This window comes from Choloepus didactylus, chromosome 12, assembly GCF_015220235.1.
Source record: "Choloepus didactylus isolate mChoDid1 chromosome 12, mChoDid1.pri, whole genome shotgun sequence".
In the NCBI taxonomy this organism is placed as follows: Eukaryota; Metazoa; Chordata; class Mammalia; order Pilosa; family Megalonychidae; genus Choloepus; species Choloepus didactylus.
Genome location: NC_051318.1, coordinates 39,760,349 through 40,913,781, shown reverse-complemented (window position 1 = coordinate 40,913,781; position 1,153,433 = coordinate 39,760,349). Strand labels below are relative to the sequence as shown.

Genomic DNA, 1,153,433 nt, shown 5'->3' with positions numbered 1-1,153,433 from the left:
CTAGTAGTTTATGCATGATCTTGGTTCATTTACTGATCTTTCTTCAAATATAACCATGATCTATATTATTCAGCCATTTTATTAGCTCTTACCAGTACTAATAAAATGAAGAGAAATGCTAATCAGAAAGCAAGTGAAATTAAACTGAAAGATTAAAAACAAACATGTTAGAGTAAGCAGCTGCTTAATAGAGCTTTTAGAATTACCTGCAGTTTAAATTTACTTTTGCATCATCTCACTATATCATATAAAATAAAATTAGTTATTATAATTAATAGTAGTTTTCACTATTCAGAGATGGTAGTTATCAATTATTTATTATATCACAATAAATTCCAAAGAAATCTCAGCCCATAGCCATTAAAACCCAAAATAGTTGATGGTAATAAGTTAATCAGGAAATTAATAATAACTTGAAGTTTATGAGCATTCAAGTAATTTGAGGAAATCAACTAAAAATAGCAATATATTAGAGCAAGAAATAATTTATCTAGGTATCTATCCCCAGGTATCATTCATATATATTTGTGCTAAAAATATTTTAACAATCACCATGTTAAAAAAATCATGCCACTGTGGTATGCAGTGTGTTGTAGCAGCATGATCTTCCAGGTTGCCATTGATGGCTCAGTGATGTGGTGACATCCAAAGAGTCGTACAGAAAGTTGCTGTGGATTATCATGGAAGACTCCACAGGACTTTGGCAGAAGCTATTCATATGTTATGTAAATCTCATAAATTTTATGGAGCAAAGGTAGTGAGTATAAGACTGTCCAGCTATACAAATAAAAGAGAAACTTATAAAAGGAAAGTATAGCAAGAGCAAGCGGATGACACAAATGGATCTTTCTGTGCTACTCTTGCATCATCCTCTACTTTGATATTTGAAGATATCATTACAACAAATCTTGATGGGAAGTGTATTTATATTTGCCATTCCTTAATCAACATATCACTAAGAATATCCTGGTAAATAAAAATTCCATTTGTTTTTATTACTTCATGGTACCAATTCTTTCACTTTTTTCAGGGAACGAAAGTATGCCGTAAATTCTGATAAGAGGTGATAAGTAAAATGTACAAAGCACTAAATATTTAGAATTTTATGTAACATTTTAAGGTAAATCTGGACTTTCTGGTTGATGTACAATGATCTAAGTTTGTTACAAATTATTAACAATTAATAATACACATGATATAAAATTTTTTCTTATACATAGGCTTTTAAAAATTATCTTTTCCCAAAATCATACACACACACTGTTTGAAACCAAAATAATTAAAAGACCTACAACAAAATACAGGGATTGTTTCATCACCTCTTTCCACTATTCCGGGCTCCCTTTCTAGAGGTAACCATTTCCAACTTTTTTGGCTCCTTCCTCCAGTCCTCTCTGCTTCCCCTCCTCCATCCATTTAGAGTCATTATTTTATTAAAAACAATTTAGATTTTTAAAATAACAGCTTTACTGAGATATAATTCACATACCATACAATTTACTCATTTAAAGTGTACAAATCAATGGTTTCTAGTATATACACAAATATATGCAACCCTCACAATAGTCAAATTTAGAATATTTTCATCACCTCAAAAGAAACCCCATACTTTTAAACTATCACTGTCCCACCCCAATTTCTACTCTCCCAGCCTTAAGCAACCATTATTCTACTTTCTTTCTGTATAGATTTGTCTATTCTGCATATTTCATAAAAAAGAATCATACAATATGTGTCTTTTGAGACTGGCTTCATTCATGTAATGTAATATCTTCAAGGTTCATCCAAGTTGTAGAGTGCATCAGTACTCAATTCCTTTTTATGGCCAAACATTCCACTTTAGCAACATACCACATTTATCCATTAATCAAATGATAGACATTTGGGTTTGTTTCCACCTTTTGGCTATTATGAAAAATGCCATTATAAACATTTGTGTACAAGTTTTTTTTACGCGTACATATTTTTTCATTCCTCTTGGAGTGGAATTGCTGGGTCTTACGATGTCTATATTTAACCCTTTGAGAAACTGCCCGACTTTTTTTGACAGGGGTTGCAACATTTTAGAATCCCACCAGGAATTTATGAGGGTCCCAATTTCTCCACATCTTCATCAACACTTGTTACTATCTGAATTTTTGATTATAACCATCCTAGTGGGTATGAAGTAGTATCTTGTAGTTTTGATTTGCATTTCTGTGACCACTGATGTCAAGCATCTTTTCATGTGCTTATTAGGATATGAAATTATATATTCTCTGGAGAAATGTCTATTTGGATCCTTTGCCCAATATTTAATGAGGTTATCTGTCTTTTTATTTTAGGCTGTAAGAGTTCTTTATATATTTCAGATAAAAGTTCTTTTTAAGGTATATGATTTGCAACTCTTTTCTCCCAATCCATGGAACTGTCTTTTCAGTTTTGATACTGACTTTGAAGCATAGTGGTTTCAAATTCTGATGAAGTACAATTTTTCTATGTATTTTGTAGCTTGTGCTATTAGTGTCATATCTAAGAAACCACTGTGAACTAAAAGGTCATGCAAATTTACTCCTATGCTTTCTACTAAGAGTTTTATAGTTTTATCTCTTAAATTTAGATTTTGTTCCATTTTGTGTAATATTTTGTATATGGTGTGAGGCGAAGGTTGAATGTCATTCTTTTATCATGTGACTATCCAGTTGTCCAGGGACATCATCTATTGTAGACAATTCTTTCCCCATTGAATGTCTTGGCATCCTTGTTAAAAATCGGTTGACCATAGACCCAAGAGTTTATTTTTGGACTCCAATCCATTTCATTAATCTATGTTTCTCTTCATGCCAGGACTGTCTTGATGACTGCTTTGTAGTATGTTTTGAAATTGGGAAGTGTGACTTTTCCAAGTTCATTCTTTTTCAAGTTTTCATTATATGAAATTTAGGTTCAGCTTTTTTATTTCAACAAAGCAAGGTGGGATTCTGATAGAGATTGTGTTGAATCTGCAATCAATCTGCCATCTTAACAATAGTAAATCTTTTGATCCATGAACCTGGGATTTTTTTTACTTATTAACTTTAATTTCTTTTAACAAAGTTTTACAGATTTCTGAGTATAAATTTGGCACTTATTTTCTTAAATTTATTCCTAAATATTTTATTCTTTTTTATGTTATCACAAATGGAATTGCTTTAATTTCATTTTTGGTTTGCTCATCACAAGTGTATAGAAATACAAATGACATATTTTTAGTTATTTTTTATTTTTTGGAAATACAATTGACTTATGCATGTTATATTGTATCCTGCAACCTTGCTGGATTTTAGTGGATTTCTTAGGATTTTCTATATGGAAGATGAAGATAATAGAGATAATTTTAGTTGTCCTTTCAATCTAGGTGCCTTTCATTTCATTTTTCTGCCTGATTGCCCAGGCTAGAATGTCCAGAATAATGTTTAATATGGGTGAGAGTGGACACCTCTCACTCTAGGTGATCTTAGGGGGAATCTCATTCCTTATCTTAGGGGGAACCAACCAGTCTTTTACCATAAAATAGGGTGTTAGCTGTGGTCTTTTTGTAAATGAGCTTTATCATGTTGACAGAGTTACCTAAATATATTCCTAGTGTGTTGAGTGTTTCTATCATGAAGGAGTATTGGATTTTGCCACCGGCTCTTTCTGCATATGTTAAATCTGATGTGCATTCTGTTTTTCATTCTAGGAAACATTAGTTTTTATAACAGATAAATTGCAACTAACAAATTTGCAATAACAAATAAATACTATTATTTTTGTAATAAAAATCCAGATAAATGTCAAAAATAGATAAAGCGTTCCTGGTGGTTCTTTTAATTACTAGAGAAGTTGTGGGTTTACAGAAAAATCATGCATAAAATATAGGATTCCTGCATACCCTAGTATTAACACCTTACATGGTGTAGCACATTTGTTATATTTGATGAAAGCACATTTTTATACTTGTAATATTAATTATGGTCTATGGTTTAACAGGCTCACTGTGTTGTGTAGTTCCATGGATTTTTCTTTTTTTTTATTCTAGTACAATATATACAACCTAAATTCCCCCTTTTAACCAATTCAAGTATATAATTCAGTGTGTTAATTACGTCCAGAATGTTGTACAACAAACACCTCCACCCATTACCAAAACTTTCCATCATCCTGAACAGATCTCTATACATTTTAAGCCTCAACTTCCTATTCTCTACCCCTGGAAACCTATGTTCTAGATTATGACTATGAGTTTGCTTATTCGAATTATTTCACATCAATGAGATCATAAAAATTCTGTCCTTTTGTGTCTGGTTTTATTCAACATACTGTCTTGAAACTTCATCCATGTTGTCCCAGGTATCAGAACTTCATTCCCTTTTACAGCTGAATAATATTCTATTTTATACCACATTTTGTTTATCCATTCATTGAATGATGGACATTTGGGTTGTGTCCTTTTGATAATTGTGAATAATGCCACTATGAGTACTGATATGCAAATATGTTTAAGAGTCCCTGTTTTTAAGTCTTTGGGATATATACCTACTAGTGAGATTGCCAGGTCATTTAGTAATTGTGCCGGTTTGAATGTATTATGTTCCCCCAAAACGCCATTATCTTCATGCAATCTTGTGTGGGCAGACCTATTAGTGTTGATTAGATTGTGATTCTTTGAATGAGCATTTCCATGGATATGTGATCCACCCAACTGTAGGTGATAACCCTGATTAGATAATTTCCATGGAGGTGTGGCCCCACCCATTCAGCATGGGCCTTGACTAGTTTCCTGGAGCACTATATAAGCTCAGACAGAAGGAGTGAGCTTGCTACAGCCAAGAGGGACACTGAAGAACACACAGGCACTGAGAGAGGAGCTACAGCTTACAGAGCAACGTTTTGGAGAGGGCCTTTGAAAGCAGACTTTTGCTCTGGAGAAGCTAAAAGAGGACAAACTCCCCAAGAGCAACTAACAGTGACATTTTTGAGGAGCTGAAGCCTAGAGAGGAATGTCCTGGGATAAAGGCATTTTGAAACCAGAACTCTGGAGCAGTTGCTAGCCAATGCCTTCCCAGCTAACAGGTTTTCCAGACATCACTGGCCATCCTCCACTGAAGGTACCCAATTATTGATGACTTACCTTGGACACTTCATGGCCTTAAGACTGTATCTTTGTAACCAAATAAACCCCCTTTATAAAAGCCGATCCATTTCTGGTGTTCTGCGAAAAGGCAGTATTAGCAAACCGGAACAGTCATTCTATACTTGCTTTATTGAGGAACTGCCAAACTGTCTTCCACAGGGGATGTATCATTTTACGTACATTTTGTACACTTTCTTCTAGGATTTTGATAATTATGGCTCTTACATTTAGGTCTTTGATCCATTGTGAGTTGATTGTTGTATATGGTGTAAGGTAGAGTTCCACCTTCATTCTTTTACATAAGAACATCGAGTTTTTCCAGAATCATTTGTTGAACAGACTATTCTTTCCCAACTGAGAGGTCTTGGCCACCTTGTCAAAATTCAGTTGAGCTCTCAATTCTATTTTATTCGTCTCTATGTCTGTCCTTGTGCCAGTACAACGCTGTTTTGATTACCGTGGCTTTGTAATAAGTCTTACGACTGGGGAGTATGAGTCCTCCAAATTCCTTCTTCTTTTTCAAGACTGCTTTAGCTATTTTGGACCACTTATCCTCCATATACATTTGATAATTGGTTTTTTCATTTTTGCAAAGAAGGTTGATGGAAATTTGACTGGGATTGCATTGAATCTATAAATTGCAATATTTAGTTTTCTAATTCAGGAACACAGAATGTCCTTCCATTTATTTAGGTGTTCTTTGATTTCTTTTAGAAATCTTTTGTAGTTTCCTGTATTCAAGTTCTTTACATCGTTCGTTAGATTTCTTCCTAAATATTTTATTCTTTTACATGCTATTGTGAATGGAATTTTTTTTCTTGATTTCTTTTTCTGACTGTTCATGGCTTGTGTACATAAATAATGCTGCTTTTTGGTTATTGACCTTTTCCCTGATGTTTTTAAAAAATTCATTTATTAGCTCCAGGAGCTTTGTTGTGGATTTGTCAGGATTTTCTGTACATAGGATTATGTCACCTGCAAACAGGGAAAGTTTTCCTTTTTTCTTTCCAAACTGGATGTCTTTTATTTCTTTCCCTTGCCTTAACTGCTCTGACTAGAACTTCCAGTACACTGTTGAGTAACAGTGGTGACAGTGGGTATTCTTGTCTTGTTCTTGATCTCAGAGGGGAAGCTTACAGTCTCTCACCATTAAGTAGGATGACAGCTGTGGGCTTTTCATATACGCCCTTTATCATGTTGAGGAAGTTTCATTTCAGTCCTTATTTTCTAAGTGTTTTTATGAAGAAGGGGTGCTGGATTTTGTCAAATGCCTTTTCTGGGTCAACTGAGATGATCCCGTGATTTTTTCCTTCATTCTGTTAATGTGGTGTTCTGGTTTGCTAATGCTGCCAGAATGCAAAACACCAGAAACGGATTGGCTTTTATAAAAAGGGGTTTATGTGGTTACACAGTTAGTCTTAAGGCCATAAAGTGTCCAAGTAACGCATCAACAATCGGGTGCCTTCACTGGAAGATTGCCAATGGCGTCCGGAAAACCTGTTAGCTGGGAAGGCATGTGGCCGGCGTCTGCTCCAAGCTCTGGTTTCAAAATGGCTTTCTCCCAGGATGTTCCTCTCTAGGCTTCAGCTCCTCAAAAATGTCACTCTTAGTTGCTCTTGGGGCGTTTGTCCTCCCTAGCTTCTCCGGAGCAAAAGTCTGCTTTCAACAGCCGTCTTCAAACTGTCTCTCAATGTGTAGTTACTCCCTCTTCTCAGCTCCTGTGCATTCTTCAAAGTGTGCTCTTGGCTGTAGCTCCTCTTCAAAATGTCACTCTCAGCTGCACTGAGTTCCATGTGTTTGTCAGCTCATTTATATGGCTCCAGTGATTTAATTTAGACCCACCCTGAATGGGTGGAGTAACACCTCCATGGAAATTATCCAATCAGTCATCATGCACAGTTGGGTGGGGTGCATCTCCACAGAAACACTCAAAGAATTACAATGTAATCTACACTGATACGTCTGCCCACACAAGATTACATTAGAGATAATGGCTTTTTGGGGGACATAATACATTCAAACCGGCACATGTGGTATATAACACAATTGATTTTCTTATGTTGAACCAACCTTGCATACGAGGGATAAATCCCGCTTGGTCATAGTGTGTAACTGTTTCAAACTGCTGTTGGGTTCAGTTTGCTACTATTTTGTTGAAGATTTTTGCATCTATATTCAGAAGAGATATTTGGTCTGTTGTTTCCTAGTAGTATCTTTATCTGCCTTTGCTATGAGGATGACACTAGCCTCATAGAAGAAATTAGGGAGTGGTTCCTCCCTCTTTAATTTTTTGGAAGAGTTTGAGCAGCACTGAGACTTTACATGTGTGAAAATATATTTATTTAATCCTTACTCTTGATGAATAGTTTGGATGAATAAAGAATTCTAAGTTGAAAAGAAAACTTCCTCCAGGATTTGGAAGCCACTGCACCACTCTTTTCTAGCTTCCAGTGCTTTGGGGAAATTTAAGTTTATCAAATTTCTGCATATATGTAAATAAAACTGCTTTGTCTCTCTGGAAGTTTTAGGGTTTTTTTCCCCTCAGTACTATCTTTCGTAATAATATGCTTTAGTATGGCTCTATTTTAATTCATTGTGCCGGGCATTTAGTGGACTCTTCTAGTCTGGTAAATCTACACTCTTAACTCTGACCAAGATATAAATCTATCTTAACATTTGCTTATTTCTTAATGTGTCTTATAGAATGTATTATTTGTATCATATCATATATTCTAAAAATATGATCTTTGTGAACTGAATTCTAAGCTCTTGAAATATCACTAATCTACAAAAAAGGTAGTGAACATTTTAGGCAAAAAAATTAAGGCACATGAAGGAAGACTAAATTCTGTAGGGAACATGTCAATAGTAATTTCCTTTTCATATGGCACTACCAGAAAAAAAATACTATTCTTTGGGAGACTGTAACAAGAAACAATTACTAAGACTCCTGACAACTTTATAAAACTATTACAGGAAGGTTACACTTGATATTATGACTAAATTTCAGCTTCAATGCGTTATTTCAAAGGAATAATATAAGACATGGAGATTCATAATTTCCAAGTATAGAATTAATTTTAGAGAAATGCCTCAAAACATATTTGAATGAAATAGTAAGCACACTGTCTGATTCAGATTTTTAAAAATTCAATTTTACTGCGATATATCCACATACCATGCAATTATCCAAGGTGTACAATCAATTGTTCACAGTACCATTATATAGTTGCACATTCATCATCACAATCAATTTTTGAACATTTTCATTACCACAGACAAAAAAGAATAAGAATAAAAGTTAAAGTAAAAAAGAACACCCAAAACATCCCATACCCCATACCTTCTTATTATTCATTCACTTTATGTCCTCAGTTTTCTATTCATCTGTCCATATACTGTATAAAGGAGTGGGAGCCACAAGTTTTCACAATCACATGGCCACACTGTGTAAGCTACACAATAATATAATTGTCTTCCTGAATAAAGGCTATTGGAGGGGTGGGGCAAGATGGCGGAGTGGTGAAGTGTGGAATTTAGTCTCTCCTCTAGGGCAGCTAGTAATTAGCCAGGAACTGTATGAAACAGTGTTTTTGGAATCTCCAGTGATCAGTCACACTTCATACACAAGTTTGGAATGGGCGGAAAAGCTGAGATTTCAGTGAAATTTGTAAGTTCCCCTGACCAGGAGTCTGGCGCCCCTCCCTCCCCAGACCCCGTGGACAATTTTGCAGCTGGATCCTTGAAAGGAAAAAAGCCAACAATCTGCTGGGGGCAAGAAGGGGGGCTCAACCGAGTCTCAACTTCAGAATTAATTAACTTTTGGAGGTGGGGGTGCTAGAGAATGGCTGGGCTCAGGAAAGGGGGAGCACATAAAAGCAGGAAACCATTCCCTGGCTCCAAAAAGGCTTGGTGTTTTTTTTTTTTTTTTCCCAAACATTTTGTCCCTTCTCCTTTCTCATTGATTCTTTATCTTTTTTACACTTCAATAGTCCAGGGCAAGGGCAGAATTAAAGCTACTGGAGAGTAATTATCAAGATAATAGCCCAAAGGGCATCTTTAAATACTCCATTCTGACACTGACAAAACTTCCAGGCTGGGGAATGGCTTTAAAAAGGGACTTCTTTTTTCCTGTTTTCTTTTCTTTCTTTTATTTATTTAAAAGTAACATGTGGATTGAAAATTTAAAGTGACATATGTGGTTAGTTTCTATGAGACAGCCCAAGTTGAAGATCCAGGCTAGTCTTGCAGGGAGATGGAGTATCCAGAACTTCTCTGAATTCCAGATACACTTCTGAAGAAAGTTTCTACCCCAGTCTTTAATTGGAACTCAGGCTGACCAAGGAATAAAGCCGGAGTTGCCCCAAAGAGGAAAGGGGAGAAGGGAATAGTGCTCCTAGGAGACAGCTGGAGTTCCTAGGATTGGGAAAATAGAGGGAGGTCCAGCTCAACTGGCACCCTCCTTCTGGGAACTCAGTCCCCAGGGGCTGGAATTCAGAAACCAGCTTCAGTCAGCCATGCCCTGGACAGGATGAGAGTCACTGGGAGAACCAAAGTCTCCAGTATCTTCTTACACTGGCGGGGGAGCTGCGGGCTGGCAAGCACCACCTGCAGGACAGGATAGGAAAAGCACCGACTCTAGAGGCCTCACAGGAGGGTGTCATTCTCAGGGAAACTCCATATCTTCCTCCTGAGACCTGAGACTCTCTAGACTGGGAAAACCTGACTGGGGTGGACCATATCTGAGGAGAATCTCACAGAAAGGCTACAAAGACGCAGGGAAAGAAATAGAAAAACAAGAGGTGAAAAATTCTGATCAACTAAATAGAACCTAAGTTAGAGGTCTAGAATAAGTTGAACTGAACAAAGGTTAGAGAATAAAGCCAATTAACAAAAAAACCCCTAGGTAAAACAGTGAAAATTAGCTCCAGAATAATCAAGAGAGTCAGATGCCTAGACAATGTAATATAATGAACCGTACAAGGAAACACGAAAATATGGACCAGCTAAAAGAGCAATCTAATAGTTCAACTGAGGTACAGGAGTTGAGGCAACTAATGCTAAATCAATTGAGTGAAATGAGGGAAGAACAAATCAAAGATGTTCAAACAAATGTCCTAAATCAATTCAATGAGCTGAGGGAAGATATAGCAAAAGAGATGAAGGATATAAAGAAGACATTGGATGATCATAAAGAATTCGTAAACTTGAAAAAACAAATGGGAGAACTTATAGGAATGAAGGACACAATGGAGATGAAAAAACAATTGGAGGGATACAACAGTAGATTTGAAAAGGCAGAAGAAAGGATCAGTGAACTAGAAGACCAAACATTTGAATTCATACATGTAAAAGAAAAGATGGTGAAACGAATGGAAAAAATACGGGCAAGGCCTTAGGGAGCTGAGTGACAATACGAAGTACACGAATATATGTGTTATGGGTATTCCAGAAAGAGAAGAGAAGGGAAAAGGGGCAGAAAGAATAATAGAAGAAATATTCAGAAAAAAATTTCCCAACTCTTAAGAAAGACAGAAAATTGCAGATTCATGAAGTACAGCATACCCCAAATAGAACAGATTGCAATAGACCTACTCCAAGACACTTACTAGTCAGATTGTCCATTATCAAATACAAACAGAGAATTCTGAAAGAAGCAAGAGAAAAACAATCCATAACATACCAGGGAAGGTCATAAGACTATGTACAGATTTCTCCACAGAAACCAGGAGGCGAGAAGATAGTGGTATGATATATTTAAGATAATGAAGGAGAAAAACTGCCAACCAAGAATTGTATATCTGGCAAAACTGTCCTTCAAACATGAGGGAGAGTTGAAAATATTTTCAGACAAACAGACACTGAGTTTGTGAGTAAGAGACCAGCGCTACAAGACATAATGAAGGGAGTGCTACAGGCTGATAGGAAAATACAAGAGAGAGAGGTTTGGAGAAGACTGTAGAAATAAAGATTATCAGGAAGGGTAAAAGGAGAGAGAAGAAAAAATAAGACGACATACAAAATCCAAAAGACAAAATGGTAAAAGAAAGTACTGTCCTTACAGTAACAACACTACATGTTAAATTCCCCTATAAAACAACATAGACTGGCAGAATGGGTTAAAAAACAACACATCTATATGCTGTCTACAAGGAACTCACTTTAGACACAAGGACAAAAACAGGCTGAAAGTGAAAGGCTGGAAAAAGATATTTCATGCAAACAACAGCCAAAAAAGAAAAAAAAAAGGGAGTAACTTTATTAATATGAGCCAATTAGACTTCAAAAGGAAAACAATTAAAATACATAAAGAAGGACACTATACATTAATAAAATAGTCACTTCATCAGGAAAACGTAACAATCATAAATATCTATGCACCAAGCCAGAGTGTCCCAAAATTCATGAGGCAAACACTGAGAATGCTGAAAGGAGAAGTAGATACCTCTATAATAATAGTTGGAGACTTCAATACACAGCTCTCATCCATGGATAGAACATCTAGACAGAGGATCAATAAAGAAACGGAAATGTTGAATTGTATGACAAATGAAGTATATTTGATGGACAATTATAGAACACTACAACCCACAACAGCAGGATACACTTTTTCTCAAGTGCTCATGGAACATTCTCTAGGATAGACCACATGTTGGGTCACAAAGCAAGTCTCAATAAATTTAAAATTACTGACATTATACAAAACACTTTCTCAGACCATAATGGAATGAAGTTGGAAATAAATAACAGGCACAAGGTCGTAAAATTCACAAATATTAGGATGTTAAACAATACCCACTTGGGAAACCAGTGGGTAAAGAAAGAAATTACAAGAGAAATTATTCAATACCTCGAGGCAAACAACAATGAAAACAGAAGATATCAAAACTTATCGGATGCAGCAAAGGTGGTGCTGAGAGGAAAATTTATTGCCCTAAAAGCTTATATTAAAAGAGAAGAGACAGCAAAAATTGAGGAATTAACTGTTTACCTGGAGGAACTAAAGAACAGAAAACCCCAAAGCAAACAGAAGGAAAAAAATAACAAAGATTAGAGCAGAAATAAATGAAATTGACAATAGGAAAACAATAGAGACAATCAACAAAACCAGAAGCTGATTTCTTTGAGAAAATCAACAAAACTGATGGACCCCTAGCTAGGTTAACAACAACAACAACAACAACAACAACAAAAAGCAGATGCAAATAAATACAATAAGAAATGCAAAAGGAGACGTAACTACTGACCCTGCAGAAATGACCAGGTGGGGTTTATTCCAGGTATACAAGCCTGATTCAACACAAGTACATCAATTAATGTAATATACCACATCAATAAATCAAAGCAGAAGAACCACATGATCAATGCAGAAAAGGCATATGACAAAATTCAACATTCTTTCCTGATGAAAACAAGGAATAGAAGAGAATTTTGTCAATATGATAAAGGCAATATATGAAAACCCACAGCCAATATCATACTCAATGGGGAGAGACTGAAAGCTTTCCCTCTAAATCAGGAACAAGACAGGGATGCCCACTGTCACCACTGTTATTCAACAATATGCTGGAAGTGCTAGCTAGAGCAAATAGGCAACAAAAAGAAATAAAAGGCATCCAAATTGGAGAGGAAGAACTAAAACTTTCACTGTTAGCCAATGACACGATTCTATATATAGTAAATCCAGAAAACTCTACAGTAAAGTTTCTAGAACTAGTCAATGAATATAGCAATATGGAAGGCTACAATATCAACATGCAAAAATCTATAGTGCTCCTATACACAAGTAACGTGCAACAAGAGGAGAAAATAAAGAAAAAAATTCCATTTACGAAAGCAACCAAAAGAATCAAGCATTTAGGAGTCAACTTAATCAAGGCCACAAAAGACCTTTACACAGAAAACTACATGAAACTGCTGAAAGAAATTGAACAGGACATAAAAAAAAGGAAAAACATATCATGTTCATGGACTGGAAGACTAAATATAGTTAAGATGGCAATTTTACCTAAACTGATGTATAGATTCAATGCCACACCAATTAGAATCCCAACAACTTACTTTGCAGAAATGGACAAACAGGTAACAAAATTTATTTGGAGGGGCAAGGTACCCTGACTAGCCAAAAATATCTTGAGAAAGAGGAATGAAGTGGGAGGTCTCACACTACCTGACTTAGAAACATATTACAAAGCTACAGTGGTCAGAACAGCATGGTACTGGCATAAGGGTAGATAAAGCGACCAATGGAATTGAATTGAATGTTCAGAAGTAGACCATCACATCTACGGACAATTCATCTTTGATAAGGGAGTCAAGCAAATGCAACTGGGACAGAGCACCCTCTTCAATAAATGGTGTTTGGAGAACTAGATACCCATATACAAAAGAATGAAACAGGACTCTTATCTCACACCTTTTACAAAAATTAACTAGAAATGGATCAAAGACCTAAACATTAGCACTACCAAGACCACAAGACATATAGAACGAAATGTAGGGTAATATTTTAAAGATCTTGTGATAGGAGGTGGTTTTTTAGACCTCACACCCAAAGCGTGAGCAACCAAAGAACAAATAGACAAATGAGATCTCCTCAAAATTAAACACTTTTGTACATCAAAGGACTTTGTCAGAAATGTAAAAAAGTCAGCCTACACAATGGGAGATGTTATTTGGAAACCACGTATCAGATAAGGGTTTAACATCCTGAATATATAAAGGATCCTACAACCTAACAACAGAAAGACAGACAACCCAATTAAAGAATGGGCAAAAGACATGGACAGACACTTTTCTGAAGAAATACAAATGACTCAAAAACATATGAAAAAATGCTCAATCCCACTGGCTATTAGGGAAATGCAAATCAAAACCACAATGAGATATCATTTCACACCTACCAGAATGGCCATTATCCAAAAAACAGAAAATCACAAGTGCTGGAGAGGATGTGGTGAAAGAGGCACACTTATTCATTGTTGGTGGGAATGCAGAATGGTGCAACACTCTGGAAGACAGCATGGAGATTCCTCAGGAAGCTAAGTATAGCTCTTCCATATGACCCAGCTATTCCACTGCTAGGTATATACTCAGAAGAACTGAAAGCTAAGACACGAAGGGACATTTGTAAACCGCTGTTTACTGCAGCATTATTCACAATTGCCAAGAGACGGAAACAATCCAATTGTCCACCAACAGACAAGTGGATAAACAAACTGTGGTATATACATACAATGGAATATTATGAAGCTGTAAGATAGAAAAAATACACGGAACATATAATAACAGGGATGGACCTTGAGGACATTATGTTGCGTGAAGTTAGCCAGACACAAAAGGACAAATACTGTATGGTCTCACTAACATGAACTAACATTAATGAGCAAACTTTGAGAATTAAAAACTGACAACACAGGATACGAGGAGATAGAAAGAGGGTAAAGATCAGGCATTTGAGGCTGAAGGACTACAGAATGTTCAGCAGGATTGATTGTATAGATCCAGAAACAGACAGAATAATACCGTGTGATGGTAGCACAATAACGTAAGTACACTGAACAAAGATTTCTGTGAGTAAAGCTGAAAGAGGTGGGATAGGGGCATGTATGACACCAGAGATAAAGATAGATGATAAAGACTGGGACTTTATAACTTAGCAAAAACTGGAGTGGTCAATGACTTACTAAACGTACAAATACAAAAATGTTTTTACATGTGGGAGAACAAATGAATGTCAACCATGCAGAGTGTTGAAAAAGGGATGGTATTGGGGAAAAAACATAATCAATATAAACTGGAGTCTATGGTCAACAGTAACATTTGTAATATGCTGCCATTGAATGTAACAAAGGCAATGTACCAAAGCCAAATATGTACAAGAGGGGGATATACCTCCTTATGGGGTATGTACTTGGAAGACCTAAGAGCAGAGACACGAATGGACATTTGCACACTGGTGTTTCTGGAGGCAGTATTCATGATTTGCAATGGGTAGAGGTGGCCTAAGGGTACATCGACTGAGGAAGACAATGGTGAACTGTGGTGTATGCATAAAATGGAATATTGAGCAATTATGAGAAGGAGTGAAGCTGTGTGACACCCAACGAGGTGAAGGGATCCTGTAGACTGGATTTTGAGTGAAGTACACCAGAAACACAGTGAACAGTATAATGCCTCACCAATATGGACTAACTACAATGTGTAAACTCAGAATTGAATCCTAGAGCACAGCCTATCAGTGCAACAATTATTGTAATGGTCCCTAGATTGTAAGTTCTTACAGCAGTCAAATCTATTCCTGAATTGTAATGGCTATCTGCAAACTCTGAGATGCTGATCCATTTATGTATAACCTCACCAGTCTCTGGAACATTGGGTGTCTGTGTGACACCTGAAATTCAGAGCTAGAGCTAGGCAGATAGGAATGTCAGAAAGGGCAAATTGGGCCAAAGGCTAAAGGATGAAACTGACTGTGTTTTCAAACTTCAACTTTCATGTGAGACCCAGGGAAGAGATGTTTATTTCCTAAACAATATAACTTCTACAGTCAGTTTGTGCAAACACCATAATTACATGGAGCTTTCAATAGGAAGTGAGATATGGTAGGTTTGCATAGGTTAGGGTGAAACAGCAACATATCCTAAAGTAATTTTGGTAGAGAATAAAAACATATATGCAGGGCCCCCCTGAGAAGCTGGGGGAAAATGCAGAGGTGTTGGGCTTCCTCATCTGGATTGTTGCTGATGTTCTCACAAACATTGAGAACTGACAGTTTAGTATCCTGAGCCCTCTATCTTGGGGCTTGCCCTTATGAAGCTTGTTGCTGCAAAGGAGAGTCTAAATCTATTTATAATTGTGCCTAAGAGTCTCCCCGAGTGCCTCTTTGTTGCTCAGATGTGGCCCTCTCTTTCTAGCTAAGCCAACTCGGCGGGTGAACTCATGGTCCTCCATGCTACGTAGGACCTGACTCCCAGGGGTGTAAGTCTCCCTGGCAACACAGGATATGACTCCTGGGAATGAATCTGGACCTGGATTCGTGTGATTGAGAACATCTTCTTGACCAAGAGGGGGAAGCGAAATGAAATGAAATAAAGTTTCAGTGGCTGAGAGATTTCAAATGGAGTTGAGAGGTCACTCTGGTGGACATTCATACGCACTATACAGATAACCCTTTTTAGGATTTAATGTATTGGAATAGCTAGAAGTAAATACCTGAAACTGTCAAACTCCAACCTTGAAGATGATTGTATAACAATGTGCCTTACAATGGGTGACAGTGTGATTGCAAAAACCTTGTGGATCGCACTCTCTTTGTCCAGTGTACGGATGGATGTGTAGAAAAATAGGGACAAAAAGTAAATGAAAGATAGGGTGGGATGACTTCAGTGCTCTTTTTTACTTCTATTTTTTATTCTTATTCTTATTCTCTCTGGTGTAAGGAAAGTGTTCAAAAATAGATTGGGGTGATGAATGCATAACTATATGAAAGTACTGTGAACAGTAGATTGTACACTGTGGATGCCTCTAAGGTATGTGGGTATATCCCAATAAAACTGAATTCAATTAACAAAAAAAAAGAATAAAGGCTACTCGATTGCAGTTCAACAGTTTCAGGTATTTCCTTCTAGCTATTCCAACACACTAAAAACTAAAAAGGAATATGTATATAATGTATAAGAATAACCTCCAGAATGACCTCTCAATTCTATTTGAAATGTCTCCACCACTGAAACTTTATTTTGTTTCATTTCGCTTCCCCTTTTTGGTCCAAAAAGGCTTTCTCAATCCAACGATGCCAGGACCAAGCTCATCACCATGAGTCATGTCCCATGTTGCCAGGGATATTTTCAACCCTGGGAGTCACGTCCCATGTCGGGGTTAGGGCAGTAAGTTTACCCGCAGAGTTGTCTTAGAGAGAGAGGCCACATCTGAGCCACAAAAGAGGCTCTCTGGGGATGACTCTTTGGCACAATTTTAAGTAGGCTTAGCCTTTCCTTTACAGTAACAAACTTCAAAGGGGCAAGCCCCAAGATCACGGGCTCGGCCTTCTAAATTGGTACCACCAATGCTTGTGAGAATATCATTAATTCCCCAGGCATGGAAATTTAATATTTCCACATTTTCCCCAAGTTCCTCAATGGGGCTTTGAAATACATTTTTTATTCTCTGCTCAAATTCCTCTGGGATATATTCAGGCTTCACACTAATCTGTACAAACCAACCAGGTTTCACTCCCTATTCAATGTACCATGTAATTATGTTGTTAGAACAAACTGACCTTACAAGTTAAACTATATAGTGTGTTACAAAAAATATAGATTTTGTACCAAATAAACATCTCTTCCTTTGGTCTCACACAGATGTTGAAGTCTTAAAAATACCATCACTATAGTCCTTTACTCTTTAGTCTGATTTACCTTATTCCTAACAAAGTCCATTTCCTTCTATCTCTAAATGAAGTCTGGTCTCTTTTTTCAGACTCCTTAACATTTACAGTATGGAGTAATGCTGACATTCATAGCCGCCAGACTCTGGCTCTGAGTCTCAAGTAATACACAGATACCCAAAGTTCCAGGGACCAATCAGGTTATACACAAAGAGCTCAGCATCTCACATTTTAGAAATAACCATTACAACTCAGGAACAGATGTAACTGCTATGAGAGCTTACAATCTAGGAACCTTTACAATAAGCCTTGCCCTCATAACGTATGCTCTCGGATTCAATTCTCAGAGTTTTCACATTATAGTTAGTCCATATTAGTGAGGCATTAAAATGTTTTTCTTTCAACATTTCTGGTTTACTTCACAAACATGCTGTCCTCAATGTCCATTCACCTTACAACTTCACTCCTTTTAGCAGCTCAACATTCCATTGTGTGTATACATCACAGCTCACCATTCTGTTCATCAGTCATTGAATCCTTAGGCCACCTCCAACCACTGCAAATTGAGAATACTGACACCACAAACCCCACTGTGCAAATGTCTATCTGTGTCCCTCTTTTCAGTTATTCCAAGTATATACCCAATAACAGAGTTGTAGGACCATATCTCAACTCCATGCTTGGCTTCCTATGGAACCACCACACTGCCCTCTAGAACGGCTGTACCATTCTACTTCCCCGCAAGTGGTGATTTGGTACATCCCTTTCTCCACATTTTCTCCAGCACTTCTATCCCTTGTTTATTTTTTAGATGGTTTTATTCACATACCATACATTCCATCCTAAGAAAAGAATCAATGGTTCCCTACATAATCACATAGTTATGCATTCACTACCACTATCTACGTAAGGATATTTCCATTTCTTCCACAAAGAAAGAGGAAGAGGCAAAAAAAAAGTAGAAATAAAAAAAAAGGAATAAGAGTGAAAAAAAAAGACAACAAAACTAATATAGCAACAAAAGAAAAAATAAAATAAAAATAAAATACAACAAAAAAGACAAGACCAACACCACAAATCCCATACTCCTCACTCATATCCCCCCCACAGACATTTAGCTTTGGTATATTGCCTTTGTTACAATTAATGGAAGTATATTACAATGTTACTGTTAACTATAGACTCTAGTTTGCATTGACTGTATTTTTTCCCCAATACCAGTGCATTTTTAACACCTTGCAAGTGGACATTCATTTGTTCTCCCTCATGTGAAAATATATTTGTACATTTAATCACAATCACTGACCACTCTAGGTTTCACTAAGATACACAGTTGCAGTCTTTATCTTCTATCTTTCCTCCTTGTGTGCTATGTGCCCATAACCTTCCTCGTTCAACCATACTCACGGTCATCTTTGTTCAGTCTTACATTATTGTGTTACCATCGCCCAATACTGTCCTGCAAATCCCCTCTCCTGTCTCTTCCTAGCTGTCTGTAGTGTTCCCTTCAGTATTTCCTATAGAGCAGGTACATTGTTCACAAACTCTCCCAGCGTCTGTTTGCCTGAAAATATTCTAAACCCTCCCTCATTTTTGAAGGATAGTTTGCCGGATATAGAATACATAGTTGGCTGTTTTTCTCTTTCAGTATCTTAATTATATCATACTACTACCTTCTTGCCTCCACGGTTTCTACTGAGAAATCCGCACATAGTCTTATCAAGCTTCCTTGTATGTACTGGATTGCTTTTCTCTTGCTGCTTTCAGAATTCTGCCTTTGACATTTGATAATCTGATTATTAAGTGTCTTGGTGTAGGTCTATTCAGATCCATTCTGTTTGGAGTATGCTGCGCTTCTTGGCTTTGTAATTTTATGTCTTTCATTAGAGATGGGAAATTTTCAGTGATTATTTCCTGCATTATTATTTCTGCCCCTTTTCCATTCTCTTCTACTTGTGTGATACCACATGTACATTCATGCGCTTCATGTTGTCATTCAATTCCCTGAGCCACTGCTCTTATTTTCCATATCTGTTCTTCTGTGTGTAGGATTTCAGATGTCCTATCCTACAGTTTTGAATCTTTTCTTCTGCCTCTTGAGATCTGCTGTTGTATGCCTCCATCGTGTTTTTTATTTCTTGTATTGTGCCTTTCATTCCCATAAGTACTGCCAATTGTTTTTTCAAACTTTAGAGTTCTTCCTTATATCCTTCATCTCCTTTGCCATATCTTCCCTAAACTTGTTGTTTTGATTTTTGAATTTATTTAGGAGATTTGTTTGATTAACAATTGGTTGTTTCAATTCCTTTGTCTCAGTTGAAGTGTAAGCTTGTTCCTTTGACTGGTCCATATCTTTGTTTATCCTAATGTGACTCATAATTTTTTGTTGTATAGGCATCTGGTTTCTTTGATTACTGCAGTCAGATTTTCCCAGACCAGACGGGCCCAGGTCTCAGGAGGAGACTGTATTCAGTATCAGGTTTCCCTGAGGGTGAGACCCAGCAGATTATGAGACTTTCCTATGAAGCCTCTAGACACTGTGCTTTTCCTATCCTGCCCACCAGGTGACACTTATGAGCCCTCAGCTTCCTACTGGTGTAAAGAAGTGTGGTCCTTTTAGTTGTCAAAGGATCCTGTCCTGGCCAGGGTCCAAGGGTTTCAGGAGAAGCTTGTTTCTGGTTTTTATTGCCTCCCCTTCCCACCCCCCCCGCCAGGCCCTTGGGTCTGAATTCTCCAAGGGAGGGAAGTCACTTGAGCTGAACCCTGCCCCCTTTTCTTAGGAAAGATACACCCTTTAGGGAGTGATCTTCTATACTTGAATTCCTCCTTTGGCTCTCTGACTCTGTTAACTCCACTTGTGCCTGGGTCAGCACTGACAACTGAAAACGCCTAGAGGCTTTCTCTAATGAGCTACTTAGGATGAGTGAAAAAAAAAAAGGAAAAAGAAAGAAAGCCCTTTTCAGAGCCAGTCCCCAGCCCCCCAGTTTCGCCGATTGACCAGTGTTGATACCTGGTTCTCTGTGCCCCTTTTCTTGGGACACAGCTATTTTCCAGTATTCTGAGCTCAGTTGTCTCCAAAATCTCTGATTTTAATTATTTATGTATTTTATTTCCCATCAGTCCTGTTTCCTCTATGGCGGGAGGAACCTCAGGTTCCTTTCCTGATTGTACCGGGTTTATCTGTGCTTGTAGCATGTATTCATTCAGTAGTCCAAATTTGTTAATTAAAACTGCAATTGTAGCTTCATTGAGTTACTTTCCCTCACTCAAGGTAACCTGCTTCTTGTTTCCACAGGAAACTGTTTCAGCTCAGCCTGCTTCCCCTTGGGGAAGGTGCTCCAGCTCTGTAGTTTGGGAAGCTTTACTTAACAGTTCTATGATGCGATCTCAGCCACTCCATCCATTCCTGGCTGATGTACAATGTGTGTTCAGTCACGAATGTCCCTCAAGAGTTGTTCCAGACTATTATTAGTTGCTCTTGGCTATTTACTAGTTGCTCTAGAGGTCTAACTAAATTCCACACCTCTCTATGCTGTCATCTTGCCCCACCTCCCGATTCCAGTTTTAATTACAGGTTTAAATTATTATTCTGGCAAAGGCAGAATTAAGTTTCCTTAATGAAACACATTTTTATTGATAAGATATAAAACAAAACAACATGAAAGTTAGTTGCAGTTACCATTCATTAGAAACCACTAAATCAAAAACTATTATTTATTTATTTATTTATTTATTTATTTATTCCTTTGGCCTTCCCAGTTATTCAGATTTATACATGAGGATGAATGCAGATGAACAAAGTTTTGACAACTTATCTAAAGATATATCTCAAATTACTAAATAATACAAAGTTTCCTTATCTTTACAAGGCCAGTGCTTGCCTAACTCTTACTGCAAGGACACTTGTAGCTGTTAATAAAGCAGAAGGCTGGTTTATTAAGTCATCGGTCAATGGATTGCATCCGTGGCTAATTACATCAATTAAGGGCATACCTTCTGCAATGAGAGAATTCAATCAGCTGGATTTACTCCCATCAGTTGAAAACTTTTATGGGAGAAGAGAGAGAACTTTCACTTATTTTTCAGCCAGCAAGCCAGACAGCCAGCTTCTCCTGGGGAGTTCACTGAGGACCATAATTGGAGTTGCCAGCTTGATGCCTGCCCTACGGAACTTGGACGTGTGCATCCTGCCGTAGGGAATTTGAACTTGTGCATCCGCACAGTTGTGTGAGACACTTATATAAAAGCTCATATTTACAGATATCTCCTGTTGGTTCTGTTTTCCTAGAGATCCCAAACTAATACACCTTGATACTAGGAGTGGTTCTTGAGAAAGAGAATCTTAAAATGGGCTTTTACAATTGGTTTCCTACTCTGATCAGATTCAAAGGCACTAATGACTCCATTTCCAATAATCAAGATGGCACTGACAGCCCATGGCGTGAGTTGGCAATGGAGATATACAAAATATCACCATTTGATTCTCCTAATCATACTCTTGCATGAGGCATGGCTCTGGGTGACACTGTTTTTGAAACTTTAACAGAGTTTTGTGGAGTTAATAGGTATAATGATGTTGGCTGATTGTTCTTAGATAAGCTGGATAAATTTATAAGAGAAAGGGATGAGCTAAAGGCTTCAAATTTGAAACTTAAATGCCGTATAACAAATGTAAAGTTTTCTGTGTGCGCTCTGGAAGAAAACCTTATTTCCTGTGGCTAAATCTTATTTCCTGTGGCTGCCGATTTGACATTACTGAAAACCAGACGCAGAATTTCATTGTGTGAACAGCAGAGTCACAATGTAAACTAAAATCTCACCCTCTCAGGATGTCTGATATTAAAGTAAAGGCACTGACTGGAAAAGAATGGGATCCTGAAAATTGGGATAGGGACATATGGAATGATTATAATGGCAGTGGGGGCACTGGAACCCTGGATTCTGTTGAATGTTTGCTAGATATACCTGTAATGGTCTGCTTTGAGGAAACAGCTCCATACCTCCAGTCTGCCCTGAGGAAACTGCTCCCTAACCTCCAGTCTGCCCTAAGAAGACTGCCATCCAACCTCCACCTAAAGAGATTAACCCTTCAGTGTCTGCTAAATCTGTAATCACCTACCCTGAGGAAGCAGCTCTTACTCCTGTCTGGAGAGATTAATAATGATTCACTAGTTGGACCTGCAACAGAAGGTCCTGCAGTAATTGGTTTGAAGGGTACTTCTAATTTTCTTCATGACCCACCACCACTATACTCTGTTCTTCAAGACATGTAACTAGACTAAAGTCCCAACAGGCCCTGAAGGGTCAGGTACAAAAGTGTGACCCATGAGGGGGTACGCTAAACTCCAAAAGAACTTATGAGTTTTCCAATTTATATAGACAGAAATCAAGGGAATATGTGTGGGAATGGATGTTAAGGGTGTGGGATAAAGGTGGAAGGAGTATAAAGTTGGATAAAACTGAATTTATTGGTATGGGCCCACTAAGCAGAGATACTGCATTCAATGTTGCAGCTCAAGGGGTGAGAAAGGTTGTTTGGGTGGTTGGCTGAAAAGTGGATCAAAAGGTGGCCGACATTACCTGAGGTTGAAATGCCAGAACTGTCCTAGTATAATGTAGAGGAAGGGATCTAAAGGCTTACAGAGATTGGAATGATAGAGTGGATTTATCACGGAAAACCTGCTCACACACCCCAGGAATGTAGAGAACATGCCATTTACCAGGACTGTGAGGACTAAATTTATAAGACTAACTCTCATCCCTGAGGAGCTCTGCAGTTGCCCTTCTTGGTAGGTCAGATATTACTATGGTAACGGCTGTCACTGATGGGGATAATCAGTTCCTGAGTTGGCAGAAGCTATGAGGCAGCAGTTAATCGCCAAAGGCAAGGTGGGCGTGGCTACCATAATGGACAGCAGGCTTGAAGCAGAAGTCAAAATAATCTGACTCACAGACTTATGGTGGGGTTATGCATACCTTGAAGTAAAATAGGTAGGTAGTCTACTAAGTTCTTGTGTGATCCGTATAAGAACAAGAATTATAAGTTAAGTGAACAAAAGTCTAACATGAATTACAAAAACAGAATCACGGCTCCTTAATCAATTCCCAGACTTCACACATTTTACAGACCCAGAGCCCCGCGAAAGAGGGGGGAAGGCTATGTGTCCTTGGGGAAGGACTGTGGAATACAGGAGATCTACTAGAGCATCTCCTAGTACTACCATGCCTTGTGATTACAGTAAATGGCAAACTGCAACAACCCAATCCAGGCAGGACTACCAATGACCCAGAAACTTCAGCAATGAAGGTCTGGGTCACCCCACCAGGCAAAGAACCAAAGCCAGCTGAAGTGCTTGCTGAGGATAAAGGGAACATGGAATGGGTAGTGGAAGAAAGTAGAGGTAAATATGAACTAAAACCACATGACTGGTTACAAAAACAAGGATTATGATGGCATGAATATTTCCTCCTTGTTTTGTTATGAGTATGTTTGTATTTGTCCATAAAGCAAATATCTTTGTTTTCTTCTCTCTCTTATCCCCTTATCGTATGACATAAGTTGTATGTTCATTTCATAGTATTTAAGTTACAGGATATCAAGTTTAAGAATGACTATTACCCAAAGACTTGCACCCCATTCTGGGAGATTTAGGGAGTTTCTGGTTGCACGCAGGACAGCTCAGTATTGCCTGTTATGGAGAGACATATGTCTGTTATTGTGTCCTATTTAGAAATTAAGTATGGTTTAAGGTGATATGTACAGCTGCCATGTTGACAAGGAGTGGACTGTGATGGTTAGCTTCATGTGTCAACTTGGCCAGGTGATGATGCCCAGGTGTCTGGTCAAGCAAACACTAGCCTAAACGTTACTGCAAGGACATTTGTGGCTGGTTAATGAACCAGAAGGCTAGTTTATTAAATCAACAGTAAATTGATTGCATCTGTGGCTGATTACATCAATGAAGGGCACGCCTTCCACAATGAGAGAATTTAATCAGCTGGATTTATTCCAATAAGTTATAGACTTTTAAAGGAGAAAAGAGAGAACTTTCACTTTTTCTTCAACCAGACAGCCCCTCCTGGGCAGTTCATTGAAGATCTTCATCGGAGTTGCCACCTTGCTGCCTACCCTAGGGAATTTGGACACCTGCATCCTGCCCTACAGAATTTGTACTCGTGCATCCCCATAGATATGTGAGACACTTTTATAAAATCTCTAATTTACAGATATTTCCTGTTGGTTCTGTTTCCATAGAGAATCCTAACTAATATGATACCTCATTCTTGTAAGAGACAGAGGAATTCCTGCCAAAAGCCTCTAACACCTCTGAGAGATATGAGACAATATTTACAAGAAGTACAGGACTGGGAATTAATGTGTAAATTGGCTGGCTTGATATATGCTACTGAGGAAATAAGACTGTTGAACTCACAGTTTAATAAAAGGTATGTGAATTGTTTTAGTCTGGTCCAGCATTATTAACCACTCAAAGCACTCTGTCTAGTACATTAGGTGTTATTTAACCTCAGAGAAGTTCTTTCCCTCCCAAAGATTATGCTTATCCATATATTCAATTCTCTTACTCTTTATTATATAACCCCAAAGCATTATAGAGATACTACAGAGAGTATTATTGCTTGTGTGAGCAAGAATTTGTACTCTTCGAACTAACATCTCTCCTTTTGCAGTCTAAAAATGAAAACTTTCATTGAGATTTAGCGATGCATGTGATAAAATTTGAAATATAAAAGATAAAAGAGCACTTCTGAGAAGACGGCAGATTAGGAGAAGCAGAACAAAATGCACCTCCATGAAAAAGAGTAGATAGACGGCAGAAAGCACTACAGAATAGCAGTTCTAGGGTGCCACCGGCTGGGCAGGGACTTCTACACCACACAGTGGGGACCTAGCCACAGAGGCAGAGAAACTGCATTTATAAGGACTGGTGAATGTGTTCAACCTGGACTGCCACTGGGGGTGGGCTGCTGGAGCCAGTTGATGAGCATGGGAAGGTGCAGATTCCACACCCCATTCACCCTTCACAGCAATTGGCTAGGGAGAGAACCCTTCACAGCCCCATGACCGACGGCTCCTGTACTGGAGAACTTCCCATGCCCTGTGCACCCATCTCAGCAGTTGCCTAGGAGATAACCCTTCACAGCCCTACTGCTGAGAGTTCCTGTGAGGGAACTTGGAATTTGGCAGACTTGTGGTGACCCCACTCACTCTTCCTCCATGGAAGCCCATGGTGTACACAGCCAAGAGGCAAGGGTGGTACACAGAACCTCCATGTGCCCCTTCCCAATAAAAGGAATTTGCAGGTATATGGTGGATAGGGAGTGCAGTGCATTTGAGCTGGAATGTGAGACCCCCAGTTCCACAGCCTCAGAGTGGTCCACTCACAGACCTGGGAATTGCCAGGACCACTGTGACCTGTTTCAGACACCATGCTGAACTGTGCAGGGCCTGCTCTTCTCCCACAGAAGAGGCAGTTCCAAGAACACATGGAAAACTGGTGCACTGATTGGATTTCCACCCGGTTTGGACCCTATCCAGGGCAAAAAGTTGGGGGAGAGATGGCTTGAGGGTAAGAGGTGGTTCAAGAGCGACATCTGCTGGTGGGACAGGAAAGTATACTCCACCAAGCAGTAGCTCAAAGTATACATAAATGCTCAAATAATCTTGCATTTCCAAAAATAATATTATTAAGATAAACAAATGCCCTGAAGCAAACAGAAAATTATACAGCAGCTAAAAAACCAAGAAGATATGGACAAGACAAATGAACAAATTAAAAAGCTGGAAGAGACATAAAATTGGGAGTAAATAATTAAAGAAGTACAGACACATCTCCAAAACAACTTCAACGAGATGGCTAAAGACATAAACGACATCATGAGGTCCCTAAAAGAGCGTAAGGAAGAATTTGAAAGAGTAAATTAAAAAACAGCAGATCTTATGGAAATAAAAGATACAGTGAGCAATTAAAAATATACTGGGGACATACAACAGCAGTTTGAAGAGGCAGAAGACAGGATGAGTGAACTAGAGGACCAAGCAATGGAATGTAAACACACAAAATAACAAATAGTGAAAAAAATTGAAAAATTTGAAATGGATTTTGGGGAAATGATGGACAACATGAAATGTACAAATATAAGAATCATGGTGTCCTAGACAGAGAAGAGAAGAATAAAGGGCTAGTAAAAGTGTTTCAAGACCTAGCTGGGGAAAACTTTTCAAACATTCTAAACAACGTAAAATATGCAAATAAAAGATGTCCAAGGAATTCCAAATAAAATCACCCCAAACAAACCAACTCCAAGACATAAACTGATTAGATTGTCAAATGCTGAAGAGAAGGAGAAAGTTCTGAAAGCAGCAAGACAGAAGCAAATCACCATATACAAGGGAAGCCACATAAGACTAATTGCTGACTACTGAGAGGGCACCATGGAGATAAGAAAGCAGTAGTATGACATATGTAAGATTCTGAAAGAGAAAAACTGCCAGCCAAGAATTCTTTATCCAGAAAAGTTCTCCTTCAAAATTGAGGGCGCGTTTAAAATTTTCACAAACAAATGCTGACAGAATTTGTTAAAAACAGACCTCCCTTGCAGGAAGTACTAAAGGGAGTTCCACTGGCTAAGAAAAGAAGAAAGGAGAGAGAGGTCTGGAGAAAGGCACAGAACTGAAGAGTACTAGTAAGGGCAACTTAAGAAAACAAAAGAGAGAGGGAGAAATAGAGAGGAAGGGGGAAAAGATCTGACAAATAAAAACCAAAGGATAAGATGGTGATTCAAGAACTGCCTTCACAGTAATAACAACGAATGTGATTGGATTAAAATTCTCAATTAAAAGATAGCAATTGGCAGAATGGATTAAAAAGTATGAACCATCAATATGCTGTTTATAAGAGTCATCTTAGACCAAGCAACACAAAGAGTAGGGTAACAATACTATCAGATGAAACAGACTTTAAATGCAAAGATGTCATAAGAGACAAAGAAAAACACTATATACTAATAAAAGGGGCAATTCACCGAGAAGAAATATTAATCACAAATGTTTATGTACCCAATCAAGGTGTTCCAAAGCATGAGACAAACACTGGCAAAACTGAAGGAAGCAAAAGATGTTTCTATAATAATTGCAGGAGATATCAATACACCTCTGTCTTCTACAGATAGACAACAAGACAGAAGACCAATAAGGAAACTAAGAACCTAAACAAGGTGATAAATGAATTAGACTTAATTGACATTTTAGAGGGTTACACCCCAAATTACCAGGATATACATTCTTCTTCAGTGTACAAGGAAGGTTCTCCAGGATAGATCATATGCTGGGACATAAAAAAAGCCTCAATAAATTTAAAAACATAAAAAGAATTCAGCACACACTTTGAACATAATGGAATGCAACTAGAACTGAATAACCATATGTGGAGGTTAAACAACACACTCCTAAACAATCAGGTCAAAGAAGAAATTGCAAGAGAAATTGCTAAATATAGAGAGACAAATGAAAACAAGAACACAACATATCAGAAAATTTATAGCTCTAAATGCATACATTAAAAAGGAACAAAGCACTAAAAGCAAAGAACTAATGCAAAAATTGAAGAAGTTAGAGAACAATCAGCAAACTAGACCTAAAGCAAGTAGAAGAAAAGAAATAACAAGGATTCAAGCAGAAACAAATGATATGGAGAAAAAAAGAATAATAGAATAAATAAAACCAAAAGTCGGTTCTTTGAGAAGATCAACAAGATTGACAAACCTTAGCTAGACTGCCAAAGTTAAAAAGAGAGAAGACCCAAATAAACAAAATCATAAATGAGAGTTGGGTTATTACTGTGGATCCCGAAGAAATGAAAACAATCATCAGAGGATTCTATGAACAACCATATGCCAAAAAAATGCTAGACAGTTCAGAGGAAATGGATTATTTCCTGGAAACACATGAACAGCCTAGACTGACCTGAGAAGAAATAAAAGACCTGAACAAACCAATCACAAGTAAAAAGATCCCATTAGTCATCAAAAAGCTTTCTACAAATAAAAGCCCAGGGCCAGATGTGACAAGTGACAAGATTTCTGCTCAAACTCTTTCAAAAAACTGAAGAAAATGGAACACTACCTAACTCATTTTATGAAGCCAACATCACTCTAATACCAAAACCAGATACAGATGCTACAAGAGAGGAAAACTATGGGCCAATCTCTCTAATGAATATAGATGCAAAAATTCTCAACAAAATACATGCAAATCAAATCCAAGACACATTAAAAAAAATCATACATCACGACCAAGTGTGGTTCATCCCAGGCATGCAAGGAGGTTCAACATAAGAAAATGAATCAATATAATACAATACATTAACAAACCAGAAAGGAAAAAAATCAAAGGATCACCTCAATAGAAGCTCAAAAAGCATTTGACAAAATTCAGCATCCCTTTTGATAAAATCATTTCAAAAGCTAGGAATTGAAGGAACTTCCTCAATATTGATAAAAGGCATACATAAAAAACACACAACCAACAGTGAGAGACTGAAAGCCTTACCCCTAAGATCAGGAAAAAGACAAGGATGCTAGCTGTTGCCACTATTATTCAACATTGTGCTAGAAGTTCTAGCCAGAGCAATCCGGCAAGAAAACGAAATAAAAGGCATCCAAATTGGAAAAGAAGTAAAACTATCATTATTGGCAGAAGACGTGATTGTATATTTGGAAAATCCAGAGAAATTGACACCACAGCCACATGAGCTAAAAAACATTCAGCAAAGTGGTGGGATACAAGATTAATGCGCAAAAGTCAATAATGTTCCTATATACTAGAAATGACCTACTGAAGAGACACTCAAGAAAAAAATTCCATTCACAATAGCAATGAAAAAAATCAAGTACCTAGGAATAAACTTAACCAAGGATGTAAATTACATAACAAGGACAGAAAATTACATAACATTACTAAAAGAAATCAAAGGGAACCTAAAGAGATGGAAAGATTTTCAGTGTTAATGGATAGGAAGGCTAAACATCATTAGGATGTCAATTCTCCCCAAACTAATCTACAGATTCAATGCAATTCCAATTAAAATTCCAACAACCTATTTTGCGTACTTGGAAAAGCTAGTATTAAATTAATTTTGAAGAGAAAGGGGACTTGAATTGCTAAGAGCATTCTACAAAAGAAGAACAAAGTGGAAGGACTTACACTTCCTGACTTTGAAGCATACTATAAAGCCATAGCAGTCAAAACAGCAAGGTACTGGTACAAAGACAGACATATTGATCAATGGAATCAAACTGAGAGTTTAGAAACAGACTCCCAGATATAAGGTCAACTGGTTTTTGATACGGCCCCCAAATCCACTGAGCTGGGATATAACTGTCAATTCAACAAATGGGGCTGGGAGAACTGGATATCCATATCCAGTTCTATACCAAAATTAACTCAAAGTGGATCAAAGACCTCAATATAAGAGCCAGTACCATAAAACACCTAGAAGATAATGTAGGAAACATTTACAAGACCTAGCATTAGGAGGTAGCTTCTTAGACCCCAAAGTACAATGAAATAAAAAATAGGTAAATGGGAACTCCTCAAAATCAAAAGCTTCTGTACCTCAAAGGAATTTGTCAAAAAGGTGAAGAGGAAGCCAACACAATGGGAGAAAATATTTGGAAACCATGTATCCGACAAGAAACTGATATCCTGTATATATAAAGAAATCCTTTAAGTCAACAACAGTAGTACAAAGAGCCCAACTATAAAATGGGCAAAAGATATGAAAAGACATTTTTCTGAAGAGGAAATCCAAAAGGATAAAAAACACATGAAAAAATGTTCATCTTCACTAGCTTTGAGGGAAATGCAAATGAAGACCACAATAAGATATCATTTCACATCAAAAAGAATGGCTGCCATTAAAAAAACAGGAAACTACAAATGCTGGAGAGGATGTGGAGAAATTGGAACTCTCATTCATTGCTGGTGGGAATGTATAATGGTAAAGCTGCTGTGGAAGACAGTTTGGCGGTTCTTCAGAAAACTAGATTTTGAGTTTCCCTACAATCCAGCAATTTCACTTCTCCGTATATACCCAGAAGATCTGAAAGCAGTGACACGAACAGATATTTGCATTTTCATAGCGGCACTGTTCACAATTGCCAAGAGACAGAAACAATCCAAGTGACCTTCAACAGACGAGTGGATAAGCAAAATGTGGCATATGCATATTCAATGGAATACTATGCAGCAGTAAGAAGAAACAAGGTCGTGAAACATATGACAACATGGCTGAAACTTGAAGACATAATGCTGAGTCAAATAAGCCAGACACAAAAGGAGAGATACTGTACTGTATGTTACCATGAATGTGAACTCCCTGAACCATGTACAATCAGTGTGTTATAACATAGAATATAGGAGACTGAGAGACAGACAGATGCTAGGGGAGAGGGAATGATAACCTAATATGTACAGACATGATAATAAGGGTGAACTTAAAGGTATGGGAATGGATAGGGGTGATTATGGTTCAATGATGGGATTATAAGTATCAGTGCTGCACTGATGGTGAACATGATTGAAAACGGTTGTTTAAAGGCATGTAACCCAAAGAGGAGCACTATAAATAAGTGTTTGCATGATATACTTCTAAGGCATGTCACTGGTACAAAGTGTTAGCAATAGAGTGGTGTTCCGGTTTGATAATGCTTCGCTGAAGGATGGCGAATGGTGTCCAGAAAACCTCTGTTAGCTGGGAAGGCATGTGGCTGGCATCTGCTGATTCGTGGTTGTGTTTCAGCCCCTATCTCAGCTCCTGTGCATTCTTCAAAATGTTGCTCTTGGGGCATTCTGTCCTCTCTTAGCTTCTCTGGAGCAAACTCTGGGCTAGCATAAGTCTGCTTTCAATGGCCATCTCCAAAATAGCTCTCTCAGTTGCTCTCCAAGACGTCACTCACAGCTGCTCTGCATCTGGGCCTGTGTGTCTCTTTTTAAAGTACTCCAGTGATTCAATAAAGACCCACCCTGAATGGGTGGGGCAACACCTTAATGTAAATAATCCAATGAAAGGTCTCCCCCACAGCTGACTGAGTCACATCCTCATGGAAACACTGAACCAATAGGTTTCAACCTAATCAACACTAATAAGCCTGCCCCTACAATACTGCATCAAAGATAATGATGTTTTGGGGGACATAGTACATCCAAACTGGCACAGGTGGTATATGGAAAAAATACCCATTACATATTGTAGACTATATTTAATAGGAGTATCTTACCAGCATTACACTAATACTAAGGACAATAAATAGTGGCTGATAAGAGCTCTGAGTTGTTTTGTGTTACGATAATTTTTTAAAATTGAGGGTGACGATTGTATAACTAAGTGAAGATAAAGTGAGACACTGATTGTTTATCCTGGGTAGACTATATGCTATGTGAAATTAGGAACTATATACTTAATAAATCAAGCCCTCAATCTTGAAGCTTGCTCCTGTGAAACACGGCTATAAAAGGAGGCTAATCCTGCCTATATTATGCCTAAGAGGTACCTGCAGAGAACCTTTTTTGTTGATCAGATGTGGCCTTTCTCTCTATAAGCCCAAATTGACAAATAAATTCATTGATCTCCTCTCTGTGTAGGTCATGACTCCCAGGGGAGTGAATTTACCAGGCGACATGGGACATGACTCCCAGGAATAAGCCTGGCCCTGGCATTGAGGGACAGAAAATGCCTTCTTGACAAAAATGGGGAAAGGAAAGGGAACAAAGTAAGGTTATAGTGGCTAAGAGATTTCAAATAGAGTTGAGTGCTATCCTGGAGGTTACTCTTATGCAAACTCCATATAGATATCCCAAATGGCCACAGTTTGGTATGCCCTAACTAACAACAGTCCCAAAACACCTAGGTCCCTATCTGAGATTCTATAGAAGTTTCTCTCATTAAGTTTATCTCTCAGAAACTTAAATCCACCAGTGTTCTGATGTCAGATAAGGCCTAAAACTTAGAGGCAACAGCCTCTTTAAAAACAACAATCAGATGCTGCTCCCTTCCCCCAAATGTTGACACCCCTTTTCAATATGAACAACTTAGGGTGGTCTCTGCCTAGACACCCCTGAAGATCGAGAAAATGATTAAATGAGAAGGAGGGGTAGTAACAAAGAAGACTGGATTTAACAAAGGATTATGAATACTGAATCTTTATATGAATTTTTTGTACATGCTAGAGTATTAGAGTAGCTAGAAGGGAATGACTGTAAAGGTGGAACATAGCATTCTTTGAAATTTGCTCTATAGTTACTCATCAAACTGTACTTTGAAAGTTATCACCTTTCTATATATATATCTTTTATTTCACAATAAGGCAAGAACTGAAACTATGGAACTATGACAGATAACATTCTTTAAAATTACCTACATAACTTACTTGTTAAATTGTACTTCGAAAGCTATCACCTTTCTTTATATATGTTACATATTACAATAAGGAAATAACTGAAATTGTGGAACTGTAACCCATAACATTCTTTGAAATTTGCTAACTATTTTTGTTAAAGAGTACACAAGTTATCACTATTATGTATATATATCTTAAATTTTACAATAAAAACGTATTAAAAAAGATAAATGAGGCTCATGCAAATGGAATGAGACATGAAGACAAGATTCTCAGGAGAGTAATGGATGAAACAATAAGCAATAAGTTTAAATTATTTGCTCTTTAATTATACCCTAACCTGTCATTTAAATTTTCTGTGTTTCTCATCTTATTGTTTTCTAAATATTAAAAATGATTTCCACATCTCAAAATTATACTTGCTCAAGGCAATATTCTATATGTTTATCAATTATAAAAAATACAATTCAGTAAGTAATTAACTTAACACTATTTCTGTGCCTGTCTCGTGTGTATGTATATACATTTTTTATTTAGTGTTACATAATTGAACTGAAAAGTACATTAACAAGACTCACAAAGTTATGTTATAATCCAGTGGTTCATACCCTTTTTACCACTGTTTTTACATATCTGAAGGATATTGTATCCTCCTATCTAAAACAGTGGCTCACAATGATAGTGATTCTGATCCAGAAAGAAAGAGGATAAATTTTTGTCCCCAACTGAGAGACAGTGAAATTACAACAGCAGAATAGTATTGATGAGGAATATTTGTATATAATGAAAAGTAATATTTTCTACATCATTCACATATTATTCTAAACTAAGTGCATCTTAATACCCAAAATAGTAAATGTGATGATCTAATAAAGATCATTTTGATAACTAAACTCTGAAATATTGAAAGTATAGCTAAACCAAAAATTGGTTTAATTCGAACTTATTTCACATTTCTATATCTCTAAATTCATATTTCTTTATCTCTATACACATATTCCTAAATCACAATTCCAAAAATAGGTATGGATAAACAGAAATCCACATAAATTCAAACATTTGATTAGATGAATTTACTGGATTAGGTTATTTTAACTTTGATATCAATTAAGGTTAATAAATTCTGCCTGACCTTCTGATCTATTCCAGTTAAGCATCTGGTGAAGAAAAAAAATAAACAGGTCTAGTAATTATGGCCCTTCTTCTCCTCTTAGCATTAGCAAATCTTTCCAGATAAAATTACATCCACTCAGACTCACCTTTTTAACGGGGCTTCTGAAAGCTTACCCCTACAGTTCATGAACAACTTCATTTTCATGTTGATAATCTTTCCAAGTACCTATTAGAAAAAAAATTCCCATAGTTGATACTAAGTAATATTAGTAGCTAACATTTTTTTAGCATTTACTATGTACCAGGCACTGAAACTTTTCTCATTTGATCCTCATAGCATCCCTCTGAGGTAGTTATTTTTACTGTTGAGGCACAGAGAGGTTAATTTCCCCAGACTGACACAGTAACTAATGGCAGAGGTAAGATTTGAACCCAAACAGCTGCTTTCAATGTCCCAGAGTTATGCTGCCTTTTATGCAAAGAGATGTTTTTCATAACATCTAAATTCCCTAAGTTACAAAGAACATGTAAATAATTATTGGAACCATGACCTGCAAATACAAAGAGGTGACCTCATAAGAACATTGGCAAGGATGCCTTGATCCTTTTGGAATTCCACACTAAATTTTAACAGATGTAGGATATTCTTGGCTTGGCTACATACTGATGAAATACTCTATTTTCTTTCTTTTTTTTTTTTTTTTTCATTTCTCTGAAGCATAGGAATGAGAATTATTAATTTTGGTAGCCTCTGTCTCTACATAGACAACAAGTTAGCAAAGATATGAAAGATATTAGACAACAGAGGATATACATAAGGGGAGGAAAAAAAGTAGACATGCAATAGAATAAGTTTGATATGGAATTACGGCACAGGGACTAAGGATTTAAGAGCTTTGAGATTTAATTCCCATTCTATCACTCATTCCATTTGCTACTATGAAAGTCCCTGAACCACTGTTTTTCCCACATATGACACAATACTCGTTTCTTCCAATAAATTAATTTATGCTGTAAAGTAAAATACAGTAAGTTATGTAAAATGTTTGAATTGCTCAGAAATATATCATGCTAATATTACCAACTGAAATAAACTGGAATACAACTCCATATTTCATATCTCTGTATAACCCTATATTTCTTATTCCTAAATTCTACTCTTAAATAAAAAGTTTCATGTGTAGGCAACATGTTTTTCTGAATAATGACTTTCTATAGGAATAGGAAATTTGTACACTAAAAAGCATCATACTAGTTCCGCTTGTAACAAAAATGATTACTGATTATTGTTTTCTAAAGAATAATATGAATAACTTTGCATCTCAAGAAGTTGTTCAAATATGAAGGTATACAAATACTAAGAGAGCAAAAGGGGAATAGTAAATCACCTAAGGAATGAAGTCTACCCTAGTCATACAGTGAATAGCTAGAATTGCAAAGTCTTTCCAAAATTATTTGTTCAAACTAATAAATACATTTTTACAACAGATATCTAAAACCCTTTTTTCAGTATGATTTGGCAGTGCAAACAAATTTGAGAGAAACTGCATTTGAAATTTTGAAAGAATATACACCTAAATCACAGAGCTTGATGACTTAAACCACTCATAAGACTCAAATCCTTTTTATTTTTGCCTGTTTCCAAAATGAAGTCAACTGTCAAAGGACAAACAGCTTGCACTTATGAAGATATTTTAAAACAATTTGTCTTAAAAAACATTGCGAGCAATTTCAAAATGGGAGTTTCCCCAAATTTTGAACTTAAGTAGAAAAAATATATAGCCTTCCAATGTAAGTAGCTTACTCAAATTTAACTACTAAAAGTTAGATTACAATTTGAAACTTTGAAATTCTTAGTAAAATGGTGAGTCACATAATGTCCTTGGAGAGATTTCTAGCTGTCTCCCAATATTCATTCTCCTCTAATGTCTTGAGTAAAGGAATTTCAAGATTGTTGTTAAGAGTCATGGTCACCCAGCTAAAGGTGATAGTTTCCAGCCTCCTTTGTGGCTAGGTGTAATCTGATGACTTGGTTACATTCTGGCCAGTGAGAGATGAGTAGATGGAACATGTCCATCTTCAGGGTTGTGCCTTTCTTCTTTCTTCCTGCTGGCAAAATACAAGAGGTGATATAAGGAAGTAGACTAGTGATCTCAGCTAGATAGAAGGTGCTTCAAGAGGATGACTGAACAAGACAGAAGATCACACTGTGGATCTGCCTTATCAACCTCGGACAGCTTACATGTGGACAATTTGGTGAGTGAAATAAACTTCAATCTTGTTGAAGGCACTGCTATTTTGGACTTGGTTATAGTGGCCAAGCTATTAATACAACTTCCAAATTCCTCCTTCCCTCAGACTAGCCTGTTTGGCAAATTTTATTCATTCTTCTTTAAGCCTCAGCTAATCAAACTTAAGTATCAGATTCTCCAAAAGGCACCCTTCACATCATAGGGAAGACACCTGACCTGTGAACTGCCATATACCCCATCCATAGCTCTATAATTTCATTTCCTACACTGAAATATAACAATCTATTAAAAATGTTCAATGAAGTAGAGAATCAGGAGCACAAATAATTCTATTTATTTAATTCTATTTGAAAATAAGCACATTTAATTCTATTTGAAAATAATCTTGAAAAGTTTATCAATTTCAAAATCAAAATATTTATTTTATATTGTCTTACTGTCAATAACTGTGCCATCTTCTGTGCTTCTCTCGTCAATGGATCAACAATAGCAATGACATCAAAAAACATATCATTCTCTTGAGGACTTATCTTTATAATGCTAGGAAAATAGAAAATAAGTAAATGAAAGATAATGAGTTATGTTTATGCAGTTACTTAATTAATCATGATGTTAGCTATACACATTCGTATAAATTGTTCTTTCTCATTGGAATAAAAATAATCCATCTTATTTCACACAGTAAGATGCAAATTTGAAAGTCTATGTTTGTCTCAATAAATTACAAAACTGAGAAGAATTACAGAAAATGAAGGTACAATTTTAAAACTGATTATAAGCCAATATACATCCTCATGGAGCATACATTTTAAAAAAATAAAGCCAAAATGTTTTTGCATTAGTTGAATTTCCTCAGATTTGAATGTAATAAAATTAATTTAGTTAGTACTTTTATTAAATTGAATGTTTCAAAAAATCAACACATTATAATAAGAGAGTTCAGGAAAATTTATCATTCTTCATTTTGATCCCAGTCTTCTCACCTCCTAGGACCTTCCCTCTCCCCTCTCCATTCTGCTTTTCATTGAGCAAAGTTCTAAGTTATAAGACAGACTAATCTTTAAAGGAAAATTGGGACAGTATTAAAAGCATAGAAAAGGCCAGTGGGAGATAACCAATTCTACAATTAACATAATTAAATATATATATATATATATATATATATATATATATATATATATTTGATTAAAAGTATATAATACTCCAATTGAATTACTAGCCTAACATTGTAATAATATAGGAAGTCAGATTTTTGAGATGCACGATGAATGAATTAAATTTACACAGTACAAAGGGAAAAAGCTTACCGATCAAGAGGTACAAGTAAAATTAAAGGGATATCAGTCTTTGGTACAGAGAGAATATAAGTATCTAGGCTTTGTACAGTGAAACAATGACTTAAATAATTCATCAGTAATTAAATAAAAGCCCTTCTTCTTTGTTACAAGACTTATTATTTGTAAAAGGAACTATATCACTTCTTTTAAAAGCTACTGCTAAAGATTCCTTGAGCTCATTCAAGTGTCTAAAATTATCAAGTAAGGCAGCAGGTTAAAAGCAGCCAAACACAACTGATAGATGTGAAAGTTATTGAAAGAAAGTGGAGATTACAAAATCATGAAATCAAATTTTCAAACATTCAACGTGGGAGTAAATTGTTCTGAACATATCAAAATTGCTAGTAGCATCCCACAGAACACACTGGGATATGCCATGCTAATACACTATTCATTTAAAAATTTCATAAGACATATACACAGCCAACTCTGAGAAGAGTTCTCTATATTTTATTAATCACAACTCTTTATTAACTGGGTCTTTTATACATTGAGAACATAAACATAATGTTATTTATGATGATTATCCTGAGACACTGCAAGGATTCCAAATGACCTTGAGAAAATATAAAAATAAAGTAAATCAAATTAAGTATAATTTACTTGTAACTTCATATTTTATCCCTCTGTAATATATATATAAGATATATGTATCTTATCCTTTTTACTAATGTATAACAAACTGGAATTTCTTTTTCTAACCTTGTCAAATACCACACTTCATACTTCTCTCTAACAAAAAATTTCTAATTATACTTTTAATTTTGCTATAATATGAATATAAAAGGAAACAATAATTGAATATAGCATGCAGTAACACACACAAAAAAACAGAGGGATACTATTTTACATTCTTACCTGTGATTCTCTTTAAGAAATGTGACATCCTGCCGAGATACACATTTAGGTAAAGAGGAAACAAGAGCATCAACTTTCATAACAAGGTCGCTCATGCTAAATAAATAAGATAACAATGCATGAATTTTGGGAGGAAGAAAAGTTCCATTTTTCACCACCAAAATTAATGCCTTGAGAAAGGGGAATTTAATTTCAAATATCTCCAATAGCTAGATTTATATAAATAGGCTTTTCTTCCAAACTCATTCTTAGCAGAATTGGGCTTCTTAATTTAGTTTGTCAGTTTAAAAATAAGATGACTACTGCTTTTTAAATTATCCTTTTTTGTCTTATCACTGATACGACCTACTCATTTATAAGCAGGGTTCTCAACAGTGTCCCAAACAAAGTAAGACCATAAAAATTATCTAGTGAATCATTCAGTTAAAGCTTATAAATACTTGCTGAATGCTTGTTATATGTCTAGGTTTTGGGGACCATATAGGGAAGAAAGAGGGTCAAGAAAAATACAGAAAATACGTGATAAGATGTCTACTTAGAAAGAATTTTTAATATAGTTAAGAACCCAAGATTTCTATGGTTTCAAATTGATTGTTTGAAAGTTATTTAAGATTGAGTAAAATAAACACCTAGATAAAATATAATCAAATTCCAAAATCCATGACAGAGAAGATGTATTACAGTTTGATGATAACTTGGGACAGAAAATATTGGCTGGCATTTAAGGAAGGTCACCTGGGAAAAAAAAGGGGGGGTAGGGGGAGAGAAAAGATAGGTACCTCCATTTAAGAAATGAAGGAATTTAGATTCAGAGGGGTTGAGATCCTTGTCAGTATCTTTCTATTACAACACATCATCTTTTACTGGGCTATAAAGTCCTTAAAGGTAGAATTTTTTATTATTCCTATTTATGATAGCTACAATACCTTTCACAGAGCATTGCATTTAATGGTCACTTAATAACCATACACTGACTGAATACATTAATTAATCAAAACCATAATCGTTATTCCTGAACTTTCTCAGACACATTTGTTTATTAACCACATAAATTCTAATATATAAAATTTTAGGAATAATAGAAGAAGCATTTATATGCATATACTTAATGGGTGGGATAATTCAGTATTACACAAAGATAGCAATTCTCCTTAAATTGATCAATAAATTCAAGGAAATTCCCATAAAAATTCCAGGAAGATGTTTCATAGAACTTGTTCTGCTGATCCAAATCACATTCACATGGAAAGTTAAGAGCAAAGACTAATCAAGATAATTTTGAAGAGAAGGAGAAGGAATTTTCCCTACCTGATATTAAAATTTATTATAAAGTTGTAGTAACTAGAATGTGAGATTGGCACAGGATAGACATATACACTGTTGGAACAGTATAAACAACCAAGAAGAATTAAAGATAGAAACTAGAATAAGGGCAAAAAAAATTTGGAGAATATCCTTTTGAAATCAGACTAGGGAAATTCCTATACATCACACACAAACACAAATAAACACACACTCACAGATCAGACAAACCATGAAGGGAAAAACCTGATACTATTTAAATATTAAAATTAAAGACCTTTATATGGGAAAAAAAAAAATCACCGTAAACAAAGTAAATGGCCAAACCACAAACTGGAATACATGTAGTACACCTAACTGAAAAAGAACAGTATACAAAATTACAGAGAATGTTTACAAATCACTAAGAGAAGAAATTAACCCAACAGATAAATGAGCAAAAGATATGGGCAAGAATCTTATAGAAGAGCAAACATGAATGAAAATAATCATATGGAAAAATGCTTAATTTCACTAGAAGTCAAGAAAATGCAAATTAAAAGAAGATACAATTTCACATCCATGAGATAGGAAAAACGAATGTGTCTAAAAACATTCCGTATTCATGAGGACTTGGGATACAGGAACTCTTATACATTCCCAGTGAGAGTTTACACTAAACTGTTATACCTACTTTAAAGGGCAGAATTTAGCAATAACTGGTAGAGCTTTTTGAAGATACACATGCCTTATAACCCAATAATACTTCTCTACTCTCGAGAACCTCAAACATTGTGCAAGTAGACATTTCAAAGCATGTTCATTATAGTACTTCTGTAATAACGAAAACCTCAAACTAACTTAACTGTCCCTCAGTAGGGATAATATAAATGAATTACAGTATATTCATAAAATGAAATACTAAAAAAGAATTAAAATGAATAAGCTACCTCTACACATATGAACATGGATAAAGCTCCTACAAAAGCCGACTGCAAAATGGTATCTACAGTACAATATTATCTCTTTGAAATATTTAAGACATTCACTACAACAGACATTAATAATGGATATTTACATATGAAGCAAAGTATATAAACACTAACATGACAATCATGCATACCACCTTTATGGAAATGGTTTATCTCTTGGGGAGGAGGAGATTGGGAAAGTTGGTTAAAAGGCACAAGAAGACACCTCTGATCCAAGGCAAATAAGGCAAAATATTAACATCTACATTTTTGGTGGTTGTGAATAAATGGATGCCTTCATTATTTTCTTATATTCTTTTTACATTCTCTACATGTCTTTTATTATATCTTCACATTTGAAATATTTCTTGATTTTAAAAAGAAATTAGATGCAAAATGCCATATTCCCCAAATTCATATTTGATTTTAAATACTTACTTCTTTGAGTTCATTTCCATATTTTTAACAATGCCTTTAATCTTCTCTGCTAAATTACTAAATGTTATCTTTTCCAGTAAGTGAAAATCTTCTGCATAGAAATTTTCATCTGAAAGTCCTAAGAACTTAAATAAAAACAATCATACTGCTGTATATCTTCTAGAAGATATTTGTTCAGGACAAATATTTTCTCATCAAATAAATATTTCTTTATTAATAAAAAAGTTGATTAGAGATTAAACAGTTGAAACTATCCCCATCATTTACTAAATCCAATAGTAAACAAGGAAGAAAAAGTATTTTCTCACTTTGATATTACAAATACATTTGCATAAATACCAAAGTAAAAGGCGACAAAATGAAAAAGATTATTTCCATTTTGGAAGGCTTATTTTAAACATATTCTATATTAAATTATGAAAGCAATTTTCTACATTTCATAAATCCTTTATTTTCAATTTTTTTTATATGCATCTACAAGTTATAGTCTACACTATGTATATATGAATTAGTATATAAGCAAGGCAGAAAAGAACAAAAACCAAGGCAGAAAAAAGACAAATCACATAATTAGTATAACAATACTAACCAATCATCTGCTATTGCATAAATGGTTTGGAACACAGCAAGTTTGCATAATTCAGTTTTAAATCAGTAACCATAGAGGGAAAAGTAAAAATGTCACATACCTAATTTCTAGGATGGCTATTCCATCACAACCACCACTGACTGTTATTTTCTGAGGAAGTGAATACATACAATCATCATGCACATAGCTCCTGATTTAGAAGGTGAGACTAATATAGCCAGTCTCAAGAGGCCTTTTATGTACTAAATGATTACTCTTAATGACACAAACAGAAAACCAGAATTTTTTTCCTAATCAAAAGACCAAATCTAATGGCTGAAGCCCCTTTTTCCAGCCAGATTTTCTCACTTCCCCCCTTCATCTGCTAATGTAATTAATATTTTCTAAAAATTCCTAGAGTACAGTTCTTGAATGTCTCTATCTTACTAATACCATTAGCTGGATGATGGTATCCTAATTCAGTTTAACAAATACATGTGTTTCACCTCTGGATCCTAAAAACATAAAAAATGAACACTATAATACTAAGCATTCATATAAAGATTTTATTGCTCTAAGATTTGATATCACTTTAAAGGTAACTCTGAAAGCACTTTAGGGGACATCATATTTTTCGGACTATGAATGGGCAATACTGGAAAAGAGTTGAATGTTCTCTACACCACCTTTAGAGATTTGGGCAGTTTTGTTAATAATTCAAAATAAGGAAATAAATTCTTAAATTATTTTAAGGGATTAAGAAGACTGGTTATCTTTATTGACTGATTAACTGATTTATTAGCTATGATAAATTTAATTCTTCTGTATTTTAGTTCTTTTACTATTATATTAGTTTAATGTTATATTTGTGGAATAAAGTAACTTAACGGTATAAAATCACATATGTTCAAGTTGGGGAAAGGAACATTAAACTTGAAAATCATATAATAGTACAACAAAACATATCTAATACTTAAATCTTTAAAACATTTTGGTAACATGATTTTTCAGTTATAAAGAATAATTGTTTTAACAAATGTATTATACCTCCTTTGATAGCTTATTAAAATTTTAGGAAACTGTGTTCATCCACATACTGAAGTAAAAATCTCTCTCCACTCATGTTTGTTTGATAACTAGCCTTGATTCTACCCTGACTAGTCAACTAGCTTAACACTTGTCAAGTCTATAAATGTATCCACTATTTCACATGGCAGCCTTCAAATACTTAAAAGGAAAACAGGAGTTAATATTTACTGAAAAATTACTCTGTGCCTGGGCCATTCTATGTATTTATGTATAAAAGTACATTTAATCTCTCCCACCACCCTGTTAAACAGATTATTACCATTCCATGGTCCAAATGAAGAAAATATGTCTCAGAGAGGTTAAACAATTAATGTTACAACTGAAATTTGAAAACAGATCCGTCTTACTTAAAAAAAAAAAAAAGACCTCACTTTTTCCCCTACTCCCTCCTATACCCCATATATCTTTCAGCAATTTGTAAATATGTGGGCTGTTAAAAATAAATATATTATAATTACAGCACTATCATTATTTAGAGTTTTATATATATGTTAAAAATATATAAACATTTAATTCTTCAGTAAATTAGTAAGAAATTATGGGTAAGAAATTAGTAAGAAAATATTATCATTACACCTTAGTTGTTGTTCATTCATAAACAGTTTAACTTTGAATATGTCCAAGTCTAATGTAGACATTTGGACAGGTTCAGAATGAAGATTTATTCTAAAATGTTATTAGAATCATCTAAAGCATTCAACTATCTGATTCAGAATTATAATTATCTACAATTGCTATGATTATTATGCTTTATTGCATTAATTTGAGACAGAGTAATAAGTATTACCACATAGCACATATACCACAGTACTTAATTTCAGATAGATTATACTGCTCTATTCACACCACAGTTTTACAAATAAAAGGATAATAAAAATTATATTTTCAAACAGTCAATGCAAAAAGGGAACATAATTTGACTTAGTATCTATCTGTAACTTCAACCTGACCCCTGTCCCCTGAATTCAACTTACTTATTCAATTGCCTACTCAACCAATATGCTTGGAGGTCCACAAATGAATACTGAACTCTTAATATGTCCAGAACTGAATTCTCTATCACTCCCCTTTCACTCCTCCTGCAGTTTGTCTCAGCTTAGTAAGTAGCAACAACATTTACCAGTTACTTAGTTCTCTCATGTCCCACGAGTCTGTCAGCAATTTCTGTTTATTCTTCCTCCAAATATATCCCACATCTAATTCTCACTACTTCACTGCAACTATTCTGGCCCAGACCATTATCATTTCTCAGCTGGTCTATCACAGTAACTCCTAACCGGTTTCCTGAGCCCTGCCTACCCTAGTCTATTCTCAACACAACAGCCACTAGTGATCTGCATAAAATGTAAGTCAGAGCATGTCAATCCAGTGCTCAGAATTATAAGGTTCCCAACTCATTCAGGGTCAAGCCAGAGCCCTAAAACTGCCTATAAAACCCCATATGATTTGGACCCTCACTACTTCTCTGAGCTTCTTTCTTGATTACTTTCTTTCTACCTGCTATTTCTGGAATACACAGGCATGATCTGCTTCACAACCTCTGCACCCACTGTTCCTCTGCCCGAACACTCCTTTTGCAGATATTTGACATGGCTTCCTCCCTCTTCTCCTTCAGTTTTCTGTCCAAAAGACACTTTATCAGTATGAATGTTGTTTGTTGTCTTTCTCTGCCCACCAAAATGTGCTTATACCCTTCGAGCCTAGGAGATTGTCTGGCACACAGTAGGTACAAAATTAATATCAGGGAATATTTTTGTCAATTTCAAGAAAGTATTTTGTTAATTTCAAGGAAAATAAAACGAAACAGTTCTGGACAACTAAGTTGAACATGATTATATCTAATAGTTATTATAATTAACACTGATAACAATATGACGTATTTTGAACAATGACAAAGAAAACATAGAGTAACTTTTCCCTAATGTATTACCCAAAGGCAAGTTACTAAATGGAGGAGGTATATCTTTATCCCTCAAAATAGCTGATGGAGCTAATGGTGGTCATATACTTTAAAGCTGTACTAAAAAGCTGTCTTCCTCCCAAAGCAATTGTTGAAGAAAATATAGTAACATTTCTGGGTTTCTACACAGCCCACCATCAATATTCACTAATGCTTTTAACAATAATAAATGGCAACTTTTGTCACCAATCTGTAAAATAACACTGTATAACAAGATGAACCCAAGTCCAACTGCCTTTAGGGATGTAATTAGCTCAAAAAATGTTTCCGCTGGAAGCAGATACATTTGATTTGTGGAGGTTTGGAGACAAGAGTCCATCGCTATTCTCCAATTCCTATAATTTACAAATTCAGGTTAAGAAAGAAGAAATTAGCATAATTTTAAGGGATTTACATTATGGGAATAAAACCTGCAGGTGAACAGAGCTCAGAGAAATGTTGACAATACAGAATGCATTAGAGCCGAGCTTTAAAGACGACTTGGGAAAATATAATTTGATAATTCAAGCAGTGATATGTCAAATATATTGCATTAGTTGATTTATTAATAAAACTAACGACTGGATTCACATCTTTAAATTTATATTAATTCCTAATAAATAAAAACTAGATTACCATACTTGAAAAAAATTAGATACCCACTAATTTTTTTATGTATCTATAAAAACTCTCTAATTAATCATAAAAATGTTTGTGATATGTTAAGCCAAAGAAGGATATAAAATTACAATCATACATTTAAAGAAAACAGAAATGACTATGCATGGTAGGGGAAAAAAAGGTTGGAAGGTAAAACAATAAACTATTAATAATAAATTTATTAGGATGGAGAAACTAAAGTTGATTTCCCTTTAGCATTTTAAATATTATATTAATAAATAACGTGGAAATTTATAATATTTTATACTTCAAAAACATAAAAGTGTCTAACTGTCATTCAACACAATCAATTGTACAGAAAAACTACAAGAAGAAAAAATTTAACAATGTACTTATTACATCTACTAGAATAGTGGTTCTTAATCAGTGTTATGATAGGTGCTAAGTTGTCTGCTCCAATACTTATCTTGGAACAAAATAAAAGCTGCCTTTTTAAGAACATCCTTCCTTATCTACATTCAATGTTACCACGAATGGCAAAAAGGGATGAAATAATAGGAAGTTTGCATGAGTTGGACATCTCAGAGCCCGTTTTATTTATGCTGAGAGCTGTCTAGTATGTCTTGTGTATGAGCACTGTAAGGTATTTTGTTATAGAAAAAAGTATTGGAGAACCACTATACCACAGCATCACTAAGAAAAGTGAGCAACTGCTTTCTCTACTTACTTTCCCATTGCTGACAATCCCTCTTTCCCCAGGACGCAATTTAAGTACATCTTCACAGAATAATTGGTGAGTTCGGAAAATATTTACTCCAATGGTATTATATTTTTTCTCAAAAGCATTATTATCCATTCCCTAAAGCATAAGTTAAGAATGAGGAAAGTAATAGAAGAACAGTAAATAAATTAAAGCATCTTAAAAGTATTATTTTCTTCTGAAACCACATTTTCAAAAAGAATTCTCTTGCCAAATGAATTACAATTTTTTTTATCTTTTTACAAGTATATAGATATTATTCTTTGAGAATTTCATGGAAATTTCTAAAATAACAAAAGTGCTAAGGAATAGCATCAATTCAAATAAAACTTATTTAAGAAAATGAAATTACAAAATGATTATTAAATTTTAAACACTACCCACAGTTTGGTGATTTCAATAAAAAATAAGTGTTTAAAATAGAAATACCCTATCTCATCCCCCCTACAACCAATCCTACAAGGATTTAAGTTAACAGTACCTTTTAAATACTGAAAAACCAAAAGTAACCTTTGGTTAAGGAATAAAAAAAAATATTTGGAGATTCACAGAAATCACAAATAGGTCTCTTACACCTTTATGGGAAGAGTCACACCTCTATCATCAGTGTGCCTTTCCAATTTTAATGTACATACAAATCACCTGGGTAGCTTATTAAACTGTAGATTCTACTTCGGTAGACCTGGGTGGGTCCTTAGAATCTGAATTTCTAACAAGATCTGCGTGATGCTGTGAAGACAGAAATGCTTCCCTACATTGTCTAACATTGTAGCCACAAGCCACATATGGTAACTGAGTATGTGAAATGTGACTAGGGCAACTGAGGAACTGAATTTAAAACTGCATTTATTTTTAATTAATTTAAATTTAAAACATCTGCATGTGGTTAATAACTACAGTATGGAACAGCATAGCTCTAGACTCTCCTGGTATCCAAAATCTCCATTTCAATCAATCTCTCTCTGATCACCAGGGTCTGGTACACAGTCAAAAAGTATTTTTTTTTTTTTTTTTGAATGGATAAATGAAATTCTCTTCCAGCTCGGAGATTCTTCTATCTTTAGAAATTTCCCATACAGGACTCCTTCAGTGAAATACCTGATAATCACTAGTATACTGCTTTAACCCCCAATTCTTTCCTTAAGTACATTTTCCAGCTGAAATGCTGTCAATTTTAAGTAAAGGATCAAGAAATAGTAGGTGAAATACATGGAATTCAATTTGTTAAATGTCTCTATGCAAAGTCATGTCATTTAACATTTATCTCTTCACAGTGGAAAAGAAATGTATATTATCCACAACTGATTGTAAGTATTAATTTTTTTCAGTAACATATTATTTCCAAGGGCACTGACTCATACTTTTGAAATATGCATCACGTACATCTTTATCATTTTAAACAAATAGCTACTGACCTCAATAAGGAATGTTTTATTTCCAGAGTAAACAGCTGTAGCAGTTTCTTCCTTTGCCAGTTTCCAGAGAAAGCTTCTCAAATTGCTGTTTTTCTGAGTAAGAAAAGCTGCCAAAATTCCTCTAGAAATAGCTGTGTTTTCTTCATTTATTTTTGACGTAGGATTATAAATAACCCCCAACCGACTATGAACACTTGTTTCCTACAAAACACAATATTTATAGGTTAAGAAGATCAGTATCTTATGTATCTTTTTACAGTTGAACTTTTTTTCTTTCCAACAAAGCTTGTTTACTATACATTCTCCTTTACTGTTAAACTCTTTCTATGTTGAATGTCCTGGATGTGGCATACCACTGAGATATCTTCTAGTAACTCTAATTGCTTCACCTCTTTTTGCATAAAGTTTCTTTTGATAATGCAACACTTTGCTTAATCTTTTTTTTTTTTTTTTTCACTTGTGAAATGACCTAAAAAAATACAAAAAAAAAAAAAAAAAAGAAAAAGAAAAGAAAGTAGCACTCAGTGAATTTTTGCAAAGTGAAAACCCATGATACTATCCAGGGTCGAGATATAGAACAGTGCCAGCAACCAAGACACCCTTTGTATCACTTCCTAATTACTATACCCTCCAATCTTTCCAAAGACAGCTACTCTGCTGACATGTATGGGAATAATACCCTGCTTTTCCTTATAGTTTACCACCTAAACTTGCATTGTTAAACATTTAGTCTATTTTAAAACTTTACATAAATGGTATCATACAGTGTTATTCTTTTGAGTTCTTTTTCACTCAACATAATTGTTGTGAGGTTCAATTACATTGTTTTGTGTAGCTTATTTTTGGTATTGGTACAATTCTAGATTCTGAATATACCATATTTTATCAATTCTAGTGTTGCTGGACATTTGACTATTCTCCAGTTTGGGACTCTCTGATTAGCATTATGCACATCTTCAAACTTTAGAAGGAGATGCTAAACAGTTTCACAAAGTAGTTGTACCAGTTTTCACTCCCATCAACACATGAGAACTCCCACTACTCCATAGGTGAAATAATATTTTGTTTAGCAGCCTTTTTTTAAAAAATTCAGTTTTATTGAGAAATATTCGCATACCATACAGTCATCCATGGTGTACAATCAACTGTTCACAGTACCATCTTATAATTGTGCATTCATCACTGCAATCTATTTTTGAACATTTTCCTTACACCAGAAAGAATCAGAATCAGAATTTAAAAAAAAAAAAAAAAAAAACAGATCACCCCCCCACCCCACCCCATCCCACCCTATTCTTCATTTAGGTTTTGTCCCCATTTTTCTACTCATCCATCCATACACTGGATAAAGGGAGTACGATCCACAGGGCTTTCACTATCACTCTATCACCCCTTGTAAGCTAACTGTTATACAATCGTCTTCAAGAGTCAAGGCCACTGGGTTGGAGCATGGTAGTTTCAGGTATTGACTTCTAGCTATTCCAATACATTAAAACCTAAAAAGTGCTACCTATATAGTGCGTAAGAATTCCCACCAGAGTGACCTCTCAACTCCACTTGACATCTCTCAGCCACTGAAGCTCCATTTCATTTCATTTTGCACACCCCTTTTGGTCAAGAACATGTTCTCAATCCCACAATGCTGGGTCCAGACTCATCCCCAGGAGTCATATCCTGCGCTGCCAGGGAGATTTACACCCCTGGGAGTCAGGTCCCACGTAGAGGGGAGGGCAGCTAGGTCACCTGCCAAGGTGGCTTAGTTAGAGAGAGAGAGGGCCACATCTGAGCAACAAAGAGGCACTCGGGGAGACGCTTAAGCACAATGATAAGCAGGGTTAGCCTCTCCTTGTAGCAACCAGTTTCACAGGGGCCAGGCCCAAGACAGAGGGCTCAGCACATCAAGCCGTCAGTCCCCAATGTTTGTGAGAACATCAGCAACAATCCAGGTGAGGAAGTCCCAACACCTCTGCATCCTCCCCCAGCTCTTCAGGGAGGCCCCGAATATATATTTTTATTCTCCACCCAAATTACTTTAGGATGTGTTGCTCTTTCATTCTAATCCACACAGACCTACCACAGCTCACTTCCTATTCAAAGTTCCATGTAATTGTAGTGTTTGAACAACCTGACTGTAGAAGTTACATTGTTTAGAAAATACAGATCCTACACCAAATAAACATCTCTTCCCTTGGTCTCACATGGAAGTTGAAGTTTGAACACAGTCAGTTTCAACCTTTACCCTTTGACCCGATTTCCTCTAGTCTTAACCAGATCTGCTTTATTCATATCTCTAATTGAAGTCTGGGCTCTGTTTCAGCTTTTTTTTTTTTTAACAGTTGCTGTATGCGTAAATACTGATATTCATATCTGCCGAGCTCTAGCTCTGAGTTTCTGGTATAACAAAGATACCCAGTGTTCCAGAGACCTATCAGGTAATACATTAAGGATCAACATCTCAGAGTTTGGAGACAGCCATTACAATTCTGGAATAGATTTGACTGCTGTAAGAGCTTACATATCTAGGGACCATTACAATAATCATTTCCCTGTTAGGCTGTGCTCTAAGATTTAATTATGAGTTTACACATTGTAGTTAGTCCATTTTGGTGAGGCATTACAGTGTTTGCCTTGGTTTCTGGCGTACTTCACTCAACATGCTGTCTACAGGATCCATTCACCTCGTTGCATGTCTCACAGCTTCACTCCTCGTAGTTGCTCAATATTCAATTGTATGCATACACCACAGTTCACCATTCTGTTCCTCTGTCAGTGTACCATTAGGTCACCTCCACCAATTGCAAATCATGAACACTGCCTCCACAAACACCAGTGTGCAAATGTCCACCCATGTCTCCACACCCGGATCCTGCAAATACACACCCCATAATGAGGTCATAGGACCCCATGACCCCACGTACTCAGCTTCGTGTGAAGCCACCACAGTGACCTCCAGAAAGGCTACACCATTCTGCCTCCTCATCAGCAGTAAATAGGTATGTCTCTCTCTCTCTCTCTGTTTTCTCCAGCACTTTTACCTCTATTTATATTTTTTCCTACAATCTTATAGAGATATATTCACATAACATACAACCATCCACAGTGTACAATCAGTTGTTCACAGCATCACAGTTGCACATGTATCACCACAGTCAGCACTCGAACATATTATTACGAAAAAGTGTTTTTTTTTTTTGGCAAGTAATAAAAAAGATAATAAAAATAAAAATAAAAATGTCATACAATATAATAGTAAGGACAAAAAACAATACCACTACCAAGAATCCCATAACCCTCCCTTATATCCCCCTCTCATACACATTTAACTTTGGTATATTGCCTTTGTTACATTTACTGGAAGCATACTGGAATGTTACTGTTGCCACAGACTCCAGTTTGTTTTGATTATGTTTTTTCCCAAATACCACCCCTTTTTCTCAACACTCTGGATGGTTGACATTCATTTGTTCTCCCACATGTGAGAACATTTTTATATTTGCACATTTTAGCAACAGTCATTGGCCACTCCAGTTTATGTCAAGTTATACAGTCCCAGTCTTCATCACCTATCTTTCCCTCTGGTGTCATACATTCCCCTAATCCCACCTCTTTCAGCTTTACTCACAGACATCTTTGTTCCATGTACTTGCAATATTGTGCTACCATCACACAGTATTATGCTATCCATTTCTGGATCTATACAATCATTCCTGCTGAACATTTCTGTAGTCCTTCAGCATCAAATGCCTGATCTCTACTCTCTTTCTATCTCCTGGTAGCCTGTGTTATCAGCTCTTAATTCTCAAAGTTTGCTTATTAGTGTTATTTCATATTAGTGAGACCATACAGTATTCATCCTTTTATTTCTGGCTAACTTCACTCAACATAATGTCCTCAAAGTTCATCCACGTTATTATATAATCCAGGTCTTTGCTCTGTCTTACAGCTGCATAATATTCCATTATGTGTATATACCACACTTCGTTTATCCACTCATCAACTGATGAACATTTGGGCTGCTTCCATCTCCTGGCAATTGTGAACAGTGCTGCAATAAACATCAGTTTACAAATGTCCGTTTGTGTCTCAGCTTTCAGTTACTTTAAGTATATACCTAGCAATGGAATAGCTGGGTCATATGGCAAATCTATTCTTAGCTTCCTAGGAAACTCCACACTGTCTTCCAGAGTGGTTGCACCATTCTACATTCCCACCAGCAATGAATAAGTGTGCCTCTTTCTCCACATCCTCTCCAGCACTTGTCCTTTTCTGTTTTTTGGATAATGGCTATTCTGGTAGGTGTGAGATAGTATCTCGTCGTTTTAACTTGCATTTCCCTAATAGCCAGTGAAGTTGAGCATTTTTTCATATGTTTTTGAGCCATTTGTATTTCCTCTTCAGAACAGTGTCTGTCCATGTCTTTTGCCCATTTTTTAATTGGGTTGTTTGTCTTTCTGTTGCTGAGTTGTAGGATTGCTTTATATATTTGGGATATTAATCCCTATCTGATATGTGGTTTCCAAATACTGTCTCCCCTTGTGTAGGTTTTTTTTTTACCTTTTCAACAAAGTTCTTTGATGTGCAAAGTGTTTGATTTTGAGGAGATCCCATTTGTCTCTTTGTTCTTTGGTTGCTTGCACTTCTTTAAGATAGTGCCCTCCATTTTCTTCTAATAGTCTTATGGTCTTAGCGCTTATGTTTAGGTCTTTGATCCAATCAGTTAATTTTTGTATAGGGTCTGAGGTAGGAGTCCTCTTTCATTCTTTTGGAAATGGATATCCAGTTTTCCCAACACCATTTATTTAAGAAGCTGCTCTGTCCCAGTTGATTTGGCTTGACTGCCTTATCAAAGATCAATTGTCCATAGATGCAAGAGTATATTTCTGAACACTCAATTTGATTCCATTGGTCGGTATCTCTGTCCTTATGCTAGTACCATGCTACTTTGAGCAGTGTAGCTTTGTAATATGCTTCAAAGTCAGGTAGTATGAGCCCTTCCACTTCACTCCTCTTTCTCAAGATATTTTTGGCTGTTTGGGGCACCTTGCCCTTCCAAATAAATTTGGTTATTGGTTTTGCTATTTCTGCAAAGTAAGTTGTTGGGATTTCAATTGGTATAGCATTGAATTTATAAATCAGTTTAGGTAGAGTTGACATCTTAATTACATTTAGTCTTCCAATCCATGAACATGGTATGTTCTTCCATTTTTTTAGGTCCTGTTCAATTTCTTTTAGCAGTTTCTTGTAGTTTTCTTTGTATAGGTCTTTCGTGGCCTTCGTTAAGTTTATTCCTAAATACTTGATTCTTTCGGTTGCTATTGTAAATGGAATATTTTTTAAAATTCTTTCCTCTTATTGCACATTACTTGTGTATACAAACACTATAGATTTTTGCATGTTGATCTTGTAGCCTGCCATTTTGCTGTATTCATTCATTAGCTCTAATAGCTTTGTTGTACATTTTTCTGGATTTTGTACATATAGAATCATGTCATCTGCAAACAGGGAAAGTTTTACTTATTCCTCTCCAATTTGGATGCCTTTTACTTCTTTCTCTTGCCTAATTGCTCTAGCTAGAACTTCCAGCACAATATTGAATAACAATGGTGACAGTGGGTATCCCTGTCTTGTTCCTGATCTTAGAGGGAAAGCTTTCAGTCTCTCTCCATTGAGTACGATATTAGCTGTGGGTTTTTCATATACTGCTTTTACCATATTGAGGAAATTCCCTTCTATTCCTATCCTTTGATGTGTTTTCATCAAGAAAGGATGTTGAATTTTGTCAAACGCCTTTTCTGCATCAATTGAGATGATCAGGTGGTTCTTTTGCTTTGATTTATTGATGTGGTGTAGTACATTAATTGATTTTCTTATGTTGAACCAGCCTTGCATACCTGGAATAAACCCTACTTGGTCGTTGTGTAATTCTTTTAATGTGCTGCTGTATTCGATTTGTGAGTCGTTTGTTGAAGATTTTTGCATCTATATTCATTAAAGAGATTGGTCTATAATTTTCTTTTTTTTGTAGTATCTTCATATGATTTTGGTATTAGGGTGATGTTGGCTTCATAGAATGAGTTGGGTAGTTTTCCCTCCTCTTTAATTTTTATGAAGAGTTTGTCGAGGATTGGTATTAATTCTTTCTTGAATGTTTGGCAGAATTCACATGTGAAACTATCTGGTCCTGGGCTTTTCTTTTTTGGAAGCTTTTTAACGACTGACTCAATCTCTTTACTTGTGATTGGTTTCTTGTGGTCTTCTATTTCTTCTTGGGTCAATGTTGGTTGTTTATGCTTTCCTAGGAAGCTGTCCATTTCGTGTCAGTTGTCCAGTTTATTAGCATATAGTTGCTCATAGTATCTTCTCATTATTTCCTTTATTTCTGCAGGATTAGTAGTTATGTTTCCTTTCCCCTTTCTGATTGCATTTATTTGCATCTGCTCTCTCTCTCTCGTTTTGTTTTTTTGTTAGCCTAGCTAGGGGTCCATCAATTTTGTTGATTTTCTTGAACAACCAGCTTCTGGTTTTGCTGATTCTCTCTACTGCTTTCCTGTTCTCAGTTTCATGTATTTCTGCTCTGATCTTTGTTATTTCTTTCCTTCTGTTTGCTTTGGGGTTTATTTGCTGTTCTTTCTCTAGTTCTTCCAGGTGGACAGTTAATTCCTCAATTTTTGCTCTCTCTTTTCTTTTAATATAGGCATTTAAGGTAACAAATTTCCCTCTCAGCACCGCCTTTGCTGCATCCTGTAAGTTTAGATATGTTGTGTTTTCATTGTCATTTGCCTCGCTCTATTTACTAATTTCTCTTGTAATTTCTTCCTTTACCAACTGGTTTTCTAAGAGTGTGTTGTTTAGTGTCCATATATTTGTTAGTTTTTCTATCTTCTGCCTGTTATTTCCAACTTCATTTCATTATGATCTGAGATAGTGTTTTTTATAATATCAATATTTTTAAATTTGTTGTGGTCTATCTAGAAAATGTTCCATAAACACTTGAGAAGAATGTGTATTCTGCTGTTGTGGGATGTAGTGTTCTATAAATGTCTGTCAAGTCTAGTTCATTTATCATATAATTCAACATCTCCGTTTCCTTGTTAATCCTCTGTCTAGATGTTCTATCCATTGATGAGAGTGGTGTACTGAAGTCTAAAACTATTACTGCAGCATTATCTGCTTCTCCTTTCAGTGTTCTCAGTGTCTGCCTCATGAATTTTGGGGCACTCTGGCTTGGTGCATAAATGTTTATGATTGTTATGTTTTCTTGGTGAATTGACCCTTTTATTATTATATAGTGTCCTTCTTTGTCCCTTGTTTTACTTTTGAAGTCTACTTTGTCTGATATTAACATAGCTACTCCCACCTTTTTTTGGTTGCTGTTTGCATGCAATATCTTTTTCCAACTTTTTCCTTTCAGCCTATTTTTGTCCTTGTGCCTAAGGTGAGTTTCTTGTGGATAGCATATAGATGGGTCCCGTTTTTTAATCCATTCTGCCAGTCTGTCTTTTTATTGAGGAGATTAATCCATTAACATTTAGTGTTATTACGTAAGGACAGTACTTTCTTCTATCATTTTGTCTTTTGGACTTTATATGTCATGTCTTATTTTCTCCTCTCTCTCTTTTCACCCTTCCTGATAATCTTCATTTCTATACTCTTCTCCAAACCTCTTTCTCCTTATTTTCCTATCAATCTGTAGCATTCCCTTTAGTATTTCCTGTAGCGCCAGTCTCGTATTCACAAACTCTCTCAGTGTCTGTTTGTCTGAAAATATTTTAATCTCTCCCTCATTTTTGAAGGTCAGTTTTGCTGGATATAGAATTCTTGGTTGGCAGTTCTTCTCTTTCAGTATGTTAAATATATCATACCACTGTCTTCTTGCCACCATGGTTCCTACGGAAAATCTGTGAACAGTCTTATCAAGCTTCCCTTGTATGTGATGGATTGCTTTTCTCTTGCTGCTTTCAGAATTCTCTTTGTCTTTGACACTGGTCAATCTGATCAGTAAATGTCTTGGAGTACGTCTATTGGGGTCTATTCTATTTGCAATACGCTATACTTCTTGAATCTCTAATTTTCTGTCTTTCATAAGAGTTGGGAAATTTTCAGTGATTATTTCTTCTATTATTCTTTCTGCACCTTTTCCCATCTCTTCTCCCTCTGGGACACCCAAAACGCATATGTTTGTGTGTTTTGTGTTATCACTCAGCTCCTTAAGACCCTGCTCATATTTTTCCATTCTTTTCACCATCTGTTCTTTCATGTGTGTGAATTCAGATGTCTGATCTTCCAGTTCATTCATCCTTTCTTCTGCCTGTTCAAATCTGTTGTATCCCTCCATTGTCTTTTTCATCTCCTCCATTTTACCCTTCATTCCCATAAGTTCTCTCATTTGTTTTTTCAAGTTTATGAATTCTTCCTTATGGTCATCCAGTGTTCTTCTTATATCCTTCATCTCTTTTGCTATGTCTTCCCTAAGTTCACTGACCTGATTTTTTAATTGATTTAGATTTGTTTGAATATCTCCAATTAGTTCTTCCTTCAGCTCAATGAATTGATTTAGCAATATTTGCTTCAACTCCAGTATCTCAGTTGAACTATTAGTTTGTTCCTTTGGCTGATCCATATTTTCGTGTTTCCTAGTATCACTTGTTATCTTAAGCTATCTAGGTATGTGACTTTCTTGATTAGTTTATTCTGGAGCTTGTTTTTACTTTTACCTAGGACTTTCTTGTTGGCTGGTTTTGTTCTCTAACTTTTGGTGTTTAGTTCAGCTTATTCTAGACCTTTAACATTAGATTCTGTTTAATTGATCTGAGTTTTTCACTTCTTGTTTTTCTGTTTCTTGCCCTGCCTCTATGGAGCCTTTTTGCATGTGATCTCCTCAGATATTGTCAGTCCCAGTCAGATTTTTCCAGTACAGAGGAGTAGGAGGGTATGGAAGAGGGAGGAGACTATGGAGTTTCCTTGAAAATGAGACCCTCCTGTGAGGCTTTTAGACTCTGTGCTTCTCCTATGCTGTCCAGCAGGTGGCGCTTGCCAGCCCGCAGTTCCCCCACTAGTATAAGGAGGCTGGGAGCCTTTAGTTCTCCACATGACCCTAACCCACTCCCGGACATGACTGACTGAAGCTAGTTTATGAATTCCAAACCCTGGGATCAGACTTCCCAAAAGGGCTGGGAAGTTATAGTCTTTAGCGAATCTTCTCTGCAACTAGTCTCACTGCTTTGTCTCTCAGAGCTACCTTAGCTCTGCTCTTGCCTGGGCCCAAATTGCAAGTCTTTGAGGATTTCTGTAGTTGGCTTCTTAGAGTAATTATTTTAGAAAAAGAGAAAAAAATTAAAAAAAGAAAGGAAGGGCCCAGTATGGACTATTTACAGTCTTTGCAGATCTAATGGGCTATTGAAATGCTAAAAGACCAGGAGTTGAGGGTGATCAAGTAACAATCAAGAAAGCATAGTAGCTGGCTTTTCAGACAAATGCTCTCCCTCCCTGGATTTGCATATGTGTTTGATTCTGTTTGAGCTCCCACCTTCTCCGGATTATATTCACCTGACTCCAAAAAATCTGTTTTTATTTTGTTTTCTATTTTTCTGTTGTTTTGCTAGCCCTATGTCCTCTCTGCTGGGCTGACTGCTCCCAGATTTTCCGGTGTCTGCTCTCAGTTTATCTGTGGTTGCAGTTTTTGTTCTCCCTTTCTGGGGACTGTGGCTGGCAGGGAGGGGCACAGGCCCCCCGGCTACGAGGACTTACAGATTTTGCTGAGCTCAGTTGTTCCACACATTCATGAGTGTTGTATGAAGTTTACCCAATCCCAAATTCCTCTCTGATGTAGGGTCCGTGCAGTTTCTGGCTTTCTACCAACTGCCCTGGAGGAGTAACTACAACCTAGATCTCACCACTCTGCCATCTTGCCCCACCCCCTTTGTTTACCAGCCTTTTTAATTTAAAGCTTTCTGGGAGATATGTAAAGATATCTCATCAGGGTTTTAATTTGCTTTTCCATGATTACTAATGATTCTAAACATGCTTTATTTTGCTCATTGCCCTCTTATTAATTTACCTGCCAATCTCTTGCCAATATTTGACTGCATTATCTTTTGCTTACTGATTTGTAGTTCTTTATTATATGTGTGCAAATGTCTTCTACCATTCTGTGGCTTGCCTTTTAATTCTAATTTTAATGTAATTAGTTCATATTATTTAATTTAATGTAATTCAATTTATAAATCTTTGGGTAATTGCTATTTTGTATTCTGCTTTAGAAATTTTTTTCCTGCTCTGGAGTCATGAAGATAATGTACATTATCTTTTAGAAGCTTTATTGTTTTTGCTTACATATTTATAACTACAATCTATCTGGAATTGATTTTTTGCACATAATGTAAAGAAGGGGAACTTTAAAAGACAATCTTTACTGTTCTATAAATCCAGTGTTAATATATGCATGGGTTTGTTTCTGGAGTCTCTATTTTTTCCATTGGTCTATTTTTCTATCTTTGTGCTTATACCACAATGTCATCAATTATATAGCTTTATATAAAAGATTCTGATATCCAATAGAGCAATTATCTCACTTTCCTCTTTAAAGAGTATTTTACCTATTCTTGCTGGCCTTTTGCATCTCATTTTCAAATTAGCTTGACAATTTCTATAAAGAGTGCTGAGATGTGTATTTGAATTGAACTGAAACAATACATCAATTTTTAGGAAAACTGACATCTTTATAACATGGAGTCTTTCAATTCATTATCATGGTATACGCCCCTGTTCCGGTTTGCTAATGCTGCATTATGCAAAATAGCAGAAACGGATTGGCTTTTATAAAGGGGTTTTATTTGGTTATAAATTTGCAGTTCTACAGCCATAAAAGCATCCAAACCAAGGCACAAACATGAGTATACCTTCACTGGAGAAAGGCCATTGGTGTCTGGAAAACCTCTGCTGGTGGAGAAGGCACGTGGCTAGCATCTGCTTGCTCCCAGGTTGTGTTTCAAAATGGTGTTCTCCAAAACATCTAAGTATCAGCCAACGTCAGGAGTCCGCAACTCTAAGCATCCCTGAGCTAAGCCAGCAAGTGTGTGGGTCTGTGCCAGCATTTATAAAGGACTCGAGCAAACTAATCAAGACCCAGGCTGAATGGGCGGGGTCACATCTCCATGGAAATAATCTAATCAAAATTATCAGCCACAGTTGGGTGTGTCACATCTTCATGGAAGCATCCCTAATCCGAACATCCCACAAGACTGGATTAAAAAATCATGGCTTTTTCTTGGGGGACATAATATATCCAAACTGCCACACCCCATAGTCATACCGGATTTTTCTCTCCATATTTTATATGTTTCTGTGTAAAAGTCTAAAACATAAGTTGTTACATCAATTTTCAGTATTTGAATATTTTTAAACTATTACAATAGTATTTTTAAAAAATTTCATTTGTTTGTTGTAATTGTAGAATATAATTAATTCTTGTATAATAACTTGGTATCCAGCAACCCTGTTAAACTCATAAACTAAGTTCTATAATTAACATGTGGATTAAAATGCATTTTTTGTGTATTTAATTAAAAAAATAAGTTCTAATGAAGAATTATCTAATTAGTCTTCCCTTTTGATTTTCATACTATTTATTTATTTACTTATGCCTTTCTTCACTTGAAATCAATTAGGCAAATGAATTCAACTTACATAATAAAACTACAACTGAGACAAGCCTTCCAGAAGAGCTGTGATACGAGCTCAGAAGACATTCTCCCCAATGAAACAACCATTTAATCAATGAAAATTACAGAAAAAAAGACAAACATTTAATGTCTCTGGAAATTGTTTTAAGGACATATAGAATATGCATAAACATTTATTTAAGAAAATACACTAAATCTCAGCAAGAACAGTGACAGTTTGTGGCAACTGAATTACAAATTCCCCACACCCAACACCAAGTTACGGAGGTTCTATTCTAAATAGAATTTTATTCTAAAATGTCCAGTTTTAAGCAAAAATCTATGAGACATATAAAGGAAAAGGAATGTGTGACTCATGTACAGCAAAAAGACCAGGCATCAAAAAAAAAAAACTCTTTGAGGGGCCCCAGATGTTCAAAGAGCTAAAGGAAACCATATTTAAAGATTAAAGGAAGATATGATAACAATGATTCATCAAATGATAATAATAAAGAGACAGAAATTATAAAAATAAAGAACCAAATGGAAATTCTGGAGATAAAAATTACAATATTAAAATGAAAAATTCATTAGAGGCTCAATAGTAGGTATAAATTGGCAGAAAGAATCAGCCTACTCTAAAATGGATTAACAGAGATTATGCAATCTGAAGAACAGAAAGTAAAAAGGATGGATAAAAATGAACAGATCTTCAGAAAAATGTGGTACACCATTAAGGGCACCAACATATGCAAAATGGGGGAGCTGGAAAGAGAGACAAAAAGGACTGAAAAAAGTATTCACATAAATAGCTGAAAACTTCACAAATTTGATGAATAACATTAATTTGCATATCTGAGCTCAGTGAACTCCAAATGGGATAAAGGCAAATAGAACCACACCCAGACACATCACAGGGAAAATGTGAAAAGCCAAATATAAAGAAAAAATCTTGGAAGCAGCAAGAGTAAAACAACTCATCATGTACAATGGAACCTCAACAATATTAACAGCTGACTTCTCATCAGAAACAATGGAGACCAGAAAGCAGTGAAATGACAAATTCAAAGTGCTAAAAGAAAGTTTCTTATAAATATGGTGAAGTTTCTTACAATTAGTGACATATGCTTAAATTTACATGGCAGGAAGAAGTGGCTAGGAGTGGGTAAAAGATTCAAGACTTGTCAATTTCTTTGGATGAATCAAAGTTACTATTTTATTTTGATCTCAATATATTTGATATATTGAATTAAGTGACGATATACTGGAGGAAATGCAAGTTAACACGCAAAATAAAACCCTAGAAAATGCTCCTATGATTGGATGAAAAATTTCACACTTACACGGCCTTATATGATCTGGCACTTCATTTCTTGTAAACTCATCTCTTACAAATCTTGCTCTTGCACACTGTTCGAACCACACTTTTTATTGTTATTCCTAAAAACAGATATGCTCTTGAGCTAGGGTCTTCACATTGGCTGTCGCCGCTGGAAATAAATTTTCTGTAGGTATCTAAATGATTAATTTCCCCAATTCGTTCAAGTGTTTGCTCAAATATGACCTTCTTAGTGAGGTCTATCCTCCAAAACTTACTTAAAATTTTATTCCATCTGAAACCCCACTCTATACTCCTGATTTTTCCCTACTCTTCTCTTACTTATTTATTGTATCTAACATTTATTATCTACTTCCCAACTCACCCTACTCCTGCTGGAATTTAAGCCTAATATGGGAAGGAAACTTAGTATGGGAAAGGACTGATTTATCTCCAGCACCTTGAACACAGCTGTCAATCACAAATATATTTACCAAAAACATTTCTCACTATTAACAGTGAATAAGAATTGGTTGCATTGGTTTGAGCAGTGCAACCAGTTGAGCAAGGCAGGTGTTTAGAAGGAATCTTGGTGTACTTTAAACATTTGAAAACTGACACTTGCATATCTGTTTATTCTGGAAAAATGTTTAACACGAGGACCCGCTGAGTTGCTTTCTTTTGTGGAGATTTTTTTTTAATCTCCTGAGTTGTGTAAAACTTGTACTGCATCTTAGTCTACTGGATCAGTTTAAAACACAGTACTGTAGAAAGCTGAGACCAAGCTATCCTTCAAATAGTATAGAAAATGGAAAGTATACAAGTAAATTCTACTGAACCAAACAACAACAACAAAAAAAAAATCAATGGATATGCAAAGGATATAATTATTCAGAAAAATATAAACATGGGGAAATGTTCCATATTGTCAGTTACCAAATAAATTCCAGTAAGCCATTTTTTTTGGTTTCAAATTGGTAGAAGAATCAAAAATAACAAAAATCAAGGATTTCAACAATTTGATGTCAAAGGCCCTCTCAAAAACTCTATGGAAATTGTTAACTGGTACAGTCATTTTGGAAAGGCATTTCTCAAAAATTATCAAGAGTCTACAAATGTTAATTACCCTCAGATTCAGTATGCTCACTTCTAAAGAACCAATTCCAAGAGTTAATGAAAAATACAGAAAAGTTACAAATTAAAAATTGTTTTTGATAGCATTATTTACCTATAGTGGCAAAAAACTGGAAATCACATGAATTTTCAATGTTACACAAGACAAGTAGGTATTTCCATGTGGTTGGCATATTATGCACACATTAACATTCTTGTGAACCCAAAATTATTAATATTTTTGGAAATTTTTTTATAAAATTTTGAATGACAATTTACACTACATAAATATGAATATAAAAGAGCCGGGAAGGTCTAGTAATGGATGTTGGTGAGAGTACTGCAACATTGTGAATGTGATTAATCCCACTGAATGGTATGCATGGGAGTAGATGACATGGGAAAATTTATGTGGTATATATGTTTTCACAATAAAAATAAAAGCTTCTAAAGAGACGACAACTAAATGCAATACATGATCCTGGACTGTATCTAATAATAGAGGAGAAAAGGCCCAAAAGGACATTATTAAGGCCTATGAAAAAATTAGAATATTAACTGAAAGTTTTATATCACTGTTAAAGTTCCTATACTTGATAACTGTACTTAAGGTGGTTACGTAAGTAAATATGCTTGTTCTTAGGAAAATGACATGAAGTATTATGTGTTTAAAGAGCATGATGTATACAACCTACTCTCAAATGTTTAGAAAACAGACAGACACATAAGATGGACATATAAATATAGAGAAACAGCAAGTGAAACAAAATGTTAAAATTGATGGATCTGGGTATGAGGGGCAGATATGTTGGAGTTCTCTATATGGGTTCTGTATTATTTTTACGACGTCCTGCAAGTTTGAAATTATTCCAAAATACAAAGTTTAAGGAAGAAAAAAAAGCTGGGAAGGAAATGGACCGAAACATTAAAAGAGGTTGCTTTTAAGTAATGGGTTTTACAGGTAATTATTTTTCCTTTCTTTTTCATCTATGCTTTTCTGTCCTTTTGATTTTCTAAATGAGACATGATACTTCAATAAAAGTTAAAATGTTGGGGTGAAAGCCAGAAAAAACTACAGTGAAATCTGGCTCATTAGACGAAGATAATCAATCTCTTTTCAATTATTTTTTCCAATGAATAACATTGTGAAATTCAAAACTATTCCTAATCTTCAAGATTAACACATTATATGTTGTAGTTTTTAATATTGTTCTAAAGGTGCTTGGATGTTGCAAAATTTGGGGATCATAAAAATAACCATTTTATAAGAGTAAATAAATAAGACAGTACTTCTGAAAGTTAGAAAAAGTAACTAACTAAAACAAAGAAAAGGTATCTGCTATGTACACTGTAACTACTAGGGAAAGGCAGTTTGTGAGCCTCTGATAGATGTTCTCTGAACTTCCTGAGAAGACAGAGCACTCAGAAAGAAGTTAATTTTTCCCAACAGATTACTATTGCTCCAAAGATTCTAAACTACTGGGTTTTTTTTTGTTTTTTTTTTTTTAATTTTTATTGAGATTGTTCAGATAACATACAATTATCCAAAGATCCAAAGCGTAAAATCACTTGCCCCTGGGTACCCTCATACAGCTGTGCATCCATCACACTTAATTTTTGTTCAATTTTTAGAAATTTTCATTACTCCAGACAAGAAATAAAGTGAAAGATGAAAAAAGAAAAAAAGAAAAGGAAACTCTAATCCTCCCCTATCCCTAACCAACACCCCTCAATTGTTGACTTGTAGTATTGATATAGCACATTTGTTACTGTTTATGAAAAAATGTTGAAATACTACTAACTGTAGTATATAGTTTGTAATAGGTATATAGTTCTTCCCTATATGCCCCTCTATTATTAACTTCTAATTGTATTGTCATACATTTGTTCTGGTTCATGGAAGCGAATTTCTAGTATTTGTACAGCTGATCATAGACATTGCCCACCATAGGATTCAGTTTTATACATTCCCATCTTTTGACCTCCAACTTTCCTTCTGGTGACATACATGACTCTGAGCTTCCCCTTTCCACCTCATTCACACACCATTCGGCACTGTTAGTTATTCTCACATCTTGCTACCAACATCCTTGTTCATTACCAAACATTTAAGTTCATCCTAATTGAACATTCTGCTCATACTAAGCAACCACTCCTCATTCTTAAGCCTCATCCTATATCTTGGTACCTTATATTTCATGTCTATGAGTTTACATATTATAATTAGTTCCTATCAGTGAGACCCTGCAATAATTGTCCTTATGTGTCTGGCTTATTTCACTCAGTATATTGCCCTCGAGGTTTTGTCATCAACCCGTTTTTTTTTTTAATATGGTTTTGTTCACTCACCATACATTCCATCCCAAGTAAATAATCGATGGTTCTCTGCATGGTCATACATTTATGTGTTCACCACTTTCACCACTATCTATATAAGGGCATCTACATATCTTCCACAAGGCAGGAGGGAGAGTCAAAGAAGGTAGAGAGGCAAAAGAAAGAGGAAAACCAAATGACAGCTAGGAAGCAGCAAAAGGAAAAATAACCTTAAATCAAAGTAGAATAAAGAATCAGACAATAACATCAATGTCAAGTGTCTAACATGCCTCCCCTATCCCCCCTCTTATCTGCATTTACCTTGGTATATCACTTTGTTACATTAAAGGAAGCATAATACAATGATTCTATAGTTACAGTCTCTAGTTTATGCTGATTGCATCCCTCCCCAAATGCCTCCCCATTTTTAACACCTTGCAAGGTTGACATTTGCTTGTTCTCCCTCGTAAAAGAACATATTTCTACATTTTATCACAATTGTTGAATACTCTAGATTTCACAAAGTTACACAGTCCCAGTCTTTATCTTTCCTCCTTTCTTGTGGTGTCTCACATGCTCCCCACCTTCCTCTCTCAACCGTATTCATAGTTGCCTTTGTTCAGTGTACTTACATTGTTGTGCTACCATCTCCCAAAATTGTGTTCCAAACCACGCACTCCTGTCTTCTATCACCCTGTAGTGCTCCCTTTAGTATTTCCCGTAGGGTAGGTGTCTTGTTCACAAAGTCTCTCATTGTCTGTTTGTCAGAAAATATTTTGAGCTCTCCCTCATATTTGAAGGACAGCTTTGCTGGATATAGGACTCTTGGTGGGCGGTTTTTCTCTTTCAGTATCTTAAATATATCACATCACTTCCTTCTTGCCTCCATGGTTTCTGCTGAGAGATCCACACATAGTCTTATTAAGCTTCCTTTGTATGTAATGGATCGCTTTTCTCTTTGTCTTTGACATTTGATAATCTGATTATTAAGTGTTTTGGCGTAAGCCTATTCGTATCTCTTCTGTTTAGAGTACGCTGCGCTTCTTGAATCTGTAATTTTATGTCTTTCATAAGAGATGGGAAATTTTCATTAATTATTTCCTCTATTATTGCTTCTGCCCCCTTTCCCTTCTCTTCTCCTCCTGGGACACCAATGATACGTACATTATTGTACTTTGTTTCATCCTTGAGTTCCCGGAGATGTTGCTCATATTTTTTCATTCTTTTCTCCATCTGCTCCTTTGCGTGTAGGCTTTCAGGTGTTTTGTTCTCCAGTTCTTGAGTGTTTTCTTCTGCCTCTTGAGATCTGCTGTTGTATGTTTCCATTGTGTCTTTCATCTCCTGCGTTGTGCCCTTCATTTCCATAGATTCTACTAGTTGTTTTTTTGAACTTTTGATTTCTGCTGTACATATGCCCAGTGTTTCTTTTACAGCCTCTATCTCTTTTGCAATATCTTCTCTCCACTTTTTGAATTGATTTAGCATTAGTTGTTTAAATTCCTGTATCTCAGCTGAAGTGTACGTTTGTTCCTTTGACTGGGCCATAACTTTGTTTTTCTTAGTGTAGGTTGTAATTTTCTGTTGTCTAGGCATGGTTTCCTTGGCTATCCAAATCAGGTTTTCCCAGACCAGAACAGGCTCAGGTCCCAGAGGGAAGAAATATTCAGTATCTGGTTTCCCTGCAGGTGTGTCTTAGAAAATTGCTCCACCCTTTGATGCCTCAGGTCACTGTGCTTTTCTGCCCAGCAGGTGATGCCTGTTAGCCTATAATCCTTGAACGGTGTGAGGAGGTATGGCTGTGTTCCCTCAGGCTCTGGGGTCTGGTTCTGAATGGAAAGGGCCCCAACCCTTTCCTCCTAGAGAAGACAGACCCCCCAGGTGGAGGTCGTTAGCATTTCAATGGTCTTGCTCTCTGCTTGTGCTGTCTCCACCCTTCCCCTGAGTCACAGCCCTGGAAACTGAAAATGACTGGGGCTTTCTCCACTGAGCCAAAAAAGAAACAGATAGTCCCTTTCAGACCCAGTCCAAGGCGACCCCCTGGCTCTCCAAGGTCAGTCGTCACCCAAAGCCTCTGTCTGTTTTTTGGGGATGCGTACCTGTAGTGAGCAGTTCACGCTCGCTACTTAAAACCCCAGTTGGGGCTCAGCTGAGCTGTATTTGCTTGCTGGGAGAGAGCTTCTCTCTGGCACCACGAGGCTTTGCAGCTTGGGCTATGGGGGAGGAGGCCTCACGACTTGGATCTGCAGGTTTTACTTACAGATTTTATGCTGTGTTCTCGGGCATTCCTCCCAATTCAGGTTGGTGTATGATGAGTGGATGGTCTCGTTTGTCCCTCCGCAGTTATTCTGGATTATTTACTAGTAGTTTCTGTTTTTTTGTAGTTGTTCCAGGGGGACTTAGTTTCCACTTCTCTGTATGCTGCCATCTTCCCAGATGAGTCTAAACTACTGTTTTTGAAATGTGCTGATCTGTAGGCCACTGAGAAAAGCCTGAATGTGCTCTTAGATTGTCTGATAGGATACAAAAATTCTCTTAGCAGATGAGATTTTGTTTCATTTAAAATGCATTACTTATTCTTAATGTGGCAGCCAGCCTCAAAGATGGCCCCCAATGATCCACATCTCCTGGTATTCATGCTCTTCTGTTGTTCTTTACTACCCTGAATACAGGCAATCTCTGTAACAAACAAGACTTTGTGGAAATGCCTGTTCGTGACTTCTCAGCCCAGGTCTTCAGCCTCCACATTGTGAGGACACTTAAGCAACACCAAGGAAAGGGCATGTGACAATGTAATGAATCATCCTGCTAAAAGACAGTGAAAAACTTAGTCCTCCTGCCACAGCCAAGTGAGAGAGCAGCCATTTTGGAAACCAATCATCCAGCTCTAGTCAAGCCTTCAGAGACTGCAGCCATAGCAAAAACCTTGACTGTATCCTCACAAAAGACCCCAAGCCACACTCAGCTAAGTCACTCCTGATTTTCTGAACCCCAGAAAATGTGAGATATAAATGTTTGTTGTTTTAAGTCACTAAGTTTTTGGGTAATTTGTTTCACAGCAGTAAACTTACACTTAGTTAACCATCAACAACTACATAATATATTTTGGTTCTTGTTTCCCAGGTGTTCTTATCTAGACAGACTTATATGTTTCCTTAGGAATAAAGAGGGTTATAAAAAGAGTACTTTTAAATCAATAGAAACATTTCCTCTGAGGTAGATTGGTTTGTAGTTATTAACAACAAGAAAATTAAGGTTGACATAGGCTAGAAATATGTAAGAAAGACAAATTTATTAGTTTTTCATAATCATAGGGAGTGCTGCCTAATGATGTGACTAAAACATGCTACTACTAGCTATTGTTAGTAAAAAAGTAAATTTGGGGTCACTGATGTTGTTAACTGGTAGGCTCTAGAACTATTTACCCAGTACCATGTAACCACCATTAGAAATGCATGTCAGATAGCAAAGGCTAGTAGAGAATATTCAGTACATGAGTCACAGAAGACAGGTATATTTTTCTTTTACTGGGCAGAGTTTTACATGGAGACTAAATGTGAGTTCCTTAGTCTCTTAAGCACCTCGTTCTAACCACATTAATTGAAATGTTAACATGGAAGGAAATAAAAACAATGCATGTAAATCATATGGCTTTCTCCAAAAAGTAACAAATAAAAACTTTTGTAGTAATAAAATCCAGATACTTACCATGTGTGTTAATGAATCCAAAAGCAGTTTTCTCCCAGATGGCTTGTCAAAATCAGCAATAATCCAGAGTGTGACTGCAGAAATTACATCACCATCTGAAAATTTCAGATAGTCTGGTCAAATGAATTCTTTTAAAAATCAGACTAAAAGCTGGGAACATATCCATTTAACAAAACAGATAAAAATTATAAGCTTGTGTGTGTACCCATCTATCTATCTATTTATCCATCTATAGTGACACATACAGTAAAATGCTAGAAGAGTAATTCATTTTATAAGCTTTATATGAGCTCAGAAAGAAAGAATAGTCCCTAAGGGCATATGTGTAGGTTACTTTTAACAGTAGAGACAAATGTATTAGCTTATCAAGGTTCCAGTGATGCTAGGCAAAACTGTCTTCTAGGTACATTTCTAAAAAATAAAATAAAGATATTTGTACCTTCAGTGGATTGAATAGTGCCACCACCACCCCCTCTACCCCACCCCCCCCATTCCTGTTCACCACAAAACTAAAAATGTGACCTATATGGAAATAGGGTCTTTGTAGATGTTTTAGTTGAAGATCTTGAGACGAAACCACCTGGATTTAGGATGGGCCTAAATCCACTGACAGGTTTCCTTATAAGAGGAGAGGACACAGCAACATAGAGAAGAAAACCATGTGAAGACAGAGGCAGAGAAAGGAGTTACACTGCCACAAGCCAAGAAATGCCTGTGACCACCAAAACTTGGCAGATGCAAGAAAAGATTCTTTCCTAGAGTCTTCAAAAAGAGCATGTCTCTGCTGACAACTTGATTTTGGATTTCTAGCCTCCACAACTGTGAGAGAATAAATTTCTGTTGTTTTAAGCCACCAAGTTTGTGGTAATTTGTTATAACAGCCCTAGGAAACTACTAATACAATATCCCACATAAGTGTAAAACCAGATACAATAAAGCTGTAGAAAACAGAAATACTGGCTTACAATTTAATTATTTCAAAATGTTTGGCTATTAACTTGGTCTAATTTGCATCACCTCATGCCCTCAACATTGATACAATTCTCTTTTCAGGAAAATTTGAAAATTAGAAAGCCCTGGGGAGAAACCGTTTTTAGATGTGAATTTCCAGTTAGATGGATTTAATTTCATCCAACCTTAACATATAACATCTATGGAGGTACTTATTTGGCCCCTCATTAAAACCTAGGGAAAAACTGGTCCACTGGAATGTTACCATATGTGTCAGTTTGAATGTATTATGTCCCCCCAAACACCATTATCTTGAATGTAATCTTGTGTGAGCAGACCTATCAGTGTTAATTAGATTGTAATTCTTTGAGTGTTTCCATGGAGATGAGTCCCACCCAACTGTGGGTGATGACTCTGATTGGATAATTTCCATGGTGGTGTTGGCCTCCCCATTCAGGGTGGGTCTGAATTAAATTACTGGAGCACTATATAAGATCAGAGAGAAGGAGTAAGCTACTACAGCCAAGAGGTTCACTTTGAAGAAACCACAGGAACTGCAGACGAGAGACAGTTTGAAGATGGCAGTTGAAAGCAGACTCTAGCTCTGGAGAAACTGAGAGAGGACAAATATCCCAAATGAAACTAAGAGTGACATTTTTGAGGAACTGCAGCCTAGAGAGGAATGTCCTGGGAGAAAGCCATTTTGAAACCAGAACTTTGGAGCAGATGCCAGCCACGTGCCTTCCCAGCTAACAGAGGTTTTCTGGACACCATTGGCCATCCTCCACTGAAGGTACCTGATTGCTGATGTATTACCTTGGACACTTTATGGCCTTAAGACTATAACTGTGTATCCAAATAAACCCCCTTTTATAAAAGCCAATCCATCTCTGGTGTTTGGCATTCTGGCAGCATTAGCAAACTAGAACACCATAGATGACCCATTTTTAACAATTGTAAAAAAAATGCTATTTCAAAAACTTCCTCCTGAAAAGATTTGAAACTAGTTATTAACATCCTCAGTAATATCCAACTATATAAAAATCGGCTTTAGTTAATGAAAGAAACAAATGAAACAAAAAGGATAGCTCTGATTCCATGTGCAACTTTCAGAAGCAATTTAAGATTAAGCATAAGGTACTAACATTCTTTTTATGTGTTATGAAAGGTAGAGAATTCAGATGACTTAATGTCAGCACTTTTACCACAAGAGCTAATAAACTGAGAAATTTTCAAAAGTGCTAAGTAAATTTCTAACACTTTTATTACTTCTTTACACATATACATTAAATTCTAGTAAAACGAAATGAACAGTTTTTCAAATTATTAAAGTATTCTACACTGCAAGAGATTTAACAAAAGGGCATTAATTAAAGGCTAACTCATTTTGATGCCCAGAGTCAATTTCTGAAATACAACCAGAACCTATAAAGGCTCTTTTTTCCTAATTTTTTTCTTCCCTATTTTTGTCTTCTTTTGCCTTCTCCTCACACACTTGGAACCTTAACTTGACATAACATGGAACTGCATTATGTTTTATTACTTTTGGATTTCTTGTAGACAGACCACTTCATGAACATAAAATCATGGAATCTGTAAGAAAGTAACCCCAGGGCCATCTGGCCCAATCTTGGATTCACTCTAGAGCATTCTCAAACACTGGTTGATTGACTTCTACTTAAATCTCTCTAATGATCTGGATATTATGCTTTTTATTCGTGTATTATAAGAGATAAATTTACATAGTCTTGAAAAGGTTTTATTACTTTGGTAGAAAGACGAAAATAGAATAGCTTGCTTTAAAAAAAAAAGGCATTAACAGCCAAGATAACCCCCTTGGGCATATAGAATTAGCAAGGATAGGAGGCATCATTTTCTCAATGCAATACTTAAATCCTAACAAATTTGAAACTCTCAAATTAAAAGGCCATTAGTCAAAATAGCAACCCAAAAATCTATTATGCAAAACATCTTACTAAAATTACAAGTTTTTGATACTCTAGGAAAGCATTCAGGAAAATAAAATTTGCTTATTACCTCCTTGGGTTAAATAATGCATGTTCTCTGCAATTACAGCAGTCTTATCTTGAGAATCCAAAAAAAAGTAAGTGGAGAAATCTTCAACATTGGCAGTTACTGAAAAATTTCACATTAAATGTTAAATAAAGAATAAATAAAATATTTACAAATTAGTAAGCATTTGTAGAAAAGCAAAGAGAGGATTCTTTTACCTGATGTAGGTATTAAATTAAGATACTGTTGTTTAGAGTGCAAAATCAAAGAATTTATACGGGGTACAACAGTATTCTTATCCATAAGGAAATCAATTGCACTCATTTGGTCATTTAATGTGCCCTAGAATAACAAATATTATTATGTTAAGTACAGGCAATTCATATATACATGTTTCTAAATTATGCAGAGAATACATTAAAAATTTTGATCTAAAATTAATCAAAAATAATATGCAATTTAGGATTCTTGAAATAAATTTTCCTGTAAAAATCTGAATTTTTTCTTCCCAATTAAGCCAAATTTTAGATGCATTTATGCACCAGATAAATTAAATTAAGCTTTAATTAAAAATAGCTATTAAATTATATAGATGAAAATTTTTATAAAATTTTTGCTATGAAAAGATATTAATATAAAATATCATTTATAAATACCATTTATCATATATTTTCTCATGAATGCTTACCTACCATAAAAACTGCCCTTTGTAAATCTATGGATGTTTCCATCATTCTGTGAAGAACAGCCATTTCTATTTCTTTAATATTCAACTCTTCATGATTTAAGGGTTCACCATTATAAAGAACTTGAGGCAATGGACCCAGGCCAGACATCTTATAAAAGCTTACTCCTGCCTATTCAATTCAAAAACATCAGAGTTAAACAGAATATAGCTGTCTGAAAAAGAAATAAGAAAAAGGAAGGAACCGCCACACTTTTTATGCTATAGAAAAAATTTCATTGTTGTTTACTTTATCAGTCCTTTCCAAATATTATTTATAGGTAAGTAATTTACCTACATAGAGCACAGGTCAGGAAATATTTTCTGTAAAGGGCCAGACAATAAATATTTTAGGCTGTATGTATTAACATAAAAGAAATTATATTTGGTGCTTCATCATTTTGCCTAGTCATAAATTCCCCTGCTGAGTGACCACCCAGGTAGACCTGCCCTAGGCATAAAGGCAACTAGCAAGGTATGTACCTCCATATGGTTTGGATAATAAAAGTCCCCTCTCCCCAGCTTCTCCAAATAACCCTTAAGGCTTATGCTTTTCGTGTCGAGTAATTTAAAGTTGTTCCCCCAGCAGCACAGGAAAGCCCTACTTCTCCCTCTGGGTCACAATAAAGACAAGTCTTTTAATATTTCTAAGGAGTGAAATTCAGTCCCTGATTTAAAAAAAAAATCCTATTTTTTTTTCAGATTTCCAGAAAATGCATGTATTTAAAAACTATAATGTCATAAAAATCTGTTTCACTGCTTAACTTAAGGAGTAAAAGTGGGTTTCTGATTAAATATGGTAGAATCACCACACATGTTCCTCTCCTCTCCCTCCACAAATTTCACTAAAATGACAGTATAGTAATAAAAATCATGATGATAACAACAATAAGATATGAGCCCATAATAAAGAAAAATAAGAGAAAAGACAGGCTAGATCAGACATTTTACTGATTTGGGGAGACAAGATTAGAAAGGGAAGTCAGACCCATGTAGACACGAGGGAGTGTTAACATTTTTCAGAAACCCTGAGGGGCTAAGGACATAAAAACACGAGGTACCTTAGAAGGAGAGGAGAAGGAGCAGGACAGAAACTGTGGGAACTTGTTCAAAGTCTGTATATAGAGCAGTTGCATACTGAAGTCCCTTCCTCAACCCTGAAGAGCAAAACTATTTTGTTTTCCCTTATTCTGCGGAAATTGAACCACAAAGGTTCTAGACTTCATTACCAGGCATAGTGGAAGGCTGGGATGAGAAAAGGCAATAAAAAAGAGACAGAAAAGTAAAGGAGAGTTCACATTCTCAGCTGTGGCCCTATTACCCCATCTTGCTCCCAGGTTATACCAATACCCTTCCTTCCTGCATATATACCTTTTCATTTGCCTCACACATTCCTCATATGGAGAAACTGAATGCTGCAACAGAAATGTCAATAGCAGAAAAGACATTTGTTGAAAAAGTCAGCTCAACATCATGAGTGAAGCATACCAACCAAAAGACCCGCTTACTTCTAATCAGCTTTTTAGGGTTTTGTAATTACATAAGAAAAGACATCCAAATATCATAGGACAGTTGCTAAATGCCTCAAACATGAAAGAGAAAAATCAAAACAGATAGAAAAAGGAAAGCTATAGAAGGCAAAGACAATGGTAACTCCAAGTACAGTCATTTGAGGAACTGCCAGCCCAATTTCCAAAGTGGCAGGACTATTTTACATTCCCACCAGCAGTCTAACAGGGTTTCAATTTCTCCACATCCTTAATGACACTTTTATCTTTTATACTGTTATCTTTCTTTTTTATTATATTCATCCTAGTGAATGTGAAGTGGTTATCTCATTGTGGTTTTGATTTTCATTTCCCTAAGGGCTAAAGATGTTGAGCATGTTTACATGTGCTTACTGGCCATTTGTGTATTTGGAGAAACATCTATTCAGAGTCTTTGCTCATTTTTAAATTAGGTTGCCTTTTTATTATTTAGTTGTAAGGGTTCTTTACACATACTAGGTGCAAGTCCCTTATCAGAACAATGATTTACAAGAATTTTCTCCCATTCTTGGATTGTCTTTTCACTTTCTTGATGATGCCCTTTGCAGCACAAAAGATTTTTAATTTTGATGATAGCCAAATTATCTATTTTTTTCTTTTGTTGCTTGTACTTTTAGTGTCATAGCTAAGAAACCACTGCCTATTCCAAGGTCATGAAGATTTATGCCTCTTCTATGAGTTTTATAATTTTTGCTCTTATATTTATGTCTCTGACCTAAATATAATGTTCAACTTCATTCTTCCTCCTGCTTTACCTGAGCCACTTGACTGTTTATGAATTTTTAATTATTTGTACAGTTTGATAATGTTTAAGATCTTTGCTTTGTGTCCAATTTGACAACGCAATTCTCTGTGTTGGCTCACAAGAGAACTTAACCTGCTAAAGGACTTTTAAGAAAAACCTACAGCTAACAATATATTTAGTAGTGGAAAATCGAATGTTTTCTCCAAAAGATCGGAAACAAGGCAAGGATGATCTCACCATTCTTATTCAATATTTTACTGAAGATATTAGCATGTGGAGACTGGAAATAAAGAAATAAAACTATCTGTAGACAATAAATGATGTATATACAAAATCTTAAGATAGTTAAAGGAAAGCTAATACAGTTAATAAATTGAATTAAGCAAGGTCACAGGATACATGGGATACTTAGAATTTTTTTATACTAGAAACAAAAAATGAAATTAAAAATACCAAGCATCAAAATTATGAAATGCTTCCAGACACAGATAACAAGGCATAATAACAAAAATTATAAAACACCGTTTACAGAAATTAAAGGAAAGATGTACCATGTCCATGGATTGGAACACAATATTGTTAAGATGTCACTTCTCCCAAATCTATAGTTTCATGCACTTTCAAACAAACTTCATGCACTCTCAACCAAAATCCTGGCAGTTTTTTTTTTGTAGGAACAGAGAGCTGACTACAAAATTTATCTGAAAATGCAAATACCTATATTAGCCAAAAAATGTTTTATAAAGAACAAAGATGAGGATTTACACTACCTGACTTTGATACTTATTATAAAGCCAAAGTAACTCTGACAGTGTAATATTGGTGTAAAAATAGACATATAAACAACAGAATCCAGAATCCAGAAATAGACTCATACATAAATATTCTAGTCATTTTTTTTTAAAAAAGCAACGTAGTTCAATAGGGGAAAGGATGTATTTTCAGCAATTAGTGCCAGAGTAACTGGGTACTGATAGAAAAAAAACCAACCAAACAAAAAGAAACTCAATCCTTACCTCATGACTTACACAAAAATTTATTTGAAATAAATCATAGAACTAAATGTAAGATCTAGAACTATAAAACTTTCAGGAGAAAATATTTGCAATCCTGGGTGAGAAAAGATTTCTTAGTAAGACATAAAAAGCAAGACGTTTAAAAGAAATTGACAAAAAGTCTGCACTTTGAAAGAGAAATGTTCTGAAAATGAACAGGCAAGCCACTGAGTCGAAGAATATATTTTAAGCATATAAACCTGAAAAATGACTTGTATTTAGTATTCAGAATATATATATTTTTAAAAACCTCTTTCAACTCAGCAATAGGCCAAATGACTCAATACTGTGCAAAAGATTTGAACAGGCATTTTACAATAGGAAATATATGAATGTCCAAAAAAGGAAAGTTTTCCGCACATGAAAAAGTGCTCAACATGATTGAAGAAAACAATACCCACTTGAATGGCTGAAATTTTAAAGTTTGAAAATATGTAGTGCTGTTGAGGATGTGTAGCAACCAGAACTTAGGCACTTTACTGGTGGGAATGTAAAAACAATGCAACAACCTTTGAGTAGTCTGCCAAGTCCTTATAAAGCTAAACATACAATTATCATATGACCTAGCAACTCTACTCATAAGTATTTAGTAAAGAGAAATGAAAACAAAATTTCCATACAAAGACTTTTACAGGAATGATCACAGCATCTTTATTGATAATAACCAAAAACAAATCAACTGTTCATCAACTGATAATGGATAAACAAATTGTGATATATCCATATAATGAAATGCTATTCAGCAATAAATAACAATGACAATGCTGATGAATCTCAAAAACATTATACTGAGCAAAATAAGCCAGACACAAAGGGATATGTTTTAGTTTCTGAGGCTGCTTAAGCAGATACCATGAAATGGGTTGGCTTTAAACAAGGGGAATGTATTAGTTTACAGTCTGAGGCCATGAGAATACCCAAATCAAAGTGCCATCAGGGTGATGCTTTCTTCCCAAAGACCAGCTGCTAGCTCTCCTTGGCTCCTCTGCCACATAGCAAGGCATATGGTGGTGTATGCAGGTTTCTCTCTACTCTTCCTGGTTTCAATGCTTTCAGTTTCTTGCCTCTGTGGCTTTCTCTCTGTTTGTCTGAATTTCATTCTCTTATAAAGGACTCCAGTAAGAGGATTAAGACTCACTCTGATTGAGGTGAGTCACACTAACTGAAGTACCTCATCAAAAGGTCCTATTTAAAATGGGTCCACACACAGAGGTATGGATTAAATTTAAGAACTTGTTTTCTGGGGTACATACAGCTTCAAACCACCACAGGATATAAACTTTATGACTCCTTTTTACATGAATTTCTAGAAAACAAAAATCTATAGTGAAAAAACAAAATCTATAGTGACAGATCAGTGATAGTCTGGAGCTGGGGAAGAAGGGGGATTGATTGTAAAGACATATGAGAGACAAATGTAGCCTCTCTATCCAAGCCAACTCTGAAGGTAAACTCACTGTCCTTCTCCCTACGAGAGACATGACTCCCAGGGGTATAAATCTCCTTGGCAATGTAGGACATGACTTGTGGGGATGAACTTGGCCCTGGCATCGTGGGATTGAGAAAGACTTCTTGGACCAAAAAGGGGGAAGAGAAATGAAACAAAATAAAGTTTCAGTGGCTGAGGGATTTCAAACAGAGCCAAGAGGTCATTCTGGAGATTATTCTTAAGCATTATATAGATATCCCTATTTAGTTCTTAGTGTATTGGAATAGCTAGAAGGAAATACCTGAAACTGTTGAACTGCAACCCAGTAGCCTTGATTCTTGAAGACGACTGTATAGCTATACAGCTTACACTGTGTGACCGTGTGATTGAAAACGTTGTGACTCACACTCCCTTTATCCAATGTATGGATACACAAGTAGAAAACTCAGGACAAAAAGTAAATGAATAATAAGGAGAGATGGGGGATATGGGATTTTTCGGGTGTTCTTTTTTACTTTTATTTTTATTCTTATTCCTTTTTGTGTGTGGTAATGAAAATGTTCAAAAATTGATTGTGGTGATGAATGCACAACTATATAATGGCACTGTGAACAACTGGTTGTACACTGTGGATGACTGTATGGTTTGTGAATATATCTCAGTAAAATTGAATTTTAAAAATCAAAACATGAGAGAACTTTATGGGGTGATGGAACCATTCTATAATGGTAGTGGATACATGGGTGTATGGATTGCTCATCAAATTCTCACTCAAAATGGACATTGTAATTATTTTATTTAAATTATACTTCAAAAAACTTGATATGAAATTACTGGTGCACACTATTATCAAATTAATTGCTATTATTACTAGTAAAATGGATTTTCAAATTGACACAAAATGGATGACAATGATTTTTGTCTATTAGAATGTTAGTTCGAGAGCAATCCCCACCTGAGCTTGATATAGAACCACTCAATAACTATTTCTTTAATGAATAAATTAATTCTTCTCTTGGTCCCACAAAAATTTCTTAAATATTATTAGGCAGGATGACCAGAATGCAGGAATGGGGTAGTGATGAAAGTGTTGAATGGGAGGGTACTGAAATCCCTAAATTCCGCAAAACTATAATTAAGCATTTTTTCCCAGTATTCTACAGAAAGGGTAATAATAATAATGTTACCTAGTGTCAGAGAAAATATATGTACTTAAATCCATGTACTTTCATGGCTATTTTAAAGCCTATAATTTTCCATGTAAATATAAATTAATTGAGGTAAAATTCTGGTGAATTACTTGAAGTGTTCACTGCAGAAAGGATATAATTTATATCGAGGTTAAAGGTTAAAAGAGTAAATTTCTACTGTACGGCAATTTTCTTGTCATATGAAGATTTGAAAATCAAACTTAATATTTTAAATTTACTATATTAATATAAAAGAAACTACATGCTAACTAAATTTCTACTGTACAATCATCTTGTCAAATGAAGATCTGTAAATCAAACCTAATATTTTAAAATTTCCTATATTAATATAGAAGGAACTATATGAGAAATTCTTGGTCCAGATTAATTTGATGTACTTACTACGTACCCAATATATGTAAGGCATGTGGTATATAATGTAAGGTAAACAAAAAGGATAAGACAATTCCTTTTCTTGAGTATTATAGTCCAGATGGAAATGAAATATGCATCCACATATAGTACACATAAAAAGGTAAGTAATAGAATGAGAAACAGTGAGCTCTGAATATCAACACTTAGGAAGAATATGGAGATGGGTAAGACTTATGTCACTTGGTGATATTTTGATGACAAGTGAAAGTAAGTAGCATATTCTGACTCTATAATCTCATCTCCTAATAAATGTGTCTACATCACAGTATTTACTGCTGTTGTATATATCTAAAACAGACAAGAATAAATGAATCCATTTTTCTATACAAAAGGTAGGCAATTACATGAATGAAATTTCAAACCCTTTAAAAAAAGTATTGAAATTAAATGCCTTGAATATTTCCTATCTAGTTGTTCTTAGCATTTTATTTAAATGCACTTAATGTCCTCAGGCATGCGGGGCTTATAAGCTATAATTGTTGTAATTATTCTGAACTAGAAGAGGTTTCTTATGAAACAAAGCATATACAACAATTTAGTGAAAAATCAAACTGCTGGTTTCAGATAAAAAAAAAGGGGGGGGCCTATCAATCAGAAATTACTTTTCCTCTCTAAAGACAAGTGCTTCTTAGTATCATACCTTTATGAATCTATCCATCCTGCTTAAGAGATCTCATTATTTGTAGAAGTGCCAGTCCCTAAGGAAGTGAAGGTCTGAATAGAAACTATGCTCTACCACTCAGTGGAAAATGGAGTAGAGATCGTTTCTATTAGAAAAAGACAGACAAAATAAGGCATAATATATAAGTATGCTATTACTTCCAGGACTCCTATCATTAACTCACTATCAGCTGCAATTAAAACCCAAATGTTGGCAACCTTCAGCTTTCAACCTATGCAAACAGGAACCCTAAAATATAAAACTTCAACTGTTTTTATTCCATAACTGTACATTACATGAAATGTTTGGCCCCTCCTACATGATTCAGAATACCTGAAGAGTACTTGTAAAAAATTAATTTTCTTTCCAAATTTCCTTAGCACCATGGAGAATTTTATTTAAAAAGATTATACTATGCACACTGGCTCTAAAAGAAAGCTGATCTTGCATGTTTATTAGTTTAATTCTCTACTTATATCAAAATATAGTAATAGAAAAAGCATTGAAACACCTCCTCATTTCAGAATAATTGTTTGAAAAGCATTTTAATATAGCTAAAAAAAAAAACACCATAATTCCTGCGCCACACTGGCTTTTGAATCTCTTTGAGATTACAAGTCCTTCGGCCAAGTTTTAACACTTTCTTCCTGCCTTTACTTCCTTTTCTTTGCAGCCTGCACCTCATAGAGCTTGATATACTTTCTACTCTTGTGCCTTTGTGCTACTGCCATATGCAGCCTATAAAATTTCAATCTTTGATTACTTTACCAAGTCACCTTCTTCACTCCTAACCTTGGTTATTTTGGAGTTGCTTAAAAAATGACAAAGTAGAAATGACTGATGCCCATGCCAGGTTATGATAAGCAATTTTATCAAACATTTCAGCATCATAGCAATTCTTTAATGTTTTTACTCTGCTCTCTTTCACAGTCCCACAGAACAGTAATTTCTAAAACATCACTGCTCTCTTGAAGATCCATTCCTACCACACACACCCTCACTCTCAGAAGACAGCTTTGCTTCCTCATTAATTCATCCAGTACATATTTATTGACTACATACTATGTTTCAGTCACTGGGTTAGATATTGAACCTACAACATCCAACACGGTAGACATGATTCCTGCTTTCATGGAGCTTACAGGCTAGTTGGAAGGCAGATAATGAACAATTAAGTTTAAGTACAACTAGTGTGTTATGAAGGAGTAAAGAGTACTCTGTTAGCATGTAATGAAGCAACGTAATCTAATTTAGAAGGTTAGAAAAAGCTTCCCAGAGAAAGTGACATTAATGCAGAGAGCTAAAGAAAGCAAGTTAGAAGAAAAGGGAGAGTGTATCCACAGGCACCAAGAAGAACAAGTATGAAGTCTCTGTGATGAGAACGGGCTTGATCCATTCACGAACTTGAAAGAATGCCAGTATAACTGGACCAGAAAAGGAAGGAAAAGAATAATTAAAGATGAGCCTGAAGAAGTAAATAGGGAACAAAACTGGCAGGCTTTAATGCTAATAATTTTGAACTTTGTCTTAAAGGCCATGGGAGACAAATGAAGAATATTAAATGTAAGAGTGAAAGAATCAGATCGGTCTGTTTAAAAAACTCCTATAAAATGCAAGGACCTATTTACAAAACTCGAGATCCATATTAGCCTTAGAAATTCAACTCCATCAATGCTACATTTTCCTAAGTCTGGTTCTGGTGCTAGCATTTGTCTAAAAATACAGTTCTCCATTAATTACATACTAAAAATAAAAGTCGTGCCTTTAAAACTCTAGCAACCACCATGTAAATTCTGAGGATTACACTTTTTTTTTTTTTTTTTCAAAAAGTCAACAGTATTAGTTTTAATATTGTTTACAACTTGGGCCTTTCAAAGGCCTAAAATTTCCTTTCTTTCTGAGGTACAAAAATCTAAATTATAAGTGAATTATATAAAAATAATTTTATTCATGAGATTAAAAAGTATCTTGGGTTTTATTTTTTAAATTTTTCATCATAACTTACCTTTCTTTCCTCATCAAATTTAGAGTGAACTCCCAAAATATCCCAAACATTGGCATGAGGAAATTTTTTTTGGAGAACACTCTTCACATTGGCCACAGTAACTATACTGTGTTCCTTCACTTTTTGGTACATCTGTGGAAATAAAGATAATATAATTAATTTTCATCTCACAGCAATTAGTTTTTTTTTCTTTCTCTTAGTATGCAGACAGATTTGTAAAATAAAGAAGACAGTGTATATTTTGTAAGATCTAAGCATGTAGTGTGTGTATATACAAACACTGACAAATAATTTTGACCATATAATATTCATCTAATAAAAATGTCTTTGTGGACATTATTTAGCTTCCGGAAATGTCATAACAAATATATATTATATTTTGATCAAACAAGACATTATAATTCTTAATGAAATAAGTTACCTTACTTTTAAAAGGCATGTGTAAAATATTTTTAAAAGAAATTTCAGAAATGCTTTATTTTCAATTTTGATTGCTCTTCAGTGAATACCTTCTCTAGTTTTTTTTTCTTTTAATTCCATTGCTCCCCCAGTCTCAAATGTTTTAAACACACTTGCATAAGCTGTTGCGCCTCTAGTTTTTTGTTTTTTGTTTTCTCTTCTATCTCTTCATTTGATTAAAACCTCTACTATCACACAGGCACTGCTGCAGGCATGGAGTAAAGAACAAGCTTTCTGTAAACAGAGAAGGCATCTCTGAGTACCTGATTGAGCTTAGACGTAAATAAGAGCAATGAGCTAGCATACATTCATTCTAGGGAAGGAATCGTCCAAGCAGAAGGAACAACTAATAAGTAAGGACACCATTAGGGAGTAAGTTGATATATTAATTAAGAACATTATTTTAGTCCCAACTGATTTACTACCAGACACATTCCTTATACTATGACTGACAGGATAGGATCCCCATATTGTATTGTTCCTCATTGTAAGGAATTAGCATTTTTTGTTCTTCTTTTATCACTGTAAACTTTGTAATCTTTTCCTTTAAGAAGAGGCACAGATCTGTAATTAGATCACAGAGTCTAGTTTTATGATCTTAATTTAGGGGCAGGTTTTCTCCTCATATCAAAGTAGACCCACTTAACACTGGGTCATTTTTCCATTCACTATGGTCCTTACCAGTCATTAAATATTACAATCTTAATCAAAAACATTGAAAAGTTCAACCTTTCATAAAACATAAGTAGGTATTAATAGAATCAGATTCTGAATAAAACAAAGTTCCAAATGAAAAGGCATTAAGATAAGACAGTTTCCTTACTGAAAATATTAGACTCCTCTAAAATAAGGTAACCAGAATGTCTTGCATAAGGTACTTAGACATTTAATGATTGATTTATCACTAATATCATTTAAAGTTATTTATATATTTCTTTCCCAATTCCATTTCCCTCTGCATCCAGATGCAAGGATCACCTTGAATTTGTGTTTAATTATTCTCTTCCCTTTTTAAATTCTAGAGTTTTATTTTGCATGCACGTATTCCCATGTACTATGCTATTTAGTATTTTTGTTATGACCTTTAAAAAGTATATGGTAATATGTTAGTCTTCTTTGACTTGCATTATGCTTCTAATAATTCATGTTTTGATATGCTATTCCATTATAAGAACATGCCACATTTTACTTATTTTTCTATTCATGTTTCCAGTTTGTTATTTTGGACAATTCTCCTAAGAATACTCTCTTAGTACATAGGTACAAAAGTACCTTAGGTTTTTTCTTCTTCTACATGATATGTAAGGAATATGAAAATTTAACTTACTTGGAAGTACTGATAGCTTTTCAATGTGGTTGCATCAGTTTATGAACCTATTAGCAGTGGAACAATGTAAAGGCTTTCTCATTGCTCCACATTATCTTTAAGACATGATAATATCTGATTCTTAATTCTTAAATTAATTTCTAATTTCTTTAATTTCCTAATTACAGATGATAAAATATGATCTTTATATGCATTTTCTAATTTCTAAGATAATTATCTTGTTTATTTACCATTAATTGTAATAAATATTTTATTTGCAAACAATGATTTCAACAAATGTTTGTTTACTCTTAATGCATCCACCTCTATTGTTTTAAATCTCTTTTACCCATTCTTCTCTTGGGTTGTTTGTATTTAATTTTCTAGTTTGTAGGAAATCTTTATATTTCATAGACTATATAAGGCTTTTATTGATTATATGTATTACAAATACTCATCTGGCTTACAACTAACTTTCTCCACTTCTTTTATGCAGTCTTTCAAAGAACATTGGCTTTTATTTGTAATAAACCAAATTTATCAACATTTTCCTTTAGACTTAGAGCTTTTGCAGGAACCTCACTCACCTTGAGGTCCTATTGTTTTCTCGACGTTATAAGGTAACTGAAATAATTTTTAATGAGGTGTGAGATCTAATTTTGTTTGCATTTGAATAACCAATGTCGAGTCACCAATTAGTGAAAGTCCGTTCCCAATCACTGTAATTTCACTTCTGTATTTTTCAGTTTGGGTCTCCCATTATGTTTCTTTGGTCTATGTATCTTGCCCTTGTGCCAAAACAGCAGGTCCCATCATTTCATTCTTGTTCAAGAGCATCTCAGCAATTTTTGTCAACTTGGCAGTTATACACATCACCTTAAATCACACTTTATCTCTAAGTAGAGAACAATAACAGACATATATTTCACCTAACAATACTCCGCTTTCCTGCATGCAACAGGAAATGCACTAAATCTATCCAGAATAGGGTGCAAGTCCGTGGGTGACAATAACTCTCTTAAAATTGATTTCCTTTAACTTTAATATCATAACAAAACAAGGAAATATCCTTGCCATCATAGTCCTCATTTCTGTAACTGGTCATGTGGTCATAGTTCTTATTTATCACAACCTTCTTCCACTACCCATTCCATGTTCCCTTTATCTTCAGCAAACACTTCAGCTGGCCATGGTTCTTTGCCTGGTGGGGTGACCAAAACCTTCATTCTGGAATTTTCTTGGCCATTGGTATCCTGCCTGGATTGTTGCAGTTTTCCATTGACTTTAATCACAGGGCATGGTACTACTAAGAGATGCACTAGGAATTCTCCTGCATTCGAGGAAAACTCTTCTTTACCTCCACTGTATAGTTGCAGTGCTATTTCCCCTTGATAGTCAGGATCAATCACACCAGCCAGTACAGTAATCCCCTACCTTGCCTGTTGATTCAGAGGCCTGAGAAGCCCAAAGTGGCCAGGTAGCAGTCTTAACTTCCAGTTCAATAGAATTACTATTGTGTTTCCTGGTGGAAGCTAACACTTGTAGACCAGCAGAGCTTAAATTTTCAGGGACAGGAAGCAAAAATTTTCCTAGTGGAGGTAAAGAAGAGTTTTTCTGGAATATAGGAGATCCCCTAGGGCGTCTCTCAGTACTACTGGACCCTGTGATTAAAGTCAATGGAAAACTGTCTTGGTCACTACTCAACAGGAGAAGCTTTTCTGGTCACTCAGTAAATGGGCCAGAGTAGCACACCCAAATGAGGAATATGTTGTCACCAAAATCCAGAGGCCAACTAAGCATTGTTCCTCTTTTTTGTTCGTAGGAGGGCCCATAAGCAACAGCTTATCTTTCATCTTAGAAGGGATATCTTGACATGCCCACACCATTAGACACCTAGAAACTTTACTGAGATGGAAGGCCCCTGTATTTTTGTTGGATTTATCTCCCATCCTCTAACATGCAAATAACTTGCCAAAAATCTAGAGTAGTAATCAACATGATATCATCAATATAATGGACCAGTGTGATATCTTGTGGGAGGGAGAAACGATCAAGATCCCTGTGGAAAATATTATGACATAGGGCTGGAGAGTTGATATAACCCTGAGGTAGCACAGTGAATGTAAACTGCTGGCTTTGCCAGCTGAATGCAAACTGTTTCTGGTGGTCCTTACTAACAGCTATTGAGAAAAAAGCATTTGCTAGATCAATAGCTGCATACCAGGTACCAGGGGATGTGCTGATTTGTTTAAGCAATGAAACCACATCTGGAACACCAGCTGCAATTGGAGTCACCACCTGGTTACACTTATGATAATCCACTGTCATCCTCCAAAACCCATCAGGATTCTGTACAGTCCAAATAGGAGAACTGAATGGGGATGTGGTGGCAATCACCACCCCTGCATCCTTCAAGTCCTTAAGAGTGGCATTAATCTCTGCAATCCCTCCAGGAATCTGGTATTACTTCTGGTTTACTATTTTGCTAGGCAAGGGTAGTTCTAGTGGCTTCCACTTGGTCTTTCCCACCATAATAGCCCTCACTCCATGAGTCAGGGAACCAATGTTAGGATTCTGCCAGTTGCTGAGTAGGCCTATTCCAATTATGCATTCTGGAACTCGGGAAATAACCACAGAATGGGTGGGTCTGGGGACCCACTGTGAGATGGAACTTAGCTAAACTCCATCAATCACCTGACCTACATAAGCCCCAATTCTGACTGATGGACCAGAGTAACGTTTTGGGTCTCCTGGGATTAATGTCACTTCTGAACCAGAATCTAATAATCCACAAAATATCTGATCAGTTACCCTGGTAAAAGGCTGTAGGTCCTGCTGGGGAAGACTGGGAGGAACATGTACAGCATAAATTGTTGGCAGTGTAACAGGGACCTTCCCCAAGTGTACCTGGCCTTCCCCTCACTCAAGGGGCTCTGGATCTGTAAACTGTCTCAAGTCTGGAAATTGATTAAGGGGCTATGACTGTCTGTTTTTGTATTTCAAGGTAGATTTTTGTTCCCTTGACCTAGAATTCTTCTGCTTATACAGATCAAACAAGAATTTAGTAGACTGCACATCTATTTTACTACTAGGTACTCCGTGATCTACTAGCCAACACCATAAGTCTCTGCAAGTCAGATTATTTTGACTCCTGCTTTGAGATGTTTTCCATTATGGTAGCCACACCCACCTTGTCTTTGGCAATTAACTGCTGCCATGTGGTTTCTGCCAACTCGGGATCTAATTATCCCCACTGTGTTTAAGGATTCCAGCTCAGTAACAGCAGTTCCCACAGAAATATCTGACCTACAGAGAAGGACAACTACAGAGCTCTTCAGGGATGATGGAGCTAGTCTTACAAATTTATTCCTCACAGTCCTGGGAAATGGTGTGCCCTCTGGACATTCCAGAGGTGTGTGAGGTCTTCATGATAAATCCACTCTAACACTCCAATCTCTCAAAGCCTTAAAATCCCCTCCTCTACATTATACTAGGGCAGTCCTGGCATTTGGACCTCAGGTAATGTCGGCCACCTTTTCATCCATGTTTCAGCCAACCACCCAAACAACCTGTTAACGCCCTTTCTAACCCCTGGAACTACAATACTGAATGCAAAATCTCTGCTTTGTAGGCTCATATCAGTAAATTCAGCTTGATCCAACTTTATATTCCTTCCACATTATCCCACACCCTTAATATCCATTCCCACATATATTCCCCTGATTTCTGCCTGTATAAATTGGAAAACTCATACAGTCCTTTTAGAGTATAGCATACTTCCTCATGGGTCACACTTTGTACCTTACCTTTGGCACCTGTTGGGACTTTAGACTAGTTATAGGTCTTGAAGCAAAGATTGGTGGTGGGGGTAGGTCATGAAAAGAATTAGAAGTATCCCTCAACCCATTTACTTCAGGAAATTCTGTTGCAGTTTCATCTCGTGAAACAGAATTAATTGCTCCATACAGAGGAGTGAGGACTGCTTCCTCAGGGGAGGTGATTACAGGCTTAGCAGGCACTGAAGGGTTAATCTCTTTAGGTAGCGGTTAGATGGCAGGCTCCTTGGGGCAGACTGGAGATCGGGAAGCTGCTTCCTCAAAGGAGGCTGGAGGTTGGGTAGCTATCTCCTCAGGCATGCTGGAGGTGGGGGTGCTGTTTCCTCAGGACAGACTACTACAGGTGTATCTTACAAAGACTCAGCAGAATCCAGGGTTCCAATATCCTCAATACCATTATTAGAAATCCATATGTCCCCATCCCAAGTTTCAGGATCCCATTCTTTTCCAATCGGTGCCTTTATTTCAATGGCAGACACCCCGCGAGGTTGAAATTTTAGTTTATGTTGCAAATCTGCTACTTGCACACATAGACTCTGGGTCTGGTTTTCAGAAATTTCAAGTATGTGGCCACAGGAAATAAGATTTTCTTTCAGGGAACACACAGAAAACTTTACATCTTCAAATCTGAAGCCTTTAGCTCGTCCCTTTCTCTTATAACTTCACCAGAGTATCTAAGAACAACCAGCCAACCTTATTATACCTCTTAACTCTGCAAAACTCTGTGAAGGTGCTAAAAACACTGTCACCCAGAGCGTTCCTTTGTACAAGAGTATGATTAGGAGAATCAAATAGTGACATTTTGTGTATCTCCATTGACAACTCACGCCATGGACTCTCAGTGCCATCTTGATTATTGGAAATGGAGTCATTAGTGCCTTTGAATCGAATCAAGGTAGAAAACCAACTGTAAAATCCCATTTTAAGATTCTGTTTCTCAAAAACCACTTCTGGTATCAAGCTGTATTAGTCACAGTTCTCTGGGGATACAGAATCAACAAGAGATATTTATGAATATAAGATTTTATAAAAGTGTCTCAGGCAACTGTGGGTATGCATGAGTCCAAATTCCATAGGGCAGGCAGCAATCTGGAAACTCCAATGAAGGTGTTCAATAAACTCCTCAGGCAGCTAACTGGCAACTCCAATGAACTTCTCAAGAAACGCTTCGCTGGCTAGCCAAAGAAGTGAAGTTCCTCTATCCGTCTTGTTTAAAAGTCTTCAAGTGATTGGATTAAATCTACCTGCTTGAATTCTCTTAGTGAAAGACACGCCCTTCATTGATGTAATCAGTCACAGCTGTAGCCAACTGACTGATGATTTAATAAACCAGCTTTCTGGTTTATTAACCAGTCACACAAATGTCCTTGCAGTAATGGTTAAGCCAGTGCTTGGCCAAGTTGACACATGAACCTAACCATTACACTATTCTTATAGTATGTTTAAGTCCATTCACAATATAAATATGGGTGTGATTGGATTAACCTTCGCCATTTTGTTATATGTTTTCTTTTATCTCAATTGTTTTCTATTCATCTGTTCTTCCTTTACAGTTTTCTTTTTAGCTTAAAAAATATGCCTTAGTATACCATTTATATTCTTATGTTTTTAAAATTATATTTTTAAACTTATTTTGTTTGTTCTAGTAATTACTATTTGCTGTTTGTTCTAGTAACTACTATTTGCATCTGAATTTACCAAAATATATTTTCATATTAATAGTAACTTAATTCTAGTAAAATCTAGAATCTCAGAATCAAAACGGCTCCATTTCCTCTCTCTTCCTTTGTGCAATTATTGTCATAGATAGTATACCAAAGTAAGTTAACACTTTTGTTTTAAGCAATCTTTTGGGTTTTAAAGAAGAAAACAATAGCAAAAAAATATATTTACATGATCTTTTACATTTACCCACACATATATATTTCCTTTACTACTATCATTTCATTTTGTCCTATGCATATGAATTACCATTGCATGTCATTTCCTTTCGGCCTAAAGGACTGCCTTAAGTGTTTCAGTGAAACAGCAATAAAACTTCTTCAATCTTTGTTTAACAGTGAATAACTTTATTTCAACTTCATTTTTGAAGAACGGTTTTGCTGAATACAGGATTTTTGGTTGACATTTTTTCCCCCACATTTTCAAGATGTCATTCCATTGTCTTCTGGCCTCCAATCTTTCTCATAAGAAATCAGCCATTAACACTGTTGCTGCTCCCCTGTCAGTGACTGTGAGCCCAGAATAGATACTCTTTTTTTTTTTTTTTTTACATTATTGTCTAGTTTTATATTTATTTTGTGGACAGACGATTTATGCTTGTGTCTTAAATAAAACAGTATGTAGCTGAATTTTGTTTTCAGTGCAATCTGTCAATCATTATTTCCTAACTGTATTCAATCAGCTGGTAAAAAAGATAGATTGGTGGGCCAACATGGTGTCTTTAACACCAAGCTTGGAAAACTATGTTATCTCCATTTACATTTCATTGGCCAATCCTAGTTACATGTTCCCAACCCAAATGCAAGGTAGTATATAGTAAAAAAAAGAAGACACTAGACTGTTATGTTTTTTCAAAATCTTACAGATTTTCTTTCTATGATATATTAACCTACTTCATGATACTAGCAACTTAGAAAAATCAGATCATTCTCTTTCTAACATAAATATTTTAATTATCCAGGAATTTGGTTCATTTTCTAAACTTTAAAATTGAATATTAATATGCAAATACATGCACGATGGTGGTGGAGGTCTATCTTTTTTTTTAAATTAGAGAAGTTAAAGATTTACAGAAAAATCATGCCTAAAATAGAGGACTTTCATATACCACTCTATTATTAACATCTTGCATTAGTGTGGTACATTTCTCACAATTCATGAAAGAACATTTTTATAATTGTACTATTAACTATAGTCCATTGTTTACAACAGGGTTTACTGACTGTGTTGTACAGCCCTGTTTTTTTTTAAAAAAATCTATTCTAGTAACATATACACAACCTAAAATTTCCCCTATTAATCATCTTCAAATATATAACTCAGTGCTGTTAATTATGTTCATAATGTTGTGCAACCATCACCATTATCTATTACCAAAATTTTATGATCAGCCCAAATAGATACTACATACAATTTAAGCATAAATTCCCTATTCCTTACACCTTCCCTGCCTCCAGATAATCTATGTTCTAGAATCTGACTCTATGAGTTTGCGTATTCTAATTATTTCATATTAGTGAGGCGATCATTCAATATTTGTCCTTTTGTGTCTGGCTTATTTCACTCAACATGATGTCTTCAAGGTTCATCCATGTTGTCACATGGATAGGAACTTCATTCCTTTTTATGGTTGAATAATATTCCCTTGTATGCATATACCACATTTTATTTATCCATTCATTAGATGATGAACACTTTGATTGCTTCAATCTTTTGTCAATTGTAAATGATGCCGCTATGAACATTGGTGTATAAATAACTGTTTGAGAGTCCCTGCTTTTAATTCTCTGGGGTATATACCTAGAAGTGGGACTGCTGGGTTATACAGTAATTCTGTACTTAACTTAAGAACTGCCAAACTGTTGTCCACAGAAGCTGCACCATTTTTCATTCTCACCAACTATGAATGAGTGTTCCTGTTCTCTGCATCCTCTCCAATACTTGTAATTTTCCATTTTGAAAATGGCCTTTCTACCAGGTGTGAAATATTTTATTGTGGCTTTGATTTGCATTTTCCTAATGGCTAGTGATGTTGAGCAACTTTTCATGTGCCTTTCGGCCATCTGTATATCTTTTCTGGAGAGAAGTCTATTCAAGCCTTTTGCCCACTTTTTAATCTGGTTTTCTTTTTATTGTTGATTGAAGGATTTCTTTATACCTTCTGGATATTAAATCATTATTGGATATATAGTTTCTAAATATTTTCTCCCACTGAGTTGGTTATCTCTTCATTTTCATGATAAACTCCTTTCAAACATAAATGTTTTTAATTTTTACGAAGTTACACTTATTTATTTTTTCTTTTGTTGTTTGTGCATTGGGTGTAAAGTCCAAGGTCCTGAGGATGCTTTCCTTAGTTTTCATCCAGGAGTTTTATAGTTCTGTGTGTTGGTTTCAATGTATTATGTCCCTGTGCCGGTTTGAATGTATTATGTCCCCTAAAATGCCATTATCTTTGATGTAACCTTGTGTGGGCAGACGTATCAGTGTTGATTACATTGTAATTCTTTGAATGTTTCCATGGAGATGCACCCCACCCAACTGTGGGTGATGACTCTGATTGAATAATTTCCATGGAGGTGTTACCCCACCCATTCAGGGTGGATCTAAATTAAATCACTGGAGCCATATAAACGAGCTGACAAACAGAAGGAACTCAGTGCAGCTGAGAGTCACATTTTGAAGAGGAGCTACAACCAAGAGGGACACTCTGAAGTATGCACAGAAGCTGAGAGAGGAGCTGCAGATGAGAGACAGTATGAAGATGGCGGTTGAAAGCAGACTCATGCTCCGGAGAAGCTAAGCGAGGACAAACACCCCAAGAGCAACTAAGAGTGACATTTTGGAGGAACTGCATCCTAGAGAGGAACATTTTGGGAGAAAGCCATTTTGAAACCAGAACTTTGGAGCAGAAGCCAGCCAAGTGCCTTCCCAGCTAACAGAGGTTTCCCGGACACCAGTGGCCATCCTTCAGTAAAGGTACCCCCTTACCTTGGACACTTTACGGCCTTAAGACTGTAACTTTGTAACCAAATAAACCCCTTTTATAAAAGCTGATCCATTTCTGGTGTTTTACATTCTGGCAGCATTAGCAAACTAGAGCAGTCCCCCAAAATGCCATTATCTTTGATGCAGTATTGTGTGGGCAGGAAGTATATTGCTTTTGATTGGGGTGGAGACTTTTGATTGGATGTTTCTGTAGAGAAATGATCACTTAAATGTGGGTGAGATCTTTCAATGGATAATTTCCATGGAGGTGTGGCCCCACCCATTCAGCATGGGCCTTAATTAGTTCACTGGAGCCCTATAAAAGTTCAGACAGAAGGGGTGAGCTTGCTACAGCCAAGAGGGACACTTTGAAGAACACGTACTTGCTCTGAGAGTAGATGCAGCTAAAAGACACATTCAAAGATGACCTTTGAAAGCCGAGTTTGGCTGTGGAGAAGCTAAGAGAGGAAAAACACCCCAAGAGCAACTGAGAGTGACATTCTGAAGAGGAGCTGCAGCCTAGAGAGGAACATCTTGGGAGAAAGTCATTTTGAAAACAGAACTTAGAGCAGATGTCAGCCATGTGCCTTCCCAGCTAACACAGGTTTTCAGATGCAATTGGCCATCCTCCAGTGAAGGTATCTGACTGCTAATGCATTACCTTGGACACTTTATGGCCATAAGACTGTACCTGTGTAACCAAATAAACCCCCTTTATAAAAGCCAATCCATTTCTGGTGTTTTGCATCCTGGCAGCATTGGCAAACTAGAACAGTCTGGTTCTTATATTTAATTCTTTGATCCACTGTGAGTTGATTTTTGTATAAGGTGTGAAGTAAGGGTCCACCTTAATTCTTTTGCACATGAACATCCAGTTTTCCCATTACCATTTGTTGAAGAGACTCCACGGAGTGGACTTGGCACCTTTGTCAAAAATCAGTTGGCACAAAGGAGAGGCTAAGCCTTTTTATAATTGTGCCTAAGAGTCACCCCCAGAGAACCTCTTTTGTTGCTCAGATGTGGCCTCTCTCTCTAAACCAACTCTGGAGGTAAACTGACTGCCCTCCACCTTACATGGGACATGACTCCAGGGGTGTAAATCAACCTGGCAACATGGGATCTGACTTTCAGGAATGAGCTTGGCCTTGGCAGCTAGGAATTGAGAAAGCCTTCTTGGACAAAAAGGGGGAAGAGAAATGAAACAAAATAAAGTTTCAGTGGTTTCAAACAGATTTGAGAGGTCATTCTGGAGGTTATTCTTATGTATTACACAGCTATCCCTTTTTAGTTCTTAGTGTGTTAGAATAGCTAGAAGGAAATACTTGGATACTTTATGGCCGTAAGACTGTAACTGTGTAACCAAATAAACCCCCTTTATAATAATAAACTAGGTTGAACTGCAACCCAGTAGCCTTGATTCTTGAAGATGATTCTGTAACTATATAGCTTACACTGTGTGACTGTGTGATTGTGAAAACCTTGTGACTCACATTCCCTTTATCCAGTGTATGGACAGATGAGTAGAAAAATGAGGACAAAAAGTAAATGAATAATAAGCAGCAATGGGGGGTATGGGATGCTTTGGGTTTTCTTTTTTACTTTAATTTTTATTCTTATTCTTTTTTTGTGGTAATGAAAATGTTCAAAAATTGATTGTGGTGATGAATGCACAACTATACAATGGTACTTTGAGCAACTGATTGTACACTGTTGATGACTGTATGGCTTGTGAATATATGTCAATAAAATTGAATTTTTAAAAAATCAGTTGGCTATAAAAGTGAGGGACTTAGGGCAAGGAACCAGGAAAGGAACTGTGCTGGTTTGTATATATTGTGTCCCCCAGAAAAAGCCATGTTCTTTGATGCAATCTTGTGGGTGCAGACATGTTAGTGTTTCCATGCAGATATGACTCAATCATCTGAGGGGGAGACCTTTCATTGGATTGTTTCTATGGAGGTGTTGCCCAGCTCATTCAGGGCACATCTTCATTGGTTCGCTGGAGTACTTTAAAAACAGCCACACAGGCCCAGACACAGAACAGCTGTGAATGACATTTTGGAGAACAACTGAGAGTGGCATTTTGGAAGAGCTATAGCCAAGAGAGGTATTTTGAAGACGGCCGTTGAAAGCTGATATTTTGGAGAACACCATTTTCAAATGCAACCTGGGAATAAGCAGACGCCAGCCACGTGCCTTCCCAGCTAACAGAGGTTTTCTGGACACCAATGGCCTTTCTCCAGTGAAGGTACCCTTCGCTGATGCCTTACCTTGGACACTTTATGGCCTTAAGACTGTAAGTTTGTAACCAAGTAACTCCCCTTCATAATAGCCAATCCATTTCTGGTGTTTTGCAAAAAGACAGCATTAGTAAACCATAACAAGCAGCAAGAACCTTTTCTATGGCTTTTAAGATTGTGTTTTCATAATTCAGTATTTGCTAGGTTAATGCAGCCCTTTAACTCACTGGATGCTGTAAGTGTTTCTCAAGAAATAGGAATTTTAAACTGTTTGATTCAGGGAGTTCTTGCCAGTTCAATAGTTGTTTTGGTGGAGTGACTGATTCCTGGAGATTCCTACTCTGCCATCTTCCCCTAAGTCCCCTTTTTTTTAGGTCATATCTTGATCTTCCTAAGTATCTGTGGTTTGAATGTATTATGTCCCCCAGAAAAATCCATATTCTTTGATGCAATCTTGTGGGGCAGACATATTAGTGGGGATTAGCTGGAACATTTGGATTAGGTTGTTTGCATGGAAATGTGCTCCACCCAACTGTAGGTGGTAACTCTGATGAGATATTTCCATGGAGGTGTGCCCTACCCATTCAGGGTGGGCCTTGATCAGTGGAGCCATATAAATGAGCTGACAAACAGAAGGAACTCAGTGTAGCTGTGAGTGATGTTTTGAAGAGGAGCTACAGCCAAGAGGGACACTTTGAAGAAAGCACAGGAGCTGCAGAAGAGAGACAGATTGAAGACGGCCGTTGAAAGCAGACTCTTGCTCCAGAGAAGCTAAGAGAGAACAAATGTCCCAAGAGCAACTAAGAGACATTTTTAAGGAACTACAGCCTAGAGAGGATCATCCTGGGAGAAAGCCATTTTAAAGCCAGAACTTTGGAGCAGACACCAGCCACGTGCCTTCTCAGCTAACAGAGGTTTTCTGGACACCATTGGCCATCCTCCAGTGAAGGTACCCAATTGCTGATGTGTTACCTTGCATACTTTATGGCCTTAAGACTGTAACCATGTAAGCAAATAAACCCCCTTTATAAAAGCTGATCCATTTCTGCTGTTTTGCATCCCGGCAGCATTAGCAAACTAGAACAGTATCTTTGCTCAAATTGCTTTTATCCTGTCTAGTGATTTTTTATTATATGTGAGCCATTATGTATACTATGTTGTTGAGTATTTGAATTTTGTTGAAATCTTTTAAAAAGTGTTGATTTTGCTCCGGAGGCAATTAATTTATTCATAAAGTAGCTTCATCCATTCACAGGTTCATTTAAATTCTTTTTAGAGCAGATCCAGCACCTCTTATTCTAGGGCTGGGATAAACATATTCCTAAGGCAGGGATATTCTGATGGTCTTTAATGAATTCCCAGAAAATTCAGTGAAGTCTCCCTAATCTGGCTTTTCAGAATATGAACATCTCCTAGTCCTGTGTGATCTCTAATTGCTGTTTAGTTCATAGCTCCCCTGTAGTAGTTTTTTACTCAGTAGTTTTTCATTGTTCAATCTGATGGAGTCCCATACTAAACATGTACAGTTTGCTATTTATCTAAACATTTAAGAAAAGTTTCTCGAACTTCTTCTTTGTACATCTCTGTACTCCCCGGGACCTTGCTCCACAAAGTCCAGCCACTTCCTTAGCTAGATTCCAGGTTTCAGTCTCCTCAACTTAGATACTGCTGTGCTTTGGGTTTCTTCCACTTGCCCTATAGTCCTGAAAGAGAACCTAGGCAGAAAGATAAACTGATTGTCAAGCTTATCTCATTTGCTTAATCTGGGAGGGTTAGTTCATTGTCAGTTACTCCATCATGGACAAAAGCTGGTTTTAAAGTGTTTTTACATTCTCAACCATGCATTCATGAAATATCCACTAAATATGTTTCTTTGAACTTTAAAATAATCTTTTAAGATAAGGAGAGCATATTAAATTATTTGTTAAATTTGTATAGCTTCTGTATAGTACACTTGGGATACTAAGTCAGATTGTTTTACTACAAATATTATATCTATGCTTCCATAATTCACTATTGCATTCTAATAATTTTATATATTTTGTTATTATTTTGGCTGTCTTCTACTATATTTCTCCTCTCTTCTGCTATTATCTTTTCAAATCACCTAATTCAGATGAAAATTTGGTCACTGAAAGTCATAAATTAGTTTTTTAAAAGATTTTATAATTCATACACTTTGCTAAAAACTATTTTGCTCAAATTCTAAGTTAATTAGGCTGTATAGTAGTGATTTTGGACCATATTTTTACTCTAAGTCATCTAAAGAGTACAATATACTTCCAACAAAACACTGGTTCATTAATGTTCTGACTTTCTATGAGATTCTGAGATAAAAAAACTTGGGTCACAGCATATACAGTTTGAATAACTACCTATTTTCTCACCCTCCAAATCCCAGATAATTTTAATATACTTTTTTATTATACTCCTTCCTCATTTATTTCTCTCTCTCTTTTTCTCCATCTCCTTCTACCTCTCCCTCTCTCTCTTAAGTTCTTTAGCACAAATTTTAGCCTATGCTACATATTTAACATTTACTTTTACAATAGTTTGTATTGACCCCTATGGTGTAATAAATGTAATAGTTAGGTTTTCCAAGCAGATTATAGCCCTGAGTTTAACATCACAGTAGGATCATTCAAAAGACAAGGGACTGACAAATATGTCATCACACACACCTGAAGATCTGATACTTGAATGCTTGTACAATTGTGATTCAATATAGATAATTAAGTTAGTTTAGGTAAAGACATTTTCTGAAGATCTTCATGTTTTTCATCTTTTGCTATCAAACTGACCTTTATAAAAGATACAAGCTGCAGTCACCTAAGTCCCTCGCATTATAAACTCTTACACCACTTAGTGAATAATATACTTAGATACAATATTAGCACATAACCCATAGCACTATTTTACAGAGAAAACTCTTCCCTCAAATTATTAGAGTGTATGTAGTTTGAATATCATAGGACACTGAAATAATTAGATATTTAATGGTTTTCTTGGGATATATGCAATCAGGGCAGGAAATTTACACTGCAATGGAAATTTCTTTCTAAGTTTAATGAAGAGTCATTCCTTATAATTTTGGTTGACAAGTAAAAATCCAATGAATATAATTTTAAAGATATAACTTCACTTTCTTAATAATATAGCTCTTTGTTAGATTTGTACATCCATAATAGGCCATATAAGAGATTTAAAACCTCAATTATCAAATAATCTTCCTACTTTCTTGTTCGTTCTTAATCCAGTGCTTATCAATTTCTGATTTTTCTTCTACAATCTCTTTGCCAAGCTCAGAATCAATCTTAGCTCTTTCACACCAATTTACTGTCCCTATGTGATCCCCTTCTTTGACATTCTCTAAGAAGCATTTAGATACTTTATCATTTAAAATAACATTGCAGTGACCTTTTTGTTCATGATTTTGTTCAAGACCTAGTTCACATATTGATACCTGATTAATAATTTTCTATTAATATAATTTCCTCTAAACTAATGTACACAATTTAAATTACTTTAATGGCCAGGTTAAACCAAAGTAAATGAGTTTATTTTGGCAAAGCCTAAATGTATAAAGAGAGGCTAATATTAGGTACTTCAGTTAGGAGATGCAAGAATTAAATTAATCATTTGTATTAATCCCCATGATAGGTCTGATAAGTTGTAAAATGCTATAATAATAATAAGTAATTATGACAGAAATACAAGAAAACTATACATTCTACAGAAAGTATATGTATTGCAAAGACTCACATGTACTATGGACATAAATGCTTGTGATACGTCATGTTGTTCTGCAATATAGTTGAAAGTTCGCCAAAGAGCAACTCCAGCATCATCTGTTCCATCAACTTCATCATTTGTATTAAGAATGAACACAAAACCAATTCTGGGAAGAGAAGGTGAATCTTGAATATCTTAACTGTTTCTTAAACCACAATAAATCATTATTAAAAAAAAATCATTAGCCTAAACATCGAGATGGAGGGAATGTGTTAGTAGATGGGAGAAAAAAGTTTGATTTGTAATGCCTATTCAACCAAGTCCACATAACTATTTGCATAACTACAAAATGCTAAACTGTCTCTGGTTGTGACATTATCAAAGGACCCTGTTCTTTAGGGAAAAAAGTAAACATGTTATCTTAATACAATCTGAGGGAAAAGGAACTCTCTGTAAGACCCCAAAGTCATCAGACCATTTTCTCAGGAAGATGATCAGACACCTTTGATTAACGGAGTCTATGAATTAAGGCAGATGATTCTTGACAACATACACCTATGTTGTATCAGGCACTAGAACTAAACATTGCTTTGAATTAAACATTAATACTCTGATTAACATAACATGAGTATAGTGGACTTCCTTCAGTTGACAGTTTAATTTTATAAATTGGCAATTACCTAAGGGAAACTTTATGATAATAGAACAGTTCAGCAATTTTCATAAAATCCCAGGTATATTCTTGAGAAGGATCAATAAACATAACCTAAAAGAAAAGTAGATAGAACATAATCACTATTTTGTTTTAACCCTTTAGGATATTTACAAAATTCAGGTACAGTCTAAATTCTGTAGCTAAAAAGTATGAAATTCAAGGTATAATTTTTTAGAAACTTCTGGAAATGGTATTCTAAGGAATTTTAAGGAAATGTATCTAAGAAAATGTCAATTTATGAAATATTTCTAAAAGCTGAACATCCAAAGATAATTATACATGGAATCTAATATTAGATCAATTATCTTTTTAGAAGCACAGTATAAAGTGTATACTTTACATAAGTAGAATACATTATGCTAAATATTTGTTGGATTTTCTGTGTTAAAGTTTTTAAAAAAGGAAACAGAAATTGTTTTCTGACCAAAATGGTGTTAAAATAACTTCTTGGTAGTAAATAAGATACTCACTTCCTATGTGAAAAAACAATAAAAGTCCTCATTTTCCTACACATTACAAGGTTCTCTTAAAGTTGTTTAGATATTTAACACTGTAATAATGAACTTTCATGCAGAGATGAAAGTGATATTTATGTATATTATATTAAAGTGATATTATATATTTTTGTCTGAAAAGTGTTAAACTTTAATCAATAGTAGCTAATAACATAGAACAAGGAAAAGTTCTATAATAAAGTTCTTTGAGAAGATATAAAAGTAATCAATAAACTTAAAACTTACAATTGATATTATAAAAGTACATGAAGGCTGAATTAAAAGAGGAAGTTTAGGTGACACTGCTAGCTTTTTGTACTTGGTCACCCATGCCACCTCAAGCTTGTTGCCAGCAAATAGTTCCTTCCTAACAACTCTGATGCCTATTTCCCAATAGCAGTAAAATTTAAAAAGATTGATATCTTTATAAAAGATGCACCCAAATCAGCAAAATATAAAACTTACCAAATTATGAATATTACGTCTTATAGAAGGTATAGTTCCAGAGAATGTTGGCTTCAGAAGTTCCTGATAACTTGCAGGCCACGAGACATACAAATCATCATGTTCTAAGTCATTAATCCACTAAAAAATAATCAAAATATCTGTGATAGCTATATTTAGATAATCATTAAACAACTTCCTAAGACAGCCTTTCACCATATAAATGAAAATGATAATATACGTAGGATTTTCTGTATTTCTGATTAAATACAGAAGTCAGCTCATTATTGTTTAAATTAAGGAACACATTATGTGCAAAAATTTTATGTGCAAAATAACAAAACTTCTAACAAAGAGAAGTCCAGGAAAAGATGGCTTCACTAGTGAGTCTACCAAAAATTAAAGAATAATCAACCCAAATCCTTTTCAAACTCTTCCATAGAAAGAAGAGGAGGAAATATTTCCTAACTAATTCTATCAAGTCAGAATTACAGTTATACCAAACCCTGATAAAGACATGAGAAGAAAAAAAATTACAGACCAATATTCCTTATAAATATAAATGTAAAATTTTCAACAAAATACTAGCAAACTGAATCCAACAGCATATTACAGAATGATACACAATTCAAAGTGGGATTCATCCCAGGAATACAAGAGTGGTTCAACATAAAAAAATCATTCCATGCATGCAGGCATGATTAATAGAACTAAGGGAATTAACTATATCATCATTTCAATTGAAGCAGAAGAATCTGACAAAATCCAACACCATTACATGAGAAAAACACTCAAAAATCTAGGAATATAAGTGAACTTCCTCAACATGATAAAGGGCATTCAGGAAAACCCATAGCTAACATGTTCAATGGTTAAAGACTGAAAGCTTTCCCTTTAGCATTAGGAAAATGACAAGGATGTCCAATTTCACCAATGCTATTAAACACTGTAAAAGATGTCCTAGGCAAGAGTAATTAAGTAAGAAAAAGGAGTAAAAGAAATCCATATTTGAAAGGAAGAAGTAAAACTGCATGTATTTCAAGATGACATGATCCTACATATAGAAACTCTTGAAGAATCCACAAAAAAAGCTGCTAAAGCTAATAAACAAACTCAGCAAAGCTGCAGGGTACAAGATTAACATATAAACATGAGTTGTATTTCTATACGCCAGCAATGAGCAATCTGAAAAGGAAATTTTAGAAAAATTCATTTACAAAAGCAACTAAAAGAATAAAATACTTAGGATCAACTCTAAAAAGATTTGTACATTGAAAATTACAAAACATTCCTGAAGAAAAGTTAAAGAAGACCTAAATAAATGAAATAACATGGACTGGAAGACTTAATATTGGTAGAATGTCAATACAACCCAAAACGATTTATTGCAATATCAAGCAAAATCCCAAGGCCTTGAAAAAAATGAAAAGTCAAACTTCAAATTCGTATAGAATTGCAAAGGAACCAAGGAACCAAAACAATAATGAAAAAGAACAAAGTTGCAGGACTTATATTTCCCAATTTCAAAACAGTACAAAGCTACAGTAGTCAAAATAGTGTGGTACTTGCGAAAGTAGAGGACTATAGACCAATGGAATAAAATTGAGAGTGTAGACATAAAACCACATATCTATAGCCAATTGGTTTTCAAAAAGGGTGCCAAGTCCATTCAATGGGGAAAGAATAATCCCAGCAACAACGGATTCTGGGACAACTGGATTTCTGAGTGTAAAAGAGTGAATTTGGATCCCCAACTGCAAACCATATATAAAAGTTAACTCAAAATGGACCAAGGACCTAAATATATGAACTAAATCACAAAACTCTTAGTAGAAAACACGGGTAAATTGTCATGACTTTGGATTTGGCAAAGGACTCAGATATTGCACAAGCTACAAAAAAATATGTAAACTCAACTTCATCAAAATTTAAAACTTCTGTCCTGACACTTTCACTGTCAGGAAAGTGAAAAGACAGCTCACAAAATGGGAGAAAATTGTTGGAAATCATATATTTGATAAAAGTTTAATATCTAAACTATGTTTAAAAACTCCTAATACTCAACAACAAAAAGACAAATAATCCAATGAAAAACCAGGCAAAGATCTTGAACAGACATTTTCCAAAAGAAGATATTTGTTTTGATTTCCTTAGTTGCTCAAGCAAATACCATGCAATGGGTCACCTTAAACAATGGGAATTTAATGGCTCATTGTTCTGAGATATGGAAGAAAAATTCAATCAAGGCATTGTCAAGGCAATGTTTTCTCCATGAAGACTGTGGGGTTCTGGGACTGGCTACTGGCGATCCTTGGTCCTTAATTTGTTACATGGCAAGACACATGGTGGCATCTCCTAGTCTTTCCCTTCTCTTCTGGGTTCTGTTGATTTTTAGCTTCTGGCTGCTCCCTCTGTGGCTTTCTCTATGTCTAAATTTCAATCTGCTTATAAAGGACTACAGTAATAGGTTTAAGACCCATCCTGATTGAGGTGGGCTACACCTAAATTGAAGTAACCTCATCAAAAGGTCCTACTTACCATGGTTTCACAATCACAGGAATAGATTACATTTAAGAACATGTTTTTCTGGGGTATATACAGCTCCAAATCACCACAATATTCTAATGGCTAATAAGTATACAAAAGATGCTCCACATCATTAGCCAATAAAGAAATGCAATAAAAACCCCAACAAGATACCAATTTTCACCCATTAGGATAGCAATAAATGAATGAATGAATGAATGAATGAATGTTTGGATGATGTTGAGAAATCGGAAGAATGCCTGTGCATTACCGGTGGGTAGGAATGTAAAACAGTGCAGCCACTACAGAGAAGTTTGTCAGTTCCTCTGAAAGTTAAACATAGAAATACCATATGATCCAGAAATTTTACTCCTAGGTATATACATCATTAGCCAATAAAGAAATGCAATAAAAACCCCAACAAGATACCAATTTTTACCCATTAGGATAGCAATGAATGAATGAATGAATGAATGAATGAATGTTTGGACGATGTTGAGAAATAGGAAGAATGCCTGTGCATTGCTGGTGGGTAGGAATGTAAAACAGTGAAGCCACTACAAAATGTTTGTCAGTTCCTCTGAAAGTTAAACATAGCTATATGATCCAAAAATCTTACACCTAGATATATACCCCAAAGCACTGAATACAGGGACTAACACAGATACTTGTACACAGTGTTGGTAACAGCATTATTCACAACAGCCAAAAGATGAAAAGAATTCAAGGGTCCATCAAACTGTGGCAGGCTAACTTAATGGTTTGCAAATAGGGTAAAATCTCAGACATTTCATATTTCCTTACACTATCAATAAAAACTTCTTGAGAATTTACTATACTGTTAATTAAATTTTTTTTTTTTTTTTTTTTTTTTTTTTTGGTGTTTCAATATGTTTCTTGGCAACATTGACCACCTTACCAAATCTTTCTTTCTTGTTTAGGAAACCATAAAATCTTCTTGTTATATCTATTTTTTGTTTTATACAGTGTTATTGCAATTTACATAGATTTTATGCTCTAAAGTCACCACTTTAGGAGATTAAAAGGTACAATTACCCCTCACAATTCCATAAATTGCTAGTAATATTGAGTCACAATCACATATAAAGCAGAGTACAGTGAGATTCTCATATCATAAAAGGCAGTAGAAAATGGAAAGTAATTAAGGAACAACAAATATTTGCCCTTCCTCTCAAGCTCAATCATAGGCTTAAGAAACAGAACTTAAATTATCTCCCTTTCTGGGTAGATTTCAGGTAGCTGAATATACCTGAAATCATGTTTTATATGACTCAACTGTACATGTAATTACAAACATTTGTAAAATTATAGCATTAGCCCAGTACTTCTGAACTAGATTTTAAAAATATGCTTTACAAAAAGCCATAAGGTGGGTTCCTTGATCAGAAGCAATGCTGTGTGGAATACCATAAGGTTGGATAAGGCATTCCGTAAGTCCATGGATGGTAGTTTTGGCAGAAACATTGCAGGGAAGGCAAACCCATATCTGAAGTATGTGTTTATTCCATTTGGAACAAAATGCTGTCCCTTCCATGACCAAAGTAGTCCAATATAATGAGATATTTAGCTGAAGACATCTCCAAACTAAGTGTGGAAAATGCAACTGGGCTTTTCTTTTCAGCTTATAGCAAAAATGTGAGAGGAAAAGTATAAGCTGAGAACTGAACTCTTAAGCACAAAGAAACCAGAAAATGATGGTTTGGAAAATTCTGAGACTATCCAGATAGTGTGTCTGAGACTAGGGCCAGAAGTGGCTCTATCAGGGACCTCCTGAGCTACCAGAAAGCAAGTCCCCAGAGATTAGGACTCTATGTGAGAGTTTAACTCAACATGGATCTAGTCAGCCATTTCAGTGGAAGTCAGGATTAGAAATGCAGTTATACAGGAAGTATCTGTGGGAAGTTCTACTATCTGGTGGTCTGGACCCCTGACAACTACATGCAAAGCCGATAAGGTTTTTGTAAAATTTGTATGAGCAGAATCACTGCCAGCCTGGACTGAAAGGGATAGAGAAGGGACAAATTACTTCAAAGACAGAACCATGGAAGCCAGGGTCTGCACCAAAGAAATCTCCTTGGGCCAAGAGAGTAGGCCCACCCATGTGTGTGGAAAGGGAGGTTCACCCCAGCATTCATGCCCATTGTTCATGCAAAGTGCTGCCACTTAGAGAGGGTGGGGCCTGTGTCTTGTCATTTGTAGAGAGACTGGCCATCATCCTGATGCTTGGAGAGAGTGGAGTCTTCACCCCAGTGTTTAAGGAAAGCATGGCCACTGTGAAAGTACTTCAAAGGGGTGTAAATGCTGCTCCATCAGGCCCAGGGGACAAAACATTGATTCATAAATGACTCTCAGATCTTGAATTCTAATGGAGTTTGCCCTGCTGGGTTTTGGAATTGTTTGGGACCTGTGAGTCCTGTTTTCCTTCCAATTTCTCCCTATGGGAATTGGACTGTTTATCCTATGCCTGTCCCTCCATTGTATACTGGAAGCAGATAACTTGTTTTCTAGGTTTCACAGGTCCACAGATAGAATTGTGCCCACACCCATAACCAATTTCAGTGAGACTTTGAATTTAGCATTGTTACTGAAATAACGTAAAGCTTTGGGGATATTGTGATGGAATGAACATATTTTGCATACGGGAAGAACATGTCTTTTTGGGGTCCAGAAGGCAGACTGTGGTGGCTTGGGGCTATGTACCCCAGAAAAATACATTCTTAATCTTAATCCATTCCTGTGGGTGTGAATCCATTGTAAATAGGACATTTTGATGATGTTACTTCAGTTACAGTATGGCCCAGCTGAATCAGGATGGGTTTTAATCCTATTACTAAAGACCTTTATAAGGAGAATGAAATTTAGACACATGGAGGAAGCAGCCAGGAGCTGGAAGTCAATGGAACCAAGGAGCCAGGAGAGGTCACTATGCATTGCCATGGGACAGAAAAGCCAAAGACCAAGGATGGCTAGCAGCCAGCCCCAGAATGCCTCAGTCTTCTGGGAGAAAGCACTGCCTTCATGATACCTTGATTCTGGACTTCTCCTGGCCTCAAAACTGTGAGACAATAAATTCCCATTGTTTAAGCCAACCCAATGCATGGTATTTGCTTTAATAGCCAGGAAACTAAAAGAGTTCCTATTTTTGTTCAATGTTGGACTGCCAGGAAATAATAAATAAATAAATAAATAAATGCCAAGGAAAAGTAAAAGAGTACAGTAACTGTGAAAAAATTTGATTTGTTAAAAAATGAGGTAAAAAAAGTAATTACTTTATGTCAATTAGAAATTCCTTGGAAAAGAATGTCTCCTGAAGGTGTTCAAGATCTGGGCAAGAGACTAGGTGATATTATAAAGGTAGGACACAATCTGTGGGTTCCAGAACCAGTCATACTGCTTGTAAGGGAATCTGTAGATTAGATTTCCTGGGGGTTTCCAGAACTGTGGCAGACTTGTCCAGTTAATAGACTGATCAATGCTATGAAGGAAGGCTCTATAATAACACTTTCAGCAGAGAGGTTGAGAAAGAAGGAGCACCACCTAAGGCTGACATTTGAAAGCTTGTCAGAATCTGCAAGACACAGCCAAGGGCAATGTGAATCTGTGGAGGGTAGAGGCAATAGGAACAGCTTTCAAGCTTAAAAGTCTAACTGCTCCTCCCCACATGGAGTGGTTGTCCTCTACTGCTCACCTTAGAGGGATCAGAGTGTTGTTTTATAAGGAGAGTTGGCGCGTTTCTTTACAGATCTACTTTCTATATCTGAATAGCCTTAAAATTACTTCCCTAATTTTCTCAGTATTATTTATACTCCCAGCATCCTGCTACAAAAGCTGAAAAGCATGAACGCTCAAAATGAAAGGCATAAGTCGAAGTATTAAGATCACTAACACTGTCATTTCTTTTTATGATAAAACAATTCTAGAAAAGACATCCATAGTTGAGCTTAAAGTAAGGAAAAGTAAAAGTAATATCTAGCCAGTGAAAGATGGTCTAAAGAGTAGTAGAAAACAGTAACAATAAACATTTATACCAAATCATTTAGTTTGTTAGAATATACAGGCTGTAACAAAATAATTAATATCATTTTTCTTGATGTGGGGTCCTTGATGCCCAGGAAATATGGCATCCATTTGGTGTTGCTGTACTCCCCTGGTTTCTGAGTTGGCAGACTAAATTTATTTGTTCAAGTAGAACAAGAGTAACTATAATCACTATGATATTTCAGAAAGAATCCCTTAAATTTTCATACTTAACAATGAGCAAGCACTTCAAAGAGGTTATGATTTATTTTCCCTTTAAAAACTTTTTATTTCCTAACCCTATAATAATTAATACATACCCTTTGTTAAAAATTTGGAAATCATAGAAAAACATAAAGAATTATTTGGAAATCATAGAAAAACATAAAGAAAAAAACTTGAACTATCCATTAAACTATATCACTCATTGATAATAGTTAACATTTTCATATATTTCCTTCTGATCCTCGGTTCATCATTTTACATGATAAGATCATATAATTCTTTATTTTTACTTAATATGAGGACATAGCCATTGTCACTGGTATTAAATTATATTTATAAACACAGTTTAAATGTTGGAATAATAGATTGCACGGATATACAATTTACAACATTTCATTAATATACACGTAAAGCAACTGAGAAAATTACAACTTCCAAACAAATATCACATTTTTTCAAATGGAAGAACTCCCAGCTGGATCAGAGAGTTCATATTACCAATATACTTTCAATGATAAAATTTTCATTAAGTACAAATACATGGCATTAAGATTCAGAACCTAATATAGGCCTGACAATCAAGTCCTTATGTTCTAGAAGAAAGGCCTCAAGTCCCACACAATTTCCAGTAACAATGTTTTTAGAGATCAATATTAAGAGATTTCATTTCCTGAATATTTTTGCATTTAACATTCTAGTCTAAAAACTAGAAAAAACTAGAAAAAATTCACAAGGAGCTACATGTGTTTGACAAGGCTTCTTATAACTGGGTGGATATTCTACCGTAGTCTTCCAAAAAAGTCCCTTTTTATTTTTGAGTCATTTCTAAAGTTAGGTGGTCTTTGAACTTTGGGGACTATTTTGCATATGAGTGCTCATACAAATTTAAACTTAGGTAGATCCATGGCATGTCACCCCATGAATGTTGACTCTTGAGGAAGGAATACCTTTCCAGTAGAAAGTTTCAGTTCTGGACTGAAGAGCTGGGGATGAAACTTAATTTTGTTCTTTATTGTGTAAATCAGTAAAACTTGCAGCCAGTGTGCCGAGTTTCCTTGTTGACCTCAGCAGATGGGCTGAGCTGATAGTGTTAATTCAGACTCAAGGAATTATCTGAATCTTGGTTTGTGTAGATTTGCAGTCTACATGCAATATTAACAAAATCAGATAGCTTTTACAGTTTTACCATGTGTACATAGGCTATCCACTTTCCTTCCCCTATACACATCCATTAGTTACTGAACTTTGTAAGCTGGCATTGAAACATTACAACAATGTTTTTTTGCACCAATTTTTAAAACTTTTACAGTGCAATACGTGTTATTTTTCTGAAGAAAACCAAAGGTAAATTTCTCATGGTTCTTGCTGTCTGCTATAGCAGCATTTGAGGGAGAATAGAATCTTTTATACATTTGTAATGAAAAACCTGATTGCAAATCCCTTTTTTTTTACATCCTAAACCATGTACCAAGTTTTTGGTTCAAATTGTGTAGCATAAGTTAAATTTAAATTGCATTCTATTAACCAATATGAGTGTATTTCTGTAAGCATATAGTTATGTTGAAATAAACTTTTGAAAATCAAAAAAAAAAAAAATATATATATATATACACACACACACACACACACAAAGCAGTTTTGAATTTGTTTATTTTTAAAATATGCAGTCATGACCATATCTCTAGGGATAAAGATTTTTCTCCATTTCCTACTGTTTCTTTATGGTAGTTTCCCAGAAGTGAAATTACTAGATAAAGTATGTGAACATTTGTAAGGTACCTGATCACCACAGCCATAATTTTTGGAAAGGCCGTGCCAATTTATGCTCTCTTTAGCAATATGTGTGCCTTGTCACTTCACCCTTCTCTACATAAAACATTATTTTAAAAATTAGTGATAATTGGATAAATGAAGAACTATACCTGTTTTAATTAGCATTTCTTTTCTAGTGAAGTTGTATATTTTCCCAGTTGTTTTCTAGTCATTTGTACTTCCTATTCAGGAAGCTGAATATTCATGTCCTTTGCATATTTTCCTATTGGAATCTTAATATTTATCTTCTTGATTATGTGTGCCCTTATATATTTTAAGTATGTAATTTTTTCTAATGCTTTTTCCCAAATAGTTTCCTTTGTCTTAATTTACATTTTAATTTTACGGTACTTTTTTGATGAACAGAAGTCATCGATATTCATATTTTATTACCTTAAGACATTTGATTATTCAATCTACTGGAGTTTACTTTTTTTTTTTGGGTATGAGGTAAAGATCTACATTGACTTTCATTCCTCAAAAGAGCAACCATATTACTCCATTCTCAATTATTCTTCCATTTCTTGTGATTTTGTGATTCTAATTTTATCATAATTATTACATATACTACGCTCTATTTCTGGATCAAATTTTCTGTCAAACTCATCTACAATAGTGTTTAGTTATAGTTATTATAGCTTTTATGTTTATATAGCTTCATGGTTTCATCTTTCACATCATTTTAGAAATATTTTACGAAGTTTATAAACAATACCATTAGGGTTTTTATTAGAATTGTATTAAATTTAGGAATTCTTGCAGGCTGAACTGACAGGTTTACAATATTCATGAATTTGGCATGTCTTTCAATGTATCCTTTTATCCTTCTTTTATATTTCCCAAGCTAAGTTACAGTTTTTATTACTAGTTCTTAGTTACTAAGATTATTACATAATATTCCATTCTAGTTAAGATTACCATGATAATTAAGTTGATTTCTTTTTGTTATTATGAAAAAGCCATTATGTCTCCCAAATGGTTTTTGGAAGAAGCTTTTGACCTGTGAAATGTCACTTCAAACCCATTTTAATGAAGTCTCATTAATTATAATGGCTTTCTTCGGGGAGTTTTAGTTATACAATCCTATGCCATACAAAGAATTTTATTTTCTCATTTTAAAGTTATACCTTCTATAATAATGTTAAATCATAATGGTTATATGGACATACTTTTATTGATCATATTGGAATTGGAATGCTTCTAGTTTCATCATTAAAAAATGTTTTATGTGGTTTAAGGTATTTATTCATTTAAGAAATATTTTTATTTGTTGAGCATCTGCTATATGCCAGGTACTAAGCTAAAACCAAGAATAAAATGAAGAAAGAAAAATAAAGTTCTTACCTTCATGAATTTTATATAATCTAGTAAGAAACAGACATCAGAGAATAACTGCGCTAAATATAGTTCTACGACATAATACATACACATACACATATACATGTATATGTGGGTATGAAAAATCACATATAATAGATACACACACATGGGTGTGCGAGGAGCAGACCGGAGTTGCTCAAATCTTGCACATTCCCAAGAAAGGCCTGTTTTTGTGACTTGTTCTTGGCCACTTTCTGCTAATTGAGCTCTTGGAACGTTCTAACTGATAGTGTTTCACACACTTAGGCCTTCCGACATACTGTCTTAGGTTGTCTAAACAGTCCATGCAAACAATAATTTATGATGAACACGTGCTTTTCCTCTGAGGGTCTGGAGCTTCAGTGACTGAGATTAGTCACATGTGGCTGTCTTTAAAAACTTTAAATTTCAAGCTAATGCAAGCTTCCCTGGTAGGCAGTACCTAATACATGTCACACTTCGTTGCTAGGGGAATTAACTATGCCTTGTGCAACTCCACTATGAGTGGAACCCTGGAAAGCTAGCATTGGCTTCCTCTGGACTTCACACCATATGCCTTTTCCCTTTGCTGACTGTGCTTTGTAACTCCGCGAATAACAACTTCTGGGTCCTCTAAGTTGTTCAAGTGAATCATATCTAGTGAATCTAGTGAACCAAACTTAAGGGTGGTCTTGGGGAGCCCCTGAAATGCATATATGAAATGCTTACGGAACACTTCCTTTAGGAAGTACTGTTTGCACTGAGGTCTGTATAAAGAATAGGAAATAACTGTAAGAAGAGAGGAAAAAACACTTTCCAAGGATATGATAAGGGACAGTGGTAAAAAGACTCTTCCAAAATCTAAGGAATGAAGGAATGGAACAGCCTCATAAGTCATACTAAGGATTATTTTTGACCTTTAGTATGAGAGGGACATGACCAGATTTCTAAAAGTTCCTCTCAAGCTGTAATATAAAGACCAGAATGTTCAGTGGTCACTGCAAGTAGTCTAGGCAAGACTTTTATTATATAAGGTGGTATTCCTACATTCCTCTAATTTTAACTATTTAATGCTTTGTTGCTGCTGTTGTTCTTATGGTTATTTTGTTGCTCTTGTATTTTTTGTTTTATCTTAAATATAGAAAGGATATTGAATGAGTGAGTATACTTGCAAGGAAATACGGAGAATATGAGGAAGGGGAAAGAAGCTACAAGAGGGAGAGGAGATTAGTCTGTATTTTTACTTTTTCTTCCCACTGAGCACTCCTATAACCTCTCTCTAAAATGTTTACATTTATTCTAAAGCCTGCTAATATTTGGTCTTATGTTAAGCCTAAAATCCACTGAACATTTTAGAACAAGGAATTACATGAGCACTTACCTTTATAGAAGAACGCCGAATGTCTAATGCATAGGTAGAATCCCAAACATGAGAATTTAATTTTAAAAATTTGCTTATATCTTCCCTGTGGATTCCAAGATTTTGAAGGCCATTCATCATTTTTCCTTCCAATTTCAGCATATCCAAAATACTTTATGTTCAAAGAAAAGAAATGTTTTATTTTTATTTGTGAATTAGAAAAATCCTTAAAAGTTTGATGGACTTCTCAAAGCATTAGAAACAAGCTTCATTTGTATTTTTACTAACATCAGGAAAATATTATTAAATTAAACTCATTAACAAATAGGGCAATTAGTTATCCAAGGTAAATACTTGTTGAGGATTTCTTTTATTTTTTTTTTACTAGTAATAAAGTCTTGCTATTATTTAAAACATAAGACAACAATGTATAAGGTATATTCTTGTATTCTTTACCAAAGAAGTAAGGATATGTCCCCTAAACAACGCAAAAATGAGGAAAAAATATATTAGGTCACTTTTTAATCACCTACTAAGAAAATTAAATAAAATCATCATCCCCTAAAATGTAAAATTTTAGTACAGAGGGAGACCCATTAAAGCTGTCTAGACCCATCTGTCTAGAATACAAATTAAATTTTCTAATTGGATATATAATAATTCAATAGTTCTTAAACATGATAGAAAGTCTTACTGCTAAATAACAAGAGTAAATAACCCTGCTGGCAAGAAGTTTGGGCAATCTGAATCTTTAAACTAATATTCAACTACTGTTTATTGAGCTCTTACTGTCTGAAAAATGAGAGCCAAGTACTTTCCAAACCAAGCTCCTCTGACTCTCACAACAACCACAGGAAATCTAAGATGATGCAAATGAGGCTCAGACACATGAAATATCCTGAACAGGGTCACTCAGCTAGAGGAGTGGCAGAGCTGGAATTTGAATGTTACAGGAATATATACAGTGCTTCTCGGTACTCCCTTGTATATATAAAGATAAGACTTTATAGAATTTGTTAAAGTTGTTTATGATTTAAAAGGTAAAAATAGAGGAACTCTGATTATTCTTAAAATCAAGTGTTAAAATTCTTATCTACTATATTTAACCCAAGGTTTTATTAAAAAATTCAATCATGGACATTACATCACCTTTCAGAAATGAATAGAATAAGAATAAAGCAATACATAGATTTTGGAATTCAGTCCCCAAAGGGGACTATAAATTATCTAGATTTAAAAAAGACAGAATAACAAAACTCTTAATAATGCTCCTTTATAAGAGTTTTAAGTTGGCCTGTACAAACAACTTCAGCTCTGCAAATCTGTAACCTAGACAATTCTGGCTGGCACTGCTTTACAGAGCAAACTTAAAAAAAAAAATTAATCAGGAGATGAGTGTGACATATCTATTTTTTCTTTTGTTGCTTGTGCTTTGGGTTTAAGGTCAAGGAAGTGGCTGCCTAATACAAGGTCTTGAAGATGTTTTCCCTACATTATCTTCTAGGAGTTTTACGGTACTGTCTTTTATATTGAGGTCTTTGACCCACTTCCAGTTAATTTTTGTGTACAGTGTGAGGTACGGGTCCTCTTTCATTCTTTTGCATATGGATATCCAACTCTCCCAGCTCCATTTGTTGAAAAGACTAATATGTCCCAGTTCCGTGGCTTTGGGAGCCTTATCAAAGATCAGTTGGCCATAGATCTGGGGGTCTATCTCCAAACTCTCAATTCGATTCCACTGATCAGTATGTCTATCTTTGTGCCAGTACCATGCTGTTTTGACTACCGTGGCTTTATAATAAGCTTCAAAGTCAGGGAGTGTTAAGTCCTCCCACTTCGTTTTTCTTTTTCAGAGTGTTTTTAGCAATCAGAGGCATCTTCCCTTTCCAAATAAATTTGATTACTAGTTTTTCCAAGTCTACAAAGTAGGTTGCTGGAATTTTGATTGGGATTGCATTGAATCTATAGATGAGTTTGGGTAGAATTGACATCTTAATGACATTTAGCCTTCTTATCCATGAACACGGAATATTTTTCCATCTTTAAAGGTCCCTTTCTATTTCTTTTAGTAGAGATATCTGGTTTTCTTTGTATAGGTCTTTTACATCTTTGGTTAAGTTTATTCCTAGGTACTTGATTTTTTTAGTTGCTACTGAAAATGGTATCTTTTTCCTGAGTGTCTCTTCACTCTGTTCATTTCTAGCATATAGAAACATTACTGACTTCTGTGTATTAATCTTGTATCCCGCTACTTTGCTAAATTTGTTTATTAGCAAATTGTCAATTTCTCAGGGTTTTCCAGATATAAGATCATATCATCTGCAAATGATGACAGTTTTACTTCTTCCTTTCCAATTTGGATGCCTTTTATTTCTTTGTCTTGCTGGATTGCCCTGGATAGCACTTCCAGCACAATGTTGAATAACAGTGGTGATAGCGGGCATCCCCGTCTCGTTCCTGATCTTAGAGGGAAGGCTTTCAGTCTCTTGACATTGAGTACTATGCTGGCTGTGGGTTTTTCATATATGCTCTTTATCATATTGAGGAAATTTCCTTCAATTCCTATCTTTTGAAGTGTTTTTATCAAAAAGGGATGTTGGATTTTGTCGAATGCTTTTTCAGCATCTATTGAGATGATCATTTGATTTTTCTCTTTTGATTTGTTAATGTGTTGTAATACACTGATTGATTTTCTTATGTTGAACCATCCTTGCATGCCTGGAATGAACCCCACTTGGTCATGGTGTATAATTTTTTTAATATGTCTTTGGATTCGATTTGTAAGTATTTTGCTGAGAATTTCTGCATCTATAGTCATTAGGGAGATTGGCCTGTAGTTTCCTTTTTTGTAGCATCTTTGCCTGGTTTTGGTATTAGATTGATGTTAGCTTCATAAAATGTGTTAGGGAGTATTCCATTTTCTTCAATGTTTTGAAAGAGTTTAAGTAAGATTGGCGTCAGTTCATTTTGAAAAGTTTGGAAGAATTCCCGTGAAGCCATCTAGCTCTGGGCATTCATTTGTGCGAAGTTTTTTGATGACTGATTGGATCTCTTTTTGTGATTGGTTGCCTGAGGTCTTCTATTTCTTCTCTGGTCAGTCTAGGTTGTTCATATGTTTCCAGGAAATTGTCCATTTCCTCTACATTATCCAGTTGGTTGGCCTACAGTTGTTCATAGTATCCTCTCATAATTTCTTATATGTCTTCGGGATCCACAGTAATGTCACTTTTCTCGTTCATTATTTCATTTCTATGGGTCTTCTCTCTTTTTGATTTTGTCAGTCTAGCTAGGGGCTTGTCAATCTTGTTGATCCTCTCAAAGAACCAACTTTTGGTGTTATTTATTCTATTGTTTTGTTCTCTCTGTCATTTATTTCTGCTTTAATCCTTGTTATTTCTTTTCTTCTACTTGGTTTAGGATTGGTTTGCTGTTCATTTTCTAGTTTCTTCAGTTGCTCCATTACTTCTGTGATTTTAGCTCTTTCTTCCGTTGTGATGTATGCATTTAGTGCTATAAATTTCCCCCTCAGTACCGCTTTTGCTGCATCCTGTAGGTTTTGATATGCTGTGTTCTCATTTTCATTCGTCTCTATATACTTAGCAATTTCTCCTGCTATTTCTTCAACTCACTGATTGTTTAGGAGTGTGTTGTTTAACCTCCAGGTATTTGTTAATTTTCTAAGTCTCTGATGGTTATTGACTTCCAATTGTATTCCACTGTGGTCAGAAAATGTGCTTTGAATAATTTCAGTTTTTTTAAATTTATTGAGGCTTGTTTTATGTCCCAGCATATGATCTATACTGGAGAAAGTTCCATGAGCACTAGAGAAGAATGTGTATCCTGGTGATTTGGGATGTAATGTTCTATACATGTCTGTTAAATCCAATTCATTTATCAGATTGTTTAGGTTTTCAATTTCTTTATTGGTCTTCTGTCTGGCTGATCTATCTATAGGAGAGAGTGATGTGTTGAAATCTCCCACAATTATTGTGGAAACATCTATTGCTTCCTTTAGTTTTGCCAGTGTTAGTCTCATGTATTTTGTGGCACCTTGACCGGGTGCATAAATATCTATGATTGTTATTTTTCTTGTTGAACTGCCCCTTTTATTAGTATGTAGGGGCCCTCTTTGTTTCTCATAACATCCTTGCATTTAAAGGCTATTTTATCTGAGATTAATATTGCTACTCCTGCTTTATTTTGGCTGTAGCTTGCAGGAAATATTTTTTCTATCCTTTCAATTTCAATTTTTTGTGTCCCTGTGTCCAAGATGAGTCTTTTACATGTAATATATTGATGGTTCATACTTTTTGATCCATTCTGCCAATCTATATCTTTTAATTAGGGAGTTTAATCCATTTACATTCAATGTTATTACTTTGAAGGCATTTCTTGAATCAGCCATCCTATCTTTGGTTTATGTTTGTCAGATATTTTTTTTCTCTCTCTCTCTTAATGTCCTTTAACGTACCCATACTGAATCTCTTTAGTACTGAAACTTTCTCCATATCTCTCTCCTTTCTTTGTTTCTCTGTTAGTAGGGCTCCCTTTAGCATTTCAAGTAGTTCAGATCTCTTGTTAGCAAACTCTCTCAGCATTTGTTCATCTGTGAAAAATAAAAGCTCTCCCTCAAATTTGAAGGAGAGCTTTGCTGGATAAAGATTCTTGGTTGGCAATTTTTCTCTCTCTGAGTTTTATATATGTCTTGCCACTGCCTTGTTGTCTCCACGGTGGCCACTGAGTAGTCACTACTTAGTCTTATGCTGTTTCCTTTGTATGTGGTGAATCGCTTCTCTCTTGCTGCTTTCAGAACTTGCTCCTTCTCTTCAGTATTTGACAATCTGATCAGAATGTCTCGGAGTGGGTTTATTCGGATTTATTCTATTTGGAGTTTGCTGGGCATTTATGACTTGTGTATTTATAGTGTTTAGAAGGTTTAGGAAGTTTTCCCCAACAATTTCTTTGAATACTCTTCCTATACCTTTACCCTTCTCTTCTCCTTCTGGAACACCAGTGACTTATATTTGGATGTTTTATATTATCTATCATATCCCTGAGGTCCATTTCGATTTTTTTTATTTTTTCTCCATTTTTTCTTTTGTTCTTTCATTTTCCGTTCTGTCGTCATCAAGGTCTCTGATTCACTGTTCAGCTTTCTCTAGTCTTGTATTATGAGTATCCAGAATCTTTTAATTTGGTCAACGGTTTCTTTTATTTCCATAAGATCATCTATTTTTTATTTACTCTTGCAATTTCTTCTTTATGCTCCTCTAGGGTCTTCTTCATGTCCTTTATATCCTGTGACATGCTCTCGTTGTTTGTCTTTAGTTCTTTGATTAATTGCTCCAAGTCCTGTGTCTCCACTAATCTTTTGATTTGGGTGTTTGGGTTTGGATTTTCCACATCGTCTAGTTTTTCCATATGCTTTAAAATTTTCTGTTGTTTTTGGCCTCTTGGCATTTACTTAACTTGATAGGGTTCTTTTAGGATATGTAGATTGATTCAAACACTTATCTCTAATTTGTCACATCTACAGCTTGGTGGAGTACACTTTCTCTCACTAACTAGCAGATGGCATTCACGAACAACCTATTCCCTTCAAGTCAGTTCTCCCCAACTTTGTCCTTGTGGTGAGTGGGGGTCTGAGCCTTGTGGGGGTCCAACTGGTGCACCAAGTTTGCGTGTGTAGTGGTACTGCCTGCACTGGATGTGGGGCATGTGTCTGAGCAGTTAGGAAGGGAGCATGGCTTTAATAATCAAATCTCCCAGGTGTTCCTGGAGATTTAAAGCTATTGAAACAGTCTAATCCTCCAGTTTAGTCTCACCACAGTTTGCCTCTGCTGCTGAGCCACAAGTTCTTGGTATTGGCGTATGGTCCCTGGGACTTGCGAGTGGGTCCCCCTTCCAAGCCATGCCCTCCTACAGCCTCTGCTGTGGGAAGACTGTGATACCTCACAGGTGAGCACTGTCCCCCGAGGGAAGTTCTAGGCCACAGGGCCGTGTAGGGGCGTTCCAAGCCTGCTGAAAGGATAGCTGAATGGGGCATGTTAATTTCTCCCTTTTCACACAGCTCTGCCTTCCTAGCTCTGGGACAATTAGCTGTGGGTGCATGAAAGGCTACTGTCCATGCCAGATACTGTGGTGTCTGTGCATATTGCTGGAAACACTTCCCGTCACCTTGGGCTGTTTGGCGCAGCTCTGGGATGTGGTGCTGGCACCGGGTAGGAGCATCCCCAGCACACCGGGAAGATGGCTATAAGGATGCCCCTCTTTTCTTGGGAAGTTATGATGTTTAGCGAATTTTATCAGCCACTAGACTTATTGCTTTGTCCATCAGAGCTATCTTAGCTCTGCTCTTGCCTGTGCCCAAACTGCAAGTCTTTGAGGCTTTCTGTAATGGGCTTCTTATCAGTAACTGTTTTAGAAAAAGAGAAAAAGATTTAAAAAAAAAGAAAAAGAAAAAGAAGGGCACTCCTTGCAGACCTAATGGAGTACAGAAATACTAAGAGACAAGGAGTTTTGGGCCATTAAGGAACAATCAAGAAAGCAGAGAAACCAGCTCTTCAGACAAGGGTCCTTGCCCTCTGGATTTGCATATGTGCCTGATTCTGTTTGAGCCCTGCCCTTCTCCGTATTATGTTCACTGGAACTCCAAAAAGTCTCTGTTTTTATTTTTGGGTGTTTTTTTTTGTTTTTGTTTTTGTTTTTGCTGTTTTTGCAAGCCCTATCTCCTCTCTGCTGGGCTAACTGCTCCCAGATTCTCCAGTGTCCGGTCTCAGTCTACCTATGTTTGGAGTTTTTGATCAGCAGTCTGAGTTTTCAATCAGAGCTGCAACTACAGTTCTCCCTCCTGGTTCCCAGCACCGATGGCCCCTTCTCCCACAGGACTGAGCCTGGCAGGGAGGGGCGTGGGTCCCCTGGCCACGAGAACTTAGAGATTTCGCTGATCTCAGCTGTTCCATGCATTTGTTAGTGTTGAATGAAATATGCCCAAAGTCAAATTGCTCTGCGGTGTCTGGTCCACGCAGTTTCTGGCTTTCTACCTACTGCCCTGGAGGAGTAACTAAAACCCACACCTCACCACTACACCATCTTGCCCCGCCCCTGATGAGTGTGACAAAAAGAGCACTGGCTTAAATAACACAAATAACCAATTTGATAATAAGTTTAGTCTGATCTGTAACACTACTCTGTGGTATGGCTTCTGAAAGTCCTTAATATTCCCCATAGCTTTTCTAACTATCATCTTTATTACCTCAACCTAGTGTTCAAAGAAAACCATGAATGGAAAAAACAGACAGCATGGTACACTGGAAAGGGCAAGGGATTTCAAATCCTGGTACTATTTGCTATCTGTGTTCCTATCTTGCATGAGATCTCAAAGAGTCTTTGTTTCCTCATCAGTAAAAACACAATAGTAACAATCAATTTACAAGAATGGGCTAAAGTTGGGAACATAGTTGCCCTCAATAAGCATTTATTCCTTGTTCCTCCCAAATCTTGAATTTTGGATACTGATTAAAAAACTTGCCCTACAAAATATGCCAGTTTATTTAGCAGAAGAACCCCTTATATCTCCAGATTTTAAAATAATTAAAATACTTTTTGATGCTTCTCATTTAAATAGTTACTATTTTAGGACTTTCTTAGAAATCTTCACTAGCTTCTCTTCCCCTTAACAAGAGGCCAAAAACCATGACCTCGTTCTGCAATCTGATCCTTGCTACATGGGCAACCTTGACTGCTTCCAGCCCTTTCTCGCTCTCCACAGTCTGACAGTACCAGACTTCTCATTTTCTCAAATATGTCATGCCTGTACAACCTTCACTCCTACATTGCCTGATTCATCCTTTTAAGTTTTAGCTAAAAATCACTTCCTTGAAGAAACCTGCCACCCATTGTCCCCATGCTGCATTAAGAATTATATAAATCTCTGGAGTTATAAACTTCTCCCATTATAAACTTTATCACACTTGAAATTATTTATTTGATATCAGTTATCTCACTAGACTGTAAATTCCACTTAGCCAAGACTTATTTCTGTCTTGTTCATCCTGTATTACCCAAAGCTAGCAGGTCCTTCACTATAGTAGACATCTGAATATTTGCTGAATTGAATTTCAATAATGAATTGATTTTGTAATATTGAATTTTAATGTTGCTTACATTAAAAATGCATATTTTTCAAGAGCTCAAAAGCTCTTGAGCTATGAACCAGTTAACTTCATTAAGATACAGAAAAAACTCCACAAGTGGGGCTATCAAGAAACCTTTGTCACTTCTTTCCTTCTGCTATATTGTGGTGACACTGTTCAAGCTGGAACAGGTTGGTTATCAAAATAAGTAATACCCACTTGTACCAGGGTCAGTTTCTGATTGGTCAAGTCTATGGGTGACTATTCACAGGCAAAAATATTTTAGCCGCTAGAAAAGAGTAACTTCAGTGACCCAAACTGTACCTCCTCAGATTTTCTCAGTCCTGCCTACCTTCCCTCCTGGTCACTGCCACAGGTTTCTGCTATCTCAGCTTCCTTGGGGGGGAGGAGAGCTAGGCTTGGGCACAGTCTTTACTGAACCAAATGACCTGACTCAGAGACTTAGCTCCTCCTCCTACTTTCAGGATCAGAGGAAGAAGGGTTGGACCACAGGGGCATAGTATCAGTTCTCCAGCAGCTGTAACCCAGAAAGACAGATATGGGAAGTAAGCAAAAAATAATTCCCTACTCTCTTCCTTTCCCCAAACGGACCTCTCTTTAGATATAGGATTTATGATGTTCCTCTTTCTCTCTTTCTTATATCATTTTCTTCCATTTATCTACCTCTTCCCATTGATTTTATTCCACCTCTTCCGATATATTTCTAAGAACCATCCTTTGATTATTTATTTTGTCCTCAAAAATGTCAAATGATGTAAATATCCTCACATATTTACTCCTTCTCATTTAAGGGAATTACAGTAGCCATAATCAGTGGTCACATCAATGAGGAACAAAAATGTAGCACACATCCTGCAGACCACCAATTACCAGGTGAGGGAACCAAAGGGTTTGTGTTTCTTGAATAATCTACAGCCTTTCTTATTCATACATGAAATGTTCCTGCCATGCAAATCTCCCCATACGCTGTCACAGAAAACTTTCCAAAATCTACATAGCATTCCAAGTGATTTCACTGTTCCTGAGCATAGATGTGATTTTTGTTCCTTTGAAATTTATAGACCAGGATCTAAGAACTTCTCTACTCTTTGTATGTGTGCTACTTATCCTATATATCTTGAGCTATAATTTTTTCCATTACTAAGTCTAAGGATTCAACTAAACAAAGAGAAAAGTCCCATGTGACTTGAAATTAAAATTGTAAAAAACATTCAGTAAAATGACTCTTAAGTTCCAAATGAACTATCCTGCTTCTCAGTCTTTCACGTATTTTCCTATATATTTCCAAACTGGTAAAAACGGAACTTAAATAAACATTTAATTAATTTCCATTCCACAAAAGTATATTTACTTGAATTAAAGCTGTATATTTGAAAATGAAGTATTAATTTTACTAAATTTATCTAATGTTCCAAATATTAATTTTTAAAATAGTTTTCTCTTTTTCATTAAAAGTAAAAGAACTTAGTTGCTAGGGTATTAGACCAGCTAGAAGGGAAGAACTGAAATGGTGGAACTCTAACCCATAACACTCTTTGAAATTTGCTATATAGCTACTTGTTAAATTGTAATTTGAGAGTTATCATCTTTTTGTAATCAAGAAAAAAAAGTAAAATAAATCCAGTTCTATTTCACTTCTGTTTGGCCCATGACTTTATGTATTAATAGCCATAGATTAAAAAAGGCTTCATAATTCTGTCCTTGGGCACTTTTGCTGAAGAATGTTTTTTACCCAAAGAATAAATTACCTTCTGATTTCTTTCTTCTTAGAAAATACCTTATATTGTTTTCAGTTCTTTTCTGGAAGGCAGACCTCCCTGGCTCCTCAGCCAGGAAACTCCCTGCTAAATCATCAACCTACTCTTTAATGATAGATAGTTTGGAATAATGGGATAAGTATAGGTCTAAGAATCAGAAGTCTCAATTTTCTTATCTGAAAAACTCTTCTAGTTCTGACATTCTAAGACACTTTGGTCACTCACCTAAGGGAGTACTTTACTAAAATAATACAGTTGTTTTACTCAAAGACATGCAGTAGCTTTATCTATAAAGTGATTCTCTGAATTTTGACAAACATTAAATTCAGGACAATGTTTATCTATATAAACCATAGTTAGTTTACATCATTAATTTAATACCTACCTAAAAGGATCATAACCATCCATATCAACAGGAAGTCCATTTATAAATAGACGAGCATCACCTGGCTGAATTTCAAATCTATTTTGAAGTTCCTTAAAATAGAGCAGAATAATAGTTTACCAAGTGATATATCAATAGCAGACTATGTTTGGGTAGGCAAACTATTTCTATTAAGGGTCAGATAGTAAATATTTCAGGCTTTCCTGGCCATATGATCTGTCACAAATATTTAACTCTGCTTTTGTAGAACAAAAGCTGCCATAGACAATATGTAAACAAATTGGCACTGCTATGTTACAATAAAACTATTTATAAAAACAGATGGCAGAAACTCAGGAAATCAACTCATTACCCTCCCCCCAATTGGGACCTGACTTTTAGGGGTGTAAGTCCCCCTGGCAACGTGGGACATGACTCCCAGCAAGGAGCGTGGCCCTGGCATCGTGGGACTGACAACACCTTCTTGACCAAAAAGGGGAAAAGAAATGAAAGAAAATAAGGTTTCCATGGCTAAGAGATTTCAGATAGAGTTGAGAGGTCTTCTGGAAGTTACTCTTATGCAAGCTTCAGCCAGATACTGCAAATTGCCACAGTATGCCAAGCCACAATCAATAGCATTCCTGAAAACCCCAAAGAAAACCCAGGGTTCTATCTAAGGCTCCATAGAAGTTTTACTTATTAATTTTTCATAAACTTAAAACCTCCAGATTGTTCCTATGTCACATAAACCCTGAAACTTAGAGGTACCATTCTCTCCCAGAACATCAACCAGTTACATTCTCCTATCCCATAATGTCGATACCCCTTTTCAATATGAAGAAGTTAGAATGATCATTTCCCAAATATCCCTGAAGAATGAGAGAATGATCAAATGAGAAGGAGTTGTAACAGAGAAGTTAGGATTTAACAAATGATTATGACAACTGAATCATTATACAAATATTTCTTTTTAGTTTCTAGTGTATTAAAACAGCAGAAGGAAATACCTGAAATTGTGGAACTATAACCCATACTATACTTTGAAATTTGCTCTGTAACTACTTATTAAACTGTACCTTGAAATCTATCATTTTTCTGCATATATATATTTCACAAAAAAATGTTCAAAAAAAAAACATGGCAGGCCACAGTTGGCCTACAGCAGTTTACCCACCCCCAATCTACATAATGGGAACCGTGATAGGTTAGAGAAGGAACTATATATATGAATGTTTTGATTTTGCAATATGTGATATTAAAAGTGTGTACATACACTTAACATTTTTTAGTTGGCATATTCCTATTTCTTAAAGCAATGATACCTCTGGAGGCAAAACTTTGGTGTAGGTGTAAATATTTGGATATTATTTTAAATTCATAAAAGTTTCCATTAAAGTGGGGTTTGAATGTTTACTGTCTTTTCCTTCAGTAAATGCTTCCCAAGCACCTGCTATGTTCTAGAAGGGACTCCAGGCACTAGAAAGCAGTAACAAAAGTAAAAATGGTAACGTCCTTGCCAGTAGTATAGTTATTAAGATCATGTTTTAGGAGTCAGACCTAGTTTAAATTGTGGGCTTGCCAATTACTAGCTGTGAGATGTGAGCAAATTTATTTAGCTTCCATTAAGACTCAGTTTCCTCATTCGCAAAATGGGAATTAATTACATCTATCTCACAGATTCGCTATAAAGTTTAAATGTAATATATGTGTGCCCATTCACATATAAAGCACTCAAAAACAAAAGCTTTTATCATCATCATCATCAAACCAGTCTAGAAGGAAAAACAATTTTAAAATACTGCATTTCAATGACTTCACAAAATAAGTCACATAATGGAGATTTCAACAAATTACTCGAGAAATGCAGATGAAACAATTAGCTCTAACAAATTCAGAGAAGGCTTGATAGAAGGGAATTTTTCTGTGTGGTTATCATTCACCATGACAGGTGAACTACATAAAGAAAAGTGATAGAAACTAAACTTGTAGCAGGACAGGAAATATTTCCACTTGCTTTCCACAGAATACTGGCAAAAGAGTAAACCCTAACATGAGAAGTTCACAGGTAAAATTTTTATCTTTAGCTATCTCTGTGTTATTGTAAGAAACCTACATTCTATCTTCAAAACCTATAAATGCATACTATATAACTGCATCTATAAGAATGGCTACTGTTTTCCCCAAAACTTGCATTGAACTTCCATACACACTGACTCTCTCTCCAGCATCTCATTCATTTCTGTTTTAGTGCATCTCAACTGTAAGCAGACAGCGTATCAAGCACACAGACACATCCTAAAATGCTAATTCCCTGAAGAATGTTTATGCCAGGCACTGTGCCTTGAACAAAGATATTCAAAAAATGGTAATAAATTGAATTCAATGAGTATGTTTCCTGAAACACTGTCAGAGAGAAGAGCTATGTCTATTGGAGACAGGTGTTTACAAATACTTTCTCTGCCCTGTCAGAGCTCTACCCTTAAATCCTGTAAAACTACTGAGTGATTGAGGTAGCCTTCCTCAAATCAAGGGATAAGAATTCAATTTTTAGCAACATGATGAACCAGAGAGCCTGAAATCCTATTAAAAGAAAACAACAACAAAAAAAACAATAAAAATTAAAATATTAATAACACTCTCTAAATGAGTGGCTTAGTATTAAGAAAGTAAAGAATTCATTTCAGGGAGAAGAGGTGGTAGGAAAGTGGGTATAAGAATGGAAACAAACAGCTGAAGTCCTGCCCTGAGGAAATCTAGAGTTTTCTAGGTGGGCTAAAGCCTGGGCTTTTAATGGCCAATATCAGAAGGAAAGAAAACAAAGCCTTTGAGTCCACCCAAGGCAGGGAGTAGGATCAGACAGATCCTCAGGCACATATAAAGTAGTGCTACCTCACAATGAAAACGTGAACTAGAAAGCAAAATGTCTTGCAGAAACAGTGAGCAGTGAAACTTTCGATCTCACTTTGGTTCTTGGTGAGGAAAGTTATCTTACATGAGAACTCTGGTTTATTTTCACATGGGTTTGGGGCTGGATTTCACACTATTTTTATGGTCCAAAAAATACAAATAAGATTTTTATTCAAAGTGGAATTAATTATTAGTGCTCCTAGGCTTTGAGTCTAAATAAATGCAAATCCACAGGGAGTGGATTCCCTCATTCATAAAAAGAGGGAACAGTTTATTCTAACATGTCCCTTTAACAACTCAGAAAACTAGTTGTGCCTTATGATAGTAAACTGGTTTATAAATATGTCTGGAGTTCCCTAATCTGAGAATACCATGCATGTTGAATTTAAAATGTGAAGTCAAATCAGATATAAATCTTAATATATGAATACTTTATTTCCAGGAGAAAGGATGAAAGAAAATAAAATATATTTTACAGAGATGGTTTTGGAGAAGATGTTCTAGGGAATTTCTCTAGAATTCTAAAAATGTTCACACATTCTAAATAATTAGTTGGAAACAATCAGAAAATACGTGAGCTTTTATTTGGATAAGGGATAATCTTTTAATTGCATTTTGTATTTAAACATCTGCATTTGGTTTATGTAATTGAAACAATCTGTTCCACACTGCTGAAGCAGAAAGAAAAAAAAAAAAACGAAGTCACCTGACCACCTGGACCATATCCCCCTTTATTTTTTCCAAAATGAAAAAAATATGCTGGAATACACTTGCAGTAAACAGTAAGAGACACATGATGAATTGATACTGAATTTAAAATGACCAAAAATAGATTCTGGCCAAACTCTGAGCAAAATAATTATGAACTTTTAAGGGAAATTTGCTGTAGTTTGGTGATAAAGTAGTTGGCTCTTGAATAAAACCAAACCCAAACTCACTTATACAACTTAATCACAGGTACAATACTTCAATATTTTCACATCAGTCCAAGTCAAAACTGGACTTAAATAGGTATACACAAAGAATTCTAATGCCCATCTCAGTCCTTGCATCCTGCTCCCCAACCTCTATCCCTAGCCCCTAAGGTAAACATGCCCCCTCCACGAAGTTTCTTGTGCATCCTTTTAGAGTTTCTTTAGGCAAACACAAACACGTACAAATACATATTCTGGTTTCTCCCTCTTTACATTTAACAATATATCATGAAGATAATTTCACATCAGTATTCAGAAGTCTTCCTCATTTTTCTTTTTATTCTGTTTTCATTTTTAAATAGCTGCACAGTGTTCCATTGTATAAATGTCCCCCACTGATGGTTGTTTATAATCATACATTATTTCAAATAATGCCCCAACAAATAATCTCATGCATATGTTGTTTAATCCATCTATAGCCATAGATTCCCAGAAGCCAATTACTACATCAAAAAGTAAATATATCGTAGTTTTAATAGATATTGCCAAATTTCCAGCTATAGAAAATAATATATCTTTCAAGAGGTTGTTAAGGAGTGTTTAAAATTTTTCCTTATATAGGCTTTACACACTTGCTATGTTTATTCCTAGATATCAACTGTGTTGATACTATAAATGGAATCTTCTCTTACACTGTCTCTTCTAACAATGTTCTAACAAAAGTTGTTTATAATACATGGAGCCTACTGATTTCTGTATACCGATTGTATATCCTGTTACCATTTTATCCCTGATTTGTGGTGTTAGTTGATTCTCTTGTACCTCACTTTTCCCCAATTTTGATACTTCTAACATTCTTTACTAATAGTGTTGACTAGTGACTCTAATACCATCATAAAAATACAGTGATAACAATAAACCACATTTTCTTGTTCCTGATTTAAGTGAATATGCCTTCAATAAGTAAGATGCTGGTTGTTAAGCAAGATAATCACAAACACACATGCATATACCTTTTATTACATTAAGGAAATATATTCAATTCCCTTAAAAGATGTGTGTGTGTGTGTGTGTGTGTGTGTGTGTGTGTGTGTGTATATTTTTTTTAATAAAACTAGGTCTCGAATTTTGTAAAATGCTTTTCAGTATCTAAGGAGATGACCAAATTTACTAGGTAGAGTTAATGATATTAATTACATGACTACATTTCTTTATGTTGAAACATCCTTGTATTCCTCAAATAAACCTCATTTGGATATGATCTACTATTCTTTATTAATTTTACTCTTTTTTTGTCTTCTAACTCAGTATTTCTGAACTTTAATTTCTATTGCTTTCCTTTGATTTCCTCAGCTCTTTTTTTTAACCTTTCAAGTCTTAGATTTAATTACTTTTGTTTCATTCTTTCAATTTTATTGATGTAAGAATTTAAGACTTTTCTCTAAATCTATATCCCAAAGATTCTAGCATCTTGTATTTTCAAATGTTATCAAGAAAAGCTGCAGTTTTGATGTGTACTTTCCTTGTTTCTCCAAGTGGAATATCTTTTTTTTCTTTCAGATTTTATAACTGATTTCTAGTTTTACTATATTTTGATAAGATGATGTTTTCTCTCTATCATTTTCTGGATTTTTTGCCATTCTATAAAAACTTGAAAAAAGACATTTTCTCTATTTCCAGGTTATAGAAAATTTATTACACATCCATGAGACCTATCATGTTGACAATGTTGTTCGGTCTTGTATACCTTTTTTTATTTTTTATTACTTTATCAGTGTTGGGTAGAGAGGTGAATTCTATTTCTCCTTCCATCTCCTGTGGTTTGTTTTATGAATGCTGCGGCTGTGTTTTGATGTATAGATAATAATTGCTATACTTTCTTTGTGAATTGTAGCCTTTAATATTATAAAGGACTATTTTTATGCTCATTAATGTTTTTTGGCCTGAATTTGGCCCCATGATATTAAAATCACTAGCCCTACAACACAGTATTTCTTTGGTGTACTTTTGCACATCCTTTTATTTGTAACATTTCTCAATAACTTTTAAGAGTTTTTATTTCACAAATATTGGATTGTGCCTAAATATTGGATCTGAATATTTTAGTTAATATACTAGCTAAGCTTAACATTTATTGATATGACAAACATGGTTAGCCTCAATTGTCATTTTTTCATGCTTCATTTACTGTTTGTAGATGTGTATTTAAAATGTCATTTATTAATTTGTTCTTTTCTTCATTTTTTTGTGCATTCAATTCTTCTCATATTTGGGAAGACTTAGATTTTTCCTACTGATTGCGATTAAACACGTATCTTTATGTTATACCTTTGGTCATTATTTCTTTAAATGATACCTAATGATTGTTTTACATTAAATAACAAAATTAGCTTTTAACTTCTTTCTGTTCCTCTCCTCTATTTCTTGCTCAGTTCAATTTTATTCAATAGTTTTATCTTCCTCAATGGTTAAAGACGTACTTCTAATTATGTTTGTTTCCACTGCCTAATTTTCAGCTTTAAATCATATCCTTTGATTCCCAAGTAATATTGTTAAAGCAGTCAGCAAGTTTATTCTATTTTCCATCAACCCCTCCTACTTTTATTAGTTTTTATTTTATTTCATTATCATCAGAGCAGTTACAATTTACATCACTCCTCAACTTTGTTTTAGTCATAGCTCTATACTTAAACATATTCAGTGCCTACTGGCCAGTTATTTTGCCAAAGTATCCTCAATATTTCTTGATTGCAAGAAATTCCTCAGGAAGTGATCATAGGAACAATATTCCCTGAATTCTTGCCTGTTTAACATTCTTTGTAGCCTATATGTACATACATACCTAAAGGCCTAAAGGACACCCTTTCTTTCCTTGAATATCTTGTAGGTGGAGTTCTACTTTCTTGGTATTGAATGAAGTTTCTGAGAAGACCAATGCTGACATGATTTTCTTTCCTTCGGATCTTTTTCTTTCTTTCCCCCAAACTAAATGCTCAAAGAATTCCTTTTTCTTTATAGGTACAATAGCCTATATCTTGATTTTGACCATTCTGGGTCAATTTTTCCATTTACACAGAAAAATGAATCCACTTTAATAATGTGGATTTGGGTCTTTTTTTATTTCAGAAAAATTTTTCTAATTGTATTTTTAAACATTTATTCTGCACATTTTCTTTGTTTTCCTATTTCACAGACACCACTATAGGTATGTTAGTTTTCCTTTAAGTTTATCATTTTTCTTGAATCCTTTCTGTCTCTTTATTTCTGTCCTAGTTTCTTTGCATTTCTTATTTCTATCCACTGTATCTTCTATTATGTTTTTCGAATAAGGTAAACTTGCCCTTGCACCACTTGTAATTTTACTTTTTACTTCTGAGGTGGTTTTTCTTGAACTAGATATTAGAAGACAAGATTATTTGGGGGTATAAGGGACAAAGTTGGATTTCCAGGTTTCTTAGCTGAAAAATTCCTTATAATGATCAACAGTTTAAGTTGGGTCATCTGAGCTTCTGAAATACTCAGATTTCCAAATACTAACCTGCTTCTCAAATTCTCAAATAACCTGGCTCCTATCACCAATTATGTTTTCTCTTCACCTTGCCATCAAGGAATACTGTTTCTGTCTTCGAAGATGATCCATTCCCTCTTTTAGTAGCTATGTTTTCTTAAATCTGCAACTTCCATGTACTTTTCTTGACTTCTCTCTCCATCTCCCCCCCAGGACATGTGCTCATTTCTGTTTGGTTTTAGTCCTGATCATAGCCTTCCTATTTAGGGTGGAGCCCTCTCCTTTGAAAGTAAATGTTTGCTGATGATTTCTAGGTTTTGACACACCAAGGATTTCAATTCTTTCCAACCACACAATTTAGTTTTACAGTTGAGTTCTACTGGTGTTGAGCATTCACACTTACACAACTTTGAGTTTGTATGGTTTTACTTTCTGCTAGTTTTGCTGAAAATATATGACCATTTTGAACTAGGCTGCAGTCACACTCCTAATGGAATCAATAGCTATATTCTTAATTAAATAACTTAAATCAAATACTAAATTAAGTTAATATTAAGAAGACATTATAATTTAAAAATTTAAATAATTCCAGAAAAATGAGGAGACAGAGAAAATAGGAGAGTTAGGGAATTCTTGATAATGTAAATGAAAGATTTTTAAATGTAATATTAGGATAACCTTTTTCATAATAACTTTAACCTTAAACTTGTCATTTTAACAATATTTCCAGTACTATGATCTTAGAGTTGTATATCTTTATATTTTCAAAGTTTATTCTAATTTAATCTGATAGTTACATTTTACAGAAGAGGTTTGTAGAAGATGACTTTCTCAAAGTTAATAACAGTACCAGGAACTGAGTCCATTTATTTGCTATTTCTTCTATAGCTACTACTCATTCTTCCAGTTCTTCTATTTCTCAAATCACTATGTTTTCATTCTGATTCCATAATTCCAAAATAGTTGTACAGAGCAATGAAAATTTTTCTGAACTTCTTTCAAATATAGAAGCATTGTTTTTATAGTTTCAAGTGTATAAGATTTAACAAATGGAAAAGTAACATATAAAATTTAGTATATTCAATGATTGTTACAACCAAAATTCCTAACACAAACAATCCCAAAGTCACATGTGGCAAAATCTCAGTGGGTCACAACAGAAAACATTTATTTCATGTTAATGTGACATATTTGCACCTTCAGGTTATCTTTGGATCTGCTCCATGGGCCTTTTCATTTCAGGATCCAGACTAGGAGAGCAGCCTCTACCAGAAATACACCTCTTTGACAGAGAGCAGAAGCAAGATGGCTGAATCAGGAGTGCAAAAGAAATCACGCAACTGTAAAAGTTTGTGCTTGGGTGGAACACATATATCTGATTATTTTCCTTTAACTAAAGCAAGTCACATGGCATTAACCAACATCAAAAGGGCAGAGAAGTAGAAGAGTGACTATTTTTAAACAATAACATACTCTCTTCTCTCTGTAATTTATGTTTTCCATCTGCAAACATATCAATCAAAGAGCTTCAATTTTTAAATAGTCCATCCCTATGACTTGCTACCTATAAGCAACACGAAACCTTTGTCAATAAAGTACTACAGGGAAAGTAACATTGCCTCTCCCCACTGGCTATTGTCTACTTCTTTAAAAAAATATACTCCTGCCTTCCTAGTGAGAAATGAGACTGTCTATGCCAATACATTTCAATCACTGGGACTGAATTTGAGACCTGTGCCATTATCACTTAACTATTCCAAGAAATTTTTGTCCAAGAAGATAAGACTGTAAGGGATTAAATAGCCATTTGCCTCACGAAATGCTTGAAAAACCAGTTTTTTTTCAGGCTAATTTTTATCTCATCTGGGCAAAGAGCTTGCTTATCAGACAAGAGTTTGCTAATCAAAACCATCACTTCACTTGTCCACCAATCTTAAACTACTGTGCCACAAACTTCACCAATTCCGAACAGGATCTCTACCTCAAAAGATCCAATTTAAACCACTTCAACCAAGACTAGATAATCCTATAAATAGCCTACCCTAACATACTCCTTTTGAGACACAAAACAAGGTTCTGTCAAGGTGTTTTCTTCCTTGCTGCATAAGTTTATTAAATTCAGCCTTGCTTGATCAACAGTCTTCTATGGTGATATATGTGGGGGAGCTGAGAATGTGCACTATTCTCTTCCAACCCTGTTTTATTTAGATGTTCCTTGCATGTTGTTCCTCTAGAAATGGGAGTCACTGAAGGATTTTTTTGGGCAGAAAAGTGATTAGATCAATTTTCTCCATCTACTCAAATATCTTTGTTTTCCAATCATCAGACAAGGTGATTGACACCTTTGAAATTATCCCATTTGGTGATTCAGATCTTCAGTCCTTCCAATTTTCTCTCTCTCTTATTCCCACAATATCTCCTCTAGTCTAAGGACCAAAAGTCACTGACATTCTGGCATTCATTTCTTTCTTCCTCTCTCTTCTTCTCTCCCTTCCTTTCTCATTGTAGGTGGCATTATCCAAACAAACTCAGGAACTCTTATAAGGAAACAATTTATGATGCTTGCGAAACAGTAAACACATTTAGGGAAAAATACATTTTAACATTTTTAGAACCCTTAAGGGATTAACAGGAAATTGTAAGGCAGTCAATGGTGGAAAGAATATTTAGATGAACATAACGCTGCGATTCCAAACCACAATGCTCCAGTCAACTTCTTTACCACCATAATCATAGTTGTTTGTCATCATCAAAACAGCTAAGTTATTAAAAACTTACTATGTCCCAGTATGACAGGCACTACTGGCTAACAACATGGCACCATACCTAACCCACTTCTCTTCTTGCCTCAATTACCAGAAAAGTAAATACCAAATTTCTATTCTCCATTGCTGCTAGGGATGGCCACAAGACAAAATTCTGACCAATGAAATGGAAGCAGAAGTCTGCTGAAGAGGTCCAGGAAGGCTTTAGTGAGGACAAATTTGGATGGCTGTATCCTTCCACTTCTTTCTGCTTTAAAAAATAAGATATGAAGTCTGGAGCTGTGGCAGTCATCTTGTCTTTTATGGTTATAAAAGAAAGGCTAAAATGTTTATATGAATGTGCTGACATTTTTGAGCAATAGAAGTAACGCCTTCTGTGAGATTTCTTGTTCTTTGAGAAAAATAAATTCCTATTGTTTAGGGTCCTGTGAGTCTGTAATTACATTTTTTAAAGCCAAACTAATTTTAGGTAAGAAAGCCAGGCAGTGGTCTAAGTACTTTATGGGTATTAACACAGGATCATCTAACATAACTTAAGAGACCATTTGGAAAATGTTATCAAGCTAAAGATCAATTGTGTCCTATATGCTATAGGAGTCTAGTAACATACCAGTGGTTCAAATTTGACTTAGTGCTCACAAGCTTTTAGAAGCAAAATTAATTATGAGAAATAGAATAATTAATTCATAACCTTTACTCTTTGTTCTGTGAAGAAAACCATAGACAGAAAGTTTGGAGTACATGGTGAATGAGGAAGTAAGTGGAAGATAAGTCAGGAAATATTGGTTAGAATCATAGAGTGTATACTTTATATCATAGACAATATAAAAATGGAAAGACCAAAACTGTTTGCACAAAGGAAGCAAAATTAACAATTTTCTTTCTGCATGAAAACTGAAGATCCAAAGTCTGAAAGAATGATATTAGTACAATAATTTTCTAAAAAAAAGGAATTCAAACAAACCTTTTGATTTTTCTGTATTTCCTCCCTCATATGTTGATTTACAGCAATTCTGGTCAGTGATCTGAGAAAATAAATATTGATATCATTAATTTTTCCTTATGTGTTTAGGACTAGTCTATAATTCAATGAAATATAATACTTTGGATAAGAAACTAAAAAACTTTAAGCCCCTCATGACTGATAGGTTTAAATTTACATGTAGCCCAATTTGACAAGCAGTGCCATAGTTTTCATTTCACGAGGAGGTTTGATTCAGGTAGAATGGAGATATGTGCACTAACTGTGTTTCTTTAGTAATGCTGGTGCTTGTTTACTACTAGATATTAATTTTTCAAAAATAATTTACTGAATAAGCTATCTGTTGTTTCTTTTCCCATATACATTTTGTATGAAATTACCAAAGTCTTCATATGAGTCAATGCAAATACGCAATTTTCAGAATATTTGTAGATAAATGTTTATCTGTAATCTTTACCAGAGTAGGTAAGTTCTATAATACTGATAATAGTGACTTGTATGTATTCATTCTTGAAGAGCTTATATATTCCTTTATAATTTAAGAAGAGCAGAAATATTTTTAATGAGTCTATAAACTGTAAATATTTGACTTGATAAACCCTAAGAATGCTTAACCAATCATTTACCTGTCTAGAAGAAGGTTTAAAAACTAGATTAGTGCAAAATTCTGCTATAAGGATAACTCAAGCCAAAAGGTACATATTGAAGCAACTCACAAAAAAGTATGTATTATTTCCTAAAGGCTGACAGTACTTTATAATTGAAAGTAAAGTAATTGGGAAATTACAATTGAAAATTTAATAATGAAAATTATTCATTCATTCTATTTCAATTATAATTACTATCTACTAGTAGCTTTACAGATATGCTAATGCCTACAATTTAGCCATTAAGCAATGTTAGCATATTTTGAAATTTTTTCTCATGACCAACTTCAAATTAAGAGCAGAGTTTAGCATCAGGACTCCTGAAAATTGTACTGACTTAATCTCAAAAAAACTAATTAACTAATTCTTGAAAACTAAAATTATTGTACTTTAATTGTATTTGACTAATAATTTTTAAAGCTATTGCTAATTTACAGCAGTGTAGCCAAACATATATATATATATATATATATACACATATATACATATTTCATGTTTTAGTATATAAATCCTGACTTAGCAAATTATTGACTGTTTAACAGTAAAATGACTGAAATAGTCATACAAATAGATTCATTATTAACCTGTTAATAAAGTAACAAACCCCTCTATTTTCAGAGTTCCACTAAAAAGAGTTTTGGTACCTTGTGGTCAACTATGTACTATTTATCTTTCAAAGATAAAGGATACCTCGATTTAAGATTCAATAATTGGTACTGTGGATAAATGTAAAAAGTACTTTAGACAAATAAAGTCAATAGCAAACATTCACTGTGTTAAGAAGGTACACTAAGAGCACAAGGTTGTGCTTCAGTTCCTCTCAATAAAACGTTATTGTTGCATATGCCATTGTGATTTGACACTTTGTGTATCTTCAACATAAGCTAACTAATTTCCTATTTTACTTGTTTATAATTTTATACCCTAACTCTCCTATCCAAAACATAAATGCATCATAGTCAAGTTATTTTGTAACTCCTCATAATACATAGTAACCTGAATTCTATGTACTGGTCACTTTTATGTGTGCAAATGTATCACCTATTGAAATGGAAGCATGTTTAATATAATATACTCTGGAAGGAATTCAATTAGATATCCTATCGGCAAAAAGTTCCATAAAATATCCCATGCAATTAAGACACCTATTGTTCAGAATCTGTAAGGGGAAGAACAGCATTTGGTAGTAATTTAGGCATAAATCTCTTATGCAGAACAGTATTTTTTGATGATCCACCATGGGGGTAGAGAAAAAAAACTCCTTTAATTATTTATTGCTTAAATGACTTTTTCCTGGATTATTCTATCTGACGGCTTACAAAATTTTTTATAAGATTTTTTTTCCTTTCCATTTACCTACAGAGACAATTCAAGGGTTATGTTTTGTAGTGTTGTGAGAAACAAGCACTATTCCTAAAAGGAATAAACAGTCACCCAATTGTGGAGAAGAAAAGAATTTATTCACGATCTTGCAAGAACAGGCACCCAACCAAAAATGGGGGGGTTGACGCACAGAACAATAGACCCAGCAGTATTTATTCCCTAAGCCTAACCGCAAGTCCCTCCCCTGTTTCTCCAGTGGCTGGATACTCCAGAGGTTACATTCTACTTGACAAGCCTAACTAGCCCGCCCAGATTTGAAACATGCAGCCCCCCCAAGTTGGAAACATTTGAAAAAAAGTCTCCTGGGCAAACCTGAAACATTTGAAACAAGTCTCCACCCTGTTTCCTTTGTTCTTTAACTGCAGAGCCTTCTGAGCTAGTTTGGTTAACAACTTATGGAGCTATTTGAGGAACCTCTACCTTCCCCCCCCCAACTTGCAAGGACAGTGGGTAGATAAACAGGAGGACCGGCCACGGATTATAGCTTGGCTTCTTGACCCTCTGCCATTCCCCTGAGCTGCCCCCACCCTGTGTGAAAGCTAAACTTAAATCTAATTCTCACAGTGTGCACTCACACGTATGTACAAGCCAATATTATGTCCTAATAAAACATCAACACACATAACGAAGAAAGGCACTGATTTCATAAAAGAGATAGACGGATGGATAGATAGAAAGAAACAATTGACATCACCATGTTAAATGAAATCAGCTATTTACATAAAATTTATTTAATGGAAAAAAGTTCTGGCAACAATCAAACCAATGAACTTTACATACCTGGCTTTTATGGGGAAGTTCTGCGAAAGGTCTTTCATTAATTTTATGGCATCATACGCTGCAGTGGACATTATTTGAGAAGCTGCCTGAAAACTGAGATCTAGAAGGAAAAAATATCATTAAAGAATCTAGCACAATATTAGACATTTATACACATTTCTACGTAATTTAAATAATTTGTTTCATCCTTCTTCCCATGTATTCACAAATTAACACTCATGCTTAGCATTTTTGAACATTTTTAAATGGAAAGCTGCCACTATTGTCCAATAAAGGTAAGTTTTACACTTTTATGAATGAGTAATAATCACTTAATACTTATTATGTTTTCCACAATTTACAGTATGACTTCAAAAACAAGTAAAAAAAAATGCTGACAAAGCTATTTTTTCTTTATCTAGGTTAAATGAATCATGCAACAAAAAGCTCTGATAGAAAGAATAACAAAGAGGAAAAAAGAGCTTTGAAGAGCCAATACTAGAAAAAACTTGGAGACCCAAAGTGTTTAATTCAGTAAGTAAGAAGCAGTAACCATCTCTTTCAACATGATTTCACCTTTATGCTGAAATAAGAATAAAATCCTAAACTTAGGGAATATTATTTTATCCAAAATGATAGTTCTATGGAAAGAAAAAGTGTGTGTGACTAACTGTAGTTAGTCTCAAATATGTCAGAAACAGTAATCCTTTTAGTTTCATTGAGATTTTGAAACTAAATCCTCCCATTACATGATAGTAAAGCATACAGTTTCTTGTGGTAACCCATGGCCTGAGCAAAACAGGCCTGCAGATCTTTGGTGCAGAGCAGTCTGCATGACCTAGGCAGCTAAATGTTTAATCTATTGTCTTTCTAAGCCAGTAAAGAGAAAAACGGTAAATTGACCTTAAAATGTAACTTTATGGGAAGCAGGCAGGAAGTGAGAGGCTCTTGGTTTCACAAAAAGAGCAAAATGTAATTGTTCAAGTGTTATTCTAGTCCTTCCTGCACCACCTCTCAGGTCAGAGTGATCTGTTCCTGCATCTATGCTCCCCCCACCCTTAGGAGGGCCTTTGTCTTAAAACTAATAAAAGGCCTTCTGCCCTTTTTGCATCGCTCAGTCCTCTTCCCTGAGAACACGATGCCTGCCCGGCATGAGAGAGTTGTCATGATCTCTTCACCACTTCTCACCCTGTAAGTAAGCCCTGAATAAAAGTTCATGTATCAGAAAATGCTCCTTGTCTTCTTTGGCCTTTGGACTGGCATGGCCCTCTTGGGCTGCAACAATTGGCAGAGCCAGCTGGAGACTAAGGAGATCCCGGGCACTGATGACAGGAACTTGGGAAGGGGAAAGGAGAAGGACCCGGGTGGGATACCGGGGAGGTCTGCAACGTCTATGTGGGAAAGGCTGCCCACCCTCCCAGTGGAATGGATGTCTATGTGGGGAGGGGTGGCTACCCTCCTAGATGATTGGAATCTGCCGAGGGAGTATGGAAATGTTTATAACTCTCTGGCTGGAAAAACAGCCATCCTGTATCAGGCCACAGGACCGCTGGGATTCAGAAAAAAAAAAAAGGGCCACCAGACTGTGGCCGCGATGGGCTGGCCATTGTTAAGAGGCTGTATGGGCCACTACTGAGGAAGCTTTAGCAGCAAAGGTGGCCGTAAGCCATCTGGGAGGTAAATTAAAGCTAGAAAAAGATATCAGGCTAGCACAAGCGGAATTGAAAGATGCTCTGGATAAATGTTTAGAAATATTGGCATACTGGCACACTACAGTAAGAGGGCATAAGCTGCCCAAAGGGCAAGTTAGGCGTATCCTGGCTTCCCCTGACTGGGACCATAAAGTGTGGGACCCTGGTGATTCCTCATCAAAAGATGATGAGCCCATCTGACTGGGAAATTGATACTAAGGAAAGTAGGCGTACTCAACCTCTATTCCAACAAAGGATTAAAGCAGAGGAAGTTCAGCACCCTGATCCCCCATGGAGGGAGGAAGGTGGGGTAGTGGCAGCAGCTTCTGATCGGAGGGTGCCCATTTCATTCTGGGAGTTTTCCCCAGTGGAATTAAGAAATATTAGTAACCAATATTGACAAAAAAACACTAGGGAGCCATTAGCAAACTGGTTGCTCCTGTTTAACTTTGTGTTAAACCTTGCTAATATGTTATTTAGAATATTTTTAGATTTTTTTCCAGTCAACCTGTGTTAGGCTTCATGTGGGGAAAACAACAATGGACATTTGCTGTGCTTCCACAAGGATACCTTCAAATGTGAAAATCTCCAGAAGAGCCTGACTACTCTATCAAGTTCTTGGGTTTTGTCTGGTTGAGTAAAACTAAGGCTATTCCTTCAGCTGTTGTTAAAACGCAAAGTTATCCCACACTGCCTACTTCTGAACAGTTGATGGCTTTTCTTGGTTTGTTAAGTTATTGGGAAGTGTTTATACTCTATTTAGTACAAATTTTAAAACCTTTGTATACCCTAATTAGAAATGGGAAAGTGTGGGAATGGGATTTTCCACAGCAGGCTGTGTTTAAAAAGACTAAGTGAACTATTTTGCAAGCACAGGCTTTAAGGGGGATGGACCCCAATATACCCTGTGATTTGGATGTGGCCAATGCCAATATTGGCTTTGGGTGGGGTTTGTGGCAAAGGCACAAGCTAAACGTGTACCTGTTATATTCTGGTCCCAACTATGGAAGGGCACAGGACTCAGATATAGCCCTTTAAAAGAGCAATTGTGCACAGTTTCTAATCCTTTGTTGCGAGCGTTGAAGGTCTAACTTAGGTGCCCAGTGACCTTACAGAAAACCGTACCCATACAGGTATGTGGATATGGGACACTATAAATAAGCCCCACTTAGGGAGTGCTCAGGTGAGCACACTGACAAAACGGAAACTCTACCTCCTATGATGTGGCATTTTTAATAATGACTCTTTAATTACAGAGATGCATGAAATTTTAGGACTGGCCTCCTATGTGAAAGAGCAGCATGCCCTGTTTCCTGTGATCCTCCTGAGGTGGCTCCTCCTATGCCCATCATTGATGGACAAGGAAATACACCTAACTCTGCATGGATTGGCACATAGGCACCTGCTACCTGGGCAGCTGTGACTGTCCAGCCCAGTGCTGACACTATCTGGTGGGAAGACATCTGGACTGCCTGCCACAAATGTAAGGTAACCCGTTTGTCACGTCTCTGCCCACAACACCAGTTCATTACCAGGTAACATAGAAGCCAATGCCCTAGCGAAAATCCACAGCCTAACACCAACGACACATGAAGTGGCTGAATGGCTGTGCCGGAAGATTAGGTAACGAGGACAGCAGATTCCTGTCACCTGGTGGCAAGTAAACTATATTGGCCCCTTTCCTCTGTCCAAAAGGACAAAATATGCCTTCACTGCTGTGGATACGGCTAAACACTTAAAGGATGATAGAAATGATGGACTCAAAGACTGTATCAGCATTAACTCCAGAAAAAGCGGCTGGCTGCCTTCGAGCCACACTGGGGCAATGATAATAACTCTCTCTTGCCTGTGCCACAAACACTAGAAACTGGGGAAAATAAGGTCAGTTGGCTCTGGTTCTGGCCCATGCAGCCATGCTGGTTGAGAATCTTAAGCCCATGGGTATTAGAATTACATAGGAAACTAACTGTAGTTCTGACACTGAGAGGCTCCCTGCAGGGGGAGGAAACATGGTATTTAAAACCCCCTCACCTGGAACCCTTCTATCTACTGTGAAGACTCAGTTTATATAAATATATTGTTAAACCACTCAGCTGTCCAATTTAATGCTTACATGTGTTGTTAATTCTTGTTAAAAATGTGTTACTATTTCAATAATGCAATGACTAAAATGTTTTCAGTATTTAGCTTTCTAACAAGTGTAATGTTATTGATAATAATATGTTGTGAAATGTTTAAGAACAATTTCCAGACTTATTATGATGGCTTGAATGTAGAGGGAATGAGAGATGTCTTTTTTTAATTGAAGGAAGAGAAAGTAGTTTTTTCCTAAATGACTGGTTGTATCAGAATAAAAAAATAGGGGATATGAAACAAAACCTGAATGAATATAGAAAGTTGGTGGAAAGGAAAATTATTTCTGTGATCAAGGTTGAAAAATGGTAAAAACTAGATATAAAATAAAGCAGAAAACCTGGAAGTGTTATCCTTTAGCTATTTTAGCCCAGGCAGTACTTGTGCTAAATGGTAAAACTCATTAATCTGGCCATAGCACCACTTGCTAATAGGTTTATTATCTCTCTGTACCAGTGTATTATTCTTACTATGTTGTTTATTGTATTGTTGTTGTGAATTACAGATGTAAAGTCTGCCCTATGGTCAATGCAAACTGTTGTGCAGGGGTGGATTGTGGCAACCCATGGCCTGAGCAAAACAGGCCTGCAGATCTTTGATGGACAGCACTCTGCATGACCTAAGCAGCTAAATGTTTAACCTATTGTCCTTCTAAGCCAGTAAAGAGAAAAAGTGTAAATTGACCTTAAAATGTAACTTTATGGGAAGCAGGCAGGAAGTGAAAGGCTCTTGATCTCACAAAAAGAGCAAAATGTAAATTGTTCAAGTATTATTCTAGTCCTTCCAGCACCACCTCTCAGGTCAGAGTGATCTGTTCCCGCATCTATGCTTCCCCCACCCTTAGGAAGGCTTTTGTCTTAAACCCTCATAAAAGGCTCTCTGCCCTTTTAGCATCGCTCGGTCGTCTTCCTTGCGATGCCTGCCCGGCGTGAGAGAGCCGTCATGATCTCTTCACAACTTCTCACCCTGTAAGCCCTGAATAAAAGTTCATGTGTCAGAAAATGCTCGTTGTGTTCTTTGGCCTTTGGACTAGTGTGGCCCTCTTGGGCTGCGACATTTCTCTTTACCATTTCACTAGAAGTGGGATCCTAGTTTATCAAATACTTGTAAAACAACCAGTTGAATATAACAAGGCTCTTTCTGTTTCCATGTTCTCTGTGCAGAGTGGAATCAAAGCTGAGGGAAAAAACGCCTTAACCCCCCGTGGAGTAGTAGAATCTAAAAGACCAGGGTTCAAATTCCAGCTCTATTACTTACTAGCTGAATAACTTTAACCAGATTTTCTTCAACTTAACTGCTTCAAAATATTTCCAGCCCCTAATACTGCAGTGAAGCTACTATTAGTGATCACTAATAACGCCTAATTTCCAAATACAACAGACATTTTCTAGTACTTATCTTACCAAGATCCTTTTGTAACAGCATCATTTCCTGCAAAGAAAAACTACTGATCACTTTCTCTGTCCTGAAAGTCTAGTTCCCTTAGCTTCTATAGTGTGGTACTCTTCCATTATTTATTATTCCACCATGTCTTCATGGGCTCTACTTTTCACATGTGGATGAGTGGGCACCAGGGCACTGTTCTTGGAGCATTGATTTTGTCATTCTACATTCTCAATCCCTCTAAAAAACTTTATGCTAAGATTTCTCAAAATTTTAAATAACTCTTCTTTTAGCTTAAGGATATATATTCAACCCACTGTGGAACTTCATCATCTGCATATCTCACAATCACTTAAAATTCATCTCTCCAAAACTGGTCTCATTATTTCTGGACCATATAATTAACACCAAAACCTACTTCCATGTTTTACATTCTGTCTATTCCAGCTCAAAGGTGGAAATCTTGGAGTCATCTTTGATTCCTTTTACCTCCTAAATATTTTCCAATTCCAAGTCCTCCATTCTATCCCTTCTACCACAGTTATAGTGCAATCTCTCATGCATTATTTCAATAACTTCTGACCCAGTGTGGCAACTCGTGGCCTGAGCAAAACAGGCCTGCAAATCTTTGGTGCACAGCAGTCTGCATGACCTAGGCAGCTATATGTTTAACCTATTGTCTTTGTAAGCCAGTAAAGAGAAAAAGGGTAAACTGACCTTAAAATTTACCTTTATGGGAAGCAGGCAGGAAGTGAAAGGCTCTTAGTCTCACAAAAAGAGCAAAATATAATTGTTCAAGTGTTATTCTAGTCCTTCCTATACCACCCCTCAGGTCAGAGTGACCCGTTCCTGCATCTATGACCCCCCCCCCGACCCTTAGGAATGTCTTGTCTTAAACCCTTATAAAAGGCCTTCTGTCCTCTTGGCACCGCACGGTAGAATTCCCTGTGAATGCCATGCCCGCCCGGCCTGAGAGAGCCGTCATGATCCCTCCATGACTTCTCACCCTGTAAGTAAGCCCTCAATGAAAGTTCATGTATCAGAAAATGCTCATTGTCTTCTTTGGCCTCTGGACTGGCATGGCCTACATGGACTGCAATACCCAGATTCCCTGTTTCTAGTCAATTGAAAAAAACTGACACTGACAGTAGGGAGGTTAATTTAGAGTAAGCTGACTAGTTATGTTTTCTGTTTAAAAGCTTTCAAAAGCAGTCTGTGACAATTTTCCGAATTTGCAAGGGCCCCTTGGAGAGCATTTTGAAAGAGGCTTAAACACAAGAAACTACAATATAAGGCAAAAAAAGTGTCAATAAAGAGATGCAAACAGGATCTAAAAAACAGAACTGAGGATACTCACAAGAGGGTGTCTTAAAATGATGGTTTGGGGAGCTGTGGGGGTTAAGCCATATTAGGGAAAGAAGTCAAGGCAGGAAGAGTTTAATAGATTTGAACTAAACATATAGTTCACAAAACTCAAAGATTTCAATGAAATTGAAAACCAAGACTGGTGGGAGTAAGGGAGTGGAGAGCTAGAACTCTTTAAGAGTTGTCAAGCTGAAATACTGGAGTTTCAGATTTTAGAATTCAACAAATTTTGATTGACTACAAAGTCCAAAGCAAACTCGTACGAATGAGTGGCCAAAAGGAAATGGCGCTATGGTTCTGGGATGAGAAGGTAAATTATGTATAAGCTTTGAGTCATGTGGACGCTGAAGTACTATAGAATGACAGACTTGAGGTGAATAAGTTGCAGACTCCTTGGTGAATGTGAGAGTAACCTGGCAGTTGAAAAGTAACAGTGATAGGAATAATGAAGAACGATATAGTTAGATGGCATAGAAGTCACAGAAGAAACAGGAATGTCTGACAAGCTTCACTCCAAACTTCATCCTAATTGGACTTCAGGATTGTGGGGAATAAAAGAATAGTTAATCCTTCACAGGACAGGATTACATGAAAAATCAGACTTAACTTAAGGCAGAAAGGAGATCTTCAGAGAGGGTGCAAATGTAAGGGAACTTGTAAATATTTATCTGCTTATACCCTATCTTAATGAAAAGGGATTTCCTTTTCGCTTCACCTGGGCTCCTGATCTCTGTTGTGTGACTTGTCTGAACTTTGTCTGCTCCTGCCTATCTTAATCAACTTCCTGTACCTAAGAGTTCTTCCCCACCTGATGCAATATGACTATTCCTCTCTGATCCACCAACATCTCTGCCTGAGAACTATGGACTGTTTTACTTGAAATACCTGCCAACTTCATACTTCTAGCTGAGTTCCCATTACTAACGCTTCTCCCATTTATTCCTTCCCTTTGTTCCTTCATAAATAAACATTAATCATGTTCCTACTCTGTGTTAGGCAGTATGTTAGAACCTAAAAATACCTAAAAATACTTTGATAGATAGCAAACAATCTCTATCTTCAAGGAAATCAAAATTTCCTTGGGAGAACAAGAGATAAAATAAGGATTGCTATATGAGACAAATGTAACAGAAATATGTATAAATGTTATGGTAGCCAGGCAGGGGTTAAGAAACTTGTAATGATGACAAAGAGTTATGGAAGTTTCTGTAAAGACATGTATGAACTGACTCTTAATGGATAAGGACTTTGCCTGAAAGGTGTGTGTTTGTAAACATGCTTGTACTTGGGAGAACGAAGGAGGCTTCTATTCAGGGGGAGTCTCCTCAGAAAGGTCTTCCCTGATCCCCTAATTAATTTAGCTTCCATGATATTCTCTATCACAGTATTATTTTTATTTTTGATCTGGCACTAAACACAATCTGCAATAATTTAATTCACTGTTTTTCTTGTTTACTCTCTGTCTTTCGTACTAGAATTTAGGCAACAAAAGGGTAAGGAACTTGTCAGATTTGCTCATCATCATATCCTGATAATCAAACACAGCAGGTATTCAATAAATATTTGCTGAGTAAATTAGTGAATATCCAAATACATGAGCAAATTACCCTATGTAAAGTTATGGAAAAAATGAGAGAGTATAAATTCTCAAACTGACAGAAGGATTCATACAGGTTAGTGTTGGTAAATGAAGAGACAGAAGGAAGTAAAAGATTCGAGTTTGGACTTAATAATTCAAATAGATGTGAGTAAAATCAGCCTTTACTGAGAAAGGTTGTGCAAATGACTAGACTATCTAGGCAGGCAACCCCTTCTGCCATAGGTCCCTCCTGAAGTGTCTGCTTTGTACTTTCATAGATAAGAGGACTAGACTGGATATTGGCCATTTGCCCTCCAGAACCATTCCACACCACCCTGTTCTGGCCCCACAAGGCTAACTTCTGACTTCTGGCTGGATTCAGCTAATGTAAGTTACTGGCAGGAGAACAGCCAAGTAGGAAAAGAGTAAAAATTAGATAGTTAAAAACTAGCTCCCTCCTTCCCAGGTCAAAGTAGGAGGGATGCCCCTCTGTTGGGCCACCCTATATACGTTCTCTCCAGGTTTAGGTAACCATGGTCACCCTTGCCCCTTCAGGATTAGGGGTGGTAAAGTTACCTTATAGTTGCTAATAGTGGGTTTGGAGAAACCACTCCTTGTTCATCACCCTAAACTCTGCCAATCCCTTTGTAAACAGTCCCTTCATTGAACCACCTTAGTTTGTGTGTGCCATCTTTTTCCTGTGGGAACTCTGACTAATATATGACCATTGATTGATCAGGGAATTTTAAGTGATCAATTCTGGCTGATTTTACACATGGAAAAGATCAGGTTTTCATTTTAGAGAGATTATTCCAGCATAGGTGTGGAGAATGGATATGAGCCTACTGCCACAGTTTACAGTTATCATAATCCCAAATATAAAAATAGTAATAATGGCCATGCCATAATGAATAGAGGGCCAACTACCAGGTTTGGTAGAAGCAAGAGATGACAAATACAGAAATGTACAACAGAGTGACCCAAGGGGAATAGATTCGATGAGTTCAAAAAAGAAAATTATTTACATTGAATGTATCACAGTAGTGTTCTTAAGCATCTCATTCTTTTGCATGCTTTTCTGTTAAGCAAAAGATACAGTACTTGGTTGACATGTTGAACATTTGTATTAGGTAGGTAACATATAGCAGAAGTTGTAGAACCTTACTAGACTGGGTCCTGCCTAGTCAAACCACAGGTGGAGTATAAAGAATGTAAGTTAGATGCAAAAGGCTTCACTGATTAGCCATGTAGTAAATGCCACATCAAACCGATAAATATCACTTTTCTTATCTATAAAATGGGGGAGGGGGGACTTTTCTACCTCAGAAGCTTATTGTGAGGGTAAAATAAGATATTTTAGATGAAATGACCCATATTTTATTCCCAATAAAATATAAAATTTTATTTGTAGATGATGATGACATTCTAGCAAAAGCAGTTTCATAAATTTCCCATTAGTTGCTATTTTATAAACATCAGATTTGGAGGAAAACATTTGGAACACTATCTTATTAATATTTCAAATGTGTAATACCAGAGTCTTTAGTAATCTGAGATATTTTCTTTAAGTAAAATACACACATTTGCTACTACTGTACCAAGAACCATATCATTACTACTTCAAACTTTACCAATATTAAAAGTAAAACTTGAAACAGATTATAAATTTTCAATGAAAGAGACAAAACACTACATGTTGTATGATTCTATTTAAATGAAATGTCCAGAACAGGCAAATCTATAGAGACAGAAAGTACACAAATTGTTGCCTAGCGCAGAGAGGCTGGGAAGTAACTGCTAATGTGTAAGGAGTTTCTTTTTGGGGTGATGAAAATGTGTAAAAATAGACTGTGGTGATAATTGAAGAGCTCTATAAATATACTAAAAACTATTGAAAGGTACATTTTAAATGGGTGAATAGTATGATATGTAACTATATCTCAATAAAGTTGTTAAATTAAGAAAAGTTGATTAAATGATGTGATAAAAGTTAAGGATTGTACAAAATAAATGACGTCCTCATCACCTACGAAATCATTACAAACGATAAAGAAGGAAAATAAGAAATTGAAAAGGATTTATAATTCAATCCAAATTAAATTTCCTTGTAGGCTATCAGTACATGGGTATTCTAAATTGATAATTGCATTTTCTCTCATTGATGTTTTTATTTAAAATGTACCAGTGAATGGGGACTGATGGCTTGACATACGGAGCCCTCTGTCTTGGGGCTTGCCCCTATGAAGTTTGTTACTGCAAAGGAGAGGCTAAACCTGCTTATAATTGTGCCTATGAGTCTCCCCCTGAGTGCCTCTTAGTTGTTCAGATGTGGCCCTGTCTAACTAAGCCACCTTGGCAGGTGATCTCACTGCCCTCCCCCATATGTGGGACCTGATTCCCAGGGGTGTAAATCCCCCTGGCAATGCAGGATATGACCCCCGGGGATGAATCTGGACCCGGCATCGTGGGATTGAGAACATCTTCTTGACCAAAAGGGTCATGCGAAAAGAAACGAAATGAAGCTTCAGTGGCTGAGAAATTTCAAATGGAGTCAAGAGATCACTCTGGCGGACATTCTTACACACTATATAGACAACACTTTTTAGATTTTAATGTACTGGAATAGATATAAGTAAATACCTGAAACTACCAAACTGCAACCCCGTAGCCTTGACTCTTGAAGACGATTGTATAGCAAAGTAGATTACAAGGGGTGACAGCGTGATTGTGAAAACCTTGTGGATCGCACTCCCTTTATCCAGTGTATGGATGGATGAGTAGAAAAATGGGGACAAAAACTAAATGACAAATACGGTGGGATGGGGGGGTGATTTGGGTGTTCTTTTTTACTTTCATTTTTCATTCTTATTCTGATTCTTTCTGGTATGAGGAAAATGTTCAAAAATAGTTCAAAAATGTTCAAAAATAGATGAATGCACAATTATATGATGGTACTATGAACAGTTGATTGTACACCATGGATAAGTGTATGGTATGTGAATATATCTCAATAAAACTGAATTTTTAAAAAAATGTACCAGTGACACATGCAATTATTTAACAAGATCAAAATTTAAAAGAGAAGAAAATTAAGTTTTAATTCTGATTCCTCCCAACCTAAGAGTGAGGATTTTTAAACAATGTTAAATATTCTCTGAAATGTGATTTAATACATGAGACAAAGTTATAAGATAAATTAGTCTACACCTTCAAAATGATTAGGTAAGATAGTATCAAGTAACTAAATTCCAGAGAACTTTAAATCTTACAAACAAAAATAAAGTTTGCTTGATAAATGACCTTTTAATTACGTATTCCCACAATAAGTAATTAATAATTTATATTTACATCATTATAAATTATTAATGTGCACAAAATAATGTATGTATGTTATAAAAAACTTCTTCAACAAAACATAGATCAGTTACTGAAATGCTTTTAAAGTAACTCAAAATACTATACCTTGTAGTTCCCAGACTTTCAAAGGCATCATTTCTTTGTTACTCTCAATCAGGTATTTTTGGAATGCTGTCAGATTATGTCTAAGATCTGAATATATTTCTCTGCACAGAATAAATAATGTTAATTATCATCACCTACCATGAATCATACAAAGTATATTTTTGAAACTAATTCTTCCAAATAATTAGAAACAAAATAATTGTTATCAAGATAACAATTAAGGAATTGTGACACATCTACACCCACAGACAACAAGAATAATGAGGGAGATCTATATATAAGAGAAAAAATCTGGAAGAATGTATTCTCAACAGTTAATATGGGTTACCTTTAAGGAAATCAAGGGTGAGGGCAGAATTATTAGGTTGTATGTTATATACTTTTTGACATTTTAAAAATTTTATTACTTTTACAATGTAAAATAAAAACTATTTTATAACGAAAGACATTAATGCTTCTTATACGATCTTATTAGAGTTCACTCTATTTCCTGAAAAGCTCTATCTTTGGTACTCAGAAAAAACTCAAATAAGATAATTCTGCCTAATGTTAAACACATTTAAGCATCTTTTAGGGCAAGCCAAATAATAATATAGTAGAATGGAATTTTACTATGTACATCATTTAAGCTATAATCTATCTTTCATGAAATGAAGAAATGCTGTTAATTCAGATTTAAATAGAATATTTTAAAAAACTAGCAATCAGCACAACTCATAAGACACATACCAACAACAGTAAAAAGAAATGAAGATTAAAAAAGTGAAATGAGAAATAAATATACAGAACATTTATACAGAAATACCTTATAGTTAGAAATAAATAAGTACACTACAGTGTCAATATCTTGCAATTTTATTACAATGTGGGAGTCCATTTTGGAAATGAATAAAAACTGACTATGATTGCTCTCTGGTGAACCTCCTAAAGAAGTTTATTATGAAGTAAACTCTTTCTTTCTCAATACTTTAAGTTACCAGGTAATACCAAGTTTATAAGAGCTACTGTTTTCCACATTTATCAATCTTACTTTTCACCACTAATATTATTTATGTAATTCAGGCAAAAAATATATTAGTCATACAATACTGCGATGCAAAGGACTTTTGCCTAAATCAACTGAGTAATTGTGGAAGAACTACCTTTGAGTATTTCTCATTAAAAAAAAAATCACAGAATCCCAAATGATTTTTAGAGGACACACAATTTATTCTCACAAGAAGGTATATTTAAAGAAGAATAGAACTATGGATATAAGATGCTGAGACATGTAAAATATAACAAAATATTAAAATATTTTATTAAAATATTTACTAGATAAAATATTTTGTTATCTAGTAAATAAATGCCTTACTTAAATCATTTTGCAAAAGTATTAACTTTTGAAGACCTTTACTACTCTGAGTTAAAATATAACTCAGTCATCTATGCAAAGTGGCAAAATCTCTAAAAACGTACCCCCTTACTCTATGGAGTTATTTACCTACCAGAAGAACCTACTTTAGTGTGTTTTATAAATACTTATACCATGTAATACTAAAACAAGGCTAAAAAACTCACTTTCTTCTCTGAAGAACTAAATATATTAACAAAAAATTCCTTTTCTTTTAATTTATTTTTGCCTTTATAAAAAGTCACAAACTGCAGCCATCCCATTCATGAATATTCAGATAACAGTCATCATCCTATTCCTTGTCTTGGCACGGAAAAAGGAGCACAATTTTAATTTTTGAAAGATTACTTATATTAGAATATGAAATTCAGTATACTATACTAGAATATGAAATTCAGAGTTTTAAAAGATTTCAATCTAGAAATCTGTGGCAGAGAAATTTAGGGAAATATTTCTCTTCTTTTTTTGCCAAAAAAGTCCATTTTGATGACTTCATACTAAAGATACAAAATTTACAATAGTTTTGTAACCCAGCGAATCCATAAAAGAGTCCATAAAGTTTTGTATTAGTTTTCCTCCAAAGATAAATTTTATGACTTTCAATTTGTTTTGTTAAACACATTAAGTCAAATTTACCATAAGAACAGTTATTTTAAATATTTTTTTACCTGATATTTTATAAATGTGTTTAGCATTGCCTTTAAAAATAAAGAAATCAATATAATAAAAAAAAGTATTTTCCAATCCTTGCCCTATTAACTTATGAATAATAGGATAAAAATATCACTGAATTTCAAAATTGTAAATAGTAACTTGTATTATTCCAAAAAAATTTTTTTTTAAAATAAACCTTCATTTTTTTTTCCTGAAAAGAAATTCAATCTGGGAAGTTTGTTTTCTTGGTATTAGCAGTATTATAAGAAATTCTTTTAGCAAATAATAACCTGATTATTATAATTGTATTTCTTTTATTCATGTTTTATAAATACTTATATAATGTCTACTATGCGTCATGGACTGCTCTAAGCACTTTTTAAACACTAACTAATTTAACCCTCATAACAATCCATAGTTAGATACTATTATTAGTCCCACTTTACAGATGAGGAAACTGAGGCACAGAGACATTAAGTAAACTGCCCAGATCACAAAACTAGTAATTGACAGAATCATAATTCCAACCAGGCAGTATGGCTCCAGAGCATGAACTGTACTCTGCAGCATCTCAGTTGGTACTATTTTAATTTATATTTTGAAGGTGTAATAGGTGTCTATTCTTTCTTTTCTTCATCATAAAACTAATTAAATAGAACAGTGTGAAAGCAGAGCATTTAAAAATATTAAAGGGGGTTAGCCATACAATGGACTATTATTTGGTAATAAAAATGAATGAATTAGCAACATATGCTACGACATGGAAGAAAGTTTAAAAACAGTATGCCAAGCAAAGAAGCCAGTCACAAAGGCCATGTATTGTGTAATTCCATTTACATGAAATGTCCAGATTAGACAAATCCACAGAGACAAACAGTAGGTTTTTGCTTGCCACAGGCTCAAGGAAGGAAGCAATGGGAGAGTGATTGCTAAAGAGCACAAGGTTTCTTTTTGGGGCAATAAAACTGCTATGCCATGAGATAGTGGCGATGATTACACAACCTTGTTATCATACCAAAACCACTGAACTGTACACTTGAAAAGGGTGAATTTTATGGTATGTGAATTTTATCTCAGCAAAGCTATTTTAAAAAATCTATTAAAGGGAAAATGTTTAAGATAAAATTCTAAGGTAACAGTAGATAATACATGTGGATAACATTTTCTAAAATTAATTGAAAAAATAAAATTGGATCTATATAAGTAATGTACAATATTTAAGCTAATTATATACATCTTCAAATTTAAAAACTTCCTAAACAACAAATATTCATTATGTATTTCATTTTACCTGAATTTTAAGGCAGCTGTGTTAGAATAAACTTAAGTAAAATGAGTTGCTACTTTCAAGTATGGAAAACTGTAATTCATACAGTGATAGCACCATATAGTACAACAGGGTAAAGAAATGCTAATAAAGCTAATAAATATTTGGCAATTTATTATTGTTTCACTTCACTGTTTCATGTTTTAAAGGTTTAGCCAATTCTATAAATGTCGCGTCTTCATTTGTAGAACAAATAATTTGTTCATGGTAAAAGGAGAGCTGCATAGTTAACAGTGACCTAATAACAGGCATCAAAAGTCTCAATTTTTTTTTTTTTCTAGTTATTCCAGGGGTGCTAACTGGGTATTAAGAAATGGAATCCCTATTCTCAATTTAATAAACAAAATACTTCTAACTAATGAACAAATTTCCATTTTTAAGATTAAGATATGAAAAACTTCAACAGTAAATAATTCACCTTATGCAAAGGGTTAGAATTTTTAATTTTAAAGTGAACAATTCAGTGGCATTTACTAGATTCTCAGTGTTGTACAACCAACACTTCTAACTAGTTACAAAACATTTTCATCACTCCAAAACACAACTCCACACCATTTAGCAGTTTCTCCTCATTCTCTTCTCCTCCAGGCCCTGGCAACTACTCATCTGTGTTCTGTCTCTATGGATTTAGTTATTCTGGATATTTCATATAAATATAATCATAAAATACGTGACCATTTGTCTGGCTTCTTTCACTTGGCATAATGTTTTTAAGGTTCATCCATGTTGTAGTATGTCATCATTCTATTTCTTTTTATGGCTGAATAACATTCTACTGTATGCATATACCACAATTTGTTTATCTGTACAGCCACTGTAAGCAAAGGTTGATGGGATTTTTGAGAAGAAACGGGTGTTTAGAAGTTACTACTGTTCTAAAACAAGTTTGGGGTTAATCAGTGAATTAAATGAATTAAACATTTAGGAAATGATGATGCACATTTTGAAAGATTAATACTGATCTGTTTAAAAATGAGTCACGCTCCCTACTTTTTACCTATATCTTAAATTCTCCAAAAAGTCTTACTACTACCTCTTGATTTACATTTTAGGCATGCCTCAACTTGTATGTTTGTAATTCCTTGAGGCTATGCAAAGAGGTATAAAATATCTTGAGGTCTAGCCTGAGCTTTGCTAAGATCCCCTATTAAAACTCTGGAAAGAGACAGTAATCTGTTACAGGGAAATAGCAATTTTCAGGGATATTTTCACTTGGGCTGTTTCCACTTTGGGCTATTGTGAATAGTGCTGCTATGGAAGTGCATTTACATGTATTTGTCTGAGTACCTGTTTCCAGATATTTTGGATGTATACCTAGGAGTGGAAGTGCTGGGTCATATGGTAAATTCTGTTTTAACTTCTTGAGGAACTGCCAAACTGTTTTCCTGTTACTAATAGAGGGAAATTTATTTAGTGATTTTTTTTTTTTTTTTGAGTTTGTACTATGGAAAATCAGGTGTACACAAATATGTGCCTAAAAGTATTCAATTAAAAAGCAGAGAAATAATCTAAAGTTCTATTCTATGGTATTGTTTCAGTAAATGATGGAACAACCCACAGGATGTGAAAAAAGCAGGAAATTCACTAAAGTTCCATTGTACAAAACAATGTGTTGTGTGTGCATTTATTTGTTGCTATAAAAACATCCACAGAAAGAGTGGGAAGACATACACCAAAACATTAGTAATGGTTATCTTTCAGTTGTGGAATTATTGATGATTATTTTTCAATTTTGTGCTTTCCCTACATTTTTTACATTAATCAAAGAATATTTAGTAATAAAAATAATTGTATTATAGAAAAGAAACGTGAAATACAGACAAACACAGCATACTGAATTAATTCCTTTAAAAACTATCTTTAGAGCATAGTAATAGCAATTTTATTTAAATTCAGACTTACTTTAGTTTCCCAAAGAGAAATCCTTGAACTTCATTTATTTCAGTTTCATCTTCTATGGTATTATTTACAGCTGTATTTTGAAAAACAAGAAACAAAAACATTTTCAGACTGGAAAAGAAGTATGTAATCAAAAATTAGAAGAACCCAAATAAATGAAATTCCATTTGTTTCACCTTGTTTTTCTTTCATGGACCAGATTAATGACACATGCATGTGCACAAACTTGTCTTCCTGAGTGTGCTCTCTTTATAAATGGGCATGGATTATTAAATATTTAATAACTGTAATAAATGGTTTATAGACTTTTCATAGTTAACCTATTTTAAAACTAGAAATGATGAGTCAAAGAGCTGGGGCAAGTCCTAGGTTTACCTCTTAAACCAGGCTGGAGTACCCAATCCCTAACAAATCTAAGAGTTATCACACATTTCTGGGAACTTTAAAGATAAGCAAATAATCTTTAAAAATGCACCAAAACTCTGGCTTTAAAGTAAGCATATAATATTTTATAGTCATTTCTCTTCCCTTCTTTACTTAACAGATAATTTACAGTGTGGTAAATCATGTATGTGAAGAGTGCTTTGGGATTACATGGATTTCTGAACTTTCAAGGCATGGGGTTGCTCTCTGACTATCAGGAGCATTAGAGAAGCACTCATCAAGCACACTTCTCCCTTCATAGTCTTTAGAAGGTCTGAATCTCTAACATTATGACTAAATTCCTGGGTGGTTTAATGTAGTTTTCCTTTACCTTCCTTTCATTCATTCATTGGGCAAACATTTATTGACTCCTACCATTATATCTGATATCTACTGGGATATACAACACGAAGACTCACAAAAAAACAGACCCTGATTGGTGGAAAAAGAAAGAGGCAAATAAATAGTTTCAAAACGTAGTGTGTGGAGAGGTTTTCTATGCAGCATAGACAAACAATGGAATATTGTTTAGCTGTAAAAAGGAATGAAGTCCAAATGTATGCTACAATGTGGATGAACCTTGAAGACATCATGTTGAGTGAAATAAGCCAGACACAAAAAAGGCTAGTATTACATAATCTTGCTTACATGAAATACCTAGAAGATGCGCATTTCACAAAGACAAGTGATGGTTTATAGATTGCCAGGGGCAGGAGATCAGGACGAGAAGAGGGAGTTACAGTTTAATGGGTGTGTAGTTTCTGTTTGAGGTGATGAAAAAAGGGGATAATATACGTTGGTGATGGTGGCACAATATTATGAATATAATTAATGCTATTGAATTGTGCACTTGGATGTAGTCAAAATGGGAAATTCTGTGCTTTGTATCACTTACTACATTTAAAAGTTTTTTTTAAAAAAAGGTGCAGGAATATACAGAATACAGAAAAGGGAAAACTATCCCCTTACAGAGAAGGAAGACAGGCAGCCATCTCAGAGATACTGACTTATTTATATACATGGGTCTAAAAAGATGCGTAGGACATAGATAAAATGAAAGAAGGTGGAGAACAGTAGAGGGTGTGCATGCAGAAACAAGAGTATATACTAAGAGATGAAAGTATTAAAGGTCATAAAAGCTTGGCAGAGCATGGAGGTATCCAGACAAGGTAATGTTATTCTGCATAATAGTTTAGTGTTGCAGGAACAGAGGGTACAAAAGAAAGAGCACTGAGGAAGAGTGACAAGGCAGAAAAGAGGTTAGACTGCTAAAAACTTTGTTTGCTATGCTATAATATTTTGAATTTATAAGGGGGGTTACCAGGATCCATTAAAGGGCTTTAAACATTGGAGTTACAAAGTCAGATTTCAATCACAAGGAATTCATTCTGAAAGCACTGTGGAAAAGAGATTGATTAATCTCTTGTGGGGGTAAGGCTGAGGGCACTGAAGATCGAAGACCAGAGAGAAGTCCAGTTATAAGCCTGATACATGCATGCAGATAAAACAATGAGAACTGAACTCAAGAAGATGAGAAATATTTCAAAGATACATAAACGAGTGACGACAGAATTTAGCATGTAATTTGTAACACACAGACAAGACATTTGTGATTACCTGGCTTTTAAAAAAATTCTACAAGTTTAAGGATAGCTAGAAAATGCTTTATTTTACTATCATGGCTATTAAATGATATACTAAATTACAAAACATTGTAAAGTTATATATAAGCTATGTAGAAATATACAAAATCTAGATATTTTTACCACACTTTTTCAATAACTCTTGAACCAAAGTGTTCAAATTATAGTAATATAGGTATGTATTTGAAGCACATTCTGTAGGATCAGCCCGAGATAAGTGTATGATCAAAGCAGGGGCCTCCAGGACCAGGTCCTACACAGAAAAAGTTGAAGCAGGAGCTGCATCTGAGTGCATATACAAGAATGAATTAAAAACTCTTAACCAGGACTCAGTTCTAAATAAATTTCAAATGAACCAGATAACACAGATTTCCATAATACTTCTGAGCAATACTTTATTTAGGTCTTCACAGAGTCTCTTTATTTAGAGCGTACATTTAGTTCATAAAGCTATCAACGGATATTGGTTTATAGATCACAAATCTAATCAACTACCTCATCTAAACCAACAATTCACAGGCCTCTCCCATTCTCCTCCAAAAATGTCATCCTAACTTTATCATAAATAAATACCCCAAAGTTTCCTAAGTCAATATGCCATCAATGAGTTGCAGATTAACGAGGCACTGACTCTCTTTAGGCCCAAGAATGGTTAGGCAGGGCATGGGCCAATCCGACCTCTGTGGGCCAGTCACATCTAGCCATAAGCAGCCTTATTCATTGCTTCAGTGTACCTTACATACATTATCATTTTTTCTGGGTTGCTGAAAATGGTTGGGAAGCCAGTGGGCATAAGCAAATAATATACTACTTCCTATTTTTATGAAGTTTTTGAGAACACAATAACATAAGCACAATATATTTCTTTCAGTTTAAAATAAAATTCCAAACTAAGAAGGAACCCACCCACCCAGTCTCCAGTCCTCAAACTAATACATTTATTACATTTTTAAAAAACAGAAAGTCTCCAAATTTTCCTTCTATTCAAGTACAGAGACAGAAAACTCACCTTTAACTTGGGTATCATCCAATGCTTTATATTCTGTACTCTTAATTGCTAGCTCCACACCATAGCCAGATAAATACATTTTCCGTGAGTTTGGTTTCTGTTCAAACACATTTGTTTTACAAGAAAGAAAGTATTTAGTCAAACAATCTTGTTTTAAATTCAGTATAATTAGTATATTAGAATATTAGGGTAAATTGCTAAAGTTGAAGTTTTCTAGTAAGTAAGTGTGCCGGTTTGAATGTATTATGTCCCCCAAACGCCATTATCTTTGATGCAATCTTGTGGGGCAGACATTTTAGTGCTGATTAGATTGTAATTCTTTGAGTGTTTCCATGGAGTGTGCCCCATCCAACTGCAGGTGATGACTCTGATTAGAAACTTCCATGGAGGCATGGCCCTACCCATTCAGGGTGGGCATTGATCAGTGGAGCTATGCAAATGAGCTGACAGGCAGACAGAACTCAGTGCAGCTGTGAGTGATGTTTGAAGAGGAGCTACAGCCAAGAGGGACACTTTGAAGAAAGCACAGGAGCTGCAGTTGAGAGACAGTCTGAAAATGGCTGTTGAAAGCAGACTCTTGCTCCAAAGAAGCTGAGAGAGGACAAATATCCCAAGTGCAACTAAGATTGACATTTTTGAGGAACTGCAGCCTAGAGAGGAACATCCTGTGAGAAAAACATTTTGAAACCAGAACTTTGGAGAAGATGCCAGACACTTGCCTTCCCAGCTAACAGAGATTTTCCAGACACCATTGGCCATCCTCCAGTGAAGGTACCCAATTGCTGATGTGTTACCTTGGACACTTTATGGCCTTAAGACTGTAACTGTGTAACCAAATAAACCCCCTTTTAAAAAAGCCAGTCCATCTCTGGTGTTTTGCATTCTGGCAGCATTAGCAAACTAGAACAGTAAGAAATACTATTTAGGGGACATTTATATTCTTTCTACATACTCTATCAGGGAACCAGACTTTGGTTAATGACCACTTGTTTCCTTTCTGAAAACCTGCTCATGACTCAACTATTTTAATTATTCTATTAAAATGCAAAAAAAATTTGATCTTTTTCTGTTAAATCAAAACTTTCCCCATTTCTCCCATGAGTTATTGACAAAGGAACCAACACTGTCACACTGTCATTTTCCAACAAAACTATCCTGATTTGAGGACTGCCACAAGATTTGCTAACCAAGCAAACATTATTCATTTGTTAGTTGTCTAAATGTAGGACAACTAGAGTGTTGCCAAAAGCAAATACTGGAAAGCAGAGGCAAAGGATACAAAAATTTCAATGTTTTGACAAGTTCACCACATTTTTCTCCATGGTTCTCAATGATTAAAACATTCTGAATGCCACAAATTAATATCTTTTCTTGCAAAAGGTTACAACTGTCTAAAACTGGGGCCTAAAATATTTATGATCAAAATTTTGGTAGCACAGAGTAGCACCACAAACCTAAATAGGTGTTAGCATGATATACTTACATAGTAAGACACTGGTGCAGAGGGTTAAAAACAGAGTGGTATGGAAAAAACTACCCATTATGTATTAAAGACTATATTTAATAGGAATATCTTACCAACTCTACACTAACACTAGGGATGAGTCATTACAGCTGATAAGAGTTCTGGGATGTATTATGTTACGACAATTGTTTAAAGTTGAGAATCATGATGATTGTACAACTAAGTGAACATAATGTAAGAAACTGACCATTTATCTTGAGATGGAATAAATATTAAGTGAAGTTAGGAACACACTACTTAATAAATCAAGCCCTCAACTTGAGGATTCTCTTGTAAAATACAGGATTGTAAACAGGCTGAGCCCTCCTAAAATTATGCCCAAGAGGCACCTCCAGGAAACCTCTTTTGTTGCTCAGATGTGGCTCTCTCTCTGTAAGCCTAACTTGGCAAATAAATGCATTCCCCGCCTCCCCCGCCCCCCACTCCACCGAGAGACATGATTCCCATTACTTCCAGAAGAATGACTCTCCCTGGCAACGTGGGATATGATTCCCAGGAGTGACCTTGGCCCTGGTAGCAAGGGATTGAAAATGTCTACTTGTCCAAAAGGGGGAAAAAAGAAAGGTAACAAGCTGCAGCCACAGTGGCTGAGAGATCCCAAACAGAGTTGAGAGGCATTCCAGGAGGTTTCACTTATGCAAGCTCCAGCTAGACAGCCCAATTGGCCACAGTATGCCATTTATGCCTGTACCAAAAGTAGTTCCCAAATACCTAGGTCCCTACCTGAGATTCTATAAAATATTCACTCACTAAGTTTTATCTTTCAGAAACTTAAATCCACCAGTTTTCCTATACCAGACAAGTCCTAAAACCCAGAGGCAAGAGCGTCTTTAAGATCACCAATTAGATGCAGCCCTCTTCCCCATAATGTTGACATCCCCTTTAATATGAACAAGTTACAGTGCTCACTGCCTAGACACCCCTGAAGATGAAGAAAGAGATTAAGTGAGAGGGATGGGTAGCAACAAACAAGGTAAGATTTCACAAAGGTCTATGAATACTGAAACTTTATATAATTATATATATGTGTATATATTTTTGGATGCTGGGGTATTGGAAGGGCTGGAAGGAAGTAAATGACATGGTAGAACTGTAGCCTATAGGATCCTTTAGGATTTGCTCTATAGCTGCTTACTGAATTGTGCCTTAAAGGTCTTCACCTTTCTGTATACACCTTGTTACCATGTAATAGGGAAGGGACTGAGACTGCAGAACTATAAGCTATAACAATTTTTGAAATTACCTATATAACTGCTTGTTGAGCTGTACGTCAAGAGTTGACACCTTTCTGTATGTACATTATATTTTACAATAACGGAAATGGATGAAGTTGTGGAACTCTGACCCATGACATTCTTTGAAAAAAAATTTCGGTAGCTAATCTTCCGCTTAATACAAGGGCAAATATAAAATATACTTTATAGATTACTTGATCAACTAAATCAAGTTACCTATTTTTTTCTAAAAGGTGGCAACCTGTTCCTCCCTGCTTCAGGACTGAAATTCTTTATCAGTTGTGCCTCAACTAGTATCACTTGGAATATTACTTCAGGAGTTAGGAAACCAGTTTAATATACTACTTGGCAAACTCCCTTGAAGATGTTACACTAGGTGTCTTGGCTTAATTCAGGTTTCTACATGGACAGTTTTGCAATCCTAAACATTACAGAGGAAGAGGATAGAGAGCAGAAAGAAGGGGAGCCTTAATGAGTTTATTACTCTTTTCTCCCTAACCTTCTCCCCCAGTTTTAAAAATAAGTAGAGAACCAGAGTGACTATTTCCCGGCCTGCTCTATTTCCAGATAAGAAGATGTAAAAATTAGATTCACATATGCAGACAAGTATTTAACACTGCTACCCACACCATAATTTAATTTGCTAATTTCTCAGGCACATGCTATTATGAAAGATCACATGTGAAAACTGAGTTATTTATAATTACCATAGTCTGCAAAAGCTAAAAATCTTTTGAAGAGTTTTCTAGTTCATAGTGTTTAATTAAAAATATTTTAAAAATGCCCAATCAAAAGGCATTATTTGGGGACTAAGCAAATAGAGGTTATAAGACCACATAGCTTGTTACAGTTCATGAAAAAAATACAACTTCACATAACAGTTTCCATTTTCAATTCTGGAAAGTTTTAAAGTTCATCAGTAATAAACACAACTGTTAATTAAATTCACATTTACTTTCTTGGTGTGAAAATGTATTCATTTGAAATCTGAATTGTGGTTTATTAAGTTTGAATTTGCAAACCAAAATGCTCATATGCTGTAATCAACTGATGAGAAAATCTTTCTTACATTTTTCTATTTCTTATCTCCCCATAAAAGTCATCTTTTCAAAAGGTAGCATAACCATAAGTCTATTTTTTATTAGAATGACATTGACTAAATTTACCATATAAATATTTTTAAAGTACAACATGTTATTCATTAAACACAAGGCTGAAATCTGATGCTACAAAATGGCCAGATAATTGGCTAGCATGATTTCACAAAAGCATATTTAGTGGTTACATTTTCCAAATAACTTTGGAACACTGATTTTCAATAGATGAGCATTCTTTCAGAGGAGGGACATATCAGAATCTGTTGGGGAAACTTTAGAATTAGATATATTACTTAATTATATATATTAATTACACATATATCTCCCACTCCCATTCCTATTTTGTTTGGATCTCATCTCTACCCCTCCTGTAAGAGAAGCACAGCCTTAAGTTACCAGTGTTACTGAGGGGAATGTACCTATATCCCTCTGGCAAACTCAGTAGAAAAAAGGATGGAGAATCACTGGTTTAAGAGAATTAGACTACATAAAATGCTTTCTATGTATACTCTAGCCCAATAACCTTTTTTTTTCTTTTTAATCATAAATTTTATTTTGAAATAAGTTCAGTCTTACAGGAACAGTTGCAAAAACAGCACAAACCCCATACATAGAACTCCATCATACCCCAACCCTCCTCCCCCGATACCCCGATCCATCACCTTTAAGATCCTGTCACACCCTCCCAGGGGTGTAAATCTCCCTGGCAACGCAGAGTATGACTCCTGGGGATGAATGTGGACCCGGCATCGTGGGACTGAGAGTATCTTCTTGACCAAAAGGGGGATGCAAAATGGGACGAAATAGTTTCAGTGGCTGAGAGATTCCAAATGGAGTCGAGAGGTCACTCTGGTGGACATTCTTATGCACTATATAGATAACACCTCTTAGGCTTTAATGTATTGGAATAGCTAGAAGTAAATACCTAAAACTACCAAACTCCAATGCAGCAGTCTGGACTCCTGAAGACAATTATATAATAATGTAGATTACAAGGGGTGACAGTGTGATTGTGAAGACCTTGTGGATCACACCCCCTTTATCTAGTGTATGGATGAGCAGAGGAATGGGGATAAAAACTAAAGGACAAATGGGGTGGGATGGGGGGATGATTTGGGTGTTCTTTTTTCACTTTTATTTTTTATTCTTGTTCTGGTTCTTTCTGCTGTAAGGAAAATGTTCAGAGATAGATTGTGGTGATGAACGCATAACTATGTTATCATACTGTGGACAGTGGATTATATATCATGGATGATTGTATGGTGTGTGAATGTATTTCAATAAAACTGAATTTAATAAAAAAAAAAAAAAAAAAAAAGATCCTGTCACACCGTCTCGTTTATCTTCATTTTATTGAGATATATTCACATACCACGCAGTCATACAAAACAAATCGTACATTCGATTGTTCACAGTACCATTGCATAGTTGTACATTCATCACCTAAATCAATCCCTGACACCTTCATTAGCACACACACAAAAATAACAATAACAATAATTAAAGTAAAAAAGAGCAATTAAAGTAAAAAAGAACACTGGGTACCTTTGTCTATTTGTTTCCTTCCCTTATTTTTCTACTCATCCATCCATAAACTAGACAAAGGGGAGTGTGGTCCTTATGGCTTTCCCAATCCCACTGTCACCCTTCATAAGCTACATTTTTATACAATTGTCTTTGAGATTCATGGGTTCTCGGTTATAGTTTGATAGTTTCAGGCATCTACCACCAGCTACCCCAGTTCATCAGAACCTAAAAAGGGTTGTCTAAATTGTGCATAAGAGTGCCCACCAGAGTGACCTCTCGGCACCTTTTGGAATCTCTCTACCACTGAAGCTTATTTCACTTCCTTTCACATCCCCATTTTGGTCAAGAAGATGTTCTCCATCCCACGATGCCGGGTCTACATTCCCCTCCAGGAGTCATATTCCACGTTGCCAGGGAGATTCACTCCCCTGGGTGTCTGATCCCACGTAGAGGGGAAGGCAGTGATTTCACCTTTCAAGTTGGCTTAGGTAGAGAGAGAGGGCCACATCTGAGCAACAAAGAGGCATTCGGGAGGAGGCTCTTAGCCACAATTATAGGCAGGCCTAGCCTCTCCTTTGCAGCAACAGTCTTCCCAAGGGTAAATCCTGTGGTAGAGGGCTCAACCTATCAAACCACCAGTCCCCTATGTCTGTGGTCATGTTAGCAACCATCGAGGTGGGGTAGGCCAATACCCCTGCATTCTCCACAGGCTCCTCAAAGGGACTCTACATATTTTTTTCCTTGTTTTTTTTTTAACTTTTTTTTTTTTAAATCAACTGTATGAAAAATAAAAAAAATAAAAAATAATAATTTAAAAAAAACATACAATAAAAGAACATTTCAAAGAGACCATAACAAGGGAGTAAGAAAAAGACAACTAACCTAAGATAACTACTTTACTTCCAACATGTTCCTACTCTACCCCAAGAAAGTTACCTAATATAGCAACATTTCTGTGAACTTGTTCCTACTATACCCATCAGAAATTAACAGACCATAGTCTGTATTTAATGTCAACATATATTACAGTTTTTAAATTGTAATAAAATATATAAAAGTTATCCTTTAACCATTAGCAGGTCCTTAATTCAGTGGCGCTAACTAGATACAAAATGTTGTATAACCATCACTACTTTTTTTTAATCACCCCAAACAGAAATCTGTTCCCATTAAGCAGTCTCTCCATAATCTTCCCTTCTACAGGCCTCTGGCAACCAGTAATATGAAGTATCTATGGATTTGCCTGTCTGGATATTTCAGATAAATAAAATCATATTAACATATAGTCTTTGTATTTCGCTATTTTCACTTATCATAATTTTGAAACCTTGAAGTTTCATCCACATTGTAGCGTATCAGCACTAAATTCTTTTTTTTTTTTTTTCATTTTTATTGAGACTGTTCAGATAACATACAATTATCCAAAGATCCAAAGTGTAAAATCACTTGCCCCTGGGTACCCTCATACAGCTGTGCATCCATCACACTTAATTTTTGTTCAATTTTTAGAAACTTTTCATTACTCCAGACAAGAAATAAAGTGAAAGATGAAAAAAGAAAAAAAGAAAAGGAAACGCTAATCCTCCCCTATCCCTAACCAACCCCCCTCAATTGTTGACTTGTAGTATTGATATAGTACATTTGTTACTGCTTATGAAAAAATGTTGAAATACTACTAACTGTAGTATCTAGTTTGTAATAGGTATATAGTTCTTCCCTATATGCCCCTCTATTATTAACTTCTAATTGTATTGTCATACATTTGTTCTGGTTCACAGAAGCGATTTCTAGTATTTGTACAGTTGATCATGGACATTGCCCACCATAGGATTCAGTTTTATACGCTCCCATCTTTTGACCTCCAACTTTCCTTCTGGTGACATACATGACTCTGAGCTTCCCCTTTCCACCTCATTCACACACCATTCGGCGCTGTTAGTTATTCTCACATCTTGCTACCAACACCCCTGTTCATTTCCAAATATTTAAGTTCATCCTAATTGAACATTCTGCTCATACTAAGCCACTACTCCCCATTCCTAAGCCTCGTCCCATATCTTGGTACCTTATATTTCACGTCTATGAGTTTACATATTATAATTAGTTCCTATCAGTGAGACCCCGCAATAATTGTCCGTATGTGTCTGGCTTATTTCACTCAGTATATTGCCCTCGAGGTTTTGTCATCAACCCATTTTTTTTTTTAATATGGTTTTGTTCACTCACCATACATTCCATCCCAAGTAAATAATCGATGGTTCTCTGCATGGTCATACATTTATGTGTTCACCACCTTCACCACTGTCTATATAAGGTCATCTACATTTCTTCCACCAGGAACAAGGGAGAGTCAAAGAAGGTAGAGAGGCAAAAGAAAGAGGAAAAAAAGAAAAAAAAAAATGACAGCTAGGAAGCAGCAAAAGGAAAAATAACCTTAAATCAAAGTAGAATAAAGAATCAGACAATACCACCAATGTCAAGTGTCTAACATGCCTCCCCTATCCCCCCCCCTCTTATCTGCATTCACCTTGGTATATCACCTTTGTTACATTAAAGGAAGCATAATACAATGATTCTATACTTACAGTCTCTAGTTTATGCTGATTGCATCCCTCCCCAAATGCCTCCCCATTTTTAACACCTTGCAAGGTTGACATTTGCTTGTTCTCCCTCGTAAAAGAACATATTTCTACATTTTATCACAATTGTTGAATACTCTAGATTTCACAAAGTTACACAGTCCCAGTCTTTATCTTTCCTCCTTTCCTGTGGTGTCTCACATGATCCCCATCTTCCTCTCTCAACCGTATTCATAGTTACCTTTGTTCAGTGTACTTACATTGTTGTGCTACCATCTCCCAAAATTGTGTTCCAAACCACGCACTCCTGTCTTCTATCACACTGTAGTGCTCCCTTTAGTATTTCCTGTAGGGCAGGTGTCTTGTTCACAAAGTCTCTCATTGTCTGTTTGTCAGAAAATATTTTGAGCTCTCCCTCATACTTGAAGGGCAGCTTTGCTGGATATAGGATTCTTGGTTGGTGGTTTTTCTCTTTCAGTATCTTAAATATATCACACCACTTCCTTCTTGCCTCCATGGTTTCTGCTGAGAGATCTGCACATAATCTTATTAAGTTTCCTTTGTATGTAATGGATCGCTTTTCTGTTGCTGCTTTCAGGATTCTTTCTTTGTCTTTGACATTTGATAATCTGATTATTAAGTGTCTTGGTGTAGGCCTATTCATATCTCTTCTGTTTGGAGTACACTGCGCTTCTTGGATCTGTAATTTTATGTCTTTCGTAAGAGATAGGAAATTTTCATTAATTATTTCCTCTATTATTGCTTCTGCCCCTTTTCCCTTCTCTTCTCCTTCTGGGACACCAATGATACGTACATTATTGTACTTTGTTTCATCCTTGAGTTCCCGGAGACGTTGCTCATATTTTTTCATTCTTTTCTCCAACTGCTCCTTTGCGTGTAGGCTTTCAGGTGTTTTGTTCTCCAGTTCTTGAGTGTTTTCTTCTGCCTCTTGAGATATGCTGTTGTATGTTTCCACTGTGTGTTTCAATTCTTGTGTTGTGCCTTTCATTTCCATAGATTCTACTAGTTGTTTTTTTGAACTTTCGATTTCTGCCGTATATATTGCCAGTGTTTCCTTTACAGCCTCTATCTCTTTTGCAATATCTTCTCTAAACTTTTTGATATGATTTAGCATTAATTGTTTAAATTCCTGTATCTCAGTTGAAGTATACGTTTGTTCCTTTGACTGGGCCATAACTTTGTTTTTCTTAGTGTAGGTTGTAATTTTCTGTTGTCTAGGCATGGTTTCCTTGGCTATCCAAATCAGGTTTTCCCAGACCAGAACAGGCTCAGGTACCAGAGGGAGGAAATATTCAGTATCTGGTTTCCCTGCGGTTGTGTCTTAGAAAATTGCTCCACCCTTTGATGCCTCAGGTCACTGTGCTTTTCTGCCCAGCAGGTGATGCCTGTTAGCCTATAATTCTTGACTGGTGTGAGGAGGTATGGCTGTGTTCCCCCAGGCTCTGGGGTCTGGTTCTGAATGGAAAGTGCCCCACCCCTTTCCTCCTAGAGAAGATAGACCCCCCAGGTGGAGGTCATTAGCATTTCAATGGTCTCTCTCTGTGCTTGTGCTGTCTCCACCCTTCTCCGCTTCACAGCCCTGGAAACTGAAAATGACTAGGACTTTCTCCACTGAGCCGAAAAAGAAACAGATAGTCCCCTTCAGACCCAGTCCAAGGCGACCCTCCGGCTCTCCCAGGTCAGTCGTCACCCAAAGCCTCTGTCTGTTTTTTGGGGATGCGTACCTGTAGTGAGCAGTTCACACTCGCTACTTAAAATCCCAGTTGGAGCTCAGCTGAGCTATATTCGCTTGCTGGGAGAGAGCTTCTCTCTGGCACCACGAGGCTTTGCAGCTTGGGCTATGGAGGAGGGGGTCTCACGACTTGGATCCGCAGGTTTTACTTACAGATTTTATGCTGTGTTCTTTGGGCATTCCTCCCAATTCAGGTTGGTGTATAGTGAGTGGATGGTCTCGTTTGTCCCCCTGCAGTTATTCTGGATTATTTACTAGTTGTTTCTGGTTTTTTGTAGTTTTTCCAGGGGGACTACTTAGCTTCCACTCCTCTCTATGCTGCTATCTTGCCCCACCTCTCCACTAAATTCTTTTTGGTGGCTGAGTATTATTTCATAATACTGACATAACACATCCATCAGTGGATAGATATTTGGGCTCTCTCTACCTTTTGACTTACGTGAATAGCACTGCTATGAATATTCACATACAACTTTTTTAAATGTTTTCAATTTTAGATACATACCTAGAAATGGAATTGTTAGGTCATACACTAATTCTATGTTACTCTTTTTGAGGAACCACCAAATAGTTTTCCACAGAAAGCACATCATTTTACATTAGCATGAGCAATGTACAAGGGTTCCAATTTCTCCAGATCCTTACCAACACCTGTACTTTTCCTTTTTTTGTCATTTTTGTTAATATGGCCATTTTAGAGGATGTGGAGTGATATGTCATTATTTTTCTTCTTCTTTTTCCTTTTATTGGAGAAGTTGTAGATTTACAGAAAATCATGCAGAAAATACAGAGTTCCACATACCCCTTTCATTAACATTTTTCATATGTATGTTACCTTTGTTACAACTAACAAAAGAATATTATAATTGTACTATTAATGATAGTCCATAGATTACATTACGGTTCACTGTTTATGTTGTACAATACTATGGTTGTCATTTTTAAAAACATTATTCTAGTAACATATACACAACCTAGAACTTCCCCCTTTAACTATATTCAGATATATAATTCAGTGGTCTAATTACATCTGCAATGTTGCGCTACCATTAACACCATCCATTACCAAAACTTCCATTACCCCAAACAGAAATTCTATACCAAGTAAACATTCTCCCTGTTCCCTATCTCTACCCTGGCCCCTGTATTCTAGTTTCTGACTCTATAAAATTGCTTACTCTGATTATCTCATGTGTCAGTTTGAAACTGTTATGTACCCCATAAAAGACCACGTTCTTTAAAGCAATCTTGTGGGGGCAGACCTATTTTGGCTAGGATCTTTTGATTAGGTTGTTTCCATGGAGATGTGACCTACCCAATTGTGGATGAGACCTTTTGATTAGACTATTCCCATGGAGGCGTGACCACACCCATTGAGGGTGGGTCTTGACTAGTTTACTGGAGTCCTTAAGAGACCTAAGAGCCGACACAGACCCAGAAGCTTGGAGATGCAGACAGAAATATGTTTGGAGATGCAGAGCTAAGAGATGAAGCCCAGAATTTTCCTTGGAGAAGCTAAGAGAGGACCCCTGGTGCTTAGAGAGCAACGCTCTGGGAGAACAAGTAAGGATGCACAGGAGCTGAGAGAGAGAAGCTAAGAGTGACAGAAGCCCAGAGACATTTTGGAGAAAACCATTTTACAATCAGAACATGAGAGCAAAGGACCAGCAGACATCAGCCATGTGCCTTCCCAGCTGTCAGAGGTGTTCTGGATGCCATCAGCCTTTCTTCACTGAAGGTATCCTCTTGTTGATGCCTTAGTTTGGACATTTTTATGGCCTTAAAACTGTAAATCTGTAATCAAATAAATCCCCTTTATAAAAGCTGTGCCAGTTTGAATGTAGTATGTCGCCCAAAACACCATTATCTTTCATGTAATCTTGCATGGGCAGACGTATCAGTATAGATTAGACTATAATTCTTTGAGTGTTTCTGTGGAGATGTGCCCCACCCAACTGTGGGTGATGACTCTGACTGGATAATTTCCATGGAGGTGTTACCCCACCCATTCAGGGTGGGTCTAAATTAAATCACTGGAGCCATATAAATGAGTTGACAAACAAAAGGAACTCAGTGCAGCTGAGAGTGACATTTTGAAGAGAAGCTACAGCCAAGAGGGACACTTTGAAGAATGCACAGGAGCTGAGAGAGAGAAGCTACAGATGAGAGACAGTTTGAAGATGGCCATTGAAAGCAGACTTTTGCTCCGGAGAAGTAAGAGAGGACAAACACCCCAAGAGCAACTGAGAGTGATATTTTGGAGAGAAGCTGAAGCCTAGAGAGGAATGTCCTGGGAAAAAGCAATTTTGAAACCAGAACTTGGAGTAGATGCCGGCCACATGCCTTCCCAGCTAACAGAGGTTTTCCGGACACCACTGGCCATCCTCTAGTAAGGTACCCGATCGTTAATGCGTTACCATAAAGACTGTAACTGTGTAACCAAATAAACCCCCTTTTATAAAAGCCAATCCATCTCTGGTGTTTTGCACTCTGGCAGCATTAGCAAACCAGAACAAAAGCCAATCCATTTCAGGCATTTTGCATAACTTTAGCAAACTGGAACATCTCGTATCAGTGAAATCATACAATAGCTGGTTATGGCATATAAACTTTTTTAGATTCGGTTTGCCTGTGTTTTGTTGAGGATTTTTGTATATGTATTCTTTCTGATTCAATCTCTTTATTTGATATAGATCTATTCAGATGTCCTATTTCTTCTTGAGTCAGTAATTGTAGTTTGTTTCTAGGATTTGTCCATTTGATCTAGTTTGTCTAGTTTGTTGGCATGCAACTGTTCAGAGCACTCTCTTACAGTCCTTTTTATTTCCTTAAGGTCAGTAATAAAGCCCCCACTTTCATTTCTGATCATTTCTTGGTCAGTCTAGCTAAAAGAGTTCAATTTTGTTGACCTTTTGAAAGAACCAACTTTTTGGTTTAGTTGGTTTTTCTTCTATTGTGTTTTCTATTCTCTATCATCTGCTCAAATCTTTATTATTTGCTTCTTTCTCCTAGCTTTGGGATTGGCTTGTTTTTCTTTTGCTAGTTTTTAAGGTGCAAGGTTATGTTACTGATTTGAGATCTTTCGTTTTCTTTTTTCAGCCACACAATACCAAGGATCTTTATTCTCAGTTCTGGAAATTGAATCTGTGACTGCAGAAAACATGTCAACATTTGAGAACAAAAGGTCCCACTAGCTCTATTCTTTTCAGTCTTCAGCCACGTTATGCCTTACTTACTCTCAGTGTTCCACAAGATAAATGAATTAAGTTGAATTAGGATTAAAGAAGTATACTAAAGAGAAACGCAAAGGAAAATAAACATTTCTTACAAGTAGGTCATCCAGTTACCAATACACTTCAAATGAATTTACAGAGTTGTGACAGAACCATATGATATCAGTGAAAATCAACACAATAGTTAGACATTAACAAAAGATCGATTTGGAAATACTAAGTCAGGCAAGCATGTGAAATTCAGAGTACAAAACAATGCAAGACCTGGTAGTCAAACAAAGACAATCCTCAGGTGAAAGTGGATTTGAAGATGCTGAACTATATAAATTAGGAGCTGAAAGGATGCCTCAGAAATCAGTGGACTGGTTTCCTTATTTTATAAATGAGGAAAGTGAGCAGACATGAATTGGTGAAGCTCACACAGCTAGTGATATTTGCAACTCTACATATCTAAAATACAGGATGATAAATGCCCAGAACATATTAAACCCACTGTTCTAAATAAAACATTTCACTAAGCCCATTGATTTAAACAAAGTATTTCAAGACTGATACAAGAGGTAGAGGTGAAGTTGTTAATATAGCACAGCAGCATGTTTCACAAATATTTGATAAACACAATCAGGTTTCATACAATCTTCTGATGCATAGCAAAATGTACTGGCCTTAAAAAATGTGCATTCTTCAGCTTTCTCCTATACTTTCTCTTATCTTTCAAAACTGAGCACTGGGTATTTTTAACCTAAGTATTGTTACACGTATGTACATTTTAATTGCATATTTTAGGAAGAAATGAAATCCATATTTTAGTAACTCATAGTGTATTTATAAAATGAAAAATACTCATCAAAACACACTTTTCACTGGGAAAAATAAATAAAACAAATAGGTCTACACAAAGTAAAAATTAACTTTGGTAGACTTCAGTGTGGTACACAGTCCATGATATGGACACATTTGCCCTTAGTCTCCCAGAGCTGTTCATCTTCTGAATTTTTAAAATATATTAAATTGAGATTTTATTATGCTGACATTTGTTTTTCATTCCACATCATCTTCAGCCAAGCTATGAGCACTTACATTTCTCTAATTGCTGGGAGCTCAGTCAGAAGCATGTAGAACACTGGTGGTGGAAGATTTGCTGTAATACTTGCAATAACTGCTGTGGCTGTCCACACACAGCAATTCCGTTTAGCAAATAGTCCACACCCTTCTCATATTCCCCTTGAGCTAGTAATTCTTTACCAAGCTGTATTTCTTCAAGGAAAAATTTCTGAACAGCTTCAGCACATCTTTAAGGTCAGGTTAACTTGGAAAGTCCAGCTCTCTCCTTGGCAAGTTTCTGTTTCTTTCTTCACTCCTGCAGCCTGTTCTTAAAATTGGGGTCACTCCGTCTCCTGTGGTCGAAGTAACGGATGAAAAGAGCCCTGCATACACCGGCAGTGATGGCACTGCTCCGACCATTTTCTCCCAACTGCCTAGGGTGCAGGGCAATGGTGGCAGCAGCAGCAGCCCACAAGGAAGCCCTTGGCCACCAACCCTCAAGAGGGATAGCCTCTTTCTTCATTTTTAATAAGGTATTTACAGCTATTAATTTCCCTCTGGACCATGCTTTTATTGCATTCTGTAAATTCTGGTATATTTATGTTTTCATTCATCTCAAAGTATTTTCTAATTACCTTTGTGATTTCTTCTTTGATCCATTCATTGATTGAGTCTAATTTCCACATATTTGTGAAACTTCCAGATTTCCTTGCTATCGATTTCGGGGTTCAATCTCCTATGTCTGAGAGAGCCTGTTTCGGTCTCTTTAAATTTACTAAGATTGGCTTTATGGCCTAACAAATGGCTTTAGAGAATGTTCCATGTGCACTTAAGAATGTATATTCTGTCTTTTAAAGTGTGGAGTGTTTTCATGAATCTAGTCAGTTTATAGTGTCATTCAAGTCCTCTATTTCCTTATTGATATTCTAATAGTTCTAACGATTACTGGAAGTAGGTTAATGAAGTCTCCAATTATTATTGTAGAAATATTTAGTCCCTCAATTCTGTCAATTTTTTTCATATATTTTAGAATGCCATTGCTAGATGAAAATATTTTAAGTTGTTACACATTTGTTTTTCAATATACAATGCTCTTCTATGTCAATACTAACAATTTTTCAATTAAAGTTTATGTGTCTGGTATTACTATAGCTACTCCAGCTTTCTTTTGGTTATAATTTGCACAGAATATTTTTTTCTATTCTATCACTTTCAACCTATTTGAGTCGTTGCCTTTATTCCTCAATGCCTCCATTCCGCCTTTACTGTTTTTTTATTTTAACTATACAGTTTTGATTCTTTCTTCATTTACTTTTCTGTATCTTCTAAAATTATTTTCTTAATGGTTACCCCAAGGAGTACAATTAGTATTAATATCTTAGACTTACAACAACATATTTTGGACTAATACCAACTTAATTTCTATGGTATTCAAAAACTCTATTCCTATATATATGTCCCCCCCTTTACGTTATTTCCACAAACTTAATGTGTAAATTGAGTGTCCAAACCATAGACTTATAATTACTGTTATAAGTACTTGTCTTTTAAATCACACAGGAAAAAAAGGGGAGGTGTAAACCAAAAATACGTTAATACTGGCTTTTATATTATTTACCTATGTAGTTAACTTTACCAGTGTACTTTATTTATTCATATGACTTAATGTCTATTGTGATCTTTCATTTCATCCTGAAGGACTCCCTTTAGCACTTTTTATAGGGAAGGTACTAACAACAAATTTTTTCAGTTTTTGTGTATGTGGGCATGTCTTAATTTCTCCTTCATCTTTGAAGAACTGCTGTGCTGGATATAGAATTCTTTGTTGACAGTTTCATTCCTTCTGCACTTTAAATATGTTCTCCTGTAGGCCTCCAAAGTTTCTGATGAGAAATCAGCTATTAATATTATTGCCGATCCACTGTGACACTTTTCTTGAGCTGCCTTCAAGATGATATTTATGTTTTTGGCTTTTAATGCTTTGATTATAATCTTTCTCGGCATGGATGTCTTTGAGTTTATCCTACTTGGAGTCTGTTTAGCTTCTCTGACATATAGATTCCTGTCTTTCATCAAATTTAAGAAGTTTGGGGCTTATTCTTTAAATACTATTTCTGCCCCTTTCTATCTCTGCTCGCTTTCTGTGACTCCAATTATGCAGATGTTGGTGTCTTAATTTTGCTAAGCTGAAATCATGAATACCACAAACTAGTTTGGGCTGAAACAACAGGCATTTATTGGCTCACAGTTTCAAAGTCTAGAAGGCTTACTTTTTCCTATGGTCAGTAGTGTTCTGGCTTGCTGGCAACCCTTGGGTTCTTTGGCTTTCCCATCACATGGCAGTGTCCTCTCATTTCTTTTCTGGGTTCTGTTGACTTTGGGATTCCTCCCCATAGTCATAGCCTTTTCTCTTTAAAAGGCCTCCAGTATCCTGAATTAAGACCCACTCATTCAGTTGGGCAGCACCTAAACTAAAAATAATATTTTCAAGAGGTCCTGTTAACAATGGATTCACACATGCACAGGGATGTGAATTAAGAGTAAGAACATGGCTAAAATGGAGTGCATAATTCAATATACCACAGTCTACCCTCTGGACCCCCAAGAGGTATGTTCTTCCCACATGCAAAATACATTAACCCCATCACAACACTCAAAAAGCCTTAAGCTATTTAAGCAGCAATGGTAAGTCTAAAGTCTCATCAAAATCAGTTATGGGCATGGCCTTGCAGGCAAAATTCCTCTCTGTCTGTGGACCTGTGAAACCTAGAAAACAAGCTATCCACTTCCAAAATACAGTGGTGGGACAAGAATAAGACAGACACTCCCATTCCAGAAGGGAGAATTTGGAAGGAAAGAGGGGGTCACAGTCCCCAAGCAAGTCCAAAATCCCAAAAGGAAAACTCCATTAAATCTTAAGATGTAAGAGCCATCTTCACCTTAGTGCTTTGTCCTCCAGACTTTCTGGAGCATCAATCCCACCCTTTCCAAGCACTCACAGCGGCCATGCTCTCCATCAATGATGAGCCCTCCCTGCACAAGAGTGGCAGCCCACTCTGCCCCAAAACAGGGGTATAGGCCCCACCCTCTCTAAGCACTGGGACGGCAGTCAAACCTCCTCCAAACAGCTGGGCCCACACCTCACTCCCTCTGATCTTTGGAGTGGTTGCCAAACTCACCCTGAACATCAGGGCAGAAGGCTTTTCACTTCCAAGTGCAGGGGTAGACCTGCCCCTTACTTATGCATGGGTGGTCCCTCTCTCTTGACCAGAAGAGATCTTTTTGTTCCAGACCTCTGCTTCCATGGTTCTGCCCTTGAAGTCATTCTTAATTCAATGTATAATTTCACTGTCCTGATTTCAGTACAAGCTGGCAGTGTTTCTGTTCATGCAAATTTCATAAAACCCGTCAGCTCTGTCTGCTTTCAAGGGGTTCCAAACTAGGAAACGTAAGGACTTTCTACAGTCTTCCTGGATAATTGTTTTTCCAACCCTGACCTCCTCTGAAATGGCTCACTGAATCCTTGTTCATACACACCTTCTTTAGCAAAGGGTTTTTTAGCTACAACCTCACAAGGAGCCCCTTTCCCTGGGAATTCACCTCCCGATAGCTCAGGGGGTTGGGGGGGTAGGGGCCTTGATTCAGCCACTTTTGGCCCTAGTCTCAGAGTATGCTATCTGGATAAACCGAGATTTTTTCCAAATCATCAATTGCTGGTTTCTTTCTGGTTAAGGTTCAGTTCTCAGCCTATTCCTTCCTTTTGCATTTTATGTAAGCTGCCAGGGGAAACCAGGCTGCATCTTCCACACTGAGCTTGGGAATCTCCTCAGCTAAATATCCAAGTTCATCATTTGCAAGTTCTGTCTTCCATCCAACATCAGAACAAAATTATGCCCAGTTCTCTGTCACTTTCCAACAAGGGTCACCTTTCCTGCAGTTTCCAATAACACACTCATCATTTCCTTCTAAAGTCTCAGTGGCAGCATCTTTAACATTCATATTTCTACTAACAATCTTGTGAAGGCAATCTAGGTTTTTTTTTTTATCAAGCATCTCAAAATACTTTCAGTCTCTACCTGCTACCCAATTTCAAGGTCATTTCCATATTTTTTTAGTATTTGTAATAGGAGCACTCCATTTTATGGTACCAAAAACTGTCTTAGTTTTGCTAGGCTGTGATCACAAATACCACAGACTAGTTTTGGCTTAAAAAACAGGAATTTATTTGCTTTAGGTTCCAAATGCTACAAAGCTGGCTTGCTTCCTCCTCTGGTCGGTAGCATTCTGGCTGGCCAGCAATCCTTGGTTTCCATGGCTTTTCCATCACATGTCAACATTGTCTTCTTTTTTTTCAGGGGTCCAGTGCCTTCAGGCTTCCAACTCGTCCCCATGGCTTTCTCTTTATAAATCATCCACTAATCCAGGTTAAGATCTACCCTAATAATCAATTGGGCAACAGCTTAAATAAAAATAACATTTTAAAGAGACCCTATTTACAACAGATGCACATACCTATGGGAATGCAAATTAATATCAAGAACATATCTAAATAGGGGAACATTATTAAATTTACCACAGCTGATATGCTTAACGTGTCTCACAGGTCACGTACGTTGTATTCATTTTTGTTCATTCTTTTTTAATTTTTTCTTTCTATGGATTCTTTCTTCTGCCTACTCAAATCTGCTGTTAAGGCCATCTAGTGAAATTTTCATTTAAGTTATACCTTTCAGCTCCAGAGTTTCTACTTTAGTCCTTTTCATAATTTTTATCTCTTTATTGATATTGTCTACTTGTTGAGACATTATTCTCCTGCTTTTCATCAGCTCTCTGTTCACAACCTCCATTAGCTCTCTTTATTTAGGAGAGCTGACACAAAATCTATGTCTACTAAGTCCAGTGTACTATGTCTAAGTTCAATGTCTATGCTTCATAAGGGACTGTTTCTGTTATTCTTTTTTTTTTTTTTTCCTGTGAATAGGCCATACTTTTTGTTTCCTTACATGCCCTGTAATCTTTTGTTGAAAACTGGGCATTTGAATATTATAATGTAATAACTCTGGAAATCAGATTCTTCCATCTCTCCAGGTTTTTTCATTGTTGCTTGCAGTGGGCTGTACTTTTTGGATTCTTCAGTGACTTTTCTAAACTATTTTTGTAAAGACCATATTGTTCATTGTGTGTGATCTCTGAAATCTTTGTTCCTTTAGCTTTAGTGATCAGCTGGTGATTTGACAAAAATTTCCTTAAATGCCTAGTGCCCAAATAATAGGGAAAGACAAATTTTAAAATACCCTCATGATCTTTGCAGATTGGCTCTGTGTTGGGGAACACCCTCAACACTTATCCAGGCCACTTACAATTCAGACTTACTCTTCACTTTCTGTTTCTACTGAGCCTCGAGATAAACCAGAGGTGAAAGCTTAGGGTCATCTCAGGCACTTCTAAGTATACATTCTGAGTTGGGCACACATATGGCTTCCTATGTTCACCAGGGGCACTTTTCAAAGTCCTTATTCCCTAATGTATCTCACTCACTAGCTTTGTCTCCCAGGTTTTCTCTTGGTGGTCTATTATTTACCTCATCCATTATCTTTTGTACCAGGCAAAACAAAGGGAAGCCCCCTTGCTTCAGTTCTTTAGGGAATCCCTACACAGGTCAAAAGAGTCAAACAGAATTCTCTGGAGACAAGGTCTTCTCTGAAACCAGGAACCCATATCAGGGATATGGGATACCATGTAAAGACTGCTGGTGGGCCTGGGAGGGATGTGGAGGAAAGACAAGTTAAAATGTCACAAAGCTTGCCTACCATGTTCATTTGCCTTCTCTCTGGTTGAACCTTTGCTTGATTGCCATAAAACTTTCTCTATCTTTCAGAGTTCTGACAGTTTTGTCAGTTTTATCAGTGTTTCTGGGGAAGGATGAGCCCTCCTGAGTCCTATGCTTCATTTTACCAAGGTCACTTTCCCTTCACTCTTAATTCTCTTATCTTCTTTATTTTTCTTCACAACACTTATCATCACCTGAAAAAAATGTATTTAATTATTTGTTTTACCTCTCCTGTTCCAGAATGGAAATGAGCTGTTTATCTTCCATCACTATACTGAGCACAGCACCTGACCCAAAGGCATTTCTGAAAGATCATTAAAAAAATGATCCTGAATAAATAATCCCTTCCTATGCCCACCCTTCTGCAATGTGATCTTGCCATTTCTCACCTAGAAAATAAATGAGTCTGCCTGAAAGCATCAGATAACTAACATTTACTTCAGCTGTATTCAAAATCTCTAAAAACTAGAAGCAACCAAGATATCCTTCAACAGGAGAATAAACAAATTGTGGTACATCCATAACATGTGATACTATTCAGCAATACATAGAAACAAGGTATTCACTCACGTAACTACATGTATGAATCTTAAACGCATATACTAAGTGAAAAAAGCATAGAAGGCTACATACTGTATGATTCCATTAATATGACATTCTGGAAAAGACAAAACACAGACAATAGAGTAGTGGATACCAGAGTTTGAGTGGATGTGTTTAACAACAATGGAGATGTACAGGGAAACTTTTATGATGAAGAAATTGTTCTGTATGGTACTGAAGTGGCTGATACATGACTCTATACAACTGTCAAAACCTGAACGGTACATCATCAATTATAATTTTTAAAAATATACCTGATGAAGTAATAAAAAATGTTTATGGAAGACAAATTTCAATATATATTTTGGAGACTGAATCACATTCCCCACAAAAGGCATGTACTGGTGCCAACCCCTGGTCCTGTGGATATGAACCATTTGTAAATAGGACGTTTGAAGATGTTTTTAGTTAAAGTGTGCCCAAACTGAATGAGGGTGGGCTTTAATACAATATATCTGTGGTCCTGATAAGCAAAGGAAATTGGACAAAGAGAGAGAGAAGCCATGGCAAACGGCCAGAAGCTAGAATTCAACAAACCATAAGAAGAAGACATGGCCATGTACATTAACACGTGACAGAAAATCAAAGGAACCCCCAAAATTGCTGGTTGACCAAAAGATACTGCCCCCTCTGTAACAGTGAGCCAATAAATTCCTGTTGTTAAGCCAACCCATTGTATGGTATTTGTTTTAGCAGCCAAGAGACTCAAACAGTACACAATGAACACTTCTCTATAAAAGTAATCAGTTTAGTCAGTCCGATACACTCCCACACAAAATCCTAACAAAATGTTTCTTGGAACCTGGAAAACTTATTCTAAACTTTATATGGATACATACCATGCAAGAACAGCTAAGATATTTAGAAAAACTCAAACAGGCAGAATGTACTACTAGATATCCACATATTTTAAAGCTACAATTTAAATGATGTTATATTTATGTAGAATAAACATAGATAACACTGGAACACAAGAGAATAAATATATATCCCTATATGAGAACTTGGTACATAAAGGAATGAAACAAAGACTTGATTGTTCAATGAATTATGTTGCTACCAGTAATTTCCCATAGGGAAAAAACAAAATCCTATCTCTACTTCACAGCATAGCCAAATAAAATCCCGCTAGATTAAAAATCCAAACCTAAAGAATAGCGCTTTAACTCCTACAAGAAAATACAGGAGAATGTCTTCATTATATCATGAAGGAAAGCCATTAAGAAAAAAATGGATAAATTTGGCTACATCATAATTACTAATTCTGCCCAATTAAAGTTGTCAAAAACAATTTTTTTAAAATATCAGAAGACCAGAAACACACTAGAGGATGTCTACAAAGTAGACATTAGTATTCAGAATATATAGAAAATATATTAGAATATATAGGGAAAAAATCTGTAAATCAACAAAGAAAAACCCCCAAAGAATCCAAGACAAAAACAGACATAATATGAATAGGCAATTTACAAGTATATTTGAAGTATTTTTATCATGTTAAACATTAATATGTAAATCATGAATAATTGGGGAAAGGCAATTACAGTAACATATAATCTGCACCCATTATGTTGGTAAAAATTAAAAAGTGACAATATCAACTGCTAGTAATACTATAAATTAAGCCAACCACCTAGTGAAATTGGCAATACCTTGTACAATTGAAAATATGTATATCTTATGATCTAAAAATTCTACATCTATGCATGTATAGTAGAAGAGGGTTTCACAAGAAATATGCTATTGTACCACTGGTATCCCATGAATAGGTAATAAATATTCTTAAATACTGATTCCCTGAGCTACTGAGGATTATCAGAGTTCCTGGGCTATCTGGCACAGTCTGTCATACAAATATTATTTTCTGTGAGTTTCATTATGTAAAAAAGGTTGGGAAGTGGGAAGCTCTATACTAGAAATATTTTCATGTATATTACCTAAGAAGACAAGAAAAAGGGTTTTCACTGTTGCACTGATTATCAGAGTAGGCAAGCAGAAATTATCTAATGACCCATTAAAAGGGGCATGGATGAATAAAATATAATAATTAGACAATGGAATGACATTTAAAAATCTGAACTTGATCTGAATCCCTATTGATATAAGTATGTATCTCAATCAGAATACTGAGTGTTAAGAAGAACAAAGGAAGGTCAATTAAAATACAAGTTATAAAATTTTTAACAGACACAAATGAGTGCTCTATTGTTAAGGGACATTAAAATACTTTGAAAACTGGATTGGAGGAACACCTGAACACAAACAGTACCTGCCTCTGAGTAAGTGCGATAGGAAAGGAATGAAACTGGGAATTGTACTCAAAAGGAATATGTTTCCCATCACCTGAAATATTTTAATGATTATATTACACATATAGTTAAAATTAAACATTTAAATCAAATACGTAAGAGAATACTGAAACTGTATCATTAAAATTGAAAACCTCGGTGAAATCTATGACTTTCAAAAGAAATTTTTAAAATTGAAAGAAGAGAAACAAATTCTAAAGAGACAATAACCATCAAGGAAATTTAAAAGGCAGTTCAGCTTTAAGCTTTCTAGAAGCCAAGGTTCTTTACACAGATCTTGGTGGCTTAGTTGGCAACAATGTGTGGTCCAAATGGAAATAAGGACCCTGGATAAATCACTTATGGGATGTCTCTTAGACCTCCAATGCTTGCTTCCACTTTCTGTTACTGCAACCTATCCATTGTCTTTAAATAAAAATCTTATATAAGTAACCTCTGTGGAATCCGGTGAGCCCTTTCAAATATCTAAACTTGAGAAATATTTGCAGGTGGTACTGACCAGAAGAGGAAATCTATTATTTTGGAAGAGAGGGTGAATGGGGTAAGAAGGAATGAAACTAAGAGGAGCAATTGCCTAACAAGGCCATTTATTATTAATAGAATGTGTGAAGTCAGTAAATACAGGGGATAACGCATAATACAATGTATAAGTCACCAGTTCCTAAGAAACAGAACAAATGGGAAGGGGATATTTCATAAAATTGACACTTCCATGATGTGAGATGAATCAAAAACATAGCTGGACTTTGATCAAATGAAGCAGAGGATCCATCTGAGGCTAAATTACGTATGTCCCACTGCTAGCTGCCCTAACAATGAGGCTCCTTTACTTGATAATTACAATATAATGAGAAAAATGTATGTATGCATGTATAAATACAAACACACATACATACAATGAATCAAACACACATGGTTAGTTAGTCTTGGAGAAATGTAAGGGCATATGTTTAAGAGACGTTCAGGGGAGGGGGCTAGGAGGGTTTGGGAAGGTTTGGTGCTACTATAGGAGTTACGAGCCAAGGACTAGCTTGAGCTGTACAATTCTACGTCCTAACCTGCGCCCTCTAGGTCCTGTTGGCCTGAATTTTCCCCACTGACCCTGGTTAAGGTAATACAGGTACATAATTCAAGGAGTTACATGGTCATATTGTCTCTTCTGTACCCCTGGTTGTCATCACCACCTGGAAAGAACTTAGGGATGGGAAAAAGTGGAAACTTAGCCTTCAGGTGCCCGGTGGAGGTGGACTGAAACACAGGCAATCCAAGGACCTTTCACTTGCATTGTTCATCCTTACTATCCACTCTGGAGAAAAAGGACTTCCCAAAACTCTAATATGCAATATACTTGAATTTAAATTAAACTTACTACATTATTTTTATACAAGGCAGATATATCATTTACATAACTACTATAAATTTCAGTAAAGACACATTCACATAACTAAAATTATCTGCATACATTTGAGAAATTTCCTCAAAACTTTTGTGACATAAAATGGGGAAAAACTCACAGTCATAAAAATAGGACAAGCATATTTTTAATATAACTATATATTTTAATGCAAACAACAAAATAAAAAGCTGAAATTCTACTTGGAATTGTTTGCTTAATTCCTCTAAGCTGTCTGAATTGATGTGACCACCCCATGGTATATATAAATCAATGTTTTTCATATTCATTCATTCATTGAACAAATATATTTATTAAGTGCTGATGGTATAGCTGCCACTGTTCTCTATGTTGGGGATACAGCAGTACAAAAGCAAAGTCTTTTCTTTAATGGTGATTATATTCTAGACTGTATGTACGTGCTTATGGCTTATGTTTGTATGTTTGTGTGTGTGTGTGTGTGTGTGTGTGTGTGTGTGTGTGGTGATAGTGTTCAAGAAATAAAATTTGAGATAAAATAATAAGTATTATGCCATAATTAAAATGAGAGCAGCATGACAAAGCATGCTAACAGTGGGAGACTGGCAGGGGGTGGGGGGCAATACGTGGTTGATCTGAAACCCGAATGAGAAAATCATCTGTACGAGGAGCTATGGTTAAGAGAAGTCGTATTCCTATGCTTAATACTTTGAACTAATATATACTATTATATCAAACAAATTATATTTCTCCTTCATGATACATTTCATTGAGAACTATACTTATGAGTCATAGCAAATATTATACAAGTTAATGCAATGTGTTTTTGCTTTTTATCCAATATCCAATATATTTTTCCACATAAAATCTGCATGTTTGATTGTTAAGTTAAAAATGTCTTAACTAATTGTTCTGGTGAAAAGTATTATGTAAATCTAGTAAAGAAATCATCATAAATATTAATTTTCTATAGCTAGAATAAAACTGGGAAAAAACAAGCATGTACCTGAATATAATGCCGAAGAACATAAAGAATTTCTCCCTTTTGAGCTTTTTCAGACAATACTTTGTGAAATTCACCAAAGGCTCTGGTACCCATCTCTGCATAGAGAATAATCACTGGTAAGTTCTCTTTGTTTGTGGGAAATTTATGATCTCCTTTAAACAGATAAGGTCTGGGCCTAAAATGAAAACAAAACACAAACCTTCAAAAGAATATCAGAAATATCCCAAGACAGTTTATAATTTTTTCTTACCAAACAATTTTATATATATATATATATATATATATATATATATATATATATATGACCATATGAAAAGAACTTAAATTTCCTATGGCAACATAATTTCTACTGTATAGTAGAAAAGAAGGAAAAGAGATTTTGTTATACCAAAAATAAATATTAAAAATGCTTTATTTTCCAACAAGTGTGACTACCTTAAATGATAATAAATAATGGCAACATATTTTCAAGGAAATAAAATTTGTTTTCTTCGATTTTCATTATAGCTCATATTTCCTGAAAATGGGTTCCAAATACTTAAAAACAAAACAAAACAATGGCACTATCTATGCAGATATGAGCAATACTTACTATGAACAACAACCCATTAAATCTTCAATGACAATTAAAGAAACAGAAGAGGTCTCAACCTATCATCGTAAACACAGACTATAACTGACACCTTATTTGCCAAGTCCAAATTAGACTCTTTGTACTTATTAGAAAACTCTATCATCACAAGAATTCCTCTAGATAGTTATCATAATTTACTCAAAGTTAAGGGTTTCTAAGGCTCAGAAAAGTTAAACACCTAGGACAAGATCAAATAGAAAGCCAGAATGTCAACTCAGGGCTATGGAATTCCAAGCCCATATCTTTCCACCAGCATCACTTTAGCAATTTATATAGGTAGAAAGAAATCCAAGAAATACTGAAGCTGAGGATGACAAGGGTATTGAGAACTTTTTATTTAATGAATTCAAATATCTACAATTTAGTCATTTGCTGCCTTTAAATCTTGAGGAAAAGAGAGAGCAAAGGAAGGCATGAATAACATTGCTTCAGCTTGCTAGTGAAAAGATTTGACGTTCTGAATTAAGGCAGAAATGAATTCAAACTATAGCTTAACTATTTACTAGTTTTGTGAGCCTGGGCAAGTTAACAATTGATCTCTCTTTGGCCTCTTTCTTAATCTGAAAGAATTCCAGCTAGTTTCTAGGAGTACCCTATGGATTTACCAAAATGAAATGCAAATCATCTAGCAGAGCATAAAGCACAAACTTAGTGATCAAGAAATGATCATTTTTCTTTCACCCTTGCAAACCATTATTTATCAAAAATGTCATGAAGGATACTGTTAAAGGAAAAAGCAAGGAACAAAATGTATGGCATGTCAACATAAATGATAAAAGTAGGGGGTATATATCTATATAATTATGATTATATATTCAGTGGCTATTTCTAGAAGGATACACAAGAAACTGATAACACCAGCTGCATCTGGGGAGATGTTTTACAAATTTGGGGTACAAAAAAGTCTTATGTTTTCTTGCATGTATACTTCATATTATTTCTATTTGTACCTTTTGTACATACTCTTCCAATACAGACAAAATAGTTATTTAAAAAAAATATGGAGCACAGATACATTCAGAGTGTCATTTATTAGCTATCTCTAGTACTTCATAAAACAGAAGAACTTGAAAATTGAGACTCTGTCCAAAAGTTTAAACCTAATTCACTGGAAACACGTCCTTTTGGCACAAATTAATGTAAAAGTGCATCAGAAAAAAAGAAAAAGAAAAAGAAAAAACAGCTCTGAAAAAAATGTTCTACGGAATAGCTAATGGATTAATAAACTGCCACTTCATTCATAATTAAAAGAAATGAGGTCCTATTGACCTCATACTGCTCTATAGCAATATATAATCTAAGAAGAATACCTACAAAGTTCTCTTGACTAGAATTTCACGCTTAGTCCAACTACTATTGAAGTAAAAGGATAACATGCAAGATTCAAGAAAAATAAGTTCTCATAGGCTCTTCTTGAAGAAACTACAAGACATGCTTAGCAAGAAAAGATGCTAAATCAAAGGAATTTGCCATCTGTTAATGGTTACCATGGTAATTAGAAACAAATTTCCCACTGAGGAAAATTTTTAAATGAATTTTTTTAAAAAACCCAACTTCTTAAAAGCATCAAAGAAATAGCTAAATAATAAAGAATTATGAACCTAAAACTAGGAGAAGACAAGAACCCAGAGTTAATTAATTTCACCACTCAAAGGCAATAAACGTGAGGGTTGATTTCTGAGCTCTCAATTCAATTCCATTTGTCTATATGTATGCCTTGTACTGTGCTGTTTTGATTACCATGGCTTTGTAATACGTTTTAAGATCAGGAAGTGTGAGTCCTCCAACTTCATTCTTCTCTTTCAGGATGGCTTCACCTATTCAGGGCCCCTTACCCTTCCAAATAAATTTGATGGTCAGCTTTTCCATTTCTGCAAAGAAGTCTGTTGGAATTTTAATTGGGATTATATACTGAATCTATAAATTGCTTTCGGTAGTTTTGACATCTTAATGATATTTAGTTTTCCAATCCATGAACATGGAGCATCCTTCAATTTATTTAGGTTTTCTTTAATTTGTTTTAGCAATGTTTTGGAGTTTTCTGTGTACAAGTCCTTTACATCTTTTGGTTAGATTTATTCCTAGATATTTGATTCTTTTAGTTGCTATTGTGAATGGAATCTTTTTCTCGATTTCTTGTTTCAATTGTTCCTTGCTTGTGTATAGAAACATGACTGATTTTGGAGTGTTTATCTTGCACCCCGCCTCTTTGCTGAATTAATATATCAGTTCTAGGAGCTTTGCTGTAGATTTTTCAGAGTTTTCTGAGTACAGGATCGTATCATCTGCAAATAGGGAAGAAGTATATTTGTGTTCTGTGTATTTCTGTTAGGTCTAGTTGGTTTACAGTATCATTCAAATTTTCTATTTCCTTACTGATCTTCTGTCTAGATGGTCTATCTGTAACTGAAAATAGTGTATTTAAGTCTCCTACTACTGATTAAGAACTATCTATTTCTTGCTTCAAATCTGTCAATATTTGCTTCATATATTTTGGAGCTCTGCCATTAGGTACATGTATAATTGTTACATCTTCCTGTTGAACTGACCCCTTTATCAGTATATAATGACATTCTTTGTCCCTCACAATAGTTTCTGACCTAGAGTCTATTTTATCTGATGTTAGAATAGCTACCCCAGTTCTCTTTTGGTTACTATTTCCATGGTATATCATTTTCCCTCCTTTTATTTTTAACCTACTTGTGTCTTTGAATTTAGGGTGAGTCTCTTGTATACAGCATAAAGTTGGGTCATGCTGTTTATCCACTCTGCTAATCTCTATGTTTTTTTACTGGAGCACTTAATGCTCTTACATTTAAAGTTAACTACTGGTAATGTAGGACTTTCTTCTGCCATTTTGCTGTTTGCTCTTGGTAAGTCTTTTAAGCTTTTGCCCCTCAATTCTTCCATTAATACCTACTTTCAAATATATTTGATTTTTTTGTAGTATACCATTTTGTGTATATATTTTTCATACGTTTTCTTTGTGTTTACCATGGTGCTTAAATTTAATGCCTATGACAGTCATGATTGGTTTGATAACAACTTAATTTCAATAGCATATACAAATACTGTTCTTATACTTCTCCATCCCCACACCTTTTTGTTATTCTTGCTATAAATTATACATTTGTATCTTGTATGTTCAAAACCACAGATTTTTCATTAATTTTTAAATATTTTCAGTTAGAATATGTAAGAAGTAAAAAGTGGAGCAAAAATACAATCTAATGTTACTCATATGGCTGCCTTTATCAGGGATTTTATGACTTTACGCACTTCAATCCACTGTCATGTCCTTTTCTTTCATCTAAAGGACTCACTTAACATTGCCTGTAAGGCAGGTCCAGTGTTGATGAACTCCCTCAGTTTAATGTGTCAATCTTGCATTATTAAAAAATAATCTTGCTGGATATAAAATTCTTGGTTAACCACTGCTTCATTTCAGCATTTTAAATAGTTTGTTCCACTTCCTTCTTGCTTTCATGGTTTCTGATGAGAAATCAGCACTTGCAACTTATTGGGACTTCCTTGAACATAAAATGCTGCTTTTTTCTTTAAGCTTTCAGAACTCACTCTTTGACCTTGGCATTCAATAGTCTCACTACTATGTATCTAAGCATGGTTCTTTTTAAGTTCATCCTGTTTGGGTTTCACTGCACATCTTAAATGTACATTCATGCCTTTCGTTAAATTTGGCCCATTTTTGTGATATTATTTGTTTGAATATTCCTTCTTATCCTTTCTCTCCTTTCCTTCTGGGATTTCCTTAATACATATATTGGTATGATTGATGGTGTCCCATGGTCTCTTATGCCCTGTTCCCTTTTATTTTATTAATCTTTTTTTCTTTCTGCTCTTCAAATGGAATCATTTCAATTGTGTTGTCCTCAAGTTCACTGATTCTTTCTTCCCACTCTAATCTGTCATTGAAACTCTCCTGGGAATTTTTCATTTCGATTACTGTGGTCTTCAACTCCAATATTTCTGTTTGAGTTCTTTTTAAAATTTCTATCTCTTTATTGGCATTCTCATATTGTTGATTCATCGTTTTCCTGATACCCTTTAGTTCTTTCTCCATGTTTTCCTTTATCTCCCTGAGCATATTACAAATAATTCTAAAAAAATCTTAGTCTGGTATGTCCAAATTCTGGTCTTTTTTTCTAGTTCTCTATTTTTTCATCTTGCTCCTTTTTTATGGGCTGTGATTTCCAGTTCCTTTTCTTGAAGTAATTTGTTGCACAATGTACATCTTAATATTTTAATGTGTTAATTCTGAGATTTAGTCTCTGGGCTGTTTTTTCTTTGTGTCCAGCTAGTGTTATGACAGATTTCCTTGAGTGCCAAGAGATAACAAAAACAAACAAGCCAATTCAAAAGACACCTTTCACAGGCTTTTCAGATTTGCTCTGTATTGGTTGTTGCTCCTCAGAGTTTAGCCTTTCCTGTCAAGGTCAGCCCAAGGCAAAAGTGAAGTGCAGGGCCCTCTCCATCTTTTCTGAGCCTGGGTCTTGTCCTGGGCTTGAGCTTGCTTATGAACATAGAAATTCCCCTTTTATAGGAAACTAAATGTCCTCTCTACTCCATAGACTTCCCCCCATCCTGGGTGCTTGTGCCAGTTTGAATGTATTGTGTCCCCCAAACGCCATTATCTTTGATGTAGTCTTGTGGGGCAGATGTTTTGGTGCTGATTAGATTTGCTTGGAATGTGCCCCACCCAGCTGTGGGTGATGACTCTGATAAGGTATTCCCATGGAAGCATGGCCCCACCCATTCAGGGTGGGCCTTGATCAGTGGAGCCATATAAATGGGCTGACTCAAAGAGAAGGAACTCAGTGCAGCTGTGAGTGATGTTCTGAAGAGGAGCAAGCTTGCTAGAGAGGAACGTCCTGGGAGAAAGCCATTTTGAAACCAGAACTTTGGAGCAGACGCCAGTCACGTGCCTTCCCAGCTAACAGAGGTTTTCCGGATGCCATTGGCCATCCTCCAGTGAAGCATTAGCAAACTAGAACAGTGCTCTACTGCATATCTTAAAGCCAGTAATCCTTTGTTCCAGGCTACTTTGACTTAATTGTTTCTTACACTACTTTAGCTGTCTGTAAGCTGCTTCTGCCTGCTGGGAAAGTTCTAGGAGGGCAAGACAGAGGAGAGTTTCTTGATTCAATCTTATGGGTGGCCACTGATATATTGGTACAGACAGACAAGCAGTCCAGTATGCACACAGAGGTTACTCTGATCCCTTGGAACAAGGCAAGGGATCCACAGGGAATGCTGGCTGACTCCACACTGCACCAGAGAAGGGTATCAGAGGGGTGACCAAGGGCACCACCAGTATCTCCCATCTTTTTTTAAAGCTGTGCTTTCTTTATTTGGCACCCATCCAGTTACTGCAATCTTTTAATTGTTTTCCTGAGTTTTGAGGAAGATGGCTCTCCTGGCTTTTGCTAGTTATTCAAAGATTCTGTTGAGAATGGCATCCCGGAGCATCTTACATAGCCATCTTGGTCAACCAGAGGTGAGTAGATTACATTTCAAAATAACATGCTTAATTTATTGAATTGAGTAAGGTTATAGAGCGAGTACTGGTGGAAATATTAGAAAGGAGTATGAAACACAAGCTTTCTGAAGAACAATTTTGAAATACATACCAATTTTAAATGCATATACTTATTCACCTAGCAATTCTAGTTCTAGAAATTTATCTATGAAAATCATCAATACAACTGTACAAGTATTTCTGTTCATAGAAGCCCAACTAGATAATGTCATCCCATGTCATTCTCACAGCTTGACAGGCCCACCATTTCCTTACTTCTCTGGCCTCAACTCCTCACATCCTTTTACCTTGTTTACTTCTGGTCCAGCACATTGGGCTTCTTGTGAATCCTGGAATACACAGCCTACTCGTAGCTTTGTCACTTCTGTCCTCTGCCTAGAATGTTCTTATGTCTGCATGGTTTGCTCCACACATCTGCAGTTTCAGCCCTGATCTCACTACATGAAATAGTGCTCTCTCCTACTGCACATATTTCTTACCCTATATCTCACTTTATTTTTCATCCTATTACTAAGTTACATGTAATATATTGTATATAAATATTTTTATTATTTGTCTCATCATCTCATTGACTTGGATGGAAGCACCAAGAAAGATGGAACTTGGTTCATTACTGTTTTCTATATCCCCAGCCAAAAGATAAAATTGAAATATACTAAGTATTCCCTAGATAACACTGAATGAATAAATCAACAATTCTATGAGGTGAGCACTATTTAGTTACCCATTGTGTACACATGAGAAAGTCGCACTACAGAAGGAAGTTTTCCAAATCTCATAGCAAATAAGTGACAGGAGATTTGGAACCTAGGTTGGATGTCATACTTCCTCTTTTTCTTGATTGCTCCTTAGTCTCAAATTGGTTGTCCACTGACAATACATTTAAGGCAATAAATGGGGCAGGAACATGTTTCTTAAATTTACAGAGAAAAGTGGCAGAAGAGGATAGTTCTCACTCCATAGCTATCATCACATGTTCCCTAGGATCACAATTTATTCCTGTCTTTAATATATCTTCTTCTAGTCTCTGGAATATTAAATTACTTTAAAATATTTCAGCATGAAACAGAAAAATAGCACTCAATTATGTGTGTGCTATTCAGGTTATACTATAACCCAGGTGCTGATGACCTTCTAATCAAGGACTTAAAGTCAAAGGTGGACCACTGGTGTTGTATCAGAAAATTTACACTCCAGAGGCAGCTGCTCTAAGAGGTCAGTCACTAGCATCTCCCTCAACACCTAATATTGATTTACTCACCTAGTAAATGTAAAAACTACTTTCCAGAGAGGAAAATAGGAGCCTTTACTTAGTATGATAATAATTACAGATATTATTGGAAAAATTAAAAATACCCAAGTACTGTTCAGCAAATATATTTTAAAGATGCTCTAACCAGGGCATAAATATCTATCCAGGCCTATGACATATACTCTTAGGGATGACCCTTCAGGCTAAATCCCTGACATTCCTTAACCACTATGTACTCTGGAAACTTCTGGTTGCCAGATGATGGCCATACTGGTTAGAATCCAGCCTCTGGACTACTGTCACGTTTGCCTCAGTGAAACATTCCATGAAAGGTGGTATTGGACAGAGACATGGAAATGCCTCCAGACTACAGACTGCACAGTGAAATGTTTGTTGTTGTTGTTTTTGAATGCTAATAAATATTCAGTAAATAAATGTATTGTGCCAGAAAAAAAAAAAAACTATGACATTTAACTTTGAATCATAACTGATTATTAGCACATACCTTATCATTTAACAACAGAGAAACATGCTAGCAAAACGAAAGGTAGATTCTCATCTCTCCCCTACTCTGTGGTTCAAAGTTTAGCCTGAAAACTTGACAGACATTATACTAAAGTATAGGTACCTATTTGGAGGAAAGTGGCAACATTCAGCACCATCTTAAATGAGTATAATTTTATTCACCCTACCTGTCCAAATAAAGAAATAAAACTACTAATATGGAGTTGTTAGGAAACTGAGACAATGAGAACACCACAAAGAAGAGAAAGGCAACTCTGATGCCATGCGCTAAATATGTTAATAATGTGAAAAAGTAAAGAAAAATCAACTAAGTGTAAATGTAGTTCAACTAAAGGCAAAAGAAAATAATATAAGTAAATGCAAACAGTAATAAATTAAAGCAAAAAAATAAAAATGGTAGAACTAATAAATCTATCAATTACTTCTTTAAAAAATACAGACAAAAATCTGATCTGGAAAACTGAAAGAAAATGCAAATGAATTTAGGGACAAGAAATACACACAGAATATAACAGTTAAAATATTTATGTTATAATAAATGTATATGTAAATACATAAATTACTTGCTTAAATAAAGAATAAAAACCATGGACAAAACTGATAATTTGTCATAACCAAGGATTATTGCTAAGGTTCATAAAAAGGAGAAACTTATTAACTTAATATTATATATAGCTTGTGTCAGGCCAGTGAATTGATTCTGCCCTATTTTTTACAAGTTAATAAACTGGCCTTTTATTGTTTCATGGATTCTGGCATAATCCTCAAGACTCCTGGGTGAGAGACAAAGAACTTCACTATTCACAGCACAGCAAGCACATGATCATTAGCATGTTTGCATCAGTTCCTCTTGCTCCCTTTCTTGGGGATGAAGATGGGTCTACATGGGTGCTACACATAGAATGGGTATATATCACAGCTAAGGGATACTAAGCTTGGTTAACCCATTATTTCATAGCAAGCAAAGAGCAACCTGCTATTTGTCCCTGAAGAATACCTTACCTATCTCTCAAAATTACCTGCTGAAAACAACTCTGAGAAATGACCCAGATAAAGAGTAACTGGGGTTCTGTAATCTTGGCACAAGAGCAAGACATTCAGAGCCCATGGTGGATTGACTCTCCCAACAATCTGCCCCTTGGCCTGACATATTCCTGGCCAAACTCAAACTTTTAAATGAGTATGCCACTCTGTCGGCAATTCTGATGACCAACAGAAGCTGGGACCAGATGTGTTCAATCTGTCTCATACGGCATTTAATTAAGGCTACTATCAATAGGAATCCAAGCAACAGAATTGGCCAAATTACAGTAATAACCTCAACCATGCCTCAAAGGCCTCAGACTCAGCCAATTGTGATAAGTCCCAGGGGGATTAGTATGTTTTATGTCAGACAGACAGGATGTTGTCTAAAACCAGTCTAACATCAATTACAACTTGCATAAGGGAGTTCAAACCAAGCTGCTAATCCTTGGGGACATTACAAATATTTACAGGGGACAAACAGATGAACCAAAAAGCAACCTCCATGCCCAATGAGACATTTTGTGGCCCACTTTTCTTCAAAACAAACATATAACCTGAAGGTAGCATGTTATTCCAGTTCAGAAACTGTTGTTAAAGTTGCTTTTGATCACTCTGAGTCAACTATAGGCAGCCTTAATCATCATACATGCCAAAACCCAAGACCACAGAAGAGACAGAAATATATGAATTTGCATCGGTAATATCAAAGGAAAATTGTGACAGTCAGTGTGTTTGTATGTGAACTTGGGGTGGGGGAGGGGTGGATGGGGAGTGGAGGGACATGGGAGTGCCTATGCTTAGGAGCTGCCACTGATGGAAGACAAGCACAACTGAACAGTTCAGGACCAGCAATGTTCACCTAGCTGCATTCAGGTGGCACATATACAAGGATGAAAAATCCAGCAACGGGTCTGTGAAAATTGAGCAGGGTTTGTTCGGAAATATGAGGACTACCTTTAATTCTGCCCACTGAGTGGCGTGACCACATCTGCTTTTGGTTTTATGTAGCTATTACTAGGCTGAACAGCAGCCTGATAGATACAAACAGCTTTTAATATAGCTAACATATCAGTAACCTGGACAGGTATTTAGGGAAGTAACTGCGAACTGAGGGTCCCATTGAGCCAGCATCTTTACATCAGGTGATGGAGTGTAGTATAAAGTTTGTCCCAAAGGGGTAGCTTCTACTTTTTTCATATACATACTAGATCATATTAGGGCCAGGCCAGAAGTTCTCTCGAATATACCATTTCCATTTGACCAGAGAGACTTGCTGGGCTCCTTCAACCCTGATAGTCACCAAGTCCTAAGTGACCTATGCCAAAATGGAAATGTCATGTTGAAGAGTCACAAGGCTTCCACAAGTCAGGAATTCAGTTGCAACAAGAGCTTAGAAGCATAAGAGCTGCTCTTTTTAAAAAGGGGTGTACTTGGTGGCTTAGGCAGGCAGGTGGCAATGTTGTACTGGAAAATATCCTCTCTGGGAACTGTGGCAGTTAGTAAGTCTTTTTAAAAAGTTGTGATTTTTTTCTTTCTCCTCCTGGAATGCTATGTTGTTTCTGCTGGACTACCCAGAAGTAGAAAGTGTATGTGGTACTCCCTGACTGGAAGAATCCCCTATGGACTTCATGGACATCCACAGCATTCACAGAATAAGCTCGTAAAATATCAATACCAATTACATATTCAGTCTTGGGAGCCAAAACTATTGTACACTGAATCAGCTTGAGATAATTCTAACTTCTTTACTCCTCTGTGAGCTCCCTCGAAACATGAGTCTTTGAATTTGGGCACCTTTTTCCATAGGAACACATATCAGGGACTACAGCAACAGCTATTAGAAGATAACTATCACCCAACTAAGAGCGCAAGAAGTACAGGGTAGCAAAAGAGCCTGAAGAGGGAAGAGGAACAGGGAGGGCAGTAGGGAAGAAATTTAAGTGTCGATCTTTTTTTCTCCCCAACCCAGAGGGCCCTTGTCCTTCCTTGACCAGAAAGCCATGTGTCTGTCAACATCCCACCCTTTTGCCAAAATGTCAGTAACAATGAAGTATGAAGGTTTGATTTTACCCTACTTACAAACTAAGTTAGTCTTCTACTGTTTCTAGGATTCTGGCAAAAGACATGAGAATCCTGGATCAAAGACAGATGACTTTATTGCTCATGGCACAGCAAGCAGCATGAGCATTATACTTTCCCCCCACCCCCTAAAATCCTACAGGAGTGACAAAATACGGACCTAGAGGAGTACTATACAAACAGAAGGTGTATGCTGCAGCTAAGGAACACTAAACTTGGAGAACCTCTGTTCTATAAAAACAAGAATTAAACAAACCTGTTTTTTTTTCCAAAGGGAATCATTACCTCAGCCCTCAAGGATTTCTCACTGCAAAAAGAACTCCGAGAAATGCCCAGATAAAGAATGGTCAGGACCTTACAATCTTGATACACTCAGCAAGAACATGCAAGGACGCTCAAGACCCATGGCAGATTGTCTCTCCCAGTGGCTTGATATTATATTTGTTTTAATCTTAAAGATACATTAATTTTTATACAGTAAAAATTATAAAAATTGTGAAATCTGACATCAGAAGCCAAAAACAATATAATAAATTTTAAGTTACTAAAGATTACCTTAAATTCACTAGAGCTGACAATTTTATAGTGAGTCTATTAGTGCTATAAAGGAATAGGTGATTCTACGTTACATTAACTCTTTCAGAATAAGAATTACATGGCTGCCTAATTCACTATATAAAGCTGGAATGATTCTGATTTTAAAAATTAAAGATGCCATAAGTAAATAAACCTATAACTAACCTCACTTATTAAAATAGAAGCAAGAATCTTAACAAAAACTTAAGCAATCTTAATTCAACAGGGAATTAAGATAATCCCACACCATTAACAAATAGCTTTCCCTAGAAATGCAAAGAAGTTTTAGTATTTAAAAATATATTACCATAATACACCTGTATGTCCAATGAGGAAAACTTTTATTCATATCAGTAGATGAAAAAGAAGTACTTAAGGAAATAAAACTATAATTTTTTATTTAAAAATGTAGGAAATTATAAGACAAAAAGTTTTAAAAGGTGTGAATAGAGAGACATACATTTTCTGATGAGACATTCAATACAATAAAGATTTAAATTCTTCCTAAATGAGGCAATTGGTTTAACTAAATTCTAATTAAAATCCTACTAGGACATTGTGTGTGTGTGTGTGTGTGTGTGTGTCAACGTAGGGAGGGAAAAAAGGGACTCTAATGTCAATCTGTAAGAACCAACAAAAGCAAAGAGCTAAGAAATGTGGGGGTGGGGGAAAGCAGCAATGAAGAGGTAGTTGCCCTATCAGATAATGGAATATACTATGTTAAATTATATACTATAATCATAATATATAAAAAGCAAGATAATATAAAGTAATGACTTCTAAAACAGAAAATGAAGCAGAACAAACAGTTATGAAATATACCATAAGGATGTAATCAATATAATTGATTAGCTTCCTGAGGGAAAAAAAACTGATTGGATCCTCACCTTTTGATAAAAATAAATTTCAAATGGATTAAAAGTTTAATGTAAAATAAAAAAAAGAAAACTTTAAGAAAGCTGCTGGAAAATATTAGCAAAATCTTCTATCTCAGGTTTGAGAAAAATTGTGTAAAAAACAATGTAAAAATCACAAACACACAAAAAAGGAAAAGTGTGGCTACATAAAAATAAGAAAGTTTTATATATTAAAATAAACCTAAAAGTATAATAAGAAATTGGAAAATGTCTTTTTACAAAGTAGAAAAGTATTGATATTAATTATTAAACATCTACTGTTAAATATCTAGAGCTCTTTCATGGTTAGAGATATAACTACTAATACTTTTTAAATTATTAACAAGCAATAAGGCATACACTGGAAGGTATTGCTTTGTTAAAAACTAGTTATAAATTAGTTATTTTCTTATGAGTCCCTGTATTTACTTTCATTGAATATTTGCAAAAAGTTAAAAAACTTTCAAAGAACACAGTATAAAGAGTAACTCCATCTATACTACTGATTGTTATTATACTTTTTGTTATTCCTCTGATGTATTTTTAGGTTACATTTAAAGAGATATAGTCCAAATAAACCAATAGTTGTGCATGTTTATTTGAAAAAATTAATATGTATATAAAACATATATCACATATTAAGTGGTATTTTGGATAAACTACATTCTAAAATAAAAATCTGAATAAGACAAAATATTGAAAGTATTTAAATATTTTAGAAAAGGACTGTCAGCCCAGATAATAAGTTTTCAATAAAGGTTACACAATTGAATATACAATATATTAGAATTAATTTTTGTATTTTGAGAAATTTCTATTTCAATTCTCTTCTCTCTTTATAAACCATTTTTTTTTTCACTACAGGCTATTATTAATTTACCTTGAAGTAGCCTTCTTCAGAAGCTTTTTAATCTCATTAATTTTACAGCTGTGCTCCTTATGGATAACCACAAATGCATTACAGCCATCTGGTGGTGGTTCATCAGCTGCAATCTAAGATTTCAAAGATTAAATTTAGCTATATTAGTTGATAATTACAATATGATTCAAGAAACTAATAGAAGTTACTTTGATTAAAATAAGTCATCAAATACTATTAAAGTATTGCTCTAATTAAGCACATCTACATGTAGGCAAAATCGAAGATAAATAAAATAAACACTAGGAAATACATGCTTCAATGTTGCAAAAATTCTATTAAATTAAAATTCATTTTAATTAATTTCAACTGTAATTTGTCCTCAGGATTTTCTTTACCCAAATAACTAAACAAATTACATAATATATTCAATTATATTATAACTAAAGGTAACAAAATGATCAATGACAGGCTAAAGGACTAGATATTATAAATCTGTAGATCCTTTTGAACCCAAGACTTTCACATTCAGATAGCTTTATGTACAATGCTAGTATACCTCTTTGTTAAACACAGTTTCAGTGTTTTTACATACCTGTTGAAACATCTGGATAGTCGGCGAGTATGCCCTTATAGAGAAAGCAAACTTTAAGAGATTGATGTGCAAATTGTCTAAGAATTGCCCAGCTTTCTTCAAGATTAAGTTGTAATAAGAAAAATCTGATTCTATAAAAATAAATCAAAAGAAAAGAATTTTAATATTTTGTATCCAACACACTGGCACATCCCCCACCACAAAGCTAACTTTTGTTACAGGTAGTGTTTGAGATAAATGGAAAATCAAGATCTTTCTTCTATTATGAACTTCTATTTGGATCTTCCAGTGATGTCCAAGCAATCAACACAAAACCAAGTGAAAATAACCTTGCCATTAAATCTATTCGGAAAATGCGGACATTGCAGATCAATCCTTCACTTCAAGATTATGAACCCATAATATAAGGATAAGATATAGGCCTTACCTACAATTTAAGAGGAGACTAAGACTAGCACAAAAAAGTTACAGAGCAATATGATTCTCAATAAATTTTAAATTACATGTGTGACTAATTCCTACTGAGATTTAGTACATATGGTCAAGTATAGTGTGTCCAGAATAGTTTGGGAGACTGGATCTGAATCAGACCTTAAAGAAAAAGAAAATTGTCACCTTGATTGGAACTGGAATAAACTAATCTGAGCTGCTGGTTTTCTCCTCTAAGCCTATTTCCAGAGATCCCAAAGACACAAAACAGAAGCATCATTCCTAGAATTTAACTTTTAAAAACTCAGACACCCTAGGGAAGACAAAGATCTTTGGAATGGGAAAAAGAAGAAGAGAATGGTAGCCTAGAGCTGAAGAGGGCCTAGTGGCACTAATGAGAATAAGTAGGGAAAGAATTTTCTATCTGTTCCCTTTTCTTTTCACTGCATTCCCCTGGATGTAATCATTATCTGCAATGTTGCCACTGTGTCATAAAACTGCAGTTAACAACAGGGCATCTCTGGAGTCCAGTTGGTACAGGATCCATAGGTTGGTCCTGGGTAATTCCTTGGTCATCTCTACTTTTCGCTACTCATTGCAGAGGTCATCAACTGAGAGAAATTTCACACCAAAGAGCAGAGCTGGCAAAGCAGTCCCCTAAGGATCATGGTTCTCTGATTTGAAAACGGATGGCAAAAGGGGTGTGGTTGAGACCACACTGTGTTACCAGACATAATTCTTCAGAGAGGAAGACACATTGTAAGGAGAGGAAACTGAGGAGACTGGACTGTTTGCTACAATGAATGGACAATTACTACAATGTTCACACTTGCTCAAAAAGTGCAGGGCCCTTGACCTGGTTCCTCTTCTTACCACACCACTCTGTGTGTGGTGTCATCTGGTCCTCTGTGACACCATGAGGGAACTGGGGCTCAGGGAACCAGAGTAAATATGCAGTCATTTTGGCTACTGGTTTTGCTGTGAGAAAGTCTTTTGTTTCTGATCTAGGGCTTTTGTGTCTTCTGTTAGTATCCATGAAACAAATCTGTTAGGTTGTAAATAGGGTAAAATCTCAAATCCTTAACAATACTTGACAGTTTGGGTGACAAAGATGGAATGCTGATAGACATACACATTTCTGGAAAAGGAAAACCCAGCTCTATAGGTCAAATAAAGGGGACAGAAGTCCTTGTGAATTGAGAGGAGACATATAGCCCAAATTATACTGTCAATAGGGCAATAAAATGGTCTTCTACTTTGCTGCCTGGTAATGAGGAGATATCAAAGACATCTGCCCAAACAGTGTCTTGGTGTTTAACTCTCCTCCATGCAAACAGACTTCTTCATCAATTGACTGGTCAGCTTCAAACCCATCCTATGTGACAACAAAAACAAAGACTTGTTTTGGGCTAGAGGAAAGCCAGACCTACTTCAGACAGTAAATAAGAGATGCACAGGTACCATGAGTCTATCATATGTAAAACTGGAGAGCTTAGTACAGAGAATCAAGGAACTAGAAGAAAAAAAATAAAGAAATGTAATCTAAAAAAACTTCCTAGAATAAAAGGAATAATAAATCTACATAATAAAAGGTGATACCAATTTACCTGCATAAAGACTCAGAACAGTCAACACTGTGACATCTTCTAGTAAAACTAGGGGATTCTAAAGATTTAAAAAAAAGGAAAAAATACTTTGGAGATCCCAGAAAAGACCTATTACTTATAAATAAAATAAAAGAAGCTATAAAACAATAGCAGAGCATTCATAAAATAAAAAAAAAGTAAAGATAAGGTAAGTCAAGGAATTTCTATTCAGGCAAACTGTCCTCCAACGTACAAGATTAACAAATAAACAATTCTTCCTGAGCATCACTTAGAGAGTAAATGTCATAAAATCAAGAAATAATTGGAGGGAGAAGGAATAAGATGGTGGCATAGAGAGGAGTGGAAGCTAGTTTGTCCCCCTGGAACAACTAATAAACAACCAAGAACAACTAGTAAATAATCTGGAATTACTGCTGGGGGAAAAACGTGACTGTCCCCACTTCATACACCAACCAGTACTGAGAGGAATGCCCGAGATCACAGCATAAAATCTTTAAGTAAAAACTGTGGACCCACACCAAAAGAGCCTCCTCCACGGCAGCCTGAACTGCACGGCCTGGCTGTGATAGACAGCAGCACTCTCTGAACAAGCAAATATACCTCAGCCCAGTTCCAACTGAGGTTTTAATTAACAAATGTTGACTGCTCAATACAAGCTATGAATACCCAAAAAGCAGAGGGTTTTGGTGACAACTGACCTTGGAGAGCTGGAGGACCTCTCTGGGAGGGAGGGGGAGGTCAGAGGACCAGGTGCCATCTCTGGCTGACGGGTGAAACTGAGGATATCCGCGGACTGGCACTGAAGGGGGGCTTTCTGTCCCTTTTTAGGCTCAGTGGAGAAAGCCTCAGCCATTTTCAGTTCCCAGCACTCTGACCCAGAAAAGGGTGGAGATACCAGAGTCAGAGAGACTATTCAAATGCAAATGATATCTCCCTAGGGGCTGTATTTTCCCTAAGAGGAAGTAGGCAGTGCCAAGCTTTACTACCCGCCTTCCATTCAGAACCAGACTCCAAAGCCTGGGGGAAAAGCACCACCTGCTGGGCAGAAAAGCACAGTGGCTTGAGGCCTCACAGGGTGTATCAGTCTTCTAAGACACACCTTCATGTCTTATAATCATGATATGATTGCCTCCTTCTGAGACCTGAGCCTGTTCTGGACTGGGAAAACCTGATTGGGGTAACCAAGGAAACCAGATGCCTAGACAACAGAAAACTACAGCTTACACTAAGAAAAATGAAGTTACAGCCCAGTCAAAGGAACAAACTTACACTTGAACTGAGATACAGGAACTGAAACAACTAATGCTAAATCAATTCAAAAAGTTTCAGGAAGATATGGCAAAAGAGATGAAGGCTATAATGAAAACACTGGGCAGAAATTGAAAGTTCGAAAAAAACAACTGGCAGAATCTATGGAAATTAAAGGCAAAACACAAGAGATGAAAGACACAATGGAGACATACAACAGCAGATCTCATGAGGCAGAAGAAAACACTCAGGAACTGGAAAACAAGAAAACTGAAAGCCTAAACACAAAAGAACAAATAGAGAAAAGAATGGAAATATATGAGCAACATCTCCAGGAATTGAATGACAACACAAAATGCAGAAATGTATGTGTCATGGGTGTCTCAGAAGAAGAGAAGGGAAAACGGGCTGAAGCAATAATAGAGGAAATAATCAATGACAATTTCCCATCTCTTATGAAAGACATAATATTACAGATCCAAGAAGTGCAGTGTACCCCAAACAGAATAGATCTGAATAGACCTACGCCAAGACACTTAATAATCAGATTATCAGACGTCAAAGATAAAGAGAGAATCCTGAAAACAGCAAAAGAAAAGCGATCCATCACATACAAAAGAAGCTTGATAAGACTATGTGCGGATTTCTCGAAAGAAACCATGGAGGCAAGAAGGAAGTGGTGTGATATATTTAAGATACTGAAAGAAAAAAACAAGAATCCTATATCTGGCAAAACTGTCCTTCAGATATGAGAGAGAGCTTAAAATATTCTCAGACAAACAGACAATGAAAGAGTTTGTGAACAAGATACCTGCTCTACAGGAAACACTAAAGGGAGTTTACAGACAGAAAGGAAAAGAAGGGAGTGAGAGGTTTGGAACATAATTTTGGGTGATGGTAGCACAGCAATGTAAGTACATTGAACAAAGATGACTGTGAGTATGGTTGAAAGAGGAAGGTTAGGAGCATGTTGGACACCAGAAGGAAAGAGGAAAGATAAAGACTGGGACTGTATAACTCAGTGAAACCTAGGGTGCTCAATGATTGTGATAAAAGGTACAAATATGCTTTTACATGAGGGAGAACAAATGAATGTCAATATTGCAAGGTGTTAAAAATAGGGTGGGACTGGGGGAAAAACACATTCAATGCAAACTAGAGACTATAAAAAAAAAGAATTGGAGAAACTACAACATAACATCAGATGGTAAACTCTGAATATACTTACAGTAGAAATAAGAATAAATGAGAGAATTAAGAGTGACAGAAGACTAATTAATGTATGCCCTAACAATGAAGAAAAATATGCCACTAAAAAAATGCAACAAAGGAGAAATTAAGTGGAAAGTAAAATCAGGTCAGTGATTGCCTCATTGGTATTTGTTGGGAGTAAAAGTATATTTCCAACAAAGCAAGTAATAGAAACTTATGTATACTTAATACAAAAATAAAGACTAAGAAATAATATTTATGAAAAACTTAAATGGTGGGGAGGATTTCATTACTGCTTAAAGGAGGGGACGATCCAACAATATCTAAAGAAAGTCAAGGCTAAGAATTTTACATAAAGATAATAATTAAAAGGAACTGCTCAAACAAAAATAGAAACCTTCCTTAATGCTTCATGAAATACAAAAATAAAGAGAAACAAGTAAAATAAAAGCAAAGAAGACCAATCATGCCATGAAAGATATACATACATCACAGAATAAATGTTAACATAAGAGTATGACAGTATAGACAAAACAAATCAATTGTTTCAATAAGTAGAAAAGAGTCTAATTCACCTACTAAAATTAAAAGGTTTTCAGATTAGCTAACAGACAAATGTATGACGTATGTAAGAGACTTATATTAAAAACAACTACCTGAGGATTCTGAAAATTAAACAAAAGAAAAACAATTGTGGAGAGGTGACAAAATTTAGAGATGCAATCTATATGGCAGTGAGTTGCCCTCTTTTATTCCTTCTTTATTACAGGTTTGTCCCAAGTGTATGCCCTAGCATTACAGCTGCGCAGTAGCAGGAGTACAAATGGCTAAAACTTTGATGGGAACCCCATCTTTCTACCAAAAAGAATCCAAATAAAGGAGCCCCTGTGTGCCAGAAATCGTGGGAGTAATATCAGAGTGAAGAAAGGTGGAGAAGAGGATCATTTAATGCTATGTATAAACCCACACAAATCTCAAGCTCGTCCCTGAGTTGTACCTGCACAGCTCAGACAAAACCAGCACTTCAAAGATTTAAGAACTGAACTGAGATTTGAACCACTATTCACAGAAAGTGAGACAGAACTTGCAATCTGAAGATATCTGCACCAATTGCCTGCTAACAAAAATAACATTTTCCAAAGGAATACAACAGCACTTGGAATGTACATGATAACACTACATTCACAATGACTGATAAGTAAAATTAATTGACACACAAAGAACAAGGAAAATGTGACCACTTATCAAAATAAAAGAGCCAACATTATGATGACCACAACATTAGAATTAACAAACCAATACTTTATACTGATTCTGTGCTCCTTGAGGTAAAGAAAGAAACACCTGAAATGAAATAGTAGGAGTTCTAAGAAGAGAAATAGAACATACTAAAAGAACTAGACATACAAGTTTGAGAACTGAAAAACATAATTTCTGGAGTAAAAAAAAATTCACTGGATAAACTTAATGGTAGAATGAAGATGACAGTGAATACAGAACATTTTAAAACAGAACAACAGAAATTATCCAGTATGAAGAAACAGATAAAAAAAGATTAAAATAAATAAGCAGAGCCTCAGGTACATGTACAATAAAGTCAAAAGGTTTCCTTTACACAGCATTGGAGTCCAGAGAAGAGTAGAAAGATACTGGCACAAAAAAATATTTAAATAAATAAAAGCTAAAAAATTCCTGAATTTGAAGACATAAATTTACAAACCTAAGTAGTTTAGCACTCTTCAAAAAAAAGATAAAATCAAATAAAAATATGCTTACACACATCATTAAAAAACAGCAAAAACAAAAGACAAAAAAAAAAAAATACCTTAAAAAGAGCTAGAGAAAAATAACACATTACAAATATGGAACTGACATTCAAGTCACAACAGATTTCATATCAGAAACATGGAGGCAAGAAGACAGTAGCCCAACACCTTTAAATTGATAAAATACTATCAACCCAGAATTCTAAATCCTCAGGAATCAAGGAGGAATAATTCTCAAGATGCTAATAATTTCTTTGATGAAGGAAACTGTTCCAGTTTGCTAATGCTGCCATTATGCAAAATGCCAGAAACGGATTGGCTTTTATAAAAGGGGTTTATTTGGTTATAAATTTACAGTCTGAAGGCCATGAAAATGTCCAAATTAGGGCACTAACATGAGTATAACTTCATCAAAGGAAGGCCAGAAAACTTCTATTAGCCGGGAACACACATGCTCACATCTGCTGATCCGGGCTGTGTTCCAGCTCCTCTCTTACCTCCTGTGCATTCTTCAAAATATTGCTCTTAGGATGTTTGTCCTCTCTTAGCTTCTCTGGAGCAAACACTGGGCTAACATCTCCAAAATATCTCTCTTAGCTGTTCTCCAAAATGTCACTCTCCCCTGCTCTGAGATCCTTCTGTTTGTGAGCTCTGTTACAGAGCTAGCGATTAAATCAAGACCCACCCTGAATGGGCAGGCTCCATATCTTCATGGAAATCATCCCATCAACTGTTTCACTCACAGTTAACTGAGTCACATCTCAATGGAAACACTCAATCAAAGGATTCCAACCTAATCAACACTAAAACGTCTGCCCCCACAAGACTGCATTAAAGAATATGGCGTTTTGGGGACATAATACATCCAAACTGACAAAGAAACCTAGAAGAATTGTTGCCAGTAGATCTGCCCTAAAAGAAATGCTAACACCAGTTCTTCAAAACAAAGGGAAATGATACAAGAGGAAAAATTTAGAAAGCCAAAAATTAATGAAGACCAAGAAGAATGGTATATAGTTGGGTAAATCTTAAAGAACATATTTCCTCATAAGTTCTTTAAATATGACTGTTAAAGCCAAAAAATAACACTGCCTGTAGAGTTTTCAATATAGACAGATGTAGATCAATACAATACGTATGTAATATAAAAGTCAGTGGGGAGAGGGCAGGGCAAGATGGCGGACTGGTGAGCTGTATGTTTTAGTTACTCCTCCAGGAAAGTAGGTAGAAAGCCAGGAACTGTGTGGACTGGACACCACAGAGCAATATGACTTTGGGCATACTTCATACAACACTCATGAAAACGTGGAACTGCTGAGATCAGTGAAATCTGTAAGTTTTTGGGGCCAGGGGACCCGCGCCCCTCCCTGCCAGGCTCAGTCCCGTGGGAGGAGGGGCTGTCAGCTCTGGGAAGGAGAAGGGAGAACTGCAGTGGCAGCCCTTATCGGAAACTCATTCTACTGATCCAAACTCCAACCATAGATAGACTGAGACCAAACACCAGAGAATCTGAGAGCAGCCAGCCCAGCAGAGAGGAGACAGACATAGAAAAAAAAAGCACGAAAAACTCCAAAATAAAAGCGGAGGATTTTTGGAGTTCTGGTGAACATAGAAAGGGGAAGGGCAGAGCTCAGGCCCTCAGGCTCATATGCAAATCCCGAAGAAAAGCTGGTCTCTCTGCCCTGTGGAACTTTCCTTAATGGCCCTAATTGCTTTGTCTCTTAGCATTTCAATAACCCATTAGATCTGTGAGGAGGGCCCCCCCCTTTTTTTTTTTTTTAATCCTCTTTCTTTTTGTAAAACAATTACTCTAAGAAGCCCAACAGAAAGCTTCAAAGACTTGCAATTTGGGCAGGTCAAGACAAGAGCAGAACTAAGAGAGCTCTGAGACAAAAGGCAATAATCCAGTAGCTGAGAAATTTCACTAAACACCACAACTTCCCAAGAAAAGGGGGGTGTCCGCTCACAGCCATCGTCCTGGTGGACAGGAAACACTCCTGCCCATAGCCCAGAGCTGCCCCAGACAACCCAGTGTGACGGAAGTGCTTCAAATAACAGGCACACACCACAAAACTGGGTGTGGACATTAGCCTTCCCTGCAACCTCAGCTGATTGTCCCAGAGTTGGGAAGATGGAGCAGTGTGAATTAACAAAGCCCCATTCAGCCATCATTTCAGCAGACTGGGAGCCTCCCTACACAGCCCAGCAGCCCAGAACCGCCCTGGGGGGACGGCACTCACCTGTGACATAGCACAGTCATCCCTCAACAGAGGACCAGGGGGTGCATGGCCTGGAAGAGGGACCCACTTGCAAGTCTCAGGAGCCATACGCCAATACCAAGGACTTGTGGGTCAGTGGCAGAGACAAACTGTGGCAGGACTGAAATGAAGGATTAGACTATTGCAGCAGCTTTAAAACTCCAGGATCACCAGGGAGATTTGATTGTTAGAGCCACCCCCCCCCACCCTGACTGCCCAGAAACACGCCCCATATACAGTGCGGGCAACACCAACTACACACGCAAGCTTGGTACACCAATTGGACTCCACAAGACTCACTCCCCCACTCACCACAAAGGCAAAGCGGGGGAGAACTGGCTTGTGGAGAACAAGTGGCTCGTGGACGCCACCTGCTGGTTAGTTAGAGAAAGTGTACTCCACGACGCTGTAGATCTGATAAATTGGAGATAAGGACTTCAATTGGTCTACACATCCTAAAAGAACCCTATCAAGTTCAGCAAATGCCAAGAGGCCAAAAACAACAGAAAATTATAAAGCATATGAAAACACCAGACGATATGGATAACCCAAACCCAAGCACCCAAATCAAAAGATCAGAAGAGACACAGCACCTGGAGCAGCTACTCAAAGAACTAAAGATGAACAATGAGACCATAGTACAGAATACAAAGGATATCAAGAAGACCTTAGAAGAGCATAAAGAAGACATTGCAAGACTAAATAAAAAAATAGATGATCTTATGGAAATTAAAGAAACTGCTGACCAAATTAAAAAGATTCTGGACACTCATAGTACAAGACTAGAGGAAGTTGAACAACGAATCAGTGACCTGGAAGATGACAGAATGGAAAATGAAAGCATAAAAGAAAGAATGGGGAAAAAAATTGAAAAAATCGAAACAGACCTCAGGGATATGATAGATAATATAAAACGTCCTAATATAAGATTCATTGGTGTTCCAGAAGGGGAACAAAAGGGTAAAGGTCTAGGAAGAATATTCAAAGAAATTGTTGGGGAAAACTTCCCAAATCTTCTAAACAACATAAATACACAAATCATAAATGCTCAGCGAACTCCAAATAGAATAAATCAAAATAAACCCACTCCGAGACATATACTGATCACACTGTCAAACACGGAAGAGAAGGAGCAAGTTCTGAAAGCACCAAGAGAAAAGCAATTCACCACATACAAAGGAAAGAGCATAAGACTAAGTAGTGACTACTCAGCAGCCACTATGGAGGCAAGAAGGCAGTGGCATGATATATTTAAAATTCTGAGTGAGAAAAATTTCCAGCCAAGAATACTTTATCCAGCAAAGCTCTCCTTCAAATTTGAGGGAGAACTTAAATTTTTCACAGACAAACAAATGCTGAGAGAATTTGCTAATAAGAGACCTGCCCTACTAGAGATACTAAAGGAAGCCCTACAGACAGAGAAACAAAGAAAGGACAGAGAGACCTGGAGAAAGGTTCAGTACTAAAGAGATTCGGTATGGGTACAATAAAGGATATTAATAGAGAGAGGGGAAAAATATATATGACAAACATAAACCAAAGGATAAGATGCCTGATTCAAGAAATGCCTTCACGGTTATAACATTGAATGTAAATGGATTAAACGCCCCAATTAAAAGATATAGATTCGCAGAATGGATCAACAAAAAATGAACCATCAATCTGTTGCATACAAGAGACTCATCTTAGACACAGGGACACAAAGAAATTGCAAGTGAAAGGATGGAAAAAAATATATCATGCAAGTTACAACCAGAAGAAAGCAGGTATAGCAATATTAATCTCAGATAAAATAGACTTTAAATGCAGGGATGTTTTGAGAGACAAAGAAGGCCACTACATACTAATAAAAGGGGCAATTCAACAAGAAGAAATAACAATCATAAATGTCTATGCACCCAATCAAGGTGCCACAAAATACATGAGAGAAACACTGGCAAAACTGAAGGAAGCAATTGATGTTTCCACAATAATTGTGGGAGACTTCAACACATCACTCTCTCCTATAGATAGATCAACCAGACAGAGGACCAATAAGGAAACTGAAAACCTAAACAATCTGATACATGAATTAGATTTAACAGACATATACAGAACATTACATACCAAATCACCAGGATACACATACTTTTCTAGTGCTCACGGAACTTTCTCCAGAATAGATCATATGGTGGGTCATAAAACAAGCCTCAGTAAATTTAAAAAGATTGAAATTATTCAAAGCACATTCTCTGACCACAATGGAATACAATTAGAAGTCAATAACCATCAGAGACTTAGAAAATTCACAAATACCTGGAGGTTAAACAACACACTCCTAAACAATCAGTGGGTTAAAGAAGAAATAGCAAGAGAAATTGCTAAATATATAGAGACAAATGAAAATGAGAACACAACATACCAAAACCTATGGGATGCAGCAAAAGCAGTGCTGAGGGGGAAATTTATAGCACTAAATGCATATATTAAAAAGGAAGAAAGAGCCAAATCAAAGAACTAATGGATCAACTGAAGAAGCTAGAAAACGAACAGCAAACCAATCCTAAACCAAGGAGAAGAAAAGAAATAACAAGGACTAAAGCAGAAATAAATGACATAGAGAACAAAAAAACAATAGAGAGGATAAATATCACCAAAAGTTGGTTCTTTGAGAAGATCAACAAGATTGACAAGCCCCTAGCTAGACTGACAAAATCAAAAAGAGAGAAGACCCATATAAACAAAATAACGAATGAAAAAGGTGACATAACTGCAGATCCTGAAGAAATTAAAAAAATTATAAGAGGATACTATGAACAACTATATGGCAACAAACTGGATAATGTAGAGGAAATGGACAATTTCCTGGAAACATATGAACAACCTAGACTGACCAGAGAAGAAACAGAAGACCTCAATCAACCCATCACAAGCAAAGAGATCCAATCAGTCATCAAAAATCTTCCCACAAATAAATGCCCAGGGCCAGATGGCTTCACAGGGGAATTCTACCAAACTTTCCAGAAAGAACTGACACCAGTCTTATTCAAACTCTTTCAAAACATTGAAGAAAATGGAACACTACCTAACTCATTTTATGAAGCTAACATCAATCTAATACCAAAACCAGGCAAAGATGCTACAAAAAAGGAAAACTACCGGCCAATCTCCCTAATGAATATAGATGCAAAAATCCTCAACAAAATACTTGCAAATTGAATCCAAAGACACATTAAAAAAATCATACACCATGACCAAGTGGGGTTCATTCCAGGCATGCAAGGATGGTTCAACATAAGAAAATCAATCAACGTATTACAACACATTAAAAATTCAACAGGGAAAAATCAAATGATCATCTCAATAGATGCTGAAAAAGCATTTGACAAAATCCAACATCCATTTTTGATAAAAACACTTCAAAAGGTAGGAATCGAAGGAAACTTCCTCAATATGATAAAGAGCATATATATGAAAAACCCACAGCCAGCATAGTACTCAATGGTGAGAGACTGAAAGCCTTCCCTCTAAGATCAGGAACAAGACAAGGATGCCCGCTGTCACCACTGTTATTCAACATTGTGCTGGAAGTGCTAGCCAGGGCAATCCGGCAAGACAAAGAAATAAAAGGCATTCAAATTGGAAAAGAAGAAGTAAAACTGTCATTGTTTGCAGACAATATGATCTTATATCTGGAAAACCCTGAGAAATCGACAATACAGCTACTAGAGCTAATAAACAAATTTAGCAAAGTAGCGGGATACAAAATTAATGCACATAAGTCAGTAATGTTTCTATATGCTAGAAATGAACAAATTGAAGAGATACTCAAGAAAAAGATACCATTTTCAATAGCAACTAAAAAAATCAAGTACCTAGGAATAAACTTAACCAAAGATGTAAAAGACCTATACAAAGAAAACTACATAACTCTACTAAAAGAAATAGAAGGGGACCTTAAAAGATGGAAAAATATTCCATGTTCATGGTTAGGAAGGCTAAATGTCATTAAGATGTCAATTCTACCCAAACTCATCTACAGATTCAATGCAATCCCAATCAAAATTCCAACAACCTACTTTGCAGACTTGGAAAAGCTGGTTATCAAATTTATTTGGAAAGGAAAGATGCCTCGAATTGCTAAAGACACTCTAAAAAAGAAAAACGAAGTAGGAGGACTTACACTCCCTGACTCTGAAGCTTATTATAAAGCCACAGTTGTCAAAACAGCATGGTACTGGCACAAAGACAGACATATAGATCAAAGGAATCGAATTGAGAATTCAGAGATAGACCCTCAGATCTATGGCCGACTGATCTTTGATAAGGCCCCCAAAGTCACTGAACTGAGTCATAATGGTCTTTTCAACAAATGGGGCTGGGAGAGTTGGATATCCATATCCAAAAGAATGAAAGAGGACCCCTACCTCACACCCTACACAAAAATTAACTCAAAATGGATGAAAGATCTCAATATAAAAGAAAGTACCATAAAACTCCTAGAAGATAATCTAGGAAAACATCTTCAAGACCTTGTATTAGGCGGCCACTTCCTAGACTTTACACCCAAAGCACAAGCAACAAAAGAGAAAATAGATAAATGGGAACTCCTCAAGCTTAGAAGTTTCTGCACCTCAAAGGAATTTCTCAAAAAGCTGAAGAGGCAGCCAACTCAATGGGAAAAAATTTTTGGAAACCATGTATCTGACAAAAGACTGACATCTTGCATATATAAAGAAATCCTACAACTCAATGACAATAGTACAGACAGCCCAATTATAAAATGGGCAAAAGATATGAAAAGACAGTTCTCTGAAGAGGAAATACAAATGGCCAAGAAACACACGAAAAAATGTTCAGCTTCACTAGCTATTAGAGAGATGCAAATTAAGACCACAATGAGATACCATCTAACACCTATTAGAGTGGCTGCCATTAAACAAACAGGAAACTACAAATGCTGGAGGGGATGTGGAGAAACTGGAACTCTTATTCATTGTTGGTGGGACTGTATAATGGTTCAGCCACTCTGGAAGTCAGTCTGGCAGTTCCTTAGAAAACTAGATATAGAGTTACCATTCGATCCAGCGATTGCACTTCTCGGTATATACCCGGAAGATCGGAAAGCAGTGACACGAACAGATACCTGCACGCCAATGTTCATAGCAGCATTATTCACAATTGCCAAGAGATGGAAACAACCCAAATGTCCTTCAACAGATGAGTGGATAAATAAAATGTGGTATATACACACGATGGAATACTACGCGGCAGTAAGAAGGAACGATCTCGTGAAACATATGACAACATGGATGAACCTTGAAGACATAATGCTGAGTGAAATAAGCCAGGCACAAAAAGAGAAATATTACATGCTACCACTAATGTGAACTTTGAAAAATGTAAAATGAATGGTTTATAATGTAGAATGTAGGGGAACTAGCAATAAAGAGCAATTAAGGAAGGGGGAACAGTAATCCAAGAAGAACAGATATGCTATTTAACGTTCTGGGGATGCCCAGGAATGACTACGGTCTCTTAATTTCTAATGGATATAGTAGGAGCAAGTTCACAGAAATGTTGCTATATTATGTAACTTCCTTGTGGTAAAGTAGGAACAGGCTGGAAGTAAAGCAGTTATCTTATATTAGTTGTCTTTTTCTTACTCCCTTGTTATGGTCTCTTTGAAATGTTCTTTTATTGTATGTTTTTCTTTTTTGTTTTTTTTTTTGTTTTTTTTGTTTTGTTTTGTTTTTAATTTTTTTTTCCATACAGTTGATTTGAAAAGGAAGAACAGGTTAAAAAAAAAAAACAAAAAAAAAAAAACAGGAAAAAAATATGTAGTGCCCCCTTGAGGAGCCTGTGGAGAATGCAGGGGTATTGGCCTACCCCACCTCAATGGTTGCTAACATGACCACAGACATAGGGAACTGGTGGTTTGATGGGTTGAGCCCTCTACCGTAGGTTTTACCCTTGGGAAGATGGTTGCTGCAAAGGAGAGGCTAGGCCTCCCTATAATTGTGCCTAAGAGCCTCCTCCCGAATGCCTCTTTGTTGCTCAGATGTGGCCCTCTCTCTCTACCTAAGCCAACTTGAAAGGTGAAATCACTGCCCTTCCCACTACGTGGGATCAGACACCCAGGGGAGTGAATCTCCCTGGCAACGTGGAATGTGACTCCCGGGGAGGAATGCAGACCTGGCATCGTGGGACGGAGAACATCTTCTTGACCAAAAGGGGGATGTGAAAGGAAATGAAATAAGCTTCAGTGGCAGAGAGATTCCAAAAGGAGCCGAGAGGTCACTCTGGTGGGCACTCTTACGCACAATTTAGACAACCCTTTTTAGGTTCTAAAGAATTGGGGTAGCTGGTGGTGGATACCTGAAACTATCAAACTACAACCCAGAACCCATGAATCTCGAAGACAATTGTATAAAAATGTAGCTTATGAGGAGTGACAATGGGATTGGGAAAACCATAAGGACCACACTCCACTTTGTCTAGTTTATAGATGGATGAGTAGAAAAATAGGGGAAGGAAACAAACAAACAAACAGACAAAGGTACCCAGTGTTCTTCTTTACTTCAATTGCTATTTTTCACTTTAATTATTATTCTTATTATTTTTGTGTGTGTGCTAATGAAGGTGTCAGGGATTGATTTAGGTGATGAATGTACAACTATGTAATGGTACTGTGAACAATCGAATGTACGATTTGTTTTGTATGACTGCGTGGTATGTGAATATATCTCAATAAAATGAAGATTAAAAAAAAAAGACTGAATGGGCAGGGATTGATTTAGGTGATGAATGTACAACTATGTAATGGTACTGTGAACAATCGAATGTACGATTTGTTGTGTATGACTGCATGGTATGTGAATATATCTCAATAAAATGAAGATTAAAAAATATATATATAGAGAGAGAGATGTAATATATATGTGAAATCATTTGGAGTTTATCTTATAAAAATAAACTGTTTTTATAAGCAAGTTTTCCTGTGCTTAAGCACCTTACACTAGAGTTCAGTATAATATACTGTTTTCTGTTTTCAAACAGATAAATTATAACAATGTATATTATCTGCAAGCTCCTTTATGAAATGTATTGTAGACCACATTCTTGACTATTGTTTACTCTCATGTCTTGAGTAGTCTTTCTTTTAATATCATATGACTTTTGTCTTGAAAAGTAGTAAGGCCATAGACTTCTGAAAACAAATTTGAAGTTTATAAATATTAGATATGTAATGTAAAAATCAAATGTATATGTAGAAATAATTTTGCCAGTCTGGAATTTTCAGAGGATTAATGCAGGGAATTTGAAACATGGTTTTCAATAACATGGATAAATACAAAATATATCAATAAAGTAGTTAAGACATTTTAATCTAAAAAAAAAAAAAAAACAAACAAAAATAAGTCAGTGGGGAGGGAATATCAGGATCTATGATATAGTTGCAAGCCTTCTACATTTTAAGCAAAATGGCACAATATTAAATTTATGTAGACCATGAAGGATTACGTATATATACTGCACGCCCTAGAGCAACAAAAAATGTAACACGGATAGGGAAGCCAAAAAGTCAATAAATATATTAAGATGGAATACTACATAATTTTCAATTAATCTAAAAGAAAGGATAAATATAATAATAAAAAATGAGACATAACCAGTAACTACATTGTTTTTACTCTAAACACTCCAATTAGAAGACAGAAATTGACAGAGTGCATAAAAGAGAGAGAGGGGGATGTACCTATCTACTGTTGATGAGCAGGTAGAATGGTGTAGCCTTTCTGGAGGTCAGTGTGGTGGTTCCACAAAAAGCTAAATTTGTGGGGGGCCATAAGGCCCTGCAACCTCATTAGGGGGTATGTAATTGGAAGATCTCAGAGCAGAGACATGAATGGACATTTGCACACTGGCGTTCACAGAGGCAGTATTCATGATTTGCAAAGGGTGGAGGTGGCCTAAGGGTACATCCACTGATGAACAGAATGATGAACTGTAGTGTATGCATACAATGGAATACTGAGCAACTACGAGAAGGAGCGAAGCTGTGAGACATGCAATGAGGTGAATGGATCCTGCACACAGCATTCTGAGTGAAGTATGCCAGAAATAAAGGCAAACAGTGCAATGCCTCACCAATATGCACTAACTACAATGTGTAAACTCAGAATTGAATCTTATAACACAGTCTAAGAGGGAAACGATTATTGTAATGGTCCCTATATTATAAGCTCTTACAGCAGTCAAATCTATTCCTGAATTGTAATAGCTATCTCCAAACTTTGAGGCAATGATCCGTTAATGTATAACCTGATTGGTCTCCGGAACACTGAGTATTTCTGTGACACCTGAAACTCAGAGCTAGAGCTCGACAGATATGAATGTCAGTATTAGCACATCCAGCAACTGTTAAAAAAAAAAAAAAAGCTGAAAAAGAGCCCAGACTTCAATTAGAGATATGAACGAAGGAGATCTGGTTAAGACTAGGGCAAATCGGGCCAAAGGGTAAAGGTCAAAATTGACTGTGTCTTAAAACTTCAACTTCCATGTGAGACCAAGGGAAGAGATACCTACATGCTGCAGGATCTACATTTTCTAAACAGTATAACTCTACAGTCAGTTTGTTCAAACACCACAATTACATGGAACTTTGAATAGGAAGTCAGCTATGGTAGGTTAGTATAGGTTAGAGTGAAATAGTGATATATCCCAAAGTAATTTGGGCAGAGAATAAGAATACATTTGTAAGGCCCCCCTGAGGAGCTGGGGGAAAATGTGAAAGTGCTGGACTTCCTCACCTGGACTGATGCAGATGTTATCACAAACATTGAGGGCTGGTGGTTTGATGTGCTGATCCCTCTATCATGGGACTTGCCCTTATGAAGCTCAGTACTGCAAAGGAGAGGCTAAACTTGCATATAATTGTGCCTAAGAGTCTCCCCCTGAGTACGTCTTTGTTGCTCAGATGTGGCCCTCTCTCTCTCTCTCTAACTAAGCCACTTCGGCAGGTGAACTCACTGCCCTCCCCTCTACATGGTACCTGATTCCCAGGGGTGCAAATCTCCCAGGCAATGCAGGGTATGACCCCCGGGGATGAATCTGGACCCAGCATCATGGGATTGAGAATATCTTCTTGGCAAAATGAAACACAATAAAGTTTCAGTGGCTGAGAGATTTCAAATAGTCAAGAGGTCACTCTGGTGGACCATCTTATGCACTATATAGATAACACCTCTTAGGTTTTAATGTATTGGAACAGATAGAAGTAAATACTTGAAACTATCAAACTCCAACCCAGTAGTCTGGACTCCTGAAGATGACTGTATAACAATGTGGATTACAAGGGGTGACAGTGTGATTGTGAAAACCTTGTGGACCACCATTATCTAGTGTATGGATGCATAAGTAGAAAAATGGGGACAAGAACTAAATGAAAAATAGGGTGGGATGGGGGGATGATTTGGGCGTTCTTTTTTACTTTTATTTTTTATTCTTATTCTTTCTGGTGTATGGAAAATGTTCAAAAATAGATTGGGGTGATAAATGCATACCTATATGATGGTACTGTGAATAGTTGATTGTACACCATGGATGACTGCATGGTATGTGAATATATGTCAATAAAACTGAATTTAATTAAAAAAAAAAAAAAAAAGGAGAACTGATGATTTCAGCAGTCAGAAAGAATTTCTATCTCTACTCCAGACAGACAGCTTTTCCTGGAGAGTTCATCATCACCTTCATCAGAGTTCCCAACTAGCAGCTTCTCCTGGGGAATTCAACGTTACCTTCATGGAGTTTCCAAATGCAACCTTTTCTACAGACTTTGGACTTGCCAATCCCCAAGGCCAAATTAGTCAATACCTATAATAAATTCTCCTGTCAGTTCTGTTTCTCTGGAGAACCCTGACTAATATTCTCAACTATATGCTATTTACAAGATACTCATCTAAAATTTAAAGATACAAATAAGTCAAAAGTGAAAGGATGAAAAAAAAAAATGGCATGCAGATAGTAACCAAAAGAAAGTTGAGGTTGCTATATTAATATCAGAGAAAATAGGCATTATGTCAAAAACTGTTACAAGGGAAAAGGAAGGATACTATGTATTGATTAAAGGGCCAGTTCGAGAAGATAAAACAATTTTACGTGTGTACACCAAATAAGAAAGTCCCAAAATGAATGAAGCAAATATTGACAGTTTTAAAGAGAGGAACAGACTATTTAACATTAACAGTAGGAAGCTTTAATTCACCACTTTTATAATGGATAGAACATCTACACGGAGGATCAATAAGGAAACAGAGGACCTGAACAAAACTATAAACCACCTAGACCAACAGACCTATATAGAATACTCATTCTTCTGAAGTACATATGAATCATTCTCCAGGATAGACCATATGTTAGCTCACAAAACAAATCTAAATAAATTTTAAAAGACTGAAATCATATAAAGTAAATTCTCTGGCAACAAAGGTATGAAGGTAGGAGTCAATAATCAGAGGAAAATTCGTAAGTATATGAAAATTTATTGATATACTCTTGAACAACCAAAGGATCAAAGAAGAATTCAAAAATGTCTTATCGAGATGAGTAAAAGCAAAAATACAATGTACCAAAACTTAAGGGAGGCAGTAAATTTCTAATAGGGAAATTTATACTATAAATGCATACATTAAAAAAGATCTGTAATAGGTATCCTAAACTCACACCTGGAAGAACTAGGAAAAGAAGAGCAAATTAAACCCAAGTGAGCAGAAGGAAGTAAATTTTTAAAAATTAGAGCACAGACAAATGAAATAGAGAATAGAAAAATAATATGGGGAATAAATGAAGTCAAAAGTTGGTACTTTGAAAATGTCAAGAAAATGGGAAACTTTCAGATAGACTGTGGGAACCCGGTGTCTGGGCACCCCCTCCCTAAAGGGAAATGAGGCCTCACAGCACACAGCAGCCTCCATGGTAAGAACAGAAGTTGAAGATCATCAGACCTCCTCAAGGAAGAAAGTATGTACAAACGGTATTGTAAACAAAGCATTGCAGCTCATCTCCCCTGATCACCATTGATAACAAAACTCCAGACCCCTATGTCACGAGCTCTGCTAAAACTCTGTTCTCATACCTATGGAATGTCTTTGTCCTAAACTCTTATAAGCTGCCCTGTGCACTCCCCACCCTTGCAGAGTGCTAATTCCATTTTCCTCGGACAGCTGCCAGCAAGGACCCTACTGTTCGTGAGTTCTAATAAACCCATGTCTCACTGTGCCAGGTCTGCTGTGCTGACCCAAGCCCTACAAGAGCTGGGTTGAAACACTGACTAAGAACATAAGAGATGACTCAAATTGATAAAATTGCGAATGAAAGTGGGGACATCACAACTAACCTTACATAAATTAAAAAAAAACACAAGAGAATACTTTGAGCAATTGTATGTCAACAAATTAGATAGCCTAATTAAAATGAACAAAATCCTAAAAATACAAAAATTATCAAAACTGATTCAAGAAGAAATAGGAAATCTGAGTAAACATATAGCAAGTAAAGAGACTGAATCGGAATGAATACATATGGTAAAATCCTCAACAAAATACTGGCATATCAAATTCAACAGTATATTAAAAATCTATGAAATTGGTAAACCTTTAGCTAGACTGACAAAGACACGAGAGGATACAAATAATTAAAATCCAAAATAGAAAGGAGGACATTACTAAACTTACAAAAATGAAACAGATCAAAAGAAAATACCATGAGCAACTGTATGCCAACAAATTAAATAACCTAGATGAAATGGACAAATACCGAGTAACATACAAATTACCTAAAGTGACACAAGAAGAAATGGAAAATCCTAACAAACCAATAACAAGTTAAGAGATTGAATCAGTAATCATAAACTTCCCAATAAAGAAAAGTCCTGGACTAGATCACTTCTCTTGTGAATTTTACCAAATATTTAAAGAAGATATAACACTGATCCTTGTCAAACTCATCCAAAAAATTGAAGAGAAGGAATCGCTTCTGTTCCGGTTCGCTAGAGCTGCTGTTAGGCAAAATACCAGAAATGGATTGGCTTTTATAAAGGGGATTTATTAGGTTACAAATTTACAGTTCTAAGGCCATAAAAGTGCCCATACTAAGACATCAACAAGAGGATACCTTCACTGAAGAATGGCTGATGGTGTCCGGAACACCTCTGTCAGCTGGGAAGGTACATGGCTAGTGTCTGCTGGTCCTTTGCTCCCAGGTTTTTCCAAAATATCTCTGGGCTCTGTCTTCACACCTCTTTCTCAGCTCCTGTGCATCCTTGTTTCCTTCTCTCAGGACATTTCTCTCTAAGCATCTGGGGGTCCTCTTTAGCTTCTCTGGGGCAAACTCAGGGCTCCATCTCTTAGCTTAGCATCTCCAAACGTCCTTCTGCCTGCATCTCCAAGTATCTCCAAGCGTCAGCATCTCTGTTGACTCTTGAGCTCTCTTAAGGACTCCAGTGAACTAATCAAGACCCATCCTGAATGGGTGGGGTCACACCCATGGAAATAATTTAATCAAAGTTCTCACCTACAGTTGGGTAGGTCACATCTCCATGGAAACAACCTAGTCAAAAGTCCCACCCTGTTCAAAAGACTAGTAAGTCTGCCCCCACAAGAATGCATTAAAGAACATGGCTTTTGGAGGAGACCTCACAGATTCAAACCAGTACAACTTCCCAGTGCCTTTTGTGAAGGCAACATTACCCTAATAACCACGCTAGTTAAAGAAATCACAAGGAAAGAAAATTACAGACTAATGTCCCTATGACTATATAGGCAAAAATACTCAACAAAATTCTAGCACACCAAATCCAACAGCACATTAAAAAAGACTTATACAGAAACACCTAATGGGATTTATCCAGGAATAATGCAAGGGAGGTTCAACATAAGATAATCACTCAGTATAATATACCACACAATAGAAGGAAGGAAAAAGGCTACATGATCATCCCAATTCATACAGAAAGACATTTGACAAAATCTAGTACCCTTTCTTGAAAAAAAAAAAAAAAAACTTAGAAAACTAAGAATAGAGGCAAACTTCCTCAACATGATTAAAAGCATATTCAAAAAAAGCCAGAGCAAACATTGTATACAATGGTTAAAGACTGAAAGTTTTCCCTCTAAGATCAGGAACAAGACAAGGATGCCCACTATCACCACTGTTATTCAACACTGTACTGGAAATTCTAGCCAGATCAATTAGGCAAGAAAAGAAATAAAAGAAATCCAAATTGGAAAGTAAGAGGTAAAATGATCTAGTTGCAGGTTATTTAATCTTATATGGAGAAAAGCCCAAAGAATCCACAAGAAAGTGACTAGAGCTCATAAATGAATTCATCCAAGTTGTAGTGTATGGCATCAACACACAAAAATCACATCCATGGAAATAACCCAAAGGTCTCACCCAGCACAGTTGGGTGAGTCACATCTACATGGAAACACTTCTGATTAGAAGGTTCCACCTAATCAAAAGATTAATGAGTCTGCCCCCACAAGACTGCATTAAAGAACATAGCTTTTGTGAGGGACTCAATAGATTCAAACCAGCACACCAGAATACCCAAGAAAAAACAAATGGGAGAAGACACAAATTACTAATATCTGAAAAAAAAAAAAAAAAGAGGGGCCATCACTGCAGATACCAAGGACATTAACAGGTTAACAAGGAATATTATGAAAACACTATGCCCACAAATCTGATAGCTTTGATGAAATGAGCCAGTAACTTGAAAGAAACAATCAACTAAAACTCACACAAGTAGAAATACTCTGAAAGGCCTATATCTGTTAAAGAAATTGAATCAATAATTAATAACTTTCCAAACATCAGAAAGCCATCAGGCCCAGATGGCTTCACTGGTAAATTCTATCAAAAATTTAAGGAATAATGATACTAATTCTCTGCAATCAGTTCTAGATAAGAGAAGCAGAAGGAACACTTTCTAACTCATTCTTAAGAGGTCAATATATCAATTTCAAATACAGACAAAGAGTTACATGAAAGGAAAACTATAGACCAATATCTCTTATGAAAACAGATGTTAAATTCCTCAACAAAATATTAGCAAATTGAATCCAACAATATATTTTTAAAATATGCCCCATGACCAAGTGGGATTTATTCCAGATGTGCAAGTCTTGTTCAACATCTGAAAATCAATTAATGTAATCCATCACATAACAGCTCAAGAAAAATCATATGATCATACCAACAGAAGCAGAAAGAGCATTTGACAAAATCCAGTATTTATTATATAACAACTTTCAGCAAACTGGGAATACAGAGTAACTTCCTTAACTTAATAAAGAACATCTATAAAAAACCTACAGGCAACATCATACTCAATGGTGAGAAACTATATGCTTTCCCCAAAGATCAGGAATAAGACAACAATGTCACCTTCTCATCACTCCTAGTCAACATTGTACTGCAAGTCTTAGCTAATGAAATAAGAAAAGGAAACAAAAGGTATATACAGATTGGGAGGGAAACATAAAAAAAAAAAAAAACCCACAAAAAAATAACTTCTACTGGAACTAAGAAGCAATTACAGAAAGGTTGCAGTATACAAAGATGACACAGAAAAATCAATTGCTTTCCTATATATCAGCAATGAACAATTGGAATTTGAAATTAAAAACACCACCATTTACATTAGCACCCTCAAAAATGAAATACTTAGGTATAAATCTAATATGCATAAGATCTCATGTAGAAAACTCCAAAACACTGATTAAAGATCTAAATAAATGGAGGGATGCTCGTTCAGGTTCCTAGATACGAAAGCTCAATATGGTTAAGATGTCAGTTATTTCCAACAAGATCCAGAGACTCCACAAATGCGATCAAAATCCCAGTAAGGTTTTTGTGGGTATCAACAAATTACTCCTCAAGTTTATATGAAAGGCAAAAGACCCAGAATAGCCAACAATACTGAAGAAGAACTAAGATGAAGGATTGATACTACCTGACTTCAAGACTTACTATAAAGCTACAGAAATCAAGAGTGTGTGGTTCTGGTGAAAGAACATGCAAATATATCATTGGAACAGAACAGAGAGCCAGAAAGAGACCCACATATCAAAGTCTGATAGAAGTAGTAGACAAAGAAAATGAGTGATGATAAAAAAGACCTGAACAACACTATCAACCAACTTAATCTAACTGACATTTATATAACATTTCACCTAGAATACACACAGCAAAATACACATTATTTGCAAGAGTACATGGAACATTCTCCAGGATAGCCTATATGCTAGGCTATACAACTTAATAAATTTTAAAGAGTTTCAATTCCAGCTATAATAAATTAAAATATCAAAATATCTAGGTTTGAAGACAATATTACAATTACACAAAGAAACAGGAAGTGATGACCCATGCAAAGGAGAAAATTAAAGTATTAGAAAACATCAAGAATGTTCTCTTACCACAATAGAATTGAATTAGAAACCAAAACTGTAAAAATATCTGGGAAGTCCCCAAATATATAGAATCTAAAAAAAAAAAAAATGGATCCATGAGGAAATCAAGAGAAATTAGAAGTATTTAAATGGAATGAAAAGAAAACACAATATATAAAAATTTGTAGGCTGCAGCTAACACAGTACTGAGAGGAACAGTTAGGGAAAATTTATATAAAACCTTCATCTTACACCACTGACCCCCTGGCTCTCTCTTCTCCAGTCACAGTTGTCTTCTTTAAAATCCCTGAACTGTAGTCATCAACGTTTTACCCAGCCTCAGGGCCTTCAAACATTTTATCTTTTGGCAGGAGGGTAAGGGAGATGCAAGTTTGGCCAACTCCTATTCATCAAGCCCTAGCTTAAATGCTATTTGTTTTAGAAAGAATTCTCTTTGACCTCGCAAACTTGGCTCCTATTATATACTATGAAAGACTCTATACCATATCTAGATCAATTCTCAAATCTGTAATTATAAATTATTTGTTTAATTATTTTTCATTCTGTTTCTCCCATAAGGGTATGAAAATGTTAAAGAAGGTGTCTTTTCAATAGTGTATTTCCACTCCTGGCACACAAAGTAGGCATTATACAAATCTGTTGAATCCAATATTAATAAATGAATACACCTCTCTTCATTCCAGGAAATACTTTCCTAATCCAGTAATTTAAAATACCTGCCACATGAGAACAAGCATGTTCTTTCACTCCCACTTTACAAACTACAGGCAATTTTCTCTAAACTTAGAAGTTATAGATTTCTTCCCCTAATACTTAAAAAAAAAAAAAACAATGCAAATAAGATTCACTTTCCACAGTAAAATCAACATAGAAATGATAGGACAAGAGAAGTTATTTTTAAAAGTGATCTTAAAAAGACATAACAGGATGGTGGTGATGATGGCACAACATTGTGAATGTAATTAACAGCACTTAAATATATATTTGAATGTGTTTACTAGGGCAAATGTTAGGTTGTGTATATGTTATTACAACAAAAATTAAACCAAAAAAGACATAATATGTCTACCCTTACCAAGATGGTGGAGTGAGATACTGTAGGGCTCCATTCTCCCACAGCAGCTTTGAACAACTAGCAGCAGTCACAGAAATGTCTTTCTCAAAGCTCTAGAGATCAGTTCAAGGATTGCAGGAACAAGACCAAGGGCTGAATCAAGAAAAAAGCTACTTAAAAGCAAAAGGATCTCAGGATGCCGGGGCTGGCGGCTCCTCCACCTCTCAACAGTGTGGCATGGAGCTAGCCCACGTTCCCAGTTTGGATCCTTAATCATGGATCCTTGATTGCAGTTCCAGAGGGAGCAGAGTAATCCTCATGCATATACCGGGATCAGAGAGGCCTCTACACTTTGGCCTGGAATACTTTCTGAAGTCACTGTATGGATAAAGAGCACTTGCTAGGTCACTCGGCAAAAACCAGGAAAGGTTTGCTGGCTCCTGGCATTCGAAGACACCTCTGTTACAACACAAGCTGAGTATAAGCTTAAGGAACAGATGCTGCAGAATTTCAATTCCAGCTATAATAAATTAAAATATCAAGATATCTAGGTTTGAAGAAAATATTACAATTACACAAAGAAACAGGAAGTGATGACCCATGCAAAGGAGAAAATTAAGTATTAGAAATCATCAATGAGTAGGATCAAACCCGGGACATACCAGGCAAAGACTTTTAAAAAATAGGCCTAAATATGTTTAAAGAGCTAAAGGAAAACATGGACACAAAGCTAAAGGAAATTAAGAAGACAATAGATGAACACAAAGAAAATATCAATAGAGGGATGGAAATTATGAAAAGGAAACAGAGTTGAAGACCACAATAACAGAAATTAAAAATTTCTAGAATCCTAGAAGGGTTCAACAGCAGAAGTTCACTGGAAAAATCAGTGTCTTAAAGATAAGACAATTGAAATAGTTCAGTCTGAGGAGCAGAAAGAAGAAAGAGTGAAAAACAGTAAACACAGCCTGAGGAACCTGTGGGACACTATCAAATGTACCAATATGTGTATTATGGGAGTTCCAGAAGGAGGAGAGAAAAAAGTAGAGAGAATACTCAAAGAAATAATGGCTGACAACTTCCCAAATTTTAATGCAAGGCATTAAATGCAAGACATATCCATGACACTTAATGAACTCTAAACAGAATAAACCTAAACAGACCCTCATTGCACCATGTTATAATCAAACTGTCAAAGGCAAAGATAAAAAAAGAATTCTGAAAGCTGCAAGAGAGAAGCAATATGTCACACACATGGGAGCCTCAACAAGATTAAGTGCCTATTTCTCATTGGAAACTGTGGAGGCAAGATAAATTTAAAGAGCTGAAAGTAAAAACTGCCAACCAAGAATTCTATATCCAGCAAAACTGTCTTTCAAAACTGAGATAGAGATTAAGATATTCCCAGATAAACAAAAGCTTATCTTTTAGATAAACAGAAGTTTATCTTTTAGATCCTACACTTCCTACAGGATCTAAAAGGCAACCATAAAATGTAATGATAAATCAGTGGTTCTGGAGTCATAATATAAAAAAATGTAATTTGGGACAAGAACTATACAAAGGTCGGGGGGTGAGTGGCCAGAGGGGTACAGGAACATAGTTTGTGTATACTATTCAAATTAAGTTGGTATCAAGGCAAAAGAGATTGCTATAGAATTAGGATGTTAAATTTAAGCCCCATGGTAACTACAAAGAAAATATCAGGAAATACGTAAGTTCATAAAAGTAGAAATGAGAGTACAGATTGCTAAGATGGGCAGGGGTGGGGAGGCAGGGGGAATGGGAAGTTAACACAAAGGAGTAGGGTTTCTATTTTAGTAATGGAAAGTTTTAGTAAAGGAAGCTGGCAAGGGTACTGCAATATTGTGAATGTGATTAATCCCACTGAACAGTATGCTTGGGAGTGGTTGAGATAGGAATATTTATGTTGAATATATGTTCCCACAATTAAGGAAAAAAAGGAAGAACAACTAATGAGACCATGACAATTAAATGCAATACATCATCCTGAATGGAACATAGCAAGGGAGAAGAAAAAGCTCAAAGGGACTGTGCCTTTATATATTTATGCTCCCCAGAAAAAGCCATATTCTTTAACACATTCTTGTGGGGGCAGACGTATTAGGGTGGATTGGGTTGGAACCTATTGGTTCAGTGTCCACGGAGCTGTGACCCACCCAACTGTAGGTGATAACTCTGGCTGGATAATTTCCATGGAGATGTGACACCACCCATTCCGTGTCAGCCTTGTTTAGTTTACTGGAGACTATATAAGCGCAGACAGAAGCTGCTCACAGCAAGCTGGAGCTGAGAGAGACATTTTGAATACAGCCATTGGAAACTGATACAGACATTTTGGAGAATGCCGTTTTTTTTTTTTTTTTTAATTATTAAATTCAGTTTTATTGAAATACATTCACACACCAATCATCCATGGTATACAATCCACTGTCCACAGTATGATAACATAGTTATGCGTTCATCACCACAATCTATCTCTGAACATTTTCCTTACATCAGAAAGAATAAGAACAAGAATAAAAAAGAAAAGTGAAAAAAGAACACCCAAATCATCCCCCCATCCTACCTCATTTGTCCTTTAGTTTTTATCCCCATTTTTCTACTCATCCATACACTAGATAAAGGGGGTGTGATCCACAAGGTCTTCACAATCACACTGTCACCCCTTGTAATCTACATTATTATATAATTGTCTTCAGGAGTCCAGACTGCTGGGTTGGAGTCTGGTAGTTTCAGGCATTTACTTCTAGCTATTCCAATACATTAAAACCTAAGAGGTGTTATCTATATAGTGCATAAGAATGTCCACCAGAGTGACCTCTCAACTCCATCTGAAATCTCTCAGCCACTGAAACTATTTCGTCTCATTTTGCATCCCCTTTTTGGTCAAGAAGATACTCTCAGTCCCACGATGCCGGGTCCACATTCATCCCCAGGAGTCATATTCTGCCTTGCCAGGGAGATTTACAACCCTGGGAGGTGAGTCCCACGTAGGGGGGAGGGCAGTGAGTTCACCTGTCGAGATGGCTCAGAGAGAGAGGGGGCCACATCTGAGCAACAAAGAGGTACTCAGGGGGAGACTCTTAGACACAATTACATGCAAGTTTAGACTCTCCTTTGTGGTAATGAGCTTCATAAGGGCAAGTCCCATGATCGAGGGCTCAGCACATCAAACCGCCAGTCCCAATGTTTGTGACAACATCAACACCAGTCCAGGTGAGGATGTCCAACACATCCACACCTTCCCCCAGATCCTCGGAGCTGGGGAGGGGGAGGCTGTAAACATATTTTTTATTATCTGCCCAAATTACTCTGGGATGTGTCACTATTTCACTCCAGCCTGTATTAACCTACCGTATCTCACTTCCTACTCAAAGTTCTATGCAACTGAGGTGTCTGAACAAATCGACTGTAGAGTTGTACCGTTTAGAAAATTTAGATCCTGTACCAAATAGATATCTCTTCCCTTGGTCTCATATGGAAGTTGAAGTTTTAAAACACAACCAGTTTCAACATTTATCCTTTGGCCTGGCTTGCCCTGGTCTTAACCAGACCTGCTTCATTCATATCACTAATTGAAGTCTGGGCTCTTTTTCAGCTTTTTTTTTTTTTTTTTTTTTTTGACAGTGGCTGTATGCACTAATACTGACATTCATATCTGCCGAGCTCTAGCTCTGAGTTTCAGGTGCCTCAGAGATATGCATTTGGAGAATGCCATTTTGAAACGCAACCTGGGATCAAGCAGACGCCAGCCACATGCCTTCCCAGCTAACAGAGGTTTTCCGGATGCCATTGGCCATCCTCCAGTGATGTTACCCTTTGTTGTTGGACACTTTATGGCCTTAGGACTGTAACTGTGTAACCAAATAAACCTCCTTTTATAAAAGCCAATCCATTTCTGGTGTTTTGCATTCTGGGAGCATTAACAAACTAGAACAGGGACATTATTGGGACATATGAAAAAATTGGAGTATAGCCTGTAAGCTTTGTATCAATGTTAAATTTCTTGAACTTGATAACTCTACTTAAGGTGGTTACTTAAATGAATATCCTTGTTCTTTGGAAAACTATATGACAGTATTGAGAGCTAAAGGAGCATGATGTATACAACCTATACTCAAATGTTCATAAAATGGATTGACTGATAGAAAGATAGATATAAAGATAGCTGGATAAATGGAATGATAAGGCAAATACAGTCAAAATGTTAAAATTGGTAGATCTGGGTATCTGGTTGGGCGGGATGTTGGGATATGTTGGATTTCTCTGTACGGGGTCTGCATTATTTTTGTAACTATCTTGTAAGTTTGAAAGTATTTTTTGAAAAAAGGTAAACAAAAAAACAAAGCCAGGTTTGTCAAGTTAAAACCTTGGGATGTGTCCACTTTGAAATGGATCTAACACCACACCTGTATGGTAAACTGTGAAATAAGTAGTTATTGAATTAAAATCAAAATTAAAATTAAAATTAAAAAAGATATAATGGGTAATAGGGTGAACACAAAAACTAACCAAAGTTAATGTATTAACATAACTAATGTAAGACTACAGTACTACAGAGGATTTTGGTCACCCATGGAAACAGAGAAAAAGAGAATCAACAGATACAGAAATTTTTAAACTGCCTGACAACAGACATCAAATTTTTTTAAGGTTATTGTCAAAATAATCTGCCCCTAATGTAGTGATGGATGTAGGATTCAGAGGTTTATAGATCATAAACTTCTTGTATTTAGGGCTAACTGGCAAGATCATCTCTATTATGAGATGGATATATCAGATTATTCTAGCTGACGCTTTTAAATAACAAAATTCATACTCGCCAAGTAATCTTCAGATAAATATTTGGCCCTTTCAATTATCTTCTCTCCTTTATCTTCAACCTCACCTTTTACTCAATTTTTCCCTATGTATGATTTTTTTTTCTGTTAACTATAGTCTCTACTTTGCATTGATTGTATTTTTCCCCAATACCATCCTATTTTTAACACCTTGCAAGGCTGACATTCATTTGTTCTCCCCCATGTAAAAACATGCTTGTACATTCTATCACAATTGTTGAGCACTCTAGGTTTCACTGAGTTTTACAGGCCCAGTCTCTATCTTTCCTCTTTCCTTCTGGTATCTCACATGCTCCTAACCTTCCTCTTTCAACCATACTCAGAGTCATCTGTGTTCAGTGTATTTATATTGTTGTGCTACCATGACCCAAAATTGTGTTCCAAACCTCTCATTCCTGTCTTTTCCTGTCTGTCTGTAGCGCTACCTTTTGTATTTCCTGTAGCGCAGATATCTTGTTCACAAACTCTGTCACTGTCTGTCAGAGAATATTTTAAGGTCTCTCTCATATTTGAAGGACAGTTGTGCCAGATAAGAGTATTCTTGGTTGGCGGTTTTTCTCTTTCAATATCTTAAAATATATCACACCACTTCCTTCTTGCCTCCATGGTTTCTACTGAGAAATCTGCACATAGTCTTATCAAGCTTCCGTTGTATGTGATAGATCACTTTTCTCTTGCTGCTTTCAGGATTCTCCTTGTCTTTGACATTTGATAATCTGATTATTAAGTGTCTTGGAGTATTTCTATTCAGATCTATTCTGTTTGGGGTATGCTGTGCTTCTCAGATCTGTAATTTTATGTCTTTCATAAGGGATGGGAAATTGTCATTGATTATCTCCTCTATTATTGCTTCTGCCCATTTTCCCTTCTCTTCTTCTGGGACACCCATGACACAAATATTCATGCGTTTTGTGTTGTCATTCAATTCCCTGAGATGTTGCTCATATTTTTCCATTCTTTTCCCTATGTGTTCTTTTGTGTGTAGGATTTCAGATGTCTTGTTCTCCAGTCCTTGAGTGTTTTTTTCTGCCTCTTGAGATCTGCTGTTGTATGTCTCTATTGTGTCATTCATCTCTTGTGTTGTGCCTTTCATTTCCATAGATTCTGCCAGTAGTTTTTTTCAAACTTTTGATTTCTACCTTATGTTCACCCAATGTTTTCTTTATATCCTTCATCTCTTTTGCCATAACTTCCCCGAACTTGTTTGTTTGTTGATTTGATTTAGAATATTTCTTTGAAAATCTTTAATTGTTTGATTAAAGTGAAAGAATATCTCAACTGTATCTTAAAAGAGATGTAAGTTTGTTCCTTTGACTGCACCATGTCTTCATTTTTCCTAGTGTAGGTTGTAGTTTTCTGTTGTCTAGGCATCTGGTTTCCTTGGTTATCCCAATCAGATTTTTCCAGACCAGAACAGGCTGAGATCTCAGAATTGGGTTATATTCAGTTTCAAGTCTCCCTGCAGGTGCGTCTTAGAGATTGACAGACTTTCCTGAGAGATGTCTAGCTGCTTTGCTTTTCCTAACCTGTGGCGCCTGTCAGCCTTTTGCTTCCAGCTGGAGTAAGGAGGTGTGGCCCCTTTAGTTTCTGTTTTGGTTGTTTTTCCCCAGGCTCTACGTTCTGGTTCTGAAGGGAAGACTGGTAGTAGAGCTGTACCTCACCTCCTTCCTTTTAGGGAAAAAACACCCCTTAGGGAGTTTTCATCTGTATTTGAATAGCTCCTCTGTCTCTGTGACTCTGTTATTTCCACCCTTTTCTGGGTCAGAGTGCTGTGAACTGAAAATGGCTGAGGCTCTTTCCACTGACCCCTCAGGTTGAGAGAGAAAAAAAGGGAAAGAAAGCCCCCTTTCAGAGCCATTCCATGGCCCCCCAGTTTCACTTGTCAGCCAGAAGTAACACCTGGTCTTCTGGGCTCGCCGTCCTGGGACACATGAGGCCTTCAGTTCTTTAAGGTCATTCTTCACTAAAAGACTGTTTGTTAGGGGTTTGTAGCTTGTAGCAGTTCACATTTGTTAATTAAAACCCCAGTGGAGTTGGGCTGAGCTACATTCACTTGCTCAGAGAGTGCTGCTTTCTACCACAGGCAAGGTTTTAAAGCTTAGCCTGCCATGGGGGGAGGAGCTCCCAGAACAGTTCCACAGCTTTTACTTACAGATTTTATACTGTGATCTCAGGAATTCCTCCCAATCCAGATTGGTGTACAATGTGTGGACAGTCACGGCTGCCCCCCAGCAGTTATTCCAAATTATTTGCTAGTTGTTCCTGGTTGTTCATTAGTTGTTCCAGGGTACTACTAAATTCCACTCCTCTCTATGCCGCAATCTTGCCCCTCCACTTTTTAAATATACACAAATCATTGTCATTTTAAAGAAAAACAAGAACAAAACCATCCTTCATTCTGCTATTGATTCATCTTATCACAGTCAACTCAAAAGACTTATTGATACTTACCTCTACTTCCTCAACCTCTACTCACACCTCAACCTACTGCAGTCTAAATTACTCTACTATACCAGTGAAATTGCTTTCTCCAAAGTCACCAAAAATCTCCCTCAGCTAAAAGCAGTAGATGTTTAACATTCTATTGCTTGATTTTTCTATAGTATTTGATAACATTAATCATTTACCACTTAATATTTCTTCCTGTCTTTCATGACATCACGTTCTCCAGATTTTCCATTTACCTCTATGGGTGCTCCTTCTTAGTCTGTATTTTGTGTAGTTCCTCTGGCCATCCTTTAAACATTACTGTTCTTCAGAGTTCTAATGTTAGGCCTTAGTTTCTTCTCCCTATGATCTTATTGAATCCTTTAACTTCAGTTACATCTTTATGCTGATAACTCCCAAATTCTATCATTAAGCCTAGTTCTTTTAACCTATATCTACCACTCTTATAGTTATATATGGACATCTTCACTTAGAGATCCCACAAGCATTTAAAATGTGACCCATACAAATGGAAAAAATCTTTCTACCCCAAGCTTGCTTTTCTTCTCACCCCAAGCCTGCTTTTCTTCCCGTCGTCCCTTTTCTTAATGAATGGCTAGAACATCCACTGGTTGGCTGCCTTACCCAGAAACTCCACAATCATCTTTAATTCCTTCAGCTTAACCAATCTCTAAGTCTTATTAATTCTGGATCCTAAATATCTTTTGAATCCATCTATATCTCTACATCACCATTACCAACATCTTACATCAGTCCTCCACTAGATGTTGCCTTGACTGGAAAAGCCTCTAATCAGGGCCAAATTAAATTTGTGGAAGCCTGAAGCCTTAAATACATCATGGTGCTCCCATATGTAACTCAAAATAACAAACCATAAAACATAAACCTTACTTGGTTCTAAAATGAAAACACCTAATCTCGAGATGTTCTCATTAAGAAAATCTGGACAAATTCCTTAAAGCAATATTTCTCTTGTCTTTTTTCTCCATATTCTTTCTTCCCCTTCCTTCCCGCACTTCCTCTTATTTTTAATGTGCCTTGTCTGATGCCCTAAACATGTGCTTCAACAATTGTCTATTGGATAATTCCAACTTGCTCATACCTCAGATCTCCTTGTTTCCAATTCTATACACTTCTCTACTCTTTTCTTGACACTGTAGTCAAACACTCCTTCTAAAACATAGTCTGATCCTGGCTTAAATCCTTTTAACATCTCTCCATTGCTGTTAGAATAAAGTCCTAATTCCTTTACAAGGCTTGCAAGATCCTTTATAATTTGGCTTGCCTCATTTCTTGTCAGCTTGCCATCATCTCCTTTTCCCATATCCACTGTCCCAGTCAGATATGACTTTCTTCACCTTGAATAAACCCTGATTTTTCCTCTCTCCAAGCCTATGCTTGGCTCTCTCCTATTATTTCAGGTCTCAATTTAGATATCACCTTCTCCAGTAACTCTCCCTCTTTTATAAAACTGGATTCCGCACCAGTTTTATGCACTCCCATAAATCCTTGCAGGGAAAAATACAAGGTATTATCACACATATATTAAGGATTATATGCAAGAAAAGCACTTAGACTAGTATCTGATACACAAGAAGTGCTACATAGGTATTTGCTGCTGCCACAGCCACCGGTTTTACCACTGCAGCTACTACTACTACTATTACTCCTCTTCTCTTGCTTAACTCTCCTTCTAGTTTCCCAAAGCCTTTAAGGACACAAATTGCCTTGTTTACTATGCTATTGACCGAAATACCATGGGAATGGAACAGAGTAGACGTTTAAAATGCAGTTTTTGTATGAATGAAAGAAATAATACTGTAAAAAAAAAAAAAAAAAGAGTACCTCCTATACACTGAAGTTTCTTCACTAACTTCTATACACCAAGGTCATTTATCTTCTATTCTCTAAAACGTGCTCACAGTTTCCTAAAGGTTTAAAGGAAAAACAGCACCTTCACACATGAAATGACTTTAAAAACCCTAGGGAAACGAATTATTTATATTTATGCAAAAAAGTTAAATGCTAAGTATCAAATCTATAAAGATGTATGTCTTATTTACACTATCTGCCTTTCTGTAAAAAAATGACTGCCAATGTAGCTCTCTGAATGTTTTGTGTATAAATAAGTTTCTGAGAGGAAAAATTCATTTTCCAAGTTTTCTGAAGCTAACTGATCTGGACTATTACAATTCCTATTGTAAGAACACTAGTAAGGCAAATGGAGGGAACTAACAGTTATCAATTTTGATAAAGATGATAGCTATAACAAATAACATTTACTGAATGATTACTATATGCTAATTACTACTCTAAAAACCTTGGATTAGTCCATTTGTTCTTCACAAATACTTTAGAATGGGATGAGCAAACTATTTCCGTAAAGGGCCAGATAGTAAATATTTTTGCTTTGTGAGCCATGTGATCTCTGCTGCAAATACTCAACTCTGCCAGTGTATCACAAAAGCACCCATAAGATAATACATAGAAGAATGGGCATGGTTATGTTCCAATAAAACTTTATTTACAAAAACAGAAGACCATATTTAGTCCATGAGCCATAGTATATCAATTGTAGCCTTAGAATATAAGCACATGATAGGCACTGAGCACATACTTCTTGAAGGACCAAACACTCTTATGAGGTAGGAACATTTTGCAGATGAAGAAATGAAGCATAGAAAAGTTAAGTAATCTGCCTAATGTCATGTGGATACGAAGTGGCAGAGCCAGGATATGAACCCCAATAATCCAACTCCAGAACACACTCTTAACCACTATACTTATACCTCCTTCTAATTATCACAATTTGAATATCCACTTGTATCAGGTAGTGTGTTAGACACTTTCACACATTAGCTTATTTAAATCTTACAACAATCATTCAGAGCAAATATTATCCTCATTTAATAGACGAGGCAACTGAATTTCATCAACTAACATGCTCCAAATTACGTTAACAGCTACTAAATGGCAAACCAACCAGGGTTTATCTGACTCCAAATCCCTATCTTTTTTTTTCACTTCTTTATATGCTCAGCATAGAGAAGTTCTGGAAGAACATCTTATATACTTTATATGTTAATGAAAAAGATTTTCAGAATGTGATGAGATTTCTAACCAACCTCACAAAACTATATAAGTTAACTAATTACATGCCACTTGAATCTTGAGGCATCAATAAATATTTACCTCTGTGGCAGTATCTCGTACAATTTTTTTAAAAACCATTCAACTCAATGTTTAAAAGGTCTTAATTTGCTAGCATATAATATAGTGTCCTCTGTAAACAGTACAAAACTGCAACCTGAATTCAAAAAGTTAAATATCCAATAGTTAAAACTTAGTAAGACAAGAGTATTTTAGAGGGTCCTATGAGATTCAACAACTTAAAAATGTACAACTGAGGACTTTAAATGTTTCCTCTAGAAAGAAGGTCTTAAAAACAAATTTAGTAAAATCTGACAGTCGCAAACATATTTTTAAATTTCTTATTTTTATCATTCTATTCCACACATAACAAGGTCAGCAATGATGCAACCAATGCATTTGACTCTCACCATTATAAATAAGCTCAATAGAATATTTTCCGTATTAGTAATTATTACTTTAATACAATTTCTTTTAGATTCAACATGAAATATATACACTTCCTACAATATATGCTTGAAGTAAAGCTTAAGTACCCCTGAGCTTAAATTCTAATTTGTTAATAATCTGCCACCAGACTGTCCAGAGATGGAGGTTCGTTTAGGTATAAAAGTTGCTAATACATATATATAAGCATCTTAAAATAAGAGTTCAAAATTTTTAAGAATGAATAAAATTATTTCAAGTTTGTTTCTCCTACAGAAAATGTCACCAAAAAAGGCCATGAAGAATGTACAGAGAATAGATACAGAACAGAGAAACTGAGAATTTTCAATGACAGCCATTGAAAATTAAAAACTGGACGATTAATCTAGTCTATTTTAAACCTCAGTTACAAGAACTAAAATTAATAAGACAAATACAAAGCCAGCAGACAACAATTTATTGTTGATTTGAAAGCAAAGATTTCTAAGTGGTCAAAGCTCCTCTGTACTTTCCACCACAGTCTCTTCTGCTCTTCCTACAATCTGGCTAAATCCTGTCTATCATTTAAACTGCATTCACTACTGGAAAGACTGTCCCATTCTCTGAAATACTGACAAGGTGCCTTTTTTATGTGCTCCCATGTTATGCACGTCCCTATTAAAGCACATGTCACTTAATAGCATACTTACCTGTTTTGGTGTCTCCCACACCACGTTATGAAGTGCTGAGAATAGAGATCACATTTATTCATCCCTGCAATTGCAGCATCTAATGGAGTGCCTACCACCTCTTGTGAATAAAATAATGATTATTAAAAAATAAAGCTTTTCAGAAAAAAATATTTGAAAAAAGTAAGCTACTTGTTTGTGGAAATATTTCAGTTGAAAACATCATAGAAGATGTGTCCGCTCTCATGCTTTTTATTAAATCTATCTCATGAAACCATAAAACTGCTGATCCTCAAGGCTACTTGACCTCACCAGGTTCCAGTAAATAAACATATAAAACATTCAAAACTGTTATCTCATATTTACATTCAGGAATGATATCATAAACTAATCATCCACAGTAAAATATTCTTTAAGTCAAAAGAGCTAAAGGAACATATGCTTGAGTTCAAATCATCAATCCTATTCTCTGCAGAGATAGGAAAATAACTAACCTTTCATTAGAATAATTAATGATTAACCCTTTATCTGCTGCTAAATAACTTTAAGCTATCAACCTTTAAAGAGAAATACATTAATAAGCACATGTTAATTCTGAAAAAAAAATCTATGTATAGATATAAATATATATAAACAAAAGCAGGAATTATTAACCCCATCTTTGAGGCAGTGAAATAAAGGCACATAGGTTAGACTCATTGAGGATAAATATGAAAAATCTCTTAAGACTTTAAGAGCAGAATTATTCTGGCAGTAAAAATGTAATATTACCATATGCAATACTAATACTGTTTCAAGGCAATCTAGGTAAAAAGGAACCACAAGTCAACAATTTCTATTTCTTCTTGATTGCAATGTAAGAACCAAGCATGACTAATATACTGAGTTTTCTTATGATAAAATATTAAAGGCTTTTATTTTTGGAAATGGATGCCTGAAATGGTTCCTTTAAAACACCTTTTCAATCAGAATGTTAAGATTTCACTAACCCAATGAAACATTCATAGTTAACCATTACTACCAAAAATGATAAACATACCCATTCTGTGTACATATACACGTACCTTATAATATATGCATGTCACCTACCTGTTTGCTTATAAATCGCTAATTCTTGTACTGTTTCCAAAAACTGCCAAAACTTCTCATTACTTTCTTCTGCCATAAATTCACTATTTAAAAAAATAAAAGTGATATTAATATATGGATATATACAGAAATGCAAAATGGTTTAGGTACTATAAACTATACTTTAGAACCAAATTATAACTTAGGATAAAAATGAAATCCTCCAAAACTTAATGAAAAGCTACTGATTTTCCTCTCCTATAAGGCAGAAAAAAAAAACAAATTAGTGATTCTTACCTGAAGTGTCACTCTAAATATAATCATGTCGGACAAGATTGCATGCGAAATTACTTTTGGCTTTTCCTCATTGCTAACAATTAAAAAAAAATGGATAATTTATTTTTTCTCCTCATGAAACACCACTGAGAAGAGTAATTTAATGATAATGAAACAAAAGCATTATATAATGTAAAAAGTGGAAAAAAAAGACTTCTGTTTTTCAGTTAAAAAATGGATTCCATTAACATTTCTTAAAGTCATATTATCTCCTATTTCCATTTTATTATTTATTTGTGTAAAAATTGTTTTTATTATTGAAACAGAAAAGATCCTAAAAAAAAAAAAAGGGCTGGGAAGATAGCAGAATAGGACAGGCAGAACAAACTTCTCCGTGAAAAAAAACTAGAGGAAGGGCAGAAAGTGCTCAGAACGGTGGCTCTAAGGTATGACCGGCCAGAGAAGGACCTCTAAAACACATAGTGGGGACTTGGATGAAAAAGTAGAGAAATTGCACCTGAAAGGACAGGGTGAGTTTATTCAACTGGGACTGCCGCTGGGGACTGGCAGCTGGAGCCCACCACCAAGCAGAGGAGGGACCAGCTAACCACTTCCCATGTACCCATCTCAGCATTCGGCTGGGGGGATAATCCTTCACAGACCGGTGGCTGGGAGCTCCCATGATGGAACTCGGGATTCAGTGGACATGTGGTGACTGCATTCACTCCTCCTCCACAGAAGCCCAGAGTGTGCACAGGCAAGAGTCAAAGAGAGGTGAGGATGCCTCATGGGAGCACAAGCAGTCCCTACAAAACCCCAGAGGCTCATGGGCATATGACGAACAGGGACTGCAGCACATTTGAGCTGGAGGGTCAGATGTGCAGCCCTCAGCCTAAGAGTGGTACACCGAGATACACAAGAATCGCTGGACCCAATGTTTCCTTGAGCAGACTCCCTGCCGAACTGTGTAGGATCCACCCCAACCCACAGGGCTGGCAGTCCCCAGTACACATGGAGAAATGTTGCCTGATTGCATTTCCACCTGGTTTGGACCCCGCACAGCACACAGGCAAAGTTCTAGGAAAGCTGGCTTGAGAGTAAGAGGTGGTTTAAGAGCTCCATCTACTGGGAAGATAGGGAAAGTGTACTACAGCAAGCTGTAGCTCTACCAAATCATGACAAATGTTTGAATAATACTGCATATCACAAAATAACCATATCAAGATAAGCAAATGCCCCAAAGCCAACAGAAAATCACAAAGCATATGAAGACCCAAGTAGATATGGACAAGCAAAAATGACCAAGTTAAAAAGCTGGATGAGACATGTAATCTGGAGCAATTAATCAAAGAAGTATATATAAACCTCTAAAACAACTTCAGTGGGTTGGCTAAAAACATACAAGTCATCATGAAGACTTCAGAAGAGCATAAAGAAGAATTTGAAACAGTAAATTTAAAAACAGCAGATCTTATGGAAATAAAAGCTAATGTAGATTAAATTTAAAATATACAAGAGAAACACAGCAGCAAATTGTATAGGCAGAAGAAAGAGTGAATTAGATAACATGGCAATTAAAAGTTAATGCACAAAAAAAATGGCGAAAAATCAAAAAATTTGAAATGGATCTCAGGGAAATGAAGGACAACATGAAGTACACAAGTATAAGTATCACTGGTGTATCAGAAGGAGAAGAGAAGAGTGAAGAGCTAGGAAGAGCATTTGAGGACACAGTTGGGGAAAAAAGTCCCAACCCTTATAAATAACATAAATATGTAAATCAAAGAATCCCAATGACCACAAAACAGAATAGATCCAAATAGACCCACTCTGAGACATATACTAATCAGACTTTCAAATGCTGAAGAGAAGAAAGTCCTGAAAGCAGCAAGAGGGAAGCAATTCACCACCACACACAAGGGAAACCACATAAGACTAAGCACTGACTACTCAGCGTGCACCATGGAGGCAAGAAGGCAATGGTATCATATTTAACATTCTGAAAGACACAAATTGCCAGCCCGGAATTTTTTCTCCAGCAAAGCTTTCCTTAAAAACTGGAAGGAGAGTTTAAAATTTTCACAGACAAACAAATGCTGAGAGAATCTGTTAGCAAGAGACCTGACCTGCAAGAAATACTAAAGGGAGCTCTACTGGCTGAGAAAAAAAGAACGGAAGGAGAGTTCTGGAGAAGGGCACAGAACAGAAGAGTATTTGTAAGGGTAACTTAGAGCAAAAAAAGAGAGAATGGGAAAAAATAGATCTGACAACTAAAAACCAAAGGATAAGATGGCTGGTTCAAGAACTGTCTTCACAGTAATAACTTTGAATGTGAATGGATTAAACTCCACAGTTCAAAGACGCAAAATGGATTAGAGTATGAATCATTGATATGCTGGTTACAAGAGACCCATATTAGACCCAGCAACACAAAGAGACTGAAAGTGAAAGGATGAGACAAAAATTCCACAGAAGTGGAAACCAACAGAAAGCAGGGATAGCTTTACAAATATAGTCAAAATAGTCTTATTTTTGTTGTTGTTGTTGTTGAATTTTATTTTGAAATAAATTCAAACTTACAGGAACAGTTGCAAAAACAATACAAACCCCATACACAGAACTCCAGCATACCCCAACCCCCCCTCCACCGATATCCCAGATCCACCAACTTTAACATCCTGTCACTCTACCATTTCTTTCTTTCCCTCCCTCCCTCCCTCCCTATCTCTCATCCATCATCTATTGCTCTGTCTTCTGAACATATGAGAGCAAGCTGCACACATCCTTGAACAAACAATATAATTCACATATACATTTCCCATGAACAAGAACATTCATTTATGCAATCACACTAAGCACAGCTAAGAAATTCAAGAAATTAAACAATGATACAAAGTTTACATTCTATATTTCATTTTTTTCTTATATCCCAACTGTGTCCCTTTGAGCCTCCTCTCCTCCATCCTCAGTTCCCATCCAGGATCATCCTTGGCATTTAATTGTCATTACCTATTTAGACTGTCTATTTTTTTTTCAATTGTGGAAACATAAATACAGCATAAATCTTCTCAATCCAATCCCTCCCAAGCATTCCATTACTGGGATTAATCACATTCACAATGCTGCAATGCCATCACCTTCCCACCATCCATTACTAGAAATTTCCCCTCACCCCAAACAGAAAGCCTACACTCATTTCTCATTAACTCCCCAATGCTCCTTCCCCAACTTTTCATAACCCATGTTCTACTTTTCATCTCTATGATCATATTCTCTGATACTTTCTTTGTGTTTACCGTGGGGCTTAAATTTAACATCTTAAATCTATAACAATCTTGTTTTCTTTGATACCAACTTAACTTCAATAGGACACATAAACTATGTTCCTATACTCCTCCATTCCCCCACCTTTACGTAGTTCTTGTCAAAAATTACATACTTTATATTGAGTCCAAAACCACTGATTTATCATTACACTTCATGTCTTTTAGATCCTGTAGGAAGTAAATAGTGAAGTTACAAGTCCAAAATACAGAAGTATTGGTATTTACAATTACCATGTGATCTTTACTGGAAACACTTATTTCTTCATGTGGTTTCAGTCAACTGTTTAGTGTCCCTTCCTTTCAGCCTACACAATTCCCTTTAGCATTTCTTATAGGACTGATTTACTGGTGATGAAGTACCTCAGCTTTTGATTATCCAGGAATGTTTCCATCTCCCACTCATTTTTACCCTCCAGGTGTGTGTGAATTTTCTAAGTCTCTGATGGTTATTGACTTCTATTTGTATTCCATTGTGGTCAGAGAATGTGCTTTGAATAAATTCAATTTTTTTTAAATTTATGGAGGCTTGTTTTATGTCCCAGCATATGGTCTACTCATGAGAAAGTTCCATGATCACTAGAGAAGAATGTGTATCCTGGTGATTTGGGATGTAATGTTCTATAATATCTGTTAAATCTCTCTATATCTCTCTCTCTTCTCTTAGTTTCTCCATAGGTAGGGCTCCCTTTAGTATCTGAAGTAGGGCAGGTCTTTCATTAGGAAAATCTCTCAGCATCTGTTTGTCTGTGAAAAATTAAAGCTCTCCCTCAAATTTGAAGGAGTTTTGCTAGATGAAGTATTCTTGGTTGGAAATTTTTCTCTCTCAGAATTTTAAATATGTCATGCCACTGCCTTCTCGCCTCCATGGTGGCCACTGAGTAGTCACTACTTAGTCTTATGTTGTTTCCTTTGTATGTGGTGAATTGCTTTTCTCTTTCTGCGTTCAGAACTTGCTCCTTCTCTTCAGTATTTGACAGTCTGATTGGAATATGTCTTGGAGTGGGTTTATTTCGATTTATTCTATTTGGAGTTCGCTGGGCATTTATGCTTTGTGTATTTATATTGTGTAGAAGGTTTGGGAAGTTTTCCCTAACAATTTCTTTGAATACTCTTTCTAGACCTTTACCCTTCTCTTCCCCTTCTGGGACACCAATGAGTCTTAAATTTAGACATCTTATTTTATTTATTGTATCCCTGAGATCCATTTCGATTTTTTACATTTTTTCCCCATTCTTTCTTTTGTTCTTTCATATTCCATTCTGTGTTTCTTGAGGTTGCTGAGTCATTGTTCAGCTTCCTCTAGTCTTGTACTATGAGTATCCAGACTCTTTTTAATTTGGTCGACAGTTTCTTTTATTTCCATAAGATCATCTATTTTTTTATTTACTCTTGCAATTTCTTCCTTATGCTCTTCTAGGGTCTTCTGCATGTCCTTTATATCCTGTGCCATGCTCTCATTGTTTGTCTTCAGTTCTTTGATTAACTTCTCCAAGTACTGTGTCTCCTCTGATCTTTTGATTTGGGTGTTTGGGTTTGGGTTATCCATATCGTCTGGTTTTATCATATGGTTTAAAATTTTGTTGTTTTTGGCCTCTTGGCATTTGCTTTACTTGATAGGGTTCTTTTAGGATATGAAGGATTATTGAAACCAGTCTCTAATTTGTCAGATCTACATGTTGGTGGTATACACTTTCTCTAACTAACCAGCAGATGGCATCTGCGAGTCACCTATTCCCCTCAAGTCAGTTCTCCCCAGCTTTGTCTTTGTGGTATGTGGGGGTCTGATTCTTATGGGGTTCAACTGGTGCACCAAGTTTGGGTGTGTTGGTGGTGCTGTCCGCCCTGAATGTGGGGCATGTGTCTGAGCAGTTAGGGAGGCAGGGAAGGTTTAGTAATCAAACTTCCCAGGTGTTCCTGAAGATTTAAAGCTATTCCAAGAGTCTAAACTTTCAGTTCAGTCTTGCCACAGATTGTCTCTGCCGCTGACCCACAAGTCCTTGGTATTGGCGTATGGTCCCTGGGATTTCCGAGTGGGTCCCTAATCCCAGCCATGCTCTTCTTAGGGCTTCTGCTGAGGGATGGCTGTGCTACATCACAAGTGCACGCTGTCCCTCAAGGGAAGTTCTGGGCAGCCAGGCCGCGCAGGGGTGTTCCCAGCCTGCTGTAAGGATGGTTGAATGGAGTGTGTTAATTTCCCCCTTTTCACACAGCTCTGCCTTCCCAGCTCTGGGACAATTAGCTGTGGGTGCACTAAAAGCTATTGTCCATGCCCAATATTGTGGCATGTGCTCGTGTTGCTGGAAACACTTTCTGTCACACTGGGTCCTTTGGCGCGTCTCTGGGCTGTGGTGCCTAAGCTGGGCATGAGCGTTCCCAGCCCGCTGTGAAGATGGCTGCAAGGGGAGTGTTTTTTTTTTTCCCCTTTTGGCTAACCTCTATCTTCCTCGTTCTGAGACAATTAGTGTACAAAAGGCTATCTTCCCCGCTCGCACAGCCCATTCATGTCACGCTTCACTGTGTGGTTTTTGCTGCCGTATCTGCAGCCACTTTTGGGTTTTTTTTAAAAAGAACTAGTCCACCTCCAAACGCCAACCCACGGTTTCCCCACACCGCAGCGTGGCCACCGGACATTTATTCAGCTGGCTCACTCACTCGTTTCTGAACGCAGACTCCCAGTTTCACAAAGTGCACGGTCCCTGTGGATTTAGCAGACCTTGTCCAGCTCCTGCATCACTGGAACTGGTGTTCTGGGTGAATTTCTGGCTTTCATCTAGTATTTTTCACGGAGGTGTTTTTTGCCCTGTCTCACCTAGCCGCCATCTTAGGTTCTCCTCTTCAAAATAGACTTTAAATGCAAAGATGTCACAAGAGACAATGGGCACTACATATTAATAAAAGGGACAATTCACCAAGAAGAAATACTAATCATAAATGTTTATACCAATCGAGGAGCTCCAAAGTACATGTGACAAACACTGGCTAAATTGAAGGGAGCAACAGATATTTCTACAATAATAGTGGGAGACTTCAATACACCACTTTCTTCTATAGATAGAATAACTAGGCAGAGGACCAATACGGAAACTGAGAACTTAAACAATATGATAAATGAATTAGATGTAACAGACATATTTAGATTGTTACAGCCCAAATCACCAGGATATACATTCTTCTCTAGTTCTCATGGAATGTTCTCCAGGATATAGATCATACTCTGGGGCACAAAACAAGTCTTAATAAACTTAAAAGATTAAATTATTCAAAGCACATTCTCTGACCATAATTGAATGCAACTAGAAATCAATAACCACCAAAGAACCAGATCTTTCACAAATATATGGAGGTTAAACAACACACTCCTAGACAACCAGTGGACCAAAAAGAAATTGCAAGAGAAATAGGTAAATATCTGGAGATGAATGAAAATGAGAACACAACATATCAAAACTTATGGGATGCAGATTCATCAAGGTTGGGGGGAGGGAGACATGGGTGGGAGTATTCTTGCAGCACCCGCCCACAGATCCCAGGTTTGGAACTTTCACCTGGATTTGTCCATAACTTGGGGGTAAAAAAATAAACAGAGAGACACAAGTACTGGAGAGAACTTGGAGAGAGAGATGTATGTATTCATTGTTGGTGGGGAAGTAGAATGGTGTAGCCTATCTGGAGGATAATACGGTGTGAGGTAGAGGTCCTCTTTCAAAACTAATGGAATGCAGCAAAGGCGGTGCTGAGAGGGAAATTTATAGCTCTAAATGCATACACCAAAAAAGGGAGAAAGACATAAAACTGAAGACCTAACTGAACAACTGCAGAGGCTAGAGAATAATAAACAAAACCTAAAGTGAAGAAAAGAAATAATAAAGATTAAAGCAGAAGAGAGAGCTAAAAAAAAAAAAAAATAGAGAATAAATAAAACCAAAAGTTGGCTCTTTGAGAAGACCAACAAGATTGACAAACCCTTAGCTAGACTGACAAAGTCAAAAGGAGAAGGCACAAATAAACAAAACAGAAATGAGAGAAGGGTCATTACCATGCATTGCAAAGAAATTTTAAAAAATCATAACAGGATACTATGAAATCTATGCCAACAAACTAGACAACTTAGAGAAAATGGACAATTTCCTGGAAACACATGAACAACCTAGACTGACCCAAGAAGAAATAGAAGCCCTCAACAAACCAATCACAAGGAAGAAGATCCAATCGGTCATCAGAAATCTTCCTACAAATAAAAGCCCAGGTCAGATGGCTTCATAGGGGAATTTTACCAAACTTTCCAGAAAGAATTGACACCATTCCTGCTAAATTCTTTAAAAAAATTGAAGAAAAAGGAACACTACCTAACTCATTTTATGACGCTAATAGCACTCTAATACCAAAACCAGGTAATGATACTACAAGAAAGGAAGACAACAGGCCAATCTCCCTAATGAATACAGATGCAAAAATTCTCAACAAAATACTTGCAAATCGAATCCAAAGGCACTTTAAAAGAAGTATACAAAAAATTGAAAAATAATAGTAGTAAAAAGAATTATACACCTCGACTGTTCCTGTTTGCTAAAGCTGCCAAAATGCAAAATACCAGAAATGGACTGGCTCTTATAAAGGGGAGTTATTTAGATTACAAATTTATACTTCAAAGGCCATAAAAGTGTCCAAACTAAGGCATCAACAAGAGGATACCTTCACTGAAGAAAGGCCGATGGCATCTGGGGTTCCTCTGTCACATGGGAAGGCACATGGCAATGTCTGCTGGTCCTTCTCTCCCAGGCTCTGGTTTTAGAAAGGCTTTCTCCAAACTACCTCTGAGTGTTTTCTAAGTGTCCCCATCTGTGTCAGTTCTTAACTTCTCTCAAGGGCAAACTCTGGATTACATATTTTAACTTCTCTCTAAAAGGTCTCTCTCAGCTTCTCTGAGCTCCTTCTCTCCATGAACTCTCTTAAAGGGCTCCAGTAAACAATCAAGACCCATACTGAATGGACAGGGTAACACCTCCATGGAAATAATTTAATCTAATCAGAAGGTCTCACCCACATTTGGGCAGGTCACATCTCCATGGAACCAACCTAATCAAAAATCCTACCCATAATGAGTCTGCCCCCAAAAGATTGCATTAAAGAACACAGTCTCACCTGGGACACACAACAGTTTCAAACCAGCACAATGACGAAGTGGGGCTCATTCCTGGCATGCAAGAGTGGTTCAACATAAGAAAATCAATCAATGTAATAAAACACATTAACAAATCAAAAGGGAAAAATCAAAAGATTATCTTGATAGAGGCTGAAAAAGCATTCAACAAAATTCAGCATCCCTTTTTGAAAAAAAAAAAACACTTCAAAAGGCAGGAACTGAAGGAAACTTCCTCAATATGATAAAAGGCATATATGAAAAACCCACAGCCAGTATATTACTCAATGAGAGACTAAAAGCCTTCTCCCTAAGATTGGGAACAAGACAAGGATGCCCACTGACACCACTATTATTCAACATCGTGCAGGAAGTTCTAGCCAGAACAATTTGCCAAAACAAAGTAATAAAAGGCACCCAAATTGGAAAGGAGGAAGTAAAACTGTAATTACTTACAAATAATATGATCCTACATTTGGAAAATCCTGAGAAATCAATGACAAAGATACTTGAGCTAATAAACAAATTCAGCAGAGTGGTAGGATACAAGATTAATGGGCAAAAGTCAGTAATGTTCCCATGCACTAGTAATGACCTAATTGAAGAGGCATTCAAGAAAAAATTCCATTTACAATAGCAGCTAAAAAAATCAAGGACTGACAAATAAACTTAACCAAGGATGTAAAAGACCTCTACATAGAAAATTACAAATCTTTACTAAAAGAAATCAAAAAGGACCTAATTAGTTGGAAAGATGTTCCATATTCATGGATAGGAAGGCTAAACATCATTAAGATGTCAATTCTACCCAAACTGATCTACAGATTCAACGCAATTCCAATCAAAATTACAACCACCTCAAAATTCCAGGCTTGGCAAACTAGTTATCAAACTTATTTGGAAGGGAAAGGGGCCTCAAATTGCCAAAAACATTCTAAAAATGATGAACAAAATGGGAGGACTTAACAGTTCCTGACTTTAAAGCCTACTATAAAGCCACAGTGGTCAAAACAGCATGGTACTGGCAAGAGGTAGACATATTAATCAATGGAATTGAATTGAGAGTTCAGATCTATGTTCAACTGGTTTTTGATAAGGCCCCCCAATCCCCTGAACTGGGACAGAACAGTCTCTTCAACAAATGGGGCTGGGAGAACTGGATATCCATATTCAAAAGAATGAAAGAGGACCTCTACCTCACATCCTACATAAAAATTAACTCAAAGTCGATCAAAGACCTCAATATAAGAGACAGCACCATAAAACTCCTAGAAGATAATATAGGGAAACATCTTCAAGACCTAATAATAGGAAGCAACTTCTTAGGTCTTACACCCAAAGCACAAGTAACAAAAGAAAAAATAGGTAACTGGGAACTCCTCAAAATCAAATCTTCTGTGCCTCAAAGGACTTTGTCAAAAGGTGAAGAGGCAGCCAACTCAATGGGAGAAAATATTTGGAAACCATTTATCTGATGAGAGATTGATACTCAGCATATTTAAAGAAATCCTATGACTCAACGACAATAGTACAAACAGCCCAATTATAAAATGGGCAAAAGTTATGAAAAGACATTTTTCTGAAGAGGAAATACAAATGGCTTAAAAACACATGAAAAAATGTTCATCTTCACTAGCTATTAGGGAAATGCAAATCAACCACAATGAGATACCATCTCACACCAGTAAGAATGGCTGCCATTAAACAAACAGGAAATTACAAATGCTGGAGAGGATGTGCAGAAATTGGAACTCTTTTTCATTGCTAGTGGGAATGTATAATAGTATAGCCACTGTGGAAGACAGTTTCACAGTTCCCCAGGAAACTAGATATTGAGTTACCCTACAATATGGCAATTCCACTTCTCAGAATATATCCAGATGATCTGAAAGCAGTGACATGAACAAACATTTGCACACCAATGTTCACAGCAGCATAGTTCACAATTGCCAGGAGATGGAAACTATCCAAAGTGTCCTTCAACAGATGACACATAAACAAAATGTGGTATGTACATATGACAGAATACTATTCACCAGAAAGAAGGAACAAGGCCTTTTAACAATGACAACATAGATGAACCTTGAAGACATAATACTGAGTGAAATAAGACCCAAAAGGAGAGAGATTGTATGTTACCACTAATGTGAACTCTCTGAAAATGTAAAGTGAGTGTCTTAAAATGTAGAATACAGGGGACCTTGAAATTGACAGAAGCTAGTGAAGGGGGAATGATAGTCTAATATGTATAGACATGTTAATGAGGATGATCTTAAAGATATGGGAATGGACAGGGGTGATGACTGTTCATTAACGGGATTATAAGTATCAGTGCCACACTCAAGGCAAACATGATTGAAAGTTGTTGTTTAAAGACATCTATCCCACAGATTAGCACTACAAATATAAATAAATGCTTACATGATATTCTTCTAAGGTATAATACTGGTACAAAGAGTTAACAAGAGAGTGGTATATAAGAAAAACTACCTATTGCATACTAGGGACTATATTTAATAGAAATACCTTACCTGTACCGCAAAAATACTAGGGATAAATAATTAGGGGCTGATAAGAGCTCTGGGGTGTTTGCAGTCACGATAATTGTTTAAAATTGAGAGTGATGACGATTGTACAACTAAATAAAGATAATGTGAGACACTGATTGCTTTTCTTAGACAGAATATATGCTATGTGGAATTAGGAACCCCCTACTTAATAAGTCAAGCCCTCAATCCTGAGGCTTGCTTGCTCTTGTGAAACTTATGGCTGTAAAGGGAAGACTAAGCCCACCTATAATTAAACCTAGGAGTCACCTCCACAGAAACACTTTTGTTACTCAGACGTGGACTTTCTCTCTCAAAGCCCAACTCAACAAATAAATTCATCACCCTTCCCCCATGTGGGACACGAATCCCAGGTGAGTGAGTCTCCCTGGTGACATGGGACATGGATTCCAGGAAGGAGCCTGGCTGCAGCACTGAGAGACTGAGAATGTCTTCTTGACCAAAAGGGGGAAAAGACAGGTAACAAAATAAGGCTTCAGTGGCTAACAGATTTCAAAGAGAGTCGAGAGGCTATATTGGAAGTTACTCTTAGCAAGAAGCTTCAGCAAGATATGCCAAATGGCCACAATAGGACAAGCCCAAATCAACAGCAGTCTGGAAAACCCTAAAGAATACCCTGGTCCCTACCTGAGACTCTATAAATGTTTTACTCACTAAGTTTACTTTTCAGAAACTTAAATCCTCCAGAGTGTTCCTATGCCAGATAAGTCCCGAAACCCCGGGGCAACAGACTCTTTAAGAACATAAACTAAATACATCACCCTTTCTATAATGTCAACACCCCTTTTCAATATGAACAAGTTAGGGTGGTCATTGCCTAGACATCCCTGAAGATGGAGAAAGTGATTAAATGAGAGAAAGGGGCAGCAACAGAAAGATAGGATTTAACAAAGGATTATGAACACTCTCTATATAATGTCTGTTTGTTTATTTTTTAGTTGCTAGGTGTGCCGGTTTGAATGTATTATGTCCCCCAGAAAAAGCCATAGTCTTTGATGCGGACTTGTGGGGCAGACGTTTGGTGCTGATTAGATTTGCATGGAAATGCACCCCACCCAACTGTAGGTGATAACTCAGATGAGATATTCCCATTCAAGGCGGACCTTGATCAATGGAGCCATATAAATGAGCTGATGGGCAGAGGGAACTCAGTGCAGCTGTGAGTGACATTTTGAAGAGGAGCTACAGCCAAGAGGGACACTCTGAAGAATGCCCAGGAGCTGAGAGAGAAGCTGCAGATAAGAGACAGTTTGAAAATGGCAACTGAAAACAGACTCTTGCTCCAGAGAAGGTGAGAGAGGACAAATATCCCAAGTGCAACTAAGAGTGACATTTTTGAGGAACTGCAGCCTAGAGAGGAACATCCTGGGAGAAAGCCATTTTGAAACCAGAACTTAGGAGCAGACGCCAGCCACGTGCTTTCCCAGCTAACAGAGGTTTTCTGGACACCATTGGCCATCCTCCAGTGAAGGTACCCGATTGCTGATGTGTTACCTTGGACACTTTATGGCCTTAAGACTGTAACTGTGTAACCAAATAAACCCCCTTTTATAAAAGCCAATTCATTTCTGGGGTTTTGCTTTCCGGCAGCATTAGCAAACTAGAACACTAGGGTATTAGAATAGCTAGAAGGAAATAACTGAAATGGTGGAACTGTAACCCATAACATTCTTTGAAATTTGTTCTACAGCTACTCACTAAATTGTACATTGAAAGTTTTTACCGTTCTGTATATATGCTATATTTGACAATAAGGAAATAACTGAAACTATGGGACTGTACCCATAACATTCTTTGAAATTTCCTATATAAACTACTTGTCAAATCATACTTTGAAAATTACCACCTTTTTGTATATATATTTCACATTACGGAAATAACTGAAATTGTGGAACTGTAACCCATAATATTCTTTGAAATTTGCTCTCTACTTGTTAAATCGTACTTTGAAGGTTTTCACTTTTCTGTATATATGTTATAATTCACAATAAAAAATGTTTAAAAAAAAATAGGACATTATTGTATTACAACAGGTCTGAGTCCTTCAAGGCCAAAGAAATTTCATTTTACCACAGAGCACAGGTAAGAAAAATGGTCAACGCCATTTAAAATATTTTAGCAATAATGAAACAAATGAAAGGTTATTCAGTCCTGTATAGAGCAAAGTACTAGAAACCTAAGACAAGTAGAGTTAACTACTATTAAAGGAGAAAAGAACCAGCCACCAAAGAGACTATACATTGTTATTGCCCCTGTCATCTTTCTCCCCAGCCTTGTCAAGTTGGCTAGGTTATGGTGTCCAGTTGTTTGGTCAAGCAAGCACTAGTCTGATTGTTTCTATGAGGGTACTTCATGAATTTAAATCATCAGTTTAAGTTGATCTTATCTATGGCTGATTACATCTGCAACCAACTAAGGAGACTGCCTTCAACAATAAGAGAAGTCTCATCCCATCAACTGAAGGCCTTAAAGGAAGAACTGATGATTTCAGCAGTTAGAAGGAAGAATTTCCATCTCTACTTCAACCAGTTAGCTTCTCCTGGGCAATTCATCAAAAACCTTCACGGGAGTTACCAGGCTGCGGCCTGCCTTACAGAATTCAGTCTTGTCCATACCCAATTGGGTGAACCAATTCTTATAATAAATCTCATAATATTTATATTATTACATAATATGCACATAACATTACATTATTATTATATCATAAATATCTCTCCTATCAGTTCTGTTTCCTGGAGAACCCTGACTAACACACCTTGGTAAATTTAAACTAATGCTTGATATATATGGAAGGTATTGAGAACACCCAAGAAGCATGCACAGTAAGTAATATGTGTGAGTCTGAGATAGCCACTAAAGGGGGAAAAGGAGGTGAGAAAACGTTACAATTCATCAACAGCTTAGACATGCCAAGCACAGGATTATACAGCAGTTAAAAACTTCAAAACCACTCTTGCTACTAATAGTGACCAACTCAATGGCTTAAAGAAAAAACAAAAGGTTAAAAGCAGTGGGAAACAATGGGAAATGCTATACAGGATATGACCTGAAAAGGATGGGTATGGTACAAAATCTTAAGAAAAAAACAGAGCAATACTTAATACTCAACTGACTTGACCAAACAGCCATAGGTATTCTTATATACTGTGCAACATTAAGTAAAAGACTTTTTCCATATACCAGAATTTATACATCTAAATGTGAGCCTTCAAAGTGATCACTTTAAGAAAGTATACACTTAAACTTATTTGTTCAATATACCACTGCTCTGGAACTCTTCTAGAATACTTTCAGAGGCAATTTGCTAATAGTTAATTCATCATTAATCTTACTGGAGGAAAGACCCTTGAGAGACTGTCTAAACTAGCTCCCCACCTCCCAATAGGTAAGATATTACCTTTGGGCAAAACTTTAAAGACTAGTAAATGAAAAAAAAAAAAAAAAAAAAATGGTATTAGTCAATTTCATCACCTGCTTATACAACATCTGGCACCAATTAACAATGTTCCCCCAAAACAATTCCACCACAAAGAAAAAGAAATGTATTTCTGGAGAGGAATTTTTTAAATGTACTAAAGAGCAGGATGATAATTAAAAGTGGAATTCCAAAAATGTTTTCAGCAATAGCAACACCAAGGGTGGACTAATGTACTTTAAATGTATACGTTATGGTATACATGTTGTAAAATCTTAGCCTCATTAGCGTATAATCATTCCCAGCAAATATTATATTATAAATTTCTTTCAGAAGGGGACCTATCCTAGTAATATTTGCTTTCTCCACAGTACCCATCATAGAGCCATGCTCAAGATAGGCACTGAATATTTTTAGGTGAAATTGAAAGATTTATATATAATATAAACAAATATATTTAGTATTGAATATATAAATATTTAGAGAAAAATTTCCAAGAATAATGCTTTATATCCAAAAAACTTGAGTTTCCCTAAGAGAAAGCTATGACTTTTCTTAAGCTCCTATCTCCCAAGTTCCTTCAATCTTCCAATTATTTCTGTTCCACACTTGTTCTGTCAAATTCTTTGACTTTCCTAAAATTGTGATTAAAGATAAATATGAACTGAAGGTGAGTATAATACTGAAGTCTAGAAAACAACTTTTAAAAAGAGCAATGATTAAAGAAACTACAGGTTTTGGCCTCCTATATTGTCACAAAGAAAACCCTGATTTGTTTCAGAAAGATAAGAGTCAGGATCACTAGGTATAAGATTCAGTGAGAAAGATTTTAGTTTATGTAAAAAAAGAAACTCTTAATAATTTAGATTTGTTCATATCAGAAAAAACGACAGCATGAGGTAAGATTGAGAATCCTGTTTTTTTAGTTATCCAAGCAGAGACCAGATTCCATAGGTCAGGTATATTGTAGAGGTAATTCTGATGGTGGCTGGAAGTATACATTAGCTTATATAAGATCCCTTCCATTGAATCAACACTTATTGACCACTTACTTTGTGCACTGTGTCTCCACAAAACAAGTATGAATAAGAAATACTCTCATCCCCTGGAGGTAACTTTTTAGCCAAAGACATTAGCATACATGCTAATTTGTGGTAAGGATTATTAAAAAAAAAGAACACTGATCAAATTCTACGAGCACATAATAGACAGGTATCAGTTTTGTCAGAGGGAAAGATCAGGCAAAGAATGAGTAATCTGGTATGTCTGGAGTTTAAGTATCAGTTAAGAAAACAGTGCAGTAGAGTGATGTATTAGTTTCCTAAGACAGCCATAACAAATTACTAAACTTGGTGGTTTAAAACTACAGAAATTTATTCTCTCAAAATTCTAGATGTCAGAAATCTGAAACCAAGATGTTAGGAGGGCTGAACTTCCTCTGTAGGCTCTAGGGAAAAATCCTTCATTGCTTTTTCCAGTTTTTGGTGCCTTCAGGCATTCGTTAGTTTGTGGCATCATAACTCCAATTTCTGCCTCCATCTTCTCATGGCCTTCTTGTCTGTCTTCCCCACTTCTGTCTCTTGTATGAGGACATTATCATTGGATATAGGGCTTATCTGGACCAAATGATCTCATTTCAAGATCCTTAACTTAATTACTTCTGCAAGAACTCGTTTTCCAAATAAGGTCACATTCACACGTTCTGGGGGTTAGGATGTGGCCCCATCTTTTTTCAACCCACTACAGTACACAGTCTGGCTCCCCAAAACTCATGTTCATCCACAGGCAAAATATATTCATCCCACCCCAATATCCTCCAAAAGTCTCACCTCATTACAGAATCAACTCCACAAATATTAACAAAATATCATCAATTTAAAAGCCCCAAATCTGATCATTTAAGTCAGGTATGGGTGAGACTCTGGGTTTGATCCATCCCAGGACAAAATTCCTCACTATCTCTGGACCTGTGAAACTAGGAAAAAAAAAAAGCATCTGCTTCCAAAATACAGTGGTGGAACAGGCATAAGACAAGACATTCCCATTCCAAACAGAGAAATAGGATGGAATAAATGGGTCATAGGTCCCAAGCAAGTCTGAAAACCCAGCAGGTCAAGTTCCATTAGGTTTCAAGGCTAGAGAATATTCCTCGTGCCACCTTCTACACCTCCCAAAGCAGTTTCACCAGCCTTTACACTGTTCTGTGCTCAGAGTTCTCCTTTTTTTTTTTGAAAGGCAGCATATATTTGCAGCCAATTAGCTCTATCAGCCCATCTCCTGCCTGAAGAATTTTGGAAGCTCAGCAGTCTTCTCTCATTTCATCCTGTCTCTTTCCTTTTCAGTCCAAGCTGGCAGTATTTCTACTGATATAACACTCTCGAAAACCTTGTGGATCTTCCATGTATATCACGTGGTCCATGGCATTAGGCAAGAGGGTCCTCTACAAATCTTTCCTGGATAATCCCATCTCTATCCCTGGCTTTTGCTGAGATGATTGAGTGGCCACAAGTCACATAACGAATCTCTTCAGCAAAAGATTGTCCAGCCACACCACTGTGTCTTTTCTCTAGAGCGTACTTTCCCAACAATGAATTTGCAATCTGGATAAACTGAGAACCTCACAAATCATCAAACACTGGTTCCTTTTTGATTAACAGATCCTTCTCAATTTATCTCTTTCCTCTCACGTTTTACAATAAGTAGCAAGGAAAAAGCAAGCCATACCTTTAACATTTGCTTAGAAATTTTCTCAGCCATTATAACCAAATTCACTGCTTACAAGTTCTGTTTACCACACAGCTGTAAAATAAATTCAGCTAAGTTTTCTACCGCTAAGTAACAAGAGCCATTTTTCCTCCAGTTTCCAGTAGCATGTTTCTCACTTCCTTATGGGTGCTTACCAGAATCACCTTTGAAGTCTGTATTTCTACCAATAGTCTCATCAAGTCAATCCAGGCTTTTTCTATCCTGCTTCTCAAAATTCTTCTAGTCTCTGCCCATTACCCAATTCAATAGCCACATCCACATTTTTAAGTATTGGTTAAAGCAGCACCCCATTTCACAGTACCAAAATCTGTATTAGTTTCTAAGGGCTGCTGTAACAAAGGACCACAAACTTAGGGGCTAAAAAAAACAGAAATTTATTCTCTCACAGTAGTAAAGTCCAAAAGTTTGAAATCAAGGTGTTGGTGGGACCACACTATGTTCCCTCTGAAGGAGCCAGGGAAGAATCCTTTCTGATTCTTCCAACTTCTAGTGACTTTTGGTGTTCTTTGGCTTGTGGCTGCATAACTCCAATTTCTGCCTTTATTTTCACATGGCCTTCTCCTCATCTGTTTTCTCCCCTTCTGTTGTTATAAGGACGCTTGTCATTGGGTTTACGGCCCACCCAGATAAAGAAAGGATGATCTCATTTGAAATCCTTAATTATATGTGCAAAGACCTTTTTTTTTCATGGTCCTGGGGAATACGATGTGGACATATCTTTCGGGGGACCACCATTCAACCCCTGTCAATTAGATTGGGGCTGGATTGTAACCGCCATTAAGGAACATCCTACAGGAGTTTCAGCTCTAAGATTCTTGTCCTGGACTTCCTCACCTGGACTGGTGTTGATGTTGTCACAAACATTGGGACTGGCGGTTTGATGTGCTGAGCCCTTGATCGTGGGACTTGCCCTTATGAAGCTTGTTACTGCAAAGGAGAGGCTAAACTTGCATATAATTGCGCCTAAGAGTCTCCCCTGAGTATGTCTTTGTTGCTCAGATGTGGCCTTCTCCCTCTCTCTAACTGAGCCACCTTGGCAGGTGAACTCACTGCCCTCCCCACTATGTGGGACCTGACTCCCAGGGTTGTAAATCTCCCTGGCAACGCAGGATATGACTCCCAGGGATGAATCTGGACCCAGCATTGTGGGATTGAGAGCATCTTCTTGACCAAAAGGGGGATGCAAAATGAGACAAAATAGTTTCAGTGGCTGAGAGATTTCAAATGGAGTTGAGAGGTCACTCTGGTGCACATTCTTATGCACTATATAGATAACACCTCTTAGGTTTTGATGTACTGGAATAGCTAGAAGTAAATACCTGAAACTACCAAACTCCAACCCAGTGGTCTGTACTCCCAAAGACGATTTATATAATAACGTAGATTACAAGGGGTGACAGTGTGATTGTGAAAACCTTGTGGATCACTCTCCCTTCACCTAGTGTATGGATGGGTGAGTAGAAAAATGGGGACAAAAACTAAATGACAAATAGGGTGGGATGGGGGGGATGGTTTGGCTGTTCTTTTTTTTTTATTTTTTATTCTGATTCTGATTCTTTCTGATGTAAGGAAAATGTTCAGAAATAGATTGTGGTGATGAATGCGTAACTATATGATCATACTGTGAACAGATGATTGTATAACATGGATGATTATATGGTATGTGAATATATTTCAATAAAACTGAATTTAAAGGAAAAAAAAAAGATTCTTATCCTGGTAGAAACCAGGACACTGCAACAATCAGTAGGAGACTGGAAGAAGTTAGACTGATTCGGGACTAAGTGTGAGATCACATCTATGCAGCCTCTTGGATAATCTAAGGAAAGGATAAGAAGAGGAACTGAGCATATTTTAGCTAAAATCATTTATTAATTTTTTTTTTCTCTTTAGTTTCCAATACATGCAATGTAACCTGGGTGACCGTCTCTTTTCAGGATCACAAACCATGGCTTTGGTGAACTGACAAAATCTGTTAATCTTAAAACCTTTGCTAGCTTAGGGAAAGACTTTTCAAATTCTATTTAACTACTAGAATACTGAGGGCATAATTCCAAACCTACAGTAAATGATGACCTCATGAACTAACTCCCCTGGAGGAGACATGGAATGAAAAATAACTTGTGAGAATCTGTATTCTGAACAGCAAGCCTAGGAACTGATAATGATTTTATCATTATCCATCTAGGTGCTCCAAGTACAATCATCCTTGAAGAAAACTACCTACATTAGTTGAAGTGCTTGCGTTAAATGCCACGCTCCAACTCACAGCCTTCCTTTATTCTTTCATAAATGCTAATAAAATCCAAAGAATTAAACCAGGACACTAACGTTTTAAAAACTGTTGGTGAGACATGCTCAGTATGAACTGAGCGGAAAGGGAGTCACAAGTGAGAGCTTCAAAGGAGGTGATGCTCAGAGGGCCAAGAACTGGGGCATCTGGAGAAGCGCCGCAATTAATTAGCGGCCGGTCAGGTCGTGCCGGCAAGGAGACGCCCGGCCGCAAGCGAGGCAACACCGGGTCTGGGGAGCCGCCACAGCCGCCCAGCGCCCCATACTCCCGACCGACCCAACCTCCACGCCGGGCTCGGTAGAGGGCCGAGCCCGCACTCACCTCGCCTCCAACAGCAGCGGGGTTTCGGGCCACTTAGCGGCCAAGTGGGCCGTCACTGCCTTGGACGCGGAGGCTGTTCCGGCGCCGAACAACCAAAGCCACAGCGCAGTGGAGCTCAAGAGCAGCCGCACCACGTAGACGGCCCTCGCCGTCGCCGCCATGGTGTGGAGAAGGAAACGGGAGCCCCTCGGAGCCAGGCGCCCACAGCTCGCAGCCGCCACGCTACAGCCGGTTCCTCCCGCTGTGCAGCCACCCATTTCCGGTGGGGGGAGCTCGAGTCCGTTACTAGATGCTGGGCTTTAGGCGTGCGGCCCCGGGCGCATGCGTGTTCCGCTCCGTGCCTTGTTAAGAACCCGCTCTCGCCGCTCCCACATCCATTGGGCAGACGCGCGGGATCCCTGTCGGGAGCCGGCCAGGGAATGGGCCCTGAGCTTGTGTGAGAAGGCCGGGTGGCACCGATGCTTGGGTGGGTCGCAAACGGGGACCCTTAGTTCTTGAAAGGGGGCCGTGTGACGGGGTGGGAAGGCGTGTTCCCCAAACCGGATTGGGATTCCCGCCGACTAGGACTGGCTGAGATACCAAAATCTGTAAGCGAAATCAGGGACCAAGTTGGGTATTATCCACAGTTTACACAGGAGGAGAATAACGCCTACAAAATTAACTACCTCACGGGGTTGTTTAGTGGCTCTCAAACTATTGCATATTAGAGTCACCTGGGAGAACCCGATGACCGGACTACACTACATGCTAATAACGTTAGAATCTCTCCGGGTGAGAGCTAGATATCAACATTATTTAAAATCTCCCAGGTGATTCCAGTGTGCAACCATGTTTGAAAACCAGTGATTTGGAAGAGTGGCTCTCAAATTTTGGGGAGCATCAGAATCACCTGAAGTGCTTGTTAAAACTCAGCGTGTTAGGCCCCAGGGATCCCACTACATAGTTTCTGATTCAGTTTGTCTTGGATAGGAGCCGAGAATTGGCATTTTAGTTCTGTCACGTTTCCAGGTGATGCTAATACTGCTGGCGGGGAACCATTCTTTTAGCACTACTACTCAAAAATGTGGTCCATAGACTGACAATATCAGCAATCATCGGAGAGCGCCTTGGAAATGCAAAATTTCAGGCCCCACCCCAGAGGTATTGAATCCGAGTCTCCAACTAAACAGGAACCCTTGGTGAGGCTTATGCACATTAAAATGTGAGAAGCACTGATTTAGAGAATTATAGTTTTGAAAGTGCTTAGAAAAGTGCCAATAAGTGATAGTTATTTTTGTCAATATCATTCAAAATAATACAGCTGTGATTTGAGCCTGGCTTCCAATCAAGGACTGTCTAACCCCAAAGTTCATTCATCTACTACATCAGGCTCAAAGTCAAAACCTTGCAATAGAGTTAACTGGTTTTCCAGTACGTGTGATTCATCAAATTAAAATGTGCAGTTTTATTTACTGGGCAAATATGGAGTCACAAGATTCTTACTCGTAGTCAGGAGTGATTCTTTTTCCATTAGGAAGAGAGTAAAGTTATAATAAATATTAAACTACATGGTAAACAGTAGCAGGAACTGTACAACAGGAAATCCACTGACCCATTCCTTTGCCCTGTTACCTCCTTGCCCTCTAGGGAAACTGAATTTCCTAAAGTTGGCTAAAAGTGCCACTCTCCTTTTTAATTTGCCCTCATTTGCTTAGTCTACACTCTTCCTTAAAAGACCTTGCTCTGGAGGTTCTACTCAGAAATGTTTCACTTCCTAAGTTTGGCCTTCATTTCCTGAATTCTGCTACTTAGTATGATCTATCCCTCCTTTAAATTCTCATGAACAATTTGTTATAACTGTTGCATCACTCTTAAATTCTCCTATTAGGAATCTGAAAACAGTACACATATCTCCTACCAGAGATGGTATATTCCCCAAGGGCCGGTGCCTTATTTATTGACATCCCTTGCTGTACCTAGCATAATACTTTACATGTTACTGGGTATTTTGGTTTGGTAAAGCTGAAGAAATGCAATATACCAAAAATGGACTGGCTTTTTAACAATGGAGATTTATTCGCTTACAACTTTACAATTCTAAGTACGCAAAAATGTCCAAATGATGGCATCAACAGGATGATACCTTCTCTGAAGATTGGTTACGAGCAAGCTTGGGCTCCTCTGTCAGATAGCAAATCATATGGTGACATCTGCTGGTCCTTCTTTCCCGGGTTTCATTGCTTTCAGCTTCTGGCTTCAGTGGCTTCCTCTGTCAGCTTCTGTGGGTGTGTCCTTGTCTCTCAGCTTCTCTGGGGCTTTTTCCATGAGCTTCTCTGGGTTTTCTGTGTATCCTTTATCCTCCACTAGGAGGATTAAGTCCCACCTTAAATGAGGTAGGCCACATCTCAATTGAAATAACCTAATCAAAAGGTCCCGTCTACAATAGGTCTACACCCACAGGAATGGATTAAAAGAACATATCATTTCTGGGGTACGTGCAGCCTCCAAAATACCACAATGGGGCTCAGTAAGTATTGAAGGGTCCTTGTTTTCTGGAAGGTAGACAGAAGGCTTAGGAAGGTGAGTTAGGAGGCTTCATTTTTATCCACAGAGCATGATAGAAAAAATATATATGAATCTTTCACAAATATTTGCTTTAATTAACTCCCCACTTTTACTTATTTTTGGACTGAATTTTTGATTGACATTGTGAAATGAAGGAAATAAAATTTTGACAGTAAACGTCTTAAATGTCAGTTTATCTGATGGTTCACAAATCTTTAAGAAATAATTTGCCATTTGAATTTTCTAATACACTATTAAAGGACACTACTAAAAGGTATGTTCATTTATATTCCAGTATATTTAAGTTTAGAGTCATGGTAATGCTACCTTTCTTTACTTGACAGAATGAAATTATTCAAATCCAGGGCCTTTATTTTGTCATGTACATAATTGTTTGCATTTTTATTTACATACTATTTTCCTAGAAACTGAGATTGTTTTGAAACATTCCTCAGCCTGAATATCCTTGAACTTGTTTCCACATCTGCAGAACAAAAGGGTAGCACTAAATGAAATTTAAAATCCTTTGTAGACTTCATTATCTATTATCTATGTGTAATTCTTACGTACATATAGAAAACTAAAATGCAAAAAGATTGAATAACTCAGCAAACATTACTCAAATCAGTGGAACAGCAAAGTATTCTAACATCCATTATCAATAACCCCTTGGCACAGTTTGGCTACGTAGTACATGTACTTCAGGAACACAATTGTACTTTAACATTTTTAGCAAAATATAATTCAAAATTATTCACATCAAGGTAATATGAATGAAAATTGATGAAGATAGCAGTTTTAACTCTATGTGGAAGAAGTGATTAATGAGTGCTATATAATAAGAATCTTGTATTTAATAGCATAAATCATCTTGAATTTTTTTAGGTACAAAATGAACTATATGCATTTAATGAAAATAGTGGTGTTAGGTGAAGATAAAGTTATTGCTAAATTATCATGATATGTAATAAAAATTTAATTTTCTTAGCCTGAATAAAGTCCCACAGCTGAAATGACTTTTTAAAATATTACTCTGTCGGTCTTCCAGATTTCCCTGACTTAAAAAGACCCTATTCTCATTTTTTATTTGAATTTCTTAAATACATGGAAATGTCCTGCTCTTCACTACAGTTTGAAAAAATTTATAGATGTATTATTTGTTGTATTTCAACTCTCTAGGCAAAATTATACCAAAATCATGATCAAATGAATAACAGTTTGTTTCCTGTACTTGTGTGAGCAAGTTTTATTTTTACAAATTTGCATATTTTATTTGGAATAGATTACAAAATGCCTCACAAATGTCTAACCCCCAGTATGTTTGAAGACATTTTTTAGTGTGGTTTACTACAATGATTTTTCAAATAGCAAATAAAGTGTGTGAAATATGCAATTTTAAAATTAATCATTGATTTAATACTAATAATTTAATATAAAAACTTGAAATTTTCTATTTAACAGCAGCCTTCTACACTTACATACATGGTTAGTATTTTATAATTATGCGTTTGTTCAAAGGTTGCTAAGTCACTATTCTGTTGCTTCTATTATATGTTTTGTTTCTTCAACAAAACACATGATCGAAACATGCTGGTTAAAGGTAATGAAACATATAATCTGCCTTTATATCTTCAAGTAGAGATCAGTATAGTGATGTGCACAAATTCATTAATTCATTCAAAATATATTGAATGTTGTTTATGTGAAGGTGACTTAATATATTAGGAAAACATACAAAAATGATTAAAATGGCCAATGTCTTCAAGGGTCTTATGGTATATTAAGGACATAATACATCTATACCAATAAATTAGTAAAGAGAAAAGTTTATAAAATTTTATGTGAGTTCAGAGGAAGAAGGAAAATTTTAGACAATCTTGAACAAATAAACAAGCAAACAAACATCTTTAATGAATTTTCTTCTTATTTTTTGAGTTTAAATTTGCAACTTCCAGAAGTTCCATGCATCATTTACTTTACATTTATGGCATGAATAATGGTCTCAAACTCTAACTGACTTTTTTGGTTTGGCTGAGAAGGTAGTATGCTACATAAAAATAAATTATAATGAGATGTTTTATATGACAGGATTTAGAAGACTGGTATTTTACAATAAACAAGATAGAAATTAAAGGAAAGGGCACTCTCAAGAAAATAGGTGGTGTGACTAGGCTTTGAAGGACATATAGGATTTAGATGACTTGGACAAAAGGGACATTAGTAGGATTTTCCAGAAAGAGTATTGTAGGAAAAGGTAATCGTATTGCCATCAAGATTATCTATTAAAACTCCAAACTAAGACATTCATTTCTGGCACTAGAGGGGACTAGAAGTTCAGAGAAACTCTCTTAGTACAGGCATACCTACAAATTCTTGGTACAGTTTTTAAAAATATTTTTTAATGAGTGGCTAAGCTGACAAGGATCTGAGTTAACATTTGCCCTGAGATATCTGCCAATCCCTGATGGCCTAAAGCCTAGGTTTTATGTGTCATATGAGTAAAAACAGCAATCTTAGCAGGTTGGAAAATTGGATCAATAACCATCTGCCTCCACTCCCCCACACATATATCTGGGCCTCTCCCACCCAAAAAAATCCTATACTTCCTTTTTTTGGGTAAAGAAAAAGGAAAGGGGAGGGGAGGAAAGGGGAGAGAAATGGGGGGAGGTTGAGGGAAGAAGGCAATCAGAAAGGCAGGCAGACAGGAATGAAAGAAAGAAGGAAGGAAATGGAAAGGAGGGAGGGCAGGAGGGAAAGAAGCAGCTGTCACATAAAAAAGAAATTGGGCATATATATTTGTCTCAGCTTCAGACTTAGGTGCAGAAAAATAATGGGAATAGGAATTCCTAAAATCTCTAATCACACAGAATTGACGCCAGTATTCACATACCTATATGGCATGAAAACTTACTTTAAAATGAGCCTAGGCTGCTGGTGGTTGGAAGCACCTAGGAGAAGCAAGCTTAACTGACTTTTACTCAGAATTTTAACAATTTCCACAAATAACATGCCCAAGGGTATGTACCACAGTGGAAAAACTAATAAACTCAAGAGGGAAAATGTCACCTGATTGGTAGTTAAAAGAAAAAATAAACTCTCAAATCAGACCCACATAGACTACAGGAATTGTGTTTTCAGAAAGTGAATACAAAATAAATATAGATAAAATATTAAAATAACTAAAAGATTCCATTAAGAGATATTTTAGGTACTCTGATTCCAATAAATGTGGGCTAAGTTATTCAGAATAACCCACTGTAATAGTTTCCTGTGGCCACTATAACAAATTACATTAAACTCAGTGGCTTAAACAACAAATTTATTCTCTTACAGTTCAGATGTCAGAAAGAATTTCTGCCTTTACTTCAGTCAGCCAGCTTCCCCTAAGGAATTCAACTTCACGTTTATTGGTTTCCAGTTTATGGTCTGCCCTACAGAATTCAGATTTGCCACCTATCATGGCTGCCAATTCCTTATAATAAATCTATATCTCTCTATATCTCTGTATAGATGGAGAATAGAGATGGATAGATAAATTTACTAAAGATAGATTCATGCTGTTAGATAGATAGCTAGACAGCACAGTTAGAGATAGCTAGAGAGACATAGGTAGATATCCTGACAGTTCTCTTTCTCTGGAGAACCTAATACATGTACCTAACCACAGAGCCCCAAAATATGTGAAACAAAAACTGGCAGAATTGAACGGAAAATAGATGATTCAATAATAATAGCTTGAGACTTCACTTTCAGTAAAGCATAGAACAACTAAACAGAAGAACAGCAATAAAATAGAAAACTTGAGCAACACTATATTCTAACTAGAACTAACAGAGATCTATAGACTACTAGCAGACAACATGAGAATACACATTCTTCTCATGGAACATTACCCATGAAGACCATGTATTATTAGGTCATAAAATAAATTTCAATAAATTTAAAAATATTGAAATCATGATACGTATTTTCTTGACTATTATGGAATGAGATTTAAAATCAACAACAGAAAGAAGCCTGGGAAATTCATTTGTGAAAATTAAACAGCATGCTCCTAAATAACCAATGGGTTAAAGAAGAAATCCCAAGGGAAATTAGAAACATTACATAACAAATTTTATGGGATGCAACATAAGTTGTGCTCATAGGGAAATTTATATCTGTGAACACCTGCAATAAGAAAGAAGAAAGAATACATCAAAGCACATTCTTTCAAAAAAGTGAAAAGACAAGCTATAAAATGGGAGAAAATTGTTGCAAACCACATATCATATACAAGCTTCTAATCCAGATTATACAAAGAACTTTTACAATACAACAACAAAAAGACAAATAACCCAATTTAAAAATGGGCAAAGGACTTAAGTAGACCTTTTTCCAAAGAAGGTATACAAATGGCCAATAAGCATAGGAAAAGATGCTCAACATCATTAGCCATTGGGGAAATGCAAATCAAAACCACAATGAGATATCACTTAACATGAGGATAGCTAGTATTTAAAAAATGGAAAAATAACAATTTTTGGAGAGGATACAGAGTAATAAAATCTCTAGTGCATTGTTGGTGGAAATGTAAAATGGTACAGCCACAGTGGAAGACAATATTGCTGTTCCTCAAAAAGTTCAATATAGAATTACCATGTGACCCACCACTCCCACTTTTAGGTACATATCCAAAGTAAATGAAAACAGGGTCCCAGATACTTGTATACCAATGCTTATAGCAACATTATTGACAATAGTCCAAGGTGAAAATAACCTAAGGGTCCATCAACGAATAGATAAACAAAATGTGGTATATACCCATGTTCTAGTTTGCTAATGCTGCCGGAATGCAAAACACCAGAGACGGATTGGCTTTTATAAAAGGGGGTTTATTTGGTTACACAGTTACAGTCTTAAAGCCATAAAGTGTCCAAGGTAACATGTCAGCAATCGGGTACCTTCACTGGAGGATGGCCAATGGTGTCCAGAAAACCTCTGTTAGCTGGAAAGGCACGTGGCAGGCATCTGCTCCAAAGTCCTGGTTTCAAAATGGCTTTCTCCCAGGACGTTCCTCTCTAGGCTGCAGTTCCTCAAAAATGTCACTCTTAGTTGAACTTGGGATATTTGCCCTCTCTCAGCTTCTCTGGAGCAAGAGCCTGCTTTCAACGGCCGTTTTCAAACTGTCTCATCTGCAGCTCCTGTGCTTTCTTCAAAGTGTCCCTCTTGGCTGTAGCAAGCTCGCTCCTCCTGTCTGATCTTATATAGTGCACCAGTAATTTAATTCAGACCCACCCAATGGGTGGGCCAACACCTCCATGGAAATTATCCAATCAGAGTCATCACCCACAGTTGGGTGGGGCGCATCTCCATGGAAACATTCAAAGAATTACAATCTAATTAACACTGATAGGTCTGCCCACACAAGATTACATCGAAGATAATGGTGTTTGGGGGACATAATACATTCAAACTGGCACAACCCACAAAAAAGTATTATTTGGCTATAAGAAAGAATAAAGTTCTTAGACATGCTGCAACATTCAAGAAACTTCAAAACATAATGTTCAGTGAAATAAGCAAGACATATGAGGACATGTAAAGCAAATCTGCAGAAACAGAAAATTAACTGGAAGTTTCCAGAGTGTAGGGAAGGGGGAAGAAAGATTGTGTATTTAATGAATATGGAGCGGGTGTAAATAAAATGAATAAAAACAAAAAGTCATGAAATGGCTTTAAGGAGCTACAATAAGAGAGCAACAGAACAACAATAACAGAATGAGTTTCTGGATCTAACATTTATTTAGAATTTAAGCTTTAAAAGAGCAATTTAAAAAGAGAACAGTACAGAGAGGAGCAAGATGATGGCATAGAGAGTAGTGGAATTTAGTTAGTCCCCTGGAACAACAAATAAACAACCAGGAACAACTAGCAAATAATCTGGAACAGCTGCTGGCAGACAACCTTGACTGTCCACACATTGCACACCAACCTGGATGGGGTGCAAAGGCTTTAAGATTGCAGCATAAAATCTATAAGTAAAAATGGCAGAACCCAATATAACTTCTACAGTCAGTTTGTTCAAGCACCACAATTACATGGAATTTTGAATAGGAAGTGAGATATGGTAGGTCTGTATAGGTTAAAGGGAAATAGCAACACATGCCAAAGTGATTTGGGTGGAGAATAAAAATACATATTTGGGGCCCCCTTGAAGAGCTGGGTGAGGATGCAGAGGTTTTGGACTTCCTCATTTGGATTGTTGCTGATGTTCTCACAAACATTGGGGACTGACGGCTTGACATGCTGAGCTCTCTGTCTTGGGGCTTGCCCCTATGAGGCTTGTTACTGCAGGGGAGAGGCTAAACCTGCTGATGATTGTGCCTAAGAGTCTCCCCCTGAGTACCTCTTTGTTGCTCAGATGTGGCCCTCTCTCTCTAACTAAGCCGCCTTTGTGCATGACCTTGCTGCCCTCCCCCCTATGTGGGACCTGACTCCCAGGGGTGTAAATCTCCCTGGTAACGCAGGATGTGACTGCTGGGGATGAATCTGGACCCAGCATTGTGGGACTGAGAACATCTTCTTGACCAAAAGGGGGATGCAAAATGAAATGAAATAAAGCTTCAGTGGCTGAGAGATTTCAAATGGTGTTGAGAGGTCACTCTGCTAGACATTCTTACACAACATATAGATAACACTTTTTACGTTTTAATGTGCTGAAATACCTAGAAGTGAGTACCTGAAGCTATCAAATTCCAACCCAGTAGTCTTGACTCTTGAAGATGATTGTATAACAACATGGATTACAAGGGGTGACAGTGTGATTGTGAAAACCTTGTGGATCACACTCCCTTTATCCAGTGAATGGATCGATGAGTAGAAAAATGGGGACAAAACCTAAATGAAAAATAGGGTGGGATGGGGGGACGATTTGGGTGTTTTTTTTTACTTTTATTTTTTATTCTTATTCTGATTCTTTCTGGCATAACAAAAATGATCAAAAATAGATTGGGGTGATGAATGCACAACTGTATGATGGTACTGTGAACAGTTGATTGTACACCATACAAACATACAAACATACAAAACCCCTAACAAGCAAGACCAGGGGCTCTCTCTGACCAACAGGTAAAACTAGGGGGCTAGGGGGCTATGAACTGGCTCTGAAAAGGGGCTCTCTTTCCCTTTTCTTTTTCTCAACCTGAGTGGTTCAGTGGAGAGAACTCAGCCATTTTCAGTTCTCAGCCCCCTGACCCAGACAGGGGTGGAGATAACAGAAACACCAATTCAAATGCAGAAGGTAATGCCTTAGAGGGTGGATCTTCCCTAAGAGGAAGGAGGTGGGGCCCAGCTCTAGAGCCAGCCTTCCCTTCAGAACTCAGACCCCAGACCCTGGGGGAAAACAGCCAAAACAGAAACTAAAGGGGCCACACCACCTTGCACCAGTCGGGAGCGACAGACTGAGAGGCACCACCTGCTAGGCAGGTTATGAAAAGCACAGCAGCTAGAGGCCTCACAGGAAAGCCTGTCACTCTTTTAAGATGCCTGAATATGACCCCATTCTGATACCTGAACCCATTCTGGTCAGGGAAAATCTGATTGGGGTAACCAAAGAAACCAGATGCCTAGACAACCAAAAACTACAAATTACAATAGGAAAAACAAAGATATGACCCAGTCAAAGGAACAAACTTATACCTCAGTTAAGATGCAGTTGAGATATTGTTTCACTTTAATGAAACAATCAATTAAAGATTTTCAAAGAAATATGCTAAATCAAATAAAAAACCAAATCAACGAGTTCAGGGATGATATGGCAAAAGGGATGAAGGATATAAAGAAAACACTGTGTGAACATAAGGCAGAAATCAAAAGTGAAAAAACTGCTGGCAGAATCTATGGAAAAGAAAGGCACAACACAAGAGATGAAAGAAACAATGGAGACATACAACAGCAGATCTCAACAGGCAGAAAAAAAAACCCCTCAGGAACTGGAGAACAAGACACCTGAAATCCTACACACGAAGTAACAGTTAGGGAAAAGAATGGAAAAATATCAGCAACGTCTCAGGGAATTGAATGACAACATGAAGCACATGAATGTACATGTCATTGGTGTCCCAGAAGAAGAGAAGGGCAAAGAGGCAGAAACAATAATAGAGAAATAATCAATGAAAATTTCCCATCTCTTATGAAAGACATAAAATTACAGATCCAATAAGCGCAGCATACCCCAAACAGAATAGATCTGAATAGTCCTATACCAAGACACTTAATAATCAGATTATCAAACATTAAAGACAAAGATAGACTCCTGAAAGCAGCAAGAGAAAAGCAATCCATCACATATAATGGAAGCTTGATACAACTATGTGCAGATTTCTCAATAGAAACCATGGAGGCAAGAAGGAAGTGGGGTGATATATTGAAGATACTGAAAGAGAAAAACCGCCAACCACAAATCCTATATCCGGCAAAACTGTCCTTCAAATATGACGGTGAGTTTAAAATATTCTCTGACAGACAGTGAAAGAGTTTGTGAACAAGATACCTGCTCTACAGGAAACACTAAAGGGAGCACTACAGACAGAAAGGAAAAGACAGGAGTGAGAGGCTTGGAACACAATTTTGGGTTATGGTAGCACAACAATGTAAGTACACTGAATAAAGATGACTGTGAGTATGGTTGAAAGAGGAAGGTTAGGAGCATGTGGGACACTAGAAGGAAAGAGGAAAGATAAAGACTAGAACTGTATAACTCAGTGAAACCTAGAGCGCTCAACAATTGTGATAAAATGTACAAATAATTTTTTACATGAGGGAGAACAAATGAATATCAACCTTGCAAGGTGTTAAAAATGGGGTGGCATTGGGGAAAAAAATACAATCAATGCAAACTAGAAACTACAGTCAACAGAAACATGGTATTATGCTTCCTTTAATGTAACAAAGGCAATATACCAAAGCTAAATGCCTATAAGATGGGGACATAGGGAGAGGTATGGGACTCTTGGCATTGGTGATGTTGTCTGACTCTTTTATTCTACTTTAGGTTAATTCTATCTTCCCTTTTGTTGCTTTTTAGCTATCATTTTTTTTTCTTTTCTTTCTTTTTCTTTTGTCTCTCTACCTTCTTTGACTCTTCCTCCTTCTTTGTGGAAGAAATGGAGATGTCCTTATATAGATAGTGGTGATGGTGGTGAATGCATAAATATGTGATTATACAGGGAAACATTGATTATTTACTTAAGATAGAATGTATGGTGGGTGAATAAAACTGTCTTTAAAAAAAAACAAAAAACAAGTTGGTGAAGAAATCTTGAGGGAACTATGTTGAGTGAAATAAGTCAGACACATAAGGACAAATGTTGTGTGGTCTCACTGATATGAACCAATTATAATATGTAAACTCATAGACATCGAATATAAGTTACCAGGATATAGAACAAGGCTAAAGAATGGGAGTGGTTGCTTATTATTAGCAGAATGTTTAACTAGATTGAACTTAAGTGTTTGGAAATGGACAGAGGTGATATAGCACTGTGAGAATAACTAACAGTGCTGAATGGTGTGTGAATATGGTGGAAAGGGGAAACTTAGAGCCATGTATGTCACCAGAAGGAAAGTTAGAGGTTAAAAGATGGGAATGTATAAAACAGTGAATCTTGTGGTGAACAATGTCCGTGATTAACTATCCAAAATTAGAAATCTCTTTCATGAACTAGAACAAATGTGTGACACTATGACTAGAAGTTAATAATAGAGAGGCATATAGGGAAAAAATACACCTATTGCAAACTATATACTACAGTTAGTAGTATTTTAACATTTTTTCATTAACAGTAACAAAGGTACTGTACCAATACTACGAGTCAATAATGGAGGCAGGGTGATTAGGGGTACGGGAGGACTTGAGTTTTCTTTTTTGTCTTTATATCTTTTCTGGAGTAATGAAAGTGTTCTAAAAATTTTAAAAAAATTAATTATGGTGATGGATGCACAGCTGTATGATGGTACCATGGGCAATTGATTGTGCACTTTGGATCCTTGGATGATTGTTTGGTATGTGAACAATCTCAATAAAATTTTTGAAAAAGGAACATGGTTCCTGATGAGAAAAGGCATCAAAGTCTCAAAAATATCAAACATAGAAATTATTTTGCAACACAGAACAAAATTCAAAACAAATAAACAAACAAAGGAAATATAAAAAGTTAAAAACTATGGGTGACAGATCCAGGATACCTAGAAACCGAATACTTGAAAGCATATTAAGAGAAAAAGGAATAGAAGATAAAGAAGTGATAATAAAAGAAATCAAAGAAGAAAATTTGTATGAACCAAGGAAAGACTTCAGTTTTCTATAAAATACAACTCACTGAGTCCTAGTTTTGGTTAAATAAAAATAAAAGATAATGACTAGATTCAAACTAGTGAACTGTCTAAACACCAATCCTATAGACAGAAAAAATAAAAGTTGCTTCCATAAAAAAAGAATTTCATATTCAAATTTCTTTTGTAAGCCTGGAAGCTTAGTAGATAGTGGAAGAATGTGCACACACTTGTAAAATCCAAGATTTCTATAAGAAGTGGAGATACATTACACATGAAGAGGAAAGAAGGAATATTTTCAGATATGTAGAAATTTATAAATTATATAATTGAAGAAGCCTCACTAAAGATACCTGAATAATTACTTCAACAATATGAAAATTAAGTCAGATCAAGAATTCTAGATGGGGGAACACAACATAAGGAAAATGATGAATAATACAGATTTAGTGGAGAATAATGTAGATGTAAAATGCAGAGTAAAATTTAAGTGGATAATTATAATATTGGTGTGAATTATTATATGTGTTAAAATGAATTTTTGAAAAATAATAGATATGCTTTAGGAGAAAACCTAATAATACCCTGGATTAAAAGCAACTGTAATCAAAAGCACATGTACTGACAGAAGATTAGTAAAATATATCATTGAAACAGAAGGTAAAGAAATAAATCCAATTCATATGGAGACATATATGATAAGGATGGCACTGCAGGCCAATGGAAAAAAAATATGTATTATTCAGTATAGCACTGGGACAACTGCCTAGCTATTTATATGAGAGAAACTAATGAAGTACTCCTCTCTGGTAATGTGTTGAAAACTGAAACATGTACCTGACAAAGACATGTTCAAATCTTAATCCATGTTCCTGTGGCTGCAAGCCCATTTATAAATAGGAGCTTTTGAAGATTTTAATATCAGCTAAGGTGTAGCCAAACTGAATCAGTGTGGGTCTTAATCCATATACCTGGAAGCCTTATCAAGAGAGGAAATTAGGATGCAATCAGTCAGAGAAAACCACAGGAGGAATGAGCCAGATGGCCACGTGGCTGGGAACTGCCGTCACCAGAATGCTACATTCTCTGGGAGTAAGTATAGCTTTACTGGCATCTTGATTTGGACTTCTAGCCTCCAAACTGTGAGCCCAATAGATTCTTGTTGCTTAAGACAAAAAAAAATAAATAAATAAATAAAAAGGAAGAAGAAGCAAAAGAAGGAAAAAGAGGAGAGGAAGGAGGAGAAGAAGAAAAAGAGGAGGAAGAAGTAGCTCAAATCAATAATCTAGTCTTCCAATTTCAGAAACTAGGAAAAGCAGAGCAAATCAAACTCAAAGAAAGCAGAAGGAAGAAAATAGTTAAGACTAGAGCAGAAATAAAAGAAATAGAGAATTGGGAAAAATAAATAAAATAAACAAAACCAAAAGAGTGTTCTTTGAAAAGATCTACAAAATTGACAAACATTTAGCTAGACTGCTCAAGCAAAATTAAGACTCAAACTACTAAAATCAAGAATAAAAGAAAGGGCATTACTACTAACTTCAGAAAAATAAAAAGGATTATAAGGGAATACTACGAACAATTGTGTAACAACAATTACGTAACATGGACAAGATTAAATGGACAAATTCTTAGAAACACACGAACTACCAAAACTTACTCAAGAATAAACAGAAAATCTGAATAGATCTACAGTAAGAAAGGAGATTAAGTTTGTAATTAAAAATAACTACCCACAAAGAAAATCCCCAGCCCTTATGGCTTCACTGGTGAAGTCTATCAAACAAAGTTGGAGTTCCAAACTAACCTCAAAGCTAAGTAATCAAGGCAGTGCAGAACTAGCATAAGGATTGACATACAGACCAATGGAATGGAATTGAGATTCTAGACAAAAATGCAGGCAATTCCTAAGAGTCTCCCCCTGAGTACCTCTTTGTTGCTCAGATGTGGCCCTCTCTCTCTAACTGAGCCACCTTGGCAGGTGATCTCACTGCCGTCCCCTGTACGTGAGACCTGACTCCCAGGGGTGTAAATTTCCCTGACAATGCAGGATGTGACTCCCAGGGATGAATCTGGACCTGGCATTGTGGGATTGAGAATATCTTCTTGACCAAAAGGGGGATGCAAAATGAGACGAAATAGTTTCAGTGGCTGAGAGATTTCAAATGGCGTCGAGAGGTCACTCTGGTGGACATTCTTATGCACTATGTAGATAACACCTATTAGGTTTTAATGTATTGGAATAGCTAGAAGTAAATACCTGAAACTACCAAACTCCAACCCAGTAGTCTGGACTCCTGAAGATGATTGTATAATAATGCAGATTACAAGGGGTGACAGTGTGATTGTGAAAACGTTGTGGATCACACTCCCTTTATCTAGTGTATGGATGGATGAGTTGAAAAATGGGGATAAAAACTAAATGACAAATAGGGTGAGATGGGGGGGATGGTTTGGGTGTTCTTTTTTTACTTTTATCTTTTGTTCTTATTCTGATTCTTTCTGATGTAAGGAAAATGTTCAGAAGTAGATTGTGGTGATGAATGCATAACTATATGATCGTATTGTGAACAGTTGATTGTATACCATGGATGATTGTATGGTATGTGAATATATTTCGATAAAACTGAATCTAAAAAAAAATGCAGGCAATTCAATGGGCAAAGAATAATCTTTTCAACAAATGGCGTTGGGACAACTGGATATTCACATGCAAAAAAATTGAATTTGGATCCATACCTCATACCATAAACAAAAATTAACTCAAAGTGGGTCAAAGATCTATACGTAAGAGCTAAAACTATAAAATTCTTAGAAGAAAACATAAGTGTCAATCTTAGTGACCAAGATTAGGCAATGGTTTCTTAGATATGCACCAAAAGCACAAGCAACCAAAGACAAAACAGACAAATTGGACAATATTATGATTGAAAACTTTCTCACTCCAAAGATCACCAACATGAAAGTGAAGACAACTCACAAAACAAAGGAAAATATTTGCAAATCATATCTCTGATAATGGTCTGGTGTCTAGAATATATAAAAACCTCAACAGTAAGGAGACAAATAATGCAATTTAAAAATGGTCAAAGGATTTGAATAGATATCTCTATAAAGAAGGTATACAAATGGCCAATAAACACATGAAAAGAACCTTAACATCATTAGTAATTGGGAAGGAGAAATCAAAACAGCAATGAGATACCACTTACACCCTCTAGGATGAGTATAATTTTTTTTAGTGAAAGAGGAAAATAACAAGTATGGTGAGGATTTGGAGAAATAGGGACCCTCATATATTGCTGGTGCAGCTGCTATGGAAACAGTTTGACAATCCCTCAAAAAGTTAAACTTAGAGTTGCCATATGACCCAGCAATTCCACTCCTGGCTATATACTTAAGAGAATTGAAATATATGTTCATGCAAAAACTTGTACAGGAATGTTCATAAGTATTATTCATAGTAGCCAAATAGTGGATACAACCCAAACATCCATCTAACTGATGAATGGATAAACAAAATGTGGTATGTGCATACAACAGAACATTATTCAATCATAAAAAGGAGTGAAGTACTGATATGTGCTACAACATTGTTGAACCTTGAAAAGAGTATGCTAGGTGAAAGAAGTCACAAAATGCCACATATTATATGATTCCGTTTATATGAAATGCTCAGAATGGACCAATCCATAAGAGACAGAAAGTAGATCAGTGGTTGCCAAGAGTTGGAGGGAGGGGAAAATGGGGAGTGGCAGTTAATGCATAAGGGGTTTCTTTTGGGAGTGATGGAAATGTGCTGAAATTAGAAAGTGGTGATGTTTGCACAACCTTGTGAACATACCAAAAAACACTGAACTGTGTACTTTAAAAGGATGATTTTTTATAGTATATGAACTGCATATCAATTTTAAAAATATTTGTGGAATGCTGCTAAGCAACAATTAGAAAAGTTTTACTTTTAAATGTGTTAGGAAAAGAAGAAAAATATAATTAATGAGCTCACTTCCATCTAAACAATTAGAAGAATAGCAGCAAAATAAATCTGATGAGTGAGGTAGCAAGAAAATAGAAAACAAACATACAATAGAGAGGATCAATAAAGCCATAGGTTGGTTCTTGGAAAAGACTCACAAAACTGACAAAGTTGAGACTGGAACCCAATGTGCCTGAAAGCAAGGGGCATGTGCAAAGGACATGTGCAAAGCACGCAGAAGTCTAATTGAACAGTACTAGCCAACAGTGGAACAGTTGGGACACCAAAAGGAATGACAACTACAATGGGTTGAGACACATCAATTATATAAAAACTCACACAAAAAAAATAAAATAAAATAAAAACTCATGAGTTCATCATGATACTCCTGCCTCAAAACAAAACAAAACAAAACCAAGGACTCATTGGTGATCTTCAAAGTTACTAGGACACAAATTCATTATTCTGAAAATTGACAAAGAGAGAAAATCAAGCAATTTTCCTGCCTTTCTTAATAAAGTATATTTCAGGGTCACCAAATATTTGATAAAGGAAAGTTCTTTTTACAGAAGAATCTCAGCCAACAAATGTAGGAGAAATGATAGCATTATAAAATACTTTAATATGACCCCTAATGAGAAAAAAAAGGGATAAAGGCAAAAACCATTTATGCATGCCCAAACTATTAGGTGAAATAGTGATGGGTAACTGTATAATTACAGGATCCATCTGGCATCATCTGAACCCCCTGATTAATCTTCATGTCTCTTAAAGTATTCCAGGCAGATATTATTTCTTTTGAAGTGATGCTATAGGAAAGACACAGTGCCACCTTTGTTGAATTATTAACAACAAAATGGAAACCAAATCTAATCAAGCCTCCAGTTTAACTAGTAGTGTATAGGAAATACAGGGGATAGAGGAACGTTTAGATACAGTAAGTCAAATTCGGAATGTATGATGAATGATTCAATCTCTAATAAACAGCAAAAAAATAAAATAAAGTAAATCAAAATAAAGGGATGTGTTATACTATTACACATTTTTAAAGGCTTAAGAGAATTATCAGACAAATATACATTTTATTGTGTCTTTTTTGGTGTCTTTTTGTGAATTTTTTAATAGATTCTGAATCAAACAAACCAACTGAAAAAGAGGTTCTGAAACAACTGAGGAAATTTGAACATAGATTGGTGTGATATAGTATTAGGGAATTATTAAAAATGTTGATGGATGTGAAATGGTATATCATATAAAGTTCTTATTTCTTAGAGATACATACTGATGTCATAAAATACTCCAGAAAACAAAACAAAATGTGAGGGAAGAGACAGTTAAAGGAAGAATGAAAGAATATTGAAAATTGTTGAAAGTACGTAGTAGTACATAGTAGATTCATTTTGTATTCTTTGTTTTGCATATATTTGAAAATTTCCATAAGAAGTTTTAAAAACTTATTGCAAGATTTTTAAGAACGAAATAGACGCATACTATATTTATATGTAAGAAAAATCAATATGCTAAGATGTTATATCTCTTCAAATTATGTATAGGTTTAATGTGATTCCAAAGAAATTTGAAACATTGTTTTTCTTGAAAACTGTCATGTCATTTTAAAATTTAAATGAAATAAAAGACCAATGAAATAGCTAAATTGCTCCTGAAAAAGAATAGAGCGGGAAGAGCTCCTATACCAGATTTCATATCTTATGTTAAAGATAAATTAATTCTGCATGGTATCGGTTTAGAGGTAGATGAAAAGAGCAATGGAACAGAATAGAGACACAAACTATACCTGTGGATATATAAAATCTTGTTATATAACAGAACTAGCAGATTCTGTTGTAGATTGTGGATCAGTTGGAAATTTTTACAGACTATTCAATAAACAATGCTGGCACAATCAATAAATTATGTGAAAATAAGTTATAATTGATCCCTTCCTCTATTGTACCCATTGCAAATGATAAAAGTCTAGGTCTTTTAGAAAAAAAACATTGGATATGTAACACATGCTTTTAGTGCCCCACCCGTATCTCTTCGAACTGGCCATTTCAATAAGCTAAGGATGGCTATCACTATCTGCCTCTCTGTGTATGAAAGCTTTTTCCAGAGCCTTAGGAGGCCAGAAATGCAAGGGAATTAACACCTACATGAACAGCCCTTAACCAAAGACTCTTGGAAGTTAACGTAAAAATACCCCAACTCCTTGGCCTGTGGCAGAATAATTCCTGAAACGTATTTTGCATTTCCCAGAGTTTTCCCATAGGAATAAGATACAATTGCTCAATATATTAGCTGGCTTGATGGTGCATACTTTATTGGATACTGTTCTCTATACTCATGTCCCCATATCCCTGTTTTCTGAAACTCCCAAATAAACTACATATACCTGAATCCTTGTTTCAGGGTCTTCTTGGAAATGCAAACTAAGACAAGAAAATATCTTTTTTTTTTTATAATCTCTGAGTAGAAAAAGATTTCTTAAACAAGACAAAAAGGACAAACACAAAGAAAAGATTGGAATATTAGATTCTATTAAAATAAGATTTTTTGTTTATCAGTAGAACACAGAAAAGAGGGAAAAATCAAGCTATAAACCAGGAGAACATATTTACAAACTATAATAAATGAAAGAATGTTTTTTTATAATTTATGTAACTTCTAGGAAAAGGAAATTTAACCTAATAGAAAAATGGGGAAAAGATATGAACATACATTTCAGACTTCCCCTCAAAAACACCAATTGACATATGTAAAGATAATCTCATTAAAAATTAGGAAAGTCCAACTAAAATCACAATAGGGGAGTTATTCCAATATGGCAATGGGAGCGTTTGGCAAATTATTTCTCTGAAAAGCAAATATAAAACTGGACAAAAATGTCAAATACAACTGTTTTGGTGCTCTGGATATCAACCAAAGAAAACAACAAATTGAGAAGATTTATTCAGGGGAAAAAAAAAAAAAAAAAACCCTAAGAATCCAGGTCAGAACAATAGGAGTCTACAGCATTCTTTTCTGGGGCTGCTTCCATTTCCTCCCCACAGCTCAGTCAGCATGGCGGTTTAAAGACGGGGGATTAGCCATGAAAACCAGAAGCTTCACTAGCATTGGGTAGACTTGATTTTATTCAAGGAGTAAAAAGCCATGCATGGCAGCATTGTCAGGAAAAGTAGCAAATTTGGTAGGAAATGAACAAGGAGCACCAGCTCTGCTAGGCTGAGGTTACAGTTGCATTTGGGGCAAGGGGCACACCAGAAGACATTTAATGATGAGGTACTGGACATAAGAGAGACATACATGTCTAGGTAAATTCTCCATACACATCAGCCTGAATGGGAAAATTACATGCATGTGCAGGGGAACCTGAAAAGGCCAGGCAGAAAGTAAAAGTTGAAGCAGACTTGAGAACATCCTGAACTTTAATAGTCCTCTCCATTCTCCGCACAGGTATATTAGCTGAGGGTGGAAGTTTTAGGGGCTCAAAGTGTTTGCAGATGAACTGTGCCCTAATCATTAGCTAGATACTAAGCTATGCACATAGGGGGCAACTCCTAGGAAGTCTTGATAAAAAAATAGGAACTTTAAAAATCCTGAACAGAGACTTCAGCAGCCACCCACCATAAAAGAATCAGAGTTTACAAGTTAAGTCCAGGCAAGTTACATCAGTATCAAGTATTGCTATAATTTATTCCCTAAAATATCCAATTTTTAATGAAAAAAAAATCACCAAACTTACCCCGTTAAAAATTAACAGAAAATGTGACCCATACTCAGGAAAAGAAAGCAGTTAATAGAAACTGCCTCTGAACTGGCCCAGATATTGGATTTACCTGAAAAAGATTTCAAAGAAGCTGCTATAAACATATTCAAAGAATTAAATAAAACTGTTAAGTGAATTAAAGGAAAATATAATGACAATAACTCACTGTAATAACTCTATAAACTTTCTTGTATAGGTGTCCTGCAAAACATTCTCTACAGCAAAGATTGGCAAACTATGATCCACAGGCCAAAAATGTACAGCCTACAAGTAAAGAATGGTTTTTACATTTTTAAATGGTCGTAACCAAAAGAAGAATGGTATTTCGTGGTATGTGAAAACATGAAATTCAAATTTCATTGTCCATAAAGGAAGTTTTATTGGAATACAGCTATGCCCATTTGTTTATATATTGTCTATGGCTGCTTTCATGCTTCAACGTCAGAGTTGAGGAGTTGCAATAGAGACAAATATGGCCAGTAATGTCTAAAACAATTACTATCTGGTCCTTTATAGAAAAAGTTTGCCAACCTCTGCTCTATATTATAAATCTAAGAAAAGAATGCTTGGTTGTTGTGTTCAAAATTGTAAGTAGTAATAAATTGTTTTCCAAAGTGCCAAACAAATTTACATCTCACCAAGATTAATTGAGAGTTTCAATTACTCCATTTACTTGTCAACACCGTGTGGTCAGACTCTAATTTTTTCAAACTGGTAGGCACAAAATGGTATTTAGGGGCCATAAAAAGTTTTTTATTCTTTTTTTCCAAACCTTTTATTGAGATATAAATAGAAGTAGATAAAAATAAAAGCCTACTCCTGACAACCCAAAATTTCACTGATTATATTTTAGATTCAACAAATAGGGTCTTTTTTATTATGATGAAATTTAGCATATATACATAACAGTGCTAACTTTCAAAGTATGATTCAACAAGCAGTTAGAGAGCAAATTTCAAAGAATGTCATGGGTCACAATTCCACAACTTCAGCTATTTCCATTATTGTAAAATATATCATACATATAAAAAGGTGTTAACTTTCAATGTACAGCTCGACAAGCAGTTATGGATTACAGTTCCACAGTCTCAGTTCTTTCTCCATTATGCAATTTAAGGTATATACAGAAAGGTTAAGACTTTCCAAGCACAATTCAATGAGCAGCTATAGAGCAAATTTCAAAGGATGTAATAGGTTACAGTTCCATTAGGTCATCATTTACCTCTTTCCAGCTATTCCAACACCCCAGCATCCAAATATATATATATATATATGGTTTCAGTATTCATAGACCTTTGTTTAATCATATATATATATATATATATATATATATATATATGGTTTCAGTATTCATAGACCTTTGTTTAATCTTTGTTGCTACCCCTTCCTCTCACTTAATCTCTTTCTCCATTTTCATTGGTGTCTAGACAGTGAGTACCCTAACTTGTACATATTGAAAGGGGGTGTTGACAGTATGGGGAACGGGGCTGCATCTTATTGTTGATCTTAAAGAGGCTCTTGCCTCGGGGTTTTAGGACTTGTCTGGCATAGGAACACTCCAGTGGATTTAAATTTCTGAAAGATAAAACTTAGTGAGTGAATCTTTTATGATCTCAGGTAGGGACCTAAGTATTTGGGGCCTACTTTTTGTAAGGGCTTGGCATACTGTGGCCATTTGGGATGTCTAGCTGGAGCTTGCATAAGAGAAGCCTCCAAGATAGCCTCTCAACTCTATTTGGGAATCTCTCAGCCACTATGACCTCGGCTTGTTACCTTTCTTTTTTCCCCTTTTTGGTCAAGTCATCATTTTCAATCCCTCACTGCCAGGCCCAGGCTCATTCCTGGGAGTCATGTCCTGTGTCACTAGGGAGATTAATTCCCCTGGGAGTCATGTCCCTCATTGGGGAGAAGTTAATGAATTTATTTGCCAAGTGGGGCTTAGAGAGCAACAAAAGCAACTTTCCCTGAAGGTGCTCCTTAGGCATAATTATAGGAGGGCTCAGCCTCCAAATAGGGTCTTCTTAATTCTAACTATCCTGAGGGATAACTGGCAGGGGGTCATTCACTTACCTACAAATTAGTTCTTTTTTTTTTTTTTTTAACCATTTTTGAGTTGTAAGTTGCATGCATAAAATTTACCTATTGTAATTGTACAGTTGAATGAGTTTTAGTAAATTTGTATAGTTGTAAAACCATCATCACAGTCCAGGTTTAGAACATTTCTGTTACTGTTTTAGTTCCCTTCTGTACACAATGGTCAAAACTTATTTACTTGCAGTCCTCAGAAACCACTAATCTGCTTTTTGTCTCGATAGATTTGCCTTTTCTAGAAATTTCATGTAAATTGAATAAAATAATATGTAGTCTTTTGTGATTGGCTTCTTTCACTTAGCCTATTTTTGAGGTTCATCCATGTTGTAGCACATATCAGTAGCTTATTCCTTTTTATTGCTGAATAGTATCCCATTGTATGACTATCCCAAATATCCACCCATTGATGGACATTTGGATTGTTTCCACTTTTTGTTGTAATGCTGTTATCAAAATTCATGTACAAGCCTTTCTGGGGACAAATATTTTAATTTCTTTGGGGAAGATAACTGAGAGTAAAATTACTAAGTTACATGTTAAGTACATGTTTAACATTTTAATAAACTGACAAAATGTTTTCCAAGTGGCTGTAGCATTTTACATTCCAGTTGAGTGTTCCAGTTATTCCATATCCTCACCAAGACTTGGTGTTGGAAGTCTTTTTCACTTTGGGCATCCTGCTGGGTGTGAAATGATATCTCATTGTGGGTTTAATTTGCATTTACCTTATGACAAAATGATATTGAGCATCGTTTCAGGTGCTTATTAGACATGCATGTATCTTCTTGGTATGTCAATTTGAATATTTTGTTTATTTTAACATTGTATCTCAGTCTGTGGCTTGTCTTTTGGTTTTGATGTTTTGTTTTTTAAAAAAACACTTCTGTTTTGAAATAATTTCAAACTTACAGGACAGCTGCAACAATAATACAACCCCCCATATAAAGAATTCCAACATACCCCTTACCTAGATACCCAGATAGAGCAACTTTCAACATGCTGCCATATATGCCATATCATTCTATTTATGCATCTATCTTTTTAGCTATTTATCTATTTTCTAAAAATTTGAGAGTAGGTTGTATACATCACGTTCCTTGAACACTTAATACATAAATGTAACTTTCCTGAGAATAAGGACATTCACATATGTAACCACCTTAAATACAGTTAGTTACTAAGTTCAGGAAATTTAACATTGATATAAAGCTTACAGACTATACCACAATTTTTTCATACATCCCAATAATGTCCTCTTTGGTGCTTTTTGAGGAGCAATAGTTTTTAATTTTATGGAGTCCAATTTATAAATTTTTTCTTTGCTTAAGTCAAGGTTAAAATATTGTTGTGGTGATTTGAAGCTGTATGTACCCTAGAAATACATGTTCTTAAACCTAATCCAATGTGAACCCATTGTAAGTAGGACTTTTTGATGAGGATACTTTGCTTAAGGTCTGGCCCACCTCAATCAGGATGGGTTTCAATCCTATTACTGGAGACCTCTATAAGTAGAATGAAATTCAGACAGAGAGAGCAGTCAGAAGCTGAACATCAATGGAAACCAGAAGAAAAGGGACAGATCAGGAGACACCACCATATGCTTTACCATGTGATAAGCTAAGGACCAAGAATTGCCAGCAGCCAGCCCCAGAATGCCACAGACTTTGAGGAAGAAAGCATCACCTTGATGATGCCTTGGTTTGGGTTTTTTTCTCAGTCTCAAACCATGAGCAAATAAATTCTTATTTTTTAACGCAACCTGTTTCATGGTATTTGCTTGAGCGGCCTAGAAACTAAAACAATTGTCTGCTTTCTTCAGGAAAACTTAAAGTTCCAGCTCTTGTATTTAGGTCTGTGATCCAATCAGAGTTGATTTTTATGTATGATAAGAGATAAGGGTGTAAGTATGGATATCTAATTGTCCCAGCACCATTTGTTGAAAAGATTATTCTTTTTCTACTGATTTGCCTTGACACCTTTGTCCAAAATCAATTGATTATAAATATAAGGATTTATTTATGAACATTGATCTATATATCAATCCTTATGCCTTGATTATATCACTTTATTGTTAAGTTTTGAAATCAGGTAGTATCAGTCCTTAGACATTTTTCTTCCTTTTAAAAAAACGCTTTGGCTATTCTAAGTCTTCCACATTTCCATATAAATTTTTGAATCAGCCTGTCAATTTCTACAAAAAAAGACTGCTGACATTTTGATAAATGTTATGTTTTGTCTAGATATCAATTTGAAAGGAATTGCCATTTTAAAATTTTTGAATCTTTCAATGCTTAAATATGGACTGTCTCTCCATTTATTTAGATCTTCTTTAATTTCTCTAATCAATGTTTTATAGTTTTGAGTTTTTTATTCTTGAGTAATTTATTCTTTTTGATGCTATTGCGCTTTTCATTTCTTATTGTGGATTAGAGTTACCTTCTGCTCTAATTTCCTGTCAGACTGAAGGACTTCTTTTAATATTTCTTGTAAGGCAGGTCTACAAGCAACAAGTTCTCTTAGTCTTTATTTAGGAAATATTTTATTTCATCTGCATTTTGAAAGGATAATTTTGCTGGATATAGAATTCTTGATTGACAGAGCTTTTCTTTCAACATTTTGATTATGTCATTCCACTTCTTTATTGTTTCTGATTAAAAGTCAGTTGTTAATCACATTGTTGTCATCCTGTATGTGATAAGTTGCTTTTTCTTTTCCTGTTTTCAAGATGTTCTGTTTGTCTAAGGCTTTAGTCATTTGTGTCTGATGTGTCTAGGCATGGGTGTATTTGTGTTTTTCCTACTTGGGCTTTTTTGAAATTCTTGGAATTGTAGATTTTTTTATTAATTGAATTTGAAATGTTTCAGCTATTATTTCTTCAACTACATTTTCTTCCCCTTCCTCTCTGGAGACTACCATTACATTTATCTTGGTATGCTTGATATTGTGCCAAGTATCTCTGAGGCTCTGTTCATTTTTATTCAATCTTTTTCCTCTCTGTTCTTCAGTTTGTATCATTTTTCTTGATCTATCTTAAAGTTCACATATTCTTTCTCCTGCAATCTCACATCTGCTATTGAGCGTATCTAGTAAATTTTTCATTTCGGTTATTGTAATTTTAAAGTTTACAATTTCCATCTGGTACCTATTTGATGAATGAGTAAGCATACTAGGGTTCTCCAGAGAAAGAGGGAAGAGAACTGATGTGATGTGTGTGTGTGTGCGTGTGCATATGTGTGAAATGAGATTTATTGTAGGAATTGGCTCACACAACAGTAGCAGGGGTGGGCAAGTCCAAATTCCACAGAGCAGGCAGCTAGCTGGAAACTCCAATAAAGGTCAAGTTCAATTCCCAAGAGAAGCCGGCTGGCTGAAGGAGAGCCAGAAATTCTTCTTTCTGGTATCTGAAATCTTCAGTTGTATGCTTTTAAGACCTCCAACTGATTGGATGAGGAGACATCCTACATTGCTGAGGGCAATCTCCTTTGGCATGGAAATAAAGTAGTCTAGAACTGTGGTGGCATCTCAAAGGTGCCCAAACTCTTATATCTTTTTGTCCTTCCCTCTTTTATGTGTGGTTTTTAACCTCATTATCAGAGATGCCTTCTGCAACTGGTTATCTGGCAGGAGGAAGAGGACAAAAGGAAAAAAACTAGGTGCCAATCAAGTTAGCTTTATTTATCAAACTTTCCTGAATCCCCATTCAGTGACTTTTCGTGAACTTTCATGAACCAGTTTTATACCACAGGACTACCCCTTGCATGACGAGAGTCTGGGAAATGTGATTTTATAGCTGGGTGTATTTTTTCTACCTCCCCAAACAAAATTGTGATTCTGTTGCTAAATAATAAGGGAGTGATATGTATTGTGTAGACAACTGGGTGTGTTTGCTAAACCCATGTGTCCTTTCTACTTTCGGTGTCTCATTTTGAGGCAATGAGAGTGTTGGCCTGGAGACTAGCAGGAGTGAGATTCTGGAAGCCAGAGGAAAATTGTAAGACCACATCAGGAAGCAGACTGTCTGTTATAAGTAAATATTTTCTAGCCTAATATAAGTACCATAATGTGGGTTTAATTGGTTGAAGAAAGTAAATGTTGAATACCTGAAAGTCAGTTTGCAGAAATTCAGGAAGTACCTGTATTTTAAAAATACTATAATACAAAAGTAACAAAATACCAAAATTTAGTGTTGAATTGTTATCTTGAGTCTGTTACATTTACAGCTGGAAATACTAAAAATCACTTTGTCTAAAATTAGTTGAATCAAGCATTATGAGCCAAGAAAATTTACGTCATATGTGTAATTTTGGCTTAAAATCCTTCCTGACCCAGAAACTGATCTTAATATAATCAAATAACAATTTGTTTCATTTCAGAAAGCATCTTGAATATTAAGTATTTTCTAAAAAGAGCAAATATAAAAGATATTAATGGCAGCCAGAATTGGAAAGTTAAGATAGAAACACCTAGCTAAACAGTGACCTTTTTTTAAGTCTGAAATCATCTAGATCAAGTCTTCACTTTTATGGGGGCACTGGAAGAAAAATTTCTTTAAATACTTTTGGATTCTTTAAAAATTTATTCTTGGGGGCAAAAATACATTTTAAAAATTATGTTTATTAATATTTTTGTAGCCTTTTAATTTGAACAAAATTTCAAGCATGCAGAAAAGTTGCAAGAATATATTCCTTACCCAGATTCAACAATTCTTTAATTTTCCCCTACTTGCTTTACCATTCTCTTTCTATATATTAATATTTCTATATGCATACTATTTTTTTTCTGAAACCTTGCATATAAGTTGAAGACTTCAGGTCTTTTTTACCTTGCAGTGTATATTTACAATGATAAAAATCAGGAAAATTAACAATTATATCAAGTGTCTCAATAATGTCCTTTTAGTGGGAACTTTTTCCTCCTCTTGTCAGGATCCAATCGAGCTTCATGCATTGCATTTAGTTGCCATGTCTCTTTAGTCTATTTTAACCTTAAAAAGTTTGTTAATCTTTGTCTTCCTTGGTCTTGACATTTTTGAAGAGCACACACAGTCCAGTTGCTTTCTAGAATTTGGTTGTCTGATGTTTTACACAACTCAAGCATTGCATTTTGGGCAGGAAAACAAGAGAAGTGATGCTGTGCTCTTTTCAGCACAACATATTCAGAGGCACATGATGTTGATTTTTCTCATTATTAGTGTTGTTAAATCTGGACACTTGGTTAAGGTGGTGTGTGCCAGGTTTCTTCACTTACAGTTACCATTTGTAATTAATATGTGATTTGTGAGGAAACACTTTGAGATTATGTAGAAATCCTATTCCTCCTCAAACTTTCACCAATTAGTTTCTGCACCCATTGATAATTTTTTAACTCCATCTTTTCTTCTTTAGTTGCTGGCATTCTGTTTTGAGGAACAGCTTTCCCTTCTCCCCAAATTCATTCATTTCTTTATATCACTATGGGTATTTATACCAGTATTTATATCATCATGATCATTATTCTAATGCTCAAATTGTCCTGGATTTGGCCAGCGAGAGCTCTTACAACTAGGCAGCTCTGTCCTTTGGATGTGTCTCTATGATGTATGCCAAGAAAATATTAGAGGTTCTATTTAGATGTACTTTTATTTAAGCTTTCAAAATTTATGTTTGTATGTTTTATAATGTATGTAATATTGGTATAGTTTTATATTATGTAATTAATAAATAATAAATATTCGTATTTTAGAGGTTGTATGATCGAAAAAACCTTTTTACTTAGTTCATTTTCTGGAAATGATAAAAACTTAAAGATAGTGGAATGGTATCCTGTCCTGTGGTGGAGAAGACTGTTGGCATCTTCATCTCTCCTTTCAAACTTCTTACCCCCCTGGAGAGATACTGGAGGCCTACTTCCTACGACCTTTGAAAGAAAGTGAAGTTTTTATAGATTGGTTGATATTGTCAGTGGAGTCTTCTATATCCTTACCGATTTTCTGTTTATTTTTCTACAAATATTGAGAGAAAGGTTTAATCAAGGGCTAATTATTCTCCACTACTTAAGCAAGACCCTTCTGTGTACTCTACCGAATGACCCATGAATTGAGGCTTTCCAGTTTGGTTGGTGGCAACAGGTACTATTTCTGGCCTGAGCTGCAGTTACTTTTCCCTTTAAACTTTTTTTTTTTTTTGGCTTTGTGCATCTGTTTTTTTTTTTGTTTTTTTTTTTGCGATTTTATTTTGAAATATATTCAAACTTACAGGAACAGTTGCAAAACCAATACAAAACCCATACACAGAACTCCAGCATACCCCGATCCCCCTCCCCTGATACCCCAAACCACCAAGTTTAATATCCTGTCACACCACCATTTCTTTCTTTCCCTCCCTATCTATCATCCATCATCTATTGCTCTGTCTTCTGAACATATGAGAGCAAGCTGCACACATCCTTGGACGAGCAATATAATTCACACATACATTTCCCATGAACAAGAACATTCTTTTATGCAATCCCATTAAGTGCAGCTAAGAGTTCAAGAAATTCAACCTTGATACAAAGCTTATATTCTATATTTCCCCCTTTTTTTTTCTTATCTCCCCACTGTGTCCCTTTGAGTCTCCTGTCCTCCATCCTCAGATCCCATCTAGGCTCATCCTTAGCATTTAATTGTCATTGCCTATTTAGACTGTCTTTTTCTTTTTCTTTTTTTTTTTTTTTTCTTTTTCAATTGTGGAAACATATATATGGCCTAAATCTTCCCATTCCAACCCCTCCCTAGCATTTCATGAGTGGGATTAATTGCATTTAGAATGTTGCAATGCTATTGCCTTCCCACCATCCATTACTAGAAATTTCCCTTCACCCCAAACAGAAACCCTACACTCATTTCTTAACTCCCCATTGTCCCTTCCCCCACTTCTCATAACCCATACTCTACTTTTCATCTCTATGGTCATATTCTCTGATAATTTCTTTGTGTTTACTGTGGGGCTTAAATTTAACCTCTTAAATCCATATCAATCTTATTTTTCTTTGATACCAACTTAACTTCAATAGGACACATAAACTATGTTCCTATACTCCTCCATTCCCCCACCTTTATATAGTTGTCAAAAATAACATATTTTACATTGAGTCCCTAACCACTGATTTGTCATTAGAGTTTACGTATTTTATATCCTGTAGGAAGTAAATAGTGAAGTTACAAATAAAAAATTATTGACTTCTATTTGTATTCTATTGTGGTCAGAGAATGTGCTTTGAATATATTCAGTTTTCTTTTGTTTTTTTTTTAATTTATTGAGGCTTGTTTTATGTCCCAGCATATGGTCTATTCTGGAGAAAGTTCCGTGATCACTAGAGAAAAATGTGTGTCCTGGTGATTTGGGATGTAAGGTTCTATATATGTCTGTTAAAATTCTCTATTTCTCTCTCTCCTCTCTTTGTTTCTCTGTCAGTAGGGCTCACTTTAGTATCTGAAGTAGGGCAGGTCTTTTATTGGCAAAATCTCTCAACATTTGTTTGTCTGTGGAAAATTTAAGCTCTCCCTCAAATTTGAAGGAGAGTTTTGCTGGATAAAGTATTCTTGGTTGGAAATTTTTCTCTCTCAGAATTTTAAATATGTCATGCCACTGCCTTCTCACCTCATGGTGGCCGCTGAGTAGTCACTACTTAGTCTTATGTTGTTTCCTTTGTATGTGGTGAATTGCTTTTCTCTTGCTGCTTTTAGAACTTGCTCCTTCTCTTCAGTATTTGACAGTCTGATCAGAATATGTCTTGCAGTGGGTTTATTTGGATTTATTCTATTTGGAGTTCGCTGGGCATTTACGCTTTGTGTATTTATATTGTGTAGAAGGTTTGGGAAGTTTTCCCCAACAATTTCTTTGAATATTCTTTCTAGACCTTTACCCTTCTCTTCCCCTTCTAGGACACCAATGAGTCTTAAATTTGGACGTTTTATTTTATCTATCGTATCCCTGAGATCCATTTTGATTTTTTCAATTTTTTTCCCCATTCTTTCTTTTGTTCTTTCATATTCTGTTCTGCGGTTGTCGAGGACGCTGAGTCGTTGTTCAACTTCCTCTAATCTTGTATTACGAGTATCCAGAATCTTTTTAATTTGGCCCACAGTTTCTTTTATTTCCATAAGATCTTCTATTTTTTTATTTACTCTTGCAATTTCTTCTTTATGCTCTTCTGGGATCTTCTTTATGTCCTTTATATCCTGTGCCATGCTCTTCTTTAGGTCCTTTATGTCCTGTGCCATGATCTCGTTGTGTGATTTTATGTCTTTGATTAATTGCGCCAAGTACTGTGTCTCTTCTGATCTTTTGATTTGAGTGTTTGGGTTTGGGTTCTCCATATCGTCTGGTTTTATCATATGCTTTAAGATTTTCTGTTGTTTTTGGCCTCTAGGCATTTGCTCTACTTGATATGGTTCTTTCTGGATATAAAAAAATACTGATCTCTAAACTTTCTCTAACTAGCCAGCAGATGGCATCTGCGAATCACCTATTCCCCTCAAGTCAGTTCTCCCCGACTTTGTCTTTGTGGTGTGGGGATCTGATTCTTGTGGGGTTCAACTGATGCACTAAGTTTGGGTGTGTTGTTGGTGCTGTCCGCCTTGAATGTGGGGTGTGTGTGTGGTTAGGGAGGCAGGGCAGCTTTAATAATCAAACCTCCCAGGTGTTCCTGGAGATTTAAGGCTGTTACACGAGTCTAAGCCTTCATTTCAGTCTTGCCACAGATTGTCTCTGCTGCTGACCCACAAGTCCTTGGTATTGGCGTAGGGACCCTGGGTTTTCTGAGTAGATCCTCTGTCCCTGCCATGCTCTTCCAGGACCTCTGCTGAGGGAAGGCTGTGCCACGTCACAAGTGTGCACCAGCCTCCAGGGAAGCCCTGGGCTGCCGGGCCATGCAGGGGCATTCCCAGCCTGCTTTAAAGATAGTTGAATGGGGTGTGTTAATTTCCCCCTTTTCACACAGCTCCGCCTTCCCAGCTGTGGGACAATTAGCTGTGGTTGCACTAAAGACGTCCATGGCTGATATTGTGGCGTGTGTGTGGTGCTACAGGAAAGACTCTCCATCACACTGGGTTTCTTGGTGTGGCTCTGGGCTGTGGGTCCGGTCCTGGGCGGGAGCATCCCCAGGCCACTGGGAAGATGTCTGCAAGGGGCGCAGTTTCTTTCTCCTTTTAGCTCCCCTCTGTCCCACTGTCCCTGAGACAATCAGCAGCGGGTGTGGGGAGAGCTATCCTCCATGCCAGATGCCGAGGCATTGGCTATAGCCTGCTCCTGCAGTGCTTCACTGTGTGGTTCTCACTGCCATATCTGCAGCTGCTGCCGAGTTTTTTTTTTTTTTTTTTAAAAGAACTAGTCCATCTCCAAACGCCAACCCATGGTTTCCCCACACTGCAGCATGGCCGCAGGACTTTCAGCTGGCTTACTCACTTGTTTCAGGATGCAGACTCCCAGTTTCACCAAATGCATGCTCCCTGTGGATTTAGCAAACCTTGTCCGGCTGGTGCATTGCTGGAACTGGTGTTCTGGGTCACTTTCTGGTTTTTATCTAGTATTTTTCATGGAGGTGATTTTTGCCCTGTCTCACCTAGCTGCCATCTTAGGTTCTCCCTCCCTTTAATCTTTCCAGTCATTCTTTCCCCAGTAGTTTCATCACACTTATGCACTGATCAGTCCTCTTCTGAATAATCAAGGAGCACCCACTGCAGATTTCCTCTTGGGATCACCTTTTGAGTCATGACCCGGAAACTCTCCCAAGAGAGTGAGGTGGGACAATCAGGCTTTCTTCATTTCTTTCCTATCTCGTGCGGATCACTGTCCTTCATTACCTGATGTCAGTGTTCTGAAAATTGTTGTTTCCTATATTTTGTCTACTCTTTTAGCTGTTTAATGCAAGGCCATACATTTGATCCCTATTACTCCATCTTGACCACGACTTCTATCTTGCTTAAAAAGTGAATTTGATTTTTTTTTCTTGCTAAGGAAGCTCAGAGAAAATCATTCTCTGCTATTTACCGTTTTCTCTGCTTTTGAGTGTTTATTTCAGATCTAGGAGGAGGAATTTTGAAAAATAGGTAAATAAACACAGAAGCAGTTTAGGTACTATGTAAAATAGGGAATTTATTTTTGGTTCATTTTGTGTCAGATGGAGATAGTGAAGAGGGGCAGAGAGACAGAAAGATGATGAGAGGAGATTTTCAAATGTTAGGAGAGTTGGTAAACCTTTTTTATTTATTTTAATTTTGTCTCCATTTCACTTTGAGGATCCTGTATCTTTTTGTTTTCTCTTCCCTTTTCTCATTTCCTCTTTCTCTGATAGTCTGATATCATTCATTTTTAATTTCACGTGAACGCATTTTGGAACCTAAGCTAGGGTTGCCAGAATGCTATTTGAAAGAACTGTTTGGTCTGTTCAAAGGTCATTCACTTTTCCCAGTTGTAAAAACATTGGCAGAAAAAACGACCTGGGGCATGACCTAAGAGAACAGAGTTGATCCTGCTTAACAAGGTCTCTGTTTTATCCGTTTCCGGGCTTCTACTCTCTTTCCCTTGTAGTTCAGGCTTCTCTTCTCACACCAACCTCTTTAGCTCAGTGGCCCTACTTCCTGCCCCCAAACTGTAGAATCATCCAGTACACTAGCATTTTGGTCCCATGTCCCAGAGATTTTTATTTTGAACCATTTGGCACCTAGAACATCTGATTGTTCAGAAACATCTCAAAGGGGCCTAAGCAATAGACAAATATGGAACAAAGGGTACATTATGATTGGGTGAGGAGCTTCAGTGATGCGTAGCAAAAATGTCCTGAGAGCTGGCTACTGGGGAACTGGATTCAGTACTTAAGTATTTAGTACCTACTAATATATTACTGTAATTGACTGTAATGAAGATTAAGCTGTCAATTTGGGCACTTTATGGATACTAAAACACCAACATAGAGAGGATAAAGATTCTAAGAACAATTGTATGCATTTAGGTGAACTTCTTTGTTTTTTACTTCATAATAATGTGTCTCAATAAGTATATGCAAAACTACATTAAATGAGATAATGTATATAAAATGCATTGTGCATGCCTGATGCACAAAAAATTGCAATATATTATTAACTATATCATTTTATATTATTATATTACACATTAATCACATCATATTTTAATTATATCATATATTATAATGCATAATATTATATCATTAAAATGTATTTCAGAAGTTTGTCTTTGTTCCCTATTGTTATAATTTTATTTTAGTATTTATGTAGCAGACTTTGCTTCTCATGCATTTCCCAAACTGGTGGGAACACTGATGAGGAATTTCATTTAAATTATATCTTCACCTCAAATTTAAGTCCCAAGTTCCCATATTCAAAATGTTGGAATAATTTCTGCCATTGACTGTGAAGGTATCTCTTTGCCCACCAGTTTCTCTGCTGTTTTGTCTGAATTTATATTTAAGCGTTTGGCTTTCATTTTTATCCCTAATTCAGCCAGGCTGGAAGTGTTGAATAGCAATACCATCTGGCATAGAGTTGAGCCTGTATCAGCATATTGATGTTCCAGCATCAGCATATTGATGCTACTGACACCAAAATGTCTCTGTGTCTCACTAAACTGCTTCATATAGGCACTAAACAAGTGTGGTGACAAAAGAGAGCTGACAGCAATCATCCTCCGTAGGGAACGAGCAGTTGCCGATTGGAAGAATGACTGTTACAGTGAGTTGGTGCCTTATTACAATGATATCAGTAGATCTCTACTATCAATAATAAATAAGAGTGAGTATGTGACTATCTGTTACTCATTGATGATTAATTTTGAGACCAGAACACTTTGGGTTCTGAACTTAATTAAAAACTAAACTCACAATGATGAAGACATCTAGAAAAATTTGAAGCTGGTGCTCAGTCCTGATATAAAGAATAACTAACTGGCTACTCAATTATTTTTCAACTAATTAACTTTTTAACTGAAGAAAAACATACAAACAGAAAAGTGTCCGCAACATCCTTGCACAGTCCAATGAATTTTCACCCGAGTATCACACTCACGTAACCTCTACATGGATCCAAAAATAGTACATATCAGCAGTGACCCTCTTACTGCCTAATGGTCATTACTCTCAACTTTCTCCCTAAAGCTAACCACTAACTTGTATTCTTAGAAAATAAATTAGTTTTTAATCTGTTTTTATACTTCTCTCACTCAAAGTTAGGCCTGTGAGAGGTGTTGTGCTCATAAATGTTTAACAACTAACTCTCCAGAAAAACAATTATGCATATACATGTAAATCAGTTTATTGTTAAGTTTAGTGATAGAAAAGCTGAATAGCATACAATTTACAAATATTAATAAAATATACAATGTTCTTTATTAGATATTCCACTTACAGATAGCTTGAGTATGACTTGCTATTTCTTACAAAAATCCATTAACTATTATAATTCTATTGCCAAAAATAGTATCACAAAATCAGTTTTGAAGAAAGGCTTGATTACTATCTGGTTCATTGATGAATGTGTGTTGTTCTAGCAGTAATATCGGTTGATATTTTCATTTACCTTGATGAGTGAGAGGAAAGTGAAACTTCAATTGTTCATTAATGATGTGAATGACTTCTTTGCAGAGTTGGATAGTAATTTTTGAATGCTAGAAGAATATTTCCTCAGTGTTTTGTGCTATTCCCAATAAAGTAGCTACAGACACAACAAACTTCTATGTGTAATCTGCAATATGAACATTGTCTCTATCACTTTCTGAATTCTAGAAACTTGGAAAATTTTTTCTGTAAAGGACCAGATAGTAAATATTTAAGACTTTGCAGGCCATAAGATCTTGTTGCAACTAGTCAACTCTGCTGCTGTAGTGAATGAACATGACTGTATTCCAATAAGGTTTTATTTACAAAAAGAAGCAGATGGGAGAATTTGCCCTATGAGTCATAGTTAGCTGACCCCTGGTTTAGACAGTCAATCAGGAGGCAAGCCCTGATTTGTACACTTGCTAATTATCATAGTGTAAATACTCCCACCATGGCCAATTTCAAGCTAACAGTGTAACGTTACTGAACATGGACTTGGGAAGGTGTGCAGTAGCACACTACTGTATAGTATTATCGTCATACAGATATAGTATAATAGAGGTAAGTAACTTCAAGACCACAGGTAATATTAAAATGTAGTGAATTAATTAGGAAGTGATGGGCTTTAAATATTACCTTTGTTTTTAGTACAATTTCTTTAATTATAAGTTTATGTAATTTAATTTTAATATTGACTGTGTTTGCCAACCAGCTTGCAAAATTCCTGCAAATTTAACAGTTGGTACTTTTGAGCTCGTATGATCCAGCATCCTGTGAGATTCATTCATGTTGTTGCATCTAGGTAGCAACAGATTACTTATTCCCATTGCTGAATAGTATTCTATTGCATGAACATATACAAATTTATTTATCAATCCTACTATAGTAGGACATTTGGTCTCTTTACTTTTTGGCTAATTTATAAATAATTCTGCTATGAGTATTTTATACATATCTTTTGATACACAGATATATATATATACATATATATATATGTATATGTAAATTTCTTTTGGGTATATGTCTAGGAGCAGATTTGCTTAATAGATTATTTATTTATTCAGCTTTATTTGATACTGCCAAACAGTTTTCCAAAGTGATTGCACAATTGCAAAACCCCCAACAATATATGAGCATTGCAATTTTTCCACATACTGAGAAACTTTTGGCATTGCAAGTCATTTTAATTTTAGTCATTTTGGTAAGTTTATACAGGTATCTTATGGTAATTCAATCAAAATTTACCTAATAACTAATGAATTTGAACACCTTTTCATAAATTGAATATTCTTTTTGTGAAGTATCTCTTCAAAGTTCTTACTTGTTTTTCTATTTAATTGAATTGTTCTTTATGAGGGTCTTTTGTCAGTTATATGTATTGTGAATGTCTTCTCCCACTCTGTGGCAAAATATTTGCCTAACCAAAGACATGAAGATATTCTCCCATGCTATTTGTTTTGCATTTTACCCTTACATGTACAATCTATAATCCTTGTGGAATTGATTTTTGTGTGTTATATGTGAGGTAGGGGAGAAAAGATTCATTTTTGTTCTATCTGGAAAAGTAATTGGCCCAGCACCATTTGTGGAAAAAATCCGTCATTTATTCCATTGCTAGACAGTGCCACTTTTGTCATAAAAATAATAACTGGTTTATAACCAAAAATATAAAGAATTCTTGTAACTCAACAGCAAAAATACAAACCCCCTAATTAACAAATGGGCAAAGGACTTGAATAGACATTTCTCCAAAGATATACAAATGACCAATAAGCACACAAAAGATGCTCAGCATCATTAGCAGTTAGGGAAATGCAAATTGACACCATAATGAGGTAACACTTAATATCACTAAGATGGCTATTGTATAAAAAATGGAAACTAGTAAGTGTTGGTGAGGATGTGGAGATATTAGAACTCACGTGAATTGCTGGTGGGAATGTAAAATGGTTCAGCTGCTGTAGAAAACAGTTTGGCAGTTACTCAAAAAGTTGAAAACAGATTTACCATGATCCGGCAATTCCGCTTATAGTTTCTACACCATAGAATTGAAAACAAAACTCAAATAGATAAGAAAAATTAGTTAGATTCCAGTTTATGTAGAGTCCAGTTTATACACTAAGTCATAGGTTCCTCTTGGAACAACTTCTCTCATGATTGATATATCGTGTACTTTCTGTCACCTGCTCACAATAGAAAATTTTAAAGAAAAACTGTTTGTATCAGTTTCAGAAGAAGAGACAATGATCCCAAACAATAATACATTGCAGTGGGTATTAACAAATTAGTATGTTATTGCTATTAGTCTCTAGGAATATCTTTTGCTAATAAGATTGCCCTTGTCAATGTTTTGGAAAAGAATTGATCTGCAACATGGAAGCTAGCTAATATATTCAAACATTTAGAATTGTGGCAGACAAATATTATTCTGAAATTGACAATTTTAAGATTGTTGTAGTAACTGTAGAAGTCCATCTGTAAGAAGGGGAAGGTTGTCTTAATCTGGTGTTGTGATATTTTAACAATCTTCAAATTCATTATCTCTCAATTATCAAAAACAATCCAGATTGTATCCTAAATGTAATTTTCAACCCAGTGGAATTTATTCTATATATTATCTGGAACCTAAGTGATTACCCAAGCATCATATGATTAGAAGTGGTTGCAATCTGGTTTCTGCTAGTTGTCATTATTTTGTGGTTGGAAAATCTGGCCTTTTCACTTCAGCTGCCATGGATGATTTTAACACATCATGGCTACTACAGTGTGTCTGTGTGGAGTGGAGTGAATAGGACAGGCATTTTCTCCAGTTTCTGAAATGAGAATGGACAGAAATAGGAATGGAAATGGACAATGACAGTGAATATTGAAAGGAAATGTATAAAATGATGGTTATAGAAACTGTGATGTGAACAAACTAATTTACTAAAAGAATGGACCCACTGAGCTATTGGATTAAATGTGGCTGATCTGATAGAATCAATGTTAAAAAAAACCTCCCTTGGAATCTGAATGCTTGACAACTAATGGAGGTTATCAGCCAGAAGCTAAAACATAATAATATGGTTAGACTTGAAAAGAGTACAGATAAACTGCGAGACATTCAGAAGGACCAAAAAGACCTGTGAAATCTGAGTTCCGTGCAATAGATAACTATAATGTGATTAACCATGCACCTTTAATTACCATCTATGTGCACGAACTGAATTACTTTAACCTTTCAAAATATGTGAATTTGAACTCTCAGTAACAAAGCACATTTATAATGTTTGCATTATGAAAGTATTAAAAACCAAAATCAACTATTGTAGTGTGAAAAAAGTCAGGCACTGTTATAAATTCTTTATATCTATGAAAAAACTTGTTTGCTTCTAAAAATAAGTGGGTGCAGTTATGGTCCCCATTTTACAGATGAGGAAACAGCAATGCTGAGCAATTTTCCCAAGGTCCATAGCTAATCACAGCAGAAATGGGATTTGAATCTGGGCAGTCTTGAGTTTCATCCTGCTCTTTTAACCATAAATCTATACTACTTTTGAAAGTGGTTTATAGCAGGGGAGTGATATTACCAGGCATGTGTGATATAAAGATTCTGCAGAATATGAAGAATAACTTGTAGACCTGAGGACCAGGTAAGAAATGACTGAAATATTTAAGATAAGAGATCAAGGGATCAATGAGACAGTAGCAGTGGGGTTGGAAAAGAAGAAACAAAATGCATGTCTAGTTTGAATGGTGTAAGAGGAATCCAGGTTGACTCTCAGGGTATTAGCTTTGACACCTGGGTGGATGTGGTTCCATTCACTGAGAAGATGGAGCAACATGGTTTAGGGGAAAAGAGAGAGTTTAGTGTTGGGCATGTTGAGGTGGAGGTACAGTGTGGCAAGGAGATGGGTAAGATTTAAGATATTAGGGAGTGAAATGCAAAATCTCTGTTGATTGAGTTTCCAGAGGGAGGACAGAGTAAAGAAATGAAGGTTTGAGTGATGGTTTTCAGGACTCTGGCTTGGAGAAGTAGAAGAATAGTGTTCACAGTCACTGAACTAGGGGAATCAATGAGTTTTGGACATACCGAGTTTGAGGCACTTGTGAGAAATCCAAATCAAGAGAGGCTATGGATAGTTGAACATATGGGTCTGGCCTCAAAACATGGATATTTTTTGAGATGATAAAATAAAATAAGCCATTTTAAACACTCTGGAAAGTATGGACTACTATTATTAGCTATTATTTTTGTTGACTCAGTGTAAGAAGATCCTGATAGTGATAATTAATTGGTGGAGAGAAACATCGCTTGTGGTTTTGTGGAAGTAAAAGAAGACATCGGCATTTTGTCACTGATGACAATGGCATCATGCCAGTCTAAGAAGCCATTTCAGCTGCTGTTCATCAGAAATTATGAACTGTGAGCAATCCAATTCTGTTAGAAAGGAATGATAATTTATATTCTTTAAAATTGGTTATTATCAATCATGGTACTAAAAAAAAGCCTTCATTTGGGTAAATAATTGGATGGAATTGAGGATATTTTTGCAGTACAGAGTGAAAAGCCCTGTTATCAAGAAAAGCACAAGTCCTTTGCTATGTTTCAGAAGCTTAGGGATAGGCTTAATCTTTGTTTTCTGATCCCTGTCGATCAAGATATTAACGTTCATTTTCTGCTCCCCGTGGTTCACTTGGGAAATAGGGCAACACTAACAAGAAAAGTGAGGTGCTTGAATCTGTAGTTCCTAGACTACATAGGGAAAATCCAAAAAGGCTCGGTAAGGACATGTTTTAGATAAGCAGCATGCCTCTAAAGCTCCTGAACAGGTCATTCTTCCTCTTGGCCCTTGATGATCTATAATTATAGAACCAAGGCAAGGTAGGAGGGGAAAAAACTTGAGGGGGAATGACAAACTAAACAAGAAAAATTATTGATTAATTCAACCAGTCATAAAAAAATATTCACCAAATACAATGCTGGGTGCTAAGGATACCAAAGAATAAATATTTCTCTTCTCCATAGGGTCCTTGTAGGCTAGTAGAGAGACAAACCTATAAATAACTACCAGGGAAAAATGTTAATTATGATAATGGAGATAAAAGCAACAAACAATGGGAGAATAAGGGTAGGGGATACTTAAAAATTCCAGGCAAAGAATGCTTCATAGATAAGATGGTACGAAATAAGAGTTTAGGAATGAATTGGAATTTAACTGGAGGAAACCTTGAAGGAGGTCCCACTAGCCAAATTTGGGATAATTTGAAATTTTAAAAATGACAGTAATTAATTATAACACATTGAATAAAAAATATCTACATATCCACAGCAATACTTAAAAAAGAAAGAGATAAGAAAAGAAGGGATAGGAATGGAGGTGGTGGGAGAAGGAAAACTAATAAATATTGAAGGAAAAATAAAATTAGAGGATATTTTAAAAGGCCTAATGTAATACTTAATTCAAACATGACACATGAATAGGTGCTTAAACCATTGGTTAAAATGTTCTTGGGAAATGTGATATTTGAAAAGTGCCAAAGTAGCACCCAGGAGTTTACCTATTAATCACTCTTTGCAATAGAGTGATCTAGCAGACATTGCCCTAACTGAGTGATAAAATTTAGATCAAGTATAGTTAGAAAATGTGATGTTATGTGCCTTCTGATGAACCTGAATCTAGATAAGCCTCTAACTTAACTTCCAGTTTACAGGAAATACAGCAAATAGAGGAGCATGTTAAATAATGCTGTGAAGGAACAATCAAACAAATTCAGAATAAATAAAATGGCCTGGGCTTTCCTCAGTTAATATCTTAGGGGAAAAAAGGGTGGGACTGCCCTAGATTAAAAGAGATTCAAGAGACATAACAACAAAATAGTGTGTGAATCTTGACTGAATCCCTGTTTGGGGAAAACAAAACAAAACAAAACAGCTATTAAAGACATGTGGAAAATTAGAAGGAAATTTGAATATGAACCTGATATTTAGGAGGAATTTTGAGTATGAACTGGATTATTTGGTTATATTGTAGAATTGTTCATTTTCTTAGGTGTGATAAGGGAACTATGCTTATATAGAACACATATTATATATTTGAAGTATTACAATGTCTGTGACATACTTTCAAATGATTCAACAAAAAATGTATATGTATTTAGCAACATGTTAATGATAGTTGAAACTAAACGGAGGATTTACAGTTCATTGTACTATTTTTTTCTACTTTTTAGTGTGAATAATGTTTTTCAAAATAAAAAGTTAAAAATATTGTTATAGGGTAGGAAGAAGCTTAAAATTATATTTGGTCCTAACACACTCATTTTCATGTCATTTCTATCTCTTGATGTTTAGTAATGAACCATAATCTCTATTCTACCACTTATTTCCCAAATTCTATTTGCAAAATTTAATTTTTCTACACAGGCATACTTAATTTTGCTTAAATAATATTATGAGTGCTAGCTCTGGAGTAAGTTCTCTCATGTCAGTTTCTAAATTCCATGAGCAAGGACTTTGATTTTTTCACTACTGTTTCCCCAGTGCCTAGAATACCACCAGGCCCATACAAGGCGCACAAATAATATGTTTTGAATGAATGAATCTGTAGAATAGGCGTAATAATGGCCCCTACCTCAAAACATAGTCTTCAGTAAGTGTTCACTATCATTTATATTAGTGATTACTTCTGCCTCAGTGGTGGCTCTAAGTTTTCTATATAGGAGGTGTGTTAAAGGCTGGGATCTGGTTGGAACAGAAGTCTAGGCGCTTTGAAGATGCATTTACATAGTAAGCGTTGCTTTGCTTTGGCTTTCGGTTTATTTGACATTCCTCTTATGCTTACCTTGTCAGATTGTCCAGGTCCTGGGTCACTCTAGATTTAGGCATATTGGCAGTGGGGTGGGGAGTGTCACCTTCACTCTGTGAGGCAATGGTCATTCATTCATTCATTCATTCAAAATTTATTAAATCCCTACTTGGAACCTTGAGTACGCCCATGAGGAATCAGTGATAAACCAACCAATAACCAAACAAACCAAACAAAAACAAACAAAACAAAAAATCTCTGCCTTCAAGGAGTCGAGCCCAGCAGAAGTGAAAGACAATTAGGCAGTGATAAAAATAGCAAGATAATTCATAAAACAAATGTGCTCTTAGGGTGAATTTTCCAAGGCTCCACCAAAACAAGTATCAGGGACCAAGGAGAGAGCTTCTGACTTGAGTTAAGCAAATCACAGAGAAGCCACCAGACTTTTGAAGAAGTTATATTCATATTTCCACCAAAGGTGGAACCTCCTTAGAATTTTGGGCTTCATAATCTTAGAGGGATACTGCTTCAAAGATAGGGTCTTTTGCAGTCCTTCTCATCCCTGGCCCAGTGCTTCCCATGTCAAACTCCTGGCTTGCTTCCTGATTTATCAGCCCAGACACTTGATGCCCACCTGCTCTCCCTAGTCTGAGGTTCAGTCTTTTTGGATCTTGGATCAGTGCCAATGCTGGTGTTTATTCACATGACAAAGTGGTTTCAAGGCCCTCCAAGAGCTGCCTAATGTTATTTGAGTCTACTTCAAGCCCAAACCTGTGTCCACTCTGCTACAGCAGTATGCTTGACTTGTCACCATAGAAGAACCCCTCTTAACAGACATCCTCAGACTTTCTATTCTTATTGTAGGAGATGGCTCTTTCCTTAACTTTCTGTAGATGGCTCTCTCATGCCATGTATAAATGGAGGCTAAACCAGGCTTGAGCAAAAACAAACAGTAGCATCAGTCTCAGTTTGCTGCTATTCAATGTGCTAGTGCAATTTCTGGGTACAGAATTTCCAGATAATTTAGGAAATACATATTGCCTAAGTTCTACTATTATATTTGGCTTTAACACAAATTAGGATTGAGGCTCACACAACTATTAAATCAAATCTTCATGTATTTCAATGCATTAAAACAAAGAACTAAAACTTGTTAGTAACTAAAACCAAAACATTATCATGCAATCAGGATATTTGATTCATGTTTTGGGAAAAATAATAAATCACATTCTGATTATAGCATTTCAAATTGGTCCCTTATGAATTAAATGGTTTCTTAAAAACATCAAGTCTATGTAACAATTTATCATTTTTATGATTTTAAGAGACTTTAAGTTATAGCCATTTAATCATTGAGTCCATGTAATCACTTATATTGAGCAAAACTATGGTGAACAAGAAGAATTGCTTTTCAATAATGCAAATGAACATTTTATATCTTTTTCCATTAATTTGAATATGCAAAATTTTCAACTGTGGTAATTTACATGGGGTCATAATTATAAAACATCAAAGAAAGAGTTTTAAAATCAATGCAAAATATAAAAGTCACACATGAATGAATATGTATAAAAACTGCAGCCACAAGCTATTACACATATAATTAAAATGGATTTATTGCTTTTGGCTTTGATTTTTTTCTCCCTGTTATTAAATCATTATAGGGATCCCTTGAGTTCAATTATAATTACACACATACACATTACAATGTTTCACACATATATAATACATATATAGTCTTTAAAGCTGAACTAATGTAAATAATATATATGCAAATCAAAATGTGAAAAATTCAGGTAATTAAAAATTATTATTCCCCAAGTGACATTAACATACAGGTAATTATGAATTACTTCATTATATGTTGAATTTATATCACAATCTCTCTCTGGCAAGGTGGATTTTGTGTGAGTTCTCTAAATTTCATAACTTACAATCTTACATTATTAGACGCAGCTTTCTAAGTTTAATGATTTGATTCTATATTTTAGATCTTTTTAGCCCGGACAGGTCAATCACTCCCCACACACACTCTCCTGCTAAGCAGAGTTCCCCGATGTGATGGCATAAATTTTAAGTGACTATAGTGAAATCTATAGATGACTCTGCTTCCTTGGTCACAACTGAAGGAAAGGGTGGGTGGCACTCTGCCTAATTCCTCAAATGTATAGACTTGTCAAAAGTCTGAGTGGTGATTAGGGTTGAAGGCTTCGCCCAAGAGAAGAGTTGGTAACAGAATAATCAGATTCTCTCAGTGATTTTGAATGTGAGATTCAGAGAAAGCCAAGCAGTTGGTAGAAAGAAGAGAAGAAAAATTTAAAAAGATGGAAATAAAGAAGCTGAATCACGTTTCTAAGGGAGCACTGTAACAAGTAGTCATAAAATCTTGCTCTCTGAGATGACAGTAAGGGAATCCATTTGCTAGAGAATGTCTTGAACAACCTTCTAGGTTAGTCTCTATGAGTCTACTTCGCCAAGTTTCCTTTTCTCTTTTGATGACTGGTTGGTTGACTTTTCCCAGATCACATGGCTGAGCTTCACATGTGACCATGTGGACATACGGAAAAGTAACATGAAGTGAACTGACTCTGTTCCATGCAACCAAAATATCATTATAAATTGGTACCAGGAGTGAGACTATATAGAAGACATGCTTACAGGAAATGAGGGACATGTGGAATTGGTTATGGTGATGAGATAGGGTTAATGGGCAGTGAGAACTCCCTTCACATTGAGACGAAATGCTGGCAGCCTATACTTTGTGGTGATGGAACAATGAATGAAGCCATAACATGTTTCTTGATATCTAGATAATATACATTCACCAAAAGCAAGTCTTTGGGGGCTTTTGTAACACTGAAGACTAGGTCCAAAGACCTACAAACTTGTATGATTAGTCCATATCTCCCCGTAAAAGCATAGGGCCCTAAATGTCAGAGTTTGGAATCCTGATAATTAGAAAATCTAAAAATTAGGAGATGTTAAGTGACTTGCCCAATGTCATACAATGCTAAGTAGTACAGACAGTAATGGATCCAGGTTTCCTAACTTCAAATCTGGTTCTTTTTCTGTCACAATGAGAGTTCAGCCTTTACCCCTTTTTGATCTTTTTTAAGGTTCATTGTTCTTTCACATTGTCTTCTGGAGGAAATTATGCTCTTATCGTGCTAAAATTTCCTGTCATGACCCTCATTGGTAAGCCATTACAGAATTAATGAACAAGAAGCTATACGTTTTAGTATTGCTAAAATAAGTATTGCTATTTTATCCTTACTTTGAATCTACAGATACAGATGCAAAGAACAATGATAGTGGGACAATATTATAGAACAAGCTGTGGTTTTTTGGAATTAAATTTAGAGCAGATCAATGTTAGGGACCATGATTTCTAATCTCCAGTAATCCCAAGTGATTCCTGTATCTGCAGTGAAAAGGGTTTTTTTTCTAATTATTATTTCCACTGCAAGTGAAACATTACCCATTGAACATGGTATCAAGGAAGTGAATTAGAATTAGAAATTCAAGCATACTTAAAAATTGACTTTTCAAAAAATAAAGAAAATAAAACGGATTAGTTATTTGAAATGAAAAGGGATTTATTCAGGATTATATGGGTGAACATTTAGGCTGAAGATGGAAGAAGATTTGTGCCAAAGGCCTTATATTCCACACTGAATATTATCTATTGGACCAATGAAGGACTTGTCCTTACAAAGTTTTACTATTTTAAAAAGTATGCTTTGCTGAAATATCCCACTAGGGAATGCAACAACATTTTAGAATAATCAAACCTTTAATCTGACAGAGTGGCTCAAATATGGAGAATGTCTTTATGGATCAAATACATTAGAAATATTCATAACTATTGGGGAAAATAATTGTAAAATATAGTAGGTGACAATGATCAAGTGCTTATTTGCATTTTGAAACTTTGCTCAAACGAACTTACAGAATTCAGCTCTATAGTATTGACCTCAAATATGCAGTCATTCTCCTAAGGAGAACCTAACTTTTCTAGCCTATACTTCCTTGGTGTCAGTTCTATTCCTTGAATGGAGGATTCAAAACAAAGGTGGAAATCTTTGTCCCATTCTCTGAATGATGAAATATGTTTGAATATTAGACCTAAGTTTACTTTCTGAAGAAGGAGAAGGGAAGATAAAGGGTCTTCTCATTTTTCTTTTGGCAGTTTAAAAATCACAGGAATCTTTAACCACCCTCCTTCTGGAATCCCACTCTAGAGACAAATTTTTCCCTCTTCTCCAAGAAAATGCAAATATTTGGAACATACTAAGTGAACCAGGAGTTAAGAGAGAGAGAGAGAGGTGGGGGGCAGCCATTTTTCATTGGTTACCTCTGAATTATCCTACTCACTGGGAGGTAAAGGAGACTGTCTCCATTTTACAGAGCAGAGGATGTTAATTCACTCTGTCAAGATCACCCAGCTAGTGGCAGAGCCTAGATTTGTTTGACTCCAAAACATGTGCTTTTTCTAGTACATTCCTCAGCTTCTCACCCTAGTAGAATATTTATTCATGGATAAAGACAAGTCTTACCTTAAGTGATTTTTGCTTAATAATTTCAATAAAGATCCTGTTTTCTCCAGATCTTGCAGCAGCTAAGACTCCTTTTCTTAGGTTAGTACCTGCATGCACACCACGAATCATGAAAGTGATATTCTTCTGCTAATTGGAGATTCCCATGTTTCCTAGGTATCTTTGATATTCTCCATCAGTCAATTTATGTCAATGAATACCCTGTTAGTAGCAACTGGATGATAAATACTTTAAAATAATGATGATAACTGATAAAGATAAGGCTTCCTTTGAAGCTATATAAAATTTGATATTACATAAAGCATTTTCTTTGAATTTGGAAAATCCATGTTTCCAAAAGGATGGGTAAATTCTTTAGTAAGCTGATCTTAATAAAAGGAATAAACTACTATTTAATCAACAAATGTAATGAAAACTTTGCTATTTCATTTTCACCATTTCCTCTTTCTGTTTTGCTTATTAATCAAAAATTATTCTGTTTCTTGGCTTGGAGGAGATGATGCTGACAAAATGTTCTGTAATTGTTTAGAAGTGATTTTCTCCAGAGAGCCAGGAAGCTTAAGTAGTTTAGTTGTTTCCTATTACTTTCTGCCCCCTGGGTTTTACATTAGTTCTGCACTGACTTTCTTGTCTTGTGTGTTTGTAAGAGTAAACGATTAGGTAGGAGAGGCTCCAGGGGACTGTTCTTGGCAGTAGCAGGTTGTGCTTAACTACCTTCTACTTGCATGCACCTGATGCCATTGGTTATTAACAGAGTTTGTGGGAATCGATGACTACAATATCTCTTTGCTTAATAGGTGTACGCAAAGGAAGAAAACGATGTAATAACATTTATTTGCAGGTGCATCCTATGGTCTTAATCCAAGAAACAGAAATTTGTAGAGTTGTTGACAGCTGTTTTACTTGTGCTAGGTTTTTGTTGCACAGGTTGAGCCATGAATATTCAAAACATGGTCTGCCTGAGTATGCTACCCATGGGAAAAATCAACAAGGAGCGGTGTATATGGTAGAAAGTAATGGACAGCAAAGGCTGTTGTAAATGGAGTGGAAGGAATAAAAAAGCATGAACAAACCAAAATAATGGTAGAGACAGTTAGTGGAGGATTTTAAGAAATGAAAATATGATACATTTTCAACAAATGTTATAATATAAATGAAATATAAATGAATATAAATATATAATATATAAATATATAAATATAAATATATAATATAAATGAAAGTTGTGTTGATACATAGAGGATCCTGATGACCTATATTTCATCTATATTGTCTCAATGCTCCAGGTGGTGTGGCTGGAGATTAAATCAAGTTTTGTGACTGGTTCAGAGAAAATTTAACATATGTTTTTGTAACCTTGTCTCATCATCTTTTTAGGGGAGTCCTTCCCTTCCCTTCCGTTCCCTTCCCTTCCCGTCCCCTTCCTTTCCCTTCCCTTCCCCTCTCTTCTCTTCTCTTCATTTCCCTTTTCTTTCCTTCTCCTTTGCCTCCTTCTCCTTTTCCTCCTCCTCCATCTCCTTCTCCTTTCTCCCCTCTTCATTTTCTTTTCCTCTGAAGCTACTAGGTCTTTGTTGGATATATACTTTTGGATATATATATGATACATACTGGAGAAACTGAAAGGAAAATGGGTATTCCTGATAAAAAGAGAAGAAGATCTATAGAAGGAAAAATCGAATAGTGAGGTAGGAGGCTAGAGAGGCAATGGCCAGAAGGCGGACGAGAGGAGGAGGAGGGTGGGTTCAGGAGAGGAGGGCTGTAAGGGTGTGCAGCTAAACGATGTGTGGGACTTCTGGAGAAAGAGAAAAGGATAATAAAGATTTCATTTATATTTAATCCCATATTATGGGATATACAATGCAATCCTCATCTCTGTGTTTCCCACCAAACTAGGAAAGGTCCGATTGTGTGTGTATGTGTGCGCGCATGTGCATCTGTCTTACCAACACATGTGACTGGGCACGGGGTAAGAGCAAAGCTCTCCCACTGAGACCCAAAGAAGGAGTATGAAAAAATTATTAAAAAATAGGAATCACTTCCTTTACTGTCCTCCAAATTATCTACCGCAGCTGAACGAGACGACTCATTTACTTCCTGACCTTTCTCTTGCCCCTTCTGGTCTCTGCACCTTTGGGCCTGCACTGTCTCTCGCTCTCTTAATAACCTCTACTACTTCCATTCCACTCAGCTGTCAAAATCCTACTCGTCTTCCAAAGCTTAAATTCCACCCTTCCCCTGGAGCCTCTGACTCCCTGGCTGAAAATTTTCTTTTTAATTCCTGTTCTTGCACTTAGTTTGTAGCTCTCTAGAGTCCCTCATCAGCCACTGCCTTGTGTTTCAGTTGCATGGGTGAGTCTCTCTCTGCTGGGACAGTGTGAGCTCACTCCTCCTGGGCAGGGATCTGTTGGATTCATTTCTGTGTGCCACCCAGATCCTTGGTTAGACCCTTATACTTAGTAGCTTCCCAGTAAACAGCTACGGAACAATGTGTGCCTGACTCATCAAATTCAGTTTCTTTTTATATCTGCATCACCTCTTACAGTTCATGGATTATTATTATTTTTTTTAAGCAGCTCTTTTGTGGGTAAAGTTTCCTTTCCAAAACATAACATTGAAAGGTAAACTTGGTAATAATAAATTTTAGCAGTCAGTATAGTTGTAAAACAAGCCAGGTGGAAAGACAATCAAGAAATCCTTTAAAGGATACTGTTTTTATTCCAGTAACTAAATTATAATAGGTGTTCATCTATTTGGGAAATGCATTTACAAGATAAAGTTCTATGGAAGTGAAAGTCATCAAAGCTGTGATTCTAAAAATTTTTATACAAACAGAAGGGAGTTTGTTCTGTCATCTACCTTTATCTTGAAGAATTGTCAAATGTACATTATTCAATAATCAGGAAACGTTAAGTAAATTGGGGTGGTAATTAGAGGTAGTTCATATATTTTCCTTGGGAAAGAATGGATAATTAGGGCTGTTTCTCAGTTTTCATATTGTCCCTGTGTCCTCTGGCAGGAAAAGAGAAATTCAAGGGACATTTGGAAGAAATAACAGGATTGCAGAGAAAATGAATGAACAATAACTACTTAAATAAATATAGATTAATCTCAAAAATACATTGATTAGTGAAAAAGCAAATCACAGAGGAATATATACAAGATGAGTCACCTTAAATAAAATTAAAAACAGGTAAAACAGTATCTTTTTGAGAGATATAAGCATAGTGTTAAAACTATAGAGAAAACAGGGAATGTTAACAAAGAGTTCAGGAAGAGTTACCTCTTAGATGGAAGGAGTCTATGTTTAGGAGGGACTTACAGGGACTTCAAATGTATGCATAATGTTCTATGTCTTAAGCGGTGTGGGGTTTTAAAATTTTGCATATATATTATATACATTTTTGTGTATATGACATCATTAACATTAAAAAATGAATAAATATTGTAACTTCACAAGCCCTTTATAAAACTGGAGTGTATATAGCTGCTTGGTAGGGGATTATGTCAAGAGTTATGCAAAATTACAAGTTAAACATGATACACCATTTTGGGGTCTCATTTTAATGAAAATATTGTGAGCAAAACATTTAAAAATTGAAGGATAGTGGAATATTTTGTGGAATAAAACAAAGCACTTGCATGAAGTTTTAAGATAAACTATACGTCTTGCAAAAAAGAAGTTGCTGTTTACAGTGAGTCGTTTTAAGCTTGACCCCAGACCACTTGGGAGTCTCGTTCATTGTCCTGTACAGTAATGGGACAGAATTCCCCAGGGAAAAATTTGGGGAAGCCATAAGAAGTTGAGGAGAGGTACTCAGACTTAGCCAACAGCAGAAAAGACTCATGCCTTATCTCAGAAAGCAGCAAAGATGTATTTGTGAATGTAATCCTGTAGAGTATGTTGTTACAGAAGCTTGCTTCCCTTTTACTGTTTTAGAGAACCCTGAGCAAATTACTTTAGAGGTGTTTGCTGAAATAGGTATTGCTCTTGGTGCCCCTTGGAGGTTATTGATGATATGGTAAAAAATTGGTCTCTCATTTTCAAGTGACATTTCTACTGGAAGAGTGAGTGAATGATTCTGGAAAGTTAATAGCATCAAACAACACACCTAAGACACAAGGGAACATCAAAGAAGGAAAGGAGACTTTAGGACACAACAAATGGGGTATTCTTAAAGCTCAGGAAGACTTATTAAAGCTCAGGAAGACTTTATTAATTCCATTTATCCAATTACAAATTGAGCTGTCTCTTGTCAAAAAGGAGGTTGCCATTAATGGATGTACACCAAGACAGAGAAAAATTTGTCTCTTGAGAACAGTAGGATAAGGATGTTTGGAACTCTGGGTAGAGTGAAAATTCACTCATTCAATAAATATTTATTGAGTGCCAGCTACTGTGCAAGGCAATGGGATTACTGTGATTAGCAACATCATCATCACTGCTCCTTGGAACTTATGTAGGAAAGAAGATGGATATTAATCAAGTAACACATAAATAAGTGAATAATTGAAAACATTTAAAATTCTACAAAATGAAGGTACATGGTGCTAGAAGAGCAGGTGTTATATGAAAGAAGAACTAGAGCTGAAGGATGAGTAAAATACATCATGGTGAATTTAGGTGAAGGGGTGTTTCTGTTTCAGGAGAGAAACAATATATGCAAAAGGCCTACAGCAGGATGAAACATGTATGGTCTATTCTAGAAAAGAAAAGATGACCATTTTGACTGTGGTGCAGCAAATGGGAGATGGGGAGGAGAGGTAGGCACTGGAAGGGCCTTGTAGGGCCATGATAAAGGTTTAGGGTCTTATCTTAAAAACAGTGAGAAGCTATTGAAGTGTTTTAAGCAAGAGAACAACATGATCAGGTATATGAAAGGATCATGTGACTTCAAGGTGTAGAATCAATTGAGAGATAAAACAGGGAGACCAATTAGTGAATAATAGTACCTTAGCTTATGATGCTAATGGAAAAAAGGATGTTCTGAGCAGTATTTATCTTTTTAGTTTATTCTTTTTTTTTCTTTTTGTGAGCAGTATTTAGAAGGTAAAATATATAGCACTTAAAAGTGGATTGAATATGAGGGGTGAGGAAGAAGGAATTGTCAAGGATGACTCTTGGGTTTCTGGATTAAAGAAGTTTTGCTGTGGACTTGGGGAACCATAGGAAAAGATCATGAATTTGCTTATGGACATGTTGAGTTGGAGATGTTTGGGAAACAACCAAATAGAGATATTGAGAGGGTAGTTAGCTATATACTGGTAGAGTTGAGGCAAGAGGTTTGGACTGGACTAGAGAATGGTCTGGGAGTCTCTAGTATATAGATGGTAGATTAATGCTAAGGGCCCAGATAAGTCTTCTGGTGAAGGGAGTTTGGAAGGCCTATGATTGAGCTTTGAGAAGTGAAAAAGGAGTGGTCACAGAGCTCAAATCACTTATGGCAATTGTGCAAGGTAACCACTCTTTACAGCTCCAGTGGAGGTTGTGGCATAGGAAAAAGGGAAAGGCCTAGTAAAAAGCATCATTGATTCAATTATACAAGAAGTATCTACAGAGTACCAGCCATTGAAATAATCCAAAGAATAGGAAAGCATAGACTCTGCTCCTGGGTAGCCTATAATCTATGGAACGTCTAGCTTTCAGGCCCTAGCTCCTCAATTTGATGAAAAGAGTATGGGGCCAAGGAAAAATCCATATCCCCACCCCAGAGAAACCCCTCCTTGCTAAGTCCTTGAATTCCCAAAATGCAGTGCTGTTTTCTAATGTGAACAAGGACATCAGGGTTATTTCCTTGAGGAAACAATAACAGCTTGGCAATCATGGCCCACCTGGGCCAAGTGGGGAATAAGGCTAAAATCTTCCATGGCAATGTGTCATAGACACCCTCATCTCTGTGGAGACCCACCAGCCAGAGAACACCAGGAACGCCTGTCATCAAACAGGACACGACACCACATGGGGAACCGTGAAATGTCTTCATAAGAGAGCGTTAGGAGGAGCTTATTAAAATATTTGCTCCTTTTGTTAGGTAACTCGAGGAACAGGGGTCTATTCTATATTATGTTCTGTCAGGAAGCAGGAAAAGTCAGTGACTGGGTATTGTAATACTTTTATTTAGGAGGCAGGAGGGTTGGAGCAAAGCTAGAGTACCTATTGGTAAAGAAGCGGTTGTCATTCATATTTACTGGGGAGAAGCACATGGTTGGTCAATTTGTGGTCATACACTATCTTTATTTTTATCTCTAATCAGGCATGTTTATAGGGTGGTATTGTTTTTGTCTTATTCATAATCATGGAGAGTCTTTGCCTAATGTCCATATTATGTGAAAATGTTTATATTCAACAAGGAAGCATCATGGTTTAGCTGATAGTAACTAAATCAGCTATCAGTTGACCTCTGTCAGAGTTGTGTTTTCTTTCTCACCAGACAAGTTAAGGACAAGATAAAGATGACAAAAGGGTCAAGGATGGATTGGGGTTGAGGGATGGAATGGAAGTTAGGTAACATGAACAGAAAAACTAAATCTCAACAGGCATAATAGTTCTGCCACACTTGTTCGGCTCAGTAAGGTCCATCAATCATTCTAAGAAAGCATCTCAGTCTCTGAAAATTCATTTGTACTTGAAAGAGCCACAATATAAACCCTTTTTCTAAGTAGTATATTTCTTTCTTCTTTGCTCTCTTTCCTTTTTCTTCTTTGTTTCCTTCCTTCCTTCCTTCCTCCCTCCTTCCCTCCCTCCCTCCTTTGCTTCCTTCCTCCCTCCCTCCCTTCCTCCCTCCTTCCTTCCCTCCCTTCCTTCCTCCTTTCCTTCTTTCCTTTCACATCCTTATTCATTAATTCAAACCAACCAACAAGTAACCAGCCAACACTTTATTACATACTAGACACTGATCTGGTGTATTTGTGTTCTATTGCTGAATAACAAATTCCCACAAACTTAGTGCCCTAAAACAATACCCATTTATTAGCCTATAGTTCTGTAGGTCATAAGTCCTGGCATATCATGGAAGGGTTCTCTGCTCTAGGTCTCACAATGCAAAAATCGAGGCACTGACTTGGTTGTGTTCCTTTCTTGAGGCTCTGGGAAAGGATCCACTTCCTGGATTGCATTCTTTCCCGGAGGTTCTGGGGAAGAATCCACTTCCAAACTCATTCAGGTTTTGGCCAAATACAGTTCCTTGAGGCTGTGTGATTGAGATCCCATAAGAAAATTATGGGCTGTTGGTCACAGAAGGTTCTCAGATCCTGGAGTTCCTTGCAGTTCCTTGCATGTGGCCCCCATAGGAAGTTCACAATATGATTATTACTTCTTCTTCCAGGTCAGCAGGAGCCCTTCTCTCAGATGACTTCCTCTGTGACCAGCTGAATAAAACTTTTAAAGGACTCAAGTGATTGGGTCAGCTCTACCCAGGATAATTTCCCTTTGCCATATAACATAACATAATCACAGGAGTGATATCTCATCATAGTCACAGGTTCTGCCCACACTCAAGGGGGGGGGGGATTATTTAAGATGAGGGTCATTGGGAGCCATCTTGGAATTCTGCCTACTACAGCTAGATAAATACAGATTTCAGTAAGAAAGAGGAGCTTACCAGAAAGAGTTAACAATGTCACATAAGACTATGTCATATAAACAGATAATTTGAATACATAACACAATAGAGCTACATAATTGTACTGCAGTGGAACAGAGGAGAGAATAATTAAATTTACCTGGGCACAGGGATTATGAAGTATCAAACATGCATCATAGAAGAGGGGATGTTTCTGAGTTTGGAAGGGCAGGCTGGGGAGCACCAGGTAGACAGGGTGGGTAAGTGTATTCCTGACAGAGGGAACAGGATTTGCAAAGGAACCATGAAATCACTAGTCATGTTTGAGGAACTTCCACGAATAGAGTGTGTACAGGGGTGGAGGCAAAGAGTGGGTGGTAGCGCCTTTGCCAGTGAGTGTGGTAGAGTGAGAAGAGAGAGATGATAGTAGAATCTAGACAAATAACATATAGAGATAAGTGAAGAATAGGACCTGGTCAAACAGACCAAGAGAAAAGCAGTGGTCAAAGTTCTAGTGTTCATTTTGAGTATCCACAAGCAGACAAAGTTCTCCAGCCCACTCCCCAGTAGATGACAGGTTAGATTTGGATTAGTAAGCATCACGTAAAGCACATGATCGTTTTATCTTACTGTGCCATTTTGTGCTTTTAGCAAATAGAACTTCCGACAACAAAAACCTAGAAAGACAGATGTTTCAATTTCCTTTTTTTCAGCAGAATTAGATGTTTTGCATTTGCTACATTAGGATAGCACCTTAGTGTTAGACACTTAAATGATGTATCATTGCTTTTGAAAATCACAAAAACAGCATTTAACTAACAATAGTTGGGAAAGAATTACCATTAAATGCTTAAGAGCAATTGGCAGGGGGAATGATCAGTAGATGTCTATATTCCTTGGTGGGAGGAAAAATGAAAGAGTAACCATTTCAAAATGACTTCTTGTGCAAAGAAGTATATTGAATTTGGGTGTCTGGAGTACAATTAAGAATTAAAAAACCCCACGAGTTTCACAGCATAATTTAAAGAACAAATACGTATGCTAATTAATTGAATAAAAATGGATATGTGCTGCTGAGGTTCTGTATAGGAACTTGACTTGGTTTGGGTAGGCAGGATTATAGCTACATTAAGTTGTTCTTTTACATTTAGAAAATGCTGTCCTGATAAAATAAAATAGAAAACTAGAGCAATAATGAGTAGAACTCATAGCTTTAAGTAAATGCTCTGAGGGCAGTAAGTGTTTATTGCCTGATTACTCAGAAAAAAGAATAGAAATTACGACAAAAAGTGTTGAAGATAAGATTCTAGGTAATAATCACTATAAGGTAGCAAACAATTAATTTTGTTGGTTAGGAAATATCCCTCCCTGGTAAAGTGAGTTATTTTTGATAAATAGTTATTTAATAGAATTTTGCTTTGTGTGGTATAACTCATTGGCTATTTCACTAGGAGCATCAGTTTGAATGGTGTGAAAGATCATACTGAAAAGCTCTAATCAGTAGCAGGAAACTGAGGAACACTATTGAATGACTTGCCAAAGGAGTTCAGTGCTCACCTCACCTTACAGAAACTCTAAGCAAGAATTGTCAGAGTTCTGAGGCCAGGAATAGGTTAGTAAGGGAGTTTTTGGGACCTCGTTTGCAATTTTAATGGAAAGTATATTTATTTCTTAACATTCAGATGTCTAATAAGGGCAAAGCACTGCGCTAAATGTTTTAGAAAAAAAATCTATTTGAAGTCCACCCTCAGGGAACTTTCAGATCATCTGTCTTTGAGGCTACCAACAACTGCCATCCTAATGGAAGCAAAGAACAACTACCTTTCATACATCTTGGAGCCCATTTTAGACATTTAATCTTATGATTAAAATACATAGAGAGAGGATAAAATTCTTTGCCAATGTGGAAAAGGAGAGGAGCACCGCATTGTGATTTATCTTATGAAACACTGGGAAAGAGAAAATAGCCTTTACAACATGTATTTCTACCTGGATTTTTCTTCCCAAATCTATTAATTAAATCAAAATTATCTGTCTTGCTGCAAAAGAATGAAAATATAGTTTTAAAGCTTGCTTGCCTAAAATTAAATGTAAACATTTTAAAGCTCAAACCCATTTGAAAAATTCAAACATTTTAATGGGCTAAGAGAACTAACAATTATCTACAATGATTTTTCACTTCCAATACTAAATTTGTTTCCCCTCCATTATTAATGGCATTGACTTTTATGTAGCTTTTCAAGCTAGGACCCTCTGAGTCACCTTCAATTTCTTCCTCTCTCACCCTTCATTCCTACTGAGTCACTAAATCCTGTTAATTATACCTCTGGAGTATTTCCCAAATTTCTGGTCTTTTGTTCTACTGTCACTCCTTTTCTTTGGGGTCTTGTTTTGCTCTTGGACCATAATAATTGCTTATTTAGTCCTTTACAGATTTTTTCAACAAATATTTATAGAATAAATATGTGTTACCTACGCTATTAAAACTACCACTTTATCTTCTGTCCAAAAGCCATATCTGAGCTCTAGATTCCTCTCTCTCCAATTGGCTGTCTTGTTAGTATTTTAAACTTAATTTATCCAAAGCAGAATTTAGAATTCATTCTTCCTGCACCCCCCACAACTTGTTTCTCTTTCATTTTTCCCCTTTTAGTAAATGCCACTGTCAGTCTTCCAGTAGCTCAGATGACAGACATCAGTGTTGGGGACGATTAAGGTAGCATGTATAAAATCCACCCTCAGCGATGCCGGAGATATGCAACATGACAGCTGAGGCTGATGCAATAGCGGCTTAAGTTGCCCTCAGCCTTCTACGGAAGTGATAGCCGTTTGTGCCTAAGATTCACATCTAGAGTGCTAGCTTTACTACCTGCCTTCTATCCCAGCAACAGTAGCCACCAATCCTGTGCTAGCCTTACATTTGCCATCCGCCCTAGCAACAGCAGCAGCCAATCCTAGGCTGCCACCCGTTCGTACTAGCCACTCCCTCTACCTTAGGGTATATATACCCTGCCTCTTCAATAAAGTTTTGCAGCTTGATCAGAAACTTGTCTTGCTGTCATTCCTCGTGTCTCTTGTCCCATACCATTCCTCCCTCACAGGATTTGGAGCTTCCGTTGAACGTCCCGCCGGCCGGGACACATCAGTATCATCTTTGATTCATCCTTTGCTCTATCTCTGTTCTCCCTTATCCAGTCTTTCAGCAAATCCTATTCATTTGGCTTCCAACATAAATCTTGAATCCAGTTACTTTTCTCCTTCATTACCTGGTTCAAATTTGAGCACTGTCACTTACCACTATGTGACCTTGGGTAGTTAATATCTGTAAATCTTGGTTTCAAATGCAAAACTAGTCTTTTTAAAAGAAAAAAAGATGGTATCAGTTTTTAATTCTTAAAGTATGGCTTTACCTATCAAGAGCTAAAGTCTGAAGGACTGTGCGGTCGGGGTTACTGCTTCTAGGGGGAGTGGCGGCCGGTAGCCGAGCCCTCAGCTCTCGGGGCTGCTTAAAGGGTACCGGCGGCGGGGGCTCTTTCCCGGAGGCGAGGGCGAGGCGGAGGACGTTGGCCAGAGTCCTCGGCGAGAGGCGTGCAAGGAGGGCGGCGATAAGGACAAAAACACTCTTCATCCAGTAGGGGTATGCGCCAAAGAGATTTATTCAGGGGTGATTACAGGTTATATAGGCTGGTAAGAGGGGCAGGGCTGGAAAGGAGGTGAAGTAGCCTAAAATGGCAATATTGAAGGGAGAGGGGCTAGGATTGGTTCTGAGAGGATTCAGGAGCCGTTGCAGCGGGCGGGGGTTGTTCTGGCCACGGGGCATGCGCACTGGCGGTGGCAGGAGTGGCCTTGGCACCAGGGAGTGAGTGGGTAAGATAAGGTAGTGGGGAAAGGGCAGTTGGGAGAAAGGCGGTTTCCTCCGGCAAGCCTCCCCTGCCAGTGGCATTTTGGGTGAGGAAAAGGGAGCTGCCTTGACCTCGCTCCTCAGGCTCGGGGGGGCTGCAGAGGGCACTCACGCCCGTACCTACTACCCTCCCCAGGGGGTGATATCAAGTCCCCTGGCCCAGGCCTGGTAAGTCGAGGCACAAGCTCAGTCCCCGCAATTCCCCTTTCTTTTCTAATTAGAGGAAGAGGCTTTACCGGAGAGTCCCGCTAAGGGTGAGGGAAGGGGGAGGTCAGGGAAGGGAAAAAGGGGTTGACGGTGGCTCAGCGAGGCTGGAGCTCAGTGTTGGTGTGGTGCCCGGGCGCTTGACAATGGCTTCGCTGCAGCGGGCTGGGCGAAGGTGAGGGGTTTAAAGTTCAGGGGTTTAAAGTTCAGGGGTTTAAAGTTCAGGGGTTCAGAGAAGCTGGAACTCGAGGCGAGAGCGATGTTCAGGTGATTGGGAAGGGCCTCGCGGTCGGCGGGTTGACCGGTGGCGTTGAGGTCGCGGAGGGTTGGTTGTCATCTTGGAGTGGGGGGCGTCAGAGGTGGCGAGTCGCTGATACTGGATTTGCACGAACGAGGAAAAAATGGCATCTGTTTGTTTTCTTATAAGCTGGACAATTTTGCGTATGATGCAGGGTCCTAAGATGAGAGCTAGAATAATTATTAATAGGGGGCCAAGAAAAGGAAGGATGTATGGGAGGATGGGAGTGAAAAAACTGGACCAATAACTGGTGGCTTCACGATCTCTTTTACGCTTTTCCAGTCCTTCTTGGACCCTTTTCAGGCTGTCCTCGACGAGACCTGTGGAATTGGCATAAACACAGCACTCTTCTCCTAGGGCGGCGCAGAGGCCTCCTTCTTTGAGGAGGAGAAGGTCAAGACCTCGGCGGTTTTGGAGCACTACCTCAGAGAGGGAATTGACAGAATTTTTTAGATGGTAAATAGCGTTTTGTAGGTGGCGAATGTCCTCGTCAACAGCCGCCCTGAGGTGAGTTAGGGCGGAGCCTTGACTGGCTAACGCAGCGATTCCGGTGCCAGCGCCGGCAAGACCTAGGAGGGAGGCAATTGTGAGGACGGTGATGGGCTCTCGCTTTTGCAGAAGGGCAGGAGCTGCAGTTCTTTCCAGACGGAGGAAGAAGTCTTCTTCGCTGTGATATAAGACCCTAGGGATAAGGACAATTAGGAGGCAAGTTTCTTTATATTCACTGATGATATTCGTGCTGAGACAGGGGGTAAGTCCTGTAGAGGAGCAGAGCCATTGGGAGGAGTTATGAGGAATGAGAAATTTTGCCGAGCTGCTAGGAGATGAGTAGCTGGCACAGGCAGTGAGGTCGGGAGAGTTACTGGAGCGAGGACGGACGCACTTTCCCATATAGGAGACTGAATGAAAGGTTAGGGGAACGGCAGAGGTATTCCAATTGCATTCCGAGGGGCTGTCTTCTGTGCTTTCTGAAAAGGAGAGGTTGGAGGCAACGGGCTCGTACAGTGAGGAAGAGGTGGAGAGGCAGAGCCAGCAGGAGGAGGTAAAATTGGGGTTGGAGGAGTTCACTGAGGCAAAGGCGGCTTGGATGAGGCTGAGGAGGGGAGAGGAATAACGAGAAGGGGGCAGAGGAAGCTGGGGTGGTGGGGTTGGCGATGCGTTGTTTGTAGCTGAGGTACGGCTGGGGGGCTGTGGAAAAAGGGGGTTAATGACTTTATTGGGACTTATGCCAGAGGGTGTTCTTAATGCAGTATTTTGGCATGGTTGGCTTACAGCCTCCTTTTTTATAAGAATAAGTGATTCTCGGTCGCCTCCTTTCTCATAGATTCTGAAGCCTCAAGTTTGACCGAGTAACCAGGAGGGATCAGTGGGGAGCTGCATTGTAAGATTAAGATGTGTGCAGGATCCCTTACTTTCTTGGCCGAGCCAGTTAACTGTAGGGAGTTTGCACCCTGTAGGGGTCCATTTTAAGGTAAGGTAATGATTAGGAACAGGAGGCTTCCCATTAGTGGCTAATGTTTCACACCCCCAGTATGCACAGTAGTACTCGTTGGGGGAATTACAGTACGATTTTTTAGGATTTGAGGATGGGCACATGTAATATTGGGCCTGGGGATCACTTACCTTTCTGAGCGCAGGTTTTTCGACTCTGGAGACAAAGGTGGCGAAAGGCTTACTCGGCTCCTGGAAGAGCTTGGTGAATTTATTAGGCCGACAGGCAGAGCAATTGGCAAACGCGCGTAAGGCGATGCCTCTGAGGACAGTCCAGAAGGCAGCAGGGGCATTAATATAAGCAGACGCATTTAGAAACGCTCCAGTGCCCAAATAGGCTTCGGGGGGATGATAGACTCCAATGGCTGCATCTTGCTCACTTTGCTTAGCTGCTTCTGCCTGGAAGTGAGCACGCCAGTCAACAAACTGACCGGGGTTAAAAATTGAACGGGCAAGCGAGGCCCAGTCTTGGGGGATGCAATAGTTCATGGCGAGATCCTGTAGTATTTGGGAAGCATATGGGCTACCTAACCCGTCCTCCCCGACGGCCTTGCGAAGCTGCTTGATAGTATCTAAGTCAATGGGATACCAGTCATGCGGCCTCTGTGGGGTGGGGGCAAGGTTAAGAGGAAAACAGCGAAAAGCACGAGAGAAAGGAGGACACGCTTGCAGAGGACTTGGCGCGGGAGTGGGGGTAGGGGGAGCGTTGCCCCAAGGGTTGCCTTGAGGTGTAGAAGGCAGCCAGGGGTTGTTAGTCGGCAGGGTGGGAGGGGCGGCGGCAGCTGCCGGTAGCGGCTCCGAGGGGGAGCTCGCCGGAGGGGGAGGCGGAAGTGGGAGGCCCCAAGCGTCGCAAGATGGCGGCGTGGTAGGCGTGGCTAAGACACAAGATGGTGGATCAGCCCCGCCCTGTGAAAGGGTGGGGTTCAAGGCATAAGATGGTGGACTAGCTCTGCCCTGTGGAAGGGCGGGGTAAAGCGCATGTGGTTTCCGGCCCAGCTTAGGGCTGATGTCATCGCCGGAGCATTTCCTCCCCTCGATGGAAGAAGAAGGAGGAAGTTCGCCATCTTGGCGTGGCGCAGTGTTATTTTGCTTTTTGGGAGTCACCTCGAGCGCGTTGTTAATCTGCTCGACTAAGGACTCCGTGTCCGAGTCATGATTTGAATTAGTATCGCTATCTGAGTCTGCTGGCTGGGTTGATAGGGCCTCTTTGGATTTAACGGGGCCTCTATCAGGGGGGAGGGAGCCTTGAAGGCAGGAGCGGATGGTTATCAAGGTGGGGAGCAAGCCGGGAGGGAAGCGCTTGCTCTCATGTTCCATGGCATTAGTGACTCGATCAATAAGGCGATCATAAGTAACAGGGTCCCAAAGATGGCAAGTGGTGAGCCATGGGTTAAAGGGCAGCAGGAGATCCCAGTATATCTGCAGCTGCCGGACAGACACTTTACAGCGATGCGTGTCTAGGAGACCAGCTAGAGCACGAACTTGAGGTGCCTGACATGTAGATATACGATTACCCATAGCTGAGAGGAGAGGAGGGGGAGTTGCTCCCGAGCCGGGCCGGCCGGCTGGCGGGGAGGAGGAGGAGGAGTAGTTTACTGAGCAGAGAGAATGAGATAAACTGTGGCTGCAAGGCCGAAGGAGACGGCGAGAGCAGAAAGCAATGCCCTTTGGCAACGAGAGCAGTCAGGGGGGGCAGTTGCAAAGAGGCACACGGCACCAAATGAGGAAATAAAGATACAAAGAACCACAGCAAAGTAATGGAGGGGAAGAGGGAGAGTGTTAGGAGGAACGGGGGTCATAGAAGTGCGCATACAAGAGGACGAAGAGAGCGTGGGGGAAGGGAGGAGTTCCTACTGGATGAAGAGAGCGTGGGGGAAGGGAGGAGCGGCTTCGGAGCAAGGAACCTCCCACGGCTCCGGAAGCGGCGAGGGAGAGGCGGCCCTACCTTGCAGGCGAGGAAATGGGAAGCTGGAGAGGCGTCCGGGCGAGCGAGTGACCTGCCAAACTGTCGTGTGGAGACGCTCCTCACACGGGGCACCAGTTGCGGTCGGGGTTACTGCTTCTAGGGGGAGTGGCGGCCGGTAGCCGAGCCCTCAGCTCTCGGGGCTGCTTAAAGGGTACCGGCGGCGGGGGCTCTTTCCCGGAGGCGAGGGCGAGGCGGAGGACGTTGGCCAGAGTCCTCGGCGAGAGGCGTGCAAGGAGGGCGGCGATAAGGACAAAAACACTCTTCATCCAGTAGGGGTATGCGCCAAAGAGATTTATTCAGGGGTGATTACAGGTTATATAGGCTGGTAAGAGGGGCAGGGCTGGAAAGGAGGTGAAGTAGCCTAAAATGGCAATATTGAAGGGAGAGGGGCTAGGATTGGTTCTGAGAGGATTCAGGAGCCGTTGCAGCGGGCGGGGGTTGTTCTGGCCACGGGGCATGCGCACTGGCGGTGGCAGGAGTGGCCTTGGCACCAGGGAGTGAGTGGGTAAGATAAGGTAGTGGGGAAAGGGCAGTTGGGAGAAAGGCGGTTTCCTCCGGCAAGCCTCCCCTGCCAGTGGCATTTTGGGTGAGGAAAAGGGAGCTGCCTTGACCTCGCTCCTCAGGCTCGGGGGGGCTGCAGAGGGCACTCACGCCCGTACCTACTACCCTCCCCAGGGGGTGATATCAAGTCCCCTGGCCCAGGCCTGGTAAGTCGAGGCACAAGCTCAGTCCCCGCAGGACTGAGCAAGGAAAATTGTGGACCAACTTAGCCTCTTTTATCTCCTTAAAAGTGATTTATTTTAAGAGTAGAAAGGAAGGACAATAGCCCGATTCTTGACCGGGATATATCAGCCCCTTGGGAGAGTTCTGGAATATGTGCGGTTGTTTGGGATACTCACAATGATGGGGAATCTCTACTGGCTTTTATTTAGTGAGTGTGATGATAGATGTCTTGGATCCACATCACTTCTATATATTCCACTAAGTTAAGAAATTGAATTATGCCTTTATTTGTAGTAGGATTTCAAGATAAGAAGATATATTTTTTGGGATACTTGTAACATAGAGAAGTATTTTGACTCAATATTTAAAAACAAAGGCAATCTCTTTTATGAAATATCATACTTCCCATTTTCTTCACTCCAAAATCTGTAATTTGTCTTGATGTGTGATCCCTGTTTCAATTAAGGTTCCCCACTCTTTTTCTTACCATATATATATATGTCAGGTCTATTCTGAATTCTCTTGACAGCACTTTTAATTCTATTGTCCACTAACGTCTCTGCTCTTTCATTTTCTTCTTGAAAGGAATGTCTTCTAATCTTATTTCTCTTATATCCAGACTTACTATTTTTAAAAGACACAAGCATTTGGCTGCTTCATGTTGTCTACTGTAGTCAGGTCTGTTTTTTAGTTCAATATTTGAACTGAATTCTGTTAGTTCAATATATATTGAAATACACAGTATTTTATTATCAATTACTTTCTCTTTATATCTCCTTTACATTATTACAATTAGGGTGTTATATCACTTTTTGGGAAATTATGTATGTAGTAGGTAGGTCTATTATTTATGTATTTTATTTTAGGATAATAAAAGGATTATTTGAAAATTTTTGTTAAAAAACACACACACACACAACAAGTGCAGTGTCTGATAGGGTTGAAAACTACTGGTTTAAATGTTAATGGGCTGCTGAGGAAAGGCCATAGAAGAGCTGACAGGACTGGCAGAGAGAAAGGGCCTCAGAGTTCAGTTGAGGTCTCTGCAGATTGTGTGAACATGACAGCAGAAGTCCCAGCAGAAATCAAGACCTACTCCTAGATTCAGTGGAACTAAATTACAGACTGGAGGCAGGCCCTTGAGAAAAGGAAACTCCCTACAAAGCACATTTCCCTCAGCCAAGGCAAAGACGCTACATAAACTCCCTTATCTTAGATTGTCCTTAGGGGAAGGCCAAGAGAAAGATGGTGCAGAGCCCTGAATTTGACTATTTCCCCCAAAGAAACAGAGGTTAATGGAGAAGTGACTGAGTTAAGTTGGAAACTTGTCGTTTTCCTCTATCTGAGGAACTGGAATCTTAAAGGCTAAGTTTTATTCTGTTATTAGAAAATGAAGGAAGTTACAGCTTTCCACATCAAGTTTGTGAACCCCATGACTGTAAATTTTTATATCTACTGCTACCACCCTACTCCAAGCCGCTATCGTCTCTTGCTTGGACGACTGCTTTAGCCTCTTAAATGGTTCCCCTGCTTTCTCTCTTACCCCTCTTAATTCATTCTTCACGGAGCAGAGTGAGCTTTTAATATAAATCAGTCATGCCATTTCTTTACTTAAAACTCCCCAATGGCTCCTTTGCACTTGGAATAAAATCCAAATTCCTTCTCATGACTCTGAATGATCTGACCCCTACCTCCCTCCCTAAGATCTGTGAGCCAGCCAAGCAAGCTTTTTCTCATGCCAAACCTTTGCACTCATTTTGCATAGGAAGCTCTTCCCTAGGACTTTTGGCAAGGCTGGTTCCTTTTCATTCTTTTGGACTTAGCCCCTTTGCCTCTACAGAGCAACATTCTTTTCTGACTGCCCAATGGAAAGGACTCTGTCCATCCACCTCAGTCATTCACTCTGTCTCATCAGCCTGCTTATTTGCCCTCATAGCACTTATTATCTGTAATGGTATCGGCTGACATTTCAGTTGATGACAAATCCATCCTTCCAGTTGCTTAGGTGGAAAAATCTTGGAGTTATACTTGGCTCCCCTCTTCCTCTTATATCCCACATTCAACCCACTAGGAAATACTGATGGCTCTGCCTTCAAAATGTAGGCCATTTGACCACTTCCCATCACCTCCTCTGCTACCACCCTGCCTTGGTCTGAGCTAACATCATCTCTTATCTGGTTACTGGGATAGCCACTTAACTAGATTTCCTCCTTCTACATTTGCCCTCTTGTGGTATTTAAAAGTTTTCCTCTAGTGGCTCCCCATTTTTCTCAAAGTAAAATTCTTACTATGGTCCACAAGGCCCTATGCCACCTCTATCCTATTATCTCTCTAATTTCTTCTCTACTATTTTACCCTGCTGGCATTTAAACTCCTTGAGGGCAAAAAATAGTGTCTTTTTTGTTCACTAATATAACCCTTATGCCTAAAATCACCTGGCAGTTAGTAGGGGCTCAATAAATGTTTTAAAATTAAATAAAGGAATGGATCTTGTTTACTTCTTCACTGTCTATTTTTCCACTGCTGGAATGTGGATACATGAGGGCAGGGTTCTTATTGGTCATGTTTAATATTGTATCCAAAGTACTCAGAACAGTGCCTGGTATGCAGTAAGTACTCAACAAATTTTTGTTGAAGAAATAAATAATATCTACTATGAAAAGATTAGTGCATCTCCTTCCACTATCCTGAGTTAATGAACACATTATGCATACACAGAGCATAGGTTGCATTCACCATACTAGCCACCTATGGTGGAATTTTTTTTTTTTAATTCAATTTTATTGAAATATAGTCACATATCATGCAGCCATACAAAGCATACAATCAATTGTTCGCAGTACCATTATATAGTTGTGCATTCATCACCCCAACCTATTTTTGAACATTTTCATTACCACACACACAAAAATAATAAGAATAAAAATTAAAGGGAAAAAAGAACAATTAAAGTAAAAAAGAACACTGGGTGCTTTTTTTTTTGCCCCCATTTTTCTACTCATCCATCCATACACTGGACAAAGGAGAGTGTGATCCACATGGCTTTCCCAATCACATTGTCAACCCTCATAAGCTACATTTTTATACAATTGTCTTCAAGATTCAAGGGTTCTGGGTTGTAGTTTGATAGTTTCAGGTATTTATTGCTAGCTATTTCAATTCATTCAAACCTAAAAAGCATTGTTTATATTGTGCATAAGAGTGCCCACCAGAGTGACCTCTTGGCTCCTTTTGGAATCTCTCTGCCACTGAAGCTTATTTTATTTCATTTCACATCCCCCTTGGGGTTAAGAAGATGTTCTCCATCCCACGATGCCGGGTCTAGATTCCTCCCTAGTGGTCATATTGGTGGAATTGTTTTAAGAGTGTCATACGGTAAAGCAAAGAATGAACTGTACCTATGAATAGAACTTTATGGGAAGCAGAATGTAGGATCATGGCTGCCCCAAAGTTATAATCACCTAGTGAACTGGAATACGTTTAGTAAATATCACCATTATTTCTGCAGTTTTCCCTGACTATACATACTCTTCTTAAATTCCTCCAGAAAAAGAAAGCTACAGATTTGCTGGCTATTTGTAAGACTACCTACCTTTGGGCCTTTTATTATTTATTTATTTATTTTTGGCCTGTTTACAAAAATGAAAAAAAAAAAAAGGCATTTCGGTATACCAGAGCACTTTCCATTCTCGAAGGAGAGATTCATGCTGCCAAAAACTTACATAATCTATTTTGTTTTTCATCTGTATAGAAAGACATCCATATCTATATATTCCTGTGTGAAAATATAGGAGATCCAAACCATTCTCTTGATTGTTTGGGTTGTTAATCTCCCCAGGGTTTCCTCAACATTCTCAAAGGCAGTTTCTGGTACCAAAAGGAAAATGGAGAAGTTGAGATGCAATTTTGCCTCCCAATTGAACTTGATTAAATGGGGACTGTTCTAATCAAAAGTTTGAATCCTGGGGGAGTGCAATGTTGTTAACAGGTTTAAGAATATATGAGAAGAACAGGGAGGGATAGTACTAAAGCTAAGGCAGAAAAGAATCAGGCAAGAAAATAGTTGTGGTAAAGCTTATTAAAGCATACAATTAGTGAATAAATTGCTTCACAGATAGTGTTAAGATTATTGCTAGACTGGCAAACAAAGTGGAAAAAGCTCTGAACATTATTTTTATTATTTTAATAATTTGTGTAGGAATCATAGTAGTTGCAATGTGTTAGCCGGAAACAATTGCCAGCTGGTGTCATCGTGGAGTAACTATGGTAGACTGAATGCAAACTTGTTCCTTTTTACCTGGATAGCACTCAGTTTTAGAAAGTTTCAATTCATTTTCACCTGAATGGATGGTCTGCCCTTGTAGATAAGGGAGCCTATTTATTGTGTTGATTTAAAAGCTTTGATTAGGTTCACACCAAGTTCCACAACTGTAATTGGGAGACCACACCTGGGGCAGGCTGTGTTTACACAACAAAGTTACCTATCCTTAAAAATGAATACTTGGGTATGTGCCTGAGCATTCGTCTATGGAATTGCTTTAATTATATGCATTGCTTTCCTTGTGGTTACCTCAATGAAATGATAATACTCCATTAGCTATTTTACAGAATGCAAAGACAGAACTTCTGGGATAATGTTATTTGAAAAGGGTTGAAGGGTCACTTATTTACCAAAACATACATTTGGTTAGCAACATATCCATTATATTTGTTAAAGTAGTATTTTCTTTTTGAATTCTCTAAAATAACTTATCTTTTAACAATAATCATTTTAAGATTATTATTGTCTTTCCCCTGTTTATCTTGAAACTCACAGATTATAGGTGCCAAAATACTGAGATTGCTTAGTTTTGCCTATAAAATCAGAGGAAGAGGGTAAATAATTTAATTGCTGTATTGCAATTCCTTCATCTTTTCCTGCCGCTTGACTTAAAGGGTCTCAGGAGAGGGTAGAGAGGACATGATGGGCTCTGTTGTTGATGCTCATTGGCTGTCTTCAATGGTGATCTGAATACATTTCATGGATGTTAGTGGTTTCAGTCCTGGCTCTACTTTTGCTTAGCTTTCTTTGATTCAGTTTCCTCACCTTTGAAATGGGATATTATACTTACACTACCCCCTTAGAGTGTTGTGATGAGATAAAGCAGTTTTCACTAAACAAATTACCACTAGCACTAAGTTATCCATTTGGGTAGCTAACAAGTTTATGTTTATCCATGTAATAGCAAGCAATCTTAAAGAAAATGAGAAGCTTCATAAATAAGGTAATATTAAAAGGTATAATGAATTTTTACTTGGTTATAGCAAGAGTTTTTTTCTTTTCTTTTCTTTTCTTTTTAATAAATAATACATTTAACCAGATGCAGTCATGAAATAACTGTTGGTTTTATTGGGATTTTGTCTGTCATTCTGTCATAATTTCTTGCTTTGGAGAGCAGTGTGATGCCATGAATAGGATTTTAAACTTAAGCTGAGAGAAAAAAATAGAAACAAATAAGCTTTAAAGAAGCTGATTCATCTGATCCAACACCTTTTTTACTAATACAGGCTCAAAAAAAGTATCAGGAAGGGCACTGTTTTGTGGTTGTTTATAGAGCTGAAAATAGGAAAGGAAGCAGAGGAGGGAAATTTGTTGAGAATCCCACCTGTCTAGAACAATAAAAATAGCTTCCTATGGGCAAGCTTTAACATTCCTGAAAGAGATCCAGATCTTAACTGATGACTGCAAAGAGGACAGTCTGATAAATGGAGGAGATCAGCACAGCATCTCAGGAAGAGACAAATACTGCATGGTTCCATAAAGAGGCCAGGTGGGAAGACTGGCTGCTATGAAGGCAGGGAATGCAAGGTGTGGTGGGCTGAAACTGACAAGGTAGCACAGAGGATATGTTAGCCTGTGCCAATGAGTCATGCTGGTTGTTCTCTGTCCTCAACATACTGCTACTCTCCACTTAGAAAACAGGTCAAGCAAGTGTAGGGATTGTGGATGGTCCTTATTCCAATGTGATGGTACATCCATTATCTGCAAAACAGAGGAAAAATAACTGCAGAAATTGCTATTAAAGAAACTTGGTTCTCAGGTAAATGTAAGATTTGGATGTTTTAACAATAATGTTTCCAAAAACATCTGCACACAAACAAGAGCTTGTTTAACTTATAACACACAGGTATGTGTAGGTCTTATCTTCCACATTGAGGGGTGGGGGCAAGTCTTGCACATTTAGGAGCTCGATGCATATTAGGATAAATTTTAGAAGGTGACACCCAACCTTCTCTTACATTCTACATACTGCATGGTGGTGGGCTGGACTGCCTAGTGCTGGAAGGAAAGAAGTGTATGTTGAACACATAGCCTATGTTCATTATATCTTTTTATATTACATATGAACACAGAGTGAACATAGTAGGCACTTAATGGATAGTTGATCAATGGGTGCAGGTTGAATAAAGTTGTAGAATTGGACACACCAAGTTTCCAGTTAAAGAAGAACCATAATAAAACTTGAGTATCTTAGATGTTTTGGATAGACATTAAAAGCAGTCTGGAGCCAATTTCCCCTGCAGAGGAGGGACCAACCAACCCATGTGAAGTCTGGTCTAGGTGAGTCTTCCCAGCGGTGTGCAGGTGTTATCCCTGCAAATAAGACCCGCCGGGTTTCTGTCCACTGTCAGAGAGAGAAAGCCGCCTACTTAAAGGTCTCAGATTAGCGCCAGTCACGCTCTCTTCCGGGCCTCTTCATGTGCTACCTTTTCTTTTATCCCAAACCTCTCCTAGCTCTTAGTTGAAGGGATTCCAACCCCCAGCTGCCTCCTCCAAGACCCGCGAAGCCTTCGACTCCTCCCCTGGAAACTCCTCCCGGGCTGGGGAAGGCTTTGGCGCATGCTCCGTACCTAGGGCAGGTTTTTGCTGCGGGTAGCAGGGCTCCCGTCACACCGGCTGGCGGGTTGTAGCGGTGCCAGCCTGTGTGTGCGAGTGTGTCTGCGTGCCTGCGCCTGGGCTGACAGACCCGGAGCAGCAGTGCGACTCGCCCAAACAGGCGGCTCGGTAGAGGCGCCTCACCAGCTCCCGCTGCGGGGGCTCCTCTGCAAACTTGAGGCGCCGTCTGCCCTCGCGGCTCCGGCGCCCGGCGCCTGCCGACTTGCGGGCAAAGGCGCACAGCGCGCGTGCGGGGCGCAGTGCCCGCGGCCGGCTAGGGCAGAGGAACCGGAGCCGCATCTTCTCTCTTCTCTGGCGCCCTGGCGAGCCTCATGAAGCCCCCGCTCTCGCGTCCGCAGCTTCTCGGCTTCCCAGCTGCCCCGGGCAGGTCCAGGACCCGAGCCTCGCTCCTCAGCGCCTGAGAGCCTCACAGCCGGCGGCGGGATGCTCTGCTTCGCCTGAGAGCGCCGCGCCGCGCCCGGGCGGGAGCACCCAGCGGACGGAGCCGCGCGCCCCCGGGAGTACAGAGCTCCCCACACTGCAGCCGCAGCCGCAGCCGCGCGCCTCGGCGCCGGCCTCCCCCCGCGTCCCTCGCAGATCCCGGCTCGGCGAGCGCGGGAGTGCCGCGAGGCCGCCAGCCAGCCGCCCGCCTCGGCGTCAGGGGCATGGAGGAGCGGCGGGCTCCGAGCCGCGCCCCGGAGTCCCCGAAACTTCCGAGCGGGCGCGGGTCCGCGCCGCTGCCGCCGCCGCTTCGCCTGCTGGCCTGAGAGCGGGACCATGGATGAAAGGTTCAACAAGTGGCTGCTGACGCCGGTGCTCACGCTCCTCTTCGTAGTCATCATGTACCAGTACGTGTCCCCTTCCTGCACCAGCTCCTGCACCAACTTCGGGGACCAGCCCCGCGCGGGGGAGGTCGGTCCGCCCGCCGCCGCCTTGGGCCCCGCCCGCCGGGCACAGGCGCCGCCCGAGGAGTGGGAGCGGCGGCCTCAGTTGCCCCCGCCGCCCGGGGGGTCCCCCGAGAGGCCTCGGGGCGGCGCGGCGCCTGAGGATGAGGAAGAGGAACCGGGGGACCCCGAGGAGGAGGAGGAAGAGGAGGAGGAGGAAGAAGAGCCGGACCCCGAGGCCCTAGAGAACGGCTCACTGCCCCGGTTCGTGCCGCGCTTCAACTTCACCCTGAAGGACCTGACCCGCTTCGTGGATTTCAATATCAAAGGGCGCGACGTGATAGTGTTCCTGCACATCCAGAAGACTGGGGGCACCACGTTCGGCCGGCACTTGGTGAAGAACATCCGGCTGGAGCAGCCCTGTAGCTGCAAAGCGGGCCAGAAGAAGTGCACCTGCCACCGGCCGGGCAAGAAGGAGACGTGGCTCTTCTCCCGCTTCTCTACCGGCTGGAGCTGCGGGCTGCATGCCGACTGGACTGAGCTCACCAACTGCGTGCCGGCCATCATGGAGAAGAAGGACTGTCCCCGCAACCACAGCCACAGCAGGTACTGTCCCCTGCCCCGTCTCGCTTCCTGCCGCCTCCCTGTCCCTCTTCCCTGAGTCCCAATCCCGGGCCGCCCCGCGTTTCCGAGGCGTGCAGCGTCTTCCAGCGGTTCAGGCAGAGGCTTTGCTAGAGGGATAAGAAACCTCTGGATAATGCACTGGCCTTGAACTTGCTCCTCCCCCTCCCCACCTGCCCGCCCCCCCCACGCCCTTTCACCTTCTAAGGTGTCGACAGCCCTTGTGGGCATCCTTCCTGACGCCTAACACCGTGTGGCCTCCTTCAGAGAGGATGTTGGAAAAGCTCGCCGAATGGCCTGGCGGCGCAGGGGTCTGCGTTAGACAAGCGAGGTCCGATCTTATACTTAAGTTCTGTTGTGAGTGGAAACCCAGTGCAGAGGTGGCTGGGAGTAGAGAGGCAGGGCAGGAGTTTTCCAGGCATGGTGATACCTGAGGAGAGTATAAGCCCTCCATACGTGGCTCTTGGGTGGATGCCTGCCAGCTCGGGAAACTGTCCTGTGGATGCCACTTTGAAGTTCAAATTCCTGATCTACCTTGATAACCCTAATTCTGGATATGGTCTTTGTTGCCAAACAATGCCAGGATTTGGACTCATGCTGTTCTCTGGAAGATTTCTACTCCCCTCCTCCCCACCAGGCCATTCCATCAACTCATTCCAGAAGTTATGAAATTTATTAAATGCCTTCTATGTGGCTGGCAGTGTGCTAAGCGGATACGAAGCTATAAGTATAGATCCCTTTCTTTCTGCTTGGAATGCCTTCCTCTTTTTTTTTTTTTTTTTTTTTTTTTTAATGGTAATACTGCTGAGAATTAGGAAAGTTTGAAATCTTAATAGCCAATGAAACTGCTTACATTATTAACATCATTTGAGAGCGCCATGGGCTTAAGAATTTGGTTGAATGTTCTTTCTGCCCATTACAATTTGAAGATTAATCTCACATGCTTGCTCAAGGGACTAAAATATTACAAGCTTGGAACACTGGTTTATTGAAGTTTTTATCTCACAGGCTTCAAATAATTTGATGTAAGAAAATAGGAATTTAAAAACTCAAGCTCAATATGTCAATATCAGATAGCTTTTGAATTTGACGTTATGGAAAAGCTTCACTTACTGGAGGCTACCCAGATTCTGGAATTCACCGCCACTGAAGCAGCTAATTCTACTTCATTTCTCCAGGAATGAGCAAAATTTCATTATGGGATTTTTTACTCTGGCAGTTTTTCAAATACTTTCTCTCCTCCCTTCTCATTTCCCTGTTTAATAGAAATTGGTTAGAATAAGAAACTGGTTGGAGTTGGAATAAAGGCATTATGTTCCTTCTTTGGTATATTTTAAGGATCTTTTACTTTTAAAGATTTGTAATTGTGTATTTTAGATTCTGCCCGTCTCTTTCAGCTTAAAGAAGTTTTGCAATTGTTTCTTCCAAATTCTCTAACACATAAAATGATTATTTCAGTGACAGTTTTTGCTCTATTTCATGATTTCATCCAATACTGCTCTCTTTGTATTTAGACCTTTACATATTAATTTCTGATGACCTCAAAGAGTTTGCTAGGCTGCTTCCCAACTTCCTTTCCATTAGAAATGGAGAGTTTGACTATCACATGGAAACTTCTAATGACTCTTCAATAGGGTTCAGCATTATTTTCTACCAATACACCTAAAAATCTCAGTGAATAAATGAAGATTTGGGGGGAATTATAATAGGACATGGAATCTTAAAATAATTGGATTTTTGCTTAGTGATGAAATGGTGCTGCTGCTGCTACAGACCCTGCATAGATTGCACGCAGTAAGATCTCCTTTCTGCAGGAGATACTCAATATTGCTATACTTTATGATGCAGGAAAATTCCACATTGGCTACTTAAATATATGGTTTCACTTGCACAAACTGTTTTCTTTGTTTAGCTCTAGACCATGAAAATTCATTTCTCCCTGGCTCACAAGTTATCAGATAAACACATTGCACTGGTTTGCTTTTTTTAAATTAATTTCTAAATTTTGTGATAGTATTTTTTGTGCTACTTTCAAAAATTCTTCTTCTTTTTTCCTCTTTACCCTGTGTCCTCTTCTCAATAATTCTCAATTATCTTTCTTCTTTATATACTGTAAGAAGGCACTGTTGTGGTTTATTTGAGAAATGCTGCATCAAAAGCTATAGGCGAAAAGTTGATAAAGTATTAACAGTAGTGTCTTCCTAGCAGAGAAGATTGAATTAGTTGTCTGTCATTGTAATGTCAGTGTATAGCATTCTACAATCAACTAGATTAGCCTGGATAATAGAGGGTACATTTCCACAATGCAAAATGGCAGACAATCTATTGCTACATAATGGGAACAGGGTTCTATTTCAAATAGGGCTGACCTAAGCAAAATTCTCTAAGCAAAATCGTGAAGTAGATCATGTTGATTTCAGTTTCCTAGTCTCTTCTTTTGGTCCCCCTTGTCATCCCTTCCTCATTTCTCTCACGGATCAGTGCTCTGGAGCATGTAGTAGGTAAGAGCAAACATTCTGGAGTCAGATGGATGTGGCTTTTGTACTTACTAGCTGTATAACAAGGAATACGTTACTCTTTTTGAGCCTCAGATTCTTCATCTTTACAGTGCAGATAATAATTAGTACTTCCCTCTTATGGGTGTTATGAGAACTAAAGGAGCCAATGCATGTAATACTTAGCATAGTATATTTGCTATATACTTAGTATGGGGTATATGGTAATACTTAATATGCTTGTAAACAGTACTTAATATGCTGGTGTATATAGCAATACTTAAATATCAGTTGTTACTTGTAATACTATATTCTCTATTTGAGGACTTTTTTTCACAAAAGGATCCAAGATCAGTTCCTAGAGCAGCTCACTATCAATGAATCACTTTTACTCATAGAGATGCCATTTTGTGGTTATTTGTACTGAGGCAGAATTCTAATTTTCAAACTTAAGGAATACATTGAAAACTGTGGACATTTGGGTATCAGTAATAGAATTGGTTATACATTCTGTTTGTCCTAAGAAAAGCTGTCTGGCGTGGTGAGAGAGGAGGTGGGAATATCTAGGTGCAAAGGCAGAAGTTGGAAGTCAATCTGAAACCAGATGCATGGCAGAGTTGAAGCAATGGATTATATGGGCCCATGATGGGGAAGGCTCCAGGGCTGGCAGTTTGGATCTAGCTCAGAGGGCATTTCTGACAACAGTAATCCTGTATTAGTTAGGGTTCTCTAGGGAAACAATCAACAAGAGATATCTATAAATATAAGATTTTATAAAGTGTCTCACGTAACTGTGGGTATGCACGAGTCCAAATTCCATAGGGCAGGCAGCAAACTGGCAACTCCAATGAAGGCATTTGATGAATTCCTCAGGCAGCGAACTGGCAACTTCAATGAACGTGTTCGATGAACTCCGCAGGAAACAAACTGGCAACTTTGATAACTCCTCAGGAAATGCTTCGCTGGTTAGCTGAAGAAGTGAAGGTCCTCCATCTGTCTTGCTTAAAAGTCTTCAACTGATTGGATTAAATCCAGCTGATTGCATTCTCTCATTGTGAAAGACATGCCCTTTGTTGATGTAATCAGTCACAGCTGCAGCCAGTTGAGTGATGATTTAATAAACCATCCTTCTGGTTTATTAACCAGCCACAAATGTCCTTGCAGTAATGGTTAGGCCAGTGCTTGCTAGACCAGACACCTGGGTACTATCACCTGGCCAAGTTGACACATGAACCTAACCATCACAAATCCCAAAGCAGCAAATAGGAGAATGACACATATGAATGACCTCTTTTATCATGCTACTGATGATTTTTCCCAGTATTTTTATTTTGCTTTTTTCCAGTTATTTCTTTAGTAGATTATTCTTTCTTACTGTCTTAATGTTTCCTTCTTTATTACTGTATGTTTTCCCACTGTATCTGAAGGCTCAGATCTTGAGAAGACTCCTCTTTATCCTTATGCTATGAATAGAATAATAGCATTTTATGACTGAAAAATTCCAAAAAATAAGCTATTCCTACTATTTTTTAATTTTTTTATTTTTTAGTTCAATTTTATTGAGATATATTCACATACCATGCAGTCATACAAAGCATATATTCAGTTGTTCACAGTACCATTATATAGTTGTGTTCATCCCCAGAATTAATTTTTGAACATTTTCATTACCACGCACACAAAAATAATAAGAATGAAAATTAAAGTGAAAAAGAACAATTAAAGTAAAAAAGAACACTGGGTGCCTTTTTTCTTTTTTTTTTCTTTTTTGCCCCCATTTTTCTACTCATCCATCCATACACTGGACAGAGGGGAGTGTGGTCCATATGGCTTTCCCAATCACATTGTCACCCCTCATAAGCTACATTTTTATACAATTGTCTTCAAGATTCATGGATTCTGGGTTGTAGTTTGATAGTTTCAGGTATTTACTGCTAGCTATTCCAATTCATTAGAACCTAAAAAGGGCTGTCTATATGGTGCATAAGAGGGCCCACCAGAGTGACCTCTCGGCTCCTTTTGGAATCTCTCTGCCACTGAAGCTTATTGCATTTCATTTCACATCCCCCTTTTGGTCAAGAGGATGTTCTCCATCCCACGATGCCGGGTCTAGATTCTTCCCCGGAAGTCATATTCCACATTGCCAGGGAGATTTACACCCCGGGGTGTCAGATCCCATGTAGCGGGGAGGGCAGTGATTTCACCTGCCAAGTTGGCTTAGCTAGAGAGAGAGGGCCACATCTGAGCAACAAAGAAGTCCCACTATTTTATAGGACAGGGGGTAATCTGAACCCTTAACGAACCTAAATGCTATGTGGTTTCCCTGAGGGACTAGCATCTTCATTCTTGTATTTTACATTCAATTTTTGCCTACTTTTCTTCTGTTTACTATCAAAAGTATAGCAAGGAGTGTCTTAAGCACCTACTATGTGCCAGGCACTCTGCTGGTTCTGAGAGTACAATTTTGGACAGTGTCAGCCCTACAGAGTTTAGGCTTCTAGGGAAGACAGACCTTAATTTTCTTTGGTAAGTTAGTTTTGCTCCTATTCTTAAATAATTCTGTAAAGAGATTCCATCTATATCCTTTCAAAGGGTGGGATGGCAACTTTTCTCTTTAATGATCCTCCTTTCACTGACCCTGTTAGAATAGATGGAATCTTGTGGATAGTGTATTTAGATAGGGTTCTCTGTGTTGCAAGTGATACAACCTAACTCAAATTCAGTTTAAACAGAGGTAAATTTTTGGGTTATATGACTAGAACACCGGAAAGGTAGGGTAGAAGTGGTTTCAAGAATGACTGGAGCTGGTAATTTAGGGTCTCTTTCCCACCACTCCTTTTCATATTGGCTTCATCCTATCAAATTGGCTCATTTCACCAAATGGGGAAATGTAATAGTTGCACAAGCAGAGAGGAACACTGACTAATCCAGCTTGGGTCATGTGCTTACCCCTTCAGCCAGTCTACATGCCAGGGAAATGAGGCCCTCTGACCCACCTTGTTATACAAACTACCCTGTAACTGGGGTGTGTGTGTGTGTGTGTGTGTGTGTGTGTGTGTGTGTGTGTGTGTGTGTGTATGAGAGAGACAGAGAGAGAGACAGAGAGAGAGAGAGAGAGAGAGAGAGAGAGAGAGAGAGAGAAAGAGAGAAAGAGATCATTTACTATCCCGTAATAGAAGAAGGGGAACCAGTGTAGATACAGCTCTTGAGTGCACCATTAGGTTATGGACAGTCCCTCCAGATGTGTTGTTTACAGGTGTAAAAATTAGAAATAAATGAAACTTCAGATCTCCCTACATTCTATTTAGGAGGATTTTTTAAGTCAAACTACAACTCTAATTTATTTGCAGCATATTCATATCATGTCATGAAAATTAACTGAACAAATTGGTACTATTGGATGTGGTGATGGGAAAAAAATGAGAACATAATGGTTGTTTTCCAGTGCCCAAAGGAAGAAGATGTGGAGGGTGCAGATTTGTTCTATATTGCCCCATAGGATAGAACTAGAATAAGTGGATGAGAAGTGATAGGATAAGGATTTCAACTGATTATAAGAAAGAACTACATAAAATCATAAAATTTATAACCATCCAAAATGAACAAGAACTCTTTTATGATGTGGTATGCTCTCCAAGAATGAAAACTTTAGGAGTGGCTGGGTAACCACTGATACAACTGGATATCCCCCCTGGCACGGGACTTGTCCTAGATGGCCCTTTCTTTTAAAGTTTTTTACTTCTAATCTAGGCTGACTTTAGTGTATCTTTCTGCCCCATACAGAGAAGAAAAAAGGGATTATAAAGGAACTAGTCAGTTCTCGATATTTGTAAATATTTCTACTGAGAAAACTTTTGGTAAAGCACAATCTGATGGTATGGACTGTCCAGATGAACTATTTTACACATTCAGGGCCAAAAGCAATAAATAGGTCCTGAGCACTAGAATGTCTGCCTCTTAATAGTAAGTATAAAAAGCTAAGATGAGAAAATATAACACAACTTGCCACAAAAAACCATAACCACTTTGAAACATCATCTGGTTATTGCTTTTCCTTTAGACAGCAGGCTAAAATATTTAAGGAGGCTGCAGGGCTCTGTTTAAAAAGACTAGAATATTATGGTCCATTCTGCTTTCTAAAGCATGATCTGTTTGGTAGCTCTTCTAATTAGAAATGTTGAACTGCAGAGAAGGTTAATTTTTACAATAAGATTTGTGTGCAGTGTAAAACTGAGGAGATAAGAGATTGTTCTGTCTACATGCCATATCCACTTATATGTTCATTACAGGGTCTCTTAAAGTTTTGCTTCTTTTTCAAACTGCTAATAATTGCTATAAATCAGAAAGTGGTTAAATTAAACCCATTCAGTTTTTTTTCAGTTGTGAAGATAATAAACTGAAAGTAGACAATAGTGATAGATGATTTATTCTTCTCTTCTGCTTTTTTCTTGCCGGTTACTTTGGGGTTTTTGATTTTTAGAGAAAAAGACATGTTTATCTAATAATTGGAAGTTAGGCAAAGTTAGCCACCAACAGTGTGGATTTCCTTAATCTTAGATTCTTATATTATTATTCCCCAGAGCTAATTATTATCATCTCATTTTGACTAAAGACAGTCACAAGCTTTGATAATGAATTAAACAGGCTTAATTGAGACTGGCAAATCCTTATGATTTTAAGAGTCACAAAATAAATTATTGGGCCAAGAAACAGATTCTGTATGAAAACAATTAATTGGAACCCAAATTAATATTTTGTAGTAACTAATTATCTTGTTTTTAGTTTGTTTAATTCTGGCTACAATGTATAAATTCCCTGTTGGTTTTAATGGGCTAATATAGCTTTGTTTAAGTCATAGCTAAACATTTAAATTTAACGATGTGCTGGGAAATATACTAGATATTTGTTAACTTAGACAATGTTATTTGTTTATATCTTCCTCTAGCAAATACAGTTGCTCAGTAAAACATGTAAACTGCCCAGAGCAGAGATTGACCTATGAAAGATGCTCAATAAATGTGAGCTAAAATATGTTGTATGTGTTAGATTACCTCTCAAAAATATAAGCATAATTGACAGGATTGTGGTCATTTAAAAGATGGCATTATCAAACATTTTGTATTATGTCTCTGTTACTTCAGGTGCAAATTCTTATTGTTAGTGGTCTCCTTTCATAATTAATAAGTTAGCAGGATGTCAGACACTCCCCTCTGCCCCCATCCCCCATTCTTTAGAAGAGGAACATGGAGGCCAGTGCTTATGGAACAATTCTAGGAGGTTCTCCAAATAGCCAGTTTGCCACAAGTCAGAAATTCCTTTGGGTACAAACAGATGTGCTTGCCTCTTGGGAAGGTCAATCCAATCATTCATTCCAACTTCAGAATAAAATCAGCCTAAACTGAGAGGATGGAAACTTTACTGGAGGGTAGAAGATGAGAGAAATATACATAACCGTGACTCTGAATTGCTACTGGTTAAAGCCAGGTGGTCAAGATAGTAGTGGCTGGAGATTGTGATATTAGGGAACAACAGGACAAGGAAAGTCCTAAAGAAAAGTTGGAGGAAACCAATGACAAATTTATCAGCGACTGAAAATCTGGAGGCTTGTGATCATGCCTGGTGTGTGAATGTAATTAGGTTAATGCTTAAAAGCATTACGAGCTAGAGTTTAATCTGACTCAATCTGCTCTGCACTTCAGTTTTCTTCTCTGTAAAATGGGAATAATAATAGTACTGTCTCTTGGAGTTTGTTGAGCATTAATAATATATGTGGCACTCTCAGAACAGAGCCTGACACATGGTGACGTAATCATATAGGAGTTAGTTATTTTCTTACACGATTCTTCTTAAATGTACATGCTATTTTGTGTAAAAATAAAATTATAGGTAAATCTGTATTGTTCTTTGTGAATCTGGAACTTTTCATTCTGAGTAATACAAAATTGAACTTGCAAATTGTGAAGCAAAAGAAAATCCGTCAATGATAAAGGTGTATGTTGCTTCTTAGGATACTGTGGATGCTTGATGGACACTCAGTGAATGCTTTTGAATAGAAACTTGCAGTTTTATTTAGCATATCATTTTATTTTTTATGAGAAGTTAATGAAACAGTAACAAAATGCTTAAACACATGCAATTAAGTTCATAAATGAAGCAGTCCTACAGTGAAATTGAATTAGTTGCCTGTGGGCACATAAACATTTGTAGTTCATTGCTATTATTAATATCTTACCATGCTTTTATTGGTAAGTACTGTGTCATTTGTTTTCAGAACCTTGCATTTAACACTTTTTTTTTTTTTTTTGCCTCTTCATTCTAGTTTCTTTATAAACATAAAAGGGTAGAAATGCTAGCTACCTTGATGTCCTTGGAATTTATTTGTTAGGTTTTACAGAGTATTTCTTCCAAAAAATTTAAGGATGTATAACTATAAACCTGGAACATGATGACATCTGTATTTTGTAGTCTCTAATTAGAAACTTTGGTATTTTATGAGTTTACTTTGAAAGTTAGCTAGGAAGAAGAGTAAATGTGGTTTTAAACAGAGATATGTAGTAATATAATGTGTACGTGGAAATCTGATGGTAAGGTCCAGGTAATACCATTAAAAACAAGGTGACATGCCAAGGAAGAGAGAACAGACAGCAATAATGTAGAGTGTAAATTAGAAGGATGCTTCTGAGAAGGGAAAGAAGGGCAAAGGTAGTCAAGGTGAAGAATGAAATCCCAAAGGAACTGAATCAGAAAGAAGGTAATACTGAAAGCAGAAGACAGAAATTGATCTTGTGTGGCATGGTTTGTCTCCTTAGTGCATTTATAGGAAGTAATCAACTATCTAGGAGGCCATCTGACTCAAGAGCCCTAGTGTATGTAGATGCTGCTGATGTTTGTTTCTTTACTTATAAATTATTTTTCTGTATCATGTTGCTGTTTCAAAACATTAGCTGTATTAGGGTGCTGGCAGTAAACAGAGGCATGCTCTGGGATTTTGAAAGGACTAGTTAACAGAAGTATGGGAAGGGTTAAGGAAACCAACATTGTACCTTGAGGTACCTTGCAACTAGCACCCAGAGGAAGCTGTTAACTCTGCTGGGCCTGAAGTGGTAAAGGAAGGAAAAGGTGTCATCAACTTCTGGTGTCTGCTAGAGCCCAATAGGAGCTGCACTCTCAGTGACAGAAAGGAGCCTAAGAAGGCGCTTCTCATTAGAAGCCCCTTAGAGGAAAATAGGCACAGCCAGAACTACAGGGGCTGAGGCAGAGAGGAGGTGGAGGAGGAAATACCTTCACTACTTTCTCATCCAGCTGTCCTGCCTCCTTCCATTGTCTTCCATGGCTAAAACCAGTGGAAGCTAAAGGGCAAGAGAGCCAATTGATGCATTCCATGGGCTTCAGCAAGGCAGAGATACCTGGAGAATGGACTTCGGGTTGGAAGAGGTAGAGGAAAAAGGAGAATAACTTGCACAGTGTCTTAAAATAATTTGAAATGTCTTTTAATTCACTTTATGATTTATCCAGTTTCATTTCTATAAATGAGATCGAGAATAAATACTCTGTATTTTAGTGCCTATATTACATGTGTTCTGTATGGACCATTAGTCTCTATATAAAGACATGCACCAAATGAGCAGTGACCTTAGACAAGTGACTTTTGGCTGAGTAATAAAAATAATGCTAAATTTGGGTGTTTTGTCACCCTAGTACCCCAGTATCAGCTGTATTATGAAGAGTAGACAATACATATTTTATATATGTGTTTGACATTTTATGGATTTGAAATTATATAATAATAATATTAGACGTGACGAAGTAGTTTGTAAAATTGGCTATAGTTTGCAAAAACATATTTATAGGATGATATGCTTTCTGTTGCATAGATTTTTTTCCAAGAGCACTAAGACTCTTCTGAGTAATATTTACCTAGTGTTGAGTCTCTGAAGGTAAAAGGTGAAGGAGAAAGAAATTACATCATATTTGAAAGTATTCTGATGATTTTAGTTTTAATTTTAAGGGTCTTTTGAAACACTATTTCCATATTTATTTTGGGGGAAATATAATATGTACTTTTTTTGTACAAATTTTTATGATCCTGGAGTTCTCCTAACACTTGATACTGAAAAACATTGAAAATGAAATTTCTATCCAAGAAAACTTGATGGAAAAGTCATCGATTCACAGCTTTAATTCCAAGAGTCAAAATGCCACAAGCTATTCAACATGTGTCTTTATATATAGCAAAAACAACATTTGATGCAATATATGTACTTAGTATATATATTGGGATTGAAATGTATATAAGTTCATTTCTCTCACCCATAGGAGGGGATTTTGAGTTGCTGGAAACAATATCATCCATGGAGAACATACCAACTTCCATCCTCTTTCTCACAGTCTCACTTTACACACAACCCTCTTTTTTGGTCTCTACTCACAGTCAGCAGTAACCCTGTAAACAAAAGGATCATCTTGGGGCCTTTGTTTTGTATGAAGAGTTACTTGCCAGAATAAAATTGCCTTAGGGATTGTTTTCTCCTGGTTATGAAAGTTATTAGCTCTAAGGAACCTACATTCCATTGAGTTTGATTTAAGTCCAGCTAGCTTAAAGAATTTGGGAGAAGTGCCAGCGAACATTCTCTTTCCCATATAGTTTTTAGAATTCATTATTGTGCCCTCCTTATTATATGCAATGAAAAAGGTAGATTAATGAGTATTTCTGTTTCTAATATTTCTATTAATAAACATGTCTATCAATACTTGATAAATAATTATCAAAAATACTTGTATATAAAAACTTCTGATGGCATGAAGGAATTTATGTTCACTGGAAGTACCCAGTTTATTATCTGATGCATTTTTAATCGAAAAAATATTAGTGAACTATCATGAGCCATTCTCTCTTTAAATTCAGATGTAAGCCTAAAACAGCACTATAGATCAATTTCTTTGCTTTGAAAGTTTTATTCTCCAAGTTCCTTATGTGTGCTATAAAGAATAATTAATGTAATGAAAAAATCAATAGTGTATATAAATTATTTAGGCTTTACTATGTTGTAATTTTCTCTTCAGCACCTATTGATCGACAACAATTCATTTGTTAATTTCTTCCTAATAAGATATTCATTGTACTATGTCTGTAGTAGTGCTGTCCCTGCACTTTCACAACTGAGTCATGAATTACTGATGATACATGGAACAAGTTAACTTACTGGTGAGTGCTGTGAGATTGGAAAATAGGTAAAGGGGAGAAATTTGAAATGCTGTCCTGTAGAAATACTGTAGCCAGCCAACTGCTAAAACTAAGTCTATTCTTGTAGGATAAGTTGTACTTTAAAATTGTATTTGTTTGCATTTTTCTAGATTGTTTCCTTTCTTTGTAAATTAATTTTTAAATCCGTGATTCTCTTTTTGGGGGGTGGAGGTTCTCAAACTATCAGTCATAGTGTTTGAAACTCAGTGATTATTAAATGATGTTTTGACAATTGTCAACTGCATTGCCTTAGAGGAGTAAAAATTTGAGAACTTTCTGAAACACAAAGAGAGATGAGTCCAAGAAATCAAACTACCAAAACTCATGGCAAAAAGAACTTTTACATTGGATGCTTTGGTTCAGGGAGGTAGAGTGGTACCCTGAAAAGAGTTCTAAATTTATAATCAGGCAACCAGGGTTCAAATCCAGACTTCTTCATTTACTTGTTCACTTATTTATTGTGTGATTGTCCTGCCACAATATATGTTGCCTGTGAGTGGTGGCTTTGATTTGTTCTTCTCTGCATTCTCAGTACCTAGAGTAATGCCTGTTACATAATGGCTGTCAAATGTTAACTGAGTAAATGAGTGAATGAAAGAATGCATAAATAAATTCACTCATTTATCAGACAATTTGGATAAGAATACGGACCCTATCTTTCCTTTTTAGAGTTTTCGTGGTTAAGAAATGACTAGGAAAATGCTTTGAAATATATAAAGTACTATACAAATTTAAATTTACATTGATGGTGAGATGCCTTTTGATGTAGAATGAGAAAGGAAGGAAAGTTGGATTTTGGAAATGCAATGAATACATAATTCAGCTTTTATAGAGAATTTCCAAATTTGGAATGACAATGATGAGGTTGAAAAATATGCAAAATATACATTCAGTTCATAACTTGTAAGAATAATGAGCAATTTCTTTTTAAAACAGGACATACTGCCTCATAAAAAGGACTTATCGACATGCAGAAGTCTTTTTCTTAGCCCATCAGGGAATTTTTTTCCCAGGGATTTGGCACAGATCATTTTTCTAAAGATTTAAAAAATTTTCTCCTGTGGCTTTACCCTTTTGAGAAAGTTCTCCTAAAATTGATATTTTTAATTTCGTATTTGCAACTTTATTTTTAGATAACAAGTATAGATTATATCTATAGATTAGTATGTACTGAAAGTGAGCTGATAATACAACTCTTTTTCATTTAAGCTGATGTAGGATGTGATAATCCACTGAGTTGTTCACTAAGCACTTGGTTTTTCAATTAATGACAAAGAAAGCAAGAAGTTACTTTAGAAAAGAAAAGAAAATCTTCTAGAATCTAGAGTTCACAATATAATAAAGATCTATTAGCAGAATAATTTGTTAATTAATGAAATGATTTTCAAATTTGAGGCATAGTCCTCGTCAATTCCAGGAGAATATGACAGATTTTCATGAGGTAAAACCTAGAAGTATATATAACTCCAGGGTTGAGGTGGACTCTTGGAAAAAGTTCAGTAAACTACGGAAACTGTGAAAGGTGTGGTGACTGGCAATAGGAGGTGTTCCAGGAGACCAGAGGGGACATTAGCATTAATTGAACTCTTTATCATAACAGCAACCCATGAAATGTATAATAGGATCCCCATTTTACAGATGAAGAAACTGAGTGCATTTATTAGGATGCCTTCAGCTGCAAGTAACAAAACCCTAAATTCAAATTGGCTTAATCAGAAATTATTAATTTCATAACAGTTGGCCCAGAGAGAGGGTTTTAAAATTGGTTGATTCGGTCTCAATAGTGTTTTCAAGAGCCAGTCCAGGGGTTGGCACCCACCCCCTCTCTTAGGGAAAAAGGGTGGAGCCTTGAGCATGCAGTGCCACGGTGACTAGAGCACAGACGTTGAAGGTCGTTGAGCCTAATCACTGTTGGTAATCAACTTTCAGGCAACTCAGCCAAGGCTCCTTTGTAACCAAGTCTAGTGAGGCTCTGCTGAGCTACATAAGGCTCTCCTCTTCCTCTTATTTGCATGGATCATTGACTTCCATTTCCCAACCGGCCGCCATTGGGAAGAATCCTTCTGTAAGTAACTATTGAAATTCATGGGGAAGTTTTTGCCTGGCGTGTTCTTTGGTCTTGGGGTTGAGTCCGGCTGGAATTTTTGGGTGGTGTCCTAGCTTTAAAAATATGTCCATAAATTCTTTGATAATCTTCCCTTCAAGAGGTGGAGATTAAGTCCTTTCCTGACCTCCCTATGTGACTTGATTGTAATGAATTAGAATATAGAAGAAATGATGAGATGTGACTTCTGACATTTGGTTATAAAAGGACTGTGGCTACTGTCTTCCATGCTTTTACTCTCTCTCGGATCACTCGCTCTAGGGAAAGTCATGTCTTGAGCAGCTAGCTCTAGGGAGAGGCCCACATGGTGAAGAATTGAAGAAGCCTCTGCCCAACAGAAGAGTGAACAAATGTGGAAGGAGATCCTTTAGCTGCAATCAAGTCTTCAGAGACCACAGCCCTGGCTGACAGCTTGACTGCAACCTTGTGAAAGGCCCTGAGCCAGGTTTGAATGCTAATAGCAATGATAAAGCAAAGAGGGTTGATTGTAGGAATGATGTTTTTATGAAGATGACAGATGACCAGATCACGGAGCACAGGATCTCATCTATCTTCTTCCCTTTTAAACAAGAATGAAAGCAGAGTATCTGAGTACAGATACAGGAAGATTGGTGGAATTGATAGGTGAAAGATGAGGTGGTCCTAATATGATTGCAGCTGTTTCCTCTATGAAGTATGAAACCAGGAATCTGAGGGTGGGAAGGAGTGGAAGGGAGTGTTGGAAATTTGAAGACACCAGGGAAGGTGTGAGTGAAGTAGTTGTCTTAGAATTTGGGAAAATAAATTTCCTAGGGAAGTAAGTTATCTGGCAGTATTGAATTCTGTTTTGAGATCTGTGATTATAAATTTGAAATCAGTCTGGTTAACATGTTTCTGTGATTGCATGGAGTGAGTGCACAGATGGATTTAACTAGGATTGGGGTTTTACCAAGTGAGGATCAGGGAAGTTAGATAAGCTTGTAAGGAGCATTTATAGTGCTAGACCATGTAATTTATGCTGGTTAGGAAATAAGTGAGGATACAAGGGGGTGACAGATAACTTAAAAGTGGTAAGGTTAATGGTGGCAGTCTTGCTGAGGTTGGAGAAAACAGAGGAGGAGGAGGAGTGGATTGCTAGTGTAAGTGTGCTGGACTGTAGGAGAGGATGGTCAGAGAGCAGGATGTTTGAAATTGAGGTGCTAGAGTGGGTGCTGTTACTTGTATGAGCTATAAGAAGGGGTCCCTGAGTTGGGGCAAGAAGTAATCATTGGAGCTAAGAAGGTCTTGAAAAGGCAGGGCCAAGATGTTAGATGGATTATCCGTGTGAATGTTGAAGTCACGAATGATGATAAAAGTAGAGTTAGGGAGGAAAGTTTGGAGCCTGGTACTGGAGGTCAGTGAGAGGTTTGTGGGTGATAGCACATTGGGTACAGGGTGCAAAGGGTGGCAAAGGCCTACTTGTGCTGCAGAAGACCATGAGAATGTAATTCTTCACTTAGTTGCATGTCAGACTTCCAGATTTTTCAGTCCTCCAAGACTGTGATGAACCAGAAAGGACAGGAACAAAGCATAGCACCCCATCTTCAATGTGCTATTAGAGGCACTGCTTTCAATTCTTTGGTATACATACCTGAAATTGGAATTGCCAGGTCATATGTTAAATCAATGCTTACATTTTGAGGAATGGCCAAACCGTTTTCCATGGTGGCGAAACCATTTTACATACTCACCAGCAATGCATGAGAGTTTCAATTTCTCCACATCCTTGCCAACAGTGACTATTTTCTGTTCTTTTTAATAATAACCATCTTAAAGTGTATGGAGTAGTATTCTCTTTTTATGAAAGCAGAGAAGTGGATGATATTTGTAAATTTTTTCTGTCTAAAAGCACTTTTCATTTTAAGTTTTAGTGTTGAAGGGATGAAGTTATATGTAAGCTTTCCTTGTGAGGGGTCTCTGACCCTAATGATGCCAGATGCATGGGATTTTGCTGTAGACAGATGACCTTGGAGGGAATAAAATCTGACTATTGGATGTGAGCTGGGCCCTAGAATCTGGAAACCAAATGACTCAGCAGATCATGTGTTAGCATGTGAGTAGATTAGTTTCTGAGAACTGAGTTTCTTGAGGAGTCAAGTCATATTCATAAAAGACTATTATACTATTTCAGATCACTCATGGTTTTGAGGAGATGGATCTGGAGAAGGATGTATTAGTGGATAATTATTATGATTTCCAAATGTTATGTATTGCTCATCTGTGGAAGGGGCCAGTGTTTTATTCAAACCTTGATTCTTTCCACATTTTGAGACATACTTACATTTATTCAGAATCTGATATCCTCTTGTTCTGTTCTGGAGGAGGAGTATTAGAGGCATACAGTAGAAGTTTCACTGGTGTTGGTGCCTATAAGTTATCAGAGAAGTCAAGGAGACACAAGGAGGGGCCTAGGGATGAAGGTCCAAAAGTGTCCCAAGAATGATAGATTAGGAGGATATGAATGGTAGACTGTTCAGCACCAACCAGTATAGTCATTACAATTAATACAGTCCATGTAATTAATAAGGCCATTATAGACCTTATAATTAATTATCCAGCAGTGTGACAAGCCCTGGGCATGCAGAGATGGATAAGGCCCCATTGATAAGAAGCTCACTTTCTTGATAGGAGACAATAGTGAAACAACTAAGATACAATGTGGGCAAATTGGAAATGCTGGGTACTGTTCTAGGCATTGGAGATAAAAAGGTAAATAAGACACTGTCTCTGTTCTTAAGGAACTTACAGTGGACAGACTCAAAATGACAATCGTAATGTAATGAGGGATGTGCTGTAGCATAGATCAGTGGGGCACAGCATAGCCCTGCAGGGGCAGGAAAGGCTGCTGTGGAGGAAATTGGTGATTATACAGTTTCAGAACTCTGAAGAAAAGATGGCTAATTTTGCTTGAAGGGCATGCTAAAGACTTCAGAAGTGGTGATGCAGGAATTCAGACTTAACATTGTCAAGGAACTTTTCCACAAACATTTTCTTACCATTCCACACCCATTTGTGTACTGATATGACACACTGCTGCACTTTGACCACTTGTTAAGTTGTGCCTTAAGTGGTACTGAAAATATTTGAATTACGAAAGTTTATGAAAAATGATTATTTTTCTTTTATAAATTAAAGAAGATTCAAGGTGACTCATGCAGGATCACTCTCATGTTCCATAATGCTTTCTTGAGTGGGGTACAAAAGAGAAGATTTACAGTGTTTCCTGAAGGAAAAAGGTTGATTACTCCATTTTAAGTATATATAATTAGGAACAGATGAACAATACTATTCAATTATCATTTATTTTAATTACTTGTGAATGTGCATATTAAGGCACATAACCTTGCTGGGCTAACTGCCTACCTCCAAAGACAATTTGAGGTGCATTACAGAATTAAAATAGGATAATTAAAAATATGAGCAAAACCAAAATCAATTACAGGGAACAGAAAAATATGTGCCAGGCATCTAGGTTTAGCTCATTTTTGCAGTTTAACATGAACTTAAGCTTTTGATATCTTGGCTGCTAAGGGAAAAAAAGAAAAGACATACTTTGTCCTTTTGTTAAGCTTGACTCAGGAGAAAAGCCCCTTTATTTCTGACCCCTGGAAGGAATTTATTGCTTAAAGGGACATAGGATGACATCACGGACAATGTTTTTACAATAGTTTGGCAGAAGATACAAAAATAATCCTCAAAAGGCTGTTACTTGCATCAACTTTCTATAAAACAGAGATTTTGGCATATCAGCAATAGCTAGAGAGGTTATAATGAAAAAGTCCCATTCACTATAGTGACAAAGATATACAATACTTAGGAATAAGCTTAATTGGAGACAACTGTGACCTGAAAAAAGCAAATGGAAGCACTTCATTGGAGATTTAATCAGAACATGAATGGAGAATTAGTTTTCTGAATGGAAGAATGCATATTGTAAAGATTATAATTCTTATTAGGTTAATATATACAATTGAGGATAAAACAATCTACTAGGTTTTTCTTGACAAAATCATTCTAGCACATTCTGAAAAGCAAATCACAGGACACCAGAAATGTTATTGAAGAAGAGTGATGAGCTGGAGTTAGTCCTTCCAGATATTCCAGATATAAGCCATATTACAAACGATTATTAAAGCTGCATCAACTGATGCATAGTTAAAAAGGACAGAAAACCCCAGAAATAGATAGAATTATTAACTGAATGTGTGATAAAGTAGTTATCACAGAACAGTAGGGAAAGGAATACTTATTTGTTAATCACTTTTCTAACAACATTTAAAAATACAACACTTTAGATCCATACCTCATATTATATAACAAACTGTATTCCCGATGATTTCAATAGCTAAATATAAAACATAATGTAAATTTTGGGACAATATAGAATTGGGCGTATTGGAGTACCTTGGAAGGAATGAGCCTTTGCAAAGTATGAAAGGATGAAAGAAAGCACAAGGGAAAACCCGAAAGATATATCTATATTAAAAATGTGAAATGTGTACAATAGAGACAATGTAATTGAAATAAAATGAGAAAGAAGATGACAGCATTTGCAGGAATATGGGTTGGCAGGAATACCACAGACACACACTCACCATAAGATTAGATTACTGAGGGTTTATCTATTTAGCCAGAGATACAGGATTTTATTGTGATGAGGAGGTTATACAGAGCAGAAGCAGATGCAATATATTCTGGCAGCTTTCCTCAGTCTGTGGAGCATCTAGTGCAGTGAGGGTGTCGGGGCTTCTTTTGGTGGTTCTGTCCTCACAGGACAGGGTACCACCACATAGGAGAAGTTCGCACCTTGCTGTCCCTCACATTTTTATACTCAGGGCTTCAGTCATCATCCAGGAATATATTACACAAAAGTCAATTCACTTACATTTAAGGAGGTGTCTACAAATATCAAGCTCTCCTTGTTCTTGAGCTCAGCTCAAAGTCATATCTTCATCTAGGGGGAGAGCGCTGAGTCAGAGCCCAGGTGACACTGGGAGGTGTCTTTGCTCCTTGATTTCCAGGGCTCTGGAAACCCCACTTCCCGGCAACAGATTGAGGAAAAAAACACAAAGTGTGACAAGAAAGGATTAATGACTTCCTTAAAGGCATTCAAACTGGGTGAGAAACTATTACATTCTCAGAAGATAATTGGGCAAAACTCATATGCACACGATTTTCTCCTTAAGAACCTCAGTAAGCAAACAACCAGGACAATATTAACCTCACCAATAAGCAATGCAACTAAAATACAAATTACAATGAGACTCAACTTACACCTATTAAATTAGTAAACATTAAAAATATATGCATACTGCCCACTCGTCATGAAATTGTGTTGAAATTGGTTAACTTGTCAGTTCTCTAGCCTTTCCATTGCTTATTTATGGAAAGCACTCTGTATCAGACTGCACATGGACTTTTGTATCAGTGAGAATACAAAATCTCACCCCTGGAAATTTATCTTAAGGACATAATTCAAAAAAAGTAAAAGATATATACACTAAGATATTCATTCTGCCATTATGTATAATAGCAACTTGGAATTTGAATGGTAGGGGAATAGTTATACTATGGTACAATAAATTGATGGAATGTTATGCCACCATTGAAATGATAATTACGAAGAGTAGCATATTAGGAAATATTTGACACATAAAGTAGATGCAAAATCATAGCCAAGAATGTGGGTTATGTACACACATTGGGTTCATACTTAGTTCTTCTACTTACAAGTTGTGTGACTGTGGAAAGTTACCCTTTTAGTGCCTCAGTTTGCTCTTCTATCATACAGGAATAGTAATAGTGCCTATCATATAGAGTTTTGAGGATTAAATGAGTTAACGTTTGTAAAGTGCCTAGAAAATGACTGACATATGGAAAGCACTATGTAATTATTAGTTGTTAGTATTATGTTAATTTTAATAAGATATAACTGGGTGTAAAAACTCCAAAATAAAAACACTGCTCTTCCCACAAAATGACATCAATCACATTCTAATACATTGATATTAAAATCACTTAAGTCTTTGTGTTTGGAGCAAAGTCATTGGCATTGTGTCTTCCCTTAGTATATGGCCTCTGTTTTACCCATTTCTAAAACATGCTTGTTCATGGTAGGCAATCAGTAGATGTTTTTTGACTGAATTGCCTATGTACATGGTTTTTGATTATCTGGCTTAATAGCCAGAGTTTAGGTACCCATAGGAATTGTTCCTCCTAGATCTTGTACCTGCGTACCTCGGGCCTCATCTCCCTCCTTCCACATGTGTCTTTGCTCAGCCTATTAGTTTTTCAGGATTCAATTCAGGTGTGGTCTGTCGAGGCTGGGTCTGGGGCTCTTCCTTGGTGCAGGCGTGGAACGCTGTTCATATAACTACTAATTAGAGCATACACCACATTCTGTTTATATCTTTGCTTCAGTCAGCACTCAATAACTTCCAAGTGACAGAAATCAATCCAACTAGCTCATATGAAGAAGGTGTTTATTTAAGGATGCTACGGGACATGAGGAAATCTTGGGAAGGCAGAACAGAGGAGAACCTGGACCACTTTGGGAGCAGAGCTGCTGGAAGGCATACACCCTAGATCTTCATTGACATGACTTATTCTCTGCATTTATCAGCTTCTTTTACACTGCTACCAAGTGACTTGCTTCTCATTGTCCTAATTATAGCTTTCTGGCTGAGAAATCTGGTTGACCCTCCTTAACTTTTTGTGGTGTCCTGTAGATTGCCAGTTAGCCCAAAGTCAGGTGTCCTGGTCTCCATGATGAGGTGGAGTATAGTGGTGTTGGGGTACACATGGCTGTCTCCTAATCAGTAGAGATTGTGGCTTGGGCTGGTTCTTTGAGAATGGAACAATAGCATGGCAGACACCCCCAAATACATTCAGTGTGTAGCAGGCTCCCTTCTCTATGCTGCTCCCAAGCTGTACATTTTCAAGGGCAGGTGAGTGTCTTACTTATACAGGTATTTTCAGCAACTGCTGAATATATATTTATTGAACTGAACTTTGAAATATCTGATAGTTTACTCATTTTAGCAAGTGATAAATTGGACTAAAATTTCCAATGAATGCCTGAAACACCACTATTTTAAACTGTTGATTAGGAATTTTAGAGAGGTGCAGGTGGCAGAACTGCCAGCCTATTGTAATTATATTGGCACCTGAATTGTATTCTCATCATTCCACTTATGTTGAGAGGCTTAGGGGAGCTAAAGGTAGGTAAAACTGTATTCAAAGACAGATAGGAGTTTATATGGAATAATGGAAAAAGCATGGGTTTTGGAGCATAGAAATTAATTTTGACTCAAGATTTATAACCTACTACATATATGAACTTGAGAAAGTTGCTGAGTTCTCTGAGCCTCAATTTACTCATCTATAAAATGAGATTAATAAACACAATTTTTAGGATTTAGTATTAGATTTTGAAATAAAGTTCCTAACATGTAGTATGTATTAGTAATTGAATTCCCTTTCTTTCCTCCTTCCTTGCTGCTGCTTCTTCCCTCCTTAAATGCTTTGAGAGTTATTCCGAATGGAGTCCCAAGAGACCTGATTCTTACAGCATGAAGGAGACTGTTTTGGCCTGAGTATTAATAAAAGAAGGACTTCCAGGAAAATGCTGAAAGGATTAACATTGTAAGATGCCCCCCGTGGTCTAAACACATCAAAGTAATAGCAGAAAAATTACAAAAATCATAAGAAGAATCATGAAGTGAAAATAACCATGAAAACAATAAATTAAATTTTAAAATAAAGAAAACTAGGCCTAATTGTAAAAGTATTTTAACACCAAAGAGGAGGAACAAATTTGCAGGATCAGGTGTTTATACTGGTAAAGGTGGAAAATAAATCTCAAGAATCAGAAAGACAAACAATTGAGTGATGATCTTCACTTGAGAAGATAGAAAAGAAGACATTATATCGATAAAAATATTCAGTGATGATGAATGGCTGCCACACATGGAAATACTGCAGAAATACAAAAGCAAACAAAACCACAGAAAAACAAGGCAGGTTGTGAAGGCCAGGTTTAAAGCACTGGTGTAAAGACAAAGACTTACGTTAGTCGTAAACTGTACTGCTAAATGATTGAGTTAAATACATGTACTAGACTGCATGAATTTGTGAATAATAATGTCACCAAAAGAAAAAGCAATGGATAGTCATCATGGAGGCCATAAGGAAAGAAATAGAGACTTGCTCTAATCTGGAAAAGGAGACCTTGTGAAACAATAACAGTAGGGAAAATGCTGAAATGTTTTCAGTATACTGGCACTCCTAATTAACTGTATTAGAGATGCTTGCTGTAGGACTATGAGTGAAAACATAAGAAGAGATGAATAAGATATATTACTAAGTTTATACCTACGTATTTAAAAAACTAAAAAAATTATCCAAAAACTATTATCGTAATAAGAGTTCAGTACAATTATAATGTAAAATAAATCCATGGTTTTTAGTGCTTAATAAACCTATAAAATATAATAAAGTTAATCTCTTTATAAATAGTAAATATAGCATTAAATAACTTCCAATTAATTTAATGCATGAAAGGAAATTTACTTAAAATTTTAAAATAATGGGAGGCATTAAAAAAACAACTGGGGAAAAGAGTAACATTACTCCAGAATGATCTTACTATGTATGCTAATGAATGCAATATCACTATTATATAGAATTAAATATAGCGATAGCTATTGATGCACTTTGTAAATTATAAAGTAATATTTGAATCTATATATTGTTTTATTATTCAAGTTTAGGATAGCAAAATTGAGACTCAGAACAAATTTTAGGGGAAAGTAGATTTTAAGCTAGTCTAAAATATTCATTTAGGGATTATGATAAGCAAAGAATGCCTGGTTGTTCAGTGGTCGACCATTTTGGCCTCTTGGTTAGGTGACATTTGCCTTGGACCTATTCCACACCCTTCTGTAGAGTAGTGGTTAATCCCAAAGACTGGAGCCAGAGGGCCTGGTAGCTCTTCCATTTACTATCTGTGTGCCCTTGGGCAGTTATTTAACTTGTCTGCTTTTCAGTTTCTACTCTGCATAATGGGTATGACTAATAAGGCCTCACAACAATATATGGAAATTGATTACAATAGTCCCTGTCACATAGGAACTGCTATGTAACTATTGGGGAACAGATGATATTGAACTATTACATTATGACTAAAATTATTTTCACAGATTATTGGTAGCATTATATATTTTAGCAGAAGAATGAAAACTGTGTTCAATTTTAGGTGACAATGTAGTTTTTGTGTCATTTAAAGCATATACTTGTATATTTTAAGGATATGAAAAAATATTCACAGTATGTTAATAACTGAAAAAGCAGGTTATAAAATATTCTGCATTCCTTAACTCCTATTATCTGAAAAAATGCATAGATAAATGTTTCCTATATATCATAATGTTAAAGCTGTTTTTCTCTTGTTACTGGCACTTTAGGCAACTTTTATTTTCTTCACTATGGTTTTCCAGTTTTTCAGATTTTATTAGGAGACAAAAATCTTTAAATGTTGATTTTTTTGAGGAAAAATGTATTTTACTTTATATTGTCTTATTTGATTCAGGCAGCTATTTCTTCTAATGAAAAATACACAATTATAAGCTTTTTTTTTTTTTTTTTTTTTTTATTTTAAATTTCTATAGGGAACTTGGCTGAACCAATACCAGCTCTGGCACATGATTAGTTCTAATATTACCAAGTCAGTTGGAATGTATAAAATATGGGACAGTCACATACTGAAGGACATATATGTACAAAAGCATTAGAGAGATACTCATTAAGATATAGCAGGTCAGTCTCATCTGGAAATTGGATAAGATCTAGGATGAATGTAGGCGATTCAGAAGCTAATGGATGTGGTTTGGTCACCCTGCCTATAATAAAAAAATCTGGCTTGAAGTCAGGATAAGAAAAGTGCCTAGTAAAGCTTGGGCACTAAGATTTTTATTTTCTAAATCCTAGTCCTTCTAAAACAGATACTGTTAAAACTAATCACCGAGGATTTAATATTGTTTGCACATCTATTTGAAGAATATGTTAAATTATTGGTAAATGTATTCCAAAACATCCTAAGTTTTAAAAAAAAAGTCTCAGTTTCCCTTTGGGGTTTTAAAAGTGTGCATTCCAGAGTTATTGACTTACTAATACTTTGAATTTAGACATTTAATTTAGTTGAATTGAGATATATCTGTATTGGTTTCCTAGGGCTGCTATAACAAAGTACCACAAACTGGGTGGTTTAAAACAACAGAAATATAAACTCACAGATCTGGAAAGTGGAAGTCTGAAATCAAGGTATCAGCAGGGCCATACTCTGAATCCTGTAGGGCACAATGCTTCCTTGCTTCTACCTAAGTGTCTTGCAATTTGCCAGCAATCCTTGGCGCCCCCTGGCTTGCATCTGCAGCACTGCAGTCTCCCCCTCAGTTGTCACATGACATTCTCCCCTCTGTCTCTCTTTGTGTCCAAATTTCCCTCTTCTTAAAAGGACACCAGAGGGAGAGAGGGAAGATGGCAGCATAGAGAGGAGTGGAAACTAAGTAGTCCCCCGGAACAACTGAAAAAAACCAGAATAGTGAATAATCCAGAATAACTGCAGGGGAGGCAGACGAGACCGTCCACTCATCATACACCAACCTGAATTGGGAGGAATGCCAGAGATCGCAGCATAAAATCTGTAAGTAAAACCTGTGGATCCAAGTCGTGAGACCTCCTTCCCCATAGCCTGAGCTGCAAAGCCTCGTGGTGCCAGAGAGAAGCTCTCTCCCAGCAAGCGAATATAGCTCAGCTGAGCTCCAACTGGGGTTTTAAGTAGCGAATGTGAACTGCTGACTACAGGTACGAATCCCCAAAAAATAGACAGAAGCTTTGGGTGACGACTGACCTTGGAGAGCCGGAGGGTTGCCTTGGACTAGGTCTGAAGGGGACTATCTGTTTCTTTTTTGGCTCAGTGGAGAAAGCCCCAGCCATTTTCAGTTCCCAGTGCTATGAGTCAGAGAAGAGTGGAGATAGCACAAGCAGAGAGAGAGACCATTGAAATGCTAATGACCTCCACCTAGGGAGCAAAAGGAGTGGGGCCCTTTCCTTTCAGAACCAGACCCCAGAGCCTGGGGGAACACGGCCATATCTCCTCACACCAGTCAAGAATTATAGGCTAAAAAGGAGAAAAAAATGCCGACTTGCAGCCATCTCCCCGGCAGGCAAGGACACTCCTGCCCGGGGCCGAACCCCACAGCACAGAGCCGCGCCAAGAAACCCAGTGTGACAGGGAGTCTTTCCTGCAGCACCGTGCACACACCACAGTATCGGCCATGGACAGTGGCCTTGAACACACCCACGGCTGATTGTCCCGGAGCTGGGATGGCGGAGCTGTGTGGAAGGGGGAAGTTAACATGTCCCATTCAACGATCTTTGAAGTGGGCTGGGAATGCCCCTGCACAGCCCGGCGTCCCGGGGCTTCCCTGGAGGCTGGTGTGCACTTGTGACATGGCACGGCCCTTCCTCCCTCAGCAGAGGTCCTGGAAGAGCACAGCAGGGAAGGGGGAAACACTCGGAAATCCCGGGGAACCTACGCCAATACCAAGGACTTTTGGGTCAGCAGCAGAGAACAGCCTTAAATCTCCAGGAACACCTGGGAGGTTTGATTATTAAAGGTGCCCTTCCTCCATAACTGCTCAGACGCACGCCCCTCATGCGGGGCAGACGGCACTGACAGCACACCCAAGTTAAGTGCACCGAGTGGACCCCACAAGGGTCAGATCCCCACACACCACAAAGACAGGGTTGGGGAGAGCTGACTTGAGGGGAATTGATGAATCATAGACGCCATCTGCTGGTTAGTTAGAGAAAGTGTACGCCACCAAGCTGCAATTCTGACAAATTAAAGATCAGGTAAAGCAAATGCCAAGAGGCCAAAAACAACAGAATATCTTAAAGCTTATGATAAAACCAGTCGATATGGAGAACCCAAACCTAAACACCCAAATCAAAAGATCAGAAGACACACAGTACTTGGAGCAATTAATCACAGACAGGCAATGAGAGCATGGCACAGGATATAAAGGACATGAAGAAGAGCATGGCACAGGATATGAAAGACATAAAGAAGACCCTAGAAGACCATAAAGAAGATATTGCAAGAGTAAATAAAAAAATAGAAGATCTTATGGAAATTAAAGAAACTGTAGGCCAAATTAAAAAGACTCTGGATACTCATAATACAAGATTAGAGGAAGTTGAACAACAACTCAGCCTCCTGGAGGACCACAGAACAGAAAATGAAAGAACAGAAGAAAGAATGGGGAAAAAATCGAAAAAATTGAAATGGATCTCAGGGATATGATAGATAAAATAAAATGTCGAAATTTAAGACTCATTGGTGTCCTAGAAGGGGAAGAGAAGGGTTAGGGTCTAGAAAGAGTATTCAAAGAAATTGTTGGGGAAAACTTCCCAAACCTTCTACACAATATAAATACACAAAGCATAAATGCCCAGCGAACTCCAAATAGAATAAATCCAAATAAACCCACTCCAAGACATATTCTGATCAGACTGTCAAATACTGAAGAGAAGGAGCAAGTTCTGAAAGCAGCAAGAGAAAAGCAATTCACCACATACAAAGGAAACAACATAAGACTAAGTTGTGATTACTCAGCGGCCACCTTGGAGGCGAGAAGGCAGTGGCATGACATATTTAAAATTCTGAGGGAGAAAAATTTCCAACCAAGAATACTTTAGCCAGCAAAACTCTCCTTCAAATTCGAGGGAGAGCTTAAATTTTTCACAGACAGACAAATGCTGAGAGATTTTGCTAATAAAAGACCTGCCATACTTCAGATACTAAAGGGAGCCCTACCAAGAGAGAAACAAAGAAAGGAGAAAGAGATATAGAGAATTTTAACAGGTATATATAGAATATTACAGTCCAGGTCACTGGGACACACATTCTTCTCTAGTGATCACGAATCTTTCTCCAGAATGGACTGTATGCTGGAACATAAAAACAAGCCTCAATTAAAAAAAAAAATTGTTCAAAGCACATTCTCTGACCACAGTGGAATACAAATAGAAGTCAATAACCATTAGAGACTTGGAGAATTCACAAACACCTGGGGGATAAAAATGAGGGGGAGATGAAAACATTCACAGATAATCAAAAGCTGAGGGACTTCATCACCAGTAATCAGTCCCATAAGAAATGCTAAAGGGAGTTGAGCAGGCTGAAAGGAAGAGACACTAAACAATTGACTGAAACGACATGAAGAAATAAAGATTTCCAGTAAAGATCACATGGTAAATATAAATACCAATACTACTGTATTTTTGATTTATAACTCCACTATTTACTTCCTACAGGCTCTAAAATACATAAACTGTAATGACAAATCAGTGGTTTTGGGCTCAATGTAAAATAGGTAATTTTGGACAAGAACTACATAAAGGTGGGGGAATGATGGAGCATAGGAACATAGTTTATGTGTCATATTGAAGTTAAGTTGGTATCAAAGAAAAACAAGATTGTTATAGATTTAAGATGTTAAATATAAGCCCCATGGTAAACACAAAGTATCAGAGAATATGACCATAGAGATGAAAAGTAGAGTAGGGGTTCTGAGAAGTGGGGGAAGGGGCAATGGGGAGTTAAGAAATGAGAGTAGGGTTTCTGTTTGGGTTGAAGGGAAACTTCTAGAAATGGATGGTGGGAAGGTGATAGCATTGCAACATTCTAAATGTGATTAATCCCAGTAATGGAATGCTAGGGAGGGGGTGGAATGGGAAGAGTTAGGCTGTATATATGTTTCTACGATTGAAAAAAAAAAAAAGGCAGTCTAAATAGATGACAAATGCCAAGGATGATCCTGGATGGGATCTGAGGATGGAGGAGAGGAGGCTCAAAGGGATACAGATGGGAGACAAGAAAAAAAAAAAAAAGGAAATAGAGAATGTAAGCTTTATATCAATGTTGAATTTCTTGAACTTCTTAGCTGCACTTAATGAGATTGCATAAAAGAATGTTCTTGTCCATGGTAAAGGTATATGTGAATTAGATTGTTTGTTCAAAGATATGTGCAGCTTGCTCTCATATGTTCAGAGGACAGAGCAATAGATGATGGATGATAGATAGGGAGGGAGGGAGGGAGAGAGGGAGGGAAAGAAAGAAATGGTGGTGTGACAGGATGTTAAAGGTGGTGGATGGGGGTATTGGGGGAGGGGGGTCAGGTATGATGGAGTTCTATATATTAGGTTTGTACTGTTTTTGCAACTGTTCCTGTAAGATTGAATTTATTTCAAAATAAAATTTATTAAATTAAAAAAAAAAAAAAAAAGGACACCAGTCATATTAGATTAGAGCCCACCCTAACCCAGTTTGGCCTCATTTTAACTAATCTCATCTTCCAAGATTTGGAAATAGGAATGTATTCATGGGACCAGGGATCAGGACTTGAGTGTATTTTTGGGGGGACACAATTCAATCCTTAACAATATAGGATTCTTGGTACAGTTTATTAGAGGCTTATTAAGGAGTCATACAAATGTAGGGTTTGGCTAGGATTAATTGAGAGGTGTAGAATAGAGATATCTGCAGAAAAGGTGTACCCTTGTTGCCATCATTCAGTTTTAATGTTTATTGATACCTCATGGCCATCTCCTTCCCTGGGGGTAGTCTAGAACCTGTTTGATGCCACGAAGTTTGGAGAAAGCAAATGAAGCAGTAGCTAATCGCAAGTGCCAGGTCACAACACCCACCCAAAGAGTGAGCTCAGCTGTCCTCCAGTCCTTGGGCTTTGGGGCCCCAAAGATTTCCAACTGTTGAAATCCCTAAATCTCTTTTCATTTACCATCTAAGCCCTTCCCCAAATGAACTCTTTTTCCTGTACTCAAGCCCTCCTAAAATCCACCCCAATCTTGCAGAGGAGCTCATAAGGCTACATTGTACTCTACACTGATTAATTCTTAACGCTTTATGTGATATGATTTCTATACATTATGACAATAATATGGGAAGAGAGTCTTATTCCCATGGTAATGAGGAGTAATGTTTGTGTAACCCAATGTTACCCATGATATAGTTCGCTTTGGTCATAGCTCTTTCATTCTTTCTTTTTCAATAGCTAAGTATTTAAAAGCACTTCCTCTGAGGTGGCCAGTGTTGTAAGAGATTTACATGCTAATAATTCATTTAATCATCAAAATAACCCTTTTGGGTAAGTACTATTATCCCCTCTTTTACAGATGAGGAAATAGAAGCTCAGAGAGGTAATTTGACTAAGGTCATAAAGATAAGAAATTACCTGGCCAGAATTTGATCTCAGGTGATCTAACGGAAAAGCCTGAGCCCTTACCTGCATGCATTTGCTTCTTTCCAACTTCTTTCTTTGTCTCTGTTATCTTTATTTGTCATGAGAATCTTGAACTTTTGTAGCCTCCTCCTTACATAATCTTTTCTTCTCATATCTTACAAGAACATGTTCTTCTAAATCTATTATTGTAACATCTTCTATTTCTATTAACATAAACTCATGATTAGATTTTTGCAGACCTTCTAATCAAGTATATTTTATATATATCCTGCTTAACCTAATATATTTCCCACTTACATTGTTGTGTGGGAAATTACGTTGATTCAGTGATAACCTCCACATATAATGCAGTGGCCACTGAACAGAAAGATTCACAGACAAAACTAAGATGCTTCAATTACATGGTTTATTAAATCAATTTAAAATGTGTAGAGAGAAGCAAGGAGGAAAAAGATGGAATAGGTTAATGTATTTAAGATAGCTTGCAAGTGGGTAAAAGGAACCACACAACCTGAATTCTGTGTTATAAAATGTTCATATGATATGCTGCATCAACCTTCCCAGCTGGTGGTTTAGTTATAAGGACCAGGGTGGGGTTTGAGGAAGGGCCTCACCAGACAGACAGAAGGTGTCTGGGGGGCACACTTGCTTTATCAGAGAGATGCAAGGACGGATAACCTGAGCAATGACATTAGTGCTCCAGTTAGTCTGCTGAACAGCTATGGGTTTTATCTGTAATTTTGGGGGGCAGAGCATATGTGTGAGGCCAGAAGGGGACCATATTAGACAGCTTTTTTAAGGATGACATCACTGTCAGCCTAGAGTGGCATGTTACACTAAGACTTGGTCTTTCTGGCCCTTCCAGTAAAAAAGTAACCCTTTTGTTTGTAACATCATACATTTCATTTTTCTATTTTAACATGTCTTATAGATTACTAATGTACTATCTTTATTTACCACTTCACCACTTCACCACTTTTATATACCTATGTCTCACAAGCTATCTTTATGCATACTTTATATATCCAATGACTTTTACTTCTATCTCTTAAGCTATTAATTTAGTTCTTATCTATGCTTAACAGTTCTTGAGTTTCACTCATTCTATGTGTTTTGCTTGTCTTTTGTGGAAGAATTGAGTATTCTTAACTAACAGAGCAAGCACACATTATACAAGTGCAGATTTCTTCTTTCATCTGGTAAGAGTCTTCAGACTGAACAGGATTTTTAATTGATACTCAAGTAAACATAGGGTAAATGGTCTTAGTGAATGGGTGATTTGTTTGGTGATGGTATCAGAATAGGCTTCCGAAAAAAAGAATTGGAGCCAATGCTCAGGCCCTTTATATTGATTAGTTTGTTTTAAACATTGCTTCTTGTCAACTCATGAGAACGTTCTAATTTCTCAACTGGTTTCCATTATTCAGGAAAACCATTTCTGCAAATCTGGTATTGAGTATAACCAGAGTATATATAAATTCTCTTCCTGTAAAGGGATCTGAATTATCAATGAGGGTTTGGTTGCCAAAGCAGTTTTGGCATGATGTCTTTTGGAAAAAGGGCAAACTTGTGAAGGGCCATGATTACCTCCCACCCAATGATCCCTAATTTCTATGATGAGCGAAGGATGCAGGTAAAAGCTTGATGTGATGGAAAAATCCTTTTGAAGCTTATTCCAGAAAAGCTGGCTTGCTGAGAATTCAAAAGTTAAGAATCCTCTATTGTGTCTCACTCTTGGAAACATTGTAGAAAAGGACCACCTGGTTGTTTTAGAAAATTAAAAATGTGGAGCTTATTGAAATGTTAGTTGTATGCATGGACTCATTAGTAGGTTTGGCCAATAGCATAAGGTTAAACCTATTGAAGATCATGGATTTAAGCTTTCCTATTTTCATATAGGGACTGATTGATACCAGATATTAAAAAGAAAATAAAGTAAAATGTTCAGGAGTTTTCCTTGATAGTTTTTAGAACTGGTGCTTACTCTACTCTCTTGATGGCAATTTCTAGCCCACTGTTCCACTGAATTGCCAGGAACAGTGATTTTAGATGTGAAGTTACCAGCCATCTCAAGAGGGCTTTCCTTAAGTACAAGGAGGCCACCAGAGACTTGAACAGGAGAGCTGGTACCAGCTTTAAAGGCCCTTGTGGGGCCCCGCCAGTCTGCTTCCATACTTTGGCACTTCCCATTTCTTGCTTAATGGACTATGTGTGAAGTGAATAACTAAAATAAGATAAATAAGGAAAAAATAAAGTAGATATTGTTTTATTCCCTTTCAGTAATGGACTATGAAAACAATTTTGAACTAAAAAGGCTCTAAGTATATAACAGCAGCGAGGATGGATAATTCTTGAGATTAGCCTTGGTTTCCTACTTTTGAGCCTGAGGCCTGTGCATTACCTGCTGGGTGTGTAAACAGGTAAGGGCATATTTTGCTGATTGAATCTATAATCCATAGTAAGACATGGTATATAAGTAGTTTCCCTACCTAACAACACCTGACTTATCACCTGCTATTAAAGGTTCTTGGTTTTAATGTCAGGATACAAATAAATAGTGGCAGGTAGTATAGGCAACTCCTTGTGCTGATAAGTGATACAACTTATTATAGGCTTAATGTACAGTATGTTATCAATGATACTCCACTCCTGAATATGGACTGATAAAAGTAGCAATATACAGAGTGATAAAAAATTTATCACAGTGTAACACTGCCATCAGTAGAAAAATAAGAAAAAAATATTTTAGGGTAGTATAACTTGAGATATGATTTTTAGAGTTTGGAATTAGGTATGGAGCTGGCAGTTTTAACTAAATCAAGGGCTGTCCAGGATGTGAGATGTCCGAATATTTGTTTTTAATTTATGCTGAACCTACTTCAACAAATTGTGTGAAGTGCCATGCAGTTAAAACCACCAGAACCCTATCTATTAAATCAAAGATAAAGAGCAAGATATAAATAATGAAACAAGGTCTTGCTTTTAATAGATAAAACCTAGGTTAATGATAGTTATGCAATTGGGGAAAATATTTACTTCCAATTTCCTGGAATTGAGATCCAAATGGAAATGGAATGAGTTAAATAACTTTCTCTGTTTAATAGTGGGAAGTAGACTAGTGTGTTTGGAGAAAACTTTTGTCTGGTACCAAATTTGAAGAAGAATTTATTGCATTGATCTCAAGGGGAATTAAGTTTCATAAACCATGTAAATTCCAGTTTCATCTTACTTAGTTGACTTGATTAACCCACTGCCTCATCTTTCTCATTTATTTAAAATTTATTCTGTCATTATATATTTTTATATCCTTGTAAGATACCCAAATCCTACATAACACAAGGCACAGTGTAAACAAAATAAAAAGAAAGCAAAATAATGTGGAGGGCCTTCAATTGCAGTTTCTACAAAATATACAGACTCATTTAATGTGATCTTTTATAGTTGGCTCTTGATAAAAGTTACACTAGTAACAACATGCCATCAACATTCTGTTAGAATATTTTAGCCAATGACGGTGGTGATTTAACTTCAGTTCTGTAAAGGCATATCCTTTGAACCTTCCTGATATCTCATAATTCTATTTCCACTCTACCTTTTCTTTGACTTCATGAAGACTGTTAATCCCTTGGTCCCTTGTTATGTGCTGAATTGTGTCCCTAAGAAATATATGTTCAAGTCCTAACCCATGTGAATGTGTTCTTGTTTGGAAAGTCGGGTCTTTGAATGTGATTAGTTAAGATGAGGCCAAACTGATTAGGATGAGCTCTCATCCAAAATGACTGGTGCCCTTTTAAGAAGAGGGAAATTTGGACCCAGAGAGAGACAGAGGGGAGAATGCCATGTGACAACTGAGGTGAAGACTGCAGTGCTGCAGATGCAGGCCAGGGGGCGCCAAGGATTGCTGGCAAATTGCAAGATGCTAAGAAGAGGCAAGGAAGGATTGTGTCCTATAGGTTTCAGAGAGTGAGTATGAACTGTGAGATTAAATTTCTATTATTTGAAGCCATAAGTTTGTGATACTTTGTTACAGCAGCCCCAAGAAACTAAGACATCCTTCCCCTTTCCCATGCCTGTAAGTAGCTTTTTGATCTGTATTCCTTTTCAACCTAGTAAGGATCATGTAGTATATCATCCAAATGATTCTTGTACCAGCAGCCTATATTTTGCTATGTATCTATCTTTCTGTTGTAACCCACTCTGCAACATCTACAATCAGGATGATGCTACAGTTTTCTTTCTCTTTTCCTGAGCCTTGTCACTTGATCCTCTTGGAGAAAACCATACAGTGTGTAAGCTGTTGTCATGATGATATAATAGGATTCTGGGTTTCAGGGATTTCTGATTGTTCCATAGATATCCTCTCATGGATGGTCACTGACTTTGATCAGAGCCATATCATGATGAACCTAAGTTGGGTTAGGCTTAAAGTGTATCCCAGGACAGCTAAGTGGAAGAAGTTATTTCTGATTACCCATATGTCAGCTGAGCCTCTGCTGTCTACTTGGCTCCTCCAGGAGTGTGCGGCATAGTTTTGCCCCACACTGTGCATAGCTCATCTCCTCTATCAGTTCTCAGAGCCCCCCACTTACATTTGTCAGTTTACTGGAGATTTGGGCACTCATGTGGGAACTTCTTTAATTTTTAATTTTTTCTTTGTTTAAGAAGTTGTGGTTTTATGGAACAATCATGCATAAAATTCAGGATTCCCGTACACTACCCCACCATCAACACCTTGCATTGGTGTGGAACATTTGTTACAATTGATAGCACATTTTTATAATTGTACTATTAATTAAAGCCCATGTTTTAACATAGGGTTCGCTGTTTGTGTAATGTAGTTTCAAAGATTTAAAAAAAAATTATTGTTATCATATATACAATCTAACATTTCCATTTTTAATCATATTCAGATATATATATTTCAGTGTTGTTATTTGCATTGGGATTACTTCTTATACCATGTAGCCCCTCTGTGTCTCCCAGTTCTCCCCTTTCCCTGCTTCTCTTCCTGTTTAATAGCCTTCATTTTTTAAAAAAATGAACATACTTGGGATCTTTCTCTTCATCCCAAGAAGTTAATCAAGGTTTTTGTTTGTTTGTTTTCCTGGTGCTCTTCCTAACAGGAATTCTGGAAATAAAATTTTCTCTATCCCACTTTCTAAGATGTCACCTTCAAAATAACAATTTTCTTGTGATACAGGTGATATTACAGCAGTTTATTCTGGCCATGATTGGTTTAGTTACTGCAAGATCATTTCTTATTTGTAAAGGGGGATGCACATCTTCCAGTTTCCTCTGGCAGGCTAGTCTGCATCCAGATAATCTAATAACTATATCAAGTTATGTGGAATAAGTTACAACATAGTTTGCTCTACATAGTTTGAGTTGGAGTTTGATTTATGGAAACATGGTCTATTCTGATTCTTGTGGTGTTATTCTAATAAAGTCCTTTGGATCTGTATCTTCATTAGTTTGTCTGGAACAAAAAATGGTTAGGAATCAAGAATCAAGGTTAATTTGGAGTATGTATTCCAATTTTTAAAAATTGTTCTGAACTGTTAAGTAAAATTAATGGTCTTATGAAGAATAGTATGCCTCAAATTGCAATTCCTCATGCCAAATATTAGATTGAACACTTTGTGTAGTTTGAAAGGGAAAAACAATGCAGATTTTAAAAACAATTCCCCCCCAAAATTAAGAGTATGTAGTTCTGGGGATAAGGATGGTAACTTTTTTTAACTATTGTAACTTTTCCTAGGGTTTGTCAAATTCTGTTTGGCAGGGTGGACCCCTTTCTTGTTCTTTAAAGAGTTTTATAGGTGATAATAGCAGAACTGCTTTGCTTGGTTGAAAGGGAGGGGGTGTGTGTGCACAGGGCAGCTGCTTGTCATTCCTCTTTCCACTTCAGGCTTCCCTTTAAGTGGGTGGAACCTTAGGCCTTAGGAGACAGTGGGGATACCATTGGCTACTACTTTGAATTGACCCAGAAGGACTCACACCTGCGGAGCTAGTTAGACTTTCTTTACATGGATTAGGCTTTGCTATTCATAAAAGGAGTTATATTGTCCTATAGGCACGATATGATATTATTACTGGGGAAATGATAAATTACATATCCTGTAATGGGTAGGGTTAACAGATCCCTGTTGGGACGGTTTTAAGGTCTACAAAATGTGGGGTGAATGCCATGTGGGAAAATAACTCTACTAACCAATCATTGTGAACTTGTCTTTCTGTAATTCCTTTTTCTTGAAGCAATGCAGGGAGCAACTATATTCTCAAATCTGCATTCATTGTTGGTCCTGTTGGTTAAACCTTTGGCTTTTCAGTGAGCTCTGTAGTATTCCATTAAAAACTGCTTATAAAAGGATTTACATTTAATGAAATTCTGTGCAGCTTTCTCTGAGCTCTTTATCCCATTCCATCTAGTCTGGAACTTCCTCCTTCAGTTATCGCTGCTCTCAGATTTTCAACCTCTTCCTCTCTGGTGGCTCGTTCCCTGTAGTTGTTAAAAATGTCCAAGCCTTATCTGTTTTACCAAACCATAAAACACCTTGCTGTGGCTGTGTAGCCCATCTCAGCTACCTGCATTTTATTCATTCCTTCATTTCTCTCCTACTACTACCAAGCAAGATGTTGGAAGGGTAGTTCATGTCAGAGGGTTGGGTGAGTGTCCACCATGGAAAGTGCTGTTTTTGATCTTTCCAGGCTCTTTCTGCTTATGACCCTAGGCTTTCCATTAAAATTGCCTTGAAATCCTCTGCTGGGAACCAGAGGTCCTGGAAGATCAAATCTGCAAGAGAACTACTTCCTTTGCATTGAACACAAAATAAGTTCTTAACTGCATTTAAGTGAAGCCTATATTTTGCTTTACTTTTTAAAGAACCTGTTCTATTCCATTTATTCTCCTTTAGATTGGTTGTCTGAGTTTATTGCTCCACTTAATGCCTAGGATGACATTTTTTTTTCTTTTAAAAAAATCCTTTTAGGGAGGCTAAGCCTACTTAGAATTGTGCCTGAGAGTCACCTGCAGAGAACCTCTTTTGTTGCTCAGATGTGGTAAACTCACTCCCTCCCCACTACATGGGACCTGACTCCCAGGGGTGTAAATCTCTCTGGCAACGTGTGACTCCTGGGGATGATCCTGGCTTTGAGGATTGAGAAAGCCTTCTGGACCAAGAGGGGGAAGAGAAATGAAACAAAATAAAGTTTCAGTGGCTGAGAGATTTCAAATGGAGTCGAGAGATCATTCTGGAGGTAACTCTATGCATTATATAGATAAATTATATGGATAATGCATAAACCAAACTTTTTAGTTTTAGTGTATTGCACTAGCTAGAAGGAAATATCTGAAACTGTTGAACTGCAATCCAGTATCCTGGTTTCTTGAAGACGATTGTGTGACTGTATAGCTGATATGGTGTGACTGTGTGATTGTGAGGGCCTTGTGGCTTACACTATAAGTGGAAAAATGGGGACGGGGTATAGATGAATGGTGGTGTGTGTGTGTGTGTTTTGGGTGTTCTTTTTTACTTTTATTTTTACCTTTTGAAGTAATGAAAATGTTCAAAAAGTGGTTGTGGTGGTGGGTGTACAACTATGTGATAGTGCTATGAACAACTGTTGTACACTTTGGATGATTGTATGGTGTGTGAATATATTTTAATAAAATTTCATTAAAACAAAAAAAACAAAATCCTTTTAGATCTTCCTGATTTAAATTAAAACAATTTTCTTGAAATTTAATTTTATTTTCTTATTTTTTCATATTAATTTCCAAAAAGTCAAATTCTCTTTTATATTTTCTTATCACAGTTATACCTTTTAATGCTTCAGCTATGGTTTTATGTATTTTTGATGTTTGATTTTTAAAAAATTAATTCCTTTAATGCTCTTTTTTACTTGTCTTATTTTTTTCTCTCTTTTTTGGTGTCCTGGCTTTGCCTTCATTTATTTTCCTTTAATTTTCTATCTTTAACATTTTTCCTTTTGCTCACTTTTCTGATTTTAATTTTCTACTTATTTATATTTTAGCATCGTAATAATTTCACCATTTCCTGAGCTTTTGGTTTTATCTGTTTTAATTTTACTAATTCTTTACATTGTAATTTTTGAAACCATTTCATGTTGTCAGTTTCTTTTTTACTGTTATATTTTATTCTTTTGATTTCTTTTATTTATTTTAAATTACAGACCCACAACATTTTACTAGGGAAACAAGTGAAAGGACATTCTTCACAGCAATCACAGATGTTGGATGTTTTTCGCTTGTACTCTCTTAACAGTTGCTCCTTTGGGTTTGCATAATATCTTTCCATTTCCCTTCAGTGTTGATTCTCCAGGAAAAAGAAAAAGCATCACTGATTCCTCCAGAGTTGTACATGATAAAGTTCTTATCTGAGGGCTGTAATGATTCTCTTTATGGATGGACCACATTTTTATATTAGAAGTAGAAAGTTTTTCTTTCCTTCCTTCCCACATGGACATGTTGTTTATTAGGAGGCAGATAGTGTGACATCCAGTCTCTTACACAAGCACTGGGGACAAGCAAGTTGTGCAACAGTGTGCCGTGTGACTTAGAGAAGAAGTAGGCAGGGGATTCAGCAGGTGTAAACCACCACTGAGGCTTGGCTTTGCTGAGGAAACTTCCAAAAGATCATTCTAGAAGGATCTATAGTGTGACCACAGTCATGCTTCTGGCATCTGTCCAACTACAGCCTACTTTGTATTTCCAGTTTGACCTACCACCTGTCTCAGCAGTTTCATGGGAGAATCCAGTGTGTGCATCTTCTCCCTTTGCTCTCACATTATAAGAAATAATAAGAAATTGTTCTCACATTATAAGAATACTAACAGGCTCTTTCTCTTTTTTTTTAACTTAAAAAAAAACAAATAGAAGTATGGATGAATGAAAGTAAAACTCAGCTGCTGTCTATTCTGGTTAGACCACATATGGAGTCATAAGTCCAGTCTGATACTTATGTGTAAAAATAGAATGATGAAGGGGGAGGGGACATACAGGGAGGGGCTGCTTATTGGTGTAAGGTTTCCTGTAGGGGTGGTGAAAAGATTCTGGTACTAGATGGTGGTGATGGTTACATACCACTGTGACTGTACTTAGTGCCACTGAATTGTACACTTTAAAATTGTAAATTTTGTGTTACGTGTGTTTTACTACAGTTAAAAATATGATCATATTCCTCAGTGCTATATGAGGAACAGTTGAGGAAATAGATTTGAGTCTAACTATAAAAGGGAACTTAAGGAAAATTTGCTTGCTATTGGCAGATATTTTTATCAAAAGAAACAAGTAAGAAGATAGTTTCCATGTAATGTAAAATGCTTATAAGGTGTCTAGCTCATGGAAAGTCTTCAATGAATGTGAGCTCTAATGATAGCAATTAATAGTTTACCTAATTTTGTTCCAATATTTTTTAGTGTTAAACATAAGTAGACCAATAGGATATAGTAGAATGCTCTGGATGTCTGTGAAAACTTAGTAAATATTTCAGTAAAATGAATTAAAGAAAATTTTAGAGCAATTTATAATATCTGTTGTGAATTGCACAAGAATTTAAGTAGGTCTCTTCATCAAATCTATGAATAAGCTTTAATGCACAAAGTTATGGTCTCTGAAATAAAGTGGTGAATTATATTTGTTACCACTTTATTTATGATAGCTGAATATTGGAACCAATCTAATGTGCAAAAAGAAGGAGAATTAAAAATATTTTATCAACTTTATTGAAGTATGGCTGACAAACAATAGCTATGAATATTTAAAGTGTATAAAATTTGATATGTTTTGACACTTGCTTGTACCACGAAACCATCACCATACTCAAGATAATGAACATATCCAGCACCCCCAAAAGTTTCCTTGTGCCTCTTTTTACTCCTTCTCCATTACTCCATCCATTCCACATCCCCAGTGTCCTGGTTCAAAGCTGTAAGTACCACAGAAAAACATGTTCTTAAATCTAATCCATTATTGTAGGTTTAAACCTATTGTAAGTAGGACCTTTGATGAGGTTACTTCAATTAAGGTGTGACCCCTTCATTCAGGATGGATCTTAATCCTATTACTGGAGTCCTTTATTAGAGAGTGAAATTCAGACAGAGAGAGCCATGAAGCAAGAAGCTGAAAGCAACAAAACCCCAAAGACAAGGGAGAAACTAGCAGACGCTGCCATGTGCCTTGCCCTGTGGCAGAGCAGCCAAGGATCGTCTGTAGCTGGTCTTCAGGGAGAAAACACTGCCTTGATGATGCCATGATTTGGACATTTTCCTGGACTATAACTGTAAGCAAATAAATTCCCATTGCTTAAGCTGAACCATTTCATGGTATTGCTTTGAGCAGCCTAGGAAACTAAAACACCCAGCAACCACTGATCTGCTTTCTAATCTGATAGATTAGTTTGCAATTTCTAGAGTTTTAATAAGGGGATGTGAAAATAAGTTGTATACTTATATTAAAATTAAAATAATGCTTTTGGAGAATATTTAATTGCATGGGGAAGAATTAATGACATAATGTTAGGTGAAAAATGATACAAAATTTTAAATACAGAATTTCTTAAATCCATATACAAAAAAACCCTTTAACGTATAGAAAAAGATGAAGTAAACATACTGAAATGACTTTTTTTCCTGGGTATGTAAGATTGTGGGTAATTTTGTTTTCTTTATTATTAGTCTCTATTTTCTAAATTTAGTATAACCAGAATACATTATTTTGCAATCAGAAAAAAAGTAAAGTAGAGAAAGCTGAAAAGTAGGTGATCTAAGTATACAATGAACTCTTCATAATGCATTTCTACCTGGTGGAGGAAATTTACCCCTGGAGATCTTAACTGTAAATATTTAAGAGTGTGTTGTCTATGCTAAAGGAAAAATTGTAATAAAGCAGCAATTTTTTCTGAAAGTATCTGAGTGCCTGGGATAGTAATATAATTTCTCTGAGTAATCACGTTAATAACGATGGTAGTAAAATGATTCCTACGGTATCTGGCTGCTTATCCTCCTGGAACTGGACTGAAAGCATTAAGTGAGCTCTCTTGGTAATGAAGGTCACAAATCAGAAGAAAGAATACATGAAAAAAGGATTGGAACAAAAAGAGCTAAAGCCATAACTTTACATCCCTGTTATCATGAATCCTATAATTTGACAAATGTAAATGGGTAAAAAAAAAAAAAAGGGCACTTAATGAATTAAGGATGAGCTGTTCTTCCTCATTTATGTCATTTATGTCAGCTGGGAATAAAAACTTTTTTTCTTGAAATACTGATGGATTCAACGAAAAAATCACATATAAATTAAAATAATTTGTTAAATGTAAAGAAATTATTTTTAAAATAATGCTCACATTAAAGAGTAATTTTTCTTGAGTTTTACACAGGACTTACAGCATGTGCAACATAAATAATAACTACAAATTTTATATATTTGTTTTTTACTTCTTAAATCAACAAAATAGGAATTGCCTATCGTGTATTAGTAGGCCTCTGTTCAGTGCTATGGGAAATCCAAAAATGAGCAAGTCGTGGTCTCTGCTCTCAAGTCATATGTAGTTCAGTGCATTGTTTGGGTGTGGTATTTGGGCCTTAAACCAAGTATCTATTTTGAGACTGAGGAAAATAGTATTTTTAGTTCTTATTTTGATCCATTAATATACTAGAAGGAAATAAAAATGACAGCATAGATCAATATAGCTATAAATTTCCATTAAAATTTGTGTTTGGATTGTTTTAAAAATAAAGATTTTGTTACGCAAGAACTATGTGAATATAACTATGGTTTTATTGTACTTATTTTTAATAGTATTGTCATTTTCTAATTTTGAACAGGTCGTTCTCTTGGAACGCAGTTTTTCCAAAGAAGTAATAATTTACTGTCTCACATTCAAATCCCAGGATTAGTCAAGGTAAAATAAAAATGACTGAAAAGAATCTGAGACCAGGTCAATGGCTCCTAAGGCAAGCTGGTATTTCAGTTCTCAACCAAAGTGAAAACTGATGATATTACATTGAATATGATACTAAGGTAATATTCAAAAGGATGTGGAAGATACTTTGCAAAAACAGAAGAGAGTAGATTATACTTACTTCCTTTTACCTGCGACAGAAATGTGTGTCAACTGCAGCTAAAAGAAATTCTAATGCATATCATTTTTTTTGTTTGTTTTTTACAGCATGGCCACTCCCTATTCTGAGTCATCTTTTTTTTGTTTGTTTGTTTTTTACTTTTTTAAATTCAATTTTATTGAGATATATTCACACACCATGCAGTCATACAAAGCATGCATTCAATTGTTCACAGTACCATTATATAGTTGTGCATTCATCCCCCAAATTAATTTTTGAACATTTTCATTACCACACACGCAAAAATAATAAGAATAAAAATTAAAGTGAAAAAGAACAATTAAAGTAAAAAAGAACACTGGGTGCCTTCTTTTTTTTTTTTGCCCCATTTTTCTACTCATCCATCCATACACTGGACAAAGGGGAGTGTGGTCCATATGGCTTTCCCAATCACATTGTCACCCCTCATAAGCTACATTTTTATACAATCATCTTCAAGATTCAGGGGTTCTGGGTTGTAGTTTGATAGTTTCAGGTATTTACTGCTAGCTATTCCAGTTCATCTAATGCACATCTTATCACAACTTGCTTACAGGTCCTCTGAACATATTATTAGACTGGAATTTTATAATTGTGGTAAATATATATATCAAAAACAATGGCATATCATGAAGTACAATTAATGCAATTAAATATTTCATTCTTCCTTTTGTACTTACTGTCTCTTTTTCTTCACAAATCCTCCCACTTATTAAAGTGAACTCATTTTCATGGATGCATTAGTAAATCAAGAAGCTGTAATGTGATATTTCAGTAATGTCTTTAAAAAAAGATATTTCAAATTGAAGTACTGATGCTTTCCAAGAGCTTAATTGTATTTAAAAATAAATGAAATTCTGATGACTTACATCTTTCACTTCCCCCAAACCTTTCTCTAATGTAAATGCTATTTCATGTAAAACTCCTTAAGCAGAACTTGACATCTTTTAAAATCATTCACTATCATAGCATAATGTAGTCTGCAAATGTTTTTCACTTCATTTGAAATGTCTCTGTGGATGAACACAGATCCTATTGATAGCAGAGATTAAAGCTAATAGCACTATGAAATAAGATAATGAGCTCTCAAATTTTACTGAGCAACCAAAAACTTTTTACAGATCAAAACAAAAACTTGGAGTAAAAATAGTGATACATAAATGTTCCTTAATCACATTACATTTAAGCATATGATCAATTTTTTTTTTTAACAGACATAGTAGTTTCAAGAATAACTTTAAACTGTTTTAATGCAAATGATTGAGTTAAATCTCTAAATTAGTTGAGGAAATATCTAAAAATAATCCTTAGCATGATTTAAGTACTTGAGATTATTTTTCATTTTTAAAATGATTATAATTTACCAAAAATTAATAAAGAGAGTTCATTGTAATTGAAAATGAGTTATTTTCCTTTTCTGGACATTCTCTAAACAAAGCATTTTAATTCAGTTTACTCATTATTTATTTGAGAGATGGTAGATTATTTGGTAGTTTGTAGATTATTCAGGCCCTCTCTTTCTTGGTCTGCTTTCTACCTTTCGTTCGCATCAGTGCTTACCAGCATCCTCGTGGCGTTAGGTGGTAGAGGTGAGGCACCTGAAGAAATAGAATTTAGATGAGTCAATGTTTTACTTATTAATGTTAGGAAAATGTTTTGTCCCAAATTGTTAGTGAAAATCAGGTTTTCAGTGTACTGTTGATTTAAATGTATGGTATAGGTGTCTTTCATTAACTTAGAGAATCCTGAGCTTAGTTGGAAGTAAAAACAGCATGATATAGTGAAAAGCTTTGAAATCAGACACAGTGGATTCATATCCCAGTTGTCACTACCAACCATATAACTTTGACAAGATAGTTTAATATAATAGCCTCTATTTCTTCATCAGTTCATGGAGGATAAAATGTATGTCTTGCAGAGTTGTTAGGAGAATTAATAATAATTGATGTTAAATATCTGGTACATGGCATAGTCACTATTTTTACCTGAGCTCATGTCTTTCAGTTTATTAGAACATATGTAATAACAGAGACCAATTCCTTGATTATATTAAGATTACTAACTATGCTGCAAAACTAGTCATCAGCAACATAACATGCCAAGTTTTAATACGTTAATGTGATGAGCCATTATACTTCATTCTGTGAAGCTGGCAATCCCAAGTCATAGAAAAGTACTCTTCACTTTTATTTAATGCACAGGAAATTTCCACCAGAATTGGAGAGCAACCCAGGAGAGAGGATTGAATGTGGAAACTTTGGTGTACCCAGCTTTTATTAAAGTTGTATTCACTATCAAATAGTTATGTACAGAAAGATCTCAACTCACTTTATGTTCTAGAAGCGATCCTGAAATTGCTTAAAAATACAATTCTTTTTAAAAATTAGAATATTTAAATATATTAGAAAATCTTGGTATTCAAAGAAATTGGCTAGAAACTTCTGATAGTTGCTCCCTAATATATTTTTAGATTTCCTCTAGAACAGTTATAAATCATGTCACAGAGATTATGTCTCATTCTTCTTATTCCTGTCTGGGCTGTGGTTACCTGTGCTCTAATGGTAACCTGGGACAAAAGTAATTTTATAAATGAATTTATACCAAGGTGTTGTCACTTAGTGAAGAAATATCTTGGAAAAATAGTTCTTCAGGTATGTTATGGGTTTGTTTAAAGTTATTTAGAAAGATTCAGAGAACACAGGGCTTAGTACTTTTAATTAAAAACAATTGTATTAGCTAGTGTTGAGGTGTTAAATGAAGTTAAACCATGAATCAGGTGGGGGGTAGTATTGATAGGGAGAATCAAGCTGCAAAGGAATGTGGTGGTACCATCTGTCTTCAACAGCACAAGGAAAGTTTACTGTATTTTCCAGATAAGGAATTGAGATACAGAGTCCCTAAGAAAAGCCAACAAAGTGACTGAGTATGGTTGAGGGGCCTTTTAAAAGTCAAACTTTCAGTTTCTCAAATTTCTGCACTCACTCTCATATATTTTAATTGGAAAAAAGGGCAAACATGTTCTGCCATTCTTGATAGTGATCAATGGAGCAGATAATGCAGGATTAATCTGATTATTCCTCACAGTGGGGAGTGTCATTCATGAGAAAACCACTTTCATTAGTAAGTTGAGGCTGCGTGTTTTTCTCATTTACCATGTATTTTCCAGGTTATTCAGAATCAATTATCAATAACTAACCTGCCCTGTACCTAGTTGGTTACCTATCTCTTACAGATGTTGCCAGGTGTTAACTATCTCCATTAAAAATCATAATGAGATTGAATACTCACTAACCATCAACCTAAGTGCATATTGGACAAAACTATTTAATGAAAGACTTAACCTCACAGTTAATGGATCAAAGGCAGTTGAGTATACCTGGAACATGGTCAGGTGTCACATGCCTGTAAGTAGGATCTGAGGACAGAAATAGAGACAGAGAGAAAAGACAGGTGACATTGTACTTGTATTTAGCTACTTCTAACTTTTGACCTGTATACTACGTCTATTTCTTTAATGAACATGTAAGTTAATTAGGAAAACATTTCAAAATTGGTAGTCTTTGTGTAAACTTCAATGAAGTGGAAACAGCAATTTAAAGAAAATGAATTCCAGGAAATCAACTTCAGTAAGCTTAAATAAATTTTGAGAAAAGGACCTTGAGTAAATGGAAGGATCCATGAAATATAGATTATTTATTAAAGCAACAACACTTGTAAGAATAGAAAGGGGATGAAGAGAATAGGATGAGACCCAGTTAACTACACAGAGCTGCAGATTTGGAATGTCTAAGAGTAAGGATTAGAAAGGAAAATTAAACCAGAAATAAGGCATATAAATGGTGGCTTGAAAGGGTAAGACCAGGAGACATATGGTAAACAGAAGGTGAAATGGACGAAAAATGGCAAATATTCTCTAAGTATGCGTGAGATGAAAGGAAATCTGTGAAAACACATCCCCTTTACTGGATGCAAAGGAAAAGGGAATGGTGATGGTCCCAAAACAAAGAGCAAGTCAATTGTTCTTTGAGAAAATTTTAGCCATCATGATAAAATATTGTCTGTAAAAAATGCAATAGGAAACAATGTGGTTGAAGGGCAGGTAAGCAAACTAGACATGGCAGGGAATTGATCAAAGATCATTTAAATAAACAGATCCTGATGACTTGCAAATTAGAATGCCAATTATTGATGATTCTGGCTCTGAGGTGCTAAAAATAACACGTTTTTGTTACAGGAGACGACTACACTCAGTGTTCTCTAGATCACTGTGAACTGTTAATGCCTGCTTTGTAATGCTTTATATCAAAGGTCACAAAATGGAAATTTATTTTTTTATTATGAGAGGAGTTCAAGGTCATTTTTAAAGTGCCTTCATTTTTATGGCTTTTAAAATTTTTCTTTACATCCTCAATAGTGTGGTCCTTTCCCAGTTTTCCTGAATCAGGATACTATGGAAATAAAACTCAACTCATTTGAAAGTGACTTGCATTCAAAATAAGAATTATAGATCTGTCTCGAGTGAGAAAAGCCCTCCTTCTACATGTAAGTTGTCAGTGACTCAGGGTGTCAGAGAAAGGTGGATTGGGAGCAGAGTGAAGTAAAGGATGAATACGTCATCACTGTAGTCATATTTCTTTAAAGTAAACATTTTATTTGGGTCAGTTAAAGAAAATATAATGTATGGTATCTTTTTAAAAGTTACCTAATCCTTCTCTACAAGCTTCGCTTTATTATGTCCATGACAGAATACAATGTATAAATTTATAGTTTACGACTACAGTGATTTGAAGAATCTGGAAAACTTCCATGAAAGTTATTTAGTGGTACCTGAATAATGCCTATATATGTAAGTTAATATATATTTCCCCTTAAGCTGCCTGAGAATGACTGAATAAGTCCATGAAAGTTACGACGTATTATCTGAGGACAAATAAATGAGTGAAATTACTGGTGGTGGAATTTTGATTGAATATATTGCATTTTTTCCTTTTTTTTCTTAAGTTAGTCAAATGGAAATAGATTTCTGGCAAAGAGCTGCACTTTAGCTAGACACTGGAGAGGAAGATCCATACCAAGTTTTAGTATGACACAAAAGCAGCACATTGAGCAGTAATAGCTTTGGAAATCAGATTGGGTTCCTATTTCGGTGGTTCTCTCTCAACTTGCCCTGTGACATTGGGTGAGCACCCTATTTTTCTGGTCTTCCTGTTGCCCTAGACTCGATGCTCACAAAGGACTCTTCCAGGCTCTGTGGTTCTATGTTCTCTTTGGACCATGAAGAACATTTATGATAAAGAATTTAAGTGACAATCTAAACGTGTGAAACCTTGTATATCATCTTAAGGGGAACTTGAGTGAGGAAATGGAGATGACAAATCCATCACCATCTCCTTTTGGCATGCAGGTTAAGAGTTTGAACACATTTCTGAGTAGATGCCTCATAGATACTGAATGTCAACATGTCCATCAATGGGAAATTGATTAAATAGCCAGTTTGATAAAGAAAATTTGTATATGAAATTGTATTAACAATGCAAATTCCATTTTTAAAGTTACACACACACACACACACACACACACACACACACACACACATACACAAAGTCTGGACAGTTATACACCCAGTGTCAACAATGGTTATTCCTTGGCGAAGGGATTATAGGTGACTGTTTTATAATTAGAAAAAAAATCTATTAAATATTATTTTAACAAATTATATTGTATTCAAAATATATTTAATCGTATTTTATCTTCCAACAATCTGACCTTCAATACTTTATTTCTTATAAGTCTCTTAATTAACACATACAATTACTTTAACTCTTCCTTTTCCCCCGTATCCAGATAACCCCACAGCACTGAGATTTTTTGGGAAGAAATGTTTCTCAAAACTCCTTTTAGTTATTATTGCCACTCGCTGGTTTAAAGTCTTGCTCTTTCTAGCTGAGATATTAGAGTGTATTTCTAATTGGCACCCTCCTTCTTTTCCTGCATTCCCTAATGCCAATCTATTCCATATACCTCTATATAATTCCCTATACAGTCTATTCTGCTTCTAAATTGCGACTCTGACCGTATTGCTCCCTTGCTCAAAAGTCTCCAGTGGTTTCTCAAATGGCTTCTCTGAATTAAATCTCCAAAAACTCACCTCTTTGGCAGTCAAGGTCATCCATAATTCATCTCGCACTTCTTTTTTCAGTCTTCGGTGTAACAATTCCCATACATACACTGTGCTCTAGACAAGCCTGCCTGCTTACTCTTCTCCAAAAATGCTCTGCATTTTTCTACATCTTCAGTTTAACTCATACTGGTTGTTTTCACTGAAATGCCCTTCTCTTTCTTTTTCCTGCCTATTAAAATATCAAACACTTTTCAGTAGTATCTGAAATACCATTTCCTCTTGAAGCTTTTCCTGATCCCCCCATTTGGATTCTCTCTTGTCTTCATTTGAATCCCCAGGTATATTAAGATACCTGACATAAGACATATATCTTGCTCTGTCTACACAAGTCTTACTTTACTCAGGTTTTTCCTGCCCAGTGTGAGCATGTGGGCACAAATACATATACACACACATCCAATACTGTAAAGCCCTTGAAGGCAGACTCTGTGTCTTGCCCACCTTTAAATTCCCTACAGTGGCTTTGGGTGCTGCCTTGAGCATGCCAACGCTCATTACAGATGCTGAGTTGTTACTGGTTAGAGCACAGAAGAGGATGTCTTAGAGTTCAGAAGCACTATTTCTATCAGTGGAAATCAGAGTATAGAACACTATGGAGATAACCATGAGAATAACCTATTAAATCTATTGGATGTTGGGGATATTCTGCTGGGGAAGGCACTGGGGAGCCACTGTAGGGGATGACACCTCGGTTTCCATCTGGGACACCCCCCCCATCAGCTGGGCTGGGGTTATTTTCCCCATCCTTTCCCCTATGATGGGGAATGGGTCATATTTCCTCTGAAAATGGTTAGAAGAAATGGCAATTGTGTCCATTTCCAGGGCATGTAGTTTATCTGGATCAAGTAATTTTCAGTGTTCAAATTATGTAGAAGGCAAGCAAAGTATTTAATTGAGAATTTTATAGTATTTACATAAATATTATTTCTGTGATTAAACCTACCAGTATGAAAAATTATGTTTTAAATTTTAGAAAGTTACATGGTTTAAACTGATAATAGAAAAATGATTGCTGTAAATACCAGATAGTCCTATCTTCCATGGCCAACAACATAAGTACAATTATTTTATCTTGTTCTGCAATTTATCATACTATTTTTCTGTCAAGATATATGGATAGCATTTAATCTTCCAAAATATTTCCCTGAATAAATATAGAAGCATCATAAACATGTTATATTGTTTGGTACATAGGTCAGAGTCATGAAAATTCTTTTTTTTTTTTTTTTTAAGCTCACCAAAGACCTTCTTTTAGTGAAACCCAAAGGTCTCTTTTTTTCAGTGACCTTTGAAAGGATCAGGCACATGCTTTCTCTTTAACTTCCATGAGGCTAACACTCTTAGAATTTTCTTTCTGTTTCTCTGCTATCAAAATACATAGTCATTTAGCAATCTGTAGAATACCAAGCTAATATTTGTTGATCTTTATTATATAGCAGGTATGAATATAAGCAATTTACTAGTATTAGCTCACTAAGTAATCACAGAAACACTTTGAGGTAGGTAGGGCCATTATTCTCATTTTATAGGTAAGTTAAGAAACAGAGAAACTAAGAGACTTACTCAAGTCAGTTAGTAAATGGTAGAACTGGGATTAGAACCCAGCTGTCTGATTTTGTAGCATGGGTGTTTTGCCACTATACCATACTGCTTCTTAGCAGCGTCCCTTGATGTAATCAATGACTGAAAACCAAAACGTAGCTCAGTGAGGGCAGGTATTTCTGTGAGGACTCTAGAGTGAGGGGTATAAGTTCTCTGATTAGGCGGCATGGTATGAGGACTCCTTTTACAACACTTAGAAGATGGATAGGATTGAACATGACTTTTTACAACCAAATTTCAGAATGGTACAATTGAATTCTTGGTTATAGTCTTACACGTGATCCTATAGAAATTCTACATGACTGATTTTGGACTATGTCAGCCAGGTTGACAGTCAAAGGAGGGAGCAGAGGAGAAACCAAGATGGCGGCTAGGTGAGACAGGGCTAAGGAACACCTCCGTGGAAAACACTAGATAAGGACCAGAAAGTGACCCAGAATACCGGTTACAGCGATGTGCCAGCTGGACGAGATCTGCTAGTTCCCAGGGGCTGTATACTTGGTGAAACTGAGAGTCTGCATTCTGAAACGAGTGAGTAAGCTGGCTGGAAGTCCCGCAGCTGTGTGGCGATCTGGGGAAGCCAGGGTTTGGCGTCTGGAGACCAACGGGCTCTTTTATTAAAAAAAAAAAAAGAAAAAAGGGGAAAACCCAGGAGCGGCTGCAGGTGCGATCGGCTGCAGGTGCGATCATGGGAAAAACGCAGTAAAACACAGCAAGAGGGGGCTGGGCTGGCCTCTTGGCGTCTGGCCTGGAAGAGAGCCCTCTGCAGACATCCCTGGGGCCGGGGGAACGGACAGGAGAACCAGAAGCCGAAAGAATCCTCGCGGCTAGCAGCTTGCTCCCGGGAGGGCTGGATAAACTCCTGCCTGGGGCTGTGCCCACAGCCCAGAGCCCCGCCAGTTGCCCCGGAGCTGGGAAGGAGGAACTGTGTGAGGAGGGGGGTGTGGAGATGCCCCGTTCGGCCATTGTTGCATGAGGCTGAAAGTGAGCCGGCTTGGCCTGGCAGCCTGGGGCTTCCCTTGAGGGACGGCGCACACTGGTGACGTAGCACAGCATTACCTCAGCAGAGGTCCTGGAGGATTGCGGCTGGGCGGGGGGCCCTGCTCGGAGATCCCAGAGACAGTACGCAAAATCTGGTGGTTTGTGGGACATCGAGAGAGAGGGGCTGGGGCTGAAATGAAATGAAGGCTTGGACTCTTGCGGCGGCCTTGAATCTCTGGGAACCGGGGGATTTGAATATTGAGGCTGTCCTTCCTCCCTGACCACCCGTACAAGCACCCCGCATTCAGAGCGGACGGCTCCAGCAACACACCCAGCTGAGTTCTCCAGCTGGACCCCAGAAGCATCATTTCCCCATATAACACGGGGACAAGGTGGAGAACTGACTTGAGAGGTATAGGTGACTCACAGATGCCATCTGCTGGTTAGTTAGAGAAAGTGTTTGTCACCAAACAGTGTTTCTGAAAAATTAGAAAGTTTTTTTTTTTTTTTTCACAAATTGAACCCTGTCGAGCAGAGCAAATGCCAAGAGGCCACAAACAACAGAAAATCTCAATGCATATGATAAAACCAGATGATATGGAGAATCCAACGCCAAACACACAAATCAAGTTATCAGAAGAAATGAAGTTCCTCACAGAATTAATCAAAGAAATACAATCGAGGAACGAAAGCATGGCAAAGGATTTAAAAGACATCAAGAAGACCATGGCCCAGGATATAAGCTACATAAAGAAGACCCTAGAAGAGAATAAAGAAGACATTGCAAGGCTAAATAAAAAATAGAAGATCTTATGGAAATAAAAGAAACTTTTGGCCAAATTAAAAAGACTCTGGATATTTACAATACAAGACTAGAGGAAGCTGAACAACATCTCAGTGTCCTAGAAGTCCACAGAACAGAAAATGAAAGAACAAAAGAAAGAATGGAGAAAAAAATCAAAAAAATCAAAATGGATCTCAGGGAAATGATAGATAAAATAAAACGTCCAAACTTAAGACTCATTGGTGTCCCAGAAGGGGAAGAGAAGGGTAAAGGTCTAGAAAGAGTATTCAGAGAAATTGTTGGGGAAAACTTCCCCAACCTTCTACACAATATAAATACACAAAGCATAAATGCCCAGCGAACTCCAAATAGAATAAATTCAAATAAACCCACTCACTCCAAGACATATTCTGATCAGACTGTCAAATACTGAAGAGAAGGAGCAAGTTCTGAAAGCAGCAAGAGAAAAGCAATTCACCACATACAAAGGAAACAACATAAGACTAAGTTGTGACTACTCAGCGGCCACCAGGGAGGCGAGAAGGCAGTGGCATGACATATTTAAAATTCTGAGGGAGAAAAATTTCCAACCAAGAATACTTTATCCAGCAAAACTCTCCTTCAAATTTGAGGGAGAGCTTAAATTTTTCACAGACAAATCCTGAGAGACTTTGCCAATAAAAGACCTGCCCTACTTCAGATTCTAAAGGGAACCCTACCAACAGAGAAACAACAGAAAGAAGAAAGAGATATAGAGAATTTTAACAGAAATATATAATACCTTACATCCCAAAGCACCAGGACACTCATTTTTCTCTAGTGATCACGGATCTTTCTCCAGAAGGGACCATAAGCTGGGACATAAAACAAGCCTCAAGAAATTAAAAAAAAAAAAAAAAAAAAAAAAATTGAAGATACTCAAAGCACATTCTCCAACCACAATGGAATACAAATAGAAGTCAATAATTTTTGAACTGTAACTCCACTATTTACTTCCTACATGATATAAATTACACAAACCCTAATGACAAATCAGTGGTTTTGAACTCAGTGTAAAATATGTAATTTTAGACAACTATATAAAGGTAGGGGAATGGAGGAGTATAGGAACATAGTTTATGTGTCCTATTGAAGTGGAGGTGGTATCAAAGAAAAACAAGATTGATATGGATTTAAGAGGTTAATTTTAACCCCCACAGCAAACACAAAGAAATGATCAGCGAATGTAACCATAGAGATGAATTGTAGAGTTTGGGTTAAGAGAAATGGGGGAAAGTGCAATGGGGAGTTAAGAAATGAGGGTGGAGTTGCTGTTTGAGGTGAAGGGAAATTTCTAGTAATGGATGGTGGGAAAGAGCATTACAACATTCTAAAGGTGATTAATCCCACTAATGGAAGGCTAGGGAGGGGGTGAAATGGGAAGATTTAGGCTGTATATATGTTCCCACAACTAAAAAAAAAAAAAGACAGTCTAAATAGATGATTGAATGCCAAGGATGAACTTGGATGGAATTGGAGGATAGAGGACAGGTGGCTCAAAGGGACACAGTTGAGACATAAGGTAAAGGAAATTTAGAATGTAAGCTTTGTATCATTGTTGAACCTGTTGTACTTCTTAGCTGCGCTTAATGGGATTGCATAAAAGAATGTTCTTGTTCATGGGAAGTGTATATGTGAATTATAGTGTATGTTCAAGGATGTGTGCAGCTAGCTCTCATATGTTCAGAAGACAGAGCAATAGATGATGGATGATAGATAGGGAGGGAGGGAGGGAGGGAAAGAAATAGCTATGTGACAGCATGTTAAGGTTGGTGGATTGAGCTATTGGGGGAGGGGGTCAGGGTATGATGGAATTCTTTGTATGGGGTTAGTATTGTTTTTGTAACTGTTCCTATAACTTTGAATTTATTTCAAAATAAAATAAAAAAAAATCAAAAAAAAATAATGGGATAAAAAAGAAAAGGAGCAGAGTAGGGTTTTGAGAACACAATTAGTCAGCTCCACTAAGTGGAGGCTTTGGGCATGTTTCTTATCTTCAGGTCCTGAGCTTCATTTTCTTATCTGTAAGATGATAAATAATACTGCCCCACTCATAATTCACTTGATAATTAAATGAAAGAATGTACTAAGGTTCTCAGCACAGTGCATAGCATGAATTCAGGCAGATATAGGATTGATGTTCACTGATAGAAATAATGGCGCCTGACCAAAAATCACATGTCAGAAAGCAGAGGGAGCACCTTCAGGCAAGTCAGTTTTTCCTCAGAAAATTGTTTCAGGTCACTCCAGCATATGGCAAGATGCTACCAAATATTATCTGGGTAACCTTGGGCAATTACTGAACCATTCTGAACTTCACTTGATTGACCTGTTAAACAAGGATAATGACATTTACCTTGCAGGGTTTTTATGAAGATTAAGGTTAGATAATAGTGTCTCTATCAGCTAACCTACTTTCTTATTACTTTGATATTTGATGCCATTTAGAAAATGTTATCGTTTCAAAAGTCTTTGGCTTATGATTTTTCCAGTTTCTGTTTTTGTTGCCATCTTATTTGTAACTCAGTTTCAGGTTACAGGAATTATAGAGAATTTAATCCAAAAGGTTTAAAAATTAAGGGACGATTATCAAAGAAAATATATCTTGGAAAACAAGAGAGGAGGAAAAGAATTTTATAAAACAAAATGTAAGCTGGCAGGAAGAAATATGTCTACAAGTTTAAAATGAGGCAAAACTGAGTAGGAATAGGCATCAGCAATAAAATTTTAGAAAGCAATGAAGTATTTGCTCAGGGACCTGTGAGATAATTTGTCATTTTGGACTTCTAAAGTAGGAGTCAAGAAAGCAATAGTAAGCAGTTGGCTGACTTGGGAAACTGATCAGTGTTCTCAAGAGTATCTTTTGTTGTTCAGTGGAAGTAACCTACTCTAAATAAGAATTTTAAAGGGGCATATTTTGTGATAACATATTTATTTCAAAAAGAAAAAAAGTTTTAATTATATCTCCATTATTTTCTAGTGTCTTACATAATGAATCAGTAGTGTTCAAAGGGACTCAGAAATCTCTTATTATAAACCCTTGCCTCTGATCAGGATTATATATAGACTTTACCAGTTAGATGGATCAGGTCAATGAAACGGACATTTTTGAAGACCTACTATGAGCCAGGCACATGCTCAGTGCTCCCTGAGTCACAGAAGGGAGCACAACAAAGTACCTTCTTTCAAGGACAATGAAGGTCAAAACAGGAATGAATGAGGACCAGCCTATAAAAAGGTACCATGGCACCAATATGATAAAAGCTGTATGACTGGTATACACAAAGTCTTTTGGGAACACAGAAGAAGGAATGAATATGCTTAGGAAGAATAGAGAAAACTTCACATGATGTCTGACATTTCAGCAGAAATCTGAAGGTAAAGTGCTATATTTAGTGAAGGAAACAAAATGTTTAAGGTGTAATAATCATGGCCCTTCCAGGATCAGAAATCTGATGTGCCTAGATTATTGCTTGTCTACATATGAGGAGTGGTAAGAGATAAGGCTGTAAAGGAAGGTTGGGAGAAGAATTTCAAAATGACTGGGTAGTTTCTGCTTCGGGGAGTGATTGGGTGATGGAATACCAATCCATCTCCCAAGTGAAAACTGAGCAACTTAAGTTAGAAGCAAAAAGAAAAACAAGTGGGTTTGAGCAGAGAAAAGCTAGTGTGTTTGACTTTTAGTACAGTATTTTTAAGTGGAGAATCCCAGGGAATATTCATGGGAAGAGAAGGAGAGTAGAGCAAGAAGAAAAATGGGGAACGAGGGGACAGGACCCTTGGGAAAAAGAGCAACGAATAAATCTGTGAATAAGACTGAGAAAAAAGAAAGCTTCAGAATAGAATACTCAAAGAAGTAGGAAAAGACCAGGAAAGTTTAGTACTGACGCGTGCCAGAAGGAGTGCTTGAGGAAGGAGGAGGCACATTAGGCAAACCTACTGAGAGATTAGGTAGGAGCAATTGGGAGGTCACTCGTGACATTTGTGAGAATAATTCCAGGGGAGAATTGAGAGCAATAGCTTTGAGATGACGAGTGAGTGGGAGGTGAGGAAGTGTAGGGAGCCAGTTATGACTGTCAATCCTTTTGGCAGGGAAGAGAAGAGAAACAAGGGACCGGGAATTTTGAAGGGGCTGCATGTAGATACCCTTGAGACCTGAGTCTATTTGCTGAGAAATAAAGCCAGGAAGGGGGAGAAATTAAGGGTACAGACAGGGGGAAATTTATGGGTGAAGTTTCCAGAGGATGTGACAGAGGGTGGGATAAAGAGCATGAATGGGAGAATTAGTTTGTGAGCAAGTCGGATACTTTTTCCTTTAAGACAGGGAGGAAAGACAGAGGGATCAGTGAAGATTTAGGTACACTTGAAAGTGAAAAAAGAGAAAAATGGGTTCCATCCATGCCCTGGTTTTCAAACACTCTTGCCAGAGGAAGCAGTACTAATACTTATTTTACTTTATTTTCTTTTCTTAGAATTATTTAGCATTTTTGTTGTGGTTTTAAAGGAAATGGAGATTCGTATTAGTAAATCATTGCTGGTTTGCAGGAATAATCATTGTCCTTTGCTCTAGGTGCTGATTCTGGGTACTGTTTTCTCAGGGGGAGAATCCCTGGCCACACACATTAAAATATGTTTCTCATATAATCAATATCCGGACCATTTGAGATCAGGATTGGGGGATTACTTACAGGACTAACTGGTTTGTGTCTTATTGGTTGTAATGTAATTTGTAATAATAATATCAGGAGTCATTGAATACATGTAGAGCACAGAATAAAAAGAAGATAATATGCCAGCAAGGAGCAAGGAGCTGCAGATATACATAAAGTTCATTTTATTATGTCAAACCATTTGGCCATTTTTATCTACAAAAATAGCAATTTCAAATGGTTCAATCTGATAATGACTTCAAACTCATGAGAGCATCTGGACAAATATTTCCTTCCAGTGGACACTAACGAGAGGCAATGTCTATAGTGAGTAGGAGCCACTGGAAAAGACTGGGTGCAAGTGCCAACTCCATCTCTTCTTAACAATATGTCTTGGACATGTTACTACATATCTTTGAGCCTCAGCACTCTCATCTTTAAAATGTGGTAATGATAGTACTTACTTCATAATAGTTTTATGAGGATTAAATGAAACAGTTTGTGTAGTTCTTAGCCACATGCCTGGCATATACTAATCACTCAGAAACTAGCTAATACAGTTAGTAATAATAGCAACAATAAGAGCTTATAATTTATATAACTGTCAGTTTTTAGTAGAAACATCTTGGTTGTAATAGAGGACTTTGTGTGTAATGAAAAATACTGAATGTGGTAGACATTAATATATACAAAATTTAGTGATGTTTATAGTGTTATGAAATTCATCTGAACAGGTTAAATTAATACTGTTACCCTTGCTACCCCTAGAAATCATGAAGCTGTGTTGATCAGTTCATGGACTAGTACTTTGTTTATGATATTAGTTATATTCTGGAAGCTCTTTTGAGTGAATGGGTGAAAACAACTCTGGCTTGTTTAAAGGTCAGTTTTATTCACTATATTATTGTGAGAGTTATTCTTTTATATAGAGAAATTCAGGTTGTCCCAATCCTATATTCTTGACCATGGATGCTTTATATAACCTAGGAGCATCTTGAAAGCTGGTGATGGATTTTAAGAGGACCTAGGTTGTGCTACCCAGTTCCTTTCCCTTGTGACTATGAATTCATTTAGCCTTCATATATTTTGTTTACCTTTTGGAAAATGAGAATCATAACAGCTTTCTTTGCAGCTCAGGGCTATTCTGAGGACAGATGAGGGAAAATAAGCATTTATTTAGTCAGCATACTTTTATTTATTCTCTGATGAACACCTTATCTGGTTTCTGTTCTCAGAGGGCAGACAGATACACAGACAATTACACTCCAGGCTAATAAATGCAATGAAGTTGCAATAGAACCCCGAGTACTGAGCTGTCTCTGGGGGCTTCTCAGAGAGAGAGGTGGTACTCTGGGCTGGCACAGGTTCAGAATTTTAAGAAGGGGAAATTTCTTTTTCATGCAGTTTAAAGGAATGAAACTGAATCTTGGTTTGAATGTCTCTACTTCCTTCAAGTTTAATTTATTAATTGCTTGAGTTTAACTTTATGAATATATATTTGCCAAATAGCATTCCTAAGCATTGAAGCAAGGGCCATCTTTCATTTAAAAAAAAAAAAAAAAAAAGTTGTTGAGTGCTTATTATATGCTGAGAATTGTACTAGGCTCTCCTTGAAATATGGAAAGAAACAATAACCATTGAGGTCTAGATGTTTTAACTTAGTTTGGGATACTAATGCATTAAGGCAGAATGAAAGAAGTACAATAATAAGGGTATGAGTTTTGTTATAAAAGCCTAGATAAAAAATTTCCCATAACATATGGAAGGTTTCATAGAAGAAAGTAGGGTTTTACCTGGATTTTGAAAAGTGAATGGGACATGGAAGTGAAGTGAATAGTGCTAGCAAAGGCTGGGAAACATGAAATTGATTCAATTCTCTGGATAGTTGGGATGGCTGGAGTGTAGTGTGTGGAGAGGTGCAGTAGGGAAGTAGGTTGAAAAAGGAGAGAGAGAAATCGAGGCATTGTCCTTTAAAGCATATGTTCTTATAGCATTCTGTTTCTTTTTCCCTTGTCTTAATAGCAGGAAATCTGGAAACATTTGTACTCTTTAGGTAAAACAATAGCAAACTCAATGGTCAGGTCTTTAGCTCTGGTTACAGGATGACTTGAGCTGTGGCAAAGGAAGTGAGTTAGGATTCTATTGCCCAAATCCACTGGACAGATGATGAGAGAACTTTAGTTCAAGACTGATGAAGAAAGCATATACTAACATCTTCCCTTATTATACAATATCATAAAAATATATAAAATGGAAGATTAAAAAAAAACAACAAATATATATCTCTGCTAAAAGAAGAAAGCAGATGGCATTAAGCAAAAGTACACAAGAGCACAAGAGAAAATTCTCTTACCTGAAAGAGGAAGTCATTGGGGAATTACAATAACCTGAGGAAGTCTACCATCATGAAGAATTTGCTCCTGAGGAAATAAAGATAATACAATGAAATATTTAATATCTTCAGAGTATTTAAGACAATGATAATTGTCTTCACATTCATTAAACAAAAAGATGCTTATAAAATAAGAATATACATTTATGAAGAACCCATTTAGAGATCTTGAAAATAAAAAAAAGTAAAAATTTTTAAAGTGGAAAACATAGCCAATAGGTTAAATAACAGCTTGGAAACAGCTTAATTATAAACAAGTGATCTGGAAGATAAACTTAAGGAAGTTTCCTAGAATGCAGCACAGAGATGAAGATATGGAAAATATGATACCAAATTTAAGAGATATAGAGGATGGATTCGTAAGTTCCTATATCCATCTAATAAGATGAAAGAACAGAATGTACGAAGACAAAAAAAGGAGTAAAAGCAGAATAATGGAAATGTCAGGGGAATGGTTGACTATGTGAGAAACTTGGAGTTATATCAAATAAGTATGGAGTGTGAAAATGGAAGGGTTGAAAAAGATCCCAAGGGAGTGAATAGTTTAGTGGTGGTGCTTGTGAATATAGGAGGAGAATGGAATCTGTGGACAAAACATTTGTTTGGTTTTGGATCTTCTGGTTTGTAAATACTGGAGAAATATCTAAGTTGAATTTTTATCCAGTACTAGAAACTAAGTTCTGAGAGAAAAGACAGGAAAGACATAGCATAGAGGTGATACTTGAAGGAATGTGAATGGATGATATAGTGGTAAATGTGATAAAATATGGTGTGAAGAATCTATTTGATATGCAATCATTGTGCTATGTGGTTTAGCTTTATTAAATCAAAGCTAATTGTGGTACAAATAGGTCTGTCCCATTAAAAATTTATCCCAGTTAAGATAAAAGGCAACACATTTTGTGTTATCTAGTTGTTCTTTTCCATATTCCATGTTTGGTGTATGTTGTTTAGTTTATACTTGATATGTTAATTAACCATTGTGTTTGGTTTTTCTATATAAACAGGATATTTTTCCATATAAACAATAGTGTGAGTTTTTGTTCTAACCCTACCCAAAGGAAATGCATCACTAAATCATTGTGGCTACTAAGTCACTCAAACAAGAGGTCCCCTAGATAATCTGATGACAACATATATAAAACCTTATTTTAGGATCTGACCCCAATCTCTAATAGGGCTAGAATCATCATAGTCACCACTGTTAATAAAGGTGGGGAGGCGGGGCGGGGTGGATAGGGGGCAGTTCTTGATTTTGTAAGATGTTCTTTTTGGGTTTGGAGTAACATGTTTCTTTCGTGGGGTAGCGGGCATGTAAGTACAATATTTTTTTCTGGAACATTTCAGTGCATTCTGGTGTGTGTCTTTTTGAGATAGGTTTTTAAAAATTTTATTTTAACCTCAGCTGTGTACAGTATTTTCTTTGATGTCTGTCTGCCTAAGTGGTATGTAGAACCGTAGTGCTCTGTCTGGAAAATGACATAGAAATAATAGTATAGGATTATTTCATAAGGATATTTATAAGGATATTTGATGCATCCATAGCTAAATATTTTTTTCCTAGCCTGAGACTATGTCATTATTAAAGTACTTCTGCATGAAATATTATATTTAGATCATTCTGTTGTGGGTAAATTCTTCTCAGCAGAAGTTCTGAATATGCCAGGGTTGACAGTTCTTTATTCAAAAGTATAGTTGCTAGTAGGGTTCTTTTTAGTAGAAGAGTTTAGATATATTACCCATGAGCTCTTAAATATGTGTAAAACTTGGCAAACATTGTATGGTCTTGTTGGCATTCTAAGATACATGACTTGAGTTCTGGGGGACACAGTTCTCAATCTTCTGTGATGCCCTAGGGAGGACACTTGGTGCTTTACTGTGGCTGTTGGAGATGCCCTTGTGGTAAGGCATTATCCGGTGGGTCTTGGGGAGGAGTCATTTCCAAGGGGATTAGGCTTTCCGTTCAAGCATGTTTTGAAAATCCAGAAAGCACCCGTAAGAGTTAGCCTGCCCATCTGCTTCTTTGTCATATACAAGCCAACTGTGTTTTATATGTATATAAAACATATTCTTCACATGGGGGTTTGCACACTTGCCAAGGGTACTCATGTATAGATGGTTTTTAGTGTTTGTAGTAGCACGCTACTTTCAACATTCTCAACTTTCACATATTTCTTTTCTAAAAGTGCCTGAGAAAGTGCCTGCTTTGCATATTCCTTCCCTTACCATCTAAAGTGTTAGGGTGGTATGTTGCCCCAGGATGTGGAAACCTCCCAGGCACCAAAGAAAGGAATGATTAGAAATATTAGTTTTGGAGGAAGGCTTCATTAATAATTAATCAAGGTACCTTAAACCTGGTGGGTTTCCTGCTTTCTGTATATTACATGCATTTCTGATAAGGATGAAGCTTGTCCCTTGCAACATAGGTTAGTGATGCTGAGTCTTCAAAAACTAGCAGTTGTGTTTTCCAGAACTAACAGGTTTTTAAAGATACATTAGATAAACCACAAATAAATATTTCATGTTATTCCTTTCAGATTCAGTGGCATTATTCAATAAGATAGTTAAAACTTATTTTATCAAAGCATGTCATGAAATGTTCATTTCATTTAAAGTTGATCCACATCTTATTTTGTCTCATATAATATTTAATATTTTATACCTCCTATTACCAAAAAATTAACTTTTAAACTTATAATGAGAATTTTTAGGTGGTAATTTAAAAATATGTAAGGAAGTGTTTTTAGTCTCCTAGGCTGCTCCAACAAACACCATGAAATGAATTGGCTTGAACAATGGGAATTTATTAGCCTACAGTTTTGAGGCTGGGAAAATGTCCAAATCAAGGCATCATCAAGGCAAAGTTTTCTTTTTGAAGACTGGCTCCTGCCAGTCCTTGGCTTCTCTGTCACATGGCAAGGCACATGTCTGCTGTTCCTTGCCTTCTCTTCCAGGTTTTGTTTATTTCAGCTCCTTGCTTCAGTGGCTTTCTCTTTCTCTCTCTCTCTGTATTCATTCCATTTATAAAGGATTCCAGTAATAGGATTAAGACCCATCCTGAATGAGGTGGGTCACACCTTACTGAAGTAGCCTCATCAAAAGGTCCTACTTACAATGGGTTTATACCAACGGGAAGGGATTAGATTTAAGTACATGATTTTCTGGGGTACATGCAGTTTCAAACCACCACAGGAGTTATATGAAGGTTTTTTTTTTTTTTTTTTTTTTCCAAAATTTTTATAGGAGGAATGTGAGGAAAGTATTTTGAAGAGGACTAGAAAAAGACTTTCTGGAAACACCACATAGGCTTTTACCAGAGTCCTCTGTCAGTTCTTGTTTGTTTAAGCTTACCTCTTTTGGTGTAATAAACATGCTGCTTTTCAAGTCCCAAGATTTCCCCTGTATTCTCTCTAATGTCTTGCCCAGAGGGATTTCTAAAACTCTCTACTTAGTTTATCAGAGGGCTGGCTTCCAGAGGATAATTGGTTGTGTCCAGAGCTTCCCCTTTGCAGTGACAAATGCCACGAAGGATGTGTTACTAGTCAAGACTGTTAGGTTAGGCTATGAGTGGCTTATAATAGCAAAGCCGTATTTTTTGCTCATGCTACATGTGCACAAATAGGTCAGCTATTGCTGTGCTCCATGTTGTGTTCATTCATGAATGGATTAATCTCTATCTGGAGCATTGCCTTTGTGGTAGTGGGGAAAGAGACCTGGTACTGCACGTTAGCTTCCAAAGCTTTTCCTGGGATTAGCATATCACCTCTGCTCATGTTTCATTGACCAGAGCAAGTATATGGGCCAAACATGATGTCAGAGGGGTGAGGAAGTATAATCTTTCCCTAGGGAGAAGCAGTGGATATTTATGAACAGTAACACAGTCTACCACAGGGTAGGGGTGTGTGTGTGTGTTAGTCATTTGCTTTATTGCAAACAACAGGAAACAATGCTGGCTATCTTAAGCAGAAAAATGACTTTTTGGAGAGCATTGGGGACCCACAGAATTGGTGGTGGTGGTGGTGGGGATTGAAAAACCAGAACCAGATTCAAAAGCCATGTAGACAGCAGGGTTCTGAGAAGGCAATCCCCTCATCTATTGCCAGAGACAGTATAGTCAGAACTTTGCCAGCCACTGCTAGACAATGCTGTGAATAAATGCTGACCACCTCTCCGATTTGCTTCCCGAGTCAAAGTCTGGGTTGGAATATCTGACTGACAGAGCCAAGACCAAGGAGGTGATTTCCCTCTATGGCTTTGGTAATGAGTGGTGGGGCAATGAGTCCTACCAAAACTGAACATAACTGGAGATGACACCCCCAACCCAAGAAGCAAGGAAGGTTGGAGGCTGGGTAGACAAACACACCCACTCACACCCACCCCCACACACACCCCAAACAAAAACCACTAAAATCTACTACATAATGGACTGAGTGGTTGTGAAGAAAGTTATAGCACTTGTTTATGCACTTCTCTCTCTTCTGTGGGACCCTTTGATGGCTAACAAACCACTAGACTCCTCTGACCTTCCCCTAATCCCCCCAGTTTCCTACTATAACCCCCCAGTTCACTGCTGTAGCACCTCTAGTGTTCAGCCCACCAACATATGGAGAAAACTCTCTCTTCTCTAAGCTTTTTGCACTAAGCTCTGATGAATAAGGCTCTTGAAACCTTTATGGTCTATCAACTAGGAGTATAAAAATCCCTCTTAAGTATAGATATCTTCACTTGATACCTTTAAAGGAGAGGCAGGGTAGCAAGCAGTCTTTGAAGTTGTAAAAACTGGGGTTCAGATCCCTGCCATTTACCTCTCTGAGCTACAGTTTTCACATCAGAAAATGGAGTTTTTAATGCATATCTTGTGGGAATTTTTGAAAAATGTATTAGATAATATCTGTAAAGTGCACAGTTCTAGCGCAGAGTAGGCACAAATAAATAGCAGCAGTTATTAAGAAAGAGACATCTTTAGCTTTTCTTCTTTCCCCTCTGCCAGAGTTGTTTCCCCATTACAATCACAATTCCATTATTTGTTCAAAAGGAAGGACATGGGTCTGTTTTTGAATTGGCTTCTGGGGGCTTCAGAGTGCCATGTGTGCTCCATCTTTTCTCATAGCCCGAGGTTGTCCCATGTGACTTATCTGGCCTAAATCAAACAGGGTTGGAAGAGGCCAGATCTTGTACAGAACAGATTGGAGCATTATCTGCCAGGCCACTGGGTCATTTACTGAGCTCTAGTGCTTTGCAAATATGAAGCATCTTGAGGAAAGGTTTATTAGACAATCTTTACTATCTCCTCACACTAATGCTGCATTAATCATGTTGAATTGTGCAAGTACTCAAGTATTTCTTGAGTAGGTAATGAATAAAATGCTCTATGCAGGTGTCATGTTGTATGTGAGGATTTTTATGGAAACCATTAACATTTCTATGAAAATTTCTCTTTGGGCCTATATTTAAATATGTGTGTATGTGTGGAAATATAAGTGTGTGTGTGTGTGCGTATGTATAGGAAGTACTTGATGATTAAGATCTTATTGGTGTAGGCTTAGTTAGAATATAAAGCTGAAAGTTAATACTGAAAACTTTTCCAAGTGTCATTAAAACTTCACGTCATTTTTTTTCAGTTTGAAACAATAACTGCATTACAAAATTTAACATATCAGAAAGTTTTATTGGCAGTAATACTGTTTTTCTGAAATTCTGGTTGCCTTGGTTACTCTTGGAATGTTCAGATGGATAATCTGGGCCTATAGACAGTGAACAGTAGATCCTTATTTATTTTGGGCCCATGATGGTGCTAATTAACCATTCTCTAGGGCATGCAAAGAGGAGCTGTAAGTGTTGGGTAGAAGGAAACATGACTAATTTCTGAGCCCCACAAGAAAGTAGCATAATTGATAGGGGGAATCATTATCTTTAAGACACAAATGAGTCCCTCTCTGTTTCTGGTGCACAACGAACATCTTTGACCAGTTGTTGAAAGTTACTGTTTTTGATTAGAAAGCAGAGAACACTTAATGATCCTAGTACATGTCTGTTATTATTTTCTGTAATTATTGTTCTCAGAAATAACGAACACTGCAAGTGACATGGTCATAAAACACTTCTGAACAGGTAGTGGTTCTCACATATTTATTTACTTATGGCCTTCTGTTCTACCTAGCACTATGGAGGGCTGCAACCTTATCCTAGAATCAGAATTTCAGAGTTGAAATGAAACGTACGAGTTTGCTGAGCTCAACCTGGTTTTTCAGTTCAGGTGACTGAGGGTCAGAGAAATGGGATTTCAACTCTGAATTCCTGATTTCCAGGATAGTGTTCTTCTCTTGTTCTGGTTTAGAGTGAGTCTTTTCCATGTAAACCAAAATCCTTTATTTAAGTAATACCACTGTAGGAAAATTGTTTGGTGGAGTTAGAATTTTCAAAGTTGTCTTGGTAGAGTTATAGACTCATAGAGCGGAAAGGAACGTTGGGCAAGCATATAATCCATCCCACTGCATCCAGGCACCAGGAATGTTTTAGGACTGTGCATGTTCTCTGTGGAGCAAGTTGCTAACGGTGTGTCGTAGGCACACAGGCTCAGGGAACAACAAAAACTTTCAGCAAATGATCCCTTTCTTACTTGCATGGTATGTAGATTCCAGAAAAGGCAAACAATCTCCTTGTTACTTACACAGCACAAAGACTCCAAAAGAGCAGGGGATGAAAAGGACCGAGGACGGCCTGTCTCCAGGGGTGGCCAAAACTGCTTCTGGCCAGGATCAGTAGATGGCAGCTCTGAACATCAGAGGAGAGAGAAATCTACACCGAGTGTGATTTGTATCCATTTTGAGGGGAGGGGGCCTTGCCCCTGAGAATTTCTGTTCTGATAAGCATCTGGGGCTGCTCTTCCCTGGTTGGCTTCTGGCTTTAAGGTCTGGTGGGGCCTTTGCACTAGACCTAATATCTCCCCCAGCTTGTGGAATGTCACACAAGAGAAAGGAAGGTGGGGATGGTGGAGGGCCAGAGGATGGCCTTCTGTTCTACCTAGCACGGTGAAGGGCTGCAACTTCATCCTAGAATCAGAATGTCAGAGTTGACATGAAACTTAAGAGTTTGCGGACCCCAGCCCCATTCTCAGAGAAGAAGGTGGGAGTAGGTGAGGTCTGGGTGATGGCTGCTAAAAAGACGGCCGTGAGTTTCCTAACATGCTCTGCTGATCTTCCAACGATGAGCTCTTAATATGTGTGGTGACCCAGATATGAGGAGAGTAGTTCAGAAACTTTTATTTGTTTGAAAACTTATATAATTTATTTAGTTGTCTTTTTTGACCTACCCGATTAGAGTTATTGCTTATAGTATTGTTGAAGGTTGGAGGATGGCTATGAGGAAGAATTAATACTTGTTTATGATAATAATAATGTCCCCCCCACCCCCGATTTCTATTTTGACGTTTCCACTTGTATTGTTTCATGACCATCACATAATCTGTACCAATGATAACTTAAGTGTTTGATTAGCAGTAAATAATGCAAGCAAGAGTTAAAAACAAAACACAAGAAGGGAATGGTTTGCCGGTCACTTTATATTCAGTCTTCACAATGAGGTGAAGAAGCTATTATTGTCACCATTTTACAGGTGAGGATCCTGGGAATCAGGAAGGTTTAGTAACTTTGTTCAGGTGAAGTTAATAAACGGTGACACTTGGATTTGAACCTGAGCCGTTACTTGTAAGGGAAGGGAAAACTTTAAATGGAGAAAAACAACGTGATACAGAACTGCTCAGCCTACTTACCTTTTCTTCCTTTTGCCTAAAAATAAGTCATTTCATGTGATCTTTTAGTGAGCTGTTCCTGCAGAATCAACAATGGAGCCAAGGAATTTTCTTAAGTTTGCAAATTTTCTGAAGTTTAAAAATGGTGGGAGAGTGATTTTTTTTTTTTTTTGTTAAAGCCAACAACCCGAGAAAAGCTGATGAGTAAAGAAAACCTTAAGATATAGATTGACAAAGGCCTCACTGGAACTCTCAGGAGGAGCTCATTGCTACGCAGGAGGAAAATGGGGATGAGAAAGTACTGAACCCATTTGACTACATAACTGATAGGCTCAGGAAATGGGGGAAATGCTTTTATATTCCAGAAGTCTAAACACCAAAATGATGAACTGGAAATTGGTAGCAAGTGAGGCCTTGATGTACACAGAAACTTGGTGGAGGGAATTGCATTGACTTTCTGAAAGTAGAAATGTGACATTAAAGGCTTATATTATTTAACACACCTGCAAGGCAATGAAGTTGTGTTGACATTATTTTTTAAAAATAAGGGAAGATTTAATTTCAGGCTAGGCTGTAATGAAAGGATTTAAATTATACCCACTTATAAATTAGTTGAATAGATTTTCATGAAGAAATGTAGATGCTGGATTTTTGGACAAATAGTTTTACAACAACTATGACAGAAACGATCAGATGTTGCATTAAAAAGCCAGTACTATTTTATTAATATGAAACCTTAGAGTAGGTGGTTGAGGACACAGTAGCAATGGAAACAAAACTTGATTTTCCACGTATTTGTTACTAGCGACTTCTTTCCCTATTCTTCCATCTACCTCTTCTCTTGCCCACTCCTTGCAAATGTTCTGCATGAGTAGTTTCACAGTTCAGTGTTGGCAGAGTGTGTTCAAAGTATCTTTTCTTTTTTCTCTGTGGTCATAGGAAAGTATGGCCCAAGCTGCAGTGGTTGTTCTTATGGAATGGAATGTGGTCAGTTTTTTTTTTTTACCCTCTCTTTTATTAAGCATCCAAGAAGTTTGCTCAGGCCTCACTAGTTACTTGAATGTCTTTCTTTTCCTTGATGATATTCTTCTCTCATGGACTTCCAGCCAATCTCGCAATATACTGGAACTTCTTGGCAAGTTATGAGTTTTGTTTTTTGGTCTTCATGCAAAAGTGAGGTTTTTCTGTAACTCACACAGTAGAATTTCCCAAACTTCATTGGTTCTTGGAGCCCTTAGTTCTCAGGAATTTTTTTCCTGATGTTCCTAGGCCAGAAGAAATGCTTAGTGATTCTGCTTATGAAGTAGTTAGGTTCAGAAATTTAATGATTATTTATGTCCTAACAATTATAGCTAATTGACAAATCAGTACATTAGTTGAAAGAAAAAAATATTCTGTTTAATTCTTAAATAACTACAATTACTTACCCATGGAATGTGTGGACCTGATGAGCACTTCACAGCTTCTCAAACCTTCAAATCAGATTGGACATCATCACCCTCAGTTTTTCATTCCACGTTGATGTTCATGTGGTACTTGCTTTGGTTTTTATCACAGCAACTGCTTTTGCTTTTTTAGGAGCATAGTCATGCTTTTATCTGTGTTTATAAATTATTATTAATAATCACTCTTTAAAGTGTCTTTTAAACTTCCCTAACATAGTCACTACAGAGTTTGGTCCATAAATCTTTCATGTTCAACTTGTTTCTAATTGTTAGAGAAGATCTGGTATTGTTAGGGATGAAACAGAGAGGGCAGAAAAATACAACAGATTTATTTGTCAGTCTCTAAAGATATTGCTTGCCGTGTTTTAAAATATTTAGACAAATAATGGAAAGCTTTGCCTTAAAGGACATAAAAAATAACTTTCATTGGGTGTTTACTTTTTGACCAATACCAAGCACTTTACATACATTATCTCATTTTAATCTCAGCCATGCTCTTCATTCAACCATTTACTCAACAATCATTTACTGAGCAGTTGCTATTTGTTAAGCGTTGTTTTAAGGTCTGCAGATGTAGATGTGAGCAAAGTAGGTGGAGCCCCTATCCTGAAGAAACTTACAACTTAGTGGGAGACAGGCAGTAAACAAATAAAAGAATAGATACATAAAGTAATGGCAGATAGAAATAATATAATTAAAAATAAATCTGATGAAGGGGAAGGAGAATGATGGAGAGATGTTACACAGGGTGGTCAGAGATGTAACTCTGTTAAGTAGGTGGTATTACCTCCATTTTACTGATGAAGAAACTAAGTCTCAGAGAGGTTAGGTGACTTGTCCATGGTATGGTAGCACAATTAGTAAGGATATTAGCTGGAATTCTACTTACTCCAATCAAACAATTGATGCTATGCAACCAAAAGTCTTGAATTGATTTAAGGATTAAACTATTAAAATATTTGTCAAAGTGTGTGATTGATATATTGTGCCCAGGTACCTGAAGACTTTCTAACATTAACTCCCATGTGTAAAGAATTTGAGAACTACAGAAAGGTCATTTACATACTTATTAAGTAGATAAAACTTATTATAATAAGGGTGGAATCATTTAATACTCAAGCAAACCTTGCCTAGTATGATAGACCAAAATGATTTCTCTGAGGACAAACAAGACTTGGCTACTGTAGTAGACTTTTTGAAAAGGTAAAGTCTCAGGTTGAAAAAAAATTGGGACCAGGGGACTATACTATTTACTTAGTTCAACAAAGAGAGTTCTTTTTCTTTTTTAATTAGTGGGTAGTAAATAAGAGAAAAATCAATTGAGAATCAAATTCCAAATAATCAACTTAATTTCTCTTTGTGTGAAAGAAAACTAAAATATTCCACTCACATAACTTTTAAATACAGAAAAGGGATCATGGAATAAAGACAACATACAAGGAACAGAAATGTATTTTAATTATCATTATTATGCCCAATTAAATGGAAAATAGAGCAAGAGAGTGATGGACAGAAGGAGGCTTAGCAAGCTCCAAGGAAAATGTGTTAGCTATAGGAAAATCACACTTGTCACACTGTTTTTTGGGCACTAGAGTAAATTATCACCTATTAACACTACTCTTGGAAGGTTTTCAGCAGATAAGAATAGTCCTCAGTTCCTCAGTGCTCTGGGAAATAGCTTGAAAATGAGAGTGTATAAATACTAGCTCGTATTTATTTATTTGTTCTCAAATCTTCTTTTTAAAGTATATTATGAAAAAATTCTAAGCATACACAATGGTATTAATTGAAAAGTACACATCTTCCCAACTTCAGTCCCACTCTCCAGAGGAAATCATTTATATATTTATATAGATTTATATCTACCTCTATATACCTATATCTATATTTAAATACATAAATGAATAAATAATAGGTTACATATTTAATCCCTAATTCATGCAGCTTTGTTGATTCTATAGTACCTATTTAATCCAAACCATGAAAGAGGAATTTTTCTCTCACATTGTCCCTTCTCCCTTCCAAAACATTTCAATATATTATTATTTTTGAGTTTTCAGTTGGGGTTTCTAACTTTAATATAAGTTAATGCTTGATGCTACTCTGTCTGCCAGATTAATTTAGTTCAATTACTTTTGAATTATCAGAATTTAGATGTTTAAATTCTTTTCTAAACTATACTTAGTTAAAAAATGAAAACCAATAAATAGCATTGAAAGTATGATGAATAAATAAATATTATTCGCTGTAGCTGACTTATTTATCTTCAGAGAAGAATATAATAGTCCTGTGAAATTGAACTCTTAATTCTGATGTTCAAGAATTTGACAAATGTCCAAGAATTTCAATCAAAGGTTTTTTTCTATAGCTTTTCCTTTTTCAAAAATATGTATTAGTTTCTCAGAATCAGCCCAAGGTTTCAGTTTGCTTCAAATTTAGACCAGAGCTTTTGGGTATAACTTTCTAGTTTTTCCTGGAATTTCTAATGGTTTTGCTTTATGCTTGTTGACTCGATGAATACAAACCTTCTTCACCTACCATTAAATCTTCTGGTTTAAAATAATAGCTTTTATTAAAGGGACTCTATTCTCTTCTTGAAGACATTATTTTTGGACTAACTGCATTCTAGCCTTTTTGCACACCTGCCATATTAGAATTTTTCCTGGCGTTACTGGGTTATTTTAGCAAGCTCCAAGGGGAATGTGTTTTATGTTAACTAACATAAAGCTAAACATATAGCTAAACAAATAGCTATTTTGTTTGTTTGATTTGGAATATTTTCTTTGCATTTTAATGTATTTAATAATACATCTGGATATCAACCATTTAAGAATTTTTCTAGTTATTCTTAAATTAACTTGTCCTAGTTTGCTAATGCTGCAGAATGCAAAACACCAGTGATGGATAGGCTTTTATAAAACGGGGGTTTATTTCACTAAACAATTACAGTCTTAAGGCCACAAAGCATCCAAAGTAACACCTCAGCAATTGGGTACCTTCACTGGAGGACGGCCAGCGGTGTTCGGAAAACCTCTGTTAGCTAGGAAGGCAGCTGGCGTCTGCTTCAAAGCTCTGGCCTCAAAACGGCTTTCTCCCAGGACGTTCCTTTCTAGCAAGCTTGCTTCTCTTCAAAACATTACTCCCAGCTGCACTCTCTTTCCTCTTTGAGTCAGCTCATTTATATAGCTCCACCGATCAAGGCCCACCCCGAATGGGTGGGGCCAAGCCTCCATGGGAACATCTCATCAAAATTATCTCCCACAGCTGGGTGGGGCACACTCCAAGCAAATCTAACCAACACCAAAACTTCTGCCCCACACAAGACCACAAAGATAATGGCATTTGGGGGACACAATACACTCAAACCGGCACATTCCACCCCCTGGAACCCAAAATGGCATTATCTTTCCAAATACAAAATACATTCATTCCATCACAATGTCACAAAAACTTAAATCATTTCAGTAACAAAAGTTAAGTACAAAATCCCATCAAAATAAGTTTAGGCTTGGTCAGTTCTAAGGCATAATTCCCCTCTAGCTGTGGATCTGTGAACCTAGAACAAGTTATGTGCTTCCAATATACAAAGGAGAGACATTCATAGGATAAACATTTCCATTGCCATAAGGAGAAACAGTAAGGAAAACAGGGTTAACAGGAGCAAAACAGTTCCTAAAACCCACAGGACAAAGTCCATTAGATTTCAAAGTCTGAGAGTCATTAACAGAACGATGTTGCATCCTTGGGGCTTGAGAGAGTGGGAGCCTAACCCTTCCCAAGGGCCTTTTCTGCAGCCCGTTCCTCTCCAAACACTTAGGTGAGTGCTCCAACATTTCCACACATTGGGGAGACCACCTTCTCGGCCCCACCCTCCTCAAACCTTGGGGCAGCTCCCGGATTCCCTTCCATCTCCGGGTCACACGCTCAACCCCTTCAGAACAGTGTGGTGGCAGCCAGGCTCTCCTCAATTCCCTGGGAATGTGCTCCACCTTCTTTGGGACCTGAGGTGGCAAAACTCTACCAGAGCATCGAGGCGGAAAGCCCGCCCTCGACCTCCAGGGCAAACTCACCCTTTCCATGCATGTGGGCTGCTCCGCTCTCCCAGCCCGAGACCTCCTGACTCCAGACCTCAACCTCCATGGCTCTGTCTTTGAAGAGATTTTTCCTTTAATTTTTTCCTTGTCTGTCTCCTTCAGTCCAGACCGGCAATGGCTCCATCTATAAAGATCTCGCAAAAATTCTGTTGGCTTCGCATGAAGCATGCAGGGGTCAAAGCCATTAGACAATAGGACTTTCCACAAATCCTTTCTGCTTAACTCCTTTTTCAATCTTGGCTTGTACTGAAATGGCGGCTGGGTTCCATGTTTGGTTATGTCCTCACGTTGGGCTGTAGCTTCTGGGATTCCACCCCCTGGAAGCTCGTAATTTTCTAAGCCATCAGCTTCTGGTTTCTTTGAACCCAAGAGTTCAGTTCTAAGTTTATCTCTCTCCACTCGCATTTTACTATAAGCTGCAAGGAGAAGCCAGGGTATATCCTCCACAGATAGTCTGGAGATCTCCTCAGCTAAGTATTCCAGGTTGTCACTTTTAAATTCTTCCTTCCATCTGACACCAGGACTCAATTTTGCCAAATTTTGTGCCACTTTAAAACAAGGATCACCTTTCTTCCAGTTTGCAACAACACATTCATCATTTCTGCTCAAGTCCTCATCAGAAGTATCTTTAGAGTCCATATTTCCATAAACAGTCTCTTTAAAGCAGTTTTGGCCTTTTCTATCAAGCTCCTCACAACTCTTCCAGAAACTCCCCATTATCCATTTAAAAAGCCGTTCCAACATGTTACATGTTTGGTATTTGCAGACTCAGCAGCAAAAGCACCCCACTTCTCTGGTACCAAAATCTGTCCTAGTTTGCTAATGCTGCAGAATGCAAAACACCAGTGATGGATAGGCTTTTATAAAACGGGGGTTTATTTCACTAAACAATTACAGTCTTAAGGCCACAAAGCATCCAAAGTAACACCTCAGCAATTGGGTACCTTCACCGGAGGACGGCCAGCGGTGTCCGGAAAACCTCTGTTAGCTAGGAAGGCAGCTGGCGTCTGCTCCAAAGCTCTGGCCTCAAAACGGCTTTCTCCCAGGACGTTCCTTTCTAGCAAGCTTGCTTCTCTTCAAAACATTACTCCCAGCTGCACTCTCTTTCCTCTTTGAGTCAGCTCATTTATATAGCTCCACGGATCAAGGCCCACCCCGAATGGGTGGGGCCAAGCCTCCATGGGAACATCTCATCAAAATTATCTCCCACAGCTGGGTGGGGCACACTCCAAGCAAATCTAACCAACACCAAAACTTCTGCCCCACACAAGACCACAAAGATAATGGCATTTGGGGGACACAATACACTCAAACCGGCACATAACTGTTACTAAATTAATTGATAATTAATTTTAATCCTCTTAACATTTTACTGTTTTTATCTAATTTTTTAATCCTATCCATGTTGACTTCATTTTATATTCTGATTGTGAAAGAAAGTTATCAGAGGTATCTTTCTGATGTGATACACTGGGGCTTGGTGATAGAGGATATTTCTGTGATTTGACGATTTATTAATTTTTCCTCAGTGAATAAAAGCAAGGAATCAAGTCATTCAGTGTAAGATTTAAAAAGATGAAAAATAATTCCTCAAGTTCCTTGCAAATGAAAATGATTTTATATTTTTCTACACAATTCCATTATGGTGAATAAAGGTTCCTTAGTCTCCCAATAGTTAGTTTTTTTTTTTTTTAATTAGAGAAGTTGTACATTTATAGAAAAATCATATAAAAATACAGGATTCCATATGTGCCCACCCCCAATATTAACACTTTATACTAGCGTTGTACTTTTGTTACAATTGATGAAAGACTGTTACAATTGTACTTTTAACTATAATCCATAGTTTATATTGTTACAATTCATGAAAGAACATTTTTATAATTGTACTACTAACTATAGTCTATCATTTATGATAGGATTCACTGTGTGTAGCACAGTCCTATGTTTTATCTTTTAGTTTTTATTTTAGTAACATATATGAGGCCTAAAATTTCCCTTTTTAACCACATTCATATATATAACTCATTGCTGTTAATTACACCCATAATGCTGTGCTACCATCACCACCATCCATTTCCAAACCTGTACAATAAACCTAAATAGAAGTTCTGTACAAATTAGGCATTAAATCACCATTCCCTACGCAGTCCAGAACCTGGTAACCTAGAGTTTAGATTCTAACTCTATGAATTTGCTTCTTATAATTAGATCATGTTAGTGAGATAGTACATTACTTGTCCCTTTGTATCTGACTTATTTCACTCAACATAATGTCCTCAAGGTTCATCCAGGTTGTCATGTGCATCAGGACTTCAGTCCTTCTTATAACTGAATAAGAAGCTGAATAAGCTGAATAAGTTCCATCATATGTATATATCACATTTTGTTAATCAATTCATCAACAGATGGACACTTGGGTTGCTTCCATCTTTTGGCAGTTGTGAATAATGGCACTGTGACTATCAGTGTGCTGTTTGCATTGCTGCTTTCAGTTCTTCTGGGTATATACCTAGTAGCAAGACTGCTGGATCATATGGCAATTCTAAAGCTTCCTTAGGAACTGCGAAACTGTCTTCCGCAGTGGCTGCACCATTTTACATTCTCACCAGCAGTGAATGAGTGTTCCTATTTCTCCATATCCTTTCCAACACTTGTAACTTTCTGTTTTTTTAATAGTGGCTATTCTAGTAGGTATGAAATGATATCTCATTGTGGTTTTGATTTGCATTTCCCTAATAGCTAGTGATGGTGAGCATCTTTTCATGTGCTTTTTAGCCATTTGTATATCCTCTTTGGAGAAATGTCTATTTAAGTCTTTTGCCTATTTTTGAATTGGGTTGTTTGTCTTTTTATTGTTGAGTTGTAGGATTTCTTTATATGTTCTGGATATTAAACCCTTATCAGATATGTGGTTTCCAAATGTTTTCTCCTATTGAGTAGGTTGTCTGTTCACTTTCTTGACAAAGTTCTTTGATGCACAAAAATTTTTTAATTTTGATGAGGTCACATTTATCTATTTTTTCTTTTGTTGCTTGTGCTTTGGGTATAAAATCTAAGAAGCCATTTCCTAACACAAGATACTGAAGATGCTTCCCTACATGTTCTTCTAGGAGTTTTATAGTCTTGGTTCTTATATTTAGGTCTTTGATTCATTTTGAGTTAATTTTTGTATATTGTGTGAGATAGGGCTCCTCTTTCATTCTTTTGCATATGGAGAGCCAGATCTCCGAGCACCATTTGTTGAAGAGACTATTCTTTCCCAGTTGAGTGGATTTGGCAGCTTTGTCAAATATGAATTGGCTGTAGATATGAGAGTCTATTTCAGAATCTCAATCCAATTCCATTGATCTATATATTTAACCTTGTGTCAGTACCATATTGTTTTGACCACTGTAGCCTTGTAATATGCCTTAAAGTCAGAAAATGTGGGTCCTCCAAATTTGTTCTTCTTTTTCAAGATGTTTTTGGCCATTCAGGGCCTCTTACCCTTCCAAATAAATTTGAATAATTGGCTTTTCCACTTCTGCAAATTAGGCCCTTGGAATTTTGGTTGGGATTGCATTAAATCTGTAAATCATTTTGGGCAGAATTGTCATCTTAACAAAATTTATTCTTCAATCCATGAACATGGAATATCCTTCCATTTATTCAGATCTTCTGTGATTTCTTTTAGAAAATTTTTGTAGTTTTCTGTGTATAAGCCTTTACATCCTTGGTTGAATTTATTCCTAGATAATTTTTCTTTCAGTTGCTATCATAAATGGTATATTATATGAATTGATTTTCTTGTGTTGGACCACCCTTGCATACCTAGGGTAAAACCCACTTGATGATGGTGTATAATTCTTTTAATGTGCTGTTGGATTTGATTTGCAAGTATTTTGTTTAGGATTTTTGCATCTATATTCATATGAGTAATTGATCTGCAATTTTCCTTTCTTGTAGTGTCTTTATCTGGCTTTGGGATTGGCTTCATAGATGGAGTTATGTAGTGTTCCCTCTTGTCCAGTATTTAGGAAGAATTTGAACAGGATTGTTATTAATTCTTGGAATGATTGCAAGAATTCACCTGTGAAACCATCTGATCCTGGGATGTTCTTTTTTTGGAGGTTTTGGATGATTGATTCAATTTCTTTACTTGTATTTGGTCTGTTGAGATCTTCTCTTTCTTCTAGAGTTAGTGTAGGTTGTTCATGTGTTTCTAGGAATTTTTCCATTTCAAGTAGGTTGCTTAGTTTTTTGGCACACAGCTGTTCATAGTATCCTTTTATGATCCTTTTTTATTTCTGTGGAGCCTGTAGTAATATCCCCTCTCTCATTTTTGATATTATTTATTTGCATCTTCTCTCTTTTTTCTTTGTCAGTCTAGTTAAGCATTTGTTGATTTTGTTGATCTTTTCAAAGAACCAACTTTTGCTTTTGTTAATGCTCTCTATTCTCTATTTCATTTATTTCTTCTTTAATCTTCATTATTTCTTTCCTTTTGCTTCCTTTGTGTTTAATTTGCTCTTCTTTTTCTAGTTCCTCCAGGTGTGCTGTTAGGTCTTTGACTTTAGCTCTTTCTTCTTTTTAAATGTAAGTGTTTTGGTCTATAAGTTTCCTCTCAGCACTGCCTTTGCTGTATTGTATAAGTTTTGCTATGTTGTGCTCTAATTTTCATTTGTTTCAAAATATTTACTAATTTCCCTTGTTATTTCTTCTTTGACTCACTGATTGTTAAAGAGTGTGTTATTTAACTTCCATATATTTGTGGAATTTCCAGTTCTCTGCCTGTTATTGATTTCTAGCTTATTCCATTATGGTCAGAGAAGATGCTTTGTATAATTTCAGTCTTTTAGAATTTATTGAGACTTGTTTTGTGATCCAACATGGGGTCTTCCCTGGAGAACAGTCCAGGTGCTTTTGAGAAGAATGTATATCTTGCTGTTTTGGTGTGCAATGTTCTGTGTATGTCTGTTAGGTGCAGTTCATTTATCATATTGTTCCAGTTCTCTGTTTCCTTATTGATCTTTTGTTAGTTGTTCTACCTATTGATGAGAGTGGTGCATTGAAGTCTCCAACTATGTTGTCAAGCTGTCTATTTCTCTCTTCATTTTTTCCAGTGTTTGCCTCATGTATTTTTGGGCACCATAGTTAGGTGCATAAATAGTTATGATTGTTATTTCTTCTTCGTAGAATGACCCTTTTATTAATATACAGTGCCTCTTTTGTCTCTTGTAAGAGCTTTTGACTTAAAGTCTATTTTGTGCAATATTAGTATAGCTACCCTAAATCTTTTTTGGTTACTATTTGCATGGAATATCTTTTTCCATCCTTTCACTTTCATTTTCAACCTATTTGTGTCTTTTGTTCTAAAGTGAGTCTCTTGTAAACAACATATAGTTGAATCATGCTTTTTTATTCATTATGCCTATCTGTGTCTTTTGATTGGGGAGTTTAATCCATTAACATTCAGTTTTTTTATGTACAGTCAGTACTTACTTCAGCCATCTTGTCTTTTGGTATCTATATTCATACCCATTTTTGTCTCTTTTTTCCTTTATTACAACCTCCTTTTCTGTATAGTTTAGCTCTTGTGGCGTATCTGACTGATCCCTTTCTCACTGCTGTTTCTGTATATTTTTAAAACACGTTCTTTGTAGTTACCCTGGGGTTTGTATAACCCAACGTACATCTATATCCTGATAATATTAAATGATACATACTTAGCTACAGTAATATACACATTCTCTGTTGGATAAAAATTTTGACCCCCAATATATAATACCACTGCCTTCTTGCCTCCATAGGTTCTGATGAGAAATTGCACTTAATCTTAAGAGGATCCCCTGTATGTGCCTCATTACTTTTCTCCTGCTGCCTTCAGAATTCTCTGTTTTTGGCATTTGACATTCTGATTGGTATATGTCCTAGAGTAAATCTATTAGGATTTATTCTGTTTGGAGCATAGTGCTTTCATAAGAGTTGGGAAATTTTTGGCCATTATTTCCTCAAATATTCTTTCTGCCCCTTTTCCCTTCTTTGCTTCTGGGATATCCATGATGTATAAGTTTATATGTTCATGCTGTCACTCAAATCCCTGAGACACTGCTCAATTTTTTCTGTTTTCTATATCTGTTCTTCTGACTGTATAATTTAGATTGTCCTATCTTCTAGTTCACTGATTCTCTCTTCTACCTGTTCAAATCTGGTGTTGTATGCCTCCAGTGTGTTTTTAATCTCCATTATTGTACCTTTCAGCCCCAAAATTTTTGTTATGTTTCTTTTTAAACTTTCAGATTCTTCTTTATGCTCATGCATGGTCTTCTTACTATCCTTTAGCTGTATATCCATATTTTCCTTTATCTCCTTGAATTGATTTAGGAGATTTGTTTGAACTTCTTTGCTTTGTTGTTCCAAATTCTGTGTCTCCTGTGATGTTTTAATTTGTTCCCTTGACTGAGCCTTATCTTCCTGTTTCTTAGCACAGCTTTTGCTGATGTCTGGGCATATGATTACTTTGATGTGTTAACTCTGAATATCAGTTTCCCCCTCTTGTCTAGGATTTGATTGTTGATTGACTTTCTGATAAAGTTCTTCTTTTATGCTTGGTCCAACTCATTCTGGACCTTTAAAGTAGCCTGTGTTCAACTGTTCAGGTTTTCTCAGCTCTTCTTCATCATCTTCTTCTATGGAACCCCTGGATATGGGGTTCAATTTTTAAGATTACACTTTTTGTGCAATTGTTTCACTTCCAGGAGAAAGTTTCCTTTCCTCTTTTCCTTCTCTGGTAATCTTCATCTGTTTTATTTGTTTTTATGCAAATTTTTTCCCCAGCTCCTGTGATTAGTTTAAATTCTCTACCTCACTCAGTGCCCCCTTTTCTTACACTTTTCAGTTTTGGGACACATCTTGTCTTAAAGCCATTCAGTTCTTCCCCTTGCCTCCCCCCTCCCCCGGGTGAGGCTTTTCTCCCCCCAGCTTCTTCTTCATTAGGTTATCTCTCTTTGGGGACCCTGATGGTATCAATCCAGAAAGGTGCATCAATCAAGAACAGTCCATTTTGTGTTTAGGTGGTCCAGCCAACAGACGCTGGATTGAGTGTGTGCACCTCTTTCCAACACTTCTTTCCTCCCATTTGGGGCACTTTTGTACGCAGCACTCTTCAGCCCCTTGTGCTCTGCCCTGAGTGTCTATGGACTTGGGCTCCTGTGCCTGGATATGTGCGGGGTTCTAACTCGCTGGTGTGAGTGGCTCCATAGTCTGCATCCACGGCAGGAGGGACCTGGGCCATTTTGCATCTGTGCAACGTCCAAGCCATGCAGGGCTGAGTAGGGGGAGGGGCCCAGACTGGTGGGTCTGGGATGGAAATCTCCTACTTGATCTTGGAGATTATGTTTCTTTTTCTTTGTTTCAACATTTGTGCAGTCCTTCTCCATTCTCTGTCATTCTCTAGTTCTCAAGCAAGTGGGATATGTCCTTTTATTAGTTGATTCTGAGGGGAGACTTTTCCAGGGGCTGTCTCAAGTTGCCATGTTGATGACATAGCACTTTGATTGTTTCTCGAATTCCCTATATTCCTTTTCTTAGAGTCCTTAGTGTAATTTTCTCGTAAAAATGGGGGATAAATGCTCATGGCCTTATATTACTGTAAATATCTTTATTTTCCCTTTTAAATAATATTTGTTATTTAATTTAAAATGAAAGTTAAGGAGTAGAGATATACAAGCTCAAACTAATTTTCTCTTGGAATTTTCTCTTGACATTTTATTTTGTCATCTGATATTGTTATGGGAAGTCTGATGCCAGTTTGATCCTTTTTCTTTTGTAAGAGTTTCCCCCCATCTCTTAAAGATTTTAAAAATATTCTCTTTATCTTTGGTGTTTGAAATTTCACAAGGCTGGACCACATCATGGGTTCTGTTTGACACTTGATAGGTCCTTTCTGTCTAACGTCATCAGCTCTTGGGATTTTTTATCTATTTTAAAAAATTGCTTCCTCCATTTTCTTCCTTTGTTCCATTTTTCTGAAATTCTAATTAGATGGTTGTAGGATCTGGATTGATAATTGATCGGGGTCTATTAACTTTCCTCTCATATTTTTAACCTTTTGGTCTATATGCTATTAGTTTTTTTTCCCAACTTAATCTTCCAGACCTTCTATGGAATTTGACTTAAAAAATCTAATTTCACTTTTGTCTTTAATTTTGTTCTGCAGTTTATGACTTCAATATCCTCCTGATTCTCTCTGAGAGTATTAATTAGTTTTTATTATTATTATTTTAATTTCCTATGGAATCAGTTTTTAGTACTTTCTCTCCACCCCAGTCTTTCTTGTATTTTGGTTTTTACTTTTAAAATATTTTGTGACACTTACTTCTGGGTTTATATTTTAAAATCAAGGACAATCTACTTGAAGTAAATGGCAAAAGTACAAAAAATGTATGATCAGGACTATTTTCATTGCAGCACTATTTGTAGTAGCAAAAAACTGGAAACAACTCAAATACCGATCAGTAAAAGACTATTGGAATAAACTTTGGAATGCCTTCACAATGGAGTACTCTGATATGCTATGAAAGATATTAGAAATATCTATATGTTTTTGTGGAGTGACTTATGGAATATGCTATTGTTAGGTGAAAAAAATCAAGCAGGAGAAAAGTGCATCTAGTCTAATATTATTTACTGAGATGGAGAGGTTTATAATATATATACATTTACACTCATATTTGCTTATATTTTTAGAAATGGGAGGATAAACCATGATACTAACATAAAAGTTTACCTATTTGGAATAGAAGGAATGAGGTAATGCTATTTTTTAGATTTGACTTTGGAACCACATACATGTTTACATAATTATAATACAAATTTAAAGTATAAAAACAACCCCCTACCCACAAATCAACAGTACAATGAAATTGATGAATCTGACTGTATATTGGCAACATAACCACATACAGATGAACTATTTCAAGTACTTTAAATCATAGTGATTTATATATCCTTAGAAGGATATATCTCAAGGATAGGAAGGTAACTGCAAAACAAAAAAACAACCAAAAAAACTTAAAGGTGGTTTTGATACCATTATTCTGAAACTGTTGTTTGTGTGATATACCATATAAACTAGTAATGATGTTTATGTGATTCAGGGCTGGGATTTTGGGCAAAGATGATAGATGCCAAAATTATAAGATTAATAATGTTAAATAAAAGCTCTTTCCTGATTTTTAATTGGAAGTTTCATTATGAACGCATGATATATTTTCCATGTATGCATATATATGTGGGCATGTATGTATATGTACTATTAACTCTGTCCACTGAAAGACCCCGGAAACAAAGAGCAATCCAGTAACAATGACTACCCCTGGCATCCAGGTAGTTGTCTCTAAATACCGTCTCTCACTAAAATGAAATAACTTCTTAGAGAAATGCCTGATTACTGGTCAGGGGTAAAAAATATACAAGATTAACTTGTAATACCTTGTCATACTAGAAACCAAGGGCACTACCAAAGATGGCTAGCATTATGTCAAAGGATTCAGGAGCCAGCCTGAATAGACTCCCACTGGACAAAGCTGGGACAGTTTGAGCATCAAAAAGAATAAGTGCAATGAATTTAAACATATCATATATATTTAAATATATGAATTCATAATAAATCAAACAACCCTGCCCACCCCAGAAAAAAACTAAAATTCATTTAAGATCCAAGACACTTTTTCTTTTTAAACTGGTGAATAAAAGGAAAGAACCTAACATTTATCCTGTCTTTCTTACATACATATACCTCTGGATAACCAAATATTTGATAAGGGGAAGCTTAACTTTATAAAGCATTCCAGGCAATAAACAAAGAAGGAATGATAGAATGAGAATATCATCTTTATGTAATCCTAATGAATTATTGGACCTACACAGTGATTATCACTTGCTGCTAACTTTGCAAAAAAGTGGGCAAACCAGACATTATGTGCCTTTTGATGGAAGTACACACACATCTTTGAAGTGGTCTTACAAAATGAAATAAATCAAATTCAAAATAAACCTATCCATGTACAAGATAAATGGGTGATAGAGAAACATGTTGCGTGACACTATAGGGAGGCAGTAAGCAAAATCCAGACTTTGAGAAACTCTACAGGACAAGCAATTTGATTTCTTCAACAAATTTAAAGTTCAAGGAAGAAAACAGAAATGAAGGAAAATCTACAGACTGTAAGGAACTGAAACCAAGAGACTTATTAACTAATCATAATGTTCATTCTTTGCTTTGGAACCCAATTCAAATAAATTGCATTTTTAAAAAGATCATTTATAGGACAAAGAAATATGAATGCTGAATGTTGTTATTAAGGAATTGTTGATTTGGGGGCAGCTTCAATTTAGATATTGCAGCTATGATTTGAAAGGGGGGAGTCCTTGTCTTTTAGGGACATACACTGAAATGTTTATTGATGGAATGTTACAACATCTGGGAATTTCTAAAAAATTATTTGGGTTGGGGAAGTATGTTGAGGTGTATTGGGAACCATATTGGCCATTAATTAATTCTCATTGAAGCTGGGTGATGGGCAAACAGGCAAATTATGCTATACATTTTACCTTATATATGTTTGAAATTTTTCATAATTAAAAGTGTAAAATAGTAAAGAATGAAAGTCTAGTTTGGGTTAAAAATAGTTAGCCAATATAGGTTTCTTGGTGATTCAGTGGGACATTTTGGCCATAATGCACTTCTTTGTGAGAAGGGCTGGATGTGATGTCCACGCAGATGCGTGGGGTGTTTTAACTGGCAGATTCTTCTTGAGAAAGTGAAGAATCTACCTTCTGGTTCAAATGCCAAAATAAGAAGAGCTTCACTTTGAGGACACCATCTCCTACACTGGAACCTATAATCTGCCTTTGGAGAGCAGATCTCCGCTCAATTTCCATCCTGGGCAAATGTCCCGGCTCTAAGTCTTTATGAGGGTAGAGTATGCGCAGGAATTCAGTCTTTCAGTAACTCAGCCTGATTACTGTTATACAGCCCGCTGGGCACACTTTATGCCTGAGATCTCTTAGTTAGGAGTGAATCTCTGTGTTTCCAAGCATTATTGCTATCAGAAGCCAGTGGAATGGCCTTGTCCTTGTTCTTTTGGATACCAGGAATACTTATTTATAGGTAGGAATAGAGAATAGGAAATGTTGGAATTTTTCTCTGGGAAAAGGCACTATTGCCTCATGGGGTACCAGTCTGACGAAGTTAAAATTAAGGTTTCCAGAAGTTTTTAACCAAATTTTTTTTAGAAGATTATTTTTAAAGCCTAATTATGTTGGCATGGAACCAAGTACTTTAGAAATGGTGGGGCTGGCTAACAGTAAGGGAATAAATGAGTCTTTCAGTGGTTGAAGTTAGTGGATTACTAAAATAAATCATGCAGAGGCCATCCTAATTTTACATGGGTAATCAGGAAATGAGTTTGAACAGTAAAATTTCCAGATTGGGAAATGACAATCTCGACAAAGTAGTAAAATGCCAAGATGGTAAGATGAAATGGTGAAAGTCTCTCAAGGTGATGAATAGAAACGTAAGAGATGATCATGAATGTACCCTGGGCAAAATATCATTACAATAAGTAATCCAAATCATATTTTTAATAGACTGAATCCAATTTAATGTGGATTCTCTCACCACTCTAATAAGAGTGCATTCTTGAAGGTCACTAGTACTTCTGTATTCTGCACATCCATCAGCAAACTCACTGCATCACTAACCAAACCCTTTCTTTATCCTTCCCATTTTCCCTGCTGCAAACTAACATTACCTTTGTATTTCCCATTGAAGTTCCTGCCGTCTGTTTTTGGTTTGGGGCTCAAATCCTTGAAATCATTCATTTAGGCTCTAATTCATTCAGCACATATTTATTGATGCCTAAAGTCTTCAGTGCTGGAGACACTGGTGAATGATATAAATGTGCTCTCTGCATCCGATGAGTCAAAAGTCTTGCAGATGTCATCCATGGCTTCTCTCCTATCCTCAGCCTCTTCTCCCTCATCTCCCACTCTCTCTTAATGTGAGAGTAAGGGAGTTAGGAGGGAGAGAGACCACTGAAGTCAGAGCATAAGACAGGGAGTGCTGTGTAGGGTGGGGTTGCTAGTGGTTGTAAACTCTGGTAATGGCATGTCTGAAAGACTTAAGTTCAGTCATCTACTGTATAAGTAGAAGTTGTTAGCCTTTAGGCAGTATCCTTTACCACTTCCTTGCATTGCTCTCCCACCTTTATTAAGATTGCTACCTACACAGTATCCTTGTGTAAGTGGGTTTATATATTATGTGTGTGGAAGTCACAGAAAGGGGCTAAGATCCGGGTCTCAGCCAGGTTGAACAAGGATAGCATATGTGTAGTGATGCAGTGATCAATAAACTGAACCAATTCAGTGGGAGCAGAAGCGACCACCATCAGGACAGAAAACCTGGAAGTTCATGGATTCTTGGGTAGGGCTTCCAACTTCTACAATTTAAGGAAGTTTGAGTCAGTCTCATCTGGAGTGTTACTGGGCAATGAAATGGACACTTAGTTACCTACCCAGCAGACATTCACCCCATATCACTGACTATGTTCAGCTTCCTCCTAGTAATCATATTCCAACATGATCATATTCCTCTTAGTAATCATATTCCAACATGATTCTCCTTGCCATGTGATTGGTTTAGGCCAGGGTATATGATACAATTGGCTGATGTGATGAGAGGGCTAGTGTGCAGGGGACTAGCAGAATATGGGAAGATTTTCATTGTTTAAAAAGTGACATAGGGTGGGGTTACTCTTTTTTTTTTTTTCTTCTTTGCATATTACCATCTGCTTTTCAGAACTGTGGCATCATCTTTGGTCCTTAAGGGATAGTAGCCTAAGACTATAAGCCAGGTCATGGTGGGTTGCAGAACAAATAGGTAGAAAGAACTCAAGACCTCAGTGAATCACTGAGATGCCAAATTTATAAACCTTGTAACTGCCCTACTTTTATTATTACATAATAAAAAAAATGCCCATTTTTTTTTTACACAACATTTAGTTGGATTTTCTCATACTTGCAACCCAAAATATAATCACTCGAATAGGTAAGGAAGTCTCAGCAGATATCTGGGGTTCTGTCTGAGAGTATTTGAACTCTGATGCAGAATCTAATTACACCCTTAACTTAATCATCATCCCGAGCCTGATTGGAGTGTGCCCTTAGTCTTCACCTGACTGGGGAAGGAATGGTGCCTGTGAAGCTAAGTTGCTCCACGATGGCAGTGATCACACTTGGAATACTGCCAGTTATACAAAGTGTTTGTGAGTTTCCTAAAATTTTCAAGTTCTAGAAATTCCTTTGTGAAGTAACAGGCAAGGAGGGAGCAAGATGCAGCCCAGCTCCTCCAGTGAGGAGTTATTTGGAAAATGCATGGAAGATATACTAGAAATGGCAAATGTCATTACCCTGCTGTATCTGTTGGCAGATGCTCTCCAACTGAGAGGATCCCTGGTAGAGGCTACCTCTTAGCAGAACCTGGAGATGTTCATAGGAAATGGCAGGCCAAGGATTGGAGAGAAGCATTTTGATTCGTAATTAGATTAGGCCAGTAAAATTTGCTAGGAATGGTAGATCTCTGAAGCAGAAAACTCAGAATGATAAAAAGTATATAGGGCCTAGCATTAGGAGCTCTCTATGGTCAAAAGCCACCAAGGACTAAACAGCCCTAAAGCCTGCACTTGGTAATGTACACGGGGGTAATTATTAAGCCACTCTCTCAATATTATTGTCTTTGACTTCGCATCTCTAAAATGGTACTCATTACAGTCTGTTTTGGATTATTGCTATGTGCCTCTCTCTTCCATTAGATTAGGAACAGGAATCATTTATTATGTATTATTCTTTCCCACCTTCAATACCTTTATGTTTTAAATTTCCTGATTTTTAGGATGCAATTGTAGAACTTCTTAAACAATACACCACACACACGCACACCAAACCAACCAAGAAAACGCCTCTCATGTGCAGCAGTGAGGGACTCCAAAGCAGATGACCAGATGCTTTAAGCTACACTGTGGCTTTCTCATCTGGCAGCTTGACTTCCTCCATGTTTGTCAGATTTTCCTACCAGAAGGAGAGTAAAACTTGTATCTGTGTCCCTTCTCTAGCCTGACCATTATTGTTAGAACTCTACCACAATCACAAAAGGTCTTTGTTGTTATTTCTGAAGCATAAAAATAGCTCATATTCATAAACTTTAGGGGTTCATGCTAGGGAGACAACAAAAGAGAAAAGGGTGAATAAATATTTCTAAAATGTTTTCAGTTGTTCCTATCAATAGAATCTTGAAAACAGCAAGATTGCTTTGTAGCAAACATTTGACATACTTTTTTATTTTCTGTATGGAAGAAACATTTGACTAGTACTTTTAGTATTTCCATTTTACAGCAGATGGAGACTCTGAGACTTTACGCTATTTAATAATTTGTCCATAGTCCTATAGTAATCAAGTGGTGAATTTGAGACCTGAACCAACACTACAATTGGATTAATGTATACAGTATATTCCTTTGTTTCTTTTTCTTTCTTTTATAAAAATATGGATCACTTATAAACAAATATAAGATGACATAATATATGACTATATTGTTATGGTGCTATAGTGAATTAATTTACCATGAACTACTTAATTTTAAAAAATAATATTGTGTTTAATGTGATAATAATTAATGTTCTGTTATCACATGCATTCGTTATTAAGTGAACAATAATGGCTGATTGAATTTCAGTTGTTAAATTTTATTCTACATGTAGAAGAGAAATATATAACATAATAGGGTTCAGAAGTTTTATTTTCTATCACATTTGGTTCTAGATTCAAAAAAGTATCCCTATTCAAAATTTGTGGTATACTAGAGAACTTTTTTTAAACTTGTAATTGTGTAAAACTTTGGAGGTATCTTTCCCCAGAAAAGGCACACTTAGCCTTTGAATGTATACCCATTTATATTTCTTACTGCAAGTCATTTACATTTACATGTTTTATCTACTGAGTTGTGCTCTTAAAACGTCAAATGCAATTATCATAGTTAGCAATGACTGGGAAAACTTTGCTCCAAATAGTTTCCTTAGGAAAAAGAACAGATTTTTTTTTTCTGCTTTGTTTGAGCTCAATAGCCAGAAACTTTCAGGTTATCTAGCTGTCCTTCTTCACAGATCTGTTCTGTCAGATTTGTAGACTGTCAACATTTCAGAGCTTTTTGGTGGTGATCCTTGACTTGAAACTATGTGCTCTGGCAGGCTGATCCTCAGAAACAGATGTTCTCTTCCATTTCAGGGCTCCTGTGATCAACAAACACTCTCCTTAAATGGAATCCATACCTCTGACCTGGCCTTCTTAGGGTTTCAGAATGGTTGGGCGTTGAATAGGAAACCCCTGATCCTGGGAAAGCTGTTTCTGTAGACTAAAAAGAGCCTCTTGAATTGTACCCACATCTCTATCCTTGTTTGTTTCAGTTTACCTGATTCTTTTTTTTTACTGCAAGTTATCATTGGATTTTTACTTGATGATTTTTACCTAGAAGTTATTTTCACTTTACATTACCTTTTAGACTTGGTAATTTCTGGTGTTAAAAGCACTTACACCTACCTTATTTTGTTTTATCTGCACCATAAGCCTATGAGGTGAGAGAATGTTTTTATTAGACAAAGAACCACAGCCTCAAATTGGTTCAGGGACTCATGTAATGACACAGCTAGTTGTCAAAGGAATCAGGACATCAGACGTAGAATTTGTGATTATTGGTCCACGCTCCTTGAGACTACACCAAGCTGTTCATTTAAAACATTCTCAAAATAACACTTCTGGTGAATTCATCCCTTCTATTAACTTGGGTTTCTGAGGCTTTGCTCTATTGTCAACCCTTGACTTTTGCTAAAATGATGTTGAACACTGCAATTCATTATGTCTTCTGGGGCACAGAGATTCCAGCAGTTGCTAAAAGTGTACTGGGCCATAAAGTCAAAGTCTTAATGATTTAAGACAAGAATCCTTCATTCTTAAAATAATTCTGCTCACTAATGTGATCAGGGAGCTCAATTTTAGTTTGACAGTGGTTTCAAAATAGAACTTCATGAGGGAAAATGCAATTAGATATTCATCGGTAATATTAAGTTTGTGAAGCAGAATGTTAATGAAGAGGAGTATTTATTTTATTTTCTTTTAATTATACTATATTTGATGTTATATCAGCTGCAGATTGTAAAGAACTCTATACCATTACTGTGCCTTTTCTTCTTGTTCAGTATTTGTTGCGAACAAAGGAACAGAGTTCTTTGCAACCTGTAGCAGACATAACATCCCATGTAATACATCTGTTGTGAGTAAGCAAATAAAATCCTCAACAAAATTTCTTGTACTTAGTTGCAAAATAATGTCATAGTCTTACCTTCTCATCTCCAAGGACTCTCTTCTGAATTAAAATCTCTGTAAGATTGGGAGTCAAGTAAAATAGAATATTAGAAAAACAGCCAGCCCAGTCACTCAAACCTAAATTATTAGCTATCTTTTCAAAGTCTGCTGCAGTTTCTTTGTCCAAGTATTTGGAGATAAAGTATTTCCATTTTGTTGAGGACAACTGTTGTTAGTAGGCTTCTCCTGGTGAATTAAAGAAGTGATAGGAATTGTTTGAGAGCTGATTCTAGATGGCAGTACAACATGGGACACCACCCTGTGGTTTCTCTGTTACCAAATGTTGTGTATGTTAACAATCATTTTGATAACCTCCATTTTCTTGGAAAATGATTGAATTGAAAATATATGCTTGGAAATTCCAGAGTACTCTGTTAAAGCCTCTGAGGGAAACAACTGGCATTGAAGATGATTTTTCTTCACCTTTGCTTTTGTCTAGGTTCACATGAAGTGAAACATGTTGATTTCCACTAGGGTCCCCTCCCAATGACCCAGAGAAGCATAGATGCTTGAGGTGGAGAAGAATCTTTGGATGATCTCCACGTTACTGGGTGTGGATTGGGGGAAATCACTGTGTGCACCTGGAGGTATTTCTCATCTGTCTTCCCCAGTACCTAAGGATTGTATGTTCTTAACCTCTCCCCTCCTTCCCCAAATATAACCCCATGAGAGGTTATAGCTGAGCACAATTACTATCTACCACTTTCAGTTCTGAGGCCCAATAGACTTTGTTTCAGTTCCATTATTCTTCCCATGGCCACATCATAACAAAAAATCTGCTCTACCATGCTCATATTTTATATCTAGATTTTCTCTCCCCAACTAGGTTGTTGCACTTTTTCTAAGTATTGCCTGTAAAACATTCACCTGGATAAAATGCAAAATGTGTAGTCTCTGTTTCTTGCATTCTGCGTATCCTATCCATCCCCACGTCTTGGTGATTTTACCCCCAAATATATCTCTGATCCACCCTCTGCCTTTGGTCTCTGCCACGTGGCCCTAGACCACACTTCTGTCTTCTCTGGACTACTGCAGTGACCTCCTAATTGGTCTCCAGTCATGTCTTTTCCAGTCTGTCCCTTGGTGCTCTTCTGCCTGAAACATCCTCCATTATTTTGCTAGCCTGGCCTATTCATCTTTCAGCACTTTATGCAAGGAGGTCATCTCTCACCATCTATTTTAATGTGCCCTGTCTCCCCTTCCCCTCCCACCCTAGTTGTAGGTATTCTCTATTTCATCCCTATTTATTTCCTTTATAATATACCACATTATATAATTTCCTTGATTGTTTGATTAATTATTGACTGTCTTCTCCAGGAGAATACAAGCTCCATGAGGGCGGGGATCGGCATCTTCTCTGCTGTATCCCCAGAGCCCCATTGTAGGGTGGAGAGCATGGTAGATAGTGAATGAAGTCATTTGAATGAATGAAAAAAATATATATATATTTGAACAGCTTTTCTAACTTTCATAGTTTAAAAATAAGTTCTTTAAATGTCTTAGATACATTACATAGCTGATCATGATACTGTAAAAACCTGGATTTGAAGAAATTGTATATTTGTAGTTTGTTACAAAGGTACTCTTAAATAATTACCAAAACGAGGAATTGTACTTTAGGAAAAGCAAATTAGAGTCTCTGTCCCGGCTCAAGCAATCACCAATTTGGATGTCACAGGACCCTAAATGTGTATGTCACATGCCCACATTGAGTTTCTTTACTGTGAAATGGGGATCATAATATCTGCCCCATCCATTTTATAGAAGTAGTTATAAAGATTATGTTTTCCTATTTATTATTTGTAGAGAGCTTTACATTTACAAAGTGTTTTCTTATTTATACCTCCCAGCAACTGGTGAAGTAGGTAAGATTGTCTGCCTTTTACAGAATAGGAACCTCATTTCCAATATCCCAGATGTAGTGAATATAAAGATAGGGCTCAAACCAGGCTATTTGACTGCAAATTCATTTTTCTTTCTGTGGTACCCTAGTTGCCTCTTTACTGCACCATGACCGAGGGACATTTTGAAAATGCTAAAATGCAAAAATACCCATGCATTCTCATTGTTATTATATTTTATTCATGGTGAGTTTTACCTATATAAGTTTGCTGCACTTTCTTACATATTAATTGATTAAGCACCTGGGTGATAGTAAAACACATACAAATATATACTCTAAATAATTTTTCAATAGAAATTGTTCAATTCCAAAATTGTATATTTTGCTTCAATTTAGAGATGGAGACAATAAAAGTACTTGAAACTATCTAGTTTCCTGGATGTTTAACTTTATGTCTTTTTCTGTTTGCTTTATTTTTTAAAATTAAATACAGTTTATTGAAATACATTCACACACCATACAATCACTCACAGTGCACAATCAGCCATCCACAGCACCGTCACACAGTCATGCATTCATCACCCCAATCCACTCCTGAACATTTGCTTTTGATGAATATGCTTTTGGTCATGTGAAGTTATTTACAGTGTGATGTTTGGAATTGGAAACATTTATTTACATGTATAGAGCCCATCCCCATCTCCCAAATTGGGCAGAGGGACTATAAATAATGCAGCAGATCTCTTTGAACTTAAATACTGTATGTGTGTATATGCGTATGTACGTATATGTGTGCATCTTTGCTTTATAATAATATATATGTGAGTTTGTGTTTTGTGTGTACATGTATGTGCACATATTGTACATATGTGTGTGTATAGAGTTTTTTCCTCCTGACAATGCTCAAATTATTAGTCCCACTATTTTTCTTGAGGCATCACCTTCCATATGTGCTGTGAAACAGAAGAGGTCCTACAAAGTGTTCTACCTTTCTGAAAAAAGACAGAGGAAAATAAGATGGCTCAGAGCACAGAGAATACATGCTCCATCATTTACAGTTCACAGTTTGAGAAAGGGGGAACTCTAGGATTTCATCAGAATTTACCCTCCCTAGTTTCCACTACTGGCAGGAATTCTGGAAGAGACAGCATATGCGATTCTAGGCAATGATTGTTTCTTTAACCTGTCTCTGGTAACCTTTCTCCTGGTAAGCCTGTGTTATATGTACACAAGTTTAAACTTTGACTTTATATTATTATGCACTGTGGGTTGTTTTGTGGATGGGTCTTGAAAGTTTAATGTGATTCAAAGTAATATCTGGATGCCTTTCCACTAAGGAGAACTTAGTGTTTGGATATAAAACACCTTAGGACTTAAAGCTTTGTCTAAGGATTTTTGAAAATTCATGTGAAGTGTGTACATCAGCTTCACTATTTTCTATTATTTTTGATTCTGTGGGCAAATGTGCAGAACACTTCTAAGAGAAGCTATATTTTCCTTGAATTCCTTTAAATATCTATTTCTAATCAGACTCTCTGATAATGTCATTTTCCTTTTGTTAGGTTTATGTGTGAATACTCCTAACTCTCAGCATATGTTCTTCAACTTTATTCATAATGGACCAATAGGCATTTTAAAATTTTATTTCCTTTAGGTGCAAAGATTGACACTACCTGTGATGATGCTAGCCATGGGGGTGGAAGTGACTGAAAAGGCCTCTGTGTGATTAACAGTTCTTTCTGCAATGTCATTTGTTATGAAAACTATTTCTTTGATTGTGGCATAGGACTCTTCTTAACGTAGCTATGATCAGATCTGATTTATTGGAGACCCAGGCTTTCATTCTCACAATCTATCCAATACTGTTGCTATAAGTGAGACATCCCAACACACATTTTCCAGCTCGGTAGTAGCAGCTGCTGCTTTTCATCATTTTGCAGAGAAAAGCATTTTCTTTGAGGTACCCATTAAAAATTTCTCTGCTGTCTTTTGTACTCTTTTGTCTTTTGAAATCTGTTCACATTGTAGCAACTTGTATGACATCATATTTCCATCTCTTATCTGGTTAAGAGTAAATGTATTGTTGAGAACACCACTTACAAGCTAATCAAATGATTGATAACATAAATAACTGCCATTTACTGAGCACTTTCTAAGCACCAGGCATCTTACATAGGCTTTCCTGCTTATCCTTTGCCAGAAAAGCAAGGCACTGTCCCCATTTTACAGATGAGGAAATTGAGACTCAGAGTGTCAAGTAATTTGCCAAAGATTTCCCGGTTAGTAAGTGGCAGCACCAGAGTCAGGACCCTGGTCTGTCTTTCTCCGGGACCCAAGTTTTCCCTGATGTGGCCACAGTGCCATGGCTTCCCACTAGGTTACATAATAGGTTCTGGCACTTTACTAGTGAAGCATGACTCAGTGATTCACATGACCAGTTTCCAAGACTCTAAATGTGCTCTTTAGGGCAGTTCCCAACTACCTCCACACATTATGGAGACCTTGATTGGTAGGTAGATGGCATGCTGGTGTTCCGTTCTATCTGCCAGCCTTCTGAAGGATATGTTGACATTTCTGATTGGCTTGCTACTTCTTTATCTGTCAAGCTGCTGTCAGATAGCTTGCTACCCAGATAGCAGAATTCAGTGACAATTTCTTTCTCTCCATTGATAATGAACACCTGTAAATTAGTTTACATTCTCCCTAGCAGAGGTTTTATCTATGTTGGTTCTCTTCTGGGAACTTTTAGCCATTCAAGTTCTAATCATTTCACATATAGAGTGTTGATGGTTATACACAGAATTATTTATGGTATGTAAAAGAGGCCACTCTGCATGCTTTGTGGTGTGTGCCCGTAGCATTGGGACATGGAGTCTTGCCCCTACTACTTTGACTCCCATATAGCCTACATCCCTAGGATGATCACTTATATAGTATCAAAAGTGGCACTTACCCTGCATTTATGTTTTATTTAACAAATTTTTGAAAACTTGACATAGGATGATATATAGATATATAAATTATAGTTTAATAAATATGAGTGTGTATTTTTAGATAAAGTTGAATATCAATCTTCATTATAATTTATATAAATCATTGTTTCTCTTACAAAACCAAAATTAAATAAAATTTCTTGGTTAACTCATTTTGTGTTACTTTTCTCATCAGGCAAACAGAGATGATATCCATGCATACCTCATTTAGATAATGTTAATGAAAGGGAATGTGTAGAAAGTGCCTTGTGTGGTATCTGGCATATTAGTCATTAATAATGGCATTGATTTTCCCCTGTAAAACTATGTATCTTTGAAAAGCAAATCTTAATCCATTTTCTTTGAATGATTGTTTTATCATTATAGTTATCAATATGTAATGTGTTATTGTCATTATCAGATGACTGTATTAAGGATATTAATAGTCCGTAATTGGAAATAGTTCACTGAAGCATATGGATATTACTGTTTTGGTTTCTTGTATGCTAATTTAAAAGCTTTCTCCAAATATACTATTTCAGATTTCATTTAATTTTTGACATAAATATTATCAATAATGTAACATTATAAATATATGTAGCTATTGCTAGCAACAGTAAGCTTCATAAGGTAGGTATTTATATTGTCATATTGGAGTGAATCATTTTAATTAAACAAAAATGGAAAATGTACATTGGTTCATTTTTCTTCATCTATAATTTTCTATAAATAAAATTTTATTACTTGATTAAATTTGTAGGATTTATAAGGCTTAAAATAAATAAAAATTGATTATTTTTATTATTATTATTTTTATTTTAATGCTACGTTACATTTATAGACTAATTGAGTTTGCTTTTAGAGGAACTTTAGAACTGTAGGCTAAAAAATGAAAATAGAGGTGGTGAGTAGGGGCTACAAGATGGGAAAATAAACCATAGGGGTCATAATAGAGTTGGCAATAGCAAATTTAAATTTAATGCCATTTAATAATGAATTCAAGTTCCTGGATTATTCACCAATTAATTTTTAGTTAGGCACATTCTACTACTTAAGGTGTAAGTTATTTCTTCTTGGCTTAAACTCCCTTCTAGGAAGGGATACAGGGCTACTTCTGAATAGAGTTGTTTGATATGGGGACTTGTATATGAGATTCTTGTCTGTGAGGTTCATAGTCCCTTATTTCCATCCCAGAGGATTAAGTGCTTTCTTGAGGTCCAATAATGAGTCAGCTTTGTTCAGTAATAACCTGCACATCTCAATGGCTTATACCAGCAAACATTTGTTTCTTACTTATGTTACTTGTGTCTGTGGGTGTGCTGTGTCTGTTTGCCAGGCTGCTGGATGATTGTGGGTCTATTCCATGTGCAATATCATTCTGGAATCCTGACTGAAAGGAGCAGCTCTTATCCAGGACATCTCATGGTAGTAGGAGTGAACTCAAGATGCTGAATTGAACTATACGATCAGATTTAAATTAAAGCTGCTGTTCAATTGTGATCTGCAAATCACAAGGCCAATTCCATGGGGTGGGTGTGGGGCAGAGGAGTGAGTGGATATTTGTGAACAATTATGCAGTCCACCTCACGCTGACTCAGTTCTTCTGGGCTTGGCTAGATGTTAGGGAAGAAATTAGATAATACAAATTCATAATATTTTGTGAATTCCCTCACCTAGCTTTTAGTGAACCATGTAGTAGGCTGAAAGTGTTAAAAAGATAAATGGTCCAAAGTTGATGTCCAAATGAAACTTGCATAGTCTTTTATATGATAAGATGTGTTTGCAAGTAACTGGAACATATCCATCTATTCATTTGTTAATTTATACAACAAATACTTCAGTTTTTACTGTGTGCCAGGCGCTGTTCCAGGTGCTGGCTCCCTTGCCTTCTCCCCTACTCTCTTCCAGGGCATTCTTTTGTCCTGTGGCTTCAGTTACCATCTGTGTTGTGATGACTGAATCCATTCACAGACACAGGCTGTCTTGAGCTGCATATTAACTATATTTCGGATACCTACACTTGTATTGGTGTATAGCCTCTGGTACCTGATGTCAAACTGGGATCCACATGCCTCCAAAGCCCACTTTCCCTATGAATAACCCCTACATTCATGCAATCCCTATTTATTCACTCGTTTACTTATGATTCAATAAATGCTTATTGAGTGCTTCCCATATTCTTTGTGCTTTTCAAGGTGTTGGGGATTCATCAATAAGCAAAACGGCCTTCTTGCTTTCATAGATTATATACTCCAGAAGTGGAGAGACAAGCAATAAGCTTGTAATAAATGACAATGAAGCTGTTTACAGACAATGAGGGATAAGTACTGTAAAATAAAAATAAAATAAAGCAATCGAGACAGGGTGGTTAGGGAGGGCCTCTTGAGGAGGTGATGTTTCAGTAGTAACCTGAATGACAAGAAAGAACCAGTGATGAGAAGATCTTGGGAAGGTATACTCCAGGCACAGAGAATAGCTAGTGAAAAGACTAGCTGAAGGTGGGAACAAGCTTGAGGTGCTCAAGAACATGAAGAAGACCTGCAGGGTGAGTGACATCAAGTTTGGCAGGCTGGAGAGGTGGGCAGGAACCTGACATGATGGGCTATGAAGGCCACAGGGAGTGTGTTCCAAGTGTGATGAGAGCCGTGAATGTGGTCCCATCACCAAGCACCATCCTCAGTGCCTCTGGCTTTTTCATTCCTATATCCCATCAGTCTCCATGATTTTCTATTTTCCAACAACTTCTCAGTTCTACCCATCTTGCAACATCCCCACCACCACTTCCCCAGTCAAGGCCATCATCATTCAGGGTGGTTTCTGTCTAGTCTCTCCACTTCCATACCTGGCCACTTCCAGCTTGGTCCCCATATCACTGCCAGAGTGATCTTTCTAAAATGCAAATCTGATCGAGTCAATCTCAGTGTGAAAATCTTTAGTGCTCTCAATTGCCTCATTCTCCAACCCCCTTTTTCCCAATCAGTCCCCTTACATACATGCAGGATCTCTTTCAGTCCTATTATGTTACATACTTATATTTCTCTGAGTGTTTCATGGTCTCTCTCACTTTCTAGACTAGGTACATTTGATCCCATGCATTCTGTTCCTTCTTCATTCCCATACCTGAATAACTTCAATTCATCCTTCAAGTCCTAGGGTAAGCACAGTTTTTCTTCCCTAACAAACCAATTACTTGTCTTCCTCTTTTTCTTCCCATTTTAGCATCACTCCATACTTTATTCATTTGCCTCCACCAGAGTGTGTGTGAGCTCTGTCTTTCTTACTCACTCTTGTATATGAAGGGCCTGGCAATAGCTAGGGGCTTGCATCTAGCAATAGTAGATGTTTAAAAATGTTTACTGATTGAATATGTAACTGAAAATATGTGGAAAGAAGATCTTTTCCACTGTGGGGACAGCCTGTGCTATTTAAATAAAAGGTGCTATACAAAAGCTTGCTGAGTTGAATAAAAGTGAGAGGATATAAGCTGTCCCTGGAAAGACTACTAGGGTCAGGCAGATGGAAAGAGAAGGGGAACATCCCCTCAAGGCAGAGAGCAAAGTCTTCTTAGTGCAGCAGAGAGAGCACTGAGCCTGGAGTCAGAACACTTGAGTTTGAATCACTGCATGACTGACCAGGTAATTTACACATGCTCAGAGCCAGAAGACCTGGCACAAATCTGACTCTTGTATTTTCTGACTGTGGCCTTGGGCAAATTGCTTATTTTCTGCTGAATGAGAAAACCAGTAGTACCCTCCTGGTAGGATTGCTGTGAGGATTAAGTAGGTAATTAGTAAAGTAGCTGACAAATATTATTCCTGTTAGTTTTCAAATTGAGATATAGATATATTTATCAAGGATTATTATATAGACCAAATATGATGATTTTTAAAAAAGCAATATTGACAGTAAATTAGTATAGAAATATTCTCAGAGTGAGTATAAGGTTGGGAAGAAGTGAAAAATGGGACAATATGAGGAAAGATGGCTGTGTAAAGAGTTTTTCTTACCTCTCCCAAAAGAATTACGGCACTCAGGAGTCTTCAGAGAGATCTTGAAGCATCTTTCTGCCTTCTTCTGTGCTCCTTGCTCCTTTCCCTAGCAGACTGCAGAAATATGAAGGTCATTACTCCTCAGTTCCAGGCCTATGTCTAGTGTTCTCTCTGATCCTTTGGATGGCTTTGGCTTCAGTTTCTGTTCAAAGTCAAATGAGACAAATCAAGGTTGCTATGGCTCAAGTATCTTCTCTGAGGTTTTGGGGTGGGATGAGGTGAACCCCATGGGTTTTTCCACCTCTATCCTCTCTCTAACAAAACTGCTCTCATTTTCATCCTTCCCAGTTTATTGCTAGAGTATAATCATCTACTCAAAGCCTAAAGAAATCAGAAGGAACATTGCTTGATGGTTCAGTTCCATTCAACCAGCATTTTCAAGCTCCCACAGGGTACTTGATTCTGTATTTCTTGGAAATATCATTAAAGTAGTATAAATAACTAAAACACAGGGAATAAGTGGTTGAATAAAGGCAGAGTAAAAGAAAAGGGAAGGGAACTTTGGCATAAGGTTTCTAAGGAAGCTGTAAAATAGGTGATGGGGAAACTAAGGATAAACAGAAGTGCTGACTCTCAGGCTGGCAATCAATTTAAAGAGGTCAGAGACTGCTGTGGTCCCGTTTTAAATATTTGGGGATTGTCTTAGTTTCCTAGGGCTGCTGTAACAAAGTATCACAAATTGGGTAACTTAAAACAACAGAAATTTATTGTCTCACAGTTCTGAAGGTTCAAGGTGTCAACGTGGCCATACTTCCTTGTATACCTGTAGGGGAGAATCTTTCTCCTCCTTCTGGTGTTTTCCAACAATCCACTGCATTCTCTGCCTCAGTTGTCATACACTGTTCTCCGTGTATCTGTCTGTGTTCAATTCTCCCTCTTATAAGGACACCAGTCATAATCAATTAAGGGCTCACCCTACATCATGATGACCTCATTTTAACTTTCCTAAATCCATCTGTAATGATCCTATTTCCAAGTGAGGTCACATTCTGAGGTAATGGAGATTAGGACGTGAGCATGTCTTTTGGGGGAACACAATCCAATCTGTAACAGCGGTGATACAGCCAAGCTCTTCAAAACTGGAGAAGATGTTTCAGACTCATAAACAATCGTAGAGAGAGTGGTTATAAAAACAATGACCTAGCCTGTGGCCCTAGAGTTGAAAGTTGCTTTGGTAATATTTGAGTGTACATTGTATAAGTGTACAGAGCATTTAGAAAGCGGGGTCATGAGCTTTCTTATGGGATTTCGTTAAGTCATTTTCTAGCCATCTTATTATTTTGGAAATTGAATAAACTCTTTGAGGCCACCAGAGCTAATTAATACATTGGGTAATCTGCTGCTTCATTAAGTAGAACTCCTTGAGGAGCCCAGGAAGCTTCAAAATGTGCATACTTAGCAATAGACATGAGTTATTGAACATTTTCAATGTGCTAGGCACAGTGCTTAGACCTTTACATAATTTTCTTTTAATTTGTGCAACAATCCTATGAGATAGGTGTTTCCCCAGCCCATTCCTTTTTTGCTGCGCTTTCACATACTGCAACTGTTTTCCTGGTGTACTCATCTCTTTTTGCATCCAATATTGTGAGACCAAGAGGACACAAAAATCTGGTTGCAGGACATGCATTGTGTCTGCCTAAACCTGATTGCATGAAACCAAATCAAAAGGAGATATATTTAAAAAGCAATATATTTGAAGATATTGAGTTCTGGTCTCAGAATTTCTTGGAATTCCTTTGGATATATTTTGTCAATTATCAACCCAGAGAAATATGGAGGTGTCTATTTTCTAGACTTATTTTTGTATCTAGAAAATCTTATTATGTTCCTCTTACTTCTTTTTATTCCCTTTAGCCTTTCTTATAACAGTTATCTATTATTCCTGTTAAGTAAATTGATCCCATTTCCAAACTTTAATTGCCATTTTGCTATTGATCAGACTTAAAGGTCATGTGCTACTAATGGAACTAACATGAATATTATGTTTAATGGTTATTTTAAAATGCAACTTTATTGATTTCAGATATAAAACCATTACTTCTTTCAAGAGAGCAATATATTGGGGGGAAATGATGCCTTCACTGTTACTACTTCAAGATTAGTCTGCTAGTTCCAAGGATTTTCTTTTTAAAATGTCAAAACTAAAAAGGGAAACAAAAATAACATTAACAGGCACATGCAGGAAATTATATTATTTGACAATGTCAACCTTGAAGATGGAACATGTTTTCTGCAGACTTCCCTGCTTCCTGAAAATAGCAGTGAATAACAGAGAAAATCTTTAATGCCATCTTTGAGCTTTTGCTTGATAAAAGGAACTACTGTATAGCTTCGAAGGTTTAAAAAAAAAAAAACAACTCTTTGCAGAAATATTTTATCCTTTCCAGAGCATCTTCTCATCTCTGTGCATAACCGCACTCCCAGTGGCATGCTTAATCCATCTTCACAGCCCTACATATCTTCAAGTGTGTGCATAAATTCTGTCAGGAAGGAACTACGACCTCATCGTGAATAACTGCAAGCAGCACAGTGTGTGGGGCTCTATTGCTTGATGTAAAACATGGCCCTAGATGATCACTTTGCACTTTGTTTTCTAGGGTTATAAGGCGAGGTGCGAGCTCCTTTGCCATGTGGTCAACATGATTTACTCAGTATTAAGCATTTGTTTTAGGGTCAGTCCCTGAGAAACATCATTTGGTTCATTTCCATAAATTGTCATCTACCCCCCAATACCTCTGATTGTTCATAGATGGCTTAAAGTAGTTTAACCTCTCTTGTGCCTCAGTTCCCTAATTTGCAAAATAGGGATGTTAATTGTATCTCTCACATTAAGTTTTTATGAGATTAGATAAAAAAAAGCAAGAATATCTTGAGCAGTGCCTGGAACATGGTTAAATATGTTCCTGATAAATGTAAGTTTAAAACTGTTTTTTTTTTTTTTTGCTCCTAAGAATAGGTTTGAGTTCATAAATCCCAGGAACAAATGATTTCTCTCTATTTTAGATCAGCTTTTATGTGTGTGCTTCTTCCTGAAGTATAAGGCATAATTTTGTACTCTTCCAGTATATTCCTGAGAGCACAGATGTGAGTGAGAGTGAAAAGTGATTTGGTATGAAGTGCCACACTGGGTCAGGCTGTTAACCACTTCCTCTCAGCAGTACCTGTAAAAGGCTGAGGCAACCACTGCTGGGAGCCCACAGAATTAGTCAGGGCCCTGCCTGCCATTTCCTATTCAAATCTCCCCTTGTATAGAGTCTCTGACATCCTCATTACTTTGTTTTTTGAGCTGTCCTTTCCCTCTTTGCCTCGCCCATTTGGGCTGTGACCCAGGCATATAGTCTAGTAGGTTTTTGTTTTGTTTGTTTGTTTTTACTAGGAAAAGAACTTTATTAATCTTTGTTTTCAAACTTTACTCCCAGGCTTCTTCAGCTTAATTAGCTGCAAAGAATGAAATTGTGTATAAGCAAAAACTGAAAGAGTAGTGTCCAAGGGGCTTAAGCTTAAAAAATTAGAGATCTAGATTTTATTAGCTCCATAAACAAAACAACTTTTAAAAGCAGTCATAATATAAAATAGCAGCTCCAAGTAACTTCAAGTTCTATCTTCTTTAGAAGTTGATTCAGTTCACTTTGCCTCATTCTTGGAAGCCTCATCAAAATTCTCTGTAAGATCTGGGACTTCATCATCATCATCCTCTCCAGTCGAAAATGGTGCTTTTCCATCCACAGATTGTTTGGGCAGAGCTTTAGCCAGTCTCTTTAAACTAGTCAGACTGTCTGTGCCAAGCTAGTTTAAGATGCTGGGTAGCATTTCTGTCAGCTGCTTGGTCTCAGCATGGCCTGTAATGGTGAGTGTTTGCTGCCAGAGATGCCTGAATTTTAGAGTTGTTAAAGTGGATCACTGTTCCTTGATTTGTAAACATATTAACCTCTTCAATACCAGACATACTGTTTACCCCTAATTTCTTTAAGGAGAACTGAAGTTTTTTAACATCTGCTGTAGCTGTTCTATGAACCACCACCTTCTTTCTGTGAGCAGTTCCTTTCCCACCAATGCACACTTGTGCCTGCAGTTTGGCGAGTTTCTCCTGGTTCATGACAGTTTCTCTCATCTTGTTGGAGCAAAAATGGGGCTGTACAGGATACTAGGGTTGGCACTCAGGGGGTCTCAGGCAGACCAGCTGAGACCCGGGGCACACATATGGGGGTGCAAGATGGCACCTAGAGCCTGTTAGGTTTTTGATTGGCATCTCCCCAACACACCTCCTTTTAGCATGTCACTCAGCTCTCTACTGTCTGGAAGGTAAATCAGACTGGAAGGGGAAAGGTACTGCATTTAGTAAATCCCCACAACAGCCTTTTACTGTGGGCATTATTTATCCTTTTTTATAGTTGACACAAACACAGTGAAGAGAGATGAAGAAATAACTTCCCAAGCCCAAAGGATTATTCAATGACTTGCTGGGCTTTGAAGAACATGTTGATAATGGTCAGTGACTTTGGTGACTGTATAGGCAGTTAGAGACAGGGACTTAGGAAAACATTGTGTTAGGAAGTGCATACTTCCCCATGCAGCAAGCAAGTGGCAATGGAGGGAAATCTTCCCTAGATCGGCATCAGAGATCTTGGAGACACCTTTCTCAACAGGATTGTGAGGGAAAGACAGCTTCATAGAGGTGGTAGGCACAGTTGGTTTTTATGTAGTAATAATTTACTCCTTTTTCTGGGTTACAAGACCCCAATATTTACCCATGAACATTGCCCTCTGAGTCAGACTACTTTTCTCAGTTTCTTTTGCAGATAGATGTGGTCATGTGACAATTCTGCTGAGTGAGTTGTTGGTGAAGTGTCATTTGAGACTTTTGTGAAGGCTGTTAAATGGGCCCTGGCTCAAAGGATGCTGTTTTCATTCTAATTTCCCTCTTCCAGACCTGAAACTCAGACATGATGATCTTGAGGGTGGAAGTTATTTAATAGGAAACTGGATCCCTGATGGCAACACGTGGCTATAATACTGGTCTTGCACTGTTTCCCTGGACTATTTTTATCTAAGAAAGAAAAAATCTCTCTTTTAAAATCATCAGACATATACACTGAAGCACAGTTAATTCTATGAGCTTGTCAAGAAAAGCAGGGTCTAAAGAAAAACTATGAAAAGGTAAGGTAGGAAGAAAAAGGCACATGCGGCAGGTCAAATAGACATGAAAGGTCAGACCAGGTCCAGAACGTCTGCTGAGGTCCCAAGGTCCTGAGCAAAGGACAGAGAAAATCTAGGCACTCATGTTTCCAAGGTATTGAGGAGCCAAGGGAGAAGGCTTGCATCTTGCACTAGCAGGTTGTCCCCTCCCACCACCGGGTCTGGGATATCAGAATGAACACTAGGCCAGAGGTCATCCTTTCACTCTCTGAACCCTGTCCACATGAGGCCATTGAGAGTGACAACAGTGAGCTCAGCTTTGGGGAATGCCAACCAGATGTGCAAAGAACCCTAGCCCCACCTCTCTGGCGAAGGGCCATGTGGCTTTTATTTGCTTATTGCTACCAAACATCACTGCACTGATTACTAGGAAAAGCTTTGCACCATAACTGCTAGGCATCAAGTGTAGGCCACAGTGTGGAGTCCTATCAAACCTGATTGTTCATTTCTCCCAAACACTATGGGGTTAAATTTGCTCATACCCCACATTCTTGTTTTCCTTGATCAATGCATACAAACTGAAGCCCCTCTGATCACCTATCTAAACTATTGCCTCCATGAAATCAAGTCCTCCATTCTTCTCTAAACTTATTCTTTCCATATCTCCAAATGTTTCCCCCATTCTTTGACTTGAATTGTCAAATTCAAGTTGATCCCTAGGACCTAGCTTCCGCTGTGGCTGTCTCAGTGGGAAGCTGCTGTTCTCTCACACACTTTCTTTCTTAGAGTTAGGAAGTGTCCTTGCTCCCACATGCAGCTCTCTGACCAGCGTTTCTGTGCTGTACTGAGGCTCTTGTAGCTGGCCCTATTACTATTTCTTCTTCTTCTTCTTCTTCTTCTTGTGAACTCTGGATGGATCTATATGAGTCACAGAAGACTGGTTCAGTGCCAAGGATGCAATAGGTGATCTAAATATATTTGATAAGTAGATAACAAAAGCTTTCTTTGGCTTTTATGGCTAGAGTACTTCTAAACACTAACAATATATAAATGAAATTTGGTTTAATAAGTTAAAATGGGGTTTTGGCAATATGAAAATATTCTTCATATAAATGCTTAACAATGATAGTGGAGGTGAGATTTTATATATAGAGTATCATTTGTTATACTTAAAAAAAAGAAACAACAGATGATTTCTTGATAGTTACATTTTTTTTTTCCTGGGACCTCAATTATATTATCTTAAAAATTAGTTATAAACTCACTGAATTGGAATTAGTGAGCTGTTAATGTAGCCAAGTGCCTAGTCAACATTAAATTCATTTTAATAACTGAGTATTAGCTAGAAAGATATGAGAACCATTAAACATTCATTGATTTTTTTGGTTCTGTTTTCTGCATTTCTTCTGTGTATATCATTTCAGTTTTAGTTTTAAAAGCTAGCCTATAACATATTCTAAGACAAGGCTGAGGCGTTTGCAAATTGTAATATATTTATTTTAAAATTAGAACTGAAATCTAGGAGCCAGTCCTACAGGAAACAACCCATTTACAATCATATTCATTTTTGTTTAGAGGAAAGCCTAGGACTTACTAGCGTCATAGTCAGAGGACATGAAGATTTTGGTTTCATGTGAGTATTTGAATAGTTTGCTACCGGGCCGAATGAGAATAAGATTTAAATTAATTTTTTGTAGTATAGCCGACAGCCTCAGTTGAAGACTTCTGTGCCCTTAAAGGGATGGAAAAAAATTTATGACACTGACAATGAATTCCAGCTGTTTGTTTCAAGTGTCCAAATAAAAAATCTTCACAAACTCTAGACCATGCTTAGTTCCATGCTCTCACTTAAAATTCACTTCCTTTAAGATAAAGTATTAGAACTAGAATTTGCTAAGATATATCAGTATCCCAACAATGACTCCCATATATAGAGGTGGAGTGAAGAAGTGAGCTTAGCCATTGGAACACTATGCTTAGTCAAAACCCCAGCCGAAGTCTTCAACAGAGAGTGACCACAGTCTCTCGCTTCAACTGCTGGCGGCTCTAAGCCAGGCCGCTGCCTGCTCCTCACAAGGCCCTTCAAAGCCTCTCCAAGGCCTCCCGTCCTAACGACCACATCTTGTCCAAGTGTGCCAGAAACACAACCAAAACCCAGAGGCTGCCATCAAGTGCCAGACCAATCTGGAGCTCTTGCCTCTTACATCTTTCTGTCCATGTCTTACTACTTTGAATGTAAATGATGTGGCTTTGAAGAACTTTGCCAAGTGTTTTCTTCACCAATCTCATGAGGAGAGGCAACACTGAAAAACTTATGAAGCTGCAGAACCAAGGTGATGACCGAATGTTCCTTTAGGATATTAAGAAACCAGAGTATGAGGGCTGGGAGAGCGGGCTGAATGCAATGGAGTGTGCATTACACTTGGATAAAAGGGTGAATCAGTTTGTGCTGGAAATGCACAAACTGGCCATTGACAAAAATGACCCCCGACTTGTGTGACTTCATTGAGACACATTACCTGAATGAATAGGTAAAATCCATCAAGGAATTGACTGACTATGTAGCCAACTCGCCTAGGATGAGGGCCCTGGATCTGGCTTGGCAGGGTATCTCTTTAACAAGTACCCATTGGGAAACAGTGATGAGGAGAACTGAGTCTTAGGCTGGTTTTTCCATGGCGTTGGGGGTGACTTCTGTGGTCATCTTGGCAGTGCATACATGTTGGGTTTACTGAGCATCCACTAAGTTCTTTCATTTGCACCATTCCCCATCCCCAACCCCCTAAATACAAACAAACAAAAATAACAAAAAACCACCAACCCAATGGCTGCCCATTTCTGTCACAGTAAAATCCAATTTCCCTACAATTGTTCTCAAACTCCACATGATGATCGGACTCCTATTGCCTTTCAGACCTCATCTCCTACCACTTTCTCACTTCACTGTAGCCACATGGGCCTCCTTGTTCTTTCAACACGGTCCTATCTGTGGTGGTTCCTCTACCTGAAAAGTTCTTCTACTTGATATCCACATGGCTAATTCCCTCCCCTCCTTAAGTCTTTGCTCAAATATCACATTCTCATTAAGGCCTATTCTGACAATCATTTGAAGTGTCAACTTTTTGCCCCTTCTTCCAAACACTGGCATTTCCAATCCTCCTTTCTCTGCTTTATGATTTCATTTTGCCTTATTACTTATCACCTTCTAACTGTATTATTTTCCTTTTTAATTATGAATCTTGTTTAGTATGTCTTTCCTAAGCTGCATGAGGGCATTGTGCCAGTTTGAATGTATTATGTCCCCCAAACGCCATTATCTTTGATGTAATCTTGTGTGGGCAGACCTATCAGTGTTAAATAGATTGTAATTCTTTGAGTGTTTGAGTGTTTCTGTGGGTGATGACTCTGGATAATTTCCATGGAGGTGTTGGCCTGCCCTTTGGGTGAGTCTGAATTGAATTACTGGCACACTGTATAAGATCAGACAGAAGGAGCGAGCTTGCTGCAGTCAAGAGGGACACTTTGAAGAAAGCACAGGAGCTGCAAATGAGAGACAGTTTGAAGATGGCTGTTGAAAACAGACTCTTGCTCTGGAGAAGCTGAGAGAGGACAATTATCCCAAGTGCAAACAAGGGTGACATTTTTGAGGAACTGCAGCCTAGAGAGGAACATCCTAGGAGAAAGCCATTTTGAAACCAGAACTTTGGAGCAGATGCCAGCCACGTGCCTTCCCAGCTAACAGAGGTTTTCTGGACACCATTGGCCATCCTCCAGTGAAGGTACCCAATTGCTGATGTGTTACCTTGGACACTTTATGGCCTTAAGACTGTAACTATGTAACCAAATAAACCCCCTTTTATAAAAGCCAATCCATCTCTGATGTTTTGCATTCCGGCAGCATTAGCAAACTAGAACAGCAAGGATCTTTGGTTTGCTCATTGATGTGAGCTCACTGTTTACTACCTAGAACATTGCCTGACTATATTTATTGAGTGAATGACTACAGAATATATCTCACATTATATCCAGATGCTTTTGATTTTAAATTCCTTGAAAGTTAGTTTTGTGTTCAATATATAATCTGACTTTGCCTTGGAAGGTAATTTTTATTCATCCCTAGCTTGATCCAGCCATCCCATATTTGTGTTCTAGTGCTACCTCTGGGCCTGTGAGGACAAAGCCAGGCTAGAAAACTTATGGCTGTGAGTTTATGGCAGGTGGCCGTAGTATTCTGCCTGGTTATTTCTGAGATTAGACACACGGTTGATAAATGACAGTCTGCCAAGTGTCTGTTACCACATCCCAGCTGTGCATGGGACTGGGCTTGCATTCCTTAGATGACTGTATGTGCATGCACCTGTTTCAGTCTGAGCTCTGGCATGTCTCAGAATTTCTGATGGTGGGGTAAATATATGGAGCTATTTGGGATATGATATAAGGGACAAAATTCCTTTCCTAAAAGGAAGCATGGCCTGAAAAATGACATCATTGGAATTTCAGATGAGAACTGGTCTGCTTTCCAATTAACTTCATTTCAAATTTCTAAATCCCTCACATGGCGGAAACCATCCTAAATTAAGCTAGTTCGAATAATGTTGGGCAGGATGCCTTCCAGTAAGGTAATATAGCTCTTGAACCATATGATAGGTTGGTGTTAGCACTCCTTTCAGATATGAGCTTCAGATCTGGACTGAAGGATACTAGGTAATGAGCTGAGGACTCTCTGTATCACTGGATTTATAGCATTCGACAAGCACCATGTGGAAACTATATGAATGCTTTTTCAGGAAATTGATGAGGGTCGCTATTTAATATTTATTAGGTAATAAGAGTAGCACAGTTTCATTACTCTTTTTAATATAAAATAGATTTCCATCTATATATTCATTGAACTTTTTCAGTGTTGTAAGTTCACAAAAGATGCTTGGTTGTATATTTGGGCCTGGATGCTTGATCAAAGAAATTGTGACCTTGATATTAAGAATGAGTAAAATTCTTAAGAGTGAAATAAAATGAAACTCTTAGTAAAAATTAAAATTGTGATGAGTTCAAACATCCAAACCATCTCAGTCTGATCTGTTTTTTTTTTATCATCATTTTATTGAGATATATTCACATACCACGCAGTCATACAAAACAAATTGTACTTTCGATTGTTTACAGTACCATTACATAGTTGTACATTCATCACCTAAATCAATCCCTGACACCTTCATTAGCACACACACAAAAATAACAAGAATAATAATTAGAGTGAAAAAGAGCAATTGAAGTAAAAAAGAACACTGGGTACCTTTGTCTGTTTGTTTCCTTCCCCTACTTTTCTACACATCCATCCATAAACTAGACAAAGTGGAGTTTGGTCCTTATGGCTTTCCCAATCCCATTGTCACCCCTCATAAGCTACATTTTTATACAACTGTCTTCGAGATTCATGGGTTCTGGGTTGTAGTTTGATAGTTTCAGGTATCCACCACCAGCTACCCCAATTCTTTAGAACCTAAAAAGGGTTGTCTAAAGTGTGCGTAAGAGTGCCCACCAGAGTGATCTCTCGGCTCGTTTTGGAATCTCTCTGCCACTGAAGCTTATTTCATTTCCTTTCACATCCCCCTTTTGGTCAAGAAGATGTTCTCCGTCCCACGATGCCGGGTCTACATTCCTCCCCGGGAGGCATATTCCACGTTGCCAGGGAGATTCACTCCCCTGGGTGTCTGATCCCACGTAGGGGGGAGGGCAGTGATTTCACCTTTCAAGTTGGCTTAGCCAGAGAGAGAGGGCCACATCTGAGCAACAAAGAGGCATTCAGGAGGAGACTCTTAGGCACAAATATAGGGAGGCCTAGCCTCTCCTTTGCAGCAACCGTCTACCCAACGGTAAAACTTACGGTAGAGGGCTCAACCCATCCAACCACCAGTCCCCTATGTCTGTGGTCATGTTAGCAACCATGGAGGTGGGGTAGGCGAATACCCCTGCATTCTCCACAGGCTCCTCAAGGGGGCACTACATCTTTTTTTTTTTTCCCTTGTTTTTCTTTCTTTTTTTTTTTTTTTAACTTTCCCTTCTTTTTTAAATCAACTGTATGAAAAAAAAAAGTTAAAAAGAAAACAAACATACAATAAAAGAACATTTCAAAGAGACCATAACAAGGGAGTAAGAAAAAGACAACTAACCTAAGATAACTGCTTAACTTCCAACATGTTCCTACTTTACCCCAAGAAAGTTACATAATATAGCAACATTTCTGTGAACTTGTTCCTACTATATCCATCAGAAATTAACAGACCATAGTCATTTCTGGGCATCCCCAGAACGTTAAATAGCTTATCTGTTCTTCTTGGGTTATTGTTCCCCCTTCCTTAATTGCTCTCTACTGCTAGTTCCCCTACATTCTACATTATAAACCATTTGTTTTACATTTTTCAAAGTTCACATTAGTGGTAGCATATAATATTTCTCTTTTTGTGCCTGGCTTATTTCGCTCAGCATTATGTCTTCAAGGTTCATCCATGTTGTCATATGTTTCACGAGATCGTTCCTTCTCACTGCCGCGTAGTATTCCATGGTGTGTATATACCACATTTTATTTATCCACTCATCTGTTGAAGGACATTTGGGTTGTTTCCATCTCTTGGCAATTGTGAATAATGCTGCTATGAACATTGGCGTGCAGATATCTGTTCGTGTCACTGCTTTCCGATCTTCCGGGTATATACCGAGAAGTGCAATCGCTGGATCGAATGGTAGCTCTATATCTAGTTTTCTAAGGAACTGCCAGACTGACTTCCAGAGTGGCTGAACCATTATACAGTCCCACCAACAATGAATAAGAGTTCCAATTTCTCCACATCCCCTCCAGCATTTGTAGTTTCCTGTTTGTTTAATGGCAGCCATTCTAATCGGTGTTAGATGGTATCTCATTGTGGTCTTAATTTGCATCTCTCTAATAGCTAGTGAAGCTGAACATTTTTTCATGTGTTTCTTGGCCATTTGTATTTCCTCTTCAGAGAACTGTCTTTTCATATCTTTTGCCCATTTTATAATTGGGCTGTCTGTACTATTGTCATTGAGTTGTAGGATTTGTTTGTATATGCAAGATATCAGTCTTTTGTCAGATACATGGTTTCCAAAAATTTTTTCCCATTGAGTTGGCTGCCTCTTTACCTTTTTGAGAAATTCCTTTGAGGTGCAGAAACTTCTAAGCTTGAGGAGTTCCCATTTATCTATTTTCTCTTTTGTTGCTTGTGCTTTGGGTGTAAAGTCTAGGAAGTGGCCGCCTAATACAAGGTCTTGAAGATGTTTTCGTACATTATCTTCTAGGAGTTTTATGGTACTTTCTTTTATATTGAGATCTTTGGTCCATTTTGAGTTAATTTTTGTGTAGGGGGTGAGGTAGGGGTCCTCTTTCATTCTTTTGGATATGGATATCCAACTCTCCCAGCCCCATTTGTTGAAAAGACCATTATGGCTCAGTTCAGTGACTTTGGGGGCCTTATCAAAGATCAGTCGGCCATAGATCTGAGGGTCTCTGAATTCTCAATTCAATTCCATTGATCTATATGTCTATCTTTGTGCCAGTACCACGCTGTTTTGGCAACTGTGGCTTTATAATAAGCTTCAAAGTCAGGGAGTGTAAGTCCTCCCACTTCGTTTTTCTTTTTTAGAGTGTCTTTAGCAATTCGAGGCATCTTCCCTTTCCAAATAAATTTGATAACTAGCTTTTCCAAGTCTGCAAAGTAGGTTGTTGGAATTTTGATTGGGATTGCATTGAATCTGTAGATGAGTTTGGGTAGAATTGACATCTTAATGACATTTAGCCTTCCTAACCATGAACATGGAATATTTTTCCATCTTTTAAGGTCCCCTTCTATTTCTTTTAGTAGAGTTATGTAGTTTTCTTTGTATAGGTCTTTTACATCTTTGGTTAAGTTGATTCCTAGGTACTTGATTTTTTTAGTTGCTATTGAAAATGGTATCTTTTTCTTGAGTGTCTCTTCAGTTTGTTCATTTCTAGCATATAGAAACATTACTGACTTATGTGCATTAACCTTGTATCCCGCTACTTTGCTAAATTTGTTTATTAGCTCTAGTAGGTGTATCGTTGATTTCTCAGGGTTTTCTAGATATAAGATCATATCATCTGCAAACAATGACAGTTTTACTTCTTCTTTTCTAATTTGGATGCCTTTTATTTCTTTGTCTTACCGGATTGCCCTGGCTAGCACTTCCAGCACAATGTTGAATAACAGTGGTGACAGCGGGCATCCTTGTCTTGTTCCTGATCTTAGAGGGAAGGCTTTCAGTCTCTCACCATTGAGTACTATGCTGGCTGTGGGTTTTTCATATATGCTCTTTATCATGTTGAGGAAGTTTCCTTCAGTTCCTACCTTTTGAAGTGTTTTTATCAAAAAGGGATGTTGGATTTTGTCAAATGCTTTTTCAGCATCTATTGAGATGATCAATTGATTTTTCCCTTTTGAGTTTTTAATGTGTTGTAATACGTTGATTGTTTTTCTTATGTTGAACCATCCTTGCATGCCTGGAATGAACCCCACTTGGTCATGGTGTATGATTTTTTTAATGTGTCTTTGGATTCGATTTGCAAGTATTTTGTTGAGGATTTTTGCATCTATATTCATTAGGGAGATTGGCCGGTAGTTTTCCTTTTTTGTAGCATCTTTGCCTGGTTTTGGTATTAGATTGATGTTAGCTTCATAAAATGAGTTAGGTAGTGTTCCATTTTCTTCAATGTTTTGAAAGAGTTTGAGTAAGATTGGTGTCAGTTCTTTCTGGAAAGTTTGGTAGAATTCTCCTGTGAAGCCATCTGGCCCTGGGCATTTATTTGTGGGAAGATTTTTGATGACTGATTGGATCTCTTTGCTTGTGATGGGTTGGTTGAGGTCTTCTATTTCTTCTCTGGTCAGTCTAGGTTGTTCATGTGTTTCCAGGAAATTGTCCATTTCTTCTACATTATCCAGTTTGTTGCCATACAGTTGTTCATAATATCCTCTTATAATTTTTTAATTTCTTCAGGATCTGCAGTTATGTCACCTTTTTCATTCATTATTTTGTTTATATGGGTCTTCTCTCTTTTGATTTTGTCAGTCTAGCTAGGGGCTTGTCAATCTTGTTGATCTTCTCAAAGAACCAACTTTTGGTGATATTTATCCTCTCTATTGTTTTTTTGTTCTCTATGTCATTTATTTCTGCTTTAATCCTTGTTATTTCTTTTCTTGTACTTGGTTTAGGATTGGTTTGCTGTTCATTTTCTAGCTTCTTCAGTTGATCCATTAGTTCTTTGATTTTGGCTCTTTCTTCCTTTTTAATATATGCGTTTAGTGCTATAAATTTCCCCCTTAGCACTGCTTTTGCTGCATCCCATAGGTTTTGGTATGTTGTGTTCTCATTTTCATTCGTCTCTATATATTTAGCAATTTCTCTTGCTATTTCTTCTTTAACCCACTGATTGTTTAGGAGTGTGTTGTTTAACCTCCAGGTATTTGTGAATTTTCTAAGTCTCTGATGGTTATTGACTTCTAATTGTATTCCATTGTGGTCAGAGAATGTGCTTTGAATAATTTCAATCTTTTAAATTTATTGAGGCTTGTTTTATGTCCCAGCATATGATCTATTCTGGAGAAAGTTCCGTGAGCACTAGAAAAGTATGTGTATCCTGGTGATTTGGGATGTAATGTCCTGTAGATGTCTGTTAAATCTAATTCATTTATCAGATTGTTTAGGTTTTCAATGTCCTTATTGGTCTTCTGTCTGGTTGATCTATCTATAGGAGAGAGTGATGTGTTGAAGTCTCCCACAATTATTGTGGAAACATCAATTGCTTCCTTTAGTTTTGCCAGTGTTTCTCTCATGTATTTTGTGGCACCTTGATTGGGTGCATAGACATTTACGATTGTTATTTCTTCTTGCTGAATTGCCCCTTTTATTAGTATGTAGTGGCCTTCTTTGTCTCTCAAAACATCCCTGCATTTGAAGTCTATTTTATCTGAGATTAATATTGCTACACCTGCTTTCTTTTGGCTGTAGCTTGCATGAAATATTTTTTTCCATCCTTTCACTTTTAGTTTCTTTGTGTCCCTGTGTCTAAGATGAGTCTCTTGTATGCAACATATTGATGGTTCATTTTTTTTGATCCATTCTGTGAATCTATATCTTTTAATTGGGGAGTTTAATCCATTTACATTCAACGTTAAAACCGTGAAGGCATTTCTTGAATCGGCCATCTTATCCTTTGGTTTATGTTTGCCATATTTTTCCCTCTCTCTATTAATATCCTTTATTGTACCCATACCGAATCTCTTTAGTACTGAACCTTTCTCCAAGTCTCTCTGTCCTGTCTTTGTTTGTCTGTAGGGCTCCCTTTAGTATCTCCAGTAGGGCAGGTCTCTTGTTAGCAAATTCTCTCAGCATTTCTTTGTCTGTGAAAAATTTAAGCTCTCCCTCAAATTTGAAGGAGAGCTTTGCTGGATAAAGTATTCTTGGCTGGAAATTCCTCTCACTCAGAATTTTAAATATATCGTGCCACTGCCTTCTTGCCTCCATGGTGGCTGCTGAGTAGCCACTACTTAGTCTTATGCTGTTTCCTTTGTATGTGGTGAATTGCTTTTCTCTTGGTGCTTTCAGAACTTGCTCCTTCTCTTCTGTGTTTGACAGTGTGATCAGTATATGTCTCGGAGTGGGTTTATTTGGATTTATTCTATTTGGAGTTCGCTGAGCATTTATGATTTGTGTATTTATGTTGTTTAGAAGATTTGGGAAGTTTTCCCCAACAATTTCTTTGAATACTCTTCCTAGACCTTTACCCTTTTCTTCCCCTTCTGGGACACCAATGAGTCTTATATTTGGACGTTTCATGTTATCTATCATATCCCTGAGGTCTGTTTTGTTTTTTTCAATTTTTTTCCCCATTCTTTCTTTTATGCTTTCATTTTCCATTCTGTCATCTTCCAGGTCACTGATTCGTTGTTCAACTTCCTCTAGTCTTGTACTATGAGTGTCCAGAATCTTTTTAATTTGGTCAACAGTTTCTTTAATTTCCATAAGATCATCCATTTTTTTATTTAGTCTTGCAATGTCTTCTTTATGCTCTTCTAGAGTCTTCTTGATTTCCTTCATATCCCGTACTATGGTCTCATTGTTCATCTTTAGTTCTTTGAGTAGCTGCTCTAGGTGCTGTGTCTCTTCTGGTATTTTGATTTGGGTTCTTGGGCTTGGGTTATCCATATCGTCTGGTTTTTTCATATGCTTTATAATTTTCTGTTGTTTTTGGCCTCGTGGCATTTGCTGAAGTTGATAGGGTTCTTTTAGGGTTTGTAGACCTATTGAAGTCCTTATCTCTAATTTATCAGATCTACAGCTTCGTGGAGTACACTTTCTCTAACTAACCAGCAGGTGGCGTCCACGAGCCACCTGTTCTCCACGAGCCAGTTCTCCCCTGCTTAGCCTTTTTGGTGAGTGGGGGAGTGAGTCTTGTGGGGACCAATTGGTGTACCAAGCTTGCGTGTGTAGTTGGTGTTGCCTGCCCTGTATGTGGGGCGTGTTTCTGGGCAGTCGGGGAGGGGGGGTGGCCCTAACAATCAAATCTCCCTGATGATCCTAGAGTTTTAAAGCTGCTGCAATAGTCTAATCCTTCATTTCAGTCCTGCCACAGTTTGTCTCTGCCACTGACCCACAAGTCTTTGGTATTGGTGTATGGCTCCTGAGACTTGCAAGTGGGCCCCTCTTCCAGGCTGTGCACCCCGGGTCCTCTGTTGAGGGATGACTGTGCTATGTCACAGGTGAGTGCTGTCACCCCAGGGCAGTTCTGGGCTGCTGGGCTGTGTAGGGAGGCTCCCAGTCTGCTCAAATGATGGCTGAATGGGGCTTTGTTAATTCACACTGCTCCACCTTCCCAGCTCTGGGACAATCAGCTGAGGTTGCAGGGAAGGCTAATGTCCACGCCCAGTTTTGTGGTGTGTGCCTGTTATTTGAAGCACTTCCGTCACACTGGGTTGTCTGGGGCAGCTCTGGGCTATGGGGCTGGCGATGGGCAGGAGTGTTTCCTGTCCACCAGGATGGTGGCTGTGAGTGGACACCCCCTTTTTCTTGGGAAGTTGTGGTGTTTAGTGAATTTTCTCAGCCACTGGAATATTGCCTTTTGTCTCAGAGCTCTCTTAGTTCTGCTCTTGACTTGACATGCCCAAATTTCAATTCTTTGAAGCTTTCTTTATTGGGCTTCTTATAGTAATTGTTTTAGAAAAATAAAAAAGGATTAAAAAAAAAAAAAAAAAAAAAGGGCCCTCCTCAGAGATCTAATGGGTTATTGAAATGCTAATAGACAAAGCAACCAGGGCCATTAAGGAAAGGTCCACAGGGCAGAGAGATCAGCTTTTCTTCGGGATTTGCATATGTGCCTCAAGGCCTGAGCTCCGCCCTTCCCCTTTCTGTGTTCACCAGAACTCCAAAAATCCTCTGCTTTTATTTTGGAGTTTTTCGTGTTATTTTTTTTTGTTCTATGCCTGTCTACTCTCTGCTGGGCTGGCAGCTCTCAGATTCTCTGGTGTCTGGTCTCAGTCTATCTATGGTTGGAGTCTGGATCAGTAGAATGAGTTTCCGAGAAGGGCTACCACTGCAGTTCTCCCTTCTCCTTCCCAGAGCTGGCAGCCCCTCCTCCCATGGGACTGAGCCTGGCAGGGAGGGGCGCGGGTCCCCTGGCCGCAAAAACTTACAGATTTCGCTGATCTCAGCAGTTCGACATTTTCATGAGTGTTGTATGAAGTATGCCCAAAGACAGATTGCTCTGTGGTGTCCAGTCCACGCAGTTCCTGGCTTTTTACCTACTTTCCTGGAGGAGTAACTAAAACTTACAGCTCACCAGTCCTCCATCTTGCCCCGCCTGTCCTGATCTGTTTTAAAATAATAACTCAGAGATTAACACCTGTGTATTGCTGACTACCATGATACATGGCAGTGGCTATAAGAAATTATTTCATCCCCTAAATCCTCTTTTTAATGTCTTTTAAAAAAATGAATTGATCTGACACCAGTGAAACTTTTTATGATGAATCACACCAGAGAACTGCATTTTAATGCCTTGATGCCCTGTGAAATGATCAGGGGGGTAAAAGGGAGTTGTATTTTCCTTACCAGTTACTTTTAACATCCATTTGAAAGTCCTGATCAAAGGTTTTAAGGCTTTCCAGCTACTATCCCCTCTGCAATCCACTTCTTTAGGTAACTGCTCTGATTTCATCAAATGCCTCAGTCCTTTCCCTAATCAGTTACAGCCATCATCAACACTACTGTCCTGTTTCTAAATGATTTTATATTTCATATCCTCCATCCCACAGTGATGCTGCACCCTTCTCACTACCCTATGCCCTCTAATAATTCTGCACTTCAGAGTCCCTGATACAGTCCTAATTTGAATGGGAATAGCTGCTTCCTTCCATCTACAGTTGTTCCTGTCTAGGATTCCTTTAAGAGAGCGGACAACTTCCATCTGTGTTACTCTTCACCATCATCTCAACCCATCCCAAGAGCTCTCAAAGAATTTTTACCTCCCCCAATTTTAGGAATTTTAGGAAGAGATCTCAAAGGTGAGATCACTCAATCCTTCCTTGATTTGCTTGGGATTTAGAACTGACTTGCCTGTTCTGGAAAATACTTAGGTCACTAGAATAGAAAACCTGGATCAAGTTTCTAGAAATTCCCAGTTGTACTCTTGATTATTCTGCCTGTGACATATCAGGAATCTTTTTCATTGAATGATAAGTTTCAAGATGAACTTAAGAGGCAAATTCATTTTTGATCATGGAGAAGGCTCAAGAGACTAATCAATGATAAAAACCTCCTGCCATTCATTCATTCACTCATTCATTCAATCATTCACTCATTCATTCATTCATTCATTCGTTTACTGTTTGCCTATTATGGTGCCAGTCTTTTAATATAAAACCCATCCTGTTAAACTGTCTTACTCCAGATTTAATCTGTTTTGAAATTAATTTATCTCTACTTTCTGCTTTTCTTATTTCCAAATTAGAGCATCACACTCCCTGGTTAGCTGGACTTACCTGGAGGTGACTTGTTGAAGTGGGAAATGATACTAGATGACATATACTGTATTCCAAATTTCTTGGATGAAGTTTAAAGGGAAATATGGGCAGTAGATTTAATCTAGCATACTTTCCTGGTGAAGATGAGTTCAAACTAGGGTTCAAATTTAAAGTATCTGAGAAATACATAAAAGTAAGAAAAACACTCAGAATTCCACTACCTTTTTTTGAAATATATAAAGAAGTGAAATAAGTTAGAGTCCTTTTCCATCCCTCTAATCTCATATCTCAAAGATTACTATTTATATAGTGTTTTTATTCATATTCATATATTAGAATGTTGCATGAGATAGTAAAGCAAGAAAAAAAAGGAAGCAAGCTAAATATCCTTCAAAAGGAACCAGTTGAATAACTTTGGTACATGCATACTGTAGAATGTTATATGACCATTAGAAGAGTACAGTATTAAAGATAAAAAGCAAGTGTCAGGTAAGTAATATATGTCATGATTCAATTTTTGTTAAAATGAGCATATATTGTTGTGCCGGTTTGGATGTATTATATCCCCCAAAATACCATGTTTTTTAATAAAATCTTGTAGGGGCAGACATATTAGTGTTGATTAGGTTGGAATCTTTGGATTGGGTTGTGTTCTAGTTTGCTAATACTGCCAGAATGCAAAACACCAGAAATGGATTGGCTTTTATAAAAGGGGGTTTATTTAGTTACACAGTTACAGTCTTAAGGCCGTAAAGTGTCCAAGGTAACGCATCAACAATCAGGTACCTTCACTGGAGGATGGCCAATGGCATCTCGAAAACCTCTGTTAGCTGGGAAGGCACATGGCTAGTGTCTGCTCCAAAGTTGTGGTTTCAAAATGGCTTTCTCCCAGGACATTCCTCTCTAGGCTGCAGTTCCTCAAAAATGTCACTCTTAGTTGCACTTCGGGTATTTATTGTCTCTTAGCTTCTCCAGAGCGAGAGTCTACTTTCAACAGCCATCTTCAAATTGTCTCTCATCTGCAGCTCCTGTGCTTTCTTCAAAATGTCCCTCTTGGCTGTAGCTCCTCTTCAAAACATCACTCACAGCTGCACTGAGTTCCCCCTGTTTGCCAGGCCATTTATATGGCTGCACTGATCAAGGCCCACCCTGAATGTGGGGCCACACCTCCATGGAAACTGTCCCTTCGGGGTCATCACCCACAGTTGGGTGGGGCACATACCATGGACACACTCAAAGAATTACAATCTAATTAACACTGATAAGTCTGCCCACACAAGATTACATCAAAGATAATGGTGTTTGAGGAACACAATATATTCAAACTGGCACAGGTTTTTTCCATGGAAATGTGACCCACCCAACTATGGGTAGTACCTTTGATTAGATTGTTTCCATGGAGGTATAACCTTGCCCATTCAGGGTGGGTCTTGATTTAATCACTGGAGTCCTATAAAGAGCTCACAAACAGAAGGAGCTCACTGCTGCACCTTGGAGAGACATTTTGAAGATGGCTGTTGAAAGCTGACAGTGACATTTTGGAGAACACCATTTTGAAACGCAACCTGGGAGTAAGCAAATGCCAGCCCCGTGCCTTCCAAGCTAAAAGAGGTTTTCTGGACACCAATGGCCTTTTTCCAGTGAAGGTATACTCATGTTTATGCCTTAGTTTGGACACTTTTATGGCTATAGAACTGTAACTTCGTAACCAAATAAACCCCCTTTTATAAAAGCCAATCCATTTCTGGTAAAATGGCAGCATTACCAAACTGGAACAATTGGTATAATCACTAAAAAAGAATATATGATATACACCAAATCATTATTGCAATTTTATTTATTGCTTAACTTTTTGAATATTTAAAAAATACGTTCTCTTTATAATTCTAAAACAATAAAATATGCAGGCAACTCCCTCCACATATTTTTTTTTATTTCTCTCCAAAAGTAAGATATGCTAAATATATTGGTCTGCAAGTTGCAGTTTTCATTTAATATGTTATAGACAGCTTTCCATGAAAAAGCATCATTTTTTTATGGCTATAAAATATCTGTTATATGTTTATGCCATACCTTATTGTACCGTTTTGCTATTGGTGGGCTTTTAGGTTGTGTCTAAATTTTTGTTATTATCATCAATGCTGCTTGAGCATCCTTGTCTCTAGATACGAACATACTTAAGCAGTTATTTCTGTAGGATGAAATACTAGGTGTGGGATTGCCAGAAATGTACATTTAACATTTTAATATGTACTGACTAATTTGTTAGGGTGCAAATGATTCTTCAGAGATGTACTATTATCAAGTATATTCAAATGAAATAATTTCCTCTCCTTTCATGACTTTGGCTTTTTATTTTGGGGGTCTGAGGATTAGCAACTGTATTTTGTATTTAACATGGTTGAGTTTGAGGGAAATCATGAATGAGGACAGTAAGCAGTTTTCATTTGATATTTTATTTGAAGCACAGCATTAGTAAGTGTTAAATGGTGACAATCCTTTTGTTTGCTGTTATGTAAATACTGTACTTTGATATTCTCAGCTAAAAAGGTGAACTGAGGTGAACCTAGAATTGTCATTTTTCTTTTTTTACTTCCATTGTTTTGGGCATGGTTATTAATACCATAGCTGTTCAGGCAGACTTTTTTCCATGCACAGTCATCCTCTTGGAAATATAGGATCTTTAGGCAAATGAGCAGGAACTCTTTTTTGGGATGGAAAACAACTGTTTTTTTTTAAATTATTGTTTTACTGAGCCCATTACTAACCCCATTAGTTTATGCAGCCTCCAAACCAGAAAGCAGATAATTTCTTGTTTCTTAACTTGGCTTGGCACACATTACTTCCATAAGCTTTTCAATTGTAAATGAGAAAGTTTTGATTACAGGTTTTACTATAGCAATAGAGATGGAAAATAGAAGTCAATATAATAGTGCAGATGGAAAGAATTAGATCATCTATCTATCTTCTTCATCTTGCAAGTGGGTAAATTGAGAAAGTGGAATGTTAAGCAACTTACTGAAATCATGAGAAAGTAATGGCAGGGCTCATAATAGGCCAGTGTTCTTGCCACCCAACCATGACGGAGTTTTGTAAAAAGTTCTGAGGTCATTCACTAAATGCTATCAGTGGGCTGTATTAGTCAGGATTCTCCAGGGAAAAAGAACCTACAGGGTGTGTGGTGTGTGTATGTGTATACATATATAATGTAAATAGTATGAAATTTATTGTAGGAATTGGCTTACATGACTGTGGAGATGGGCAAGTTTGAATTTTGTAGGACAGGCACAAGCTGGTAACTCTGATGAAGGTTTGTGATGAATTTCCCAGGAGAAGCTGGCTGGCTGAAGTAGAGATGGAAATGCTTCCTTCTCACTGCTGATATCATCAGTTCTCTCTTTAAGGCCTCAATGGATTGGATGAAACTTCTCTCATTGTTGAAGGCAGTCTCCTTAATTGATGTAGATGTAATCAGCCATAGATGCAATCAACTTACTGCTGATTTAAGTCCATGAAATATCCTTACAGTTGCAATCAGGCCAGTGCTTGCTTGACCAAGCAACTAGACACCATAACCTAGCCAAGTTGACAATGAACTTAACTATCACAGTGGCCAAAGTGTAAAATATGGTTCATACTATCTATTTGCTGATTGCCTGTGAGAAGAAAAAATTGCTTATTGTTTTTCCCAAGACTACTCCCCAAGTCCATACTCCATTATGGACGAGGATCCATCAGAATACATGAATTTAGGAATAGTGGATCTGATAGTCATAATAGTAGCTGATATCTTTTTAGGAGAATTTGTGGCCAAAGAAGTAACATTTGGTTATAGAGATGCCAGCATGCCCTTCCATGGGTTCTCCAGGATGCCCTGAGCTACCTCCCTGACCTCTTCTAGGATTACCCCCACCCGACATTCACAACCTTTTATTTCCTCAATTCCTCCAATCTTGATCCAGCCTAGGGAAAATGTACTTACTGTTACAATTCCTGGTCGTATTCTGTGCCCAGGAGCTGCATGGTTGCCAGTGTTTGAACACTGAACTCCTCAATGTAAATCCTGACTCCAGTGACACACCTTCAGCCAGGCCTTTTGTGATCACTCTGTGGAGTAGCATCACCTCCTGCCCGACTCGGTCACATTGTCCTGTTCAATTTCCTTTGTTGAATTATCACTGTCTAAAATATAAGGTCTATTTATTTACTACTTCATTGTGTGTCTCCCCTAGTAGACTTTACCTTGTGAAAAAAGGCCTTGTTGGTCTTGTTCATTGCTGTGGTATACAGTAGGTACTCAGTACATTTTTTTTTTGAGTGAATGCATGAATAACCTTATGGAATACTGCCTTGGTTGAGCTATTTTTCTTTCCCCACACGTACATTTTCTGTGGGGAAAACTCTTTGCTAATACTAGGGACAAGTTATCAGAAAAAAAGTTTCAAAAGGAGAAAATAATTTAATTAAGCAGTAATTAAGGAAGTCACAAATGTAAGCAAAACCATTGCTTTTACAAAAAATATTTCTGTATTGCTAAAATTCTGAACTTTCAATGTCCTTTACTTAACTCATAGTAACTAGTAGGGAGAGGAGATTTTTCCTCGTAGCCTTCCTGGACTGTAGCTGCTGTGGATCCACAGTTCAACTTAGCCATCTTTGTTTGGTCCTGAGGTGTGATCTTGGGTCCCCAGATTATTCAGAAATCCCCTTGTCACATGCCCATAGCCTAGAAGAAGTCAAGAGAACAAATGTTACTATCATGCTGTTTTTTTTCCTATGACACCAACTTAATTGACCCTTTTCATGTCATCATCATTGTTGTTATTATTTCTGATTTTAATATTACAGCTATTATTGGGCTGAGGAGGGCAAACATCTTACCCATGGATTCCTGGAAATCTTAGCACTGTCAAACTACTATCAGATTTCAGCAGTCCTGTCTTGTCCACATATCCTCACTCCAAATCATGGTCCACAGTCTTCTGGCATCATGTCAACATTGTCTACCCCTAGGGACCATTCGATGCCTACCATTCTCAGATTGCTCTGTCATGCTTACTTAAATACATGTCTAATCCCAGCTTAGAACTTTGCAGGATTGAATTAGCTAGTCCAGTTTTCAAAGAACAGAGATGTACATCGTGTAAATGTCTTTAATTTTGTGAGACTGTCCAAAACCATGAAATGTGTTGGTTTCCATTATTTTATTAGATACATTCTTACTCCAAAAATCTTTATTTTCTTCTTTTCTTTGGGGAAGTAAGGCATGATAGGTCTTTTTTTTTTTTTTTGTATCTTGTTAGAGGAAACTTAAAATTTTACATTCAGGTTGGGTGGGATTCACCTACATGTCTACACAGTGCAGTGATATACTACTGCTTTTCTTTCACTTACCTTCTTTTTCTCAAGAAAACATGAAAGCTTTCATAGATATTAACTCTCAACAACCCCAGAGGAGGACATAAAAAGAAACTAGAAAGAAAGTTACAGAAAGAGTAGGCAGTTTTCTCGGCATCACACCAGGAAGCAAGAATGTAGTGGTAATTTCATAATAGTCCACACCAGAGTATTTTCTGGTTAGGTAACTTCACCCAATTTGGATATACCCTACTAATTTATAAACTTCCATCAAAAGGAGCTTTTATCTGTCTGGTAGATTGCTGCCAGGCACATTAATATGAAAATAGCTCTAGGTAAAAATTAAAAGTAAGCTTTTTGTAGAATTTTTGAAATATTATACATAAGGCATTCAATTAAAATACCAGCATCAGTTTTAATGCCTGGATATTATAGCAGCACATACAAGAAAACCTGAAGTGATTTATAGGCACTGTGGTGGTTTGAAGCTGTATATACCCCCAAAACACATGTTCTTTAATTTAATCCTTTCCTGTGGATATGAACACATCTTAAGTAGGACCTTTTGATGATGTTACTTTAGTTAAGGCATGGCCCAGCTGAGTCAGGATGGGTCTTAATCCTGTTACTAGAGTTCTTTATAAGTGGAGTGAAATTCAAACAGACAGAGAGAAAGCCACAGAGGGGGCAGCAAGAAGCTGAACATGAATGGAACCTGGAAGAAAAGCATCACCTTGATGAAGCCTTGATTTGGACATTTTTCCAGCTTCAAACCGTGAACAAATAAATTCCCATTGTTTAACCCAACCCCTTTCATGGTATTTCCTTGAGCAGCCAAGGAAAGTAAAACAGGCACATAGTAGGTGCTCAATAGATATTTCATTGTTTTAAAATACCCCTGTGAAAGTTTATTTCCATTTTAGATTATTTGACTATGGTTTAAAATTTTATGTAATACTTAGCTTATTTTCTACAAAGGATAAGTATTATCAGGGTATGATAATTCTCAATGTGTTATGGATGTCTGTCTCTTTCAATAACAATGCCTCCCTACAGAATTAGAGAAAATTAGGGAAGTTCCCTGGATCTTATTTGTTGTTAGGATCTAGAGTATATGTGTTTAAGTTATATAAACTTAGATGTTTTTTACATTTTCAGAGGAAAACAAAGTGTACTCAGTTTTGAGAATGGGTCCCAAATGATATGTTACGTCACAGAGTTTGGGTTATTTTATTCACTTCATTGGCTGCTTCCTTTTTTGAGTTAAAGAGGACAAGAAGTTGGGAAGCAGGAGGACTGGGATGGAATGCACTGAATTATAGATCTAAAACAGGTTTGCTGAGTTAGTGGTGAAGAATTCTATTACCGTACATGTCAAACTCACATGTTCAAATAATAGTATTTCATTTTTCATTCCTCTATATAGTAAGTGACTAGATTAACAATTGAAAATATATATTTTCTTTCTCCAGATTCCAAAGAGAGAAGAAGATTCACCAGCTAAATTTATTAACTTGCACTGCTAAAGCAGATGGTATGATAGGAAAATATTGATTTTTCTATACTGACACAGCAGCTGATAACTTATTTTTGGTTTGACTTAATGTATAAACTATGAGTTAGGTCAAGGGATTTTTTTATGCTATTTTGTACTGGCTTATCCTGGACTTTACAAATCCAAATATTGACTTTTCAAAAAAAAAAATGTTTAATTTAACCCATTGGGGGTTTTCATAAGATAGCCACAGATTTTCCTTAAAATATTGGTCCCCTTGTACATGTTCTTGTTATACATTTCCCATCATGTCCCATAAAAAGGGCATGATTCAGTATTGAAATGTGCCCACTGCTATGTCCACACATATTACTCTTTGTGTTCCCTGTATTCTTTTGCTCTTTTCTCTGAATTTGCTGAATATATATTTTTAACTGTTTGTTCTGTCTAGTCCTAAATATTCTGCCTTGTGTTCTGTGTGGTCTCCTTTTTTACCTGAGTTATGACAGGTGAGGTGAGGACTGGTAGGTGAATTCATGTCTCCAACTCTATGTGCTGTATCTGACTCCAGAACATATACAGGACATTTTGATGTCAGGGAACGATGAATCTCAGCATGTGTCTGTCTCAATAACAGTGCCCCATTACAAAATTAGAGAAAATTTAGAAAATTCCTGGAATCACTTTTGTTTGTGGATCTAGCACGTATATGTTTCAGTTATGTACACTTACTCATTTTTATGTTTTCAGAGGTAGACAAAATTCATTCAGTTTTGAAAATGGGTTCCAAATGCTACTTATGGATATTTTGATACTGAAATACTATTACAGAACATGAATGTCACAGACCCCTGTGTCTTTATGTTACCCATTACACCTATCTTGATTAAGTGGGGTTCTTTTATTCTCTTTATTATTGTAAAATATTTTATACCTAGAAAAAAGTACATAGAGTAATATAGCAACACCTGTGCACTTACTACCTGGTTTAAGAAATAAAACATAACAAATACAGTTAAAGGTCCCTGTGAGCCCTCCCAGATCTCATTACTTCTTTCCCCTGGAGGCAATTACTATCTTGATTTTGATGTGATCATTTCCAGCATTCTTTTATACTTTTACTACATATACATGCATGTCTAAACAAAGAGTGGGATCATTTTGTGTACTGTTAAACTTTATAAAAAGGCATCATGATGCATATTAGGCTTTTACATCTGCTTTTTAGCTTAACATTGTGTTTTCAAGATTGGTCACATTACTACATACAGATCTAGTTTATTTTATTGCACTATATTGGGTGAATTTATCAGCATTTATCCTTTCTCTTGATAGGCATTTAGATTTTCCCAGGTTTTTGCTTTGAAAGGCAATGATGCAGTATACACTTCCATTTGCACAAGTGCGTGATTTTCTCTAGGGCCTCTACCCACAAGTGGGATTGCTGGGTTGTAAGGCATGCACATCTTTCACTTTATTAGATATTGCCGAATTGCTCACCAATTTATGCTTGCTTCAGCAGTGTATAAGAATTCCAATTGCTCCAAAGCCTCACAGCAATATCAGACTTTGAAATATTAATTTTAATTGTCAGTCTGGTGCATATAAAGTAGTATCTCATTGCATTTTCATTCACTGTTCCCTGGTAACTAATGAGGTTAAGCATCTTTTTGTATGATTATTAGTCATTTGAGATTTTTCTTCAATGGATTACCTTTTAATAGCATTTGCCTTTTTTGTTAGAGGTGGTGATGATCTTTCTCTTATTGATTTGTTATATATCTTTATGTATTTTAGGTTTTGAGCCTGCATGGTAAATAACTTTCTCTAGTCTATGGCTTTCCCTTTTTTATTGGTGTCTTTGGTTGAATTGTAATTTTAATATTTAATCTGTTTTATCAGTCTTTTCCTTTATTTTTTTTCCTTTTTTTGTGAACTTTAACATATATACATAACAGTGACAACACTCAATATACAATTTCACAAGTAGAGAGCAAATCTCAAAGAATGTCATGGGTCACAGTTGCACAACTTCAGCCATTTCCATTATTGTAAAATATACATAAAGAAAGATGTCATCTCTTGATGTACAGCTCAACAAGCAGTCATATAGGTAATTAAAAAAATTGTTATGGGTTACAGTCCACAATTTCAGTTCTTTCCTTATTATGCAATACAAAGTATATACAGAAAGGTGAAGACCTTCAAGGCACAATTCAATGAGCAGCTACAGAGCAAATCCCAAGAGATGCTATAGGCTACAGTTCCACCATGTCATTTACCTCTTCCAGCCATTCCACACCCCAGCATCCAGAAATATATATATAACTATATAAAGTTTCAGTATTCATAGACCTTTGTTCAATCTTACCTTGTTTGTTGCTACTCCTTCCTCTCACTTCATCTCTTTCTCCATCTTCAGGGCAGTCTTTTCCTTTATAGTTACTTGTTTAAGGTATCACTTACTAACTGAAAGTCCTTAATAAACTCTCCTATCATTGTGCTTTCTGTTGTTTCATTTCTGTAGTTTGTAATTTGGTGAATTTGTTCTACTTGTACAATCTTATATACCATGTATCACTAGTTTATAAGTATGTATTAATCATCCAGGATCCAGAATTCTACCTATTAACCATTTCCACAAGAAATCCAGTTACATTCAGAATTTTTGAGACTTACTAACTTTTGAAAGATTCCATTTGGGGGTAGGGTGGGTGTGGACTGTGGTAAGGAGGAATTACATGGAGGTGCAGTTGGTTACACAGCCCACCAATCCTCTGGGACGTGCAATCTTGTTCTCCAGTCCCCAGGATTTCTGATAAATACAATTTCATCATGTTCCTACAATTAAATAAACTTTATTACTTATTACTTTTAGAGGCTTATCCTCTAAGAGTGGGCCATCTGTCCCCCACAATCATTATCTTAAAGGAATTTATGAAATACTGTACATATAATTTACTGAGGGTCCAGAACTGGGAGAATTGAAATAAACCTTGGAACTGTGAGTAAGTAAACCCTGTTGGGTCTTGAATATCTCTCCAGTTAGCATAATTAAGAACCTACAATAGAAGAAATATCTACCTGCTAAAAATTTAAAGCAAAGTTTTATTAGTTGAAAATGAATGAGGATGACCATTGTAAACTTCATAGCAAAATAAAAAATTTGAGGTTTAGACCATTCGGATGCAAGTGTATTCTGAGACATGCTGTTTAGAATGTGAGATGAGCAGTGACAGATATTTGGTGCCAGCCTTTATGTGGTTTGTTTGACAGATTGTATTTAATCTCCACCCTTTCCCTCATCCCTGCTCCACCTCCAGACCTATTTTACCAGAATAGAGGGTGGTGAGGGGAAGGGGGTCTAACCACATGGGTGTTCAGAGACAAGCAAGATTTGGGGGATGGGATGAGGATTGTGGATAAAGGCAGCTTGATTTTTAGGCTCTTCATCTCTGTTTCAAAATGTCTGCATCACAGCAGCAGTTTCAAAATGTCATGGACATGTTTTGTCAAATTTGCATTGCTGCATCAAGTAATATGCTCTGAGGAAGCAGAGCCTCTTTTTTTGTGATGGGTCGTGTATCTATGTATGGCTTTCAGCTCACCCAATGATTAGTAATTCTTGGTTGTTAATGTGTTTGAGATACAACTTGGATAGCTTGGAGAGAAAATCGTTGGACATTCCATTAAATTGAATTTTAGATGTGAACTGCCGATGGCTGTGAGTTTATTCAACCAATCATATAAAGAAATGTTGCCTTTTCCAAGTGTTACCAGTCAATGTTATTCCTCGGTGATATAAAATTGCATGTACTCTTTTACAGTAATGTGAAAAATGAATATTAAAAAATAATTATAAGGAAGTTAAAAATGGGAGTGTAAATTTTGTTTCTTAATAAAATGTTTTATTACTTTGTGGTTTAATATTTTTTGTTGTTTTCTTTTGGATTTTTTCTCTGTTTTTCAAAGTTACATATACTCATTGCAGTGGTACAAAGAAGTATTAAAGTAGTGTCATGATTGGGACAGGGGTTTTGGGGTGAGACTGGGGTTCTGTTTCAGCTTTGTGTCCTGAGCAAATTACATGACCCTCTCTGAGCCTGACCTTTTTCATCTTTTTAAGGGGGTTCATGATATCTGCACACAGGATTGTTGTGAAAAGCAACGGAGATGATTGCTGTAGTCGACAACTGGTCACTATTATTATTTGCCTATTTATGAGAGGTAGCATAGCACAATAGTTAAGTGCATGTATTCTTGAGCTGGATTTCCAGGGCTTTACTTTTGCCACTTGCTAGCTGTCTCATCTTGCACTAGTTATTTAAGTTCTCAGCTTTTCAGTTTCCTCATCCATAACACGGGACCAATAATACTGCTTAATTACTTAATATAATGTTGTTCTGAGAATTGTATAATTTAATCTACATAAATGAACAAATATAAAACCTACCACATAGTAGGTAAACGTTAGCCATTATTATCACTCAACTTCTAGGCACTCAGTGCTGACATTTTGGCATATTTCAGCTATTTATATTGCATATAAATCTATTTTGTTCTAGTTTTCCACATAACCCAGATCCTTTCCCAAGAGTAAACAGTACTTTAATGACTGTATAATATTCTACTGAATGTGTGCACCACGATTCACTAAGCCATCTCCTCAATGTTGGCCACTAAAGGTTTTTCTCTCCCTCCCTCTTGTTTCTGCTCTGATAAATAATATTTAGTGAAATATCACCTTTGTTTAAAATTCCGATTATTTCCTGAAAGTTGAGTTTTATCTTAATTTTTACAATGCTTCATGTATACAGAGGGTAAAACACAATATAACAGTTACCCATGGACTCAGCAACCAGACTAACACATACTAATTGTTGCCATATTTGCTTTATATTTTTTCTATAAGGAATAATATGTCACTGTGTGGTTGCAAAGGGAAGAGGGAAGTGATGGGATTTAGACATACTTGGCAAACAGCTATACTTTAAATAGAGTTGAAGGTGGCCTCGGTCTCAGTCCCCTCCTTCTTACCATACAGGTAACCACTGTTCTGAGGTGGCATTTTCCCATTCCATCCCTAATTTAATATTTTTAGCATATATGTATGCATGCAAAAATGATATATTGTATAATTAAAATATTCATAAAGTATATTACATTCCAGGTATCCTTTTGCTATGTGCTTTTACATAACATTATAGTCTAGATATTTGTTGATATTGATGCATTTAGATTTACTGCATTTGTTTTGAACTGCTACATTATCATTCAGTTTTTGAGTTTGTAACATAATTTATTTATCCATTTCCCAATTGTTAGACATCTAGCATGTTTCCAGACTTCCTCTATTATAGTAAAAAAAAAAATAGGGCAATGAACTTACATGTACATATCTTCTTATTCACAAATACAACAACTTTTCTAAAGTATAAACCTAGAAGTGGAGTGCTGGAACATAGAGTTTGTACCTTTTCAACTTTATTAAATACTGCTTATTACTTATTAAAGTGTTTGTACAAATTTGTATTCCAACTGAAGTGATTTTTCAGAATTTTAGCATTTTAAATTTGGTGGGTATGAAATAGTATTTCATTGATTTTAATTAGTATTTGCCTAATTATTTGTGATGGAACATGTTATCATTTGTTTATTAGCCATTTGACTTTCCTCTCTGTCATTTGTCCATCATAGATTTTGCCCATTTTGTGAACCCTCTCCCTATTGATTTGTTGAACTTGTTAATATATTGGCTAGTTTCTTAAAAGGAGATATTACTTGATCAAAGTAGTATTATCCTTTTTAATGCTTTTCATATGTATTGCTGAAAATGTGTCAATATATACTCTTATTACTCTTGTTAGTAAAACCTGAAGAGAAGTGGCTCATCTTACAACACCTTACTGTAAATATTACAAAAATTATTTATTTGAATTTTTAAGTAGTTAGTGATGTTGGATTTTTTCTCATTTGTTTATTGCCATGTTTATTTTCTCTTTTGTGATCTATCCGTTCATGACCTTTGTCCAATTATCTAGTGAAATATCTTGTAATAATTGCCACAATTTTTCCCAGTTACTATTAAATTTTTTTATTCAAAATAATATTTGAGATTTAAGAAATGCAATATGTTTTATACAGTCAAATCTATACATTTTCTTGTTTTGAGATTTCTACTTTAATTTTTAAGTTTAGAAAATCCCTTTCCTTCAAATGGTCAGATAATATTCACTTGCATTTACTTGTACACCCTAATTTTTTAAGAATTTAAAAAGAATTTTATTCAACATAAGTCCAAGCCATTTTCCTTAAGTACTGTGAACAAGTTTACAAATATTTGAGAAGAATCTTCCCAGCTGCTGTGTAACCAGAACTTGCCTAAGCCCGAATTGCTTTCCTAAAATGCATCTCAATAAATTAGTTTAGACTTAAATTATAACAGTTATTACAACATTTCCTTTCAAAAGTTAATAAAGATAGAAAAAATGCAGACGTTATTGTAAGGGGTGTCCTCCCTTAAATAAACAAAAGCTGACCTTCTACTATAAGAACGGGTACCAATGAGAGTTTCCTTACTCTGTTCCCCTGAGATTTACTTTCCCCTTGGAATACGTCCCTTGATTTCTGTTGCCACCACCCTGTCCTTTCCCAATTATTATCCTGTTCTAAGTGTGGAGAGACTGCTATTTCCTGTTTCCTCATAGCATACTGAAACAGGTTACAGTTTTCAAAGGGACTTTTTACTAAAAATGAAGGAAATAAAAAAAGGAAGGAAAAGACAAGCGATCTAATTTACTGTCAGCCCTTGTCGTGTTTTCCCTGCATGCTGCACCCCTGCTTCTAGACCCCGGCTCCCCTAAGACCCTCCACCTACGGAAGTCTGCTCTGTCTCTACCTACCTTCTCTCTAATTCTGGGCCCCGCCTGCAGCCCGTGGATGTTTCTGGAACCCTACTCATCAGCTACTCTGATCCCTTGTCCTTTCCTGCCTCAGTCTAGGAGCAGAATGTCAGGGAGCAAGATTGAAGCCAGCAATTTCCCAGGTCTCACTACAGGAGAAACAGTTTTTGAACATCATGTCTAAGAAGCAAGTATTGAGTTAAGAAATAAAGGGATAGAAGACAGCTAGCATTTATTGAGTAACAGAATTGTACCAGGTGTTTTACATATGCATTATAATTTACATTATAATTGAGTTCTTCCCCAAACTGCAAGAAAGGATTTAGTATCCTCATTTAATGGATCAGAAAACTGAATAAATTGCTGTGCTCAAAGTCATGATTGCCTGTTGATGGTACAACCAAGAGTGTCTTTACTCTCTATATTCCTCCATCAGAATGTAATCTCTATTTATGTTCTATGAGATAATAAAACATAGTTAGCAAGGACTTCACTTGTTTATCTCATTTAATCCTCTCAACAACCAAGCTAGGAAGGTTCTAATATCTCTCTATTTAATCTTCATTGATTATTTTACAAATAAGTAAACTGAGGCACAGAGAGGTTAAGTAAATTCTGTAGCATTTTACAGTTCATCAAGAGTAGAAGAGGAATATGCAACCGGACAGTTTGACTTCTGAGTCTGTATTGTTAACAACTATGGTATACTGCAGAGAAGCAGTATGCATTATTTATGTGTGTGAGTATATGTGTATGTATTTCTTTGTCCATCTTATTTACTGCTGTATTTCTGGCAAATAGAGTAATACTTGGCACACAGTAGGTGTTTAGTAAATATTTGCTGACAGAATGAGTACATTTACATGAGTTAAGTTCCTAATAAAGAGATAAAAGAGATGGCATTCTCAAATTAAAGTAATTCAAGATGGATAATTTATAAAATGACTTATTTTGAAGATACAAGATAGGAGATCCACAGGATAATTTAGGAACTCAGGCGGCAGCAGGGCTCTTTACCATCTTTATGTCCAAAGGGGTAAGGGGAGGGAGAGGTTACTGAAACCAGAAGGAGGGAAAGTTGTGTAGAGCAGGCCAGAGTATTGGTGGCTTCACCAATACAGCTAGAGGGGACCCTGCAGGAGAAGCAAGAAGAATAAATAACCAGGCGTCAGTCTTCTCCTTTCCTCTGACCTCCTGCCAGGGCTACCCATCTGCCAGGCCCAATCTGAAGCCAGAAGGCAAGGGAGCCCTTTGATGTAGTCCATACAGGTCAGCCTCCAGGGCAGAGAGCAGGTTAGAGAAAGGAGAATAGATGTGAGGGAACAAAGGAAGAGATCCTGCTTAGAATGCCGTGGACAATGCCTCTCTCTTTCTCTGTACTTATCTGGCTATTTCCAGGTCCTCCAGGAGCATGCCTGTAACCTAGTGTCAGGACCCAACTCGGCCTGAGCCATGTGGGGAGAAGACAAGCATTAGGAATACATTTAGAAGTGTAAGTCAGTACTTGGCAGGAGATGGAGACCACAAGGAAGAAATGTGCCATGGTCTGACTTAGTTTAGGGTTTAAGAAGCTTCTGAGTACTTTTGTCTTGTGCTATGTAATATTATTTGCTGCTGTCCATCACTTGACAGATGGACTTTCCTGGTGCTGAAAAATGAATGTGCACCATTCTTTCTTCATCATGCCATTGACTGATCCTGGCAGGCACAATCTTCATAAGCAGGCTTGTTTTTACCTCTAGTCCCCAGCCCAGATTACTTCTTAGTGGATATTTTTAATCGAGTACATGGAGTGATTTTTCATGGTTGAGTCTGATGTGCCTTGTTCTATTTCCTACAAAGGCACCAGTTCACTAAGCCTCGCCCTCACAGGACTGTATCTTTTCAGATGAAGTTGTCCTTGGGGCCAGCCATGACCTCTGGAAGGTCCTTGTATGCCTTCCCGTTGAATAGTCTGCCTGAATTAAGACTCGTATAAAGTCTCAATAGTTAACTTGAAAGTTTCAGAACTATACTAACTTGAATAGCTTAACAGGCTCACATAGTCTTATTCTCTTTCACCTCCTGCCTAACGTTCCCACTCTAGATAATTCCCCTTTGAAGTTCTTGGCACTTTTTCCTTCCCTTTTTGTCCAATTTCCCTCCAATATAGTTTTATCATCCTTGTTAAAGTATTTTAAAGATGGAACAGCCATCACAAACAAATTGATGTGGGTGATAGTGGTTCTATTTCTGGAAAAAAAGCAGTATTTTGTACTGATTATTTCTGATGAATATATTTTGAACAACATTCCTTCAACGGGATGTGGTGAAAAAAGCATGGACAGTGGAGGCGGACAGATTTGAGCTCACATTACCATAGAAAGGATTCCTCAACTCTAGTAGCATCATTCAGTCATTTATTTATTCACTCACTGAAAGAAAACAAAATTTATTGAATGCATCCTAAGTACCAGGTACATTTTTAGGCTCCAGAGATTTGGAGATAGACAAGGCAGAATGTACCATTACCATCTTGGAGTATATTCCTTTATAAGATGGTGAAAATAATGTCTATCTTGTAGAGTGATTAGGATAAAATGAAATGATATATGTAAAACAACCAACACAGAATTTGGCACATAGTTGTTGCTTAATGAATCCTAGTAGTCATCCTCTCCCTGCAGGTAATAACATGATACCAGATACACTTTTAGGAATCTTATGAAAGATTGTCTAGAGGGAAAATCTTTTTGAAGGATCTTTTTAAATAGACATTTTAAAGCATCATTAAAGCTTCAAATTTTCTGATTTGGTTCCGTGGCTTTTAAGTTGTACAGGAAGACACATATTCAAGGGATAAGAGCAGTTATCTCCCAGATATCTAAAGTCACCTCTTTTAATTCTGTCACTTAAATAGCTTTAATTAGAAAGGGTGGTGCTAAACTCTCAGTTTATTTGCATAAGCAAGGTTATTTGTGATGTTCTACTCTATATACACACTTTATCTAAAAATAAAAAATAAAACTTTAAGGAAACATTATTTTAACTTCTTTTCCTATTAATAGCCCACATTCCCTAATAAATTTGTGACTTTTTTCTGGTCCATGACTTCTATAAATTCATATACTAGATAGCTAAGTCATATGAAGTAAAATTTCAAGGCTGTCACACTGGCTTTATGAATTTAATTCTGTAATTGTTGAAATTAATGTGGTCTGACAGTCTCATGATTTTTCCATTTTTTTTTTAATGCCTCAGGGTTGAAGCATCCCATTTGTAGTAAATGTGTGGCTACTGAAACCTTGACAATCCACTACAAAACAATTAATAACATTGAGAAATTAAATATAAAAATTATGTCTTAAAACCACAATGATAGTGGAGGACAAATGAACACTTGCTTTGTCAATTGCTTTAAAATCTTTCCTTGACTGTTAATGGTATTTGCATGCTGGGAGAAAAATTTGAAGATTCTATGTATCATTAGGTGGCTAGAATAAATTCAGTTTTCAACATATTTAGCAATGATTTTGAACCACATTTTGAACCATGTTATTGGTAATTTGGATATCATCTGTTTGCTCTCTAGATCTACTTTCTGCCCTTCTCCATGTGCTTTCTTTCCTGGGAAGTTGACCTGTACAGGCTACACCAAGGTATCCCTTGTCTCTGGCTTGCTGTTGAGTTTGGCCAGTGGAGGGCATCATCAGGAGATGGAGGGAGGGAGAAAAGTGAAGTCAAGGGTTGTCATGGCCTGCCTGTGTCCATTGATGCAAGGTCACGGCTCCTGTCAGTCAGCCCTCTGCACACCACCTGTACTGGTTTAGAGCTGTTATGAACCCCAGAAAATGCCATGTTCTTTTAATCCATTCTTGTGAGTACAAACCTATTGTTGAGTCAGACCTTTTGATTAGGTTGTTTCTATGGAGATGTGACCCAGCTCATTCAAGGTGGGTCTTAATCCTTCACGGAGTCCATTAGAGAGCTCACAGAGAGAGAGAGCTTAGAAAGAAAATGCCTCGGGAGAAGTGGGAAGGAGGCACAGAAACTGAGAGAGCCATTTTGAAACCAGGACCCAGGAGAGAAGGACCAGCAGACATTATCACGTGCCTTCCCATGTGACTGAGGAACCCCGGATGCCAGTAGCCTTTTGTTACGGAAGGTATCTTCCTCTTGATTCCTTAATTGGACGTTTTCATGGCCTTAGAATTGTAAATTTGGAACCTAATAAAACCCCATTGAAAAAGCCAACCCTTTTCTGGTATTTTGCATTCCAGCAGCTTTAGCAAACTGAAACACCATCTCTTTTGCTGTGGGCCCCTCTAACCCTTCAGATCTAGTGGTGGTAAAAGCCCTGATCTTACTGGGCTCAGGGTGCTTTACTGTCTCTTTTGTTTTCCCTATTTTCCCTGTACCCTGGTGCATCTTTGTAAGACGTCCCTTTACTAAACTTCCTTCGTATTACTTGGTTGGAGTAATATGGAATGTGCCTTCTGCTGCCAGCTTCAAACCTGACTGATATAATGAGTTTCAAATACTTTATCATTTTAACATCTTGAATCTTATATGCTAATTGGATGAACTGACAGAAACAGCTAGTAGCAAAGAAGAATATTTACCTTTCCTGCATATCAAATATTCCCTTTGCCCTCAACCTGCCATAAAACAAAATAAAACAAGCTTATATTTATAGGGAAAATAGGAGCTGCTTTGTGCATGGGAAACCAGATTGGGATACGATTGCTCTCTGCTGAACTGGCTCTGTTTAGGGCCTTTTGATTGATTGTGAAGCAGTTAGCATCGGGAAAGTCTTTGGAGAAATGGTTATCAAATTACCACTCTCCATGTTGGGTAAATAAAACTAAAATCACTGGTTGGGGAGAAGAAGTTCTGATCCTGAGACTTTGCTAGGTGATCTCTGTGACCTGAAGTAGTCAGTTATTTGTTTCATTGCTTATGGGTTGTTCCCATCCATAGAATTGAAGCTAGGGTTAAATACTACAGTGTCCCAGGCACTGAGAACAATGCTCAAGGTAGCTTCCAATACATATTTGTTGAGTAAATGTTATCTGTATACTAATTAGCTGTGGTAGGATGGGGAGGAATTAGGGTTTAGGGGAATAGTCTAGGTAAACGCCCTAAACAGTCAGTTCAGCAGAAAGCAAACAGTGGAGCAATGATATGACGGACAGCACGGGATAGCGTGGGTAAGCTGATGGCCTCTGGTGTCTAGCACGGTAAGAGGTGGTCCCCCAAGTCTCATGGTTCATAAAGAAAGAGGACAGACACATGGCTCCCTGGAATTTTAGACAGGTGTGATGTCTATCTGCAAGAGTATATGTACTGGGGTGCCAGGGTACAAAGACAGATAAGACATAGCTCCTTACATTAGGCTATTTGTCTCATTAGCATGGATGACTGAAAAAAATGACTGTATTTCCCCCCTCAAAATGGAAAAATCAATCAACTTTAGAGTACAATATTAAATTTCTTTTCAGGATGATAAATTAACAATGTTATTTTAAATTTTTTAATTGATTTTAGAGGGCTGAACTATATAAACTGTTGCATGTTGACGTTAAAATTATTCAAATCCTGGAGTACAGATGGTGACGTTGACTGTGATTGGATAAAATCAAGGTTATTTTTCTGAAGGCAACCATAAAACACCAATCAGATTCTTTATTTAAAACATCATAAGGCAATTTAGAGATGCTGCAGTAAATATGATTTTCTTCCCGGCCAAGTTATGATTTAAACAGAGAATAAATTGATTTCCTTTTGAACAAGGCACAAACCACATAACACAAAGAATACATAAATGCCTTGAAATGGACTTTAATAATTTCTAGGCCTTATAAGATGCTATAGATGTGTGTGTTGAGAGGTGATGAGCAACATTTCTTATGATACGACATTAACTTCATTTTCCCCGGGCTGAAGATTAATTCCACAGGAAATTAAAGAACATAGTAAAGCTCAGAGAAATCCAGAGGCAAAATAGCTAGACCAAGGTCAATGTCTGAGCAAGGAGCTAACAACGGTACCAAACTTTCCTTAATGAAAATTGCCTGCTGAACTAATACCAGCGTAAATGGGCTTAGTTGTTTGCCTTGTTGCTGGAGGATTTCTCTTTTGGAACACTGCAGCTTGAATAGGAGCATATTATTCAGGTCTACAACCAGTAATTGCTCCAATGGCTGAATCAGTAATGGAATAATCAAAATGAATTTATTTACAAGAATTATTGTGTGCTGGTGAATTTTATATGAATAATTATGCAGTTTAAAACACGGGACCTCTATGCCATCTATTTCTTAGTTTTCCATCTCTTTTCCTGCAGAGATTCATTTCTCATTTATCTGGAATCACATACTTTAAACATAGCACTCTTTCTTTGTTGTAAGAGGGGATAACTTGTCTTGTAGCTTGTATATGTGTATTTCAGTAGGGTTTATGGGGATGATCTTCGTAAAAGGTGTCAAATGAGGATTTTCTGTGGTATTGTAATATCTTGAAACTGCAAAACTGACAATGTTATGTGTTTTTGGTTTGGGAATTATTCTGGTTTACTAATGCTGGAAATACCAGAAATGGATTGGCTTTTATAAAGGGGATTTATTCAGGTGCAATTTTAAAGTTCCAAGGGCATAAATTGTCCAAATTAAGGCATCTGCAAGAGGTTACCTTCACTGAAGAAAGGCTGGGTAGGCACTTGGCTGGTGTCTGCTAGTCCTTTGCTCCCAGGTTATGTTTCAGCTGCTCTCTCTCAGCGCCTGTGCACCCTTACTTCTCTCCCCCGGGGCGTTTCTCTCTAAGCATCTGGGAGTCCCCTCTTAGGTTCTCTGGGGCAAACTCTGGGCCTCATCTCTTAGCTTAGCATCTCCAAGCATCCTTCTGTCCACATCTCCAAGCGTCTTTCAGTGTCAGCAAGCGTCTGGGTCTTGGCTTAGCATATCCTGGGGTGTTTTCATATCTTTGCTTTCTGTGTGAGCTTCCTTTAAAGGACCCCAGTGATTTAATTAAGACCTTCCTGAATGGGCGGGGTAACACCTCCATGGAAATAATCTAATCAAAGGTATTACCTAAAGTTGGGTGAATCACATCTCCAAGGAAACGCACAATCAAAAGTTTCCACCTGACAAGATTGGGTTAAAAGAACATGGCTCTTTTGGGGAGACATAGTATATCCAAACTGGCAAAGAATGAAATGTGATTGTGTAATACGCTTTAGTATTTGCTTAAGATTTATAGGATGTGTTTGCATGTTAAGTGATCTTTTATTTTTGTGAGCCATGCTTGTTTTGGAATACTTTGCTTCATCAAGGCAAATAATGATTTTTTCTGATTTGTATTTTCAAAATTAGTATGTCAGTTGTGCAATGCAATCAGGACAAGAATGGGATAAATCATAAGTGAATTTGGAGGAGAGAAGCAGAGACAGACTTTTCTTTGCAATGGGAAAGGTGATAGTGGCCACTTAGAAAATGCCCTGCTGCTGAGATGACATCACACACACAGCCATGCATCAAGATGCATTGCACGACTCCCAGTCTCTAGAAACGGATAGCCCTTTCCAATGACCATTGCAACGTGGCTGCCCCCGCAGTGGCTCGAACTTCTCACTAACACCATTCAGCTAATTTCAGCCCTGGGATTGGCAGGGATGAGGTATGTGGGGCATCTTTCTGATGCCCCAGTATGGGCCTGAACCCAAGAACCAGCTTTAATGCTGACATTCATAGACAGGACCAGAGAAGTTGTTTTCGGAACAGAATATATTCAAAATATTTTGAAGTGACACAAAATAACTCCTTGGATGTTCTTTCTAGAATGTATGCAGGGGATGCAGGGGGAAAAACCTTTTTGTTTTTCATTTTGTAGGTTATTCCTTTAACTTGAGGGGAGGTAGGAGAAGGAAGAAGATTGCTTGGATGTTACAATAACATATCCACTACAATTTCTGGCAATAACTATGTAACTGACCCTAATAGTTGCTACCATAAAAGCTCAAAAATGCTATCTTTGAGTATCTAGTGTAGGACTCAAATCTCTCTTTCTCTAAGCCATGGCAATTTCTTTCAGATGGAAGCTAGTTCTTAATACAGTCACTATGAGAATATCCCAGTCATTCTTATTCTTCTATTCTTCTCTTCCCTTCCCTTCTCTTTTCTCCTCTGTCTCTCCCCATTTACTGAATATAAATTAATTACCTGACTGTGAGCATGATTCGGCCCAGTAGCATCAAGCTGCCCATTCTAGTGGCACACATAACTCCTTTTACAAGTTACCTGTGGGTTTTCAAGATGTTCTAATTTCTATGTCAGGATATTAGCCTCTGTGGTGCTTTCCTTTATCTGGTGGTTCTTAAGGCTAATGACTGCAAACGAGACTCCAGAGCCCAAGTACTGTGAGCCTTGCTGGTTTGGATAGGGAAGAGTAAAATATTGAAGCCTACTCCAAATTCTTACTTGAGAGATTTGAGATTGGTTGTTTGGCACCTTTTAGAAATTAAAAAAAAAAACCAAACTTGCATTTTTGTATTTATTCAAAGTACTATGATCTAGGCAGATTGTAAATTACCTTTGTTTTAGGATAAAAGAATATAGGGTTAGAGATAGCCAGTGTTTGGCTTAATGTTACAGGGCCAGCTAGCTAATTGTTTCCTGATTCCCTAGACCAGTGATCTTTCTACAGGATTCTTTTGGTAAGAATTTTACACTCTCTAAAGTGAATGGCTGCTCCATCACCATTATTTAGATTTCTTTTAGGCTTTTCTTAAATAATGTGGGCAGACTTTTATGTTTGTTTAAATTGAGTCTGTTTGCATTGTTACTGGGTGTGCATTTAATTTTTCCAAAGCGTAATTGAATTATTCTGAAGTCGAATGCATGGTTTATGCACAGCAATATATTAGCTTGTAAGTTGGCAATTGAGGGAGTCACTAGGAATAAAACATTTCCTGCAAGTGTCATAAGTATTTTGGGAGCTTAAAATGTGAATTTTTATCACGGAAGCCTTTGTAGACAGTGGACTTAATTGATTGTACCTGACAGGTATACCCATATGCAAAGCCATTTGAGAAGTAAATGTGCATCAGATCAAGTTTGGCCTAATTAAATTATCTGGGGAAATAAATTAGCATGTAAAACTTCTGATGCTGTTATTACAAATTACCTACACTAGGAGGTGCAAACAAGAAGGTATGCTGTTTATATTCCTTTTGGAAAACAGTAAAACGAATTATTAAACAATTTCCAAAATCTACAAATCAAGGAAAACAGACTTCAATATTCTAAGCCATGTTTCTTCCCGAAGTGGGAGATTTTTACTGGAAATGAACACCATGTTTTCTAATATTTTTCTTACTAAATAGATGTTATTATTTTAGTTAATTATGTTGGATGTGTCCCTCTTTTTTTTTTTTTAAATTGAGGGGGCAGTAATAGAAACAGCAAAGTAATATGTCTTAAAGCCCTTGTAATCTATCTCTGCTGATACCAAGATATCACTGATACAATAACATTTTATTTTAATAATTATTTACTTTCCTGTAATAAGTGAACAGTTTACAAACTGATTGCTATTTTTCTTTTATGTTGTGCTCTCTGGTGATTCTGTTTACCTAGATTTTTTGGATTTTATGTCTAATCTTTCTTTTTGTGAACAACTGAAATTGATGATAATTATGTTTCTTAAGAAATAAGGAAAAAATGTACTTCATTTGAGAAAAATATAAGAGGGGAACCTAAAAGAACAGGAGATTTTCTAGAATAGTAGCTTATACGCATACACTCATTTATTGTAGAAAATCCTAGGATAATAGTGTTAGGGAATTTGGTTTATTGTCTTTCCCCTAACTAGCGGATCTTTGTTAAGTGCTTTTTGTTGAGCCTTTGGGCTTTTGTTGTCTCCTAAGTAATACTGGGAATAATGAGGTTTAAGTGAAGACACACTGAAAGTGGCACTTTAGTGTAGGATGATTGGTTTTGGAGAGGGCATGGCATTCTGAGAAATGGATTTGATGTACTAATTAAAATAATTTAGAGCATTTAAAAACAATTAACAAATGTATTTATTTATATTTCAAAGGGGAAGGAAATACCTTGAAGAATTTCATGATTTAGATGATGAAGTTAAGATATAATATTATTTTCTGTTTTGGTTGTTGTTATTTATATTTTGTTAATCAAAAAAATATGAACTCTCCTCTAAACTAATACCATTTAGATGGGACAATACACTCTAGTTTCAATTTCTGCCATATATATATAGCATAATATTTTTCTGTTTAAAGAAATATAATGGCACCGTTATGTCCTTGGGGGCCTTTAATTAGGAGAACCACCAAGGTATGAATGCACATTTACAACACATGCATAGAGTAAAATGAAATATTAAACAAAGATGCAAAAGGTTATCTTTGTCAGGTGTATTACAGGCAAAATATTTTAGCTGTAGCTATTATTAGTAGCCAGCTAATCTTGACATCGTTCACATTAATTGATTAATCTCTAGGAAGTCAGTAGTTTTTTGATACTTGATGGTGATTTTACCTGCTAGTGTTCTGTATGAATATTTTTATTATATTTAAAATTGTGACCAGTGAAATTCATGATTGTGGGGTTGCATTTTATCTTGGCACAACTAGAACTGTTTTTGGCCAATCTTTTTCAAAGAGCTAGCCCTAAAACATTGGTTTTGCAGGATCTCATATTTTGCAGGTTCTATACAAAAGTCAAAATATGTTTTTAATTTTTAAGTGTGGCTGTTCTTAAAACATCAGGCATATTTCTTCTTGTCAAAATACTATATTTAATACAATCTTTGGTATACATATTTACCCATCTTTTGTTCTAAAAATAAGTACTTAATAGCATTTGTGGAGATCCAGCAGAACAACAGTAATCAATTTGATCTGGCCTCTAAAACAGGTGTCATTTTGATAAATGGTCCTAATTAAGCAGAGATTTCAGGTAGGAAGCCAATTGAGTTAATATGTTAGTTCCTATATGGCCATGGCCAGACAAGTACAGATGTTACAATGAGGTAAAGGCAGTGCTTTATTAACTTAGTTGAGTCTTCAAGTTTTACATCTCTCATTGTTTGATCAAAGAATCTCTGTGCTGTGATACCACTGGTTTTAACTTTCATTTATTGTACAGTTGTTTCAGGAGGCAAAGGCAGCTCTGGAAGTTTTAGCTCTTTCAGGTCATTTTTTACCGATCCCTATCCTGCAGTGAGAGACAAGTGCATAAAAATGATTAATTAGACAAGATGTCTCATCATTTCCAATATATGATTCATATTCCTTCTCCACAACATGGATTTAAACTGCTGGAAATAAAGCTCTTTTATGTCTTCTTACATTGATTTCATGTATATTGTCTAGGTAAACAATGCGCAGGATACCTTCACTGCTTACATTTTCATGTTCAGAAATGCTTTTAGTGCAAAATTACACAGGGGCATGAACTTCTCTCTTGAATTTATGTTGTATGTGCTCTCCTGGCATCAGATGATGCTATGGACAGTTCCTCAATTGGGTACCCCAAGAGATGACTTGTGACTCCTTTTCTTTTCTCTTCTTATTCATTTTAAAGTCCCCCCTCACCCTTTGGGTATTTTGGGGGATATTTCAGTAATCTCTGTGAACTTTATTCAGTTGCTTAATGAATTAGTAATGTAGGGGTCAGCAAACTTTTTCTGTAAAAAACCAAATAGTAAATATTTTAGGCATTGCAGCCCACGTAGTCTCTGTTGCAATGCAACTTGCTTGGCTGTTGTAATGCAAAAGCAGCCATAGACAATAGGTAAAAGAAAGAGCATCGCTGTCTTCCAATAAAACTTTATTTATGTGTTCTGAAATTTTAATTACATATAATTTTCATGCCATGAAATATTTATTCTTCTTTTAAATTTAAAAATGTATAAACCATTCTTAGCTTGTGGACTATACAAAACCAGATAGTGGGCCAGTTTTGGCCCATGGGACATAGTTTGCTGACCTCTGTTCTAATGCATTCCATGAAACTCTGTGCTAAGTAATTAGCACTGTTTGGTGCTGGGGTGGACACAGAAAATATTAAATATTGTCCTTGCCTTCAAGGAACTTTTCATTCAGATGGAGAAAAATCTGCTACATAAAAACATATCAATATTAAAAAACAGTTTAAATGCTAAAACCCAACCATACATATTCTCTAACCCAATCCAAAAAAGAGGAAGAGGGACCAGGGAGAGGGTATGATAAATTAAGTAAAAACTACTGTCACCGAGGAATGTGTGTATGGTGTGAGGAGAATGGTGTGAGTGGAGGGGAATCTTCAGAAGGCAGAGGTCCTGAGGGGCAATGCAGTTAACAGGCACTGGCAGAAATTGCCTTTTGAGTTTAGGAAGCATTTCAGGGGGTTGTAGTAAGAGAACAAAAATGTAAGCCATTTGACAGTCTACTTTTCCTCTTTTCTACAGCCACAGGTACACCAAAGTCAAGATTAATTATATGTTCAATTTGTGTTTCATGTTTTATGCCGTAAAACCCAGGAGAGGTACTGAATTTTTTCTCTGTCACTCTTGTATTGGATAGCATATGCCATTTTTCATTAATGTATATTCATGTAGTCATTCAATAATCACTTATTACACCACCTTGTGTGAGTTAGGAACCATGCTGGGAACTGGTATATAATGAATAGAACATAATTTCAGTCCTCTGTGGGCTCATTGTCTTAAGAGGATTCCTCATTTAGTCTCTTAATATCTCAGAGTGATAAGTGCTAAAATAAAGGGACTGTGAGTTGCAAGGGGAGGACACAGGAAGAGTACCCAACTATTTGGGAGGGTAGGGCAAAGGAAGGATTCATAGAAAGGGCAATTATTTGGTCTGTGTCTTGAATGATGTATAAGAGTTAACCAGGTGGGAGAGAAGAATATTCTCAATGGCATGTGAAAAGTTGGGAAAGCATGTGTTTTGTTCAGGAAATTCAAATAACTCAACATGGCTGGAGCATACGAAGAACATGCTGGGTTGGTAAGAAATTAGCTTAAAAGTTCATGAGAGCTTGGGACTTTGAAATATCTTTCATATTATACTAAGAAGTTTGCACTTTACCCCATGGGTAATGGTGGGCTGTTAGAAGGACCCTGAGCAGAGTAGTGATATGAACAGATTTTTCATCTCGTTGGGTATAGTGAAGAACATGGATTGGAGTGGGTATAAGACTATGTGAGGACAACAAGAATCCGTTCTTTTAGTCCATGTGAGAAATGATGGAAAGTATAAAGGCAGTGAGAATGGAAACGGTGAGGAGGAAGAGTGTTAGAAAACTCTCAAGGTACTGGCTTGGACAGCTGAATAGATGATATGTTCATCAACCAAGTGGGAGATTCAGATAGATTGCTTCAGTGGGGAAAAAAGGTCAATTCCATTTTTAGAGATGCTGAATTTGAGATTCTAGAGGTAAGTATACAGATCAGGGTGAAACATGGGCTGGAGATGCATATTTGGGAGACATCAGCATGAAATGATAGTGGGAATCTTTTGGAAACTGGGAAGGGAGAGTGAGTCTTGTGAAAAGTTGAGGTCCAAGGATGAAATTTTGGTGGAGGCCAACATCGGGTGGTGGAGCAGAGCAGCTGCATGGAAGACAAGGGAAGGTTGGACAGGAAGAGAGGAAGTAGAAACATGGTTGTAGACTTCTTTCAAGAAAACTGAGTGTGAAGAGAATGACAAGGTGGTAGTTAGAGGGGGCCTCAAGGTCTAGAAAAGCTTTGTAAAAGATGGGCAGTATCTGAGCATGTTTATGGCTAAGATAATGGAATTAACAAAGAGTACAGGCAAATGGGTTAATGATACAGCAGATAAAGGAGGTCATTCAGGGAGAAGTTTCCTGAAGGAGTTATGAGGGAGTGGAGGGACTATCTTGGACAGGAGGGAAGACTAAGATGAACAGAAAGAGGAAAGGATACTTGTGAAGGTTGACAAGGTTGGGATTACTAAACTGAGGGAGTTCCCACCTGCTGACCCACATCTTGTCTATAAAGGTGGTAAGGTCACCTAATCAGGATGAAGTAGAGAAGGTGTGAGGAAGGTGGAAGTAGGCAGTATGGAGAGTGGAGAGGAGCCTATTCTAGTGGTGTCCCTAGAACTTCTATGTTATAGTGTGGGGGGTGGGGGGAGAGGGGATTGGGGAAAAGGGCAGGTGGGGCCAGGGCAGTGTTGCTTGACCTTTGCTATGCTTATAGATCACTTGGGGTTCTTGGTAACATGCATATTTGATTCATTAGGTCTAGACTGAGGCTTGAGATCCTGAATTTCTTACAAGTTCCAAAGTCCCAATTGATGCTTGTTGCTGACGCTACAGGCAGACCCGTGAGTCCAAGATAGACAACAAGGGGGTGCAGAGAGTCGCTGTTCACTATTCCCAGGTTCTGAAGGTGTCTTGGGGAAAAAAGCCGTTTGGAAGACAATTGGTGTGCTGCTTTGGATGTATTACATTCCCCAAAATGCCATGTTCTTTAATGCAGTCTTGTGGGGGCAGACATATTAGCGTTCATTAGGTTGGACTCTTTGGATTAAGTTGTTTCCGTGGAGAAGTGACCCACCCAACTGTAGGTGATAATTCTGAGTGAATTATTTCCATGGAGGTGTGGCCCTGTCTGTTCAGCATAGGTCTTGATTTAATCACTGGAATCCTATAAAAAAGCTTACAGACTGAAGGAGCCTGCTGCTGCAGCTTAGAGACATTTTGGAGACGGCCTTTGAAAGCAGACCTTTGCTGACACATTTTTCTGGAGAAGCTAAGAGAGGACAGACGCCCCAAGAGCAACATTTTGAAGAATGCACAGGAACTGAGAGAGGAGCTGGAACACAACCTGAGCTCAGCAGACGCCAGCCATGTGCCTTCCCGACTAACAGAGGTTTTCCGGACTCCATTGGGCTTCCTTCGGTGAACGTATACTCATGTTGATGCCTTAATTTGGACATTTTCATGGCCTTCAGACTGTAAATTTGTAACCAAAACCCCTTTATAAAAGCCAGTACATTTCTGATATTTTGCATAACGGCGACATTAGCAAACCAGAACAGTTGGCAAACTTGTTCTCTGGTGGATGTGGGGGCGTGTTGAGGGCCGGTATCTTTCATACTGTCTCTTGTGCGGCCTTGGCCAGCCAAAGGTATGTTTCTGCATATGAAACTAGGAAACCTTAAAGGTTTAGTTCCATACTTTGGATAAGCATGTCAAGAGTTCCCTTGAGTGAAAATGCAGAAGAATCTATTGCCTAATCCATACATCTGTTTTTCTGTTTAAGCACTGGATTTTATTGAGAAAATATGTTTTCCTCTTATTGTGGTGTAGAAGTATTTCTTTTTCCTACAATTTGGAATATAGATGGCAATTGAATGAATATTTAACCTCTTCCCCTAAATGGGACTACCATCAGGCTATCAAGAGTAGAAGTTCCATCTAGGAAAAGGTCCTTTTCTTTTGAAGCTTTAATACATATCACATGCAAAAGGCTTTTTATGTCTACCTGAGTGGGTAGGACATTACAATGTTGTGATGGTGATTCTTTGTTCTTTTTATTCCTTTAGTTTTGTGTAGTAACTATTACTGTCCTATTGAAGGCAATAGCCACTGGGAAAAGTAATTTTGAACTTGAGAAATACAGAACACTCATTTTATTATAAAGGGCTTGAAATACCTAAGAAATAAACTATAGTTTGAAGAGCTCCAGCAAAATAAATCTGAAATGGAAAGGGATGCAATGATGAGGACGGGAAAAGATAACTAACAAATCAACATAAAACCAGTTATGAGGAAGGGTGAAAACAGAAGGAAATTGGGAAAATAATAAAAGATAATGAAATGCAATAGAAAAAAAAAAAAGAAAAGAAATGATAGCAATTCATGTTTACCTGGAAGCTTTCATCCAGAAATTAAATTTGATAGGAGTGGGGGAGGGGGTTGCAGAGGTTGGTAAACAAGCTAATAATGCCTTGATTCTAGTAGGTTAGGGAAGGGGTCTGAGTCTGTAAATAGGAAATAAAAATTGTGGAGGAATTTAAATTTAATCTAGGGAGCTCTGGGGAATTTTATATAAAGGATTAACATGGTCAAAACGACAGCAGAGAAGATAATTTGCATTCATGATGCAGGAGCAGAAGGAAGCTAGAGAAAAGGTCTTAGGAAAAGTGTGTGGAGTAAAAGGGAAGGAGAGTCCTTGTCTACATCAGCATACCCAAATTCTGGAATGGATGCTGACTTATGAACAAGACCCTTCCTTTTAGGTTCTTGATTGTTCATCTATTAAAAGAACAAAAGAAAGAAAAGAAACAAAGAACATACCTTAACTTGGCAAGGTATAAGGGATCTCTTAGACACTGCTTGTGCAAACTCTGAAGATAATTGGAAAGCTTTGCCACCTGGCTTTCCAACATTTTTGTTATTGGCAAAGGCAACAAAACATGGATTTCTCTTCCTGAGGAAAAGGTGTCTGCATCACAATTGCTGAAGAGAGAGATAAAACACTGGTAGCCAAACAGTGCACTAGGTGAAATATTTCTTTAGGTGACATGAATGGAGAGCTCTTTGTGGCTAATTAAAGATAATATAGCATGAATCAAAACCTTAAAAACACCCATATTCTATTACCAAATAATTCTAATTCAAGGAATTTGTTATAAGTAATAATAATTAGAAATGACAGCAAAGACTTATGCTGAGGAATATTCATTACAGCATTATTTATAATATCCCCAAATTGGAAACAATCTAAAATTAAAACAATAGTAAATTACTTAAATAAATCACAGCTGATTCATCTAATGTGATTAATCTAATAAATAATACATTTATTAAGATCATGTTCCAGAAGAATAATATCCTTGACAAATCTTTATGATACATTGTTTATTGGAAAAGAAGCAGTTCCACCAAATAGTTTGTACAATATGGGAAAATATATATGTCTGAATTTATAGATAGATAAAGGATATTTCAGTAATATTCATGGTTTCTAGTAGAAAAATATATATTAGAGGACAATTTGGAAATCTGGCTTTAAGAAAACTCTGTAGTTAAGATGCCAGATAACAAGGATTTGTTCTTTGTAGCGGAGGCAGTCAACTGATGTTTGAAGATGGACTTCTCAATAGCCCCATCAGTCATAGTCTGAGTACTTCATCCTTCTGGGCAAATAAATTCCCATATCTACCCAAAAGCCCAATAACAAGTATTCAGTGAAATGTGTTTTTTAAAAAAAGTGTGGGTTTTTATTTCCTTATTTTCTATTACCATTCCTAGGATGTTCCTTTCCTTGCCTTCAAAGACCCATAATCCTTTGAGTGTTATACTCAAATAGATATACCATCTCTCCCCCAAAACTTTGCCGTCATCTACTGGTCATCCCTCTTCATTCACTGAAGACTTTGGCCCCTGACGCAGAGTCTCAACACCCATTCATTCATCCAACTCCCTGGACTCTTTGTTCTCCTACCTTTTCAAACAATGACCTTTTCTACTGCCCCTACCCCCAATACATTTTCTTTCCATTCATTACCTCCACCATTTTATCTTTACGTTCCTCCTTACACAAGTTAGATTCCTTGGTTGCCCATCATAATAACTTCCTTGTAAAACCCTTCAATTTCTTTTACCTTTCTTCCTCTCTAGGATATTTGTCTCTAGAAAAACACCCTATGAATCTGTCATTCACCATCTCCTTGCTAGCACCCAAGCAGCTAAAGGTCACTAGAGGAGAAGCACAAAAGCGGGTTGCATGGTGTAATTTTAAATTCATGATCTCAAACCTTAAGTAGCCCATCAGCACCTGTGGTGGTTTGAAGCTGTATGTACCCCATGTTTATGGTCTTAAATTTAATCCATTCCTTTATGTGTAAGCCCCTTGTAAGTAGTACTTTTGATGAGGTTACTTCAGTTAGGGTGTGGCCCACCTCAGTCAGGATGGGTCTTAATCCTATTGCTAGAGTCCTTTATAAGCAGAATGAAATTTAGACATAGGGAGAGAAAACCACAGAGAGTAGCTGCAAACTGAAATTCAGTGGAGCCCAGAAGAGAATGGAGAGGCAAGGAGAAGTGCCATGTGCTTTGCCACGTGTCAGAAAAGCCAAGGACTAAGGATCACAGGCAGCCAGCCACAGTACGCCACAGTGTTTGGGAAGAACGCATCACCTTGATGATGCCTTGATTTGGACATTTTCCTGGCATCAAAACCATGAGCTAATAAATTTCCTTTAACCTAAACCATTTCATGGTATTTGCTTTGAGCAGCCTAAGAAACTAAAAGCACCAAACTGCTATCTTACTACATTTTTCTAGTAGGCCCACTTTCCCACTTCTTAAAATAGCTTTTTCCTACTGTCTATTCTCCTCAAATCTCTCACATCTCTTCTTCTTCCTTTTCTCACACTTGATGACCTAGCTTCTTATGTCATTGAGAAAATACAAGTCATCAGAGCAACACTTACTTGTCTTCTCGTTACCAAATCTATAAAACCACCCCCATCACTTCCCTCATATTATAAGTGAAATATCCCTCCTGCTATCAAAGCCAGTTTTTTTTACTTCCTATTGGATTCTATTCTTAACTTTCTGCCTTCTACAGGACTTCCTTGTCCAAGTTATCCCTCCTTTCTTCATCATTGCTCTCCCCCCCATCAGATCACTGTACAAAAACAAACCTAAAATCCTTACCCCATATTTCTCTCCAACATCTGCTCCATTCCTATGTTTTCTTAGTAATTATGCTCTTGAAAAATTATCTACATGTTGTCTGTAATTCTTCAACTTTGATCTTGTTTTTAACTCCAACATTCAGCTAAAACTGTTCTTGTCAAGGTCACAAATGACCTTCACTTGGCCTAATCCAGTGGCTACATCTTTGCTGTTTTTGTTCTCAGACTTTACTGAACACTGGGTTCATTTGACTACTCCCTTCTTGAAACACTGTCTCATTTTGGCTTTCTTAACCCCACACTCGCCTGGTTTTCTTCTCTCACTTGATTTCTCACTACTCTGCCTCAAATTGTTGGTGTTTCTGTGGGCTAAACTTGGGCTTTTCCCCATCCTCCTGTACTTTCTCTCTAATGGATCTCTTTCTCTACATATGAATATACTGTGGTCTCCAACGGCCCTCTTGACATCTCTAGTTCATTGTCCTACAAGCTTGTCAAGGTTTACACGTTCAGAGTTGACCTTAGATTTCATACCTCCTGTATCACAGTGCTCCAGAGAAATAGAACAGAACAACAGTACATATGGACATGTGTGTGTGACAACATATTAAGATACTTATTTTAAAGAGCTGGTTCACATGATTGTGGGAACTGGCAAATCTGAAATCTGTAGGGCAGACTAGCAGGCTGGAAACTCAGACAGGAGCTGATATTGTTGTCTTGAAACAGAATTTCTTCTCCTGGAAACCTCAATTTTTGCCCTTAGAGCCTTCAACTGATTGGATGAAGCCCACCCACATTATTGAGGGTCATCTCCTTCACTTAAAGTCACCTGATCATAGACATTAATCACATCTACAGAATACCATCACAGCAAAATCTAGATTAGTGTTTTAACAAACAACTATATGCCATAGCCTAGCCAACTTGACACATAAAATTAAACATCACACCTCCCCAAACCTGTTCCTCAGTCTTCATTATTTAGAAAAGAGTACTGCCAGCTACCAGCATAATTACTTCAGAGAGGCTTTCCTCAGTATATTGTCCCGGTAAAAGTATATCTGTTTCCCATCACTGTCTTTGGCCCAGCACCTTTTAGTTTTCTTTGTATCAGTTATCATTTATAATTTTGTATATTTATGTGTCATTGTGTGTCTTCCCTGCCAAACTGGATGGCCCTTGAGGTTAAGGTTGGTGTCTCTTCTGATCACCATTTCACCCCAGTACCTAGCTGCTTGTGCGTAGTAGATAGTATGCCTTCAGCAGATATTTATGAAATGAATGAATGAATGACTATTTGCCAAGTGTTGATTTTATTTGGTCAGATGTGAAGAGAAAAGAAAAAAGAAAAGGGTCCAAATTGTAAGATGATTACTGTGATGACTGGGTGACACAGGATAAATGGTAAAGGTTGACAGCATGATATGGGAAACAAAATACAACAGCAAAGTTTAGAACTTAAAAAATGACAAAATGATTATATCTTTGAAGTGATGGGGAAATAGGGCAATGGAAAGGACTGAGGAAGGCATAATGGTAGTTCAGCATTCTCTATTTTATGTGGGAGACCTTGTATTCCCAAAATCTCTCCAGGCCACCTCTCCTAAAAATGGAATTTATCAAGCTACTCAGGCTAGAATTTGGTACAGAAAATACAACACAATTATGTTCATAAACTTTATATAGATGGCTGGTTCTCATACATACAAATGGGTACATGAATGCATACCACAGGAATGGTTAATGTGAAGGTTAATAATTTTTATGTGAGTGATTGTTATTGATTATCAAAGAGTTTCCTTGGTGATTGTCTTATGCCTTTGAGTAGTGATATGAAAGACATTCCTTCATCTGGCTACATAAATGACAATGATCATTTAACAGCAGTTGGCTGATCATATTGTGCTACTTAATATGAAAGATCGTATCTGAAAAGCAATTGCAGCGGTGGTTTAATAAGGTGAATGCTGTTAGAGAATACAATTTAACTGTATTGTTAGCAAATACAATGCTTTTTGCAATGCAGTCATTTGTTTTATTAAAGCCAATTATGCAGTTTTTTTTTTTGCTAATTTTCACTGTACAAAAGAAATCTGAAATACTTACTGAATTACTGTGAGCATGCAGATAAAAATAATGAATGTTATCACACAAAGAGTTTACATAAAAAGCAAGGCAGACATGGATATAGTATATGGAAATTTGTCAGAAATTAATAACTTCTATTTTAAGTCTCTTTTGAGCATTTGGGGAAGGAAAACCCTTTAAATCAATGAAATTCCAACCTGTGTCCACGTAGATGGCTGACATGATTCTACCCAAATGGATTCTGGAAAAAGCTACAATTAGTGTTCTCTCAAGAGAGCTGGCTTTTTCCTTAATAGCACCTTTATCACAGTAGACAACCAAACATTCGGTGCTTAGATTTCTATATTTGGTCACTTTGGAATTTTTGATGCTTTTATGAGTCATCAAAAGGAACTCTGAACTTGCTTTCGGGTGATAATGGAGAATGATATATGTCAAAGAAATTTTAGGTCAGGAACTTAGGAATACACTGATAATAAAATTTTGGCTATTAATTAGAAGAAAACTTGTTAATTCACCAATTAATCATTTATGTAGCACTTACAATGTTTCGGGCCCAGTAGTAGGTAAATAAAAGTAAGATAGATATGGTCCTTGCAGTATAAAGCTGATAGTCTCAAGGTGAAATGAAACATTAAACGGTTTACTCCAGTGACAGGTGTTGGGTACTATAGGGGAATTAAGAGGACCATGGGAGCATTTATCTGGGGGATTCTAACACAACATAGGGATCAGGGAAGGCTTCCTGGAGGAAATAATAGTTGATCGTAGGTTTTCATTTAAGTTGGAGTTAGCCAGGCAAAGGGGGAAGAGGAGAGAACATGTATATGTAGTTCCTGGAGCCTTTGAAAACCTGAAAGAAGTCCATACTGGCCAGAGCTTAGAGTGGAGAAGTGTCAGGGAAGAATCCAGGAGATGAACTGAGAACATATTTGGATATGTCATAATAAAAGGGGTTGTTCTTTATCCTAAATGCTGGGAAGCCACTGAAGATTTTAAGGAGGGTCAAAACATGATCTAATTTTGTTTTATCTTTTAACCATCATAGTTGCACTGTGGAGAATGGGTGAAAGGAATAAGACCTGATGCAGGGAGATGAATTAAAGCTATATGGCATTCAAGTCAGGAAAGTATCTTGACTTTTCCTTAGGCAGTGTCAGGGGATAGAGAAAAGTGGCTAGATTAGGAAACATTTGTGAGTTAGAATGGCTTATAGGTAGTTAGATCAGTGGTTCTGAATGTCAGGAGCGTGGTCTGGCCTGATATGCTTGTGAGTTCTCAGCATTTAGACATATTGCAAATGAAGTCATGGGAATCAGTGAAAGGCCTACAGCAGTGGTCTTCAAACTGAGGTACACGTACTTCTGTAGGTACATAAATAGTTTCCAAGGCTTATGTGAGGGCACAAATAATTTTAAGGGAATTCGATTGTTAGATCCTAGTTTCGGTTTGCTGAAGCTGCTGGAATGCGAGATACCAGAAATGGGTTGGCCTTTATGACAGGGATTTATTAGTTTACAAATTTATAGTTCTAAGGCCTTGAAAATGTCCCAATTAAGGCATCAACATGATGATACCTGGACTCTGAAGACAGAGTTCCTCTGTTAGATAGCAAGGCATGTGGCTGGCGCCTGCTTCTCCTTCACTCTGGTTCCAGTGGCTTCCTCTCTGAGCTTCTGTGAGTCCTCTCTTAGCGTCTCCAGGGCTCTTTTCTGTCAGCTCTCTCTGGGTGTTTCTCTCAGCTTTTTTTTCTATCTTTATTTGCTGCATAGAGGACTCCAGTAAAGGATTAAGACCCACCTTGAATTGGGTGGGTCACATCTCAGTTGAAACAACCTAATCAAATGGTCCCACCCACCATAGGTCTGCACCCACAGGAATGGATTAAAAGAACATGGTCTTTTCTGGGGTACATAACAGCTTCAAAGCAGCACAGTCCTCAACTTCCGTATGTTATTTTTCCTAAGGTCAATACTCCTGAGAATGCTTCTGTGGTTACTTAGGTTCTTCTTCCCCATATTTCCTTTCACAGAGGTTTTTTCCCACTTGACAAAAGAAGTGCAAACCTACAAATTCTTATATTATCCTACTTGCCATGGTGCCCCCCTGGATCCCACAGGAAAGTGATAGAATTTATATTGAGAAAGTGAATACCCCAAACAAGAGGGTAATAAATCCTTTTGCAACCCAGGTCCTTTCTGGTGTCTTAATTTTTCTTTCCATAAAATTAAAGGACTGCCTAATAGAACTATCAGCTGATAGACATTAAAATAATTTTTTATGCTAGATCATTTTTGATTTTTGCAATATAACTCAGAAGGAGTTAAAAGAATTAAGTGACATTGATAAATTAAAACTCCTTGCATTTCTGCCTATCTATTTATGTAAAAAATGTTCTAGGCACTTACATAAAAAAATAAATGAGGAGTAAACTTTTGTTGCAGAATGTTGTCTCATTCTGTCAATAAGTTATATTATCCATGGATCCATGAAATAATTGAAAAAATAAAAATCATTTAAGAGCTATAATTCTATTTTGTTTCTGTTTTATATAAGATAACTCAATCAAGAAGAAAAATGTTATCACTTAGAACCTTATGGTCCCAGGAGATTAAAAAATTAAATTTACCAACATTGTTTTTGCAAAGATGTATGATAAGGTGATCAATAAAAGACTTTCAAGCATAAAATATATTACACTCAGATAAAATTTTGTTGGAGAAGTAGAACAGAAATATGAGCTCAAGGAGAAAAAGGAATAATGTAAAATTTCCTAATGTTAGAGAAGAGCTTATTTATGTATTTTTTAAAAGGGATGAAGGTGGACATGTTTAAAATAATGAAGTAACAGTTATATTTCTAAATGTTGTTTGTTAACAAAATTTACAAATGAGGGAAATTATATCCTTTGCAACTATTTATACAAAGTTACGTGGTAATTTTTGGATGTCAACTTGAAAATGGGAAAGGGGTTTTTCAAAAATAATTTTTGTGGGTAAATGATAAAAGTTTGAATATCATGGATCTAGGGAAGGAAAATAGGGTAAGAAAAGGGCATAGTTTAGAACCTCAGGAACATTCTTATTCAAGGATCCTTTGACCTGCACCAGTGTAACAAAAGGAAAGGAAGCAGGAAAAGACTTGCTAGATGTAAGTGTGTGGATTGTCTGGATTGTCTCTGGAATTGGAGATTTGGCTGTCTGGAAGAGTGCAGGGAGGGTAGACAGAGGAGGATGACCAAGTGGTTGTGGAGAATTGGAACATCAACTCATTAGGGTGATTGAGAAGCTAGTAGAGATTGGGTGACCAAAATTTTATAGTAATACCAGTCTGGTATGTCATATTCTCTAAGTATTTATTGGCAGGAAATTCTTCAAGTCAATGGATAAACATAGGTACTAATAACAATATTAGAAATTACATAATATTGAGGAGATTTGAAGAAAATCAGAGGCAGAGATGATAAATCATTTGCCCAAGGTCACCTTTGGGAATGGCAGCTAGAAGCTCATCTTCTCAGTTTCCAACTTACCTTGCCTTATACTTTATCGTATATCTTAGAGTGGGTTTGCTTATAAAGAGCACAGGAAGTGAGGTTAGAAGTTCAGAAAAGGGCATGTGCCCCTCAACCTGACCCCACACCTGGTATCAGCCCAAATATCCAAACTCCTAAATTTACTTCCAGGCCAATCTCTCCTCTGCCTTCAGAATTTAGCATTCTAGCTCCTGCTTGGGACATGCCTCTCTCCTAACTCCACCTATCAAAGCCCTCTGTATCCTTTAAAGCTCATGCCTTCCATGAATTTCCAGAACTCCATTTGTATTTACAATCTGTACCAGCACTGCCTAAGAGAAGTATAATACAAGTGATAAATGCAAACTATGAATATAATTTTAATTTTTCTAGTACCACATTTTAAAAAGTAAAAAAGAAACAGTTGAAATTAATTTTTATGTATTAACCCAAAACATCCAAAATATTTTCACTTCAATATGTCATCAATATAAAAATTATTAATGATATATTTAATATTCTTTTTGTTTTACTGCCTTTGAAATCCTGTGTATATTTTATACATATAGCACATCTCAATTCGGTTGGGCACATTTCAAGTGTTAGCAGTTATATGTAGCTAGTGGCTACCGTGTTGGACAATGCAAATCTATATGACAAATATTAGTGCTAAAAATTCCATTTTTATTTGCTAATTGTTTCTTGTGTGTTCTTGGTTTTCTTAGTAGACTGTAAGCCCCTTAAGGGCAGGGATCATATTTTAAACTTTTTTGGTATTCTCAAGGTATTCAGCATAATGCTCAGTCATAGTAAGACACCTCAATATATTACATTTATTGAATTATTTTGACTAATGCAACTTTTTGTTAAACTACCTTGCTAATACCAGCTTTTTCACTGCCCCTATGGGAAAAGGAAAGCTCTTTTTGGAACAACAAAGCTGTCAGAGTTTTAAATAATTGACAAGACTGCTAATAGCTGCTGCTTGTGTAATTAGACAATAATTTAAATTTGTGAGCATCCTGGGGGCAGGACTGTAGTGTCTTTTTCAGCCACATCCAGTCACAACAGCTTTTATTTTAAGTATGGCCATTTTACATACCAATTAATGGCTCTTTGGAAGGTATTAGATGCTCTTTAAAAAATTATGAGTTTAAACTTTCCCCAGGGTGCTTGTCAAGTTGGGTATTATTATCACACTTATATTTGACTTGAGAACCTAGCCTGAAAATAAATTGGCTTAGTTGTACCAACTAGTCCCTTAGTAACTTATCATTTTCTTAGGGGGACCAGGAGGGATTTGTCTAGAATCCAGAAAGGTCATTATCTCTTTCAGATAAGCCTTTTTTGCTGAGAGCTGTGGCCTTCAGGATAAACAAACTGAGAAAGCCCCTTGAGAATCTTAATTTGTTCAAATTACAATGAATGTAGGAAGATAATAAAGCCGTTTTAAAAAGCTAGTCTCAACTTTAGCACAGTAGTTTAACCATTCCTTTGGGGAAATTACATCACCCTGACATGCAGGTTCAAAGAAAGAACAGTAATTATTCAGACTGGTGGGTTTTTTTTGTTGTTGTTATTGTTGTTAGCCTCAACCATTGTGAATGGAAGATGTTGATATGAATTCAATAGTGCAAATTCTTGAATTGCAGAGATACGAGATTAGAAAATCTCTTAGGTGTACTGAGTAGGGAGGAAGGTTGGGAGGTGATCATTTTGTTCTAATGACTTCATGCCAAAATAACCGTGTCAAAGTCAGTTTTGTAATAGAAAGCCTTATAGAGATTGCAGTCTGGAGGTCTTCTGCATGAAAAGGAAACTTTTTCCTCTTGTAATGTGACCACTGTGTTAAAATAATCAGGAAGGTGTGTTAATTTACTTCTGACGCAGTTGATTTCAGAAAAGCTGTAAGAGAATGAGATTGTCATCATATTGAATCAGAAATGCTTAATCCTACCACGGTACAAACCAAATTGAGTTGTTATGCATTCCCTCTATGTTGGCATTAATCAAAATGAAAAAAACAATCCATGGTTTTCATCTAGTTCCAAGGAATTTATAGATGGGAAGAAGAAAAAATAAGCTAGTTTTACACTTTTACCAGAAGAAATAGAACTGAAATTTGAAGCCCCTGGTGCAAAATGGTAAGGTGTATTCTGCTAAGGATTGAAGTTCATGGGTGACTGGAATAGAAGTCTGCCTGATATGATTTATTACGTACATAGATAATTAACTGTGGTCAGTTTCCCTGAAGAGAAACCTGGATATAGTGCATTTTTTTCTCTAAGGTAGGTCTAACTATGTTCGAAAATGAATTGTTGTTAATCACTATTAACTTTAAATGTTATTCACGTGTTTATGCTCAGAAGTCAAAGCATATACTAAACATTAATTTTAATCTGTTCCAGTGGCCCTGGAATTTTACTCTGTAACTGACTTAGGTGAGTGAGATTAGCAATGGTGGCGCTAATTTTGTGTGTTATTGCTAAATCATCCTAGATGATCAAAACCAGAGAAGAGTGCAAATGGTATGCGTTAAGACCATAACCTTAAAGTCAATAATAGTAATAATGTAATAATGTTCCAATAGATGTAACAATTATTTTGGTTGCTGTTATTCCAAGCCTTTTGACAATTCAAGGTGATAGCTGTGGATTCCGAGTTTCCTCAATCAATCCAATGGTTCCCACCTTATTAAATGTTCCAAATAATGTCCAGGGACCTTACAGATGCCAAGGCTTGGGGGTTCAATCTTTTCCTCTCTCTGAACGCCATTTGTTGGTCCCTACAGATTGCTGCCATGTCTTCCTTGTTCTGACTGTAAGGCTGCAGGCTCCAGATCTTCCAAGCCACTTCCTCACCATTCGGGTGCTCCCTGAACTTCTCAGGCACAGGAAACATTTCATAGATGCTCCAAGCAAACTGTAGTAGTCTCCTGGTAGGGCTGGAATATTCTTTCAAGCAAACCCATTGTACATGCTAGGTCTTTGACTTTTAAGATGCAAAAGGAAGAACTTGCCTACTTGGTTCTTTTCAGAAATACAAGTGCCCAAATACCTACCTATTTCCTAGACTGGGGGAATGTGGGAGTGGGGGTGTGTTCTAAGATAATAGGATACATAGAGGAAAAAAACACACAATGTATAATATGTCAAAAACATTATTCTCCAGAAGAAAAATTGAATAGAATGTTTGGAAATGTTAACAATATTAGGGTTGGTAGGTGTGATTAAAAGAAATAAATCTATCTGAAAATTAACTTTGTATATTATATATATATGCATACATACATATACAAATAACTGTTTTGTTTTGGCTTGTGGTAACCAATTAGTTTTTCTCCCATAGAGCAGAGCCACAACTGTAAAGACAATGTAGCTCAGTCATTTGTTTTAACTATTAGGAAACAGAGACCTGTAACTAGAATGAAGTCACATAGTAAACCAAAACCAGGTGCTCTGACTTGCAGTTCTTTGCTGCTTCTTCCCTCTGTGCTAAGAATGAGATAATCTTGCAACTGAAGAAAATTAGGTTAGCTATCAGGATGAACTTTTTGATACTAATAGGTTGAAATATTGAAATACATTATCAAGGACATTTGCAGTGGTTATTTAAAAAAAAATGCTTAGGCAGCTGCCTTTTTGCTCTGGCCTGGGGGCAGTCCTCTGGAATCAGGGACTATATGGCTTATTAAAGTTGATTTCTTTACTCTGGTTTTAAGATTGCATGATTTTAGGGCAGATACTTCAAGAAAGGTTTACAAATATAGACTCGATTGAAATATTGACCAGTGAAGCTGCCTTGTAACTTCTCTAAATTCCAGAAATATACTGTTTGTTTCCATTTGTGTGTGTGTGTGTGTGGAAGGAACATCAATCTGCCCTTTTGAGCAAATGTAAGGATTTTTCAGGTTGTTTAAAAACAGAGGAGTGGAATTGTCTTTAGATCCCTAGAGAAGATTGGACTGCACAGAACTTTAGCTGCTTCTTCATGATGGAATGGATTTCTATTGGGAAAGGATTTATAACTTTATGGGCCAGATAGTGTAAAAGATGTGACAGGCTTCAAAAATAATTTTTCAGTGGGACAGTTTCTTGGGAATGGTAATTGATTTTGCTTATTATCTGCTAAAAACAAATGTGAAAGATTGTGTTGCTGTAAAAAAAGGAGTGGGTAGAGCAATTTTTCTGAGAATGTGGGGAGATTTAGAAAAGATTTTAGAGATTATTTTGTATTTCATTACTCCTTGGTTGAGGGATCTACATTTTAGGAAGCCAATCTGACAGTTCCTTTCCCTATGGTAATATTTAAAATCTTGGCTTTTAAGAAAAATCTTCCAGAAGAACTCTTCTCTCATTTATTGTACCCCAGAACGTCTCTCTAGTCCTTGGGGCCCTCTCCTTCGGTGGCCTTTGTGTCTATTTAACAGGATTTTTGGTAGAGGAACAGTAGTTTCAATGAAGCTCCTTCTTTCCTTCCCTCCCCTCTCTTGCCTCTCCTTTCTTTCTTCCTTTTTGTAGTGAAATGCCTGTGAATTGGAAAAATCAAATAACATGACACGTAACAGCTTATTTTTAATATGGCTCTTTCTTGAATCTGGAAACCTAACGTACATACTACACACTTCAGCTTCATACTTCAGTGTACTCAGCTAATTTGAGGGAACTTTTTAATATATAATTCTAAGGATGTAGCCAATATACCTTCCTGCTGAGTTTTCACTCATATCATTAATCTCCTGGAGACAGAATTCAAATTTTGGATTTAATTCAAATTAATAAAATATGAGAATATTTAAGATTCTCATTTAATTCCCCATAGTCTGTTTTCCTTTTAAAGTGTACAGGTGTTCCATGATATGTAAACTCTCATTATTCAAATATTTGCCATAATGCTTTGCAAACATTTTTACCCTAAACTCACTGTCTGAATCAAAATTCCCACCGTAATCAATGTGCATGTATGTTGTTGAGTTTAAGCAAGAAGATGTGCAGTGGGCTGCAGTCCCCTCTCAGCTGTTCTACAATAGGTTGGAGTCCTTTGCTTGGTTGTCCAAAAGTGTTTTGCATTATCTCTATGATCTTCCTCATCCTTTTCTTGAGGGTTTGGCTCTTCCTGAGTCTCTGTTTGCTTCTGCTGAGAGTTGGGGACACATCTAACCAGTATTTAATTTAGATAGGCTCTTTAGTATCTTTAACATATTATGTCTTATTTATTCACATTACAGTATGTATTTCTTGCAGATGTAAAAGGTAAATATAAGTCCTTTTGGAAGGATTCCTTGCATGCTGCATACAAACAAACCCTCCAAAGAGTGCACTCTATTTGAAGAATTGGGTAATTTGTGTTTCAAATGATTTTATTTATATCATTCATAAACCCTGGGTAGATTTGGATAGTTAGGTAGGTGTTTCATAGAGTTTTATTGATATTTGGGAAAACTGGATGGGTGTTTGTATGGGTTGAGAACATATTAGTTTTCCCAATTAAAATAATAGATTATAGGCTCCCACTACCTAAAAACTGCTATGCAACATATTTTCAGAAAAGAATTGAATTCAGATGAGGGTTGCCTATATTTCTGTTCTGAGCACATGAACATAAAATTTCTATAGTAACCTGTACTGCTAAAGAAATTTTTCCGTGACTAATCCTCACCTTTGTCGTCTGGTATAATTGATGTGGCTGATTTTTTGTATTGCCCAATATGTTTATAAACTCTCAGGGATTTCTTGAGAGTTCTCTCCATTGCTGGGTAAATTTGCTTTTCTTGTTCTCTAAAGAATCAAACTGTGGCTCTCTGGTCATCTATTTCCTTTCCTTCCTGAAGATGATTTTTATTCTCATCCCTCTGGGAGGTGAAACAGAGCTGTTCACCTTGAACCGTCTTATGTCTCTCATTCTCCTGTCTCCCATTGTCAATTAACTGGTTTTCTACATTTGTGTCTCACTGTTACCTCAGATGTAACGTAGCAGGGAGTAAATATATTATCCAAACAGTGGGCCCCAGAATTCCTTCTTGGAAAGGAGTTGATTTGCTTAGGAAAATGCCCTGGTAAGTTATTTGCAGGTGTAAACTCAGATCCTGAGAAGACAGATTGACAGAAGACATGGTGAGAAAAAATAGCTAAATCACTTTTAATGTATAAGAACAGAAATTTGAGTTTGGAAGGGAGGCAGGAAATGGGAGAAGGAGGTAAGAGGAAAGAGAAGGAAGGGAGAGAAATGGTTAGGAAACTTGAAGGAAGCAGAAACAACATTTCAAACATGATCCATACACTGATACTTCCTCAGAGGTAGGGTTATAGAGCCAGAAGGAGAAAAACCCCACAATGCCCTCAACTGCTCCCTGCTCCAGAAAATCTGATGAGTCAATAGGCAGTTACAGAGGTCCCACTGCAGGAGAGGATAGGCTTCCAGCTGATTCCATTGACATTTGGAATGCATCTCAGCTGATTTCTAGGTTAATGAAAAATAGAGCCACCCATCCGAGGTCTGTACTTATACTCCAGGTAAGGTTTTAACCCTCAACCAAACCCGAAGAAGGCAGGTATCAACATCTCTGTTTTCATGTGGAAATGGAGGCCCTCACTAATTTTTGTCAGAGGGTGATCCATGGCCAGTATCACATGTGGTGCTTGTTAAAATTTTAACAGATTACTTCATTGCTAATGAATTAGAAATCCTAGCCAGGCATTTTTAAAAAAACCTCTTTCTGTAATTGTTATGCAGATGAGGTTTTGAGAACCATTGCTCTATGAGATTAGGTAATTTGCCTAGTGGCGAGTAAGACAGCTAGAATCTGAACCCAGTTCTTAGTGTTTTGAAACCCAAATACATTCCACCAAAGCCTGATGGATTTTCATCTTTCTTTCTACTCTAAATTCCTTTGCCTTCCCCCTGACAGAAGTCAGTGGCACCTGTGAGCAAAGTATTTTCTTTGTAGGTAGTAAATAGCTAATATGTATGTACTCTTTAGGTTCCATATCAAAATAGTTACTGTATTGCTAATGGTTAACTGTCAGTTTCCCCCACATCACAAGCTCTTCCAGGGTGAGGGCCGCATTTGGCCTTATCTTTGTATTTCTCATCCCTAGGGCAGGGCAGGACATTGCATAGTGAAAATGCCTGACCGGTTTTCCTTTATTGTTTTAATTGCAAAAGAAATATGTGCTTATTATTAGAAGTTCAAACCTTGCATAAATGTGGTAAATGAAAAGTGCAAGTCTTGCCCTTCATCCTGTTACTTGAAATGCATCCTATTTTCTGGCAGTATACAAATTGTAAATAAAATTTTCCCACCAAAAGGCCATATTGCTCTGTAATATACTTTTTTCCTTTTAACAAGTACATAGCAGACAGCTCTCCTTATTAGTGCTTATAGATATGTCTTCTTATTTCCCAAAAGCCTGGTCTTTACAAAGACAATTTGTAGTTAATCTTCTCAGTTCCTGTCAGAAGATCTAGGATGGAATCAGCTGAAGAAAAGTGATGTCAGTTTAGGCCTCTAAGGTGTAGCGATGTAGAAAAGCTCAAGGGGAAGGACAGAGTCCAGAGAGAAGCTCAGAAACTGTGTAGCTTAGAGGAACCAAAGAAAGGAGACGTTTTGCCCAAAAGGAAAAAAAAAAAAAAATTGCTTTAGAAGAAGAAATTCAAGTTGTTCCAGCAAAGAGAAGGCTGTAAGTTCTGAAAACTCAAAGAAAAAGCTGACTAGGTTGATTCCTGACCTTGTGGCTTTCTCCATAGCAGTGAATAGAAAGCTAACATTCAGCTATAATTATAAGTGGATTTCAGCAGTTTAAAAACTAACTGCAGAAAGAGTGAGTAAAGTAAATGGTTAAAGTTGGGTTAGAAAAGACATTCTATTTTTCTTACTTTTGGAAATTCCTTAACTTTTTGGAAGCTTTTAAAAATTTATTCCACAAGTAATTAATATCTGCCACCCACCTGGAACTAGGCACTGAAGACTGAGAGGTAAGAAAGTCTCCAGCCATACATGGTCTTATTTAGGACTGTGGGACCTGCCACAGGACCACTGTGAGAGCAAACAAGGCGGATGCAGTCCCCCCACTTTATTACATAATGTCCTCCCGAAAACAGGATGGGATTGTGTACAAAAGCCGGGTAATACAAACTTGTGTGTCAATGGCAAAGAATGGAGAAGAGACAATACCAGAGAAGTAAAAATATAGAATCTCTAATTACGGCATCAAGTATGGTGCCATGTGTGTGTATGCGTGTATATGTGCATATAGACATACATAAATATCAATGTCCTATGGTAGGCCCTAGGAGTTTTTAAAATTTTATAATGTGTGCTTGCATGTTTAATAGGTTAAAAATACATTAAACATCAAATAGAGGCAGTGTGAATTTATTTTGAAAATAATTTCATTCCTAAGGTTTTAGGCCTCTCAACTTGGGATTGATTTAGAAGATAGATGTGTATTTTAAAAATGGGGAAAGTGCTTTCTAGCTGTAATTTTTCAGGGTATTAGGCAGGCAATTAGGGTGCTGACTTTAATGGGGAGTTGCCAACTTTCTCACAAACTTTGTTCTGTATAAATTGAAACTAGCCTTTGTCTTCCCTCTTTTTTTAATGAAAATTGAGATATAATCACATAACATACAATTATTCAAAGTGTACAGTCAGTTCACATTATCATCATACAGTTGTGCTTTCATCACCACAAACTTTAAATATTTTCATTACTCAAAAATAAAATGAAAATTAAAATAAAAAATAAAGAATATCCAAAACATCCCATTCCCCTTCTCCCCTCATTGTTCATTTACCTTTTTTCAATACAGTTTAGTTGAGATATATTCACATACCCTACAGTCATTCACAGTGTACAATCAGTTATTCACAGCACCATCATACAGTTGTGCGTTCATCACCAGAATCAATTTTGAACCTTTTCCTTACTCCAAAATAAAAATAAAAGCAAAAAAACACCCAGATCTTTCCATCCCCTCCATCCCAATCTATTCTTCATCTAATTTTTGTCCCCATTTTCCCACTCATCTGTCCATATACTGGCTTTGTCTTCTCTTGATAAGAAATTTGTAGAAAAGTTTATTCATATCACTAACTCTAGTGATTTCTGAATTTCTGTTTGCATCTGAATCACTGCGGTGCTTTTCTGGTAGCCACAGAAAATTTTATAGGTGTCTCCATTTTTTTCAACTCCTACACTTCAAATTTTAGACATGATGTTGACCCTAGTTCCATCCTTTCATGTGTGTCATTAAATAATTTCTATTTCCCTTACAAATAAACCCACAATGACCAAGTCAAATCTGTTTTTTCTTTAAAAAATATGATTTTTTACTTTTCTGATGATAATATCAATACATGCTCATTGTTGCATAATAGGAAGATATAATAAAATAGTTTAGAAAAGAAAAGAATCCCACCATCTAGAGAGGAAGGTTATTCGCATTTCCTTCTAGTGTGTTTTTCTGTGCATATTTAAAAGCATAATTGTGATCTGTGTTCAGCATACAGTTTAAATTCTTTTTATCTTACACTTATCATGAATGTTTCTTTTTAAATTCTTCAGTCATGATTTCTTTTAGAATGATATAATTTTTTTATTAGAGAAGTTATTGGTTTACAGAAAAATCATACAGAAAATACAGTTCCTATATACTATCCTATTATTAATACCTTGTGTTCGTGTGGTGCATTTGTTACAATTGATGAAAAGAATATTATTATAATTGTAATAGTAACTATAGTCAATGGTTTACATTAGTGTTCACTGTGTTGTATAGTCCTATTTTGTTAAAACATTTTTTATTGTGAAATATAACACATATACAGAAAAGTGGTAACTTTCAAAGTATGGTTTAACAAGTGGTTATAGAGCAAATTTCAAAGTATAGTATGGGTAACAGTTCCATAATTTCAGTTATTTCGTTCTAGCTGTTCTGATATACTGGAGACTAAAAAATATATCTCTATAATGATTCAGTAGTCATAATCCTTTGTTACATCCTATCTCGTCTGTTGCTGCTGCTCCCTCTCATTAGATCACTGACTCAATCTTCAGGGATGTCTGGGCAATGATCACCCTAACTTGTTCATATTGAAAAGGGGTGTCATATAGTCCTATTTTTAAAAAAAATTATTCTGGTGACATATACATGACCTAAAATTTCCCCTTTTAATTAATTCAAATATATAATTCAGTGTTATTAATTATATTCACAATGTTGTGCTATCATCAGCACCATCCATTACCAAAACTTTTCTGTCAACCGAAATAGAAACACTGTACAATTTAAGCATTAACTCCCTATTCCCTACCCCCACCCAGGCCCCTGGTAACCTGTATTCTAGTTTTTGACTCTATGAATTTGCTTGTCCTAATTATTTTATATCAATGAGATCACACAATATTTGTCCTTTTTGGTCATCATGCTGATGATTTTGATGTCTTGCTTTTGGCATGCTTAATAAGAGTATGCATTTTCTAATTTGTGTTAATACTGGTATTAGCGTTTTCATTTTTCTGTCTTCCACTCTGTTATATAAAACAGAAAAGAAAAAAAAAGTAAATATTCAAATATATAAATGTGGCTGTTGAGACAATGCTAAGCTATAGCCTGGTGTTTCATTAGCTGATAAATATACAGTGGAATTGGTGCAAGAAAGAAAATGGAATTTCACTGTGTAATAAATGAAAATAAAGGTTGTATGAAACATGAAGACTTTTGTCACATGTGTATTAATACATTAAGTCATCTCAAAAGTGCGATAGGGTTGGGAACTACCCATGACATTTTATTTCAATAGTGTCCAATTTATTAATTTACTTCATCAGTTCAACAAGGACCTCTGAGCCTCAGTTTTTCTCTTTTCCTAAAATGATGGTACTATTTCCTATCACACAGGGTTGCTGTGAGGATTAAGTAATATGTTTATAGGGTTTATTTAGCACAGAGTGTGGTAATTACCAGGCGTGAAGCTTCAGCTTCTCAACCAACTGGTGGTGCCCACCTTGAGAGCAGAGACCGGGTCTGCCGTATGACCTTTGTATGGACTGTTACGTGGTTAATACTAGTATTCTTACCTATTTTTTTTCCCTGCTTAGAATATTCAAAGTGATTTAATAACAATTGAATTTTGGATGAGCAGTTGTACAATAGATATGATAAGTTTAGAGATTTTTAAATGAGCCATGCCTGTTCATCTGTGGAGATAACTTTCTCTGGGTTGTAATTAAGACTTACATCCCACCCTTGTTTTTCCATAGTGAGGGTGGTGACATATTTTATCATCGAAACTGGTATACTTTTGAGAGCAAAAGAGCATTTTATGAATATTTATTCCAAGATAACAGATGAAATCTGGAATTGTTGCAAGCAAATGGGGATATAGGTCATCTTATTTGCAGTTGACTTTCTTCACTGATTTAATTTATGGTGGAGCATATCTCAAATATGCTTCCTATTTCTGTTGAATTAATGCCATTACTTCATTCCATGCATTAGTGGAGTTATTTCTGAGGATGTCACAAGGGTAGAGGTGATTTTAGAGGCAAATGTTTAGTGCCTTTGACTGTATTTAATTGAGCAATGGTACTGGGACTCTTGAGATAAATGGGTTTATCAGGAGATCAGAGGACTCCCCTCTCCTAATCCTAATCCCTTGGCTCCAAAAGGGTCCCCAATATCTACCTATTGTGTGTCTCTGGGGGGCATTTAATTATAGTCTTACAATACCACCTGGAATATAAAGCTTGTGATTCAATGTCCTGATAGATTATTTGCTGTTTCCATTGATCCATGCTGATATTGTTATCCTGGGTTGCTATACAAATTATCGTATTTATCTGAGAGGAGGCCTAGTCTGGGGGTTAGAGCACAGATTCTGTTGCTGGACTGCCTGGGCTTGAAACCTTGCTGTGCCCACTTTTCAATTTTGTGATCTTTGACAAGTTATTTAATGTTGCCCCTTCTGTTTCTTCATTAATAATAATAGTCCCTACCCAATAACATTGTTACGAGGATTAAATGAATTAATACTTGTAAAATGCTCATAATAGTAAGTGATATTATAGCAAGAACTATATAAATTTTTGTAGGCAAAAATATAAAGTTTCTACATATAATTAGATATTGGTAATATTAAGCTTGAAATGTTCAAGAGCATAAATATGGGAGAATAGTAAAGAATAAAAAAAAAGTGTGGGAATTAGACAGTAATGGGTCATTATAGAGAAGAAGAATGATAGGAAGTACATTTCACAAGAGATTGAAAGATGGAAATTTCTGTGTTACCAGAGCCAGTTACTTTATTGGGTATGATGAACTGAAGAGACAGTGTAATCATTCCTTTGCTTTATTCTTTGAATGCCATTGAATTTTTGCAGGGATTCTGCTGCAATCAGTTTTGTTATTGTTAATATTGTCATCACTATCATCAATATTTTAATCATTGTCATAAAATATTAAATTTCATTTGATTGTGGCAATGCACTGTATCAGTCCATCCTTAGGACATGGAGGTTATGAAATAATAGTACTTTATTGAAATCTGGATGAGTCCGTAGTGGATTTAGTATGACTATGGTTGAGTTCTCTGAATGAAACAGGAAAATGGAAACATTCAGAGAACTGACAGCCCAGTATCTGGCAATGACTGCTTCTAAATCCTGTATATAATGATCTCAGGTAAGATGTCAAAAAAAGAAAAACAACAAACCCCCAAACTCCAAGAAGTTTAGACATTAGATAAATACAAAGGCACAGAAGAGTGGGTATAGGCTTTGAAATTAGGTAGAATAGTATTCAAATTTTGGCTCTGCCAATAACTGTATGAGCCTCAACAATTAATTAAGCTATTTAAGCCTGCTTCTTCATCTGTGAAATGGGATTGACATCCTCTTACATAGTCAGAGTAACGATTAAATGAGATCATGTGGGTCAAAGCAGCTGCACTTAGTGGGCACTTAGCATAAGCTATTTCCTTTTCTCTACCATTCATTAGACTGTGTCTTGATAATAGAGCTCATGCCTTTTTATGAATATATCCCCGGCACCCAACACAATGCCTCATATTTAGATGTTAGATATTTATTCAATATCGAATGATAATCTAACTAAATCCATTCATTCATCAAGCATTATTTAACTATTATGTGCCATTTATTATACTAAGACTTTGAGAAATAGAGATGAACATAGCAGGGCTTATGTGGGAGCACAAATGAGGGAGTGCCTCACACTAACTGGAGAAGTCAGGGAAAGCTTCACAGAGGTGATATTAGAGCTAAGTCCAACAGACAGATATAGTGAAGGGAGGAGCATTTTAAGAAGAGGGAATTGCCTGTGTAAGAATGCAGAACTCAGAGGGAGCATGCTGTGTTCTTTGCACTGCAAGTATTTTAGCTTATCTAGAAAGGAGGGGTGAGGGGAATTTGTGTGTGTGTGAGTGTGCATGTGGAGGAGAGGGAAAGACTAGGTGGGATCCCAGGAGAAAAGCTAGGCAGGGGTTAAATCATGAAAGGCCTTGTAAGGACCTTATAATGTTCCAGTACCTGAACCAGGTTTGCATTTATAAATGTTCTTCCAAATGAGAACCCATAGGATGCACACGGAGGCTCTGGAAGAATAAGGAGGGGATAGATTCAAAAGATCTTAGGAGACAAGAATTGGAGAACTTTGGTACTGATTGGTTGTATGTAAATCTAGGGAAATCCCATTCTGATTTGAATTGTTTCAATTGAGATCTTTCTGTATTTTAAGAGACGTGAAATGACTTTTTTTATTTCCTTATGATTTTTTAACTTAATGTCCTAACATCTGAAACCCACCATTCAACACATCATCCTTTTAATTTTTTCTGTTTTTCTCCCAGCTCTTGTTCTTAAAATATTTAACTTTGATCATTGAGTTTTCAAATTTCCATGCATGTTATTTCTCTCTTTTCTACACAGTTGTTTAATTGGAATAAAATAAAAAAGGAACCCTCCGCTGATTAACATCTCTGTCAGAGTTTAGCCAGAGAGAAAAGAGAGAGGTGAAATTTTTGTTTCTTGTTTATTAGTTTCAGTTAAATTTATCCTAGAAAATGAAATTAAAATCATGGCTATATTAAACCATGATTTAGATAGGTAGCAATGTTTTCCATAAAATATTTTTTTCTTGATGGTGCTTTCATCTTGGTGAAGACCATATTCTTTACAACTGAGTTCTCTAGATACACAAAATAAATCAAGATCCTGAGCCCTTTATTGTCTCTTCTTTTGTTATTACCACCAAAATGAAAGCAAAGTGTCAGCTCAACTAACATATCGGGATATTTTTCAATGTCCTTACTTGAATCCTTTTATCTCTACTTTGCCAGTATCCTAGCTTCAATGACCTTTTAAATATTTCTTTTTGTTGAGTGATTTTTCTTACAGTTTAGCTTGTTTCCCTGTTATTTTAATCCCCATTACAATGGATAACTTCCTGGGCTTTACAACACAAGGCAAATAAGAAGTGAAATTCATGTATTTGGGCATGTTATTTTTTTGGTGGGGGACAATTTTTCAATTTGACAAATTCATCATTTTCAAAGTATTCTGAATTGCATCCTAACATTTTTATATTTTATTTTTTAAAAAATCGTAAGTACCAATGAGTTTAAATAAAATATAACGAGTAATTATTCTTTGTTCAGTGGTGGAGTCTTTGTTTAGTGGAAGCTAATATAAGCATTTTAAAGTTGCAAAATATTTTTGGTATACATTTGTAAGTAATGGTAGGGCCAAAATAAGATATAGGAGATTACCAATTGAAAGATGACATATGGAGCTGTGAATGAAAAAGGAAAATTGATTGTACACTGCTTTTAAAAAAAAGTTAGTAAATATCCTTAATATATATTTTAGTATAAAACTTCAATGAATATATTAATATAACAAATGGAAAATAAAGAATCTATAATAGTTTAGTTATTATAATTAGAATATTAGATTGCTGATAGAAAATATTAGTATGTCTGGGAATACCTTTGCATCCCTAACTTTTTCCTTAAGTTATAAGGACATCAGTATAATTCAAGTGGAAAATGATTCATAAAGTTCAGAGTTTCAGAAAACAACGATATTTTTAGTGCCCGAGATAAAGTTCTTAAGTATTTAATGAATCACAAAAGATTTGGTATAGATTATGGATGGCGGAAGCAAAGATTCAGACATTTATTACATGAAATAGACAGCTTACAAAAAACTGATCTGAACAACAACACAGCAGCCATTGACCTGGGGTCAGGTCTCGATATTTCACGCTGATCACAATGTCTTCTTGACTGGCAAATTCCCAGGGGGAAAACAGCTTCTTTTACAAAGAGCTCCTAGTCATTGAGGGGTAACACAGGCATGCCAAGCAGCGGCCAACCTCCGGTTTATCCAGCCTGGTCTCCTGAGGAGTGGGGACCACTCCCTGACCCACTTCAGCCAGCGTGTCTCAGGCTGGGTGGGGAGCGTACCTCTGGGCTCCTCCCCAACCCTTGCTGTGTGAGAACATTGGGGAATTAGGCACCTTTATCCGGGTGGTCAGAAGGGCTCATTCACGCCTGGAATACAGATGTTATGCTTGTGATACATTTTTCTCTATTTCAGAGAATGCATTTTCGCATAGAAAAGAAGGTTAAGAATTCATCTTCCACACTGTGCAGACATCACTGTGCCTCTCTGGACTGCTATGCAAATACTGGCATAGGTGTGGAAATGAGGTAATGGGTGAGCTTTCCAGAATAAAAGTTATGGAAGTTAATGTGCATTTTGTTCATGGAAAGCCATTTTAAAGTAGCTTTCACTGAAAGGTGTTGGAGAGGCTATAAAACCAAGTGCCAACTCTCTGATTGCAGAGAACCCACTGAATTCTATTGAACGTCATTTGGCTGGCTCTGGCTGTCCACTCCTGGGGGGCAGTTCACAGAGCACATGGGCTACAGCAAATAAGATTACTTCTACTTCTAGTACCGTCAAATAGTGAACAATGTGGTCTTTCTTTAAAGACACTTTGCCAATAAAGATGAGGCTGACCCTCATGGGAGGTGGAAAACAGAAAGCAGGTTGACTCAGAGCTCAAACCTATGTAACTATGCAAGCCTTTTTCCCAGGTTTATTTTATAGTACAGGAATGTGAGCTCTGGAGAGATGAGAGATTTTGCACTTCTCTAAAGCAACATAGTGTCACCATGGGTTATTTCTAAAAGGTGGAGGTATAGCGCTTGGTTTGTACAGCCTTTTAAAAACTATTTGCAAGTTACAAGTTGACATTTCAAAATATTAAAATTTGAAAATAACTTTTGAAAGTTTTAATTAAGCAATAGTAAGTAGGAATTGACATTTTCTACCATTCGCTGAGAAGTAACCTGACTAATAGCCCCCTTATCAAATTCCCCACCCAAAATCATTATATAAAAATAGAATGACATTGTGGTGTTGTGTAGGAAATTGGGGTCTTAGCTTCTAAACTACTTCCACCCCTCTCCCAGTCTCCCTGCAAAATACTACTGATATTAACCTAAGCAGAAAGAGTTTTGTGGTCCTTTGGAAATTTTTGTTAGAAACGGCCTTTCTTCAAGTACTTCCAATTTAATTATAAAGCTACAACCCTATTGATTGTGATTCGTTAGAATCCCTTGAAACATGTCAGCCATTTTATAGTGTGCCAATGGAAAATTCCTATTGAGGAATTTTAATAACTTCAGACACATAGGTTGAGTCAAAAGCAGGAAGACTTTATCATGGGATGAATTAGGATTATGGTGCATTTACAGATTGGGTCTGCTAGAAGGACAGGCAAAGGTGGCCCTTCTCTCAGTTAGCCCAGGGCAGAGCCTGTTTAACATTGTTGTCATGGCATAATTGTGGACAATGTTCTTCTCATTCTCACGTGTCCTCATTCAGATGATAAAATAGATGATGTCTTAGTTTTCTAGAGCTACTATCATAAATGCCACACAATGGGTTTGCTAAAACAATGAGAAGTTACTGGCTCGTGATTTTGAGGCTAGAAGTCCAAAATCAATATATCAGCAAGGCTTGCTTTCTTCTTGAAGACTGGCGTGTTCTGGTGCTGGTTGCCATCAATCCTTGAGCTTCCTGGGCTTGTTTTTCTGCCTCCTGTCTCATGGCAGTGTCCTCTCCTCTCTCCTCTTCAGGTTGCTATGACTTCTGGCTTCTCCCTGTGTCCTTTTCATTATAAGGCCTCCAGTAATACGGATTAATGCCCACCCTGCTTCAGTTGGCCATACCTTCACCAAAAATAACATCTTCAAAAGTCTCATTTGCAATGGGTTCAAAACCACAGGGGCATAAAGATTAAGAACACATTTGTTGTGGTTTGTAATTCAATGTACCACAGATGGACACCCTATTTAATTGTCCAGTGACTTCCATGGTTACTCAACATACAGTGGTTGGGGAACTTAAAGGAGAATCAAAACCATCTGACTTCAAATCTTTACCAGTTGGGAATATTAAACACTTTGCTTAGCTTCTCGGTGGTTTTCTCTTTATCTGTAAAATGGTGATAATAATTCTTATCTCACACAACAGTCCAGAGGTTTAAATAACACCATGTAAGCCAGAGTCCACAGCAAGACTTGGCAAATAGTGGACACACCATGTTTTAGTTCTCTCTGAAACTGTTGCCAAGTATTGAATCCCGGGGCACTTGGTATGTTGAGTCATCTGGGGGAAATATAAGTTAACTCTCCTTTCTTGGGCATCCTCAGATCTGAGTACCATTATGTTTACCAGGTTTGGCTATCTAAGCTCTGTTAGAAGAGGTAGCCTAAAGTTGCACCAGAAGAGGTAGGATTAGAGAAGACTCTAGTCCCAAGAGATCCTGGTACATGCATCATGCTATGCAGAGGATGAAGAATTATTTGTAAGGGAAATCTGAGATTAAGTTCAAAGCTTCTGAGATCACCTGTACAGAGGTCTGGGCCGAAGGACAGGAAACAGCAACTTATTATTTTTTCTTCCTGTTTGATGATTTACACAGTAGTTGTGTGTCAATGGAAAATTTGAAAACAAAACTTTTCTTTCTCAATGACAAGTGAAATATTATAGATATTTTACTCAAATTGTATTAATATTATTTCAAAAAGTGTAGCAGCATATCATGGTGGTTTAATTAACAGGACATTGGACTTGGGAGACTAGGGTTTTAGGTCTTCCATTTCCTACCTATTTGACTGTGTGCACATCACTTGAGATTTCTAAGATTGTTTTTACTTTCAATAATTATAAGGATTACCTAAAATGGACATACAATTAAGACATTGGACTTTAGATTTTGATTAGGCATTTATTCACTCAACAAATATTTATTGAATGTCTACTCAATAAATGCCTATATGTCACACATATTCTAGATTTGATTAAATCAAAAGTGAACAAAATAATGGTAACTGCTTGAAAGGACTTGTCAGTCTGGCTTTCCTGAGCTCTTCTAACCATTCTTTTTTTTAATACATTTTTTATTGTAAAATTTAACATATATGCATAACAGTGACAACTTTCAAAGTACTATTCAACAAGTAGTTAGAGAGCAAATTTCAAAGAATGTTATGGGTTACAGTTCTGCAATTGCAGTTCTTTCCTTATTTGTGAAATATAACATATATACAGAAAGGTGATAACTTTCAAAGTACAGTTTAACAAGTAGCTATATAGGTAATTTCAAAGAATATTAGGGGTTACAGTTCCACAACTGCATTTATTTCCTTACTGTGAAATGTTAAGATTTTTACAGAAAGGTGATAACTTTCAAAGTACAATTTAACAAGTAGTTGTAGAGCAAATTTCAAAGAATGTTATAAGTTACAGTTTCACCATTTCAGTCATTTCCTTCTATCTATTCTAATGCCCTAGTATCTAAAAAAATTATATAAAGATTCAGTATTCATAATCCTTTGTTAAATCCCATCTTGTCTGTTGCTACCCCTTCCTCTCGTTTAATCACTTTCTCAATCGATGGGGGTGTCTAGGCAGTGACTACCCTAACTTGTTCATATTGAAAAGGGGTGTTGTCATTTTGGGGAAGGGGACTGCATCTGGTTGTTGTTCTTAAAGAGACTGTTGCCTCAGGGTTTTAGGACTTGTCTGGCACAGAAACACTCTGGTGGATTTAAGTTTCTGAGAGATAAACTTAGGGAGTGAAACTTTTATAGAATCTCAGATAGGAACCTAGGTATTTTGAGATCCTTTTGATTAGGACTGAGCATACTGTGGCCATTTGGGAAAGACAGATATCTCTCATTTTACATTAACAGGAAAGAATATTTTAGAATTCTTTGCCTTAACAACTTATAAATATTTAAATCTAACCAAACTTCCTTTGGTTTCAACTTAAGCTATTTTCATTTCCTCTTTTCCTAACTGAAAAGGAAAGAGTCTATTCTGCTGACTACTTGAATATATTTTATATTACTAAAAATCAGTGTTAACCTTTGTCAAGGAAGAGTACAGAGTATATGCCATTTACTTACTTAATTTAAGCACCATAATGAACTCAACTATTAGGTTGCATCTTTTAATTTTCTTCATGCTAATATAAACTGTTTTGCAAGTTTGATATTATAAGTGCAATATTATTATATTTGCAAGGTGTTTCCAATTAAGGTGAGAAATTGTGTTAGGTCAAAAAATCAAGAATTTAGGTGGGGCAGGGTGGAGAGGTGGGTACACTGTTAGAGATTGATTGCTTTGGGGACTAACTTGTGAGGACCTGGCCCACAGGAAGGAATGAACATGGAATAGATTCTGGATTTTTAGGCCAAGAAAGAGCCCAAAGAGATGGGCTTATAAGGGACAAACTGGAGGTGGAGTCTGGGGGAAGAAATCAGTTCTCAGGACAAGTAAGCAGATACAGTTGTTGACCCAAGGACACAGCCTGGTTACCCTTGGCTGCATTATGATAAATCATGCTGAAGAAAGCAATTATATGCAGGAAGCCAGAAACCAGCAAGGTTTATGGGATGATTCTCCAAGTGACTGAAATAGTTGTTAAAGCAGAGGGACCAGGCTTAACTAAAAGATACAATCTAAGATAGCTACATTATGAACTGCCAACAATCACCTACATTTATCCGACTGCAAAGGACATCAGGTAATCTTGCTTATACTCTTGCTTCCTGGCAAAATTGCACATTAATGATTCCGGATGGAGGTGTGTCTCACATATCAATTGATCTTTGGGAAAGCAGAGTTTAGAATGCAAGCTTAGGTAGAGCTAGGACAACTTTTCATTGGGTCTCATGTTCCCTATATTACTTTGTCACTTCCATCCTGGTGCTAATTCAAGGAAATTATAGACTATTTAAATGCTCACAGAGATGTACATTTCTGAACAGGCTGGAGTGAAGTTTTCATGGATAGCAGCACAATTTTCCCCACCCTATCTCTGTGTTAACAAGCTGTTGATGCTTCTCAGTTGTATGCATAAGGCAGTCACATTTTATGTGAGGAATAGGTTCATAAAGACCTTGCATTTTTCAAAAGTACATAATTCAACACTAATTTTGCTATTGTAATAAATTGTAATGTAGGGGGATGCATTCCCAGACTCTATAAATCTAGCACAATTGTACTGTAATTTTACTTTTAAATATACTTTTTATGTATATCAACATAAAAATAACACATGAATAATAAGACATAAAACCTTGACCCTTTTCATAGCTTTTTATCACATCTAATTTCACTCTGTGGCTGTTGATTTGGGGGTACATTTAACTGCACTGCCACTTGATGAAGTTTTGAATATTGTTATGGGATATAAAATCAATTATAAATTATAATAGTACTGACATAAAATAACAGTACAGTAGTCACAAGATCATTCATGAATGTTTCCAGGCTATACGTGAAAGTGGGGTCGTGGGATACTTTTATTTCTGATACTTTTGCTTACCAACCTTGCGGAAATGCATAGATGGTGTCTGTGGTCATCCTATTCAACTGCCAGCTTGGAAGGGATATGATTCATGGGCAGTTTTTAAAGTGTGTGTGTGTGTTTGTGTGCAGTTGTTGCATTCAAATTTTTCATATCAAATTATATTATATATGACAAGTAAAATGAATTCAAGTTGGTATAATTCAGTTTTGTATAATAGGAAAATGTCCTACATCTATATCTAGTAATGACTGTTATGACAATTGATGGAATTTTGGAAAGGGTTTCTTTGTATTCTTGAACCAAATATCTGCTATATGTTGTTATAGAAGCCATATCATCCTTTCATATAGAATATGTGAAAGTTATTAGATCAATTTTGTTTTTCTAATTTATAGTTATTGGTTATACATAGTAAATATTCTCTTTGTATTTCAAACCTATCATTTTTATTTAATTTAATTGAAAAAGTAGAATTACGAGTTTATCTTCATTTCTGACCATTATATGTCCACTGAGCTTAGTGTTGTGAGGATTCATTCACTCACTCATTTAGAAATATGCTCAAGGTGTGTATGGAGTTGTTAGGCACCTGGCAATAGAAAGATAAAGAAGACCTGCCCTTTTCCCTCGACAAAATTATATGTTGTATAACAGGGAAAAGAAGTGAACTAATAACACCATGGTGACTAGGAGGAAAGGAAGATTGAAGAAAATGGAAATAAATGACATACCTTCTCTCTTTACTTTTATCTCCCTAAGTCTTCCCATTCTTTGCCAGGCCCCAGATCTTTCCCTTTTTATGCACTTCATGTCTACGTTTCCTTTTTCCTAGAATGTTTTTCCCCCATCCCTTTGCCTAACTGATTTTCACAGCTCAACTCAAGTATCCCTTCCTCCCAGAAGTTTCCTTGATTTCCCCCAGTTCTACACAATCATGTAGATACTTACACTGTGGTACTTACCACAGTAGCCAGAGATGTGTAGGTAAGTGTTTAAAAGCTGACTCTATGGAGCAGTGGGGGACTCTGATTTGTAGTGTTTGCTGATTTCTGTGGTATAGATAGTTGCAACATGGTGCTATGAAGCTACCAGTGTGACATCATGGAATATGGAATTGGAAGAAATGTGCAGTGGCACACCATTATATAGTATTTCCACCATACACATGCAATAGATGTAAATAACCTCAGCAGTGTAGAAAACAGTGAAATAATTTGGAAAGGATGAATTTAGAGTATTTATTACTTTTGTTTTTAATGCAATTCATTTAATTGAAAGCTAACAATTTAATTTTAAATAATATCTGTATATAATGTCTGACCTGAAAAATTCCTGAAAATTTAACAATCAGTTGTCAGAAGCTGGTAGCAGCTGGCCCCAGCACACCACTGACACTTATATACTTGCTTGGGTAATCAGTTATTTAATATCTGTCTTCTCCATGAGAATGTAAACTCATAAATGCAGGGACTCTGTTTGCTTTGCTGTATCAGTTAGGCTTTGGTCAGGAAAATAGAAGCCATCTGCATATTCCAAATAGGAAGATATTTAATACAAGGAACTCGAGACTTATACCACCTTGGTGGGTCATGGAAGCAGGTGCTGGAAACACCTGCATTCTCTCTGGGAGCTGCCACCACTGATCTTAGGGTTTCTAAAGAACTAGGCTTCTGCTCATGTGTCTACCTACAACTGCCACCAGAGATGTCCAAATCCCACTGGGCCCCTCTTGTTGTCTGTGGCTATGTGGAGAAGGGCATTCTGAGGAAGGCATTCCAGGGTTCTCCTCTGCAGAAGGGGCAGGGATGATACCAAGTTGGTGACAGACAATCTTTCTCACTTGCCCACTGACATAAACCACCACCTAGAATATTATCTTGCACATAGGAGGTGCTAAGTTCATACTGGTTGAATGACTGAGCCAAGGTGTCGAAGGAAGATAACACAGCCATGATAAAGAGTAACAGACTTTGAGACAAAGGATTTATTTGGATATCTCACTAAATTATCCTGACCTAGCACCTGTAGCATTAGATAAGCCCAACTTATGAATAGTTGGTATTTCAAAAGTTAAAGTATAATTTGGTTGCCTGGAATTTAAAACATAAACATATTTCTTCCTTAAACAATGTTATAAATGGTAGTGAGGTTTCTAGAACAGTCCATAAAAGCCCATTTCATTCATAATGTTGCTGAAATATAGCACTAATAATATTGTAATAACTCATCACCTTATAGAATATTCTGTGTGAAAATGCATTTGAAGTTCCATTTCTGGTGTCAGATACAAATTTCTGCTTTTATGTCATTGGTGATGAATAGAGGAATTCATCCTCCCCAATTCCTGGTTAGGGGTTAAGCAATGGAAATAGGAAATTCTTGATGTCTTTAGTCATGATAGAGAAAGAAAAATTCTGAGGGCTTCAATAGAAGTAGAATGAAAATTCTGAGTGCGGGAGGGGTTTCCAGTAGCGATAATGGAAAAGTAAATTCTCTGTAAGGGACATTGCAAATGTTTTATATTAGGTATTTAGTTAAAATTCAGTTAAGAGAATAAGCTATATTAAATTTGCATGGAGATTTTCTTTAGTTGTTACTAGGTGAGTAAACTGTGCCTTGGGGATATTAGCTCTGGCACATCTTATGGGAATCACTTAGTAAATTACTGCTACAGTGAACCCCCAAACCCCAAAGAATACTAAGAAGTACTTTAAGCTTCTGGGGCCAGGGATCATGTCTCATTCATTGTGTTATCCTCCGAGAGTTAGCACTATATCTGACAAAGATACTTCATATGAATGCCAAATGAAATAACACAGCTTGGCAAAAAAGCTTAATATAGAAAAGGAAGCATGAACTAAAATATTAGAATCTAATATCAGGACCACATAGTATTCCATTAGAAAGAATGAGTAAGAATTGTGGACTTGCAAATAGGAAAAATGTTAACACAGCAAGAGAGAGCAAAAGTTTGAAAGGCATTAGTGATGTTCAAGTTCTTGGCCTTCTCAGCATATGGTAGCATCATACTTCCTGGATCTTTTGTGATGAGTTGGAGCTACGACTAATTCTAGCCAATTAGTTGTTAGTAAAATTGATGAGTGTCCCTTCTAGTCTGAAACATTTAATTGCTAGTTCAGGACACTCTATAATTTTTTTTAACCTTTGAGTGTGTTAATTGGCAATGTTCCAGATAGTGACTTCTGTCAGCCTCGGTCTCGTGATAGATAGGGAACATAAGTGAGAAATAAATAGGGAGCATACAATTTTTTTCATTCAAACTAGATCGCCTTTGAGACTGAGAGGAGGCTCTATTAATAGTTTTGCTGGGACAACAGATATAAACCAGGACTGTCCTGGATACACAGGGACATATGGTCATTTAGAACTAAACTTTTGTTATTTCAAGCTACTAAAATTTGCATTGTTTGTTACCTTAGCATTATATCCCATTCAGGCTAACACATAGAATTAATGCTAGAACTGAAAATGATGTCCTCTTTTTGGATTTATTGCCCTTAAATGAGTTTGTGCATATTAGTGTGGTTGCAAGTGACAGAAATTCAACTTAGATTAGTTGAGGCGAAAGCAAAGGGAATTTAGCAGCACTTGGGATCCAAGAAAGGGACAAAAACCAAAATATTGGGAGGGCGGAAATGGAGCTGAGCCTCAGGAGCAACCAGTGTCTGTGGATCTCATGCTGCCACACCCTTCTTTTCTACCTCCTGTCTCTGCTTCTCTGTGTGATGGTCTCGCTCCTTCTATCTAAGGCCGAGCATCCTGCACAGGATGGCACAACATGGCTAACAGCAGCTCCAGAATTCTAAATCTTATTGCTTCCATCATCAAAGACAGACTTACACATGTTCTCTGAATCCAATTCCAAAAATACTAGGCAAAGAGTTTGTTTAGCTCAGTTTTGGAAAGGTGTCAACTTCTTAACCAACCAGCTGAGGCCAGGAGTTTGAATCATTTAGGACCAAGGCAGTTTCCCTGAGAATTACACTGGAATAGGGAGAGGAACAGCTTTGAGAGAAGAATGGGTTCTAGACAGACAAACAAACAAATAAATAAAAGATATTTAATCCACGTGTGTCCATGAATGTGGGCAGATAATAGCTATAATAGACTGAGGCATTTGCTTTTCTGAAGTTATTGCTGGAATTTAGAAAAATTCATAAAGCTCTTTTTTCCATATTCTCTTTTGTGATTCCCCTTGGATGAAAACTTCACATTTGAAACTAGTTGGCTAGAAAAATGATGAGTTGTGGGGCCAAGGGACTGAGTAAAGCTTACTGACCCACCAGGGCATTGAACCAGAAATGCTGCTCTCCTTAGAATTATATTCCAGTCAACTGAGCTGTGGGAGCAAAAATGGCATTCAGAGTGACTTTTTAAAGCTGACCGTAAAGTTCCATTATCTGCAATTAGCTAAATTAATCCTTTTTTGTTTTAAATCAAGAGTTAGATTATAATCATTTTACTCTTACCTTAAAGGTTAGATTGTCTATGATTCTGTCACAGACTCTAGCACTAGGTTCATCCCCTATTGTTTTCCTTTCCTGCCTCTCCTGAGCACAGCATCTTTCATATTTAAATGTAAATTTGGGGGTATGTTGGAAAGAGTACCCCCAAAAAGGTTACCAGCCAAATTCGCCTACAGCTCTGAAGGTACCCATGATTAAGGACTGTGTTGTGATGAAAATAATTGCTTTAATTAGCCATTAAACAGGCTTCAGGGTCAACATGACAATGGGTTTCTTCCTGTGTTTGATTTAGTAGAAGCAGTTAATGATTTTGTTTTTATTATCTTTACCCCCTGCTTCAGAATTATTTACTTAGCACGTGGAAGGCAACAGATATTTGTTATTATAAAATCAATTTCATGCCTGACTAGACCATCTCTTCCACCTTTGTCATTACTCTTTGAGCTTTGGGTGTTATCTTGGGCTCATTTATGTTTATACAACTAGATGGCAATGGGCCCTACCAATAATTATTTGGGGAATTTGAGCCATACAGTAACAGGCAGTGCATATGCAGTTTCATTTTCAGAAAATTTCCATGTATTCATTTTTCTCATTTCTATTAGCATTTCTAATCAATAGAATACAACTTAAAAAGTAAAAGCATCATATTGTACTATCTCCAGTTACCTACATGATGTTAAGAATGGATTATGCATCTAGAGTAAAAATTCAGTATGTAAAATGAGTAAAACATACATCCATAAGCTAGCATTTTGGTTAAAAGCATTCTTCTTTGAAACCTTTGTTTACTTGAGTTGTGTTCCTTTGTTTTCCCTAGCTTTTATGTGAGGTTCAAGGTGACAATCATGACTTTTCTGAAATGTCAGTAGCTGTGAAGTCAAGTAATCTAAATGCCAGTAGCATTCTTCTTCTTCTTTTTTTTTTTTTTTTTGGTGATGGTGGTTCTGAATTAATTTTCAAAGCATGCACAAAATTAGGTCTTCAAAGTCTCTCGGTGCCTGTCAAGTGGAGCACGATGTAGTGATGCAAGTGTGAGACAGGAGTGGGTTGCAGCCACTGCTTCCACCATGCCTTCACAGCCTCTGCCTGCCTTCAGCTCCTGGCGTGGAAGCTTTGCCTGACACCACTAGGGGTCACTAGGGGAAATGCATTCTGCCGCCCCACGTGTCTAAACAGGTCTCCATTTTTCCACCGAGCCAAGTCTCCTGGCTTGCTCCCGCTCCATTTCTATTTCGTGCTCTGTGGAACTGGACATAGAACACTATCCTGACTAGCACCCTGCTCCCAACAGACCACTTATCTGGAAGCATAATGCCCCACTTTGACCCAGTCATGCCTGATCTTTCCTGCAGATTGGCTTTGTCTTTCAACACTCAGCAAACATGTATTGAGCACTGGCTAAACCTGACCATGAGCTCTGTTTCTTACTGGCTGTGTGACCCTCAGCAAGTTGGAAACTTGCTGAACCTTAGGTTTCTTTATTTAGAAAATGGGGCTAATGTAAATATCCACCTTGTCAACCTCACAGATATTGTGTAGGATTCAATACAGTAAAACATGTGAAGTATATGACATTATTTGCTGTACAGAGGCCAGTTATTTCATTTCATTGGAGGTACACACCTAGATTTCTGTTGAAAATCATCATTATGATTTTTCTCAGCTACATAATCCCTCCTGGTGTTATAGTTTAACATTTGGTGCAAGTAATGTAGAAGTTTCTTATACTTTTAAGTTTATTATAATCAGCTGGGATTCCTGGGTCTCAGGCACTTTTAACAAGCACCTTAAATGTTTTCAATCCAGATGGGTGCTGTGTTATAGTTTGAGAAACACTGTACTAGACACTGCAGCCAGAGTGTGAGGGAATGTGAGTCTAGGGTCTGCATGGTGGTGAGTTATCTTTACATTTGAGAAGAGCGGTTGAGAATACATTGATGTGAGAATGGAGTTGTGAGTGGCTATAGTGTAGTGGCAAAGAATCTCTCGTAGCCAATGGTAGATAACAGGGGCCATCATGATTGCTTCTGAGTAACCCTGGAGGAGACATTATTAACATGGCCCTGCAGTGGAGCTGTGACCCTGAGGAACCTAACCCAGAGTCCTCATTCAGAACCTTAGCCTACTCAGATAGTTCTGAATTATTTCGTATTTCTCCCTCACAGCCCAGTGGTTATCCCAGAACCTGAATGTGATGGTTAGGTGCATGTGTCAACTGGGCCAGGTAATGGTGCCCAGTTGTCTGGTCAAGCAAGCACTGGCCTAACTGTTACTGCAAGGACGTTTTATGGCTGGTTAATTAACCAGAAGGCTGTTTTATTAAATCATCAGTTTACTGATTACATCTGTAGCTGATTACATCTATGATCAACTAAGGGAGTGTCTTCTGCAATGAGAGAATCCAGTCAGCTGGATTTAATCCAATCAGTTGAAGACTTTTAAGGGAGAAGAGAGAACTTTCACTTCTTTTTCAGCCAGCCAGTCTCTTCTGGGGAGTTTGCCAAGGACTTTCATGAGAGTTGCCAGCTCCCGGCCTGCCCTATGGAATTTGGACTTGTGTATCCCCACAGTTGTGTGAGACACTTTTATAATATTTTATATTTACAGATAACTCCTATTGGTTCTGTTTCCCTAGAGAACCCTAATACACTGCAACTACAGTATCTAAGCAAAGGGCTTCCCCCAAATATATTCTCCTTTAGACCTGATCCACGTAGACTGACTGCTCACATGAAATTTTGAATACGAGGTGGCCAACCCAGGGCTTTCCTAATTATATTAGTTATCTCCATCCTTAAGCAGAGCCTGGGGCCAGAGTTCCAGAAGATACCTGAAATAATCTGGCTGTGCTTTACTCCTAGCTGGTATCTGTTTGGAGAGCATTGCCTTATAAGTTGGGATTGAGGATGAGATTACATTTTAGCTATCAAATTGCTGGGCATGTTTTCAGGCATATTTCCAATTAAATTAAAAAGGGTCAATTATGAGTACTGTGGTCTAATATTTTAAAGTATTCATCAATGTGTTTTCCTTCTCTTCCTCACATTCCATGGCCCTGCCCATTATAGGCAGCTAGGCCCTTCTAGTAACACATAGGTATTAGAAAATCAGGAAGATATAATTGTTGGAGAGACTTGGCCATAAATGTATGCAGGAAATACTTGATTTGGAAGAATGCATTATGAAAACTAAGTTTTTCTTATCTGAGACAGGAGATGAAGATCATACAGAGTGGGAAGAAAAGAGGAGAATTGAAAAAGAAACAAGGTGGATGAAGACAACTATCCCTGAGAAGGGGCTTCTCTCACCATTTACCTTAGGTCACGATGTAATCCAAGACCCAAACACATTTTAATTTTTATTTATTTTATTTTTTATGTCCATATTTACTTTTCTATGGATGCGGTTTATGTAAAATTTTGTATATTGCTTTTAACTTAATATATCATGAATATTTTGCTTATTGTGATACTCATCTTTTTTATACTTTATTTTTACTTGTGGTAAAACATACATAACCTAAAATCATTTAAACCATTTAAAATGGACAATTCTTTGGCATTAAGTACTTTGAAATTATTATGTAACTTTCACTACTATTTCCAGACTATTTTCATCATCCTAATCCAAAACTCACACTCATTTAGCAACAACTCTCCATTCCTCCTTTCTCCCACCCCTGATAACCACTATTTTGCTTTCTGTCTCAATGAATTTGCTTATTCTAAGTATTTCATATAAGAGAAATCATGCAATATTTATCCTTTTGTGTCTGGTTTGTTTCACTCAACATTATGTCTTCAAGTTTCATCCATGTTGTAGCATGTACCAGCACTTCACTTCCTTCCATGACTTAATAATATCCAGTATGTGGATTTACCACGTTTTGTTTTTCCATTCATCTCTTGATGGACAATTTGATTGCTGCCACCTTTTGGCAATTGTGAACACTGCTGTGATAAACATTGTTGTACAACTATCTGTCCTAGTCCTTGCTTTCAATTCTTTTGGGTATATACCTGGGAATGGGATTACCAGGTCATTTGGTAATTCTATGTTTAACATTTTAAGGAACTCCCAAACTGTTTTCCACAGTAGCTGCACCATTTTACATTCCACCAACAATGTACGAGGGTTCCCATTTCTCCACATCCTCAAGAATCTTCATATTTTAATGTGTGAAAAATTGACCAGCAAGTGGTTGTAATTGAATTAATTGTGAGCTGAATCTTTGTATTGCAGTAATTGTAATGAAACTACTTAATTAAGGGAAAGAACTGAGGTACACATTGTTAAGAGAGAAATTATCCATGCCCTCCTCCACCTGTCCCATATTTTTGTTGAAAAAATAATGTGAAGAGAATGAGTTTAATTAGCTACCTGGTTCTCTGTCCCTGAATGTCATCAACCCTATAAAATGACATAATGAAATGTCAACTTATAGGTCCAATCCTGCTTCAATCTGGGGCAGATTCTACCATTCATCAAAGCCCCTTTTTTGACATATTCAAATAATCTTTTCCCTTTCTGGGATGCCCTTCTTACATCTATCTACTTATCTAAATGCTCTCTCTCCATATTTTAGGGCCCCATCCAAGTCCAACCTACCCAATGAAGGCTTCCTTGACTACCCTAGGCTATAGGATCTGGTTCTCCCCTGAAGTCTTGGTTGAGTTTTATCCTCTGCCTTTTTCATATCTTAACTGCTGTACTATAAATTTATTGCAACTAAGGTTCATGTGTTATGCTTCTGGGTATTTCTCACCACTTCCGTAAGAAGGTAGCTCACAGTAGGTGCTCAATAAATATCGTCTTCTTGTTTCATTGTTATTTTAATTAAAAAAAAAAAGATTAGAGCTCTTAGGACACTAAGTAAGAATTTTTTAAAATGCAAGTGGAAAGGTAACAATATTCCACATGTCCTGGAAAAAGGGTGATGATTAAGTATATTGTACTAATTAAGTGAACATATTAAAATTAAAATTATATCTATGATGATTATATATCAATATGGAAATGCCACGAACTACATTTTAAGTTTAAGTGAAGAAAACAGAACATAAAATTATATTCATGCTACAATTACAGCTATGGAAATCATGAATAAAGGTTAGGAGAAAACACAAATATGAAAACAGTTATATCTGGGTGATTGGTTAATGGATGTATTATTATTTTTTAAATAATGTGATGCTATTTCCATCATAAGTGAAAAACAAATAGGGAGAGACAATTTGGACTCTTGTCTGCTCTGGGAACAAGTATTCTGTTTCTGGAAATTGAAAATGCAATGAGTTATATAGAGACTTCAAGAGCTTTAAATTTGTGAAGTAATTCTGATAGCTGTCTGATTTTAATTTTTAGCTTAAACAGTAATAAATACATAAGTAAGGAGATATTTTTAAAACATGGCTAATATGCCTTAGGAGAGCCATCTTGGAATCCTGCCATTGATATATATTATAAATTCCATATTTCATTTTCCCCCTGAGAGGTGAAACACCAGTAGGACAACTAAAATTCAAGATCTATGACAATCTTAATATCCTAAATGTATTTTGTTCAAAATCTACCTACAGTCTCTTTTTGGGACTCTCTTGTATTTTGTTTGTGTGTCAAAAAACAGTTTTTGGATATTGAGTTATTGTGTCCTTTTCTCACATAATAATGTCCTATGGGGTTTTCATCAGGGAAGAAAGAGCAGCATACTGGAGTAAAATTTTGCGATGATTATCTCATCATCTCTTTTCATTTACTGTGCCATTGGCAAAACTCCTTTTTAAAGAAGGTCTCAGCAAAATGATTGGCACTCAGTAAGTGGTTGATATTGAATAGGAAAAGCCAAGAGCTAATTTGAAGTCTTTATGTAATGTTCTTTCTTAAAAAAAAAGAGAAAAAGTCCAAAATTAGAATACTAAGAACTAGAGTAGTATTGCACCATACTGTTTTAATTGGCTGTTGCTCGTGAGAAGAATCAATAATTTCTTTTGAAGTTTCACATCAATTGCTTAATTTTGATCAAGTCTTGCAATTAATCATGTATGAATAAAATGAATCAGTTATAATTTTAACCCCAGTTTTTTTTTTTAAATAGCTACAATAATATAAGTAATAGGTTACCTAACGTTATTCAAACTCTTATAAATGATTTTGGCAGTATTTGGAAGAACTTCAGCTTATCAATTTACTCATGATTTTCAGCATTCACATTTTTAATACCTTTTCAGCACACGTTTATTGAAATGTTAATGTAATTTTGCACTCTTCGGGTATTATGCCTGTTTTATTTTAATCATCAAGTAATAATATAGTACACAGTATATTTCTAATGCTGTGCTAGGCACCATGGGGGCAGAGCAATGAGTCAAAAGTAGGCTAGGTTACAGAGTATTTGCTCAAAGACCTTACAGTGTAAATGGAGGAACAGACCAGACATACATAAAACTCCAGAGAATAATTGACTTTCAATGTCTCATGTTAACTGTGTGTGTGTGTGTGTGTGTGTGTGTGTGTGTGTGTCTATATATATAAAGTAATTTAAGAAAAGTATTTGAGCTCCTTAATGGACAAGTGAACATTGGACTAGAAGAGTGGGGACTTGAGGGATGGTGTGGCTGAGATGGCTAGTTTTTCCAAATATCCCTTCTCCCCTTTTTAGGTAGGAATAGAACATAGCTTCCCAGCTGAAGGCTACACTTCTCAGGCTCCTTGAATCTAAATGTGCTCATGGGACCAAGTTTTGTCCAATGGGATGTAAGCAGACGTATGTGTGTGCAGCTCCTAGGTCATGCCAATAAAGGCAAGAAGTGCCTTACTCCTTTCATTTCATCTTACTGAATGGAAGACACATAAAACAGCTGAGATCTGGAGTAGCCATCTTGGACCATGACACTGGAGTTGTTTGAATGTGGCAGGTGAAATAGAATGAGCCTAAGCCCATGAGAACCTAACAAAGCAGAGAAGCCATACTAGCTGAGAATTTGTTGAATAAGAGAAATAAACTTACCTCATCTAAGCCACTGCTATTTTGTGTCTTCCTGTTGGAGAAGCCAACTCTATATCCTAAATAATATAGTTGGATAGAATTTATATCAGCAAAAGGGTAGGAGTTACATTCTATGTGTGAGAACAGTGTAATCAGAGGTACTAGATAGAGATTAAAATGATGAAACTTAGCAAATCTCTATATTGCTGAAGCTCCATTTATATTAAAGGGTATATGAAGTTCTAGGTATTACTTATGTATTTACATGGTGACCAGAGAACATATTTTGTATGATGTTAAACCTTTTACATGTATTGAGACTTTTTTTATAGCATGATATATGGTCTCTCCTGGAGAATGTTCCGTGTACACTTGAGAAGAATGTGTATTCTCCTGTTAATAGGAGGAGTATTCTCTAGTTGTCTGTTAGAGCTAATTGGTTTTTAGTGTTTTTCAAGTTTTCTATTTCCTTGCTGATCTTCTGTCTAGTTGTTCCACACATTATTGAAATTGGGTGTTGAAGTTTTCAACTGTTTGTTGAATTGTCTATTTCTCCCTTGATTTCTGTGAGTTTTTGCTTCATGTATTTCAGGGCTCTGTCATTAAGTGCCTATACATTTATAATTGTTATATTTTCTTATGTATCAACATGAATAGATGTTATCAACATTATAAAATACACTTTCATTATTACAAAATATCCTTATTTGTCTCTATTAAAAACTTTTGTCTTAAAGTCTATTTTCCTTGATATTATATAGCCATTTCAGCTTTCTTTTGATTACTGTTTGCATGGTATATCTTTTTCAATTCTTTTATTTTCAACCTATTAGTGTCTTTAAATCTAAAGATTCTCTCTTATAGACAGCATATACTTGGATCATTTCTTTGTCCATTATGACTATCTCTGCCTTTTAATTGGAGTGTTCAATTCATTTACATTTAATGTAATTACCAGTAAGGTAGGATTTATGTCTGCCATTTTATTTTTTGTTTTCCAAATCTGTTATGTCTTTTTTTTCTTCTGTGCCCCTATTATAGTCATCCTTTATATTAAATAGATATTTTCTATTGTATCATTTTAATTCCCTTGTTGTTTCTTTTTGTACATATTTTTGAATTATTTTCCTAGTGGTTGCCATGGGGATTACAATTAACACCATAATTTGTAACAATGTAATTTGGATTAATACCAACTTAATTTCAATAGTATACGAAACTTTGCTTCTAATAGCTCCATTTCCCCTTCCTTTGTGCTTTTCTTGTCATACATCTTTATACAGTGGGTACCCAACACAGACTTATAATTCTCTTTTATGTAGATGTATTTTAAATCAGATAGGAGACAAAGGAGAGTTATAAACAAATCTTACATTTTATATTGTCTTCTATATTTATCTATGTAGTTACCTTCACTGGTACTCTATTTCTTCATTTTTCTTCATGTTAAGTCAACTAACTGTCTAGTGTCCTTTCATTTCAGCCTTGAAGACTTCCTTTAGCATTATTTGTAGGACAGTTATGCTAGTGATGAATTCTCTCTTTGTTTATCTAGGAATGCCTTAATTTCTCCTTCATTTTTGAAGCATAGTTTTGCTGGACATATAATTCTTTTTTTTTTTAAATTAAATTCAGTTTTATTGAAATATATTCACATACCATACAGTCATCCATGGTGTACAATCAATTGTTCATAGTACCATCATATAGTTATGCATTCATCACCCCAATCTATTTTTGAACATTTTCCTTACATCAGAAAGAATCAGAATAAGAATAAAAAATAAAAGTAAAAAAGAACACCCAAATCATCCCTTTCATCCCACCCTATTTTTCATTTAGTTTTTGACCCCATTTTTCTATTCATCCATCCATTCACTAGATAAAGAGAGTGTGATCCACAAGGTTTTCACAATCACACTGTCACCCATTGTAATTTACGTTGTTATACAATCATCTTCAGGAGTCCAGACTACTGGGTTGGAGTTTGATAGTTTAAGGTATTTACTTCTAGCTATTGCTACACATTGAAACCAAAGAGGTGTTATCTATATAGGGCACAAGAATGTCCACCAGAGTGACCTCTCGACTCCATTTGAAATCTCTCAGCCACTGAAACTTTATTTTGTTTCATTTTGCAAGAAGATATTCTCAATCCCATGATGCCGGGTCCAGATTCATCCGCAGGAGTCATATCCTGCATTGCTTGGGAGATTTACACCACTGGGCGTCAGGTCCCACGTAGGGGGGAGGGCAATGAGTTCACCTGCCGAGGTGGCTTAGTTAGAGAGAGAGAGAGAGCCACATCTGAGCAACAAAGAGGTGCTCAGGGGGAGACTCCTAGGCATAATTATATGCAAGTTTAGCCTCTCCTTTGCAGTAACGAGCTTCATAAGGGCAAGTGGACATATAATTCTTGGTTTAGTTTTTTTTTTCTTTCAGCATTGTGAATATATCATCCTACTGCCTTCTGGTCTCCATGATTTCTGATGAGAAATCAACTATTAACATTATTGAGAATCCCTTGTATGTGCTGAGATACTTTTTCCTTTCTGCTTTTAAAAGTCTCACTTTGTCTTTGTCTTCTGATAATTTGATTATAATGTGCCTTTTATAGATCTCTTTGAGTTCATCCTACTTGGAGTTCATTGAGCTGCTTCAATGTGTTGATTCATGTCTTTCATCAAATTTGGGAAGTTTTTGGCCATTATTTCTTCAAGTATTCTTTTTGCTCCTTTCCTCCTCTCTCTGCTTATGCTGGGACTCCCATTATGCATGTGTTTGTGTGCTTGATGGTGTCCCACAGGACTCTGAGGTTTTGTTCATTTTTCTTCATTCTTTTTCTTTATGTTTCTCAGACTGGATAATCTCAATTTACCTATCTTTAAGTTCATTGATTCTTTCTTCTGCCTGCTCAGATCTGCTTTTGAGATCCTCTAGTGAATTTTTCATTTCAGTAATTAAACTTTTCAAATCCTGAACTTCTATTTGAACACTTCTATAATTTCTGTCTTTTAATTGATATTACCTATTTGGTGAGATATACTTCTCATACTTTCTTTAATTCTTTAGACATGGTTTACTTAGTTATTTGGACATATTTTAAATAGCTGATTTAAAGTCTTTGTAGTAAGTTCAATATCTGGTTTTCCTCAGGCATGGTTTCTATTGATTGCTATTTTTCTTGTGTATGGGTTATAATTTCTTGTTTCTTGGCTTGTCTTATCATCTTTTGTTGAAAACTGAACATTTTGAATAATGTAAGATAGAAACTCAGGAAATGATATTCACCCCAACATTTCCAGTATTTGTTGTTGCTCTTTGTTGCAGTAGTTATTGTTTGTTTGCTTAGTGGTTTTTCTGAACTGACTATGGAAAGTCTGTATTCTTTGTTATGTGTAGCCACTGAAGTCTCTGCTTGGTTAGCTTAGGTAATGATTGGACCAAGATTTCTTTAAATGGCAAGAGCCAAGAAGTCTCTTAGTCTTTGCTGGGGGGCTTTGTATGCATGTTGGGGCATGCCTTCCAGGCTGGCTTCTAGCTCAACCAGACAGTTGACCATTGTGCCTTAGCCTTTACTCTCTGATTGTGTGCAGAGCCTCCAGATCAGACAGAGATGAGAGCTTAGGGCCTTCTCAGGTCTTTCCTGAGCATGTGTACAGCCCTTAGCGAGTTTATAGCCTTCTGGTTTCCCAGGAATCTGGTGGAGCTTTTCAAAGCCCCTGTGAACATTTCATTCGCAAGATTTTCCCTTTAATCTTTTTGGCTAATTTGCCCCAACTGTCATCTACTACCTCAGAGAACCAGGAAGTTGGACAATTACCTCTAATTGTTTTTGACAAACATCCCCTGGGAAATGTTTTACTTTTGGGAAAAGGCTTTTTGACTGAGCAACTTTGAGTCAGATCTAAAACAGACAGCCTTGCAAGGAGGGTATATCAGAGAAACAACAACCAGGTCAAATAGTGATAATTTTGGGCAGCATGCAGATTTCAATGAACTCCAGCCTCCCTCCACTGCTTCTGTGCTGCTGGTATTCACTGCAAATACAAGCTCTTTTTTTCCCCAAGGCTCCTGTAGACCTAGAGAGAAGGGGATGGAACTGGAGCCACTTAAAAATGCCACAAAGCTCACTGTTCTTACTGAGATTCAATTGTTTTCTTGAATAAACACTTCCTGGCCTGCTGCAAGCCTTTAGTTAATCTCTTGAGTTCTGGAAAAGTTCATTCTGTTAGATTTTGCTAGTTTTCTAGTTGTTTTTATGGAGAAGAAAATTTTTGGAGGTCTTTATTACACCATTTCCATTGATATCACTCTCCTTCCTTCACTTTTATGGCTTATTCCAGGTTTTACTTATTATTCATTGGGAAATTTGAGAAATCTTTAACAAGTTATTTGAAAATCAGTGAAGGAATTTTACTTTTGCCTTTTAGAATTATATTGACTTGAATGTGTTGTGTGTTGGTAGGATTAGTTTTTTGATCTTGAGAACAGGAAATTTGAAATCACAGTTTGCATATTTAAAAATCTAATTCTTACTGTTTATAAACAAATATAATCTTTTATTAACACATTTAATTATTTAACTAAACTTATATACTGATAATATGGCCATTCCCTTGCCTAATCACTTTGTAAGTATTGATATCCTTAATTCTCATCATCCTATGAGGAAAGTAACATTATTAACCTAATTTTGCATTGAGAAAACAGAACTACGGAGTGGAAAGTTCACATAGATAGTAAATGCCAGAGACAGAATTCAAATCTAGGAAGTCAGGCCATGGATATTTTTTCTTTAGTCATTATGCTATGCTGCCTTTCCAAATCAATATGTTAATTATTTTATTGAATTCATTTATTCTAATATATCAAACAAATATTATATTCCAGGTATTGGAGATATAGTATTGGATAAGATAGATATAGTCTCTATTATAATGGAGCTTATAGTTGGGGAGATAAGAGAATATAAATATAAAGCAAATAATGATACAAACTAAGTGAAATGAAGAGTAAGTTTCAGGGTGTTATGAGAGCACTCACCAGAAAAATCTAATCTTGTGTGAGGGGTATTAAAAGGTTTTTTTTTCCTGACAATAAATTTCCAAATCGAGTAGGTACATTTTTTACTAAAAGTTGAGTGGGATATATCTAGACAGCAGCATTGGCCATTCCTGTTTATGAATTCTGCTAACGTTTGTTAGCTGCCAGTCTTCTTTCTTTCCTTCTTCTTTCCACCTTTCTTTTCACTTGTCTTCTTTATCTCATAAATTCTCTTTTTTTGAATACCACATAAAAGTGTAGTTACTTGCATTCAATCACTGTGCTTGTGTTGGGCATAATTTGGCAGTGTTTGGAAATTCTCAGTTGTGCCTGTAGTTGTTTGTTCCTTCGGAGTTTCTTCTCAGTACCACCTCCAAAAGCCATATTTTGCATGCTACTTTAATATTATTTTTTAAGATTGATCAGATTTTACTTTTACAAGAGATCTAATACATTTGAGCAATAGTAACAACAACAACAACAAAATTCAGGTTTAATAATAATGCCACTAAATCAAAACAAATTAAATTATATTTTATTCTTAAAGAAAAAGCCAAACATTAAACAGTTGGAAAATGGTTAAATTGCATAATTAACACCAAGGAATCAGAACTTCATAAAATGTGAATATTTGCTCCTGTGGCTTTAGTTATAAGTGGACATAGCTTCTGGGTTTGTCAGTTCTGTGCCTTGGTGCTCTCAATCAGTAACTTGGCAATGTATGACACTGGCAGGTTCTTATTGTCTGTCTACACAAAGCTTGTTTTGTGTACAGTATTAGCTCCTGGATGGTTCTGCAAAAGTGATGTGTCACCGAAATTTTCTTCTTTTGACATGTCTCTTACCTGGTGGTTAACGGCTGTGATGAAATATTTTTTCTTCAAGAAATGAACTATTTCTTCTTAGCCATCAAACAGCCATATGTTATAGTCTTTGATGACATATTTGCCCAAAAAATACCCATATAACCTTCTTTCTTTCTGTCCAATTTTTAAAAATCTATCATTTCTCAAATCTAAGTTTATTATTCCTATCGGTGAAGTGATGTGTAACCGCACTCCACCTATGGGCATTATATTGTAAATTAAGATTGATTGATTACCTTCACCATGAGGGACTTGGCATAGGGAAAGAAGAGATGGTAAATTCAGGATGTGTTCCATTCAAGAACAACTAAAATAAAGAAGTAGATTCTCATGAAATTGTTTGAACAATCAGAGGGCTGTATATATTTTGTAATCAACATTCAGTGAATTATATTTTTATCTGACTTCTACCACATTACATAAAACCTGCTGGATGTATTTTCAGATGGAAAGAAATCTAGGAATTATGTCTAACAGCGTCCAACTTTAAGCTCTACAGTAAATTTCTGAGGGCCATTGTAGAATTTTTATCCTGATGGCTTTAAAAATAGCATAATTTGGAGTAAATTGACTGCATTTAGGAGTATTTACTAAACATTTAACAATTACTAAAATATAGCTAGACTAGGATTCAGATTCTTGTTCTAGTACTGACACTTGTTATACGATCTTGGGCATATATCTAAAAATGGAAAACAAGGGAGTTAATTGGATACTTTCCAAGGTTCCTTACAGCTATGAATCTCTTGGACTTCTCTCATGAAGCATCAGACAGCTACAGTCATTATCTTTTGCATAACTTTTGTTCTTATGACAATTAAGATCATATCTAGTCAATGTTACAGGAAAAACTTAAGATCTGTAACCAGAATCTGACAGTGGGGCCACTTGGTGAAATAGCTACACTTGGGACCTCTGGTTGTGATAATATTTATGTGAAGTTCTAAAATTCTGTGATAGCTGGGAAATGTATCATTTTAATAAATTTGAATTTATTAAATGATTATCTTCTGTTGTATTTTAATTTCTTAATTCTTCTCAGTAACCATTCTAAATTTTCCAAAATGCTGATGCATCAGATACCTTTCTGCATCTGCAGAATGTGCCTGGGAATAGGGCATGTCATGAGGGCTCACCCTGAGGTCAATCATGCAGAGGGGTGGGAAGGACTGGAGCAAGGGTGGAAGAAGCAGGTGACTCTTCTTGAGTCATTTTCCCACAGAGAAAGAGAAGACCAATGGCCAGGAAATCCAGTCAAGGTCAGGGAGCCAGAAGGAGTCCAGTCCACGATGCTTTGGCATTCAGTTGACAACAGATGAATGTCAGCGTCCAAGAAGTCAAGAAATATTGAAGTGTGTGCAGTTCAGACAAGATGTCTCAGGAGATACATCCATGCTTGCTGAATGTGGGGCCCCCAGGGAATGGGAGGAGCTTGGTATACACAGTTAATCGAAGAAGAACCCAAGGTTTAGAGGGCTGAGGCAACTTACCCCAGGTCTCTATGCACTAGAATGCCAGGAGTTAGTAGTCTTTTGAGGACACTTACTATTTCATTTCTTTGCCAGCCTCCATTGTCAGGATTAGGGTTCTTCATGTACGTTAAAGGGTTTATGAATCCTTTCAATGGTAAGGTTTTGTTTTTTGTAAATGAAACGTCATACCCATGGTTTGACGTTTCACTTTCTCATGAGGGCACCGGACTTGGCAGCAATGTTTGGGAAACAATGTCCTGGATGGGGTGTGTATCATGAAAACCTGAGGCTCATATTTGGTCAATGAGATTGCTTTCCTTGGAAGCAGAGTTTTAGAATTTAGGGTTTACTCAAAGAGCTGTTGTGAGTGTGACTTTCTAAAATTTGTTATTGTTTAATGCAAAATTGCAAATAAGGAACACATGCCTGGTTACATGACGGTATCATTGGTTGGAAACCCCATTTACTCCATGGTCGTCCCTAGCTGCCAAAGTCCCTGATGGATAACCTGGTTCAGCATCACTTATATATCTCTTCCTTATCGTGCTCCCAACATCTGTTGTCCCAGACTCATTGCTTGCTTTTCATGTTTCAGAGAGATGATAAGTGTTAGTGATGCAAGGTCAAGTTTTTTTTTTCCCTATAGAAAATACAAACAAATGTTTGATCTATCACTTTATTTATTTTTGTATTCATTATGTGTTACCTTTCTACTCTTAGGTAATAAAGCATTCTTTTTTACCCATATAGACTAAATTGTCATTCTTCTTGATTAGTAAGGCTGTACAAGGCTGCCAAATAAGTACTTCTCAACTCTTCACATACCTGGCCTATGCAAAGCTGCTAATTTATGACTTTTGAAACATTATTTTCATTCTAGTTGAGGTGCTAAGAGATTATTTTTCCTTACTTTTGAAAATATTTAGTATGTAATATCTGAATATGGAAAATATACGTAATATAATAATAACAGCAACACCAGTGAATCCACCCCTCCATTTGTGAACTAGAACAACGCTTGTTTCTATCGAGTCCCCCTTCCCTGTTCTAGTAGCCTAACATCTCTAGGACCAGAGATAATCAATGCCCAAAATTGCTTTTTAATTTATAGTTTTATCATATAAGTCTGAATCTCTGAATAAAATACCATGTACTTTTGCTTACTTTATAATCTCAAAATGGGTATTCTTGTATGTAATTTTCTACAATTTGCCTTTCTTCATACAAAATTATTTATGAAATTTCTGTGATACTGTTCCTTATAGAGCAATGCTTCTTGAACTCTAATGTGCACTCAAATCATCTTGGGAGTTTATTAAAATATAGATTCTGATTCAGTATGTCCAGAATAGGGCCTGAGGCTCTGCATTTCTAACAGGCTCTCGGGTGCTGTCCATCTGTACTGCTGGTTTGTGGGTTATACTTTAAATGGTGAGCGCCTAGAGGGCACAAATTGCTCACAATTAATGGATGGTGCTTTGCTTTAAAATGAACGGTTTGTTTATGAAGCTAAGGCACACCTTCCTAAAAACAAACATTTTCATTAAATTTATCTATCATCACAACGACTCCCCTGCCCCACTCCCAACCTTAATGGAAAAATGGAGATTGTGAAGAGAATTTTGGGACTGGTTATCTTTGCACCTGAGGGAACTGATGAGAAAAGACCTTTTCTAAAAATCACTTGGTTAATATTAATTTCCCCCTAAGTATGCTTTTGGTTAGATGCTTTTCTTTCACAATTTCTATTGACCATCTGTTTTGGAAAACTGGGATTTTCAGGCAATGATAATGTATGTTATATATATATCTTAACTTATGGTTCTTAGATTGACTATATATTTATACTTATTAATCGTGCACTTCGTCACATCATGAACTTTTGGTTTGGTTAGGTCCTAACAGTATATGATAATCAGCCTGAAAGGAAAGAACAGGAAGGGGAGCATGAGAAAACATTGAGCACCTCTTCAATGTGATTCAGCTGAAAGATCTACAGCTCTGATATGTAGACGATTCATCATCCTTGTGCTTTCCAGCACATAAATTTCAAGGAGCAGCTGACACTTCTTCTGATCCTCTTAAAGATATACTATTTAGGAATAATTTTACTTTCAGAGAGACTAAAGGACACTTGTTACTTACTGCTATTTATTCTATTTCTGAATTCACAATGTTAAACTGTGAAACTACAATCACTTTCTACTCCTAGAAGAGCCATTTAGCCTTTGAGAAAATGGAAAATATGGCCACATATTGATATGTTATTTAATAAAGTGGTGTAGGATAGGGAGTTGGGCTATTCACTTGTAAGCGTTGTCTCCCTTGGTGAGAAAAATTAGTGTTCAGAGAAATAAGTAACGAATTAACTTCACACAGCATGTATCATTGCCCTAAATAATGATGAATTTGGTAGCTGTGTTGTGGTTTTGAGAGTCTTTTTAGCCTGTTTGCAGATAGAAGAGTTGAAGTTTAACTTAAACAAGGTGTCTTTCTGTTGCAAGTGACAGAAACTTATCTCAAATTGGTGTAAGCCAAAAGGGGAATTTCTGGGCTCTTGTGACTGGGAAGTTCTTATGATGTCTGTAGCTTCAGTCATGGATAGCTCCAAGGGGCTTATTCAAGTCATTAGTTCTCTTTCTTTTTCTTTTTTTTTCTCTCTCTGCCTGTCTCTGTAGCTCAGTTGTTTCCTTGGTGTTGGCTTCATTCTCCGGCAAGTTCCCCCTAGGGAGTGGCGAAGTTGGCCACTTGCAACTTGAGGCTGACAAAGTCTGAAAGTGGCTCTCAGAGAAAAGAATTTGCTGTTTTCTGAGTAGCATAACCAATTCATTAACTCCTTATCCTTTATTTTAACCTGTCCTTCCTCTCCTTTAACTATTTAACTCAATTCTTTAATTCTTAAATCCTACTCATTTATATATCCTTCTATTTTCTTCCTTAATTATCCCTTTCTTTGTCTATCTTTAAGATGATTGAAAGCTCTGGGTGTTGTGTGCAGAGGTGGGGCTTATTGATATAATCATTTATAATAATATTGTATAATATTTATCATTTAAAAATGTTCATGATATATTGTTGAAAAAAAAATGCCACAAAATAGCTGTAGGCTATGACATCCTTTAAAACAAATATGGATAGAATATCTAAATATCTATGGATGTAAAAATATGTAGATAACAAATATATCCTGAAGGATATACTCCAAAGAGTTAATATTTGTTGTGGCTGAGGAAATATTAATTCCCAAAATTTATCTTAGGAAACTTAAGTCTTTTCTCTTGTGTGGTTCATATTACCCAGAAAATCCTTTCACTCTCCTTCCTGGGACACACACACACATAGGTCTACTGCTCTGGAGCTGAGTGGAGAGGAGGTCTGGGTTTTAACACTCAGTTTGTATGTAAACTTTCACTTAATGCTTCAGTTTTCAAGATGGACAAACACTTGCACTCAACTGTACCTGAGGAGAGAGGGAGTGTGTGTGTGTGTATGTGTGTATGCGTGTGTGTGTTGTGGAGAAGAGTTGCTAGACTGTGCTGTGCAAAGCAGGGAAAGAGATCTGGGAGATAGCATGCCCATGACAGTAGCACCCAGGCAGAGCCACCCCTCTGAAGGACGTCTGAACACAAAGAGATTTTTGCAGCAAAGGCATCACATAGAAGAAATAGACTCCAGCAGCCATATCCCCAATCCCCAACATTTTCTAATAAAAGCAAATCAGATAAACTTCTCTATAGCATCCTAGAAGCCCCTGTCCAATTCATAATTAAAAATTTAAATGGATCTTTTTAATAAAGTATACTTCCAAACATTTAATATCTAGGAAATATATCTGAAATACCGCTTTCTAAAGTCTCTACAGTACAAATACAGGAAAACCTTATATAATATAGCAAAATGTTTTAATATTTGGTTAGTCTAATATTTTTAAAGAGATAACTTAATATTGAGCTATATGTGAAAAACAATATAGTGACAATTTCAAGGAACAATACTTATCATCAAATTTAAAACAACATTGATGATGTATTTTTTCTTTCCAGAGGATGGAAAGATCAGTGCTGAAAACTATTGCAATTTTTTAACTCCCCATTTCCTACAAGGATTCATTTTTACTCCAGTTAATTCTTCTATTAATTTCTTATGTTAGATATTAAGAAATAAAATGGGAACAGGTGTTGGGTATGGATTGTGTTAGTCTTCCTTCTTAGCTCTTTTATTTCTTTCCTCTCCCTCTTCTTTATTATTTAATTCTTTACTTTCTTAGTGAAAATTTAACATTTGTTTAATGTAATATGTGGTAGGCTCTGTGCTAAATCCTTTGCATACAATAGATTATTTGATGTTCACAGTAATCCTATGAGGTAGGTAATGATTATCTCCATTTTCCAGATATGAGGACTGAAACTTCAGTTTAGGTAATTAGAAAGTTTAAAGCTTCTGTGCCCTCCTACAGAGCAGCTCTCAAAATGTGGTCCTTGGACCAGCAGCATCTGCATCGACTGGGAACTTGTTAGAAATGCAGATTCTTAGGCCTCATCCCAGACTTAATGAATCAGGAACTCTGGCGGTGTAACCTTGCAGTCTGTGTTTTAACAAGTCCTTCAGGTAATTTTTTTTTTCATTAGAGAAGTTGTGGATTTACAGAAAATCATGCATAAAATACAGGATTCCCATAAACCATCCCACCACCAACACTTGCATTGGTGTTGAAAATTTGTTACAATTGATGATAGCATTTTTTTGGTAATTCTAATATTTTTTAACAGTAGTTAACATTTGTTACAATTGAAAGATTATTAAAGTGGTAATATTAACTATTGTGCATAGTTTACGTAGGGATATTTTCCCCCATATTCCCAACCTATTGTTTATTTATTTATTTTTCATGCATGTCTTTATTTTGTTACTCATTTGTCCATACATTGGATAAAGGGGGCGTCAGTCCCAAGGTTTTTAAATCACACAGTCACAAGATAAAAGTTATATAATTTTACAGTCCTTATCAAAGATCAAGGCTACTGGCTTACAGTTCAACATTTTCAGGTATTTTCTTTGGCTACTCTAATAAACTAGAAACTAAAATGAAATATTTATAGAATGAGTCAGTAGTCATAATTATTTGTTAAATCCTAACTTCTCCATTGCAGCTCCTCCCTCTCATTTGATCATTCTTTAAATCTTTAGGGATAGCTAGGCAATGACCATTCTAACTTCTTCATGCTGAAAAGGAGTGTCGACATTATGGGGTAGAGGAATGAAACTGGTTTATGTTCTTGGAGAGACTGGTACCTCTGGGTTTCAGGGCTTATCTGACATCAAATAATCTGGAGACTTTAAATTTCTGAAAAGATAAACTTGGTAAGTGAAACTTTTATAGAGTGTTAGATAGAGCCTAGAGTATTCCTTAGGGTTTTCAGGAATACTGTTGGTTGGGGCTTGGCATACTGTGGCAAATTGCAATATCTGACTGAAGCTTGCATAAGATGAACCTCCAGAATGACTTCTCGACTCTATTTGAAATCTCTTAGCCACTGGAACTTAATTTTGTTTCATTTCTGTTCCCCCTTTTGGTCAAGAAGGCATTGTCAATGCCAGGGCCAAGTTCATCACTGGGAGTCATGTTCCACGTTGCCATGGAGACCTATACCCTTGGGAGTCATGTCCCATGTAGAGGGGGAGGGTAGTGAGTTTATTTGCAGAATTTGGCTTAGACAGAAAGAGGCCACATCCCTTCAGGTGATTTTGATGAAGGATAAAGTTTAAAAACTATTGCTATAATTTCTCTCTGAACTTGATCTGAAAGAGTGTTTATTTTTTCCTGTATCATAATTATACATATATGAATTTGTTCTTATAAGTTCATTTAAATTTTATTTAAACAAACAATTTAGAACTCTTGGGTTTGAAAGGTTTCTTATAATATAGTTTATTCTGGTGGTTACGTTTTTAAAAATTATATTTTGTGCTTAATTACTTAAAACATTACCAGCTACTTATTAATGTATTAAAAATATACACTCTGACAAACTAGGGTTAATTCTAGGAATACAAGAATGGGTCAGATATCAGTAAATCTATTTTGCCTCAGCAAATTAAAGGTGAAAAATCCATATCTTCATAGAAAAAGTGTTTGATAAATTCAGCAGCCATCCCTTATGAAAATTCTAAGCAAAATGAGAGTGAAAGGAAAATACTTCAGTATGATAAAGACTACTTACTGAAATAAACAGCAAACATTATCCTAAGTAAAACAATAAAGCCATTTCTATTGAAATCAAGATAGGGACAAGGATGCCATCTAATGCTGTATAGAAAATAATATCTATAAATATCAGTAAAGAAAAAGTAAGATCATCTCTTTCTTTCTACAGAAGATAATTCTTATATACATGAAAACCCCAAGAGATGGTAGGAAAATGACAAGAACTGAAGAGGAAAGTTGATAAAATGCCTAGTTTTAAGATGAGTATTAGAAGTTTCTTTATACTTTAGAAATGGGAATGGGGAAAGTGACAAAAACTGTAAAATACTTAGGAATACTTTTTTGCAAGAAAATCATAGACTCCATATCAATGAAATTATAAAGTAGTATTGAAGAATATAAAATAAGACAGAAGCAAATAAAAGAACTCTTATCCATTTGTCATATATAAACTTAATGCAGTTTTGTTTGAATCTCAAGTTATTTTTGGAATTGAATTTACAAATTCAAATTTTGGGAAAATGAATTTCTGAGAAAAATTAAAATATGAAAAAGAATAATGAGACAGTTTTCTTACCAGATATCAAAACACACTGTAAAGCGACTGTCATAACAGATGCACTCTACCTCAGGGCCTTTGCGCTCACTGAAAAAGGACTGTGCTGGTTTGGATGTGTTATGTCCTCCAAAATGCTATGTTCTTTGATGCAGTCTTGTGGGGGCAGACATATTAGTGTTGATTAGATTGGAATCCTTTGACTGTTTCCATGGAGATGCAACCCACCCACCTGTAGGTGATAACTCTGATTAGATAATTTCCATGGAGGTGTGGCCCTGCCCATTCAGTGTGGGCCTTGATTGGTTTACTAGAGCACTATATAAGCTCAGACAGAAGGAGCGAGCTTGCTACAGCCAAGAGGGACACTCTGAAGAATGCACAGGAGCTGAGAGAGGAGCTGCAGCTTACAGAGACATTTTGGAGATGGCCTTTGAAAGCAGTCTTTTGCTCCTGAGAAGCTAAGAGAGGAAAAACACCCCAAGAGCAACTAAGAGTGACATTTTGGAGAGCTGTTGCAGCCTAGAGAGGAACATCCTGGGAGAAAGCCATTTTGAAACCAGAACTCTGGAGCAGATGCCAGCCACATGCCTTAGCAGCTAACAGAGGTTTTACGGACACCAATGGCCATCCTTCAGTGAAGGTACTCTGTTGATGCCTTACCTTGGACACTTTATGGCCTTAAGACTGTAACTGTGTAATCAAATAAACCCCCTTTATAAAAGCTGATTCATTTCTGGTATTTTACTTAACAGCAGCGTTAGCAAACCGGAACAAGGAACTTCCCTCTCCTATCTGCTTGGCTTGTTCTCTCACTTCCTTTCTTATCACTTACTCAAAAGTCACCTTTTTAGTGAGGACTTTTCTGACCACCCTTTAAAATTTTCAGACTTCTTCTCTGGAATTCTATATCCTTCTGCCCTCCCTATTTTTCTTTTGTTTTTTGGTAGTTACTGCTATAATATACTGTATATTCAATTATTACTTTACTCTGTTTCTCTCTCGTAGAATGTGGGCCCTTTAAAGGCAAGGATTTTTAAATGTTTAATTCATTACTGTATCCTCAGGCTCTGGCATATTGTAGGTGCTCAAAAAATATTTGTTAAATGAATAAATAACCCATGATAAAAGAATGGGAGCTAGATAATACCAGCTTTGGTGTTGCTTAGTGTTGGTGACAAGGGTTGGCAACTGTATGAGGAGCCAGAAAGAGAGATGTCTGACTTCTCAGCTTCCCTGGTGTTGCCCATGTTTTGAGATATGATAGGAACTGTTGTCTCTTAAACATGTATTAGGAAATAAGGAAGATTTATGCATTGGGGGAAGGTGGAGAAAGCTTGATGGGAAAATAAAGAGTCTGATTTGCATTTAGTTTGATAAATGTTTGTTTGTAATAAAAGCATTGATGGTTCTGATAGGTGAATAAGATAAATCCACTTATTAAAAATTATATTCTTGGAAGTGAAAAACTTCCTTGATGTAATGATATGAAGAGTTATTGAAATATTGTTTTGTGCCATGATGGAGTTTTCTGTTAATGACTTGAAACTGGTAAAAAGAAGTGTTGCTAGCAAAACAAAAACAAAAATGTGATTGATTTGGAAAGTTCATCCAGGCAGGATTCATTCAAATGAATGAAATCAATGTAAAATAATGATCTGTTTCACCATACTGGAAGATGCTAGTGACTGTTTTTTTTTTGTTTTTTTTTTTTTCCTTTTTGCAAAAGGTACATTCTTGTTCATACCATTGATTATTTATTGAATATTTACTGTTTGTCTCATTTGTCAAACTGGTGATCCATGGAACGTTATATTACAGGATGTTAAGAGCTGTGTGGCAAAAACCCCTACAAAACACTGTGATTAAATATGTTTAGAAAATATCTAAGAGAGGTTTTAAAGTATGTTATAATTCCCATATCATGAAACATTTTTATTATAAAATACCTGTTCACTTATTTGATAATGGTATTCTATGTAAGCCAGTTTGGAACACACTATCATATAGTACTAATATGAATTCTTATAAAAGTCAGGCAAACATAGATTCATCATTTTAGAAGATTTACATTAAAGTAGACAGTTCATATAGACTTTTTTGGTATTAGTTATGCATGTCTACCTGAAAAGCAATGATACTCTAGTTATTTTATTTTTAATAAATTATGTTTTGGCAGAGTAATTTTAATTTTAATCCTCTTTCAGTCAATGAAATGACTCATTTTGGATTTGGGGGCTATGTCTGTTCAGAAGTTTACTATCTGGTATTCCTTTAGAAAAAAATTAGCAACTGTAAAGATTGAAGGTCATGGCTACAGCTGATCTTCTGCTCCGGTACTGGTGCTCCTGGATTTTGTTTATGATGTTATGTCTTATTTTTGAAGTCTAGAGCAAAGGTTATATTGGTAGATTCCATCACTTAACAGCTGCATATATCTAATTACACACACATATACATGTGTACATATACCCCTCATATATGTGGTTACTTAGAGATATATCCAGAATCACTACATTGTCAATATGCAGTATTTAATAAATACTAAGTGTTTTTCCTTCAACAGTATTATGCACACATAATTCTCAGATATTCATGTCATAGCCAGCCTTTAATTAGGATTAATTTTGATTAATCTTCCCCTGTAGAATATTGGTAAGGAAATGAACTGGAAATTGTCCAGGAACCACTGTCTCCATGATATAGAGTTGGGGTGGGGGTGGGGGGCTGCGATGTCAAGGTGTTCACAGGAAACTGATGCTCACATGCTCTCCATTGGATATTCCCGAGGTCCAGGAAAGCGGGCCTAGAAGATGCTAGTTGTCCATGCACCTTTCTTACCTTGGCATTCTCAGATGTCTTGGGGTTGCATGGTGATGGTGGAATCTTGTAGTTCAAGATATATAGGTCTGTTGTGGTTTAGAGAGTCAATAATGGGACTATTAATGTCTGTTTATGGCTTTGATCCTGTTCCCTCTCATCTCTGTGCAAGATTCCATACAGATAATTATTTATATACATTATTCTAACATGAATGATTATTTAGCAAACTGACATTATGATCACTACTTGTTACCAATACAATCTTTAAATTACTTTCAGAACAGTTTCTATACAGGTATCTTGAATCCCTTCTGTTGATATTTCAGGTGATAGGTATGTGCATTTATATTCCTATTTTATCATATACTGTAATAAATCAATATAATTTTAGTTATTACAGTATGTTTTAGTTCACAAGCAATACCTTAAGTTGAAAGAAAGCAGTGGTCATTTTCTCATCCCAGTGGAGTTAACCTAAATAGCACAATACAGATTGGTGCAAGAATTGGGGAAACTGTTTTCAAATTAGAGTATTGTAGGAAAAAAAGGCTGGGGTATAAGCTTATATGCTTATGTAAAATGCCATAAACAGATCATTTTATTATCTCTGACCATTTGCAGGGTAATTTTACTTTTCAGATTCTTTAAAAATGCTCTGATGTTGCATACTGAATGTTTTAGATAATAAAAATGTAGATATTGGTAAAGAAAGTGAGCATTTCTTCTGAGTGAAGAGTGAGTGTATTTCTATAAATACTCAATGACTTGAAGGCATCTGAGGGAAACCCTGCCTGATCTTTAAAGCACTGCTGTAATTCTGTATGATTTGAACTTTTCCTTTGTTAGATCTCTGAAATGAATGAGAGTTATTTTAAAGGCGTCACAGCAAGAAGCAAAACAATTGCATTTTTATAATCAGTTGTTCCTTATATATAGCCTACTATTAAAAGCAGGGTCGTGGTAACAATTGCAAGAGGGTGATCAATGAACAGGCTTTACTCTCCAGCTGTTTCACCAGATGGTCGTAGCTAGTTATTTTATATATTTTAAACAGGTTACACATAATAGAATGAAAATATTTCCATATAAACCTTTCTAATTTAATGATAATATCTCATTTTCCTTTTTTTTAGTTTTTAACGGACAGTATTTCTTTAGTATTCAATAGTTATGCTTGCCTCTGCAGTTTTTTCTAAAGAAAACTATTAAATATAAGAACACAGAGGTGTTTTCCTTTTTTTTTTTTTTTTTGGCCAAGTGTCATTGTGATTTAGAAGTGGTTGCTAAAGAGAAGCCATGTTAACATAACAACAGTTGATGTAGTTGCAAATTTTTCAGTTTTAAGGCTCAGAGTTGTCCCCAGGGAGCAATCCTGGCCCATGTGCAGGTGTTGAACTCTCTTTAAGAAAAAATAGTGCTGAGCCTGATACAGATGTTCCCACATTGCCCAGCACTTTGATTAACCTTTTATGAAGTATCTGCCTACAGAAATCTGTATTACCACGTTCCCATGTGTCTTATTAAAAGCCTGTCAGGTCTTATTGAACATTGTGTTTATACTTTCTGTTCTATGTACAGTTTTGGTGTCTAGTAAGTATAAAAAAGAAAGAAAGCATTAGCTTTTACTAACAAGGTTGTCTGATATTAGCTACCGGCTTCACTTTGAAATGGAAACCATCATGGCTTGAATAGCTGATTGTCAGTAGGAATGACTGTAGTTACACAAAACAGACGGGCTCTGGTTTCCCATAAACAAATTGCTAACAGAGGTCCTACTTTGCTTCCATTGGAGACATATTAATAAAATTTTCTGCTGTTATCAGATATTTGGATATGGGCCTGTGCTGTAGTCTGGATGTGAACCTCCAATACAGGAGCCACTAGTCAATGTAGCTATTTAAATTTAAATAAAAATTACATAAAATTAAAAATTCAATTTCTCAGTAATGCTTTCTACATTTCAAGTGCTCAGTAGCCACATGTGGCTAGTGGCTAAGGTATGGAACTGTGCAGACAGAGAACATTTCTATCATTGCAGAAAAATGCTGCAGGACAGCACTGCTCTAGACTTGAAATACCTGACTGACCCATATGCTGCAGAGTTTCCACTAACATTCTTAAAAGAATTTCTCCACTGGGTTTGTGTTTTCTTTAAATTTATAGTATTGAAAGCAAAAACAGCAGCTTTTCCTGAGAGGAATGATTGTCTCTCATTCCTTCTAGCTTAACATTCAAATCTTTAGGTCAGAGTTTAGACTTGGAAATTTAAGAAAGAATTTTTGAATAGCTCTTTTCTTTTTACGTACTGGATAACCCTCTAGAAGAGACTCCTGGGAGGTTGATGGTGGTCTGCATATCTTTGTGAACTACAGAACTATGCAGAGAAAAGCTGGCACAGAAGTCCCAGTGTTTAGAGAATAGCAGCATTTCCCAGGCTAGTTTGTTGTTGTTGTTGTTATATAATTAATAAAATAATCCACTACTTACATAAATGTTAAAAAAAGGCTTTAAATGGATGAGAAAATATTAGATTACCCTGAAATTCATTTTTTTTGCCTACTTTGAATGAATGGGTTCAAGTATTTTTCAAATTTCCCAGTTACATCTTTTTTATAACATAAAATATCTTCTGAAGTTATAATTTCATTCAAATATTTTTCAAGGAACCCTTTCACTAATTTTGCTATATTTGTCCTTCTCAATATTCTAAATTCATAATGTTTTGGTTTATTAGCATAATTAATTAAATATTCCAATCTCTCACCTAGATTATTGCATTAGCCTACAAACTGGTTTTGTTGCCTCTAGTTTTTCTTCTCTCCTGCCTATCCCCAGTGCTGCTACTACAGTTATCTTCCTATAATGCACATTTGTCATGTCCCAAACCAATTAAACCCTTCTGTTATATTCCCATGGCTTGCTGTATTAAGCTGAGAATTTTGTTCAATGGCCTATTACAGCTGAGCTCCTATTTACCTTTTACAGTATATTTCCAACAGCTCCTTTTTACCTAACCTCTTTCTCAATTATATTTCTAATAAAACCATATATTTTTATAATCAACTTTTCCCTTTCTGCACAGATTTCTACCTCAGCACTACCTACTTGCTCTCTGCAGATGACCATTTATTTTACTGTAAAAATTGAGATGGTTTTAAGTCTCCCTTTTATCTCCAATTTTACCTGTTTTCTCTCTTTCCCTCTCTTCTCACAGGAAAAAAAGCCCTTCTCTGCCAGATTAATTGAAGTAAAGCCAAGCTCTGAACCTTAACTCAAAACCTTCAGTGATTTCCCCATTGAGTATACGTTAAAGTAAAAAACGCTCCTTATTTGGCATTCCAGGCACACCACGATTTGGCCCAAGCCTATTTGAACGAGTGTTGGTTCTCACAGCGTTCTTTCCTTCAGTGATCCGTGCAAATGGGATTTACTCACTGTGCTTTGGTTTCCTTACTCCCTGACTTTCTTGATGCTCTTTCTGCTAGTAATGCTCTGCTCCATCATCTGTAATCATTTTTGAACATCTAGACAAAAGCTGTGTTCCAGATGAAGCCGTTTCTGATTCCCCTAGTGTGCAATGATCACATCCTCATCCACAGTCCCACAACACTATCTATTAGCACCTCTTTTGGCACTCATCATCTTGCTTCCTGGACAGGAGCTCCTTGGTTACAATTTATTGCTGATTCAGCTTTGTCTATCCCCCACAATGCCTGTCACATGGTCTTGCATTTGGTGTATATTCAAAAATGTTGTTTTGAATGAATGGATGGAATCACTTATGATCAAGCTTAAATATTTCATTAAAATTTGTTTACAAAACTACACCTATTTAAATGAAAATTTCATAGATAACACTGTTTTAGGTGTTCCATGAATGAATTCTCGATCAGGGTAGGAAATGAATTATTTCTTATTTTATCCAGTTAGAAAATTTCTAAACACATCGTAGGAGAGAGTTTGTTGATTAATAGTGATTTCTTGTGTTCTTCTGTGGTGTAATTAAATGCTAAGGTGTCTGGACTTTGAATAGAAAGGAAATAGAAAGTTTCAAATGAGATAAACAGAGGTGTGTATGCTCCCAAATGAACATGGTTTTGCATGTGCACATACTAAAAACATAGTGTGTGGTAGGAGGAAGGAAATGGAGAAGTAGAAATATGGGTGAAAGGCCAAAAAAAAAAAACAAAACATGACAGTTACAGGTTATTAGATGAATATTATGAGGTAAATTTTCTTCTTAGGCTCATTGACAAAGAGCACTAGCTTTTAGACCAAACATGCAGGGTTTGTACTTGTTGATTTTGTAGACTTTGTAGAGGCCAAGTGTTTTGCCCTGTTCCTGTGAGCATTCTTTCACTCCTGAGCGATCTCTTAATAGCCTGCTACCTAAATCAAGATAAAGTAGCACACAAATTGTTCTACAGCAATTGCAAAAAATTTTTATTACTGAACTCCATTTCAACTTTATAGATATTAGTTGACCTGTCACAAGAAATGAGGTTATCTTGTTGACCTTTGTGTCCTCTCCCTATTTTAAGGACAAGAACTAACAGCTCAGCAGAAGTGAAGCTGAGTACCTAATCTTTGCCATAGCAGCTTTCACACCTACCAAACACCTGGAACGAAGTAGAAGAAATTTCATATTGTAAGAAAGAAATGAAGATTTCCAATATTTATTGGAGATGAGTAAAAGCAATATACATTTTAAATCTGTAACTCCAATAGTGGTACAGTAAAATACATTTTAAAGTATTTAATTTTCCAAGTAAGGTAGAAGTTTAAATAAGTTAATTCATCCCATTCTCTTGTTTTAGTAATTGTTTCCGTATCTTTTACCCTGGGGAAACTAGAAATCCATATGTCATGTTTCTTTGGGCAATTTCTCATGGTGTGTTAAACTCCTACTAAGTTCCAAGCCTTAACCCAGACACTGGGGAATTCAAATAAGTAAAACCCTCTCCACCAAGTAAAGCAACAATTAAAATACAGCGACATAATGTAAGTTTAGAATATATAAACTCCATGAAGACAAGATTGTGTCTGTCTTATTCATTGCTGCATTCTTTATGTATAGCACAATGCCTTGCACATATGGAAGTTGAATAAATATGTGTTGTACATTATTCGGAGTTTGCGGAGAAGGTACTTGGAGAAACGGTTCCTGATTCTGTACAGTAGAGCTTGGTCTGAAAGAAAAAAGAACAAAGGAAAAAGAAAGTTTGTTGGTTTTCTTGCAGTTAAACTCTAAGCAATAAGATGAACTAGAAACAATTTTTGATCCCAATGTACAGGTTGTAGATGGGTAATGTAGGGGGCAGCATATGCTGTGGAAAGAGTGTTGGTCTATCAGCCAAGCACCTGAGTGCTAGTCCTGGATCCCTCTCTCTATGCTTGTGACCATGAGCCAATTATTAATGTCTCTGAACCTCAGTATCATCTTATCTTTCAAATGAGAGAGGTGAAAATTCACAAGATGAGAAATGAAACTGTCCAAAATTAGGGAAAATGTCCATTGTTTCCATTAATGGAAGTAATGCAGGTTGAACTATGAGATAGTATTTTAAGCTCATCATATTGGCAAGTATAAGAAAAACTGAGAGCATAACATGATTGGTTTCATGGCAATGGGTATTGCAGTTTACTGCTGATGAGGGTGTAACCTGATAAAGCATCTCAGGAGGGCAATGTGTATCAAAGCCACAAAATTAAGGAAATTTTTTCAGTGCTTTTTGACTTCAAAATTCTCTTTCTAGGAACTTATTATAAGGAAGGAATTAGCATCAAACTGAGATTTATATATAAGGATATCCATTGTCTAGTTACTTGTAATAGCATAGCAATTAGAAAGTAATGTCTAATTATTGGGGACTGATTAAATAACTTACGGTGTATGCAGCTGACAATAAAATTATGTAACCTTTACAAATCGTAGTATTGAAGATTATTTAAGGACATTGGTAAACGAAAAGTTGTTAAGTAAACAATTTACAAAATTGCATATGAGTATGTTACTTATTTTGCAGGAAAGTACATATATCATTTGAAAAAATACAAAGTTTATATGTAGTGACCAGAAGGGAAAACACCAAAATGCTAATAGTAGATATTTCTGTGTTGTGAATTTAGAGGTGACTGTTGTTTTCTTTTTTCTTTTTCTTTTGCATTTTTCTTCAATGAAGCAGTATATATTTTACATAGGACAATAATTGTTATTCAATAATTATGACCATGAAAACAAGTTGCTGAACTAGATGTTTAGCAGTGCTACCTCTTGTTCTAAAGTTCTACATATATTCCTGTGATTTTGTTCTAGAATGTGATTGACAAACTACACCCTCAGATCTGTCTGTCCTGCCATTTGTTTTTTTGTAAATAAAGTTTTATTGGAACATAGCCAGCCCATTTATTTACATATTTCCATGGCTTCTTTTGTGGTAAAATGATGGAGTTGAATAGTTGTAATAGAGAGTGTATGTCCTGCAGAGTCCAAAATATTTATCTAGCCCTTTACAGATAAAAATTTGCTGACTTCTGTTATAGACTTTGATTTGGACATTTACATCATTTAAAATACACAAATTCAATTAAAATATAACAATATTATTTCAGATAAATTTTGATGCATAATATTCTGTAAAGAGCTATCCTTTATTTGAATACTTCTGTGAATATTAAAGTCACAGGGCCAAGAACAATCAAGATCCAACTTGACTCTTTCATTGAAAAATTAGAGAACTTTAGATCTTGTGAGTCCCTAGAGATCTGGTCCTGCTCTCATTCTCTGTATCCTGACCTTGTTGAGCATCATGGCTGCAAACCCTGTTATTTCCAATCTGGTTTATTGGAAGGTGTTCCTGTTTGGTAATGCTGCTGTTTTGCAAAATACCAGAAATGGGTTGGCTTTTATAAAGGGGGTTTATTTGGTTACAAAGTTACAGTCTTAAGGCCATAAAGTGTCCAAGGTAAGTCATCACTGGATAATGGCCGTTGGCAACTGGAAGACCTCTGTTAGCTAGGAAGGCATGCGGCTGGCGTCTGTTTGCTCCCAGGTTGCGTTTAAAAATGGCCTTCTCCAAAATGTCTGCATCAGCTCCAATGGCCTCCTTCAAAATGTCTGTCTCAGCTGCAGCAGCAAGCTCCTTCTGTCTGAGCTCTTATATAGGGCTCTAGTAAACTAAACAAGGCCACTGAATAGGTGAGGCCACATCTCCATGGAAATTATCAAAACAGAGTTATCACCTACAGTTGGGGGGGCTCACATCTCCATGGAAACAACTTAATCCAATGATTCCAACTTAACCAACACTAATATGTCTGCCCCCACAAGACTGCATCAAAGAACATAGCTTTTTCTGGGGGACATAATTTATACAAACTGGCACATTCTACCCCTGGACCCCAGAAAAACATGATCTTTCCATATACAAAATACATTCATCCCATCACAATATCACAGAAACTTAAATCCTTTCAGTAACAATAGGTAAGTACAAGATCCCATCAAAGTCAGTTACAGGCATGGTCTAGTCCTAAAGCAAAGTTCCCCTCTGGCTGTGGACCTTTTTTCTGCTTCCAGTATACAAAGGAGGGACAGTCATACGATAAACATTCCCACTGCCATAAAGAGAAACAGTAAGGAAAACAGGTTCAAGAGACCAGAACAGTTCCTAAAACCCACAGGACCTACTTCGTTATATTTCAAAGTCTGAGAGTCATTTAGAGAATGGCGTTTTATCCTTGGGGCTTGAGAGAGCGGGAGTCCAACCCTTTCCAAGGGCCTGCACAGAAGCCCTTTTCTCTCCAAATGCTAGGATGAGTGCTTCAGCATATCCATACATTGGGGGAACCACCTTCTTCTTGCCCCCACCCTCCTCAAACATTGGAGTGCCACCCGGACTCTGCCTCTCCGGGGCAAAGGCTCTCCCCTCTCTGAACAGTGGGGTGGCAGCCAGGATCTCCTCAATCCCTGGGAAAGGTGCTCCATCTTCTCTGGGGCCTGGGGTGACAGCACTCTTCCTGAGCATCGAGGTGGAAGGCCCGTGCTCTGCCTCCGGGGCAAACTCACCCTTTCCACATGCATGGGCTGCTCCACTCTCCCAGCCAGAGACCTTGTGACTCTAGACCTCAATCTCCATGCTCTTTGAAGAAATTTTTCCTTCAATTTGTTCCTTCATCCTCTCCAGTCCAGACTGGCCACGGCTCTGGCTATACAGTTCTGTCAAAAATTTTGTTGGATTGGCATGAAGCACACAGTGGTCAAAACCTTCAGACAATAGGATTTTCCACAAACCCTTTCTGGATAACTCCATCTCTAATCCTTACTTGTATTGAAACGGTGGTTGGGTTCCATGTTTTGTTAAATCCTCACATGGGGCTATAGCCACTGGAGTTTCACTTTCTGGAAGCCCAGAATCTTCCAAACCATCAATTTCTGGTTTCTATGTACCCAAGAGTTCATTTCTCAGCTTATCTCTGTCCCGTCGCATTTTACTAAAAGCTGCAAACAGAAGCCAGGCTACATCCTCCACACGTAGTCTGGAGATTTTCTTAGCTAAGTATCCCAGCTTGTTGCTTTCAAATTCTGCCTTCTATCTGACACCAGGACTCAATTTTGCCAAATTCTCTGCCACTTTAAAACAAGGATCACCTTCCTTCCAGTTTGCAATGACACATTCATCATTTCTGCTTAAGGCCTCATTGGACGTATCTTTAGCATCCATTTTTCCACACTCTCCAAAGCAACTTGGGCCTTTTCTATCAAGCTCCTCACAATTCTTCCAGAATCTTACCCTTATCCATTTAAAAGGCTATACCAACATATTTGGTATTTGCAAGCTTAGCAGCACCCCGCTTCCAGTACCAAAATCTGTTCCAGTTTGCTAATGCTGCGGTTTTGCAAAACACCAAAATGGATTGGCTTTTATAAAGGGGGTTTATTTGGTTACAAAGTTACAGTCTTAAGGCCATAAAGTGCCCAGGGTAAGGCATCAACAATAGGGTACTTTCTCTGGAGAATGTCCATTGGCATCCAGAAAACCTCTGGATGGCGTTCTCCAGAATGTCTGCATCAGCTTCCGATGGCCTTCTTCAAAATGTCTGTCTCAGCTGCAGCAGCAAGCTCCTTCTGTCTGAGCTCTTATATAGGGCCCTAGTAAACTAATCAAGGCCCACACTGAAAGGGTGGGGCCACACCTCTGTAGAAATCATTCAATCAGAGTTATCACCTACAGTGGGTGGGCCACATCTCCATGGAAATGACTTAATCCAATGATTCCAACTTAATCAACACTAATATGTCTGCCCCCTCAAGACTGCATCCAAGAATATGGCTTTTTCTGGGGGACATAATTTATACAAACCGGCACAGAAGGAGAAGGGGCTTTTGTTGCTCTTCTACCAAATGGTTAGCCCACTTTCCAATTGAAGGTGAAATGTTGCATTCATTTCAATAACCAACATTTATTGCATGAGATACTCTGTGAGTTGCTGCAGAGGATATAAAGATGAGTGAGAAGTTCTTGCTCTCAGAGAATATAAAAAAACAAAATTGAGAGGGAAGCACGTTCTGGATAAGGGTAGAATTACAGGAAAACAGGCCCATCTGGCATAGGTAGGATATCTGAGACCTGTGGAAATAGTATTATCTGTGGGTATTTGGAAAAAATGAAGATGAAGTGTATGAACAAATCTATGAAAGAAATTGAGTGAGGGTTTTACTTTTTTTTTTATCATGATTTTTTTCACTAGGTTATAAATATTTTATCAGATTCACCTAAGATTTTAATGAATAGAACTAGGAAGATGTAGTTTAAAAATATGACCTGTAACTTTAAATACATTCAGCTTTGGCCCATGTTTTTCTACCTAATACAGATCCCATTGTTATTGACCCGCCTATTAGTATATTATTCATTGAGGAATTACATTCCTTGGTGGCTTATTTTGAGGATGGGTTGTGTCTGATCTAGAATAAGCAGCAAGGGACAGTGGAGGCTCCTCTGCCTCCAAATATTTCCCCTCTAATTTTCCAGTTAGAATTTATTTAATTTAAAATGTGTTTCTTTGCAACAGGGATGTGACTAGACCTAAGGAGCATTAAATTATTTGTTATACATTGGTGCCAAGGCCAACTCAAGTGAAAATCTAAGGGAGCCCTGCCTCAGTTAGGAAGAGTGATGAAGGTGGGGGGGTGGGGAGTTAACATTTTGGAGGACACTGTGAACTCCTTGATTGCCTGGGTGAACAGGAGAGAGAATAACAAACAGAGTTTGGAAGGCTTCAAATCTCAACTACATGAGAGTCACTACTGGACCTTTTTTCTAACGGTTTCCTGCTCTGAATTGTCCATGTTTCCATCTCACCACATTTATTTATGTATCAAGAGATCAGAAGTCTTTAACAATTCCTCTGAAATTAATTCCTCTTTCTAGATTGTGGGCACTGTATACCTGGATCTTATTATGGATGCAAAACGTAATGCTTTTTTATTTGGAAAAAAATTACGGGAACACTTTTGACAATGATAAACTTGGTTGTCAAACCTTATCATTCATATTTGCTTGATGTATTTATACATATTTCTGAAAATTCCATATTTGCCCTTAGGTAAAAATTTAGCTTTAAGGCACTTCATAAATATTTTAAATTCCTGTACTCTTTCATAGAAAATATATTTGATAGCAATTTTTTGGTGAAATACAAAGAACATATAAAATGCATCATTTATGGAGTTTACTAATTTGCCTTATACTTTATTCTTCTCTAATTTTTAGACAGTTAAATGTTTGTACATATTATACAGTTTATGCTGTAGGACCTGTACAGATTCTACTGTAAAATATACACATTCCACATATAGAATGTCTTATATTTTATAAATTAAAATAATGTAATTTCTTTTTACATTAACTGTATTTATATAAAATGATATGTAAATAATTTTTAAATCTAGTTCTGAGTTCTATGTAGATCATTAATAGTTTAATATCCATAGCTACTGTTATACATAATACTTATTAGTGATTGGTACTGCTGTTTACATATGTCCTCTCAAGAATATACATAATATATATTGGATGTACATAATTAGCTCAGGATGGGTTTGTTACTTGTGTTTGTTTCTTGTATGAACTATCTAAATCGTGGTTTACTATTCACCCTTAGTTAACATGAGTCCAAATTAATTTTGATTCAAATGACCTGTATGAAGGTGAGTAAAATACTGTCCTTCTTCGAACTGAAGTGCCGTTTAAGTAGTTTATCCTCCAGGAGGACCAGAAGAATCCCATGACTGCTGATGACGGGCTCATCCATTTAATGTCAGTTGCTCCTTTCAGGCAGCTTGTATGCTTGCACTGCACATATGCTTTTCCTTGCTTCAGTGTGCATGTTGATAGCTTCTTTTTGTGTTCCAGAATTTCTGTCAGGAAGTGTTTAAAGCAAATAAATTAGCTCTTTACTTTTAAGAGAACATATATTTACCTCACTATAAAACTGGATTCTGGATGATAAGAAATCTTGACTTTAACAAATAATTTTCATCATCATCATTTATACCAAGCAACTTTTGAAAAATGCTTTATCTGGAGCTGGTCCTGGATTGGGTACAAAATAGACAGCCAACATTGATTCAAATAAGCAACAAAGAAGACGCAGACATATAGATCAATGCTAAAATAAAAAATATGACATTAAATAGATGATTTAATAGTATTATAACCTCTGGGGAATAATTATATGTGAAAGGGTAGTAGGAAGTTGTAAAATTTCTGTTTATCTTCTACATTTAGTTTGTTTAGGGAGGCTTTATAGAAAGAGGAAGAAGAAAAGAGGAGGGATTTTAAGACATGCTTCAATGGAAGCAAATGTTCTCTCTAATGTTATGACTTGGGTGGAAATTACTATTTAAAGGTTTTTCATAAATTCATAATCTTGGGCAGTTATTTAGATACATAGATTTAGAGTGTCTCCAAAACTGAGGAGTAATAACCTTACATTTCTGAAAACAGTGTGGGGAAGGAGTAATCATTAAGTATTGTTTCCTTGAAAATTTTGAGGAAAAAACTTATCACACTAGAAAATTTCTAATGTTCTAATTTTGGGCATTTTAGGAAAATATAGACAGCCTTTTTAAAAATGCAGCATTTTTTTTTTTACATAAGTGTGATAAGTCCATTAAAAAATACTGTGAATTTTTTTATTAATATAGTACATTAGACATGTTTAAGATTATACCTGAGTATGTAGTGTCCATTAATTTTCTTTTGACTGATTTATTGTGACATAGGAAATATTTTAATTTATTATTAAAATCAAAATTTCTAATAAAAAGATATTACCTTCAATGGGCATTATATAAAATGAATATTAATTCATGATACTGAGTGTGATATTTAATAAGATAAAAATTTTCACCAAGACAGAACTCTTACTTCATATACATATTTTCTTAATATTTTTTGTATGTGTTATTGCAAGGATGCTGTAATTTGCTTTTTGAAATTATAGCTCTCCACGATGAGAGGGAAGCTTGATTTGATTAATTATGCTTACAAGCTGTTAGAGAGGGGGAAAAAACGGTTTTGACTTTAGTTTTTGCATAATTGCTGCTTTTGGATTAACATAAGTTCCATCAGTTGTTGAGAAATGAAGACCTAATTTATTTTAAAGAGAGAAATAAGATGAAGAGTAGAGGGTATCAATATTGAAAAGTAAAAGCATTTAACTAAGATTTTAACATGGTTAATGAAATAAACTGGTGGATGAAATAAAAGATTTATTAAAATGTTAATGTCATACTTTAAAAGATATTTTTCCATCTTTAAGAAAATAGTTATTCTTATAGTTAGAGGAATGATGCTTTCGATGATTTTTATTTTATTTAATTGACAACATTAGATGTTACGTTAAAAGAAACATGATCAATTCCTTATATACTGCTTAATTGAAAGTATTTGTGATTATCTGCGAATTTGGTATTCATTATCCTACTAGAAGAGTAATTGAGACTCATTTCAGTTCTTCTTAGTCAAATAATTATAATTAGACAGAAAATATTTATTGCTGGTACTAAACAATACTTGTAGATGTGAGGCATTAGGAAAACAGAAAACATAGTTAAACCAATATCCAAAATAAGGCTCTGTATGAGTTGTAGACAGTTTTAAAAATTAGGTATAAAGGTCATTAAAATAATCAATATGGTTTCCTATTCTCTGTCTGTAGCCAAGTTGTAAATATTGTATCATGTGGCAGACGTATAGAAAACTGTGCAAGACATATTTAAATCCATCTTATCAACTCCAGGAAGCTAGAGGGGAAGGTAATTTCAGAGGTGCCATTTTCATTTTTGTTTCCATCTTATTCCTTTCTTTCTGTACACTCTTAAGACTGGGATCCAGCAAAAAAGCCCTCTCAACAGCCATGTTTGTTTCAGGTTGGCTTGTTCTTTTCAAACTAATAGATTCATAAATATGCATGCTGTTCTGGAAGGCAAAGATTCTGTCCATGACAATTTACTGTCTAGTGACATGCATGATATTGTCTGTTAAAATGGGGGAAATTGCGTACACATATTGACTGAAGAGTTTTACTGATAGGGACTCAAGAAATTTCTTGGAAAGATTAGGAAAATTAACCTTTGTCTACAGGGAAAGAAAGAAATTATGTTTGGCATGTTCCCCCTATAGTTTGAACAAAATATTTACAAAGTCTTCAACTGTGGAAAAACTAATTGAAAGTATTTTCTAAGTGAATATTCAGATCAAATATACCTTTGGCATAATTTTCAAATATTTATTTTCTTCAAATTTTATTATAATATTGTTCTGAGTTTTGCACTGGGATTCCATAGTACTCAAGTTTTTTTTTTTTTTTTCTTTAATTAGAGAATTGTAGGTTTACATAAAAATCATGCAGAAAATGCAGAGTTCGCATATACCACCCCCTGCCCAGTTTTCCTATTAATGCTTTGCTGTAGTGTGGTAACTGTTACAATTGAAGAAACAATATTATTACAATTATACTATTAATTTTAGTCCATAGTTTACATTAGAGTTCACTGTTCATATTGTATAGTCCTGTGGTTTTTAAAAAACGGTATTTTAGTAACATATATACGACTTAAAATTTCCCCTTTAAACCACATTCTCACATGATTCAGTGGTGTTAATTACATTCCCAATGTTGTGCTCCATCATCACTATCCGTTACCAAAACGTTTCCAATACTGCAAACAGAAATTGTGTCCCAATTAAGCATTAATTCCCCATTCCTTATCTTCTCCCCAGCCCCTGGGGAGAAACTATTCTAGTTTCTGACTCTATAAATTTCCTTATTCTAATTACTCTAATTCTCACTAATGTATCAGTGAGATCATACAGTTTGTCCTTTTGTGTCTGACTTATTTCACCCAACATGATGTTTTCAAGGTTTATCCATGTTGTTGTATGTATCAGAACTTCATTTCTTTTTACAGATGAATAATAATGCATGTTTGTATATGCAAATTTTGTTTTTCCCTTCATTGGTTGATGGATACTGGGATTGCTTCTGTCTTTTGGCAATTGTGAATAATGCCACTATGACCACTCGTGTGCAACTGTGTTTGAGTCCTTGCTTTCATTTATTTTGGATATACCTAGAAGTGTGTGTGCTGGGTTATATGGTGATTTTATTCTCAGGAACCACCAAATTCTTTTCCATAGCAGCTGTACATTTCACATTCCCATCAACAATGAACAAGTGTTCCTATTTCTCCGCATCCTCCTCAACACTTGTTATTTTCCATTTTTTGAATAGTAAGCCATAATAGTAGGTGTGAAATGGTGTCTCGTGGTTTTGATTTGCATTTTCATGTGCTTATTGTCCATTTGTATGTCTTGTTGGGGAAATGACTATTCAAGTTTTTGTCCATTTTTAAAATTAGATTGTCTTTTTGTTGTTGGATTAGGCTTTCTTTATGTATTCTGGATATTAAACCCTTATTGGATATGTGGTTTCCAAATATTTTCTCCCACTCTGTAGGTTGTCTTTTTACTTTCATTGTAAAGTTAATCACTTGATGCACAAAAGTTTTAAATTTTGATGAAGTCTTAGTTTTCTGTTTATTCTTTTGTTGCTTATGCTTTTGGTGTAAAATCTAAGAAACCACTGCCTAACACAAGGCCCTGAAGATGCTTCCCTATGTTTTCTTCTAGGAGTTTTATTGTTTTTGGTTCTTATATTTAGGACATTGATCCATTTTGAGTTAATTTTTGTACATGTTGTGAGGTAGGGGTACACCTTCATTCTTTGCACATTGTATTCAGTTTTCCCAGAATCATTTGTTGAACATACCATTCTTCCCCAATTGGATGGACTTGGCAGAGTTGTCAAAATGAATTGGTCATAGACGTGAGAGTTTATTTCTGAACTCTCAATTTGATTCATTGGTCTATGAGTCTGTCCTTATGCCAGTCCCATGCTGTTTTGATTCTGTAACTTTGTAATAAGTTTGAAAATAAGGAAGTGTGAGTCCTACAACTTCATTTTTCTTTTTCAACATGGTTTTGGCTATTCAGAGCCTCTAAACATTCCATATAAATTTTGATTGATTTTTCCATTGCTGCAAAGAGGACTGTAGGAATTTTGATTGGGATTGTATTGAATCTGTAAATCACTTTGGGTAAAACTGAAATTTTAACACTATTTAGTCTTCCAATCCATAAACATGGAATATCTTCTCATTTATTTAGGTCTTCTTTGATTACTTACAGCAATGTTTTGTAGTTTTCTGTGTATAAGTTCTTCACATCCTTGGTTAAATTTATTGCTAGACATTTGATTCCTTTAGCTGTTATTGCAAAGGGAGTTTTTTCTTGATTTCCTCTTCAGATTGTTCATTACTAGTCTATATAAACACTGCTGATTTTGCATGTTGCTCTTGTACCCTGGCACTTTGCTGAATTTGCTTATAGTTTAGTTGTGGGTTTTTCAGGATTTTCTTTATAAAGGATCATGTCATCTGCAAATAAGGAAATTTTACTTTTTCCTTTACAGTTTGGATGTCTTTTTAATGTTTTTCTTGCCTAATGGCTAGATCTTTCAGTGCCAGGTTTAAGGATAATAGTGGCAATGGGCATCCTTGTCTTGTTTCTGATCTTAGAGGGAAACTTTCAGTCTTTCAACATTGAGTATGATGTTAGCTGTGGGTTTTTCATATATGCCCATTATTGAGGAAGTTTCCTTCTATTCCTAGCTTTCTAAGTGTTTTTATCAAGAAAGTGTGCTGGATTTTGTCAAATTCCTTTTTTGCACCAATTGTGATGATCATGTGTTGTTTTTTTTTTCTCTTTGCTTTATTAATGTGATGTATTACATTATTTTAATATCTTGTGTTCAAACATCTTTGCATTATGAGATTAATCTTGCTTGATTATGGCATAAAATTCTTTTAATGTGCCTTTATATTTGGTTTGCTAGTAATTTATTGAGGATTTTTGCATCTATATTCATGAGGGATATTGGTCTGTAATTTTCTTTTCTTGTGATATCTTTATCTGGCTTTGGGTGATGTTGGTCTTATGGAATGAATTAGGAAGTGTTCCCTCTTCTTCAGTTTTTTGAAAGAGTTTGAGTAGGATTGGTGTTAATTACTTGGAATATTTGGTAAATTCACCAGTGAAGACATCTGGTCTGGGCCTTTTGTTTGCTGGGGGGTTTTCAATTACTTATTCAGTCTCTTTAGTTCTTATTTTCTGTTGAGATCTTTTATTTCTTCCTGAGTCAGTGGAGGTAGTTTCTGTTTTTCTAGGGATTTGTCCATTTCATCTAAATTATCTAATTTGTTGGCATAAACCCTTTTTTGGCCTAAGCATACTAGGGTAAGAAAAACTGGAATAGCTCTACAAGGAATGGCTTCGTTGGGGTGAGAGTGGGGTTCAGAGGAAGAGGAAGAAAGAGAGAAACAGAGAACTATTTACTTCATGCCCTTGAATATAACTCAACATTACCAGTCTAAAGAGACTGGGCCTATTCGTTCAATGCTTATTCTATTCCAAAGAGATGAATCAGTCTATATATCTTTGGAAGGAGACATTTTGTGTTTAAGAAAAAGACCAACATCAAGAATGATAGGCATACTTATCAACGTGGATGAATTTCAAAAAGATATTATGGAGTGAAAGAAACCAATCTCAGGGAAAAATATATTCAGTGTTATTACATTTAAGTAAAATATAAAAACATGTAGAACTAAACTATGTATTATTTAAGATTATATACAAAGGTAACAAAAATAATCTTTGGATGTAATGGGAATGTTCTATTTCTTGACTTGGGAGTCAGATGCAAGGATTTCATTTTATTATTGTTTACACTATACATTTATACATTTTCACATTCCTCTTTGTATTTATGTTATATTTCATGATACATAAATACATACATTTGACAACAAAAGCAAAAACAATAAAAAATAAACACATGTAAACCAAGCAAAATGTATCAGAACTTTTCACTTTCCTAAATTTCGTACTCAATCTATCTGTGGTTGAACAGATCTTACCTAAATGTACTTGACCTTGGGAAGAAATAAAGAAGTACAATTGCTACTAAACAAAAGTCTTTCTTCTTGCTGAATACATCAACTGTAGAGGAGAAAATCAGTGACTCATATCATACTACACCCAGTGTCTGCACAAAGGATTTAGATTAATTATTCTTGGGAGGCTCAGACATATTTCTCTAAGAACTTGACAATTGATATTGGTTGGTTATGACCCAAGCCTTTACAAAGAAACGGAAAGAAACAGACCATCATAATTTCTGTGGAAATAGAAAGGTTTAAATATATCCAATTATTATGAATAGTTGCAGAATAAATAAGAATAAAAATAACACATTTTCTAACCTGATAGTTAGGGATCTGTTACTTGAAGATTTTAAGAATATGCTTTCAAACCCTTATTTACATTCAGGACAGTAACTCTGCTACAAATTTGCATTTAGGTTTGTAGACTAATAGAGGATACTCCTTCAGGGATTAAAAATGAGAGAAATCCAGCAGATCTTTCCATACTGAACATTTCAAAGCTCATGATGAAATTAATATAAATACGATTTTTCTCCTGTTAATATGCATTAATTTCTTTTCTTTTTAATCAGTTCTCCTTGTCACATAATATAACAGATGAAAATGCCTTTTTGTTTGTAAAGGACTGTTTGTGTTAATAGTATGATTATATATATTTGCACAGGCTTAGTACCTTTCAGCTGAGAATATTTGTATTCCTCTGCATTTCGAATAGCGGGCATGTTAGTCCTTTAAATGGGTAAAACAGATACCCAAGAGAGATGTGACTTTTTCCAAGTAATCTATGAAGTCAGTGGGTTTTCTTTATAATAAGAGCATGTTCCATTTTTTCCTTTTTAAAGTAAAACAGGAGTTGACACCATTGTTGAACAAGCCAGACATGCTTGAGCACCTGGCTTTTTGCCAGAATCCTGGAGCACTCACTTCTGGTTGTATCTTTTGAATTATCATTATTGTGCTAATATTTACAGTTTGTATTGAGCACATATTTGTGGTAAGTGCTGTTTTGTTTTCTTAAACCAGTATTGGAGGATATAGTTATGAAATTATATACACACATGCACACACATGTGTGTATGATTATGAATGTGTGACAGTCTCTCTTTAAGAGAGAACCAACAAAGAATAGTCAAATAAAGAAAAAAACATAATTTCTCAAGTTCCAATTTATCCCTGGGTGCTCAGCAACATTGCCTCTGGGTTTTCTCCAAATAGGATATATTGGCTATGGATTTGGAGAATTAGAGTAGAAGAAGTGGGGCTCTAACAGTGGAGTAATGGTAGCTAAGAATGTCTTTGGACATGCAGAACCATAAAGACACCCTTCAGGGAAGAAACCCATTGTTCTGAAGTTACCATTTGGCCTCCTCTCCCCTAAATGATGAGAAAAATGCAAGTCACATCCAGTTTGTTAGTTTTATTTCAATTATGATAATTTTAGCTGAAAGCTAAATTAGAGCTTAATTTTAGTCACAGCCAGTAGGAGCAGATGCTACTTTTCTGGCTTTGGACATTTCTTCTCCTCATATGAACAAACACGCCTACCCCCCTTCCCTCTTCTCCCAACTTTCTCTATTATATATAATGCAACTTGGGAAAAATGGACAGGAGTTTTTCCATCACAAAAAATCTCTCTTTGGATGTTGGTCACCTGTTGAAGTCCAAGTTTTAACAATGATAATAGTTCTTGGCATGCAAATACTTGCCAAAGAAAATGTTATTCTGTCTAATGATCAGTCCTTAGCTTATTTTTGGTAACATCTTTACTGAGATATAATTCACATACCTTAAAATTCAGCTACTTAAAGTATACAATTCAATAGTTTTTAGTATATTCATACAGGTGTACATGCATTACCGTGTACATTTTCATCACCCCCAAAAGAAATCTCATACCCATTAGCAAGCCGCTTCTCATTCCCTTTGAACTTCCATCAATCTACTTTCTGTCCTTATGGATTTGTCTATTCTGAATGATTTCATATAAATGCAACCATACAATATGTGGAATATGTGGTCCTTTTTGACTGGTTTCTTTCACTTAGCTTGACGTTTTCAGGCTTTATCCATGTTGTAGCATGTATCAGAACTTCATTCCTTTTTCATGACTGACTAGTAGTCTGTTGTATGTATATAGCACATTTTGTTTATCCATTCATTGATTGATGGACCTTTGGATCATTTACCTTTTTTTTTGGCTATTTTGGATAATGCTGCTATGATCATTTGTGTGCTATGGATATTTGTTTGTTTGTTTTTTTTTTCTTTTGGGTATAGACCTAGGAGTGGAATTGCTTATCATATTTTTGAGGAATTGTCTGATTGTTTTCCAAAGTGTCTACACCATTTTCTGTTCCCACCAGCAGTATGTGAGGGTTTAAACTGCTCCATGTCCTTAGCTTTTAATTGGTTTTTGTTGTCGAGCCACACTAGAATAAAAGTCCATACTTAGCCTCAATATTACACTGTCAATATCAGAACCCGTATTTAACAAACCTGTTATGACACTTGCAGATGCAATTTAGGATTTGTTTGTATAGCACTTGAGAAGAGCCTTTCTGTTGCTCTTTGCTGAGAGTTGGAAAATATGCCAAATACTAGTGCTCTCTGAACACTGGAAAAACAAGGTTGTTTCCCCAGAAATTGCCTTTCCTTGTTCTCTGAGGACATCAGAGATGAGTCTGTGGTCTTGGCTTCTGATGAGGTTTCCTGTAAGGGCTTCAGTGATGGTAGGTTTTTTGATTACTCCTTAAATGAGCCTTTTCTTTGTGCTCTGATTGAAAAGAGAAGATGAAAACACTTATCTATCAGAGAACTCACTGATGTGGTGTTTGGTGCTGTGCATTGGAGCATATGTGGCTTCATATGGAATCAGCCTTCTTTTGTCCTGAAATGTGATTCTCATGTATGTGAACACTTTGATCTTTTACATAACTGTTTTCTGTTGCAGACTAACAAGTTGCTTGTGTTATGTTCTTTCCCCTTTGGATCCTGAAATTGTTTATTCACAGCCACTAGTACATTTGAATGTCTTTCTTGACAGTCAGTTGAACTGTTGAAAGAAGAGAAGGAAAACCTTCACAATGCCTTGCCTTATATTGTCCATCTCCCTGAAGTTTTCATTGAAATGTGAGAATATTCATTTCTAATAGGTTTTATTCACTTTTCACAATCATAATAACGTTACTTTGGAAATAGACTGTGCTGAGGCATACATATACGTAAAAAGCTAAGAAACACAAGGTTTGAAAATGGGTCTTTTTATTGTTGAGAGTAACTACAATATGAATTTCCATTTTTATTTTTCTCTGACATTACAGCATGTCTTTGTTGTTGTTCTAGGTGGCTTTCACTTGACTAACACTGTCAGCAGTTGCCAGACCCAGCATAGCTCAGCAGCTGGTATGGTGGGTTTTAAGCTGGCCCCTCCACCCCCAGCATCAGGAAAGAGCAAGCATGCCGAGACTGTATTTTCTGTAGTGAATTGGACCTTGAGTTAATCTGTTGTGTTTTGGTGAGCCCGTCTTATTCTTCATAGACTCCCTCCTCTATGCCAAAGCCCATCATGTCAGCTCAGTTTGGTATGAATGCTAATCTGGGTCTGTGGTAGATTGAATTATGTACCAGAATATAGACATGTTCTTAATCTTAATCTGCATTGATGTGAATGTGAGCCCATTGTAAATAGCGTCTCCTGAAAATGCTATTTTTTGTTAAGGTGTGGCCCAACTGAATGAGGGTGGGCCTTAATCCAGATTACTGGAGGCCTTGAAAGTCACAGAAGCAAAAAAGGAGAGGACATCTCCCTGTGATGAGAAAGTCAAGGACCTCTCTAAGTATTACTGATAGACAGTCCTAGACCCTGGGAGGGAGCAAGTCTTCTAGCCTCTGAAACGTGATTGTTTTTGAAGCCAACCCACTGTGTGGTATTTGTCGTAGCAGCCTGGCAAACTAATAAAGGGCAGAGCCACATTTGCCTCCTACCATTGGACATTATAATGTGGATTTCTGACCCCTTCCTGGGACTGGAGTCTGGGCCCTTTTCCTTCTAGGATCACTCACTTTCATCCCTTCCTGGTATGATGAATTATCAGCATGCTTTTGTTGATACTGTCTAATAAATTCAAGTTAAAAAATAAATATAGGATTGTCTTCTTTTGTATTTAATGCAGTAGAATATTAGAAAAAATGTTATTAATTCCTCTGCTTTGAATCCCATGCTATTAGTCTAAATAACCCATGATCCTTCCTTGTTGACGTTGTCTACCTATCTTCAGACAATCCCCTCTCAATCCTTGAAGACTTAGCCTTTACCTCACCTTTCCTCTCTACTGCACCACACCTGTTGTGGTTTCTGGTGGTCTCAGTATTCGTGAGGATGATCCGTTTTATGTCCATTTCACTAATTTCCTTGACCACCAATCTGATGATTTTGCCCTCCAGTTTTCCTCAACTGGTCCAGCCTGGTTCTCATTATCACTAATGATTTCAAGTCTTCCACATCTTAATTTCAAGAATCCCTTTCTCTGACCACCATGTCTTATGTTTCCAATTCATTTTCTTTGGTAAACTGACTCCAGTAATCCTTCAACTTCTCCAGGATCTACTACTACCACCTTTTCACTGTCCAATTACTACCACCTTTTCACTGTCCAACTACTACCACCTTTTCACTGTCTCTTACCCCCTCGTGTCCTTAATTCTCTCCTTACTCAGCATAAAATCCATAGTAAAAAATTGTAATTGTTCCCTTGCCCTTTCCCTCAATGTTGCTGTTCCTCTGTCACTTCAGTGTACTTGCTTGGCAAAACCACAATCCCGGGTAGATTCAACTCTTTGTCTACTCTGCACATGCACCCATGCAGGTGAATGTGCCTAGGGAAAAATAAACAATTATACTGATAAGATTCACATTCATTCATGACTGTGAACCTCAGATGAGCTTGCTGTGTTGCTCAGCAAGTGTACCATGCTTCCTTAATCCATTCAGTCACCAATTTCCTAGACAATTCATACTCCCCCCAAATCCCCTGTGCCTCCCTCTTTATCTTCACTCTCAGCTGATGACTTTCTTCCTGATGGAAACAATCAGAAAAGAACTTCCAGACTCCTGTCATCTCATCTATTCACTATCATACACTTCCTTTTTCAGCACTACCATAGACAAATTTTTTAGCTCCTATGTAAAGCCAATCTCTCAACCTGTGTTCTAGATTTACTGCTTTGTGTATTCAAGAACGTTTCTCCAGGAATTTCCCCTTTTCTGACCTGCATAAGAAATTTCCCTCTCTATTTGATCAACCCCATAAATGTATAAAAATGCTGTTTTTCCCTATTAAAGAAAAAAACCTCTCCCTTGACCCAACATTCTTCTTAAACTTCTGCTCTATTTCTCTTTTATACTTTATAGCAAAATTCCTAAAATTAATTTCCTCAACATATAGCCTTTATTCTTTTCCTTCCATTATTTTAGGAACCCACTATAATCAGGCTTTCCTTCCGCTACTCCATTGAAACTGCCCTGACAAGGCCATTGATGATTTCCGAATAGCCTGTGTTGGTTCTAATCTTATTTTTCTTATTAGCAGCATGTGATCAAAGTTGACATTTTGAAATACTCTCTTCCCTTGGTTTCCAGGGCACCATACCCTCCTGGTTTTCCTCCTACCTCACAGTTGATTCTTCCCAGGCTGCCTTGTTAATTCTGCCTCACTTCTTCAGCCTCTTAGTATTGGCATGTCACAAGTCTCTGTCTTTGGATCTCTCCTGTATCTCATCCATTGGTGGTCTAATCCACGCTCATGACTTTAAATATCACCTATATTTTGACCTTTCTAAAATGATTTCTCCAGACTGCACACCTTTCCAGCACTCCTCATGTATACAATTGCATATATTTAAATCTATATCTAATCTTCTCTTAGATATCAAGTAGATTGTCTCAAACATAACACGAGTACAAACACATTTGAGCTTTCCCCAAATCTATTCCTCCCACAGTCTTTGTTATCTTATTAAATGGAACTTCATTCTCCAGTTGCTCAGGCTAAAATTCTTCAATCATCTTATGCCTTTTCCTTTTTCCAATACCACAAATTCAATTTTTAACCAAATCCTATGATTCTATTTTCAAAATATATCCAGAATATGACTATCCACCGCCTGCATCACTATCCCCTAGTCTAATCCAGTAACTTCCTAAGTGCTCTCACTCCTTCTGTCTTTGCCTCCCTGTAATTTCTTCTCAACACAGAAGCCACAGTCTGGCAGATCCTGGTTCTCTTTTGCTCAAGGTCTTTTGGTGGCCCCTTTTGCTTTGGAACACACACAACCTCCTTAAGGCCTTTGTTCTTACTCTTTCTGCCTTGACTGTTTGCTCCCATACCTCTTTCTGGTCTTTACTCAGCATCACTTTTGCTAAAGAACCTATTTAAAGTTGCAATCTGTTGCCTTCTAGTACTTTCTAACTCTTTCCTTCTTTATTTTGTATAGCATTTATAACTATGTAGCATACTATGTATTTTTCTTATTTTATTTATTTCCTGTCTCCTCTCATTAGAATATAAGCTTCATAAGGGCAGGGCTTTTTGTCATTTCATTCAGTGAACAGTACCGGGTCTGACATGAACACTCAATGTACATTTGTCACATGAACACCATATGGCTTTAAATTGGGCCTTCTTTCCTATTGTAGCCTGTCCACAAAGGATATGAGATGGCAACAAATCTCCTTTAAATGAACCACTCTGAGAAACTGAAGGATGCTTTATTAACCCTCTGTGCCTCTCTGCTAGCCAAGGAAATTTGTAGCAGTAGAGTATAGTAAGCTAGATTCAAAGAGGAAACCATCAGTGATGGCTGTTTAGCACAAATAGGCTAGCAGAAGTTGCAGAAATCTCCTTCTCTAGACATCTTTGAAAGCTGTAGATAGCTAATATCTTCACTATAGAATTAATAGCTTCATGAATAACTTTCAAATAGAAATATATGGTACCCTTTTCCTTAATTTTGGTAAATTAAGTAATTCTATGAGATGTGATTGCAAATGCTGTGGGATTTCATGATATTTAGTTTGAAACTTACTTTTATTTTATTACTGTATTTAGCTTAAGCATATTATCTTAGGACTGATAATTTATTTAAATCCTAGAGCTTTAGATTTCAATTATCAATCCTGAGAAAATTTCTGTCTATTCCTTATATGCAGGTAAACTCATGGTGTATATTGTAACAGTCTCCGATATTTAAGGAAGAGAAGCACAGGTTTTCTATTTTTATATGCATAATTTAGAGGGCCGACTTTACAAATAAAAGAGCAGATTATACTTAACTATTTAATACTATGCTTTAAGAAGTAGTTTTTGATATATACTGCTTTAAAATGAAATTTATGTTTTTCTCAGGGTGTTCTGAGGTGAGGAAATATTTGTATATCATCTTAAACTTAACAATATTGAGTCCAGATATAAGTTTTATTATTTGAGAGGCTTGATTTGGCCATTTAAATTGGTTGAGAAAGGTTTTAAGATATTGTGAAATTCATTTAAATTGACAGACTTTATTGTTAGTGAGAAGTTGTTTTATATGTTCAAATCTTTTCCCATCTGTATTCATTATGCATCTTAAATATGGTAATTTATACACAGAACTATATTTTAAAAATACTTAATTTAGTTTGAAATTATTGTAAGAAAGAATAGATCTTAGAGGAAATCGGTGGCTTAAAATTCCATAGTGATTATGAAGTTGAAGGCAACATTATATGTGAAGTGATATATGGAGTAAAGACAAGGGACACACTATAATCAAGAATAATATCCAGTATCATTTTGTTTACTCTGTTTAAAAAGATACAGAATTTTAAATATACCTGGTATTACTATGTATTTTTCTTTTGAGTTTCAGTTTTCTCTTCTCCAAGTATCATTGTTTTAAATTTTATTATACTTAAAGATATGTGACAGTTTCGTATAACACATTAAAATGCTGACGTTTCTGGTGTATATGGTTCCCTATAGACCTTCAAAGTTTTGGATCTTGATTCTAGCTCTAGTCTAGCTCCAGTTTTGCTACCAATTGGTGACCCTGAGAAAGTCTCTTTTATTTTTTTATTTCAATCTCATCATTTATCAAACTCTAGCAATCTATTTAATTTGCTTGCTGACAGTAAAGCTTAGCAAAGTTTGGTTCTTTCTCCTGAGAACTCAGGGTTTGAGTGGCACCATCTGAAATATTCCCTAAAGAGTGTTTGTCTTGCTCTGCTATTTGTTATATTTTCCCTTAATCATTAGAAGCCCCCTGTAAGCGTCTCATTTGAAAAAATATTGCTAGATCTGTGAGAATTTGGAGAATGCTGCTATGACTAAAGGTATGACAACTAAGCAGAATTGAAGGCACTTTATATTTTGTGTAGGGGATTGCTTAGTATCTAAAATATTCATTGACTTGTGTAGTGCCTATTTACTTGTATTTTTTATCAGTAACATATCGGGAAACATTTATTTGACAAAATCTGCTTAAGGAAAGGAAATCAAATGCAGGCACATTGGCTGGTGTCATTTCAGGTCACAGATTAACATTTAGAATCATAACTTCACAGTTATGACAGCTGCACTCGGAATCAAAACAGGGGCGGTTCTCTTCAAAGATTCCACATTTATCAGCCAGCGTAAAGGGTGGTTTCCACAGAGGACTTGTGCTTTTACCTGGCAGATAATTAACCACAAATAATTTTTCTTTAGCATTGTATGTTAGGATTTGGGGTAAAAGTCAGAGGCAAGATGCCCAGGGGAAGGAGGACAGTTGAGAATCTGAGTCTTTCCTCTCATTTTGGAGGTCTTCAGTGCTGGAGGGTTTGGAGGGCTTTGGGGAAGCCTATTGCCTTCCCCAGCTGCATTTGAAATATTGATTGTTCTGGGATTTGCTAGGAGAAACCAGCAGGGGTGGAAGCCCTCATTATGTTCTGGGAAGCAGGATGCAGTGAGTCATTATATGCAAATTCTGCAAGATGGGGATTTTGGGTAGGTGTTCAAGTACCTAGTTGAAGCTTCTTTGCTCCTCCATCTGTTGGTGGGTGGCAGGGGAGGACAGGTGTTCAAGAAACTTAAAGTCCTATTTGTATACAAATTTTGGAAAATACCATCCAAAACTTGTATACAAACAGGACTATACACAGCTTTTGAGAATCTTGATGTCCCATGGAGGCTGAAGATCTTGCTGAGATGGGGAGGAATCTGGAGTTGGTGACTGGGGGTGCAGGAGATGCCATGTGCTTATTGAGGGCAGTCCCCACAAGCTGAAGGGTGTTGAGACCATGCCAAGGGGGAAGGTTGAAACCATATCCACAGTAAGGTGTCTCAGGGACACTTGCAGATTAAAAGGGATTTTAAAAGTCTCAGGAGTCATCACGCCTGTTCTTGACTAAGGTGGGTGTCCCAAATAATGGTGTATTTCCCATAAATACCACACCAGTTATTCAGTGTTTTCAACAGACCTCAGTGATCAGCTTGGGTTGTTTTGTGGCTCAGATGAAATGTGGCCCAAAGACTGCTGTGTTTGCTGACTGAAGCAGCACAATAGCTTGTCCCAGTAGTTGTCTGGGACACAGTAAATTGGACTCTGCTTACTGACCACACCAGCTGTCTTTTAGTTATAGCTGATGTGATGATTTCCATGATGATTCTAACTTTTGGAATAGAGTCTCAGTGAGAGGGCAGTTTTGACTAATTGCCTAAGTTGCCTGCCTACAGAGTATAGTTTTATAAATCAGAGGGGATTGGTGCAGTGCTCCTACTTACAGTTTATTTCCCTAGCTAATGGAACAGTTAACTTCAGGATCCTCTCTGATAGGATACTATTGACTTGAATAATTCACTTATTTGTTTATTCAAAAGGATGTATAGAAAACAAAGAAAAACACCCTTTTTGTGTGTGTTTGTGGTAGGAGAATCATTTTTATCTGGCTCATGCTGTCTTACACACGTCAATCTTAATTTGGATTATTGATGCCTGAGAAATAATAAATGTGTGTTTGACATTTTAAAACACTATGAGTTCTGGTTAGTTCATTTTCTTAGTTATTTACACTTTAAGTGCTTTAAAATATTGCACCCCTAGCATATGGCAATAAACTGAAAGTTTTGACTGATTGGTAATGATATATTTTTTGCTTATTACTAACAATTTCATAATGATTTTATATTGAAATATTTTGAGTTGTTTATTTTTATGAAATTTAGATAAGCGCTTTTAAAAAAAAGACAAACAGAAAAATAATCTCCTACCTAACCTCTGTTCAGCTAATCCCCACTCTGCAAAGACAACATTTTGAACTCTTTTAGCCTCTTCCTTACAATTTGCCTCCATGTTTCTAACAACACAATTTTTTGGTTTCAGATATCTGCTGATTTACTGATATAGAAGAAAGATAAGGTTTTACCTTTCTTATACTCTTACATCCATACCTTGAAGGAACATTTACTATCATCTTTTTTTAATTACATAAATATTTTAAAACTATTACTCATAGGTGAACCAAGAAGTATACTATGATTATATAAACTTTTGCTCTTTCTGGAATTAATAATTGTTAAATTTCTTGTTTGATCAGTTTTCTATGAGCAGTCATTATTTTATTCCACCTCTGACCGAAGTGTAAATCTCTTCTCAATGCATTCAAACATATGAAAACATTAATCAGTTTTATTTTTCTCTTGAAGAAACTTCTGGATTCTGCCACATTATTGCTCCATTCTGGACTGATAATCTCTGAACCAGCTCTATAGAGTCTCTGTTTTCCTTCTTCCCAGGGATTCCCATGACCTATAACTTGTTTTGAATTCCCTACTCCCCAGATTCCTTTTTCTTAGTTTACGTCTTCATTTTGGTGGAGTACATCCTCTTGTATCCTGTTGAGAAAAGGTTCTTAGGGTGTAATTTTTTTTTCTATTCTTATCGTTGATTCTAGCTTGGAACACACATTTTCCCATTTTTTTAGATTCCAATGTTGTTAATGAGATGTTGATGCCATTCTCTTTTCTGCTCCAGTGTTGTGACGTCACCTTTATCTTCTCATTTGGTACATTGTAGGCTCCTCCTTTGCCCATGTTCTTGTATTTCATGATATGCGTGTTGGTGTGGGTATTTTTTCATCCTTTAAAGGCTGGGCACTTTATTTTAGAAATTCATCTTTTACAATATGGAAGACTTTAAAAAAAAAAAACAAAATACCTTTTCCTTGATGGTTTCTCCCTCTATTTTCTCTCTTCTTTCTTTCTGGGGCCCCTATTCTTTAGAAGTAAGACTTCCTGGATTGATTTCTTACTTTTCTTATAATTTCTCCCCCATTTTACAACTCTTTGAGTTTTTGATCTGCTTTCTGATAGATTTCCTTTAATTTATCTTCCAAAAATTTTTTCATTTGTGCTATCATATTTTAATTTTTAAGAACTCTTTTTTTTTTTTTTTTTTGTTCACTGATAGAATACTGGGAACACTAGTTTTCTGAGTATTTTTATAGGCTTCTTTTTCTATTTCAGAGATGTACTAACTTTCCTTATCTCTTGAAGAATATTTATAATAGTATTTTAAAGATTTATTCTCCATTATTTGCTGTCTCAAGTTCCCTATTTTATTTTGGTTATTCTGGGCATCAGTTTTCTAGAGGCAGTCTTCCAATATTTGGTGGCCTTTGGCTGAAATTACTATGTGAGGAGGAGGCACTAAAAGTCTAATCAGAAACTCTGAAAATGATAGTGAGCCAACTTCCAGGATGTATAGGTCTTTTTCTCTTTGGTTGTCAATTCACTGGAGAGCTGTGGGTGTGGTTGCAGTGTTCTGGGGCTAGTGGAGGGAAGAGGGTCCTAGGGCTCTCTGCCCACAGCTCTCTGCAAGAGGTTCACTTGTCCCTTGTTTTCACAACAAAGTACTTACCTGAACTCAGTCCTTCCATTTCATTAACTTCAGGATAACCTTTCGGTTTTCTGCTAGAGAATGACAGAGGCTGTCACCTGCTAGGAAGTCTAGGAGAGGGGATTTGGAGACCTGATTGCGTCTTTCAACCAATGTTATTAATATCTGTCAGTTGTCCTGTACGGTCCTCTACTTTCAGAGATTCCTGGTGCCTCTAATTCCTGGGGTCTTGTGGTATGAAATTGCCAGCTTTGGGGTTGCTCCCACCAGCTTAGACATCAGCTTCCTCAGATGTCAGTTACACCATCTGTAATGCCTCTGTTTCCCTTTCTTGTCATTTAGTAGGATTCAGGAGAGAGTAATGGTATCTATACAAGTTCTAACTTTCACATTTCCTGAAGAGCTACATTACATTGAAATTCTCTTTGGGCTTCTTGCTTTTGGGGTCCTAGATAGTCAAGGGTAGGGAATGTCCTCTATTTCTGGGTTCAACAATTGGTGGTCATGGTTGTATGTTTGCAAGATGGTCAAGTTAAGCTGCCATCTGTATCTTAGGGTATAGATGTTGTGCCTGCTGAGGCTAGAATATTAGGGAAAGCAGCATAGTAGGGAACATTCAGGATAAAGAGTGTGCTGGCTCCTCTTTGATACCTTTGGTGACATCCTACAAGAAAGATGGAAGAGTGGACTTAAGGTGGTCTATTAGAAAACAGAGAGGGAAGAGCATTTAGTTTTGTGAAGAGACCCCCTCTTTGACTAGGGCAAGAAATCTGTTGTTTGATTAAAAAGCCACATTCTCTCCTAAAGCAAGCAGAGGCAAGGAGAGGATGTTTAACAAGGTGATGAGATGGGGCAAAAAAATTTAAGCCTGATCTGTCAGGATCTACCCGAGTCCTCTTATTAAGCATGTCCACGTGCAAAGTGAGACGGCCTGAGGGGAAAGTTAATGGTGGTGCTTCCTTGCCCAAGGCTATTGTTTCTAATTACCTCAAAGCAGAGGTCCTTAAACTGAAAGACAAGGGATGGACAGGGCCCAGAAGCCATGGCAGGGAGATTGGAGTATTCAGATGCAAAGACTATCCAGAAATCAAATAGACTAGAAGTTTATTAAGTCATTAAAGAACTGGCATGTCAAAGGTACTCAAACCCCTGGATGACAGCCTGTGGCTGTTCAACTCCTAAAGCAAGCCTGGGCATCTGCCTCACTCCCATCAATCTGGATTAACAATGGCTTACTATGGTTATCCAGATTTTGGGAAGGGGAATGGATGTGGAAGTTAATGGAAAAGGAAGATGTTCCTGTGGGCAGAGCCATAGATGTTGGAGGACAGAGGACCAAGAAAGTCTTTCCAGAATGCAGAACTGCTGTTGGCAAGTTGGCTGGTGAAAAGCTGACTCCCTTATCCAGGACAGAGTACTCCTGGCTCTTTCTCTACAACTGGGTAGAACTGTTCATGGGGACCAGGATGCTCTGTGCAATTTTTCCAGTCTCCCCTTTTCTGAATTAGTTATTGGTTTATTTTTATTTTTATTTTTTAGAATTTTTAAAATTGTTGCTGCCCTTATCAACTACTGTATATAGGGTATGTTGGAAAAAGATAACTTATCTTTTAGCCACATTTTGCTGAATCATGGAGAACTACATCAGGACCTAAGAAGTGGATAACATGTCACCCAGAGATGTTGGACTTGGAGCTGGTTGCAGAAACTAATACAATAATTGAAAACAAAAGCAGCACCATCCAAAGGACACCTTACATATTAGGGACAGTTGGTGTGCTGCAGGTGATTCAGGGTGGGGGATATGGAGATAGATAGATCTGGGTGCACATCTAAGCACTGTCATTTACACTGTGCCCCCTTGGGCACATTAACCTCTCTAAGCTGTATTTTCTTCATATATAAAATGGGCATGATAATACTCCCTACCTTGTAGAGTTGATGTGAAGATTACATGAGATAGCATATGTGAAGCATTCAGCACAATGCCCGGCACAGGTTGAGCATTCAATAGGTGTGAACTACATTGATTCTGATTTAGGTGGTGATCACATGACAGAGACAGGCAGGCTGGGTACTGGAAAAAGTGCAGAACTTGGTTCACATATTTAGGCCCCTGAAATAAGTCTCAGTTTTCTTAAACATGCAAACACTTCCCCCATAGTGTCATTTTGTTTACATGTCCATTTCTCACATCTACTCATGGACCTTGCCTGGGCAGTCACCACACACCACAGGTTTTATAGCTTTCTGGCCTTGGGGCTTACAGATGTTATAATAGATGTTCAGAATATTTTCTGAATGAATGAATATCTACTTATCACCAATTCCATTCTTAAACTCTATTTAAAAAAACAACTTGGGCTTTTTCTTAGCTTCTAGGCAACTTATTTTTCAGAGAAATGTTTGATATTTTACTCTCAGACATAATGGTGAAATTTACAAATAAAATGGCATTGAAATTCAGTGCTTTCTATTTGGAAAAATCAGCCATTTATTCCCAAGTATTCTTCTACAGTATTGGGGGAAAATGATATGCATTTTATATGCCGTAAAAAAATCCATAAAATGTCCTTTTTTCTTTTTAGATCTGTGTGCAGCATTTGGCCAGTTTTCAAACAGAAAAGAGAAAATAAGATGCATTGCTTCCAAAAATATTTATATGCTTAAAAAGTAGTTTAAAATATTAATGGTGTTAATTTTTAAATTTCCTTTTCAATGAATAGATTAAAACAACAAAGTAAATGAGAATAATAATTTAACCCAATTTTAAAAAATTGCTTTATTTTATACTTCAGGCATGCTTTTGTCTGAGATTGAGAATGGTTGAGGTTTCATTTTGTAGGGCTAGTTTTTCTTCAGTGTGAGCAATCTTGTACCACGTGAGTCTTAACACATAGAAATTTATAAGTATATCTGCAGACATGTGTATGATTTGGAATGTATCTGATAGACCCCGTATATCAAATCTATTGTTTGCAAATTACATAATGTGCAAATTCTGTTCCATCACATAGCCAGTTGTTCTGTAGAACCCACACTCTCTAACAAGTTTTTCATTTTGTGCTTTTCAAACTGGGATCCTCTTACCTTGAGGTTACATAGACATGTGCCCTCAGGTATTGTGACACCTCAGGGTCAATGTGGCTTGACATATCTCCCTGAGGTGTCTGTTTTACTGAATATATTTTGAGGAGATATCCAGAGGCTGAGGAATGGATGTTGACGGATTATTTTAATTATTTATTAAGTGGGAAGAAATTAAAACATTACTTTTTTATAATAAAGTGGGTATATTATGGAATGGGATAATACTGCATATGGACTTTTTAAACTAAAACATTGAGACTTCAAGAAGGTCTTGCTTACTAACAGTGGGACTCCCAAATCATGGGATGCTTTTTCATTTTCCTCTACCATTAGGAATATTTAAATGTAATTTTTTTTGATAAATGTTACTATAAAGAAAACTTTACTTCAGTATGTCTATTTTATTTTCCATGCTTATTATAGGTGACTTGGTATTTATATATCTTCAGTTGATATAAGGTGCTCCAAATCAGGGGTTCGGATGATTATCCAGAAATTATATGTATCTCTGTGTACATTTGCATTTGTTCCTTTCTTTCCACCACTGACTCCTCACTTCCCAGCCCAGCCCACCCCAAAAGTTCCATGATTTTCCTCAGATTCATGACGGGACTTGGGATGGAAAGAATATTAAGAACGCATTGCTTTAAAATTTTCATTAAATTTTGTCACTCAGATATTGGGTCATCTGTGGGCAAATGATTACTTCCTGTATTTGGACCTTTATGTTTTGGGACTCCATGGTATTTTGTATTTCTTTGCTTAATATTTGTTATATTTTGGTTATTTTTCTCTTTCTTCTAAACTATGAGTTCCTTGAATGGTAAGGATTATGCTTTATTCAGCTTTAATTTCTAGGCATCTGATACTATGGTTGGCTTAAAAAGGATGTGTTGAGTCGAACTGAAACGAAGCACATCCATAGGTTCTCCTGAAGCAGTGCCCTTGTAGCCAGTGGAACATTCTGATGCACATTAGTTTGAACTTGATTCAATTATCATGTTTACTTGCTAATGTCATCCTATCAATTGTGTTTTAGAGTTGGATGTTTTGAAGAATAGCTTCTCCTTTACTAGACAGAATCCAGACAAAGCAATAATCTGTCTTTATTCAACCCAGACCTTATATGCTAATTTTGATTTAATTTAATTTTCTTCTGCTCCTGGCACTGAGATTTTCAAATGGTTCATTTGGTGCTTAATTATCATCTAAAAATTTCACCCTATCTAGAGATAAACCATGCTGCATCAACTGCAGATCATCTATCTGGGCACATTTCTGTTCTTCTCACTATTGTTGGACTTTGTGTTATTCAAGACGAAATGTTTCCATCTGTGACCCTAATTTAGAGATAACTGATATATTTTAGAAAGGTTTACACAATATTTAAGGCTAAAAATGATGTCTTATGAGTCTATGTCTATATATTGTACTCATTATACTGCCTCTCTTTTCTCTTAAACTAAGTAGTCAAAGGGTCATGGAAACTTTCATCCGAAGGGCATTATGTACTAATAGAAGGGATTTCTTACTCTTCAGTATCAAGAACAACCAGACTCATTAGTCTATTCTTTTTCAACCTAAGACATATGCTTTCTTGCTATTGCATATCAGCATACCTCTCCTGTGTTAGTTTCCTGTTCCTGCTACAACCAATAACCACAGACTTAATGGCTTAAAACAACATAAATGCATCATCGAAAGGTCAGAAGTCCTACACTAGTCTCACTGGTATAAAATCAAGGTGTCAGCAGGGCTGCATCCTTTTTTGGGGGCTCTAGGGGATAGAATACATTTGCCTGCCTTTCCCAGTTTCTTTGCATTCTTTGGCTAGAGATCTCCTTCCATCTTCAGAGCCAGTGATGGGGATCGAGTGTGTCTGACATCCTCTTCTGCCTCCCTGTGCCACTTTTAAGGATTCTTGTGATTACATGGGGCCCACCTGAAAAATGCAGGATAATCTCCCTATTTTAAGGTCAGCTAATCAGTAAACTTAATTCCATCTGCAACATTAATTTCCCTTTGCCATGTAATGGAACATATTCATACGTTCTGGCGATTAGGCCATTGACATCTTTGGGGGTCATTATTCTCCCTGCCATGCCTTCCATTGTCTGTTCTTTTCCTAACCATTTAATTATCTTTCCAGTCCCCTATTTCTTCCCTGTCATTCCTTATTCCTTTTTCCTTCTATTTATTATGTTTTACTTATTTTAATTTTATTAAACAAAATTATATAGTGTATATTATTTAGGTGTATTTATATAGGTGCCAAACCCTAGTCTAAGCTCTTAAAAATATTAACTCTTCAATCTTCAAATCAACTATATAAGTTTGCTCTAAGACAGGTAATATTTTCATTTATATTTTACAAATGAGGAATGTGAGGTCCAGAGAAATTAATTTGTCTAATTTGTCAACGATCAATATAGCTCTTCCTTATTCATAACTTTTACTTAGTATTGAAAGAAACAATAGGGAGGAAGGGTTGTTTAATTATCAGGTGTGAGGTGGGTTTTATGGTCTTCATTTTCCAGGTTCAGGCTCAAAACTTGCCCAAGGTCAAGACAGTTGGTAAGTGATAGATAGTTGAGAATCCAAAGCTTTATAACCTTTGCATCACACTACACTATCTTTCCGATGATTATTTATAGATTTAGTTATGCATTGCCACTGCCCTTTCTTTTTTTATCGATAGGCTAGTTTTTAAACATAGTGAGTGGGCATATTGTATTTTGGTATATGTCTATCGAATTTTTTCTCTCTCCTGTGGTGGCTAGTAGCACACACTGACCCTGAACTGCCCTCTATTATAAAGAAGTGTTTGGTTTACATTTCAGATCTTTCTTTTGATGTTACTTTCCCCTTGGGTTTTTCTGTTTAATGAAGGTTATTTCTTGTGAGCAGTGTTGTTGGTCTTATGGAACACCAGCCTATGAATCAGTATGATAAGCCTTCAGATTGAAGTATTACATGAATGCTTGTTTTGCCCATGAATGAGAAATCTTATGACATGGTATTTTGGATTTCTCCCTTTTTATTTGTTTGTCTACATGTAAATAATAGGGGGAAAAACAGGGAATTCCTTCTCAATTGTGTGAGTATCATATCTGAACAAAGTAGAACATAGTCACATTTTGTAGTAAAATCGTCTTCAGGTTTTATGTTGAAGAAACATTTCGGTTAGTAATAATCTCACCCCACAGCACGGATTAAAGCAGCATTTGAGAAACACTAGAATGAGGGGTGTTAGAGTCTTTCTGCTCTCTGTTTTGTTTTAGAGCTGTATTTGCATAGGATTAGGTAGCCTTTGGGAGGAATCTTTAAAGTGAGCTCATAGTGCCTTGCTTTTCATAAGGCTAACATCAATCCTTGAGAAATGCAATTACTTAGAATACAAAATATAGCCTCTAGTAATTTACTCTACCTGAAATATTCCTATTCATATTGTTGTTTCAGGGCATTGTTGTTATCAGGCTAGACAGCTTTTTTCTAAAGCCTATTTGTCTTAGTGACTAGATTAATTTTTAAGTGTATGTGCATAGATCTGGTGCCCAGTATTATTTATTGTAATAATATGAGGATGTTATATTGCTAATGGATTTGAAAAACCATTAGGTGTGCAAGAATTTTATTTGGCCAGTAGAGTCCATTTTAGTCACACCCATATTTACCATTTACTTTGGTTACTGTTCCTTCATGTGCTCTGGAGGACAGTGTTGTATTATATCATTCATTTATATCGTATATGGAAAGAATTAAGATATATTTAATTAGGTAATTCTTAGCTGTGATAAAATTCTCTGTTGGGACCAGCTGTGCTTGTGACCAATCTAAATATTACTTAAAATGAAAATTAAGCCAAGAAACAAAAGGTAGTGTCATTCCATATTTGTTAATCCCTACTAGCGAATTGGAAACATGCTAAAACTTGAGCACATTTTACTCTACCCTGGGACATAATAAGAGTGGACCATTGATCAGCCTGCAGGCAGACAGCCTCTAAGGTGACTCCTAGTGATCCCATCCTCTGGTATTCATGGCCTTGTGTAATCCCCTCCCTTTGAGTAACTTCCTTCTAATTTACAGAATATGGCAGCATTGAGGAATATCACTTCTGTGATTAGGTTTCAAGAGCTTGTGACTTCTGCCTTGCTAGCAGACTCCTTCTACTGCTTTCTTGGCCTGCATGCTTTGAGGAAGCAAGCTGCCATGTTGCAGAAGTACTCATGGTGAGGAACTGAGGGCAGTCTCCAGCCAATAACCAGTGAGGAATACAGTGGGTCCTTCCTCAGTCAGGGCTTCATATGAGACCCCAGCTTTGGCTGATACCTTTGTTACAGCCTGTGAGAGACCCTGAAGCAGAAGACTCAACTCAGTTGTGCCCAGATACACAGAAACTGAGATAATAAACATACATTGTTTTAACTGCTAACTTTGTAGTAGTTTTTTACACAGCAATAGGTAACTAAAATAGCCTGTTTCCCTGGATCTGCCAAAGCTTCCATTCATCATGAAGCACATGATAGAGTTGCCAACAAATGCACGTTTTTGTTGACCATTCGTTCCAACCTCATTCAAGCTAGGAGCATAAGTTTCTTATTCATTCTTGTATCTCTAGCACCTAGCACACACTTTGGCATAGAGTAGGTGCTTGATAGGTATTTGTTGAAATAAATAAATTTAGATGTCAATTATATGCAATCAGAGTATTCTTACCAAAGGAGTCAGACAAAGTGTGGGAGGAGAGCCCTTACCTCAGAAAAATCTGCAGGTCATGGAAAACTATTAACATATGCTTTTCTGCAGTAATACAGCAGCACTCAGTTGGCAAATTCAAGGATATAGATTCAGTGAGAGAGAAGGCCATCTAGGGCAGTGTAACATTCAAAATCCATTAGAGTCAAGTTGAGGACCTATTATTGTAGTTTCAATTACTCGGCATCAGGAGGTGTTAACTATTCACAGAATACAGAAAGCCGTGGGTTGTATCATATTTAGAGGGAATGTGCCTTGGAGTACTTCGGTATTTGAAATAGTACTAATCAATGGCAAACTATGTGAGATGAAACTTAACTCTGGTTGTGACATACTTGTAAATATGCCTTCCACAGCATTTTTCCCCAAAGAACTGTTTGTCAAGGTTGCTGAAACTAAACTGGTAACTTGTAGCTTCATTAAAAAATGGTGGAATGTGTTGTGAAAGTCTCCCTCACAGAGGGCCTTTGACATGTCTTCAGAAGGAAAGCAAGTTTCTATTTTGCCACCCACCCATAGCATCAACACCCAGGGAGATGGAGGACGCCAGCCTCAGAAAGGTCTCAACTGATGTCCCAAGGCACTTGTCAGAATTGTGGGCACTTACTGGGGGATCCAGTCCCTTTTCATCTAGACCTTTTCAGGCCAAACATGCTCCTCAAAGGTGGACTTTTTGCTCAAAAAGGGACAAAAGTGAAGAAAAGCTTGATAACTAATCCAAGTGTCCTTAACACATGACAGATAGGTATTACTGAATATATCACTAGTAAAAGTCAGAGATGTTTTTAATACAGACAACCAACAGCGAAAGAGATTCAACAAGCTAGGGTTTGTTAAATTAAAATTTCATGATAATTTATATCCTATAATATTCTGTTCTTGATTGATTGCTGATACCATAAATGTTACACTTACCATAAAAAGAAATTTGTAGATTTGATTTCAAACCCACTATTTGACTAGCATTCTCCTCTGAATTTGAAATAATCCTAAAGTATTGGTAAAATTTTCATTTAACATTTTCTGATTTATCAGTTGACGATTGGTCTGCTAAATTAAAAAACAAAACAAAGTATTCTCAGGTTTTAGCTTTTCGGTATAGTTTGAAATAAGTGACTCAGGTGTCAAGTGTATTCTGTATTCTTAATGTATTTGAAGGGGTTTTTTGTTTTGTTTTGTTTTGTGTTTTTTTAAATTAGTTTTTAGTTTCAGAATCATGTTTTTCTTTGCTTAAGTTTATTTCTCTCCTTTTCCGAACCAACTGTCTCCCAAAGTGCTTCACAACTATTTCAAAATTTAAATAGAATTTCACATCTCCTGAAAAAGGAAATATTCAAGGAATCTAACTTAATCCCACAAAGACTGAGGATATATAGAGTCACTTCACTTCTGAAAATATGTTCATGGTGTAGCTTAGTGGAAGTCTTAGCTTTTCAGCTGTCTTTTTTAAAAACAAGTTTACACTTTGAATTTGTGTTGTTGGGCTCTGTTGGAACATAATGCAAACATTAAACCTTTCAGTTCAGTAGAAGAGAAAAAGGAGGAAAAATTTCTACAAAGAGACTATAGTTGACTTTTTAAGGCTAAAACTTTGTTATGTTTGTTAAGCAAAGATAAAGTAGAATCTACTCATGAAAGCCAAATAATGTTGGTGTAAGTGTTAACAGGAGTTCTTGTAGCAGATACACAAAATCAACAAAGTATTTATTCCAGAGAAAATCATATAACTGCAGTTAAGATGGTTAAGAGGTAAAGATGAAAACTTTCTCTTGGCTAAAGGAGTTACTGATGAAGGCACTGTGCTGTGCTGCTGAAGGGTATAGTTGGGTATCCAAAAAGAATACTTTGTAGAATACTAAGTGTAGACTCCAAATTTGTAGAGCCCCCAAATCACAAAATTTCCTTGGCCAGATTCCATAGTCTTTCTTATTCCTGTCATTATTTATATCAATCATGTAGCTACATTGAGTTAGGCCACTGGAATTAGTATTGAAATAAATCTAGTTTCCCAAATCTGTTGTTTGTTGTCTTGCTTACAACAGATGTTAAGACTTGTAAAGGTTTGCATTGAACACAGTTCTAAGTGAAGCACAGGAAAAGCCAGCTTACATGTTTATTGTCATGGAATGTACTCTTGTAAATCCTCTAATGTTTGATGTAAGATGATTCCGCTAGTGTTAATCAAAACTGCCTATAATCTGGCATTGTGACAAGTCACTTTGGAAAGTCTTTGCATTACATTTGCAAAGAAGATCTTCTCAAGCAGAATTATTATTTGTATGCAAGGTATGTTTCTAGAATTCGAATATGTAAAATGAGGTGTCTCTAACTCTAAACTTATGTTCATTTTGCCTTCTTTATGAAGTCCTAGGTGTTCTTCTGTTAGACATAGAAAAGGAAAAAATTGATACTAAACCATTCTAGGTATCAGTGAACATTTTACTTTTCCCAGGTGTTATTTTGGTTTTCTTTTCCTTTACATGAGATGTGATAATGAAATTGAAAATCCTTGGAGGGTGCTTTAACAACTACTAGTGTATTCTCTTAGTGTAGCACAAGGAAGAGAGGGTTTGCAAGGTTCTAACATTATTAAAAATCAATTTATCAGTTACCCTGTAGCTTTTTCAGTTTCCTAGGTCTCAACAACAACAACAAAATACCATTCATTGCTTCCTCTCTGCCCTGTTTCATTTTGAAAATTTTTCCTGACTTAAATATTTCAGTAATTGAATTACTTTGGAAAACAATTAAAAGGAAAAATTATTTGGGAAAATTTTCTTTTCCTAAAAAGGTCAAGATTCTGCTTCCTTTCAGTTTTAACCTTTTTCATGTAGAAGTGTGTTTCTATTTATTTCTATATTTCTGATTTATATTTTCCTTGGGTTAAGGAGATGATTAAGTCTTTGGGTTAAAGATCAAATAGGATTAAGTTTAAAGAGTGAAAATAGTGAGCTGTGACAACGAAGATTATCATCTCTTACTTTATTTAGTCATATTATTAAGAAGTTGGAAGTGAGATTTTATTTGGTGAATTTAAAGACAACTAATTACTAATATTTCTATTCTCCCAAAAAGAGTGCTATAAATTAGAAATGTCAACCATTTCATCCAAATTGGGGAAAGTGGCAGTCTTTGACTACAAGAATATTCAGAGTAATGGAAGACATCAAGCTGAGAAGTACTGAAGGTCCATAGTGACCTCATTATTTTTAAAGGTAATATTTATTACTTCAGTCAATGCATATGCAAAGGAAAAGAAATAATAGTTATAAAAAGTAAATATGGGAGAAAACTATCATTACTCACAGATGGTATGATTGTACACCTGAAAAATCCAAAGCAATAAAATGAGTCCTAGAAAAAGGACAGAATTCATCAAGTTGTCTGGTTACATAATTAATAGCAGATTAATAGCATTAAAATCATAGTATCAATAACAGTTTAGAGAATTAAATGGAAGAAAATACAGAAATTATGATGGCAACAAGAATAATCAGAGAACTATGCCAGCCAGATGAATAAAACTCAAAATATTGTCTGGTGTTTAAAACACACAGAAAGCTTGAATCAATGGTGTATTAGTTAGGGTTCTCTAGGGAAACAGAATCAATGAGAGATATCTATGAATATAAGATTTATAAAAGTGATTCATGCAACTATGGGTATGCACGAGTCCAAATTCCGTAGGGCCGGCAGCAAACTGGCAACTCCAATGAAGATGTTCGATGAACTCCTCAGGAAATGAACTGGCAAGACGAACTCCTCAGGAAATGAACTGGGATCTTCGAGGAACGTGTTTGATGAACTCCTCAGGAAACGAACTGGCAACTTTGACGAACTCGTCAGGAAACGCTTCGCTGGTCAACCGAAGAAGAAGTGAAGGTCCTCTATCTGTCTTGTTTAAAAGTCTTCAATTGATTGATTGGATTAAATCCAGCCAACTGCACTCCCTCATTGTGGAAGGCGTGCCCTTCAGTGAGTCATCAGTCACAGCTGCAGTCAATTGACTGATGATTTAATAAACTAGCCACAAACATCCTTGCAGCAATTGTTAGGCCAGTGCTTGCTCGACCAGACAGCTGGGTACCATCACCTGGCCAAGTTGACACATGAACCTAACCATCACAAATGGTAATACAGAACTTCTGCTTGCCTAGGAATATTCAATATTGTAAAGAAGTAAGTTCTCCGTAAATTAGTCTATACGTTCAATGCCTTCCCAATACAATTACCAATTGGAAGGTGTATTAAACTACTATTGCCTAAAAATCACCCAAACTTAGTAACTTTAAATGACAGTAAATGCTTATGGTGCATAGTATCTGTGTGTCAAGAATTTGGGAGCCGTTTAGTTGGGTGGTTCTGGACTAGTCTCTCCTGAGGTTGCTGTTAGCTCTGTAATCATCTGAACTCTTGACTGGGGCTGGAAGATTTACTTCCAAGATGCTTCAAACGCATGATACTCATTGTTGGCAGGAAGTCTCAGTTCCTTTCCTGCAAACCTCTCCATAGGCTGCTTGAGTTTTACAAATGGGTTTCATGTAAATGGTGGCTAACTTCCCCCAGTGTGAGCCATCTAAGAGAGAGGACAAGGTGGAGGCAGCGATGTTTTAATGACCTAACTTCAAATGTTACACACTGTCATTTCCACAGTGTCCTATTAGTTACACAGGTCAGCCCTAGGCAAGGGGCTAGGATGCTACATGATCAAGATCAAGGATCACTGGGGACCTCGTGGAGGCTGCCTTCCAAAGAAGGTTTGGGAATTTGACAATCCAATCCTAATATTCACATGGAGAAATAAAAATCTAAGAATAGCCAGAAATTTTTCTAGAAATAGAAGGTTAACATTTATTAAAAAATGAAATAAATGAAATTATCACTGAAATTATTCACTGGGAAATAAATTTGAACTAAAGAACTGCTTACTATGAAACATACAACAGTATTATATGCCAACATTTTCCAAGTGTACTACTCCAGACTATTTGAACGTACCATCAGATGAGCAATAATTTCCCTCCCTACTTAATTATGTAAATAGGTTCTCCTAGCAAATATGAAAATCCATTTAAAAATAAAAGTCCATTGAAAAAATTAGGCAACTAAACAAAAAAAACTAACCAATGTAAGAATGTGTCCTCTTCTAGGAGTCTATATGAAATAGATCTAAGTGAGTAAATTCAGACAGTTTGAACTTCAGAAAAGAATGATGATAATAATAGACTGTACCACATAGGATAAAAATAAAAACACAAGATTATAGTTAGAAGAATACTAACTAATAAATATAGAGGAAAGATAGACTAAGAAAATCACAGCGTTACAAGCTTCAACTTACTAATTGAATCAGACAGGGATCATCAGTAGATGCTAAAACATTTTGGAGAAATATGATGGGAAACAAGATATTTACATGGTCTATAAGAATCTCCTCACAAATTACTTACTACAGTGGAGGTGACCTTGTCTACATGATCGAAGTTAGTATCACCAGTAGTGGAACAAACTGGTTTTATATGTCTTCTGATGTGATGAAACATCACCTAGGTAATATTTCTGCCCAATCTATTAAATCTGAACCTATCATGAGGAAACAGACAAACCCAGAAAGTGGGAAGTTGTGACAGATAGCTGGAACTGAGAGTTCAAAACATTTAATATGATGAAAAAAAAAAAAAAAAAAAGCAAAGGGGATATTTAAATCAAAAAAGATTAAAGAGGCCAAAAAACAAATTCATTGCATGAAATTTGGATTCTGGATTAAAAATAAGAAAGAAGAGAATACTATAAAGGACATTTTGAGGACAATTGGAACAATTTGAGTATAGACTCTATATTAGATTATATATTGAATTAATATTAGTTTTCTAAGGTGTGATAACTTTGTAGTTATGTAGGAAAATATTTTTATTCTTAGAAGATGCATGCTAAAATATTTAGTTGTGAGTGTTATGATGTCTGCAAGCAGCCTTCAAAGGTTAAGCAAGGAATAAAAGTACATATATATATATATATATATATATGTATATATATATGTATGAGAAATAGATAAAGCAAATGTGGCAAAATAATAATTGATGCGTCTAGATGAAGCGTACAGAGCGTTCTACTGTAACATTCTCTAGATTTGAGACTTTTCAAAGTGAAAATAAAACATTAAGTATTGTTTAATGACTTTGGAAAAATGTGAGAACTCATAGAATTGCACTATTTCTTTTGCATTAGACAGCCCTTGGCACTCACTTCATCTTTATCCTTATGGGACAGTTACCATGTTTGTGGGAAATGTTTGGAAAGACATATGTAGGCAAGAGGAAATGGACTCTTTTTTCCTCACTAGAAACATGTGATTGATAATGTGGATGAATGTATTTTTGAAGTAGCCAAGGGAAGACTTAGTAGAGGCGGAACTAGCAGTAAAAAAGGAATGGGTATGAGGGTGGAGAAACAGGGACATGCCACAGCCCCCTTTCCCCCAATCCCACCACTCAAATTTGAGGGTCCAAAGGTCTGGAAAGTGATGTAGTCTGGGTAGTCCAAGCAGAAAGTGAGGACATAATTCAGGAGGAGAGGACAGAGATGAAGTGAACAGCAGCTCTGAGCTGTTCCCACGCAAGATCTGGGAGAGTAGTAGGGGCTAGAGCTGTCCTCAAAGAGTTGGATGTGAGCAGAATCTGAGAAGAGCAGCAAGTAGTGACCTTCCTGGAAGTTAAAAGAGAATCCATCTTGGGGTTTGTACTCTGTAGGGAGAGAACACAAAAACTCAGGATATCCTAGTGTCTGGGCCAAAGGGAAGGGCACACCTTGGGAATTTTGTGGGAGCTACTGACTAAATACGGGAGAGGGAGGAAATGTCCTACTCAGTGCTCATTTGTTGGATGTAGGACAAATAGGATTAATGTGGAATGTCTCTAGTGCTTTGGGAGAGGTTAGACCTTCAAGCTGACTGTGGAAAGGAGCAGAAAAGCAAGGCCATCCATGATATTTAGAAAAGGCAGGATGAGCTAGGTGAGGGTGCTAAGAAAAATTCAATTTCCCTTTGTCAGAAGGCGATCTACTAATATCCTCTCAGGCTAAGCTTCTGTTGATACAAGGTAGGCTTCAGGGTGGGACAACTTTAATTATGAACAGCTGTAGGGAGGTTAAGAGAGGCAAGGAACATCATGATTTTTAAAAAATTCTCAAGAGACAGAGACTGCCCTGATTTATGATGTTTTTGGTATTATAAAAAGAAAAATGGAGTAGGAGGAAAAAGAACACTTATATACCACATATTTATGAGGGCTGTACCAAGAGATTAAAATATTCCTGAAATATATGGTAACACAATAAAAATTTTAGAAAAATCCATGGAACTGCACTACATGGTGAACACTTAGTTAAACCATGGACTCTAGTTAATAGTGCAGTTATAAAAATGTGCTTTCATCAATTGTAACAAATCTTTCACACCAATGCAAGGTGTTAATAATAGGGTAGTTTATGAGAATACTGTATTTTATGCATAGTTTTCTGTGAGCCCACAACTTCTCTAATAAGGAAAAAAAATCTGAAAAAAAAATTCCTGGAAATGCTATACAAATGAAAGTGATAATATTAATAATTATGCAATTAATAGCTAATAATTGATAATCCCATATTAGAAAATGCTTTGATATACCTTTTTTGATTTGATGCATAGTGCTTATAAAACTGGTGAAATCTCAATGTACTCTGTAGATTGTATCATTGTCAATTGTCAATTTCCTTCTTTTGATAATATGGTTATGTAGGCTGTTACCTATGGAAGAGGCTAGATGAAAGGTGCATGGGGCTTTCTTGTACATTTTTTTTACAACTTCCTCTGACTCTATAATTATTTCAACATTAAAAGATTGAAGGAAAGAAACCTGACAGAAATGGCACATGCCATTCCCTCAGATTTCACTAGCCAGGATTAGTTGCATGGCCACACATACAGGCATGAGCGCTGGGAGATTTAGAAGAGAGAAAGGATTTTGGTGGACAGCTAGCTTTATCTGCCACAAGAGAAAACACTGATTTCCCAGTGATACCCAATCCAAAGGCATTTATTTATACCAAAGTCATTCATACCAATCTGTACCACATTCCCTTATTGTGCACTGAAGGAGTTTTATCTTTTGTAAACACTTGTGTGGTTATATTTATCCAACAGCAACTATTAACCTTTTCAGAACATTACCACGAAATACCCCTTTACCATAAAATTCAAAGAGAATGGAAAAGTCAAAAGATTAAGGTATTTTTATCAAGGTATTTTGTCGAGTAATAGATGAGAAGAAAAATGGTCTCTTTATTTATGTGTTCCATTAAGCAAGTTTTAGGGCTCAATAAATATTGTATAGTCCATTTCATATATTTTTGGAAATGAAGGAAGAGACTTGTGATTCTCTGCCATCACTGGATTCTTGTTAAAAACTATAACAAAGAAGAAAAACGTAAAAGAAACCATTTTCCCTAATAAAATAGCAATTTTTATTTTTTGGTGAATGTTGGAGAAATTATTGAGCCTATTCAACATTCTTGAAGAAAGAAAATAGTTTACAAAAATACTGGAAGAAAAATATTTTGAGATTTTAAGTCAAGGCTGTTGTGCTTATCTCGGATGTAAGAGAGGATGATGACAGATCAAGATGAAGGAAATGACTATCCCATTAAAAAAGTTAATTTGTGATCTCCCATCTAGAGAGTAAATGTTGTGTAATATAGACTTGCTGAAGGCTGATAAAATATTTTTTTTTGGATTTTTCTAATTACATATTTAAAGATGATGTTCTCAGAACCGCCACTTATTTAAAGGGACATGCTTCAAACTCTGAAACTGATTCTTCCTTTCCCTCCAAATGACTTGCTCAAGTGAGCTTAGAAAGGCACTTTCTTTGGTATGTCAAGTTTAGGCAAATTTTTTTAGGTAAGAATGTCTGTGTGTCCAGTGGCAAAAGTCTGGGCACAGATACTTTAAATGCAGTCAGTTTGCTAGGGCCTGGAGGAGGAGTTCCCAAAACTGACTCATTTTCAGAATGTGCACACCTGTATTACACGAGACATTCACTGAACATGGATATTCTAGGTGTGGTTTAATCTAAAAGGGTGTGTTTTGTGATCATGCATGTTGTAATAATGTTCTTTTAGAATTTTCCATGACAGCCTGCCACACAGGCGAGGAAGGGTATGAGGCAGGGGCCAGCAATATGCCGGACCTCATTTCATAAGTATTTATTGATCCTGCCTCTGCTCCAGGCTCTGGGCTAGCCACTGGGTGTCATGGGGAGAAACAAAAGGCCTATAATGGGTTTAAAATCAAACTCATTAAGCTACCCTGTGTATAGTCTACGACTCTCCTTTGTGAAAATACCTTGTCAACTGCAACAAGTAATAAGTATTATGCAAATATTGTTGTTTATTTTTTTATTTTTCCACTTTCAGTTTCTTTACTAGAGAAGTTGAGTGTTTACAGAACAATCATGCATAAAATATAGGATTCCCACATACCACAACACCACCACCATGTTGCATTGATATGGAATATTTGTTACAATTGATAGTACATTTTTATAATTGTACTATTAACTAAAGCCTGTGGTTTAACTTAGAGTTCACTGTTTGTGTATTGTAGTAACATGGATTTTCTAAATAAAAATAATTAACATTTCCCCTTTTAATCATATTCAAATATACATTTCAGTTCTTTAAATTGCATTCACAAAGTTGTGCTATCATCACCACAATCCATTGCCAAAACATTTCCATCATTCCAAATAGGAACCTTGTACATTTTAAGCCTTAACTTCCTGTTTCTTACCCATACCCTGTCCACTGGTAATATATATTCTAGGTTTAGAGTCTGTGAATTTGCTTATGCTAATTGTTTGAAATCAGGAGATCAAACAATACTTGTCCTTTTGTCTCTGGCTTATTTCACTCAACATGAGGTCTTCAGAGTTCATCCATGTTGTTGTGTGTATCAGGACTTCAATCCTTTTTTTTTTACTTTAAATTCAGTTTTCTTGAGATATATTCACATACCATACAATCATCCATGGTGTACAATCAACTGTTCACAGTACCATCATATAGTTGTGCATTAATCACCCCAATCTATTTTTGAACATTTTCTTTATACCAGAAAGAATCAGAATAGGAATAAAAAACAAAAATAAAAAAGAACACCCAAATCATCCCCCCCATCCTACCCTATTTTTCATTTAGTTTTTGCACCCATTTTTTCTACTCATCCATCCGTACACTGGATAAAGGGAGTGCGATCCACAAGGTTTTCACAATCACACTGTCACCCCTTGTAATCTACATTGTTGTACAGTCATCTTCAAGAGTCAAGGCTACTGGGTTGGAGTTTGGTAGTTTCAGGTATTTACTTCTAGCTATTCCAATACAATAAAACCTAAAAAGTGTTATCTATATAGTGCGTAAGAATGTCCACCAGAGTGACCTCTCAACTCCATTTGAAATCTCTCAGCCACTGAAGCTTTATTTCTTTTCATTTTTCATCTCCCTTTTGGTCAAGAAGATCTTCTTAATCCCACAATGCTGGGTCCAGATTCATCCCTGGGAGTCATATCCTGCGTTGCCAGGGAGATTTACACCCCTGGGAGTCAGGTCCCTTGTAGGGGGAGGGCAGTGACTTCACCTGCTGAGGTGGCTTAGTTAGAGAGAGAGAGAGGGCCACATCTGAGCAACAAAGAGGCACTGAGGGGGAGACTCTTAGGCACACTTATAAGCAGGTTTAGCCTCTCCTTTGCAGTAACAAACTTCATAGGAGCAAGCCTCAAGACAGAGGGCTCAGCATGTCAAGCCACCAGTCCCCAGTGTTTGTGAGAACATCAGCAACAATCCAGGTGAGGAAGTCCAACACCTCTGCATCCTCCCTCAGCTCTTCAGGGGGGCCCTGAATATATAGTTTTATTCTCTACCCAAATTACTTTCAGATGTGTTGCTATTTCACTCTAACCTATACAGACCTGCCATTTCTCACTTCCTATTCAAAGTTCCATGTAATTGTGGTGTTTGAACGAACTGTAGAAGTTGTATTATTTAGAAAATATAGATCCTACACCAAATAAACATTTCTTCCCTTGGTCTCACATGGAAGTTAAGTTTTAACACACAGTCAGTTTCAACCTTTACCCTTTGGTCCGATTTGCCCTAGTCTTAACCAGATCTGCTTTATTCGTATCTCTAACTGAATGAACTCTGGGCTATCTTTCAGCTTTTCTTTTTTTTTTTTTTTTTAAACAGTTGCTGTATGTGTTAATACTGCCATTCATATCTGCCAAGCTCTAGCTCTGAGTTTTAGGTTTCACACTGATACCCAATATTACAGAGACCAATCAGCTTATACACCAAGGGATCAACATCTCAGAGTTTGGAGATAGCCATTACAATTCAGGAATAGATTTGACTGCTGTAAGAGCTTACAATCTAGGGACCATTACAGTAATCCTTTCCCTGTTAGGCTGTGCTCTAAGATTCAATTCTGAGTTTACACATTGTAGTTAGTCCATATTGGTGAGGCATTATAGTGTTTGCCTTTGTTTCTGGCGTACTTCACTCAAAATGCTGTCTACAGGATCCATTTACCTCCTTGTGTGTCTCACAGCTTCACTCCTTCTCGTAGTTGCTCAATATTCCATTGCATGCATATACCACAGTTCACCATTCTGTTTCTCAGTTAGTGTACCCTTAGGCCACCTCCACCCATAGCAAATCATGAATACTGCCTCCATGAACACCAGTATGCAAGTGTCCATTCATGTCTCTCCTCTCAGATCTTCCAAGTACATACCCTATAATGAGGTTGCAGGACCTTATGGCCCCCACATACTTAGCTTCTGGTGGAACCACCGCAGTGACCTCCAGAAAGGCTACACCATTCTGCCTCCTCGTCAACAGTAAATATGTACCACCCTCTCTCCATGTTTTCTCCAGCACTTTTACCCCTATTTATATTTTTTTCCTACAATTCTGTAGAGATATATTCACATAACATACAATTATCCACAGTGTACAATCAGTTGTTCATGGTATCATCATATAGTTGTAAATTTATCACCACAGTGAGCACCTGTACATATTGATTACTTTGAAAAAGTTTTTTTTTTGTGAATAATAAAAAAGGTAATAATAAAAAGAAAAAAATGTGTCACGCAATACAATATATTAGTAAGGACAGAAAACAACACCACTACCAAGAATCCCATATCCCTCCCTTATATCCCCCTCTCATACACATTTAACTTTGGTATATTGCCTTTGTTACATTTAATGGAAGCATATTATGATACTACTGTTGACTATAGACTCCAGTTTGCTTTGATTTCCCAGATACCCTCCCTTTTTCAACACTTTGCTTGGTTGACACTTGTTTGTTCTCCGACATGTGAGAACATTTTTATATCTGTACATTTAGTAACAGTCATTGTCCACTCCAGCTTTTGCCCAGTTATACAGTCCCAGTCTTCATCATCTATCTTTACCTCTGGTGTCATACATTGCCCTCTCCCACCTCTTTCAGCCTTACTCACAGACATCTTTGTTCTGTGTACTTACAATATTGTGCTACCATCACACCGTATTATGCTATCTATTTCTGGATCTATACAATCAATCCTGCTGAACATTCTGTAATCCTTCAGCATCAAATGCCTGATCTCTACCCTCTTTCTGTCTCCTGGTAGCCTGTGTTATCAGCTTTTAACTCTCAAAAGTTTGCTCACTAATGTTAGTTCATATTAGAGAGACCATACAGTATTTGTCCTTTTGTTTCTGGCTAACTTCATTCAACATAATGCCCTCAGGGTTCATCCATGTTATTATATGTTCCATGTCTTTGTTCTGTCTTACAGTTACATGATATTCCATCATGTGCATACACCACAATTAGTTTATCCACTCGGCCGTTGATGGACACTTGGGCAGCTTCCATCTCTTGGCAATTGTGAATAATGATGCAGTAAACATCGGTTTACAAATGTCCGTTTGTGCCTTAACTTTCAGTTCCTTTGAGTATATACCTAGTAATGGAATAGCTGGGTCATATGGCAGATCTATGCTTAGCTTCCTGAGGAACCTCCACACTGTCTTCTAGAGTGGTTGTACCATTCTACATTCCCACCAGCAATGAATAATTGTGCTCTTTCTCCACATCCTCTCCAGCACTTGCTATTTTCTGTTTTTTGGACAATGGCCATTCTGGTAGGTGTGAGATGATGTCTCATTGTGGCTTTGATTTGCATTTCCCTAATAGCCAGTGAAGTTGAGCATTTTTTCATATGTTTTTGAGCCATTTGTATTTCCTCTTCAGAAAAGTGTCCATATCTTTTGCCCATTTTTAAATTGGGTTTTTTGTCTTTCTGTTGTTGAGTTGTAGGACCACTTTATATATTTGGGATATTAAACCCTTATCTGATAATGTGGTTTCCAAATATTGTCTCCCATTGTGTAGGCTGCCTTTTTACTTTTTAAACAAAGTCCTTTGATGTAAAAAGGTGTTTGATTTTGAGGAGATCCCATCTGTCTATTTGTTCTTTCGTTGCTCGCACTTTGGGTGTAAGGTCTAGGAAAGCACTCCTATCACAAGATGTTTAAGATAGTGCCCTATGTTTTCTTCTAGGAGTCTTATGGTCTTAGTGCTTATGTTTAGGTCTTTGATTGACTTGGAGTTAATTTTTTTATAAGGTGTGAGGTAGGAGTCCTCTTTCATTCTTTTGAAAATGGATATCCAGTTCTCCAAACACCATTTGTTGAAGAGGCTGCTCTGTCCCAGTTGCTTTGGCTTCACTGCCTTATCTAAGATCAATGCCTGTAGATGCCAGGGTCTATTTCTGAACACTCAATTTGATTCCATTGGTCAGTATCTCTGTCCTCATGCCAGTACCATGGTGTTTTGAGAACTGTAGCTTTGTAATACGCTTCAAAGTCAGATAGTGTGAGACCTCCCAGTTCGTTCCTCTTTCGCAAGATATTTTTGGCTGTTCAGGGCAACTTGCCCTTCCAAATAAAGTTGGTTATTGGTTTTTGTATTTCTGCAGAGTAAGTTGTTGGGATTTTAATTGATATTGCATTGAATCTATAAATCAGGTTAGGTTAGGTAGAGTTGACATCTTAATTATATTTAGTCTTCCAATTCATGAACATGGTACGTTCTTCCAGTTTTTTAGGTCCTGTTTGATTTCTTTCAGCAGTTTCTTGTACTTTTCTTTGTATAGGTCTTTTGCGGCCTTTGTTAAGTTTATTCCTAAATACTTGATTCTTTTAGTTACTATTGTAAATGGATTTTTTTTTATTTCTTCCTCTTGTTGCACTTTACTTTTGTATAAGAACACTACAGATTCGTGCATGTTGATCTTGTAGCCTGCCACTTTGCTTTATTCATTGATTAGCTCTGATAGCTTTGCTGTAGATTTTTCTGGATTTTCTACATATAAAATCATGTCATCTGCAAACAGTGGAACTTTTAGTTCTTCCTCTCCAATTTGAGTGCTTTTTATTTCTTTTTCTTGCCTAATTGCTCTAGCTATAACTTCCAACACGATGTTGAATAACAATGGTGACTGTGAGCATCCCTGTCTTTTTCCTTATCTTAGAGGGAAAGCTTTCAATCTCTCCCCATTGAGTACGATGTTAGCTGTGGGTTTTTCGTATGTCACCTTTATCATACTGAGAAAGTTCCCTTCTATTCCTATCTGCTGAAGCGTTTTCATCAAGAAAGGATGTTGAATTTTGTCAAATGCCTTTTCTGCATCAATCAAGATGATCATGTGTTTCTTTTGCTTTGATTGATTGATGTGGTGTGTTACATTAATTGATTTTCTTGTGTTGAACCAGCCTTGCATAACTGGAATAAACCCCACTTGGTCTTGGTATATAATTCTTTTCATATGCTGCTGGATTCTACTTGAAAGTATTTTGTTGAGGATTTTTGCGTCTATATTCATTAAAGAGATTGGTCTATAATTTTCTTTTTTTATAGTATCTTTGGCTGATTTTGGTATTAGGGTAATGTTGGCTTCATAGAATGAGTTGTGTAGCTTTCCCTCCTCTTCAGTTTTTTTGAACAGTTTGGGCAGGATTGGTATTAATTCTTTCTTGAATGCTTGGTAGGATTCACATGTGAAGCCATCTGGTCCTGGGCTTTTCTTTTTTGGGAGCTTTTTATGACTGACTCAATCTCTTTGCTTGTGATTGGTTTGTTGAGGTCCTCTATTTCTTCTTGGGTCAATGTTGGTTGTGTATACTTTTCTAGGAAGTTGTCCATTTCATGCAAGTTGTCCAGTTTATTAGCATATAGTTGCTCATAGTGTCTTCTCATTATCTCCTTTATTTCTGCAGGGTCAGTAGTTATGTTTCCTTTCCCGTTTCTGATTGCATTTACTTGCATCCACTCTCTCTTCTTTTTTTGTTAGCCTAACCGGGGGTCCATCAATTTTGTTGGTTTTCTCGAAGAAGCAGCTACTGGTTTTGTTGATTCTCTCTATTGTTTTCCTGTTCTCAATTTCATTTATTTCTGCTCTAATCTTTGTTATTTCTTTCCTTCTGTTTGCTTTGGGGTTTATTTGCTGTTCTTTCTCTCATTCCTCCAGGTGGACAGTTAATTCCTCAATTTTTGTTCTTTCTTCTCTTTTAATACGGCCATTAAGGCCAATAAATTCCCGTTTCAGCACTGCCTTTGCTGCATCCCATAAGTTTTGATATGTTGTGTTTTCATTGTCATTTGCCTCAAGGTATTTACTAATTTCTCTTGTAATTTCTTCCTTTCCCCACTGGTTTTCTAAGAGTGTGTTGTTTAGTCTCCATATATTTGTGAATTTTACAATCTTCTGCCTGTTACTTATTTTCAACTTCATTCCATTATGATCCAAGATAGTGTTTTTTATAATATCAATATTTTTAAATTTTTTGAGACTTGCATTGTGACCCAGCATGTGGTCTATCCTAGAAAATGTTCCATGAGCACTTGAGAAGAATGTGTATCCTGCTGTTGTGGGGTGTAGTGTTCTATAAATGTCTTTCAAGTCTAGTTCACTTATCATACAATTCAACATCTCTGTTTCCTTGTTGATCCTTTTTCTAGATGTTCTATCCATTGATGAGTACAGTGTACTGAAGTCTCCAGCTATTATTATGGAGTTACCTACTTCTCTTTTCAGTGTTCTCAGTATCTGCCTCATGAATTTTGGGGCACTCTGGCTTGGTGCATAAATATTTATGATTGTTATGTTTTCTAGATGAATTGACCCTTTTATTAATATATAGTGTCCTTCTTTGTCTCTTTTAATTGTTTTACTTTTGAAGTCTACTTTGTCTGATATTAATATAGCTACTCCCACTTTTTTCTGGTTGCTGTTTGCATGAGATATCTTTTTCCAACCTTTCACTTTCAGCCTATTTTTGTCCTTGTGTCCAAGGTGAGTTTCTTGTAGATAGCATATAGATGGGTTCTGTTTTTTTAATCCATTCTGCCAGTCTGTGTCATTTTATTGGGGAGTTTAATCCATTAACATTTAGTGTTATTACCATAAGGACAGTACTTTCTTCTATCATTTTGTCTTTTTGGATTTTATATGTCACGTCTTATTTTTCCCTCTTTCTCTTTTTATGCTTCCTGATAATCTTCGTTTCTGCACTCTTCTCCCAACCGCTTTCTCCTGTCTTTTCCTATCAGCCTGTAGCACTCCCTTTAGTATTTCTTGTAGCGCCGGTCTCTTATTCACAAACTCTCTCAGTGTCTGTTTGTCTGGAAATATTTTAATCTCTCCCTTATTTTTGAAGGACAGTTTTGCCAGATATAGAATTCTTGGTTGGCAGTTCTTCTCTTTCAGTATCTTACGTATGTCATATCACTGTTTTCTTACCTTCATGGTTTCTGCGGATAAATCTGTACATAGTCTTATTGAGCTTTCCTTGTATGTGATGAATTGCTTTTCTCTTGCTGCTTTCAGAATTCTCTCTTTGTCATTGACATCAGACAATCTGACCAGTAAGTGTCTTGGAGTAGGTCTGTTGGGGTCTATTCTGTTTGGGGTATGCTGTACTTCTTGAATCTCTAATTTTCTGTAGATTTTGCTGATCTCATCTGTTCCACATGTTTGTGAGTGTTGTATGAAGTATGCCCAAAGTCAAATAGCTCTGTGGTGTCTGGTCCATGCAGTTCCTGGCTTTCTACCAATTGCCCTGGAGGAGTAACTAAAACCCACACCTCACCACTCTGCCATCTTGCCCTGCCCTCCAAATATTATTGTTTTTAAAATTATTATTTGGAATTGTCTAGCTAGGCATGTTAAAGAGAGGCCATGAGTATGTAGCATGAGTATACATCCTAGATTTTCAAGTTTTGTTCCTTTATAAGACCAGAAATCATGATTTTCATCTAGAATATATGGTCATCATGGAAAGAGGGGAAAGTAGACTTTCTAGGCAGAAACCTGGATTTTGTGTTCTGATTTCATCACATATAATTCACCTTTGGTGTGTCAATGATCTGACCCTACATTTGCTAATATTTAAATATGAGGAGCATAATTAGCACTATTTCACAAGATTATTTTCATATTGAGTGAGATAATTTACAAAGAAATTCTTTGAAAACTCTAAGGCATCCTAAAGAGGTATGTGTAATGATCATATCTTCTAAATTAGTTTTGGTGCTTCTCTTAGAAGGTGATCAAAAGAATGGAGGATATTTAGTTTTGCTATAAACTTGAATATTTTTGAATCCTTTTTCAGTATATGTAAACCCCATTTTTTTTCATACTCTTATAATATTCTGTGTTTAAGAATCCCCTGAAGACCTTGTAAGGCTGGGTCTAGGGTAGTGGTTCTCAATCCCCATGTCCAGGCTTTATCTCATATCAATTACATCAGAATTTTGGGGTGTGAGCCAGGCATCAGTACTCCAGATGGTTCTGGTTTGGATGGGCTAAGAACCATCAGGAAACATGACTCTAAAGACTAAGTTGCTGAACGGAGTCACAAATAATTACACTTTGCATTTTGTTGTTGTATAAAGGAAGATACTTTTTCATGTTGTAGCATAGATAAAAATATCTTCTGTAAAAGAAAAGCAATGTAAGATATCTTAATGCTGTAGGATAAAACCTTAAATAACCTTGAAATTATATTCTTAGAGTACAGTGACTTTATTAAAAACATACTTATTGGAATATGAATGATAAAAGGAGGATCTGTGGCTTTAAATCTTTTTATTGTAGGATAGGCTTCAAATTTATATTGCACCACATCTTGCAGATCTACTATCTTCATGTTTTGGTCACTGAGCTTAATGTGGTTAATTAAATATTGATTCACACCAACCTCAAATTATAGCTCTTGACGATGATGCTGGTACAATCTGACAATTGTTTTCTGAAATCAACTCATAATTTCCTGCTTCTCACTTCTTCTTGGCAATTTTTTCCTATTCCTTAGAACCGTTCCACTTTTTAGATGTTAACAATGACGAAAATGAAATGTACATTTAAAGCTCTCTGCAAAATTCAAAGAACAGAAACAAATGTTACCCATTATTATTGTTGATGCAAACAACTCAGCATCATGTTCCAGAAAACAGTTACATTGAAGTCACAGCTGAGGGACTAGCTGGTAACATTTAGCCTGATTGAATGGGCTTGTGTCTTGTCTTGAGACCGAGTATGTGTATGTTTTGCAACCCAATTCACATGCCAGCTGCCTGCCCCACCTTTTTTTTGTCCCAAATAGTTGTCTCTCTTCTGACTCGACATCTACAATGAAGAACAGTGTTTCAACAGATATCTGTTGATAATTCAGTGATAACTCATTTCATGAATTTTATAGTTTTTCCCCCCTTGAAACTGTGAGAGGTCAAGGAGAAAGTTCACAGAGCACAATATTTCACTAAAAAAAAAAAAAAAAAAAAAAGTCCCCCACATGATTTTGCTCTAGGTTCCCTATGGTTGCTGCTTCTCTCCCCTGCCCCACTCTACCCTACCCTACCAAGTCTAGCATTGTTGACTTTATTCTTCTTTTGTGCTTTCCTCAGGCACTTCAAGTTTCTCTCTCCTTAAATTGTGCATAATAGTTCACTAAATCCAAATTGTCATTTACACTTGCAGTTCCACCTATTACACACTTTACAAAGTAAAGGGTTCCCAGTCATCTGCCCACTCTCTTTGGAATGGGGATTAGTGGTTTTAAATAGCAAAAATGTCAGGGGCACAGTAATAAAAGGAAAACTGCTTTGTATCGAAGGATGGTATACCTAAATGCCTATTATATTATGCTTTATTATATTTGAAGAAGACATGTTTTCAATTCAGCTGGGAGACTGCTCACTGAAGAAAGGACTTCTCACATCATAAGCATTAATCCAGATTTGATTTGGCAAGCCTCATGTCCAGAGCATTTAAAAAAAAAAACAGTTTTCTCCCTCATTTAAAATTACATGGTATAATTCAGTATCCAGAGCATAATTCTTCATTTTAACAGGGTAAAAAGTCCATTTTTTTCCGTCATATTTATGCATTTTCTCTCCTTAGTCAAATTTAGAATTTTCTGTGTTGGGGATTATTCCATCCTCTTTCTCCTTTATTTTTAAGTTTAGACATATTCTGGATTCACAGGGGAAGCGAACAGAGATAAAATTCAAATAGTTAGTTATGATATTTGGAAGAGTTGTGTGTAAAGTTTAGGAGGAGAACTATGGAAACTGTTGACACAAGCTGATGTTTATTATCACTCACAGTTCAGGTCTTTGCAAACTTCTCAATTCCTATGTGTAAAGGGCACATTTCACCCTGAGAAACATATGTCATAACACCAGTGGGATCGAGGGGAGAAATAAAACTCTGTCATGTATATTCTGTGTTTGGGCCCTGGAGACTCAAGTTTGTGAGAGAAAAATGGAATCTCCTTGATGTGTGCGTGTGTGGAGAGGGGCATAGGAGTACGGGTGTCTGTGTACCCATGTTCTTGAAAGGATGATATGCACACAATGTATTTCACCAGGTTTATCCATTTCTCTAGATGAAAAACCAAATCCCCCGTGATAGTGGGAGCTAATACTCTAGCAGCATATTAGAAAGGAGGACAGAAATTAGTTCTCTGAGCAAAGCTGCCAAGTGGTGACAGGTTGTTTCCCCTTTAGGACCAACAGCAGGAAAGTGGGAAGAAGGATATTTGGTTATGGAATCCATTGATCACCCCCCTCCTTCCCCAGTTTTCTGCATGGTGAAGCTGGAAGCAAACTCCTTAAAATACCCAATTGCCTTAGATATTGTTAACAGCTGCCTGATGATGCCATGTGAGTATAATCTAGGATCCCACCATATTGCCATTAATTGAGCTGCTGCGGAAGTCTTTCCGGGGAGAGCCTAGGGAAAGAAGATGCTGAAAGTTGTGTTTTTAATCTGTGCTCCTCCTAGCCAGCCCTGCAAATTTGTTAGTGCCTGACTGGCCTCTGTTATCTGGGCAGTGGGTGCACAAACAGTCTGATGAGCACAGAGGTGAGGCTGTTAGGCACCTCTTCAGGGCGATTTCTTGGGCTTCACTGCACTTCAGTAAGTACAGAGGGTGTTTTTCCCCCACCCAAGAAAGGGAGGAAAAAAGAAGCAGCTTTATGTAATTTTTGCCTGGAGAAAATGTGTGGGGAAAGCTAGAATAGGAGCACATTGGTGACTATTTTCAGAATGAGATCTTTTTTTAATGTTGTACTCTTTCTGCCTCCTTTTTTTAGTTTTAGTAGAAGTTTGGTGACATTTCCTGACAGTGTAATTATATTGATGAGTTAGTGGATAGTTTGAGGCCTGGATTTTACCCGAATATAGCAAGTTACTTCTCTGGCCTCAGCTTCTTGATGTAAAATACAAGGCTTGGCCTAGATCAGTGATTTGCAACCTGACTGCATGTTAGAATCATCTGGCAAATAGTAAATAAACAATGACTAAATTGACGACTGGCTTCAACCATCATAAATTTTTATTTAATTGGTCTCAGGTGGGGTCTAGGCACTGCATATTTTAAAAAATGAGCTGTATTTGTTTCCTAGGCCTGCTGTCCAAATTACCACAAATTTGATGACTTAAAACAACAGAAATGTATTCTCTTCCAGTTCTAGAGACCAGACATCTGAAAGGTAAGCCCCTGTTGTGGGCACTGTGTCTAGGGCTCTTCCCTCTTCCAGCTTCTGGTGGCATTCCTTGACTTATGGCTACATAACTCCAATCTCTTGCCCCGTCTTCACATTGCCCTTTCGACTCGCTTGTGTTTTCTCCTCTTCGGTCTCTTACGGGAACACTTGTCATTGGATTTAGGGCCCATCAGAATAATCCAGGATGATTTCATTTCAAGATTCTTAATTGCATCTGCAAAGACCCTTTCTCCAATTAAGGTCACATTCACTGATTCCTATGGGTTAGGACATGGACACATCTTTTACAGCCACCATTTACCTGACAACAGTTGCCTACCTTCCTGAAACTGAAGTACATGATTTTCAAATATTCCCACATTTGAAGACCATGCATAATACACACATAAACTGAAAAGCACAATATATAAGTTAAAAATTTTTTGAAGGGTTATTGCTATAAATTATTTTTATTAAAATAAACAGAACAAGAAAAATCCATAAACAATAACTGTTGCTTAAATAATTCCTAAATCTAACACTGGTATAAAGATTTCTGAAGGGTAAGCTTTCTATTTTCTGTGTCTTATTACTTGCATTCCTTGAAAAGGGGGTCATTTAGATTTTTGTTCATGTTCTTGACAAATATGTGATCTAAAGAGATGTAAGAGGAATGTTTCATGTGAAGCTGTAAGTGTTAAGCAAAATCTTCCTCAAGCGTTCTCTGCTTATTTCAATCATGTCTGTTCTCATCAAATTGATTGAAATAAGTGGCTAGGTTTTTCCCCCCTGAAATCCCAGGGGTCTGCAAATCATGGTTTGCCTGACACACTGATACTGACATTAAAAGCACTGCTTTGTCTGACAATCACAACTTCTAAGTTGCAGTTATCTTATTTTGTCACGATATTGCTTTAAATCTGCATTCTTTCTCTCTTTAAGAATTTTGCTTTTTTAATCATGTTCAGGGAGAACAAAGTGGTTCAATCTAAAATTAGGTGGAGCAATACAAAGTTATATGGTCCAGCTTCTTGCCCCCAAGCAGGTAAATACCTTGACCAGACCGTTCCATCTCATTCTCTACAGCAAGGGAGGGCCCATCTTATTAGCCTGTTCCACAGTTAAATTATTTATTGAGTATTCTTATAGTCTTATATTATTGTTTTATACTCTGTAGTATTTTTGTTTGTTTATATTGATTGGTCAAAAAACCAACCAAAATGAAAATGGTATCAAAATACATTAGGAAGAACATCTGACCTAATTGACAACCAATAACTGGAGATTTTGTTTCTACTACTAAACTTATTTGAAGTTATTTTAGATGTATTTTTATTATTTTATTTTATATCTTTGGCAAACTTCACATTTTTCCCAACTTGAGCTATTTGGTGTCTGCTAATTATGGCTATTTCAACGTGTTGGACTTCCCCTTCTCTGTAATTTCATCAAGCTTCTGCTTCTTGTGAAGTTCACTAAGACATTATTCCTGTCTCTGTTTAAAACTCAGGTGTCAGAGTAAAAGGTGAAGCTTCAGGACCTTTAGCTTCTCACATCCCTGCTGTCATTTAGTACCACTTTCTTTTTCTTTTTAATTTCTGTGTTCAGGGAAGAGCTTGAGTAGCTTTCTTCAGCCAATAGATGTTGGCTATCAGACCAGGACTAGGAAGGAGCCATTAGGATCATGAGTGGGAAGACCTGTAACGTTATTAGAAGTCAGAGAACTTGAATTCTGTTTCCCGTCTGGGCCTCATGATCAATCAATCAATATATATATATATATAATAGGCAATCCATAAATTCCCATCCAATTCTGAAATTTTATTATTTGTTTTCTTCTAACTCTAGCTGCCTAGGTAGAACACATTGATTTTATATATATACCAAGTAATAAGAATGTCTTACTTATCTTGATCATTATTTCTAAGCCTTTTATGGCCCACATGAGATCTGCCCCTGCCCACTTCTTTAACTTCTTCATGGCCTCTCTCTTCCTTGCTCACCATGCTCCAGCCGTGCTGGCATCCTTTATTTTCCTTTAACATAGAAAGCTCGCTCTTGCTTCAGGATTTTTCCACTTGCTCTTCCCCCTCTCTGGCACACCACTCTCTTTTGGTTCTTCCCTTGCCTTGTTCCTTCTTATTCTTCAAGACTTAGCAAAAATGCCAGCTTCTCATAGGCACTGCCTGACCACTCTGTGAAGACCTGCCCCTTCGTCCACCCCCACCCCCCGACTCCAGGTGCTTCCCATCTCTGTTTTATTTATTTATTTATTTATTATAGCTTTTAGCATGACCTGTCATCTTATTTCCTTGTTTGCTTTTTATTGTTTACCTCCACTCTTCTCCAAGTATATAAGTGCTTTGAGGATAGGGATCTCTCTGGCTTGTTTCTGCTGTATCACAATGCCTGGAAGATTGTATAGGCAAATGCATAGAAAATAGTCGTTGAATGAATGAATTTCTCTTCCTGCACAGATCAAATTGCTCTTAATTGAAGCACATTTAATAAATTTTGTCTATCTTCAGGTCTGTGGCTTGGGTCAGCGTGTACAGCAGGGTGCTTATTTTAGTTCTCAATTATTTGTCTTTATTGCTTATTAATATCTCTCAGCATGAAATAAAAGCCAATTAAAATGTGCCACCTAAACTCTAGAAAATTGTAATATACTAACTACACTTGACCTTGAATGAAAATTGAATGCTGATATTTCCTTGATGTAAAAAATATATCCAATGGACTTAAACAATTAAGATGTTATTGGTGAAGATATGCTTTATGAATATTTCTGTTTCTGACATTAGCATGTAATTAATAATGCCAGAAGCCTTGGGAAAATGAAAGTTTCTCTTTGTATATATGTTTTTAAGGCTATATTTCAAAGAGAATTTAAGTCAAATTTCTCTCTGGGTTTATTTACATACTTTGTCTTCAATGTTTTGAGTTCCTGACATTTTGTTTCCTTAATAATCTGTTTTCTGAGCTTTGCAAGCTAGTCAGTATGGTAACCATGGCCGCAGAAGCATATGGAACCCGGAATGATCAACATAATCCATGCTTCCACCAAGTAGGTGGTGTGACTCCAGTCGTAAGAGCAGATGGAGTTTAAAAGAGTGGATAATAATATCCTGGGGACTAAGATAACTAAAGAAAAATATACTTGCTCCAGGGCTTAACTAAGATACAAGTGTTTTTTATCTTTAATTGGATGAATGTGCAAATTCACTTCCTGTGATTTCTGGTTTTTATGGATCAATATCTAAAATTGGCTTTGGATTATTAACTACAGATAATTTTTTTGCAATAAGATATGTATGTATAAGAGGTTCTTGGTAAGCAGGTAAATACATGAGAGCCATTGTGTTATCCTTTGAGTCAAGCAGCCAGACAGCAAGGTAATTCAATCTGGAAGTAAGTTTGTTTCTTTGGTGTCATTTTCACATGGCACTGGTAATTTCATGTTCTCAAAATGCCCTATAATATTTTGTTTGGAAAAAAAATTGCATTACTTCAGAAATGCCCAAGCTTGGGGACATGGCAAAAATCTGACATATCAGAGACTGAATCCTTGATGTGCCTTTTACCGGCATCTATGACATTTATTAACCTTTGTCACATTTCTTAGCCTTTATGAGACTCCTGATTTGTAAAATGGGGAGAACAATACCAACCTTACAGAATTATTGTGAGGCTGTCATGAAAAACCTTGTAAATCCCTGGGATATAGTAAGTACTCAATAAATGCTTATTTATTCCCTCATCTCTGTTCTCTTTCCTTAGAAACTTTAGTTTTTGAAAGTTAAGGGACCTGTCTCCTTAAGGAAATGTATCTTAATTTCAAAGGCAAAAATACATTCTACATATATAAGTATTTACTGGTGGTGGTTCTCAAATCTTTTTGCTGTATTTAACTAATCTCCATGGCACAGAATTATGAGTATTAAAGAATAGTAGGAGTTCTACAAAAGAAATAAAAATGGCAGTTCTTGAGAGATTTTTCTCCAATTAAAAGAGCAACAATTCCAACACTGAATTTAAAACTTGTAAAACTATGAACCAGATGAAACAGTAAGGCACAGACATAGCAAACAGGTGCTGGCATCTGTGCTATTTCCATCTGATGTGCACCTTTAGTCAAAACATCTTAAGCATTATCATTAAAAGAACAAGGAAATTAAGTGACTGTGACAGAAAAGTGACACCATTGAAAAGTGAGGGAAAATTGAGAACAGGTTTATAAAGCAGCGTATTAAAGGACCAGAATTAGTCAAAATGGGACATTTTCTAGTAGAATCACATCCAACTTGGGATATGAGAAAAAGAGATACAATAAAATGTCTGGTAGGAGTTTTTTGCCTTTACAGTTGGAAAATCTCCATGGGAGATTGCTAGGATTTAATGGAATTGGGTTGACTTATTTATAGTTATGCTTGTTTATGTCATTTAACAGATCTACAGAGACACTGTGTCTCAGGTCAGGGAATGGGGGTAGAGTAGTGGGTCTTTGAATCTGCATTTTAATAACTTTCCTAGGTGATTGTCACACACTAAAGTTTGAGAACCAGGTTAAATATTGCCTAGAGTAAGGCTTTGTATTACCAAAAAATTTTCTTGGTAGAAATATTTCTAGAATTTTGCCACTAACATGACACATAGGTGAACTTTTTAATATTTTAATATTATTATTTTTTTTAGCAGGGAAGCAAGGGGGAAAGAAAGAAGATATTTGAAAATCAGTTTACATTAGAATGATAAGATGTTTGGGATTTCAGTAAGATCATACAGTCTCGTAGTTAAATGGTTTTGACAGAGGTTTGATTGCTTTTCTTAGGCAGAAATTTTTTCTTTATACCATCATGGGTAGGTGGCCAAACAAGGAACTCTAAATATTTTCAGTGGGAGCTCATGGCTCATAGAGGATTCTGTTTTAGTGTTGGTCATTAACAGTTTCAGTTGGCTGGCCTTGCATGTATGTGTATGTGTACTTGTGTTCCTAAATGGCATTTGAATTATGTAACAGATATTCCAAATGATCACACATTTTTTTTTAAGATGACAAGCTTTTTTTAATTTTTATTTTTAAGGAAATACTTTATCACTTTGTATAAAAAGTGTAAATGCTGTTTAAAATGTTTGTCAAAATGTTCAGAAAAAGTCTAGCTTCTATATGAAGAAATAGTTTTGAACAAAATAAATAATTACAATACCTTGACAGTTTAAAAATAAGTGGTTCCATAATTGAATTTACTTTTTTACTAGTCAGGGTTCTTTATGGAAACAGAACCAACAGGAGAGATCTGTAAATAGTATGAGATTTTATACAAGTGTCTCATGCAGTTGTGGGGATGCACGAGTTTCAATTCTGTAGGGCAGGCTGCAAGCTGTCACTCCAACGAAGATCTTTGATGAATTCCCCAGGAGCTGTTGGCTGGCTGAAGTCGAGACGAAAGTTCTGACTGCTGAAGTCATCACCTCCCCCTTAAAAGCCTTCAACAGATGAGATTAAACATCTCTCATTGTGGAAGACACTCCCCTTAGCCGACTGTAGATGTCATCAGCCATAGATGCAATCAACGTACTGATGATTTAAGTCCACAAAATGTCCTCATAGCAACAGACAGGCCAGTGCTTACTTGACCAGACAACTGGGCACCACCACCTGACCAAGTTGACACAAGAACCTAACCACCACACTTGTACATTAATTTATTTGTTGATTTATTTTTAATTCATGTATTTGTTCATTTTCAAAAAGCATTCATTGAGGGACTGAGCTAGATTCTGATGATATAAAGACAATTGAGTAAAACCTGGTCACTACTCATAGGTAGGTTATAGTATAGGTCAGAGAGAAAGAAATGGACAAAATGTAGTTGCTAAGTTTGAGACTGACATGGTTAGCAGGCAGGTATGAGCATGGAAGCTGGATTTAAGAAGCATAAGCAAGAGATAGCTTGAGCAAGACATAAACATTGTGTATAATTCAACCTGTGTTTGAAAATGAGTATAGTGTAAAAAAAAAAAAAAGAAAAAAAGCCCTAAAATATACGGAGCTGTTTTCAAATACTTAATAAAATTATGTCTGTGGAAGATAATAATTCTGAATTGTGTGCTACTTTTTCTTCTCCGTACTTGAGGCAAGACTATCCTTCAATTTATATACTCCATAGACACCAATACTTAGTGGTAGTTAGCCGAACAAAAATCAAAGTAACCTTCATAAACCTAACTTTGTATTTCCAAATTTACATTTTTCAACTCTTCTCATCTGGGTGACAGATTGCTTCTGAAAAATCCATTTACCAGAAAACCCATTCATTCCAAGAGTGCTGGTTCTTTGGCAGTGCGGTTGGAAGTGCAGGCTCTGGCATTCCAGATCCATCACTCACTAGCTGGCTACCTGATGTCTTCATGCTTCAATCTCATCATCTGTAAAAGGGGAATAAAAAGAGTATCTTCCCCACAGGATAGCCATGAGGCTTAAATGAGGTTATACATGTAAGATGCTCACGTGGAGTCTGGCACATAGGTATTTCAACCTGAGCACTAACTGTCATCAGGGATGAGGATGGCTCTGGAGTTATGAAGCAGCTATGGTTGTGGGGTCAGAAGGCCTGGCTTGGAGCACCCTCTCTGCCGTGTACTTGTGTGACTCAGAGAAATTCACTTTAACCTCATTGTGATTCTATCTCTTCATGTCTAAAAAGGGTGAAAATTTAAATTGATGTGTCCTATTAGCTACATAGACCACAAATATTGAGCATTATTAAATAAGCTATTATTGAATAAAGTTTGGAAGGGATTGCCTGCATTCTGATGATAATATTCTAAAAAATATATCTCAGCAAATTCAGTTGCACAGGTAAAGGTCATTCTTATGGTCACTGAAACTTCCTGTGTTTCTTTCCTTTAGAATCAAGGGCTGTGTATCAGCCTAGAAAATTAATGAGGTTTAGTAAGGTTTATGATACTATAACTAAGATAACTGTCAAACCTAGTCATATCACTTTAATAATTGAAGCCCAAGGGCTGTGTACTTCTAGTAAAGGGCTAATATAATAAAATTTACTTTGCAGATAACAGACATCGGTTAATGTTTCTTGCTGATTGTGCTGGTTTACTTGTCAGATCAATATTTGCATCTGACAAATAGCATCATAGTTATGAAGAACTATATAAGTTTAAAGAGATTTCTCCTCTCTACTTATCTTAATCCAGGATTAATTTTTAGTTTAATTTTTTATTTTTTGGTACACATTATTAATGGGAGAAAATGGTCTGACTCAAGTGAAAGAATGCATATATGTATATAATTTTTTAGTTTTGTTGCGTGTGTTTGTTTTGGTGACTGTGTATATAACAGTATATTCTTGCTGAGTCTACAGAATGGATGGGAAAGACCAACAATCCACCCCATACTATGGTATATTTGATTTATATGGGGCTAAGGGACTTCATCCAGAAAAACATCTCAGTGTCGGTGATTGAGGTTCAGTCATACAGAGGCAAACCTAGAAGTCTGAGAGGTTATGGATGGTGTGAGGATGGGAGATAGAGACTCAAGAAAACTCAAATTACAAGGGAGATTATAAGAATCTATTGAGGGAAAGAAGTTTTTGGAACAGTGAGCCAGACTTGGCAATAGAGGCTGAAGCACAGAGGGGCTCAGGTTAGTTGTTGATTGAATGTTCTTGCCCAGGCACTTGACAATTTGTATTCAACCTGAGGGGTAAATAGCATGTAGGTGTAAAACTTAAAAGGGCTCCAATACTGGAGCCCAAACAGTTCTGCCATAAGACCCTTCAAATAGAGGAGAATAAAGAAGAAGGGGGCCATTCCCAGCCGGCCAAGAGAGGTGAATCCAAAATGGTCAGGAGCAGCAAGTTGACCTTGTGGTGAATATTAGTGGCGAGATGGTGTCTGAGGAAGCATCAGAGTGGGGTGCCCCAAGCCTTCGGGTTCTCCGAGCCTTGCAAGACAGGGTAAATGCAACCTGAGAGAGCATCAAGAATCTGGGGGTAGAGTTCCTGTGCCCCAGAGCAGTCTGAGAAGAGACCCCTGAAGAATGAGCAGCAGTCCAGGGCTCAGAGCAGTGAGGGTGGCTCTGAAACAGCTACTTGGGGAGCTCGGAGGACACTTTAAGGACTCTGAGATACCAGAGACAGAAGTGACTGTAACGAAATGTGAAGTATTTGGGTTCTGAAGTTAAATTTGTAGAAAGGAGCCCTTAGTGGGCCATAGTTGGATATAAACTATTAATATAACCTTATTTAGTTTACAATGGGGTGTCCTCAGTCTTCTAGTCTGTGACTACAAATAAAGTCATGTTTATTTTTAATACTTATATGATAATAACTCTGATCTCCTACCATTCTTACAGCAAGTCTAATTTTGCCCCTTCTCGGGACTTTTCCTATGTTCTGTCCAAGAATATCAAGGGTGGTTACTGAAAACAAATGGCCAGACCTAGGTGGTCTTGCCTTCCACTAAGCCCAGGCAGCTGGGTGCATTGCTTTCTTAGCCAATGAGAGATTTTGCTGTTGCTAACTAGCCCTGTACACTAGTGTAGCTGTGGGTGAGAGTGTAGAGGCACCCCTCTTCCTTCTGGTGACTTTTACCTCAGAGGCCTCTCCAACTTCACCTCAGTCAGGGCCAACGCCTCCATTTCACATTTTAAGTATTATTGAACCTCAGAAGGATTTTAGGTTCTTGTCCCAGAAGACCCCTCTGATGCCAATGTGTACAAACTCTTTTCCAACAGCTTCTAACCTTCATATAATTGTGACTGTGGGGGAGGGACAAAGCAATTCCATCCACTTACTAACCCAAGTTCAGACTCTAGTTAGGTCAAAAGTCCAGTTTTCTACCTCAAAGATAACACATCAGGAACTTGCTTTGGGTTTGCATAATTAAAGATGGCTCTTAAAGTGGTTCTTTCAAGAGTAAAGGAAGATCTCTTCAAGGAGAAGCTCTAGCTTCAAAGAAAGACTGTCATGGCTTTCAAAAGACACTTCATTGTCTTTGAAAAATAAAGTTCCTTTCTGCCCCCTGGCACATCTATTTCACATCTATAAGACCTCATTTAACTCTCCTCTTTGCTAACTACTTCACACTGTAGCATAGCATTTATTGTGGGAATATGCTAAAATCACAGTGGACACTGGTGGTAATTCCAGCTCCTCCTCAGCCTGATAGTTTTGTGAGGAAGTGGAAAAAGCACTCTCTTGCCTGGAAGTTGGAAGATCCTTGGATGAATCTTCTCTCTGAAACTTACAAGCTGTGTGACTACATAGAAGTGAATTAATCTCTATGGACATTTGTAGAATTAGAACTGGTTTTGACAATGGTCCTTAAAATTTATTCCTTGAAACTCTGTGTCCTTTCTTAAGCACCCCTAATCTGAAAATTTATAATGCTACCATTAGTCAGAGGATTTTAATCTTACATAGTGAAGTATAGTTAATACTGATGACAGTAATAATTTTTTAAGTGCTTATGATTTTTCAGGTACTATAAAAAGCATTTTGCATGGATTACCTTATTTAACTAAGGTGTGTATGGGGTATTTAGTATTATATCTATTTTATTGAAATTAAGTAGATTGTCCAAGTCATTTATCTAGAAAGTAGCAGACCCAGGATTCAAACCTAGGTCCATTTGGCTCTTATTATGTACAGTATACAAAATGTTATGTATAGTGTTTACGAAAAATACACAATCCAAAGCTCTGGCATGATTCAGCTGTGAAATCATATAAGGCTAAAGTCTGCATGTAAACCGAAATGTAAACAGAAAAGATTTAGGGAATAAGATAATAGAAGATCAAGAATAAGTTATGTGGAAAGAGAAAACGAAAGATAAAAAGATCTGGAGGAGGGAAAAAAAAACCCTGGAGAGTTGCTTTATTGTGACACAGATTGACCATATGCCTTTAGGGACAAAGGAACAAGATTGATTTGCTTGAATAAATATTGATTTGACAGGAATTCAGACAAACTAATTATGTGAGTAAGTATATCTACTGTATTTTAAACAAAGCAGCACAAAAAAGTAATCTGAAAAAAAATTATTGCTGCAGACAGGTTCTGATATAACTTGGGACTTAACCATTCCGTTGCCATTTTCTCTTCTCCATGATGTCTCATCACCTTCACCCCAAGCCAGCTCTCTTTCCAGATGTCTCCATTTCTTTGAGCCTATCATGTTTGAGATCTACAGACAATTTTGACCTCCTTCTCTCTTTTGACCCCTGTTTGTCAGTATTTCCTGTTGATTCTTGTGGTGGGTGCTCGGCATTGAATTAGTGTTGAATCAGTCTCTGCTCTCCAGAAATTTGCTGTTTACTGGGGACTTGTGGCTGAGGCTTTGCACCCTGTGAGAAAGACCCCAGACTGAATGGGGTCTTGCTTATTTAAATTTTAGTGTTATTAGGAGGCATGATGAGGATTGCCTTGAGGTTTTTGAGGAGGTTCGTGAGGCAAATAATCCTAGGTGAATTCAGCCATTTAAGCAGTGCTTCTACAATCTGTATTTCCTATTGATTCTTGGACCTATCCTTGCCTTTTTATTCCTTCTGTTTCTGTAGAACATTTTGCTTTCAACATATCCCTCATTGGTTATTATGAGAGACCCTTCTCATTGGCCTGCAAACCATTCCCCTTTCTAGTGCTTTCTGGCAAATGCTGCCGTATTTATTTTCCTGACATAGAAAGTCATTGTTTTATTCTTAAGCTAAAGACTTCTGTGTGGTCTGCATCCCTATTGTTTTCCCAGGTCAAGGCCAAGTTCCTCATTTTAAAATTCAAAGGACTCCATCAGTTGTTCATTCCTTCCCTACTCACATACCTAAGCCCCAGTTTCATCACTTCTCAGTGCCATCCATCCGCTAATCTAGTCCCATATGACTCATGGTTTCTCTCCCTACAAGTATTTATTTCATACAGATTCACCAAAGCCACATTTGCTTCTTTATCTCTTTCTTTTTGGGTGTGTGTTTATTCAGAGATTTGTGGGTTTTGGGTTTTTTGTTTTTTTTTTTACTCAACCGTCTGAGATTAAGTTGCAGATGTCATGCTATATCACCTCTACATATTTTAGTTGCATCTCTTTAAAAAGAAGGACTTTCTCCTGCACATCTACAGTATCATTATCACACCCAAGAATTCAACACTGATGCAGGGATATCATCTAAATTACGGTCTGTATTCAAATATCTCCAATTTTCTGGAAAAAAAAAATCTTGCATAGCTGTTTTCTCCCTCTCCAGGATCCAATCAAGGAAATGCATTGCACTAGGTTTTTATGTGTCTTGAGTCTTCGTTAATCTGGAGCACCCCTGCATGATGTTTTACTTTTATGACTTCTGTATTTTTGAAAAAAGGCAGCATTGAAGACCTGTTTTCCAGCTCTGGTCTTTCTTCTGAGCTTTTGGGAAAATAATTTCCTGAAGATTGTTTACTAACTTATAAAATAGTTATGAGTAATACCTACCCTGCCCGCCTTACCCAATTATGGAGAGGAAAGAGTGAAATGACTCATGTGAAATATGTCTGAAACCTGAAAAATGTTTCCCAAATGTGAAGACACATTATTTCAATGTATTTACAATTACAGTAAGGCCCACTTTCTTATTTGTAGACTGTCCCTCAGTTTGAATTTGTCTGATTGTTTCCTCATGATTATTTTCAGGTCAAACATCTTAGCAAAATACTATATAGGTGTTGATTTTGTTACCTTTTCATACCTCTTCTTTTGGTCTGAAATGTTCTTTCTTGGTCTAAAATGTTCCCTTGCTTCTATTTTATTATTGAAAACACTATATTCCCTTCAGTTAAATTCAGAAAATTGATAGATTTCTTTGTACTGTGTCAGTGCATGATCTGGGTGAATGAAGTAAGTAGAAGATTCTTATTTATGGCAGCCTCAAGACCTACATGCTCCAAAGAATCTTCTCTGGTTAACTCTCCTTTCAGTGACTTATGCCTTTCCTGAATTTCTGTAGCACTATAGTCTATAAACTGTAAGCTTATTTTGATTTCTAATGCCCAGCCTTGAAGATGCTATGTATTTTTTTAATGTATATGAGTCTTTTTATCTAAGAAGATTCTAAGTTCTCTGAAGGCACATACTTGTCTTTTACCACTTTTTCTTGCCCATTACAGGAACCAGAAAGTACTTAAAACCCGTAAGTGTTTAAGAAACACTTGTGAGTTGATTCTTTTTTTGAAAAATGTCTTCTTTATTTTAAATACTTTTGCCTCTTTTTCAGTCTTCCATAATGAAAAGAAACTGTGGCATAGCTAATATATTAATGTATAGCTTTGGAGTGCGTTGCACTCATCATCATTTTATATCATCCTTATTATGTTTTTCTAAGACCATGATCAATTTGTGTTCTTTGAGTACAAACTTAAGCACTGTGGAAAGATAATCAGGGTAATGTTGAGTGTTGCAGATTTTTAAATTAACTAGGAATGATCTGTGAAGAATGATCTGCAAATATTCCACACCTGTAAAATTAATGATTTAGATGCTTTGTCTACATATAGAATTAGACGGTTGAATCGTCATGTTATTCTGTAAAGTTATCATCCTGCTCATGGAGCTATTTATCATCCATCTGTACATATTAGCTAAAATATTTTCTTTCAGAAATCAAAAAGATGGCTCAGAATGAAGAGATGGTAATACAGCCAAAATCCATGTAGATCAAACCGAATCCAGTGTGGAGGGGTGCTGGTGCTTTCTAAAGGGTTCTTAAATTTTTCATTGTACTTTATTATCCTACATTGGGGGCAAAGCATGTTTATAAGTATATACCAATGGGATCACTCCAGTTACCCCAAGACCCAAAATATCTTCTGTCCCGTTCAGAAGTAGTACTAAAAGTAAAGGTTTCATTTATCACTGTTTGTTTGTATGTTTGTTTACTTTTTACCAACAAATGCCCAGAAGCCTTGCGTATGGTTTAACAGGTAGTTCCGTAAAGCCCGGCTTTATGTCTACCTTGTGCCTAGGGGCCGTTTGCTGGTGACTGTGCCAGATCTGTTGATTACCTGCCATCTGGTGCAGCCTTGGCCTCTGAGTCTTACAGCCATAGAGCCTCATTGGTGGAATTACCACCGATTATGGGATAAAAACAATCACTTGGCCAAGTGTGATAGCCTTTAATACTATCTCTGGTCTGTCTTGACTGCAGTTCATCTGTGGTTTGTTTTTCTGAAATATAAATCTCTTAAGTATTTAATCTTGTACTTTTGGTAGCATCCAAATTAGGGCATATTATATTTGCATTTACAGAGCTTAATCATGGAGCAAGTGTGAAAACATTCTATATAAATATCCAGAATGCATCAAAATAGCCATTGTGAGTTATTTGAGTAATACGTTGGACATGGTTCTAAGAGCAGTAAGTCCATGGATTGTAATTAGAAAAGTTTAATTTTCACCAAGATGGCATGTCCTAGAATTTATGAAGGACTGCTATCACATTTATGCCTAATAAATATATTCTTCATCAATATGCTAAGGCAATATTAATTTACTGAATGAGATTGTGGTTATAAGGCTATTTAACTAAAATTATGTCTGAGTCTTCTGCAAACAAAGCAGGTTGTGTAACCCTTCAAATTAGAATGGGTCAATAGCCCTAGAGCTGATGAAAAATATGATTATACCTAAAATTTCTAACAATAGGAAAGGAAGAAAATGTCATTTGTTGTAGACTTTTTAAAGTTGCTGACGCTCCCTACCAAGGACTACATACTAAACATAAAATAGCTGTGAAGCATTGTGAAAATCTTATGCACTACTTAAATATTCAATAAACTCATAGGTTGGAAATAAATATGTATGCCAAGTTGATACAAATAACTATTAATTATTTCAAAAACTTGCCCCAGGGGGTATATATAGGAATGTTTTCCCTAGCAGGGAAAACACTGATATGGAGGCCTAACATGACAAAACAACAACAAAAATCTATTCAGGCATTTATCTAGTAAGACAGTGAATTCACTCCCCTAAACTTATTCTCTTCTACCAAAAGCACTATATATGAGAATATGGGTACATGATTTCTAAGCTCTTAACTGGCACAATGGATAAAAGACTGTAGAAATTGAAGGGATCCTAAAAAACATCTTATCTGAAATCTTTAATTTTTTTGGAAGAGAAAAATATGGATGAGGTATCTAAAGGGACTTGCCCAAGATTATAACAGTGATACAGTCAGGATTTGAACTCTGGTCTCCAATTTCTAGGCCATTGCTCTTTCCACGTTCCAGGAGAAAATGGAAAATTTTAAATAATTTTGTGCTTGCTAAGGACCAATTCATTAAGGAGGCAGATGATAGGGCACTGAAAGCCTAAAATGTTACTTTTGAACTTGGCTTCTAATTTCTTTTCTTGTTTTCTACCGTTTTACTAGTATCTGTGATAGTATCTTTTCAGGATTGAAATGATTGATTTTCCTTTGCTATTTTAATTTCACGGAAATTTAAGAGGGTCTTCAGGTTTGATATAAACTAAAGCTCCTGATTTAAAATGATCAATAATTTAAATATGTCTGTAACTTAAAATTATAAGTATCATTCAAAATGTTGCATGGGATATTTAATTTAGTCCAATAATCATAAATAGAACAATCATCTTCCATTAGAAGCCCACAGTCTGCATATAGAGACTCATAGGCATGCAAAATATTTGTACATCTTTAAAATTACCATGAAATATGCTGAGATCATTCTTCTGATCTTCAACAGATTCTTTCCTTTCTCTTATCTGTCATGTTCAATCTGTCATCAACTCCTGTTGATTTTTACCTCTTGAGTATATGCCAACACATGTCCCCATCTCTGTCCTTCCCTTGCAGCTGCTCTGATTCAGGCTGCATCACTTCTGGGCTGCCTTTTATTGAAAATTCATTTTTACTGAGATATATTCACATACCATATAATCATCCACAGTGTACAATCAGTTGTTCACAGTATCACCTTACAGTTGTGCATTCACCACCACAATCAATTTTTGAACATTTTCATTATTCCAAAAACAATAAAAATAAGAGTAAAAATAAAAATAAAAAGAATGCCCCAAACACCTCAATCTCCCAGCACCCCCCCCCCCCCATTATTCATTTACCTTTTGTCCCCAGTTTTCTACTGGATAAAGGGAGTGGGAGCCACAGGCTTTTCACAATCACACAGTTGCACCATATAAGCTGTATAGTTAAACGATCATCTTTGAGAATCAAGGCTACTGGGTTGCAGTTCAACAGTTTCGGGTATTTCCTTCTAGCTATTTCAATACACTAAAAACTAAAAAGAGATATCTACATAATGCATAAGAATAACCTCCAGAATGACTTCTTGACTCCATTTGAAATCTCTCAGCCACTGAAACTTCATTTTGTTTCATTTCACTTCCCACTTTCGGTAAAGAAGATTTTTCTCAATCCCACAATGCTAGGGCCAAACTCATCCCCAGGAGATTTACACCCCTGGGAGTCATGTCCCACATAGGGAGGAGGGCAGTGGGTTTACCTGCAGAGTTGGCTTAGAGAGAGAGTCCACATCTGAGCAACAAAAGAGGTTATCTGGGGGTGACTCTAAGGCACAATTATAAGTAGGCTTAGCCTCTCCTTTGCAGTAACAAGCTTCATAAGGAAAGCTTCAAGATTGAGGGGTCAGCCTACTAAATTGGTAGTCCCCAATGCTTGTGAGGATATCAGTAATTCCCCAGGTGGGGAAGTTTAATGTTTAATGTTTCCATATTTTTCTCCAGTCCCTCAAGGGGGCTTTTCAAATACATTTTTATTCTCTGTCCAAATAACTTTGGGATATATTGGGGCTTCACACTAACCTATACAAATCAACCAGTTCTCACTTCCTATTCAAAGTTCCATGTAATTATGGTGTTTGAATAAACTGACCATACAAGTTAAATTAGGTAGTGTGCTATAGAAAATATAGATTCTGCACCAAATAAACATCTCTTCCTTTGGTCTCACATAGAAGATGAAGTTTTAAGACACCATTAATATCATCCTTTACCCTTTGGTCTGATTTGCCTTGGTTCTAACCAGATCATCTTCATTCGTATCTCTAATAGAAATTTGAACTCTTTTTCAGCTTTTTTAACAGTTGCTGTATGGGGTAATACTGACATTCTTAGCTGCTGAACTCTGGCTCTGAGTCTCAGGTGTCACAAAATACCGAAGTTCTAGGGGCTGATCAGGTTATACACAAAGAGCTCAGCACCTCAAAATTTAGAGATAACCATTACAACTCAGGAATAGATGTGCCTACTGTAAGAGTTTACAATCTAGGGACCTTTACAATAAATCTTCCCCTGATAACCTATGCTTTCAAATTCAATTCTCAGAATTTGCACATTATAGTTAGTCTGCATTAGTGAGATGTTATCAGGTTTGTCTTTTTGTTTCTGACTTATTTCACTCAAAATACTGTCCTTAAGGTCCATTCAACTATTGCATGCATCACAACTTCATTCCTTTTTGCAGCAGTTCAGTATTCTATTGTATGCATGCACCACACTTCACCATTCTGTTCATCAATCAATGAACCCTTAGGCCACCTCCATCCATTGAAAATTGTGAATATTGCTATCACAAACACCAGTGTGCAAATGTCCACTTGTATCCCTGCTCTCAGTTCTTCCAAGTATCCCTGCTCTCAGTTCTTTTAAGTATATACCTAATAATGGGGTTGCAGGATCTTATGGCAACCCCATGCATAGCTTTTTGTAGAACCAGCACTCTGCCCTCCAGATGAGCTACTTCCCCACTAACAGTGACTAGGTATATCCCTGTCTCCATATTTTCTCCAGCACTTGTATCCCTCTGTTTATCTTTCCCTTGCCATTTTATTGAGATATATTCACATACCATACATACAATCATCCACAGTGTACAATCAATTGTTTACATCATCATATAGTTGTGCATTCATCACCACAGTCAGCTCTTGAACACATTCATTACTCAAAAAAAAAAAAAAGACTAATAAAGAAAAAGCAAAAATAAATAAAAACAATAAAAAGGTCAGACACCACCACTACCAAGAATTCCATACCCCTCCCTTATATCCCCCTCTTATAGACATTTAGTTTTGGTATAATCCCTTTGTTACAATTAATGGCAGCATATTGCAACGTTACTGTTAACTACAGACTCTAGTTTGCATTGATTGCATTTTTTCCCCATTACCATCCCATTATCATCACCTTGCAAAGTTGACATTCTTCATTCTCCCTCATGTAAAAACATGCTTGTATTTGTGCATTTCATCACCATCATTGATCACTCTAGGTTTCACTAAGTTATACAGTCCCAGTCTTGACCTTCTGTCTTTCCTTCTGATGTCATACATGCCCCTAGCCTTCCTCTTTCAACGGAACTCACAATCATCTTTGTGCAATGTACTTACAGTATTATGCTACCATCACACTGTATTGTGCTATCTATTTCTAGATCTATACAATCAATCTTGCTGAACATTCTATGCTCCTTCAGCATCAAATGCCCAATCTCTACCCTCTTTCTATCTCCTGATAACTGGTGTTCTCATCTTTGGCTCTCAAAGTTTGCCCATTAATGTTAGTTAATATTAGTGAGACCATATAATATTTGTCCTTTTGTTTCTGGCTTATTTTGCTCAACATAACTTCCTCAAGGTTCATCCACATTGTTATGTGCTCCATGACTTTATTCTGTCTTACAGTTGCGTAATATTTCATTGTGGGTATATACCAGAGTTTGTTTATCTGTTTGTCCATTGATGGACATTTGGGCTGTTTCCATCTCTTGGCAATCGTGAATAATGTCTGGGCTGACTTTTGCAACCACCTATTAACTGGCCATCATGGCTCCTGTCTCTACCCTGCAACTCCAATACAATGCAGTTCAGCTTTCTTAACATCAGCAAGTTAATTTTTAAAATTTCAATTCACTCTGTTACTTAAAACCTGGAATTTGTTCCCCATCATTGAGAAGCTAAAGCTCTAGCTCCATTGCACAGATGAGTTATTTGCTTCTTTAACTCCGTTTCTTAATTTTCCCCAACCTGATCCCCAATACCCATCACGTAGCCACACCACATATCTTTATTCAGGCTGTGGAGTTTTGGACTTCTACTTTCAATTCCCCCTCCTCCTCATTCTCACTGATGAGCCCAGCAAACTCCTACATATTCAAGAGGCAGTTCTACCTCTATGCTCACATGATAGCATTGCATTTTTGTTTGTTTCTTTTTACTGTAAATTTAGGAACCTGCGATAATTTGGCTATATATCTCTATCTTCTTGCACTTTGTTGAGTTCAAATAAATTTTAGAAGAAGAAATAAGAAGCAGAAAGTGGAGGAACAAATTAATAAGTATAATGGATCCATAGATCTTTTCCCCTACTCCCCCAAGTTTATGGTTCATGAGGGGACAGAGATTCATTCCAACAGTCTTGAATGAGGAAAGCTGCTGAAACTCCTTTTTTGAAATGATGATAGTCATCTTAGGTGTTGTCAGATAGGTAACAAGACACACTGGTAAACTAGCTTGTTGTGTGGGTAAAAAAAGGAACTAGTAGGCATTGAAGACTTGTGTTTCAGCCCTGGCTTCTCTGAGTTCTTTGGAAAATCATTCTGTAAGATTGCTTAATCATTTCTGAAGTGAGTGTGAATAATACCTACCCTGTCCACCTCACATGACAATAGGGAGAATGAGTGAAATGATGCATGTTAAACATGCCTGTAACCTAAAACATGTTGCCCAAATGTGAAGATACATTATTTCAATACATTTACAGTTTGACTTGAGGGAATAAGACCCAACCTCTCCTGAAGCAATTGCTTTTTCAGCTGTAAACATTCCCCTTCTTTCCTCTCTTATTCTCTTTCTGACATCTTTATTCACACCTTAACTAAGAAGATTGACTACCTAACAATAACAAAACTTTATTAAGCCTTTTATGTAGTATTTAACAGTTGACTTCAATCCATACCTATAGGCTGTCTGCCTTCCAAATAACTACCGGGTCTCTACTATTATCTTGTTCTTTGACATGGGTCAAACCATGTAAGAAGAGTTTGATTGATTGATTGATTCATTCAGTACATAATTACTGAGCATCTTCTCTGCACCATTCATGGTGGTCAGTGATGGAGATGCAATGATGACTGGGGAGAGAATGAGGCCCATCATAGAGTCCTAACAGAACTTCCAGAAACTATGGTAGACCTTTAATTATTAGCCTAATAATGAAATAAATGGAACATGAGGAAGCGAAACACAATTCTATGAAAACCTGTAACAAAGGTACCTGACCTAGAGGGTGGGGCTGAAGGAAAGGCTGGCATCCTGAAGAAGTGATGCATGATCTGAGATCTGGAGGCTGACTGGGAGCTAACCTGGTGACAGAAGTGGAGATGAGGGTAGGAGAGAGTATTGAGCGTACTGAACAGGTGCAGAGCTTGTGCAAAGGCCCTGTGACAGGATGGAGCATGGCAAATTTCAGCAACTGAAAGTAACCAGTATGGCCAAAGAGCAGAAAGCCTAGGGAGCATGGTAGGAGAAGAAGCTGGAGGTGTAAGAGGAAGCCCTCAGGGCTTCCAAGGTCATGTTGGTGATTTTGTTCATTACTCTAAAAGCAGTGGGAGGCCATTCGTGGGCTTTCAACATGGGAGTTGCATGAGCAAACAAGGTTTCAAGAGATCATTTGGCTTCCACTGGTTGAGAATGGACTGCAGTGGGGTGAGAGTAGCTTGGAGAGGACCTAGAAAGGCCTAGTTAGGAGGCTATTGCTGTTGTCTAGGCAATTATTAAATGTATGAAGATTTACTGCAAAATTATAATAACTTAAGAAGTGAATAGTTTAAATAAGGTTAAATTTGTTTCCAAAGGCTGAGCTCTTTCTAAACAATTTTTGCCTTCATACTGATGCTATAAATTTCAAAATAATTCTCATGGACAAGCGTATATTTTTGGCAATTTTGAGGCAGATTAAAAAGGTTACTTGCTTTCCAGTAAGAATCTTGATGATTTCACTTTTTAAAGAAGAAAAAGCTAAGCACTAAAAAATTCAAAATTTGTGGTATTGCTTCTTGACTACTTTTAGTTATGACAGTGAATATGCAGAATTTCTCTTTTTGAAAAAGATCTCAGCCAGCAGAACCTGTGACAGGGAAGAGAGATGTGCTTATTTAGAGACTGCAAGAATAAAATTCCCTGTTGTCCCTTAGAAAATATTAGTTATTAGTACTTCCAAGTTAAAAATAAAGTTTGAAATCTGGGGAAAGGAAACTGAAGCCACTCAGAGTATAAACAGGTTGAGATTTTGTCTTAGTGGTTGAGGCTGTAGGTTGGCATCCTTGTGGCTAGTGAACGTTTCTAGCCTGTGATACCAGAAAATTTGTCAACAATGACAGTGATTGTGGACAAGAATGAGGTAGTCATATATGCTATGAAATTTTTGATAGGGTATCAGTTATAAATGAATTGGCATATATAGAAAAAACTGAAATGTGCTCTTTTTCAGTATTCTCAATCTGTCTTGGCAGACGGCGACATTTGTGCTCTCTTGGCTTCCTTTCGCTACTGTCTGCACAGTGAAAGCTGAACAAACCAAAGCCTGAATCTCTACCTCTTGAACTGCTGCTCCGCAGCTATTCTTGTGATCCTTAATACCCACCAAAAGAAGTGCCTTAGCTGTGGACAGTCTCAGCTAATTGCCCTGATGTTTTGGATTGAAAAACCATAGCCGGTAATCAGTAACTTAGCTGTAGCTATGGCTCCAACACATCTTGGGTTAGGGAGTTATGTATTTCAAATCACTCTTTCAGGTTCTAGCAAGAGGCTAAGTTCCTCTGCTGATCTTCAGCACTGTCCTGATTTTATTTTGACTCTTTGCACAGAGTAAGGGCTCTACGATTTTTTTTAATAGTTTCTGTTTTAAATCAGTATGGTTTCATTTTTGTAAAGCTACACCTGAAGTTTGATAAATTAACTTTAGAGGTGATATGGTGCATATCCGGGAAAAATACAATTTGTATAAAATTGAATTATACTCCTCATTGTGAGGAACATGAAGAAAAAAACATGAACACAGCTTTTTGCTAATAATCTTTGCAATAAAGAGCTTAGAGTGTGATCCTATTAGTTGAATTTGTCCTGCCTATGGTACATTGTCTAGTAATATGATATAGAATAGTAAAAGAATACTGCAAATTCAAACTCATTTTTGCATAAAGCAAGGCTTGGATGTTTTAAAGAAATAAATGCCGCAAAAAGATAGGAGAATTGTGATAGGAAATAGTCAGAATCATCCAGTTTTATATACTGTGGGAAAACTAATGGAAAGTTTTATTATTTTATTTTATTAGCTGTAGGAGAAATATCAAGTGCAGAAGGTGGCTAAAACATTAAAATAATCACTCTCTCCCTATTTACACAAACATCTTTCTATTAAGTCTTTCTATTAAGTTGTTTATTCATCTATTGCCATGTGGACTTTTCAAAGGCAAAGCTTTTGGCAGAGGCACTTACATTATTTGGGAGGTTTCTGTTTGCTCTAGAGGGGTAGAGAAATTCTATCCCCTTTTCTAGCATCTGAGTTAAAAGATAAACTGCTTTTTGTAAGAACAACAATTTTCTAAAATGTTTACAGTACTTTTAGAGAACAAAAAATGGGATTTTAAAGTATTACAGCATTCCCATGACATTTCTAGTAACTCAAATTGTTTTTTTTTTTTTAATAAAACAAACTAGTTAAGTCAGATTTAGTGTCTCTGGCAGACTAAACTCTATTCTCAAACCTAAGTAGGTGCTCTAGTACTAGTCTGCTGTTATAATGTGTATTTGAACTGCTGAACTACAGTTCTGTCTGTCTTGGATCCCATGTCGTTCTTTCCTCCCAGTGTGTCAAACAACCCCTAGCAAAGCATTAAAAAGAAAGCGTTGGGTGTGATTTAGAGACTTGGTTCTGAATATTGAGTTAAGTAGTAACCTCCCCTCATATGCTCCTATAATAGCCTGTGTACATTGCTATCATTGCACTTATTATTATTATTGTTATTATTATTACTTTTGTCTATTTTGACCCCTACCAATTCCCAGCCCCTATAGTGTAAACTCCTTGAAAACAGAGTTCTGTTTTACTTACTTTCATATACTGTACTTGGTCCTGTGTATACTGCTTTGGACATAATAGGCACTAGATGGATATTTTGTGAAGGAGGTGGGTAAGAGCCAGAGGGAGTGGGGAAGGAATGGAGAGAGAAGGGGGAGAAGAAAGGAAGAAAAAAAATAGGGAAGTAGGTGAGCAAGTAGGGGAAGGAAGGAAGGATCTGGCATTTACTAGCTATGAGGAAGTTTACCTGAGTCTCTGTTTTCTTTTCTGTAAAATGGAGAAAATACCTACTTCCTGTGATTAATCAAATTAATCATTAATTAAAACTGAAGAATATTTATAGAATATCTAGTACAGTTAATTACTGTTCTTACACTTCTTTTCCTTTGAAAAATCCTATTATAAACCTACTTCTTTTAAAAGTCATCCTGAATTAATCCTGCCCAGCCTAGTTTGGAAATTCCAAATCTCTGGCATATTGTATAGATTATACTACATTAAATTGAATTTTAATATTCCCTTGATGGCTTCCTTTTGACGATGTGGTGTCCCAGAGCCTGCTCATGCCAGCTCTCCAGAGAGCAGATTATTCACCTCTTCCCAAAACCCAGTCAGTGACATACCCTTGGTAGCTTGAAATTGGCCATGGAAATTGGCAAGTGCTTCCTCCCTACCTTGAGACTGGCTGTTAAACATTTGCCCGCACACTGCCGCTTGTGCCCCTTCCGCCTCTGTACCAAAGGTGCCTTGTGGACAGTAGCAATGGATGTCCTATTTGTGAATTTCCCCTTGTAACGGTGACAACATTGATTTGACCAGGAATGATTAAAAATGAAAAACAAGTGAATGGCAAAGGTAAAGAACTACGTAGACCTCCTCAGTCTCAGAAATAGCTGCCTTTTTAGACTAGACAATTGACAATATATTTCTCTCATTTTAAAGCACATTGTCGACTTACTATGTCTTACTTTTTATAATGTCCAGTAATGCTATTACAATATTAAATGTTTCTGAAAAGGTGTTTTTCTCTTTGATCCACTCATTCTTTTGAACCGTCCATTTTTGTTTATATCAATACGTTACATTTTAACAAAGGTTAATGCAAACATTCTTATCAAGCATATAAGTAGCCCATTTCTTTGACCCAGTGATATGAATTGTTAAAAAAAAGTCTCTTATACTTCATTTTATTTGTGGATAAGAGAATTTTATTGCTTCTCTTACAATAAAAGATAGATGAAATAATTATTCCCTTTTCTGGCTTTGAGGTTTTGTAACCAGAGAAAAGTATTGGGCTGATTACTAAGGAACTGTGAAAATTTCCTGCCAGAAAAGACAAACAAAAACATAAAGATCCATTAAGTGTGGCCTCCTTACCTGCACTTTCATTTCTATAATACTTTACACAGTGCTTACAACAGAACAGAATGGTGCCATTTATGAAACATTTACCTTATGTCATTTATTGGTTGAAGTTTTTTAATATCCTAATATCATTTAATCATTACAACAAACGTATGAAATGTCTAGACCAGGAACCATTAACTTCCTCAGTTTACAGATGAGGAAACTGAGGCTTAGGGATATGATAATATGCTAGTATTTACAAAACAAGAAGACATTCCTTTTGCTGCAGTGGAGCAAACTGAGCTCATCTTTTTGGGTGGGTTATGTTTCTTTTTCGCTGTAGTGGCCTTGTCCAAGACACTTCCCAATTTATGCCTCACTTTTCTTACTATGTAAGATGAAGATAATAATCCTACCTCAGAGGGTTTCAATATGAAAACATATTGAGAACAATAACATGTACACAATACCCAGTATATAGAAAGTGCTGAGCTGTTCTTTCTACTATTGCTCTTGTCATGGCTACAATTATAAGAAAGTTTTTCAATAGCATTCTTCCATATCTTGTTTGAGTTCTTAGCATCCAGAAAAAAACAAGTTTTTAGTTGACTGACAGTGGTAGGATACAGTTGTAACTCAGTGGCTTTCATTTCACATTGTGGGAACCCATGCTATGGTGACCCGAGGAGTCAGCCTTGTATAATCCACGAATCTCAGGCACTGGGTAGAAACTGTGACTTGCTTATGGCCAATGAATATGGCAAAGGAGATGGAATGTCATTTCTCTGGATATGTTGCATTATGTAAGACTATGTCTTGCTGGACGGGAGTTAGAGAGTCTCCTGCTGACCCTCGAGAAGTAAGCCACCATGTTGTCGGAGGGCTATGTGACATGAAACTGTGAACAGCCTCTAGGAAACAGTGACCTTGGGAACTAAATTCTGCCGACAACCACATGATCTTAGAAGAGGACCCCAATCTCTAGAAATGAATGCAGCTTGGCTGACACCTTAACTATAGCCTGTGAGACCCTGAGCAGTTGTCCCATCTATGGCAAACCCAGATTCCTGATCCACAGAAGTTGTGAGAAGATAAATGTGTGCTGTTTTAAGTCACTAAAGTTATGGTAATTTGTCATGCAGCGGTAGATTAATAGCATGTATATCTATTTTTTAATATTCAGATTCCTGAATAACTATGTAAGGACTTGTCTAACTTTGACCAATTTTTTATTACACTTATTAGGCATTAAGATACATTTTAAAATTTGTACTTGGAGAAAAAGGAAGCTAGTTTTTATGTTTTTAACGAGCTATTCATAGTTTTGAACTCTTATCACCAAATCTAACGTGAAATTACAAAGATAAAAAGACTCTTTAGGTTCAAAAAGATATTAGAGCCAGTCTAAACCTTTTATTTATAGATGAGACAATTGAATCACATGTGTTGTATCTGCAACAGGGTTTAGACTAATGCTAAGATTTCTTGACTACTTATTGTTCACTTTCTTTTCTCTGCATTCCATTGACTCCACAATTCAGGAAATTATCACTGAGATTTTTATGAGATTGCCTTGAAAGACAGCCTTAACTTACATAAATTTTCCTTATGTTGTTTATTTGTAGAAGTGAGGAACCTCCCAAAGTTGCTTTGTACAAATGCAAAGAAAATACTGTAATGTGTGGCCTACACCAAAGCTCTACCCATTATAAAAGATCACTGATAGTTGCCAGAGCTGAGCTAGATGTGGAGATACTGAAGAATCACCCACATCCACTGGCTGATGCTGTTGGTCATGCCATCCCTCTTCCCAGACTGGTTTCCCCTTAGAATTGGGACACCTAAGTGTAACAGATTTATTTCTGTGTGTACTATAGAAGATGAAACCTTTAGTTAAAACATTGACTGATATTGCCTGTAGAATAGACTCTCTTCTCCTTGCAATTCAAGGCCTTTTCTCAGTGATCTGAATACTTGACTACTTCAGCCTTGTGACCCTCTGCCCTGGGACTCAAACTTCCTTTTCAAGGGAGATTAGCCTTATCATTTCCACCTCTGGGATTTTTAATACAACTCCCTACAAGTATAAACTCTGCTCTTCCTTCAGAGAAGGAAGCTCAGGTTGTCTACTTCCTCTGCTTACCTCAAATCCAGGGAAAGCTCCCTTTGATTTGGTATTGCCACACATGCAATCTTGGCTCTTCAAATAGACCATAAACTCCTTGAGTTTAGGGAAAACGTCATATAGCAGTTTTTATCCCCCATAATATCTAGGAATATATGTTGCCCGGCATTAATTTAATGTTTGTTAGCTGATTAATTAATTAATTGTTTAGTGTGGATAGGGAAGTGGATGATGGATATAATTAGAGAGGTGATAACAGGAACTTATCATAGTTGATGGGAACTTGGGAGTTGGTAATGACTGTAATTAGAAAGCTATTAACAAGAGCATGTCAGAAAAGGGATACTGGTGGGAAGATGGGGCCCCAGGTAGGTGTGTCAAGACAGGAGGCATTGGGACTGAGTGACTGAAGGGAAATCCCAGCAATTACATCAGGTTTTGTGGTTTGGGAATTGAGAAATTAGGGTAATTCTCTGACAGCCTTGGTAGGATGACGATACCTTATGGTTTGCACATGATTCTTTCCCCACCTCACATCTTCCCACTATAATCTCCTTGAACTATACTTTATCAAGATTTCAAGGTGTTCTCTTTTCCTCTCCTGAAGAGTGATCTACCCCTGGGTTTCCAGCTCCAGAGTGTTAATTTGCAAGAAAATGAAGACAAGAATGGACAGTGTAAAGATAAAACAGACTTTTTTTAAAAGCATAGTCCCAGTAATGAAAACAGAATACTTAGAATATAAAACTGAGTATCATTAATTTAAAATATGTTGATTGTTAGATATTTAAATATTATAAGCAAGTATAGGCAAGACCTCAAAGTAATGTTAATTAAAATGGTGTGGAGGCTGTGAGGGCATAGAAGATGTTCTACCCTCCTTTTGCTGGGAATCTTTCAACAGACAATATTCCTATTCTTAGATACCTTACAGTTTATTTTTTCCTAATTGAAAGACCTGTCTTCACTATTGAACATGATTCTATTTTTAACTCCAACTTGTAGGGGTCAATTGAAACTGTGCCCAGCCCCCCAAGCCATCCAAATTGGATGTCAATGCAGTCTTAATAAGCATTCTTTGTGCTCTCATCATCCAAGTCACTGATCAAAATCAGCTCTATTAGGCCTCCAAATACCCTTGTCCCTTACTAGACAGGTAACTCTTCCAGAGCTATGCCCATCTGTTCTGCCTTGCAGTCTGAAAGTGTCCGATGCACTTGATGAATCTTGGTAAAAAGCTATCCTTCCTCAGTTTCATATAGCTTTATTTGTTTAGTGTTACAATTGACGTAGGCATATTCATTCATGAATCAGAATACTCCATGATGACTTTTTAACTTGCCATTTAACTGCAGTCAATAATATTTCAGTAATATGTGAATTAAGGAGCTCATCAACTCAAACTCTCTGAACTACAGTCTTTAAAGTCGATGTAAGATATGTTTAGACTTCTTAAATTTTATATATGAGATGAGTAGATTAACCAGCTATGAGACCTGTGCCACATTATTTAAACTCTCAGAGTCCATCTATAAAATGGAATAACAATAGCATCTACCTCATAAGATTGTTATAAAGATTAAGTGAGTTAATATATGCTAACTGCTCAGAACAGGCTGGCATATAGTGAATATGATTTAAATTATTATCATTAGATGGCTGCAATAATTACTGTTCATTTTTAGGTCAATGATAAATGGTCAGTGATAATTTTTAGTTCTGTATTTTTAATTGGGGTATAACTTACATGCAATAAAATACACAATTTTAAGTGTTCAGGTGATAAATTTTAACCCCTATATACACCCATGTAATTCACACCCCAGTCAAAATATAGAACATTTATATCACCCCAGGAAGTCCCTTATGCCCATTTTCAGGCAGTCCCCTGTCCCCCAAAGAAAACCACTCTTCTGCTATTACCAAAGATGAGTTTTCCCTGTTGTAGACCTTCATATAAATGGAAACACATAATATGTACATGATCTTCTTTGTCTTGTTTCTTTCATGCAACATATTTTTGAGATTCACCCATGTTGTTGCATGTGCCAGCAGTTCAATACTTTTCATTGCTGATGGTATTCCCTTATATGAATGTACAAATTGTTTCCCCATACTCCTGTTGATGGACATTTGAGTTATTTCCTGTTAGGGGGCTCTTATGATAAAATTGTAATGAACATTTTTATGCATGTCTTTTTGTGGATATATGTTATCCCACTGGCTCATGGGGTAGATCTATATTTAGCTTTTTAAGAACTAACAGTTTTCCAAAATTGTTTTACCATTTTTATATTCTCAACAGTATATATGAGATTTCCAGTTGCTCCATGTTCTTACTAAGACCAATCCTTTTAATTTTAGCCATTCTAGTGGGTATGAAGAGAATCTCATTGTGGTTTTCATTTCCACTTCCTTGATGACTGATGAACTTGTTTTCATGTGTTTATTGGCCACACATACATCTTCTTTTGTGAAGTATCTGCTCAACTCTTTTGTCAATTTTAATTGGTTAATTTGTTTATATTATTCATTATTTTTATGTGATTTGAATACTTATATAACAACCAATTTATTTATATATGTACAGCATAATTATTTCACTTTTCAATGGCTGGAAATCACTGCCAAAGTGGTTTACTTATTCTCAAATAGACTTGGTTTACCTTTATTACAGAGTTTCACACCAAAACTAGAGCCAAAGCAGGTGTTGCTACCATCTGAGGGTGATAATCATTGCAGATGCTACATATGGTATCTCTAGTAACAGAATTTACATTATGTAGTTCTCTACATTTTTACGCTTTTGTGACTTAATCATTTCCTTTCTACATTTGTTTTAATTTGTCTCCTCAAGGAGGAAAAAAATCCCTATGAGAATAATTAGTTTCTATGAATTGGGTATTTGAAGTAACTTTTTTAGGTGGCAAAAAGCAACTGTTTTTTTTTGTTTGTTTGTTTGTTTTTGTTGTTGTTTTCTGTTGTTTTTTGTTTTTTGTTTTTTGCTGGAGGTGGGGAGGGAGAGCCTTCTCCTTCTAGGTACAATAATGAAGCTGTGACATTTGAATGCTTTCATTAGCTTCTGTCAGGGTCATTACAGTAGTGACAGCTAAGGAATGTTAATACATACTTAGAAAATGTGTTTGTTAATGGTTCTCAGGCAAAGACTGTGATAGAGCTGCCCCTAATTCCATAAACATAAGGCATATTAATCCCTTTAGTTGACAGGTGTTTAAATGGGCAGATTGGTGAGTAATTGGGCTGTTCTCCGAATCTTCAGCTTTGAATATAAATGAGAAATGTCTCGATATTTTTGCCTTCAGTAACATCTTCTAATTGATTTATTTTAAAATGAACTGTTTCTGTAGAATAGTTATTTCTTTTAGCATCTGTTGTTCATGTGAGGGGTTGCAATTATAAAACATTCCTAAAAGCCCATGTCTTTTAGCACTGAACCCAACTTCCAAACTCCTTGTAAAGGCCCAGGGAAGTTATCCTTCAATTAATTTATTTTAAATCACATTTTTGTGGTGGGAGGACAGAAACTATTCCCTAGGAATAAGATGAATTCCTTTGGCAGCTGCACTGCACCTTATATGCTCCCAGGATACAATTTAGTATGACCCAAAAGCTTTAAGGTAGCTTCTGAAAGGACCTAATGTACTCTCAGGAGGCAGCTCCTGTCCTGGGAAGACCTGGCTAAATATTCCTCTTTACTTGACTATCGTGAGAGAAATTACTTAACATTTAAAGAGTAGGCTGATATATTTCTGAAACTTTTCTTGCAGACTCTCACCTGTCAGTGTGAGGAAAGATCAGAAAAAAAAAAAAAAAAGAGTATGTAAGAGTGATGGTATGAGAGGAATGGAAGAGATTTTATAGAGTAATATAGGAAGGAAAATTTGGAAGGAAAAAGTTGGAGAGTTCTGGAGTATCAAATAGGACCAACAAACCAAGAAGCTAGCAAAAGCTCAGCATATTAAAAACACCAGCAATGCAGAAAACACCTCAGACTAACTCACAGTAAATCAGAGAAGGACAGTGGAGCACTGAGGGAGATGAGGGTGGGTAATAAAATGCAGTACTAAATATCTAGAGAGAGCCAAGGGCAGGCCATCATCTGAGTAGCCAAAATTTATAAAGGTATTCTTTATTGTTCCCAAGTTTAGGGCTATTATATTATCTTTATGCCCATATAAGCAATCATTTGTATATACACGTGAACACTTACACAGATCACTGTGTAAATATTTAATTGACATATTGATTAGCATTTATGAGTTAACAAATAGTAATGACGTTTTTTGCTAAACAATAGGAAGATAGTGTTACATGTGGGAATATGCTGTTCACACGATCAGTCAAGGTTGATGGGAACTTCTTGAAGGAAGGGTCCATGTCTCTTCATTTTTGTAGCTTATGGATCTAATACCATGTCTTGCTCCAAGAATGTACACAAGGAACATGAGTTGATGGAATAAAATCAGATTCAGAACTTTTCTATCAGAAAATGCCTCTGTGTAAAATGATTACATAAAATGTAACAAGACAGGAATCCTTGGATTTTTTGGTCTCCGCTGGTGTTGAAAGGCATGGCAGTGCTAAAAGGGGCAGTTCTGGAAGAACAGGATTTCAGAGGAACTGTTCACATTTTCCTGCAAGTCCCTTGGTGTGTCTTTTGTTACTTTCTAAGAGTTATTCAAATTCATAAACAGGTGAGTATTGAACCAATTTTCTTTTCCTGTAAGAAAGGGTAACTTAGATATTTGGAAAGTTAGAACAATAGAAAATAAAATTCTCAAGTTTGTTCAGTAGGACTCAGGGAATTTTTTTTTTTTTTTTCAAATTCACTTTTCAGCTATGTGATTAATTTGTTTTCCTTGAAATTTGTAATCCTTTTACGGTAGGTACTACAACTGTTTAAGGAGCCAAATTCTAATAGTATTAAACTGTTGTGTTTATTTGGGATTAGTTCAGTTTGATTACAGTCTCAGCCTTTTCTAATCAGTTTTATATTTTATTCAGACATTAATCTGATATCACATACAAATAATTATGACAGCTCCTTAATATGAAAAAAACAGACATGTTCAAATAATATTTTAAAAATTTGAGACTTGCACTATAATTCTTGTGCTCAGTAATACTGATTTCTTTATTCTCAAATACTGGTGAATACAACCGTTACCTATTTCTGTACATTTTGCTTTGCTTCATAAAATTACAGTACTTAGTTTGTTTTCATGTCTGTGAAAATACCAGTACTATCCATTAGCTATAAATTGAAACACTAAAGTGCTATGTGTATTTGTTTTGCACTGGAACTTTGGAATTAGCAAAGTGTTTTAGCTACCATTTGCATTTCACAACCAGGGAGCTGTTCAACCTAGACAGTTTTAACAGTAAGGATGGAACTTGCTCTATATTTATTCTCAATTTTCCTTGGAATGGCTTGATTTTTTTTAAATGCTGTTAGCTTTCTTTCTGGTAACAAGAATTTTAAACTGTGAAAGGGCAGTATTGATAACTTATTTAAGCATAGCAAGTCTTCACAATGACTTAGGAGGTGGGAAAATACACATCTTTGAGTTACAAAAAGGTGCATATTATTTAGTTTTCTATCAGAAGTTATTTTAAAGAAATTTTTGATTAGAGGCAGTCCATGCTGCTTTCTTGGGGCTGTTATAGAGGGCAGACAGAAATGCTCAGGAAGTCCTTTGTTTTCTATTCTCATTGATTCATTTAGTGGACAATTACTGAACATTTTCTATAGACAAGATACATATACAACTATACATTTGAGGCATGGTTCTTGTTTTTAATGGAAGTTGCATCATGATTATTCTGTAGTTCAACCTGTGGATATTTGTATTATCCTACAATTTAGCAATTAGCAAGAATTATTGTTATTTTATGTAATTTGAATTTAAATCCAGGGAATGGCTTTGAAATAGATTTGTTTGTTAATATTGAAACAATGTAATTAAAATATGCATTGTAGAATTTTAAGCTTAAAAGGGGAGAACTATTTATAATGTTTTTATCAGTTTTATCTGATAGATAAAGGCAATTCTTTCATTCATTCAGTATGTAAGCCATTCTTACATACTTTAGACTTCCATGGACAGTATAACCTGATAGTTAAGACCTTCAACTCATATTTTTGCTCAGCTATTCGCTACCAATTTGAACTTAGGAAGCTTTATTAAGCATTAATTCTTTCTGGTGAAATGGGGTAATAAGAGTATTCACCTCATATTGTTGTGATGTGTAAATGAACACGACCATATGAAGTGCCCAATACTAGGTGGTAAGGGTTTCATGAGATGTTCATCATTTATATCCCATGCCTGGCAGAGTGTCTTGCACAGTGTAGTTCTCAAAATTACTTATCGAATGAGGAAGTCAGTGCTTTGGTTTTCTGAAAAAAAAAAAAATTGATACTGATAATGGAAAATATGCTCTATCCTCCACCTTCCCTAAATATTCATATTTCAAAATAGATAATGTGTAAAGTGTACTTTTTATGAACCTATGACAATGTTTCACTACATGGGGACCAATATGGCCTACTTGGACATATAAAAATGAATGAAAAATATTCCCTAAACTCAAGGACATTGCACAAATATGCATAAAGCTAAAATATAAGAAGCAACATGGTATCTCTCAACTATTATACATGAGGACAGAAGAGGAGCATCATTTGAATGTACTCACTGAATGGGCAGTATGTTGGCTAGGGACACAAAGGTGAAAAAGATCTAGCTCTGACTTGAGGAGAGAGTCCAGTGGGGGGGTGACAGATAAACATACAAATAAACACAGTATTGAAACAAAAGTCCTCTAATGTAATTTGGTGCAAATGCTCTTAGAGCCCAGAAGAATGTGCCACTTAAACATCTATAAAAGAGATGAAAAGAAACACCAAGAGGATCTTGCGTAAAAAATATTGCGCTCTAATGGAGGAAATTTGGGAGGACTTCATGAAAGGGAAGGTGTTTGCATTGGATATTGAAGGGAAATTAGATTGAGTTTCCCAAATGGGAGAGATTTGTTGATATTCAAGGTCAGCTTTGTAAGGGAATCCCAGATAAAATACTCCATGGTTACACTCCACTCCTAGCTCTGTGTCTGCTCATAGCAGGGGCTATTAAATATCTGGCTGAATAAACAAATATATCATTTACATTGTGAATGAAGCAAGCTAGGGTTAGAAAAATGCTGAATGGTACTCTTATTTTTCATTTGCCTCTCACGGTACCTTGAACATTGCTAATTGTGGCAGTCTGATGCTAGTTACATTATGAAGGCTATATTTTCCAAATTCACTACAATTAGAAAATGGTAGGTGAATAAAACAATAAATCTTAAAAAAATATCATGAGAAAATGGTTTGCTACACAGTTAGGTATTTTGTGTGAAGCCTAGAGTTCATACCTATGAATGAGGATGTTGAATTTCCAGATTAGAGTTCTTTAAACTCACTGTCTCTAGCACACACAGACCATCATTAACAGAATTGGAGTAGAAAAGGAACAAAGTGAAGGCCAACCAGGATTCAAGGGTAAAACCAAGATACATAATAGGTTATTCCAGAGCAACCAAATAAAACCTTTTTAAAAATGATTTATGTGTTGAGGATCTAAACTAGTTTCAAGTTTAATGACTAAAAGAAAAGAAATGAATTCATTTGGAAAGGAGTAGGATAGAAATTCCACTGAACACTCAGTTAAGTGTATTACTCAGTGACCTGGAGCAGTAAGGAAGCTCTTTCTCCAAAATCCCCACTGCCAGTTAGTGAGCAGGTGGCTACAGAGGATGCATCTAAGCCACACACAGGAGTAGAAGAGTTTCCATGGAAAAGGTTTTAGGTTTTAAATAGCTGGAAATGAGGATAAGCACATCCTAAGCAGAGGGAAGATATTTCCATCGGCTCAGATGGGTGAAACAGCATGGCAGATTCTGGGAATGCAAAGATTTTGGTGGGGCTGGAGCCAAAGGAGGTTGTTGGGAAATGGTAAGAGATGAGGCAGAGAAGCAAGTGAAGCCACATTCCTGTGTCGAGCCAAGGCATTTAGGCTTTATCTTATAAGATACAAGAGTCCATTTACGTTTTATAGAAGAGGAGTGACATATTAATATTTGTGTTCAGGAGGCCACTCTACTACCACCCTGAAGGAAGGATTGGTGGGAAACGTGACTAGAAGCAGTGATTCATTATTGCAATAATTCAAATGAAAAAATAATAAGGATATGAACAAAAGAAGTGGTAATGAAGATAGAAGATGGATTTGAAATATAAAATTATAGAAACAGTAGGACATGATAAATGAATAAGATAAGGGGGGGTGTGTGAGAGAAAGGAATTTAAGATGACTTGAAGTGAGGTCACCAGGGGGATGGTGGTGCTCTATACACAGATAGGAAATAAAGAAGGAGAAACAGATAAAGAAATAGAGAAAGGCAGTGAGCATCCTTGTGATAGGAGATATATCCAAGAAGGTCCAGCAGATGACTCAAAATATTTTTGGGGCCCAGGAAGAAGAAATGGATTGGAGATAAAGAATCTAAGTCAAGGAATGAGACTTGAATGAGAGGACATCTACTAAGGAGATTTTAAGAAAAGAGAATCAGAAGATATAATTCTGAGAAGCATTGACATTTATAGAATATGACGGAGTAAGAAGATTGTTGAATAGAATTCATCAGGTGCAATGGCCAGAGAGCTAAGAGGAGAACCAAAAGAGAATTTGTTATCATAGAAATCACAAGACAGAGAATTGCCACAATAAGGGAGGATCAAAAGCCACAGAGGCGATGGATAAGACAAGGGTTGAATGGTTTCCATTGGATCTTTTTGTCTTAGTAAATTATAGGCACGCAATACAAATACCTCCAGCTCAATCTGAAATGGACAGTTTTTGTAGGAAATAAATTACATTAAAACCCACAAATTTCCATTTCAGAACATGCATTTGCATATGTTATGTTTATGCATATATATTAATATAAATATAAGCCTTAAACATAGTGCTTAATCAATATTTATGGAATTAACAATTGAAGAAAGAAAGGAAAAGAATGAAATATTGACAGAACCCTTGTGCAGTATCCCATTTTGTCACCTTTTCCCAAAATACTCTCTACTCCTGTTACTTTCTATCTATTCCTGAACCAAAACTGACTGCCTTTGTTTCAGGCCCCAAAGACATGTCCATCATTGCACTGTAGAAACATGTAGACGAGAGTATGTTATGTGAGCACACTTTTACATGAAGGGCCTTTTTGAAGAAATACTCTGTTTCACTCTCATAAGATGACATTTGTTTTTAATTGGAATTTGAGATGCCAGCCTCAGACTCAATATTGTTTCATCTTTTCATGAATGATATTCGTTGATTAGAGTTTCTTAAATTTATGACTAACAGCACCTTGAACACTTCTGAAAATAAAGTCATCTGGAAATAAAGTGAATGGATATAAACAGAGTAAAATTTAATAGGAGAAAGGATACTATTTTATCCTTAGAATGAGCATAAAATAAGCTGGAATCATAGGGGCATGAAGGGTAATCTTTGTAAATTTATGATCAGAAAAGAAATTTGGGGTGAAAAGACATAGAAAGCCAATACATTATCTTATGCAATATCACCTATGAAATTAATTTCATACCATCCATTAATTCTTGCACAAGAGTAGGTGTGAGAATTTTTAGATAATATTGCAGATAAGCAGTTTTTAGAAGAAACATTCTCTAATTTCAGTGGCATTCAGGTGTTCTCTACATGATTGGTTTATTGTTTTACTTCTCAGTTCCCTCTTAAGTTTGCTTAAAATGTTACAGTTGTGAGAATGATATAGTATTTAGTGGGTATTCAAGTCTTTAATATGTATTATGTGAGTTATTATGATTTATGGTTTGGGTCTGAATCTCTCCCTTAAAAAGATGTGCAAACATCAGTCTAGAACCTTACCAGCTAATGACGCCTAATATAGCTGTCCTGTGAATACTTTTGATTACTGCTTCTGTTTACCATTTGACTTACCAGACTCTGTAGTGGAATTCCTTACTTTCTATAGCTAGTTTTTGATGAGAAGAAAAATAGACTGCTATATCTTAGGTTTTAATTATGAATGCACATCATGTTTGCAATAACGTTAAACACAAGCAACAAAGTGTTATATAAATTAAACTGGACAATAGCCAAAGAGATGGCATAGAGATGGCAAAGTAGAAAATGTGAAAAACCCTTTTAGTGTCTGTTCAAACCCAGTTGGTAAGTTTTGCTGATTTTGTTTCTGTTCTAAAATTCTGTACTAATGGTCATTGTTTAGTCATTGCCTTAAGAAATAAGATATTCTTCTGATAATGCATGTTAAGGGGATGAAGTAATAAAATAAAATAAAATTTTCACTTAAGTCAGTCATTTAGAGAGAAACTTTATTTTATTGTGATTTATGAAGTGTTAAAGCAATTAAAATTTGGTTTTTATTCACATTGATCCTTAGCAGTCAGAATGGTAAAATTTTAGAGTTTGAAGCTATCATAACATCATTTAGTCCTATCTTTTAATTTGTATATACAAAATATGAAGTCCAAAGAGGTGTATTTTCTCAAAACCAAATTTTAGCTAGTTCTAGAACTTCAACTCACATGCCTTGATTCATGATCTAGTACTCTTTCTATACATAGTGCTACTTCTTGCTGAATAAATATGGGTTTGTTTGCATTTTGCACAAAGTTGACTTTTAGGTGTTCAAAATGTCATCTTTTATAAGAAATGATGGACCTTTTCTTAGAACTCTGTGATATTTGAACAAGAAATTAAATTAAGCCTCTCTCCAAAAGAGAAAACAATTCAGGAATAAAACTTTGTTGACAATTCAACAACTTTTATTTTTTTATCTTAGTCTTCATAATTATAATTATTAATTGCTCTAAAATGTAGCTTTATAGATAGAACATTTTACATATAACTGAGAAAATTCAGGATAGGATACTGCTGCCTTACATTTATGGTTCTTTAGGGAATGGGATGACCTGCTCAGCCATTTTGAATCTTCTCACAGTGTAACATTAATTAGAAAATTACAGTTCCTGAGGGAAGTTGTCTGGGAACATGATGTTCGGTACAGATGGGGTAGGAGCAGATGAGAGAGGGAGGGGGGTAGAGAGTTATCTTGCTCCTCTGCTGGGGAAATCTTTGGAATCTGTGAGGAGCCTGCAAGTTGTATTGATGAAAAGGACAAAGTATAATACAACTCTTAAGCCTCTCACAACCCAGTGATGCACTTCCATTATCCTCTTGCTAAGCCACAGCAATTTTCTTTGCTTTTTGAAGGAAAGAAAAAATAGTGTCCTGCTGTTATTTGGAATGAAGGGCATACCATCTCAGAACCCTGTCTCTGTTGGCTCTGCCTAATGAAGTAGCTTAAGCACCACGTGACTGGAATAGCCAGTGTTGGAGGAAATAAGACCAGCTTGCATAGATGTCTACATGTGCATATTGGCACAGAGGACCTTTGGTTGGCTTTAGAAAATAATGGTTGATGTTCTCCGTGGATCTTGCAAGAGAATCTTTCTGAAAAAATACATGTTTCATTTATGCCATTTCCTTCTGCTACTGGCAGCCCTGCAAATGATCTGGAACAGGTGGGCAGAGCAGTAAGCAAAGAATGTGCTTTATAGCCTGTCATACTCCACTTATCTTATTTTGATGAAGATATATAAAGGGAGGATCACATTTGTACTTGATCTTGTGTTAGGAATCTGTAAAGCACTAACAAAATAAAAGGTACAATTTCTTTTCAGTCAGTTGACTATTAAAATTGAGAATAATTTTCTTGCAATTGTGCAATACAGTTTTTCATTGATGGCAGTTGTCATTTGGGCAGGCAAGGGAGAAGCAGTCTATCAAAAACAGATAAAGAAAAGCTACACCACAGCCTGCTGTTTCTGCTATTTTGGATGATCGAGCTTGTGCGCAAATGAAATCATGACAGATTAATTTATATGAAATGGCCATTGCTGATCTCCTTGCCAGAAACTAGATTGCTTTTTTATTTAGGAGATTTGCAGAACAGTCCTTAGCTCTTTTAGTTAGTGGTAAAATGGCACCTGGCCAAACTAACTCTTCTCATCCAATTGGTATTGCCAATATCTTGGGATACATGCATTAAAATATATTTACAGTCAATTGATAAAAAATAGTTTTCCGTGTAAGTTTTTTTTAAATCACTTGCAGAATTGGATTGGGGAATACCTCCTTTAGCCCAATACTAAGATTAATAGCTGGAATGATGTAAATTTTGCAGTCAGTAAGCATAGGGTTATGACTTAAAACAGCAAAAACAACAACTTATGGATGATTTCATCATTAATGGCATTTACTATTATTGATTGTTTCTGAAGTACTTAAAGCATTTTCACTGCTGGTTATTCTGGCCAAATTTATCAAACATTTGAACTCAATAAATTGATCGGTTAGAGAACAGAAAGTATTAAGTAGTCACAAAGAAGACTCCTTCTTAGAACTATATGCTAGCCAAGTGTACTTTTTGCTATTTACTAATTTCCACTTTCCCTTGGAAGGTCTGCCTGCTTTCTTATCAGCAGAGGTATGGGGTAAATTTTCTGCGTGCCAACACACATTCAGAAATTCTTAGCAAGGGGATAGACATTGGAAGAGTTATCATCAGATAAGTGAACATTTTTTGTGGTTTTATTTTGCTGTTTGCTTCTGCACCTTTTTCTTGCAGGTACCAGCTGTTGGAGTGTTTAGTGGACCAATAAATTCTTTCTTTTACTGAGTGTCTGCTGTGTACAAGGAAACTCTGCCAGGACCTGGGGGTTCAGACAAATTCGAGAAATATTCATTCCCTCATGAGCTTATATTCTAATGCAATACTCCTTCATCTTCCTGGCCCTGAAACACTCCTTTTCCTGGCAAGAGAGGGAGAAATCTAATGAGAAGATAAAAACATCAAGTTTTATTACTGAAGAAGTTGGTTAGAGAATATGGCTTTTGATTTTATAATCTGCATGAGCTTGCTAATTAATATTTTACTCTTCCACTGGACTGTAATGTCCATGAGAGGTGGAGCCATATCTGTTTTATCTACCACCATCTATTCAGGGCCCTGTCATTAGCATGATTAATATAATGTAATGTGTTAATATAATGTAATAATATAATGTAACTTATCTATATCTGTCTATCTACATATGTATGTCTATCTACATATGTATGTCTATCTACATCTCTATTATCTGTCTGTTTATCTAATCAATCATCTATCTATTTCTCTAATCTAAAACTGTGGCTTCTGTCTTTCCAAGTGAGTTCTGAGCTGAGGGTTTATCTTTGGATGAAACATAGTCCAAAGCCTGGGAATGAAGTTTCAGGCTCAGAGCACCGAGGCAAGATAAGCACCTTTCTCCCTAAATTCTGTGTTCAGCAATCTAGACCCCGTCTCTCTGCTTTATACCTCACTAGCTATTGTAACAGGTGCAAATGTTCACTGATTCACTCAACAAACATGCATTGTAACCCATTGTGTACATATTTGGTATTATTCAGCTTGAAGTAGGAATGGTTGAAAGAGAGGAATCAAGCAGTGGGAAACATGAAAACAAACTGCCTGAGCTCTTCCTGGAGGAAGTAAAGTGAAAGGAAGTTTTGTGTAAGATTCCTGTTTCTCAGCTGTAACTCTTGACATGATGGAGTCACTCCACATCTCCGAAACTGGCATGTCCCAGCTTCCTCAAGAGCAAACCCTTCCCAGCTGACTGGCAGTCCTTTTAAGGCAGGAGAGACTTGACCTATGTCTACATTTTTGGAAGCCTAAAGCTCAGTGCCAGGGGCAGAGAGGGCTCCAATAAGTGCTTTCTTGATTGATTAACTCCCTTGAGGCTTTTTACAGATTTAAAATAAGACCTTTTTCTAGTGTCAACTGAATAGGCAGATTGTTGAAATTCCTGTATGAGTAGAAAAGCCTTTTATTCACTAATTATAGAGGCAAGAAAAAGATTATAAAAATATTCAGTTGTAACAATTTAGTGTGAATTCTTTTCAGTTAAAATATAATTATTTGATCTGAGAATTCTGGGGAAAATGGTGGAGTAGGGAGCTCTGGGACTTAGTCCTTCCACTAAAATGGCTGCTGCACAGGCAGGAACTGTCTGAGACAACTGTTCTGGGGTTCTGGAGCCCAGAAGAACACTGTTCAGCATCCAGAGAAGCATAGGAGGAAGAGGCTGATAAACTACGTTGGAGAACAGTGAGTTGCTGCTCTCTTCATGTAGAGGCTGCCAGCACCCATTCCCACTCTTGCAGCAGGCTGCTTTGGGGTCTAGTCCCTGTCTAGGTCACTTGAGACAGAAAGGGATATAAGAATCCTCTCTCCCAAGAAGAGGCGTGGGCACGGCTAATCACCGATCATGGCTTTTGATTAGTGAAGACAGATCACTGAGTCCTGGTTCTGAGCTACTGTTTCAAACCACCCCAACAATGGTGGTGGCAACCCTCTCCTGACACAGGTGGAGCTGTGGAGGCTTAAAGACATAGTACCTCCTAGGGCTACCAGGAACAGTTTGCTGAACAGCACCATCTGTTGGGCAGACCAGGAAAGGACAGCTTTGGTGGGGGGGTCACACAAAAAGCTTCTGACATCTTTCCTGACTCTCTCCCAAAGACTCTTTGGAGCTGGCCTGTGCCCCCTTCGTGGGTCCCTGCCTTGTTTTGGCTGGGAAATACTTACTTGGGAAAGTCCTCTCCTGAGTGACCCTCATCCCAGAATTTGCCCTTCAGGCAAAATCAGCTAGGGACAGTGAAAGGCATGTTTAAAAAAACATAACATCAAAATAAAAGCAAACAGAAAAGATTAAAATTCCTGGAGAAGAAACAGCAGAAAGGAAGCTTTCTCCTGGAGGTGAAACAATTGCACAAAAAGTGCAGTCTTAAAAATTGTACCACATATACAGGGCAAGTGCATATGAAGAAGATTTGAAAAATCTGATCAGTGAAACATGGGCTATTCTAGATGTCTAGAATAAGTTGAACAAAGCATCAAAGAAGAGCTTTATTACAAAGCCAATCAACAATAAAACCCCGAAACTGACCTTCAGAGTAAACTCATCAAGATAATCAGATGCCTAGAAATCAGCAAAAAAATACAAGCCATATTAAGAAACAGGAAGATATGGCTCAGTCAAGGGAACAAATTAAAACTTCAGAGGAGACACATAATTTTCACTAATCAAAGATGTTCAAACAAATCTCCTAAATCAAATTAAGGAGATGATGGAAAATATGGCTAAAGAGATAAAGGATAATAAGAAAATTTGTAAGCATAAAGAAGAATTTGAAAATATAAAAGAAACATAACTGAAATTATGGGGATGAAAGGCACAATAGAAGAGAGAAATATACACCAGAAGCATACAACAGCAAATCTGAACAGGCAGAGAAAAGAAACAGTGAACTAGAAGACAGGAGAATTGAAATCACACTGGCAGAAGAATAGAGAAAAGAATACAAAAAATTGAGCAGGGTCTCAGAGATTTGAATGAGAGCACGAAGTGCAGAAACATATACATCTTGGGTGTCCCAGAAGGAGAAGAGAAGGGAAAAGGGGCATAAAGAATATTTGAGGAAATAATGGCTCCAGATCTCCCAACTCTTATGAAAGACCGAGAAGTGCAATGTATTCCAAACAAGATAAATCCTAATAGACCTACTCTAAGACAAATACTAATCAGAATTTCAGGTACCAAAGATAAAGAGAGAATTCTGAAAGCAGCAAGAGAAAAGTGATACATCACCTGCAAGGGAACTTCAATACGACGAAGTGCTGATTTCTCATCAGAAACCATGGAGGAAAGAAGGCAGTGGCATGATATACTTAAGATATTGAAAGAAAAATTGCCAGCCAGGAATTCTTTATTTGGCAAAACTGTCCTTCAAAGATGAGGGAGAGTTTAAAATATTCACAGATAAACAGAAACTGAGAGTGTTCATCAACAAGGGACCTGCCTTAGAAGAAATACTAAAGGAAAGTTCTGCAGGCTGAAACAATAAGACAGAAGAGAGTGGCTTGGAGTACTGTGAAGAAATGAGTATTATCAGTAAGGTTGACTAAAATGATAACAAGAGAGACTAAAATATGATATGACATATAAAACTCAAAGGATAAAATGCCTGACCTCATACTGCGTTTACAGTAATAACATTTTAATGTTAATGGAATAAACTCCGCAGTCAAAAGACACAGATTGGCAGAATGCACAAAAAAGTATGATACAACATGCTGTTTACAAAACACTCACCTTAAACCAAGGACACAAAAAGGTTGAAAGTGAAGGGTTGAAAAAAGATATTTCATGCAAACAATAACCAAGGAAGAGCTGGGGTAGCTATTCTAATATCAGGCAAAATAGACTTCACCTGCAAAACTGTTACAACAGAAAAAGAAGCACTCTATATATTGGTAAAAGGGACAATCCACAAAGAAGAAAAACCAATCATATTTATGCATCTAACTAAGGTGCCCCAAAATACATGAGGCAAACACTGGCAAAACTGAAGGGAGAAATAGATGTCTCTACAATAATAGTTGAAGACTTCAATACACCAATTTCAGCAATAGATAGAACATCTAGACAGAGGATCAATAAGGAAACAGAGAACTTGAATAATGTGATAAATTAACTAGACCTAATAGACATATACAGATCATTGCACCCCAAAACAGGAAGAGATACGTTCTTCTCAAGTGAACATGGATTATTCTCCAGGATAGAACACATTTGGTCACAAAACTAGCCTCAATAAATGTAAAAAGATTGAAATTATGCAAAGGACTTTTCTTTGAACATTATGAAATGAAACTGGAAATCAGTAACAGGTGGAGAACTGGAAAATTCACATATATATGAAAGTTAAACACACTTATAAACAGTCAGTGGGTCAAAGAAGAAATTGCAAGGGAAATCAGTAAATATCTCAAGATGAATGGAAACAAGAATACAATATGTGAAAACTTATGGGATGTAGCAAAGGCAGTGCCGAAATGTAAATTCATAGCCCTAAATGCTTACATTAAAAAAGAGGAAAGAGCTAAAATTAAAGATCTGACTGCACATTTGGAGGAAGTAGGAAAAAAAAGACAGCAAACTAACCCCAAAACAAGAAGAAGTAAAGAAATAACAAATGTTAGAGCAAAAATTAATGAAATTAAGAATAAAAAAGAGAATACATAACAAAAGTTTTTGTTTTGAGATCAATAAAATTATATTAAAAAAACCCTTAGCTAGGCTGACAAAAAAAGAGAGAAGATACAATAAATAAAATAAGAAATGAGAGGGGGGACATCACTACTGACCCTCAGCAATAAAAAGGATCGTAAGAGGATACTATGAACAAATATGCCAACAAATTAGGAAATGTAGATGAAATGGACAAATTCCTAGAAACACACAAACAACCTATACTAAATCTAGAAGAAATAGAAGACCTCAGCAAACCAATTACAAGTAAAGAGATTAAATCAGTCATCAAAAAACCTCCCCAAAAAGCCATAAGGACCACACTCCCCTTTGTCTAGTTTATGGATGGATGAGTAGAAAAATGGGGGAAGGAAACAAACAAACAAACAGACAAAGGCACCCAGTGTGCTTTTTTACTTTAATTGCTCTTTTTCACTTTAATTATTATTCTTGTTATTTTTGTGTATGTGGTAATGAAGGTGTCAGGGATTGATTTTGGTGATGAATGCACAACTATGTAATGGTACTGTGAAGAATCGAATGTACGATTTGTTTTGTATGACTGCATGGTATGGGAATATATCTCAATAAAATGAATATTAAAAAAAACCAAAAAAAACCAAAAAACAAAACCTCCCAAAAAAGAAAGTCTCAAGATCAGATGGCTTCACAGGTGAATTCTACCAATCATTCCAAGAAGAATTAATACCAATCCTGCTCAAACTATTCCAAAAAATTGAAGAGGAGGGATCACTATCTAACTCATTATATGAGGCCAACATCACCCTAATACAAAAGACAGATAAAGATACTACAAGCAAAGAAAATTACAGACCAATTTCTCTTTAGAATATAAATGCAAAAATCCTCAACAAAATACTTGTAAATCAAATCCAACAACACGTTAAAAGAATTATATACCATGATCAAGTGGGTTTTATCCCAGGTATGCAAGCAAGGGTGGTTCAATATAAGAAAAAGAGCATACTTTGCAGAAATGGCAAAATGAATTATCACATTTATTTGAAAGGGTAGAGGCCTCAAATTGCAAAAACATCCTGAAAAAGAAGAATGGTGCTGGAGGACCCACACTTCCTGACTTTAAATCATATTACAAAGCTACAGTGGCCAAAACAGCATGGTACTGGCATAAGGGTGGATATATTGACAGTGGAATAATTTTGAGTGTTCAGAAACAGTCCCCCACATCTCTGGCCAATTATTGACAAGACTGCGAAGTTCACTCAACTGGGAAAAAATAGTCTCTTCCAAAAATGGTGCTGGGAGAACTAGATACTGATAAGCAGAAGAATGAAGGAGGACTCCTATCTCACACCATATACAAAAATTAACTCAAAATGTATCAACAACCTATATTTAAGAACCAGGACTATGATCCTCCTAGAGGAAAATTTAGGGAAGCATCTTCAAGATCTTGTGGTAGGCAATGGTCTCTTAGACTTTGCATCCAAAGCACAAAAAAAGAAAAAAATGAATAAATGGGACCTCCACAAAATTAAAAACTTCTGTGCATCAAAGGACTTTGTCAAGAAAGTGAAACTACAACCTACTTAATGAGAGAAAATATTTGGAAACCACATATTTGATAAGAGTTTAATATTTATAAAATCCTACAACTCAATAATAAAAAAATAAATAATCTAATTAAAAAATAGGTAAAACTTGAATGGCTAAAAAGCCCATGAAAAGATGTTCAACATCACTAGCTATTAGGGAAATGCAAATCAAAACCACAATAAGATATCATTTCATACCTACTAGAATGGCCACTATTAAAAAATCCAGGAAATTACAAGTGTTGGAAAGTATGTGGGGAAATAGGAACATTCATCCATTACTGGTGGAAATGTAAAATGGTGCACCCATTGTGAAAGACAGTTGTCAGTTCCTCAAGAAGCTAAGTATAGGATTACCATATGATCAAGCAATCCCGCTACTAGGTCTATACCCAGAAGAACTGAAAGTTCAAAATACTTGAACAGGTATTTGCACACTAATTTTTGTAGTGGCTTTATTCACAATTGTCAAAAGATGAAAGAAACCCAAGTGTCCATCAACCAATAAATGGATAAACAAAATGTGGTATATTGATATAGTGAAATATCATTCAGCCATAAATAGGAATGAAGTTCTCATACATGCAACAACATGTAACAAATGAGGATATTATGTTGAGTGAAAATAAGCCAGATACAAAAGGATAAATACCGAATGATCCCATTGTTGAGGACTAATTACAATAAGCAAACTCATAGAGTTAGTATCTAGAATATATGCTGCCAGGAGATGGATTGGCATTGGACAATGGGGAGTTGATGCTTAACTTGTACAGAATTTCTCTTTAGGCTGATGGAAAAGATTTGGAAATGGATGGTGGTGATTGTAGCATATTTTTGTGAATGTAATCAATAGCATTGAAATAGATATTTCATGGTTGGAAGGGGAAACTTTAGGTTGCATATATTACTGGAATAAAAATTAAAAGTTAAAACTTAGGGCTGTACAACACAGTGATGATGGACTATACTAATGATAAAAATATAAGAAGGTTCTTTTATAAATTATAACAATGTGTAATACTAATACAAGGTTGAAATAATAGGGTGATATGGGGAAAATATATCTAATATAAATAATAGGCAATAGAATAATCTTTCATCAATTGTAACAAAGGTAATTACTGTTAAAAAATAGTACAATTTTTAAACAAGTGATCTCATCAATTGTAACAAATATTCCACACCAATGCAAGGTGTTGGTGATGGGGTGATGTAGAGAAATCCTGGATTTTAGGCATGATTGTTCTGTAAATTCACAACTTCTCTAATAAAAACAAAAGTAATTAGTGAACAAATGTAAATTACTAATTATGAGTTCCTTTTCTATTTTGATGTGAAACCATCCTTCAAGTGTCTGTAGCAAAGGGAGACCTTAAAACTGAAGTCGCATAAAAGTGCAGGGAGAAAAGGGAACAGCGAAGTGAAAAATTTTCAAAAAGAAAAAATTGATATTTTATTTTAGATTGGGCCTCGACAGAGCAAATACTACACTGAAGTGTAGTATTTGCAAAAGTATCAGTACTGTTTGGCATTATTTTTTGATTGTAGATAGGTAGGTAAGTAGGTAGGTAGGTGGGTAGACAGAGAGAGGAAAAATGATAGAAAAATGATAGACCTGAAGATAATGATAGAAATGATAAAGATAGATATAGTTAGATGACTGAGATAGAGGTAGATAGATAGATAGGCAGACAGATGAATTTGCATTGGAGGGGTTGCTGCATTTGCAATGTAAGTCACGCATATAATTTTGGAGCACAGTCTCAGTCACAGGTTGCACGTTGAAAACTTCTCTATTCCCCTCCTGCTCGAGGTTTTCCTGAAGTTCTCTGGCAAACAGCAGCAAATAATAGTTCTGCCTATCCTGGAACTTTGTATTCTATAAAAACTTACTTTTGGCTGGGCAGGTGGGAGGAACAGTGCTAGGAATAACCTGATAACTGCCTGGATTTATATGAAGATACTTATAGCACATCTTGGAGCTAAAAAAAAAAGTCACATTTCTATGTTTGGGAGGTGTCCCTGTGTTAGGGCTAATTTTCTGGGGATCTTTGTTCATCTTCATGTTCCTTAGCCTCCCCTGGCTCACTTTCCCATCCTTCATGCCATTGTGTTTCTTTGTCAGATTCATAATATATTTACAGAATATGCTGTAGCATAGCATTTAGAGGGACTGTAGAGGTCAAGGAATTTTTATTTGAAAAATTTATTTTATTAATTTTGTTAGTTTGGATCAACAAACACATGCTCAGAATTTTAAAAAAGTAGCTTATAATCAATGACCAAATATACATTAGTTATTGACCAATCTTTGTGACCCTTTTCATAACACAGTGTCCATGTTTGAGTTCTTTATGCCTCCTTATGTTCTGTACACTGGTATGATGAAGTGGTTCTTCATCATGTCAATTGGGAATGCCATTTAGATTTTATTTTGTGCTTTTCACCTGTAAGCATGTTTTTCACTTGTTTTTTTTTTTTTTTTGAAACAGGTTTGGATAGTCAGAGAATAGGATAGTTATTATTCACTTTACCCAGATAAAGTGAAATCAAGAATTTCAGAGACTTCAGAGATTTCCTGAAGTTCATGCTGTTAAGTGAATAAGACTATTTTTGAAGCTTGGCTTTCTTTGTTCTAGTTTGGCCTTCTTTCCAACTACACTATCACCTTTTATGCAATATAGCCATGGCTTCTCTTCTGCACTTATGAAAATGTAGCCTCAACTAATTTATACTTTTCTTTATTTACAGTTCCTGACCAATACCATAGTCTCAGTTATTTTGAATGCTTTGATGGTTATTTACGGGTGGAAATCAGAGTTTTATACTAAAGATAATAAGAAATGTTACTATTACTGGATTATTAAAACACTATTTTTTAGTTTGTTACACACAAACACCTTTTGCTAATTTTATTACAGTTAAAGGAAAAGTGAAGAGACATTTGCCAAATATTATGTCACCCATTTTTTGTGACCTTTGTTCACTCCTGTGAAGAAACTTTGGATATTGTCAATGCCTTAACTTCTCAAGGAAAAGAAAAAGGACAGTATGATTTATAGCCTACTAAGTTGGATTGCAAATACTTCTTTGTTTAAAATTCTTCAATAACTTTCCATTTTACTCAAGATAAAGACCAAACACCTCCTTAGCATGGTATATGAGGCCCTTTATCATCTGACCTGTGTTACATATCATGATGTACAGCTACCTGAATGTGCTATTTTCCTTCTCTCCTTGGCACATGCATCGTCTTCTGCCTGGAAAGTCCACCATGCCTGATTTGCCAAATGGTGTGTACACATCTCTTCAGTTCTGTTTTAGTCATCTTGAGTAAAGGTGTTCCTGATTTACCAATTCCTTCCATGTTTCCATAGTATTTTCTGAACATCTCGAACAAAACAGTTAACCATACATGTTTGTTTGCTTACCTGTTTTCCATGCTAGATGGCAAGTTCTTTGAGATCAAGGACAATGTCTTCTAATTTTATGTGAGCAGCTTATAAATTAAGGTGTTGATTGTGTGCTCACTTCAGTCACATGGGTAAGTCAGTATTTATTGAATGAACGTATGCTTTCATACTTTGGCTCTTTTTCTCCACAATTCTGTTTTTGATGTCTTTACGTAATTTTTTTTTTATCATTCATGGAATAAAGACTACTGCTTTCTGAATGTATAGCATGTTTCATGAGTTTTTTTATAAAACTGATTCATTTTAACACTATTTATCTTAGAAATATTTTTGTAATTAAAACAAAATTACAGCACACTGTTAATATATCTTTTTGCCATGCACCCACTCTTGGCCAGACTGTATTAGCACATTATTCTGCAAATTCTCTCAGTCAATGAGCTTGCTGTGCTCTTCTGATTTGAGTGGATTATGCAAAATGTGCAGTTTGGTTTGCAGGGGCCCTCTCTCTATCATGTATTTTATACTTTGGTGAACATTTCTGCAATGCAAGAGTATCCTTTTGGATGTTGAAATGTGGGTATTACAATGCCTTCATAGTCCTCCAAATGATGTTCTAGAAAAATAAAGGATAAAATTTACCAAGAAATTAGGAATTGGTAGAAATCCCTCGACATTATGAAGAGCACATATACATCACCAAAGATTGGGCAGGATGTTCAACAATAAAAAGTGGTGTCTTAAGAGACTATGGCAGAAGGTGTATCATAATTTCAGGATATTTTTAAGAGGATTAATGAGAAATTGCCACTGTGATGCTTTTCCATGGGGACTAGGATATAATGACTTCATGTTCTGTGAATTGCATTATAGTTAATTCTGTTAGAGTTCCTATTTCTAGGAACACATCCACCATCCCACACATCTATTCTCTAAATGAGGTTTGTGTATATTCTTGGAATTAAATGGAAGGCAGAAAGTCTACAGTAGGAGGGCCTCAAAATAACAAATTGCAAGGAGTTCATAATTAATTGATAAACCTGCACACAGATGTTTATAGCAGCTTTATTCATACTTGCCCAAAGTTGAAAGCATCCAAGATGCCCTTCCGTAGGTTAGTGGATAGATAAACAATGGCACATCTGTATTATGGAGTATTATTTAGTGATAATAGAAATGAGCAATCAAGCCACAAAGAGACATGGGGGAAACCTTAAATGCTTATGACTAAGTGAAAGAAGCAGGACTGAGGAGGCTGCATATTGCCAAATTCCAACCATATGACATTCTGGAAAAGGTGAAACTGTAGGGACAGCAAAAAAATCAGTAGCTGCCACAGGTTCAGGGACAAGAAGGAAGGATGAATAAGTGGAGCACACGGCACTTTTAGGGCAGTGAAGCTATTGTATGGTACCTTAATGGTGGATACATGACATTATGCATTTGACAAAACTAGTAGAACTGTACAATGCAAATAGTGAACCCTAATGTACACCCTAATCTATACGTTAGTTACTAACAATGTAGCAACATCGGCTTGTCAATTGTAACAAATGTCGCACAGTAATGCAAGATGTTAATAATAGGGAAAAATTATGCACATCAGAGGTTGAATATAGGATGCTCTTGTACGTTTGTGCAATTCTTTAATAAACAAACATTTTTTTCTTTTAAAACATACTTCCTTCCTTTTCCTTGTAAGCATTTAACCCTACCACCTAGCTTATAAAATACTCTCATAACACTGTAAGCAATAAATTTTAAATGTGGGCATTAAAGGAGGTATCAATATTTAACAGTAAATAATAGCAATAAAGTGAAATAAATATATATTTAAACAAAACAAATTAGAAGTCTGAGGCTTATAGGTGACATCCTTTGCCCAAGGTCATATATCTATTAAAAGGCAGAGTCTGGAATCCAACCCAGTCAGCCTCTCCCCAGCCTGTGCTCATAATCACCACTCTATGGGAACAAAACAGGGCCTTTCCTTATTTTTTTTCCCAAGGTTTTATGGGTTTTGGAAAGTAGATCATAAAATATTGTGGTAATCCAGATAGAATCCATGAATCTGCAAACTACTTTTTTTTTTTTAAGGATGAGAGGACCATCTTCATTCTAATTCATAAATCAATATATGCGCTATTAATTCAGGCTTTTACTCAATTTTTCAGATTTACTCATTCATTCTATATATTTTTATAAAGTACCTGTTTGGTACCTTGCACTGTTCAGGGAACAAAAAAAGTCCCTGCCCTCAGTGAACATATATTCTAGTGGAGAAGACAGGAAACAAACAAAAAATGTGGTCTATTCTCTCAGGTAGGGAAAAGTGTAGTGCAATATAAAGTGGGTCAATTGGCTGAAGAGTTATGGTGGGGTAGGGCGTGGGTGATTCTGTGATGGGTTGGTAAGGCAAGGCCTCTGAGGAGGTGGCGGCTGTTTGGATTTCTTTGGGATGAGAATTCCAGGCAGAAGGAACAGCAGATCCCTCTGCTGTGCTGTGAGAGCATGTGCAGCAAGTTTGAGGAATGGCAGTGGGCATTGCTGCCGGAGCAGAAGGCGGGCGTTGGGGAGGGGGGCTGAACTTGTTGGCCATTGTAAGGATTTTCTATTTTGTTCTCCCTATAGTAGATATGCATAGGCAGAGTGATTTATCTAATTTATGATTTAAAAGGATCAGTGTAGCTTTTGTGTTGAGAATAGACTAAAGGGAGTTGATAGCATGGAATTAGGGAAGCCAATTATGAGGCTACTGCAGTGGTCCAGGTGACAGCATAATAACACAACTTGTGGATTTGCAAACTTATTTCATTCCCCAAACATGCAATTGTAACTTGGCTGCAATGATCCAACTTATTCACATGCATTATGTACTCTAAGCAAGCCTGTTATCCCAATTTTACACTTCATGAAGGCTGTATTCAAAACAACCACAGGGACTATTCATATTCATATTACAAGTGTGTGTTCCCTAAAAAGCTTCATCAGCATTCCCCAACTGGTTCAGTAATAAAAAATCCAATCACAATGACCACATTTATTAGAGATAATTTTTTTCCCACAGTTGACATTAACAAATGAATTCCAGAACAATGGAATATTTCCAATTAAAATTAATACAGCTCAATTTATATTCACTCTTAATTTTGATAAAACTTGAGACTAACCAATTCTTGTTTAATTATTTACCTGTAAATGATTTCCATTAATCAGTGTCCAAACACAAAACATAATCACATAAATTAAAAGATTTATAAAGCTTTTATCATTTGATAATATTTCATTTAGAAATTTTAAATGGACACATCCTCATATTTTCATCGAGCATTGTTTTACACAATGAATTTAAAATAAACCCTGACTTGATCACATAATAAAAGAATGTTAGAATTCAAGCCTGTATATAAGGAACAGTCAATGTAGGCACTATTAACCTACAGTACACATCAAAATAATGTACAAATATTCTGGAATATTATTATGAATGAGTCTGGTAGCAGATCCTTTCAGGAAACCAAGGTTGTCTGGTATGATTTACCCATAGAGTGGTGAAATGAGCATGGACTGGTTTAGATCCCAATATCTGTTTTTTAATAGATATGTGACCTTGCGCAAAGAATGTCACCTGTTGAAGCCTGGGATTCTCACCTGTTAAATGGGTATAAAAATAATACCAGCCTCTTATAACCATTGTCAGAATTAAATTAGCTAATACATATGAAACATTAGAACAGCAAGTACAGTAAGCACTAAATAAATGTAAGCTGTTATTATATCCTGCAGTTTGCTGCCTGAAGCCCTGAAGAACTCTACAGTTCTTTTGAATTAAACTTCCTAAATAAACTTTTCTGGCATATCTGAAAAAATTTGCCAAATCCATATTTGACTTTCAAAGGTAAAATTTTTGTGTAACATGGAGGGCATACATAGGTTTCTATTAGTTGAAATTTTAGATAACTAAGCATTAATTTATGCTATTCTCTGTAGATTGTTCTTATTTTCCCAGATTTTCTCTCTATAACTTAAAAAAGGAAAGCTCAACAATTTCCATCTATAAGTCATGGGTATATAAAGTAGTTCATTACAAGTCTCCGTTTTTGTGTGTGTGTAAATATAATGAGAAACCTCTAATACCACCTCCTTTCCAAACCCTGCACAAACAAATCAGGAGGGACAGTAAATGACATTCTCTACTAAACCCAGGCTGTCAGGTGATTTGCAGGTGTGGTTTGGTGTCTGAGCCAATTACCAGAATGAAATTTTATTTGGTATATACATATTACAATTGATGGTTTCCTGGACTTTTAAATTGGTTAAATATTAGAATACACAGCTTTCCCTATAGTAGGTGAGTTTCTTTAATTTATTGCATAAGCATTTACTAAGCACACTGTTATTAATCACAGCATTGTGTTGGTGTTATGGATATTTCAAAGGTGCTCTAAAAATAAATGTGTCCCTGAGAAATCCAAGAGCGATGAAAGAGATCTTTACATGTAACTCAAAATATGGACTTGCCATTTGGTAGGTCAAATATTGGTAATTTCAAACGATGCAACTTAAATTGTATTTTAGAAAAGCTAAAGTAAAAAATGGCACCATCACCCTAAGACCTAGCAGTAAAAGGAGAGGAATTGTGCTTCAGGCTGGGGTCTCTTCAACCTGTCACTGCTGTGTAATTATGTAAAGCTAATAACTTCATAACCTCATTTCAGAGTTACTATTGTTTGCATTGCCTATATTGGTGTTTTTAGAATCCAGCTCATAAACCTATAATTAGAAGAAGTATCAAAGTGCCTACTTACCCACTTTTTATTTGTTTTCTAAGGTTGTAATTGCCTATAAGTGCTTGCATGGCTGACAATTCAGCAAACAGAATGGTTTCCATATACCCTCATCGCAGCCTTCCTGATGCTGCTTTCAGTTGCATTCCTCACCTTGAAGCTATTCTGTTTTCCCCACTTTTAATTCCACTCAAAAGAAAGAGAATGTTTATTTTCGATTAGAGTCTTACAAAGCTTGATAGTTTCCCTTTGCCATTTTAAAGGGACCTGAGGAAATTAACATCAAAGCCAGTATGCCGTTTGACTTCTCTAGTCAAAAGATGGTTACTTTCGTCTCATACTGGAAGGGTTTTGAGATTTATCTCTTAAGTCAATTGCCTTTAAGTTCTTGGCACCCTATGCATTTAGCTGATGACAGTTTTTCTAAAGCTTGTTCTTGCATCCCTTGTGTCTTTTAGAGAATCTCTTCTCTTGTTATTTCCATGAAGAATATGTTGCACAAGTTGAATTTAATTGATTTTGATGTTACATGCTTACTTCTGGATAAATGAGATATGACTGTCTTGTCTTGTGAAGATTTTAGTTCTGTTCTCTATGACCTTACTATGGATAAACTAGTAGAGTTTGTTCCCTGTACATTTGAATCATCTGGGGAGATTTTTTAAAATCCCGAGGTCAGGTTGCATCCCAAAGCAATCACATCAAGATGCTTGCAGATGGGACCCAGGCATCAGTAATTTTAAAGCTCCCCAAGTGATTCCGATATGCAGCCAAGAATGAGAACCATGAAGTTAGGACAGGTAAAATTAGGTGAATGGGGACATGCAGATTATCCCTTGACTAGTAGAACAAGCAGGGTGCATTGAATAAAATGAACCTGGGCTTGAAATTCAGGTCTATCACTTCTTATGTGAACTTGGGTGAGTTACGTAAATATTTCTGAGTTTCTGTTTCACCATTTGTTGCATTTTATAGAGGACAAGTGTTGTTAAGATTAAATGAGATAACACCTGTCAAGTGCCCAGTGTGGGCCTATCAAGTAGTAGATATCAATGAATTTTAGCTCCCTCTTTCTGTCCCACTTCATTTAATATAGAGTTTATAACAAAATATTTCATAATGATAAAATACATGATTTTACTACCCTGGGAGTAATTTACTTGTTCATTTATTTTTTACTTTGAAATAACTTTATAACTATACAGATGTTGCAAAAATAGAACTGAGAGTTCTCTTAAATCCTTTACCCAGCTTTTCCTAATGTTAAATTTTGCATAACTATAGTGTGTATATCCAAACTAAGAAATTAATGTTGGGCTCGATATTATTAACTAAAATACAAATTTTATTCAGATTACACCAGTTTTCCACGAATGGCCTTTTCTGTTCCAGAATCTAATCCAGGACCTCACACTACATTTAGTTGTCATATTTCCTTACTCTCTGCCAATCTCTGACAGTTCCTCAGTTTTTCTTGCTTTCATGACCTTGTCACTTTTGAAGAGTAACAGTCAGTTATTCCATAGAATGCTTCTCAATTTGGGTTTGTCTGATGTTTACTCAGGGTTAGATTGAGTTTACACATTTTGGCAAGAGTCCCACAGATGTGATCTGCCCCTTTCAGTGTATGTTATTAGGGGGGATATTATGTCAATATGTGTAGGCTTTTTTTTGCATCATTAATGAATAGTTAGTGAAATTAGACACATTATAGGGTGCCTATCAAGTAGGAATATACACTGAAATAGAACACCCCAGGATGGTAAATGATTTAGAGGACTACTTAGAAATAGAAATAGCTTCTTGGCAAATTGGAGAAAACATCACAAGCAAACATGATGAAGCTCAATAAGAACAAAATGCTCAATGGGAGAACCAAGCTGCTTAAGCATTAAATGGGAAATCGTTGGTTAAAGAACATGATGGGAGATGAGATAATGGTCTTTGGAGTTATGAATGACTATAAAAAATCATGTGCCAAGTATTCCAGCTGTAAAAGTCAACATGATATGGGGATACTGCAAGATATTTAAAGTTACAGAAATCTTTTTAAGGACACATTGAAATGGTTTTATTCAGCTAAAAGAAGGAATTGCTGAAGGGGGATTTAATTATCTTTGAGCACAGTATGTGAGGGAGTTGTTAAACCAAGGACAGTGACCAGCTGTTTTGAAGCTTCACAAGAACAGATTTCAGGTAAACAGGCTTAAATGACAAAGAGTGAAATTTGGATCAGAATAGAATAAAAATTTCCTGACAAAAACAATTGTTAAATATTAGAAAGGTTACAAATGGAATAAGCATGATACTTTAAAAAGAATTTTGGTGCTGGTATTCAATACATCTGTTTTAAATATCATACAGCTCTGCCATTCAGCTCTATGATTTTGGGCAAGGAACTTAACCTCTAAGATAATCCTTTTTTTTGTGAAGGATTAAATGAGCTACTATATGTAAATTTAGCAGATTTAGAACAGAGTTTGTTGCTCGATAAGTGTTAGCTTGATTGATTGTTACTTTTTCCCTTATAGAATTCCATTCCTTGGCTGTGTCTAAAGGGTACAGCGTTCCCTCATAAACCTGAACTTGATATTTCTAGTTCCTTGAGCTCTAAGACTGCATTTTGTATCACAAAGTGGTTTTTAGGCTTAAATTCCTAACCCTCCAAGAATTCAGGTAAAACAAATATGCTATCGGTTCAATGGAAAATTATAGAGAATAGGTAAATTCTTTTTGCTGTCAGAATAATGCAGGGTGTTGTTCGGGAAAAAGCATGACTTATTTGACAAATCATAGTTTATAAAATTCAACTATGGTTAACCACTGTGTGTTACTGGATTACACAGAAATATTTTTCTCTTGTAGATTTGAACCCCTTCACAATAAATACCAACAGAAAGGCATGCTAAAATAAAGGGGTTCATTCATAGAATCTAAATTGGCACTGATCACTGTGCTTCACAATTTGATTAAGTATGCCTGTTGTGTGTTTATGCTCTGAGCCAGCATTGCAGCTAGTGTCTTAGCATAGCTATGGATGTTAGAAGCTTTAAGTTCTAATTTTGGTTATTACCCTTTTCCACTTTGAGGAAATCTTATGTCATTCAATTTCCTATCCATGAAATTAGAATAAACATAATTTCTGGCTTCATAGATGTTATTTATTTTTAGTGTAGTGCAAACGTCTCCCAGGTCTCACCAGTTTGGGGAATACAAATGATGATACATTTAACAGTTAAATTCAAAGTTTGCTCTCTTGAAAGTGTCGACCTGGCAAACTGTGGTAGTTGAACTCTCTTCCCTCCAGATTCTTTGGGATTACCTCCCTTATCTAATAAGTTCCGAGGTGGTGTGTGTGTGGGATTCTTATGCCAGTCTGAGCATCACCTGGCCTTTGTGCTGCAGAGAACTGGCTTGAGACTCTTCTGGGGTGGCGGTTTTTACTGTTGTGATTAGAGGCTCCATCCCAAGGATCTGCTTGAGTTGGTATCTGGGCTTCTGTTGCTGCCCCCACTACTCTCTGTGGTAGTCTCAGAGGCCCCTGCTCTCCTCTTTACCACCTTGGACTTTCAGTCATTCCCACAGTACAAAGGGAAATACATCACGATTGGCCACTAGCTAATGTTCTTCTCAAAGATTATAAGCCCCAGTCCACTCTGCCATTCTGAAGGTGCTTCTTTGATCAGCCTGATGATGTTTCCCTGCCTGATAACAGGGTGTCTCTCACCAGCTCACTGCTGTCTCCATGTTTCAGAGGCTTATTTCCTCCACACATATGTCTACCTTTGAGGTAGATTCCTTGGGGTCCAGGCCTCAGCAAATAGCACTGAGAGAGGAAGGAGTTTCCTTAAACAGGGGAGCAGTTTAGTCTCATCTTCCAAGTCTCATTGTCTGTCTTTTCAGGGTGACTGATAGCAGGAATGCCCAGTCCCTTCAGGTACCACTGTCTATCCACAGAGGTGTGGTTTTAACCTTTCACTCCCAAAGTACAAAAACATTACAGAAAGCTTTAGTCCTACATTACTAAACCTCATCCTCACATCTTCTCCTCCTAAGTTACAAAAACAAAAGATGATTCCTTTAATTTAGACATTTCTCAATGTTTATGGATTTCATTTTTAAATAACGCCATGAATTGGACTTCTGCCACATAATCAAGTTTGATCTTTGTCAAGCCTAGTCCATCTCCTTTCCACAGATCTTCCCCCATCTTTCTGTGCTCAGCCCCTGCTTACCTGTGAATAAAACATGCTCCTGCCCGCAAGAACAAGCAATGGTTGGCAAGTACTATGTCTCCAAGTAAGCATTGTGTGCAGATATCTAACTCTTGCCTGATACACAGATCTTCCCTCATAGGACACCTTAGCTCCTCAAAATCCCAGCTTCTAAATATTCCCTCTGCACAACAGATCCTTCTACCCAGAAGAAGAAGTGGGGATGGGGGCAGTAGGGCAGTAACACACCCTTCTGGGTAGAGGGATCAGAACCCTCTCAAGGGGGATAAAACACTCATTTTACAGCTAGTGCTGTGGCTGGCGATGGAAACTCAAGGTCTGCTTCTTCCTTCCTCATTTCTTTTTGCCTTTTTCCCTTTGCATTTGGAACTAAAATATTTGCCATAATGATAACTTCCCCATACTTTGGGCCAGCTAGGGTGTTCTCCTATGAAAGAATTAATAGATTTTCACAAAGTCCTTAAAAATTATGGCTAACAAAACCTGTAGAAATACTGTAGAAATATGAGAATTATCTTAGTGGGTGTAGATTACATTTACTGCATATTTTGGTTTGCTGACCTAATACTGAGAAACTCTGTTGTATTATATTTAATGATTTATGTCATCAGACCTTTACCAAATAATGACAAATTTTATTTTTCCTTTTATTTCTTTGTTCTTTTTCTTCTAAGTAATGTGTTCTTTCTCAGATTGTTAATAAGGAAAAAGCACATTGTATTGAAATATGGCTCATTGACTAAGAGAGGCTCTATATTATTTGAATTATTTACTCTTTTGTAGCATTTACATTTCCCTCTGAATTTAGAAGTTTATTTGTAAAGCAGTAATGTTATAATGAGGCTGACTCTAAAGCAGATAATGGAGCTAGAAATAAAAGTTTCAGAGGTTTCAATCAGGATGAAATCATCAGTTTCTTCTTACTAAATGTTCTTTAGCAAAAGGTCAGCAAACTCATCTTCATTCTGATAAAATGTGGGCACACAAGAAGAAAATGAGAGGATAAAAATGAGGGAATCAAAATTACTTATAATTATGTCTCTTTGAAGTAATAATAACTTCATTTCTATGTTGCATATGTGGCTTGACATTCTAAATGAGCTGTATGAAATTAATACCAATAAAACTATAAAGACAATTACTGGCAAATATATAAAATAAAAGATTCTTAAGCTCTTTTAAAATATTGGAAATCATAAATGAATAGTGCATAGTAATCTTTCCTCTCTTCTTTACTTTTAATCCTGGGCAGGCCTATCTGTCTAATAAATAGTAAGAAAAATGAAGCTGGGAACTAGCCAAAGCCAGAAACTATTTAAATTTGTTCTTTGTAAAAAGGGGGTTTTCTCTGCTTCTGTATTCTATGTCTTTGTTTGAGGTGAAATAATTGGATAATAATAAAATTCTCAGTTCTGAAAGAGTCTATAATAAAGTTATACTTAGTGTTCTAGTTCCTAAACTGAGCAAGGTTACATCCTTATTATTTTATGGAGGGAAGAATGTTATCCAAATATTGATTCATTTTCTAAAGGTAGACTAGTGTGTGTGCAACTACACTTTGACCAGGATATTGATAATGTGGTACATTTTAGAAAGAATCCTATAATTGCCACCCAGGTTTTTGTACTTCTCATTTTACTACACACCAACCCCAGTTGTCACAGCCAATGTCTCAGCAACCTGCCTTCTTGCAGCTAAGCCTGGGGGCTTAGTCGGATCACTTGGTAACTCCCTAGAGCACACCTGCCTGCAGACAGATGACTGATTGGCCTCCAAATACAGGGCCAGAGTCATCCAAACTTGTTCCCGGTTCTGAAGTATGGCAGGAAGTGTTAGAGATAGCTCAATATCACTGTCCCTTCTTGATCTGGTGTCCCTACCTCTTATCTTACCAGGTGTTATCACTGATTTCATGTGTTAGCTTGGCTAGGTTACAGTGTCCAGTGGTTTGGTCAAGCAAGCACTGGCCTGATTGTTACTGTAAGATGGATTTGTATGTACAGTCACTGGATTATATCTATGGCTGACTGCACCTACAATCAACAAAGGAGATTGCCCTCAGCAATGAGGGGAGTGTCCTTATCCAATCAGTAGGGGATCTTTGAGACAGAACTGAAGATTTCAGAAGTCAGAAGGAAGAATTTCTGTCTCTATTTCAGCCAGCCAGTGTCTTCTGGGGAATAAACTTCTTTTCATTGGAGTTTCTAATTTGGGGCTTGCCCTACAGAATTCGAAAATGCCAATCCCCAGTAATGTAAGCTAATTCCTATTAAAAATCTCTTTGTGTATGTCATTTCTGTTTCTATAGAGAACTCTGATTAATCTACCTGGTCTTGAGTCCTTACTGTACAACTCTGCCAAGATCCATGATTTCTCTTCCCAAGCTCCCCACCTTGCTTTTTGCAGTTTATTGAATGATCTGACCCCTGGTTAGGAGGAAGTTTACTTTGGTTGTTTTCACTAGGACTCTACTTTCCTTGTCTTTTATGCACTTATCCTATTCTGATTTATACTCTAGTATGTTTTGCCCATGTTTCCTATCCCCTACAAGGACATTAGTCACTTGACTAGTTCTCTTCATAATGTACAATTAAGGTTTAATGAGAGAATTCTAGATTTCTTGCCTTCTTTCTAGGGAAATTCTTAATCCTACCGCCAGTCTTCAACCCCAATTCATTTTACTTTCTCTTTTTATGAAGGTTCAGTATTTGATGTCAAACAATCCCTTTAAGCACCTTGGTAGTTTTAAAAGTGAAAATTCAAAATTTGGTGCTAAAATTTGACCAACAGTTAATATGATTTAAGAAAGCAGTTGAGAAAATAGCGACCCTTTGACATAAATTCCCCTCTTTATTCCTCCATTCATTCTCAAAACTTAACCATATTTTTATCCATGTTTACATTTTTCTTTCCTCTCTGAGACAGAAATGTCTCCATTCCTTTCCAAGATGAATGCCATATAAACAACCTTTCTTCCCCCATGACTCTGCTTTGGCATAGACTCCTCTGTATGAAATGCCTCCTCTTGTTAACCTGAAGAACTACCCATCCTGCAAACCTCAGCTCTAAACTGCCTACTTTACGAAGCTTTTCTAGACTCCCATAGGACACAGATGCTCTTTTCCCTGTGTATCCTCTGCACTTGAACATATGCCATTAGAACAAATAACTTTTGGTTATTGTCTGTACTCCCAATGAACTATAAACCCCTTGAATTCAGGGAGTGACCAGTACAGTGCTAGACAGGCTCGTACACATGGATTAGATGAATAGATGGATGATTCCCTCCCTTCTTTGATCCTTCAAACTGTACCTCTAAGTCGGGTCCTTTCCCTCAAACAGTAAACAAATTCTAGACTGATCTAGAACAAACAAACAAAAAAACAAAAACAAAACAAAACAAAACAAAAAAACACTCCTTCTGTTCTTCCTTCCCCCAAGCTACCACTATATTTCTTCCCTCTTTCCTGCCAAACTTTTTTTTTTCCTAAATCATTATCTCTGTACTTCGTCTGCCTTTAATGATCTCAGTTTTTCCGACATTGCTCATCCAAAGATCATGAGTGAATTCCGAAGTGAAATTTGAAGTAGTCTTCTCAGGCCTTATGTATCTGATCTGTTCACAACATTGGGCTCATGACCATCCTCTCCTTCTTGGAACTCTCTAATCCCTTTGGCTTCTAAGATGGTGCTCTTTCCTAATTCCTCTCCCTTTTTTCTTTCTCGTTTTCTTTGAGTGACAATGGTATTGCCTAGAACTTGAAACCAGAATGCCCAACCACTAATACATGGCCCTTCCTACTACATTGCTCAGCCTCATGTTTTCCTATGGAACAGTCAGCTGTATTATCAAAAAGCCTTACCACCAAATTTATCTATTGAGATATTTTATCAATCTGTGTAGAGGTAATTAAAGTTCAACATTATCATTTCTTGGTCTAAATTTGTAACTCCGCTGTCTTGCAAGATTTTGTGATTCACTTGTTCACATTGGAGTGTATTTATTTGTACTTTTGTATAAATCCTTAGTTTTTTAAATTAAATTTCACATTTATAACTATGTCTGTTGTACCATACGGTCTTTACAGTGCTGTACACAGTTTTCTGTGCTGTTTCCATTATGATTAAAAGATGTATACAGCCAGTATATATGTCTTGTATATACACCCAGTATATACATGATTAAAAGATGTATACAGCCGGTAGCAAAAGTAAACACTCAAATATATTACTGATAAAGTTCCAGGGGGAGGAAATTAATGGAAAAGAAAGGCCTCTTTCTTTTTCTGTTGTTCTTTTTCAACCTTTCTTGTTATCCCCACAAATTCATTATGGGAACAAACCTCAGGGAAATGGTCTAGAAGGCCATGGCAGTTACAAAATATGTCATAAGAATGTTCCTCAAAGAGCTGAAGCCATCCTGTAATCTGTTTCCCTCCTTGCCCCCTAACTAAACCATACTTAGTTCTAATCTTTCAGTGCTGAATCTAACCAACCCAAGATGCCTCCTCTCTTATTTATGCATGTGCAAATCAGCCTGGTTCTCCTGCATCATGCTAGTGTTCCCTAGTTCCTGAAGATCTTCCTGAGCAGTCCTGCCCACAATGATCTCTTCCTTCTCCACCCTCAATGCCCTTATTGTCCATGCTGTTCCACTGAGGTCACTTATTGGTTGCTGAATATCAGTAATCTGCTCATTCATTTTGTTATTCAACTTCTTCAATGTTTTGTCTTTTTCAAGTCTTCTTTGCCTTGAAATTTTGCACTTACTAAAAGGCAAGGAAAATGCTATCATTCCTTTATCATGCCCACTCTCCTTTCCGCCGTCTGTTACTTCCCCATCCCAGAGGAGCTGGTGTCCCACTGAACACCCAGGGATGTTTAATTCTTGAAATAAATTCCCAGAGGGTTTGGAAATTCTGATTCTTCATGACTGTTTGGGGTAGAAACACATGATCAGAACCAGGCTGGTAGGAGCTATTGACATCTGTTTTCAGAAATGAAGGGAATGTTTGAATTCAAAGATAGATTTATCTTACTAGATTAAACATTTGCCTTTTGTTATTCAGTATCTTTCTTCCTATAGTCAGTTCATGATATGCTAGGGAAAAGAGAACTGCAATTGATGGTTCAATACATCTGATGAAAAGTCACTGAAATTATTTTAGGGGACCTTTTGTTTTCCCAGTAATCCTGCAGAGGATACTCCTCATGGTAAAAAAAAATGGGGATTGGTCTCTTTTCTAATTTTTCTTTCTCGCTTGTGTAAATGCACAATAAATTCCTTTGACAGTCAGGTGCAGACAAATGCTATTGGAACTCTCCAACCTGTCTTAGAAAGGAGTAACACTTTTAACAGTGGACTCACAGGGGGAAACTCTGTTATGATGTCATGACTTTTTACTCTTTACAAATGTCAGTAACATTCATCTTTTAAGAGTTTCACTGCTCTTAGGGTATATTTCTTGCTGCTTGTTCATTCATTCAATACATACTCCACTGTGTCAAGGGATTTATATGTCTGTTTTCAGTTCAGGCTGGTTCTTGGGTCTTAATACACTCTATTCATAGTGTAATAATTTGATTTCCTTCCTCCTCCATTGTAGTATACAAAAGAAGAACATTTTGAAGGTTTTTGACATGCATGGATTTTCGTTATAGTCTGACAAAAATCTCAGACTCTGACTTTAAGCTTTATCATGGTGCATGTTTTCATGTGATGTTCTCATTTTACATATAAGGTACAGAAAGATGAAATGACTTATGGTCACACAGCTAGGTAGGGATGGAACCAGAATCCATTTCTAGATCTCCTAACTTCCAGTCTTGTGTTTTCTACACTAAATATGTGGGTATTCTTTTAAGCATGAATATGTATTACCCATGTTTTATATATTTTAGAGTGCCTATCTGCTAATGTCATATTTAGTTCTGTAAAACTTCCCCAAACTGATTAGTGTTGACTAGGTATGGTGATGTCTTAAATTACAGCAAGTTGTATTTAAAACATAATCTGTGGTTTTGTTTGTCCTGTGGAAACAGAATGGTATTTACAATTTGAAAGAAACATATAATTAGTGTGTTTTAAAGCAATTAAAAAATTAATTGTAAATCACAGCAAGGAGAAAGTGAGTGTAGATGATGAGGGCACAGACTCTGGGGCCAGATGGCCTGTGTTCCCTCCACGACTCTGACATCTAGCAGTTCTGTGACTAGAGGTAAGGTACATGCCTTGGTATCCTATCAACTGTAAACTGGGAATAATAAGAATTCTTATCTCATAAATGTGGTGTGAAGATTGAATGGGTTAGTGTATATTAAGTGCTTGGAATTATGTCTGGCACATTGTAGCACAGTGTAACTATTAGCCCTAAATTAGATACATGGGTAGAAGTTACAGAGATATGTGGCTATCCATGGTTAGATCCACCATCATGACAACCTAATTAGGGGATTCTGCAAAGGGGAGAAGTCCAGCTATGCTATAAATTGACATCAGCCAATACTGAGTAGTCAATAGTCAGTTTTCTCTTTTGATTTAGATGGGTAGACAAAATCAGACAAAAGCAGGATAGAACTCTCTTCTGGGTATGGTGAAGTGGAACAATTTTTAAAAGATCTGGGCTGATTTGTTGATATGCTGACATATTGATATGCTCCACTTATGCCAGTAAGCATTCTGTAGGTTGGTGTTGCCTCCTTGTGTTTTCCTTTTGCCTTTAAGACTAATCTTGAAGTTAATTTTCTCTTATATAGTAACAAAGAGGGAGTTCCTAGACCATGATGACAGATTGAACACATGCTTTTATCTTGAATAAATTCCTGACAATGTATTAATATAACACAAAAGGAATAAAAATGGCATAATTACGTAAAAGTGACGGGAATGGGATGGGGGCTACCAGCGGACAGTAGAGTTTCATAAATTTCTGGATGATATAACATTCTGTAAGAGCGCTGATTGCCGATCAGAGAAGAAACTGCAGTGGTTTGACCTAAAGAATCTCATCGAGAATGTAGCCTGAGAGACTACAAGAATAAAGGGTTGGGAGTGAGAAATGCAGATATAAAGAGGAATCATTAAATGGAATAATTGATCCTCTCATCTCCTGACCCCCTACCTTTTCACCTACATTTATTACTAGGAAGTGAAAAAATAGAGAGGAAGCTTAAAAATAAATTGAACACACTTTTTGTGGGAGAAACAAACAAACAAAAATCTAGTGGGGTGGTTATGCCACAGAGTGAAGACTTCCATGTGGTTTGGGGAGCCATTGGCACAGTGGTCAGCTCCTCACTTGCTCATGCTAAAGTGGAAGTTGCCAGTTGACAAGGCCCACCCATAAAAACATTACAGATAAAAACTCACACACACACAGAAAATGAAAAAATTGATCCTAAGGAAGCAGATGATTTAGGGTTCAGAAAACACTTAGGTGACAAAGTGATAATTGGTGCCCACAGAGAGATTTGATATATCACACACATGAAACAATAATAAGATGCTGTAAGAAGTCAACAATCAGAGAATGAGAAAGAACTCCTGAAAATAAAATATATATATTGTTATTGATATACAAAATACAGTAAAAGATTTGGAAGTTAAATTTTAGGAAATCTGTAAGAACATAGAACAATAAGACAAGAGTCTGGAAATATGATAGAAATAAAAGAAGCACAGAAGTCAATCTAAAATGTCCAATATTCAATTAATAGAATTTCCAGGTGTATTGGTTAGGGTTCTCTAGGGAAACAGAACTAACAGAAGATATCTGTAAATATGAGATTTTATAAAAGTGTCTCATGCAACTGTGGGGATGCATGAGTCCAAATTCCATTGGGCAGTATGCACAAGTCCAAATTCCTTAAGGCAGGCAACAGGCTGGCAACGGCAACGAAGGTCTTCAATGAACTCTCCAGGAGAGGCTGGCTGGCTGAAGTAGAAGTGAAAGTTTTCTCTCTTCTCCCTTAGAAGTCTTCAACTGATTGGATTAAATCCATCTGATTGAATTCTCTCATTGCGAAAGACAAATGACTGGCGTCTGCTGATCCTGGATTGTGTTCCAGTTCCTTTTTCAGCTTCTGTTTGTTCTTGGAACTTTCTCCCAGGATGTTTCTCTCATGGATGGTATGCATGAAGAGAAACACTATACAATTTGACACAGGCTTTATAGCTTCATGGGAATGACCAGAGTGAGAGCCTATATCACATGGCATATGGGTTTCAAAGCACTCACCAGTCATCATAATGGGCCTTGATATGGGAACCAGCAAAAAAGGAAGTTTTATTATGCTGAAGACTTCCCAGTAATGCATATTACATGTTTAATTAAAATTTACATAAACATTGAGATCTCTTTTTTCTGTAATTTGAAAAAAATTTGAGTATCAGAGGAAGCCTAAAAACTAATCTTTATTTCTTAATCCTAAAATCTGAAAATTTTTATTTTCATATGGAATATATATGGTTGGTATGTAAGTGCCATTTTTTACTGTTTTCTGGTTCAATATGATACCTAAATTATAAAGTTTCTTAGATGTGAATATATTCAGTAGTGTCCACCTTTTTATGAGCAATCAAAGGATTTCAACGAGATTAAGTATACAACTATATGTATATAAAACAGATAGTTACTATGCCGTTTATATATGTGATTTCACTCAGGATAGTAATGTGAGACCATAGGTCTCATCTGGTAGTTCTTATAAATAGACTGAATGAATGGTGTCCACTGAAAAAGCTCTTTTAAATGTTTTTTTCCTCCCTCATTTTCAAACTGCACTCAAAACTTGTAAACATATTCTTTGAAGATTAGAAGATTTAGAGCACACCCTCCTCTGTCTAAATAAGACCATCATCTAAACGTAAGGAGAAGTTGTTAAAAAAGATGGGGTTTATCAAATGTAGTGATTGAGCTCAGTGTATTTAGTGGTCAAGTTGTAGAGAATCAGAAGTGAATTACTCTGCATTAGAGATACTTGATGGTACAATAGGTTGTGGAAATTGGAAAGAAATAGGTAAAAATAATAGGTCAAACCTATTATACTGGCCTTTTCTTTGGTGTAATTTTGTGCTGAAAGGCATTGAACCAGATATCACCTATTGTTTACTGGAGAACAAAACTCTGAATCTATTGTGTTTTTTATGAAATAAAGCAATCAGTTGGATAAAAAGTCCATCAGAGGGAAGCTTGACATCAGTTTTGGTAGCCCAAGTAAATGACAACCAATTGGGTTTTGTTTGTGTGTATTTATCATTTATGTTTTTTCAAATAATTGGTTGAAGTCTTATGGATTATGAACATTTTGTGAAAATTTAAATGACTTATTTAAAGAACAACTAAAATTCATTATTATCAAAGGATAATTAATTAAAGATTAAAAATAAGCCCCACTGGAGCATATAATTTTATATGTTTTCCTTCATATTACTTTGCTTAAAATAACAATTCAAAAAATTAATGTTAGGATTATTAAGTAAAAAATATTTTAAATAAAATGCATGTAAATTGTAGATAAATCTGAATAGCTACACTATTTATAGGAGTTCTAAAGTAAATTAATAATTTTTTTTTTCCTGTACTGAGGCTAAATTTAATCAGCGGAATCTTTTTTTTTTTTACTTCTTTTAAAAGAGAAGTTGTAGGTTTATAGAAAAATCATTCAGAAAATATAGTTTCCATATAACCCCCAACAGTTTTTCCTATCATTAACACATTGCAATAGTGTGGTATCTTTGTTATGATTAATGAAACAATTTAATTATAATTATACTAACTGTAGTCCATAGTGTACATTAAAGTCCACTGTGTTGTACAGTCCCATGTTTCTTAAAAAATTTTATTCTAGTAACATATATGTATACCCTAAAATTTCATTTACCCACATTAAAATGTATAATTCAGTAGTGTTAATTACATTCACCATATTGTGTTACCATTACAACCATCCATTACCAAAAATTTTCTATCATCTCATACAGAAATTTGATACCAATGAAGCATTAATTCCTATTCCTTACTGCATCCGGGTGCTTCTATGGCTTTTGAAGCTCCCTTTTCTTGATTCAACACTTGCCCAGTTAATATAGCCCTTTAACTGTTTTCTGTAGTTTTGAGGAAGGTTACTGTCTTTAAGATTCCTCTGCCACATTTACCAGAGTGGGGTTGGGACAATGGATGCCCTCAGAGCCGGCCCCTAGCCATCTGAGGTGGCTAATCATAGGCAGCAGTCGGCGATTGGGCCACAGCAAACCCGGGGTTTGGTGGACTCGGTTGTTATGTCCCCCCCTGGCACCAGCAAGCTGTCCCAGGAGCCTGAGCCACAGTCCCCACTGCTGCCCACCACAAGACTGGGGGATAGGGGTGGCGGCCTCTGCAGGGAGGTGGAACTCACCAGCATTTACCACAATTTACCTCTTTTTCCTGCTCCTCCCTGGATGCTGCAGTGTTTCACTAGACTCCAGAGTTTCAAAATAGTTGATTCAGACAGTTCCTGCCAGTCCAATAGTTGTTTTGGTGGAGGGACTGATTCCTGGAGCATCCTGCTCTACCAAGTTCCTGCAACCCTCTTCTCTCTTGCAGCTTGTAGAACTTTAACTACTGTGTGTTTGGACATGGTTCTCTTTGAGTTTATCCTGTTTGGGGTTCACTGAGCTTCTTGAAGGTTTGTATTCATGACTTCCGTTAAATTTGGGAAGTTTTCTGCCATTATTTCTTTGATATTCCTTCTGCCCCTTTCTGTCTTTTCCTTCTGGGAATTCTATATCTGTATTAGTACAATTGATGGTGGACCATAGGTCTCTTTGGTTCTGTTTGCTTTTTAAAAATTCTATTTTCTTCTCCTAAGCCTGAATCATTTTAACTGATTTAATTGATTAACATTTAATCATCAGTCCCCAAGTTCACTGATTTTTTTTCTGCCAGATCCAATCTTCTGCTGAAACCCTGTAGGAATTTTTCATTTCAGTTATTTTGCTCTTCATGTCCAGTATTTCTGTTTGTTTTCTTTTTAAAATTTCTGTCTTTATTGAAATTCTCATATTTTCATTCACTCTTTTTTGGCTATTCTTTTGTTCTTTCTCTTTTTTCCTTTATATCTTTGAGCATATTGAGGATTATTTTTTTTAAACTCTTTGTCTGTTATGCCCAAACTAGTCATATGCTTTGATGATTCCTGGATTTTTATCTTGTTCCATTAGATGGACCATCATTTCCTGTTTCTTTGTCTTGCAACCTTTTGTTGCATACTCATTTTACACTTTAAAGTATTAACTCTGACTTAGTGCCTGAGCCATTTGTTCCTTAAATTTGTATCTAGCCAGTGATATGACAGAGATCTCTTTGAGTGTCAGGACCTACCACAGCAAGCAAGCAAAACTAGAAAACACCTTTCACAGTCTTTGCAAGCTGGCTCTGTGTTGGCTGGAGCTCTTTGTCAGAACTTAGCTTTAGTATCAAGAAGATTGGCTGGTGTGAATGTGAGATAAGGGTCCTCAGTCTTTTCTGCATCTGTGTCTTGTTTTAGGCTTGTTCGTGCTTATGTCTTAGGAATTCCCCTATTTACAGGCATTTGAATGCCTCTTCTTCTCTCTGTGAAGTAGACTTTCTCCCCTCTGGGGTGCTGTACTGTATGACTTAATGCGGGCTGTCCTTTACCCCAGTCCACTTTGACTTAGTTATTTCTTACATCGCTTTGGCTTTCTGCAGGCTGCTCCTGCCTCTAGGGCAAGTTCTAGGAATACAAGCCAGAGACAAGTTTCATGGGTCAGTTTTGCATGCTGCCACTTGATAGATTAGCACTGACATATGGGAACCCCAGTATGCAGCAGGGGTTACTCTGTTCCCTCTGAAAAAGGGCCAGGGACCCACAATGGGAGTGCAGGCTCGCTCTACACTGTGTTGGGGAAGAGGCCAGCAGGCGTGCCATTAGCTTCTCCTACTGTTTATAAAGGTGTCTTTTCCTGATTCAGATCTCGTCCAGTTAGTGTGACCCTTTAACTTTTTCTGGAGTTTTGAGGAATACGGTTCTGCCAGTTTTGGGTAGTTGTTCAAAGGTTCTTTGGAGCAGTGGCCACCTGTAGTATCTTACTTTGCCATTTTGCTCGATTGGAAGCAATTGGCATCATCTTACCCTGCATATTAACCCACTCAACAGTAGTACCTTCAAATATGTATGCTTTTCTATGATCCCTGTTATTTAATAAAGAAATAATTATTTATATATGAGAATACTGATGCAGGTTTACAAGTGGGAGTATTTTTCCTCTCTCACAGTGAATCGGGAAAATAATTGACAAGGTCTGTGGTGTGACCTCTCTCTTAAAAAAGGATGTTTGGCACTCCTGACAGCCTTCAACTGGGTTTCCTTATTCTTATTCAGGTGGTTTCTTTTTTACTGAATTTATATACAACTCTGGCAGTGAAAGAGAGCAAATATATTGATGGGTCCAGGAGAGCTGTGTGGGTGAGATCCATTAGTTGAAAGTGGAATGTTTTAGAATATTTCTTATTTTCAAAGACAATCAACATCGGTGTGGATGTTGGGACTCAACTGGTACAACATCCTCACTTTATAGATGTGGAAATGAAATTGAGATCCTAAAAAGGCAAATGATTTGACCTCTGAATGCGATCCTTCTCTTGCATTCCTTAGTTAAGTTAGCGACACTAACATCTGCCTCATTACTGAAGCAGAAAACTGGAAGTCCTCTCATTTCCACACCTCTTTTTTTAGGTGTTCACCTGGTTTTCTTTTGTTCTATCTTTTTAATCTCCAACTTGTCTCTTCTCTCCATTTCCCAGCTATAGCCCTCATGATGTAGGCTATTGCAATATTGGCTTAAGGGGTCTCTGTGCAATAAATCTGGTCACCCTGCGTTCCATTCTTCATGCTGTTGACCGAACTTTCTCTGGTCCCCAGATGAGAACACTCAGCAAAATATTAACTTCTACTTTATTCCCACTCAACAAGTTTACCAAATGAGGGATTTCTGGAGGCAGAGGTCACTGATATAACAGTCATCAGCTTTCTTAATTCTCCCATTTATAACTGCCCAAAGTCAGTTCCTTCCTCCACCTTTTACTCCTCTCTTCTTCCCCCTTTTGTCTCAATCTTCACTGCCCAGAGTCCTGCCCTTGTTTACTGCTATCTCTAGAGCCCTATTTTTTCTTTATTTCCATCTTGTTATAATCTGAAAAGGTGTTGCTATTCTCCAGTGCAACCTAGTCTTACCACTGTGGAGACCCTTCACCTAATTATCCAAGATACAGAAAATGAAGCTAGATGGGCCCAGAGTTATTAACCTTCCTAAAGCCTCTTATCTTTAGTTCTCGTCTAAAACTTGAGAATTATACAACTTATTCTCTCAGCACAAAGTTTCTGTAGTGCCTTTAAACATCATTCCACTAAACACACATTTTACTATTTTAAATTCTATACCACTTATATGGATCCACTTAATTTTATCTATCCCTTAAATAATCAACCATTGTCACCATCCCCATATATTCCACCAATGTCTCTCTAAAATGCAAATATGATTTTATTTTCCCCTTGCTTAACATTCTTCAGTGATTTTTTAATCACTTATAACTAAAGACCAAATTATATAGAATGGTTTGTCTTTGGCTTAACTTTCAGTTAATAAATATTCAAGAAATTTGTCTTATACACCCCAACCCAATTATTCCCTTTTGCTCCTGTGCCTTTCCCTCTGTCTCTAAGGCCTCAAAGTCTCTTCATATTCATCTACTCAACTTCTAGATTCAACTCTAGAGTGACCACCCCAATAGAATGTCCTTGCCCTTTATTCCCATAGACCTATTCTAGCACTTTAGGTTGTATTGTAATTAAGTTTAATTGTCTGTCTCCATTAAACTATGAGAATACTTGTTTGGTTCTTCTTTATATGCCACACCTAGCACATTAGCAGACACAAAGTGGACATATGTACTTGGATGATCTTGGATGATGTAGTTTTTGTTTCCATTTCTCTTATCTTTGGGATGAATGGATATAGTGTAGAACCATTGAGAATGGTCATGCTGAGTATGAACTAATGTCAAAATAATGTCAAAATAACCCTAGGAAGACACTGGTAATGTGCTCTTTATGGCATCTGCCATGCCATGCTGGGAGTGATAAAATTATGCCTCTTCCACCCAGCTGCATGATTCTACCGGTTCCAACGCTTAGAGAGCACCATCTACAGTGGAGGATGCTCAGTCTCAGTCTTCCACCTCCTTTAATCTATTCCATGTCTCCATTGCTACTAAATTATGCTGCTCACCTAACAGAACTCTTTATAGTGTGGGCTCATGTTAAATTTCAAATAAATAAAAAATACACACACATTTATATACACACACACACACATATGGGGCATGGTCTTCTGAAGATAAATATGTGTATGTGTGTGAATATATATAATATAAATACATGTACATATTCATATACATATGTGTACATGTTCATATATATATATTTAAATCTTCAGGAAGCTATACTAATCCAGATGTTCTTTATTAAAGAGAATGCAGGTAATAAGCTGTCTAGCTATTTACTGCAGTTGATTTACTTCTTAAGAACAGTTAGTCCAAAGATAATGAGCAATCCTATATATGTTGCCCTTCCCCTATATAAAAAGGCATCATAGAATTCAAAAGTTAGAATTTCCATACAGATGAAAGGTGTTATGTATCATATATTATGTTGCTTGTAAAACTGTGATTTGGCTTATGAAAACTACAGATAACATATATCAAAAATTTAAAAACACACATCAAAGAGCAACCTGGGGTACTTTTTTCTTCTTGTCCTTTCCCTGTATTTATGCCTTTTGCTTCCAAAGATCCCGACTAGCTATTACATGTGGTGCCTGGCTTGCTGGCCTCAAACAAATATTTTGCTCAGTGGTGGTTCAGTGATTCTGTGAACTCACTCTCTGTGAGATAGGTAGTTCTAATAAATGAGTTGGCTTGAACCTTTTTATTTTTTTTTTGGTGTGTGATTGGCTTTTTATCAGTTTTATGAGCCTTTTTTGATGGACTGTTATTTTCATGTTTTCCCACTGGTATTTCCCACAGGAACTTTTATGATTTGTTTTGAAACTTATTTAAAAACCTGTCTATTTATCTCAACAGAACATTGATGTTTGTGAAATATCTCAGTGTAGTTGACTTTTTATGGAATTGTGAGATCTGCTTATTTTTATATAAAGATGTCTTTAAACATTCTTTTGTTGCTGTTGTTGAATAGAGACCCCTGCTTGCCAACCTCCATGCTTTTTTTATGGCTGGGATTTGCATAATTGTTGAGGTTTTTTTGTTTGTTTGTTTGCTTGCTTTTACTTTTTATTTTGAATTTGCTAAGTATTTTTTCCATACCTGGAGACCAGCAATCTTTTATTCTACAGTACAAATATTTACCAGACACAGAAGAATTTAAGATGATTGTCTGGATTATACAAGTTGCCCAAGAAGTTTCTGGCTAACTTGTCCATAGAAGTCATGCCTATGATTAATAAGAAATTATGCAGTGGCAATATTCTCTCTGCTGAGAAGGCAGTGTTTATTCTTGTTCATTATGAAATGGATGTGGCCGAGTTGTAGCCTGTCATAGAGCATTTGGCATCTCTGCTAAAGAGGTGAAATTATGATACTGACTAAACAATTTGGGCAGGTATCAAGGATACTGGTGCTAGGCAAACACTCAGCTATGCCTGTTGCAGTCATAATGGGGGTTCTTCAGTCACTATATTGCGACCCCAGCTGGAATCAACAGCCAGTTTTTGCCATGTCAAAAGAGCAACCAATTTATGGAAGTAGATTTTGACTCCTATGGCAGCAGCTATACCTGTGCTATTTTATTTATGTCTCTTTTTCATGTTTCATAGAGGGGAGAAAAGAATGGATAAATGATAGTCACATTGCCCATTTTCCTACCATTTAAATGAATAAATCCAATGATGCTGTTATAGATAACATGACTTTATCCTTAAAAATAGCCAAAATTTTTATTTTACATTTTATATTTCCAGTATTAGCAAGAATGTTTTTCTATTTATTAGTGCTTTGGTTTTGCTCTAGTCTAAAGGGTGTCGTGCATGGTCATATTATCCAACCATGAGTGTTAATACTCAGAATCTATAAAATGTAAAAATGCCTTGTGTTAGCTTTCCAAACAATGATATTAGTTAATTCAGATGCTGCCTTTCAAAAATTCAGTTAAATATTGAAGTTTGATTTCTCTGCTCAAGCCTCATTAGTAGTGATTAGCTAACACAAATGCATCCTTGATTTATGCATGTCTAAAAATGATTCTGAAAAGTCGTTTTGTCAGGGTTGATCGTTTTTGTATACAGTTTTGTCCTTCTAGGCCATCTTCTTCAAACACTGTAATCAAGTAGGCTACCTTTGGGACACAGCACTGGCAGACTGCTTGTACTCTGCAAATTAACATTGTAGGTATAGTTCTAGAAATTAAGAAGACAGTTATTTTTGTAATATGAGAGTTTGGGACTAAATTTACACAAAAGCAAATTTTTTCCAGGAGAGGTGTTTCTTTTAAGATACTGTAAATTTCTAAATGAATTTCTGACACTTTGAAATGTTTTGACAGTCCTTCATTTGTATAAAGCTTAATGTATATCAGCCTCATTGACTTGTTTTTGTTTAGTCTGGTTTTTATGTGATTGTTTTTACCTCTGTTGAATTGGCAAAAAATACGTTAAAATTTTTTGAGGCTTTAGCTGGCACAAGAAAACTTTGAATCCAGCCAGGAATTTTCCTATGGCCTAATTTGCACATTGCAATAAGCATAAAATTTGCATCTAGTTTTATTTTTCACTCTATTGGTATTTATGTAATGCAGAATTAAATGTTGCAGGGCATTAATTAATCAAGGAGAACCATAACCATTGGTACAATATATATAGTAAACCTGTTAAATTCATAGAGATTCAGAGTAAATAGCTATCTTTTGGAACAACATCATAGAGTTTGTGCTCCAAGTGAATGGCACAGCTGAGTAGTAGTAACCCAAACGTTGGGAGATACGTTTCTTTACTCCAGAGAATTATAAAAGTTACCCTTTATCCCCTCAAAAGATTGACAAAAACCTATTGACAGGAAAATAATTGAACTTAATATTTATATGTTGTAGGCAGATTAAATTAGCATGGAAAAATAATGCCTGATTTTCAATGTCATTGCTGTTTTCTTTTTAAAACCGTGAGTTTTAAGAAGGTTGTCTTAGTGTTCTGAATGTCCTAATATTATTTGAGTTATCAACTTTGTAGGCAGACTCTAAATTAGTACAATGCAAAATAAAGGAAATTGTTAGAATATCAAGAATAATATAGCTGTCTCCATGGTCTTGGAGAAGTTCTCTTTTAGCTGGCTATTTACTCTCCAGTCAGCACCAGAACTATCTATTCTGGCACAAAATATACCCCTATATTTTTCTCTAGGGGTGGGGGGATTTGGGTTGGAGGATCCATAGAAACTCTCTGCCTTCCACCTGTGAGGACCTGTGAAGGGTCTGAGGGTCTGAGATTTTGCCCCATTAGCAAGCTAACAGCTTAGCCTGGCACAGTTTCATGTGTACTGGCAAAATACTCAAGACTCAAGTCAGAGACAAAGGATTTCTCACTCAGGGCATAGCAGACAGCCTGAGCTTCAGGGTCATATGGGTTCCCCTTGCCTCCTGGGTCCCATGGGGTAGATGAGTGGCAGTCCAGGTAGATGCTGGACACATGCTGGGTTTGCAGCATAGCTGAGGAAGCCTGGGTATAGAAAATCCTGTTGCTTTATAATGCCTTGTATGCAAACCTTACCAACCTTTATCCCCAAAGGAGATGCTCTTTATCTTCGAAGCCTGTTTGCCATACACATATCCTTGAAAAGCTAGGCTGGAACAAAAGCTGATTGGAGATGTTGCAGAAATGCCTTGGAGAATTGCCTCGCAACAGTGCCAAGTGAAAGTGATGGTGCCTCCAATCCACCTGTCCCCAAATAGTGCAACTCCGGTGTGCTTTTAGTAGCACTTGGAGGTAGCAGAAAACTGGTTTTAGCATAGTATTTTTATGGCAGCTACCAATTATGTAATTAGACACTGCTTACATTGCTCTTTCAGAAAACCTTAAAGTCACCATATATCTGGAGATCAAATGGACAGGAAGTTGAGAATTATATCATAGCATTCACAGCACATGAAACACCTTCTTATCTCTACCTCTGTGCAGTATGGAGAATTTAATCATTTCTTGGCCAACTTTTTCTGGCTATAGTTAAAAGGGTCAGGTTTGATCAAAACTTTGATATAAAAGAGAATGTCTTAAGGATCACTAGGCTATCCTTTCTGGTCCTCCTAACCCTGAAACTCACTCCCCTTTTCTTGCCCTGTCGGGTTTTATTGCAAGTAATTGTATAAGAGTCTAGAGAAAAGGTGATAGAAAAGGGGAGGAATCTCTCCCTTTCCCCAACCACTACTCACTGACCCTTGGCCATCAGCGCCTAGGGCTTCCATGGTCTTAGTAGTTCTGGTGCTTTGGATAGTGGAAGCTGTTAAGCGTTGGATGTGTTATACTACATCTTTTCATGGAAACTGAGAGTCAAGAGTCTGGGGACTAGGTAATGAGTTTGAAACTGAATGTGTCTCAGCTCTGTGCCATTAATGAAATCATAGTGTGTCTGTGATAATACAGGGTAGATGTATCAACAGCCACAAGGGACTAAGATTTGAGAATTTTGCCTTTTCCACGTGGTTATGAGAGCTACTGTGTATGATAACAGACTTAGACTTTGGGGGTGATTTAATGAAAAGTGAAGTTCTATGAAATTTTGATTTTGCTGTGTAAACCTAACATTAATTGTAGTCACTTGTGTGAATGACTTAGCATTTATCTCAAATTACCATGCAGTACGATTATTCATAATACTAAATAGGTGTCAGATCAATGTTTTTAAGTTGCATTGATTATAACACTAAAACCTACTCTGTCTTCATTTGGATGGGTGTCTGCTAAAGTAGCAGGGCTTTCTGCTTACCTCTTAAAACATTTAGGGTTTTTTTATGGGTAGAGGTACTCATATACATTAGAAAAGACAGGTTTGCAGCCAGTTGTTTGTGGGGCACTACTGACAGTAACATCCTTACATCATAAGGATGGGGGTAGGAATAGTAGGAGAGCTGGCATTTTAAGACTTTGGGTCTAGTACCTAATTATTTGGTTCTCTGATTGTTTTATTTCTGTCACTTATTACCAAGGGATGATATTATTGAACTCTAAAAATATGATATCTGTCTTTATACCAGCCAAGAAGAAGGAGTATACAATGTAGTTGGTACGCTGAAATAAATTGAAGTTCAAGGAATAATCTGTGTCTCAGGGTGAGTGGTGTAAATCCTTGCTTTTCATGCTTTTAGATCAGGACTCAGCTTTCTCCGCTACATTGTTTTCTGTCATTTTGACTACAGTTTACCAATTTACTTTAAAAATCTGTTGATATGGCTTGATGTTAAAATGAAATAAAACAAAGCAAGATATCGTAACAGGGTAAGAGTCCCTAGTAAGTATTAGCTGTATAGAATAATATTTTCATCTCTGCAAGGAGATTATTGAGCCCCAATCAGTCTGTCAAACATTTCTTGACTTGACTGTCTACCATGTAGACAACACTGAACTGGGTGCCATAAATGATACTGAAATACTTTCCACTTACTTTCCACCTCCATTGTGATGATTGTATCATAATTTTAGCACCAGGATACTTAGTCTATTTGGCTTTTGTATTTCTAGTCTATTTCCCCAGCATTTGGTAGATGAAACAAGTGAAAAAGAAATTAGATGCCAAAGTAAATTTGAAAGGCTTGGACTTGAATAACTGGCTATTTGTTCAAATTTATAAACTTTATAAAATTTACAATTTCATTTTGAAATAAAATTTTATGGTTAGATAATTTAGAATTTTCTCTTTATTCTAAACCAACATCAATTGTTTATCCATTTTCTGGATTTTAGGTCAGTTTAAAAGTCTAATACTACCTTTATAATGGAAATAGAAAGCCTGAATTTCTTTGAAACAGAAGTAGCCAGGCCAGTGGAATTACTGTAGAAAAATGACTGAATATCTTTTAAAAGCTGACAGTTGAACCTAGACCTCTAGAGCTGAATATTTGCAATCTCCGAGTTGTTCCTGGCAGAATGATGAAGCTGTGTTATCCGTTGTGGAAGAGTCAATTTCTTTGAATGCTTTTTATTATGTGTATGTTTAGTCAGACCCTCAGACCTCAAAGGAATTAGAAAAACTCAGGTCTTCTAGGTAAATTTTTGAAAGAACATATGTATTTTCTGCCTTTTTATTTGGATGTGGTGGAATGAATAAAAGTACAGCAGTATAAAATAAATACATGTATAAATAGTGTTTTGACCCTTCTGTTGTAACTATTAATTGCTATGTAAAACTGAAAAGACTAGAGTGATCTAGTTGTAAAATAAGTATTTTGACATTTAGTTATATAAATCATTTCTGCTCTGTAAAAATGGAAAAGACTAGATTAATCGGAACATGCATTATCTGTTTGTAGTCAGTTTTCAGGTGATGCAAAATGACCCCACTATATCCAGATTTGAATGTCCAGCAGCCCTCCATCCCAATTGCACAAATTACTAATGTGCAAATGCATATTCTTAAGTGATCAATTAAATGAATTTTCCTTAGTGATGTGTTATAAAATACTTAATCTTATTTATATATTCCTTTGATACCTATTTCTTATACCTTATATACATGTTCTTAACGTTTCAACCTCGATAACTTTAGATTCTAAGTTCCTAGAGAACAATTTCACTTCTGTTTAATTTATTATAAAGTCATCCGGGAAAGTGACATATGCAATTAGGTGTTCTACAAAGCCTTTTATTTTCAGTGATGGTGGTATATAAACTGAGGTTTTATTGCTCTATTCTCCTTTTTCCTATAATTTCATTTGTATGAAATTATAAAATTTTGCTAATATATACATGTAATTTGTTAGCATAGGTCATGTATTTTACTGTGTTGTCCTGATTTTAAATATTTCATTACATTTTCACATTAGTATTGGGTTGCTATCTAGAGTTTGGAAAATGTAGCCATTGTCCATATTTACAACGATTGTGTGTTTAAGAAATAAATTAATGCTTCTGAATTATTCCTGTAACTACTCTGACTATATGCAAATAATTGTTAATCTCTAGAATTTGTAACATTTTAATAAAGCAGCAAAATAATAGGTAAAATGTTGATATATAACTTTGAGTTCTATCAGTTACATGGAGACTGATTACAGTTAGCTGAATGATGCTGTTTAGACTCCCTCCTCTTATTTTGTCCATGCTCTGAGGTATATTTCAGTCATCAAATACTTTTAATCATTTTTAACACTTTTATCCTTTTAATGGAAAATTTCTGTTATTTATTGTGGCCAGATTGACATTTATCTTTAAAACACTTGGTGGGAATACTTAGCTTCCATTCCCCCAATTTTTTACATCAGAAACTTCATAATACCAAGATAGACATCATTAAGAGAATCCCAAACCTCAAACAATATACAGTGATGTCCCTTAACTTGTAAACTCTGACAGCTCAGGTGGTAGAAAGATAAAATGTTTATTTGCTTGTTGATAATGTGGATTTACATAAATGTGAAGTACAAAGTGAACACATAAATAGTATTTCAGAAATAGTGAATCATCCGAGTCCCTGTTGATTATAGTTCAGGTGGTAGACATTTCAAAGGAATTGCTTCTTAATTACTGAACTCTCTTTGATAGCCATGAAAAAAAATTGGATTGGACAGTATTGATTCCAAGCACTTCTGTTCCTCTTTAGGGATATTCTGAGCTGGCAAAACATATACAGATGGGCAGACAAGACTGCTTAGTTTGCCCTCTGCAGAATTTGATCAATAGGAAAGTATTTCTGTATCAAGGAAAAGTGGCTCTGTTAATTTAGGTCTGGAAATCTCATCATTAGATCCTCTCGAGTAAGATTTTAAATATTTTAATTAAGATATAAACTGCATGTAGGCATTTTTCACAATAAAACTTGTTTTTCTTCTTCTTTTACTCTCTCTCTCTCTTTTTAACATGCCAAGTGTTTCTTTGAAATTTTTCTCAGTAAGAATGCTTAGAGGGCCTCAGCCACTGGTTTCAAAGTCAGTGGACAAAGACCCTTATTCTACCCTATTCAGTTAGATAACTTTTTTTTTTCAGGAGTATTGCATACAATTTTAGGGACTGAGTGAGAATAGGATAAAAAATAAGAACCATTTTAGCCACTAGTATGGTAGTGTTTTTTCTTTTATCATCACCCTTGGTGGACACAACTTCTGTATTGTATTTTGCATGCTCATATTTATGGTCTTAACTTTTGTTCATTTAAAAAAATTTACTGAGTCCTTGCAATGTTCAAGGGTGATTCTTTGATAACTTGGAATCAAAAATACTCTGCACATTGTAGATGCCAAATTATATTTTACTGTTTTAAGAATTTACGCAACCAATCATATTTGTAGTAACTAAATGGTATAATGGATTGGCTGTGCTATCTGAATTATGTTGCTTCCATCTTGCAACAAAGCACCCAAGAAATTTTTTGTAGATATTTTCTGTCCCGTTCTTCTGATGGAGCCATTTCTCTGAGTTCTAAGATAAAGCTCAGACTCACTCATAGGGGTAGGAAGTAATCTAGAAGGGACAAAGTCTTGGCAAGCAGTTGAATTTCACATTCAAGGTGCTCTGGCACTGATTTCATTTTCTTTTTTAACATTGGGATGGATTCTAAGAGCTTGTCCTGTTCAATCTGTTACATTTGTCAGGTTCTCAAAGCCAAAAAAAAAAAAAAAAAAAAAAAAAATTGATCTTTGAATTGCAGTTTGAGATTTGAAATTCCCAGCTCATATTTCCATTTCCTGTTATACACATTCTGAGGGAGATGAGACATTATGAAAACCATCAGGGAAATGGAGACTGCAGTAGACACTAATAAAAGCAAAGAGGTTTGTAAGAAAGAGGTGATGTGAGAAAGGGAGAACAGTCCCATTTTGTGATTGGTCTTGATAGGTAAGACACTGGGATTAGTGTCAGGTGCTCTTCTGAGATTTTTAATTTTTATTAAAATTTTTTTTTTCACTAATTTTATAGTAAATTAGGAAGAAAAAAAAAACAAATAAATTTCTATAGGAACTATCAAGCAAAGGAAGAAAAAACAAGTGTTTTATCTTTTCCTCAACCCAAAAAAACATGAATGACCTCAAAAAAGAGATGTCAGGATCATCATGGAGCTGCTTAATAAAGAAGCATTGCATTGGAAAAATCCAAACAAACTGTGGAAGTCATACTGATGTCAGGGTACAGTATAAAGCAATATGGAGAAATACTGAGTATATCTGAAAATACAGGCACAATTCTAAATAGGTCAGCTTATATCCCTGACATCAGAATGAGGCATGCGGTTTCACAATGAAGATGAAATCTCTGTTAGTACCTACTGTTGCTGTGCTGCAATGTGTGCATTCCTAATATCCACTGGGATAAAAGGATGATTTTAATCTTCCTCTGGCTTTTCAATAATTTCTGTTAAGGTTGCATAGTATGCTCTTTTCCTAAGTATAGGCACCCAAATTGCTATAGCTCCTTCCTGAAAATCATGCCCTCCAAACTGTAAAGAGATTGTTCAGTGTTCACATTTTGTTGTGCCAATCTTTTGCAACTTAAAAATGATAAATTGAGTAATGATGTAATTAAAATCTGGTTTAATTAACTGGTTACAGTTTGTGCATATGTTTTAAACTACCTTTTATAATTCAGTGTTTGAAACTTGAAGGTGTGATTTGAAGTTTGACCTCAGAAACATTTTGAAAGGTTATTTGCTTGATTCTCCTTGGAGCTGTAATGATGATTAATGAGCAAATTGGTTTACTTTAAATACATTCGAGTAGCTAAATTTACTATATTGCAGTTATTAAAGGCAAAAGTTTCATTAGCTTCTTTTACTCAAAGCTCAAGATGGAGCCAAGATATTACATGACACAACAACCAAAAAATTAGTTTCTGTGAAAGGGTATTATTTTCCCCACCAATTCCTCTGCCATATTTTCAATCCAGCCACTGTCATTAGTCTGTGGGAGCAGGAAACAAACCTGACAATGGACAGAGAAGTCTTGCTCCAGACTGTCAGATATGTAAGAGGAATTTAAACAAATTAAAGGTGCTTACACTGTGGAAAGTAATTTATTTGTTTGGAATTTCTTCTACTTGGTGTTTAATTGCTGACCACTTTATATGTAAGGAAACATCTTTAAATTTGATAACTAAGCTTCACCTGGTCTTATTTTCTTCTCAGGGCTCATATATTTTCTGTAAAACTCTGTATTTTTTTCTTGATTAGAGAAGTTGTGGGTTTACACAATAATCATGCATAAAATATAGGATTTCCATATACCACCCTATTCTTAACACCTTGCATTGATGTGGAACATTTGTTACAATTGATAAAAGCAAACTTTTATGATTGTACTATTAACCATAGTCCAGGGTTTAACTTAGTGTTCACTGTTTGTGTAGTTCAGTTCCATGGATTTTTAAAAAATTAATTCTGTGCCATATAAGCAATCTTTCATTTCCCTTTTTAATCACATTCAGATATATATTTTAGTGCTGTTCATTATTTTCACAATGTTGTGCTACCACCACCACCATCCAGTACTAAAACATTTCCATCATTCCAGATAGGAACTCTGTACATTTTTAGCCTTAAATTCACATTCCCTATCCCCATCCTGACCCCTGGTAACCTATAGTCTAGATTCTGACTCTATGAGTTTACTTACTCCAATTCTTTCAAATCAGTGAGATCATACAATATTTTTCCTTTTGTGTCTGGCTTATTGCACTCAGCATGATGTCTTCAGGGTTCATCCATGTTTTCGCATATTTCATGACTTCATTCTTTTTATGGCTGAATAATATTCCATTGTATGTATATACCACATTTTATTTATCCATTCATCAGTTGATGGACGCCTTGGTTCTTCCATCTTTTGGTTATTGGGAATAATGCCACTGTGGACATAGGTGTGCAATCCATAATGTTTTGCAAATATGTATTTCATTGGTTTATCTTCTCTGAGGTCTCAGGTTTAGGTAATGCCTTGCTGTTTTCAGACCTTAAAGGCAGTTAGGTCAATCCAGCCATTGGCCAGCTCTATTCATCCTTTAAACTGATGCTGTCAGTTATTACAGGTGTATTTGTTTTTTTTCAGAGATACACACATTTATTGATATTGCTTTTTATATCTTTATACTTAGTAGTGACCTGTGGGAGCCCATTATTTCAAATAACAGAAACAATGGCTTTAAAAATTAGATAGTTCATATGACTCTAAATTCTATTTGCAGATAGTTTTCAGTTAAGAAAATAGGTCTGGCTGTGTGCCTGCTTGGCATGGATGTATTTGAATGCCCTCTCTTTTAATGGTGAGATTCAGATCATACTGTCAAGAAATATAACTTATGTTCAAATAATGTGTATGAGCTGGACATCTACTGCCAAAAGCAAGATGCCTGGGAGCAGAACTAAAAAAAAACGTTATAAATGCTATTGAACAACTCACTGTAGGCTTTTAATTATTTGAGATGTACATAAGGAACTCTAGAAAATGGGAGATCTACCCAATTAAATGACAGTAAATTTGCTTTGCTGCAGAATTCAATAATTTACATCTTGGTGTCCCTGTATTGCATTAATTACCGATTTGGTGGCAGATTAAAAAGCATCTTGATGAAATTTATCATACATATATCAAAACTAACTGCACTGATTGATTTATCTGTGTATTTAGTCACTCATTCATTCAGCAAATATTAATGTGCTAGTCATAGCAGATAGGAAGATAGGTAAACAGTTTCATACTCTTTAAAAACTGACAGTTCAGTAGGGAAGATAACCATGTAAGCAAAAATTATAATGTATAATAATAGGAACAACAACAAATATGCTAAATACAGTTGTAGTATTGATTTGTTTATTTAACAAATATTATCTGAGAATCTCCTATATTTCAGCAACACAAAGGTGGGCTTGAGCAAACATGGTCTCAGGTGTCAGAATAGGTCAAATGTTATTGGACAGACAGTCACTGGAATATCTGTTTCTGACAATATGAAAGATCATCTGATTATAATAACCATAAGCTGGATGATATATATTTTAAAAATCTTCATAAGTGCTAACACAGAAGGAATGAATCCAAAGGTGCCAAAGCTGAAGTGAAAGCTGGAATTCTGCAATGTGGATAATTTCCAAAGCTGGTTTTTGAGGGTTTCTGCTCAAACCAATAGACCTTGAACTTTTACATCAGGGCCAAATGGCTCTACAGATAGTTGCACAATGGGTAATGTCAATGTTACACAAACTGTTTCTGGCAAGAAAGAAGAGGAAGCAATTCTAAACCCATTCATTGTATGAGGCAAGCATAACCTTGATACGCAAACCCAACAAGAAAATAAGAAGAAAGTAAAAGTATAGGCTACTCTCCTTATGAACATAGATGCAAATATATAATCAAAGTTGTAGCACACAAGATCCGGACACATCTGAAATAAAAGGATTGTATATAGCAATCAAGCTGCATTTACTCAGGAATGTGAAAGTTGGCAATAATAGTAAATTGACTAATATATCACAGAAAACACATTGAAGGATTTTCAAAAGTCTCAATGGATTCAGAAAATAAAATATGGTAAACTTCCATACCAATTTTTGACTTAAAAATAGTAATTAGCAAACTAGGATGTTCCAGTTTGCAAATGCTGCTGGAATGCAAAACACCAGAAATGGATTGGCTTTTATAAAAGTGGTTTATTTGGTTACACAGTTACAGTCTTAAGGCCATAAAGTGTCCAAGGTACTGCATCAGCAGTCGGGTACCTTCACTGGAGGATGGCTAATGGTGTCCGGAAAACCTCTGTTAGCAGGGAAGGCACGTGGCTGGCATCTGCTCCAGAGTTCTGTTTTCAAAATGGCTTTCTACCAGGACGTTCCTCCCTAGGCTTCAGCTCCTTAAAAATGTCACTCTTAGTTGCTCTTGGGGCGTCTGTCCTCTCTTAGCTTCTCCGGAGCAAAAGTCTGCTTTCAGAGGCCATCTCCAAAATGTCTCTGTAAGCTGAAACTCCTCTCTCAGTTCCCGTGCATTCTTGAGTGTCCCTCTTGGCTGTAGCAAGCTCTCTCCTTCTGTCTGAGCTTATATAGTGCTCTGGTAAACTAATCAAGGCCCATGCTAAATGGGCAGGGCCACACCTCCATGGAAATTGTCCAGTCAGAGTTATCACCATAGTTGGGTGGGGCACATCTCCATGGAAACAACCTAATCCTAATGCTCTGACTTAACACTCATGTCCACCCACACAAGATTGCATCAAAGATAATGGTGTTTTGGGGGACATAATATATTCAAACTGGCACATAGGAGAATAATGAAAATTCATTAGTCTGATGAAGGGAATCTATCCAAAATGTATGGCAAACATATACGTAATGGTGAAGTACTGAAAGCACTCTTTATGAGATCAAGAAAAAAGTAAGAATCCCCACTACCAACACCACTGCTCAGTGTTGTACTGCATGTTTTAGCTTATGCCATAAGACAAAGGAGTAGTAGTAAGAATTGGATGGAAGAAACAAAACTGTCATTGTTTAAAGGTAATCTATGTAGAAACTCAAAAAGATCTATAAAAAATTATTAGAATTAATAAGATAGTTTAGCAAGTTACTGGGTATAAATTCAATATATAAAAGTGAGTTGCATATAGGCTAGTACCAAGAAGTTAGTGTAACAGCATGTAAAAGTAACTAGGAATAAATCTAACCAAAGTTTTGTAATAGTATATTAAATAATGTGTGGGGTTAAACAAATAGAACCAGGGAGCAAATAGAAACAATTATAAACTTTATTGCAAAAATAAATAAAGAATACCTAAATAAATGAGGAATTATATCAAATTCATAGATAGAAAGATGTTACTTTTTCTCAAGTTGATTTGTAGATTCAATGCAAATTTAATCAAAACCTCAACAGAGTTGTGTGTGTGTGTGTGTGTACATTTTTGTAACTAGACAAACTGTTTCCAAAATTTGTATGAAAAAGAAAAGTGTAAGGAATACCTAAGATACACCTGAAGAAGAACAGATGAGAACAGTCTTTTCAAATAATCAGTCTTATTTAAATCTAAAGTCCAATTCAAACTCTGCAAGGTGGACTATATGGAGTAAAGTGAAGAATTCCCCAGCAGACCCAGGCATAAATGGAAACTTTGTATGTGAAAGCTAGCATTGCAGACAAGGAATAAATGTAAATGATGCATAGGCATATGATCAGTCATATGATAAAAGTGAAATTGGATGTCTACCTCCATACAAAAAAACAAATTACAAGTGATTAAAATTTTAAAAGTGAAAGACAAAACTATAAAACCCTAACCCTAATGCTATACTTAATCCTAACTATAACCATAGCCCTAGAAAACTTCTAGAAAATATAGGATCATGTTTTTATGATGACAAGATAGAAAAGGACTTCTTAAACAAGATGCAAATAATGAAAGATGCAAAAATGCAAAGTATTTGTAAGGACAGTAAAGGATTTAATTTGGCCATATTAAAATTAAGATGTTCTTTATCAAAAGACACTATAAATAGAAGGAAAAGTCAAGCCACAAATTGGCAGCACATGTTCCTCAAATCACTAGGAAAAAGGCAATCCAGTAGAAAAACAGAATAAAAAAGCAGAAATGAAGAGAATATTGAAATTCTCAAAAACATACAAGAAGATATAAAATAACATTATGAGTTAGGAAAATGAATATTAACAGAATAGTGAGTTATCTTTACCCACCCACCAAACCTTGAACAGCAAAGTGTTGTAAGGTTGTAATAGCAGTGATTATACTCATTCATTTTTGGTATTTCTTAGTAAATTTAAAATACACACACTCCTATGATCAACAGTAAGATTTTTCAATATATCTCCTAGAGAAACATGTGTACGTTATTGTGTAAGAATGTTCAGAGTGTCATAGTTCATAATAGCTACAAAGTGGATACAATCTAGATGTCTCTGAAGACAGAAACAGTTGTATATTTATGTAACAGGAGGAAAGGAAACCACTTGCTAGAAATCATGATATTTTAAAAAGTATTAGTAGAATTTGATCACCTACTGGAAGGTTGGAAAAAGAAAGTTAGAGAATAGATGATTTCCAAGTTCTGATGTGTGCAATTATGTGAAAAGGATTGCCATTGACAATGATAGTTTTTCTAATCAGTTATGTTTGTTTTAAATTATAAAGGGGAAAGATAGCCAGAGAAGTTTCCCATCTCTCTTGATTAATTTAAAAGCAGCATATAGTTATCCACAAAATTCATAATAAATACACTATAATATTGACAAGGTACTCAATAGTTACTGGTATTAAAATTACACACACATACCAGATTGGCAAAAATTAAGAAGTTGGGTAATACAAAGTGTTAGTGAGATTGTAGACCAATGAGGTCTCTCCTCCACTTCTAGTGAGAATGGGAATTGGTATAACTACTTTGGAAAACACTTTGGTAAATTTACTTAGTAAATTTGAAACTATACATCAGTCATAAACCAAGCACATCTAGTGTTAGGTAAAAACCCTAGAGAACATCTTGCATACTTGCACCAGGGAATATATTTAAAAATAATCCTAGCAGCAAAACATGGAAACAACACCAATGTCCATCAACAGTAGAATCAAGAAATAATGAGGGTTTATTCATAGAATGAAATACTACACAGAAATGAAAATGAATGAAGTACAGCTCTGTGCTTCAACATGAGTGAATCTTTTACTGATGTAAAGATGAATGAAAAGAAACAAGCCTCTGACAATACATAGTGCATGTTTATTTATGTAAAGTTACAAAATAATACGTTTAATACATTGTTTGGGGATGCAACCCATAGATGGCAAAACAAATTCCAAGATTAAGGAGGGAGAGAGAATGGGGTGATAAGGAAGGCTGATGTGATTGGGGTGGAACCAACATGGAGCTTCTAAGTTATGGGGCAATTTTCTACTTCTTAACCTATATGATGCTTACATAGGTGTTAATAATTATTTAAAATGATAGTATGTTTTATATACATTGTGATCTATATCACGGGATCAATTTTACAGTATAATTTTTTAATATTTGCAATAAACCAAAATATTAGCAATAGTCTCTCTGAATCAGAGAATTGCAGAAATTTTAATTTTTTCTTTTAATTTTTCTGTTTTCCAAGTTTTTCAAATGAAAATGATCATCTGAAATAATAACACAGTGTTATTTTTAAGTTGGAAATATGGTGGGATGAGAAGGCACACATAATATCTTCCTGGTCATAGTAGAAGAAAAGAGTGAGTGCCCCTTGAATAGAATTTTAATTTTCTATATGTCTTAGCAAGAAATATTAAGGAAAAACAGTTTAGAAAAATGTGCAACGTCACTGAACCCGAGGTATCACTTGAAACCAGTTTTCCTCTGTTTCAGTTTCTTCATCTTTGCATGTGTTTTCAGTTTGTTATTTCTGATTCTCATTTGCAAGGTGAATGGGAAGTAAATGTATAGAAGTTTAGAGAGAGATTGGATTTTCTGTTTCTGTCCCTCCCACCTCCACCCCCACTGCCTTAACTTGAAAGCATGTCCTGCTTTTCATTTTGAGTGGAGAAAGGGGCATAGTTTAGATTAGACATAAAATGGACTGTCAAGGGGTTTGTTTGCATTTCAGCGCTTCTACTTAGAGCTTTCCTTCTAGCTCTCTGTCCAATATGTCTGCTCAGGGTCTTCATATCACACCCAATGGATCCCATCCTCGATGTTTACTGGAAGTTTCACAGTTTGATTATACTTTCCAACTCTTCTTGGGTCCTATTTAACTTTAAATTGAATGGCATCTCTCAAACATTGCCATTGAATATACTGTGAGGGAAGCAGCTGCAGGACCACTCGCAGAAATGCCATTTTAGCACTTGGCACCATTCTCTGCTTAAGTCTGTCCTTCGTTCTGTTTCTCTTTAATTAGTTTCATAGGAAAAGAGAAGCAAGGTTATCATGTGAAATGGGATATTTTTGGAATTCTTATTATTCTTTTATAATTTTGCCCCTGGTATTTTTTTTAAATTTTTACTTCAGTAGTGTGTCAAATAAAAACCAGAGCCTAGGTATGTTTAATTTATTGAGCACCTACCATGGACATGACATCATTCAGATTATACAAATACATGGGGCCTGGTCTTTTTCCTCATGAAACCTGTAAACTAAAAAGACAGATGGTCATGTTAATAATAATAATATTATTAAATAATAATCACAGCATTAATTTAGGATTTCTTATAAATACTGTTCACCCATTAACTCAGCTAAACCTCATAACAAATATGTCAGATGATTATTATTTGGCACTGTTTTGTAGATGAGAAAATTGAGATAGAGAATACAAGTAATTTGCCCAAAGTCACACAACCACTAAATGTTGGAGCCAGAATTAAAAAATAAAAACAAAAAACAGCAGCAAAACAGATTGGACAAATAAACTACAGATGTCCATATAATGGAATAAAACGGAGCTGTATAAAGACCTCCATAAAATAATCCAACGAATTAAAAACACACACACACACAAAAAACCAAAACAAAACAGATAGCCCAACTCTAGACCCATTGTTTATTCTGAACTGACTTCATTCAAGACCCGCTTGTGGGTAGTGTATTCAGTGTTATTTAGTCCTATGCTTCTTTACGTTGACATCTGAGGACTGTGTTTTCCAAATGATTAAAACTTCTGTTTTCTTTGAATATATCTTCTTGTTGACTTTTCCAAATAGGTATTTGCATTTTAAAATGCCAGAATTTGCCATACACTATCCTAAATAAGGATTTCATGCCTTAAGTTTAAGAAAACAATAAATCAGGCTTAGAAAGCATATGTACAAATAGTGCATGACATGATGTGATATGCATCTTGAATGGACAGTTTTTTTATGAGAAGGCAAAGAAAGTAAGAAATAGGGTATCTTTAAATTGAAGTAAGTGTGAATAAGAACACAGAAATTGACCGATTGAATGTTTATTTGGTTATGTGGTCATTTAATGAATTACATGTGTGGCCATTTGAATTTTAACAGGCTATATGTACACACAGATACATAGACATACATCAATATGCTGTCAATCACATATGCTTTTTTCTGCTTGGGCAAACAAGGAAACAAAGTAAAAGACATGCTAATGCAAAGCTGTGTTTGAATTGTAGTTACTACTACAAGGTTTGTCCACTCCAACACATATTTGCTGAGGCAAGGTGTTATTACCACAAACAATGAGAAAATTTTACTACATGTGTTCTATGGAGCTCTGTTTACAGCTGCTGTGAAACCCATAACTTAAAATTTTGGACATTTTTAAGAAGAAAAATATTTATCTTGGGTCTTTTGGTATTAAACGTAAAACACACAGTTCATAGGAAGATATGCCTTCACTGAGCTCCTCTGTTTGGTAAGACCTGAAAAAGACCAGTTTTGATTACTTTTCTATATTGATCCTCCTTCAAGGAAGCTAGTAAATAATTTCAGCACCACTATTTTCTTCTTGTTTATTCATGTCTTTTTACTAGAGAAAAGAAATATTTGCTAATGGAAGGAACAAAACAAAATATTTACACCATGCTGTGCCTTTCCATCAACAAGGGCAGATGTGGTAAGGAAGCCTTTTTTCCACTCATAAAATTGTTTACAGGAAACAGTGGGAGAGAGCTAAAGAATAACAGTTTTTCTTTACCAGCTGGAGGTTGTCTGAATGGAGACTTCAATTCCCATGCATGCTTTGTAATGCAGATTTCTTTGAAAATGGTCTTGCCAGTGCACCTTAAATATATTTTAAATTATTTTACCATGAAATTAGTTTTCTCCATCATTGGCTTAGTTGAATCCCTCTTTTTTGATCAATGCTGGGACATTAAAAATATAGCCCTGGCTGCACATGTTTTTTTTTGTAAGTTCCTATCAAGAGTCCACCCTGCAGCAGGCCCATGTGGTTTGAGAATCAGGTCATTATTGCAAGCATGACTACTCGGTGTCCTGCTCCTCCACCTCTCACCCTGAGGCTTAATTTTCTACTTTCTACTGCTGTCACTGGACTATTTTTGTCTACTTATTAACTGCCAATGGAGCTGAAAAGGAGTTTCAGGAGAAAAAGTAGCACAGAACTTTGTTGCCATTGAATGAGTCATGTCTAAAATTACTAAGTTAAATAAAAACTCATGTTTCAAAAACCATGCTAGGAAACTAGCCAGTGGTGGTGATGATATAGTGGTGCTGATGGTGGTGGAAATGAGGAAATGATGGTGGTGGTGGTGGTGGTAGTGATGGTGGTGGTGGCAGGGGCTTAGCAGTAGGTTAAAAGTGTACCAATTAAGGTTCTAGGAAATGTGGTTGGTGCAACAATTTATTTTTGTGCTCTGGTCATCTTACTAATGTAGTTCTCTTTCTGCGCTGATATTTTTCCATCTCTAAAAATACAATTAATTTTAACAAGGGAAGTCTTTATCAAATAATGCTACATGTAGAAGATTCTTGAAAGTCAACAAAATAACTTCAATTATTTGTTTGGTACACATTCACCACCCTTGGGAAATGAGAGTTGTAAAAAAAAAACAACAACCCTATAATTTAGTAGTGTTAAAAATCTCCCCAATATTCTCTTTTCCCATTAATGTTATACCTGAGAGGATTGTCTCTGTGTCTTGCTTGTTGGCACATTTTTTTAAATTCCACACTTTGAAATATGAATCTATTACAGAAGGATCATGTTGGTGAGGCATTGGGGATGAATAAGTTAGGAATTGTAATTAGTTTTCAGGCATTCCATTTGAGGACAGCAATGCATTTTTTCCCAAAATAATTTCCTCCCAAGCAGTTGGTTTATAATAAGAACAATTTAGCTTGACTAAACTTGCACATTCAGAATGGACTGTCTTTATCTTCTTGACACATTATTCTCCAATTTCATTTTACTGTTCCTTCTACACATCAAAAGATAAACTCTTGAAGATGTGTCAGCAGGCAATACCTATTCACATTTCTGGAATGTGAAGCCTTTTCCATTTACAAAACAACACACCCACCCGCAAATAATCCTCAGTTCCATTCCACATACCCTTCTACCTACATCCCTGCCTCTTCCGTAGTCATTCTTCTTGAAAGAGTTGCGAGAGTTGTCTACACTTGTTTCTACTTCCTCACTCTTCTCTTCAGCCCACGTCAGTCTTGCTTCTGTCCTGAATCATTCCACTAAAATTGCTGCCAATGTTAGCTAATGACCTTTTTTTGCTAAATTGAGAGGCCATTTCTCAGATTTCTTACTGGATACCTAGACGGCATTATACCTTCTTATACCTTCTTGGTAAACTCTTCATCTAGCCATTGCTAGTTCACCATTTAGGTCTTATAAATGTCAGTTCCTCCAAGATAATTTTTTGGACCAGTCAAAGTTTGGGAAAGCACCCCCTCCCCTAGATCTGCATTTCTATCATAATTCAGGAACTGTTTGAAAATGTCTATTCATTTATGTGTCTTGTTTCCTTTGCACCCATATGCCTAGCACATGGAAGGCATATACATATTTTACTCAAGTTTCTTTTGGTTACAAGTAATAGAAACTTTCTCAAGCTTAAGCAAAAGGGGGATTTATTATTATGGTTCAAGATTACATCTTGAGTCAAAAGCAGGACGTGCCATCAGGCCTTGTGGGCACTGGGATTAGGAAGAGACAGCTGGAGGAGCTAAGACAATTTATCTTGAGTGCAGTCTGTCCTTAGGGGCCAAATAACTACTGGCTTCTGCTGCTTTCTGTGTTTTGACCCAGTTTTTCTTCCCTCTGCAGACTAGCTTTCCCTGCTTATCAGCTTCCCTTTCCCTACTCTGAGTTTATGAGTTTAATCACTCTCAGTTCCAGTCTTCTATGCCAAGAGGGCAGGGGCATGTGGTAGGAACACGTCTTCTAGGTTGCACCCCTGGGGGTGTTGTGGGCTGCTCACAAGAGTACGGGGAGATCACGAACTGGAAGGTACTCTGATATATGCCTATTTCAGGGCTCACTTAAAATCTGGTGAATGGCTGAATATTAGCATCTCTTTTCTAGTATTCTCTCATTTCCTAAAGCAACCTAAACTCTGAAAACACTAATATTCCTCATTTGCAAGAAAATGACTTTATCTAGGATAGCTTCAGAATTCACTTACCACAATGAGATATATTGCCCTTATCAAAAGAGCTAATTTTACCTAAAACGAATTCCTTATGCAGTCTGAATTAACCATTACTTTATTACTTTGGATAAATAAGCTGGTAAATGTACTCAGTTACTTATATCAGTCAGTTATTGCTGCAATAATGCAGTGATATAAAAAATACCCCAATTCTCAGAGACTTACAACACACACTTTGTTTTCTTGCTCATAGGTCTGTGAGTCAGCTGGGGTTTGGCTGATTGTGACAGCTTGGTTAGGTTTGGTACAGCCAGGTTTAGGTCTGCTCATTCTTGGACCTGAGCTGAAGGGGCAAGGGCTTCCTGGGGCTTGTTCTGCTCATTGGGACCATAGAGCATAGAAACTGTGCTGAAGAGACTCTACTTGGGGATTGCCTAAACTCAGAACTGGCAACTGTCACTTCCACCTACATTCTCATTTTTAAAGCAAGAGACACGGCCATGTTCAACATCAGTGGAGTAGGGATGTAGACTTTGTCTTCTGTACTATACTGCAAATTCATGTGTCAGTGGGAGAGAATAAGATTTGGGAGTAAGAATCTAATCTACCATAGTCCTAAATTGCTTAAACTATTTCAATGAATTTTTAGTTTTCAAGATAAATTTTAAATAGCTAGGTATGTTAGGTATGAGGTATGCAGCTGTATCTGGCTGATCTCTCTAGCTTCATTTATCCTTTCATTTGCACTCACATATGTATGGTTTGGCTCAGGCCAAACTGAATCACTCTTGAACACAGTAGGCAGTTTCTTATCTTCTCACACATTTTCCTTTCTGACTCTTCTCCCATTCTTTGTCTAGATTAATCCTATTTTTATCTAGCCAACATCTATCCTTTAAATCTCAGCTCAAGGAAAAGCCTCCTCCTAAAATCATCCTTGATCTTTGTAAACTGACATTGGTGCCCTTCTTCTGTGTTCCTTAGCATCTATGCTTAATGCTAACATTGTACTTATCACTCTGTGCTCTAACTGTTGCTTTAATATCTATCCCTCCAAAGAGAATTAAAAATTCCTCAAGAGATGTAGCAAGTTGAATTAGGTACCCCAATTTGGATATGTCCTTAATTTTATTCCACAATTCCTGTGGTGTGAACCCTTTACAAATAAGACCTCTTGAAGATGTTATTTTTAGTTAAGGTGTGGCTCAGCTGAATTAGGATGGGTCTCACTCCAGATTGCTGGAGGCTTTACAAAGAGGACCCACCCAGAAGTCACAGAAAGGAAAGGAAAGCACATTGCCACATGACAGGAGGCAGAGACACAAGGCAAGGAACCCGGGGTTGCTGGCAGTCAGCACCAGATGATGCAGATTTGGGGGAGAAAGCAAGCCTTGCTAATGTCTTGATTTTGGACTTTTTCTAGCTTCAAAACTGTAAGCCAATAAATTCTTGTTGTTTAAGCTAACCCACTGGGTGGTATTTATTATAGCAGAATGGCAGACTAAGACAAGGACATGGAAATATCTTAGTCATCTTTGTGTCTCTAGCACTTGGCATAGTGCCTCGTAGAGCATAGTAGGCACTTAGTATCTGTGAAAGAAAGGAGATGAATGAAAGGATAAGAAGGTAGAAGCAAGCAAAAAAGGGAAGAAAGAAAGAAGTAAAGGGTGGTAATCAGTTACTTGTGGGACAACTCATTTGCTAGATTCATCCAGGAAGCTTATGTGAAGAGTATCTTATTTCTATAATTAAGAGATGCTTGACCTTATCCAATACACCATTCTTGGCTCAATTTCATGGGTATTATTCTATTATCTAGAGTGTCCAGATATTACGTACTGCAAGCACAAGCTCAAAACAGAAGTCCCTTTCCAAAGCCAAGGTAGATAGGCCCTTACCCACTTTTCTGGAAATAATTCATGCCTGCTACCTTGCTACACAGTATCACCTTGAACGTGGTAGTCTTGATTACACTAGGAGCCTCTTGTCCCATCATTGACTGATAGGTAGTTAAATGCCCAGACTTGAGTAACCCTGGAGGAACACTAAGAAGGAAATGGGGGCTCAGTCGTAAACAGGTCATTTTCTTATTGGAAAAATAAGGGGTGATTAACGTAGTTGGTGCTGAATTCCTCCATATTTTGGGCATGTATCAAAAGGAGTTTATCTTTATCTGAGCTCTCATGCCAGTTTTGCTAGAACCTAAGCAACTAGATGACACATCATGGTAAATAACTTCTTAAAAAAGTATATGCTGGCTTGTTTTAGAATGCATATGCTGTTTAAAAATAGGTAGGGAGTTTGACACACACCTGATTGCCTCTGAGATGAAATCTGAAGTGTCTGGCATCGCAGCCTCTTCCAGGAAGGTTTTCCGTCACCTCACCTCTTGTCTCCAGCTGCTCCGGTAGCAGTAACGTTTACAGACACGGTGTCCAATTACTCAGAATATCTGCCCCTACCCTTGGCACAGACTTAAACTTCCTGGCTTTTGCAGATGATGGATGAGACTTTTTGTAAAACGTGATTTCTCTGAAATAGGAAGGTCGTGTCCACAAGAGGGTGGATCTTGGTTCCCAGAGGACAGTCTAACTCAGAATGTGAGTAGACAAAGTCAAGAGGCCACTGAGACAGAACTGCAGTGTCATTTCAGCAGAAACAAGTGAGGGAAACATTGCTCAGGAATGTGTGGGCTGCAATTTACTTTTAAGTGAGAAACAATAGATTTTTGTTTGTTTGTTTGTTTATTTGTTCCCCAGCATGAATTTCTTTCCAGAAAATTGTAGTAACCTGCTGGGATGAGAATGGCCTGGCCAAGGGTTGCGAGCATCTCTGTGTTGTTGGCATAGGGTCTCTGCGAACCACAAAAGGAGTGGAAAGTTGCAGAGACAGTTGCCAACATACAATGAGAAGTGAAAATCAATGAGAGGAAAATGTTCCATTTTTGTTTCATTGATTTTTGCTGGTCAATGAATCCTCTTCATTTTATGTACCCCCACCTTCAATTTTTTCCTTTTTGGGCACATCTTAATGTTACTGCTCTGCATTAAGCATAGTACTGAGAGTGACAGTTCCTTTAATCCATGGGGTTGTTATTGATGACAATGTGTCAGATTCGGAGACAGGCACAATGAGATGAGAACGAAGCTTGGGGAAGATGACGCTTGCTCCTAGATAGCAGAGAGATTGTCCAATGCAAAGGATGGATGGGAGGGATGTCAGAATCAAGTCGTTTAGCTTAGAGACTGGAGTAATTGTGTTCAAATGGATAGGAAATGTTTATAAAGAAAAAGAGAACTGTTGACAGTTCTCATAGATGAAGAGCAAGTACAGGGCCCTGGAAAGAAAGTGGTAGCAAATAAGTGTGGACAAAATTATAGGATTTAGTAAGGATCTTTGGCTTACACTGTTATTCTGACAATGTCTTTTTGAGGATGCAAAGAGAAAAATAGCATTTAGTCTACAGTAATATGTTTAAAATAGTAATTTAAACTCATTTGACTCACCTCTTATCTCCAGCTGCTCTGGCTGTAGTTCTTTCCATGTTTTCAGTCACCAAACTAGATGGAAGACTAATTTGGCTTCAATGAAGAGAAATCAGACATCCAGAAAGCACTACTTCTCTGGAATGTTTGCATCAGGGAGTTTAACAGGAAAAGGATGGACAGAAAATTCTTGTAGCCTGCAATTACTGACTCTAGCTAGAACGTGTTTTTAGCTATTTCTTTCAAAATATCTTTGGATTGCTCTTAATATTTTTAACTTTCATATGAGAAACTGAGGCACAGGACACTTTTTTAATTATATAAGATCGAATAGAAGCCAAGTGACATGCTGGAATGAAAATTCAAAGCCCTAAATATTTCGTCTGTTGATTTGTTAATGAAACATTATCTTATGGGAAGGCATTTGGCAGTTGTAGGAATTCGCCAAGTAGAATATGGTTCAAGGCTAAAGTGTAAGTTTACTCTCTCACCAGTGAGGTTATATTTTGTCCCTACATAGAACATTTAATTTATATTTTGCATTTGGAAACTCCTTCCCTGGGGTTCAATACCAGCGTCCTAAACATACGTGGGTTCAGAATGTATTTAATTCTCTGAGCTTTTGTTACTTTCTAGTTTTCAACCTTTTTGGTTTTGGACCAGTAAAAAAGGTAGTGGTGATAGCTTAAAAGCCTGCTCCCTGGGCTAAGGAATGCTTTTTAATAGGGCAGTATGTGTTTATGTAGCCCTGGGCATACTAAACAGGGATGACAGGAGATTGATACAGCTGCTAAAATATGTTCCACAAATTCACATTTTCCTTAAGGCCTTGGGCACTAATACCAACATAATGTATAGGTTGCCTGATAATAAATATGTAATATGTCCTTCTATTTAGTTTTTGCATGTTTTCTTTTATTTCCCTGGAAACCTCTGCCTGCACTTTGATGATCAGCAGTCTGTTAAGGCACATATCAGAAGCTATTTGGTCAGAATATAACCCTGAGAAAATAGCTGCATTACACAGCAACTAGTATTACAACTAATAATAATAAAAATTAAAAACCTCCTCAATTGTTGTGAGTTTGTTTTTGCCAGTGGTATGTACTGGTTAATACAGGTCCTTCACTCATCCAACAGTGGTCATGGGGGGAAAAAAATAAGTGAAATCATTGTAACTTTGTCTCTTATAAGCCATGTAAGTCAATATGGTAAGGCAAAAACCATGCGTGGTCATAGTCTAAAACGAGGAATTCAGAAGTTGAAATGGAACGTATGATAAGTAGTTTAACCTTGTCCAGAAATCTTCACATGGCTGAAAGAGAAAGAAAAGCAGGGGGAACCATGAAATGCGAAAGACACCTTGATCTCTTAGTCCTCATATTCAAGCTGCCTTAGTGCAACACAGCCTGCCCTGCTGCAATGCATAGATACCTTGAGAGATGGTAGAGTTTTACTCCAAGAAAACAACAAAAACCTGAAAATAAGAGATACGCTTTTGTTGAAAGGTATGAGTGGTGATTCTTCATAGCTGGTGAAAACTGTTAAATTCAAGAAATAAATCTGACACAGACATTATAAGAATAGGCTGTCTTCATTTTGCTATAGCCTTAACACTCCAAGAATACAGATAATTAGGTTAATTTCCCTAGATAGCTTTTCAGGATCCCTGGACATATCTCAGGTTGGGTTTTATAAAGGGACAGAGAACTAAGAATTTAATCATTCCTTGAGACAGTTTACTACCTGTGGTGATGTTCAGTCTTGTGGATGTTGCCAAGCATTGCTCACTTGGATGGGATATATTTTTTGTATAGTATCTTGTATTGCAGAAAGAAAGACATATTTGTGGTATTAAAGATGGAAAATCAAAGACATATTTGCCATATTAAAGATGGAAAACCAATCCCTGAGGAAAAGTTGATAACAAAGGCTGCCAGATTGGAGCTTACAGTGACAACATCTTGATTTGATTGTGTCTTTGAGTTCCTCTAAATAAGTCAGAGTACTTCACACATATGAAGGATTGCTGTAAGGAGGAATTTCCTGAAAGGCAGGGCTATTTAATATTGGACATGAGTTACTGAGAAACATTGGTACTCTTCAAATTATTGTGCTTTTAAAAGATCATTCCTTTAACTAGAACATTGGCCATGTAGCATCTACCCCTCCCCCCCATTTTATCCATGAGTACCTGGAGGCTAGCAGATGTCAATTTTTTTCCCCCAAAGCGTACTCTAATCATTGTTAACTGGAAAGTAAGACTTTGGAATTCCTGACCAGCCTACTCTCCAGTATATGCTGCCTCGTTTAGATTATATAGAGGAAAATGTACCTTTTGTCTGAGCGAATGGGACGGGGGCGGGGGGGAAAGACAGGTTCATAAACTGACTTTTTATGTTGGTTATCAGATCCCTTTAGGAGTGATAACCTCAAGTTACACAAAATAAAAAATTTAAAAACTACAATGTCCTTTAATATATGATGACGCTCTATATTTTGCTGACATCTGTAAGATTTGGGGGTTAAAGAAATAAGTGCTTTTATGTATTTATGGGTTCCTATGCTTGGATTAGGTGAACTGACATCCATGCATGCCTTTATATTATTAGTTTAATCAAAGGAGTGACTACTTTTCATGACTAAAAAGTAAATCTCATATATGCTTAAGAAGTAAATACTATTAATTTGCTACTCATATCATTAAGGAAAAACAATATCTCTCTCTGCCTGAGGAAGAAGAAGGACTGACTTTTCCTCCAAGAAAAATTTATTCTAATTAGTTATGGCCAGAAGTTGCAAAGTAATTAATGTTTGCTTAGAGAAAAAATTGAACCTAGCTCAGCGCCCCAGGCCTGAACAGTCAGTGCTCAACCAATGTGTGTGGAATGAGTGACTGATGTGGGCATTTGAAGACCTGGAATTAAAACTTAGTATTTTAAGTGATAATAGATTGCTCAGTTTTATTCATTTGTTCATTAACTGGTTGCTTCTTCTTGGCTAAAGACGTAAAAAAGGAAATGTGCAGAAAAGGCTTTTCTGGATGAGAAGAGCAGAGAACATGGAAAAAGCAATGAGCAATAAGCAGGGGCTCTAAGAGACAAAAAATGGAAAGAATGTTGGGAGTAGCTTCAAAATTAATGTATTTAGAAAAATATAAAGGATGAAGAAAACTGAGGAAGCTGGCAGAGAGATTGAATAGGAATCCATTATTCACCATATAATTCCCTGGTCATCTCCAGTCTAATTGTTTCCCTCTTGTTTCTGCTTGTAATGAAAACAGATCTCACTTCCAAGTAAGTGCATTTCCATTGCTGCCATCAGACTATCTTTTATAAGATAAATATTAATAAAAACTAAGAATAATTGGTATTTTACCCTATCATTTATGTTTAATATTTGCTCTGTGCCTCTCATTCTGTGGCTGTCTTATATTCACAACTGCAGTTTTCACAACTCCATAGTGGAGATGTGATTACTCCCATTTTTTAAATGGAGACTTTGGGGTTCAGACAGATTAGGTTATTTGTGCAGTGTCACACAGCTACCAAGTGGTAGAGGGAGGACTTTTCTTTCTCTCTTTTGTTTTTTAGGGAGAATTTAAAGTCCAAATTGATCAGACTGTAAGTACATTCTCTTTCTTCCTGTTCTACATCTTGGGAATAACTGAGAAGGAAAATAGCAAGAGAGGTGTCTTGAGTTTAAGCACTCATTCATTCATTCATTCATTTAATCATTTGACAAATATTTGTTAAGGATCTACTGGTGCTAGGTCCTGAGGATGGAGTGATGACTAGAGAACAGCAGCAAGGAGCTGTCCTTCTAAGAACAGAGTGTTCAAGAGGCAGAGGACCACAGGATTCTGAAGTGGTGGACCATTGACAGGGATGAGCAGAGGCTGAGCTTGGAAATACTCTATCTGGCCTTAAGTTGTTGGGAAAAGAGATAATGTCTGAACGTGTTTCTAAAGAATTAGCCTAGAGAAAATCAGGTGCACAACAGTTTTCCAGGAAAAGGAAACAGTGAATCTATTATCTGGGTAGTTTCAGGGAAAAGCAGATGTTTATTGGGCTGAAGCATAGGGAGTGAAATGTCAAAAGATGAAAATGGGGAGGTAAAGAAAGAAATGATTATGAGGGGCCTTGCGGGCTATAGGAAGGAGATTGCACTTTATCCTTGGAGCAATGGGGAAATATTAAATGCTTTTAAGTAAATAAACAAAAGGCTCAGGTTTGAATTTTAGAATGATGACTCTGGATATAGAGGGAAATGGATTAGACTAATTCATGACCAGAGGCCGGGAGACCTATTCCATTAATACATCTAAAAGGCCTTATTTTCTGTTTTATAACATGGGATGTTGGGTTTTAATAGGAAATGAGAATTTCTTTATTTCCTTTGTATAAAAAGCCCAGGGATCTAAATTCACCACCAAGTATGCCATGCCTATTTCTTTCCTCTGCCTTAGACACCAGTTAAGTCAAAGTAAGATGGGCTATGTGAAATAAAAGAACACATGATCTAGAATTTGCCAAAGCTGTTGAGAAAAGCCTATAATGTAAGGTGAGATTTTCAAAAACGTGGTTGTTGATTTAAAAAGCAATCACAAGAAATGTTTCTTTATTTTCTTCCTGTATAAGTAGAGAGGGGGAAGTGGCATCTTCCTTTCAGTAGGATTTAAGGTCTATTTTTCTCTATAGTAGGTACACAGTAGGTATCTTAGTTTGCCAGGGATGCTAAGACGAATACTGCACAATGTGTTGACTGAAGCAGCATGAATTTATTGTCCTACAGGTTTGGAGATTAGAGATCAAACATCAAGGTATTGGCAGAGTTTGCTTTCTCCAAAGTCCATAGTGTTTCAGCATTCCTCTATCCCGTGGCCACATATCTTCCTTTGTGTCTGCCTTTCTGTTTTCTGCTGCCTTCAGCCACCTGGTTTCTTCTGCCTGTGTAAGAATTTCTTCCCTTTATATGCCTCTAGGCATATGGATTAAGGCTCATCCCGATTTAATCTGACTTCATCTAAGTGATATTTTTCAAGATCCTATTCACAAGTGATTCCAAACATTAAGTAATGATATCATCTTCAAAGGTCCTATTTACAAACAGGTTCACATCTGCAGGAATGTGGATTAAAGACTTGAACATGTCTTTTGTATGGGGCATGATTCTATCCCCAACAATAGGCTGGCAGTAAATAATTGTGGAATGAATTAGAAGTGGAAAAATAAGACTTAATCCAGTGCTGGCTTGCCATTTGAGGGTTTCTTGTTTTCCAGATTCAGCTCTCCTTAACCCCCAGTTACACAGGCCTACACTCTGCCAATCTCAAAATGCAAAGTTTCTTTGTCACCTTCCCCAGAAATTTTCCGTCATCAAACAAGTGTGCAGATCCGTCCTGTTCTTCTGCTCACTGGTTCTGGGATTTTGGACAACTTGTCACCTCTCCAAGCCTTGGGCAATCAGTTAGAAAAGCTAGAAATGAAGATTCAGGGTGGTGATCCCTGGCCAGGCTGCCTCGCAGGCTTGAGGTGAAGTGGGATAAAATCATGTGTGCAACTTGTTTTGGAAACTATAAAGCACTGTGTGTCAAGCTCTAAAGGGAAACTAATTATTTTTAAAAATTCTTTTTCTATGGCCATGCTGTGCTCTCTGCTCACTCACCCTAGTTTTTTCTTCCCTTCTTTCTTCACTATGTATCCTACTCACCCCCGTCCTCTTCACAACGTGCTCACTTCCTTGCTCTTAGATCTCCACCCTCTGTGCTTCATCCAAAAGTAAAAGGATAAAAGTAGGGAAAAAATCTGTTACTCAGTAATTGTTCTTTTCTCTGTTTTCCATTCTTGTCCTCAAGTATATTATTCAGAGCACCTCTCATTAAACTGTGGGTATTTTATAAATATTCCTGTTAATAATAACCCAGAGAGCTACATATTTCTACAGTGGTGATATTTATTACTTACCCTTACTACTGATCTTCAGGGTCCTTTCCCCTGGGCAAACGCCATCTCATTATTTTGGTCTGTCTATCTGCTTTCTTGGTCTTACCTCCCGGTGGAGTCATTTCCAGAGACTTGTTATGATACTGAGATCATTAGCTTTCAAATCTAGCCCCTTGAAAGCAAACAGAATGTATTTTATGCTCATATGACAATACTTTTCAGTATCTTTGAATTCACATTCCTATATATATATTTTTTAATTTTCCATAAAGCGCAGCTTGGGTGTAGCATTGTCTGTCCTATGGGGACTAAGGTTTCATTTGGACTCCTTGGCAATGCTATTGGAAGCTCATAACAATCAAATAACTTGACTAAGGCCATTTCCTGAGCTGCGGCACCTTAATCTGTCTGTGTCCTAACCAGCTTTCAAAATTACTTTCTTTCAATTCTGTTCTGCAATTGTCTTTCCCCATTTCAAGTTCAATCAAAATTAAATATAAGGAAGCAGGTAAAATGAAAATCTGTAGGAAAGTGTACAACTAAACGGAGAGATTAATCTGCATGTGTATGTTCTGCATTTGGTTATTGATATCATTCTTTCTGAAGGAGACCCTAGGAAAAATCATTAAGTAGAAAAATATAGAGAGTCATACCCATGCATTTAACCACTGCTTGCTTCTTTCTGGCTTCTTTGATGTGCTCCCAACAATGTTTATTTTCTTCCAAGTGATACTTCCCTAGCACTGAAAGTGGCTCTTAATTCATCAATATTTTTGAAAATGAACAATATTTATTGAGTTCTTACAGTGTTCAGATACAAGGCACTGGATAACCTTTATGAAAAAAATCAGATGTGGTCTCTACTCAGCAAGTTTATAGTTATTAATGAAAGCATAAAAGCAAATTGAGATTTAAGTTCTGAAGGAAAGGAATCTGGTTTTATTAATGCATTTAACCCTGGAAATGAGCAGATTTTGGGTGTGTATCAGGAAGTGATCCTAGAGTTCTGTAGAGTGAGTAGGAATTACCCAGAAGAAAGATGCTGATGAGGGAACACAGCTCCATTGCCTCCACCCATAGAGAACAGCAGGTACAAAGGCCCAGTGGTGGAAGAGCCTGGTATGTTTGAGACACTGAAAGGAGGACAGTGTGTTTGGAGCTCAGAGAACAAGAGGCAGTATTTTCGGATGAGGAGAAAGGTGGACAGAGCCAAGATCCCTGAAGCCAGAGAGGCTATCCATGCAAGGCCATAGTAAGTAGCTAAAGTAATTTATATAAGGGTTCTGACATGATCGGATTTTTTTATTTGAAAAGATATGCCTAGTGTCTAATTGTAAAGGAAGAATAAAGTATGGTCTCAGAATTAGGAAATGTATTCATTTTGAGAAATTTAGAGTATATGGTTCTAAAATTATACTCAATGATCATTATACACATTTCATTACCCTTGTCACTCACCACATTATATTACTGAGCATCTTTGTGGGCTGTTTGTCTCAAGCATATTTCTTTATACATCAACACCTAACACAGTGCCTGGCACATAGTGAGTGATCATTAAATGGTTGTCAATTGAATGGTTGGTTGATTGGTTGGAAATGAATGACTGAATGAACGCTACTGTAACTAACACATATGGAATTGTTTGGGCATAGCTCATATAGGCTAAGATACTTCATAATTTTAAAATTATTTTTAGAAGTACAGTAGGAGCCCTTAAATTTAGTTGGATTCGAGATACAGAGTAATTAATATCAGTGGCCTGGGAGCCTGCAGTTAGAGCAGCCTTGATCTGGCATGTGGCATTCTCAACTGTAAAAGCAGTAAACTGAGATGACTGGTATTATTCAGTAGTAAAAAGGCCATTGGGTCAGACTTTCTACATAGGCAGAATTTCCAGTTTAGGGAATGCATACTCAGGCAAAATTTGGATGAAGTGACAGTCTTTCTGGGGACTTTAACATGTGAGACGATCATCTGGAAAGAATCCATGAAAAGTAGATAAGGTGAAGGTTGGACCCTGTTCAATTGTGATCAGTTTGTTTTGAAGTCTCTCAAGCCCATCGAAGGGGAGCTTTGTTCTTAAAAAGGTTTGAAAGGGAGGTCTGACTTATTTGGGTTGGTTTTTCCTGTTCCTCCCCAAATAAAATGGTTAAGAAAATGAAAAAAATAAGAAAATACAAATAGAGCAAATGTTATTTATCAAGGGCAAAGCAAACCCTAATAGCTCATTTTGAAAGGTAAAATTGTAGGGGGTTATTTGAAGTTTCCTAGTGAAACATGTTAAGTTGATGCTGTCTTGGGATTGTGTGGGGTGCCCATTGCCTTAGAGACCTGCTAGGTATCTGCTAAATAATATCAGAAAATGCTCTGTTCTTAAATTTCATTTCTAAATGTGTTATCCCTGAAAGGGATTTTTTTTTTTTTTTTTTTTTGAATTTTAACAAGGATAATGCTTATTGGGCTGGTATTGGGGGGCCTTTTGGTGATCTCAAATTCATAACTCATGATGGTGTCTAATTACACCCATTTATATGATATCAATGTCACATTTGTATAGAATATCGGATGTTAAGGGGCAAAGGCCATGTTTGGTGTCTGGCACATTTTAGAATTGCAAGGAATATTCAAACAAAGCAGAGCAAGTAACTGGATCCTGGGTCACATTCAGACTACTCATTTAGCTCATAAGTCCCTTTTCAACATGAGCTTGAACATGACTGCAGCTTCCTGCAGCCGAATGTGCACATATTGATAACATAAGGCATGCTCAATGTTTTCTGCTAGGGTTTTCTTTATTGTCGAATTATGGCCAAAATGCTTTGTACATCTATCATTGTGAATAGAAACAGCTGTGCTGTTGTTTCACATTATAGTGTGTAGAGAGAGTGGTCAACCACATTACAGACAAATTAACTCAGGATTACTTGGCAGAAAAAAAAAAAGGGGATTTGACTGAACAAACACACAATCAGAAGCTTTCGGTATTGGAAGATAATGGTTTTCTTTGGAAAACGTTTCATTTTTATTATTTTCTGCACTTTGGTATTAACCCAAAATGATCCTTTTTTTTTTCTTTTTTTTTTTTCCTTTTTCTCCCCATTGGCATCTCCTCTTTGGATGTATATGGATTCTGTGAACTGTGACTTCTTCTCTCCTGTAACAGGTAAGAAAGGACAAATTTTTCTGCTTGCTTTTTTTTTTTTCTGTGCTTTTGTTATATTTGAGTGGAAACACGACTTATCTATTCCGCTCCAATAGTTTCAAATGCTAAGAATATGCTCCTAAACTTGAAAATGGATACCTCTTAGGATGCCTATAAGAGGACATCTTTAAATTATTGATGATACACACTATGAAGTGACATTTAGATCATGTGTTGGTATTTGTATAACAAGGAATTTTAGTAAGAGCAATGAGTTCCTGAAAATTAGGCTGTAAATTGATTCACCATTCCGCATTGACTTATATTGTAACTTCTGATTGAATGTCCATTGGTAATGCTGCCTTATGTTTTTAAAAGCTTTTTTTTTTTTGGATTCCAGCTTCTTCTCTTTCAAGTAGTTGGCTATTTATAAAGATCAGGAAAATGCACTTGGAGAGTAAAAACTTTGCTATGAAAACTTTTGTCAATCAAATGATCTTTTACATCGTGAATAATCACTACCTATGCATATAGCAGTTTTTCTTTTTAAAGTGGGACATACGTATAATAAAAAATATTCTTGATCACACTAAGTGCTTCCATATCAATCTTACTTTGAATACATATGAATATTTCATATCACTCAACACAAGATTTTGGAAACCTTAAGAAACATTTCTTTTTTTTTTTCAACCTCATGTAAATTAGAAGGAAAAATATTTAAAAATGTATGCATAATGCTTGTAAATGTATAATATAGTATGTGTGGCCCTTGGTGTATGTGTGACTTGTTTACTGAGGAGGCATATTAGCAAATATGTAATATTCAGAAATATTCATGAGAAATAATAAATCATCTTACAATGGTCATCTTAACCAAATCATGCCTTTAGGTTCTCCACAATGTATCTTTATATTATTGAAGTAACAGGAAATAGCATTTCTAGTTTCTATTATCTTCGGTCCCTAAAGAACTGCCTTTGAAGTTATGATTTAATGTTATATCTTCAGCTTTCATCCAGGCTATTTACAGGAAAATTACTACTTAACAAACTACAGTTAGCAAATTGCCTTTCATGTTTGTCAAAGGCTCTTAATTCATCACACCACAAAATAAACTCATAGGATATTGGGCCAGGAATTTTTTTTCTTTATATACAAATATTTATTTTTTCTCAAGTTGGTAAAAGACAAAATAGCCTGTTGTGTTTTTATTTTTGACTACAAATTGGTAAACTTAGAATTAAATTTCGTTTTTAATTATAATAACTATCTCACCCTAGTTCCTGGTGAAATTATTCCTTTTTCAATAGTTTTCCATGTTTTCTTAAAGAATTCTTTAATAGCCCTGCTTATGTGTGTCATGATATTGTAAATATTTTTCTTTCTCTAGGCAAGTTTGCAAATGGCAAATAATATTAACAGTAAGAATTAACATTCTTTGGGAGGTTCCTGAGTACTTGCCTTTGTCTTCTATATATAACTTGTTTAAATCACACACACACACACACAAACACAAGTAAGTGCTCCTACACTTCTTATATGTTTGGAGAAGATTTTGTTGAAATTTGGGGGAAAGAGTATATTTATATCTTAGCATATCAGATAACACTGTTTTAAAACCTCCTCTATATAGCTCAGCCAATATTTCTTCTCTCTCCTCCTCTCTGCTGTCCCTTCCTTCTTATATGCAAAGATAAATTTAATTCCATTTTCTCATGTAGAGATAATTAGCGCCATCCAGCTCTTCCACTCACATTTAGTCTGAACCGTCCTTGAATATTAAAAGAATACAGAGATGTGTAGAAATGGACCCGTGAAGAGATAAATACATTAAATTTGGAGACAAGGGCTATCCTTCTCTCTAACTCTATTTGACAGAGGGCTTATTCTCTTATTAATGAGTGTTAGGTCTTTCTGTTATATAGGCAATAGTCATAAAGAAAAATACCAGTTCTTGGAGTCAGATTCGCTAGAACATTTTTGGATTCAGCAGCAGCTGATCTTGATTCAATAGGAAAGCATTCTTTATGAGCCCTGACCTAGAACCTTAATTCTAGAACTGTTATATATTTATGGTGTACAACAGAATAAGGGCATCTGGAATGTATTTTCATGGTAGACTCCTAAGGCAGAAAGTAGAACATATTCACACATACCTCAACCTCTAAGAATGAAATGAATTTTGATAAATAAATTGTCACAAGGAGTAAGCTGCTCCCCACAAATAAATAGTTTCAATGTCTGTTTAAAGGGCATAAATACAAATAAATGTTCAGGGCAGAATTTTAGGAGTATTAAAATGATTAAAATGAAAACAGTATTACCATGCTGAAAGATTTATTAGATGAATATCTTGCATTGATCAGACTAAGAATGCATTTGAAATATTAATGCTGAAAATATTGAAATGACATGGTTGCAGATACTGTCTTTCTAAGTACAATTGCATCTCATGGTTGTGATGTCACTTGAGAGGCATATTTTATTGGATCTCCTGTAGCATCTGGTCTATAAATAGAACCCCTCAGAATATCTACAGAGTGGTAATCCATTAAAAATAGTTCTTTTCACAGCATTCACAGGGTAGTAGGCAAACTTGTTGATAGCCCCACACTCTGTTTCTGTTATGGTATTGACACAGTCAGGCTATGCTGCTTCAAATCATGGAGCATATTGTGCTATTTTCTGTCCGAGAAATCAATATTGAATCGTATCTGGACAGTCTGGGTGGTCTCTGGTGAACCTTGCAAAGCTCTTTACAGCTGACCATGTATTTAGGGCATGGGTCTGTGGCTTGTGATGGCTTGTAAGCCATTCTGAACACTCACCAGAATGACTTTCTTGATCATCAGGCTGGAGGACCATAGGGTATGACAGTTCTTAACATAATTTGCCTTCTTGGATCTGGTCTGAAGAAACCTCATGTGAATCTGAATATCATACTTTAGCTAATTAAGTTCAAGGGAGACTCCATTTATTTGAGGGATTTTTCCCATTAAACTAGTGGGAATGCTAACTAAATATATTTTGAAAGGCTAGGAAAAAAAAGTGACCATTGTTGAAAGCTGTTCCCAAAGCCATTTGCATGCCATCTGTTATTTCTTCTCCATTCATCCCATGGCCATTGTTTTAGGAGTCTGTGGCAGGTTGGAGGAAGTTAGGAGCACATTTCATCCTGCCATTAAAAAAAGAGCAGGAAAAGTGGAGAGACTTTTTTGTCTTAGAGATAAGGGAATTTGTCATATTATAGGGTTATTAGTAACTTCATAATGGTAGTATTAAAGGACATAAAATGTGTAAAAAATTGTATTTATCTGGATGGTTATGGCACTTTCAGAATGACAGAGTGAAAGTGGGGGTTCCCAGTTATCTGCCCCTGAAAGTGACATCTTTTTAAAATGGATTATCCACTGCCACCACTAAACACCCAGTTTGTATACTTATGGCATATGGGTCCTACTGGGTCAGTCCTAATTGTAAGTTATACCCCAGCTAAAAGCAGTATTTCTTATGAGCTAACCATTATTCACATGGTTTCTTCCAGACAGTCATATACAAAACCTTCATTAAAATGTTGCTTGTGATGCCTGTCTTCATTTTGCTCTCATTTATAGACCTTTCAATTCCAGCCCCTCTTGACAGTTAGGCATGTCACAGGGATCTATAAAGCAAATTTATCAATTGTTTATTGTTTCCTACTCAGAGAATTAATTCATTGTATAATATGAATCATAATTAATGTTTGTTAATAAGTCTTTCAATGGTTTTTCTTCCAACTAGTCTTCTTACTCCCATATATGTTTATTTCCTTAGGATCAAACCACATTCTTACTTCTGCCTAATAACTAGTGATAGCATTTAGCTTTCACCCTAGTTATGTTCTCATTTCATCTTTCTTCCTTGCCGGGTCCTCCTTTTGAAGTGCCCAGCACATAGTTTTTCTGTACCTGGTACATAAAAGTTACTTGAGTTGAACACAATTGAGTCTTATGCATTTTCTTGCCCAGCAATGATAATGTCACCACTTGGTGACTCCTTCAACTAGACATGCTGTATCACTTATCTGCTTCCTATTTTGTTAATATATGATACACAGAGCTTGATGACTTGTTGTTAGTAAATATGTCACATTTAACAATCATTTATTTGCATTAGCTCATCTACCTAATATTGTGAACTTATAGCCTTGGGAATGAGGGCTACTGTCTTGTTGGGTCATTTATGTTGATCTTCACAGAAGGCCAGTAAGCATCATCATCACCAGTGACTTACTTCTCCCAGGTAAGAGATAGATATTCTTAAACTCTTATTTTCTAAGTCTGTGTCAATCAGAAAAATCAACAGCTGGTGTTAGAATACAGTTGGAAGATCTAGTATTAACCTAAATTTTGTTGCTGGGGCTCCAATTCCACTACTTACCCCATTTTAGTAGCTTTTCTTAGATCCTCTTAGCTTGGCATGTTTATATTCTAGAGGATAAAACCTGCCGATTTCTCTCTTCCTCTCTTACCTTGGAGGTAAGATTGCATTATGGTAAGTGTTGCCAATACAGACTCAACTCCTTTTTCACTGCTGCTGCCATTTTGTTGATTGTTCCACAACCTCCAGGGTCTAGGTCATTCTTTCTGCTTTTGGGGCTAAATTCAACCATTCCCTAGACAGTGACATTCTTTCTACGGAAACCAGAAAGACTATCTTTTCCTTCACCCAACTTTAGAGAGGTTGATATCTCATTTTACTTCAACACTTCTGCTAAGGAACATGTACCAGGTTATCCAGGGGCTGGGCCTTGGGCAATTTTTGTGACAGTACTTGGTGTCACAGGTATTTTTCCTTTCTGGCCTTGACCTGGTCCTGTGTTAGGCAGTATATCCTTCAAAGTCCCCTACGTATGTTGAGCACTTTGCCTTCCTGGGCATTCTTTATCTTTCTTCTTTTTAGAAACCATAAGTCCCAAAGTATCTATAACCATTTCTAACAGGGAATCTGGAGCACCTTACACAAATAGGATCCATGATGAAATTCCTCATCATATCTAAGTGATCCTGAGATTTTTATCTTATTTTTTTGAAGAATGGCCTCTACTTAGATTCTAATACATATATATGGGCATATAACTGAATTTGAACTCTTCCATGAATTTTTCCTCCTCAAATTAAAATTCATTTGAGGTTTCTCATATATTGACAGGACATATGGTAGCTTCCTGTTGGGTATCCTCCCTCTTTTAAAATTTCCATGAAACCAGAGTGCGTACCTAATCCAAATGGGGGTTGAGAGGTCATTTCAATTTCTATTGTAAGAAAGGAGAGACTGACTTCTCTTAAGTTTGTTAATGCGATTGCTTGTTTCCAAGCTGGGTGACTGCTGACAAAATCATGCTTCCTGTTCTGACAGATGCTGCTAATTCACTCTGGCCAAGGGCATTCTGCCAATGTTGTCTTTTGAAGGAGGACATCTTTATTTTCTAAGAGCCGCACTCAGAAAAGGTTGCCCCTCACTTGACTTTCCAAGGACATGGTACTTGCTATTCAGTTCATTTAGTCCTTTTTCAGAATTAGAACCACCTCCCTTACCACCCCTGGAGAACTAAACCTAGAGGTTGGGCAGCTTCTCTTTTTTTGTTCCTAAAACACAAAAGATCTGATTACAACCTGTTCCAGTTTGGTAATGCTGCCATTTGTAAAACACCAGAAATGGATTGGTTTTTATAAAGGGGGTTTATCTGTTTATACAGTTACAGTCTTAAGGCCGTCAAGTGTCCAAGGTAAGGCATCAGCAATAGGGTACCTTCACTGGAGAAAGGCCATTGGCGTCCAGAAAACCTCTGTTAATTGGGAAGGCACATGGTTGGCATCTGCTTACTCCCAGGTTGCGTTTCAAAATGGCGTTCTCTAAAATGTCTCTGTATCAGCTTCTTGGGGCAAACTCTGGGCTAGTACCTCCAAAGCGTCAGCAAAACTCTGCTTTCAACAGCCGTCTTCAAAATGTCTCTGTAAGTTGAAGCTCTGAGGTCCTTCTATTTGTCAGCTGTTTTATATGGCTCCAGTGATTTAATTCAGACCCACCCTGAATGGGTGGGGTAAAACCTCCATGGAAATTGTCCAATCAAATTTCTTGCCCACAGTTGATTGAGTCACATCTCCATGGAAACACTCAGTCAAAGGATTCCAACCTAATCAACACTAATACATCTGCCCCCACAAGATTGCATCAAAGAACATGGCGTTTGGGGGGACATAATATATCCAAATCGGCACACACCCATTTTCCAGACAGTTCTCTAGGAGTTTACCTTAATGACCCTGGGGCCCTTATACTCACCTTCTGAAGGGTTTCCTCAAGGATTCTGAAGAAATTCTCTGACATCTCTTTCAACAGAACATTAAAAAAAATCACAACTTAAATTGTCAATAGTGTACCTTGCTATATTATATTTAAATAATAATGATGAACACTAAGTGTTAGAATGTTTTACAAGATATAAAGTCACTCATTATTGCACTTATTCTTCACAACATTCTGCAAGATTGTTATTATCATATTTCTTTGTGACTGTATATGGCACAGTGTGATACCTTTTCTTCAAAGTAGTATTGTCACATATCTTTTCAAATAAATTAATGTTCCACACTTGATGTTTATATGTGATAGGTAAAAGGTTAATTTGCCAGTGTATGAACTAAACTACATGTGCGCTCGTGCTCTCTCTCTCTCTCTCTCTCTCTCTCTCTCTCTCTCTCTCTATATATATATATATATATATATATATATAATGTATTGTGATATTTCTTTGCTAAAGATCTCTGGAAAAGGCTAATTTTTCTATTTCTTACTTTTTGTGGTCATGTCTTTTTAACTTCAAATGTCTCATGATACTAGAGATCAGAGTAGTAGAATGATAGAGAGGTGGAGGCAGGTAGAGAATGTTATAAAAGAAATATTATGATTTATTAAAGTATGGTTAAGTGAATTAGATAAGATCTCATAGTCATTATATAAAGACATTAGTTCAGAGTCAAGATTCAAATATAATGTCCTGAATCTCAGTTCAAGTCTTTCCACTGTGTCAATGGTGCTCCTTCGTGATACAAAGAGTGATCTCTGGAGCAGTTACGTTTAGAGATGCCTCGAACCACCACATATCTCTTTAGTCAGGATCTCTGAGGGGAGGGTCCAGGCATCCATACTTTTATCCAATTCCATGGGAAATTTTGAAATACAGGTTTCATAATCACCAAAAATACAAGCACATATACTTATACACATGAGGTAAGGAATAAGAAGAAAAACAGAAAGTATGTTTCTGAGCACATGTCTGAGCACATATATTGGGGAAACTTCATTAGAATGGGGTATTAATAAAGAGGTTTTGGGATAAAACCAGCTGCTATATTGCTACTAGTCTTCAGCTTATCTATTATTGTTGGGAGACCTCTCTTTGAGACACGTTTAAGGAATGTAGCAATATGAAGAATAATTAGAAATATTAGAAATATTATTTCTATTATATAGAAATAATTAGATTTGCCCTTGAGGCAAATCTAGCATAACTACATGCAGTAACATGCCCTGATTACTCCAGTTTGTCCCTTTGTCCTATTTTCATCCTTTCTTCCCCTCCCCCAATGCCTTGCCACGTTTTTTTCCTTTATTCTGTGTTGGCATCTCTTTCTTTGTGCCTGACTGATCTATTATACCTTCTCACCCTGAAACTTGGTTCTTTTTCCACACCCAGTTTATAACACCAAGTTCTTGATAAATGAATTCAGTAATTTATTGGTTCAGAATTTGTTAATAGAATGAAAAATTTCTTCTCTTTCAATACTAATATAGGGGATGATTTATCCAGAGGATTTTTGTTTCTAGGGCTATTGCTGCTTGTAGGAAATACCCACCCTCGCCTTTGGCTAGTTAGCAGTCCCCCTATTAGCAATATTTTATCATAGACTTCATTAAGAGGAAATGCCTTTACTTTACCATTACCTCCTTAGACTTTTAACAGTGCCTTAAAGACTGAGAATTGTGGTTTTTCCATCTTAGAGAGAGAGAGTTGATGAGGAAAGTAGCCACAGAATAAGTGGAGAGACTGTTCATGTTTTGTTGATAGCTTCTTTTAGTGATTTCTTTAGTCCTGTTCAAGCTAAGATTATTAAGAGCTTAATGAAAAGAGCATATTGCCTCTTTAATTAAAGAGCCATTTAATGAAGACTCTAATATCCTTCCAGCCTGGGGCAAGGGGAGTGTAATTGATATGACTTCATAGGCCACAAATTGTTAATTGTCTGAATTTGTGACCAAAACTTGAATCTTAGTATTCTTGATACATCCCTTTATGTACCAGTAATAATTAGATTTGTGAAAAAATAAACATACAAAACAAAGAATGCCTTTTATGTCTTTAACTCATTAGAGTCTGGTTCTCAGGAAACCTTCCAACCTCATGCACAGGACAGTGGCTGTTCTCACCCCATAAGCCTGTGGCCCAGACATATGGCTCCAAGAGATGGCTCTGTGACTTTGTTGGCTTGTGCCACTCTGGTTAACTGAACTCCCAAGGGAAGTGGGCAGAGGCACAGGGACTTGAAGTGGAAGTGACCCCAGGCCTGCCTTGCTGTTTAGGCCACATTAAAGAAAAGAGTGACCCCAAGAACACTCAGCACAGTAGAGAGAGTTCCAATCATAGGGAATGTGCTCCAATCCAATGTCACTTAAAATCCTTTTTATCCTGTTCCTAAAAGCTCCACTCCTGACTATAGTGGCCACATGTTGTCCTCAGTATTCATATTATCCTTGATTTTTGATAGATTTTCATTCTTCTTGGATGTGGGGTAAGAATACCTGAAGTTCCTAGTTGTTACTCTGTAAAAGATTATTTCTAAAGACGGCTACCAGCAACTCCTTCCCTCTCTGTACATGCATGTTGATTCACCCATTAAAAGGAATCTATACTCTATCTCCTTGAATGGGCTGGGCTTCTGACTGGCTCTGACCAGTAGAGGTGGCAAAAGTGACATTCTAGGCCTTTCTCCCTCTTTGGGGGCTGGATACCATGGAAGAGATCTGAAGATTTGAGACTGCTGTGCCCAATTTAATCTCATGGAGATGCCACGTGGAAAGAGATGTGCCCAGCCATCCCTGACTCTTCCAACCAGCAGGTGAGATGCCAGAGTGTAAATGAAGATGCTGTCTCAGAGATTCCAGCCCCAGTTGACAACCACAAAGAGCAAAAAATAAAAAAATAAAAAATAAAAAAGTAACCTAGCTGAGCTCAGTCCAGATTTCAGAATCATGATAAAAATATATTGTTTCTTAAGCCACTAAGCTTTGGGGTGATTTATTTCATAGCAGGAGATATCTTCAACAGGGCCCCATAGCTGTGATAGATTGGATACACTTAGGACTTTGATGTACTGGTCATAGAAATGGACAGAAAGCCATGGTCAGACATAACCACCTTTAAAAGACTAAAATAAATTCAGTGCTACCCCAGGGGAGTAGCCTGCTGCCTAGATGATGGCACCCTAGGGAGCCAGAGTAATGTGGACTTGACCCAGTCTGTTGACAATAGCCAAGCTGGTCCAGTCTGGTGAGTGGACATGGCAGCAGAGGGGGGCTATCACCAGGCCAAGACAGGAGGTAGGTAGCAAGGGCTAGTTAGGACAAGAGAAGAACTTCAGTCCAAGTAGTAAAATGGAGAATGAATCAGAGAACATGTCAGGTCTCAGGAGAAGGGCACCATTAGTAGGTAAATGCATGCCCTGAGCTCAGCTTAATCTGAGTTCAGGTTAATTTTGTATCTCACAGGCTGATTGGTACAGGGTTGCTAATATTACCATCTGCCTTGGTGAGTTCTGACTTATAAACTGAGAGGGGTGAGCCTGTAGACTCAGACCACACTGAAAAATGTGGGCCATACAAAGTGAAATATTCTTGATTGTTGCATAATTATGAGCATCATTAAGTCATTTACTCACCCCCATCCTGTCCATAACTTGTTATGTAATTCCTGGTACTTCCTGCATATATTCCACATTAATCCATTTTATGCCTCATGGTCCAAGCAACTATTTTCTCATGATAGACACTTGAAACAGCCTTCAAACTATTCTCCCATCTTACATCTTCAGACTTCTCCAATTCATTCACCAGAAAGCACCTGGAGGGATCATTTAACATCCAATCTGATTGTGTCAATGTCCTTCTTCCAACCCTGCAATGGTTTCCCATCGCCTTTAGGATAATATTATCAAATCCTTGATGAGTCTTCAGAGCAGACTAAAATCTGTCCCCTGCATACCTCTCCAGCTCTATCCCATGCTTCTTTCCTTTCTCTCTTTTGACTCAGCCTTACTGACCTTCCTAAAATGCCTAGAACATACCATGTTGTCACTCGCCTCAGATGGCAGTGTCCTGGGGAGAAATCTTGTTTTTTAATCTCAGTTTAAATATCCCCTCCTGTAGAAGCCTTTCTTATCTACTCAAAGTAGGCACTCAGCCCTATTTTATCACCCAATTTTAATACTCTGCATAGCATTTTCACTGCTAATATCTTTTCTGGTTTGTTGGTTTATTGTTTATCTTATTCCCTGAGGGTCTAGACAGTTTAGAGCTGTGTCATATCATCCCACATCATGCTGAACTCACCTTTGTAACCCTTGTCATAATTTTAGTTACTGATTCAACTTGTATCTTTCACCAAGAAGTGTGACATTCACAAGAGCAGCAGTCGTGCCCTTCTTTTTAAGCCTGTGCTCCAGTTCTTATTTATTGGTCTGAGCTGAATTAAATCTCCTTCCTAACATATTCCTTCTAGCTTGTGATTGGAAATACTGAGTGGTGTTTAGAAAAGGCTGAGTAATCCATACTCAACAGATGTGTTAAGTAAGATTTCTCCTCTTCCAACTTATGAATTTTCTGTCATTCAGGTAATAAGGACCATTTGTGATGGAGGGGTTTAATTGGAAACAGTATTTCATTCATTTCTTCAAAAATGCTGATTGAGCAAATACTATGTATTAGGGTCTGCTCTAGGTCGTGGGGACACAGATGTGAACAAACTAACCATGAATCCCTACCCTGAAGGAACTTATACTCTACTGGAGGAAGACAGATAATAAACATCATAAATAAGTAAATTATTGATTGTTTTTAAAGATGATGAGGGCAATGGAAAAAAGTAAAGAAGGGTTAAAGAGTAGGGTGGGTGAGCCCATAAGTTTTAATGGAGGACCCAGGACAAGGACTTCCTGAGATAATATTTGAGCAAGGACTTGAAGGAGGTGAAGAAAGGGGCCCTGTGGCTGTTGGAGGGGATGATGTTTGGGGCAACGTGAACAACCTTGGTATGGGCCCTGAGTCATGAGTATGCCTCACCCGTTCAAGGCCAGTGTGACTGGAATTGAGTGTGCAAAGAGAAGAGTAGTAGGAGATGAGATCAGAGTGTGAATGTGAGGTTAGGCCACGTAGGGCCTTGGAGGCTACTGTAGGACGTTGGCTTTTACTCTGAATGAACTTTGGAGCCACTGGATGGTGTTAACAGAAAAGGAACATGATCTGACTTCTGTTTGTTGTTTTCACAGCAGCTTTATTGAGATTTAATTCATGTACTACTTAAATTCATCCTTTTAAAGTGTACAATTCAGTAATTTTTAGTGTATTCACAAAGCTTTGCAACCATCAATATTGTCTGATTCCAGAACATTTTCATTGCCTGCAAAAGAAATCTTTTGCAGCAAGTCGCTCTTGATTCTCCACTTCTCCTACTGCTAGGTAAGCATTTCTATCAATTTGCCTATTTTGGACATTTTATATAAATGGAATCATATAATATGTGGTCCTGATGATTGATTTTTTCATTTAGCATGTTTCAAGTTTCATCTATATTGTAGCATGTATCAATACTTTATTTCCTCTTATGGCTGAATAATATTCTATTTATGGATACACAGATTATGTTTATCCATTTTTCAGTTGATGGACATTTGGGTTGCTTTCATTGTTTAGCTATTATGAATAATGCTGCTATGAACATTTGTTTACAAATTTTTGCATGGACTTTTGTTTTCAATTCTCTGGGATATACTGAAGGGAAGAATGACTTCTGTTTCAAAAGTGTCACACTGTCCGCTATTTGAAAACAGACTGAAAAGGATCAAGGGCTGAAGGGGGGTGGGGGTGGGTCAGTTATGAGGCTATTGCAATACCCTATGTGAGAGAGTATGGTGACTGCAACACCAACTGCCTTTGACCAATAGAGTCCAAGACATAACTGAGCCAGGGACTCTGTGACAGTCACTTTATTCTGCTTAGGTTGAGTGTCATCACATTGCATCAACAAGCCTGCCTGCCGTCCTGAAAAGACCCATATTTATTGGATTAGCACTTTTGTGGCATATGTTCTCTATTCATAGATCTAATGTTACTATACAGGGATTCACATGAAATCTATTAAAATACAATAATATCAGTAAATCTAACTGTAGTTGACTTGCAAAGAATGAATTTGTGACCTACTATTTAATACTTTCATCAACTGTAGGCATGCTCGACTGTGAAGTGCATTACAATTCCTGACACGTTGTCTTAGCAATCTCTGTCTGTCTTTGGTAGAGTGAAAGTTTGGGTAGAAGGTATTGTGGGAGGAGATGGGTAATAATAGCAAAAGATAGATTGAGCCTACACATCTTCTGACTATAAAATGCCTTCTGGTGGAGATGAGAGGTAGAGAGAGGGAGAGAGAAAGAGAGAGAGAGAATCTCACAGCCCCCATCTATCAAGTTGCTGATGCTTGTGGTTGATGATTTCATTAGTATATTGTGTCTGTGCTGCTCTTTGGAACCTAATGGTCTGTTTGTTTAACAGAAGTGTTTCTGTTCTTTGAGCACCATAGGACATAAAAATGAGTTCTAAATAAGGAAATGTGGAGTAAAATGTATTGAGTGCCTGTATATGCTTTTCCACATCATCCTTCATTACATCTCTGATAGGACACTGTGGTTAAGAGAATGAATTCTGGGGCCAGACTCCCTGGGTTAAAATTCTGGCTTCCGTCACTTATTACCTATTCCCATGGGGAGCATTATGTAACTGTGCTGTGACCCATTTCCTCACTTGTAAATGGGGATACTACTGGTAACCTACCTCCTAGGTCAGTTATGATGATTGATATATTCAGAGCATTTAGAGCAGGCAAATGGTGAATGCTCTAAGAACCAATACTGAAAGTTCTGCCTGAGGGAGCCAGGGTTCTTTCCACTCTGACTTGCATGCTCCTGCTTCCAAAAGTAAGACCAATGCATTACACATAATTAATAGCTTTCTTAGTTTATTTATTGTATCTCTGCTAAGAAATCTTGATAAATGTAGGAACCTAAAATCCTATAAAGCATCAGTAGCAGAAAAATTGAATTTGTTGCTGATTCGGATGTTAGCCAATTTCTGAACTTGACCTTTGACGTGTATGACAAGACCTTTGCTATTTATCCTACGATTTTAATGGTGAAGGAAGCACAATTTCAAGAGAAAATGAAATAATTCATGTCACTCCTTATATTCTTACTTACTTTTGTTCCAACATTTTCTTCTCTCCTTAGACCTATAACCAAATATATGGGCCATAAATCATGACTGTTTGTTAAGGCCCTCTATGACAGATATCTAACATTTCCATCTCACGAAAAGCTGGCATAATAAATAACAATGTTCTAGCAACCCTCAGGTACCCTAACTGCAACTTGTAGACTGCAATGTTCACTTAGCTTACTGTTTCTGACCAGATTGGTGATTTATTTTAGGTAATATCTGAAATGTCAATTTCTGATATCCTGTAGTGCACAGTTCTGGGGACCTAAAAGGCACTCAGTAAATATTAGTTGATTGATTTGATTTTGACAACTTTCTGGTTAAAGTGCCAACATATACTACCTTGTACATGTGCATTAAGTTTATATCACATTCATTTCTTTCATTTAGCAGTTTTGGAAATTCAAAATAGGAATATACCATAAATTCAGATATGCCTAGGGAAGTGGTTTGAAGTACTGGTTCCTATCTAATTTCTCAAAAATGAACTTTATTTTATTTTAAAAAAATATTTGTAAGGAGGGACAAAGCAGACATACAAACAACTCCGTGAGTTTGATAAAGTCTCAGGTCTCTGTCCTTTTAGGTACTGCAAGCATGACCTTGCAGAAAAGATTCATTGAAGTCAGATAAACAATATTCCAAATTAAGGGGTCTGTAGAAGGTTCTATAGGTTGCTTTATGCCACTGGAAGTCTTCCAACCCCATGTCTGGAAACAGGCTCTATCCTTCATGGTGCAGGTTATAGGTCTTGGTTGTCCTTATTCCTTGTTCATTCCAAGGTTGCAGTGTCTCTAAAATATTTTAGCCAATCCACATACCTTGAATTTGACTAATTTTAACAATGAGAACCCAACCCTTTGTCCTTAATGTGGATGAACACACCATGAATTTCATCAATGGAAATCCACTTCTGACATTCATTGTATTAATTAGCAAAGCTTCTGGTGTCCACCAAGGTATGGATAACAGAAGCTCCTCTGGCAGCCACATCTATGGGGTGGGCAGACTGATGTGAACTACCATCCTGGAATGGGAATTCTTGATTAGGTCCATTGAGTGTGACTGGAGTGGAACTTAACTAAACCAGTCATGTCATATATCCACCAACTGTGCTGAAGAACTTTTTTTCCACAAATGAAATTTTAATTTTAAGTGTACCTTTTCATTTTGTGCATACTTTGCATGAAAAGCCGAAAACTTTCTGCATATATACCTTGTTTTCTAAAAGCTTATACTGAGTAAAATGAAAAGAAAGAGAAAATCTGGAAAGCTTCTTTTTGTTTTTGTGAAATGCACAGCCAGATTCCCCCATGATGTTCATGAAAGAAAGACTAGACACCTATTGGGACCTACCCATTGGTCAGTGTCTGCATGTGAGGCTCTTTGGGAATGACTGTGCTAGCAGCATTGTGGTATGTGACCACAATGCCTTCAGCTTGAAGATAACATGAATACAAGGAAAACAATTAGAGAACAGCATGCTAGAGCATCTAACTAGCAATTCAAGAATAGGCAACTGTAAATGATACAGAAGAAGTAGGGTGAGATCAGCTTGTCCTGACATATCCCAGGAACAGCTCATGGTAGAGGTGGGCCTTACAGGAATGCTAAGATTTGTAATTTGAGGAATGTGGGCAAGGTGTCAGCTTGGGTGGGATAAGGGATCATTATCAAGGAGGGGGTGAGGAATGAGCATGGCATGTCCTAGGACAGCAGAGAAACTAGCCTGAGTAGTGTAGAGAAGATGGATTTGTTGGGGTTGGGCTAGTAGTGATAATAGTCACATTTATTGAACACTTACTTTATGTCATACCATATGCTAAATACTTTATGTGTATGAAAGCATTAAATTCTTCTAAAAACCTTTCGAAGTAATTGCTCCTATTATTGCCATTTTATAGAAGATGAACTAAGCCTTAACAAAGTTAAGTAATTTGCCCAGTGGTCGCGTAGCTAATAAATGACAGAGATGGGATTTAAACCCAGGCAGCCTGGCTCCAACTCACATCCTTACCCACTATACTGTTTTGCCTCTCTTATGGCCAGTGACTGTGATAACTGGTTTATTTGGGGGGGAATCTTGGAATCTGAAGATTTTTGAAGATGATTCTGAAACAGTGTTAGCAATATCTTAGCAATGAATATTGCCAGTGGGGTTAAACCAAGTTTAGGATACAGACAAGGAAAGGTGACATAGAGTCACACACACACACACACACACACACACACACACACACACAGAGGGTGGGGGGATGCAATGTTATAATACTGAGGCATAAAAAGAAAAGTACACAGAGAGATAAAGCAGAAAAGTGTATAGTGCAGAATGATGAGGTGGCACAACTTTTACCTCAGTGACATTCAAGGGCATTTGTGCTCTCTGCTGCTTCCGCCTGGAACCAAAGACCTAACATAATTAAATGTGACCTTTCTCCTTTGGAAAATCAGGATCATTTTGCTTTTCTTTCATTGTGTTTTTCTTATGAGCATGTTGTAGTATCAAACCACAATTTCAAAGAAGTTCAGGTTGGGATAGCTTACCAAAATGTATGAAATGTATGAAAGAATTATGCAATATTAATAAAGTGATTCTAGACTTTCAAGGTGAAACTACTAAATAAAAAAAATAAAATTCAAAATAATAAATAACCAAATCTCCAGATTCTCTGCATACCACTTTTGGGAAACATTACTCGAAATGATAATACTCTGACCCAAAGTACTGTATTATATCTCAAGTACTAGGTTTTGATGACATCCTCCCTATGAAGATATACATAATGGCTTATACAACATGACAGAAACAGAAACATATCCCAAATTTTCTAAATGATCTCCCAAAGCAGCTGAAAATATCTTTAATGTGTAGCAAATTTATTCATTTGTAATTGTTACCTTACATTCCATGTAATCACATGGGAGAATTCCCCGAAGTTTAGCAGGCTGCAATTTACAGGCATCAAAAACATGTAAGAAAATACAAACAGGCAGGCTTCCATTAAAATTAAAAAGCACTAATAAGAACAGCAAGTGGGTCATGTAAATGAAGCCCCTTTAGAGGACTGCTTTCCTCACACCCCCTGGTAATGAGCCGTTTAGGTAGAACTCTGCATTAGGAAGATATTTCCAAGAATTCTCAAAGGTAACCCAGGCTGTAAGTTGGAAATACACAGGTCAGAACTGAATGTTGTCTTGATTTTTTCTATGGCACTGTCCAGCGTAAACCAATCTCTTGGGCACACATATCCTTATAGCCTTCTCCATCATCTAGAGAAATACTGGCACATGCAAACCATTTAGAAAACACTGGGATTAAAATGAATTGAGAGAAATCCATTTACAGGAATATATTTACTTGCCTTCATTTATTCTAAAAATACATTATGAATCAAGACAACTTCATAAGATTAGACCTCTAGTTATTTAATGAAGAAATTTTTGAGGCTCTTTAAAGTCCCTTCCTATCCACAGAGAGAAAAAACACACTTAAAAGTATGTATTTCTTGTTTACTCTCAGTAAAAGAAGGTATATTGTATCAAGAAATAGAACTAGGGAAATTGTAGAAAATGATTTTAGGCATACTGTTTCTGCAAAGGTGCTTTTAATTGGATTTTTTTAAATTTAAAAGCTGCTGGTTCAGGTGCTTGCTGATATTAATGGTTCTGAATTTCACATTTTGCCACTCTGTCTGTGGGATGTGGCACAGAATCAATATTTCTCTTTCTTTACCTGCTCTGACATTGTGTGACCTTGAGGAGGTTTCTTGTTCTTTTTAGGTCTCAGTTTACCTACCTATAATAAGGAGCTAAATAATGCAGGATTTTTTTCTTATAACATTTGAATAATACATGTCTGAAAAGGCTTTTAGATTTAGCTTTGAAACCACTGTAAATTGGTGATGATAATAATAGTAGTAGGTTGGGGTAACAGAGAACTTTTTTTCCAAAAGCTCCAACCACGTTTACATTATTTTTCCATTTGCTCTCAAAATGCTCTTGAGAGATAAGATGAGAAAGTATCAGCTTCCTCATTTTACAGATGAAAAAATGAAGATGAAATGAGTGCTAATTTTCAAAAGCATTATTTCTGATTCCAGGAGAACTTCCTGATTTTAAAATGGCAAAAGCATTTCCATTACACACTAGATATGAGAGGGCTAAGTTTCCATGAAGGCGGTCTTTACGAGTTGCATCTGTCATTAATTCATCTCTTAAATAGGATAAGAAACCATCCTTTGCAGTTATCATTTATTTTACTGTGGAATGCTGCCCTTCCATGTAGATGGTAATCATTATTTCAGTGCTCAATGCAATCAATGAATGAAGAGATCTATGTTATTTCTGCCCCCTGTGAAACTGATTAAATTGTCATAGTCCTGGATAAGCACTTGTAAGGTACATACAAATATTATACTGCCATGCAGGTTATCCATATGCTGGTATTATGGTTTTCAGATGACTTCCACCTGTAGCATTGTGTAACTGAAAACCAACCACTCCTCTCCCAAGAACATCACAATTTCTGCTGCTGAAATGGAAATTGACATGAGGATTTAGATACAGCTGTACCTGATCATCGAGGGATAAATTATTTTGTATAATTGTTAGAGGCTTGCTAAGACCTAATAGAATGAACATGTTGTTTTCCACACCCATGGGTATGAATAGTCCTGGCAAATTTTGTGTGCTTGGATTTAAAGATGTGTGAGACTGTCAGTCTGTTGACAATGGGAAAAATTAATTTGAACTGCCAATAAGGGGGAAAAATACACAATGAATTAAATTTAATAGACTGGAAATAATATGTGTTTCTCTTTACCATTTCCATGTGGGAATATGTCAGACTTCATTTAACTCAAATAACCATAGATATCAAGGACTGCCAGACTATAGCCTTTGTTTGAGAATTCTGTGTGTCAATTTGGTGCAATAGCATAACCAATTTGGCACTATTTGGGTTAACCTTACCTTTTAATGCAAAATGTAATGATGTGTGTCCTGAGCAAAATAGGAGTGGTTGGTTGACAGTGACAAATTCGACATTGCTTCCATTCACCATCCTTTGTAGTTTTTCTTTTCTGGTAATGGACACTGGAGTAAGGCCAGACCCTGGCTGTACTGTGCCTTTTGGAGCTGCTAAGAACCTAGATCTGATCTCTGGGATTTACAACTAGGATCTCACTCAGAATAACATCCATACTTTCAATTTTCTTCAGCTGATATATAGCAATGAGAAATCTTGATATAGATAGCTTGATTCTCTTTCTCCATATCTCAACTAACCTTTATAGCCTAACAGCTAATGAGAGTGGTTCTACTTATGGTCACCACTTCCTCACTATTTTTCTCTCAGTTTATTATTAACAATAACTTTATTGCTTCTATGAAATGGTAACAGCATGTTACAAATTAAACAATTAAAAAGGCAGGCAAGGAAAGTGAACTTACACAATTCTGGATGCTGCTCTGAGCAGAGGTGGAGAGACAAAAAAATCGAATAACTTAAAAATATATTATCTGTATGTAATATTTTAATGTTAAGTATTAAGTTAAGTTTTACTTGTAGTTAACAAAAGAAGCCAAATGAAACTTAAGGAATTGATGAAATTCATGTGTTCCTTCACAGGAAATATTGGAACCTGGGAGTCTAATGTTAAGAATAAGAGTTGATGAAGAACTTTGAAAAGTTTCAAAGGAGTCACTGTGCTTATTATTACTACATGTTTGAAATTTAGACTGTATTCTACCAATTTCTTGTTATGAAAGATGAGAAAATTAGCACATTTTTACCCTTTCACATACTACCACCTACTCTTCTTATTAGCTGCATGATTATGCTTTACATTATCAAGGTTTATAACATTTCCTTTTTGCTGGGTAATATTAATCCGCATGGTTTCATAATTATAATTGGGTATTCAAATTCTTAGACTGCTCAACTCAAGTCTTTCTATTGCAGGTTTTCCGTTTTTAGGTATTTGTTTGATTTTTTTCCATAGCTGGCTAGAATTGTTAAGCAGTGGTCCTTCTGTCCCCCATTCTTGTCAAAAGTTCTAGAAGATGGGTAAATCCTGCTGCTTAGTTTTTGTCACACAATTTCTCTTTTTAAAATGATCATTATTATCATCATCATTGTATCATTGTTACTCTTTTTTACTTATTTATTCTCTTTCACTCCACAATTTCATTCTTTTCTTCCTGCCCCAGGGGAATTGTAATTTCTAGTAGTTCATTGTTGTAGAAAATTGCTGCTGTTCTGGTGAGTTGATCTTGTATTCTGTCAGCTTCACAGAATGCTTTTATTAATTCTAGTAGTTTGTTGATTCCACTAATTTTTCTGAGTTGGCAATTATATCATCTATAAATAAAGATCACTTTTTCTCTGTTTTCTTTAACTTCTCATTTAATTTTTGTTTATCATAGTATTGACAGAATTTCCAGGACAGAAGCAGTGATAGAATTGTTGAGTGGTTTTAAGGAGAGACTCATGCAAGTCGTCTTCCCTTAGTTCTTGTCAGCTTGAGAATATATTGCTGTTACTCTGATTATATGATTCTAAAATTATTGAGAAAGTTTTCCCTTCTCTTAAAATTCTGTGAGCTGCATGGTATCCCATAGCAGTGTTACCTTAGATAAATTTGAGATCAAGCTGTATTTTCCCCCTTTTAAATGGTTTCTATTTTTTTTTCCCTTTACTGGATATCTATATAATATCTCTCCTAATCCTTGAAGTTCAGTGACTTTCCATAGTATATGTTAGCCTTGATCTTTCTCTCATTTTTTTTTCCCTTGGATAAGATCTAAAGATTCAAGTCTTTATTTTAGGAAAGTTTTTCTAGTATATCTTTGATCACTTTTTTCATTTCTTCATTTCTTTCTTATTCTTTCTGAATGCCAATAATACTCATTTTGGAGTTTTCTTTGTTATCGTGCCTATTCTTATTTTCATATCATTTAAATAACTTTGTTCATTTCCATTTTGTTTTGTATAATTTCCACTATGATCCCGACTTTTTAAAAAAGTGTATTAATCCTTATTTGTATCGCTCTTATGTATCTTCCCTTTCCACTTCTTTTCTGAGCTCTGCAAGCTTACTTTTCATTTTCTTATGTTGTCTTATATTCTTTGAACTCTTTTATCTCTTTCTTGAGCTCTTTTCCTTAGAGAGATCATACTGTCCGTAATTTCTTTGAGGCAAGAGAGATTTATCTGAATTTTGCCTTGTTTTCCTTGGATATTACCATTGTAATGTATGTTTCCTAGCTGCTTTTTGCTTGTATGTCCCTTGCCTCCCCAGTTCCCCCTGATTTTATGCATAATTACCCTACAGATACCCTTTTAGAGTATTATTCATCTAGGAATGGGGACCGCTATTTACTGAAAGAAAGCACATGTGCTCAGTGAGAGCAGGGCATTCTGGGAAGCTGGACCAATCTGAAGCCTCTTATTAACTCTCACTAGGGACACTTCTGTCATTTTGGAGTTTAAGAGGTGGCTATGGCTCAGATCAAAGCTGACATCTTACTATTGTCATGTGGGTCTTCTTATCATCTCCATTCCTTCCACTTTGTATGCCATGATCTCCCTGAAAAACTATAGATTGGAAACAATAAGAAAGAAGTATGACATGGGTTCTTCTTCAGCAACACCCCCCTCCCCCCAATTTCCATGGCATCTAATTGTGATTGCACAGGATCATCATGCACCTTTCATGTGAACCGCCATGACTGCAGACCTCATTACTCTGATCTAAGGATACCTGGGTATTACTTTCAATACTGTGTAGGTAATTGAAGAACACCCATATGCTGCTTAAGGTCTGAGGAGGTGCTATCAGCCCTCAGCCCTGGTTTAGGTCTAGGCTTTACATTATACAGCAGATGTGTTCATAATGTTCATAAAGTATATTATATAATTTATATGGACTAAACTGGAGTAAAACAAATAAGAACATACTTATGCATAACTATCAGGGATTGTTCATTCTCATTTTGGCTGAGTGGTTGTTTATTACAGTTCAGCACAGTATTTCTCAAATATTTTATCTGTGGTCCATGCTCTCAGGTCCAAATTTCAGTGGCAAAGAAACTTGATAACAACAATGAAGTGTTACAGTATAAGCAAATTAGAATGTTATATTTATATCTTTGTTTTGGAAGTAAAGAAATGATGGTTCATATTTGAATCACAGCCCATAAATATCAGAAAGCCCATTTATTAGCAAAGTATAGGATGAAATGCCAATAATGCTGTATGCATCACAAAATACTGTAGTGATAACCAAGAAATCCTTACAACCAATGTCCATCAATATATATTTATTAAATATGTAGTATGGTCTAGTAACTGTTCTAGGCAGTGGGAATGCAATGGTTCAAAAATAAAAGAAGGTTTGTAAAGCTTGCATATTAGTGGGGCTAGATAAAAAAGTAATAAACATAAACATATATAATATTATGTAGTGGAAAAGGTACTATGGAAGCAAAGAAACCTAAATGGGCATTTTAAATAGGGTAACAAGGAGAAAAAAACAGAAGGAGGACCCATACCTCACACCTTATAGAAAAATCAACTCACAGTGGATCAAAGATCTAAATGTAATACCCAAAACTATCAAGCTCTTAGAAGAAGACATAGGGAAGCATCTTCAGGACCTTGTATTATGCAACAGTTTCTTAGATTTTGCATTCAGAGCACACACAACAAAAGAAAAAAATAGATAAATGGGAAGTTATCAAAATTAAAAACATTCGCCTCAAAGGAATTTTTCATGAAAGTAAAATGCAATCTACAAAATGGGAGAGAATATTTGAAAACCACGTATCTTATAAGGGGTTATTATCCAGAATATATGAAGAAACCCTTCAACAAAAAGACAAACAACCCAACTTAAAACTGGCAAAAACCTTGAATAGACATCTCTTCCAAGGAACATATACAAATGGCCAGAAAGCACATGAAAACATGTTCAATATCATTTAGCCATCAGGGAAATGTAAAGCAAAACCATAATGAGATACCATTTCACACCCATTAGAATGGCTACTATTTAAAAAATGGAAAAATAAAAGTATTTGAGAGGATGCAGAGAAATAGGAACTTTCATTCATTTCTGGTAGCAATGTAAAATGGTGTAGCACCTATTGGAAGACAGTCAGGTGGTTCCTCAGAAAGGTAAGTATAGAACTACCATATGACCTGGCAATCCCACTGCTGGGTATATTCCCAAAGAATTGACAGCAAGGACTTGTGCAGATATTTTCACATTAATGTTCATAGCAGCATTATTTACAATTGCTAAAAGATGGAAGTAACTCAAGTGTCCATCAACTGATGAGTGGATAAATAAAATGTGGCATATATATACAATGGAATATTATTCAGCTATAAAAATAATGAAGTCTTGATATATGCAACAACATGGATGAACCCTGAAGACATCATGTTGAGGGAAGTAAGCCAGGCACAAAAGGACAAATATTGCCTGATATCACTGAGTTGAAATTATCAGAATAAGCAAACTCATAGAGTCAGAATCTAGAATATAGGTTACCAGGGGATGGGGTGGGCATAAGGAATGTGAAGTTAAGGCTTAAATTGTACAGGTTCCTATTTGGAATGATGGAAAAGTTTTGGTAATAGATGGTGGTGATGGTAACACAACATTGTGAATGTAATTAACAGCACTAAAATATATTTCAGAATGTGACTAAAAGTGGAAATGCTAGATTGTATATATGCTAACAGAATAAAAATTTTAAAAAATTCATGTAACTACACTTCACCAACAGTGAACCCTAAGTTAAGCCATGGACGATAGCTAACACTATAATTATAAAAATGTGTCTTCATCAATTTAATAAATGTTCCACATCAACGCCTGGTGTTAACACTAGGGCTGTACATGGGAATCATATATTTTATGCATGATTATTCTGTAAACCCATAACTTCTTTAATAAAGACAAAAGAACAAACAAAAGAATTGTAGTGTGGTTGCAGTGAGGTGAGCGGCAGTCAGAGGTGTGGTTCGAAAGGTGTCCAGGATTCACGTCCTGGGTCTTGTGGGACATGATTACAAACTGGATTTCATCCTCGGTGGGATGAGAAACCAGTGGAGGATCCAAGAAAGGGAGTGCTGTGACGTGACTTGTTTCTCAAAAGATCACTCTGACTGCTCTGTAGAAAATAGATTTTAGCAGGGCAAGGGCGGAATGGGCTGGGAAAGGGAGAACAAATAGGCAGCAACTGCAGTAATCCTGAGTTTAGACGTTATGGGCCTGAACTAGGTTGATGGGAGTGGACTGAATAGGATGTATTGGATTTGGGCTTTGGATTGAAGGTTAGAGCCAACAGGATTTGGTGATAAATTGGATGTGAGATATAAAAGCTTCAAAGGAGTCTGATTTCAAGATTTTTTTGGCCTGAGCACCAGGGTGAGTGGTGATGCCATTTACCAGGGGTAACTCTGCGTGAAGCACTTTTTGCTTATTTATTTACTTACTTATTTGAGAGGAGATGTTAATCAAGAATTCAATTTACCACAGGTTAAATTCGAGAGTCTATTAGACATGCAAGTAATGTTGTCTATTAGCAAGGAGATAAGGAGAGAAGTACTAAGAATGATGAAGGTAAATTAGCAGTAATTTATAATAAAACCTAGGATAGCAATTGAACATCAGAGCTACCTAAAGGTAACATGCAGTAGAAACAAAATTTCTTCCCTGAGCTTGATAAGAATTTGATCCATATGTGCACCTTTGCCTGGGAGGGTAGGAGCTTTGCAACTGGTATAGCAGCCAGCATCTCACTAGCATCCACGTTAAACTTTAGGAATGTTACATTGGTTTATAAATACTGAATTTTAGGAAATATCAGTAAATAACTAATATGCAGCTCTATATGGTAGGTAATTAAAATATGTAGAGTTTCTTGTCAGTCTTATTTATAAGAACTGAAGAAAGGAATTATATTTAGTCCATCAGTGTGCAGCCCACCAGGAGGGCTCGCTCAGTCCATATTGTGGGGTTAAGACCACAATTTGGCGCACTGAGTTAGTGAGGTCCTTGCTGACAGTAGGTCTGAGAAGATCTCCTTGTTCACTTTATAGTGGAGTTACTTCTGCTTTATGGTTTCCTGTATGTGCTGACACATTTATATTTTGTGTCCTCATATGTGCTAGAATACCTTTTCCTTTCTTCTCCATTTGTAAACTCTCACTCATCCTTCTACTTTCCCCTTAAATGCTACCTCCTCTAAGACACTGCCCAGGGTCCCAAAGGCAGATGGTTGCTGTTTGTGCTGTATACTCTATTGCAACCTTGTATAGAGTTCCATTTTAGCCGTTCCTATATTGCATTGTTATAATATGCTTTATTGTTTGTCTAGATGATGATGGATATAATAACAGCATTCACATTTATATCATACTTACTATGGGACTGACACTGTACTATTCACTTGACCCATTTGCCTTGTCTTTGTATGTCTAGCATCTGTTGAGCCCTTAATAGGTGCTCAATAACTATCTCTTAAATGATGACATATTGAGTAATAGTCTGCTGGGCACAAATAGCAAAACATTTTCTATCCCTGATACATTTACTGAAATTTAAATGTTCTTAAATTTGCATTATTTTAAATATAGATTTAATTTATATTTACACAGTTTTCTTTTCTATTGCATGGGATAAAATAATGGAAAATCCCATTGTGGTTCTGGGTGATCATTTGGATTAGAACTTCAATAAACACAGTTGAAAGAATTGTATATATTCCAAGCTCAGTGGCTTGACAACCTAAATAGTTTTCAAAATTATAAGGTGTTAAACTTTAACTATTGTCACAATAATGCAGTGTAATGGATACCTCCAAATCTAATGATGGACAACAAGAAGGATTTTTTTTCTCATACATGAGTCTATGGATTGGCTGGGGTTCAGTGACTGGGTCTGGGTTCAGCTGGACTTAGTTCAAGGCCATGGAATAGTTCAGGTCTGCTCTCACGTGTTTCTCATTTTTCTGTGACCAGTGGGCTACCAGGGGGCATGTTCTTCCTATAGCAGTGGTTGGAAGCTCACAGAGGAGCAAGAGACCCTATTCAGTACTGGCACATCATCACCTCCACCTACATTCCATTGGCCAAAGGAATCTCAGCTAAGCCAGCAATCAATGGGCAGAGCAGTGTATTGCTTCCACGGAGTTCAGTGTCAGGGGACAGGGAGAGAGGAGTAAATACCTGCTGAACAATAATCTACTATATTGGGCTTTTACATTTTCCTTGATGAATAGCTTTAGACAATTGCAGGGTCCCATGCACCTTTATTAACCTCTTTTTTCTCTTACTGTTTTTAGTTTCCTTGAGATTCTTCCTTTTCCATGGGGAAGCGGCATGATCTCCAAAAGAGATTTTTATTAAAATAAAAAGCAATGAGGCCCAAAATGTTCTGAATTTCTTTCTGATTAAGACCAGTCAAATAGTAATGAGGTAGAGGACATGACTACAAACTAATTTTCATTCCCCTTTTTTTATTGGGAAGTTGTTGGAATATTACTAGTTAATTTAGTTGCTTGGAGGATGATATTCATAACAGCAGTATTATTTATTTAATCTCTGTAGTATTTTAGGTGTGTTGTTTAGCAAATTTGAAATTATTTACAAAGAAATCACAAAAGAATATCATCGTGTATATACCACCACCACTGTCCCTCACCTTCAGGTTGTAAAAATAAATTCTGCCTGCATTTTTTAATTATTTGATTGGTTTACGTAGCTATTTATGTTAATTGAGTAGTTAACTAAATATTTAAGTTATAAAAATTGGAATAGCTGGATTAAAACAATAATAATTTAAGTATTCATCTACATTGCATTGTTATTAAATGCAAATATTGCATGAAAAGGAAATGTCTACATGTTTGAACATCTTCTGTATTAGGGTACATTTTATAATGCCTATCTTTCATTCAAAGTCATCTTATAATTCTCAGGTTTTTTTGTAAGGAGTTGAAATCATCTCACTTATTTATAAAAAGGACAGTTTTCTCTGTTCTGGAACATTATCCTTATCCTTTCTATGTATAAGCCTTTGGAAAACATTTATTTTTATATTTTGGCTGAAAATGATTTTAGAATAGATAGGGAGTTTATGATCCAAATATGTGCATTCTATTTTACTTTTTTATTGGTAACTTGCCTAAAATGATAAAACACTTGCTTAAAAGCTATTTACTTAGCACAAGGTAATGTAGTCCATTTTCCCTGGCTTGCAGGGAAGAAACATTCTTAGTGGGCAGAGCAGAGAGAAACCTGGAGGATCCTCTGGGTCTAAAGCCTGGTTAATGCTGCATTTGAATCACTTAGTGAATAATCAGTGGTCTCAGTTCCCGTTGATTCCAACATTTTGCTAATTCCTTGGTAGGAAATTGGTATAGTGTTTGATAGTTTATTTCCTGGAAAAGAACTAAGGCTTAACTAAAAGACCTATAGACTCAATTATAGTATGGAGATTGGCTATTTTGAGACCAGGGCTTGTCTCTGAGCTTTGAATGAATGTGTCTAAACTGAGCTTATGTGTGTTACCCTAACAAGTGGGTAAGATGTAATGTTTCTGAGCATAGACTGACCAGTGTCCAGTATTGAGTACCAATACTGGGGCTGGCACTGTAGTATATAGAAAGATGAGTGAAAAATAGTTCTGCCCTTTAAACTTATTTAGGAAGACGAAGTTTGTCTATTTATAGCTTAGGAGGCAATAGGGTGTAAGAATATGAGCACAATCTTTGGAGTCAGACCAAATGAGTTCATATCCTGCCTCGGTGAGTTATTAGCTGTGAAAGTTTAAGGAAATTACTTTACCTTTTTGTGCTTCAATATCCTCATCTATAAAGTAGGAAAAATAATAATGCTTAACCACATGAAGTTGTGAAAATGAAGCTCCTACTTTTGCTGATCTAAAGTAATAAGCATATACACTTACTTCTTGATTTGGAAAATTTAGATGTTACTTCTTGACCCCTCAATATGAAAAATGAATGGTTATTTGATTTTTCCTAGCCATCCTTCAGCTACTTCTCTGAAGTGCTGATTCTTTTATTATTGTATTTAGAAATTATATTGGTTACCATTTAATAATCCATTTGAATCACTGTTCCTTATTCTATCAACTTTAGGCAATATTTTGTGATTCCTCATTACAAAAGCTGAAAAAAAAAACATTTTATACTTTTCCACACCTCTTTCTCTACCTCCTAAATTTGTCAGCTTTACCATTATTTTCATATTGTGAAGTTTTATAAAATTTACCTCTCTTCTGTAACCATAGTTTAAATGTCTTCTGTTTTTTCTGTAAATTGATTCTAGAAGTATTTAAAAACAGGTATCAGCATCAATATTACAATTATGCAAACGTAATTCACTGAAGATTCAAAGTGATGGATCTTAAAGAGAATATGGAAGCTATCTCTAGCTTTTATGCTATATATGAGAAAATAATTCAAGCTTCAAGATCAAATGTCTTCTTGTTTTCCAAATCACATTAAATTTTCAAAAGCACACCACATTTTCTTTCATTTCCTATGACTTACTTGACTTTAAAATTTTTTATTATTTTAAATTTTTTGGCATTTCTAATTACCTTCCTTTTCCCTTACACTTTGCCATATTACTAAGGTTAAGAACAACACTGATTTATTTAATAGCCCTGTATTATTTCTCAAGAACTCCTATGTAAAGTCTGCCCATCTCTTGCCCTGACATGAATGGGGGTTTTTCCCATGCCTGCAGGCCACTATGGAGCAAGCCGTTTTCACCAATTTCCTGAATAGTGTCTCCTGTTTCCAGGAATCCCTGTTCTTAATTTTCTCTGCTTTGTTTTTGTTTTACTTTGTTTGTACATTTATTTAACAAGTAATTTTTAAGCAACTACTATATGTATAGCCAGGCACTGCTCTAGGTTACTTGGGGTGCACTTGAATATAAAATAAAGATTCCTGTCTGTGGAATTTACATTGAAGTCAGAAAAACAGAATATTAACCCTAAAAACATAAGTAAATTATGTAGACATGTTAGAAGGTGATAAGTACTAGGGAAAAAAAGAAAAGAAAAGTAGATCTGGGTAAAGCAGACCAGCAACGCTGACTGGGGGAGGGTTGTGATTTTTAATAGGGCGAGCAATGCCATTTCATCTTGGAATACATACTCACGTCCCTTCATAGGAAAGAGTGCCTGGGAGAAAGATTTTCTCAGCCCTTGAATGCCTGAGCATGTTAAGCGTTTTATCCTCATGCTTAACCAATAATTTGGGTTGGCATAGAATTCTAGGTTATTGGAACGTCCCCTCAGTACTGTGAAAGCCTCATCCCATTGCCTTTTAGTGTCTAGTTTTCATAGAGAAGTCAGACACTCATTACTTTCATATGATCTTCATGTTTTATTTTCCTCTGGACACCCAGGATCCTTTTGCTGATCTTGATTGTTCTGAAATTTTGTAAGGATGTGCTGAGATGCGAGATTTTCTTATTTTCATTCTGTTCTTAAAATTTCTCTTCTATTATTTATTTGATTATGTCCTCCTCTCCATTTTGTGTATTCTTGCTCTGGAAATCCTACTGATTTGATGTTGGCCTTTCTAGATTTAAGCCCCCTACCCCACCCCTTTTGTTTTATCCCATTGTGCTCATTGTTGGCACATGCTAGGATGGAGATGGCAGTTGGAAACTGGTATATTTCTTTAATTACCCCACCCATTTTCTGTTTCATTCTCCATCCCTCCTGGTTACCAGTGGACTCTGAACTTTGAAGTCACCCTAGAGCTACCCCAGGAAGATTGGCTCTTATTATACCAACTACTGGCAATATTTTGAGGTAAAAGCTTTGAACATATTCCTAATGTTTCAGAACTAAACACGAGGCGGGGCAAGATGGCAGACTGGTGAGCTGTATGTTTTAGTTACTCCTCCAGGAAAGTAGGTAAAAAGCCAGGAACTGCGTGGACTGGACACCACAGAGCAATCTGTCTTTGGGCATACTTCATACAACACTCATGAAAACGTGGAACTGCTGAGATCAGCGAAATCTGTAAGTTTTTGCGGCCAGGGGACCCGCGCCCCTCCCTGCCAGGCTCAGTCCCGGGGGAGGAGGGGCTGTCAGCTCCGGGAAGGAGAAGGGAGAATTGCAGTGGCTGCTCTTACCGGAAACTCATTCTACTGATTCAAACTCCAACCATAGATAGACTGAGGCCAGACACCAGAGACTCTGAGAGCAGCCAGCCCAGCAGAGAGGAGACAGGCATAGAAAAAAAACAACACGAAAAACTCCAAAATAAAAGCAGAGGATTTTTGGAGTTCTGGTGAACACAGAAAGGGGAAGGGCGGAGATCAGGCCTTGAGGCGCATATGCAAATCCCAAAGCAAGGCTGATCTCTCTGCCCTGGGCACTTTTCCTTAATGGCCCTGGTTGCTTTGTCTATTAGCATTTCAATAACCCATTAGATCTCTGAGGAGGGCCGTTTTTTTTTTTGTTTTTTTCTTTTTTTTTTTTTTTTAAATCCTTTTTGCTTTTTCTAAAACAATTACTCTAAGAAGCTCAATACAGAAAGCTTCAAAGAATTGAAATTTGGGCACGTCAAGTCAAGAGCAGAACTAAGAGAGCTCTGAGACAAAAGGCAATAATCCAGTGGCTGAGAAAATTCACTAAACAACACAACTTCCCAAGAAAAGGGGGGTGTCCGCTCACAGCCACCATCCTGGTGGACAGGAAACACTCCTGCCCATCGCCAGCCCCATAGCCCAGAGCTGCCCCAGACAACCCAGTGTGACGGAAGTGCTTCAAATAACAGGCACACACCACAAAACTGGGCGTGGACATTAGCCTTCCCTGCAACCTCAGCTGAATGTCCCAGAGCTGGGAAGGGGGGAGCAGTGTGAATTAACAGAGCCCCATTCAGCCATCATTTGAGCAGACTGGGAGCCTCCCAACACAGCCCAGCAGCCCAGAACTGCCCTGGGGGGACGGCACTCACCTGCGACATAGCACAGTCATCCCTCAACAGAGGACCCGGGGTGCACAGCCTGGAAGAGGGGCCCACTTGCAAGTCTCAGGAGCCATACGCCAATACCAAAGACTTGTGGGTCAGTGGCAGAGACAAACTGTGGCAGGACTGAACTGAAGGATTAGACTATTGCAGTAGCTTTAAAACTCTAGGATCATCAGGGAGATTTGATTGTTAGGGCCAACCCCCCTCCCCGACTGCCCAGAAACACGCCCCACATACAGGGCAGGCAACACCAACTACACACGCAAGCTTGGGACACCAATTGGGCCCCACAAGACTCACTCCCCCACTCACCAAAAAGGCTAAGCAGGGGAGATCTGGCTTGTGGAGAACAGGTGGCTCGTGGACGCCACCTGCTGGTTAGTTAGAGAAAGTGTACTCCACGAAGCTGTAGATCTGATAAATTAGAGATAAGGACTTCAACTGGTCTACAAACCCTAAAAGAACCCTATCAAGGTCAGCAAATGCCACGAGGCCAAAAACAACAGAAAATTATAAAGCATATGAAAAAACCAGACGATATGGATAACCCAAGCCCAAGCACCCAAATCAAAAGACCAGAAGAGACACACCTAGAGCAGCTACTCAAAGAACTAAAGATGAACAATGAGACCCTAGTACGGGATATGAAGGAAATCAAGAAGACCCTAGAAGAGCATAAAGAAGACATTGCAAGACTAAATAAAAAAATGGATGATCTTATGGAAATTAAAGAAACTGTTGACCAAATTAAAAAGATTCTGGACACTCATAGTACAAGACTAGAGGAAGTTGAACAACGAATCAGTGACCTGGAAGATGACAGATTGGAAAATGAAAACATAAAAGAAAGAATGGGGAAAAAAATTGAAAAACTCGAAATGGACCTCAGGGATATGATAGATAATATGAAACGGCCGAATATAAGACTCATTGGTGTCCCAGAAGGGGAAGAAAAGGGTAAAGGTCTAGGAAGAGTATTCAAAGAAATTGTTGGGGAAAACTTCCCAAATCTTCTAAACAACATAAATACACAAATCATAAATGCTCAGCGAACTCCAAATAGAATAAATCCAAAAAAACCCACTCCGAGACATATACTGATCACACTGTCAAACATAGAAGAGAAGGAGCAAGTTCTGAAAGCAGCAAGAGAAAAGCAATTCACCACATACAAAGGAAACAGCATAAGACTAAGTAGTGACTACTCAGCAGCCACCATGGAGGCGAGAAGGCAGTGGCACGATATATTTAAAATTCTGAGTGAGAGGAATTTCCAGCCAAGAATACTTTATCCAGCAAAGCTCTCCTTCAAATTTGAGGGAGAGCTTAAATTTTTCACAGACAAAGAAATGCTGAGAGAATTTGCTAACAAGAGACCTGCCCTACTGGACAGAACTAAACACAATTATGCATGCGTTCAATATCTGATTTTTAATCACCTGCTTTACTGTTATAGCATATGTAATCTGTGACTTTGAAAGAACTTCAATCAGAATTAGTGCTCTGTCTAGTTAAAATAGATGTTTTTTGTTTCATTATCAATTTCCTTTTATAATGCACCTATTATTTATAAGTCTGATGAGAACTAGTATAAATAAAAAGAACAAGTCTAAACATATCAAATCACTTATTCTACACAATTTATTCAGTAAACCATGAACCAGACCTTGTATTAGGGTCTGATGACAAAGCAGTTAAAGATATTTTATTCATAGTCTCAAAGATTTTGTGCTATAGACAGTGAGACATGTAAAGCCACAACTAAGTGCCATGTATGTACTAAGATACAGGGATTCCCAGGACACTGTAGGGCACAGGGAAACATCAATAGATCCTCTGAAAGAAGAGGAAAGGTTTTTGGGAGGTTGGTGAGTTGAATTTGGGAGATTTATAGGAATGAACCAAGAAAAAGGCAAGATAGAATGTATCATCGACAAGAGGAGTGGCTCAGCTGAGAATAGCGAGGTTCCTTATTTAGAGAATTACAACTGGGTTGGTGTGGTGAAAGGACCCAAGAGCTCAACCACTAAGAGCTTGTATGATATGCTGATAAACTTGGAATTTATCTTGAGGATGAGGCAAACCAGTGAAGGATTTAAAATGGCTCAACATCATGATCAGAATTGCATTTTAGAAAGGTCACTCTGGATGCCATGTGAGGATTTAGAATTATTCCCTCAAATCAGTGTGGTGCTCTGGAGAATTTACTTTATTTCTGCTGAGACCCAGTAGTGACAGTTACGGCTGGGCTGCCTGCTTACCTCTTCATTCTAATTCTTTCCTAATTAGGAGGTATTAGTAAAAATTCTCAGGAAATTGTTAACTCCTCTTCTTTCCCTAATACAATTTCTAGGGGTTAGTAGAAGTGTGGAGCTAGGACAAAATTTTCTGCTTCATTCTTGGCCACCGTTTTGAAAAACTCATGGTATTTACTTGAACTATTCCCTTGTTTGGTTGCTGCTAGTAATTATTATTACCGCTTTTTGCTACTGTTCAAAAAATTTTAAGAATTATTTCATTAGGTTTGGGGGAAGGCTAATACTGTAATCTAGTTTTTTCTATCCTTCCTTAGTTTGCAGTCTCTATGAAAGTAGACACTAGCACAAGTTGAGAACTTCAAGTGTGTTTAATCTGAATTGATATGTTCTGCGAACGGAAAATATCCACCAGATTTCAAAGACTTAGAAAAAATAAAAATAAAATAAAATATCTCATTAATAATTTTTATATTGATTACATTTTGAAGTCATAATATTTTGGATATATTGGGTTAACTAAAATATATTATTGAGTTATTTTCATTTTACTTTTTTAATGTGGCTAGTAGAAAATTCAAAATCACATATGTGACTCACATTCTATTAGGACATCACTGATTTAGAAGACTTTCCTTTAGCAACAGAATTTAAGGGAATTTTTAAAAAGTAAATTCATTTATTCGTATGACAAGTATATATTGAGAACTACATGTCAAATACTTTCTAGGCAGTAGAACTATAGTGGTAAATAAAACAGAGTCCTAGCTCTCACAGAGTTTACATTTAATAGGGGAAGCACACACTCAATAAGCACAAATAAATACATAATGTAATTCTAATTAGTGATGAGTGATACGAAGAAGAAACTAGAGCCAGGTAAGAAGGTAGAGCATTTCCTGAGGGTGGTTTGTCAATGCTGGGAAATATGGAAGCTATTTTAGAAAAGGGGATTAGGAAAAGCATTGTTGAGGAGATAAATAGAGACAGGAAGTCATGAGTGGAGTCAGCAAAGTGAGCATATTGGGTAGGAGCATAACCAGAAGAAGAAACTGCGAAAGTCAAGGCCCTGATGCAGTCAAGAAATAGCACGAAAGCTAGCATGGCTTGGAGCAGAGTGAGGCAGGGAGACTGATAGGAGATGCCTTGGAGAATGAAGACAGGTTTTCTCAAAGTATGGTCCACAGACCCCTGGGGATCTTGAGACCTTCTTACAGGGGTCTGCAAGCTCAATACCATTTTACTGTGTTGATATTTGCACTGAGGATGGAAAGGCAATGAGAGGTAAAACTGCTGGAGCCTTAGCACTTATCAGGGTGGGACACCAAACTGTACGAGTCACTGTATTCTAAGAGCCATTCATGACCAGTACAAATTACACCCGTTTCACTTCAGAATGCCCTTGATAAAGCAGTAAAATTATTCACTTTATTGAATCTAGCATTGTAAGTATACATATTTGAACATTCTTTATACTGAAATGGGAAGTATAAATTAAGCACTTCAGTGGAATATCCAGATACTGTAAGGTTTGTCCCAAGGAAAACTACTGGTGCAGTTGAATTGAGAGAGGAACTGGTCATGGTTTTTGTGGAATACAGATTTTACTTGAAATAATGACTTACAAATTATTGTTATTCAGGATTTGATGTTTTGCAGATATCTTCTCCAAAATCAACAATGTGAACCTACCACTTCAAGGAAAACAACGGACAGCATTTTTTGTCAATGATAAAATTTGTGGTCTCAAGTGAAAATTAGAATTTTTGTAAAATTTGTATTGGTCCAAGAACTTGACAGATCCCCAATACTTAAAGACTTTACTGATGAGATTGGTGGTTAAATTAACAAATGTGATTTTTTGATACTTTATAATGAAATATTCAATATCTGGAAGTTCTCCATAACTCAATGAACAAATAGATTCCAATGACTAGTACAAAATGTTAAAAGACCATGTTTCTGCAAAAGATCCACCAAAGAGTAAGACAGACCAATGAATATTAATAAATTATTCTTTGATAAAGTTTCAGATTCCACATTGCAACTAACCTTTAAGACACTGAAAGTCTTTGAGTTTTCACATAGTACCAAATACAAATATCCTCAATTATCTGAAAAAGCTATTAAAATACCTCTCCTTTTTCCAACTACATATTTGTGGGAGGCTGTATTTTCTCCATATATGTCGACTAAAATAACATATCAAAGCAGATTGAATGTATAAGCAGATGTGATAAACCTGCTATGTTCTATTAAGGCAAATATTGAAGGGATTTTCTAAACATAAAACAATGCCCCTCTTCTCACAGATTTCTTTTTTTGGAGGAAATATTGTTTATTTCAGAAAGAATATTATGCTACCATACAATGGGTTTATTACTGCTATTTATAAATGAATTAGTAAATTAATATTTTAAAAATTTTCCAGTTTTAATTTCTAATACAGTAGTTATAACCCATATAAATAAAAGCCTTTTGGTGTCTTCAATAATTTTTAGGAATGTAAAGAGTCCCCAAGACTAATTTGAGAACCACAGATCTAGGTTCTTGTAAGACAAAGTTAGGCTTTTGGATTTTATTCAAAATATTATGGGAAGTCATAGGTAGAATTTAGGCATAGGGTATGACAATATTTAATTTATATGTAAAATATTACTGTAGCTACTGGAGGAGAGAACATACTGCAAAAGAGCATGAATGGAGGCCAGGAAGGATGCTAGAGGTGAGAGATACAGTTTTGGATCAGAGTAGTTGTGGTAGATGTGGTTAAAACGTATTGTATGCAGAATATATTTTGAAGGCAGAATCTGTAAAATGTACTAATGATTCAAACATCTATAATTTCTTCCAAATTTTTATTTATCCATATGCCACTTGTTGGGGACTGAATCATGCCCTCCTTCCCCAAATAAAAAACAGCATATCAAGTCCTAACCTCTGGTCTTGTGGGTGTGAACTCATTTGTAAATAGGATCTTTGTAGATGTTATTACATGCCTCTACAAACGAAGGAAACCCAAGGATTGCCAGGACTAGAAAGCTACAAATTCTAGGAGAAAGCATGTCCTGGTAATATCTTGATGGTGGACTTCTAGCTTCCAGAACTGCGAAACAAAAAATACCTGTTTAAGCCAACCAATTGTGTGGCATTTGTCATAGCAGCCTTAGCAAATGAAGAGACCTTTCTACTTTTGATCAGATGCATATATGAATTTATAATATCAATCATAGTGATCTCATATTTGATATTCTTCATGGTTTGGTTATCTTTTTTTTTTAAACATTTTCCATGTGGAACCTAGCCTTCGTAACTGTAATTTTCAAGATTACATATTACTCTATAAAACAAATGGAACATGATTTCATTAATGATTTTTGTATTATAAGACACATAGGTGATTTTAATTTTTTAATATTACAGATAAATCACTGTGAATATATATGCATATTTAACAGCTTTTATCTATTGAATTATTTCCTTAGTATAAATTTAGACAAGTTCATCTTTACCTTTTAATTATCCAAGAGCAAATTGCCTATGTTAAAAAACACTTACTCCCTCCTATTATACTGGAGGCTGCTGATAGTAAGGCCAAGTGTGTTGGACTTTCTCAGTACTTTAAGGAATAGCATAAATCTGAGAATACAGAAGGTAACAGGCCAGAGTTGTAACTGATTTTCATATCATATGGTTCAAAGATTTGTAAAATAATTAAGAAAAATAAAATGGAATTTTTGTTGTTGTTTGTTTATTTTGCTCATAAAGCAGTTTGAGTTGAAGATGGAGTGAGGGCTGGAGCACTACCAAGCAAACCCCCTTCTCCCACCATGGTGGCACCTGAAGCACCTCTGCAGATTGCTAAGCCTTCTTGAAACATAATTTGAAATCCTGTGACCTTTTTAAACTTTTAAAACTATTGTTCATATTTTATTTTTTATCTCCTAGTTTCTTTCAACACACACATATAGATAGATGATGCATAGATAGATAGATGTTTGTATGTATGGATGGATGGATAGATGGATATAGATGAGACAGGTAGGTAGGTAGGTAGATAGATGATGGATAGAAAGGGAGAGATCTATACATGTATTATTCCCACCAAAAAATGTGATCTTAATATGCAAATGTTTACTTAACAGTTTAAATAAATGTTTGGTATCATTGTCAAAGTAAATTTAACAATAGGCATACAGTTCAACTTATACGTAGTGCTTGTCTTCTCTGGGATAGCAAAATGGGGTCTGGGGATGCAACGTGAACAACCTCTTATTTGACAGATGACCTAAGCTAGATGTCTTAGCTTCATCTTGATTCTTCCTTTACTCACGTGTTCTTTGTCTGATCAGTCCCCCATCTATTCTTTCTGTTCTTGATTTCTCAAACATTTTTCTGCCCTTCTGTTTCCATTAATAGTTTGGTCTTTATCTTCACTTACCTGTACTACCACAATAGAATTACAATTGGCTGCCTTGGCTGTGGTCGTCCTTTATGGATAATTTATCCTAATACTGCTTTTAGGCTTTTTCTTCCTGAAACACAATTATGATGCTACCACTTTCTATTTTAAAAATCTTAATCAGTGAGTGCTCCTCAAACTTTAATGTGCATTAGAATCACCTGGGGCTCTTGTTAAAGTGTGGATTCTGACTCAGTAGATCTGGTGTGAGGGCCCAAGGTTCTATATTCCTAACAAACTTCCACAGAAATCTGTGCTGCTCCATTGACCACATTCTCTGAGTAGCAAAAGTTTAGATCACTCCTCATTAGCAATGAAATGAACTCCTCATCTTCAGTGTGGCATTCCATGCTAATCAGAAAGAGTTTCCAATCTATTCAAGCATGCCTGATTTTTTTGCACTTTTTATTGTACTTTGAAGATACTGTTTTGTTTTGTTTTGTTTTTACAATTGAAAGTTTGTGGCATCCCTGCATAAAGCAAGTTTACAGGCACCATTTTCCAACAGCATGTGTTCATTTTGTGTCTCTGTGTCACATTTTGGCAATTCTTGCAATATTTCCAACTTTTTCATTATTATTATATCTGTTATGGTGATCTGTGATCAGTGATCTTTGATGTCACTATTGTTAATTCTTTTGAGGTGCCACAAACCATGCCCATAACTGACAGCAAACTTAATTGATCAATGTGCATGTTCTGACTCCTCCAATGACCAGCTGTTCCACTATCTCTCTCCCTCTCCTTGGGCCTCCCTATTCTGTGAGTTACAGCAGTACTGAAATTAGGCCAATTAATAACCCTACAATGGCCTCTAGGTGTCCAAGTGAAAGGAAGTCATACGTCTCTCACTTTAAATAAAAAACTAGAAATGATTAGCTTAGTGAGGAAGGCATGTCAAAAGATGAGACAGGTCAAAACTAGGCCTCTTATGCCAAACAGTTAGCCAAGTTGTGAATACAAAGGAAACGTTCTTGAAGGAAATTAAAAGTGCTACTGCAGTGAACACATGAATGCTAAGAAAGCGAAACAGCCTTATTGCTGATATGGAGAAAGTTTTGGTGGTCTAGATAGAAGATAAAACCAACCACAACATTCCCTTAAGGAAAAGCCCAATACAGAGCAAGGTCCTGACTTTCTTCAATTCTATGATGGCTAAGAGAGGTGAGGAAACTGTAGAAGGCAAGTTTGAAGCTAGCAGAGGTTGGTTCATGAGGTTTAAGCAAAGACGTAATCTCCGTAACATCAAAGTGCAAGGGGAAGCAGCAAGTGCTGATGTAGAAGGTTCAGCAACTTATCTAGAAGATCTAGTTAAGATAACCAATGAAGGCAGCTACACTAAAGAACAGATTTTCAGTGTCGATGAAGCAGCCTTCTACTGGAAGAAGATGCCATCTAGGACTTTCATAGCTAGAGAAAAATCAGAGCCTGTCTTCAGAGCTTCAAAGGACAAGCTGACTCTTTGGTTAGGGGCTAATGCAGCTGTTGACTTTAAGTTGAAGCCAGTGATCATTTATCATTCCAAAAATTCTAGGATCTTAAAAAATTATGCCAAATTTACTCTGCTTGTGCTCTGTCAATGGGACAGCAAAGCTTGCATGACAGCACATTGGTTTCCAACATGGTTTACTGAATATTTAAGCACACAGTTGGCAACTTCTCAAAAAATAGATTCCTTTCAAAATATTACTGCTCATTGACAATGCACCTGGTCACCCAAGAGCTCTGATGGAGATGTACAATGAGGTTAATGTTGTTTTCGTATCTGCTACCACGACATCTATTTTATAGCCCATGGATCAAGAAGTCATTTTGACTTTCAAGTCTTATTATTTAAGATATATTTTGCAAGGTTTAGCTTCCATCGATTGTAGTTCTTCTGATTGATCTGGGCAAAGTACATTGAAAATGTTATGGAAAGGATTGACCCATTCTAGATGCCATTAAGAATGTTTATGATTCATGGGAGGAGGAAGAAATATCTACATTAACAAGGGTTTGGTAGAAGTTGATTCTAAACCTTATGGATGACTCTGAGGAGTTCAAGACTTCAGTGGAGGAAGTAACTGCAGATGTGTGGATATAGCAAGAAGACTAGAATTAGAAGGGGAGCCTGAAGATGTGACTGAATTGCTGCGATCTCATGATAAAACTTTGAGGGCTGAGGAGTTGCCTGTTATGGATGAGGAAAGAAAGTGGTTTCTTGAGATGGAATCTACACCTGGTGAAGATGCTGTGAACATTGTTGAAATGACAACAAAAGATTTAGAATATTCCAAAACTTATTTGATAAAACAGCAGGAAGATTTGAGAGGATTGACTCCAATTTTGAAAGAAATGCTACTGTGGCTAAAATGTTATCAAATTGCATCACATGCTACAGAGTATTCTGTAGGAAGAGTCAATCAATGGGGCAAATTTCATTGTTGTCTTATTTGAAGAAATTGCCACAACCACCCCAACATTCAGCAACCACCACTCTGAACAGTTATCAACCATCAGCACTGTGGCCAGACTCTCCACCAGCAAAAAGATTATGACTCGCTGAAAGCTCAGTTGATGTCTAGCATTTTTAGCAAAAATATTTATAAATATTTTTAAGTTATTGTATGCACATTCTTTTTTTTATATATAATGCTTTTGCGTACTTAATAGACTATAGTATAATGTAAACATAACTTTTAGATGTACCGAGAAACCAAAAAAATTGTGACTTGCTTTAATGTGATATTTCCTTTATTGTGATGGTCTGAAACTGAACCCTTGGTGTCTCTGAGTTATGCCTGTACTTCTAGCCATACCTCTTTCCACTTTCTTCCCCCACTCACCATACTCTCTGCCTCATCATTATTCTAGTCATTCCCTTAATAAATAGTGCCTTTATTGCTACAAAGTAGAACTTAATTATTCCTCTTTCTCCTCCAACCCCGTGTGTCCCCACAGCTGGATTCTGAGAGGTTCAAATTCTCCTGGCCTGGTGGCAAATTGATATTTGGCAAAATGATTTTTTTCCGTGGTGTAAATTAGGTTTTATAGATGTCTGTGTGTTGCCTTTCAGACATTCTGTGGAAGATCTGATTCTTTTCCAAATAGTCTCTGTAACCTCATCATTAGCCCCCAAGTTTAGAAGCGTATTCTGGGAATGTCTGTGTTGGCTTGATGTTACTTAGCACGGGTTTTGAGTCATGATAATTACATTAAGCCTTGAATTGTTTCTTATATTTATTGTTCTGCCAGTGCAGAAGGGCAGAGGGTGTACTGAGATCCATTAGTCCTGTTGCAGCAAGGACCATCCTTCCGGCTACGACAAGGTCCCAGGCCAATTCATGGCCATCTTTCCAGTAAGCAATATGAAAATGCAGCTTCCCTGAGGGTACAAGTGTTTTGGGAATGAAATACTCTTGAGTTTAAAAAGTAGCACAGTGGCCTAAGGTCTTGGAAGCTTAAAATAAAACTTACACTGAGAAATCCGAAGAACTTTCAGAAGTGCAGGGATCTCACCCTCCTGCACACACATAAAGGAGAAAAGCAGGGTGGGTTATGGAACATGCACTGAAGCAGGCAGTATGTAGCCTGAGTTTTCTTGTTCTGGCTCCTACTAATTTTATGAACTTGGGCAAAACATCAAGCATTTATGAAACTCAGTTTTGCTTTACCTGCCTATCTGCATTGATATGATGGCCCAATGAGGTAATGACAATAGAATGGCAATCATTATCATTACCACTACTCATTTCATATAATTAGTTTTTTGTTACTAAAGCCACTAGAAATTGAGCTGCTGATAGGTGCCAGTCATCATTGTAAGTGCTTTACGCATTGTTAGGTCACTGTATGTAAATAATTCATGCTACCTCTCTCCTTTCTGAGCTCTCTAACCATTGAGAAATAAGCACAGCTCCCTGAGATCAGTTTTATCAGAGGTACAGCTGGATTGAAATATACAACTTGGACTAGAGGCCAAAATGTGATCACTCTCCTTCTCTGAATAAAATATGCCTACTTCCAAAAGCAGATGAGCCAGAGAACTTAACTACAGGCCTTCTCAGACATGCCTTCTCCACATGTCTCAGCAGTGGCAGGGCCTGTCCCCCAGCTATACCCAAGAAGCACCCAGGCCTCACTGTGCCATCACCCCTTTCCTGTGTGGAGTCTGGCAGGAGTGACTGTGGCAGGATGGGATGTAGCTGTTTCCTGATACTTGTGAGAGGGGGAATTCCTATTTTATAGATCACAACAGGAATCTAATAAGAAAGGAAAACTGGTTTCTCCCAAGTGTACATTATTTCATTTAATCCTTGCAACTGCATTTTGAGATACCTATTATTTTCCCACTGAGAAATCTAAGGCTTAGAGAGATTAAGGAACTTTCTCAAGTTCTTACACCTAGTATGGATATGCATGTGTGTTGCACATTGTCAGTTCTTTAGTAATAATGAAAGGTATTAGGTCTGTGGATTCCATAAGCAAATATATTTGGGGATCATGGCAGGGGTGGTTGTTGTGGTGGTGGAAGAAAGTGGTTTCAAAAGGAGACTGTTGAAAGAGGCCTGTTTTGGTTTGCTAAAGTTGCTGAAATGCAATGTACCAGAAATGGATTGGCTTTTACAATGGGGGTTTATTGGTTCACAAATTTACAGTTCTAAGGCCATGAAAATGTCCAAATTAAGGCATCCAGAGAAAGACACATTGACCCTGAAGAAAGGCCGGCGGTATCCGGGGTTCCTCTGTCACGTGGGAGGGCACATGGCGATGTCTGCTGGCCCTTTTCTCCAGAATGTCCCTGGCCTTCTGTGTGTCCGTGCTTGTTCCTCCTGGGGCATTTCTGTCTCTCAGCTCTCTCCAAAAATGTCTCTGCCTTTTATCCTCTCGTAGAGGACTCCAGTAAAGATCATCAAGACCCACCTTAAATGGGTGAGTTCATATCTCTGTGGAAACAACCTAATCCAAAGTTCCCACTCACAATAGGTCTGCCCCCACAAGATTGGATTAAAAGAACATGGTTCTTTCTGGGGTACATGATAGTTCCAAACTAGCACAAGGCCTAAGATATTCTAAGAAGGGCTCACAGAATTTTGAGAAAATGTTAGGCCTGAACTTCACGGAGTAAGAAAGAAGTACTGAAAGCAGAGAGATCCAAGTTGGGTTTAGAGTTTCTGGAGTAAAGTTGTGCCAAGAAGATGAAGGGAACCTTTCCTAATATTACAAGAATCCAAGATTTTATATTTAAAATATTTACCTCGCTGATTGAACAAAGGAAGGTGAAGGGGAACCAAACATTAACAATCACCATATTCACCACTTTCCTTGCCTGATGAGCCAGCTCTCTCCAATGTTTCCCTGTAAGTGGAAGCCTGTTTTCCAGGAGGTGGTCTGCACACAGCATTTCTAGGCAGGAGGTTAAAAGCTCTAACATAAGATGCATACTTAATGTGATTTTCTGCTTCATTCTCCTTTAAAGATAAACTGGGGAGCTAAAGTGTCAATGTTTGTAGCTTCATTCTCTGTTGTAATTGGATGATGTTGTTTGCATTTGAAATGGGTGCCAAGTGAAGTGAAACTAAAAACTTCTTAAGTGGTGCTTTGTTTCTTTAGGGGAGTGGGGACATAGAGACTGATGAGTTGTTTGGACCTTCCTAGGAAAAAACCATGGAGTTGTCAAGCTCTCCGTGTTTATTTACTTAAAAACAAGCTTCCCATTCCTCAGAGTTTCAAAAATGATCCTGCATGTTATTGACAAATAATAATTTAATGGACAGCCTGATTAGATGGGCACAGTGAATTAACTATCGGCCTGGCAGCCATGTAGGCATTACGTTCTGTATCTGTTTACTCAGCACTAGGTGAAATGCAGAAGTTTATTGAAAATCAGATTTCCATGCTGCTTTGTCAAAGCAAATTTAATCACAGCCACAACATGTGGCATCCATCATTTCCACTCAGAAGGCATCAACGGGGGCAGATAGCAGCAAGGAGCCCGGCTGCCATGGCTGTCCTCCACTCACATGAAAATTAAATTTACCTATAGATCCTTGATAAATGAGGCAGCCGAAGCCATCAAACATGATGACTAAGTGCTCAGCATTAAAGTAATCCCTAGAGGCCCCCAAACTAGAAAAAAGTACAGAGTCATTTGATCTAGCCTTGAGTCTTTGCACACACTCACACCTCAGCTATGGACAGATAAATGTGGGCTTTGGCACACTGCCCAAGGGGCCAGAGATTATTTCTCTAGAAATCTTTATTCCATTTTCTGTTTTTCCAGAAGTTTCTGTTAGAGCTCTTCCAGTCACCTACCCAATCTATCTTTTCTTTACATACTTTTTTCCTTTCTCATTATTCTCCGCCCTCACCCCCACACGTCTGGCACTGATTATCCAGACCTTAAAATGACTATTGGATCTCAATTGTTTTTAAAATGCTCTTTCCCTAGCTTCACACACTGTTCTCCTCCAGGCTCTCAGTTATGAGAAATAAGACTATGGATGTAATTTTGTGGAATTCTAAGACTGTCAGTTGTTTGAGGACAGGAACCATATTTTATTGATTTTTGTTTTAATCCCCAAAACTTTGAACAGCAGGTGGCATATGGTTGGTGCTCAGTGAATATAACTGAATGAAGGAGTGAATAAATGGATATCATGAAACTCAGATGAATGCTTTGATCATTAGGATTAAGAGCCATATATTTCTGAGCATAGTCCAGGTATAAATACTGACTGTATTATTAACTATCTCAGGGATAATTGTGTATACCTACCTCTTTGAAATTCAGTTTCAGTTAACTGACTAGCTAACCAAACTGACTATGTTATGCCTAAGTTTTCTCATGTTTTAAATGGCACATTTAATCATATCTATCCCATATGGTTGTTATGAGGTTTAAATGCAATAATTTATTAACATTGTTTAGCACAGGGCCTGTGACATTAGTAAAGAACCAAGCCTTAGCATTGTGGAAGAGATAAGACATATATAAAATTTGCTCTTAATGTACAAGGAATTTGTGAATTGCTTGAGAAGACAAGAAAAAGCCACACATGCAGGAACAACGTATTGGGGAAATGCAGAACAGAATATAAATTCACATAATTTCAAAGTAGTGTCTGCTCAGATATGTAGGAGAAACCTGACTTAGTAGAAACAAATCTAGGCTTTAGAGGGCAAGTCACTATAGGCAGAGGGTCCTAAAAAATATGGGAGAGGGAGGTGTGCCTGGGAGTGTGATGGGCACATGGGCCCAGGAATGGGATAGTAAGGAGACTGGCCTTACCTGATTAGAAGAAGGTTTGACTGGGGATTAGTAGAAAATTAGATTATATAGGTATGGATGGAGCTAAACATTGGAGAAGCTCGAAAACTAGGTACAGTTCGAACTTGTGGCTTGGTATGGCATGCATGGAGATCCATGCTGTGTTCTTTACCAGGGACTGACATATGAAAGTAAGTTTCCTGAAAGTAATTAATGTGGATTGGGGATGAGAGGCTGGGATGTGAGAAACTAGTGAAGCAGGTTTTATAGAAATCAGGTATGTGATGAAGGAAGGTGAGTAAGAGGTGAACATGATGCATCTCTCAGAGAAAGAAACAATGGATTTGGATGACTCTTGTATTTCCATTTCCTGACCATAAGAAACCCTTTGTTACAGAGCAAACTCCCTTTCATAACAGCCAGAGTGGAGAAAGGAAAGATGATTTCACCTTGCTCCAAACTGATTGACTGGCTGGAATAATTTTAAATGTTAGTAATTGAGAATATCACTATATCCTGAGAGCACTTTGCACATGGAGGTATATTTATAACTTCTTTTAACTTCATCAAAAGCCAATTTAAAAACTTATAGTCAATAATCAAGCACATTTTAACTCCCCTGACAAAATTATGATGCATGTTAAGCATACACCGTGCTTAAATTTTCAACATGCAGCATCTGAAAGGAGTTTGGATTAAGAAATATACTACTATCTACCTTCTTAGCAGATTTATGTAGACATTTTTCGAAGGTTTTATGAAATTGTTAAAGCATTTTCCTGGTATCTCTTGGAAATACTTAAAAGGTTTTGCAGAAACCTTGTCTTTGGTCTAATCACGTATTTCCAAAGGCAGTTTACAAACATGTTATTTTGCTATTTACTAATTACATTTATTTGATACACCATCACTTAATAGCCTCTGGCTGCATTTACAAATAGTATTGAAAAAGCTCCTGCTGTTTCACTTATAATTTATTATAGACAACATAAAAACAAGATGCTCTCTTTCCACATTTGTAGCAGACACAGGGATGCATAGAGGAAAACTTCGTAGGGATCCTGAATTATCAAATATAAAGGACATTTTTAGCTGAGGGCATTAGTTTCTTTCTAGACAGTTGGAGATTGTGGATCTCCACATCTGTGGTTGGGGGAGGCGAGAGGCAAAATGATGGCTGGAATGCTGCCTTTGGCTATGCAGGGTGGAAAACTGTGGCCAGCAAGGGAGAGATTGATGTTTGCCACACTCTACTTCTTTTCAGGACATTAAGAAACAATCAGGTAAAATGTGGTCCTAAAAGATGCTCAGAGGGTTTGGGGGGAGCAATATCTAACTGCAAATGATGCTATGCAAAAAAGGCTATATGTGGAGGCTGAAATTGTGAGGTTTCAGAGGGATGCCAACGCTGGATTCTTTTTATTGGCAGGGTTAGGGAGATCTTCCACTTTTCTATTCTTGGCAGTCCTCCTATTTAGCCTCTTCTCATTAAAATAAACAAAACAAAACTTCATTAGCTGAGTTTTTAAAATATTTAGCAGACAATTTGTTCTGTGTACCATGTGGAAGGCTTTGAGAAGCTCATAACTCTGGTAGTTAGACCAAAGCACCTCTCTCGTTTCCAAGACCTGAGGAAGACTCCAACATGTACCAAACCATGGGGCACAAAGGAAACGTGGTTCCTATTCCCAATTACGCCGACTTCCATGTTCAGTCCATGCTCAGAATTTATTTCTCTCTGCTGTTCCTCCATTCCAACTGTTCATTCTAACAATTACTTATATGCATTTGTTTCTTTCCTTAGATTTTAAGATTGTAAACTTGTCTTAAGACAGTGGGCATGTTTCGTATGCCTTTGTATCATCTACTTACCTAATAACTCATAGGGTGTTACAAACATGGTTACATGTGAAATATAATGCAACAGAAAAATATTGTCTTAGCCTGGATCAGCTAATTTCATTAATGTATGTCAAAAAGCAAGGATGCTAAACCAATGCTAGAACTGATCACTTTTTTGTGGTTGATTGGATGTCAGAGATCCATTTATAAACAGGAGTGGGAGACAGTCTGCCTCTTTATGCACAGGCATATGATAAAGACACAGGTCCAGAGAGATGAGAAGTGCCCAAGGCAGGGGAACTTTCATAGGGGTAAGAGGGGAACCAGAAAGAGGAGGATGTGAGATAAAGAAGCTCTTCCCTTTGACTTCACAATTCTGTCGAAGTTCTGGCATAACTTAGAGGTTGCCCTCCACGAGGAATGGATGCAGATAAAGCAGATGCGAATACAAGTGTGATGCTTACACGATTTACTTCAAAATAGGATGAATTAAACACTAATCGTAGCTGGAAGTGCCTTGTCCTATGTGCTGTCAAAACAGTATTTTAAAGGAACTTTACTATGTACTCCAAATAAGTATTGTGATTTATGTAGAAAGAGATGCTATTTTATTACTTTAGCAGAAGATGTGAATAATTTATGAAGTATTTCTAATCATATTTTGAGGGAAAAAAGAATGATGGCTATGCCTCTGTCCTGCTTTATATATTTATGATAGAGGTCTTTTGCCTTATGTATTTATTGATAATTTAAGAGGAAAGTAGTTCTTTTTAAAAATATTATGAGTTATTCTAATGAAATATGTGAGCACACAGACATGATTTTAGCAAATTTTAGATCATATAGAAAATTTGAGACTTAAATTAGGAAAAATCTTATCTTTAATTTTTTTTTTTTTTCACCTGTGCCACTGTTTCACATTTAGTGTTTCTTGGTGAAGATAGGTTATGGATGACTTGAGCCAGAGGAGATCTTGCCGTTCCAATTGTTCTGTACTTCATGTTGGGCGGGGCCATTATTCTGTATTTTTTGCATGATAGTATTTTTCCTGTCCCAGTGCTTCTGTGGGCTGTGATACCATACAAGCCTAAGAGGGACTTACTCCTCTAAGGGTTTCTCGGCAATAGGGTTTCTGTCCAGAGAGCTATGACCAATCCATCAAGAAAGAGCAGTCAACACAGAGTAGATGCTTTAGACTTTGGGCAGACTGGTTGGGAATTAAGAACATTGAGAAAACAGGGAAATTATAAACTTAAAAACCATCCTCCATATCAATTGAAGTACTGCATTATCATTTATTTCACTATTTTTCTCCATAACTTTAATCTGAGCCAAAATTTATATCATATAACTGCTCTAATACAGAATTTAACCCAACCAAGGAATTTGCACAAATCAATTTGGGTACTCATTTTAAAGTCTGTTTATTTTTTCTGATGGTTCTTCATTGTTTCCCCACTGTTTTAATGTACCCCTGGAATTTAAAAGGGAAACCTTCTAATGGATAATTGTTGCTTTCTAACAAGTGTTGAGTTCCCTCAACATAGCCATTCTCAGTTTCAGAAAGCCTCAGTGGCGTCCTTTTTCACCTTGACAAATCCACTTGTTCTGCCTGTTCCCTGGATAATATCCTTAACGACTACTCTGATTTTGCATACCCCCTCCCTGCAAGCCCTCTCCCTTGTGGCCCACACAATATATTTGCTTGTTATCTCCTTGTAGCTGATACAAGAATCTGCTTTATTCCTTGGCTTTAAGGGATTCTCTGATGTATAACAAGAGTGGAGTGTCTAGTGTAGGCCACTGACAGGCCCGGCAGGGGAGCAGTGGCTGCTGGCAAATAGCCTTCTCTACAGAAAATTCCCTCATGGTGACTGTGACATTGAAAACTAACTTTGTGATGGGCAAGGTAAAGTTCTGGAAATTTCTGGCAGGTTAACTCTTGCTGTGTGGTGATCACTACTCTAGACCTTAATACATACCCAACTCCTTGGCAAGGTGAACCCCGTTGCATTTCTTCCCAGAGACTTTCTAATTGATGTTTAGTATTTATTTATTCTAAGACACTTTCCAAAACAAATACTACCTTTCTCTGAATGCCCATTCTCAGGTCTTTTCTGCACTTGGATATAGAACTTAATTAACATTTCAGTATATTTATTATGTTCTTAGAGTTCACAGTTTTTCATTTTTTGTTTGTTTGTTTGTCTATTTTAGTGTAACTTGTCTCTTCCCTTATGTTTGGTTCAATTTATCTGTTAAATTATAAGCACCCCAAGGACAAGAAACGTTTAGGACCATCTTCCAATCTCCCTATCTACTCCAGCCCCATTCTCCCTAATTCCTCCTCAGCCAGAGACTTTGATCAGTGCTGTTTTAATTTGGTAATGGATTCCTGGCTGAGGATAATTTCTTAAATTGACATGTAAAGCTCTGCCATTAATTACTATCTAACATGCTGTTGTAACTTAATGGCAGTTCCTTCTCTTCACTCTGTAAACCATTTTTGTTCTAAAATAAATCTCTTGAAGGAAGCATTTCTCTCTGCTTTGCTTTGGGACATCTAAATTAGCCCTAGGCATTCCTATTTATTTCTGGTTCTGAGGACCTTACAGAATTAGATTTGACATGGAGCCTCCACAGGGAGCTGTCAGCTTGCAAGCACAAGGATGGATGATACACTTGAAGACTGTAGAATAAGAGTGACTTCAGGAACAGATTAGTCTAGATCTATGCACAGATATATGTCAGACACATATCCCTGAGAGCTATGATATACAGAACCGGAAGACCTTAGAGCTGAGAGATATTAGAGACTGGTTATTCCAAGTCCTCTGTATTACCCACGAGAAGACTGAGACCTAGAATTTAGAAGTGACTTTCCTGAGTAAGAGAGAAAATTAATGGAAAAGCTGGTATTAGAACCCAAGTCTCCTGGTTCCTGAGAATGTACACTGATTTTGGTGTTTAAAAGTTTCCAATTCTTCCTGCTGAGTTTAAGGCTTACTGCATAAGGAGACCTGAGAGTTAACTAGCAAAACCGAAATGACTGTAATAAATTAACAATGTAGAGTGCCTGGGAGCTATGATTACAGGTGCTGTAAAAATGCAAAATGTAATGAGAATGATAACTTTACTGAGAAGCCTCGAAAATGGGGTGATATAACATCTGCCAGGGGCCAGAAGGGAGGCACCTTCTCAAATCAACTGATGCTGTGCGACCTCATGAAATTTACAGAAAAAGTTGGCCCATTATGTCATGGCTCGCAACCATAATGGCCAAAATAGTCATCCAGGGGCAAAAACATAAAGTATCCTCATCAATGCTAAATTATTCATGAGAATGATTTTCTTAGCATGCTAGAATTCATTGTGCAATTTGATTTAGAGCCAGTCCCATAGTTTAGTAGTTGCTTTTCTTATGTCTATTGAAATATAACACTTGGGAGTAAAATTTGACCTACTATACATTTTCTGAGGTGTTTTGTTTTGTTTTATTTAGTATTATTGGACCAATCATTTTTACCTCCTGAAGATTAATTTTGCATTTCTACAGATCTGAAAACCTTTTGATTCAAAGATCCCATGGGGGGATCTCTGGAACAAATATTTAAATTACATATGGACAATTAACAAAAGAAAGAGATTTGTTCTAGCTCATTGAAAACAAGACATGACAAAGTAACTTCCTCATATTTGTGGACAGAATTAGTAGACTGGCAGATGAAGGAAAAAACATAAACTGTAAATACATTGGATCTTTATTTCAGTAAGACATCTGGAAGTGTTTATATCAAGATACTCATGGCCCGTAGGGAGAAATTGTACAGCATAGCAATAGAGTTAGATGGACACCTTTGGTTGAATACTTATGTACAAACAGGGTTAGCTTCATATCACTGTAAAAGGTAGTATCTAGACCCATTTGGTATTTGTATTAATGATTATGAAAATACATAGTTAAACAAAGTAATAGCTCTCTCCCTTGCAACAGTCAACTTCTGGCATATTTAGGAAATGGGAGCTTGGTCTCATATTCTTAATGCAATCAGGAGCTTTCACTTCTCTGCTGGTCCTTTTCTTGAAACCTCCTTGGCAACAGGCCCCTATACTCATTACCTCTTCACATGACCTTCAGCAGAGTGGTAAATGTGGAACTGACTGCAATTACTTTTATCACTTGATCCCTTTTTCCTTTCATGACCGCCACATGAGGTTATCCAGGTGTGTACTAAAGGGAAAAGGATTAATAAGTTTCAATCTTTAATAGCGTTTTTCTCTCAGGGCCCCATCCTAGGTCCTGAATCTATCTCTCTTTCAATCTGTCCTCCAGATAATCTGGGACACAGCATGTCCCAGCAGTGAATTTCTCAATACATGGCTTATTCAGTATAGAATAATCACTTAGGAGACTTTTGCTGCCCTCCTTTTCCAGGTATGGTTCTCTCAAGGTCCACATGTCAGCATGTAGACCAATAGGTCTACTCATCTTACTCGTCATACACTGAGTCATTACTGAATCAAAATAGGCACTCAACCCCAAGGACAAACATGAATTTGTCCAATAGTCAGCATACCTGTTGAGAATGAGTAGCATAATCTTTACAGCTTCCCCTGCCTACAGCAGGGAGATCACTTATCAATTTTATGAATCTTATTGGTTTGTGTATGTTGGCACTTTTCACTGAAATCTGTAGGAATGTAAAAGTTAGAACCATTGTAGGACCCATCTACTCCATATGGTCCACCTCTTAGCTACGCAAATACTGAGCAGAAACTTTGCAATTAATGTTTTCCCTTAAACCAATTTCTTGGCCAGGACATCTTCTTATAATCCTTGTATGAAGGGAACCAGTTTTAGGGTCTAATTTTCCTCCCTCCAAATAACATTCTAGGAAAGTGTGAACTGTGCTTCATGTACACTTAGAAAACATGCTTATTCGTTTTGTGTAAGACACAATTGATGAATGATGACAAATACAATTTAAAGTATCTCTTCATATCAGTTATTAATAAAAATGTTGAACAGGCCAGGGCCTAGACTAGATGACAGAATCAAATTTTTTTCTTAATAGGATGGAGTGATGTGTTTCAGCCACTGATATGAAATATGGCAAGGATAAATATAAAGTACTGAATTCCAAACCTTATCTGCAGTAGTTCAGGATTAGGGAGACCAGACATGACTTGACAACAGTTAATGGGAAAAATAAAGGACCCTAGGGGCTTCAGTAGAACAGGAACTCCCCTTATGTCCACAGCGTGGCAATGCAGCAAAAGGGAAAATTCAATCCTAGACACATGACCATATACATCTAATGCCTAGAACAAAGGGAGGATATATTCCCACTGACATCTGCACTGGTAAGTTCACATCTGGAATGCTGGGCCTGATTTTTGGACTGACTCACTGGCAGGGATAATTATAAACCAAAGAGCATTCAGAGGAGCTTGAACCCCAAGAAAGGGCCTTTGAAAACTGTATAAAAATGATGGGCTGTTTCTGGAGCTGAGTAATTTAACACAGAAAGATACACCTTGTAGTGGACATGATAGGTTTCTTTAATTATTTACAGAGCTAGCTTATGGAAGCAGCAGATAGAAACTGTGTTGTCTAATAGAACTGAAGGTGGACAGACAAGGAATTCTTAACTGGAAAAGTCTAACAGTGAAAGGAGCTACCTGACAAAGTGGTGAGCTCTTTATCACTGAAAGTGATCAAGCAGGGGTTTGGACAGTTCTGTAAAATGTAAATCACTAGTGGTAATTTTTATTTTGTGTTAGTTGTTATTATTAAGATCTTCAAATAATTCTTTGTTAGCCCTCCTTTTTTTTTTTTAATTAAATTCAGTTTTATTGAAATACATTCACACACCATACAATCATCCATGATATACAATCCACTGTCCACAGTATGATAACATAGTTATGCGTTCATCACCACAATCTATCTCTGAACATTTTCCTTACATCAGAAAGAACCAGAACAAGAATAAAAAATAAAAGTGAAAAAAACACCCAAATCATCCCCCCATCCCACTCCATTTGTCCTTTAGTTTTTATCCCCATTCCTCCACTCATCCATACACTAGATAAAGGGGGTGTGATCCACAAGGTCTTCACGATCACACTGTCACCCCTTGTAATCTACATTATTATATAATTGTCTTCAGGAGTCCAGACTGCTGGGTTGGAGTTTGGTAGTTTCAGGTAATTACTTCTAGCTATTCCAATACATTAAAGCCTAAGAGGTGTTATCTATATAGTGCATAAGAATGTCCACCAGAGTGACCTCTCGACTCCATTTGGAATCTCTCAGCCACTGAAACTATTTCATCTCATTTTGCATCCCCCTTTTGGTCAAGAAGATACTCTCAGTCCCACGATGCCGGGTCCACATTCATCCCCGGGAGTCATACTCTGCGTTGCCAGGGAGATTTACACCCTTGGGAGTCGGGTCCCACGTAGGGGGGGAGGTGTTAGCCCTCCTTTTTGAAACAAAATATATAAAAATATCAAAAATGAATATTTGCCATCTCTGAGTCTCTTCCTCTTTCTAAACCCTCTTGTTCATGCATAATGTTTGCATCAAATTCTGCCATATCATCTCTGCTGGTGGATGCCTGATGTAATGTCTTAAGTAGTCCCTAGTGGCCTGGAAGGCCCAACTCTACCTGTGAGTGACTTGGGCACTGGAGAAACTCTAGCTCATTACACGAATTTTAAATGAAACTTGAACTAGAAAAAATATTTGAAAATTATAACAATAAAGAAATTTCTTTCAAAACTAGTATTCTAGAGAGAATCAAACAAGGCCATTGTTAACTAAAGATTGAAAAATGCACTTCCTGCCTGGTGAATGTATAATAGAAGTATTTGAGAACCTCTATGTATAGTGCTATCTAGGTCTTGCTGGCATTATTTTTGTAGCCTTTGTCAGCCATGAGAAAGCTGTGGTGGGTTCTATGTAGAACTAAAATTAGTTTTTCTTTTGAATCAATTTTTGCTCCCATTTCTGCTATTTATTTGGATTGTGAGTTTGGTAACTCAGTTCATTGTGCCTGGTGTTCTCCCATGTAAGAATGGAGCAATTATTTCAATTTACCTCATAATACCACTGTGAGCAGACTTTTCAGCTGAACATAGTCAAGAGAAATTAAATGGCATCCTTCTACAAATGACACTGGCATGTTTACTATTCTGCACTCCCTTTATAGCAAAAACCACTCTTTTGAAAAGCTTAGGAAATATTTTAGAGCTTATCTCAGATTACGCTCAAGCCCACATCACTGATCAGGGCCTGGGCAGCGTGGTATAACTCAATACTCTATTTCTGATGGAGATCAGACTGTTTTTATCTTAAGCATGGTAAGTATAGTTTGAGTTGTGCTGAAGTTTTTTTTTTTTATTTCTCTCATAAACCTCTCAAGAAAGGATCAAATCTCCATAAGGAGATATTGCCTATTCATCTATCAGGTGATTTTTTTAAAATGTTAACTAGTTCTTTTTGGTGTAATAAAGACAGATGAGTTCACAAGTTTTCATTTGAATTTATAAGAAATTTAACAACAGAAGTTCCAAGTAGGAGAATCCAATACCTACTTCAAGAATGGCCTGATATAGTCAGTAAGTAGTATCAGTAAATATTAAGCACAAATAGAACATTATTAGATGCAATGCAGGAAGTAGAAAAAGCAGCCCTCAAATATCTGCTGCACTCCACACACTGTGAAGACAGGGCAGGACTGCCTTCTTTATAATTGTATTTTCAGGACCTATCACAGTGCCTGGCATAAGGTAAGTGCTCAAGAAATATTTGTTCAATTTGCTATAAATCATAAATTTCAGGGTGAATTAGAAATTAACAAATGTACAGCATGGTCTCTGATTCTACTCTTCAAGTTATTTAATCACAGTGGTAATTTAAATTCCATATTGTATCTTTGCTTAACAATCTCATAATACTTGTTGTGTAGTAGTCTCAATTTTGGCTACATATGAGCATCCTCTGGGACCTTATAAAGATCTTAGTGCCCCAGGCTGCACCCAAAACCAATTAAATCAGGCTCTCTGGGGTTGGAACCCAGGCATCAGTATTTTGGGGCACCTCTCCAGGTGGTTCTAGCATACAGCAAAATTCGAGAACCATCATAGAAGTGTGTATGTGTGAGTGCACATGTGAGAGAAAGAATTTAAAGCTTCATGTTGTGAATTTAGCTTGATACCATTTTCCTTTGTTCCCTCCTGTGACAAGGGCACAGATTGGGGGTAGGTTGGGGAAGAACTTGTATAAGACTTCAGAAAATACATAAATGTGTATGGAGAAGGAGTTTGTGCTATAAATCATTTCACCATTAATTATGCCATGGCCTGTTTTTATGTTCACTTTATACATGAGATGAAATAGCTTTACAATGTGCCTAACATCATTTTAAAATGCCACATAAATTCACTCCTGTTTTTATGGGGTTGAAAAATTTTAACACAAAAATAATTTGCCTAGCTTGAAGAATTTGCATAAAGCCATCATAGGGGTGTGTTAAAAATTACTCTTCTTCCCTTTAATGTAAGTGCGCAAGACAGGATGGAGGATAGATTTCATTCTTATGGTGCCCCAGGTGAATCTCACATTTGCATATTAAGGATTCAATTTAAAATAAACTCCCAAGTCACAATGGGCATTTACCCTAGAATACATATTTCAACATCAGCCTGGGACCATGTAAAAAAATTTCCTAGAGGAATAGCAATGTCCACAGTTGTTCCAGTTATGCCCCCCATGTGTGTTCCTTTACAAATAGTAGCAGGAGGAGAATATTGTCTCAGTAACCCATCTCTGACATCAGGGAGAAAATGGTAAATTGTAAAAGTTGAAAAGGTATAGCAGTCTTAAAGATGTAGCACGAGTCCTAAAGTCTTGTGGTATCATTGTTTCCTGGCTGCAATTGAGCTATGGATGTAAGTTAGGAAAAAGCTTGCTGTTACTACCAAAAGTTATGGGACCAGAGGTGAGAATATACTGGAAAAAGACCCTGGAGAGAGCAGCTTTGTGAAGCAGGGCGTATTGTGTGGAGGTTAAGTTGAGTCAGGCATGGGTCGGGCAAATATCGACTGTAGGAGGTCAACTTGGTACCTAAATTGGCACAGTAAAGTTGTCAGCAATTCTAGCATCTCTTTGCTCTCTTTTAGGTTTACCCAATCCTTCAGTCTAGTGTTTATTCTTTAGGAGACAATGGAAACAACTCTATCACCAACCTATATCTCTCATTAGAGTTAGATTAGAGATACTATATTGATTTAAGATTTATTTCTTAATATTGCTTTTAAAACTTAAAAATCACAATATAATAGTCTTCCTTAGTGGTTAAGTACCCATGTCAAAAAAGTGAAAGACATACAGAGAGAGATGGAGAAAATTCAACTTAGGTATCTCTGCTGAACATTTTAATTAATTCTGCTCTTTATACAGTCTCACTACTTTATCTGCGCCTTTATTGTTTTTGTCTTGTCCTCGTTTTTAGTCTAGGTTTTTGGGGTTTGGCAAGTGTATCTATGAGTAATGTGTTTACATGCTACACTGTGGAAGATTCCAGTTTTAGGTTTTAGTGTTGCTTGGTCTGTAGTTTGTTCTTGGCTTAACAGACTTACAGTACCACAGGGTTTTTTAAGGCCTGAGAATCCTTTTTTTTTAATCCTAGAGATTTGCTTGAAAGATGAAGCTGTCACAGAAGCAACCAAGGAAGTCATGACAATTCTCTTTCACTGTGTAGCTTTATTTGGGTAAAATGCAGAAAAGAGCAAAAATTGCAAAATTATAATGTTTTGAGAAGGATAAATCCAGTCTTCTTACATTTTGGTTGATGATTTTGTTTTGCTTGACATATGATTTTTCCTCCCCTCTAGCCAACTTAGTTTTTAGTTCAAAATATTTTCCAGTTCTTTTTTTTTATCTAAAATTGGGTCAAAGAAGCTCACTCCTCAGTGATGGTGACTAAACCCAGAGCCTCTAGATTCTGCCTCCTCTGATAGGTTATATACTGCATCTAGACACATCTTCCTAAAATATCAGGCTATTTGCATTCTCTGCCCCCAGTGAACATTGTATCAGGTCCCTAGGGCTGCTGTACCAAAATACTGCAGACGAGGTGGCCTAAAACAACAGAAATGTTCTCTCATATCTCTGGAGGCTAGAATTCCAAGATCAAGTTTTCAGCAGGGCCATTCTCCCTCTAAACACGCTAAGAGAGGACCCTTCCTTGCCTCTTTCTAGCTTCTTATGGTTACCAGCAATCCTTATGTACCTTGGTTTATGGCAGCATAACTCCAGCCTCTACCTCCATCTCCATGTGGTTGTCTTCCTTCTGTGTCTGTCTGCCTCTGTGTCTCTTTGTCTCTTCTTTAGGGACACCAATCATATTGGATTAAGGATCCATCCTCCTCTAGTATAATCCCATGTTAACTAATCACATCTGCAAAAAATCTTATTTCCAAATAATACTGGGAGTTAGGAATTCAACATATCTTTCAGGGGGACCCATAACATCCAGTGACATGGACACTTGGAGGATAAAATCTCATGGCTCTAATTTAACTTTCTCATCTTCTTCCCCGCAACTGCCCTATAGAACTCTATTTGTGTAAACTGGCCTATCCATTGTCATCCCAAAATGTCTTAAACTTTCTCAACTTTTCATGTTTCTTCATCCTGTTCCCCCTTCATTCTTACTTTCCCTACAAACACTCAAAGACAGTTATCCTTGTTCCCCTGGATACATAGTTCTTCAGTCTAAACATCCCCAACCCCCAGCCATGCTTTGTAAGGCTTAGTGTGAGATATGCTAACATCCTGGTTGCCCTCTTCTGAATCCCATCTCTTTGTCTGCACAGTCCTATTCCAAAGGAGGAGGATTGGTTTTGCTCCCTAGTTCTCCAAGGATGGCCATACCCCCTTGTCTTTTTGGCACTATTATATTGAGGCATGCAATAGAAACCAGTCATGGGTATGCACACAAAATAAAAGAACCTCTAGACATATATTAATTCATGTGTTTCCATACACTGTTGAAATTATCAGCCTTGGGAGAAACGGTGGCATGACTTTGGAGTTTTTGATTCTGGCTTTATCAGAGTATAGAAGATTAGAATATTAAATCCTCATTATGTCAAGGAAAAGCTGTGGCTCTGATTTTGTTCCAGAATTATATAGAAATTGTTTTACTGGCAGTAATAAAAAGTACTAATATTTGAAAGTAAAATTGTTAATTAAACTTTATAAATTATGTAGTGAAAAGCCCTCTCTCTTTCTAAGAGAGCAACTTTAATTCAATAATAATTTTTCACTTTAGATTACTTTCAGAAGTATTGTTTTTGCCTAGGTAACAGTTTATGAGAAAGGCTTAGAAAAATATGGAGTATGTCCACAGCACTCTTCAAATTTACTTACCACTCTCTCCGTTAAAATGTATGCTTCAGTTGTACCGAAACATCTGTGGGTTTTTCAGCATGTCATATTCTCTCATGCTTCCATGCCTTGGCACATGCTCTTTTGTTGGCCTGGAATTCTCTGTTTTGGGAACTGAATCACATCTCCCCAAAAACATATGCTCAATTCTTAATCCATGTTCCTGTGGGTATGAATGTGCTTGTAAATAAGGACATTTAAAGTGACACCAAGCTGAAAGAGGGCAGGCTTTAATACAATATGGCTGAAATCCTTATCAGCAAAGTTAATTGGACAAGGAGGTAGAAGACAGAAGTCAGAAGAAGCCAGAGAATGAGGCAAATCTCCTATGATAAGGCAGAGATATAAGCCAAAGAACTCCAAGGATTGCCAGCAAGATACCACAAGAACCCGACAGACTCCAGGAGAAGGCATGGCCTGTTGAGAACTTGCTTTTGGATTTGTAGTCTCTAAAATCATGAGACAATAAGTTCCCATTGTTTAAGCCAACCCACTGTGTGGTATTTGTCACAACCACCCTGGCAAACTAAGACCTTCTCTCATGCCTGGCCACCTAAAAATACCCACTTATTGATAATGCTTCATCCCAAAGGTGTCTATTCTTTGGGGACCTTCTCTGACTTCTTTAGGCCTAAAGGAACTTTTAGGCAAAAAGCACCCCATGCATGCCTTCATCTCATAGGTCACATTATTAGCATTAATATGCTTTCCTGATATTAGGGATTCAATGGTGAGCAACACAGATGTGATACTACCCTCAAAGAGTTTCAAACCTAATATGGACCCAAGTCATGTTGTTTTTGTAAATTCCAATGCTTATTAAATTCACAAATAAATGCACACCTCCTCACTAAATTTTTAATTATAGGGACGGTATTTTCTTTTTGTATCCCCAGAACTTAGCATAGTACATAACATACAATATTTAATAATTATGTGTTGAGTTAATGAATGAATGATTAATTTAAGTAATTTCATTGTTGACTTTCAATTTTATATGAGCAAGTAACTTTTCAGAAAACCTCATTAAAATGTTCATGCTAATTTAGTTTCATAAACACTGTTTTGAAACTGGTAATTTTAAGGGTGACAAAAATTCAAAAGTCAGGTCATCTCCCAGGAGAATGAGTAGGAATCATCTGACACTTTTACTAGCACAAGAGTATTTAGACAATTCTAATCATAGTTTCAGTAATTATAAAATTATTAATATCAACTGTCAGTTATATTTAGATTTCAAAGGTAGAATTTAACCTTTAACTCTGCCCAAATTTGTCATGTAAACAACCAAAATTAACTGTCCTTGGAGATAAAAAACCAATATCTTACAAGGCTCTCCTCAGAGTATGCTAATTCTTTGAAGCATCCTAGAAACCAAATTCAAATTCAAGACAATTAAATGTTAATAAATTTCTAGTGATCAGAGACACAAATATGATGAAGATTAACATTCTTTCTCATGTTTGCAAGACAGGCTTTCCAAGTGATTAAATAAAATGTTACCTTTGAAAGTGACACCTTACATTACAATACTTGGATGTCCTAATATATTCTGTGTCCAAGTGAAGGTTTTTTAAGCAGAAAGATAGAAGCCAAAGTTAGTGAGTTCCTGTGGGGAGGTCACAGTGATTCATTCAACAAATATGTATTGAGAACCTGCCATGGGCCAGGCGTTCTGCTGGGCACTGAAATTATAGCCACCAAAAACAAAAGCACAGCTTTTTGTCCAGCAGAGCTAACCACTGCCGGCATAAGAAAAAGAAATACATGGAAAAATAAATACAAAATAAACACAAAATAAAGATGCAATAATTTGTAAATACTTTAAATTGCATGATATTTCAAAATTCACCTCCTGACAAATTTTTAGGAAGGGATTTAGCCAGAGCCTTGAGTTGGAGATTTGACTGTAAATGTTTACTCAGGATGAAAAGGTTGCCCAGAGCATCACAACCACAGCCCATCATTCACCCACTGCTCAGCTCACATCTCCACCCCCTCGATCACACATTCTCATTTTAGGAAATAAAGCTAATGTAGGAAATATTTAAGCTTCAGCTTTCTGCCAACTCTGTACTGACCTTGCGTGTTCAGCTTTGTAATTTTAAGACTTCATAGATATAAAAAAAAATACTTACTTTTTATCTTCACTTTGGCTTTAATTTCTCTTCTCTGTAAAAACTGTAAACCTGCCAACTTTAAAGTCAGTTGATCTATTTATTTCAAGCTATAGGAATGCAGAACAAGTCAGTTGCTATTAGTTTTATAAGTTGAAGCAATCTTAGCTGATATCCTAGGGAAAAAGTTTATTACATGCATTAAAAATGAAATTTGGTTTATTTCAAAGGTTTTGTAGTAATTCAAAGTGCATGTATTTATTGCTTGGATGCACGCTACCCCCCATCGCAAAAGTAGAGAAGCTGACAAAGATATTTTAAATGTCTAGTTTTTTAAAAGGGTTTCACTTTTCTGAAGCTCCTCTGTATTTCCCTGACTACTGTCTTACTGAATCACCTGAAGGGCTGTCACATTGTCTTGGATCCTGATTTATAAGATCAACACAACAGCAGATATAGGCAGCAGCAGCTGATCCTGACTGCTCTGAAGGAGGCATGGTGTTTGTGCTGGGTGTTTCTGGTTTCTCTACAGCTGGCCTTTTGCCAGCTTGTCACATCTGCAGTCAGAATCAGGTAGAGCCAGGTTAACGAAAGCAGCAAAGGGCCAGAGGGTGAGTGTCCAGGTTCCTGGGCCAGATCATCCCATATGGGTGCTCAGGGCACTGTGGACATACCTCCAGCTGCCTGCACTTGAAGGTAGTCAAGGGGTTGCCATAGCCTGGCATCAACTCCAGCAAGCCAGCACCAGGGAGAACTCCACAGTAAGGAGTAACAGTGGCCTCTGCTCAGGTGGCTGGAGCTCGGCAGTGGTTTTAGAGGAGGCAGGCGCTTGGTGTTAAAGGATACTTCCACAGATAGAGTTATCTGGCTGGGTTCAAGTGTAGCAGTGTGTGCTGGGAGACATGTGAGGATGATACACAGGCGGGGCAGGGAAGATTAGTAAGGCGTAGCCATAGATTAAAGCAAAGGAACCCTGCAACAGAATTTGGGTAATAGGTAGGTAAAGAAATAAGCCCAGATATAATGGCTGAAATATTCAGAGCAGAACTTGTAGCAGAGGCCGTTGGAATCAAGTAGAGCTGATTCTGCAATGGGGATGAGTTGTGCAGCACAGAGTATTGAAGTAGGGTCTAGGGAAGCACTGGCCTAACACTAGGGACCAATGAGTTTTCCCTGGAGTGTGGGACCTTAGGGTTAATGAAGATACTGTATCTCACCAACCTCAAAGTTTATTCAAAAGCATCCATATAATTCCCCACATGCAAAGTTTATTTTCCTTGTCCACCTGTCTTCTGCATTCTTGTACATCTATTTCCATTCATTTGCAGCACCTATTCCTTCTTACTGAAAACTGAAATACACAGTACTCAAAATTCAACTTGTGGTTATTGAGCACCTGCTATGTACAAGGGCACAGTGCTGGATGCTCTGAGGGCAGCAGTGGTAAATAAGGCACAGTCCCCATCTCCAGTGCTGACGCTGTGGTGGTGAGATAGGACAAGGGCACAAAAAAGGACTGGTCAAGGTGTTGTATTGTAGATGTGACTTGAGTGGTCTGTGATGCCACAGCAGTTTTGGGCCAGAGAGAGATTCTCCAGAGGAAGTGTAGTTTGAGTTGAACCTTGAAGAAAGGTAAACTTTCAGTAGGTACAGGTGAAGGGGATAAGGCTGAGGGAAGAGCAAGTGTAGATACATGTTTCTGTTTGTGAAAGCTGCTGTTATGCAAAATACCAGAAATGGATTGCCTTTTACAATGGAGGTTTATTAGTTCACAGATTTACAGTTCTAAGGCTATAAAAGTGTCCAAACTTTCAAGTGTCCAAAAAGAAGATACCTTCACTGAAGAAAGGCTGATGTCATCTGGGATTCCTCTGTCATATAGGAAGTCACATGGCGATGTCTGCTGGTCCTTCTCTCCCAGGCTCCAGTTTCAAAAATAACTTTCTCCAAAATGTCTCTGGGCTTCTGTCTTAGCTTCTTTGGGTCCTTCTGCTTCTTGTCCCAGGGTGTTTCTGTCTCTAAGCATCTGGGGGTCCTCTCTTATCTTCTCCCGGGGGCAAACTCTGGGTTACATATCTTGGCTTCTCTTTAAATGTTTCTGCTTCTGTGTTGGGTCTGAGCTCTCTTCAGGACTCCAGTAAACTAATTAATAGCCACCTTGAATGGGGGGGGGTCACATCTCCATAGAAACAATCTAATCAAAAGGTCCCGTCCACAATTGGATGGGTCACAACTCCACAGAAACAACCTAATCAAAAGATCCCGCCACAATAGGTCTGCACCCACAAGAGTGGATTAAAGGAGCATGGCTTTCTTGGGGTACATGACAGTTTCAAGCTGACACAATATAGGAAAGCACTTTCTAGACTTGTTGATATTTTGGAGAACAGGGAGACAAAAGTTAGAATGGAAAGAGAGCCTGCCACAGACATGCCCAAATGTGGTACAACCTTACGTTACAGGGCCAGAACTTACTTGAATATTTTTATGTACAAGATTAATAGTTTCATCCAGAGTGAAAACAGAGACTCAAAGAAGAAAGCCATGTCAGAAAGTACATGTGATTATGATGCCATCATGAAGTGACCCTGACAAAGGGAGAGAGGAACCAAAGATGGCTGTGATTTTGAATCTGATTGACTCAGAGAATATTGGTATAATAAACAGAATTAATGAAATTAGAAGGAGCAGTTTGTGTGTGTGTCTGTGTGTGTGCACACATTTATGCACTTTTCTAGGCTAGATAATGAATGCAGAAGGTTGAAATACAAATAGAAGGTTGATTAGGCAGCTAGCTGGAAATAGATGTGAACATGTTCAGGTAATTAGAATTGGTGTCACAGATCAGGGGATATGTAGCAGCTCAGGGAAGGAGATAGAAAAGAGGTCAGAACCTTAGATTTTACACTCATTTAAGGGATGGGAGGAGAATAAGGAACAAGAAAAAGAATTAGAGGAAGGATCATTTGGAATGTATGAGAACCAGGAAAGTGTGAGTGTCACTAAAGCCAAGAAGTGAGATTTTCATGGAGAAGATATTATCACTTGATTGCCATTAAATAAAAATTATATATATATATGTGAATGTAAATGTATATGTATATGCACATGTATACAAATATACACATATAGCCTTGAAGTTAGGCATTTATATACTTGAACATGTTTGGGTAAATAAACTACAATGTAATATAGATGGAACAGTGAAAGTCAATAATTAAGATATGAATAAGGTTACCATATCCAATCAAGTACATGCACCTCTTAGTGTCCATTTTCAGAAAGTAAATCACTAAGAAATGGCTGACATAAAGCCCTGTCTCTTCTATAAGGGAAAAAAAAGTATTTACTGCACAAGTAACTTTCTGAGTTCTCTGGTGAGGAATGAGCACAACCCCCTTACATGTGGGCCTTGCGTCAAGGAAGGAACCCTTTTGGGCAGCCCATTCTCATCAGCTTCTATCTGTAGGAGCTCATGCCTCTTGCATCAGCAGCCCATGCCCTCCTCTGGGCATCTACCACAGCATCATAGTCCCAACCCCTCTTAAACGCTTCCCATCATTAACTAGGAAAGGTCCCTATGAGATTTAATTTAGTGTGGTGGTTGCAGTTTTATAATCTGCAGAGTATTGTGAGATTCTGTGCGGATGTTTGCAAGTAAAACGTTATTGGACTAATTCAACTTACGCTTTTTTGAACACCAGTGGAAATAGGGCCATTGTTCAAATGGTTTACAATAAGGGAATAATGAGCTTAGTGTCAACTTTTCAGAACACGTCTGCGTTAAGCTTCAAGTTAAATATGATATTTTTAAAGAAGATACTGAGATGAGAGAGAGATGTATAATGAGAGTAAAATCACAGCCTCACTGCAGAGCTCACTAGGCCTTAACGATGTAAAATCTATAGCTTCATTAGATTCAGTGTTATCAGAGCTTGTCTAGAGTGTGCTTTTGGTGTTAGCAAACATGGCTTATGTTATGTATGAATTACTTGGGAACATATGTAAATATCACTTCTATATTTAGACTCTTATGTTAGGTTCTGCCTAGAGCTCTATGAACAATTTGTTATTAGAAAATTTATGATGTGTAATTTGTAGACATGTCAAATAATATAACAAAATGAATTAATAAAGTCATTTTAAACAGATGGTCCTTTAAAAAAAAAAAAAAGTCCTGAGTGGAATACAGCGCACTGAACTGGAGCGAGATGTGGAAGATAATACATTCTTGTCTGAAAATCTTCACAGATGTCACTGACAATAAATGCTAGACAGAGACAATAAATTCTAGATTTTTTAGCAGTAAAATTGCTCCAAACAATTTATTTCACCAGAATCTCAGCCACCTTAAGTTAGCACCATAGATCATTTTATCTTAATCTTGTGTGCATGTGAATCAAGGAGAAACAAAAAGGAAGGATCTGATGATTGAGGTGGCTCTTGAACCTAAACCATTCTTATTGCAATGGAAATGAATTTTTGATCAAGCTACTACTGACCATGTGCCCTTCTATGGTGGTTTGCAACTGTATGTAGCCCAGAAAAACATGTTATTAAATCTATTCTATTCTTATGGGTGTGAACCCATTGTAATTAGGACCTTTTGATAAGGCTACTTTAGTTAAGGTGTGTTCCACTTTAGTCAGGATGGGTCTTAATCCTCTTACTGGAGTCCTTTATAAGAGAATGAAGTTCAGACAGAGAGAAAGTCATGGAAGCAAGAAGCTGAAATCAACAAAACGTGGAAGAGAAGGAAGAGGCCAGCAGACACCACCATGTGTCTTGCCATGTGACAGAGGAGCCAAGGATCACTGGCATCTGATCTTCAGAAAGAAAACATTGCCTTGAAGATGCCTTGATTTGGACATTTTCCCCTGCCTCAAAACTGTGAGTGAATAAATCTCCATTGTTTAAGCCAAACCATTTCATGGTATTTGCTTTAAGCAGCCTAGGAAACTAAAACACTTCCAGAAGTTATTCTTAAATTTGAAGAAAGGTACAGCTGGGCTTTCCCTGATATTAGGGTGGGTGGTTGGGCTGTTCATAAGGTAACTGAACAGCCTTAGATTTTCATGCCCCTGGACTTAGAATCCTTTCAAAAAAGCACTAGACTAGGAGGACAGAGAATTTGGTTTTTTACTAAATAGGTATGTGACCATAGGCAATTTGTTTACACTATGGTTTCCTTGGTTTCCTTCCACTGTAAGCAATGTTTCATTTGTATTTTGCCCCAGTCTTAGGTACCCATTCTTATAATCTGATATATGAGTAGAAATTTTCAACTTTCTGTAATCATTTTCAGATTTAGCCAGAATGCATTTTACCTAAATTTGTCAATTCTTTTTTTAATCCTGCTTGGGTGTATTTTGGGGCTAATTGAAAAAAAAAAAAGATTTGTTCTGAAATGATGAGTTTATTTTAATACTGGACCATGAAACTTCATTGAACTATGTAATAAATGTGAGGCACTTCTTTCTTTTTTTTTTTTATCCTGATTCTGATAGCTGCTCTTTTTTGGGTGCTCCAAACCATCCACTTCTATGTGAAGGACAAACAGTAGTAACTGCGGCCCAGTTATGGGTGAGTCATTACTCATAAAAATGACAGAAGAGCAGTTTTCCAATGTTAAAAGTGACATTAATGATATATAATAATGGCTCAGGATATTTGGGCTACACTCATTTTTGTCAGCAGCAAAGGCTACAGTAAAGTGCCATTGTTGAGTATGCTGAAAAGAGATGGACCTATATCTGATGTCATATCCAATTTTTTGAACTACTTAATCCAAGTGATTTATAGGTCATCATTAAAGTTGAGAAAGATCCACTAGCAATGAGGTTCTAGAAACAGCCCAGCTGTTCCTAAGTAATATTTGCTACCAAAGTCCAGATTCAACAGATGTTTTTGGAGCACCAGGTATTTTCACAGGTATTATGTCATGGTCCCCTTGCAGCTAACCCTGTGAGGTGGGTCCTGTAGTACTAATTTTTATAGATGGAAATGCACTCAAGGAGGTTACATGTCTTATCCAAGGCCACACAGTTAGCAATAGGACAACTGGTTCTGTCTGAACTGGTTCTAACTATATACATAGCCAGTATTGAAGGACTCCACCTGTTAGGATCTGTGTGGTACGCAGAAGTGATAACAAGGTGCTTAAGCAGCTACTGATTGATGAGCTAAAGTGGGGGCAATTATGAGCAAGGAGCGTAATTATGAGCAAAGAGCACAATTAAGGAAAAAACCCTGAATTGTGCATCTCTGATATGGAAGCCTAGCAAACAGCACAACCGGCTCACGCACTTCTGAGCTGATTGGCTTTCAATGAAAGGGCAAACCTCACATGTCCCTCCCATGTTTGGGATGGATTGCTGGGAAAACATTGGGTCTTTCAGCCATAACCATTCAACCTAAATGATTCTTCAACAATCTTTGAAATTGCATGAGGAATAACTGTACCTACGCTGTGGTTTCATCATCCAAAGCTTTTAGTGACCTGCTGCACTGTCAGGTGCGTCCAACCCATAGTACACTTAGGTGGTTTTCATGTCCAAGATAGACATCCTCTAGCTCAGTAGTAATTGAGGTTTCTCAGCGTCTGTTCTGCTGCTGCATTTGGCTCCCAGCTAAGACCAGGAGCAGAATAGCACAGTAATTTAAGAGCATGGAATCTGGAGCCAAATAGCCAGAGTTTGAATCTCAACCCTCACACTCTCTGTGTAACCTTAGGCAAGATATTTAACCTCTCTTTCCTTCAATTTACTCTTCCGTAAAATGGGTACAATAATAATAATAGCCATCTCATGGGGTCAGTGGGAGGAGTTAATATGTATATGAATATGCTATCTACCTTGGGCAGTTTCATTACCATCCATGCGCTAAGTGCATTTGTGTAGGTGTCATTACATTTCTTTCACTTATTTTTTTATTTCCTTCAGCCTTTATCTTTTTGCTTTTTCCTTATCTCTGTCTCCTCCCCATGATGCTTTTATTTCCTATTTTTTAAATGAGCATGCCATCCAAATCTACTCACCACTTATTTCACCTGAAAAAAAAATCCTGTCTTTGAAAAAAACTGTCTACATACCCAGTGTTAATTATCACCTAGACTCCTATAATCTCAGATTCTGATACATATTCTATAGCTAGTTGTTGAAAAGTCACTATGTTCCAAGTTTTGAGACTTTCTCTTACTGGCTATTTCATTTATTTCTCTCAAAAGCGAGTATGTGCTATTATTTTGATTTTAAAGAAAAGAAAGTTAAGTTTCAGAGAGATTTACTAACTTGCCCTAAGTCTCACAGCAGGCAGATAACAGTTATCACTGCCTGCTGCCTGCAGAGCCATAAGAGGTTCATTTTTCACAACCCATTTACAGATTCATTTACAAAGCATGTAATAATTTTCTGTGGAATTGGGAAGTGTGGCAAGGGCCAGGTAAGGGAGAAAATTTGACTTAAAAAAGATAGCATAGTGAAAAAGAACCCAGGGCCAGTTTTAAGACCTGGCTTGGAATACTGTTACAGCCATTTAGGTTCTATGTTATCTCAGGCAACTCATGTAACCTTTGAAAATGGGAATCAAAATATTCCCATCTGAAAAATGGGACTCAAAATATTGTTGCTGTGAGCATTTTTAAATGGTGACAGATTTGAAAGGTGTTTGTAAATCTTAAATCATAATAGAAAATGTAAGTTTTATTAATTTTACTAGTTTTTCAGACCACTATGGTTCCTCCTTTAATCTTAGACACTGATTGGAGTATATTAATTAACTTTTGTACAAGATTCATTCTGAATGCCTGATATGCTTTGGCCAAGAAAAGATGAAGAATTGTATGGGCTTATGCTTTTGTTAAAATCATGTTTTGACTTCAGAAGGCAGCTGTCTTAACAACATACTGAATTTGGGGGCCATTTTGACCATTTTCTAAGTGAGAATATATATAGTCAATTAAATTTTATTGATTAATAAAGCTCTGTATCATTCCATTTCCATTATTTCCTAACTTAGTTTATTGCACTGATATCTAACTGTTTTTTTGGAGGACTTCCCTCCTAATGAAACTGGACCACAGGAAGACTTATATAGATTATATCTTTATTTCCCTTAATGGGCCATGAATGAGGGGTATAGCCATCTCTTTAATCAGCAGACCTCAGGCTGTTTCAGTGAGAATAACCCAGGTACTGATCACCTTAATGACAACATTATTTTTAAAAGCATTTTAAACACATTATACTGTAGATTATACTATTTTTTTTTTTCCCTAATGGAGCTGCCCTTGAAGGACCATTATGCCATTCCTTTCAGATGTTTAATAAAGCAGGAGATTATAATGATCATGCTTGAGAATAGGGTTCATGCAGCTGGGAATTGTAATATAGCAATATTCTATTAAATCATCAAGATGCTAAAATGTATTTTTAGTGGAGTGGTGATGGGGGTTTTATTAAATTGGTCTAATCAGTATTCCCTATGACCATTCATAAAATTATATTTTTAAGTATCATCCTAATCAAGAAGCATGTATTTATAACTTTGTGCATATTCCTGAGTTGAGATCTGAGAGTTTCAGCCTAAGCCCTCCACAGGCTTATAGTCTGTGACAACCATGAAACTTAACTAACCATTTTGTTGGTTAAAATGAAGTACATGTACATAATTCACTGTAGAAGGTGTTGGTGTGGGTTTTGAGTGTGGGCTCCTGAATGTCTGTGCCTTGGTTCAAAGTCCTGCGCCACACTTCTTGGTGGTGATACACTGGACATGGGTTACTTAATCACTTGTGAGAATACTGCTGCCTTGTGAGAATGAAACGAAATGATTTGCATTAAGTAAGTCCTTAGCACCAAGCCCTTAGCAAGTGCTAAATAAATGGTAGCATTTAAAAATAATATGCTGAACAATAGGAGATAATGTGTAATGTGCAAATTTATACTCCTTTCCCAAACTTAATTCCTAAACTCTCTTTGTCAGATCATTTGTGACAATTCAGAATTTTTAAATATAGAGCTAACTGTCTAACAAAGCAAGTTGAATTCCTTCTTTCCGCATCATAACAGAAAACAGAAATCTTTCCTGGCAACTGAATACCAGTTAGATAGTAAGCTGAGTCTCATGCATATGAGCGGCTTGGGGGAGAGAGGTGTAACTGGAATCAGTGTCTTTCACCCACAAGTAAGGAGCGAGGAGCTGTCTGTGTGGCAGGCTACAATGAGGGCGGGAGAGTCACAGATCTTAGCGCCCTGGAAGCTGCAAGAGGCTGAGTCTTTGTGGTTCAAAAAAAGTTAGGGAAGCAGAGAAAGAACATGGCGAACACTGAGATCAGGTATCCAGATAAAAACGGTCAAATTTCTGAGACCTGGTTAAGAAAGAGAAAGCAAGAACCACCCACTGAAAGTAGGACTAGACTAAGCAATGGATCTAGCTAAAAGCAACAGACTCAACCAGCTCAAACAATAAAATTGTTTCTTTTGATCTTGATTTAATTTTCTACTAATTCAGACTTCTAATCACTTAATATAAAGATTTTAATAAAATAATCCCATAACATAGGTGAGGCAGTGACTTAGTCAAGGCTGAATTTCCATCACATTATTTCAAACCCCATTCCTGACTATGGTGAACATCATTTATATAGTGATGTTTAACGGAGATATGCCAGATGCCAAAATTTCTTACCTTCCTTATGATACACTACTTCCTTGGAAGAAAACAAACCCAGTGAGCCTCTCATACACACCTACCCACCCACTGCTGTGGCCCCAAGGCTTGAGTTTTGTCTGTGCCATACTTGTGTAGCTAGCCTGTGAGCAAATAGCTTCGAGACTTTCCCCCTGCCTCTATTTGTTGCCCTACAGATAACATGGAAGTAATGTCATTGGCCATAGTCCCTTTGGATATAAATGATAATGATATATAATTACTTTATAACCTTATTCATTTTTCATCCCCCCCAAAATAGGAAAGAGATACTACCTTGTTGTTTCTTGTAATTGGAAACGAGCTGACAAGTTCAGCAAGAGGTATGAACTCCATTTTGAAAGTTTCTGGAGAACTAGAGTAATTGAGCAATTTAGCAGAGTACTTCTGGCTAATGTATTTTTTAGAACTTTTCTTCTACTTATTCAGGAACTCTTTGCTTGGGAAAAACTCAGATTGCATATAGTTTATGTGTTTTTAAGAGAAGATAGGACAAACCTGCTGTTCTTTTTTCTTATAAAATTACTTGGGGCTTTTTTTCCTTTTGTCATGAACTGCTATAATCTGTCTTGGAAAGTGCTTTTAAAATACCAAAGATGAAGTTCTATTTCCTTCACAGATCATTGGGTGCTTTGCCTTAGCACCTTGCATAATGAAAATCTCATTGGCATATTGCGTAAGCATCATTTAGAGACAAAACCAGAAGAGAAATCCTATTTGACTGAGTGTAGCCCTTTAAAACCATAGCAATATACACATGAAAATACAAAGATAAGGGAAGCATAAGGCCATGATCATTAATGTGGGGATACTCTCTTCGTGAAATAAAAAGCTCCCTTAATTATATGTACTGAAATGGCACACTATCTCGTTACACTGAATCTTCCCTCCTCCCCATCTGTGTTTTAAAACAAGCAGTCTCTTCCTTATGACCCTAGAGAAGTACCCAGCTGACCTCTGGGATAGAACTCAAACTATCGATAATAGAACCAACAAAAACTCCAAATTATTTAAAGAACTTGCAGTAACTACATTTCCCTCTAAATCCATGGGAATTATCCATTTTCCATGTGTATTTGAAGAATAAAAACATTCTTTCCAGCATGTTTCATTGATGAAGGAAGAAGTTAGAATTGCTGTGGTGGTGGTATGTCAGAGGTCAGAGACAAGCTCAGAGGCTGTGGTGACATTCCAGCTGCAGCTACAGTATATAAAACACCACATGTGACAGTGTGAAGAGGGTCTTAAATAGGGACTTCTGGTTAATATAGTGGATTAGCTACAAATATTTATCCCCCTCTCATCTTCTGAAAACCTTCTAAAATCAGTGTAAAGTAATAAAAGGAACTTTTTTTTTTTTTTTGAGAACCATGGGCCAAGATAACAAGAGAGGAGACAGCAGCTGATAAGATACATGAACAAATTTTAGAAGATGGAAATTGAGTGGAGGAGTAATAGTTAATTTAGCAGAGTAGTGGAAATTTAAAATTATATGTGGTAACAGAAGGGGATACCAATGAGTTATGACCCAGTTTGCCCCATAAACCTCTTATAGGCATAGAGGACTTGGAGTCCTTAGGTTCCAAAGAGGACAACGAATGGGGAAGGACAGGTAGCCCAGTTACCCTCTGTGGAGCAAGTTTTCTATATGTGTGACATGGGAACACAGCTCAGGTATAACAGAAACTTTTAGCAAGTGACTACTTTATTACTTACACAGCACAAAAGGTCCAAAAGAGCAGGGGAAAAGATTGCACCTTGGCTGGTCCCCTGAGGAGGCCAACTGCTCAGGTCAGGTTTGGTGGACAGTAGCTCCACATGGTTATCTTTGCTTTGTGTCAGAGATGAGGGACACATGCACTGACTGAGTACTGAGCTTTTATGCACTTCAGTGGGAGGGGGCTCTGCCAGTTAGCAACTTTTGTGCCCTGGCAAACAAGTGGAGATGATTAAGATGTAATGACTTCCCTGGCTGCCAGCGGCCTCTTGTGAAAGAGAAATATACCGAACACCTGGATGCAAACAGACCCAACTGGAAACATAACCAACACCTGCATGCAAACAAGCAATAGAGGAAACATAAACACCAGCACACAAACAAGCAAGAGGGAAAAAGGGGGATAGGTGAGGGCTGTGAGTTGGCCTCTGTGTGTGTCTTTGGCATCCCACCCTTTCTCACCCCTAGCAACCAGGTGAGTTTCCTTTTCCCACCCATAAGAAAAACAAGTGTTTATTCTCTGAAAAATTTGAAACAGAAGGACTTCACTCTAAGGGCAATGTATTAATCAAGGTTCTCTAGGGAAACAAAACTGATAGGAGATATATGTAAGTATTATGAGAATTTATAAAAATTGTCTTATACAACTGTGGAGATGCAAGAGTCCAAATTCCTTAGGGGCAGGCTGCAAGCTGAGAACTCCAATGAATGTTTTTGACAGATTCCCCAGGGGAAGCTGACCAGTTGAAGTAGAGATGGAAATTCTCTCTTCTGACTGTGGGAAGTCATTACTTCTTTTAACACCTTCAACTGATTGAATGAAATGTCTCATTGCTGAAGGCAATCTCCTCAGTTGATTGTAGATGTAATCAGCCATCGATACAATTAACTTATTGATAGCTTAAGTCCATGAAATGCCCTCACCATGATGGTTACGCCCGCGGTTGCTTGACCAAACCACTGGGCACCATCACCTGGCCAAGTTGACACATGAGCCTAACCATCACAAACACCGAGTGCAAAAGATGGCATGGAGACTCTGCCCCTAAAAGGGGGATAAATGAAACTCTAAAATCTGAATTAAAGGACTTCTCCTCCCAGAATACCAGCCAAACAGAGGTATGTTCTCTTCATTAGTAATTCAAAGAAATACATTCAATGGTTCCAGAGCAAAGACCTCAAAATTCTGAAATCTGTGGGTCCCCCAACTAAATGGTTAGCTTATGGCCTGATCAGTCTAAGCTTATGAGTCAATAAGTGATGACAATGTACAGTATAAGATTTCTTTTTTCAATGAAATTTATTATGCCTCAATATCAAATGGGAATTGACAGACAGTGGTTACCAGACATTTGAGGACTCATCCTTCATGAACAGCAAAAACCAAGCAAACCAGAAAACATAAATTTGGATGGAAAAAGAGACAAAATTCAGAGCAGAGTAAAAGATACTCCCCAGGCATATAATAAATATCCTCATAGAGTTAAGAAATTTTATCCATGAAGGAAGAATGGGTTAATATAAAAAGGAATAGTCAAAGAACAAGAAAGAATTCTTAGGATTTAAATATATGCTATTTGAATAAAAAGGATTCAATAGAATGGGAGAAAAAATTGAGAACATGCCCAAGGAAAAAAAAATACAAAGGAAAATAAGCAAAGGTAAAATTAGAGGATAAATCTAGGAGACCAATATTCACTTAAGAGGAGCTGTAGAGAGAATGGAGAAACTAAAGGAAAGGAAATTATCAAATAAATTATTCAAGGAAATATTTTGGAAGTGAAGAACATGACCTTCCTTTTTGGAAGGAAAATCTTAAATTCTGCAGAGAAATTATTTCCAATTTATAATTTTATACCAAGCAAAGCTCTCTTTTAAGTAAAGATTAAAAATAAGACTCTTTTTCTGAACTCAAATATTTTACTACTATTGGAATCTTTTTAAAAGAAGCTGTTGAAGGGAGTGCTTCAGCGTAACGAGGGAGTTATTCCAGCCCAGATGAGGAGCAAAAGGAATTTCCTAGCTGACAACTGCATCTTTTATTAACTCCCAGAAGAGGAAAAGCTGAATGAAAAAAACAAACATAATCATAGTGTACTACTTGGTGCAGGAGTGAACCATATTTAGAGTCAAAATGATGTAGACCCAGACCATTAACTTAAACTAAATATGCTATAATCCATAGAGAAAGAAAGTTGCAGTTGAATTAAAGCCTCAATTATAAGGATGTCTAGAACTGATATTATTTTTAAAAACAGCATTTAAGTATATCATTTAGAAATACAGATATGAAAATGCAGGAAAGAAGTCTTACAATTATCCAATTTTGCTCCCTGAATTAAGGGTTTTGGAAAACCCAGAAGCTTTGGTTCTCATCCAAGGGCTCTCTAAATTTTACAAACAGAAATAATCATATTACATCAGCAATAATTTTGAAAGATTGAACATATGTGTGTAGTTTTGTGTTTCAATAAAATAAAACCTGGACTGAAGTTAACCTGGCATATATTTAATGATATAACATATTAATTACACTACATAACTAGGCCTATATAGTAAACAGCTTAACTTGCTATAAATTGGTATAGCAAATATTTAGTTTGTGCAACCAAACTAAATGTTTTCATTTTTTTCTGAATGTTTTAGTTTTCCAACATTCATCCTCATAATAATAATTAAAAGTATTTGACACAGTTTTCCTGGTACCTCTGTTTAGTATTCTCCTCTGCCATAGCCCTTTCTGCTATTTTTACTTTTCTTGCTTGTTCTCTTTCTCTTTTCCTTCTCTTCTTCCTCCTTTTTTACCTACAGCGCCTCTTCTTTCCCACCCTTACTCTCAAGTTTTAGATTTAAAAATAGCACTAAAGGCAAAGAAGAAATATTATTTCAAATGTATATAAATATTTAAAAAAACTAATAATCATAAAATAGTAACATTTCAGAACATCAAGCATAAGGAGAGTATAAATTACCGGGAGAAGACCAATTTTTTAAGGTATAGAAACCAAATTGGCAAAATTAAACCATGGACTTAGTAAATGATACAGTTATAAAAATGTACTATCATCAATTATAACAAATGTTCCATACCAATGCAAGGTGGTGGTGGTGGGGTGGTATATGAGAATACTGCATTTTATGCATGATTGTTCTGTAAACTCACAACTTCTCTAAAAATTAAAAAAACAAAACAAAACAAATTGGCATCAGACTGCTCAGTAGCAACTTGGACTAACAATAATATGTAAATATATGAGGGAAAATAACTTGTAACTGAAAATTCTATGTACATCCTACCCTATCATATAATGAGTAAGTGCAAAATAAAAGCATTTCCAGATATTTGAAGGTCAGAAAATTTATCACCCAAGGATACTGAAAGAACTACAGTCCATCATAAAACAAAAAAAGCACAAATCATAAAAGAAAGATTGTTAAAGAACTTGACTCCATAAAATGTAAAAGCCTATGTGGCAAAAGTCACCAAAAATAGAAATGGCAAAAGATATTTAACATATTTCATAAATATATAATTTCTAACATAAGTGAAGAACTTGCACAAATTGATAAGAAATAGGAAATATCCCAATAGAAAATGGGAAAATAGAACACATAGGGAGTTTTCAGAAGGAGAATGGCTTATGGTGGGTAATAAAAATATAAGAAGATATTTAAGTTTAAGTTTAATCTTGTTTGGAATCAGGGAAGTGCAAATGAAGACAAAAATGAGATGCCATTACTCACTCACCAATTGGTAAAAATTAAAATGTCTGATCATATCCTGTGTTCATGAGAATGCAGTACACAGCTGGTGGGAATTAGCACAACCATTTTGGAAGGTAATTTGACAGGATTTATGAAAATGAAATATATGCTTACCTTGCCACCCTACTACCAGGTGTGTAACGTGGAGAAACTGTCATTCATATGCTCTGGAAAACATATACGTGAGTGTTCACTGCAATGTTTTTTGGAAATAGAAGAGAGACATGTAAGTGTCAATTGATAGGGTTATGGTTAATATTCTGTAATATGTTCATGCTACCACACGATTAACAAATACTATCATTTGATTCTGCAAATTCCTTATTCTCAGTTGCCCTGATATTATGATTACTGTCTCATCACTTACTCCATTTATTGAAATTAATGTAACATTTGCCATTTCAAAAACAGGTAACATATGGAAATGGATTGTACATATCATGTGCCATATATTTTAATCCACAGCAGCTATTATTATGTTTTTTGTGTGATACTTATGTTTATCTGGCTGAAAACTTTATTCTGGCTATCTCAACCATTATTTTCAATCCATTGCACTCTGAAAGGGGTTCTGCATTGCTGATCTTCAGTCACATCAAGAATTAAATTAATCTGATAATCAATTCATAGATAAATCATCAACTGACCTAAATTTCAGATGGAATTTGTCTGTTCTGGGTAGTACAATTGAGGTAACACTAATGTACCTAGAGATTCAGCTAGGGCCAGTTAACCTCATGAAAAAAATATTTCTGTCCCACTTTATGGCTGTAAAATAGATACATAGATACATTTCATTTTGCTGAATTTAGTCATGATCTCACAATGACAGACTATTGGTTTTATTTTATACCTCTTTACATTAGCTCACCAACAGTTACTAGCATCATGCTGGGCTTCTAATAGGTGCCCAATAGCTATTTGCAAATTAACATAATAGTATGACAAAAAGGAGAAAATACTTTGCTGAGCTATTGACTGTGGCTTGCAGTTGAATGATGTATTCTTTCCTGGAGGTTTGACACAATGAGTCTGGTTTGTTTCAGTTTGTTTCAGTTTGCTAAAGCTGCCAGAATGCAATATGCCAGAAACGGGCTGGCTCTTTAAATGAGGATTTATTAGGTATAAATTTACAGTTCTAAGGCCATGAAAATGTCCAAATTAAGGCATCGAGAGGAAGATACCTTCTCTGAGGAAAGGCTGCTGGCATTCGGGGTTCCTCCATCACATGGGAAGGCACATGGCGACATCTGCTGGCCCTTCTCTTCTGGGTTCTGGTTTCAAAATGGCTATCTCTCTGCAAAATGTCTCTGGGCATTTCTCTCTTACTTCTCTGAGCTGTCTGCAAAATGTCTCTGCCTTTTATCCTCTCATAGAGGACTCCAGCAAGGGGATTAAGACTCATCTTGAATGGGCATGGTCACATCTCCATGGAAACACCCTAATCAACCCCCCCACCCCTACAATAGGTCTCCTCCCACAAGATTGGATTAAAAGAACATAGGCTTTTTTGGGGTACATAACAGATTCAGACCAGTACACCATTCTCCATTGTACCCTAGGACATCTGTGTGGTCATCAATGCCTGCCCACCTAAAACTTCATAGAATTTAAACTACACCGTTAACTTGAAGGGATTGCATAAGACCAAGGCATTATTATTTTAGTTTCATTTTATAGTGATATATAATGTCAATACTTCAGTATTGTTCATAAACAATTAATAATGATAGGCATTTTTGGGAGTTCAGTATATTTCAAAAGCAATAAATATGCCTCTTGTTTGGGCTATTGGTCTGAAGAAGACACTGACACCAAGGATGACACAGCAGAGAGATGAATCGAACCCATGTCCTTTATGCTATTGACCTAGCCTTCAGCCCATCCACCCTCTGGATATCCTAATATGTGCAATAAAATTTTTGCATAAGTTTAGACATTCTATTACTTGGGGCTGGAAGTATCACACTAACAAATTTTTAAATAAACTGATTTTGCAGCTATCAAATATGCTAAAAATTGCAAATGCTTCTATTATACCACCCACATCTTTTTTTCTGAGTGGGGAGTAAGAACAGTGAAAAAAAATCGAATAAATGTTAGAAATAGAAATAATTGAATATTCAAGTGAAATAAATAAATATAATTTCTGTGTGGTCATCAATGCCTGCCCACCTAAAACTTCATAGAATTTAAACTACACCGTTAACTTGAAGGGATTGCATAAGACCAAGGCATTATTATTATTTTAGTTTCATTTTATAGTGATACATAATGTCAATACTTCAGTATTGTTCATAAACAATTAATAATGATAGGCATTTTTGGGAGTTCAGTATATTTCAAAAGCAATAAATATGCCTCTTGTTTGGGTTATATCTTCTGTGATGAATGCATGGCCTTTGACATTTGTTCATTTCATCCTGATTTAATGGTAAAATGTTTAAGGCTTAACTTTGGCCCTAACTTTTCACACAACACAGTTCCTTTACTTAAACCTCTTTGCCTACTTAAGGCTTAATATCATTTGTATTCTTACACCTCTAAATATTAAAACCTCAAAAAGGTTTTTCAGTGATATAAATGATAGCTTCCATCAGAAGTGCTGGTGGAATTAATATCCCAGTTTAGTGTGAGGCTGAAATCTGACTATATAACACATTTAAAGGATGAACAAAGCTACATACATTCTGACTTATAGCCTGAATTACAGGTCAGGGAGTTGAAACTTTATGTCAATGCATTATGTTTAGGGGGCATTTGATCCCACACAATCTTAACCCCCCCCATTACATCCTAACTGACCATCAGCCATTCTCACTCTGGTTCAATCAATAAGCAATTATAAAACACTTACTCTCCTACTCTACGCACAGCAGTGTGTAAGTCATTGGGATACTTGTTGGCAGGGGTAAAAGAGTAAGGGGCAGCTGACTGAGGAGTAGCAGAAAAATATCAAAGAATAACACAACTACCCTGCCCTTGAGGAGTGTGCAATCTAGTGGTTGAGGTAGCTAATCAAATAATTACAGGAGACTATGATAAGTGCTATAATAATGGCAGGACCCCAGTACAATTGAATGTAAATGAGAATATATTTGCTTGGGATTTCTCTGAGAAGGTGAAACATAAGCTGGATCTTTAAAGATCTGTAGAATTCTGTAGATGGAGAAGGGAAGGGAGAAAGAGTATTTCAGGCCTGTGAACATCATTTGCAAAAGAACAGCCATAAGAAAATTATTAGTGAAGCTACTGTGAGTAAGTAGTTTGAGAGGTCTGGAGTGGAGGACGTGTTGGTGAGAAATCAAGCTGAAATTCTAGATAATCAAGGTCTGCTAGAGCAATGTAAGGAGTGATCACTTAACCACTCACGGCATTATTTAAAGCTCAGGGCTTCTTTTCTCCTCTCCACACATGTTGGCCAACTGACTTGTCAATCAGTTATTAAAGTCAGCCTGCTTGTCCAACTCTGCTATCATTAGTCAGTGATGCGTGTGCACACACATTAGTTGGAAAAGACCTTCGGCCTCCTATCATATGCAGAGGCTAAGAGGCTGTATTTCACTTTGGGGAAGCCTCAACCTGAGCTGTGTTTTCCTCTAATGGGAAATCCTGACTCCCGGAAATCCATCGAGGTTAAGCCCCCATTGCACATAATGTATACCATTGGCTTTGAGATCGTAGTACACATAAGGTCATAGAAATATAGACCGTGGGTGAAAAATGACTTTAGAGATCATCTGGCCTAAGCCAGAACACTGTCTGTTTCGCGGAGAACGTTGTGGAAGAGTGAAAGTGCACTTAGGAGGGAGTGGAAGACATGGGTTCTTATCCTGGCTGGGGAACTTAAATGCTGTGAGTTCCTGGACAAGTCAATGAACCTCTATGTGTCTTCAATTCTTTGGGTTCTGTTGGGACACAAATTAGAAAAAAAGTATAAACTCTCTATGAAGAATGAAAATTAATTATTACTATAATTACTGCTGGCTATAGCAGTAACAGTAATATTATGATGAGACTGTTGATAATTTAAGACTAGAGTAAATTTTATCTCTACACAATCTGTAGAGAAACGTTTGCCATGTGAAGTTTGGAATAAATAAGATTCAATGGCACATTTTTAATGTGCTAAAATATTTTCAGCTGCTTTCTGATGCCGTTTGCATATAAACAGTTTGCTAATTACAGATGAGTTATTCAGTTATTAAATAGACCCTATAGGAATAATATTTAGCAGTATTTTAGTGGTTATTTTTCTTTACTTATTTCAAAGTAATTGGTTTGTATTTTTCTCAAAAATATTTCATTTCAGACTCTGTTTTTTACAATTTATTTGTCTCTACCTTGCAGCCAATTCATCCCAAGCAGTCTGAATCAATGAAGTTTTACTGCATTAGTTCAGCCAGTACTTGAAATGGTTCTTAACTCAAAAGTCTGTGAGCTCTGTTTTGTTTGTCCATGATGAATTAGTGCATTAAAGACACATGAGCAATATTCTAAAGCAATGTTTGTCCACATTCCTATATGCATCCTTAAAAAATGTTCCAGTCAACTCTACTATCCATTCTAATCACAAGAAACAATTATAGACAAACTATACAACACCAAATAATCAAAAAAACTATGTCAGGTTTTGGACTGTAGACTTCGCATTTATATTTGGTAGATTATCTGACTCGGTGAAGAATTCGTTTTCAATTTACAATGAAGCCTCACGCTGAAGACACCCTCAAGGACATGGTGCAGAGGAAAGACCCCTAGACTAGTTGGGTGTACTGGATTCCAGTCTCATTTCTGCCACTACCTAGCACAGCAAAATTGAGCAAGTTTGTCACCTTTCTGGACCTCAATTTCTTCCTAGATAATAAGATAAAGTCAAAAATGAGAATATTTTAGAGTCCCTTCCCTAATCCTATCCTCTGTTCGCTATTTCCCAGTCCACTCTTGATGAGAATAGTGAATTTTATTTCCTTGTCCAAAGAGACTTTTTATCCTTTCTTAAAGCTTTCTTAGAACAGGTTGAATGTTTGGTTTAGCCTGTCTTTTTTTTTTAAACATTGATTTTATTTTTTGTTTTATAAATTTTATTAGTTATGGGGGTGGTTGTGGTGCAATTAAAACAGTAAAGGTGATTATAGTACACAATGAACTTATTCTTTGTCTTTTTCCCTCAGAATTTAAGGAATTTCAACAAATAAAATAAAAAAACTTTATGACTAAAGAACACCATGGATGGCCGCTTATTCAGTCTGTAGGCATTTTACCCAAACCACTCCAACACAAAACTCGATACCACACAAACTCAGTGAGCTGCTACAATATGCCAGACACACTGCTCATTGTTGGGAAAGCAAAAGCGAATCAAGTACCATCTCCCAAAAAAGAGCACAATGCTTCAGGGACCCTATTCCTGCAATGAAATGCTTCAAAAGAATCTGGAGCTCATCTAGCCTAAGTTGTTGACCAGAGGTTCTTAATTAGGGATGGGAGGAGGAATCTTTGATCATGGAAAAGAACCCTGAGATGAGTACCCCTGCTCCAAACAACCAATGTAGGAAATAGTAGTGCTCAACAAATATTCCATTTGCTCCCCTAGATATCTAGGAAAATGAATTGTTAAACTTCAGGGAAATGATGGTGAAAAGCCTGTTTTTCCATTCTGTCTCATCTTATGCCATTAGTTCTGTTGATGTATAGTTAAGGCTTGGTCAGCCTGGATCTTTGAGTGACGCTATGGATCTGACATTTCCCCAGCCTCCAGACCAAGCAGGTTGTACATGTAGCATGAAGGAGTTACTATGTTACCTCTTCGTAGCCTATCCAATCCTACTTACTGCAACTGTTAATTAGCCTGTCTTTTAAACACACAAAGAAGTCAAAAAGCCAACAGCAAACAAAATGTCATCAGAGCAACTAATTAACTAAGTGAACTCAAGGAATATAATTACTTTTTCTAAACCAGGAAGCCTAAGTTCTAGCCCTTGCTCTGCTACTGACAAATGGAATGACCTGGGTGAGTTTAGGGTTTCTCTGGTGGTGTTTCTAGACTGAGGGAGGTCTTAGACCCCCACTACAATCCCTTACTGGTGCTAATGTGATAGGAGTCTAAGTGAATGAGATGATAAAAGAAATCTGTGTGTTGGGTAATGAACAATATAATCTCCTTTGGGTGACTAAGGGCTGCTGTCTTATATTTGAGTTAATAAATAACTTTCTCTGCTTAGTAATTTTTCACATTCTCTTTGACTTTTATTTGCCGTACAACACCTTATGATTTAATCTAATTAGAAAACTGATGTTCTTATATAACTATATTTTTCCAAAATTCTTCTAAGCTGCCTCTAAAGATTGAATTTGACTGAAGAATATTTTTTTCTTATTTGTTAATGAATAAGGATCTTCCAGGCCTTAGGTATATAGTTTTACACACACATGTTTATATGTAGTTATAATATATGTGTTACATATATTAATTATTCATATTTATATTATGTATATTATATATTTATACCTATATTTATGAAGACTGCAATCCATAAGCAGCATCCGATTTCACATAGCTTATTAAGATATGAGTCTTTCCTAAAAGATTTATCTATAATTGTAATATTTTTATCTTTACTAACTGACTCTGTAATGGAAGCAAGTAAATCATGCCTGTTTCCTACTTTATTCACTACTTTGAAATTTTTGGGGTGGTGGTGAAATGGTTGTATCTTATGGATGAGTTCTCAGCAGCAAGCCCATTAAAAATTTTTTATGCCTTGTGATCCTGACACCTCAAGAGGAACTAATTTAGAAAAACAGATTGTTTGCTGATCCCTACTGCAAGTGGGTTTCTTACTGGTTTTTTTTTTTTTAACTTTGAATCTTTTGAGAAATTTATTGAAAGATAACTACTGTACAGAAAGAATTATTAATTGACCTCTTTCTTTATATCTTATTCTTTTCAAAGGTTATGATTAAAGTAAATCATTTAAAACTCACTGTATTTTACATACTAGTTTAAATGGATTTTGGTATCTGCTCATATAGCACATTTTCCTTAGGATTCAGGTTTTCATATATTCCCTTGTGTTTACATAGATATATGCAAACCCACAGGAAGCTTTATTTTCTCATTTCTAGTCTTTCACATTTAAATAATTGGCCTTCCTAAAACGATGGAAATTTGGATCCCCGAGTTTTAATAATCTTATAAGAAGTAAGGGCATAATAAGGGCAACTTTTCATTTTTACTGGTCGTAGAATCAAATTTATCTGTGGAATAAAATGAAATAGTATGGTTTAATAAAGCGACTTTAATAAATTACATTAAACTTTAGAAGAGCTTGCTTTCTGTTTCTTACATGTTATGTATTTTTTTAATAGTTGCTTCAGGAAAAATTAACAGCTTCAAACCATACTAGTATGCTTCTAAAAAAGAAGAATAAATTCAGGCTCACTTTTCTCTTTATATGCTGATTAGATTGAAGCATAGTCATGTCGTGCAACAAATACTTTTTGAGTAGTTTTGGGATGCCCAGAACTACTAGAAGTGGTAGCAAGAAAGGCTCTTGCCCCAGGGTGCTGACATAATAGTCTTGGAGAGATAAGACAAGCACCTAAGTAACTCCTAGAGAATATATGAATGTTAACGCACAGAAAGCAAAGCAAGGTACTGAACCAAGTTGGTGATATTTGAACTGAAGCAATTTTAAAAAGTAAGTCAAAAGAAAGAAAGGAAGAAAAAAAGCCTGGGTTGAGGGGGAAAAAATGCAATTTCAAGCTCTCATGGCTATGAAGGTAGGGGAAGAAATACCAAGCTAAGGGGAAAAGGAGGCAAAATGAGATTTCTGGGGCTATAGGCCTTAACTGAGAAAATAATTTGGACTGAAGTGGACTATGGAGAAAAATCTTATTGAGTCTTCCAGTGCAGGCTATAGAAGAGTTCCAGTGTAATCTAACTCTGGTCACAACCTCAGTTGCCAGCCAGGTCACCTAAACAAGTGGGCACTCACATATTCTGTCTAAAGAGAAAGTTTCTAAACAACTTCACCTGTTGTAGTCATGAGTAAATCAAGATCTGAGGTGGCCAGATCTTCAGATTTTTTAAATTAAGCCAGAAAACCTGATTTTAAAGGAAATGCTTTTAATTTAAAACACTGACTCAGTTTTTTTTTCTTTTTCTTTAATACCATCATGTGAGCCATGTTAAAGATATCTGCTAGCCTGATATAGCCTGAGAATTACCAATTACAATTCTCTAAAATGATGGGGAACACGGGAAGGTTTTAAATATGAGAGTGGCATGGAGATAATAGTCAATGAAAGAGAAGATCCTGATATCCATGTAAGAGTTGGCAAAGAATCAGTCCAAGACAAAAATGAATCTTTAGAGACTATTAGGGAGGATTTAATTTAAGAGAAGTTGCAAAAGAATTGGCAGAACTTGGAAATTATAGTAGCTCACAAATGAAAATAAAAATCATCCAAGAAGCCTACCCTAAGATTTTGAACTTGGAGTTGCAGATTGATGGGGACAAATAAATGGAAGCTGATGCCTTAGGGACTAACAGGAATCAATTTATTTTATATGTTTTAGCTTTCACTGAGACATTGAAAGGATAACCTGGAGCTAGGTAGAGATTTTAAACTAATAAGAGGGAGATATAAATGTCAAATTGATTAGGTACCTAATTGATTTCCTGCAAAAACTACATATATATGTGAGTGTGTGTATATATATATACACACACACATATTTATGCATATATGTGTGAATATATGTGTATATATATATGTATGTATGTATATATGTGTGTGTATATATATATATTTACAAATTTGAAAGCGTCCCTTTGCATGTACAGAAATCGTTCATGCAGATTCTTTCATTTTTGAGTTTGGGACATGTAGCAGATTGGCTCATTTTCTAAATATGCATCATTCTATTCTTACATATGCAGAAATTCACCCATCATACATGCATAGAATTGCCAGATTTTTCAAATAAAAATACAGGCTGCTCAGTCAAATTTTGATTTCAGATAAATAGCAAGTAATTTATAGTATGAGTATGTCCCAAATATTGAATGAGACATACTTACACTAAACATTTTTTCATTGTTTTTAACAATAAAAGCCAAATTTAACTAGAAATTCTGTATTTTATGTGGCAGTTCTTCGCATGCATGCATCCCAGATATCATCTTATTTCTGTTGGGTCACTGCTGTAGTCTTCTGATTTACTCCTTTCTTTTCACAAACAGGCAGTATGGTTTCTTAATAAATGATTATGTCACCCCCTTGCTTAAAACTCTTCAATGGCTTCATTTTGCACTTACCATGACTTGGAAGGTTTTAAGTGATCTAGCCTGTGCCTATTGTCCCAGCCTCCTCTTGAATGTACTATTCTCCCCTATACTGGCAAAGTTTAGCCCTTTTGCTCTTGATCTTCTTCAAACCAACCAACCTTTTTCACTCCTTAGGGCTTTTGCGCTTGCTGCTGCCTTGGCTTGGAATGCTCTCTCCAAAACCAAAATTTGCTCATCTTTTTATCATCCTTAACTCCATTGGGATCTCCCCAGGGAGGCCTCCCCATCACTCTTAGATCTAAAGCTGGATTCTCAACCATGGCACTAATGACACTTTGCATGGGATAATTCTTTCTTGGGGTTGAGGGAGGGTCCTGTCCTGTGCATTGTAAGATGTTTAGGTAAGATGACCTCTACCCATTAGCTGTCCTCAGTTGTGACAATCAAAAATGTCTCCAGACATCATTGAATACCCCCAGGGGCAAAATTGGACCCGGTTGAGAACCACGTAAGCAACCACCTCATTTCTACTTTCTTTCTATCACATTAACCTACTATTTTCCTAGCTTCTCAGCACTTAACACTAGCTGAAATTATCATGTTTGCATTTATTTGTTACTTATTTATCATCTATCTCGCCCTCACAAGAAGAGAAATTCAATGCGTGCAAGATCGATCTTATTTTATTGATTTTATTCTCTAATGTATCCCAATCATCTAGAACTTTGCCTGGCACATAGAGATCCTCAGTGAACATTTATTGATTACATGCCAAATAAAGTCAAATTACCTTTATTGAAAAGCTAACATGCCCCAGGCACTGTTCTGCTTAGGTGGAAGAACAATGAACAAGACATTATCCTTGGTCTCTTACCTTTGGTGTTGTAAAGTGAAGACTGGACGTGAACTCCAGGAAGGGTGCAATGAGAATTAGAGACCCAACAGGCCACAGGCATCACGTGTGTAAGTCCAGGGAAGCTCCCCAGCCTACAGTGCATGGGATGTACTTATTGATTCTTTCTGGGTTATTTCCTGATTTTGGCTATTACAAAGAGTTCTGCTATGCATATTCATATCCATGTCTTTGTGGTTGTATTTATGATTTCTGTTGGGTATATTCTAGGAGTGGAATTGCTGGGTCATAGAGTATGGGGTTCAATTGTAATAGATCCTACCCAACAGTTTCCTAAAGTGGTTGATTCAATTTATCTTTCCACCAGCACTGTGTGAGAGTTCCATTTGGTCTACATAAGAAGAGAATTTTTAAAAATCCTCATAGTATTAGAATATGAAGGAAAAAAAAAGCATAGCCTTACAGGAAATACTGCCTTGTCTGTAAACATTTTATGTATGCTTGGCATACTTCAGAGTTTATAACAAAGCTGATCACTTCCTTTTGTAAAATTTCACCCATGTACCTACTTGAACCTACTTCAGACCAAATAGTGATGGTAAGGATCTATTGAGTCTAGGAAATTCAAATTATCCCCAGAATATTGGGGATATTGGAATAACTTATTCTGTAAGTATATGGTGCTACTTTAACTAAATCATAAAAATCATTGCTGTGTTACATGAAAAGTTTATGAGGTCACATGAATGCTTGCTTACTGTGCATATGTTAAGAGCTGTGCATTTCAAGTTAAATATAGGAGCAGTTCTGGCTCTAAAGAAGTAGTTTAAGAAATCAAGAGAACTATAAATGGCCATCTGCTCTATTCTCCATTTTTATTTGCTGAATTAACCCAGTGCAGTATTTTAATGAATAATGGGTTGGTATTCCATCTGCTCATTAATTTTTTCATGCTACACAATAATCCATCATTTTTACTGAGTGGAAACACTTTGCTACTTTGTAAAAATATTTTTTAAAAATAGAGGCAGTGGGTGTAAATCAACTTTCCATTAATTTCAAGTGTATTTTTGAGGTGAAGATACTGAGAGAATCACTTGGGGTTAGAGTGCTGGGTAAATAATTTCGGTTCTTTTGGAGGGCAATGCACATTGGCTAATGCATATCTTTGCTTTATAATATATGTGTATTTGGTGACTTATTTTTAAAGAACAACAAAAGAACCTTTCTATGTATGATCAAAGGTTGCAGAGATGTAAATGGAGTCAATGATAATATAATATTTTGGCACAAAGAGTGTAAGGATTAGTTCTTTAAAAATAATGCAAAACATGGTATTATCAGAATTGAGCTTATAGTATTCTGATTCTGAACTCAATGTTATGAATCTAAAACAAGTTAAGCATATTACTGTGTGTGTGTGTATGTGCTTATTTAAATTAAATTGTCATTTAAGTGTATTTTTACTTTGTTTCTGCTTCTGCCTTTTTGTTTCTCTTAAATTGGCATGACACATTATATGCTTTCAGGCCATTTAAGGTTCATGGGTCCAGGAGCAGATGTCGGTTTAATGGCATCTTTAATGCCTGCTGTGCCACTTCCACAAGTAGATTCCTTGGAAAAGGATTTGGCCAGAGGGTCCAAGCTGACATTTGGAGATGTTAAGGGTGAGGTGAGAGATGGAAAAGAAAATGGAAGGGGTTTTAAATTATTCCAGTATTAACCATTTTTAAAACTTCTATGTCATTTACCAAATTGATTTTCTTCAGGTGGTTCTCTAGCTCAGTCAGTTTTAAATAATTTATTCACAGATTGTTAAAAGTCTCTGCTCCAGTTCTTATAGGTTCTGGTACCTGAGGGTATTCTTACCTATCAGTATAGATATATTATCCCCTGTAAAGATAAGAGGGATGTTGTGCAGAAGAAATTGAGAATAATTAGTGGCAATGTTCCTATGTATTACAGGAGCCTATAATATATTAAAATTATTTTTGAAATAGGAAATAAGTTCTGAAAAAATGACAATCATGTCTAAAGTAGAGGGACCACATTACAGGAATACCTTTTAACCCCTTCAGGCATCAGTATCTTCAGTCTATTGGAGTAGAGGAATTGAAGTCAGAGCTATTTATTTACTCTTTAGGGTTTGTCCATGAAATGTTACAAGCTCATATTTTCCCAAGTCTCTTGGACCCAGATGATGATCTCTCACACCCAATTTCTTTTCCATATTATGAACCAGAGTATGTAGTATAATCAGGACAAATCCATCCCAATGATGTAAAGTAAATAATCTATTTTGAAATTTTTCAAGAAAAGATTCCATTAAAATTTAATGGAAATTTAAATTTAAAATTTAAGCAAAAAAGAAATTTGAAAATAGTTGAAAGAACTCAGAAAAATTACATGAGTTGACATTTTAAATGGTCCAATATAAGAAGTGAAAGATCCTTATTTGGTTGAATATAAATAGAAGAATGACTAGACAGATATCGCCAAACTGTAAAGAGAGGTTTTTTTCTGATGATTATACTTTGGAGAATTTTAAATTTTCATTTTTTACATTCTTGTAAAATTTAGTTTCAAAAAGACTACATGTGTCTTTGGGACCTTGTCTTCATAGAAATGCTACTGCAAGGTGTTTCCAGGACCTCCAAAGCATAGATAATAGATGAGTGTTTATACAAAACAGTTCCTTTTTTAAAACGAGACGTACATAAGATGTGTTTTTTACAGAAGAAGACCATGTCCATCAAGGCAAGGCCAGCAGTAGAATTCGGTTGATGCTGCCTCCCAGCATGAGCTTATAATTCATCAGTATGTCCTCGCAGATACAGTTATATATCTTCAAGATCATAGGAACATTTTCTTCAGTTATGAAGCATGAATATAACAGGGGGAAAATCATGATGTTGTACGAAAATGTACCTATGGTTTTAATGGAAATAATTCTACTAAAGCACACTTGAAGTTAAAATATACAAAATTTTAATGACTCTCATAAACTTTGATGATGGAAATGAACCAGGAAGGGCAAACTAGCCTTTCCCTTCATTCTTCAGGAAGGCATACAAAGTAGGCACCAAAGCCCCTGCATCAGTCAATCAGTTAAGGTTCTCCAGAGAAAAAGAATCAATAGGATGTGTGTGTGTTTAATTAATTAATTAATTAGTTAGTTAATTTGGGGAATTGGCTCACACAACTGTGGGGTGCTGACAAGTCCGTAGGGCAGGCCAGCAGGTTAGAAACTCAAGCAGGAATTTATGCTGCAGTCTTGAGAAAGAATATTTTCTTCTCTGGGAAACCTCAGATTTTGCATTTAAGGCCTTCTACTGATTGGAGGTCCACTCACATTATCCAGAGTAATCTGAAAGTCAACTGATTATAGATGTTACATCTACAAAATACCTTCACAGAAACATATAGATTAGTGTTTTATTAAATAACTGGATACTAGAGCTTAGCCAAGTTGATGCATGAAATTAACCATCACGGTCCCTTTCTCTTGTATGAAGCTGTTGGGTTTTAGAGCAGCTACTCAACTTGTCTTCTTCAGCACTAGTGAGCAATGCAGTGCAAGGCACAGAGCATACATAATAGGAACTCAGAAAATAGACATTAAATAAAGGAATGTCTCTGGACATGGATTCTGGCATCAGAAAACTTGGGTTCAAATCTCAGCTCCTACAGTTAATTGCTGCTGCAGCCTTGGGAAAGTTACTTAATCTCTCTAAGCTTTAATGTATGCATATGGTGATAAAATTACCTAAGCCTCTGGGTTATTGTGAAAATTAAGTTTTTATATATAAAATGTTCAGTTCCATGCCTGGCAGAATTTGTGCTCAATAATTGGTACCTATTTCATATAATAATATTTATGATCTTTCTGCCCCAGCTAGAATTATTTATTTCTTTTTAAGCAAATTGGTATAGGGAGTGAGTCTTATACATGGATATAGCAAATACTAGAGGATTTTTTAGGCCATATGCTGATTTCCAGTTTTCTCTATGATTTACTCTAATCAACACCCACAAGTGACAGGAATTTGTGTTATTCTAGTGTGATCCATCGATAGCTAATTTATAAGTTAAACATTGGGTTTTTTCTTTGCTCCTTTGCTGTAATTGTATATCTTGGTGTTCAGAATAGAGAAATAGCACCAGCAGCTTGAAATCCACCAGACAGTGAAGTATGTTTATCAAAATCCATAAAGAATGTTCGATTATGCAATCAGTTCCAGTGAAAGGGCCTGTGTTGATTATATGCTAATTAGAATACCTTCTTACTCTAATAAAATGGTCTATACAATCAATGTTTTACTTCCTCATATCTGAAAGCACATAATTTGTAGTTTTCTGCAATAGAAAAGACAGATAGTGCCAAATCTTTGCTCTATAGCTGGTTCCCCAGAGAAGCTTATAGCTGTGACAGAAGAGAGAGAGAGAGAGAGAAAACTTAACGTGTATTGCCTGAACTATATACTGGGATATCACAGAACTTTTTTAACCCTATCGTGAAAAGCTCAACGGTATTACCAATATGCTCAGCCAAAGAAATGTACCAGTCTTAAAAAAAAAAAAAAAATTCCAAACCAGAGACAAAGAAATTCTTTCATTACTACTTTGTTTTCCTTCATTCTCCAAATTACCTATCAAAGTTTATAAATTAAAAAATACAGAAGTGTCATTTATTTAATGAAATAAAACCAAAATAAAAATTATAAAATTAACATCTTTTAAAGAGAGCATTTGGAGAGATTATATGAGTTTTTTGTACCAGATAATTTTAAGAGATACAAAACTTAGATTTATTTCAGCAAAAATATGAGTGCCTATTGAATGCAAACAGTGTGCTATGAAGTATGGTCCTACTGACATAAATAAGATAGGGTCTCTAACTTCTAAGAGCCTCCAGTCTATTCAATGAAATAATAATATACAAATATCTGAAATAATTTAAGTCAAAGTGAAATGTGTGACAAGGTACAAAGGAAGAACTCTGCCAGGAGGTATCAGAGAAGGGTTCATAGGAGAGTTGGGTTTCTGAGTTAACCACTGAAGGATTAAGTAGACTTTTTTTAGGCATAAAAGAGGAGATAATGAATTCCAGGAAAGGGAATATCATGAGCAAAGTATCAAAATGTGAAACTTTAGGGATCAGCAATGGGTCAAGCATTGGCAGAAGGGGTGGAGATGCGAACAGACAGGACCTTGAATAGAACACTAAGGAGACTGGACTTGAAATTTTATTGGTCAAACACTTACATAAAATATGCCAGACACTCTTCTAAGAACTTTACAAATATTTACTTATTTAATATTCATAACAACCCTATAACATAAGTAGTATTATTTCCATTTTATTGACTAGGAAATTAAAGCAAAGAGAGGTTAAGTAAATTGGTCAAAGTCTCACAGCTAGTATGTGGTAGAGCTGGGACTTGAACCCATGAAGTCTGTCTTTTCACCTCCACTGAACTTTGCTATCTTTTGAAAGCAAAGTTTTTTGTTTTGTTTACTGCTCTGCTATTTTCCAAGCATCTAGAATGCTCCCTGGCTCAGTTATTTAATGGATTAATGAACTTTGGATATATTAATATAAGGTGATAGAACAGTATCTCTTTCTCTTGTTCAGTAACAGTGGACATTTATAAAGATAAAATCAGAAAGTTTGCATTTATGCAATCACCATATACTATTCCTTTTGAGAATGTCAGTTAACATTCCTTTTTCTTTAGCTCCCAATTTTTTTAATCTGCAGGATTCCATTTTCCATTAAAAATTGTTGTAAAGTCAGCAGTAACTACTAAATATCAAATACTTGACTGCTTTCTTATGGTCATGTGGTGCTGAGTCTAGCAAATTAATCAAAAGAAACCTTGTCTCTAAAATTTCCTCCTTTTAATTGCTCTGTGGGAAATAGTCAATAAAATGATATATGATGAGGAATGTTAGCTAAATCAAACTGAGCAAGCTTATATTGACCAAGGGCATGTGCCAGGCACCGTACTAGGTTGTGAGAATAAAGATCTGAATGTCTTCCTACACCCAAGGGGTTTGCATCCCAGCCAAAGGAGACAGACTTATAAATTAGAAAGTACAAAAATTATTATTTTGGCACAGCAGGAGATAGAATGATATGCTTGGAGATTTGAGTAAAAAGGGAGAGGTGACAGAAAAGTCTTTGTGAAGAATGTGACATTAGGTGTCTTAAGAGATTAATGGGTATTTATGAAAGGGGTTCTGGTGGTGGTAGTGGGTAGAAGTCTTTCTTTCTAGACAGAGGAAAAAGGATGAAAACTGGAAACCTCCTATTTTGTGAATTTTTGGTGTTTAATGGGTAAAAAAAAAAACACAAATATTAATTTGTGAGAATCCAATTTCTTATTAGCTCCATAAACTACCATGAGGCTATTGAAGGCTCAGGCTGCATATGCATAAAAATTGCCGACAGGAAATAAAATAATGTTATCATTTTATAGGCAATTTAAGTGTATTTTATTTTTATTACATATGGTGGTTTGGAACTGTGTACCCCAGAAAAACATATTCTTAAACTTAATCCATTCCTGTGAGTGTGAACTCTTATAAAAAGGACCTTTGGTGATGAGGTTACTTCAGTTAGGTGTGGCCCTGCTGAATCAATGTGGGTCTTAATCCTATTACTGAAGGATTTGTAGGGAAAGTTACCAAAAGAGAAAAGAGCTACAGAGAGCTGAACATAAGTGGAACCTGGAGAAGGGACAAGCAGGAAAGGCTGCTGTGCACATTGCCATGTGACAGAAAAGCCAAGGACTAGGGATGCCCAGCAGCCAGCCCCAGAATGCCACTGTCTTCTGGGAGAAAGCACTGACTTTATGACACCTTGATTTTGGACCTCTCCTAGCCTCAAAACTGCGAGCCAATAAATTCCCATTGTTCAAGCCAACCCATTGTATGGTATTTGATTTGGCAGCCAGGAAACCAAAATATTATGAAAATGTAAAACTATAGTTTCATTTAATTTCTCCCTTTTAGGATTGCCATTTTGGTATAATTTTTGGAAAGCAACCAAATTTCTGCAAATGCTGGTCAAATGGTTGCAAAAATGGTTAAAAAATTTGTTTTAATCTCAGATACCTTTTTATAAGCAGATAATTCTTACTATTTACAATATATCTTTAAAATGTCTCCAACAAATTTATCTCTGGGAAAATTTAGCATAGATAGTTTGTGGTATTACATACATCTTTGGCAAGGCATCTAGTTTTTACTTTAAGAAAATGTCATGTAACAAAACAGCTTAGGTTTTGTGATCTTGAAAATTCTTAGAGTTGTATCATGCTTTACAGTTTATTTTACTTACTTTATATCAGTTTATCCTAGCAATAGTTTTGTGAGTTAGACAAAGGATAGCTGTATCCAAATTCCATGTACAAATTTCTGCTTCTTTTATTACCCACTCTTCAAATTTCAAATTGCCAGATACACATAGCTGTTAAGAGAATGTAATGCCCCCCCCCAAAAAAAAAACTGTCAGTGCACCAAGTGAGATGATTGATAAAGTGGTATAGCAGCAACAACGATAGACAAGTCATATGATCAGAATTTCTAATAAGTCTTGGCCCCTTCATGGTCTGGATATTGACCTTGGGCAAATTACGAGACCTTCCTGGGTCTCAATAAATCAGCTCTGAAAATGAGTTGGAAGGGGAATAACTAATCATGTCCAAGTTCCCTTCTTGTTCAAAGTTCTGAAACTTAGGAAATCTGAACATAAACTGGGACATAAACAAAGATGAAAAACTAGAACCATTAAAAGAACCCATCAGGGGCAAGATGGCAGAGTGGTGAGGTGTAGGTTGTAGTTACTCCTCCGGGGAAGTTGGTAGAAAGCCAGGGACTGCGTGCACTGGACACCGCAGAGGAATTTGAGATTGAACAAACTTCATACAACACTCACGAATGCATGAAACAGCTGAGATCAGCAAAATTTGTAAGTTCTCATGGCCAGGAGGCCCACACCCCTCCCTGCCAGGTAAAGCCCTGTGGGAGGATGGGCCATTGGTGCTGAGAACCAGGAGGGAGAATGAAAGCTGCAACCATAGATAAACATACATGTTATGGGTGTCCCAGAGAGAGAAGAGAGGGGGAAAGGGGCAGAAAGAATAATAGAAGAAGTAATCACTGGAAATTTCCCAACTCTTATGAAGGACAGAAAATTAGAGATTCAAGAAGTACAGTGCACCCCAAACAGAATAGACCTCAATAGATGTACTCCAAGACACTTACTGATTGTATTGTCTGATGTCAAAGACAAAGAGAGAATTCTGAAAGCAGCAAGAGAAAATCAATCCATCATATACAAGGGAAGCTCGGTAAGACTATGTACAGATTTCTCTGCAGAAACCATGAAGGCGAGAAGACAGTGGTATGATATATTTAACATACTGAAAGAGAAGAACTGCCAACCAAGAATTCTATATCCAGCAAAACTGTCCTTCAAAAATGAGGGAAATGAATGCATCTTTGTTGCTCAGATGTGGCCCTCTCTCTCTAGCTAAGCCAACTTGGCAGGTGAAATCACTGCCCTCCCCCCTACGTGGGATCAGACACCCAGGGGAGTGAATCTCCCTGGCAACATGGAATATGACTCCCGGGGAGGAATGTAGACCCGGCATCGTGGGATGGAGAACATCTTCTTGACCAAAAGGGGGATGTGAATGGAAAAGAAATAAACTTCAGTGGCAGAGAGATTCCGAAAGGACCCGAGAGGTCACTCTGGTGGGCACTCTTACGCACAACATAGACAACCCTTTTTAGGTTCTAATGAATTGGGGTAGCTGGTGGTGGATACCTGAAACTATCAAACTACAACCCAGAACCCATGAATCTTGAAGACAGTTGTATGAAAATGTAGCTTATGAGGGGTGACAATGGGATTGGGAAAGCCATAAAGACCACACTCCCCTTTGTCTAGTTTATGGATGGATGAGTAGAAAAATAGGGGAAGAACACAAACAAACAAACAAAGGCACCCATGTTCTTTTTTACTTTAATTGCTCTTTTTCACTTTAATTATTATTCTTGTTATTTTTGTGTGTGTGGTAATGAAGGTGTCATGGATTGATTTTGGTGATGAATGTACAACTATGTAATGGTACTGTGAACAATCGAATGTACGATTTGTTTTGTATGACTGCGTGGTATGTGAATATATCTCAATAAAATGAATATTAAAAAAATAAAATAAAAAATAAAAAAAAGAGGGAGAGATTAAAATATTTTCAGACAAATAGGCACTGAGACTATTCCTGAATACGAGACCAGTGCTACAGGCTGATAGGAAAAGACAGGAGGAAGAGGAGAAGAGTGTAGAAATGAAGATTTTCAGGAAGGGTAAAAAGAGAATAAAAAATAAGACATGACATATAAAATCCAAAAGACAAAATGATAGAAGAAGGTACTGCTCTTACAGTAATAACACTAAATATTAATGGATTAAACTCCCCAATAAAAAGACACAGACTGGCAGAATGGATTAAAAAACAGGACCCATCTATATGCTGTCTACAGGAAACTCACCTTAGACACAAGGACAAAAATAGGCTGAAAGTGAAAGGTTGGAAAAAGATATTTCATGCAAACAGCAAACAGAAAAAGTGGGAGTAGCTATATTAATATCAGACAAAGTAGACTTCAAAAGTAAAACAATTAAAAGAGAAAAAGAAGGACACTATATATTAATAAAAGGGTCAATTCATCAAGAAAACATAACAATCATAAATATTTATTCACCAAGCCAGAGTGCCCCAAAATTCATGAGACAGATACTGAGTACACAGAAAGGAGAAGTAGATAACTCCACAATGATAGTTGAAGACTTCAATACACCGCTCTCATCAATGGATAGAACACCTAGACAGAGGATCAACAAGGAAACAGAGATGTTAAATTATATGATAAATGAACTAGACTTGACAGACATTTATAGAATGCTACATCTACTACAGCAGGATACAGATTCTTCTTAAGTGCTCATGGGACATTTTCTAGGATAGACCACATGCTGTATCACAAAGCAAGCCTCAAGAAATTAAAAAATATTGATATTATAAAAAACACTATCTCGGATCATAATGGAATGAAGTTGGAAATAAATAACAGGCAGAAGATTGTAAAATTCACAAATATATAGAGAATAAACAACACACTTTTAGAAAACCAGTGGGTAAAGGAAGAAATTACGAGAGAAGTTAGTAAATACCTCGAGGCAAATGACAATGAAAACACAACATGTCAAAACTTATGGGATGCAGCAAAAGCGGCACTAAGAGGGAAATTTATTACCTTAAATGTCTATATTAAAAGAGAAGAGAGAGCAAAATTTGAGGAATTAACTGTCCATCTGGAGGAACTAGAGAAAGAACAGCAAATAAACCCCAAAGCAAACAGAAGGAAAGAAATAACAAAGATCAGAGCAGAAATAAATAAAACTGAGAACATGAAAACAATAGAGATAATCAACAAAACCAGAAGGTTGTTCTTCCAGAAAATCAACAAAATTGATGGACCCCTATCTAGGCTAATGAAAAAAAGAGAACAGATGCAAATAAATGCAATCAGAAATGGGAAAGAAAACATAACTACTGACCCTGCAGAAATAAAGGAGATAATGAGAAGATACCATGAGCAACTATATGCTAATAAACTGGACAACTTCACGAAATGGACAACTTTCTAGAAAAGCATAAACAACCAACATTGACCCAAGAAGAAATAGAGGACCTCAATAAACCAGTCACAAGCAAAGAGATTGAGTCAGTCATCAAAAATCTCCCAAAACAGAAAAGCCCAGGACCAGATGGCTTCACATATGGATTCTACCAAGCATTCAAGAAAGAATTAATACCAATCCTGCTCAAATTCTTCAAAAAAATTGAAGAGGAGGGAAAGCTACCCAACTCATTCTATGAAGCCAGCATCACCCTAATACCAAAATCAGACAAAGATACTACAAAAAAGAAAATTATAGACCAATCTCTTTAATGAATATAGATGCAAAAATCCTCGACAAAATACTCGCAATTGAATCCAGCAGCACATTGAAAGAATTATACACCACGATCAAGTGGGGTTTATTCCAGGTATGCAAGGCTGGTTCAACATAAGAAAATCAATTAATGTAATACACCACATCAATAAATCAAAGCAAAAGAACCACATGATCATCTCAATCGATGCAGAAAAAGTATTTGACAAAATTCAACATCCTTTCTTGCTGAAAGCACTTCAAAGGGTAGGAATAGAAAGGACTTTTCTCAATATGATAAAGGCAATATTTGAAAAACCCACAGCTAGTGTCATACTCAATGGGGAGAGACTGAAAGCTTTCCCTCTAAGATCAGGAACAAGACAGGGATGCCCACTGTCACCTTTGTTATTCAACATTGTGCTGGAAGTTCTAACTAGAGCACTCAGGCAAGAAAAAGAAATAAAAGGCATCCAAATTGGAGAGGAAGAAGTAAAACTTTCCCTGTTTGCAGATGACATGATTCTATATGTAGAAAATCCAGAAAAATCTACAGCAAAGCTATTAGAGCTAATCGATAAATAGAGCAAAGTGGCAGGCTACAAGATCAACATGCAAAAATCTGCAGTGTTCTTATACACAAGTAATGTGCAAAAAGAGGAAGAAATAAAAAAAAAATTCTATTTACAATAGCAACCAAAAGAATCAAGTATTTAGAAATAAACTTAATGAAGGCCACAAAAGACCTATAAAAGAAAATTACAAGAAATTGCTAAAAGAAATTGAACAGGACCTAAAAAAATGGAAGAACATACTGTGTTCATGGATTGGAAGACTAAGTATAATTAAGCTGTCAACTCTACCTAAACTGATTTATAGATTCAATGCAATACCAATTAATCCCAACAACTGACTTTGCAGAAATAGGAAAACCAATAATCAAATTTATTTGGAAGGGCAAAGTACCCCGAATAGCCAAAAATATCTTGAGAAAGAGGAACAAAGTGGGAAGTCTCACACTACCTAACTTTGAAGCATATTACAAAGCTACAGGGCTCAAAACAGCATGGTACTGGCATAAGGACAGAGATACCGACCAATGGAATAGAATTGAGTGTTCAGAAATAGACTCTCGCATCTACGGACCATTGATATTTGATAAGGCAGTCAAGCCAACTCAACTGGGACAGAGCAGCCTCTTCAATAAATGGTGTTTGGAGAACTGGATATCCATTTCCAAAAGAAAGAAACAGGACTCCTACCTCGCACCTTATACGAAAATTAACTCCAAGTGGATCAAAGACCTAAACATAAGTGCAAAGACCATAACACTCTTAAAAGAAAACATAGGGCACTATCGTAAAGATCTTGTGATAGGAAATGTTTTCCTAGGCCTTACACCCAAAGTGCGAGCAACCGAAGAAGTAGACAAAAAGGATCTCCTCAAAATCAAATACTATTGTACATCAAGGGACTTTGTTAGAAAAGTAAAAAGGCAGCCTACACAATGGGAGATGATATTTGGAAACCACTTATCAGATAAGGGTTTACTATCCTGAATACATAAAGCAATCCTACACTCAACAACAGAAAGACAAACAACCCAATTAAAAAATGGACAAAAGACATGGACAGACACTTTTCCAAAGAGGGAATACAAATGGCTGAAAAATATATGAAAAAATGTTCAACTTCGCTGGCTATTAGGGAAATGCAAATCAAAACCACAATGAGATACCATCTCACACCTACCAGAGTGGCCACTATACAAAAAAACAGAAAATTACAAATTCTGGAGAGGATGTGGAGAAAGACACACACTTATTCATTTCTGGTGGGAACGTACAATGGTGCAATCACTCTGGAAGACAGTGTGGAGGTTCCCCAGGAAGCTAAGTATAGATTTGTCATATGACCCAGCTATTCCATTGCTAGGTATATACTCAAAGCAACTGAAAGTTAAGACACAAATGGACATTTGTAAACCGATGTTTATTGCAGCACTATTCATGATTGCCAAGAGACGGAAGCAGCCCAAATGTCCATCAGCGGACGAGTGGATAAACAAACTGTGGTATATACACATAGTGGAATATTATGCAGCTGTAAGACAGAACAAAGACATGGAACATATAATAACATGAATGAACCTTGAAGACATTATGTTGAGTGAAGTTAGCCAGAAAAAAAGGACAAATACTGTATGGTCTCACTAATATGAACTAACATTAATGAGCAAACTCTGAGAGCTTTTTTTAAGCTGATAACCCAGGCTACCAGGAGATAGAAAGAAGGTAGAGATCAGGCATTTGATGTTGAAGGACTACAGAAATATTCAGCAGGATTGATCGTATAGATCCAGAAATAGATAGCATAATACCATGTGATGGTAGCACAATATTGTAAGTACACGGAACAAAGATGTCTGTGAGTAAGCCTGAAAGAGGTGGGAGAGGGCAACGTATGACACCAGAGGTAAAGATAGATGATGAAGACTGGGACTGTATAACTGGGCAAAAGCTGGAGTGGACAATGACTGTTGCTAAATTTACAAATATAAAAATGTTCTCACATGTGGGAGAACAAATGAATATCAACCATGCAGAGTGTTGAAAAAGGGATGGTATTTGCGAAAAAACATAATCAAAGCAAACTGGAGTCTATGGTCAACAGTAACATTCCAATATGCTTCCATTAAATGTAACAAAGGCAATATACCAAAGTTAAATGTGTATGAGAGGGGAATATAAGGGAGGGATACGGGATTCTTGGTGGTGGTGTTGTTTTCTGTCCTTACTATTGTATTGTATGACATTTTTATTTTTCTTTTTATTATCTTTCTTACTATTCACCAAAAAAAAACACTTTTTCATAATAATCAATATGTTCAAGTGCTGACTGTGGTGATAAATGTTCAGCTATGTGATGATTCCGTGAACAACTGTTGTACACTGTGGATGGTTGCATGTTATGTGAATATATCTCTATAAGATTGTAGGAAAAAATATAAGTAGAGCTAAAAGTGCTGGAGAAAACATGGAGAGAGGGAGGTATGTATTCTGAGGAGGCAGAATGGTTTAGCCTTTCTGGAGGTCACTGTTGTGGCTCCACAAGAAGCTAAGTATGTGGAGCCATAAGGTCCTACAACCTCATTATGGGGTACGTACTTGGAAGATCTGAGAGCAGAGACATGAATGGACACTTGCACACTGGTGTTTATGGCAGCAGTATTCATGATTTTCAATGGGTGGAGGTGGCTTAAGGGTACACTGACTGAGGAACAGAAAGGTGAACTGTGGTGTATGCATATGATGGAATATTGAGCAACTACAAGAAGGAGTGAAGCTGTGAAACACACAATGAGGTGAATGGATCTTGTACACAGCATTTTGAGTGAAGTACGCCAGAAACAAAGGCAAATGTTATAATGCCTCACCAATATGGACTAACTACAATGTGTAAACTCAGAATTGAATCTTAGAGCATAGCCTAATAGGGAAATGATTATTGTAATGGTCCCTAGATTGTAAGCTCTTACAACAGTCAAATCTATTCCTGAATTGTAATGGCTATCTCCAAACTCTGAGATGTTGATCCCTTAGTGTATAACCTGATTGGTCTCTGGAACACTGGGTATCTGTGTTAAACCTGAAACTCAGAGCTAGAGCTCAGCAGATATGAATATCAGTATTAACGTATACAGCAACTGTTAAAAAGAAAAAAAAAAAGAAAGAAAAAAAGCTGAAATAAAGCCCAGACTTCAATTAGAGATATGAATAAAGCAGATCTGGTTAAGACTAGGGCAAATCAGGCCAAAGGGTAAAGGTTGAAACTGACTATGTGTTGTAACTTCAACTTCCATGTGAGACCAAGGAAAGAGATGTTTGCATGGTGTAGGATCTATATTTTCTGGACAGTGTGACTTCTACAATCAGTTTGTTGGAACACTACAATTGCATGGAACTTTGAGTGGGAGTTGAGCTATGGTAGGTCTGTGTAGATTAGAATGAAATAGCAACATATCCTAAAGTGATTTGTGTGGAAAATAAAAATATGTATTTGGGGCCCCCCTGGAGAGCTGGGGGAGGATGCAGAGGTATTAGACTTCCTCACCTGGATTGTTACTGATGTTCTCCCAAACATTGGGGACTGACAGCTTGATGTGCTGAGCCCTCTGTCTTGGGGCTGGCCCCTATGAAGCTGGTTGCTGCAAGGAGAGGCAAAACCTGCTTATAATTGTGCCTAAGAGTTCCCCCTGAGTGCCTCTTTGTTGCTCAGATGTGGCCCTCTCTCTCTAACTAAGTCACCTTGGCGTGTGATCTCGCTGCCCTTTGTTCTACGTGGGACCTGACTCCCAGGAGTATAAATCTCCCTGGCAACGCAGGATATGACTCCTGGGGATGAATCTGGACCTGGAATCATGGGATTGAGAACATCTTGACCAAAAGGGGGATGCGAAATGAAATGAAATAAAGCTTCAGTGGCTGAGAGATTTCAAATGGAGTCGAGAGGTCACTCTGGTGGACAGTCTTACGCACTATATAGATAACACTTTTAGTTTTTAATATATTGGAATAGCTAGAAGTACATACCTGAAACTACCAACTCCAACCCAGTAGCCTTGACTCTTGAAGACGATTGTAAAACAATGCAGCTTACTAGGGGTGACAGTACGATTGTGAAAACCTTGTGGGTTGCCCTCCTGTTATCCAGTGTATGAATGGATGAGTAGACAAATGGAGATAAAACCTAAATGAAAAATAGGGTGGGATGGGGGGTGGTGACTGGGGTGTTCTTTTTTATTTTTATTTTTTATTCTTATTCTGATTCTTTCTGGTGTAAGTAAAATGTTCAAAAATAGATTGGGTGATGAATGCATAACTATAAGATGGTACTGTGAACAGTTGATTGTACACCATGAATGACTTTATGGTATGTGAATATATCTCAATAAAACTGAATTTAAAAAACTGTACAGTGGAATACCTGTCTAAGACATATAATAAACATTTATAAAAATGCCCTACAAATTAAAAAAAAACAAAAGAACCCATCAAGAGATTTTGGTGAAGCATGAAGATTTAAGACCTTGTGCACCAATGGAGTGCATTTGGACATGTCTCCCTGTGCGTTCTGCAAATGGGCTCGTCTTCATATGGAATGTGCTAAAAACTAGTTTCATATCCACATCAGTACCTTTTGACATATGTGATCTGAAGTTTACTTTGATAAGGCAGATGCTCCATTTAAATAATCTGCTTCTGTTAGAAACTTTTGATCTTCCTTAATTGAACTAAATAAAAGTTTCCCTCTAACTATTTTAAAGGAGGATCAAAAGAATAATTGTCAGATATTGTTGTTTACAGGGAAGAGTTTCACTGGCTAGGAAATGTTTTTGTTTTTGTTTTAGTCGGTATTTTCTAAGTGATATACCTATGAAATTTGGAGTGAAAAACAAATTTATAGAAGCCGTTTTTAGAAAAAATAATCGTATACAAATGTTAATATTACAGAGCATATATTTATTTTCTTATGAAATCTCTCAGATGTAAAGTCACCTGTGTCACATGAAAATTGTTGGAAGTTCATTGTTTTCTTGTGTACTGAGCCATAAACTAGATTAATTGACCTCAAGTCAGAGCTAAGATTTATTGCCCTGATGGTACATTTTCTAGGGAAATGCAAAGGTTTCTTTTACACTATCATGGATCAAAGACTAAATTTTATTGCCAGTTCCTCAAAATATCAGTAGTTCCTTTTCTGAAAATCTGTGCTCCCATTAGGAAAAAAATCTTAGTTTCTTCTCATTATCTGCACTGTCACTAGTTTCTACCTTTAAACAATTCCTAAGTAAGCTCCAATGAACATAAATCTTGCCTGCTCCTGGAAGCAGCAAATATTCTAACCAGGGCCCATGTTCACCATATTTCTAGAAAGTTGTCTGTTTTCCAGGACAAAAATCATTATGTGAGAAGTCTATGGATCTCTGCCCATCCATTTCTATAAATTACACAGAGCTCTCAAAAGAAGAGCTTCCCAAACCCAAAGTTTAAATTATTATTTTTGAGATTACTTATTTGATAATTGTATTAATTCTATTTTCTTTCAAGTGAAATAGAATAATATAATTGACTAATTCTTTGAGGGCTTAATCTGTATTTTATTAATTTTTGTATCTTAGGCACCTAGAAGATATTAGTAAATCTTCATCGAATAAACAAAAATCTCATTGGCTTCCTACCAAAGACGAAATACACTCAGTGCATATTACTGAATAATTTATAAGATACTAGTGGCATAAAGGGTTCATCTCTTTTTTCTACAAAGAGTTCAGAGTGAACCTTAATATACTCAATGCTGACATCTTAAACAAATTTGTGGGTGTGGTTTTTGTAGTATGTCATAGAGATAATTTGTCTATGGTTATTTCATAGACATCAATGAAGAGCTATCCTGTAATAAAAGTCCATCATTATTATTTTGAATCAGACTTAAATACAGAATGAATGTTGTACCCTATTGTAGAAGGCAGTTAAATTCCTTGATTAAATCCTACTAACTCAATTTCAAATAATATATCATACCCCTAGTCTCAGTTTAGTCCACCCCCCACCCCTATCTCCACTCCCCCAAACCCATCCTCTACATGGTGAATCCCTTTGGCTTCTAACATTCATTGGTTCTACATTTTTCTTTTAGTTTACAAAAATTTAGAGTATTTATATGTGTTTATATTAGCAAGTTAAATTGTGACATGGTGAAGCTAATTTAAATATATTGAATTAATCATGGTTGAACTGCATTTTAGGAATCAATCTCTACTTCCAACGAAATTGTTCACTAACATTTGTTTCTTAGAATTTTTTGGATTCCAGCTGCTTTTAATTCAGCCCAAGGCTTTCAGGAAGGGGTGGAGTTTAGCTTCATTTTAGCTGAGCTGGTACAAGTAAACTTGAAGTATAGTAATTATGGATCACTGTAAGAAGATACAGAATGTAAGGAATCCTGAGATTAACTCAGTTGCTCTAGGTTGTCAAAGTATGCTCCTGGACAAGCAGCATTACTGGCATCACCTGGGAAATTCTCAGGCCCCACTTACACCTACTGAAGGAGAAACTCTGAAAGTGGCCCCTGCAATTGGTGGTTCCACCAGCGTTCCAGGAGAGTCAAATGCACAATCAAGTTTGAGAGCCACTGTGTTAGGTTGTCCCTTGATGTGGAGAATTTTCTCTGAGTGAAAACAATTAAGAATAGCATCTCATCTCAAGGAGGTCCAGAAGAAACAATTATAACCCAAACCTTAGTTAACTTAAGAGGAAACTCAACATGGGTTTCAATGTCAGACATGCTTGAGCTTGCATCCCAATGATCAGATTCCCAACTCAGTCACCTTGAGCAACCCATTTGAGCCTCAGGTTCCACATCTGTAGAATAATGTCTATCTTGCTGGACTTTTGTGAGAATTAGAAATGATATGCAAAAATTAAAAGCTAGAGATAGTTTTTACCACTTCACCAATGAGGTTTAAGCTTTAGGGCCATCATTTGCACAAGTCCCTTCTAAATAATATTAAGCTTTGAGTCTAATTTTGTATTTGAAGCTCGTATTCTTGTTTCTTAGGAGGACCCTCAAATGTATAAGCTTCAGACTCTGCAAAATCTGGATGCACCCTGGCACAGTGCAAAGACTAGCACAATGTAAAAGCTTAATGAGCATTAGTTATTTTGGTATTGAGTCTATTCACTATCCCTGCCACTTTGTCATTTGCATTTGAATCCTGAATTATATTCTGGGACAACTTACCATCATAGCATTTAACCATATGATGGGTGCACAGTACAAATTTATGGATGACAAAGAGGTTAAAGTATATTTAGGTAACAAAACTTTAAGTGCCAAGGTGTGCAATTTTTCACAAAGCAAGAGACTGTGAAGATTTCCACCTCTCCATTTATGTTTATCTCATACCTGGCAAGCAATGTGTATGGAGAGTTGGACTTCTTTTTCTTAAATGCAAAAACCTTTTCAAACCAATGTGAAGTTGCTTAAGATTCAAATGACAGTTCTTCGCTGAAAGTCAGATTACATTCTTTGCCTGCTCTTTGACAATGATTACAGTAATTGATCAGAATATAGTCTTCTTCATTGAAGTGCATGAATGTAGACACTTAAGGTTATGTTTTCAAAGCAGCATATATAGACTTAGCCATGCGTCTCCTGTTAATGCCAGTGGTGTCATGCAATGAAGTGCCTTTGCACATTGGCCTGAAAATGTACCCCATGACATTAATGCAAGTGTCCTGCAGCACCATCAATTATCCCATTTTCCAGGACTTCTTTTCAATTAATTTCATTCCAGAATTTAGTTATCTGAGCAGTGATTTTTTTTTTTTTTTGGTTGTTTAATGATAGTAGAGCTAGCATTTTCAGTATTTATCAAGTGCTGACTAGATCTTTTTGGTTGAAATGTTCGTTAAGGAAATTGCTGTTAGGTTCACTCACCACTCTAGTAACGGAATTTTAATACCTTCTGGGGATACAGACATTTATATAATCTAACTCCATGGCACTGACGTACAGTGTATGTAGTGTATTTATGATTGAACAGAAAGTTTCAAACAGCAGCCTGTGAAATTGGATTTTAGATGTAATGTACCATAAATAAGTGCTATAAAGATTGCCTTTAATGCTATAAATCAGATTTTATTGGTTTCAGCTATCTCATTCTGGTTATTGTATTACCCACAAAATCAGAGGAAATCAAAGAGCTGGAATATTTTTTATTTTAATATCCCATATTCTACAGTAATGGCACATGCACCCTTACAGTTTCCTTTTCGGGTAGGTTGGACAAGGTTGACAGGTGGCAGGCCCCAGCAACTTATCAGTGGCAGGACTGGTGTAAACAACCAAACTCTTGGACTTGACTCATTTTAAACCAGTTTGTGATATAGTAGAATTGGCAGATCCCTTCCCTTCCCGGGAAGCGGTTGTCATATTCTTCGTGTGAGGCTGACATCTGTAGAGATTGGCAGATGAGTGCGCTTTGCATCATCTGCAAGGTTTACAGAGTTTGGTGATGAAGGCTCTCCATTGGGGGTGGGAGTTGGGGTACCCATGCATGACCTTTCTGAGTTATTTAAAGCACTTGAAACTGCTGCTATAAAATAAAATATATCCTTAAACAATATCCCAATATTTGATTTAGAGCCCTTACACATTTTGATGTTTTTCAAAATTTTCTTATTCTACCTATTGTTATTTTTCAAATGCTTAAGAAAGCATACAAATGGACTGGCAAAGCCCAGGAGGCAATATTTAATCTAAAGATGAACTAGTTAGGAACTGAACAATTTTCAAGCTATTTAAAATGCAGCTTAGGGATGTTTTTTAAAAATAAAGTTTTGAAGTCAGTGTTCACCTTATTCAAGTACTCTGAATTGGGCATAATCTAAGGAGCCCACACCCAGGTCTTGTTTGTATGACTTTCATTTTAATATTCAAAATTGAAGCCCTATAACCTGAAAACAACAACAGGGACAGCAGGGGCTTCTTAAGACTGATAATATCAGAGAGCTACAGCTTCATTATGCTATTTTTTGTTTGTTTTTAACCATGGCATTATACCATATCTGTTCTCATTAGGCCCCCCACCTGAAAAATAGCCATACTTAACAATTAGAGAATGCATTGAAACATTGTTTTGTCTTGATTACAAAGAAATCTAATTCCCTCAAATGCCCAAGTAATCTTTAACCTGCTGGAGATAAAAGCCATGTAACATTACTACTCTAATATGCTGCTGCATCTGAGTTGAACAATTTTTTTTTAATCAGGAAATCTTGATGCCGCCTTACTGGCTGTGAACTAAGTTGGAAGAACTAAGGGGATTATGCTGATCAGGGCTTGACGTTTATGACTGCCAGTTCACTGCTGAAAATATGGCCAAGGAGCTAAATCCTAGACCTGGGAGGCAGCTGGATCCCAGGGTGTGCTTTGGCACTTGTTTTAGGATCTGTCCACTTTTTGGGGAGCCCCATGTGCCACCTGCATTGAACAAGAAACCGTCCTGTCTGGAAGTGTACATGAAGCTCTAAACAGGAGCAAGGGGACTTTTAAAAAACACTTCTGACACCACAGTTCCATATTCTTAATGGAATACAAGGGAAACTCTTTCCCTTCTCTCTTCAAGACTGGCCTTCTCCATCACCAATAAAATCCCTCCCTATTTAGTTTCAGATCTTTTGGTCCTTTTGTGTTTCTCTCTCTATGACCCTCTTTAGACAAACACTAAAAATAGGGTCTTATATTTTGGTCAGTTTGGTTTACCTTGTCCCCTGTCTTAGTCCGATTGACTTAAAATTGCCAGAAACAAGCCTGCATTCCAAAAAGTCAGCTTTATTGCTCCATTGCAATGAGTGAGATCACACCCAAGGGGAACTGTGGGGTGTCACACCAAACAAAGGGAAAAATACAGGTTATTAAAATTTTTTGAGGAATGATGGCGTTCAGGTGAAATTTAAATAAAGCAGCATGTTGATAGGTTCAAAGCAAAGCAGGGCTGTGTGCAAAGGGTTTGACATCAGATATAGACTTCAAAGTGGGTCCAAGGCCCTATTTCCTTGCAGGCTACAAAGTTAAGATATATATGCAATATTGTGTCCAGAACCCAATGTTTGAAGCTCTGCACTTGGATTGGAAGTCAAGGTTGCTTTCTATGTCAAAGTGACTTAGATCCTTTAGGGAAAAGTGGGATGTTTCCTTTTATTGATATAATTTCCAAAAAAAGAATTTTTTTAAATAATTTGTGATTTTGGAGAACAAAGGATCTCAGCAAGTAAAATAACAGTAGTCACCCAAAGAAGGAATCATTTTGCCACTTTACAGATGTAATATGCACTTAGGAGAAATACTGTTTCTTAACTTTTCAGCTGTCTTTATCTGTATCTGTTATTCCAACCTGATGAATGGCCAAACACAATTTTTTTTTTTTCTTTCTCAGAGTGAGCTAATTTTACTTTCCTTATAGCATTTAGGAAAAGAAAGTTTTGGTTGCAAGAAACAAAATACTTAACAAAGAAAATGTGTAGGCTAATAATAGAAAGTCCAGGAAGATAAAGGGCTTCAGGCAATGTTTGATCAAGCCACTTAAAATAATCACTAAATACCTTATTTTTGTCTCTTCCCATGCCTTTCCATAGTGTGTGCTTTGTCCACATCTTAAATACAGCTCCTTTTGGAATTCATAATAATTAAATGTTGGGCTGTATCATTCAATACTCCATATCTCTTCGTCTTTCATATTTTGTATGTTTTTTTCTTAATCCTGCTTTCTTATTAATTTTATCATATCTATCTTTCAGTTCATTAATTTTGGCTTCACCTGGATCTTATTTGCAGTTTAATCTGTCTCTTGGGTTTTAAATTTTATTTCTAGAGGCTCTAGGTGGTTGTATTTTATGTCTGTCATGCTTTATGATAGTACTCATACTTTTTACATATTTTCAGTTTCTCCTTTTATGTCCTCAATGATTTTGAAATAATTTTTATTCTCTAATAGTTTTATAATCTGAAATTTCTGGATTTTTTTTTTGAATTTTTTTTTCATTTTTGTTGAGATTGTTCAGATACCATACAATTATCCAAAGATCCAAAGTGTACAATCACTTGCCCCTGGGTACCCTCATACAGCTGTGCATCCATCACACTTAATTTTTGTTCAATTTTTAGAAACTTTTCATTACTCCAGACAAGAAATAAAGTGAAAGATGAAAAAAGAAAAAAAGAAAAGGAAACTCTAATCCTCCCCTATCCCTAACCAACCCCCCTCAATTGTTGACTCGTAGTATTGGTATAGTACATTTGTTACTGTTAATGAAAAAATGTTGAAATACTACTAACTGTAGTATATAGTTTGTAATAGGTATATAGTTCTTCCCTATATGCCCCTCTATTATTAACTTCTAATTGTATTGTCATACATTTGTTCTGGCTCATGGAAGTGATTTCTAGTATTTGCACAGTTGATCGTGGACATTGCCCACCATAGGATTCAGTTTTATACATTCCCATCTTTTGACCTCCACCTTTCCTTCTGGTGACATATATGACTCTGAGCTTCCCCTTTCCACCTCATTCACACACCATTCGGCACTGTTAGTTATTCTCACATCTTGCTACCAACACCCCTGTTCATTTCCAAACATTTAAGTTCATCCTAATTGAACATTCTGCTCATACTAAGCAACCACTCCCCATTCTTAAGCCTCGTCCTATATCTTGGTACCTTATATTTCATGTCTATGAGTTTACATATTATAATTAGTTCCTATCAGTGAGACCCTGCAATAATTGTCCTTATGTGTCTGGTTTATTTCACTCAGTATATTGCCCTCGAGGTTTTGTCATCAACCCATTTTTTTTTTTTGTTCACTCACCATACATTCCATCCCAAGTAAATAATCGATGGTTCTCTGCATGGTCATACATTTATGTGTTCACCACCTTCACCACTATCTATATAAGGGCATCTACATTTCTTCCACAAGGCAGGAGGGAGAGTCAAAGAAGGTAGAGAGGCAAAAGAAAGAGGAAAAAAAATGACAGCTAGGAAGCAGCAAAAGGAAAAATAACCTTAAATCAAAGTAGAATAAAGAATCAGACAATACCACCAATGTCAAGTGTCTAACGTGCCTCCCCTATCCCCCCCTCTTATCTGCATTTACCTTGGTATATCACCTTTGTTACATTATAGGAAGCATAATACAATGATTCTATTAGTTACAGTCTCTAGTTTATGCTGATTGCATCCCTCCCCCAATGCCTCCCCATTTTTAACACCTTGCAAGGTTGACATTTGCTTGTTCTCCCTCATAAAAGAACATGTTTCTACATTTTATCACAATTGTTGAATATTCTAGATTTCACCAAGTTACACAGTCCCAGTCTTTATCTTTCCTCCTTTCTTGTGTTGTCTCGCATGCTCCCCACCTTCCTCTCTCAACCGTATTCATAGTTACCTTTGTTCAGTGTACTTACATTGTTGTGCTACCATCTCCCAAAATTGTGTTCCAAACCACACACTCCTGTCTTCTATCACTCTGTAGTGCTCCCTTTAGTATTTCCTGTAGGACAGGTGTCTTGTTCACAAAGTCTCTCATTGTCTGTTTGTCAGAAAATATTTTGAGCTCTCCCTCATATTTGAAGGACAGCTTTGCTGGATATAGGATTCTTGATTGGCAGTTTTTCTCTTTCAGTATCTTAAATATATCACACCACTTCCTTCTTGCCTCCATGGTTTCTGCTGAGAGATCTGCACATAGTCTTATTAAGCTTCCTTTGTATGTAATGGATCACTTTTTTCTTGCTGCTTTCAGGATTCTCTCTTTGTCTTTGACATTTGATAATCTGATTATTAAGTGTCTTGGCGTAGGCCTATTCATATCTCTTCTGTTTGGAGTACACTGCGCTTCTTGGATCTGTAATTTTATGTCTTTCATAAGAGATGGGAAATTTTCATTAATTATTTTCTCTATTATTGCTTCTGCCCCTTTTCCCTTCTCTTCTCCTTCTGGGACACCAATGATATTTTTATTATTGTACTTTGTTTCATCCTTGAGTTCCCGGAGACGTTGCTCATATTTTTTCATTCTTTTCTCCATCTGCTCCTTTGCGTGCAGGCTTTCAGGTGTTTTGCTCTCCAGTTCCTGAGTGTTTCCTTCTGCCTCTTGAGATCTGCTGTTGTATTTTCCATTGTGTGTTTCATCTCTTGTGTTGTGCCTTTCATTTCCATAGATTCTACTAGTTGTTTTATTGAACTTTTGATTTCTGCCATATATATGCCCAGTGTTTCCTTTACAGCCTCTATCTCTTTTGCAATATCTTCTCTAAACTTTTTGATTTGATTTAGCATTAATTGTTTAAATTCCTGTATCTCAGTTGAAGTGTATGTTTGTTCCTTTGACTGGGCCATAACTTTGTTTTTCTTAGTGTAGGTTGTAATTTTCTGTTGTCTAGGCATGGTTTCCTTGGTTATCCAAATCAGGTTTTCCCAGACCAGAACAGGCTCAGGTCCCAGAGGGAAGAAATATTCAGTATCTGGTTTCCCTGTGGGTGTGTCTTAGAAAATTGCTCCACCCTGTGATGCCTCAGGTCACTGTGCTTTTCTGCCCAGCAGGTGATGCCTGTTAGCCTATAATTCTTGACTGGTGTGAGGAGGTATGGCCCTGTTCCCCCAGGCTCTGGGGTCTGCTTCTGAATGGAAAGGGCCCCACCCCTTTCCTCCTAGAGAATAGACCCCACCAGGTGGAGGTCATTAGCATTTCAATGCTGTCTCCACCCTTCCCCAAGTCACAGCCCTGGAAACTGAAAATGACTGGGGCTTTCTCCACTGAGCCAAAAAAGAAACAGATAGTCCCTTTCAGACCCAGTCCAAGGCGACCCTCCGGCTCTCCCAGGTCAGTCGTCACCCAAAGCCTCTGTCTGTTTTTTGGGGATGCGTACCTGTAGCGAGCAGTTCACGCTCGCTACTTAAAACCCCAGTTGGAGCTCAGCTGAGCTATATTTGCTTGCTGGGAGAGAGCTTCTCTCTGGCACCATGAGGCTTTGCAGCTTGGGCTATGGGGGGAGGGGGTCTCATGACTTGGATCTGCAGGTTTTACTTACAGATTTTATGCTGTGTTCTCGGGCATTCTTCCGAATTCAGGTTGGTGTATGATGAGTGGATGGTCTCGTTTGTCTCCCCCCTCAGTTATTCTGGATTGTTTACTAGTTGTTTCTGGTTTTTTGTAGTTCTTCCAGGGGGACTACTTAGCTTCCACTCCTCTCTATGCTGCCATCTAGCCCCACCTCTCTGGATATTTTTGCTTGTTTGTTTTTTCTGTTGACTCTAACTGGCAAGATTTTTTTCTTTTTTCATTTTATTTGGTAATTTTGGATCATGAACTTATTTGCCTTGGGGCTTTATTCATTAGAATCCTGTGTAGCCTACACTGAGTATTTGGGGGACTTGGGGCAGGAAACAGCATTACTAGCCAAGAATATTGTATGTTAAAATCCCAGTTTGGGTTTTCCTTTATCATGCAATAGTAAAGATTCAGACCCCAAATCCATGAGAGAATGTACCTGTAAGTATGTATTCTCAGAAAACATTTTTTTTTGTTTCTTTTATTTGTTCTTGAAACTTTTTGTTGTAGTAACATATATACAACTAAAAATTTCTGCTTTTAACCACTTTCAAGGGTAGAATTCAGTGCTATTAATTACATTTATAATATTGTGCTGCCATTACCAACATCCATTACTCAAACTTTTTTATCACCTCAAACAGAAATTCTCTCAGGAAAAAAAAATTTATTCCTCCATTCTCCAGAATATCTCCCTGTGCTGGGGGAAAGGGTATATGTATATATATTCACCATTTTTCAGAGGATTAGGTCTTAAATGCTCTATATGATCCTAGTCACAACTCTGTGACTTGTTACAGACCATACACATCATCTCCTATCCCCATACTGTCTTGGTTGTAAAATGGACAAGAAACTTCTAGCCCCTGCCCAGCTTTCCCTTTCAGCTCTGGTCTTCAATTCCTTCTTTATTTTGTTCCAAGGAAGTCTCCCTTACTTTCCTTTGTGCTCAGCTAGTCATCTAAAAGTATGCTTGATATATTTTGGGGAGGAATTTCTAACTATTCTCTAGGGGCTGGATTTATAAATTACCTAGCTAACTATATTGCCAGACAGGCTTGTCCTGACCTATCTTGGGCTTCAACTTAAAGCTGGCTCCCCGGGTGTCACAAGGTGGCTCAAGCAGCTTTGGAGGCAGGGATGGGTTACCAGCCTTGTTCTAGTCCAGTAAACAGGTGAGTGTCTCTCTGCATAGCTCTTTCAGGAGAGATAGGGAGAGTAATTCCCCTAGAAGCATCTGGTAAACCTTTTCTTTTATCTCATTGGCTCAAAATTTCATTAATTACTTTGAACCATATACTGTAGCTAAAGATTACAAGATGTTGATTGGCTTAAACAATCGGAGCTCACCTCAGGTGCTGAGAGTGGTGTCACCTTTCCCAGAAGCAAATAGATTACATAGGTGAGGAAAGGAAATCCAGATGAAAAGTGGAATATTGTTACCAAGCAAGCAGGGCTAAGTTGGGCAATCAAAAGCAGCCAATGTCTCACATTTGCTCATTGTACTATACATATTTTAATTTTGTTCCATTCACCAAATATTTATTTGGTGCCAATTTTTTTTTTCCCTGACAGGAAATGGCCTTGTATTTGTGGAGATTTTCGTATTTTCTTTTTCTTACTCAAGAAGGTCTCATCTTAACTAAATATCTACTTTAGGTCAAATTTGTAGAAATCATGAAATATTACATAAATGTTGACGTTTTTGGTAAAAAAAATTTTGTGACATACTTTAAACCTAAAATCATATGTGTAATATATACACATGTATGCAGATGTACACATATATATGTGTAAAATATAGATACAGCTTAAATAATCTTAAATATTAAAGAATTGTACATTTATAAAAAATAATAAATTAAAACCTGTGTACCATCAATCACCCAGCTTAAGAAATAATACACTATCAGTGCCTTAGAAGCCCCTTCTATCTAATTACAGAACCCATGTTTCCTTCAGAGTTAACACTTCTGATTTTTTGTATTAATACTACTGTGTTTCTTTATACCGTCACATATGTATGTAACCATAAACAATACATTGGTTACTTTTGCCTGTTTGAGGGCTTCATATAAATGTCATAATACACTATTTTTTTAACTCGCTTTTATTTGCTCAGTATTGTTTTTAAGATCCACCCATCCTGATTGTGGAGCTGGTGTACTATTCATTTTCACAAACATAAAATAGTCCTTTGAAGGAATATAACACAAATTTTTGTCCATCCTATTGTTAATTTATATTGGATTATTTTCAGTTTGGGCAATTAAACAATGGATCTGTGGACATTTCTGAACAAACCTCCTGGTACAGGTGTACAGAGGTTTCTGTGGATATATATCAGGGAACAGTATTGCTGGGTTGTGAGTCACGCACATGTCCAACTTTACAAGATATAACAGACTGTTTTCCAGAATGACTATGTTAATTTACATCCCCAACAACAATGTATGAAAGTTTTTGAGGCTCCTTTTTCTTTCCAATGTTTATTTTTAAAATTTTCCAGTTTCAAATCTTAATTTTGCTAACTTAGTATTTACCATTTAGATATTAAATGAAATATCGTGTTTTTAATTTACATTTTCCTAATTCTAAGTCTAAACCTATTTTCATGTGTTTATAAGCCTTTTTGAGTTTCTTATTTTGTAAAATGCCTATTTGTCACTTTTCCCTAATTGTGCATTCTTCTTACAGAATTTTAATTTTTTAATGTATTCTGGTTCCTAATTTTTGGCAAAGTATATGGATTGCAAATAGCTTACCTCAATTCCTGCTAATGTTTTTGTTCGCTTTATGTGAAGAGAAGTTCATTCTTTTCATGAAGAGAAATTATTAATTTTACCATAGTAAAGTTTATCAGAAATTTTCTTTTTGTTTGACTATTTTTGTCTTGTCTACAAATAATTCCCTGTAGCAATTTTATAAAATATTCTCCTATGTTTTCTTTTAATACATCTGGAATTTATTTTTGTGTTTGGTGTAAGGTCAGGCATCCAATTTCATCATTATCACGTAGAAAACAGATTCTCCAACATTCTATGAGACATCTACCTTTGATCTACAGCTCTGCAAACATCTTTGTCCATTAATTGTTTTCATATCTGCATGGGTTTCAATTCTGCTCCATTTGTTTATTTCTATGTACTTGAACCAGTAGCTTACAGTCTTAATTTACATAATGCTGATGTCTTTTAGGACAAGTATTCTAACCATATTTTCTTTTTCAAGGATATCTTGGCTGTTTTTGATAATTTGATATATTTCATGTGAAGTTTAGAATCTATTGTCTATAAATTAATTTGCAAAGAACTGTTGTTTCCATAATATAGGGTCTTCCTTTTCATGAAATTGGTATTCCTATCATTTTTTTTTGTTTAACAGATCCTTATTTTTTGTTTAAAATTAATAATTTTCTACAGAAAGCTATAGCATGTCCGTGGTTAGGTTTATTCCTAAGTGTCTAATGTGATCTGTTGCTATTCTGTATGTATGTTTTTAATGCTACTTTTCTTATCTGATTATTCTTAAAGTATGGAAACACAGTTTAATTTTGAATATTTATCTTGTATCCAAGAGTTTTGCTAAAATCTTATTATTCTTTTTCTGTATGTTTTTGTTGTTGGTGGTATTATGTGAATAGACTCTTCTTTAGGCTTTCTAATTTGTTTCTCCATTCTGATTCTTGTATTAATTGTTATTGTTTTTATTTTCTTACTGTCCTGTCAGGGACCTCTCATCCAATCTGAAAAGAAAGGGTGATAGAAGACTTCCTTGTCCCGTTTTTAACCTCTAAGTTAATTATTTCAAAATATTATATTAATTGTATATGTTTTTGGAGAGATCCTTTAACAAGCAAAGGGAGCTAATAGCAATATCTTATTATTAATACTTTGCTACAGTGTTTTTTTGTTGTGATTTAATAATGAATGTATGTGAATTTTAACCAGTGGTTTTCATTCATCCATGGAGAATATCATAGGTTTTTTTTCCTTTTATCTTTTGATGTGGTTAATTAGATTAGTCAATTTTCAAATGCTCAAACAACCATGTAGTAATGGAATGAAACAACTTGGTTAGGATGAGTATCATTTTTCACATGATGCCATATTTTATTTGCTACTATTTTGTGTAGGAATTTTGGAACTATATCCATGAGTTGTATTAGTCTATTATTTTATACTCATCTCTATTTTTTGTCTGTTTTAAGGTTATACTAGTCGCATAAAATTAGAGAGTATGTGATTTTCCTATTCTCCAAAAAAGTTTTTGTATTATTGTATTATTTTTTATTCCTTCAATGTTTAGTAAACTTCTCTGTAATTTTATTTGGGCTTGAGGTTTACTTTGTGAAGAGATTTTCAATTATGGGTTCAATTGGCTTAATGGTTGTAGGACTCTTTAGGCTTTCTAATTTTTCTTGAGCCAATTTTGATAAGTTGTATGTTCTAAAAATTTAGTCACTGCATCTGTGGTTTCAAATATATTGGTAAAAGATTGTTCATAATATCCTTTAATTATCATTTAAATATCTCTTGCATCTGAAGTTCTGTCTTATTTTTCATTCCTACTATTGTTTATTTGTACTCTTTCTATATTAATATTGGCTGCTCTTTGCCTTTTTTTTTTTTTTTTTTTTTGGTATTTTCAAAGAAATTACTTTTGGCAATTTGATCCTCTCCATTGTTTGTATTCTTATCCCTTAATAATTGTTCTGTATTAGGAGTTCTTACATTCTACTTTATTTGAGTTTATTCTATTGTTCTTTCTCTAACTTTTTAAGTTTGACACGTAGCTTATTAATTTAAAGACTTTCTGCTTTTTAATATATGCTTATAAGGCTGTATATTTCCCTCAGTACTTATTAGCTGAATCCTTCAAGTTTTAATATGTAGTCTTTTCATTATAATTCATAAATGCATTTCAAAAATTTTCATTTTGATTTCCTCTATGATCCATGTGTGTTTTCAGATGTATGTGTTTCTTTTAAATTTCCAAAAATATAGTTCTTGTTCTGGATATCTTTTGGTTTTCTATTTTTAACTTAATTATATTATGTTTATAGAATGTGGTCTATATGACACTAATCTTGAGAAATGTATTGAGTATTGTTTTGTGTCCTGTTGTGAGGGCAATTTTCATAAATAGTTCATATATTCTTAACAGAAAGTTGTAGTCTGTAGTTGGTTGGTACAATATTTTATATGTGTCCATTTAAATCAAGTTTATGCTTTCCAAATCTTCAACTATCTTCCAGTGGCTTTTTTTGTTTGCCTGATCTATCAATTTCTGAGAAATTATTTACAAGTTTCAAAATTTCCAGTGATATTTTTTGTACTATAAACAAGATTACTCTAAAATGTTTATGAAATGGCAAAGGAACTATAAGAGCTAAAATTATTATGAAAAAGAAGTATCAAGTGGGAGGAATCAGTCAGCACAATTTAATGACTTATTATATTGCTACATTAAGACTGTGTGATTTTGGCAAAAGAATAGATATATAGATCAATGGATTAAAATAGGGAGCCCAGAAATAGCCCCTGCAAATATGCCCAACTGATTTTTGACAAAGTTATAAAAGAAATTCTATGGGAAAAAGACAACTTTTCAACAAATAGTGTCATAGCAATTGAACATCTCTATGCAAAAAAATTAACTTTAACCTGTCTTACTTCTTATACAAAAATAACTTTTAGATGAGAACATAGGATAAAATCTTTGGGGTTTAGGGCTACACAACAAGTCCTTCAACCTGACACCGAAAGTTCACTCTTTATACCTATATTTAGTGGTTACCCTGGATATTTCAACATACATAATTGACAGTTTAATGTTCCTCATTATTTTACTCTCATCCCAAGTGATATAAAAGCCTTCGAATGCTTTAACTTTAATCCCTACCTTCCCAACTTATTTATTATTTTCCACTTATGTTTTTTTCTTCTTTTTTTATCCTCACAAGTCAATTTTATACAATCAATATTTGTTTATATTTATCATATATTTGCCAGTATCTTTGCTCAGTCTCCTATCTTGCATCTTAGACTTTCTATACAGACTGATTTTGTTTTTTCCTGAAGCAAAACCTTTAGTATTTCAGCTACTGAGAGTCTGTTGATAATGAATTCTCCTAATTCTTTTTCTGAAAATGTCCATATTGTCCCTTGTTCCTGAGTTAATTTTGCTGGATATGGAATTCTAGGGTGATGGTTGTTTCCTCTCAATGCATTGCACACTATATTCTGGTATCTGTTGCTGAGAAGTTAGCTGTCAGTATAATTGTTTATTGGTAAGTGATCTGCCTTTTTACCTCTGCTTCCTTTTAAAATACAGTCTTTATTTTCAATTTTATGTACTTTCCATATCAATATGTCTAGGTGTGGGCTTCTTTTTATTTTTTCTTCTTGGAATGCATAAACTTTTGGATCTCAAGTTTAGTCTCTTTCAAACTTTGTTGAAAATAATCTTAATAATTTTCAATATTTTCTTCTCCCAATTTTAATTATTAGCTCCCTCTGAAACTTCATTTAGATGTATTCCACACTTTCTCAGTGTATCCTCTCTATCTCTCTTCCACTTTTTCATATTTTTAATAATTTTTTGTTTGGGTTATTACATCAGTCAATCTTCAAGTTCAATAATTCTCTCTTCAGCTGTGTTGAATTTGTAGTTTAATTTATCCTAATGTTTTAAATTTCATTTTTTAAGTTTAATAAGTACAGTGTGCTCTTTTAAAGATTGTTTTGTTAAAATGCTATCTTATTTTTTTATATTTTCAAGACTTTTATCTTTTGGAGCATATTAAATATAATAATGTTATTGTGATTATTATGTATTCAATATCTGTGGTCTTTGTAGGTGATTCTGCTATCTATTCTTTCTTAAGGCTCTCATTCTTGGTATGCTATTTCTTGTGTGTGTTGTGATTTTTTATTCTGATTTTCTCACTTTTATTGGAATTACTTGTAAGAACTATTTGAGCCCCAGCTAGATGTTCAGTTACTCTAGGAAGAATGCCCAGGGCCACTAACAACTTCACATTAAATTATTTTCTATGGTCGAGATTTTTCAATCCACATAGAAAGCATGAACAATGGTCACAAATCCATATTCCCATGAAGATTGACTGTGATACCAAATTCTCAGACGTATTTATTTTTCCTCATACCTAGTGCCAAATTATGTCAGACATCTTCCCTCATTCTCCTTTCCTGAGTGTGAGGATTGTTTACCATTTTTACCTCCACTTGACTTTTCAACATCTTTATGTGAAACTCCATTACATTAAGTGTCTCACTTTGTGAAGGCCCAGATATTATCTCTTAAATACTGTGCCCTGAGGAGCCATTCAAATAAAGGGTCAGGGCCTCAAGATTTGTCATATACCCTCAGGAAATCTGAGGCTTTGATGCTGGTTTACCTCTCAGGGATCTGGCTTTCATTTCATTTTTTAGCTTCTCTTCAGTTTAGATTTCTGATTTTCTCACCTGTTCAGAGATGGGTTGAAAATATATTTTTTAAAAAAATGAGTTTATTCAATTGTTTTGGAAGTTTTCAAAGGAAGCTTGTTCAGAAAATTTAGTCTTCCATGCTGTTTGAAATAGGAAGTCTTCTCAATGTTGGCTTTTTCTGTAGTGCCAGATGGAATGCGGATATGAATGAAAATTACTTTATTGAGTTTTGCATTTTTAAGAATCACAGGCGACCATTAGAATTAGAAACTTGTATTCTTAAATGTAAAGTAAGATAAATGTAAAGTAAAGTCAGAAACACCCCATATATAAAAGTGCAAAGAATATGAGATAGAGATTTTTTAAAACTTCCTATGAGGCAATAAACATCTACAGAACTCAGCTGGAAAGGTAGTGGTAATATTCTAGATATGTACCTTTAGTTCCAAGATCGGATTTAGGCATACACAAAAAGTTCATCTTTTCACAATCACTTCTTAGTCTTTCAGAGAGGTTTAATTCTAACATGAATTTTAACATGGAGCATGGACCCTTTTCTCACCTTTCTTTTTCTCTATATCTAAAAACAAAAGTTCAGCAGTCTATAATCCTGTTTCTATTAAAGGGTACAAGAATAAGAGATTTTTTTATCATGAAATGAAAGCCATGAATGCTATAAATGTCATTATCAAAAGACTGATAACAGAAAACATTGACTTTGTCTAATAGTTTTAACATTTATTGAAGTAAACACATTTCAAGGTCTAAGGGTATAATATGTAGTTTGTGTGAAAAAAGAAATAGTTATTATAGTTAGTTATTTCTAACTTTAATAGTTACTTCTTTCATTTTTCTTGTTCTCTGCACCAGTCCTTTCTACCAGTCATTTTACTGGTAGATTCTCTTATTGTTAGGTACTGATCCTCAGCACAAATATGTAACATCTCACAATTATCTTCTGATACCCATATCATATTGTAAAATTTCTAAAATTCGTTTAACTTTAGTTCACTTTTGCTTATATGTTTCATATTTCTTAAACAGCAACTTAAAGTTTTCTATTGATATATCTGGATAATATTGTAAAATTCTTGAAAAACCAATAATTTTCAGGCACTTGTGGGGAGTCATGAAATTTTAAAATATTCCCAGTGGTGATAAAGGTTTAGAACCATTGCTGTGAGTTTCATGAAAAACCTCCTTGAAATAACAAAAACCAAGTAAATATTGAATGCCAAAGCAAAGTGGAAGGTCTGCCACTTAGCAGCTGATGCAGCCGTATCTGGAATCCATGCCAGCTAGAGCTCAGATTATTGAAGTAAGCGTGAGTGTGTTGTTCCATTGATTGAACATAATGGAGAACATTTTAATTCAGAAACATTGATGGATGGGCAGTTGTTTCTTGGAGTTCCAGAATGTCAGCTATATGATTTTGATTACTGAAATCAAAACATTTTGTTTTCTGCAATTCAGACTTCTAAATAGCGTTGCTAGTCAGTTCCAAAACACCAACCTTTGGAAAGACAGGGAATTGTGGCTATCATTAAGGGCTTAAATGGATAATGTTAGTGAAGGTAGATGGACTCTTTGGTTCTTGTCATTTAGTAATGCCTGGTGGCTCTGAGAATAGTCTACAGTGTAAACAGGATTGCTGCCCTTAGCAACCGCCACACTGAAAGAGAATCACTGTTTTTAAGTGGCAATACTATTTCTTTATTGATAGTGTTGGTGATGGAACTTTGATAGTTCAGGCTGTACACACTACACTAAGGATTAAGGAAAACATTGCCTCTGTCCATATGGTGCATCATCTGAAAACACCAGGCAAGACATGAGTAGATGTAAAAATCTGGAGAGACATGAATGAGATTTGTGTGTTGACAGTGAAATCAGCCTGGTCATTCATTTGTGCTTCTCCTCTCCCTGTGCTGTAGGCCACACTTGCAAGCAGAAGCTCCTCTAATTCTTTTCATATTTTTCATCTTGTTTTCCCATCACTCTTCTAACACTAAAAGCTGCAAAGTCGGCAGTGTGCCTCTTCCCTGCAGTGTGTCAAAATATGGAGGAGCAGATTCTGGGTCCATCCCATGGATCAGTCAGCATGGGTGGATGCATTGGCAGAGACCGGTGTTTCTCAGACTTCCAGATAGGCAAGGATATAAAATGAAGGCATATATACAGACACAACAGGAAAAGCAGAAATGAAGAGCAACTGCAGAAAGAAAAACAAATCTCAGCTTGATTCAGGAACAAAGAGCATGCAATTTTTAGTCTCATCGAAATAAATTAGGGACTGGACTTTTTGTTGAGCATTTATTGAATGAGTATAATATGCTCTAAAGGCATTAACAGAGTCAAGCTGCTAGAAAAAAATTAAAGTCAAAGGAAAGGAAGAAATCCATTAGTCTGTCACTTCAATGCAGAGATGAAGAAATTGAGGCTCAGAGATGTTTTAATGGATTTAACTGTGGGTACTGCACTGGGCAATGAAAGAGTTGGTACCATAAATTTCTGACTCCCTGGCAGCTAGTCCTTGATGTCTGCACACACCACCTGCTGAGCTGTGACCCCCCAAAAATACATATATGTGGGGGTGGCTTCTATTTTTGACGAGTGATTAAGGGTCCATACACCTCGATTCTGTATTTCCATCCCAGTTACTTGCCTTATCTATAATTACTAATATGCATCATAAGGATGTGAACAGAAGTAAAAAAGAAAAGTCTGGGTAGAAAATCACTTGTTTTTTGTCACAGTTTATAAGTCTAGAGATTTGGGCTCCTGTGAAATCAATCCTTATCCAAAAAAAGAATCCTCTCTCTTGACATCCTAAGGTTACGGACTTAGTATAGACTTAGTCTCATTCATTCATTTGCACGTTCATTTCTTTATTAAACACAAAATATTCATTGAGTGTGTTTGGTGTTTGCTATGGAAAAGTCTCAAAGACTTCTTATTGCCAAAGATATTAGACATCAGTCTATATGACTTACCACAGTGTGATTTCCTACCTTTTTCTGCCTTTTTTCTAACTTCTTAAACTTGTTTTCTACCTTTACTATGAAAATTTTTACTGCTGAGCCTCTGAGTTCCTCACACTTCCTTTGTTTCACATTGCCGTCTCTGAACATGTCTTTCTTCATCTCAGAAGCACCTATTCTCAGCTCACTCCCTCATGCTGTTTCTTCCCCCAAAATTCTCAGCTCCTGCTTCTCTCTTTTAACAAGTTCTTCATCATGGGAAATCTCATCTGCTCTTATAGATTATTTCTACTCCTATAAGTTTAGGAGTCCCAAAATTCAATCTTAAGCTCTAACTCTACTCTGAGCTTCAATTTCACATCACCCAAGGCCTGCTGAGTACCTGTAGCCACTCACTGCTCACCTCTAGCCAACAACAGTGTACTTCCCATTCTGCTTGTCAAAATTTCTCGCATCATTTCTTACTCAGCCCTACCAGTACTGCTCTCATACAGGCTCCATGGTTTCTCACCAAGATTATTCAACTTGCTTTCCAACTGGACTCCTTGTTTTCAGTCTTGTACAAATCAAATTCATCCCCTTTGTCATACACCCTGATTAAAGCACAAATATGTGTCTGTTTCTTTTAGAATTAAAATATTGCAATGTCTATCTTACTCACCGAATGATACGTTAAAAAAAAAAGTGATTGTTACCTGACATTTCTCATCTCTCTATAGTCTTAATCTCTGATTGTCCCAGATTGGCCCTTGACGTTTTGCAGGGCAAACCGCTTGTAAGTCCCTGTCCACCCAAGCTGTTCCATGGCCTTCCATCCTTTGCTCATGGTGCTGGTACCTTCAAGAAAACCCCCTCCTTTCCCCTCCAATTTCTTGACTTAATTCCCATTTTATTTTTCAGGGACTCAGCTCTGGCATAAACTACTCCCGGAAGCCTCTCTGACTACTCTACCATGGTTACAGACCCATTTACTGTGTTGCCTTTGGCACCCTGGACTTACCTCCACAATCACATTGTGCAGAAATATGTGTATTTTTCCATGCCCTGAATAGACTCTAAGTGCTTTGAGGGGAGGAACTAGACAACCCCACACTATTTCTGCAGTGGGTGTAGTGCATAACACAGAGGAGGTGGACAGCAAATGGTTTCTTGACTCCAGACCCCACATACTATTGGCCTTATCTCAGGGAGTTCAGATTGGAGACTGTGAGACCTGTGTACCTGCTAAATTCCACCCCTACATGAATACAATATGAGATTGCACTAGGGATATAGAAACTGCCAACTCGGCTGAAGAAGCGAGCAGAGGAAGGGTTAGAAAATACCCCCAATGAGGTTAGCCTTCAGCTCTTTTCTTCACTTACCCTCTTCTGCACTCTTACTTCTTCAAGTAAGGAAACAAAATCCCTTAAAAACCTGACTGGAGAGTCACAGGAATACTTCATCAATGATTTGATAAAATCAAAGCTTTCCCTACAAGCCATTTCTTTCATCTGGCTTCCGCAAGGGTTTAAGCCAAGAGAAAGTACACTTGTGTTTGCCAGGGACTTGCAAAATGTGCTACTGACTGGCAAAACCCAAAAAGCTTTAAAATGTGATGGTAATGGTACGCAAGGTGCTCCCATCTGATAATAGCAAACAGACTCCAGAATAGCAAACAGTGTGCGGAAATTGGTAGTAGTAGAAAAGCACTAACTGCATTAAGTATGTGGCTGATAAGAGAGCTAAACTGTGCTGTTGCCAAACATCACTTTTAGGTACATATTCCACACCTTCTGACTTTGGATGAAGTTGCCTATACAGAGCTGAGAGGGAAATTTGGCTCCAAGTGTGCAATTTGGCCACCTCTACAGCTCTGACTATCAAGAAAACAGCAGCATGTGACTGGAGATATATTCAGTCTTGGCACATGAACTGAAGTTCCCATCGTATCTCTTGTGCCCCCTCAGGCCCAGAGCACAACATGAGCCATTTTATTTACTTTTGGTGCTCCATGTCGCCAAAGTCACAGCAGCCCAGCTCTAAAGGGATGCTAGACATATTTTTCCAAGACTCTCTATTGCTGGAAATTCAGAATGGAGTTGACACAAATCTAATGAAATGAAACAACTCTCCTCCCTCCCCTGAATTACAGAAAGCAGTAGCATTTGGAAAATTGTGTTCTGAATGAGTTGATGAAGGAAGGAGTTCAGTAGAAGGTAGCTATGAACTTATATACATTTGAAAATTTCTGTTCTACTCCTTTCCCCCTTGATATTCTGAAGATAAATCTTATTTAGCTTTAGAGAGTTTATGTACACCTCATGTATGTACATTTGAGGATTATTTTCAAAGAAACAAACAATAAAAGGAGAGGTTTAGAGCTATAGACAGCAAAACAAAACAAAACAAGGGATGAGAGTGGTTTCCCCAATTGTCTCTTAGAAATTAGAAGAAGAAAAAAGCTTTGGCAAGTTATATGATTTTTGTGAACCCAAATATGATGGTACTTGATGACTTCAGAAATTATTATGATAATTACTGTAGCCTTACATAAATCTGTATTAATTTGAACTCTTTGTTGGAGAGGGTCCCATTGAGACTACCATTATGCCAGATAAAAAAATTATTTTGCTAACCAGATTAGTAAGATAAACGATATTGGGGCAGGCATGGAGAAGTAGTCTATATAAGGAACTTTATTAAGCACCTGATATTTATTGTCTTGCACTGTATGGATAAGAAATATTTCTTATTGTGAGGATGACAGTTGAGAAACTACATCATACATACATGGAACAAACAGAGATTAACTTTGTGGTCTTGGATAAGTTATTTAGCCTTTCTATGCCTCAGTTTTCTCATCTGGAAGATGGGAATAGTTACCCTGAAAAACTTGTTCTATCAATTAATTGAGATAACAATATGCCTGGGGAGTAGACAGTGCTTCATACTGTTAGCTCTTATTACTGCTAGGGCAAGAGATGAGCAAGACAGGTGATAAATGCTGATTAAGAGCAAGACCTTAGAAATCGCATGATTATTTACTCAAAAAAGCATTTAATGCGTACTCACCAGGTTCTAGGTGTTTGCTAGTGTTGCATATTCAGTGGTGAACAAAAATGGGAGTGGTCTCTGTCATTATGGGCTGAGTAGCTTCACGGGAGAAGCAGAATAAACAAGTGAACAAATAATGGTGTATTCTCCCTTCCTCACCAAATCATTGTGCCTTCTCCCAGAATCTCTGTTTTGTTCAAAGCCTGGGTTAAAATCCTATCTTTTTTCAAGTGTCTACCTGGTGTTTCTATGGTGACTGAAAAATACACCTTGTAGTAAGTTGACACAAGACTTTCCTCTGGTTTAGAAGCTACATAGGACTGTTGGGGGAAAGAGGGTCTGCCGTGGCACTCCTATCTACCAGGTGAAAGCTCTTGTTATTTATGGGGGAACACCCAGTAGTGCACCATACGTGAGGAAGAACTTGGAGCTTGTTTATTCCTTAGGGTGACCAACCACTCTAATTCGTACAGGCCTGAGAGGATTTCTGGCACTTGGGACTTTCAGTGCAAACCGAGGAAAACTCTCAGGTAAATCGGAAAAGTTGCTCACATCCCTTATTTTGCCTGTCTGCCCATCTTCAGCTCCAGAAATATATAATTCCACATTGTGTAATGTTCTATGGAAAAAAGAACAAGATGCTCTGGTAGTGAATTATGGTGGAAATTTCCATAGATTGGGTGGAAAATATCTCTGATGAAGAAACATTTAAACTGAGACCTGTAACTTGAGAAGATACTACGTTTAGCTCTCACCTTTATTTCTTGTTAACTGTTTGATTTTAGGCAAGTTACTTAACCCTTTCTTTTGTAGTTTCCTAATATTTAATAAAACAATAACAATCATTCCTACTCTCACCTATCATACCTAAACATAACATACCTCATAGGGTACTTTGACAATTACATAAAATAATGCATATACATCACTTAAAAGATTCTCTGGTCATTGATTTCTAATTTCACTCCATTGTGGTCAGATACATACTTTACATAATTTTAATCCTTTTAAAATTACTGAGGCTTGTTTTATGGCCTAATATATGGTCTACCCTGAAGAAATTCCAAGTGCCCTTAAGAAGAACGTGTATTCTGCTGTTGTTAAATGGAGGGTTCTACATATGTCTGTTAGGTGTGATTGGTATATTGTGTTATTCAAGTCTTCTGTTTCCTTGTTGATAGTCTGCCTAATTGTTTTATCCATTTTTGAAAGAAGAGTATTGAAGTCCCTAGCTATTATTGCTGAATTTTTTATTTCTCTCTTCAATTCTGTAAGTTTTCGCTAATGCATTTTGTGGCTCTGTCATTATGTGCATATATGTTTAGAGTTGCTGTATTTATTTGATTGATTGACCTGTTTATCATTATAAAATGTTCTCATCTCTATTAACAATTTTTGTTTTACAGTATATTTTATCTGATATTAGCAATATCATACATTGTTATATAATAATACAATATCAGATATGGATATTAACATAGCCACTCCAACTTTCTTTGTGTTTTTGTGTGCATAGTATATCTTTTTCCATCCCTTTGCTTTCAACATATTTTTGTTTTATAATCTAAAGTGTGCCTCTTTTAAACAGCATATTATTTTTAATCATGTTATTTTTAATCCATTCTACCAAATTCTGCTTTTTAATTGGAATGTTCAATCCATTTACATTTAACATAATCACTGATAAAGTAAAATTTATGTCTTCTATTTGCTATTTTTAAAATATATCATGTCTTTTTTTATTCATCAATTTCCATATTACTACCTTCTTTTATGTTAAATAGATATTTTCTAGTATATTATTTTAATTCCTTTGTAATCTCTTTTACTATATCTTGAGTGAGTTTTTTTAATAGTTGCCCTGGGGATTACAATTAATATAATAAATTATAATCTAGTTTGCATTAATACCAATATAATTTTTAATGCAGAGTACAAATAATGCAATGCAATTATTTAATGCAATAATATAATTCAATATAATAATACAAAATGTTGTTCCTATATAGCTCCACCAACCCCCTTTTTGTGCTGTTATTGACATAGAAATTATATCTTTATATTTTGTGGGCCCATTCACACAGACATAGTTATTACTTGATTCAGTTATGTTTTAAATAAGAAAAAATAGGACTTACAAACAGAAAAGTACATTTATACTGGCTTTTATATTTACCTATCTATTTACCTTTCCCAGTGCTCTTTATTTCTTCATTTGGGTTTGAGTTACTGTCTACTGTCCTTTCATTTCAGCCTGAAGGTTTCCCTTTAGTATTTCTTGTAGAGTAAGTGTGCAAATGATGAATTTTCTCATTTATTGTTTATCTGGGAAGGTCTTAATTTCAATTTTATTTTTGAAAGTTGGTTTCTCTGGATGTAGGATTCTTGGTTGACAGTCTTGTTGTTTCAGTGCTTGGAATGTGTCTTCCCACTGCCTTCTAGTCCACATGAAACCGGTTGTTATTTTTATTGACGACTTCTTGTATGCAATGGATCACTTCTCTCTTCCTGCTTTCAAAATTCTGTTTTTGTCTTTTACTTTCAACAGTTTAATTATGATGTGTCTAGGTGTGGATCTTTTTTAGTTTATCCTACTTGGAGTTCATTGAGTTTCTTGGATATGTAGGTTGTTTTTTCATCAAATTTTTAACTCTTCAGCCATTATTTCTTCAAACATTCTTTCTGCTGGGTGGAGCACATTCCAAGCAAATCTAACCAGCACCAAAATGTCTGTCCCACAAGACCACAAAGATAATGGCGTTTGGGGGACACAATACATTCAAACCGGCACAAAGAGTTTAAGTAAAATTAGTATGAGTTCTTTTTGGAAAGTTTGATAGAATTCCCCTGTGAAGCCATCTGGCCTTGGGCATTTATTTGTGGGAAGCTTTTTGATGACTGATTGGATCTCTTTGCTTGTAATTGGTTGGATGAGGTCTTATATTTCTTCTCTGGTCAGTCTAGGTTGTCCATTCCCTCTACTTTATCTAGTTTGTTGGCATACAGTTGTTCATAGTATCCTCTTATAATTTTTTTTTAATTTCTTTGGGATCCACAGTAATGTCACCTCTCTCATTCATTATTTTGCTTATTTGGGTTTTCTCTCTTTTTTATTTTCTCAGTCTAGCTAGGGGTTTGTCAATCTCGTGGATCTTCTCAGAGAACCAACTTTTGGTGTTATTTATTCTCTCTCTATTTTTTTTTTTGTTCTGTGTGTCATTTATTTCTGCTTTAATCCTTGTTATTTCTTTTCTTCTACTTGGTTTAGGATTAATTTGCTGTTCATTTTCTAGCTTCTTCAGTTGCTCCCTACTTCTTTCATTTTAGCTCTTTCTTCTTTTTTAATGTATGCATTTAGAGCTATAAATTTCCACCTCAGTACCACCTTTGCTGCATCCCATAGATTTTGATATGTTGTGTTCTCATTTTCATTCATCTCTGTATATTTAGCAATTTCTCTTGCTATTTCTTCTTTAATCCACTGATTATTTAGGAGTATGTTGTTTAACCTCCAGATATTTGTGAATTTTCTAAGCCTCTGATGGTTATTGACTTCTAATTATATTCCAATGATATCAGAGAATGTGCTTTGAATAATTTCAATCTTTTTAAATTTTTTGAGGCTTGTTTTGTGGCCCAGCATATGATCTATTCTGGAGAAAGTTCCATGAGCACTAGAGAAGAATATGTATCCTGGCATTTTGAGATGTAATGTTCTATATATGTCTGTTAATTCAAATTCATTTATTAGATTGTTTAGGTTTTCAATTCCCTGTTGGTCCTCTGTCTGGTTGATCTATCTATAGGAGAGAGTGGTGTATTAAAGTCTCCCACAATTATTGTGGAAATAGCTATTGCTTCCTTCAGGTTTGCCAATGTTTGTCTCATGTATTTTGGGGCACCTTGACTGGGTGCATAAACATTTAAGATTGTTATTTTTTCTTGTTGAATTGTCCCTTTTATTAGTATGTAGTGACCTTCTTTGTCTCTCATAACATCCTTGCATTTAAAGTATATTTTATCTGAGATTAATATTGCTACTCCTGCTTTCTTTTGGCTGTAGCTTTCATGAAATATTTTTTCCATCCTTTCACTTTCAATTTCTTTGTGTCCCTGTGTCTAAGATGAGTCTTGTTGTAAGCAAAATATTGATGGTTCATATTTTTTGATCCACTCTGCCAATCTATGTCTTTTAATTGGGGTGTTTAATCCATTCACATTCAATGGTTTTACTGTGAAGGCATTTCTTGAATCAGCAATCCTATCCTTTGGTTTATGTTTGTCAGATATATTTTTTCTCTCTCTCTCTTAATTTCCTTTAATGTACCCTTACTAAATCTCTTTAGTACTGAGCCTTTCTCCATACTCCTCTCTACTTTCGTTTCTCTGGTGGTAGGGCTCCCTTTAGTTTCGCAAGTAAGGCAGGTCTCTTGTTAGCAAATTCTCTCAGTATTTGTTTGTCTGTGAAAAATTTAAGCTCTCCCTCAAATTTGGAGGAGAGCTTTGCTGGATAAAGAATATTGGTTGGCAATTTTTCTCCCTCAGAATTTTAAATTTGTCATTCCCCTGCCTTCTGGCCTCCATTGTGGCCACTGAGTAGTCACTGCTTAGTCTTGTGCTGTTTGCCTTGTATGTGGTGAATTGCTTCTCTCTTGCTGCTTTCAGAACTTGCTCCTTCTCTTCAGAATTTGACAATCTGATCAGAATATGTCTTGGAGTGGGTTTATGTGGATTTATTCTGTTTGGAGTTCACTGAGCATCTATGATTTGTGTGTTTATGGTGTTTAGGAGTTTTGGGAAGCTTACCCCAACAATTTCTTTGAATACTCTTCCTAGACCTTTACATTTCTCTTCTCCTTTTGGAACACCAGTGATTCTTATATTTGTGTGCTTTATGTTGTCCATAATATCCCTGAGATACATTTCAATTTTTTCAATTTTTTCCCCATTCTTTCTTTTGTACTTTCAGTTTCCACTCTGCCCTCTTCCAGCTCACTGATTCTCTCCTCAGCTTCCTCTAATATAGTACTGTGTGTATCCAGAATCTTTTTAATTTGATTGACAGTTTCTTTTATTTCCATAAGATAGCCTATTTTTTTATTTACTCTTGCAAATTCTTCTTTTTGCTCTTCTAGGGTCTTCTTCATGTTCTTTATATCCTGTGCCATGATATCATTGTTTGTGATTAGTTCTTTGATTATTTGCTCCAAATACTGTGTCTCCTCTGATATATTTTGATTTGGGTGTTTGGGTTTGGGTTATCCATATCTTCTGGTTTCTTCATATGCTTTAAAATTTTCTGTTGTTTTTGGCCTCTTGGAATTTGCTTATCTTAACAGGGTTCTTTTGGATAGGCAGGCCTATTTGAACAATTATTTGTAATTTGTCAGAGCTATAGCTTGGTGGAGTGCACTTTTTCTGACTTACCAACAGATGGTGCCCCCGAGCCACCTATTACCCCCAAGCCAGTTCTCCCCAACTTTGTCTCTGTGGTGAGTGGGGGTCCAAATCTTGTGGGGGTCCAATCAGTATACCAAATTTCCATGTGTGTTTGGTGCTGCCAGCCCTGAATATGGGGGGTGTGTCTGAGCAGTTAGGGAGGGAGGGCAGCTTTAAGAATCAAATCTCCCTGACATTCCTGGAGACTTAAAGCTGTTGCAGGAGACCAAGCCTTCATCTCAGTCTCCCCACAGTCTGTCTCTGCCATGGACCCACAAGTCCCTGGTATTAGTGTAGGGCCCCTGGGACTTCTGTGCAGGTCCCACCTCCAAGGTATGCCTTCCAAGGGCCTCCATGGAGGGAAGACTGCTCAACATCACAGGCAAGCGCAGTCCCCAAGGGAAGCTTTGGACCACTGCACTGCTCAGGGGCCTTCCCAGCGTACTGAGAAAATGGCTGTACGCAGTGTGGTAAATTCCCCCTTCAGCAGATCTCCACCTTCCTAGCTCTGGGACAATTAGCTGCAGGTGTGCAAAGGCTAGATACTGAGGGAAAGGCTAGATACTGAGGCAGGTGCTGAGGGTGTGGAAGGCACTCCCGCTGTGCTCGACTGTGTGGCATAGCTCTGGGCCGTGGCACCATGCAGGGGTGTTCCCAGCCTGCTGAAAAGGTGGCTGTATAGGGCATGGTAATTTCCCCCTTTTGTGAACCTCCACCTTCCTAGCTCTGGGACAGTTAGCTGCGGGTGTGTGAAAGGCTATCGTCCATGCCAGATACTGAGGCGGGTGCCTGAGGCGTGGAAGGCACTCCCTGCCATGCTCGATTGCATGGTGTAGCTCTGGGCTGTAGCATCATGCAGGGGCATTCCCAACCCGCTGAAAAGATGGCTATAGGGCATGGTAATTTCCCCCTTTTGCAGACCTCTACCTTCCTGGCTCTGGGATCATTAGCTGTGGGTGTGCAAAGGCTATCATCCATGCCAGGTACTGAGGCAGGTGCCTGGGGCATGGAAGACACTTTCCACCACGTTCAACTGCACAGCTCTCGCTTCCAGATCTGCAGCTGCTTTTGGGGTCTTTAAACCAATTCCTCCCCAAACACCAACCCCCGGTTTCTTCCGACCACAGCATGGCTGCCAGTTCCCCAAAAGCCTCACTCACTCGTTTCTGAATGCAGAATACAGATTCTCAGTTTCACCAAGTGCAGTCCCTGTGGATTTAGCAGACCTTGTCCAGCCAGTGCAATGCTGGAACTGATATTCTGGAGCATTTTCTGTCTTTTATCTAATGTTTTTCACTGAGACTTTTTTTGCCCTGTCTCTCCTAACCTGCCATCTTGCCTCCTCTTAATCTCTTCTAATGAATTTTTTATTTCTGTTTGTGTAGTTTTCCATTCCAGAATTTCTATTTAGTTCTTTTCTCATAGTGTTTATCTTTTTATTGATATTCTCTATTGGTGAAACATCATTCTCAAATTTCTCTTTAGTTCAAAGGACATGATTTCCTATAGTTCTTTGATGATATTTAACATGGGTGATTTAACATCTCGGAGCAATTCCAACATCTGGTCTTCCTCAGGGACACTTTGTGTTAATTGCTTTGTCCCCTGTATTCCATGTGTCTTTGTGTGTCTTATAACTTTTGTTGAAAGCTGAACACTTGATGTGCCATGTAGCCACTCTGGAAATCAGATTCTCTCCTCTCTATATGTTTTGTTGTTGCTGTTGCTCTTTGTTGCTCTTGTTTGTGTACTGATTTTTCTGAAGTAATTCTGTAAAGTCTGCATTCTTTCTTGTGTGTAGCCACTGATATCTCTGCTTGGTTATCTTAGAGATCAGCTAATGATTGAAGAGTCTTCCTTAAATGTCTGTGACTGATAACTCTCCCAGCCTTTGCTGAGGGCTTCTGTGTTTGTGTTGGAGCATGCCTTTAATACTTAGTTGGATCTTTACAGCTCTGCCATAGTCTTCGCTTTCTGCTTGCATAGAGCTTCAAGATTAGTCAGAGGTGAGAATTTAGGAATTTCTTTGGTCCTTCCTGAGAATGCATACAACCTTGAATATGGGCATGGCCTTTTAGATTTCCAGGAATATGTCAGTGATTTACAAAGCCTCCCTTGGACATTTAATTCCCCGATTTTTCCTTGTAAGCTTTTTGTTTCCCCCATTGTTTCCCCCAGTCTTATCCACCACATCAGGGAGCTACAATGTTAAAAAAAAATTGCCTCTGTTTTTTTTCTTTTTTCAACAAATACTCCTAGGAAAAAAGATTTTTGCAATCTTGACAGTGGGGCCTTTCAGGGAACCACCAGACAGATCAAATAACATGTCCTGGGTATGGGGCTTTGAAATCTCTCTGATCTCATTCTGCCCACTCTAGTGCCTGTCAATCTCCTGGTTTTAATTGTGAGTGTAGGTTTGGTTTTCAAGGCTACCACAGAGGTGGGAAGAAAGGAGATGGGAATAGGCAAGTTACAATGCTGTGAAGTTTGCTTTGAGATACTTAAGGAGATTTAGCCTCTCTGTTTTAAAAGAAATGCTCTTCCATTTTTTGCAAGCCTTTGGTTAACTTTCAGAGTTCTGAAAATATAGATTCTGACCACTTTTGCCAGTGTTGTCATTGTTTTCATGAAGGAGAGAATTTTCAGATGTCCTTACTTTCCCATTTTCACTGATGTCTCTCCTGGCTATTGAAAGACTCAATGCATGTTTTTGATTATCACTATCAATTAGGACAACAACTTCATGAGTTTGACAATCTTTTTATCATTTTTAAATGCTAGTGAAGCCAAGAGGAATCAAAATCTTCAGTGTCTCTAGCTTCCTTTTACTGCACTTTTCTCATTTCATGTGCCAGTGGGGCTTCCTATCAAAAACTATTCTCAGGCAGAAATTTGATATTAATAAATTATGTCATATAGATTTTGTCATACATTACTTCTCCCAGGAAAATCTCTACTGAGTATTCTCTAGTAAAGGAATTTGAAGCATTAGTGAGGAAAGGATTGTTGTTTTTAAACTAGGTAAGCCCCTAGGATCTCTGAAATAGTATCATACAGGCAGAGGACCTTGGTCTTGGTAGTGGGTCTGGCTTGGGGTATATCATTTCCTGTGGGCATGGATAGCTGGTGGTGGCTCATGTGGGATTATTAGGGAACTGTCTCATGGTTTTGAAGTGCAGAGAGTGTGAACAGTCTAGCAAGATGGTTGAGATACTTGGTGGAATGTGGTGAGGATTGGCTTGTAACAAGCAGCCAGTGAACTCAAATAGTATGTGAAAAATCAATACCAGAAGCCTCTGGGTGGACGTTAAGATCAGTAATGTAATAGAGCCAACTTAATAAAGAAGATAAAATTATCAAACCCTCATGTTCCCTTGTTGGTAGAGTAAATGAGCAACCATACTTCAGAAAGCAAAGCCCTGAAATGGTTTCCCCCCCATGGATCTTTCTACAGAGATGGCATGCTTTTATAAATGGCAATTATTTCAAAGATGATATCAAAGAAAATTATATTTTAGGTAGAGGAAATATTCTGGCTTATAACCTGAATCAATCATGTAACAGAGATAATTGTTTCAATTCTAAATCCTTTGTTTTGGTCACTGGAGATAAACCATGGAGAGTTTCAGCGACCTACAGACAATTTTGTTTTCTTTTTAAGGAAATGTTTTGTTTAATAGGGTTCCTGGTATCAGGAATGGATTAACCTTATCGTGCTTCTTGCTGTGGGTAAATATTCTCACACTGCTTTGTGGAGTAGGACTGGAAAGATGGAAAAGTCAGCCCCAGCTTTGGTACACACTAAAGCTAGCTGGGTCCTTGCTGCCTTGTATGTTTTTGTTTTGTGGTTTGTTTTCTTTGCAGGGAACAGTAAAATTCTGCTGTTAATCTGGCATTTACTTTAAAAAGCATAGAACTATAGGATCATATGACTTCAGAAATGGTTTTATAAATGAGGAAATGAATATTACAGACTGAGTGACCATCTAATGGAATTCTTGAGTGAGAGCTGGGCTTTAACCTCATACCTATGATTCCTTTTTTCAAGTGTTTATTCCATGTTACTCCTCTGTCTTACGTATTCCACACAGTGTGAATATAATATTGAGGAAGGAGAGCCTGAACCTGCATGCAAATATCCATAAGTGAGTCTGACCTTACTATGTGCACTTTGATTATACAATTCATACTATCCCCCCCAAATCAAATACATTTAATAGAGGACATCACATAGAGAGGACACTCTATTGACACTGATAACCTGTACTGAATGTAGTCTTTTAGTTCATAAATAAATATATTTAGGAATGGTAATTGGTTTTGATTGTTGATTTTGAAATTAACTGCAATTCTGGTAAGAGGATTTGGACCTCAGTTACCAGCTGAAAGAGATGAGATGCCAAGCAAATTGCCAAGGCTGGTTCTGAAGTTGTTATATCTAAAAATAGTTTAAAAACATTTGATAATTTCTTTCCCCATTGGCTCAATTGTACAATAGTTTTCTTGGAGCTAAGTGACCTTTCAAGTTTCTTCAAAATCTATGATTCTTGATTGCATGTCATTAGGAAAAGGATTTGTTACTAAAGCCAGGATGAAATTTAAGTCTCAGAAAGATGATCTCATAGCAGATAAACTTATAATCTTTAATGGTACAATGAAGGAAACAGAATACCAGTATTAAAAGCACCGGTTTAGCGGGTTAAAACATACATAATGTAGCCACGTTATGCATTGTGATTATAACTGCTGAATTGGCGTTTACTGTGACAAGAGTTTCTAATTTATGGGGATGCATGTCATTGAGATTTGCCCTTTCTTTTTATGTATCTTTCCATGATGAATGCCAGTGCTAGAAAATGAAGAGCTGTTACCCTTTTCATACTTTGCTGGATGCTGGCGGACTTGCCACTTGATACTTCTATAATTTTTGCTTCAAGGTCACCTGAGGGGATAAAGTCATCCAAACAAAGTCACTGATTTTGTTGAAAGTTAATAGTTATTTCTTGCAAGGAAAATTCACCAAAAAGTTAGGACAGCAAGGTTATAATTACAATAAGATGGAAAATAGATTAAGAGGATATTTTCTTTTAAGAATGTAATTCATTTAAAATAAAATGTGATAAATAGTGCTCAGACAACTGAGGACATTTGGTCTGCTTTCAGTAATTCAATTAGGGAAAAAGTGAAAGTGATAAGTGCATGGTAGGTGGGAGCTGTAAAAGCAGTGGACTGTTAATAATTTGAGACTTTCTCATCCCTTTATGTGGATAAACATGGACCAATTATGTGCTCATGCAGGTCTCCGTATTGTCCTCATTTCACATATGGGGCCTGAGGGAGATTGCACAAGGACCCCCAAATCGTGAAACAGTGTGTTGCCTCTCAGAAGAGGTTCACTGTCTTTGACTTGCTTTTCAGTCAGTGAAAAATGCAGTAACTGGCTCTTTTTTTTTCTTCAAGGTATAATTTCAACTCTGTGAGATGCTAGAGCACTTTAGATTCACAGCCTCTACAAAGATCTAGAGCAAACATTCAACTGCAGTTTTAGAAAACATTTTGTATTATAGCATGCTAGGACTAGCTGAGCTTTCCTAAGAGTGTAGACCCAATGAAAAGGTTGGTTAGGTTTTTAGTGCTTTTGCCACAAGGAATTCTTAGATTTGAGTGGGTTGTTCTCTACTAGGCAGACACTGGGGGTGGAATCTAAATTTAATTTACCCTGAAGCAAATTTCCTAACAGTGTTCACATTTTTTCAAAAGAAAAAAATCAGAATGCATAGTTTGACAATTAAAAATACACTTATGCAGATAATGAGACTGACCTGGAAATTTCTAGAAATATGGTTACCATATGCATGATACATCTCAAAGCTAAATAGAGCATTTACAAAGTTGTATCAGGCCAGATGTCTTCGCAGAGAGTTGCCATGGTTTCCTGCTTCAACAGTGCTTGAACAGAACCTGGCGCTTGCCCTCATCGCCTGGCTACTCAAAGCAGCCTTCCGCCACCACTCTAGTGCAGCGCAGCCATCTCCTCCTCTCCTCGACTGCCAGCCTTGATGACTATGTCCCCGTTGCAGGTGCACCAGAACTACAACCAGAACTCAGAGGCCGCCACCAACCACCCCATCAACCTGGAGCTCTACACCTCAGTGTCTTACTTCTTTGACAGTGATGATGTGGCTTTGAAGAGCTTTGCCAAATACTTTCTTCATCAATCTCCTGAGGAGAGGGAACATACTGGGAAACTTATGATGCTTCAGAACCAATGAGGATATCAAGAAACCAGAATGAGATGACTGGGAGAGCGGGCTGAATGCAATGGAGTGTGTATTACACTTGGAAAAAAGGGTGACTTAGTCACTACCGCAACTGCACAAACTGGCCAGTGACAGAAAGGACCCCCACTTGTGAGACTTCATTGAGACACATTGCCTGAATGAGCAGGTGAAGTCCATCAGGGAATTGGGTGACTACATAACCAACCTGCACAAGATGGGGGCCCCGGATTCTGGCTTGGCAGAGTATCTCTGTGACAGGCACACTCTGGGAAACAGTGATGACAAGAGCTAAGCCTTATGCTGCCTTCCCCAGAGCCACGGGGTGACTTCCGTGGTCACCACAGCAGTACATGCATGTTGGGTTACCTTTACCTTTTCTACAAGGTGTAACAACATCCACCAAGTTATTTCATTTGTACCATTCATTCCTTCAAATAGTGTAATTTGGTACCCCCCAAAAAGTTATGTCATCTGTTTAGTCATAATATGAGGTGTATCTATTTAGCTGAGAATTAATCATACTCTTAAAAAAAATTTTATTAAGGAACTTAGGATTTACAGAACAGTCATGCATAAAATACAGGATTCCCATATACCACCCCACTACAGACACCTTGTATTGGTGTGTGGAACATTTGTTAAAATTGATGATAGTACTTTTTATAATTGTGCTATTTTTTTTTAGCAGTAGTAGTCAGCATTTATTGAGAGACTCTATGTTCTAGGCACTACATGAAGCAATTTACATGGTTTACCTCATTTAAAACACCCAATACACAGACCTGTCAAATATGCCCTATTTATTAACATTATTATTATTTAAATAAGAGAAGTAGGTTTAGAGAAAAATAATGTAAAAAAATACAGCATTCCCATATATCCCCCTATTGTTGACACTTTGCATTAGTTAAAATTCTTTGTTAAAATTCATGAAAGAATATTAAAATGGTACTATGAGCTATAGTCCCAAGTTTATATTAGGTATATTTTTTCCTATATACCTCCCTATTATTAACACTTTGTGTTAGTGTCATACATTTATTAGTATTCATGAAAAAACATTCTTGTACTATTAACCCCACTCCATCATCCACAGCAGGGGGTTCACTGTATTATACAATCCCATGTTTAAACTTCTAACTTTCATTCTAGTAACATATATGACCCCAAACTTCCCCTTTCAGCCACATTCACATGCATAATTCAACAGTGTTAATTACACTCACAATAAAGTACTACCATTGCCACTATCCATTTCCAAATCTTTATAATCAACCTAAATAGAAATTCTGTATAAATTAGGCATCAACTCCCCATTGTCTATCCCCAGTCTATCCCCTGGAAACCCATATTCTAGATTCCAACTCTGTGAGTTTGCTTATTGTAATTAGTTCGTATCAGTGAGATTATACAATATTTGTCCTTCTGTGTCTGGCTTAGTTCACTCAGCATAATGTCCCCAAGGACATATTATCGCATGCATCAGGACTCATTCCTTTTAACAGCCAAATGATATTCCATTGTATGTATATACCACATTAGATTTATCCATTCATTGGTTAATGGATACTCATTTACATTCAGTATTTTGGCAATTGTGAATAATGCCACTATAAACGTTGTTGTGGAAATGTCTGAGTCCCTGCTTTCAGTTCTTCTGGGTATATACCTAGTAGTGGGACAGTGAGATCATATGGTAATTCTATATTTAGCTTCCTGAGGAACTGCCAAACTATCTTCTACAGCAGCTGCACCATTTTACATTCCCACCTGCAATGAATGGGTGTTCCTTTTTCTCCACATTCTCTCCCACACCTGTAATTTTCTGTTTCTTGAATAAAAGCCATTGTAGTGGCTGTGAAATGTTTTCTCATTGTGGTTTTGATTTGTATTTCCCTAATAGCTAGTGATGTTGAGTATCTTTTCATGTACTTTTTAGCCATTTGTATTTCCTCTTTAGAGAAATGTCTATGCAAGTCTTTGCCCATTTTTTTAAAGTGGGTTGTCTTTTTTTTTTTTTTTTTTTTGAGTTGTAGAATTTCTTTATATATTCTGCATATTAAACCCTTATTGGATATGTGGTTTCCAAATATTTTCTCCCATTGAGAAGGTTGTATTTTGACTTTGATGATAATGTCCTTTGAAGCACAAAAGTTTTTAATTTTGAGGAGGTCTCATTTACCTATTTTTTGTTTTGTTCGTGCTTTGGCTGTAAAGTCTAAGAAACCATTGCCTAACACAAGATCCTGAAGAGCTTCCCGACATTTTCTTCTAGGAATTTTATAGTCCTCATTCTTATATTTAGGTCTTTGATCGATTTTGAGTTAATTTTTGTATATGGTGTGAGATAGGGATCCTCTTTCATTCTTTTGCATATGGATATCCAGTTCTCCCAGCACATTTGTTGAAGAGACTATTATTGCCCAATTGAGTGGACTTGGAAGCCTTGTCAAAAATCAATTGGCCTTAGATGTGAGGGTTGATTTATGAACTCTCAATTTGATCCAATTGGTCAATATAGCTATCCTTATGCTAGTACCATGTGGTTTTGACCACTAAGCTTTGTAATATGCGTTCAGGTCAGGAAATGGGAGTCCTCCAACTTCATTCTTCATTTTTAAGACTTTTTTAGCTATTCAGTGCACCTCAGCCTTTCAAATAAATTTGATAATTGGCTTTTCCATTTCTTCAGGGTAGGCTGTTGGAATTTTGATTGGGATTTTGTTGAATCTATAAATCATTTTTGGTAGAATTGGCATCAGTGATATTATTTTTCCAATCTATGAATATTGAATTTCCTTCCATTTGTTTAGCTCTTAGATTTCTTTTAGCAATGTTTTGTAGATTTCTGTGTACATCCTTGGTAGATTTCTTGGTAGATTTCTGTGTTAAATTTATTCCTAGATATTTGATTCTTTTAATTGCTATTGTAAATGGAATTTTTTCTTGATTTCCTCCTCAGTTGCTCATTACTATTGTATAGGAACAATACTGGTTTTTGTGTGTTTCTTTTGTACCCTGTCACTTTACTTAATTTGTTTATTAGCTATAGTGGCTTTGTTGTTGATTTTTGGGGGACTTTCTGTATATAAGATCATATCATCTGCAAATAGTGAAAACTTTACTTCTTCCTATCCAATTTCTTTTTTTGCCCTAACTGCTCTGGTAGAACTTGCGGTACAATGTTGAATAACAGTGGTGACAGTGGGCATTCTTGTCTTTTTCTAGATCTTAGAGGGAAAGCTTTCTGTCTTTCACCATTGAGTATGCTGTTAGTTGTGGGATTTTTATATATGCCCTTATCATGTTGAGGAGATTTCCTTCTATTTCTATTTTTCTAATTGTTTTCATCAAAAAAGGATACTGAATTTTGTCAAATGCCTTTTCTGTACCAAATGAGATGATCATGTGTTTTTCCCTTTGTTTTGTTAATGTGGTATATTACATTAATTGATTTTCTTATGTGGAACCATCCTTACATACCTGGGATAAAACCCACTTGATTGTGGTGAGTAATTTTTCTAAAGTGCTGTTCGATTTGCAAGTATTTTGTGGAGGATTTTTTCATCTATGCTTGTAAAAGAAATTGGTCTGTAATTTTCTTCTATTATCTTTATCTGGCTTTGGTATTAGGGTGATTTTGACCTCACAGAATGAGGTAGGTAGTGTTCCCTTCCCCTTGATTTTAATTTTTGCATGGAATGTCTTTTTCCATCTTTTCACTTTCAACCTATTTGTGTTTTGGGGTTTAAGGTGAGTCTCTTGTAAACAGCATACAATTGGATCATGCTTTTTTATCCACTTTGCCAATGTGTGCCTTTTGATTGGGGAGTTTAATCCATTAACATTCAGTATTATTACTATACAGGCAGTACTACTTTAGCCATTGTGGTCTTTGATTTTGCATGTCATATCTTTGTTTTGTCTCTGTTTTCTTTATTGCAACCTCCTTTTTGTATAGTTGATCTTTTGTGATGTCTGATCCATTTCTCATTTCTGTTTCTGTGTCTTTTTAAAATGCTTTCTTTGCAGTTACCCTGGAATTTGTATTATATAACCTACATCTATAACCTACTAATTTGAAAAGAAACCAACTTAGCTTCAGTAGCATCCATGTTCACTATCCCATATCCCTCTGTTTCCCCTTTATTTTGTTTTCATCCCACTTTATTACTTTATATTTTGCACATTTGTATCAGGACAATGACCTTTTTCTTGTTTAATTGTATTCTGACTCTTATAAAAATTAAAAAGTCGAGTTGTATATTGAGGGTTTTCATTCACCCTTTTAGTTACCCTTTTCCCATTTAGCTTCTGACTGCGCATTTCTTCACACTACTCCAAGCCATTCTCTCCTGTTTGGTTTTGTTTTTCTTTACCTTACAACGTGTAGAACTCCCTTTAATAATTCTTATAGGATAGGCCCTTTGTTGATGAATTATCTCAGTTCATGTTTATCTGTGAATATTTTAAACTCTTTCTCATTTTTGAAGGACAGTTATGCAAGATAAGAATTCTGGGCTGGCATTTTTCTCTTTCAGTACCTTAAATACATCATACCACTGCCTTCTCACCTCCATGGTTTCTGATGAGAAATCGGCACTTAGCTTTATTGAGGATCCCTTTTATGTGACAAATTGCTTTTCTGTTGATGCTTTCAGAATTCTCTCTTTATCTTTGACATTTGATATTCTGATTAGTATGTTTCTTGGAGTAGGTCTATTAGGATTTATTCTTTTTGGAGTATGTTGTGCTTCTTGCACATGTATATTTATATCTTTCATAAGAATTGGGAATTTTTTGGCCATTATTTCCTTAAATATTCTTTATTCCTCCTTTCCCTTTTCTTCTCCTTCTGGGGTACCTATGATGCACATATGTTTGTGTGCTTCATGCTGTCATGTTGTCACTCAAATCCCTGAGACACTGCTCTGTTTTTCCTATTGTTTTTACTATTTGGAAAATTGACTGTTTGAAACACAGAGACTTGGTTTATTTTATTGTTTTATAATGAGGATCCTGAGAAGAAAAAGGAAATGATGGCCTTGGCATGAATGTTAGCCTCATCACCAAAGCCAGAGTGCACAGAAAAGTTTTCTTCAATTGGTGTTCAGTATATCATTATCCTGTCTGAGTGTTATTGATTTGTTCAGAGTTATTTTGGCTCTTGTCATTTAGCCAAATAAAGGCAAAGTGGTTTAAAAAAATCTTCTGCCTGTATGATTTTGATTGTCCTGTCTTCTAGTTCACTGAGTCTTTCTTCTGCTTTTAAAATTTGCTGTTGTATTCCTCTAATGTTTTTAATCTCTGTTATTGAGCCTTTCAATCCCATAATTTCTGTTATGTTTCTTTTTATACTTTCAAATTCTTCTTTTTGCTCATACATTGTCTTCTTAATGTCCATTAGCTCTTTAAGCATATTTCCCTTCATCTCCTTGAACTGATTTAGGAGATTGTTTGAAATCTTTGGTTAATTCTTCGAAATCAGAGTCTCTGAAGTTTTAATATGTTCCCTTGACTGAGCCATGTCTTCCCATTCCTTAGTATATCTTGTAATTTTTTGCTGGTGTCTAGGCATATGATTATCTTAATAAGTTAACTCTGAAGGTTGTTTTCTCCCTCTTGTCCAGCATTTTATTGTTGATTGTCTTTGCCTTAAAGCTCTTCTTTGATGCTTGTTCCAGTTTATTCTAAACCTCTAGAGTAGCCCATGTTTAAGTATTTAGATTTTCTAGCTCTTCTTCATCTGATTCTTGCAGCACAATTTTTAAGATTGCACTTTTTGTGCGATTGTTTCAACTCCAGGAGAAAGCTTCCTTTCCTCTATTCCTTCTCTGGGAATCTTGATTTGTTCTGTTTGTTGTGCAGCATTTTCTCCCCAGCTCCTATGATTTGTTTAAATTCTCTCTCTCTCACTCTTTGCCCCATTTTCCTTACACTTTCCTGTTCTGGGACCCATCCTACCTACAGAGGTGGTTCAGTTTAACCCTTCCTTTTTTCTGTGATGCTTTCTTGCCTCCAGTTTCTTCTTCATTAGTATATCATGTCTCAGGAATCCAGATGTGTTCAATCCAGAAATGTGGGTCACTCCAGAAAAGTCCATTTTAAATTTAGGTGGTCCGACACCTGGTGGTCCAAGTATTTCCTTGGGCTAAGTTCCCCTGTCCAATCCATATCTAAGATCAGAGTTTCCAACAGAAACTAGGTGGAGTGAGTGCACAACAGTTCTTGCCAACAGTTTTACCATAGTCTCTCTCTTGTTTTTTTTATTTTCCTTTTCCTCCTATAGACCTTTTTGTCTGTAGTACTCCTCAGGGTCTTGTGTTCCATGCTGGTTATCTTTGGACTTGAGTCCCTGTGCTTTAATATACATGAAATTCTAACTCACTGCTGTGAGTGGCTCTATAGTCTCTGTCCATGATGGGAGGGACCTGGGCTAAGCTATGTGGAACCAAGTGAGGGGGAATGAAATGGTTTGGCATGTCCAGGATGGAAATTTCCTACCTGATTTTTTTTTCTTTGACTCATCATTTGTGAAGTCCTTCTCCAGTGTCTACCATCCTTCAGAGTTCTAAGCAAGTAGGATTTGTCCTTTTATTTGCTGAATCTCTGGGGAGACTTTTTTAGGGGATATCGTATGTCCCCACTTTTATGATGTCTAACCATACTCTATTGAGGCTATCATCATCAATCAAGTTAAGTTACACATATACAAAAAGCAAATTGTCTAGATGCATCCTTTCCTAATGGCTTTTCTTAATATTAATCAATATGATAGGCCTTCTGGCTGTTATAAGCAATGCTGTGTGCTAAATGTCAGTTGATATTAAAATATTTTTTTTAGCATTACTGGGAAATTACATTGGCCATTTGGAAAATCCAAATGGTATATGCATTGGAATATGCACATGGATATCATGAGACATTTTATTTTAAGGAAAACTAAATGTGGATAAGCTTATTTTTAAACACATTTGAACTGAAATCCTTAAATAGATATGACAAAGAAGATGTTGTGCCCATTCTCTGAGAGACTAAAAGGAAAAGTTTTCTGAACCTGTTGTATTTTCATTTCATAGGAAAAAAAAGTAGAGAAAAAGGAAAGATGAGATACTTTGCAAGAGAAGAAAAATGATCTTAGACTGAGAAACTTCTCCCATTTAGCTTCTGACTTTGCTTTTTCTTAATTTTGGAATCTTCTGAGCCCCTTCATGGGGGCACTCACCCATATTCTGTTTTTAGTCTTCTCCTTTTTGTCACTGTAATTCTTGGAATGACTTTATCAACTTCCTATAGATGATTTTTCAAAATATATTTCATATACATTTTATTTTTAATTTTTATTTCATACATTTATTTTTATTTTAATTCTGTATTTCCAGCTGCCACTAAATGCAACAACTTCAAGTTGGTGTCTCAAAATTGGCTATGATGGAAATATTACACCAAGGAAAGTTGGAAATTTTTACAAATTATGCTACCCTGCCCCTGAGTCAGTTGTTAACTATTTACCTGCATACCACTGACTGTCACCTACATTTTGTAGTTACACCTTAAACTCAGTATTTACAAAATAGAACTCATTCTTCTAACCAGAGTAAAAGCCAAAGTCCTTATTATGGCCTAAACCCTATTAGATTTGCCCCATAAATAATCTCATTTCCTATCACATTCTTTCTTGCTCACTCTGAAGTAGGTATACTGGCCTTCTTGCTGTTTATTGAACTTGCCAGACATGCTCCTGCTGTTCCTTCTTCCTGGAATTCTCTTTCCCTTGATACCCACTTGGCTAATCCCCTCCACTTTTTCAAGGTTTTGCTCATATCTCCCCTTCTCAACAAGGCCTATGCTGATAATTGTATTCAGTATAGCAACCTGTCCCCCTACTACTTCTTCCCACAATGCTGATCTCCCTAACCTTGCCCTACCTTTAATATAGCACTTAACATCTTCAAACATATATAATTTATTTATTTATCATGTCTGTTGTTTATTCTTTGTCTTCCCCACCTGGAAGTTTAACTGCACTGAAGCAGGAATTTTGTCTGTTTTGTTCACTGATTTATATCTAGTATGTAAATTTTTTGTGTGCCAATAAAACTTTACTTAAAAAAAATAAGCAGAGGACTAGATTTGGCCCATAGACCATAGTCTGCTGGAAGAAACTGCTTTGTACTGAATCCTTTGAGAAGGAGAAACCCCAACATACAACAGATACTCATGAGTCAATGTCTATTATTTCTGAATCTAAGTCCATGAACAGTGTTCTCCGGAAGGTTAGAAAATCAAATCTGGCTCTGTTACTTTCTTTCAAAGTTAGCGTCCCTCTGAACAACCAGCCCTCTTGTACCCATGAGAGTTAGTCTTCTTTTTGGGGGGGCGGGATCGTGCATTGTCAGACTTCAACATTAACACTAAGTTAACTGCACCCAGTGGGACTGTCGAGCTCACTCTGGCCCAGGTTCAAATTCCAGCTCCCACAGTGCCATCCCATAGAACCCGGCACAAAGTAGACACTATACCTATCTATGAATGAATGACCTGGCTTGAGGTGAAGTTATTTTTTACTTTTATTTCTTTCCCTATCCAATCCATACCTAAGACCTTCTTCTTCTAAGTACTTCCTTGGAGGGCCTCTCTTCAAGGGATTCAGGAAATACCATAGGTTCTGACAAATGGGTCACTTTTGGGGTTTTGGTCCAGGCATGAGATTGTGCTGGGAAATATGTTTACCTAAAATGCCTAAAACAACGAGAATGGAAGTATGAGTGCTGAATATCAAATTGGAGAAGTAGAACTTACTTTAGGTTCAAGAGGTATATGGTAGAAGCTTAATACAATACATTTTCTACAAGGTATGTGTGTGTATGTAGACAGAGAGAGAGAGACTATCTTGTATGTAATAGTAGATGCTTAGCACAGTAGTATGTGCATAGCTACAATAGTATATGTGTGTAGATAGATATAGGTATAGATATAGATATAGATATCTAGATATAGATGTAGATATAGATGTAGATAGATAGATGTATAGATATTTGGTATACAGTCCTTGGTATATAGTAGAAGCTTAATACCATTATGTTTCCTTGGGCTAAGTTTATCATTTATCAAGGAAGGTCTCTGGTTTAACTAACAGGAAGTACAGATCAAAGCCTCATGGCATTTAGAGAGGTCATGGGGCCCATGTGAGAAAGCGGTGGCATGTAAGGTGGTGTTTGCCCATGTGTCAATGTCGTCTTCTTGATATTGACAGAGGGAACATGCTGTGAACTGTGAGTTTGAGTGTCTCATAGGTTGGGGACCAGAAACAATCGCTTTGCTGCAGTTCTTGCCCACTACCCTTTGTTACAGATGCTCTGATATGGTGCCTGACAGGCCAAATCTCCTTGTATTAAGTTCTAACTCTTCTCATCTAAAGGAAAAATTCTCTTTCTAGAAAAGAGGTTAGGTTTTCTGGAGAATTGGAAAAAGTAGCCCTGTGACATACTAGATGACTCTTCTCTATGAATAGCAGATTTCCATGAGTGAAAAACCATTTCTCCTCATTCAAACCTAGATAATTAATTCCCTGCCAGTCATCAAGTCAGTGAAACTCCAGAAACACTCTAAGGTCTAGAGAGAGATGTACAAAACACACTTTCCCCTCCCTCTCCCTTCCTCCCCTCCCCTCTTCTCTCCTTCCCTCCCCATCCCTTCCCTTTCTCCTTCTCTGTTGCTCTATTCCTTTCTCATTTTCTCTCTTTAAGGCATTAGTCTGACTCAGTGTGCTTGGTACATGCACGAAAAAAGGTGCTGATGGCTACAATAACCATATCCCCTTGTACTGAATTGTTGATACATGAACTTGTGACTTGAAAGCATCTCACCTATTTGTTTTTTTTATTGTACAGTGCATCAGAACAAATTGTTTTGTGTGTTTCTTTGAAAGGAATATTGAATGTAGTAAAGCAGGTGCATTGTAATCGCTAATATGAATTATGTCTCCAGTATTTGAGGAACTTGTGTGTGTTTGGGGGTTGTTGTTCTGACAGTGTTGCTGCCCTTAGCAAGAGGACTACAAAAATAACTCTAAAGCTACATTTTAAAAGGTGTTGCTGTGTCATTATCTACCTCATATTTGGTTACTCCTATATGTGCCATAAAAACAAGCAGCACTTAAAGAGTGCATGGAGAGGATTTTCTTATGATGTCACCAAATTCAAATCACATCATAATAGTCACCAATGACTCAATGACCAAACTCTGATGGTTGACTGTTTTCTCTGACAGAAAATAGAAATGCTTTTTGTTTTGTTTAACGTTAGTGCTATTTGAGGTCTTGGATTTCCTAAAATCTTGTCTGAGGTGGATTGAAAAGCAGGGAAACTTTACTTTGTTACACAGCCCAGTAGTGGACTAAGAGTGGCTTTGTGAGGATTGAAAAATCCTGTGTATATATGCTGTGTGTGTTTGACACTTATCCTGCACGTCCTGCCAAAGAAACAGAGGCTAAATATTAGGCAATGTATGAACTGTTTTGAATTTTATTTTTAAAATCACGATTTGCAAAAAAAAATACTCTCCTACTTGAGAGAAATAAAAGAAATCAGCGTTGAGCCAGACTGTTTATGGTTCATTTTGATCAATTTAGGAACACCTATCCTATCTCTTACTCATACTGGCTTGCACCTCTTCCTAAAACCATCGTTGTTAGAAGGGAGCCTGGAGTTAAAGTGTCTGAAGTGATAATTTAATTTGACAAGGGCAATACCATTTCTTCCCCTCATGAGTTTACATTATGAGATGAAAAAGAAAACACGCCTGTCTCATCTGGCTCACAGCAATTTTCCTTATTTTTAAGGTTTTTATCAGTGGGGGAGAAAAGATCACCTGAGCCCATGGGACATTGTTAAGTTTATATTTTCTTTCTGCCAATATCTGTCAGGGGAGAGCAAAATGAGCATCTTAGTTCCATACTATATTCTTTTCAGCTCAACTGAAATTCTCAACCTAATACACTCATGATGACAGGGACCAGAGAAACTGTGAACCCCTGACAGTCAGTCATCAACTTTCCTTAAGGAAGGTATACCAGGGGGCACTTTCAGATGTGTTAGAAAATGCACTTCAAAGTCTAGTTCAATGGGGAATACCAAAGTGCCTGAAAGAGCACAAGAATATTGTTTATCCTCAAGATAGTGAATGCAATTGAAAACATCGTCACCATTTGAAATTCTTACTCAAAATATGGACTGGGCTGTTAAACTGTGGATTGCTGATTTTTAGTTAGATGTTTTTTTTGTTTTTTCATTTGTATCCATCCCCAAATACCTAGAGTCTTCTTGAAAGTCTGTCCTTTCCATTAGTGGACTCTTTGAAGACTCTTTAATATCTGTAATGAGCCATCTCCAGAAAGTTCTTATTGTGGGCTGAGTAATGTCACTACTGCTATATAAACACTACCAAACTCCCACAGATTTTGTCCCTTCTGTAGTAACCAGATGCCGTTTTGTCTTGTCACCTCCATACTAACCAGATGTATGTTTTGTTCCTAGAATTTGTGTAGGCAGGTAGGAAGGAGTGAAAGTCAGACAACTCTGTCACAGAGAGTAGATTTGAGTCTTCCACCCTGTTGACTTGTCAACCCCAGGCACCTGAGGCACCTCTCCATCTTCTAAAAGAAGATCCCACATCTCAGGAACAAGGGAGTACTGCCTGAATATTGTTAATCATAGCAAATGGTGCCACTCATTTTCATTGTTATTATGATTACCACAACTATAATTCACAATCTTTGGTTGCCTAGAGGAAATTGGGTAATGTATAAAATATAGCAATAGATACAATCCTCCCGAGGGCTTTCAATTTATACTAATATTTCTGTGTCTTTGTTCATCACCTAAGAGAATTATGAAGATTATCTTTGGCCTACCTTTGAAGAAACATTAAAAATAACTAATGTGATCTTTTAAAAATGAAGGAAAAGTAAATTACCAGTAACAGGCCTAGATGCCAAGTATTGTTTAAAGATACATGCTGAGATGAACAGAGCAGACCACCAAAGCAATTTAATAATTTACTCACCAATAATGCTTTCCATTCATGATTTCTCAAGATACTTTACAACATCCCATTTATGTCACATACTCTTGTTCATTAACGGAAATGTCATTTTATTCATATCACAAATAAAAATTTCAGATCTAGAGGTTATTAAATGATGAACTCATCTTTAAAAGATAAAATAGAAATACAATATTGAATCTAAAGAAAAAATATTTCTAACCATTAAAACTTATGCTCACTTTGGGACTAGAATAAGGACCAGAGGACTAGAGAAGAGATGAGACCAAAATATGGTGTTAAGTAAGACGTATGTTTGGGGTCAAGGCTTTTGAACTCAAGGACAGAGCTACAATAAAGCTTTCTTCCTGGGGCCAAGGCTGCCCTGGAGCCCTTCTGTAGTGAAATGGAGGAAGGAGAACGAGGAACAAAAAAGGCGGAATAAAAGATCCTGGTAGAATCCTCCAACACACTGGCTGAAACTAAGAAACTAAGGCTGATGTTCTTGAGCTCCAAGCTTTAGAAAAATTCTAAACTCTGAAAGTTCATGCAAATTGACTGATTTAATGAAATTATATATAAAACTGTATTATAATTACTCTAAAGCCACATTTAGGATGCCTCCCTCATCCCTCAGGTACACAGGCTACCAAAACCTGTTTTTTAAAATAGTCAAATAGATTGGGTGATACCTTACTCTGACTTTTTTTTGTGTGTGTATGCATGTGTTTGTGTGTGTGTATGTGTATATGAGACAGACAGAGAGAGAGAGAGAGAGGGATATACACGTCTCTGTCCCCTGGATCTTCAAACGGTGGGGGTATGTCTCACTGCTGTGAGAGATTGTATAGACTGTGTCCCTGATGGGAGGGGTCCCATCTGCTGTTTCTGTGCCTTTCCCACACAGAGACCAAGTGAGAGGGAAGGGAGAAGACTGGCTGGTCTGGGACGGAAGATTCCTATATGATATTCTTCTCTTTCTTCAGTTCGGCATCTACAGGGTCCTTCTCCAGTGTATATCCTCCACCAGAATTTCAAACGATTCAGAATTGTCCTTTTATTCACTGAATCTCTGGAGAGGAGTTTTCAGTAGCTGTTTACATTGCCATGTTGATGATATCAACCCTGGTTAATTTTTAAATGGTGGAAAATATTTTAATTTTCTCTTTACCATTTCTCTTCTTTGATATCACATTGTTCTTTGAATGTTACAGTAACATGTTTGAGCTTCAGCTTCCTTATTTCTAAGATAAGCTGGTTGAAATATATAATGATTAGGGTATTTTCCATGTCTAACAGCTGTTAATATGCCTTTGTGGACTTTGTAATTTAACTTACAAAATTTTACTTCTTATCAAATAGTAGTCATGTTTTATGCCTTAAGGAAAATCAGTAATGAAATTCATTCAAGTATTGCATCTTGTTTCAAGACATGCAATTTATAGATAGGAGAATGCATCTAGTGTTTACTTTGTTTTACAGAGAATTAATTTATGGGTCAAAACATTTGAAATTCATACTCTAAAATATTTAAATTGTCTTAAAGTTTTATATTAGTATATTTTAATATATAATGTCATCAGTGATGGACTACACCAGTAAATTTACCAATTTTTAAAATGTAGGCTATCATTTAATCATGGAATCAAAAATGTTTTTTCATGCTAACATAATCTTGCAAGCCAAGATAAACACCAAATGTCCCACTTGTATTTGTGTTATTTATGATCTTCATAAAATAGTATAACTATGGATTGCACAGAGTAATTTATATTTTGCTAATGCCAAAATCTGTAAACAGTAATGGAAATGAAGTAAAAACTACATTTTAAAGGCAATATTTAAACAGAGAAATAACAGAAAGTAGCAGACAACTTCAGGTAGATTTTCTATTTTCTCAATATCTATGTTTGACTTGTAACAAAATCTTCTGAAAGGGTCAGTATCCAATTAAACTCTTGTACTCAATGTTGAATACAGAAACAGTTCCTTCTTTATAGAAAATATGCCTTCTGGAAACTTCTGTAACACATGTCAAATTTTGAGGATAAAAAGCACATTTGTTATCCCAGTTCAGAGATAATTGCTTGCCATTAGGTTGGTAAGAACGTAAATTTTACTCATTTTCTGTCAGCTAGCATGTCAACTTCTTAAACTCCATCTCCATCTGCCCCTCCAGTGACAAGCTGGATATCATTCTGCCTTCCACCAAAATGATAATGACTGGTAAATGTAAATTTCTTTGAATTCCACACATGTGGAAACATTAACATTTTTTTAAGAACAGAGAAATCTGATGGTTTGATCTTTGTTCAGCAACATTGTAATCTCATCCAAACTCATTTGCTTTCCTTGTGACAACGGTGTAAACATGTTGTTGACTCTTTTCCTTTTTTCTTTACCGTCTTTGCAAGAATCATATATGTACATACTTGGCTGTCAGGGTTTAGACATAAAATTGTCACAGAAGGGATCCTTAGTATGCCGCCTTCTCGTCTTCCTAGGATGAGGGGAGGGTGCAGTTAGTGAGATCAGTCACCTGCATGTGGCCTTGGGCCAGTAGTCTTGTCTCTAAGCCCAGAAGTCACATTTTTAGCATCTCAGACTGTGACTCCAGGGAAAAAGCTTCAATAAAAACAGCTCTTCTTTACCAAGTACCTATTGCTTTTGTTTTTCCCTAATGGTCACCAAGTACTTACTATGGTCCAAGCTTGGTTTTAAGCAGTTTAGTCATATTAAGTCATTTTAATCCTCACAATAACTCTGTGGAATAGATACCATTATGGTCCCCATTTTGCAGATGAGAAACCGAGGCACTGAGAGTTGACATAGCTTTCCTTAGATCACACATAGCTGGTGAGTGGTGAAGTCAGGATTTGAATCCAGGCAGTCTGGTCTGGAGCCTACACTCTTAATCAGGACTTACTTTTGTCTTTAACATATTACCTTATTCAATCCTGAGAAAAATCTAATGAGGCAGGATGACATTTCTGAGCCTCCAAAAGGTTGGACAATGTCCTCAAGTGCGTATAGTTGATGCTAAAGTACAGGATCAAAATGCATCATGCCTTAATGAGTCTCACTAGCCCATTCCCTGCAAGGTAATGCCAGTCAGAAGGGTGGGGGAAGGTAGGAAAACCACGTGGTGCTGCTGCAGCTGCATTCCATCTCATTCCTGACAAAATCCCATGGGAGGGCTGCAGAAGTGGCTGACTATGTGCACTCCCTGCTGCTAGGGAAAGAGGAAGACAGCAAGAGAACTGAGCGCACTCCTACAAACCTCTTTGTTGTTTTAGGTCCATTTAATATTATGCACATTCAACCAGTTCACGTAGCTCTTTTTTTTTTTTTTAAAAGGGAATGTATTCTTATAAAAATATGAGATCCTGATACATTAGTCTTACATTTACCTTTGTGGATAAGAATTCTTGCTGATAAGAAGTGGGCTATAAAATATGGATACCATGTCTCAAGTATTTAAGGATAAAGTGATAAACATGCAGATGGGGCCATTAATGAACATTAATTGCTTTAAATTAGGTTTTATTGTGCAGTGAGTAAATTGGAAAGTACACATTTGCATTGGTAATAGAAAATTAATTTAAATGCTTCAGGAAGCAAAATATCACCTGATGTGCTAAAACCTGTTATTTGTGGTAGATGTAAAAGGAAACTTCAAGGGCACTGTGTATTAAAATAAAATAAAATAAAATAAAATAAACTGTTGGAGGCATACATATGCTTTAGTGAGGTTAAATTTGCCTAGGCCAAGAAAGGTCCCAGATGGTGACTGGTATAATGCTACATATCTACCGTACTGTCTCGCCAAAGTATGGTGGTAATGTAATGGCGTACAGTAAATCTAGGAGTTATATGGGCCCTCAGGAGGTAATTGGATCCTTCCACCTCCCTCTAGAGAGGACATGGTTTCTTGAAATAGCCCAAAACAGATTGTTGCCTACCCAAGTCTTGTAAGTGCTTGGAGGGAAAATGTCACTCCACTCTCCTCAGTGGCCCATTTCTAGTCTGGACCCATCAGTGCTCTCACTGAAGACACCTCCCTGATGTCTTCCTCAGGCTCTCCAGTAACAGTTCAAACTCTTAGCTTCTGATTTAAGCTTCTGAAGAGTTGATAAACAGAGGGTATGCAAAATTTGATTATTCTTTAAGTTTCCTGTTCTTGGATATAAATAAACTTTTTTTTTCTCTTTAGCTTTTTAAAATTTTAAATTTATATTAATTTCAGTGTTTTGCTCTGAAACCTGCTCTGAAAGGATAGTGCTTGAAAATAGTAAAAATTCTCTAATGAAACAGTTGTATAATTGTTCCAGTTTGCTAAAGCTGCCATTATGCAAAATACAGAAATGGTTTGGCTTTTATAAAAGGGGATTTATTAGGTTACAAATTTACAGTCCTAAAGCCATAAATGTGTCCAAATTAAGGCATCAACAAGATTCCTTCACTGAAGAAGGGTGTCCAGAACACCTCTGTCAGCTGGGAAGGCATGTGGCTGGCATCTGCTGGTCCTTTGCCCCAGGTTCTTCAAAATGTCTCTGGGCTTCTGTATCTCTTAGCTTATCTCTCTCAGCTCCTGTGCATCCCTGCTTTTTCTCCCAGAGTATTTCTCTCTAAAGAGTCTGGGGGTCCTCATTTAGCTTCTCCAGGGCAAACTCTGGGCTTTATCTCTTAGCTTAGCATCTCCAAATGTCTTTCTGTGTGCATGTCCAAGCGCCTGTCTGTGTGTCAGCTCTTAGCTTCTCTTAGGGGCAAATTCGGTATTACATATCTTAACTTCATTCCAAAATGTCTCTCTCAGCTTCTCTGAGCTCCTTCTCTCTGTGAGCTCTCTTAGAGGACTCCAGTAAACTAATCAAGACTCACCCTGAATGGGAAGGTTCACACCTCTATGGAAATAATTTAATCAAAAAGTCTCACCCGCAGTTGGGTGGGTCACATCTCCATGGAAACATTCAATCGAAAGGTCCCACTCCACAAGATTGTACATAACAGTTTCAAACTGACACAATAATGAAGACCTTCTGTCCTAAGGTTAAAGTAGCAGAAAATTAGCATCATATTTGTTATTTTGACTTAACCAATGGTACTGCTGTTCCTTGAGGTTGGTTAAGAATGGGAGAGAAGTGGGCTGGTAGGGATGGAGGGGTGGGGTGTACAGACTGGGAAATCAAGGGTTAAGTGTCATAGAATACACCAATGTGGAGTTGAAACTAGAGATTTAAATTTGAGAGCCATCAATTTATCCATTAATTTTAAAGCCACAGGATTAGATGAGATCACCTAAGAAGTGAATGTAGGAAGGAAAGTTAAAATAAGAAGAATTGAAACTTGAGGCCCTTTGGTGTTTAGAGGTCTGAAAAGAGGAGGACGAATGGGCAAAGAAGATTCAGAAGAAGCAAGGCCAGAAATGAAAGAGAAAATTTAGGAGAATGTGCTGTCCTGGAAGCCAAATAAAGAAAATGCTTTAAGAACCTGGGAATGGTCAACTATGTTTAATGCTGCAGAGGGGTCAAGAAGGAGGCAGTCCCAGGTGAGAGGGACAAAAGTCTGTTTGAGGCAGACTCAAGAGAGAATGGGAGATGAAAAAGCAGAACTAGTGACTATCTACATCCTTTTCAGAGAATTTAATGTAAAGAGGAACAGAGAAAAGGGTGATAGAGGGGAATGTGAGATCAAGAGTCAATTTTTTTAAAGGTATAAGATCTTATAGCAAGAATGTACACTGCTGGGAATAATTCAGTAGAAGAGAGAAATAATGCCAGAGAGAAAAGAAATGCCTAGCTATCCAGTTACCCAAGTGGAATATTGTTCCTAGGTTGATGGAGAGAGAGTTTATCTATTATTGTTGGATGGGAGGCAGAGTATATGGCTACAGATGCCTGTAGGTTTAGAGATCTGGTTCATCAAATAAGTATTGAAATGTTCTTTTTGAATTTTTCAATCAAATTTTGTCCAAATAATCAAATATTTTCTTAGGCTTTTGGACAATTTATTTGTCTTTGGAGGAGGGCCCATTGTGCCAAATGAATAATGACCAACTAACAGACAAAAAATGTTGCATTGTCCTCTGACCCACAGTCTCCGCTGTAGCTTATGCCTGAATGGAGGTGTCCTTTGGCAGGCAATGCCTTTTTAATCCCTTATTGTCCAGGCAAGAATTAATTATATCCCCACCATGCTTTTGCTCCAGAAGACTTCTGTCCTCCAGGCTTTCTCTCCCACCCAGTCACATCTGTCAAACTAGTACATACATTTTTGTCTTACTTGGTCTCAATGAGTTGCACGTGTAGCCCTGAAATTCCATACCTCAACAAAAATAAGATTAAGCTTTCCTCTGCTATCTCAGTTATTGGGCCAGACCACTGTCTCATATATGCCCTGGATCGAGTTTCTCAGATTTTTCCCCACTGGCTGTCACGTCCTCCTTCCCTGATTCATTCTTTGCATCTGTAGTTGTCCTCCTTGGGACCTACCACTGATACTACTCTCTGACTTCTCCTTGTTCATGCTTTCTGAAACCTGGAATCAGATCCCAGTGCAACAAAGAATCAGCAATGAACTTTGTCAGGACTCTTTACTGAATACTTGGGAATAATGAAAGTATACCACCAGAGTAACTTATTACAATGATTAGAAGAGATCCCTTGCTCCAAACCCGACCTCAAGAGAATTTTTGCTGGGCCAATTTCCCTTCCTGCTTTCATACTGGAAGACAGGGGGAAGCTGGGGACTAGTGCACGTCATGGTTAGGAATGTTCCAAGTGTCATCACAGCTTAGAACCCAGGTCCAAATGCCATCATCCACCCAAATCAAAAGGAACTCTCTTCTCCCCTATATGTATCAATGACTATTCATTTCCTTCACAGGATTTACCTTCTTCCAAACATGACTGATGGTGGCAAGTCCCTTCAATTAAAATTAGGCTCACCGGCAAGGGCAAACTATGCCCATCCATGTCCTAGATAGGAAAACTACCAAAATGCAGTTCCAATAGGCTTTATTCAGTCTTTAAAAATAGTTTTATCAAAGTAATATGAGAAAACAATGTAATATCTATAAAAGTTGGAGTATTACATGATGTAATGAAATCAGTTCTTTCCTACTCCATCAGTCCCACATGCAATTTCTGCTCCCTGAAAGCCAATTTCAAATCTTTTTCTTTTATTTATATGTTTTTAAAAACTATATTTACACAGCTATTTATTTTTTCATTATAAATATAATGTATTGGCTTCATAGTGAGTATTTGGCTCTCTTATTCCCACTTACCTAAACTGCCCATCATACCCACAATACAAATATATTACCAAATGGTTAAATAGAGAATATTTACTTTATTACTATGTATTGTTTACAGTTGATTCACAGAAGGATTATGTTTCCTTTCTTATAATATATTTTGTTTTACCAAGAGCTTAAGATTGCTTTGCTTCTTTGCTTAGTTTTTGTACCTGTCACCAATTCATTCCCAAACTTTCTACCAGGATTGTATATTCCTCTCAGTATGGTCAAACTCATCGGGTCATTTCTACCTCCCACTTGTTTCCTTGGCAACATCATTCTTGAAGCCCTTCATTTCCAGCTTCAGCTGGACTGGTTGCTCTCTAAGACTGTTTTACGGCTATCCTGAAACCTCATCTCTATCCTGAAAAAGCCCTTCATTTATCTCCTGTGTTAAATCTCACACTTCCTGGATCCCTTCCTTTCTCTTGGTTTACTCTTTCATTTGAATAGGGAAACATACCCTAATAGCTTCCTGAGAAAGGGTGCATAGAAGATTACTCTGACTCTGCATATCTGAACATGACTTCGGTTTACCTTTGTACTTCACTGATAATTTATTTGGATTTAGAATTCTGAATTGTAAATCATTTCCCCTGAGAATTGTGAAGGCACTCCTCGTCTTCTTTCTTTTGTTGTTTCTAATGAGAAACCTGATCAATCTTGATTCTTAATTTTTTGGAGACATATTATTTTCCTAGGGCTGTTGTAACAAACTACCACAAACTGGATGGCCTAAAAAAACAGAAGTTTATTCTTTCATAGTTCTGGAGCCTGGAAATCTGAAATCAGTATCACTGGGCTGAAATCAGCCTGTCATCAGGGTCACTCTCCCTCCAGAGGCTCTAGCGGAGAATCCATTCCTTTCCCATCCCAGCTTCTGGCGCTGCCGGCATTCTTACACGGTGGCTGCCTTATTCCTGCCTTCAAGGCCAGCTTCTTCAAGTCTCTCTGCCCCATCTTCACCTCACTGTCTCCTCTGTGGGAGTTAAATCCCCCTCTGCTTCTCTCTTAAAATGACACTTGTGTCTGCATTTAGGGCCTAAGCAGAAAATTCAGGAGAATCTCCCCATTTCATCTCAAGATCTTGAATCTAATCACATTTGCAAAGAACCTTTTTCCAAATCAGGTAACATTTACAGGGCAAGAGATTAGAACTGGATATCTTTAGGTGGCCATTATTCAGCCTACTATGGAAGGTTTTCATTTTCATAAGCTAGTAGGATCTTCCTTTTCTGAAATTGCAAGATGATGTGCTTCAGGTTTAGTTTTTGTCAATCAAAACTTTGTAGGCACTTTGTGTGCAATTTAATCTGGACACTCATGTTATTTGTTTATTTAAAGTGTATTCTCTTTATTGTTTCTTTGAAGTCCTCCCCCCCTCCATATCCATCTTGTTCTCTTTTTAAAGAATTCCTACTAGTCAATTTTTGAGCCTCCTAAATATTTCTAGGTTGATCTTCTGATTTAAGTGTCTTTCTCTTGTGTTTCTATTTCTTGAACTTTTTATCCCGGTTCCTGTGAGATTTCTCAATGTATCTTATATTGCCTAACCCTTCTATTGATATTTTAAAATTCCTAAATCAAAATTGTAATGCCTAATATTTCTTTTTGTTCCTTTTCAAAGCATCCAATTCTTGTTTCATGGCTGCAATATTTTCTAATCTCTGAGGGTATTTAAAATTAGTTTTTAACCTCCTGTATCATCTTTTTTTCTTCCAAGTACTTTTTTTATTCTCTCTCTCTCTCTCTCTCTCTCTCTCTCTCTCTCTCTCTCTCTCTCTCTCTCTTTTTCATGTGGGAAGCTCTCCTCAAGTGTCTAGATATTTGCTCAGGCTTAATGGTGAGGTAATAAAAACTTGTAAGGTGATCACGAGGTGAGTCAGTCTTTACTGGGCGACCCACAAGTGTCCATTTTTCTAAGTCTTTTTTTCTCATGTAGGCCTTCATTTTTCTGAGGAAAAAAACAAACAACCAAATAACCATCATCTCTTTCCTGGTGGCTGTGAGCCAGGCTGCTAGCATTCTGGGAGCTGATCATGGAAACAGGCTGAGCTTCTCACCATCTCTGATGTGAACTTTCACTTTGTCCCTCTGTTGGGCCTCTTCCCCATGGCCCTCCAGTGTACCCCTCATTCCTGAGTTCATATTATTTATGACTCAGTCTTGGCAGAAAGTAAACAACTCTTCTTCTGCTAGGATAGGGGAAGAACAGTTACCTGGCTGTGAGACAAGGGGAGTAGAGGCAATACAAACTTTAAACTAATTTTCCAGGAGCCTTTGTCTAAAAGGCACATGGCATGTCTGATTTCTGAGCTCTTCAGGGTTCAGCAGTGTTCACTTGCTCACTTCTTCTTGGCTTGTCCACCATCTCCATTCCTTCCTCTGACACACCACAGACTTATATTTAAACTCTGCTTTCAAAAACTTTGTTGATCTCTCATACTTGCTACTGTCTCCTCTCCCATTCTCAAAACAAAATTCCTCATGAGTGTATGTACTTTTTTCATTCCTTTACTTTTATTTCTGTGGTATTTCGGGAGACAAAAGGATAAGTTCATAGATTCAACTTACCAAATTTAACCTTAGTATCATCTAAATAATCCATTCCATTTTTGTTGTGGAATTCCTGGCTTTTCTTTCAGCATAATTTGATGTTCAAGCTTGCATGACTTACTACAGTAGTCTGTTCACCACTCCTGATTTTGAGGGAGTTAATGCTTGGACAAGACTGTAAACAAAACAAACAACACCCACAAACCAATAAACACACTTCTCTAGAATAAATTATAACTTTGAGAGATGGGGAATCTAAATCCAGATTTGGAGAAAATTAAGAACTATATTTTCTAATTTCAAAGGGGTATATTTCTGTAATTATATACAATTCCAAATATTGAAAGGTACACTTTACTTTTCATTTGGAAAAAAGGGCATTTGTGTTATTTCATTGAGTAAAAGACCACCACCTCAAGAGAAAATGGTTGAGAACTCCCTCATATTTGCAGAACAAAAAGATCTCATATTTGCAGATTGATCTTACAGGGTTCTTTTCAAATAAAAGAATGTCCTCTCCCAAATTCAAATCCAGCCTCCAATCTAGATGCTTCTCCTTGTGTCATTGAAATAACAGTTTTCCAGTTATAAATCAATGTAAGATCCAGTTTCCCCTGGACATCTAGTTACATAAGGATGTTTTAAGAGAGAAGGAGCAAGGCAGAGATTATTATAAGGCTAAATGTGGATTGGAATCAAGATTTGGAAACCATTTTGATGCAGCTTGGAGGACTAACCCATCTCTCCAGTTTTCACTAACAGTCTCTCTAAAAACCATCACTTTTTTCTGTGTGTATCTGCACCCTTCTTTAGATTTGGACTGCCAATCCACTCCATTCACTGGTGCGAATCCTGGAGCAAGCCAGTCTGGTTGGGTACCTCACCATCTTTATCTGATTGGGCAGAAAGGCTGTCAGTCAGTCTACAGATGTGTTACCCTTGGGTCACTTTCTCATCTCTGGTCCAGATGGGACCATCTGTGCACCAGAGGCTGCCCAGCCATGCTGCACAGCACACGGCTCTATGGACAGCACTGCCTGAGCCAGAAGCCAATTCTGGGGGCACAAACACCGTAACTGACATGCCCAGTGCAATTTTCAAGCCCATTACAGTTCAACTAAGCAAATGTATATTTATGGAATTAAACGAAGTTGAATTATCCAAAATATGAATCATTCCTATCAATTTTAGATAGTAGGAGGCTCAAAAAATCCTCTGATAAATTATGATTCCCATTCTACCCCTAGAAACAAGAAAATAAAATTTTTTTAGTTCACATCCCCAAATGTGGTAGCCTATCTCAAATTTTTGAGGTCTAAGTCATAATTTTCTCAATTATTTACAAGTATGTTCTGCAGAAAAGACCAAGAAAAGTTGACAAGTCTTGTGAAGTCAAGATAAATGACACCTTCTGCTCCCTTTCATCTGTAAGATCCATTACTCTGTCAAAGAAGTAATTTAGAGTGCTGTGATTTGTTCCTCAAAAAGTTATTTTGGCTCTTCCAGCACTCTCTCCTTGGGTGTGGTGATCAGCAAATTTGGTGCTTTGTTAGAAACTCTCTAGGTAAACTAGAAACAGAGATCAAGGTCAAAGTAAGTAGAAAAAAGTCAGCTTTATATTTCCTCTATTTGCCTTTTTTCAATACTTACCTCATTATGATGAGTGTATCAGATCTCTGGAGTAGAGAAGGGGACATCTTTATTGGTGATTGGGGAAGTTTTCAGATTAAAGGAGAAAATTACTTGCCACACTGTTAGATTTGGATTACATTACATGGAGGCAAAGCATGAGAATATGTATGTTTTCTTTTGAGATTCAGAGTTTTCTGTATCAAAGCAGGATTTTTTGGGTTGGTTTGTGTTTTGATAGGATACATTTTCTCTACCACTAATGAAATACAATGTATAATAAGAAACATCATTAAAAGAGAAGGTAAATAGGTTATATTCCTTTCTATTACATTGTTGGTGGCATTGTGTTCCCCAGTTTTTGCAGGCTCATGTGGTATCTATTTGGGACAAAATCCACCATGTTAAACAAGAGGCGCGTAGGCTGATCTCGCTGTAATGACCATGGTGTTTCTTGGCTTTCTAAATTTCTTTTAGCTATGAATGTTTATGTATATACATATGTATATATGTATTTTTGCATGTGTGTGTATATGTATTTTTTGTATCTTTTTTTATTAGAGCAGCTGTAAGTTTACAGAAATAACATGTAGAAAATAGAGTTCTCATATATACTGAGCCTCACACACATAGTTTTCCCTATTAACACTTTTCATTATTGTGGTACCTTTGTTACAATTGATGAAACAATATTATTATATGACATATAGTTCATTGTTTACATTATGGTTCACTCTTTGTTTTGTAGAGTTTTATGTTTTGTTATTTTATTTTTAGTCTGGTAACATATATACATCCTAAGATTTCTCATTTTATCCACTTTTCATGTATCTTTATATATATTTTGTTGTTGATGGTCAAGAAAAATTAAAGTAAAGAAAAGGTTACATATCACTTTCATTCTCTGAGCTGTATTTCTTTTTAAAAACAGATTTGTTTTCAGGATATTATTAGCAACTCTATGTCCATATCACTTTGCACTCAATCTTCCTATATTTTTTATGAAACTATATTGTAAATATTTGATTACATCTCTTTCCTCTCCTTTAGACTTTGAGTCATTCTAGATTCAAATAAATCTTTTTTCAAACTTAAGCGAATATCATACTTGGCCAAAACTTTTATTTATTTATTGTCTCATATTGAGCTCTTTAACTTAGAGAGTTATTTTTAGGACTTGGGTCTAGAGTATGTGGTAATACCCCTGTTTATAATACATTATTATAGAATTATAGCTAATACTTAAAAACAGTATTGGATTTCTCAGGTCAAAAGCAACATGAAGAATTGACAATAATATTGAGTTGCTTCAATTCAGACTGATTCAGCTCATTAATTGAACACCTACTAATTACCATACTATGCACTTCATTATTTGTTTATTTTTCATATGAATTCAGCTACTTGTGCAGCCCTCTCAGGGCGAAGAAGATCTTTCATAGGGAATGAAGAGAGGAGAATTTTAAATGGATGTTTTTGCTATTTATAACATTTTATTTTTAATGGCAACCCTGAATTCACCCTGGGTGTGCAGGTATCAAGAAAATTACACGTATTTCTTTAGCTGGACAGAATCTATGTTACCCCCATAGAAACCCAGGGAATTTAGAGGCTTGGCTGTAGTCTCTAAGTCACCACAACTTCACCTGCCTGGCTTGCCCCGCAATGTTCTTGCATGTTTGTTATTTCACTTCTACACGATGGTATAATCTTTAGTTGCCAATCTGTTCCTTTATTAGACCATTTGGTAGGACCTGCACTTATATCTGGATTTCCAGCATCTTCATATAATGATCAAAATTAACTGATGATTGAACTATTTAATTAAGTAATTAATAATGAGAAATAAGAGCATCTGCTTAAGAGGCTCTGGGCAGGCTTGTTTAAAGTACGCTGCAGCATATCTCACCCCATTTCACCCCAAAAGACTGGACCAGAGAGCCTGATGACCTCGGCCTCTCATCAGCAATTATATAGGTTCTTGCTGGAAAACAATTACACAGACACCTTCACACATGTATGTTTTCTCTCTCATTTTCAATCCCATGCTTCATCCCTTGCCAAAAGCCATGCCGACCCCAGTCTATCTCAGCAATTGCCTCAAAGAAGAGCCGAAGACAGTTTATCATTAGCTATTGCCACTGCTCAACAGTCTTTTGGATTTGTTCTTTTATTGTTTTAGTATGAGGAAGTCATTTGAAATGCTGCTTCCCTCTAGCTTTCTGACCCCACAGCCACCTTCTGCATCCCAAAGATTGTTCTTTGTTGGTTCTTTCTTTGACGTTGACATCACACATTCATTCATCAAACATTTAAGGATCTGGTATGTGCTAGGATCTATAATCGGATCAAAAGGTCTAAAGGATGGTCCTGGCTTTGAGAACATTAAAATACATTGTGGGAGTTTGGGCAAAATAAAAAATAGGAAAAACTGAGGCCCCAAAGGCCCTGTTCCAAGTCTAAAAGCAGAGGTGGTAGAAACACAGAGCTGGAATGCAAGGGAGGGAAAGGCATCTGGCTCTGAGTCTGTGAGGAAAGAGACAGTTTGGCTGCGTGGGACATGCCAGTGCTTCTGGATGGGGAGAGGGGTGCTAGGAAATGCCCTGGGCCCATCCTGGCACCCTTTCCTGGAGACAATGGACCCAAGTAGACTGCCACACAATCCTTGGCCTCTCAAACATTTCTGCATTTCTTGATGACATCCATTAATCTTTACACCTCATCACTGCGTAGGTCATCAAACCCCTCAATGCAAAAGACATTGCACCCACCAAAACCACTTCAGTATGGATGAAGTGCAATCTGGCAATCCTCCTGCACATTTGAGCACTATGAGATCACCGGAAACCTCTGGGAAGGGTTAGGGAGAGTTAGTTTAGACTGTTATTAGAGGCTGATCAGTGGGTACCCATGCTTTGGGGATGGACTCAGGTACCCATGCTTTGGGGATGGACTAAGTGCACAGCAAGCTGGGGACAGAGGGAAGAGAACATTTGCATTTCTCAGGTACAGTAAAATATATTTCAGCAGAGGTGTAGACAAGGTGCTAGCACAGATGAGGGAGGTTCAGCACAACCATACTGCTAAGAGGCTAGAAAACATCAGTTATATTGGATGGGAAACTATAGGCCAACTTGTGAAGAACTGGGATCACTACTAAAATACAATACAATACAATAAACTTACTAATTAATTTTCTTCTCTTAAAGCATAACTAGTACCCAGGGCTTAGTACAGATATTAATGATACCTGCCCCTATGCAGATAAGTATGCATTTTTAAATGTATGTATGACCTCTGTATATCCACAAATACACACTGAACTCACTGAAAATTTGTTTGTGCATAAGTATGTAGGCAGCATAACTTTTTAATTCATACAATCTTCATATTGTTTCATTTCTCTTCATATTCATGAGGCTTAGTAAAACTTCTCCTGAAGCTAAATATTTTATTCCTTTTCTATGTGTAGTCCATCTTTTGTTCCTATTCAGCTATGTTTAAAGATTTGTTGGAAAACAACAATTCTTTGATACATGCTGAATTGTCAGAGGAACTCCAGCTATAAATTGGGCAAATGAAGCAGAATGGCTTTGGCTTCTGGGGACTTGAGTGATTCTTAGAGAATTAAATGCAGTGGTATCTACCATAGATCCTGATGCTGTGGTACTTGGATTATACACCTGATACAAAAGAGACTTCATAATAGGAAATTGTGTTCATTAAGCTAAAGTGCTTAAGGTGAATTCATAGTGGAAACTTCATTTAAAGCCAAAAAAGAAGTAAGCTCTTGTATTGATATTTAAAATAAATGATGGGTTTATTTCTTTTGTCTTGATTGCGATGTGACCTTGCATCAGTTGATGAATTTTTCCCTTGTCTTTTGTTAGTACCAAATGAAAATAATTCCAGAAAAGAACCCTATTAATGTTATTTAAAAAAAAAATGCTTGGCACATTTTCAGAAGCAACTTTATATCCTCCCTTAATTTTTTAAACAAGAAAGTAAATTACCTTTAGAGATGCTATGTGAGCCATTTCTTTTTTTTTTATACAAGATGCTACATACATTATATGGAAGTGATTTCATGAAGGTTTGTTTGATGTAACAGTGTTCTTCTAACGTTTACTTGCATCCCTTGTGTGATTCTCTGTACCTGTATGTTTAAAGTTTCTGCTTATCCTTCATAATACTGACTGTGTTAGTTAAGGGAAGCATGTTGTATATCTTTTATAATAGTTAAATGTCAAACACTGGTTCATCCAGCTAGGGTCTGGCTATATATAACTGCTCCCTTTAAATTTGTCTTATCTGTACCTCAGTTGGAAATGTCAATTAAAGACAGAATCTAATCTCATTAGAAAAGCTTAGTGACAATGCCATGATATTCATATCTATCTGTCAAATTGTGTTTCTCCCCATATCTTGATATTTTAATTAAACTTTGATATGCCTTAGCAGAATATTTACTGATGAATACAAGCCACTAAAGAAGTCTCATTTTTAATTGTGTATTCATTAAGATACTGTAAGAGCATGAATACTATCAGGCCTAATTTCATCATTGGTTTAATACATTCATCATTCATTTATTGTTGTCACTTTATTGTAAGCAAGTGCTAGCCAAAGCACTGTGAAAACAAGATGAGTAGCCATTAGTATTAGTAAATTTTTATTTATTTGGCTAAGTTATCACATTGTTGTGAACAAATTTTCATTTCTGCGGGAATTTTCTCTCATCCTATGTTTAATTTCTATTGATGTCAATGAGCTATTACTTGTCTGAACAAGAATTGCTTTCACTCTTTTGACAGGGAAAAACACTTCAATATTTATAACAGCAACAACAAAGCCTAAATAATTCCTAAGTCACTTAGCATAACAGAATGCAATTATTTCTTTTTCTCAGTTTACGAGAAACTTTGTGGTATGAAAATTAAAAATCACAAGGTTACAATCTAAAACAATTGAAATGTGGGTGGATGCATTTGAAGGTTATCATTTGTTTTTAATAGAAGTAGATATTTTGTGTCAAATTACTCTGACTACCTCTCTAATTAAAATGATCTTTATATACTGGGAAATCTGAAAGGGTAAATTGGGAGCTAAGTCACTTTCTACAAGTCTATTAATCTAGAAATAGCTAAACTGTTGCAGTTTTGAAGAAAGTGGGTTTGATTAGTGCAGGTTAAACACTAATTTCACACATACGGGTGTTGCTCCGATAGCTAAACTACTTGGCTCAGAGTCCAAATGTTCTATATTTTCTACTATGTATTATTTCCAGGAAACTGGGAAAAATAATTCTCTTTTCTCTTCATCACCCTTTTGCATTGTAATTTTTTCTGAATGTAACACTTCACTTTTTTTTCTATGGATGCTCCCTAAAGTCTTTCAAACTACATGTCTATATATTCAGAGACACCATGTTCTGGGCAATAGGAGGTGTCTAATTTTTTAACTGCTTTAAGTGACTCACAGCCTTTGGCATTAGTGTTTGACACCAACCAACTTTTTTGAAATGAAATCTCCCCTTGGAGTCAGCAGCAAGTGGAGCCAGGGCTGAGAAACTTGTACATATAATTTTAGAGCCATCGCCAAAGCTCAAGGCCAAGAACAAACCGCTCCGTTTGCACATAGAGGTGAGGGGTGTGAGTTGATCCCAGAAATATGTTCCCTTGTAAAGGTGATCTGTTACTTAATAGAGAACCTAACTTTGAATGACTCGAGGCTCTGAAGAGTTCCCATTGTGTTGTCATCCTTGCACTTAGTATCCTTTCATACTCGTGACACTTGAACTGACAGTTCTAACCTGTTATCCCTTGGTATTGCAGATCCATGACATGAAATGTACAGCTAATTAAATGCACTTTTCAGTGGCATACGACAGCAAGAATGCCAGCAGAAGACCCATCCAAGCAAGAAGTTACTAGAAGCATTTAAAAGCTGCTTACTAGGACAATGACAGTAGAAAACGGCTCTGTGTATGTGTGTGTGCACATGGATATATATACACACACACACACACACATACACATACACACGTAACACTAACATGTTTACACATCACTTATGATTTGGTTCTTTGCCTTAATTTAGCTTGCAGCAAAGACATATAGGTGTCAAAAAAATCAATATATTAAATGACATTCAGCACACACCACACGGAAGTGACTTATTCTCTTGTTCTCTTAAGCAGACATGATTCCAAAACAAACCAAAAGAAAAGTAAAAATGCAGGTGAAACTAATCATTTTGGCATTGAGTAGATCAGAAGTTGATTATTTTACTGAAGTCAAAAGATTTATATTCAGATAATTTATTTCTCTTATCACCTCATTCTTAGCTTTTTGTTTTTGTATGTTAAAGATGGAATTACCACTACTGATTGTGGAAGGAGCATTAATCCTTAAATGTCTGGCACAGAAATATGGAAAGATAAAGCCCGTGTTGTATTGCATTGCTGTATTCACCTTTATATCATAAGCACATATTTATGGCTCTGATTAGTCATTTATCTGGTGTGTTCCATGCTATTTTAGATACTATAGAAAATAAATATGACATTAATTCACCAATTCAATTAATATATGTTGAATGTCAATGATATTTGAGGCAACATGCAGTTGAGATCTTAAATTCTGTTGGGGTATGATATATATGCATTGTCTGTCCATCTAACAGTGTACTCTTCCACGGTCTGGCTAAATGGTAAAAGACATAGAATTATACCTCAACTAGATAAAATATCACTTTCAACATAGATACACAATGGGTAGATAACACCTACTGTATTTCATTTCCGTTTTCCCTCATTTACCCAGAGTAATTTTCTGGAATTTCCAAGGAACCAAGAAATGTGATCCTTATTCATATCAGATTGCTGGGACTCCCTGCTGAATCATAAGAGACAAAACATAATTCAGAGGATCAGATGTTCAAAATGCACTTTAGGTACTCAGTTAATGTCAGTGACAAAAAAATTTGCTGGTATATAGCATTGGGATTATATTTTAAAACTGAAAATAATTTAATCTTAGAGTATTCAACTTTACTCACCTAAGTTATTACTTTCTCATTGGAAAAGTAACTCATTAAATTTTCTTATAAAGAGAAATTTGTTTACTTGTGGTTACACACAACTCATCATCACATTTTCTCGTTACTATACCCATCTCCTTCAATCTGGGGTCTCATTTTCCCTATGCACAGTTTGAAAAACCTCTTCTTCATTGATTTATTCAAGTAAAAGATGACTTTTCAAGCCTAGAAAATAACTGTCACAAGTGGAAAGATATTTTTATTGATGTGAAAACAAAGTGTGGTTTCACCTACAGCAAAGTTTTTATTCTCCTTTAATAATTATATTTTTCTACCTGTGTAAATAGTGCTGAAATAGTGCTTAGTACAGCTCAAAGGCCAAAGCCATTCAAAAAAATGTCCTGAGTTTTTATAGTTTTCTTTTAAATTCTAGGTAACCTACTCAAGGCTTCAATATTCTATCTTGTGTGGGCCAGGCACATAAGAAAGGATTAATAATCATTTTTATTGTTATTGTTGTTGTTGATTTAGTACAACTAATAACTTCCATTCATAAGACACTGAATGCACAAGACAACCCCTTCTCTCAGGAAGCTCATGACATGTGCAACCAAATAATAAAGTACAATAGGCTGTTTGATAAAGCAAGTACACTTACAGTCAAAAACAGTTAAAATGACACGTTTGTTCTGTGCCTCTTAAACTATGGAGCTTATTTCCTCTGGGGAAAGAGAAGATAACTCTGCATAACACTGATGTTGAGGGATAGAATTCATGGTCATATGTTTTGGAAACAGTTTTACAGCACCTATTGTCTATAGATACTTCTGATGATATTCCCTATTTTGTACTCTGATGCACATGATAATCAGATATATTAAAATGTATGGTTTGGTATTTAATATTCACTGGAGATAAAAGTACAATTTAATTTATGCATACTTGCTGCTCCCTTTCCTCCAGGTCTTCTTTTTTCTTTTTTGTTAAAGAACCACTGAGCAGATTAGCAAATATATGCTGAAACAGCCAGAAGAATTTTATTTTATTTTATAATCATAACGGTAAGAGAGTCTTGTTGTGAATATTTTTAGTGTAAAGTACACAAAATAATTCCGTTAAGCATAATATGTACACTGAGACAAATTTACACCCTCCACCTCCCAGAAAATAAATGATTTCTTTTCACCATGGAATATTTGTGTGGTTTCAAGGCAAACTATTAAAAGTTTTCTCAGGGCAGAAACTTCTGAGTGTCCGTGCTGTAACACATGGTACATTCTTTTTTGTGTGTGTGATTTGGTCACAGTTAGCTGAAAGTCAATTACTTTGAATTTGGGCAACTTATGTTTGTAACACATCTAGACAGAGTGAATTTAAAGAATGACTGCAATATGCAAAATTTCTCTATATACACTCCCAGTTGAGCTCACTTTGGTATTTTAGATTTGTAGGAAATGAAGGGCAGAAATGATTATGTATCTCCAACTCACATATCAACCAATCTCTGAAAAATCTGAAGCACTTTCCAACTTTAAAATGATTTGGCAATGTGCATGTCAATCCGAGAGGCAGTTCACAGTAGGCGCAGGACGTATCCAAACATTGTCACGGATGAGGGCAGGCGAGGTGTATGGTGGCCTTGGGAATAGAGTAGTAAAAGGTTAGGGGGATTGTCGGGAATCAAGCCCCTCTGTCCTTCTAGGCACATGGAAAATAAATGAAGAAGAAAAAGGCAATGTAGCACAATGACTGACACTGCAATTTCTCACTAAATATTGGCTAAAAAAATGAATGAGACAGTCAAATATTGGTTTAGTTCTCATTCACATCATTTGGATACAAGACTTATGAAAGGAATTGACTATCTCTGGCTCCAGCTTTGTCAACCAAAGTACTTTCAAACCTCCCCCTAGTTGTGCTCAGTATCGACGCTTGACTGGACGCTGTGCTTTTGTGAATTTGTTTTATTTTTTGATGGACTTTGTTATTTGTGATTTATTTAACTTCATCCAGCTGGTAGCATGAAGAGGTAGGATTAGTCCAGATCAAAGGGATGGCAGATCAAGTATGCTTTCTTCCTTCTGTTTTTAATTGTTTCCATGAACTATTCGGGTCATACAAAGGATGTTGCTGAAGGAATAATAGAGAAAAAATGCTCGCTTGATATAGAGGTTTATTCTAACCTATTGGCTGTCAGATTCACAACCTCTGGATTTAAATGTCATTTTGTTAATGAGTTTTTCTTGAACTTATGAATCTGTCAGTTGTGTATGAACTCTCCATCTTCTATGGTGACCTGTTTAGCATGTGAAATAGATTTAAAGTCTTCATTAAATAAGCCGCCCACCACCATGCAAAGGAACCCCAATTCCTGGCATATATCCTTTGTCCAGCCACCATGGTCTGCTTGGAGTAAACTAACAATGCTTTGCCAATTCTCATTTGTCCAAGACCCCTTCCTCTATGCATCTTCCTCACTCCTGTCTGTTTATCTGAATCTTCCTTATGCTTTAAAAGTCAACTGAAACCCATCCTTTTGAAGCCTTTCCAACTACTCCAGTCCAGAGAGCAGCTATATATCGAGCACTAGGCCTGTCCTAGGTGACCTGTATTCCTGCAAGAAAGCAGGTAATGAGAAAACATAGGTCATTGGTTATTGGTTCATGCTTAGCCTCTGACCCTGTTCTGCTGCTTACTAATTGTGTGACATAGGACAAGTTACTTAAATTTTCTGAATACCTGTTTCATCTTTTGTAAAATGGGGATAATCAAAGTATAAATACTTAATTTGCTTCACAGGGTTGTTCTTAGTATTGAATAATATGGCATATATAAGGGTTAACAGCATGTGCACAGTCAGCACTCAGCAATTTATTATGGGTTATATCACCTCCAGTCCTCAGAAGGGTCCTGGAAGGTAGGTGTCACTAACTTCTTTCACAGCTAATAAGTAGAAGAACAGGAATTTAAATTCAAATTTGTTGGACGATAAAATCCAGCCTCTTCTCTACTTCTCATATCTTGCCCTTGTCTAAATTCCTAAAGTACTGATCTGTAGCCAGTATTTAGCACTTATGATAAATTTTATTTTTTTATACTTTATGTATATGCCCTATATGCCCAACTATTTTGCCAGTAACACCAGGATAGGTGCAAATGTATGGCTTATACTTAAGAAGAGGTTGTCCAAAATGTGTTAATTTGTTGCTTAGTAATTAGGGTGATCAATTATGTTTGTTGGTTTGTTTAAATAATTGTTTGTTGTTGTTGACAGAGATATAGGCATAAGAACACCTACATTGCAAACATGGAGGCAATGCCATGCAACCTTTGGTTTGGCATCAAAGATAGAAATATATGAAAAAAAGAGAAGGGCTTTTTCCTTTGCTACAGCTTCTTTATTCAATGCCCTGAAGTAGATGTTTGCTGAGAAATGAAATATACTTTTAGATGAGGCTGGACAAAGGTACCTCTTTTTTTTATTATAATATACAGTGCCCAGTGCTGATTTTGCGTTAACATTGACAACTTACCCATATAATAGACTGGCTATAAGGTTGAAAAGTCATAGGAGAAGGAGTACAAGCAGGGGAAAATAGCTCATTTTGAGAAAGGCCTATGTGCCCTTTGCAGTGAATGAAAGCGGGGATGGATTCTATGGATGGGAACCATCTCTTATGAATGGGACATTGCTGTGATGAGTTGAATAGTGGTCTCCAAAAGATATATCCAAGTCCTAATCCCCAGTACTTATGAATGTGAACTTATTTTAAAATAGGGTTGTTGCAGATGTAATTAAGATAAGGATATCAAGATAGATCATCCTGGACTAGGGTGGATCCTAAATCCAATGATGATTGTCCTTATAAGAGACTGAAAAGAGGATACACACAGAGGCGAGAAGGCCAGGTAATGATGGAAGTAGTGATTGAGGTAGTGTAAGCTACCAACAAAGGGATACCTGGCTCCACCGGAAGCTGCAAAACACAAAGGAGATTTCTCCCATAGAGCCCTTGGAGGGAGCTGGGCTCTGCTGACACCGTGATTTCAGACTTGTGGTTTCCAGAACTGTGAGAGAATAAATTTCTATTATTTTAAGCCACCAAATACATGGTGATTTGTTTTGGCAGCCACAGGAAAGTAATACAGTTGCTAAGTGATAGATTTGAAATATTTGACTCAGTCTTTACAAAGGGGGCTTTATTCCATCACATGTTTATAATATTAGGTATAAAAGCATGGGTGAATCTTTGAATAAAATGAAATAGAAACTTAAAGGAAAAAATTATCATTAAAAAATACTGGAAACAGAGAACTGATGGACTCCAAACCATAGGCAAAACTGTAAGAATACTGGAATATTTGGTTTCATTACTCAGGTCATAATTTATATGCAGAAATAGTATTCTGTGTATGATAAAGTATTCAAAACACTATCGAGTCATCTTGTGTGATAGATTGGTACTTTAAGTTTTCATAGCAAAAGCTTTTCTAGACACTATTGCACAACTCTCTTCTGACTTGGTATTTTGAAACCAGATAATGGGGCATCTTATAAGTGCAACCCAGACTTCTCTGTTGTGCTCCCCAGGACCTTCATGGATCATCTAAAATGAAAGTCGCCTCTCAGGAAATGAAGGGATGCTGAGGAAGTACTCTTGGCTCTAGCATCCTGTAATGTTCATCTTCATTTTACCTGGACAGAGGTTACCTTTCCAGCACGGTCAAGGACTTTTGAAATTGTTGAAACACATTTTTTAAATCACTTTTCAATAGTGCCTTGTGCAGCAATCATTAATCTACATGGAAACTACCTAGAGTTTTAGGGAAATAAAATCCATTCCTAACATATGGAAAGGCCTTGTCACTTGTGAAATGAATGCATGTAAAACATATAAGGAAATAGTCTGAATCTGGCCTTTATTCACTTTATTATCACTGTTAAGCTGTGATAGTTTTCAAATTTTCAATCCATGAATTGGGAATTAATGCCTACCTAATAGGTTATTATACAGGGAAATATCCAAAGCAAAGTGTCTAGCACTGTCCTTGGCTCACAGCAGGGCCTGGATACTTTTCAGTTCCCTTTCGGTCTCATGAGTCAATATTACTGTGTGTACACAACGATAAATACTGTATTAGAAAGTAGTAAATCAGGACACATGACTGGTAGCCTTTAATGGATCTGATTCATTTCAAATCACAGCAAAATGTTTATTCCAAGTTAATGTGTCCTGCCATAAGGCGGGGATGTTTTTAGCCAAAATATTTAATTTGCAACTTTTTCAGGATTGATAAGTTGTCAGAGGGCCATGTATAAATGATTGCTCTGGTGACAGGCTACTGAAGAGAAGGGATTTAAACTGGAGTGGTAAATGTAAGACAGGTAGCCAGCCTTTGTATTCCCCTACCCTCACTCATTTGAACTCCATGGTCTCTCTACAGTATTGACCAATCGAATGAACCAATTTATCTTTTCTTACCATTGGTAGTCATATACAGAGGAGAACAGAAGGAAGGAACAATTGACTGGAATTTAAATAAACATATTCTAAATTACGTTTTTACTTCATCTGATCACAAAATTGGCCTGAGATGCTTTGGGGATTTGCTAGCCAGCTCAGGTAAATCAATTAGGTTTTTTTTTTTCCCTCTCTTTTTGTACTTTTATTTCCTTTCCTTTTCTATTTCTTGTGTTGCTTTTCTTCTCCTTCTTTTGTTTTTTCCCTTCATTTTATATCATTGGAACAACCTTCACTCACTCAGTAGAGAGCAGATGTTAAAGAAAAATAGCAAATTTTTGGGTTTATACCCTAAAGAAAAGAACTCTTAAATGACTACCTGCTCTTAGCTACTCTGAATCAATGGACTATTCCATCTCATTTAATCCTTACCCAACCTTTAGTTAGGTATTAATATTCTGACTCTATAGAGGAAAAAAAAAACAGTGGCAAAATTTCAGCAATGCATGTCCAAGGTCACCAACTTGTAGGAATTTAAACTTGAGCCTAAATACAGTGTACTTTTATACCAACTACCTTAACTGAACTAAATCATAAATTTATTAGGATTGAAACTAATGTTTAGAATGTTGAAGATTGATCATTCTGATAATCATCTAAGATTGAAATCTTCAGATTCATTCAAACAACTTATATTTCTAGAAAATAAGTAATTTTTTCATTTCTGCAGAATTATTTAACCTTGTCAGCCTTGCCCATTTCATAGTATATTCAAGAATACTTGCCACTACTAGGAAAGAATATATATTCCCAAATTTATTCAGAACTTTAATCACAAATTGCTTTCAGAATGCTTGTGCTCATCCTGGAGGTGAAAATAATTAAACTACATTAAGATTCCACACTGAATGATTCAGCAGCATCTATTTCTATATGAATATTAATAAATTTTCATGGAATAACAGATGTTCATTTTCCTTTTCTTTTTCTGGCATAGCTATTATTGGTCAAATTAGTAAACCAAAATGTATACTTTTCCATTCATTTATTTACTAATTTTGGTTTCCTATTAATTCCTTTGTGTTTTATTTATCTATGTCTTACATTCAAAATTACGCAAATCCACTTACTATGCTCAAAAATTACTGTGTGGAAAAAAAAATTCTGTGTTGGAGAAATATGTTGTTAGATGAATGCATTTTCTGATGCTCTACTTGACGAACATGGTAGTGTATAATTTACAAAACTCATGTTGTAATTTTTGCTTGAAAAGACCATTTGTGGCCTAAAGACACTGATGATCCCCAGTTGAAAAATTAAATTTCATATTCAGGTAGGATGACTTCCAAGAGTTGGTGGCCATCCAATATCCCAAATCATAATTTCATTTTAGTTCTCCAAGATGAAATTCACCCTTTCTCCATTACCTCACTTTTATGTTTTCTTTGTAGGTGATAGGCAGTGTTCTTGTTTTGTGTTGTGTTTTTAATAAAAATGTGAAAATGGATCCCATGCTCATCATTGAATATAGAATACCCTTCACTGATGTCAGATATATATGACTTCAGACTTTTTAGAGTTGCATCACAGTTATGGTATAATCCAGATTGTTTCAGCTGTTTATTCCTGTGGTACAATGATGATTGGCTGTGAGCAGAACCTAGGGTAAAATTAGACACAGCCAGTCTGAAGCCATCCCTTCAAAGGTTAAATTCAGACTCACATTCTCAATCTCCTACAATCTTTCATCTGGGAATTGACAGTAGCCCTGTAACAGAGACTCATCTTTAAATTAAAGTTACACAGGACAGAATTTGACCCTTAATTCACATTCACTACTGCTATCAGTAACCATTTACCATTTATAACCGCTAGACCTAAAATTCTAAAAGCAACTAGTTTGCACAATCATATCTTTCTCGTATTCATAGGCTGTTTTATCTTTCTTTCCCTGGCCATAGTTTTTGTTTTGTTTTGTTTTGTTTTTAATAATTTTATTCATACACCATAAAATCCATCCTAAGTGTACAATCAATGACTGTTGGTATAATCACATAGTTCTGCATTCACCACTACAGTCAGTATGAGAATGTTCTCGTTTCTTCCAAAGAAAAAATCCCATACCCTTAATATCCCCCCATTATTGACATTTAGCTTTGTTTCTGGCCATAGTTTTAAATCTTGTGGAAAAAAATGAAAACTTGATATATCATAAAAAGGGTTACACATACATATATTAATTTTCAAGTCTGCACAGAAACACAGACTCCTAGAAGCTCAAGGTTGGAAGTGACCTTAAAAATCTTTCAGTCCAAAGTCCCAGCTGTTTGATGCTTGACAGCATCCCAGTTCAGTGCTTGAACCTGTCCAGTGATAACAAAACCCATTTATCTTAGTATATTTTTGTAGTATTTTTCTTTTTATACAGTTCTTTATTATGTTGACTAGGGTCGGGTGGGAGTTGTGAGCTATCTCTCTGTCTCTTTAGATGCTGCCTATTGGTATTATTCTACTTCTTTGAGACAAAATATTGAAGATGCTCTCAGGTTCCACCTGAGTCTTCTCTAGGTGAGCCCTCCCTAGTTCATCTGAATATAGGACATGCTCTGATTTTATTCTTTGTGATGAAAAATCTCATTTAAAAGTGTTCCAGTTACCATTGCCTCTCTGAAAGTTTAATAGCCACTCTTACACTTTGCAGGTGGGAATGAGAAATAAGTGTAAAATTTCTGGAGGGCAATTTGACAATATGTAACAAAAGATTTTTAAATGTGCCTACTCTTTGATCCAGCAATTCCTCTTATACAAATGTATCATAATGAAGATGTGTACAATCATTATGTACAGTGATATTCAACACAGCATTATCTATAAAAATGATAATGAAAACTGGGGAAGCTTCAGTTTGGTTTGCTAAAGCTGCTGGAATGCCAATATACCAGAAATGGATTGGCTTTTACAATGGGGGCTTATTATTTCACAAATTTACATTTCTAAGGCCATGAAAATTTCCCCATTAAAGGCCAATGGCATCTGGGGTTCCTATCACATGGAAAGACATGTAGCCAGAATCTGCTGGTCTTCTCCCAGATTTAGCTTCTGATTTCCATGGCTTTCTCCAAAATGTCTCTGGGCTTCTGTCTTAGCTTCTCTCTCTTAGCTTCTCTCTTAGCTTCTCCTAGTGGCAAACTCTGGATTACATATTTTAGCTTCTCTGAGCTCTCTACAAAATGCCTCTGCCTTTTATCCTCTCATAGAGGACTCCAGCAAGGGGATTACAACCCACCTTGAATGAGCAGGGTCATGTCTCCATGAAAACAACCTAATCAGAAAGTCCCACCCACAATAGGTCTGCCCCCACAGGATTGGATTAAAAGGACATAGTTTTTTTTCTGGGTTACATAACAGATACAAGCCAGCATAGCACCTAAAACCAATATCCAAAAATAGTGGGTTAGTTGAATAATCAAGTGGCTTCTGGCTCAAAATGGCAGACTCAGAATATGTGTTTATATCTCTTTGTTCATAACAATTTATTAAAATTTAGTATAATTCCACAACAGCAAAGAGAACTTGAGGAAGAGGAGTCCCTCAATGGTTGAGAGAGTTCGACAAATTTCTAAATGTAGCAATGATGATTCGAACAGAACCAGTAGGAGATAGATATTAAGAGATTTATTGCAAGGAATTGGCTTACACAGTTGTGTGGGCTGACTAGGCAGTCTGAAATCAGGAAGGGCAGACTGGAACTCTCAGGCATGAGCTGAAGGTGTGGTTCACAGGGGAAATTTCCTCTTTCTCAAGGAAACCTCAACTCTGCCCTTTAGGCTTTTCAATGGATTGAATCAGGCTCACCCACCTTATCTCAAATAACCTCCCTTACTTAAAAGGAACTGATTATGGACTTTAATCCCATCTGCAAAATCCCTAGATTACTGTTTGATTGAATAACTGGAGACTGTAGCCTCACCAAGTCAACACGTAAAACTGGCCAACACAATGGAAGATAGAAAATGGATGGAAAAAATTTGCACTAATGAATCAAAGAGGAGGAAGCCCCAGCTTAAAATACACTGATGGGGCTACAGCAGAGGAGGAAGTTAACCTGCCTGGCAAGAGTGCAAAGTGAGGCAGAAAAGTGTGTTTTCTGAAGGTCTGCTGATCTCCTCACATCTTTCGCTCTTGCTCCTGTGCAATAGCGTAAAACTAACCTATATATCTGAGCAAAATAATGGAGAGTTTTTTCTAAGGAAACCAAACCACCATCTGGGAAGAATTAGGACACCCATCCACGGTGCTGGCAGATGAGAGTAAAGCCTGCCTCATTTAGCACTTAGAAAGGGAACCTAGCCTGACAGTGAGCTCAAAATCTGCTCACTCTAAAACAAAACATAATGAACAAGCCCAATTCATATACACAGACCACCTTTCAGTTTGCCTCTCTCTTTCCTCATTGGTCAATATAAATGGCCAATCAGAATCTTCAGACACTTGAGAAAGCCTGCAGCATTAAAAGAAGAAAGAGTACAGTGGAAAAACTGACCCAGAAAACATAGAAAATTCAAGAAACAGAAGATAACATCTGTTAGAGGATAGCAGAAAATAGTAAAAAAAAAAAAATTAACAGCTGGAAAATATGAGAGAGAATATTAAAAAGATTAGAATAAATTTATGCATTCTAACAACTGAAAATTAAAATTTTCATGAAGACAGAACAGAGAAAATATAGAGGAAGAAACTAGCAAAGAGACAATTCAAGAAAATTTTTGGAGCTAAACAGAGGCAAAATCTTTCAAATTAAAAGTTCCTACTGTTAGAAACAAGCACTATACTTAAAAACGCTCACCCAATTGTGGGGAAGGAAAGAATTTATTCACCATCTTGCAAGAGCAGGTGCACCACCAAAGAAACGTGGCAGGTGCACTGAACAAAAGAACACAGCAATAGTTATACCCTACACCTAATACTCAGGTCCCTCCCCTGTCTCCCCATTGGCTGGGTCCTCCAGAGGTTACAGCCTATCCGAGAGAGCTAATTAGCCCTCCTTTGAGATTTTGAATTGTACAGCCTATCAGAGAGAGTTAACTAATTTAAATTTCTCGCCAAAAGTCCCCGCCTTTGATTATACCCCATATTCCTTTACATTCCAGTAACCCTGGTTATTTTTCCCATATAAGGAGCTGGCGCTGATTCTGGCTTATGTCATGGCTCTCTCTCTCTCTCTCCTTCCCTTTAGCCAGTTTAAGCCAGTTCTGCCACTGAGTCTCCATTTTCCCTATTCCATGTTGCCTTTATGTGAAAGCTAAACTTAACTCTTTCTTACACTACTAAATGTTGAACAGGATGAATGAGAAAACACCCACAGTTGTACACATCAATGTGAAATTTCAGAACACCAACAATAATGAATATGCCCTAAAATTTTCAGATAGAGGGAAAAATAAAACAAATAAACAAACAAAAAAAGCAGCTCACCTCCCACTTCTGAAGGGAATGAATATTAGTCTTATCAGCCACAAAGCTTGATAGAAGAAAATGGTACAATAACTTTAAAATAAAAGTATGAGGGATAGTGGTTTGAACACAATGCTGCTAGTTAGGGGAGATCTTTGGTTAGTGGGGTAACCAGTTATTTCATTTGCCTTTGTATTATTTTTATATTACTCTATAATATTCTCCAGTGACTGGTAGAATATGTTTTTATATTTTTCAAAAGTTTTATATACAGAAGCATTCACAAAAGCCATAATGGCCTTTAATCCGTGCTGAATATACAGGTTCACTGTATAACTCCTTTTAGATACTCTACTTTTTTACTGGGCATGTGGATGAAGTTTCATTAGCCTTTTGTAGGTATGAATGTGTTTTCTAAATCCTATTGAACTTATTGATAGTATAGTCCCTAACCTGCTGTATACGTTGTTATTCTTAAGCCCCTGTTCACCCTTGCTCAGTACCTTGGCATTTATTTCTTGTTTGCTTACTTGTTTGTTTATTTGGTTTGGATTTATGTCCAAGGCTCTACAAATATCTATTTTAAAATTCTTAATATTCCAGCACTTATTAAGTAAGCTATTATTTTTGCAGATACTGATATTTTCTTACTTTATAAAGCTTAAATTAATAAATCTACAAGTCCTAAAGCTAAAAGAAGCAACTCAAGTTCTTTTGTTTTCATCTTAGTGTATCTGGTCTGTGTAGGAGAGAAAGAAAAAATTATCCACTCTAAAGAGGAAAGAGGCCTTAATTCCCCCTGGCTCCAAAGGACTGCTTGTCACACTGGAAAAGGTCATTTGCAACATTATTTCCTTTTGACCTAAAATAGATGACATACTTCCCTTGGAGCAAATGATTCACTCTTATGTCATTGGGTTTAATCCTTAGGGTAGATAATGACTTAATGAGTGCAAATTCCTTATTCATATGGGACAAGGACACTGGGACATCCGGGGCTCATTTAGTTCACCAGAAGAAACATTCAGGCTAGTGGAGGTTCACCTCCTGGAGCGACATGGTCACAATTTAAGGGTGAACAGTTTACTCACAAAGATGTTGGGATCATATATTAAGCAGAACATTTTTTAGCTGATTTTGGGAGAGAAGACTGTGTGGAAAATAATCAGCTATTTTAAAACAGTTGGGTAGAATCTATCAATCAAAATTACCATCTAACAAAAGAAGTCCTATACTTACCTAAGTCACAACATTTCTATCTTGACAACTGGCACGGCATATTATTAAAACCAGCCTTTCACTTTGTTTTCATTTCATCTAAGACACTGTACGCTATTTGAGACAAGTGAAATGTTAATTACTGGTCTGAAGATGAAGAGAATGACTAATCGAATAATGTGGTAGTTCATTGAGATTCTACATTATGTATAGACAAATCCTAATTATGGTATTTAAGAATAAAATTAGAAGAGGCTGGATTTTAAATAACCATTGGAAGTGGTTAAATATGCATATTTTAATTGCCTTAGCTTTTTTTTTTCCTGGGCACAGAAATAAAATCCAACACTATGGTGCTCTCAGAGCTAGAAAGGAAGGTCAAAGTTTAATACTCAGAGTACTCTGATGTATACTGGGCATTTAGAAAACTTAAAAAGGAGAGTTCCCATGTTTAATTTGCCTATAATCTAAGAGGAAGACAAGAAAGATGAGGGAAATTACCAATAAATCAAAGTGAGCAGCAGAAAGCCATGCATAGAATACACAGTCATAAAGTGATGGTGGGAACCTAAAGGTGATAGATAAAGGTGATTGTTGGAACCTCACAGGTATTTAGGGTCTGAGAGAAGATTTGAAAAGGAAGATGATGAAATGAGCAGTAAGTATTGTTATGTACTATCTGAATCTAGGTGAAATCAATTAGAGGCAATATTGACTTTTTCATTCTGTTTTACTTTTGAGAAGGAATCAGATGTAGAAGAGACCATTGCAGAGCATCTAGTCCATTCCCTTTAATGTCAAAAGCTGTCTGCATCTATCCCAGTAAGATAGGCCAAAGGAATCTGGTTTATCTGTAAGGAGGTCCCTGCTTTTATTCAGAGTCTCTGGGGCCATATAGGTAAATCATTCTAGCAGTTCCATATTCACAATGGCTCTCTGGAGACAATATTTCCATATAGTTAAGTTGACAATTTTTAAAGGAAAAACTGTCAACGAGTGTGCAAATGAGCCAAATCAATAATATTAACAAATAAGACATAATCATATCCATGTTTTAAATTCTAGCATTGAAGGTGGCAGAATATAGTGAGGCTAGCACACTCTTTTCTTGCTGATACCTCCTTGGGCATCAGTACAGCTGTATAGAACCTGCTGACCATTTCTCTACTGCAAACCTACAAAGTAAATAAGTTGTCTACATCTACAGAAAAAAAAGAAACTTTTGTGGATGCAATAGTTTAATTTCAGGAAGTGCTCCAACTGAGATAAAACAAAGATCATTGGGTTTAAACCTTTTTAAGGAGCTTTTAAATGTCTCACATGAAATACTATATTAGCGAGGCATGCAGCAAAATGGATGAGAGATGAAGTTAGAGTAGGTGACCTGGAGAGAGCCCTCCTCTCTGCCACTTACTAGTTGCTTGACCTAGGACAACTCAATTAGACTCTCTGAGCCTCAGTTTCCACAGCAAGAATGATACACTTGAAAATGTTTTTAAATTATGTAAGTTAATAAAGCTTAAGGTGCTATTGTTGCTGTAATTTCCTGCTCTCTACCTTTGGGCTATCTCATTCAACCACTCCAAGCCTACTCTTTTGTCTTATAAAATGATTGAACTATGGAATCTCCAAGACCCAATCTCTTCCAGGTCTAAAATATTTGTATACTGGGTCTATTTGCTCTCCAAATTGCTTTCATTAGCTTTAAAGTCAAACCCTAATACTGGGTAGAAGCTCAGTTACAAGGAAGACTTTCTCCTTCCAAATTGCAAGCCCTGTGTACCTCTGAGATAGCTTCCACTAAAGACTATCTTTACTAATTGAACTGTTGACATTGGCATTGCCCATCATTGATGCTTTTGCTTTGCTTGCTTAAGAACTGTATTTAACAAATGGCAGTAAGAACTTTTAGTGTTTAATCTGAGAAGCAGCTCTGCTCATATGCATTTGTTAAGGTTGTGAGAAGAGTAACCAACCTGTAATTTTCTGGTGCATACTAATTAAAAATGGAGAATGAAAATAATCTTGCGCACTCATCAGAGGCACTTAGCTTGATTGAATGCTTGCTTTTTGTTCAGCATAAAATTGCTGCAAATATTTTCATATGTCTAAAGTGGGGATAACAAAGAAAATGCAGCAAATTCACAGGCATCAATGCTGCCATGTACAATCACTCAATTCTGTTCCATTGTTGAAATTTAGGGGAAAAAATCAACTTCCCTACTGGAGCACTCTACAAAAGAATATGCTAAATATCTTCTATTATAAAAAGATCTGACTTAAATGTGTTGGTATTAGTCCTTGCCCCCAAAGTACCACCATATAGTAGGTTCTTCTTAATAAACCCCACATATCTCAGGCAACTCCACAAACTGCCCTGAAGTAAATAGAGGTCAGTGGGTCATAATATTAGCAGACAGTGGGTCATATCTCTGGTCGACTTTATACACATCAAATGGATTCAGCACCTGACATTCCTGCAATGTCCATCCCTTGTTTCCAGAATAAGTCCCAATGTAGAAGTCTTCTGTTTCTCCACAATCTAGATCTAGATGGATAGCTAATAGGACTCATTCCCAGGCTAGCCTTCCCTAAACACCTTTCAGAAGGTAAATATTAGTAGCTTGATCAGTCAAATTCAGGTATATTAATTATATCTAAAATCAAGCTAGCTATACATTAATAAATTATAATTTTATGAAGACCAAAGACTAGAAATTAAGATTGTTGAATCTATGCAGAATCGATATGTCTAAAATTCTATATTGGACATGTAAGAATTAAGATGTTGTTCTTGAGCTGGGTGTCTTGGGGACTGGCTGAGTGAAAATCCAGGTCCAAGTATCTGAAGAGTCTATCTGATCTCAAAATGCTCAGCAGAGAGATAGCCAGGTATGAGGGAGCAGGATGAAAACCATGAGAACTGGAACACTAGACTGCAGGGAGATTTGAGTCAGAGGCTGGAAGAGGGAGAAAATTCTCCCAAACTCCTAAATGGCTAGCCTGCAACCAGGCTTTTATAGGCCACCCCACTCTGGTCAGGGGTGGGGGGGAAGGGTGGCTGTTAAGGGAGCAAGTTGCCTGAGATCCCATGGAAGTGCTGTATGGCCTCTTTCCAGAGACTGTTCAGGCAACATCATTTGTTAAGAAGACTATAGTAGGACTTTTTAAAAGGCCATATCAATCAAGGTAAGAATGACTTTTAGAAGGGTAAAAAGTAGCCAAAACAATGAGTTAGGTTAACTCTTCAGCCCGTGTGTTTTTCACTCAGATTCTTTCACTTGATATTAAGCATTTTTAGCATATTTCCCTTCCTGGGAGGGTCTGAGATCAGAAATTCCTTTGGGTCCTGCACAAAGTAGCTGGGACTCACTGAGCCATCCCAGCCTCTAAATATTCCTCCCTCTCACCAAAATATCAGTGATCCTTCCAGTTCAAGCCTCACAGCCCTTTTCATGACTCACATCCTCGGGGGGCCTGCTGGATGCATTCCTGCCTCAAAGCAAAGCCCTCCCCTGCAGCACACAAGGCGTCTAATAGGCAGAGAAGCATCCTCTCCTATCAGGACCTGCTCTATCTGCAGCAGGCTGCTTAGTCTCCAGCAATTCACATGGGCCATCGGTCCTACCCTATTCCGTGGCCCTCTGCACATCAGCGACAGTCACCTGTGGTCTCATTTAATCTCAAGCTGTACGTCACATCACTAAGCTCTTTCTGGTTTCTTCCAAAGGAAGGTGAGAAGAGCAGACACTTCTCATTGGCACTTGCCCACTTTTCCTCTTTCCTTCCCAGATGTCTGGCTAGTTCTCTCTTCTCGTACCAGTGTTTGGTCAGGTCTCATCTAGGAATCATTTTCTCCCCGGATAATCCATCAGTTTCCTTTCCTCATGACACTTTCCAAAAGCATAATCTTGATTTGTCTTTTGTACTCTTACAATAAGGAAATTATTTGGTAACTGTTTCCCTTACTTCCTTCAATATGTCTGTACCCAAAGAGCAGAAAGGAAATGAGCAACCACTTCTCTTTAGCCAACATCATAGCCCCAGAAAATGAGCAAGCAGTATCTGGGAGGCCGTGTTTGGGATCATGTGTTACAGGGCCTGTTAGTAATCTGGTTTGCCAAGCTAAAAGGCATGAAAAGAATCTCTGGAAGCTAAAACATCACTGGAAATGTAAGAGGAAGGAAATATCATTATCAGGGAGGGTAGTGGATTAAGAATAGATGAATGACCAATGGGCACATTAACAAATGCTCAACATCATTAGTCATTAGGGAAATACAACCAGAACCAAATGAGATACTACTTCACATTTACCAAGATGGCAAAAATTAAAACAAAATCAGAAAATAAGTATTGGCAAAGATGTGGAAAAATTGGAACCCTCAAATGTTACTTGTGGGAATGTAAAATGATGTAGTCACTATGGAAAATAGTTTCCCCGGGTCCTCAAAAAACTTAAACATAGCATTACCATATGACCAATCGAGTCTACTCCTGTGTGTGTGTGTGTGTGTGTGTGTGTGTTTATCCAAGAGAAATGAAAACATCTGTCTACAGAGAAACTTGTACATGAATGTTTATAGCAGCATTATTCATAATAGTCAAAAGCTGGAAACAGCCCAAATTTCTATCAACTGATTAGTGGATAAATAAATTGTGGTATATACATGCAATGGAATATTGCTTGGCTATAAACAGAAATGAAGTCCTGATACATGCTACAATATGGATGAACCTTGAAAACCCTGTGCTAAATAAAAGAAGCCAGTCATAGAAGACATCATATTGTATGGTTCCATTTATATGAAATATACAGAACACACAAATGTATAGAGACTGAAAAGAGATTCATGGCTAGAGCTAGGGGTGGGAAGGAGATAGGGAATGGCTGCTAATAGGTACTGGGGTTTTTCATTGGGATGATGAAAATGTTTTGAAACTAGATAGAGGTGGTTGTTGCACAACATTGTGAATGTTCAAATGTCACTGAATTTTTCACTTTAAAATGATTAATTTTATGTTATAAGAATTTATATATATATATATATATATTTTATAATATAATAGGTGAATAGTTACTTGGATGGTATTGAGGCTCCAAGGGGCAGGCTTTGATAGCAACAAATGGGCAAGTAAATCTCTCCTCTGGAAATGGGTCAATTTAATTGCAGGACTTTTGCTTTGGGATGTGGTCTATGGGTTTGGCACCAGAGCTGAATTTTTTCAGGATCAGGAAGGCAAGGCCTGAACCATTGCCCCCAATAATACATTGTCATGTGCTACACAACCCTAGGCAAACTTCTGCCTCTCCCACAAATGAAAAAGAAGTATCTAAAAGAAAAAGAGTATCTAGAGGAAAAAGAGTATCTAAAAACTATTAGTTTAGAAGTGCACACCAAATTATTAACCTGCTCAGGATGCCTCATATGACTGAGTCTGATTCTAGCTGCACCAACAGATAATTTTCCTTCCCAGTCCCACCTCTGTCCCTACTGAGCAGTGATGGAATATTAAAAAGCTTGCCTTAACAGCTTCTCTCAATCCTAGCTTTACATTAGAATCACCTGAATAGCCTTTAAAACTAAAGATTTCTGAGCTCCACTTTAGACCTACATGATCAGTATCTCAAGAGGCAGGCGTCCAGGAATCTGCATTTTAAACCTCCCCAGACTGTGGTGCAGACAGCCAAGCCCAGATCCAAGGCCTGACAGTGGAAACTGTGTAAAGACTGTGTAAAGACTCTGGTGGCAGTTCGTGTTAGCCGTAGCCTCCTTCTGCCTTCTGCCCTTCAGGCCCTGCAGGGCAGACACACTGGACACATCTCCTTTGAACTCTTTTTCTGTTCTGTTTTATAAAGATGCCCAGACAATCCTAGGGCTCAATGTACATGTAGGGAGAATCCAGGAATTTGTTTATTTCGCTCTCTGCTTCCTTGCTCCTTAGAGAGCCACACTGAGCATGCAGTGAAAAACAAAGGAAAACCATTCCGTGTCAGTCCTCTGAAATGAAAAGAAGTTAATAGTGAGATCATCTCAGGCCCTCTATTGACCACAGATGATCTAAATGAGGAACTGGAGTTAGTGAGTTTGCTGATGGCATAATCAGTGTCAGTCAATAGAAGTTGCGAAGGAATAAGGGCACTCCCAGATGGCTTTAAAGTTAGGAAATCTAATGAAATAACTCCTGGGGATATTGGATTTGTGAATCTTTCAGCCATTCTGCAGAAAAGTTGCTAAGTACTGGTGTCATGGGTTTAAGAAAACAGTGGCCAGGAAATCAACTCCGGGATACTCCTTTGTGTTGTTCACAACCTCACAGTATGTTTGTGGAAAAATGAATCAACACTACACGCAGAAGCCAATTTACGTTTTTTTCCCCATAATTATCTGAGAGCCGCTAAAGATTTTGGATTAGGTTTCTTTTTGAAACAATGAGATCATATGAAAAATTTGGACCTCATAATTGGTAGTATGTAAACATGGGGTTTTCAATGTTATGATTCTGATTTTCCGAAGCAAGGGCAGTCCAACTTGAGGGTGCCACATTCTCTTTCCTCCAGCCTCATGTCAGGCCCAGTTGTCTCACTGAGGAGAAATTAATATAATCACCTCTTAGAATGAGGGTCAGAAAAATATCGATGTACTAAATCAATAATATTCAATTTGCTTAGCACATCCTTCAGCTGATTTTTTTTCATTTCCAATACCATCTTTCCCCTCCTCATATGGCTCCCTGCCCTCCCCACATATATAGACAGGGGTTTTACCTCAGCGGTCCTCATACACAGCCCAGAATCCACTTCACTCCCAGGGAAATGTGGGACCCCAGAGGAAAATTGCCCGGTGGGGAGGGACCCTAGGATCCTGGTGATGCTTCACCAACCGACTTTGGGAGGAATGTAATTGGTCCTTTTCAAAACTCATGTACAGAGCAGTTTCTCTAGCAGAATGAATAATGGGAGAAGAGGCTGAATGATAAGCCCATCAATGAGGGACAAGGGAATAAAAAGGGATGTTAGAGTAGATACTGTTCAATTGTTGATAGGACGGAAGAAAGGATAGGAAGAAATAAGTTTGCATATCCCTGCCCTCTATCCCATATCCAAACACCTGTTTCTCTCTCTCTCTCTTTCTCTCCCTGCATCTCACTTTTTCTCTTTCTCATGCTAGCACAAACCTACAAACACACATGCACTCATGATTGCAATCTCTTTCAGTGTGGGAATTGTGTCTTTTTCATCTTTGTATCCCTGAAGCCTTGCCCAAAGGTAACCCATCAATAAACGTTTGTCATGTAATTGACTCAAAGTGGAGCATTTTAAGATATTGTTTAATTTGAATACCTACATGAAGTAGTAAATAAAGAAACTTCCATCTTCATTATGAGTACCTTTTGTAACTTGGATAAAATGTAAAGAAAATAATTTATAATCCAAAAACGGCCCTGAGTGGCAGAGCTGGATGGGAACCTGTGTCTAGAGTCTATGTCCTTGACTGCAGCTCTCTGCTGCTTCTCAATCACTTGGAGAGGTAAGGTATGTAAACTAGCTGAAACAATCCTGCTGCATAGCAAATACTCACTTGGTTGTGTTAATTACTATTGCGATGATTATTATCCTAATTTTTCCACTACTAAACACACAACTCAAAGTTTTGAAAATTGCAATAACTAAAACACCTGAAAATAGGATGAGGTTTAAACACTATCATCTAAAAATAAATTAGAAACTAAAGCACAATGTAGGTCCCAGCCTAAACTGGCCGTGCTCACTTGGGGGCCTGACTCAGCAGAGCTCTGCCTGGCTGCAAGCTGGCACTCAGCCATCCCTAAACCCCGCAGCCACCAGCAGGACCTCCTGAGCACAGCCCACCCAGAGCTGATGGCTTCAGGTACCAAAAGATTAAAATGAATAAACTGGGATATATCAGGCCTTGGCCTTTCTCACTTGGAAGCAATTTACAATGGGGACTCTTTCTGTAAGTAAATGGCAGATTGGGCAGATAACTCATTCATTCAGTTTTTCAAGAAATATTTATTAAATACCTGCTCAGTGCCAGGCCCTACTCCCAGCCATCTCTTGCCATGAGGGAAGCAGCCTGATCCCACTGTAGAGGTCCCCCAGTGGACAGGCCTGAACGCTGCAGTGGGGACTATGTCATCACTCCTAGCTCTTGAGCACAGGCAGATGCCCCTAAGAAACCCCAGTTGAGAGACCCCTGATAAGGCACATTATTTCTCATGGCCTAGTGACCAGGAAGTTATCTGTGCGCAGAGAAATGCTTCCCAGTGGTTGTGAGGGCATCATGGAGGGTTCTGGATGGAAGCTGAATCTACCTCTAGACTGGGAAACCAGACCTAAGTTATCAGCCCCAGTTCTTTCAGATCAAATGGTAGCTATCTCAGAGTGGCCTTAACCAGCTGGGCCTGCATGAGCCATGCCGGTAACGGATAGCACATTTCTCTCAGACTCCTCAGTGTCTCCATCCCTTCACGAGGCTTTTGCTGGTCTCACCAACAAATGCTACAGTTGGTCAGAAAGGAGAGACTCCCAGTGCCACTTCCAGGGAGCAGTCCCATGACATGGAGGATGGCAGGAGCGTAACAAATGCTTGCCCACAGGAACACAGTCCCTAGGAGGTCCACAACCCAACTCCATGGTTTCCAGGTGTGGGAGTTACCAAAAAAATGCCATGACTTATAACAAGCACTGGCTGGATCAGTGTTTTACACACACAAAGAATACACAGAAGCAGCAAAGTCAGCTTCACTAGCTGCCCCCGGTGTCAGGTCCCCCATGCAGCCAAGTCTCAATTGGTTTGGCCTGACACAGGGAAGATGTTCTGCGTTGAAGCCCCCGTCTCTTGTGTGTGTTGCTGTGGTGGAGGAAACCACACCCCACCCTCCCCTGCCCTCGGAACAATACTATACCACCTGGGGTTCAGGTTTGGTGGTAGGGGTGTGAGCCAAGATGTCATAATACTTGCCACACTGCTCTCCAGTGAATGTTCACATGTGCTCTGGACAATAGGGGGGAAGGTGAATGTACTGGCAGTGCCTTATCTGCTAGGGACGGGTTTTATCTCAACCAAGGCAACCACCTCTCATCCCAAACACAGGAAATATCTGTGAATACAGGGAAGGTGGCAGGCCACGCTAGGACTATCCCCTACCCACCATTACCATTGGTCCTAAACTTCTTCTACATCTTGACCCTGTTTTGTGTGTAACCTGCACAGTCCATAGTGAGACAAATTGACTTATGTTCCATATTCTGCCTTAGTATTTTCTTAGACCTCTTCCTGCTCTGGCCCAGAACCTTAGCCTGACCTGTCCTCCTCCAAAGTTGGCCACACCTGGGCCCTATATCCCTTACAGCCCAGTGGGAATGACCCACCCTCCCAACTCTCAGAGCCTGGCCAGCTGTAAACACCCAGGAGATAGATATTCATGTGGTGAAAATAAAGTAACGAGGCACTCTAATGATGCATAATGCATAAATTTCTAAATATATGCATAATTTATTAATAAAGTAATACTGTGGTGATAAAATAATAAACAAATATTTTGACATCAAAAGGAATCATTTTATGCATAAAATACATAGATTTATGAAGTATCTCTTTGTATGAAAGTAGAATATGAGCAATTATGCCAAGATGATCATCTTTGCCCCACCTCCATTCCTTGGCTTTTGTCACTTTCTCTCCCTCTATGTATCTCTCACTTTCCACTTTGCATGCATACATTTTTCTCCTGGTATCATAAGGGGGCTCCCTATTAAGCCACCATCTACAGCATCAGTTAGGCACCTGCAAATCCAGAAGACTTCTTCAGGGGCTTGCCACCTTGTGTAAATCATTGTGTGTCTCATTCCAGACTCTCCCAGTGTTGTTTGTGTCACATTCTCATGGTGTTAGTGTTTATGGGTCCATGTTTATTTTTATTCCTACACTGGGACTTCATAATCCAGATTGTGATCAACTGAACTGTTTTATAATCTCTAGTAAATTCTGTACAAAATTGACATTGAATATAATTGCAATACAGTAGTTAATATTCTTTCTATGTAGTTAGGATTTCTTATGATTCTCTGCCCCAGTAGAATATAAAATATATGAATTATATGAAACTCCAGTTTTCCTGAATAACATATGCTTTACTTTAATATGGCATAAATGGCCAAGATTACATAAAGTAGAAATGTTCTGTATTCACCTCTCACCTAGTGAACTAGTACAGCTTTTTCTTCACTTCACTCAGTAACATATAGATTGAAGATTGCATAAAGTCCATCTATATCTTTAAAAGTGGCTGAATTCAATTGAACTGAGGTGAATAATAGAGATAATTAAACAGTTTTTAGGATATGAACACTAAGAATTATAGATTCATCTCTCTTGGCATCATTATCTCTGTAGATGATTCCTGATTTGACAACCCTTGTAAAAATGTGGAGCATCAATAAATCAGCATACAAATTCATGGTATATTACTTGATGATTTGGAGCTATGGAATTCTTTTATTCGATTTTATTGAGATATATCCACATACCATACAGTCATCCAAATTGTACAATCAGTTGTTCACAGTACAGTCATATAGTTGTGCATTTATCACCACAGTCAATTTTGGAACATTTTCATTACTCAAAAAAAAAAAAAAAAAAGAATAAAAGTATTAGTAAAAAAAGAACACCAAAAACATCCCATCCTCCCATTGCCCCCAATTATTCATATAATTTTTGTCCTCATTTTTCTACTCATCTGTCCATACACTGGATAAAGGGAGTGTGAGCCACAGGGTTTTCACAATCACACGGTCACACCATGTAAGCTATATAGTTATACAATCGGATTGAACACTCAGGGATACTGGGTTGCACTTCAACAGTTTCAGGTATTTCCTTCTAGCTATTCCAATACACTAAAAACTAAAAAGGGATATCTATATAACACATAAGAATAACCTCCAGAATGACCTCTTGACTCCATTTGAAATCTCTCAGTGCCAAAACTTTATTTTGTTTCATTTCTCTCCCCCCTTTTGGTCAGGGCTTTCTCAATCCCACAATGCTGGGTCCAGGCTCATCCCCAGGAGTCATGTCCCATGTTGCTAGGAAAATTTACACCCCTGGGAGTCATTCCCACATAGGGGGAAGGACAGTGAGTTTACCTGCAGAGTTGGCTTAGAGAGAGAGGCCACATCTGAGCAACAAAAGAGGTTCTCTGGGGGTGACTCTTAGGCATAATTAGAAATAGGCTTAACCTCTGCTTTGCAGTAAAAAGCTTCATAAGGGCAAGACCAAAGATCGAGGGCTCAGCCTTCTAAATTGGTAGTCCCCAATGCTTATGAGAAAATCAGGAAGTCCCCAGGTGGGGAAGTTTAATATTTCCACATTTTTCCCCCAGGCCATCAAGGGGACTTTGCAGATACTTTTTTATTCTCTGCCCAAATTACTCTGGGATGTATAGGGGCTTCACACTAACCTGTACAAACCAACCAGATCTCACTCCCTATTCAAAGTTACATGTAATTATGGTGTTTGTATAAACTGGCCATACTAGTTAAATCATATAGTGTGCTACATAAAATGAGCTATGGAATTTTGAATCTTGTGGTGATAGGCTCTATTAGATTAGAATTCCATGTGTGAACCCAATGGGACACCAGGGTCACCAAAGCAAAAGTACAGGACCATTATTATTCCAGGGTGGAGGCTGGGGCACAGTGTTGTATGGCCAGAGAACCAGAGAATGAACTAATCACCAAGGCTCTGCCTTAATGCTCCAGTTGCAACTGGAGTGTCAAATGGCAGCCTTCCCAGAATTGGAGGAGTTGTGTTAACATCCAAGTCAGTCAAGGTGAATCCATCTTATATGTTGCTAGGCAACTCTTTGATGGCTTCTGGAAGTATCCTACAGTTTTGTGCCATTCTTTAGCCAATAAAGACTTTCCAAGAATCTGATGCAAATTCAAGTTCTAGGATACTTTCTCTCACCCTACAGCTCAGGTTGTTTAAATGGTTGGAGTAGGTGTGATTTGATTCTTTCATTCACACAATAGAATGAAAATATAAGTGATTCTGAGGGGAGGAAAGAACAGAAATAGAAACCATGGCCTGTGCAAACTGAATCAAATGGGATTTTTTAAAACAGTAAAGCTTCAAAGCTTATTTTCAGAAGAAATTGTCTTCAAAATGACTCCTACTGAGTAACATGAAATGAAAATCCATTTGAGGATATAAAAAGGATGCACCAGCTTTTTCATGTTTGTTACCACAACTTTACTATTGTGAAATGTCATCTCTTTCTGTGCTAAATTTTCTTGGCCTTTTTTTGGTGTGATGTTAATGGGATATGTTCAAAATTCCACATCTGTCCCAAGCTAGAAAGAGCATTTATAACCATAAGCATGCAGGCATGCTGGTTATAGAATTTTAAAATATGGACTCTTCAAATATTCTATATCTTTCAAATCATTGTCATTGATTAAATAGAAATAAACTGCTTTTGAGTCTCCTTAGATCCCTTGCATAAATACATACTGAGGGGCTGTTTTAAATGTCCATTAGATCTTAATGTTTCTTTTTGGAGCCATTACCATTTATCATATGGCTGCAAATATAGATTCAGGGATGTTTAAAACACATATTATTTACCTGGGAAGGTTTAATGGCTTCAAAAGATGCATTAGAGCCCATTTTTAACTTCTTTCCAAGAGTAGATCCTGAATGCCTCCCATATGTGAATTTTATTTTATACCAAGGGAGGAGATTATGCTACTGAGTTATTTACCCACTGTTTTAAATAAAATATATTTTCCAAGGCAACGAGTCCAACAATTTGTGACTATTTGTAAAAAAGTAATTTGCTTTGAGTTCAGATGCTTTGGTAGAAGCAGCCAGCCATAGTTTTACTGAAATCACTTTTTTTAGGGAGATTCAAAGGAAAAATGAAAAATTCTCTACCTGGAGAGTGAAAAATGTTTTGATTTTCTACTTTTATTAATGTTTATTTTTACAAAGTTAATATGTATTCATGGTTAAAATAAATACTTCAGAATATTCAACAATGAAAAACAAATGACAAATGGAATAGAATAAAGAACCTAGACATCAACTTCACATGTATGGAAATTTGGTATGACAGAGAAAGAATGGGCTATTCCATAAATGGTATACTGGAATAAATGATTATTATCCACAAGGATAAAACTAACCCTTACTTCACACTGTGCTCACAGTAACTTCCATGTGGATTAAAGACTTAAATTAAAAAAATAAAAATCCTTCTTTATTTAAGTCTTTAAGCCTATGCTTGAGAGTGCTAGGTAGAAAACACAAGTACTCTGAGGCTGGGCGTCCAATGGCAGGTGCAGAGGAGGCTTTGTGTTTCTCGTGGGGCTGACTCTACCCACATCCAGATAAAACTACAAATTAAAAATCAACTTAGAATTACAGAAGAAAATATCCAAGAGTATTTTATGACCTCGGGGTAGGGATAGATTGCTTATGGTACCAAAAATCTTAAACCTTAAAGGGAAATATTGAGAAATTCAACTATATTAAAATTGACTGCATCTATATTACAAAATATATAATAAAGTGTGATATTTTATTTGTAATAGATATTATGGCAAAGAATCAGTATCCAGAATATATAAATAACTTTTACTTATCACTAAGAAAAGTAAACAACAAAATGGAAAATGGGCACAGGATAAGCACAAAAGAGAAACTATCCAAATGTCCAATAAACATTTGAAAAGATGTGCTAACTTTTGAATATTCGGGTAAATGAGGAATAAAGCAAATCAATGTCATTTTACTTAAAGTATTAAAAAGTTTGAAAATACCAAGAGTTGGCAAGATTGTGAAACAACAGGAACACTCATGTGTTGCTCTTGGGGATATTAATTGGTATCACTACTTTAGGGATTAACTTGGCAAGATGTAGTTCAGTTGAAAGTATGTATTCCCTACTCTCCAGCAATGTACTGCAAGCTACATGGCCTAGAACAGCCCTGGCACATGCCGTAAGTAAGTTCAAAAGAAGATATATGAGGTTATTGATTATTGTTTATAATAGTGAAGATTTGGAAACAGCCCAGCTGTTCTTCCATGGAAGAACTGATACATAATTTGTAGATCAGTCATAAAGTGCAACACTAAATAGCAAAAACAAAAACAAAAAAATCCTTGAATGTATTAGAACACATATATCAATATCAATAAATCTCAATGACCTAATATTGAGGGGGAAATTGTCAAAGAATTTATTTAAAGTTAAATAAAAACATACAAAATAATACTCTGTCTTTTATGGATTTAGATGTCTGAAGGGAAAAAAAAAAAACATTCCGGGGAATGAAACACCCATCTCAAGCTAATCATTACCCTTGGGGAGGGAGAGTAAATATGGATTAGAGAGGTGCACTGGGTTCTTCAACTGTATTTTAATTGTTGTTTAAAAATCTAGAGCATTGTTTATTGTTTAAAAATCTAGAGCAAATATGGCAAAAATACTAAATTGGACGGTGCTAGCTATACTCAGGTGTTTATTAGTTTAGTATCTAATCATTCTTGAGTTCTTGCAATATTTCATTATCAGAAATTTTAAAGACAAATAGTCCACTTTCTGACTCCTTTCCATTCCTGTACCACTCCCCAGAGGCACACGTTACTGACTACCTTTAGCTATTTCTTCTGGCAGTTAATGCTGTCTTTCTAGTTGAGGTGCATATCTCACCCAGGAAGGACCCTTTGCTGTGATGAAAGTTGATGATTTTGCTCACTTTACTACATCCTACTTTCCATCCCCAATATTTAAACATGGTTAAATCAATATTTTTAGCTCCTTTTTTTTTAGCTAGTATTGAGGTGTTTTTTTTTCCTATATATGTTTTATTGTGAAATTTAACATATACATAAAAGTAATAACTTTAAAAGTATGATTTAATACATAGAGCAAATTTCAAAGAATGTTTGGGTTACAGTTCCACAATTTCAGTTATTTTCCTTATTGTAATATATAACATATATACAGAAAGGTGATGACTTTCAAAGTACAATTTAACAAGTAGCTATAGAGCAAATTTCAAAGAACATTATGTTCCACCTTTTCAGTTCTTGTAGCTATTCTAATACCCTAGTATCTAAAAAAAATTCATATAAAGATTCAGTATTTATAATCCTTTGTTAAATCCTATCTTGTTTGTTGCTACTGCTTCCCCTCATTTAATCACTTTTATCTTAAGGGGTGTCTAGGCAGAGACCACCCTAACTTGTTCATATTGAAAAGGGGTGTCAGCATTATGGGCAAGGGGGCTGCAACTGATTGTTGTTCTTAAAGAGGTTGTTGCCTCTGGGTTTTAGGTCTTGTCTGGCATAGGAACACTGGTGGATTTAAGTTTCTGAGAGATAAACTTAATGAGTTAAACTTTTATAGAATCTCAGATAGGGACCTAGGTATTTTGGAACTACTGTTAGTTAAGGCATGGCATACTGTGGCCATTTGGGATATCTAGCTGGAGCTTGCATAAGAGAAACCTCCAGGATAGCCTCTCAACTCTATTTGAAATCTCTAAGCCACAGTAACCTTATTTTTTTACCTTTCCTTTCCCCTTTTGGTCAAGAAGGTATTTTCAATCCTTCGATGCCAGGGCCAGGTTCATTCCTGGGAATCATGTCCCACATCACCAGGGAGATTCACTCCCCTGGGAGTCATGTCCCAAGTAACAAGGAGGCTAATGAATTTAATTGTTGATTTGAGCTTAGAGGGAGAAAGGCCACATCTGAGCAACAAAAGAGGTCCTCTGGAGGTGCCACTTAGGCATAATTATAGGAAGGATTAGCCCCCCTTATACACCTGTAAGTTTCACAATAGCAAGCTTCAAGATAGAGGGCTTGACTTATTAAGTATAGGGTTCCTAATTTCATATAGCATATATTCTGCCCAAGCTAAACAATCAGTATTTCACATTATCTTCACTTAGTTGTACAGTCATCATCACTCTCAATTTTAAACAATTATCATAACACAAAACATCTCAGAGCTCTTATCAGCCACTAATTATTCATCCCTGGTATTAGTGTAGTGCTGGTAAGACATTCCTATTAAATATAGTCTATAATATGTAATGGGTACATTTTCTATATACCACTCTGTTGTTAACTTTTTGTACCAGTGTCATACCTTAGAAGTATATCATGCAAACACTTATTTATATTTGTAGTGCTACTCTGGGGGTTCCATGCCTTTAAATAACCATTTTTGATTATGTTTGCCTTTAATGTGGCACTGATACTTATAATCCCATTAATGAACCATAATCACCCCTGTCCATTCCCATGCCTTTAAGTTTACCTTCATTATCATGTCTGTACATATTAGGTTATCATTCCCTCTTCCCTGGTTTCTGTCTATCTCTGGGTCTCCTGTATTCTACATTATAAGACACTGATTTTACATTGTTCAGGGAGTTCACATTAGTGGTAACATACAATATCTCTCCTTTTGTGTCTGGCTTATTTCACTCAACATTATGTCTTCAAGGTTCATCGATGTTGTCATGTTTCAGGACTTCATTCCTTCTTATTACTGCATTGTATTCCATCATCTGTATGTACCACATTTTGTTTATCCATTCATCTATTGAAGGGCACTTGGATTACTTCCATCTCTTGGCAATTGTGAATAATGCTGCTGTGAACATTTGTCTGCAAATGTCTGTTCATGTCACTACTTTCAGACCTTCTGGGTATATACAGAGACATGAAATTGCTGGATAGTAGGGTAACTTTGATGTCTAGTTTTCTAAGGAACTGCCAAACTGTCTTCTACAGCAGCTGTACCATTATACATCCCCACCAGCAATGAATAAGAGTTCCAGTTTCTCTACATCCTCTCCATCATTTGTAGTTCCTGTTTGTTTAGTGGCAGCCATTCTTATTGGTGTGAGATGATATCTCATTAAGGTAATGATTTGCATTTCCCTAATAGCTAGTGAATATGAACATTTTTTTCATGTGTTTTAGCCATTTTCTGTTCAAAAAAATGTCATTTCATATCTTTTGCCCATTTTATAATTGGGCTGTTTGTACTAATGATGTGGAGTTGTAAGATTTCTTTATATATGCAAGATATCATTCTCTTATCAGATACATGGTGTTTTGGTTTGCTAATGCTGCCATTATGCAAAACACCAGAATTGGTTTGGCTTTTATAAAGGGGGGGTTATTTGGCTACAAATTTACAGTCCTAAGGCCATAAAAGTGTCCAAACTAAGGCATTAACAAAAGGATACCTCCAATGAAGAATGGCCAATGGTGTCTGGAACACCTCTGTCAGCTGGTAAGGCATGTGGCTGGCATCTGCTGTTCCTTTGCTTCTGAGTTGCATTTCAAAATGGTGCTCTCCCAAATATCCCTGGGTTTCTCTTAGCTTACCATCTCCAAATGTCCTTCTGTCTGCATCTCCAAACATCTCTAAGCATCAGCAAGCATCTCTGTCTACTCCCAAGTGTCTCTCCAAAGGTCTTTCTCAACTGCTCTGAGCTCCTTCTGTCTGTGATCTCTCTTATCAGACTCCAGTGATTTAATTAAGACCCACCCAGAATGGGCAGGGTCCACACATGCATGGAACTATCTACAGCTGGGTGAGTCATATCTCCATGGAAACAACCTAATTCAAATATCCCACAAGATTGGATTAAACATGGCTTTTGAGAGGACATAATATATCCAACCAGCACACAAGGTTTCCAAATATTTTCTCCCATTGTCTTGGCAGCCTCTTCACCTTTTTAACAAATTCCTTTGAGGAACACAACATTTTGATTTGGAGGAGTTCCCATGTATCTATTTTTTTTTTTTAATTGCTGTGCTTTGGGTGAAAGGTCTAAGAAGCTACCTCCTAATACTACATCTTGAAGATGTTTCCCTACATTATCTTCTATGAGTTTTATGGTACAGTCTCTTATATTGAAGTCTTTGATCCACTTTGAGTTAATTTTTATATAGGGTGTGAGGTAGGGGTCCTCTTTCATTCTTTTGGATATGGATATCTAGTTCTCCCAGCCCAATTTATTGAAGAGACTATTCTGTCCCAGCTCGGTGGATTTGGGGGCCTTATCAAAAATCAGTCAACTGTAGATCTGGGGGTCTATTTCTGAACTCTTGATTTGATTCCATTGATAAATATGTCTATCTTTGTGCCAATACCATGTTGTTTTGACTACTGTGGCTTTATAAGAGGCTCAAAGACAGGAAGTGTAAGTTCTCCCTTCATTCTTCTTCTTTAGAATGTGTTCAGCAATTCAAGACACATTTCCTTTCCAAATAAATTTGATAACTAGCTTTTCCAAGTCTGAAAAGTATGTTGTTGGAATTTTGATTGGAATTGCATTGAATCTATAGATCAGGTTGGGTATAATTGACATCTTATTGCATTTAGCCTTCCTATCCATGAACAATGAATATCTTTCCACCTCTCTAGGGCCCCTTTTATTTCATTTAATAAAGTTATGTAATTTTCTGTGTAGAGGTCTTTTACCTCCTTGGTTAGGTTTATTCCTAGGTAGTTGATTTTTTTAGTTGCTATTGTGCATGGATTTGTTTTTCTTGAGTGTCTCTTTAGTTAGGACATTTCTAGTGTATAGGAACATTACTGATTTATGTGCTTTAATCTTGTATCCCTCCACTTTGCTGAATTTCTTTATTAGCTCAAGTAGCTGTGTCATCAATTTCTCAGGATTTTCCAAATATGTGATCATATCATCTGCAAGTAATGATGGTTTTACCTCTTACTTTCCAATTTGGATGCCTTTTACTTCTTTGTCTTGCTGGATTGCTCTGGTCAGTACTTCTAGCACAATGTTGAATAACAGTGGTGGCAGTGGGCATACTTGTCCCATTCCTGATTTTAGGGGGAAGGCTTTCAGTCTCTCACCATTGAGTACTATGCTGGCTGTGGGTTTTTCATATATGCCCTTTATCACATTGAGGTAGTTTCCTTCGATGCCTATCTTTGAAGTGATTTTATCAAAAAAGGATGCTGAATTTTGTCAAATGCTTTTTCAGCATCTCTTGGGCTTATCATTTGATTTTTCCCTTTCAATTTGTTAATGTGTTATATTACATTGATTGACTTTCTTATGTTGAACTACCCTTGCATGCCTGGGATGAACCCCACTTGGTTGTGGTGTATGATTCTTTTAATGTGTCTTTGGATTCGATTTGCAAGTATTTTGTTGAGAATTTTTGCATCTATATTCATTAGGGAGATTGGCCTGTAGTTTTCCTTTCTTGAAGCATCTTTATCTGGTTTGGGTATTAAAGTGATGTTAGCTTCATAAAATAAGTTAGGTAGTGTTCTATTTTCTTCAAATTTTTGAAACAGTCTGAGCAGGAATGGTGTCAGTTCCTCTTAGAAAGTTTGGTAAAATTCCCCTGTGAAGTCATTTGGCCCTGGGTTTTTATTTGTAGGAAGTTTTTGATGACTGATTAGATCTCTTTACTTGTGGTTGGTTTGTTGAGGTCTTCTATTTCTTCTTGGGTCAATCTAGGCTGTTCATGTGTTTCCAGTGAATTATCCATTTCTTCTAAATTGTCTAGTTTGTTGGTGTACAGTTGTTCATAGTATCCTCTTACAATTTTTTAAATTTCTTTGTGATTCACAATAATGTCCCTCTTCTCATTTATGATTTTGTTTATTTGGGTCTTCTCTCTTTTTGACTTTGTTCAGCCTTCCTGAGGGTTTGTTAATCTTGTTGATCTTCTCAAAGAACCAACTTTTGGTTTTATTTACTCTATTGTTTTTGTTTGTTTGTTTGTTTTGTTCTCCATATCATTTATTTCTGCTTTAGTCTTTGTTATATCTTTTCTTCTACTTGCTTTAGGGTTAGTTTGCTGATCATTCTCTAGCTTCTTTAGTTATTCCATTAGTTCTTTGATTTTAGCTCTTTCTTCCTTTTTAATGTATGCATTTAGAGCTATAAATTTCCCCCTCAGTATTTCCTTTGCTGCATCCCATAGGTTTTGATATGTTGTATTCTCGTTTACTTTCATCTCTAGATATTTAGCAATTTCTCTTGTAATTTTTTCTTTGACCCACTGATTGTTTAGGAGTGTGTTTTTTTAACCTCCACATATTTGTGTATGTTCTGGTTCTTTGATGGTTATTGACTTCTAGTTGCATTCCACTGTGGTCAAAGAATGTGCCTTGAATAATTTCACTTTTTAAATTTATTGAGCTTTGCTTTATGCGACAACATATGATCTATCTTGGAGAACATTTCATGAGTGCTAGAAAAGAATGTATATCCCGGTAATTTGGGATGTAACATTCTGTAAATGTCTATAAAGTCTAAATCATTTGTCACATTGTTTAGGTTCTTAATTTCCTTATAAATCCTGTGTCTGGTTGTTCTATCTATAGAAAAGAGTGGTGTATTGATGTCTCCCAAGATTTTGTAGAAACGTCTATTGCTTCCTTTAGTTTTGCCAATGTTTGTTTCATGTACTTTGGAGCACCTTGATTGAGTGCGTAAACATTTATGATTGTTATTTCTTCTGGTGAATTGTCCCTTTTATTACAGTATAGTGGCCTTCTTTGTCTCATGACATCTTTGCATTTAAAGACTATTTTATCTGGTATCAATGTTGCTACCCCTGCTTTCTTTTGGCCTTAGCTTTCTTGGAATATTGTTTTTCCATCCTTTCACTTTCAATCTCTTTGTGTCACTGGGTTTAAGATGAGTCTCTTGTAAACAGCATATTGATGACTCATACTTTTTAATCCATTTTGCCAAGCTATCTCTTTTAATTGGGGAGTTTGATACATTCACATCCAGTGTTATTACTGTGAAGGCAGTTCTTGAATCGCCATAATAAAAATTAAGTATTCTGTAATTTGTCACTGAGCTAATTCTAAATGATCAAAATCAATAAAGAATATTTATAGTACTTTGATTATTTAATATAATTCAGACAGATCAAAGCAATAAATCATGGCTTTATTTCTTTTTTCATATTGCTTTTTTGGCTTTCCTGGAAATTCTAATTGCTGTTATTTCTTGTATTATCTACCATTATTACTGCTTCAAAATTTTCAAATGTCTCATTATGTCAGGCAATCCACTGAGGAGCTAAATGAAGGTTTTAAAAAGGTGGGGACAGGGAGTGATCTGGACAGGTAACTAAAATAGCCTACTAGAAGCATAAAGCTTAGGAGACAGAACAAGTTGAAAGTGTGACCCACCATTGTTAAATGACATGGAATTGTTGTGTCTTTGGTTTTATATTAAAATGGAGGTGGAATTTTTCTTGAAGAAATAATAACCAAGAGTGTAACATAAATTTTGTCTCCAACAATAACCAAGGGGTTATACTTGCTCTAAACTCACTATCAAAAAGTCCTCCTATGACATACCCTTAAGTGACTAATTTCTATTTTTTATTGTTTTAATTAATGCAAAGTTGTAGCCACACTATCTTTCTATAAGTCTGCATTCATTTTCAGTTGCTGCATAACAAATTACCACAAACTTAGCTCATAGTTCTCTGCATCAGAAGTGAGTTCAGCTGGCTTCTCTGCTTAAGTATCACAGTGTCACAGTGAAAGTGTAGACTGGGCTGAGCTCTTATTTGGAGGCTCTGGGGAAAAATCTGCTTCCAGGCTCCTTCAGGTTGTTCCTTGTGGGTGTAGGAGTGAGGTCCTCTTTCCTTGCTGGTTGTCAGCCAGGGTTTGCTTTATGCTTCTTGAGCCACTGGCATTTCTTCTCATGTGGCCCCTCCATCTTCAAGCTTGCAATCTCTGATTTCTTTTCAACTATCAGCTGGAGAAAGCTCTCTGGTTTTAAGGGCATGTGTGATTAGATCATGTCCACCTGGGACTTTAATTAGACCTGCTAAATTCCTTCAAAGCAAGCAGCATCTACATTAGCATTTAATTAAATAGGGTAGGGAAATCTTGGGGGTAGAGGCATCTTTAGAAATCTTCCCACAATAATAATCTCTCTCTTTCTCTCTCTCTCTTTCCCTTCCTCTCTCTCCCTCCCTCCCTCCCTCCCTCCTTCACTCTCAACATCATCATCATCACTTTCATCTATTATCTATCTATCTATCTATCTATCTATCTATCTATCTATCTATCTAAATATCTACCTATATAAATACTATTTTGTTTCTGTTCTTATTCCAGAAAGGACCTGGGTGGTTTTCAAACTTCTAATGAGCATACAGTGAAAATAAAATGTAAAGGAAAAGGAAAGCATGGGTGAAGATAGCAAATGCTCTTGACTTACCATTAGAGTAGGTAAGTGAGCCAAGGATAAGACCAAACATCAACCATGAAGGTAGTGAACTAAAACCAGACTCTAATGGAAGAATGCTTGGTATGACTTTTCTCCTTCCAGGTGAGCCAGACATTTGAGTCTACCAGCAAATCAGAATTTTAAAATGCTGATGGGAAATTATGTGGAAGCTGGGCAGCATGAGAATGTCTGGCTCTCTATGTATGAATGTCAGAAAACAAGCAGGAGTGATTTGTGAGTTGAGTACATTGAGTTTTTGAACCCATAAATCTGAAAAGGATATAGTCATGAAAGGGAAAGAAAGCATAGTTCTTTAGAGTAGGAGCACTGCTGTAGCAGACCATTTGATTCCGTTGTCTATTTGCATGAAATAAGTCTTCTACAATGTGTACTGTTGGCTTAGTGTTCAGGTAGGCAGTCATTTGCCAAAGGGGTAGCATATTAACCCTTCTATAAGTGACAGATTATGCTCCCAGAGGGAGAAGGTTCTGGGAAGAATAAAATGTCTGGTCCCAAGTGTTTCGGTTTGCTGAAGCTGCCAGAATGCAATATACCAGAAATGGCTTGGCTTTTACAATGGGAATTTATTAGCTTATAAATTTACAATTCTAAGGCTATGAAATGTCCAAATTAAGGCATCAACAGGACCAATACCTTCTCTGAAGAAGGTATGCTGACATCTGGGTTTCCTCTGTCAGATAGCAAGGCACATGGTCAGCATCTGCTGGTCCTTCACTTGCTTTCAGCTTCTGGTTCCAGTGGCCTCCTCTCTGTCCTCTCTTAGCACCTCCAGAGTCTTTCTCTCCAAGCTCTCTGGGTGTTTCTCTTTTATCATCATATAGGACTCCTGTAAAGGATTAAGACCCACCTTGAATTGGGTGGGTCACATCTCAATTGAAACAACCTAACCAAAAGGTCCCACCCACAATAGGTCTGCACTGGAAGGGTTGGATTAAAAGAACATGGCCTTTTCTGGGGTACTAGCAGCTTCAAACCAGCACACCAACTGAGTGTGAAGTGCCACATTTCTCATGCTGTACCGGATTTTTTTCTTCCTAATACTTTTTTAGAGTTCCATATACTACATACTCTCACACGGAGAATGGCACTCAATGCCCACACAAACACTAACAATTGTGTATTCTGAATCTTGGTTTCCAGAAGAGTAAAGAAGAAAGAAATAAGAATATGGAAGTGAAATGTGTCTTAAATGACTATCAGTTACTGTGCAAGGTGCCTTTTGTATTATTTATTGCTCACAACTCCATGAAGCAGGTCTTACAGCTTTTATTTCACAAGTGAGAAAACTGAAACTGATTAGCTGTGATATAATTTGCCTGGTGCCATACAAGGTAGAGGTGATGAACTTGGACTTTACTCTGTGGTATATCCCCAAGAACTTCTCTAATGCAGAAGGCAACCTGAGGATTCTGCAGAGGTGCTTTAGAGGTCCACATATGTGTACCACACATTTCACATTTTAATAAATAATTTAGCTATCTTTTAAAAATAGCTTCAGAGCTGTGATGTTCCAAATTTTAACCCATTGGAGACCATCATTTATGACTCTCCTCTCCCTGCAAAACAAAACAGTAGTAACAAACCTGCTTCTCCTCCAGGATTCCCTCAGGTACCTCCCCCTTCCCAGGCTTTCACACCCAACCAGTCACCAAATCCTGGAGAGTCCCTAAATCCCCCAGTCTAGGTCAGCTTCACACTCGCATAGCATTCCAGAGCACTTGTTACAATGATTATCAAGTAATTATATGTGTAATTAATTTTGCTTAACGTCTGTCTTCCCTCCAGACTTGAATTCCACCAGGGTAGCAAAGATAGTTTCTCACCATTATATCTTAAGGAGTGACTTATTGAATCTATAAATAAATGTCAGGTTAAGTTATTTTTGTGCACACCTCAGATCAAAGCTTTTATTCCATCTCTATTTAATTGAAAAGTATCTTGAGATTACAAGACATGCTGTCTTGATTTTAAAGAACTGTTACTAACTGCTACTCCTTTTTTGGTATGAATCAATATTTTTTTTCTGTACTGTGGAATGAACAACAACAACAAAAACAATAGAAAATAAATTGGTTGCTGACTTCTACAACTACCAATTTGCAATTCTGTGCTTCATCAAAACAGCCATAATGTTTGGTAATTGACTATGCAAAGATTACAATCTTGAACTGAAAGCATACATAAAATACCTCTTTGACCTGTTATGTATACTCATATCATGTAAGATTTAATTTGAAAAATAATTTAATAACTACTAAAGGTAACTTCTAAAGAATAACGCTGAGTACAGAAGCAGCCCTAATTAAAATCTTTCAGATGAGGAAATAAATGGAAAACAGAATGAATGGATGAACGCTTACATTTGGTAAATGCCTAGATTAGCCATTGTGGCTGGTATTTTTAAATTTATTCATCAGCCATGTCTTTGCCTCCTTTCTCTTTCACTATTTATCCCCATCTCTCCTCCCAGCTGTAATATTTTTCTTTAAGTAATGAAGCTTATTTAGTAAATATTTCCAGAAGAAATGGCTAAAAGATATTCTGAAGCTGTATCATTATAAAGAAGCTTGTTCCTTTAGAAATACCCCAGGCACATACCATCCAAATTTCCCTACAAAATCTTTTCTTTGAAATGTCTCCTAAAAAGCTCCTACTTCTAGATGCTAGTAAATGTGAGACCAATGTTTATTCTTCATTTGAGACAACAGGAAAAGCAGCAGAAAGTCTGTTTAATTTTATGGCTTTTTTGTGTGTGGGGGGGGTGGGTATGTTTGTGCTTTGACTTTTAAAATTATTAGAATTTTCATAAATATTTGAACCCTGTGGAAATACTATCATCAACGTTCTAAGTCTATAAAGCAATTACAAGCTTGAAAGTGCTATTTTATAGTAATAAAAAGGAGAGTATTTGTGATATGTGGTTTGTGGTTTATTAAAGCCAGCTTGCTTAGACTTTAAAATGAGTAATTGCCAGCATAATTACTGTTTTATATTATGTGATCTGCACTGGGCTTTTCCCGTGAATCAGTCCTTCTACGGGTGTATAGCATTCTTTCTTACTTGCAGGACTAAAGAAAATTTAGTTACAGAATTTAGCACCCATACTGTTACCTATAACTGTGAATCTACCTCCCAAAAACTTGTCCGAGAGATGTTTTAAGACCAGGACAAGAATATCACACACCCTTGTCTGCCTAGAGAGCCATATTTCCCTAATTTGTTCATTTTTCTTCCTCTCTCCTGTCTGCTGACCAACTCTCTCCTTTAGGGGCAGCCGCATTTCCCCTTGGGCTCAGGGGGCAGCTGTCTCAACTTCACTGGCAAGGTGCTGGCAGATGGGGGTGGGGAGATGTTTGTCCTTTGGAGTCCCAGAGGCCGAGCACTGGTGCTTGCCGACCTGCTTTTCCCCATTGCTTCTCCTCCCTACCTTCCTCCCTAGGAATAGGGATACTGGGAGCAAGGATGAAGTAAGCCACTCTGCTTCTGGGACTCATAAGACAAGGCATGGATATTCCCAAATCATCTCTGCCTCCTCTAAGTGCCATTGGTTCTAAAGCCCATCTGTCAATCATCCTGTGCTGCCCTCTTTGAATTTTTGTTCTTTTACTTATCTCTCACTAAAGTAGATTATAATCTCCTCAAGGTGGAGATTATCTTCCTCCTCTTTGTATTACTTATAGCAACTTGGTATACGGTAGGAGGTAATTAAATGCAGAAAGAGAGACTTGCATCCTACAGAACACGTCTGCTGCATCTGAAGCAGCCTCCAAGTGCATCCAGGGAGATGCCACCCTCAGGTTTAACACGAGATTTCTTTTGCTGCTTTAGGCAAAAAAAAAAAGAAAAAAGGAAGGCGCTTTTCAGTTACATGCTAGTGGGTTTCTATTTTCCCTCTAGTTTATTTTTAGTAAGCTAACATACCTGGTTAGCTCTGGTTATCATCACAGATTAAGTTACCAATAGCTTCTTTAGTCACTATTTCACCATTCTCTGCTTCTGCTATCATCCTGAAATGGTAAAAATGTATTACAGATTACAAAAACGAATTTCTTTTATTGATGAAAAGCCATATGGAAATAAAGATTTTCTTCTTTTGTTTATAATCCTTGTAACGTGATAGGCCTCTGGCTCCTAAAATGACAACATAGATGTGTTTTCCAGTATTTTGAAAAGTGTGCTGCTCACTTAGGAAATAATGTTTTACGGCATCTGTATTGTATGTTTAAGGGTGTCATTAGAAGAACAATGCATATTAGCAAATCTTCATGTTCTCCCTTCATTGCATATCTTTGTAAGAGCTCAGAGATATTCTACTTAATGATAACCACTGCTGGAAATAAAGAAGAATCATATAATTTGTACAAAGACACATGGTGAGTAGATGGTGAAGACCTAGAAACTGAATTAACAAGCAGACTCGGCACCAAAGTTTTAAATTCTTCAAAACCCTTTCATGCTGATTATTTCTATACTGAGGCTAATGATAATTCCCCTTTTTATTGAAGAACAACGTGTTTGTGTTTTTATGGTGCATATCACCAGAGCGTGAGGTACTTAGACATATTATTTTAGAACAAGAACAGCATTTTTATATCTTTTTCAACTTAATGACCTCTCATTTGCCTCTGCTCTGATAAGCTGATTTGTGTTAGTCAGGAGTCTTCAGGGATTTACCACATGTAAAGTGTGGTCTCTGAGGAAGATTTTTCTACAACCAAATTGAGCCCAGCTAATTAGAATGTTTGCATAAATCACAAAATATATCCAATAATAATAATGTCTAAGAAATATATATTCAAGATAAGTTTAAAGACATTCTTTTTATGAAAGAAAACACACTTCAGGTATTTACTTGCTGTGCTACAGGCAAATGAGCCAATCTGGCCATGGGATAATAATAATTGTTATTATTATTATAGCTATAATTATTATTATTATATAGTCTGCATTTATGCATTTCTTAAGTCATCCTCAAACACTTTAGCAGATATTACTTTATTTGATTTTCAGGAGTAGAAAGATTTTTATTTTTTATTCTTTATCTGAAACTTTAGGGCCACATATATTTTTTAAACAAACATTTTCAGACTTTTAAAGGTAATATTGTGCATACATTGTATATTGCATAGTATCCATGAGTGGTAGGGTAGTTCCTATAGTCAAGGCCATTAATATCACTACATGAGATTTATGAATAATGACACAGTATGAGTTAAATAGTGAATATAAAGTCTCTCACATCTGTTTAAATCAGATTTTGCTGATAAATGATTTAGGGGAAAACCAACTTTGGTGTTCAGAGATTTGGGGATTTGGAATTGTAAGCAGGGGATTGTAGACCTGTATAAAATATGTTTAAGGCCCAGGTTTTCACTAGTGTAAGTCAAAAGTGTTCCATTGGCATTGCTTATCAATTTCTTATCAAAATAACCCCACAGATGGAGAACATCTTCTTGACCAAAAGGGGGACGTGAAAGGAAATGAAATAAGCTTCAGTGGCAGAGAGATTCCAAAAGGAGCCAAGAGTTCACTCTGGTGGGCACTCTTAAGCACAATATAAACAACCCTTTTTAGGTTCTAATGAATTGGAATAGCTAGCAGTAAATACCTGAAACTATCAAACTACAACCCAGAACCCATGAATCATGAAGACGATTGTATAAAAATGTAGTTTATGAGGGGTGACAATGTGATTGGGAAAGCCATATGGACCACACACCCCTTTATCTAGTTTATGGATGGATGAGTAGAAAAATATGGGAAGAGAAAAAAAAAAGGCACCCAGTGTTTTTTTTTTTTTCACTTTAATTGTTCTTTTTCACTTTAATTTTTATTATTATTATTTTTGTGTGTGTGGTAATGAAAATGTCAAAAATTAACTTTGGTGATAATGCACAACTATATAATGGTATGGTAAACAATTGAATGTATGCTTTGTTTTGTATGACTGCATGGTATGTGAATATATCTCAATAAAAATGAATTTAAAAAAAAATAACCCCACAGCCCCCCTGCCCCGCCCCCCCACACACACTCCCCCAGGAGCTGGGGAGAAATGTGGAAGTGTTGGACTTCCACACCTGGGCTATTGCTGATCTTCCCAAAGACATTGAGGACTGCCAATTAGTGGGCCCAGCCCTCAATCTGGAGGCCTTCCCCTGTGAGGTGTTGCTGCAAGGGAGAGGCTAAGCCCGCTTACAATTGTGCCTAGGAGTCCCCCCCAGAGAGCCTCTTTGTTGCTCAGATGTGGTTCCTCTCTCACTAAGCCCACTCAGCAAGTGAACTCACTACCCTCTCCCCTACGTGGGACATGACTCCCAGGGGTGTGAATCCCCCTGGCAATGAGGGAAATGAATCCTGGAGATGAGCCTGGACCCAGCACTGTGGGATTGAGAGGATCTTCTTGAACAAAAGGGGGAAGAGAGATGAAACAAAATAAGGTTCCAGTGACTGAGAGATTTCAAATGGAGTTGAGAGGTCACTCTGGAGGGTATTCTTATGCACTGTATGGATATCACCTTTTAGTCTTGAGTGTGTTGCAATGGCTAGAGAGAAATACCTGAAGCTGTCAAATTGCAACCCAGTGAACTTGATTCTTGAAGACGACTGTATAACTATGAAGATTGCATAGTGTGACTGTGAAAACCTTGTGGCTCAAACTCCCTTTATCTAGTATATGGACAAATGAGTGGAAAAATGGGGACAAAAATTAGATGAAGAATAGGGTGGGATGGAGGGGATGGAAAGATTTAGGTGTTCTTTTTTGCTTTTAGTTTTATTTTGGAGTAAGGAAAAGGTTCAAAAATTGATTCTGGTGGTGAACAGACAACTGTGTGATGATGCTGTGAATAACTGATTGTACACTGTGGATGACCGTAGGGTGTGTGAATATATCTCAATTAAACTGTATTTAAAAAAAGTAAATGAACAATGGGAGGAGGGGAATGGGATGTTTTGGATGTTCTTTTTTATTTTAATTTTAATTTTATTTTTTGGAGTAACGAAAATGTTCAAAGTTTGTGGTGATGAAAGCATGATATATGATACTATGAACAACTGATTGTACATTCTGAATTATTGTAGGTTATGTGATTATATCTCAATACAATTGCACTTAAAAAAAATAACCCCACAAAATTCTCAATTCACTGTCCTTTTGCTATAACATCTTCTATTTTTCTGCTTGGGTCTTTGCCTTATTTCCGCATTCGTATTTCTGCTCTTAAGAATCTTTACCCCAGGATCTTGACTCTTAAATTTCCTATTTTTAAAAACAAGTGAAAAGAAAATACACTTTGGAGTCAGAAAAATCTTGAATTTAATCCTAGCTGTGACCATCAATAATTTACTTGAACTCTTGAAACCACATTTTATTCGCCTCTAAAATGGGACTAAAAATATCTACCTTGTAGGACTGATGTGAGGGTTAAAATACATATGTGTATAAAAGTGCATAGCCTAAAGGAGTTTGTGACAAAGAATGCTAGTTATGTACCATTGGGGATTGACTTTTTTGCAGCATAATTTAGCAGCACTAAATTATGGCCAATGAAATGAAAGCAGAAGAGCTGTGTGGCACCTTCCCTGGAAAACTTCTGCATGGGCTATATTCTTTGCTCCTTCTTTTTTTCTTTCCTCTATTCTGCCACAACCATGAGATTCTCCAGCAGGCATCCCAGCACCATGAGGGATATCTTCACCCTAGGGATGGTGGAGGGGTGAGCAGAAAAAATCTTGGCAGTTCCCTGAGGACTGTGGAGCTGGCACACCAGCCCTGCACTGCCCACTTCTGGATTGCTTTCATGTGCAGAAGAAACAAATTTACATCTTGTTAAGTCACTGGGGTTTGTGTCATTTACAGCTGAACCTAATTCTAACTGATAAAGCTTTCAATAAATGTTGGTTCTGTTTCACTCTCCTCACAATCTGCCCGTAAACTCTCTGGAAGGTCTTCTGAGCCTTCCAGTCTGGGCTTACTGGCTAATTCCCATGATGCGTTCACAGCCTGCCTACTGGGTAACCTCTTCTCCTCCCAGGTGCTTTTTTTCTCTCTACCCTTCAACACTGTCTGGATTTAACCCACAGTTTATGTAAGATATTTTACATGACATTTCTGTTTTATCCTACTTTCGTTTCCTGCAGTCTCTTAAAGATCTTTTATTGGTCTCATCTTAAATTCCTTCAATTTCTGTTTTGTGATTAGAGAACTCGATATTTCACTGTGAAATAAATACTTTGATAGGCTTACTTTTAGTATCCTCTCTTCCAACTTGGTCATCATATCTTTTCTTTCCTTTCTTTTAGTCCCATTTTTCCATTTTAGAAAAAAATTTGCTATTTATTGCTTTATTCCCCTCCTGGGGTAATATTGGCTTCTTCCCAGCAGGCAGTACATTTCAGAGGTAAAGCTCATATATCCTTCACAACACTCTGGAGAGATTAGAGCCAATAAAAAGTAAAATGTACACTAAATTAACATTTATGTAGATTTGAAACACAAAAAAAGCCATGGTGTATACTGTATGGATACACACAAAGTAGAAAAAGTGAAAAAAAAAATGGACTGAGAGGATATATATCAACTTTAATAGTAGTTACATATGTGGAGGCAAGGAGGGAACTGGGGTGAGAATAGGGATCTTGGTTATATATATAAGTTTTTAAACAGCTCTATTGAGGTAGAGTTGACATAAATAAGCTATACATATTTGAAGTATACACTGCTAAATTTCGACATATGTGTGCACCATGAAAACATCACCACAATCAAGATATTGAAATTATGCATCACCCTTAAAAGCTTCCTTCTGCTCTTTTGTAATTCCTTCATTGCCTCCCCCTTCCCTCCCTCATCCAGGCAAACACTGGTCTGCTTTCTGTCACTAGAATTTAATATTCATTTTCAAGAATTTTACATAAATGAAATCATCAAGTATGCACTCTTTTTTTCTGATCTGGCTTCTTTCACTCAGCATAATTGTTTGGAGATTCATCCATATTTTTGCATGTATCAATAGTTCATTCATTTTTATTGCTGAGTAGTAGTTCATAGTGTACATATACCATACTACATTCACCTCTTGGTGGACATTTGGGTTGTTTCCAGTGTTTGGCTATTATAAACAAAGCCACTAGGAACATTTATATGTAAGTCTTGCATGCATATATGTTTTCATTTCTCTTGGATAAATACCTAGGTGTGGAATGACTTGATCAGATAATAGGCATTTGTTTAACTTTTTAAGAAACTGCCAAACTGTCTTCTAAAGTGGCTGAACCATTTTATGTACCCCACAGCAGTGTATGAAAGAGTTTCAGATACTCCACATTGTCCCCAAAATTTGTGTTTGTCAATCTTTTTAATTTAAGTCATTCTAATAGATGTGTAGTGGTATCTTACTGAGGTTTCCATTTGCATTTCCCTAATCATTAATGACGTTGAATACCTTTTAACATGCTTGTTTGCTGTTCATGTATCTCCTTTGGTGAAGTATTGCCAAACCTTTTGCCTATTTTTAAATGATTTATTTGTTTTCTCATTATTGAGTTTTGGAAGATTTTTTTAAAATATATATTCTGGATACCAATACTTTGTCACATACATGATTTGCAGAGTTTTTCTCCTGGTCTGTGGCCTATCTTTTAATACTCTAAACAGTGTCTTAAAGAACAGAAATTTTTATTTTGAGTGAGTAAATGTATCTCTTTTTTTCTTTTCTAGATCATGATTTTAGCATCACATCTATGAAATCTTTGCCTCACCCAAGGCCAAAAAGATTTTCTCCTATACTTTTCTAGTCATTTTGAGTTTTAGGATTTACATTCAGGATTACAATACATTTTGAGTTCATTTTTGTATATGGTGCAAGGTGTGAATAGAAGTTCTCACTCCTTTTTTTTTTTTGCATAAAGATATTCAATTTTCCCATCATCATTTTTGGGAATACAATTCTTTTGCCACTGAATTGCATTTGACCTTTATCGAAAATCATGTATATTTCTGAACTCTCTTTTGCTGCTCTGTTGATCTGTCTTGATTATTCCGGGTTTATAATATATCTTTATTCAGGTAAAGTTAGCCCTTCAATTTTTATCTTCTTTTCCAATTTCACTTCCATATGAATTTTGGAACTGCTTTGCAATTTCTACAAAATTCCCTGATAGGATTTTGATTGAAATTGTGTTGAGTCTATTACCAGTGGGGGAGGATTGACATCTTAATGATATTGATTTTTTATATTCATGAACATGGTATAATTCCCCACTAAGTAAAGAGTTTTTAAATTTCTCTCAGTAATATTTTGCAGTTTTCAGAGTACAGTTCTTGTACATTGTTGGGCACATTTTCCCCAAAATATGTCATATATTTATATTGTAAATTGCACTGTTATACATCAAATTCAGAATGGTTTTGTCTAACATATAGATAGTAATGAAGTTTTGAATAAAAAGAAAAATGAAAATGAAAAAGAAAAAGAACACCCAAAACATCCCATACCCCTCCTATCCTCTATTATTCATTTGCTTTTTGTCCCCATTTTTCTATCATCTGTCCATACACTGGATAAAGGGAGTGGGAGTCATAAGGTTTTCTAAATCACAGTCACACATACAAAGTTATACTAGCATCTTCAAATATCAAGGATAATGAATGGATCAACAGTTTCAAGTATTTCCTTCTAGCTATTATAATAAACTAAAAACTGAAAAGGGATATCTCTATAATTCATAAATACCCTCTATAATGACCTCTTGACTTCACTGGAAATCTCACAGTCACTGAAACTTTATTTTGATTCATTTCTCTTCCCCTTTTTGATCCAGAAGTCTTTCTCAATCCTATGGTGCCGGGTCCAGGCTTATCCTGGGAGTCTGGTCCCATGTTAGCAGAGAGACCTACATCCCTGGGAGTCATGGTCCATGTTGGGGGGAAGACAGCATGTCTACCTGCCGAATTGACTTAGAGAGGCCACATCTGAGCAACAAAAGAAGTTCTTTGGGGGTGACTCTTGGGCACAACTATAAGTTGGCTTAGCCTCTCCTTTGCCGTAACAAGCTTCATAAGGGCAAGCCCCAAAATCGAGGGCTCAGGCTACTAAACTGATAGTCCCTAATGCTTGTGAAAATATCAAGAATTCCGCAAGTGGGGAAGTTTAATATTTTCACATTTTTCCCCAGTCCCTCAAGGGCACTTTGCAAATACTTTTTATTCTCTGCCCAAATTACTCTGGGATGTATCAGGACGTTGTGCTGACCTGTACAAACCAACCAGATCTCACTCCCTATTCAAGGTTCCATGTAAGTATGGTTTTGAGTAAACTGATCATACAAGTTACATTATATAGTGTGCTACAGAACATATAGATTTTGCACCAATTAAACATCTCTTCTTTGGTCTGACACAGAAGTCAAAGTTTTAAAACAAAGTCAATATCATCCTTTACCCTTTAGTCTGATCTACCCCATTCTCAACCAAGTCCACTCTTACATATCTCTAATCGAAGTCTGATCTCCTTTTCAGCCTCTTTACAGTTGCTGCATGGGGCAATGCCGACACTCACAGCTGCCAAACTCTTCATCGGAGTCCCAGGCACCATACAGACACACAAAGCTCCAGGGACTGACTAGGTCACATACAAACAGCTCGGCATTTCAGAATTTAGAAATAACCATTACAACTCATGAACAGATGTGACTGCTGTAAGAGATTACAATCTAGGAACCTTTATAATAAGCCTTCCCCTGATAACCCATGCTCCCGGATTCAAGTCTCAGAGTTTGCACATTAATTGTTAGTCCATATTAGTGAGGTGTTATAAAGTTTGTCTTTTTGTTTCTGGCTTATTCACGCAACAAACTGTCCTTAAGTTCCCTTCACCTAGTTGCATACTTCACAACTTCATTCCTTCTTGCTGCTGCTCAATATTCCATTGTATGTGTACACCATCCACTGAAAATCATGAACACTGCCACCACAAACACCAGTGTGCAAGAGTCCAGTCACGTCCCTGCTTTCAATTTCTCCAAGTATACACCCTATAACAGGATTGCAGGACCATAGGGCAGCCCCATAGTTAGCTTCCTGTGGCACCACCACACTGCCCTCCAGAAGGGCTATGCCATTCTACTTCCCCACCAACAGTGAATAGGTACATCCCTCTCCCCGCATTTTCTCCAGCACCTTGTATCCCTCTGTTTATTTTTTAAACCATTTTATTCACATACAATACAATCCATCCTAATTAAACAATCAATGATTACCAGTATAATTGCATAGCTATGCATTCACCATCACAATCTATACTAGGACATTTCCATTTCTTCCACAAAGAAATAGGAAGAGGAGAAAAAAATGAAGAATAAATAAATAAAAGATAGAAGAAAAAGTTTAAATAAAATAAAACACAATGAAAAGGTCATACAACAACACCACCACCAAGAATTCCATACCATTCCCTTACCCCCTCTTATAGACATTTAGCTTTGGTATATTGCCTTTGTTACAATTAATGGAAGCATATTACAGTATTACTGTTAACTATAGACTCTAGTTTGCATTAATTGGATTTTTCCCCTATACCATCCAATTTTCTACACCTTGCAATGTTGAAATTCATTTGTTCTCCCTCATGTAAGAACATTTTTATATTGGTACATTTAATCACCATCATTATCCACTCTAAGTTTCTCTAAGTTATACAGCCCCAGTCTTTATCTTCTGTCTTCTTTCTGTTGTCATATATGCCCCTAGACTTCCCCTTTCAACCCTACTCACACTCATCTTTGTTCTGAGTACTTACAATATTGTGCTACCATCACATAGTATTGTGCTATCCATTTCTGGATCTCTACAATCAATTCTGTTGAACATTCTTTACTCCTTCTGCATCAGATGCCTGATCTCTACCCTCTTTCTATCTCCTGATAACCTGTGTTCTCAAATTTAACTTCAAGTTTTGCTCATAATGTTAGTTCATATTAGTGAAACCATACAGTATTTGTCCTTTTGTTGCTGGCTAATTTAATTCCTCATATTGTCTACTGTCTACCATTTTGTCTTTTGGATTTTATACATTATAACTGATTTTATTTTTATTTTTACTCTTTCTCTTTTTACTCTTACTGACAGTCTTCATTTCCACACTCTTCTCCATACCTCTCCTGTCCTTTCCTATTTACCTGTAGTGCTCCCTTTATTATTTCTTATAGAGCAGGTATCTTGTTCACAAACTCTCTCAGTGTCTGTTTGTCTGAAAATATTTTAAACTCTCCCTCATTTTTGAAGGAGTTTTGCCAGATATAGAATTCTTGGTTGGCAGATTTTCTCTTTCAGCATCTTAAATATATCATACCACTGCCTTGTCACCTCCATGGTTACTACTGAGAAATCTGCAAATATTCTTTTGAAGCTTCCCTTATATGTGATGGATTGCTTCTTCCATGTTGTTTTCAGAATTCTCTCCTTGTGTTTGACATTTGATAATCTGAGTGTCTTGGAGTAGGTCAATTCGGATCTATTCTGTCTGGGGCATGCTGTGCCTCCGGATGTGTAATTTCATGTCTTTCGTAAGAGATGGGAAACTTTCGATAATTATTTCTTCCATTATTGTTTATGTCCCTTATTCCCTACTCTTCTCCCTCTTGGACACCCATGACACATATATTCATGCACTTCATGTTGTCATTCAACTCCCTACTCATATTGTTCCATTCTTTTCCCTATCTGCTCTTCTTTGTGTAGGATTTCAGATGTCCTCCAGTCCATGAATCCCTCCTTCTGCCTCTTCAAATATACTGTGTATATCTCCATTGTGTTTTTCATCTCTTCTATTGTGCCTTTCTTTCCCATAAGTTCTGGCACTTATTTTCTCAAGCTTACAAATTCTTCTTTATAGTCACCCAGTTTCCTCCTAATATCCTTCATCTCCTCCATCACATTTTCTCTCAGCTCATTGATTTGATTTAGAAGATTTGTTTGAACATCTTTAATTAGTTGTTTCAACTCCTGCATCTCATCTGAAGTATAAGTTTCTTCCTTTGACTGGGCCATATCTTCATTTTATCTAGTGTGACACATAATTTATGTTATCTAGGCATCTGGTTTCCTTGATTACCCCAATCAGATTTTCTCTGAGCAGATGGGCCCAGGTCTCAGGGTGGAGGGTACAGTCAGCATCAAGTTTCCCTAAGGATGAGACTCAGCAGATTGTTAGACCCTCCTGCAAGGTCTCTAGACTCTGTGCCCTTCCCATCCCACCCAGCAGGTAGTGCCCATCAGCCCACAGCTCCCCACCTGTGCAAAGAAGTGTGGTGCCTTTAATTCTCAGCAGATGCTGTCCCCACCAGGAACCAAGGGTGAGTCAGAAACCAAGCTTAAACTGTTTGTGTTTTTTTCCCCAGGCCCTGGGGTCTGAATTCTCTGAGGGAGGGCAGCCACTTGAGCTGGGCCCTGCCCCCCCCCCCTTTTCTGAGGGAAGATCTGCCCTTTAGGGAATTACCTTCTTCATTTAACTTCAACCCTTGCCTGGGTCAGTGCTGACAGTTGAAAATGCCTGAGACTTTCTCTAATGAGCTACCTAGAATGAGAGAAAAAAATAAAAAAAGAAATAAATCCCCTTTTTAGGGCCAGTCCCCAGTTCCCCAGTTTTGCCAGTCAGCGGTCAGAGCTGTATCCAGTTCTATGGGCCCCTTTTCTGGGGACACAGCCCTTTTCCAGTATTCTGAGCTCAGCTGTCTCCAAAAGCCTCTGTTTTAATTTCATTTTTTTTTTTTTCTGTCAGCCCTGCCTCCTCTCTGCTGGGAGGGATGCCCAGGTTACTTTCCTGCTTGCTCTGGGTTTATCTGTGCTTATAGCTTGTATTCAGTAGTCCAAATTTGTTAGTTAAAACCACAATTGGAACTTGGTTGAGCTCTCGTTCCTTGCTCCCAGCAGAGACTGCTTCTTTTTCCCACAGGGGAGTTTTCCAACTCAGCCTCCTGTGCTTGTAGGTATGTGTGCCAGCCTCTGCCATTTGGGGAGCTTTACTTACAGTTCTATGCTGTGATCTTGGTCCTTTCACCCATTCCAGACTGGTGTATGATGGGTGTCTAGTCATGGATGTCTCCCAGACAGTTGTTCCAGACTATCTGCTAGTTGTTCCTGGCTGTTTACTAGTTGCTCTAGAGGACTAACTGAATTCCACACCTTCATATGCTGCCATCTTGCCCCCTCTTATCTCTCTATATTTTATATGTCTTTTTCTTTGGCTGTTTTTAAGACTTTCTCTTTATCACATATTTTAAGCAATTTGATTATGATGTGCTTTTGTGTAGTTTACTTCACTTTTTTGAGCTTTGTATTCCTTGGGCTTCTTGGATCTGTTTATTCAAAGTTTCAGTCATTATTTCCTATTATTTCTTGAAATATATTTTCTGTCCCTGCCTCCTTCTCTCCTTAGGTATTCCAATTACACATATGTTAAGCCTCTTGTAGTTACTTGTCCCATAGATCACTGATGCTGTTTTCATTTTTTAAAAAAAAGTTTTCTCTCTGTGTTTCATTTTCGATGGCTTTTATTTCTACAAGGACTAATCTATTATTAATCCCAGTCAGAATATTTTTCATCTCAGACATTGTTGTTTCATGAATAGAAGTTTGATTTGGGTAATCTGTAAATTTTCAATGTCTCTATTTAAGTTTTTGAACACATTAAATATAGTTATAATAACTTTTAATATTTTTGTTGACTAATTCTAGTATCTGTATCATTTTTTTGGCTCTGTTTGATTTGTTGATTTTTCTTCTCATTTTGGATGGCAATTTTTCTACTTCTTTGCATGTCTGACAATTTTTCAGTGGCTGACACACATTGTGATTTTCACTTTGTTGGGTGCCATAAATATTCTTAAACTCTGTTCTTGGGTGCAGTCACGTTACCTAGAAATAGTTTGATCCTTTCAGGTCTTACATTTCAGATTTCTTAGGGGGAACCTGAAAATAGTGCTCTACTCAGTATTCTGTGAATTATGAGATTTTCTAGTTTGGCTGGTGGGAAGAAATGTCCCCTTTAATATTTTTGGGTGGTTCTTTCTTTGGCCTTGGATCGTTTCCTCATAAATATGTGCTGATCAATACTCTGCTGACTACTCAATGGGGACCTCTTTGCAGAGAGAGGGTTTCTCTTTCTATGCAGCGATCTCCTTGTCAGTATTCTGCATGAAGTCTGATCTTCTTGATATCCCTGGACTTCAGATTCTACTCTTTAGGAGTCTTGCAGCCTGTTCCAGGTATCCCCTTCCTGCACCACAGTTGGATACTAACCATCTAAAGGTTACGGGACATAAGTTTATATAATCATAAGGCTCACCTTATTTGTTTCCCATCTCTCAGATCACTGTTCTTTGGAACTTGATGCACAGTGCCTTGAAAATTATTATTTTATATATTTTGTCAGGTAATTTGGATTATTACAGATAGAAGGGAAAACCCAGTCTCCATCTTGAATGGAATCAGAAATCCTTATAACTATATTTTTCCTCTAAAAGATTTGAGGTTGGGAAGATGGCAGCATAGAGAGGAGTGGAAGCTAAGTAGTCCCCCTGGAATAACTAAAAGAAAACCAGAAACAACTAGTAAATAATCCAGAATAACTGCGAGGGACAAACAAGACTGTCTACTCCTCATACAACAACCTGAATTGGGAGGAATGCCCAAGATCACAGCATAAAATCTGTAAGTAAAACCTGCAGCTCCAAGTCATGAGACCCCTCTCCCACAGCCCGAGCTACAAAGCCTCGTGGTGCCAGAGAGAAGCTCTCTCCCAGCAAGCGAATATAGCTCAGCTGAGCTCCAACTGGGGTTTTAATTAGTGAGTGTGAACTACTCACTACAGGTACACATCCCCAAAAAGCAGACAGAGGCTTTGGGTGACGACTGACCTTGGAGAGCCAGAGGGTCACCTCAGACTAGGTCTGAAGGGACTATCTGTTTCTTTTTCAGTTTAGTGGAGAAAGCCTCAGCCATTTTTGGTTCCCAGAGCTGTGACTCAGAGAAGGGTGGAGATAGCACAAGCAGAGAGAGAGACCACTGAAATGCTAATGACCTCTCCCTAGGGGGTCTATCTTCTCTAAGAGGAAAGGGGTGGGGCCCTTTCCATTCAGAACCAGACCCCAGAGCCTGAGGGAACACTGCCGCACCTCCTCACAACAGTCAAGAATTATAGACTAACAGGTGCCACCTGCTGGGCAGAAAATTACAGCTACCTGAGGCATCACGGTGTAGCAATTTTCTAAGACACACCCTCAGGGAAACCAGATACTGAATATTTCTTCCTTCTGGGACCTGAGCCTGTTCTGGTCTGGGAAGACCTGATTGGGGTAACCAAGGAAACCATGCCTAGACAACAGAAAATTACAACCTACGCTAAGAAAAATGAAATTATGGCCCAGTCAAAGGAACAAACTTACACTTCAACTGTGATACAGGAATTGAAACAACTAATAAAAGTCAATTAAAAAAGTTTAGGGACGATATGGCGAAAGAGCTGAACCATATAATGAAAACACAGGACATACATAAGGTAGAAATTGAAAGTTCGAAAAACCAACTGGCAGAAACTATGGAAATGAAAGGCACAACACAAGAGATGAAAAACACACTGGAAACATACAACAGCAGATCTCAAGAGGCAGAAGAAAATACTCAGGAACTGGAGAACAAGGCACCTGAAATCCTACACACAAAAGAACAGATAGAGAAAAGAATGGAAAAATATGAGCAACGTCTCTGGGAACTTAAAGACAAAATGAAAAGCAAGAATTTATGTGTCATTGGTGTCCCAGAAGGAGAAGAGAAGGGAAAAGGGGCAGAAGCAATAATAGAGGAAATAATCAATGAAAATTTCCCATCTCTCATGAAAGACATAAAATTACGAATCCAAGAAACACAGCATACCCCAAACAGAATAGATCTGAATAGGCCTATGCCAAGACACTTAATAATCACATTATCAAACGTCAAAGATAAAGAGAGAATCCTGAAAGGAGCAAGAGAAAAGCTATCTATCACATACAAAGGAAGCTTGATAAAAATATGTGCAGATTTCTCAATAGAAACCATGGAGGCAAGAAGAAAGTGGGTTGATATATTTAGGATATTGAAAGAGAAAAACCACCAACCAAGAATCCTATATCTGGCAAAACTATCTTTCAGATATGAGGGAGAGCTTAAAATATTCTCTGACAAACAGACAATGACAGAGTTTGTGAACAATATACCTGCTCTACAAGAAACACTAAAGGAAGTACTGCAGACAGAAAGGAAAAGACAGAAGTGAGAGGTTTGGAAAACAATTTGGGGAGATAGTGGCACAGCAATGTAAGTACACTGAACAAAGATGACTGTGAATATGGTTGAAAGAGGAAGGCTGGGATCATGTGGGACACCAGAACAAAAGAGGAATGATAAAGACTGGGACAATGTAACTCAGGGAAACCTAGGATGTCCAAGGAGTGTAATAAAAGGTACAAATAGCTTTTTACATGAGGTAGAACAAATGAATGTCAACATTGCAAGGTGTTAAAAAGAGGGTGGGATTGGGGGGAAAAAACAATCAATGCAAACTAGAGGCTAGAATTAACAGAAACATTGTATTATGCTTCCTTTAATGTAACAAAGTCAATATGCCAGAGCTAAATGCATATGGGGGGTGGGGAATAGGGGAAGGGTGTGGGACTCCTGGCATTGGTGATGCTGTCTGACTCTTTATTCTACTTTAGGTTAGTGCTATCTTTCCTTTTGTCGCTTTCTAGCTATCGAGTTCTTTTTTTTTTATTTGTTTGTTTTTCTCTCTTTTTCTTTTCTTTTTCTTTTGTCTCTCTGCCTTCTTTGACTCTTCCTCTGTCTTTATGGAAGAAATGGAGATGTCCTTATATAGTGAGTGGCAATGGTGCTCAATACATAAGTATGTGACTATTTGGGGAACCAACAATTGTTTACTTAGGACGGAATGTATAGTGTGTGAAGAAAACCACCTTAAAAGAAATGGGTTGATGAAGAAACCTTGAGGGAACTATGTTGAGTGAAATAAGACAGACACATAAAGGCAAATATTGCAGGGTCTCACTGATATGACCTAATTATAATATGTAAACTCATAGAAATGAAATGTAAGTTACAAAGATATAGAAATGAGGCTAAAGAATGGGGAGCGGTTGCTTGTTATGAGCAGAATATTCAACTAGGGTGAACTTAAATATTTGGAAACGGACAGATGTGATGTAGGATGTTATGAGAATAACTAACAGTGCTAAAAGTTGTGTGAATGTGGTGGAAAGGGGAAGCTCAGAGTCATGCATGTCAACAGAAGGAAAGTTGGAGGTTAAAGATGGGAATGTATAAAATAGTGAATCTTGTGGTGGACAATGTCCATGATTAACTATACAAATATTAGAAATCTCTCTCATGAACTAGAACAAATGTATGTCACTATAACTAGAAGTTAACAATAGAGAGGCATATAGGGAAAAAATATATACCTACTGCAAACTATATACTACAGTTAGTAGTATTTTAACATTCTTTCATCAACAGTAACAAATGTACTATACTAAAACATTGAATCGGTAATGGGGAGGGGCATGGTTAGGGGTATGGGAGGATCTGAGTTTCCTTTTTTTGTGTCTTTATTTCTTTTCTGGAGTAGTGAAAATGTTCTAAAAATTGAAAAAAAATTAATTTTGTTGATGGATGCACAGCTGTATGGTGGTGCCGTGGGCAACTGATTGTACACTTTGGATCTTTGGATAGTTATATGGTATCTGAAAAATCTCAATTAAAAAAAAAAAGTAAAAAAAAAAAAAAGATTTGAAAAAAGTTAATGATTGTAGAACTCCATAATTTTTCTATATTTCCCCAAAATTCTCTCTCCCATTCTTTCCTGTGGCTAAGTCAAACTTTCTCCATTGTCTTTATTTTTTTTATTATTTTTTTTTTAATTCAGTTTTATTGAAATACAGTCACACACCATACAATCATCCATGGTATACAATCAACTGTCCACAGTATGATCACATAGTTATACGTTCATCACTACAATCTATCTCTGAACATTTTCCTTACATCAGAAAGAACCAGAACAAGAATAAAAAATAAAAGTGAAAAAAGAACACCCAAATCATCCCCCCATCCCACCCCATTTGTCCTTTAGTTTTTTTTTTTTTTTTTAATCATCATTTTATTGAGATATATTCACATACCACGCAGTCATACAAAACAAATTGTACTTTCGATTGTTTACAGTACCATTACATAGTTGTACATTCATCACCTAAATCAATCCCTGACACCTTCATTAGCACACACACAAAAATAACAAGAATAATAATTAGAGTGAAAAAGAGCAATTGAAGTAAAAAAGAACACTGGGTACCTTTGTCTGTTTGTTTCCTTCCCCTACTTTTCTACACATCCATCCATAAACTAGACAAAGTGGAGTTTGGTCCTTATGGCATTCCCAATCCCACTGTCACCCCTCATAAGCTACATTTTTATACAACTGTCTTCGAGATTCATGGGTTCTGGGTTGTAGTTTAATAGTTTCAGGTATCCACCACCAGCTACCCCAATTCTTTAGAACCTAAAAAAGGTTGTCTAAAGTGTGCGTAAGAGTGCCCACCAGAGTGATCTCTCGGCTCGTTTTGGAATCTCTCTGCCACTGAAGCTTATTTCATTTCCTTTCACATCCCCCTTTTGGTCAAGAAGATGTTCTCCATCCCACGATGCCGGGTCTACATTCCTCCCCGGGAGTCATATTCCACGTTGCCAGGGAGATTCACTTCCCTGGGTGTCTGATCCCACGTAGGGGGGAGGGCAGTGATTTCACCTTTCAAGTTGGCTTAGCCAGAGAGAGAGGGCCACATCTGAGCAACAAAGAGGCATTCAGGAGGAGACTCTTAGGCACAAATACAGGGAGGCCTAGCCTCTCCTTTGCAGCAACCGTCTTCCCAAGGGTAAAACTTATGGTAGAGGGCTCAACCCATCAAACCACCAGTCCCCTATGTCTGTGGTCATGTTAGCAACCATGGAGGTGGGGTAGGCGAATACCCCTGCATTCTCCACAGGCTCCTCAAGGGGGCACTACATCTTTTTTTTTTTTTCTTTGTTTGTCTTTTTTCTTTTTTTTTTTTTTTAACTTTCCCTTCTTTTTTAAATCAACTGTATGAAAAAAAAAGTTAAAAAGAAAACAAACATACAATAAAAGAACATTTCAAAGAGACCATAACAAGGGAGTAAGAAAAAGACAACTAACCTAAGATAACTGCTTAACTTCCAACATGTTCCTACTTTACCCCAAGAAAGTTACATAATATAGCAACATTTCAGTGAACTTGTTCCTACTACATCCATCAGAAATTAACAGACCATAGTCATTTCTGGGCATCCCCAGAACGTTAAATAGCTTATCTGTTCTTCTTGGATTATTGTTCCCCCTTCCTTAATTGCTCTCTACTGCTAGTTCCCCTACATTCTACATTATAAACCATTTGTTTTACATTTTTCAAAGTTCACATTAGTGGTAGCATATAATATTTCTCTTTTTGTGCCTGGCTTATTTCGCTCAGCATTATGTCTTCAAGGTTCATCCATGTTGTCATATGTTTCACCAGATCGTTCCTTCTTACTGCCGCGTAGTATTCCATCGTGTGTATATACCACATTTTATTTATCCACTCATCTGTTGAAGGACATTTGGGTTGTTTCCATCTCTTGGCAATTGTGAATAATGCTGCTATGAACATTGGCGTGCAGATATCTGTTCGTGTCACTGCTTTCCGATCTTCCGGGTATATACCGAGAAGTGCAATCGCTGGATCGAATGGTAGGTTTATATCTAGTTTTCTAAGGAACTGCCAGACTGACTTCCAGAGTGGCTGAACCATTCTACAGTCCCACCAACAATGAATAAGAGTTCCAATTTCTCCACATCCCCTCCAGCATTTGTAGTTTCCTGTTTGTTTAATGGCAGCCATTCTAACCGGTGTTAGATGGTATCTCATTGTGGTCTTAATTTGCATCTCTCTAATAGCTAGTGAAGCTGAACATTTTTTCATGTGTTTCTTGGCCATTTGTATTTCCTCTTCAGAGAACTGTCTTTTCATATCTTTTGCCCATTTTATAATTGGGCTGTCTGTACTATTGTCATTGAGTTGTAGGATTTCTTTGTATATGCAAGATATCAGTCTTTTGTCAGATACATGGTTTCCAAAAATTTTTTCCCATTGAGTTGGCTGCCTCTTTACCTTTTTGAGAAATTCCTTTGAGGTGCAGAAACTTCTAAGCTTGAGGAGTTCCCATTTATCTATTTTCTCTTTTGTTGCTTGTGCTTTGGGTGTAAAGTCTAGGAAGTGGCCTCCTAATACAAGGTCTTGAAGATGTTTTCCTACATTATCTTCTAGGAGTTTTATGGTACTTTCTTTTATATTGAGATCTTTGGTCCATTTTGAGTTAATTTTTGTGTAGGGGGTGAGGTAGGGGTCCTCTTTCATTCTTTTGGATATGGATATCCAACTCTCCCAGCCCCATTTGTTGAAAAGACCATTATGGCTCAGTTCGGTGACTTTGGGGGCCTTATCAAAGATCAGTCGGCCATAGATCTGAGGGTCTATCTCTGAATTCTCAATTCGATTCCATTGATCTATATGTCTATCTTTGTGCCAGTACCATGCTGTTTTGGCAACTGTGGCTTTATAATAAACTTCAAAGTCAGGGAGTGTAAGTCCTCCCACTTCGTTTTTCTTTTTTAGAGTGTCTTTAGCAATTCGAGGCATCTTCCCTTTCCAAATAAATTTGATAACTAGCTTTTCCAAGTCTGCAAAGTAGGTTGTTGGAATTTTGATTGGGATTGCACTGAATCTGTAGATGAGTTTGGGTAGAATTGACATCTTAATGACATTTAGCCTTCCTATCCATGAACATGGAATATTTTTCCATCTTTTAAGGTCCCCTTCTATTTCTTTTAGTAGAGTTATGTAGTTTTCTTTGTATAGGTCTTTTACATCTTTGGTTAAGTTTATTCCTAGGTACTTGATTTTTTTAGTTGCTGTTGAAAATGGTATCTTTTTCTTGAGTGTCTCTTCAGTTTGTTCATTTCTAGCATATAGAAACATTACTGACTTATGTGCATTAATCTTGTATCCCGCTACTTTGCTAAATTTGTTTATTAGCTCTAGTAGGTGTATCGTTGATTTCTCAGGGTTTTCTAGATATAAGATCATATCATCTGCAAACAATGACAGTTTTACTTCTTCTTTTCCAATTTGGATGCCTTTTATTTCTTTGTCTTGCCGGATTGCCCTGGCTAGCACTTCCAGCACAATGTTGAATAACAGTGGTGACAGCGGGCATCCTTGTCTTGTTCCTGATCTTAGAGGGAAGGCTTTCAGTCTCTCACCATTGAGTACTATGCTGGCTGTGGGTTTTTCATATATGCTCTTTATCATGTTGAGGAAGTTTCCTTCAATTCCTACCTTTTGAAGTGTTTTTATCAAAAAGGGATGTTGGATTTTGTCAAATGCTTTTCAGCATCTATTGAGATGATCAATTGATTTTTCTCTTTCGAGTTTTTAATGTGTTGTAATACATTGATTGTTTTTCTTATGTTGAACCATCCTTGCATGCCTGGAATGAACCCCACTTGGTCATGGTGTATGATTTTTTTAATGTGTCTTTGGATTCGATTTGCAAGTATTTTGTTGCGGATTTTTGCATCTATATTCATTAGGGAGATTGGCCGGTAGTTTTCCTTTTTTGTAGCATCTTTGCCTGGTTTTGGTATTAGATTGATGTTAGCTTCATAAAATGAGTTAGGTAGTGTTCCATTTTTTTCAATGTTTTGAAAGAGTTTGAGTAAGATTGGTGTCAGTTCTTTCTGGAAAGTTTGGTAGAATTCCCCTGTGAAGCCATCTGGCCCTGGGCATTTATTTGTGGGAAGATTTTTGATGACTGATTGGATCTCTTTGCTTGTGATGGGTTGGTTGAGGTCTTCTATTTCTTCTCTGGTCAGTCTAGGTTGTTCATATATTTCCAGGAAAGTGTCCATTTCTTCTACATTATCCAGTTTGTTGCCATACAGTTGTTCATAATATCCTCTTATAATTTTTTTAATTTCTTCAGGATCTGCAGTTATGTCACCTTTTTCATTCATTATTTTGTTTATATGGGTCTTCTCTCTTTTTGATTTTGTCAGTCTAGCTAGGGGCTTGTCAATCTTGTTGATCTTCTCAAAGAACCAACTTTTCGTGATATTTATCCTCTCTATTGTTTTTTTGTTCTCTATGTCATTTATTTCTGCTTTAATCCTTGTTATTTCTTTTCTTGTACTTGGTTTAGGATTGGTTTGCTGTTCATTTTCTAGCTTCTTCAGTTGATCCATTAGTTCTTTGATTTTGGCTCTTTCTTCCTTTTTAATATACGCGTTTAGTTGTATAAATTTCCCCTTTAGCACTGCTTTTGCTGCATCCCATAGGTTTTGGTATGTTGTGTTCTCATTTTCATTCGTCTCTATATATTTAGCAATTTCTCTTGCTATTTCTTCTTTAACCCACTGATTGTTTAGGAGTGTGTTGTTTAACCTCCAGGTATTTGTGAATTTTCTAAGTCTCTGATGGTTATTGACTTCTAATTGTATTCCATTGTGGTCAGAGAATGTGCTTTGAATAATTTCAATCTTTTTAAATTTATTGAGGCTTGTTTTATGTCCCAGCATATGATCTATTCTGGAGAAAGTTCCGTGAGCACTAGAAAAGTATGTGTATCCTGGTGATTTGGGATGTAATGTCCTGTAGATGTCTGTTAAATCTAATTCATTTATCAGATTGTTTAGGTTTTCAATTTCCTTATTGGTCTTCTGTCTGGTTGATCTATCTATAGGAGAGAGTGATGTGTTGAAGTCTCCCACAATTATTGTGGAAACATCAATTGCTTCCTTTAGTTTTGCCAGTGTTTCTCTCATGTATTTTGTGGCACCTTGATTGGGTGCATAGACATTTACGATTGTTATTTCTTCTTGCTGAATTGCCCCTTTTATTAGTATGTAGTGGCCTTCTTTGTCTCTCAAAACATCCCTGCATTTGAAGTCTATTTTATCTGAGATTAATATTGCTACACCTGCTTTCTTTTGGCTGTAGCTTGCATGAAATATTTTTTCCATCCTTTCACTTTCAGTTTCTTTGTGTCCCTGTGTCTAAGATGAGTCTCTTGTATGCAACATATTGATGGTTCATTTTTTTTGATCCATTCTGCGAATCTATATCTTTTAATTGGGGAGTTTAATCCATTTACATTCAACGTTAAAACCGTGAAGGCATTTCTTGAATCAGCCATCTTATCCTTTGGATTATGTTTGCCATATTTTTCCCTCTCTCTATTAATATCCTTTATTGTACCCATACCGAATCTCTTTAGTACTGAACCTTTCTCCAAGTCTCTCTGTCCTGTCTTTGTTTCTCTGTCTGTAGGGCTCCCTTTAGTATCTCCAGTAGGGCAGGTCTCTTGTTAGCAAATTCTCTCAGCATTTGTTTGTCTGTGAAAAATTTAAGCTCTCCCTCAAATTTGAAGGAGAGCTTTGCTGGATAAAGTATTCTTGGCTGGAAATTCCTCTCACTCAGAATTTTAAATATATCGTGCCACTGCCTTCTCGCCTCCATGGTGGCTGCTGAGTAGTCACTACTTAGTCTTATGCTGTTTCCTTTGTATGTGGTGAATTGCTTTTCTCTTGCTGCTTTCAGAACTTGCTCCTTCTCTTCTATGTTTGACAGTGTGATCAGTATATGTCTCAGAGTGGGTTTTTTTGGATTTATTCTATTTGGAGTTCGCTGAGCATTTATGATTTGTGTATTTATGTTGTTTAGAAGATTTGGGAAGTTTTCCCCAACAATTTCTTTGAATACTCTTCCTAGACCTTTACCCTTTTCTTCCCCTTCTGGGACACCAATGAGTCTTATATTTGGACGTTTCATATCATCTATCACATCCCTGAGGTCCATTTCGAGTTTTTCAATTTTTTTCCCCATTCTTTCTTTTATGCTTTCATTTTCCATTCTGTCATCTTGGAGGTCACTGATTCATTGTTCAACTTCCTCTGGTCTTGTACTATGAGTGTCCAGAATCTTTTTAATTTGGTCAACAGTTTCTTTAATTTCCATAAGATCATCCATTTTTTTATTTAGTCTTGCAATGTCTTCTTTATGCTCTTCTAGCGTCTTCTTGATTTCCTTCATATCCCGTACTATGGTCTCATTGTTCATCTTTAGTTCTTTGAGTAGCTGCTCTAGGTGCTGTGTCTCTTCTGGTCTTTTGATTTGGGTGCTTGGGCTTGGGTTATCCATATCGTCTGGTTTTTTCATATGCTTTATAATTTTCTGTTGTTTTTGGCCTCGTGGCATTTGCTGAACTTGATAGGGTTCTTTTAGGGTTTGTAGACCTATTGAAGTCCTTATCTCTAATTTATCAGATCTACAGCTTCGTGGAGTACACTTTCTCTAACTAACCAGCAGGTGGCGTCCACGAGCCACCTGTTCTCCACAAGCCAGATCTCCCCTGCGTAGCCTTTTTGGTGAGTGGGGGAGTGAGTCTTGTGGGGCCCAATTGGTGTACCAAGCTTGCATGTGTAGTTGGTGTTGCCTGCCCTGTATGTGGGGCGTGTTTCTGGGAAGTCGGGGAGGGGGGGTGGCCCTAACAATCAAATCTCCCTGATGATCCTAGAGTTTTAAAGCTGCTGCAATAGTCTAATCCTTCAGTTCAGTCCTGCCACAGTTTGTCTCTGCCACTGACCCACAAGTCTTTGGTATTGGCGTATGGCTCCTGAGACTTGCAAGTGGGCCCCTCTTCCAGGCTGTGCACCCTGGGTCCTCTGTTGAGGGATGACTGTGCTATGTCACAGGTGAGTGCCGTCCCCCCAGGGCAGTTCTGGGCTGCTGGGCTGTGTAGGGAGTCTCCCAGTCTGCTCAAATGATGGCTGAATGGGGCTTTGTTAATTCACACTGCTCCACCTTCCCAGCTCTGGGACATTCAGCTGAGGTTGCAGGGAAGGCTAATGTCCACGCCCAGTTTTGTGGTGTGTGCCTGTTATTTGAAGCACTTCTGTCACACTGGGTTGTCTGGGGCAGCTCTGGGCTATGGGGCTGGCGATGGGCAGGAGTGTTTCCTGTCCACCAGGATGGTGGCTGTGAGCGGACACCCCCCTTTTCTTGGGAAGTTGTGTTGTTTAGTGAATTTTCTCAGCCACTGGATTATTGCCTTTTGTCTCAGAGCTCTCTTAGTTCTGCTCTTGACTTGACATGCCCAAATTGCAATTCTTTGAAGCTTTCTGTATTGAGCTTCTTAGAGTAATTGTTTTAGAAAAAGCAAAAAGGATTTAAAAAAAAAAAAAAAAAAAAACGGCCCTCCTCAGAGATCTAATGGGTTATTGAAATGCTAATAGACAAAGCAACCAGGGCCATTAAGGAAAGGTGCACAGGGCAGAGAGATCAGCTTTGCTTCGGGATTTGCATATGCGCCTCAAGGCCTGAGCTCCGCCCTTCCCCTTTCTGTGTTCACCAGAACTCCAAAAATCCTCTGCTTTTATTTTGGAGTTTTTCGTGTTGTTTTTTTTTTTCTATGCCTGTCTCCTCTCTGCTGGGCTGGCTGCTCTCAGATTCTCTGGTGTCTGGTCTCAGTCTATCTATGGTTGGAGTTTGGATCAGTAGAGTGAGTTTCCGATAAGGGCTGCCACTGCAGTTCTCCCTTCTCCTTCCCGGAGCTGACAGCCCCTCCTCCCACGGGACTGAGCCTGGCAGGGAGGGGCGCGGGTCCCCTGGCCGCAAAAACTTACAGATTTCGCTGATCTCAGCAGTTCCACATTTTCATGAGTGTTGTATGAAGTATGCCCAAAGACAGATTGCTCTGTGGTGTCCAGTCCACGCAGTTCCTGGCTTTTTACCTACTTTCCTGGAGGAGTAACTAAAACTTACAGCTCACCAGTCTGCCATCTTGCCCCGCCTCTCTCTCCATTGTCTTTAAACCTCCAACCTCACTGCCTTCCCCATCACTCACAGCAGATGATCTAATTTACTACTTCATAAGAAAATTATATTCCTACAGGTGGGATTCCTGTCACCTGTTTAAGGCTGCTCCCTTCATCTATGCTCTGGATCTAATCTTATCACCTCAAGGTCTTCTTTATTAGTTATCCCTATGTCTCCTTCTAGCTTTCTCATTGCTTTCACAACCAAAGTTCTTTAAAGTTGGTTCTACTTTCTAACTTCATTCTTTCCTTCTCTGCTCTCTGTAATCTCACTCTTGTTTCTCTAACTTAGAGCTTACATCACTAACCTTGTTACTGCTAAATTCAGTGGACACTTTTGGTCTTTATCTTATTTGTCATTATTGACCATCTTGTCCTTTGCAAAATGTTTTCTTCACATACGTCCCACTTTCTAGGTTGAGAGTCCACCTTTTTTGGAGATGCCCTTTCAGTCCTCTAGCTTTTTGTCAGCCAGCACCTTACATGTTTATGTTGCTCGGGGCTCTGCTTTAAGTCCACAGCTATGTAGTTGGTGTGTTTGAAATCCTTTCTTTGCTTCTCTGAGTGGTGTTAGACAAGTTGCTTAAGTTCTCTTAGATCCTTTTGTAATGCATGCTTATGGTGCCTGTATTTTTCTACATAGTATGCACCATAAGTCGGTCTAAGGTATTTATTCACTTATTTGCTTAGTCTTTCTCCCAACTAGCTTGTAAGGACAAGGACCATTGTCTGTCTTCCATACCACTATTTACCCAGCACCTACTAAAAGCTGAAATAAAAATTGCAAACTTAATGGGTCAGATATATTGGCTTCAAATACTCACTCTGCCATTCATTAAATAGGAGTTCTTGAGGAAGCTTTTATTTCCTCTTCTGTAAAGTAGAAATAGTAACAGTATCTGTTTAATGGGCTAGTTGTGAATAATAAAGGATACAAAGCTTAAAAAATAATCATCACATTACCTGGAACATAGTAAATGCTTTAATATACATTAGCTCTTACATTGATCACCATTGCTATTACCATCATCACCATTCCCAATATCATTGATTTACCTCAGTCATTGTCACTGTCCACTTAGATTGTTACAGGAGGCTTGGGTCCTTCCCTTCCTACAATCTGTTCTCCACACTAAGGCCCAAGTATTTATTGTAAAATTAAAAATGTGATCATGCCATTCTCAGCTTATGCCACCCCCAAAAACCCTCAGGAAAGAACATAATCGACGAGGCTTAGAAGACCCTTGATCATCTGGCCTTTGTCTTCCTCATCACATATCCTCATGTTTAGACAACTTGTGCTCACTTCATTCCCATCCCATCATGCCAAATGCTCAGTCCTAATTTCCTACATTCTCTTTCCCAAAGAGATATAATTTCTTTCACCTCTCAGCCCTTTCACAAGCTGCTTCTTTCTGGAACGTGCTGTCTGTATTATTCATCTAGCTATTTCCTAAACATTCTTCAAACTTCAGGTCAGCCGCCACTTCCCCCCCAGGAATCTTTCCCTGAGTGCCCAAGTCCAGATTAGGCATCCCTTCCTATGTCCCGTACAACCCTATACTGTATTGTACTCTCCATAACTCCAGCTATGCTGATTATAATTTGCTATTTTGTTCTCTGTCTCCTCCATTGGTTGTAAATTTCTTGAAGGCAAGGACAGTGCCCCTTTAGCACATCGCCAGTAAAAAATGCAGCCACTCAATAAATATTGCTAAATAAATGAGTTAAATATAATAGAAAGGACAAGTACATAAATACTGAAAATACAGTATCGATAAATGAGATGCACTTTTAGAATTATATAAGTTGAGAAGTAAGAAAGATTACTTTCAGTTGGTGCTCAATAAATACTTATGGAATAATTAAATAAAACCAATAAAAATAAATTATATTGATTTAGCTAATTTGTGGCAGACCTAGGTCTAGAATTCAGGATTCAGATTACCTAGATTAGGGTATGTTCCATGGCATTATTCTATCTTTCTAAAAAATAATAGATTAGCCAGAGACATAACCTACAATTGAGATTAAACATTTCTCAAGGAACGCCTTAAATATTTACAAAGAAAATTTTTTTCCTAAAATTAACATTGTCTTCTGCTGAAGGAAAAGGCCAACCACTCACTGCTTGAATATTTTTCTAGATGTTCCATTATGCAAAATGTGAATATAATAGTGAGTCCTTTTCAGCATGATAAAGTCATACTTGCATCATCTCAGCAGTGATGATGATGCAAAAAGAGGCTCTACCTTCACAAAAGCAGGGAGAAGGCATGGGTGATCCTGCAATCTGAACTACAGAAAACAGGAGGATCAAGTAGAACCCAGATTATTTAAGACGCTTAATTCACTAAGCTTTTGCAAACTTGACTTCTGTTTATCTACTTGTTTGAGGCTTAATTTTTTTTATACTTTCTGTCTTAGTTCACCAGAGCTGCTATGACAAATGCCACACAATAGGTTGGCTTAAACAAGAATTTATTGTCTCACAATTTTGAAGGCTACAAGTCCAAAATCCAGACATCAGGAAGGCTATGCTTTCTTCTTTGGCCAGTAGCGTCCTGGTGATGGTAGTCCTCCATCACGTCGCTATTTGTCTCTTCTGGCTTCCGCTGACTGGCTGCATCTGAATTTCCTTTCTTTAACAGTCATATGGATTAAGATCCACCCTGACTCAATTTGGCCACACCTTAACTAATAGAACATCTTCAAGCAGTACTACTTAAAAATAGGAACACAGATTAAGGTTAGGAGCATGTATTTTGCAGGGTACATGATACAATACCCCAAACTTTCTATATTCGAAACATGGCAAAATATTTTTAGTCCATTTGGTTAGCAACTGGTTTTTGAACTTCCTCTTCATTTTCTGAATATATAACACCTTGGTCTCTAGGGATTTTACTGTTTTGCTGGTTTATCTCCCCTCTGGTACATGCTGAATCCAATTAGCAATTTTTGTTTTTGAATCTTTATTCTTTATGTAGAATATGATGGTTTTAAATTGGAATTTCATTCAATTAGTCATTTCTGTATGCCTAACCTTTATTTCTTGCTATTAGCCTTTGTACATAATATTATCTGTTTTCACTGGTGTGCTTGACAATTTCTATTTAGTATCATCTTGAAATGTCATTAATATGCCTCTTTTTCCAGACCATTAATAAAGCTGTAGCTCAAACTAAGCCTGACATTCATGCCCATGACTCCTGCTGGTCATCTTTTTGTAGTCAACACATTGCCCTTTATCATCATTTTCTTTTTGAGGATTTGCCAACCATGTTCCAATCTTCCAGATTTTGCTCAAATCCAGCCATTTTAAGTTAATTTTTCAGGGGTGTTTCACAGTCTCATAGTGTGTCTTACACTTAATAAGCACTAGATAAATATTAGCAGAGCTAAATTCAGTCACCACATCAGCAATTTGCTTTATCCAGTTGTGTTTGGCTCCCTACACCCTTATCAAAAATAATAATAAAAACATAAATCTTAATTGTAGTATACATTTTAAAATAGCTTTTAGGTACTTCCCCTAGTCCTTTTAAACACTTATGAAGCCTATTTTTATTTTGATATTTTGGATACTATCTTAATCCAGGGACTGATCGAGATAATAAAAGCAAGAAAAATGCATAAGTACTATGTATATTCTACAGCAACTTGACTATTAATAAGTTTTAAAGAGTCTTTATACTCCTACATAGTTCTTAAAGGGATATAAGATATCATATAATAAATCCGTATCTACAGTAAGATCAAAAACGATTGTCATAGCACATAAGAAAAGGATGAATAATTAAAAGAGAAATAAAGGGAAAAATACATATTTTTTAAGACCTATTAAACTATATCAAGAATGGCAGAAGGGAACAGAGTATAGAGTCTGAGTTCAGATGCTAAATTAGGGATGAATTCTGATTCTATTACTCACTAGGTAAATGATGGTAAGCAAATTATATAACCTCTTTCAGCCTTTGTTTCTTGATCAATGAAACAGCGATAGTAATGTTTAACCTTATGAGGTTAATGTCACAGATAATGTTAAGTAAGGACCTGGAAAAATCTTGTGTATGGTTCACTCTGGAATATCCCTACTCTGTTTTCCTAGTCACAGGAAATGTTTCCTGCAGTCCCATTACTTAAGCCAGAAATTTAGGAAAGATTTTTGACTGATTTTTGCTCTTTTCACCTCCACATCCAAGTGATAGCAAGTCCTGTTGCCACTTTATCAAGAAGTACTCCTCAAATCCATCCACTGCCACTCAGTGCCTTGTGCCTGGGCCAGTACAATAGACTTGAAGTGATCTCTTTGCTTCAACCTTGCCCTCCTCCAGTTCATTGCCTACTACACAGCCAGATTTAACCTTTCAGAAGTGCAAATCTCTCCAGTGCTTACGCCTTTCAGGGATTTCCCACTGCATTTGAAATAGAACCAAACCCCTTATTTACTTAAGATCAGTCACTTCCCACTAACTACATGTTCCATGAGGGCAGGGACCAGATCTGTCATTTCAGTGTCTACTCAGCAGTATCTATCACATTGTGTGGCACACTTGAGGCACTCCCAAATACTAGCTGAATGAAGGAAAGGAAAGATTCTGCACTACTGCTAAGGAAAAAGAAAAGGTTATTTTCTCCCAACTTGGTCCTAAATTTCTACCTAGGTCAGTGTTCTAAAATATGGCTCTCAGTGAGAAATGGAGAAACCATGATTGCTCCTACCTCAGTGCCACCTTCATCATCCATCCTCTGACATTTAATAATCACCAAGTCTTCAAGAATAAAGCTCTTACAGATTAAAGTAACTATTTGGTAAAGAGGAGGGGGCTGGGATTAAAATGTAGACTCCTTTGATGAACATTACATTCAAATCATTAGAATTTCCCTCAGAAATAGATTAAATATACGAAGCATTTTAAATGACATTTCTATATTACTAAAGCACAGATGATTATAAATTTTGAGTATTTTCAACTGGGCATGTTGCCTCTCCATCAATCAGTGTCATCATGGCCATCTTTCTAATAAGATCAGTTGTTAATGCAAAACTAAAATGAGCAATGCCTGAAGCTACATTAATACAGAGGGTCATCAAGGGACAGCACACCCACTATTTGATTCTCTCTTCAGGACATGATGTCTGGAGAAATTTGTTTTCCTTCATCCACTCACATACCAGTGTATCTTCTGCTAATGGGTAATTTTTTTTTTTTTTTTCAGATGAGGTGTTATGAGTGCCTTTATGCTTATAGACCAAACTCTGACATTCTCCCCAAAAGCTGAAGTTTGAGATGCTGCCAGGGTATTTTAAAGGCTGAATTTTGACATTTACACTCATTCAAATTAGGAACATAATATAGTAAGTTGACAAAGAAAGTAAAGTTGTCAGGCTTTCAATTGCATATTCCCCAGAAAATTCTAATGTGCTATTTACCTGCACAATTTTTTTTAAAAAAGCCTAGGATGATGCATGAGGAAAATCACCTTTAGCAAAAACAACCAACCCAAAACTCTCAAGGCAAAATTATTTTACTTTTACTTAAAATACATGAGAAGGGCTGATGAGTTTTGGGTTGTGTGTGGGGAGGGTGGGGAGGGTGGGTACAGGCAGAGAGCCATGCAACTTCAGAAATGCTGAAACCATACTGGGAAGTTATCAGAATGGCAAGATGTCTGTAATTCACATAATGGTAGTAATGGGAGTTATCTGTACCTATTGCCAATTAAATAATTCTTATTCGTTATAGATGATCAGTATAAAAGAGGCATCCACATGTATAGGAGAGAAGATTAAGAACAAAAAAGTGAAAACCTTTCCAAAGCATAGCAAGGATACTGGTTCAGAAAACAGAGTGCCATCTTGTATTAGTAGGATTCTCCAGAGAAATAGAACAGACAGGAGATTTACTATAGGAATTTCCTCATGTGACTGTGGGACTTGGCAAGTCTGAATTCCATAGGGCAGACCTCAAGTTGAGAACTCATGGTGATGCTGAATTCCTCAGGAGAAGCTAATTGGCTGAAGTGGGGATAGAAATTCTTCTTTCTCATTGCTGAAGTTGCCAGTTCACCTTTTGAAGCCTTCAACTGATTATACGAGTCTTCTCTCGTTGCTGAAGGCAGTCTCCTTTGTTGATTGCAGATGTAATCAGCCATAGATGCAATCAACTGACTGATGATTTAAATCCATGAAATACATCACAGTAGCAATCAGGCCAGAGCTTGCTTGACCAAACTACTGAATACCATAACCTAGCCAAGTTGACACTTGATATTAACTATCACCTATATACTGAGGAGTGAATGATGGAGAGAAACATCTTCATTCCTGGCAGTCAAGAGGGAATCCCTATCTACCTTTTCCTCAACTTCCTGAGTCCACTGCTATAAATAAATGGAAGAGAGTTCCCTTCTACCTTATAGTGAACCACTAAAAACTGGTTCAAAGAGAGGAAATTAAAAGAATAATGAGACTATTTTGCTCAGCTCTGTGTGAACATGAAGAATATGGACAAAGAGGATGAATGATTAAAAATTAATATAAAAATCAATTACCTTAATATGGAAAAACAAGCAGTTAAAAGATATAATTGGATCAAAAAAAAAGGAAAAAACTGTTAAACTACCTAAAAACCCTTTACAAAAAATGTGGAGGATCTACATAATTCTTTTAGAGAAAACATTGAGCAACACAAAAGAAAAATAATTGAAACGCATTCCATATTCTTGAATAGGAATTCTCAATTCATAAGGACTTAAATTGTCCCTAAGTTAATTCATAAATTTAACACTATGTGAATAGACAACCTGATTCTACAGCTAATATGCAAACATAAACATGTTATTATAGCTGAGAAAATTCTAAAAAGGAATAAGTAATGAAGGACACCAGACCTACCAGCTATTAAAAGAAATTATAACTACAATAATTACAACTGTGATATTGACACTGCATAGCAAGATAGATGGATGAAACAAGATGAAATAGATCTAGATACATATGGGAATTTAGTAGATGATAAAGCTGGCTTCAAGTCAGTGGCGCAAATATAGATTATTTAGTTAAAAGGGAAGAAAACAGCTGGGTAGATAGAAAAATTGCATCTCTATTATACCAAAATAAATTCCTAATCTATCAAAATTTAAACATAAACACTGAACCATAAAAAGGCCACAAAATAGTGGAGATGTTTAAATATATTCTTTAAGTAAGAAGGAAAATTCTGTGTATGTCACAAAACTCAAAGACCATAAAATAAAGATTGATGGCCATATAATACCTTAAACATAGTTGAAAGACAAATGAGAAAAATTTGCCACTATTTATTACAAAGATCTAATTTCTTCATAAATAAATGGTCCCCCAAAATAAAAAAACACTAGCTACTCAGAAGAAAACTAGCTGAAGGATTCCTACAGACAGTTCATAGAAAAAAAGAATACAAACGTGTCTTAGACTTACCATAAGACTCTCAGCCTCAGTCATAGAAAGATATTTACAAATGAAAACTATTAGATACCAATTTTTAAAATATCATATGTATGCCTTTCCTATTACTGCTACAACAAATTAACATAAACTTGGTGGAGTGCTTAAAACAACACATAAATATATTATCTTACTTTTCTGTGGGTCAGAAGTCCACAATGGGACTCTGTGCCAGAATCAAGCTGTTGGCAGGGCTGCCTTCCTTCTGGAATCTCTAGGGAAGAATTAATTCCTGTACCCTTTCCAGCCCTATAGGCTGCCCACATCCTTTGGCTTGTGGTCCCTTTCCATCTTCAAAGCTCTCATTTGTATCACACTGACCTCTACTGCCATCTTTCTCTTCTCTGATTCTCCTGCATCTATCATTCAGTTTTCAGGACACCTGTGATTCCATTAAGCCCATCTGGATCATCTAGGATCTTCTCCCCATCCCAAGACCCTTAAATTAATCACATCTGCAGTCCCTTCTGCCATGTAAGGTAATATAGTCACAGGTGTTGGGGATTAGGACACGGACATGATTGTACCTACCACACCATATTAACAAAGATTAATATATTACATAACACAATACGTTGGATGAGAGCATGGGAAAACAGGCAGTCTCAGACATTGCTGGAGGCTGGTAGAAGCTCTATGCACAGCCCTTTGGAATTTCCCTAAGATTACAATTATACTTCTAGGAATATCTCTTACCAATTCACCTACACATGGAAAAGATGATTGTATGTAGTGGATATTCACTGCAGCCTTTTTGTAACATCAAAGAATTGAAAATAAGTAAATTATTATCAAAAGAGAATTGGTTAAAATATGGTACATTGATAAAATGGAAAACCCAAGATGCAGATCATGTTTCATTGCTTATGAGACCACTTTTTTTTTTTTACATTTTAATATCACTGAAATTAGCATGTGTCTTTCAAATAATGATCTGTCGTAGTATAAATGACAGCATTTTTGTCTTTCATAGTGGCAAAATAATAATGGTGTCTTTTGTGGTCAATGATTTCTTAAATTTGATGAAATACTATAATTCAGTGGGAAAAATTTCAAATTAGTGTGTAACTTTGAATTATATATGCAACAAAATAAATATATGTAAACACACTTTTCTATTGTGTCTCTATATTATATCATTGTCATCAGCATTTTCAAATATGCTTTTATTTCTCCTACTAAAAAAATCTCCTTTTTATCAAATTTTCTTCCCCTGGAGATTCCCCTTTTCTTGGTTTTCTTTTGCGGCAAAAATCCTTAAACAAGATAATCTATACTCATTTCTCCAGTTTCTCTTCCATGCTTTACTCTTAAATTCATTCTAATTCATTGTCACCACACTGAAACTCTTCTCATCAATATTATATCAACTTCCATCTCAATAAATCATTTAGCAGCATAAGACACAATTGTCATTCCTCCTAGAAATATTTTCTTTCCTTGGCTTCCTAAACACCACATACTGGTTTTCTTCTCAGTCTCTCTGCTTTTTCCTCCTTACCTCTCTCACTGCAAACAAAAGAGGATCCCAGGGCTCTGACCTTGGTCCCTTTCTCTTCACTATTTACTTTTGCTCCTGCCAGGGTCTCCTCCAATCTCAAATACCATCTGTTTGCCTTTGACACTCAAATTGTTATCACCAGCTCAAATCTATTTCCTGAATTTCATTCTGTATATCCAACTGCCTATTTACACCTCCAATTGGAGGTCTAAGAAACATCTCAAACTAAGTATATCTAAGACCAAACTTCTCATCTTCCTCAAAACCCACTCCTCCTTCAGTCTTCCCCACCTGAAGTAATGGCACCCCCCATTCTTCCAGTTGTTCTGGCTAAAATCCTGGGAATCACCCTTATCACCTGACTTCCGCTCGCAGCCTACATCCAAGCCATAATTCAATGTTGTGCAATCTACTTTCAAAGTATGTACAGAACCTCACTACTACTCACTACCTCCATTGCTACCATCCTAGTTTTGGTGACCCACCATCATCCTTTGCCTGTGTTATCGCAGTGTCTTCCTAAGTACTCCCCCATCTTTGTCTTTGCTCCCTTTCAGCTTATTCTCAACAAAGCCTACAGAATATCCTGCCAAAAAGTGATTTGTTCAAAGTGCTCCAGTGCTATTTCTTCATAATAAAAGTCAAGTTCATCACAGTGACAAATCCCCTGCCTCTTCTGGCCCACCTTTGACCATGACCTTCCTTCCCACTCTTTGCTCCCAGATGCACTCTTTCTGAATGCTATTCCCTGGTAGCCACAGAGCTCGCTCTCTCTTACCTCCTTCAAGTCTGTTCAAATGTCATTTCCCCATGAGGCGTCTTTGGACAACTCTTAAATTTTGCCATCAATTTCTATACCTTCCCAAGTCTCCATATCCCTTTTCTCTTTTGATTTTTTTCCATAGTAATTATTTTCTTCTAATATACCATGAAATTAGCTCATTTATTTCTATAGCTCTTAACTAGAATGTATACTCCCTGAAGGCAAGAAATACTGAGTTTTGTTCACTACTATATGCCCCTTATTCAGAAGAGTGACTGACACAGATTAAATATTTTTTTGAAGGAGTTATTAATTCATTATATGGACATAGAGTAGTTCTCAAAGAATTCACAAGAGAATGATAACAGAGGTTCCTTCGTGGAGGAATTGGGATTCTGGGGGACAAACAGGGAAAGGAAACATTATGTACTTTTTATCTTTGAATTTTATGCTTGTGTTATCTATTTTAAATTATCAGATTAGATTATTTACAAGCAATTTAAAAATATTAGATAAAGGCTCTAATCTCAACTGTGAGTTGGCCGTGAGTAGCAGTTTTTGAACCAACGGTGTGAAGCATCCCGTGGCCATGCAGGACCACTGATTACTCCCGATCTGTCGTAGGTGATTTTAACATTCCTCAGCAAGGAGGAGAACTGGTGATAGTCTCTATTACCAGTTCCTTCTTTCCCATTCTATTGCCTCACTTTTTAAGAGAATTTGAGGAAAGTAGTGTTCAGGATACCTGAGATCAGTGTCAGTTTAGCACTTGAGCCATAGCAAGACAATTTCGTCTTCTCCTCTAAAGAAGTGTTGGGGATTGAATCATGTCCCCCACAAAAGGCCTGTCCAAACACCTGGTCTTGTGGGTGTGAACCTGTTTGTAAATAAGATGTTTGAAGATGCCATTAGTTAATTAGTTAGGATATACCCAAACTGAATGAGGGTGGACCTTAATCTAATATGGCTGAAGTCATTATAAGCAAAGGAAAGGACTTGGAAAGAGAAGCCACAGGGTGCAGTCAAAAGCTGGATATCAAAGGAACCTGGAAGAGAAAAGAGAAGACATCACCATGTGACAGAAAAGCCAAGGACCAAGGATCACCAGAAGGCAGACCCAGAAGTCACAGTCTGTGGAGAGAAAACATCACCTTTCTGATGCCTCAATTTGGGACTTCTCCTAGCCTTGACACTGTGAGCCAATAAATTCCCTTTTTTTAAGTCAACATACTTTATGGTATTTGTTTCAGTGACTAGGAAACTAAGATGGGGTAGACAAAGGCCAGCAGATGGGTAGTATCTCACAAAATGGATCAACTCTGTCTCTGCCAGCAAGGCTGGGGCAGAAACAATACTTCATCAAACGAGTGCCAGATACCAGCTGGCACATAATCATGGGGGGTTAGAACTGAGTGGTTTTGATGTTGCTGAGCAAAGGCACTTTGTTAGCATAAAGCATTTCCCCCTTCCACAAGCAGAAACAATCAATTTTTTTATTATTTTTTAAAGTAATTTTCTGACTGGAAAACAATTTACTGCCACCAGAAATATGTCTTCTTTTAGAGAGGTATATAATTGGCTGTCATTTGACATTATGTGGCATTATTAAAGTCTTGAAATTCTACTAAGGTAGTTTTGTGTGTGTGTGTGCCATTGAGCAACATTTTCACAATCCCAAAGATTCTTTGACATCTTAACTTGGCTTAATGTATTTTGAAAACTTCTCAGCCAGAGATGATTTTGAAAGAGTCAGGTTCTTAGTACAACTTTATTAATATTAAATGAACCAGTCTAACATAAAGGTAAAATATAACCATGGTGATTGTACTTTTGATTAACTTTTATTCTGCACAACATACTATCGAGGCCTTGTCAACTAATTTTGAAGCTACTGATTTACCGCATCTATGTACAGTTTCACACACACACCCCTTTCTGGGGCATATACCTCACAGTGGAAAGTGTTTATGGAATGTCTGTGTACACAGTTGTCAGGACAGCCCATGCAAGTGTGAGCCATGCTTCTGCTTCATCTGAGAGACTCTGTTAAAAATGCAAATCCCCAGGCCCCACCCCTGACTGACAAACTTTCCCCATGATTCTGATGTTCACCATGGTTTGAGAACTACTGAGTGAAAAGATGGAAACAAATAGACGATAACGTCTTTGTTCCTTTGGAATGTATGATATAGTCAATGAAGGAAAATTCATATAAAGCAATGTGTTTTTACTAACAAGCAATGCATCAACAGCACGAGAGGCACTCAGCAAAGATCTCTTCATTGACTATGGGGATGTTCGTTGACTACATGGATGGATGAATGAATTCAGCACAGGCTGAATTGGCAGTGTGGCGGACATACTTGCCTTTCTCCCACATGCTATTCTAAACTGCCTCCTTTGTGATTCTTCTTCAGGTTCACAAGGTTAAAAAACTATTTCATGTCTCTGTAAGCAAGACTGGTCTTTTGTCATCTTTGAAGTTATACCGAGATCCCATTGAAAGAGGGTTTGTGGAGCCAGTAGTTATGATGATGTTAAAAAGCACAAAGCACCTCACTCACTCTGAGCAATTCCTAGTTAATATAAATGGCTACTAAGGAAAAGAAATAGAGTGTGTCATATCCAAACTAATGTTGGTTTGAGGGGTTGAGGGAAATTTTTAAAATGTGAATTCAAAATATGGCAGAAAAGGAGGGAAAAAATGTAAATAAAATCAAAACAAATAAAAACAATAAAGTACAATGACTAGAAATAATTCCAAATATATCAATAAACACAATAGGTATAAAAGGACCAAACTCTCTAGTTTAAATGCATAGACAAGAAAAACAAAATTCAGCTATATGATGTTTACAAGTGATGCACATAAAATGACATGCATAAAACATAAGGACACAGAAAAATTGAAAGCAAAAGGATTAAAAAAGATATATGAGGCAAATATTAACAAATAAATGTACTTGCAGTTGAAGTTGCTGGTGTCAGGTAATTCTGTGACTTGTGGCTGTAAGATTTCCAACTTGTGCACCTTTGCACCTTTTAAAAGACCAAGAGCACATAATTAAATACCATGATTTCAGGTGCATGGTTTTTAAAGCTTGTTTTAAATTTTGTAGTCATGTTCTTTCAAGAAAATGTCAATTTCTAAGATTATTTTCACAAAATAGTTAGGTTTCTATGATTAGAAATATTACTTTCATTTTCTTATTAAAATATTATAGGTGGAAACACATTTTTTAAATGAAGAATGCTTCTAAATTGCATCCAAACTTTTTTTCTCAATAGCTCATGAACCTGAGAATCATAAAGCTGCACTTTAAGTCTAGTAAGTTTTAACTGAAGGAATGCTAAGAATTGGAACCACCATTTTCTTTAATAAAACCCATTCCAGATTGCCAGAGTTGGGTTGAAAGAGAATATTCTCAGGAAATAGATATTTCTTTGTACCCTTTTAACCTTCTTCTTATCCTTCAAGGTTTATAGAGAAGTGTAGCTGATTTTTTAAAGTAGAGTGCATTTCCTCATATAGCAACATTAATGAATGCAAAATCTCCAAGGAGATCCCCAATCTCCTCCAAGCTTCATCTCCAACCTTGGATGATCAGGGGCGATTTTACTAATATGAGGGAAGGTGGCAAGTTTCCTTATAGTTAAACTACTGGTGAATGTATGCTCTCAGGTCATTCTTTGCTCTGAGTTATTCAACAGGAGTTTCTCAGAAGAAAGCCATTAAAGGTGGAAAATGGAGTTTAAAAAAAAGTTGAGAGATTGAAATAGCTGATATTCATTTAAAAATATTCAGGATATTGAACAGTCCCTCAGGTGATCCTGTTATTGATTTGCTCTGGTCTCATTTTCAGTCGTTGGACTGAGTGTTTGCTTTGGGAGGGAAAGCCTCTGAGATGACCCAGCTTTCCCTGGAGAAAGGGCCATTAAGCATCCTCTATTCTTTTCTTGTAGGAGGACTACATACTGTGGGTAAAATCTCATAATCACATGGAAATCCTGCTTAGGAAATAACTGTTCTTTCTCTTCTTTTTGAAGTGGAGAAATGAGGGGCATGTTTCTTTGTAGGTTTTCTGGTGCTTAGTCCTTTTGCTGTATGAAATAAAACCAAAACCCAGCTTGTGGTGTTTTCTTTATTAGCTTGACAATGAGGGTGTTGTGAATCAGGAAATTTCAAGAGAGCTTACTGTTGTAATACACATTTGGGGTAGGGTCTAATTTTTGAAGATTTATCAATCTGGTGCTTGAAGAGGCATATCACAGAAAATGCTTTGTACTTTACAACTCTTTTACTTAGCTATGATTTATTGGACCACAGCACTATAAATCATGCCTTTTGATTCCCCATCTCTTTCTGAAATAAGTGACTCACTCTATAGTGCCAAGCTTGTTCTTTTTTTTTCTTCTTCCTTTTTTTAAAATTTTTCACTGAAAACTTTCTTTTCCTCTGCTTTAACCCTGAACATGCCATTCTTCCTGTTAATTTTCTCGTTTTCAGGGGGTGCTTATTTAAAGAATATTTCTATAAAAGTCACATATCATCTAGGAAATGCAAAAAGTAAAGAATTTAAAACATTTGAGTCCTTCAGTATATGCATAGATTTCAATATATAAGCCACATTATTGCTTTGAAACATGGTACAAATGAAATTTTATCTTATTTTATTTTTTTCTCTTTCCTTAAAAGAGTGTAATGTTCACGGGCCTTGGAAAATATGAATTTAAATTACAAGTCGGGTTGTAAGCAATATTTATGTCTTTTAAGCCAAACTTCTAGAAAACCATAAAGGAAATAATCATTTTTTTACAACACTGCAGGTAAACAATAAGCATGTTTAAAAACTAGAAGATTTTAAAGGGAAGAGCAAGGGTAAATCAATGACTCCCACATGGAGGAAAGAAATGATTTCCTATTCAGGATAGCAACAAAAAAACATAATATTAATGGCTGAATGAACAGACTTCCCATTTACACTTGCATGAGGGGAATTTGAGGATTGGCGGCTGCTCATATAAATCAAGTCTGGTAAGAACCATATGAATAAGTGTTTGACATTTTCAGTTGGAAGGGAGCAGCTTGTCTTCAGTTCTTAGAAGCCTTCCCCTTGTGACAATCATCTTTTTCCTCTTTTGACAAACCAGATTTTTTAATATCAACTTTGCATAAACAAATGCACTGCTATCCGGAGAGCAGAATTTTCTGAGGTGGGAAGGCAGTCAAGATGAAAGGGGAAAATATGACCACAGTGGCCCGTTAAAATAAAATCTTGTGTCGTTTCCAGTACATTTATTTTAGCTTTTTTTACTCACTTTTGCTGTGTCTCACAACTATCAAGTGCAAAGAAACAGGTAGAAAACTGTGACATATAAATCAGATTGTTTTCTACAGTATGTCAAATTAACACAAGAATCTAGTTTCTTACTGATCAAATGCCTTACATGGCAATTACTTGTTGAACAACTATCAACACAACATTTACTGTGGAAGGACTACTAAATGTCCGGCAAATTATGCGATTCATATTGAAGAGAAGATACCTTGCATAAGTACAAAAATCACTAGAAAGTAGCTAAAGGCATTTGAGTTCTAACTCTACCACTAGTTGTGTAACCTCTGCAAGTTACATAATCTCTTGGCCTTTGCAAAAATAGGACAATTTAAATAAATATTCTCTGTCATACCTCCCAGTTCACACCTTGCAGCCTCAATTTTCCTCATCTATCCCCAAGCTCAACCTACTTACTGACCTCTAGAAGAGGAAGTTTGCGATCACAAGGCAAAAAGAGAACAAATAAAGTACAAAACTTATAGCAACAAAATGTACTAGGATTTAAATCAGTGCCCAATCAAGTTGTTATGACTTATCTTCTCACATACATGATTCCATACCCATTTAGAAGAAGTGAATCAATCTCTCTAGGAGCTATGTGTCAGAGCATTGCTTGAGCTATTTAGGTTGTGGCAATACACCAAAAGTCATGAAGTAACCTTAACAGAGTTACAGTGCCCTCAGTACAACTGGCTTAAGATGGAAAGGGCAAGGCCAGACCACTTTGTGGAGGGAAAAGAGTTTTCAGAGTAGGTCAATTACATTTAATGCATATTCAGTATCTTATAACTCATTTTAATGCATTATATATGTTGGGTCTCTGGCTTGGTTCACACTTGTTGTTGTTTGATATGTACTTCCCAAACTTTCTACATTGACTCCAATATTACCCTGGTAGCTAGCTGTCTGGCTGCTAGCCATGATGCAGAGGTCAACTTCTTGAACCCCCCATCTACTTTCTCGATCTTATTCCTGGTGCCTCACTTTCATCTTCATGGTTTTGTCTGCCTGAAAAGACAAAGCCCAGGCAGTGTGTTCTAGCAGAAGTTTCTGGTTGAATTGGCCTTCCTCACAGGCATAAATTGTCAGCTCTAGTAAAAACGAACATTCACAAGGAGCGAACTCCCAGTAATATCAGGACTAGATCCAAGAAGTGCATTAGACTCATTGAAGATGCAAAAACATCCACTTGAAAATTATCCAGACCCATTTCCGTTTTCAAGAGAGAAAGTATTTTCTTGCCAAGACTAAGGGAAAGGAAAGGGACTAATCCAGGTACTTTTATATACTTATATATCTAATCTGCTTAATAACGTTTCATATCATTTAATATAATTCTAATTTTGCATTGAGGAATGGAAGGGTCAAGAACGTTAAGTAACTTGTCCAAGGTCATATAACACATACTAGGTTTGGATTAAAATCCTTGATCCCAAAATTCTTTTTTTCCACCCAAACTATCGCTTTTATTAAGTACATAGAATAATAATTATCTTGGCTCCTCTCCCAATTATGAAGATTCCTGGATCAAAAAATGTCTAGTAAGAGAAAAATATACACAAAGAGTACATACATACACAGTGAGGTACTAAACTAGGTACTCACAATGCTTCAGATAGAACAAAGAAAACTAAATGCTTCCCAAATGAGATTCGGTGTTCCTATTTTTTGCATCTCAAGAATAACATGATTTTAGTTTATATATCGTTTCATATGAAATCACGAAGCATCATTGTTAAATGTTTGATTAATATGAATATTTTATTAAATATATAATGTTTTAACATTTGCTGTAGAATTACATAGCATTTTGAAAATTCCATTTTCAAGTTAAGATTCCCCCTGGGGACTAGCTCTGACTGTAATCTAATTACAGTCATTTGTTTTACAAAATGATTTTAGGAACCCACATATAAGGGAGTCTTATCAATAGGACTATGAGTGCTAACCTCATTGTTAAAAATATAAGTAGCTAGTGATATCACTGAAGGCTGTAAGGGTTTTATGCCATTGATTCTTGCCATGGTACTAATAGATGTTTTTGGTTTAATGGCAGTTGTTTGTCAAGGAATTATAATAATATTTTTCAAAAAGCTTTGCTTTGACTTTCATTACACTGCAAGACTATTTTTCCCCCAACCTCTCCACCATCTGCTTTGATTCTACATTGGAAAAACTCCATTATTTTCCATCCAGAATGGCTAAGTAAAATCAATATGGCAACAGCAGATTGCTGAGGCATTCCAGCTTTTAATCAGGGTGTTGTAATTTACATTTGTCCAGGTCTCTACCTCTCTATTATCCCAAGGTTGTCTCAGAATATTTTAGTCACTCATAAATGTGATTATTTCCTACATGCTTCTCAAAAATGTAGCATAAGACTAAAAGAAATGTGAAGAAAAAAATCAATTATATTTAGCCTTGAGTGGGATTGGAATGATATAGTTTTCCTTTTTTGTCTATTTTGGTTAAAGATCTATCAATATATAAGAATGCCGTCTATTTTAAAATAGGGGCAATGAAAATCATTAACAAAATCTATTCTTTTATATGTCATATGCTTAGCTAGAGTTTATATAAAAAACTTGAACTTTGTTCAATATTTTTTCCTACCTCAAATAAGAAATAATATTTTAAAACTTTATAATGTTTAATATATTATGCAATTTGTCCCTGATGATTTTTCACAGTTCAGAATCTAATCCATATATGTATCACTATAATTAATAGAAATTGGGATATTAGAGGATACAATTTCATAGGCAGTTCTGGATAATGGCATTTGTCAAGTTCTGGATATGAGAATGGATAGAAGTGGCTTGAGGTTCAAGGATTGAGCTCAAGTGGATTGAAGTGTATTGGAGACAATATGTTCAAAAGATGGCAATGCTAGGATGTTGCATGAATCATTCACACATGAAAGTCTCCCAGGAGTAGTGTAGGTATTAGGAAGATATATTCAGGAGGTATTTGATTGCAAGTGATGGAAATTTTAACTAATGCAAAACAAATTTGTTGGCTCACATAAGTGGGAAGACTGGAAGTGAATCCCACCTTGCACATCATGTCAGGCATTTTTCTTGATCCATATTTCATTTTAGCTTGTCACTTTCATGCTTATGTTTACTTTATTCTCTGCTGTTGCAAACAAGTGCTCTCCCTGTGGCATGAATTTGGCCAGGGGCATTCCCAGATTTCCAACTTCTGAGTTTAGCAACCAGGGTATAAAGTGAACTAGCATCTTATAAGACCCACACACAAATCCCACATACAAATACAAGATTCTCTACTGCGCTGCTTGGGTCTTGTGACCCCTGGACCTATCACTGCAAGTGGAGAAATGGGGGTTCTATGCTTGTTTGACCAGGGCTGGTTCAGAGATCCACCCCTGTGCCAGGGGTGCTTAGTGTTCTGAAAAGGGAAATAATTGGAGCACAATCTTCTAATACAGTTGGAGAGGAAGGTCACAAACCACGAGCAGAAGTCCTCAAGTAATATGGAAGAAAAGCTTTTGGTCCTGGCTAACTAATTAACCATGGCTAATACTACTCAGGACCAATCACTCTAACTCATTCAGTTATATTTATCTACTCAGAGCTAAGCTAGCTTGCACATGTCTCAAATGCAGTTCTGTATGCCCTTCCTGCATGCCTTCTTTTTCTTAAGGGTTTTGCCTGGTCTCATCAATTACAGTGTAAATTATCAAGCTTCATTAAGTGACTATGCCTTGCGTACCATTGTGCCTGGCTTGTAGTAGAACTTAAAAATATTTGTGAAGTGAATGATAATAATAATGCTTTTTTCCTCTTTTTGTAAAACAACTGGTAGAGTTCTTGGCATTTTAGTTGTCTTCATTTGAGTTGGCTCTTGGTGTTCTCCTACAAATTACTGGTCTTTCCTACCTCCTGCCTCCTCTACTACTCTTCGATTTAGAAAAGAAATAGCCCAGACATTTAAATACTCTTAGCTCACCAGATCTTCAAATTATCTCTTACTGTCCCTCTTTTTCCTCTGCAGTGTTAATTTCTCACTAAAATAGAAAATAGACAGCTGATTCCACAGCTGTTTGTGAAGTTATTGGAACCAGCTTAGAATAAGCAACAGTCAGGTGTTTTGTTTTTTCTAATACCCCTGCAAATATGCTCTGTGTTCAACACAAGTTAATTCTTTCTTTCTTTTGCCTTAAAGGGATGATTTCAATATTTCAGTGGAATACTATGCAACTAGTAAAATACTGCTGATGACCCATGAAGGAGGGCTGGTGAGGGAGGAGGGCCAGCAAAGGTGCCAGAAACTTCCCCTAGGGCCCTTTGAAGGTGAATTATGTAATCTCATTACACTGGAAGTAGCTCACAATCAACTTGAACACCTTCCAAAGGAGACTGGAAACTGCACACAGATAACCAACCTTGGCATTCAGCACTATGAACTGCTAGACCTCCCAATACTATAGGAAACCTGTCAAGTTTCAGTCATCTTGGTCTAAGATATAAGATACTATCAGCAATACCCAGATCATTGGCAAAATGCAGTGCACTTGAAGAATTAAATTTAGAAAACAATAACATTTCTACTTTGCTAGAGAGTCTTTTGTCAAATCTTGTGAACTGCGTAGTTTGACCCTATCTAGAAATTGCTTCCAATTATATCCAGTGGGTGGTCCATCTCAGTTTTCCACCATCTATTCTCTCAACATGGAACACAATCAAATCAATAAAATCCCTTTTGAAATTTTCTCCAGAGCAAAAGTATTAACTAAGCTGAATATGAAGGACCATCAGTTAACCTCACTTCCGTTGTACTTTGGAATTTGGACCAGTATAGTAGAATTGAATTTAGCCACTAATCAGCTCACAAAGATCCCTGAGGATGTGTCTGGTCTTGTTTCTCTTGAGGCCTTAATATTATCAAATAATCTGAAGAAACTTCCCCATGGTCTTGGAAACCTTAGGAAGTTAAGAGAGTTGGACCTAGAGGAGAACAATTTGGAATCCTTGCAAAATGAATTTGCTTATCTTAAAGATTTTCAGAAATTAGTTTTGACAACCAACCAATTGACCAGTCTTCCCAGAGGCATTGGTCACCTTACCAATCTCACACATCTAAGCCTTGGAGAGACCTACTTACTCATCTTCCTAAGGAAATTGGTACACTGGAGAACCTTGAAAACTGTATTTTAATAACAACCGAAACCCGCATAGCCTTTCATTCGTGCTGGCTCTCTGCAGCAAACTTTCAATCATGAGTATTGAGAACTGTCCACTCAGTCACCTTCCACCTCAGATTGTTGCTCGGGGTCTTATTTCATCATCCAGTTCTAAAGATGCAGGGTCCATATTGTGCCATGGTCTGAGCCAAATCAGCTGGTCCCACACACTGTCAAAAATAGACTGCCATTAATGTTTCATATCTATATTTGTATCTATATATGTAGATATTGATATATGTGGCAGATTTATAAAGACTGCATTATGTGGTTCTGCTAATAGAGGACTCAGCCATTTAGTTGTTTTGTTTTTTTATTCTGTACAAAAGGCTTATATAAGTTTTCTTTGAATTTGATGGATGTGTGATCTGACATGCCAGTTTGCTTAAAACATTTGCCAACAAATTATGAAGTTATTAAATTTAAAGGACAGTGGTAGTATAGTTGACATACATTCTCTTAGGAAAAATAGTGGGCAAACAATTTTGCTGCAAGTTTTCACATACATTTTCCCCTTACCAGTAGTCAGATCTCTCTAGTATGATAGGCCCTGAAGGTAGAAGTTTTCTTTAACTTATTTTGAAATTTGAGATTTAAATTTTATATATTGCTTACAGTCAGAGTAAATCACTGTTTTTTTGGGGGGGCTGGGGGGAGTGAGGGTTGATTTGCTCTGTTTTAATCAATCAAATCTAGAGTTTATATTCTCTGCTCAAGAATTTGTATCAGCTTATTTAAATATTTAAAGATATTTGCTTGTTGAAACAACTGGCAAAATGAAAAGATGCAGTCAAAAATTCTAGAATTTCTTTCATTGTGCTTCTCTGACCAGTTGTGAAGCAAAATATTTGAAGAGAGTTTTTGGGTGGGAGTAGGGTATTGAGACCTTTTTCTAGTATTAAATATCTTCTTAAGTTTGGAGACAAAAACTCGTAGTGAAAAGGAGTTTTCACTCCTAGAAGTTGCAGATCCAAAAAAAGCTAACAATAACTTGGAAAAAAATTGCACATGAAAGCACACATTCTGTATATGTATATACAATACTATATAAATGTGTATATATTATATCATAAAATGTAATAGGTAACTTTAAGGATTTCTCCCTATCCTTGTACAATGAAATGAATGTCTTTCTTTGAACACTGCAATATACATACATTTCAAGGTAATTTAACAGTGTAATATGGTTTTATATCTTGACGTGTCTTGTACATTTTTCAATTCTGGAATATCTGCATCTAAGCACAATATCTTCACATTGTGCTGTATTGCTTCTTAACTAAATGTGTTTTTCCCTGCATATAAGGCAATGGCTTCAAACAGTTCAGTTTAGTATCATTAATTTTAATCTCCTCCTTCCTTTCTTGGTAGTTAATACAAGTATGGAAAAGAAGCACATTGCATAGAAGGCACTGATAGATCAGTGGAAGTTTTGTAAGATGTGCATGAACTATTTGATGATTTGATATATTTTCTTTTGCTTTACTGCTTTTAAGGCTAGCAGTATTGTAAATGTGTGCCCCGTATACAGTACTCTTACTTTTAGTAGTGTCAGTCTAAGTCAATGTAATTATTGAGGAGACTAAAAGAGCAAGAGTATTCCAGATCCTGAAAACCACTTCCCATTTAGTGAATATTATGTATAATTATGTATTGCTGCTTGTTTTTTGCCATTTAAATGGTCATTGTGTTTTAAATAAGACAGGGCGTTTTTGAAACAAGGCTATAATATTAAGACAGAAATTGAGAGTATAATTTTACTTTTCTTGGCACACAAATTCATGGCTAGGTTTGAGGCCAAATCTATATTCTTCACTGGCATTTTTATAAGAATCAACTTAGAAACAAAAGGCAGGTGAAGATATAAAACCCTAGAATGCTTAAATGTGCTGTAAAACTATTGTACATGTCACTGGATTTTACCAAGTAATATTCTTTCTTTTTTTCCATCTACAGTGGCTTTTCAGTTAAAATTCTTTTTATAAAAGGAATTTGTTACCACTCTACCTAAAAGAATAAATACAATTGTTGAAGATAAAAAGTCAAGATGTGTTTTCACAGTTTAAATGGAAAAAAGGGCAATATATACAGTATAATAAATCTTATACACACACACACACACACACATAATTACATATATATGTATACATACACATAATACTTTGTCAGTAAGTGGTTAGATTTACTTTGCTAATATTTTATTTAGGATTTTTGTATTTGATTCATAAATGAGATTAAGTTATTGATTGGGTACTTGCGTACAAGAGTTTCTTGACCAGTTTTGTGGTCAGTGTTACAATGAGCATTGTAGCATTCAGTGGGAAAATTTTCCTAAGATTTTTCTCATCTTTTTCCATGTCTCTGAAATAGTTTAAATAAAGCATATACTTTTAATTTTCTTGTTTTTTAAGTACTCACTTATAAAATTATCTGGGTTGGTACTCTATATTTGGATAGAGGTTTGGCTAAATTTTAATTTCTTCTATGGTAATTTGTTCATTTAAGTATTTTAAATATTTTGAATCAATTTTGGTAATTTATATTTTCAATAATTGTCCTTTTGTGTATATTTTTAAATGCTCTTGTATAAGGTTGTATATAGCATTCTCTTAAATTTTTTACAATTATCTCTATCTGTACCAATGCCACTTTTCTTATATTATTTGTACTTTCCTTCTTTACCAGATTAACATATTTTGTGCTTTTATTTAATTACTTAGATCTATTGTCTTTTAGTTTTCTATTTCATCAATTCCTACTTTTATCTTTCTTAAGTGTACCTCTCTGCTGTCTTCAGTTTTAATTTGCCACATTTCATTTATCAGTCAATTCATAATATCCTTAGATATCATAATCCAGAGTTAATAACTGTTTCCGTTTCTTAGCTGCTAAAACAAATATTCTATAAAGGGTTGGCTTAATAACAGGAATTTATCAGCTCACAGTTTCAGAGGGTAGAAAGCTTGTTTCCTCCGGACATCTTCTGACTGGGTGGCAATCTCTGGGGTTCCCTGGCCTTTCTATCACATGGCAATGCACATGGAGGTGTCTTCTTTCTCTTTCAGGTTCCGTTGACTCCCAGCTTCTGGCTGCTCCCTGTGGCTTCTTTTTCTGTATCCAATTTCCTTTGCTCATAAGGACTTCAGCCATACTGGATTATGGTCCACTCTTGTTCAGTTTGGGTACACCTTCCCTAACAGTACCTTCATACGTCCTATTTACAAATGGGTTCATACACTAGGACCTGAGGTTGGTACCCCTTAGTTGGGGACATCCCCAACAATAACTAGACTGATTCATGAATTACCCTAATCCATGGTAATGAGAATAAATAAAAAACTTTAAGCTCTTGGCTCTAAGTCCACAATTCCATAATTAAATTGAACAAAATATTATTTTGTATAAGCAGCATTTAGTAACTACAGAGTTCTCCCATAAGTGTTTGACAATAATAAAAGTTATCAATGTAACAAGAAGGCGTGAAATAAACAAATTCCCTCGGTTACATATCTAAATTACCCTGGTACCACAACTGGGACTTTGTAGTAGTTACCACGCCTTGCAAGTCTGACACTTAGTGAAAAAGTCTAAAAGTGATACTGTAGTTACATGGCCTAAGAAAAATTACCATCATTTGGAAACTGCTTCTATAAAAGCTGCCTAGGTCTGCCCAAAAGGGGAAAGCCTGGGGATATAAAAAAATGCAGTATTCCATTGCTGCAGCTTCCAGTGTCACAGGACCAAGTCCAGTCCCCAGACTTCTTCCTCACTGGTGACCTAGACAAGGCACATTCCATCCTCAAAACGTCAGCCTGTTGACAGTGAAGTAAAGATAAAGACACAGGCCATACACCTCCTCCTTTCATTAGATCAAGGGCTATTGTTAGCGAAATACTTGTCTTTAAAATGCTTTGTATGCCTTTGACCAAAATAATAATAAAAACAGTAACAGTAATAGTAATAATTGCTATTTAAAAAGAAGAAATGGTCCACTGATCTTGAACACAGATCTAAGTCTGACCTCTTTCCTTTCTGCTGAGTGGATGTGATTAGCCACGTGGACATGCAGGAAAGACTAAAACTTTGCCCTGTGGTCAGGAGACTAGCCATGACATATAGTATTGTGAAATATCCATTTAAAATCAAAGTAAATTGAAGCATGGGTGAATATTTTAAAATACAAAAAAGAAACATCAATGATATTTTAAATTCAAAATTAAAAGAACTTGCAAATTCTTTCTGCTTATAAAAATGTATAGGCTCATTGAAACATCTTCAAGCAATATAGAATAATATAAAATTAAAATTTCTTATTTACCCTCACACAGAGAAAATCACAATCTAGCAAATGCATTTTCCAGACATCTGTGTACGTAAAAGATAAAAATATATAATTTTGCCAGAAAGGGTAATCACACAAACATGTTTATGTTGTAAATATTTTCTCAGGTTTTATGTATTCAAAATAAAATATAAAATATATGTGGAGATACCTACAGACACATTGAAATTGATATAAATGGTTATACTTTTTAGTTGAGTCCGGATTCCTAAAATGTTCAAAAAGCAGGCATGTAACTAACCATAGCTAATACAAAGATTTTCTTGAATGTTGTGTTTAAGGGAGCAAATGCCTCCTTTCTGGGATAGAGATAAATAATATATATTGTAGCCCCTCCCTTTAAAAGATTATATGATGTGTATTATATATAATAAGTTCATTTGAAGGATATGCAAATAATTAAAAAGCATATGATTATAAAGTGACCACCAAATTTAGGAACTGGATTTTACCTACACTGATGAAGGTTCTTGTGTGGTCTTCTGCTTGCCTACTCCCAGGTACCCTTCAGAGGTAGCCACTCTTTCTATCGCTCTCTTTTTTTAAAAAAAAATCATTTTCCTGTTTTTTAAAAGTTTTAAAAATATCTATGTATCCTGTGGTAGAATGAGTTATGTACCCCAGAAAAACAAAAAAAAACAAACTCATGTTCTTAACCTTAATTCTTTCCTGTGGGTATGAACCCATTGTAAATAGGACCTTTTGAAGATGTTAATTTTATTAAAGTGTGGTCCAATTCAATGAGCTGAGCCTTAATACTGTTACTGGAGGCTGTCTAAGAAAAAGCCATGTGGAGGAAACAGAAAGTGGAAGTCATGGAACCTGGTAGAGAAAGGAGAGGACATCGCTATGTAAAGGGAAAGCCAAGGAACCCCAAGGATTGCCAGCCAGCCTGCCAGAAGGCTTACCAACCCCAGGAGAAAGCAATCCTTCCAGTCTCTGAAAACAGGGCACAATTGATCTCTGTTGTCAAACCAACCCACTGTGTGGTATTTGTCATAGTAGCTGGGAAACCAAGACATATCCTTAGATAATATATTGCTTTTTTTACAATTTGTATAAAATGACATTATAGTCAGTGTAGTCTTTTCAGATATTCTTTTATCATTCAACAAATGTTTTAAGATTTATGCATGTGCTGCATCCATTTGTTTATGTATCCATTTCTCTATTGATGGTTTTTTGAGTTATTTGCAGCATTTTGCTAGTATTTACTAATGTGCTTGTACATGTACCATTGTATACTGGAATTGCTCATTCTCAGCATGGGCACATGTTTAAGTGTCCAAGGTAATGCAAAATTACACTCCAAGGTGTTTAAACCAATTAATACTCCCACCAGCTGTGTAGGAGGGTTTTCTGTTGCCCCTCATCCTCTCTAAAACTTGGTGTGTAAGACTTCTTTATTTTACCAATCTAGTGAGTGAAAAATGGTATCTCATTATGATCTTACTTTGAATTTCCCTTATCAATATTTGAGTTGGGCATTTTACAATATTTTTTAGAACATTTTTGCTTCCTACCACGTGAGATACCTATTCATGTCTTTTGCTTGTTTTTCCATTGAATCATTTATCTTTTTCATATTATTTTTAGGATTTCTGTAAATATTCTCAGTAGCTTATCAGTTATGTTCATTGCAAATGTCTTCTATCTGTGGCTTTTCTTTTCACTGTCTTTATGATATCTCAATGATATAAGTTCTTATTTTAATGTAATTAAATTTATCTATTAACTCCTTTATGATTTTTTCTTTTTTGTGTCTTTTAAAAACTCTTTCCAACTTCCAGGTATATAAAGATATATTCCTATTTTTTTTCTAAAAGTTTTAAAATTTTTACTTTGATACTTATAATACAGAGTTATTTTGTAAATTGTGTGAGACAGTGTTCAAATTTCATTTCATCTTTCATGTCACTAATCAATTGTCCTAAACAAAATTTTTTGAAGAGTCATTTCTTTTCCTAAATGTCTTTTTCACTTTTGTCATTAATCAAATATCTGGCCTCTCTATTCAGTTTCATTGATATTTTTATCTATCCCTTTAATAGTACTATGGCGTATTAATTGTTAAGAGTCTTAAATCGTTCTTACTAATTGTAGGGCAAATCCTCACAATTCATTAATCTTTTCCAGGAGTCTTTGCCATTTGGCTTTTGTCAATATACATCTTAGAATCACCTGGGCAAATTTCTTTGAGAAAAAAAAACCCTCCTGGTGTATGAATATTTACATAAATTTTGAGCGATTTGTACCTTCATTACATTGAACCATCCTACCACTGAACATGTTATATCTCTTCATTTATTATATAACCACTTTAATGTACTTTAATGTACTTTAATGTAATTTAATAAAATTGTGAACTTTTATTCATAATGGTCTTGCACATTTTTGTTAGATGCTTAGATACTATATATTTCTGTTGCTATTTTAAGTGTTCTTTAAATTATATTCCTTAATTGATATTGATGGTGTATAGATTGATATGAGGATTGATTTTATTTCTAGCCAAATTGTTAAACACTCTTATTAACTCCAAAAATATCTCTGTTAATTCTCTTTGATGTTCAATGTAGATAATCATTTCATCTGTGAAAAATGACACTTTCTGTTCTTTCCATTCTGTTCCTTATATTTTAAAATTTATTTTCCTTGTATTGATATGCAAGCAAGAACCTCTAATGCAACTCTACTGGAAGCAAAGGCAGTGACCATACTTCTCTTGTTCTTGATTTTAAAGTGATTGCTTATAACATTTTATTTAAGAATGTTTTGCTCTAGATTTTGGAGCTACTTTTTATTGGGTTCAGGAGGTTTCTTTCTGTTTCATATCTGCTAGCAATATTTATCTTGAATAAATGTGCAATTGTAACAATGTGTTCTTCATCTATTGAGATATAGATGGTTTTTTCACCTTTACTTATTAATTAAGTGAGTAGTTACTGTCAGGCCACCTTTGTAAATTTGGGATAGATTCAGTTTGGTCATAATGCTATATGGTTGTATCTTTTCACACACCACTAGATTGTATTAACTGATATTTTGTGTAGGATATTGTCACCTGTAATTCGGAATGAGCTTGGTCTATAATTATCCTTTTTGGCATGGACCTTTCTTTTGTGCTTTGCATACCAAGGGTATGCTAACCCCATAGAATGTGCCGAGAAGTCATCCCTCCTTCCCTCTCCTCCTTTTTTTTTGCCTGAAAAATGTCACTCTTTGGCCTTTGTACTGAAAGAAAATTTGCTGTGTATATAACTCTAGGTTGATAGTTTTTAAATCTTAGCACCTTAAAAATATTCCATTTTCTTCTGGCTTCCAGTGTTGCTAATAAAACTAATGACTCTAAAGTATGTGGTCAGTCTAACTAACTTTGTAGAAGATCTGAATGTTCTTCTGATAGTTATCTTCTCCTTTTTCTTTAATGTTGTTCAGTTTCACTAAGGTATGCCTAAATATGGATTTCTTTATATTTATCCTTCTCATTATTTAATATCAATATTACACATTATATTATAGAGGTAACAACTTACATTTATATCATACATGTAATTGCTGGTCAGAAAAACACCAAAGAGATGTAAACCCACTCCAGTACAGTGTTGGGATCACCAAGAAAAGTACAACTCACACAGGCACTGGATGGAAAAACATTTACTCACATAGAGAAGAGACAGAGCAAGGTCAGCTTCAGTAGTGAGAGTCAGAGCCCCATGGCCACAGGACTCAGCTTTTGGCCAACACAGGTAGATGATCTATGCACACCCTTCTTGTGCCATAGTGGAAGGTTGCTTCTCTCTCAGCTTGGAACAGATAAAGCAGCCAAGAGCCATAAGACTACGTACTGATCTGGGAATGTTTATATGTGCTCAGGACAAAAGAGAAAGGACTGCATGGGCAGACGACTATCTCCTGTCGGATGTTTTATATCAAGATGCACCTGAGAAGAGAGCCAGCCCATATTATCATCCCATCCTAGCAGCCATGCTGGCAAATTTAGTCCCAGCACAGGATTTATTTGTGAGTCACAGGGAAAACCAGCAGGCCACCCTTGGCTTCTACAGCAATACCTAATAATTCTAACATATGAAATATTCATATCCAAACATATCATTTGTTTTTCCTGATAATTTTCACTCATGTTGGTATGTTTCCTTCTGTTTTTTAAATTGCAGTAACTTTGAAACTGTGAGATAAATAGATCTTAAGTGTATAATTTGATGATTTTTGATAAATGTGTATTTATGAACCCACTGCTGACTCAAGATATACAGCACGCTTTTCATTCCAGAAAGTTCTCTTGTACCCATTTCTGGTCATTGCCCACTACCCAGGGGCAACCCATTATTCTGATTTTGGTCACCATGGATTAGTTTTGCCTATATTTGAATACCATATAAATGGAATTATATACTATGTTCTCTTTTGTGTCTGCCTTTTTTCTTTTAAGAAAGAAGAATCAACCATGTAGGTACACATATCAGTAGTTCAGTCTTTTTAATTGCAGACTAGTGTTCCACTGTATGACTATAAGACAAGTTTATCCATTTCCCTTTTGTGGACGTTTTTATAACTTTTTGCTTTTATGAATAAAACTGCTCTGAATATTCATGGACACATCATTTTGTGGATGTATTTTCATGTCCCTTAAGTTAATACCAGGAGTGGAAGGGCAGGGTCATATGATAGATAAACATTAAACTTCATAACTAAGCAATTTTCTAAAGTGGTTGTACCAATTTATTCTCCCACCAGCAGTGTGTGGGTTCCAGTTCATCCATAACCTCACCAACCTTGGAGTTGTTAGTTTTTAATTTTTGTCACCTTAGTGGGTATGAAATACTATCTCATTATAGTTTTCATTTGGATTTCTCTGTTGTTGACTGATGTGCATATTTTCATTTTCTTTTCGGCTGTTTGTATATCTTCTTTTGTAGAGTGGCTATTCAAGTCTTTTACCCATTTTGTATTAGGTTGTGTTTGCTTTTTTTGTTATTCATTTATAAAAAATCTTTGTATTTTCCACATACAAGTCCTTTGTCATACACACACACACACACACACACACACATATGTATATAGTGAATATATTTTCCCAGTCTTTGGCTTGTATTTTCATTTTCATAATTTTCTGTTTTGTTAAGCAGGAATTTTTACTTCTGATGAAGTTGAATTTATCATTTTTTTTTTTGTTTTATATTTAGTGCCTTTAAATGTACTCTAAGAAATCCTTACATACACAAATTCGTAGAAATATTCTTCTATATTTCCTTCCAGAAACAATATAGTTTTAGTTTTCTATTTTCCATATAAATTTTAGAATCAGCTTGTTAATTTCTGTAAAAGAGCTTACTGGGATTTTGTTTGGGATTTCATTTAATTTATAGATCAATTTTGGAAAGAATTGCATCTCAGCAAAACTGAGTCTTCTAATGCATAAGCATAGTATATCACATCTTTAATTTCTCTAATTATACTTTCATTGTTTTTTTATTATGGGTGGCTTGCATAAATTTGATTAAATTTATTCCTAAGAACTTTATTTTTCTTGATATTATTGTAACCAAATTATTTTTAAATTTCATTTTCTACTTGTTTGCTGCTTATATAGAGAAATATAGTTGAAATTTATAAATTGTTCTGCCTTCTTGACATTGCTAAATGCCTATTGTTACCAATTTTCTACACTGCATATTACTACAACCTAGTAGCTTAAAACAACACACATTTATTATCTCTTAGTTTCTATGAGTCAGGAGTCCAGACAAGGTCAACTGGGTCCTCTGCTTAGGGCCTCACAAGGCTGCAGTTAAGGTGCTGGCAGAACTGGATTCTCATCTGGAAAGTGAACTGAGTAGGATCAACTTCCTGCTGTCATGGTTGATAACAGTATTCAGTTCCCTTTATCTGTGGGATTCAAGGGCAGCTTGCTTCTTCAAACCCAGCAATGGATAGAAGGTTCTAGAGGGAATCTGGTAGGTAGTCTTATATAATGTAGAGTGATCATAAAAGTGGCATTTATCACCTTTGTCATATAATGTCATGTAATCAAGGGAGTGGTATCTCATAACATATGTCATATTCTGTTGATTAAAAGCAAGTTACTGGTCTGGCTAACATGAAGAGGAAGGAACTTTACAAGGATGTGAACATAAAGAGGAGGGAATCACACAAGGATGTGGGAATCAGGGAGACCACTTAAAATCTATCCACCTCACATGTATTAACTTTAGTAGTAGTTTTAGATTTCTTAGGAAAGTGGTCTGAAGATAAGAATAGTTTTAATTTTTTTTTCAATATTTGAGTTTGTTTTAATACTTTACTTGCCTGGTTGCAATGGCTTGAACCCTTGGTAAAATGTTGAACATAAGTGCTTTGCCTTGTTCTCAGACTTAGAGTGGAAGTCTTCAATATTTCATCCTCAAGTCAATGGACACCTTTTATCTGATTAAATAAGTTCCTTTCTATTCTAAGTTTGCTGACAGTGTTTATGATGAATGAATATTATATTTGTTTCCTAGGGCCACCACAACAAATTACCATGAACTTGGTGGCTTAAAACAAATGAAATTTATTCTCTCACAGTTCTGGGGGTTAGAAGTCCAAAACTGATGTGTCAGCAGGGCTATGCACCCTCTCAAGACTCTAGGGAAGAATTTTTCCTTGCCTCTTCCTAGCTTCTGGTAGTTGCCAGCAATCCTTGGTGATCTTGACCTGTAGACACATCACTTCAGCCTCTGCCTTCACCTTCAAATGCTGTTCTCCTCTCTGGGTCTGTGTGTCTGTTCCTTTTCTTGTCAGGACACAAGTCATTAGATTTAGGACCCACCCTAATCTGGAATGACCTTACCTTAACTTGATTACATCTGCAAAGACCCTATTCACAGGAACCATGGCTTAAGACTTGAACATATCTTTGGGGGAACATAATTCAACCCACTCCATGTTATTAAATTTTGTCAATTTTTTTCTGCATGAATTGAGATAGTATATAATTTTTCTCCTTTATTTCTTAAATATGGTGAATTAAGTTGGTTCATTTTCAAATGTTAAATCAATTATTCATTTCTTTAACAAACCCCTCTTATTCATGATGAATTGTCTTTTATATATTGTGTATATATTATATATGGTATATATATATGGTATATATGGTATATATATAATATATATAGTAAATATATATTATTGGATTCAATTTGCTAATATTTTGTATGTACTGATGTTCTTAAAAAATGTTGATTTAGAACTTTCTTTTCTTGTAATGTCTATTCAGGTTTTGGTAACCAAGTCATGCTGGCCTCATAACATAAACAGAAGATGGTATATGTTTCTGCTATTTTCTAAAACATTTTGTATATATTGATATTTTCATTTTAACAATAGAATTGGCCAGTTAAACCACCTGTGATTAGACTTTTCTTTACAGAAATGCATTTGATTATGAATCTAATTCTTTTAAGATAAATTAGTGCTATTCAACTTTTGTATTCTTCTTGTTTCCATTTTGAAAAGGCATGTTTTCAAGGAATTTTTCTATTTCACTAAAGTTGCTAAGTTTTTTGCCATAAAATATTCCCTTTTTTGTCTTTTCCATCTCCAAAAGATCAGTGGTTATATTCTCTCTAACATTTCTGATATTAATAATTTTACTTTCTCCTTTTTCATGTTTGATCTTGCAAAGGATTTGTGAATTTTAAAATTATATCAAGAGAACCAACTCTTTACTTAGCTAATTTTCTCTGCTTTTTTCTATTTCATTGATTTCTGCTCTTTATTATTTCCTTCCTTTTGGTTTACTTTACTTTTCTTTTTAGACGGAAATTTGGATCATTGTTATTAAATCTCTATTCTGTCATGATATAATCAGTTTAAGAGTTATATTTCCCTCTAAAAACTGCTTCAGCTTCATCTAAAAATTTTGATATTTTCCTTATTATTCAGTTAATATAGATTTTCTTATTTCTATTGTATTATCTTTTTTGACACATGGATTGCAATCAGCATTGTTTAATTTCCAGATGTTTGCTGCTTTTTAAGATATCTTATTATAATCAACTTACAGTTTGATTCCTCTGTGATAATAACATATTCCATAAGATTTCAGTCCTTCATGATCTATTCACCTATCATGGTGAACTTTCAAATTTGCACTTGAAAAGAATATTCATTTGATTTGCTATTGTTGGATGTAGTGTTCAGTAAATCTCATTTTCATTTAGATTTTCTAGATCCTTATCTTTTTTCTCTGTAGTCATTCTATCGATAACTGATAAAGCAATGTTAAAAAGTCTCCAACTATACTTATGGATATGTCTACTTCTCCCCTTTAGAGCCATCAGTTTTTACTTTTTGTATTTTGAATTTATGCTATTAAGTTCACATACTTTTGTTATTGTTATTTCTCCCTAATTAATCAACTTTTTTTCATTTTGAAATGTCCCTCTATTACTGGTAATGCTTTTGACTTGAAATTTACATTTTCTGATATTGATGCAGCCACAGCAGCTTTCTGGTACTTTTTTATTATTATTATTGGCATGGAATATCGCTTTCCATCTATTTACTTTAAATCTTCCTGTGACTTATATTTAAAGTATGTAAGCATTACTTTTTTATCCCATCAGAACATCTTTGTCTTTTAATTGTAGTGTTTTAGTCCAGTTACATTTAATGTAATTATTGTTGTAGTTGGGATTAGGTGCACTATTTGTGTTTGATTTGTCCCATCAATTTTCTTTTTCTCCTTTTTTGCTTTCTTTTGGCTTAAGTGATGGTTTTAGTTTTTCTTCTTTTTTTTTCTCTGATGGTTTTTTAAGTATACCTTTAGTGTGTGTGTCAGTGCATGTGTGTGTATTAGGTTTAGTCTAGGGGTATTAAAATATTCATCCTTAACTAATCACAGTCTACTTAGACTTAGTTTTACTACTTCATATAGAAAAGTAGAATACCACAATATAATCCCATACCCTCATCTTCTGTTCTAATGCTTTGATATATTTTAAATCTACATTTGTTATTAACTCCACAAGAAAATGCTATAATTTTTTTCATTAAACATGTAAGTTGTTTTTAAAGAAATGAAGTGTCTGATAATTTTTGGTAGTTATCTCAAATATGATTGAATTTAATGTGTGAGAAACCTTAGAGCATATGTTGGGATTTTTCTCCAAAACATATTTGAAGTATTAATAATATTAATATTAAATAATATTAAGAGTCACTGGGTGGTACCAACTAGGGACATGAGGGCCCCAGCCTAATTCTTGAGTCTTAGTTTCATCTACCCTTTATTCCATGATTCAATCTCCTGATCTCATTTCTAATATTAGAGCCCCAGGCAACTCTACCTTTAATGTTTGCTTTCAACTCAACTTTTAGGGTTAAGACATGGATTTTTTGTCACTTGGAGATGTCTCTTATTTTCTTGGAAATTCAGAAACAATTTAACTGAGTATATTTGTTGTGATTTATACACAGTCTAGTTGTAATATAGTGGGAGGGCCTTCAGAAAATCTAGTTTATTGTATTTCTTGAAGGGCAAGTCACTACCCTCTTTAAGTAAAACTTATCAAGGTTTGGTTTAATTAAAGTAATACATGACCATGGGGAAAAATGAAACATCGTAAAGCTGTAAAGCCTCCCTTCCTCAATCTTTAGATATGAATACTTACAAATGTTTCCTTATAAAAAGTTTTTAAGTATGGTTAAGTTACTGTTATTATATAGTCACATACTCCTACTTCTGGTTCTTAATGTATCAACTTTGTAGAGATTTTAATGACTTTCTGCCATAAAACTTGAGGGAATTAGCACTCATACTCTTCTTTCCATTTTGTATCTACCTACAAATTAATTTAGATAATCACATTTGTGTTGTCAAGCTTTGAAATACTTATGTATTTTTCTGTAAAAATAACTAAATATTTTATGCTTTGTCTAAAGTGATTATTGAATTTTAAATATGATTTTAAAATCTGAATGTAAAAATCTGTATTAGGCTTAATGTCTTAGTTTCCTGGCTGCTAAAAACAAATATCATACAATGGTTTATTTAAAAACAGCAGTCTATTGGCTCATGATTTCAGAGGCTAGAAGGCTTGCTTACTCCTGGGTCATTATCTTGTCTGACCAGCAATCTTTGGGTTTCCTGACTTTTCTGTCACATGGCAATGCATATGGCAATGTCTTCTTTCTCCTCCAGGTTCCACTGACTTCCACTTCTGGTTGCTCCCCATGGCTTCTCTTTCTGTATCAATTATCTGTACTTAAAAGGACTTCAGCTATATTGTATTAAGGTCCACCCTTATTCAACTTTGGCAAACTTTACTAATAATATCTTCAAAGTTTCTGTTTACAAATGTGTTCTTACCCATAGAACCAGGAGTTGGCACTTGAACATGCCTTTTGTGGGAGATGATCCTCAACACTTATAAGGAAAGTTTTATTCACTGTAGAACCAAGAAGAACCAAGAACTTTAGAACCACTATTGATCCAGTTATTGTACCAATAATGAAGATAATATAATCACATAATTTTAAACTATTAAGGTCTACATCATGTCATTGAATTGCCAGGGGAGAGTCTTCCAAGCATCTCAGTCTAATGGATCTGTTATTTTTTTAAACTTTTAAATTTCAAATCATTTAATTTCTTTATTTTTTTTCTTCCTCAAAATGTTTTTCATTCCTCTTTTTTTTTAAAGCATGGAAGCATGGTAGTGAAAATACTGGGTGTTCTTGTTTCTGAATGTATATTTGTTTTTCTTTGTCTTCATGCTTCATTTATAGGTTGGATGTGTAGATAATTTTAGATTGAAGTTTATTTTCTCTGTGCTCTTTGACAACATGACTACATTATTTTCTAGCATCCAGTGCTCTTGTTGAGAAGGCCAATGTCAATCTTCTCCTCTTTTTGTGTAAGCAACCTAGTTTTCCTCTCTTTAGAATTTTTAGTTATTTTCTCTGTATCCAAGGAATGCTAAACTTTTGCTTAGGAGTGTGGTTGGGTTGGGGCACTGACTATTCCATCTGTCTCTTAAGGATTTATATTATAAATTAGTATACAATTAATTATATAAATATAATATATAATTATATATAATTTACATAATTAATTATATAAATTATGTAACTACCTAATTAATTATATTATCAATTAGTTAAATAATTAGTTATGTAATTATTTATCTTGAATATATTCTCCCCAGCCCAAGTTTTGAGGGGTCCCATGGGTAGAACAACTTTTCTTTCTACTGTTGGGACATACATGTGCCATCTCTGTTCCCTCCATTAATATTATTCCATGTTTTTTCAACTAAGGAAAAATGTAAACACCCATGTGCCCACCACCCAAAATTAGGAATTGCTTTAATTTGTTTCAGATCATTAATTTAAATTTTAAAAACCTAAATATGGTAGATGAAGTTGAAGGCCCATTTGTGCTCCTTTGTAGTCTTATTTTTCCTCTCTCCAGAGGCAACCACTAATGTAAATTAGGTTTGTATCCTTCTAGTTCATATTTTATACTTTTATTTATGTCCCCATAAACAATAAGTATTATTTTTGAGAATTTTCATTTATATAAATATTATATTGTGAATGGAACACACAATTTTTTTAAATTGCTTGTTTTTACTTAGTGCTTTGAGATCTATGTATGTTGATACACAAACGTACACACACAGAGTATCTTCATTTTCTGTCAGTTTAATGTAACTTTGGGAGTAAAGAGATGTAAACTGTTTGCTCAATTCTGTCTTGAACTATGAGCCTAATAAATAAAATTAAACAAAATTAATAAAAATATTAAATGAGCATAGTATTATGGAGTATAAGTACATATATTTTTAATATATTTAAGTATTTTAAGTATGTTTAAAGTATGCATATATAAACTGAGATTAGAAAATAGATTACTTGCAGTTAAAGGATAAAGGTATTTAGATACATACCACCAAGTCAGAGTAGGGGAGTGATTAAAAAATTGTTCTAAATACTGAGAGTTATCAGGACATGAATTATAAACTTTTTTTCTTGCATTTACCCAGCAATGGAAGGTGCTGTTTGCAGCTGTGCTGACCTTTTTTGTAGACTGGTTCTGTGTGGACTCCAACTGAAGCCTTAGTCTCTGTTCTTCAGGTTGTCCTTGCTACCCTGCAAACAAAACTAAGAAAGGAGTATTCATTGACTCAAGGCCTTACTCAAGACTGCTTCTATTTGAGAACATAAGATATATTTATTTGAAATCCAACCTGTTCTTTGGCCACTCAAGTCATTGACTCTACATAATTAGCAGTTACTAAATTCATCTTGTAAGAAGCTAACATTCTCCAAGACATCAGAAGGCTGACAGGTATTGCATCTTTCCATGACACTGCCTTTCCTTTGTTTTCTCACCCCCCCCCCTTTCCTTTCTACCCTTTCATTCATCTCCCCTCCTCTTTCTATTCTTCTAGTCTTCTCTAAATTTCTGTCCCCTAATTTCAGAAACAATAAAGTAAAGGAAAAATAGAGTGTTGAAACTAGCTTTCTTTCCTGTTATGGCCCTTGTTCAATGGGTGATTTAGCAATTTCCAATAAAAATATTTGCATATATGAGGTGAAGTACCATATTTCCAGGTTAGATTCTTTGGAGACAAGCTGTGAGTGGGGACAGAAGGGTGTGGGGCAGCAGCACTAAGAAAAGATGTGGCCATCTAAAAAGTTTTTCAAGCCAGTTAATTTTTCAAAGATTATTTTAAATTTTGATATAAGTATATATCCAAAATGAAGCAGTATGGCCTAATGAGTAAGAGAGCCAGACTTCCTGGGTTCAAGTCATGGCTCCATCATCACTAGCTCTGGGACTTTGAATAAGTTTCTTAACCTCCTTTTGCTTCTGTTTCCTCATCTATAAACTGGAGGTTATAATGGTACCTATCTCATAGCATAATTGATCAGAGTTAATATTTGCAAAGTGCTTAGAAAAGTTTGGATATATAGCAAGCACTACATAATGTTTCCTAACTAAATTAAATAAATAATTAAATGAGAAAATTTTGTTCAAAAAATAAGATACACATTATATTACAACTATATGCTTTTCAGACATAATACTTCTTGAGTTAACCTTGAAGTTAGAAAAGCAATAGGTTTTCAAAGGAAAACGTGGTTGGGCAGAAAAATAATAGAATTGAAAAAAAATTGCAAGGACTTCCAATTTTAAACTACAAAATAACAGTCATTTGTAGTTTAATTGAGAACTGTTCATAGTATTCTGAATTCAGCATTTACTCACATTCACTTCTTTGGATTCTTAGGATTTGCACACCCAGTCATGCTCCCCCTTTAAATACTTTGAAGCCTTCTGTATTGAGTACATGAACAACACTAATTTTAGCTCCAATTGTTATATTTCCAAAGAAGCTAAAAAAAGTGTTAAGCCTGACTGTTTTCAAAGGACGATTCTATCACGAGTAACTTGACTGTGTGTTTCAAAGTGATTGGTCTTATTACCTGGAGAGGGAAGTGTGTCCTGATGGGAAAGGCAGAAAGGAACAAGTGATGATTATATCTTACACTTTCATCTTAGGCTTCCCAAAGCTTCTGGAACCAAGTGCCATTATCATTTCTTTAAATAGATGAAGCAAGTGAGATACTGAGTAAAGTGGGTTTCCCAAGGTCACACTCTAAGTTGCTAACATAGCGATAAAAACCCAATATACCTGATTAGTGACTCCTCCCCAGTCAGCCTCAGTTTGGGGCTTGATGTGACAAGGCAATGGGCAGCTGTTCTCAGTGGCTTTTCCAGCCCTGCCATCTTGTTCAGTGGGTCTCCTTTTGTTAATTGTCGATTGTATCTAAACTCACTTTCCTTCACAGCATTTCTGCTTAGGCAGAATCCTTGCTAGTTGAGAGTTCTGAATGACAGTTCTGTTCACTTCTCCCTGGAAGGCATGTTGTTCCCATGTGTCCGGCGCTGCCCCGCTCGGTCCCCGGTTCCCGGCCGGCGAGGGGAAACAGGGAAGGAGAGAGAGAGATGCAGACTGCGCGAACTAACCTGGTCATGAATCACGACTCGAACCACACGGCAGTTGTGAAAGCAAGCCCTTTACTACAGCTAGATGAACATTCTGTGTTACTGGTTCCCACACGGGGCACGGCGCCTCGTGGGAGAGCAGCCTCGATGTGGCCGTCAGGCACGGCTCCTTGTGGGCTGTCTCACCCTACCCCGTCCGGGTAAGACCTTTTATACACAATTAACAACCAATAAGCTTCTAGGCTAGTATCGCGTATACAGGATTTCGATTGGTAGGAGCGGGTGGCGGATACATGCGTCACTATGCGGAAACAGGATGCAGGCGCCATCTTGGCTCACTCGATGGGCGGGGGTAACTCTAGAGCAGGCTGCAGCGCATACGCTAGGCCCGATTCGGGAGGCGGCTTTCCACACCCATGGTTGGTTTTCTGAAGGCTTTGGGGATTTCATCAATTGTGAAATACTGTCGTCCTTTAAAATTCTTAACCCTTTGGCCATGTCTTTAAGACCTATAGAACTAAAGGATATAGGAAGGGCCTCCTTACTCTTAGGAGAGGCGTCTCCTTTCAATATTTTAGAGCCTTTCATATTGAGTACGGAAACAACACTAAATTTAGCCACTAGCCATGTGAATCCATTGATATTTAAATGTAAATTAATCAAAATTAAAAATTCAGTTCCTCAGTGGCACTAGCCACATTTTAAGTGTTTGATGGTCCCACCTTCTCTCTCTCAGCCTCAGCAACCTCACCTCTAGAGTAAAGGGATTGCATTAGATAACTGCCAAGCCCCTCTGGCACCAGCATTCTGTGATTTTCTGGAAATTCTTCTTGTGCTTGGCAGTACTATCTTGCGTTCCATCCTTGAAAGTTCCGGTAAGCAAAGAATCTTAACCTTTGTCTCTCTTTCACTCTGACTCCCTCCATCTAGCACAGTAAACCTCTCTTATGTTGGGAACCAGCCCTTGACAAAGAATATGGTAATGTGTTCTACAAAAACTTTGTGTACTAAATATAGCTTCAGAGTTTTAAAGTTTTTTTTTTCTTTTATGAGTGGGCAGGTGTTTTACTATGAAACAGGCCTCAGAAAGACATGAGGACACGTTTTGAGATAAAAGCTTTATCTGAGATGTAGAAATGACACCATAATAAATGCTATTACAGTTAATGAAATCAGGCTAGAAGCTGATTTTTGTTTGATTGTATGAGGCAAAGTCTTCCGAATTTCCAAGTACAAATTCTGAGCATAAACTGACAGTAGAACCTATTGTCAATCAATCAGAGCCACAAGTTGGTCTCTGCTACATCCTTTTCTGTAGCCCTGAGGTTGTAAGAGAAAAGAGTAAGAAAAATAGAGGTTAAAATTGTAGAGTCTAGAATTTTCCTCCCACTTTCCACTACTTTCATGAAAGGGCAAAATTTATTTATCTAGTGAGAAACATTCATGAACATCAGTTTACAGACTAAAACAAATGATTGAAAATCATACAATGCAAAATTTCAGTCTAACCACCTTTGAAAAGTAAATGCAACAGTAGGACATTCATCACCTTGAAAAGGGAAAATTTTAAACTGTGGTGAATGTTGCAAATTTTCAAAGTGCTGATAATATGTGCTAATTGTCTTTTGCTTGTTATTTCCATTCCTTAACTAGGAAAGATTCTTCGTATATGTCTATTTTTCCCCCTACCTTCTCCAGGCAGAAATTCCCTTGGGGGGAGTTGCCTGACACAATCATTAAGTAGTTTTATGAGCCTAGGTGGGATCACATTTGGAGATGACTGATTACATGATTGCAGCTAATTGTTTGTGGGACTCAGAACATCTCTAACATCTTTAAGGGGAATCCTTTTGCATGTAATCCATCAAAAGAATTACACTTTTCTCTAAGGATAAGCTTCCTTTGGGGTGTCACAGAGAAATATTTCTTAGGCAGCCTTGCACTGGCTTCAGTCTTTTCATTTGCTGATGAAAATAATTCCCCCGTTGTCACCAAAATACAATTTATAGCTACCAGGCGATTCCTAGCTAGGACGCTTGCCCTTCGACAAGATTGTTTGAGATCTTTTCTGGTTGCAGGCAAAAAATTATATACTAACTTTCTCCCATTAGGACCCTACTGATCTGAAAGAATTAATATACTTAACAAACAGGCATAACTCACACTCCAGGAATAGTTTGCTTTTGAACAGAGCTAATCTATGAGTGAAGTCCCTCAAGCCATGTAATGTTAGTGTATTTTTATTCAGAGTATAATTATTACCCTATATTTTTCCAGCACCTATTCATCAAAGGCTTGAAGATTCTATACTAAGTAATAGTTAATAAATAACTGCTAACTGTGGGACTCCAGTGATGCCAACTTGCTTGGGAGTCTCAGCCCCACGCCAAAATCCTGTCCATGGTCTTGTTTCATATTTATTACAGGGCAATGCGAGTTACAGAATAAATATTTAACACATGTTTTCAATAATTCATTCAACAAACATTTAACAAGTATCTCCTGTATGCAATACACTATGACTTAGTTACTGTGTAATTATATACACATGCATACATACACATGCATGCACAAACATACACACACAATACCCCAAACCCTTAAGGTTTAAGAAAATGAAAGTCACCTGGGTCTCTATTTGACAAAAAGCTCTGCCTACCTTATCCTCATTACCACTGATTTGAAGAAATTTATAACATTGACAAACATGAAACTGTGACTGTTAGGAAGGTGGGATTTGCAAAAAGGTAAAAATTTTTACAAGGTTTTTTTTTTTTTGCGTACCTAGAACCTTTTTTACATCTTGTACATTGCTTTCATGTTTGTCTGATAAACTCTTAAGCTGCATCACTGAAATAAAGCCAGGTGTGTGGATGTTGTGGCAAATGTGGATTTTGACAAAATTTCAGCCCATTGGAGGTCCAGGGGTTATGTGGTGATAAATGGCTGAAGCCACGTGGAATGGATCAGGAGACAGAAATCAGCTGGGAATTGAGGCATGCAGGCTGCGGCATGAAGCTGGCCAGGTTCAGATATAGCCACAATCTCAGCCCAGAAATTAATAATTAACTTAGCAAGAAACTGTACATACCTTGAGCTAAAAGTGAAAAAGAAAAGGGTCAATACAACTTCATCAAGCACTACCCTTCACTGGCCTGGCTGAGACCCAGAGTGCCTTGAGTCCTTGGAAGGAGCTGGTATTAAAATCAGATAACCTCTTTGTTCTTCCTCCCCTGTTGGAAACCAAAATAACTTTTGCTGTGCCATTTTAGCTAAGAAGAATGGAGCCAGATATGGGAGAAGAAAACATCTTTAAGGTCATATGGTACCTTGTTTTCTTTTCTCCCTTCTCATTCAGGCAGACACAGTAGTCTTACAGTCTCGTGCTCTTTTCCAAGGGCTTGAAAAGAAGAATGCTGTCACTATTTTTCCAATCACTAGCTCCAACCTCATCCTCTCTTTGTTTACCTTGCTGATGCTTGGAAGGCAGGTCACACTTGCTTAACATGCAGACACCACTTTTAACTGCCTTTGAGGCAACAGATTAAGGGAAAGGGAAACGAATACTGTATATGCAAAGGAAGAATGCTCAGCATCACTCCCTCTGCTAGTTAAGCGTGTAGAAAAGTAATTGCCAGCAGTGATTTGGGGCCTGCATTTTGCAGGCAGTACATTTAAGTAAATATATAAGGCTTTCTTAGAAAATGATCACGAACCCTGACTATTTCATTTTTGTATTCTTATCTAGCTTTTTCTTCATTTTCCCTCAGACACAGTTAGTGTATAAAATTTTAACATGAATACTCAAACACTGTTTCTTGTACTCTCACTGAAGTGTGATTAAACTTAGAATAAAAGGGTTTTTTTTTCCTGCCACGCAGACTACAATGTGGGAGGAGGAAAAGACTCTTCATGCCTCTTCACTTTTTCAGGTCCCACAAACATGCCCTTCATAAAGAGCAACATCCAGACTCTTCAGTAAAACCTGCAAGCATCGCCATGGAGCCTGGGAGCCATGTATACAAAGTCTGAAATGTCAGCAATCACATCACTTAGTCTCTGACTTCTGCTTGCCTGCACCCACTTTATTCATAGCACAACACTGAGCTGTACTCTTCAGTCAAGAAAACTCTATACCAAGAACTTCAGAAACTTTCATGAGGGCAGATAGTGCCCGGGACCTGCCTCAGAAATTAATAGGTTGGTAATGGGACCTGAGAATTTGCATCTCTAACAAGCTCTGAGGTGGTCATGGTGCTGCTTGTCCATGAAACACTCTGAGGAGCACTGCTTCTGGCTGAAGGGCCCACATTTCAAACCACCCACAATGGGCCTCTAAGGCAGCACATCACATGCACACGTGTGCACACACACGATCTGCCTTTAATCAAGGCGATGGATTTGGTGGGTTCATTTCAGCATAGGGTGACAACACTTATCTTCTTTACAAGAGATTTCAGCTCCCTTCAAGGAAATAGCAGAGAGAGTTAGAGAGCCATTAGGAAAGACCATTGAGAACATCCCAGACTTTAAAACCCCAAATGAAGGAAAAGCCCCTAATGCAGACATCCATTCTGTGCCAACTAGGAGCAGAGTATTGCTGACACCTTATTTTAGAAGGAACATTTAAAACCTCTAGTCAATTGGTAATTATTAATATTTATTACTACTCTGATGAAACCCCCAGCATATATTTACTTTCTCAAGGTTGGTAATAAAAGCAGATAAACTGATAAACAAACAATTAGTCCTTGGGGAGATCTTCCCCTGTTTAATTTGCTTCTTACTCTAACTCTCTGTTATCTATCTGTGTATGTAAAAAATATATGTGTGTGTGAATATATATATATAAATACATACACATATATATTTTTTCTAGTTTTCTAGCTAAGTTATGAGGAAGACATAAATTACTTCCCCTTCTCTGCCCCTTTATTTTTTGGAGCTACACAATTACATCATTAAGGTTAATTATTCCAGCAATTAAAAAGGATCAGGTGATTTGGGAACAGTTACTCAGAATGAATTGTTCCTTAATGCCTCTACACATGGATTGGTTTGATGGGAGAGCAGGGAGTCTGTAGGTCAGTGCAATATTTCTTATTGCATTTTGCTGTCAGAGGCTTTCACTTCTGCCCTTGAAAGGCTCAGAAGTACTGGATAAACCACATTATACCACTCCTTATCTTTCTTTTGGGTATTAGGGACAGATATTCTCATTAACTCTCAGCTCGTGAATTATGGGCCAGCCATTTACTGTACAGAATAATAAATTGTCTTGAACTGTGTGTACACACAAGCTATTGGCTCTGCATGTTGGCTTTCCTGTCCAATGCAGTTTAGTTGTTTGTGGAAGGCAAGTCTGGAGCTGCAGTGGATGAAAATACTAATTGAAAATGGATCCTGACTGTATTATTTGACATTTACCAATTCTCAAACAATTTCTCTTGAGTGTAATTTTACTGCTGGCATGTTTTCATTTTTTAAATGACCAGAAACTTAGACAAATATAAGACCTAATACTTTCATGTTTCACTTACATGCCTGCCTTTGGAAGCAAGTGATTCTTAATGGGATATTATATTTACTTGACATGAATAGTGGTTCTATAAGGCAAAATTTTGCCTGCAGCAAAATACAGAAAACTGTAATTCCAAACAAGGAACACTTGATTCTATTGATGTGAGTGAAATAGAAGGTGATATTGCAGAAAATTTAGTAGATTCTGTGGCATAGTGAGTACTCAATAAAAAGGCATTGACTTGTGGATTTCTTAATTATTGGGTAATAACAGTCAGAAGTCAAGAGAAGTGTTTGAAACTGTAATCCCTTGGATCAAACTTGGTTTGGGATCTAAGATCTGTGGTCACTCTTTATGATGCTTCTCTCCAGGTGTGTGGGTCACACCATCGAGGGTGATCAAGGCTTGTTGAGGCTGTACACGTTAAGTCAGTTTTGGTCTCTGAGTGGAAGGAAGTACAATGGTGGGCAGTTATTCAATTGACAGCATGACTCTCCTTGGGTAGGCATATTGGATGACATATCAAAATTGTTGGGGAAGCAGCCATTGCAAATTGCTGCCTCTCCCTGGGCTTGACCTAATCTGAGCCTGGGCCAGATCATTCCCTCATTTGGCTGAGAAGGGAGCCTATGCTTCACCTAGTTCCTTCTTCCCTAAAGGGTGATCCTCTCCTGTTCTAGTGCACAGCGAACTTCTTTGTCTTACTTTAGCATGTGTATCATATGCACCTGGCCAACTCCAGTAGTATATCTGTTTGTGGGTCTCTCTCATTTTGTGAAAGGGTGTGTGTAAAACAACCCCCTGCATTGGCTGTCAGGAGGGACCCAGCTGGCCATCGGAGACTGAAGGTGACCTTGCTTTGTGTCTTCTCTATGTGGGTGAAGTGTCGTTCCATCCAGTGCTTGTGTGTTGTGTCTTCCTTGGTGACTATGATTCTCTGGTAGTCTGGAGCAGTCAGAAATATCTGGACTCCTAGCTTGGTGTCTGGCATATCTTTGCTTACCCCGTGTGGTGGGCCATCTCCCTTGGTGGTAGCCCAGAGCCTTAGCTTGACAGAAAGCAAGACTCCTCTTTTTGTCTTTTTTGAAAGAATTCAGGAAACCTCAGTAAGCATTAAAATGATATAATCACTTGACTATCATGAACACATAAAATAAGCAGACAAAAATGGTTGTGTGGGGGGTGGAGAGTGGAGGAGAAACCTAATGATCCCAGCCCCGAATTGAAAGAGCATATGCACATTTTAGGAAAATTAACATAAACAAATGTTCATTTTTTTCCTCTATCAAGGTGCCAAGCCTTCAAGATTTTGGCAGCTTTGTCCTGTCACCCAGCAGGCATTCCATTCTCTCCCAGGCAGTTAGGGAAGACACTGACATGACTGCTTTTGATACTCATAATCACATCCTGACTGAAAAAAATTCTTGAATAGCTCAGGCATCAACCTGAAGCAAGACTACTGGGAAGGAACAACAACAACAAAAAAAGAGATAGAGTGTTTGAAATGAGGCCATCTTCCCCTTAACTAATGAATTTGGCACGGATGAGCAGTGGCTGTGAGATACTTATGAAATATCACAAATCTACACTGTACAAGCATGACTGAGTATATGCTTCTCATACTTAACTGTTGTATTTTTAGTTTCCATGTTTTAGTGGTTGTCTTAGTCAAGATTCTCCAGAGACACAGAAACAGAATATATATAAATATATATACACACACATATATACAGGAATTGGTTCACAAGATGGGGACTGGCAAATCCAAATTCCAGAGGACAGATTGCAAGTTGGGAACCATGATGAAGGTTTTGATGAACTCCCCAGGAGTAGCTGGCTGGTTGAAGTAGGGATAGAAATTTTTCTTTCTCACTGCTGAATTTATCATTTCTTCCTTTAAGGCCTTCAGCTGATTGGATAAGACTTCACTCATTGCTGAAGGCAGTCTCCTTTGTTGGTTGTAGATATAATCAGTCATAGATGCAAACAATTGACTAATGATTTAAATCCAGGAAATACCCTCACAGTAACAATGAGGCCAGTGTTTGCTTAACCAAACAACTGGACACCATAACCTAACCAAATTGACATATTAACTCAACCATCACAGTCAGCAACTTGTCAACTTGGCACCATACACATCTCCTTAAACAATATTTAAGCTCTAAATAAAAGCAATAACAGTCACACTTTCACCTAATATAATTCACCTGCCCTGCATACAACAGGAAACACACTAACCCTCTCCCCAGAAGAGGATTCAAGTCCTTGGGTCATATTCACTCTTAAGCTTGATACCTTGTAACTTAAACACTACAACAGAAAGTGAATACAACTTATGTTACATGATGAGGGAATAAAATAGGGAAGAAAACTAAGATATTTGCTTTATGTATATATACAAACATACTCATAGCAAAACAAGGAAGAAATACACATAACTGTTATAGTCCTCTTTTCTGCAACTGGTCACCTGAATGTAGCTCATGTTTATAACTACCTTCTTCTACTGACCATTCGTTATTCCCTTTATCCTCAGGAGGCATCTCAGCTGGTCTTTGTTCTGTACCTGGTGGGGTGACCCAAACCTTCAATCCTGAAGGGCCTGGGCAATTAGTAGTTCTGTCTGGATTGGATTGTTGCAGTTTTCCTTTGACTTTAATCACAGGGCACAGTAGTACTAAGACATGCCCTGAGGGTTTTCCTATATTCCAGGCAAACTCGTCTTTATCTCCATGTGTAGTAGCAATTCCATTTCCTCTTGATAATCAGGATCAATCACCCCAGCCACTAGAGTAATACCCTTCTTTGCTTGTTGATTCAGAAGCATGAGAAGCCCAAAGTGCCCAGGAAGCAGTCTTAAGTTCCAGTTCAATGGATTTAATTATGACAGAGGGCTGGAGAGTTGATATACGCCTGAGGTAGGACAGTGAAGGTGTATTACTTGCCTTGTGAGGTGAATGCAAACTCTTTTGGGTGGTCTTTACTAACAGCAATTGAGAAAAAAGCATTTGCCAAATCAATAGCTGCATATCAGATACCAGGGGAAGTGTTAATTTGCTCAAACAATGATACCTTATCTGGAACAGCCGCTGCAATTGGAGTCATCACCTGGTTAGTTGATGATAATACACTGTCATCCTCCAAAATCCATGTTTTCTGCACAGATCAAAGAGAATTGAATGGAGATGTGGTAGAAATCACTACCCCTGCATTCTTCAAGTCCTTGATGGTGGCACTAATATCTGCAATCCCTCCAAGAATGTGGTATTGCTTTTGATGTACTATTTTACTAGGTAGAGGCAGTTCTAGTGGTGTCCACATGGTCTTTACTTTACAAGTCAGGGAACCCATATGGGGATTCAGACGGGTATCGAGTATGTCCGTTCCAATTATGCATTCCAGAACTGGAGAAATAACTGGAGAATGAGTTTGAGGACCCTCTGCACTTCTATGAGATGGACTTGACCTAACCTCCATTTATCACTGCATGGCCATAAGCCCCTTCTCTGACTAGCACACCATAATAACAATTTGGGTTTCTTGCAATTAATATCAGAGACATGCCTGATTGTTTCTTTTCCCTCAATGCATATTTACCCTGGTAAAAGGCCATAGGTCCCTTTGGGTAAGGCTTGAAGGAAGATTAACCATACAAATTTTGGGCAGTATACTAGGGTCCTTCCCAAGGGTAATGGCCTCCCCCTCATTCAGGGGGTTCTGGGTCTGTAAACTTTCTCAAGTCTGGGAATTGACTGAGGAGTTATAACTCTCTGTTTTTTTGTGATTCAAGTTGGATTTTGTTCACTTGACCAGGAACCTTTCTGCTTATACAATCAAGTAACAATTTAGTAGACTATCCATCTATTCAAATTCTAGGTACCCAATGATCAACTAGCTAACACCATAGGTCTCTGCAACTCAGACTTTTCTGATTAGTGCTTTCTGATTACTATTCTGATTACCATTCTTATTCTGATTATTGACTCTGCTGTCCATATGGTAGCCATGCCCACCGTGTCTTCGGTGATTAAGTACTGACCTGACTTTTGCCAACCCAGTTTCTGATCATCCCCATTGTGTTTAAGGATCCAAGTTCAATGGCAGCAGTTCCCATAGTAATATATGACCTACAGAGAATAGCAACAATAGAGCTCTTTAGAAATGATGGAGCTGCTCTCACAAATTTATTTCTCATAGTTCTGGTGAATGTTGTGTCCTCTAGACATTCCATGGATGGGTGAGCAGATCTTACATGATTAAATCCACTCTAACATTCCAGTCTCTCAAAGCCTTTGGATCCCCTCATCTACATTATACCAGGGCAGTTCTGGCATTTTGACCTTGCAAAATGTAGAGTACCTTGTGGTCCATGCTTCAGCCAATCACCCAGAAAACCTGTTAAAGCCATTTTTAACCCTTGAGCTACAACACTGAATGCAGAATTGCTTCTTAGTGGGCCCATATAAATTAATTTAGCCTGATCCAACTTTATATTTCTTTCAATTTTATTCTATATCTTTAATATCCATCCCCACACAAATTCCCCTGATTTCTGTCTATATAAATTGGAAAAGTCATGAGTTCTTTTGGAGTGCAATGCACCTCACAGAGGTCCCACTTTTTAATTTCTTTTTTTGTTAGAGAAGTCATAGGTTTATAGAAAATCATGCATAAAATATAGAGTTCCCATATACCACCCTATTACTCACTCCTTGCATTAGTGAGATGTATTTGTTACAACTGATGAAAGAACATTTTTATAATTGTACTATTAGCTGTAGTCCATGGTTTACATTATGCTCACTGTGTTGTATGGTGCTATGGTTGTGTGTGTGTGTGTGTGTGTGTGTGTGTGTATTTATTCTTTTAACACAATTACAACCTAAATGAGCCATACTTTCTACCTGGCCTTTCAGGGCCTGTTGGGATTTCAGTCTAGTTGGAGGTCTGGAAGAAATAAGTGGGTGGTGGAGGTGGGTCAGGATAGGAAATAGCAATGTCTTGCAAACCAACTACTTCAGGGCACTCCATTACAGTTTCATCTGGTGAAACAGGGTTAGCCTTTTCATTTGGAGGTGTGAGGCTATTTCCTTGGGGGAGGCAGTTACAGGTTTATCAGTCACAGCAGGGTTAATGTTGTAATGCAACCAATTGCACAATGAGACTGTGGGTCTGGTTTTCACAAATCTCAAGTCTGTGGCTGTAAGAAGTTTCTTTCAGGGCACACATAAAAAATTCCATATCTTCAGGTGGCACTTGAGCTAGGAATTGAAGATTTGAGATCATCCCTTTCTTTAACAATCACACCCAGATTATTTAGGAACAACTAGCCAACATCATTATACATTTTAACTCCATAAAACTCTGTTAAGTTATCAAATACACTATCACCCGGAATCTTGCCTCTTACAAGCATTTGAATAACAGTATCTAACAGTGATATTTTGCTTATCTCTATTGATAATTCACCGATGGACTATCAATGCCATCTTCATCATTAGAAGTAGAGTCCTTAATGGCTTTTGATCTAATCAGATTAAGGAACCAATTCCAAAAACTTCAGAATCAATTCAGGAATCTCATACCTAAGATGATGTTCTTCAAGCACCACTCATGGCATCAAAATTTGTATTAGGCAGGGTCCTCAAGGTGAAAAGAATTATATGTTTTTAAATATTATGAGATTTATTGCAGACATTGGCTCATGTGACTGTTGGGATTGACAATTATGAATTCCTGAAGGTTTCAATGAATTCTCCAGGAGAAGTTGACTGACTGAGGTAGAGATAGAAATTCTTTTTTCTCAGTGCTGAAATCATCATTTCCCCCATTTAAGGCCTTCAACTGAGTGGGTGAGACTTCTCTCATTGCTGAAGACAGTCTCTTTTGTTGGTTGTAGATGTAATCAGCTGTAGATGCAACCAGTTGACTAATGATTTAAATCCATGAAGTATCCTCACAGTAATAATCAGGCTAGTGCTTGTTTGACCAAACAACTGGACACCATAACCTAGCCAAGTTGACACGTGAACTGAATCATCAGAGTGGTGTTTTAACTTTGCTAAGGAACAGCAAAAGAAGGGATTTGGGTTCAGGCATAGGCCAGAGCTTTATAAAGGTAATAGCAGGCAGTTGGCAGCCAAGGTGCCAGCAATAGTAATCAAAGTGAGAGATCCCCAAGAGGGATGAAAAATTAGTACAGGGCTATCAGAATAGTGCTACCTAGATCAACAAGCTGCCTCTGGCTTCCTGCCCATCTCCAATCTGGAAATTTCCCTTGCAGAGGTCAATGGGATTTGCCTTATTTTAATATGGGGATGTGATGTCCCCAATTCTAGGACATAACAGGAAGGAACATGGATGGTAGATTACAGTGCTATCCTGTCCTCTAAGAAAACCCAGTTAAAGAAGAACAAAGACAAGCGTTATTATATGGGCAGAGGCAAAAATGGGTAACAGACCAAAAATCCATTTTGTAGTTGGGCTATGGCCATATAATACTCAGAATATTATAATACCAATGGCAGTTAGTAGGTTGAAGTCAAAGATTCTGTTAAAGTTAAACATTGAAAAGTTGCCCTAAGGACATAAGTATGAGGAAATAAATTGACATTTTCTATTATCTGGGTATAGTACTAAGAGCATTGTATGAATAATGGCTGAGAAATGTTAAGAAATTCACTCAAGTTATACAACTACATCAGTGTTTCTGAGTAAGCGTGTAATGAACATTCAGTGAGAAAACATCTCTGCAAATTATTATTTCCTCTTTATGAGAAATTCAGTGTTGGCAAAAGGATGGTCCTTGATTTCAAGTATGTTATATAGCCTTGAGTGCCATCTTGAGAAATTTGGAATTCTTTATATAAGGAATGGGATATTATTGAAACTTTTCGAGGTGTTCTATACCTCTATAAGGGCTTCACTTTAGAAAAATTTCTGAACATATTATGAAAAATGCATCCGAGTTTGGAGGTCATTTTGGGGGAAGACAGTGAATTGGAGGTTTGAACATTTTGATGAGGAATTGGCAGCACATCCATGCAAGGATGGATATGATGGTTGCTAGAAATTCAGGGTGTAAAGAGCTGGAGGGTGTTTTAGAGATGAAAATGTAGACTTGTGGAGGTTTCAAATATTGTGCAAGAGTGAACATGAGGTTAAATCAATGAACATAAGTGGGGCAACTCAAAATTTAGAACAGATATGTCTCTGGCTTTTGTTTTTCCCTAAGATTAAGCAGGCATATTTACTTTTTAAAAATCTCCATTCTTATTTATACTGTTTTTCTGCAGGGGCATTTAAACCCTTGTCTTGCTCACCAACATGGTGTCTTAAGTTGAGGGACTAGAAAGACAAGATAGCTCATACTCAGAAGGCTTCAGTGACCTATTGACCCAGAATGGAACTACTGTTATTGGAATATATTGTTGAATGACATAACTATTTTTAAAAGCTTGGGGCTTGAATCTGTCAGTGTAAGTCAAGCAGAAGACTAATGCAAAGAAGTAGGACCATGAAAGCAGGGTGCAGAGAGGGTAAGCGTAGGGGTAGACTGGTCTTGGAGGTAGTCATGCAACACAGTTCCTAAGGAAGGGATCAGAGCTGGAGCTTCAGATAGTTATAGTTAGGGAAAAATGGATATACAAAAAAAAAAAAAAAAAAAAAAGTCAGTAGACATCAAGGACTAAGAAGCTAGAAAAAGAAAACAGATAGCAGGAAAGAGGGATCCATGCAGAGAGATGGACAGCACATGTAGAAAGCAACAGTAAATACTCTTGATACTATGCCAAGTATTTGCTTCAGCTCAAGTTAGGAGTGAGTTTTTTGCATTAGTAAGAACCAGCAGCCTTGGTTCTTATCAAAGAGATAAATAGGAACATGGAGGCAAAAAGGAGCTGGAAAAGCAGTTCTTGACACACTGATTCCAGATAAGAACTCCATTTCCTGCGGTAAGGGAAAATAATCTTCCCTAATACTTTCCCTCTTTCTTTCCTTAGTCTAGAGGTATAGTTCTTAACTTGTATGTGTGTATGTGTGTATATGCTGTGTACATGCATGGTGTGGGGGACCAGTGGGGAGACAACTTTGAGACTTTAAGAATGGGTGAATGCTAGAGACCCACTTCAGAAAATTGCAGACTCATGTACCTCAAATATTTCCTACAGTTGTACAAGTTGACAGGCTCTGCTCAGATGTCTGCTGAGAACCCCTGATCTAGGGTGAGAATGAGTCCGCCCTTCTGTGGCACACCTAGCTGCAATTGAGGAACAGATAAAGACTTTGCTTCCCTCATATATATGTGTAGCAGGCATAAAACCATGGAATTGAGCTTCACGAGCATCCTGGCTGCACATGTATGTATAGGTGGGCTGATTGTGGCAGAGTGATTTTCTTACTGAGGCTTAAGGGAAAGGAAAAGCTACTAATCACATCACAATAAAACACCAGCAGCCACAACAACAACAGTGGCCAAGCTTTGCAGGCCTGTTAACAATTAGCCACTGCATTGTACCCTTAACCTTCCTAAATAAATATTATTACACCTACTTTACTGGTGAGGAAGCTCTGCGTTGCAGAAGAAAATTTTGATGGGTCCAAGGGCAGAAAGCTATGTCTGTCTCACTATGAAAAATCCATCCTTCCACCTTTCCAATTCTCCCATCTTGCTTGTGGAGACACTTCTTCCTGCCTTTTACACAACAAAAATTAATCTTAACATTTTGGAGTTTTTTAAGTGCCAAGCTAAATAAGAAACACCATTAGCCAATAAATTACCTTGTGCAAATGAGAAAAAGGCACTCCTTCTTCTAGTTAGAAGCAGTCTTATGCCAGGGCACATGGCTCAGCAAGCAGAGTACTGGCTGGATTTCAGCCTCACTTGCCCCCTTGGCCAGGTGCCTTTGTGCAGTGAACAACCTGCCCAACTCTCTGCAGCAGCCTTGAGCCAAAGTTCCCAAAATATTCTCAGAGGTGAGGAGCCAAGGACAAAGCTTTGTTCTCAGGAAAAGCTGTAGTGTATTCATGACAATTCCTCAGTAATCTTGATATTCAGTGGCTGTATCTTCTTAAACAAATTGCTCTGGAAGTTTGCTCTTTTGAAAAAGCAAGTACGATAAAAATGAAAAGATAAAAGTCTCAACAGGAAACCAGGGAAGATCATAACTCTGCTGCAGTTCAGCAAATGAAAATATATCAATAATGAGATGAAACCCAATTCAAAACAACTTATGTTGTCTTTGGTCCTCAAAAAAATCTCTTTCCCATTATTAAGGGAAAAATGAGACTTTTTTTTTCATTTTTCACAAATCCAAGAGAGTCGTTTAGCTAAAATCACTTCCATTTAGCTATTATGGTGCATTGACAAATACGTTATTGTTGGTGTTTATTGGTATTATTATTAGTAAGTTGTCAAACCTTGAAGGAAAAATCATGGACTGAAACACTAAAAAAGTAATCTTATTTTCATAAATATGTTGCCAAAGAATTATCTCCTGCCCAATATCCACTTAGCCTTAATATAATTTTCTCAATTGAAACAGGAATGGTGATGGAAGACTTAGGAACCTGTTAGGAAAATGAACAGAAATAAGTCATATTTTGTGATATATTAACATCCATATTGATTGTAAACTTTCAAGCTTGGTTCAGCTACACTGTTTTGTTTTTTCCCGAGATTCTGATGCTTTTCTTCAGAAAACATGATTGATTTACCAATCTAGCCTTGAGGCCACCCCCAGTTTCCTCTGGTTAGACATCTTAATGTTCAAGCAAAGACCACTGAATTATTTAAGAAACTGAAGAGAGTAAAATTATCCCAGAGCTAAATATTGCCAATTTTATCCATATTTTCCAAAATGGTTGCCATGAACACATTGCATCATTGCCAATTACAATGTATTTCCTTTGTTTCTATTCAGCTTCGGAGTCTTTCCTTGCACAAGGATGTAGAGCAGTAAACTAAGTGGCCATTAGTCAGCTCTAAAATTGTGAATAAGTTAAGGGAGATGTGGAATTTTGGAGGACTTATTGAACCAGCATATAAATTGGAAATAAGCAAATCATCATTTAGAGAAATGAAGCCAGCAGGGAGAGTTGGTTTTGCACCTAAGTTCCTTCATGCCCTGCTTTCTCATCATACATCCTTGGCATTTGATAAATTTATCCATACTGAGATATAAATGTCTGATCATGGGATGCCTCTACTAAGAGGTGTTTGACTCCAGACAGTCCTTTAAATTGGTTCAGTGAGCAGAGAAGGAGGGTACATTGAGGGGCACCCTCCTGCCAACCCTACCTGCATGTTATAAGGCTCTCCTGATGTTTACTTAACATCACTTACTCTCCAGAAGTTCTCCAAATTCCTCAAATGTGAATTTCTGGGTCCCTCTTATGAAGGAAGAGTAAGAAAATGAGCAGATGCTGTCTGTGGCAGGAATGGTAAACTGCTAGAAGCCAGAAATTCCTGGCAGTAAGAACAAGCAGAGGTATCAGCCCCTAAATAATGTGTGAATAAGTTGAGCAAATTATTTCCAACCCTAATCGTCAAGTGAAGGCAAACTAGCATACATTATTTGTTGGAGGAAGGTTCTAAGAGTCTTAGGCTGATACATGGACAAAGCTCAAAAATCTAAAAACAGAATTTATGGAACTGACTAAGCCGTTACTCTCTTAGTGCACTAAAGCTGTGTGTTGGAACCATTTCTTTCTTAGGAATCAACTAACAGGATCAAACTCTTCTTGGTAGAGGCAAACCATGATCAGACATTTGTATCTCAGTGTACGCAAATTTAGCAAATGTCTATCTAGTCTTTGGGCTCTGGAACCAGGCTGATTTAGCCGCATATTGGGTTAAGACTCTGCTTTCCATTCCTTTCGCCTCGTAGGGCATTTGATGCCCTATAAGATAAACATCAAGAAAACTGGCCAAATTTTTCAGTATGTTCCAGTGTTTTGGTGTTACAAAGGGTGTAGCAATCTCTGACATTTTCCACCTTGCCTTAATTTCTGTGTTAGTGTCTCTGGGTTTCAAATTCATAACAGTTTATATGTTTCTATTAAGAAATTGTGAATCCTACAGCTGATTATCACTGTTTCCGTAACTATGGGGTAGTAGAAAAATGTACAGTGAAAAGAGGAAAGGAGTCTTCCAGAGGCTTATTCATCAATACTCTGGTTTATTGACAGGATGGAGCCAATGCAGCTTTGTCAGGCTATTTGAGACAATATAAACCAATTCCTTTTACTGCTGGGATGAGCAGTGCAATTTCCAGCAATGAGAATTCTTGAATAGGAAGGCAAAATGTGATTAAATAGAGCCTGGCAGCTATGTGTATAGACATGTTGCATCATGAGGTCACATTAAAGCTGTTATTGATTAGCTTGAGAAGAGGGCACCTTATAACCCTCATATCGTTGTGTCATTGATCTTCAGAAACTCCCATGATGCTGCATCCTAGCAGTTACCTATGAGTTAAATGGAAATACCCTGAAGACAGAAATAGTTAGTAGAAAGAGCAGAGGGCAACCAGGCCCTAGAGGCCTTTTGGATTTTAATATTTTCAAGCTCTCCCAGCTGTAGACCTTTGATTGTCATCAGTATTGGGAGATTGGAGACTGAGACTGAAATTTACTTCCTGCTGAGAAGAAAGGAGCTTTGACATGAGTAAACAAGTTGCATTCTTATTTGTATTGATATCTGCTTTACCTCCTCATGAGGATTTGGGGAGAGATTAATGGCAATAATGAAACTCCTTAGGAAATAAATATGATCTGCCTAAATGACATCTCTGGCTGAAAGTTGGTACTTCAAGAAATGGGGTTAGCAGACGTAGCAATGAAAGGAGGAGAGGAAAGGAGTTACAATGTGCCTTCAGGAAATTAGCTTTTGAGATTTGTAATTGTCTTAGTTTGCCTGGGCTGCTATCACAGATAACACAATGGTTGGCTTAAGCAATAGGAATTTATTGGCTCACAGTTTTGAGGCTAAGAGAAGTCCAAAAGCAAGATATAGGAAAAGGCTTTCTTTCTCCCTGAAGACTAGCGTTTCGGTGCTGGCTGCTATCAGCCCTTGGCGTTCCTTGGCTTGTATTTCTGCCTCCTGTCATGGTGATGTCCTCTCCTTTCTTTACTTCTATGACTTCTGTGTCCAGTTTAAGACCCACCCTCATTCAGTGGGGTTATGCCTTAAGTAAAAATAACATCTTCAAGGGGCACTATTTATGATGGGTTCATACCCAGAGGAATGCAGAATTAAAAGTAAAAACATGTTTGTTTGTTTTTTCCCCTGGGGTACATGACTCAGTCTACCACAAAATTTTAAATTTTTATCCATCTATTTTTATCAAGGGGGAATTAGAGAGCTGGATAAAATAGAATATGCTTGTATATATATATATATAATATATATACTATATATATATTGGTGTATATAATAGATGGATAGAGATTAGATAGATAGATAGATAGATAAACAGACACATACATACATACACACCAAGTGGCAATACAGTTTAGGATACTTATCAGCTACAGCATGACAATGTCATCATTCTTACTTGTAGACAGGTAAAATGACCTACATTTATTCAGAAGGCACTGGAGAATGAATTTCTATTTCAAACAAAGAATTAGTCAGCTAAAAAACATTGCTCAAAATGAATTTTATAGCTGTTACATATTATCTTCAAGCCACTATATAAGTGCCTCAAAACGAACCTGCAAACTAGTACCAAATCAACTGACTGGATTAGTTAGACTTGATTCTCTAATTTAGTGGTACTTTATGAGAAGTCTATTCACAGTGATAGAAATAGTGTTTCATAGTGTCATAAAATTGTCCTAATAAAAAGATTAAAGTGATTGAATGTTTTTACTATAGAAGGCATTGTTTGGAAATACCCCTTTTTATATTGGTATTGTCACTCTTTCAGAAAATAACCTCTGACAATTTTTTTTAATTAACTTTATTTATAAACAAAAATTAAAAAAAAAAACAAAAACATTTCCAGACAAAATAAAAGACTAGGAAAAACAAATATCCTGAAATAACTTCATTGCTTCCAATATGTTCCTAACATACCACAAGAAAATTAACAACCCATAGTCATTCCTGAGCACTCTCGTATCATGAAGATTACCCTCAATATCTTATCTGTTTTTATTAGATTATCATTTCCCCTTCACTAACTGCTATCTATCTCTATGTCCCCTACATTCTACAATATAAGACACTTGTTTTACATTTTTCACAGAGTTCACATTGGTGGTAACACACAATGTCTCTCCTTTTGTATCTGACTTATTTCACTCAACATTATGTCCTCAAGGTTCATCCATGTTGTCATATTCTTCACGACCTCGTTCCTTCTCACTGCTGCATAGTATTCCATCGTATGTATATACCACATTTTGTTCATCCAGTCATCTAATGTAGGACATTTAGTTTGTTTCCATCTCTTGGCAATTGTGAACAATGTCACTATGAATATCGGTGTGCAAATATCTGTTTGTGTCACTGCTTTCAGGTCCTCTTTGTAAATACCGAGAAGTGAAATTGCTACCATCTAGTTTTCTGAGGAACTGCCACGCTGTCTTCCAAAGTGGCTGAACCATTATACAGTCCCACCAGCAATGAATAAGTGTTCTAATTTCTATACATCCTCTCCAGCATTTGTAGTTTCCTGTTTGTTTAATGGCAGCCATTCTTATTGGTGTGAGATGATACTCATTGTAGTCTTGATTTGCATCTCCCTAATAGTTAGTGAAGATGAACATTTTTTCATGTGTTTTTCAGCCATTTGTATTTCCTCTTTGGAAAAATGTCTTTTCATATCTTTGGCCAATTTTATAATTGGGCTATTTGTACTACTGTCGTTGAGTTGTAAGATTTCTTTATATATACAAGATATCAGTCTCTTATCAAATAGATGGCTTCCAAATATTTTCTCCTATTAAGTTGGCTGTCTCTTTACCTTTTTGACAAACATCTTCAAGACCTAGTATTAGGAGGTTGCTTCTTAGACCTTATACCTAAAGCACAAGCAACAAAAGAAAAAAATAGATAAATGAGAACTCCTCAGAAATAAAAGCCTCTGTACCTCAAAGGAATTTGGCAATTTGTTTTTCTAAGAGGAGCAGGTTGCAAGAAAGATGGATGTTCTCTTATGCCAGTGAGAAAGGATGTACCTTGGATGAGATGGGCTTGATTAGAATAAAAAAACAAAATTTTATTAAAATTGAATGTGAGGCTTGCTCTTGTGAAACTTAGGGTTGTAAATGGGAAGCTGATCCTTTCTATAACTATGCCTAGGAGGCACCTCCAGGGACCTTGTTTTGTTGCTCAGATGTGACCTTTCTGTCTCTAAGCCCAACTCAGCAAATAAATTCATTAACAACCCCCACCACCACATGAGGGACATGACTCCCATGAATTAGCCTGGCCCTGGCAGAGAGGGATTGAAAATGCCTGCTTGACCAAAAGTGGAGGGGGTGGGTAACAAGCTGAAGTCACAGTGACTGAGAGATCCCAAACAGGTTGAGAGTCATTCCTGGAGGTTTCTCTTATGCAAGCTCCAGCTAGACATCCCAAATGGCCACAGTATGCCATGCCCTTACAAAAAGTAGTCCCCAAATACTAGGTCTCTACCTGAGATCTATAAAAGATTCACTCGCTAAATTTTATCTCTCAGAAACTTAAATCCACCAGAGTATTCCTATGCCAGACAAGTCCTAAAACCCAGAGGCAACAGCCTCTTTAAGAATAACAATCAGATGCAGCCCCCTGCCTCATAGTGTCAACACTGTCTTCAGTATGAACAAGTTAGAGTGCTTGCTGCCTAGACACCCCTGAAGATGGAGAAAGAAATTAAGTGAAAGGAAGGGGTAGCAACAAAAAATGATAAGATTTAACAAAGGTCTTTGAGTACTGAAACTTTATAAAATATATATATATTTTTAGATGCCTGGGTTTTGGAATAGCTGGAAGGAGGTAAATGACATGGTAGAACTGTAACCTATAATATCCTCTGAAATTTGCTCTACGGCTATTCATTGAATTGTGCTTTGAAAGTCTTTACCTTTCTGTATATACACTATATTGCATAAGAAGGAAAAAACTGAAACTGTGGAACTGTAATCCCTAACATTTTTTAAAATTACCTATATAACTGCTTGCTGAGCTGTACATCAAAAGTTAACACCTTTCTGCATGTGTATTTTACAATAATGGAAATAGCTGAAGTTGTGGAACTGTCACCCATGACATTCTTTGACATTTGTTCTCTAACCACTTGTTAAATTGTACTTTGAAAGTTATCACTGTTATGGATATATGTTAAAGTTCACAATAAAAAAATGCATTAAAAATCAATCAATCAATAAATGAGATTTTCCTAGTTCTTCATATGTTGAGTGATTTTGATCATTTTGAATATTATATTATGGTCCTTGATAGAGAATATTGTCTTTTGTGTTTAGTAGGCAATTGGTATAATTAGGTTGAGACCAAAAGTTCCTACCTACCTTCTGAGAGCTATGGTTCTAATGTAATTTCATATTTCAAAATATTTACAGTGTTCTTTGGATCCATCACATGTATGGGCCTCCCTGTGGCCAGTCAGGAAGCTGGGCAGTTCTCTATCCCATACTTCAGCCCTCAAAATTTTTGGAATGCTTTCTAGATTCAGATCCACCCATGCACAGCTTAGGAATGAAACCAGGTCCTCAAGTTTTGCAGTGTCAAATAGATTGTTCTTAGATTGAAAGATGACTATCTGCAGAAGCCAATTCCACCAAGTAACTGAACTTTGCTGGACTTCTATCTCACTAGGAAGCTTCTCCTTGCTGCTAGGATTTCACCAGCATTTCACTGTTAACTAATGGTCCTTCAATGTCTTGCATGCTATTATTCCATTCATCATCAATAATAAATAGTTAATAAGCTCCTATTGGGTACAGGGTGAGACATGACAAGTACATGTTGTATAACCACCATCTGTCCATCTTGTAGTCATAGCAGAGATTATTTTTTGATTTTCTATGGCCTCTCTAAGCCAAGATGCAGCTTCAGAATCCATTTCAACACAGGGATCGAGGCAGCTACACCAATCCATCAAACTTGACACATCGATGAAACTTAGTTACCATAAATATGTCTGGCTCTAAAAGGTAATGATGCGTGTAAGCTGGGATCACAAGAAAATAAAATCCATTCTCATTCTCACTGGAGAAATATATATATACACACATTTATGTATATATGTGTATATGTGGGTATATACATATATTAACACATATACATATATATATACATATGCATACATACAAAAATGCGTATGTGTGTTTATTTTACCCTAGGTCAAAAGTGAAAAATGCACATGAAAAGATGCTCAACATCATGAGCCACTAGAGAAAGGGAAATCAAAAGTACAATGAGATACCACTTCACACCCACTAGAATAGCTACTATTAAAAAGAACAAGCAGAAAACAGCAAGTGTTGGTGAGGGTGTGGGGAAACAGGAACTCTCATTCATTGTTGATGGGAATGTAAAATGGTGCAGTCACTATGGAAAAGTTTGGTGGTTCCTCAGAAAGTGAAACATAGAATTACCATATGGCCTTGTAATTCCGCTTCTAAATATATACCCAAAAGAACTGAAAACATGGACTTGAATAGATACTTGTGTACCAATGTTAATAGCAGCATTATTCAAAATAGCCAAAAGGTGGAAGCAACCCAAGTGCCCATCAATAGGTGAATGGATAAACAAATGTGGTATACCTAAACAATGGAATACTGTTCCACCACAAAAAGTAATGAACTTCTGATACATACTACAACACAGATGAACCCTGAAGATGTCATGTTGAGTGAAATAAGTCAGGTACAAAATGACAAATATTATATGATTTCTCTCATATGAAATGCTTAGAATAAGCAAACTCATAGAGAAAGAAAGCAGAATAGTTGTTACCAGGGGCTGAGGGAGAGGAAGTGATGAGTTATTGTTTAATGGGTATGATCCTTTGTTTGGGATGATGAAAATGTTCTGGAAATAGATAATGGTAAAGGTTACCCAACATTGTCAATGCACTTACTGTCATGAATTGTACACTTAAAATGGTTAAAATGATTTTTATGTTATGTTGTTATGTTTATTTTATCACAATAAATTATTTTAAAGTGAAAAATGAATTGTCATTTCACTGCAGCTTCAAGCAAATGACCCAGTTATAAATTATCTTTTGTGATCAAGGATATCAGGTACTGTTTTCTGAGCCCTTAGCAGTCTTTGTGAAAAGAGATTGCCCATAGTTTTATGGCTTGATTTAAACTAATCTTCAGTGGTAAATTTACACACATTAGCTGTAGAATGGAAATATACTTTGATCCTGAATTTGAAAACAAATGATGACTCAAATGGTTCTCTGGGAGCCCACAGCCCTAGCCCATTTACAATCTTGGAGAAACTAAATTTTGAATAGACCACACGTGGCCCCATCTGATGTTTCTCAGAACACTTCCTACACTGATATCAGAGTCTTCAATTTCTGTATAGCTGACCTTGGAAGTTGCTGATCTCTTCAACCCCTTGGCCACCAATTTCATCTGAGAGCCTCTAAATTGTCTCTTACTTGGCTTCAGGCTTTAACTCAGGGGCCAGGATGTTGTTTTTTGTCCATGTGAGCACAGATTGCCAATTGAGAAAAAAAAAATTATAAGCTGTGTTTTGGCCTGAACAGAGAGGCCTCTGGTCCATGTTCACTTTTCCAGAAGGAGGGAGGACTATTTATCTTGGGTATAAAATATTTCAGGTGCAGTAAGGGCAGCGTTTCCTATCTGAACTGGCACAGCTTTGTTTAGCTGGAGAGATTCTGCTCTGTGGCAGCCTGGCAGTTTTACTTGGAAATTTTGATTTTCCATTATCATGCCTCTTGCAAAGAGAAACTTCTGGTGCCATATGTTTATTAATCTTAGTTAAAAGACACCGGCCCAGATGGGTTATACCTGGAAAACATTCACAACCATCAATCTTTCTATAATAAGCACAGTTTTCTTCACTCCTGGCACCACACCAATTTGTTGAAATGACCAAGAATTGTTTCTCTTTGGTCATGTGTGGCCCATGTCTTGCAAGTTAGAATGATGGAGGGAAATAAAACACATTGCTTAGCACAGAGAAGTGAGTGAGCTTGTGCTCTTGCTGACATACCTTAATAGTTGCTGACGTTTAGGTGAAAGGATTCATTTCACATTATTCTTTACCTTAAGAGTGTCAAAGTTGTGATAATGAGGTGTCCTCTGCATCCTCCCCCTCAGGCAGGCTGTATTGAGGAGTACAGCTGCACACAGCAGGGTTCTAATCACCACTTCCCAGTGGTGAGGACTGACGTGGAGACGGAAGAAGGAGGGATTTTTGACTGGAGAGTGTCTCCTTGACATTCCAGCGTCCATTATTATTGCTTCCCTGGAAACTCCTGGGTATTTGTTGCTTACCACAGAGGCTAGACTTCTAAGAACAGAAACATTATTCTGGGGTGAAATTAGTCAAGGTATTAAGTTCATAAATATGATGGTGAGCAGACCCAGTAGTTGAAAGACTGGGAATAAGCAGCAATCATCTGTGAAATACAAAACAGCCTAGACCATTAGGGAAGGAGGTTGGTGAGCTGTGAGCCTGCCAATGATAACGTGATATTTCCCTGTATCCCACTATGTCAAAAGGGGATTTACTGTATTTTTACCTCATCCTTCCTTCCAGCTTGTGGGCTACAGAATTGCCATGTGTGTCTTGATAATTTAAACAACCATCATTAGGGCAATGCACATTTGATGTCTAATTAAATCTCTCATACCGCAAGATCACAACAGCAGTCTGTCATCCTAGGATCTCTATAGTCTGCTCCATACCATAGCAAGTAAAGACATATAAATCTGCAATCAATTCTCAGAAGGCCAGAGTTCCAGGAATTTATTTCCTCTACAATGCTTAGCTACTTATTTGCTAGTTTTAAATTATCCCTTGAGGGAAGAAGGGTTTTATTATGGTTCTAAGAATTATTTCCCTTATAGATTATTGTTAAAGATAGCAATGCATTTCATTTTAGTTTTGTCATCATCACCCAAATATTTTCTTATTAAGTACTGTGACTGAGTAAGGTAGAATGAACTCATTGAGGAAAAGTTAGGTCTGCTTTTACCAAAATTCCCTTTGTTTCTGCTGATTTTGTATTTGTGACCTCAGACAAATGGCAGTAGACCACTGATTTTCTTTTTACAAGGAGACCAGAATAGTGCCCCAAGCCTCCAGATTCATTGTGATGTCATTTTTCAGAAAAGGACTACACTTCAGTGTCATCCTGCATCTGTAGTTTCCTTTATCTCAATCCTGATCGTAGAGTAAATGGTAAAATTTAGACATTCACCTTCTATGTGAAAATATAAAGCCCTGAACTTATAATGAGGCAAATGTGGTCTGTGTATTGGCAAAGCACATCTGATAAATATTCTTTTGTACAGATACGAAGTCTAGGATGCTATGTAATAGAAGGGTGGATCTGACCCAAGAAATGTACTATCAACTAAAAAAATAGACATATTCTAACAATGAGATTCTTTCCCAAATTTAGATTTTCTGCATATTTATGGTCAATTTTTTAAAAAATGTATTTTAAGATATCTCCATGCAACTTCTGTTCTCTGAAAACAAAAACAAATCTTATATTTGAAAAATTACTTTGTTTTCAGGTAAGATATTTAACCAAGTGTATATATTTTTTCTCCCTTATTTTGGGGGCTGGTAAGTTGGCTTATATACTTGAACTCTGGTTTTGATTTCTGATAAGCACTTGAAAGGTGAAAAAAGAAACAGGGTACATTGTGACAGATTTTGGTCACTATATCATCCTCTGGAAATAATAAATAGAACAAAGTGTTGTTTCAGCCCATGATTCTTGAGTTGATGTCTAAGGTCATCAGATGAAACATGAAGTAGAGACGGGCTTTCTAGCCAGCTGTGTATTTTAGTTCCAGCTGACTGATAGTACAAAGAAAATGTGTCAGTCATGAATATTAAGTTACTTTCTAGCATTTTTCTTCCAGATGGAAGTAGCATGCATACTATAGCAATGCTACTTCTAGCTGATGAGTTTTCTTATTTATAATTTTAGCAGAGCATATTGATTTTCATCTGTGACTTCTACCTTAGTACCCTAATGTGGGGGTTTTAAAAATGTTCAGCTTACTTTCTTTTAAAACACCGCAAACCCCTCTATTTATATCCAAGTCATCCCAGCACAAACCCTTTTATTAGCTCTTAAATCTCTCATACTTTTTCATCCTATCTACTACCTTTGGAAGTGCACATTATAAACCTAAATTTTTCACTAACTGATTACATTATTGCCCAGTCTTATCACAATATTATAGTAATATTAATAATTAACTTTAATTTTAAAATCTACTATTGTTAATGTGCCTAAGTGCCATATATTTGAATTATACTTTACATACATTACAGCTCTTAATTTCTACAACTCTATGAGGTAAACATGATCGTTATTTCCAATTAATAAGGAGACTGAAGAGGAAGAGGTTAAGTAACTTCCCCAAGGCCACGCAGCTAATAAATGGCAGCGGCAGGATTTGAAGCAATTCTCTGAATCCCAATCTCATTCTCTTAACTGCTAAACTATTGAAATTTTAATAACTTGATGATTATATTGTTCATTCATTAAAATCTGCCTTATATTTTTCAAACAAAAATTCAACAAGCATAACTATAAAAATATGTTTAAAAGTTAGGCTCTTATTCATTTAAGTTTCTGACTTTTGGCAAATTATACCCAGCCCCACTCCTAGGGAGTCCAGAGAGAATCATATCAAAAGGGAAGAGTTTTATACTGGGAGACTGGTTTTCATTGAAAAGCTCTTTTCTCTATTCTTATCCCCATAGCAACAGATATTTGACTGAATTCTCCTCTGCAGTCTTCGCCAAAGGGCAAGGGAATGAACTTCCTAGAGGGACTTCTGTTTGATGGAGATGAGGCATAACACTGCAATAGAGTGATGCTCACTATACATGTCTATCTGTGGTCTTTGTTTCGAACATATCTGTCAATGGCTTTGAGGCCCTTGGAAGGAAACGGCTAACACAAGCCCTAGTCACTGTTATCATAGTCCTTAATGTTACGATTATTCTAGATAGAAGATCTGTTTCCAGTCTGTCCATTATCTTTTAGAAGCATTAAGATTCACATATTTTTAAGCAGCAGTCACCACATCAAATTTATCCAGCATATATTCAGCCTTTATTTGATCTAAGTCAATCACTGAAAATGAAATCTTGCCTTTTGATTTGTTGCCAGCCCTTATTTGAATAGGAAAAGGAAAACTTCACATTTGAACATTTCAAGCCTCATCATATTTTCCTTTTCCACATGACAGCAATAAACAGATCTTGGCAAAACTTTAGACGCAAAAGAAATTTTAAAAATGAACGATACTGTCATTTCTCTTGAACGATATGTCAATAAACGAATAATTCAAAGGATCACTGAACATCCAGACTTCTAAAGGAGGAGAGCAACTAAGGCTGGTGGTACTGGAAAGAGGAAAATACCATTTGACTTAATAGCATTTCAAGGGGTAACTTTTTAAAGAAAACTCCTCTTTTGGAGATATCAGTGATGATTAGCTGATGGAAAATTTGATAGAGTAAAAAGTACATACACCTTGGAGACAGACAATCTCAAACACTTTATGAGCACTTAAATACATTAGTTAAATTCACTGAGCTTTGGTTTTCTTCGTAATAAGAAGACTTAATAATATGCAACTTACAGGTTAATTCAGAAACAGAACTGAGGTATGTAAAATATGAAGAAATGTCCTGTTGTATAATAGTTGCTCAAGAAATTGGTTACAATTGTTTTGCTCTGTTGTTGTTTCTTAATATGTCATGGCCTGTTAACCTGAGTTTGAAGAGACCTGCTGGATGACCACTCCTTAGGTAAAGGACTGTAGGTAAGGCAATAATGCAGTGAATATTATCTGTTGACTTCCTGCCTATCAGGGTGTGGCCAGACCCTTATGAGTCTGACAACTCTGACTACAACACTTCGGACCTCTAACTATGCAAATAAATGAAATAATCTGAGGACATCTGCAACCTTTTAAAGCTCTCATGTGTTGAAAAATCTATTTATGAGATGGAGAGGATTGACCCTCCAAGGAAAGAGACTCAGCAAAAGAGATCCAGTTGGATGAGTCTTTTAATTATATGTATTTATTGACCCTTCAACTGGAAGCCACCCAGTTCCCAGAAGTGGAGGCACAAGGGAGATTTTAGGCTCCATTTTTAATGCAACCGAAATGCTGCAGGGTAAAGCAGAGAGCACAGATGTTCACAAAGCCAGAAGATCCTGGGCTGCACTGATATTTGGTGCCATCTGATCACAAGGCTGTCCCAGTAAACAGGGTCCTGCTCAGAGTTCTGATCTAAGCACTTCATTGCAAAACTGGCAAGTTGCAAATCCCTGGACTAACCCCAGCTGAGATGGGAACAAAGGCAGAAAAAAATAAACAATCTGGTTAATTTAGTTTGATGATAAAATTGCAAGGAGGCACAATAAAAGAGTTGTTTAAAAATGCTAATAAACCTTGAAGAAATAGTGGCGTTGGAGCTCTGAAGACAACAAATAAAGGCTATGAAATCATAATACACAAGTTTGAACTCTATTTAAGAATGCAAGGAGTTCTGGGTAACAGACAAATTAAAGTTTTTTTTCCTTAATTTCTGATTCTATGACTTCAATATTTTTATAATTGCATGTAACGAGATTCCTATGGTTAATATGCCCTATGCAAGCATTTATTGGGGCTGTGCAACCTTAAGGGACTTCCTTTCATGTGAGATGATAAATCCTTTATTATTATTTATTCCAGTTTAATTGAATTATCTGTTTCTTGCAGAAAAAACAAACAAACAAAAACAAATCTCTCTGACCCTCTGTGTCTTCATCTGTAAATATGAGGCTAATAATGTCTAGTTTGCAGAGTTAGAGTTAGGATAAGAGATTATACATATATACAATATATTACTATATATACTATAATTTATACTGTGTGTGTATATACATATACAGATTTTAGAAGTATTGCCCCATAGCAGGGAACCAATATATAATAGTTCTTATTATCCTTTATTGTCAGAGATATTATTATTAACATATAATTTGATTTTCTTATCAAATATATGGGGTGAAAATTATTATTATATCATTATATATATATGTAGGAAAACCAAAGTGCAGAGAAAGTAACATACTTGCTTTTACTATCACACAATGTATGTCAGTTGTAAAACTGGGAGTGTACATCTATTCTTTCTACCCTAGATTGTTCTTTCTGCCACTTTGTGCTGCCACCAAATAGTTGAATGATGGTAATATAACTGATCTTACTGCTAAATCTCTGACTATTCTTCCCCAAAGCATTTATATTATATATCTTTCAAAGTAGATTTTCATCCAGGGAGCTCAGTATGTAGACAATTCTTGTGTTCTCTAATTAGAGGCAAATTCTACTCTTCTTTCTCAGAATTCTGTGCCTTTATCCCAATGTCAAAAGTTTGAAATCTAGAATAAGATAAAGATATAAGACTTTTCCATGTCTGAGAAATTCTTTATCTTTTGACTTTTATGTTATATCATCCAAGATGGAAACCAACAAATAGAAATCCACTCATCTTCCCATCACAAGATCTACCAATGTAACTGTATCCGACTGCACCTCCTTACCTTCAATGTTGTTATAATAAATGAAGTTTCCTTGCTCTTTTCTAAGGCCAAATATTTCACCATTATCTCACCTTTTCAAAACTTCCCTCTCGCAATCATCTCCTTTCTCTCAGCATCACCAATTTCTGCCTCTAACGCACCATTCCTGTCAGTATTTACACATGTTCTAGTATCTCCTATCTTAAAAAAAACTTTGATGGCCTTCTAAATTCTTTTTATCCTCTCACAGTAAAATGTATTTAAAAGATGTGGATAGTCATTATCTCCAATGTCTCTGTCCTCATTTACCCATCAACCAACTCCAATTGTGTTTACAACTCCTCCCTCCACTGAAATCCTTATATTCACTTTTCCATGTTTATTTTACATTGTCTCTGAGCAGCATTCAACACAATTGTCCATTCCATCCTTCATAAATACTTTCTTCTCTTGGCTTCTGGGTTCTCACATTCGATTTGTTCTTGTTCTTCCCACATCACTAGCTACCTATCCCCTGTCAGTCCCCAGTGTTTGATTATTTTTGTTCATACTCCTAAATATTGAGTACCTCTCAAATTCAGGTTTCTAAGGGACCTTCCCCTCAGATTCCAGGTTCCTAAAGGATCTAAGAAAAATACTGATATTTTTACCATTAATCCTGGATTAGGAGCAAAGAAACAGGTTTTAAGTCTTTTACTCAAATGTATAATATACATATGTCTTTCTAGTCTTATTTTTCTTGCTGCTTGATTGGTGTTTCTTTTTTTCACTGATTCGTTTTCCTATTTTAAAACAGCTGTCAGAATTGTTTTTAAAAGGCATGTGTGTGTGTTTGTATTTTAGCTATTACTTATTGAGAGCCCCCACTTTGCATGTATTATCTTCCATAATCTTTACAGCTACCTGAGTGCTTATTGTCTATATATAGACAAACACTTGAGGATTAGAGAGTTTAAGAACCTTATCCAGGTTCATACCATCAGTGACAGCACAGGATCCAACCACAGGTCTGACGCTACTGCTAGTGCTCTTAATAAATGAACAACAGTACTTTCAACATTTCTGGAGCAAGGACATTTACATCATTACATGGCTGTTTCTCTGAATCTGTGAAGAAGTTTGTTTTTTCTGCAAGAAACAGATAATTCAATTAAACTGGAATAAGTAATAATAAAGGGTTTATCATCTCACATGAAAGGAAGTCCAGAGGTAGGGCATGGCAAGATCAGTAGCTCAGGGCTGTCATTAGGAATCCAAGCTCCTTTGCAGCTCTTTGTTTTGCTGCCCTTGGTGTTGTATTCATCCAAAACCTTTTTTTCTTTATCCTTGCAAGATGACTGAAGTTAGGTAAAGAAGTGCACCAAAATAACAAATCATCCAGCAATAGAAAAGGAGTTGTTTCTGACTTATGAAATATGTTAGGGAGGAAAACATTTCAGTGGCCTCCTGGTAGACATCCTCTCACATCTTAGAGGTGGCTATAAGTCAATCCTTATCAGCAGTGAACTCGGACAACTAATAGGGTCTACTCCATCTTCCAAGGAGTGTATCAGGAACAGTGTCTGGTACTGCACATTGTGTGTGTGTGTGGATGTGTGTTTCACCTTTTGACGCCATTTTCCCATTCAACAAGAACTCACTTTTACAAGGGAGAACTTTTGAGCTGCCCTACATACTTGCTTTTTTTCCCAAAGATCTCATTAGCTACTGTGTTGGCAAGAACTTAAATAAAACATGTTTCCTGTGGTACCAGGAATGTTTAATTATCCATCATTTGGTCTGTGACTGTTCTGAGTAGGATTTCCAGTTCTTCAAAATGTATGAGTATGCTAAGGGATTGAACACATTCCCAAATCATCTGGAAGCTCATGCAATTTTAAAGTTTTCTCCTTAGAAACAAGTTGTCTGAGCTATATAATCTCTGATCATAACTAACAAATTGAACATCTTCCAATGACTTCCACTTGTTAATAATATCTACAACTCAGATGTCTGGTGTGCTCTTACTTATAGAAGATAGTCACATTTTCAAATCCTTTCCTCATGCTCTTTTCTATGGCTTAAAGTAAACTGTAGTTCCAAGTAACATAATAAAGCCTCACTATAAAGTACCCATATGTTCAGTTAGGCTGTGGATCAAATCTTGTCCTGATTCACACATCAATACACACCTCTCTCACCCAAAAACATGGAAACAGAAAATTCTTCTACTACCATGCTTTTTCATTTTATCTTATGACACATTTTCCTTTATGACATATTCATTATACTTCATCACATCCAAAGGACTTTTATATGGTGGATTCCAATCTTATTCCAACTGGTCTGGCTGTCAGAGTTACCCATGGAATATAATTAATGGCATCTTCTACTCATTTCCCAATGGAGACTGGACAGGAGTTTGTTGATTCCAGCATTTCTGTGTCACAACAGTCCAGCCTCTTTCAAATCCTCTTAACATCTACTCCCTGTAGTTTTTAATCTTCCAGAATTTAATAAAGAGCAAAATAATAACACTTCCCATCTTTGTAGAACCGACAATTAACTAATTAGCCCATTAACTCATTGGGCCTTTCCCATTAAGTTAAGGGCTTTGGGAGATATATTAATCCTTTAAGGCCACTGGAGCAGCATTTGGGATATATAGGTCCCGTATCCATAACTTACTACCCGGGAGAGACTGGGGTATTGTTGGGAAATAGAACCCATTAATCCTCACTGTGCCCAGAGGGGCAGGTGAGAATGACGTTGCGCAAATTGAGGGAAAATGTGTTTTGTTTAGTTTTTCTCTTTTAAGACCAAAAAGAGACTCTGAATTAAAACCAAGATTGGAACTCAAGGTTTCATGAAAAACAATCTTATATTCAAATTTGAAAATTTACTCGCATTTATTTGTCTGTTTATAGTTTTAGATTCAATGCTGAGAATGGGTAGTCAAGAAATTTGGTGTTGGGGGATGCATAGTTTTAGTATCTGGAGACTTTGACTGCAGGAGAAGAAAAGTGCTCAAATAAGCACTTATTAAGTTATGTGCAAATGGCATGTACATTTAGATGGGGTAAAAGAGATATGCACAAAGAAAACTGTCTAACATAATCCCTGCTCTGTGGAACTGGCCAGATTGTGGGAGGTGAAGTGGCTCCTGCCCTCAAGAGTCTGCAGCTTACCTTAAGGAAAAGCATCTAGGACCTGCCTTGCCTTGCCCCTGACTCTGGAACGAGGCTGTGATGTCCCTGTTGGCATACCCTGGGAATCTGGGCAGGGTTCTGGGGACAACAAAAATGTGGGCTCATATGCTTACAGGCTGGAACAGGTTTTGTTTCAGCCTTCCACGTGGGGTTTCCAGTTGCATTGTACCCAGGAAAATAGTTTGGAGTCATATTATCAAATCCAAATTGAGAAAATATGAGGGTAAGGCTGGGGGGTTGGGTGGGGGTCATGGTGATGGTGATGGAAGAGACTTACAGCTAAACTGGTCACAACAGAGGAAAGTCAACCTTTGCAGAGAAATGTGGGGCAGGTGGTAACCCCAAATGTCTTCCTAAGCAGCTTCTGAGGCCGAGTGGTACAAAGAGGGAGGGAAGGCACACCTCAAAGGATTAAAGCTATAGCCTGGGGCTTACAAATGTATTTATAAACTTATATTTATTAGATTTGCAGAGCCTAAATCTATCAGGGCTCTGTGTTGGGCTGCTCCCTTCTCTTATCTCTACAGATTAATCCAAGCTACCATTGGAAAGAGTAATCAATCTTTTCTTTCTTTTTAAAAATAATACTAAAATTCCTGCATATATCAGTTCCAATGCAATATTTAGGTTATGTAGGTAGTACACAACACTCCAGGAATCCTTTCTTACTTTCCAGTTATTATGATCCATTCTTTCAGGATCCTTCCTTCTCTCATTGTAGTTCCTGCTGAATAAGAAAGAAAGCTTTCATTTCAACAATAAGTAGCATGGAATGTGTGAAAAACCACATGAAAGTCTTTGACAGGAGTGCATAGAAACTCAGCAAAAGAGAAGCTTCAGTGACCTCCTAGAAAAAAAAAAAAGACCTAGAGCTAAGATTTAGAAAACAGAATTTATTCCTGCTTTGCTACTTTGAATAAAAGTCATTTCATCTCTCTGTGGTCCATCTTTCCCCTTTGAAAACTAATGTTTGTAAGTACATGTGAATAACTCACCTTGTTCCATAAACGTTGTAAGCCAGTGTCTAAAAGTATGCACAAAACTGAACTTGGAATTACGTAAATGAGAATATTCATCAAAGAGAGAAATAGGGGTAAAAAAATAAGGTAAAATGAAGGTTATTTTGACCATAAAGTAATTTTATTTGGTAGAAATGGCCAAGAATGTGGCTTGGAGCTGTCCAATTACAAATGCCATGAGGGCAATATGATGATAATGATGATGATGGTGGCAATTAACAACAATGATGATGACAAATAGCCAATATTTATTAATTGCTTACTATGTGCCAAGTACCGTGGTAGGTAAGCATTGTGTTGGCATTATCACATTTTATCCTCCCCCAAACCCTATGAGGTAAACATTACTATCCCCATCTTTCAAGTAAGAAAACTGTCTTGACTATCAAGTAAAACATAAATTTTTCAAGAGAAGTAAATAATCGGGACTGATATTTTTCATAGGTCACCATTAAGAAGACCCCATGCTACAAGGTGACCAATATCCTCAAAAATATCCTTAGGTGAATCTAATTGAGTTAGAGAACATTAGAAAACTATGAAATTGTTATAATGTTACATTTCTATCAAAGTGATGTTCAGTTAAAGAAATTCAATAAGAAGCTATACGATTTTTTTTCCAGGTATGCAAAAGTCTAATGCTCTGGCCTAATCCAAGGATATACATTAGGTACCTGGAGGCATGGGTAATTCTATTCTCAAAGCAATGTTCCACAAATTCTATTTCACAACTTTTATTAAGTATTTATGTTCACTGAAAAATATCTAGAATTGCAGATGTCTATATCACTTGTGAAGTACAGCTCATAGCTAGAGGTAGGACTGATTCTTCGTTATACATGTGGTAGATTTATAAGGACAAGGAAAAATAAGAAAATAGGCCACTATAATTTCACCCAGAGAAAGCCCATGGGTGGGACAAAACCTTTCATCATAAAACAATTTTGATTAATTTCCAAGCCCCAGGATGACGGATAATCAATGTTCAATTCATTTATATATTCAGGCATTCATAGCAATTGTATTGAGCATATGTCAGTTATTAGAAGCATAGAGGAAACAAAATAGATCCAGCCCCTCTCATCACTGAGTAATGGATATTGTTAATTAAATAAACAATTAAAGGAAAGTATGATATAACATTAAAAGATAGATTTGTGGTACATCGAGAGAACATGGAAGGGGTGTATGCCTCATTGTGGGGAAAAGATGAGAGAACGCATACTTGAGGAAATGACATTAAAGCTGAAATTGGAAAGCTTAGGATTTAGTCAGCTCATGGCAACAACAATCTCAGCTTGGGAACATATATTAAAGCAAATATTCTAAAATATTTATCAGGTCACTAAAAACATCAGCACCATTAAACCACCCACTGCACCTTTACTATTCTTTCAATATTGTAAAATATAGTCTTAGTTACCTGAATGAGATGACTTACTATACAAGATACATTAACCATGAATAAGTTTAATGTTGATAGCTCTAACTGCAGCTGAGGATCATATATTTTTAGATTCGGTCAGATTCTAGAACGTCCAAGTTATTCTGTGTTGATGACTGCCAAACCTGTAGAAACCTGGTAAAACTGCCAATTAGACCCCATCTCTCATGGGCTGCCCTGCAAGGAGAACATCATAAAGGTTAAGAGCAAGATTTCTGGCTCAAGGATATTTGGGTTCAAAGTCTACCTCTGCTTCTAATTAGCTGTGTGACCTTGGCCAAGTGACTTAAACTCTCTATGCCTTAATTTCTAATCCTCTGCAAAGTGGAAATGCTAATTTTAATCACCTGGTAAGGTTGTTAGGCAGCAACGTGAACTAAAGCACGTGAAAGCAATTAACAGCTCCTGGTGCATAGCAGGCACTCAAAAACATGATGGCTGCTGTTATTATAATTAGGTAAAAAACTAAACTCTCCATCTTCTCCCATCTATCTTCCTGAATTCCTTATTGAATCTCTATCACCCCCCTCCCCGACCAAACCAGAGACCTGAGAGTCATCTTAAACTTCTCTGTCTTCCCTCACCCACCACATCCAGTCTCTGCATTCAGCCCTCCCAGCTCTCTCATTTCACTTTTGCTCATGCCCTCCGCTCCTCTTCACTGCAGTTGGCTAAGGCCTATAATTTTACCTCACCTGTGACTTCTTCTCCAAAGGCTTTCCTGATCATCTCATCTCAGGCCTGTATTAGAGCCCTTTATCAGTCAGAATTCAACCAGGGAAACAAAACTACTATGCATTTTAAGGAACTGATTGTAGGAATAAGAACTTTCACAATTGTGGAAGGAGGTGCAAAAGTAAAAATTTGGAAAAAAAAAATTTAAAAATTAAAGAAAAGTTACTGACTGGTCTTGGTGTGCTGTTTTTGAATGAGTCAAAAGCTTGGCAGGAAATCTTGAGCTAGACACATGCAGCTAACACAGTGGAACAGGGAAGTGTCAAATCTAGAAGTCTATGGAAGGTTGTTGGCTTCTCATGGCTCACTGGCTCTGCAAGTTGATAACTCAGGATCTTGAGTAGGGCTGGAGGCATCTTGGTCAGCAGGACTTGTAGTCAGCAGGGAGATCTGGATGCAAAGTGGATAAGAGCGAGCAAAAACAGGAACTTGTCTGCACCCCCACACCTCTCTTGTCTTCTAGCCAGTGATGACCATCGGAGTATAATGGCTGCTGCCTTGTGTCTACCTTCCAAAACTCACATAATTTAGTTAGGCCACCTGGAACCATACAGAGAAAGGGACTCTCGGAAATGTCATTCCCACATCAAAGAGTAAAATATGATTGCTCAAGCTGCAACAAATTGCCACAAACTTGGTGGCTTACAACAATAAAATTTATTCTCTCATAGTCCAGATGTCTGAAATCATGATCATGGCTGAAGTGCAGAAGCTCTAGGGGAAAATTGTTCCCTGGCCTCTCCAGCTTTGGGTGGCTGCAGCATTCCTTGGTGTATAGTTGCATCACACCACACAGTAATTGTTTACTTTCCTATTTCTCCTATGAAAATCTGAGTTCTTGGGGAGTGTTATGTGTCCTTCTCTACCCCAACCACACAACGTGGCCATAGCAGGTGTGAAATTAGTGTTTGAGGGATTATCTCTGCTCATGGGCTATATCAGTTAATATTAGACTCACAGATACATTGGGTAGAAAATGCTTCCTATAATAGTTTTTATGTAGCTGTTGTATGAATCAGAGCTTCTCATAAAGTGTGACCTGAAATACTGATACTTTCAGCCTGCTTGGAAGGATCTGGATTTAACCGTAGTCTTTGGCCCTGAACCATGTCCATCTACTCAAGCAGGCTTTACAAAAATGTTTGTTTTCTATATATGCCATTGTATGAAAGAGGTTGGGAAGCAGTGTTCTAATAAAGAAATCATGACCCTGTCTTTGATAAATAAATTTTACCTCTCCCCAATTCCAGTGTGGCTTGAAATGCAGTAAAATGTGATAAAATGAACATATTCTCAATGAAGAGAAGTGCTTACGTTTAGGCTCTGTGGCCACTAATTGACTCCATTATTGTTCAAGTCAGGTAATGTGTCTGAGACTCTGTTTTCTCCTTGTAAAATGAGAATAGTAGTTATACCTACCACTAAGAGATAGTCTGTGTGGATGCACGTTCTACCATATTAGGTAAGATACAAGTGTTGATCATATTTTATTGATTTGGGGTCAGAGATGTCAGTTCAGTTTATGGGTGTCTGATTAACCCTAATAACTGTGCTGAAAATTTGTCATTTGGGACATTTACTGCTCCTCTTATTTGGGGGGATTCCCAAGATAGGAGGGAAGCAGGGCCCCATCTCACATAATCTGTCATCTAAGGCACATGCATTTGAGCAAGGCTTGACTAATTGCAGGTTTCTAGATCCCATCAGTTCTTGAGGAAGTTACTCACAAGAGGAAGGGGAGTTGAGGGTACCAGAAAGTTTCAGCAAGATGGAAATTCCAGAAGCTGTGGAGCCAGCTTCCAATGGAAGGGCAGCTCCCTGAGCAGACTACTGACAAGAGACTGCAGCCAGACCTTGCCTCCCTTAGTTTCTGCTTTTTCCTTCTGAACCGAATTCTTTAGCCAGTTTATCAGTACTATAAACTCTCCCTTATTCCTCCCACCACTACCATCAAAAAAATATTCCTTTTCTAAGTTAACTAGGGGTTGCTTCTCTTGATTGCAATCAAGAACGCTGCTAGAATAATAAGTTTAATGTTTCAATTTTTTCTTCATCTGTAAAATGGGGATGCTTTCTTGTTAGGATCATTCTGAACATAAATTGAATTATTCAACAAATCTTTATTGGGTACTTATTATGTATCAGGCAGTATTTTATGTGTTTGAGATACATGTAAAACATTTTTAAAATCTAATAAATGAGTGCTGAAATATAAATGCTTGATAAAACAAACAACCAAGGAAATAATACTTGAAATGATTGTCATACAAATTTAAATAAATGAGGAGTTCAAAGTCCTAATGACAAATTTAACTGAATAAACAAGGACTTCAAAGTCCTGATGTGTGGTAAGCATATATATCAGTGGTACAAAATGAAAATGTCATATGATAGATCCAGTATTTTAACCTTAATTTAGAAAAATGATTGACATCCAGATATTCTATCAAACACCTATGATGTGTTCATAACTGTGGTAGATTGGGTGATTGATTTCCAAAAAGACATATTCTAACCCTAGGGGAGATAAGACATATGTACATGAAATAATAGCTTAGAATGTGTTTAGATTTGCCAGTTGCCAAAAAAAAAAAAAAACAAAAAACAACAAAAAAAAATGGAACAGAAAGTAAGAGTTCTAAGACTTAAGGAGAAAAGACCATTGTCATCCAGCTGGGCTATGTCAGAAAAACAACAGAGAGGGTGTTTGAGCTCAGTCTTTAGTATGGATAGGATTTGAAGAATACTTTTGTTAAACTCATGAATCCTGTTTGCCAATATTTTTTCCCATTTGAGCCATGGCAGCATTGCACATCCTGACTCCCTATGGATTGGGGGCCATGTGCCTAGTTCTGGTGAATGAGTTGAGGGTGAAAGTGACACGTGTCACTTCCAGGCCAAAGCACTGAATTGCCAGTGCTCCAGTGCTCTCTTCCTCTGGTGTGGTAACCAGAAGGCTCAAATTGGCTGCTTCATCCAGCAGGGTCTCTAGTGGGTAAGATGAGCCCCTCCCCCTTGCTAACCATGACAGGCACTCAACTCTAATACAAAATAAGACTTTGTTATTTTAAGCCACTGATTATTTAGGGTTGTTTGGTTTCTGCAGATAACCTTGCCTATTCTGACTGACTCAGTACTTGTAGGAGAAAATGTAAAAGTGAAAGCAGATATGGGAATGCAGAAGTCATAAGTAGGTCAACTCCTTGAAGAACTTAATTCTAACAAGAAGTAGATACTAAAACTAAAAAAAAAGACAAGGAAGCCCAGATTACAGAGAATTTTCAATATCAGGCTAAGAAGTAAGAACTTCTTTCTGGATCATGGTTTTGAGTAGATGGAAGATATGAGAAGTTAATTTGATGAGTATCATGAAGGAAATGGTCTGAGGGAATTAAAGAAAGGTATACAAATGAAGGCTACTATAGATGCAGAAAGAATGTGAAGAGATAAAAAATTTACCTAAAATGATGCCATTATTCCTTTTAAACTACAAGAAAAGAAAATAAAGATAATCTGGGGAGAATTAGTAGATTCACCTCTGGCTATTTGAGCTATAGGCTTCTATTATTTTAGACTCAGGATAAAGGCTCTTTGGACCTCTGATTTCATGTTCCTCATGTTTGAGTTGTGGTTTGTATTAGTCCTGTAATAGTATACTCTTTTTATTTAAAGTGAAGCCTCGTAATAAAATATTTATTGTAATCCAATGCTAACATGTCTCTCCCTAACTAAGAATTATGTTTGGTGGATTTAAGCAACCTCAGAAAACATTTAGGCTAAGAATTTAGAAGAATACAACTGACAAAAAGAACACCTTTATGGATTCATGTTTTAGGGGGATTTCCTGAAATATGATATTTCTTTTTCTATCTTGCCTTTTACCTTTAAACTTGAAACCAGAAGTTTTCAACTTTTAATTTCATTAGGAAACACCTGGTGACATTTTTAAAATGTAGAATCTTCAAATCCAACCCAGAGGGATTCTTATACAGCAAGTCTGGTGGAGGAGGGGTCTAGGAAACTGCCCTTTAAGAAGTACCTCGGATGATGATGTACAGGTGGTCTGCAGATCCCTGGAAGGACACTGCACTGACTCTGAGATCCTAGGCATGACCATGATCTCCATATGGGCAGGGCTGTGTTTGTTTATCTTGGTCTCCCTAATGTGTCTTCAATTCCTGGCATATAAGAGGCAGAGCTGTGAAAGACTCATGGCCACTGGCTTGGCAGTCAAATAAACTTAGACTTACATGCTGGCTCTAACACTCATTGTTCTATGATAAGGTCTGTAATCTCTCTAGGCCTGGTTCGCTCCTCTGAAAGATGAAGATAACAACACCTTCCTACCTGAGGATTATGGGATGTATATGAGGTTATATCTCTAAGGTGCTTGGCAAAGTGCTTGGGGTCAGTGGTTTGGCATTAGAGTTTGGTGCTGCAATGATGATGCTTTGGCCAGTGCTTGAGAAGCCAATGGTCGGGGTTCCTGACCAAGGAAAAGTGCATAGGGAGCAGTAGCCAAAGGGGAATCAAGTACCACTTGATTCAGGGTGAAGATGTACCCAACACCCTCCAAGGCTGAAGAATGTGGCTTAGGCCTGAAGGCCACAGTGAGGCTTCCTGCTTCCCTCACATGAGAGAAGCCAGCACTGGTGACTCACCTTGAAGGCTCAGTAGCTCTTCCTGTGAGGCAAACATGGCTCAGTTGTAACCAAAATTATTAGAGAAGCTTCTTCCTTCAGGAAGGGAGGGCGGCAAAGGGGTGGAAAAGAGAAGGAGGAAGCAGAAGTGTTTCCTCCTTACACCAGGCACACTGGAAGTAGTCCATAGAAGACATTTGTTTGGACTATTATTTATTATTATCATAAAACTTCATGGATGATTACTCTGTGAGAGACTCTATGCTAAGATTTGTTCACACTGTGTCTCACAGGAATCCCTGTGAGGTTGGTACTATTTTTATCACCACGTAGGCACAAGGAAGGTAAAGCTCAGAAAGGTTAAATAATTTGTTCAAGAAAGTGGTGTCAAAGCTTGGATTCTGTCTAATGAGCTAATCCTAGGACAGTATTAAAAATGGATTTCTAGGTAAATTGAAAATTGAATGTGTGAATTGCCCTGAGTTGGGTTCTCTGTTTCCAATTTAGACCTTAGGAGTGTTTTAAAGAGTGATGGAATCTGCTTTGCCTTTCCCCTTATGGGAGATTGTCCAAAAAACACAAAACACAACAAAACAATGAATGTAGCTGAAGAGTCGAGGTAATTTTTCTATTACTTATGTTAGTCAAAAACAAGAACTTACCATTCAGGTTTTCCTGGAGTTTTAATTATGGGCCTCCGAACTGCAAACAATACACTATGCATTAACAATAGGGGCCAGCCAGAAACAAATTCTCTAGAGACCTCCCAACTCCAGTGGGTCTGTTTAGGGCAAACGATGAGGAAATAATGTTCTGTATGAAGAAACAGCATGCCCTAGAGAGTGTGAATAGTTTTTTCTTGTTAATGAAGTAAAATGAACATTTTTACTGTTATAAAACTAACAGCAGAAATGAAAAGCAATTCTTGTTACTTACTTCAGGTCTGCAAATGAAGTATCCATTCAGCGAGTTAGCTACGACGTGATAAGGTACCATCAGGAGACTGTGCCTGCTCTGCTCTGGCAGAGAGGACCAAAAAGAAAAAGTCCTATTTTTTAAAGTGCCTTTTTACTTAGGATATGATTCGGTCCCTGTTCCTAAATCATCTTTGAATCAGAACAGCAATTCTTTTTCACCTACTTGGCTGGTGTATTAACAAGTCTTTGGAAAATGTTCAATGTATGTCTTGAGCACCAAGTAAATAAGAAAAATGCAGTTCTTTGTAAAAAGAAGATCAAAGAAAAGCTTACTATTATTCAACTTCTGCTATATTGGAAAGCAAATGCATTTGTTACAAAGTACAAAAAGGTGGAATTATTTCATGGAATAGAATATACAGTGCCTGCAACATAGTAGATATTTAAGTTCTATTGAATGAATTAACGAATGAAAAAAAATTGTGGAATAGGAGATCTCATTAAAAACAAATTAGAAAGTTGAGCACACAAAATAAATAATCATTTGTATCTACGGTTTTAATTTAGTCTTTTACCACCAAAAGAAAAGCCAGGTTTAAATCAGAAATAATATTAATGTTTGAAACCAAAGACAGAAGCATGAAGGAAACTGTAATATCTGGGTCCAAAGCCCAAGTCACAGCTAAGATAGAAAAATTCAATTTCTATTATATCTGAACAAATACTTTCAGAACCGATATAGGAAATCATGGGAATTTGGCTAGATCACACATGTGCTGGGGAGTGAGGCTGGGGTCTAATGGTTGGAGGGGTGGTGTATGAGTCAGAGCCTCTGGGACATAGATGGAAAGCAGACATTCCTCCCCAAATTCTCTAAAGAAAGTAAGGGCTTCCTTCCTTTCCAAGGTCACCTTTGGCTCTTATCCTGAATTCAGTGGCATCTAAACCCTAGCCCAGCTAAAGAACTCAGCCTCTTTCTTCTTGCTTGCTCCAATTCACTACCCACAGAAGACATTTGTTTACATAACAGACATCACCCCAGACTAATATTTTGGAGTGACAAAGGGGGCTTACATGACAGAATCATCCAAAAATCAATTTCAAAAGTTAATATTAGCCATCCTTGTTCTTCAAATCCATCAACTCCCCTGCCACCAGAAACTTCTTGCTGGCCAATATTTCCCTGCATGTCTCCAGCTTGATGCTTGCCCCTTTCTCTTTCTTGAAACCTCTCTTCCTTTTCTACTTCCTCTTACCTAAAATTCAAGTTAGCTTCTTATATGTAAAGTATTTGAGTTCTTACTTTATCTGGCCCCAGCACCTCTACACTAAATGCAGAGCTTCATCTTTATAAAAATATACACTCCTGTTGATGTGTCACTAAGCAAAGGCAGTTCCCTAAGAAGAATTCTAAAGTTGGCTCTTAAAATAACGTTATAATTTTTTCTCCTCACTTGCACAAAGGGCAATGAAGATTTACTCAGAAGAACCATTTGCCTGCTAAGAATTGCTAGCTTGCTAACCATTATCTTTTATTCTTTAAGTTTTGAGATACCTGTGACTGCAACTATTTGGTGAAGCACTGCTCATTATGAAGTTGTCAGCCAATTGTGGTGTTTTCCCCTTCTGGACATGAAGAATTATTTCCCTATTTATAATGAACACACACACACAGAGAAACACATATTGAGCATTGGTGTTGGACAGTGGGGACATATCTTGAGACCTGTCTTAGGGTTTACTGAAGGGTCCTTGTTTTCAGTGACTCCTGCAGAGCTGAACCTGAGGGAATTTGGCACAGGATTATCAGCTTCCTATCATTAGAGACTCACTCTGGCAATGTGGGGCCTGCATCCTTCTGTTGCTCTTCTCTGATCACGGTACCTGTAAGATCAGCTTTGCATACTCTCTAACCCGATCTCTGGTCTGGCAGAGGAATTATATTTAAAGCCCTTGCTTCAGATGCTAGATGGATATCAAGATCAATTTTGCAATTTACTCCCAGAAAGATGATAGCATAATTGCAGCCATCCTAGAATCTGACAAAAAATAATAAAAGGAAAGAAAATGTGAAGATATGGTAAAAGGATAAGGTGTGAACTCTACATCAAACATTGGTAAAAGTGTCCCATATAATATAATTTGGGCTAAATGGAAGGCTGGTTCAAGGCATCAACATGCAACTACCCTTGAGAGTGGTATTGCAAGGAACTACTCTACTACCCTCTAACATCCTCAATTTAGAGGGGAAAAGTTTGGAGACCATGGTAAGCCATGAAAAAGACTGAAGTTCCCCAATGCCATAAAAGAAAAATTACATTCGTTGTTCACCTGTTTTTTTTTTGTTGTTTTTTTTTTTTTTTTTTCTTTTTTCTGTGACTCATTGTCTAAAAAGCCAAGAAAATTCATGTTAAAATTAGGGGATAGCATCCATGTGACGAGGTGAAGCCTCAAAGTAAGGACAGTGGGAAAAGAGGAAACAATCAACCAGCAAGTTCAAAGAGATAAAAGGCATCCTATCAAAGAAAGAAGAGTTTCCCAGCTAGCTATGGCTGCCTTGAGTTCCACAGCCTCTTCAATTCAGTCAGGCAGCAGAGTGATGAGCTTGGAAAAGGAAGCTATACATCAACCAGTCCTTTAGCCTAGGATCTATGAAAGGGATTCAGTGGTGCTGAGGTAAATGGGGAAACAATGCAAAGAAAATTATAAGTCCAGCTAGAATTGACTACTTTAAAAAATGAGCATAAATTAAAAATGCAAAAGAAAAAACAGATCTTCACCAAAAAAAAATTTCAGTAACAGACAATACCACCACCACCACCAACTACAAAATGTTGCATGAAAACTCTCCCCAGAAAAATGAAGAGGCTTTTAAACATACGACTTCTTTGCATTTTCAAGGAAGATAAGAGATGAATAAGAAAAACTAAGGAAAAAATTAAAGGAACCCATAGTATACTTTCAGATTTTCAAAGGGCATTAAATAATAAAGGGCAAACCTGACCTTGCTGAGAGGCCGAGAGGATTCCAGGTTCAAGGTGTTAAGTCAAAGCCTTTACAATGAACTATGTGAGAAACCCAGCTCTGTTCCTCCTGCATCCCCCCAATCCTTGGCTGATTAAACTCAGCTCTGTTATCAGAGGTCCCCTAGTGAAACAGGCACCCAACTCACGCCTTGGTGAAGCTCAGCAGTGCACAGGACCAACCCATGCACAGAGCTTCCAAACGCTATTGTCCCACTCGAGATAGTCAGACAGTGCAGGACTACTAGGCACGTGAGGAAAGCCTTTGACATAACAGACAGAAACAAAACAAATGGAAGAGAAAAAAAAATTGGAAGAAAGAAGGTTAATATAGGAGAGGAAAATTTCAAAATATATAGAGATTTGAAAAGATACCGTATACGTGAAACAAGAATAGTTGGCTACTAAATAGAAATAGAACGAAACGGAGAAAGTGTTCTTGGAAATTAAAAGCATGATGAAAGAAATGAAAAATGCACTAGAAAATATGAAGGTAAAATTGAGACAATCTCTCAGAAAGTAAAACAAACATACAAAGGGATGAAATGTGGGAGAAATTAGAGCAGAGGTCAAGAAACATTTTCTGTAAAGGGCTAAATAATAAATATTTTATCTTTTATAGGCCACATAGTCTCTAATCCAAGTACTCAATTCTGTCACTGTGAACAGCAGCCATAGATAATATATAAGCTAATAGGTGTGCTATGTTCCAACAAAACTTTTATTTATGGACACTGAAATAGGAATTTTATATATTTGCACAAGTCATGAAATAATATTCTTCTTTTGATTTTTTCAACAATTTAAAAATATAAGCAGCATTCTTAGCTCGTGGGCCATACAAAAACAGTCCCAGAAGACAACCAGTTCAACTGAAGGAAAAATGAAAGTTTCAAGAGAACTGTTTCCCAGGAAAAGCTGAAATTTATGGAAAACTTAATGTGTTTGAAAGGACTGAGAGCAGACTTGCATTTCTAGCAAAAATCTGTGAATGAATTAATGATAAAAATGTAAAAAAAAAAATCTTAGTAATGGAATAAACAAGAGAATTATTAGTTCTAGACAAAACCAAAACACTGTACCAGAAAGAAAATGTAATCAAAGTATCTTACATGTATCTGCCATAGATACATTGTCACAATAAATGCTAAATGTTCATTAAAGAACAATGCCAATACAAGTACATTGCAGACATGGGAAAAGAGAAGTGTGTGGGTGTGGGGTGTGGGTGTGCTTATCAGAGAACATTCCTCCTCCTCTCTAAAAGGCAGTATAATATCTAAAACTTGAAAATCAAAAAATAACAATATTCACGAGTTATTTAAATGTATTGAAGTAAATATGTGAATAAGTTGATATTAGTTGCCTCAGAGGTGCAAAATTAACAAGGAAAAGTCAGGAGCTAGGGGCTATCTGAATGTTTTTGTCATACGTCATATAGAATAATTTGACCATTAAAATTATGTGCATGAAAATCTTTGCTAAGAACAATTTTTAAAAACATGAATCCAATGGCATCAAAAACACATTTGAGAAAATGTTATAGCATGTGGGTAAATAAGACAAGAAGCAAAAGCTCTCAGGGAAGAGGTAAAGATGTACAGATGTTCCTTAGACATGATAAGAATAATTTCTGTTTCCCAAGGAAAGATTAGAATAAATAACACAACACTACACCCCCCACCACACCTCCCAGCCCTCAGAAATATAAACTAGCAAAACCCCTTTCATTAAATTTTAGGAATCTAAATTTGATATCCCTTTATATAATTTTTATTGTAAAAAAATTCATGCACATGGTAAAAGAAAAATAATACATTAGTATATTTCATAAAAAGTAAAAGTTTTCACCTTGTTGCTCTAATTCCCAATCTATTTCCCAGGCTGTAAATATGGTATTACTGTAATACTAAATAATATGTTGATAACATTTGTTATTGATTTTTAAAAGTACATTTAAAATATGTTTGATCCTCCATAATGAAAGACAGTAAATTTAGCTCTTTTTCACTAACTCTCACCTAAATCTTCAGACTGTTTTCCTTTGTAGTTTTGTATTTATTTGTAAGTATTTGATTGGGTATCTCTTTTAAAGTTGAAGCATATGTTTAAGCCTTTTAACCCTTGAAACCTGCTCTTGCACCAATTCTACCCCCATCTTTGTTAATGGCAACCCATCCACCCAAGTTCACAAACAAAAAAATAAAAATAAAAATAAAAAGGATGTGCCCTTAATTTAATTCCTCTTTACTTCAGTCCTCACATTTATCACTTAGCAAACTGGATATGCAAGTGCATATCCTTGTACTCCATTGCTAGTGCCATCACTGTAGAACAAGGGTTGAGACACCGAGCATAAGGAATAAGTGTACTTACTGCTTTCCTGCTTCTGCACTTGCCTCTGCTACGCAGGGGCTCAACAAATATTTGTCACTCAATAAATAAAAGCTTTATTTCTCCACTAGATAAAATAAGGAAATTGGCTCACCTTTAGTTCCCTCTCCCCAGCCCCTACCGCAACTCACTCAATCCCTAAAGTTCGTCACTACTGTAAGGCCGTTTTCAACATTTACTTTCTGCCCTTCAATGTAACATGGACTCGGAACTCTTTCTGTAGGATGAGTCTTAAAATTAAAAAGCCAATAAACAGGAGGCGGGGCAAGATGGCAGACTGGTGAGCTGTATGTTTTAGTTACTCCTCCAGGAAAGTAGGTAAAAAGCCAGGAACTGCGTGGACTGGACACCACAGAGCAATCTGTCTTTGGGCATACTTCATACAACACTCATGAAAACGTGGAACTGCTGAGATCACCGAAATCTGTAAGTTTTTGCGGCCAGGGGACCCGCGCCCCTCCCTGCCAGGCTCAGTCCCGGGGGAGGAGGGGCTGTCAGCTCCAGGAAGGAGAAGGGAGAATTGCAGTGGCTGCTCTCATCGGAAACTCATTCTACTGATTCAAACTCCAACCATAGATAGACTGAGGCCAGACACCAGAGACTCTGAGAGCAGCCAGCCCAGCAGAGAGGAGACGGGCATAGAAGGAAAACAACACGAGAAGCTCCAAAGTAAAAGCAGAGGATTTTTGGAGTTCTGGTGAACACAGAAAGGGGAAGGGCTGAGATCAGGCCTTGAGGCGCATATGCAAATCCCGAAGCAAGGCTGATCTCTCTGCCCAGGGCACCTTTCCTTAATGGCCCTGGTTGCTTTGTCTATTAGCATTTCAATAACCCATTAGATCTCTGAGGAGGGCCGTTTTTTTTTTTTTTTTTTTTTTTTTTTTTTTTTTTTTTTAAATCCTTTTTGCTTTTTCTAAAACAATTACTCTAAGAAGCTCAATACAGAAAGCTTCAAAGAATTGAAATTTGGGCACGTCAAGTCAAGAGCAGAAATAAGAGAGCTCTGAGACAAAAGGCAATAATCCAGTGGCTGAGAAAATTCACTAAACAACACAACTTCCCAAGAAAAGGGGGGTGTCCGCTCACAGCCACCATCCTGGTGGACAGGAAACACTCCTGCCCATCGCCAGCCCCATAGCCCAGAGCTGCCCCAGACAACCCAGTGTGACGGAAGTGCTTCAAATAACAGGCACACACCACAAAACTGGGCGTGGACATTAGCCTTCCCTGCAACCTCAGCTGAATGTCCCAGAGCTGGGAAGGGGGAGCAGTGGGAATTAACAGAGCCCCATTCAGCCATCATTTGAGCAGACTGGGAGCCTCCCAACACAGCCCAGCAGCCCAGAACTGCCCTGGGGGGACGGCACTCACCTGTGACATAGCACAGTCATCCCTCAACAGAGGACCCGGGGTGCACAGCCTGGAAGAGGGGCCCACTTGCAAGTCTCAGGAGCCATACGCCAATACCAAAGACTTGTGGGTCAGTGGCAGAGACAAACTGTGGCAGGACTGAACTGAAGGATTAGACTATTGCAGTAGCTTTAAAACTCTAGGATCATCAGGGAGATTTGATTGTTAGGGCCACCCCCCCTCCCCGACTGCCCAGAAACACGCCCCACATACAGGGCAGGCAACATCAACTACACACGCAAGCTTGGGACACCAATGGGGGCCCCACAAGACTCACTCCCCCACTCACCAAAAAGGCTAAGCAGGGGAGATCTGGCTTGTGGAGAACAGGTGGCTCGTGGACGCCACCTGCTGGTTAGTTAGAGAAAGTGTACTCCACGAAGCTGTAGATCTGATAAATTAGAGATAAGGACTTCAACTGGTCTACAAACCCTAAAAGAACCCTATCAAGGACAGCAAATGCCACGAGGCCAAAAACAACAGAAAATTATAAAGCATATGAAAAAACCAGACGATATGGATAACCCAAGCCCAAGCACCCAAATCAAAAGACCAGAAGAGACACACCTAGAGCAGCTACTCAAAGAACTAAAGATGAACAATGAGACCCTAGTACGGGATATGAAGGAAATCAAGAAGACCCTAGAAGAGCATAAAGAAGACATTGCAAGACTAAATAAAAAAATGGATGATCTTATGGAAATTAAAGAAACTGTTGACCAAATTAAAAAGATTCTGGACACTCATAGTACAAGACTAGAGGAAGTTGAACAACGAATCAGTGACCTGGAAGATGACAGAATGGAAAATGAAAGCATAAAAGAAAGAATGGGAAAAAAATTGAAAAAACTCGAAATGGACCTCAGGGATATGATAGATAATATGAAGCGTCCGAATATAAGACTCATTGGTGTCCCAGAAGGGGAAGAAAAGGGTAAAGGTCTAGGAAGAGTATTCAAAGAAATTGTTGGGGAAAACTTCCCAAATCTTCTAAACAACATAAATACACAAATCATAAATGCTCAGCGAACTCCAAATAGAATAAATCCAAAAAAACCCACTCCGAGACATATACTGATCACACTGTCAAACATAGAAGAGAAGGAGCAAGTTCTGAAAGCAGCAAGAGAAAAGCAATTCACCACATACAAAGGAAACAGCATAAGACTAAGTAGTGACTACTCAGCAGCCACCATGGAGGCGAGAAGGCAATGGCACGATATATTTAAAATTCTGAGAGAGAGGAATTTCCAGCCAAGAATACTTTATCCAGCAAAGCTCTCCTTCAAATTTGAGGGAGAGCTTAAATTTTTCACAGACAAAGAAATGCTGAGAGAATTTGCTAACAAGAGACCTGCCCTACTGGAGATACTAAAGGGAGCCCTACAGACAGAGAAACAAAGACAGGACAGAGAGACTTGGAGAAAGGTTCAGTACTAAAGAGATTCGGTATGGGTACAATAAAGGATATTAATAGAGAGAGGGAAAAATATGGCAAACATAATCCAAAGGATAAGATGGCCGATTCAAGAAATGCCTTCACGGTTTTAACGTTGAATGTAAATGGATTAAACTCCCCAATTAAAAGATATAGATTCGCAGAATGGATCAAAAAAAATGAACCATCAATATGTTGCATACAAGAGACTCATCTTAGACACAGGGACACAAAGAAATTGAAAGTGAAAGGATGGAAAAAAATATTTCATGCAAGCTACAGCCAAAAGAAAGCAGGTGTAGCAATATTAATCTCAGATAAAATAGACTTCAAATGCAGGGATGTTTTGAGAGACAAAGAAGGCCACTACATACTAATAAAAGGGGCAATTCAGCAAGAAGAAATAACAATCGTAAATGTCTATGCACCCAATCAAGGTGCCACAAAATACATGAGAGAAACATTGGCAAAACTAAAGGAAGCAATTGATGTTTCCACAATAATTGTGGGAGACTTCAACACATCACTCTCTCCTATAGATAGATCAACCAGACAGAAGACCAATAAGGAAATTGAAAACCTAAACAATCTGATAAATGAATTAGATTTAACAGACATCTACAGGACATTACATCCCAAATCACCAGGATACACATACTTTTCTAGTGCTCACGGAACTTTCTCCAGAATAGATCATATGCTGGGACATAAAACAAGCCTCAATAAATTTAAAAAGATTGAAATCATTCAAAGCACATTCTCTGACCACAATGGAATACAATTAGAAGTCAATAACCATCAGAGACTTAGAAAATTCACAAATACCTGGAGGTTAAACAACACACTCCTAAACAACCAGTGGGTTAAAGAAGAAATAGCAAGAGAAATTGCTAAATATATAGAGACGAATGAAAATGAGAACACAACATACCAAAACCTATGGGATGCAGCAAAAGCAGTGCTAAGGGGGAAATTTATAGCACTAAACGCATATATTAAAAAGGAAGAAAGAGCCAAAATCAAAGAACTAATGGATCAACTGAAGAAGCTAGAAAATGAACAGCAAACCAATCCTAAACCAAGTAGAAGAAAAGAAATAACAAGGATTAAAGCAGAAATAAATGACATAGAGAACAAAAAAACAATAGAAAGGATAAATATCACCAAAAGTTGGTTCTTTGAGAAGATCAACAAGATTGACAAGCCCCTAGCTAGACTGACAAAATCAAAAAGAGAGAAGACCCATATAAACAAAATAATGAATGAAAAAGGTGACATAACTGCAGATCCTGAAGAAATTAAAAAAATTATAAGAGGATATTATGAACAACTGTATGGCAACAAACTGGATAATGTAGAAGAAATGGACAATTTCCTGGAAACATATGAACAACCTAGACTGACCAGAGAAGAAATAGAAGACCTCAACCAACCCATCACAAGCAAAGAGATCCAATCAGTCATCAAAAATCTTCCCACAAATAAATGCCCAGGGCCAGATGGCTTCACAGGGGAATTCTACCAAACTTTCCAGAAAGAACTGACACCAATCTTACTCAAACTCTTTCAAAACATTGAAAAAAATGGAACACTACCTAACTCATTTTATGAAGCTAACATCAATCTAATACCAAAACCAGGCAAAGATGCTACAAAAAAGGAAAACTACCGGCCAATCTCCCTAATGAATATAGATGCAAAAATCCTCAACAAAATACTTGCAAATCGAATCCAAAGACACATTAAAAAAATCATACACCATGACCAAGTGGGGTTCATTCCAGGCATGCAAGGATGGTTCAACATCAGAAAAACAATCAATGTATTACAACACATTAAAAACTCGAAAGGGAAAAATCAATTGATCATCTCAATAGATGCTGAAAAAGCATTTGACAAAATCCAACATCCCTTTTTGATAAAAACACTTCAAAAGGTAGGAATTGAAGGAAACTTCCTCAACATGATAAAGAGCATATATGAAAAACCCACAGCCAGCATAGTACTCAATGGTGAGAGACTGAAAGCCTTCCCTCTAAGATCAGGAACAAGACAAGGATGCCCGCTGTCACCACTGTTATTCAACATTGTGCTGGAAGTGCTAGCCAGGGCAATCCGGCAAGACAAAGAAATAAAAGGCATCCAAATTGGAAAAGAAGAAGTAAAACTGTCATTGTTTGCAGATGATATGATCTTATATCTAGAAAACCCTGAGAAATCAACGATACACCTACTAGAGCTAATAAACAAATTTAGCAAAGTAGCGGGATACAAGATTAATGCACATAAGTCAGTAATGTTTCTATATGCTAGAAATGAACAAACTGAAGAGACACTCAAGAAAAAGATACCATTTTCAATAGCAACTAAAAAAATCAAGTACCTAGGAATCAACTTAACCAAAGATGTAAAAGACCTATACAAAGAAAACTACATAACTCTACTAAAAGAAATAGAAGGGGACCTTAAAAGATGGAAAAATATTCCATGTTCATGGATAGGAAGGCTAAATGTCATTAAGATGTCAATTCTACCCAAACTCATCTACAGATTCAATGCAATCCCAATCAAAATTCCAACAACCTACTTTGCAGACTTGGAAAAGCTAGTTATCAAATTTATTTGGAAAGGGAAGATGCCTCGAATTGCTAAAGACACTCTAAAAAAGAAAAACGAAGTGGGAGGACTTACACTCCCTGACTTTGAAGCTTATTATAAAGCCACAGTTGCCAAGACAGCATGGTACTGGCACAAAGATAGACATATAGATCAATGGAATCGAATTGAGAATTCAGAGATAGACCCTCAGATCTATGGCCGACTGATCTTTGATAAGGCCCCCAAAGTCACCGAACTGAGCCATAATGGTCTTTTCAACAAATGGGGCTGGGAGAGTTGGATATCCATATCCAAAAGAATGAAAGAGGACCCCTACCTCACCCCCTACACAAAAATTAACTCAAAATGGACCAAAGATCTCAATATAAAAGAAAGTACCATAAAACTCCTAGAAGATAATGTAGGAAAACATCTTCAAGACCTTGTATTAGGAGGCCACTTCCTAGACTTTACACCCAAAGCACAAGCAACAAAAGAGAAAATAGATAAATGGGAACTCCTCAAGCTTAGAAGTTTCTGCACCTCAAAGGAATTTCTCAAAAAGGTAAAGAGGCAGCCAACTCAATGGGAAAAAATTTTTGGAAACCATGTATCTGACAAAAGACTGATATCTTGCATATACAAAGAAATCCTACAACTCAATGACAATAGTACAGACAGCCCAATTATAAAATGGGCAAAAGATATGAAAAGACAGTTCTCTGAAGAGGAAATACAAATGACCAAGAAACACATGAAAAAATGTTCAGCTTCACTAGCTATTAGAGAGATGCAAATTAAGACCACAATGAGATACCATCTAACACCGGTTAGAATGGCTGCCATTAAACAAACAGGAAACTACAAATGCTGGAGGGGATGTGGAGAAATTGGAACTCTTATTCATTGTTGGTGGGACTGTATAATGGTTCAGCCACTCTGGAAGTCAGTCTGGCAGTTCCTTAGAAAACTAGATATAGAGCTACCATTCGATCCAGCGATTGCACTCCTCGGTATATACCCGGAAGATCGGAAAGCAGTGACACGAACAGATATCTGCACGCCAATGTTCATAGCAGCATTATTCACAATTGCCAAGAGATGGAAACAACCCAAATGTCCTTCAACAGATGAGTGGATAAATAAAATGTGGTATATACACACGATGGAATACTACGCGGCAGTAAGAAGGAACGATCTGGTGAAACATATGACAACATGGATGAACCTTGAAGACATAATGCTGAGCGAAATAAGCCAGGCACAAAAAGAGAAATATTATATGCTACCACTAATGTGAACTTTGAAAAATGTAAAACAAATGGTTTATAATGTAGAATGTAGGGGAACTAGCAGTAGAGAGCAATTAAGGAAGGGGGAACAATAATCCAGGAAGAACAGATAAGCTATTTAACGTTCTGGGGATGCCCAGAAATGACTATGGTCTGTTAATTTCTGATGGTTGTAGTAGGAACAAGTTCACTGAAATGTTGCTATATTATGTAACTTTCTTGGGGTAAAGTAGGAACATGTTGGAAGTTAAGCAGTTATCTTAGGTTAGTTGTCTTTTTCTTACTCCCTTGCTATGGTCTCTTTGAAATGCTCTTTTATTGTATGTTTGTTTTCTTTTTAACTTTTTTTTTCATACAGGTGATTTGAAAAAAGAAGGGAAAGTTAAAAAAAAAAAAAAAAAGAAAAAAAAGAAAAAAGACAAACAAGGGGAAAAAAAAAAAAAAAAGATGTAGTGCCCCCTTGAGGAGCCTGTGGAGAATGCAGGGGTATTCGCCTACCCCACCTCCATGGTTGCTAACATGACCACAGACATAGGGGACTGGTGGTTTGATGGGTTGAGCCCTCTACCATAAGTTTTACCCTTGGGAAGACGGTTGCTGCAAAGGAGAGGCTAGGCCTCCCTGTATTTGTGCCTAAGAGTCTCCTCCTGAGTGCCTCTTTGTTGCTCAGATGTGGCCCTCTCTCTCTGGCTAAGCCAACTTGAAAGGTGAAATCACTGCCCTCCCCCCTACGTGGGATCAGACACCCAGGGAAGTGAATCTCCCTGGCAACGTGGAATATGACTCCCAGGGAGGAATGTAGACCTGGCACCGTGGGACGGAGAACATCTTCTTGACCAAAAGGGGGATGTGAAAGGAAATGAAATAAGCTTCAGTGGCAGAGAGATTCCAAAAGGAGCCGAGAGGTCACTCTGGTGGGCACTCTTATGCACACTTTAGACAACCCTTTTTAGGTTCTAAAGAATTGGGGTAGCTGGTGGTGGATACCTGAAACTATCAAACTACAACCCAGAACCCATGAATCTCGAAGACAGTTGTATAAAAATGTAGCTTATGAGGGGTGACAATGGGATTGGGAAAGCCGTAAGGACCAAACACCACTTTGTCTAGTTTATGGATGGATGTGTAGAAAAGTAGGGGAGGGAAACAGACAGACAAAGGTACCCAGTGTTCTTTTTTACTTCAATTGCTCTTTTTCACTCTAATTATTATTCTTGTTATTTTTGTGTGTGTGCTAATGAAGGTGTCAGGGATTGATTTAGGTGATGAATGTACAACTATGTAATGGTACTGTAAACAATCGAAAGTACAATTTGTTTTGTATGACTGCGTGGTATGTGAATATATCTCAATAAAATGATGATTTAAAAAAAAAAAAAAAAAAAAAAAAAAAAAAAAAAAAAAAAAAAAAAAGCCAATAAACAACATGCATACGGGGACAGTGAAAACATTCACAGATAGTGTGATTGCACTCACAAAAACAATGAAACACACAGTGGTTTCTCCAACCCGCGTCAAGGGCAAATAGGTTCCCCTTTCTTATGCTCCATCTAGTCCTTGAAATAACATCACCATTTTAGTTTGCTTCATATCTAGGTATCACTTTCTCTTTCAGCTTTTTTATTTCTTTGCAGTTGCTAATTGTCTTTTATCTTGCCGAGAGAGGAATTCTACACCTTCTTCACCATTATTATCTAAAATAGTCAAGCTCCTGAATCCTGGTATTTGCTGAAAGGAAATCACTTTCTTCTCAAATATATTCTTAGAGATATCTGAGTTGTCATCTTTGTAGATCTTTCCCTTGTTGTATTACTCCCACGGTGGATAATCCCACCTCTTTTTCATAGATTCCTTTTTACTTATGTTGGGATGTTTTCCTGAATACAAATTTCTTTTTTCCACAGAGAGTATAGAGGAGGTAAATTTTCTGAGTCCCTGCCTATCTATCTATCTATATAATGTTTACCTTCGTACATGATTGATAATTTAGCTAGGTATAGAAGTCAATATTTAAAATCATTTTCCCTCAGAAATCTGAAGTCACTGATCCATTGTATTTTAACATTCAGAATTCAGATGAGAAGATTTTTGTCAGTTTGATTTTCAGCCCATGTTCCCAATCTCCTTTTAGGTTTCTCCCCTTTGGAAGCTTTTTGAAACTTCTCTTTATCTTTGGGTTCCAAAATTTCATTCACATTCTTTGAATTCCATGGGCCATTTCAATTTGAAACCTTGAGTTTTTTCAGGCTAAGGAAATAGTATTCTATTTTTTACTTCATTTCTTCTCCTTTGGTTTCTCATTTCTCTTTTTCTCTCTGTGAAATCCTTCTGGATGGGTGTTGATCCTATAGAATCCACCTCTTTGTCCTTAATTTCTTTTCTCTTATTGTCAAGGACTTCTCTCCCTATCCCATATCTGGCAGGTTTCCTGATCCCTATCATTTATCCATCTATTGATTTTTTTCAGACAAATCATTTCTATGTACATAAATTAATTTCTAGGTGATCCTATTGTTTTTTTTTTCCTACTAACATATTCTTGTTTAATAGTTGCAATAACTTCCCAAATCTCTTTAAGAGTAGTCATAATAATATTGTAAAACTCTCTGCTGTTTTTTAAAAGACCTATTTGTTCCAGGCAGTTATTCTGTTTATTCATTTTTTTCTCAAATATTAGTAATCCATGATTATCCATGCATATTTACAGATAAAGATTAGGTTAATTAACACGGGTAGCTAGTGTGGGTTCCCTCTGCCACCATGTTCATCTCTTTCTCCCCACAAAGATCTCCCCTCAGTAGGAGGGCTGATGGTGGGTTTTGTGATGATTAGTAAAGAGGACCAGCTGTTGAGCTAGTCAGTTCTAAACTAAGAAATATTAATCCTCAAAAGCCTGCACCACCCTACCTTACCAGGGTAGATCATTTAAGCATTTAATTTCTTTAGAGAGCAGTTCTCTGGGTTTAGCTTGGTCAAATGTTATTGTAGCCTACTGCTCTATGATAGAGAGAGGGTGGAGGAAGTTTTACTTTATTTTCTTTAAAACACCAACCTTTGCCTTCTGTAGAGGTGGGAAATTCTTCCCTTTATAATCCTGAGTTATTTTAAGCAGATCAAAATATCCTTAAACTTGACAGATGTGCTGTCTCCAAACACAAAATGTCCTGTGACCTGATGGGGAGCTGGATATTTCTACCTGTTCATTATTCGCATGTCTCCTTCAGAGTCTGCCTCAGTCCTAATTGCCCTTGTGGAAGGGCAGGGCTCTGAGTCATGGCTGACCTGAGACTGCTTGCCTAGGCTTAAATCCCCACATTAAGGCTGGAATGCTCTAACAAGAGATGCCCCACAAGAGGACAGCATTCCAATGGTGCGTGAATGGGAAAATGTAATCTGGGATAGATATGGAAAAACAAAAATGTAACTTGCAAAGTTTGTTAAGAGGAAGGATTTAAATGGAAGTCCGGGCCAGAATTGGGGGGGGGGGGGGAGATAAGTACGTTCCTCGAATCCTAGGAGGTGCCTTTTGAAATTCTAAACAGAAATGTTTAAGGCAAATGAAGAAGGACTAGGCTTTTGAAACAGAATTAACCTCAGGGAACCACTAACTCTAAGAAGTATTAGCTGAAAATCTATGCCATTTACAGCAAGGTTTAGTTCAATGTATGTTGGGGGCATATGCCAAGCAATTTCAAGATTTATGACCGACAACTTTGCTTTTTTGTAACACATCTCTTGGGTGCCCAAGCCAGAGGCAGAACATTGGCCTCCATGAACTAATTACTTGCTCTACGATGATAATTCCTAATCTCAAGGAATGAATGTGAGAGCATGGTGTGTCGAGAAATTGATCACTTGGGACAACTGAGCCACAGAAGTGGGGGTCTCTTCCTTCATCCCTTCACACTATGCTGCATTCTAGGAGAACAAGCCATCCAAAAGAAGGACTGCTTTCCCAAATGTCACGGGAATATTCCTGCCCTGTGGTAGCAGAACTATTTTCCATGCTTATCTTTCTTTGAGACTGTCTCACCATTAGATTTTATAAAAGGCAGTCATCTAAAAAGAAACTTAGATTCATATCAAAGCTCAGAAGAGATTTCTGAGTTTGCACAAAGGTGATTTTGATGTTGTTTTAATCAATCCGATATGTTTTGGGAACATTTCTGCCATGTCCTTACATTTTCTGTGTAGTAGGGGTGATAGGAGGTTTTCTCTCTTCTGCTGGAGCTTTGGAGAAAGTCTGTGACCAGTCTGTCCTTATTTGCCAAAACCTCCCATTTGTGTGTCGTGCATATAGTGCATGTAAGGTGGTACTAAATTCTGTCCCTTTCTTCTGGTTTGAACAGAAAATTAAAACCTTCTTGAGTTCAAGTGTATTTTTTGGTTCAGACTGTAAACACTATCAACACCATCAAGCTCTCAGCATGAGCTGAATACCTCCAGAAGTAATGGTTCTGGCAACTACCCACTGCCCCAGGAAAGGGTCAATGCATTTTAACTCATCTCTCAGCCTCCATGGCTGTTTTGGGGGTGCATGATGTAGCAGAAGGATGCAGATAGCCTTTAAAATCCATCAGAGGTCAATGTATTCCATTATATTCACAGTGCTTCAAATTCAGTTTTAACCTTTGATGAAATCTGCAGTGTTGGGATTTTTTATGCTAGAGCAGACACAGGAAATCACAGGTGCAACTCATTTTGGCTTTGACTTACAATCACTCTGGGTCCCTTGATTTTTTATATGAAATTCTCTCTTTTACTTGCATGTAAAGTGTCAGAAGTCTATAACTTGTCTCTGCAATGTACATTAATAGGCAATATTGATTTGTGGAAATTAATTACCAAAAAAGGAGCTCTCAGCACTTATCTAGCGTTTGGAAAGTTTTGAGGGCCCCCTTGTGGCTATAATATACCCGTGCTGAAAACTGATGAAAACCACTTATTTTTACTCCCTTTCTTTTATAATTTTGATTCTATTTCTTTGTTTACTTCATAGCTTTGAATTGTGTTTTTCATTTAGGATAGCATCAGCATAACTCACAGTATTCCAAAGGAGGAAGCAGAGATGGTAACTGGCATCAGTTTTAAGAAGAAAGATTACTTTTCTCTGATTATTAAAATTCAGATTTTATCACCAAGAAAAATAATAAATGCAAAGGGAGAATGCTTGGGGAAGTTCACAAAACAAAGGAATTGCAGTTGAGTTATTCTACTTCTTCAGGGATGCCCCCCTTATTTTTAATCCATATATTGATTGCACAAATGGAAAAACCTCCTTTAGCAGCCTCTAGCTACACTTATTTTGAACATCTTAAGGAGTATTTTCAGATTTACATATAGCAAAGGAAACCGGGAAAATAAGCATCCCCAATTTGAGTGTTTAAAAATACCTAAGAAATGCATGTTGAAAGCTATTACCTCTCTTATGCTTTAATCATGCCTGAAGAAAAGTATTTGCAACTTAAGGTCACTGTGCTCAGCACTTGAATTGATGAAGAGAGAACCCGAGGCAAAGTTTAGACAGAACAAATTGATTTTCTTCTGGAGGATTTAAATTAGCATGCATATATTTTTCTAAATTTCTGTCATTGCCTTATTAATTAAGCAGAATTACAGCAATGCTTTGGAGCCCATTGCAGCTGAAAGATCCCACTGAGTGTCCATTTGGTAAGCTGGGCTTCTGGGAGGAACTTTAGCATGCTATTATCACAAATAAGTAGATTTTAGAGAGCGCCTGATTAGGGCTCTGTGTTACTTCCAGCATAATTTGGTTTCCTCTATATCAGTTTGTGGAGTGACACTGGCATCTAATCACAAATGAATCACTAACCCTGACTGTGGTTCCTAGCACAGAGAAACATGTTGTGCATGGGAGCTAAAAAAGAAAAAGAGATGGTAAAATGAAAGAGAAAACCCCTGATGTTTGTGCCTAGATAGAATATATGAAAGATAAAGATGGTGTCTTGTGTTTTCCTCTTCAATGCACAGGTGTAATTAGCACCAACAGCAGTTACAAAGCTAGATGGGGAGTGAGAATGGAGGCTGTGGTGCACAGGTAATGCTGCCCAAGATGAGATACCAAGCAGCAATCACTTCATTATTTAGGAATTGTAAAAATTTCAAGCTCTAACCCCATCCTTCTTGATCTTGCTTAATATAGAGCTCTTGTAATGGACAAGGTCATTTAAGAATATGCATAAAAGTCTACAAGGGCAGTATGGAAAGAACTTGGAAGCCATCTTGAATAAGCGCCCACTGGCCAAAAATTGGATAACCTGAGTATCAGTAAGGATAATAACTGCATCAAAAAGGATAATATTGAAACTCATTACGTATATTTAGATTCATGAGTTCATAATGATACAAAAACAAACACACAAACAAAACCATTTAGAGGTTTCTAGGAAAGCAACCCATTATTTTAAAAACCAGGAAATAAAATGAAAGAATCAAAGATTTATCTGCCTTTCCTATATGAACTATACTTCAAACCGACAAATAGTTGTTAAGGGAAAGTTTCTCTTTATAGAAACATTGCAGCTAAAAAATGAAGAAGAAATGATAGAATCAGAACATCATCATTTTGCAATCCCGTAATGAAATAAATAGATCTAGACAATGATCATAACTGATGATTAGCATCATAAAAGTAGAGTCAGCAAGACATTCTGTGCCTCCAGATTGAAGTACAAAACACTGCCTACTTAAGAATGAGAATTTATTATTTCAAAATGATTTTTCCACAACCTTAAATATTACTTGAAGGTATATCCATATCCTGGCATTTCTGGCTAGTTCTCCTGGCTCCTCTTTTGCAGAGGATTACAAAGAGAAAATAAGAGCTGTTACACAAATCCATGAAACTTCCAAACTATAGAACAACGTGTTCATTTCATGTTTTCTTTCCAACTCCTAACTATGGTAGAGCAAAACAAGATAGCATGGGGGTAATCAAAGGGTGATTACACCGTCAGCTCACTGAGGTCAGGAAACTATTTGGCATGAAATACATAATCAACAAATATTTTGGAATCTACTAATAAACTAAATGTGTTTGGGGGCTAAAGAAGAAAAACAGAAGTCCCAGCGCCACCACTCCTTAGTTGCTTGACCTTGGGAAAGTCCTTTCATATCTCTGAGCATCAGTTTCCTCTTCTGTAAAACTGGGATAAGAATAAGTCCTTTGTGGGCTATGACACAGTCTTGTAGTAAGGATAAAAATGGAATAATAGATGAGAAAGTGGAAAACTTTAGCATGTTATACAAACAAAAAAAGGCTCTACAGGTTTGTCTGTTTTTATATTGATGCATCTTGCTTAATTAAAATTTCACTATATTTTTGTAGTTTATAAGGCTCTGATATTCATAGAAAAAGAGAAAATGTTGAAGTGAGGAGTGTGCACATTTGGTGAGGATCTGCTATGTGTCAGGTACTGCTGGGTCACTTATATTCATTATTTTATTCAATAATCCCCACAACCCTTTCAAGTAAGCAGTCGTACCCCAACTATTTAGATGAGGAAAGTAAAGGTTCCCAGAGGTCCCATAAACTAACCAGGTCACACAGAAAGTGAGGTGGGACTTAAATTGGAACCCAGGTCTTGCTGACTTCAAAGCTATCTTCTTTCTACCATCCCTTAAGTAAAGTTTCTGAAATGTAAAAATTATGCACTCCTGCTCTATCCAGAGGAATAGAGTTTGACTCATATGTTTCTTGAATCTCCTCATCTGGAAAAAAAGCCTGTGGAACAGCCAACTTCAGGATCCAGCTACTTCCTTCGAACACTTAGTTCTGAGTCTTTGCAGCATTGTGTGCAAGAAAAAGACCTACTTTAAAGCCAGAAGGAGAATTATAGCATTGCATGCACTTTGGCTTTATCTGAATTATCTTGCATAGCTATTTCTAACCATCCTTTATTGTCCTGAGATTACTATAGTTTTTGGTATTTAGATTCCTTGGGAGTGTTAAAAACTAATTCAATTGCAATAGTTCTCCCTTGTCTCTAATATCCTTCCCTCAAACTGAAATTTGTTATGCAGTTTTGCGGGTGTGTTGAGCTCAAGAAAATTGTTTCTATGACTTCATTTATGCTATAAATATCTAGATGACCCTCTGGACTCATCCATTCCCATGGCTGAGACTAGCCAGGAGCCCTCTGAACCTCTTTCTCTGTCCACCTGCAGCCCTGCCATTGCTGCCTTCCTCATCTCCCACTAACTATCCACAGGTAAACACAAGTCCCTCACCTTGTGGAGCTCATTTGGGAGCACTGAATTCAACAAATTCCAGGCCACTGCACCCTAAAGTCACAAACTGCATCTCTAAGACAGCTTGACTCTTCAAAAGACGCTGGAAGCAACTGCCAAAACTAACAACACTTTATGAAATTACAGACATCACCTAAAAGCCTGGGTAACTCAAAAGGTTGTTTTGATGACTAAATTGGTTAATACAAGTACAGCACTTGGACGTAGTAAGTACTCAAATGTTAGCCGTTATTATTACTGTTATTAATATCAATTTTCATTTCACATGGAACCTTCTACATTTTAAGTTAGCTTGTCCCTTAATCTTTGCCTATAAGATGACCTCCAAAGCTCTCTTTCTTTAAGAAGTGGCAAGGGGTGGAAGCAGATAGGAATCTCTCAGGTGTTTTGTTTTATATACTGAAATGTTTGCCCAGTACTGATAGCAGAATATTAAAAAATCCTAAAACAGATTAACCATTTATGTAAAAACAAAGCAAAATCTGAACAGGGATGAATTAAAAAGAAAAATTCTTCTGATGTTTCTGGAGAATCTGAATCGAAGCTGCCAGATACAGACCTAAATATTGGAACACTTGCCTCGCTCTTAAATATCCTGCTTTATTTATTTTCCTTTCCAAATTGGCTGGTTCTAAACAATCACAGCAGAGACACTGCATCACTTCTACTGTGTGTAATTCCCCCATTCGCAAAAAGCAGCACCTGAGAAATTAGCTAAGAAGAGAGCATGGCTGAACATGAATGGCTGATAACGCAATCTTAGTGTACTATCTGGTGTTCTGGTTTGCCCGGCTGGGATTAGAGCTGCAAGTCAGACTGAATTGGGCCTTATCTCACTCTGGCGCGGCTCCAGGCTTCTGGTAGATACCCACATGCATCAACCACAGCTTTGCAGAGCACCTTGAGATGTCCTCATGCCCAAATCCCAGCGATGCAGTGCAAAGCAGGGCACCTCTGAACCAAATAATCACTGAAGTCCCTGAATAATGCATGAGAGCCGGACCCTCCCTGGCACATTTGAAACAGTACTGAGAGGAACTGTACTCAGCAAGATAGCAAAAAACAAGCCCCTGGTACATGCATTCCCTGAAATTTATTCTTGCAGCAGCCACTTGGGGGAAAGTGAAAGCAAATACGACAACCGCCCGAAAATCATGGCATTTTAGTGAGTCTGAGGCTCATAGGTTCCACGTCAATATAAAGCAGTGACATGACAGGATTTTAAATGTTATCATTGATAAACACACCCCTTCCTCTAAGGAAGTAAGGACCTGAATGGTCATCACTGAGAAATGGCCAATTTTATTTGAAAGCCTTTATTTCATCCTCTTGTTGGTTTGTTTAACATCCTAAATGGCTTGCCATAATTAAAGTTAGCTGACACCTAAGCACTGCAGGAAGACTGCATCTCAAGAGGAGTTTCTTTGAGGACTGGCACAGAATGTAATCAGGTGAGGGACTTGTGTTTTCTGATCCAGATGTCAGCTTTCATAAAAGCTGCAGCCCTGATGAGCAGGATTTGATTTCACAAATGTTAAGTTTCTAATTGGATATTCCAGCTGCTCATTAAATGCAAAAAACAGATCCTTTTGGAATATTTCCTCACCACCGTATCTCAACTCCCAGCCTGGCTGCCCTGCAGTGTCCACCTCAAGCCCATGCTCTGCCAGTGCACCTTGGCAGTCCAGACAGGGGCGAGCAGGGCCGGAGCCTGGCTCCCAGCCCTCTGCTTAGCCCTCAGCTCTCCGGCATCAAGGCCTAGTGGAAGGCTGCTGTCCTCTCCTCCACTGACTGTGGCGGTAAATGCTGACTTAATCTATATTTAGGTGTGTTGACAGTACATAGAAAAAATACGAAAAATAACAAAAATTCTCTTGACCCAGAAATTTCACTCCTGGGAATTTATCTTCTGCACAAATATTTATGACCCAGGATGTTCCTCAGATTATTGTTAATAATAGCTAAAAGACAGAGTCTGCCAAATTGTCCAAAACTAGGAAATTGGTCACACCAATTAAGGTACATCCATAATTGGAACCTTATGCTCTCATGGAAGACCATTGTACTCTTATGGAAGAATATTAAATAAAAAGGAAAAATGTTTAAAATATAATGTACACTATAATCTCAAATTTGTAAAATACATATGTAAAAATATACACAACTATATATACATCTGTATATCTATAGGTACCTGACTTAATCAGAGTGAGGTGATTATAGGTAATTTTTCTTTTTTACTCTCCTACATTTCTCACATTTTCTATAATGAAAATGTATTGCATTTCTAAACTGAGTGATAAAAACAATCAATGATTAAAAAGAAAAAAAAAGCAAGGCCAGCTAAATCCAAGCTATTATCCCTTTAAGTTAGCAAATGCACTAGTAAAGAAAAGGATGAGGTTCTCTCCTCCGGAGGGTCCTCTCACCTCTGTCTTGCCAATTGAAAGAACCAAGTAAAATAAAAATGCCCTAGCCGAAGGAGTCTGACTGCTTTGTAAGTCACTGTGAGTGGGGAGATAATGGAAACCCAAGTGGGCCATGTGGCTCCTGCGTGAGGTGAGATAACAACATGTGCGCATCTCTATTTTCTCATCATAATGCTGGACATCTTGGAACCAAATGCTCTGACACGCACTATTGTCAGCACCGTAAAGTTCTTTATTATGATATTTAAAATTCCCAATTTCCCATGTGCTTAGAAAATCATTCTTTAATCTCTTAATTTGTTTGCAAGGCTTGAATAAAAGGCCTTTTCATCACTGTGTCAAAGGGCAGTCTGATTGTTAAGCTCTAACTACTGCAATTCCCTCTATCAGATACAGTAGAGTGCAGATAATACTCTATTGAAATAATGAAGAATTGGCAAGCCATATGAGTGTGCAGTGCTAACAAGAGTCAAGAAATTAACTCCACTCTGAGCGTTTGGAAACTGACTCCAGCACACAGTGCAGCAATACAGAGTGGGGCTGAGGATCACTTTTTTAAAATGCACATTTAAGATGTCCTGGTTGCCTGTGTCCACTCCGTGGTAAGAACAAAAAATCTCCTTCAGATGCCACCCAGGTCTGCTTCATAATTGCTTACAATGTTCTCTGTGACACTCTCCCTGAACTTTGGTAAACTATGTTATGTAGGGAAAACCCATTGCAAAGTCCACACAGTGAGCAAAGTAAAAGAAATTCATTATTTCCCATACAGTTCACAAGGTCTAGGCTAAGGGAAACCATTAGTCAAGGCCACCCTTGTTGGTGAAGGCACCAAAAAGTTCAGTTTCCCGGGGGTATCACCATCAGAAGGCCTGAGACAAAAGCTGATAAAATTCACATATTTATTCATCTCACAAACACTGAATGACCGAACATCCAGTATGTATATGGTCATGTGTTATATACTATAGGAGATGAAAGATGAGCGAAGGCCAGATTCTCTCTTTCAGGTTGTCTAAGTCCTGTTCAAGTGATGAGACTTGTTCACTGATCACTGAAATGAAGGTAAAGCATTAAAGTGCAGTTTTCAGCTGGGAGAAATCCCTTTCGCTGAGAGCCTCGTAGAAGGCTAGACAGAGGAGTTTGTACCCATCCCAGTGTCTATGAATGAACTGGCCTCATATGGAGATATTTTGTTGCTTGGTTTTATGAGGCTTAAGCTGGTGGTGGAAGGTGGATATTTTAAACCTACCCTGTGAACCTATCATTAAGTCCTTTCGGATGGTTCTTATTTGATAAGCAAGTCATAGCCTCATAAAATACTTTTTTAATCATCACAACCAAAGTCATTCCAGTGACTTGTATTCATCATTCAACCATTTTGATTAGGACAGTACCAGAGCTAGTATCTTTTCTAGTGCAGTATTGAAATGGAAAGATTAGATAGGAGGGAAGAAGGAAATATGGAGAAGTGTTGTAGAAATGTAATTGTCGTAAGAAACTGAAAGCAGATCAAATTGAAAGTAAATTTAGCACTTGAAAGGAGATTTGGATGCAACAATAGTTTGAATGTCCAATGCAATTTATTTGCTTGCTTAATCTGAAACTGCCAACACAACCAATGCACAATAACCAGGTCGAGGACACATGACACATTTAAAGGAAGAGTCTCTAAAGTCCACTACCCAAGGGCTGACACAGGCAGGCAGGCACCTTTAATGATGAGAGGTAGAGGAGTCTGGTCGCAGGTGGCATCAGTGGAGTATCTGCAGCCCTCGAGCGGAGGTGCTGGTTACAGTGCAGCGGCGGGGACGACAGCAAGCCTCGCAGCCCAGCACGGGCATTGGAGCCAGGAATCAGCACGACTAGGTGTCAGTCTGCCTCTACCTGATGCTCGCTGAAGTGGTATCTGCACTGGGTATTTATGCCTCAGAGTGCCCCTCTGGCAGGTGTCATGCCAGTCCATATCATATTCTTGGTCTGGTCATCACGGGTTCCAAAAACAGGAATTTCTTAATTTGTTTACATTCTATTTGTGGTCAACTTGTTTACAATGTTTTGAAGATTCAAGATCATTAATATCATTTCAATACCCATCAAGGAGGAAAAAGTAGTACAGAGAAAGCTGACAATAGGACCAGGGATGGAATAATGATAGAAAGAGTATATAATGTCTCTTGAATCTCTACCTGATTCTTATTAACCTCCACAGTCTGCATTGTTCAATGCTGGTCTTTTACCATGGCTGGTTTTTACATATTTAAGTCCATATTTTCTGGTCTCTACATATTTAAGTTCATATTTAATTGTTGCTAAATGAATCTTCCTAAATCAACACTTTTCCTATTTGAGCAATTCACAGTTGCATTCAGAATCCATAACAATTTGGCCCCAACATCCTGCTCTTACATAAGCACCTCTTCCAATCATTCATTTATTAAACAAACATCTAGTGAGATATGCAAAATCAACTTGTTGGTCCAGTCTAGTCTCTCTGTTCCTTAAATGTTCTTTGTCTACTCCTTACCTCCATAATTTGGTAATGCCTTTTTCTACCCTACCACCCTGTCCCCTCATTGAGGGCATTTGAATCATTTTTATGTCCTCCATAAGAGCAGTTCTTTACACAAAGCAAACCCTCAACAAGCATGTGTTAATTAGATGATTTGCTAGTTAAAGATGGGAACAATTATATAATAAATACCTTAGTGAAACATAGGTTCTTGAAGCAGTAGGTAAGAAAACCAGTAAGTTTAGCGTTTAAAAAATAACTGTAATTGCTACTAATTACCTGTTGCATGAAATATCCTACTTTTTACCTCTCAGTTGTATTGACTCTCTCTGCATATTCACATTTTGCACAGATTTTAGACATCGAAAAATAATTTCAGATTATCTTGGGGGGAAGAAAAGGAACACATATTTATCAAAGGCAATTCTGACCTTAGTTGTTAAAATATACTTATCTGATTTAATGATACTTTTAAAGCTTTTTCTTTTACATGGCAATCTTTTATTGAACATCTACTATGAGCAGGACTTTGTGTTAGAGACATAAAGGCTAAGATACCATTACCAAAAAGGATATTTAAAAGGTAGATGTGACTGGGACAATCACACATAAGTAACAGATGCCTTAAGTAATGTAGTGAACCTATAGGCTGGGGAAGTCAGGGAAGATGGATGCGAGCCTTGAGCTGGGCCAGGCAAGATGGCAGGATATCAATGAGCAAAGGAAAAGGTAAAGATAATCAAAGTAAGGGGGCAGGAATGCCCTTGCGCTGTATTTAGAGTATTTTAAATATGAATTGCAGCAGAGCAAGATACTAAAGTGGTTCTAAACCAGCCATGGAAACATGTGCTTAAGACATTATTTCCTAAAATTATTAGTGAACTAACTAAGGCCTCCTGTTCCCTAATCATCTGGTGTAAAGAAAGGTATTTGCCATCACTCTGTGGCCACAAGAACTACATTTCTAAAGAGCTGCATCTGCCGTACAGACATTCTTAAATGAATTCACACAAGATCTCAGTGAAGTGGATGGCAAACGGAGGACTGCTGACAGGATGCTGTCACCAAGGCAAACAAGCTTATTTGTCTTAGGGATTGTTCTGATCCAGGGAGATTGGTAGAATATTCCTTTAACTCAGTAGCTGGCATTTCTCTCATTTTACCAAAACTGTTAGTTCCCTGAAATCTCCTTGAGGACAATGTCTTATTAATGTCTGAGTCTTTATGGCTTTTCCCCAGTGCTTGGCAAATAGAAGGAGCTCAATGAATGTTTGGAGAATTAACAAACGAATGGATAGATTGAAGGGAGGAAAGAATAGCTTACCTATTTATTTTGCCAAAAACTGGGGAGAGTTGAGGTTAACTGTAAGGACAAATATATGAACAGGTGATAGTCTGTGCATCTTCCAAGGAACAAGAGTCAGTGAAAGCCTTCCAATTGGTGGCCACGACAGCCCTTGTTTTCCTTCCCCTCTATTCTTTGTTTTACCCTTCTAAAAATAATTTTTCTGTCCCTTCAGTTGAACAATCCTAAGAAAGAATGTTCCAGATTTCAGTAGTACCAAACCCTTTAAGGGCTTTCATTACAGACTGAATTGGTAATAAAAATAATGAAGCAGAAGAAGAAAATGAGTTTCTGTTGCACTGGCATTGGGAAGAGGTTTGTGAAACTGCAGCAAAGCTTGTTGGGTGTGTGGCCTGGAGAGAGACATAATTTCATCAATGACTTTTTGCAGCTTTTCTGTCTGAAAGTAAAGAAGCAAAGATACATGAGAAGAAAATATTTAATTAATTAGATTATTTTTTCCTTCCATAGTTGGGTGTTCTTCAAGCCTATTGGTTTATTTTCACTATTTTTCTGACTTGCTGTTTTGACTCCTCTGCAGGATTGAAACAGACCAACAAAAAGCACAGGAGACTTTGGCTGACATAAGCATTTCTCAAATGCTATTAGATAGTCAGTGGCAGAGCCATGACACAGGACAACTTTGTACTTATTAATATAAATCTTCCACTGGTACATTTCTTTTTCTTGACATCACAATTAGTTTCGGTTATGGTTTGGCCCCTTACCTATTTGGCTGGTAAAACCTGTAGTCATTTGGGACTTACTTTATGCATATAAATATCATCTTGTTTGGCTAGTCATTGTTAAATGCAACGATAAACTGCATAAAGTTAAATTTGAAACCAAGAGCATTTTAAGCCAAAGCCAGTTTCAATCAGCTTTGACATTACGTGGATTTCCAGTAGAATGAAGGCACCAGAAACTCCATGGCCAATTTTGCCAAGTGCGGCAAAGGAGCTCCACATTCTAGGAGCTTCCACTTGAAAAGTTGTCACTGACTTTGTATCTGGCAGTTTTGTGACTGCAAAGCCCTCCAGCTTATCATTATTTTTAAGATCTGAAAATTGTCTAAATGAAGTTGAGACTTGTCAATTCATTGTCATCAGATTTTTTTGTTGTGTTTAAATACTTTTGTATGTTTTCTGTTTGGTCGAATTTATAGGGAAATTAAAAATTTCCCGTTTGTGGTCCTTTTTGACCCCTTGCAAATATCTTTCGGATTTAAACTCTTCTGACCCAATGTGTCTAACATCCTGAAACACGCTGGATTGCATCATCATCATTACTATGGTATTTATATAATAATTATGCAATTGTTTTGTGAAATTAAAATCAGTTTCTGCTGGTAGAATTGAAATGTGAACAAGTCTCAACCTAGGACCAAAGTAGAATTAATAATGGCATGTCATATAATATTCAACAACAATAATATCCTCTGTGAGCAAAACTTCACTGTCAGCATTTCCTCATGAAGCCCAGAACCTGCATCAGTAGTTTTCCACTTTCCCTACTGACCTTTGGGAAACTTTCTTCCACTGATGGAATTGTCATTCCGTCACAGTGGAAGACAACAGTGTAATGTACAATGGTGATTGGCAAAGGCTAGGGCTCAGGTTGACCCGTTCTTGGCAGTTTCAGTAAATTCCTCCTGCTGATTTAAAGAGAAGTATGTGCAACTCATGATTTTTGAGGTTTCTTTAGCACATTTCAAAAATGTCTGCCTTACTTAGTGGTGAGAATTGACATTTAAAATAGCAGAATATAGAAGATATATAGTTTTGGATATTATAGTTCATCAATTCCTTTTAAAAAGCAACTTAAAAAGCATCAACCCTTAAATTCCATATTCATTTCATTGCTTTTACCAAGTATGTATTTTTTTTTTAATCCAGTTTAGCTTGGCTAAATAGAACCACATTACCACGTTGAATTTTTTTTCCATGAAATCACAGGTTTCTCTCTTCATAATATAGTGACTAAAAGTATTTTTTGAAGTAATTACTACCAGTGTGACCTCAGTTTATTCAATTCTAAGTGAAAAAATAGTAAGGCACACTCACCTCATAGACTTGTTGAAATAAACTATATCCTTAGCACCGTGCCTGAGATAGAGTAAGGCTGCATCTTCATTGGGCTCTCATCCAAAGTGAAGGCATCTGGCATCCAAGAGTTTCAGGGAGTTTGTATCCAAACAAAAATTTTATCATTGGAATTTAAAACAAAATTAGAAAACCTCTGCCCCTAAACTTTGAAAAAACTATTTTTCTTAAATAGTATGGGCATAAATCTGTTATGCTTGAATATGTGACATATCTCCATTAAATTTAGTGTAAGGCTTTATCAATTTATTCTTTCTTCATATGTTTATTAAGCACCTCTATAGGACAGGTTTCCTTCCTTGGGAATTAGGATTGTGTTTTCTATTGATTTAATTTCTCTCTTGAGGTTCTCATCATCTCCATTGACAATTAGTTCACACATGCACATATACAAAGGTTTCTTTTCGCTTTTCTCTCTTCATTCCTTTTAAAGCAAATGATAAAAGTTCCTCACCAATCCTGATATTCAGAGTGTAGTGGCAAAGCCCCTATTTTCAACATAGAACATATCCTGATGTGAATACCTCAATCTTTAACAAGAAATGAAAAGGAATGGGTGTGTGTTTTTAGAATAAAGGTGAGCAGAGTGACTTTCCACCTCCTCCAGTTCGTGATTAGTTTCTCGTGCAGGTTTAATATGCCCTTTGATTTAAATATGAGTCAGAAGGCAACTATTTAACTGTTAGGGCAAATATATGCCCTAAAAACATAAAGGAATGATTGAGGTAAGTGATGTCTATGATTGCTCCCCTTACTAACTCAGATATTTGACAAAATATGATGTGATGCAGTGATAACCAATATTAGTTCCTCAACAGATTCTCTATTATATCTATCAACTATCTATCATCCGTCTAATCATTTATCTATCGTCTCTATCTCCATCTATTATCTATTGATGTAGCATCTAGTGATGTAGCATCTATCTAATCTATCCATTACCTCTCTGTAATCTATTTATCCATATGTGTGTGTGTGTGTGTGGGTGTGTTGTGTGTTTATTTTAGTGTGAAGTTTCTTTGAAGAGCAGGCACTGAGACGTATCCAGCAAAAATGACCTGGTTTCATCCCTGCCCTCCAGATGCCAGACCGAGGGCACAGGCATGCTGAGTAATTGTAACTGTTGGTCATGTTGAGGCTCTCCTGGCAGCGGTACCTAGCCTGACCCAGCATCAGGCCTGGGTCCAGGATTCTCACAACACCAAGTCCTTTATACAGATGTGAAGGCGACATGGTGCTCTTTTCAGAACTTCTCAGGATCACTTTGTCTGCCCAGGGGGGCCTCTCAGTTAATAGAACAGACTTCATTTTGGGAGATAGCCCCCCTCCATGAGGCAAGGAATGAACTGGGATTGAAGGGGGATCAAACTGGCTTCTGCAGAAGCACAAAAGGCCAAAGTGGGGTCTTGGAATTGGAACAGAGCTTGGAGGTCACATAGCCAACTGATCCTCAGTGAGATGCTTTCTATAGCTTCTGTGACAAATGGACCTCCAGGCTCTGCTGGAGCACTCCTGGTGTTGGGGCTTGTTGCTTGAGGCCAGGACAGGCAGGCCACTCCACTGGAAGGCTGCTCAAATTATGAGAAGTGTTTTCCTTACTTTGAATCTATATTTGCTTTCTTCTAAGGCCTACTGTGTCTTCTGTTTGTCAACTTGTCCAATTCTCTTCCTGTCGTTTTACATTTCTCTTGCCATTTTCAACCAGATGTACCCTGATCTTTACCTGGTCATTCCAAATTCAACCATTTATAAGAAGTATTTCTTCTCAATGTTCCTTTAGGCATCATTAGATAAGAGATGTGATTCTAGTAAACATAGCACCTGGCAATCAATAGGTACTCAATAAATACTTGTTATATTTTTGTTATTCAAAAACCAATATGATATGCAGGAAAACATAGGAGCTTTGAAATCCAATAGACCCAGAATAGAATGTGGTTCAAGTGTTATCTTGCTCTGGAATCTTGGGCTATGTTGTTCACTTTTCTGAGCCTCTGTGTCCTTAGCTTTTTCTTTTTTAAAAGTAATAATAAAACCCATTTTACAAAGTTGAGTTAATTATCATCAACACTAGCATCCATAAAGCAGCTACCATAGTTCCTAGCACATAGCTACCCAGTAAATATTAATCTCTACACCCCAACCACCCTCCCCCAACTCCATCTACCTTGTCTACTTAACCAACCTCATAATCTAGAATAGCAGTGTAAAGCAGAAGGAATAGGATTAAGGATAATTGGGGTCCCACATTGTCTTCTTTGCCCTGTGACCTTGGATCAATTGCTTCACTTCCTTGCATTTTTCGCTATCAAATAGCTACCAGTCTACTACAAAGATTTGCTTGAAGGATCAAATAAAATATCGGATGGGTACTAACTTTTAGAAATCATGGTGTGTTCTCTAAATGTAAAGCATTGTTAATGCCAGTAGTAATTCATCACTGAATCATTGCAGACTGAATGAATAGGCTATTCCCCCACCTCACCTCACCTCAGCCTGGAGCAGGGAGGAGAAGCCCAACAAACCAACTTAGTATGGTTCACGCGTCTTTATGGAAACATACGCACATACATCTGACGGGCACTTATCCAGGCAAACAAACTCTTGTGAACATCTGGCAGAAGAGCCCACTGACTAAAGGCGTATATAAAATTACAGAGGTTCAGAATCCCAGTGTTGTCAAACACTGACACACTTTCTCTAATTTCTTCCAGAAATTTCTATTACATCACAATGTTGCGGGATCCGGTGTCGCGTTACCTGAGTGAGTGGAAACACGTCCAGAGAGGGGCGACGTGGAAAACCTCTCTCCACATGTGTGATGGGAGAAGCCCCACGCCCGATGAGCTGCCTACCTGTTACCCCGGGGACGATTGGTCTGGGGTCAGCTTGCGCGAGTTTATGGACTGCAGCTACAACCTGGCAAACAACCGCCAAGTGCGCATGCTGGCTGACCTCAGCCTGGTGGGCTGCTACAACTTGACTTCCATGAACGAGAGTGAGAGAAATGCAATCCTGTTGCAGAGCGCGAAAAACAACCTGAAGAACATGGCGTTCTTCGGACTCACCGAATTCCAGAGGAAGACACAGTTTCTTTTTGAGAGGACATTCAACCTCAAATTCATCTCCCCCTTCACGCAATTCAACATCACGCGGGCTTCCAACGTGGAGATCAACGAGGGCGCCCGCCGGCGCATTGAGGAGCTAAACTTCCTGGACATGCGGCTTTATGAATATGCAAAAGAGCTCTTCCAGCAGCGCTATCATCACACCAAGCGGCTAGAGCACCAGAGGGACCGCCAAAAGAGGCGAGAGGAGCGGAGGCTGCAGCGGGAGCATCGGGGCCACCGGTGGGCAAAAGAGGATGGGGCCTCAGAGGGGGCTGTCACCGAGGACTACAACAGCCAGGTGGTGAGATGGTGACCCCCTGCCCTCTCCTCTCTCGGGCAGGGGAGGACAAGCAGGAGCATTAACCTGTTGCATTGCCTTGGAGAGTGTGCAAGATGGGCCGTTCAGAGGACAGCTGGCTGTGTGTGGCTTGATTTGGACTTCTGCTTCCCCTTTGTCTTCCTTTTGGTCCATCTGGAGATTGTCCATCTTGGTTTTCTTTCTTTCCTGACATTTTTCAATCAGTGATATTAAGAAGGATAAGATGTGTCTAACACAGACCGCTTTAGAAGGTCAAGGAGAGAAGTACAAAAAAAAAAAAAAAAAAAAAAAAAAGGGAAAAGAAATAGCCCCTGCCATCTCCTTTGTAGTGTCATAGAAATAGTTTGAGTAACTGGAACCTACAGAGACACAGAAAAAGCACCACATTTGGCTTGGATGTTTTGCTTGGATATTTTGTTTACTGTCTCTGTAATGGAACTATTTGTTTGCTTAAAGAGTGAGAAAGAGAGACCTTTCAGTGCTTAGATGAGATTTTAAGCCAACACTCACTTGGGCATTGGTGCTCTTCTATGAACTGTATTGATAATTGCTAGAGACAAGCGTCCTCCCAACCCCCTGCACCAAAGCCCTAAACCATGCTTCCTCCCCCATCTTTTGGGGAACGAAGGGCACAGGGGGTTGTGACTCCTGAGAACTGAACATTGGTAGAGACATTTGGGAGTGAACTTGATTATTTACTAATGCATAAGGAGATCACACTCTACCATGTTTTCTTTTCAATGTGAGGAAGGAATGATAAATTAAGGGGGAAAATAGCAGGAGGATAACTCTCTATCTAAAATTTCCAAACTGGCTATAAAACCTTAATTTTTAAAGGAATATTTCAGAGTTTTACCTTTTTAGAACAGTCATCTTTTATATGGCACTGCCAAGTTTGAAATTTCACTATCATAGAGGAAAAGACATTTAAGAAGAATTTGGCCTGAAGAATAGGCACTTGGCTAACATGTGTACAAAATATATTCAAAATTCATTAAATGCATTATAACTCTGATTTGGGCCACGAGACACGGAACACTGTTAATGGGAGGATTATCCCAGAAGTTTAGAGACTCTACCTCCCAGCATCTTGCATGTCTCTAGCCCGATCTTTTTTTCCTGTCACTGCACCACCTTTATCTGTTGCTAGACTGTGGCCATAGCCAGCAAATCAGGTTAGAGTACGTAAAATGGACAAAAAAAAATGTGCTACGTTGCCATGTGCTTCTCATTGTCATCTTTTCCTGATCACAACTACAACACATTTATTCAATAATTAGGGGAGAAGTATGGAAGTGGAATAGAAAGCCTTTATCTGGCATTCAGTAGAAGGATCAGAATGGGTAGAAGGTTTCACAATAGATTGATCTGATCAATCCCTTCAAGGAGCTGAAGTCAAACAAGTGAAGCCCCCAAATCAGATTGAAAAGCCTATTTTATGGATATCGAAGGTGTTTGATGTTTAAGCCAGCTTTACATAAGCCACCTCTCAGCCTCCAGAATATTCTCTCTGGGGTTCAGAGTCAATCAACCACAGGCATTCATGGAGTGCCTGCCTGAATGGAGAGAAGCCCAGCATCTCCATCCAACAGAGATCTGGAGAAGTGGATGAGATACTTCTCTCCCTGCCCTTGGCTGCTTTATCTATCGTGCAAGGGAAGGCACCACTGGGACCTTCCCCTGAGCCAGGAAATGTGAGAGGACCTTTTCGTACCTTAAATCTGTTCCATACAAAAAGGTAGATATCATTTGCCCTCATTTTGTAGACAAGAAAAGTAAAGCCCAGAGACAATAAGTAACTCCCTCATGGATTTTGAACTAGGTCTAGGCACTGCAAAGCACAAGCTCTTTTTACTCCATCGTGTTGTCCATGAAGAATGAAGTGTCCAAGCAGCCACAGGCTTCCTGCCCATCAGGCAAGAAGCCAGCTCTTATTGCCCAGGAGGGTTTGTCTCTAACCCATGTGGGTGGTTCAGCAAGTAACCCTGCTGCCTTGAATGAGTCAGCCCCCTCCATATCACTGACCCATCAAAGACTTGAGAGATTGATGATTTGAGACAATTGTACTTTTTTTGAGCCATATAAAAGGGTGAATTAAAAGGGGCTAAGTAAACATTGCTTGTTAGGTGGTAGAGATTAGACTGACAAGATATTAGCTCATCTCTTTCAGAGGATTTGTTTAGAGGTAGGGAGGGAAGGAGGCTAGCCGCGGGGATTAAGGAACAGCTTCCTCCCTGTCTTCCCATTTTGTTGTTAGGATGTAATGTTCTGCCTAGAATGGCAGGGCTGCAAATTATCCTTCTGCATGCCGCCATGAAACACACACACAGACACATACACTCACAAACACAAACACAATAACAATCCACTGTTTTGTCATGTGGAAAATCAAAACAAGTTAGAAAGCATTCAGATTGTTCCTTTTCAACTCACTTCAAATTTTTGGCAGGGAATTCATGCATAGCTGAGACTCAAAGGCAGCCACTGCTCACTTTGCACTGTTCCTTAGACATCTCAGGACTTATATCAAAAGACTTGCCACTGCCTTGCTGCTGAAGGCTTGATGTATGGTGCTCCACTGGAGACCAGATATCAGGTTGTTTAGAAGAGAAACCATCTCTTTGTGTTGGCCTGAGGCCAATACCAAGCAAACTTAAAAGACCTACATGGGCTTCCTCCCTCATTGCATTTCATTCTAAAGCAGCATGTCTGTCATATATCCCTGGGGTCCTCTGTTGATGGAAATGGTGAGGTAGGGATGAAGTTTGTTCTTTGAAAACTGACTGCACACCTGTATGCTGAGTGAAGCTGAGGGAAGGGATGCTGATGGGAAGTTAAGAGCCTTAAGATCCAAAGCCAAGTCAACATCAAATACATTGATGTCAAAGCCCAAGAAGAGGCAAAAAAATCCACAGGGAGTTCTGCATCCCATCGACTCTTACAATTTCCAGTTAGACATTCCCTCCCTTCTCTTGGCAGTGGCAGCTCAAGTAACCAGACCAGGATGAGGTGCCCTTGTGCAGACGTGGAGGTGCGTGTTTAAATTGTTAAGCACTCTATTAGGGTTCTCTAGGGAAACAGAGCTAAGATACATAGTATCCATTCTGCTTCCCTCTCTCTAGTCTTTTGGAAACTGGAGAAAACCTGCCTGAGAATTATTCAGATGTTCTAACTGAATTTCTTACTAATAATTGATAACATTAGCAATCAGTATTAGACAACAGTTAAGTACATCATGTATGCTATTAAAAAAAAGTATTAAGATGAAACTCTTATCATCCAAAGTAGGTCAATTTGTGTTTGCCTTCTGTCCTAAGTGGTGTCATCAAAGGTTTGAAATGTGAGGACCTATTGGGTTATAACCTTAAAGTAACTTTTTCAAAAGTCTGGGTAAAGATAGTGCTAATAGAGGGAAGAAATTCTACAAGATAGACCTAGCAAGGAAGTGAGCATAGATCATTAAAAATATAAGTATATTAGGTAGCATTAACATCTGACTCCTTTAATAGAGAAACCAAAATAAAGGTGACTTAAATGAAATTGAAGCTATTTTATTCTCACTTAAGGCAAAGCTGGTTTGATAGTTCTGCTCTGTGACATTTCCAGAAGAAGCCGGCTCTTTCATCCCAAAGCGTAACTTCCTTCTCATGGCCCAAGATGGCTGTTCCAGCTCCTGTCATCTCATTTACATTTCAGATTACAGAGGAGAAATGGAGGGAAGTCATACTTATTATTTCCATTTATACTTCATGAGCTAGAAGCTAGTAACTTCTAGAAGCTAGTAAAACTGTAAAGGAGGCTAGGAAATGTCTTTATTTTGGTCTTCATATGCCTTGATAAATTTGGGGGTTCTCTTATCAAAGAAACAATACAAATTAGTATAGATGAAAACTGTCGGTCTCTGACCCAAAAAGGAATTGGAAAATATTTCAAGTGATTTTCAATGTCATGTATTATTTCATATCTAATACTTGGTTTGCAAAGGATAATATTAAAATTCACAACTTAAACAGCATTTAATGCTTTTCAAAGTATTTTTACATTAAGTATCTTATTTGATCTTTACTACATTCTTTTATGTTAAGTAGGGCTTCAATTCATTATCGCATTTGATAATTTGAGGATAGAGATGCAAAGATGTTGAATGATTTCCCCAAGATTCTAGTTTATTAGCAAGAAATTTGCTTAGAGCCTCAGTCTTCTGACTTCAGAGCCTTTCCTACTATTTTATGCTGCTCAGCATCAGTAATAGGATTGGAAATTGCAAGAATATGAAATATGAGTCTTTATTGATGTGCATCTTCCCTTACCTTCTTGTGAAGTTACCATGATTTAGGAAATGCCAAGAAGACTGGTGGAATTGACTCAACTCCCTGCCTCTAGTGAGGGTGCATCTCATTCAGAGGGAAGTGTTCAAGGGATGGGCATTTAGATGAGACTGAAAGCACAGACATTTAAATCCCTGTAACTGGATGTCCAGTCTATCCAACCTAAAAAGGATTCAAGATGAATGATGAAGGAACGGGTTCACAACTCTTTAGGGAAGAGCAATGTTACAGATATGCAGAATCAATAGCTTCTTGAATAGTGAACCTTGAGGCGTAATTGATAGAACCCCTGCTCAAAAATTCCCTTTTCTCTCTACCTCTTCTTTCCCAGGTCCCTGGAATCCAATCAGCAACTTATTGCTTTGGTTTCTAAAGGTGTCGTTCGATGGTGAATGAGTCTCTTTGCACATTTTCTGGGGAGAGGAAGTGCTTTAAGCTGTCATAAGCTAACATCTTTACCCAGAAAGTTGATCTGATTCCTTTCCAACCATGACCTCTCATTAAGAAGAAAAACCTCTATGATGGGTTCTTGCAGGGTGATGGGTTAGGGAGAGCAAACATAACTATGGCTGGAGGTAGAGCTCTCAAAAGGAGGCAGTCATTTCAAAGGTGGAAAGGAATTAAACACATGCTGGGTACTACTGAAAATAGAAAAATGATTAAAATACACTTTCTGTCTTGAGGAACAAGAGCTTGCCGGAGGCATGTGGACTGTAATTCCTTTGGCCATTTGAGAGTAGAGAAGAGAATGAGGCTCTTGTGACAGGAACAGAACATTGGGATGGCTTTGGGGACTGTAGTACAGGCTGATTAAGGTGGAGGAGTTGGATCAAAGAGAAAGCTAGGATGGACTTAGGCAAAGAATACATTGATCCACTTGTCTCTAAGGTTTTCCTCTCCCATAGCAATTGTGCCTCCACTGGTCAGCAGGAATTCCAGCTGAAAGTCTCGGCCTCAGAGCCTACTGGTCTGAAGATTCTACACATTCTGTGTCACCACTGGGGAACATGCAATGGTTCTTTCTCCATGGCCCTTTTGACTTGCCTTTGTATCCTCTTCCTCCATTTCTACTATTCCAGTTTAGTCACTGGTCATAAGCCAATGCCTGCTAAACCCTCACCACGTTCACCTGGACACCTGTGAACCAAGTCTCTGATACTTTGAATTAGACCCTTTAGGGTCAGTGGGAGAGTTCAGAGGCTTATGTGCTATGTTGCCTAATGGATGGACTGTACATGGACCCATCTTCACAACACATTGCCAGACTGACCCGCCTTGCAGAGGTGCTGAGATTTCCAGCGAACTGTCTTTGAATGCCAGCCACATCTGCAAGACAAAAGCCCCTGAATTTCCAAGCAAGGACTCCACTGGAGGTAACATTACAGAACTCTGGATCCAGACTGTGGAAGAACAGTTGTGTGTTGAGCCTGTGTTCTGAGTTGTCTATGGAAAAAACTGCAACTGTCATCCTTTGGCACGTCAAGTGGAGCCTCCGTGATTTACATGCTCTGCCGCACTGTGGGAACTCATAAAAAAGCCAGATGTCAGTGCTGAAAAAATCCCAGTGCTTGCTGAGGCAAACAGTGTTCTGAGGAAGCAGTGTTGTGTGAGTTAGTTATTGTCAGATTTGTCTTTCATCTCCTTGTCATTTATTTATTTTTATCATATGGTCATCTTTTCTTTTCCTTCCTCCTTTTTGTCTTTCCAGAATCACTTTCTGGAGTTTGTTTGCATTATTTTTCATTTAATGTGTCAATTACATATTGGAAAGAAAAATCTGGACTTTTATCTGGTGCCCCATTTTAGATGTAAAGGTAGTTATTCAATAGATAGTAAATTATTTCTCCTAAGAGATATTTCCTTTTGTTCTGTGCAATAATATGTATGAACTCGGGTACTAGGAGATTGTATTGTGACATTATCAATCTTTATTGCTATTCAGAAATGATAGTTTGTAGAACTGAGGATTTCCATTGATGTGAAGCACAATTCAATGAATAAGTTAACATATTAAACCATTGTGATGTCAAGAACAATTGTTTCCCCCAGTGTTTTTGTTAGAGACATTTTTGCGAAATGAGAAAAGATGGGCAAACCTTTAAGCGATTTATGGAAATTGAATCCACAGGATCAGCTTTGTAAAACTCTAAAAATCCCTGCTTTGGATATAAATGTGGTTATTGGATGTGAAAATTTAAAAGCCATAAAGACAAAGAATATATGGACAGAAGCACTTTAAAACCTCTGAGGCCAGAGAGGATTTCACAGGCTCTCAAACATAAGCTTCTAAAACCTGGTTCTCAGTGACTCTCCCCCTTCCCTGCAATCCCAACACAGTGAAATCCTCTGTGACATGTGGAAACCACATGGAGATGAAGGAATGAGGTGCAGAGTTGAAAAAGAGTGGTGGGAGGGAAAAAGAGGACTTGTAGCAAAGAAGCTGGGAATTCAATCTTAAAGAAGGAAAGAAGGAAAGGAGAGGGGAGAAGAGGGAAAGGAAGGAAGGGAAAGACAGTAGAAAGAGAAAATAGAAGAAGAAAAATGCAAACAACAATAATGAAAACTTACATGGTACCACCCCCTACAATCTCAATATTTATGGTTTGTCAGATATTTTAACTGACCCATTCCTATACAATAAGCAAGGAAAGGGAAAACTACGTTCTAGTGGAGAAAAAATTCATTCATTCAACTATCCGTTGAACAATGTAATTTATTTTTTACTTGTGCTGTGGAAGTGAGAATTATGGATTCCTTCCTTCTTTACGGGTTAGTGTGATTTGGAGCGTTAGAAAAATGTTATTTGACCATGTTCTTCTGTGTAGTGGGAATCATACACATATGACTTCAGAACAGCTGATGTGGCTATAGGAAAGGCCCCCAAAAGAGTAGAAATAAAATTGATCATACACATAAACAGACATACACGCAGATTCATACATATGCACGTACATGTAAATGCACATACATATAAACAGATGTATATACATATTCACATATACAGACATATGCACAGATGCATATACACACATACGTGTCCTTACACATATACTCACATAAACACACATGTACATGTGCACATTCATGAATATGTACACATACATACATATTCACACACACCATACACAGATACACACACAAACACATATGCAGTGAGGCAGTTGGGGCTTTTGACTTCCGAGGACAGCCTCAGGGAAGTTAAGAGAAGAACTAAGGAATCCTTAAGATATACTTTAATTCCCCCCATTCATCTCAAAAATAGTGGTGAAATAATTTTTTAAAAATTAAAAATTCAAAAATTGTTGAAATTATTGAAAGACTATACCCAATATAATACTGTTTCACTCTCATTGATCAGTTTTCATATCACATATAAACTTGAAAATTAATGGAATACAACATAATTCAGCATAACTATTTTATCAACAATGCTAATTGTTTTTATGATTATAAAGTAACACATGATTTTAGATAATTTGGAAAACTCAAGGTACTATAACATTTGTACATAATAGAGTCAAATTCTGAGATTATTTTGATCTGTTTACTTCCATATATTTTTTGCATTACAATTACAGTAAAATTTTAAATAACAGATATTTTATGAAATTAGAAACATACATTTGCAATGTAAATACATGTATTAGCATATTAATACCTGTTCTTTGACAACATAGTTGTAATAGTTGCAAGTAATTTTACCATTCCCAAATTTTTGATCATTCTGTTCATTTCCAGGTTTCACTTATATATATATAAAACATTGAGACTGATGTATTTGTACACGAGTAGAATCCATATAAGTATCTTAGAATACCTGTTGGAGAAAGTACAATGGACCACTTAGTTGTAGCTTCCCAACAACAAGGAAAAAAGAACATATTCCAGATTGTTAAAATTACATGGCTGCAGGTTAATGAATTGTGAAACAATTGAACAAAGTTATTCATACAATAAAGAAAATTGTAAACAGCCTTCCAGAACCACCCCCACCTCACCAGGGCAGAAGCTCTCAGTTCCCCAGATGCTGGGTATGCTGGCTGCTGACTGACAGCTTTCAACTGAGACTCTCTCAACACTTGCGCTCAGCTAAAGAGCGCTGCTTCCCCCAGGTCATGCCACCTTCCAAGGATTCCGCTGTGCAGATAAAAGGCCAGGCAGCTGGACCCCACTGATGATAACTCTAAAGGATTGTCTCAGCTCCAGAGCACTCTGTAGGACCAGCTCAAGACTGTGGGAAAGCGTCTGAGCTCAGTTTCACCTCTACCCACCTGTTGCCGTCACTCCCCCACAGGTGTATTCCCCAATCACATTTTCACACACAAATCTCCGTTGCAGACTCTGCTTTCCGGGGAACTAGACCTGCCCTACAACCCCAGTTCTAACCTGCATACTTTCTACTTTTTGAAATATATTGAGATTCCTATGGGGCTTTAAAGTGATCAATTTTTGTAAACATTCTATGGATGCCTGAAAAGAAAATGTATTATATAATTAAGTTATAAATATGATATATCAATATATCATAAATATATTTAAATAAATGTATATAACATATATATATTCCTGTATATAACCATTTAAATTATATTCATCTGTGCTATCATATGTTTCCTGGCTGCTAAAACAAATACCATACAATGGGTTGACTTAGACTACGGGAATTTATTGGCTCACAGTTTTGAGGCTAGGAAAAGTCCAAAATCGACGCATCAGCAATACGATGCTTTATCTTCAAAGACTGTGGCATACTGGGACTGGTTGCTGGCAATCCTGGGTCCTTGGCTTTCCCATCATGTGGCAGTGCACTAGTGATATCTTCTCCTCCCCTGACTTCCATGTTCGTTGACTTCCGGCTTCTCTCTCTGTGTTTGTATTTCATCTGCTTGTAACGGACGCCAGGAATCTGGATTAAAGCCCAACCTGATTCAGTTGAGCCACATCTTAACTGAAGTAACATCTTCAAGAGATCCTCTTTACAATGGGTCCACACCCATAAAAATGCAGACCAAGACCAAGAACATGTCCAAACTGCAATAAGTAATTCAATCCACCACACATATGTATATTTATCAGAGTCAGAGTAAGTGCTAAAATCTCCCATGATGACTGTGTTTCTGTCAATAAATTGCTATTCAGTGCTCATGACATCCATTGATTTTCTTACCATTCTTAATATAAAATGACCTCTTTGGTCCCATTTAATGTGGGTGTGTGTGTGTGTTTTGCTTTAAATTCTACTTTTATTTTAATATTATTTTTCAACTTGTGTAATTTACAATTAGTATGTAGTTTAATTTTCTTCACATAATCTGAGTATTTGTCTTTTGAGAATTAGATAATTTTTATTCATTGCCTTAATTGCTACATTAGTACCTTCTGTTTTCTTCTTTTATGATATCTACTCTTTATGCCTATTTTGTTTTATTTTCTGACATTTTGATAGTGATTTCTTTGAGATCAATGTCAGAATGAAACCATATTTATTTGACTTTCCTTTTTGTCAAATATTAAATTCTTCCTTCATCTTACTTCAAATTACTTGCTTTAATTATCTGGTGAAATAGCCCTAGAATCAGGGTCCTTAGATGGTTGTTAGTGTGATTATTTTACTGTTATAGTTAGCATTATCACTATTATCAAAAGGAGATGGAAGAGTAAAAAGTAGTCAAACGGTTCTCTTTCATCTTAATCTAGAAATACTGAGTTACTTTCAAAGTCAAAGTCCTCACAGTTCTGGGTGATGCTCACATGTATCTGATGATTTAAGTTATTCAAACAATTGTTGCATGTGGAATAAGAAGATTTGAAGATAAAGAGAAAATTAGAACCTCCCAAATTGGTGTTTGAAAGCCACCGAGACAGCTTGCTTTCAGCGTGTCATCAGTTCCTGTGAATAATATGCTTGTTCACTGGGGAAAAAAAAAATTAAAGGAGTGAAAATTTCATCAGAACTTGAGAAATGCAATTGTTTTCAAGTTTAATTTGAAACTAAATTAAACCATCATTATATATGCAGAAGAGGAGGGAAGGGAATTGACCTGTCATTGATTTAGCATGATTTTTTTTAATTTAAGAATATGATTTGAAAAATATTTCTGTGTAAGAGCACTGGCAATTTTAACATTGAAGTAATAGTTACTGAATAAATATAAAATCAAGGATTCTTTTCTGGAAGGGAAAGATAGTGCCTTTACAAATCCATGGTGCTTCACTTCATCTGGGGCACAGCCAGGTGTGAATGTTCTCCCCTGCTTGTCTGTGCCTACAGGTGTTAAAACGACAAGAAGTCATTTAATACTTGCAAATCAGGGCATTGCTCCCAGAAGCCCTGTCGGGAAGCCTGCCAGTTGAGTTTAGGCAAAAGCATTTTACATTACTGTTCTTCTAAGAAGCCATTGAATTCTAACCACTGATGGTTAGAATTCACATGTGCAGCTGCAAGTCACAGCCAGTAGTCCTTTCTCCACTCCCATACTGCTTTCCACGAGAAGGTAGAAGCAGAAGCACAATATATTGCTCAGTTATCTCTGAAGAGCTCAGTTACTTCTGCTTAATCATCATTTTCCTTTCTGTCTAGGAGAGAAAGCCATTCCTAGCTGAGATTCCGAAATTTTGAAAAGCTACAAAATATATTCAGCATCACACTATGATGTTGCATATCCATTATCAATTTTACTCAAAATTATTGGAGCAATCTTTTATTAATTTCTAACAGTCTCAAAGCTCAGATTACCAAATTGTTTTTTACCATAATATTTTTGACGGCTTGGTGGTGGGACAGTAGAGATTCCACATAATCTTCACCACTTTCTAAATCTATAACCCAGAATGATGATAATTTATGTCTTTTCACTGTCTCCTTCCTTTCGTTTTTTTAAAAACCATTCAGTAGGCATTTTCTTTGAGCAAGGCACTAAGCTAGATGCCGAAGCTAAAAGAATAGTGACCTTCTGATCCAACACACTGATGTTTTTAGCAATCCCTTTCATGTCACAATCCAGGTGACAGGTACCCTGGAAAAGGCTTTGCCTTGTTCCCCAGAATGATCTCAGGGCACCTTCCCACCCTCAAGCATCTGAACTTACACTCTCCTCCTTTGTTGTCCTGTACACAGGTTACCTTGGACCAGCATTTTGCTCTGTGCTCGGACACTCGCAACCCAAAGAGTCTTCCCTCTTCCATGTGCCATGACTCGCAACCAAGACCAGTTCTGCCCCACCCCTGTCCACCTCAGCATCTGGCATCCAGCCACACCCAGGCCCTCATGGTCCAGGATTAAAGGTCAACAGCATCCTTGGCCCTTTTTGATCCTAGAGCCTAGACGATAAAATCCTTAAGGTCAAGGGCAATTTCTGCTGTTCACCATCATTTGATAACACTGAGCCTGGCTCATAGGAGGTACTTAATATTTATTTGATGAATGAATTTGTAGGTGCAAGAATCAGTGAGTGAATGAATCCTACGTCCTCTCCCTGGGCAAGTTGTACAAATCCCAAAGTGTCAATAATGTTCCATATTCAGAAGAATTCCAAGTAGTGCTCTCTAGATCCCTATTTATAGCAAGCTAATGAACAACTATACCTAAATTCAACTTAACCACTCACCACCCTCAACTCAACTTGTCCAAAATGAAACACAGTGTCAACTTTTTCTTCATGCAAAAAATTCTGTTCTCCCTTTTATACTCCTCTGATCCCTCAGTCGTGTGCTGCACAATTTATGGGGGTTGCCCAAGGTAGAACCCCTAGTCACCCTCAACTTCTGTTACCTATCCTAGTGATGTCTCCAAAGTCCATTTTCTACTTTCTATTCCTTTGACCACTGCTCCAGTTTATACCTTCATTCTATCTCATCTGGTTTCCAATGAGAGCAACTTATGTCTCTTTTAACTCTCTCAGCAACACTCTGAGGCATTACAACTTAAAAAAAAAATTTATTAGGAAGTTGAGTCTTAGGGAAGTAAATGGCCGTACAGTTGATAAGAGTTAAAACTAGAAGTTAAAGTCAGTTTTTCTTCAATCCAAAGACCAAGTTCTACTGTGCAATATTTGTTCTCCCAGCCCCTGGAAGCTTTCCTCTGACCCTGACTCCCACGTTTCAAAGCCCTAGCCATGTCAGGTCCATGCTTAACCTCTTTATTCTTGCCCTGTTGACTTGAAGATTATGTGAACACTGTTATGCTACATTTAGGAACCTCATAGCCCCTGGTGTCATCTTTTTCTCTGCTAAATCTATCCCATATTATGTTCACACAGAATTCTTGGAGAATTCTCCCACATGGTGTAGGGAAAAGTTGCTAATGGGATTAAGGTGACCTCAAATAGCAAAATGACCAGTTTAGCAGGGGGGCAACTATTGTTCAACTCCCAATGTAGAAGGGAGAGCAGAGAGGAGGAAGGGATATTGAAAGACAATTCTTTGGTGAGCAACACTCTAGAATAATAGTAGTTGAGGAAGATTCTGATTTGATTTTCAGGGACTATCCCAACAATGGGTCAGGAGTTATAGGCAGGAGACCATGACTATAAGGCTATTTCTGACCCTTCCTAATGAAAAGTGCTATGTGCCTGTCTTTGATTATAACAAGGAGGGCACCATGGGGGGAATTTGTCCTAATTCTACTTCTACTTCTTAGTTGATCTTTGGAGGAGAAACTCTAAGTACATATTGACAACTTTAAAAAAAGAAAAGGCAATCTGCCAAAATTACTGATGTAAGTGAAAATAAGAACAGATGTAATTATGCTTAGTAGTATATTAATATTTCCTTATTTAATTCAATGAGGACAGGAAATCCTAGACTAACATTCAGTTAACCAGAATATTTGTCTTTCATATGGTACAACTGTTCTCAGAATCTTTTGCTTGAATAAGTGGGCACTAATCATAAAACCGTATCTTTTGTTTTGAGTTTGGCTTTTAGTTTGTTTTCCTAATTAAGAACTTTCTATCTTGTTAGCATGTAATTCTGGGCTGTCTACAGATTACTTTGATGAAAGCCTCAAGGTGAATTGGTTTGCTTTACCTCCTGAGATGGTAATTTAGATAGACAAGAAGAATCAGACTCTTGAACACTCTCATTGGCCTTCCATGATCAAATCATCCTGTAAACAAAGGGAAAGAGGTAACAGTGGTTGATTAACTCCTTGCTGGACAAAAGAAACCTGTTGTAGACTTGGAACCTGACTGGCTCTAAGTTTAGCTCTACCATTATCTCCCAGAGTACCCAGTCACCAGGCCAGCCTCCACAGTTTCAGCCCCAGGGACCGATAGAGGTCCTGGCCTGCTCCATTTTCCCGCCCCAGCCCCATCTCACACCATGAAGAGACCTTACTCCCAAGGCTGTGACATCTCAGTCCAAAGGTCCAATATGAATACTGAGGACATCTGTACTCTTCACCTCTGTGACTCCAGGCCCTAAATATATAGGCAATAAGGAATTGAACAGAAATCTCAGAAGCATGTCAGGTCTTAAAGTCTTTTCCACTTACATCTGAATACCGAGATTGATCAGTTAGCAAGGAGGGGAGGAGGGGCCAGCACGGAGACAGATGGTGTAGACTGTTGATAGGTAGGCTGTGCTACAGATTCTATTGCACAAGTATCTTATTAATAAACCACGCTTTTCTAAGCCTCCCAATGGTAGTCTGGTGGCCCTGGCAAAGCCCTCAGAGTGGCACTTCACCTGCATGATCACCTGGTCTGAAGGATATACGACGCTCCTGTGGAGGCATGGAGCTCATATGTTCCTCTTGTGCTTTCGCTTCAAGAAAATTTGGGGCCAAGTCAGCGATCAACACAAGCCGTAAGCTATTTTAGGGGATGTGGAAACGTCTGCTTGCCATGCTCCTACCATGCCATCTCTACTGTGGATTTAGTTCTAGCCAGCCTATTTCACATTAACTTTAAATCAGAACCTGCCTCAGGCCTCCTGGAAGTAGGTGAAGTATAAAGTCTAAATATGTAAGTAAATGCAATCTGATATTTCTGTCTACTGAACAGGTTTTGTGCACTGGAAGGAAAGGTGTTGGGTTTTTTGTTTTGTTTTTTGTTTTTTGTTTTTTTTGTAAACAAGCTGGCTTTACAGGATGAAGATGCAAAGTACATTGTAAATTCAAATGGAAAAGTATGTGCCCTGTCCTAGGATAGTTCCGGCCATAGACAGACTGGCTAAGTAATAGGGTCCTCTATTTGAGGTCCCTGGCCATTGTCTATTGTGTCAATACTGAACACCCCGGAAATGCTGCTTCTGTGCCTTCCTGTTTGCATGTGGCTTGGAACCATCCTCAAGCCCCAGGCCAGTGGTTTTCAAACTATGGTAAGACCCAGAGGTGGGAGCACAGCCCATGTAGTTTCTCCTTGGAGTTCAATACTTAAACATGTGTTACTGATGGCAAAGCTTAGACATTACCTTTTAAGTTTTCTCCTCCAGGCAAGCACTATTTGGATATTTGTTACTCGTTTTCTTCTTCCACCATAGGGAAAGAAGAGGGTTCGACATTCCTTTGTACATGCCTAAAATTACTATCCAGGGTGAGAAGACTCCACTGATTTCTACAGCACCCAGTGCCATTGCGTTAGTAGCTGAGACGATCTCGATGGGAGATGTGTGACTGTTCACCAATGTCCCTGCCCCTCCCATGGAAGGATTCTATTTCTCTACCCTGTTGAACTCAGGCATGGTCATATGACTCACTTTGGTCAATGAAATGTGAGTGGAGTGACGAGTGTCACTTCAAGGCTGATCCTTTTAGACCAAGCAAGCTTTCCTCTCCCTCTGCCCCAGCAGCTAGCACTGCTCAGATGAGTGGCTGCTCCATTAGCCTGGGTGTTAGAATGAGGATGATTGCAGGGTGATGACTTAGTGAGCAGAATCTTAGCTGACCGGGGATGAACATATAACATCAGGGAGAAATAAACCTTCATTTTTTAAAGCCACTAAGATTTTCATAGCCTATCCTGAGTGATACAGAGTCAAATGTTAAGTTATTTCTAGAAGAATGGAAAGTATGTTCTAATGTTGCCTCAGAACACCTGGCTTTTAGTCCTGCTTTTTTCTAGAATTTAGATTTTAGCCAAGTTATTTAAATTTGGAGAGTCTCTGCCCAGTCTGTTGATCTAAAAGGAGCATTAGAAAGAACAAAAATGCGATAATGAGATGCTTCTGCTTTAAAAATATAGATGTCAGCACCAGTGACTATTTCCCCAACCTTGAAAGACCAAGACATTTCGACAGTGTTCTTTAACCATACTAGGCTTTCCTTGTGGGAGGCTTGGAGAAGTGGGGGAGGAGAGATTTTTCCAACTCCTGTATGATAACTGGGGATCTGTTGATGGTGGAAAGAGGACAAAGAAAAGAGAAGGAATGGCTCCTGTTGTAGATGAATGGACTCTAGAAAAAGTGACCTAAAACTCCCATGAAATGCCTCAGGACGTCTTCAGTGTAGCATCTGGTGGGGCACAGTGAAGAGGATGGTAAACAGATGCTATCACCCACGAGGGGAAGGTTGTAAAAGAGAGGCCAGAGAGGGAAGGAGCCCATCAGGAAAAGTGTGTTGGGACATGAGGAGGTGATGGGGAGGATGGCAGCTTTTACACTGTGTTACCTATACGCAAAGGGCATGTGTTTCTCTCCTCTTTCTCAACACGCACACACACACACACACACGCACAAATACGTATAATCTCATGTAGCACTTGGTGAAGTTATTGCCTTTATCTTTATTTTTTCACTGAGAAAACAGAGCCTCTGAGAGGTAAAATAACATCACTAGAACCAGGATTCATATGCAGGCCTGTGTTCTCTTCATCAGCCCTCCCGGACTTGGACGTGCCTGTGGCATATTCCATTAAATCCCAGGTCCCTCTCCTTCGCTCCCAAATTAGGTGGTTAAATTTTCTCTTTTCACAGTCCTTTGGCAGCTCCCACAGCCTGCGGGGCCTAATTGAGCACGAGTTTCTTGTGGGGTCAATGCTGGCTCTTTCCTGACAAGCAAGGGGAGAAGGGAATGGATAATGCACCCATTTTCATTAATAAAGGGTCCCCATTTGTCATTCCTCCTATCGGTATCATCACTATTATCACTATTTAAATTAACCATCTTTGCCATTGGGCCTGCATATAACTGTTCCCTACATTTCCCGACCCCTAGGATGGATATCTTTAAAGGTGCAGGCTTTCCCCTCCAGCAGCCATTGCTAATTATAGCACGAGAGGCCTTAACTCTCTCTGTGGAAGGCCTACAAGTCAGATAGGACTCACCCTCATTAGCACGGAGATTACAGGCTCTGCTTCTATTATCTAGGCCCTACAACCCCACTGAGAGGCACTGCTTGCTAAGAGTGGGTGTTGAGCTGTGTAGATTTTTGCCCTACAGAGCAAAGGTACAAGGTAATTTTTTATTCTAGCAACAGGATGAGATACCATTTGCCTTCCTAAGTGGAGGGTACTTTTCAAATAGTTAATCTGCAGGGGGAAAAAAAGCGAAGGAAAAAAATAAAACATGCACACTGAAGTCAGACTGTGAAACAGTGTGTATTAAAAGAGGCCCAGGACCCTCTCTCTCTCTAACTAAGCCACCTCGGCATGTGATCTCACTGCCCTCCCCTCTATGTGGGACCTGACTCCCAGGAGTGTAAATCTCCCTGGCAACGCAGGATATGACTCCCAGGGATGAATCTGGACCCCGGCATTGTGGGATTGAGAATATCTTCTTGACCAAAAGAGGGATGCAAAATGAGATGAAATAAAGTTTCAGTGGCTGAGAGATTTCAAATGGAGTCAAGAGGTCACTCTGGTGGACATTCTTATGCACTACATAGGTAACAACTCTTAGGTTGTAATGTATTGGAATAGCTAGAAGTAAATACTTGAAACTATCAAACTCCAACCCAGTAGTCTGGACTCCTGAAGACAATTGTGTAACAACATAGATTACAAGGGGTGACAGTGTGATTGTGAAAACGTTGATCACACTCACTTTATCTAGCGTATGTATGGATGAGTAGATAAATAGGGACAAAAACTAAATGAAAAAGACGGTGGGATGGGGGGATGATTTGGATGTTCTTTTTTATTTTTATTTTTTATTATTATTCTGATTCTTTCTGGTATAAGGAAAATGTTCAAAAATGGATTGGGGTGATGAATGCACAACTATATGAGGGTACTGTGAATAGTTGATTGTACACCATGGATGATTATATGGTATGTGAATATATCTCAATAAAACTGAATTAAAAAAAAAAAAAGAGGCCCAGGAAAGAAAGCTACCCTGCAACTCCAGGACTGTGAGGGTAAAGCTTCTTCTTGGACTCATTCTAGGCAAAAAGCTGTGGAGGTGAGAGCCCACTTAAATGCTGGCTCTGTAGAGATAAATATGACAGGCAGCAAAGCAAAATATTTGGAAAAGTTGGAAAACTTTATAAAGTATGTGGCTGTAGAAACTGATTTGCAAAACTGTTTTCAGATCCAGGCCATGAAAGAAAAACCAGGTGAGGCACAAATTGGTCACAGGCTATTTGAATTGGGTCAATTTCGTGCTTCTGATTTCCAAAGCGTATGGTGATACATTTCAGCGTGGACCTATGTATGAGTCTATGGAAAAAAGCAGGCATTTCTCCTGTTCCTTTCGTCTTCGGCAACTAGGGAAACCGTAAGTCAGTTTGTGGGAAACTTGATTTAGTTCAAGTGCCCCATTTCTTCATAGCTGTTCTTCCTCCCGTCTCTACTCTCTGCCCCAGTTCTCCTTAGAGCCATTTTTCTCCCATGTCATGGTCACATGTGTAACAACTTGCCATGTTAGCTCTGAAACACCCTTCATGTTGTTCCTGCAAAACCATGGCAGGAGGCCATTTTGATGAAGTCTTTCACTTAACTGATGGGTTAATTATGTATTGTGTAAGAAAACACACCAAATCTTAGCAGCTCAAACAAAATACATTTATTTTCCCCGTTTCTGTGGGTCAGGAATCCGGGCACAGTGGGGCCAGGTGCTCTGCTTCGGGATATCCCAGAAGGTGTGGCCGGGCTACGGGTGTCTCCAGGTTTAAATGGGGAAGAATGTGTTTCTAGGTTCACCCAGTGGTTGTTGGCAGGATTCAGCTCCTCGAGGGCTGTTGGCCTCAGGGCCTCAGTTCCTCCTTGGCTTTTAGGCGGAGGCCACCCCCGGTTCCTTTTTACCGGGGCCTCTGCACAGGACAACTCACAACATGGTGTCTGGCTTCATCAAAGTGAGTAAGTAGAGAGAGCGTGCGGCAAGACGGAAGTCACCGTCTCTCATAAGCTTTCTCGGCGGCGACATCCCATCACTTTTGCCATGTTCTGTTCTTTAGAAGCAAGTCACCATCCAGCCAGCAGTCAAGGAGAGGCTTTTACAGAGCATGAAGACTGGGGGGCAGGGTCCATGGGGAGCCATTTTAGAAGGCTGCTTCCCCCAGCTTGCCAGGGAGTTCTCTGGGCTGCACTCTCTTAGAATCTATCTGTGTCTCCATCTGTGCACAAAACTCCTTATTCCTCGTCTGGTAACTCCCTCCTTTACCGCCCAAATATTATCAGCAAAACTTTCCTCAAAAGAGGGAAAACCTTTGATGAAGAAACATCAAAGGGCTTTTTTCTTTTTCAAATCATATTAGATCTACTTTCTTATTTCCCCCCTACCATAATCCTGTGAGTGAGGTAGGGTGGCCATTATTATTTATAGACTCTAGGGAGATTATATTGCCTGAGGCTTCTGGTGACAGAGCCTTGGCTGAAGCTCGGGTTCCCAGTTCCTCAGATCACCAGAACACAGTGCAGTGCCTGCAGCCGCTTGATGCTAGTGGAAGGCTTACACTGGTCAATAGACAAGAAAGCCTCCACAAAAAGTGATTGGGCTTGTTTCGTGGCTGCCAAAATTAAGGACTCTGCCCCTATCTGGGGTAAAGTGGCTTGGATTCTTTTAATCGCACTAAGATGGAAATTTCAGTATCTGGATATGACCAGCAGTTTTCAGCTATCTGACAAAGGTAAACTTTGGGGCACACTGAACTGGTCTGGACTCCAGAACTGATGTAGTTGAATGATGGGGTGGATGCAAAAAAAAATTAGCCTGTGGCCAGCAATCTTACCCCTGTGAGTGACAATAGGGAATTCTCCCAGCAAGCTGAGAGGATGTCCTGATCTTTTTAAATAACCTTTCCTGGGGCAGAGATCGCTGCCCACAATGAAATCTACTAATAACCTCCCCCATGGCTTAATCCTCTTAAGGCTCATGGCAAATTTCCATTAGATATTTCTTCCAATTCATTTGGGAAACAAGAGATTAATCTCTGTATACAAATTAAGGAGACAAACTTCTAAAACAAAGGAACTACAAAATATTTGTATGTGTTATTCATTTGTCTCCAGTGCAAGCTCGCAGACATCTTCTAGGAAAAGGGGCATTGACTTTGGCCCACCTTGATCAGTAAAACATTTATAATATCAATAGCCTCTGATCCTGTAAGCACAATGATAAAAAAAATAGTCATGTGGTTCTGTGAGGTTCAAGGCCCATATGGGGAATTTTTGAAGGATTACCATAACATGTTTTTAAAATGTTATGAATTTATGAATGTATTTATCACACTTCTGTTATGAATTTATGAATGTATTTATCACACTTTTGGAGGCAAAGACAAAACTCATAGGTAGCGCAGTCACCTTCTAGTACTGCTATTTTGAGGAAGCTGTGGAACTTCACACATTCTATACTACTGCCTTCCATCTCCTCAACATTCATGATGCCCATTCCTGCTGGACTATTTTATCTCCAAGCATTTCCAAGCACCCCTAGTGGTTAAATGTAGTTATATGAGGATTATATCTTGCAAAAATCATTATCCTTGGCAAGATCTAGGAATCCCTTTTTATGGTTGGTATGCAATATCCAAATCACTGTCACCACCATTTTCCAAACCAACTCCTTCCCAATTGTCAGAGCTAAATTGCTCACAACCTTTTAATGATCCTTCCATCCAAAGACTACAGATGTCCCAAGCTCAACAAGCCAAGTCCAAACCCATCCTCTCTCCTGCCAAAATTCTGACTTCCATTCTCTCTCCATCATGCAACAACCATACCCATCACATTTCATTTGTAACCAAATTCCGCAGCTTGTTCCTCCAAAACTTCTCTCACCATGATTCTTTCTTTGGAACTCACAGATCTAGCCTTAGTCAACCTTCCTTATATCTTTCCTAGTTTTCTGTAAGAGCCTTCCACATGTGCGCTTGCACACAGGCAAATTCTTCTCATCCATTCCTTGTTAACTAAAGGGACTCACAAAATCATTCATCAGGTAATGCCATTGCAATGACTTATAGAATGAAGTCCAAGACCTTCAACCTTTTTTTTTTTTTTATCTCATGCCTATATCCATCCTTTTAACAAATCACCAAATATATCAAGAATTCTACCACTTCTCACCACCTCCACTGCTTCCGCCCTGCTTCAAGCCACCATCATCTCATGCCTGGATCACTGCAGTCACCGCCTTTCTGGTCTCCTGTCACCTGCCCTCATCACAGCAGACATAGTGGCACATTTTTAAACAAAAGTCAGAACATGTTACTTCTCTGCTTAATATCCTCCAGGGGCTTTCCTTCTCACTCAGAATAAAAGACAAAAGCCCTTAAAGTGGCCTGGGAGACACTTCGCAATCAGGCCTCTCCCCCATCTACTGTCATCTTGCTAACCTCATCTCCTGCCACTCTCCACCTCTCCCACTTGACTCCAGCCTTACTGGCCTCCTTTTTGTTCCTCAGTTGCTTCAGTCTCAAGGCTTTTACATTTGCTGATCCCTCTGCTGATACACTCTTCCTCCAGACAACCGCAGGGTTCTCAGCTCACCTCCTTGAGGATCAATATCACCTTCTCAGTGAGGCCTTCCTTGACCACCCTATTTTTTTTAAACTCAGTTTTACTGAGATATATTCACATACCATACAATCATCCATGGTATACAATCACCTGTTCACAGTACCATCTTATAGTTGTGCATTCATCACCCCAATCTATTTTTGAACATTTTCCTTACACCAGAAAGAATCAGAATCAGAATAAAAAGTAAAAATAAAAAAGAACACCCAAATCACCCCCCCCATCCCACCCTATTTTTCATTTAGGTTTTGTCCCCATTTTTCTACTCATCCATCCATACACTGGATGAAGGGAGTGCGATCCACAGAGTTTTCACAATCACACTGTCACCCCTTGTAAGATACATTGTTATACAGTCATCTTCAAGAGTCAAAGCTACTGGGTTGGAGTTTGGTAGTTTCAGGTATTTACTTTTAGCTATTCCAATATATTTAAAACCTAAAAGTGTTATCTATATAGTGCATAAGAATGCCCTCCAGAGTGACCTCTTGACTCCATTTGAAATCTCTCAGCCACTGAAGCTTTATTTTGTCTCATTTCGCATCCCCCTTTTTGACCACCCTATTTAAAACTGAAACTACCCCCTAACCAACCACTGCTGTAGCAACACCCTATTCCTTTCCTCTACCTTATTTTTCTCCTTGTCATTTATTATCATCTGTCATTTCATATATGTAATTTGTCTGTTGACTTTCTCTCTCCACTAGAATGTAAACTCACAAGGGAAGGGATTTTTTAAAACAGTTTTGTAATTGATACATCACCAGAATCTAAAACAGCCTGGTAACCAGCAGATGCTCAATACCTATTTGTTGAATGAAGGAACATGACTTACAAGGATATTTAAAACCTCCCTTAGCAGATCAGCTCTTATCATGCCTCATCACAAACTTACCCTTTCACCATGCTGTGTCACCTGCCCTTTCCCCGAAGAGTCACAATTAAAATATGTATGTACATATACACATATATTCTTTTGCCCATGTTATTCTGGTTTCCCTGTAATGTGCTCACAATGAGAAAACTCCTGTTCATCCTTCAAAACCCAGCTCAAATGTCATCTTCCTGCTGTGGGTTTCCTCTTCCTCCTTTCAGCCAGATTTATTTACTCCCTCATCTCCATCACCAGAAGGTTTTGTAAAAATCCCTATTCTAATATCATTTCATGCTATTACAGTTATTGTCTGGCTGCTTCCTTCTCTTGGCTTCTTCATCTTTGTAACTACTACAGTGATCATCCTAAGAGCTAAAGGCTATCAGTAGGTGTACAATAAACATTTGTTGCCCTCCCCATTGCATTGAATAAGGAAGAGAAAGAAATTTTTGAAGTTGTTTCTTATCCTCCTTGAATATATCTGAAAGAATCTAAGTGCTAGGCAAATAAAGAATAGGCTCCAAAAGTACTTGAGGAATGTTTAACCCAGTATTTAACAAATTTGCCTGATTATAAAAAGTCACCTGGACACTCATCAAAACTACAGATTCCAGGATCCATCCTAGACCTACCAAATCAGAATCTGCAAGAGAAAGGTCAAGAAACCTATATTATTAGCACATGCCATAGGAAATCTTATGACAAAGCAAGTTTGGAGAAATTTTGGATAAATTCCATGCAACTAAGGCAGAGGCCTGAAGCTTGTATGTACTGGTATTTATTCCATTCCCACACCTATCTACCTTAGATATTTGGATGATTAAGAATGGTTGAAAAGTTTTCCTAACAACATCAGTCTTGACTTGTCTCTAACAATGCTAGACCACTGTTCTGAACTGAAGCTCAGAGGAGTAACAAACCATGGGGTTTCCTTAATGCTTTCTCACAAATTCATGAGTTAAATTTCAGAGACTTGTCTTCTGTTGGCCTTAGTTCACCCATCTGTAAAATGAATATGATGCCGCCTCCTCACAAAGGTATTGGAAAGTTTAATTATATTTTGAAATTCTTTGCATCTGTTAAGGAGTAAAATGCACAAGGTCTGATTAAGAGCAGTAAGTTAGTATTCCTGGGTTACCATGCCTTTCATGTCATATCTGCATTTAAATTCATAGAATCAAGAGCCCCTTGTTTTCAATTTAAATAGCTCCCTCCTCCCCTTGCTTCCCGTTGTGTACTGGGGCCCTGGCACAGAGACCCTTTTAGGCACCTAGTGTCTCACTGTGGAATTTCTCAGTTCATGGTTTCTGGCAACTCTTGTGGGTCAGCACAAGTACTATCCCACAGCCAAATTGTCCTCCAGACTGCCCTCTGACACTTGGGCCAGCTCTTTCAGCCTAGTCAATTCATTTGCAAAATGAGCTACAGTAAGGATAAGAGAGTAGGAACTAAATAAATGGTAGATATTTTTAAAAAGAAAAAGAATGTTAAAAGGCCGAAGACTGACTATTGAGATAAAAGTTTTACTGCCAACCAAAGAACCCAATCCAGCATAGGGTCTAGATTCCCAGGAGTAAGGTTTACAGGAGGATAAATTAGGTAGGTCTTTTATAGCTAAAATATTGAACTGTATCTTTCCATATCAAGAAAGCCTGTTACTGATGGGTTGAGTTATCTGGGCTTGCTGGTTGGGTAAGCCCCGGGTGGCCAGAAACAGTCAGAAACATGGAGCTCCTACCTTGATATTCTGGCATCTAGCTTGTTTCTGCTGCATACGTGATGGGCATGGGTTGGGGTTTGTCACCCAGTGTCTAGATAGCCAGGTCAGGGTTTATCAGTGACATAATGCTGCTTAGTAATAACATTATTGCACACAACACATTGTCTTCATTGTATCTTTTCACCTTCCTTCTAGGCATCTTTTCAAGCTCCTCTTCCTTTTAGGGCCCATCTCCTTTAGCCTGTTCTTTTCCGCCACTCACGGCTTATGGTATCAGGATTACATCCATTTCCAGGGGTCAATATTATGTTTCTCTTCTCAGAACCCAGGGCCCAGCAAACTGATCTGATAAATTTGCCAAGCTAATGACATAATGCTCAAGGATACCTCTATGGTCTTCTATTAGTAATGTTTTCTTGCTTAGTGACTTTCCAAAAAGGAACTTGCAGGCTAACCTCATAGATTTGGGAGTAAAGAGAGGAGGGGAGATGTTTTAAGATGGGCCACCTTTGGATTGCCCTTCAAATGCTTCTCCCTTGTGCTGTAAGAGTGAGATGCTCAGTTACACCCTTGTGCCATCATTCTGTAGTGAGGGGAGAAGAGCAAGTGCTTCCCCCCTCTTCTCCATTCAGTCTCTCCTCTACCTTTCTATGAAGGCAGAGTGTGACCAAAAAAAAGGCAAGCATACAAACAAGGGAAGAAGGAATGAGAGGCAAAATAGCATTTATGCAAAGCTCCTGCTATTTCCAAACTGACCTCCAGCCACTTTGATTTTTTAATACAAGCATTAAAACAAAATGAAAAAACTGATATTTGGTTAATTCAATATCTGTCCTCACCCCCATCTCCAGTCTTTTACACTTAGAACAAATTGGGGGGAAGAGCTGGAGAAATTGTTGTTAGTTCCTCCACGGAAAATATAAAATGATTCTTTAATTGTGGCAAAGTATAAAAATTAGAACCCAGATGACATGCATACAGACTTTGCATTTGCCAACTCCTTGTTAAGTATGGCACTACCCAGCCTGGAGAACAATTTTCTTATCTTCTCAGGGCAGCTGGCTCTTGGTGTTCTCCAGGCAATAGATTAGAGAGAACTATTTCCAGCTCCCAACTTACAACGAGCAACCCAAGAGCCTCCCTACCTCTCTGCTGCCTTGCTGATACTGCTTTACCTTCTGCAGCCAGTTTCTAAGATAAGCAATCTTGAAGTCATTCCTGGTATGGATGGCTGTAGGTATTCAGTTCCATTTTGCAGATGCAAATGTGAAGCAAATGTGAAGCCTGGTGATGAGTTGTTCTTCAATGACAGAGCTATAAAGAGTATCCACAATTCCTGAGTTGATTCAATGCATCAGACCAGGTTACTAAACTAACTCAGAGGGAGCTCAAGTTCTCTGACATCCAGACAATAATCAGCAGGTGTTGCTGGTTCATTGGGCTGATAGCACTTGGCTACCTTCTGACTGTCTGGATGTAAGTAATGAGGAAGAGGAAGAGGAGGAGATGATGAGATGATAATGATGGTGATGGTGATGATAACACTTACTGAGCTTCTACTCTGTTGTGCATATCACTAGATCATTTAATCTGCCATAACTAGGAGTTTTTAATCCTGTTTTACAAATGAGGAAACTGAGGTCCATTTTTTACCTCTAAGCAGGTGTAGAAAAGTGTGGATTCAGACTCAGTATCCTTAGAATCTAACACCTCTACTGAATGTGTGTTCCCCTCAGGAACCCTCACTTAATTGCTTTAGAATCTGGGCTGTGTCCAAATTACACACAAGTATCCATCAGGAAAATTAATGTTGACTTACCTGATTTTGAATTTACCAAATTGGAAATTTATTTCACACAATCTTAGACTTCAGACTTGCGGAATTTTCAAGTTAGAGCCAGACATCATTATTTATACAGGTGAAGCAGGATATTACACCTCAGCTTCATTATACATGGAAAAAGCACAAGCCCAAGGAGGCGATAAAGGAGCATGGTTCTAGGTATTAAAAGAAGCCAGAATTTCACAGAAATGTGTTCCCTGACTGGATAGACAGAATACTAAAATTGTAAAAATTATGCAAATAAATAATAAAAGGCGTGGAAACGAAAATAACCAGAAGACACACTCTACCTTATGTCAGAAAATTGACCACCATCTTAGTAGGTTTCCTCAAAGAACGCCTTTTTTTTTTTTTTAATTAACTTGCACATAATGGGAAAATAGATTTCTTTTTACCAAAAAAAATTTTTTAGAGTTGTCACTACTGAATTCATGCGTTCTGTTAAGTGATAGATATTGAGATATCTTGGTGGGCTCAGAAATTAATTTCCTTTATGTTTCATGGTTTTTCACACTGGTTCCCACTGTTGATTGTTAGTCATACATCACTCTCCCCAATTATGAACTCTGCTTGAGAAAAACTGGCTGGAGGAAATAAAAAAGTAGATCAATCATAATATTTATACTTCCTGGGAAGGAATCCATTCCATTTTCCTGCCCCACAGACACAATATTAAATTAACTTTCCTTTAATTTATCAAATGCAAGGCATTTTATCCATTTATGCATTCAGCAAATATTTATTGACACTGTTGAAGTGGGCAGGGATAGGAGTTGCAAATCAAGCAGTCAAAAAAAATCCCTGTCTTCATGGAACTTGCATTCTAGAGGCACATGCACACATTCACACACACCACACACCACACACACACACACACACACACACACTCACTCAATTTAGTCTAGATGTGAATAGATTGTAGACAAATGTTACAACTTTAGGGGTTAAATTGGTTATTTAGCACATTTATTTCTTCAATGGCCTTAATCATTTTAATTAAATTTTCTTTAATGAAGTATAATATATACAGAGAAGTGCACAAATCATAAGTGTACTGCTCAATGAATGTCACAAGAAGAACACATACATGTAACCATCACCCAAAACAGTTACTAAAACATTACTAACCTCCCAGAAACATCATTTTACTGCTTCAAGTAAGCAACCCCTTTCCCCAAAGGTAGCTACTATTCTACATTCTGGTACCATAAATTAGTTGGTTGTGGACTTTATATAAGTGGAATCACACAAGAAGTACTCCTTTTTTGTGTCTAGCTTCTTTTATTCACCCTTATGATTTAGAGATTTATCCACATTATTGTGTGTAATAGTAATTTGTTCATTTTCATTGCTGTACAGTATTTCTTTGTAGTATTATGTCATAAATCATGTATTCATTCTATTGTTATTGGAATTTGTATTGTTTCCAGTTCCTGGCTATTGAAAAATAAGGCTGTTATGAACATTCTTATACATGTATCTTGGGGAAAATACCTATTGAATAAACACCTAGAAGTGAAATTGCTGTATCATAGGATATGCATAGGTTCAGCTCTACTAGATACTACTACTTTTCCAAAGTGATTATTCCCTTTTACATTTCTGCGAGTAGTGGATAAGAGTTCTGATTGCTCTGCATCCTTACCAACACTTAGTATTTTGCACCTTTTAAATCTTAGCCATTCTGGTGGGTATATAATGGAATTTCATGTGGTTAACATTTATAGTAAATTTATTTGGTGACTAGTGATGTAAAACACCTTTTTCTATTAGCCATTGGATATTGTCTTTAGTATAGTCCCTTTTAGAGTTTGTCTAATTTTCTAATGTATTATCTGTCATTTTCTTGTTGAATTGTAGGAATTCTTTGTACATCCTTAATGTCAGTCCTTTGCAGTATTGCAAATATCTCTTTTCACTCTGTGGCTTGCATTTCCCTCTCTTATTTTGTCTTTTGAGTAACAGAAATTCTTAATTTTAAAGTAGTCCAACTTATCAGTCTTTTCTTTTATGGTTAGTGCTTTTTATACCCTGCTTTATTTTTCTTTTTCCTAACCAAAGTCATGAAGGTATTCTTTTATTTTCTTCTAGAAGATTTGTTTGTAAACTTTAGTGTTTACATCCACAATTTGCCTAAATTAAATTTTTGCGTATAACTTGGTGTATGGTTCAAAATTCCTTTTTCCTCAAATGGATAATGTGTTGATGATTTTTGAGAAAAATTAAATAGATAACTAGGAGATGCAGCTAAACTATTACCACATTAACATTTATAATGAAAATAGCAAACACTCGATGTAGCATTTATTTCATGCCCAATGCCGCTCTAAAATTCTTACGTATGTAGCTCATTTAATGTATTACGACTTAGAAGCTATTATGACTCCCATTTTACAGACCAAGAAACTGAGGATCACAGAGGTCAAGCAATTGCCTACACAGCTGGTAAGTGGCAGAGCCAAAGTTTGAACTCAGGCAGTCTGATCACTCAAGAAGCAGCTCTCCTAAGAGGCAAAACTGCCTCTCAATTGCCTACATCATTTGCAGCCAATTACACCATGGGCTAATAATATCTAAATTTGGGCAGCCTATTTACACACTGCAAGTGATATGACTTTGCAGATGAAAGAACATTGTGAAGGTACAAAATATGTGCTTTTTCTTCCCTCCGTCCTCTCAGGCTGCCCTGAATTTAGTGCCTCTGCTCACATTTCTGGCACACAGGATTACTCTGGGGAGCAATTTTTTTTTCTTTAATTTTAAAGAGTGGGTCACTATCTTAGTTTGCAGTACATTGGGCATGCTAAAAATGAAGCATTTAGATCCAATTTCTGTTATAAACCTCTCCCTCAGCAGTTGCTGTGATTTTACCTAGAGCTTCAAGCGCAGTTTGCATCTCACCTTTCTTTGTTTCTATGGCTTGCAGCCAGTCCTTTAAAATCAATTTCACTTGTCCTTGACTCTAGCGGTTGAATTTGTATTTGATTTCTTTTTCTTATTCTTTCTTTCTTTTATTTAAATCTTGGCTTCCATCCAAAAATAGGAGGGGAAATGAGCCTACACCTTTGAATACTGATTCTGCCAGCCAGACTAAGGTTATTGCAGCCCACCACGATGAACTGGGACACCGCAAATGCCCAGAGTCACTGTAGGCTGCTGGCTTGTGTGTGGCATCCATTGTCAAGTACCCCAAATACCCACACACACTTCAAACAATTAAGCAAGAAGAAATGGTCCAGGAGTAGTATGTGATTTGGGGCTTTTGGAGGAAATGCATCCTGAGATGGAATCAACAGACAAATCTGGTAAGGAAAGTGCAATTGGTCCTTCACAAGCAATTAATTAGCCTGCCCCTTATGAAAGCGACGCAAATGTTTGATGCAACTGTGTATTGCACAGCTCTAATTATGTTCCAAATCCAGTAGCCCATATGACTAAATGGTTTATAAATAGAACCTTAGATGTAGGGGAAAAAAAAGCAAAAAGCCTAAGTCATGACTGAATGAGTTCAGTTTAATTAAAACTCATTTGAGGTGGTGTTGGGGGAGGTGCCTCAGCTAAGCCACCTGGGGAAGCAAATTTAATGCTAACTTTGAAGCCTAAACTTCAAAATTCATTTCTGAGGCTGGAACAAAATCCATATACTAAGTGGTGGGATATTGGAAAAGCTGTTTGAAAGTTCAAAGAAATAGCTATACACCAAGGATAAAAAGCAAAATTCAGAACAAATTTCCCATGAAAAAAGCCAGGCATCGTAAGCTATTTTTTTTAGCATAGTGTAGGTTTGGAGGTGTTTAAGTCCCTGCCATTTCTACAATTCATGGGTTCCTGCTTCTCTAAACCCCTTAGGAAAGGAAAGTCGTTCGAAGGCATCATGGATTCTGTTAAGACTCAAACTCTCAGCATTTACGTGACCTTGGGGAAGTGGCTAAGTCCTCTTTCTTTCATGTATGAGCTTCTGGAGGCTGGGGATGGGCATGTCTTCTTGTTAAGCATGATCTCCAGCAGTGGCCACTCTGATGGAATAAAGGAATAAATGAAAGAGAGGGTGTTAAGTGATATCTAAGTCGTTCTTGAACTTTATATTCTAAGTTTCTAAACTCTGAAGTATTTTGCCATGAGCAATTCAAGAACATGCAAAATATGTTCATCTGCTCAAGCCAATGACTTAGCAAGGTGGGGATGGGGTGGGAGGAGGGGTGGCAGGAAAAGATCTGCCCTGGCAGAGAGACATTGTTCAGAATTGCAAGTGCATAGTGATAATAAAAAGATGGCTTGTAGTTGACTTTATCATTGTTTTAAAATTTTCTGCTGACAGTAAATCCTTAATGATAGCACGTACAGCCCCTCCTCCCCACCCACGCCCAGTAGGACAGTGACTAGCTTTTTCTCAAATTTGCTTATCAATGGTATCAACAATTGTGTAAAGTTTTTGTCTGGAGTGGCTTTCCTAAGAGCAGTCAGCTAGATGAGGTCGGAGGATGGCACAGGACATGCTCTCCTGTGGTCCGGACAGGTGAGACCTAACACACGCATTCAGTGAAAACAACTGCAGAGCATTTTCACAAAGGACACACATTGAAAGCCTCCTCCCTAGAGAGTGAATAGAAGAGAGAAACTAAATGGCCTTTGAAGGTTCCTAGAACCAAAGTGTGCTGCGGGCAGTTAGGCTAAATGGGCGTAATTCAAACCTTGAATTTTAAATAATTTTAAATAAAGTGGCCCGCTCTCTGTTATGTAGCACAGTGTTTGGGTGCTCACCAAGCGTGTTCTAATGCCCTAGCCTGGCCTTGCTCCCCCTGTTCTTTGGACCCTCTTATACTCTCAATGCCACCAACCACATTCCATGTAAGGTTCTGAACTCATTTTCAGAACAGGCAGATGTTTTTCAGAGATGGTGCTTACAATGAAGAAATTGAAGAAATTGGGTTGACTTTAGGGTTAGGGAGAAAAAGATATATTCACTTCCAGTGATTACATTTCCTTCCTTGCCTTTTCCACCGCTCCTTCTCCTGCAACCCCCCCTCAGAAGGATGCTGCCGGGGGCTGACTGCTTACGAGCCCCCAGTGAGCCTGTCTGGGGTGACGGAACCACTGACAGATGCAGAATGGCAGGGGGCTTCCCTTGTCTGTCCCCGATGAAGCCTCCTGGTCACCTCAGCAAACAGTGAGTGGCTGCTTGTCAACCCTTTTAACCAGCCCCTCCTCATCTCCATCTCAGGGAACCTTGCTTCAGATGAAGCAGCTCCCAGCTTATTTTTAAGACAAAAATAGCTTAAATTAATTGGTTTCTGAATGATAAATTCATTCTCTAAAGGGCAGCGATTTTATGGCAGCAGGACCAATATACCCATGGGTATCAACAGGAGGTTGTCTAGTGAGATGATTTGACTGATGTGCACAAAGAGACTTCCACAAGCAAATATACTCTACCCACTATACCACCACACAGTCACATGTGCAGGTATATACAAACACACACACACACACATACACACACTGATGGATGTATTGCTAAGGAACAAGTACATTGTTACTGAGTTGAAATATGCTACTACCTGGCAGCGGTATTTCAATCTATGTGCATGCCATTGGTATACCTTATGTGCTAGGCACTGAGCTTACACAGAAAGCCTAGAGCAGCAAAACTGGCTAACAAGCTGGGCTAACATAACACAGAGAAGGGGGAAGTTCTGCCCAAGGGAGGCTTTCCAAAATGGGGATGATAGTTGAGTTGAGCCTTGAAGAATGAGTTTGATTTACCCAGGCAGAGAAGAACATTGCTGTTGCAGAAATGGATTTATTGATTGATTTGATGAACCCATTACTATCTGTTGTCACTTTTGGTTAGAGAGAGACACACACACAGATAGGCAGAGACAAAGACAGAGGGAGAGAGAGTGAGCAGGTGAGAGAGTCTTCTACATATCCCACCTCTGTTGAATAGAATGGTGGGGGAAAGGTCTCCTAAACTACTTCACAGAATCCTGGGCAGACCCCTGTGGTAACATGTTCCATTCCATTCCAAGTCTTGAGTACTGCCCCCATGTCAGGTCATTCTATATAGAATTCAGGATTCCTCAATTTTATGACCCTACCTCAGTATTATTATGAACCTCTCATGATAAAGATTTTGGTCATAATAATTTCCTTTTTGCCTCATTTCTCTTGATTACTAGATTTTTGAGGGATTTTCAGGACATATAGTCCTCATTTTCCCTCCCACACACACAAGAGCATTTCTTTGCCTCTTTTCTACTTGTGCTACCCAATAGCCCAGTAACTCCTGAGGACTGAAAACAAAGCATTTCTGAATAGTTTTTAAATAATGAATTTGGCCACTGTGATGATGTAACACTTAGAGTGTAAAGTCCAGAGATGAAGTGAGGCCCTCAAACATTCTTCCATTTTTTCTCTTGATTTCCCTTGAAAAGAGACCATTTATTGGAACTTAGATTTTTCTAACTCAAAGCTTCTCTTCTGACAAGGTTGTATTCTTATGAAATGTCACTTCAGTAGCTTTCCTTTTAAATTTACTCTGCCTGTGATATGCTGTGTCTAGCTTCACATTTGTAGCTTTTTTTTTGGCCCAAGCTCTCTGACTGATTATTTACCTGTTGAAATATTTACATTGACTCTTTGAGGCCACAGCTGCTCCTAGCAGAATTACCCTTAGCCCCAGTGGGCCAATCTCTGAACTTTTCCAATTGAAAAGGTCAAGCAGTTATGGGGTCTGACAAGTTTTAATTTCTAAACTCTGTGAAAAGGTATGTGAAACTGACGTGAACAAATAAATTAGTGTGAGCTGGACATGAAACCCACTAAAAACTGCTATATGAGGAAAGATTAGGCAATTTAATTCTAATAAACAACGAGGGGTCCTGTCATAGGGTACCCTTATGACAGCATCGAGCCATGTCATCGTGTGGACTGAAGGAAGTTTGAGTTATTAATCCCTTAAATCTCTTTCAGGTCTTGTTCAGTTAGGGCTCTCAGCTGAGGTTCATTGAGTTTATACTGAGCCAAAGAATATTACATACTGATTTATGATGCCTCAGAAACACTGTTGCTGGCATGTTCAGAGGACCTTGGTTTGTGTAGGACGTTCAAAAGCCTTGAAGACAGAAATATTCTAGATGTCTTGACTGCACGGATGCATTCATTGGAACTGTGTGTTTAATCAAAAGCCACTTCCTTTACTGCTTGAAAGAGGGAAAGATGTCCATGTGATATCCTAAGAGAATGGAGCAGTTCTTCATCACTGAAGTACTTGAATCCTTGCCATGGACAATGGTGAAGGAATCCAAGGCACCTAACTCTACAAGGAGTAAGAGGACCTCTCTCAATTCAGACATTTCCTCTCAGCCTTGGGATGAAGTTTGATTCTTATGAACTTTCTATATTAGTCTCTTGTGATTCAAAGGGAGAATTATAGAAAATGAACTTTGTCAAATGAGTGCTACTGAGGAAGTCACAGAAAACCCGAAGTACTGTTCCAAATGTATCTAGACTCAAGTTAAGAAATATAAAGTTGGAGGGTGCCTTTTCATACTTCTCACCTCCCATTTACTACTTTTGTAAAATCAGGCTTCTCCACTTCACCCTTCTTTTCTCATCAAGCTGCTCTCTCAAAGCTTTCACACTGGCTTCTGACCTTCTCTTGAATGATCTTGAGCGTCTTCCAGCACCTGACTCAACCTATCCCTTTTGGAAACACTTGCCTCCTTTGAATTCCAAAACATCTCTCTCTATTGCTTTTCCTCTTACTTCTTTCATTACTCTTGCTCAACCTTTCACTGAGTTCTTATTCTTTGACCCCTGAAGGTATATTTTCCTTGAAAGTTCTCAGCTTAGCCTTCTCTTTTCCTCCCTTCATATTCTTTCTGGATGACCCCTTCTCTGCTCATGCTTATCACCTATATTCTGATACCTCTCAAATCTGTAGCTCTCACCTGTCTCCCAGACTCCAGGCACATTACCACTGCATTCCTGAAATTGCTTCAGGAATATCCTATAAAATGTTCATACATAGTATATCTAAAACAGATCCTTTTGAAATCTATAGAAAGCATTCTTCTTATTCTCTGTTTCTCACCTTGGATTAAAAGTAATCACCTGCTTTACCACCTTCTCTCATATTCATGTGTTTTGCTAAATTTAGGAAGTTTTCTGCCATTATTTCTTTGAATATTCCTTCTCCCACTTTTTTTCTTTTTTCTCCTTCTGGGACTCCCATAACGTGGATCTTAGTATACTTGATGGTGTCTCACTGGTCACTCAGGCTCTGTTCATTTTTTCCCATTAATTTCCTTTCTGCTCCTCCACCTGAATTATTTCAATTGTGTTATTCTCAAATTCACTGATTCCTTCTTCTACCAACCCTAATCTGCTATTCTACCTCCCTGGGAATTTTTTATTTCAGTTTGTGATATTCAAGTCCAATATTTGTGCTTGTTTCCTTTTTATAATTTCTATCTCTTTATTGAGATTCTCATATTTTTCATTCATCATTTTTCCTGATATCCTTTAGTTCTTTCTCTACGTATTCCTTTTTCTCTTTGAGCATTTTGAAGATCATGTCCAGTATGGCTAAAGTCTGGTATTCTTCATTGATGGTTTTTAAAGTTTTATCCTGTTCCTTTGGATAGGCCATCATTTGTATTTCTTTGTTTTTCTTGTAATCTTTTGTTTTACACTCTACATTTTAATAGTTTAAAGTAGTAACTCTGGCATTTAGTTCCTGAGTTGATTGTTCCTTAAGTTTATATCCAGATAGTGATTTCCTTGAGTGCCAGGAGCTAACAAAAACAAAAGCACAAATGCAAAAACAAACAAACAAACAAAAAACCTTTCATAGTCCTTGCAAATTGGCTGCATTGGCTGATGCTCTCCTTCAGAATTTAGAATGCCCTTCAAGTAGTAGGGGTCTTTTTTGTCTTTTCTGAGTCTGCATCTTGTCCTGGGTGACTTGTCCTGAGCTTGAACTCATGGTCTTAGGAGTTCCATGTTTACAGAATTCTGAATGCCTTCTATTCCCTGCGTAATGTACTTTCCCCCATCCCACATCCTCTATTGTATATCTTAAACTCAGTAATTCTATGACTCAGTCTGCTTTGATTAAATTGTTTCTTATGCTACTTTAGCTGTCTGCAAGCTACTTCTGCCTGCAGGGCAAATTCTTGGACAGGGAGCAAATGATGACTTTCCTGGTTCTGTCTTTCAAGCTGCCACCTGCTAGTCTTGCACCAACATATAGGATCTGCAGTGTGTGCATAGGGGTTACTCTGCTCCCTCTGAACAGGGCTAGAGCCCCACAATGGGAGCCTGGACTGGCTCCAAACCACACTGGGGATGGATGGGGGAGAGACCAGCAAGGGCACCATAAACTTCTATCATTTTTAAGTTGCATTTTCTTTGACCCTTGAAGGTATATTTCCTTTAAAGTTCTAAGCTTAGCCTTCTCTTTTCCTCACCCTTCATATTCTTTCTTAATGATATGGGAATGCTCAGGAATGACTATGGTTCATTAATTTTCTTATGGTGTGGTAGGAGCCTGTTGGAAGCAGTGAAGTTATTTTAGGATATTTGTTTTTCCTATTCCTTTGCTTTGTTCTGGTTTTGTTTTTTTACTTTTTTGATCAAGTTTTTTTTAAGTTTCATTTTCTTGATTCAGAACTCACACATTTATTGAACCCTTTAACCATTTTCCAGAGTTTTGAGGAAGATGGCTCTGCTAGTTTTTTCTAGTTGTTCAAAGATTCTGTGAGGGGACAAAACCTTGGAATATCTTACACCATCATCTTGGTCAACCAGAAGTCCCTAATTTACTATTTCCTACCACTATCTGACAGGATCAAGCTCAGTGGACCAATAGGAACATTCCAATGCCCTTAATTTGTCATGTGTATTCACACCTTTTCAACTTTGCTCCTTCTGTTCTCTGCAAGAAATATCCCTCTCTCCTTTGTATATGAGATTGGTCTTTTGTCTATGGTTCTTAGAATGGTCAATTAAAAAAAAAAAACAAACAAACAAGAATTAGAAAGAGGAAATAGAATATATATTAGTATATTAGAATATATATAATTAATATAATGAGACTTTGGGGTGTAATTAAAGGTTAAAGGAGAAAGAAAAAGGCTGCTGTTCTGAATCCAAACATTTAAAATGACCCTTCTTGCCTCTTTCACCCTTTGGATCTAGTTTTCTCACCCCCTCCTCCACTAATCCAACAGCAGAAACAAAGGGAAAAGGGAGTAGTTGTGACTCATACCTCACATCTAAGATTTCTGAGACTAAGGAGAAACTGTGAGGACAAGCCAGCCACTGAATGGGGGAGGTCAAGACTCAGATGGGTGGAGTAAAAGCAAGCAGGTTTAGGGATGGAGCCGGCAAGACCGAGGGTCTTCCAGAGAGACTCCCTGGGTCAAGGGAAAGTCCACATTTTGGCAGAGGTCCCTGGTTTGTGTGGGCAGTGAGGTCTGGTCTCAAAGACAAGCACAGAGTTGAGTATAGATAAGAGGCTCTCCACCTGCCTCCTACTCTTCTCCCATTTCTGTACAATAGCATTCTACCACTGAGAACCAAAAGTATAGCATTTACATTCTAGATTCACCTTTCCTAGAGTGTGTGTGTGTGCATTATGTGATGGCCATGTACTCTGCAAAGAATGGAAAACAGATCACCTCCCCTTCTTCCTATAAATCACCTACAGGCACTGAGAACATTCCTTATAGACAATGAGAGTTAAAGAGAGCAAAGCAGGGGGCTTACCAGAAACACTGATCTCACTGACTGCTTCTGGAAGTCCTTTCCCCTAAACCCAGCCCTCAAGAAACAAAGCCTGGTGACTCGGTTACAAACCTATCAATTTCCATCTCACACTTGGTCAAGCATTACCTCCCCAGACAGAATTGATGGTTCCCTCCTCTGGCTCCTACTGGCTGTCTTTCCCAGATCCCTCTGTTCTCTCAACTAGGCCCTGAGTTCACTGGGAGCAAAGTGGTTGACTCCGCTTCAGTATCCTTTAGCGCCTCACACGGGGTCCTGTGGTTTGCGGCCACTCGATAAACATTATTGACTTGGCTTTTGCAGATACTGTAACTGAGGCCCAAAGCAGCTAAATGGCTTTTCCAGTGCCACTCTGCTCGTTAGTGGCTGAGCCAGGACGTGATGGCAGCTGGTCCTTTAAAAGGGAGAGCTCATTAGTTTCGTTCTAAAAAATTCAGGTATTTGCATGTATTTTGTTTAGAAAGCAACCATGAATTATGTTCAATGCTAATTTTCCTTCAAACATATTATAATCTAAAATAACAGTTTTCAAAGGAGAGGTGACATAGTGCAGTGAATACACACAAGCTTCTGAAGGAGACATGCCTAATTAGGAACCCACAGGCAAGCCCTTTAACCTCCTGAGCTCACTTTCCCCAACCATAAGAAGGGGATATAATTACCCCTGGCACAGTGAATGTTATAGGATTAAATGGGTTAGAGGGAGGGCTAACAATGAGCTGTTCTTCCAGTATGCAATCAGGTGACAACTATGTTGATGATCCATTTGCTCGATGTTATTTGAATATTTTTACTACTAGTTGGAGTGATTTTGAAGTGTTACTTTTCCCTCCCCAAATATCAGTACTCTGCTCCTAGATGACAAATGGCATAACTAGAGAGTCATTCATTTGGTTTAATAATTCTGATCTTCTGTTAAAATGCTGAGCATAGAAGCATCTTAATCCTTTTTGGTTATCTGCAGCACAACACACACACCTCCTGACGTGTGGGACCTTACTGAGCATCTTCAGCTTCAAACAGGTGCTTGCTGGGGGCTGATTGCAGGTTCCCTGCCTCATTCCCACCGTGTCACCCTCGTTCTCCTGGGGTGACAACAATACTCCTCACCTCCATCTACTTTACTTCCTTCATGCAATGAGTCACCAAGTTCCAGAAGCTCTTGCTTAACCCCCCACCCCCACTTTGTTCCTGCTCCCACTGCCTCCGTTCTGGTTGAGGCTTCAGTCACTTTGCAATTGAACTATTTCAGTACTCTTAACTGTTCCTCCTGCTTCAGCTCCCCAGTCGTTCTTGCTGACAGGGATCGTATTCCTCTCCCCACGTGGCTAAATTTTCCATGTGTCACTCCTCGGCTCTGTGAAATGATTCAGGGCAGACGGCCTCCAGCCATCTGACCCAGGCTTATCTTCTAAGGAGATCAGCCCTCCCCTCCCCTTTCTCTCCAGCTTGAAGCCTCCTATTCTCTCCTGTGATGGGAGAGTCAGTACTTGCTGGGCATTTACAAAGTGCCAGGACTCCTGAGGGCATCCAGCCCCTGCCCCTTGCAGCCTTCACTTCCACCATGTTTGCTAATGCCTGAGAGGGCTATTCATTTAAAAGGCAACGTGATTGAAATGTCCTTGACCTGTGCAGCACCAAGGCCCTGAGCAGGCTACCTTCTTTCTTACTTCTGAGCTTTGGCACATTTTTTATCTTCTGCCAGAAACTCTCTACTTTAAGCCCTTTCACCTCTTATTCTCCTGGTACACTAAGCCTCAACCTCGGTCTAAGTCGACATCTGAAACCCTTCCAGAAATTCCCCCAACTGTACTGGGTGCCCCTCCTCTCTTCTCCCACTCCATACTTAACCAATTTGGTGTTTTTCACATTATTTTGCTTCCATTGACCAGTCTGCCCTTCTGGACTGTGAGCTCCTCCAGGTCTAGAACTATGTTTTGTTTACCACCAAGTCTTCTGTGCCAGTGATTGACATTTCGTGGACGTTCCATAATTTACTTGATGACTGAGTGAGTGGAATAGGCAATCATCTACCAGTTCTTATTTAAGGACTGCTTGGACATTTCCTTTATCCCCAAAATATCCCTCAAATCCATTCATTCATTCATTCATTCACTCATTCATCCTTTCGACACATTTATTAATCCTGTTCTTTGAGCCAGGCACTGATTCAGACCCTAAAGCTACGGGAGAGAATAAGAGACAAAAATCCCTGATCTTCTGGAGTCTACATTCTAGCTGGGGAGCTGGGGAGTGTGGAGACACAGAAAATAAACAAATAAATAAGTAAAGTATGTAATATACGTAAGAGACCCATAAGTGATAACAAATATGTGATTTAAAAATTTAAATATAACTGAGAGTAAATATTAAGGTGGAGGAGGGGAAGGGGAGAAAATATTGGAGTGTGAGGTTCTATGAGGAGGGGAGTATAAGAAGGGAGTTCTGGAGCATCAGGAGAAGACTGGTTATCTTCCCTGGGGATAGGGAAGAGGAAACTAAGGAAGACAAAAAAGAGGCATAGAAAGGGAGACAGAGTACCAGTGACAGCCAGTATTACCCAAATCTGGCCCTGGCTCTAGAAGTGGAAATGGGGAAGAAAGGGGATGGGTGGGAGACCTATTGGGCAGGACGTGAGAATATGAGACAGTTACCAATGGAACTTGAGAAGCTAGCCAGAAGATACTTCTCTGGAAAACATTTATCCCACAATAATCCTGGCCTCTTTCTTTCCTGCTGCAGAAGTAAATGAACATGAGGTATAAACTTTTAATTCTTGAGGGTAGTTGTGTGGGGGTATAGCCTTCCATGAGAAGTGATAACTATTGCCCTAGAAATATTCCGCTAACTATGATATTAAACTGTGGTATGTCCAAACAACCATTTAGACTCCTGTCCAGAACAAGACTGCAAGCTCTCTGAAAACAGGGCAGTGTTTTCCATCTCTCCCTTTGCAGATTCTGGTACAGGCACTATAAGCCTAGAATGAGTAAAAAAAAAATTGGTATCAGAATTCTTCTTGGAAAATACCTTGCCTCTGTGTTTTTCCTTTATATTTGAGATTTTTACTTGTTAATTTATTGTAACATTTTTCTCATTGCAAAGTAATGTATTTTCCTTACATATAAAACACTTAGAAAATAGAGAAATTTATGTAACACTTTTCTCCAGGTTGTGCAACCTAAAGGGCTATTCATAGTAATGACTCATATCTCATTGGCTCTTTGTCCTCCTCCCTGATGCATGCTCTCTGATACCTAAAAAGTTATAGTCTCCCTTATTTCTAGAATGCATTAGGAGCCCAAGAAATCAGAAGGCATACACTGATGCTTTAGAATTTAGCTTGGTCCATTATTCACAGCATTTTACCCATTCCTGGCCATGCTCAATCATGTCAGCTGCCTACAAAACTGAGTGATGGGACCCCTGGGCTCTTCCTTACTTGACCTCACAGAGCCCTCTCCCAGGCAATGGAAGCTCTGGAGTGCGCTAGTTGCCAAAGCACCCTCAATGCAACTAAAGCTCTAAGAAGTTTCAGGAAGAAAAGTGGAGAACACCCTCCCCCGCCCCCCTTGGAGCCCTGTTTTCCTACAGAAGCACTAGAACTCTAGAGGAGTTCTTGCCTTCTGATTTTTTCCCTCCCAGGGCCTAAGCTTCACATCCTAAAGGATGGGTCTTTAGGGCACATTTGCTGACCCTTCAGTGCCTGAGCTCTGGGCTTCTCTCATGAGAACATTTATCCATATGGACTCCTCGCTTGCCCACCCTACCCCATTCACACAACCCCACCCCAGTCTGCACAAACATGTTCAAATCCCAGCATTAGACACACAGCAGGCTAAAGCTTGGCACCCCGCTACAAACACAAGGAAGGCAGCAGCATTCAAAGATTATTATCGTTAACATCTCAGTGTTTTTCTTTCTTTCTAGTGGTTGTTTCTTCAAGCATTTATTACAAAAATCGGGCATGTATGGTACATGAGTTTAATATACAGATCTTTTTAAAATCTTAGAAGCAGAGCATGAGTATATCATGCCTCTCAGTTGTAGAATACTTAATCCTTGATCATCAATCCAAGTAAGGCCTTTTTCTATTATATTTACAAATATAATAACAAAAAAACTATTGTTATTATTCCTCTTCATTTCTGATCTTTATTCTCATGCTTCTCTGCTGAAAGCATTTCCCTAATGATTTTGATATATGCATCTGTTCTTGAAAAATATGTTCCTTTGATTCATATATGTATTCTTTAATATGCATTTGATCTAAAGCCTCATTCTGTCCCAACTTTTTTCACTCAAAACTGTTTTTTCAGATTTATTGATGTACACATAATCTAACGTTTCCTACTATCCATTTGCCATATTTTTGCTTATTCTTTCCATAGTGTTGAACACTCGGGTAATTCTAACTGCTTGCTGCCACAATCAATATCATGAAAAACATCCCTGACATATTCCCCTAAGGACCTGTTCAAGAGAGTCTCTGTGATATATATTCAGGAGTGGAATTATCAGGTCATGGGACCTCATGTAGTAAATTTCTCTAAGTACCACCATACTGCTTTCCAGGTTACTTCGATTCCCATCTTTCTACATCCTTAAAAACTCTTTGTATCATATGTTCTTCCAATTATTGCTCTTTTGATTCCTATAAATCAGCATCTCATTTTTATTTGTATTTTTCTGATTGCTACTGGGTTTCAACAGAGAATTGTATACTTCTGAGGCTTCTTCTGCAGGATGTCTCTTCACAGCAACAAGAATGTTGCTGGATATTTGTAAGAGTGAGAAAATACTTGTAATCAGGTGAGGAGCTTCAGATAATGCTTTCCAGCAGCAGAAACACAAGCTTAGAGTCTCCACCAGTAGGGCTGACTATGGCCTTTCAGCAGGGAGATCTGGAGAAGCCCCTTTCTCAGGATTTGAGCTAACTTCTTCGTTTTTACCCCTCTAGGTGTTTGACACAGTTAAGAGACTCTCATTGACCATGGGCTCAGGGACTTTGAGGTAAAGCTGGAATAAATGAGGATTCCATAAAATTAATTTTGGGGACAAAGACTGTGAGCAAATACAATATTTTCTTATCGTCTGATTTTAATGTGAGTTACAGAACATTCTGGTTTATGTGGTTTTCAAATCACATCTGCTGTATCATAAACCTATTTATAGTTCTGGAGTGGTTAAAAACACAGCACTTTGTTCTGTGCTGTGTCAAATCTTGCTGAAAGCCAGTGCAGTAACCTCAGGAGAAATATTGAAAACTTGTTTGCACTCAAGGCCGGACACATGTAAGGCTAATCATAGAACCATGTAACCGTCAGGCTGCAAGCGGCACTGAAAACCTTCTTGTCTCTATTTTACTTGAGGGATAACGTCCCCTTTCTCCTGAGAAAGGATGGTGGTCATTTAGCCTGTAACTGTGCTAAATGGCTACAGAGTATATATCTCATACTGAATAGAGCTTGGTACTTGATTTCTCATCAAATCACTGGCTGGGGCAGGTATCTGCCCAGTTCCTGACCCTTGTTTTTAGGACTGTCAAATTTGCAAGCCTCTGAAACTTTAAAAAAGAAAGTGTTTGTTATTGGGCAATAATGTGCAATCTTCACTGTGTGTGTGAATTTCCTTATATGTACCAGAGAAAAGATGCTTCTTGTGGTCTAACTAACTAGACCAGGTACTCATGTATCTAGTTTCTATGAGCCTTATTCACTCTCCTCATGCTCTTTACAGGCCATGCCTTCAAGTTCTTGATCCCATTACTGCATGTCCTCATAGATGGGGTGGCATTTTAAAAAATATTTTTAAATTCAAGAGGTACATAAGTTACTTACAATACAATGAGTTTTGACAAATGCATAACTATCACTGCCATTGAAATATAGAACATTTCCATCACCCCAGAAAGTTCCATTATGCACTTTCTAATCAATCCATCCCAGTACCTGCCCATCCTTCCCGTTTCCATCACCATAAATTAGTTTTGACTATTCTAGAACTTCATAATATGATATGACTTCTTTTGCATCTGGTTTCTCCTATTCAACATAATGTTTTTTGAGAATTAATCTATGTTGTTGTGTGTATCATTGTTTCATCATTTATTACTGTTCAGTGGTATTTGTATGAAAATATCACACCTTCTTTACCCAGGAAATTGTTGATAGACATTTGTAGTTTCCAGTTTTTGCCTTTTGTGAATAAGGCTGCTATGAGCATTGTTGTTTGAGTCTTTTTATGAATCTATTCTCATTTCTTTTGAGTAAATGTCTATGAGTGGTATTCTGGTGTTCTAAAGATACATGTTTGACTTTATTTAGAAATAAATAAAATAAAATAAAATAAATAAAACTACTGAACTGTTTTTCCAAGTGGTTGCGCTATTTTGCAATCAGAAATGAGTGAAATTCTAAGGTGTTCTGCATCTTCTCCAACATTTGGTATTATCGGTCTTTATTTGGAACCGTTCCAGTGAGTATGAAGTAGTATCATATTGTTATTTAAATTTGCATTTTGCTGATAACTAAAGTGTTGGGCATCTTTTCATAGGCTTATTGGTCATTCCTATACCTTTCTTTTAAGTTGTATGTTCAAGGCTTTTGCATATTTTTAAAAATTGAATTATTTTTCTTTTTTATTGCTGAAGTATAAGAGTTCTCCATATATTCTGGATAAAAGTCTATTCTCAGATAGATACATGCATTACAGATATTTTCTTCTATTATGTATTGTGCTTTTTGTTTTCTTAATTGTGTCTTTTCATTAGCAGAAGCTTTTTATTTTGATGAAGTCCAATTTGATGAAGTCAATTTTTTTCTTTCATAGTTAAGTATTTTCTGTGTTCTGTCCAAGAAATCTTTACTTTTCTTTGGATTGTGCAGAGTCTTCCTTATTTTCTTTCTTCCTTTTCCTTAATTATCCTTATTGTCTTCTAGAGCCTTGTAAATTTAGATTTTACATTTAGGTATATACTAGATCTCAAATTCCTTCATGAATACCATGGAGTTAGGATTGCGGTTCTTTTTCTTTCCCCTGTAAATAGATCTAATCATTTCAATTAAACTTTTTGCAAAGAATTTCCCTTTCCCATTGAATTACCTTGCTGACTTGCTTGCAGAGAGTTCAGCAGCATGTGTGTGTGTGTGTGTGTGTGTGTGTGTATTTCTGTATTCTCTATTCTGTTCCATTGACTCTGTGTTTTCCTTATTCCAATTACATGTTGCCTTAATTAATGCAGCTTTATAGTAAGTCTTGGAATCAGGTTGTATGCATTCTCTAGCTTTTTCTTTCTTCGTTAAAATTGTTTTAGCTATTCCAGATCCTTTGCATTTTAATATATATTTTAGAATCTCCTTGTCAATTTCTGCAAAAGTGCTTGTGGGGACTTTGATAATGATTGCACTGAATCAATTTGGGAATATTACATCTTGATAATATCAAGTCTTCTAATCTGTAGATATAGTTTATCTCTCCATATCTTTAACAATTCTCTAATTTCAGTGTATAGATTTTATACATATTTTGTTAAGTTTATCTCTGAATATTTATATCTTTCAATGTTTTTGTAAGTTTTACGTCTTAAATATTATTTTCTAATTATTTTCTGCTATTATATAATGATGTTTAGAATACACTATACAAAGAACATATTTAGATTGTTTTTTATAATAAATAGAAATATAATTGACATTAGTATCCTAAAATCTTGCTGAATTCATTTATTAGTTTTAGTAATTTTCTATATTCCTTGATATTTTCCATGAACACAATCACACCATCTGTATATAAAGACAACTTTACTTCTTCCTTTCCAATATTCATGTGATTTTTTTTGTCTGTTTGTTTGTTTCCTTGTCTTGATGTGTTACACTGGTTAGGAGGTCTACTACAATATTGAATAGAAGTATTAAAAACAGACTTCCTTACCTTGTTCCCAATAAATTATTGAGTTTGATGTTTGCTATTTGGTTTTGATAGATATCCTTTATCATATTGAGGAAATTCTCCTCTCTTCCTAGTTTTCTGAGAGTTTTTTTTTAAATCATGAATGGATTTTGAATTTTATAAAATGATTTTTCTTTACCTGTCACAATGATCATATAACTTTCTCCATTATTCTATTAATAATGTGGTTAATACATTGGTTTTCTAATGTTATATCAACCTTGTATTCCTAGGATAAAACCAACTAAGTTATTATGTGTTATACTTTTACATATTGTTGGAATTGATGTGCTAAAATTTTGTTAAGAAATTTTACACTTGTGTTTATAAGGAAATATTGGTCTAGATTTTTCACTTATTGTACTGGCTTTGTCAGATTTTGGTATCAAGGTATGCTGACATCATAAAATGGATTTGAAAGTATTTGATATCTCTTCTATTTTCTGGAAAGTTTGCATAGAATTGTTATTTTTTCCTCAATATATTCTTATTGAATTCACCATTGAAACCATCAGACTTGTAGTTTATTTGTAGGAAGGTTTCTTTGTTTTTGCATTTCATAACTATTTTTCCTGCATTTTTATTGGTACATTCACAGACCATACAATCTTCCAAAGGGTACAATCAGTTGTTCACAGTATCATCATGTAGTTGTGCATTCATCATCACAATCAATTTTTGAACATTTTCATTGCTCAAAAAATAAAAAAAAAATAAAGATAAAAACACCCAAAACATCCCATCTCTGCCATCCCTCCCTATTATTCATTTACTTTTTTGTCCCCATTTTTCTACTCATCTGTCCATACTCTTGATAAAGGAAGTGTGAACCACAAGGTTTTCACAATCACATGGTCACACCATATAAGCTATATAGCTATACAGTCGTCTTGTAGGAAGGTTTTTAACTATGAATTCAATTTCTATAATAGATAGAAAGCTATTCAGGTTATCATCTTGAGGGAGATTTGGTAGTTTGTGATTTTCAAGGAAAGTATTCATGTTATATGTTGCCAAATGTATTGCCATAAACTTCTTTATATTATTTCCGTATTATCCTCTTAATGAATATAGAATCGATACTGATTTCCCCACTCTCATTCCTGTTATTGGTAATTTTTGTGTTTTTCTTATTATTTCTGATCAATCTTGAGAGAAGTTTACTAAATTTAATTGATCTTCCCCCAGACCTAGTTTTTGGTTTCATTGACATTTTTAATTGTTTTCCTTTGTTCAATTTCATTGATTTCTGCTCTTATGTTATTTCATTTATTCCTGCTTCTTTGGTTTAATTTTTTTCCTTTTCTTCTAGGTTCTAGGGTAGAAGCTTAGGTCATTGATTTGAGGCCTTTCTTTTTTTCCTAATATAGGAATTAATGCTATAAATTTTCTTCTAAACACTGCTTTAGCTTTATTTCACAGATTTTGGTATGTAATTTTTTCATTATCTATCAATTCAAAATGTTTTCTAATTTCCAATGTCATTTGTTTCTTACTTGCATTATTTAGAAGTATGTTGTTTAGTATTCAAATATTTGGTGATATCTAATTTTGTTATTGACTTCTAATTTGATCTATTGTAATTAGATAACATATTTTATATGATTTGATTCTTTTAAAATTTACTTTGACTTCATTTATGGACTATCGTATAGCCCATCTTGGTAAATGTTCCATTTGCAAAAGAAATATTTTTTCTGCTGCTGCTGGGTGGAATGTTCAATAAATATCAATTAGTTCAAATAGGTTGATTATGTTCTTCAAGTCTTATATCCTTACTGACTTTCTGTTTATATGTTCTATCAGTTATTGAGAGAGGGAGATTGAAATTTCCCACGGAATTGTACATATACCTAATTCTCCTTGTTTTTGCTCCATGTATTTTGAAGTTTTGTTATTAGGTATATAAAGATTTTAGATTATTGTCAGAATAAAAATATCATAGAGTGTCTCACATGTCTGAACATTTTTTGAGCTGAGGTATTAATAAGTTTTGGTTTATTTCTGAACTATCATGCTGCATTTGGTTGTATGGCAAATAGCTCCCCCAAATAGAGATACTGTTCCTCTTCAGAGCAGAGGGAAAATTTGTTTCCTGAACAGGATGATAAAAATGTGTCCCTTCAAGGCAAGGGTGGAGCAAATTTGCTAGTAGCCTCCTTTGACTTATGGGAAATTCCTAAGCTTGGGGTTATTCAGTTGCAGTACAAACCAGCTATGTTTACAGCTTCCACCTGGGCCATTCCACTTTGCTCCCATGTGACTTGAGGAATATTGGGAACTTATTAAATCATGAAGCTCCTGCTACCTGCTGTGCTGTGAGTAATAAAGCCCTTTGCCTGTGACCCAGAAAGCTCATGTCTTCTGCCAGTGTCTATAAAACTGTGGCAAGCTAACTACAAGTATGACGAAATCTCAGATTTCTCATGGTTCTTGATGATTGTCGTATCCTCTTAATAATTTGATCCATTTGCAATTAAATTATACTCTTTAGTTTTTGGTTAGTATTCTTTGCTCTGAAATCTATTTGTGTGATAAATAAAGCCATATCAGTTTTCTCTCAATTAGTTGTTCTCCACTTAACCCATCTGTTCTTTATTTCCTCTTTCCTCATTTTTTGTCTTCTTTTGGTTTGGTTTAACTGCTTATTTTTAATGATTCCAGTTTATCCCTTTTATGAGCAATTTTTACTAGCTTTTACAGCAATACATTGTTTGTGTTTTTTTTGCTTTTTATCTGTTTTTTTTTTTAGTGGTTGCTTTTTACATTATACATCTGTAATTTATCACAGTCTACTTCCAAGTAATATCATACCATTTCTGATATAATACTAAACAGTATATTTCCATTTATTTCTTCCTAGCCTTTGAACTATTTTAATACATTTGCTTGTTTCTATGTTATAAATCCCCACCATACATTGTTTTTATCTTTGCGTTAAACATTGTTTATCTTCTAAAAAGATCTATGGGATAACACTTTCTGATTTACCCACGTTTTCCATTTATGGTGCTCTTCACTCTTTTGTGTAGATTTAAATTTTTATCTAATATCATTTTCCTTCTCACTGATGTACTTCCCCTAATATCTCTTATGGTACTAATCTACTTGTGGTGATCAGTTTTTATACGTCAAAAAAAAAAAAAGTCATTTCACCATCATTTCTGAAAGAAATTATATGTTGGCAGGTTTTTTCTCTTTCAGTACTTTAAAGGTTTTTCTCCACTATCTTTTGGCTCGTATTATTTCTGAAACTACTGTCACTGTTATCTTTGTTCCTGTGTACATAATGTTTCTTTTCTTTCCCTCTGGCTATTTTTAAATGTTTTTCTTATTAACCAGGTTTTAAACAATTTGATTATGATGTGAATTTATGTGATTTTCTTAATGTTTCTTCTGCCTGAGCTTCAGTGAGCTTCTTGGATATGTTGGTTTATAGTTTTCATCAAATTGGGAACATTTTGGGCTACTAATTTTTCAATTTTTTTCTTCCCTCTACCCCCTTCTTCTAAGACTCCAATTAACTGTATGTTAGGCTGCTTAAAGTCATCCCACAACTCACTGATGCTGTTCTTTGTTTTGTTTTGCCATTTATCTTTTTTGTTTCTCTGTGTGTTTGATTTTGGATTATTTCTATTGTTGTGTATACACGTTCACTAAACTTTTCTTCTGCAGTTAGAGTATGCTAGTAATAGCTTCCATGTGTATTTAATCTCAGATATTGTAATTGTCATCTATAGAATTTCAATTTGGGTCTTGTAAAAATATTTCCAAGTCTCTCTTGATTGGGTGCATCTTTTCTTCTATCTTCTTGAACAAATGCCATATGTTTATATTAGCTTTCATGACATCATTGTTTAGTGATTTTATCATTGATGTCACTCATGGGCCTTTTCTATTGATTGCTTTTTCTCTTTATTATAGATTGAATTTCCTGCTTCTTTGCCTGCTTGGTAATTTTTGATTGGGTGCCAAATGTTGTAAAATTTATATTATGATTTGCTGGAGAACTTTGTGTTTCTTTAAACATTTGGGTGCTTTATGCAGAGACACGGGTAAATTACTTGGAAAGAATTTGATCTTTCTGAGATTTCCTTTTAAATTTTGTTAGCTGAGCCCAGAAAAACCCTTAGTCTGGTTTTTATTTCCTGCCACTACTGTGTCAATACCCTTCTGAAGATTGCACTTGATGCTCCATATATTAAGAGGTGTTTCTACTCTGGCTGGTGGGAGCACAAATCTTCAACCCTGTAGGATCTCTAGGTTCTGTTGCCTCTGATCCTTCCTGCTATTTTTCCATGGGCTCATATAGTTTCTCCCACATGCATGTACTAATCAGTACTCAACTGAAAATTCAAAGGACACTCTCTCTCTATGTCGCTCCCTGTCTCTCCCTCACCACTCCTCCCTATGAGTTCAAGCCTCCTGCGTGCATTGCCCTCTATAAATGCTCTCAAGGCAGCAAGCTAGGGACAAGTCTTGTGGCTCAACTTTGTTTTCTTTTCCTTCTCTCAGGGATAATTGCCCTCTTCTGCTTATTGTCCAGTGTCTAAAAAACATTGTTTCATTTATTTTTCCATTTAAAAACATTTAAGTGAGAATAAAAATCTTTTCTTTTCTTGCTCCATTTGTGGCTAAACTGGAAGTCTTTCAAATTTGATATGATTTTTCAATTAAACACATATTTACCCACGTGCCTACAGTGTGGGAAGAAGAGGAGAAGAGGGCTGACTTTGTGAAGTCCTGAAGCCAATTGTAACGCATTTTGATTTGATTCTAAATGATACAGGGGTGTCTTATACAGAAGAGTGAGATGGTCCCTCTTCTATTTTTGCAGGATCACTTTAGCAACTGCATTGGGACTAGAAGATGGTGCAAGGGCAGATTGTGGGAGACTTGGAAACAATGTAGGCAAGAGTTGCTGTTGTTTTGTGCCCAAGGGGGTAGCAGAAAGAGATTGTGGAAAATGGCTAGATTTTGGATATATGTTGATAATAAATTTGACAGAATTTGTTATTAGGGTATAGACATAAATAGTCCTTCCACCTCCACCCTAACCCCCACTCCAGTTAGGGCTCAATCTTACCTTGTAATACTATAAATAGAAGAATTAGAGGTCATCTCTTTAGGCCATTTTAGATGCCAGTCTGAAACCTTTTGAGAGAACCATAAGACTTCCTTTGGCGAAGGTGACAGAAGCTTGTAATGTGTTTTCCTAGCAGTATAAATCTGCCATTAGCTTCATTTCCATTACATACAGACCCCAATACATCTGCTCTGTTGTGGTTTTGACTACCTGGAACAGTTGGAGGGACCATTATTTTTTCATCAATGTGCAAATGAAGAGGATTTTATATTTTCTTCCAAATTCCACCTTACTGAGTACTGATTACAAACACCTAGAAAACTGTCAATAAAATAGCATTCTTTGAAATTGCCCGTGTGCTTAAGCATTTTGGGGACTTTCTGATTCTTTTTAACCTACTTTTATTTGAGAATATTTAGTTGGACTTTCAAAATGAATAGTTTACACTCTTTTATGATGCTACCTTCATCAGATATGGCTTATTTCAACAATATTTCTGAAGGCTTTCTCTATACTACATATGCATCCATTCATTATACTAGCATGTGTTGGACAATTACTATATGCCAGGCTTTGTGCTGTGCACTGAGAGTATTTCTTATGCATTGATTGCAAAACCCTAGTCATCAATGAATATATTAGTATATATGCAATTACTATATAATGAGATAAAAGTTGGGAAAGCTCATAGCAATCTGGTCATATGGGAACATTTAGGAGTACTTTCAATGACAGCCTTGGTTATAAATGAGTTTCCCAACTGAAGGGCTGGTTAGACCTGGTAAAAGGAGTGAAGAGTGAACACTTCATACAGTGGTGACAATGAATATAAAGGTTTTAAGGTGACAAACAGCATGGTGCATGGAGGATCTGCAGTGACTGGAGTTCTGCATTAGAATATCAAGCCCTAAAACTGAGAGGTCAAGCATAGGATAGATTGTGAAAGCTCCATTTCATGCTAAGAAATTTGAGTTTTAATTTGTATAACAATGGGAACCATGGAAGATCTCTTTATGTAAGGGAGTGGTATCCACTCTGAAAGGCTGTTCTGGCTGGGGTGTGGAGAATGGATTCAAGAAGGGCAAAATCAGAGGCAAAGTGACCTAGTAGTAGGCTGTTATAGTAGTCTTGGAGAATGATGATAATAGCCTGAAATAAATTAGTGGCAAAAGTGTAAGTGGGGACTTTCAAAAGATGACAAGAGAGAATTTAAAGAATAAGTGTGGCTGCGTATGGTATGTTGGAGAGTAAAAAAGAGTCCCAAGCTTAGAAAACTGGGCAAAGGAGCAGTGTCATGGATTGAGATGTTGAAGATTTGTGGAAAAACAAATTTGGGAGATATGTGATAAATTTAAGTTGTAATAAATTGAGTTTAAACTCTCCATTGATATCCACCTGAAGATGTTCATAGGTAATTAGATAAGGATGTCTGGAGCTCAGGAGAATAATTAGCTGGAAATATCTTGAGAGTCATAAGCAAGTAGACAGTCACTGGAGCTTTGGAAGTGGAAGAAATCATCGGAGAAAGTCTGGAGGATTGAGGATAGGATGCTGAAAAATGCTGATGTTTTAAGAGATTGACAAAGAAAGAGCAGCTTGAAAAGAAGAGTGCAATGCAGCAGCCAGGGTCATGGACTGAAAACCAAGAAGACATGGTGTTAGGAGAGACTGTCATTAAGTGAGCAATTTCAGAAGTCAGGACAGGTGGCAAACTATGAAGAAGAGTCAGGTAAGATAAAGGCTGCAGAAGACTTTGCATCTAGCGAATAGGAAGTCATCCACTGCCCTTGGCAAGAGTAGTTTCAGTAAAGTGGTGAGGGAGAAGGTCACATTGTGGGGAGTGGAGTAACGAGGAGTAAAGCAAGTGGAAAGAACGAGGGGAAAGAGAGTGCAGGGCTTGCACTAGAGTGGGACAGGAGGTCATGGGGATTGTCTGTTGCAGCTGTTTCTAAAGATGGGCGATAGGTGAGCTTGTTTAAATGCTGATTAGAGTTAGTAGAGAAGGAGCAATTTTAGATATTGGAAAGAGAGGTGACACTATATTGGACAATGTTTCCGAGAAGGCAGGAAGAGTTCGCTTCTGGGACATTGGGGAGGGAGTACCAAACCCAGGAGGAAAATTACTTCTGAAAAGATCAGCACAGGTTAAAGATGAGTACCAGTGAAGGTAAGTTTGCATACTGAGGTTCGAGAAAGTCCTGGGAGTTCTGATCTGATAGTTGCTACCAGTGTCAGACTCAGTGGGGGAGGGGCAAAAGGTGCTTGGAGATAAGTGAAGAAGACTTGATAGAGGGTTTCTGGGCAGTACTGAGCTCCCAGAGGAAGCTGGATCTCAGAAATTTATGGTGCAATTTTTAAATAGTCTTTCCACTGCCACTCAATAGACCAGTGTGATTATTTTGAGAATATATTTTCCCCCACTGAAGTCAAAGCCAACTATCTTCCTCTGCCCTTTCTGCATTTTCCTAGACCCTTCTCCTTAGCAAAGGTACAAAGTAATAAAACTGTTTTATTCATGGGAAAGGTCATTAAAATTATTCAGCAGGCTGTTTGCCAATTCTTCTACCACCAAGAAGTAATCCCCTAGGGGCTTACCTTATGAAATGCATGACTAAAAAATGTTTTTGTCTTTCAACACCAGCTTTTTCACAGATTTGGAGGCTCTGAGCTATACTCTAGAGCTGAAATTTCTCCTCAAGGTATTTTTCTTTGTCCTTTAGTCAAAAAATGTTTTCGGAGGCTCAATTTCTCTTACCATGAATATGAATCAGGCCTTAGCATGGTCTATCACTAACCAGTCCCATGGAAGTATAGTAAATGGCTGATGTAGGAAACATTTCCATTGAAGACCTTGCAAATATACATTTTTTCTCAGCTGAAGCATCAATTTCTTAGGTAAAATATGGCATCTCATGCAATTCACATTAAATTCATGAAATACAATGGAGAACATTGAACCTTGATTTTTATGAAAATTGTATAGTTTCCACTGCTAAGTAAGCCACTTTTATTTTAGACTCCATCTTCTGAGTAAGCGGCAAAGTTCAAAACCTGCCAAGATGGTGATGGATTTCTCAGAGATATTGCAAGAGAATTCCAAGTACTGGGAAATATTCACTAGGGAAATGGAGGGAAAGATCAGAGCCCGGACACCTTGATGAGGAAAAGAAGCAGGAGTAACAGTCAAAGCAGGATAAAAGTGGCAGTGGGCTGATAGTTGGTGTGTGCAGACCTCAGAAGGCCATGTCTGATGGCTGTGATCACTGTCCCATGAGTACCCTTGCGGTGTTGAAGAAGTCAACAACGAGGCTCTGACAGCGGAATCAGCTGCCCAAGGCTCCAGTGGCTCCTAGGGAGCCACACTAATCAATGCTTTATAGAAAAGAAAGTAAAAACTGAAGTCTAGGGTTTAAATGACTTAACCACATAGATGACCACTGAAAAAATTATTAGTAAACCTGGATTTTTGATACTGTATTTGTAGTTCTTTGTATGGCACCACACAGAGTATCCAGAGCCTAGAGTTCTGTCAATCAGCAAGAAGTTCTCTCTGGAATAGACAGAATAAACCCTGTTATCCTGAAAACAGCTCTGATCTGTCTGTCAGAGGGGTAAGGAAAATGATTCCTCTTGGTCTCTTCTAATTTCATTGATTTCTATTAACAATAATTTAATTTAATATAGTTCATTTACTCTTTACAGCAAACCTGTGAGACCGAGAAGGGCTGGTGTTATTATCTCCATTTTATAGATGAGAAAAATGAGGCTCAGAGAAAAGTGGTAAGGCCAAGGTCGCAAAGCTGAGATCCCAGCATTGACTTCTAGCCCGATACTTTCCACTATTCAGCAGACAATTTCACTGTTCCACAATAGCCTTGTAGTAGTGGCTGAATCAATAGAAATCTAACTAGAAAGTGTCTGATTTCAAGAAGTTTGGAGCCTGGTAGTAAAACAGATAAGTAAACAAGTGAATTATGCTCAGTAAAAAGAGTATTATTAACCTGTGTCCCACAAAGAAGTCATTCAGCTACTCTAAACCTCTGTTTCCTCATCTGTAATAAGTTACTTGCAGGGTTTGTGGAACATAGGTAGTGATATTTAAAATTTCATTTTAATAAATACAATATTTAAAAAAAGCTCAAAGAGCAAAGGCAAGATGCTGGCATTTGGTGAATGAGAGTTCCAGGCAGAATTGCTTTGATGAAACAGAAATTTGTTTTACTGAACTTAGAAGAACCAACATCCCACTGATTCATACAATGCCCTCTAAGCCTCAGTAATCTTTGGGGTAGGAGCCAAAAGCCTGCAGGGGTCTCCTGCACAATATAATAGATTTGGAGAGATCTATTCTGATGGGAAATTTGCTCACATGCTGAATGAATAAGAATAAAATTGCTTACTTTCTCTGATTCTGGGCCCCTGAGGGGTAGAAAAGCATAATTATCCCAATAAATAACATGACATTATAAGTCAATAATGGGATGGCACCTTCCTGGCAGCTAGACTGTAATCGTGTGAATTCAGACCTTAAGTTTGCCAAGGTGCTTGTTACTGCAGGGTTACCGTGCGCTTGTTATATTCTTTTGTTCTTCAACATGATGTCTCTGCAGCTGAGTTCATTAGGTAAACAGCTGGGGTAATTGATAGTGTGAATGCACTTCATTTCCTGCTGCTCTAAGAGAATTTGCTCTGAGAAGGAAGAAAATGACCAGCTCTGTCACTGGGAGTTCTGGCCAGTTTTCCTTGAAGAGCATACATTAGGCGGAGTGTCTGCAAATTGTTTTCTTTCCTCTAAGAGTGAAAACCATAAAAGGGGACCTGTAAGTTGCTTCTTTCTCTTTCTAGTGGCAGGAGATCCAAGGTCAGATGTCATTCGGCTCAGAGGAGTTTTTATAAAGGGTGCCACCTTCCTTGCAATGGAAAATCTGACAGATCCAGGGTTTGTGGGTCTTGAAGTATATTCAACTAGGGGAGGGGGCTCTTTGAGAAAAAGAAAGCAATGTTATAATGTAAAATTCAAAGTGAAAAGTGAATATTTATTTAGAATGAGAAAAAAGTCACAAAAATTATACAGAAATACCAAAAACATCACCAAATCCAGGAAAAACAATAATATTTTTGTTAATTAATTAACTGTATGACTGACCGCCATAGTATTTTTCTTCTATAGCTTTGGACTGAATATGCTTTGACTGTTTTTTCATATGATGACAGTTTGATAATATTATTTTCTATAGAAAGGTAGAAGGATAATTCAGTCCTTCCTCTAGCATGATTTTACTATTAATATTGCACTTATTATTATTGATAGTTTAGAAATATTTCTTTTAGCTTCACAACTCATGATTAATAAAGTTATGTAAATGTTTTGGATTGTCAAAATTAGGAAAACCTCTATCAAGTTTCTTGTGTATATGAGCTGAAAGAAATTTCCATATAGGAGTTTGTTGCTCCACTGGTTTAAAATCTTGTTGCCTCTCTACAAACCACATGATTTTTCCAGGACCAAGAGCCAGAAACCGCCTTCATAACATGACATGGCCTCTAATCTTTCACCCCTGTTGGACCAAGAATTCCCAAATGTCATTTTTCCACCAGGACAGTTAGCAATGTGAAAGTAGCTTCAAATCACACACATATATATTCCATCGAATCCAAACTAAATGTATCCTCCTCACGTTTGGTAACTTACTTTCCCCGTAGTTGGAAAAATAACCTCAACTACTCACGTTATTTGATACAAGAGGAAGGACGCCAGAAGAAGAATTAGAGTGGAAATAGGTTTTAACCAGCTATAGTTAAACTGTTTTACTTTGGCAAAATTTACAAGAATATATGAGAGTGTCAATGCATAGTTAGGGCTCTTCCCAGGGTCTTTGAAGAGGCTGATGCAAATAAGGGGCACTGAAGCAGAAAAAGGAGCATTGTAAAGGCTGAAGCACAGCAGACCAAAGAGGAAAAGATTAGATGGCTCTGGATTCAAGTCCTGATTCCATCTAGACCTTCCTAAGTGATAAAATTGAACAAAGTGCTTAATCTCCCTGAATCTCTTTATTCTATAAAATGGAGATAAAACACCTAGCTCAGAACACCATAGTGAATAGAAAATAAGCCAATGTTTAAATGATATAATTAATGAAAAGTCTTTTAAGAAGACTATATTTCAAATTGCATCAGCCTTTCTTTAAAGTTACATATCCTTTAGGCTCAAACAAAGAGACATGAAATTCTCTGTAGTGAAAACATAATTTTGTAACTTTGGGATTTATCCCCAAGTTAATTTACAAATTTAAAGCAATTCTAATAAAAATCTCAAAAGGATGTGTTTTAACTTGGTGAAATTATTCTGCAAAGCATCCAAAAAAAAAAAAGGGGGGGGGAGAAATAATAGTTACATTGTGCTTAATTAAAATAACTTGTACTTATAGAAAATAAGATGTATTGTGAAACAACAGTTATTAAAACAATGTGTTTCTGGGACTAAATAAAATAGATGCACACATCACTTGAAATGGATGATTCAATTGAAAAGAGACCCAAAATAAATGGGAAACACAGTGAAAAATAATATTATTTTAAATCTGAAGTAACTATCAACAAATTTCCCCTTCTTGTGGATGAGAATTGAGAGGGTCAGTGGAATAGTTGGCGTAATTCACCTCAGTAGGTGACTAAGTGTTTACTATTAACTATTTAACAGCATAGAAGTCTGGGAGAGACTGTGAAATTTCTATTTTTTTTTTCTATTTTTTCCCTTTATTGGATGAAGGAAGCATTTGTAAGAGTGATACTAAAGGCATGCTACATAAATGGAAAGATTGTTTAGTCTACAAAACAATGGAAACATCTGAATTTCAAATAAAATAATTAATAGCACATGTTAACCTGGGAAAAATATTTGTAACTTAATATTACAATGAATTAATATCCCTAATATTAAACAATCAGAAAAAGATAAACACCTCAGATTTTAAAATGGCCAAATTGCCAGAAGAGATAACTCAGAAAAAAAGATATAAAAGCACCAATATTCATTTGAATAAGTTAACTTCACAAAGTAATAGGAAGGAAAACAACAATCTGATTATTTTTGCTTATGAAATTGACAAGCATAAAACATATTTAATGATCATTGTTGGTGAGGAGGCATCAAAATGTACATCTGGTAGAATTATAAACCAATGCAACATTTGTGGATGGTAAAATATTTGAAAATTGGATATTGTTCATGCCTTTTAACCCATCAAGTTTACTTCTTGACATTTATCCTGTGGAAATTATTATAGATGTTTACAAAGACTTATGTGTAAGTATTTTAAACACAGTGTTCATAATTTAGAATCAATATAAAGGTCCATCAATTTGGGACTGGTTGTGTAGCACAAACAAACAATGGAAAATTCTGCAGCAATAGAGAAGCTCAGTGTAGAAGTGTATTTAATGATATGGAAAATACTCTTTAATAAATTACTTGAGAAGAAAAGTTTAGACGTCATGATTATATGATTTTCTTTTGGTGGTGAGATTACAGGTGATTTTTTTTAAAATTTTTTAAATGCTTTCCTGTAGTTTCTAAAATTTCTGCAATGCACATTTAATACATTTAAAATTTGGAAACCATTATGTCCTGTTACAGAGTTGTTTTCTACAAATTTTTCTACAGAAAAATTCAGAGCATATTACAGCAAGAGACTAAGTGGCTACCTCTCTGAATCAGTGTGGTGGAGGTGGTGGAGGAAGTGATTTGTGCCTGTAGCTATTCCATATTCTTCCTATTGGGAACCATCCTCTGCCACTGTAGTGCTCAGATACCAGGGATTCAGGGAACTTCAGATGGAGACTATTCCAATTGCAGCGCTGGGGTGAAAGGGCATGTCTCGTGGACCTGGGTCATCAGGCATTCCTTCTCTGGCCAGGTGGTCGGATCATGGATGGGCAAGACATGTAAGCCAGCCGCTCAAGTCCAATCAGGCTGTTCCAGAAACTTTGCTTCAGTGATCAGAAAGGAGAGGTTCTTTTTTTTGTTCTATTGGACTTAGAGCTGTTAACTGTTTCTAGCAGGCACTGAAAGAAATCCTGCCAAAAAAATGAGGCCAACGTGGTAATACAGAGCAGAGGGATGCAGAGACGCTCCGTTCTCATGACATTATTTCAGTCCCTGGATCAAATCATGCCCTAAACACAACTGATTCCTCCTTTCCAACAACAGCAACAAAAACAAAAAGAAAACAACCCACTTTTCGGTAAAGTAAGATACACAATGTGTTTACCCACCTTAGTTGATTTTGAGTTGGTTTTGTATCACTTGCAAATGAAAGAGACCTAATCAGCACTGAACTCAAAAAGCCCCCAACTGCTCACTCAAAAATGAACCAGGACAATGTTTAAGCATCAGGATAAAGAGAGAAGTTCACCCATACTTTCTGCCTTCTCTAAGCTGAAATACCCAAGACTTGGCAGGCTGCATTGCTTCCCCTGATTCTAATAATATAAATAAAGGGCACGTGCCCCAAATTATCAGAGCCCTCCAAAGCTCTCTACAACACTGCTTATAAAGCACATACTTCAGATAAACCCTCTAAAGAAATGGGACTAATAGGCTTGCTGAAAATTTGTAATTTGTAATGTTTCTTGTTAATCATGTATGCATCCTAGGCCAGTGCTTCCCAAACTTTAATATATCATCAGTAAGGGTTCAAACCAGGAAAGCAAAACCATGATGAGTAATATGCAGTAAAGGGTTATTACAGGAATTCTACCTATATAACTGGGCTGAGCTGAGAAATAAAGTTCAGCAAGCAGAGTTGGAGGATCAGATGTCATTAATGAACATTTCTGAAACTTTGGCCTGCTTGGACGAGTTGGAGCTTTCAGGGAAGTCTCTGAAGCCAGTGGGAACAGCAAGCGATGCTGATGGATGCTTTTCCCCCTGTGTGTGGAGGTGCCCCTGAGTTGCTTTTATCAGCAGAGTTGATAATCAGAAAGAAGAACTGGGCTTGGAGTGGGAGAGAGAGGAAAAGCTGGAACCCCCAGGCACGTATTTGTGTGTCTTTCACTGTTTCTTACTATGAGGACTTTCAGAGAGCAATGGATTCTACATCACTTCTGCCGTGTAAATTTCATACAAATTTCTCTTTTGGCCAGTTCTAATTTGGGGCCCTACAAGGACGTGTTCTGGAAAATGTACTTCCAGCTTAGCCAAGTTGACACTCCAAAAAATCACCAAAGATAGGTATACGTAATCCTCTTATACCAAGCCCCAATTTGTTAAAATGCAGATTCTGCTTCAGTAGCCCTGGATGGGATCTGAGATGCTGCGTTTCTAATAAGCTCTGGGTGCTACAAGTGCTGCCCATCCACAGATTGCACTTTGAGTGGCAAGACTGTGTCACTTCCATGAAAGTGAAAAATATTCATATTAATTTGTATCAGAGCAAGGGAGGCAGCCCTTGCCAGATAATAGAGTAAATACCACCTAAGCAACACTTGCATTAGGAGGAAGAAGAAAATTTGCTCATTTGTGCTGAACAAAGGGCATTTTTTACAAGTTTTCTTAGTCTTTTCCTTAGTACTACCTTAAGGGAGACCATGACAGCCACTAGCCCCTACTTGAGACTCAATGTTGGGACTTATCTTTGGTCCAAATGGCCCTTTGTCACCTGACATTGTATCAGTTCTCTGTTGGATGCTTCTATCCATCTTTCCTCCCCTGATCAAGATCCGCAAGGCCAAATGCAGAAACCTACTGCTAGCAGTGAAAGGAGATTTTTTTGTGTGCATTTAATCAACTTGCTTCTTTTGTAAGAAGCTGACCCAGATTTTGATGTGTAGATCTCATGACCAAGTGATAAATTAGGGTGCAGAGATCGTATTATATAAGAGATGAGTTATTGGAGTAATAAGCACGTGTAAATAGCATTTACATATTTAATGATCATTTTATTCTATGGCAATTTTGCATTAAATATTCAGAAATAATGTTCTCTTTACTCATGTGAAAGCCTTTTTCAAGTGCATTATTATTACTCTGGGAAAAGAAACTCTATGAAACTCTATTACACTATTATGTGACACGTGACTGCATTTACGCTCTCATTTCTATGGCAGTCACCTGGAAGTCCTCACATTCTCCAGCCTTATTGGGGTCACCTTTTACTGTAATAGTGAAATGAAATGGCTGAAGCTTCACTGTCACATAATGTGGGAACCCCATTCCCAATTCCCCCCACCCTCCCTGCCTGCCATAGGGCCAAGGAGTTTCAAGGACTTTTGTTTCTTTGCATCTCTTTTTCCTCCCATGTTTTATTTCACTTTGGTTCAGTTTCCGCTATATCTCACATTTTGTGACTATTCATGTCATTTCACTCCACTATCAACCCCAAAACAGAATACCAACTCTTCTTTGTTTTGTTTTGCTACACCTTTAAGACACCATTCACAGAAGCCACTTGGGTTTAGAGAGATTTTTACTGATTGATTTGATGGTGGAGTGAGTGAAGGTGAGGTTGGAGATGAGAGCGCAGTATAAAGTAGGGCAGATAACTTTACATAGTAGATAGAGCATTGCTCGGCCCTGGTTAAGAGTGGGTTTCTGCCTGGTAGATTTCTCTCTGCAAGCGCCCATAGGCCCTCACCCTACTTTCAACTTTCCCAGTCGTCTTCCCTTTCTCCTCCAGTCTCCAGAACAGCCTCTGACTCATCACTGCTGGCATCAACTATTGTACCAGGTAGAGCAACGCGGCCCCCTCCGGTTTGCGCTGACGCTCCAGGCCATGCCTGGAAGCTCACTCCCTCAGACCACAACTCCAGGAGGTTTCTCAGGACAAATGCACAGGCATTTCTATAGGAAAGCACTGCTGCCACCAACGGATAGACCGATAGACCGGCAATAGGTTTTGCTTTTTTTTTTTTTCTGGCGCATTTTCCCTTCAGCAAAACCTTTGCAGTTCCTGCCAAGGACACCCAATTTAAATTTTCACCCCACATGACACGTGGGAGTGGAGGAAAGAAAGAAATACATCATCTATTTGGAGAATCTGAATAATTGTACAAGTTGAGCCCCCAAGAGAAAAATGGTTTACACCCGGCGTCCATATCTCGTATTGCACGGGCAGAGCGTTTAGGCATAACTCTGAAGTGAATGGATCACACTCCCTGCATAAGATCTCTTCTATTTCAGCTTTCCTTCTCTCTTCCTTTTTTAAAGTTCCCAGCTTCGAACTGCGCCAATGTCACTAATAGGTTCTCTGTGAGGAGGAGAGAGCGGGGTGTTGAGCCTCCACTTGGTCGCGCGGGGCTCAGAGCCGGGTGCACTCGGTGCGCGAGAGCTTCACCGGCTCCCGCCCAACAGGGCTTTCCCGCCAGTACCCACTTTAAGGGCAGGACAATGTGCCTTCTATTCCTGGTGCCCCGCCCAGCCAGCATTCCTTCGTTCAGAGCTCTGCACGCTCTGTCCACACCCGGAGCCCTACCCAGCCGACCTTGGGACAATGCTGCGTTCCCAGGCCCTGGATAGCTCATTCCCACTCTCCTGTGCCTTTTTGTTTGTTTGTTTGTTTGTTTATTTATTTATTTATTTATTTATTTATTTATTTATTTTTAGGGTTGTACATGGGAATCCTGTATTTTATGCATGATAGTTCTGTGAACCACAACTTCTCTAAAATAAACAAATAAAAAGTAGAGTCCCAATTAACGTGAATGAATGTGGCCCGTGAAATGGTGGGTAAAAGAAGTCAGATGCGTAAGTGCTCATAAGTTATGATTCAATTTTTCTGGAGTTCAACAACAGGCAAAACTAATCAATGATGACAAGACCAAATAACTATTTGGGGAGATAAAGACTTGAGAGCACACATTTTAAAATATTGTGGTAGCATGTATACAACATAACATTTCCTATTTTAAACACTTTCAAGTACATGCTACCAATTCAGTGGTGTTAATTACCTCCACAATGTTACCATCACCACCATCCATTACCGGAACTTTCTCATCACCCCAAACAGAAACTCTGTACCATTAAGCCTTTTTGTCTCCCAGTGCACACCCAGAACCTACCAACTAGCTTTATTTTTTCCTGGACCCCACAAACTGGCAGCAAAAGTTGGACCACAGTGAAGTTATCAGTGAGTGTTGGGAGGAGGTGGGCAAGGTGTCGAGTGTCCCCCGGCTGTTAGCACTTCCTGAATGATTCAATAAAATTTAATAATGTTTTGCTGACAGGCTGCCATGAGCAGAAGTCAATTCTTGGAGCTGGAGAGAAGGGAAGGCAGGATAGAGACCATTTCTCTGTTCTTAAGGGGCATCACCCAGGGATTTGCTGAACTTCACAGATGGATTGAAGTTTGGGGATTTTCCAAGCAGATGATACACTTCTCTGTCTACCTGGCTGGTGGACAGGTGGCCTGAATCCCCATCTGTAGCAGGCACAGAGAACCACACACGTGACAGGGGTGCTGGGCCAGGTAGGTAGGTGTATTTTCATTTAAATTCATAGCCACTTCAATTTTTGTTCTTTTCTTCCATCATCTTTTCTTATTCCTTGAGAATTATTTGCTGCACCCCACCCTAATTTTTAGAGCTATAGACTGACTTACATCATTGATTATCAGCGCTTATTTTTTCTAACACATACAATTAAGACTGAAAAATTCTCTCTCAACTTGGCTCTGGCTTTGTTTTGGTTTACTGGGACTTCTATGACAAATACTGCAGGCTGGTTGGCTTAAACAACAGGGATTTATTATCTCACAGTTCTGGAGGTTGGACGTTGGAAATCAAGGTATGGCAGGTTGTACTTTCTCTGAGGTTTGTGGTTTTCTGATGGTGGCTTGTGTGCCCCTGTCACCCGGTGATCTGTCTTCCTTGGTCTCCTCCTGGGACTTTACTTTCATGTCCAAATTTCTTTTGTGCATAAGGACTCCAGTCATAATCAAAGACCTCTCTGATCTAATTTGGCCTCATCTTAATAGAATCTCTGAAGACCCTATTCACAAATGACTTGGAAAAGTCTTGTAGGGGACACCATTCAATTCCCCAACAGGCTGCGTACCTGTGATATATGATCTTCTAAAAAAAATTATCTTTCAGTGGATATGTTCTAGCCTGACTATCCTGAAAGCAGAGCCTAAAGATGAACTTTCTATTTGGGGATAATTTTAGATTTACAGAAAAGTGGCAATGGAGAGAACATAAAATACCATTTAAGTTCTTTGTAGAGATGAAGAGACAAAAGAATTAGAATCTAAGCTTGGGGGGTGGAATTTGGGGTTCGAAAATGGGATGCAGGCAGTATATGTTAGGGTCTTGGCAGCAGCCAAAATGGACTATTTTATGGCCAACAGAGTGGTCTGCGGGGACTCTGAAGTTGGGACAAATGCTAAGTTGGAAGGAGGGTGCTGGACGATCTATGTAAACCAAGGAGGCAGGACAAACACCCGCAGGGCTCTGTGTGACGTGTCCATGTTTCTCTTGGAAGGGCTGGTCTTGACTCCTTCCTCGGGTAGTTGCTATTGTCGAGCTCCTTGCTGTTTCTGCTGAATGTGCTTGTATTTTGCTTTCTTGAGTTTCGCTCTATGGTTCTTGAACCAAACCTGAAGCACTGTTGGATGTATACCCATTTTAAAGGCCATTTCTTTCTGAAGACCAGTGTTTGGGTATAGGTTCTTATTGAACAAGATCTTCAAATCTTCTAGTTGTTTTTCAGTGAACATAGTTTGTTTCCTTTGTGGATGCCTCTGGTGCTTGCCTTTGCAATGCCAAGCTCTGGCAGACAACACCTCGATCGAGTGGTTAAAAGTCACATCACTAGCCTCGGTGGCAGGAGGATATCTGTCATGGCACATCTCCTGATGTGATGGGAGAGGAGCACCTTTAGGAAGATCCTCTGAGTCTGTCATCTTTTAATATTGGTCTGTTCAGCTCCAGTGACAAGAACAACCTGTGCCTTTTTATTCTCCATACAGACTCTGTTCAAATCAGAACCAGGATCACCCACAGCCTGCTCGACAGGACAGCAGTGGACTGCCCCGGTGGGGGTGGGGTGGGGTGGGGTGGTGGTGGGGAGGAATGATTCGGTGGCCGGATGTGTCCTGAAGAGGTTGCAGACATAGCCATGGCCTCTCTGGGAGAATCACATTCTATAGCAGCGTATGGAAGGCTCCAGGGAGTCCTGCAGCGCAGATTTTGAAATCCAATGAATGTAGCATTCATTTGCTCAAACCTCCTTTTTTGTTTTGTTTTGTGTTCAGTGAATGCCTTAACATCCGACCTAACTAGTGTACCATGAAACACGCTTTAGGAAATATTGGCAGAGACCAGGGATTCCCAATTGCATCTCTGCAGACCGGCTGTTCCAGAATTAGAGTACACTGCAACGAAAAGAGGAAAAATAAAAAGGAAGAATTGTCAATCAAACTTCTACCAGTAACTGCTGACAATTTTTTTTTATACTCTTTTCTTGTCCTGGAATATATATATGTTTTAATTTGTAATCACCATACACATACTATTTTGTGTTCTCATCTTCTCACTAAAATTATACTGAAATCTCTTTCATCCTTCTATATGGTTTTAATAATTATATTTTTAACATAATCTCCTTTGTGTGCTATGTGACACTAAGGTTGATCCCAATTGTCCTGAAATTTTAAATAATTTCCCTGCAAAGAACAGGTAAAAATATTTTTTCTTTCCCAGAATTATTTCCTTAGAGAAAATTCCCAGAAGTGTGATGACTTCATCATGGGATCTGAACATTATTAACCTAAAGGAAATATTTGGTCTTGATGGAATTGGTAAGTTTGTATCTCTGGTGAAGTTCAGAAATGGATGGAAAAGAATTGTAGAAGCTAAGCTACCTCCTTCATGATTTATCTGCTGAAATCAAATTTCTCAGTGGGCAGATTTAATATGCAGAAAGAGTCATCATACTAAGGCCTATCCAACATTTTTTTCTTCTGTTGAGTCTATAAAGACAGAAGGGGGCACACGTGAATCTCCATAATTCTCAGACAACCTGCCAACCTCTTTCCTTGCTTTCTTTCCCCAGGTCTTCTTGACCCCAGAAGCCATTTATTTCTGGCATGGAAGGGCTAACGTGCTTTCATCTAGCCCACTGCCCACCCACAAATCTGGAACTGCAGATAAATGTCAATCTTGAGTATATCTTTTAGATAGGGAACTGCATGTGGCTGAAAAAAAAAGCAGCAAACCCCCCCCCCAAAAAAAAACTTAGCATTCTCAGCTCTGTAGCTATTGAATTTCAGATTTTAATACCCAAAGGGAAAACCAAACCCAGAAGAAAATTGTATTTCCTTGTAAAAATCAATCTCAGCAGAATATAGCTACATTGTTATGACCATAATTAAACTTTAAGCTTAAGTTGTCAATGAGAAAGTTTGCAATACCAAGTTTGCAATCCCAAGTGGTCTTTCTGATCCTCTGGAGATGAGAGGGAAGCATTCTGGCTCTCATTTGTGGGAACTGAGCTGAAGGGTCATGAGCCTACACTCCTTTGTCTGGAAGGCTACTTTCCTATAGCCTGAATCAATGTTCAGGCTTTGCCCACTGATTTTGCTACAATGATTGTGTACTCCCGCCATTTAAGGATTCGCTGATAACTTGGCTCTTTCCTGAAACTTCTGGTTGGATCAGAATTTGGAGGTAGGATAAAATTTTGAACACAGGCCATGAGAGCCACAGGATTATCTCAAGTCATGTAAGCCACAGAAGTGGTATTGAAATAGAAGAGTATTTATCATGTTTGTCCCAAGAGTTTCAAGATAATCCTGTAGTCTCATGGGTTTTGTTTGTTTGAGTTGTTTGCTTGTTTATCCTCCCAGAGAATCTTTTGACTGGACTAATGCTACTGAACAGAAAGAATTCATAGACTGTGGTAGAAACATGAGAAATAAAACTCTAAAATGAGTATCTTGAGAAGAAAGAAAACACAATTTAACAAAAATGTATTGAATACACTCTCTGCAAAACACCAAATAGAACAATAAAAAATGAAAATGGAAAAACGGAAGGAAAAATATAAGCAAATTTGATAATCAAGCTAGGACATACAACATATAATTAAAAAGGTGTAATTAAATAACCCCATATCCTTCAGAAGCAAAAAGCAAAAAAGGGTAAGAAATCAGAATGGCTTCAGAGTTCTCAGCACTATCATTAGGTGCCAGCAGATAGTGGAGCATTGTTTTCAATATTATGTAGGAAAGTTATTTTCAGTCCAGAATTCTACACCCATCAAATGATGAATAAGTATGAAAGTAAGTAGCATAAATGCAAGCTTAGACATGCAAAGGTTCTAATTTCCCTATTATGCTTCCTTTTTTATAAAGCTGCTGGAGGGTGTCCTCAGCAAAAGAGGATGTTTACTAAGAACATTTCGAAAGCTGCTGCCCTCACTGGACTGTAAAATTCTTCAATGACTTGAGCTTCCAAAGCAGTATCAGCTCCATGCTCACAATGAGGAAATAGAACCACCTTACTCCTCCTATGACCAAGATCTCTGAAATGTTTTTGGACTGGGAGCTGCCGCCATATCTTGAAAAGCACTGGAAGGCTGACAATCACGGCAGCGTCCATTGAGGTTGCTCACTTGAGACAGGGAGTGTCCCGTAGTGAACTACAGACAGGGGAAGCTGATCCCAACCAAAATGGCTCTGCGTATACCCCCCCTTACCTGCATCCGGTCCAACTTGGCCCTTTCCTGTAAGTCAACTCATAAAGTGAAGGGTAGGAAAGGAAGGAGCAGAAACTTCTGAAGGAAAGCTGGCAGGTAGCCAGAAGGATCAGGCATTTGAAAAAGGAGGATCTTCTGCCCGGTAGTGTGCCTTGCTTTCAAGTCTAAAATGTCAAGGTCCATCAGTTGCTTTTTTAGTAGCATTAGGGAAAAGGCTTCACACTGGTCCCAAAGGAGGAAGGGTTGCTCCTAAGCAAATTTGGCTAAGCAGCTACGTATGATTTTGCTGTCCCTCCTTCCCCAATTTCCATTCCCCAGGCACTCTGGGAATTTAGGATGTCCAGGCTCAGACTAACCACCACCCATCCTCATACGTATCCTGTACTGTCTCTCAGCACAGCCCCAACCCCTATCATTCCTCTCCTCAGTTTTGTACCATGGATCAAAATGTCTTCTCATTTCTCCTTTTCATCTCCCCTTCCTCTCAGTGAAAAATAATCAACATTCTGTTTCATGAACTGATATCTGTTATCAGAAAAAAAATTGTTAGTTAAATTAAGTTAAAATCATTCCAAGTAGAGAATATTTGAAATCCCTTACCCTCTTCCAGTAATTCTATACTGAAAAGGAGGATTTTAATCTAAGCACAGCTCCAGTGTCTGGATTTCGGGCATGGAACGAGTCTGTTGGGAGAGTGTGACCTTTCTGGTGGCCTGACAGATAACTAGGGAGGTCTAGTTGCTGGGATCTCTGGGCTCCTGGAAATGAGGGCCACAGAACTTGAGAACTCAAGGGAACCTTAGAGGTTTTGCTATTAGTCTTCCTTATTTGAAAATAATGAGAAAAAATGACTGCCACTGTTTGGTGGCAGAACCAAGACAAAAATCCATTTCTCTGACTCACTCTAATGACTTCTTACTTTCAAAGATGTCTTCATTTCAGGGCTTCAAAGCTGCTTCTTATCCCATGGTGTTATCCATTGCCTCTTCCCCATAAGATCTTTGTATTTGAAAGGTATTTGCATATCATATATGCAATTATCATCATAGAAAATGATTGCAAATTATGTCTTGAATAAGTGAAAAGATAGTCATGTACAACTCTTTGTGTGTGTGTGTGTGTGTGTGTGTGTGTTTGGTGTTTTTCTTGTTGTTTGGTAGAGAATAGTAGCTATCAAAACAGATTGAGATAGATAAGAGTGAGTTAGTTACTCATCCACAATCTCACTACCTGTTTATAATTAAAACATGTCACAAATGTTGACCCACATGCAGAGACTTCTTAAGTAAACATTAAGCAAATAATCAAAAATATTTTCACCCAATATTCTTCAAGCTCAATGAAATTCCAGCTCTCAGTCATTTTAATAAAGTTTCTGGTTTAATTTCCATGAAAGGGTCTCTTGAACCATACACAACAACATTCCAGAGACAGGATTCATGTTCTACATTCAGCATCAGGCAATCAGAAATCCTCCTGGCCAATGACTGGACAGGGATCATTTAGGGATCAGTCCTCAGGTGCCATGCCTAAGCATGCTGGCAATAGGCCCTGCTGGATTCTTATACCCTAGTCATGTAAGTGGAAGGGAGATTGGAGAATAATATCTCTAAAATGTTTTAGCTAATCCACATATCTTGGAAAATTTAATATTACCCAAATCCCATTTCTATCAGTCTTCAGCTAATCAATTTCACCATTAAAACCTACTCCTGGCATTCAGTATATAGACGTACCAGTGTGGATTGATGGAGATACAGCTAACTGAAATATTGTAATGGCTGCCTCTGAAATGTGTTATTTTCCAATGTAATCTTTTCTGACCTCCTCTGGACTCTACATTCTTGATTAAAACAATCAGTTACACCTTGCTTCCTTTACTTGCCTAGCACATGCATAGGATATCCCTGCCATTGATGAAGTACTCGAAGGTATATTTCCTACTTCACAATATGGTAGACTCTCCTGATCTAACGTCAAGGCTTCTAGACTCCACCTTTCCATTTAGGCCATGTCTTGTTCCATCCTTTTGTTTCCATGACTGCTGGGCTGTGGGTACTAGTTGCACCTGGTCTACAGATTATTTTCTCAGGGCCTCCCTTAGGGCACAGTCCTAGAAAAGTTATCTCCAAGCTCCTAAATATTCCATACAATTGGGAATTTGCTCTTGGGAAATAGCGTAGGTTCTGAGGAGGTGGGATGTTAAATTGCTGATATTTCCCCAAATTGTTAATTAGATTACTTTCGCAGTGATCCATGTTGGCAGCTATTTACTGATGATTCATTAGCAGACATCTGAGCTGAAACAGAATGTAGTGGCCATAGTGGGGCGCGTGGTCTAAAAGGAATTGTCTACCTTATTAGGTCCTAATCCACTTCCACATGCATGGTAGATTATAGCCCAGTATCCTTGGATCCTGACCTGCTATGAGGAAGCAAACACCGCCAACCACAGTCTGATTTCTAATTACACAACTAGAGATTTTTTCCTTCAACTTAAACCCTTGCTAGGTCTTGAAATGCAAACACCTCCAAAGGGTATGGCTTGAAATCAGGCAATAGACCAGTGTGGGGAGATTTTGTGGAGGATGGGGAGTTGGACAGAGGTTCATCCTTGCGCCCCTAAAATCAAACTCAGTACTTGGCTATTCCCTCTGCCTGCTTGTAAGATTTGTACTGATAAGGAATCAGAACAAATCCCCTTACTCTGACACATCCAAACAACCTTGTGATAAGGGATCAAAAGGAGTTCCGGTGGATTTGTACTCCACAGATACAATATTTGCCTTGTCTGATTTGTCATTTTGTGTAAACATTGGCTATTACTTTTATGACCAGTGGAAGGGCAGAAGCCAAAGCTCTGGCAAAGAGTAAATAACCTATTCCACAGTGAAGGAAGGAGACATTAAAAGCTCATGAGCAAGGAAGTCGCTGTATGCAGCCCATCCTTGTGATTTACAGCATTAATGCTTGGGGCGCATAGCCCCTCCCTATAATTTGAAATCACACCCTCTTAGAATGGGAAAATTGTGGTAGTTTTCTTTCTTAGAGGCTTTATTCAGAATCTATTGTGTGCAAAAGTGCACATTTGAAAGAAAGAGGCCTGGAAAAACGGCACAATCAGCCTCCTTGAGAGAGCCACTATGCTCAGCAGTGTGTTTTCTGTCATCCACCATGACCCCTGCCTCCACCAGGTGCAGAATCACTGCCTGAAGGGCTCCCCAGCTACAAGTGTAACAGATCTGTCTATACACCAGGGCCCATCCCAGTAGCTCTAACTGGATTTATTTAACCACTAAATTCAGGTGTGGGTGGGGTCCATTCTCACCATCCTGCAGGTGTCCTCCTGGGTAGGTCTGTGTGTGGGGTGGGGGTGGGGGTGGGAGACTAGGAGGAGAAGGGGTGGGAGAAAATAAGTCTTCATGGGGTATACAGATAATTATTGCAATAATAGCTAACTAATATAAACGTGCTAGGCATTATTCAAGGAACTTTCCAGGTACAAATTCTTTTAATGCTTACAGGAATCCTATGAGATATACACTATTTTCATCCCTAATTTACAGATAAGGAAACAGAGCATAGATGACTAAAACTAGGAAGTGAGTGGTAGAGCCAGTATTTGAACCCAAGCAGTCTGGATTTAGAGTCTGGGTTGGACCACAGGCTGAGGGCATGGGTAGTCCGTTGCTCCCCTGGAGAGCCAGCTGGTGTCTAAGTGGAGATGGTGAAGTGCATCTAGTTGGGTGATGACTGGGTGGGTACCCAGTGGGACTGACTCCGCAGATGGCGGGTACTTGATTGATGCCCCTCAACCGTCTTTCTCCTGCACGCTCTATGGGCTCCACTCAAGCAGAGGTCCCAGATTGGACCACTCTTTTATCTGGGTTGCTTCAGATTCCAGGTTTCTCCTTCTCACTTGAGGCTTCCTATTAACCCCTTCATCATTCAGTATTAAAGCTCTTTCCTTACTTTTCTATTTCACATGCAGGGCCCAGGAAAAAGAGAAAAAGCAGCTCCTGATGGTCAGGAGCTGGCCTGGCACTCACAGGCAGGCCTTGGTGTTCTCTTGTTGACCGTAACTGATCTCACAGATGACCAACTTCAGAACAAGGTGACGAGGCAAGATAAAAACAAGGCCACTGATAATCATGTCAGAGCAGACAAAAACAAGGTCACCGTGCAAACCATAAAACCAGCCAAACACCCCCACCTCCAAGGGAATTTGAGTGACTGCCTCTTCTTGAACAAACACATTTTTAGCCTCACTCCGTTTTTTCCTGCTTCTAGATAAAATTCATGAATGCACCCAATCATTGAGTTACCCCTGCTTTCTGACAGAGCCCTCTCCAGAGCAGATCCTTGCTTCCTTGTACTCTCCTCAGACTCACCTTACACAAGCCCAAATCTGATATAATACCCTAATGTCCCAATACCCTTTTGCTAAGACATCCCAGGTTTCCCCATGGTGTGCCGTCTGCCTTGCAGCAGCAAGCATCAACAAATGTAACTTTGTTTGAATGGACACCTGTCCATGGTAGTTTTTTACTAGCGCCTCAACAGCCATTAAACCAAAAACCCAAGTGATTTGTAATTTTTTTAAAAAGGGAAAGAAAAAACAGAAACAAACAAACAAATGTAGTTCTCACTTCTTTCGAGGGCTGTGATGGCTCAGTCTTTTGAAATACAATTACAGGGGCTCCATTTCCCGTACGAGAGGGAAAAGTTTCCAGGTTTATGTTTTGCTCTGGGGAATGCCACCACCCTCTCCCCACCATGAGCTAAATGAATTCTGGGCTTTTATAAAAAACTCAAACCCTAGTTAAATGTTCACAACTAAGTTGTATGTTAACATCCGCACTACTGCAGGGCTGGAAGGCTGAGGTGTGAAGTGGCCATTCCGTTATTTCTAAACTGCATAGAAATGTTGTTCAAATCCAGTGTCCTGCAATCCTCACAGCCTCTGCTCAATTGCTTACTTTACTAGGGATTCCTATTTCCTCTCTCCTGGGTTATTATACACATTTCCTTACCTCTGGCCTTAATCCAAGCCAATTTCCCTCTTTGGTCCAAAGGATTTTTCTAAAACAGTTAGGTTGCTCATATTGCTCCATTGACTAATAGCCCCTTAAGGTCATTCTTCTCTGCTTTCGGGGAAAATCCAAAAGTGGAGTCCAAAGTATTTCAGAAGCTTCAACCTCAATTATGTTCCCGTTTCACCTTCCAGACTTTCATCCCAGTTTAATTCTAGTCTTCAAATATTCTCTTCTTTTTTATGTCACTTGCCTTTGTACATGTTGTTGCTGACTTTTAAACTCTCCCCCAATCTGCCTCCCTCTGATGAAATCCTACTCCTTCATTAAGGCCTAGTGTTATTATGACTTGCTTCTGCAAGACAAATTGTAGTTGAGTTTGCAATTAGAGTATTTTATTCAGGACACCAGAGTTTTGCTACAGCAAGGAAGCCAGATCAACTTGCAAAACATAGAAGCAATTTCAGGCTTCTAGGGTTGCAAATCATTTTTATAGACATAAAAAGGAAGTTAGCTTGACCCCTATTAATTGGACAAGAGTTTGTCTACCTCATAGGGGCGAATTTAGGGTAGGTGGGCTTTATTTTGCATAGGGTCAAACATAATAAAATAGGGGCTTGATTAGCTATCTGGGGACTTCAAGTTTCAAAAAATATCAAAAGGAAACTAAAGAGAGTGTTCAAAGAAGTAGAGCACAGTTTTGTTTTTTTTTTTTTTGGCTCTGAGGGGGCCCAGAACTTTCTCTATATAATTTTACCATCACTCCAGATTAATTGTAAAACCCAAAGGGAAGGGACTGTATTTGCTCTCCATGCTGGTGTAGTGATTGATGTGGCTTACATTTCCATTTATCCATGTATTCAATAAACATTTGTAACTTCTGTTTTCAGGAAGTTTAGGCTACTGAGGGATAACATGATTATGTGTTGTGAGGTTTTGAAGTTATTTAGGGTTTCCCCTATGGAATTTTCGAGTATCTGCATCTAGATTTATAAATTGTACCTCGTATTTTTGAAAGCATTTGGAAAACTTATTTGTAAGTAGTAAACCGAAAATTGAAATGTGGTGTAGTAAGTACCATGATAAAGGTATACTCAGAAAACCACGGGAGCACAGAGGAAAGAAACCTCATTTGACATGGAGAGGCCAAGGAGGGCTTCCCAGGTAAAGTGATGTTTTTGCAGAGTTGAGTAGTAGTTAGCCAGGCATGTGAGCTGAAAGGTATTCCAGGTAAAGAGCCACACAGGCAAAAGAAAAGATGCCAGGCTCCTTGGGAGGAATTTCCTTTGATCACTTTGGTTCCCTGAGAAACCTTCCCAAAGCCCTCAGGCTTTGCTAACCTGAATTTCCTTTTGGAAAACGTGTGATATATTTACATACATTGTAGTGGAGTTATTTTCTGTGTTTGGCTGTCATATAGAGGGTAAATTCTGGAACATTCCTGATAGCAATGAGACTGAGAACAGGGATTTAGTGTCAGAGACTTGACGCTGCCATTTATTTACCTTTGACTTAGCCAAGTGTCTGGCACAAAGCAGGGGCTTTTTTTGAGCAAATAAATCAAGACATTCTATTCCTTTGCCCTTTAACTTCCTCATGTGTAAAATAAAGATTGTGTGTACATGGAAACAGTTAGGGGCTAATTGAATAATCTATAGAAATAATGATGACGGCTGACATTCAGGTAGTAGCATTGGAAATGGGGAGAAGCTCATCGATCAGAATGTGTTCTGGAGGAACAGTACTCAGGACCTTGTAAGGAATTAGATATGCGGGATAAAGTAAGAGAGGAAACAAGAGGACTCATTGCTGTTTCGGGGCTTCAGTTCCTAGTGTCATTTATCAATGTGGCAAAGACGTGGCGATACCTGAGTAAAGCTGTGTAGGAATCAGCTAGATGTAAGGTTTCTGTAATTCAAGAGAATTGGATATTCATACATGTGAGACATGCTACAAACGGCATTTAAATGGGATACATTGAACTATCTAGGGACGGTATAGATTAGGAAGAGAAGGCGTCCTGGTAAATATGGCTGAGGACACTCCAACATGTCTAAGTCAATCAGAAGAGCAAGTGTAAGCAAAGGGGACTAAGAATGAATGGCCATGAATGACAGGCCACAAGGAAGTGAAAGGAAAAGCAGAAGAGTGTGGTTTCACAGAAACCAAGGGAGAAAACTATTTGAGGAAAGGAGTAGTATTCAGCTGCATCAAATTCTACTGAGAAATCAGCTAACGTAGAAATAGAGAAGGCATTTGGCAAAGTGAAGGTCACTGGGAATTTCAGTGAGCAGTCTGAGTAGAGGTCAAGGGGGTAGTGAAGAGAGAACTATAAAAAAACTCAATAAATGTCTGCTTGGAGCAAGTGAGGCAGAGCAATGGGTTGCTAGCTACAGGGAGATGTGTCCAGAGGGGTTTTTATTGTTTTGTTTTGTGTTGTGTTAAATATAGGAGACACATCTGTTTCCCTTGGGAGTGAACGGATACATAGTGGAAAACGCATGATGCAGGAGAAGGGATTATGACGAGTTACGTTAATGAACATCTTGAGAAGGATGGAGAGAATGGATCATGTGGTTGACAGAAGCAGAGAGTTTATTCAGTGCAGTTGAAAGGAATATTAGGAGTTTAGGTGCATGGTCTTTATGTTGGTAAATTTAGTGGAGGGGAGGGAAAGGAATTCCCATTTTATTGTTTCTGTTTTCTCCAAGAACTTTAAGGCAAAGTTATCTGTTGAGAGTGAGGGGAGAGGAAAGGAAACGAGGTTTGAGGAGAGAGGACAATGTGTGAAAAGGTTGCTTCAGGGAAAGAGAAAGAGATTCTATAAGAATCCATAGTAGGTTGTTGAGCATATTGTATGTTCATTTGCAATGTATGAACATGAATTAAAGTAAGACACAACACATGAAGTTGTGTGTTTGCTAAAGCAATACTTGGCTAATCAACTACAGGGATGGAATAGGTGAATATTTGGTTATCTGGTGTTAGTGTTGGCCAGGCTGGTACAGAGGGAGTTAGAGGTGTCTGTCATGGAACGCTTGTGAGGATGAATCATAGACCCCATCTCAGTAAAGTGGAAGGTGGGAACACGAGGGAGATGAGAGCTAGGGCAGAATAAATGTCTGTAAAATGAATGAATGACTTGGCACAGTAAAAAAATCAGAAGATTTTTGGTTTTTTGTTTTGTTTTGTTTTTTGCATGCACTGTTTTTGAGTTTTTTATTCCTTATATGAATTCTTCCTTTCTAACATTGCAATTGGTGGACTGTGGGTAATCCACACCTTGTTGCCTTCAGCTTTGAGTTCTCAACTGCCCCTCTTTTGTGTACTTGTGAAAGATGCAGACCTCATCTGGCTGAGTGGAAGTAACCAAGGAGACCAAAATGATTCCTGCAAAAAGCTTGAATGGCGTTTTCAAGATGCCAGTCCTAACTTCTTCCTAAAATGGCTGTGTAAATTACAGATCTGGAGGGGTCAGAAAGCCTACCACTAAAAGGTTTCCGAGCTAGAGTGCTGGTGGGAGTGGGGAATGAGGGAGGTAAGAGGACAAAATGTAGAGAAGGAGTCAGAACAGCCTCTCCCCCTTTGCTTCTCCCACTGTCTGACCCCTCAGGGAAGTCTGTCTGCTGCTACCACCACGTGCTCCGGCTCCCCACTGACCCTTGTGTCCCAGGTACAGGAGCTTAATCACGGATTTCTTTCTTGTAATACCCTCCAGATTCCTGTGGATTCTTAAAATCTTTAAATACCTTCTGTAATCATCAGGAATGTTTCATTGCTCTCAATTGACTATTTTGTTTTCCTAACCCAACACATTTTTTTTTAATGTCCTTCTGTAGGCAGGACGCTCACAAGTGAAAATAGCAAACATGTAAGCATCTGTGTCTCCATTTAGAAGTGTTAAGAGTGAAAAGAGGGTGCCCATTGCCTGGGGCCCCTTTTTATTCCACTTAGCCTGACTACTGAACTGGCAAGCGTAGGGAATAGCTTTCTCACGGTCTCCGAGCACCCTGACTGCATCGTGACGACCGTGGTTGGAGAGTACCGAGCTGCCACGCAAATACTTTTGCTGTTCCTGAGGAAACTGAATTGGGTTTTTGAGCCCAGAAAATAAAAGGCTAAAAAGAGCTTTAATTTACAGTCTTCTAATATGTGGAAGTTTTTTGTTTTTGTTTTTGTTTCCCCACCTAAGAAGAACCATGGCTTTGAATGCCTGTAGCGAAACATGACGCAGTAAAATTAAAGCAGGAGTTGTTTTCACTGGGCATGAAAAAGCATCTTCTATTATTCCTTGTGGAAACATTTGACTATCCTACTGAGCAGATCTGCGGTGTGCTCAATAAATTTAGCTCTTTTCCTCCTGAGTGCAGGAGACTGGGTCACAGGCTCTCTGGAGGTTCCTTTCAGTGCCAATTTCCAAGGGCATTTAATATTTGGGGCAGCATCAACTTAGAATACACTTGTCCACCCGTCTTGGAATGTATACCCCACGTCTGTCCATCTGACATGGCCTGCCTTGTAGTCATCTAGCAGGAGAGAGAGGGACAGGAGCTATCATTTATTAGACACCTACCATGTACCAGGTCCCTACAGATGAGAAAAATGAGATTCAGAGACAGGCAGTAATTTGCTCACCCTGTCTGACTACAAAAACCAGCATCATCCACTCGGCCACAGATTTCTGAAGCCTTTATAATTTGCAGCTTCTCTTGTTTTTCAGAGACTCTCTCTCTCTCTCTCTCTCTCTTTCTCTCTGGCCTATTTGTTCTGGTTTGATGGCAGCTTTATTTAGGTGATAATAGAAGAACCCTGCTGTTTTATGAGGCTATAATCCAAGTCTTATGTGGATAACTATTCTTTTAGGTTGAGTGGTTTATCCTGCTCATAAAAAGAGAGAGATTATTGTACTAAAAACCCAAAGTCTTCCCTTCCTCCTTGCATTAGGTAAAGACACTTGCGTATTTATTTCTAGTAATGGAGTCGAGGAGAACCGCAGGCCAGGAATGAGCAGGGGAGGGGGAGTGGAGGGCCATCTACCAGGCAAGGCCAGGCAGCAGGGGAAGGGGTTGCTCTTCCCTCATCATCTGCTGAGACAGAAGTCACCGGCAATTGCTGGGGCAGTTTTATAGCACTTGGGATTTGCTCCTTTCCACCCTTATTGAAGTTTTAGAGGGGTCATGGGGTGACCAACTGTCCCAGTTTAACTGGGACTCTCCTGGTTTTAGCACTGAAGGTCTTGCATCCCAGAAATTCCCTCGGAGAATAGATAACCAAGAATTAACACAAACTTTAGTTAAAAAATAATTACTGTCTCTGGGGATTGAAGCCATTTTCATATTTTTCCTAGTGACAGAATGGGATCTTTTGAAAGGCTCAGAGAAAGAACGTAAAAAGTCCATTGTATGGGACTGGTTACATTACGTTGGAAACCTCAATCACTGGAGTTCTATATAACCTTAAAAATTTTGGGGTAGATATATATATGATCACGTTGAACAATCTCTGAGATTGGAGCAAAAATAGCATGTACAAATCTTTTGCATATGCCATACTATTTATGGAAGTTACTGTATTTGTTTTCTGTTGCTACGTAATAAAAGTTTCATCAGTTTAGTAGCTCATCTCACACTGCCTGTGGGTCAGGAGCCCGGGCTTGGCTCAGTTGAGTTCTGAGGAAGTCTACAATCAAGGAGGTGGACAGCACTGTCGTCCTAGTTTATACAAGATGCTACGACAACTACCACACAATGGGATGGCTTACACAACAAGCATTTACTGTCTCACAGTTTGAAGGCTAGAAGTCCAAAATCAAGATGATGGCAAGGCCATGCATTCTCCTGGGGTTGGTAGCACTGTGGTGATGATAGTGCTCTGTCCCATGGTGATCCCTCCCTCTCCTTTCTGTCTTCTCTTCTGGTTTCTGGTGACTTGTGACTTCTCTGTCTGCACTTGAATTTCCTCTCTTTATAAGAACTCCAGTCATATGGATGGATTAAGTCCTCCCTAATTCAACTTGGCCACACCTAAATAGGGTCTTCAAAGGTCTTAGTTACAAATGGGTTCATACCCACATGAACCCAAATTAAAACTTGAACATGTCTTTTGGGGGTACACGATTCAATTCGAAGCAACTGTGTTCTTATCCAGATGTTTGACTGGAGAAGGATCTGCTTCCAAACCCATGTGGCTGTTGACAGAATTCGGTTCCTTGCAGTTGTAGGACAGAGGGTTGGCTACTGGAAGCTGCCCACAGTTCCTTGTTATGTGGGCTTGTCACATGGCCATTTGTTTCCTCAAAGCTAGCAAGGGAGCAAGAAACTCAAGCAAGACATTTGCTGCAATCTTACGTCTCTTACTTACATAACCATATGCACGTAACCACATTTATCCACCTATTCACTTTTCCATATCCTATAGGTCAGAAGCAACTCACAGGTCCTGCCCACCTCAAAGAAAGGGAATAACACAAGGGTGTGAAACCAGGAAGCAGGGATCATGGGGGCCACCTTAAAAATCTGCCCTGCACAATAATATATAAGAAACTAGTGAAAGTGTAGAGTATGGAGTGGAAGAACATTTTCTCTTACATTCCTTTTCACAGTTTATTTATTTTGCCAAATGCACACATTAATCTTTGGTTAAAATCAAACACAAAAACAATGGCAAAATTCTGCTAAATCAGTTAAGAAAACAAAATATATGGCAAGTTATGCTGTATTTTGTCCACTTGGCAATCAGCATCGCAACCCTCTCGTGCCAGCACTGTGTGTGCTCAGTGATGGCTCAGCACCAGCATTTGGCCACAAGGCTTATGTATAATTTCATCTGTACATGAAAATCAAGGTATGTTTTATGGCAATATTAAGACTTCATAAAGAAACTTCTCACATTTCTTAAAAACCAACCTTCTCAGAGTACATTCAGGTGTTCTGAAATAGTATATTCTGGTAAGCAAGATGTGGTCCTTTTAGTACAAAAGCGTGAACCAGGCTAATACTCTATGTGATGCTGATGAAGAGATTACCAGCACATTGATGGATGGGACCTGGTATGTACCAAGAAGCTGCAGAAAAGCAAATGGCTAAAGGCGTCACAAAGTCCTTGTGTAGTCCACAGCCTAGCAATGTGACATCACCTTGGAGCTTCTTAGAAATGCAGAATTTCTGTTGTCTACCTAGCCCTAGTGAATCAGAATGTGCCTTTTAACATATTAAATGTTGAGAAGAGCTGGACTTGACTATTCTATGCTACCCACCCCAGAAAAACTCACCCACATATTCAAAGGATATACCTATACAAAAATGTTTAGTGATTATGAGTAAGGGGATGAAAAAATATATTACAGTGCATTTATCAAAGGAACACTATAAGGAATTAGAATAAATATATGCAGCCAAATATATCAATGTGGATAAATCTCCAGAAACTAATTTTGAATCCAAACAAAACAAAACAAATAACCAAGTTGCAGGAAGATATATGCAAAACTGTAAAGTCTGAAGACTCAGTGTAAAGATACATACAGAAGTCGTGCGATAAGCATTAGAATGACAAACACCAAATTTAAGACAGTGGTTTCATCTGGAAAGGGGAAAAGGGGAATAAGGAGAGATGCAGAAGCTATTTGCAGTATGTATTTTTCAAGCTAGGAGGTATGTACACAGATGTTTGTTATATTTTTCTCTAATTTTATATGCTAGAAATATTTCATAATAAATATTTTTTAAAATTCTCAGCTTTTCTAGATGATGAAAAATTCTTCAAAACACATGTGCTGGTTTGTAATCTCACAAGCAGTGAGTGGATTCCTACTTCACTCACTCCACATTCTCACTCAGACTTGGTTGGTCAGGCTTCCAATATTTGCCAGTCTGTAGGGCAGGTGTGAAATGGCAGCATGTTACTATTTTAGTCTTCCTTTCTCTCTCTGAGTGAGGCTGAGCATATCTTCATGTGCTTATTGAACGTCAGCTCCCCTCTTCTGTGGATGGCATGTTCACATCCCTTGTGCATTCTTTCTATTTATTTACTTTTCTTCTTGGTTTGTAGGAAACACTAATAGCAATCACTAAGAATGCAAGTGGATGTCTTTTATCAGCTTGAGTTGTGAATAGCTCTCTCTCTTAAATGAGAGAGCAAAGGCTAAAGGAAGATATTTGGTGGGGCGTTGAATACAAATTTGATTACGTCTAGGTATACCACCTAAACCATACACTTATTTTTGTGCATTATTTAACTATTTTTAAAAAGAATTTATTAAAAAGGATGATCAAATTTTAAAGAAAGCAAAGAAATGAAAATTATTCCTATCTGAAATAAATTTCCTATGGTATCCTGAAGTTGACATCACTCTTCTTGTATTTAGAAAATAGAATAAAAACAAAAAGGCAACCAAATGCATGGGATTAGCAATTTTCTATATGTTTCTCCATGGTAATTCTATTTTATCCTGTAGAAGTTTTCTGTATTTTTGCTGCTGCTTAAGGGGGGGTGAGGGGAGAAAGAAAGAAAAAAGAAATGATGACATAAGTTAGCAGAAATTATAAAATTTCTCAGTCAGCTAAATATTGTATTGGTATTTTTGTGGTCTTTAAGAAAATGAGAATCCCTGGAAATTACTTAATGGAGGAAATTCCTTTTAGTATCTGACACAGTACTTCCATAACTGTCACAGGTTATGTCTTAAAAGAAAGACACATTTTCTTATTTAAACTGAGAAGAATCAATTTCTTTAAAATGCTGGAAAATCCTTGTGCTTAAACGATTAGGAAATCTCATTTATGTGATGGATGTTTCTTAGAAAATATCTGGTAGCAGCCCAAAGAGAGTTGTGGTTCCATTTATAATGGGAAAGGTAGTATTGCCTTTGTGAGTGAGACCTATTGCTTTAAGGAATAATGGGCTTTTTCTCTGTCCCATAGTGTAAATGAGATCTTCAAGCATTGCAAAACAGAAACCCTACAGACATGTGTTACACTACTTAAATCAGGACTCTGACCCTGTTTCCAGACTGGCAGTGTTGCTCTAAAATTTCAGATGCATCGAATGTCTGCTAGGACCCTTAGCAATTAAGTCAGTGACTCTCAACCTTCCCGTGTTCCCCCAGACTCTTCCTACACCCTTAGTCTTGATTCTGCCCACATCCCAGCAGTGAGTCTGTCATCAGGAAATGGAGGGGGTGCACATGCCCAGTGACCAGCACCTGCCAACACATCACTGCTCAGGTCAAGCAGAAAGAGCACATCCAAAATACTCTCAAACACTGGCCAGGCAAATGAGAGATTTGGGAAAATACAGTCTGTCCAAGAAAACCTTTTGCATGAGAAAAGGGAAAGTACTGGGGACAGGAAGGTCAATAAAAGAGGATCTGCCAGGCTTTCTGGTGGACTTTAGGATTTAGAGGAAAGGGAATTCTTGGGAGCTACCCTGACTTCTCCTACTCTCCCTTACCAGCCTCCTTTTTCCAATTTTGTTTGGAAACCAGTGATGTCGGGTGAAACCCACCACATCTGGGCTTATTCATTAGTGAGTTATAGCTCTGTTGGCTATTTGTGGGCTGGAAGCAGATGGGGCCAACCAACGCCCAGGTAGCAAATGAGAATGAAGTAGAAATTTACAGAGCAGAAAATTGAGGGCCAGAGCTGTCAATTAACTTGCTCACAATACTCACAACTCTACTAGGAGCTCAGCAGGGATGAAATTTGTAGGTATGACTCTAGAGCTATGCTGAGTATCTAATATTGCATAGCATTAATGCTCGTTCTCATCTCTACCTCAGGGTGCACCATATTCTTGTCACATTTTGCAAGCCACACTTCTTGGTTTAACCTTAAATGAAGACTGTCAGCTCTCTCTCTCTCTCTAGACCCCTGTTTCTTGCTGCTCATTCATAGCTTCTGGCCATCTTGTCACTGGCTCACCATGCTGCCCCAGCTGGTTTCTAGTCTGCTGTGCCGTGGGACCTGAGCACAGCTCTACTTCTCTTTCATGCTGCCAAACACCACACAGTAAGGCCATAAATGTATCAGACATTTTCCTGGAAGTTTAGGATAATATCAATACTTACAGCGGTGCTTGGCATAAAACAGGAGCTCAATAAAAATTTGTGAATGAATTCATGTACAATGAAAGGAAATTAGTGTGTACATTAAAAAATTTAAAATTGAGCCTCAGACCTTACTGGGTCATTAGCCACTTCCTGCTGCCTGGAATATCATATTGATCCCCATACTCAGGTCCCAGCTCACCACCACATGGGCTCATCCCTCCAGAGAGTTTTCTTTTTATCTTGCCCTCGATCTTCTCTCAATCCTGCCTTCCTCTTCAAATCTCTTTCCTTTTGAGCTGCAGAGGGAAAACATAAAATTCTCATTCCTTTATTGTAGAATAATGTTGCCCCTTTTGCCTCTACCTTTCCATTTCAGACTACCAATGGGGCCTCACCTTTTATACCCAAGTGGGTCATTAATATGTTTTCCTAAAGAAGAAAGCCTTTTACTTAAGGCCTCTACCATTTGCAGTGCAAGAGTTGTGGAACCTTTATATTCTTCTTTCTTGGCTCTACATATCCTAAATCAAATTCTTAGGCAGAGCTCACAGTTCCCTCCTTCACTAATAGAATCATTATCTGTAAATGGAAAGAGGCGATCAGAAGACTCATCCTTGTTCTTTCTAGCAAGTTTCAGAAGCATGCTTTCATCCTTTCCTTCCTGCCCTGCGTGTATAGTGTGTCCTCCTTCAGGCGGTCCACTGGTTCTCCCAGGGAGCCTCTTCAGGCAGGCAGTCTTCCTTAGCAATTTCCCCTGTACCTGTTCCTTGTTTTGAGCCTCATTCTAGGTTAATTCTTTGTACCACAGAATGATACCACCTTTCACCCATTTTCCCAAATTAGAAATTCAAGTCTCATTTTTGACAAAACAAATAGTCGTCCATTCTTGTGGCGTCTATCCTCTATATGTCCTTCTAATTCACTGATTTTTTTCCTATGGCATCCATATGGATTGTTGCTAGAGTTCCTTACTGATCATCCGGCCACTTTTTTGTTGTTTGTTATTGAAGTTTTAAAATATATGCAAGAAGAGGCAAAACAGTGCAATGAACCTGATTCATCACCCAGACTCAACACTGTCAAGGCATGGTTATCTTGCTTCATCTATAACCCCACGCTCTTCCCACACCCCATGCTGGATTATTTTGAAGCAAATTTCAGATATGTTGGTTGAAGTGTAAATATATTAATACCTCTCCCTAAAAGATAAGAACTCTAAAAATAACTATGTTATTACCATACCTAAAAAATTAACTATAATTACTGTATAATATCAAATACACTATCAATATTCACCTTTCTTCTATTGTCTCATTTTTGTGTGTGCTTATGTCATAGTTTGTTCATTTGGTTCAAAATTCAGATAGGCTCCATATGTTGTGATTGGTTGATGTGTCTCTTACATCCCTTTGGATCTGCAGGGTCTTCTGCCACTTTTCTCTTTTTTTCTCAGTCCTGATTTTGCTAATTGATGTCATTTAGCATGTGTCTCTGTCCCCTGTATTTCCTGTGAATTAGGTTTTATTTAGAAGCTTGCTGAGATGGAGATTTTTTTCTTTCTTTTGTGAAGACTTCTATGTAGTCAATGTTGTGTTCTTCCATCAGTAGACACCTAATGTCAGCTATCTCTTTCAGTGATTGAGAAGCCACCAATGATAGTTGCTTAAGTCCATGAATTAATTTGGGGTTTCAACGTGGTGATATTCTAATTTCATTCTCTCCTGTTCATTTTTTAGTAATAACACTTTTAGAGAGAAAATTCCCCTCATTATTTAGTTTCCCTGAGGTCGAGCTCATGCAAAGAAAACAGAATAGATGTGTGAGTCCTTCTTTTTATTTATTATTTTGCAAAAAGAATGAGTGGTTTCCCTGGCATCCCTTACCTACCTCTCTAGCCTTATTCTCCATCCTTACTCATGATGCTCCAGCTAAACGGAATTCATTCAGAACCTTGAGCATTCAAACTCGGCAGCCCTTTTGAGCCTTTGCTACTCTCTTCCCTCTCTCTGAAATTCTCCCTTAGCCAACATTCTGTCTGTGAGTCTGTTGAAGTCCTGCTCGTCCATCTAGTGTCAGCCTATACTCTACCGTCCCTCAGAAGCCTCTGCCTGGATCCAATTCCTCTTTGTGCCTGGCACTCCGTTTATGTAACATTCAGTACATGATTTTTAAATTGCCAGCTAATGTGTCTGAATCCTCCACTGAACTGTAAGCTCTCTGAGAGGACAGTCTTTGTCTATATGGTTCACTATGTTATCCCCAGTGCCGAAAACCTGATCTGACTCCAGGGCCTCCACTAGCTCATGTAGTTTCTTAGTGGGTAGCCAGACACCTCTGCGCAGTCCACACACTGCACAATCTTAGGTGGCAGCCCTGCCTGGGACAAAGTATTTACTCCTTAAATATTTGTTAAATTAATTTTAGTTAATCCCCATTTTTGATATTTACTTACTAATAGCTTTATTGTTGATTCCTCTCCATTTTACATTTTCTTTCTAAGATTTTAGAGCATCTGTTAAAAATGCATTTCTGTGAAGATGATCCACTACCATTCTTCCAACAAAGAGGCTGAGGTTTTAACTTCATTTAGGAAGACACTCCCTCACACCCCTCCTCACCCAGATGCCCACCTGGTCCAAAGAAAGGGGACATGTGCTTTCAATTGAAATTTGACTCCTTCCATTCCCGGTTCTCTGACTGCATAAGTGGGTGGTGTAGGAGAGGATGCAGCTGGAACGATTACCATTTGTTCTGCAGGCAGTAGGCCCTGTGCTTCATCTATTCCAAAGCTTGGAGAATTTGGAAGCGACAAGTTTACAATCACTACTGTGCAGTTGGACCCCCATCGTTCCTTTTGTTACCGCATGTCATTGTGGCTAATCTGCTTTGTGGAACTCAGGATGACCTCCTTCCCCCTAAATGCCCAGGCTCGCTGCCTCACACTGGGAGAAGATCCTCTCCACACACAGAGAAACTTGAAAATAATCGAGGAAAGAAGTCATTTGAGCACCAAGCCACATTTTCCCTCACATTATTGAGAGAATTGTCAAAACACCACTTTTGTCGTAATTAAGGTTCTTCAAAATACCAAGATATTCATTTTGAATGCTTCTGCCCACGTTCCAGCACAATGCAGCCCTGTACCACAATGAGGGAGAGAGGCCCCCTCATAAGCAGCCTTGGAAAGACAGGGCGGCTTTCCTGTCAGCCTCTGGCTGGACTGTTTTTAGGCCCTCTGGAGAAGACATTTCACATCTGGAGAGACTGCACTGCTGAAGTAATTTTGGAACTGTGCTTTTTTTGGGGGGTAGGGGGGAGAGTTTTCTGTTTTAAAGAACAAGGAGAATGCATTTAAGTATCATGTAGGAAGAGAATCTGGCCTTATACCAACTCCTTTCAAATACTCTTTTCAAGGCTCCTTGTATTGCTTCCGGAAATATTTATATGAGCAAATTCCTGGACTTATCATAATGAAAGACTGGGATGATACGATCAAACAAACTCATCTCTAAAAGAAGATAAAAACTCCCAGCGGGTACTGAAGTGGCCAGCTGCTACTCTACTTTAGACCTTTTAACAGGAATGAGTAAATACTAGCGAAGGCAGTTTTTTCTTTGACTTAAAGAAATGGATAAATGCATCATTATGGGAATAACCCTTAAAAAGCAGATATAAAGATTTTTATTGGGAAAGATTAAGGGTGAATCTTTTACATGGTACCTACAGCAGGGGCAGGCCAACCTCTATGGTCCCCAATTTTCCTTTCCTACACTTAGCAGTTTTACAACTTCACTTTTAAAAGTACTCAGCACTGGAGGAGTTGGGCAAGATGGCGGCATAGAGGGGAGTGGAAGCTAAGTCACCCCCCTGGAACAACTATAAAAAACCAGAAACAACTAGTAAATAATCCAGAATAACTGCGTGGGGACAAACGAGACCATCCACTCATCATACATCAACCTGAATTGGGAGGAATGCCCGAGAACACAGCATAAAATCTGTAAGTAAAACCTGTGGATCCAAGTCGCGAGACCTCCTCTCCCATAGCCCGAGCTGCAAAGCCTCATGGTGCTAGAGAGAAGCTCTCTCCCAGCAAGTGAATATAGCTCAGCTGAGCTCCAACTGAAGTTTTAAGTAGCGAGTGTGAACTGCTCACTACAGGTACAAATCCCCAAAAAACGGACAGATGCTTTGGGTGATGACTGACTTTGGAGAGCCGGAGGGTCACCTTGGACTGGGTCTGAAGGGGACTATCTGTTTCTTTTTTGGCTCAGTGGAGAAAGCCCCAGTCATTTTCAGTTTCCAGGGCTGTGACTCAGGGAAGGGTGGAGACAGCACAAGCAGAGACAGAGAGACCATTGAAATGCTAATGACCTCCACCTGAGGGGTCTGTCTTCTCTAGGAAGAAAGGGGTGGAGCCCTTTCCATTCAGAACCAGACCCCAGAGCCTGGGGGAACACGGCCATACCTCCTCACACCAGTCAAGAATTATAGGCTAACAGGCATCACCTGCTGGGCAGAAAAGCACAGTGACCTGAGGCATCACAGGGTGGAGCAATTTTCTAAGACACACCCGCAGGGAAACCAGATACTGAATATTTCTTCCCTCTGGGACCTGAGCCTGTTCTGGTCTGGGAAAACCTGATTTGGATAGCCAAGGAAACCATGCCTAGACAACAGAAAATTACAACCTATACTAAGAAAAACAAAGTTATGGCCCAGTCAAAGGAACAAACGTACACTTCAACTGAGATACAAGAATTTAAACAACTAATGCTAAATCAATTCAAAAAGTTTAGAGAAAATATTGCAAAAGAGATAGAGGCTGTAAAGGAAACACTGGGCATATATAAGGCAGAAATCGAAAGTTCAAAAAAACAACTAGTAGAATCTATGGAAATGAAAGGCACAACACAAGAGTTGAAAGACACAATGGAAACATACAACAGCAGATCTCAAGAGGCAGAAGAAAACACTCAAGAACTGGAGAACAAAACACCTGAAAGCCTACACGCAAAGGAGCAGATGGAGAAAAGAATGAAAAAATATGAGCAACGTCTCCGGGAACTCAAGGATGAAACAAAGTACAATAATGTACGTATCATTGGTGTCCCAGAAAGAGAAGAGAAGGGAAAGGGGGCAGAAGCAATAATAGAGGAAATAATTAATGAAAATTTCCCATCTCTTATGAAAGACATAAAATTACAGATACAAGAAGCGCATCATACTCCAAACAGAAGAGATATGAATAGACCTGCGCCAAGACACTTAATAATCAGATTATCAAATGTCAAAGACAAAGAGAGAATCCTGAAAGCAGCAAGAGAAAAGCGATCCATTACATACAAAGGAAGCTTAATAAGACTATGTGCAGATCTCTCAGCAGAAACCATGGAGGCAAGAAGGAAGTGGAGTGATATATTTAAGATACTGAAAGAGAAAAACCGCCAGCCAAGAATCCTATATCCAGCAAAGCTGTCCTTCAAATATGAGGGAGAGCTCAAAATATTTTCTGACAAACAGACAATGAGAGACTTTGTGAACAAGACACCCACCCTACAGGAAATACTAAAGGGAGCACTACAGAGTGATAGAAGACAGGAGTGCGTGGTTTGGAACACAATTTTGGGAGATGGTAGCACAACAATGTAAGTACACTGAACAAAGATAACTATGAATACGGTTGACAGAGGAAGGTGGGGAGCATGTGAGACACCAGAAGAAAGGAGGAAAGATAAAGACTGGGACTGTGTAACTTGGTGAAATCTAGAGTATTCAACAATTGTGATAAAATGTACAAATATGTTCTTTTACGAGGGAGAACAAGCAAATGTCAACCTTGCAAGGTGTTAAAAATGGGGAGGCATTGGGGGAGGGATGCAATCAGCATAAACTAGAGACTGTAACTAATAGAATCATTGTATTATGCTTCCTTTAATGTAACAAAGGTGATATACCAAGGTAAATGCAGATAAGAGGGGGGGATGGGGGAGGCATGTTAGACACTTGACATTGGTGGTATTGTCTGATTCTTTATTCTACCTTGATTTAAGGTTATTTTTCCTTTTGCTGCTTCCTAGCTGTCATGTTTTTTTTCCTCTTTCTTTTGCCTCTATACCTTCTTTGACTCTCCCTCCTGCCTTGCGGAAGAAATGTAGATGCTCTTATATAGATAGTGATGAAGGTGGTGAACACATAGATGTATGACCATGCAGAGAACCATCGATTATTTACTCGGAATGGAATGTATGGTGAGTGAACAAAACCATATAAAAAAAAAATGGGTTGATGACAAAACCTTGAGGGCAATATACTGAATGAAATAAGCCAGACACATAAGGACAATTATTGTAAGGTCTCACTGATAGGAACCAATTATAATATGTAAACTCATAGACATGAAATGTAAGGTACCAAGATATAGGATGAGGCTTAAGAATGGGGAGTGGTTGCTTAGTATGAGCAGAATGTTCAATTAGGATGAACTTAAATGTTTAGAAATGAACAGGGGTGTTGGTAACAAGATGTGAGAATAACTAACAGCGCCGAATGGTGTGTGAATGAGGTGGAAAGGGGAAGCTCAGAGTCATATATGTCACCAGAAGGAAAGTTGGAGGTCATAAGATGGGAATGTATAAAACTGAATCCTATGGTGGGCAATGTCCATGATCAATTGTACAAATACTAGAAATCACTTCCATGAACCAGAACAAATGTATGACAATACAATTAGAAGTTAATAATAGAGGGGCATATAGGGAAGAAATCTATACCTATTGCAAACTATATACTACAGTTAGTATTTCAACATTTTTTCATAAACAGTAACAAATGTACTATACCAATACTACGAGTCAACAATTGAGGGGGGTTGGTTAGGGATAGGGGAGGATTAGAGTTTCCTTTTATTTTTTTCTTTTTCATCTTTCACTTTATTTCTTGTCTGGAGTAATGAAAAGTTTCTAAAAATTGAACAAAAATTAAGTGTGGTGATGGATGCACAGCTGTATGAGGGTACCCAGGGGCAAGTGATTGTACACTTTGGATCTTTGGATAATTGTATGGTATCTGAGCAATCTCAATAAAAATGAAAAAAAAAAGTACTCAGCAGTGTTTATCCGAAAATAATATGTTTTATTAGATTTATATGTTTACATCTTGTTCTCTCTACTAGAGTATAACTTCTATGAGGAAAAACCTTTTACCACTGTATTCTCAGCACCTGGTACATACTGGACAATCAATAAATATTTGTCAAGTACATAACTTTTCACAATTCTCTACCATGAGTAATAATATTATAATAATAGGAAGGACTTTGGGGACTCTTATTCAGTGGTGCATACATTTTGAGCATTTATAAGGATTCTTTTATTGAAAGTTCACCAAACTTTACAAGATAGGGGCTGTAATTATTAGAGTTTTACCAGATCAGAAAGTGGAAGTACAGAGGGAAAAAAAGTTAGCCACAGCCCACAGACATAAAAAGGCAGAACCAGTCTGTGAAGGCAGGCAATCCAACGCCAGATGATTCTAAACTGTCTTTGAGGCCAAAGATACTACCAAGAACAATAATCAATGACCAAAAAGGTAGAATCCATCTTAGAATACCAAAAATTACTCTTTTTTTAATGACTGATCGTATATATACTGGAGACTTCACTTTGTACAATACCAATATGCATGAATTTCTATTACCTCAGTTTAATTTATATAACACCAGCTCCCCAACAACTTGGTTTAAATTCCAGTTATCATAATATAGTAACTGTGAATAACTGCAAAGTACAAACGTCAATACACACTCATGAGTCCATAAATCACTATGTAAATAACAGATGTGCAAAAAGATCGGTGTCTCAGTTTGCTATGCTGCTATGACAAATACCCCACAATGGACAGATAAGCAGTGGGGATTTATTGATTCAAGGGTTTGAGGCTAGCAGAAGTCCAAAACTGAGGCATCAACAAGGTGGTGCTTTCTCCCCAAAGTCTGTGACATTCTGGTGCAGGCTGCTGGCAATGCTTGGGGCTCCTTGGCTTGTATCCCTGCCTCTATTCACATGGCGATATTCTCTCCTTCCTCTTCCGGGTTCTGTTGATACCTGTTTCTGACACTTTTCCATGGCTTTCTCTAACTGTGTCTGAATTTCTTCTGCTTATAAAGGACTCCAGTAACCCAGATTAAGGCTCACTCTCATTCATTTGGGTCATATCTTAACTAAAATAACACCTTCAAGATACCCTATGTACAATGGGTTCACACCCACAGAAATACAGATTAAGGTTAAGAACAGGTTAAAATTGGGGTCCATAAGTCAATCTACCACAATTGGCAATCCCCTCCCTTGTTTCAAACTGTATCAGAGACTGGTTACGGAGCATCTGCTACTCATTTCAGGCATGGACAGCAGAACATATAGTTGCATTGCCACCTTGTCTACCAGTGACATTTTTTAAAAATGGATAATCAAAAATGGGAATTGACCAAAAAAAGATGAACAATGAAGAAATTAAAAGTCATAGTGCTGGAAGTGAAATTCAAATCAAACTTAAATGGAGTTAGAAGGAACAGCTGACTGTGGGAATGTTGAAACTGCCGCTGTTCCAGAGACTCTAGATATGCAGCCAGAGGAATGTGGTAAAGGTGAACTTGTTAACATAAATGAAAGTGGTTGCAACAAAAAGAATGAAGATGTCCCAACGGAAGTGACGTCAGCAAAGTACTTCACATTAAAAGAATTCTGAAATATTACACAGCACTGAAGGCACAAAGAATACAATGTTGGAAGTTGATCCATACTTAGAAAAGAGTATGACAATTTGCCAAGGCATATTAAAGATGCTTGTTGCATGCTGTGAATTTTGTAAGAAGAAGAAAGCAATCACTGTTCAAACTACTCTTTGTATATTTTTACAAAGAAATAGAAGGCTTTCATTCCCCTTCCTTCTTTCCTTTCTTCTTTCTTTCTTTCCTCCTTAAGTTTTATTCTTTTTCAGTTTCTTACTTTATTAGAGTAATTGTGTGTTTACAGAAAATCAAGCATAAAATACAGGATTCCCATATATCACCCCATCCCACCCCCAACACTTTGCATTGGTGTGGGACATTTGTTGCAATTGATGATAGCACATTTTAAATAAATTTATTGTTAAATAAATTCCATGGTTTAGCTTAGGGTTCACTGTGTGTTGAAGTTCCATGGATTTTTTTTTAATTTTTATTCTGTTACCATGTCTACAATCTAACAATTCCCCTTTTAATCATATTCAGTTATATATTTCAGTACTGTTAATTGCACTCACTATGTTGTGTTACCATCCCCTACCAAAACATTTCCATCATTCCAAATAGGAACCCCTTCATTTTCATTGTTTCTAATGTTTTAAATTACAGCATACTAAATAAATGTTAGTTTTACTAATTTATTCATTTCCATATTCATTTGTAACTGACGGTAAAAGAGTTTTTAATGTTTTGACAAAAATGTTTAAAGGTCATGGAACAATCATGATTTTCCCCATTGATTATTCACTCTGCATGGTTTTAGCTTGAATGTGCAAAATGAGGACTACCTGAATTTCAAAAGTTAATGAGGGAACAGTGGAACAGTAAATGTGCTTCAATTACAAAACCCAAACTTATATGATTCAAATATGGTTCAAAGTGCTGGATATCTTTTGCAATGTAAGCTAAAAAAAAAAAAAGCCATTAAGGCTTTCAATTCTAACTGGTTCACAGATTCCACAGGGAGAAGTTGATGGCATGAAAACAGAAAGGTGAAATGAGAAGAGGGCTGGGCTTGGAGAAATAAGCTCATCAATTCTGCAGACTTGAACACTCACTCAATAGCTGAGACTTTTTTTCCTCCTCTGTAAAATGGGGTTGATAATTCCCATGGTAGGGGCCTGCTAAGTGACCATTGCTCAGTGTTCCCTGGATGCACTGTTGCAGCAACTTGCTCCATACCCACTTTGCAGGATAGTTCTGTGTCTGAGAATAAAATACACATGTTGTGTGAATACATATGAAAAACATTGTACACAGTGGCTGGCCCATACTGGGGAACCAACAAAATGTTGCTATATTTTTTACAAGTAAAATGAGAGCAGGCCAGAATCAAAGCGGAACTTGAAAAAGTAAAGTTCCAATAGAGCTAGTAGAGCCCTTTCCCTACCCAATCAGAGGCAGGGCATTACCACTATCTGAAGGCAAAGTAGATGCCAAAAACGTTCACAGATACGACCTCAGATCTCATTCAATCAACATAACAGCACAGCAAGGGGTGGCAGGAAGCACTTCCAAATGCAGCCTGCTGATTTGAGTGACACTGGACTTCCTCTTAGAGGGTACAACCAGCTCTGGGTGATTGAGGTTAGATCAATAGCTAAGTTTATCTGTGGGACATCTTAAATTTCCAGATATTACATGAAGAATTATGAAACTCTACAGTGCTTTTTCACATCTAATTGTTTCCCTGACTCCATATTCATAGAGAATGTACCTTAGCTTCTCTGCTTCTCCTGTTGTTTGAGTACAGTGCAAAGAGAATCAAATTTTAATAACTACTATTATTATGTGTTTACATATAATGAGGCTATTTCCATGTTCTCACAGATGGTCTAGAATAACTAAACATTATTACAACCAGTTCTCATAAATGTGAAACATCTCCACCAGTTTCTCTTGATCTCTATCAATAAAATATTGTTATTTTGATGTTCGTTTTTGTCATAAACTTTATGCTACACTGGAAATTTGCTAGAATTGCAAATTCCTCATGTTTTTTTCAGAGGGGAGTAGGGAGGAAGCTTCTGGTGTTGAGAATGCATGCTCCTTTCTGGAGATTGAATAAATAAAATTGGGTGGGTTGTAAACTGGGATCCAAGAAAGAGTTGAGTGGATGTCAAAATAAACTTCAGAAAGGGTCTTGTTCCTTCTACTTGTCTGTTAAGCTCATTTCTTACCACAGCTCCAAACATTTTTGCTTTAACCACTGTGTTAACAGTCCATTTTCCCAATGCACCATGTTCCTTCTTGTCTTTGTACAGAAGAACAATGTATTAGCCCAGGAAAGTGACACAGAAGTCTGGACTAAGGCAGTTCCAGAGAGAATGGAGATGCACTTTGATTGGATAAAGTTAAAGTACCAGAATAACAGACCCTGGAATCATGCATGTCCCATCCAAATCCTTTGCCCTGGTGTGAAAGTACTATCTGCCCCTGCGTCCATCTGCCTGTCATCTTCTCCCACCAGCCGCATCATCCTTAAACTTCAGCAACATTCCACTTCCTACAATTTTCCACCTGCTCCATATTCACCTCCTTGTGCTTCTACTTGCCTGCTGTGCTTTTCTCCCCAGTCTTTCCTCCTTCATTTCCCAGAATGAGTATTGCCTTACCTGACCTTCCCTGGTAGAATTATCCGCTTTCTCCTACTTGTTCAAAAAGTTACTTAAATATGTTTCAGTTATGAAATGATGGGGTAAAAAATTATTATTTTATTGTTGGCAACAAAATTCCCCTTAGGGAAAACACTTTTTATTTAGGAAAATGCACTGAAAAGCTGAAGCTAATAGCAAGTAAAGCCCCAAGGCAATGGGTTTGGAGAAATAGTACAGAGAAAGCTGAAACAATTCCACCTCCCCAAGCCCCCAGAACGGCAGTGTGGAACTAGGAGAAAGCAGAGGGGAGAGAGATTGAGGGATGGGCTGAAGACAGAAAAAGAACATGATGAGACTTGGGGATGAGCGTCGCCAGAATCAACTGAGATGATTTTAAGAAGAAAGAAACCTAATATTCCGTTTTAATTCATTTGTCATTGGTCTTGAGATGCAGCAACCCCCCCCCCCCCCCCCCACACACACACACACACACACTCTCCTGCTCCCCTCAGGCCACTGTTCCCACTGATCTCCAGGAAGAATCTGCTCCCCCTGGTAGCTTCATGTGAGTACAACTTTTGGGGAATGAAGGAGAAAGATCTGTGTTCCATGTTTTGGATGACAGCAAGACTGAGATAGATAGGAACAGAGATAAAAAAAAACACAGAATAAAAAAAAAAAGAATTCCCAAGAAACTGAATCACCAGAGTTGATAAGGGAATTTAGAAAGAAAAATAGAAATAGAAATACTATCCTTCCTCCATTCTAAACCCTTATCTCTACTCCCCACTGTGAACCATTTACTGGTAATTTCCCCACCCGTAAAATTAGAGGGATAAACTAGATGTTCCCTCAGGGCCCTTCTTGCTATAACATTCTATGAATCTAAGCTCTTTATGGAGCTTGGGGAAACTAATAAAAGTTATGTCTTATTGTAGGAAAATATTTGGTGATGTGAATTAACTTGATTGGGCACAGGAGAGGATACAAATAATGACAGTCATTTAACACCTAGCTAAAAAAAAAAAAAGCAAATTAAAAGAAATATTCTCAGGGCACCAAACAATGGCATGTTCAGATTCTTCTGGCAGTTGTGTTGTGTCTGTTCTAAAAATTACAATGTGTTTTGAAATTACTGCTTGAGTGTATATACAATGAGTGTCAGAAATTTGTGTAATTATGTTATTAAAAACAACCTCCAGTATCTGTAGATGACAAACATGCAAATATAATTTAAAATATCAACTTCCTACTCTCTTCAAACTTGGCAATGTAAAGATGGTCAATGTCGGCTGCCAGGTAACAATTGATGAGGGCTTGGTTCAATCAGTTGATTAAAATGTAATTATCTGGAAAGAAAATATTAAATTGTTTCTGTTTATCTGCCAGAGGGAATTATCTCATGGAATTTAAGTAACTCCAGTCACAGAGAGCTGCCATTTGGGAGAATAGGAATGATTTGTTTGGGTCCATCCCATTTAAGCGACTGTGGCTCTGTTTTGCAATGGGGAAACTGATGCAAGGGGAGAGAGGACACTGTTGTAATTTCTTAAACAAACAGAAATTGAGGAAATGAAGTCCATCTGCCTTTGGTTATACCTTAAATGGATGCACACAGGATCAGTGGTGTCCTGTATAGAGTTCTTCAGTCGTGATTATAGAGTCTTCGGCATCATGAGTAGTTGTTAAGCCCACAGACTCTGAAGATGGCCTGAGTTCAAATCCTGGCTCCAACACTTCTTAATTACGTCTATGTTTCACTGTGTTCACATGTAAATTGGAAATAATAATAGCTCCTGTTTCTTAGGGTTGTTGTGGAGATAAAATGAATTAATACAGATGAAGTATGTAGAGCCATGCATAACAAGCTCTCTATAAATATAAGCTATTATTTTGGTTAAACAATTTTGTCAAGAGGAGAGATTTAGAGAGTATTAATTAGGAAAGAAAGAAACAAATGTTTCTTTGCTGTCATATTGGGGGGAAAAATTGGGATTGAGAGATAATGTGATGCCATGGTAGGGTAGATGCAAGACACTGGGGAAAAAGAAGGGAATTAATATGTACTTACTGTCTCCTCTCTTCCAGACACTGGGCTAGGCCCATTACTTGTGGCAACTCATATAAGCTATCTAACATTGTGAGTAGTTATTTCCACCTTTCATGAGAAGAGAGTACGGACGGGGTCATGGATACTAAGTCACTTAGGCGTGATCACACAGCTGGTAAATGGGTGAGCTGCCATCAGACTCAGGAGCCTCCAACCCATGGTGTCTGTGCTGCCGCATGGCACCTCTCCACGATAAAGCAGGGAGGCTGTGGCCACTCAGGCCACCAGCCTAAAGCAGAGGCTTGCAAACATCTGGGTCTCAAAACAACATTATGCTTATAAAAGAAATCATTGAGGATTCAAAAGAGCTTGGAAAATGGGGTTATCTATCAATATGTAGTGTATTAGTAACTAAAACTAGGAAAAATTTAAAATATTTATTTTTAATAATAGTAAATAACTACAATATTCACCAGTGTTAATAGCTGCATTGTTCACAATAGCCAAAAGGTGGAAACAATCCAAGTGTCCCTCAACAGATGAATGAATCAACAAGTTGTGGTGTACACACACACACACACACACAATGGAATATTATTCACCCAGAAATTGAAATCAAGTTCTGATTCATGCTACATGAATAAACATTGAATTCATTAAGTTGGGTTGATAAGCCAGGCACAAAAGAGCAAATATGGTATGATTCCACATATATGAAATATCTAGAATAAGTAAATGCATAAAGATAGAAAGCAAATTAGAGGTTACCAGGGACCAGGGGGAGGGGGTAATGGGGAGTTACTGCTTCATGGCAAGAGAGATTTTGTTTGGGATGATGAAAAGTTTCGGTAATGGATGGGGGTGATGGTAGCACAACATTGCAAATGTAATACCATTGGAGTGTACACTTAAAAATGGTTAAAATGAGAAATTTTGTGTTCTGTTACCACAATAAGGAAGAGACTAAGAAAGAAACCTGACAATGTTAAAACCATTACATCTTACACAAATAATGTATGTTTATGAAAATAACTGTATTTACCAAAACAAAAAATAGTGAGAAAAGTGATACTCTTTTACATTATTTTCCAAATCTCCTTAATATCAATATCTGGCTTAATAGAAGACAGGTGGATTCTCATTAAATTTATTGTAAAATGTCATTTTGGTTGAAGTATATAAAGAAAAACCAGGCTCACACAGATATGTAGTTGGAAAAGAGAGGATTATTTTAAAAGCCTTCCCAGATAATTGCTGACATTCTTCTTTGCTGCTACACCAAAACTCAACAAATGATAGTTTCTTAAAGGTTAGTTGCAATGTGGAATCTGCAACCATATCAATGAACTTTTCATATTATGTCACCTTATCTTCTCTTGGAATGGATCTTTTACCCATACATCATTTTGTAATATCATGAATTGATAATTTGGAGAATATTGGTTCACTTAGTTATGCAGAACTTTCAAAGTTCGAAACATTTCATCATCCAATCACCACCCCCCCCCAAAAAAAATTTTTTTACAATTACCGATCTCATCAGAAATCCTTTAAGAATTGGGAGCGCATGCAAGCATAGTGGCAGATAAATGTTTTCCACAATTCTAGTTTTCATGTGAAAGCTTGAAATCTATCATGGGAAACAACTGCTATTGGATATTTTCCTTGAAATGGCAGGTGCATTTTGTTGATCTTCAGAAAATGTTTGTCAAATGCCAAAGTCTGAATAACCATAATTTTTCTGTTATTCTTTCAAGTAAAAATGGTGTTTCAGGAATTTAGGAGACAGTTTAGCTTGCAACTCACTTTTACACAGATACTTTTTCACAAGACAGTTATGTATTTCAGTATGCAAAAGTACTTTATGTATACTTCATATTTTATCACATAGAATATTAAAATGATTGCACTTCAGGGTCAGAATTTTTAATAACAAATTTTACTGCTTCATCAAGAACATTCTTGAATGCAACTCAAATCTTCTTTTTTTTTGTGGAAGAATGTGGAGGTGAATAATGCTACAATTATCAGTATAGGATAGGTTTCTGCCACTGCTTTTCTTTGTGCTAAGGCACCAGCAGTCATATGCAACCGTTACTTCTGCACTATCAATACAAATGTGAATCAGTCTAAAAGGAAATAACATCTTAGTACTATCATGAAAATAGTTTTGAACTTGTAGACCCCCTGAGAGGATCTTGGGGACCTTCAGGGATCTGCAGATCACAATTTGAGAGTCAAGGTCTGAGGGATTTCTGAAAGAAATAATTAGAAAATTTTAGGCTGATGCTCAGGAAAAATGTGGTAAGCAAAAGGCCCAAATTCATATGATTTGACTAAATATAAAGCCTTATTTTAAAGTGTTTTATTTGGAGAGGGGGTGGCAGTGTAATAGGTAAATTATGCCAATAAAAACAGTACCCCATGAGTCCACAATCTTTCCCAGTTGAGACTGTCCTTCAGATTGGATTAAAGCCATAGAATTTTAATTTATGTTCCATTTAAAATGTTTAATGGGAGGAAAACTTACCTTAAGAGAAAGACCCAACACTGTCTGCCATTAGTCTTATTAAAGTTTCTGAAATTCTCATGAGAGTGAATGTCATACAATCTTTCAGGAGAAGGAAAGGCCTAGAAAAGGAAGAAGAAGAAGTGGGATTGAGATAAAGGGGGAGATAAGGTGTTGAATTTGTGACACCAGTGGCTGAGCTTGCCTTATTCCTGTTCTCTAAACTACTCCTTCTAGGTGACTAGGAATCTGCAAAATTACGGGAGATTTCCTTTTCACATGAAGAACTCTGTCATAAAGAGATTTGTTTCCTTAAAATTAATTATTTGAATTGCAACTGTATATTTTAAGTTACACAATCTAGATGATAATGTGTACAGAAAACAAGAGCTAACATTTATTTAGTGCTTACTATATGCTAGGCCTTCTTAACTTATTCAGGGATCCAAGTCAGCTGCTATGGAATACCTGAAATACATGGGTTTATAGATTGCTACATTTTAGTTACACAATGAATGTCAATGGTTAGCAAACCAAAGGCATTGTGACATTGTGAAATGTCAATGATAAGCAAACCAATGGCTAGCAAAGCATAGGTTTCAGTTGGAGAAGCAGTTTGACCAGTGGTTAAATTGTAGAGCCTGAAACAAACTGAGTTCAACTCCATTCAACCATTTACTACTTGTGTAAATGATAACTTCTAATTCATGAGGTTGTTGTAGGATTAAATGAGTGCTTATAATCAAGCACTATAAAGAATTGGCCACTGTCATCACCATCATCATAATCATTTCAATCATCATTAATATGTGGTTTGACAGTCCCTCTTCATTCTTATTTGAAATGTCTCCATTTGTTGTATATTGCAAGCACAAAGAGAAGAATTAAGCACAAGGACTGCCTTTTTAGATGGGAACTGTCTTGAGAAGATGCTATCCACATGATTTCTTTTCACTTAGGATCACTTTGACATCCAAGGGAATTTTAGGTGAGATGCCACTTAACTCTGGTCTGGAAATTTGCCTGTTATTGGAGATGAGAATCTTATGCAAAATCTTCTACCTGCACTCCATCCACATTCCTTACTCTCAGAGACAAAAGATAATAGCCGATTCTGTGTTAAAATTTTCCCAACATATACTGTATTATAATGCGGTATCTCCTTTGGTTCATTTTTCATCCCAGCTTTCCTTCTAACCTGCCAAAGCTCCATTTAACCACATAACTCACAAGATAATTTTTTACTCTTTCTTGACAATTTTTCCTTTGACTTTCATTCTTCCTGCAGGTTTAACACTAATGATTATCTGTTGGAATAAACAAAAACTTCCCTAAACGTTTCCTCTGCAGCCTGCACATTCTGCTCCATACTTAAACTGGCAGGTGCAGCCTCGGGGTGGGTTATTTTTTCCCTTTATGCATCAATGCTGATTAGAGCAAGCTTGTAGCTCACAGTAGTTTTGGTAATATGGAGACATATTGTACTTGAGCAGACACAAAGGGAATGTTGTTGGCAAGGAAAGTTGTCGCATGCAATGTTTCCTCTGGCCTAGCAATTCATTTTTGCCAAGAAGCAGAACTCCAAAGCTGATATACATTTCTCCCATTCTAGAGAGAGAGGCATAAGGCATGGGCTGGTTATCATCACCATCACCAATAACAACCACCTGCACCAAGGCAAACGAGGACTGCAAACCCATCAGCTGAATGGTCAGCCAGCCGCATGGCCATTACCTTCTATTCTGAGAAACCCAGGGCACAATTAGATTCCTGAGATGGAGAATCCTGCTCTTTCCTGAGTGAAATCTTCCCTAACCATACCCACCCTCTCTTCTATTTCAGGGCTCCCTTGTAATCTTTTCAAAGCAGAATAAGTTAGGGAATGTTAGCTTTGTAAAACGTAGTCTTTATTAGTGACTACATAACAGACCTTTCTGGGTGGAAAATTTTTAAATAAAAACTGATCTCTAGGAGCTAATCTAAATTGTAAGGCATGTTAGAAATCACTCTGAAAATAGGTACATTTACTAATCTTGCCAATTTAATTCATATTCTAGCAGGAGATATGTCTTTTATAGAAAGGAATGGTATAAACAAAACATCCTTACTTTGTCTTTCCTGCTGAATGTGGAACTAAGATCGAATTTCAAGATTTTCATTCCTTCAGCTACTGATGATTTTCTCAGAGGCACTTTTAGTTCTAACAAGGTGTTCTATGCCCTCTAGTGGATATTTGTTTCAGGCATTTGAATCAAGGTAATGTACAATTAGGGAGCAAACTTTTGCCTAAGGGGGAAAAAAGAAGAGGTTGCTGTGTGCTCATTAAAGTTTCAGAAGTGGATTCTGGAGTGCCTTGGCTGAGAGAGAGGGATTCTAGGACAACTTCACCTCACATTACAAAAAGGTATGCTTAGACTTCCACTTTATTTTTTCAACCTAGCCGAACCTCTTTTCCTGTACTCCCCATCACAGGGCTAGTTGAAATTCTGCCTCATTTAGGCTTCATTTCATAGTTTATTATGAGAACTTATTTCAGTTTGGAATTTAACAGAGCTGAGCCTATTTTTGTCTTAAATTCTGGCTCCTATAAAAGACGCTTTAAAATTCACTCCTCTGAGAAATGGAAAATGGGTCACGTCAGGTTTATGGCCACAGAGCAGACCAGTATGGCATTTTGTGAGGCCCTTATTCCTATCTTCAAGTCCAATAAACTGTAGAAAGCAGGCTATCCTCGCATTTGGGCTTTCAGAAAGCCAAGGTGACTTGGAAAATATGGTCTGAAATGGGGAACAGCTGCAACTGCGTGGTCAGATGCAGATTTATTTTGGTATCGCTGCCAGCCCCTCATCAGGCCTTCTGTAAATTTTGATCCCTAGTAATTACTAGAAATGACACCAACTCTTTTTAATTAACCCCTTTGACATAAACAGAAGGTGTGTTTGCTCTGTGTGTTTCCTCTAGAGGACTAGGTGTTAGAATGGAGGACCTCTGGAATTAAAAGATTCCTACTCTGCACTCTCAGCCCTCTTTTCCACCAACCCTCAGAAGATTAAAACAATGAGCTGGATTTGTTCAAAACTTGCATTTCATATGACTCTAAGAGCTAATATTATCCATTGCTTATATGGCAATGGAGGAAAAAAGCAGTTCTAAACATGAAGGCAGGAAGAAAAGGCAGTTAGTATGTTACAAAACACATCCAATGCTGTGAAAGTGTGACCACCAAGTCCGTATTTTTCATAACAATTGCACCATATTTTCAAAACATTTTTGTTTTAAATGTTCCTATTATGAAATAAATCAAACATCCACAGATAAGCACAGTCTAAAGAGAAAACAAATGCCCTCGTACTCACTACCTTTGCTAGGTAACGCCAAACTCTTTTCCAAAGTGGTGTGGTTGCATAAATGTCCTTCCCTCCTAGCACTAGGAGAAAGGTCACTTCATTTCATTTCCTTACCGATACTTGGTATTAACCAACTTTTAAATATTTGCCAAAACATTACAACTCATATAAGTGGGTGAAATGTGCCAAAAAAGGTATATGTGGTGATAATACAGAAAAGATATTTTTCTCATTTTGAAATCCTTTTAAAAGAGAATTGCATAGCATTCTAGGACGATGACAAAGTGGGAAGCTCCAGGAATCCGTCCCTCCACCGAAACAACTATTGATCTGGCAGGAAGTGTCTGATTCAACTATTGTGACACTCTGGAGTCTAGCAGAACGCTGCCCAGCATCCCAAGAAGGGCTGGAGGAAGAGGCTGGCAAATTGTGGTATATATCTGCAAACTGTTCCCTTGCTGAAGTGGCTACCATGCCCCTTCCCCCAGCCTCATGGCAGGCAGCAGTGAGAACTACAGTCCAGGCTCCTGGTGCAGTTTGCTGGTACCAGGGTAGGATATAAAGACCTCGTCCTCCAAACATGAGGGTGGGTTCTGACCATTGATCACTGCTTTCCATCAGCTGTTTTGGATCATGGGGGATTGGCTCTGAGGGCAGCCATTGTCCCAACCGTCCTCAGGCAAAAGTGGCAGAGGAATCTTAAAGACTCAAAACTATGGAAAAAAAGGCAAAAGGCTGCTGTAACTGGGCCAGTGCAGAATCAAGGAAACACAGCTTCAAAAGCCATAGCAGAAGCCTCTGGTGCCCTTCCTGGGTCTTACCCCACCCTCTCCCAATGCAGGGTGAAGACGGTCTGGCTCCCAGTGTGGGTCCCTGGCCCTGGTCTAGAGGGAGAAGAGGAACCTCTGGGTGTCTACCAGAGTGCCTGCCTGTCAGTGCCAATCAAGCAAGTAGTAGTCTGAAAGACTGAACCAGGGAACTTGTCTCAGGCTTGCCCTCCCAGAATTTGTCTTGAAGGCAGAGAAGCAGCTTGCAGATAGCTAAAACAGAAATAATTAAGTCAAAGTGGCCTACAGCAACGGACTACCTGCATTACAGAGCCGGGGTATTAATTCCAACTCTCATACTGTAAATGGGGGGATTGCTAACGCCACTAACAAGCACAAGCCCAGGAAAAGAAGCAGATTCCATGGCTCCACACAGGCTCAGATAAGACAAGGAGAATCCTGCACTTCACATTCACCTTAGGCAGAGCTTCTTGATGAGCAGGCTAATCTCTGAAGGACGGCACCAGCCAAAGCATGGCCAATTTGCAAAGACTGTGAAAGGTGCTTTTTGCTTTGGTTTGTGTGTTTTGGTTAATTTCTGGCAGTCAAGGAGATCTCTGTCATATCAATGAAGAGGACCAGACTGTGGACATTCTAGGCAAAGACTTTAAAAAATGATCCTCAATATGCTCCAAGATTTAAAGGAAAACACAGAGAAAGAATCAAAGGATATGAGAAACAATTAATGAACAGTTTGGGAATCTCTTTGAAATTCTCAGTAGAAACCAAACAGAAATACTGGAATTGTACACCACAGTGACTGAAATGAAAAATTTCCTAGAGGGTTTCAGCAGCAGATTGGAGCAGACAGAAGAAAGAATCAGGGATTTCGAAGACAAGACAATTGAAGTGATTCAGGCTGAGAAGCAGAAAGGAAAAAGAATGAACAAAGCCTAAGAGACTTGTGGAACACCATCAAATACATGAATATATGCCATATGGGAGCCCCAGAAGGAAAAGAAAGAGGGAAAAGGGCAGAAGGAATACTCAAAGAAATAATGGCAGAAAACCCAAATTTAATGAAAGATATGAATTTGCTCTTCAAACAGGTTAAAGTCAAAGAAAAGCATAGCCAGACACATAGTAATCAAACTGTCCAGTGCCAAGGAAAAGGAGAAAATTCTGAAAATGGAAGAGAACAGCAGTGAGTTGTACTTAAGGGAAACCAATAAGATCAAATGTCAATATCTCATCAGAAAGCATGGAGGCAAAACGACAGTGTAAAAGGAAAACAATTGTTAGTCAAGAAACATCCCAAATAAAAAATGGGCAAAATATCTGAATAGACATTTCTCCAAAGAAGATATACAAATGGCTAATAAGCATATGAAAAGATGCTCAACATCATTAGCCATTAGGTAAATGCAAATCAAAACCACAATGGGATAAAATACTATTTCAAACCGAGTATAATGTCTACTGTCAAAAAATAGAAAAGTACAAGTTTTGCAGAGGATGTGGAGAAATAGGAGCACTCATTCATTGTTTATGGGGAATGTAATAAGTTTTAGCCACTGTGGAAAACAGTTTGGTGGTTCCTCAGAAAGTTAAGCCATAGAATTACCATATGACCTGGCAATCCCATTCCTAGGTATCTACCCCAAAGAACTGAAAGCAGAAACTCTAGCAGGTATTTGCACACTGCTTATAGCAGCATTATTCACAATTGCCAAATGATGGAAGAAACCTAAGAGTCCATCCCATGATGAATGGATAAACAACATGTGGGATACATGTATGATGGAATATTACTGAGCTGTAAGAAGAATGAAGTCCTGGTACATGCAGCAACATGAATGGACCTTGAGGACATCATGTTTCATAAAGTAAGGCAGGCACAAGAGGGCAAATATTGTATGATCTCAGTGAGATGAAGTAATTAGAATAAGCTGATTTCATGGAGTCAGAAATTAGAGTGTTGGTTATCAGGGGTTAGCATGGGATAGGGGATGGAGAGTTAATGCTTAAATCATATAGTTTCTATTTGAGGTGATGGAAAAGTAGTGATGATACTAAGTGGTGATGATAGAACAACATTGTAAATACAATTAACAGCACTTAATTATATATTAGAATGCGGTTAAAACGGGAAATTTTAGTTTGTATATATGTTACTAGAATAAAAATTTAAAAAACCCCCACCAGACTGTACAGCACAAATAGTGAATTCTAATGTAAACCATGGACTACAGTTAATAGTACAATTATAATAATATTCTTTCATCAATTTTAACAAATGTACCACACTAATACAATGTGTTAATGGTAGTGGGGGATATGGGACCTCTGCAGCATCTATAATAAAATAAAATAATGTTTTATGGAGACATTTTGTTAAGAAAATGAAAAGAAAAGTCAAAAACAGGGAGAAATGTTTACAAAATGTATGTCTAATCATGGCTTTGTATTATGAATACATAAATAACACCTACAACTCAATAACAAAAGAGAGCTAACCCATTTAAAACTAGGCAAACTTTACCAAATAATATAATTGAATGGCCAATATGTCCATGAAAAAAGAGCAACACTATTAGTCATCAGTAAAATGCAAATTACAACAACATGATGGCACTACATATGCTCTAGAATGGCTAAAACTTAAAAGACTTACATTACTAGGTGCTGACAAAGATATGGGGCAACTAGGGCTCATATTCTTTGCTGGTGGGAATGTAAAAGTAGTACAGCCATTTTGGAAAACAGTTTGGCAGTGTCTAGTAAAATTAAACATAGCCTTACCATATGAACCTGCAATTTCATTTCTAGGTGTTTACTCAAGAAAAAATAAAACATACGTTCACACAAATACTTGTACTCAAATATTCATAGAAGCTTTATACACAGTAGCCAAAAAATGGAAAATCACCCAAATGTCCATTATATTGTGAATGTATAAACAAACTATGGTATGTTCACACCATGTAATATTACTTAGCAACACAAAGAACTACTGACACAGCAAAAATCTCAATGAATCTAAAAAACATTGTGCTAAGCAAAAGAAGCCAGATAAAAAAATGACTACAGAATAGCAAACATCACTGTCTTGTTTCTAATATCAAAGGAAACATTTCTTTTACAATTTAATACTAAGTATTACATTTTGGGTTAGGTTTCTTGGTAGGCTAAGGAATTCCCCTTCTATTTCTAGTTTTCTAACATTTTGTATCATAAATCTGTGTTGAATTTATTTTTCTGTATTTTTGAGACATTCATATTATTTTATTGTTTAATTCATTAATAATGTGTTACATAAATCCATTTTTGAATATTAAACTTACCTTGCATTTTTGGATTGAAACCAATTTAGTTGTGTTGTATTATTATCCTTTTTATTGAAATAGTTTTGCTTTTTGATTTTTTGCCTTTTTTTTTTTTTAGGACTTCTCACCTCTGTGTCTATGAGATTATCCCATCAATTTTCTTTCTTTCTTTGTCCCCTTTCTATTTTTTTTGCATCAAATCTAGGTTATTCTTTTTTTCTATTCTTCAGAATACTTTGTGGACTAATGAAATTATCTGCTTTTTGAATATTTGGTAGAAGTTGCTTGTTGTTCATTTGGGATTGGTATTTCTTTACTGGAAGAATTGGAACTCCTAATTGTATTTCATTCATTGGTATAGGTCTAGTCCATTTTCTATTTCTTAATAAGTTACTTAGTAAGGCATTTTATATTTGGGATGTTTCTCTTTAAAAGATCTTAGTTTATGGTATTTATAAGTTCAGTCTGAAATTTTTTGTTTTATAATTGGAGTGTTTAGTCTTTTTACATTTATTGTGATTACTGAAGCATTTTGATTTATTCTTCCATCTTACTTTATGACTTCTATTTGCCCCACTTTTCTGTTTTTTCCCTCTTCTTTTTATAACTTAATTTTTATTTATTCATTGATCGGAATTAGAATAAGCATAATACTTGGTTCATGACAGATTCTCATTGTTATTCGATGCAAAGCCTTCTTTTATCCTGTTTATTTGTTTGGTTGTTAATTAACACAGTAAATACTCATGAACGAAATTCCCAGCTGAAAAACAATAACATTGACACAAACTTACTATGTGCTCTTATTCCTCCTTCTAGGTTTTTTCTTCCATATTTTCCTTTAGTTACCTTGAATTTTAAATTCTCTAAATCTCTTCTTTCAGAGGTTTTCCTTCATGTTTTCACACTGTAATTTAACATACTCTAAAGTTATTCAATGTCTTTACCCACTTCCCAAGCAATACAAAAATCTTTTATTAAGTACAATCTCCTTCTCCTAAAGTAAATGCTAATATTTTTCAGTATTTTATTTATACATTGTCAGTTAAACCCACAAAGTATCTATTGACGTTGTTTTATATAGTCAATGTTTGTTTAGGTTTACTTAGATAATAACAAATAGCTTTGCACTCACAATTTCTTTTTGTCTCCAAAACTATCCATTTGACATACTTCTTTGTTCTTCCTGAATGACATTCCTTAGAATTTTCTTTTGGGAATAAATTTTCTGTTTTTCCTTTATATGTAACAGCTATTATTTTTCCTTTATTTTCAAATGATAGTCTTTCTGGTTATAGGAACCAAGATAAACAAATATTTTCTCTCAGCACAGTGGAGACACTGACTATGATCTCTCAGGGACAAATTTATTTTCCTTCTACTCAATGTCACAGTAAAGGTAGGTCATTTTACATACTGTCCCCTTCTGCTTGGTAGCCTCATTTATCATTCACTGTAACATGGAGGGTATAGCCCATTGACTTGCAGATTTCTGCAAGGGTCTCCTATTAGAATCCCTGCCTTTGTTGACTTCCACACTTTATGTCCTATCGCTCATGCTTAAAGAGGCTATATATCATTACAGACACTTTGGAAAATAAAAGTGGCTGCTATTGATAATTATACCAGGGTAACAGGCATTAAATAGCATTGGCCTGGGTAAATGGGCAAATAAGGATGTATGATCATCCTACTCATATCAACACAAATATCAAAATAGGTTAAAATGCTCCAGGATTTTGTAGATAACCTTGGAAAAAAAATAGACTTTAAGAAAATACAAAGGTTTCCTACCTTTATTTTTCCATTTGTGAATTCTTTAGTTTCTTATCAGCTCAGTGAGCACGTTAAGGGGTATTTATAAAATAGTTTATTTCACTGTTCTAATTGATTCTAACTGAAAGTTTGTGCAGCAAACTTTCTGTTACTTTCTATGTTGCTAGTAACAGAAGTCATTTCCATTATCTACAAAGGTAATACAAGTCTTGATTTAAGTTCCAATTTTCCATATCCAGATATTTCTGTAAAAAGAGTTGGTATTTAAAAGGAGACATTTCTCATGCTAAAGGAGGCTTGTGTGTGTGTGTGTGTACACACACATATAATACATATATATACATCACATATAATACCTTCTAACATATTGCTAGGTGCTTGGAGCACAAATAAATATGATCATGCATTGGAGGAGTTAATTATCTCTCTGGGGGAGAAAAACAACAAAAGACATGGAAGAGTGGTAATCACAGCCTTTTATGATAAAGTGCCAAAACTGCTTTGTGAATAAGAAAATGTCAAGATGTTGTAGAGATGGCTATCGAAAGCTAAACTTTGCCAGAGCTTTGATCAATGGGTAAAATAGAGGCTAAAACATTGCACTTGTTTTTAATTCTTTAGTTTACCTGAATTCTGCCTGGATTTGCCCCTTGTATTAGTTAGGGTTCTCTAGGGAAACAGAATCAACAAGAGGTATCTACAAATATAAGATGTTATAAAAGTGTCTCACGCAACTGTGGGTATGCACAAGTCCAAATTCCATAGGGCAGGCAGCAAACTGGCAACTCCAATGAAGATGTTCGATGAGCTCCTCAGGAATGAACTGGCAACTTTGATGAACTCCTCAGGAAACGCTTCGCTGGTCAGCCGAAGAAGAAGTGAAGGTCCTCTATCTGTCTCACTTAAAAGTCTTCAACTGATTGGATTAAATCCAGCTGATTGCATTCTCTCATTGTGGAAGACACACCCTTCATTGATGTCATCAGTTACAGCCAATTGACTGATGATTTAATAAATCAGCCTGCTGGTTTATTAACCAGCCACAAATGTCCTTGCAGCAATGGGTAAGCCAGTGCTTGCTTGACCAGACACCTGGGTACCATCACCTGGCCAAGTTGACACAAGAACCTAATCATCACATCCCTCAATTCAAGGGAAGAAAAAAACCACTATTATTTAAACTTTTAGATAGACTATGTGAATCCTAAAATGTTTTGCAAGAAGGAGATAGTTGGTTATGTTTTGCAGAGAGTGTCAGCTGTGAAGTATATCTAGAATTGTTCTTAGCTCTCTTGGAAAAGATTCAGATATTTGCAATGGTGCCTCTGATAAAGGGACAATAGTGACTACATCATGCCCATTACTATATTGTTGTTAATCTTCCAGGTGGTTTTAAACAGATAAAGGGAGCACTTAACCATGTACAAGTAGTATCCTAGAATATTGCTGTGTATTTATTATCTAATCGTGCTTGAGGGTTATTGATGGAGAGGGATTTGAATAGTTATATTAGTACCTGAAATGCACCCTTAGGTTTGAACGCCTTAGAATATAACTAGAGTAATGAAAAACTGTAATGGCAGAGAAAACTGGATAAACATTTCACTGACTTCTGATAGGTAAATGCAGCACAATAGGAACACCCAACCTAAAAGGCACATGTGAATATTGCAGTTAGTTTGCAAGATTGTGGTATCTTTAAGAGTAGGAATTGTTTATTACTGATGTTTCTATCTTCAGGGTGTAGTGGAGGACTTTGTATATGGTAGGGATTTAATAGAAGCTGGTGTTAGTTTACCTGAGTAAGGTTAAAACTAATAGTGTGAGCCTAAATATCTAGGCCATGTATTCTTCTGTTCTAGAAATCCCTGTGCTCATCAAGCACAGATATAAATTAACTAATGAATATATTTTGTATGTAAGTCTTATTTTTCAAATTTTGTGGATACTAATATAATTAATCAAAAATTTTATTTAGAAGCATTTATGAAGTGTTAGCATTTTCAGAAAAGAAAAGAATGTGCTCGGGCTAAGGGCACATTTCTCAATCATGGAAAACAAATCTTGCATTCTTTTGTGACCATACAATGAATAGTCATGTAACATGTAGTATGTAATCATACAGATAGAATGAGAATAATGAATAGGGCAACTCCAAGTAACTTAAGGGTTCAGTTGAAATTTTTCAAAAATTCCACATTCTGAAACCTCTGAAATACATACAAAATAATAAAAATCAGAATTGAAACCTTCACCCGCCCTGAAATTAGGAAAGAACTCTGGAATCATACTACCAGCCTCTAAGACCTTTTTCTAGATGTCGACCATTTGGAATAAATTGAAAGAAAATGCTAAGAGTATCCCCAGCTCCCTGGTCAAAAGCACATATCAAGGTTTAGGCAGTTAGTGGAGGGCATTTGGAATAACCCCACTAAACCCTCCCAGTTTAATATCCAAGAGCTCTTTTTTGTTCTTTGAACATTCATTCCTTTAGAACCACCTGCTTTGTTTCAAAGATGCAATGTCTTCTGTTATCTCTCTGAAGGCACTAATTTTAGGTGTTGTTGAACTATTCTTATGCTCCTTTTTTTTTTTTTCCCACTGTTAGAGAACTTTATTTTGCAGACACGAACACAACAAAGGGCAAGGTTCATCTTCAGACTCTGCTCTCAGTGTTGTGGCAACTCTTGCCCTGAAGAAGGCTGCAGGCTGTGGCATGCTAAATTTCGAATGATTCAGATTTAAATTTAAATAGGGCATGTGGAGTACTCACGATGCTGCAGGTTCTTGTAGGTGGAGTTGTCAAATGGCTCAGCAGGCACAGCAGCGTTTGCTGTGGTTTTTGGTGGACTTTGCTTCTTGTGATTTGATGAAAGTCTCTTTTCACTCTTTCTTGCTTCTGTAGAGAAAAAACAGGTAGAAAAAGTCCTCACAGTGCTGGTGCTTCTGGAAGCAGAATCTTCAGCACCCCAGCTCATCCTTGCTGCAGGAGTGTCATGTTTTTCGGAGTGATTCCTTCCCGTTTGTTCGTTTTGGAGTTTCTGCAGCGTATTACAGGCTTTTCTCAACTGCCTTGTTCCCTGTGACTGTTGGCTCACACTGAAGAGGAAGGCGCTAGGAAGCAGTTTGGATGCTCTGAGTGCAAGGACAGGCAGGTCACCTGGTGCACATCACTGATACGGGGTGAGCGGGCTGAGCTACTTCTTAACTCTGTATCTAGAGGACTCCTTCCTCTTGCACAAGGCTGCATAAGGTAGTGGTTCTGCCTATGAGCTGAGCTGCCTGGATTCGTGAGGAAAGCAGTTATTGAAATAGAGCCTAGCTCATCATTAGTGCTAAGTAAGTTGTATCTATTGCTATTTTCCTGTTTCCCTAGAGAAGCATACACCAACATTTTGCTAGGAAATGTGAGCAGAAACTGTCAGTGTTATCAGAGCCAAGTGTTTTTATCTAGTATTTAGTACTTCAGCTTTTCCCTGTGTATTTGTCATTCTCAAGTCAAAGATCGTTCTGGTTCAACCTCTCCAGAATAAAACGCCTAAAACTCTCCTGGTGTGTGAAAGGGGCAATGGGTGGTATGCACTTGGCAAGGGAGACTGTCTAAAGTTGCAACTGTTTCTTTTACAAGCTTTAAATCAAACTTCCTGCTTTCAGTCCCACTTATAACTCTCTTTCAGAGCAATCTGTGTACCTTTAGTTCCTGAGCATATTGCCGTTAAGCAGAATGCATTAGCCTGCCTCTGGGCTCCCCCGCTGCCATCTTTGGTTTTATTCGGTTTTCCAATTCATCAGTCTGCTTCAGCTTCCAAAATTTCCAATCTCTTTATTGGTTATAATTCATTTTAGTACCATCTTAAGGGAAGGTCCTAACCCACTGCTGCAGAAAGCAGGTCAGATAATAGAAAGACAGGACAGCAGAATCAAGGGAAGGCATTCTTAGGATAAAGAAAAATTATACATGTTTCCAAGCTAAGGTCAATTAGCCAATGGTAGTAAAAATGTCTTTAAAAAATGAACTCCTTAAGAGAGCAGAAGAAGAACCAAAGACACAGTGGAAGAATTAGTATCACATCATTTACTTTCCATAAATTGGTGGGAAGAAGGAAAAGGATAATAGAATCCACAGAGACAGGTTGAGAATGAGATGAAGTGGTTTTCTCTGGTGGGTGAAATCGTTGAAATAAGAAAATATGGAGATGGAGAGGAAGGGAAAGGTTTATTTCAAAGGCTAGAATAGCAACAGCAGTCTTCTAAGAGCTAATCTGACTGTACGTTAGTGATGGCTCAAGGACTGGGCATTAGGGAGAGGAGAGTTGAGAGCTGGAAGGCTACCCAGCTTCCAGTTTCCAGGGGGACCTCTGGGCAATGCTGTGTAGCCAGGATGTATGGGCAAATCTAGTGAAATAGCTCATTTTAGACAATAACCTCCATGCACTATAGAGGGCCCAGGATAAGATGGTGGGGACAGCACCATCATCCAGTAAAGCTAATATACAGAGCCATCCCATCAGCTTTCTTCTTCCTTCCCCTGGCATGACTAGCAGAGGTTCCTGATGAACATCCTCACCAAGGTCAAAGTAATGTCCTGGAAGAACCTGAAAGTCATGAACAATTCCTATGGTAGCATTTTTCCTTTCTGTTTAAATCATCTATTTCGGCTTTATTCTCTTACTGATTCTAAACACGGAGACTTACTTCCTGTAAATATAGTAACAGTTAAGCTGCATTTTCACAGAAAAATATGACCAAACTAGTCAGTGATTTTAAATTAGTTTATGAATTGTATCTACACATTTAATAGGGTTGTAAATATCCAGATTAGGCATTTTCTCAAATGTTTACACTTAGTGATAATTAAGCATGCATAGAATTCCAAAATAGCTTTAGCTGTTACAATGGAGTTCATATTTTTATAATAGTCGTAAAAAAGGAAGATATCTAAAGAGAGGGCCAATTAGTTTTTCCTGGAATATTTTCCTACAGAAATCAAAACAATGTTTTTTTTCTCTCCTATCCCTGGAAGTGTTGATAATTACTAATACAACTTGGTAATTCTTTTAAAATTCAGTTTTATTGAGATATAGTCACATACCATACAATCATCCACAGTATACAATCAATTGTTCATAGTACCATCATATATTTGTGCATTCATCACCACAATCAATTTTTGAATATTTTCATTACTCCAAAAGAAATAAAAATAAGAATAAAAATACAAGTTAAAAAAAAACACCCAAAATATCCCATCCTCCCATTATTTGTTTAATTTTTGTCCCCATTTTTCTACTCATCTGTCCATACTCTGGATAAATTGAGTGTGAGCCACAAGGTTTTCACAATCACACAGTCACACCATGTAAGCTATATAGTTATACAATTGTCTTCAAGAATCAAGGCCACTGGGTTGCAGTTCAATAGTTTCAGGTATTTCCTTCTAGCTCTTCCAATGCACTAAAAACAAAAAAGGGATGTCTATATAACGAATAAGAATAACCTCCAGAAAGACTTTTAACTCTATTTGAAATCTCTCAGCCACTGAAACTTTATTTTGTTTTACTTCTCTTCTCCCTTTTGGTCAAGAAGGCTTTCTCAATCCCATGATGCCAGGTCAGGCTCATCCCTGGGAGTCATGTCCCACATGGCCAGGGAGATTTACTCCCCTGGGAGTCATGTCCCATGTAGGGGGGAGGACAGTGAGTTTACCTGCTGAGTGGGTTTAGAGAGAGACAGGCCGCATCTGAGCAATAAAAGAGGTTCTCCAGGGGAGACTCTTAGGCACAGTTATAAGTAGACTTAGCCTCTCCTTTATAGTAACAGGCTTCGTAAGGGCAAGCCCTAAGATTGAGGGCTCAGCCTTCTAAATTGGTAGTCCCCAATTCTTGTGAGAATATCAACAACTTGGTAATTTTTACAAATCCAATAACAACTTTTAAAATAGTCTATAACCACAAAGACATAATACCCAAAATCACTTGCATATTTAATGTTAGCTATTTGCATTGACGTGTTGGATTGTTTCAAGTGTGCCTTACTGGTTTGCTTTAATCTACAAAACTGACAGAACTGAGTTTAATAATCTCAAAGAAAAGCTTGCAAAAAAAGTTTTGAAGGTACAGAATATAAAAAAAATGTATATTCAAAAAGATACAATAATGCCTTGAGTAGTCTAGGGGTTCAATACAAAGAAGCCCCAGAGTATGAAAGAGCATGAAAGCAGGAGTGGAAAGATTGGTTTTATCCCTACCTTTGCACCAACTTACTGAGAGATCTAGGGTAAGTCTGTGAACTTCAGTTTCACTTTTATATAATAAATTGATGGTACTAGTTGTCTGAGATGCACTATGTTCCATAGTTTGTAATTCCACGTTTGAATACATTACCGATATGCATACATCCCATTCTTATGTCTCTACTCAAGAGAGGAGCTCAGTAAAGGATGGTAAAGAACTCTTAGTAGCTGTGCCCTGGCTTTGGCACATAATTTCCTGAATATGCAATGTTTACTAGGAGTTCCATTGAGGGAGATATTCTGGGCTTCTTAGGAGTCACAGGTAGTACATCAGCAGCCTTTTAATTGAGTAAATGAACTATTTCAAGGGTTGTTTGAGTAACTGTTTTTCTTTGCTTGTTCAATGTCCCCACTTGCCTTGCATCTCACTGCTGAGCAGATGGCCTGCTGAAAGTTGTCTCCAGCCACCACATACAGTAACAGGTTACTAAATGTGTTCAGGGCAGCTAATGGTCTAGAAACGATGTATGCTTCATGAATCTGATTCTCTAGGGAGCAGCTAATTGAAAGCAGGCGAGATTCAATCCGAATGACCCTCAAGATATGGAAAGGTAAGAAACATACATAAAATACGAGGAGTAGCAGAATGGTTATCCTTCGAGCTTTTTGCTTCAGGCAGCTGTGAGTCTGAGGTCCTTGGGTTAAGGTGTAGATAATCATTGTATAGCAAAGTGTCACTATCACCAAGGGGAGGCAGAAAATGGTTGCAGTCAGAACCAGATTGTACCACTTGATGGTAGGGAGGTCATCAGAACTGGTGAGGTCAAGGCAGGCAGACCTGTTGGTCCTCGTGGTTGACGTGATGAGAAAGGTCATGGGAATGACAGCCACCAGTGAAATGATCCACACCACAGCACATGCGCCCACTGCCCATCTGGTCTTGTGAATGGAAAAGCAGCTCATGGGGTGAATGATCACAAAGTAGCGGAAGATGCTGAAACAAGTGAGGAAGAGGATGCTGCCGTACAAGTTGAAATGGAAACCAAAGCGGATAAACTTGCACATGAAATCCCCAAAGATCCAATTTTCACCACTGGCGTAATAGTGAATCAGGAAAGGGAGGCTCGTCAGATACAGCAGGTCTGTGCAAGCCAGGTTCAACATAATTATGGTGCTGCTTTTCCAAGGCCTCATTTTGAAAACATAAGTGGAAATCGCTACTGCATTCCCTGGAAAGCCCACCAGAAAGATGATGCTGTAAATAACAGGGAGGTAGTTTGTCTTGAGTGAGATTTTTTCGTCAGTGCAATTTCCAAAAGCAGCTGCATAATCAGGGAAATCAGAAGCATTTGCTAAATCATCTAGTGGCCCATTCATGGCTGTCTCCTTTCATCGTTCAAGAAAACAAGACACTTCAGTTTGGCAATATGTATCGACTGAAAAGTAATGCACAGATAAAGGAAAACAGAAAACATTAATGATATGGTAATGAAAACAATGATCTACTTTTAAATGAAAATTGCTCTAACATCGTAAATGTGCCACTTCTTTCTCTTTAATCTCAAAAGAGACCCCATGGAGAAGAGATTGAATTTCTAAGGAAATGACTGTGAGGTGAGTTACTAAAGACATCTAATAATATAAAAGTGAATTTACCATGAGAATTAAAATGAAGGATTGGAGAAAAATCACATGTATCTGTAGAGAATAATTTGGCAGGGTTGCTGTTTGAACAAGCCATGAGGTGTCACCAGTTAGAGACGTAAAAACAAAAATACCTACCATTAATTAAGTACTAGGCACTTCACCATCATGTTACCTCTGAACTTCACAAAAAATGCTGAAAAGTATTTCTTATTATCTCTGTGTTATGGATTGAAACGTGTTCCCCTCAAACACTTGTTCAAGTCCTAACTCCCAGCCCTGTGGGTGTGAACTGATTTGCAAACAAGATCTTTGAGCATGTTATTGGTTAAGAAAGAGGAGGCCAAACTGAATTAGGGTGGGCCTTTACCCAATGTAATCAGGGTCCTTATAAGCAGAGGACATTTGGATCCATCCAGTCAGGAGGAGACAGGAGAGGAGAGACTGAGTTTCAGATGGCCAGCCACCACCATTCAAACACTACAGACTTCAGAGAAAGTATGGCCCTACCAATACCTTTATTTTGGATGTCTAGCCTCAAAAACGATGAGAAAAAAGAATTCCTGTTGTTTACACTAACCAATGTGATATGTGTTACAGTGGCCCTGGCAAACTAAGATGCTCTGTTTTGTAGGAGAGACTACTCCTGAGAGAAGGTATGAAACTGGTCCCAAGTAATAAGTCTAGTGGCATAGCCGAAACCCATCGTTGTCTGATTTCAGAAGCCATTCTCATTCTACTTCACCTCACTGTTATGCCTCTTAGTCTGTATTTTGATGATTTTCACCAGGATTACCCTAAATAACCGAGGGAACAGGAAGTGTGAAGAAATGAAAAGACTGCAGAAATTTTTCAAGTGTAGATTTAATGTATTGCAACATAATCTGTGTGGTGGAGTTAATTTCAAGTATCAGCTCTTCCAATCCCTTTCAGTAGCTAGTATAATTTGTGTACAGCATGGCAGGGGGTGGGGTGGGGGTGGGCAACAGTGTAATGCAGCAGTTAAGGGCTTGGGCTCTGAAGCCAGACTGGCTGGCCTTGGTTCTCAGTTTGGCCATTTAGTAGTTTATGTCTCTAAGCAAATTGCTTAAACTCTAGGACTGGGGTTGGCAGGGGCAAGGGGAAGGGTGGGGTAGAGTTGGGGAGTAGAGGGTTGAGATTTTTAAGTTCTTTCTTCTTTCTTATCAATATTTTAAAAATTTCTGACAATGAACTGCTGCAATAAAAGTATGAAGATTGTTTAAAAGAAGAATTACTTATAATTAGCTCATTATTTGGATGTTGACAGCTATTGGTAAAACGCATCCACTTACACATTTATGGAGCACCCACTGTGCATTAATTAGGCCCTCTGCCAGATCCTAGAGATAGAAAATGAGAAACACACACAGATGTATAAGCCACTATCACAGTCAGCCAGGGGAGGCAGACATGGAAAAAAAGATTTTAGTAAAATATAACCTGTCTCATGGAGCTGCTGTTAATATTAAAAAAAAAAAAAAAAAAAGTAGCAAGTAAAATACTCAGCACACTACGGGGCACATAATAAGTGCTTCATAAATTTTAGGTAGTTGTTAATCCAGTAAGTCCTTTGATAGGTGAATGGTACATGGTGCTATTTGGATCACAAAGAAGGGAGGGAACTGCTCCCTGGAAAACAGGAGAAGGTATTAAAGGAAGGTCATTGAGAAGGGAACATACAAACCCATCCAAGCAAGAGGAAGGATTTTGCCAGTTGAGAAGGGACTGAAAGCATTCCTGGCAAAGGGCTAGAATGGGCTAAGGCCCTGAGATAGGAAAGGGTGCAGGAGGTCCGGGGGGGGTTGAGTAGCTCAACATGGTTGCATTGGAAGGTGACGCTAGAAAGAAAAAAGAGCTAGTAATGAAAATAACAGTGCAATCTGAGTAAAAAGCACTACTTGAATTGTCTTACATATATAAATTCATGTACTCTTCACTACAACCCTGTGAAGTAGTGCTATGACTGGCTCCATTTGGCAGATGAGGAAACTGAAGTACAGAGAAGGCAGCGACTTGCTTAAGGTTACATTCCTAGTTACTTGTGAATCAGGATACAGACTGGGGCATTCTGGCTGCAGAGCTGGGCTCTTGAGGGTGACACTACCCTGCCCCGCACTACGAGTAGGCAAGAGGGAAATCATAAGTGGTAACTAATGACACAGACGAGTTAGACTTCACCTCTACAAGTGCTCACTAAATCAAACATCCTAAGTGTGTGACCTGGCTAAAATGTAGATAATAATAGTCCCCACCTCACTGGGTTGAGAAAGGATTAAATGAGCTAATAGTTGTCAAGTGTTTGAAAGGATGCCAGGTACCTAGTGTGTGCTATGTAAGTGTCTTTAGTCATTATCACTATTATCTGGAACTAAGATCTACACTATCAAGCTGCTCAGACTAGTGCAGATGTATAGTTCAGGGGGGCCCAACTTAAATCTGAAATTAGGAGAGTCTTTCTGTTGACAGGCCTTGGTTAAAGTCTTCCAGATCTCACTAGAGAGCAGATCGAAACATATTAAACATTTATAACTTTGATTCTCTATGAATTGGGGAAAGAACAGCCCACAGATGAGGACTTGCCTCTCGACAAGTGTTAGTATTCTCATGGGGAGAATTGCTCCCTAGGACATGTATTACTGTAGATCAGAAGAGAAGGTTTCTCTCCTTGTCAAGTTAATTTACTCTAATTAGAAACATTACTCAAAACTTTCACTGAAACAGCCCTGGAGAAGATAGGGGTCAGATACAGCTGGCCAGAATGCTAAAAGGCCAGGAAACCACAGTGGGCATCTTTTTCCTTGCCAAAAGCCTCAAGCAGGCTCCTGTGTGACTAGCAGACAGTGAATCACTCAAAGAAAATGGTCACGTTCAAGGAGACCCTGAAGCGGCACTTACAGAGCCAGTTCTTAATAAGGTCAGAGGCTGTTAACTTGCTCATGTTTTTTCCTGGAGGAAAGGTGCAAAGATTGGTTTAGCGACACCCAAAAGAATTCTCCAGAATATTTCATTCCAATTTGGATGTGGCTTAAAATGGAAGTGAGAGAGACAGGAAAAAAGGAGAGGAATTCACTTCCAAGCTGCTTGTCTGTCAACTCCTTAAAGGCAGAAACACTAAGTCACATTATATCCCAGGGGACAATACCGTGAAAGCGCTCAGTAAATATTTGCTGACTATATAAGAAAACAATGATTAACGTCAGCATAATTTGTCTTCTGCTGAAGGCCTAGTGAAGCGGCAACTATTATTCCAAAAAAAAAGTTTTGTTCTTTTGATGACTTTGAAAGTCATGAGCAAATTACAGTTTCTGTCATTGACAAATAAACCCCTGGCCATGTGATGGGGCCATTTTAAACAAAAATAATATTAGGAAAATACAGGTGGTAGGTAGAAACAACCACCTTATTGCTTTGAAAACAGTTCAACTTGGGGTTTAATGAAAATTGACTAACCAATAGCAAGGGAGGAAGGGTTGTCTTAGAAATGTAACCCCTCTTCCCATAAACCTAATCAAAACTATGGCTTGAGTTTACAAAATATGTGTGAAGTTAAGAACAGCAGACGAAAACAAGTCTGGGTTATGAGCCAGGTGGGATAGGGCAGTTTCTTTCCTTACTACTCCCAGGACCTGTGCAATTTATACTACTTCCCAGAGTACTATATGGTCCACAAAGAATTCATTTAAATTCAAAAGATGTTAAAGAATAATGTGGCACAGCTCTGGGCATATTCTCTTCTTTTTCTAGAACAGTGCTTTTCAGACATGGGGAGGTTACAGAACCTCTAGAAAGAACAGACTCTTTATAAACTGGAAATAGTGATCTATTAAGCTTAATAGAACCAAATATATAAGTTGAACTATACCAGTTGCTACAGGAACAAATAAAAGCAAACACCAAAGTTTGGGAAAATTTTATGTAGAAAATGTATAATTCTAGTCTCTCTTTTTCTGTCTCTGAGGCTAACTGTAGGATACCAGTGTGTGGGAAACACACAGCTTAAAAACCACTATCCTAAGGCCAGCTTACTCAAACCTCCCCAATTGGATTCCAACATTCTGAAGGGTAAAGAAGGCAGAATCAGAAATGGTATCTATTGAAGAGGCAGCATATGCTACTTTACTTCCAGAGTATTCCTGTTCATTGGATAGAAACAAGTGTAGTGGGACTAATGATGGAATGTGATTTTCTAGGGTAAGTTAATTTTGCAGTAAACTCCTTATCCAACTACATCTCTCTCCCCCCAGGCCTTTTCTGATGCTCCTCCAATGCCGGGTTCCTAGTTCATTCTCTCCTCCTTTTCCCAGGCTGACATTAGACCAAGGAGGTACAAAAGTTGAAACACTGGGCCTCTTACCTTGCTCCCCAGCTGAGATGGGAGCTTCTGGTTGTCAAGGAGAAACTTGAATAGCCTTTTTATTCACAAGGACTCATCTTGTTTTCTAATCTACCTGCTTGTAGAATGATCTGATTTCATACTTGGAAAACGGACCAACTCTTATCCCAGGCAAATATGTGACGTGAGTGAATGTTGTCATCCCTGATACCTGATGGAATCCCTTCCCCCAACCCTTTAGGTGCCTTGGGACTCCACCCTGGATGCTTGACTTTAATTTAAGAGGCTGCAACTCAGTTACTCTGAATATTGTTAGAATCTGCCATGTTGATGGGGCTCAAAGCTGTGATTTTAGTTATTTGATCTTTCTGAGAATCAAATGAAATCTATGAAAAATTCACATGTGGCTACATGAAACTTTAATATACAATTGCAAGACAATCCCAAGCTAGTTCCTTAAATCTATAGTGACAAAACAAAAGAAGACAGGATCAAAAAAGACATTTCAGGGGGAAAAGAATTTGTCTGTTTGCTGATGGGGTTGGGAGGGTGGGAGAGGAGCCAGGATTGTTCCTGAACGTTGCTAGTATCAGAAAGTCCAGTATGTTGCAGTGTGAGCTTAGAATGTACGTAGGAGGGCGGTGATTAATCCATGTCAAGGATGAACTCCTTGTCCCAAAAGTCCCCCAAAGGACACCACACTTGGTAGTGAAAAAGATAGGAGGCCCATAGTCTGAAAACTCTTCAGGCCCCTTTGAGACAAGCCTTTCTCCATCCTAGGCTTGTATTATCCCCAGATGTGCACCCACTGCCAGGATCCGGGGGCTCCTGCTGTTCCCGAAAGAAGAAAGCTGGAGGGCCCTGCTCTGTCCGCTCACCTGTCCGGCCGCAGGGACGTGCCCGAAGGCTGTCCTTCCCCCGAGCCCCGTCGATCCCTCGTGGCCCTTCCCGGATCAGCGCAGGGTCCCTCCCACCTCCCATCCCGGCTCCCCATGGCCCGCTCGCCCCGGCTGCCGGGACCCCGCCGCTCACCCGGCAGCTCCGAGGCGCGGCGGTGGGAACGCGGCTGCGGGACGGGTCCGAGCAGAAGCCGGCGAAGAGCCGCGCGCCTCCCGGGAGAGCCGCTAAGCGCGCTCTTGCCCCTCCCACGCCTCGCGGGCGAAGGGAGCCGGTGCGAGCTGCTCTGTCCCCGCCCGGAGCAGACGGACAGCGCCCACCCTTGCCCATTTTCTAGGCAGAGAAACAGCAAGCAGCTTCCATTCCGGGCATCTCTGCACGTTCCCGGTTTGGCGTGATACTGACCCAAAGGAAGTATTTGCAGAGGTGCTAAAGCAGCCTGGCATTGGGGTTCTCGCCCCAGGAGGGTTGTGGGTCTGGAAATACCACAGTTCAGGACTCCGTATTTACCATGGAATGGAAGCAACTTAAAACGCGATCCGCGAAATTAGTGACCCCCTGTGAAGAGGTGTCTTTTCATTGTATTCAATTATAGTCAATTATAGTCTTGCCCTCCCCGTTTGAGCAAGGTGGCTTCAAAGTTTCTGACTTGTATGTGGACAGCGTTTGTCCGGAGCTCTAGACCCTCGTGCCGTCTGACTTGGGATCAGCATCTTCCCTTGACGCAAAACTCAATTACATCATCTAAGAAATTAGGGCTCTAAATCATTGACTCTTTAATTTCTCTTCCAGAGTTTTCTGTTTTGCTAATGGGGTTGCATGGAGAACGCCTTTCTGTGCTTTGCCGTGGATGGGCATCCAATGCTCTTTCTGCACTTTGATGTTGAGGGCATTAAAACAGCCTAGCGTGATTCAAAGTCTGGACCTGCCAACCAGCAGGAGCACAAAAGTTAAACCAGGTATCACAGGGTCCAGGTGAGAAGATACCTTCCTAGCTGATGATTGGGACAGCACTATATGAGGCATTTTTATTATTATGTGCATCAGTATTATTTATTGAGTGCCAGTCTCTCCAGGGAAATAATTCACATTAGAAGCAAAGTTATTCTCCATTTTTACTACTTTTAATCACTTCCTCAATTCATCATTTGGAACTGTTTGACCCTATTTTGTTTTGCTCCACACATTCATTTAACACAGTTGCTGTTTGATTACTCTATGTCAGGCACTGAGGAGATAAAGAAAAATAAGACCTGATCTCTGCCTTCCAGGAACTCATGTCCTAGAGAAAAGTAAGCAATGATTTGAAAAATATGATTAGGGTTTGATGCTGGTAAATAGGGTGCTATGAGGGTTCACAACCCAATTGTAAGATGAAGAGAGGTCAGAAGAGACTTTTTGGAGTAAAAGACATTTGAGCCTTTTCCCACAGTGAATGGGATTTCCAGGAAAAGAAAAAAAACGGCTTAAAGAGAAATTCTTTTGAAACAAGTATTAGGTCCTGGAATATTAGACGTGGATGGGACATTAAAAATATCCTCTCTTATGGTCTTTCAGGCAGGATGAAAATGAGATTCAGAACTTCCAAGTGAGGTGCCTGAGGTCAGTGCCAGGCCACCCCCACACAAGTCCCCTGTTGTTACAACTCTGTGCCAGGGGTTGCTGGGCCACTTGACATAAGCCACTGCTTTATCAGACAGCAATGTACCATAATCCCAAACTCTAAATTGGCTCTGTAAACAAGGTGATGATGATAAACTGGTCATCTTCTTTATATTTCAGGTTTACCTGTAAATGTTACCTTCACTACAACTCTAACTTCTCACCTATAAAGTAGTGCTTTGAAGGAAAAATAAAATAAACTACTAACCAATACACATTTTAAACATTCTCTGAATAAAAGGAATAATCTAGCTCTTGTATCTTTAAAACTACTTGCATTAGAAAATGATGTCACTACTTTAGACTGTGTTTTAAAGCTTCAAATTTAAGACCTTGGGGTTGTATTTTAATAATCTTAGGTTATTAATGTGAGGTTAATGTGAGGGTAGAAATCAACTTTTGTTTAAAATTGGTCTCTTGGTCTCTTGCCCAGATTCCGAAATGCACTTTCTTCTTTAAAAATCAGGCAACCAATAGAGTAGGATTCCAGCACATAAATTCACAGCTTCTTGAGCAGCACAGGTGGCACCTGCAATGTGCTCCGATTGCTCCTTTGGAACAGGAGATAGGGTTTATCTCCATGATAATCTGGATACTTAAAGCCTTTGTAATTAGCAGCACTGACATCTTAAAGCCTGCTGTTCCAAAAAAGCCCCATGAAACAGCAGGGGAGGCCGATTCAAGTAACATTTTCCAAAGAGCCATTAATTATTGAATTGGGGTTTGGCAGAGGGAAGAAGGGAATAATGTATTAGAAATAGCTTCAGCTCTTACGCAGAGTTTGAGGAAAGAATAGTCAGTGACAACGTGGACCACTCTGTTTCCCTCTCTCCTGGTTGTCATTACCCAAACTTTAGATGATTGTGTTTCCAGATGGGTGTTCCAACTATAACTGAGCTTATCATTCCTGACCATTTATGGCCTTGTCAGACTTTTTTTCTAACTTTAGCCTCAATATAATATGTCTTGGTTTAACAGCAGTATTCTCATGAGAGGATTGTCTTGATATGTAGACAAAAAATGGTGAATTTATTTTGTAATGCCTTTTGAAATGCTCAGTGACGATATACTATATCGTATTTAAATAAAATAAGTTTTTGATCTACACTCTACTTGCAGCAAATTCAGCTATTGGGATGCCTTCCAAATTCCTACAGCATCTCTTGAGGAGGAAGAAGGCATTAAGGTATAGTGGAGGGAAGTTTGAGGACTAAGTTTTAGTGTTTGGAAACAACTCAACTAGGAACGTCATCTTTCCAGGTTTCCTTGAGTTCACTGAGGAAAAGCAGAGTTTAGACCAGACCCTCTCTAAGGGCAATTCCAGATCAAATGAATCTTAATTGTGAGAACTGAGCAGAGGCTGGAAGCTTTGTTTCTTGGAAAAGTAAGTTGTAGATTGCTGTGTCAATGTGAGTCACCTGCTAGGCTTCTATGTGAACATGATTGGATGATTTTTTTTTAATGTTTTCAAAATGATATTTTATTGTGGACAGTACTTTGAAATGGTAATCTTCTGGGGCAATTGAAAAGCTGTAGGTAAAGAGATTGACATGAGTGTCCATCCTTAGATCCAATCACAGTATAATTTGGGAGAGGGCGTTAGGGTCTTCTAGAAGTGGATAAATAGCCAGGCAGTTATAGAGCCAGACATCATGGCCAAAGGTAGGGATGGGATTGCCAGTCTGCTCAGGAGAATATTGAGTGCAAAGAGTGGTGACCGATGGAAGCAGGGAGGAATGGAGATTGGAGGCTCAAGAAATGATGTGAAAATAAACAAGCCAGAAAATAGGGGGAAAAAAGACCTCTTTGCTTTTGCTTGTGCAAGTTTCTCTGATTGACATACTCTTTCCATCTCACCTTTCTTATTCAAATCTTATTATTTCTTCCAGGTTCAATAAAACAGCAATTACTTTAAGAGTAACCTTGCCCAGAAACACTTTTTTTCTCCCCTGCATACTTACTGCATTTTAGTCTGAACCATACAACATTTATTCATTTATAAACTGTTTAATAGTTTTATAAACGAGTCATGTCTAATGATTGTATCTCAAAAAAGGGGAGTTCATATTCTCCTTTTTGGCTCTTACACAGCATCCAAAATAGGTACATAATAGAAAATTAACAAATAACTATGACTCTGGTTCCTCATTTGACTTTTTTATAAAATTCATTTTATTGAGATATATTCACATACCATGCAGTCGTACAAAACAAAGTGTACATTCAATTGTTCACAGTACCACCACATAGTTGTAAATTCATCACCAAAATCAATCCCTGACACCTTCAGTACCACACACACAAAAATAACAAGAATAAAAATTAAAGTGAAAAAGAGCAATTAAAGTAAAAAAGAACACTGGGTGCCTTTTTTGTTGTTGTTTTTTGTTTTTGTTTGTTTGTTTGTTTTTTTCCTCCCCCCATTTTTCTACTCCTCCATCCATAAACTAGACAAAGGGGAGTGTGGTCCATATGGCTTTCCCAATCACACTGTCA

The 1,153,433-nt window shown here is 37.1% G+C and overlaps 3 protein-coding genes and 3 pseudogenes across 3 annotated transcripts in view; 1 reads left to right on the top strand and 5 right to left on the bottom strand.

The window, feature by feature from the left end:
* The window catches only part of UGGT2 (UDP-glucose glycoprotein glucosyltransferase 2), a 319,097-nt gene extending 68,241 nt beyond the window's left edge, over positions 1-250,856 (bottom strand). The window contains exons 1-26 of the mRNA XM_037799694.1: positions 250,663-250,856; positions 230,580-230,662; positions 192,899-193,029; positions 192,325-192,437; positions 178,900-179,074; positions 153,787-153,883; positions 150,715-150,784; positions 145,439-145,539; positions 133,847-133,946; positions 131,019-131,079; positions 119,982-120,073; positions 109,705-109,855; positions 98,406-98,525; positions 97,412-97,497; positions 96,762-96,897; positions 80,449-80,580; positions 71,350-71,514; positions 70,876-70,999; positions 70,682-70,780; positions 67,694-67,788; positions 47,582-47,782; positions 46,134-46,265; positions 41,190-41,314; positions 38,500-38,595; positions 36,742-36,844; positions 34,199-34,278 (exon numbers count right to left, since the gene is read on the bottom strand). Coding sequence (XP_037655622.1) covers positions 34,199-34,278; positions 36,742-36,844; positions 38,500-38,595; positions 41,190-41,314; positions 46,134-46,265; positions 47,582-47,782; positions 67,694-67,788; positions 70,682-70,780; positions 70,876-70,999; positions 71,350-71,514; positions 80,449-80,580; positions 96,762-96,897; positions 97,412-97,497; positions 98,406-98,525; positions 109,705-109,855; positions 119,982-120,073; positions 131,019-131,079; positions 133,847-133,946; positions 145,439-145,539; positions 150,715-150,784; positions 153,787-153,883; positions 178,900-179,074; positions 192,325-192,437; positions 192,899-193,029; positions 230,580-230,662; positions 250,663-250,823 — 3,029 coding nt within the window. The 5' untranslated portion in view covers positions 250,824-250,856. The remainder of the gene's footprint in view (positions 1-34,198; positions 34,279-36,741; positions 36,845-38,499; positions 38,596-41,189; positions 41,315-46,133; positions 46,266-47,581; positions 47,783-67,693; positions 67,789-70,681; positions 70,781-70,875; positions 71,000-71,349; positions 71,515-80,448; positions 80,581-96,761; positions 96,898-97,411; positions 97,498-98,405; positions 98,526-109,704; positions 109,856-119,981; positions 120,074-131,018; positions 131,080-133,846; positions 133,947-145,438; positions 145,540-150,714; positions 150,785-153,786; positions 153,884-178,899; positions 179,075-192,324; positions 192,438-192,898; positions 193,030-230,579; positions 230,663-250,662) is intronic.
* Positions 167,777-168,302, bottom strand: LOC119507427 (annotated as a pseudogene).
* A 69,731-nt stretch (positions 250,857-320,587) lies between the features above and the next one.
* Positions 320,588-1,030,011, top strand: HS6ST3 (heparan sulfate 6-O-sulfotransferase 3). The gene is made up of 2 exons (XM_037800542.1): positions 320,588-321,815; positions 1,029,003-1,030,011. The coding sequence occupies exons 1-2, from the start codon at positions 321,103-321,105 to the stop codon at positions 1,029,709-1,029,711; spliced, it is 1,422 nt and encodes a 473-aa protein (XP_037656470.1). The 5' UTR covers positions 320,588-321,102; the 3' UTR covers positions 1,029,712-1,030,011.
* Positions 422,008-422,494, bottom strand: LOC119507426 (annotated as a pseudogene).
* Positions 1,030,012-1,092,450: 62,439 nt separating the features above from the next.
* Positions 1,092,451-1,093,112, bottom strand: LOC119506819 (annotated as a pseudogene).
* Positions 1,093,113-1,142,525: 49,413 nt separating this feature from the next.
* Positions 1,142,526-1,149,383, bottom strand: OXGR1 (oxoglutarate receptor 1). The gene is made up of 2 exons (XM_037800529.1): positions 1,149,257-1,149,383; positions 1,142,526-1,143,816 (listed from the first exon to the last, which is right to left on the bottom strand). Exon 2 carries the CDS (start codon positions 1,143,755-1,143,757, stop codon positions 1,142,744-1,142,746), a length of 1,014 nt encoding a protein of 337 aa, XP_037656457.1. The 5' UTR covers positions 1,143,758-1,143,816; positions 1,149,257-1,149,383; the 3' UTR covers positions 1,142,526-1,142,743.
* Positions 1,149,384-1,153,433: the final 4,050 nt, after the last annotated feature.

Coding starts and splice junctions, on each gene's coding strand:
- HS6ST3 (XM_037800542.1), top strand. CDS start 321,103: ATGGATGAAAGGTTCAACAAGTGGCTGCTGACGCCGGTGCTCACGCTC. Junction 321,816..1,029,002: donor CGCAACCACAGCCACAGCAG/GTACTGTCCCCT, acceptor AATTTCTTCCAG/AAATTTCTATTACATCACAA.
- OXGR1 (XM_037800529.1), bottom strand. CDS start 1,143,757: ATGAATGGGCCACTAGATGATTTAGCAAATGCTTCTGATTTCCCTGAT.